Source organism: Aotus nancymaae, unplaced genomic scaffold, assembly GCF_030222135.1.
Source record: "Aotus nancymaae isolate 86718 unplaced genomic scaffold, 86718_ANA_hifiasm-v0.15.2.pri h1tg000036l, whole genome shotgun sequence".
NCBI classification, from domain to species: Eukaryota; Metazoa; Chordata; class Mammalia; order Primates; family Aotidae; genus Aotus; species Aotus nancymaae.
Genome location: NW_026988450.1, coordinates 47898779 through 48855579, shown reverse-complemented (window position 1 = coordinate 48855579; position 956801 = coordinate 47898779). Strand labels below are relative to the sequence as shown.

The 956801-nt window shown below is 36.8% G+C and overlaps 4 protein-coding genes, 1 non-coding gene and 3 pseudogenes across 13 annotated transcripts; 3 read left to right on the top strand and 5 right to left on the bottom strand.

The window, feature by feature from the left end:
• Positions 1-10755: 10755 nt before the first annotated feature.
• LOC105719661 (cytochrome c oxidase subunit 6C) lies at positions 10756-41289 on the top strand. Its single transcript, XM_012455824.2, has 4 exons — positions 10756-10858; positions 12412-12556; positions 18577-18705; positions 41174-41289. The coding sequence occupies exons 2-3, from the start codon at positions 12443-12445 to the stop codon at positions 18688-18690; spliced, it is 228 nt and encodes a 75-aa protein (XP_012311247.1). The 5' UTR covers positions 10756-10858; positions 12412-12442; the 3' UTR covers positions 18691-18705; positions 41174-41289.
• A 571-nt stretch (positions 41290-41860) lies between these two features.
• Positions 41861-881509, bottom strand: VPS13B (vacuolar protein sorting 13 homolog B). 7 transcript variants are annotated; one of them, XM_012455820.2, is made up of 62 exons: positions 881184-881498; positions 880469-880644; positions 865621-865764; positions 826355-826475; positions 820730-820897; positions 815327-815508; positions 811697-811871; positions 806427-806695; positions 792631-792726; positions 792052-792174; positions 791456-791593; positions 790423-790510; positions 784070-784261; positions 777045-777214; positions 762189-762383; positions 749381-749505; positions 704766-704947; positions 617604-617738; positions 616693-616866; positions 532582-532691; positions 525103-525250; positions 495422-495549; positions 484307-484541; positions 459644-459864; positions 439554-439757; positions 416033-416204; positions 415355-415469; positions 410537-410603; positions 405592-406000; positions 393425-393536; positions 341204-341407; positions 324350-324476; positions 321560-321703; positions 258403-259090; positions 234866-235003; positions 201196-201603; positions 187160-187362; positions 183943-184150; positions 183443-183627; positions 148344-148540; positions 137986-138167; positions 136209-136558; positions 130751-130912; positions 106415-106570; positions 98363-98626; positions 97610-97693; positions 97256-97431; positions 96590-96760; positions 96050-96251; positions 94684-94872; positions 92201-92347; positions 87160-87443; positions 84463-84590; positions 83343-83542; positions 69959-70077; positions 65131-65936; positions 60130-60306; positions 57377-57547; positions 51070-51246; positions 48545-48647; positions 47737-47986; positions 41861-44024 (listed from the first exon to the last, which is right to left on the bottom strand). In XM_012455820.2, the coding sequence occupies exons 2-62, from the start codon at positions 880613-880615 to the stop codon at positions 43776-43778; spliced, it is 11994 nt and encodes a 3997-aa protein (XP_012311243.2). In that variant the 5' UTR covers positions 880616-880644; positions 881184-881498; the 3' UTR covers positions 41861-43775. The 7 variants fall into 7 exon arrangements, with proteins under 7 accessions (XP_012311243.2, XP_021531426.2, XP_021531425.2 ...); XM_021675751.2 differs by lacking the exon at positions 410537-410603 and adding an exon at positions 409830-409971; XM_021675750.2 differs by lacking the exon at positions 410537-410603 and adding an exon at positions 409830-409971 and having other exon boundaries at positions 201196-201600.
• LOC105719631 (mitochondrial proton/calcium exchanger protein-like) lies at positions 203125-205425 on the bottom strand (annotated as a pseudogene).
• LOC135278104 (U6 spliceosomal RNA) lies at positions 336890-336996 on the bottom strand. Its single transcript, XR_010345664.1, has one exon. It is a non-coding gene; the product is annotated as a U6 spliceosomal RNA (small nuclear RNA).
• Positions 566936-567968, top strand: LOC110569303 (male-specific lethal 3 homolog; annotated as a pseudogene).
• On the top strand, positions 668335-669701 carry LOC105719660 (insulin-like growth factor 2 mRNA-binding protein 2; annotated as a pseudogene).
• A 19587-nt stretch (positions 881510-901096) lies between the features above and the next one.
• On the bottom strand, positions 901097-901644 carry LOC105719658 (ubiquitin-ribosomal protein eS31 fusion protein-like). Its single transcript, XM_064384128.1, has one exon. It carries the CDS (start codon positions 901600-901602, stop codon positions 901132-901134), a length of 471 nt encoding a protein of 156 aa, XP_064240198.1. The 5' UTR covers positions 901603-901644; the 3' UTR covers positions 901097-901131.
• Positions 901645-941703: 40059 nt separating this feature from the next.
• OSR2 (odd-skipped related transciption factor 2) lies at positions 941704-949656 on the bottom strand. 3 transcript variants are annotated; one of them, XM_012455814.3, is made up of 4 exons: positions 949275-949617; positions 944534-945302; positions 943383-943482; positions 941704-941750 (listed from the first exon to the last, which is right to left on the bottom strand). In XM_012455814.3, the coding sequence occupies exons 2-4, from the start codon at positions 945187-945189 to the stop codon at positions 941733-941735; spliced, it is 774 nt and encodes a 257-aa protein (XP_012311237.1). In that variant the 5' UTR covers positions 945190-945302; positions 949275-949617; the 3' UTR covers positions 941704-941732. The 3 variants fall into 3 exon arrangements, with proteins under 3 accessions (XP_012311237.1, XP_012311235.1, XP_012311236.1); XM_012455812.2 differs by lacking the exon at positions 941704-941750 and adding an exon at positions 942044-942620 and having other exon boundaries at positions 949275-949656; XM_012455813.2 differs by lacking the exon at positions 941704-941750 and adding an exon at positions 942044-942538 and having other exon boundaries at positions 949275-949656.
• Between the last annotated feature and the right edge of the window lie 7145 nt (positions 949657-956801).

Genomic DNA, 956801 nt, shown 5'->3' with positions numbered 1-956801 from the left:
TGATGAAGCATCAAGCTCCAGCTACGTCTTCCCTGATTCTTCTCCTCCCATCTAATTTTATTTCCCTTAAAGCAGAGATTCTTGTATATTTTGGACATATTGCTTATCCACTCTTTATAATCCTGTTTCCTGATGGAAGTTTCCCTTTCCTTAAAAAGAAAAGAAAAATGTTCTCTTTCCTCAAAAAAATAAATCAGGTTGGGTGTGGTGATTTATGCCTGTAATCCCAGCACTTCAGGAGGCCAAAGTGGGAGGGTCACTTGAGTCCAGGAGTTCGAGACCAGGCTGGGAAATATAGTGAGGCCCCATCTTAAAAAAAAAAAAAAAAAAGGATAAATCAAAAGATGTGGCTTTGAAGACTATTTATCTGCTGTGAGGTTTAAATCACTTCAACGAGTTGATCGCCCTTGAGCATAGTGTGTGTCCATAGAAAGCTCTTCCTCCTGGGTGAATGGTGGAGATAGGAACTTTGGGAAAGCCCAAGTTAGTGTCCCCAATTTTTAATGGTTATTATTTTTAAATGAGTCAATCTAAGGAAAAATGTTAAGTAGTATAGGGATGTGCGAACAATTGAAACTTGGAAAACTCTAGGTTAGACTTCGGGCACCCTAGGACTCTTTCCTGGGGCTGCACCCATCTTTACTTGTCCTGAGTCAGTCTCTCTCTCTACAAGGCAGAGGGGGATAGCACAGGTAATTGATCCACTGAGCTTAACGCTACCAATAATGAGACTAGCTGATGATATTAAAGATACAGGAAGCTTGGAGGACAGTGTTCTGTTGTTCAGATGAGAAACAAGGCCTCTGTAGGACTCTGGGAACTCTCTAGAGTTTGAAACTGAGCTACATTCATCCTCACTTCCACAGAAACTACCATGAAGTCTGGCACATAGTAGCCTCAGTTAATATTTGTAGAATGGGCACCTGAGACTAAAAGAAAACAGAATATTTGTAGTTCTTAAATTATTAGAGAAAAGCTAGATGTGGTCTGATTCCACTTAAAATGGAATGGCTTAAAAGGAATGAGGAGACCTGAAAGTGAAAATGTAATAAAAGAAAGGAAAAAATGAAAATTAAAATATAATTGTGGATAATCTCAACATGGAAGAAAACAGGAACACCAAAACAAAATTAATGTGGTTGCTCAGGGAGTGAGTTTGGTTTAAAAGCCTATATACAAAAGGGGAAATGAAAGCTATGTGACCCTAGTTGGATATAAGAGGAATACTCACTTATAAGAATGCCAAGAAGGCTGAGGAGTGGTCTAAGACTTGTGAATAACGCTTAAAACATTCTGTTGTTTTAAATGGAAAGCATCAAACTTGTATATGCAAAAGTAGACAGAACTTTAGTACTCACGTACTCCCATGTACTCATGATGCAGCTAAAATACTGATTATTTTACCAGAGGGGATCAAATCATGGTCCAAAGATGAAATCCAGCCCACTGAATGTTTTTGTAAATAAAGTTTTATTGGAACACAATCACATTCATTTCTTCATATTTTGTCTGTGACTGCTTTCACATTACAATGCCAGAGTTGAGTAGTGGGCAACACAATTTGAGATCTTGGCCCACGGCTACTATCTGGCCTTTTATATTAAAAAAGTTGTGGCTCACACCTGTAATCCTAGAACTTTGGGAGGCCAAGACAGAAGCTTGAGCCCAAGATCAGCTTGGGCAACATAGCAAGACCCTGTTTCTATTAAAAAAAACAAAGGAAAAGAAAAGAGAAAGTTGGTGACCTAGGTTTTATTTGCCTGTGATCAACACCTTCCACTCCATCTGCCTACCTGCCTACCTTACGTGTATTATTTTAAAGCAAATCATCATCATATCATTTGATTGGTGAATATTTCAGTGTGTATTTCTATTTTTTTTTTAAGTGGCAGGGTCTCACTCTGACACCCAGGCTGGAGTGCAGTGGCACGATCATGGATTACTCTAACCTCAAACTCCTGGGCTTGAGCAATCCTCCCACCTCAGCCTCCTCAGTAGCTAGGACTACAGGTGCATACCACTATGCCTGGCTCATTTTTTATTCTTTTGTAGAGACAGGGTCTTGCTATGTTGCCCAGGCTGGTCTTGAAATTTTGGACTCAAGTGATCCCCCTGCCTGGGCCTCTCAAAGTGCTGGGATTACAGGCATGAGCCACTATGCCCTGCACCTCTAGATTTAAACTGTGGTGGTGTCAGGTGACCATACAATATTCTAACGACTGTGTCCTGCTATCAACACAGTGATTGTTTACTCAGAAGAGCATGTGGAAGCTAAAGATATCCATGTTTGTTGAATCTGAGAGTTCACCACATCCATAAATTGAAATAAACATAAATTCAAAGTGGAATTCCAAAGTAACTACTAAGACATCCTTTTGCTAAAAAATCAATTAAAAAGTCATTATCAAGTGTCCTAACTTAGAATGATAATTTATATCTTTTGGTTCTGTTGTATCCTCTTAGAAGTTAAAGTAGATATTTCCTGTTCCTCTTGTTTTTTTTCTCATCTAGTAAAATTGGATTTTTTTTTTTTTTTGCTGTCTCTGTATTCATAATGCAGCTGAGTTTAACATGACTCTTTCATTTAATAGCTTCACTTCATGAAGGCTGTCATCAGGTTAGGTCATCTCTGTACAGCTTCTGTGATTGATGTCAGCCTGATTCTGAGAAAATTGTTTTAAATAGTACTACCTCTGAAATGCCCAAAGAAACACAAATATCTGGTACTTAGTTATTGCACAGACCTTATCGTCTGAATAAATAGCCTCTTTGATTTTCTAAGTAGGACCCAGGAGGATTTATCAATTCAACTAAAATAAACTGAAGGCTCTGGAATGATCTACCGATTTAGGAAGTATCCTCAGTAGCTTGGTACTATCCTCTCAGCCATTAGGGACAACCACACAGGGCACACCATCAGTGCTCAGTGAAGCATCCTAGACTAATGAGTGCTATCTACTGAGATGGATTTGTTTCCTTGAATGTGTTCTCCACAGCCCTGCTGTGGAAGGGAGTTCCTGGATTCTCACACTCTAGATTCCAGTCCCAGTGTTGCCGTTTTCCTGCCACTATTATCCTCAGTTTGTTTACCTAAAAGCCAGAGGCCAGACATGTTGGTTCATGCCTTTAATTCCTGTGCTTTGAGAGGCGAGATGGGAGGATCACTTGAGCTAGGGGTTTGAGACCAGCCTGGGGAACATAGCAAGACCCTGTCTCAATAAAAAAAAATTTTTTTAATGAGCTGGACGTGGTGGCATGCATCTGTAGTACCAGCTACTCAGGAGGCTGAGGCAGGAGGATCACTTGAGCCCAGGAGTTCGAGGCTGCAGTAAGCTGTGGTTGTACCACTGCACTCCAGCCTTGGTGACAGAGTGAGATCCTATCTCTAAATAATTTTTTAAAAAGCAGGAATTCCTGCTTATCTCACAGGATTATTGAGAGGGCAAAATGAAAACATATGTGAACATGTTCTACAAATGACTAGGGGCTACATAGGGCTTACAAATATAGTGAAGCGGGAACCCAGCCCTAGGAGAGGCTAGAAAACATTGTCCCCAATCCACCTACAAGCTTCAGGGGAGCCTAGTGTCCCCTAGAATGCAGTACTCCTTCACAAGTCTCAGGGAGCTGGAGCTTCAGGCACTCAATCCCCAAAGGGACCCAACCATCTAGCGTTTCCCTAGGTCAGCAGCAAAGCAGGACTCTTAAGCAGAAGACAGATTCTACTTCAAAACTCAGGGTCTTTTCACAGCTTCTCTAAAGGTCAGTCAGGACTGAGAACAGGGAAGCCCTTAACATTGAAGGGCTGGGCTCCACCTTTCCATTTTGTTTTAAATTTAGAAAAAATTGTAGTGATCAATGTAGCTTATTTCCAGTGCCATCTTAATGACCCCATTTCTTTTTTATATTCCCACTGTGTCAGTTTATCTGCCTCAGCATTCACACACGTGCATCCCTAATTAAAACAGATACTTGTATTTTTTTTAATCTCCTGTACCAGTCAGGATGAGCTGTTTGTCTGCAGGACCAAACGATCCCTGAAGCTCAGTGGAGTGACACACCACTTACTTTTTCACTCACCGTATCTGACCAGCACAGGTTGGTAGGAGGGCTCTCCTCATCCTAGTGTCTCACAGACCAGGGGACATAGGTGCCCTCTCCATAAATACTTCCATCCTATCAAAGGCAGGGCAAAGAGAACATAGTAAACCACACATGTCTACCCGGAAAGGACACATGCCACTTCCACTCATATTGCTTGGCCAAAGCAAGTCATGTGGCTGCTTTGAAGGGAGCAAGGAAGTATCACCCCACTGTGTGTCTGAAAGGAGAATGGAAATGTTCTCTATACATGACTATACTTGTGGTAGGCAGCATAACAGCCCTTCGAAGATGTCTATGTACTAATACCTGGATTATGGTATGTTACATAGCAAAGGGAAATAAGGTTGCAGGTGGAATTAAACTTGCTAATCAGCTGACACTAAAATAGGAGACTGTTCTCAGTTACCCAGGTGGGGCCACTATAATCACAAGAGAGAATGGCGAAGAGGGAGAGAGAAAGGAGAGGCAGAGGAAAAAATGTGATGGAGGTGACTTTGAAGATGGAGAAAGGGAACTACAAACCAAAAAATGCAGGCAGCCTTTTGAAGCTAGAAAAGTCAGGGGCACGGATTCTTCTTCTTCTAGAGCCTCTGGAAGGAATGTGATCCTGCTGATGCATTAACTTGAATCTAGAGAGAGCTGTGTCAGACTTTTCAACTACTGAACTGCAAAATAATGAACGTGTGTGGTTTTAAGCCACTAAATTTGTGGCAATGTGTTACATCAACAATAGGAAGCAAATACACCTCTCTTTTAAAAAAAATTCACATTATTAATTTTTTCTAAGCACAAAAGACATGATAAAATTTGGTTCTCATAAAAATAAAATATAAAAATTACAAGTTTTTGGTATATATCCTTTCAGTATTATTTCCTGCTTATATCTACAGTACATATGTATAAGTGCATTGTACATGTTACAGAATTCGATCATGTGGCATAGCTTTGCAGCTTGCCTTTTCATTTAGCAATGGCTCATGAACATTTTCCTATGACTAAAATGTTCTAATTGTGCTATCCAGTACAGTCACATGCAGATATTTAGAACCTGAAATGTGGCTAGTCTGAATTGAATTGAGACATACAGTAAGTCCTCATTTAATGTCATCAATAGGTTCTTGGAAACTGTGACTTTAAGCAAAAAGATGTTCAACAAAACCAGTTCTGCCATGGGCTAATTGACATAAATAAGAGGTAAATTCCATCGGTATATTTCTGGTCACAAAAGCATCATCAAATTTTGAAGAAGGACCAAAATGCTTCTAATATGAAACATTGAAATAAATGTGAGCTATACATAAATCTAGGAAAGATTAATAAAGGCCAGGCATGGTGACTAATGCCTATAATCCCAGCAATTTCGGAGACTGAGGCAAAAGGATCACTTGAGCCCTGGAGTTTCAGACAAGTCTGTGCAACATAGCAGGACCCTTGTCTCAAAGGAAAGAATAAATTTAAAAAATAAACATAAACAAGTAAGATAATTATTTACCCAATTATTTCAGTTCAGGGTCATTGGAAACTAGAGCTAGCTCAGAGAACAAGGCAGGAACCAACCTTGGACAGGGCACCATTCCATCCCAAGGGATCACTCTGTCTCTGTCTCTGTCTCTCTGTCTCTCTCTCTCACACACACACACTCACACACTCACTCACATTGGAACCATGTAGCTATCGAATCCTCCTAAGATGCACATCTTTGGGATGTGGAAGGAAACCAGAGTAGCCAGAGAAAACCCATGCCGACATGGGGAGAATATGCAAATTTCACAGAGGGGCCCCAGCCAGGAATCGATTTTTTAAATCAAAGTTACAATGAAGCAATGTTAAGCCAAACGATGTTATTCAAGGATCTGCTGTACTATAAGTGAAAAATACACACTAGAATTTAAAGATTGAGTATGAAAAAAGAATGTAAAATATCTAATAATTTTTTATATCAATTTCATGTTGAAATAATATTTTTGTTATATTGGGTAAATATTTTATTTTATTATTATTTTTTGAGACAGAGTCTCATTCTGTCACCCAGGCTGGAGTGCAGTGGTGTGATCTCGGCTCATTGCAACCCCTGCCTCCCAGGTTCAAGTGATTCTCCTGCCTCAGTCTCCTAAGTAGCTGGGATTCAGGTGCCTGCCACGATGCTCAGCTACTTTTTGTATTTTTAGTAGAGATGAGGTTTCACCATGTTGGCCAGGCTGATCTCCAACTCCTGACCTCAGGTGATCCACCCTCCTCGGCCTCCCAAAATGCTGGGATTACAGGCATGAGCCACCGAGCCCAGCTGGGTTAAATAAAGTATCAAAACTAATTTCATTTGTCTCTTTTTACTTTTTTAATGTAGCTACTAGAAAATTTAACATTATTTGCATGGCTAGCTTTATAATTATATTGGATAGCACTGTTCTAACACATTTTATTTATTTTTATTTTTGAAAATTAGAGACAGGGTCTTGTTAGGTTGCTCAAGCTGATCTTGGACTCCCGAGGTCAAGCAATCCTCCTGCCTGGGCCTCCCAGAGTGTTGGGATTGCAGGCATGAGCCACCTCACGGGGCCTATGTAAGATTTTACATGCAAATACTATTCATCACACAACTGATTTAAGAAGTTATTTGGGGCCAGGTGTGGTGGCTCGTGTCTGTAATCCCAGCACTTTGGGAGGCCGAGGCAGGTGGGTCACTGGAGGTCAAGAATTTGAGACCAGCCTGGTCAACATGGTGAAACCCCATTTCTACCAAAAATACAAAAATTAGCTGGGCATGGTGGCACATACCTGTAATCTCAGCTACTTGGGAGGCTGCAGCAGGAGAATCACTTGAACCTGGGAGTTAGAGGCTGCAGTGAGCCGAGATCATACTATTACACTCCAGCCTGGGTGACAGAGTAAGTCTCTGTCTCACAAAAAAAAAAAAAAAAAAAAAAAGGAAAAGAAAGAAAGAAAGAAAAAAGAAAAGAACAAGAAGTTATTTGGAACTTTTACCATGTCTCTCCTAATTAAGGTAAGGTACGAGACCATTGTTGAGAAGAGTCAGCTTTCCTCTGAACTGTCCCTGTGGTTTGCCATAAGCTGCAGTGAACTCTATATATGGGATACTGCTGCCGCTGATGAGCTTGGAACACTCCTCCAGGCTCCTTCTTAAACCATACCAGGTCTTCCTGAGCCTTCCAAGCTCCATGCCAAACAGCATCAGTGGAGGATCTCTGGTAGAGGCTGCCCTTTTCGGAGGCATGTAGAGTCAGCAAACCTCAACTTACCTGGAACTATGTTGAATGTCGTCTAGGAGCAGGGGATCATTTGCAGATCATCACTCACAACATTTGCTTAGTCAATAACATCACAGAAGAAATCACAGTATCATTTTATCAGCCCTATGAGTTCCCTTGGATCCATATTTACATGTTGGATATGGTCAGGTCAAATAAAGTACCCCAGACTCAAGCCTTGTGATGGTCCATATCATCAACTGGATTCTTAGACTATAATTCAGGGGAAAGAATATGACTCCTTTTTCCTGCCCACTTATGGGGTCAGATAAGTTTCCCTGTTGAATCTTTTATTAATCAGTGGAAAGGCAGAGTAGAAACTCGAACTTGAGTTACATTATTGGGCTGCATCACTGAAATCCTAGATTTTCTTGGTAATAATGAATAATAGTAAAGAGAAAAAATCTTTCCCTCCTCTCTCTCCCTCTCTCCCTTTTAGAGACAGGGTTTTGCTCTGTTGCCTAGGCTGGAGTACAGTGTAGCTCACTCACTGCAGTCTTGAATTCCTGGGCTTAAGTGATCCTCCCACCTCAGCCTCCTGAGTAGTTGGGACTAGTGGTGTGAGCCACCACACCAGGCTAATTTAAAAAAAAATTTTTTTTGGTAGAGACAGGGTCTCACTATATTGCCTAGGCTGGCCTTGAACTCCTGGCTTCAAGCTATCCTTCCACCTTGGCCTTCCAAAGTGTTGGGATTACGGGTGTAAGCCACCATGCCCAGCCTGTCATTTCTTAACTCTAGGCTCTAACTCCGATTCAACACTGTTATTTATTAAATTTGAAAGTGGAAATATATGTGAAAGAGTCGGATCTACCTCTGAGGTTTGTCAGATACTGCAGCTGCTGCCGTTTTACCTCAGGTAGAGGTTGTTTTGTTGTTGCTTTTTAACTTTTAACGTCACATTTTCTTAATCTGTAAAATTATTTATGGCCCTTTCCATTGATACTGTATACTATGGTTGAAAGGATTGAAAGTTTGTCCACTCTTGGCCTGGCACAGTGGCTCATGTCTGTAATCCCAGCACTCTGGGAGGCTGAGGCGGGCAGATCACGAGGTCAAGAGATCGAGACCATCCATCTTGGCTAACATAGTGAAACCCTGTTTCTACTAAAAATACAAAAATTAGCCAGGTGTGGTGGCACACGCCTATAGTCCCAGCTACTTGGGAGGATGAGGCAGGAGAATCGCTTGAACCTGGGAGGTGGAGGTTGCAGCGAGCCGAGATCATGCCATTGCACTCAGCCTGGGCAACAGAGCAAGACTCCATCACAAACAAAAGAAAAAAAAAGTTTTTCACTACTGCCTACCGAGACCAGCTCGGTCATAGAGACCCTCCCTGCCCCCACGCACATGGTGCTGAAGGAATTGAGAGGCAGACATCCAGATAGAACAACAAAGTGGGACTATCCTAGGGGCCAGCAGCCTTCCAAGCTGAGCGCCTCAGAGCCTGACAGCATTCCGGGCTGAAGGCCTCGAGCAGACTCTGACCCACTCATTTATTCTCTCTGAACAGGTCATTATTATCAACAAACAGATGTTTGGTATTTTCTCATAACATAAAATATGCCAAATAGGCAGCTGGTACCCACTTACCACTGATCACACACAAACTAAAAAGTATTATCCAGGAGGGAGCCACGGAAGCAGGGTCAGATATCTTAAAGAATTGTTTTAACCGGTGTATGATATTACATATTGTCGTGCCACTTTGGAATGCCCCAAGTAGTTTTCTACTTGGGGTCGGGGGCTCGGCTAGGTTTTCCTTGCCATCATTCTTCCTAGCAAACAATATATTCTATTATACACTCAGCATTTCTCAATATTCATAAACTTAACATTTCTAAACAACTTAACAGTTCTCAACAACTACCTAATTTGCTTCAGGGTCCATTTCATTCCTTTTAGCTCTTGGCATTGTAATTTGCCTTTCCAGGTGTTGTATATACTTTTCACAACGTGAAAGGCTGCAGCACCAGCGAGAGGTCAGCTCATCTAAAAAGCACGTTCAGAGCAGGATAGTGATGGAGGAGCCAGGACATTTCCCAGTGTGCTGTGGTAGGCAGCCTATGCAAACCTACCCCCAGAAGTCTAAGAAATTTGCTAGCTAGAAGTTGATGAGCTGGGTCTCAAATCCAGGTCTGTTCAGCTCTAGAACAGAATCTATATGTAGAGTGTCTCTCTTCACCCCTATCATTCAGGTTTTATTCATATGTCACCCTCGGTCATTCACCATGGGTTCACTGGACAGCTAGGGAAGCACAGAACAAGCACTCAGTATTTCACTCAGGGCAGGCTCTGTGCCCTGAGTATGTCTGTCTTTACCATGTTCTTCCAGCCCATGTTGTCTCTTCAATTCTCCAGTTTTCCAGCCTTTCCATTAGACTGAAACTCAGCTCTGCTTCCTTCTTTTCATGTCTTGTCTGAAGTTTTCCCTGATGGTTTCACATACACTAATCCCTGTGAACCCTGAAGTTCACCACTTCTTCTTTGGGCCAATGGTCAGGGTGGGGATGGAAAGAGAGTAGAAACAATTACTCTGTGGACAAATTCCATGCAAAGATTTTCAGCTGGGTAGATCCTTGATAAGAGATCTGAAAAACTGTTGGTAAAGTCCAAACCTACTTCTGAGCCTCAATTAGCACCTTTCTGTGTGGCTGAAAGGTTTCACTCTCTAGTGTGAAATCAGTAGTGTTTATTAACAAGTTCAGGACAAAGACCTTCTGACAAGAATGAGACTCCCTGGAGACCTGTCCTCTTGTTTAGCAGAACCTGGCACGTAGTAGGTACTCAATCTATATATTGAGTCAATATCATGCATCTGTTGTGTCCCAGATATCTTCCACAGGGCTTGATGGGTTGACTTAATGCTTTTCAAATTCAGGTTATTTCAATAGAAACAGCCCAGCATCATTAAGGCACAAGAGCCTCGCCCTTTTACAACACTTTCCACGAACTTCTGGTTGCCTTCCTTCAAAACACTTGCTAAGAACCCCACACAAATACCGTCCCTCCATCAAAACATCCTCAGCTTTGCCAGGTAGAGAATTGCTTCTGCAGGAGCTGGGTCACGTCTCTGCGGTAGTGCCCATCGCATGGGATCGGTATTAATCTGTTTGTCTGTCTCATCTGGGCTCTGAGCTCCTAGAAGTCAAGCCAAACGGTTATTCGCATAAGGTTAGTTATAATTAAAATGTCGGTTTCTGCACATGGTTTGGGACTCTGTGTATGAGTACGATTAATATCTTCAATTTATTAAGAAGATAAAGAGGTCGATAAATAAAGAAGTCGAGCCCGTTTTGCAAGGTCACACAGGGAAGAAACGGACCACGAAAATGAACTTCGGCTGTCACCTGCGGTGAGCGCGCTAGAGGTCTTTTGAACTCCTTTGGCTACCGTCGCCGGGGTTCTCGCTGCGCACTTTTTCTGCGCCTGCGCGCGGTGGAGAGCCGTCCATTTTTCCATCAGCCTGGAAGGACGTTGGTGTTGAGGTGAGTCCGGGTCGCTTTTGCGTCCCTCCCACTTCGCGTTGTCACAGCGGCCGCCTCCCGCTTTCTGTCTGCCTCGGAGTTTAGTCGTGACTCTTGTGTCTTGGCCGTGGTGAAGCTTTGGGCCTCTCCTCCATCTACTCCCTCACGCTTCCGCTGCGGCCTCAGAAGGGCGGCGGGCGGACCACGGGAACCGGGTGGGCTGCGACGGCCCCACAGAAGCCGGGTGGGCTGCGGGAACCTCGAGGAACCAGTGGGCTTTGGAGTGAGCTGGCCCGGGGCCGGTACCCGCTACCTTTTTTCCCAACCAGTGTGACCTTGGTGAGGTCGTTTGACTTATCTGGCCCAGGCGTTTCTCTGGTTTAAAAAAAAAAAAAGGGTTGGGGGAGGTTTCTGTAGCTGGTCGTGTGGCGCAAGGGTCCATGTAGGCAAAGCAGCTGGCAGCGTCGCTCGCTGTGTTGGCAGCATTTTGAGTTAGAGCTGGGAAGCTGGAGGAGGGTCACCGTACCTGTCGCAGGAGGGAAAGTATGGGCTTCTGCAACCTCCCTCGCCTCATGGCTTCCCATCCTACCCCGAGCCGCGTCAGTTGAATGCCTTCGGGGACGGCCGCATGCGGGGGTCTTTAGGCCCCCAGATGAGGCTGGGCAAAGGAGCAGTTAGGGAATTTAGGCCCTCAAGGCAATTGCTGCGTTCCCGGCCAAGTTTTAATGGTATACCGTGTGACCGTGGAAAACACCTGCCTTGTGATCTGACTGGGTTGTCGCGAAGGTTTAAGGAATGGACGGAAAATTTTTAGAACAGTAAATGTTCCGTAAATGGGTAATTAATACGGAACTACTGCTTATTTTTTCTGTTGTTGGGATGGATTTTGGTTGCCTTTGCTTGCCCATTACTAGTGTGCCACAGTTAGTCGCGTCTATTTATGGTAGTTAGTAAATAGGAGATGAAGCACGCTAAGCCCAGAGACAGCTTAGGCTTTGTGGGAGGAATCCGTCCACTGTCATTCAGTGTCTCTCTGGGTAGTAAAATGCTCTATGCATGAGAGTTTCTTTGATATCTTATTCTCTTCTGAGGTTTTCTTTCATTTTACCCGAGAAAGGAAAACTCAGAGTAGTGACAGCTACATGAGGTATGCAGGCCCAGAGACCTGAGTTGGACTTCAGTCACGCCCCTCACCCATGTCTCAACCCAAATCTTATTCCTGAATTTGTGACACAAAGGACAACGTGTAGTCAATAGCTTATGTTATTTTACTGTAAATTAATGGTAAACAATTTAGGAATTGCCTCTAATTTTTTCTTAACCCACTTGTAGGTCGGAATCCCAGCACTTTGGGAGGACAAGTTAGGTTGATCACTTGAGGCCAGGAGTTTAAGACCAGCCTGGGGAACATAGACCCTGTTTCTGCCTAAAAAAGAAAAACATTTTTATTTGTAACTGCTGCTAATCAAGAGTGTATATTCAGGGCAACTCCAATCAATGCTTCCAGGTGGCCATTGCCAAGTTTGTGGCTTAAATAAACTCTGTACTTAATCATGTTTTCTGAATCTCTTAAGGTTGGCGTACGTATCAAGGACAGTAACTACCATGGCTTCTGAAGTTTTGGCAAAACCTCAGATGCGTGGCCTTCTGGCCAGGCGTCTGCGAATTCATATGGTTGGAGCATTCCTGGTATCCCTGGGGGTTGCAGCTCTCTATAAGGTATGTATGTTTGTTTTCTGCTTTGTGTCTAAGATCATAAAGTACGTGTTTTTGGTTGAAAAATCTTTAAAAGAAACCCTCCTTGTAATGTGTTTCCTTCTAACCCTTTCTGCACTCACCTCAGTGTGACAGGAACTATAGCTTGGACTCCATCTTTAAATGAAGCTGTGTTAGTTTGCTAGGAACGCCATAACAAAGAATCATGGACTGGGTGTCTTGAAATGTGCTTGCAGTTCTGGAGGCTAGATATCTGTTGGCAGGGTTGATGTCTTCTGAGGCCTCTGTTGGCTTGCAGATGGCTCTTTTCTCTGTCTTCAGTGTCCTCTATGGGCATATGTCTGTGGCTGAACTTCCTTCCTTTTTCTTTTCCTTTTCCTTTCCTTCCTTCTTTCCTTTTTCTTTCTTTGAGACAGGGTCTTACTCTGTCACACGGTAGCTGGGACTACAGGTACACAACATCAAAACTGGCTAATTTTTATATTTTTTTTTGTAGAGATGAGGTTTCGGAGACGGCCACATTGTCCTGGCCAGTCCTGAACTCCTGGGCTCAAGGGATACACCTGCCTTGGCATCCTAAAGAGCTGGGATTATGGGCGGGAGCCACTGCACCTGGCCTGCTGAATTTCTTAAAAGAACATCAATCATATTGGATTAGGGCCCACCTTAAAGACCTCATTTTAACTTAATTATCTCTTGAAAGCCCTTATTTCCAAAAACATTTAGATTCTGAGGTACTGAGAGGACTTAAACACATGAACTTTGGTCGAACACAATTCAACCCATAACAGAAGCTAGTATGCAGAGGGTCTGGGAAGGCAGCATAGCGGCCACTCTATCCACAGGGGATCGATTCAGGAGCCCTAAGGATGCTTTCAGTCATTTCTAGAGTACTTAAAATGCCCAGTGCAATGCAAATGCTATGTCAGTAGTTTATACTGTATTTTAAATTTTGTATTTTTTGTTGTATTCCTCCCCCACAACTATTTTCAGTCCTTGATTGACTGAATCCATGAGTGTGGAACTTGCAGATATAGAGGGCCAATTATGGTTCTCTTTGACACCTTGAATAATTGTCACAGAATTGCATTTTAACACTGCCTAATGTGGATTTTATTATGCCCTTTATTTTTTATCAAAGCCTGCATATTTACAACTTTTTCCATGAAAATGTTTTTGATGATACATATGTCTATCACTCTTGTCATAATATCCCATGAAAGAATTTAGAGCTTTGTTTTTATAACTTACTGTACTTAATTTTTGTTTACTGTATACTGGGCTGTGAGCCTCATTAAGGCAGATACCATGTCTTTTGTTTACTGTGGTACCCTGTTGTTGGGGCCTGACACATAAATAAGTTCTTAAAAAGACCTGTTGAATAAGAGGCAGTATATAAAAATCAGTACAGTTTTAGGTAATGTAGAGAACCAAGTGCTTTGGAGGACACAAAAGGTGTGTGGCTAAATCTCTGTTCTTAAAGAACTTACAGTGGGGAGGTGAAAAAGAAGACATTGCAAGATAGAACATAACTGAAAGAATGGTTTTGGGGGATGTTGTGGGTCACAGTTACTGTGGATCATACTCTATGATAGAGGAGGTAGAATTTGAGCCTTGCAAGTTAGGGAGAGGGGCTGAATCTTGGTGGCTCATGCCTGTAATCCTGGTGCTTTGGGAGGCCAAGGTGGACAGATTGCTTGAGTTCGCGAGTTCAAAATATAGTGAAATATAGTGGGCAATATAGTGAAACTCTCTACTAAAATACAAAAATTAGCTGGGGGCATTTCTTCTAAAAATACAAAAATACGTGCCCTAGCTACTTGGGAGCCTGAGGTGGGAGGTTGGCTTGAGTCTGGGTGGCAGAGGTGTCATTCAGCCAAGATTGGGAGGCAAGGCCGGGTGTGGTGGCTCACGCCTGTGAGGCGTGATTGGGAGACTGAGGCAGGTGGATCACCTGAGGTCAGCAGGAGTTTGAGACCAGCCTGGCCAACATGGTGAAACCCCGTCTCTACTTAAAAATAGAAAAAAATTAGCTGAACCTGGTGGCGGATGCCTGTAATTCTGGCTACTCGGAGGCTCTGAGGCAGGAGAGTTGCTTGAACCCAGGACGGGGAGGTTGCAGTGAGCCAAGTTCTCATCATTGCACTCCAGCCTGGGTGACAGAGCGAGACGCTGTCTCAAAATAACAAAAATAATAGATTGGGGGGTGGAGGTTGCAGTGAGCTGAGATTGTGCCACTGCACTCCAGGCTGGGTGACAGAGCCAGACTTTGTCTTAAAAAAAAAAAAAGAAGTTAGGGAGAACTGGGAGAGCAAAGAGGAGATGGAACACTGAGTGAAAGCACTAAGTGGACCTATGCTTTGAGACTCTTTGAAGAGACAAGCACAGAAAATCTTTTAGTCTTTGAGATTCCTGCTGCCTGACATATATAGTGGGCATATATGTTTGTAGAAGGGATGGATGTGATACAGAATTCTTGCTCTTCAGTTTAGCTAAATCTGAGTTCTTGTGTCACGACCAGGAGAAATTAGGCACATGGACACATTGAAGGATGAGGAGGGCTGAATTTATTGGGTGAAAGGAAAAAAGAAAAAAGACTCAGCAAAGCGAGAGGGGGTCCTGCTAACAGGCCCTTACCTCAGATTGAATACCAGGCCACCACACAGAAGCCCAAGAGACTAGGCTCCTCCCCTCTGCACAAGAAGCAACTTCCTCTACCTCCACCCCATTCTTCCAGTGTGCCTGTGGCCATTATTGGAAGAGAATCCACCCTGAAAGGGTGGGCAGATGTGCAGTTCTCTCTCAGGGTCCTGGGATCTGGGAAGCACAGTCCGTCCTTTCAGCCTTCAGGCTGTTCTAGGCTTGAAGGTGGGGTTTTGCCAGGACTCTTGGCTATCTCCTGTCTCTCGGCTGGATGACTGAAGTAAGGCTAAGTATAGAGAAATGTGATAGGGCACTCATTTCTTTACTCAGTCGCAGTTGTCACTAAAGTTCAGGCCTTTGCAACGTCTTGTGTGGATTCTCACCACTTTTAACTGGTAACCCCCTAATAGAGCTGTATGTCATCAGGCTCCCCGGTGTCTAGTGTGTAGGGCCTTTTAAATTTTTGATGTACATTAAGCAATACATTTTTTGTGTTGTGATTTAACGGGTACATGGATTTATGTGTAGATTGTAAGTGTATTTACATATAAACTGAAACCATTTGCAACACTTACATGTGGTCTCTTAATACTTTTTATTCTATTTTTTAAAGTGCAGGCTGTAACCTTCTAAATTGGTTTCATGACCTACTAATGGGTTGTGGGTGATGTGAACAACACACCTACAAGGCCAGTGCTAATATTCTTGATTCTAAGACCCTTTCTGATTTGCCCCTCTGCCTTTCCATCGTCATCCCCATCACTCCTAACATACCCACCTCTACAGCCCTTCAGAACTATTTGCTGTTACCCAATTCTGATATCTCACATGCTTATGTATATTCCAGGACTATCTTTAATCTCACTGTCTGGCAAATTCCTGTTTGTCTTTTAAGGCTCACACAAATGTTTTTTTTCTGTGGAGTGATGCGTAGTCTGTTCCACTGGATGTGTTAGTTGTGCTCTCCTGGGTTCTCAGGCAGTTTGTACCAGACTTGTGTGGCATTGGGTGCATTATATTTTAAGTAATATTTGCTTCAGGGTCTGTATTTTCTATTAAGAGCTGGTACCATGCCAGACACATTGTCTCTCAGTCTATTGTGATGAAAAATAAAAAATACTTGGCATGTGAGTCAGTGTTTGTATATAGTTAGCTATCAGTGTTTGATTGAAACCAAGGTTCCCAAACCATTGAGGAACCCAAATTGTTATTAAAGAATACGGCAGGAATCACCTTTGTTCTTTTAGTAGATGTCACCTCCTTCATTTCCCCTACCCAGGTTATTAAATGCTTTTGAGGACTTGGCTTTTCTTTATTTCAATTCCTGGTTTTGGCCAATTTTCATAGTTTCAGTCAACTTTTGTATTCTTCACATGACGCAGCATTCAGTAAATCCTTTTTGGTCAAGTTAGTCTGCTGTTAGCCTAAACTCTTGAATGTGGGTTAGATTTTTAAGAGTCAAGTGAAGAGCATTTACTCCAAATGTGGAATTTTTCCCTAGGTTTACCAATTACTGTTATGAATTAGGCTTGCTCTTAATCGTCAGGTGTAGATTATTTTATGGCTTTCAAGTTACTCATAATCTGGAAGACCTGAATTGTTAATTCATATGTATTTTTACTGAAGTTCAGATTTTTCAGACTTTAAAATCATTAAAAGTGTAACAAAATAATTTAGATGAGGTTATAAAATTACTTTGCTTTCTTTTTTTCGGTTCACTAACTGAACGTATTTTTAATATTAATTTTTTAAAGATGAGTCTCTCTCTGTTGCCAGGCTGGTCCTAAACTCTTGGGCTCAGGTGATTGGCTCAGGTGATCTGCTCACTTCAGCCTCGCAAAGTGCTGGGATTACAGGTGTAAGCCACCACACCTGGCTTTTAGCCTATTAGTTTAAAATGATCAATATATATATATATTTGCTAATGAAATGCTCACAGTTGCTTTCTAATAAAAAGAAGTTCTAATAAAATGCTCACAGGAGTGTATTAGTTTTCCAGAGAAACAGAGCTAATAGGATACATAGAGATACCTAGATCTAGATAGCTACCAATGGAAATCTACCAATTTCCATTCATCTCTCTCCCTGTCTGTCTGAGATATGAATGGAAATTGGTTCATGCATTTATGGAGTTCAAGAAATTCTGTCTGCCATCTATAAGCTGGAGAACCAGGAAACTAGTGGTGTAATTCAGTCCAAGTCTGAAGGCGTGAGAATCAGGGGAGCGGATGTTATAACTCCAAAGGTGGGGAGAGAGCTGAGAGGCAGGTGGTGCTACTGGTGTTAAGTCCTAGAGATACCAGAGGGCAAAAGATGGATATTACAGCTCAAGAAAGAGACTGTCCCTCCTTTGCCTTTTCTTTAAGAAGCACCCTCACATACACACCTAGGAATAATGTTTTGATAGCTCTCTAGCTCAATCCAGTTGACACATAAAATTAACTGTACATGGAATGATGGCCCCCAGCACTTGCGCTTTAGCACCCCCCAACCCTAGATGGAGTCTTGCTGTGTCACCCAGGCTGTAGTGCAGTGGCATGTTGAAATCCACAAAGCAGTGTTTTGTGGAAAATAAAACCTTTGCTATATGACAGACATAGGTTTGAATGCTGCTTGAGCCATCTGCCCTGGTGCTTCTTGCTAAGTCACTTAAACTCTCCATTGTTGTCTTCAATCCTTTGTTCTTTTCTGTTGAACCCCCCTGCCCTTTGTATACAGAAACCTCAAACAAAACAAAATAGACACCTTATTTCTCATTCTTTTCTTTGCAAATTTAGCAATTTCTTATTTTCAGTGATCAGTTGTAATCCTCAAGTTGTTCTCTCACTTGTAAATTGGGTCAGTGCCTACTCTTAGGGCTTGTATGTTGATGAAGTGTAAATCAACTTGAACTGTTCTTGCTGGATAGAAAGTTTACTCTGCCTTTCAGAGGCAGATCATTACCAAATTAGTCTCAAGCTTTTTTGAAATTCATATTGTCTTAAATTTAACTGATATTTTAGCATGTCTCACCTGTGGGGAATTTAGGTTTTGTTGGAGGGAAGGCTTATCTCTAATACCTTTCAGCTTTTGGGTTATTGTCCTCCAGCCCCTGCTAGTCTGCATTCACTTCCTGCCAAACATACATACACAACCCAACCAGGAAAAGGTAGAACCTGTCCCTAGGCAAGGGGGTGGGGGGGGCTCCCCTTCCTGTGTAGTTTCCATGAGATAACTTTCTCTTATTCTTTTACCTGTCACCACCTCCACCCCTTAGGAAATGTAGGGCTTAAATTAAAGGAGGAACAAAAATATGTACTCTACCTTGTCTTTAGATACTATAATCTGGAATCTAATTTCTAATAATCTGAAAAATAAACTAATGGATGGTTGCCTTTTAGTTTGGTGTGGCTGAACCAAGAAAGAAGGCATACGCAGATTTCTACAAAAATTACAGTCCCGAGAAAGATTTTGAGGAGATGAAGAAGGCTGGTATCTTTCGCAGTATAAAGTGATCTTGGAATAGAAAGGTAATACGGTTATTCAAAGTTGCTATAAAAATAAAAAGTTCTGATTGTGGTAAAATGCAAATACAGATGACTGTCTCTGACTTACAATGTTTGGACTTAAGATTTTTTGACTTTATGATGGTGTGGAAGTGATACACATTTGGTAGAAACCATACTTTGAATTTTGATCTTTGTCCACATGAGCAGTAAGTGGCACAATACTTTTGTGATGTGGGGGAATAGCAATGACCACAGCTCCCAAACCCAGGCAGACACATGATCACAAGGGTAAACAACTGATACTGTACTCTGTAGTGTTGTGTGAGATACTAGGCTTTGTGTTAGATGATTTTCTCCAACTGTAGGCTAACATAAGTGTTCTGAGAACATTTAAGATAGGGAAGGCTAAGCTATTATGTAGGTTAGGTGTATTAAATGCATTTTCAACTTAAGATATTTTAAACTTACAATGGCTTTATCAGAATGTAACCTGATGGTAAGTTAAGGAGCAGCTGTAATATAAAATTTACCATCTTAACCATTTTTAATTGTGCAGTTTCATAGTGTTAAGTGCATTCACATTATGCAACCAGTCTCCAGAACTCGTCATCTTACAGAATTAAAACTTTGTATTCATTAAGCAACCCATTCTCACCTTCACTCAGACCCTGGCAGCTGCTGTGTTACTTTCTAAGAATTTGACTACTCCAGATATCTCATAAATAGTCTACAGTATTTGTTTTCTTGTGACTGGCTTATTTCATTTAGCATAATGTCCTCAAGGTTCATCCATGTTATAGCATGTGTCCAAATTTCTTTTTAAAGCTGAATGATCTGTTTTAGGTGTGTCACATTTTGTTACCCATTCATCCATCAACATATGCTTGGATTGCTTCCTCTTTTTGATTGTTGTGAGTGATGCTGTGAACCTAGGTGTACAAATATTCCTTGAAGGCTTTGTTTTCAATTCGTTTGGGGTATATTCAGAAGTGGAATTGCTGGATCATATGATTTTTAATTTCTTAAACTGCCGTACCATTTTCCATAATGGCTGTACCGTTTTACACTCCTGACAACCGCTCACCAAGTTTCCTGTTTCTTTCCATCCTCCCCAACACTTGATAATTTTTAAAAAAATTTCTTTTAACCCAGTAGTTCTTTTAGAGAGTTTTTTTTGTTTTTTTTTGTTGTTTGTTTTTGTTTTTTAAACAGGGTGTCCTGTCACCCAGGCTGGAGTGATGTAGTGCTGTCATGGCTCACTGCAGCCTGAACCCCCAAGGCTCAAGGAATCTTCCTGCTTCAGCCTCCCAAGTAGCTGGAACTATAGGCATGTGCCACCACACCTGGCTAACTTCTGTATTTTTAGTAGAGACAGGGTTTTACCATATTGCCCAGTCCAGTCTTGAATTCCTGTGCTCAGGCAATCTACCCACCTTGGCCTCCCAAAGTGTTGGGATTACAGGCGTGAGCCACTGTGCCTGGCATAATTTTGGTATTTTTGATAGTAACCATCCTAATAGGTATGAGGTGATATCTCACTGTGGTTTTGATTGCATTTCCCTGATTATTTGTGATGTTGAGCATCTTTTTCGTGTGCTTATTGGCCATTTATGTTACCTTTGGAGAAATGTTTATTCAGTTCTGTTCATTTTTGAATTTGGTTTTTTGTTTATTGGTTGTTGTAGTTCTGTATATATCCTGGATATTAACCCCTTATCAGATACATGATTTGTAAATATTTTCTTCCATTTCATAGGTTGCTTTTCACTTTTGTGTCCCTTGATGCACAGAAATTTTGATGTTGAATTTACTTTTCCTTTTGTTCTATGTGCTTTTAGTGTCATATTCAATGTCATTGCCAAATCCAGTGTCATGTTTTTCTTACATGTTCTTCTAAGACTTGTATAGTTTTAGCTCTTATGTTTATTATTTATTTATTTTTTTATTGTATTTTAGATTTTGGGGTACATGTGAAGAACATGCAAGATTGTTGCATAGGTACACACGTGGCAGTGTGATTTGCTGCCTTCCTCCACTTCACCTATATCTGGCATTTCTCCCCATGTTATCTCTCCCCCACTCCCCACCCCCCGCTGTCCCCTTCCCTATTCCCCCGCACCCAGTGTGTAGTGCTCCCCTCTCTGTGTCCATGTGTTCTCATTGCTAAACACCCGCCTATGAGTGAGAACATGCGGTGTTTGATTTTCTGTTCTTGTGTCAGTTTGCTGAGAATGATGGTTTCCAGGTTCATCCATGTCCCTACAAAGGACGCGAACGCATCGTTTTTGATGGCTGCATAGTATTCCATGGTGTATATGTGCCACATTTTTCCTGTCCAGTCTATCATCGATGGGCATTTGGGTTGGTTCCAGGTCTTTGCTATTGTAAACTGTGCTGCACTGAACATTCGTGTGCATGTGTCCTTATAGTAGAACGATTTATAATCCTTTGGATATATACCCAGTAATGGGATTGCTGGGTCAAATGGAATTTCTATTTCTAGGTCCTTGAGGAATCGCCACACTGTTTTCCACAATGGTTGAACTAATTTACACTCCCACCAACAGTGTAAAAGTGTTCCTATTTCTCCACATCCTCTCTAGCATCTGTTGTCTCCAGATTTTTTAATGATTGCCATTCTAACTGGCGTGAGATGGTAATCTCAATGTAGTTTTGATTTATATTTCTCTAATGACCAGTGATGATGAGCATTTTTTCATATGTTTGTTGGCCTTATGTATGGCTTCTTTCGTAAAGTGTCTGTTCATATGTTCATATCCTTCGCCCACTTTTGAATGGGCTTGTTTTTTTCTTGTAAATCTGTTTTAGTTCGTGGTAAATTCTGGATATCAGCCCTTTGTCAGATGGGTAGGCTGCAAAAATTTTTTCCCATTCTGTTGGTTGCCAATTCACTCTAATGACTGTTTCTTTTGCCATGCAGAAGCTGTGGAGTTTGATCAGGTCCCATTTGTCTATTTTGGCTTTTGTTGTCAATACTTTTGGTGTTTTGTCATGAAGTCCTTGCCTACGCCTATGTCCTGAATGGTTTTGCCTAGATTTTCTTCTAGCGTTTTTATAGTGTTAGGTTTTACGTTTAAGTCTTTAATCCATTTGGAGTTAATTTTAGTGTAAGGTGTCAGGAAGGGGTCCAGTTTCTGCTTTCTGCACATGGCTAGCCAGTTTTCCCAACACTACTTATTGAACAGGGAATCCTTTCCCCATTGCTTGTTTTTGTCAGGTTTGTCAAAGATCGGATGGTTGTAGATATGTTGTGTTGCCTCCGAGGTCTCTGTTCTGTTCCATTGGTCTATATCTCTGTTTTGGTACCAGTACCATGCTGTTTTGATTACTGTAGCCTTGTAGTATAGTTTGAAGTCCGGTAGTGTGATGCCTCCCACTTTGTTCTTTTTGCTTAGAATTGACTTGGCTACGCGGGCTCTCTTTTGGTTCCATATGAAGTTTAAGGTAGTTTTTTTGAGTTCTGTGAAGGTCATTGGTAGCTTGATGGGGATAGCGTCGAATCTGTAAATTACTTTGGGCAGTATGGCCTTTTTCGCAATATTGATTCTTCCTAACCGTGAACATGGAATGTTTCTCCACCTGTTTGTGTCCTCTCTTATTTCGTTGAGGAGTGGTTTGTAGTTCTTGAAGAGGTCCCTTACGTTCCTTGTTAGTTGTATTCCTAGGTATTTTATTCTCTTTGTAGCAATTGTGAATGGCATTTCGTTCTTGATTTGGCTCTCTTTAAGTCTGTTATTGGTGTATAGGAATGCTTGTGATTTTTGCACATTGATTTTGTATCCTGAGACTTTGCTGAAGTTGCTTATCAGTTTCAGGAGATTTTGGGCTGAGACGATGGGGTCTTGTAGATATACAATCATGTCGTCTGTAAATAGAGATAATTTGACTTCCTCCTTTCCTATTTGAATACCCTTTATTTCTTTTTCTTGCCTGATTGCTCTGCTAGAACTTCCAGTACTATATTGAATAGGAGTGGTGAGAGAGGGCATCCTTGTCTAGTGCCAGATTTCAAAGGGAATGCTTCTAGTTTTTTCCCATTCAGTACGATATTGGCTGTCGGTTTGTCATAAATAGCTTTTATTATTTTGAGATACGTTCCATCAATACCTAGTTTATTGAGGGTTTTTAACATAAAGGGCTGTTGAATTTTGTCAAAGGCCTTCTCTGCGTCGATTGAGATGATTGTGTGGTTTTTGTCTTTGATTCTGTTTATGTGGTGAATTACGTTTATAGACTTGCGTATGTTGAACCAGCCTTGCATCCCCGGCTCTTATGTTTATATCATTGATTCACTTGAATTTTTTTCTAGGGTATAAAGATCCAATGGTATTCTTTTACATGTGGTATCCAGTTTTCCCAAAATCATTTGTTAAGATTGTCCTCTTCCATGGAATGGTCTTGGCACCTTGGTGAAATCATGACTCTAAATGTGAGGGTTTATTTCTGGGCTATTTCAGTAATCTGTATGTCTGTCTTCATGTCAGTACCACACTGTTTTGATTACAGTAGTCACCTTTTATCCAAGATGTTATGTTTCAAGATCCCTCCAGTGGATTCTTGAAACCACAGATAGTACCAAACTATATATATTTTCCTATATATACACATACCTTTGATGATGTTTAACTCATAAATTAGGCATAGTAAGAGATTAGCAATAACAAAATAGAACAATTATAGTGTATAGTAGTAAAAGGTGAATGTGGTCTCTCAGTATCTTGATGTACTTGACTCACCTGTTTTTGAACCACAGTTGACTGTGAGTAACTGAAACAGTAGAAGGTTAAACCACAAATAAGGGATGGCTGCTACACTGTAGCTTTATAGTATGCTTTGAAATCAGGAAGTGTGAGTCCTCCAGCTTTGTTCTCTACCCTCTTACCCCCCACCCCAAAAGCGTTTTAGCTATTTGGGGTTCCTTAAGAGTCTGTGAATTTTAGGATGGATTTTTCTATTTCTGTTTTTCTATTTCTGTAAAAAACACCATTGGGATTTTGATAGGGATTGCTTTAAATCTGTAGATTGCTTTTGGTAGTATGGGCATCTTAACAATATTAAATATTCCAATCCATGAATGCAGGATGTCTTTCCTCTTTGTATCTTTAATTTTTTTTAGCAATATTTTGCATCTTTAATTTCTTTTAGTGTTGCTAATCTCTTACTCTGCCTAATTTATGAATTAAGCTTTATCATAGTTATGTGTATATATGAAAAAAACATGTATAGGGTTTAGTACCATCCATGGTTTCAGGAATGCACTGGAGGGGTCTTGAAACATAACACCTTGGATAAAAGACTACTATAATCAAAACTGTGTCTAAGGACACACATTTCTTTCATTTTATAGTGACATGTTTCAGTTACCTTCTTATTTCCTTTTCTGTATTTTCTTTGTGGTTACCATGGGGATTGCATGTTTAAGATTTGCTAATTTCTTTTAGCAGTGTATAGAAATTTATTTCATCTAGGTCACTCTTGAAGTCTTTCATATTCCTGGTTAAATGCATTCCTAAGTATTATTTTTGATGCCATTATGAATAGTATTTCTTAATTTCCTGTATAATATTCATTGTTATTGTATAGAAAGAGCTAATTTTGTATCCTCCAACTTAGCAGAATTTGTTTATTCTGACAATTTTTTGTGTGAACTCTTTAGGATTTGCTGCAGGTAAGATTATGCGGTCTGTAAACAGTTTTACTTCTTCCCTTTTTGGATGCTGCTTATTCCTTCTTGTCTCATTGCTCTGGCTAGGACTTCCAGTACTACACTGAGTAGAAGTGGCAAGAGTGGGCATCCTTCTGCTTTTAGATCTTAGAGGAAAAGCTTTCACGTTTTCCTTGTTCAGTATATTAGCTTGTCCTTTTTGGCTTTTATTAGGTTGAAGTACATTCCTTCTGTTGATAGTTTTGATCATGAAACGATGTTGAATTTTGTTAAATACTTTTTCTGCATTTTTTGAGATGATCTTTTTTTTTTTTTAATACCCTGTCTTGTTTCTCATTTTTTTTTTTTTAATTGCATTTTAGGTTTTAGGGTACATGTGAAAAAAATGCAAGGTTGTTGCATAGGTGCACACGTGGCAGTGTGATTTGCTGCCTTCCTTCCCTTCACCCATATCTGGCATTTCTCCCCAGGCTATCTCCCCCCAACTCCCCACCCCCCACTGTCCCCCCCACTCCCCCCCAACAGACCCCAATGTATAGTGCTCCACTCCCTGTGTCCATGTGTTCCCATTGTTCAGTACCCATCTATGAGTGAGAACATGCGATGTTTGATTTTGTGTTCTTGGGTCAGTTTGCTGAGAATGATGGTTTCCAGGTTTATCCATGTCCCTACAGAGGACACGAACACATCGTTTTTGATGGCTGCATAATATTCCATGGTGTATATGTGCCACATTTTTCCTGTCCAGTCTATCATCCATGGGCATTTGGGTTGGTTTCAGGTCTTTGCTATTGTAAACTGTGCTGCAGTGAACATTCGTGTGCATGTGTCCTTATAGTAGAACGATTTATAATCCTTTGGATATATGCCCAGTAATGGGATTGCTGGGTCAAATGGAATTTCTATTTCTAGGTCCTTGAGGAATCACCACACTGTCTTCCACAATGGTTGAACTAATTTACACTCCCACCAACAGTGTAAAAGTGTTCCTATTTCTCCACATCCTCTCTAGCATCTGTTGTCTCCAGATTTTTTAATGATCGCCATTCTAACTGGCGTGAGATGGTATCTCAATGTAGTTTTGATTTGCATTTCTCTAATGACCAGTAATGATGAGCAGTTTTTCATATGCTTGTTGGCCTGATGTATGTCTTCTTTTGTAAAGTACCTGTTCATATCCTTCACCCAGTTTTGAATGGGCTTGTTTGTTTTTTTTCTTGTAAATCTGTTTTAGTTCGTGGTAAATTCTGGATATCAGCCCTTTGTCAGATGGGTAGGCTGCAAAAATTTTTTCCCATTCTGTTGGTTGCCGATTCACTCTATTGACTGTTTCTTTTGCCGTGCAAAAGCTGTGGAGTTTGGTTAGGTCCCATTTGTCTATTTTGGCTTTTGTTGCCAATGCTTTTGGTGTTTTGGTCATAAAGTCCTTGCCTACGCCTATGTCCTGAATGGTTTTGCCTAGGTTTCCTTCTAGGGTTTTTATGGTATTAGGTCTTATGTTTAAGTCTTTAATCCATCTGGAGTCAATTTTAGTGTAAGGTGTCAGGAAGGGGTCCAGTTTCTGCTTTCTGCATATGGCTAGCCAGTTTTCCCAACACCACTTATTGAACAGGGAATCCTTTCCCCATTGCTTGTTTTTATCAGGTTTGTCAAAGATCGGATGGTTGTAGCTATGTTGTGTTGCCTCCAAGGCCTCTGTTCTGTTCCATTGGTCTATATCTCTGTTTTGGTACCAGTACCATGCTGTTTTGATTACTGTAGCCTTGTAGTAGAGTTTGAAGTCCGGTAGTGTGATGCCTCCCACTTTGTTCTTTTTGCTTAGAATTGACTTGGCTATGCGGGCTCTCTTTTGGTTCCATATGAAGTTTAAGGTGGTTTTTTCCAGTTCTGTGAAGAAGGTCATTGGTAGCTTGATGGGGATAGCGTTGAATCTGTAAATTACTTTGGGCAGTATGGCCATTTTCACGATATTGATTCTTCCTAACCATGAACATGGAATGTTTCTCCATCTGTTTGTGTCCTCTCTTATTTCGTTGAGCAGTGGTTTGTAGTTCTCCTTGAAGAGGTCCTTTACATTCCTTGTTAGTTGTATTCCTAGGTATTTTATTCTCTTTGTAGCAATTGTGAATGGCAGTTCGTTCTTGATTTGGCTCTCTTTAAGTCTGTTATTGGTGTATAGGAATGCTTGTGATTTTTGCACATTGATTTTGTATCCTGAGACTTTGCTGAAGTTGCTTATCAGTTTCAGGAGATTTTCGGCTGAGATGATGGGGTCTTGTAGATATACAATCATGTCATCTGCAAATAGAGACAATTTGACTTCCTCCTTTCCTAATTGAATACCCTTTATTTCTTTTTTTTTGCCTGATTGCTCTGGCTAGAACTTCCAGTACTATATTGAATAGGAGTGGTGAGAGAGGGCATCCTTGTCTAGTGCCCGATTTCAAAGGGAATGCTTCCAGTTTTTGCCCATTCAGTATGATATTGGCTGTCGGTTTGTCATAAATAGCTTTTATTATTTTGTGATACGTTCCGTTGATACCTAGTTTATTGGGAGTTTTTAGCATGAAGGGCTGTTGAATTTTGTCAAAGGCCTTCTCTGCATCAATTGAGATAATCATGTGGTTTTTGTCTTTGGTTCTGTTTATGTGGTGAATTACATTTATAGACTTGCATATATTGAACCAGCCTTGCATCCCCAGGATGAATCCTACTTGATCATGATGGATAAGCTTTTTGATGTGCTCTTGTAATCGGCTTGCCAGTATTTTATTGAAGATTTTTGCATCTATGTTCATCATGGATATTGGCCTGTAGTTTTCTCTTCTTGTTGAGTCTCTGCCAGGTTTTGGTATTAGGATGATGTTGGTCTCATAAAATGATTTGGGAAGGATTCCTTCTTTTTGGATTATTTGTAATAGTTTCAGAAGGAATGGTACCAGTTCCTCTTTGTATGTTTGGTAGAATTCGGCTGTGAACCCATCTGAACCTGGGCTTTTTTTGGGTGGTAGGCTCTTAATTGCTGCCTCGACTTCAGCCCTTGTTATTGGTCTATTCAGGATTTCAACTTCTTCCTGGTTTAGGCTTGGGAGGAGGCAACTGTCCAGGAATTTATCCATTTCTTCCCGGTTTTCTAGTTTATGTGCATAGAGTTGCTTGTAATAATCTCTGATGATGGTTTGAATTTCTGTGGAATCTGTGGTGATATCCCCTTTATCATTTTTTATTGCATCTATTTGGTTACTCTCTCTTTTCTTTTTTATTAATCTGGCTAGTGGTCTATCTTGTTGATCTTTGCAAAAAACCAGCTCCTGGATTTATTGATTTTTTTTTGTAGGGTTTTTTGTGTCTCTATCTCCTTCAATTCTGCTTTGATCTTAGTTATTTCTTGTCTTCTGCTAGGTTTTGAGTTTTTTTTGATCTTGCTCCTCTAGCTCTTTCAATTTTGACGATAGGGTGTCAATTTTAGATCTCTCCTTTCTTCTCATGTGGGCACTTATTGCTATATATTTTCCTCTAGAGACTGCTTTAAATGTGTCCCAGAGATTCTGGTATGTGGTGTCTTTGTTCTCGTTGGTTTCGAAGAACATCTTTATTTCTGCCTTCATTTCATTGTTTATCCAGTCAACATTCAGGAGAAAGTTGTTCATTTTCCATGAAGCTGTGCGGTTCTGGGTTGGTTTCTGAATTCTGAGTTCTAACTTGATTGCACTGTGGTCTGAGAGACTGTTTGTTATGGTTTCTGTTCTTTTGCATTTGCTGAGGAGTGATTTACTTCCAATTATGTGGTCAATTTTAGAGTAGGTGTGATGTGGTGCTGAGAAGAATGTATATTCTGTGGATTTTGGGTGGAGAGTTCTGTAAATGTCTATTAGGTTTGCTTGTTCCAGGTCTGAGTTCAAGTCCTGGATATCCTTGTTAATTTTCTGTCTCGTTGATCTGTCTAATATTGACAATGGTGTGTTGAAGTCTCCCACTATTATTGTGTGGGAGTCTAAATCTCTTTGTAAGTCTTTAAGAACTTGCCTTATGTATCTGGGTGCTCCTGTATTAGGTGCATATATATTTAGGATTGTTAGCTCTTCTTGTTGCATTGATCCTTTTACCATTATGTAATGTCCTTCTTTGTCTCTTTCGACCTTTGTTGCTTTAAAGTCTATTTTATCAGAGATGAGAATTGCAACTCCTGCTTTTTTTTGCTCTCCATTTGCTTGGTAAATCTTCCTCCATCCCTTTATTTTGAGCCTTTGTGTATCCTTGCATGTGAGATGGGTTTCCTGGATACAGCACACTGATGGGTTTTGGCTTTTTATCCAATTTGCCAGTTTGTGTCTTTTGATTGTAGCATTTAGTCCATTTACATTTAGGGTTAATATTGTTATGTGTGAATTTGATCCTGTCATTTTGATGCTAGCTGATTGTTTTGCCCATTGGTTGATGCAGATTCTTCATTGTGTTGATGCTCTTTACCATTTCATGTGTTTTTGGAGTGGCTGCTACTGGTTGTTCTTTTCTATGTGTAGTGCCTCCTTCAGGAGCTCTTGTGAAGCCGGTCTGGTGGTGATGAAATCTCTGAGTACTTGCTTGTTCACAAAGGATTTTATTTTTCCTTCACTTATGAAGCTTAGTTTGGCTGGATATGAAATTCTGGGTTGAAAGTTCTTTTCTTTAAGGATGTTGAATATCGGCCCCCACTCTCTTCTGGCTTGTAGGGTTTCTGCTGAGAGATCTGCTGTGAGTCTGATGGGCTTCCCTGTGTGGGTAACCTGACCTTTCTCTCTGGCTGCCCTTAGTATTTTCTCCTTCATTTCAACCCTGGTGAATCTGACGATTATGTGCCTTGGGGTTTCTCTTCTAGAGGAATATCTTTGTGGTGTTCTCTGTATTTCCTGGACTTGAATATTGGCCTGCCTTGCTAGGTTGGGGAAGTTTTCCGGGATGATATCCTGAAGAGTATTTTCCAGCTTGGATGCATTCTCTTCGTCACATTCAGGTACACCTATCAAACATAGATTAGGTCTTTTCACATAGTCCCATATTTCTTGTTGACTTTGTTCATTCCTTTTTACCCTGTTTTCTCTAATTTTGCCTTCTCGTTTTATTTCATTGAGTTGATATTCGACCTCTGATATCCTTTCTCCTGCTTGGTCAATTTGGCTGTTGAAACTTGTGCATGCTTCGTGAAGTTCTCGTGTTGTGTTTTTCAGCTCCATCAATTCACTCACATTCCTCTCTAAGTTGTCCATTCTCATTAACATTTCGTCAAGTCTTTTTTCAAGTTTCTTGGTTTCTTTGCATTGGGTTAGAACATGTTATTTTAGCTCACGGAAGTTTCTTATTATCCACTTTCTGAAAGCTGATTCTGTCATTTCATCACACTCATTCTCCATCCAATCTTGTTCCCTTGCTGGTGAGGGGTTGTGATCCCTTGTAGGAGGAGAGGTGTTCTGGTTTCGGGTGTTTTCCCCCTTTTTGCGCTGGTTTCTTCCCATCTTTGTCGATTTATCCACCTGTCGACTTTGTAGTTGCTGTCTTTCTGATTTTAGTAATTTTAAGTCTGCAGCAGCAGAACTCATAAACCCCCTTTTCTTCCACCCAGGTGTTCTGTCCCAGGGAGTTAGGGCTTTATGATTTTCCACTGTGCTGCTATCGTTTTCCCTGCCCACAAGGTGGCAGCCTAGTCACACTCAGCCTGCAGAGGTTTTGCTGAGCTGCTGTGGGCTCCGCCCAGCTTCCGTGTGAACTTTCCTGCAGTCCCTCTGCGCTTTCTCTCAGAGCTGCAATCCCGAGTTCCTCCTAACCGGCCATCTTGGATGCAACCTCGATCATGTGTTTTTTAATCCTTCATTCTGTCAGTGTGGTGTATCACATCTATTGATTTGCATATGTTAAACTGTCCTTGCATCCTAGGGATAAATCCCACTTAATCATGGTATATGATTCTTCTAATGTGCTGTCAAATCTGGTTTGCTTGTGTTTTGTCGAGGATTTTTGCGTCTGTGTTCAAAGATTTGGCCCATAGTTTTCTTGTGTGTTTGTCTTTGGTATCAGGATAGCTGACCTTATAGAATGAATGTGGAAATGTTCCCTTTTCCTCATTGTTTTTGGAAAAGCTTGAGAAGGATTGGTGCTGATTTGATAGAGGGCTGGGCATACTGGCTCATGCCTATAATCCCAGCACTTTGGGAAGCTGAGGAAGGAGGCTCTCTTGCCAGATGTTAGACCCTATCTCTACCAAAAAAAAATACATAAATGAATAAATATGTTGGGTGTGGTAGTTAATGCCTGTAGTCTCAGTTACTTGAGAGGCTGACACAGGAGGTTCACTTGAGCACAGGAGTTTGAGGCTACAGTAAGCTATGATCACACCACTGTACTCCATCCTGGATAAGAGAGTATGAGACCCTGTCTCAAAGAAGTTTGGTAGGATTCACCATGTGGTCTTAGACTCTTTGTTGGGAGGTGTTTGACTACTAATTAAAAATTTCTACTAGTTATAGACCTTTAGATTACCTGTTTTGTTGTTTTTTTTTTCCCTGATCCAGTCTTTGTTAGGTTGTATTTCAAGACTGGGTGTATAGGTCATCATGCCTGTAATACCAGCACTTTGGCAGGCTGAAGCAGGTGAATTGCTTGAGCCTAGGAGTTTGAGACCAGCCTGGGCAGCATGGTGAAACCCCCTCTACAAAAAAAAAATACAAAAAATAACATGAATGTGATGGTTACTTGGGAGGTTGAGCTGGGAGGATCACCTGAGCCTGGGAGGTCAAGGCTGCAGTGAGCAGTGACTGCACCACTGGGCGGGCTCCAGCCTGGGCCACAGAGGGAGACCCTGTCCACCCGCTACTCCCCAATTTTTTTTTGAGTTGTGTATTTCTAGGAATGTATCTGTTATATCTAGGTCATCCAGTTTGTTTAGATATAATTGTTCATAGCATTCTCAGTCCTTTTTAGATCTGTAAAATCAGTTGTAATGTTCCCTCTGTTTATTTATTTGATGGTTATTTTTCTGTTGGTCTGACTAAAGGTTTGTTGATTTGATCTTTTCAAAGAACTGTTGGCTTTTATTTTTTTTTCTATTTTCCATAGTCGTATTTTGTTTATCTCCAATATTATTTACTTCTTCAGCTACATTTGGGTTTAATTCCACTTTTTCCAGTTCTTAAGTAAAGTTAGGTTGATAAAATCTTTCTTTTGAAATTTCCTTGGGATTTATTTTTTAATCCATTGGTGGTTAGAGTCAGTTTTACTTAAACATATTTGTGGATTTTCCTCTTTTCCTTTGGCTTTTGATTTCTGGTTTCATGCCATTGTAATCAGAAAAGATACTTTGTATGATTTACAGTCTTTTAAAATTTGTTAATACTTACTTTGTGACCTAACATACAGTTTGTCTTGGAGAATGTTCCATGTGCACTAGGGAAAAATGTGTATTCTTTTGTTAGATGGAGTGTTAAGTCCAGTTGATGTATAGTGTTGTTCAAGTCTTATATTTTCTTATAGTCCTTCTATGTAATCGTTTGATCTGTTACTGAAAGTGGACTATTGAAGTCTTCTACTGTTACTGTAGAGCTGTCTGCTTCTCCCTTCAATTGTGTCAGTGTTTGCTTCATATATTTAGAGCTCTGATGTTTGGTGCATATGTATTTATAATTGCTAGATTTTATTGGTGAATTAATCTTTTATCATTATAGAATGTTGTTATTTTGTCTCTTGTAACATTGTAGACTTGGTCTATTTTGTCTGATTTAGTGTAGCTAACACTGTTCTCTTCTGGTTGCTATATGTGTGGGACATCTCTTTCTACTCTTTTACTTTCAACTTGTGTGTCCTTAGATCTACATTGAGTCTCTTGTAAACAGCATATAATTAGATCCAGGTTTTTAATCCATTCTGTCATTGTCTTTTGGTTGGTGAGTTTAATCCATTTACATTTAAGGTAATTACTGATAAAGACACAGTATTGCCATTTTGTTTTCTGTATGTTATAGCTTCTTTGTCCTTCATTTCTTTCCTTTTTTTTTTTATTTTATAGTGGTATGTTTCAGTTTCCTTCTTATTTCCTTTTGTGTATATTCAGTATTTTCTTTGTGGTTACCATGGGGATTACATGAAATATGCTAAAGTTAAAACAATTTATTTTAAACTGATAAAAACTTCAATTGCATATAAAAACTCCTTTACAACACTACCCTCTTCCTCCTGTTACTGATATCACACATTATGTCTTTATATATTATGAATCCATTAACATGGACCTGTAGTTATTTCTTATGCTTTTGTCTTTTAAATCCTATTAAAAAAATTAAAAGTGAATTTACAAACCAATTTCTTTCTTTTTTTTTTTTTTAAGGAGACAGAGTCTCACTCTGTCACCCAAGCTGGAATGCAGTGGTGCAGTCTTGGCTCACTGCAACTTTGGTCTCCTGGGTTTAAGCAATTCTTGTGCCTCAGCCTCCCGAGTAGCTTGAATTACAGATGCTTCCCACTATGCTCAGCTAATTTTTGTATTTTCAGTAGAGATGGGATTTCACCATGTTGGCCAGGCTGGTCTTGAACACGTGACCTCAAGTGTTTTGCTTGTCTGGGCCTCCTGAAGTACAGGGATTACAGACATGAGCCACTGTACCTAGCACAAACCAAATTTTAATACAAGCTTCGATATTCTTTGCCAGAGAACTTTATATTTTCACATGACTTTGAATTACTAGCGTCCTTTTGTTTCAACTTGAAAGATTCCTTTTAGTATTTCTGTAGGGCAAATCTAATGGTAAAACTCCTTTGACTTTTTTTTTAATCTGAGAACTTCTTTGTTTTTGAAGGACAGTTTTGCAGGACATAAGTGTTTGTTTTTTGTTTGTTTGTTTTTTTTTGATGGAGTCTTGCACTGTTGCCCAGGCTGTAGTGCAGTGGCGCGATGTTGGCTCACTTCAGTCTCAACCTCATAGGTTCAAGCAATTCTCCTGCCTCAGCCTCCCGAGTAGCTGGGACTACAGGTGTGTGCCACCATGCCCAGCTAATTTTTTATTTTTATTTTTAGTAGAGACTGAGTTTCACCATGTTGGCCAGGATGGTCTAAATCTCCTGATATGGTGATCCGCCTGCCTCCACCTCCCAAAGTGCTGGGATTACAGGCGTGAGCCACCATGCCCAGCCAAGTGTTTCTTTTTTAAGCTGTCTGCCCTTTTTCTCTTCTGGGACTCCCGTAATACCTATATTGGTCTGCTTGGTGTAGTCAAATCTCTTAAGCTAGTCCCTTCTTTCTTTTCTCTTCAGGCTTTTAAAATTTTAATTCAGTTTTATAGAGATGGGGGGTCTCACCATGTTCCCTAGGCTGTTCTTGAACTCCTAGGCTCAGGCAATCCTCCCATCTTGGCCTCCCAAAGTTTTGGGATTACAGGCATGAGCCACCATGTCTGGCCTGCTCTTCAGACTTGATAACTTCAAATGCTCTGTCTTCGTTTCCTGATTCTTTCCTCTGCTTGTTTGAGTCTGCTGTTAAATCCCTCTAGTGATTCCTACTTCCCCTCCCCGCATTCAGTTACTCTATTTTTCAGCTCCAGAATGTTTGGATTTAGAAATAATTTTCTTTGTTGATATTCTCACTTGTTCATATAATTACCTAATTTTGGAGAGAGATCCAAGATGGCTGATCACTAGCAGCTCGGGCTCGTAATTCCCAGTGAAAGTGCAGAGAACCAGAGGACGCCACACTTTCAGACGAATATTTGTTGCTCACGGACTAGGAGATTCCCAGCAGAGGAGACCCACGTGTCGCCAGGGTGACTCTTGTGGCCGGCGTGGCGGTTTTGCTGGCACCTTAGTGCGCCAGTTCTTGGTGCAGAGTCCGGAGATTCCCGGGCAGAAAAGCACCACCAATCTTAACACCTCTATTTTGGCCGGCGCAGTGGATTGCTCAGATTTCGGCGCTGGGAATCAACAAGTTGGACGTCAGCTCAGAGACCTAGTTAGAAAGTCGGTAATTACAAAGACGACAGACGGATAAATATATAATGAAGGGAAGAAACCAGCCTAAAAAGGCAGAGAATACTCAAAATCAGAATGCCTCTCCCTCTACAGGGGATCGCAATTCCTCATCAGTAACGGAACAAGGCTTAATAGATTACACGGGTGTTCCAATAACAGAAGCAGGTTTCAAAACGTGGGTGATAAGAAACTTCTGTGAATTAAAAGAACTTGTTCTAACCCAATGCAAAGAAACTAAGAACCTTGAAAAAAGGTTTGACGAAATGTTAACGAGAATGGACAATTTAGAGAAGAATATAAGTGAATTGATGGAGCTGAAAAACACAACACGAGAACTTCGCGAAGCATGCACAAGTTTAAACAGTCGAATTGATCAAGCAGAAGAAAGGATATCAGAAGTCGAGGACCAGCTCAGTGAAATGAAACGAGAAGACAAGAATGGAGAAAAAAGGATGAAAAGGAATGAGCAAAGTCTCCAGGAAATATGGGACTATGTGAAAAGACCTAATTTACGTTTGATAGGTGTACCTGAATGTGACGAAGAGAATGCATCCAAGTTGGAAAATACTCTTCAGGATATCATTCAGGAAAACTTTCCCAACCTGGCAAGGCAGGGTAATATTCAACTCCAGGTAATACAGAGAACACCACAAAGATATTCTTCAAGAAGACCAACCCCAAGGCACATAATTGCCAGATTTATTAGGGTTGAAATGAAGGAGAAAATACTAAGGGCAGCCAGAGAGAAAGGTCAGGTTACCCATAAAGGGAAACCTATCAGACTTACAGCAGATCTCTCAGCAGAAACCCTACAAGCCAGAAAAGAGTGGGGACCAATATTTAACATCCTTAAAGAAAAGAACTTTCGGGGAGAGATCCAAGATGGCTGATGATTAGCAGCTCGGGCACGTACCTCCCAGTGAAAGCGCAAAGAACGAGAGGACGCCACACTTTCAGACGAATATTAGTTGCTCACGGACCACGAGATTCCCAGTGGAGGAGCTCCACGGGTCGCCAGGGCGACTCTTGTGGCCGGCGTGGCGGTTTTGCTGGTGCCTTAGCACGCCAGTTCTTGGTGCAGAGTCCGGATATTCCCGGGCAGAAAAGCACCATCAATCTTAACACCGCTCTTTTGGCCGGCTCAGTGGATTGCTCAGATTTCGGCGCAGGGAATCAACAAGTTGGACGTCAGAGACCCAGTTAGAAAGTCGGTAATTATAAAGACGACAGACGGACAAATATATAATGAAGGGAAGAAACCAGCGTAAAAAGGTAGAGAATACTCAAAATCAGAATGTCTCTCCCTCTACAGGGGATTGCAATTCCTCATCAGTAACGGAACAAGGCTTAATAGATTACACCGGTATTCCAATAACAGAAGCAGGTTTCCAAACGTGGGTGATAAGAAACTTCTGTGAATTAAAAGAACTTATTCTAACCCAATGCAAAGAAACTAAGAACCTTGAAAAAAGGTTTAACGAAATGTTAATGAGAATGGACAATTTAGAGAAGAATATAAGTGAATTGATGGAGCTGAAAAACACAACACGAGAACTTCGCGAAGCATGCACAAGTTTAAACAGTCGAATTGATCAAGCGGAAGGAAGGATATCAGAAGTCGAGGACCAGCTCAGTGAAATGAAACGAGAAGACAAAAATGCAGAAAAAAGGATGAAAAGGAATGAGCAAAGTCTCCAGGAAATATGGGACTATGTGAAAAGACCTAATTTACGTTTGATAGGTGTACCTGAATGTGACGAAGAGAATGAATCCAAGTTGGAAAATACTCTTCAGGATATCATTCAGGAAAATTTCCCCAACCTGGCAAGGCAGGGTAATATTCAACTCCAGGTAATACAGAGAACACCACAAAGATATTCTTCAAGAAGACCAACCCCAAGGCACATAATTGCCAGATTTATTAGGGTTGAAATGAAGGAGAAAATACTAAGGGCAGCTAGAGAGAAAGTTCAGGTTACCCATAAAGGGAAACCTATCAGACTTACAGCAGATCTCTCAGCAGAAACCCTACAAGCCAGAAAAGAGTGGGGACCAATATTTAACATCCTTAAAGAAAAGAACTTTCAACCCAGAATTTCCTATCCAGCCAAACTAAGCTTTATGTGCGAAGGAAAAATTAAATCTTTTGCGAACAAACAAGTACTTAGAGAGTTCACCACCACCAGGCCTGCTTTACAAGAGCTTCTGAAAGAAGCACTATACATATAAAGGAACAACCAATATCAGCCTTTCCAAAAATATATCAAAAAGCAAAGAACTTTAACACAATAAAAAATTCACATAAACTAATGGGCAAAACAGCCAGCTAGCATCAAATGCTGGTATTAAACTTACATATATTTTAATTGGATAAAAAGCCAAAACCCATCGGTATGCTGCATCCGGGCCCATCTTACATGAAACAATACACAAAGACTCAGAGAGAAGGAGGAAGATTTACCAATTGAACAGAGAGTAAAAATAAACTAATAAACAAAAAGCAGCAGATGCAATTCTCGCCTCTGATAAAGTAGACTTTAAAGCAACAAAGATCAAAAGAGGCGAGGAATGACATTACATAATGGCAAAAGGATCAATGCAACAAGAAGAGCTAACGATTCTATAGATCAACGAGATAGAAAATTAACAAGGATATTCAGAACTTGAACTCAGACCCGGAACAAGTAAACTTAATAAATATTTATAGTACTCTCCACTTCAAATACACAAAACATACATTACCACCTCACACCTATTCCAAAGGTGACTATATAATTGGAAGTAAATCACTCCTCAGTAATCGCATAGCATTTCATAGGTTTAAATTAAATATTGGTTGGCTGTTTGTTTGTTATCTTCTTCCCTTACTCCTTCCTGATTACATCATTAAGTATAATTATCAGTATAAAAGAGGTTTTCAATACCCATTACTAAATTTCATTCTAGCCTGGGCAAGAAAGCAATACTCCCATTCTCTCTCCCTCTTTCTTTTCCTTCTCCCTCCTCCCCATTCTCTCTCTCTCTTTCTCTTCCTTTTTTCTCCTTCCTATTCTCTCTCTCTCTTTCTCTAAAAAAAAAAAAAAAAAAAAAAAAAAAAAAAAAAAAAAAAAAAAAAAAAAAAAAAAAAGAAAAGAACTTTCAACCCAGAATTTCCTATCCAGCCAAACTAAGCTTTATAATCAAAGGAAAAATTAAATCTTTTGCGAACAAACAAGTACTTAGAGACTTCACCACCACCAGGCCTGCTTTACAAGAGCTTCTGAAAGAAGCACTATACATATAAAGGAACAACCAATATCAGCCTTTCCAAAAATATATCACTAAGCAAAGAGTATTAACACAATGAAAAATTTACACTAACTAATGGGCAAAACAGCCAGCTAGCATCAAATGCCAGTATTAAACCTATATATATATTCTAATTGGATAAAAAGCCAAAACCCATCGGTATGCTGCATCCAGACCCATCTCACATGCAACGATACACAAAGACTCAAAACAAAGAGGAGGAGGAAGATTTATCAGCCAATCAGAGAGTAAAAATAAACAAATAAACAAAAAGCAGGAGACGCAATTCTCGCCTCTGATAAAGTAGACTTCAAAGCAACAAAGAGCAAAAGAGGCAAAGAAGGACATTATATAATGGCAAAAGGATCAATGTAACAAGAAGAGCTAACGATTTTATAGATCAATGAGACAGAAAATTAACAAGGACATTCAGGACTTGAACTCACACCCGGAACAAGTAAACTTAATAAACATTTACAGAACTCTCCACTTCAAATACACAAAACACACATTACCACCTCACACCTATTCCAAAAGTGACTACATAATTGGAAGTAAATCACTCCTCAGTAATCGCATAGCATTTCATAGGTTTAAATGAAATATTGGTTGGCTGCTTGTTTGTTATTTTCTTCCCTTATTCCTTCCTATCTACATCAAGTATAAGTATTGGTATAAAAGAGGTTTTCAATACCCATTACTAAACTGCATTCTAGCCTGGGCAAGAAAGCAATACTCCCATTCTCTCTCTCTCTTTCTCTTCCTCTTCATTTTTTTTCTTTCTTTCAAAAAAAAAAATAATAATAATTACCTAATTTTGCTTAATTGTCCACATTCTCCTTTAGCTCATTGAGGATATTTCAGACAGTTGTTCTTAAGTTTTTATAGAGTAAGTCAGTAGCCTCTGTTTTTATTTATTTATTTATTTTTTCCTTTTTTGAGACTGAGTCTTGCTCTGTTGCCAGACTGGAGTGCAGTGGTGCAGTCTTGGCTCACTCCAATCTCTGGCTCCCTGGTTTCAAGCGATTCTCCTGCTGGGACTACAGGCATGTGCCACCACACCCAGCTAATTTTTGTATTTGTTTGGTAGAGACGGGATTTCGCCATGTTTACCAGGATGGTCTCAATGTATTGGCCTTGTGATCTGCCCACCTTGGCCTCCCAAAGTGATGGCATTACAGGCGTAAGCCAGAGCGCCTGGCCGCCTCTGTTTCTTTAGAGTTGGTTTGTGGAGATTTGTTTCTTTTAGTCGTCTGTGTTTCCCTATTTCTTTATGTGCCTTGTGGTCTTGTGAAATTCAGGCATTCATAAAACCAGCCACCTGTCCCCTTGCAGACTGGCTCCATGCATGGAAAGGCCTTCACTGATTAGCCCACCTTAAAGGCTTGGTGTCCTCTCAGACTTTTTCTAGGGATGCATCTTCCCTGGGCCTGTACATATGCCTTAGTTCTAGTTTCCTCCTATACACAGCTGCCTTTGAGTTTTTCTTAGTTTTCCTGAGTTTGACTCCGGCCTCCTCTTGGAGCCTTAGCTGTTCTGTTTTATTCCTCTGCCTGTGATTGCTTGCGCACAGGTTTCTGAAGGTCTGTGTTCCGCTGTAGCTCATTCATTCCATGGTACTCATCATTGCTTTCAGCTGTTTCCAACCTCTATCCAAACTATGCCGTTATTCCCATTAACACTATGATTCAGGCAAGACAGAAAGCAGTCCCTTGGGCACCTCCACACAAGCCAGAACATTGCAGGCCAGCTCCATTCCTTATGTCCTGAGGGAAGAGCCAGGGTAGTTTTCTTCTGACTGTATTGCACTGCGGAGGGAGTGTGGCAAGAGTGAGCAAAATGTCATGAAATTTCCTGCTACTTTGAGTGTGGCTTTTTCTTGGATAGGTGGTTCTTTTGGTTGCTGCTCAACTGGTTTCTAGAGTTCTCATAAAGCTAAACAGGTTTTAATTTTTGGTCTATATGTTCATTATCTTGTGGGGGTTTGGGGGCCTGGGACTTCAGTCTATTATCTTGCTGACATGATATTACTTTGTATGTTCAAAATCATTTTTATAGGTTATGCTATTAATTGCTAGATTGGCATTATGCATGTTAAACTTTGAGAAGTCACTTTTAAAAAGTATTTATGACAGTGTAGTTTGTTAGGTGAGTGTTAACGAGTGACTAGCTGGCTTTCCATAGATACTGGTTTGGTCTGTTGTATCCACAAGATCTTTACGCCTCATGGACAGTGTGAATTAAAGTTCTATATCTAGAAAAGGACTGACTGGTGTGCTGATGAAAAGTCATCTACTAAATTGACTTGATAGCATGTATGAAGTACCTGATGAGACTTTCTACTCTGGAATCTTACGTGTAGATTTAACTTCATTCAAGCCCAACAAAAAAGAACAACGTGAAGTTTCTATTTGCCACTTCAGTCTGGGTTTATGGCCTGTAAATGAGTGTGCTGTGACACGGAGAATGTGAATCTGCTATTTTGTCAGGCTGTTCCTAAACATTTCAGTTGCACTATATATGGGGGTTACAGCCCAATAAACCTTATATGTTGAGAATATAATGTCAAAAATGCATTTAAGACCCCGAAAAACCCATTATAGAGTCAAAAAATTGTTGTCCAACCATCATAAGTTGGGTACCATTTGTATTAAGGAAAAAAGATCAAGAAAATATATATATATATATATATTTTTTTTTTTTGAGACGGAGTTTCGCTCTTGATACCCAGGCTGGAGCGCAATGGCGCGATCTCGGCTCACCGCAATCTCCGCCTCCTGGGTTCAGGCAATTCTCCTGCCTCAGCCTCCTGAGTAGCTGGGATTACAGGCACACGCCACCGTGCCCAGCTAATTTTTTTGTATTAGTAGAGACGGGGTTTCACCATGTTGACCAGGATGGTCTCGATCTCTTGACCTCGTGATCCACCCGCCTCGGCCTCCCAAAGTGCTGGGATTACAGGCTTGAGCCACCGCGCCCGGCCCAAGAAAATATTAATGGTTGTTTATAATCTTAACATATCTGCTTTAACTTTGAAATTTTCAGAATTTACAGTGAGCATGCATTTTATAATCAGAAGATGTTAATAGGCTAATTTAAATTTGTTAGATATTTACCATTATTATTTATAAGATTATGTTTAAAAACCTATGAGAGCAGATTTGGAGATAGGAACATAAATATTGCTTGGAACAGAAACAGTATGTGGCTATAAGACGGAATGGGGGTAGGGGGTAGAATTGAGAAGGAGAAAAGCAGAATTTGTTAAATGAAAGCGAGAAATCAGAGTAAGATGTGGTATGCCCAAAATGGAAAAGATGCTATTCGGAGTGGTCAGGGAGCTTAGAGTAGCTTAAAGGAGAGTGAACTTGGAGTCGAGGTGGCCTGAAGTGTGCTTTTTCTGTGGCTGAGGGTGAGTGATCGAGGTATGACATCTACTAGTAGGAATAGACCTCAGTTGATCCTCAAAGATGGTGGATATTGAGAGAATGTTTATCATTAACTTAGCCTTTGTGTTTCTCTCCACAGAATTTCTTCAGGTTGAATTACCAGAAGTTTGTCACTGACTCGGGTTCCTGGACTATGACACATGAATATGTGGGCTAAGAAATAGTTTCTCTTGATAAATAAACAATTAACAAATACTTTGGACAGTAAGTTTCTCAGTTCTTAATGATAATGCACGGCACTTTAATAGCATCAGAATTGGTTTGGGATTTAACTGTTGATAAAGCTAACTTGGTTTCTGTGTTCTTTAAAATTTCATTGTTCTCGCACCTCTTTAACTGCAATAGTTTGCCCGTTTCATTGAGATACTCCTAGGTGCAGTTACTTGGTCCTGGGCCATGGATTAAAGTGTTCTTTATGAACCTATAAGACTACTGTGGGCTGTAAGAAGAGACAGAATCCTAATAACATCTATCCTTGGCCTTCATTTCCACTATTTGGTAGCTGCGCCACCACCAGATAGATGAAATAGGTAATTCAAATGTAGGGTTTCTTACTCAGTATTGCTTTATTAATAACAAGCTAACAGTATGTAACAGAATTTGGATATAGGACCAGAAAAAGTTACTTAACTAGAATTGAATGTCTGCTAATGACTAGCAGAGTATGGTACTCTTTCAGAGGTTGTCTTAGTACTTTAATTCATGCTTATTTGCAAGCAAAGTGATACTGGAGAGCTTGGAAAAAAACGATTATATTATTCAAAGCTAATTTAATCAGTCACTTTATTAAGATAACAAAACTTATGTATTACCCTTTTTAACTCGTGTAAAATTCACAGTGATGTGAGCTATATTAAACTCAGATATTAGTGAAAATTGGCATTGTAAAACCTGTTAGTAACAGTAGACATCTGTAGGTGGTCAGTGATTCAAGGATACCTTTTATTTTAAACAATTTAATAGTTCATATCAATATGCAAAATTGCCATAAGATACAAGGATTAATATTTATTTACATTTTTAAAAATAGTTACTCTTGAAGTTGACAACTGTCACTTTCCTAAATGAGTATTACAAAACAAACTGAAAGAGCCATTTTTCATAGTCGGAATTGTTCATTAAACCTTGCTTTCCAGTAACAATTACAGAGTGACTTCTTAGCCCAACATGTGAGAATTAAAGATCAGTGGTTATTGGGCATGGTGGCTCACACCTGTAATCTCAGCAGTTTCGGAGGCAGAGGCAGAGGAGAGCTTGAACTCAGGAGTATAAGACCAGCCTGGACAACACAGTGAGACCTCATCTCTAGAAAAAAATTTAAAAATCAGCCAGGTATGGTGGTGTATACCTGTGGTGGTGGTGTGTACCTGTGGTGGTGGTGTAGTCCCAACTGCTTGGGAGGCTGGAGTGAGATCACTTAAGTCCGGGAAGTGAGCTTGAGCTGCAGTGAGCCATGATTGTTCCACTGTACTCTAGCCTGGGTGACAATGAGACCCTGTCTCCCAAAAAAAAAAAAAACCAATAATGGGCATTTAAAATTGCATTCTGTTAGCATCTCAAAATTGTAGGTAACAAGCTGTAGACCCAAGTTTAAATGTAATCAGCAAACATGTTCAAAGTTACTGGACGATTTACTGAACATTTAAGATATCCGATGACCCAAGATCTTGAGTCAAACCCATTCTTAGATGCAAAATATTAGACACTGGGAATATCTTAATGCTTTGTCAAGTCAATTCCACAGAATAACGATCTGGACTGGTATTGTTAGCATTAATATTGGGGTTCTTGTGTGCTCCACAGTGTACCAGGGAGTTCCCATGATGTATGTTTTGTTAATGGAACCAGGCAAACTCACTTGAGCACTTTGGGACTGGATATAGGACAAAGGATTTACTCAAAGTTTGCTTAGTAAAACACAAACTGGAAAAACACTTTCTCTAAAATGCACCTGGACAGTAATGATACTGTATTATAAATTTTAGTAAAATGCAGACTTCAGAGGAAATATACATAGCAGCTTTCAGTAAAAGAACAGCATTGCAGTTAAGTGACAAATGTCACAAGCCACAAAGCCCTAAGCATTTCATTTAAAGAAGAATCCTAGGCCTTTGCAGACCAAGGAGCATGAGGCCAAGGTGGTGACTCAGCCCAAAAACAGATGCAACTTGAAGAAGTTTTAACTTCAGTTCTCCACTGTAAGGCCTGGTCACATTCTGTGATGGAACAGTGTTAATAGATCCAAATTATAGTAGAAATTTTTGCAAGTGTCATAGAACAACAACAAAAAAATGCATCTTCTATATGTGGTAACAACATAAAGGGGGGCCCTGTTAATCATTGTCTCCAAGTGGGAAAGGAGCATGGTTTTTTTTGTCACTTTGAAGGTGTCTTTTAGAGGTAAGGATCTAAATGCTAAAGGAAACTGTGACACTATAAGAAACTGTTGGCCTTGTGTCCATACTAGATGTTAAAGCTGATGAAGCTTTTTTAAAAAATGGCAGCCCTGTATGGTGGCATGTGCCTGCAGTCCCAGCTACTTATGGGTTGAGGTGGGAAGATTGCTTGAACCCCAGAATTTGAGATCAGCATGGGAATACGGCGAGACTCTGTCTCAAACCCAAAAACTAAATCACACAAGCAGGAATCAATCAATCATCAGTCAGCATCTCAGAGGGGACTCAAGGAAACCCTTTCCTCAGGGCTTTATTTTTCACCATGGTAAATTTACTAATGAAGACCTGAGCGAACTGTGGATCAACCAAGTAATGGTATGTTTTAACAGTGGAGGGGGGAGGTTCTGCAGCCACCACAGAGCATGATGTTTGCATGGAAGAGCAGCTGGGGGCCAGGTGACAAGATGTCTTTGTGATATAGTCCACAAGTCTGTTGTACTGTTGCTCTGACAGTCTCTCTCGGACTCCGTCTACCTAGGATCCAAAAATAAAGACTAATCAATTACTAGACCCTTATGAGAGTTCTGGAACAAAATAATTGTTTTTTGCCTTGATGCTGTTGTACATTATGCCTTTTAGGTCATCTATTAACGCCATTACCAAAACACTGTTTCCTTTTTTTCCGTGAGATAAGGCAATGATAATGCAGTTTTAGCAGTATAACAACAAAAGCTGTACATGAGCCTATCAGTACAGCCTCCTTTGAATAAGCATTTAGTGTTGCATAAAATTCCTATGTTTGAAAGCTGATGATTTCATAACATTCTGCTCATTAACTATTAAAACATTTGTCATTGCTCTTTAGCAACCAGCCCAAGGAAAAAAATCTTGCCTCTGCATAAATCTAATCAACATTAAACTCAGCACTGAAATAAAAGCTGTTTGCCTGGCTCCCCAAACCTCTTCAGATAGAAGGTCTTAAAGTGGAGAAGAACACCTCTTTCAAACCCGTGGCTTTGGACAGAGCATTAAAAAAATACTGTTTGAACTGTAACATTTTCTGATTTTATAAGTCCTAGGATTTAAAGCCAGAAAAAATAGAAAAACTGGGCAGCGGAAGGGGAAATTTTTATGGAAAAAAGGATGCGAAGTACATTTATGGTTCATAAAAGTCTGGCTCATCTTCAGTGAAACACAAATAGAACTGAGATGATATACTAGGTTCTTCAGTGAGATTTTCTGAGAAAGCGCTCATCAAAGGCAGTTGAAGCTATAAAAATTCTTCCCACCCTGAAGGTCCGATAGGTATCTCGTGTGTAGATCAAGCGGAGTTGGAAGTTTGCAGTTTTAAGCCACTGATTTGTGAAACTCAGGTAGCCACCAAACTTTCCGTGGATTTTGCCTACTGAACGTTGGCAAGGCTACTCTGGAAAAAGTGGTAATGTAAAGACTTTCTAGTTCTGTGTGTGGCCCAGAGATAATGCAATTAAAGTGTCTTAAAAGCTGGAGAAAGCCCTTGTGATGGCAGAGATACAGTAAAGGGGCTTGCTAAAGGAATAAGCAGGGAATCCCTTAGAGTTTGGATCTTGTGGTGGTAAGCTTGGGGAAAAAAGTCCCAAAAGATTCACTAACAGATGAAAGCTGTGCACCACCAGGCAAAAGCCAGAGCTCTGATATCATTTGATGGGGCCAGAATTCAGCTGGAAAGCTTTGAATACACAAAGTTTTAATTGCTCCTCCTGAACAGCAGCACAGGAAAACCCGTGTTGTGAAAGGAACCCAGCCAAGGAATAAATTGACCTTCTGACTCATTCTGAGCCTCTCATAAGGGATTTCAATAATGTGCCAGGCATATTAAGCAATTATTATCCCTAAACTGGTTTCATTTAACCAAGAAAAGCAAATGCTGATTTAAAAAAAATTTCAATCCTGCCATATTTAAATGTACCACATGATGTCATCTACAAATTAATTCCTTCCAAAATTCAAAGGAGCTGTGTTTCCTAGCATCTCAGGCAAAAGCTAAAAACCAGAAAAGTTGTTTATACAAAGATCTTAAAATACTGTTTTTAGTCTTCACTGGAAGTGTTCAGAGCAGACAGGCTTCTTTATGTCTGTGGATTATGCTGGGATGCACTAAGGGCCAGGCAGCTCAAGAAAGATCACTGACAAGGCAGCACTGCTGGCCACCCTCCCCTGCCCACTCATTTGAAAATACCTTGTATTACAGCACTTGGGAGGGTTTAGTCTCAGATGCTCTGCAGCTTGAGTTTTCGTGGGGGTGGGTAGGAGAGGTTAGGTTATAGACACAGGATTAAGGGAACGGTTATTCCTATTAATGACTTAAGGAGAGAAGTAAAGTGGAATAGAGAAAGCAGAATGTGGAGGCTTAAGGCACACTGGCCCATCCACCTTCTGGCCAGTGCCCAGCTTTGGCTGTGTGGGCACAGTGCTCCTGCTCTCAGTCATGTCTTCCCACCTCTGTTTGTTTTAGGCCTTCCTTAATCCCAACCCTCTTTTAGCCCTGGATACCAGTGGAAAATTAGTGTTAAAAATTGTATCCAGAGCTTTAGTGCTGCTTCCTCTGATGCCACAGTCCCAATAATCTTAGCAACTTTTAGGCGTGGTGACTTCAGATATGACCTCAATAACCCCTAGAGAAACTGAGGTCTGTTCCCTTCTAGCTATGATGATTCTCCACAGTACCTGCCTCAAACACAAAAGAGAAAGATCACAGTTGAAGACAGAGATAGTTCAACAGCAAAAGAATCACCAGTCTCAATAGTTTAAGATCTGAAATAATTCCCAAGCAGCTAAGGAATAATGATGGCCACTGGAGGTTTCTCATTAAGGACTAAAGACTTGACGGTAATGATATCCCTTGCCAAATCCTGTAGCCAGATCACCGCTGCTTTATTGTCAACTGATCAGAAGATTTTGGCAGATCTAATAAAGTCAGCTTGGACATCTGACCTCTGTTTATTCCCAGAAAGTCATCAACTCAAAGCAGCAATGTAGTCCTGGTGCCAAACCCCAGCTTAAAGCCTATGATCATGATCCAAGAAACTAGAGAAATCTTAAGAGTTGTTGTGGTTGGCTGCTTTCCATCTTCTCAGATAATTTTACCCAGTGGTGTGAGGGAGACAGGCTCCCATCCCAGGAAGAGAATAATGAAAGAAGGGATCAGGCAGGACCTGCTGGAGGCAGGTTTGCTGTCCTTTGCTGGGGCCATTCAGTCCCCAGGTTAGGGCCAGCAGACTCTAGTTTGCCACTGATCCACCACCGTCTTGCTACGTGAGAAAAAAACGTGTTTTTAGGTAAATAATTAGGGTCTCATGGATCAGGCCATCATCCGGGAAGGAAGCGCAGAGAGCAGTTTTCCATTAGGTGCACCTGTTTACCCTGGGCTGGACTACAGGAAGCTGGGGTCTTTCTGGTCAGAGCTCACCTCTGACTCCTGACACCCAGTATGCCTTGCCTGAGCATCCATTCCACATTAATTTGTGCATGCCAGGGGCCAGCCACAGAGCTGCCCCAAGAGCCTAAGTGTCATCCCCAGGGGCAACTCTCTGGTACTTAAGGGGTGGGAAACTATCCTGTGGGAAAGACAACACAGCCAGAGAATACCAGTGGATGTGAGAGACAGACCAACTCACAAAATGTTGACCCTTGAAATCTCCAGGTTTGGGGATATGGGAGTGAGTGGAGAGTCTTGTTTCATGATGCCCCTTGCTTCTGCAGTGGGCCTCTCCAGCACCCACAGACCTGCTGCAGCCAATTGCAAGCCTCAGGCAGCCAAGGACCTGATTTTAGGCTTTCAGACCAGTGGCCTCCTTTGTGGAGCAATTGCCTGGAATTGCTGCCCCAATCCTGGCCCTTCCTGTACCGACGCACTTGTTTTGGAACTCCATTGTCACGTCCTGTCCATCGAGCACCCCAGCCCCATGACGGCCAAGCCCGATCAGCCTTGTTCAATTCACATGGTGACTTAGCCCCAGACCTTGAGTTCTGCTGGCCGCCTGCGGGGCTCTCCTGGGCAACTCATGTGCACCTCTGGGTGGGGGCTTCCCAGTGCCCTTTTGTAGTGGCCTTCTGGCCTCCACACTCCCACCTCTGGGTAGCAGCTCTCCTTGGTCTCCAGCAGCTACCCAGAGGCTGTAGCTTATAAATGCCTGGGTACCATAATCAGCCTGCTTCTCAACCTCCCTGGCAGCTAGTCTTGGTCACCCTGTTTTCTGAAACATACCTCCACATCACAAGCCACTCTTGGCTGCTTGAGCTGCACTGTGAGTAGATTGTTCTGTTTGCTGTCCTGTGCACAGTCGATCTCTGTGATGGGGAAGGCCTGCTGCTGTGTGTCCTCACTGACACTCACCACGAAGAGCACTTCCGATGTCAGCAGCAAGCACCCTTCATGCTCCTGGCCTGAGCCCCTCACCAGAACCACATCCAGGGCCATGTGGACTTCTGGTCCGCCCAGAGACTGAAGCATTTTCCTGTTTAAAAGGAGAAAGGTGAGGCCAGGGGCCAGATTTGAAAAGATGGTCACTTATCAGTGCTCATTATTTACCAATGGATGGGGCAACACCATAGAAAGCTTCCCAAGGGCAAAGGGCCCTCACCAATCCAATTATTCATTTTAGCTTGAAATGTAATTGTCAACTGATTCTGGCTAACAAAACCTGCTTCCTCCTGGGAACAAAGATTGGCTTTGCCTAGCTCCTTTTCTTCCCATTAGAAATGGCACCTCTAATTAGAGTGCTGGTTCCACAGGGAATCTTAGGCCCTCTAGCAAGACTGGGCTTCTCTGCCAATGTGTGACCTTCCTTGAGTGGTCAGGTATGGAGTAGAGGAGTTGTGCAGCCAGCCCCAAACCTGGGAACAGCAGCCTCTTCCTGTCCCTCTACAGTGCTCTTGCGTTGCCTGAGATGCCAGTGCCAACAATGGCCACTCCTGGGCTCCCTGGAAGCGTGGCTCATTATCTTGAGACCAAGCCAGGAGCTATTAACATACAATATGGATGTAAAGTTAAGCAAGTGTCTCAATAATTTTACCAGACATATTTGACGTGGCTGTTTGGAGCCTGGTCAGCATGTAGATCACTTGGCTGATAGCGCTGTTTGGGAAGCTGAGAAAGTCCAGCTCCATGTAAAATACCTGTGGTAAGAGAAGTAAGGGAGTTTTACTAGTTGTTTTCTGGAAAACAGTTTCATGCTGCAATGATGTCATCTGTTCAGAGCCATCCATAAAATGTTACAGATCCAAAATGATGTCACATCTTTGGAAGCAAGTGTACAGATAATCTTTAAACATTACGATGCTCTTAACCCTGGTGATCTTGCATTAGTAACAAACTAAAATATGAATGTGTTACAGTCCAAGCATAGACTAGCAATTAGAGGAAGCAAAAATGCTCCTGAGAGAGGTTGGTCATGAACAATAGCTTAGACATCATTTGTAACTGATGTGTTAAGAAAAGTCTAGATAGGTCAGTCTGATACGGTGGCTTATGCCTGTAATGCCAGAAGTTTGGGAGGTCAAATCAAGGTGGGAGGATTGCTTGAGTCAAGGAGTTAAGAGACCAGCCTGGGAAACAAAAGTGAGACCCCCATCTCTACAAAAAATGAATTAGCCAGGCATAGTGGTGCACGCCTGTAGTCCCAGCTACTCAAGAGGCTGAGGTGGGAGGATCACTTGAGCCCAGGAGTTGGAGGCTGCAGTGAGCTGTGATTGTGCCACTGAATGCCAGCCTGGATGACAGCAAGACCCTGTGTCTTTAAAAAAAAAAAAAAAAAAAAAGTCTAGATTGTTAGTTGACTTCCTTAATATTAATACTACTTTGTGCTAGGGTTAGTCAAAAAATAAACACAACACACACATAGATATATACAAAGGCACACCCTTTGCCTAGATACAGTATTTAAATGCTAAGTGACTTAATCCAGCTGTTAAACACGAATCCATATACATTTATGAGCATGCTTGGGGTCTCTGGTTTATGATATGCTCTCCCTGGTGCCAGCACCAAATGAGGGCACCCAGCAGCAGCCACGTAGGCCTTTACAGAGACTCCAGAACCAAAGATGGTACAGCATGTGTGTTTCGGAGGGCTTGTAAATGTTTATAAACGAGGCACAGTCATTAGACTAAGAGTTAGTGGTTTGTAAAACCTTCAGTTTGGTAATAAAAGTTTTACAAGAGTGAGAGAAACCAAAAAGGCCATGTGAAGCTCTGCTCTGAGATCCTCTTACATAAGGGAGCATTCCTCAGTCCTGGGAAACATGGTGAGGGACAATGGCATTTTCAAAACCAAAAGAATTTATGAAGTATGACTTGACTTTACCTCACTGAGGGCTGCATCAAAAGGAATACTATTTTTATTCACATGTAAGCGCTTGATAAGGGAGAGTTTAACTTTTCCCACTTATAGGTTATAGCAAATCTTATTGTCAGTTTCCCTGTGAATGAAAATGTCATTCACAGAAGGAGAGGGAAATGAGGGAGACGAGGGGAAAGCGAAGGGGAACACATGCTGGCGTCTGTGTGGTCTCTTAAAGGATGCTTTCCGGATGGCTGCCTGAAGTATGGGCACTCATTCATCTCTACTCCCTTCCTTTCAGATGCTGTTTTTATGCCCTGATCTGGCTGCCTCTTGTCAGGCCTGCTGAGGAGCAGGATGCTTGCCCTGAAACATTCCATGGGCTTTATGGCCAGATGTGGACGCAGACACAGTGTGCTCACATGTCTGACAAACCGGAGGGCACTCCTGTGGTTTGTGATACTAGCTAGACAGCCTGCTTCATGACCAAAATGATGACACCAATTTTAGGTAAAATGGTAACAGTTCCAGCCACAGGTTTATGGAAAGTCACTTTAATGTACTCTGCCAAGAATGCAGAAAATGAGCCTGGGAGGAGGTGCTTCCTTTCACAGGCACCCACTACTCATGTGTGCACACTGCCGCATGGGGAGAGGCCCTGGCACACCCCATCCAAGTGCAAATAGTGCCCTGCACCTGTGCACTCCACAGCTGTCTGCCTGGGGAAAGGGCTTTTAGTTGTATACTCTTTGCTTCTGCTGGTTGGGGGACTCAACCTGGCTGCAGGGAGCGGGATGGTTGTTTTATGGGTGAGAAGGCCACCCCAAACCCAAAGATCCATGTGCACATCCACACTCTGTCTCATTCTCTACTGCTTCTTAAAGTTATCTTCCCACAACCTCTCTCTCCTTCCACATTTCTCATAGGAAAAAGTCATAATTCTTTTCTCTACTGTATTCTCCATTCTGCCTTCCACCTCTAAACTGGTCACTTTTCATTACGGTCTATCAAGTGTACTGGAAAAAGATTCTATGACATATGTAGACTGAAACCAGTAACTGGTTTCCCGATTCTACAGTTTTATTATTTTTTGTTAGTAGTAAAATTCTGCTCTGTGTACATAAGCATAGAGAGGTAAGAAAGCCACTCGTTTCCTACTCCTCTGCCATGTGAAAGGTTACATTATCTTAGGAAACCCTTGGGATAATCATGCAAATCAGTCAAGTCTGGGTTGGCCTGACGGGTTTTCCACCGACTTACCATAGCCAGTCTGTGACACCAGCTCAGCGGCTCCTCCGATGGGCTTTGTGAACACCCCCATGATTCCTTTCCCCACACCCGAGATGACACCCTTGGCCTTGTGTCCTGCTGAAGCCTGTGCCTCAGATGTTTTCTGGAAGTTCTGCATCGGCTGATCAACAATACCAGCAATTGCACCTGGAACAACAAAAGCCCTCAGTAAGGACAGAGGCTTAAAATCCTTAGAAAAGGAAAGGCTCCATCTGGAACATAGTTTTATCTGGATTGAAAATGAGTCCCCACCCTCATTATAAAGGTTTTACTACCCATTTATTTACCAATTATCTAAGTACACCGAGGGCAGCAGACATTTATTATCATCACCAAAATACAATGTTCAGACAGAGTTTGGTTCACACAGTGAGGATCTGTGAAGTTCAGTTCAGAATTTCACAAACCTGTCAGAAATGCAAAGTGTCGCCCATACATCTTTCCTCAGAAATCAGGCAACACAGTTTAGAGGGAGAAGCTAACAATTCCTGAGGAGCAAAGAAAGACTGTTCAGCCTAATACGTTTGCACTGACTGATTTCAGGAGGATGAAAAACCAGAAGGCGTTAGCCCCTTTCTAATATTCCACTTTTAATAATCATAACAATCATAATAATTTAGTAGTAATAGATTAATACATAAGAGTAATTATTGATATAGTAATGATTATTTTGATTATAGGTAATCTATCTTGAACGCTTACTAGGTCTGGGGACTGTGTTAAGGATATTTTCCCAAGATCACACAGCTGTTAAGTGCGCAGAGGGTCTGAGTCACAGCATAGCTCTTAACCACCAAGATATTCACTTACCCTGTTTATAAAACAGGCTCTTCCTCTTTGCCAATCTTGGAAAACCTTTCTGTCTCACTTGAATTGAGGTTTGGCCACTTACTCCTCCTTGAGAATAGCAACCAAAACCCTCTGCAGCCCTGCTCCCACAGCTGCAGCACAGGGCATCCATCGCCTGCACTGAGCCTGAGGGTTACAGATGAAAGGAGCCCCTCAGGCAGTCCTGTGGATACAGCCCCTTGCTCCTCCTACTTTGAGAAGCCAACTATGAGAGCTAAAAAAGCCTCACCATTCTGATTTTTTTCATGATGGAGTGGAGGGTTCCCTGACTCAGAAAGAAGGGAACGTTTCTTTACAATTCTTGACAGAATTCTCTGTTTTCAACTCAAAGCTGCTAAGATTGGTGAAAATGCTCCAGCTGTGCATAGAAGTTTTAGTGCACATAACATCAATTGTAAAGGAAATGTTCTTCATGGACTCCATTCCTCTAGGTTTTCATAGAGCCATTTAAGTTTATGCACTGACATTCAGAATGAGCTGAGGCGACAGGCCTGTTTCCCAGCCTAGAGTCGTGCTGCCCAAACCATCTACAGAAATGACAAGGGTGAGCAGAGGAAGCTGCTCCCGGTGGGTCCAGGCAGCCCCAGCTGTCAAGGGTGAGGGTCACTCTTTCAGCACCGCAGACAGCCAGGCCTGGCTCTTGGCTGGGAGTGCCCCTCACTTGGCAGTGACACTCCACTCTCCATCTGGAAGATCGGAAGTCAGAGTGGCCACACTGAGGGACAGGCAGGAACCCTGGGTCTTCTCTTCTAGTCACCTCAGCAGATTATCCAAATGAACAGCATCAAATCAGAGGGTGGAGCCTGGGCCAGCCGCAGTCACCCGCACAGGGCACTGACAGCCACCTGCTCCAGCACACACAGGTATTGGGTGAAGCCTCCTCTGTTCTGCTCTTCCACTTTCTCCGGCCACAGTGAAGGCTCCAGTTACTGTGGCTTTGACAGATACGACTATTCGGGCAGCCCCCAAAGTGAAAAGCCTGAGCCCCATGACAAGGTGTTAGATTCTGAGAGTCAGAGAGGGAGCTGTGGGACCACCTGCCCTGAGCTTAGCAGCAGACCCTTGAGGGGGAAAGCTGGCCTGTCACACACACCTTCACCTCACCGGCCACCAGGTGCCTTATCTCCCTCTGTGCTCACAAGCTGGAGAACAGAGAGGCCGGAAGAGCAGCAGCTGCTTCATGGTCCGTGTAGCCCTGCTTTGAGAGAGGCAGTCTCTCATAGAGCCTGGAATAGCTCTCCTCTGAAGTATAATCCAGCTAAATCCCACAACTGGTAAATTATTGACTGTCATAGACTCAAACTGCTCGAAGGCTTTCAGGAGTGGAAACTGATCCCAAGACTTGCCTGCTGGCGTCAGGCCCGCGGGGTGGGCGGCCACATGGAGATGGCTGTGATCTGATGAAGCCAGTGCCTGGGAGGGGTTTCCAGGACTGAGTGAGTGCTGCATGTGGCACGACACAGGAGCTATTGCCTGTTGTGCCTTGGAAGAAAGGAGGGGGAGGAGGAGGAGGAAGGCCTTCATTGTGGAGTGGGAAACCATCAGGCCTTCCCTTGCCTCTTTCTGTCACTTGCTCCTAAGCCTTGGGCAGAACTTGGTCACTGAGCTCTGGAAGTTCCTGGTGATGTGGCTATTTTGATGCTGCCTTTACCATGTGGTGTAATTTTGTTTCTGGCATTTTTTTGGTCACACTATCAGAAACACAGGCATAAGATGGGATACCACAACACACCTCACCATTCTGGAAAGAAACAAGACCCACAGAATATATTGCAACATTCCAGCTCAGCGCTTCTTTTTTGACCAGAACAGATGAGCAAACTGAGAAGGAAGCACTTTTGCCTGCTATTCCTAAATTCCCCACTGACTGTAATATACATCAGTCTGCTAATGGCAGACAGTGGTATTGGAGGGATGACTCAAGTGCTGTCTCTTGGGATGTGCAACTCTTGAGTCACTCCCTTGGAGGGGACTTTTTTTTTTTCTTTTAACAATGTAAAGAGGTTTTTAAAAATTGTGTATATGTAACATTAGCCAAAATTATTTAAAGTCAATAAATTTTTATTCAAGAAATTCCATGTTGTGATTTCTTCCTCTGTTCAACAAGGTTACTTTAGATCCTCTAAAGAGCTGGAGTGAAGAGATTTCTCTTCAAGTTAGCCCTTTTTCATGAAACTGATGCTTATTTTAATCCAGTTGTCCTGTCAGCCCATACTTCTTTTCTTTTGGCTTCTGTCATCTCCTCTTAATATGGATATACTGATGAAGACTTCAAAATTCACCAAGAATCACTGAGATCTAATTTCTTCAACCAATTTACTTTGGGGTCCTTTTTACTATAGGTGGTGGATCTGCCTGGTTCTCAATTTGACACCCTCTCTTAACATATTCATCAAATCATATTCATTCCTAAGCGATCACACTCAAGAATAGTACAGGTGTGGAAATATGCCAAGACCTTTAACTCCAGACATCCTGTTCTCAAGATAAAAGCCTTTAAAACAAAAAGCCATCTTATATATCAAGTCAACATGAAATTGGAATGCAAAAGTAACACTCCTGAGGATTTCCCTCATATCTGGAGGGGACTTTTCTGATTCACCTGATGGAGGCCTGTTGTGTTGGGATTCCAGATGGCATAGCCAAAAGTGCCCGAGAGAGGGGGTGGTCTCTGGGGAATCCAGCAGTATGTCACAAAACAGGAAGTGACTCAAAAGAAGCAGGGATCAGAGAAGCAATTCTTGACATCCTGGCTTTGGTGTTCATGAGAAAGCATCAGGTCTGGGAGGAAACGCGGAATGCAGCTGTGACGCGGAGCTGCATGTCCAGTCTCAGTGCAGGCTCCAGAGTGTAATACAAAGTGAGGGTGTTTGGGGAACAAATCTGGTAGATGCAGGCAAGCCTGATGCCAATACTGCAGGCTAAACAGAATTTTTCCAAGAGCCGATGCTTTTGGAAAACTGTCATGGAGCTCATCCAAAAGCCTCAGTGGCATCTCTCAGCCAGCAGACACTTTTCCTTGCTGACCTGGGGCAATGCAGCTGGGCATATAGCTAAAGACTTCCTTCAATTTTCAGGAGTCTCATAACGCTCCACAGTGTCCCCATGAGGGTGAAGCAGAGTCAAGAAGGCCTGCTGAACCCATAAACATTGAGGGAAAATGTGTTTTCTCCTCTACTGGAACTTGCAGTTGTTCAATCTCCCCACATCCTGATTATTTCCAGGCCTGGAGCCCCGCAAGGTAGGTGATGTGGTAGGAAGGCCCAGGCTCCTGTCCTTGCTGGAGGTTTGACCTGACCAAGTCACTTCCCCTCATCCAAAGTGGTGAAGTTGTGAAGGGTTATGAAGTTGTGAGGGTTGTGAAGATCAAATAAGATGACATCTTTGAAAATGTGTGGGCTGGGCTGGGACTGGGGCAGGCCAGTGCTGGCGGGTGCAGCCAGCATCTACAGAGGAGGTTTATATTACCCCGAGAATTCATAATCTTCTGGAAATTACCAGATATGCAGAAAGACCCCATGAGCCCATTACAGTTTCCAAAAATGAATTCCCTGGCATGCAAAAGAATATGCAAGACACAATGTCTACAGCAAAGATCGGAGCATTATGACTTACCCTCTTGACAGGACCCATGCCCAGAAAGGTGACTTCATTAGGGCAGATTTGTGACTCCTCACACAACTGATTTTTCCCATCAGGTACAATCTTACACACTGAAAGCTCAGCAGTGGCTGGAGCTTCTGGGTGGGAAGAGACTGGAACCCTCAGGCTGGACGGGAGTCAGGGGGTTGGGGTGGAGACAGCCACACACCAGCCAACCCAGGTCTCTCTCTTTCTCTCTCTCTGTCTCTCTCTCTCTGATTGCCTAAAAGCTGCTAGAAGGGCTGGGGCAGAGACAGGGAAGCTCTCAACCACAGAGTAGTGGTACTTACTTAAGCTTCCAATTCATAGCATCAACAGGTCCAGAGTCATAAAACGATGACCTTGAGATCCCAATATAACCTCATTGTCACTTCCACTGGTTACAGCCACATAATCCATTGGATTAAGCGAAACTATCCTGCCATTGCTCAAATGTTTCTCTTTGCTGAGACACTCTTGGAAACCAGGCAACTCTTAAGAGTTCATTTGCTACCATACTATGTCAAAGATAGGTGCTATTTACCAAACATGAGCACAGTGGCTGCCACATAACTACCCACTGTTATTTCTAACAATGGTATCACTAGGCCCAATATAAAAGAGAAACCCAGGTTCAGAGAAGAACTTGACTGAGATCACAAAGAAAGGACTTGGACACCCCAGCCTGAGGTCTGGGGCTTCTGAGGGCGGGGTCCACTGCCACCCCACCTTCCCCAAAAGAGTCACCATCACCTTTGGGTTACTGAGTTCAGCAAGAAGGATGCTCCTTTACCTAGCTCATTTATCACAGGTCACCAGCTTCCCAGTTTCCACATATTATCAAATGACAGTGCCACTGTCAGTCAGTCACACCACTGAATGTTTTTAACCATATAACTTCTAGCAACTTAACCTGAACTTGTAACATTTTGCCACTTCCTCCCAGAGCCTCAGCTGGCTGCAGTTGCCAGTCCCGGAGTTCTGTAGAGAACTGAGTATCCGAGGGCAAGTCCTTTCAAGCTCATCTTTTCTACCCTTTGCTCTGCACTGCTTTGGGTCACTTTGATCTCTGGGAGGCACACATTCCCTCAGATGCGCAGAAGGCACATTGCCAAGCAATGCAGTTTTAAATTCCATTGCAAACAAATAAACAAAAAATATCCTTGAAAATCTTGCCCTGAAAACGTTTAGCTCTGAAGCTTCTTTTTTATAGATTTCTTTAAAGCAACTTATTTTCAAACATTTATAATATTTTGAAATATCCATAGCAATCTTCACCTCTAACTATACCATCCGGCTGCTCTACAAACAATAATTGCTCTGAGTCAGGCTGATCTCAAAAAAGTAAAAGGACAAAGTGGGCTCTTCACTGAAGTTTACATGACATTTGCATGTTGCTCTAGTGCTTCTCAAACAAAAGCAAGCATCTCAGCATGTGTGGGAGTGAGGGAGCCAGTGCTTGGGAAGAGTTGCCCACCACACTCTTCAGAAAGCAAACAGTTGGACGCTGCCATCCTTGTGCAGACACCACTGCGCTCAGAGGGGGTCCTATCAAATTAGGATTTCCTTTGAAGAACTTTAGTGAGGCCCAAGACACATTTCATACACAAAGCAAAGGCAGGCACTGCATGTGCAGCTGTGCAGGTGAGCCCCTGGCGGGACACACTGCAGGAGTCAGGGCAAGTGCCTTACCTTCTCTGAGCGTTTCCCGCCATCCCCAGGGAGAAGGCGAAGTTGCCCAGTCCTGGAAGACCATGCACCTCAGCCTGCTGGAGTCAGACAGGCAGGAGGCCCCGCAGCCCCTTACCAAGCAGGCTGATGCCCAGCCGGGACAGGCCCTGTCGGAGTCCCTCGCCCAGGCTCTCGGGGAGCTGCCGCCGCCACTCCTCCTGCCGGTTGTAGTGCTCCTCATCCAGCGAGAGCCGGTCCATGTTCCGGGCCAGGCTTGTGGCCAGGTTGGTGATGGATGTGAGGGTACCTGAGGGAAAAAGAGCACAGGGTTGGCCTCCTTGTCACATATATCATGGACCCCAAGGCAGCAGTTTCGGAGGCAGCAGGAGCACTTGTGGTCCCTCAGGGACATGCCCAGTGGTGAGTGATGGTGGCTCCCTCTCAGGCAATTTGAAGGAAGAGCATTAAGACAAGAGATAAACCACTGGGGCCGTAGCTCATGCCTGTAATCCTAACACTTTGGGAGGCCAAGACAGGAGGACTGCTTGAGCCTAGCAGTTCGAGACCAGCCTGGGCCACATGGTGAAATCCCGTCTCTAAGAAAAGTTAGAAAATTAGCTGGGTGTGGTGGTGCACACCTGTAGTCTCAGCTACACAGGAGGCTGAGGCAGGAGGATCGCTTGAGCCCAGGACATCAAGGCTGTGGTGAGCTGTGATTGCACCACTGCACTCCAGCCTGGGTGACAGAGTGAGACCTTGTCTCAAATAAAACAAGTCAATAAAATAGAAAATGAGGCAAAGATGAACACTTGCCCACAGGGGTGATGACACTCTTCAAAGGGTAAGAATCTCAGGTTCTAGAAAGCAGCCTAGAGTTTCACATGAAACTATCCTTCATTATAATTGTCAAGGTTTGGTTAAAACAGTTAGTATTTGGCTCACGCCTGTAATCCCTGCACTTTGGGAGGCCAAGGCAGGCAGATTACCTGAGGTCAGGAGTTCGAAAGCAGCCTGGCCAACATGGTGAAACCCTGTCTCTTCTAAAAATACAAAAATTAGCCGGGTGTGGTAGTGCATGCCTGTAATCCCAGCTACTTGGGAGGCTGAGGCAGGAGAATTGCTTGAGCCCAGGAGACAGAGGTTGCAGTAAGCTGAGATCATGCCACTGCACTCCAGCCTGGCTGACAGAGCGAGACTCTGTCTCAAACAAAACAAAACACCAGTTAGGATTGATGCCTTCACTGAAGCCCAATTTTGAAGGTTAAAATCTGCCTGCTCTGATTTTAAAGGGTAAGGTTATATTGTTGAGTTTTAAAAGATTATAAATATTTCAACTTTAGGAATATATTTTATTCCTTCTCTATAACTTCAGTCATAACAAAGGGAAATACTAAACCTTACTGTTTGCCATTCTGAGGATGTAATTATTGTGCCATGGAGAATATGTACAGTTTTGATAGTCAGGATGTTAACTGAAAAAAGAGTCAGGGGAATAAAGGGAGCAAATCATGTGAAAGCCATGAATCTGTCTGGTTTTCCTAAGAAAAGCTATTTCGGCATCTTGCTCAGAACAGCCACAATTCTCTCTAGCAAGTCTGCACATCTTAGTGAGCGAAACTGAGTTGACTTTCATGGACAGATCTGGACGCTAACAAACTAGCTCATCTGTTATTGCAGGTCCAGTTTCAGGAAGAAATGGTCAATGTCATTTTTGCAGCTGCATCTTTACCAGTAATCAGAAAAGAAAAATATCTGTGTGTGCGCGCACACATACAGATACCAACAAACTAAACAGATTTTTCTAAGAGAAGGAGAGAACAAGTGTAAAAAACATTCAATGAGTCAGTATGCTGAAAATACCGCTGAAGTTCAATTTAGCAGGTGTCGGTTGTCTTATTTTAACATAAAAACAACAGAACCACAGAGATTCCAGTGTCAAGAGTGAGCGGTCTGCCAGTGACTCATTGGATGAGTTTCTGCAGCTCGGCCCCCAGGCCTCCCAGATGATTTGAGGCCTGGGGGAGTGTCCTTTTCGTTGTCCGTGGGATTTGTTTTTATGACTCTTGCTGTTCTCTTGCCAGCCCCCACGCATAGTCCCTCATCCCCTCTATGAATCGTGGATTCTCATATTTCAAGCTCAAGTCTTCTTTTGAGGCCTTCCAGAGACTTCCACAACCTGTCCTATGGCCCTATGGTCAGATGCCTTTTACGGGGAAGAAGCCCTTTGCCCTGTTTTCCCTGCCTCCCGCTGAGAAGAAAGGGGACTCAGATGGCCCTTGTTAGTTCCCAAGTCTCTGCCAAGCTGACCAAAATAACATCAAGCAAACACACACGGATAAAACTAAAACACTGTCCTTGCGGGAAGCGCTTTGCTTTCCGTGCCCGATGACCCATCTGGGCCACAAGATGGCACTGTTTACGTGGCGTGCTAGAGAAAAGTTGGCTGTTTCACCCCCAAATCCACTTCCATGTCAGAATGTATCCATATCCTTAAGAAAGTTATGACAACTGTATCTACATTTAAAAAAATACGATGAGGCAACACAGTGTAGGGTTTCTGATGTTTAGCAGAAATCCTGAACATCTTTAATATTTCTGTATTTATCACATGGAATAACAGTTGAGCCAATCCTTGTTCTCCCAATGGGAGGCATAATATTCTGAAGTTTCTGAAACATTTTCACACACCACAGGCAAGTAGTGATCTGTTCAAAACATAAGACGTTATATATGAGCTTTGTTGCAAATCCAAACTCTCACTGCAAGCTAACAGGCCAAACAAAGCTAGAGGCAATCTGAATGCATTTAAAACTTTACCACATTTAAAACAATAATAATAAAAGACAGGGAAGGAGTGAAGGCATTATTACAAGGAACGGAAACCACTACCTTTGGAGATGTGCTTTACAAACGATGTGGTCCCTCTGGAGACGCCACTCACGAAGGCTCCGGGGCCCCGGGTCAGCCCCTCATACGGAAGCCTGAAGAAGTCAGCGACCCCGTTCCCGATGCTTCTCACCAGGCTCACAGGGCTGCCAAGAATCTCCAGAGAGCCAACTACCCAGCCTGCAACAGACCAGAGGGAAGGGGTGATTGAAACCTCAAATGCAGAACTTTCAACATTTGTGAAAAAGTGACCCATTTTTCCTGCAATTTTTTTTCACACTAGAATTGGGAAAGTAATCATTTCTTTGGAAGAAAAAAAGGGAAATAAGTCATTCCCGGTGAATTCATAAATGGCAAACTTTCATACTTTATAAATCAAAGTGATCCTCTGATGTCCCCACAAATGGCTTTAATATGACTGCCTTGCCGAGCCTCCCATATTCCTGCTAAGAGGGGTCCACGTGATGGGGACGCACTCTGCCACCACCTGAGGAAGGGCGCTTTCTTGGGCTGCAGGTGTTTGCAGGCGGGAGTTTCTCTCTGAAGCCTCCCCAGGGCATCACAGGCACCAGGACAGGAGGAGATACCTGGTTGGGGGCAGCCAGATGCTGAGTGGGGTGTTGCAAAGGGGATGCAAACTTCTGACAAGGATGGAGGGGTTGTTTTTAATCTTTCCCAATCCTACTGAGTTGAGTGCTTCCCTTTGCCCTTTGGAGCATAGCTAGAGCCAGACAAATGTCTCTCCTTCAACTGCAGCTCCGATTATGTAAACACTAGTGACAGGGACACCTTTTTTTTTTTTTTTTTTTTTTTCCCAGACAGACTCTCACTCTGTTGCCCAGGCTGGAGTGCAGTGGCACAATCTCAGCTCACTGCAACCTCTGACTCCCAGGTTCAAGCAATTCTCCTGCCTCAGCCTCCCAAGTAGCTGGGATTACAGGCACATGCCACCATGCCCAGCTGTTTTGTGTGTGTGTGTGTGTGTGTGTGTGTGTGTGTGTGTGTGTGTGTTTATTAGAGATGGGGATTCACCATGTTGGCCAAACTGGCCTTGAACTCCGAGACAGGGACATTCTGATGAGGTTAGTGAGGGGGAGTGTTCCCTGTGCATGTCCCAGGAGAGCAGCCTGGATCCGGTTTCCTCCTGAAGCTCGGGCTGGCCAGGAGCTGGCCTGCTGCTTTGCAGCTGCGCCCCATGGGAACGTGGCCGTGTGCGGAGTCCAGTGGGCACTGCCTTGACTTGCCTCCCCGGGGTGGGGATTTGGGGCTGTAGACTAAGGACTGGAGGGGAAAGCGAGGATACAGGAGAGGAGGAGTCCAAAAAGATAGCTTTCTCCAGGAAGCCAGTGATCTCCCCAGCCTGGCGCTCAGAGCCCTGTAATGGGAAGGGCATGGGGACAGGACCGGGTGGGAGCCATCCCTCCCTCACCAGCGGGCTCTGAAGAGGAGGACAATCCTGTGACAGAGACCCTCAGCTCCGGGATCTGAGGGGATCGGGAAGATGAAGGTACAAGAGCCAAGCCGAGGTCCTGAAGAGTCCCATGCCCAGCCCACATATAGAGGGACATTCTTACGTTTGGATCCGCCTCCCTTCTCTGGAATGTTAGGATGGTAACACTAGGGTTTAGTGCAAAGCAGGGAATAATTTCTGGAAGATAAAGACTACAAATGAGAGGCTCTATGGATGCCAGGCAATCCACACATTAAATTCTCACAGTAACTGCAAGAAAAGTATTCGCTCCCTTCAAATCAATGCAGGTTAGCTGGTGACTGAACTGCTGCCTGGGTCCGGGAATGGGCGAGGCACAGGATGCAGAGGGGAATGCGACACGGTGGTGCTGCTACCACGGCCTCACAGGCAGGAAAAGGGAGGCTGAAGCGTGGAGACTAAGCCAACTGCTCACAGTCTCCTGGATGATCAGCCTGTGGGCTGGGTTTCTAACCCAGTTTTCCTGATTCTGAAGCCCACCCATCTCTTCCTTCTGTAAGCTCATGCAAAGAGTCAGCAAGGGAGCTGGGGAGGCTGTGGAATATTCCTCCGTGGAAGGACTTCTCTGGAGGTTAAGAAACAGCAGATTCCCTTTAGCCTGGAATGGCTGTAAGGGCAAACCTAAAGGCAGAAACTTGGTCTAGAAATATCTTAATTCCCCTTCTCTCCAACGAGTCTGTGTATAAAAGAAATGAGAGTAGCTATGGCCAAGCAGAGTCCCCCATGACAGGCCTGTTCGGGTGGGTGCCACAGGCACAGAGGGAGTGGGAATCCAGCCTCTCGCTCCCGCCAGCGGCAGGACCTCCCCTGTCCTGTGAGCCACATGAAGGGTGGGGTTGGAGCCCTGGAAGCCTGAAGCCACTGCCTGATGGAAGGGCTATGTGTAGGCCAGAGCTACACCTCAGTGGCATCTGAGCTGGCCAGAAAAGGGCAGACAGTATCCAGGGGTCCTCCTTTATTGCTCTCCAAAAGCAACTCTATCTTTTGCTCATCCATTTGAAAATTGTGTTGAGGAAGGGAGTCTGCCTGGGTCCCATCACACTGAGACTTGGGGTTGGAGAGGGGCCTGGGGAAATGATAAAGGCCACATGCTTTCCTTCAGATAGGGTCAGTTACTAATTTCCAACTACTGCTTATTTATTTATTTTTTATTCTGCCTCTTTCACCCATAATTTTTTTCTTTTTAGTTGTTTCTTTATTTTTAAAACCTCTTCCAGTTGATACCACAACTTTCCTTGACCTAGAAATGAGGTCAGGGTGTTTTCCACTACAAGCAGGGGCCCTCTGACCCAGGTGAGATGTGGGTGGGCAGCTTGCCCCCGCTGCAGCCAGCCCTCCCCCTCCCCCTCCCCCAGAAGGATGCTAACCTGGGAGTCTGGAGCCTCTCAGCAGCTTCCCATTTCCTCCTCCTTCCATCACTGCTTTCTTTCAGATGGTCTTTAGACTGCCCATAGATTTTTAATGACAGTGTTTCCAACAGGCTCTGAAAACTTGGCCCACTGCATTAGAATCCCTAATCTTGGTATACAGTGAGATCAGAATGTCAGCTTAGAGGATTTTTAGGTGAATTATATAAAATTCAAATAGAATGTTCTTGTGAAAGTTCATTAAAAATATAAACCAAAACAAAAGAGCTCATTTTTAGCACATGGGCTGCAGGGATAGTTACTGGGTGCCACAGGTCAAGCTTCCCTGCCGCTCACCGCACTGCAGCGTCGTGCAGAGACTGAATGGGAGCCATCGTCCTTGCCAGGCCTCAGACTGGAGCTCAGAAACCCACGTGCCTTCTTCTCACGTGAAAAGCAAAGGCTCCCTGAATGGAAAGTTTCTGGAATTGTATATAAATATACCCATCTATTAAATTTGAAATGTGAACTGCTTATTTTAAATGAGTTTTTAGCAAGAGGGAAACGCTTTCTTCATTGTTGTGCAAGCTATCAAGACAACAGGTCCCGCAGGATCCTCTCCCTGATCTTGTCATTATCTTTTATAAAAGAGCCTAGATAACCCTAGTAAGTCTGTAAATTTCATTATGGAAAAAAATGTAATCTTACCAATATGGCAACAACACAAGTCCATTTACTGCTACAATCTTAATCTTACATGGGAATGCATTCACCAAGTACAACATTACAAAGAGGATAGAACAAAGGCTCTCTCCTCTGCTACTTTCAGAAAGTAAGATTTCCATGTTCTTTATTGGAAAAGGCTGACAAGGCTAACTCTGGATGCTGTTCTTTGCTTGAATTCCTGGGAGCCCAATTATCAAACTAAAACTGCTTTAGAGTGAACTTGGCTCAGGAACACACATTGTGATGCCAATTACTGTAACATATCCTGAGATCACATGGTTCCCACCACTCAATCCTTATTTATTTTTTGGGACAAGGTCTTGCTCTGTCACCTCAGCTGGAGTGCAGTGGTGTGAGCACAGCTCACTGCAGCCTCGAAGTCCTGGGCTTGAGGAATCCTCCCACCTCAGCCCTCCTAATAGCTGGGACTACAGGTGCATGACACCACATCTGGGTAGTTTTTTTAACCTTAAGTTTTTGTAGAGATAAGGTTTCACAGTGTTGGCCAGGCTGGTCTTGAACTCCTGTGCTCAAGTGATCCACCTCAGCCTCCCAAAGTGCTGGGATTACAGGTGTGAGCCACTGCACCCGCTACCCACCAGTCAGTCTCTAGTATATAGTAGTCTCTCTATGAAATTTTATTCAAGCCACCCCCTGCAGACTTTTCCAGCTAGACTGAAAAGGGAATCCTTACCTTTCTCACTGAGTCCCTGAGAAACAGCAGTCCTCAGCCTACAAGAGGCCACTTGCCTGGCCCTAGAGAGTGGTAAGGCCAGATCAAGGGCCATTCCTTCTCTTTGAGCTCAGGTCTATGGAGAGGCTGAGACACCCACAGCTCTCCCTTTGCCAGCTGTTTAGACAGGCTATGCAGCACTGGATAGATAGAGGGCTCAATGTGTGTCTTACGAGCACACAAATCCTCTGAATTTCTCACCTACTGCTATTCATGAACAGCAACGAAGAAAACTAATAAAACGAGAACTGGACTCCTTTGTAGGCCCAGGGACTGAAGACCTGGGCTAGTTTTCTTGGTTGCTCTAGTGTGCTAAGAAAGGGCTCTGTGCTTGCAAGGTGCTAAAAAAGTGTTTGCTAAACTGAACTAAAATTCTAAGTTATAGAACAGCTACTACTGCTTGAACGTTTATTAAATGCCAAGCAAAATGCTGGGTACCTCACATATTTTCATCTGATCCTCTCAGCAATCTTCAAAGCCATTTTATCGATGAGAAAATGGAGACTCAGGAAGGTTCAATAACTTGCCCAAAGTCTTACACCTAACAGCGGCAGGCTCTAGATTTAGATCCAGTTCTGTGTAACTGTAAAGCTAACGTATATCACCTCTAGCCAATGGCTTCCTTAGGTCTTGAAATGAGGTGCTACCCCAAAACGTGTCATTCCTACCCAGGCTCTAGCTCATCACAGACCCTCAGCTTGTGTCCTTACCTGCTCTAAAAAGGGCCCCAGCAGCATAGTGCATTGCCAGTGCGTGCACAAGCTGCCTTGCAGTGGTGAAGATGGGTCCTCTTTCAAACACCGAGAAGGAGAGAGGAGTGTGGTCCGAGGCTATGTACAGCTTAAGGGAAGCGTGGATACTGACAAGCAAATTCACCGGCTGGATCACCAGTTTCCGTAACTTCACAGGATTCACCAAGGCCCTGGCGTGCTGTGTGACCTGCACGGGCAACACCTCTTTATCCCTGGAGAGGTGCGTGGAGTGACCAGCCAACCCGCTGTTAGGAAGGTAAGTGTCAAACAAAGTCTTGATGTAATATACAAATGTGTCTTCCACATATAACCGAGCAGGTTTTAATTCAAAGCTGAACTCGTTAATATCACAGAGGATGCTCTTGCCTTCACTTAAGGTGATGCAAAGTTTGATAAAACATTTTTCCTTGTATTCTTCCAAATCTTTGTTGGATATGAAGAGACTCTGCATTTTAGAACACTGAATGGGTTCTGTTTTTTCTCCCTGGCAGACTAAGACAGCAAAGTGGAAATTGGACTTGTTATAAAGCTGGTTGTCCAGCTGCAGGTCCCCACAGTAGATCTCTACACAGTAAAATTCAAATAACGCAGCCACAGGCTCTTCCCTAGGGAGCGGACCAGCCCCTGGAGCCATGCAGAGAAAAACACTGTCCAGTGTGAGTCTCAGAAGCTCAGCTGATGCTTTGTGGTGGGTGAGGTCATTAAACACTGCCAGGCTCAACTGAGTGATGAACATTTTGAATGTAACGATCTTCTCCAGGGCTCTAGAGGAGAAAGGGAAAAGAACATTAGTCTCCCCCACTGACTTTTCTTTTTTCTTTCTTTTTTAATGACAGTTCCCTATTAAATACCTCCTGATGGGACATCAGATTCGCATAAGAAACAAGAACTTAACTTTCAGTACATTGTGTCTGGACAGAGCCAGTCACACTCCAACAGTATTGGGAAGTGTTCCCAATGGGACTATTACAAGTTCTGGTCATGTTTCTGTATGTTTCCCTTATCAACACCAGATTTTTACTACAAAATCCCTCTGGTCTTTGTGTACTGATTCTCTATCATGATGATCACAAGACAGAGATAATAAAATAATCGAGACTCCCTAAATTGAAAAAGTGATGCGGGCAGAAGAAAACGCAGCAGGAACTCCTGCCACAACTGTCCACCAACCATTCCTGAGTCCATGCTCGGCTCTTCCCCATCTCCAGTTCTGGGGGAAAACCACCCATGCTTCTGTCTCAGGCAAACCCCTCCAAAGTGCACCAAATCACTCTGCTGTCACCTACTCAAGGACATCCCTCCAGCAACTCACCCCTGTCCTCCATCATCCTTTTCATTACTAGCAGACTGTAAACACGCTGTCATTTCTCAGCTCAAAAAATCCCTCTTGTGACTCTACTCTCCTTTAGCTACCACTCATTTTTCTGATCCTTTCTACATAGAAACTCTACAGTGTGTTCCATACACATTGTCTCCAACTCCTCTCCTTCCCTGCTCTCTAAGGCTTGCTCCAAGCAGCCTTTTGTGCTCCCACCCCCAGCCGAACGAAACAACTTTTGTCAAGGTCACCAGTGACTTCCATTTGGTTACATCAAATAATGGACTTTCAGGTTTTTGCTTATTCTACCTACTAACAGCATGTGACATTGCTGACAACTCCCTCTTCCTGGAAATTCTTTCTTTCCTGTCTTCTCTCAGCTCTTCTGCCTCTCTGAACACTCATCCTCAGTTACCTATGCAGATCCCTCCTCCTCCCCTGACCTCTTAGACTGCCTAAGGCTCAGTCCTTGGTCCTCTTTTCATCCCCATCTTCACTGACTTCCTTGGGGATCTCATCCAGTCTCACAACCTGAAATACCATCTACATGTTGATGACTTTCAAAGCATATACTTGGCCTGGAGCTCCCCTGAACTCAAATCTTGTGTATCTAACTGCCTATCCACACAGTCACTTAGATGTCTATAACCAATCTCTTGACCTTACCTCCTGAGCCTGCAGATAGTCTCTCTCATCTTAGTTAATGGCAACTGTATCCTATCAGTTGCTCAGACTAAAAATGTGGGTGTCATCCCTGACGCCTGTATTTTTAGCATTATCCAATGTATTAGGAAAATCTCATTGACTTTTCCTTAGAAGTATATCCAGAATCTGACCGTTTCTGACACTTCCACTGACACCACTGTAGCCTTGGCCCTCATGTCTCTAATGTGGGCGACTGTAATAATCAGCTCCTAACTAGTCTCCCTGCTTGCTTGTGCTCTTGCTTCTCTACAGTCCACTTCAACAAGCAGTCAATGATCTTCTAGAAATTTAAGTCACAGGGTGTCACTTCTATGTTCAAAACGCTCCAATGACTTCCTCATTTTCCTTAGAATAAAAGTTTAGCCCTTCAGTGGCCCATGAGGCCTCTCTCCTTCTAGCTTTTACCCCCTGGGCCTCACGCATTGCTGCTTCCACTTCCACCCGCTCCCCCGGGCCCACAACAGCCTCTTCCCTGCTCCTCCACCATGCCAGGCACATTGCTGCGGCCTTTGAAATGGCTGTGCCCTCTTCCTGGGAAGCTCCTCTCAGACAGTCACATTACTAAACCCCTACTGCCTTCCAGTCTCTGCCCAAATACCAACTTCACAGTGTGGCTTACCTATACCAATTTGTTTAAAACTTCACTCTCCTGGTCCCTCGGCCCTGGCAGTCCCAGTCCCTCTTACTGAGCTCTGTTTTCATCCCTGTAGAATGCTAGTCTTCTATTGCACCGTAACATTTCCTTTCTTAGAATGTTTACTTTCTGCACTCCCAACCACCCCACCCAATTCCATGCCTATGAGGAGAAAGTCATCTTCCCCAGGGCAGGATTGGGCCGTTTTATTGATGGATGTATCCCTGTCCTGTGCTAGGCATCCAGTAAGCCCTTGAAAAACATTTGTTGAATGAATGAAGGAAGTTCCAAGAAATACTTGTACCTTTCTCATGATAGGTTGCTTCTATTGTCATTAACATTTATGCCCTAGATAAAATGTTTCTAAAATTGTTGAATAAATTGAAATTTTGTGCTATACTAGTTAAAAGTCTCCAATTTTGTTACGCTATTAATTTTTATGAACATTTTTGGGCAAAGAAAACATTCTATCCAACATTGTTTGAAATATTATAAACCCAAATTAGCAGAGTCCAAATTAATGAGTTCTTAACCATATATGAGAAGCAATGAACTTTTTTTTTTTTTTTGAGACGAAGTCTCACTCTGCCGCCCAGGCTGGAGTGCAGTGGCACGATCTCGGCTCACTGCAACCTCTGCCTCCCAGGTTCAAGCGATTCTCCTGCCTCAGCCTCTTGAATAGCTGGGATTACAGGTGCCCACCACCACGCGTGGCTAATTTTAATACTTTTAGTAGAGACAGGGTTTAGCCATATTGGCTAGGCTGATCTCGAACTGCTGACCTGAGGTGATCTGCCCATCTCGGCTTCCCAAAGTGCTGGAATTACAGGCATGAGCCACCACACCTGGCCACAATGAACTTTTTAAAAGAAAGATTTAAACAAATGTATGAAAATTGGTGGTATTTATATTTTAATATTAAGGTATATTTTCTGATTATAAAATAAATGCTATTATAAAAAATCAAAATAAAGAAATCAAATAACAATTACATATTAAATAACTCATTAACCCCACATCCATTACCAATTTTGATTGCTTCTTTTCTTTTCAGTCTTATTTATAGGAATGTTTTCTGTGTGTGTATGCATACATATGTACTTATGTGTGTATGTATGTATAGACAACACATAACTAGGATCATATTTATATATTCAATATTATATTCGGCTTGCTTTATTTTACATTATATAATATGCATTTTCTAGTCCATTAAAATCCTTTGAGATCTACTTTTTGTGGTTGTGACATTTATAGTGCAATTACATATCATCTATTTCCTTATGGATGGGCATTTTTACTTTGAATATTTTGCTATTGTAACTGTGTGATATCTCTCACTGTGTACACCTCTCTGTGTATATCTTTGCCCACTTCTTTAATTATTTCCTTAACTCTTAAATGCTTAACACACTTAAACGTGGAATTTCTAAACCAAAGGGATTTTAATTAAAGTTCCTAACACATATTACCAAAGTGCTTTCCAGAAAATAGTACCAATATATACTTTCACCAGGACTCCATATAAAACAGCACTGTTAATTTGATAAATTAGCATCTTTGATTATTTATATTTCTTCTTCTTAGAATTTTCTGTTCATGCCTATTGCCCCTATTTTTATTTCTGTAAGGCTATCTTTGTATTATTCCTATTGAATTATGTGAATTCTTTTAAATTAGGGATATTAACTCTTTCTCTGTGTCATGTCTTTAAAACCTGATGGCAATATTCAGGTCAAAGTGGGGGCAAATATGGCCCTAGGAGGCATATTTATATTTGATGTAGCTCTAATTGCTAAGTTTTATTATTAATTACTAAATTGTCATGAAGGGCAGCAGTATTAATGTGCGTTTCATGCTAATAATAGTGGTATAATTCCAAGATGTATAGTTTGTAAATCAGTTTGTTAAACTTGCCACAGAGTAGAAATGGTATCCGAGAAAGATGGTATATTGCTGCCCATGAAGGTATGATTTAATGCTAATAACCATATTTTTACGGATTACACGATAGTTAACCAAAAGCTTTAATAAATATGTAGAGATGACAAAGAATGGTAAATAGGAAGTTTACAACTTTGTAACAGGAAAGCTTACTATGTTTTTACAGGGAAAATAATTAAACCTACCTGTTAGTATTAGTTACAATAGGTCCTGCTTTTCCTTCTGGGGCCACAGTGATGAAGACTGTGCCACACTGATATACAATGTCCACATACACATAGCCAAAGCCAGTCAGGAACACAACCTGCAGAAAGAATATTCAAAATCTAATGAAAAAGAAATAAGAAACACTATTAAGTGGCTTGACTTCAAATGTCTCCAGGTCTATACAATACCACAAACAATTCCTGGTTATATTTCTTTATATCCATGTGGACAGGCTATTTAGTTGACTTGAAAAGAAAAAAAAAAACAAAAAAATCAAATCCAGATTTTTCAATATTCAGCTGTAAGGTTCATAGAAAAAAATGATGGATGATGGGGCATGAGTGTCTTCATTCTCTGCTTCTTTGGAATTGGCAAGTAACTCTGTGTGGGCTGGAGTCCAGACATGGGGCCTGCTTTATGTGTGCATATGAATCGTGGAAAAAAACCTAAAACTCGGGACTTGAAGTGCAATGTGCAAACAACTTTTAGGCTCTTGGATGTTGACTTACTACGATGGGGGTGTCCTTCTGGGCTGGGGACACAAAAATATACCTCAAAACCCACCTAAAAACATACCACAATCCCTCCAAGGTCTTCCACATAACTTGTAACAAGAAAGTTAGATAAGTTATTTTGTTTGGGGTAAAAAATTAATTTTTCTACCATGGGAAGATGGACTAAGACCTAAAAACTGTTCTACCTCAGGATCCAGGTGCCAGGCAGCAGAACAAATACCCTTTCAGCATTAAACAGTGAGCTGCTTAAATGGGTAAATATTTGAAAACAGCACAGGGCTATTTAAAAAAAACTCCAAGAACACCATGTTCACAGCCAGGATTATCTGAGGGTAGGGGCAAAAACTCCTTATGCTCTGGGAAGGTTGCTTCTAACGATTTGCAGTATCAATTCAGTCCAAGTCTGGGTCCTTTGTTATTGTTAGGGCAGCAAATAAAAGCAGACAGACTCAAAATTCCTGGATGAAGAAACAAAGGTAGGCTCTGGCTTGACCAATAATGAATGTGTTCTAATTTTGATCACACGAAGAAGCACCAGAGAGAGTGTACACAGAACCACAGGAGAAAGCCACAGACTCACATTTGGAAGCAACTTCAAGGTCATGGGGCTTCTTTCTCAGGCACTCCAGAAATTCAGAATTTCTGACCATCTTTGGCATCTAGGTTACCTGGATGTCACCTCTGCCTCCTCCCTCTTCTTGCTGCAGCCCAGCCCCTCCAGCTCTGCCTGGTTCCTCCTCTGCTGTCTTCTTTTTCTTTCTACAGCCTCTGCTTCAGCCAATGCCCTTGTCTGTGACTCACCACTCACATGCCTAGAATGTACTTTTCCCCATGAAAGTCCTTTCAAAAGCCTGTATGTCCTTGTGCATACAGCTTACAGGGTAGCTTACTCCATAAAGCCATTCTTTAATTTTTCTATTTCCTTCTGGATTGACACCTACTTCCACATTCTAAAAAAACTTTAACCATACTTCTATTTGACCACAAATTTTATTGTCTGTACTAGTTACTTGTTTATGTGCCTGACCTAATTACTAGATTGTAAACTTCTTGACAGCAGAAATGGAGTCCATTTGTTGTATCTGTATTCTCTATGAACATGTTTTGCAACTGGATTGTTTTGCAAAAATATGTTTCAAAAGTCTCTGTATTCTGAATTTGCCCTATTTATTCCATGGTAAAAATTAAACTTACAATAAAATTTGAAAATAAAACATAATTAATGGCTTAAAAATGGCTCAGCTCATGAATCTACAACAAAAGACATACTGTTTAAGAAATATTCCCATTTATAAACGGCATCCCTTTGTATGATATATAAGGTAAATCAATTGCTTTTATTAGGCTGAAAGATACGAAATTATCCATTCAGTAGAAACCTTTTTAAGGCCCATGCTACCATCTCACATTCCTCTTTCTAAGCAACCTTCCATAACTTCTGGGCCCCTTAGAGGAGAGAGGGTAGGGGTGTGAATAGAGAAATATTTACTGTTCTGCTCATTCTCCAAGTGATCTTCAGGCATTATGAAATGAGGATACCTATACTTTCTAAGATAATAAACCTAAGGTAAGCTGATGGTTTCTGTTAAATGACCCAAGGGCCTTCTGACGGCAAATTAACCTGTGAACTCTTGCTGTACATCTTCTGGCCAAAAGTCTAGACTCTGGAGGAAAATTTTTGCTTGGTATCTCTTTCACTCACTGCTAAGAATGGAAGAAACACAGACTTTAGTTCTTGGAGCCTGTCCTTATCTTTTCACTTTTAGAGAAACAACTCACACCTGAGCTGTTAGGTGAGTCTGCGGGTTAGAGTTAGGTACCTGATAGAGGAATTAGGCATCTACATCCAGGTTCCCCACAAGCCCAAAGTAAATCCTTTTCTTGGTCTAATAATTTGAATAATCAATTACCTGACAAACACTTAAAGAGTGTCTACAAATAATTACTCACTGAATCAGACACAGAGAAGATACAATCCTACCCTTGCATTGCTCACAGCCCAGCTGGTGAAAAAGACAAGTACACAAACCATGAGACGATAACTAACATTTCCAGAGCAGAGGTGCATAAAATGCTTTTCCCTCTCAGTGTATTCACCATCATGAACTCTGCGTAAGCTCCATAAGGGCACTGGATTTGTGTCTGTTTTCTTTAGTACTTACAACCAGTGCCGGGTACTCAATAAAGACGAGGCAGATGATCTGAACAGACATCTTCTCAATGTGGCCTCTGCTGTACTGACTTCTAATGTCTACCCATGTCTAGCTCTTCTCTCCTCCAGGAACAGAGTAGGATTATACTCCCTGTAACCCCTGCAGTTAGATATGGACTTATGACTAGTTTTGGCCAATGGGCTAAAGGCAGAATTGACATGTATTATTTCTAGAGAATAAATAAAGGTTTTATGTTCCACAGCTCAGTGGTGGGGCAAATCTGGTCCACCGCCTACTACTGTGAATAAGGCTTTACTGGAACATGCTCATTTACTTACATATATCTCTGTCTAATGAGAAGTTGGGAAAACACATGGACTGCAAAGCCTAAGATATTTACAATTCAGATCTTAAAAAAATATTTGTTGACTCATGCTCTATACAGTTTTAGAAGACTGTTGCATAATCAATGAATTGCACATCCCAGTATCCATGTCCTCATGTAGTACCTTACCATACTGACGTTGGGCTTGGCTATGTGACTTTCTTCAGCTAACATGACATCAGCAAAAAAGAAGCTTGCTACAGCTTGCTTATTGGGGTTTTCCCACTTGCCACCCTGTGAGGAAGCCTGCGTTAGCCTCCGTAAGGAGGACAGACAACATGGTGAGGGAGATGCCCAGACTTCCCAGCTGAACCCATCCCTCAGCCAGCTCTCTAGCTGAATGCAGATGCATGAGTGACCTCAGACTCATCATGCAGAAAAGTCACCTGGCCAACTCCTCAGAATCATGAGAAGTTGTTAGTCACTCTTCTTTTAAGCCAGTAGGTTTTGGGGTGGTTAGTTACAAGGGGGAAGATATGAGATAATGGACTTTCCAACAACCTGGGTCCCTGAGTGATCATGTAGCACAGAACCTCTGAGGATACACACTAGGCATGTAGCATGAACAAGAAGTAAGTTCTAGGCTTATGAATGATAGGCAGCATAACTGAGTTTATACTATTAATACAGATATTGGTGACAGAAGTAGTGTTCTAGCAAAATCCTAAAGTATGAGACCCTGGCTTAATGGTCCGACAGTAGAAATCGATATTTAAAGCTATAAAAATGGGCATATATGTTTTGAAGTGGTAAGACATTCAGTAAAACTGTTGCTTGAGATGACTTGGGAGGTATATCATAAAATGATAAATCTGTAGCTCTAGAAGATGAGGTCTGAAAACCAAACATCAGTAGTGTTGTATCAGCTGCTGTTGCCTGTGTCTGGAACACTATAATGTTTTGTTTTATGAAGAGATGAACTCAGGAAAGAATTGGCCAGGTTGCAAATAAAAATCAAAGATAATAGATTCCAGAAATTCAGAACCTTCAAAGTTAGAATTTTTTTTTGCTTTTTTTTTTTTGAGACGGAGTTTCGCTCTTGTTACCCAGGCTGGAGTGCAATAGCGCGATCTCGGCTCACTGCAACCTCCACCTCCTGGGGTTCAGGCAATTCTCCTCCCTCAGCCTTCCAAGTAGCTGTTTTTTTTCTTTAGATGGAGTCTCACTCTGTTGTGCAGGCTGGGGTGCAGTGGCACAGTCTTGGCTCACTGCACTCCACCTCCCAGGTTTAAGCAATTCTCTGCCTCAGGCTCCCAAGTAGCTGGGATTACAGGTGCACGCCACCACACCTGGTTAATTTTTTGTATTTTTAGTAGAGATAAGGTTTCACCATCTTGACCGGGCTGGTCTTGAACTCCTGACCTCCTGATCCACTTGCCTCGGCCTCCCAAAGTCCTGGGACTACAGGCGTGAGCCACCACACCCGGCCCAAAGTTAGAAATATTTTTAAACCTGCTATGGTCTGAATGTTTGTGTTCCCCCAAAATTCATATGCTGAAATTCTAGCACCCAAAGGTGATGATATTACAAGGCAGGGCCTTTGGGATGCAATTAGTGTCCTTCTAAAAGAAACCTGAGAAAGCCCCTCATTCCTTTCATTGTGTGAGGTTACAGTGAAAAGACGGTCATCCACGAACTAAGAAGTGAGTCCTCACCAGATACCGAATCTGACAGTTCCTTGATGTTGGACTCCCTAGACTCCAGAACTGTAACAGTAAGTTTCTGCTATTTATAAACTACCAGTTTGAGGTATTTTGTTATAGCAGCCGGAACAGACTAAGATAAAACCTGAAACAGCAAGTTCTAAAATTAGAAAGCCTCTGAACACAAAGGCAGATTAACACTCAGCCTTAGGACTGACTACAGGCAACATACTATTACAACTTCTTTTTTTTTTCTCCTGTAGAAAATTTTAATTGAATCAATTTTTTTTTTCAGTTCTTTTGTGTGTGTGTGTGTGTGTGTGTGTGTGTGTGTGTGTTTTATTTTTTATTGCATTTTAGGTTTTGGGGTACATGTGAAGAACATGCAAGATTGTTGCATAAAAACTTCTTAACCCTTATGTTGACTTGGAAAAAAATGTAGATCAAGGGTATAACTTTCCTATAGAAGCTCTCTTAAATCCAGAGAGGAAGGAAGCAAGTTAGCAAAGAAATGTGTCTTAAGGTCTATGAATGTGGTTATTGGTACAGGGAATTTTCTGGAATCGAATAGGTAAGAGTAGAGAAATTACCACTGCCCTATACACTTGTGAAACTGGACTAAAAGAGACTGTGATTATTTGTGATGCAATACAAGCTTCAAGTGGCCATGGAAGGTCTCCCGGAGGCTGGAGCCAGGAACCTGAAGGACCACGGTAAGAGCAGAAACAGAGCTCAGTGAAGGCTGATTTCTTGCTTCCAGGGTACAGACCCCACAATATGTGCCCAGAAAACATTGAGAATTGTCATAGGCAAGAGACTGCTGTATGTCTCCCATTCTTCCCCCCTCCACAGTGGAAGGGTTATTACTGCTATCCAGTCCTACAAAATGGCAAGGAAACGGGGACCAGGTAAGTCCATAGGTCTCCAGAGCAAATGGCATCACATCCAGACTGAAAATTGCTCAGAAGTGTTGGACTTCAAGTGTGATGCAGTGACTGCTTCCAACCTTGGGGGGAAAATTTGTTTTGTGTATGGGGGAAAAATGATAAATGACTGATGGCCAGGGGGATTTTTTTTTCTTTGAGCAGTTTGTCTTCACAGCATAACTTGGCCAGTCCTGATCAATGCCACCCTTTGGTTCTTTTTTACTTTCTTCATTTCACTAGTAGGGTGAGGTGGGGTGGCGTGGAAGGCTCTTGGTGACATATACTAAGAGACTCATTGTTTTGCCACTTGAATCTGTGTTAGAGCACGTCAATAAGACATTATAATATTTATTTTTTGAGACAAGGGAGTGCAGTGGCACGATCATGGCTCACTGCAACCTCCACCTCCCTGGGCTCAGCTGACCCTCCCACCTCAGCCTCCCGAGTAGTTGGGATTACAGGTGTTTGCCACCATGCCCAGCTGATTTTTGTATTTTTTGTAGAGACAGAATTTTGCTATGTTGTCCATGCTGGTCTCAAACTCCTGGGCTCAAGCAGTCTGTCTTGGTCTCCCAAAGTGCTGGGATTACAGGCATGAGCCTCTATGCTCAGCCCTACCATACACATGTTAGGTCTAAGAAAACTATTTGAGGCCTGAATACTGCTTTCCACTTAGTACAATATCTTCTACCACAATTACAACAAGAAGCATTTTAATATAACTTATGCTTTTCTATGTACTGTTACATTTAATTAAATGATTATATGTAAAAAATACTTTTTATGGCGTGATCATAGCTCACTGCAGCCTCCAGCTCCTGGGTTCAAGTGATCCTCCCACCTTAGCATCCCGAGTAGTTGGGACTACAGGTATGCACCACCATGCTTGGTGATTTTTTTTAAAAAAAATTTCTGTAGAAATAAGGGTTCTTGCTATGTTGCCTAGGCTGGTCTCAGACTCCTGGCCTCAAGCAATCATCTTGCCTTGGCCTCTCGAAGTGTTGGGATTATAGGCATGAGCCACTGCACTTGGCCTCCCTACTTTTGAACATTTAAGTTGAAGAGGGTATCACCCTCATCTTCTGCCGCAAGTTGATATATCTAAACTGATCTGAAAATATGCTACTTAGGCATTTTGTTTGTGCAGCTGACTTTGGGCTAAAAGTCATTTTCCACAAAAAATTTCATCCCCCATTTTGGGAAGGAATAAATTTAAAATGTACTACTGATCTCTCTATATAAGTAGTTTGTAAAAGAGTATCTTAAGTAGGAAGCCATGCTATGGAAGAATTAAAGACTTAGACTTTGAAAGGCAGGAAGAGGAGATTGAGCCCTGGCCTGCAGAGGGGGATCAGGAGTGAGACCGGGCCTGCTTGGTCTCAGGTAGAGGTCTGTTTTAAGCAACCTGGTGAACTAGGTACCCTTTTCTGGGCTGGAGTCTGTATTTTAAGGACCATTTGGGGGTAGTTATGGAGAGAGACTTGATAGTGGAGAGGCTGACAATGGAAAGACCTATTAAGGGGCTATTGCTAAAATCTGGGAGAGAGATGATAAACCAAAGGCCTGAAGCAGATCTTGGTCACAGAGGGAAGAGGCAGATTTGTGAGACAACCTTGGTCATAGTGGGAAGGAGGATTTGTGAGATGACTCCCGTCACAGAGGTAGGGGGCAGATTCCAGAGACGTTTCTGAGGTGTTTCTGATGGAAGCTGGTGACCTACTGGATGTGTGGAGGAACAGAAAGAAAGGAAGACACTGGGATGCAGTAGGCAGAAGGCAGGCTGGGAAACCAGACAGTCCCAGGTTTGAATCCCAGGATCGTTTATCCTGAGCAAGTTCACATCTCTGAGCTTTGGGTAGCATCTACTTTTAAAGGATGTGACAGGAACTAATGACTCTATCTTTCGAGTGCTTGAGATAAAACAGGCATTCAATATTATTTGAATCCTTATTATTTACAGTTTTTGTATTGGGAAAACAGTGATGACATTAACTGATGCAGAAATTCTAGAAGAAGCTGGCTTGCAGTAAGAAAAATGGTCATCTTGGTTTCAGATGTGTTGAATTTGAGGTGCTTGTAGGATTTTCAGGCTGAGATGTCTAGTGGGTACGCAGAAACACAGATTTGTACACTGGGAGTAATGTGGGGGCCAGAGATCAACGTCTGGGAGTGACCTGGTGACAGCCAGTAGCTAAAGCTATGAGGTGAATTAGATATTCAAGAGAAGAAAGGAAGATGCATTTCTAAGTTGATCAAGGTAGAAAGGATTGGACAGAGATGAAAAGAAAACTGGATATTCTGGATGCAATTTTTTCCTACTGTATACTTTTGAAACTCCTGAGTATCTTTGGAAAGAGTTGTGACTCAGCCAGAACAAACTGTAACCACACAGGAGACTCTAGACCAGGGCACCTGGAAGACATTCAGAAGTCAGTGCCAACTTGCTGGTATCTGTTCGACTGTGCCCTGGAGTACTGGGAAGGTGAGCTAAGTGAGCAGGAAGTCAAAGTACCTCACATTTTATAAATCAGACATTCACTTGGATTGACAACTTTTCTTTTCTTTATAAAAATTCCTGAATGGAGGGTAGACATAACTCTGCAAATTACTACCTGTTGCTTTAAGTTTTAGTGTTCAAGGTTACCTCTGTGTGATCTGCACCAAATGGAATGATTACACATTTTAGTCCTGGTTCATCAAGGCACTTAACAGCACTTATCTTGTAGATGCTATCTTATACAATGTAGTTTACAAGTGATTGGAGATGCATTTTCTTATTTAAGAAACATGGGTTAGATGACAGTAGAGTCTGGCTGGCTGACCCCATGCATTAGGGAAGTGTCTACTGATTCACTGCAGTATGTAGACCATGAACTTATCCTCTTAAACATATTTATTAATGACTTGGATGAACATGTAGAATGCACGCTCACCACATCTATGGATGATATAAAGCTACCAGGGATAATTAATATGTTAGATGACAGCATCACAATTTTTTAAAAAGTGATTTCAACAAGCTGGACTAGGCCAATATCAACAAGACTTAATTTACTTGGGATAAATGTAAAGTCCTGTCTTCGGGTTCAAAAAGTCAACTGTATAGTAAGTCATATGATAAAGACCTGGGGGATGCGGTTGACCACAAGTTCAATAATAACAAACAGTCTGAACTGATTAATAAAAAGCCAACTTGATCTTCTACTTTATTAATGGAAGCATAGGGAGGTAATAGCTGGTTAGACTACATTTGGAATACTGTGTGTAATTCCGGCTGCCAGATTTTTAAAAGGGAACATAACACGCTAGAGTGTTCAGACAAGGGTAACTGTGGTGATGGGTCTGGAAATCGCATTTACTGAAGGAATGATTCAAGGAACCAGAAATGTTTGGCCTGGATAAGGGAACACTTAGCAAAGATGTTGGAGCTGCCTTCAGATAATTGTAGCTTTGCTGTATTTAAGGGGAAATAAACAATCTGTGATGTCCCAGAGGGCAAAACAAAGATGAATGAACGGATGCTACAGAGTAATCGTTTTCAGATTGATACAAGAAGAAAATTTCTCATAGCCACCGCTAGATAAGTAATGACTATTACACTGGGAGCCTTCTGGGGTAAGATGTCACAGAAGGGATTCTTGTATTAGGTAAACAAGGACATTAGAAAATCTCTTCTAACCTGTGCTTTGATGAACTTTCAGGCAGCAGTATTTGCAGCCAGGGCAAGACTTCAGAGGACAGGCAGTGGCCTGGGCCTGGTGTAGGAAAAACTGGACTGGACCACATGGGCACAGATCCAGGCTCCGGCTTAGTTGTAAGTCACCTAGATGATTACTCTTTAAGCCTCAAATCTCTCATCAGTAAATAAATATAAAAACTATTGCCCTGACTATCTTAGAATTTTTGTATGATCAAAGGCTTTAGCTTCCCTTTACTGCATTTATTGGTTACTCAAGTCCTTGAAGGCAGGAATTATGCCTTACTTAGGGCAAAGGGTTTGGCACCTGATAGGTCCTCAGTAAAAGTTTGAACAAATGAATGGAAGAATGGAGACTATGCCTATGAAAACGCTGGGTAAATGGCACAGCGCTGTAGAAACATGAAGGACTTTCATTCTCTCCTCCCCACAAAACAATCAATTTGGAAAGAAACAGCAGTGACACTAATCCAACTACCAACATCTGCTAAGAGTCAAAGATCATGAGAATTTACTGGATCTTTTTAGAAGGGAATTTACCTGCAAAAGAATCATTTTAATTCACTTTCTTGGGTTCAAACTACTCATTCTTTGCAGTTCAATGGCTCAGTGAGTACTTTTCACAAACAATTCAATGACTTCCCGTGACTCTTAAAAACGAAAATCCTTGATAGGACCCACAGAGCCTTGGCAGGTTTGGTCTCTCATTGCCTCACCAGCCCCCTCTCTTACCCTCTGTCATCTGGCACTGCAGCCAGTCACACTGGCATTTAGTGCCCTGAAAGGACCACGTTCCCTCTGAACACTGAAGCTCCAAACACACTGCTCTTTCTACCTAGAAGATTCCCCACTCTCTTGTCTAGGGAGTGCCTGTTCACCTTGAAGACACAGAGGCAAGGTCTCTCACTCAGAGACAGCCTCCTTGGCCTCTCAAACTATTCTGCTATATACCCACATAGCACAACTGTACCTTTCCTGCATAGCTCTTCTCAGTGCTTATAATACAACTACCCATGGGATCACATGCTTATTATCTACCTCTTCCATATGTACACTTGAGGGCAAGGGCTCTGATCCATTTTTGTTCAGTATATTTTACATAGTCCCAGTACTAAGTTATAACGTCTGGCACATGTTGGAAACTCAGCATTTGTTGACTGAATGAATGAAGCAGGCGTCTCAATGTTGCTGGTGGTTAGGTGGTAACTACTAGGTTTTCTTTGTTCCTTGTTTTGAATTTTTCAAAATGATGTTGCCTAATTCTGACAAAAATAGTTTCTGAGTATGAGAAGTTAAAATCCTATACACTATGATAGCAGTCTGAACGATTTTCCTGTAGGATCAAAATTATGACTTGAAATTATCGGTGTAAACTTACTTTCATGCCTTTACTTACTGAGCATCTAAAGACTGTTTTTGCCCTAAAGTCAGGCTACCACCCACTATCAAATCATGGGTATGAGCACCAGGTGCCACCTTTAGGTCTCTGGCTGAATAACCATGAGGTGTCTTCTGACCCGGTGTGAGCCAGGGATCCAACTCCAGAAAACCCACAGCAACTTGGCAATCAGTATTTTGCAGCCTATGTGTTAGTAGGTCTTCTTGATAACTGTTGGTGCAAAGAATATTCTGAGATTATACAACTCAGAATATTTCCTTATGCAATACATTTCAAAATTCTACAACATGAGACTATCTTATCTACACAACAGAAGCAGAGGGCCTGAATGAAAAAAGTTAAAGGAGCTTTCTTCCTTGCAGCATAATGGACATTTTATGGTGCTTCGATTTTGCTTGTTTAGGTCAGCTTTGAAATTCACGGACCAAGGGCTGAAGAAGGTTCCTGGAAGATAAACTCCCTCCTCCAGAAGGACTGCTCCTTCCTTTCATCAGAGGACGCAGCTCTCTTTGCTCCCCAGTGATTTATATGCCCTGGGATATTACTGAGGAGATGTTGGTGGGGGTCTGAAACAAATCTTCCTCCAGAGTAGGAAGTAAACCATGGTCTGCAGGACATATGGCAAACAGCTCCTAAAAGATTAATGGGAACATGAGACTGCTGGGTCCTCAGACCACGGATGATAAGGGTGCTGGAAAGAGCACCTCCTCTTAGCTTTGAAGTATCCCTGACTACAAAGTTTTGAGGAAATTCAGAGTGAATCGGAATCCCCAAAATAATGTTTGACAAGAAGAATGTATATTGTAAAGAATTCCCTAGTCAAATATAAGCAAGATTTCAAAAATCTTCAAACCTATGCAGGGGAGTTCAGGGACCCCTGAGAAGCTTGCAATATTTATTTTGAAAATTAATGAGGCTGAGAACATCTCCTGAGGCTGCATAGATCCCAGGGGTTTTCACTGTTCAGCCGTTGAGCACAGCTGATAGAAAGCACACCCCTGGGTAGTCTGTGGCCACTACAAATGCAGGTCTCCAGGGTGAGTGTGGCCCTCCAGGTTGCTCAGCCATCCCTTCCCCAGTCTCCAGCCAGATCCTTCACCAGTTTCCACAGCTACTGCTCATCCCAGGCCCCTCCCTTTTTCCTTCTCTCCCTTAGCAGATCATTCATTCTACACTTCACAAATATACTTCACAGGGGCTTTAATGAAATCTTGAGAGATGAGAAAGCATGTGCCAGGAGGACTGGGAAAAACGGGCAGCAAGGAGTTCCTGGTAAGGAAACAGCATGCATTGTGCTCAGAGCACCAGGTTTGCAGTTCTGCAAGTCTGGATGACATTCCAGGCCTTTTGCTTCTACTACGTGCAAATTAGACCAAGGTACTTCTGGAGGTCTTAGTTTCTACTTCTTCCTCTGTGGAGATGACGGTCCCTAACTTGTATGGCTGTTGTCAAGGTTACATGAGAATGAATGTAAAGTGCTTAGCACAATGCTTTGCATGGAGTAATTATTCAATGATAACCATTATTATTACTGTAAATGCATTTATAACTTTAATATGTGGCTTGTAACCATTACAATAGCCTACTTCACAAGCTTGTTGTGAAGACCAAATGAACTAATAAATGTGAAAGAACTTTTAAAAAAAAGTATGACATAATATTATTCACTCATAAAAATGAATGGAGTTCTGATCCATGCTAAAACATGAATGAACCTTGAGAACATTATGCTAGGTGAAATAAGCCAGACACAAAAGGATGAATATTTTATGATTCTACTTAACTGAGATACTTAGAGCAGGCAAATTCACAGAGACAGAGACAAAGAAGAAGAGAGGATACCAGGGGTTAGGGGAGGGGAGAATGGGGAATTACTGCTTAGTGGGTACAGAGTTTCTGTTTGAAATGATAAAGAAGTTTCAGAAATAGTAGTGATGGCTATACAACACTGTAAGTATATTTAATGCCCCTAAATTATACACTAACAAATGGTACATTTTAAGTTCAGAAGAAAGGAAATGCTAAGTTCTTATGCCATTTTCAACAAAATTAGTACCACCAACATCCAGAGTAAGACAGAAACAAATCAGGACATTTTATCTGTTCAGGTTTTTAAAATGGCACTTACGTTTGTGGAGTTTTATGTATTATTAGGATAAATATATGTATTTTAAAATTACTAATTATAAAATACATAATATAAATACATAATTTATATATAAATACATAATACATTAATAAAATACATAATTTTAAAATACATTACTAATTTTAAAATATATATAATTATTCAAATTACACAAAAGAGAATTGGTATTATGATCATACTAACATCTGGACAGCTGAACTATGTTCTAACTAAACAAGCCTGACAATTTGATTTCCATTTGACCTTGGATGAGGTCCAGGATGGGCCTGCTTTTACTAAGTGCTCCTCTCAAGTCAATGGCTGTATAGTCTACTTTGCAGATACATACTTGAGTTTGAGAATTTATAACTTAATGAGGATATAAAAATGAATACACAAGCTCCCTCACAAAGAGAAAAGATGTTCAACATTTAGAAAATTATGTTTAAAAATAGGCAACGAACAAAACCTCAGACAAGGGCATTTTTCTTTGAGTCACTTTTCATGCTCACTGACCTGTGTTCCCTGACTGTTGATGTCGACGGCATCACTCCACTCAGCTGTTACTTCATCTAGCAGTTCAACTCTCAAAAGGAGGCTTGGAAGTAAGTCTTTGGTCTTACAGTCCGGATAACTGGAAATCTGATGATACAGCTCATGATGAATGGAGCACTCGGAAGGAATTTTTTTGCAATAAACCTCAAACTTTGGAATATCTGAAATTAAAAAAAAGGCATATATAGAATTATCCCTTAAAGACAGAGACTTAGGTACAGAATATAATGTGGCATTCTTCAAGGATCTAGAACTAGAAATACCATTTGGCCCAACAATCCCATTACTGGGTATATACCCAAAGGATTAGAAATCATTCTATTATAAAGACACATGCACACGTATGTTTATTGCAGCATTGTTCACAATAGCAAAGACTTGGAACCAACCCAAATGCCCATCAATGATAGACTGGATAAAGAAAATGTGGCACATATACACCATGGAATACTACACAGCCATAAAAAAGGATGATTCATGTCCTTTGCAGGGACATGGATGGAGCTGGAAACCATCATTCTCAACAAACTGACACAAGAACAGAAAACCAAACACTGCATGTTCTCACTCATAAGTGGGTGTTGAACAATGAGAACACATGGGCACAGGGAGGGGAATATCACACACCAGGGCCTGTTGGGGGGTGGGGGTGGGGTAGGAGAGGGAGAACAGGAAGGTGGGGGTGCTGGGGAGGGATAGCAGTGGAGGGATAGCATTAGGAGAAATACCTAATGTAGATGACAGGGTGATGGATGCAGCAAACCACCACGTGTATACCTATGTAACAAACTGCACATTCTGCACATGTACCCCAGAACTTAAAGTATTAAAAAAAAAAGAAAAAGAGCAGACAGAAGTGTTATTTTAAATCTATGCTGTGCCGTAGAGTAGCTGCTGGCCACAGGCAGCTATTTAAATTAAAATTAATTAAGATTAGAAAAAAAAAAGAAACTTCTCTAAAAGAGATGATTAATAATTTTATTTAAACATTTTTTTCACAGGATCACAAACTACTAAATCAAAAAACCCCAGAAAAAAATACATATTTTGTATTATCTAAATTCAATAGTATAAAACATACCTTTAATATTTTCCTTTATAAGCATCGTTACTGGACATCTGTTGTGGATAATGACTCGAGGACTAGGGTCTTCTGAGAGGGTTAAATAAGTCACTCCAAGGTGTTCTTGGTATGTCAGCACTATAGCCCTAGAACAGAATCAAGTCAAATGATAGAAATGGTTGAGGAAAAAAATGAATGCTTTCTCTCTTGGAACATATTTGTTTAGATTAGCACCATTCAGAACTCTAAAACATCTTTATAACTCAGGGGAGATATTTTCCACAAAAAGGAGGCTGTCTTTTCATTAATTGCCATACACTAATTATATTACAAGTCTACTATTTTTTTTCTAATAGTAATATATATATTTGTAACATTCATAAAATGTGAAAAAATAATTAAAGGAAAACAAAATAATTCTATCACTCAGAGAGAACTATAGCTAACCCTGTGCTAATATTTCCTGCTGTTCTTTTTTTCCCCATGCACATGTGTCTTAAACTCTTTAGCCTGGCAGGATACTTTCTCTTCCTTAAAAGCGCTTGGTAGGCTGGGCATGGTGGCTCACACCTGTAATCCCAGCACTCTGTAAGTCCAGCACTTTGGGAGGCAAGGCAGGAGGACTGCTTAGGCCCAGGAGTTCAAGACCAGCCTCAGCAACAGGGAAAAAACCCCATCTCTACAGTAAAATACAAAAATTAGCCAGGTGTGGTGGCACACACCTATGGTCCCAGCTACTTGGGAGGCTGAGGTGGGAGGACGACAGGCTGGAGGCTGGGAGGTGAGCCGAGATTGTGCCATTGCACTCAAGCCTGGGTGACAGAGCAAGACCCTGTCTCAAAAAAAAAAAAAAAGAGCTGACCTGCTTTTAAAAAAAGGACTACTAGAGAATTTGGGTGCGTGTTCTTTTTTTAATTCTAAAGGTAGGCAGGCTGATAATGTTTGCTGTCAATTTCTACAAGCCCATCACACTTTAAAAAATGTTCATTTTGATTACTAGGAGTAAAGCTATATTATTTGGAGTTAGAAAACCAGCTGTGTGAGTATAGGTTGCCTTCTGTGATGAAGGGAAATATTCCTATTTAGATTACAGACTACCAAAAAGAGTATTTCACATTAAAGCAGGAAAAAAAAATTACTCTGAAGCCTAAATTACATGGACTGATTGTCAAAATTAATCAAAGAAATCAGATAATTTGCCAAATGCAGCCCTTAGCTGACTAAAAGGGGTCAATACTGCTCTAAAAATCTTCCATGTGCCATCCATCCTATTTGCTAGTGTGAGTACTTCCCAAAGATTGTATTAGTGTGAAATGTCAGAGTGAATGGTCTATTAGCATTTGGTAAAAGCACAGTAATAACACCATCTAACGTGTGCTGTTGGTTGGACTGATAGAAGGAAATAGATGAGGAGATGGGACAGCATGAAATAAATTCATTTTCAGAGTACAGTTCTTGGATAAACAGCAAATTTCTTTCCCAGCCTAATTTTAAAAGAGCTAGGCAAGCCAACCTCAGATAATTTCTTTTTGATAGCCAAGAAAGCTGGGGCCAGGACTCAAGTATGGTACTTTTTGTCCAATATCTAGCTTAGTATTTTAGATAAGATTAAATTATACTGTTATTCTCAGTATTTTAAACTTTATTTCCAAATTAAACTTTGTTCGAAATTTTCTTTCAGTTTTAAGAATGTTTTATTTATAGACACGAGTTCACATAACTTTCAAAAACACCTCCTTAAACTCACTATACTTAACATCTCCAACCAGAATATAAGGATAACCACTCCTCTACAGTGTCAGGGATGAGAATGTTTGTAAATTCAAGGATTTTGTAAGTACTGTGAAAGATGGAACGATGTGTGTAGAGAACGGAGCCTTACCATTATGAATAACATCTAAGTTAGGCTCGTCTTTTAAAATATTACTATTAAAAATATCTGTTGTCTTTTAAAATATTTCATCAAAAGAACATGGCTAACATCTCAAATAAAGTCTATAAATTCATAATCATGAAAATAAAGTACCTCTCATAAGGTCACAATATGTTTCTTTTGTAGCTGTTATATATACTATAAATAAGTTATTCTTGACAGCTGCAGAAGGGACATATTACATGCAAAACAACCACATAACAGAAGTCCAGTATGAACAAACCATTATATGTCTCTGGCTTGTTTCTGTGGTTATCATTTGCATAATTGGTAATCGGTAATTGGAGCAACTTGTGTGCAGGAACAACCACAGAACAGTCTTCTGTGACTTGTGTTTATCTAAGTTATCTCTCTTAATGACTTTTTGAGAAAAATAGCATTTTGAAGTAAAAGTAAAACATGGGAAAAGAAAAGGTTTTCCAACTTGACTTGTTCATATTTTAACCCTGGTAATTTTTTCATTATGATATGATCTTTTCATACGATGCTATTTATATGATCATACATAGGATCTTTTTATACACTGCCATTCTGTGGTACAAGTACCATCATTTCCCCCCAGCATAAGCTCCATAAGGGAAAAATCTCTTAAGCAGTATACTGGGATAAGACATATGTGATCATACCACTTGACCCAGTGTATACAATGTCTAGAAGTAATTAAAAACAAAGCCTAGTATTACATATGGGAAGCACTGCGACTATTCTATCTCTCTTGGCATCTAGATGAAAAGATAGATTGACGAGCAAATAAGAAAGACATTTATATAAACATAAAATACCTGGTACAGAATCCATTTTCCCTGCAATTCCCAAAGGGTACTGCCACACTCTGTCTGGGAAACTCTGGTCTAACTATAGCTGGCAGGCTCCAGCACTGTGAGCTGTCAGCACCTGGGGCAGGAGAAAAGCCCAGCAAGATCTGTTTCTCAAGCAGAGATGTATCCAGCACTGATTGACTGATGTCAGGCATCAAGTCCCAGCAAGGAAGGGAGCTGGATTTCATAGCAGGCTGCTCTCCACCTGGGCAAATGCTAAAAGTAGCACTGTCTGGAACGTGAAAATACTAAAAGAAGAAAACACAATGCAGAGAGTACATTAACTACAGTAATACAGCCAAGTTAAACATTTTATAGCAAATCTTTTTTTGTTTTTTTTTTTTTGAGATGGAGTCTCACTCCATTGCCCAGGCTGGAGTGCAATGGCACGATCTCGGCTCACTGCAACCTCTGCCTTCCAGGTTCAAGCAATTTTCATGCCTCAGTCTCCTAAGTAGCAGGGACTACAGGCACACACCACAATGCCTGGCTGGTCTCAAACTCCTGACCTCAAGTGATCACGAGGTCAGGAGTTTGAGACCAGCCTGGCCAACATGTTGAAATCTGTATCTACTAAAAATATAAAAATTAGCTGGGCGTTGTGGTGTGTGCCTGTAGTCCCTGCTACTCGCAAGGCTAAGGCAGGAGAATAGCTTGAACCTGGAAGGCAGAGGCTGCAGTGAGCTGAGATCGCGCCATTGCACTCCAGCCTGGGTAACAAGAGCGAAACTCCGTCTCAAAAAAAAAAAATAATAAGGAATTCCTGGGCAAGATGGCCAAATAGGAACAGCTCCTGTGTGCAGCTCCTAGTGAGAGACAGAATCCAACACAGAAGGTTGATAGTTTCTGCATTATCTCACTGGGACTGGTTAGACAGTGGGTGCAGCTCACAGAGGGTGAGCAGAAGCTGGTGGGGGTTGCCTCACCTGAGAAGCACAAGGGGTTGGCGAACTCCCTCCCCTAGCCAAGGGAAGCCATGAGGGACTGTGCCATGAGGGATGGTGCTATCCAGCCCCGAATACTATGGTTTTTCCATTGTCTTCACAACCCATAAACCAGGAGATTCTCTTGGGTACCTATACCACCAGGGCTCTGGGTTTCAAGCACAAAACTGGGCAGCCATTTGGGCAGAGACCGAGCTAGCTGCAGGAGTTTATTTTTGTACCCCATCAGCACCTGGAATGCCAGCAAGACAGAACCATTTACCCCCCTGGAAAGGGGGCTGAAGCCAGGGAGTCAAGTGGTCTTGCTCAGTGGATCCCCAATTCCTATAGAGCCAGCAAGCTAAGATCCACTGGCTTGAAATTCTTGCTGCCAGCACAGCAGTCTGAAGTGGAGCTGGGACTCTCGAGCTTAGTGGTGGGAGGGGCATCCACCACTACTGAGGCTTGAGTAGGCCGTTTTCCTCTCACAGTGTAAACAAAGCCACCAGGAAGTTCAAACTGGGCGGAGCCCACTGCAGTGCCACAAAGCTGCTGTAGCCAGACTGCCTCTCTAAATTCCTCCTCTCTTGTCAGGGCATCTCTGAAAGAAAGGCAGCAGCCCAGTCAAGGGCTTATAGATAAAACTCCGATCTCTCTGGGACAGAGCACCTGGGGGAAGGAGTGGCTGTGGGCACAGCTTCAGCGGACTTAAATGTTCCTGCTTGCCAGCTCTGAAGACAGCAGCAGCTCTCCCAACATAGCACACAAGCTCTGCTAAGGGACAAACTGCCTCCTCAAGTGGATCCCTGACCTCTGTGCCTCCTGATGGGAAGGCACCTTCCAGCAGGGGTGGACAGACAGCTCATACAGGAGAGCTCCAGCTGGAATCTGCCAGGTACCCCTCTGAGACAAAGATTCCAAAGGAAGGAGCAGGCAGCAATCTTTGCTGTTCTGCAGCCTCTGCTGGTGATAACCAGGCAAACAGGGTCTGGAGTGGATCACCAGAAAACTCCAGCAGACCTGCAGAAGAGGGGCCCATTAGAACGAAAACTAACAAACACAAAGCAACAGCATCAACATCAATAAAAAGGATGACCAGGCAAAAACTCCATCCAAACATCACCAACAGCAAAGACCAAAGGTAGATAAATCCATATAGATGAGGGAAACCAGCACAAAAAGGCTGAAAATTCCAAAAACCAGAATGCCTCTTCTTTGCCAAACTCTTACAACTCCTTGCAAGCAAGGGAGCAAAACTGGATGAAGAATGAGTTTGATGAATTGACAGAAGTAGGGTTCAGAAGGTGGGTAATAACAAATTCCTCCAAGCTAAAGGAGCATGTTCTAACCCAATGTAAGGAAGCTAAGAACCTTGAAAAAAGGTTAGACAAATTGCTAACTAGAAAAACCATTTTAGAGAAGAACATAAATGACCTGATGGAGCTGAAAAACACAGCATGAGAACTTTGTGAAGTATACACAGTATCAATAGCCGAATCGATCAAGCAGAAGAAAGGATATCAGAGATTGAAGATCGACTTAATGAAATAAAGCAGGAAGAGCAGATTAGAGAAAAAAGAATGAAAAGGAACAAACAAAGCTTCCAAGAAATACGGGACCATGTGAAAAGATAAAACTACGTTTGATTGGTGTGCCTGAAAGTGACAGGAAGAATGGAAACAAGCTGGAAAACACACTTCAGGATATTATCTAGGAGAACTTCTCTAACCTAGCAAGACGGGCCAACATTCAAATTCAGAAAATACAGAGACCACCACAAAGATACTCCTTGAGAATAGCAACCCCAAGACACATAACTATCAGATTCACCAGGGTTGAAATGAGGGAAAAAATGTTAAGGGCACTCAGAGAGAAAGGTCAGGTTACCCACAAAGGGAAGCCCATCAGACTAACAGCAGATCTCTCTGCACAAACCCTACACATCAGAAGAGACTGGGGTCAATATTCAACATTCTTAAACAAAAGAATTTTCAACCCAGAATTTCATATCCAGCTAAACTAAGCTTCCTAAGTGAAGGAAAAATAAAATCCTTTACAAACAAGCAAATGCTGAGGAATTTTGTCGCCATCAGGCTTGCCTTACAAGAGCTCCTGAAGGAAGCACTAAATATGGAAAGGGAAAACCAGTATCAGTCACTGCAAAAACATACCAAAATGTAAAGACCATAGATACTATGAAGAAACTGTTATCAACTAATGGGCAAAATAACCAGATAGCATCATAATGACAGGATCAAATTCAAACACAATACTATTAACCTTAAATGTAAATGAGCTAAATGCTCCAGTTAAAAGGCACAGACGGCAAATTGGATAAACAATCAAGACCCATCAGTGTGCTGTGTTCAGGAGACCCATCTCATGTGCAAAGACACACAGAGGCTCAAAATAAAGGGATGGAGGAATATTTATCAAGCAAACGGAAAGCAAAAAAAAGCAGTGGTTGCAATCCTACTCTCTGATAAAACAAACTTTAAACCAATAAAGATCAAAAAAGACAAAGAAGAGATTACATAAAGTGATCAATGCAACAAGAAGAGTTATTTATCCATCTGACAAAGGGCTAATATCTAGAATCTACAATGAAGTTCAACAAATTTGCAAGAAAAAAACAACCCCATCAGAAAGTGGGTGAAGGATATGAACAGACACTTTTCAAAAGAAGACATTTATGCGGCCAACAAACATATGAAAAGAAGCTCATCATCACTTGTTATTAGAGAAATGCAAATCAAAACCACAATGAGATACTATCTCATGGCAGTTAGAATGGTGATCATTAAACAATAGATGCTGGAGAGGATGTGGAGAAATAGGAATGCTTTTACACTGTTGGTGGGAGTGTAAATTATTTTAACCATTGTGGAAGACAGTGTGGTGATTCCTCAAGGATCTAGAACTAGTAATACCATTTGACCCAGCAATTCCATTACTGGGCATATACCCAAAGGATTATAAATCTTTCTACTATAAAGACACATGAACATGTATGTTTATTGCAGCACTATTCACTACAGGAAAGACTTGGAACCCAACCCAAATGCCCATCAATGATAGACTGGATAAAGAAAATGTGACACATAGACACCATGGAATACTATGTAGCCATAAAGAAGAATGAGTTCATGTCTTTTGCAGGGACATGGATGAAGCTGGAAACCATCATTCTCAGCAAACTAACACAGGAATAGAAAACCAAACACCGCATGTTCTCACTCATAAGTGGGAGTTGAACAATGAGAACACATGGGCACAGGGTGGGAAACATCACACACTGGGGCCTGTTGGGGAGTGGGGGGTGGGGGGATATAGCATTAGGAGAAATACCTAATGTAGATAATGGATTGATGGGTGCAGCAAACCACCATGGCACATGTATCCCTATGTAACAAACTTGCACATTCTGCACATGTATCCCAGAATTTAAAGTATAATAAAAAAGAAAAACATCTAAGATGCAATGGAAAGAAAAAAATCTCTCCTTACTCTCTTAAAATGTAACGATTCATTTTAATTGTACAAAGAACTGAACATTCTTAGATTTATGTTCCACATATTCTGCCATCAAGATCTTAACATAAATGAGCTGGTATATTTCCACATTATTCTCCTCATAACCACAGAGCTCACCACCAGCAGATCCACAGCTCAGTTAGGTCATAGCTTTTTGCCTGCATGGCTTCCCCAGGCACTGCAGCCTGTAAGGCAGACGTGCTTTTCCATGTGACCCAGAAGCCAGTCCTCAGGACGATGTCTCTGCTTGTGGGAGTCTAGTGAGCATGCTAGAGGACTGGGCTGGTGCCTCTGAGCAGATGGGGCACAGGCAGGATTAATCCAGCAGTGTGTTAGGGCCTGCTGCTTGGTAGCATTTCTGCTCATTAATTACCTTGGAAACAGTGACCATGACATTTGTGGTTTTAATTATAACAAAAATAAGTGAATTTCTCTTTACCTACATTCAGGGTTGGCTTTTTATTTGCTGTAGGTTAAAGAGAAGTTGATCCTATTTATTGTTTCTTTATCAAAACTTAGACAAAAGAATCATGTTATGATTTGCTTACCTCCTTTCCAGACTGGGGATTGGAGACAGATAGCTGTGGTTTATAAAATATTTGATACGGGGTATTATTGATTATTGTAGTCTTGTCTTCAATCTGAATAATTTGTATACCTTGCTGTACCATGGAGGAAATGCAGAACTGACAGAACTACAAGATAAATGAGAAAAACGTAATTTTGACAATACCGTAAGGCATATCAAAATCTCTTGAGTATTCCTAAAAGGTTATTTTATCTATTAGTCTGCCCAGCACAGTACCAATTTTACCTTTTATTCCCCAGAGTATTTAATGGTGTTCCTTTCAGTCTCAGAAATGTTCTGGCCCCTGTCAGTATTTACCCTACAACAGGGTGCTTTAGCAACCCCATTACTTGCAGCTGGTGACAGATAATGACTTGTTTTCAGGTTAGTTTACCAATAACCTCACAAAGTGTTCATTTAGAAAGCATGTATGTGTAAATAATTGTCACTCATCTTACTCGGCAGAATTCCACCCAGCCTCCCTCCTCCTCCTCATGCTCTCCCAGCAGCCACCTTACTAATGTCTATGATGAACCAAGAAGAGTTCTGAGAACTTCAGTAATGACAATGACAATGAAGACAGTAAGGACTGACCTCCATATATTGCAATATTGTGTTCCACTAGTTTCAAGTACTTTATACATATTAACTCACAAAATCCTCACAGTATCTACATAGGGGAGTTACTATCATCCCCGTTTTACAGAAGAGGAAAGTGAGGCACAGAAATGTTAAGTAACTTGCCTAAGGTCACAAACATGAAGAGGGTCTAACTAGGGGGTTGGAACCCGGGCAGTCTGGTTCTGTGGTGCTGCTCTTAACAACTACATGTATCAGTTCATTACCTTACCATGTTATGTAAAGAACAGTGCTCAGAGAAGATGTTTTCTGCTTAAACACACCCATCTAGTGAGTAATAATATCAGAGCATTGGTTTTTCAAAAGGTGGTCTGGAGACCCACAGGGAATCTCTGGGCATGAGGTCCCATAGTCAAAACTACTTTTGTAATAATAGTAAGATGCTATTAATCTTTTATACTTGAATTCTCTCATGCACATAGAATAGAGTTTTCCAAAGGCAATATGATGTGTGATATTACTACTCTTGATAGCTGATGGAATGTATGTTTGTATTCTTGTGTTTTAAAAATTTCTGTTTAAATTTCGAATCTGGTAAATATTGATACAACCCACAGAAACAAAAGGTCTTTGGGATTCTCAATAATTTTTAAGAGTATAAAGGGGTCCTGAGACTAAAAAGAGTATAAAGGGGTCCTGAGTCACCACCAAAGCATAATGAGACATCAATATATTTTCCAACAGTTCATTCATTGATTCACAAACAGTTATTCAACACTTGCTGTGGCCACTTTGTTAGGTGCTAGAGGTACTGGGTGTTGACTGAATATTATAACATTTTTTCCAGGTTTTGATGGTAGTTCTCAACTTACAACTATTCAACTTTGGGTGATTCATGCTTACAGCTCTTTGCCATTTACACCCATGTTACAGTACTTTGGCCGTCAGAGCATAAACATGTGTTGCCCAGACAACTTTGAGGAAATGGATACCAGCCTTGAATGCTGAAGAAAGACCAATTTCTTTGTATCAAGGAAATTTGTTTTTTTAAAAGTCACCAAATGACCTTAACTTTTCTCAGACTTTTCCAAGACACCTGTCAAAAATCTAACTTCTCCCCTGAAAAAGGTCATTCTGAATTCTACTACTCTGATGCAGTATCCCTGCTTTTTCTAATTTGGGACAGCTACAATAATGAAGACATTAGAAGTACAGCATAAAACTTCCACATGGCACACTATGTACTTTAATACATAATGTGATTAGTTATATTATTCAGCTAATTGGTTTTCATAGACTTTAGATTTATATTGAAAAGCACATACCATTTATATTTAAATGACTTATTATGCTTTTTGTATCCATCTCTAAAAATGGGCACCAGTCCACTATTGAAGAATATAACCCTTCTTATAACAATGGTTCTAGGGGAGAATTAGAATTGATCCACGTAATTTTGCTCAGGATGTCCTTTCCAGAAATATAACCTTTGCTGCAGGAGGAGCCTTTGTCCTTTCACTCTATGCTCAGAATGTTAGTGACTCTACTTCCTGCTCTAAAGGAGGAGGCCAAGTACAGTTTGTGGATATTCTGGAGTAAGTTCATTTTCTCCCCACGAACTATAAATCAAGTGACTGCTGAGTGTTCTGAAATAGAACAATTATTGGATAAATTATGTGACGCAGCTTTTATCACTGGTGAAGGAAAAAAAGCACTGCAAAACAGAGAGGTCTAAGAAGTTAAGAAATCAAATGTTTTACTGTTATAAATTGTTTAGAACAAGTGATATGAAAAAGGTATTAAAAAGAAAAAGGTAGATTCATTTTAAACATGTTAAGGGGATGGCACACTATTTCCTCACAGCCACACAGACTTTGATCTTACCTTCTGATGTCCTGGAAAAGCACCAAGTCTTATTTCAGCATCAACAAACCCTTCTTCATCCAATGTCACTACTTCACCATTACCACCATCTTTCCACTTTGGAGATGTCAGGTTATGGACCAGTTTAATTGCTACCGACTTGTGCACAGTGTTTGTATTTGCCCAGTATATTCCAATTTGAAAAGCTTCCTGGAAAAATAATATCTCAATTATAAAGTAATTTTCTTAACTTTGGTATTTTTTACTTCAAATCTCAGGAATTTTTTAAATATTATATAATAGGTCTACTAAAGCAACCAAATATCCCTCCATTTGTGTGTGTGTGTGTGTGTGTGTGTGTGTGTGTGTGTGTGTGTGTGTGTGTGTTTTGTAATGGCAACATACATTTTATTTTGGTTCCCAATGTATTTTTTTTTTTGATTCACAATGGAATTCATATTTACGGAAGGGAGGGGAAAACCAAACTCAAACAGTGACTACGCTGTAAATACCAAAGTCTTTAAAAACGGAAGGTTTCATCTCATTTGACAAGAGAATGATATGCAACAGTAGGTCCATATAGGTCAACATTCCAATTCCATAAGGTAACATCATCTGATTATTTTGTAAAACAAAAAGGAAAATGCAATTGAATAAAGATGTTTATGATGTGGAGCTCAAAAAAGGATTCTGAAATTGTTCTCTATCAGAAAAACATTTTATTTAGGAGTTCTTTTTACTCTATTTTTTAAATAGATTTGTGTGTCTTCTTGAAACAGACTAGCCTTCTAAAGATGACTTTGTGACAGAATATAAATCTTCCTGTGATATTTTGGTTTGTAATTAGATTTCTCTCTCTGTAAGTAATCATTGCACATTTTTATAATAAACAACTGGGTAGAAAGCCATAATTACGAACATCCAGGTCCACTTGTAAAGGAAAAGGGACCCTGACAAAAAACGGTTGCTCTGAAACCCTCAATATCTTGCAGACTGCAGAGAACTTCCAGAAGAACAGCAAAGAATACCTAGAGTATGGATAAGCACAAATGATGGCTCTATTTCCTTAATACATACTGATAGACCAGCCCTAATACTTATCAAATGTCCTACACACAATGGAAATGAGAATGTAACTAATGTAAGTTATCAAATTTAATGGTAACTCAAGCACCAACAGTGTTGATGGTAAAAAAAAAAAAAAAAAAAAAAAAAAAGACATCAGAAAAGTCCTTGAATATCAAAGAACATTCCATACCTCTTACATATGCATCTAAGAAGAATTTTTCACAACTGATTCATTCTGTTAAGATCATAAACACAACTTTACAATAAAATCTACTTGTTGAGAGAAAAGAATTCATATTAGTTAAAAAAGAGATAGTACCTGAAAATTAGGAGGAATAATAATTTTGCCAGCAGGAACCTGTAGAACAATCTTCTCTCCTTCAAATAGCCAGAGGTCCCATTTGGACTGATTGATAAGCAGGGCCCAGGGCAGAAGTTCTATCAACAAGGTTTTAACATATGGCTTCCAGACTGACAGCTTCACTCGCATTGGGCTATCCCACTGACTTAGCTGTTCATTCCTGTTCCAAATACCACATCCAAGAAACTCAATGAAATATGATAACTTTAACATTTGCGAAATATGTTTAAAGATTCCAGACACACAACACTCCTGCATGATACCTCTTCATATCAGAATCTTTCAATGCTGAATTTGCATGCAGGAGAAAGCAACTTTTCATACAATTATGTTCCAGATCATGAGCAAAGAAATCTACAAAATACACCTGCTAGATGATAAAAGGTAAGAATCTGACAGACACATGCACACACCACTTTTGGTATTTAATATTTTTGTGAATGATCATTCATTACTATTGAGAAATTTTTGTAGAAAAAGATGGTTGAAGAACGTTACCTTTCAGAATCCTTCTTATTATAGGGCCATATGGGTTGAAGTGACTTTTCTGGCCCATAAAATTCATCAAGGATCTGATTAACTGTGCCTTCAGGGTATACCTTAGTGGCTATTTGCTTAATGAGGGATGTTGAGATGGGAACCGCACAATCTGAAGGATCATATTCTTCTCTATGAAATTGAAAGAAAAAACAAGAATAAATATCAGATTTCTAAAGTGTTCTACAATTTATTGAAAAATATTTAACTATAAATGTATTAGAGACAAACACCTTTTTGGTAGATTGAGTCCATTTATGGGACAGCATTTGGATGATCTGGGCCCTGACTTTCCCTCTTTCTTCCCCAACCCCTCAATTTGTAGGTGTAGATCTCTATTCACATCTCCTTTACTAGAGAAATCTAAATTAAATTAAAATTTCTGATGATCCCTCTTGGTTACTTCTAAGCTTAATGAGAAAGGCTGATTTTTATCTAAAACTATAGATGAGAATAAGAGATCACTAGGCAGGGCATTTTAAAATAACATTCTTATAAGATAAGAAATCATATAGAAAACTCCCTCCACCCCCATCCTCCCACCCCCACACCCCACCCTCCTCAGTGCAAGGTTACTTTTCTACTTAATTTCTCTTAGGAAAATGTATGGAAGGACTTTTCTAGTACCTTGCTTGGAATGTCAGGTGATGTACGAGGTCAGGTTCTATGTTTTGCAGTGGTTTTTCCTGCCCTTTTCCTGGAATAATTTGTGTTTCACTCAATCCCAGACTCCTTTTCTCCAAATGTATGATAATGGGGTCTGGAAGATGACTCCTCATGATAAAAAGAGGGCTGAACACAATCTATAAAAATAAAAGGACAGAACAACTTTCATATTTGCTTTGTTGCAGTATTCCAGCTGTTTGATGCTGAAACAAACTTGTAATAAATCTCTTCCTTGGGTCACTTCGACCTTAATTTATTTCAGAACAGGAAAGGTCAGAGTCATATACCATATTTTAGGATTGGGGAAGCACTCACCATTCGTTGTTGCACTTGAGAGTTGGGTTCTAAAGTCAAAACTGTGCACCAGACATAAATAATGGAACTGTTTGAAGATGGCACCTGCACATGAAACAGAAAAGGGTCTTATTAAATACTAAGCAGTTCACTAATTAATCAAAATAAGGCACAGATATATCAGTTTGGAAGATTAAAAAGAGTTTAAAGTTATAGGAAAAAAGCCATTATTTAAAAAAAAAACTAAGCAAAAACAGACTTCGTTATGGCATAAAGCAAATGTGCCTTGAGTCAATGGGGCGAACTCTTTCCATAAAGACAAAGGGATTTGTGTAAGGAGAGACTGATATAAGACTGAGTGGCACAATGAAACAGAATTTATCCTTTATGGGAATGAAAGTGATGATGGTAAAGACTTCGGAAGAGATAAAGTAACAGACCATCACAAAGATCTTAAGTGAGGAGGATACCACCCCCACAGTCCCACCCCACTGCTAACCCTGGGGCATCGGAATCTTTTTCAAGATATCACTTGCATCTTGGAGGGACAGAGTCTTGGCTGTAAGAACTACTGGAACTGATACAAATGTATTGTCATGGGATGGGGAGGAAACAGTTTGAGAAGCACTATTCAAAGCTTTTCTGTATTATTTCAGATCTCCCTCCTTTTATATATATCACTTTTTAATAAATTAAGTGCTTACAAGTAAAGAACATTTTGAGAACATTTCATTGTGAATGGTGCTCCATTCTAGATTGAACTTCTTCTCCTACCTGAATGACAATGCTGTACTCGGGGGCTTTGGATTCCAGGCACACATCTCTTGACCAGTCTTCATCTCCTTTGGCCTTCACACACAGCTCTGTCAGCTCATTGTTTTCTAGTATGTATGAAGGCAATTTCTGTTTGGCTGTGAGGCAGTCAAAATGTTCTCGAACTACAGCTTGTCCATCTTGACCAATGGAATGCTGAACGACTTTTAGTTCTATGCTTTGAGACAAGTAACTACAGATGATCTGTCTTCCACAGATGATAATCTAAAAAACAGTAAGTATATAAGCCTTCATCAATTCAGACTTCATTACCTGGAAATATGTTATCATTCAAACACAGTAAGCTATGTTGATATTAATGGAAAGAAATCTCTCTATAAACAGAAAATACAAATAATCTTTAACACAGATAGCTAATTTTTAAAAATGTTATTCAGTTTACTCAGTTTTTTTAGACAGGGTCTTGCTCTTTCACCCAGGCTGGAATGAAGTGCATGATCACAGCTCAATGCAGTCTCAATTTACCAGGCTCGAGCAATCCTCCCATCTCAGCCTCCTGAGTAGCTGGGTCTACAGGGAATGCACCACCTCACCTGGCTAATTTTTGTGTTTTTTTGTAGGATGGGGTTTTACAATGTTGCCTAGGCTGGTCGCAAACTCCTGGGCTCAAGTAATCTTCACACCCCAGCCTCCCAAAATGCTGAGATTACAAGTATGAGCTATTGTGACCAGCCTATACTGGATAAGTTTTATCTTTATAAACACACAGAATTATCCATTAAACCTATGGTTTATTCAACTTTACACCCAGGTAAGAGTATAGTTCATAGTAGGTATTAAGAAATGGGAGCCTTGGGCAGGCGCGGTGGCTCATGCCTATAATCCCAGCACTTTGGGAGGCAGAGGTGGGCAGATCACCTGAGGTTGGGAGTTTGAGACCAGCCTGGCCAACATGGTGAAACCTCATCTCTACTAAAAATACAAAATTAGCCGGGTGTGGTGGCACATGCCTGCAATCCCAGCTGCTCGGGAGGCTGAGGCAGGATAATTACTTGAACCTGGGAAGCGGAGGTTGCGGTGAGCCAAGATTGCACCACTGCACTCCAGCCTGGGCAACAAGAGTGAAACTCCATCTCAAAAAAAAAAAAAAAAAAAAAAAGAAAGAAAGAACGAAATGGGACCTGGTATGGAGACTTATGTCCCAGTGCTTTGTGAGGCCAAGATTAAAAGTTTGAGACCAGCCTGGGGAACATGGCAAGATCCCATCTACACAAAATATTTAAACATTAGCTAGGTATGGTGGTATATGCCTATAGTCCTAGCTACCTGGGAGGCTGAGGCAGGAGTAGCACATGAGCCCAGGAGTCTAAGGCTGCAGTGAACTATAATTGCACCACTGTACTACATCCTCGGTGACAGAGCAAGACTCTGTCTCTACAAAAAACATCAAGACAAATGTTTTCTTAAATTGGTTGAAATTGGAAAGGTAACGCGAAATTTAATATGGTGCATTCTTTCAGAAAGCAGATCCTTCTGTAATATGAATATTCACCATAATTGGAGAAAATAGGACTTTCATATACTGAATTTCCTATCTGCAATATTTTTCCAGATTATAACATACAAAGACACACACACACACACACACACACACACACACACACACACAATATATGTACAGGTCTAAGCATATGATGTTTAATTTTATTATGTCAACTTGACTGGTCATGGTATGACCAGACATTTAGTCAAATATTATTCTGGGTGTGTCTGTGAGGGTGTTTCTGAGTGTGATGAACCTTTGAAGTGGTAGACTAAGTAAGGCAGATTGTCCTCCTCAACATGGATGGGCATCATCTAACCAAATGAAGACCTAATAGAAGGAAAAGGTTAAGTAAGAAGAAACTCATTTTGCCTTACTGCTTGAGCTAGGGCATTGGTCGTTTCTGGCCTTTGGACTTGGGATGAAGCATCAGCTCTTTTTGGGTCTTGAACTTGCCAGATTTTGGACTGGAACTTACACCATTGGCTCTTTTGGTTCTCAGGCCTTTGCACTCAGATGGGAGCTACACATTGGCTCTCCTGGGTGTGCAGCTTGCTGACTGCAGAACTTGGGACTTCTCTAAGATTATGTCACATGTTTCATAATCATGAGTCAATTTATAATAAATCATTCTTTTTCCACACACCCATGCATGTGCACACACACATCCCCTCATTAGTGCTGTTTTTCTGGAGAACACATTCTCATAGCAACCTTATAAAGTAGGTGCTACTATGACTCCCCATCTTAACAGAGAGAAAACATATGCACAGAGATATTTAATAACTTGCTTGGTGTTATTCAATATCAGAGTTTGTTGATTATCACCCTGATAGTCTGTCTCTCATAAAATTAATATCTACTCATTAAGAAAACTTAGAAAATATAAGAGAGAAAATAAAGGCTGCTCATTATAACATAAATATGTCACACACCATTGCTTCCCTTCCCAATAGCTGTTCTCTCCTTTCCTCTTATTGTTAAAAACCCTCATTTGATTTGGTTAGGTATCAAAAGGCAGCAAAATCTCAGGGAAGGTAGATACCTCCTTTGGCCCCAGTGGCTGTATTATGATTGGTATAAGCCAATCCTGTTAATTCCATTCTCCTTTTGCCATTGATTAGAGTAAACATGGAACTCTATTTTGGCCAATAATATAAGAAGGGAAGACTGGTAAAAGGCTCTGGGAAAGATACTATTCCTTGATAAGAAGGGAGACAAGTTGAGAAGAGAAGCCTTTCCTTTCTGTCACAGAAGCTGTTATGAGAGGATGTATACAGCTTTTACTGCCTTCTGAGACCAGGTAGGCAAATCTAAGAGAATGACAGAGAAGCAAATACAACAGAGTTGCTTAGTTAGCCAATATTGAACCAGCCTTCTTCCTCCTTGTTATGTGAAACAATAAACATAAAACAGAAAGAACAGTATCTGCCTCATTAACTTGCTATGAAGATTAACAAGCATATTTTGTAACTTCAAACTGAAAGCATCCTAATTGATACATTTTCCTATGTCACTAAGAGTTCTCTGTAACCATCAATTTTAATGAACTATTATTTACACAAATAATTATGAATAACTATTTAAAAATGAACTATTATCATTATCACTATTTTTAGATGGGGGTCTTGCTCTATCACCCAGGGTGGAGTGCAGTGGCAAGATTTCAGCTCACTGCAGCCTTGAACTCCTGGGCTCAAGGGATCCTCTTGCCTCAGCCTTCCGAGTAGCTTGGATACAGGCACATGCCACCATGATAGCTAATTCATTCTATTTTTTGTAGAGATGGGGTCTCGCTATGTTGATCAGGCTAGTCTTGAATCCCTGAGCTCAAGTGATTCTCCTGCCTCAGCCTCCAAGAGTGCTGGGATCATAGGCATGAGCCACTACACTGGGCTAAACTATTATTTAACCAAAAGAAACCTGCTAGATCGAGGAACCAAAAATTAAATGTCTCTGTTGTTTTAATTTGCATTATTTGAATGGTGAGGCTTAGCTTTTACTGAAACATTTATTTCTCACCTATCTGCTTATTTGAATTTTCTTTAGAAGGAGCACATCTGTAAAGCCAAGCCATACTTAGCTGTTATATTTCCCCTAGATACTCCAGCCATAATAATCTTTTAAAACTATGCTTTCACAATAACAAACCATAAAAGTCAACTGAACTATGGTCCTAAATTAGGAAGCAAACTTTTCTTTAGCATATTCTAGGGGTTACTAGACACTCATGATAAGTCTTATGATGCCATAGCATTGCCTAACTTTAAATAAACATTTGAAAACTCTGAAGCAATATTTAACTCTGTTATTCTTGATGTGCCCAGGCCTGGCAATGTATGCACATGGCTCTTGCTTCAGAACCTTTGGACCTCAGGAGATTTAGAGAGAATTTTGCTGTCTCTCACAGAAACCACAGAATCTCTACAACCATCTGGGACTCACTTTGTTTAAAGACAAAGATCCTCTTGGTGGGTTTTTATAGTCTCATTTTCAACTAAAGAGCCTGTTAAATATGCTTTCAAATTTGATAAAAAGAAAATTCTTAAAACTGGCCATGGAGGGAAGGCTACTTTAGATGAAGGAAAATCCAAAAATGGCCACTCAGTGGAGTCGTGTGCTTTCACGGCTGCTCTGGGGCCAGGTTCAGGAGAGCTATAACTGCTTTTCTTCAAAGTGGCAAAACTTACAATGCTTTTATTTTGAAAATTATGGTTAGAATTTCAAGATTAATTTATCAGTTGAAGACAGCTACTTAATTTTTTTAAATGCACGGTTTCTCTTTAATACACATTTCCAGGTTTCACACTAACTCCCCTCCTTCCCCAAAGCCACAAAGATGTGTATTGAAGATTTCCACATATGATTTTACTTAGCAGGTTTCAGAACTCTTATTAGATCAGTGCCAAGAAGAATAGTGATATTAAAGAATAACTCCAGAGCACCAGATGCACTGGAAAATGATATCTTAACCATGATTAAAAGTATGTGTATAAAGACACCATTATACATACATACATATGTACATTTGAGATTTTAGAGTAGTAAAGGTTTCTTCAACAAAAGGATGGGAAACATGGAAGCAAATAGGTGTACATGAGTAGTTGCAGAACATACAAAGTTCCCACGAAACTTTCTGTGGTTAATTTTCATTCAATTGGGGGAAATGAAAGGGGTACAGGAAAGACAAAGCACAGATAACCCAACATCAATTTTAAAAAAGAGCTTTAGCAATTCTCCATTATCCAGGGGCAATAAGGTACATCTCGGATCTGCATGCACTCAGTGTGGTTAAGGTACATCTCGGTTCTGCATACACTCAGTGTGGTTAAGGTACATCTCGGATCTGCATGCACTCAGTGTGGTTAAGGTACATCTCGGATCTGCATGCACTCAGTGTGGTTAAGGTACATCTCGGTTCTGCATACACTCAGTGTGGTTAAGGTACATCAGGGACCTACATACACTCAGTGTGGTTAAGGTACATCTCGGATCTGCATACACTCAGTGTGGTTAAGGTACATCAGGGATCTACATATACTCACCTCCCCAAATGGGCCTTGGTAATTAGGCAGCTGCAGTTTATTGCAAATTTCCAGGCCCAGGTGGGGTAGAAGGAAAGAAGCCAAGATGTGAGGGAGGCAAGAATCCACAAAGCTCTTCTGAAGCTTGGTTCCCTTCTTCCTTCCTAACCTTGCCAATTGAGGAAATCCTATGTCTCTGATGTACTTTAACCAGAGCAAATCTGAACGCTAAACTACCCTGACAGCAAAAATTACATCCAATTGAAAAAGACGTTTAACAATTTTGCTTGTGGGTGTGTGTATCTGAGTGCGTGAGGGGGGAGGGGAGAAGTAAAACTATGAGAATTTTTTAGAAATGTATTTTTCAAATAACCAACTTTTATGACATTTGGTAGGTATACTGTTGCAATGTGTAATATCTGTCCAGGAATACTGTATACATTAATTTATCCCTGAAATTTCACATTGTTTCTTGAAAAATACATAGTATCTATATAAGAATGAGGCACTATTGTTATAACACAAAAAAGTCCAACTAGTGTTACTCATGCCTAACAATATGTCATTAGAACAATTGTAAGTACGGTGTATTGGGCTATGGCAGGAGAGCAGGCACGTTGTAAGCATTTTATATAAACAAACTCAGTTAATCCTCACACTAACTTCTTGAGGAAGGCACTATTACTATCCCCATTTTACAGATGAGGAAATTGATTCACAAAGTTTAAATGACTTGCTGAAGATCACATAACTAGCAAGGGGACAGAGTCAAGTTGCCTATGATCTTAACTACCAGGACATACTATTAAAACAATTTCTGTATGGAGGGACCCTGCCATTTCAGTAATTGGTAAATGTTCCAGCAGCCACACTAAAAAGAGCTGAGCCACCTGGGAAAGTTTAGACTGGAGCTATGGTAGTCAAATTGTGGTCCCAAACCAGCAGCATTAGCAGCACCTGGGAACTCGTGAGAAATGCAAATTACAGGCCACACCCAATCTGAAACTCTGGGGTTGGGACCCAGCAATCTGTGTTTTAACAAGCCCTCCAGGGGATTCCTGAGGCAAACTCAAATTTGAGAAGGCCTAGAGAGAAGGAAACCAAAGGGAAACATGCTAGCTTCCCTTATTTTTTGAAGGGCTATAACGTAGAGGAGAGGTGACTTGTGGAGTCCTCACAAGTTTTGTGCTTGTTGCATATGCCTCATAGTTTTAGGGAATGGAGAAAGGTGGTGGAACGGTGAAAGATTTTTGGTTTAAAATTAGGAAAAAAACTTAGCTGGCAGTAGCCAACAACAGAAAGGGCTGTTGTGTGAGGGAATGCACCTCATGTCAGCTGAACTATTCAAAGAGGCTGGATGACCTTTTCTCAAACATGATATTGAATGAGAAGGTGGATAAAACATTCCTGAAAGACCTTGAGTGACAGAATCAGAAAACCAGTATATACTTACTGGGCAGATAGTCACTGAGAACAAATTCACGTAAGAATGTTCTGAGGGTGGATGGGAGTTAGTGACACTTCTTGTTCTTATGACTCTTTGGCTCAGTGCTCACACTAGTAGGCCGGTCCCCCCAGGAATCCTTCAGTAAGACTCATTTGTCCCATGTTTGTCTCTTTATTTATGCTATACAGTCTACTTCAAATGATGTCTCTTAATCCAAATTCTACATATTTTCCAAAGCCCAGCTCAAGTCATATCTTGTCAGTGAAACCTCTAAATTCCCTTTATACTTACTGTCAGTTGTATACACTTTTGGGCTTACATAAAATTGCAATTTAAAAACAAAGGTTGTATCACATCCTTAGTGTTTTCCATTTTACCTTGTTCCACTGTAGGCAATCAATAAATATTCTGAGGAATGCTCAGTGAATTGGGAAGAGTCTTCCATGGGTCTTTTCTGAGACTCCTCTGCTACAGTTCTTTTTATTTCTGTGGCCCACAATAATAAGATCAAGTCCAGCTCCTTGATTAGGTGCAGACCAAGAATGCATATGGTGTGGGTCCTACTGTTCATCTCTCTAGTAGCTTCCTGCTTCCTCCTTGGCATGCACCAACAGAATAGCCCCTGCTGCTCCATAGGGGAAGCTTCCCTTTTCCAGGGACTAAGTGCTGTTTCTATCATGTCCTCAGTTCACATAAGCTCTGGATAGACTGTTACAATCCAGACGTAGATGTGTATGTTGATACTCTTATGACAAACCCAGTTATTACGTGTGCAGTGAAGCCGGTTTGTAGATTTTAATACTTCCTTTTTTATTTTCTATTCTTGTCATATGCTCCATGCTTGAAAAACATCTTTTAGAAACCACATTTTCACATCTTAAGAACACAAAAAAAGTGTCAGATACTTTTTTTTCTTTTGCAGTCTCAGAACTTCAAAAACAGCCAAAAGGAAGTTTTATAAAATACGTAAAAATATGTGCTGAGAGCTAAGGTTTTATATGCCAAGAGTTAGGCTGCAGTGAATTTTTACTGCAGTTAATATTAACTCCTAGGAAAAGAAAAGCTTGCTGGAGACCCAGGCCCACTCTGTCATGGGAGAATATCACAGCACTTCTTTACAGATCATTCTCACGTGCATGAGAACCAACTCTTGGTTATCCGCTGGTGGATTATCCAGGGTTCCCACCACTCTGCTGCTTTTCCTTCTCAATAAAGGACTTTTGGTTATTTCACAGCTCATTAGCACCTCCACCAGAAGGTAGGTGGTGACAGGGAGAAGAGGTGAAACTAAAATCAGTAAATTTTACTGCTCGTTAGCAGCTCTTGTAAAAGAAGTGGGACAAAGGGTTTGAAGCCATCATCATTGTCAGGATCTTAGACAAGCATTTATTAAGTGCTCACATGCATGGTAGTAGTAAGTATAATTAGGCATAACCACTGTGATTTTTAAAAAGTTATTCATTATTTTCATTTAGGTCTTATCTCCATTACACTGAATAATTAAGAGGTGTCTGGGTCATGAACACAAAGAAACTTACCTGCTTTTGTACTCCATTGAGTTGCTGAACCTTGATGATGAGAGAAGCAGTTCGACCCTTGTACTGAATTGTTCTAATAAAAGTCCCGGCATGGTCCACACTGAAAGGCTCTGACCAACGCCAGTTGCCCCAACCTTCAATACAGATGTGTAACAGCTGGAGAGAAAAACAATAATCGTCATAATGCCAAACATGCCAACAAAAATCTAGTCCTAAAATGAAAGTCTCATTGCTGGAAAACCTTTCCATTTGTAATATTCAGCATCTGTTTTCTTTCTAACCTGCATTATTCATCCACTTCCAGCTTATTCCACCAGGCTAAGAATAGCAAATATGCCACATAGAGTCAATGTGGTTTTTCAGATCACATTTTAAACCTTCTTAAAAATAATTGTCCTATCAAATGGTAAAAAGGCCTGCTGAACATTCGAGAAAAGACCATTTCATTCATCTGGAGGACAAAAAGGTTGAAATGTGAGATCAAAGAACCTTGGTATTGGCTGATAGTTTATTCCTTCTTATGGCTAGACAATAATTAAAGCTAAATTTGGTTTGTGTTTTTGTTTTTGTTTGTTTTTTTAACCATAAATTGCCACACCTTATTTTTTCTTCTGATAAAGAACAAAACAGCAATTTGAAGATGCAATTCATTTAATATACTCTCCTTCTGAGATCACAGATATGTCAAATTAGAAATACCCTCAACATTTAAAATGTAAGATATGATGTATCTGTTCTATTTTTTAGTTATATACTTATTGCAACTTTTACCAATTGAGTCTCCTGATACATATTTATATTTATTCATGTAGCATTACCACATCTGGTCCTATTTGGATTTGTTTTGTGGTCATTCAAATATGTCCCATTTCTACTCTTACCCACTAAGTACAGCTAAGAAAATCAGTTTAACTACATGAGTATTCCAAAAATTATATAATAACTAGTACTTCTTTAGGAAACAGGTTTAAATGAAAACAATGTTCTATGATTTTTAAGTACAAGGAAAGAAAACTGACATTTTAAGAAAAATATATTTATATCATATGCAAACAATTTAAAGATTTCCTTCACATCACAGATTTTTAAACAGAGCTAACTAAAGGTAAATCTCATGAAAAACTCACAATTAGTAAACAGAATAAAACTTTGAAAACATCCTGTAAGACCATCATAAAAGGCCCTTATAATAAATACATTAAGGATTTACATGGAAATTGCCATAATATTAAACATCTTGGTGGAAGCAGATTATTTTTCAGTTTCAATCTTAGGAGGAATCCTGATAACATGCTTAAATTAAAAAATTTCCCAAGGTCATCACAACATACGTTTTCGATGTTAAAATGGGGCTTTAAAAAAAAATCTGAATACATTATTCACTCCAGTTCTTCCTCCACACTGCCAGTGATCCTGTGATAGTAAAAGGCTATCAGTTAGGTGACTTCTAAAAAAGGCTAACAGCTAAGAAAACACATGTGCAAGCACACACACACACACACACACTCGTGGATAGCAAATACCTTTAGGGAAAATATGGCCTTATATACACTCTACAACATAAAAGTACCAGCATATCTTTGATGTTTAAATATTAGTAACAGAGAAAAAAAAGAAAAATAGCAGTGTTTGAACCATTTCAGTTTTTTATAGCAGCAACTGGGAATCAAGCTCAGGGTACACACAAAACTAAAAGAAGTAAGAAAGTTGTTTTCTTTGGACAGACTAGTAGCTGGAAATGACAAAAAAAAAATAATGAGGCAAGGTGCCTAAGATTAAGCTCAGCTATATTTTTCCTGAACATTTCATAGACTCTAGAGAAAGTTTAAATGTACACAATGTAATTTTAATTGAGGAATGTTCACATTTGCATATGAGCTCAGTTTTAGATAGCTGCTCACTCTGTGCACACAGCTTTTAAGGACTGGATGTCACCAAGGAATACGCTGTCAGGTTTTGCTTGGCAGCTATTTGTTCTCAGAATGTTGGCACAGATATTTTCTTTGAATTATGAAAATTTAGATATGTTTAGATTTAGTTCACACAGGAAAATTAAGTGGGAGAAAAACATTTGTAATACTTCTTCTCACATGCATCACCAATGGAACATTTGTAATGTTTGGTCTACTGTTAAAAAACATCTAAATATCATTGGCAATTAGATGCATATAATTCATCAGGAAAGAACTACATTCTTAAGAGAGAAACCAACAAAAAGAAACTCAGGAGGCCCAGCGGTACTGCAGTCCTCCTTCCAATGGTGTAATCACCCCTGCCTGGGAACCCGTGGCATTGGATTTGGGTACTGGATGGCAGTGAGTGCTCAGATACCCACAGACACCTAGTCAAGGTGAGAGGCTTTGTTATTGTTGGACCCACTGACTAAATTTCACTGCTATAGGTACTGTAAGTCTCCATTTAGTAACAAATAAGTTGCATACCTATTTTTATTTCTATACAGAAGGAAGCATAAAATCAGGCACAAAAACATGAGATTTGTGTTAGACTACCTGATTCACATCAGACTTCTATCATCACCCAGTACATTTTCATTACTCAAGTACTATAAGGAAGGCAATATGCCAGGCACTATGGAGGAAATACGGAGGAAGAGATGTGCTCTCTGCCCCACAAGGAGCGTATGATCTTACAGGGAAAATAAGGCACAAACAAATAACTAACATGAGGCAGTCAGGAAAGGAGAGGAGCAGTCACATAGTAGTCCAGATAAGGAAGGGCCTGTTTCAGGTTGCTGTGATTAAGAAAACACCAGGAAGCAGCTGGGTCTCAGAGTTTGGGTAGGATTTCAACTGGCAAAGATGACAGTTCCTTCCCATGCCAAAAAGACAATGTGAGATATGCAAAGCAGTACGCATGCTCAGGACAAGGTTAATGATCCCAATTGGCCAGAGAAAAGGGAACATGGAAAAATGGGTTGGGGGATAAGGTTAAATACAAAGATTTAGATTGTGGCTGGCACTGATTTACTAAACTAAGGAATTTGAACTTTATGCAGGAATTAGTGGATAGTCACTGATACCTTCCCAACAGGCAAGCAATGTGCTGACAAAGAGTGAGAAGACGTGGAGAGGCAGGAAGACTGCAGAAGTCAGGATGAGGGGCGATGTGGGCTAGAAATACAGGGTAGAGGAAACCAGTGGGCTTCACAAAAATAAAGCTATTCCTTCTGCCTGAAGCCCAAGGCATTTTTATGTTCTTTTATCAATGGATATTTTCTTTCCACTTCTTTTCTATTAAGATTTTCCTTCCTTACTTTCTCTACCATCATTCAGTCTATCCAGGCTTTTCAGTCTCTTTGGTCTACTTAGACAGTGTCTAATATTTTTCCACTGGGGGGAAAAGTCAAACAGGAACCATTCTTGTTGGAAGTTTTCGATGACAACTAAAACTAAGCAATAAGGCAGGTTCTACAGTGGCCACACTCGATGGAAGGTCCCAAGAGGCTACATGTTCTCTTTTTCCAGCAGACCCCCAGTGCTGCGGTGGCAGCCAGACTAAATTCATAGTTTTCCCGCTGAAGACCTCAGATGGAAGCATATACAGCTTTCAATTCATTTTTTTCCTATACAAAATAAAACTTAAAACAAAATTACTGATCAGGGAATTGGGGATCAGCTCTAAGGACCACCCACAGTTTTGTCCAAAGGAAGAATATATTTAGGAGGAAAGAAAAATAAGATAAAATCTAGGAAATTAGAATACACCAAGGAAGAGAAAGAAAAAGTGGATGGTTAAGTAATAAATGTTAAGCTACATCTTAAAACATAAATGATAAAGGTACCAAATACCTTTTTGTGAACTTACATATTTCACTACTCATTTTAAAACTATTGTCAAGATTTTTTCTACTTTGATAATCACAAATTAAAAATTTGTCTTCACACTCATTTGTGGGGTTGTTTTTTTTTTGCATTTTATAATAATTTACCCTACAGTAATATGTAATGTTCTAAAAAGAAACTGAAGATTTAAACAACTTGAAAACTTTTCCCAAATCATTGAATTCATTGTAGAAATTTTAGGAGTTCTTAAAAATTAACTTGCAATCAAAGTGAAATAAACTACTGAACATACGTATTCTAGTAATATATTTTTATATATTATATATTTATATATCAAAACTTAGGCCCCATTTATCTTTATTACTTTTTAAAGAGAGAGTCACTCTATTGCCCAGCCTGAAGTGCAGTCGCATGATCATAGATAATTGCAACCTTGAACTACTGACCCCTCAAGTGATCTTCCTGCTTCAGTCTCCCGAGTAGCTAGGACTATAGGTGCATGCCACCATGCCTGACTTTTAAACATTTTTTATTTTTTGTAAAGACGAGGTCTTGTTATTTTACCCAGGCTGGTCTTGAACTCCTAGCTTCAATTAATTCTTCCCCTTTGGCCTCCCAAAGTGCTAGGATTATAGGTGTAAGCTATTGAACCTGGCCCATTTATTTTTTAAACTTCTAAACTCATCACAATATCCCAAGAGCCTAGTGTATAGCCGGCATTCAATAAATATTTGTTGAATAAATAAATCATGATTAATACAAAATAACCAAAAGTAAATATTTTAAAACATTAGTGGTGATATTTGTGCATAAAATGGTATCATAAAATACGTATGAGTGGCTGCTGGGGCCAGAGACTGCAGCCACTCAGTGCCCAAGTCAGCCCCCAGTTGTGGTCCCCAGGCAATTACTGTACCTAACAGGATGTGCCAGATACTTGATAAGGAGGTTGGTCAAATGCCCAAATCCTGGTGAATGTGGTCACCCTGCCTCCCGTTTTCTGCAGACCAAGACATGGGCACTGTGTACTGTTCCTGGGCCCACTCAATGCAGATCATGAAGGCAGAAAAGACTGTGACCACCAAGGGCTGCCGGCCAGCAGCCAAGCAATTCTACAACTCCGAGACCGAATTCCTGCTGCCTCATGGCAGCCTGTGTCGCCAGCACAAGCCAAGCTTCACCACCAAGGCCCAACTCCTTCTTCTAGGTGTTGGGCCCTCTCACCCCAGGTCTGTCCAAATAAACTCAAGAATGTCAAAACAAAACCAAAACCAAAATGAATATTAAATCAAAATATTTAGAAAAGTTAGAATGGTCTTTCAACACAGGAGATTTGTCTTACAGGGATAACAATATTAGATTAAACAGCAAGTCAATGTAATACCTTAGATTCATAATTCAGATACTGCAGTACAGATACTAAAATATCAAGTAGGCCCCTAATGATACAATAGGTGAGCATCATGAGTAAAAATTAAGTTAAAATACTAAAAAAGTTATTGCCTATCCAAAATACTATCTGGAAAGTCAATTAAATCACTTGCTTGGAATACATGAGTCTAAGTGGAACTGACAGTACATTCTACACTACTAAATTAGCATAAAAATGAAATACATTGCTCGTTATTGCTTTTTCAAGGAATTTGAATTTCAGGATGTTCAGAGTATCTGAAATAATGCCAAATACCAAGTAGAAAAATTTCTAGGTAATGACTAATGCTTGGTGTCATGATTCAATGCTGAAATCTTCAACGCTGAAATTCTTAGGGCCCTATATATCCTTTCACATTTATAGAATACAATTTCCCACCTAAAAGAATAAGTTGAAGTAAATACAACTGAATTACGTTTGGACTCTTTGATGTAGTTTGCTTTGCTAGGAAAAAGAAAAAGAGAACATAAGCTCAACTGTGAAAGCCTTTCCAAATCAATCTCTCAGGGTGTAATATAACAGAGACTGCATTGTCATGATGTAAGTGTTGGCTAGGTTATTCTTCCACAAAATATGGGTGCTGCAGATTTTCCCTCAAGATTATTTGGGTTAATTGAAGGCCACAAATACTGTGCAATTAGCATGAAACAATCTCTTACAGTAGAGGGAAACCTGACACATTCATAAAAAGCTGTTTGGAATGAACATTGTGGCTGAAAGGTAATCCTTATATCGAAAATCTTAGTTGCAACACCTATTGATGCATCAATTCTATGAAATAATTTATCCTAAGGTAATAGTTACAGATGTGTGTAAAAAATGTATGCTTATCCCAGCATTATTTTAATAGTAAAAATTTGGCAGCATTAGGAAATTGGTCAAGTAACATATGGTAAAAATAAAAACAGCTTTCCTTTATTAGACACTATGTTTTAAGCACTGGGGGAAGTACTTTTTAATATTACTTATTTCTTAACACACTCTTGTAAGGTAGATACTTTTGTTCCCTTTTACAGATGAAAAAACAAATGGAGATACACAGAGGCTGAGTGATTTCTTCAGGGCCAGAGTGCTGGGGAGGGAAAGATATAAGATCTGAACTTATTCAGAGCCTCTATTCACAACTATATTTACACTGTAGAGTGCTTTCAAATGACTGAAAAACAATCATAGCATGAAAACATGTTAATGCTATCAGTTAACAATAAATTGAAAAACACACATTACAAAAAGGTATGTGCAGTACACCTCATTTTTGTAAAACAAATGAACAAAAAGTATATATGCCTATTCCAAAGGAAGACAAAGGCTAGAAATATGCCATAATGCTAACGGTGGTTATTTCAGGGTTATAGGGTTATGCATTTTAAGTTCCCTTTGTTTACGTTGTGTTTTGTGTGCTTTCATGTAATTTCCAAATTTTATATTATAACTATGTCTTATTTGGCAATCAGACAAAAATTAATGTTATTAAAATAAAAATTGTCTAATAGGATGCATATGGAGGCCACATTTTAGGTAAAAAGAAATTATGCATTTCTATTTTACAAATTCAAATTCAGCCTCTTACAGGAAGTATCCCCATATGTCATAGTCAAAGCCAAATTTTCCCAACAAGATGGTGACATGCTCTTCAGTTCATCTCTGTAGCCTCCACAATTCCTAGCAGAATCTGGCTTGCTATATTGCTATATTACATATTCACATGATTCTTAGGAGCCATTTAATGTGATTATGTGAGCTTTTTCCCCTAGGGCAACAGCTTGTTTTTGAGACAAGGTCTCCTTTTATTGCCCAGACTTGAGTGCAGTGGCACGATCATAACTCACTGTAACCTCAACCTCCTAGGCTCAAGTGATCCTCCCACCTCAGCCTTCTGAGTAGCTGAGACTACAGACATGCACCACAATGCCCGACTGATTTTTGTATCTTTTGTAGAGATGGCATTTTGCTGTGTTGCCCAGGCTGCTCTTGAACTTCTGAGCTCAAGTAATCTGCCCACCTTGTCCTCCCAAAGTGCTGGCATTGCAGACATGCGCCACTGTATCTGGCCTAATTTCGCAAGTATTTTTAAGGATTTACAGCTATTACATGTTTACTATAAGCCAACTAACTGTACTACACATGGTAGATACAGAAAAGAACTAGACAGTTTACTTGGGCTGAAAATGCTTGCAATATAGTAGGATAAACAGATATTCAATAAGAATAATTACACTGCAAAATTTTATTAGAGTAAGAAAAACATAGGGCTTCAGGGGTGTTCTGCTTGGGGAAGTTAAAAGTTTTACCAGAGAATGTATTTTACTTACTCCCAAAAATAATATGAAGAAAGACAGGCTGAAATAGAAGAAAACATGAGTAATGTTACTTCTGATAAACAAAAGTAGGCGACAATCTAACTTGTCATGTGACAACCAGGGATGAAGTGATTTTTTCTGCACAAAATTTTTATCTACAAAGCATACTGACTGCATTAGAAAAAAAGACAAGGCATAAATGCAGCAGGCTATGGCTTCAAACTATTTGTGTAAACAACTCCTGGTCATTTGTTTTGTCAACAGAATTTGGAAAATTAACTTTCTATTATCAACTTATCAGCTTACTTTCTCCTAATAGTTTTGATTGTAACCCAAATGGAGTCACTGAATATTGATTTTGGAAAGAAAGAGTCACTCTGGAATAAAAAATGATTGTTTTAGGAGGTCAAATCTTGAGAGAGAGGATGGGAGAGTGAAAGTGAGGAAGGGGAGGGAGCGATACAGGAAAGAAGGGTGAAGAGGCAGTGAACTCTTAGGTCAGTAACTGCTATTTCCTCTCAGTGCATCAATCATCAATAAACGCCAGAGATTGATGCATAAAAGACAACGAAGCAAAGTAACTGACAAGAAAGTCACTGTTCAGCTGTTTGAAATAATGCTATTCATATATTATATCTATATTCCTTATAGCTTTAAAACAGTGCATTGTGTCATTTCATCATATACTTTATAACAGTCATTTGAATTTCCCTGGGTAAGTTAGGATATCAAATGTCACACATTTCCAGCAAACATTAAGGCTTAATCAATGATTCAACATATGTATAAACAAGCCATAGAATCTTTTTATTATTTTTCACTAATAACTATAAACACAACTCTAAATTCAAGAATTTATTTATTGTTTTTCATTGTTCAGGAATTAATCTCTGATCACTCTCTGGCTGAAATTTATATACTTAACCTAAGAAAAGTGGGGAGAGTAGTAGCCGCATTTTTCATTTAAATTATTATCAACAAAATAATGAGATGCTTAATGGGTATTCTGAGCTAAAAAAATTAAATCTAAGTTACCTAAATTAGGGAAAACTAATACACTGAACAAGCATTTTTGCAAAAAGATTTACTAAGATGTTTCATGCATTAAAATATTTGATTTTTAAATTTCATGCATAACTTTGAATTTTTCAATCATGAAATCAGATATAAATACACACAGTTAAAGGTATGAAATGATAAATAGACTTGTTTTAAAGAGGTCATTTCAACATTATACAATCTATTGTGTTCTTTCTTCTAAAGGCTTCCCTAGAGTTAGATGATATGTGACTGAAAAAACACGAGCTGTGATATTAATAGCTGCCTTAAGTCTAGAATTGTGGGACAGTCTTTAAGACTATTTACCTGTGGTACCACCACAAAGGATTGAAAAGCACAGATCAAAGAACTTTGATATATACATATATCTGTGTATACAGAAGAGGATGGACTGTCTATAAAATCTGAAATAATTCAAATTTTCTTTTTTAAAAAATAAGTAAAATAAATGTAAACTTTGATTGCTTAAGTTGTAAAAACAACCAGGAGATTCTGATGCTATGCAGATATACTCTTAATAGAATGATAATCAATGGTCATCATGCATTTGGTTCGACCCAATTATTCAGTGGAATAGTTAAGAGTATGTTGAAGAAAATGATGACGAGTAATTTAGGTGAGCTGAGAAATGGGAGCCAACAAGGTAAGAAATTGGAGAGGCTGTTAGTCATTCACATTTGGATACTCTTTGAGTCAAACTGTCAGATTTTGTTTGTTTGAGAATCAATTTTGATAAAATACAAACAATAGAGAAACCTACCTAAAGTTTGAATAAAAACTTTCTTTTAAACTGTTCTCAGATGTAACATTCACTATTCAGCAAAATTTAATGTAAAATAGAATACATGCCAACACATGTCCTAAGAAAAGATCAAGTGATTTTTCCACAATTTTCATTTTTCAGTCATCATGGCAATATGGACAGTTGCCATTATCTTTAATTTTTAATTAGAAAAAAAGAAGTCAATAGATGGATATAAGAGAAATCCAAAAGTTTTACAGTTATTTATTTTCATTTAACTAAACTGCCTTGCCGTACTAAGAAAACATTTTTGTAAAGGTTAAATAAAGTATTTCATGGCAACCGCTGCTTCTTAGTGCCTGTATAACAAGAAATATGAGCCAGCCAAAGTTGTGCAAGTTGGTTTTCTTTCCCAGTAAGGGAATGTGGTATCTAAGACCTTGTCCTAACTCATTTTATCCCCAAGTGTAAGTCAAGCAAGTCAAATATGAACTAATGCCTGAAGGGAAGTCCCTGACTCAAGAAGTATGGATTATTTCACATTTATCTTAAAATCTGCTCTCAGAGTTCTTAAAATTCACTAACTTGGCAAGTCAGGAATTATCATGAGAAATGAAATAATTTCATAAGTATGAAGTCATCCAACATTCCATGCATCTGACACTCAGTGGGCTTGGTCATGTCTTGGGCATTATTCTGACCTTTAAATAACAAGCTCTTCAATATTCTGGAAATAATTTAAAAGCATGGAAATAATAAGTGCCACAGTATAATAGGTATGCCATTGTATTTGAGTTAATGCTTTTGTTACACAGACTCATGGTAACAGGTTATGATTAAAGACAATCACATTATGTATGCTGAAATCTTTATAACATTCTTAATCAGTATTTCCCATTATTTAAAAATGGCAAAATACCATGCTTTAATGGTCCAGCTGCATTCCCTTTCTCCAAGTGCTCTGTATTAAAATTCACATTTAAAATTAGCTGGTAAAGGACCTTTATGTTTAGACAGCAAGAATTTACATTTGCAGAGCACTGGCTTGTGAAAAGGCTTTGAGTGTCTTGTAAAAAGCTTAAGAAATCTTCAGTATATTTTTCTCCAAAGCTATATTTCAATATCTGAGATTTATTGCCAGGGGAGGAACAGAGAGACCATTAGCAGCACCAGCAGCCATTCCTCTGGGCACCTTGCAGTTGAAATATCCCCATTCTCTTTCATGCAGGCTTGTAGAAAACTCTAGAAATCAGGCCTGGGACTGGATAAAGTATCCTATCACAACCCTATCTTTGCCATTTCTTGTGAAAGACCTTAAAAGTCTTAAAATTGGTCATTTTATAAACTAGTTTTACAAAGAAACTTTGAGATATAAAGGAAAAAGGAAATTCAACCCTAAACTTCTGCCTCTGATTTAAGTAGAATGTATCTCCCAACAGAAAATGAAAAAATTCCAAATATGCTCTGTGCATTAAACTTAATGACCAAAACTGCTAGGGCCCCATTTACTTCTACTGGTGACTTCAAAAGGCACTGTAAGCTCCCCCGGAGAATGTAAGTTTCCCGGAATCCCTGATGAAACTAAAAATATTTTAAAAGAGAAAAGTGAAGGGACAGAGTCTACAGACTTTTTTTTTTCTATTTCAATTACTGCTTAAAACTGAAATAAAAATGCAGTTGATGGCGGCTGGATAGTAGTTCCTAGGTACTCAAATGGAGTAAGTGTTTACAGAATATTTTGGATTAAAACCCTTGCCAGATGGTCCCAAGAAGTGTTTACCTCACTGTTGATTTTAGCTATCTTAATGTCAGCAACAATAAAAAGAAGCTTGTTACTGCCACTTGGGAGAAAAGGCATAAAATCCTTCCTCCCCAAATAGAACTGCTAGTTGCAGACAGCTGTGCCCTAAACAACAATAAGGGTGATACTGTAGATTTCTGGGAAACTATTTCCACAATTAGAGAAAGACAATATGTGGCAAATTTAACTTGTAATGACATCTACTTTAGATATATAATATTTAGTGATTACACTACATACTTTTAGTTTATAATAAATAAGAATTTTCATAGAATAAGCACAAAGGGCTAAACAAAAATGTGAAGAGTTAGACATACATGAAAGTTGTGCCAATTTGAAGTATATTGCTAATCTCCTACTGTAGCATGTTCCTATTTTATGAGCTTTCATTAGAGGCCATAAGGAGGCCGAAGGGGCAGGAATGGGAAAAAGGGGAGGGGTGTGCGAACAAAAGCTACTTTTAAGAGCCCAACTGAATTTACAGTATACTGAGGCATGTATTTTGAGATCAGTGCCTCTTTTGTGTATGTGTATATATTAATAGTATATACAAAAGTATCCAACATTATGCAAAGAATAGTGTTCATAATTTTAATATTATTAAGATTTTAAATGTTATTGAGAAATCTCAAAACATATTTATTCAATGAAAATTTACTGGCTAGGTGTGGTCGTTCACACCCGTAATCCCAGCACTTTGGGAAGCAGAGGTAGGAGGATCGCTTGAGCCCAGAAGTTAGCGGCTGTAGAGAGCTGTGGATGTGCAACCACACTTCAGCCTGGGCCACCGAGCGAAACTCTGTCTCAAAAAAAAATAAAAAATAAGAATAAAGGAACACTTATATCGGCTGTCTATTATGAGCAAGATATAGGATTAAATGATATGTGGAAGCATTACCTTATTAAAGCCCTCTCTTTCTTCTCTTTCATTCTCAGCAAGCATCCAATACAATTTTGACTATATTCATGCCTATCTTCATTCTCTCCCTCCTATCTCAAGAATAGGAGGAGACTATTGTGGTACATTGCAAATGGCCACAAATTCTCTGCAGCAACTCTCATCAAGATCTAGTTCCTTACTGTTTGGATCTGGCTTAACCTTGTGACTTGCTCTGCACAACAGAATGTGGTGGAAGTGATGCTGTGTGAGTTCTGAGCCCACTTTCCAGAGGCCTTGCATCTGCTCTCAATTCTCCTGGGACAGTGTTACCAGGTGAAGAAGATTGGCTAGCTTGTTGGTGAGATCATGTGGATGAGAACCAAGGCACCTGGCAAACAGCCTGCTGACCACTAAATATGTGGGTGAGGCCATTGTAGACCACCCAGCCCTCGCTGACCTCCAAACTGACTTCAGCCCCCTAAGTGAGACCAAGTGAGACCCACAAAAAAACCTTTTGAGTGCACCTAGATGTCTGACCAACAGACTCACGAGCTAATAAATGGTTTTTAAGTCACTAAGTGTTGGAATGGTTTGTTAAACAGCAATAAATATTTGGTATAAACTTCTTCCCATTCAAGGTCAATCCTTCCACTTGTGATCTGAATTCTTTCCTTTTCTTCCCTTGTAAGACTATATGCCATTAGTCATTCTCTCTTCTGCATCATCAATCTCTCTATTTCTTTCTTCTCCTATTTGAATGTGCCTAACTTTCTTCCATTTAAAATTGTTCCTTGACCCTGTGGCTTTCTGTAGCTAATACATAATTAAGACTAAAAAAAAAACAAAAAAAAATTCATGCTCATCTTCACCACTTTATCACTTCCCATTCACTTGTCAGCCCACTGTAATCTGGCTTTTATCCACATGTCTCTACTGAAAGTGCTTTCCTTGAGCCATCAATGATGTTCCATTTGCCAAATATAATGGTCTCCTTTTTTCAATTCTTACCTCACTCAGTCTCCTTAGGACATTTAACAACACTGATAATTCTATCCCTCTAAATAGTCACCTTTTTGGATTTTAAAACACCATTATCTCCTGGCTTTCCTGTGACATCTTGGTTTTCCTCATAGCTCTTATTTCCCCTGAATACATTCTATTTCACAGCCCAACCCCCAAATTCTGCTACTGATCCTTTTGCAAGCTTACCTCCAAGACAGCCCCAGTAATCCTTGCCTCTTGTTATCTGTGCCTTTGTGTAGTCCCCTCTACACTGAACAGGGAAGATCTGTGTAGGATATTGCAAATAAGACAATGAATGACTTCTGAGGCTAGGTCCTAAAAGATATTGTGGCTTCTGCCTTGGATCACTTGATCTGGAAGGCAGCAGCTGCCCTGTCAAGAGACTACTCGATTAACTCTCTCGAGAGATCCCTGTACTGAGCTCAGCGCTGAGGCCTCCTTGCAAGAGCCATGCATTTTGGGGACGAATCTTCCAGACCAGATGAGCCTTCAGATGAGTGCAGCTCCATTTGATGCTTTGATTACCTTATAAGAAATGCTGAGCTGGAACCACCCAGTTAGACCATGCCCCAAATTCCTGACTAACAAAACTGTGGGATAATAAATGCTTGTTGCTTTAGCTACTCAAGTTTTGGAGCAATTTTTTATACAGCAATAGGTGACTAATAGAGATTTAGTATCTATAAATGGGATACTACTGTAACAAAAGCCTAAAATGTTGAGGAGGGTTGGAACTGGAAAGTGAGTAAAAACTGCAAGAACTTGGGAATAGTGTTAGTGAATGTCTATGTACTTCAGAGAGATTATTAACAGAAACATGATGGCCCTAGAGGAGACTGCCAGCTAGGGAGTGAGGAAAATGTTATCGGAAATGGGTGGAAAGGGGATCCTTGCTATGTGGTGGCAGAAAGTTTTTCAACACTATCACCTGCAGTAACATGGAAAATAGAAAATGTGCCTAATAAACTACATGATCTAGCTAAGGAGATTTCCACGCAGTGTTGAAGTGCCTCCTAGCTTCTACCTGCTGATAATATTACAATCCACTAGGGGAGATATAAGCTTAAGGAAGAACTATCAGATAAAAAGGAGCCAAGATTTACTATTTTGAAAGTTCCTAGCTTTATCAGATGCAAATAGTGCTAAAATCAAGAAATGGCTTCCCGGCAAAGAACAAATCCAGGATACAGCCAGAAAAGCTGGATCTAAATATGAAACAAAGAATATACCTGTAAATTTTTTTGTTAAAACCTTAGAAAGACTGAAATTGATGGGCTTAGAGAGCTATTTAAACAAAAGGAGTTCTAAAACACTTACAGATGATGTCCCTCAGTAATGCCAGAAGAATCTTAAAGTAGAGAAGGGCTTATTTAAAAAAGATACATGGGTGTAATTTTGTCTAATATAGTAAACCTCAATAAGAACAACAAGAGACCCATAAAGTTGTTTAAAGAATAATATTGGCAGAAACACAGCCAACTTAGACTGAAAGAGACAAAGACAGTACAAAATGGAAAGAGGCCTCTGAACCTTCAAAATTCTACCAACAGAAAGCAGGCTGGGAAAACTAAAAGGTACAAACAAAAGCTACTTTTCATGGAAACGAATGGGTGACTCAGAGGCTGCAGCCAAGTGCACAAAGCCATGAGCAATGGAGAGCTATTTCCAAGCAGGAGTAGTACTGAGTACTAATTAAGAAACTTCCAACATTATCTGATTGAATTTAAGAATTTCTATGGGCCAGGAACTCCTGTGTGTCTTCTGTTTTCTCCTTTTATGCATGGAAATGTCTACTGTAGTTATCGTTTGCCTGTTTCACCATTGTAAATTGTTCTGCAGTGCCAGGTAACTCTTCTCTTAGCTCTCCTTGGGCATGCTTATTTATTCCCACTTCCAGCTAGGCACCAATAACAGGCCAAATTTATATCTCCAGGTCAGACTATTCTTTTGAGCTCCAGGCTCTTACATCCAATTTGCCTACTCTACCTGTCCACTTGGATGTCTAGTTAGGGAAAAAGGACTAAAAAGGAACTCTGGTTATAGAGAACAAAGTTCTTTTTACTTTAAAAATGTTTTGTAGAGACAGGGTCTTGCTATTTTGCCCCAGGCTGGTCTCCAACACCTAGCCTCAAGCCATTTTTCCTACCTTAGCTTCTCAAAGTTTTGGGATTACAGGCGTGAACCACCACTGCACCCAACCAAGCTGAGTCCTTTACTAGGAACTTTATAAATGTTTTTCATGGAATATTTACAACAACTTCTTAATTATGCAGAAGAGGAAGTTAAAGCTCCAAGAAATGAAGAAATTGTCCATTCTTACACGCAGCTACCAAATCTTAGGAGTGACACTCAGATATTTATGGCTTCAAATTTGTGCTTTTTCTAACATACCATCCCTCCTGCCCTCCAAAGCAGCCTAAAACTCAGTGTATACAAAATGGTTCTCAGGATTACTCTGTTGTGCTCTTACACCCTGCCCCATTTTCTGTCTCTCAAACATTGTCTTACTCAGTTCCCTGTCTTGGTCAATAGCAAAATTACCAACATGTCACCTAAGTCTGAACTCTCAGAGTCAAACCAGACCCTTCTCTTCCATGATCAATAATCAAATCCTGGTGATTTTAACCTCCCAAAAATCTTCCAAACAGACCTCTATCAAGTTAAACCTTCTCTCAGCAATTTAAAGATGTTGTTCCATTGTCTTCTAGCCTCCATGGTATCTAAAGAGAAGTCCGTAGTAATTTGATTGTTGTTTTCCTAACGTGTTGTAAGTAATGTGTTGTTTTCCTCTGGCTGCTTTCAAAATTTTCTCTTTATCTTAGGTTTTCAGTAGTTTCATAACAATGTTCCGGGTATCTTCAAATTTACTTTTTTCTTCCATCATATATTTTATATATATAGGGAGAGGGCAAGACCCTGTCTCCAAATGTATATATATTTTTTAATTAATTAATTTTTTGGAGACAGGGTCTTGCTCTGTTGCCCAGGCTGGACTTCAGTGGCATGATCTCAGCTCTCTGCAACCTCCACCTCCCATGGTCAAGCAATCATCCCACTTCAGCCTCCTGAGTAGGTGGGTCTACAGGTGTGCACCATCATGCCTGGCTAAATTTTTTTTTTTTTTTTGGTAGAGACAGGATCTTACCATATTGCCCAGGCTGCTCTTTAACAAAATTAAGTAACATTTTTTTTTTCTGACTCTCATCTGTCAAGTAATTTTGGGTTATATTACGGACATTGTACATGTTTTGCTGTGGAGACTCTGGATTCTCTTATGACTATACCAAAGAATGTTGATGTTTGTAGTTAATAGGTAACCAACTTGTTTAGATTCAAACTGGAAATTCTCATACCTGGGTGAGCAGCAGCTCAGATTAGTTTACTTCTTTAAGCTTTGGATACAAACTGCATTCAGTTTGCCCCATGCATGTGTGTGGTTCAGCACTCAGCTGAACAGTTGGGCCAAGTTTTAAAATATTACGTTCCCATTTTATGGCTTTCTCCTCTCCAGGGTTTTCTTTTCACTCTCTAGCAGCCTTAGATGCCTGGGCTATTCCCCTGGTCCTGGGCCAGAAAGATGATAGGCCACCCCTGTTCTGCCGTGACTGCAGTTGCCCTCAAGGCAAAGCCACAAAAAATGGGAAAGTCATCCTGTAAATTACTTGCTCAAAGTTTTGACTCCTCTCCAAAATCTGCCTTTATTTAGACTCCAGAGCCTTCAGGTAGTTTTTTGTTTGTTTGTTTTTAAGTTCTTTTCAGAACGTATTGCTGTTATTCAAAGAAATATTAGTTTCTTAGGCATTTATACCATTTAATGCCTTCTACTTTGTCTTAGCTCAGCTACTATAATCTCTCTTACTCCTGGACTATGCAGCAGGGCTCATAGTAGTCTCTGCTTGTATTCTCAATCTTCTCTAGACTATCTTCTCAAATACACTAGTAGAACTTTTCCAAAATTCATCTGTGATCCTGGCATTCCTCTACTTAAACCCGTTCAGTAGCCAAGAGCTGCCCATCACATATTTGTATATCTTCTTGAAATAGACTCCTAGGCTCTTGAGAACATAACTCCTCCAGACACTGGTGTGCTGGAGCTGGCTCATATTTGTTTGTGAAAACCAGCAATTAAGTATTCAGAGATTTTGCAAACTGGTGGTCAACTCATTCACAGCTTGAAATAAGCTTTGGAGTATTTACACCATGAAAGTTGGCCAATCCTACAATCAGGGCTTCTCCATCACTACCACTCTAAGAGCCAGTGGACCAGCACCTATCTCTTCTAGAATTTTTATGACTGAGTGACACTGCACAAAACCTGAAATCCCTTGACCATAACTTGCTGTTTACATATACCTCCCTGGTTCTTTTTGGTGTACTCCCTCCACTATTGTGCACTAGGCCACCCTATACTTATCCTTCAAATTCAGCTTCTGTGGAAAGCTAACTTTGATCTCTCTGGGTACATAGGTTGCCATACCTTCGTGCTATCACAGTCTCAAGAGAGCATTAAAACTTCTTAGCACAGCATACAAGAGCCCTCATGGCTTTAGCCTATTTCTCCCTCTTGCAGCTCCACACATATACTCTACACTGTGGTAAAATTAGTCAAATTCCCCTTCCATGCCATATTGTTTCATGTCTCTGTGGCTTTCACATATCTTGGTCCCTTTAGCTGGAATATTGCCTCCACCCTTACTTCATTGACCTAGCTAACTCCTAGGCATTGACATGTAATGCAAATATCCCTTCTGCCAGGAAGCCTTGCCAGATTCCCATACTCATGTCGGATTTGAAACATTTCCTTTGAGTTCTCATTAAGACTTTGTTCATATCTAGATGCAATTGATTTTACTTCCTGACTCCCTGGCATTTCTTTGCTATGGCTAGTGTTTCCATTGGTCACCCCTCATTTCTCTCTGTCCTGAACTATTGCAATGATATCCTGATAGATTGATAGATACTGGTCATGTCTATAATAATTTGTTTACTTTTCTGGGTTCCTCAATAGAGTTCCTTACAAGAACGTATATAGTTACATGCAATAGATAATACAAGAAAATTTACTGATTAAAATACGCATGAGAAGGAGACTAAATAAACAGCTACAGAGAATTAATGGCAGACAAGAGGGTCTGTGAAAAGACTGAGTTAGGCCTTGAATGCCAGATAATTTGGATATTCTTTAATAAATCATAGTGTAGCCTGTGATGGTTCCTGGACAGAAAAGTATAACAATCAAAGTATTTAGGAAAATTACTTGAGCTGTAGTCTGCAAGATAAATCAGAGTTTTTTTGCAAAACTGTTAACTAAGTGAACAATTGAGGAAACTATTGGAACAGTTTGTATGAGAAGTAATAAAGATAACCCCTCTTGATATATCATTACACTTGCTGCTGTTCCTAAGAGTTAGTATTTGAAGTTCCTTTTAGTCTGTAAGTGAATTTTGGGCAGTGGGGTGCTTAATGTCTCAAATTTAATTTCTTTGCCCTTATTAAGAAGTTGAAAAGTACATAAAAATGTGACAAAAATAGAAAAATATCACCTAGGCTGGGCACGGTGTCTCATGCCTGTAATCTTAGCCCTTTGGGAGGCCAAGGCAGGCGGATCACAAGGTCAAGAGATCGAGACCATCCTGGCCAACATGGTGAAACCCCATCTCTACTGAAAATACAAAAATTAGCTGGATGTGGTGGTGTGCACCAGTAGTCCCAGCTACTCGGGTGGCTGAGGCAGGAGAATCGCTTGAAACCAGGAGGTGGAGGTTGCAGCGAGCCAGTATCATGCGACTGCAGTCCAGCCTGGTGACAGAGTGAGATATGGTCTCAAAAAAAAAAAAAAAAAAAAAATCACCTTAACCCAACATTCAGAGGCAACCACTGATAACATTTTGACATGTCTTTTTCCAGTATTTTTTATGCATTTGCTTGTGTGTTGTTATGATCACATTGTATATATAGAATTTTATATTCTGCTTTTCTGACTTATATGGTAGGTAGCACTTCCCCTATTCCACGTAAAAATGTAAAGATCCCATAATATATCTATAAGATAGTTTTACAGATATGCCATATTTTACTTAACTCCTTAAATGTGAACATTTTGTTGCTTTAAATCTTTTGTGATAAACTGTGATAAAGTTTTTTGTATAAAAATCTTTGTTTTAATTTGCATTCTTTCCAGAGGGTAGATTACTATTAGGAGACTTACTGCATCAAAGTCTATGATAATTTTAATAGCTCTGAAGTTTCTTACCCAATTGCTTTCTAGAAATAAAGTACCAATTCCATTAGCAACTTCAGTGTGTTCAAAATTATAAATCCTGTATTACTTTAAAGCAGAAGAGGCAAACTTTTTGCTTGGAATAGTATTGCCTTTATCTTGTATATGAGGATTATGCATTTGAATAGTGTCTATTCATTTGCCTTTTCTAAACAAACTAACATGCATGTACGCATAGGAGAACATTTGAAAAATTTATCAGCTTTGCCAATGCAGAGTATTTCTTTGTCTCCCAAGTCTGCTTTTTAAGTTTTTAAATTGTTATTGTGGCAACAAGAAATGTGCTTTTTCTCTAAATATGTATGTATACATGGATTATATAAACAAATTTGTAAAGCATAGTAACTGAGTAAGAATTATAGTCTCGTTAATAAAATTGACAACTGGCTGGAAGTACTAAAAGATAGTCAGATAGTCAAAACCTGCTGCTTTCCCTTTTAAACAAATGAAAAAATGACCAGATCTCATTTTAAAATATTGTTACATTCAAAAAGAAACTTTCTGTTATACACTGATTAGGACCAGAACGAGTATAATAAAAAATATTTCACTGTTATTTGGTGAGTACAAGTTAATGACATAAAAGTTGGATTTAAACTATTATCTGTCATTTCTCAATTTCTGGAACTTTGTACCAAGCTTTCAAATGATAAGAATACCAGTTATGTCAGAGTGAAAACAATTTTAAATCAAACCTTTAGTCTAATGAATTTTATCAGTTGAGGAATCTTAAAGCAAGTGTTGGCAAACTTAGGCTTATAGGCCAAATTTGGCATGTAGCCTATTTTTAGATAGCCTGTGAACAGAGAATGGTTTTTACATTTTTAAATGGTTGGACAAAATCAAAATAATATTCACGATGTGTGAAAATTAGATGAAATTTACATTTTATTGCCCATAAATACAGTTTCATTGGCACACAGCCACACTCATTAATTTACGTATCACCTATGGCTGATTTTACACAGAGTTGAGAAGCTGCAACAGACTGTAAAATCCTGAAAGCTCAAAATATTTACTATCTGGCCCTTTACAGGAAAAGTTTGCTTCCTCTGCTTTAAAGTAATACAGGATTTATATTTTTGTCACTATGTGTCACTCTGTTTAATGAATGTTTCCAAGGCGCTCATCAAAATTAATTCTTATCTTGTTATATTTTGCATTTTTTTTTAAGATGAGGTCTCATAATATTGCCCAGGCTGGTCTTGAACTCCTGGGCTCAAATAATACTCCTGCCTCAGCCTCCCAAGTAGCTAGGACTACAGGTATGTGCCACCACACCCCACTAATTTTTAAATTTTTTTGTAGAGATTGAGTCTTGTTATGTTGCTCAGACTGGTCTTGAGAAGTTCTGGCATCAAGTAATCCTCCTGCCTCAGCCTTCCAAAATGCTAGGATTACAAGCATGAACTACTATGCCTGACCTGCAGTTTTAAATATCTGGTATTTTTTCATGAGCTTATGAAACTTCTGTTATATTCACTTTGGATAAATGTTTTATTATTTTCCATAGCTCTGTCTAGAGCCTATTTCCACTTGCTTGATGGTTTGTGATTACTACAATTAAGTCAATAGTAACTAGAATTTTACAATTCTGAAAAAATGCATAATCCAAAAATTGTACATGCTTGAGGCTAAAAGCAAGTATAAATCCTCGTATACAAGATAAAGGCAATGCTATTCCAAGCAGTTTAACCAACGGTGCTCTCAATCAACCAGAAAAGGAAGTTAAACAGTCTCTACATAAATCCTATTAGTTGGTGGAGATGTCACTATAGCTGGTTTGTCTAAATTAAACAAAGCTTCCCTTGACTATGAACTGCACATACTGGCTATGTTGTGGGGAAACATTCCATAAACTCACACTTCTAGTCCCTAGATTCAACTTAGCATCATGTGACATACTTCTTTGAAGACCACTCCCTTTCTGGTTACTGTTCTCATCCAACCTGATCTAAAGTCTACTGAACTGGAATATTTAAGGGCCCTTTGTGATGGCATCTATGATTCTGTGCAGCTGAATATGTTCAATTATTCCCTAGAAAATAGTTTTCTTCTTCCTTTGTTTGTTTAGGCAAGAAATCATTGTGAGATATCCAGAATGTTAAGTGATTCTGCCCCAGAGCATGTGTTAGAAACTATAAGGAGCATTTTATGACTTTCAATTCTAAAAGGTTTGTCAGCTTTGGATTTCTAGAATTGGTTGTGTCCATGTTTCTTTTCATCCTATTGGGACTTACTGTTGTTAGCAACCTCTTGTGTGGTTTTAAGATATCTTGACCTCTTTGAAACCTTTCCAGGTGTCACTGCCACTTTCTTGATCTCTGCAATGTTAGTTACATTGTTTAGTGGAGTTCAGTTCCATGAACTTTAGAAATCCTCTCTGAGACTATGAATTGACTAACACCCAAGGTAGCACAAACATGTAGACACAAATGTTCCTAAAATGAAGCTTGCTGGGCAATGCAGGATATGACTTAGAGTCTGGAAAAAGGAATATTTTGCTCAATTGTGCATCTATGACAAGCTCCAGGTGCAGTTTGAAGCTGAGTGGCTAGTTTTTCTGATCCTCATGTAGCCTCTCATTAGAACACAGCAGAATTTGCAACTGGGAATGTAAGGAATTCCATGAAGACCCTCCGGGCCCATTAAGGCTTCTGGCTTCAGAGGGTCCTAAAACACACTTACATTAGCATACAGAAATATAGTAAAGAGACACTGTTTTTTCATAAATATCCTCTAGGTTTTAGTCTCAAGAAGATTATAATGACTGCAGCTTATTTAAATAGTTGCATCCAGAAGATGCAGTTACAAATTTAAAAGAAAATACAAAGTTTATTAGGTATCTGTTTTATGTTTACAGTTTGTCATTAAAAAGCTCCTTTTATTTTTGGTAATACAGTTAAGACTTTGCGAGCATTCATACTTGGACTAAGAATCCCCCTATAGGTTTAACTTTAGATGTGGCCTACTATTTCAGTGATTTCTTAGCCCTTCTTTTCAAACTTCACAGCTTGGCTATTCTAATAGACAAATCATGTGGCCAAAACCTAGGGGTGTGAGACAATGTCGAAGTGACACTGTACTGAGAATCAAAAGATAAGGAATTCAATCCTAACTCTACCACTACCTAACTTAACATTTCTATCTGTTTCCTTATCTATAAAATATGCACAACAAGTAATACATACTGCACAGGAATGCTGTGAAAATAAAACTTGTATAAATAAAAATACAAGAAGGCTTTGAAATAGTGCAAAGGAGTATGAAAATGAAAGGTGCTGGTGACAGTGGTTGTCTATTCATTCGTTCCTGCTGACACAGAAACTATATGTCTGTAATGTGAAAACTGCTGCTCCCCACCCTCCTGAGCCAGTGGTTATAATCACCCTTCCCATCCTGCCTCCAGTGTCCAGGGAATCCTAAGAGTCTCTGATGGATATGCAAGCTATGCATCTTCAAATGACTATGGAGAGTTAAGCTTCCTCTGCTTTGCTTTCTAGCAGCTAAGGCCTGGAGCTTGCTGCATGTGCAACAGTAAAGTGGCTACAGGTACAGTATACAATTACACTTAACTGCAGCTTCTCAGAGGCTTCTTTCCTGTCCCTCATAATTCATTGCTGGGAATGCAATGACAATGGAAACTTAGAAGATCTGAAAGGTTAAACAGCAAGTATTACCATGAGTTATCTCTAGGTGGTTGGGATTATAGGTGTTTTTTGTTCAGTTTTGTCAGTGTACCTGTATGCTCTTACTTTTGCAATCCATAGGAAAAAAAATTTAAAAATAGACGATTTTGAAAAAAATAAAACACCCTTTAACTATGTTACAAGTGGAAAACAACTTAAACACTTCTAACACAGACATTTCTCAAGAGGAAAATTAGAAAACAAAGGCATGTGATTTACCCTAAAAATATGAGTGCAATACCGTATCATACAAGAAAATTTTGAAAACACTTTTATGAAAAAAAGACATGTATTTCAGTGTCCTGCCAGATTAATGTGAAGTAAATATATTCAAATAAGAAAAGCTGCATGATAACTACTTTTCCAAATTGTATACCAATAGTGTGGCAATCTGATGAAAAAACAAGTAAGAAATCAGAATCTAGCTACCCTCAGATGGAGCCCGAGGGATAATGTATTCTGAGGCTGGTCTAGAGACCAGATGGGAAAACTTGTTCTCTAATCTAATGACTTTCTTTTAATCACAAGCAGCAGTAGTTTCCTTATTACCCGCAGCTTAAGAAATACATTATTCTTGAGAGTACTTCCTAGGATTTCTTTTGCTCACTTAAGACTACATCTTTGTATTTAATTCATCTTCGTATTATCGCTGCAGGGCACATATCCCTAATTATTCCCATCTAAAGGGACAGGAAAATGAAATTAGACTCCTTGGAAAGCAGACATCCTTTGGTATGTCTTTTCTCAGTGTTCCCTTGGACATAGTTTGTCATTGTCCTCACTGCATCACAGATGGTGAGCCGTCTTTGGAGGGCAAGGCCTGTGACTTACCTGTCTTTGAATTCCCAGTGCCTAGCACGTGCCTGGTACCAAGGACACACACAGAAAAAAATGTGAAGAAACAAAGAATAATAATATCTAACACATAATGTGTACATATTAATGCTTTATACATATGAATTCACTTAGTCCTTAGAACCCTATGAAATAGGTACTACTTTTATCCCCATTTTACATATGAAAAAATTGAAGAACAGAAAGTAGAGCAAGGTTACACAGAGCTAGGATCCAAACCTGGCTCTCGAGTCAGCCTCTTCATCACCACACCCTGCTGCCCCCCAAGTGCGTGCTAAACAGGAAAATGCTCCAGTCCAAGAGAAGCCTGTGCTCCCATTTCTAAACCCTCTTGGGTTTCTGTCAGATGTAGCTACACTGTGTGGTTCCTTTGGAGACTTAAAAAGGGAAATAACTGGACAGGCACACAAGTGCAGAAGAAATGAATCCCCAACCTTAACAATGGCTGTTTGTAAGGGTGTTTCTCAAATACCTGTGGGGATTTGTGAGAGCGCCAGCTGTACTGGTGACTGTGGAGACTCGCCAGCAGAACATTTTCATCAGTATCCACCTGGCCAAACCGCAGTGTCTCCTGTGTGTCATTACAGATCACAAAATGGCTGAAGACCAACTCCTCTACCTCAGGGCATTTGTTCTGAAAGAAAAAGGATACGAAAGCCAATGTGGATCAGATTAATTGCAAGATGTTTGGCAGCTGTCTGCCCAGTGGCGATTGTTACAACACAGAAACCCTAAAAGATCTGTTGTCATTAGCTCTGGTATACAAAGTATTCTATACTGCCAGGATAAGCACACACAAAAAAATACCTTTAAGAGATTTTAAATGTTCCAAGAATGTGTTTTGATTTATACTCCCTCAAAATAAATCATACACACTGAAGAGTAAAAGAACAATGAGATCCCTCAAACTTTTAACATTTCTTAAAGTGAATTAACATGCTACAAAGAGTGCTATACTGGGTAGTGCACGTTTTTGAGCAGAGTACTGGAGGCTAGAATTACCATGTTCCCGGCCTTCTAAACTCAACAATCAAGACCAATTACCAAAGCCACAGTTTGTACCCTACAGAAAGTAAGAATCATTTAGGTAAAACATCCCCAGATCCCTTAAGAGGGAGGGTGGATATGTGTGTGTGTAAATCTGCTCAGGGAGAGATGTAAAAACCATAACTTTCCCTCTATTGTTAAGAGGCTGAACATACAAAACAGATCAACTCCAGAGTCAGTGTAAGCCAAGTTGCAGTTTTCATGAGAAATAATGTTAGTTGAAAGTTTTCAGTATCTGTTTCAGTTAATAGTCATCAATCAGCTAAAATCCTTCATTAGTCAGCTAAAGCGCAGCAAATTAATAATACATTCATGTGTTGATACCTCCTTTCTCATTTAATGGTGTCTCCACTGGTTGCTGTTACATTAAAACAATGGCAAAGTGATAAAGTATTTCTGTGCTTACTCTTTTATCACTCTGGTTAGGCTATGGCTTAAAAACAATAAACATACTTTTGGTAAACTAAAAGAATGCTAAATAAATAATTACTTGAGAATATAAGAAAAAGATCATAAGTAGTTAATTAATTTGCAGATAATGGGAGATAACATGTAACTGAGGCTTCTCCAGTTGGCCTCTATTTCCTGCCTATGTATCTAAATAATGTCAAAATGCCACACTACATCATTTGCTACTTTACTTAGAAGTAGGGGAGTAAACAGAGATACAACTTAGAAGCACAGTGATTCAGGTACACAGGAGGCATGAAGCCAGCTAACATTATATCTCATGAAAACTGCAACTTGGCTTACACTGACTCTGGAGTTGATCTGATTCCAGACTACAGATGAATATACCTGGAATCTGGCCTGGGGCATGACCAGACTTGTGCCTATCAGGGTACAGACTCATCTTGGGAAACAGAATCTACTCCTAGTCATCCAGAATGCCCTTGAAGTAGGTGGGCAGGCTCCATGCTGCAGGTGGTTAAGTGGCCCTGACACACCTCATTCTTCTGGAGGCCCCTGAGGACTTCTAAGCCCTCTTGCTATCATCCATATATTCCCACTGAACTGAACCTTGATTGACAGTCACACTAATCACCAAAGAAGTTTCTGGCTAAGGGAGACAAAGTACTCATAACAACAATCATCCGTCATCTACCATACTACTCTCTACTATGGCTTTTAGTTGGTAGCAATGATTTCAAAATTTGCCTGCTGTTGAGTTTTAGATGTCTTGTCTTATCCAGACCCTGCCCATGCCTCCAACTGCATCTTGAGCTACTCTTCATTTACTGAGGGCATTTGCTCAGGACACTCCAGCTCCACCAGCGTTTTCCAGTTCCTCTAGTACTACGCTGACCTCCTTCCAACTCATCCAACACATCAAACTACTTCCTGCCTCAAAGCCTTTCCCCTGCATGGACATCTTTTTCTCCATCTCTTGCTTCACCAATTTGTTTCTACTTAACTTTCAGATTCCTGTTTTAAGGTTGGTTTTAAGAACAGCCTTCTGAGATCCTCCTGAGGTCAAGTTAGATTCTCCTATTTTATGCTTACATAAGAGTCTATAGCTCACCTTCAGAACACTTGTTAATTTGTACCATTATGGGTTCAAAACTGCCTCCCTCATTAGACTCTATGCTGCAGAAGGGCAGCAACCAGGTCTGTACTCTTTACAATTTTCTGTCCAGTATCCAGCATAATGCCTGGCCGATAAATATTTAGGAAATAAACAAAAACCACAGTAGATTTAATTTGTAAAATTATAATTATATATTCACTATACAAAGTTAGAAAATACAGGGGAGGAGAAAGGGAGGGGAAAATTAGGAAATACAGAAAGTATAGATTTTAAAAAATCTTTAATTTTAAACTCAGTGATAATTACTATTAACATTTTGGTGAATTTTCTTTAAACAATTTTTCCCTTCTGAATGTCCTGCCTGTTACTATTCTAGTCTATCCTATCCAATCCTTTCTTATATATTTATCTGCAAACCTTTAATCAAACTGGAATCATAGTATATAATTAGTTTTGATGAGATTTTTCCATTTAGCATTATATAATCAACATGAACTGCTCTCCTTGTAAACATTTTCTCTCCTTTCAGTCCGGGTACAGACATGAAGAAAGGGATATGATTCCAATCTCCCACTTAGTTACACATCCTGAGATTAAAATTCAGTTTTCATAATGAATTGGGATCAATCTTCTGTTAACACAGAGGTTAAGTTACCAGATGGGGCTCGAGTAGAAAAAAAATTATACTACTTCATCTCTAAAAACTGATCTTTAATACATGATGAGGGTTTTAGGAAAATATGTAAATTAAAGAACACAAGGAGGTTGTTTACATTTTTCTAAAGAATATTCAGAGTCCTCAGGGAACTGTTTCTCTACTGCTCCTTCATCTGTGGAGTTCATTATAACTGTAATAAGTTTAAGCATTTCTTGGAATGTTTTAAATTCTGTTATAATATTTAAAAGTTTGTATGTATTTGATGTCACATCATAGATGTCAAGCCTCAGAATGCTCACTTGGAATCGTAATTAAAAGATGGCTTATCCACATTTAAGTTTCATGGAGTGTCATGTAGGCATTTGCAATTAAAGATACCATTTTGGTGTAAGGGAAGACACATAAGTGTAACCTTAATTTAAGAAAAAAACCCTTTTAATACTATTTTGTCCAAATCTGGGAAAGTGATATAGAAATGTAAAACAAACTGCAAATGGCATTTTGGATCCTTAATCTGTTTTCACAAAACAACCATCATTCATAAAAGAAAAAAGAAAATCTGTAGCCAGAGAAATCAGACACTGATGAAGGCTTCTGTTAATCTTGAACTCATGACCTAAAGGTGGAAGGCCAAATTGTTTCATGCTTCAACTGTCTGGTCCATCCACACTGGGTAAAAATGACTTGTCTCCAATATGAATCCAATAAAAAGTATGTGGAGAACTCACATCACTTTGCTTGCTTATTAAATTCATGTTTTTCACTGGCAGCAATTACACTGCATGTGAGCAGTATACACACAATAAAAACCAAGTTTGGGAAACTAAACTCCCCCTTCTAAAGGGAATAAACCACATTCAGAACATCTTAGAAACAATGAACTTAATAACTCTCTGTAAGCCCATTTCAATGTCAAATGTCCTATAATTTCAAAGTAGTGCACTTGCATATTTACTTTAGAATACACAGGGTTACGTGCCTACCACATTAAAACTTGGTGGCAAGTACCCTTGACATGAGAGGAAACAAGAAAATTACAGCAACAATTACAGAAGTATATTCTCTTGTGGCTCATGTTAACATTGCCAAATCCCTGTATAAATCAGAACCAACTATTCATAGAATGTACCTGTCAGCAATATGCTATGTGACATATGGCTCTACTTAATCAAATATACAATTCCATTAAAAAAAAACTCAGAATATTCCTTCAAGGCACTATGTTAGCCAGTCAGTCATTCACACTCTGATGTAGTTTAAAACATTTAAATATTTATGCACCATATTTTATTTATATGTATAGCTGTGTCTAAGAGAGTATTTTTACCTTGGGAAGAAACTGGCATTTCTGAAGGCCATTTTGCAGTAGTCGCTACACACGAGTCCCCTTATAATGGCTCTGATACCAAGACAAAAATATCCTGGGTTTAAATGCTCTATCAATGATTCTTTTATATTTTCTAGGTTTGTTTTTTATTAAATGCATTGTTCAAAATATGACCAAAAAACAGAAATTGGAGCCACAGAGATTTTTTTCACATGGCTATTTGAACCAGCTGCAAAGATTTAGATCACACGAGCTCTTATTTTACGCATGTCCTTTGCAACAAGAAAACCATGGAATGCCCTTAAAAAAGATTTTAAAAATATAAAACAGATGTGTTATCTTCTTTCCCTTTGCTATTGTAGTGCCATGTTAGGTAATTAATTCCTTGGTCTTGTATAGGTCTTCATGCATATAAAGAAAAACATTTATTCCCATACAAATTCTTAGAGAACTAAAGCTCCTCTACCCCTTCACTGCTCCATCCCAAAAGGAGCTCAATGGGGGATGAAGGACCATTTCTCTTGGGGATCCAGCTTTGCACAAATGTGTGTAACATATACAAAACATGGGTGAAATGTCTCAGCTTAAACAGCAACACAAACTTGATGGCAATACAATATAACACTAAAATCAGTAAGGAAAGCAGAAGTGATTTGTTCTAAAATTACTCAACATATTAAAACCCAAATATTCTGTGAAGTTACTTTTGTGAAGCAGACACAGACAGGTTTCCCATTTTAAATATGCCACTTATCACAGACTTATACTTCATCCCAATGGTTAATTTCTGATAAGAAATAAAAGTTTAAAAATTATTTAAAATAATCAAGGCTAACTGATTAAAAAAAATCCATCATTCAGTACTTTTTAGTGAATCAAAAAGAGTCAGAATGATAGTAGAGAAAAAATCTAAGACTATTGTACTCACATATTTCATCTTTTTGCTTTTTTTATTTTGTTTGAAAAGGTGGAATGCTTATCATCAGAAAGGCTCACACAGGCTCTTTATTTCTGTAATGGACACTTAGACAATTTGATACATAGCTAAGTCGAAGTTCTGGCAAACTAAAGCCACAATACTTGGAAAAAAATTCTGGGAATATGTTACTTTCCACACAGATGTGGTACATTAGTCACAAAAATGTGGGCATGATCCCCAATGCATGTGTAGAGAACCCATATTCTCCAAAGTTTTTCAAAAATAACATGCATCACTTTGCCAAAACAGAGAAGGCCTCAAGTATAATGGTGCCCATCAAATTCTTCATTCTCTCACATTTTTGTTTGCGTTTAACTTATTATCAGAAGTGATACATAACCTAATAAAAGATCATATGTGGACAAACTGTAAACTTCTGGAATGTGCATACCTGTTGCCAAGCTTGTATTGCAGTGTTTAGAGAATGGACTACATGCTGTCCAACGTTTACAAATACAGAGTCAACTATCATGGTGCAGTCAAGCAGCTTTTCCACTACGTCGCTGGAAACTGCCATCTGCCCGAAGATGCTGAAGGGTTTCACCACACTTTGCATAGTGACATTTCTGCACTCGAGAAGTTTACAGTCTGCTTGAGCTGAGAACTGGATCTCCTGACAGACAGAACCATTATTCCACTGTCGAAGATACATGTGTGGTTCTCTGAAGGAAACAATCATGTATTCTAGTTCAGATGGCATACTTCTATCGGAAACAAATGGCTGTAGGTACTGTGGTGCAGCTGTTGAGAAAACCAACAAGGAAAACAGCAATTAAGATGAGCCAATACTTTGTTAAAATAAAGAGTAAAATGACATTCAAACTACTTACTTTTTGATTATTGAAATTAGTTTTTGGTGTTTAACAAATTCAAAGTATTTCTTGAAGATATAATCTTTGAATTGCCATTTTATATTTGCAAACAAACTGTTTTGTTCAATTAGGCCTCTTAAATATATGTTGTCCAAAAGTTAGTTTCAACAAAAAGTTGATCACAGAAGTCAATAAATATATGAAAAGCAGATAGATTTAGATTCTCTATCTAAAGAGAATTTTATAGAACTGTTCTGTATCTGCCAATCAAATCTCAAAAACAAAAACAAAAACATGACTCAAAGAGAGGTAGAGAAAGCAGGTTCAACTTCATTTTTGCTGAAAAGGCAAGATGCTTAACAGCAGTTAGGTTTGGTTTTAATCTGATTTTCTCCTCCTCCCTTCATTCCCTGTAGGTTAAAAACCTAATAAATGAATCAAAACGTATCACCTAGAAAAGGTTTGGTACAGAACATAAAGCTTGAGAAATAATTACTTAAGTAATATTAGTAAACTTATAAAAGGCCACTTTTGGTGTGTGGGAAAATTTAAACATCCTTCTAAACTTGAAAAAATGAGAACCCTCTAAATTAATTTGAGACTATGCCTATCTTTTGTGGAAGGTATTCATGCTTTTGAAATCGGGCAATACCAAGTACTTTTGGAATCTGTTTGCTACTAATGTAATGACTCAGGATACTGAATAAAGAGATCTGATATGGTTTCGTTGGGTCCCCACCCAAATCTCATTTTGAATTCCCATGTGTGTGGGAAGGACCCAGTGGGAGATAACTGAATCATCGGGGAAGGTTTTTCCTGTGCTGTTCTCGTGATAGTGAATACATCTCAGGAGATCTCATTGTTATATAAAAACAGGAGTTTCCCTGCACAAGCTCTCTTTGTCTGCTGCCATCCATGTTAAGATGTGACTTGCTTCTCCTTGCCTTCTGCCATGATTGTGAGGTTTCCCCAGCCATGTGGAACTGTAAGTCCGTTAAACCTCTTTTTCTTCCCAGTCCTGGGTATGTCTTTATCAGCAGTGTGACAATGGACTACTACAAGATCATAACTGGAATTATGACAAAACCAGCAAATTTTGTAACTTCCTTGAAAATTCTCATTAGGTAGCTCAAAAACATGTCAGCTTAATACCACTGACAACTTATAGGTTCATAAGTTGGTTCAGAAGTAAAGGGTATGCCTGTGCCAAGTCAACCTCAGAATAACTTTGCCACTGCTCACTTTATACTTCCAGAAAATAAATGATCTAAGACTGATGACTTTTGTCTGGAAGACACTCCAGAGAAAATGGTAGGTATTAAACGGATGTTATTCTGATGCTAAAGCAAAGAGTACCTGTGCCTAGTTGGTCAAGGTGATGACAAAGGCGGAATTCCAGGTGAGCAAACTGGAAGGAAACGCAAAGGGATGGGACAAACCATGGGGTAAAGCAGGAGTCGACTCTGGTACAGGCAGCCAGGGCTGTTGGAGTCACAAGTGGATCACAAGTGCTTTGAGAACCAGACTCACTTGCAGAGCTATGGGAAAGAGGTGATAAAAGAAGTTCAATAACCAAAATTGCCCAATATTACATAAGTGAAATATCTTTTTATAAGGGTTTCTAAAACTAGTACTCAAAATCCTATAGTCAATATTTTATCAAATCTTCTGTATTTTCTGATGTGAATTAGTTGTTTTTTAAAATTAAGTTCGTGTTAGGCCAGGTGTGGTGGCTCATGCTTGTTATCCTAGTACTTTGGGAGGCCGAGGCAGCAGGATCACTTGTGCTCAGGAGTTCGAGACCAGCCTGGGTAACATAGAGAAACCTCATCTCTACAGAAAATTAGCTGGGTGTGGTGGCATGAACCTGCAGTCCCAGCTACTCAGTGGCTGAGGTAGGAGAACTGCTTTGGCACAGCAGGTCAAGGCTGTCAAGCACTGCATTCCTGCCTCGGTGACAGAGCCAGACCCTGTCTCAAAAAAAAAAGTTCACATTGATTATTCTCTATGAATTGTTCACAGAAAACTTTCAAAGCATTCCTCAACTGTCAAGTCATGCTGACCTAACTCCAAATCAATTTGCTTCCATCCACATCTCACAAAACTTATGGGGCATTTGTTCCGTTATTAGTTTAAGACCAATGCAATTCAGAGAATGATTCTGCCATTCAAAGACCCAATACTTTGATATCAACATAAATATTTCACTTTCGTTTTACTTCTCCAGATTGTCCACATACATATTCCTATAGGAGTCAGTCAATATTCTTCATTAAGTACTCACTGAATACTGTACTAGGTACCATAAAAGTTATGACCAAGTCCAGAAGAATGAGGGTCCTATGGACAACTACAATGCATGGGTTCTCTCTTCGCTTGCCCATTCTCTTAACACTATTTTATACAAGTTAAATCTTTTTTTTTTTTTTGAGATGGACTATTGCTTTGTTGTCCAGGCCAGGCTGGAGTACAGTGGAATAATCGCGGCTCACCTGCAACCTCTGCCTCCCAGGTTCAAGTGATTCTTCTACCTCAGCCTCCCAAGTAGGTGGGATTGCAAGCGCCTGCCACCATGCCTGACTAATTTTTGTGTTTTTAGTAGAGATGGGGTTTCACCATGTTGATCAGGCTGGCCTTGAACTCCTGACCTCAAGTGATCCATCAGCCTCGGTCTCCCAAAGTGCTAGGGTTTCAGGTGCGAGCCACCATGACTAGCCTATACAAGTTAAATCTAATTAAAATGAATAGTGAAGGCATCCATAGAAGGGAAGATGTCTGCACATGGTGGCTGTTCCAGTGCACAGGAAGCATGCTGCCTAGATTGCATTAATGCTAGTAGGAGCACAAGACCTGGGAATTTGGGATCGTTGGGGAAGAACAAGGTGTGTCCTGTTAATTGTGGATCACTGAATCGATGTTACCCTTTTCCCATTACTCACTGTCCTCCACTCTCTTCTTTTCAACCTGAAATATGCTCTGTAGCTATCACAGCCTGGCTCCCAAATCCATGAGGAGCCTAAGGACAAGCACTGTGATTTATAGTATTCTAGGGAGAACTATGACAGGAAACACTAAAGAAACAAATTCTTGATTTTCAAAGAACTCACGGTGATACTCAATACATAGACATTTACAAAAATGATCAAACAGATCCACCACCCAGGAATAGGAAAGTGGGAAAGGCTGCCAGAGCGGAAACACAAGAGGAGTTTAATGGCATGGGGGAATCATGTGGGATTTTCAGAGGTGTGACTCTTCCATTGGATTTTGGAAGAGGTTGTGAACAGGCTGGTGAAAATGAAAGCTAGGAGCATTCCAACATGTTTCTGCATTGTTTAACCTCAAAGAGTTTACAGTAATGTGGTGTAAGCATTTACTGCAATGCTAGTAAATCTCCATTGCGTACAAAGAAAACAGACTCTGGAGCACTAGGTTATGACTATGCAAAAAATGCAGTTAAGTATATTCTTAAAACATCTATAACTGAGGAACGTAATCCAAGTAACTTTCTAGGAATTTATCTGTAGAGTTAACAAAACATTTCATTGTCAAGATAAAATTAAAACTTGTATTTATTCAGAAACAGGAAAATATATTAGTTGTACATGTGTTTTACACATTAGGATTCTTTCCCGTATACTACTCATAAAAGTTTTTAGAAATGGGGTACAATGTTAGTCAAAATATTATTAAAAATCCAGGCAAGAGTTCTATGGGGCCAGTTTTTAAAAACGGGTACACAGTTTGAGGTGTTTATCTGAAGCATTTTTCTGGCCAATTATAATTTTTGACATGCTAAGATTTTCCAAGATTTATTTTCTACCTCCCAAGAGTGGCAAATATTATAACATATTGCAAAAGGTTGCTAAAACATCAGGAGTATCTAATACAATCTTTACTTATAACAAATTGATAAATCCTTCACTTTTCCTAAATTAAGTGCACAAAGCAATAGCCAGACATATTTTTAGGTATATACAGTAACTCCTGAATCATAAAATCATACTCCAGTAAGCATTAGTGCCAGTAACACTACTCTAGTCAGCGATACTCCTTCAATCTTGGAATCCTGACTAAAATGGTTACTAGGTTAATCTATATTCAAAAAGTAAGGCTTTTATTTAAAAATTGGAGTCAACAAAATCACACATTTCTTAAACACAAAATATAGTACATGTAATTTAAATATACTTTATTTTTTCATTAGCACATTTATAGTTTTTGATATTCTTAAATCACCATTGTATACTATAAAAGTAGCATGTATGTGTTTATCTTTTACCTAAGGATTAAAGAGGTCTAAGTACAACAGGACTCAATAGTCATAAATATGAGTGATGACCCTGCTAGAGACTTGCAGTAGCTACATTTGTATAATTCTCCTAATTAGGTACAACAGTGGACTTTAATCTGATTCAGATCTCAAAAGGTAAAACATCACATGCATAATAGGCAGAAATAGAGATGTAAAAAAAACTCACAACTTATAATAGTTATATTTCAACACTTCCCCTTTTCCCAAAAGACTTTTAAAATAGGTCAAATTCATGGCCAATGGCAATGCTCACAGAATTACCTGGTGCTCTTCACTTTTAACATGCTGGAAAATAGCTCCTGGAAGCAAGACCTCTCAAATAGTAATAAACACAATTCACTATTCAGTAGTTTATTCAAAGAGCTTTAAGTTCAGAGGTCTATTTAAGTGCTATTTTTAGAACAGTGGAAATATTCTAGACAATGCAAAGGATGGCAGGTGTTTTATTTATTCCTTCGTTTTAGCCAAAGAATTACTTACCAACTGTCCTGAGTGACCTATAGAGGGGATCAATTCTTTAAACGAGGAGTGTCCAGTACATCTAGACATAGACTGATCCTATCTTAATGGCACTGTGGGGACCTAGGCACAATCCCTAAAGATCCAGCCCTGAATGCCACTCTGGGGTAAACCTCTACAGCACAGCAGGTAATGATGCCCTGAACTTCTTTATGGATCCCTTTATGGTAATAAAGATTTTATAATATAGTATAATATAGCATAAATATTAAGCAGAGAATGACCAGGGTAGGAGAATCTAGAATAAAATGTATGCACTGCATTTATATTGTAGTATTGGGCGAGTTATTTCACCTGACTAAATTTCAGTATTTTTCATTTACAAAATGAGTACAGTAATTAGACCTGTCTTTTTCAAGTATTATTACATGAGCTACTGCATATAAACTACTTAGCATCATGTCCACTATTTGATTAAAGCATGGGGAGAAATGCCACATATAGGTGAAGGGGAGGAAGGCAGCAAATCACACTGCCACGCATGCACCTATGCAACAATCTTGCATGTTCTTCACATGTACCCCAAAACCTAAAATGCAATTTAAAAAATGATGGAAAAAATCCACCCCTCTTTTTCTTGTTGGCAAGACAAGGTATCATACTGGCTATATAGGTTAACGTTAAGTGATTCTCTTTAGCTTTCTAAGAGGGATCTCACAACAGCATATTGGCATTCATCTCAATAGGGCACTGCCTCTCAACATTGGTTCATATAAATTCTCCTCTACCCACTGCATGAACACTGCTCTGTCCATCCGAGGAGAGTGCTGAATGGCTGAGAGAGGACGCGGGAGGACGTGTGTGCCTGCTGCACTGTGTTCCTTCCACTCCTTACAATGGTTGTTTTCCAAATGTCTTAACCCTAACTCCAAATAACAAGCACACTTTTACTGTAATCCAGTATACACACATAAAACAGGGAAAAAGGTTTTCTGACAATATGACACACACTATTTTCTATTGTGAAAATATGTGAATATATATAAAACATAACATTTATCATTTTAACCATTTTAAAGTGTACAGTTCAGCGACATAAAGTACATTCACACTGTTGTGCACCCATCACCTCCATCCCTCTCTAGAACTTTTTAATTTTTCCAAGATGAAACTCCATGTCCATTAAATTCTCACTCCCCACAGACCCTGGCAGCCACTACTATACTCCCCACGAATTTGACTACTCTTGGGATCACATATAAGTAGAATCATATAATACTTGTTTTTTCTCAAATTATTTTCTATTTTATGTCATTTAAAAAATTCCAGTTGTAACCAGTTATTTAATAACCCACGAATGTGCTCCAATTTGTAGTTTGAAAAATAACCTTAAATTAGCCCTCAGGTAAAACACTCCTTTAAATCTAACTTACAAAAAAAAAAAAGGAAGAGTAATCTCTCAAGGTTCAGAGTAAGCAACATGACAAAGAGAGTTCATAAGCACCATCATCCAAGAACTCTGAGACCTGAGGAGCACCTGAGTACTTCGGGGTCTGTGTATGTGAGAAGAACTACATGGCAAAGGCCAACTCCCTGGAGGACTTTGTACACAGAGTTCAATAACCAACTAAAAGGAAATAACAAAGGGCCTCAAAAGCAAACCTGGTGAAAAAAGTAAGTATTTTTTCTACTCAAGGAAGAGAAGACAAAACTCAGCTTTAGCCCTAGGGAAGGATAAAGGAGAGAATTTTCTGAATAAATCCTGGATTATACCAGTGTGTAACTAGAAACACAGATGACAAAGCAGTTCCAAATGTCAAGATTTATGTCTGAATGGCTTATAAAACTAAACAAGTTACCCAAAAAATCTAGATACATCTAAAAGTGCAGACCCAAGTAGCCAAATGAAGAGAAACAATATCTGGAAGGCCACAGTCAGTTTTTGGGAAGAGAGAGTTCAACCAGCAGAGAGAAAAGAAATGATTCAGGGACTTATCCACCATCATGCTTTCTCTGATTCCTTCACTGTCTGTATACACAAGAACCAAGGTTTTGTGGAATGAAAAGCTTCTTCACATTCACATACTCATTCATACACACACAGGCTGTGGATTGCTATCTCAAAGATTACCAAATATGAGTGGACAGTGATTTTTTTAATGAGATCTTAAGGGAGTAAGAAGAAGAAGAAAAAAATATATACATATATATACTAAAAAGCACATCCAAAGATGGAAGCACTTTATAAAACTCACCAGAGGTTTAATTTTTATCACATGAGGAAAGATCTATACACCCTTAAGCCATTTCTCTTTCCAAGATCCCTTCTGTCATGAGTCAGCATTTTGGGGGTAAGGATAAAAAGTCCTTATAACCAATCTGCTCTCACATGCTTTAATACTGTGAGAAGATGACCATGAAATATGGACAAGAAAGTACCAACGTCTTGGGACAGATCAAGAGTTTAACATTATCATCAAACAACTTATACATATTGAGATCTGCACAGTTACTATTGTGTTATATGATAAATGTCTGTAATTTGTGTGACTTTTCACAGCCAAAATAAGTATTTCTGGAGTTAGCTCTTCAGGGGTAAGGGAAGAGAGAGAAAAAAAAGTAAAAAGTAGTTCTGATCCATCAGAAGACATCTGACTGATATCAAGCCCAGGGAACCTGCTAGGTTCCCTTTTATTCCTCACAGGGCTAGTCACCTGGTAAGAAGCTGCCAATTGCAAATATGAGTGTGTGCTTGCTGGGTGTCTTCTGTTTGTTCTCTCAGTCCACCTTCTACCATTCCCCACCTTCTTCTCTGCCTCTGGAAGGGAGCTTTCTAGACTGTACCAACAGGCTACTTTGTCCTCTGGCTTCTTCTTGGATTCAGTCAGTGGGAGGTACCCACAGGCAACTTAGAAGGCAGAAGGGGAGTGAGGTAATAGTATGTGTTTTCCTGGTTCCTCTGCAGCCAGATCTCTGTACATTAGCTGTGTTCCTCTACCAAACATAGCTACAAACACCCACTCCGAGTTAGAGTTTTGATAATGGCTCTATCGCTTGGCTCCCTTTGGCCTAAGTTTGGGACCGTTTCTCAGGGTTCCTAGCCCATACTTTCGTAGTTCATTAAACTCTCCTCAATCACCCAGTCTGACATGCCATCTGTTTCCTGTCAGAACCTGACTGATAAGAGGTTTACTTAGGCTTTAGCAACACGTAATGGGTGTAATACATGATGGGAGTAAGATAAACAGCTGAAATGGATAGCGTGACCAGGGCTCCAGAGGCTGCATACCTTGCCCCTAGACCAGTACACAGCAAATAGAAGAAGGGTTTCAAAGGTCAACACCATACAGGTCAATATTTACTTCAAATGCTCCCTCCCAAAAACCACAATAACATCAATCCATTTGTTTTCATATGACTAAGCAAACCATTAAAGATATTGGAACCTAATTAATGACTCATTTTTTATTTTTTGAGACAGAGTCTCGCTCTGTCACCCAGGAGGGAGTACAGTGGCATGATCTCGGTTCATTGCAACCTCTGCCTCCCAGGCTCAAGCAATCCTCCCACCTTAGCCTCCTGATTAGCTGGGACTACAGGCATGCACCGTTATGCTTGGCTAATTTTTAAAATTTTGTGGAGAAAAAGGTCTCACTATATTGCCCAGTCTGGTCTTGAACTCCTGGGCTCAAGCCATCTTCCCAAAGTGCTGGGATTATAGGTGTTAGCCACTGAGCCCAGCCAATTATTGACTCTTTTTGTCTTTAGTCATTTTCACTGGGGGCTCCCTGTCATCCACTGAACTGGCTGGTGCCTATTCATTCCTTAAAGTCTCAGTTTAGAAATTAATCTCTGAATACCAAATAGCATACTGGTAATGGAGACAGGCCTTAAACCTAGGTCTTCCACCTTGAAAGGTGGAATAGAAGTCTTCTGCCTCTATTAAATACTACCTGTATTTATATATTTACAGTGATGCCATTACCATAGGAACATTAAAACTTCATCTCAATTATAGGCAAGAGGCTTTTCTTTAAATTAGGCTTCATGGAATGTATTTTTGTGACCTTTCTTCTAGTAATGTCTAATGTCAATCCTTCTCAACCTACTGAGACTATCCCTTATAAGACAATTTCTAATCATAAAAGTGCCAGGTTTTTGTCCAGATTTAGATTTCTCATGTGACAGAATATACTGAGGCTAACTGTAAAAGCTTTCTGTCTGCATGAAATGTTGGCATATTATCAAAGCAGTACTGTTTTCTTTCTAGAAATTAGATGAATTATATTAAGGATACATATTATCCTTAATAGTGTTTTATTATGTTGACTTTTAAACCAACTCTTCTAATTTAATTTCATTAATATCAATTTCTACCTGAAAAAGTGATTAATCCCAAACAATTTAAAGTGAGATCAATTGTGAAATATTAGGTAAGGTGAAACACCCCTGGCGAGGACAAAGATCTGTGATCACAATGTCAGAAGCTTGGTGAAAAACTGCCTGACTTTGATTGTCTGCTTAAATTTTTGTTTCCTAAAGGTTCCACATTTCTATACTGCTAAGCTTACTACAAAAGTAATTTTTATAAATGTGTCAGATTCCGAGGCATTAACTTTCTCTATGCTTCTTTCAATGATGAAAACACATTATTTCATAATTAGAATCAAGGAAGTCAGTTCTAACTTGATACTATTAATGAAACTCAAATTTTAAAAAAATCGATATAGTTATCCATAGCTCTATTTTCTGATATTTCCTGGTTTCTGATGAGATAACCTAAACTTAGAAAAGGCAATCTTTCCATTCATCTGACAATTCATCACAGGATGGGTGTTCTTTTTATTACCGAATTATATATAAGTAAAATTAAAACACTACTTCTCTAATACATTTTCACTAATTCTGTAATAATAGCTAAACTGTTAGGAAGGTAAATATTTTTAAAGAGCCCAAATGACCTAGTAATAGAATATATGAAATATAAAACACATAACACATTATCAAGCATACAAAATAATCAATGAAAAAGACTATGAGGCTACAGACCAAAATGTTAACAGAAGTTATCTCAGTGTGATTATGGGCAGTGTTGTTTTATTTTTCAAATGTTCTTCAATGAACATATATTATTATTATTATTTTTTAGATAGAGTCTCACTGTGTCTACAGGCTGGAGTACAATGGCATGATCTTGGCTCACTGCAACCTCCGCCTCCCGGGTTCAAGTGATTCTCCTGCGTCAGCCTCCCGAGTAGCTGGGACTACAGGCACCTGCCACCACACCTAGCTAATTTTTATATTTTTAGTAGAGACAGGGTTTTACCATGTTGGCCAGGAAGGTCTTGATCTCTTGACCTTGTGATCAACTCGCCACGGCCTCCCAAAGTTCTGGGATTACAGGTGTGAGCCACCACACCAGGCCTGAACATATATTATTAATAAAAATAAATATTTCCAAAGAAAAAGTATTCACAATAATTTATAATAAAAAATAAGAACTAGACGATAAAGTGGTATGCTATGATTATAACCTTGTAAAATCGTGTACACATATGGGCAAAAATAAAGGTAACAGAGAAAAGAAAAAACATTTGATTTGCAAGGTATTGGAATGGTGGATGGTTTTTTTTATCTGTTATTGTCAGAATGTTGTTTCAGGGGAAAGAAAGAGGTACTACATAAAAGGAATAAGAGAACAACACTAAGCCAGCCCATCAGGAGAAGTGGCATGTGGGGCATTGACAGCAATGAACAGCATAGCCTCACAGTGCACATGATAGTATATGACCCAAGAAAACTGTTTCATTGGTTGTGGTTTACTTTGTTTATCGTCTTTTATGGGGGCATGAGCAAAAGGACTTAGCAGGGGTGTGTAAGCTAGAAGTGTTGAAGAATAGGTTGCTGAAGCCATTTTTCTCTACTGTAAATCAGTGGATGTGTTAAGTAGGTAAACACTGAAATATAATCTGGTCTAGAGATTTTATTTTATTTTTTTGGTGACAGGGTCTTACTTTGTCACCCAGGCTGGAGTGGAGTGGTGAGATCACGGTTCACTACAGCCTCGCCCTCCAGGGCTCAAGAGATCCTCCTCCTCCAGCTTCCCAAGTAGCTGGGACTACAGAGGCGTGCCACCACGCTAAGCTTTGTATTTTTTATAGAGATGGGGTTTCACCACATTGCTCAGGCTGATCTCGAACTTCTGGGCTCAAGAAGTCTGCCTGCCTTGGCCTTCCAAAGTGCTGGGATTACGGCTCTGAGCCACTGTGCCTGGCCAGCTCTAGGGATTTTTTATTCCCAAAGAGACTTTATAGGTGGATAAAACTTTAGCTGCATAAAATCCTTTGAGTATGAATTATATGGGTTAGCTAGACAAGTTTCCTAATGTCTGGAGGCTTGTCTTTTATCTTTTTTTGGGAGACAGTCATACTTTGTTGCCGGGGGAGGCTTGCCTTTTAAAGTTTTTAAAAACCAATTAAGACAAAAATATTTCTAAAATTTACCTTTTAGAAGGGGACAATTCATTTTACTTAACATTTCTTTTAATGCCCTAGGATAATCATTAAACATATTGATTATGATGTCATTAAGATTCTACTGAGGTGTGTATATGACTCTATTCCTCTGTATTTTGAGAGTCAAGATGACTAGACTTTTTGTTTAGTTTGCTTTTTTGTATTATTTTTTCTTTTTATATTTAAGGAACAGGTTCTTAGTGAGGGTTCACAGAGCTGCATTATGAGTAAAAACACAGGATTTTGAGTGCACAGACTTTGAAACATCAGATTTTGTCTTTCTTTGTGGTTCTCATCTGTTGTTCAGACAGATGCAGCTGCTAGACAGCTGAGATACAGTTAAGTGAGGGGTCACTAGATAGGAAAAGATGACTTGATCATTGTTTCCCAGGGTAATGCTATCATCTCATCTTTCACTGAATTACCTTTGGTCATCAGCTCCATTTTGACTGCTGTTCAAGACAATTCTCCAAAGATCTGAAGATACTAATTTCTTCTGGTCATTCATGAGATTGATATCCGGCAACTGCAGTTCACAAACTTTGCTTTCAGACAGACTAAATTCTCTAAATGCAACAAAAACTTTCTGGAGTTCATCCCAGTATTCCAAGCTACAAGGAACCTATGTTAAAATAAAAGAAAATTAGAAGTTGCAAATAGAAACTATGCTTTTATATTGGTTGAAATTCAAATTAAACCTTCATAAAAGTTATAATATTAAGACCTTTAGAGGAGAATAAGGTTATAAAAGACAGTAGTTAGAATTTCTTTTCATATTACTGTAGATTCATCCTGTTTGTTTTTAAAGATCAATTCAAAATTAATACATAAAAACAGCCAGATTTTAAAAGTAATAATGGGAACAAATTCTACAAGGTGTTAAATGTATTATAAACCCACAGTAAGAAAAAGATAAGGCTGGTGTAGTAACATACAAATAGATTAAAAGAAAAGAATAAAATAGCAGAGAAAGGGCTAAGTGCAGACAAAATTTTACTATGTAATGAAAGTGCTGGCCAGGCATGGTGGTTCATGGTTGTAATCCTAGCACTTTGGGAGGCCAAGGTGGGTAGATCACCTGAGGTCAGGAGTTCGAGACCAGCCTGGCCAACACGGTGTAACCCCGTCTCCACCAAAAATACAAAAATTAGCCAGGCCTGGTGGCATGCACCTGTAATCCCAGCTACTTGGGAGGCTGAGGCAGGGGAACTGCTTAAACTCAGGAGGCAGAGGTTGCAGTGAGCCGAGGTCATGCCACTGACTGCACTCCAGCCAGGGCAACAGAGCAAGATTCTGTCTCAAAAAAAAAAAAAAAATTAATGAAGGTGCCGTGTCAGGTAAATCGGAGAAAGATGAAAAAAGAAGTTGCAAGAACTGACTAGTCACTTGGTAAAACCAAAGTGGGTCCCTACATCATTCTTTAAAGTAAGCTCCAAAGGATAAAAATGCTGAAAGCGTAAGAGAAAAAACATGTTAGTATTTAAAAAATATTGTAATAGGGTAGCCTTTTGTAAGTATGGCATGAAACCCATGATAAAATCAAATTTAAAAAGTAAAATAGGATAAGATAGGTAATATTCGATGACAGGTCAAGGAATATTCATTCTGATAGGAGAGCGCTCTTACAAATCAATGAGAAAATGACACATAATCACAGAGAAAAGACTTTCTTTAAAAAAGGTAGATTTTACAAGTTCCTCAACTGTGCCAAATGTCTATTGCAAGCAGAGCATCCCCCTAGGGGCTCTTCTGCATCACCCTTGTGGGACTTTGGAATGTGGAGAACCAATGAAAACATGATGCGCATGCTGCTTGCCATGCCACAAGCAATAGACTTCTTTGCTTCTGACCAGGAGTCTTATGCCTTATGCCAGCATCCATGAAACACTAACAAGAAAACTTACTAGCTTGCACTGGGTAATATCCGAGAACCTGACGGCAATTAGATTACAGAAAAAAAAAAACTATAACCAGTCAGTAAACACAAAAAGTTACTCAACGTTACCAATACTCAAAGAGATTCAAATTAAAGCAAAAATGTAATATTTAATAACCTTTCAGTTTAAGAAGACTGACACGTCTAAATACTGTACAATTATGAGAAAAAAACTTTTTTTTTTTTTTGAGAGAGAGTTTCACTTTTTCACCCAGGCTTGAGTAAAGTGATACAATCCCAGCTCACTGCAACCTCCGCCCCTTGTGTTCAAGTGATTCTCCTGCCTCAGCCTCCTGAGTAGCTGGGATTACAGCCATGCACCATCACACTCAGCTAATTTTTTTTTTTGTTTGAGACCAAGTCTTGCTCTTGTCACCTAGGCTGGAGTGCAATGGCGTGATCTTGGCTCACTGCAACCTCTGCCTCCTAGGTTCAAGCGATTCTGCTGCCTCAGCTTCCCAAGTAGCTGGGATTACAGGTGCCTGCCACCACGCCCAGCTAATTTTTGTATTTTGAGTGGAGACAGGGTTTCGCTATGTTTGCCAGGCTGTTCTTGAACCCCAGACCTTGTAATCTACCTGCCTTGGCCTCCCAAAATGCTGAGATTACAGGCGTGAGTCACCTCGCCTGACCAATTTTTGTATTTTTAGTAGAGAAGGGGTTTCGTCATGTTGGCCAGGCTGGTTGGTCTTGAACTCCTGACCTCAGGTGATCCACCCGCCTCAGCCTCCCAAAGTGCTAGGATCACAGGAGTGAGCCACCACACCTGGCCAAAACTTTCTTTTTTTTCTGTAGGAAGTATGCTTCTAAGAATTTGTTTTACAGAGATTCCAAAGCAAGAGTATAAGTATGTACTTCAGTACTGTGTTTATTGATAAGAAAAGTTGAATATCTGTCAATAGAGGATTGGTTAAATGTAACATGCAGATCTATAGAATGTATTTCTACACAACTGTTAAAATGAATAAAGAATATCTCTAGGCCATGTGTGGTGGCTCATGCCTGTAATCCTAAAACTTTGGGAGGTCAAGGTGGGTGGATCACCTGAGGTCAGGAGTTTGAGACCAGCTTGACCATCAAGGCAAAACCCCGTCTCTACTAAAAATATAAAAATTAGCCAGGTGTGGTGGCACGCGCCTGTAGTTCCAGCTACTCAGAAGGCTGAGACAGGAGAATTGCTTAAACTCAGGAAGTGGAGGTTGCAGTGAGCCTAGATCATGCCACTGCACTCCATCCTGGGTGATGAAGTGAGACTGTCTAAAAAAAAAAAAAAACCTCTACATATTAACACAAAAGACATCTAGGAAATACTAAATTTAAAGTATTTTGTTTAGGATGAGAACATGTGGGTTGATCCTATTTGTCTTAAAAAATAAAAGAGTGGCTCAGATGTGTTTCTTTTTTGGAAGCATTCCCTAATTACCATCCTCAGAACTGATCACTTCCTCTCTTATGTCATCTCTATACCTAGTACACTCCTCTATCATAGGACTCAATATATTTTGTAATTATTTATTTATATGTTTGTCTACTTTATTAGACTCTGAGATCCTTGAGGGCAGAAATGGCACATTATTTTAAAAAATGTTCCTAGTACCTAAAACAGTTTGTGGACATAATGGGATCTCAAAAAAGCTTCTTTAATGAATAGATTTCTTCTTAACTTTTCTCTCCTAAATAAATAATTCTCAATCTTTCAACAGGAATGAATGTTGAAATAAATGTTACCTCCACCTATAATTAAGTTTCTTTTCTTTAAACAGTGACTTGAGTATCCATATATAATGAGATGCTAGAAGGAAGAAGGGAGAGCAAAATGGATATGCAGAAGAGGCTAAATGTGATGAAAGAGAAGCACATGTTCTGGTTAGTGGTAAGCGACATATCCATGGCATTACACTTTTAGCCACCATTTCTTGAAATTCTCTCTTTTCTTGCTTCCATGACATAATTTTCTCTAACTTCTTTTCTCTGGGTTTTTGTTCCTATATTCTCTCTCGCCCTGAAATACCTCTATACTCCCTACTTTCTTACTGTCTCATGTCTAAATCCTTCCTATCAATCAAGAACCAAATCAAATACCACCTTTCTCAGCCTTTTCACCTCCCCAGATGGAAAAATACTTTTCCCTTTTCTGAACACCAATAATTTTTTAAAAATAGGAATCTCTTTTAGGGCTCTTATCACTGTAAACTTCATGTTATAGTTATTTCTGTACATGACATCTTCTCTGGTGGACACATTCCTTGAGGGAATGATTTCCATTTGGTTAAGATTTGAATTTTCACAGCACCTGGGATAGTGTATATAACAAATGTTCAAAAAGAGTTGCTGAATAAATGAATGAATAATTCATGAATGAATGAATGAATGTACACATACTGGATGATTCAACCCATCTCTCTCACATTATAGATTCTCTACAAAGAAGTATAGAAGTTGAAAGCATGAACTTTGAATCAGATCCATTGGGATTCAAATCCTAGCTCCATTAATTTTTTCTTGGGCAAATTAATTTTTCTTTTTTTTATTTTTTTGAGACAAGGTCTTGTTCTGTTGTCCAAGCTGGGGTGAAGTGGTATGATCACAGCTCACCGAAGCCTTGATCTCCCTGGCCCAAACAATCTTCCCACTTGTCTCCTGAGTAGCTGGGACCACAGGCATGTGCCACCATGCTTGACTAATCTTTGTATTCCTTATAGAGACAGAGTCTCCCTATGTTGCCCAGGCTAGTTTCAAACTCCTGGGCTCAAGCAATCCTCCTATCTTGGCCTCCCAAAGTGCTAGGATTGTAGGCATGAGCCACTGTGCCAGGCCCAAATTAATTTTTCTAATACAAGTTCCCATATCTGTAAAAAGGGGAGAAGAATATAGCTACCCTAATGAATTGTTGTAAAGATTAAATAAGACAAAGCATTTTAGTCAATACCACATAGTAAGAGCTTAAGAAATGTTAGTCATTTTTTACCCCTCTCATGCTCAAAGAACACTTTGGAAGTTTATATGTTGTTACCAGAATCAGGTAAATTTTAAGAGTTCTGCTTATTAGGTTTCTTAATAATGGTTGGACTTGAGAAGAAAACAATAAACTATGAACCTGGATGCTCAGGAACACTGTACCCACAGTTCATTATGCTTTTCTGCTACATACCTGTTAAAGTGTGGCCTTCCATATATGCTATGACTTCAGAGATAAAGGAATATATCATTGCTTAACTACTCTCTGGACTGCCAGTGAGTCAGCCCTGTGGTTTAAGACACTCATAACCAGGGGAGAAAGAGATATGGTAAATGGGATATAAATTCCTAGAGAGACATATAAAAATCTCAGTGGAAGCCAGTAGCAGTAGCTAATGCCTATATATCCCGGTGCTTTGAGAAGTGGAGACAGGAGGATTGCTTGAGCCCAGGATTTTGAAATCAGCCTGGGCAACCTGGTAAGACCCTGTCTCTACAGGAAAAAAAAAAAAAAAAGTTGGACATGAGGGCATGTTATTGTGGTCCTAGTTACTTGGGAGGCTGAGGTGGGAGGATCACTTGAATCCAGGAGGTCAAGGCTGCAGTGACCCATGATTACATCACCGCACACAGCCTGGACAACAGATGGAGACCCTGTTAAAACACACACACACACACACTCAGTGGACAAGGACAAATGAGTTGAGAAAAAGCATATTAATAATTTAATGATATAGTGACTTTGTTGTGCTATCAAATATCAGATCTTAATTATTCTATGTCTATATCAAAACATTACATGTACCCCATATCATATATATATATATATATATGATTATGTACTCATAATCATAAGGGCTAAAATAGCTAAAAATTAAAAAATATGTTTATTATAAAATGTTGCATAAACACAAGTACAACAAAAAATATAAAATTGCCTATCATTCCCCACAAAAAGAAAAAGCATATTAATATACCTGTTTTTGGTAATACAAATAATGGAATGTGAAGTTCAATGTAATGTTTTTGGTGAAGAGGCTATACAGAAAATATGCCAAAAAAATACTTGTTTTTGGCATTTTCTCCTGAAATTCTACATTAAAATTAATATATAATAGCTTATAAAAGTTAGCTGGCACATTGGAAGGCAGAATAGAACCTTAAAAAAAAGTACCAGTAAGTTTTGAAGTACAAGGCAAGGGTTGGAGTAGGTCCATAATATAAAGCAGTCCAAGCTGGGAACCCTGTGGGAAGTCATTAGGCAGCTTCGGGGGCAATGAATGTGGACTGTACCAACAGTGAGGCTTAGGGAAGGAGGAACTGTGGGAGTTTAAAACAAGAGATGTGGAAGAATGCCAAAGAAAAACTTTATTTAGTTCACAACTTGTGTGAGGCTGGCTCTGTAGTTGCATACTTCAGCTGGAATATTCTCAGCTACTCTGAAAATTCAGAAAACAATAGATAACTACTATGGAGGTATATAGCAAAGTATGTCAGTTATGTGTCAGAATTTTCCTTTATGTGTCCTGTTTTACTCAGTTAACAAAGGCATATTATTAAATTTACTCCAAATGAAACCCCTATGAAAAATTTACATTGTATGCCTTTAAATACATTTATAAAAGTCACATACTTATTCTTTTTTCCCATTGGTAGAACATATAATCATCCTTCAGTATCAATGGAGAGTGGGTTCTGGGACTACCCACGGACACCAAAATCTATGGACGTTCAAGTCCCTTATATAAAATGGTACAGTATTTGCATATAACCTATGCACATCCCCCCATATACTTTAAATCATCTCTAGATTCCTCATGATACCTAATACAATGTAAATGCTATGTAAATAGTTGTTACACTGTACTGTTTAGGGAATAATGATAAAAATAAGTCTGTACCTGTGCAGTACAAACACAATTCTCTTTTCTTGAATATTTTTATTTTTTATTTTTTATTTTTTTTCTTGTAGAGACAGGGTCTTGCTATGTTACCCAGGCTGGTCTCAATCTTTTCTTGAATATTTTTGATTGGTAGTTGGCTGAATTCATGGATGTAGAACCAACAGATACAAAAGGCCAACTCTATTTTTCTTTCTTTTTCCTTTTTTTTTTTTTTTAAGACAGAGTCTCACTGTCACCAGGCTGGAGTGCAGTGGTGTGATCTCGGTTCACTGCAACCTCCACTTCCCAGGTTCAAGCGATTCTCCTGCCTCAGCCTCCCAGGTAGCTGGGACTACAGGTGCACACCACTATGCCCAGCTAATTTTTGTATTTTTAGTAGAGACGGGGTTACACCATGTTGGCCAGGATGGTCTCAATCTCTTTACCTTGTGATCCACACACCTCGGCCTCCCAAAGTGCTGTGATTACAGGCATGTGCCACTGTGCCTGGCCTATTTGTCTTTAATATTTCAAAACAAAACCTAAAAACATCACTGAGTATAATTAGTATTTTAAAGATAATTATATTCAAATATATATTGAACTCTAAATTTACTTTTAAAAGCATATAGATAACATTTTTATATTATCTTATTTCTCTATCCTAAAAAAAAATGTCATTGGTGTCACACTCTGGCTAAAATCTGGGCCCTGCCACTTAAATCAGTACTCTATTATCTTGGGTGACCTACTTAATGATTCTGAGCCTCAGTTCCCTCACCTGTAAACAAGGGTAATAAAACCTGTATTGTTTTTAGGCCAAATTAAGGATTTTGACTTTATTTTCTTTGAAAGGTTGAAAGCAAAGAGGTGATGTCAAATTTATATTTTTCAAAGATTTTGGATACTAAAGACAATGGATTAAAAAGAGGCAAGCATGGATGCAATAAGTCCAATTAGGAGGTCTAAGCTAGAAATGTTAAAAGCTGAGAGTATGGTTGGTGGCAACAGAGTGATATGTAGGAGATTCTTGAGACATACCAATTAATAAGTTTTATTGATTCATTGGCTATGAGAAGTGAGAGGGAAGTGTCAAGAATAACTCAAAGGTTCCTAGCCTGAGCAGCCATATGCTAATGTCATTTACAGGGATGGGTAAAACTGATATACAGTATGTGTGGGTAGAGGAGGAGAGATCATAAGTTCATTTTTAGCCACTCTGAGTTGGAGGCACCAATGAGCAATCCCAAAAAAATACTGAATAAGGGACTGGCAATTCTGGACACTGGAAGAGGAAGTTATCTGTACTGACACACAGCTACAGTGCATTTAGCACTAGCCTTTTGTCAGGAGGGTATAATGGAAAAACAGAGAGCAATAAAGTTTAGGGCACTTATTTGCAAGAAGGTATTTTAAATGATGAACTAGGAATGCAAACCAGTTAAAACAGGATATGAAAACGGTGAGCTGATGAAAAGAGAAAATCAGAGAACTAGAGTTTACTGAATAGTTTAACAAATAAGTGTAGTAGGGGTTGTTGAATAAGCAGGGCAGAGAGCTATGAAAGACTGCGAGGGAGCTTGAGATGCTGGAATAATGACTTAGGAGGCACAGCAGTTGTGGATGATGATAAGATCCGGAGCTTGAGTGTGGGAGTGAGTAGTTAAATGGAGTGGAAAAGATTCCTAGAGATATGAGATCAAGGTAGGGTTTTGGCTGGGCCATTTATGGCAGTGAAGAAAAAGGCTGGCAGACAGGGGGTGAGGACCGGTGAGAATGAGAGGGAACGACTGAAAAGTTAGTAGATGGCAACAACAAAGATGGATGAGAATATACTTAGAGAGAATGAGAAGCAAGGGGACTTGACAAGAGGGTAGAAGAGTAAAGGCCAGTGGCACTGGTGAGCAAGGAGAACAATTCCTCTCCTGGCCTTGAGATAAAAAGGACACAAGAGAATGAACAGCCTCCACTTCAGAGGGTTGCAGTGGTGAACTAGGTCCCAGGGGACAGTGAAATTTTATTCAAGGTAATGGAGTAGAAGAAATGCTGGAAGAACAGGTGGAGGTTTAGGGGAGAGTTCATTAATCAAGGAGCAGATGCTCCAGAGGGCAAAGTGAAAGGGCATGGAAGGCTAAGGAAGAGGGAGGTTGGTAAGAGTAGGTAACAGTATCTAGACAGGAAGAAATAAATATCATAGTTTGGGTGATGACTAGAAAAGGAGGAAATGAAGCATGTGGTGGAACTGACACCTGATTTAGGAGGAGTAGAGACAATGGCTGTGGTTCTAAAAGCAGTCTACTACTACTTCTTGAGTCCTGGCCTGCATGCCATGTGTTCTCAGACTATTATTCTTAAAGATAACAATACTACCTTCTTTAACAGTTTTATTCTAAAAAGATCTTGTTTAATATGCTGATACTTTCATTCAAATTATTTTGCATTCATGGTAATTTTTAACAAACTTTGCATTAACTTAACTCACTAATCCTCTCTTGTCTTTCAGTTATAAGTTGACATTGCCCAACTAATCCCTAGGTGGTGGTGACATAATTAAGCTAAACATCTAATGTGGTTATATTGTTCTTATAACTTCATATGGTACCAATTAATTATTTTCAAGGAATAACTCTGGGCTCTATTTTATGTGATCTATTTAAAATAACTTTATTATGTGCTTTTAGGTTTGAAATAGATGACGTGAATGATCTTTAGTTACAATATCTATAACTGAGGATTTGTTATTAATGCCTGTGCTGAATAACTTGAAGGAAAGATGACTATTCCAAGAAAGTTTGGTTGCCAAAAAATAGTTTAGAAAGCCTGAATATCTAGTACTGAGTCATGGGAAGTGGGAACAAGTAAATTGGTTTCACTGGAAAACATTCCACAAGTAACACATGGTACATTTCAAATGACTGTCAAGATTATATATATTTTTATTACATTTTGTTTCCCTATCCATTATTTGACAGGACCTAAAAAATTAGCCAGCCATACATAATAAACTGTACTCTAAGCATATGCGGTCTTTGCATATGAATATATCTTAGGTTGTATATCTGCCAGTTGGTAAAAGCCCATGTATTTTTGCATTTAAAATGTTATTCCACAATTTGTTTCCATTTGGTGGCTAATTTGGGAAGATTTGCATGTGTGTTGGCCATTTAAAAATATTTTTGGTACAAAGAATATTTTGGCACTTAATTTGTTTTTATTACTTAATAGTACTGCCAAGACTGTTAGCAGAGTAATGACTGCCCATCTGTCCTCATGGATTTCTTTGTGCAGGGGCTGCTGAAGCTGGGCCATTACCCCTTTCTCTACTCAGTCCCACTAAGCAACCCAGGCAAAGGATACCAAGGAAGTGTTTTTGCTGTATATATGTGCATAATAAAGATTTGGTAGGTAGAGAGGGGAGATCTAGCAATTGATGTAGCCTATCAGTCTGCTTCAACTATGACAAAACAGGGTAGCTGACTGTGTAAGGCTGGATAGTGAGTACAAAGCCAGTTTCCATTCTAGACTTAGTTATTAAAGTTTGGTTATAGCAGAGGATACTGTCTTCATCGCTCTTCTCGCTATATTTCTAGACTTCCCAGGGTGCCAAGTCGGGTAATTACAGCAGGAGAAAAACAGCTATATCTCTGCCATCATCTGTGTTTTGATTGTAGCAGTTAGTGATGGCAGCTGTGGTAGAAGAAACTACCCTTTAAATAGTCCTTTACAAGATACAAATTTACAGATTTTTCTTACACATTATTTCAGGGGGGAAAGTATTCCCATTTTACAAATGAGTAAAATATGGCTCACTAACATTAGGTAACCTGCTCAAGATTAAACATTTAGTAAGTGGCAAACCTTTTGGTTGTAAATGCTACACTCTTTAATGATTTTTAGATTAAAGAAGAAAGACCCCATAATGTGTCATTTACAATCTCCAGTTCCACTTTTTTTTTCAAAGTGGATTCTTAGGAAGCAATAAACAGAATACATTTTGATTTTTGCCACTTATCCCAGTCATTTATAGTTACTTTATTTGGCAGCTTTTTTTTTTTTTTCCTCATTAGCGTTCTTTTTATTTCAGTACTTTGAATATGTCATCTCGCTGCCTTCTGGTCTCTATGGCTTTTGATGTGAAATCAGCTGTTAATCTTATTGAGTATCTGTTAATCTTAAGTGTGATTAGTTACTTCTCTTGTTGCTTTCAATATTCCTTGTCTTTTGACAGTTTGTATCTAGGTGTGGATATCTTTGAGTTTATTTAATGTGGAGTTCATTCAGCTTCTTAGATGTATAGCTAAATGTTTGTCATCGAATTTGGGAAATGTTTGCCCATTATTCTTCAAATATCCTTTCTTGCCCTTTCTCTCCTTTCCTTCTGGGCCTTCCCTTATGCATATGTTGGTACACTTGACGGTGTGTCACAGATCTCTGAAGCTAGTTTTCTTCATTCTTTTTATTTTTGGTTCTTCACACTCAATAATCTCAAATGACCTAACTTCATGCTCACTGATTCATTCTTCTGCCTGCTTAAATTGTTGTTGAGACCCTCCTCTAGTGAATTTTTTATTTCAGTTATTATACTTTTCAATTCTGGAATATGTACCTGTTTTTTAAAATTATTTTGATCTCATTATTAATATTCTATATTTGGTGAGTCATGATTCCCATACTTTAGCTTTTTAGACATGGCTTTTTTTAGTTCTTTGAATACATTTAAAATACGTGATTTAAAGTATTTGTCTAATGAGTTCAACATCTGGGGTTCCTCAGGACAATTCTTATTGATTTCTTTTTTAAAATATATGGGCTGTACTTTCTTATTTCTTGGTCCATCTCATACCACTCTCTTGAAAATGGCATTTTTAATGATATAAAATTTTATGATATGAATAAATAACATTATTAACTATATTATTATAAGTAAACAATGGCAACTATAAAAATCAGACCCTTTCTCTTCCCTAGGGTTTGTTTACTTATTTATTTTTGAGGTGGAGTCTTGCTTTGTTACCCAGGCCGGAGTGCAGTGGCATGATCTCCATTCACTGCAACCTCTGCCTCCTGGGTTGAAGCAATTCTCCTGCCTCAGCCCCTGGGGTAGCTGGGATTACAGGCATGCAGCACAATACTGGGCTAAATTTGTATTTTTAGTAGAGACAGGATTTCACCATGTTGGCCAGGCTGGTCTTGAACTCCTGATCTCAGGTGCTCTGCCCACCTTGGCCTCCCAAAGTGCTAATATTACAGGCATGAGCCACCATGCTCAGCCTTCTTAGGGTTTATTATCCTTGTTATACATTGCAGTGTTGCTTAGTAATATTTATGAGCTAATATTGTAAAGTTTGTAATTTTCATTGTGTGGCCATTGAAATCTCTACTTGGTTAGCCAACTCTCCACTTGGTTAGTGTAGTGGTCAGTTAATAATTAAACAGACTTCCTTAAAGGTCTGTAGCCAGTAAGCGTCCAATTCTTTGTTGAAGGGCTCTTTGTGCTCTGGTGCATACCTTCAACTCCTCCTAGGCCTTTACTTACTGCTTGCACAGAGCTTTAAGGACAGAGGCGAGAGTACAGGACCTTCTCAGGTCTTCCCTCAGCATGCACACATCCCTGGGTGTGTACGTAGTCCTATTCATGAGCATGTACTTCTAGTTTCCCAGGAATATGTTGGAACTTTTCAAAACCCCACGGACATCTCATTCCCATTTTCCTTTCAAACATTTTGGTTAGCCTACTGCTTACCCCAACTGTTTTCCACTGCCTCAAGCAACTTTAAAACTAATCTATTGTCTCTAATTATTTTTGACATATATCCCTAGGTGTTGTAGCAGGGGGTAGGGGGAGGTGGGGGTGGGGGTGGGAGGCTTTTGGCCCCTGAAAGCTCCTAGTTAGTAACATTTGAAAGAGTAATTTCAAAACTCTTATTTCAATTATAGAAAGCTATTTCATGTCAGTAACAAAGTAAAGTATACACTACACTTATACAATGTTAAGACAGTGATAAGACCAAATACATTCCCCAAAGGGGAATGTACTAGAAAATCAGAGAAGTACATAGGTGAAAGAGTTTTAAATCGATGACTGGAGGAGAGTAAGTAGATAGTTAAAAAATAGAAAGTGATCTCTGAGCATGAAATAGACATGTTCAGTGACTAAGACAGTCCTTATCTAGAGATAGGGATAAACGGACAGCAATATGAACATTAAAACGTTAAAATAAGCTAAGAAACCGGCTTTGCCTCTGTACAATAATAAGATGTTTCTCTTTATGAATGTGTTAGGGCTTAACTGTCCTATTAAACATAAAGAGCATTTCTTACAATCAGTTATTTATAATTTATAATAGGAGACACATATCCATCACTCAGATACAAATTGAGTACAGATACTTTTCAATAGTTAATAAATAAAATGTATTCTGGTAATGTAATTTGGTTTTTGAATTTCTATTTCATTTAAAAATCTACCAATAAAGAGACGAAAGATGAATGTGCTTGCAATCTCAAAAGCTTTAGCTTATAATATTATTTCTTTTTATATGTACCTGCTTTTTAGTTGATTTTGAAGAAGGAAAAGAAAAGCTTCTATACATCTTCGACTAATAGAAGTCATAAAAAAAAAAAAACCCTTACAATATTGGAACCAGTTGAGAAACCACAAGTATTCAAATGCAGGAAATCATGATTTTATAACATTTCAATGTGATCTACTCTTGGGAAACAAAGTTAACCAAACCCTATTTTTGTACAGGAAATATTCCAGCATACAGTTGTAATACATTGTGGTGAAGGGGTACAGCTGCAGATTTTTCACCTGTAATGCCCCACTGGTATTGTGGCTTACTGCATTGCATCAAGACTGCCTTCCTGTCCGGAAAACCCTCCAAGTACAAACAAGACTCTAAGTCCAGATTTTATTTTCCCCTGGTATCAGAATATGGTAATTTAAGAGCCCTGAGAAATACTTTTTAGATTTTAAAAGGAAATGTGTAACATTCTTTTATTAGAATCGATGTTTGGGTTGGTTTTTCAAAAAACTTAACATATGACCCAGTTATCTTATCGATTTATCAAGCTACCAGGTTTCAAGCAAATGCAGGTGTGTAATATGACATCTTTCAAGATAATATTTTTCCTTAAAGAGAAATAATAAAAATATACTCAAGAACTTTTGAGTTAAAACTTAGAGCAGAGGCAACTTTACTAGTTTATGGTGTCTTTTAATGAGACTACAAACTCTAAAGTTATATTTTAGTCTCCTTTCTGACTGTTCAGATATTTTACTTATTTGTTATCAAACACAGTCAAATGTACATCATTTACTATAACAATAATTGGGAATCAGGGAAAGCTTAATTCTAATTTAAATTTACTTGTTAACTAGTTTGTCACCTTCAGCTAAAGTCACCTAACAACGTGAGCCTTAGTTTCCCTATCCATAAAAATTTAGGAAGATAGAATAAGATTACTTCAGTTCTTTCCAACTGTGAAGAGATATATAAATATAGGATTTACTTTTTTAAGTTTATATTTTAGAAAGAGAACTATATTTCAAAGTGCATACTGTATGTGAAGATTTACATTATTCAATTTTAATTGTAATTCTGTAAGTTAGTAAGAGTATATATTCATTTTACAGATCAAGAAAATAAAGCTCAGAAGGGTGAAACAACCTGTCAAGGATCTCAATGACAATTAATTGCAGACTGGGACTCCTGGAAATTCCAGAACCCAGGAAGCTCTTTCACCTTGTCATACTGACTCCCATATTTCAGTTACTTGATTGTGGTGGTCTTCAAAAATAAAAACCTGGCAAATAAGCAATGCTCACAAACCAAACACTTATACTGTGATAACTCGTTACATGATTATTTTAAAGGTGAAAATACAGTAATTATTGATAGTAGGTTCTTTTAAAATTTATTTTCAAATTTTACATTCAGAGGTAGATAATAGGTTCTTAATAACCCTTGATAATGTGAAAACTATAGTACAGACAGGCAACTCAGTAATTGTGATGAAGTCAATAAGTTTTAGAGAATAACTTAAAGTTTTAAATATTTTAAAACAAAAATCAAGTTAACATATTTCACAAAGCCTTGTCATATGACGAATATTTAGGCTAGATCAAGGGTCAGTAAACTTTTCCTGTAAAGGGTGACAGAACAAATGCTTTAGGCTTTGTTTGACATATGGTCTCTGTTGCTACTACTTGACTCTACAACTACTTGACTCTGACTATTGTAATATATAAGCAATATGTAAATGAATACATATGTCTATGTTCCAATAAAATTTTATTTACAAAAACAGGTGGTGGGCTAGATTTGGCCCACAGGCTGTAGTTTGCTGATCCCTCGATTAGATAAAAAGTATTGCCCTTACAGAGGCCCTTTAGGGTATATGTCTACTAGGGGATAATTCTCCATGGGTCTAGCATATTTCCACATATCTAATAGGTAAAGGCATTGCCTGCCTTTTCCCCAGACTGTCTTTTCTTTTTTTAAAATTTATTTTTATTTTTTTAGAGATGTAGTCTTGCTATGTTTGCCCAGGCTGGCCTCAAACTCCTGGGCTCAAGCGATCCTCCTCCCTCAGTCTCCTGAGTAGCTGGGATTACAGGCACATGCCACCATACCCAGTCCAGACTGTTTTCTCAAGGAGAAGTCTATAATAAACAGCCAACGAAGACAGAGATAGTTGTCTCCCAAGATAGAAAAGGGCAGGCAGGCTAAAAGGCTGTCCATTATAAAAGATTCAGGTCCTCCAAATCAGGGTCGTCTACTATAATACAACTCCCTGTGTGTGCAGATGTCAGTTGGTCCTCTTCATGTCATCCTCAGAAACTTAGAGGTTCGAACTAGCACATCTGCAGACAATCTGTTGTACGTAATCAACTATGTTTTATCTGTGATCCAGCATTCTCATGTTTTCTATCCATGAGACTTGCAAATAAGGTAAAACTCTAACTTTTCACAATTTCTTGACAATGTCTATACTTGATTGAAAGTTATTTTTATATGTACCACATATATTACATACACATATAAATGTATGTTTAAAAATGTGCTTTAATTAGCCTAAGTATACTTAATCTATTTACCAAATATTTGTTAAATGTTTCTACAATAAGTGTAAACTAGGGATACAATGGTCAGCAAGGCAGACAGACACGATTCCTGACTTCACAGAACTTACAAACAAACAAAATAGTCAAGTACCTGGGGTTGCCAGAAGTGATTTGAAGTGTGTTTTAAAATGTACATATATTTTCTTTTCCAATGTATTAATTCCATGCTTTTCTGGTGGATTTGACATGTCTTTATATTCCAAATTAAATTAAATGAATTTAACTATCACTGGAAGAGATCATCTTCCCATATAGTAAGTCCATAATTTCATACTATAGAGTTGATAAAACATAGGCAAGAGACTCATGATTTTGATTCTGATGTAGGTGCTGATGAAAATAAAAATTACTTATAGGCAGATAACAGGAAGGAGAAAGAATAAAAAGCATGAAAATCTAAAAATAAGCCTGCATAATTAGCTCCTGAGTAAGGGGCAGACTGTACAGTGTAGTTTTGAAAATAATAACCTTAGTTGACCCCTGGTATTCTGGATAAATGTCCTAGGGGAATAAATCTCAGTGTGATCAAAACAGAATTGTGTGCAAATTCCATCAACATTCCTAAGGAATCAGGCCCCAATTCTGGCCCCTACCTCTCTGCCCAAACTAGTATCCTACTTTACACTACATAGACCTTTAGCTGTCATCAGTTTGTCTCCATCAGTTTCCTGAAATCCCACCCATCTTTCAAAACAACTCACTACACCTCTTACAAAAAAGAAAAACAAAAACAAAAAACCCTCCACGGTCATCTAAATTAGAAGTAACTTCTGAATTCCCAAAACACCCATGTATGGCTTAAACTCTTATGGCACTTAATAATACTATCTAATGTTATCTGGGCATAGTGTGGACAGAGAACTCTAACTTATGTCTGCCTCTCCTCAATGGTGCCCTGTGTAGAATAAGCACTAATTTCAGCTTTTATGTCTTTGTTCAAAGTTATCTCCAGAAGTGCTACAAAGGTCTTCAGCCTGCTCATTCAACAGGCTTTAATAGATCCACCAACTAGATTATGATGACAGTATGTAAAGCCCAGACAATGGGCTTTAGATTTTCAGTGCATTAAGATAATTTTCTATTTCATTTTAAGCTTTCACGAAGTCATAATCAACACTCACAAACTACTACGTTAGGCACAAGATCAAAGATAAATATCATACAAACTCTGTTCTCAAGAAGAGTAAAGTGGAAGGAATTAATATAAATGGGCCCAGGGAAAGGGTAATATGAGTGTCTTAAAGTGGGGCAACTTTTCCACCTGGATGGAGACAGAGGATATCAGGGGAAGGCTTTCTGGAAGAAGGGTGAAGAAATAGACATATAAAAGTAACATAAATTTGCACACATCCACAATGTGTTTGCTATTTTCAGAGTCCAACTTAAGGTATTTTCGACTTTAGAAATACTTCATCATGAGTGAATATAAAATATATACCATTAAACTAAAACTAAATGAATAAGAAATATAATCCATTTCAAATACACATAAATCCAATTGACAGGAAATAAAAATGTAATTGTTGCAAACCATTGTGAAGTCTCTTTTTAAAAAACAGATAAGATGTTAAGATGTATTTGCATATAAACTTAAAAATCAGGAAACTGACTTTTTCATTATGTGTATAATAAGTTTTGTTCATGACACATAGAACTACTTGGATTTAACCAAAAGATAGGCAATAACAAATGCTAGTGAGGATGTGGGAAAAGGGGAACCCCAGTACACTGTTGGTGGGAATATACATTAGTACAATCACTATGGAGAACAGTATGGAAGTTCATCAAAAACTAAAAATAGAACTATCATATGATCCAGAAATCTCACTGCTAGGTATATGCTCAAAAGAAAGTAAGTCATATATTTAAGAGATATCTGCACTGTAATGTTTATTGCAGCACAATTAACAATAGCCAAGATTTGGAAGCGACCCAAGTGTCCATCAACAGATGAACAGATAAAGGAAATGTGGTATATATACACAATGGAGTACTACTCAGCCATAAAAAAGAATGAAATCCTGTCATTTACCACAACATAGATGGAACTGGAGGACATTATGTTAAGTGAAATAAACCAGGTAAAAAAAAAAGACAAACTCTGCATGCTCTTACTAATTTGTGGGAGCTAAAAATTAAAACGATTGAACTCATGAAGATAAGGAGTAGAAGGAAGGTTACCACAAGGTAAGAAGAGTAGTGGGGCAGAGGGAGGTAGGTAGGTATGGCTAATGGGTACAAAAATACAGTCAACAATTCACTGTGCATTTAAAAATAACTAAAAGAATATAATTGGAATGTTTATAGCAGAAAGAAATGATAAATGCTTGAAGTGATGGATACTACACTTACGCTGTTGTGATTATGCATTGTATGATTGTATGAAAATATCTCATGTACCTCACAAATATATACATCTACTATGTACCTATAAAATTGAAAATACAATTTTCTAACTACTTGGAATTTCAAAATATTCAAATCTGATAAACATGAGTATACTCATGTTTATATAGTAAACTATATACTCATATAAACTATACACTCGTGAGTATATAGTTTCCTTACACAGTCATATTCTTAAACGACCACCTCAACACTGCACCCACAAAGTGGAATGCAAAAAAAAGTAGTCAAGCATATATGCGACATATACCATTATAAGGAAACATGAATGCCTTTGATATTGATTATGATTCTTTTTTCCTACTGTCTGTCATGCCAAATTTGCTTGAAATAATGACTTATAGTAGTTTAGCACCAATCACTCTTAACCTTATACATACCTAAAAGCAGCCACAGGATTTTAGAAAATATGTCTATTTACATATCAACTGAATACATCAAACCATACATCTGTTCACTTAGTTGTTTTCAGGTTTCAGGCGGCCAAGGGAACAAAAAAGGCTCTCAAAGAATCTATAATTTTCTGTCTTGCAAAATCATCTCTTAGAAAATCTACAAAGAGGGAAACTTCCTGGGCTAGAAAGACTGGCTGTTAATTCATGAATTTGCAGATAGAATTTCTGGCTGCACTGCCACTAATATTTGGTGGTAACCTATGTCCTGTTATGCAGATCATCATGTAGAAAGAATGTAATGTGGAAAGGATGAGTTTGGGAAGTGCTTTTTAGACAATCTAGTTAAATTCGTAACACATTACAGGGTAGAATAAAAGCCACAGGTACCTAATTAGCTGTTTCAGGGATACACTACAGATTATAGGTGGCAAATTTTTCTCTTGAGATTCATGGAAGATTTATTACAAAAATAAAAATGTAAAATAGAAAACTAAAAAATAGTATGGATGAATAAATGACAACAACAACAAATCCAACAATCAGTGGTACCCACAGACTAGGTCTTACATCCACACAGAACAGTCAATCAGAAACCTCCTCAGTTGTTCCCTACTCTGATCCTTTTCTCCTGACCCCGCTGCCCAAGAGAAAAAACAGTATTCTTCGAACAATATACTCTTTAAAAAGTTAAAACAAAATAAAAACCTCACAAGGAACAAAATCTCCCTAATATAACACATTCTCCAAAGTTTAGTATGCAATTAAAATGAATGGCATTAATTTAAGAGACTCTTCCCTCAATAAAACAATAAAAAATAATGACTTACTTTTTGGGTTAACAAGTATAAACATTTTTGCCATATGTCACATAATTATACAATATTTTAAAGATTTTTTTGTTTATAATTCTTGATATACAAACACTGACAATTCCAAAGGGCATCAGAATGATTTTACTTCTGAATGAAAAATGTAAGATTACAGAGTCTCTAAAAGGTGCAATCTGGCACAGGTCTGAAGAACCAAGAGCTGGTCTGCATTCACCTGAATGCAAAGAATTATGATTTTTTCAACTATATATCCTTAACCACAGGACTTCACTGTCTCTCAACTGGATATGATAGCTTAATAGCTTTATCTGAATATAAAAAAATTATGGCTAAAAGCCAAAGTCAAAACTTTTTTTTTTGTACAATAACATATCTACTTCTTTTTTTTTTTTTTTTTTTTTTTTTTTTTTTTTTTTGAGACGGAGTTTCGCTCTTGATACCCAGGCTGGAGCGCAATGGCGCGATCTCGGCTCACCGCAATCTCCGCCTCCTGGGTTCAGGCAATTCTCCTGCCTCAGCCTCCTGAGTAGCTGGGATTACAGGCACGCGCCACCGTGCCCAGCTAATTTTTTTGTATTAGTAGAGACGGGGTTTCACCATGTTGACCAGGATGGTCTTGATCTCTTGACCTCGTGATCCACCCGCCTCGGCCTCCCAAAGTGCTGGGATTACAGGCTTGAGCCACCGCGCCCGGCCAACATATCTACTTCTAACTTCTGGCCTGGTTTTCTCTTTGGATCCCATCCCTGACAGACATCTGTATTTTGTAACTTTTCCTACATCCTGGCTCTGAAGATACTCCAAGCAAGTTCTGGCCCAATAATCCTTTTCTGTTTGAATTCATTAGTGTGAGAATCACAGGACTGGAAAGGACTTTGGGAGGTCATATAGACATCAACTTGCTGCTCTGAACAAGACGAACTCCAAACCGTGAAAACAAACTGTATTTAAAGACTTATAGAAATGCTCTGTGATACAGTTTTTCATTTTATGAAAACGTTATTTGGTGAATGTCATGGTGTTCTATAAAACGAACTACCATACATCTTAAAGACATCTGTATTTTGTAACTTTTCCTACATCCTGGCTCTGAAGATACTCCAAGCAAGTTCTGGCCCAATAATCCTTTTCTGTTTGAATTCATTAGTGTGAGAATCACAGGACTGGAAAGGACTTTGGGAGGTCATATAGACATCAACTTGCTGCTCTGAACAAGACGAACTCCAAACCGTGAAAACAAACTGTATTTAAAGACTTATAGAAATGCTCTGTGATACAGTTTTTCATTTTATGAAAACGTTATTTGGTGAATGTCATGGTGTTCTATAAAACGAACTACCATACATCTTACATTTTTGGTTCATTAAAGGGACATTTATCACTGAAATAAATTATCTGCAGGACTCCAATGGTCCAGAATTGGGGCAAGGGAAGTACTAAGCACATATAACATTAACATTGTTTTATCGATAGTAATACAAATGCTACAGATGTTGTTGTTTCCATTCAGTTTTGTCTTTACTTTTAATCTATTTTACCCACTTCTACATATAAATGAGAATTAATATTTTCCCGGTTAATTTTTTATAAAAACAACCCTCCAAACCTGCAGAACTGGGCTCCCTTACCAGCTACATGATCTTGAACAGATTAATCTCTCTAATCGCAGTTCCCTTTCCTATTAAGCTATTATGATGTATGGGATGCATAAGATTTGGGAAGAGCAAAGCACAGAATGTAGGTAAACTGTTAAGCAGAATTTCTGGCACACACAACCTGCTCAATAAATGCAGGATGCCTCCTCCCTCCAAGTGGAGGAATTTAAATTCTCTGAGTTGGAGGAATTGCTGACAAACCATAATACCCATCAATGGATGCTTAAACCATGTGTAAAAGATTCATAGGGGACTTTATAATGATGGGCCATTCTAATACTACCTGATCCATTTTAACATTGCTAAAAGTGAAATAAGCAGACATCTCTTGCCTCCTGTTGTGATGCAATAGGAGGAATATTATTCTATCACCTGAAAAGCATTCTTTTCAAAAAATCCAATTCAAATCCAATCAACCTTCTATAAGACTAGATTACAGAAAATATAGGGGATAGAGAAACATGTTAAACCATATTATAAAGACACAGTGGGCCACAGCCCAGAAAGTGGGAAAATATACAGGCCAAATCATCCAATTTCTTCAATAATTAAGCGGCATAAGGGGGTTAAAAAGGGGACTCTTAAAGACTAAAAGAGACTTAAGAAACATATCAACTAATATCATGTGTGGACCTCAGTGGGATCCTAATTCAAACAAACCAAATCTAAACACAGATTTGTGAGACATGAGGGGAAAAATATAGACTGAGCATAATATGATATTAAGGAATTATTGTTAATTTTTGTTGGCTCTGACAATATGGGTGAAATGATATATCTGAGACTTCCTTTGAAATACTCCAGAAAACAATAACAATATCAACAAAAAGTGAAGGGAATAGATGCAACAAGGACAACAGGATACTGACAATTACTAAAGATTCAGAGTTTACTGTACTTATCTTTTTTTTTTTTTGAGACAGATTCTCGCTCTGTTGCCAGGTGCCAGGCTGGAGTGCAGTGGCGCGATCTCGGCTCACTGCAACCTCCGCTTCCTGGGTTCAAGCAATTCTCCTGCCTCAGGCTCCCGAGTAGCTAGGACTACAGGCGCACACCACCACGCCCAGCTAATTTTTGTATTTTTAGTAGAGACGGGGTTTCACCATGTTGGCCAGGATGGTCTTGATCTCTTGACCTCGTGATCCTCCCGCCTTAGCCTCCCAAAGTGCTGGGATTATAGGCGTGAGCCACCGTGATTGGCCATCATCTTTCTATTTTTATATAGAGTAGTCTTCCTTTATCCATGTGGGATTCATTCCAAGACCCCCAATGGATGCCTGAAACTGCAGATAGTATTGAACTCTTTCTCTCTCTCTCTCTCTCTCTATCTATCTATACCCACACACAATATATGCTCTTTTATATATATGCATACTATGATAAAGTATATTTATAAATTATGCACAGTAAAACATTAATAATATACACTATAATAAAAGTTATGTGAATATGGTCTCTTTTACAATATCTTACTGTACTATACTCACCTATGAGTAACTGAAACTGTGGAAAGTGAAACCATGGAAAGAGAAATCATGGATAAAGAGAGACTATTGTATTTGAAATTTTTCACAATAGGAAATTTTTTTTTAGGGAAATCATCAGAATTTTTTTCAATTAAAATTGATTGAATGTTAGAAGTCTTGGTTTGGAGAATAAAATAGGACACATATAAAACAAGAAACTTAAAAAAATTATTTGAGGAAGACTAGGGGAGGGACAGTGGAGGGTAGGGAAGTTGGGGAGGGATAACTTGGGGAGAAATACCAGATATAGGTGATGGGGGGATGGAGGCAGCAAACCAGCTTGCCATGTATATACCTATGCAACAATCCTGCATGATCTGCACATGTACCCCAGAACGTAAAGTACAAATATATACATATATACATACATATATACATATATAGTAAAAGACTAAAGAATGGCTACTTCATTGGCAGAGCAACTCTGAAGGCAGCAGCCTGTCCATTTTATGGTTATTTCTTGATTATATGCTAAACAAAGGTGGATTATTCATGGGAAAGGGATGGGCAGTTTCTGGAACTGAGGGTTCCTCCCCTTTTTAGACCAGACAGGGTAATTTCTGGATGTTGTCATGGTATCTGTAAACTGTCATGACACTGGTGGGAGTGTAGCAGTGAGGACTACCAGAGGTCATTCTCGTTACCATCTTGGTTTGGTGGGTTTTGTCTAGCTTCTTTCCTGCAACCTGTTTATCAGCAAGGTTTATGACCTGTATCTAGTGCCAACCTCCTATCTCATCCTGTGACTAAGAATGCCTAACCTCCTGGGTATGCAGCCCATCCAGTCTTAGCTTCATTTTACCCAGCCCCTATTCAAGATGGAGTTGTTCTGGTTCAAAAACTCTGATAGTAACGAGTGTGTTGATTAATTAGGTTGATTGGTTATTTTATAATGGATATATATTTTAGAACATCACATTGTATATCACAAATATATACAATTTTGTCATTAAAATAAAATTTAAAAAAAGAAAGAAAAAAATTATTTGAAGTTCTTCAAGATCAGTTTATGAATCCCTTTGTAAGGTGGAGTTCATATGAGAGAAATAATTTTGATCAAACTAAATCCACATAACTTAGAAAAGGCCAAATTTATATTGAATCAAAGAAAGAAAACAGAGGTAGTCTAAAAGCTAAAAGAAAGTGCCATGCCTATTATATGCTATCAATCGATATATTTAAATGTATTCAAAATACACACTTGAAAAAACTGTATCAGACAAGTTCTTTAACTTACCACTAGATGATAGCACTAGCACTAACATTAGCAAATTGTTTATTTTATTGGTCTGTTTATTATATTAATATGATAGTATTTATGAAGGTGTATTTTATACTCAATGGTAAAATAACTGGTGAAGATTTTCAACATGGCACAAAGACTTTACAGAGATCAAGGTATTTCCTGGAAAAAAATGTAAGGCTGTATGTATAGAAGGAGTCAAATCTTCAATAGGATAAACTGTGAAAATGTTGATTCTTCAAGACTATCTTTTATTCTGAATATACAATTACCAAAAGTGGCTTACATCAAGGTTTAGCTCTGAATTTTCTTAATGTGTACAAAAGAATGTTTTAAGAAAGAGAAAAAATTCAATAATTTGAGTACCCATCTTTTAAGATCATTTTTAGTAAAGTAGAAAGGAACTCTGAAAGCTGCTATATTATAGATATACCATGATTTAGCTAAGAGGAACAGATAGTTGATGTTTGGAATTTGGGTTGAAATGACTTTTCCTCATGGAGAATTAAAAACAAAAAAGACGTCATAATAAAGGGTTAAAAATACACGTAAGATTAATAAAATCATTGTTTTTTTTTCAAAAATGGTTGAAAGTTGACATAGCAAATATTTCTAAAATGCTGGAATATTTTTGAATCAACAAATATAAGATAAAACTCTGAATGTACTACTCTTACATATGTTTCAAGATCCTTGCAATAAAATGAAGTCTGAGAGCTGTGTTAAGAGAGCTAGTTGTGGTGATAACGAGTCCTTTGAGAATCGTGGTTCAGCTTAAATATAGTGAGACTCCCCAAAGTAAAGCACAACTACATTAGCCATCTCTCTTCACTAAAAATGCTCTTTGGTGAGTATTTCCTTGAGCTAGTTAAAAGAAGCTGTCTCCTATACCATATGTTGAATGTTAAAAGAAGCTGTCTCCTATACCATATGTTGAATAAGCAACCATTCCAGTCCAATATATGATATAGGAGACCCATTAACAAGGAAACACACTTATCAAAATTCCTTCCAATAGTAGCCAAAAACCAACATATGATTTAGCTGCTTTGGCAGCATTCTGAGTATCTCTTCTCAGTGATTCACCACTATGTGGCTGATAAAGCAGTGAAAAAAATGGTTGCCATCTGTAATTACTTATTTGTGTAAGTCCAGGCTTTCAAAATATTGTGGCACCAAGGTAGAGAAAACTGCCTGATACATACTTTCGGTTTAGATTAATTTTATAAATGTAAGAGGATCTCTCCATTAACTAATAGTACAGGCAATGAAATTCGAATACTATTTTATATGGTAAAACTAATAAAAATGCATAGTAGAGTAAAATATAGAATTTGCATAGAAAACAAGAGGTGATTTCAAAAAACATTATGCTTGGGGGAGGGAGGCTGCTGCTTTGGAACCCTATTATCACATCTATAGACTGGAAAAATTTAAGACGCACTGATCATATGCGAAAGTGTATTGTAAGGAGGTCATCTTCAAAGGCTATCCTGAAATACTTCAAATTCAATAGGAGAGAATTTTTTATTAAACTACAAGTATATATTCATCTTTGTAGTTAAGAATGTAGGTTCTATAATCAGAAAGCCTGATAGAATCTCAGCTTTGCTATTTACCAGTGGTATGCCCTTGGGAAACTTATTTAACTTCTCTGGGCCTAGTGTTCTCATCTGTAAAATAAGAATGATAACAGTTTTTATAAAATAAGTTTTTGTAAGATGAAGACTGAATGAGATTATTATATAAAGCTGTCAGCACAATGTCTGACACCAGATAAGAAAACACTAAATGGAGGCAAAAAAATAAGAATAAGTGAAAAAACGACATCTTTTAGTCCTAAAATCTTAGAGCTTTTATCCAAGTCTGTTTTTTGTCCTTAGTACACTACCGCTTGTCAAGGTTTGTGGGCTACAGTACAATAGCACATGAACATTGCTCAAACTCTCATTTAGGTCTTGTCACCTCATGATTTTTTTTTTTTTTTGGAGACAGGGTCTTGCTCTGTCGCACAGGCTGGAGTGCAGTGGTGTGATCTTGGCTCACCACAACCTCTGCCTTCAAGTGATTGAACCTCCAGGTTCAAGTGATTCTCCTGCCTCAGCCTCCCGAGTAGCTGGGATTACAGGTGCTTGCCACCTGGCTTGGCTGATCTTTGTATTTTTAGTAGAGACAGGGTTTCACCATCCTGGCCAGGCTAATCTTGAACTCCTGATTTCATGATCTGCCTGCCTCAATCTCCCAAAGTGCTGAGATTACAGGTGTGAGCCACCATGCCCAGTCTTTTTTCTTTTTTTAAACTGATATTTTTGTTATTTTTGTTTTTTGTTTTGTTTGTAGTTGGAGTCTTGCTCTGTCACCTAGACTGGAATGCAGTAGTGTGGTCCAGCTCACTGCAACGTCCACCTCCTGAGTTCAAGCAATTCTCCTGCCTTAGCCTCCTAAGTAGCTGGGACTACAGGTGTGCGCCACCACAGCCAGCTAACATTTTCTGTATTTTTAGTAGAGATGGGGTGTCACCATGTTGGACAGGCTCATCTCGAACTCCTGACCTCAAATGATCTGCCTGCCTCGGCCTCCCAAAGTGCTGCGATTACAGGTGTGAGCCACCACGCCTGGCCTAAACTGATATTTTTACCTCTAATTTCTCCTGTATCTAAGGAGAGAATCTTAGCATTCAACTCTCTTTCTGTAAGTCCTCCTGAAAACAACCCCTCCATGTCCTAAAATCAAGTGTAAACTAAATTCATAACTTTCTAGTTCCTCACTTCTTCTCTCCATCCTTCAATCCCTTTCACACATACTGAGCAACTGCTATGTTCCAGTCTCTAGACAACAGGGAAACATTGGCAAAATACAAAACACATGGCCTCTACTGCTATGGTACTTAACAGCGTATTGAGGATTTCAAACAATTAAGCCCACTGTGACCCAAGCACAGACAATGAACGCAAGAGGGAGATGGGCTACTTTAAGGGCTCTACGTGGTGCTCTGGCAACTAAAATTGATCTCTCCAAGTCAGTGGTGATCTGGAAGTTACAAATTCACAGCTTTTTCCACCCCCTGCCTCCCGTCCATAATATATTCTTTCTGCAGACATGATACTACTGAGCTCTGTATACTTCTTGAGATTTTCACTATGCCTGGACTTTCCTGGCTCTGTTGCCTCCAAGGCCTTCCTTTTTGACCACTCCTTTGTTGGTTCCTGTATTGGGGTTTCCTAGGGCTTCCATGAAAAATTACCACACGCTTATTGGCTTAAAACAATAGAGATTTATTATCTGGCAGTTCTGGAGTTAGAAGTCTGAAATTGAAATGTCATTAGGGCCATATTCCCGCTGAAGGCAAAAGATTCCTTTCTTGCCTCTTCCTAGTTTCTGGTGGCTCCCAGCAATCTTTGGTGTTCCTTGGCTTGTAACTACAACATTCCAATCTCTGCCTCCACCTGCACATGGTCTTATCCTCTGTGTGTCTGTGTCTTTGTCTAAATTTCATTTGTCTTATAAGGGATACTGGTTTTGGATTATAGCCCACTCTAATCCAGTCTGACTTTATCATAACTCAATTGCATCTGCAAAAACCCTACTTCCAAATAAAGTCACATTCTGAGGTTCTAGGTGGAAATGAATTTGGGAGGGGAAAACTGTTCAACCCCCTATAATTCCTCATCTACTATTTATTTACTAGATACAGTAAGCTTTCTCATGATTCTATCTTAATCTTTCTAGTCTTTGAACTCTTTCTCTGAGTGTGACTTTTATTTTGCTTTTGTGGCTTCAATTTTTACTTTTATGAAGGTAATTCCCAAAACCATTTCTTAAATAACTCTCCCTCTTCTCTGAATTGTCAGCCCACATGTCCAAACTTCTGGTGGCATTTTACTATGATTATTCCTCCAAAACCTTAAATTATAAGCATCCAATGTAGAACCTATTATCCCATACGCCTGGCTGCCCCACTTTTCTTCTGACATTTCCAGTCCCCATTAATGGTGTTCCATTCATCTAGTCATCTAGAATAGACATATAGGGTCATCTTTAATTTTCCCTTCCCATTACCATACACATCCGGGCATTGAAATCTCTTTATTCTGCCTCTAGATGTCTCTACTTACATTCATTTCCTCCTTCCCATTCCAACCGTCATTCTTATTACTTGTGAGTAATTATAATATGCTCTGAACAGTTCTCTATGCATCCAATCTACAGTATGTCCTGATTCATCCTTTCCTTTGTAATTGGCCATGGTCATTGCTCAGCTCAATAGCCTTAATGACTGTCTTCACAGAATAAAGCGCTTATTTATAGAATAAAGCCCAAATGTCTCAGCAAGCACTTAAAACGCTCCTCTATCAAGCTTTAAGTCTACTTTTCGCACTCATCTCCTATTATATCAACTCCTACCCCTGCCCTTTAGTTATAACACTTACTGTACTTTGCTGGGTAATTGTTGCCAAGCTGTTCATTTCATGAAGCTTAGATTTTAAGCTTTCTGAAAAAATGTACGTTAGGAGTACCTTGTAAATATGATTAATCACCATCACCTTTTGGTCTTCCCCTTAAGTTGTAGGACACAAAAGAGTCTAAGTGAAGTAAATAAGGGTTCAAAAAGTACAAATACTCAAATGTCCATCAGCTGATGAATGGATAAGCAAATGTGGTATATCCATACAAAGCAGTATCATTTGGAAACAAAAAGGAATAAAATACAGATACATGATCCAACAAGGATGAACTGTGAAAACAACATGCTAAATGACAGAAGCTAGTCATGAAAAAACTACATATAATTTCATTTATGTGAAATGTCCAGAATAAGCAGATACATATCGACAGAAATGAGATTCATGATTACTTAGGGCTGGGGGTTGCAGAGTCTGGAAGGTGAGAGCTAAAGAGTCCTAGGTTTCTTTTTAAGGAAATAAAAATATTCCAAAATTGATTCTGGTGAAGACTGCACAACTCCATGAATATATTAAATTCCCTGAATTATACTCTTTAAATTAGGGAATCGTATAATTATACCTCAATAAAGCTGCTAAAAAGGTTGCTGCTAAAAAGCATAAGAGAACCAAGACCTTTAACTTTGATGTAGCATTTAAAAATGTTGCTAGAAAACATCTAAGGTAATAAAGTTTCATTATTTTTTTACTAGGTGTTAAATTTTAAAAATTGGAAGCCATGTGTGCTTGACAAAAATAAACTTTTTCTAATATCTTTATGGAAAGGGTAAAGAGGTCAAGAATTTGTAGCTTGCAATCAAAACTCAGATTGTCTCCAAGATTCAAAATCTAGAGCAGAACAAGAGGCAAATTAGCACCTGGAGATGATAACCCCTTAGCAGAACATAATAACTGCTAACATTTATTCAGCACTAACTATGTGCTAGATGCTGTTCTACATGTTTTTTTACATCCAACAGTCATTTATTCCTCCTAACAACTGAATGAAGTATGAGCTATGATTATCCCTAATTTGCAAATGTGAAAGCTGAAGTACTAAGAATTACTTTACATAACTTGTCCAAGATCACCAGCTGACCTTGGATTTGGACCCAGAGACTTTAGCTCCAGAAGCTGTGCTCTTAACAGCTGGACAACATTGCTTTCCTGTATTTCCCTCTTTCCTTCTGTTTGCTGTTCTCTTCAACAATGTAGCTCTCAAGAAATGATCTGTGCTTAATGGATAATGGTTTTTATTGTGAATCTCACAGGGGGAAAATACTTCTATTTGGCAGAGACCAATTTATAAAAAATGGTCACAGGCCATCAATTCATATTTACTATTCTTTCATTTTTTTACACCCCAAACATTTTTAATACTGAGCAGTGAACATCAAACACATTCTGATTGCTAAGCGTAGTTCTTCATTTCGAGAAATGCTTCCCTCCCCCTTTTAAATGTGAGAGTATTTACTGGGAAAAGAGAAATAGACTAATAAAATTTCTACCACCAAATAAAGTGACAGGATAAAAATGACTTCAGTATTCTTCCAGTTTGCAAATGTTTTCCATTTACTTTAAAAGCACGTCTTACTGACAGATTCCTTCCCCACCTCTCACTTTTTTGAAGGGCAAGGAATGCTAGCATTTCAAACTATTTATTATTATTTTTTGTTTTGCAAATCCTATTTGCTTCTAAAGTGTTCTCTACAAATTCTGCCTTGGCATACCTTTCATTAGTGAAATTTTTCTTAATGCACCATAGACTAGATAATGAATCTCACAATCAGGCAAGATGAGAAGCAGGTTACTGGGCGGATGGAGAGACTGTGGACACAGTTCCTCGGTGTTGCAGCTGTGATGCCAGCGGGGCTGATGCTGTTTCCCAATATCTCCTCTTTCCTTCATCCTCTGCAAATGAGCCCCATTTCCCTCTTAACTTGGTGTGGCCATGTGACACAATTCTGGACTCTGGGATGTTGGCAGCACAGCAGTACAGTGTGTGGGTTCCAAGACCTACCCATAAAGGGAGAAGACATGCTCTGTTTTGGTCCTTTCCTCTTCCTATGGCTGGAGTAGGAACAAGATGCTTCAAGTTTGTACAGCCATCTTGGACCATGAAGGAAAACCAAGTGCTGGGGATGACAGAGCAGCACACAGCAGGAAGAGGGGTCCTCATGACTTTGTAGAGATATTCACAGTCCTAGATTGCCAACCTTCAGATTGTTCCCATGTGTGACAGGTAATAAACTTCTATTTTACCTAAGCTACTGGTATTGTATATCTTCTGTCTTTCATATCTGAACCTTAATCCTAATTGACATAGAGCTTAAAAGCCCCAGCAGTGTTTCTTATGTTCTTGTGATTCTTCACGAGAGACTCATACATAGGTTATATGGGGACCTATAAACTTCCTGAAACTGTGTGAGAGGAGGCCCCTCACATAACTCTTCAGATCCTCAGCTTCCTCACCTTAACAGGGGGATAACAACACTCTCTGCAGGGTTGATTTCAGGCTTAGATAGAATCTGTGTAAAGCACCTCACAAAGTGAACAGCATCTTGGATAGCAGGCACTTCTCTTTATTTCCAAAACTGCATAAATGCTTTTGCCATACTTCCCACTGAGCTTAAATCTTGCATTCACCTTGACGTCTCTTACTTCATCATTAAATTAGCATATTTGTTGTCAAGAACATTGATTTCTTCTCTACAACCTCTCTTGCATTCATTTTTCTCCTTCCCTACTACTCCTTCAGGTCATAGCCTGTCATCTCTCTTAGACTAGGTCTTCTTATTTTGGTCTCTCCTGTTTCCATTCCACCTCCACCAGACTACTAATGTTTCCAAAGCTCTGGACTGCCAGTGGTTCTCCAATGCCTATCAAATGAAATATAAACCCTACACTCTAAATGTCATCAAGGTAGCACAACAAAGAAGAAAGAATTATGAAGTCATACAACCCAAGATTTGAGTTCCAGTTTTACTCCCATAACTTGCTTTATGATCTTGGAAAAATTATGTTTCTCAGAATCTGATTTACCTTAGCTCTAAACAGTATGTACCACACAGGGTTCGAGTGAAGATAATGGTACATACCACACAGTGTTAGAGGGAAGATATAAGGGATAGCACATGTAAAATAACATGTTTGGTGCTTGGTACATATTAGGTGCTCAAGAAATGAGTTTCCTTCTCTTTTCCCTCTTTGGAATGAACGGAGATTAAGAAGCCACATCTGTAGCCTATCACTCTTCCACTAATCCCATACTTGTCTAACCTGTGCTAGTCAAACCAGATTATTTGCCACTTCCCAGAAATATTATATTCTGCCCTATCTAGTTCTGAAATTTTGTTCATACCGAGTTTTTCTTTACATACACCTTCACTCCCATTTTTTTTCAGTTTTAATCCTCTTCATCCTTCAAAGATCACCTCAGTAACCATCTCCTCCATGAAGCCTTGTCTTGGTGTCTCAGTTCAGATGTAAGCTTTCGTTGTTTAAAAATGCAGATTCTCTGTGGCTTTTTCATGGTATGTCACAGGTTCTGCCCTGCCATGTTTTATGTACTTGTCTCTCCTAAAAAACTACAGGTACCTTGAGAGAACAGTTAGAGCCCTCTCCACTTCTGTGTTTCTCTCTCAGCATTTAGCCCAGGTCCTTTCATCTGTATTCACTGAATACACTGAATTCACTTAAAATTTTCAGGCAGGGTTCTTTTTAATGTATTTGAGATCTATTTTTCATGCTTTTACAATACTATGAAGACAGAATGATTAAAAGTGTATTCAGGGAATACTTCTAGATTTTTCTCTGTCCAAAAAAGAAGGCAATGGCTTCTGGATGCAAAACACTTAGCAGTTGATTCAGCCCCATTACCCATCATTCAAAAACATTTATTATTGTGTCCGCTGGGTACATGGGACTTGTTCCTTTCCTTTATTCCCTATGAGTCTGGCTCAGCCTCCTACTTCCCCAAAGCCTCCAAGTCTTTTTTTTTCTTTCTGCATTTCAACAACAATGAATCTCATATCTGGCTTTGAGCATCCCTCCTAAAGATGATGGATAAGAGCAAAGCCTTCTGGGACACATTAGTACAGCTGCCAGTGGGCAGGAGGTGCTTATAAAATAAAAAGGCTCAGGATTCTGGGAACATATGTGCAGCTATGAGTGAACTGCCCAACCCAGCTGAAAAGAAACACCCAAGAACATTTTCTTTTATTCTTTTTCAAGCTATGTGTGGAAGAGGCAAATCATATTTGATTGCAAATAACTCTCAGAAGGATTCTCCTTTTGTAGTGCCATCATGTGCTAATATCATAACCTTTGCCTATCAGGTCCATGTGCTTCAGAATTATAGGAAGCTTGTAAAGTCAAATTTAAAGCAGCAAAAGTATAGTTTCTAATTTATTGGGTAATAGTAACTATTACGCTCTGACTCACAACATTTTCAATGTAACTATGAAAAAGACAAAAAACCCACACAACTATAATATTTAATGAAGTTTTAGTTCAGTCCATGGACAAGTAGTAGATAAAATGTTATTAGAAAACTAAATACAAGGAAAAGCTAAATACCATCAAGGTACAGACATTAAACATTACATTGTAAACTCAATTTCAAAAACAGAAAATTACTTAATATGTAAAGTGCTCATACTTCATTAGAACTGGAAGAGTATTTGTAGAATATGTGAAGTTGTCAATGTATTACATAGTCATGGCATTAAAAAACAAGCACTGGCCAAGAAAGATATTAATCTTAAGCACACTGGTGATAAGAAACTATCTCATGTGTGTCGGTAAGACAAAGGATCTTGCCTCACCTACATTTTGAGAGGATACTAGGGGAAGACAGTGAGTGGATTTAAAATGGTGTGAGGCTTTTCTCCAGAAAATAAATGGTATTCAGTTAGGAAAAGAGGAAGTCAAATTGTCTCTATTTGCAGATGACATGATTGTATATTTAGAAGACCCCATCATCTCAGCCCAGAATCTCCTGAAACTGATAAACAACTTCGGCAAAGTCTCAGGATACAAAATCAATGTGCAAAAATCACAAGCATTCCTATACACCAATAACAGAGTAACAGAGAGCCAAATCATGAGCAAACTCCCATTCACAATTGCTACAAAGAGAATAAAATACCTAGGAATACAACTAACAAGGATGTAAAGGACCTTTTAAAGGAGAACTACAAACCACTGCTCAAGGAAATAAGAGAGGACACAAACAAATGGAGAAACACTCCATGTTGATGGTTAGGAAGAATCAATATTGTAAAAATGGCCATACTGCCCAGAGTAATTTATAGATTCAACGCTATCCCCATTAAGCTACCAATGACCTTCTTCATGGAACTGGAAAAAACCACCTTAAACTTCATATGGAACCAAAAGAGAGCCCGCATAGCCAAGACAATCCTAAGCAAAAAGAACAAAGCCAGAGGCATCATGATACCTGATTTCAAACTACACTACAAAGCTACAGTAATCAAAACAGCATGGTACTGATACCAATACAGAGATACAGACCAATGGAACAGAACAGCGGCCTTGGTGGCAACGCCACACATCTATAATCATCTGATCTTTGGCAAACCTTATAAAAACAAGCAATGGGGAAAGGATTCCCTGTTTAATAAATGGTGTTGGGAAAACTGGCTAGCAGTGTGCAGAAAGCAGAAACTGGACCCCTTCCTGACACCTTACACTAAAATTAACTCCAGATGGATTAAAGACTTAAACATAAGACCTAACACCATAAAAACCCTAGAAGAAAACATAGGCAAAACCATTCAGGACATAAGCATAGGCAAGGACTTCATTACTAAAACACCAAAAGCATTGGCGACAAAAGCCAAAATAGACAAATGGGACCTAATTAAACTCCAGAGCTTCTGTACAGCAAAAGAAACAATCATTAGAGTGAACTGGCAACTAACAGAATGGGAAAAAAGTTTTGCAATCTACCCATCTGACAAAGGGCTAATATCCAGAATCTACAAAGAACTAAAACAGATTTACAAGAAAAAAACAAACAAACCCATCCAAAAGTGGGAGAAGGATATGAACAGACACTTTTCAAAAGAAGACATATAAGAGGCCAACAAACATGAAAAATGCTCATCATCACTGGTCATTAGAGAAATGCAAATCAAAACCACACTGAGATACCATCTCATGCCAGTTAGAATGGCAATCATTAAGAAATCTGGAGACAACAGATGCTGGAGAGGATGTGGAGAAATAGGAACACTTTTACACTGTTGGTGGGAGTATAAACTAGTTCAACCATTGTGGAAGACAGTGTGGCGATTCCTCAAGGACCTAGAAATAGAAATTCCATTTGACCCAGCAATCCCATTACTGGGTATATACCCAAAGGATTATAAATCATTGTATTATAAAGACACATGCACACATATGTTCATTGTGGCACTGTTTACAATAGCAAAGACCTGGAACCAACCCAAATGCCCATCAATGATAGACTGGACAAGGAAAATGTGGCACATATACACCATGGAATACTATGTAGCCATAAAAACCGATGAGTTCATGTCCTTTGTAGGGACATGGATGCATCTGGAAACCATCATTCTCAGCAAACTGACACAAGAACAGAAAATCAAACATCGCATGTTCTCACTCATAGGTAGGTGTTGAACAATGAGAACACATGGATACACGGAGGGGAGCATCACACACTGGGGTCTGTTTCGGGGGGTGCCAAGGGAGGGACAGCAAGGGGGTGGGGAGGTCGTGGAGGGATAACATGGGGAGAAATGCCAGATGTAGGTGACGGGGGGATGGATGCAGCAAACTACATTGCATGTGTGTACCTATGCAACAAACCTGCCTGATCTGCACATGTACCCCAGAACCTAAAGAACAATAAAAAAAAATTGCCATGTATCATGAATTTGAATTACATTATTCCCTTATTTTAAAAAATCCTATTACATGTGTGTGAATACACACATACCACACACACAGATGCATATTTCTCTTTGATACTATTAATGTAAGAAATACGTATGTTCCAAACATTTTTCCTAATATATGATCATCCCTTTCTGACAGCATTTTCATTTTGCAATGAGTAGTCATTACATACCTGTAGCACATCGCCAAGGTCTGCTGTGCTAATATCTGGATCCTCTGTGGTGTTGAAAGGCACAGGAGTTATTCGTACAAGGGTTAGCACTCTAGGTTCTGGATATCTCCATAACATCATCCCTGGGCAATCTTCAGTTTCATTATAAAATAAAACTTCATAGACCCCAGGCAATTTCAAAGATTCTGTCAAATAAAAGTATAATTAATTGCATGATTTTAAAGGGGAACATGGTTTAGTAAAGGCAAGAAAAATCACGAGAATAAAAAACATGAAGAAGCTGGTTGATCATTTTTATATACTCTGGAGCAGAAAGAAATCAACAACTTCCCAAAAGAGAGACTGAATGATAATGTACTATTTTTGCACTGCAAATTTTAATGCACTTTTGAAAGTGATCTCGATGTGATATTAGTCAACATGCATTTAAAATGCACCCATGCGCGCACACACACACACACACACACACATTCTCTCATACCAAGGCTGTTGCTACTTACCAGCATCTTGTACATACTGAAATAGACCTGTCCGTAGGTCATCCGAACTTTGTTCACTTTTAAATGTCTGATTCTTTTCCACAGGAGATGACATTTGAGGGACTGGTTCAGAAACTTGTACTTCAAAATTTCCATCCTCATTAAGGTATCCATTGAGTAATTCATGTAGAAGAACTAAACAATTCAAATGTTCTTGACCCCAGAAGACCTTGAAAATCATACAAAAAATTCTAATGGCTTTTAAATACAAATATTTCTTGAGAATAATTAGATATAATCATATTTGAATTAATGTAGAACTGTATTTATGTTCAATTTAATTACTTATAATAAACTATAATTTCTAAAAAGTAATTGACCTACAGGATAAAATTCTACTGCTTGAGTAAATATATAACAACAAAAAATTAATTACATCATATTTTGTGAGAATAGCAACAAATTTAAAACGTTGAATTCAAATTATGTTGATTAAAGTAATGTTTATGAATTAATTTACCTAGGAGGGAAAAGAACACCTATTATAGTTGAGAGAAGGCAAAGAAGATCATCTGGGCCAAAATGTTAATAAAATCATAACAGTAACTTTGTGGAATAGCTTTTCCATTTTGTTATGAGATTAAAGAAGCAGTCTTTATTATAGGGTTCCTTTCTTTGCACTTTTATTTTTCAAAGAAAAAGAGAGAGAGCCTTTTCAATGAACCTGAACTTAGAAGGCTCCCAACTTCCGTGTTTAGTAAGACTGTGCCAACACAGAGAATTCCAGAGCCCCTGAGAATCAACTATACTACAGAAGCTGCAGTAGAGTTTCAGAACAAAAGGAGTTAGTGTTTCCTCTAATGGAGATTAAGTTTTCTTTTTCTGTATGTAATATTAGTCTATAACTAATAAGTTATAAACATATAATGACCAGTAGGTTATAATGAAGATTAAAACTTTCAAAAATGTTAAATTTCTCTATAAATATTAAATAAAGGCAATACAACTATCAATTCTAAGAGAACCAGGTAACACAGAAAAGACAAAAGAATATACAGCAGTAGAATATGATAGCCCTATATCGTGTGGGTAAGTTTTAAACCCTAGGCTTAGGTTCTGCTTTCTGGAATTAAGGCAACTCAGAAATGAAAGTAAGAGATCTAACACTAAGTCTACTTGTGTTCTCATCAATCTTATTTTTATTGGATGCTGAAAAATAGAGATAGGTGAAAAGTAAAGCTGGGGAGTAGAATGTTGTGCTCTAGCCTTTAAATTATCAAGAGACAATGACTGTAATGTAGAGATAATACACTGTACTTTGTTTTTGCTTTTATTAATGCTGTGGTTTTAAAATTTTCTTACTTTTTATTTTTAAGCACTTGATCATGTAAACAGATCACTGTAGTTTTTAATGTGAAGTTACTTGGCTGCCTTGGAAAAAAGGTAAGACAATGTATAGTCTTCATAAAGTAATACATGCTTATTGCTAAATATATGAAGATTTCTGATAGATCCCGAAGATCTCCAAAGCAACGCAAAACAATAAGTTGTTAGGATCTTCCCAAATCTTGCTCCATGTATTAAAAAAAAAAAAACTGGTGAAAAGTTGAGACAATACAACTTTTAGATAAAAACAAAAAATTGGCCAGGTGCTAGGGCTCATGACTGTAATCCCAGCATGGGTGGAGAATCACTTGAGCCCATGAGTTTGAGACCAGTGTAGGCAACATAGTGAGAACCTATCTCTTAAAAAAAAATAGATATAGTGGTGTATGCTTGTGGTCCTAGTATTCAAGAAGTTGATGGGCAGGATCTCTTGAGCCCAGGAGGCTGAAGCTGCAGTGAGCTGTTATCACACCATTGCACTTCAGGATGGACAACAAAATGAGATCCTGTCTCAAAAAAAAAATAAAATAAAATAAAGAAAAAAGAAAAAAGAAAGAAAAGAAATTCATGTTTAATGCTTCATTATTGTGCAATTAGTTGTTTTAATTTTCTATCACTGTGAATCTTTCAAGCGTTTTGGATTTGTGTCAAGTTTAGAGTGGCATCAAGGTACATAAAGATTAGATTAAAATCTATCCAAATAAAAATAATCAAGAAATAAATAAGTTGGATGCCTTCAACATTCTATACTTGGCTGCTAAGATAAATGCATTAAGAGGTTGCAATGTGACTAATGTATCAAGTGTTGAAATCAGATATCATAACATGTAAAATACTTAATATAAGAAAATGGTTCTTATATATTGCTAGTGACACTGTACTTGCAACAGAGTGACTACTTTGTATTAATAGTTAGAAAAGTCTACAGCCTGGACAACATAGACCTCATCAGTACTGAGAAAAAGCAAAAACAAAACCATTGGCCGAGTGTGGTGGTACACAGTTCTAGCTACTCAGGAGGCTGATGCAAGAGGATCACTTCAGCCCGAGAGACTGAGGCTACGGTGAGCTATTATTGTACCACTGTACTCCAGCCTGGGTGACAGAGCAAGACCTTGTCTCAAAAAAGAAAAGTCTACACATTAAAAAGAAAAAAAAATCGACCCAGCAATTCTATTCCTAGTTATATATCTAAGAGAAATGAAAATGCATGTCCACACAAAACGTCATACACAAATGTTCATGGCAGCATTATTCAGAGTAGCCAAAAGTGGAAAGAACCCAAATGTCTATCAATTGATGAATGAATACATAAAATGTGGTATATCCATATAATGGATTATTATTTGCCATAAAAAGGAATAAAACGTTGACACTTCGTAAACATGGATGAACCGTGAAAACACGGTAAGTGAAAGAAGTCAGTCACAAAAGACCATAGGTTATATGATTCTATTTATATGAAATGTCAAGAATAGGCAAATACATGAAGATAGAAAGTAGATTAGTGATTTCCTAGGCCTGATGAAGGGGTTAGAGGGTAACGGTGAGTGACTGCTAATGGATATGGGTTTTTTGTTGGTGGTAATGCAAATGTTTTGAAATTGCTTGTGGTAATGATTGTGCAACTCTGTGAATATGCTAAAAAAACATTGAATTTTTTTTTTACTTTAAATAGGTAGTTTGTCTGGTATATGAATTATATCTCAATAAAGTTGTTGAAAATTTAGTAAGTAGCAATCTGACAAATATCCTTTCTTACCACACAAAGATTTGAATTAGTGAAACTTTTCAAAAATGAACAAGGGCTAGTTAATAACCTATGGAAAAAGTAGGCCCAATATCCACAGACCTGTAGCAGACCTCCTCTTAAGTCAATGGATATTTTTGGTATGGATTGTTCTGGGCCTGGATTGCCACTGTGTTTACACCATTTAGCTTCCAGATTGGCAGTAGCACAACACGGTCCTATCAGAATGCGACTTCTTTCTTTGAGGCTTGTTTTAAGGAGAAAATCATTTATACTGAGTAGAAATGATGATCCAAGAATTATGCCTGAAAAAAAAAAAGAAACAGAGAAGAGTATATAATTCATCCTTATCAAACAAGTGTTTGGGAAAGAACTATCTGTATTTTTTAAGAGTATTAATTCATCCTTTGTCAGAGTCTTCTTGCTCAGTTGGCGGTCCACCACAGTTCCATGCCATTTATATAGAGTTCTAGTTATGAAGCAGGTATACCTCATTCACATTCCTAACAAAGTAATATTTGCCAAAACATTATGACTTTTTCCATGTGTGAGCATTTTAAGTTTTATGAGTAGAGACATTTTCATTAAATTGTGCAAGTTTTTCAAACAACTACATTAAGAATAAGAACAGCTGCTTCATTTGTCTATTGTTAACATGATGGGAAAGAGTAATTTTCTGTGATTTCCTACAGTAACAGAGTATAGTATATTACTCCACTAGACACTTAAGTTTTTTACTGGCCCATGTTAAAATTCAAAACAATCAAAATATGTAACATGTGTTTTCTGAAAATTTTAGTTTAATCCAAACTTCACACATCATAACCACTTGAAGTTTACAAAGTCTTAAAAACAGATAGTGGCAGGTTAGATTTATGAGAAAAACTATATGCTATAGTTCAAAGTAAATATACCCAGAAAAAGAATACACTTTAAAATGTAGGTTTTCTTTTGAACTTAAAATAGGAGTGTAGATCAAAACCTTTTCATAAAACCAATGGCATATTTTAAGATATTTAGATGCAAAGTTAGAGTGGTGAGTTAACTTTCCTCCCGAGGAGCTCATATTCTAAATTGTCATAGTGAATATTGAATTTCACCAGACCACGTTTGTAATGCCCATGGCTTATTTTTCTAATGATATTTGATCCCTAAAAAGATGAAAGATTAAAAAACACCTTAGGCCCATAGTATACACATGTTTCAAAGTACAGTAACCAAACTGACTTTTCAATTCTGTGGAGACTTGAAAATTTCATATATGTTGTATATTCCTACTGCAGAAATAAGATATTCAATCTCTAATCCTCCACAGAAGGCATCACACCCACAAAAGCATTAGAGATAAGACTTTTGTTTAAAAATAATCATGGTGGAAATCAATTTCTTAAAAATTTTCATCAAATTGTGAAACTGAAACTACTGTTTCATGAGCTTTCACTTGGTCTAAACAAACATATATTATAAGCCAAAAATAAAAACACTCCAGAAAATAAAAGAAACAGGCCCCAAAATACCCTGAAATAAAAAAAAAGTCTTTTATGAACAGAGTCCGTAACTTAAGCCATAATTTTCTGACTTAACAGCACTACTTTTCTAAAATATTTAAAACTTCTAAAAGTAACTATTTACTAAATGAAATATATCTATTCATCATCCAGAAATTTGTCAAAAAGGAGTGAAAGTATAGCCTTAATTCAGTATAATGATTTAGTAAATAGGTGTTAACAGAATGTCAGGATTTCAAATACACGTATCTTTGTACAACCCCATATTGACATACTTAATTATCTGGTGGTAATCTTAATGTGATAGTCATATTGAACCTTGTACACAGTATTTAGTACCAAAGGCCTCCTAGGTTGCTTATCTTATTTAATGGTTATCATTATCTCTTCAGGCACCCAGATTGAAAAATTTCAGGCCCTCTTTAAAGGCTTTTATTTCCTTGACAAATTTCCAAAGCTTATCAATTTCTATTTCATTCTCCCCAATTCCATTACTTTAAAACATCAAAGAAGAGACATCTGAATAACATGAATAACAGAGCAAAGATCATACCATCTTCAAGCTCAAGTAGTGACCATGCTGGAGGCAAAGACCAGGTTATTCAGTGTAGTCCTGGGCACAACAGCAGCTATTCAGGACATGTTCCATTGAACTGAATTAACAGTTCAGAATCTGATCCTATTTTTCAGCTGTCTCAACATGTTTCTTAATTGGTAGATAGGAAATAAAAGAACTTAGATCTTTGGTTTCATTTTGTACCACTGTAACATAACAAGGCTGGATAGAAGAGATCTAGAAATCATCTACTCCAAGTCCCCTCACTTTGAAAAAAAAAAAAAAAGCTTTCTATTTTGAAATAACTTTGGGCCTCCATAAAAGTTGCAAAAACATACTGTGTAACGTTCCTGTATGCCCTTCACCAAGCTATGTAACTTTAGTACAAATACTGAAATCAGGAAATCCAAATCGATGTAATTATTTTAAATAATCTATATATCTTTTTAAAATTTTGCCATTTTCCCCACTACTTTCCTTTTTCTGGTCTAGGATTCAACCCAGGATCCCTACTGGATTTAGTCATCAAAACTTCTTAGTCTTCTTGAATCTGCGACAGATCACCCAACTTTGTCTTTCATACTTACATATTACTACACACATAAACCTAGGGCCACAGAGACTACTCAGACTTCATGTAAACTAGATATTTATACATTCAACAACCTGGTATAAATGGCAACAGAAAGTGAGTTAAGGCATGTGTTATTCTTCTTAGGGGGACAAATGCACTGTTGGACAAAATGCCTACAAGTAAAAATTATAAAGAGCTACCTTCTCAACATTGGAACACTGGAGAAGGCCTGAATAATTTTGTAAGGTTCTCTGTGTGTTTATGTTTATAGTAAATAAGACAAAATGTTTATATTTGTTCTAGCTCATGAGTATACAGGCATTTGATGAATCACCCTGTACATTTTCTCTACTTGTATTTTCTCCCTAAATTTCCAAAGATAATAAAGAAAAACTTTTCAAAAATATGATTCAAAAGTTTAGGATTTAAAATTATCACTTAAAGTTTAAAACCATGAAAATTATTAAAGTTACTTACCTAATTGCTGATCAGGTCATTTTAAAAAATTTTAAATTCTGAAACAATATTAGGCTTTCAGCAAACTTGATATCCTTCACCCAGCTTCTCAATGTTAGTAAGTTACATAAAATCAGATTATGATTCTCAAAAACCAGTAAATTGGCAGTGATACAATACTACTAATTTAAAGACCTTTTCTCCTTTTCACCAGTTTCTCCTCCAATGTCCTTTTTCTGTTCCAGGATCCCACTCAGGATCCCATGTCACATTTAGCAATTATGTGATCAAGTCACTTTGACCAAGTATGCAGTATGACTTCTTCCCTCTACCTCCTTTCCTTCAAAAGAATGCTTTTCTGCTGAATTTTTCTGTTGAATTTTTTCAAAAATCTATGTTTATCTTTTAACTTTAAGTTTTAGCAAACTAATTGCAGATATTTAATTAAACTAAATGAAGTGTAGCAACATTGAGAAATAATTTCAGAAACAACTGGTGTGAAGAACCAATCATGCTTTGTTTGAATACTTTGAGTATAAAATTTTACTTCAAGGAACAAATAGTTTCATGACCTTTCAAATACTCCTTCAGAAGACTAATAAATGCAAACCACTTCTTTTGAAAAATGTTTACAAAGTGCTTTACAAAAGAAGACATACACGAGGCCGACAAACATATGAAAAAATGCTCATCATCACTGGTCATTAAGAGAAATGCAAATCAAAACTATATTGAGATACCATCTCATGTCGGTTAGAATGGCGATCATTAAAAAATCTGGAGACAACAGATGCTGGAGAGGATGTGGAGAAATAGGAACACTTTTACACTGTTGGTGGGAGTGTAAATTAGTTCAACCATTGTGGAAGACAGTGTGGCGATTCCTCAAGGACCTCGAAATAGAAATTCCATTTGACCCAGCAATCCCATTACTGGGCATATATCCAAAGGATTATAAATCGTTCTACTATAAGGACACATGCACACGAATGTTCATTGCAGCACAGTTTACAATAGCAAAGACCTGGAACCAACCCAAATGCCCATCGATGATAGACTGGACAGGGAAAATGTGGCACATATACACCATGGAATATTATGCAGCCATCAAGAACAATGAGTTCGCGTCCTTTGTAGGGACATGGATGAACCTAGAAACCATCATTCTCAGCAAACTGACACAGGAACACAAAATCAAACACCGCATGTTCTCACTCATAGGCCGATGAACAACGAGAACATATGGACACAGGGAGGGGAGCACTACACACTGGGGTCTGTTGGGGGGAAACAGGGGAGGGACAGTGGGGGATGGGGAGTTGGGGAGAGATAGCATAGGGAGAAATGCCAGATATAGGTGAAGGGAAGGAAGGCAGCAAATCACACTGCCACGTATGCACCTATGCAACAATCTTGCATGTTCTTCACATGTACCCCAAAACCTAAAATGCAATTAAAAAAAAAAGAAAAAAAAAAAAAACCAAAGTGCTGCCAGCTCCATATTGTCAGTATCTACTAGACCCTTAGCAAGGCTCCTACTTTCTACATGCTGACTGAGCAAAATGCAATCTAAATCAAGCTTCTATATATCATTACAAAGAGTAGTCAGTGATGACATTGCTAGCAAAGCCTATCCAGGTAATTTTTTATCCAGCTGTAAGTAATCTAAGGCTACTAGAAAATCAGCAAGCATGTGTTAGATACATCCAGAAGCTGATCTGCCTAACAGTGAAGCATCAGGAAACCTCAGAATGTGAAAAGGACAACATTTTGTAAGTATTGTCTATAAAGACATAACCAATCCCTCAAAAATAAAGTCTTCCATTCCTTCAACCAAGTATGTTGAAGCAGATAAAAATGGCAATTGTGTGCTCTAACCATGAAAAAAACGTGTTTCCCCCAACTTGATCAGAATCTGTAAGTTAATCAGATCCTATTTAATTATATTTATTTCTGTAATAAGTCTACATATATATATGTAGTACCTATTAATATAGTAAACTAAAATACAAGAAGAAATGATATATGGGACAAAACATAACAAAACCAGTCAGAGAACTACATGGACACTGACATTTAAGCTGTAAAAGGTGCCAGTATTCCCCAACAAATGAACTTAAAAGTCTAGTCATCAAAATAATAGACCAAATGGGTGGCCAGCCTACTAACATGTTTCCCTTCTCAAAGCACCTGATGACTTCTCATAGGTGAGATTTCCATTTCCCAGGGACTATGACTCAGTCCTTACCGTTGAGTAAAAGCTGGGACCTCCTAGTTTAATTCAAACCTTTTTATTTGGACATAAGAAAATGGAAAAACAAGTAGCTGGAAGAGGAGTTTTTTCTTTCCCATAAAGAAAGGCAGAATTTGTTATGAAAGATGAAATGTCTACTGAGTTGGCTACTCACACATGGCCATTGTCTGGGAAAGGTATTTTTTTATGAAATGCTTTAGAACTCTAGGATTCTGGAAAAACAAAAACTAAAAATACCAAAGGGTGATGGTGGATATGCTTTGCCTCTTTCTTTCCAGCCAATCTGCCACCATGCTCACTGTTTTCACAGTTGTGTTAGTTTATTAGAAAAATAAAACTTGATTGGATCATGTGGCTATGTTAAAAAAAAAAGACTGGCAGATGTGACTGTACATACTGGAAAGTGTATGACAAGCTTCTTACACAGGAAAGAATAACAGCAAATACATACTTGAAAAGTTTCTGGGATGAATACAGTAGCTGGTTAATTGAATTATGCAAGGAAACTAATGCAGAATCAATTTTTTTTAAAAGTAAGTCACATGGATGGAAAAATTGGTATAAACTTACTCAAATAATGCTGAAAACAACATGACTTGCTAAGTAATTTACTGCCATGCCTTAGAAAACGGTTTTGATCTATCTACATAATCCAGGTTTTGAAAGACTGATATAACAGAAAGGTCAGCAGCCAGGAGACGTGTGTTATAGTCTCAGCTCCACCATAGTATCCCTGGGCAAACTGCTTAACTTCACTCTATACTCAATGAAGAAGTTAAGACCAGCTCCGTGGACTTCAACCCAAGGGTACTTAACACTTAGTGGGTCCCACATAGTAATGGTGATCCATAAGTGATTTTTAATATTCCTAAGAGCCTAAAAGAAATCATGAATTTGTCTGAGACTAGGTTGTAGAGGTGTTCTAAAATTTTGTTTGTTTTGGTTACAATTGTATCAGGTTGGTATAGTTAACTATCTAATACCAAATGCAATGTGTCTGGACCATGAGGTCAATGGGAGAAAAAGATAATAAAGGTTATTGATAAAAAAAAGGATGACATTTAAGGTAATTTTCAGCTGTGATATTTAATAATCTATGACCTCCATATTCATTGGTGTGATTTTTATGCAGCTTTGAAAGGAGTATATAAAAAGACCAATATTTACTCAGCACTTAATTTGTGCCAAGCAATGTGCCAGGTACTCTGCATACTTTAAGTCACCGAATCCTCTCAAAGTCTATGAATTAAATATTTTTGCCTTCATCTGGGAAATGCACTACAGAGTAACTTTTGACACAACCAACTGGTCAGTAAGTAGCAGGGCTGGGATGCAGATTCTGCCTGCCTCTTTTCAGCACCATGTTGCTTTATACAAACTACTGCTATTAGTTCTCAGTAATTTCATTTTTCCAGTTGGTAACTGGGTTGTAAATAAATGCTTTTCCCTGTCCTCAGTTTCTCTTGCACAGCCTTCGTGTGTTCAGCTAACAAGTCCAGTGGACCAACCAGGGAGTAAAAGAACATCTAAGATATGTTGTCAGTTACTCATCACTGTCAGGATTGCTTTGCTAGAAGCTTTCCTAGCAAACAGCCTACTGGCTTAGATGGACAAGGGGGCAATTTGCTGCGATCACAGGCAAAACTAAATGCTGTCATAAATTCAGCGAGTGGGGGATAGAGATTTACTTCTAATCTTTTATTTTCCACAGTCCTTTTATTTCCAAGCCACAATACTTGTCCATTTCACTTAATACTAAACTAATAAGGGCTATCATTAGGATGCAAAGGAGAAGCTATTAAGAAAAAAGTCTCTAGTACTTAATTATTAGGGCTGGAAACTTTCTTCTCCAATAACATTTTATACAATGAGATAGTGGCATGTTGATCGACAGCATTTTTGTTATCTCAAAGACCCTTTTTTTTCTCCTTTCCAAGAAACACAATGTTTTAATATGTGTATATGTAAAACTTGTATCAGTTGTTTTTCTAAACGTATTAATAAATCTAAAGAAAAAGTTCTTTATCATATGAAGCAGACAAAAGAAAAAGCACTGATTTTTTTTTTCTAGAGTACATAGGACACACAAGGTCCAATGTAACGGGACACAATTCTAAAACAAATACCCTGAGGCCAGCAGTTTTCTAGCAAAGAGTCTAGATTAAGTTTGGAATTTGGTAACTAAAACCAATAACCAGAAATGATTAATTTGGCTAAAGATAAGATTTGAAGGTGAATTTACATGGAAGACTATAATAACTACACATGATTTCTCATTAGAAGGGAGCAGAGTCTTATGAAGATTTCATATTCCCCAAGAGAACCATATTTACACAATTAACAATTCTTTTGTTGGGAAAAAGCTTTTCATTATTGCATGTGGACACATGTGGGCTGTGTAAAAATACAAGGGATGTGTAACACACGGTAAACAGAAAGTAATGATCTTAAACAGGCCAAATCCTTGAACTCGTCATTAATAAATGTCTCTCTTGCATTCAGCTACCCCGGCTGCTGGGAGCCTGTTTTCTTCAAGTACTTCAAACACTGAAATCCAGGAACATTTATTATTTTAATCCATTACAGGCAGTGCTTGATTTAACTTTATTGGTTGCGGTGGTGGTGGTGGTGGTTATAAGTGGGGGTACAGCAATGTTCTTTTACACATCATTTCAAAAGGGCTTAATTATATTTTATAGTTTGGGCCAGGAATTCTGCTTGTTTTTTTGTCTAACAAGGTTCAAATGGAGTTCAGGTCAGTGATGAATCAGAAGAAAAAGTCAGAGATGGTTATCTCTCTGAAATGAGCTCATCTCCCTCTACGAAAGGCTGTGCAGGTACATCATGTTGACTACACCACAGCACATGAGATCGCTCTGATACCCTAAGTTTGTTGCTTATTAGATAACTTTTATTTTTATGCAGCTTTGAAATACATACACTAGAAATTCAACTTAGTGGATATCTTCTGTATCTCTGAAGTTACTATCCTATGTATTTTAAAGGCTTTCCTTTGGAATCCAAAACAGCTATCGCAACCACACAGCACTCAAACAAAAAATGTACATAAAGAACATTTTAAGAGATGTACAAGCTCTTTATCACAGGACAATGAATATCTATCCCAAAATAAAAGATGTAGAATATTGTATTTACATAATTTGGCTAAACAAAACATTAAATGACTATGTAAATACAGCTGAGCAGCACAAATCTACTAGTATTTTTTAACAATGTCAAACAGTCATAATTTTTAATCTCTCTTCTTGAGGGTGTGAAAAAGATCTTTTCTAAGGTAGTGGTAATTAATAATGTCTAGTCTATCTAATCACATAACAGTTACAGCAAAGATAATATAATTTGTATGTTGAGATGTCTTCTCCACTGCATATAATTTCTAAGAGGAGGACAGGAGAATTATAATATCTCATACATTTATGGTTTTTATTCTCATATTAGAAAAACAATATGGGATATTATTTTGAAAAATGTTAAGATAATTTTACTTTTTCTACTTATTTCCCATCCAAATTTTCGAAATTCCTCTTCTATTTTTTGTTGAATGCCTCAAGGTTCACCAGGATATACAGAAATATATCAGTAAAAAATTATCAGTAATCTACAGGTAATTTAAGGGTAAAAAGAGAAATACATGTCAGTTTATCAGTAGCAACTTTGAACCTTGTTATAAAGTAATGGGGGGAATCTGACCAGTATTAATAGTGGTACTCTGTCCTGGGATGGGGAGGTGTCAGGTTTCATGGACTCTAGGCCATCTGTTCTTTCCGCCTACATTTTACTTCTGCAAAACTATAAATGCACCTCTACCTCAGGGAATATAGAAAGGCATTAGAATTCTTCTGCTTTTCATTATCACAAGATTCAGTAACTCATTTCATTGTCAAGATAATCCCCTTTTACTCTTTCTTTTGCACTTGTGGGGTATGCCAAAATGACAAATAAAATCCCAGATGTTACAGACCCAATGAGGTCTCCACCTTTCCTTGAGTGTTGGGTTTAAGCTACTTGGGACATAGTGTCAAAAATGACAGGACCCTGATGCCCACACCCAATATTCACTAAGAGTTGTTAGTGATTTGTATAGCTGTCTACAAGCTGTACTTCCACTTCAATCCTCAGTGGCTGCTTAAAAGTTAAGTTTGTCCTCTGGCTTGAACTGTCAAAGAACCCATTTCCTATTGTTCAGGCATTGGACAGAGATGTTATTTCTTTCTAAAAGTAACAAAAGACTTTGGGATGTTGTAATTGGCTGATTATTGCATATTATTTTAGGTAGTCATATCTAATTTAATGTTTTATTTTCCCTTAGGCTAACTTGCATCTCTGCAGTATCCAAAGGTTATGATAACGCTTTATAAGATTTTCCTTAGGAGATCCAGTTAACTATAGAATGAAAAGCTGGAGCTCTACTTTTTATCAATTAATGACCTGGTTTCACTTTTCAATACATGAAAAGGAACTTTAGGTTCTTTACATGTCATCGGTCCTGAATTCAGTGAATGTTAGAAGAGGCATTTTGTATATGCGAAAAATAATGTGGTATGCTTTCTCTCTCTACTTTTGTTTATTCAAAAAGATAAGTACATCTGGATGACAGAGGCTCGGGTAGTGAAAGTTACATAAGCCATAGTCCTTTGACTAGAAGGAGTTCAACTCACTGTGTTTGGCTTGGGTGAAAAGTCACCCAAGTCCTTATGGCAGGGGATCTGTCTAAATTCTTCCGAATTCTGACTAAAATGCCAGCCAAGATGACCTTATTAAGGTTCTTCCCTCTATCTTTTGTTTCATCTAACTCGCTCATGTTCTATTTTCCTTTTCCTTATCTACATACATAGAGGCTGCCAATCTAAGTGCCCCCAAGAAAGAGCAAGGCAGCCTAACGTACAGCTATTTCACAGCTCTGAACTGTGTTCGCTTGTCGAAATCTAAGGAGTGCCGCCCAAATAGAGCCATAATTTACTCTGACAAGAGGAGCTAAAGTCTGTAGCTCACTCTCCACCCTGCCTCTGGAAAGTGCTACACTGCCAGTTCACAATTTATAGCTACATACTTCAAATGGCAAAAAAGATTGTGTTGTATGTACATGTAAGGGAAAGCTTTTATTTTTTTTTAAGAAAATACTATAGAATGGGATAAATTTAATGAATAGCAAAAGAAATATTATCTGCTTTAAAATATTTTAAAATATAATTTCTAAAGGAGATGTACTTTTAATACAATCATAGGATTTTCAGGGGTATTATATACCAACCTTAAAAATATAGGCATTACATCTACTGAAATCAGAACTTTTGGGTCATTTTACCAAAGATTCATGAGATAACATAAGTATTCTAACAGAAGTAAGGGTTAGGTTATTGGAAGTCACTGCTACACCAGCGTCTGCAGAGTAGAATTTAAAAAAAAAATCAAATCCCACAAAACTCCCATAGTTTAGGGTCAAAGAATAATGCAGGAGGCTAAGAAGAACTAGTAGATATTTTTTGTTAAGTAGAAAATATTTAACCATTTTGCTTCATTCCAAGTGATAATTCCTTTAACTGCTTCAGTCAATAATTTATAAATATTTAAAAATCAGTAAATAAACGTGAAAGCACAGATTATTTAAATGTATTGAGAATGTTCAGGGGAGAAAAATTAACTTATGCCTTTTGATCATATTATTTCCTTTCACAAACACTTCCTGTAAGCTTATGACAGTTTAGATGATAAAAAAATATAATCATTAGGTGAACTCAAATATTTTTCTACCTTTGAAAAATAAGAAAACATACCTAAAACACATTCTCAATGGTGTTTCTCTAAATATTACTTAGCACATAAGATTCCTCTAGCATTACAAATCTATTTCAGCTTCTAAATTAAAACTCATCTGGAAAGGACTGTTTTACCCTGTTTATATAACACTGTCACATAAAGAGTGTTAAAAAAATACTTCACTAAAAATAGCTTGCGTAAGTTAGGGATTAGAGTAGTTTCTGCTGCTATAATTGTTCCTTTGTAGTTTTTTCCATGATGTTTTTGCAATGTTTTTGACTGTGTTTATTAAAGTCAGCACATCAAAAAGGATCAAAGAGAAAGTGAGTGAGAACCAAAGAAACCCCAAGTGTGTTGTCTCATTGGGGAGTTATGCAGATTCGCATAAACAAGTGCAAATTGTTGAGGTTTTAATGAAAATTTTCTACAATTATTTTATCTGAAGTCATTCTATACAATAACATCTGTACAGCAGATGGCTATACTGTACCAAGGCAATGCTCCTTTTTCTTTCTGTTTAATAGTACATCTGAGATGACTACTTTTGTCACTGTGCTCAATTTGGTTCAGCAAATAATTTTGAAAAGTGCAGCTGCTGCAGATGGTCACAACAGTTATATAAACTGTAAAATCAAAGACACAGTTAAGCATTTCTGTATTAGATTCAAACTATAAAAATCTGACATTAACTTCATTGAGCTCAAAAATATACTAGAGTATAAAAAATTTCGGTTGAATGTAGAACAATGTCACTTGAAAACTACAAAAAGAAATATGACTACTGGTAGGGGGCTTTTATGTTAGTATATTTGCTTTTTGGTGGTGGATAGTTTTTTACCACTTACCAAAATTATACTTTGAATATATGTTTGCATGTATTTTATCCAAATTGCAAAGCATGAATTTTTAAGACATTTGACTACAAAATGAAATTAATGTTCAAAGCTTAAATTATGTTTTATTATAAAAATATAGTTAAAATAATTTTTTTGAAAAAATATGTACCAATCTCTTAATCACAATTTCCAGAGAAATCAGTCCTTATAACTAGAAGTTAATATAATCTTATTTCATGTAATTATAGTTTATTATTATTTTGCTAAACTTGTTATCATCCTAAACTGTTTGAGTATGCATAAAGAAAAAACTGCAGTAAAAATATATTTTGGTGTTCATTATAGTCTCATAACAAAATTGTTCTATTAGGTAGCTAACCTCAACTGAGATTTGATTTGATGCAAATAATTACTTTAAAATATTTGCTGGACACTGCATGTTAGAGTTGTATAAAGTATGTTTAGTCAAAGCTATAGTTGCCATTTTTGTGTTTAACGAGATTTAAGAACATAATTGTAAATGGATTAAGGGTATGTTGTTTTTCTTATATAAAGGAGAAAAAAACAAATTCCAAAACTAGAGTTTACTAATTCGTACAGCTTAGTGAGAGAAGGATTTCTTAATATTGTAGAGATGTTTACCAAAGACAGACATCATTAAACATGGATAAAATATGAGTATCAAATGAATAAAAAGGCAATGAGGATGGAAAAAAAAAAAGGACCTAGAAGTGAGTATCATATGTTTAAATTCTTCCATTTAGTTTGAGTCTTAACCTTTCCCTGCTATGACTGAGGGACAATTGGAAAGGCATGGGAATAGGCCCAGTGTTGTCTGGGTTGCAGTGTATTTGTGGATACATCAGATACTCCAGTATTTCATAGTCTTTCATGTCCCATGGACCTTACCTTTTTCACTTATAACTTTTAAAACAATTAAAAAAAAACACAGAGCTTTTAGTTGGCTTGATCACAAATATTTCTGGTGAGAAAGAAATAAATCATCTGTTTTGGCCTCAAATTCACACTTCCCAACTATAAAACTTTTCCTTTCTCTTTTAACTACTGAGCCCAAACTGGCTATATGGAACTAAGTTACAGTTAGTCTGCGGCTGCCATTTAATTACTTTTTGATAAGCAACTAAGTTGCATATAAGGATTTGCTTTATCCCCTGCACTATCTCCAATCCCCTATTTCCCTCCACAAATTAAAGTGGGAAAATACATGGTTCCCTTTTGCTACATTTACTTTCAGAGCAAAATTTCTGGCCCTGTGCCCTGAAATTTTACAGTAGCAGTTCCTGTGATTGAAAACTGCTATTTCCCACCTGTGTCTTGCCTTTCCTCTTCCCCCCATCACAATCCTTCTGCCCACTCTTTTTGAAAAAGTATATAAGAATTTAGTCATGGTAACAGAAGAGGAAAATGTAGATGTCACTGCTGGTTGATTTCTCACCTCTCCTCCCATCAATGACATTCAGTTTGCAGGGTCTGTACCTCCCTTTGTTAGGCTAGGCACAGAAGCACAGCTTTTCCTCACCAGGTGTTGCTGCCTGATAAAATGCCTCAATAGCATTGTTGCAAAGTTGAACCCTGGCTTCTGTTACACTTTGTGTAGCATATCTGCCACCACAGCAACTTTTCTTTTTTAAGTAAACGGTTACCAGTGACTTAATGCTGTGCATCAGAATCACCTGTGGGGCTTGTTGAAGTACAGATTTCAGGGCTCCATGCCCAGAGTTTTGGATTCAGTAAGTCATGGGTGGGGTCTGAGAATTAATAATTTCCCAGGTGATGCTGATGCTGCTAGTCCTGAGATCACACTTTGAGAACCACTATTCTAATGGTTCACAAAACTTACATACTGTTGTTCCACTATAGCTGTTTTAGGTAAAAGGAAATTTAGCAATTAACAGTTTTCAAGACACCTGTAAGAACATGCCTGAAGAGGAGGATAGAAACATTTCTGTTTAGACATTGAAATATCTATACTTAAAGAATTTGTTCTAAAATTATATCTAAAAATAAGGTCACAAAACAGAAATATCCTCGTCTCTAATGGCCTTTACAACTTTTAACTTCTACATAATATAAATCTTGAAAATGATGTTTTTTCAGATGTTAACAAATCATATTGCTTGTTCTATCTCTTCCCCTCCCCTTTTCTGTGACTTACCAGGTACTTTTTGTGCTGCTTTGACACTAAGGCTTCCATTGAGGTTTGAAAGAGATGCTAACAGGCATGGTTTACTAGGATGGGGGACAGTTTCCATGGAGATCACAATCTGAGTAGTTTGAACAGAAATTTTTTGAAAGCAGGAAACAGCTCTCCACATGTTTTCCTGAACTGAAATCTTTTGTACTCCATCACCATAAACTTTGGGTTTAGACAACTTTCCACTGTAATATTTGGAGACTGGAAGATCATCCTTATTCACCATGGTGTTGGGCAGGGCTGAAGTCTCTTCACCATGTGCTAAACTGTGTGCATTTTTAATCTTCTTTAAAAAAAGGTTTATCTGATCCAGTTTGGTGAAACTCAGGTTTGCTTTCAAAGGCTTTGATATATCCAAATTGACATCTGCTATAGAAGTAAAAAAGAGAAAACAATTATTGAAGCTTTCTTATTGAATTATTGAAGGCTTTACTTCTCTGTCAAGCTCCTATTTAAGTGTCCCAAGCTCCATATTATGGACTCATTAGGATAACCAGAACATGATATATCTCTTACTCATCACTTAACGATTCTTTCCATGTTGTTACCTGAAGTAAAATTCTCCTTGGACTACATACATGCCTACATTCCTGGCTAATCCTTGTGACAGCCTTGATATCCATGTGTGGCCCTGATACAAGGATATTAAGGCTGTCCATTTCCACTCTGCCCTAACACTCCAAGGCAAAATGAAGCAGTTTCTCTAGTTTGTTACTTATCTGAAACTAGCCTTTCTTCCAAAAAAAAAAAAAAAGGGCTTTCCTTACTACCCAGAACAATGTTTGACACAAATAATGGTATTATTAATAAATAAATATTTATCCAAGTTTCTGGCTGAAATAGCTTTCCCTACCACTCTCTAATCGTTTATGCAGAAAATGTGTTTCCCCATTATGACCTGTTGCAAACCAGAAGAGTTCCTGTATCTTTCCCTACCCTCTGCATTGATAAAAGTCCAAATACCTTGCTCAATGTAACACTGGTAGACTTATATTTCTTTAAATCTGTAGTCCATTTTATATGTACCATATACCAGATGTTGTCCTTTGTATCTTACTTACCTGACACAAAAACTAGCCATATTGTTTTTAACCTTCTTATTTCATCTAAAATCACCTCCTTCTATTCATATTATCAAAAAGACAAAAGACTATAAGCAATATTAAGACAGAGCATGCCACACATCTTTATAACTCAGTGCTTAGCACAATGTGTCTTACATATGTATGTATTTGATGAATGTTTGAGCTTAACTGACCCTAACAAGTGCTCATTTCATCAGAGCTTGAGGATGTAACGGAAGATATAACCCCAAATGAAGCTAGGAATCGTAAAGTCATTAAGCATATTATTAAGTTATAAATCATATGTAATATTCTTTTTGTGTGTGTGAAGGAAGACAGATCTATTGACACCAATATCTAGAAATTAAGGCTCACAGACGAATGGAGGCATCTTCAGCCCTGAGGAGGCTGGGCTGTGTTTCCTGAGTCTCTGAGGGTGGGCAAAGCTGACATCTCTGTGTGGGCAGAGTCCATGAGGTCCTCATTCTCTTTCCTGGGGACAAGGCAGCCAAGACAGGCGGGCACACATGAGGGGGCACCTTCCTACCCCAGCCTGGCCCGGTAGTCTCTGGAGTTAGGCGGTTGCGGCAGCTGCACCACACCACAGGGTGGATCCAATATGATTCTGTGGAGGGGTTCCAGGATTCTAGACTGATTGAATTTCCGTGGAATGATGAAAATTAAAATTTACTTGATTATGGAAGTCTCTGATTCATTCTAGCCAAGGAATTACATGAGCCACTGAAAATCACCTCAAAGCAATTGCTCTCACGGCCCTCACCAGGGCAGTTGGGGAGCAGGAGGACGGGTGCCTAGATCGGCAGCTCTAGCTTTTCACCTCTGTGGCCTCCTTCTCTGCCTTCTCCTCCATCTTCTCTTTCTCTAAGGTTGCTACAATTTCAGCCACCTGGCTGGTAGAGATGTAAACATCTTTGTCTACAAACTCAATCATGCTGACAAGGTTGTCAGTGCTGCCTTTGCCATTCTTGTCTTCATCCAGTGCTTTGGCCAGGCTAGTGAGCTTGTTTTCTGGACTGCCTGACTTGCTTCACAGTGTGGTGCAGATGAGCTTAGCGACAGTGATGGTGTTCTCTCCCGAGGCATGCCCTAGGCCAGGCCCAGTTTCCACCTGCTGGTCCATCTCCAGGTGCAAGATCAAGTCCTCCATCTGCTTGATCATCTCCTGCACCCTCTTGGTCACCATCTTGCTGGCTTTAGATTCTTCTACATATGTTTCTTCACTGGTGTTTGAAAGTTCCTTCTTCATCTCTTGCAAGTCCTTGCTGTAGTCCTGCATGCCCTCCTTCAGCAGCTCCAGCTCCATCTTCTCCTCAATAAGCAACTTCTGCTCCTTCAGCTTACAGCAGGCATTGCTGAGGATGTCTATTTCCTCCTTAGTTATTTCTTCCTCATTAGAGCTCTCTAGCAGGGGGGCAGTGTCCTTCAGGGTCTCTGACCACAGGACTGCGTCAAGCACTTCTGGCTGCAGTTAGGCCCCTGGCCTTCGAGGAGTGGCTTCCATACCTTCAGGCTTGATATCCTTTTCCACCTCCGAGCACTTCTGCAGCTCCTTGTGGTGCTTCTGCTGGATGGCTTCCTCCTCCTACAGCATGGCCTCCACCTTGGCCTTGTTGTCCACCTGCTCACCCTCTACGTCGACCGCTTTCACCTGCGCTTCCTTTGCCACAATCTCTGGGAGGGACTGCAGTATGGACTTGAGCTGGATGGCTGGCGAGACGGTGTTTAGGAGGTACATAGCCTGGGACAGGCTGAGGAGAGATATGGGGATCTTCTGATGCAGGTGCAGGTCCATCCACTGCTTCAGCTGATGCCGAACAGCTGACAACTGACATTGACATATAACTCACATGCCTCGCTCCCCACAGGCTGCCTGCAGCTACTTGACGTTCAGGCTGTCCACCCCTCCTTAGCAATCAGCTTGCTGTTGGCCTTTATAGAACACAGCTGCATGGCAAGCTGGAAGTGCAGAAGTTGTTGGTGCCAATGGACTGCAGCTCCAGCAGCATGCACAGTGCCATCAGCTGCAGCCACGACAGGTTGTCCAGGGTCAGCTTATTCTCAAATAATTTGAAAAAAAGCATGATTTATTCATTGCTGGGTCTCTCCCCCAACTCCCGGATCTTCCGGAAAAACAGAGTAGTCTGGTGGCACTGCCCTTGGCTGCCTTGTTCTTCAAGACCCTCTTCTTGATGGTGTCCTGGAGGAACTTCGCCAGCTCCAGGTTGACTCGAAGTTCCTTCTTCAACCTCTCCTCCTTGATGAACTGGGTCTCAAATGAATGATGGCACGTTGGGGAAGAGCTTCAAGGTCACGGGCGGCAGGAACTCCATGAACTGGATCACCACAAACACGAGGAACCGCACCAAGTGGAAGGGGGTGGTGCAGATCTGTAGAAACTGCCTGCGCTCCTGGCTGGTCAGGGTGTGGCTGGCGAGGATGCGCCAGAGCATGCGCACCGCCATCTTGGTGTGGCTCCACAGCAGGTGGAAGCCACGGCAGTAGCACTTCAGCTCATCCAGCTGCCTCTGCCAGAGGGACTTCTTCACCACCACCTCCGTGGGGTGGGTGGGACTGTATACCCGGAATAAGCTTGTATAACAAGTTTCTTGTTCTTGTCCTTGAAGGACCTGAGGGACTTCTCTACTATCAAGTCATCGCAGATAGGGTGCAAAGGGTGCCATCTGTGCACAGGAAGGCACTGAGGTCCCGCGACCACAAAATCCACTGCAGTGGAAGCCCATGGCACTCTCGCCACTGTGCAAGGGCACTCAGGCCTCAAAGCCCAACAGCCGAGGTGATCGCCTCTGAAGGAACGGTACACACGGTGGACCGGAGTGCAGCGGCCAAATGGAACATTCGTGCCACTCCTCCACCCCAGGATGTTGGCACAGGTGAGACAAGCAAGATCCCCCCAGACTACCCAGAAGTTCTCATCAAGGCTTCATGATTGATTACGCATTCACTCATACTTAATATTCTCCATCTTCATGAGCACGGCCCCTTCTCACCTTCCTCAGATGTCAGGATCTTTGGGTTCGCTCCTGGATACCAAGGCTCTCTCAGGGTCCCATCTCTTGTAAGTGTTAGCTCCCTCTTGCCGGGACATTGTGTTTCTTATCAGGCCTAGCAAAACTTGCTTCTAGCTACTTGTGCACTGGAAAGGGTCAGACACTTGAGTCACCTGCACAAAATACTAAAACATTCCTTTCTCCCCATGTTTTTAAATAGGAAAAACACTTTAATTTAAAGGAATTATTTTTAAAAGACACCTTATTGACATACAATTCACATGCCATAAAATTACCTATTAAAAGCATATAATTTATTGTTTTTAGTATACACAGTAATGCAATCATCACCACTGTCTCATCCCAGATTATAATCAAAACACACACACACACACACACACACACACTCTCCCATACTACTTAGCAGTCACTCCTCACTCATTCTCCCCTTCAGCCCCAAGAAACCACTAATGTTCTTTCTGTCTCTACATGGAATCATATAATATGTGATCTTTGGTGTCTGGTTTCCTTCATATAGCATAATGCTTCCAAGGTTCATCCATGTATCAATGTATCAATACTTCATTCCATTTTGTGGCTGAATAGTACCACAACATAAGCATATACCACAATCTTCTTATCCGTTATCACTTAATGAACATTTGGGTTGTTTCCACTTTTTAGCAATTATGAATAATGCTGCTATGAATATGTGTGTGAAAATTTGCCTTTTAATTTTCTGAAATATATACCTAGCAGTGGGACTGCAAAGATATATTTGACTGTAGCCTTCCTAGTGGGTGTGAAGGAGTATCCCATTGTGATTTTGATTTGTATTTCCCTAACTACTAATGATGTTTGGCATTTTTTCATGTGTTTATTTACTGTATATATTGCTGGATAAATATCTTTTCAAACCCTTTCTTCATTTTCAAATTTGATTATTTATGCTTTTATTATTGAATTGTAGGAGTTCTTTTTATATTTTGGATACAAATTATAAGACTATTATATTTTCATCTATAGAGATATATGATTTATACATATCAGATATATAATTTGCAAATATCATATCAGATATATGATTTGCAACTATTTTCTCCCATTCTGTAGATTATCTTCACTTTTTTGCAGCATAAAATAATTTTTGCAAAGTCCAATATGTTTGTTATTTTGCTTATGTTTTTGGTGTCATACCCAGAAACCACTGTTTAACCCAAGTTCACAAAGATTTACACCTATGTCTTCTTTTAAGAGTTTTACAGTTTTATCTCTTATGTGTGGGTCTATGATCTTTCCTGAATTAACATTTGTGTGTATATTGTATGAGGTAGGGGTTCAACTTCATTCTTTTGTATGTGGCTATCTAGTTATTTCAGCAACATTTGTTGAAAGATATCATTATTTTTGACTTGCAGAATTTGGGTACTGGAAGGGGCTGGTGGGAAAAATATTTTAGATAAATTGGATGGCTAAAATGACCCACACATTTGCCTCTGCATCCCTGTATATGGGCTTCCAAATTCTGTGGCCTCACAAAAAATAATACCTTTAACAACAATGAAAAAAAAAAAAGAGAGCAATTTTAACAAATGATCAATAGAACAGAAAAACAAAGCTAAAGTAGAAAGAAGATTCAGATGTTGGATCCTGAAGCTGCCTGCTTTTCCTTGGATTTATAAAATGAAAACCTAAAGAAGGGTCAGAAGTACTCATCTGGTAGAAACACTTTAGTAACCTACCCAGGAGGTTGCCCAAATATTCACATAAACCAACTGCTGAACCTAAGGAATCCATTTCCCTGACTGCAGACTGGCAAAGCATCCATAGAGAGGTAAATACTGAAGCTGCTGATACTACCCTCATATCTCAGGTACGATTGTGGTCCCAGGGACACAGAAAAAAAAAAAAACCTGTTTGTAACTCTGGCTACTTGCTTGTCTTTCTCTTTTTTCCATAGATTGCATCTCATTATATTGCCCAGGTTGGCCTCAAACTCCTAGGCTCAAGTGATCCTCATACCCCAGCCTCTCAAGTAGCTGGGACTACAGGTGTGCACCACTGTGCCAAGGCTCTAACTTTACTTTTGAGACTCAGACCTTGGGCCACTTTTGCCAGGATGTTCTTCTTGACCCTTGTTGATGTGAGGTGCCTCTCATCATTACTTTCAGAATATCCTGTGCATTTTGCCATTATCAGGTACCTACTTTTATTATTTTTGTAGTTACCCACTTAGGTATCTGTCATAGTTCAGTGAACTGTGAGCTCTGGACTGTCCTATATTTTCATATTCTACCTAAACTACTGTTTGGTCTACCAGAAGTACTAACTGAATGCTGAAGGAAGTAAAAATATTTCATCTCAAAATATGGTTCCCAGGTGTGATGAGTATTTTACATTAAAAACTCTTAAGAGGTCAACAAGTACTAGAAGAGACATTTCCACTATCTACATAAAGATGAAACTGCCCCACCAAGGAGAACAATTGTTCTTGTTCCCCTCTTTGTTATCTCATTGTCCTTTACAGGGAAGAGGGCCAAAAATATAATGACACCTGAATAGACCCTTTTTCAAGATAGAGACTGTCCCAAGGTCATTTAAGTTATACATATAAATATTTACAAGTTATTCTCTGTTCTGCAATCCAGTCATTCTCCCTAGTAATCATTTATTGCCCCCTCAATAGAATTCCTGTTCTATCCCTTCTCATAACCTGTTTTACCAGGACCCAAGCCTTCATTCTTTCTGTGACCTCGAGATGGTTTATAAGCTTCCGTACCTCATTGAGATGCTGGGTGCTCACTCTGAAGGCTCCCATGTATATACATTAAATAAATTTGTATGGCTTTTCTATTAATCAATCTGCTATATGTCAGTTTTTCAGATAATCTTTAGGGGGCCAAAAGCCTATGGCCCCTACAATGTTTAATGATGTAATGAAGAAAATATGAATGAATACAAGTCTGTCACCATTTTCTGATGAACTCTCACAGGCTCATCACATTCATTTATCCAAACAATCCATTAACTCCTCTCAGACATGCTGTATTCCCTGTCTTAGATAATGGCTCTATAATCCACCAAGTGGCTTTAGTCAGAAATCTGAGTTTTTGACTCATTTCATTCCCTCTTTCTCTTTTGTTCCCTCTTTTGTCCCAAGCCAAAAACTGATTAAGTTCTGTCAATTTTAGTTCTAAAACATTGCTTGATTCCAACTCCCTTCTCTCCAACATTCCATCCACTCCCTATTTTCCTCCACCATGTCTTTGATATCATTCAGTTATTATAAAGCCTATCTAGACCAATTGTTCCCCTATCTAGACCAATTGTCTTTAGATTTAATACAGTCTCCACAGACTAATTTCCAAATAATTTGTTTTAAATGCAATCCTGAGTGGCTCACTCCTACTTAAAACCCTTTATTGACTCCTCCTTACCTAAGAAAGAAAAGACCAAGCTCCTCAGAATAAAAAAAAAAAAGTTCTTGTCTTTCCTTATCTGTGGCCATTGCCTACCTCCTCATACTTTACAGTTCCAGAAATACCTGAGTTTGTGGAGCCCACTTCCCCCAATCCATGCTGTTATATCACTAGGCCTTGTTCATATTGCTCCCTTTATCTAATATACCCTTTCTTTACCAGTCTAATCAGCAGGATACTAGCATTTTCTCCAAGAAGTTGATTCACAAGGCTAGGCCAGGAGGGAGGCAGAGCAAGACAGTTGAATAGAAGCCTCCACCAATCATCCTGCCCAGAGCAACACCAAAATGAACAATTATTCATGAAAAAAGGACCTCAATAAGAACCAAAAATCAGGTAAGCAATCACAGCACCTGTTTTTAACTGAGTATCACTGAAAGAAATACTGAAGAGGGTAGGAAAGACAGTCTTGAACTGCCAATGCCAGTCCTCCTCCACCCACCTTGCCAAGGGTGGCTGTGTCTCACAGGGAATCTGTGCATTTTCGGCGGGGAGAGCACAGTGATTGTGGGCCTTGGCATTGGAACTCATGCTACCCTATTACAATGGAAATCAATACCAGGCAGAGCTCAGCTGTCGCCCATGTAGGGAGCATTTAGACCAGCCCTAGTCACAGGAGAACCATCTGTGGGCAGAACCTGAGTTCTGGCAAGCCTTGCCTCTGCAGGCTAAAGTACTCTGGGGTCCTAAATAAATGTGAAAGGCAATCTAGGCCACAAGAACTGCAATTCTGGGGCAAGTCTTGGTTCTGTGCTGGGGTAGGAGCCAGTGAACTTGGGGGGCATACAATCCAGTCAGACACCAGATGGGCCAGCTAAGGAAGTGCTTGTGCCACCCATCCTCCAATCCAGGCAGCACAGCTCACAGCTCTGGGAGAGGAGAGGGAGAGTAAAGGGGATTTTGTCTTGCAGCTTGGATACCAGATCAGCCACAGCAGGATGAGACACCAGGTGGAGTCCTGAGGCCTCCATTCTAGGCCCTAGCTTCCAGATGACATTTGTAGACACATCTTGGGCCAGAAGGGAACCTATGCCTTGAAGGAACCCGGTCCTTGCAGGATTCACCTGCTGACTAAAGAGCCCTTAGGTCTTAAATAATTAGCAGCAGCACCCAGGCAATACTTACCATGGGGCTTGGGTGAGACACTCAAAGATATGCTGGTTTGAATTGTGACCCAGCACATTCCCAGCTATGGTGGCTATAGGGAGGGACTCCTGCTTAAGAAAAGGAGAGAGAAAAGTAAAGGGGAGTTTGTCTTGCAGCTTAGGTACCAGATAGGCCACAGTGGGAAAGAGCGGGTTTCTTTGGATTCCCAATACCAGGCCTTGGTTCTTGAATAGCATTTCATTTCTGAGCCTGCCCTGAACCAGAGTGGAGCTGACTGCCTTGAGGAGAGTCTCAGGCCTGGCAGCATTCACCACAAGCTGACTGAAGAGCCCTTGGGCCTTGTGGAAACATCTGTGGTAGCCAGGCAGTGCTCAATGCAGGCCTGGGATGGTGGTTGCCATGGGGAGAGACTCCACTGTTTGTGGAAAGGGGAGGGAAGAGTGGGAAGGACTTTTTTTGTTGTTGTTGCTTGGGTGCCAGCTTATCCTTAGTAGAATGGAGTACCATGTAGATTCCTAAGGTTTCTGACTCCAGGCCCTGGCTTCTGGACAGCATCTCTGGATGTACCTGGGACCAGAGAAATCTCACTGCCCTGTAAGGAAGGACACAAGTCTGGCAGGTTATAGAGCCCTAGGGCCTTGAGCGAACACAGGCGATAGCCAGGCAGGAGTTATTATGGGTCTTGGGTGAGGCCTAGTGCTGTGCTGGCTTCAGGTATGACTCAACACAGTGGCTACCAGCATTGTTGTGGCCACAGAGCTTGTCTTACCTTCCTTAGCTCCAGGCGGCTCAGGACAGAGAGACTCTGTTTGTTTGGAAGAAAGTAAGGAAAGAGAACAAGAGTCTGCCTGGTAATCCAAAGAATTCTTCTGGATGTCATCTAAGACCACCAAGGTGGCACCACTGTGAATATGCAAGAGCCACAGAATTACTGGGCTTGGGGTGCCCCCTAATGCAGATTTGGCTACAGTGACAAAAAACTTAGATCACAACACCCAAGTCTCTTTGTGTACCTGGAAAGCTTTCCTAAGAAAGACAGGTACAAACAAGCCCAGACCGTGAAGACTATAATAAATACCTAACTATCCAATGCCCAGACACTGATGAACATCCACAAGCATGAAAACCATCCAGGAAAACATGACCTCACCAAATGAACTAACTAAAGTACCAGGGACCAATCCTGGAGAGACAGATATGTGACCTTCCTTTCAGACAGAGAATTCAAAATAGTTGTTTTGAGGAAACTCAGCAAAATTCAAACCAATGCAGAGAAGGAATTCAGATCAGTGTGCTGTATCCAGGAAACCCACCTCACATGCAAGGATACACAAAGGCTCAAAATAAAGGAATGGAGGAAGATTTACCAAGAAAATGGAGAGCAAAAAAAAGCAGGAGTTGCAATTCTCATCTCTGATAAAATAGACTTTAAAGCAACAAAGATCAAAAGAGACAAAGAAGGACACTACATAATGGTAAAAGGATCAATGCAACAAGAAGAGCTAACGATCCTAAATATATATGCACCTAATACAGGAGCACCCAGATACATAAGACAAGTTCTTAAAGACTTGCAAAGAGACTTAGACTCCCACACATTAATAATGGGAGACTTCAACACACCATTGTCAATATTAGACAGATCAATGAGACAGAAAATTAATAAGGATATCCAGGACTTGAACTCAGACCTGGAACAAGCAAACCTAATAGACATTTACAGAACTCTCCACCCCAAATCCACAGAATATACATTCTTCTCAGCACCACATCACACCTACTCTAAAATTGACCACATAATTGGAAGTAAATCACTCCTCAGCAAATGCAAAAGAACGGAAACCATAACAAACAGTCTCTCAGACCACAGTGCAATCAAGTTAGAACTCAGAATTCAGAAGCCAACCCAGAACCACACAGCCTCATGGAAATTGAACAACTTTCTCCTGAATGTTGACTGGATAAACACTGAAATGAAGGCAGAAATAAAGATGTTCTTCGAAACCAACGAGAACGAAGACACCACATACCAGAATCTCTGGGACACATTTAAAGCAGTCTCTAGAGGAGAATATATAGCAATAAGTGCCCACATGAGAAGAAAAGAGAGAACTAAAATTGACACCCTATCATCAAAATTGAAAGAGCTAGAGGAGCAAGATCAAAAAAAACTCAAAACCTAGCAGAAGACAAGAAATAACTAAGATCAAAGCAGAATTGAAGGAGATAGAAACACGAAAAACCCTACAAAAAATCAATAAATCCAGGAGCTGGTTTTTTGAAAAGATCAACAAAATAGACAGACCACTAGCCAGACTAATAAAAAAGAAAAGAGAGAATAACCAAACAGATGCAATAAAAAATGATAAAGGGGATATCACCACAGATGCCACAGAAATTCAAACCATCATCAGAGATTATTACAAACAACTCTATGCACATAAATTAGAAAACCTGGAAGAAATGGATAAATTCCTGGACAGTAGCCTCCTCCCATGCCTAAACCAGGAAGAAGTCGAAACCCTGAATAGACCAATAACAAGGTCTGAAGTCGAGGCAGCAATTAAGAGCCTACCACCCAAAAAAAGCCCAGGCCCAGATGGGTTCACAGCCGAATTCTACCAGACATACAAAGAGGAACTGGTACCATTCCTACTGAAACTATTCCAAATAATCCAAAAAGAGGGAATCCTTTCCAAATCATTTTATGAGACCAACATCATCCTAATACCAAAACCCGGCAGAGACCCAACAAGAAAAGAAAACTACAGGCCAATATCCATGATGAACATAGATGCAAAAATCTTCAATAAAATACTGGCAAGCCGATTACAACAGCACATCAAAAAGCTTATCCACCATGATCAAGTAGGATTCATCCCGGGGATGCAAGGCTGGTTCAATATACGCAAGTCTATAAATGTAATTCACCACATAAACAGAACCAAAGACAAAAACCACATGATTATCTCAATTGATGCAGAGAAGGCCTTCGACAAAATTCAACAGCCCTTTATGCTAAAAACTCTCAATAAACTAGGTATCGACGGAACGTATCTCAAAATAATAAAAGCTATTTATGACAAACCGACAGCCAATATCATACTGAATGGGCAAAAACTGGAAGCATTCCCTTTGAAATCTGGCACTAGACAAGGATGCCCTCTCTCACCACTCCTATTCAATATAGTACTGGAAGTTCTAGCCAGAGCAATCAGGCAAGAAAAAGAAATAAAGGGTATTCGACTAGGAAAGGAGGAAGTCAAATTGTCTCTATTTGCAAATGACATGATTGTATATCTACAAGACCCTATCACCTCAGCCCAAAATCTCCTGAAACTGATAAGCAACTTCAGCAAAGTCTCAGGATACAAAATCAATGTGCAAAAATCACAAGCATTCCTATACACCAATAACAGACTTAAAGAGAGCCAAATCAAGAACAAACTGCCATTCACAATTGCTACAAAGAGAATAAAATACCTAGGAATACAACTAACAAGGAATGTAAAGGACCTCTTCAAGGACAACTACAAATCACTGCTCAACGAAATAAGAGAGGACACAAACAGATGGAGAAACACTCCATGTTCATGGTTAGGAAGAATCAATATCGTGAAAATGGCCATACTGCCCAAAGTAATTTACAGATTCAACGCTATCCCCATCAAGCTACCAATGACCTTCCTCACAGAACTGGAAAAAACCACCTTAAACTTCATATGGAACCAAAAGAGAGCCCGCATAGCCAAGTCAATTCTAAGCAAAAAGAACAAAGCGGGAGGCATCACACTACCGGACATCAAACTCTACTACAAGGCTACAGTAATCAAAACAGCATGGTACTGGTACCAAAACAGAGATATAGACCAATGGAACAGAACAGAGGTGTCGGAGGTGAGACAACATATCTACAACCACCCAATCTTTGACAAACCTGAAAAAAACAAGCAATGGGGAAAGGATTCCCTGTTCAATAAGTGGTGTTGGGAAAACTGGCTAGCCATATGCAGAAAGCAGAAACTGGACCCCTTCCTGACACCTTACACTAAAATTGACTCCAGATGGATTAAAGACTTAAACATAGGACGTAACACCATAAAAACACTAGAAGGAAACCTAGGCAAAACCATTCAGGACATAGGCGTAGGCAAGGACTTTATGACCAAAACACCAAAAGCATTGGCAACAAAAGCCAAAATAGACAAATGGGACCTAATCAAACTCCACAGCTTCTGCACGGCAAAAGAAACAGTCAATATAGTGAATCGGCAACCAACAGAATGGGAAAAAATTTTTGCAGCCTACCCGTCTGACAAAGGGCTGATATCCAGAATTTACAATGAGCTAAAAAAGATTTACAAGAAAAAAACAAACAAGCCCATTCAAAAATGGGCGAAGGATATGAACAGATACTTTACAAAAGAAGACATACATGAGGCCAAAAAACATATGAAAAAATGCTCATCATCACTGGTCATTAGAGAAATGCAAATCAAAACTACATTGAGATACCATCTCATGCCAGTTAGAATGGCGATCATTAAAAAATCTGGAGAAAACAGATGCTGGAGAGGATGTGGAGAAATAGGAACACTATTACACTGTTGGTGGGAGTGTAAATTAGTTCAACCATTGTGGAAAACAGTGTGGCGATTCCTCAAGGACCTAGAAATAGAAATTCCATTTGACCCAGCAATCCCATTACTGGGCATATATCCAAAGGATTATAAATCGTTCTACTATAAGGACACATGCACACGAATGTTCATTGCAGCACAGTTTACAATAGCAAAGACCTGGAACCAGCCCAAATGCCCATCAATGATAGACTGGACAGGAAAAATGTGGCACATATACACCATGGAATATTATGCAGCCATTAAAAACGAGGAGTTCACATCCTTCGTAGGGACATGGATGAACCTGGAAAACATCATTCTCAGCAAACTGACACAAGAACACAAAATCAAACACCACATGTTCTCACTCATAGGTGGGTGTTGAACAAGGAGAACACATGGACACAGGGAGGGGAGCACTATACACGGGGGTCTGTTGCGGGGGAGGGGGGACAGCGGTGGGGTGGGGAGTTGGGGAGGGATAGCATGGGGAGAAATGCCAGATATAGGTGAAGGGAAGGGGAGGCAGCAAATCATACTGCCACGTATGCACCTATGCAACAACCTTGCATGTTTTTCACATGTACCCCAAAACCTAAAATGCAATAATTAAAAAAAAAGAAGATAACATAGGAGAAAATCTTCAAGTCCTACAGTTCTTATACATGATACCAAAAAAGTATAATTTATTTAAAAAATTTATAAGTTGGACTTCACCAAAATTAAAAACTTTTCCTTTGTAAAGGGTAGTATTAAGAGAATGAAAAGAGAAGCTATGTACTGGGAGAAAATATCTGCAAATTACATAGCTGACAAAAAACTTGTATCAATAAAAAAAAGCCATAGAGAAGTATTACAACTCAGCAATGAGAAAATAATCTAGTTCTTAAATCAGCAAAAGACTTGGACAGTTCACCAAACAGGATATATGAATAGCAGATAAGCACAGACTGTACAAAAATGTTCAACATCATTAGTCATTAGAGAAGTGCAAATTAAAATGGCAATGAGATACCTATTAGAATGGCTAAAATAAAAAATACTGTCAATACAAAGTCCTGGAGAGGACACAGAGCTACAGGACTCTCATATGTCACTGTTGGGAATGCCAAAGGATACAGACACTTTGGAAAACATTTTAGCAGTTTCTTACGTGACTTATATAACCCAGCAATCCCACACCTAGGTATCTCACTATAGAGGAATAAAAACTTACATTCACACAACTTATACAAATGTTATAATAGTGCTATCCACAATCACCAAAACTGGAAACAGCTTAGCTCTCCTTCAGTGGATGAATTATTAAACTGTGGTACATCCAAATAATGGAATAGCACTCAGCAACAAAAAAGAATGGACTGCTTATATATGCAACAACTTGAATCAATCTCAAAAGCAGTATATGAGTGAAAAAAAAAGTCTCAAAAGGTTACATGCCATATGATTCCATTTGTATGACATTCTCAAAAAGGTGAAGTAAATAAGAAAAATACTAAAAATGATGAAGAGCAGTGGTTGTCAAGGGTTAGGGTTTGAGTGAGAGTCTAAGTATAAAGGAGTGCCAGGAAGGGTTTTTTGAGGATTACAGAACTGTTATATATTCTTACTATGGTTTAGGTATGGTTTGTTTGTCCCCACAAAATCTCATGTCGAAATTTAATCTCTAGTATGGTGGTGTTGGGAGGTTGGGCCTGGTGAGAAGTGTTTAGCAAGGGGGCGGACCCCTCATGAATATGTCCTCCCTCAGGGTGAGTGTGTTCTTATCGTGTTAGGTATCATGAGAGTTGGTTGTTAAAAAGAGCGTGGCAGTCCTCCACCCCCACTTTGTCACCCAACATGTGATCTCTGCATAGGCCAGCTCCCCTTCACCTTCCACCATGAGTGGAAGCAGCCTAAGTCCCTTACCAGATGCAGATGTCCAATATAGAACTTTCTAGCCATCCATGATTGTGAGCCAAATAAACTGTTTTTCTTTATAAATTCATAGAACTCTATATCACAGTCAATTTTACTGCATATAAATTTTTTAATTATTTCAATGACTTTGTCATATGGGTGACAGAATAGTTTTCCCACTCCATTTCATTGATCTTTATCCTCATGTGTATCTCTCAAAAGACTAAAGGTACTGAATGGCCCATGGCTCTTATACACAGGGGAAGCCCATAAGTTTTTCATGTTTCCTTTCTACTCTCCACAGTCCCTCCAACATAATAGTATAACATTTATGCTGAGCCCTTTAACCTTCTGCAGAAAGTGAGAAAGCTGGAATGCTATTCCTAAATGTTAGAAATGTCATAAGACCATTCCTGATCCTATTAATTCTAAAGGTTGTACAGATAAAATTTAGAAACTTTAATACCCAGAGTCAGTTAAACTTGTAAAATTCAAAACCACAGGTCAATTTGGCATGTTACAAAGTAGTTAAATCAGGAAAATTAATATATTCTTTCATATAACTTTGCTCATATTACAAAATAAATTTTAAAATAAAGTTCTTTTTTATCATTACAGTTTGAATTATGATAATTCAGAAAAAATAATATAAATATGAACATATTGGTGAATTTCAACTGTGAATCTATTTGAATTATATTATTGACCTCATTCTACTAAACATCTTAGAATAGTCTGAAATCAGAAAGATCTATTTCCCAAGGCAACATGAAGGGGCGTCCACAATATTTATTCAATACAAATATAGTATACCTCAAAATAGAGATGGCAAATCAATAATTAATTACAGTTGGCCTGTCTTGTTTTATTTTGTAAGAGTCATGAATCTCTATTAGATCACTAGTACATATATAACAACCAGGACTAAATATTTTATTTATTTATTTTGAGACAGTCTTGCTCTGTTGCCCAGGCTGGAGTCCAGTGGCATGGTCTTGGCTCACTACAACCTCCGCCTCTCAGGTTCAAGCAATTCTCATGCCTCAGCCTCCCAAGAAGCTGGGAGTACATGCGTGTGCCACCATGCCTGTCTAATTTTTTGTATTTTTAGTAGAATGGTGTTTTGCCATGTTGGCTAGGCTTGTCTCAAACTCCTGGCCTCAAGGAATCACCTGTCTTGGCCTTCGAAAGTGCTGGTGTGAGCCACCATGCCCGAACAGGACTAAATATTTCAGGAACAAGAAAATCTGAAGCAATCTTGGATCTCTGTCTCTCATACTTTGTCCCAAAAGTCTTAGTGAGTTTTTGAACTTTAATAACTTCAGCAGCGTAAAAATGCTGCAGAATTATTTAAAAAACATAATTTGAAAAGTTTAATTATTTAAATCTTTTATATATTTATTTTGTTTTGTGAATTTGAACAGTAAATTTTTAATGTTAACTTTTTGTGGTGCTGGTTTCTGAATGACCCTTTCTCAGAGCAGTGGATTTGGACACTCGGTCACTAGATCTATCTTTCCTATAAGGTTATGTCAAAACTTATTTGTGTATCAAAACTTCATTCTTTTGATGACCTTAAATTTAGTAATTTAGGATTACAAACACAACCTCTCAGTCACTGGGCAACAGTTGATGAAAGTTTTCAGAAAGTCTGAAAATCTAGTAGAGCTGTATGTAGTCCCAAACAGTTGCTACATTAACTTATTTATTTTTTGAGACAGGGTCTTGCCCTGTTGCCTAAGCTAGAGTGCAGTGGCACTATGCTAGCTCACTGCAGCCTCAATCTCCTAGACTCACATGATTATGTTAATGTTAAATAAGAAACAAATTGTTATTTAACACATTTAAGTAATTTACTTTTCAAATGTTTTTTGTATATTTGTTTCCATACAGTGCATACAGTGCAACCTCTGTACAAGATGTACACTAGTAGGCCACAAAGTCCCTCACCCTGGAGGGACTGAACCACATAGAGACACTGCTAAGCCACATTACTTGCAAACACATTTTGTGCAATGTGTGAACAGAGTGACTAGGGCAGTCCCATTTGGGCAAGTCGGACAAGATGATAGGCCAAGAACCAAAAGAGCAGAGTTAAAATTAGGCTATACTGTAATACTAGGAATTCCTTTCAAAAGTACCAGGTCCATCAAGAGACAGGAGGCAGGCACCAGAATGAGAAGCATCACAAGTGAAACAGCACCCTTTATTGCCATATAAAGTACATCAACATGTTTCTCTGAACTTTCACATCCTTGATCTAGCCAGTTGTTTGGTCGAAAATTAGTCTTCATTGCAAATATTTTCAGTCTAACAATGACAGGAAGATTATTTTTACAAACAGAAAAAAATATGCAACAATAGTGTCTGGCATTTTTTAACTTAAAAAATGAAAGTAAAAATTGAGCATTCCACTTTTTCTGTTTTTTGATACTTTTAAAAAATTGATAAAAAATATTAATCTGATCATTAAGATACAAACATTAAAGAAATGGACTAGAACAGTTTGATTCAACAGAGAAACAGTGGGAGCTATTAAGAATAATGTTTTACAGGAACTGGAAATATAACTGGATAGGGAACCAGGCACAGACTGTTACTGTAAATTTTATTCCAATTATTATCAGATTCTTATGTTTAAGAGTTTAGAATTGTGTTATAATCTTCATTGAACTTAATAAATGGATTACTTTCAAAGTTTTGATTTTAGGAATATGCAGTAATAGAGAATCTCCCAGCTGAGTCATCTATTTCTCTGCCAGATCTAATTTCTCACCATTTTCAGAACATACTCTGTATCTTTAAGTAAGCCCATGTCTGCCAATTATTAGATTCTAATCACCCTTCAAAACTTTCTGAATAGCTACCAGGAAACAGAATGATGGAATGACTATCGAGTTAAAAGATTAGACAAATGCAAATAAATTATACTTATTTTATGCTCCTATCATCTTAGAGGATGACTTAATAGTGAAAGGAAAAGAATCATATTGTAATAATGAAATCAGAGAGGGAACTCAAGCCCCAGAGGTGATTCCCATAAGTTTATGTTAATGCACACCTTGTGGGGGACCAAACATCAACTGGAAAAGTTTCCTGAAAACAGTTCCAGCTCTTGTCTCATTTAAAATGTTCCAACTTTACTTGACCCATTAGTCATCATATTACTTACATTTATGATGTATTATGAAATCTATTACCAAAAACCCAATGAATTCAATATGGCTTGTTATACTCAAATCATAACATTTATGAAAAAAAACTTCTTTGTTAAGTGCTTCTTCCTTTGGAATTTTATTTGCAAAAGATAAAAAAAATTTTAGACAAGCCCAAGGCTTGCAAGAAAACATTCAGTGCTTATATGGGTGGCAATGTACATACACAGAAATGATGTTTTATTCACCATTTTAGTAAATGCAAAACACAGAACTAGCAAACCCATAATCAAGGTTGACCTTAAGTATTATAATAACCCTGGTAAAAAATATTTTTATTACTAGGTCATAGTACTTTTTTCTCTTATTCAACAATTCAAATTCAGATTTTTATTATAGTATCCACGTAAAGGTATTCATGATGACAGTGGACAATGGAGATGAAGTATTCACAGGTGTGAGAGCTAGAAAACATGGAAAGCTGCCCATGACAATGAGATGGATGTGTTTTCATTGAAGTTCGTATGAAGTGTAAAGACCTCAGTGATGGCAGACATGTGTGCTTTAATTAATGATGATACACAAAGTGGAACAGGGTATATGCTGTCTTATGTGATATGAGGAAGCTCAGAGACATGAAATGAAAGGTTCTTGACCTGAGTAAGCCAGCAGCAATTCATGATACTTATCAATGGGATCTGGGCATCATCACTACTAGCAAAATTACTCAGAAATGTATTTTTATGATCAAGCATTGAGTTTCTAAATTTCATTATCCTCCCCAAGTCACAACACAAAAGTTCTAATTATAGGGTAACCGCACTGATTTCTAAAGTAAATGTACTGAACTAAACTCATCAAAATAAGTTTCCCTCCCCCTAAGTAATAACCTTAAGGGCTAACTATATTCCACTACTCCAATAAATTTGTATCTTTTTTGGTGCCTATGTCTTCCTTTGTTTGTTTCATTATTCTCAGTGATGGCATATACTCATCCTTGAAGACAAACATGATTTTTAGAAACAGCCAAATGTTGTTTTGAGATAAACTTAGTGAAAATGGTATTACCAAGCTGCTTATGAAAAAATGAGAGATCAGCATGAATGGAAATGAAAAGGAAAAATACTCCAGAAGAAAACAGGACTTAGGTTAACCTAAAGGCAGTGCAGAATTAGAGTGGGCAAAGAAAAAGGGTGTGAGAATTCCAGACTAAGAGAACAACAAGCCTTAAAACATCTAGAGAAGCCAGTTTATAGAGGTTCCCATTGCCAATGGGGAGACAACTTGAGAATCATTTAAATTAATGAGTTCAAAATAATATCAAACAATATCAACTAACTAGCCACCACTAGAATATGCTAGAAAATGAACTCATTTTTGAAAATGAGTAAATAAAGGGAAAGAATTAAGCATTTATCCTGCCTTTTTGGATGAGTAATATTACTGAGCACCCAAATAGTAGGTTGGGGGGTGTTTCTCTTCAAAGAAGTATGCCAGCCAATATATGAAAAAAGAATACTAGAATCAGAATATCAGTATTTACAACCTTCAATGAATTTAGGCACTGAGCACCAATGGGTGCTAGCATCACAAAAAGAGAGACCTTTTGACATTATATGTTTCCTGATGGAACTATACAAAACCTCTTGCAAAGCACTTTTGCTTAAAAAAAACACCTGAATCAGATTAAGCCAAATGACCAATTTATATGTAAGACATACAGAGGACAGGTGCAGAGAGGGCTGGGGGCTGAGGAGAGTTTTGACCAGCTCAACTGAGTGAGGGAGGGAGGTAGCTAAGACTCAAATAAATTTGTCAGGGGAAGCAAATCTAGTAAAAGCATAGAAGACGGCATTATTGAGTAAATAGAGAATCTGAAGTTAGGGCTACCAGGAAACAGAATGAGAAAGTAATCAAAGATTAAACCTATACCAGAGAAGTAGCAGGCATAATGGAGGACTATTTTGAAGAAAAAAGAAGGACTTGAAATAAAAATAAGGATGACCTGAAGATGGTAGTAAATTGGGAGAGGACATGACCAGAAAAACTTTCCTATCATCAGCAGTTGTAAAAAAAAGTTTGAAGACTATACTAAGGGAAGAAGTGAACAAGGAGAGAGAAGAGAGAAATGGCTTAATTTACTGTGAACATGTTCGAATAACAAAGCATATCTACTAGTCAGATGCAGAAAGTCTTTGAGTTAGATAGTAAGTCAAAAGAGCTGCATTTGGGAGTTGTTGGCATAAAAGAGACTATTGTACAGGGATAAGAAAGGAAGGCTCAGAACTATGTCAATGGAAAGACATCGGGCTGGAGAGTCAGGGAAAAGAGAACTGCAGGCAGAAAGTTGGAAAGCTAGAGTTAGGATAAGCCAGACAATGTTCTTTATCTTTTCCAACTTAGCTTACTCCATGTTCCTAGGAAGATATCTCCCAATTACTCTCATTCTTTTCTGTAGAAGTAAGAATTCTAACAGAATTAGGCTACATGAAGAAATAAAAAAAATTAAATAACTGTTACTCTACTGACTTCTCTGCGTGAGACCTAGTACTGGTCCCCTACCTCCTTGCCACCTGCACAACCAGCTTCTGTGACTCTTTGAGTTCTATTACTTAGCCAAGTAGTTGAGAGGTGTAGTCCCTTGAGGGCACCATTTTCAGCCAGATAATTTTTCTAATTTCTTCCTAAAATACAAGTTATATAGTTGAAAAACAAAAGTTGAAATAATAGAAGTCTTTTCCCTTTTTAAAAATTCTTAGTCCATTATTTGACATTCTGACATTAAGTTTACCGTTTCATTTTGATAAACCACAGAGAAAACAAACTATGATAATACAGTGCTGACAGTGGAAATTGGAACTGATAAAATTCAGGAAATGTAAGTCAAGGTTCTTACAGTTTTATTAACTAGTTTACATTTCTTAAATGTAGAAGATAGCCTGCTAGTATGGCTGTAAAACTGAATTAAGAATAAAGGCAGGACTCTCATGAGTAGGGTATAGGCCTTAGCCCTATTTCTGGCAAGAGAGAAGGAACAGAGGATTAAATATCATTTAAAAAATAATATTTTGGGCAAGATTAAGAGAAATAAATTATTTAAATTAACTTTTTTTTCTTGAGACCGAGTTTTGCTCTTGTTGCCCAGGATGGAGTACAATGGCAGGATCTTGGCTCACTGCAACCTCCACCTCCTAGGTTCAAGCGATTCACCTGCCTCAGCCTCCCAAGTAGCTGGGACTACAGGCATGCACCACCATGCCTGGCTAATTTTGTAGTTTTAGTAGAGGTGGGGTTTCACCATGTTGGCCAGGCTGGTCTCGAACTCCTGACCTCAGGTGATCCACCCATAGCAGCCTCCCAAAGTACTGGGATTACAGGAGTGAGCCACTGCACCCATCTTAAAATATTTTATTTTACTTTAAATCTTCTTGCATTTAAAAATCATATTATAAGGTGGAGCAGATGGTGGAAAAGGACTCTTCAGTGATCATACCCTCATAGCAACATCATTTTGAAGAACTATCCACACAAGAAAATACCTTTACAAGAGCTAAAGAAATGAGGTGAGAGATCATAGTATCTGTTTATATCATAATAATATGAAAAGATGTACTTAAGAGGATAGGAAGGACATTCCCTGTGTCACCTCTCGCCCATCCCCAAGTAGCAAATTCAGAGAGACACTGCTTGGGGGAACTCAAAGGAAGTGAATGTAGCACTTTGTCTTGGTCTCCAACTCTGGGCCTGCCACAGTAAAATCCAGCATCAGGCAGACTCCTGTAGTCCCTTATTCAGGTCAGTACCAATGCACTGAGCCTCTTGACCTGGCCCAATGTTAGGCAGGATCCCATAGCCTCTGTGAAACAGGCTTGATCACTGGCCTGCATCACTACCAACTGTCTACAAGGCCTTTGGTTTCAAACAAACCTCAATGGCCATGGGCTTTGAATATGCTCCAGCACTGTGCCAACCTTGGTGGCCATGGGATTCCATCCTGGTGTTGGGTTGGTGTGGCAGGCCTAGGTGTAGGGTGCCTTCTAGAGCTTCGGTGGCTGTGGCAATCGTGGACTTAGGGACAATGTCAGACAACTTGACCAAAAAGTTGTAGACAGGCTGTTTAAAGGCATTCTCAGACAAAGCCAGACTGCAAAGACTGGAATAAGAAACCACTTCTTCAATGTGTAGGCATTGATGCATGACCACAAGAATAAAAAAACAAAACTGGAAACATGACATCACCAAACAAAACAGAGTGCTAGTGACCAACCCCCCACCCTAGAATAGAGTTACATGAACCGCTTGGCAAATAATTCAAAATAATTGCTTTAAGGAAACTCAATAAACTTCAAGAAAATAGAGAAACAATTCATCAACATAAGAAAAACAATTAGTGACCAGAATGGGAAATTTAAGAGATTGAAAGATTAACTTAAAAAAAACCTAGAAATCCCACAGCTGAAACTACAATTAACTAAATGAAAGATGCAAAAGAGAGTATCTATAGCAGAACTGATCAAACGGAAGAAACAATCTATGAACTCAAAGACAGATTATTTGAAAATATACAGGCAAAAAACATACAGTAAAGGAATAAAGAAAGTTTATAGGAATCATGGGACAGCATCAAAAGGGAAAATTTTGGGTTATTGATATTTAAGAAGATATAGAGATAGAAAGCATATATAAACAAAGAATAGCAGAAACCTTTCCAAACCTGGAGAGATATATACATATCCAGGTACAAGAAGGTCAAAGGTCTTCAATCAGATTCAATCCAAATAAGACTACTCAAAGACATATTATAATCAATCTATCAAATATCAAAGACAAAGACAGGATCCTGAAAGCAGCAAGAAAAAAGAAGCAAAGAACATAGAAAGATATTCTAATACACTTAGCAGCAGACTTCTCAACAGAGAAGAAATACTACAGGCCAAAGGAGAATGGGACGATATATTAAAAGTGCTGGAAAGCAAACAAACAAACTCACCTGCAAACCAAGAATTCTGTACCTACCAAAGTTGTCCTTTAATGAAAGAGAGAGAAAAACTTTCCTGGACAAACAAAAGCTGAGAGAGTTAATCACTACCAGACCAGTCTTACAAGAAATGCTAAAGAGAGTTTTTCAAGCTGAAAGAAAAGGATGATAATTACACAAAAATATCTGAAAGTATAAAAATCACTGGTGAAAGTAAGTATACTATCAAAGGCAGACTATTCTAATATTGTAATGGTGGTGTGTAAATTATATCTTTAGTGTGAAGGTTCAAAGATAAAAATATTAATAATGCCAATTTGTTAAGCAATATACAATATACATATATGTAAATTTTGAAATAAAATATTCAAAATGTGGAGGGAGGTAGGAGTATATGAGTAGAGGTTTTTGTGTATATGTGATCAAAGATAAGCTGTTATTTGCTTAAAATAACCTGTTAAAACTATATATATATTTTTAATATGCCTCATGGTAACCACGTAGATATACAAAACATTAAAAAGAAATGAAAACATACCAATAGAGAAAACTTACTTAACCACAAAGAAGACAGCAAGAGGAAGAAAGAAACGAACAGTCCATAAACAACCAGAAGACAATTAATAAAATGGCAATATTTAGTCCTTACCTTTCAATAATTACCTTGAATGTAAATGGCTTACATTCACCAATGAAAAGGGCAAATTAATAGATTTTAAAAAAGACCCAAATATATGCTGCTCTACAAGAGACTCAATTCACTTATAAGAACACACATAGGTTAAAAATGAAGGGATGGAAAAAGATATTCCATGCAAATGGAAACCAAAAAAGAACAGGGATAGCTATACTTATATCAGACTTTAAGTCAAAAATTGTAAAAAGAGATAACATAGGTCCTTATATAATGACAAAGGGGTTAGTTCAGCAAGATGGCATAACAATTGTAGTATATAGGTACCTGACACTGGAGCATCTAAATATATAAAGCAAATATTAATAGGTCTAAAGGGAGAGACAGACTGCAATTTAATAATAGTAGAGGACTTTAACACTTTACTTTCAGCAATGGGTAGATCATCCAGAAAGAAAACTAACCAGGAAATATCAGACTTAAGCTGCACTCTAGAACATTTGAACCTGACAAACATATAGAATGTTCTATCCAAAAGCTGCAGAATACACATTCTGCTTAACTGCACAAGGAACATCCTCCAAGACAGATCAGATGGTAGGCCACAAAACAAGTTGTAACAAATTTAAGAAGAATGCAATAATATCAAGTATCTTTTTTGACAGTAAGGGTATAAAACTAGCAATCAATAACAGGAAGAACTTCAGAAAATTCACAAGTTTATGGAAATTAAACAATGTGCTCCTGAATGGCCAATGAATCACTGAATAAATTAAAATAAAAATATAAAAATTTCTTGAGACAAATGAAATGGAAACACCACATACTTAAACCTAAAGGATATAGCAAAAGCGGTTCTAAGAGGTGAAGTTTCTAGCAGCAAATACCTACAGTAAAAATGAAGAAAGAGCTAAAATAAATAATCTAACAATAAAACACAAGGAACTAGAAAAACAAGAACAAACAAAGCCCCAAATTAGTAGAAGGAGCGAAATAAAATAAAAATCAGAGCAGAAATAAATGAAACAGAGACTACAAAAATAATAGAAAAGATCAAAGAAACAAAGAACTAGTCTTTTGAAAAAACAGACAAACCTTTAGCTAGACTAAGAAAAAAAAAACTCAAATAAATAAAATCAGAGATGAAAAAGGAGACATTACAACTGATACAAAGAATCCTTAGAGAATACTATGAACAATTATATGCCAACAAATTGAATAATCTAATGGATAAATTCCAGGACACATACAATCTACCAAGAATAGATAAAGAAGAAACAGAAAATCTGAACAAACCAATAATGAGTATGGAGATTGAATCAGTAATAAAAAGTCTCCAATCAAAAAAATCCCCAGGGTTCAATGGCTTCAATGCTGAATTCTGCCCAACACTTAAATAACTAATACCACCAATTCTTTTCAAACTCTTGCAAAAAACAGAAGAGAAGAGAATATTTCCAAATTTATTCTATAGGCCAGTATTGCCCTGATATGAAAACCAGACGAAGACATGCCAAAAAAGGAAAACTTCAGGCCAATATCTGTGATGAATATAGATGTATAAACCCTCAACAAAACAGTGGTAGAATGAATTTAAAATACATTAAAAAGATCACTCAATCAAGTGGGAGTCATCCCAGGGATGATCAACATATGCAGATTAATAATGTGAAATATCACATTAACAGAATGAAGGACAAAAGCATATGATCATTTCAGCAGATGAAGAAAAAGCATTAGACAAAATTCAAAATCGCTTCATGATTAAAAACTCTAAAAAAATTAGGTACAGAAGGAACATACCACACACAACACAATAAAGGCCATATGTGACAAATTCACAGGCCACATCATATTGAACAGGGAAAAGTTGAAAGCTTTTTCTCTAAAATCTAGAACCTTACAAGAATGGCCATTCTCACCACTCTTATTCCACATAGTATTGGAAGTCATAGTGCAGTTAGGCAAAAGAAATAAAAGGAATCCAAATAGGAAAAGGTGACTTTAAATTGTCTCCACAGGTAACCTTATAACATTTAAGGTTCATTTAAGGTTTTCTTATATATAGAAAACCCTAAAAACTTAACCAAAAAACTGTTAGAATAAATGAATTCATTGTGAGGTTGTATGATTCAAAATCAACATACAAAAATCAATAGGCTTTCTATATACTAACAGTCAGCTAGCTGAAGAAATCAAGAAAATAAATTCATTTTATAATAGCTACAAAAATATTAAATAATTAGAAATATATTTAATCAAGGAGGTGAAATATTTGTACACTGAAAACTATAAAACAGTAATCAATGGAAAGATATCCTGTGTTCATGAATTGGAAGAATTAATATTATTAAAATGTCCATCCTACCCATGCTATTGATGTGCCCATGCTATTGATCATGCTAGGATTCAATGAAATTCCTGTCAAAATACCAATAACATTCTTCACAGAAATAGAAAAAGCAATCTTGAAATTTACGTGGAACTATAAAAGACCCTGAATAGCCAAAGCAATCTTGAGCAAAAGAAACAAAGCCAGAGGCATCACACTGTCTGACTTAAAAAAATATACTATAAATCTATAATGAAAACAGCATGGTACTGGCATAAAAATAGACATATAAACCAATGGAACAGAATAGAGAACCCAGAAAGGAATCCATGTATTAGCTAATTAGTTTTCAGCAAAGGTGCCAAGAACACAAAAAAGATGGTCTCTTCAGTAAATGCTGTTGCGAAAGCTAGATAGTCCATGCAGAAGAATGAAAATAGATACTTATCCCTCACCATGTACAAAAGTCAACTAAACTTGCATGGCTGAGGCAGGAGGATCCCTTGACACTAGGAGTTTGGGGCCACAGTGAGCCTTGGCCACACCACTGCACTCCAGCCTAGGTAACAGAGTGAGACTTTGTCTCTCAAGAAACAAAAAACATAAACCCAAACTCCTCAAAACAGATTGAAGACTTAAATGTATTAAGAACAAAAAAACTACGAAACTACTAGAAGAAAACAGGGGAAAAGCTCTCCGATACTGGTCTGCACAGTGATATTCTGGATATTATCTGAAAAGCACTGGCAATAAAAGCAAAAATAGGATTAAAACAAGCTAAAAAGTTTCTGACTAGCAAAGAAAACAATCAATAGAATGAAGAGACAAGCTACAGAAAGGGAGAAAACATTTATAAACTATAAAAGAGGTTAATGTGTAAAATATATAAGAAATTCAAACAACTCAATAGCATTCATTGTCTTGTATTTGATATAACCATGTTACTTAAATTATATAATGAATGTAGCATGCTAAGCATTGATTTATAATAAAACATAAATGACTTGGGAATGTTTTCCCAATTTGGCATTTTTGTTCTTTCTGTCATTTAAATGTTATTTCATGACTACAATGACAATGGCTCAAAAATTTGTGAAAGAATAATGAAAAAAATACCAGGGAGCTCAAATGTTTTTGCAAATAACCCTGAGTTAATTTTAAAAATAGGAAAAAGACCTAAAGAGACATTTCTTAAAAGAGAACATACAAATAGCCAACAGGTAAATGAAAAAATGCTCAATATAACTAACCATCAGAGAAATACAAATCGAAACCATGAAACACCACATCTTTCCTGCTAGAATGGCTATTACCAAAAAGACAAAAGATAACAAGTGTTGGCAAGGATGCGGAGAAAAGGAAATCCTTGCACATTGTTGTTGGGAATGTAGACTGGTAGAGCCATTATGGAAAACAGTATGGAGATTCCTCAATAAATTAAAAATATAACTACCATATGATCCAGGAATCCCACTAATGGGTATACATCCAAAGGAAATGAAATGAAATCAGTATGCCAAAGAGATTTATTTGCACTCCTATGTTTACTGCACCACAATTCATAATAGTCAAGATACAGAATCAACCTAAGAATTCATCAATGGATGAATTGAGGACAAAATGTGGTATATATTCACAATAGAATACTATTCACCCTTAAAAAGATGGAAATCCTGCCATTTGAGACAACATGGATGCACTTGGAAGACATTATGCTAAATGCGATAAACTACACAGAAATAGAAACTGCATGATTTTATTTATATGTGGAATCTAAAAACACCAAACTTATAAAAGGAGACATTAGAATGTTCATTGCCAGGGGCTGTGGGAGGGAAAAATATGAAGAGGTTGGTGAACGGGTACAAAGTTTCAGTTATGCAGCACGTATAAGACCTGAAGATCTAATCTACAGCATCATGACTACATTTAATAAATACTACTGTATTATATACTTAAAATTTGCTAAGAGAGATCTTATGGGTTCTCACCACAAATAAAAAGTTGTAACTATGTGAGGTGATAAATATGTTAATTAGCTTGACTATGTTAATCATTTCTCAATGACACATTTATCAAACATCACATTATATACCTTAAATGTCTATAATTTTTGTCAATTATACTTCAATAAAGCTTGAACTAGGCAACTAAAAATCCCATTTGAAATTTGCGATTGAAAAAAATTTAAAGACTAAAAAACATATTATTTATTCTTCATTTTCTACTCCAGAAGAATAAAGAGACTATTTGATTAATCTTTTCCAGGTATCTTAATCCTTCTGAATCAGTTACCTTCAAGATATGTCTGAATTAATCCCCACTGAGAAACAAATTCAGTAATAATATAAAAGCAGGGTTAACCAAGGAAGGTAAAAACACTTAAAAAATACATATATTTGGGGGTAAACAACTTAAAATTTCTACTTTATATTCATATAAACAAACCTATTCGAATGGTGTGTTACTGTACCTAAGAAGTCTTTTACTATTTTACAGCATTTAAGTACACATTTTTATTCAAATCAAAGAGGTTTGTGGAAATGCAATTGTTTAAGGATGTTTAGGAATTATTTTAAGATAGAAATGAAAATCATTGCAACCTATAAAACAGTTACATTAATTCATAAAATATAAGGAGAAAACTGTATTCAAAACAGGATTATAACCTGTTCAAGTCAACAGATTTTTTAAATCAAAATCAAAGCCAGAGATAAAACCAATCAAAAACCAGAATGAAATCAGAAACAGTGAAAACTAGATAGGTAAATTAATGATTGAGCTAAACAGGGTGAGACTAAAGAAGTGATTCTATTAGGAGAAAAAGATCAGTGGCTATGCCTTTCAAATACAGACACTATGTAAACTAAACTCAAAGAAATGTGAAATTGCATTCATTATTTTGTGTTTGATATAACCATGTTATTTAAATTATATGATGAATGTGGCATGCTAAGCATTAATTTATAATAAAACATAAATGACTTGGGAATGTTTTCCCAATTTAGCAATTTTGTTCTCTGTTGTCATTTAAATGTCATTTCATGGCTACAATGACAGTGGCTCAAAAATTTGTGAAAGAACAATGAAAAAAATACCAGGGAGCTCAAATGTTTTTGCAAATAACCCAGAGTTAATTAGAAAAATCTGCACCCTTTCCAGTTCTTCTTCTCACGTGTCCGCTCTCATTAAATTAAAAAATAAAATCTCATTTCAAAGTTAAGAAATCCTATGGTTAACAAAACTTTTAAAATGGGATCAAGTGGGCACATTCCTACATTTCTGTATGATGTCATACCAAGCACTTCACAGCTGAATTTGAATTTGCAAGAAGTGTGATTGATTTTTCAATATAAGAAGTATCTGATCTAATGCTAATTTTTTTCTATAGGCTAGCTGTGCTGGGAACAGGTGGCCCTGCTTTCAATTATGGAGGGCTAGCATGCCAGTGTGAGGCCTGGATTAGTTCACCTTCTCACGGGGAATTTTCCTCGGTTGGGAATGGATTTATTATGGCTTCACACATGGAATAGAGCTCATGTCAGTTGAGGGCAGTGACACATCATATGATTCAAATTAACCTGCTGTGGACTGTTCCGCAGGGTTTAGATTGTGCATTAAAATGACGACATTTTAAAAACAGCTTGAAAGAAACCAGGATTGCTGAACTGCAATGGTTCCAATTTGTTCCAACTAATCTATCACCTGCTGGAGATATTATTCTAGTGGGTTTCTGGTAGCTGCTGTTTTCCAGGTTTCTCCAAGCCACTGACCTTGCTAATGTGTACAAGGGGAAAAGGTTGGGGGTTGGGAGAGCTTTGAAAGAGTTTCTGATGTAGAAGTTGGGACACACCATTTGCTCTATTAAGGTATCATACTCTTAAATTATTTTTCTAAAAACAAATGCTAAAGAACAGCATTTGTATCACGTTGTTCAGAGAAAATAATCCCAGCAAAATAAATATGAAAGGTTAAATTTCAAAAGCTGTGAAGTTCACATCTTTTTGAAGAAAGTTTATGGTTAGACATTTATAATGAATATTCCTTCTACCTTTCAGGGTTGTAAATTTATTTGTTTTTTGAGTCAGGTTCTCACTCTGTTGCCCAGACTGGAGTGAGTAGTGTGATCATAGCTCACTGGAGCCTTGACCTCCTGGGCTCGAGCAATCCTCCCACCTTGGCTCTCTGAGTAGCTAGGACTACAGTCACATACCACCATGCCTGGCTAATTCAGGGTCATAACTTTCATTATTACGATACCCTTCATTAAAGAACAAGAAAAAAATAGATGAAAATTACTAATACAGTTCCAGACATTCTCTGGAATGATACTTAAATAGATATGTATACAGATTAAAACATAGAAGTAGCTAAATATTCCTAATGATAACACAATGACATTACCTAAAAACTACAAGTATTACCTGTAGTGCTTTTATTATTATTATTGTTTTGTAATGCTTATCTTTTTAAGGAAAGGGGATGTTATTGGGGAACATTATAAAGCTGAAATTTGTTTGCCCAATCTCAACATAAATGATATTCCTCTTAGTATCCTATTACCTAAGAACTGGAAAAAATATGATTTCCTTGAGTTGCCAAAATCTATAAAATGATACATTCATGTGGCAAAAGCTGTTTTAATGTGCCCTGTTATTCCCATTTAATTAGTGGTATACAATTCTCACTATCTGCTATGGCCTTTTGATACCTAAATTAGTGTAAGTAGCATGCCAAACTGGCTGTGTAGTGAGATAATATAATTACTCTATGAAATAAGATCTACTTATCTACTCTAAATCACGAATTGCTTACAGTAAGAAAATTTTTGTCTAAGCTAGTAAATTCTGGAGCGGTTCAAGGCTGTTAGGTTAGTGTCTTAGCGGAAGTCACGCACAGCTGATTTATCATTTAAACTAATCTTCCCTCAAATTAAAAAAAAAATTATAAAAGTACTTTTGTTTAAAATGTTTTAGACTTTGAAGAATTTAAATTATTCATTGGACATTATACTTGATTTTCCATAATCAAAGCAGCATTCTAAAAACCACTCATCTTTCTTTGTTATCATTTCCCTGTCCTGTGCCCCAAAATTACTGCAGTTTGGCTCTCAAAGACTGATACTAAAAAACAAAAATCATATATGATAAGTCATATATATGATTTTTTTTTTTTTCCCCCCCGAGACGGAGTTTCGCTCGTTACCCAGGCTGGAGTGCAATGGCGCGATCTCGGCTCACTGCAACCTCCGCCTCCTGGGTTCAGGCAATTCTCCTGCCTCAGCCTCCTGAGTAGCTGGGATTACAGGCACGTGCCACCATGCCCAGCTAATTTTTTGTATTTTCAGTAGAGACGGGGTTTCACCATGTTGATCAAGATGGTCTCGATCTCTCGACCTCGTGATCCACCCGCCTCGGCCTCCCAAAGTGCTGGGATTACAGGCTTGAGCCACCGCGCCCGGCCATGATTTTTAAAGATAATTTTGATAAGAGTCATATAAAACTTGCTACATAAAGTACAGTCCCAGGCCAACAGCATCTACTTCATCTGGGAGCTTTTTAGACATTACTTTCAAGCCCTCCCTTCTAGATCTATTAAGCCACCATTTGCATTTTAACAAACTCCCCAGAGAAGCTTTAAATGCAGAATCAAGTTTGAGAAGTGCTGCTGTAAAATAACTATTTCAATTCATTTACTTAAAAGTTTAACTCTCCTAATATATTATCACTATTATAGCATGGACATAAAATCAGAAATTGTATATATTTAATTCCCAACTTTGAAAAGTATCTTAAGAAACACAAAGGTACAGTTACTTTAATAATCACATTTCTACTACTGAGTCATGTTAAATGCCATAAGACCTCATCCTCTACTACAGAAAAACAAAACAAACAAACAAAACTAGCTGGGCATGGTGGCACACACCTATAGTCCCAGATACTTGGGAGGCTGAAGCATCAGAATTGCTGGAGCCCAAGTGAGCTATGACTGCACCACTGTACTTCAGCCTGGGTAACACAGCAAGACTGTCTCAAAAAAAAAAAGTAAACAAAAAATATAATGAAATAAAAATCTTAATGAAGAAACTAATACTCATTTCACGGGTAACATTCTGAAGCACTGCAAGTATAAAGTAACAAAACAAAATGTGAAATGTAATAATTCCTGTTAAATAAATAGCTAAGACTACACGTAGGTAAGGGAGAAATAACAGAAGGGGAAGAACATGAGATGAAGGAAGAAAAGATAGAGGAGGAAGATCGAAGAAGAAAGGAAAAATCTTTAGTTATGCCCAAATTAGTATAGTACAGAAGTTAAAATCTAGTCTTTGGAGTCATAAAGACAGGTTTGAATGGCTCCTCTGTCACTATGACCTCAGGCAATTCACTTCGCTTTTCTAAGTCTTAGCTTCCTTATTCATAAAATAGGGATAACTAAACTACAGTGCAAACTAAAATGCATAGTGCCTGAGACATAATTAGCTCTCAAAACATTTTGATATCTCTATCTATCTAAAACTGAGTAATTACTATGTCTCAAGCACTTTGCTAAGCATGTGAAACAGGTACATTTAACTATCAAATCTAATCTATCTATAGTATACTATCTTATGTATCTATATATCATGTTTCCAATCCATTTATTCATCCAGTCTATCCTCTTCATATACAGGTAAGAAAACTGAATTACAGAAGATTAGATCAACACCTAAGATCAAACAGTTAATTAATAGAAAAGGTAGAAATAAAATATTGGTGCTTTGGTTTCGACTATTATTTTTTATTATTTTCTTTAATTTCTGGGGTACATGTGCAGAACTTGCAGGATTGTTGCATAGGTACACACATGCCATGGTGGTTTGCTGCCTCCATTCCCCCGTCACCTACAACAGGCATTTCTCCCAATGTTATCCCTCCCCAACCTCCCCACCTCCTGCTATCCCTTTCCTAGCTCCCCACTTCCCAACAGACCCTAGTGTGTAATGTTCCCCTCCCTGTGTCCACGTGTTCTCATTGTTCAACACCCACCTATGAGTGAGAACATGCGGTGTTTGGTTTTCTGTTCTTGTGTCAGTTTGCTGAGAATGATGGTTTGGCTTCAATTATTCTTTAATTGATAACTACCTTCATATCAAACTGAAGGTAATTTTTAATGCATATTTATATATGCCTTTTGATCTCTAAAATGGGCAGACTGAAAAGCATACACTTGTGGGAAAAAATGAACCATTCATTTTTTGCATGGAATGTCAAGATTACTAACAGATCCTATATACACATTAATATATTCACATGAAAAAAATGTACACACATTTTATGACTTTCTTACCTGGTCCATTCAGAAAGTCTTTAATCTGTAGTGTTATAAGGGAAGGTGGAATACCACTTTTGCTGTCTATTTCTCCAGGCACTGTCTGTAGCCAAACAGTGCAATAATCAAGGGCTTCAGGCAGAGTCTTCCCAGGATCTAAGGTGACAAAATTAAAAATAAAAACATCAATTACATGACAAACATCTCATTTTGATTATGACTTTGAGTTAATCAATGAGAAAAAAACTAGTTAAATAATTGTATGTAAGCTTTATTGTTTCATTTGCACACATACAGTAAACAAGCACTCGTGATGAAAAAGATAAACTATCGCTGTACAACATGGAATGACAAAACCATGTTTTCCAAAAATATGACAAAGAGGAAAAGAAATGTTCAAATCTTAATTCATTTCATGAATGAGGGAAGGTAAAGTTTCTGTATTCTGAGCTGCTAACAGTTTAATATTTGGATTTTTTAAAAATGTGGTATTAAAAACAAATTTAAAAAGGGCAATCTTGTCAGCTTTAAGAAAAGGCATATACATGTTCAAAGATAGAGTAGATAAACAGCTACTTAGGGGCTATTTGATCTGTTTCAGAGTTTTACTAATATTACAATCACTTTTTACTGCTAGGCCCCTGAAGTTAACTTCAGTAGCTTTCCTATAACCTTCTTTTTTAATGATAAAATTGGTCAGTCTGTTAATAGTTATAATGAAAATGAGCTTTTTCTGTTTTGACTTTTTTTTCTGCTTAAAGCTATGTGTTTTAAAAATGTTCTGGGTAATATTGTATATTTTTTAAACCATATTTTTGGGTATTGGTTATGGCAAATTTAATTTGCTTTTTAATACTTAGGAATCCACAGTTTTTACTGAAATAGCTCTTTAAATAAAAACGACTGCTGTATCTTGGCATACAATGTAGTAGGCTTTTAGAAAACTTCTAAATATTCACAGTTTTTCTTTAGTTTCATGATTGTTTTACTCTCTATGTTTTAATGGCCTCTGAATGTCAGTTTTATAGGGATGTTCTTGCCATAGAGTCCATCTATTCCATTTGCAGTCTATTTGAAATGTGTTATTAAAGTATTATTTATTTTAGGTTTTATTGATTGGATTGCTTTCAAGAATAGCATTTACATACAGTGTATTATATTCAACATATGGTTATTTAGTATTACTGTCATATGTGAAGTGGGTATATAAATTCTGCCTTGGAATTTGTATTTCTTGACCTTATCATGTGATCCTTATGAAATTTGGCACATATGAACCTTATGTGATTTCAAAGAAAATGCTGAAAGCAATTGATCATGACGTTAGATCTATGTGGTCAAGATCAAACACTAAGCTAGTGCATTCTTCTCTTTTTATATGATCAGTGATTTTTAAAGCAGTGAGAATATGCACAGTAGATCCATTCCATAGCAACACTGTGCTATTCTCTCTTTTAAATATAATGGCCAAGTCTGGTGAAAGGATAATAAAAAGTCTGTTGCTCTTAGGATCTACAATCAGTTTGTAGGAGCTATGTAACCTGCTAGGACTTATGCATCTATTTCTAGGGTCCCACCACTGCAGCCATCATCAAAAGTGGTTATTATCAGGTAAGTAGTGCCATGATAGACCTAAACAAGGAGACATAATTCTTCATTTTGAAGAGAATACAATCTGCAGATAAAACAATGATCTAACAGCGAAAACAGAGATCTTAAGTGACATAAATAACAAAATAATGAAGAGATGATTAAATTGATGTAGAAATATTAATGTCTAAAAAACTGGCAAATAAAACATGATAAGTAAAACAAGTTACAGTAACTGCATATTCAAACTTACATGACACTGACAATTGTTATCCTTGTGGCATATTTAATCAATTTTCTATATTTTTCTAGAAATAAAAATTCCAAGTAGCAAAATAATGCATACTGAAGGACGTGCATTAACTATCCTATTGTATATCAACAGTACTAACAATAAGACACTAAAACTAAAAAACATAAGGCTGACATATATCACCACACAAAACTTTTGTCAAAGAACACCATGAAAAGTTAAGTGACAAAAAAGATGAAATTGTAACATGTGACAGTGAAAGAAAAGGGACACCATTAATATATAAAGAGTTCACATATTCAATATAGGTACCAATAGAAAAATCAGTGGATGATAGAATTAGCAATTAATAAATGAAAATTACTAAACAAAACAATAAACAAAAGCAAATGGCATACAAACATTTAAAAATACAAACATTAACAGATACTAAATGTTAGCAATAACAAAAGAAACAAATCTTTTCAAATAAGGTAGAAATTTTCACCCATCAGATAGGCTAAGACTAAAAAAACTGACAACGGGCCTGTAATCCCAGCATTTTGGAAGGCCAAGGTGAGCAGATAGCTCAAGCCCAGTAGTTCGAGATCAGCCTGGGCAACATGGCGAAACCCCATCTCTACAAAGAAATTCAAAAAATTTTGGCTGGGCATGGAGATGCCTGCCATGCCTGTAGTCCCCAGAATAGCAGCTACTTAAACGGATAAAGTGGGAGGATCACCTGATCCTGGAAGGTTGAGACTGCAGTGAGCCATGATTGTGCCACACTCCAGCCTGAGCAACAGAGTACCATCCTGTCTCAAATAAAAACAAAAACAAAACAACAATGACAACAATCAAAAAACCAACACCTGATAATGCCTGTATTGGTAGTTTGTGATGAGAGATCCACTCTCATTAATTTCTTTCTGGAGAGTATTTTATAATACACAATAGATTTTAAATGTGTATGTCACTTGACCTAGCAAATTAGCGAGTAGGAATTTAATCCAAATAAGAAGTCAGGTAAGCATATAAATAAACATACTGGAGAATTACCATAACAAAAATAGAAAACAATCTAGGTATCCACCAATTAATGTTTAAATAAATTAATTAATGTTTAAATAAATAAATATTCTATATAATTGTTTAAGAGAATAAAGATCGTTATGGTCAACATAAGACAGTTGTTTTATATTGCTGGTAGGAAAAAAAAGGCAAGCAGGTTAAGCATTTTTGTTTACTGGCCATTCAGGATTCCTTCTCTTCAAAGAATTTATTTACACATTTTTCTCTTGAGTTCTTTTTCTGACTGACTTGTAGGAATAATGTTCAGAGTATTAGTGTTTTGTTTGCCTTATTTAGCAAAGGCTTCCTCATGTGAAGAGGCAGTGTTTAACTGTATTCTAATGCTTTTTGCATGTATACTTTTTTAACAGATATGGCTAAAAAAATCTGTGAACTTTTACTTTATGAATTTATCCCCAGGTAATTACATATGTTCCTATAGTTTCTTAAAGCATTTTTAAGCTTTTGTTTTTACCTTTAGCTGTTGAATCCTCCTGGAGAGCACTGCTTTAAGAAAAAATAGGAAAACTCTGCTCAGCTTCACTCTTAATCAGGGATACACAAATTAAAACAAGAAATAAAATTTTTCGAGTGGAGAGATCCAAGATAGCTGATCACCAGCAGCTCGGGATTGTAGCTCCCAGAGAAAACACACAGAGTGAGAGGACGCCACACTTTCAGACGAATTTTTGTTACCCACGGACTGGAAGATTCCCAGTGGAGGAGCCCCATGGGTCACCAGGGCGGCTCTTGTGGCCGGCGTCACGGTTTTGCCGGCCCCCCAGCGCGGTGGTTCTTGGTGCAGAGTAAACGGGACTGATCGATGTTTGGAGCTCCGGGAAGGCAGAGTCACTCATTTATCTGATAGAAGAAGGGACTCAAGAGGGAAGCCAGACTGGAGATTACCAGGCAGAAAAGCACCACGAATCTTGATGCTGCTGTTTTGGCCGGCGCAGTGGGTTGCTCAGATTTTGGCACTGGGAATCAACAAGTTGGATGTCCACTCAGAGACCTAATTTGAAAGTAGGCAATTACAAAGACGACAGGTGGATGAATTCACAACGAAGGGAAGAAACCAGCGTAAACAGGCTGAGAATACCCAAGATCAGAATGCCTCTCCTTCTACAGGTGATCACAGTTCCTCATCAACAAGAGAACAAGGCCTGATGGAGAACTCCATTAACAGATTTAGGCTTCAGAAAGTGGATAATAAGGAACTTTAGTGAACTAAAAGAACATGTTCTAGCCCAACGTAAAGAAACTAAGAACCTTGAAAAAAAGTTTGACGAAATTCTAACGAGAATAGACAATTTAGAGAGAAATATAAGTGAATTAATGGAACTGAAGAATACAATACGAGAACTCCATGAAGTATGCACAAGTTTTAACAGTCGAATTGATTAAGCAGAAGAAAGGATATCAGAGGTCAAAGACCAACTTAATGAAATGAGCAAAGTCTCCAAAAAATATGGGACTATGTGAAAAGACCTAATTTACGATTGATAGGTATACCTGAATGTCATGAAGAGAATGAACCAAGTTGGAAAATATTCTTCAGGATATTATTCAGGAAAACTTTCCTAATCTAGTAAGGCAGGACAATACTCAACTCCAGCTAATCCAGAGAACACCACAAAGATATTTCTCAAGTAGAGAAACTCCATGACACATAATCGCTAGATTCACTAGGGTTGAAATAAAGGAGAAAATTCTAATGGCAGCTAGAGAGAAAGGTCACGTTACCCATAAAGGGAAGTGTATCAGACTCACAGCAGACCTCTCACCAGAAACCCTAAAAACTAGAAGAGAGTGGGGGTCAATATTCAATATCCTCAAAGAAAAGAATTTTCAACCCAGAATCTCATATCCCGCCAAACTAAGCTTTATAAACGAAGGAAAAAGAAAATTTTTCACGAACAAGCAAGCACTCAGCAATTTCATCACCACCAGGCCTGCTTTACAAGAGCTTCTGAAAGAAGCACTACAAACAGAAAGGAACAACCAGTATCAGTCATCCCAAAAACTTACCAAAACATAAAGAATATCTTTATAATGAAGAATCTACATCAACTAATGGGCAAAATAGCCAGCTAGCATTAAATGACAATATTGAACTCACAAATATTAATTCTAAATTTAAATGGATTAAATGCCCCAATCAAAGACACAGACAGGTAAATTGAATAAAAAGTCAAAACCCATCGGTACGCTGTATCCAGATCTATTTCACAAGCAACGACATACAAAGACTCAAAACAAAGGGATGGAGGAAGATTCACCAATTAAATGGAGAACAAAAAAAAAAAAAAAGAAAGAAAAAAAACAGGAGTTGTAACTTCCGTCTCTCACAAAATAGACTTTAATAGTAACAAAGACTAAAAGAAACAAAGAAGGACATTACATAATGGTAAAAGGATCAATGCAACAACAGGAGTTAATGATTATAAATATATATGAACCCAATACAGGAGCACCCAGATACATAAGACAAGTTCTTAATGACTTATAGAGAGACCTGGACTCCCGCACAATAATAGCGGGAGATTTTGACACCACATTGTTAATATTTGACGGATCAACGACATAGAAAATTAATAGGGACATCTATGATTTGAACTTAGACCTGGAATAAGTAAACTTAGTGAATATTTATAGAATTCTCCACCCCAGGTCCACAGAACATACATTTTTCTCAGTATCACATTACACCTATTTTGAAAGTGACCACATAATTGGAAAATTGGAAGTAAATCATTTTTCAGCATTTGCATAGCATTTCACAGACTTAAATGAAATATTGGTTGGCTGTTTGTTATTTTCTTCCCTTATTCCTTCCTGTCTCCGTTGTTAAGCACAATTATTGGCATAAAAGAGGTTTTTAATACCTATTTTTAGATTGCATTCCAGCCCGGGCAATAGAGCAAGAATCCTGTTCTCTCTCACCCTTTTTCTTTCTCTTTCTTTCTCTCATAAAAAAAAAAAAATTCATCCATCAGATTAGCATAAATTAAAAAGATTGATAATATCTAATAACATGTATTGGGGGAGAAGGAGAAGAAACAAATTCTCCCATGGATGATTAAGAGTGTACATGCAGTATTTTTGCATGAGCAGAAGAGAAACCTGACAATGAATGTTTATCGAAATTATAAATGTACATGTCCTTGGAATCAGAAAGGCCATCTGTAGGACTGTCCCTTAAAGAAACACTTAAGAATATAAAAATAAATGTCCAAAGAACTTGACTGCAACATCATTTGAAATATTAATAATTTGGGAAAATTTAAACTAAATATCTATCTATAGATAAATATAAAATAAATTACGACTGCACCATAAATACTGCATAGAATACTATGCTGCTGATAAAGAGAATGGTGTGACTCATATATACTGAAACAGAAGAGCTTAAAAATGTATTGATCAGTGAATAAAACAAAGAAATAGGACATCGATTCAGTAAATTCAAATGTAACAAATCTATCTGCATACATAAATACACACACATATGCACGTGTTTTAAGTACTGCTGGATGATCATCTCTAGGATGATCCTAAACATATGCTGACATAAGTTATTCAGGACTTAAACACAAAATAGCACTATTTACCAAGCAGTTACAAAAATTAAAGGGAAAAAGAAAAAAACACTTCAGTGGGTATTTGATGCCCTTTTCTCAAGGTATAAACTAGAGGAATAGCAAAGTCTAATAATGTAGATAAGAGTTTTCCTGGTAAGTGAAGTGGATTTCTCTTTTGGCACAAGTTAGAGGACCTGGCCATCTGGCACCAAGCCTCAGAGTCTACCCTGCGCCATTACAGGGGGATATGGCTTAATAGGAGACACAGTAAACCAACTGGCAATAGTAGAAAGCATAACAGAAATTAGAAATTAAATAAATAAAAGTCTAGGAAATTCATCCAAGGAATCCAAAATGACTATTTCCCAACAAAATATTAGTACACCTGGTTTTTAAAGTATGCCTGAATTTACAGGGTTGATAAAACAGAATAAATGAAATTAGGACCATCTACAAAAATACAGGTTGCATGGTTAATGAATATTGAATGCAGGATAGGGCTGGTGGCTCCTTTCCCAGTTTTTGCTAAAATCTCTACTTTGGATATGCCTGTAGTCATTAATATCCACAAAGGTAAGCATGCCTGTGTTTACCATTTGAGTCGTATAAAACATAACATGACTCAGTGCAGCCAGCTCAAAATGAAACTCTGAAAGCAGTTGTAGGTATGTCAGAACCCCAGAGAAATGGCTCAAGTTCGAAAGTCACCCTTTAGTCCCATATGTTCTAATGGCTAGAAGGTGAGGGGCATGACTCCTAGTCTTCCTGTCCTGTCCTCAATTTAACTTCTCCTTAATTCCATCATCAGGTCTAGAATATAGGATTCATATTACACATTCTTCAAGGTCAACACACTGGGGAATGCACCAGATAAAGTAAGATTAAGGAGCCTATGAATATAATACAAATGGAGTGACAAACAGAGAACTATTTTATACTGGAAGCTCTTTCAGACCTCTTCTGGATTTATTCAAGTCATAGGAAGTTCTCAAAAATAATAAACTCCTGCTGATGTTGATGAGCACATTTACACTGCTGTCCCTAAGCAGAAGAAACAGGAGAAAGTCGTATCTTATGAGGAATAACAGAAGGTAGGAAATGTGTCAGAATAAATGACAAACTGCCTACAGTCATAAATTTGGTTCAGAGTGAGTTAGGATTCACTTTAATAAGATATTTGTATTGACAAAGCTGTAATAATTGTTTTTCTTCTGGGCTGATTAGGTTTCAAAGAAAAAGAAAACCAAAAAAACCCAACACCCTGTCCCAAATCTCATCATATTATGTCATAAGGAATACTTAAAGAGAAGATTCAGAAAGCCCCAACTCAGTTCCCAGATGTATCAAGACTTTGATGAAGACTTAAGACTGTATTCTTTGTGTTTGTAGATTTGCTCTTCTTCAGGAAAAAACCTTAATTTCACTTAATTGTTTGGAAAGGCTTCCAGTAGATCTGATAAAAGTGGTCTTTTAAAGTGCTGCTATTTTTTTTAACCCTTAGCAAACATTCATAGAATTAAGTATGTGTTTGCTTACCACTTGAATTGTGTAAAATACAACATGATCCAGTGCAGCCAACTCAAAATGAAACTCTAAAAAGGAACTCACTTCTCTTCCTCCTCCTCCTCCCTCCTCCCCTTCTTCTGCTTTCTTCTTTTAACCTTTTATGCTTGGAACCTAATAGTACCTGACAGCAGGGAGGAGATAGCAGAGTGAGGAAAAGCATCTGACAAGGCCAGTTGGGGAGAGGATGGGAAGGATGGAGACATCTTGGTTTGGAAGGCTAGGAAGCAGGCAAAAACTGGTTGTCACTTCAAATCACTAACTGGGCCCACTGATTCCATCCACAATCCTAACCCACTTCCTCAGGACACCCTATGCCTCAGTTTCTTCCCATCAGTGAAATGCTAAATAGCAGCACCTACCACAGCCAAGAGATGAATTCTGAGCACTTAACACAACAGCAGTTTATAGATACAAAAATACCTCTCACTCTGAACTCACATTTTATTTGTAATCTTCTACTTATCAAAAAATTTGTTTTTCCAAGCTCACATAGGACAGATCAATGCTACAATTTTTAAAGCTTTGTTATTACTCTGCTTTGTTCCATTGTGTGGCAGATTTTTTTTTATAATGAAGTTGAGTTTTTACTAAGATCTTAAAGAAAATATGTTTTTTCCATAGATTTAAGTGATAATTTCCTCATTTTTAGACTGATATAACACTGAATATATAATGAAGTCCTATTACACTGGATACTTCTCAGTGCTATCCATCAGAGACAAAGAGTTTTTATACTTTAAACAATATGAATAAAGAGCACTGAATCTTAAAAAGCCAAATGTCATAAAAATCTGTTTGTTTCAAAGTAAAATATCTATTATAAAGAGGACTAGAGTGAGACTTTTTTTTTTTTGAGACAGAGTCTTGCTCTGTCACCAGGCTGGAGTGCAGTGGCATGATCTCAGCTCACTGCAACCTCCGCCTCCTGGGTTCAAGCGATCCTCCTGCCTCAGCCTCTTGAGTAGCTGAAACTACAGCCACACGCCACCACGCCCAGCTAATTTTTGTATTCTTAGTAGAGAAGGGGTTTCACCATGTTGGCCAGGATGGTCTTGATCTCCTGACCTCATGATCTGCCTGGCTTGGCCCCCTAAAGTGCTGGGATTACAGGCATGAGCCGTCGCACCCGGCCTAGGGTGAGACTTTAAATCAACATAATTTTCCTCTTTATTCTTCTCCCTTCTCTTAACAATTATTTTCAATCAAACATAGGTTGATAATCCATGCCTCTTTCTGTTTTCTCTTGGTTTATGAGCATTTCTGCAAATGAACTGGCTACAGAATGGCAGACAGATAAATTAGTATAATAGTTATTTTCCCTGGCATTTCCAGGCAAAGATTATTGTTGTGGGAGAGTCCAGTAACAACAGTCACAATATTTTGGTTCTGCTGATTCAATTTCCTTATGAAACTCAGTCTTTTATATTTCCATGGAAATGAGTGCTCACTTAAATATGAAACACTATCAAGGAAACTAAATTTCCCTGTGGTGTATAATTCTTATAAATTTGTGCTACTAGAAAATGTCTAATTAAAATTTGAGGAATGAGCCCTAAAAAATAAACTTTTGATTCTGAGTGTACCTCATTTTCGCCATGTTTTCTTCAGCAAGCAAATAATCTGTCATCCTACTCCTGCTATTAACTTCTTGTTGTACTATTCTGATGCTGTTGCTGCTTGCAAACCTGGATAATGAAATCTTGCTCAACATTATCAACTTTTGGAATTATACCATGCTTTAATTCTCATTTTTTTTTTTCATACAGGGTCTCACTCTTGCCGAGGCTGGAGTGCAGTGATGCAATCTAATCATGGGTCACTGCAGCCTCAACCTCCCTGGGTTCAGGTGATCCTACCTTAGCCTCCTGAGTAGCTAGGAGTACAGGAGTGTGTCACAACACCCAGCTAATTTTTGTATTTTTTGTAGAGATGGCGTTTTGCTACATTGCCAAGGTTAGGCTTAAGTGATCCACCCATTTTTGTCTCCTAAAGTGCTAAGATTATAGACATGAGTCACCATGGCTGGCCTAATTCTCAGTCTTACGGATGGTAATGTTGGCATTACTGATATTACTGAATATGTAAATGATGAACATATTACTGATGCTAATGTCAACATTATTAATGAAAATAATAGTTTTTCCTAAATTATTATAGATTCGAATTTCAGTAACTTTTTGCTTTGATGTCACATTGCACTGAATTTTCTGATAGTAGCACATGCTAAAAAATCACAAATGTCTCAGAAGCATAATAAAACAAGCACTTGTATGCTACAGCATTGCAAACAGCCTCAAGATTTACTTCTGCCTCCATTTTATGAGTTCTATAAAGTCCAGAGGACTTACTGTGACTTTTTTTTCTTTAAGGAAATAACAGAATATATGTTTTATTCACTTTTTCTGTGAAGTCTTCAAAGACCTGTTATTATGGGTTATAAGCATACTATAGTCTGCTGTAGCTGATGAGCCCAGGCCTTGCCCAGGCTGCCACAGAACCAAAGTGGTATCTATGGCTGCTCAGGGAGACTGGTTCTCTTTGGCCTGAGATACAGTGGGCTGTCAATTAATTAAACAGAATTTAAATGACTTCTGATGAACTCTTGAGGGACAACTGGCAGGTGATATGATACTGTCCTATAAACGAGGTCTGTGAAATAAACAATTTGTCACTAACTCGGGATTCACAGCTTTACTTTCATGAAGCTTTCCCATATTTTGTTTTATGAGAATGTATAATATGAAAGAATGTGTGGAGCAATGCAAAGAACATGGATTTTGGAGATAGTAAGATCTAGGCATAAGTCCTAATCCCTTTAACTGGGTAAATTTAACTTTGCTGTGTCCCAGTTTGTTTCAAAAATAGTGATAATAAACACAACTTGTGAAACTTTGAAAGCCTTGCTAATTAGTGGAAATTATACCCAGCTTTGCTCTGGTAAACATATTTCTATTTAGTTTTAAAAATAATAATAATCATTGAGGCTTGATATAATAGTCAAGATAGTTGCATTTCTGGCTGAGAAGAAATTACAGACCTGACAATTTCCCTCTACTTTGGTTCTGATAATTATCAAAACTATATTCTTACCTTCTTTCCCATCCCTTAGAAGTATCTGGCCTACATATAAGGCCTACATATAAGGAAGTAAATAACCTACAAGGCAAAATACATACTTTCCATTTTCTGAACTAGAAGTTAGGGTGCTGATTTCTTTTCCAAAGTGTCTGGGTATATCAACTTCTTTACAAAGAAGGGACTGAAAAGAGACTTTAAAGTAATTTACAAGTAAACATGGTGAGCGCATCAGAACTTTTATTTCAAAGAGCTTTCTTTTTTTGGGGGGAGCGGGGATGGAGTCTTGCACCGTTGACTGGGCTGGAGTGCAGTGGCATGATCTTGGCTCACTGCAACCTCCGCCTCCCAGGATCAGGCCATTCTCCTGCCTCAGCCTCCCAAGTTGCTGGGATTACAGGTTCCCGCTACCACACCTGGCTAAATTTTTGTATTTTTAGTAGAGACAGGGTTTCACTATGTTGGTCAGACTGGTCTTGAACGCATGACCTTGTGTTCCACCTGCCTCAGCCTCCCAAAGTGCTGGGATTACTGGAGTAAGCCACCATCCCCAGCCAGAGCTTTCTTTTTTGATCAAGCAGCTAGCCAGAGTAGGGTAGGAGGAAACACCTAAAAAGGAGTTAGGGTAGCATGTGAGTGCTTAGAGATCCCTTACTCTTTATTCCTCTGTCTCAATTTACTGAGATAAAATGTTCCTAGTTTTTTTTAGCTGAATCCTTTTATCTCATGCCAAAAACAAACAAAGGTGTTTCTTCTTTTTTTGTTTTTTTTCCTTTTGAGATGGAATTTTGACATGTCACCCTGGTTAGAGTGCAATGGCGCGATCTCAGCTCACTGCAAACTCCGCCTCCCGAGCTCAAGTGAATCTCCTGCCTCAGTCTCCCTAGTAGCTGGGAATACAGGAGCTGCCACCACGCCCGGCTAATCGGCTAATTTTTTGTATCTTTAGTAGAGATAGGGTTTCACCATGTTGGTCAGGCTGGTGTCAAACTCCTGACCTTGTGATCCACCCGCCTCGGCTTCCCAAAGTGCTGGGATTACAGGTGTGAGCCACCGCGCCCGGCCACAAAGGTGTTTCTTAATAGAACTTAAAGAGAATTTAAAGGACAGCATTTTGGAAAGTCCTATCATACTGCATAGTCTATCTATGAAACTGATAATACTAAAGCTCCCAAGGAGCCTCTGCCAGAAGCCAAGGGTTGTCATTGGTTTTGGCTGTGCTCAATGGCTTCAAGTGTAATCCCCTGCAATAAGAGGTCACTATCAGAACAGTCACCTCTTGATCACTGGACATGTAAAAGGCAAGCTACAAGCTTACTGAATTTCATGCATTTTTCTATTATTTACTTTTTGATTTATAGTTTAAATGGCTCATTTCTTTTTCTTATATACCCACAAAAGCAAATGTAGTCCATGGAGCCCCTATAAAGCCTGCAAGTTAAATTGTGAAGGAACCTAGATCCATTAAACATCATAATAATTCAATGTCAGGACAGCAAAAATCAACCGAGAAACCAGTTCCAAACTGCTCTGGATGCAAAGAAAGTGCCACCATCTCCTTGTGGATATCCACACATTTGGCTAACTCTATAAGCACTGTTTCACATGCTGTGCTATTCCACACCTATTCTGCATCTCATAAGATGTGATGGGAAGGGCAAGAGATTTCCTGGTTTGAAATCTGCAGTCCATAGGAAAAAGAAGAGGAAGAGGAAAGGATTAAATTGGCTGCTGGAATGTTTGACCATCAATGTCCACTTGCTCTTACTTTTAGAACCAACTCTTTCATATCTTGCTAAAAATAAGTATATTTTTTATACTAAATGATGCTAACCAGTAGATAATATGTGAAATATCAATTTAATGATTCCTTTTAATTCATTTTCTGTGCTGTTCTGTGTTCCTGATCTCTTTCTTATTGATATTTGGTTGTTTCATATTGAATTCTAATGTAGGTTTCAGATATTTTACAGGCCAACATATGATTAAAATTCAGCACAAGTAAACACAAGGTGCTATTTGGTAAAAAAAAAAGAAAAAAAAAATACAGTCACATATTCAAGGCAGATCAACTTAATCCCAACTGTAAACCTTTTCTTTTCTCTAAGCAAAGTTGGATTCTGTAACATTAAAGCTAGTCACTGCATTTAAATGATTTCCCCGATATTCATTTGTTTTAAGTACATGTTGATGATTACAATGGAAGTCACAAAGGCCAGAGCACTAATCTTTTCCTCATGTCTAAAAATCAAAGTCTCCATTTTAATACTAATAATCACTGAAGTCTCAACTTATATTTGAAAAATATTTCATATTTCTATATAATTTCATAAATATCATCTCACTTGAAACTCAGATTTAAGCACTAATCAACTGAGAGCAGATATTATTATACCCGTTTTAGAGATGAGAAAATTAAAGCACCAAGAAATTTAGCTATTTGCATCTAAGATCTCTGGCATTAGAACCAAGACTAAAAGTCAAGATTTCTGATTTCTGTTCTAATACCCTTCCTCATATAATATTATTTCCTTCAGCTGGTTGGGTCATTTCTTATTTAACCTTCTCACCACTTTTCTCTCTGAAGCATACACTAGAATGCCTGTCATTTAAGAGATCTACTTACTTGCTAATTCCTGTCAAAGTAATAATTTCATTTCACATTACTAGCCAGCAAGCAACGTTCCCAGCAGCTAAATTTTCAGATAAATGTTCAGAGTGTGATCATTATGACATTAAAGTCATAGGTTAATTCTAAGCCTTTCCAGGGATGTTAACAAAACCTTTGATTCTAAAGAGGTATATAATTCAATCTTTTTCTTAAAGTCACAATAACTAAATGAAATCAAGATATGATTTATGAGGTGTAAGAAGCCATTTTATGATTTTTCAACTGTTGGTTTACTCAAATGTCTCTGGCACATTTCTGCAGTCCTATTCATGAAAAGATAAAAAAAAAGCCTCGACTATTCTAAGTATAAATTTTTAAACCACAATAGCTATAATTATTTTGAAATGATGTGCATTTTTTTTTGCCAATTACAACTACTTTGGAAAAACACTTACAGATATTAATAATGATGACAAAAGCAACAATATTTATTAGTATCCATTGAGCCTTGTGCCATACACTTAGCTAAGAACTTCACACATATTGTTTAATCCTAATAGCAACCATAGAAGGCTGCTACTAGTATTATTCTCATATCACAGACAAGGAAACTGAGGCATAAAAGGAGGTTAAATAATGTGTTTGAGGTCACACAACTGTAAGGAGTAGAATCAGGATTAAAACTTAGTACTGAGAGGTCTAATCCTGAGCTCTCATAGGACTCCATATTTCAAATTTGACTCTTCATTGGACCTTAGGCATTTATAAAACTTCAAAATACAGAAATTGTCTCCTATTAGACAGCCTATCTTAAAAATCACAGTGTCCTACAGAGAAGTGTGTTATGACCTACTTTTTCAGTATGACACATTCAAATAAACTTTAACTTCTATATTTTAGTATAGTTGATGTTTGAAAAGTTACAATAAGGTAAATAAGTTGCAAGATGGCAGAAGTAACTGTTTTCAGTTGGTTTCTTTGCTAGGTCCTACCACACATTAATGGGTAACAAGATATTGCACTAAGGAGTTAGTTAAATTCCCTCAGAATTGTTCAACTCCTTCACAATTGACCAGATGGCACAGCCATTTCTTCAAAAACAAACAAAAAATCCCTAAACAAACAAGAAGAAAAATGACTTTTTGAGGCTGCCTTGGGCTGCATAGTCAAGATATGAGGCAATTTCAAATCTGGACTCCATTACCTTAAACAAAACAAATACCGATTTTTAAATATTTATAAACACAACTAATACGATTATGTTAAAAACAACTACATACATCTTTATTTAAATGAGAACTGCCAATAATACAGCTGCTATATATAAAGGTACTGGCAGAAGATCTCATTTCTGTTAGAGGTTGCTCCAGGTGGGAAGGGCATGAAAAAGCCCATTGCCACATTGTTCTAACACGTTTTAAAATAAGTTAACTCACAGACTTATCATCTATTTGGAAAATCATTTGAAGTAGATTATTAATATTAATATTCACAAAAAATTCAAGTTGATAATTTAGTCTTTAAATAATCTGTTTTTAAATTAAGGATGAAAAGCATATTGCTATGTATAGCTTAAAGATACAGTCAGCATAATTAAGAATCAGTAAATTACACAGAATGTGAATTATACTCTATTTACAGGAGTTTCAAAATTATAATTGTCATAATTTTAATTTTACTTTGGCTTTCTAAAACAGAAGTAGATATAGATTCCACTTATTTATGCTGGGAAGTATCTCAAATAGGTTTTTAAATATATATGTATAAAGTCATCTTTTGTTGTTCACAGAAGACTGGTTCCAGGACCTCCTGTGGTTGGCACACTCCACAGATGCCCCAGCTCCTGATATAAAATGACCTGGTATTTGCATTATAACCTATTTATATCCTACTGTATACTTTAAATCATCTCTAGAATACTTATAATACCTAATACAATATAAGTGCTATATAAATAGTTGTTATACTGTATTGTTTAGAGGATAATAAGAAAGTCAGTGTATGTCCTGTAAAGAGGCAATTTTGTTTGGAATACTTTTGATTTATGATTGGTTGAATCCATGTATGTTAACCCGTGAATACTGAGGGCCAATTTTATACAGTAATCCCCTGCCCTTATCTGTGGTTTCAGTTACCTGTAATTACTTGTGGTCTGAAAATATATCTTGAGAGAGAAAGAGAGACCACATTCACATAACTTTTATTACAGTATGTTATAATTGTATTATTTCATTATTTATTATTGTTGTTAATCTCTCACTGTGCCAAATGTATAAATTAAACTTTTTCATAGGTATGTATGTATAGGAAAAAACAGTATATATAGGGGTTAGTACTATCCACAGTTTCGGGACCCATTGGGGATCTCGTAATATGTTCCCTATGGATATGGGATATTACTACATAGTATACACATATATGTAACTATATATATTTACATTGTATATATCAGTCACATGTGCTGGGGAAAGCAGGTTGACAGGAAGGGCAATGAATCTCACAGCATTTTCCCCTTCTAATTTGATTTGATAGTATATGAAAGGAAAGCCCTAAGGAATGTAGAGAGAGAACACCATTGCTGCCCTCTGAGTGTGTGCTTACTGGTGACACGGGAAGAATCAAGTTAATGCTGACAACTCCCTGGGAGCAGTAACGACTGATTAGGATATATGTAGCTGATTTGCGCTCAAGATGTAAAGATATCAAAGTATCACTTTTAGAGGAAATCCCCTATTAAATTTCCCAGAAAACCAGGTCCTGGCTAATGGACTAGAAAACATTATTATAATTTTTAAATGGCAGGATTTCTGGTGCCAGCCCAAACTGGAATAACATCACTGCAGCCTAACTCTCATGCTGCTTACAATTTAAAACTTTGTAAAAAACACAAAAAAACAAGTAAGTACCTGAGAATTCTGAAAAGTGTAAATCAGAACAATGTAGCCTGGGGAGGAAAGTCCAACCTGTGGCTATAACCTATGTGGTGATGAATTTCCCAGTCTGTGTTATTTGTTTCTTCTGTTATAACTTTGACTTGAGAGTGAGCCCTATGTTGTGGTGCACAGTGAAGGTAAGGACACACCTAAAACTCCAAGAGAAACATTATCTGGGAATTAAGGCCCCTGTGGTTTCCAGAGTGTGGGGGAATCTTGGTGCTTTTTCTTTTTTTTTTTCCCCCCTCTCTCTCCTGCCTTTGCCCTGAGGATGGACCCAATACCGAATATGTGTGTGTGTGTGTGTGTGTGTGTGTGTGTGTGTGTGTAGAGGGGAGTGTTATAGTGGTGGTAGATAAACACACCTGAAATGAATTGAAATATAAGTTCTTAACTGAGAAATAGAAACATAGAAACTACAAAAAACAACCAAATGGAAATTTTAAAAGTGAAAAATGTAATAGAAATTATCCAATCTGAAGAGTGGGGAAAAGAAAGAAAAAAAAAAACGAGTCTTAGACATTTGTAGGACAGTATTAAAGAGCTTAACACTTGAATTCCAAAAGGAGAGGAGAGAATGGTGCAGAAAGATTATTTGAAGAAATAAAGGCCAAAAGTTTTCAAACTTAGTAAACAAAACCAAAACGAAACACCCATAAATTTACAGCCAAGATCGGAGAACCCCACACAGGACAGAATTAAAAAAACCAAGCCCAGACACACAAAAGTCAACCTACAGAAAACTGATGATAAACAGGTGTCTTCAAAACAGCTAGAGAAAAACAATGCATTACAAATATGGAAACAATCATTGGAATGAACATGGATTCCTCATCAGAAACCACAGGGGAGAGAAGAACATAAAATACTATCTCTAAAATGCTAAAAGAATTGTCAACTCAGAATTTTACATCCAGCAAAAATATCCTTTAGGAATGAGAAAAAAAAAAGATACTCGTAGATGAAGGAAAACAGTATTTATTGCTAGCAGCTCTACTCTAAAAGAAATGCAAAAGGAGGTTCCTAATGCTGAAGAAAAATGTACCAGGGGGAAACTTGGAACTCTGGGAATAAAGGAATAGCCCTAAACATGGTAAATGGCTGGGAATATAAAAGACCACTTTTCCCTTATTCAGTTCTTTAAAATATGTAAGATTATTGAAACAAATATCAAAATCTTATCTGGCAGGGTTTGAATACATAGATGTAATAGTTATGACAATTATAACATAAATAGAAGATAGTAAAGGAATCTATGTAGTTGTAAAGCTCTCCCATCCTCCTTTAAGTGATGAAATATTACCTCTAAATAGACTGTGAATGATTAGGCATGCATACTGGAAACCCCAGAGCAACCACTAAAATATATTGCAAAGAAATATAGCCAAAAATTAGAATATTTAAAAATATTCTGAATTGCAGCTAGAGCTGAATATACTAATAATAATAATAAAAAACTTTAAAGATGTATCCAAACAGTTTTCCTTAAACAATCTCATGCAACTGATACTAACTTTTCTAAATTGCTTCTCTGGAAGTTAAATAAAGGGCATAGCCTTTAACTCACAGCCTTTATTTAACTCATTTAAGTGTTTCACAATCCTCCCTGCCATGAAGATCTATATTCTGCTAAACCTTCAAAATTAATCTTAGTAAGTATGGTTATTACATGAAGCAAAGCGCCTGAAGGTGGAAACTGAGTCTTATTACTGGTTTCTCAGCATCTTGCACACATCTTATCAACAGCAGGTGCTCTAATTCAGACAATGAATGAATATTCCCAAAATTTATCTGGTATAGAAATGAAGGCACAATAGGAATAAGAGGTTCTTTCTGAAGTAATAAGTCAAGCTGATTGTACAAGACAGGAGGGAAGATGTAATTTTAAAAGCCAGACTGATTAAAGTGGTCACTTTGGGATATTACACTGTATTCCAACAAAGCTCAAAAGATTTTCAATATTTACTTTTGGGCTCTTCATTATAGTTGCCTGAATATGTGCAATTAAGCCAAATCTTTGTCATTTAATGTCAAAAATATTTCCATCTTTCTAGAATCACCCAGAGCCATGCTTTAATAATTAATAATGCCCATGATCAAGTGGCTCTTACAATTTTTAAGACCCTTACAAATTCTAGAATCAAAATCTCTTGAGATGACCAGGGCTTCGGAGATCCCCTGCACATGAATTCTCTTGTAATATTCTTAGAAATCAATGAGAAAAACGAATTATTAATGAGTTAAATAAAACCTTTGACATACATTCATTTTATATAAGAACTATGATTTTACCTTTTTTGAAAATTATTAAATCTCTTTAAAGAGTAAAATGAAATCCTTTATTTTTTTTTTCTTTTTGTTCCATATGATTTACATTTAAAGGAACATGAGCACATATAGTAATGGTTTATGACTTGTATAGAAAACAGTAAACAATGACAAGCCACGTTGTGCTAGGATTTTTTTAAATTACCTAATGTTATTGTCCTCTGAAAACAAAACAACCCAGAAAACCAATATCTCTTTAACAACCTCAGGTACTTTCGAAATGTGACAATGGGGCAATTACTGAGATGCGCATTGTATGAGGCTATTTTTGCATAACTATAAAGGAATATCTGAGACTGTAATTTACAAAGAAAAAAGATGTATTTGGATTATGGTTCTGCAGGCTGTACAAGCATGGCACTAACATCTGCTTGGCTTCTGGTGAGGCCTCAGGAAGCTATGATCATAACAGAAGGCAGAGGGGAAAGTCAGCATATCACAGGGGGAGAGAGGGAGCAAGGTAGCGGGGAGGTGCCACATTCTTTTAAACAACCAGATCATTCATGAACTCAGAATGGGAACTCGCTTATCACTAAAAGGATGGTGCTAAGCCATTCATGAAGAATATGCCCCCATAATCCAAACACCTCCCAGCAGGCCTTACCTCCAACACTGAGAGTCACATTTCAAGATGAGATTTGGAGGGGATAAACATCCAAACCAAATCATACATATATGTGACAATTGCTATCGGTTGGTTGCCACTTGAGTTTCCTTGTAGAAAAGAATAAATTATTTTGTGTTTGAGACAGGGTCTCACTCTGTCACTAAGGCTGCAGTACAGTGGTGTAATCATGGCTTACTGCAGCCTCGACCTCCCAGGCTCAGGTGATCCTCCTACCTCAGCCTCCTGGATAGCTAAGACTACAGGTGCATGCCACTGCAATTGGGTAATTTTTTTTGTAATTTTTTGTAGAGATGGGGTCTCACTATGTTGTCTAGGCTAGTCTTGGACTCCTGAGTGCAAGTGACCCACTCACCTTGGCCTCCCAAAATGCTGAGATTACAAGTGTGAGCCACTGTGCCCAGCCAAAAAGAATTTTAACATCCAGAGAAAAAGTATGAACCCTGTAGAAACACATGACATGTTACTTCTTTCACTTTTAACTTATGATGCCTTTAACTTTTCCTGGACCTTTCTTAGAACATTAGCTTCATGGTAATATCCCTTTTAGTCCCTCCAATTTAAAGACACTGCAATGACTCCTTCACTTTAGAATGCAGAAATGGAGTTAGCCACCTTCACACCTTGCTGATGCCTCTGCTTCCCTCCTCATGAATGTTAGCATTATAGCCATTTATATTTTTCTCTTTTTTCTTATTCATAAGGTTACTATCTCAGGGCTTCCAAAAAACACTGGATATGGAACAGAATTTTTTTCAGGAAAGAAAGTGCTACATAAAGTGCTTCTGGATAACGAAATTGGCAATGGGACTTAGAAAATTCATTCAAGGGGACAAATATAAAACACATTTCCAGATCAGTGTTTGAAAAATAATTTCATTAACATTTAGTAAAACTTATGTATTTAAAACATTGACTGAATGAATTAGTGCTCCACTAGAATATCAAAGGAAATCTGAATCTTCAAAACAAGCAAAATATATTTCTATCTGATATGGTAGAGCCTTACAGATGTCAACTCTGTGAAGCCAAAGCTGAATTACAGAATTCAGAATTCCAAATTACAGAATGATGAAGCTTTAGAACTGGAGTGGACTTTGTTGACATATATTGTAATCATCACATTTTACAGATAAGAAAACAGAAAGTCAAAGAAGTAAACTGCCTAAGATGACTTTACTAATTGATGGCAGGGCCAGTAATAAAAATCCCAGGTTTTCTGCTTCCTAGGTAAGTATTCTTTCCACTATATGATATTGACAGCTAAAATAGTACCAGCATACATTTATGAGGGCCTAGACCTGCTGGCTCAATGCTAAGTACTTCAGTATTCATGAATTATCTCTTTTCATTTTCATAACTGTACTACAATATAGGTATACATATACGTGACAGAATATGAACGCAGGTTTTCATACCTGGGTACTGTGTAATCACATCATGGACACTGTTAACATACAAATTCACCAGTTAAAACTTAGAGAGGAATCATTTGCATGGTCTGAAGTGGGACAACAGAGGCTGAGAGAACCTCAAATTCACATCTTTCTTTTCAGGGGATCCATAGAGCTTGAGAGTAAGACTCAAAAGTTCACACTTCTTAGTTTTGAATTGTAGCTCTGTTTATTGCTAGGCCTGTGACCTTGGTCAAGTTTCTTAACTTCTCTAAGCCTTACTTTCCTTATCTATAAGATAGAATAGAACATTTCCATAGAGTTGTCATTAGCATGAAATGAGAGAATGCATTAAAGCAGCAAGTACAATGCCTAGCACAGAGTGATCACTCAATAAATGCCAGTTGAATTTTATTTTTAGCCATTGTATTTTAATTACTTGCCTCCTTTTGGGCCTTCTGAAAAAACTTCCCTAGATCACTAAGGTCATTTTTAAGAAACATTATCATGCATACTGATAACTTTTGCTTATTACTAAGAGTCATCCTCTTGAGATAATATATATGTCCAAGTAGATGCATTCTGTGTAGGGAAAGGCATCCATGACAATATTATGCAGAAAATGCTCCTTAGAAGGTAGGTATGTGAGCCTTTTTCCTCCTACATTTACCACCCACCCCTATACTAAATCTGGCCCATGACCACTACTCTAGTTTCATCTACTAAAATTGGGTTCCAGGTCAGTTTACATACAAGGCATTTTTCCCCCTTTAAGCAAGAAGTACTGTATCATTTTAAACTAGGAACTGATTATAACTCAAATGCCTATCTTTGGTATGAGCTCTTATAACTTTGCTGAACACCAGACTTAGATGAAAATGTATAAGCACATGATTTGGATGTATATCAATAAAACAGATTGAAGTCAAACTACTCTTACAATTTAGGAAAATGGAAACAAGTTCATTTTTGGTGGTTCTTTTCTATTACTGTGGAACCTGGCTTGCCTCAGTTTAACCATCAGTTTCAAAGGTTGAGGTTATACACAGAGTATCTTTAGGTTGGGCTTGAAGTAAGCAAAGTGAGGCTTCTGTGATCTCTGCACATCTACAAATTTAGGAAGCGGTCATAGCTGTTCCTCTCAGCCTGTTTCCCCCCATTACTTTCCTCTGCCTCTCCCAATAGTTTTTAGTAGGGGCCACCCACCTATAAAGTGACTGCAGCTGAGTGAACTTAATGAAGGGCTGAGAATTAAGAATTCATCTCCTAATCCTGCATTTAAGTTTCGGCTAATGCCAGGCAGACTTGCAAGCTACATAGGCATGAGATCTTGAATCACATAACGTGTTCCACTATGAGTATCTCCCCCATTTTCAGAGCCCCTGAAGTACCTATTATATCACAGGCACCCAGGAAATGAGATCATGTTTGAGAAAGAGAGGCAGTAGTTGCTGGTAAGGGTTTAAAAAATGGCTCTTGGAGTAGGAGAGTAGATATGATTGAGTTTGCAAGCATCTGTGGCATAAATACTTTCACAATGGCCAATTTAAGCTACTAGTTGTTTAACAACTGTTTTTGCAAAGTTCCTGAGTCTAACAATCAGCTCTTTTGACCAGTATGATCTATACAGGACAGAAGGCCAGTAAGCAGTCCAGGGGTAACCCTAGGTTACTCCTCAGCAACTGACTAGTTACTCCTTTCTTAAAGCAGGGGACTTGACTAAACCCTGGCAATAGCCTAGAGCTCCTTTGATCCTACTTCCTCAGGCTGAATCCTGATTCCCACAGCTGCCATCTACAAAAGACCTTCTCCAGTCTTTTCTGCCAAATCTCCAAATCCACACTAACTCGGGGAAAAGGCATAATGACACCTTGCTCGACTTCACTGGCCCTTGTTACTTAACAACTTGTATATCTTAAATCTGAACGCTGCTCACTTTCCTAGTCTCAACAGGCAATAAGCTTCGGAAGTTTCATATAAATATTATAATTAGAATGAGGAAGGAATGGGTCAGGCAGCAAGAGCAAATTAGCCAACATCATTAATATATTTTCTGTAGATGTACAAAAATCTTTAATCTTTATTAATAAACCTTCTCAATTACATTTAATATGATGCTATTGCATCAAGATGATCACTTCAAAAAGATGCCAAAACAAACTTCATCTTCTAAGGCTTTTCTTTTTTAATCTGAATAGAAGCATTAACATGGAAAGCATACCTATGGGCTATTAATATGAAAACAAGCTATGCTTTCCAAACACTGGAAATTGTTAAGCATCGCTATAGTCAAAAAAGAGTCCCTGTTTCATTCAGTTCCTGGAAAAAAAATGAATATTCACAGGGCACAGAATAGTAAGGCTAAACCTCAATACATTTCCAACATTTACTTAAACAGGATTCAGCTGTGAAACATGAACTGTACATATTCTGTAGAGAAAACGAGGTCTTGTCTGTCAGCTGTTTCTGTTTAATCAGTCTTGAAATTATGGGAATAAAACTTATTAAATAGTAATTATTAGCACTCCAGTAAGTTTGAAGGTTCTTACCTGTACATTTGTAATCAGAGGACACCCCTTTAAGCACAGCATCAAAAATGGATACTTCCACTCGCTGCTTTCTGTGGTGACAACTCAGAAGCAAGGAAGGCTGGGACACAATAAAGTACAGAAAAGGTTCTAGCTGTAAGTCACCAGTTCCTCTTCGACCAGGCTGCCGAACAATAGTTATACCAAGTGCTTGTCTAGCAGATGACCTTGTGGATGCATGAAGACTTTCAAGAGAGAGGATCCCTATTTTTTTCCCCGAAGGAAAAGAAATGCTGCTGCTTAAGAGATCTTCTGCTGTCACCGTGGAAATACATGCCTGGTTGGGCTTAGCAACATCTGAATCAACTTCTGGGAGATTTAATGAACTCTTGCCTGGTTTTTCATTATCCTTCTGTTCTTGTGATTTCGATTTGGATAAGGGCATACAGGAATAGGTCATTAGTGAGATTCTACTTGCAGTAATAAATATGTCAAAGGGAATAAAATTTAGATTTTTCACAATTGATGACTGGCGTGAGGGACGGGCAATGCGATGCTGACTGGCACCACTGTGCTGCTCTATTTGCACTATTCTGATTTTAACACTGTCACTGCCAATTCCACTATCCTGAGCACCACTGCACCGAGATGAGGTTTCAGCCATGCCTCCATCAAATGTATCCACTTTTTTCTGTTCTTGTTTAGAGATCTGTAAGAAAAAAATAAAATATTCAAAATGAGTTATATGCCAAGTGTTACATAAACAATGTTATATAAACATGTTGTCAAAAAGGAAATTTTGAAAATGAGTCGAGAATAACTTAAAACAGTAATCAGAAAAACAGAATAGGTACCCACTTCCTATACCAGACCCCCAAAATCACCTTAAAATGCCAAGAAAATATTTGAGGAAAAGCATCTAATGTTCATTTCCATCATTAAAACACATTTTTGAGTGTCATATCTTCTTTCTTTGTATTAATACAGAAGCATATTTTTTTAAATGTCTCTTTAAAGAATTATTTTAATACATATTTTTATAGTGATTTCCCAAGCAATACAATAAACTCTCTCCAAATCATGATTACTGGTGGTTGAAATTATTTTTTTTTTTTTATGTAGCGGTAGTTTATATTATGTTCCTTACCTTTCTTATAAAACTGATTTATAGGTTTTTGGACAGTAAGAAAGGGAAAAAAATCAGTAGTCTTAAATTAGGAAGGACAAAGAAAAGTACACTAAAATAAACGCATGCCATCTCAAAACATGTTTTTCTCCTACTACGATAGGACTTAAAACCAGGACACATTTAAGAGATAAAGTAAAATCAAGTCAGTAATTAAGTAATTAAAATCCTTGAGGGTAGATTTTTCCTTTGTGCAATAAAGGCTGCTAGTTCTCAAAAATTTTCACCAATGACTCCCTATGTAGAGAACAAAGAGAAACTTGGTGGCAGCAGCAGTTACAATCATTTGGCTCCAAGAATATCAGTTCCTCTTTCTTAGACTGCCTAACCACCAGTCTGCAACTTGCTATTCTGCACCTAGATATTTTACTTGCTTTTTCAACAGAATTATTAAGGTAACCATAAAAAAAATCCATAAGAATAAAAAAAATCTACCCCACCCCATGTTATCACCAAACATAACCAATAGTAATATTTCATGGCTCTTCCTCTCAGTCTTTTTTTCCTACCTATGCACAAGTTCACCTGTATCCCTTTGTGGTGGTAATATCATAGGGACAAATGGAAAATTTAAATTTTGACATGCTAATGTAGTCTTCATAAATATGATTTTTTTTTTTTTTTTTTTTTTTTGAGATGAGTCTTGCTCTGTAGCCCAGGCTGGAGTGCAGTGGTGCAATCTTGGCTCACTGCAACCTCCACCACCCGGGTCCCAGTTCAAGCAGTTCTCCTACCTCAGCCTCTCAAGTAGCTGAGATTACAGGAACGAGCCACCACGCCCAGCTAATTTTTGTATTTTTTAGTAGAGATGGGATTCACCATGTTGGCCAGTCTGGTCTTGAATTCCTGACTTCGTGACCTGCCATCTTAGGCCTCCCAAAGCACTGGGGATTACAGGTGTGAGCCACCACGCCTGGCCTATAAGTATAATTTTTTAAAGCTGCATAATATTTCATTTAGTGTTAGGAACAATTTGTTCTACCATTCCCATGTAACTGGATATTCAAGTTTTCAATTAGTGCCAACAAACACCTAGTAATATTTTCTTAGGACAGACGGCTCCTAGAAGTGAAATTATTAGGCCAGATTCAGTGACTCACACCTGTAATTCCAACACTTTGGGAAGCTGAGGTGGAAAGATGGCTTGAGTCCAGGGGTTCAAGACTGGCCTGGGCAATATGACAAAGCCCTGTCTCTACAAGAAAATGTGAAAAATTAGCTGGACCTGGTGGTGTGCACCTGTGGTCCCAGCTACTTGGGAAGTTGATGGCTTCAGCCTGAGAGGTGGAGGTTGCAGCGAATCAAGATCATGCCACTGTACTCCAGCCTGGGTGACAGAGTGAGACCCTATTTCAAAAAACAAAAACAAAAAAATTAAAACAATAAAAAAGAGAAATGGAATTCTTAGGCAAATGGTATGGAAAAGCTTAAAGTTACTGAATATTGTCAAATACCTATCCAAAAAGGCTGCTCAGTACTTAGGGAGACATTTTTTGTCGCTGATAGTAATGTAACTTACTATCAGCGATAAAAAATGTCTCCCTAAGTACTGAGTAACTGGGTATTGCTTACTACTACTACCACTACTACTACTATTATTTTTAAAGAGAGAGTCTTGTTCTGTTGCCCAGGTTGGAGTGTAGTGGTGTGATCATAGCTCACTGCAGCCTATAACTCCTCGGTGGTGGCTCCAGCAATACTCCTGCTTCAGTCTCCTGGGGAGCTAGGACTAAAGGCATGCACTGCCATACCTGGCTTATTTTTAAATTTTTTGTAGAAATGAGGTCTCACAGTGTTGCCCAAGCTGGTCTCAAACTCCTGGCCTCAAGCAATCCTCCTGCCTCAGCCTCCCAAAACTGCTTATTATTTTTAAAACTCTTCTTTGATTGGTAAAGAAATATGTATATGTATATATAATTGTGCCACATGCTACAAATTATTATACTGCCTATCTGGGGCTCACTGAGAAAATGTTAAATAACTGATAAACAATTCAAGAAAGTGAGGTAACCATCATTAAAATTCTTTTAAGAATATTTCTTGTTAAGTGGTGTTTATAGTGTTGAGAAAGCCACATTGTTAGAGAAATCCAGCATTTGCTATTTGAAACAAAAAGGACTTTTTCCTGTCCTTTGAAGACACCATATTCTTTCAAACCTTGCAGTCTATACTGTGCTCTTTCCCTTCCTGGAGTGCTCCTCTGAGCCTGCTGTAGCTGACGAGCATTTAGTTATACATCAAGATAAATGACATTTGTCTGAGAACTGTTCTCTCACTCTTCCTTCTTGGCAATCTTAGTAGTTCACTTAGATTTCCATTATATATTTTACTAAAAGGTTTTGTGGTGACAGTATCAGACAGCACTAAGACAATATATAGGCTTTGGAGTCACACAGATGTGGGATCAAGTCCAACACTCTCTAATTATATGACTCCGAACAAATTACAAATCTTTCTAAGGCTATAAAATCTCATTTGTAAAATGAGGATAACTTCTACCTCAGAGAGTTACTATGATGACTGAATCAACTAACGTGCCTAAAGAGGTCAGCACAGTGCCTGCCTTACAGTAAATACCCAGTAATGAGCAGCTGTTATGTGTCTGCCTCTTTTATCAGGTGAAGAACTGCTAGAGGGAATGGAGCATACAATTCTGCTTCTATATCACTGAAGAGCAGGGCAATGCCTAGCACATTGAAGAGAATCCATGAATGTTTGACATGTTTGTTTTTGATACAACACTAAATGAGAAATTGACCAGCAGACTAGAGTTACATGATTGTTAAAATACAAATAAATGTAGACTGAGAGTTCTCAATACTGTACTCTTTAAGGTCTTTCCCAGACATATTCATAGTGTTTTTCCTGATCTGCATACTCTACCCTGTGGGCTGATCATACTGCAAAGAATCATCTCTATCTCTGCCGTCTTTGTCCTCACATTGGGACATTAATACCTAACTCATAGGGTTGCTGCAGCATAAAATTAATTAGCATATTGAACAAACACAGTAGGCACTCTAAAAAGGGTAAGTTAAAAAATTCACCTTCTTCCTGTTTACATCAAGTATAATTATTGGTATAAAAGAGGTTTTCAATACCCATTACTAAACTGCATTCTAGCCTGGGCAAGAAAGCAATACTCCCATTCTCTCTCTCTCTTTCTCTTCCTTTTTCCTCCTCTTCTTTATTCTTTTTCTTTTTCTTTCTTTCTTTCTTTCAAAAAAAAAAAAAATTCACCTTCTTTGTGAAGACTTCAGCAATCCTTACAGGTGGTGCTAGTCTTTCCCACTTCTATACTTTTATAACAAACTAATATTACAGCACTTTTCACACTATATTCTGTCTCAGAGATTGTGAACAATTGAAGAAAAAATAAAATAACACTGAGTACATTTATTATTTGCCAGACATTGTTATCATATTACATATGTTTTCTTTACTAAGCATTATAATCCTTTGAGGAGGAGTATTATTATTCCCATTTTACAGCTGAGAAAATTGAGGTTTATAGAGATTGATCAATAGGTCCAAGGTCTGACAGCTATCAGGTTTTGGGTAAGAGGAAATATCATGTTAGTATTCCTAGAACATACTATACTGCTTATCATATGACAAAGCTTAATAATTGTGTGCTGACTGAATAAATATATAAACGTATTTAAAAATACAGTAAGATAAACATAAAAATAATTGTTATCAAAATAACAGTTTTAGTTATATGAAAATTTCAAATATACCTCCAAATCTATTACCAACTAGGAATTCTCAAATAACATGTGAAAAGTAATGAAATCAAGTACTTAAGTAGTCAAATGTGAAATCAAGCACATTTTGAGGCTTTACAAACTAAATATCTAAATACAGTGCAAATAAAAAATCCTTTAGGTTGAGTATGGCAAACTCCAATCAAGAACTCAAGCTTTATAAGCTATTTTCATTCTCCCAATCAGGAAGGTCAACCACAATTAACTACATTAAACTATAATTTCTATGCATGAAAATTTTTTTAGTTCTGATTTACAGGTTTGCACTTAAAATCTACTCTCTCCCTCTTTAAAGTGGATTAAGTATTCCCATAGGTATTAACATAAAACAACAAACCACCTGTAGAGAAAGGTAAAGAAATTTAGCATCTAGCCTATATTGTGTGCTAAGATTGCCACATTAGCCTCCAGCAAATGTCAAGCGGTATGATCTTGAGATATAAATAACTGGCAGTGGCAGGATGGCAGCTATCAGCTCAGGTCACAAAGGTTACTGAACAGAAGTCAGATGGTAACTAATTCTAATCACTACTGAGCAGAATGGAATTTGAACCAATGACCTAGAGATGAAAGACTCTGACTTTCATTGGAAGGAAAAGAAAAAGTACAACTTACCCAGTACTAGAAAACTAAATCCTAAAACTGGGTTAAAAGCCAAGATTTCCTCCATTTTCTAAGTCTCTAAACTATCTGTAGCACTGAAATAAATAAGCTGATGATTTTGAGACATATTTTAAAACCCCTGGTTTGTCACCAGTCCACTTCAGATTTATTACATTGAAGAGTATCTGGCCCACTATTGAGAAAAGTTTTATAATTAATTATGTGTCCTGGGCCCTAAACTTGGGCATCAATTTACCATTCCTTTGTGAAAAAGAAAGAGTTCACAGTGTAGTAATTCTGAAAGTAACATTTGCCTTATTATTGTCCAAGGGGACTAATAATTTAAGTTGTCAAAAACAGCAGTATCTGCTGCTGTTGGTGCAGCAGAAACATGTATCTCTGGGCAGTGCTGTTACATCAGCTCTCTCACTCTTTACCTAACTTATTTAAGATGAACAATAAAAGTTTTCTTTAATTAGCTACTGGTGTGCATTAACATGATCATGATTAAACCATAAAAACCAACTGTACATTACTCCGGTCCTCTGTTCCATATGTTTTGAATTATTCTGTTTGAAAATGTACTTGCGTCCCTTTCAAAAGTTCGACCTTCTGCTTTCAGAGAATTAAATGCATATTACTGTAGTGAAGAAGATAATGTTTCAGACCTCCAGGCATATATTAAACACACTGGCAGCACTTGAGACAAAATGCTTTACTTATTAGATACTTCCTATTCTAAACAGTGTCATCAAAGGCTAAAAACAAAATCCATATAAAAGCTGCACAATGCTTCCACACAGAACCTGTGCCAAAATCCCTGTACTTTCCAACTAATGAGGAAAGGATGTGTACTCTTAACATATGAATGTAAGATTTTCCAAGCATTCACTTTAGGAAACTGGGCTATTGATTCCATATGGGTTATGTTAAATGGAACTGTATTGGTAAAATAACCTTTAAGATATCTGGCATGATAATGATAATTAAACAATATTTAAAAGACTAAAACAAAAGGGAATTTAGTTCCACAATGGCTAATTAAAATAAAATGAAAAAATACAGCATGCCATCTATCAAGATAAATTGTTATTGTTTAAGAACTATTTAAATGCTATTAAAATATACTTTTAGATAAAATCTGAAAGAGCTGGAAAAATATTTGTGGCTTAAAAATGGAGAGTTTAGTGAAAAAAAGTACAGGACTCTGAAATTTTATGCAGAGATAACGGCTTTAAAGCCTTGAGCACAACCAGATGGTACTTAAATCAGAGGAATTCTACAGTTTCACTATCAATGGGTTTCAATATGAGACAGTTTTCAATAGCTAGGAAAACATGTCAAGTTGATAGTTTACTTCTTAGATCATTTCAGCGCATTTTCTCATTCTTTCACAGCTGTATATTATGGTACAGATACTAGCCACCATGGAGAAGGTGTTGAAAGCTGTACTAGTAGCTAAGGAACTGTGGCTAATTCCTCTTTTCAATGTATTAAGATAGGTAAGTTTACTAGCTCACACTAGGGTCTGGTTAAGAGCCATAGTGTCTCAGGAGTAGTAAATAAAACCACATTTGAATAATGTGACAATACCAAGGAATGCATTAAAATAATACCAGGTTATATTAATTAGATTTTCTTCCGTAGCATTTTGGAGTGGGGAAAAATACACTTGATTGAAACTTCTTGGTTCAGCCATTTCAACATTTTTATGAACATATTCAAAAGTCAGCTCATTAATAAAAATGCTGCAAAGAAATGGATGTTTAAAATTTTAAAGAAAAACCTGTGGAAACCAACTTTTGAGAATTAACAAGGACCAAAACAAATACAATTTTTGTTCTGGTGGCTGACAAGAAAAGGAAATTCAGCATCTATTCCAAGATTTTAATTCAAATTATGTCTTTTAATCTCTTTGTCTTTGTAAGAAAACTTATTATATAGCAAACATATGCACATCCACATTTTTTCTAACTTCCTATCATAATTATGGTTATAAACACCAATGCTGAAATAATATTTCCAACAGGCAACAGTCATACTTTTTCCTTGATCAAAATATCTTTTGCCAATTATGAGATCATTTTTGATATCTTACAAATTATGAAAAGTCAAGTGTAAAACCACAGAATCAAAGTGACAATCACATCTATGTATAACCATGATCTTTATCCTAATTTTACTGCCCTTGCTATAATGTAGTAGTATTTTCAAAGAAGCTAACACCTTATCTAACAAATACAGCAAAAAAAAAAAAAAAAAAAAAAAAAAAAAAAAAAAAAAAATTACGGTATTTTAATGGTTTCACATACTGAAATTACAAAGAAGAATTTTTACAAACTTGAAAAAGTTATGTGCCTCATTGTGTAAACATTTGCAAGCATACTTCTAGTTCTATTTTTTTAGAAGTTTGTGGATGAGGTAGGGTGGGGTGGTTGGGAGAGGCTGCCACATGCTTTTAACACAGAGATAATCTACATTGGAAGCTTCATATAAATAGCAAATTCTATTAATTTAATCTAGAAAACAATAAGAATATATTTTTAAGTCTCAAAATTTCAATGATGTCAGTATTACAGTTCATAAACCTTTATCATTTTATTAATGAATTACCATCTCAGCTCAGTGATGTGCTAGATGAAATTTATCTTAGCAAGCACATTAAACAAATATGCATCAAAAAATTGACTTCAATATGAAATGTCTCCTTCAGTGTCACCAATTAATGTTATTTTTAATGAAAAAACCAAACTTGAACAAGCACCATATGCACTAGCTTACTACAGATACCCAGTGCTAGAAAACAAGGGCTTTTTATCTTTTATTTCTCTAAAACTAAATGCTATACAAGATCCCAAATGATACAATTGTTCCCAGTTGAATGGCAAAAAAGGTTTTCACAATACTGCAGTAATTATGCAAAAGAGCAGAACTAATGATACCCATCACCGCTTAACAGACAGAATGCTACAGTACTATAGTTTCAAGTTTTCCCTCTCATGAAGTTACTTTTCCGGCTCTTTGAAGTAATAGTATGAGGCCACTACTGCCTGCTAAGTGCTAACTGCAATAAAAGCAGCCTGCAGATAGTTCAGTCAAGGTTGTGTTTTACTGCAGTCTGTGTTTGGTCTATTGTTCTAATTTACGTTGTAAATTATGAAAAGGAACTAAGACTAGTGCTAAACTGACTATAATACCTAGATCATTATCAGTGCCTGTTTCAATATGATAAACTCAAAAAAAAGTATACATATCAACCTACCCACTTGGGCACATAGGTAAATTCAAATCCTATCTATTGAGATTTTATCTGCAGTGTTGACCTTTAGACTTTTGTGTCTGTTTGTCCCTTTATACATATATGATTTCACAGCATAAGCTTATTTTCAGGGGCTTCTAAGTTCATGAAAAAAAGAAAATTAATTCCAGGCAAAACTTGGTATACAGTTTAACTCAGAAACACTTCTCCTGTTCCTTTCTTTCTCTACGTTGCTCACATATATTGTGAATAGGAATAGGTTGGTCATTTTAGTTCAAGGAGACTGGATCTAATTGATTTATACTAGGTTCCAAGTTTAAGTTTGACTTGTTTGCTTTTTGTAATGAATTCAGTCAAAAAAAAAATACACACACAATCACCTGACACATTCCGGCAACTTAGACCTTAATCAAAACAGATGCCCCTACATAAGAAACAACAACCTGCTTTGAAATGGCCATGATGTTAACTCTTACAAAGTGGCTACTGTGTGTACAAGGTAACTACTCTTCAGACTGATGAAATCCAAGGTTCATTCCACTGATGTCAATGTGGAAACCATTTTGTCCCATGGCTGCTTAAAGATTTTCAATAGGATTAAATCAGCTGCAAGTCCTCATTATATCAGGGTTTACAATTGTGTCTGAGTTGGAGTCTGTTTCTCATAGAATTTGACTCAGAGACTGACTTAGATTGGCTCCTTGGAGCTAGTCTGATTTTACCAGAAACAACTGTATCACATCAGCCACTCTCATAAACTTGCTTTAAGATTGAATCAGCCCTGACCCTGAAGCAGATGAAAGTTTACCAAGCCTATACATAAGTCACAAAAAAGTTTGCATTTAGTTTCTGCAGCAATATAGAAGTAGACTGTGCTCATTAACTATTCCAGTGGGCCTCTACCTTACAACTATGAATGTAATTTTCTGATAGGAAAACTATAGTTGAACTTGGAGACTTTTATAGTGATAAAATACATATAAATCCTTATTTGATGCTTTATCCCCGAAATCACATATATCCCTTTAAAGAAATTATGTAGGATTTATGAAAATAAAGCAAGAAAAAAGCACGCTTTTTAAACTAATTTACCCCCTATATTCAGTACAACTTGAAAAGTGATGAAAACGTCCAAGCATATCCTTAACTAACTTTATCTAGTAGCTGGTTTTCCTTGCCAGATAGAAATATTTGACCTGATTTTCATTATTACTTATTCTATTTAATTAAAAAACCTGATGCAATTAATGCTAGATCCTTTTCAAAGTAAACCCAAATCTCAATATTCTCTACTACCTAACTAATTTTATGGAAATCCATCAAGACCCAACAGAATGGAAGGTCATTTGCAACCTTGTATTAGCCACCTTTTACTTCATATAGATCATATCCAAACTGAATTAAAGCCATATATTGATTCTCTCTGTCATATGTTATCAATACTTTAAAATGTAATGATGCAACAGACTTGAAATGCACTGGCTAAGATGTTAGAGAGAAATATTTGTTTATGCCCTGCAGCCAATTCTTCTTTTCCATTACAAATACTTTGTTCTTCTCTGCTACTCCATAAAAATAATCACTACACCAAAATGACCTTCCACACAAATGTTTTGATCATAACCTCTTCCTTCAATCCTTGGAAATTCAAAGTATTCTCTAAAGCAGGTAAAAATTCCTAACAATATCTCTGGTCTGCCCCACAGCACCAGTACATTTTAATATGCCGATATGTCACAAGTCATTCTTGCTGTTCTAAGAAAGCAACTTTCTGTATATAATGAAGGTAATCTAATCTATAGCTTAAGCTTGGATATTTTTGGTCATGTCATATGGAACTGCTTGAATAAAGTTTAAAAGTTAGAAAGAAGACATTCTTCCTCTCAAATACCAAGCATCATCTTTTCAAACATTAAAGTAGTAATCTAGTCTGCAAACTGCTAAGAAAACTTTCTTTAAAAAAGATGTAGAGCAACTGGATCTGTCGTGCACTACTGGTGTGAATATAAATTGGCACAGCATTTTAGAAAATGATTTTGTCAGTATTTATTAAAGCTGAACATACATTTATCTTTGACACAGCAATGCTTTCAGAAATATACACTCAACAGAAACGTTGGACTTCCACATTAAAAATATGCAAAAACTATCTGTAGTAGCAACATTTCAAAAACAATCTAAATGCTCTCACCTGTAGAATGAATAAATAAATTGTAGTGTATTGATACAATGGAACGCTTTACAGCAAATGAAAGTTAATGAATTACTGCTGCATGCAACAAACTTAGATAAATCTGAGTACCAATATGTTGAAACAAAAAGACCAGGCACAAAAGGTTACATAATCTAACTTCAAAAAGCCAGGTTTGGTGGCACATGCCTGTAGTCCTAGCTACTCAGGAAGCTGAGGTAGGACGATCTTTCGAGGCCAGGACTTTGCGGCTACGGTGTACTATGATTATGGTAGGCACTGCACTCCAGCCTGCACAACACAGTGAGACCCTATCTCTAATACATACATATATATATATATATGTATCTATATAAATATACACACACATATACACATACATATACACATGTATTAAAAACAGAAATAAGTATACATATATATGTGTGTATACATATGCACACAAAGATATACATATATACAATTTCATTTTTAATAAATTTCTATAAGAAGCCAAAAAAAACTATGAATTAAAAATAAATTTTAATCATACTTTGTATATGATTAACAGCTGATCTTATCAGAATGTCTTTTAAGTCTAAATTTTAGATGACCATATTCACAAGGGTTTTATCAAATTAGCACCATTAAAGAGTGTTCTTAGACTTTAAAACTTTCTGACATTTCTCTAGTTAAGAAATAAAGTTTCTATTTTTTATTATATTAAGATAATATCATTTGGTTGACAATATTATCAAATAATATTGTGCTGTTGGGCTTTAGTGATAATAATTTATTAGGATGAAATATTTCCTGAGCTGCTTGAAGACAGATCCAATGTCAAAATTAATTAGCAAAATGTGAAATAAAATTTAATTTCACATCATTCATTCATCAAATTGTTATTGAGCATCTACTACATTTTAGGCACTAGCTAGGGATATAGAAAAAACAAAACTTTTACCTTCATGAAGTATATATTCTATGGTGAAGTCAGCCAATAAAATACATTTATGTATATATAAAACACATATTCTTCCCCACATACCACATTTGTTGACAGATTGGATGTTTATTGTTATGACAGAAAGACAGGAGTCAGGAATGATTTTTTATTTTTTTCGGGTCAGAGCAACTACCAGAATGGAAAAAGATGGTTTTCCAGATAATTACAAACAGCTTTCCAACCTGTCTATGTGTTATGCCAAAGCTTTTACAATTTGCTTTTCCAAACTTTGCCTGTTTGGCTAGGAATCATAAATGACCACAGTGATATTCCCAGAGGGGCATAACACTCATGACTGTACCCAATTTTAAAGGAATCTCTAGTTCAATTATGTTGTCTTCCTAGTTCCTCCCACAAGCCAAACCATTAATCAGCTGAGAACCATTCAAAGTAAGGCCATGATTAGAGACAGTGTTCTAGGGTTGGACCTAGTCCTCCTCATTATGAACAAACATTTGGCAATCAGAGAAATGGGGCTAAGACATGCAGTCATACCATGATTCCCAGAAAAACCAATTGAATGAGACACAAAATATTTCTTGGGAAGAAATTTTGGTCCTGGAACAGTAAGGCAGACAGAATATTTTGAGATAAATCAGAGAAGAGGAAAAGGAGAGAGACCTGGCCTCTTAACACTTCTGTATTTCTAATTGCTACTAAGCATTTGGATGTCCCATTATCAACATCACAAACAATGTATCTAATATATCATAACATTTTTAATGTCTTTTACCAAAAATATCACATTTGGATGTCCGATTATCAACATCACAAACAATGTACTAATACATCGTAACATTTTTAATGTCTTTTACCAAAAATATCACCTCTCCATCTTACTTTTTATTTTTTTCTTCTCAAAAGCTCAAATATTAAATATACTTTTATGGCCCCCATCAAATACTATTGGTCATTCCTTCATTTCACTAATTACTCTTGCTGTTTCCTTTTTATTTTCTATTCTCACTGGCTCTTCCCACTGTATAAAGGCCACTTGAAAGAGCTCCTTAGTTAATTTATTTCACAGGTCTTTCCCATTCCTAACATATCCCATATAGCACTGCCAGATTACTCTTTTCAAAACACTTTCAATATTTACTTATAAACAGTTGCCCAATGAGAATGTAAGGTCCATGAAAACAGAGTTTGAGAGTGTTTTTCCCCTGACTTTATCACTAGCACCTAGAAGAGTGCATCGGTAAACAATAGGTGCTCAATAAATCTTTAGTGAATGAATGAATGAAGGAAGGAAGGAAGGAAGGAACAAATGAAGGGAATCATTTGCAAGGTGCTCATTAGGTTCCTGGGTAGGGGAGTAGATAAAAGGATGAGTTAAATTAGGAGGCTACCTTTTAGGTTAGAGATGTACTCATTTACTAAAGATGCTTTCTGGACCTACCTAAACCAGGATAGAAAGAAGCCAGGATTTGGACTTGTTGAATTGGCAGTAGAGACAATGAGGTTGAGGGAAACACATAAAAAAGACACAAAAGCGGATGGATCCAAGATGGCTGATCACTAGCAGCTCGGGCTTGTAGTTCCCAGTGAAACCGCAGAGAACCAGAGGACGCCACACTTTCAGACGAATATTTGTTGCTCACGGACCAGGAGATTCCCAGCAGAGGAGCCCCACGGGTCGCCAGGGCGACTCTTGTGGCCGGTGTGGCGGTTTTGCTGGTGCCTTAGCGTGCCAGTTTTTGGTGCAGAGTCCAGAGATTTCCAGGCAAAAAAGCACCATTCATCTTAACACCGCTGTTTCGGCCGGCGCAGTGGATTGCTCAGGTTTCGGCGCTGGGAATCAACAAGTTGGACGTCTGCTCAGAGACCTAGTTAGAAAGTCGGTAATTGCAAAGACAACAGACGGATAAATATATAATGAAGGGAAGAAATCAGCATAAAAAGGCAGAGAATACTCAAAATCAGAATGCCTCTCCCTCTACAGGGGATGGCAATTCCTCATCAGTAACGGAACAAGGCTTAATAGATTAAGAGTGTGTTCCAATAACAGAAGCAGGTTTCAAAACGTGGGTGATAAGAAACTTCTGTGAATTAAAAGAACTTGTTCTAACCCAATGCAAAGAAACTAAGAACCTTGAAAAAAGGTTTGACGAAATGTTAACGAGAATGGACAATTTAGAGAGGAATATAAGTGAATTGATGGAGCTGAAAAACACAACACGAGAACTTCGCAAAGCATGCACAAGTTTAAAAAGTCGAATTGATCAAGTAGAAGAAAGGATATCAGAAGTTGAGAACCAGCTCAGTGAAATGAAACGAGAAGACAAGATTGGAGAAAAAAGGATGAAAAGGAATGAGCAAAGTCTCCAGGAAATATGGGACTATGTGAAAAGACCTAATTTACGTTTGATAGGTGTACCTGAATGTGACGAAGAGAATGAATCCAAGTTGGAAAATACTCTTCAGGATATCATTCAGGAAAACTTTCCCAACCTGGCAAGGCAGGGTAATATTCAACTCCAGGTAATACAGAGAACACTACAAAGATATTCTTTAAGAAGACCAACCCCAAGGCACATAATTGCCAGATTTATTAGGGTTGAAATGAAGGAGAAAATACTAAGGGCAGCCAGAGAGAAAGGTCAGGTTACCCATAAAGGGAAACCTATCAGACTTACAGCAGATCTCTCAGCAGAAACCCTACAAGCCAGAAAAGAGTGGGGACCTATATTTAACATCCTTAAAGAAAAGAACTTTCAACCCAGAATTTCCTATCCAGCCAAACTAAGCTTTATAATCGAAGGAAAAATTAAATCCTTTGCGAACAAACAAGTACTTAGAGAGTTCACCACCACCAGGCCTGCTTTACAAGAACCTCTGAAAGAAGCACTATACATATAAAGGAACAACCAATATCAGCCTTTCCAAAAATATATCAAAAAGAAAAGAACATTAACACAATGAAAAATTTACACTAACTAATGGGCAAAACAGCCAGCTAGCATCAAATGCCAGTATTAAAGTTATATATATTCTAATCGGATAAAAAGCCAAAACCCATTGGTATGCTGCATCCAGACCCATCTCACATGCAACAATACACAAAGACTCAAAACAAAGAGAAGGAGGAAGATTTATCAACCAATCAGAGAGTAAAAATAAACAAATAAATAAAAAGCAGCAGATGTAATTATCACCTCTGATAAAGTAGACTTTAAAGCAACAAAGAGCAAAAGAGGCAAAGAAGGACATTACATAATGGCAAAAGGATCAATGTAACAAGAAGAGGTAACGATTTTATAGATCGATGAGACAGAAAATTAACAAGGACATCCAGGACTTGAACTCAGACCTGGAACAAGTAAACTTAATAAACATTTATAGAACTCTCCACTTCAAATACATAAAACATACATTACCACCTCACACCTATTCCATCAGTGACTCCATAATTGGAAGTAAATCACTCCTCAGTAATCGCATAGCATTTCATAGGTTTAAATGAAATATTGGTTGGCTGCTCGTTTGTTATTTTCTTCCCTTATTCCTTCCTGTCTACATCAAGTATAATTATTGGTATAAAAGAGGTTTTCAATACCCATTACTAAACTGCATTCTAGCCTGGGCAAGAAAGCAATACTCCCATTCTCTCTCTCTCTTTCTCTTCCTTTTTCCTCTTCTTCTTTATTCTTTTTCTTTCTTTCTTCTTTAAAAAAAAAATAAAAATAAAAAAAAATAAAAATAAAAGAGAAAAAAATGCTGGTAAGAAAAAAAAAAAAAAGAAAGACATGTTCCCATTAGAAATACCCATGTAATGGTCGGGTGTGGTGGCTCATACCTGTAATCCCAGCACTTTGGGAGGCCAAGGTGGCTGGATTACCTGAGGTCAGGAGTTCGAGACCAGCCTGGCCAACATGGTAAAAAAAAAGACACAAAAGATGAACAAAGAGCATAAATTTAAGGAAAAGGTAAATGTATGGAAAAGAAAATGTCCCATTTGGATCAAACAAATGGTGTGTTAATCAGAACAACAGAAGATGTGGTTGAAAAGGCAGAATAAAGTAAGACTGGGTGGTAGGTTAAGGAACTTGCACTCCTCATTTTAGGCCTGTCTTCTTCAAAGCAGTACCTCTTGAGCACCTGAATCAGAATCATTTAGGGCACTTGTTTAAACAGAGATTCTCAGGCACCATGTCAGAAGCATCTGACCTGAAGGTGGAACTCAGTGATCTGCACTTACAACGAACTCCCAGTAATTTTTATGTACGTTAATATTTCAGAAACACTGCTATGCACAATGGAGAACTTTACGAACTTTCGAAGCAAGTCAGTGACAAAAGGATGTTTGAGAAAAATTAATATGATAATAATGTGCAGAGGGCAGTAGGGGACTAGAGACTGTGGGTAGCAACACCAGTTAGAAAGCAATCAGCTAGATGACAATCACGGGAATCTGAAATAAGGCAATATATAAAGTAGTAGGCCTCAGGTGAATGAGAGATATCTTATTTGATTATTCCACCTCAGAATCTGGACATGGCAGACTACTGTTTACTGAATAACTTTAACCAGTATTCTGGGACCTCCCCTTTAATCCAGACCTCACCGCTCCTCTATTCAAAGTCTCCATTCTGGAACTTCACATTTACCTTCCTATGTTCAAATCTTCACTTGTGCTATTCTTCCAGCCTAGAATGCCATCCCTCTTAAGAGTCCATTTTCCTCTGAGAAACCTTTTCTTTACGAGCCCACCATAACTGCTCTCTTACCTACAATCCTGTAGGACACTCTATCACTTACCTAGCACTTAGTATATACTACCTTCTACTGTAATTTTCTTTTAATCCTTACACTCTGCATTGTAAGCTGCTTAACCAGGACCATGATAAATCCACTTCTGAAAATCTTGGGCACAATGCACATAAATGTGATAAGTATATGTAGATGGAAATTATAATGGTGATTAAGATGATAACGATGCTAACCTAATTAGTTGATTCCCTGATATTCTATAAAGCAACAAGGCCAACATACAGATAACACTTACTGGATGCGCAGTATGTGCCAGAAACTTTTCTATGTGGACCGCATATATCAACTCATTTAATCCTCAGAACAACTCTAATACAAAGAAGGTTCTATTATTATCTCCATTTTAAGGTAAAAAAAATTGAGGCCCAGAGAAGTTAGCAACCTGCTCAAAATCATATAGCTAGCCTGGGCATAGTGGCTCATTCCTATAATCCCAGCTCTTTGGGAGGCTGAGATGGGAGGACTTCTTGAGCCCAGAAGTTTGAGATCAGCCTGTACAACATAGTATGATCCCATCACTACAAAAAATAAAAAAATTAGCCAGCATGGAGGTGCATGCTTGTAGTCCCAGCTACTTGGGAGGCTGATGTGGGAGGGGTTTGAGGCTGCAGTGAGCCATGATCATGACACTGCCCTCCAGCCTGGATGACAAAGCAAGATCCTGTCTGCTCACTAAAAAAACAAACAAAAAAAATCACAAAGCTAGCATACGGTGCAGCTGGAATTTGAACACTGGCAATGTAACTTAGGAGTTCATTTTAAAATTACATCCTACATAGTTTGTCTTAGAACCTTATTTCATTCATAGCTCTTAACCATGACTAAAAAATCTTTAAAATTTCTGTTGTTGTAGTTGTCCATATATGTTTTGCTACTAAATGGCAACATCCATAACTGTAGGGACTAATTAACCTTGTTCACTGCTACATATGTAGTGTTGGGTACATAGCAGATGCTCCACTCCTCTACTCCTGCCTTCTGTTCCCTCTCCCTTATTTTTTCATTCATTTTTACAAAACACTCCTCTACTCCTGCCTTCTGTTCCCTCTCCCTTATTTTTTCATTCATAAAAAAATGAAGTAGAGGAGTGAACCAACAGATACCATTATGAAAAATGAAAAATTTTTTCATAAATGAATGAAAAATAAGGGAGAGGGAACAGAAGGCAGGAGTAGAGGAGTGAAGCAAGAGATATCATTATGAATATATAAGGGAGTTAGGGAAATTTTTTATTTTTATTTTTTGCCGCAGATTTCAGACAGATGGCTTTCAGAGAAAGCGCTTCATCAATATATGAATGTACTTTAAAATGCTGAAAGGAAAAATCCATTTGCAAGGTGCTGGAACCAGGTGTCTCTACTTTAGCAAATCATTGAGTTCAAGAACAGGAAGTAGGGTTTGGAGATAGGGCACTGCACTAGGGAGCTGAAGACCTGGCTGAGTTCCACAGTTTCCACTAAGTCACACCTGTGTGTAGCTATGTGGGGGAAAAACTGACTTTGTTCACAGCTTTTCTTTTGTCGACATGGAGTTAAAATGGAATAATCTAGGCCAAGTTCAAATTCTCAATTCAATGCATCAGAATCATGACTTGTTAGAGCTGGAAGAGGTTCTGGATCTCATTGTTTCCAGAGATTTTCAAACTACGTTTCTGCCACAGCACACTTTCTTCAAAGAACATCTTATGCGATAATGGAGCAATGGTTGAGGGGTGCGTACAAGAGAGGGGATGTACAATCTGTAAAACATACAAAAGCAAAGTTGCCACTGTATAATGCATGTGTGTGCATGTAATGTGAGGTCAACAAAGCCCATGCGACAATTCAACTGCACCTTGATGTAATTTTTAAATTAGTATTATTTTTGATTGACAAATCATAACTATATACATCTATGGGGTACAGTGTGATGCTTTGATATTTGTATAAAATGTGGCATAATTAGGCCAGGCACAGTGGTTGACGCCTATATCCCAGTACTTTGGGAGGCCGAGGTGGGCAGATCACCTGAGGTCAGGAGTTAAAGACCACCCAGGCCAACATGGTGAAATCCCATCTCTACTAAAAATACAAAAATTAGCCGGGAGTAGTGGCATGCACCTGTAATTCCAGCTACTAGGGAGGGGGAGGCTGCGGCTGCAGTTAGCCAAGATTGTACCACTGCACTCTAGCTTGGGAGACAGAGTGAGACTCAATCTCAAAAAATAAAAATAAAATAAAATGTGGCATGATTAAATCAAGCTAATTAACATATTCATCATCTTTATCATCTTGCTCCTGCTTACCTTTTTTTTTTTGAGTCAGTGTCTGGCTGTTGCCCAGGCTGGAGTACCTATCATTATTTTTAATGGTGATATCTCTGAAATTTAGTCTCTTATTTTGAAATATATAATACATTATTATTGACCACAGTCACCCTGCTATCCAATAGATTCTCAAAACTTATGCCTCTTGTCTATCTGAAAGTCTGTACTCTTTGATCAACAACTCCCTCTCTTCTCCTTTCCCCCGCTCCCTGCAGCCTCTGGTAATCATCATTCTACTTTCTACTTATGTGAGTTCAACTTTTTTAGATTTCACATGTGAGATCCTACAGTATTTGCCTTTCCATGCCTGACTTATTTCACTTAGCATAATGTCCTCCAGATTCATCCATGTCGTCGCAAAAGACAAGATTTCCCTCTCTTTTTAAAGCTAAATACTATTCCATTCTTGACATATGCCACATTTTTTTTAATCCATTCATCTGTTGATAAACACTTAGGCTGACTCTTAGCTATTGTGAATGAAGCAGCAATGAACATGGGAGTGCACATATTTCTTCAGCATATTGATTTCAGTTCCTTTGGGCATATACTCAGAAATGGACCACATGACAGTTCTATTTTGAGGTTTTTTTAGGAACTTCCATACTCTTTTCCATAATGGCTGTACACATTTACATTCCCACCAACAATGCATGAGTTCCTTTTTCTCTGCATCCTTGCGAACTTGTTACCCTCGATATAATTTTTCAATATATGCTTTAAGATAATTCATATAATAATTCAACTATTTAAAGTAGATAAATGGTTTTTTGTATATTTAGAGTTATACAACCATCACCCCCTCCAAAGAAACCCCATATCGATTAGCAGGCACTTCCCCTACTACTCCACCTCTCCCACTTCTTGTGAGGCTGAGGTAACCAGAAATCTACATTTTGTTTCTATGGTCTTGCTTATTGTAGACAATTCAAATAAATGTAACCATGTAGTATGTAGTCTTTAATGACTAGCTTCTTTCCCTTTGCACAATGTTTACAGGGTTCACTCATGTTATAACATGTACCTTATTCCTTTTTTATGGTCAAATAATATTCTATTGCATGGTGCACTACACTTTTTATTTATCTATTCAGTAGTTGATGGATACAGGTTGCTTCTGCCTTTTAGCTATTATAAATGTTGCTATCACATGTAAAAGTTATTGTGTTGGACACATGTATTCATCTAAGATCACAAAAATTACTCCTATGTTTTCTTCTAAGAGTTTTATAATTTTAGTTATTACATTTAGGTCTTGATTCATTTTGTATTAATTTTTGTATACAGCATGTGGTTTCTTCTAATTCTGTTTATTCGTAAAGTCAATATGACTATCACCTCTTTTATTTCAGATTTCAGTAATGTAGTCTTTTTTTTTCATAATCAGACTAGCTAAGAGTTGTCAATGTCGCTGATCTTTTTTTTTTAAGGGACTTATTTTATTGCCAAGGCTGGAGTACAGTGGTGTGATCATAGCTCACTGCAGCCTCGACTCCCTGGGCTCAGGTGATCCTCCCACCTCAGCCTCCCAGGTAGCTGGGACTTGACTATAGGTGTGTGCCACTATGCCTGGCTTATTTTTTGTAGAGAAAGCGTTTTGTTATGTTGTCCAGGCTGGTTTGGAACTCTTGGACCTAGGCAATCCTCCCACCTCAGCTTCCCAAAGTGTTGGGATTACAGGCGTGAGCCATTGTGCCTGGCCTATTCTTTATTATTATTGTTATCATTATTATTAACATATAAGAAACAGGTTCTCACTATGTTACCCAGGCTGGTCTTCAACTCCTGGACTCAAGTAATCCTTCCATCTCAGCCTCCCAAAGTGCCGGGTTGCTGATCTTTTTGAAGGGCCAAATTTTTTTTTTAAATTTTCTCCACTGCTTTTCTATTCCCCTTTGATATTTTACAAAGGCCTTCTGGAAAGCGAAGAGTTTGAGGTTAAGTAAATAGCAGTTTCCCACCCACCCCACCATTTAATAAATGACTATATGTCTTGGATAGCCTGAAACAGTTCTACTTCATGATTATAGTCTTGACTTATTTTGTAATAATTTATTTTATTCTCAAAATTTTCCTGTTTAGATGATAAAATATATAGTCACCCTACCAGGAGCCCTGGTCTAAAACTGTGGACCTCTGGCATGTTACATCTAACTTCCTCCCAGCCTTTTCTGTTTGTGTATTCTCAGGCTTGAGTTTGGCCTAGGTACAAATAAAGTAAAAATGCAAAATAAGGACAACACAAATATCAGTTCAAAGAGACACTTGCAGTCAGAATCGTGAGAAAGAAAGAGGCTTTTGAGAATGCTCATGTTAACCAACAAAAAAGTGAAAGAGTTAGTTTTCACTTGGTAACAACTTTCCCATGGGGTTAGAGCACTGTATCCTATTCTCCAACTGTGCCTCTGCATATGCTTTTCCTGAATGTAGATGGTATGCCCCAGTACAACACCATCCCTTTGAAGGTAGAGGTATTTCTTTTCCCTTGAAAGAGGGGGTCCAGTTAAAAGGGCTTCAGAAAAAAATAGGGATTATACTCTACCCTTTGCCACTTGCTTCCCATCCCCAACTGGTGTACTCAAATCTATCAGATGCCAATAATTCACTTCCCATTCTGTCTGTTTCACAGTTTTCCCTATGCCTATATTCTCTAGGGAACTGGAGATAGTTCTATGAGTCCATCTATCTTCAGCACCTCTTTCCCTAACATATCTGAAGGCATGCTGCAAACAATCATATATATGTTATCAGTTATTGGAGTGTACTTCACTCACAGCAGGCATAAGGGAATTTTATACCCAATATTTCTAGAAGTACTCTTCACTAATCAAGGAGAATTAAAGATATTTTAAGATACTTTGTTTTAATCCTAAAGTCTTTTACACATACTTTATTAATCTAGAAATCTGATCTGTTGCGTTGACCTGATTACTGCATGTTATTCAAAAACTTCATTTCATTTTGATCAAATGTGCTTTTTTTTTTCATGCCATACTGGTCTTTTGACTTTATTTAAAAGAGTATACTTTAGGAACTGAAGTTTTAAAACAATGTCAAGAACTTGTTTGTTAACACGAATTTGCTTGACATCAAAGTTAAATCACAATGAAAAACCTGGTATGTTCAAGGTTTTCACTGGAACAAAAATGTTCATTAAAAGTGGGAAGAAATGTTACTGCAATAAAACACAATGATGAAATAAAGCTTCCTGAACACTGTAAAGACAGTGGGACAGTGACTCAAGGCAATGGCATATATTTCATTTTCATAATGTAGTTCACAGAATATCAGCTGACTTTATCCTTAGAAACACATTTTATGAATAGCAGCCATGGATTTTTAGCCCTGGTTACACCTACCAGGAAAATGACGCAACCATTATTCACCTCTTCCAACTATGGTTTTTACTGGCATCTTCTATGAGTTACACTTTGGCACTCTTCTAAACATCATTAGGCCACAAGCTCAGTCTAAATCAAATATTTTTACAAACTAAACAATCCAGTGCTAAAACCTACCTAAGTTACAAAGATCTACTGCTGTTTCCATTCCAAGGAATCAACTATTTCATATGGGAAAATGTTCTTACTCCATTAAAAGAAAAAAATGGTACTTTAAACCAAAATAACTGGGCTGGTCAGAGCATTAGAAAAATCTAACCTGTACTGGCCACCAACTGACATATATAACCCACCATTTTCCAATCTCTATATAGGCAATTTAGTTCATTTGCTATTGGGTCAGTTAAATTGGGTTCACAAAGGAAAAAAAAATTAAGTTTCATCGACATAGCCTTCACCTCTAACTCTAACAACCTTGCAAATGTGAGCCCCTTTCAAATTACTATTGCAAAAGAACAAGTGCATGCCCTGATAATGATAAATGAGTACCATTATCTCTGCATGTGGAGAGTATCTGATTTTCAAAAAGATAAGGGAATGTATATAAGCAATGTAGGCAAACTAACCTACTAAAGCCAGTGAAACTTTCATTTTTTTTCTACACTTGATCTCAGCCAGAAGACCAAGAAGTGACTGAATACACCCTTTCCAGTGGCTACAATTATCTCCCACTTCTACCACCTCTATCTGTAGTTTTACCACAAAGGGCTTTGTATTGGTCAACTGCTGCCAGAACCAGTAAAATATTACCTCCTCAATAAAACTGTAACTTCTTTGCTTAGAGGTGTTCATTAATTATATCCATCATTTACTTATTTAACAAGTTAGTAGTGAGCTCCTACTATGTGCCCTGTAATTTAAGGCATTGGAGATATATCAGTAAAAATAAACAAACAACAACAAAAAACTTTCCTTGAGGAGCCTATATTATGAGAGGGTAGGGAAATGTCACAAATATAATAACTAAGTAAATAATATGTAGTATGTTAGTAGATCATACATGGTATGAGAAAGAAGAGCAGAGTAAAGGAAATCGGGAAGGGTTCTAAGGGAAGTGTGCAATTTTAAATAGGAAAGTCATGGTAGGCCTCATTAAGAAGCAGACACGGAGTAAAGACTCAAGCTGCTGGGAAAGCACCTTTGCAAAGGTCTGGTGGCAGGAATCACAAAAGACATGCTCAAGGAACAGCAAGAAGTTCAGTGTGATGGAGAGTACAGTAGGAGGGGAGGTTAGAGAATGATGGAGGGGCTAGGTCTCATAGGGCCTTGAAGGCCATCACTGTTGAGACTGGCTTTTCTCTAAGAGAAGCAAGACTCCCTGAAGAAAGCTTTATGAGGGGACAACAGAATCACTTGACTTATGTTTTAAAAGGATCACTGTGGGATCCTGTGTTGAGAACAGGGTACAAAAAGGAGATGAATTATGAGGCTACCTTAGTAATCTAGGTGAGAGACGATGGTAGCTTGGACCAGAGACAAACAGTGAAGGTAGTGATAAGAAGTCAAATTCTGGATGTATTTTGAAGTTAGAGCCAAGAAGATCTCCTGACAGATTAGATACAACGTCTAAGAAAGAAACAGGAGGTGAGTATAAACTCATATTTGGCCTTAGGAACTGGAAAAGTGTTGTTGCCAATGACTGATGTGAGAAAGACTATGGATGCAGCAGGTTTGGAGAAAGGGAAAGATCAGGAGTTCCATTCTGAACATGCTAACCTCATGTGGTGAAATGCCATAATCCTTATACTACAATTTCAGTTAATTCTCCTCATCATAAAATTATATGTAGATTAAAAATGAATCTTTGCTATTTTGTTTTTTAGGCATTCAATCTAAAATCATGTTGCATATCTCACATAAAATACCTGTATTCATAACAGGATGCTACTTCTCTCACTGGGGTAGTTGGAAATTCTAGTCCACTAATCAAGCATTAAGGAAAGTTCCTGCTTGCCTTCCACTTACCAAAAATAAATATGCTTACGACTTCTTGTCCCCTAGATTCAAGAATAAAATAGCTCTGTAATCAGTGTCAGAAGAGCTGGAGGCCAAAGCTTGGCTCTTCCACTTCCCTGTTATGGGACCCTAACCTCTTCGGGTCTTACTGACAATACAAATTGGAGAAAATACCTACTTTACAGGGATGGTGTGAGATTACATTAAATGATGTAAGTGAAAAATGTCATGGATTGTAAAGTGCTATACCAATGTTAGCAGCTACTAATATTGTCTCTATTCTTGCAAAAATTTTGATGTGACGTAATTGTTTTTGCTCATTCATTCATTGATATATCCTACCATCTTACAAAAAAAGAATGAATGTTCAAGACCAGCCTGACCAACATGGCAAAAATACAAAAAAATTAGCTGGGCATGGTGACGAGCACCTGTAGTCCCAGCTACTTGGGAGGCTGAGACAGGAGAATCACTTGAACCTGGGAGGCAGAGGTTGCATTGAGCTGAGATCACGCCACTGCACTCCAGCCTCCTGGGCAACAGAGTGAGACTCTGTTTTAAAAAAAAAGGAATGAATGAATGAATGTAGGTAAGAGTCCTTTAAGGAATCTTAAACTGGCGAAAGACTTCAAAGAAGCTTTCTTGGGGGTTTCTTCAGTCTTTCTGTCCATTCCTTTCCAAGACCTTTCTAGACAAGGGTTACAAAAATGACTTATCTTACATAGGTCAGATTCTATTATAGTGAATTCCACAACAAGACAATCACTAAAATGAAAGGGGATAAAGGCCCTGGTAAAGTTACAGCAGTTAGCATGATAAAGCAATTAAGCAGTGAAGAGTGGGCTATGTTACACATTACTAAAAAAGTCAACTGGGCTGATTCTAAAGTGCTAGTGTCAAAACAGGCAGACTCTTAACAGATAACCTCATAGTGGCTCATGCCTGTAATCGCAGCACTTTGGGAGGCCGATGCGGGCAGATCGTGAGGTCAGGAGTTCGAGACCGGCCTGGCCAATATGGTGAACCCTCGTCTCTACTAAAAATACAGAATTAACTGGGCGTGGTGGCACACACTTGTCATCCCAGGTACTTGGGAGGCTGAAGCAGAAGAATCACTTGAATCCTGGGAGGCACAGTTTGCAGCGAGCCAAGATTGCGCCACCGCATTCCAGCCTGGGCGACAGAGCAAGACTCAGTCTCAAAACAAAAACAAAAATAAAATAAAATAAAATAAAATAAAATAAAATAAAATAAAATAAATATATAACCTGTGGGGGACAAGAAGATTATCTATAGCAGGTGAGGGAAAAGAGAGGGCAATGGAAATTAATTTCAAGGTCTTGTCCTGATTATTGTCAATTTACTTTGTAAAAATTTTGGTCTGACCTTGATGGCCCTTCATCCTTATTTATGGAGAAGAGAAGGGTAGGCAGGTAACCTTTCTCAATCATATCTCCATATGCAGAGAGACTGGCAGATTTTGCTGACAAAGGCAAAAGGTGGAGTCTAGGTTTCTTGTTAAATCTTAACAAGTTAGCAGCAGAAGAGTGACTTGTGTTCTTAAACCAACAAAATTCTGTGGGAAATAATCTCAATCTTTAACAACTTCCTAACCCTAACTAAAGGAATCTGCAAGACTTATGAAGATCCTCTAGTTTTTCTTTCTCCAGTATACTTTCTGACATATGGCACTTCTTTCTCTTTTTACTTTTTTTTTTTAAGATGGAGTTTTGCTCTTGTTGCCCAGGCTGGAGTGCAGTGGCACAATCTCAGTTCACTGCAACATCTGCCTCCCAAGTTCAAGCAATTCTCCTGCCTCAGCCTCCCAAGTAGTGGGATTACAGGCATGTGGCAGCACACCCATCTAATTCTGTATTTTTTTTAGTACAGACAGGGTTTCACCATGTTGGCCATGCTGGTCTTGAACTCCTGACCTCAGGTAATCCACCTGCCTTGGTCTCCCAAAGTGCTGGGATTAGAGGTGTGAGCTACCGTGCCTGGTTGACACATGGCACTTCTTATCATGTGCCATAATTATTTACTGAGAGAGGTGTCTTCTGATCTAAGGTGTGAGCTCTCTTGAGGTTGGGAAGATATTTTATTTATCCTTATAACCACAGAGCCTCTGGCACATACATAATGGGGACTCAATAAAGGTCATTTTCCTGGTTATCTTTCTATGCACAGCTTTCCCTCCCACTCTTTATTTCTGAGTGGCTAACTCCAGAGCTCTTTTAGTGAGATCTCATACATATTTCATTAACCTTTGGTGCTGTATGCTGCTCACATAAAATAGTCAAGGCCAAGCAGTTTCAAGGCAGGAAACCCAGAATTTTAGACTGCGTATTTCCTCATAAAGAAATGGAATGCTTGGGACATAAGAGGAAAATATCATCCCAGCATTTCACCTGAACTTACTGCTGTCTTAAGAATTTTGGCTTCTAGTTCTCTTGAGTCACCCTCAGTGGTTTTTATTGCAACACTATCATTCTTGTAAACTCATTTTTTTCAACATCATCATAAAATTTTCTAACACACAAAAAGTTGAAAGAATTTTATAGTAAGCATCCTGCCTACTACCTACATTCTCTAATGAACATTTTCTTGTCCATTAATTTTAATAATAACTATTTAGGGATAGCATGGGCCTCAGCCAGAGAAAAAGGAACTTTCACTTATTGTTTATAATTTCAAAAGTAAAAAAAAAACATTAATAACAGCTGTATTTACTTTTGAGTACCTACTGTGCGCTAAGTTCCTTACCTACATTATTAGTATTATTATTTTGAGACAGGGTCTTGCTCTGTCACCCAGGCTGGAGTTTATTGGCATGATCTCAGCACAATGCATGCAACCTCCACCTCCCAGGCTCAAGCGATGCTCCCACCTCAGCCTCCTGAGTAGCTAAGACTACAGGCACACACCACCACACCCAGTAATTCTTAAATTTTTTGTAGAGACAAGGTTTCACTATATTGCCCAGGCTGGTCTGCAACTCTTGGACTTAAGCAATTCTCCTGCCTTGGGTTCCCAAAGTACTTGGATTGCAGGCCCAATTAACATGCTAGGCCAGACTACATTATTTTTAATCATTACGAAATTCTTGTGGGGAAACTGAGGCACAGAAGGGAAGTTAAGGAACTTGGCCAAGTGCCAGAAGAGGTCTCTGAAAGCTGGTCTTACATCAAAATTTACACTATTTTAATTATTCTATATGATTCTAAAAGCTAGATCAGGAAAAAACAAGACAATTGATGCAGTCATTAATCATTCTACTCACCATACATTCCACTTTCTCCCATCCTAAGAGAAATCTAATTTTTCATGACATCCTCTTCTCCCAGCCCATGTATCTCAGGGAAAGATACAGCAACCTCCAGGATCCAGGGGTGTAATGGGTCTAAGGATGATCTTCCTTCCCTGTGACTGGTTCAGAAACTCAGGAGGCCCAAGCCAGATACAGCACTGCTTAAATCACAGGGTTTGGTTCAAAAATGGCATGAGATATAATTTGGTCTAATAATTCAGGGTAAGAGGTTTTCTCAAGGCTACTGGAAAGGAAGCTTCCTGTGCTTATAAGGTAGCTTCAGGAAACAACTCTGGCCACCGTGAAGTGCGGACATGTACTTAGGAACTATTATAGCCACAACACCATCATGAGGAAACCAGCATATCAAGGGCAGCATAGCAGAGACAGCTACGAGAAAAGAAGCTGTATTAGACTGACATCGTTCTGGAGTCACCTCTGGATTTTACAAGAGCTAAGAGAGCTAAGACATTTCCTTACTGTACAAGTAGCCACAGGCATCACAGCTGATAGAAAAAGCCATTAAAAAGAATAATACTTTAAAAGAAAAAACAATTAACTAAAAGAGAACAAGGTTGAAGGATTATATTCAGGGATGTATGAGGGGTCTATTAAGTTGAGTGGGCTGCAGAAAATAGCAGATAATCTGTGGAATTTCATTCCCAGAGTTGAGTTTAGCAACACTGACAGTTTTCTGAGGTTGCTCATAGACAGAACTCTTAGACTTTCCCTTGTGAACAATTCTAACATTTCCATCAAATATCATATAGGAATGAATTCTTCAAGCTGTAAAAAGTCTAGATGAGTTCTAACAACCACTCTGTTACTCAATTGCACTGTTTTTCCCTGTGCTTTTGAAAATGCAATTAACTAGGATTCAGCAGACCTAGGTTCTAGTTCAGGCTTTATTTGATCACCTTTGTCATTTCAACATTCCTGGGATTGCTCTGAGAAACAACTGACAGAGTATTTTTTGAAATAATAAAGGTAATGATAGTACATTTGCTACTGCTCACTGGTATTAGAGCTTTTAATCAGTCACTATTATATAAGAAACATGCTAGAAAATTGTGGAAGTATCACACAGAGAAAAAAGTATATTATTTGCCCTTTTTCTCTTACCCTTCCCAGTTGTTTGGATGGAGCAAATTGTAGTTCTTCATGAGACTATGTCACCGTTAATATTCATCACAATAGAAAGCAAAGTACAGCTTACCAAGATAAGTACATTTTTCTGGGAATACAGTATCAGAAAAAAAAAATTAACAGCTGAGAGATCATGAGCGAGCTGCCAGGGCTGGGTATGAGGTTGATAACCAATATAAAGAGGGGAATGGACAACATATTTCTTCTACTTCACAATTTTGCCTGAGCTGGGACTGGCACTATTTATACACTTTGCCTTCTTAAAACAACAAAGCCTAGCATAAATTAGGGTAGAAAAGCTGTTTACAAATCTTTCAGTGTAATGGATGTCTATGTACAGGCTCATATTGTTCTCTTGTTCCTTATAGGAGTTACACCTAACTCGGTCCAAAGCAAGTTATGTGTTTAAAAAAAAAAGAAAGCCAGGTGCAGTGGCTCATGCCTGTAATCTCAGCACTTTGGGAGGCAGAGGCAGGTGAATCACCTGAGGTCAGGAGTTCAAGACCAGCCTGGCCAACCTGGTGAAACCCCTTGTCTACTAAAAATACAAAAATTAGTCGGGCATGGTGGCTCATGCCTGTATCTCAGCTACTCAGGAGTCTGAGGCAGGAGATTTGCTTGAACCCAGGAGGTGGAGGTTGCAGTGAGCCAAGATGAAAGCACCGCACTCCAGCCTGGGTGACAGAGCCAGACTCCATCTCAAAAAACAAACAAACACACAAACAAAAACCCCAAACCTAGGTTTTACTATTTCAAAGCAAATTACTTGTATGTGTTTCATACAACCAACCTTAATTTTTAGGCTTAAAATAGATCATATATGTGAGAAATTATATTTGAGGTACAGGAGAGATGCAATTCTTCGCTCCCAAAGTTCCTCATCTGAGTTGTCAAATCTTATGACTTTTCCATTTTTGTGTGTATGTGCATCTGTGCTGAAAATTTTTAAAATTTAACTTATAATCTGCCTTCAAGTAATCTGATACCACTTCACATATAGTCTAAGAACCTTACAACTATACATCTCCATTCCTTCTCAGTTTTTGTACTACCGCCAGACATTTCACTTTAATATATGTCATTAATCCCCATGTATTATTATTGTCACTTCAGTCAATTTTCTTTCAAATACATTCTTGTAATGTCGGGGAAAAAGTCCTTTATAGTTATTATTCCCAATTTTCTTCATTCTTTTATCTAGAGACAGATTTCTATCTGGTTTATTTATTTACAGACAGGATTTCTGGTTTTCCTTTAATGTGAGCTTTATATGTTAGAGAAGATTCAGAAGACCTAGACTTTTGTTCTGCATCTTTTAAACAGTGGTTGTAATAATTTGTAATTTGCAATCTGTCAATTTCTTTACCTGTAAGCAGAGCATTAAATAATATCTACAGATTCTTTCAGTTCTAAGATTCTAGGAGTAGAATAACAGTAACTCTTAGGGTGATTTTAATAAATTTATTGAATGACATTTTCTCTGAAACTGATTGTGATCAGTGGTGTATCAGTGATTAGATGCAGCACTGGACTCATGACCTTACATGCTTTACGAAATGTTATTTTTGAACAATAATTGGAGACATGCTAAATGGTAATCTTTTTTTATTCACGTCTATCAATCCTCATGTATTTAAAATATTATCAAGTCCTCGAAAATCTGTTGTATCTTATTTTTGTTTCTTCTCTTTTCTTATTGCCTCTAGTCTAATCATGGCCCTTACAATCTTGAATAGATAACTGCAACGAAAATAAGTGCAGTATCTAACACTGACCAAGTGCTTATGAGCAACATTTCAAGTGCTTTAAATATATATTATCCCATTCATTTCCTCCTCACAACAACTCTAGCTGATGTGTAGTAAACTTATGTCTCAGTTTACAGAGGAGAAAATTTAGGAACCTACTAGTAAGTGGCAGAACTAGAATTCAAGGCTAGGCATTCTGATTCCAGTGGTTGGGCCCTTCACAATAACTAGTAGTGTTTCCCAGTAGAGACCACAGTTGCCTCCGAATGGGGTTTTCCTGCTTGTAGTCACTCCTCAAATATACCCTTTATGCCTCAACAGAGTAAACTTTAGGAAAGGTACATTCCCATGTGCCTCTCCATTCTTTGCATCCATTGTCCTCAGAATTGTATTTTCAGCATTGCAATATCAGCTCTTTCCCACTCTGAAGACTACCTTCCCTCCAGCCCATCTCTCCTTTCCCATCCGCCATGTTACCTCAGGAATCCTATTGCTCAAAGTTGTCTAACTATATACGGAATTCTTATACTTTGTTAACATAATTGCCCTTTCTCTATATTTTCTGCTGGTGAAATGCCTATTCATCTTTCAAAGTTCACCCAAAGTGTTACTTCCTCTTACATGTCTTGAGATACCTCTCCTCCACCCCTATAGGCAGAACTGATCACTTTCTTCTCTCTGCTCTTCAGTCCCTTCTTTATACTTGTATTAGTCACTATCTTGTGGGATTTTTTTTTAAATCATCCATTTAGGTAGTAAATTCCCTTATCATCTCGCATTGTAAATGTACAATAAATATTTGTTGCATGAAATAAATGTCCAAAGACTGTATCTCAGCATCTCAAGATATAGACTCTTCTCCCTCTCCCTGTCAAACTGGTAAAGTCCAAATTAATTTTTAGATAAAACACAGTTAAAAAAAAACACAGCAGTTTTAAACTTGGTGATAATAATAATCATGTGGAATGCTCATTAAACTACAAATTCCTGGGGACTTCTCCAGACCTACTGAATCTGTAGAGGAGATTTTTAATTCATTTTAATGAGCACTCCTGATGATTATCATCATCAACTAGGTTTAGAAAACACCTACTTTTCTATAATATGTATATATTACCTATATGTATATATACACCTACCTATATACATATGTATATATTACCTATAATATACATATATACTAGCATCACAAAAAAACAAAGACAATAAACAATTGAAAGTTGGACTTTTAGAATTAATCATTACAATAATAATATTCCAAAAATAATCACTGAATTTTTGAACTGAAAGAGGCTTGAACATTCACACATCACAACTCCCCTTGCCAGCAGGAAACAGGCCCAGAGAGGTAAAATGACTTGACCATGATACTATCATGTGTGGCAAACCAAATTTTACAGAAATTTTATCTGATTTTTAGTTTAAACTAATGGAGAATCCAAAGGAAATCTAGAAAGTGATCCATTATAAACTGCCAAAACACATTTAAGTATACAGTTTTCCTTATCAAAGGAATAAAGAGTTTTTAAAAACTTATAAATTGGTCTATGGTAGCAGATTCTAGCAGTGATAACTACTACAACTTTTGAGGAATGTCTACTAAGTGCCAAGCTCAAGTGTTTGTTTTCAATGAATATAATTTCAGCTAAGCCTCATGATAAGATTAAGGATTAAGGAGAACTATCCCAAATTTATAGACTGGGAAAACAGGTTCAAAGGAATCAGAAAATTTGCTATCTTTCAAAGCCAGTAAGTGGTAGTGCCAGGATTAGAATGTAGCTTTTCTGACCATGCTATGCTTTTTGCACTATACTGTCCTTCTTCATTTAGAAGATGACTAATAATATTACTCACAATAATAATACATGAGTAATTATTACACTGAAACAAAGGTAAATTTCAAAAGACATCAAAACTTCCTGATACTTATTTTGGCATGTAAATTTTTTTTTTTTTTTTTTTTTTTTTTTTTTTTTTTGAGATGGAGTTTCGCTCGTTACCCAGGCTGGAGTGCAATGGCGCGATCTCTGCTCACCGCAACTTCCGCCTCCCGGGTTCAGGCAATTCTCCTGCCTCAGCCTCCTGAGTAGCTGGGATTACAGGCACGCGCCACCGTGCCCAGCTAATTTTTTGTATTAGTAGAGACGGGGTTTCACCATGTTGACCAGGATGGTCTCGATCTCTTGACCTCGTGATCCACCCGCCTCGGCCTCCCAAAGTGCTGGGATTACAGGCTTGAGCCACCGCGCCCGGCCGGCATGTAAATTTTTTAACATGAAACTTGGTAAAGGCATCGCTTTTTTCTCTAGATTATGCTTCAGGATGAGAAAAAATAATAGATGTTTATCAAATTCAAATAATGAAGACATAAAGTTCTGTTTTAAGTCATTAAATAACATAGGACTATTTTTAAATGACCTGGATTAAGCCTAAATCTCATAAAATTGTAATATCAGCTCTTTACAATTTTAGGTTAAAATCATCCTAGACTTCCTTCTTATACTGAAACACTTTAAAAATAATTATAATTTAGGCCAGGCATGGTGGCTCACAGCTGCAACCCTAGCATTGGGAGGCTAAGGCGAGCAGAGTTGGGAGTTTAAAGACCAGCCTGACCAATGCCTGTAACCTCAGCACCTTGGGAGGCCAAGGCAACCTGAGGTCTGGAGTAAAAGACCAGTCTGACCAACATGGAGAAACCCTGTCTGTACTAAAAATAAAAAATTAGCTGGGCGTGGTGGCACATGCCTGTAATTCCAGCTACTTGGGAGGCTTGAACCTGGGAGGTGGAGGTTGCGATGAGCCAAGATCGTGCCATTGCACTCCAGCCTGGGCAACAAGAGTGAAATTCCATCTCAGAAAAAAAAATTATAATTTAAAATAAAAACTTTTTTAGGGAGTTATTTTTCTCTAGTGAAATCATAGTAGCCTACATAATCCACAAGTAATTTCTGATTGTAAATCTATGTTCGCCCTTAAATTTGTCATTTAATTTCTTCTTGTTTATTTAACTGAAGGGTGTAAATTAGATAAGTGCTAAGAGGCTCCTGCGGTGTGTGTCTGTAGTGTAGCTACCGAGGAAGCTAAGGCAGGAGGATTGCTTGAGCCCAGGAGTTCTGGGCTGTAGTGCACTAAGCCAGCTGGGTTTCCACACTAAGTTCAGCATCAATATAGTGACCCTCTGAAACCAGGAGACCACCAGGTTGCCTAAGGAGAGGTGACCAGCCCAAGTTGGAAATGGAGCAGGTCAAAACTCCTGTGCTGAGCAGTAGTGGGACTGAGCCTGTGATCAGCCACTGCACTGCAGCCTGGGCAACATAGCAAGACTTTGTTTTTAAAATGATCTGTTCAGAGTATATATATATTTGATAGTATGTCAACACGTTAAAATAAACCATATTTACTCAATTTTACATTTATATAACCTGTCATTCAGGTCCTGAGGCGCTTTGACATCTATGATAATTTACCACTGAACAATATGAAGACATGAAAACATTTTCACCTTTCCTTTATGCTCCAGGCTACTAACAAGTCCACATAATAAAACATATTAAGTACCTGGTACATAAAAGAAATTGTGCTATCTATTGTTTCACATACACAGGGAAGTATAGACGCTGCTCTTGCCAGTTCTTTCATAGTCTTTTTGAATGAAGCAAGGGAATAGGTGAATGGATAGACAGGAAAATAAAAATGTAGATAAACAACCAAATAATAAATATTGTTTTAACTGCCTTCAAGAAACTTTCAGTCTACTAAGTGGAATTGATTTAGAAAACATGAATTTATCATTGATCACTGGCCTGGTATTATGTAAGGCACCAGCAATGCTGAGATACATAATGCAGAGTATTTATGCCCAAAGAATGTAAAACAGGCTCTCTACCCTCCAGAAATACCTAAAAGGGATAAAAACATGGTCACATTTTGAGACATTAAAGATGTATCAGACTTCCAGCTTGTCTTTAAAAAAGATTTCAGGGTAGTAAATTGTCTTCTTCATGAAAAATAATTATAAACAGGTGTAAAGGGTAAAGCTATCTAAGAGATTTTTTAAAAAAGATACAAGGGTGGTTTCACATAGAAACTGGAGGGATCCAGAAATAAAAATGATCATTAAGCTTGGCCTTGAAGGCTAGATAAGATGACAACTGACACAGAATTAGAAGGAAAGATAGAAAGAGTCAAATAAATAGCAAGAGTAAAGGAATGAGAGTAAGAAAATAGGGAAGAGGTTCAGAGTAGAAGGTGGAACAAGTTTACTATCCATATTTGTGTGAGACAATTCATGTGTGAGACTATCACACTCACAGGATAATCTGGAGCTCTCCTGGTCCTAATCCTCTAAATGCTGAGTGTAGAACTTTAGTAATACTGACATTCTAAAACATTTCCAAACAACTGTATTCCCACTCCAAATAAGAACTTACACAGCTTTCTGTGAGAAAGGATAAAGCAGGAAAGGAATTGGAGGCTTCAGTAGCAGTCTGAGTTCTTATTTAGTTCCGCAGGCAAAGGGAAGCAAGCAATGAAGGTTTTTGAACAAAGGATTGATATGACCCTAAATAAACCTTAGGATAATTACTCTGGCTGCTGTGTATATTAGACTGGCTTAAAATAGAAGGCAGAGAGTCAGCGGAATATTTAGTATTGCGGCATAGTTGTAAGGACCACATGGCTGGAAATCACTCAATAAGGCAGACTTTATTTCACCGCCATAGATATTTCCATTTACTGAGTACTTTTGTGTACCAAGAAATGTGCTGAATACTTCACTTTCTTTTTTATCCTCACAACACGCTCCACAGGGAACTGTGATGCTCAAAATGTTAAGAAAAGTTAAGCGCCACTACTCTTATTTGATAGATGAGGAGAGTGAAGTTTAAAGAGTTTAGGCAAGTTGCACAAGAACACAATCTGTAAACCAGGATTAGGAATCCAGATTGCTAGTCTAACAGCAGAAGCACAGCAGTACATTAGACATATAATCCGGGTTGAAATCATGGCCGCATCTCTTACCAATAATAGCACATTTGGAAAATAACCTAAATTTCTCTGTGCCTCAGTCCACCTTTTGAAAAGAGGGAATGAGAATAGTATCTATATTTTATGGCATTATAGAGAGAGCTAATACTCAGATAGTATTTACCATACTTAGGTAATAAGTATACAACAAATATCATCACTATCTTTATCATTTTTAGTCCTCAGAGTCCTAAAATTTTTAGATATTACATATTATCCTTTATCTGTATTTCTTTACATAAAAATTCAATCAAACCCAGTCTATGAGAACAGCATTTCCAGAAAAAAAATGTTTTAAAGTTTATCTAAAGGCTAAGAGACTTTCCAGTCCACTTTACTAGTGTTAAAAGAGAGAAAAAAGCAAAACATTTACCACAAAACAATCCTTATTATCAAACAGAAGACTGTTTAGAGTGTAAAAAACACTGTTTCAGGGTAGTCAAATTACTCCTATAACAAATAAGTATGTAAATGATTACCACATCCAAAGCTTTGGGGTTCTTTTTTCGGTTTATTTGTTCCCAGTAAGAATAGTCTTCACACAGCTATTTGAGAATTAAATGAGATAATGCATAGAACAGAAGAGGCAGTACTTGTCACATGGTAAGCAGTCAATAAATATTATCTATTGCTGTCATCATCACTATTAATAATGTGATTATTTTAAAGTACAAAAGTATAAATATATACTTTAAAAGTCTTCCAAAAATTCCTGCCAAACTATATCACAAACAAAGCACTGACAAAAATGAATCAGATTTCAACCAGCTAAATAAAATATCTACATATAATTTATTTTATATCTATTATATTTTCTATAGGAAGTTTATTTACAGAGTTTTATATGACTAATTCATTCAACCTACTGGAAAAGTCTTACATATGTTTACAGCAGTAAGAGGTTTTATAACTAAAGGCATATCTCATTATTAAAATATTTCTTTAAGTTGTTCCAATGAATTCATTTCCCAGAGAACACTGCTTGGGGGAATTTAACTTGAGAATGTTAGAATGTCAGCATAATTCATATCCAATTTCTCAACTCTAACAGTTTTTCTATAACAATTTTTGAAGACTAGAAGATTATTTGAAGATTATTCAATGTGACAGACAAATTAAGCCTATACTTTGGACTTTTTCTAAGTTATCATAATATTTCACATAGATTTTCTAGTAAAGTAGCCTATAAAAGGCTTGGCTTTCAGCTTAGAATAAGCAAATTTACTGCTCAACATTAGATAAATAAGTAAAAACTAATATCCAATGTTTCCTCATTTTAATATTATTTTCTGAATTTCTTTAGATTATGAATTGTTTTTATTACTATACTTTAAGTTCTGGGATACATGTATAGAATGTGCAGGTTTGTTACATAGGTATACATGTGCCATGGTAGTTTGCTGCAACCATCAACCCGTCACCTACTTTAGGTATTTCTCCAAATGCTATCCCTCCCCTAGCCCCCTACCCTCTCACAGGCCCCGGTGTGTGACGTTCCCCTTCCTATGTCCACGTGTTCTCATTGTTCAACTCCCACTTATGAGTGAGAACATTCAGGTTTGGTTTTCCTCCCTGTGTCCGTGTGTTCTCATTGTTCAACCCCCACTATGAGTGAGAACATGGGGTGTTTGTTTTTCTGTTCCTGTGTTAGTTTGCTGAGAATGATGGTTTCCAGCTTCATCCATGTCCCTGCAAAGGATATGAATTCATCTTTTTTTGTTATGGCTACATAGTATTCCATGGTGTATATGTGCCACATTTTCTTTATCCAGTCTATCATTGATGGGCATTTGGATTGGTTCCATGTCTTTGGTATTATGAATAGTGCTGCAATAAACATACGTGTGCATGTGTCTTAATAGAAGAATGATTTATAATCCTTTGGGTATTTACCCAGTAATGGGATTTCTGGGTCAAATGGTATTTCTGGTTCTAGATCCTTGAGGAATCAAACAGGAGAAATACGATCAAAACAACAGCATATTCTAAGATAACAAAAAATGTATTTGTTTCCACTCAAAATGACAAATGACTTTTCACTAACCTTAACATTTTGGAAATACTATTTTTAGAGAAAGAAAAACAGGGACAGAAAGTTGAGTGTGTGAGAGGAGCATTTGTCAAAGCATGGTCCAGGGATCCCTTGAGGTCCCAGAGACCCTATCAAGGACTCGTTAACATCAAAACCAATTTCATAATAATACTAAAGCATCACTTGTGTTTTTCACCATGTTGACATGTGCACTGATCATGCAACAGCAATACTAAGTGCCTTAGCATGAATCCAGGCAGTAGCACGAAAAGAGCTATTTCTTGCTGAATCCTTCCAACCATATACTTGAAGTAAAAAGCAAACCAAGTAACAGTTTCATTTAAGGATGTTCTTAATGAAACAGCAAGAATTATTCATTTTATTAAATCCTGACCCACGAATAAACACCTTTTTAATATTCAGTTCAATGAAATAGAAAGTACATATAAGACATTTTTGCTGCATACCATAAAATGACAGCTGCCTTGAGGAAAGCAGATGTGCAATTAAACTGCAAGCTATACTAACTGATTTCTCTATGGAAAATCATTTTCATTTGAGTAACTGACAAAACTACGGTTCCTCCAAATTGGGTACTTCACAAATATTTTCTGTATAATGAACAAAGTGGGCCTGTTACTTCAAGGAAAACTTACAGTGTTTGTTGCCAATGATAAAATTCAAACTTTCAAGCAAAAATTAGCATTTTTGAAAAATAAAAAGTGTCATTGTGAACCTGACAAAACTTCCCAATATTTAGGCTTTTCTGATCAAATCAGTGTAATTCAAATGTGAACTTTGATATTATATAATAAAATGCATAAACTTTTGGAAGATCTGCATAACTAACTAAACAAACATTTTCCAAATGACTAATATATAATGTTACCAAATCATGCATTCTAAGTCAAGACAAACCAATGAACTATAACATAACAGAATAAGAAAAGTCTGTTGTCATGGTTTCAGATTTAACTTTGCAACTAACCTTTAAGAAACTACCATGGTTAAACAAGGACCTACCATGTGATCTAGCAATTTTATACCTAAGTATATTCCTAAGACAAATGAAATCACGTGTCTACACAAAAACATGCACATGAATATTTATAACACTATTCATAATAGCCACAAAGTGGAAGCAACACAAAAGTCCATCATCTAATAAATGTATTTAAAAAAAAAAAACTAAGGTATATATCTATACTATAAAATATTACCCAACAATAAAAGTAAATATTGATATAGGCTAAAACAAAGAAAAATAATATGGACATTACACTATGTCAATGAAGCCAGTCACAAAGGACCCTATATTATATGACCCCATTTATATGAAATGTCCAGAATAGGCAAATAGATAGAAAAACAAGGTATGTTAGTGGTTGCCTAACAGTGGAGAAGATGGGGAAATTGGGAGTAGTTATGAGGTTTTCTTTTGGTGTGAAAAAATATTATAAGGCCAGGCACAGTGGCTCACACCTGTAATCCCAGCACTCTGGGAGGCCTAGGCAGGCAGATCATGAGGTCAGGAGATCAAGACCATCCTAACATGGTGAAACCCCGTCTCTACTAAAATACAAAAAATAAGCCAGGCGTGGTGGTGCGCACCTGTAGTCCCAGTTACTCAGGAGGCTGAGGCAGAGGAACTGCATGAACCTGGGCAGCAGAGGTAGCAGTGGGCCAAGATCACGCCACTGCACTCCAGGTGGGTGACAGAACAAGACTCGGTCTCAAAAAAAAAAAAAAACAAAAAACTATAAAATTGAACGTGCTGTTAAATTTATTCTAAAATTGTGCTGATGATTATGTAACTTTGAACATAATAAAGGTCATATAACTATACATTTTATATGCGTGCACTGTACAATGTGTGAATTATATTTCAAAAAAGTTGTTTAACAAATACACTAAAAAATGTGGATAGGCCAGATGCAGTGACTTATGCCCATAATTCCAGCACTTTGGGAGGGCAAGGCAGGAGGACCACTTGAGCCCAGGAGTTCAAGACTAGCCTGGGCAAGAGAGTAAGGCCCTGTCATTACAAAAAAAAAAAAAATTAGCTGGGCATGATGGCATGTGCCTGTGGTCCCAGCTACTAGGGAGGCTGAGGTGGGTGATCCTAGTTGCAGTGAGCCACAGTCATGTCACTGCACTGTAGCCTGGGCAACAAAGTGAGACCCTGTCTCAAAAAAAGAAAAAGTAGATTTAAAAAATATACTACCACTTGTTGAGTTTTAATGCATTACCAAGGAATAATATCCACAATTATCTTTAAGGTTATTAAATGCTCTCTCTTCTACCTACATATCTATGTGAGGCTGTATTTTCTTCATATGCTTTAACCAAAACAAATCTTGCAACAGACTGAGGCAAATAAAGCAATCTAGCTGTCTTTCATTAAAGCATACATTAAAGAAATTCACGAAAATTTAAGACGATATCAGTGATAGTTTTGTTTTGAAAAATATAATTGTTATAATTTGGAAACATGACTGTTATTTATGTTTACATCTAAAGCATTTTATTTTACTGTTATTTATGTTTACATGTGTTAAAATGCACATGGTATCTTAGATGCATATGATAAACTACAACTGGTCATTAATCTTTGGCTCCATCTATTCAGATTATTTCTCTAGACCATTAAGAAATGAGGGCCGGGCGCGGTGGCTCAAGCCTGTAATCCCAGCACTTTGGGAGGCCGAGGCAGGTGGATCATGAGGTCAAGAGATCGAGACCATCCTGGTCAACATGGTGAAACCTCATCTCTACTAAAAATACAAAAAATTAGCTGGGCAAGGTGGTGCGTGCCTGTAATCCCAGCTACTCAGGAGGCTGAGGCAGGAGAATTGCCTGAACCCAGGAGGCGGAGGTTGTGGTGAGCCGGGATCACGCCATTGCACTCCAGCCTGGGTAACAAGAGCGAAACTCCGTTTAAAAAAAAAAAAAAAAAAGAAATGAAACAATTTTCATCAAGGTGGCTGGGTGTGGCGGCTCATGCCTGTGATTCTAGCACTTTGGGAGGCCGAAGTGGGCAGATCATGAGGTCAGGAGATCGAGACAAGCCTGGCCAACATGGTAAAACCCCATCTCTACTAAAAATATATATTAAAAAAAAAAAAAATTAGCTGGGCGTGGTGATGCGTGCCTATAGTCCCAGCTACTCAGGAGGCTGAGGCAGGAGAATCACTTGAACCTGGGAGGCACAGGTTGCACTGAGCCAAGATCGTGTCACTGCACTCCAGCCTGGCAACAGGGTGAGACTCTGTCTCAAAAAAAAGAAAGAAAGAAACAATTTTCATCAAGGAACTCTAGACATAGTTATAATGTTGAGTATCACAAAGATTTTATAATTTTGTTTAACGGTCTCTTGGAAAAGAAGGGAAGGTTATATACTTTTCCTGTCAATTTTACTAACATAAACAGGTCTCTTTCTATTGCATTTTGCTTTATTGTGCTTCACAGATACTGTTTTTGTTTTTTGTTTTTGTTTTTTTTTTTTTCAAATTAAAGGTTTGTTGGTAACATGGCAGCGAGGACTTTGCAGAGATAGATCTTGAAATGAGGAGATTATCCTTACTTATCCAAGTTGGCCCAATCTAATCACTAGTCTTGAAAAGCTGAGAACTGTTCCTTACTGTGCTTAAAGAGACATGTAATGATAGAAGAGTGGTCAGAGACATACTTATACAATATAGGAACCTGGCCTACCACTATTGGCACTGAAGATGGAGGAAGGATACTGTGAGTCATGGAATGCAGGAAGCCTCTAGAAAATACAAAATTAGCGGGGCATGGTTAGGCATGCCTGTAATCACACTACTTGGGAGGCTGAGGCAGGAGAATCACTTGAATCTGGAAGGCGGAGGTTGCAGTGAGCCGAGATTGTGCCACTGTACTCCAGTCTGGGCAACAAGAAAGGAAAGGGATTCTCCCCTAGAGCCTCCTGAAACAAACAAAGCCCTGCTGACTTTTTTTTTTTTTTTTTTAAGACAGAGTCTTGCTATGTTGCCCAGGCTGGTCTTGAATTCCCAGGCTTAAGGGATTGATCCTCCTGCCTTAGCCTCCAGAGCAGATGGGATTGACATCTGGCTTGAAATCGTGATTCTAGTCCAGTGAGACATCTGTGTCAGACTGCTGAAAGAACTGAAAGATAATAAACTTGTATTGCTCCAAAACACTAAGTTTGTGAATAATTTGTTATAGCAGCAAGAGAACACAGCAAGAGAATATAATAGTAAGGTCAGTTATCACCTGAGGCTGGTTGAGGAAGATTTACCAAAACATTAAAAAAGTTTCAGCTCGGGCTGCTGGGCATGCCTGTAATCCCAGGACTTTGGGGGGCCGAAGCAGGTGGAGTGCTTGAGCCCAGGAGTTTGAGACCAGCCTGGGCAACATGGCAAAAACCCATCCCTACTGGAAAAAAATAGAAAAATTGGCCAGATGTGGTGGTGTCCACCTGTAGTCCCAGCTATGCAGGAGGCTGAGGTAGGAGGATCCCTTGAGCCTGGGAGGCAGAGGTTGCAATGAGCCGAGATTGCACCACTGCACTCTAGCCTGGGTGACAGGGTGGGACCCTGTCTCAAAACAAACAAACAAACAAGCAAAACAAAAAAAAAAACAAAGTTTCAGCTCAAGGCCTCTTACTTGCACAGGCCATTTCATGACCCTGAACTTAATTTTGTAATTATAATTTGTATTATTTTTTAAAAAGAACCAACTTCAGGCCCCAGAGAACCTAGATCCACCTCCCTGGAGAATGCTAAAAACAATATTGGAGGAGTTATCTTGGATAGAGAGATACCCAAATTCCAAAGATTCACAAATATCTTTCATGGCTATTGAGAGTGAAAGATCTTAGAATTTATGTGAATATGGCTCCACGAAGAGAGAGACATCTGAGGAAAAAACTAGAATGATGGGAAGTTAATTTCAGAAACTATTTTAGAAGAACTAAAATTAAATACTGCCAAAAACTCTTCTAAAATATTGAGGGGATAAATTAAGCAGGAGAAACATTTATGAAATGATTATATCTAGAATTAGAGTTATTTATAGATTGAAGAATACAGTGTTTAGACTTTTTTTTCAACTAAATGGCGCAAATTTCAGGAAAGTAGAAGAAAGAGACATTTATGAGTTACTTCTTTATTTTTTATTATATTCTAAGTTCTGAGGTACGTGTGCAGATCATGCAGGTTTGTTACACAGGTATACACGTGCTATGGTAGTTGTTTGCTGCACTCATCGTTATCTACATTAGGTGTTTCTCCTAATTCTATCCCTCCCAATACCCCCACCCCCTGCTATTCCTCCCCTAGCCCCCTAAAACCCAGGCCCCGGTGTGTGATGTTCCCCTCTCTGTGTCTGTGTGTTCTCATTGTTCAACACCCACTTATGAGTGAGAACATGCAGTGTTTGGTTTTCTGTTCTTGTGTCAGTTTGCTGAGAATGATGGTTTCCAGTTTTGTCCATGTGACTGCAAAGGACACGAATCCATCCTTTTTCATGGCTGCATAGTATTCCATGGTGTATATGTGCCATATTTTCTTTATCCAGTCTATCATTGATAGGCATTTGAGTTGGTTCCAAGCCTTTGCTATTGTGAACAGTGCCACAATAAACATACATGTATATGTGTCTTTATAATAGAATAATTTATAATTCTCTGGGTCTATACCCAGTAACGGGATTACTGGGTCAAATGGTATTTCTAGTTCTAGATCCTCGAGGAATCGCCACACTGTCTTTCACAATGGTTGAATTAATTTACACTCCCACCAACAGCGTAAAAGTGTTCCTTTTTCTCCACATCCTCTCAAGCATCTGTGGTCTTATTTTTTAATGACTGCCATTCTAACTGGCGTGAGGTGGTATCTCCACGTGGTTTTGATTTGCATTTCTCTAATGACCAGTGATAATGAGCTTCTTTTTCATATGTTTGTTGGCTACATACATGTCTTCTTTTGAAAAGTGTCTGTTCATATCCTTCGCCCACTTTTTGATGGAGTTGTTTGGGTTTTTTTTTGTAAATTTGTTTAACTTCTCTGTAGATTCTGGCTATTAGCCCTTTCTCAGATGGGTAGATTGCAAAAATGTTTTCCCATTCTATTGGTTGCTGGGTCACTCTATTGATAGTTTCCTTTGTTGTGCAGAAGTTCTTAAGTTTAATTGGATCTATGGGTTACTTCTAGAAAGAAACTTCTCTAGTCATTTCACAGACAATTGAATCTTTTCATGAATTAACACCAATTAGAAACATTCTATCTGTGCTACTTTTTCTTAACTACCTAGTTGCTTCAACTCATCTCAAGTCAACAAACAGGTGTTTATTTCTTGGAGCACAGCAGGCATTACTACTGGAGGTCAGTCATGGGTTTTCCCTTAGGTCATCAAAATCACTAATGAAAGACTAGTAAGGGAGGTGAAGGCCAAATAGCACAGTGCAAATTTTACATATTGCAAATGAAAAAACTCAAGCTCTGAAAGACTTAGAAGTGCCTGACATAGAAGGAATTAATTACAGTTGCAATCTGTATTATTAACTGATTTTTAAAATTTTTTGAGAGTTAAAGACACATCTTTCAAGAAAATGTTTTATTTATAACATGTATCCTACATAAAGGAGAATAGACAAATCCCTTGAACAGAAGAATCCATGTGATTTATGTAGATATTCCTCCCTTAACATCAGACAAATCCAAATTAAAAGACATTCTACAAAATATCTGAGTGGTACTGCTAAAAACTGTCAAGCTCATCAAAGCAAGGAAAGTATGAGAAGCTGTTGTATTCTAGAGGAACCTATGGAGATATAACTAAATGCAATGTGGTATCCAGGATGATCCTGGAACAGAAAAAAAGCATTAGTATATGTGTTTAGCAAAATTGAGAAAAAGTGAATAAAATATGAACTGTAGTTAACAATAATGTATCACTATTGGTTCGTTAGTTGTGAAAATGTACCACATTATTGTAAGATGTTGATAAGAAGGGGAACTGGGTACCGAGTATAAGTCAACTTTCTAAACCATTTCTATAGCTTTTCTGTAAATCTAAGACCATGCTAAAATGAAACATTTTAAAAGATCTATACATTCTAAAAATTAGTAAAACTCTTAAGCAATATATTAGTAATTGAATCTACCTCTTTTTTGGGCTGCCAGAAAGTTCAGAGCCAAATCTGAGGTTCAGTCCTTGTGGCCTTAATTTGCATTGTGTTTTTATGCCTCCAGTCTAAAATTTTAGAAATCTTTATATTTTACTGTCATTTATAAGCATTTTTCTAGATTTTGATTTATATTTACTAGATTAAAAGTTAAATAAATAGAATAAGCAGGTTCCTACCACCCATCTCAAACCTGTAAGCCCTATTTATCATTCCTTAATAAATGGCCTTATATCTTAGTTCACAGAGTGAAAAATCATCAAATGGGCATCTTTCAACTCCCTATTAATGAACCCTGTGAATCTACCGTAGTCCTCTCTTATGCATGGCGTTACTTCTATGGTTTCAGTTACACACAGTCAACAGTGATCTGAAAATATTAAATGGAAAAGTCTAGAAATAAAGAGTTTGTAAGTTTTAAATTGTACGTCATTCTTAGTAGTGTGATGAAGTCTCCCACACCTTTCCCACTCCATCCAGCCTGGGCCATGAATCATCCCTTTGTCCAGTGTATCCATGGGTATGTACTACCTGCTCAGTATTCACTGAGTAGCCATCTGGATGATGAGATCAACTGTTCCTATACCACAATGCTATGTTCAAGTAACTTTTATTTTAATAATGGCCCTAAGGAGCAAGCATTGTGATGCTGGCTATTGTTATAATTGTTCTATCTTATTATTAGTTATTATTGTTAATCTCTCACTGTGACTAATTTATAAGTTAAACTTTATCATAGATACGTATGTACAGGAAAAACATAGGACACACAGGGTTTGGTACTATGTACGGTTTCAGGCATCCACTGGGGAGTCTCGGTATGTATCACCCACAGATAAGAGGGAAGTGCTGCACTTACATCCGTAGTCATCTCCCCTCTTACTTTTGGTTATGTTAGAAGAAGTATCCTACATCCTAATGTTAACCTTTCTGCCTTTTTTGGGGACATACAATTCTCCACTAATTTAGGAATGTCATATTATCATTCTTTCCTTCTCATTCCAATAAATTTCAACCTCTCTTTCAACTGGATTCTTCCCACTGACATTTCAACATGCTTGTCTATTTCATATTTAGAAATAAAACCAGTAAAAAAAAAATAAAAAGACACTAGTCCAGTCCAACATTTTTATTTTAGGGCATAAAGGAAATAGTGAGCTGGTCAAGAATTCAATAAAGGCACAAAGTGCAGGGAGATGCCAATCAAGGGCCTTCCAGTTTAGGAACAGCTGATGCCTACAAGCAAACATGTAAGCAGAAGTTTTGTTTTCCAACTTAGAATAGCTGGAGAAAGAAAGCTCTCCAGCACTCTCTCTGCTTCAATACCTGTACTGAGACATGGCCTCTCAGGCAAATGCAGTTAGTCCACTACTGATTTTTTTCCTCTCTTCCCCAAATGAGTGCTTCAATTCAGGCTCTCGTTATCTGAATTACTACAGGAGATTACCACGTTGGATCTCCCTGCCTAGTCCACCTGCCACTATTCCAAATGTGAATCTGATCATGTCATTCTCTTGTTTTTGACTCTTCAATGGCTTACCATCGCAATACAATAAAATGCAAATTATATATAAGGACAATCAAGGCCTTGTTAAAACCTCATTTTTGCTTAACTGATCCTGAGAACACCCACATCCATATCAGTTAGGTCACTAAGCTGTAGTGCTTCTAACCAATATATTCTCAAGTGCGGTGTGTGTGTGAGAAAGTGTGCCTGCTTATCTGGCTTTGATATTTACCAGTTAGATACAAGTTACAGGACTTCCTTGAGATGTTGTTTCCATAATCCAATCTGACAAGCAGCCCCAAATTCAGAGGGTGATTATGAAGATTAAAGGAGTTAAGCTATATAAAACACTTAAGACTATTGTCTCACACAGGGTGTGTACCCAATAAATGTTAGGTGGTATTACAGATCCTGGGTAGTTGCCTAAGTAATACACATTCTGACAAAAGCTGCACTGAGCAGCCCAACAATTTTTAAAGCTAGGTTTACTGAGGTATAATTTGTAAACAATAAAATTCACCCTTTAAAAATTTACAGTTGAATGGGCACTGACAAATGGATAACCACCACCGTCATCAAAGACTTCCTTCTCCCCAGTATATTTTTTGTCTCTCAAAGGTACACTACTAAATGGGCCAATCTTCAGAAAGAATGGTGAGGGACCACCTGCAGAATTTGTTGATGTCCTAGAATCTTAAAAAATATAGCAGGAAGATTATGGCGTTTAGGCCATGGTGTTTATTTTATATTCCTCTATATTCTGAGAGTATTTTAAGTCATTTGCTGTGGAAAACCTTTGATGAAGAGCCAAAGTTCTAGAAATAAGCAATCTAAAATGTCTGAAATCTTAGATGAGAATTATATACATTCCCATGGCTCTAATGTTAATGTTTCTTAAAAGTCCATTCTTCAATGTAATAGTAACCAAAAGCCCAGAAGTTGCTTGTTAGAAAAGTAAAAACTGTCAGATAGGAAACCAAGCAAACTATGGACCCTCAGTTATTTTGAACAGCCTGTTCATTTGTTACATTTTTACTGAAAAAAAGATAATAAATTAGTTAGAACTGATTTCCCTAGGACTTTCCTCCTTCTGTACAAGTATTTCTGTGGGTCACAAGTACATGGCATTAAAAGCATTAGAAATCAGAGAGCAGCAGATAAGGAAAAAAACAATTATTCAAGAGAAAATTCAGGGTCAGAGAGATGACATAACTTAGCATGAATGGGAAGAAACAAACTATAGAGGGGTAGATGGCTGAGGTCTGGGGAGACAGGAGGGTAGATATTAATAGTAACCTTGAGAGGACAGGGGCTGACTGAGATGGAGATGTAGCTGGAGCAAAGGGAGTTTTACCTGCTCTAACCAGCTTGAGTACAACATTTTTTAAAATGCAAATTTATCGTGCTTTATAGAGAGTTGAATATAGTGCTTTATGTAGTTCTTTATTCTTTAGATAGTTGTAGAGAAGTCAAATACAATAAATAATAGCAAAAAGCCTGGGGAAATGGAAACCTTACATTGAATAGAAATAACCGTTACTTTAGAAATATTTTAGAAACATGAACTAAGTACTGTATATGTTATGTTAGCTGAAGTAATTTTTTGTTTCTTTGCAAATGAGATTTTACTTTAAAAATCATAATTCTTAACTACCAAAGCGAGCACAAGAACATGCACCAAACAGGCATGGACAGGTTACCAAGTGCATCTACACTGGGAACTGAAGGGAAGGGAGAGCTAAGGAAGTGCCTAAAACCAAGTGGTTAAGTGGAGGAGGAGGAGGAAGGGGAGAAGGCAAAGGAAGGAATGCTCAATTAGTGTGGTAAGTTGTCTTTATTCTTCTCCAGGATACGTAGTGCAGAGATCAAAGAACTCCCACATCACATCTCCAATGATGTGGTTCTTATTCTTTGCCCCTAAAAATATGGTTTATATTTTCCTACAAAAGTTTTATTTATTCTGAATCACTGATTTGAAAATGAGCATGTGTTACTCTTTACATATGCTACCTCAGTAAGTAGGCTTAATAAGATGATTACTTGCTATTCAGGAATAAAAGAATCATTACTGCAGCCAAATGAACATAACCCAGGGCAATTTCAGCCCTCTTACCCTTCTATTTAATCAATAACAATTGTAGCTTCTGAAAACAATGGGTGATACTACATGGTACAGATATTTCCTTACTGAATAATGAGATAATACGTCCTCATTTATATTAGAACAGGGGAAAATGTAACTATAATATTTATGTTTGAAGACCACATGCTTACAGATGACTGTTATCGATGTGTGAACACAACTGAGACGTTCAGCCTAAAATGGATCTGAACTTTGAGGCACACCTGTTTAAGTCATTCTCTAGCTGCACAAACATCAACTCCTCTTATTGTCCAAGGACTTAAGTAAAACATTTCAATCTCGTATTCAAAGCACTCCATGGTATGTACTTAACCTGTCTCCACCAAACATACAGTTAGCCATCCATTTCTTCTAATTCTTTTAAAGAATATGTTGTATACACCTTATCTTTTCTACTTCTATGGACAGAAATGAGAATTACTATGAATTCAGGAATCCATTTAATTCATTCAGCAAGTATTTATTCAAAATTGAACTCCATTGTGTGCTCAGTATTTTCCCAGGGTTTTACCATCTCAGACTTAGAATACTGTAACAACATCTGATCAGTAAGGATTGTGCTTGGCCTTATGTAATAGTGAGCCAAATATTAATGGCTTAACTGTTCAGATTTAGTTTGCTCACATAACCTAAAGTTAGGGCTGATACAGTAGCTGTATGATGTCACTGATATTCAGGACCACTTTATCTGTCCATTTTGTTATCCTTGTTGTGTGCTTTTTCTCTTCACGTTTGTCACATGGTCACAAGTGGCTGGTTACTAACATCGTTGTTATCCCAAGGACGAACAGGAGAAAGGAAGTAAAGACTTCTCCAGAAATCTGTAGAACACTTCTCTTTACGCCTCATTGACCAGAACTGTGTCAAGGGAGTCAGATGATATCATCAAGACTTCCGTCTCTCAAGTTTGCTTATTTCTGTGCATTTGACTCCTTCTCTCTTTTTCTCTAACACTGACAGGTTTTCTTCATATGACAGTGGTAAAGAAGGACAGAGCATGGTCAATGAAAGCTTCAGTATTATACCTAAACTTATTATTACTATTTTTTGAGATGAAATTTTGCTCTGTTGCCAGGCTGGAGTGCAGTGGCCCTATCTGGGCACACTTCAATCTCCAGCTCCAAGTTCAAGCAATTCCCCTGCCTCAGCCTCCTGAGTAGGCGGGACTACAGGCACACACCACCATGCCTGGCTAATTTTTTGTATTTTAGTAGAGACGAGGTTTCACCATGTTGGCCAGGATGGTCTCGATCTCTTGACCTCATGATCCACATGCCTTGGCCTCCCAAAGTGCTGGGATTACAGGCATGAGCCACCACGCCTGACCCACCTAAACTTATTTAACTACAGGAAAGAGAGTTTACCTTTCTCACTGTCTTCATATGAAACACTATCTTCATCTGGGCCCTGGTTGATGAGATCAACCAGTAAGGGTCAGGAGGATGGAGTACAACAACTGGCCAGGCCAATGTCACAGGGAGACCTTATAATGGAAGCCCCACCAAAACCACAATGGAATAGGAGAATACTGTTTACCCAAAGAAACAGGAGTTCATTGTCAGATGAAGAAGGGTAGAAACAATGAGAAAAGACAGTATTTGTCCCTAGACAGTGTTAGCTTGCAAATTGTTCAGTACTTCTGAACAATTTGCAAGCTAACACTATTTCTGCCATATTATATGATATAGAACTTTAGGCTCTATTTGAGGATATGTTTGAAGCACTGATGAAGAACTGAAGCTGCTTTCTCAGGAATATCCTGACTTTGCCTACCAGGTAACCCTGAAGACTCTGTGGCCACGGATGCTGGTTGTACTCCAATATCCGTTATCACCTTCTTTCATAGTAAAATAATTTTTAGAAGGGCACATATGAAACACTACATTTCTCTTCTGCAATTATACAGGCAGAATGAAAGAAAAGAGACTACATTTCTCAGCCTCCCTTGGAGCTGGGTGTGACCACATGGCTAAGTTCTGACCAACTGGATGTGAGCATAACTGGTATATGCAACTTCAGAGTTTGTCCTCGTAGGGAGGGGTGCTTACTTCCTGTTTCATTTCCCTTCTCCTCTAATATACTGTTTACAACACAGATTGGTAAGCCATCTTGGACCAAGCCAGTGAGATACCTCAGAGATGATAAATTAACGAGAGGAGACAGGGTTTCTGATTGACCTTAGAGAGCAGAGCCACTATGCCAGTTTTAGACTACTGACCTAAGGACTGTTACCTGAGAAAGAAAGAAACTCCTATCTATTTTGGGTTTCTGTGACATGCAGCTAAAACAGTCTCCAAGTGAAATGTATGATCCTTACTTTCACAATCGACTTCTCTGGTAACTTATCCATTTCCATCTGTTTTCCTAAGTGTATGTATCTGTCCTTAATCAGAAGTATCACGTCTTTGCTACTCTAGGCTCCAGTTGGGGAGTTATGTAACCCAAAACATGATAGTTTCTTTCTTTTTTTTTTTTTTTTAAAAGGAACTAACAGCAAAATTCTTTTCAGAGAAGATACTTTAGGGCAGTAGTTGTCAAATGGTGATCTACTCAACTCTCAGAATTTTGCAAATGTGCCCCAAATGTCACTGTGGCAGTAGGTTATATAGGTAAACATTCTGGTCCACTGCAAGAGGGTTCCAATTTCTCTATATCCTTGCCAAAATTTGTTGTTTGGCTTTTTTGACTGCAGCCATTCTAGTCAGTGTGGTGTTTTCTTGTGGCTTTGATTTGCATTTCCTAGATGGTTAATGATACTGAACAACTTTTCATGTGCGTATTGGTTATTTCTACATCATATTTGGAGAAATGTTTATTCAGATTCTTTGAGCCCATTAAAAATGGATTATTTGCATTTTATTACTGAGTTGTAAGAGTCCTTTTATAGTCTAGATAGAAGTCCCTTATCAAATATATGATTAGCAAATATTTTCTCCCATTTTGCAAATACATAATTAGCAAATAGTTTCTCTGATTCTGTGGGTTGTCTTTTCACTTTGTGGGTGATGTCCTTTGAAGCACAAAAGCTTTAAGGTTTTTAAAGTTCAATTTATCTATTCTTTTCCTTTTTGGTTTTTGTGATTTGGTGTCATATCTAAAAAAAACACTGCTTAATCAAAGATCACGAAAATTTTCACCTGTAGTATCTTCAAGGAGCTTTACAGTTTTAGCTCTTATATTTAGGTCTTTGATCCATTTTGAGTTACATATGATATGATTTAGGCATTTTCCTTCATTCTTTTGCATGTGAATATCCAGTCATCCTAGCATTATTCCTTGAAAACACTATTCTTTCCTCCACTGAATAGTCTAGGCTACCTTGTCAAAAATCAGTTGACTATAAACAGGAGAGTTAGTGCCTGAACTCTCAATTCTAGTTCATTGATCCATATGTCTATCCTTATGCCAGCATCATGTTGTCTTGATTACTGTTGCTGTCATAAATTTTTATACTGATGAAAGTTCAACATTTTTCTTCTAATAAAATAAATCTATATGTAGCTCCCAACAAATAATTCAAAAAAATATGGGGCACTCAATATAGGATTGGCTTTTGAAGCTCTTAACATTTTTAGAGAATCATATATGGGTCACTAACCACACAGAACTTATAAAGAAAAACACTGGAAATAACGAATCTTTGAGGAGAAAAGGAAGTATCTTTCAATGCAGCTTTAACAATTGGTTCATCTATTGCAAAGAGCTAAAATTTCAGCAATAATAAATTTGACCACAACCTATTAATAACAGTCCTAACTGATTTCATGAAGACTGGTTCTGTAAACCTTTCCTATGGCTGAGGAAAGTCAATAGTGAATCCTGAGTGAATGGAGCAAGGTGAATAGAGCAAAGCAGTGGGATACAAAAATCCTTCTGTTAGTCTGCCATCTGAAGACAACCCCAGTGCTTCCAGAAGCATCTCACTATCAACTTTGTAGTTTTAGCAAGATCTCATTTACCTGAGAAATAAGCTTCTGGGGCAAACTGTGTTATCAACTGAGCAGAAGAATAAGTCTATGGAACATACACCCGTCCAAAGTCTGCCAGATGATAAATAGGATATTGGAGCATTCTATTACATCCTTCCTTCATCCAATCAAACTCAAAAACATTGAGAAATAATCATATATGCTCTATAATCAAGCAAACTAGAGAAGTATCTTGGGCAAGATATAATGCAGTACATAGAAAAGAGAGATGAAAATTAAGAATCTCTAGATAAGATGACAATGATAGTGATGGCTTTTATTGAGCCCTTATTATATAACAATTACTATGAAAAATCCTTTAGAAACAGCTTCCCAATTAATCTCTACAACAACCCCTTTGGGGAGGACTATCATTTTCTCAATTTTACAGAAGATTAAATTGAGGCTCACAGGAATTAAAGTTACATGTCCAAGGCCACACAGAAAGTAAACACCGGAGATGGGATTTACTGCTGGGCTCCAACTACAAAACTCAAGTTCTTGACCACTGTGTTTTCTTTCTTACATGTGCTCTGAGACTATATCCTCAGAAAGACCAATAAAAAATAGGCCTTATCTGCAAAAATTCTCTCCATTCTCTCTTATCTTCCTTGATGCAAAAGAAAAGCATTTTATTTTATTTTTCCTTTAACTTTTAATTTCAGTGGTACATGTGTAGGATGTGCAGGTTTGTCATACAGGTACATGTGCGCCATGGTGGTTTGCTGCACAGATCATCCCATCATCTAGGTATTAGGTGTAGCATCCATTAGCTATTCTTCCTGATACTCTCCATCCCTCCCCCACCCCTACCCCTGATGGACCCCAGTGTTTGTTGTTCCCCCACCTGTTCTCATAATTCAGCTCCCACTTGTGAGAACATGTAGTGTTTGGTTTTCTGTTCTTGTGTTAGTTTGCTGAGCATAATGGCTTTGAACTCCATCCATGTCCCTACAAAGGACATGATCTCATTCCTTTTTATGGCTGCACAGTATTCCATGATGTATATGGACTACATTTTCTTTACCTAGTCTATAATGATAGACTGGGCATTTAGGTTGATTCCATGTCTCTGCTATTGTGAATAGTGCTGCAATGAACATACACATGTGTGTATATTTATTATAGAAGAATTTGTATTTCTTTGGGTACAAAATGGGATTGCTGTGTCAAATGGTATTTCTGTTTCTAGGTCTTTGAAGAATTACCACACTGTCTCCCACAATGGTTGAATTAATTTACACTCCCACTCAACAGTGTAAAAGCATTCCTTTTTCTCCATAACCTTGCCAGAAACTGTTGTTTTTTCACTTTTTTTTTTTTTTTTGAGACGGAGTTTTGCTCTTGTTACCCAGGCTGGAGTGCAATGGCGCGATCTCGGCTCACTGCAACCTCCGCCTCCTGGGTTCAGGCAATTCTCCTGCCTCAGCCTCTTGAGTAGCTGGGATTACAGGCACGCGCCACCGTGTCCAGCTAATTTTTGTATTTTTAGTAGAGACGGGGTTTCACCATGTTGACCAGGATGGTCTCGATCTCTTGACCTCGTGATCCACCCGCCTCGGCCTCCCAAAGTGCTGGGATTACAGGCTTTTTTGACTTTTTAGTAACAGCCATTCTGACTGGCATGAAATGGTATTTCATTGTGGTTTTGATTTGCCTTTCTCTCAAGATCAGTGATACTAAGCTGAGCCTTTTTTCATGTTTTTTGACCACATTTATGTCTTATTTTGAGAAGTGTCTGTCCACGTCTTTGGCCCACTTTTTAATGGGGTTGTTTTTTCTTGTAAATTTGGTTAAGTTCCTTGTAGATTCTGGATATTAGACCTTTGTCAGATGGTTAGTTTGCAAAAATTTTCTTCTATTTTGTAGGTTGTCTGTTCACTCTGATGATAGTTTTTTTTTCTGTGCAGAAGCTCCTTAGTTTAATTAGATCCCATTTGTCAATTTTTGCTTTTGTTGCAGTTGCTTGTTGGCATCTTCATCATGAAATCTTTGCCCGTTCCTATGTCCTGAATGGTATTGCCTAGGTTGTCTTCCAGGGTTTTTATAGTTTTGAGTTTTACATTTAAGTCTTTAATCCATCTTACTTTTGTATATGGTGTAGGGAAGGGGTCCAGTTTCAATTTTCTGTGTATGGCTAGCCAGCACTCACAGCACCATTTATGAGAGAGTTCTTTCCCCACTGCTTGTTGTGTCAAGTTTGTCAAAGATCAAATGGTTGGAGGTGCACAGTCTTATTTCTCAGTTCTCTATTTTGTTCCATTGGTCTATATGTCTGTTTTTGTACTAGTGCCATGCTGTTTTGGTTACTGCAGCCTTATAGTATAGTTTGAAGTCTGGTAGTGTGATGCCTCCAGCTTTGTTCTTTTTGCTTAGAATCATCTTGGTTATTCACGATCTTTTTTTGGTTCCATTTGAATTTTAGAATAGTTTGTTCTAATTCTGGGAAGAGTGTCAATGGTAATTTAATGAGAATAGCACTGAATCTATTAACTACTTTGGGCGGGACTGTTTCTCCATTTATTGAAAAGCACTTTCAAAGCTGTGCAAAATAATTGCTCTGTGGTTTAGGGTTTACTGGCCCATCTTTTCCCTCTCCCCACAAAGCCACCACTCAAATTTAATATGCATTTGATTAATCTGATTCTGTATCAGCCTTATATTAAAAGTCAGGGCATAAAAGAAAAATAGTTAGAGGGACAGAAACCAAGGCTTATTAGGAAGGGTTAGGCTAGTTGGGAAGACAGGATGACTCTGGTATTAGATACTGCTGTGTTGAATCTTCCTCTTCTATAAATGTTTGGGTGCCCTGGATAGTGAGTTAAATACATAGATATAAACTGCTGACTGACCCATTCTAAGAATTTTCCAAATGGTAGATGGCAAATAAATAAACAGCTCTGGGGCCTTAACTTGGCTTTCTAGAAAGGATTCCCTCAGAAAAATCATCTGGTTTTAAGAGAAGTAGTTATTAGGAAGAAATTTAAGAAACAGGAAGCTATACTGTTTGAAGAAAACAGCTATCCTGGATAAACATCTTTTGAGAAGTATCTGTTCATATCTTTTGCCCATTTTTTGATGGGGTTGGTTTTTTTTCTTGTAAGTTTGTTTAAGTTCTCTGTAGATTCTGGATATTAGCCCTTTGTCAGATGCATAGATAGCAAAAATTTTTTCCTACTCTGTTGGTTGCCAGTTCACTCTAATGATAATTTCTTTTGCATGCAGAAGCTCTTTAGTTTAATTAGATCCCATTTGTCTATTTTGGCTTTTGTTGCCATTGCTTTTGGTGTTAGTCATGAAGTCCTTGGCCATGCCTATGTCCTGAATGGTACTGCCTAGGTTTTCTTCTAGGGTTTTTATGGTGTTAGGCCTTATGTTTAAATCTTTAATGCATCTGGAGTTAATTTTTGTATAAGGTGTATGGAAGGGATCCAGTTTCAGCTTTCTGCATAAGGCTACCCAGTATTCCCAACTGAAAAGAGGAGTGGGGAGCGCAAGAAGGCTCACAGAGGGCAGCAGGAGGCTGAGCAGAGTTTCACTCTCAGGAGAGCTAATGGATGATAATGAATCAACACCATTTCTGAAGTACCTGCCAGTTATAAGAGTCTCTGATTCTGTAAGAGGACCTCAGTATGATCAGTCTTTGCTTACAAAGTTAAATAGAGTAAGGGACTGGAAGTGAAATTATTCTCTCTAGAACTTCCAGTACAATGTTGAATAGAACTGATGTAAGCAGACATTCTTTTCTTATTGTTGATTTCTAGGAGAAAGTATCTAGTCTTTTATCATCAACTATGAAATTAACTGTCAGTTTTCCGTAAGTGTGATTTATCAAGTTGAATAAGCTCCCTTCTATTCCTAGTTTGTTGCGTGTTTTTATTATGAAAGGGTATTGGATTTGGTCAAAAAATTTTTTTCATGTATTGAGATACTCATATGACTTAAAAACTTCTATTGATTTAGTACTTTACATTAATTGATTTTCAGATGTTAAACCAACCTTGTACTTCTGGGTAATCCTATGTGGCCATAGTGTATAATTCTTTTTATGTTGCTGGATTCAGTTTGCTAGTATTTCGCTGAGGATTGTTGCATCTATTTTCTTCAGACATTAGTTTGTAGTTTTCATTTCTTATGTTTTGTTGAATGTCACTTCAAATCCTTTGCCAAAAAAAACTAAGTATAACATATTTCACTAAAATACCATTTCTCCTATGTCATCCCATTCACTCAAGTCAATAAAGTTTGGTTTCCAACTGCCCATGATGAAATACACACTTCTTAGTGCATCTTCCATTATTTCCCTGCACAGTTCCTTCATTCTAGAAAGAATGATTTTTTTTCCCACCATCCTTCCAAAAAATCCTAATGCTTAGAAACCTCCATGTCTTTATTCATTCTATTTCTCCATGTTGAAACTACTTTTTATTGAGGGCAAATTTAATGTATACCTCCCCACTGCTTCTCTTCTGTAACAACCAACATCCTTAATCTAAATGAAATTTAGGCTTGTAAGAAAGATTAAATCAGTTATAGAAAATTTAAAGCTATGTAATGTTTGCACATGAGTAGCTGTATTTATATTTTGAGCTTGCTCCAAATATTTATTATTGTCTGCCTTCCCTACTAAATATATGAGCATTAGACATGAAAGCATAAATGTTACCTCTTTTGTTAAATGCTGTCACTCTAGTATCCATAGTAGTATTTGACACACAGGAGCGGTTCAATATTTATTGAATAAATAAATAAGCTACTCTTTTCTATGTATTCCACTTCTCCATGAAACTACATTGTTGATCACCTGGTCTACAGCCTTCTCTTTATTCCTTGGACTCATAAGTCTAATTTTCCATAAAGTATATTTAACACTTTTTATATACAACTCTGAGTTCTTAGTTATCACTCCATTTGCCTATGCTTTATTTCCTAACCAGATTATAAAAGCATAGAAGGCAGAGACCATAGCGTATTTATTTTCAAACCTCTGTCAGACTGTAGCCAGTGTATCTGGCATATAGTAAGCATTCAATGAACACTGCCAAATGAGGCTAGCATAGACAGTTTACCAGAGCCTGAGGAAAATTTAATGCACTCACTAGATTTTTGGTGAAGAAATCTATACGGATAAACATCATTATGGCTGAAAATTTTTAAATTTTATTGTCTTCTTGATGTCTTACATCTACTTTGAGGCAAATATGATGTTTTTTTGTCTCAGCACAAGCTTGTTTATCAGGAAAAATTTACACTAATTTTAACATTGACAAGGCCTAATTAAAATTGTGACAGGTGTGAGAGTTTAATGTACCTAAGAAATTCTTCCCTTGGAGAAGATAGGCAGTAAAATACTTAATATCTTTTCCAGGCCTATATTTTAAGAAATTTGAGGTATTCCGTCACAGCCCCTCTTGTCCATTTAAGGCTCTGCTTGAATCTATATTTTATTGGAGCCTGTGTTTATTGCCTGGTTACCAGTAGTCTATCCAGGTGCCTCTGAAAGGAAACAAAATACTCAGCATAGCAACACCAATGGAAAGTCACCCTATGGACATCATCCAGAATTCCCATCTCCTTTCCTAAATACAGAAATATGTAGCCTCTGATCTGGCCTTTTCCATTCATGACTACCTCAAGATAGAAGGCAGCAAGAGAGACCAGAAAAATCAACATGCTCCCTCATGCCAGTCTCAGTTTCCTCTCTCAAACCCCCCTCTATGCACACACATGTTGGGTATTCATTTCCTCTATATCCCTCATCTTACCTAAAATTCTATTCCAGAAGACATCTGTTGTTACACTATTACACACTTAAAGTCCCCTTCCTTCTTCTTTACCTTCAAGTTTCTATTTCTGATTATTTCTGGCAATCCTTAGGTTGGTCAAGAATATCTTGGAGAATTTTTTACTTTCTACTAAAAGACAAGAATTTCTATTCCTAAAATAAAGCACAACTACAAAACATATTATTTCCAAGTTAAAATATTAGTAATACCACCCAAAACAACCTCTAACATCACTTCGTATGGCATAAGGTCAATGACAGTTCATAGCAAAAAAGCCCAATGAATTATTTTCTATTTTATAAAAAAAATGAAAATATCCAAGTAGATTATATTAGCCAGGCATATTATCACACTATATTACTTCACTAAGCAATGAACAATATTTACATCATCTTTATAATGAAAACAATTAAGATTGACAAACAAAGAAAATGATATAAGAATACTGGGAAGATGGAAGTGTAGAAAGGAAGTGCAGAAGAGATGGAACTCTAATTTATAACAAATAGCAAGTGAATACAGTAATAGTGCATCAAGAGATGATAGTCCATTCAGGTTATTTAGAAATATGGAGATAAATACTTGAGGAAACAGCTTATAAAGACTGGCTAACTGTTGGACAGGATAAGGTAGGGATATCAGGGATTGGTGCTACTTTGATGTATTTCATTAGCAAAATTTGGTTGTTAAAATTCATTTGCTAATTGGATAAAAATAAAACCATAATATAATAAATAAACTAATGGCCATGATTATATAATTGGGCCTTTATGAGACCAAGCCTATCTTGTAAGAAGATAAAGAACCTTCTGAAGGGTAAACCAATTGTGTCAACCATAGCCCTGTTAAACACTGGGAAAGAAATCAAGGCTGAGTAGTGGAACTCTGTTTGGGGAGTAAACTTCAAATTATAAATTTGGCTTTGGCTGTTAAGGTATCTAAAAGTTGACTCTCACCTCATGTAAATGGCAGGGAGCTAAGATGTAAGAGTCCCAGATAACGTGCCTGTTGTACTAGTTTTCTAGAGCCAGATGTCACAGAGGCATGATGGTGAACTACTACAGCAAGCTAGATAAGGAAGAACATGTACTTTGTAATATGGAATACATTTTGGTTTTTGAATATTAAATTCCTGTTTTTTTTATGTAATTTCTCAGCCTGTCATAACACAGTTTGAGTATCCTTAATCCGAAAATCCAAAATCCAAAATGCTCCAAAATCTGAAATTTTTTGAATATCAGCATGATGTGACCCTCGAAGAAAACACTCAGTGAAGCATTTTGAATTTTGAGTTTTCAGATAAGGGACTCAACCAGTATGTATAGAGAAAATAAGGTTCATTTAAAGGCAGAAACTAAATATTCTGGGAGCTAGAAATCATGGACATTATAGAACTTGAAGGGGACAGTGAAAATCTAATAGTACAAATACAGGCCCATTGGTCTAGTGGCTTCACCCCATCTAAAACATATTTTTCAGATCAAAATTGTTGGAAAATTTTTGTTTAACATGTGAGGCAATTTTCCTAACCCATCACTCAGTCATTCTGGCTGTGAACTTGTAAATTTAATTATGTGTTTGTTGTCTTTTTAATTAAAATTAATATTAAATATTTATTCTAGCAAGAATCCTCAGATTATCCTACAGTTTTCACTTCTAGTTCTAAAGATATGTCCATTTTACCCCCTTTTTTATTGTGTAGATATGTTTCCTCCACTAATACATAATCCCCCTATCATATTATACTTTCTTTTTTTGAAACAGGATCTCACTTTGTTACCTTGCTGGAGTGCAGTGGCATGATCTTGGCTCACTCCCAGGTTCAAGTGATCCTCCTACCTCAGCCTCCTAAGTAGTGGAAACTACAGGCATGTGCCACCATGCCTGCCTAATTTTTGTTTTTGTTTTTTGTTTTTTTTTGGGGGGAGTAGAGATCGGGTTTTGCCATGTTGCCAAGGCTGGTCTTGAACTCCTGAGCTGAAGCGATCTGCCTGCACCTCAGGCTCCCAAATGATATTATGCTTGATTATTCTTGAATAATTTTTAATCTTCCTTGTATTTTTTTGAGACAGGGTCTCTTGCTCTGTTGCCCATCCTGGAGTGCAGTGGCGCAATCACAACTCACTTCGGCCCCAACCTCTAGGGTTCAAGTGATTCTCCCACCTCAGCCTCCTGAGTAGTTGGTACTACAGGCATGCACCACCACACGCAACTAATTTTTAATTTTTTTTTTTTGAGAGACGGGGTCTCACTATACTGCCCAGGCTGGTCATGAACTCCTGGGCTCAAGCAAGCCACCCACCTCAACCTCCCAAAGTGTTGGGATTACAGGCGTGAGCTACTATGCATCCCCCCAAAATTAATCTTTCAAATAAATCTTGCCAAAGGTTGTCTGAAAATGTTAACACCTTCAAAAAATATACTTCATTAGGCTAGGCATGTTGGCTCACACCTGTAATCCCAGCAGTTTGGGAGGCCAAGGCAGATGGATCACTTGAGGACAGGAGTTCAAGATCAGCCTGGGCAATATGGTGAAACCCCATCTCTACTTAAAAAAAAAAACCTATATATATATTACATTAAATATACCTAATGTCTTCTTATAGTACTATGTTATATAACTACTGTATCAATATAGTATCAGATGGTGAACTTAGAACAGATATGACCTTTACTGGTCTATAATTCACAGGGTACCTTCTAGAAATCCTGATAAATGGGATTCTCATTATTACTCCATCATTCCTATGAAATAGTAGTTGCTTATAATGTCAGAATTATATTGCATATACTAACATATACATTTTCCTCTGTTTTCTCAGTAACTCAGCCAGGTTTAATTTTCCTATTTTTCTTTTGGTCTCAAAAAGAATTAAAAAAAAAAAATTGTTGGCCAGGCACAGTGGTTCACACCTGTAATCCCAGCACTTCAGGAGGCTGAGGCAGGCAGATCACCTGAAGTCAGGAGTTGGAGACAAGCCAATACTCATCATTGTAATACCCTGTCTCTACTAAAAATACAAAAATTAGCTGAGTATGGTGGTGTGCACCTGTAATCCCAGTTACTTAGGAGGCTGAGGCAGGAGAATTGCTTGTACCCAGGAGGTGGAGGTTGCAGTGAGCCTAGATGGCACTCCAACCTGGGCGACAGAGTGAGACTCCGTCAAAAAAAAAAAAAAACTGTGGTAGTGTGGTTGTGAAACTCGCCCTATCAAAATATACCCTTGCCTTCTTACAGAGCATTCTATGTAACTAAAATGTCTTTATATTCATAGACTATCAGATATGAGTTCTGCTAATAATTTAAAAATGGAATCATATGATTCCAGTGCACTGTAGGTCTTTTCTAAAATACTGAAATTTTTACAGATATATCCCACCAGGGTTGGGAAAAGGGCCAAACAGTCCTTTCTCATTAAAGCCTGTACTTTTTAATTGTGATATATATACATAACATAAATTTACCATTTTAACCACTTAAAAATGTTCATATTGTCTATGCTACCAATATGATCTCTAAGATGAAACACATAGCTACAGATATCTTTTTAAAGCAGAAGAAAACAATGCCTATCTAGTTTATAGAATTGTCAGTAATCATTCAACATTCAGGGAAGGATAGTTAGTTACTCTGAGTATCCTTTTATTTACTGAAATCGATCCCCCTAAGAGGCATTAAAAGTATGTAGATAAATAGTTAATAACCAATTTGCTAAGTTAAGTGAATTCTTAAAACAATCAGTAATCTGGGAGTCAGATTTCTTTGATAGGAGAGATTTATAAAATAGGTACAATAACATCAGAATGTAATTCACTTTTATCCAACTCAGTTTGCTTCATAGGCTTCATCGAAAATGCATGGGGAAATACTTTTTAATTCACTTATTTTGATGTCACATAATTACATTTTTATGGATTCCCTAATGTATATTTAAGAAGTCAGTATTTTGGAGAATATGTAATTCTAAAGTCCTTTTATAATAGATATTGAATAAATAGATATCATGGGTAGAAAAGGAGGATTACATTAGAAAATCTCCACTTACTAAAGGTAAAAGATTTCTCATTTAAAAAATTTCTTTTAATAAGAAGACTGAGAGAATAATGTAATAGTTACAGTACACAATCTGTGGCAGAGGGGAAATAGCGCTGACTTGAAAGACCTAAATTCCTCTTCCTTTCCTACCTTCTTACTAAACAGAACTTAAAGCCTTCTTTATAACTCATGACAAAAATAAAAGCAACATCTTTTTCATATATAAACAGTTTGTTCACCTGAGTTTTTATAAAATATTTATTCTAAGTGCAGAATGTTAGATAAATGTGGAAACAAAATGCAAAGAATATATATCTTGAGAAGAATCTAACAAACAGCTTTCTTTGTTTCATGCTGACATACTTTGTGGTTACAATACAGGCTTCCAATGAACACCGGATCAAAATTAAAATTCTAGGCAGGCATTCAACTTTTATGATTGTGTCCATTCATTTCCCACTGAGCATGGGAAATGAATACTTTACAAGTTATTTATTGAAGATATTCCCATAGTACTCTTACAAAGTTCACTTCCAAAAGAGGCCTTAGTACTGTAATGTATCTGAGTAAATGAAAGCTATACCAGGATTCTCGCATCATACTTTAGAATTTCAGCAGGGTAATAAAATTATGTTTATAACAGAGGTTCTTCTGAGGTCAGTCCATAGCAATTTTGCAAAGGTACATGACAAATAAGAGGAATAAAGACCAAACAAACTTCAAAAATAAAGAATATCAATCCAAAGTGATTTATGACTAGATTTTGAATAAAGTTAAATACAGAATAATTAAGCAGAAAGCAATTATCTTAATTATAGCTTTCCTACTGTGAATGTAAAGTTGGAACAAGTGCAGTAAGCCTGATCAAAATCAGGTAAGTTACCTCAGAAGCCTTGTTTGATGGTTCCAGTCCAGTCATATTTGCTACTATTAACTGATGTAAGAGTTGAACTTGAGCCACACTTAGGAAGAAGTCCAGGTTTGTGGTTATATTCACTTCTAAGGAATGGCCACACACTAAAATCTCCTGAAGCAAAAAAGTAGAATACAGATAAAGAAAAATGATAGCCTTCAGATGATAATTTATTATTCTTACTTATTTGACCTTCACTAGTTTGATGATGTTTCCTAGGATTCAAGTTCATATTTTAATGATAAGAGCAAAAAAGGTGAGCAAAGCCACTTGACACAATATAACAGATAAAGTTCATAAATATTTATGAGGGCTTGCTATGTGTTGGGACTTGTGCTAGATATACACAACTAACAATAAGAAGTCTTCACCTTTTCATACCTATCTGACTTTTTCATACTTCAAATTATTATTGTTTTCAATATGTAAGCAACAATGTAATTGTGTAGCATAATCTTGTTCATGAATTCAAACCTACTGAGTATCTCCTAAGTACTAGGTACCACAGTAGAGTCTTAGGAATATCGCAAAGAATAAGGTTGGCCTTAAAGGGCAACCTGCTCTTGATGAGGTTATAATCTAGTTGGGCAGACAGATGTAAACAGACAATTATAGGCAGGCAATTATAATTGCTAAGAGCTACAGTATGAGTTTTCTTCAAAGGATACACTCAAAATGATTTATAAAAAAAGAGTGTTGAAACCAAAGAGAGCTAGACTAATTACTTTCATTTCTTCAAACTGCTAAAATCTTGGCAGCATTGGGTAGATGTCCACAACATAATTGGTGCTGTTCTGCAAAACTGAGTTACTTGAACATTTATCACTGGAAAACCATTCAGACAAGGAAAACAGAACAGAACAAAACAAAACAAAACAACAATCCAGAAGCTTCGCTTAATAAGTCCTGCAACAGATCTTCTCCTTATAGTATCATCCAGAAGAATGGATTTAAGGAGACCGTGACTAGTCCAAAGACTTAGAGGAGGTTTTAATAAAGCCATAAAGAACAGCTTGTCTGAAACATTTATCCTTAGATGTTTTTGTTAAATAACTTTTTCCTCCACAAATTATCTATATTCATTCACTCTAATTAGAATTCTTATTATATTCCTCAAGTATTGACAAAAAGGGAAAAAAGTATACCAATTCAGGATTTAAAAAAAAAATAGTCACTGTAACATTACCCAAGAGCATAAAAATTTGTACTAAAAATATCTTGGCTCTATTGATGGCATATATCCTGTGAAAACTTGCAAATGATTGATACTGTATTAGTAGGTTAAATAGTATGACTGTAATTGGTAGAATCAGCAGCTAATAACATAAAAACAAGGATAATTTTTATTTTTATAAAACTTTAGCTTTTCAGATTCCTCTTATAATTATTTTTTCTATTGATCAGTTTGAACCTTATAACAATCTAGAGGGCAACAAGAGTAGCTATATATGAGGCAACTAGGTTATGCATAAGAAAATTGATGGAAAAAAGGATTTAAATAAATGGCTTAGAACGATATCATTTAGTGTAAAGCTGAGCTTGTTCTAGAACTAGGTTTCCTGACCTTTAGCTCCCTGCCTCTTTTACCTGGGAATGAGGACCTTTCTAGTAATGCCTTCAAATTATGCCTTCAAATGCCTTTGAAGATGAGTTAATTAAGATAAGATGCTATTTCATCAACACTTTGATATATTCTTATCTTCATTTCTGAATTCAATGATAAGTATTTGGGAATCCAAATACAAAGTAAAGAATATTTTTGGAAGAAAAAAAAATCTTAAAAATGTAAAATGATTATGATATTCCATTTTTTTGAGTCAAATGTACACAGGAAATAGAAGCATTTCTTAAACATGATTTTAATATGTGAATCTTAATTCATATTTTTATAGCAGCATTAGTATGAAAAAGGGCATATTATAAGGAGTTTCATGTATTCTAAGCCAATGGTGTTACTTAGTAGCTGTAAAATGTTAGTAGATTTACTTAATCTTTATACAAATTTTATGGATATACAAAAAATTTGTATTACATACATATAAATTTTTCAAACTTTTTATAACAACTGACAAAATTTTGTGAATGAGCAAAAAGTTTATAATGTGTTTAGCATAAAAAATTTCTATGAGGAATTGTTTCAGCTATAGTAAACAATATTATTACATTTCTATTCTAGGCATGGAGACAATAAACCATAATGATCAGAATTGAAGCCTGGATCCACCAGTTGATGTTGGTTATGTTACTTAATCTGTTTTGACCTTAGTTTCCTCATCTTTAAAATATGGATACTAATAGTATCTAATTCGTAAGAATGTTGTGAAGACTAAATAAGGTAATCTATGTAGAACTCACTATGTAAGGTAATGTAATTATCTGTCAGAATCATTGTTATTTTCACTAAAAAGAGGCTGTAGTACTTAGGAGTGCATAGGCTGGAGTCAGACCAGTTGGTTTCACAGCATGCTCTATTTGTGAAAATCTGGGTAGCTTGTTTAGCTCCTTTATGCCTCAGTTTCATCATCTACAAAACAGGGACATCAGGAATAGCAAATAAGATTATTATGAGGATTAAATGAGTTATTACAAGGAAAGCAATAACTGAAGAGTACTACAAAGTGCTCCATAAATATTAGCTCAATAGTAGCTATTATTAATGAGCTAATAAGTCCTATGGGCTGAAAGTGTGGAAATCCCTAACATACAAAGAGGAGCAATTCCATTATTTAAACTAAAATAAAATCAAAATTATGTTCTAACCTCAGAATGCAAGTTTTCTGGAGAAATTATTTTGGTGAAAATGATAGCAGGTGCTCCAGTTATTCGGACAGAAAAATCTGTCAAAATAGGGGTCAAAATTGCTCTTCTTTCTTGATGCCGCCGTATGCTAAAAGATAGAGTAAAAGATTATTAGCCATTTCATCTTTTTCAAAGATAATTTTCATTAAATTTGTACAAGTTTTTGTACTATAAACATGTGGGGCAAAATTACATTATTATTTTGAGGGTGCCTATTTGTGTATTTTACCATAATCATTTCTTAACTTCAATTCCATAAGATTTATAAAAGATGAAAACACCTTGAGATATTCAGCTGTAAATAAGCAATTTCATATTAGTATCATTCCAGGGCTTTTCAATAAATTACTTTTTACATTTTTACTTCTTTTTATTCTTGCAATTAGTTTCATATCACTTGTTACCACCAATAATCTTACTATTTTTTGGAATAATTTTTAATTTCCTATTTTTAATATCTGACCTTCTATTTGATAACTGCTGACCTCATCAGGGTCATGAGAATACCCTTTTAATCTTTGAATGATTTTCTTTTTAAGGTCTAAGAACCATGGTAGTTCATTTTTTTTTTAAGACAGGGTCTTGCTTTGTCACCTAGTCTGGAGTGCAGAGGTGTGATCATGGCTCCCTGTAGCCTCAATCTCCTGGGTTCAAGTGATCCTCCCACCTTGGCCTCCCAAGTAGCTGGGGACCACAGGAATATGCCACCATGCCTGGCTAATTTATTTTTATTTTTTGTAAATAAAGAGTCTCCTTATGTTGTCCAGGCTGGTCTTGAACTCCTAGGCTCAAGCAATTCTCCTGACTAGGATTCTCAAAATGCTGGGATTACAAGCATTGAGCAACCACGCCCAGCTGTTTTCATGTAAGATACTAAATGCTTCCTCAAAACAATCCTATATGTGAAGTAGGGACTGTTAATAGTCCCATTATTATCTGTAAGGAAATGAAGTTTAAGTACTGGGCTAAGGCTACACAATGAGAATGAAGGCTCCAGAATTGGACCTGGAGAGCAAGTTGACACCAGAACAGCTTTTGGCTCCTATTTTAATTTATCTTTACACATTTCCAGCTTTGATCAGTTTATTTAGCAGAATATTTTTACGTGACATTTAAAATTATTAATAATTTCAAAGGAAGTACATGGTAAAAGATGAAACTGGAAAATATTATTGAGAAACCAAAGCTTGTGCTGATACTGATCTTCAAGTCCACTATGTAAATTCTTAGTTTTCATTTTATCAAGTGATATACATTTATATCTTGTTAGCAAGCCATACCTCAAATTTTCCTTCGAACTATTAACTTAATATTCCTTTTAAATGCCCTTATTATTCCCTTATATCATAAAATGATAAAGTTGAAATCAGAGGATTGGCATAAATTATCTTATTAAAAAGCCTAGTTAAAAGTCAAGTCTTTCTAAACCATTTTTTGTTTTTATCAGACTAGTTCAGAGAATACTAATGTCTTTTGTTAAACTTGCAACGAGCAGAGCTCTATATGGCGTCTGCCAAAAAAGCAAATTGGATCATCTGGTTCTATGACACATAAGTATTGGATTTCAAGAAAGTCAATTTTAAAGAATTAAGAGATCTGGTGAGTAGAGAGTAACAGGAAGAAGTATTAAAATCTGTGACTATAGAGGAAGGGTTGAGATCCTGAGAGACACCATAATTATAGCCTAATAGCTCAAATTCCATAAAATGATCAATGTGAGAAACATGTAACATCTGATGTGCTCTCATAGGGGAATGCTAAAATATACGATGTATTAAAAATACCTTAAAATGGAAAAGTTGGCAGGGAACCAAATAAGAGCAAACATTAACCAAGGGCAATGAAAAATTTCCATATTATACATTTCTCTCCATCATGTGATAAATTAAATCAGTAACGCAAAATATAAAAGATCTTTGACTTAGAAGTAATAATAAAATTTAAATAAGTCAGTAGTGCTGTAAAACTATAATTTCTCTGGCATATAGTATTAACTTTTATGATATCTCTGGTAAATATTAAATGGTATCTCTGGTAATGGTAAATATATTTTTTTAAATCATTAAAAATCTTTACAGATTTAAAAGATACACACACACACACACACACACACACACACATATTTTTTCAGGGATGAATTCAAAAGAAAAACAGAAAAGAAACACTAAGTAACTACAATTAAGAATTAAATTCTACCAATATTTTACCATATAACAGTCTAATGTTCAAAATTCAAAAGAAGGAACTAAAACACAAAGTATTAACTGAGGTTGTTAATGACCTTAGGGTCATTAAATTGAGAGGGTCAGCACTCTTAATGAATCAAAGGAATAGAGTTTTAACAGCTATTTGAGACAAGGCAAGAATTTTTAAATGAGCTGCCTATCTAGATCTGGGGTCCCTGAAAGTCCAGAAAAACATCAACCCATCAGAAACAGGAAAGAATAAGTAAGTTTGCCTGTCTTGGCAAGAGAGCTTGCTGAAAATACAAATATCTCCCTGGAAAATTAAAAATAATGGCAAATTTCCCATATCTATTAAGTGGCTCTAACTTTTATTTCCTGGGTGGTCCTCAAGTACCCATTCTGAGTTATTTATATAGCAGTAGCATCAGAACCTTGATAACCCTGGGGTATCTGTCAGAAACAGATGCAAAACCTCTCTAGAAAACATGTCCTCAATGACAAAAAGGATACTCAGAGAAAAAGATCATTGAAGATAAGCTCCTCAAATACAGACTATTTTACATGCCCTCCAAAAAAACCCTTATTAGGAAAATTAAACCCCATTTTCAAATGCATTATCAAGAACTTTTGATAATAGATAATAAATTACAACAAAATTTTTGTTTACAATTACTAAAGACATATAAGATAGAATTTAAAAAATAAGAAAAAAAAAGCAAGGCACTATTAAAAAGGGCAAATCAGGTTTGAAAGACAACCAAACAGAATTTCCAAAACTAAAAAATGCAGTTACTAAAGTTAAATACATAATAGGTAGAATAAATAGCATTTAGGTATAGCTTATGAAATAATTAGCAAACTAGAAAATAGATTTGAGATAATACCAGAATGTACTAAAGTAAATTTTCAAATGAAAAGTTTAAAAGGAAAATGAAGAGAAATGGAGAGATGAGTCCAACATATATAACTAGAATTCCAAAATGAGAGAATAGAAAGAAAGGAAAAGAGAAAATATTAAAGAAATAATGGCTGAGGATTTTCCCAGAACTGATGAAATATAAGAATTCATAGACTCAGGAAGCACAATGAGTCCTACTTCAGACAAATACAAGCAAATTCACAAGTAGACATATCTTGGTGAAGCTGCTGATCACCTATGATGATGAAAAGATATTAAATTCAGCTGGAGAAAACAGATTACATCATGCCAAGGCACATAGGGTTAATTAATATTTCGCAGATGTACTCCAATATAACAATGGTTTAATACATGTCTACATTGTCCATATAAACAAAGAAATGGTATAATTATTTGTACCTATCATGTAATACAGAGGATTATGTCCATAGAAATTTATTAAACCCTCGTTGAAAATAACAAAACATTGACTATTGTAAGGTTCAAAGCAAATAACAGAAAAATAATCACATGAGTTAGCAAAAGCTCTTCTATTAAGCTTTAAGAGGTACAGATTATAACCAAAAAAAAAGCATAGTTCTCTCAAATTGTTACTAAGCAAGAAGGCACAGGTGTATGCCACATGCACTCCACTCAAGGAAACATATGTGTCAGAAAGGCTGTGGTCATCTTTTTTGGACTCAGAATATTTACATCAAGGTTCTTCTGCCCATCTGTCATACATTTTGGTATGCCTTAGTGGGAAATATTAAAGGCATTTACGAACCACACTTCAAAAACTGCACATTATGAAAGAACAGAAGTAGGAAAAGTGGTACTAAGGTTCCCAAAATATTTCACCAAAAAGTCAGAATAAGAAAGGCTAGATGGTCTGTGTACCCAGAGTAATTCTTTTTCTTTTCTTCTTCTTCTTTTTTTTTGTGAGAAAGGGTTTCCCTTTGTTGACCAGGCTAGAGTGGAGTGGCATGATCTTGGCTCACTGCGACCTCTGCCTCCTGGGATCAAGTCATCCCCCTACCTCAGCCTCCTAAGTAGTTGGGGCTATAGGCATGTGACTTCACACCCAGCTAATTTTTGTATTTTTTGTAGAGACAGGGTTTAGTCATGTTGCCCAGAGCAATTCTTATGCAACATAAAGATTTTCTTAGTATGACATTATGGCTGAACTTTGGATGAAAGATAATAGAGCAGAAGATACTTAAAACTTGTTGAAATTACCTGAGACCATCTCTTAACAGTAGTTATTCCTAAAACGAAAACAGTAATGTTCACAAACATTTATTATAAACAATCTGTTACCTGGATAACTATGTGTTACATAAACCTATTCCTAGATATGCTTATTTTTATATTAATGGGAGTCATAGAGATAAATAATTTGAGTCCTATAGGAACTTAAAAAACAAAATAGTTGGCCTGGCATGGCGGCTCATTAATACTAGCACTTTGGAAGGCCGAGGTGGGCGGATCACCTGGATCTGGAGTTCAAAATCAGTCTGGCCAACATGGTGAAACACCGTCTCTACATGTAAACTACAAAAATTAGCTTGGTGTGGTGGCGCAGGCCTGTAGTCCCAGCTACTTTGGAGGCTGAGGCAAAAGAATCTCTTGAATCTGGGAGGCAGAGGCTACAGTGAGCAGAGATCATGCCACTGCACTCCAGCCTGAGTGACAGAGCAAGACTCCATCTCAAAAAAAAAAGAAATAGTTGTAAGTATAAATCCACTTAGATGCTTTTTTCAACGGGAGCACTATCCAATGACTTTCAAATGCAATTAAAATAAAATTCAAACTCCTTCTGACTTAAAAAGCCATTCATTATTTAGTCCTTCTCTCTCTAAAACTCATCTACTATTACTACTTCTCTCCTCCCCACCAGGCACGATCCCTTAGATGTGCTCAACTTATTCCTACTTGAGTGTCTTTGCTCTTTCTAAAACACTCTTTGCAGAAACACTCCAGGGGTATCTGAATGGATGCTTTTTGTCATTCAGGTATTAGAAGAGGCCTTCCCTGAGCTCCAATCTAAGGTAATTTCCCCATTACTCTTATCATATTACCCAGTTATATAATTTTCATAGCATTTATCACTCTGAAATTGAGAAACGTGTATCGAGGGTTCCCTATGGTGCCAGGTCCTTTGCTAGGTGCTGAGACAACAACAGAAAAACGGATACATAATGCTGATTCTCACGGAATTCAGTTTAGTAGAGAAAATAACTAAACAAAGTAATCATAGGTAGGATAAGTATAATATTAAGGAAAGTACAGAGAGGTGTGGAAATACTCAATAGGGGACCTAATCTTTTATCTCAAGGTGCTGAACATATACAAAGAATTAATCTATAAAGACATATAAACCATCTCGTGCACAATGTTATAAGAACTACAGCTTGAAATTAGGATTTTTTTTTTTTAAATTATACTTTAAGTTCTGGGGTACATGTGCAGATTGTGCAGGATTGTTACATATGTATACATATGCCATGCTGGTTTGCTGCACCCATCCCCCTGTCATCTACATTAGGTATTTCTCTTAATGTTATCCCTCCCCAGTTCCACTACCCTCTGCTAACCTTCCCCTAGCCCCTCCACCCCGCAATAGGCCCTGGTGTGTGATGTTCCTATCCCTGTGTCCATGTGTTCTCATTGTTCAACACTCAATTATGAGTGAGAACATGCAGTGCTTGGTTTTTAAGGTACATTTAAAGAAAATGCCAGTACAAATTTAGTTTGGCAAAATTAAATAATGTTAAAATATTCTCATTCTTGAAAAAAAAAAAAACTTTCCCACCAAAATGAACAAAACAGAGGTTAATATATTTGTGACAGAGATCGTAAGTGATATATCTATTCATTACAATATCTAGAAGACAGTTTTATGAGCATATTAAATTAAAATATTAACTTAATTCAATTTTACTGAGATGTCCAATGGATAACAGCTCTGACTGTAATTTCCAGTTGTTTATATCAATAACCTGGAACTCCTGCTCATCTAATTTTACTTGTTAGATCTTTTCAAAGAAAAAACTTCAAAAAAAAACTTCATTGAAGAGGGAAAGACAAGAGGTATTGCTGAACATTTCTCAGAGAAGAGAACATTAGAAACTGTGTGTTGAGGATTTAGATAGGAATCCACTAAGGGAGAGAAAGTCAGGAGATTTTTAAAATTTCGTTTTTAAAGCTTCAAAAATATAGCTGGGCACAATGGCTCATGCCTATAATTCAGCTATTGGGAGGCCAAGGCAGGAGGATCGTTAGGGCCCAGGGGTTAGACATTACAGTGAACTACGTTTATGACATAGTGAACTGTAAGTGACCCAGTGAGACTTTATCATTCATAATTAATCAAGTAAACTTTAATAGTATGTATTGATGTACCAGTTACAGTCCTCATAGAATTATACAGAATAATGTATAAAAGTTGTATGTTGGAGATATGCTTTTAAAATACATTCTGTTTGGCCCCCTCTTTTAGTAGAAAACACCATGCCCAGGCATGGTGGCTCATGCCTGTAATCCCAGCACTTTGGGAGGCCAAGGCTGGTGGATCACCTGAGGTCAGGAGTTCAAGACCAGGCTTGCTAACATGGTGAAACCCCATGTCTACTAAAAATACAAAAATTGGCTGGGTGCAGTGGCACATGCCTATAATTCCAGCAACTCAGGAGGCTGAGGCAAGAGAAATGCTTGAAGCCAGGAGGCAGAAGTTGCAGTGAACTGAGATTGCACCACTGCACTCTAGCCTGGCAACACAGTGAGACTCCACCTCAAAAAATAATAATAATTATAATAAAAAGAAAAAGAAAAGGAAACCACTGGAGGGAAACTGGCTATTTAGGGCTTTGGTCAGTTGGGTTTCAATGAATCAACGTGTTATCTATGTATCTATCTTATCTAGCTATAAAATGACTGCAAAGTAGCTGAAAATACAGAAAGTTTTAAAATTTTATTGTATACTACCATGATGATTATATACAATTTAAACCTTTTCTTATTTGTTAGTGCCTACTATCTGTCAGTAACTATACTAAGATATAAAGAAGAGTAAGACCAGGCAAGACAGGATCTCTGTTCTCTAATAGCTACACCATCTTTTTATATTGCCACAGGACACTCTTACCCAACAGATAAGGAGGAATAGGTCTACTGGCTGCTAAGAATGAAAAACCAACTGCTCCTTCCTGTTGTATTATGAATCCTTTTGCCTTCACCCCCTCATTTCCAGGAACTTTTTAAGCAGGAAGAAAAATCACATTTTTTTCATATAAAGGCATGGTAAGGTTTAAGGAAATTATTATGAAATCATATCATTCAAGTAGGTTTAGGTCAATCTAGGAATTAACCTACAAAGTACGAGAATCAGAGTAACTTCTGTAATTTTGCTTAGGTCTTAGCTTGACGTCCTCACAAATTAATAAGATAAAAGTGATGGTTTTCACGTTGAAAATTGTGCATTGTGAATATTTGGGAAATAGTCTGAAAAATAAAAATAAAAGAGATCTAAGGACACAGAGAATAGTTGTAATCTCTCAGAAATAAAGCTAGAAATATATGGTTTAGGGATTTTAATGTCTACACACAGCCATAGTTCTCCATATTCAATGTTACCAATCCTGGGAAGTATAAGACTGATAGGAATATGTCATGTCAGATTCAAATTTAGCTTGCTAAGCAAACACAGTAACAATATTTTTTAAAATTCTACGTGTGGAAAAAAAAGCCCACAGAGTATTACATGTGATTTGTTATGTGTATATAAAAATATTTTAACAAGCAAATACGCTATAACAATTTCTCTGACAATGAAGTTTAAAAGATAAATTACCTAACAAAATCAAGTCAGAGATAGGAAAAAATAAAAGTATTATAATAAAAATAAAATTATTTACTTTTAAATGTACTTTTGCAAAGTCTATTAGAAGTATATCTTTAAATATTATACATGAGAAAATTATATTAACTTGGAGAACTTAGACTTAGTGGTACTTTCAGGTAATCATAAGATAAACTTCCCACCTCCCCCTAAAGCACTAGTAGCCATATAAAACAGCAAGTGACTTGAATGTGCAACCTGCACATGGCAGACATCAGTACAGGTTACTTTAGTTCTCAGAACTTCATTTCCTCAGATTATAAAATAAACCCAGATGTAGCAAAAATGGTTGCTAAGAGAAAAAAGAAAAAGAAGGTGATTAGCTAACAATGGACTTCAGCATAAGCCTATGAGATCTGAGCTTTGAGGAGAAGAAAAGTAGTTGACTAGTAAAAGGAAGGAAATCAAGGTTCTACACATAGCTCTATTTTTTGTGACATTGGACAAGCCCAAAGAACTTCCTCAAATTTAGTTTACTGTAGTAGTTTTTGTTTTATAACAATTTGCTAAGAATGATTCAGAGTTTAGAGTTTTGCAAAAGGGAAATTTCAACAAGATTTGGAAGATGGAGGGAAATAGCCAATATTCTCTGCAAGTTTTCATGTTTTAAATGCAGTGAAAGACCAATGGAAAGGTGCTGGGAGATTCTAGCTTGTTCTCACTTTTTCTGGCTCTGTGACTACTTCTTCCTCACTGCTGGCGCTGCTGACCAACAGCAACTTCAGCCCCGCAGCCCTACCCCAGATGCAGAGGCCACAGCCTCCCATTGATCTCTACCAGCCTTCTGGTGCTCTCAGTCCACCAGTTGGACGTGCTGCTGGAGGTTTCCCGGGTTCCCTTCAAGGCTCTCAAGCTTTTACCCAGGTCAAGTACTTCAGGAGGATTGGTTGTGACTTTGATCCTTCAACTCCCTCTTCTGGATCCTTATTTTTCATTTTTGTCCACAACTGGGTAAGATTATATGCATAAAATGAATCTCCTCTGCTGTAATACTCTAATGGTTCTGTCACCTTAATTAAACTATGATATATTCCTTTGGCTGAAAAAAAATCAAAGTTTTAGGGACAGAAGATCTTCAAGTTTTAAAATCTGATGATTCTTTATACTTCACTTCCCTACTCTCTGCTCCCCGCAACATACACATAGAAACATGTCACAATTAAAGACAAAATTTGAGTGATGTACCCAGAGGAATGAATGAAAATCATTATAAAGGTTGCCATTTAATATTGGTCAGGCAAGGAAACACATTATCCTCACTGTATCTTTTGAATTTCATCTGTAATACCTACTGGGAAACAGAATTATATTAAGGTCCTATTTATACTTCTGTCAACATTAATCATCAGAACTCAGCTACAACTGATCTAAAATTTTCTGTCTTCATTTGAATGAATATCTCTCATAAACATTCACACTGTCTCGATTAGTTGGTACTACTTAATCATCACTTTTTCATTAATTACATTGTAGGCTTTACTCAGTATCTATTATGTGCCAGGTATTCAGAAGTGAATAAAACGTGTCACACTTTTATACTTCTAGCCTCTGGATCTACGGCTTCCTTGTTCAGAATGCTCTCTCTACTCTCCAGGTACCCACACTCTATGGAAACAAGTTCGGAAGCCACGCGCTCTGTGAAACCATCTCTGAAACCCCATCCATAGAGTCAATCATTCATTTCTTTTTTTTTCTTTTAAATGAATGATTATTTTCTACCTACATCAACTTTACATTAATTTATATTTTTGCTTATGTGCCTGTGCCTAAGATCTCCTATGTATATGGAATATATTTATCTTGATTTGGATGTGTTTCTTCTGTAAGCCTAAGTATGCTATATTTGTCTATCATAGCATTCTTCATACTGTACTCTATTGGTTAATTAACAAGTCTGTTCCTTTGATAGGATGCTGAACTTTTTACAGGATATAAATTAGAATAATGTTAGAAATTGTTTCATTTTGTTTCTCCAGTGTAAAAGACCTTCAATGGCATACACTGGACATTCAAAAGTCTTTATTTTTTATTATTAATTTATTCATTTGAGACAGGGTTTTGCTCTGTTGATGAGGAAGGAGGTAAAGTGATATGATCAGCTAATAAAAAAAAATTTTTTTGTTGTTGTTGAGAGGAAGTCTCATTATGTTGCGTAGGCTGGCCTTAAACTCCTGGCCTCACGTGTTCCTCCTGCTTTGGCCTCTCAAAGTGTTGGGATTGCAAGCATGAGCCATCAAAAGTCTGTTAATTTTTGACCACGCACAGCTATCAAAGTCTTTGTCAATTTTTTTTTTTTTTTGTCTTTTTATCTTTTTATTTTGTGTGACATAGTCTCAATTTAAACATTTCTTTTGAAATACTTACAGCTATTTTTTAAAAAATATCCAAGAGCTCTTTCTTTTCTTCTGAATATTCCTTTTGAAAGTTGCTTAATGTTCTTATTTCACAGATGTCAGATCTTTTTTTTTTTTTTTTTTTTAGTCCATTTTATTTATTTATTTATTTATTTTTTATTGCATTTTAGGTTTTGGGGTACATGTGAATAACATGCAAGGTTGTTGTACAGGTGCACACGTGGCAGTATGATTTGCTGCCTCCCTCCCCTTCACCTATATCTGGCATTTCTCCCCATGCTATCCCTCCCCAACTCCCCACCCCCCCCACTATCCCCCCTCCCCCCCAACAGACCCCCGTGTATAGTGCTCCCCTCCCTGTGTCCATGTGTTCTCCTTGTTCAACACCCGCCTATGAGTGAGAACATGTGGTGTTTGATTTTGTGTTCTTGTGTCAGTTTGCTGAGAATGATGTTTTCCAGGTTCATCCATGTCCCTACGAAGGATGTGAACTCCTCGTTTTTAATGGCTGCATAATATTCCATGGTGTATATGTGCCACATTTTTCCTGTCCAGTCTATCATCGATGGGCATTTGGGCTGGTTCCAGGTCTTTGCTATTGTAAACTGTGCTGCAATGAACATTCGTGTGCATGTGTCCTTATAGTAGAACGATTTATAATCCTTTGGATATATGCCCAGTAATGGGATTGCTGGGTCAAATGGAATTTCTATTTCTAGGTCCTTGAGGAATCGCCACACTGTTTTCCACAGTGGTTGAACTAATTTACACTCCCACCAACAGTGTAAAAGTGTTCCTATTTCTCCACATCCTCTCCAGCATCTGTTTTCTCCAGATTTTTTAATGATTGCCATTCTAACTGGCATGAGATGGTATCTCAATGTAGTTTTGATTTGCATTTCTCTGATGACCAGTGATGATGAGCATTTTTTCATATGCTTTTTGGCCTCATGTATGTCTTCTTTTGTAAAGTATCTGTTCATATCCTTCGCCCATTTTTGAATGGACTTGTTTGTTTTTTTCTTGTAAATCTTTTTTAGTTCATTGTAAATTCTGGATATCAGCCCTTTGTCAGATGGGTAGGCTGCAAAAATTTTTTCCCATTCTGTTGGTTGCCGATTCACTCTATTGACTGTTTCTTTTGCCGTGCAAAAGCTGTGGAGCTTGATTAGGTCCCATTTGTCTATTTTGGCTTTTGTTGCCGATGCTTTTGGTGTTTTGGTCATAAAGTCCTTGCCTACGCCTATGTCCTGAATGGTTTTGCCTAGGTTTCCTTCTAGTGTTTTTATGGTGTTACGTCTTATGTTTAAGTCTTTAATCCATCTGGAGTCAATTTTAGTGTAAGGTGTCAGGAAGGGGTCCAGTTTCTGCTTTCTGCATATGGCTAGCCAGTTTTCCCAACACCACTTATTGAACAGGGAATCCTTTCCCCATTGATTGTTTTTTTCAGGTTTGTCAAAGATCAGGTGGTTGTAGATATGTTGTGTCGCCTCCGATGCCTCTGTTCTGTTCCATTGGTCTATATCTCTGTTTTGGTACCAGTACCATGCTGTTTTGATTACTGTAGCCTTGTAGTAGAGTTTGATGTCCGGTAGTGTGATGCCTCCCACTTTGTTCTTTTTGCTTAGAATTGACTTGGCTATGCGAGCTCTCTTTTGGTTCCATACGAAGTTTAAGGTGGTTTTTTCCAGTTCTGTGAGGAAGGTCATTGGTAGCTTGATGGGGATAGCGTTGAATCTGTAAATTACTTTGGGCAGTATGGCCATTTTCACGATATTAATTCTTCCTAACCATGAACATGGAATGTTTCTCCATCTGTTTGTGTCCTCTCTTATTTCGTTGAGCAGTGGTTTCTAGTTCTCCTTGAAGAGGTCCTTTACGTTCCTTGTTAGTTGTATTCCTAGGTATTTTATTCTCTTTGTAGCAATTGTGAATGGCAGTTCGTTCTTGATTTGGCTCTCTTTAAGTCTGTTATTGGTATATAGGAATGCTTGTGATTTTTGCACATTGATTTTGTATCCTGAGACTTTGCTGAAGTTGTTTATCAGTTTCAGGAGATTTTGGGCTGAGGTGATAGGGTCTTCTAGATATACAATCATGTCGTCTGCAAATAGAGACAATTTGACTTCCTCCTTTCCTAATAGAATACCCTTTATTTCTTTTAAAAATATGGAACGCTTCACGAATTTGCGTGTCATCCTTGCGCAGGGGCCATGCTAATCTTCTCTGTATCGTTCCAATTTTAGTATATGTGCTGCCGAAGCGAGCACGTCTTTGTCAATTTTTGATGAGGGTGACAGGATCATTCAACAGGGAAAGACTAGTATCTTCATTAAATGATGACAGGACAACCGGATACCCACATGTAAAAGAATGAAGTTGGACCATTACCTCATACCATATACAAAAAAATTCCATTATAAAAAAAATCTTTTCTAAATCATATATCTGATAAGTGTATAGCATCTTGAATAAGTAAAGAACTCTTACAACTCATCAACAAGAAGTCCAACAACTGAATTAAAAAATGGCCAAAAGGCAGGGTGTGGTGGCTCACATTGGTAATCCCAGCACCTTGGGAGGCCAAAGCTGATGGATCACTTGAGGTTAGAAGTTCAAGACCAGCCTGGCCAATCTGATGAAACCCCATCTCTACTAAAAATACAAAAATTAGCTGGGCATGGTGGCAGGTGCCTGTAATCCCAGGTACTTGGGAGGCTGAGGAAGGAGAATTTTCTTGAACCCAGGACGCAGAGGTTACAATGGACTGAGATCATGCCACTGCACTCCAACCTGGATGACAGAGCAACACTCTGTCTCAAAAAAGTGTGTGTGTGGGGGTGATGGGGGGTGGGCAAAAGACAAATAAACTTTTCTCTAAAGAAAATACACAAACAGCCAACAAGCACACAAAAAGCTCCTCAAAATCATTAATCATTATAGAGATGTAAGTGAAAAACACACAAGGATGTACCACATCACACCAAGTAGGATGATGTATTAGCTTGAAAGAAAGAAAGAAAGTATTGGTAAGAATGTGGAGAAACTGGAACCCTCAAACAACACTGCTTGTGGGAATAGAAAATGGTTCAGTCATTTCATGGTTGAAAAGAGTTTGGCAGTTTCTCAAAAGTTAAACATAAAATTGCCATATGACTCTGTAATTCTCCTCCTAGGTGTATACCCAAATATGTGAAAACAGGTACTCATACGGCAATATCCATAGCAACATTATTCACAGTATCCAAAAAGCAGAAACAGCTCAAATGTCTATCAATGGATAAATGGATAGACAAATTGTAGTGTACAGATGATCCTCAACTCATAATGGAATTATATCCTGATAAACTCATTGTAAGTTGAATTTATCAAAAGTCAAGAATGCATTTAATGCACTTAACCAAACGAATGTCATAGCTTAGCCTAGCCTATCTTAAATGTGCTTAGCACACTTAAACAGTGGCCTCAGTTGGGCAAAATCATATAACACAAAGCCTAGCTTATACTAAACACTGAATATCTCATGTAATTATTGAATACTATATTCAAAGTGAAAAACAGAATGGCTGTACAGGTATGCAAAGTACAGTTTCTACCGAATGCATTATAATTTTTCCATCATCATAAAGTTGAAAAACCTAAAGTTGATCCATTATAAGTCAGGGATCACTTCTATACACACAGTAGAATATTATTCGGCCATAAAAATAATGAAGTACTGATACATGCTACAATTTGGCAATTTGGATGAATATACAAAACAGTATGCTAAGTGAAAGAGGTCAGATATAAAAGGTCACATTATCATATGATTTTATTTATATAAAATATTCAGAATACATAAATTCATACAGACAGGATAAATCCAGATTTGTGAATTTGGAGGCAGATTGGTGGTTGCTAGGGGCTGTAAGGAGGAAGAAAGATAGAGACAAACTGCCTACCAGGCAAGGGGTTTTACTTTGGGGTGAAAAAAATGTTTTGGAACTAGACAGAGGTGGTAGTTGCTCAATACTGTAAATGTACTAAATGCCACTAAAATTAACCTTAAATGGTCAATTTTATGTGAATTTACCTCCACAAATTATTAAAACACAGACACATATTCACTAAGTTAAATGAATTAAATAACAAATAGGAGATATATAACTAAGGCTAGGTGGCCATAAAATCTGCTAGGAAAATAAGGCTCATGTTCTTTGTCATGACAGAATTTGTGATTTTTTTTAAGACACAATAACCTGTGACTTTTATAAGCTGGCACCTCCTAAATCTGAAAACTGTGTAAAGATAAGGAATAAAAAGACTTGAAGCTAGCTGCTATCATGTGATATTTAGAGATTATGATTAGTGTAGCTGATGCTGTGGTGTGCCACCAAGAACCTCCCTTTATGATGAAAATACTCACTTCCCAGCTGCCATGCAAGTTGCTTGCTGATGACTCCATAATGGCATCCCTCTCTTGAAATTTACCTTGGGTGGCTGTGTGTGCTTTTTCACCCAAATTTATACCCCTTCTCAGGGGCATATTCGATCACTTGTCAGTATGGGAGGACTACAATAATACATTTTATATATGGTAGTGCTATGTTCTAGGGACAAATCAATGAACAGGATGGCAATGATCTGTCCTTAGGACTCAGAGGTAGTTATATAAGTAATTAGCATTAAATACACTAAGTGATGTGATAGGAGAACACACAAATGCGACTTGACTTGATTTTGTGACAGGCTCAGGGAAGGCTTCCAAGAAAACATGACGTCTACTCTGAGACTTGTTAAATGATAGGAGTTAGGCAAATGAAGAGGGTGGGTTAAGATAGTTAGAGGTATAGAGAAGATCACATAAAAAGGCCTAAGGAGTACAGACTATATCTTACTGTCCAGTTTTGATACATTATCTTGTGTAGGCCTCAGTTTCTTCATATATAATTAGGGAAAATAACAGTTCTTACCTGATAGCATTATTGTGAAAATTAAGTGAAATAAGTTGGGTAAAGTGATAAGTATTGTATAATCCATTACTAATGCTATTATTATTGCCAAGACATTGACAAAAATAGTTATGGTAATAAAGTGCAGAACCAAAGCAGTCAGCATTGGAAAAGGCATACAATAAAGTCTTCAGAAGACGTTTTAAAGAAATTCAATCATTAAACCACCATGGTATGTTACAAGTTACAGGTATTATTGATTCTACCTTATGAAGAGAAAAGCAGAAGAAAAATAATACTTTCTTAAAATCATAAAGACCTCCAGTTTTACAATATAAAGGTAGGTAGCTTTAATGCCTAATACCTTCTTTCTAGCAAACAATTCTACCTATCTCTCTGATGAGAACCACAAATAGCCTGGGAAAGATGGCAGTGACTTTCTATAAATCATAAGAGAACATATTCAGGACTACTTCCTTTAAAAATGTTCTCTGTGAGATTCCTTAAAGAAGTAAAAGTAGAACTACCATACGATCCAGCAGTCTCACCACTGGGTATCTTTCCAAAGGAAAACAAGTCATTATATGAAAAAGACATATGCACACATATGTTTATAGCAGCACAATTCTCAATTGCAAAGATAATGGAAACAATCTAAGTGCCCATAAACTAATGAGTGACTAAAGAAAATGTGGTATATATACACCATGGTCTACTACTCAGCCATAAAGAGGAATGAAACAATGTCTTTTGCAGCAATTGGATGAAACTGGTGGCCATTATTCTAAGTGAAGTAACCCAGGAATGGAAAACCAAATATCACATATTCTCACTTACAAGCTATGAAACTGCAAAGTCATAAGAATGATATAATGGACTTTGGGGACTCGGGGTGAGGGTGGTGAAGAAGGGGAGTGAGGGAAAAAAGACTGCATATTGGGCTCAGTGTATACTGCTCAGGTGACAGGCACACCAAAATCTCAGAAATCACCCCTAAATAACTTACTCATGTAACCAAAACCTACCTGTACCCCCAAAACAATTGAAATAAAAAATAAATTAAAAAAATTTTCTATGAACACAGTTGCTTTTAAAGTGGATGGAAAAAATCCTAGAGCCAGAAAGTCTTGTTTTTCCCACACTCTGACTTAATTTTGCACGGTATTACTTTTCTCTTATTATAAGCAAAAAGGAAAGGCTAAACATCAACCAAATAATTGACCCCAAATACATATAGATTTCAAGAGAAAATGTATATCATTTAGCCTGAATGTAGATTCTTTCAACAAGTAGTAAGCTTTTCTTTTTTTTTTTGACTGATGACATAATCCTAAATTTGTAATGATTTCAGTGTAACACTGGTAGGACTAACAGGTTTCCATGCAAAATCATCAGCTACAATTACAAAATTTTTTTATGTTTGTAACGAAAAGCAGAAGCAATACCAAAATACTTAGGTTAGTTGGACATACTAAAGATTGTACCACCAACTGTACTGGCAATGAAGTATTAGAAAGAGTAGAGTTTCTCAGTCATTTCCTACCTGCTAGCCATATTCCACTCGAGGGCTGGATTTTGAGAATTCCTTTCACTCTCTGTTAGCACCCCTCCTGTGCCACTTTCCTTTTCTGGTTTTAGTTGATCCCACTGTGCAGTACCAATATTGATGGACTGCAGGTCTATTTGGTATTGTCTATCTTCAATTTCTGATCCAGGATCTCGAAGAATTCCTAAGTTCAAGGCTCTCCTGTAAAGGCGGTAAAAAAAAAAAAAAAAGAGATAAACATACTATGTTTATTTTGTTCACTAACATAATGTCAACACCATTTTTTTTCCTTTGGATTACTGATGAATAAACCGGGGCACATCTATGAAAAAGGTTTCAGAAAGTTAGTACATATTATGACTTGAAAACATATCCACAGTAATCTACACTATAATGATTTCTTATGTTATTCCTGGCACCATACTCTTTTTCTAAGTACTTTCACATACATGATTTCAATCCCTGAGATGCTCTGAGGTTCTATTTTTATGTTCATTTTTACCAATGAGAAAATAATTCAGAGGTTGAAAGACAGCTAAAGTTACAAAACCTTATGTGACAAAACTACAACACAAATTCAGGTTTTTTTGTGTTTGTTTGTTTGTTTTTTACTCAAAACCCTATCCCTTGCTAATCAATTACCTTCCTCTGAGCTTTGATTTTTTGTTAGAAAAGGTGATTGAGTCTTCTTAATCTATTTCACCCCCTCAACGCTTGCTCTTCATTCTTCATATAACCCAAGTGTAGTTGTTGAGAAATGACAAAGTTTCTGATGTAGAATAACAGTGAGGTTTACAGCCCCATACAGAGTTGGAACATACAATGATGATCTTACTGGGTCCATTGCTAAGCAAATGAATAAAATAATCTGTAGCTTAAAGCTAAATTAAAGGAAGCAAATAGACAAAAATGTTCATGAAGGTTTTAGAGTCAAATAGTAAGGCAGTACGGTAGGGTGGGAAACAAAGTTTGAGAGCCAGACAAAACTTAAGTCTGCCTGAATTTGGGGCCTTTTTCTTATATTATGTTTTGTTGGTTAAGAAAAGTTTTAAAAAGTAGATGATCAAAAGAAAAATAGTATTTGGCCTCCATAAAAGTTTTTTCAGCAGAAAAGCTGAAATAACAGAATAAAAATAGTCTTACTATAGTAGAAATATTTTTTAAAAGCTTCAATCACAGACATTTAAAAAATACAATTAAGTTAATCACATCAATTGAACACTAATGAAACATTATTGGGAGGTTAAGGGGGGAGTGTTGGGTCCTAGTGTGAAAAGTACAGAAAAAGGCAAAAATCTGATTCAGTTTATGCCTTGCTTGACTAAGGTGTGGAGGTCAGACCAAGCACTCCCAGAGGCTGCTTAAATGAGAATAGACAGTGAATGACGGCTCAGACTCAAAATAGCAGGTGTCTGGGCCAGCTGCTCAGGACTGGGGCCAGGCAAAGTGAGGGCTGACATTAACTTAAGTGAAGAGAGAAGCAGGGAGCAGACCTGAGTGGAATAAGCAGGCAGCTCAGGTAGTGAGATGTCAGAGGGAGTTTTACAGACAGGGGGAAAGGGGAACAAACAGCCACTGGTCAATGAGCCATAGCAGGAGCCAGAGCAACTGAAGATAATTCTCATGATTCCTAATTTGGACCTGTTTTTTCTCCTTTTTAACTTAGAAAAATTACAGGAGAGGTAACCTAAAATATTATACAAATTTAAGAACTGTATTATAAATAGGGCTCATAAATGGTCCATTAATCCTTTCAATCTGCCTTAATGAAGGTAAAGACAAAAGAAATGAATGAGAGTGGGAGTAGGAAGGAAAGGCATTTTTGAGACTCTTGCTGTAGCAGAATGTTCTAGTTTTATTTAAATATTGGTGTAATTCTATTAATTCTGAAAAGGCCCAGTTCAGCTATCACTTTTTTTATGAAGCCTTTCCTGATCGCCCTTCCTCCAAACTTCCTCCTTCCGAAATCTGTGTTCTTAGGGTCTCTCTATACTTGTAAATACAATAATATCACAATGACTTATCAGTCTTCCCAAATATACCATACATTTATTGAGGTCAGGAACTATCTATACTATCTAGCAATAGGTAAATGCTGTTTCAATTCACTGATTTGAATTGACATAAATCTTTACAAAAATCTCCAGTGGAGAACCTATCTGTACACAGCAATAAGAGCAGTCTTTAAAACACTAAGCTTTTGAATCAGGGCCACATAAATTCTGAGAGCCAGCAAATATCTGAGATAGCTGATTGCCTAACCTATTTCCCTAGATTATTATTCCCCATATAAACATTACTTTTACTTATTTTAAAACAGTCAATGCTCTCTACATTTTAAGTAAACTTTCTAAATATATTTTTAAGGTGAACTAAAATACTTTAAGAATATCTTTGAAGGAAAAAAAAATGAAACCAAAATTAGTGCTATATTAAAAGACAAACCAACCTAATCCCAAAATAAACAACCATTTTCCTATTTCCCTTGACACATGGAAAAACTGTATAATCACAAGATTACAATCACAAAAACACTGAGTTTCATCAGAGTTTTCCAATGCATTTAGGCTTATTTCCCAAGGTTTTTTTGGTTTTGTTTGGTTTTGGCCTTAAATTAAGCTATGTTCCTCCTCTCATTTTTTGTCAAAAACATGATTTCCCACAGGTTCTTCTTCCCTATGCAAAAATACTTTGCATTTTGAGTGATAGCCAGATACTTTCAAAGATGGTAGTTTTCAAATTTCAAACTTTTAGGGCTCAGGATTAGTATTTCTATATTTTTTTTTATTGCTTGCTTTTAAAAGTAAATTATATGTTTGATATATTGACATATATGTGACATACTTGATTTGAAAAAAATCAGAGTAATTTATAACATTTGAGTATATAAATCCAATGTAAAAGTTAATTGCAAAACCTTTCAAATCTTCCAAAACCTTCCAAAGTTAATTGCAAAACTTTCCAGAGCTGTGGAAAGTAGGATAAACACCTGAGTTATGTGAGCACTTGATTTATGTGATTTATGTGAGTTTAAAAACTCACATGACCAAAACTTTCCAATGATTATGAGCATGGAGAAATTATTTAACTTCTCTGTGCTTTATTTTGATATAAGGACTATTATAAAGATAAATAAAATATATATGTAATTAAAAAATTATTCATAAAGAAGTACCTTATAAATTTTATTAGCATTAGGGAAGTATATTATATTATATGATTCTGAATGAACAGCATATTTAAACCACCAACCACAGATGCGTAAGTATCAAAACCAAATCCACTTCTCTATGAATGAACTACAATGAAAACGATAAAGATAAATGTTCCTTAACATTTCCAGTACCATCTGTTTCTGAATATGGCATATCAGAAACTCTGAATGAACCTCCTGGCTCTAATAACTAAATTGCTTTAAAAGAATTTAAAGTATTTTTTTCAGACACATCCCAGAGCCAATACCAATAACAGAAGCTGTAAAGTCTCCCAAATAATGTGAAACAAGGAACTATGATAAATAAGCACCTCCAAAGCTGACTTTTACTCTAAGGTTTTCTGGTAAATCCTGCAGACACTGATTTTCTATTCTCTTAACTGCACAGGAGGCGATGAAGCTCAGGGCTTACGCAAATGATGAATCTATTTAATAGAAGACAATTCACATAAAGCTGAGATCACCAAGGGTCACCAGCAGTGAAAGGGTGAATTAGAAACAGTCCTTCTGGGGAGCTCTGTGGTGATAGGACAGTTCTGTATCTTGATTTTTGTGATGGTGGTTACATGATCTACATGTGACAAAATTACATAGAGCACTATACATATTCACACAAATAAGTGCATGTAAAGCTGGCAGAATCTCGATACAACTGTGTATTGATTGTACTGATGTCAACTTCCTGGTGTTGATATTATACTATAGTTATACAAGAATTTTCCACTGAGGGAAACTGGGTAAAGTGCACACAGGACCTCTTGCTCTAATTTTTTGTAATTCTTTATGATTCTATATTTCAAAAAAAATTTTTTTTTAAGAAACAGGCTTCCTCACGCTCAGGTAGAAAGGGACAAGGTAATTTATCAACTTATCTGTCTTTACCTTACTAATGAGTGAAGAGGCAAAAAAACAAAACAAATAAAAAACAAGAAGTTTCCACTGAGGGAAACTGGGTGAAGTGTACACAGGACCTCTCTAATTTTTTGTAATTCATTATGATTCTATATTTCAAAATTTTTTTTAAGAAACAGTCTTCCTCATGCTCAGGTAGAAAGGGACAAGGTAATTTATCAACTTACCTGTCTTTACCTTACTTATAGGTGAAGAGGCAAAAAAACAAAACAAACAAATAAAAAAACCAACAAAACCCAAACCAAAAAACAATGCTCCAAGATTTTGCAATCATGAGCCTGTACTTGGAAGTTTGAGTCTCAAATATGGAGAATCTTGCTTCAGGTTGATAGTTGCTGCCAGATGACAGGCAAGGGCAAAAGTAAAAGCACATTCTCTTGGGATGAAATCAATTTCAACTCAAAGCACTTCCACAGATCAGGTTCCAAGTGAAATGAGACACTCACAGACAAAATTCACAATGCACACAAGAGCAGGAACAATGGACAGACTAGCCGACATAAAATATAAAATAATTATTTAAAAAGTATAAAACATCTTCAAAATATGAGCAGGGAACAAGATTTTAATAAAAACCATGTAGAACTACAAATAAGAAAAAAATAAAATAAAACTCAAGCAGATTAAGCCCAGCTAAAGTGATAGTGAATTAAAAGAAAGATCCAATAAAATCTAGAATGTAATCAATCCCAAGAGGCAAAGAAATACTATAAATGAAAGAAGGTTAAGATTCAGGGAGAATAAAGAGAGAAAGTCTAAAAAATCCTTAATTAAATATTGAGGGAGGTAATACACAGAACAAGAATGATGCATCATTTGAAGAGATAACATCTGAAAATTATTCCACAATTATTGAAAAATACCAAGCCCTAAATCCAGGCAGCCCAAAGTATCCCAAGAACTAAACATAAGGAAGACACTGGTAAACATATGAGTAAGTCTAAACCAATATTAGTTAAAATTAATAATAATGATGATGTCTAAACTGTGATGAGAAAACAGGCCAAAAATAAGACACTGGAAAATAATAGTATATAAATAAGGGGATCAGGTAATTTGAAATAAAATGTCTAGTTTCTTGTATTGTTTAGGAGGAAGAAAAATATATTAACTTCAGACTCTTGTTAAATACACATGTTAATATAGCTATAGTAGCCACTAAAATTACAGATATAGAACACATAACTTCCAAATAAATAAAAATTAGAATGTTGGAAAAGAAAAACCAAAGTTGGGCAAGTAGAAAGCATATAAGAAGATACAAATAAAAATCCAAACATAATAATCATCATGAATATAAATAACTTAAACTCTCCCATTAAAAGATAAAAACTGTCAGACTGCATTTAATAAATCACAGTTAATATTCTGTTTTTTATGAGACACACCTAAAACTTTGGGGCAAAGGAAGAGTCACCAAATGGAAAAATATATACTAGGCAAACATTTGACCAAAAAATGTAAGTAATTATATTTACATTATACAACATAGACTTTAACTCTATTTAAAAACAGTTACTGTCTGAAGACAAAAGATTCAGTACATCTGGAAGTTAAGACAATTCTAAATTTATTTGTAAAAATAGCCTCAAAACATATAAAAGAAAAATTGATAGCTGTACAAGGAGAAATTGACAAATCTATCACCCATGGTGGAAAACTTTAACCCTTTAAGCAGATAGGAAAAAAAAAAAAAGAAAAATTGAAAAACGTAATATGTATGATGAGGTGAACATTTACAGAACACAGTAGCTGAGAACTGGACAATAGATATTTTTCTCAAGCACATAGAAACATTTCCAAAATCTTATCACCTGCTAGGCCATAAAGCTAGCCTCAGTATATTTCAGTGAATTAGTATCATATAGACTGAATCCTCTGAGCACAATACAATTCAGTTAGATATTTTATTAAAGAAGAGAATTCACAAAACTGCCTATGTCTAGAAATTTTAAAACACAGTTCTAAATTAGTCATCTACTGGTCAAAAAATCATAATAAAAGTTAATACTTAAAAGCGAACGTTATGCATTAAACATTGTAGGATGCAGTTCAAGTGGCACTTAGAGGAAAATATTATCTAAAATATTAGTTTTAGCAAATAAAAAAGGCTCAATAAGCTAAACATAAAAAGGTAGAATAAACTAAAGAAAGAGGGAAGGATATAGAACACAGATTAATAAAAAAGAAAGGATCAACAAAGCCCAAAATAGACAAATTTCTAGCATTCAAAAAGAAAAAAGATAAAGCTAGAAGGCAAAATAACTGTATTTGCAAGAAAAAAGGAAATATAACCAGGATATTGTAAAGATTAAATAGACAGTTAAATCAATAGGAAGATTTATAGAGACAAAGGTTTTATGGCTTACTGTGAAAAAAAACTCTCCTAGTAGTCACACTTTCTAGAAGATATTTCTATTAATACAGTGTCCTTTAATTTCTTCTACCAAATATAACGTTACTTCTCCTTCTATAGTTCTTTTTTTACATGAAAATGACTTCATTTTAAAACCATACTGTGACAGTATAAAACTGCTAGCAATGTATTAAGTGGTGGAAAAAGTGGTGGAAAGCAATCAAGTTCTTCCCTATTCATAGCCTTAGTCAGGACTGTCAAAACTCTTATTCTCCTACCAAAACAGCCCTTCCTCCAGTGACCTGACTTGCATTATTTGTTCAACAGATATTTACTAGGCACTGTATGGTAGGTATTGTGATAGGCCCTAAGAATAATAGGTCCCTGGATGGTCCCTGCCCTCATACCGCTTTCAGTCTAATGGGGGATTTAGAGGCAATTATACAACACGTAATACTCTAAAAGGTTATGTATAGAATAAAATGGGAAGCACATAGAAGGGACAGCTGACCCAGACTGGGGAGGCCCAGGAAAGAAGAAGGCAATGTAGAAACAAGTTCAAAAAAGTCCAGTTATCTCATTTCATACAAGAAAGAATCTCTAGCAGAGGAAATAGCAGGTTCAAAGGCTGAAAGTTATGAGGCAGTAGCACATCTAGAAACCCTGAAAAGTCTCTGAACAGCAGGCCTGGAGAGAGGCAGGGGAAAAAACAATGCCATAAGGCATGGAGGCTTCTAGCCAAAAACGGGCCTTTCTGTACAAAGTGTCAGAGGCTTGTATGAGGCCCAGTGTTTGAGGAAGAGGTGAAGCCCACAAGATGGGCTTGCCTTGCAAACTGGCATTTTCTCCCCTGCCAAATAGGTTACATAAATTTTGTAATAGCACAATAGCCAAGAGGAGAGAAAACCTGGGTTTCATCCTGAATTATGAAAATTAAGTGAGATAATATATAAAGAGCCTGGCACAGAAGTCATCATATCATAAAAACTTCAAAAAGTGTCAGAGAAAAAAAAAAAAACCCACTTTGAAATCTTTCCTCAGCCTCTGTATAAAATGTCAAATAGAAGTAAACATGGTGAAACCTAGTCTCTACTAAAAATACAAAAAATTAGCCGGGTGTGGTGGTGTGCACCTATAATCCCAGCTACTCAGGAGGCTGAGGTAGGAGAATTGCTTAAACCTGGGAGGCGGAGGTTGCAGTGAGCTGAGATGGTGCCACTGCACTCCAGCCTAGGCAACCCAGGGAGATTATGTCTCAAAAAAAAAAAAAAAAAGAGCAAAATGACTAGAAAGTGAGAGTAAGACAGACTTGGCTAGATTAAGCACATACTAGGATTCTAAAAAAAAACAAAAGCTGAACAGAGAAGACAACTGATAATTCAATTTAATAAATCAAACTCAATGAATTCTACTCACATTTTCTAATTTGATCTGTTTCATCAACTGAACAATGTTTTAACACCATGCTGGCTAGTATGCAATAAACCCCTTACTTTCTAAGCGAAGAAAAAGATTATTGTGGAAAATTTAGGCCAATTAAAAATATACTTGCATCTTTAAAACACAGTTTCTTCAACAATCTTAGTCTCCTGAACTATCAAAGCCAGGAAACATCAATGTATTTCCTCTGTAGATAGTTTCCCAAATACAAATTAAAATTTATATTACAAATTATAAAGGTAGGCAATTTAGCTTATTAGTTTTAGTTAATAAATTATTAGATTTTGAAGAATTAGCTAATATGTATAAAATTTAAGAGTTTGGTTTAATTTTTCTCTGATAAAAACAAATACAGGATAGTTTTGTTCAGGCAGATAAAAATTTAATATTTCTTATTACATAATCACCAAGATTTATTTTTCTCTGTAGTTAAAAGAAAATACAGTAGTAATGCACTGATTTACTTCATTTTCCAAAAAATACTTGGATTTTTTTCTCTCAACTTGAAATAGTGACTAATCTTTATTTTTTAAAGTGTAAGATATACTCCTATTTTATCCTATACTTATACTGATTTCGGTTATTATGAAATATTAAAAGCATTTTGCTTTGTTTTTCAATATGACATTAAGAAAACATACTAAAAAGGTTTTCAGATACCATATGTTAACTTTAAAAAATTTTTACTTTTAGTGGTAAATCATAATTGTGTACTTTTATGGGGTACATTAACTTTCATTAAGCACTATTAGAGCAAGATGTCTTCTGAAAGATATTTCACATCTCGTGGCACACTTGACTTTCTTTAAAGGTATAAATACAATGGTTTTTGGTAAATGGTTACAGACACAAGATTCAAAATAACTTATTTTTAATTTTTTCAAAGATTGAAAATCATTTTACAATTTTGCAACTTTTAAAATGTTATTTTCCCTAAGCAAAGAACTTTATAACTTAAAAATTGACTGGTAGGAGTGAAAAACATTCTAATTGCAATGCCAAAAATGAAAGTATATTTTATGCAAGAGAATTTTTATTTAGTATACCAAGTTTTCGTAGCAAAAATGACACTTGCAGAATAATTAGAGCAAAGAATTCTCATAGAATGATACGTTACTAGGTAGCTAGCACAGATAAAGAACCATAGCTGGTCCTACATGAAGACCAGAATGCCTAATGTTAACAATGTCTCCCTTAAAAAATACAATGTAAACATCTTATAATAAAAAAGCCTTATATTATTGTTTAATTTACTAATTAAATGTTTCCTAGAAATGTTTACTATCATATACAGGACTTAAATTTTCTGGTCTCAACTTCACATACTTCTAAAAGCTCTATGAACTTTGCTCTCTCTCCTTATTGCAGCCTTTAAAACCTTTTAGCAATTCAAATCAGGAAAGGGGGTGAGTCAAGAAGCCCATGACTTCCTTACCCTTAGCACAAAAAGCTGCTTTATTGGCTAAAATGTAGGAGTTATAATTGTAATTGCTTTGCCCTTCCGAAACTCTCATCCCATACCATTTGAACCATTCAGCAGGTGGTGTAGGAGGATAAAGTAAAGTCTGCAATAGTTGGTCAATAATGTAATCATAAGGAACCAAAGAAGACTTTAAGTATATAACAGGAAACATAGCTTTAATGTTTTCCTTTTTAAATTGATTTAGTCTGGGTCAGGCCTTTTGTATGTTTACATAAGGAACAGCTCATGTTGAACCATTTACTACTCACTGCTGAATAGGCATATCTTGGGAATTCACTGTAAAGAAGTGAAATTCATTCACTTATAGCTCAATTGAGATCTACAAAATGTTAAATAAGGCAGAAAATAGGAATGAAAAAGAAGTAAAACTTTTATGCCTCGATTAAATTAAATGTCTACATATTTATCATCAAGTCTCCATAAGTGACAGCAATTTTGAGAGTAAATAGGACAGGGGATATAATAGTTACCTGTCAGGCTGAAACCAATGCTAAGTTCCATCACCAATGATTAGGGTGGGGGTGTTAATCTTCAGAGTGTAGAAGAATAACCCAGGGAGTCTGATCAAAATGTTAAGCTCCCATCTTTAGAGATTACGAGTCAGAAGGGCTGGACTAGGCTGAGGAACATGCCCTCTTTTATCTAAACTAGCATCCCTATTCTCAAAACCACATTCTGATACTTGGTGTATCATATATTTCTAACTTTGAACATTATATCTCTGCTATCTGAACTGAAGTGAGCAGAGAAAAGGTCCCCCAAAATCTAAGGCTGTCTCATTTATAAAACAAGAATTAATATTTGCTTTCTTCACTGACCTATTTAGACGTAGCATCTCTTTTCTTCTTCAAGGCTAAGGTTTCTGTTAACTTACTCCACCCTTGAAGGCTGGGTTATGTTCTTTTTTCTCACTTTCATGTACAAAGCAACAAGTGAAGGGCCTGGCACATGGTGGACTTTTTTTTTTTTTTGACACAGAGTCTTGCTCTGTCACCCAGGCTAGAGTGCAGTGGCGCAATCTCAGCTCACTGCAACCTCTGCCGCCTGGGTTCAAGCAATTCTCCTGCCTCAGCCTCCCGAGTAGCTAGGATTACAGGCATCTGCCACCGTGCCAGGGTAATTTTTGTATTTTTAGTAGAGATGGGGTTTCACCATCTTGGCCAGGCTGGTCTTAAACTTCTGATCTTGTGATCCACCGGCCTCAGCCTCCCAAAGTGCTGGGATTACAGGCGTGAGCCACTGTGCCTGCCCATGGTGGGCTTTTAATACATGAAAGTTTAATGAATACAATGTTGAATGTATTACCCTGGAGAACACCAGTATTGACAAACAAAAACTATTCCTCCTTAATCTCATTTACTAGACTTCTTTCTTTTGTTTGCCAATACTGGTGTTTTCCAGGGCTCCATCTTCAGTTTTATTTTATGCTTTATGTGAAATCATTTGTGGCACAACTGATCCACAGATGCCAGTACATGTATTTGTCAATTTGAAGGAGACTGGCTTATAATTTCTGGCCTAGTCAATTCTACGATGAATGGCACACATTTGTAAGATGGTTGGCTATTGTTAGGGTTCCATGGTCAATGATGGTGTGATATAATGTTGTATTATGGGCATGAATCTTAAAGTCACAATTATATTCAAAATCTAATTCTACTACTTCACAAGCTTTGTATCCTTGAGAAAGTCAACTAAACCTCATTGAATATCAGAGTAAACATTTACTTAGGTTTCTTTTGAAGTTAAATGTGGTAACTTTAATTGACATCCTTAGTGTCAAATAAATGCCATCTAGTTACTGTTATTACTACAGTGGATAAGAGAGGAGCTGGCTGGCTTGCTTTGGGACTGAATCCATATAATTGGTTTCACTTACTCTGTGCTATAACATCCAAAAGAACACTGATGACATAGATAGTTTAATAAACAAAAGAGTCCCTTAATAATTTCTTGAGTTGAAACAGAACATTATGTAAGAAAATCATTTCTCTATATCTTTAGTCCATGTGTTAAATTAATTCTAAAACATTCATCACTCATTTCACATTTGCAAAAGAAAGAGTCTTGCTTATAAGAGGAGTGAAAATCAAGTATATCCAATTATTAACTTATTTTCTAAGAAAGCAATTGCATATCTTCTAGAAAAAATAATTTTTAATTACTATAAACTTTTTAATGAAGCAGCAATTTTATATTAACAAATGTTTTTGTGACAGGGAAATAAAACACATTTTTCAATTAAATTATTAAATATAGTATAAAGTAATAATGACATGACAGTCAGCAGTATTTATCAGCTCTTTTCTTTCTGGTAACTAAATTATAGGCAACTTCCTTAGAATTTAAATATTCCTCTCTTTCTACCGGAAGATTCTCAAAATATTATCAATGGTTAAGCAAATAAACTAAATTTTCACAATGTCTCTTCCGGAAAACATGAGATTTGAATTTTTTTTTTTTTATTTAGTGAACTGTCATAAATTTGAGCTGATAAATCCTCATTTGCTCACTTATGTTATAAATGGATTATACTGGTATGCTGATTTGAGAAGCTATATGGCATACAATGTTCAGTCAATGTGAAAGGTACCAAACGATTTTCATCTCATTAGAATTGTGTTCAAATGCAATATACTAACTGACCATAATTGCACTGAAAAATCTGTTGATTTTATTGAAGAATTTATATGTGTTCTCCGATATTACAGACAAGGTGCTAGAATAGAGAAAAATAACAATACGATTTCAATTCTGTTAAAAATTTAATTATGTTGATCTTCAACCAAACAGATTACTTGTTAGAAGGTTTTAAGCACTGAAAATAGAAAGTGGTCTATATCAGGAGTTCTATGACATAACTAAGAACACATTAAACCAAAGTAGACCCATTTCCTTTTCTTGGTTACAGGATAAGGATAACAAATGAGAAAACAGCACCAATTTTATGAAATTCAGTGTTATAAAGACGTGTAAATGATTAAATGAAGATACTTTCATTAATAGAGAAATAGGGACTTGAGGAAAACAGCAAAATGGATTCAGTGTTGATTTAATACCACATTCAAACAGTATTTATATGGAGTCAGGTCTCTAGTAACATGCCAGTGGATTTGGCAGAACTAAATATTTTTTTTATCATTAATTTACATGAATTCATATCAGTTCATCATCAAATTTTCAGATGTCAAAGTTAGGAAGTATAGCTAATATAGTAAATGAAAAAATCCAGATTCTATAATATCTCAAAATATTAGAACAAAGAGCTAATCAAAACTAATAAGATGGAATTTAACAGCAACAAATATAAAATTCCATATGTGGGTTCAAATAACCAATATACAGAATGTGAAAGACTTTACTTGAAAACATTTGAATATTTTTTTAAAAGAGGACAGTAGGCCGGGCGCGGTGGCTCAAGCCTGTAATCCCAGCACTTTGGGAGGCCGAGGCGGGTGGATCACGAGGTCAAGAGGTCGAGACCATCCTGGTCAACATGGTGAAACCCCGTCTCTACTAATACAAAAAAAATTAGCTGGGCATGGTGGCGCGTGCCTGTAATCCCAGCTACTCAGGAGGCTGAGGCAGGAGAATTGCCTGAACCCAGGAGGCGGAGATTGCGGTGAGCCGAGATCGCGCCATTGCGCTCCAGCCTGGGTATCAAGAGCGAAACTCCGTCTCAAAAAAAAAAAAAAATAAAAAAAAATAAAAGAGGACAGTAATAAAACAACAAAGGAATGCCTAGGAAAGTTAGGCTGGCTTATGAGAAAAAAAAGAAATATCAAAAGCATTGTCAAATGTGATTCTAGATTTTTAACTAGCATAACACATGCCACACACATAAAGTATTACAAGATTAAGCAATCTCTTCCATAGTGCACTAATAAAATAGTACAATTCTTAAATATTATTCTTTAATATTCAAACATTAAATTTTAGGATAAGTATAAATTGCTTAATTCAAGTAATTATATATAAAAATTCATTATTATACTTGAGATCAGAGAGATTTTTTGAGAGTGTTATATTAATATATTACAGGTTTGTTTCCATAAAATCCTCATAGATTTCTTCATGGTACAAGTACTTGGCATAAAAGTTAACTTCACATATATTGAAGTCCAGAATGATCTTTCTTAGCAGTGAAGTACATATACTGCAATTCCCAAATTGGTGACTTTGAAAGGCTAACTGTAAATTTAGTAAAACTCTAAATTCTACATTTTTTAGGTTTCTAAAGATGGTAATAAGCACATCAAATTTATCATGTGTTCCTATTAAAGGTAGTCAGACCTTCTATCTACTTGCTTCTAATGTTTCTACAACATATTTTTGGCAACACTCCTGTTTAAGGATTCTCCTATAAAATCTACCAGAGCTGCAAGTCAATTTCTATTTCACAAACCATGAACTACCCGGACTTTATTCCAACTGTGTGTGCATCCTTTCTCGTTCAGATATTGTCTTCTCTCTATTCAATTTTTTTTCATTTAATTTACTTAGAATCTCTGATTTTGGTCATTAACAGTGTCCCTATTCATTTCCAAATCAAATTTGAGTATACTATTTGAAAATTTCTGTGAAATTTTCCTAGTGTTTGTAACATTCCCTCTTTATCTACTAATCAATCATTTCCCATCATTTCCTACTCATAAAATTATGTCAACATAGAAGACTTCTTTACAGAGATTATAAGTTAGGATTCAGAATTGACTCCCTTTTATTCATAATCTCAACTAAAGATGGTCAGCAATAGTGGTATTTAAACACACTGCTGAGTCATTAAAAATAAGGTTTTAAAATAATACTTAATGACAGAGAGAAATGTTCATAGTACATTACTTTTTAAAGTCAGATTCTTAATTTTCTAAATAACTTCTATAATAAGAAAAATTCCTAGAAAAATACTTGTGAAAAGCAAATTGTAGTTAAATTAGTTAAACTGTATGTAAACAAGTACTAATTCCAAATTGCTTAGGAAATCTTTAATAACAATTCTAACAAAGACATCTCCCTTTATCTCTTAACCAAATTCACTTGTATTACTATGTCCCTAATTATATTACTTAAACTTTTTTCTCTTTAATTACCTTCTTTCATTCCCAATCATTCCAATTCAAACTTTTTTCTCTTTATTACATTCTTTCATTCCCAATCATTCCAATTCTACTACCAAATTATAAAGAGCTTTGTAACGCAAAATACAGAAATACATAAATGATAGTAATAATATTAATAATGCGACTTTACATTTGCTTACAGTTTAATGGTTTGCAAAGGGATTTCAATATTATCTAGGTAAATCATAACTCACAGGGTGCTATAGGTAAACTCCATTTTACAGATGCTGATGATTTAGGTAAGGAGGATGAGAAACAGCATAGTCTAAATGGGAAACCACACCTTCTGACTACAAATTCAGTCCCTCTTGTCGCCTATTTTCTGTACCTAACAATATGAGAACTGGCCTTCAAAATAAAATAAAATATAAGATTATGCTTTATTTAAATGTATTTGTGAGTTATGTAGTCAGATGAAAAACTGTGAGTCTTCAAGTTAAAGATGACAAAGACTAAGTCCAAAGCAACAGATTAGAATTAATTTAAAACAGAAAATTTGAGGAGAAAACAAAAAAAACCCTTTAGATTTGGTATAGAACAAATCAACTCCTTTTAAATAAGTGTTGTCACATTATTTAACATAATTTATAATTATGGAGTTACTTCCAACCCACAAATATTATAAAATTGGTCAAGAAAGAATAGGACCAGAAGTTAGTATTCTCAAACTTACAATAATCATTAAGCAATTCTCTATTTATAAAGAAAGGTATGAACTTTTAAAAATACACCAACAGTCCATAAAACCTCTTAATATATGATGTTAAAATATGAATAACTTAATATGCAAATTAATCGAATAAAGATGGTTTCTTTAAGGAGAAGTATCAATCATGAATCTTCTAGTCAGCAACAAGTGCTACTTAGTCTAATATTTGAGCAGAAATTTTGATATATTTTCCTACAGTAGCACAATGCCCTTCTATTACCATACATTAGAAGCATATCTAGTCATACTGGGGTATCATTCATTAATATCATTCATTAAAGTATCACCTCCAGTTGTAGAGAGAAAATATTTTTCCTTAAACATCATCCACAAATATCCAGTTATCAAGGCAATCCTAAGTGTACAGTGCCTAATGCAACAGTATTAAGACTAAGTGTTTGCCAGAGAGCCATGAAACTCTTATACTCAGGAATTGGGAATATAAATCTGACACAACCTCTTTAGAGATCAATTTGGTGAAATCTATCAGCATTGAGGCTATGTAAACTATCACCCACCTGGCAATTAAACTCCTGGATACATACTCCAGAGCTATGCTGTCCAATAGCTACTAGCTGTATATGTCACTTTAAAATTAATTAAAATTAAGACCACATGGACACAGGGAAGGGCGCATCACACACTGGGGTCTGTTGGGGGGGCTAGGGGAAGGACAGTGTGGGGGGGGAGGTTGGGGAGGGATAATATGGGGAGAAATGCCAGATATAGGTGATGGGGGGATGGAGGCAGCAAAGCACCTTGCCATGTAAGTACCTATGCAACAACCCTGCATGATCTGCACAGGTACCCCAGAACCTAAAGTACAAAAAATAAAAATTAAATACAATTTTAAAAATTTAGCTCCTTAAGTTTCAGTAGCTACATGTAGCTAAATAGTGCAGATACAGAAATTTCCACTATCACAGGAGATTCTACTGGAAAGCACTGCCCTAGAAAATCTATTATATGTGTGTACAAGGAGAATGTTGAAGAATATTCATTTTAATACTACAAGTGATAGAGAAAAATTAAAAACACAAATGTCCATCAACAGGAGGAATGACATAATAACCTGGCATATTCATGCAATAGAATATTATATCACAGTAAAAATCTATGAATGAAATTATGTCTAAGTGATGAGTCTTACATGCTAGAGTTTAAAAAGCAAGGTACAGAACAAAGGAAGGTGGTGGGTATAGAAAATGCATTTTCTTGTACTCTATATTGTTTTGATACAGTTGTTTCAATAAAAAAGGCCAAACAGAATTATGGTGTAGTGGTTAAGAGCACAAGCAAGCTGTGTGATCTTAGGCATCCCTGAGCTTCATTTTCTCTGCTGTAAAATATGAATTATAGCACTGAGTATTGCCCAAGGAGGTGGTGAAAGCTAAAGGAGAAAATATATACAAAAGTATTCTGTAAACTGTAAAATGCTATCCAAATTCTAGCTGGTAATATGGCCTGTTAGTAGGTAGGGCTTGAAACAACAAGTTGAATATTATCTGGGAATTTTAAACTGATATAAACCTCTTGCATAGCCGGGAAGGATGCCTGTAAGGTGTTTTGTTTGTTTGCAGCACACACAAGATTACAATTTCTTAGTTCATCTGTGGTATTTTACTTATTTAACTTTGCATAAGCAAAAAGGGGTGGGTAGAATTCTTTCCACAATTCAATCAATATATTAAATACTACAGTCAGACTAAGCAATTATTTTGAAAACATTCATTAAGTATAATAATTATGATTGAATTATAAAAATTAGTAAATATTTCTGAATACTTACAAAGTACCAGACAAGTTTTACATGCATTAATTTATGGAATCCTCATAACAACCCTATGAGGTAGGTAGTATTATCCTCCCTGTTTACAAATAAAATTGAGGGAGTTAATTGCTGTATGTTGGCCAGGGTCACTTCGAAAGGCTGTGCTCTTTAAACACTTACTATGTACTTGGCACTGCATTTAATTCTCCCAAAATAGTGCAAACCTAATAAAAATTCCCTCATGCTCTCCATCCACCTATGTAATAAAGCACAAATTCCTTAACCAGGAATTCAAAGCTTCCCCAATCTGATCGCAATCACTTTTCCCCTCATTGCTCTCATTATGCACCAGTAACAAATACTCTGATACAAAAAAACAAACATCTTCATGTCTCTAAATGTATCATGCTTTATTTCTGCCTCTACTCTTTGACCACCTTCTTTTCCTCTACCAGGCCTATTTGCCATAGCTCAACACATTCTTCAAAGTCTCACCTATTTCCAACTCTTGCATTGAATTTTGCAGTGGCTACTATAGCACCAAAACACTTCTCTGAGAAAATCTCCCTTATCAAGCATCTATAATCAAGATGTAATAAATTATGTAGATATTATTAGGACCCTCTATGATTCTAAACAGCAATGAGGTGACAAAGAAATTCTCAGGATGTCCTTGTCAATAATAAAGGTACATGCTGTCAAGAAATGTGCTAGCTATGTTCCAAGGTTTGGCATTAGAATTTGCTTCTTTTGAAAATTTTTCCCTCTAGAAATTTAATCCCGTAAGTGGAGGTACTAGAAAGGTCTCCACTAAATCTAGAATTAAACACTATCCAGATTTCCAGCAATAATTATGTTTAACATATTATATATAATTACTGATAAGAACTCCAAGTATAATATTTTATCCATGCATTCAGGAATTAATAAAGCTGAGAACAGATCACTACGTATTTCACTTGGGAAATGAAGCATGGTTATGGCATTCTTAATATAAAGATACATTTATTTCTTCAAGAAAAATCAGAATGTAAAAATATTTTTCCCCATCTTTTCCAAAGTATCGACATAGATTTATTTACTTTGGACATTAATGTTTTAACAGGGTAAGAGTTATACAAATATGGCAATAATAAATGTGCTATGCCTTGTTCTCACTCATAAGTGGGAGCTGAACAATGAGAACACATGGACACAGGGAGGGGAACATCACTCACTGGGACCTGTTGGAGGGTTGGGGGGAAAGGGGAGGGAGAGCATTAGGACAAATACCTAATGCATGAAGAGCTTAACATCTAGATGACAGGCTGATAGGTGCAGCAAATCACCATAATACATGTATACCTATGTAACAAACCTGCACGTTCAGCACATGTAACCGAAAACTTAAAGTAAAATTTTAAAAAATGTGCCATGCTGATTCATAAGAATATATAGTAAGAGTTGACTTAGTACTATATCAAAAGCTTTAGCCACATAGGGTTAACTTTAGTCAGAAAATAGCAACATTTGATGAAAATATTTAAGCTTTATTAGTCTATTCTGTTAATAAATTTTTAGATAACTTTTAATTGATACCAGAGAACAATATTCTTTGGTAATCTTAAAAAAAGATAAGTAATCCAGTATATAGTGTATAAATATATTACCCCTAGAGTTTTTCTAAGCTATAATTAAAACAGAAAAGGCATAGGGAGAATTGAGGCAACATATAAAAAAATCAAAATGTAAATTTGGCAGCTTTTATAAGCAGAATAATGACTAAAAAGTATTTAATCTTAGTATTTGTGCTTCTATACCATGATTCTATACATTTTAAGAAAATAACCCTGTAATAGAAAACACTGAGAAATAGCAAAGACAAACATTTAAAACATAAAAGTACAGTTACTTGAAATAGGGACTCAAAACCACAATAAAAATCCACAGAACAATTATGCAGCTTTTGGATTTTGGTTACAAAAGGAATGCAAAAACAAGAAAGTTTTTGTATCTTTCAAAAGAAATACAAAAGAAACTGAGATAATATAGAATATTATTTTACTGAAAAAATTCTTCAAGTTAAAAAATTTAGTTACAAAAATGGTCAAAAGTGGAGAAATAGCTAGGAAATATTCTATCAATAAAATTGAGACAGGAAAGTGGTGAAAAAGGATATTCTTCACATCTTAGCATGTGTGCTGAGGCAAAAGCATTCAATATAAAATTTATGAACTGGGAACAATGAGGTCAAACAGCTGTTAAAGAGATGCTACAAAAATGACTCCCAATTTAGCTAGTGATGAATTTTAGATCTCTTATTACATTAATTCTGTAAAGTATTCCTTAAAAACATAAATGCTTATAGAAATAACAATGTCCTTTTCTGTTTTAGGGTACCAAAAATAAATAAATAAATAAATAAACAGAATATACTTCCAAAAAGGAAACATCAATACTTACTTGCAGGCATCTTTTCCATTATCAATTTCTTTAAATGCATCTATTCATTATATCAAGTTAATTTTTTTTTTTGAGATGGAGTCTTGCTCTGTTGCCCAGGCTGGAGTGCAGTGGTGCAATCTCAGCTCACTGCAACCTCCACCTCCTGGGTTCAAGCAATTTCCCTGCCTCAGCCACCTGAGTAGCTGGGATTACAGGTGCATACAACCATGCCCAACTAATTTTTTTTATTTTTAGTAGAAACAGGGTTTCACCATCTTGACCAGGCTTGTCTAGACCTCCTGACCTTGTGATCCGCTCGCCTTGGCCTTCCAAAGTGCTGGAATTACAGGTGTGAGCCACTGCACCTGACTCAATTTAATTTTTTTTTTTAAGAAACGAGGTCTTACTCTGTTGCCCAGGTTGGAGTGCAGTGGGGTGATCACAGTTCATTGTAGTTTTGAACTCCTGGGCTCAAGTGATCCTCCTGCCTCAGCCTCCCAAACAGCTGGGACTACACGTGTGTGCCTGGCTAATGTTTTAATTTTTTGTAAGGACAAGGTCTTGTTTGGCTGACCAGGCTGGTATTAAAATCCTGGCCTCAAGCAATACTCCCACCTTGGCCTCCCAAAATGCTGGAATTACAAGCATGAGCCATGGCTCTGGCCTAATTTTTATTATGTATCAGTAATTCCTTCTCCAAATACTCTATATGCAATTCATATTTTGTGGGCATTAATAAAATCACATTTACCTTAAAATGTAATATAAAATACAAAAATTATAATCATACATCATTTTCATTCAATATCAATGTTTTTGAATTATACATGTTGTACACCTATATCTTAATATGTTCCAAGATAATGCAAAAGAATATGCAGAAAATTATTGTACCTATTTTTTAAAGGCCAACAGAATAATTGTTTACAAATTAATGGTGAAAGGCCTCAGTTATTTTTTAAAATATTTTCACATTCTTCATTATGCTTACAATGCAGTCATGACCATTTGGACCTTAAATATTAATACCATAAGCCATGACCTGAAAAGTCAGTTAAGCTATGATGACAATGGCTTAACTTATGAAACTGGTAAAATACTTTCTTATGGAATAAAATAAATGCAGGTACGCTACACTCAGGACATAAAAAAATTCTGTGAGTTCTTCCTTTTTAATCTAAATGAGCCATATATTTCTCTGCCTAGAGAAAATGATGTTTACAAGAAATCAATTAGTAACTTTAAGTATAGTGATGAAGTCGATTAAACTATGTTCCATGAAGGTAAAGATTATGAATAATTTTGTCACTAGTGAAGCTTTACATCTAACAAATAGCTAGCAAATAGTAGGTGTTCACAAGTTATTCTTAAGAAATTAATAAGGGAGATAATAAAATTGATTCATTATGGATGGAGGAAAGACAATTTATTTTATCACATGAAGATCCTTTTTGGCATGTAGCCCTATTCAAATTAATGTATTAATGATATATCCAGCACCAGTCCTGAAAGAGACAGAAGGCAAACATAAAAAATATCTGGATACTCATATAAGGCAAAAAAATGAAACTGGCTCTTCAAATAAATAACCCTGAAACACACACAGTCAGATACATATAGACACACACATCCCAAAACACAGCATATATTCCTTTCGAGTCATCGCTGTCAAATTGACAAGTGCTAAATGACTAATGGGTGAGCAAATGAAATCAAAGTTTAAAAAAAAATCCTAAAGCAAATTTAGAGGTCATAGAAAGATAAATGTGAAAGAATAAAGAACCTACTTTTACGTATTTTAAACTGAGTAAATATTTGAAAAAGTTTAAAGTAATATCTGAATATGTGATCTTAGAATAACAAAGAACATGTATAATCATATTTTGTTTCATTATAGGTATATAATATTGCTGACAGCAATTTTGTCAATTCTTATTGCCTCTGAGACCCACATCCAAGAAAACTACCATGTAAAGCTAGTTTCCATCTTGAACTTTATATACCCATAGGAAATTGTGGAAAGAAAATGCTGAGTTAAAAACAAGGTCTACAAGGTAAAGCGAGGAAACCTAAAGAGCATCTGTCTACAGTGATGCTACTACTAGCAGTCTCTAATGTTGAATTATCTCTTTCATGAGAATCACAATCACTAGGTTGATTTTCCAATTATGAGAAATATTTTAATGAAAATGAGATGGAGTTGTTTAAAAGAAAACACTAACCTAAATTACAATAATGCTGCTAGTATAGTTAATGACCCTATACATTAAGAAAGGTTGAACTTTAATGACCTGGACCACAGCAGGGTCACAAATAGTAGCAGAACACTGATCATCATATAAAAGCCACCACCAAACACATGAAAAGAATTATAGTACATCACACATCAAACATTTTGGCCTGGTGCTTCCTTCCTCTAATTCTACTGGCAGGAAACGCTCTACATATCCTTTGAGGTGACCAGGAACATTTAAAAGTAGTCCCTTGTTAAAAAGAGCTCTTGGATACTGCAATTTTCTCCAAAGAGGAGGGCAACTTCTGTTTAGCGCTGTTGCAATACATTTCCATTTGCAGCTGGAAGTGAAGCTCCACTGATAAGGTACTGTAACTGTATAATGTAACTTCTTCTTGGAGGGTTAAACTATGGAGGACAAACCTGGAAAAATGTTTTTGCATTGTGTATGATATAAAAATCAGGCAAATTTACCTATAAATGTTATAAACTTAACTATTTTATTATAGATATGTATAAATGAAGTATTATTATAATTAAACATGTTATGACCTATGTCACCTTAGAAGTTAGCTTTTCACACAAATTTATTTATAGTACCAGAATAAATTTTTAAATGTCTTTCAAACATGCCTATACTTTAACTTGGACAATGTACAGATAATTTTGGTGCACCATTCCAAAAAAGGCTCCTAAATTTTTGATGATGGACATTTTCAAATTAAATGAAGTTGGAAAAAAATAGTAAGTCATTCAGACTGAAGGATAATTTTCCCAGGGGGATATCTGTTATTATATTAAAAAAGATATTAAAAAATCAAAACATATTTAATTTTGTTTTATTCTGCAGTGTAAATATATTTACAGCATAATTTGACATGGTTTACCAGAATGAGAAGATCTTACTTTTCTATATATCTCATTAATATAAGTTCTATCATCAAACTGAACAAATAATACTATATTTCGGTAACTCTATGCATGTTATATTTCCCCCTAGTTTTTTGGAAAATTCTTAGTTTAGTGGTACTATACCTCAGTTTTATCAGGTGTTCTTAAAATCACCTGGAAATACTGAGGTTGTGTCTCACTGAACGTAAGCTTCGTGACGTCTATTCAGAATTTTAATAACTGGGAATGTGTTTAATGCCAAAGATATGCTGTCCACAGTGTGTTTGATAAGCTGACATGGGACAGGGATTCTTTTCACTGTTGTGTCAGTTTATCAAACCCATACTTGGATGACAGTCAATTCAGTTAAAGGATAATGGGGTCCCAGGATACAAAATATTATTTCCTTTACAGAAGCTATACATTCTATGTTGTACAAATGCCACACATATATGTATATAACATTTTTCACTAAATAACTATAGTATTAAGTAAAATTGATAGAAATTGGCTCAAAAGCTCATGTTATAGCTACAGTTATTAGGGTATGTGCTAGGAATTTATATAAAAGAATGAAAATGTTATAAATTATAATGTTTAATCTCCATATATGAATTTTCAATTTTTTTCCTTATGGTTGCATTCAAAGATTTATATGGAAAATACCAGAGTGAATGATATTATTTGATATTAAAGTTTAAAAATAAAGCTCAAAATTGTGCTTTAAATTCGGATTAAAATCGCGCCAGGTGCAGTGGCTCATGTCTGTAATCCCAGTACTTTGGGAGGCCAAGATGGGTGAATCACCTGAGATCAGGAGTTCAAGACCAGCCTGCCCAATATGGTGAAACCTTGTCTCTACTAAAAATACAAAATTAGTCGGGCATGGTGCTGTGTGCCTGTAATCACAGCTACATGGGAGGCTGAGGCAGGAGAATCCCTTGAACCCAGAAGGTGGAGGTTGCAGTGAGCCGGATGCCATTACACTCCAGCCTGGGCAAAAAGAGCAAAACTCTGTCTCAAAAAAAACCTGATTAAAATCATTTATATTTTGAATTATATGATCAGACATTGGCTCAGAAATTATGTCAAGTAGATTTACAGATGACAACCTATGTTGAGACAAAAGTTTTCACAATCTAAACATTGATAATTAATATTTAATTATGTCAAAACTAATATATAGCTACAGAGGTCAGAATAATGATTATCTTTGCACTACCAGATACTGGCTAGAATGAGAATGAGGAAAGTTTCTGGGTGCTGGTTTGTGGTAACATGGCTATATATATGTAAAACTTCATTCAACTGTATACGAATGATAAGTATGCATTCCTGTATGTAAGTTCTAACTCAATTTAAAAAATGAAAAAAGTGAGAAGAAAAAAAATTAGCTATGTACTGACTTTTTACCTATTTTTAGGATCATGATTGTATTTTTCATTACCTTTCTCAATGTAGAAAGCTTTTCAGATATCTGATTTTTGCTCAAAGTTCAATGTTAGAAATGATGAGCAAGAAAACTGTTTCAGATTGAGGAACTGTCTGTCTACACCACAGAGGATGGAAGTTCTTCAAACAGATAAGTATTTCTAGCACATAAAATAGGCCAAATTATTTATTTATTCTAGGACAGTGACCTCAGTGAACACAGAATAAAATATAAAATAAAGATAAGTATATATATTTAAGAGTTATTGTTTAAATTGGTATTTTGGAAAATAATTATTTACTTTGCTTCATGCAAAAATTATTAGGTTTTTTTTTTTTTTTTGGTAACAGCATTTTATCTTACCAGGGCTTAGCAAGTGCTCTTATTTAATGTGTAGAGGTAATTCATTAATGGTACACATTAAATGAATTCAGAGACGCTTGCTTCCTAATTTTCTTTTTAGTTAGCTTCTATTTTGGTTTAGGGGATACAAGGGGACTGGCTGTAAAGGGACACTAGCCAACAAAGGGTAAAATGTATCATGCTGAAATTGTAACTACAAAGCTAACACTGTTTCTCACATTTACAGGTTTCTTACACTTGAAGTTGGTCAAAGATTTTTTGAAAAAAAATCCATGATTCTGTTCAAGCATTTTGTGATGATGTGCAGGTTACACTATATGAATTGCTATAGGAATAAACATGCAGGTTACTCTTTAGTTACAATATTTGATCTTTGTTATTAAATGAGAAAAATGCAATTCTTCCTTTACATCAGACACTTGAGAGTAGCACAATGTTTTACTATATTTTAAACAGTTGTCTTATATGTCAGTGGTTATGGTGAACAGCCATCAAATTCCAGAAGCCCCAAATATGTATTTTAAAGGTACCTTATGCTTTCTCTCACTTGTCTTTAACTCAGAGATGTTTAGATATTAATTTCACATGATAATGTGAATGCCTCAATGAAAGTACACAATCAGAAATGGTTATGGTAAGATATTAGATATCCAGTGTACTTAATATAACCAAAATATATTTGAAAGAAGTATAAAATAGATTTTCCAAATTCATAACACAAAACTGTTATGATGGGAACTCTAACATTCTATTATTCTGTAGCTTCTTTCTAACATGAATTTCTAGAAGAAAGTATAAAAATGGCAATAAAAAGTAAATACATTTAAAAAACATTCCAAAATTTATGACCGTAGAACTTATAGTCATTTTCAACACTGTTATTGAGGTAGCTTTTGGCAGTAAATAGAAACATGTTCATGGAAACCTATACCCTGCTACAGGAAGCCAAAAAAGATTGAGTTACTTTGGTGAGGGTCAAACGTAAATCCATGCCTTTAACTAGATCAGCTGAATAACACCACAAACTAAAACTCTGCCAATAATATTTTCAAACAAAGCTTTTAGGCAAGTTAATCTAAATACCTACTATCCCAAACTCTCTGACTTACTAAAAGGGAATTATTTGAAACTAACACTAACCATTATAGGATTAGGGTTATAACATCACTAGATATGAAACATGACCTTTGCCAAAAACCAACACAATGATTATTTTGAGAATGCTTTTATATAAAGAGAATTAGGAAGAAATTAACAGTTGGGAGGAGGGAGAAGGAAACAGTTTTGTGGGGATTTGTAGAATTTAATCTTAACACTGTGTCTAGAAACTACAGCTCAGTGTTAAAGCTGATGACAAGCTAGGTTTTAGGAGAAACCATAATGATATATAAAGGAGAAATGCTATACCATGAGCTACATTCATCAGGAATAAAGAAAAGCTATTATTAATGTTTCCATAAAAAAGAATGGATTTTCTATTTTAAAATAAACACAATTTGTTGAAGTATACAAACATAATTGTTGATGTTAAGCTCATCAATAAAAGGATGTTAATCTTGTCTATGATTTTCTATTGGTCATATTCCTCAATTTTCAACTGCTAAAGTATATGTGTAAAACAACACAAAAAATTTAGTCAATCTCAATCATGAATTTCATTGGTCACATTAATCTAATGTTACTTCATATTGGGAACATTAACCCCATTAAAAGTCCGGATGACCATTTAAAAATTAGCCAAGAGTATATGTAACAGGAGACATAAATTTGGAGTTTAAAAATTCTTTTGAAGATACTGTCAAGATTTTAATGCATGAAATAATTATGTCACTTGCAAATATCTGTATCATGGATCACTTTGTAGTCCCTCAAGGTTAATTTATTTAAGACCTTCAATAAGATACTTAATTTTCAGGAAGTCATGATTTTTAAAATCTCAAATAAATTGGCTGGGCACGGTGGTTCATGCCTGTAATCCCAGCATTTTGGGAGGCTGAGGCAGGCGGATCACCTGAAGTCAGGAGTTTGAGACCAGCCTGGACAACATAATAAAACCCTGTCTCTACTGAAAATGCAAAAATTAGCTAGGCATGGTTGCACATGCCTGTAATCCCAGCTACCAGTGAGGGTGAGGCAGGAGAATCATTTCAACCCAGGAAGCAGAGGCTGCAGTGAGCCAGGATTGCTCCACTGCACTCCAGCCTGGGCGACAGAGCGAGACACTGTCTCATAAATAAATAAATCAAAATAAATCTCAGTAAATTGAGTATGCACCAAAAAAAATTAAAATACATTCCATATTAATTTTAAAAACTTCTGCTCTTATATAAAACAGTAAATTTCTGCTGAAGAAATGTATATTTTTGTGTTAAATATTTATGCTAATATAAGTCAATAGTATAAATATTTAACACAAAAATACAATGAAATACAGTGAATTTTTGTAATGAAAGTTAAATTTTTCATCAACTATGTTAAAAATAAGGCACATTTTCTCACTCTTCCTGTGACTGATGGTGTGTTATCAGACTCATAGTAAGAAACAGAGCAAACACTGCTGCAAAAGTTGCCCACAAAAAAAAACAATAAGCAGATGGAAAACAAATTCTGCATATATTTCTGGAAGAATTCTATTAATGCATGTCTTCTAAGAGTGAAAAGTGAATCAGGTCCCTATCTTTTATAATTCTTTAAAGGTTAAATTTCATGGATTAAACTGCCACAGAACACGGTACACCCGTCAGAAGCCTCACTTATAAAAGACGTCTTTAAAAATTTGCCAAAATTACCATGCAGTTTTCATATAATGCTTGTAGACATGTTTTAAGAGAATAAAATTCTCTATGGAGAAAAGCTAAAACCCATGCCAGAATCAAATCTATTAGTACTGAATGCACTAAAAAGGATTAGTGAATGTCTGCAAAAAAATTTAAAAATGTTGAAAAACTTCACAATTGACAATGTTTAAAAAGGAGCTTTGGAATAAATTAGTCACAGATAAAATCCCAGAAGGGACTTCAGAAACCCACAAATATTTATGGCATGAACAAAAAGCTGTATGCAGAAGTTCACAAATGTCCAATTACAAGAAGGATATGCATCTCTCAAGTTAAAGATGAAAGTTGAAAAAACTTTCTAATTAAAAATACTACAGAAGGAGAAAGCTCTGCTTTGAATATTTTAAAGTTCTCTTACAACAAATGAAATACTCTTTAAAAAAGGTATGAGGTAACACTATGTTAAAATCACTATTTTAAAAATCGATTCAAATAGATATGAAAAGGTTTTGTTAGTATTTTATACAATATGACAGAGCAATGACATAGGTGGTTGATATATAATGTTATATGGCTTCCAAATTTACATATTGAATTCTATAAACTCTTATTTTCAGATATATAGCTAGAATACAGTGTTTCTCAATTGCACAAGATTAGTGGGAAGAAAACATAAATTACTAGAAGCCCTCATAACATAGTCAACTTTAATATAATTTTGGTATATAAAAAATACATGTGAGGCCGGGCGCGGTGGCTCAAGCCTGTAATCCCAGCACTTTGGGAGGCCGAGGCGGGTGGATCACGAGGTCAAGAGATCGAGACCATCCTGGTCGACATGGTGAAACCCCGTCTCTACTAATACAAAAAATTAGCTGGGCACGGTGGCGCGTGCCTGTAATCCCAGCTACTCAGGAGGCTGAGGCAGGAGAATTGCCTGAACCCAGGAGGCGGAGGTTGCGGTGAGCCGAGATCGCGCCATTGCACTCCAGCCTGGGTATCAAGAGCGAAACTCTGTCTCAAAAAAAAAAAAAAAAAAAAAAAAAAAAAAATACATGTGAACAAAGTCATAATTTAAAAAAAATAAAACCAATACTTTTTCATCACAATTTATAAAAATACTGATATGTAAGTATACAAAGGGATGAAGAAAGACATTTAACAAAAGTTTTAACTTTTTTTCTTTCATAATTTTGATACTGATATGTAAGTATACGAAGGGATGAAGAAAGACATTTAACAAAAGTTTTAACTTTTTTTTTCTTTCACAATTTTGAGACAACTAGATTAATAACTAAATTTTACTAGGGGAAAGAGAAAAGACTCATAACTCTTCTGTTCTATAATGACTTTCAAATATCTCTTATAAATAAGAGCCATAAAATATATTGACTTTGTTAATCAGATACATTTATGTAAATATTTATCTGGTCATTTCTCATCTCAGACCTTATAAGAGATGTGAGAGAAACCCTGATAGCAATCAAAATCATTAGCTCGGGAGCTGTATTTGTAGAATAAATGCAGTATTAAGCACATTCTGATGAAAATTCTCTTAAAATGGATTGTATGTTCAAGTACCTTCAAGGACCAAAGAGCTCAAACACTGGGTTTATAAATGTTTTCAGTATAAATTATGGTGCTAAGGTTGTACTATTAAGTCCGTCCTAGCTGAGACTGTTTTAAGGAACACAAAGAGAATGTACTAAAAATGATACTTAATGGTTTTTTCGCAATATTTAAATAACAATAAAATTTAATGGAATGTAAATTTGAAATTTGAAAAATAAGTTTCAAACTTAATGCTATAAACTGGTTATAAATAACATGGTTTAACTAAAGCTGGTATGTCTTACAAGAAAGTCAGATACAAGCAGCAAGATGTAGTGGTAAAGTGCATGGGCAATGGAACTGACAGTCCTGGTCACTTATGTGTGGCCTAGAAAAACTACTGAATGTCTACAGACTGAGTACCTTATTTCTAAAATACAGATAATCATAATACCTGACTCATGAGATTATTATAAGGCTCAACTGAGATCTAGGCATTACATTGAAAGCATTACACAGAATCTTTGACACAAAGGAAGCACTCGATAGATTTTAGCTATTGCTGCTGCTGCTACTACTACTACTACTGCTGCTGCTACTATTTTTATGTTTTTGTTTTTGTTTTTCTTTGTGAGACAGAGTCTCACTCTGTTGCCCAGGCTGGAGTGCAGAGGCGCGATCTCCACTCACTGCAACCTCTACCTCCCAGTTCAAGCGATTCTCCTGCTTCAGCCTCCCAAGTAGCTGGGATTACAGGTACCTGCCATCACACCCAGCTAGTTTTTGTATTTTTAGTAGAGACTGGGTTTCACCATGTTGGCCAGGCTGGTCTCAAACTCCTGACCTAAGGCAATCCACCTGCCTCGGCCTCCCAAAGTGCTGAGATTACAGGCATAAGTCACCACACCTGGACTACTGCTGCTACTATTACTAATATTGTATAGTAATTCTATAAAGGAAGGTCAGCCATTGCTGTTAAAGGTCAAAGGAGATATTTCTTCTAAGAAAATGATTATGAAAAATTTCAAAAAGTAAGCAAGATTTAAATGGGACATTAAAAGATAGATGTGATTCTTAAGGATTTCTTAAAATTAACAATAGTGTTGAACATCAAAGGAAACAATTTTAAAGGATCCAAACCTTCACCAATGTAAAGTTCTTCAAAACAAAAACCCTAAAAGACTGAACTGTAAGATAGCTGTATTTCAAGAAAGTTAAAAACGCATACGTAAACAAGAGCCACAGAAAGGGACATAATAAGTATTATTGGATTAGACAAAATATTTAACTTGAGCAAGAGTCTTATGTAAGGAAGCAATTAGTGGTAAGATTTAGAGTACAGGATGAGGTCAGATCAGAGAGAAAGATGCATTTTGGGGTAAAAGACAGGGATTTTGTCACATTTAAAACTGAACATTATGACAGGTGTTGAGCAGTGAGTTGATATTCTCAATATTTCAGCATGGTTTGTTAAAGCCCAAACATCTGTGATATTCACATAGCAGTGTTGAATTGTGAATAATTTTGCCCTTGTGATTCAATTGGTAACAAAGAACACATCAGCTATAATAATTTCAATTTCCTATTTGTGCTGATATACTTGTTCTTCAAGGATTGCCCTGGTAACTATTTCACTGAAGGAAAGACATTCTTCCCTTTTACATTTTATAATCTTTAATAAGGTTTGAGGTCAGGGACGTCTCAGTCACAGTATAGTATATAAGAGTTTTTAAGTTTTAACTGAACTTTAATAGTGAGGAATATTTTCTTGGTTCAAAACAAAAAGCAGTGTTTACATAGGTTTTTGATTTTTGCTGTCTAAAACAGTTCAAAAACAGGCCAGTAGTCTAAATATGATGACACTGAAAGATGAACACAATATATTATTAAGTTAAAACACAAGCAAGCTAAAGAATACTATGTAGAGTACAATCCCAATATTTAAGAAAGACAGACACACGCATAAAGATAAATGGTCTAAGAGTGTTGATCTAACAGTGGCTACAGAGTAAGGAAGTGGTTACAATTCAGAATAAGCCCTGGTAAGGAGGGGTACTGCATACACTTTGGTGTTATTTGATTTTTAAAAAATAAACATGATTATCCTTTTATTTAGAAAAATTTAAATGCCTTATATAAGTACACATACTTTCAAAAGTATGTGTACATAGTTTTGATTAAAATAAAGGTACACATACTTTCAAAAAGGTATCATTCTGCAAATTTATTTATAAATTTTTAAAATGTTATTTTAACCTTTTCTTATTTTGATAAGACTAAATCATGAGCTAAATTTTAAATAATCAATATTTTTTAAAAACAGGATATAAATAGAATTTGAAAAAAAGGACCATTAAAATGTACTGAAAAAGTAATGTATTTACTTAAATATACTCATGAATAATTAATGCTGATATTCCTATTCTCTTTACTACTTCTAAAAAGAAAAAACTTGAATGAAATTTATGAACACTTTTCTTTATTCCTTTCTGTGAAAACTGCAAATCTGGATGGAATTTCTGGGATCATTCTTTCTTCTTATAGTAATTTTGAGAAGATCAAATAGAATGCTGTAAGGCCACTTAATGATAAAAATGAGACCGTGAAAAAAGTTTATGGTGCAAGTTCGAAACTAAATGAGACCATGAAAAAAGTTTAGGCTGCAAGTTTGAAACTTCCTAATTTCACTTATTTCACCAATTTAGGCATTTTGGGAGGTGCCGTAGACAAAATATGCAATTACTATGGTATGGAATCTATCAGAACTACAATGAAATGACAATGTAATTATAAGATAATGTGGTTGAGGTCTTGATTTCTGTAAAGTCATACAGTACCATAGGTTCTAGTCAAAAATATGTATCTATCATTCTATCTAGCCATCATAAGCACTCAATAAATGTCTGTTGAATAGCTGCAAATATTAATCAATGTATATTTAATAAATAAATGAATTCAAGTAATAAATGAATGCATGCAAAGGTATGTCATAAATGTCTCAAAGATCCCCACTGCATTAATAACTGATAAGGTTATTCTATTTCTCATAAGTTATTTTTAGAAAATCATTAAAAACTATGAAAATTAAGTCAAACTACTTGCAGACAGTATTCAGAATCAGAGAAAACGAGATTTTCAGAAAAGACATAGGAAATATAAATAATATAAATCCAATGTAATCCTTCTATAGCAATTACAGAATAAAATGGTGCAAGGTTCTGAGACCCGTTTTCATTATTTAATAGAAACAACAATAAACACTATAGTTAATAAGGTATAGATAATACACCAGCATATTGTATAACATAAAGCTTCTAAGAAATATATGTCATTTATATAAGTGAAGTGTAACCAAGTTTCTTAACTTTTATTTTCAAAGAGGCTAGTCGAGTAAAAGAGTGGGAGTGGAGAAGAAACAAAGAAACCTGTAACTGGTCATGATCAATGAGTTATAAATATCACTTCACTTGGACCAGCCAATTTATTAAATTACCAATATGCTTAAGTTATAAACATATTTAAATATTTACATCTTGTTTGTTTATAATCTCTAATCAGCCTATGAAAAAAACACTTTCAGCACAGGTACTTTTTAAAACTCTGCCTTTATAACATCTTACTTAACTGTTTCCTGCTTCTCTTTTGGCTTGAGACAAGGACCTGAACAATTTCTTAGGAGAAGAGGTTGTATAAGACAAAGGAACAACTTCAGGTCAGACTGTGCTTCAGGCCCATAGTATAAATCAGGGATATGGCTGAACACATCACCAAATAGGAGAATCTCAGATTGAGTTTAAAGGATACAGAGATCAAAGTAAAAGAAGGTAAAGGATTAAGGGAGGGTCAATGACAATACATACCTGGGGCTAAGCACTGCGCAATGACTGAATAAGCAACATGTTATGTATGTTTTGTTGTTTTCCAGTGTATCAGATGCTTTTGAGAATAATAAAGTACAAATTCATATAAAGTGTTAACGGAAGTGTTTTATTATCAACCACTACCAACTAAAAGTTTACAAAAATTTTGATGTTAAAAAAAAGAATCCATTGAGTGCAACCTCAGATACAGAGTGGGAATGACTGAGAATGGAGGATATTTAATGTTTCTCACAGAACCTTTCATGGTGTTTTGGCTTTTAGCATTAAAAGTTGCTAGCATTCATTAAAAAATACATTTTAAAAATTGTCTCTGTTTAAAGGGTTCGTAAAAAATTGATTTAATCATCTCCTACAAAAGGTGTAGCCTCTGAAATGGCACATCAGTATCACCCAGTATCAGTATCACACCCAATCACCCGGGAGCCTAGAAGAAATGTAAAATTTTAGGCCTCAAATGAGACCTCGTAAGTCAAAATCCGCATTTTATCAAGATCCTCAGGTGATCTGGAAACACACTAAATTTAGGAAGTACTGGTTTAATTCAACATAAATCATAACCCCTGTTAAGCCTTGTATGTGGTTGATTAGCCTCTGCTACATCAGAAAAGGGGAACTCACTAACTCCTGAGATAGTCAACATTTTCAGAAATAAACTCCTAATTTCCACCCACAAAATCTTCCAATACAAATCTTCCTACAGTTTTCCTTTTTCAGTTAATTTCATCCTTCCAGTTGTTTAGGCCATATATAAATGAATTATCTTTTTATCCTTTTTCTCAAACCCCATATGCAAATTCTTTTGGCTCTAGCTTTCATACATCTCCAGAATCTGACCATGTCTCATCACCTCCACAGCTATTAACTTTGCCCAAGCCGCCACTATCTTCTTCCAAGATTACTGCATTAGCTTTTCTCTTTCCCTGCCTTTTTTTGCCTGAATCATCTGCTTAAGTATAAAAACAAACTTGTCACTTCACTGCTGAAACCCTCTGAGGCATTTCCATTTGATGACAAAATCAACTCCTCAATAAGTGAAATAAATCAATATATATTTAGTTAAATCAAGCAGCAAAATTATTACTAATTCTTAACATGATACTTTTAGGGTTGAATGTCACACTTTCATTTGTTCTGAACTGTGAGTCCCTTTATTTTTCAAACATATATTTAACTTCTTTTTAAATGTATATCTCTAGTCCCTGCTGGTGATTTCCCCATTTCTTTCTGCAGGCAGACATTTAGTAAATAACAAAAGCATTACATATTTCAAAATTCTGCATGTGTGGATAATTCTTCCCCCACAACGATGTCTCACTCAGACTAATAGCCAAAGTCCACCTAATAACCCTATGTGGCTCCTCTACAATGTCCTTTTCCTCTCAGCCTACTCAATTCCCCTGGCACACAACGCTCCAGCCACCACTGGCTTCTTTTACTTCTTCTGGCTTCAGGATCCTTGCACTTTCTCAGTGAGGTGTCTTCTGACAAAGCCATGCTGTCCACCTCTAACTCTCTATTTTTTTCCCTTCCCAGCTTTGTTATCTACATGTCACTACTTGCATTCTAGTGTACCATACAAGTTATTTATTAGCTTGTAATTCTCTCTCTCCCATTAGAATGCAAGTTCTGTGAGAGCAGGGATTTTTCTTTCTTTTGTAAACTGACATACACCAAGTATCTAGAACAGTGCCTGATGTACAGTAGGCTCCCCCAAAATAATTATTAAATGAGTAAGAATGAAAATTCCCATTTATTATTAGACTTTTATAATTTAAAAAATTTTCATTCTATTGAGCTGTAATTAGTGTCATTGTAACACCTACTGATTTAATGATCCTAGGTCTGTTCTTCACTTTGGAAGGAATGAACTACTCCCTATGACATATTATCGGCTACTTATTCAAAGAATAGTACCATGTCCCCTAGGAGTTTTCTCTTTTTCAAATTTAATATAAGCCATTATTTTAAGCTGATGACAACACTGATTGCATAAACAGACAAGGAGAAAATAAAAACTCTATGCTTTAACTTTGTCCTCCTGCTTTTTAACTTTTTGTTGTTTCTATTTATATCTTACTGTACTATGTCTTGAAAAGTTGTAATTATTTTTAATCATTTCATTTTTTAGTCTCTCTATTCAGTATATTAGTTTACATATCACAACTACAGTATTATATTCTGAGTTTTCTGTGTACTTATTATTACCAGCTAGTTCTGTACCTTCAGATCATTTCCCATTGCCCATTAACGTCCCTTTCAGATTGAAGAACTCCCTTTAGCATTTCTTGTAGGACAGGTCTCGTGTTGATGAAATCCTTCAGCTTTTGTTTGAGAAAGGCTTCATTTCTGCTTCGTGTTTGAAGGATATTTTCACAGCATATACAATTCTAGGATACAACTTTTTTCCTTCAGCACTTTAAATATGTCATGTTACTCTCTCCTGGCCTGTAAGGTTTCCACTGAAAATGCTGCCAGACAAACCGGAGCTCTGCTGTATGGTTTTTGTTTCTTTTCAGAGACAAGGTCTCTCTCTGTCCCCCGAGGCTGGAGTGTAGGGGTGTGATCAAAGCTCACTGCAGCCTCAACCTCCTGTGCTCAAGTGATTCTCTCACCTCTGATTACAAAATAGCTGGGACTACAGGTGTGTGCCACTACACCTGACCAGCTGTTGAATTTTTTATAGAGACGAAGTCTCATCATGTTGTCCATGCTGGTCTTGAACCATGGGCTTAAGCAATCCTCCGCCTCAAGCCTTCCAAAGGGCTGGGATCACAGGCATGAGCCATTGTACCTGGCTCCATTGTATGTAATTTGTTTCTTTTCTCTTGCTTCTTTTAGGATCCTTTTTTATCCTTGACCTTTGGGAGTTTGATGATTAAATGCCTTGAGGTAGTCTTCCTGGTTATATCTACTTTGTATTCTATAACCTGTACTTGAATTGATACCTTTCTCTAGGTTTAAGAAGTTGTCTGTTATTATCCCTTTGAATAAACTTTCTACTCCTATCACTCTCTTTACCTGTCTTTAAGGCCAATAACTCTTATCTATGCCCCTTTGAAGCTATTTTCTAGATCCCGTAGGTGTACTTCCTTCTTTTCTTTTGTCTTCTCTGATTGTGTATTTTCAAATAGCCAGTCTTCAAGCTTACTAATTCTTCTGCTTGATCAATTTTGCTGTTAAGAGACTCTGATGCATTCTTTAGTATTTTAATTGCATTTTCAATTACTGAATTTCTACCTGATTCTTTTAAATGATTTCAATCTCTTTGTTAAATTTATCTGATACAATTCTGAATTCCTTCCCAATTATTTTGAATTTCTTTCAATTTCCTCAAAACAGCTATTTTGAATTCTCTGTCTGAAAGGTCACGTATCTCTGTCTATCCAGGATTAGTCCCTGGTGCCTTATTTAGTTTGTTTGGTGAGCTCATGTTTTCCTCAATGGTTTTGATGCTTATTAATGTTCATAGTGTCTGAGCATTTAAGAGTTAAGTATTTACTGTAGTCTTTGCAGTCTGGGCTTGTTTGTACCCATTTTTCTAGGGAAAGAATTTCAGTTATTTGAAAAAACTTGGGTGTGGTGATCTAAGTTTTTGGTCACTGCAGCCATATCTGCATTAGGGAGTAACCCAAGTCCAGTAACACTGTGGCTCTTGCAGACTTGTAGAGGTGCCACCTTTGTAGTCTTGGATAAGATCCAGAATAATTCTCTGAATTACCGGGCAGAGACTCTTGATCTCTTCCTTTTCTCCCAAACACAACCTCTCTGTGCTGAGCTGCCTGGAGCTGTGGAAGTGGTGTGTGTGTGTGTGTGTTTGTGTGTGTCACAAGCACTGTGGCTGCCACCACCACTGGGACTGCTGGGTCAGACTTGAAGCCAGCACAGCACTGGGTCTCACCCAAACCCCGTGGTAACCAAGACCTGACTATGGCCTGTGTTCACTCAAGGCCCTAGCACTCTGCAATTAGGAGACAGAAAAGGCAGCCAGATTTGTGTCCTTCCCTTCAGAGTGGTGAGTTCCCCTGGTCCCAACTGCATCCAGAGATGCAGTCCAGGAGCCAGGGCCTGGAGTCAGAAACCTAAGGTATCTACTTGGTGCTCTGTTCTACTGAGGATGAGCTGACACCCAAGCCACAAGTCAAAGTCCTTCCCACTCTTCCCTCCCCTTTCCATAAGCAGTAAAGTCTCTCCCCATGGCCACGACCATCCAAGGCCAGTAGATGGCCCTCAAAGCCCAAAGGCTCTTCAATCAGCTTGTGAATGCTGCCAGGCCTAAGACTTATCCTTCAGGGCTCCCAAACGCTCCCCTCTGGCCCAGGGTAGGTCCAGAAATCCCATTCAAAAGCTAAGGCCTAGAATTGGGTATCCTAAGAACCCACTTGGTGCTCTTTCCCACTGTGGCCTAGGTGGTACCTAAGCTGCAAGACAAAGTCCCCTTTACTTTTCCCTACCTATTCCTCAAGTAGGAGTCCCATCTTATAGCCACCACAGCTGGGAATGTGCTGGGTCACAGCTGAAGACAGGATGTCTTTGAGTATCTCACCCAAGGCCCAGGTGAGTAGTGCCTGGGTACCCTGACTGTTTATTCAGGGCCCAAGGGCTCTTTAGTCAGCAGGTGATGAATCCTGTCAAGACTGAGTCTTTCCCTTCAAGGCAGCCGGTTTCATTCTGGCCAAAATTATGTCTAGAAATGTCATCTGGGGACTAGTACCTGGATTGGGGGCCTCAGGACTCTACCTTGTGCCCTATCCTGCTGAGCTGGTATTCAAGTTGCAAGGTAAAGTCCTCTTTACTCTTCCCTCTCTGCTCCTCAAGTGAAAGGAAGGAGTCCCTCTCTGAGCTGTGAGCTATGCTGCCTGGAGTTGGAGAAGCGCTGGTGCAAGCACTCCCTTGGCTACCCTTGCTGGTATTTCACTAGTTCGCATGCTTCCCAGGCCAGCAAAGAATCAAGACTTGCCCAGGAACTGTAGTCTGTGGCCTAGACTAACCTTTCAAGTTTATTTAGGACCCCAGAGGAGTACTTTAGCATGTGGTGGTGAGGCTTACTGGAACTCAGGTTCCAATCACAGGGATGAGTGGATCCCCTAAGGCTGGGGCTGGTCTATATCTTCCCTCCAATGGTGCCGGCTGAGGTCTACCTGGTGGTGCTGCCTGTGACAGAGCAGCACTGAGCTCCAATGCAAAGTCTCATAATCACTGTGCTCTCCCTCCCTCAAGTGAACAGATTTTCTTTCAGTGCCAGGAGGCCACTGCAGGGAGGGGATGGGGGAAGGGTGGCATTAGCAATTCACGACTGTCTTTCCTACTCTCTTCAGTGCCTCTTTCGGTGATATGAAGTTGAAGCCAGGTACTGCAACTGCTCACGCGAATTTTGGTTTTTATTTAAGTGCTATTTTGTCCAATTTGGTATTCAGCCATCTTTCTCCACCTCTCTCTCTTCTTCACATTTAAGATCTTTAATTACTTGAGTCTTACTAGTGTTCCTTCAAAGGTAATAAATCTTTTTAAAAATGACTTCATCTCAGATTTTTCTCCTTCTCCTTTCTTAAAATAATCAACATACCAAAATTTATTAAAGATAAATATCGCCTTAGGCCTGAAATCCTGTGTTCATGGGGACGTGGATGCATGCTCTCTTTCTTCCCTTACCTTCTTCCCTTAGCACAGCAGAAGACAAAGAGGAGTCTCTATCTTAGGTTTTCAGAAATTTGACCATGTTATGCCTACAAGTATATTTATTTGCATTTATTTTGCTTGGGTTAAGGATACAGTAATGAGATTTTGTGGTTTTATTTGATACAGGGTCTTGCTCTGCTGCCCAGATTGGAGTGCAGTGGTGCAATCACGACTAACTGAAGCCTTGACCTCCCAGGTTCCAGTGATTGCCCCAAGGCTCTAGCAATCCTTCTACCTCAGCCTCCTGAGTAGCTGGGACCACAGGCACGCATCACCTTGCCCGGCTAATTTTTTTTTTTCTTTCTTTCTTTCTTTTTTTTTTTTTTTTGTAGAGATGGGCTCTCCCTATGATGCCCATGCTGGTCTCAAACTCTTGGACTCAAGTGATCCTCCTGTCTCAGTCTCCCAATCTGATGGCATTACAGGCATGAGCCACTGCACCCAGTTGTAATGGGCCTTTTGAGTCTGCTGATTAGTGACTTTTGTTAATTTTGGAAAGACCTCAAGAATTATATCTTTAATTATTTCTTCTGTTCCATTCTGTCTTCTACTTCTTGTACTCTCATTACCTGTTAAATCATTTGACAACTCCCCATGTATCTTTCAATTTGTTCTTTCCTTGTTCCTCTCTTTCTTTTCCATTCTTTTTATCCCTATCTGTGCTTCAGTTTGTTTAATTTCTATTCATCTATATTCAAGTGTACTAATCCTGTCTTTTGCTGTATCCATCTGCAGTTAAAGCTCCCCAATGAGTCCCTGATTTCAGACACTGTATTTTTCAGATTGAGATTTTTAAAAAATAGAATTTATGTCTCTGAAATCCATTTTTGACACTGAAAATATATTAATAACATTTATTTCAAACTCCTGTTTATTCATTCCACTATCTTAGTCATCTGTGGGTCTTTTTCTACTGGCTAATTTTTTTCTGACTGGGTCACATTTTTCTGCTTCTTTAAAATCTTACAATTTTTGATTATATAGCAAACATCATATGTAAAAAGCCCAAGGACACTAAAGTCAATGTTATTTCCCCACGAAGAAGGCATATCTTTTCCTGCAAGGTAAATTAGATAAAGGGTAGGTCATTTTAATCCAATCAGGGATTTAGCTGGGTTAAGGTTGGTCTGCAAATTTAGTGGTATTCATCTTTGATTTCAAATATCTCAAGGGTGAGACTTATTCTACGTTTGTGCAGGCCTCTCCCTCTAGTGTAACACTGTTTAATGAAAATATAATGCAAACTACAATTGTGAGCCACATTTGTAAATTAAAATTTGTGAATAGTTATATCAAAGAGTGTTTTTTTAAAAAGTGGAAATAGTTATAAATAATATGTAGCATTTAATTCATACACACTTGTATTGCCATTTAAATATATAGTCAGTAAAAAGAATATTAATGAGATATTTTACTTTGTTTTGTTATTAAGTTTTTGAAACGTGATGTGTATTTTATACTTACAGAATGTCTCAATTTGGACTAGCCACATTTTAAATGCGGAATAGCCACATGCAGTTAGTGGCTACTATACTGGACAGTACATAAATGGGACCTAATTAATAAAGAGCTTCTGCAGAGCAAGAGAAACTATCAACAGAATAAAGAGACATCCCACAGAACAGGAGAAAATATTTGCAAACTATATATCTGAGAAAGATCTAGTGTTCAGAATCTAAAAGGAAATTAAACAAATTAACAAGCAAAAACCCAACAACCCCATTAAAAAGTGGGCAAAGGACATGAACAGGGACTTTTCAAAAGAAGACATATATGCAGTCAACAAGCGTATGAGAAAAAAAAATGCTCAACACTACTAATCTTTAGAGAAATGGAAATCAAAACCACAAAGAGGTACTATTTCACACCAGTCAGAATGGCTACCTTTAAAAAGTCAAAAAATAACAGATGCTATTAAGGTTGTGAAGAAAAGGAAATGCTTACACATTGCTGGTGGAAATGTAAATTAGTTCACCTACTGTAGAAAGCAGTTTGGAGATTTCTCAAACTAAACAGAACTACCATTTGACTTAGCAATCTCCTTATTGCAGAGGTCCCCCAATCTTAGTGGCAGCAGGTACTGGTTTTGTAGAAGACAAATTTTCCATGAATGGGGCAGGGAGAGATAGGTTCAAAATGAAATTGTTCCACCTAATTTGCTAGGTGTCAGATCATCAGACATTAGATTCTTGAAATAAATTCGCAACCCAGATCCCTCATGTGCATAGTTTACAATAGGGTTCACACACCTATGAGAATCTAATGCCTGCCACTGACCTGACAGGAGGTAGAGCTCAGGCAGTAATGATCTCTCTCCCACCATTCACCTTCTGCTGTGTAGCATGGTTCCTAACAGGCCACACATTGATACCAGTCCATGGCCTGGGGCTTGGGAACTGCATTAATGGGTATATACTCAAAAAAATATAAATTGTTGTATCATAAAGACAAATGCACACGTATCTTCAGTGCAGCACTATTCACAATAGCACAGACATGGAATCAACCTAAATTCCCAAGGAAATGAGAGGACACACAAAAAAAGGAAAAACATTCATGCTCATGGATAGGAAGAATCAATATCATGAAAATGGCCATATTGCCCAAAGTAATTTATAGATTCAATGCTATTCCCATTAAGCTACCATTGACTTTCTTCACAGAATTGGAAAAAACTGCTTTATATTTCACATAGAACCAAAAAAGAGCCTGTAGAGCCAAGATAATCCTAAGCAAAAAGAATAAACCTGTAGGCATCACGCTATCTGACTTCTAACTATACTGCAAAGGACAGTAACCAAAGAGCATGGTAACAGTAGCAAAACACATGTACAGACCAATGGAACAGAACAGAGTCCTCAGAAATAATACCACACAACTACAGCCATTTGATCTTTGACAAACCTGACAAAAACAAGCAATGGGGAAAGGATAAATGGTGCGGGGAAAACTGGCTAGCCATATGCAGAAAACAGAAACTGGACCCCTTCCTTACACCTTATACAAAAATTAACTCAATTATAAATAGATTAAAGATTTAAATGTAAAACCCAAAACCACAAAATCCCTAAAAGAAAACCTAGGTAATACCATTCAGGAAATAGGCATGGGCAAAGACTTCATGACTAAAACATCAACGGCAACTGCAACAAAAGCCAAAATTGACAAATAGAATTTAATCAAACTGAAGAGCCTCTGTGCAGCAAAAGAAACTATCAACAGAGTAAACAGGCAACCTACAGAATGGGAGAAAATTTTTGCAATCTATCCATTTAACAAAGGTCTAATATCCAGAATGTACAAGGAACTTAAATAAATTTACAAGAAAAAAACAATCCCACCAAAAAGTGGGAAGGATATGAAAAGACATTTCTCAAAAGAAGACATTTATGAGGCCAAAAAACATATAGAAAAAAAAACTCATCATCACTGGTCATTAGAGAAATACAAATCAAAACCACAATGAGATACCATCTCATACCAGTTAGAATGGTGATCATTAAGGAAACAGGCCAGGCACGTGGCTAAAGCCTATAATCCCTGGGAGGCCAAGGCGGGCAGATCACCTGAGGTCAGGATTTCAAGACCAGTCTGGCCAACATGGTGAAACCCCTTCTCTACTTAAAAATACAAAAATCAGCTGGGCCTGGTAGCCTATGTCTGTAATTCCAGCTACATGGGAGGCTTAGGCAGGAGAATCTCTTGAACCCAGGATGTGGAGGTTGCAGTGAGCCAAGATTGTACCACTATACTCCAGCCTGGACAATAGAGCAAGACTCTGTCCAAAAAAAAAAAAAGAGGAAACAGCAGATGCTGGCAAGGCTGTGGAGAAACAGGAACACTTTTACATTGTTGGTGGGAGTGTAAATTAGTTCAACAATTATGGAAGACAGGGTGGTAATTCCTCAAGGATCTAAATCCAGAAATACCATTTGACTCAGAAATCCTATTACTGAGTATATAACCAAAGGATCAGAAATCATTCTACCATAAAGACACATGCACATGTATGTTTACTGTAGCACTATTTACAATAGCAAAGACTTGGAACCAATACAAATGACCATCAATGATATACTGAATAAAGAAAAAGTGGCACATATACACCATGGAATACTATGCAGCCATGAAAAGAATGAATTCATGTCCTTTGCTGGGAGATGGATGAAGCTGGAAACCATAATTCTCAGCAAACTAACACATGAACAGAAAACCAAACATGGTATGTTCTCATTCATAGTGGGAGTTGAACAATGAGAACACATGGACCCAGGGAGGGGAACATCACACACTGGGGGCCTGTCAGGAGATGGTGGACAAGGGGAGGGAGAGCATTAGGACACATATCTAAAGCATGTGGGGATTAAAATCTAGATGACAGGTGCAGCAAACCACCATGGCCACATGCATACTAAGCAACAACCTGCACGTTGTGCACGTGTATGCCAGAACTTAAATAAAAATAAAAAACAAAAAGAAAAAGTAGACTGGTAAAGAAAATGTGGCACATATACAACATGGAATACTATGTAGCCATAAAAAGAACAAGATAATGTCCTTTGCAGCAACATGGATAAAGCTATAGGCTATTATCCTAGGCACACTAATGCAGGAACAGAAAACCAAACATCACATGTTCTCATGTATAAGTGGGAACCAAACACTGAGTCTACATGGACACAAATAAAGAAACAGTAGACAGCAGGGCCTACTTGAGGATGGAGGGTGAAGACTGAAAAACTGCCTATTGAGTACTATGCTTATTACCTGGGTGAAGAAATAATATGTACATCAATCTCCTGTGATATGGAACTTACCTATTTAATAAACCTGCATATGTACTCCTGAAACTAAAATAAAAGTTAAAAAAAAAAAGTCAAATTTTGAAAAGCGAATTTTCTTCTTGCTAGCATTCCCTTCTAAAAAAACTACTGTGGAGGGCTGTCTGTGTGTTTGGGGCTACTCTAGATTCCAATTTGTCACTCTAACCCTATGACTGAGAAACGTCCCCTGGTTTTTTTCCCACAACAAAATCCTTCTCCTTATACCCAGATAAGGAAAATATTTGTAGAGTAGAAAAGAGGACCTGACCTTACCTAGGAAGGGCATTTCCCTCTCTGGAATTTAATTCACTTGGACCTCTTTGTGACATCAATCCCTGATATTTTCCTAAAATCAAATTCACTGTTTCATTTTTTTGAGATGGAGTCTCACTCTGCTGCCCAGGTTGGATGCAGTGATGCAATATTGGCTCATAGCAACCTTCGCCTCTGGGGTTCAAGTGATTCTAGTGCCTCAGCCTCCCAAGTAGCTGGGATTACAGGCATATGCCACCAAGCCCAGCCAAGTTTTATATTTTTAGTAGAGAAGGGGTTTCGCCATGTTGGCCATGGCCATGATGGTGTTTTTTTTCCAAGACAGTCTCGCTCTGTTACCCAGGCTATAGCACAGTGACAGGATCTCAGCTCACTGCAACCTCTGCCTCCCAGGTTCAAGAAATTCTCCTGCCTCAGCCTCCTAAGTAGCTGGGATTACAGGCACCCACCACTGTGCCTGGCTAATTTTTGTATTTTTCAGTAGAGATGCGGTTTCACTATGTTGGCCAAGGCCAGAGCAGAGGGCATTGTCCAAGTGCACGTTTCCTTCTCCCTCTTGGATCTATCAGCTATTGAAAAACGCCTAGGGTCTTTCTCCATCAATCCTACTGCTTACACCAAAGAGTTCCACTATGTTATCCAGGCATATGACCTAACCTGCCATGACACGTATGTAATCCTATCCTCCACCCTCACCCCAGACGAGCGGGACCGGATCTTTACAGTAGCCCGGGTACACGCTGATCAGGTACACCTAACTGACAACCAGATGCCAGTAAGCATGGCAGCGGTCCCCGAGGCTGACCCTAATTGGGACTATCAGAACGGTCGAGATGGCCGCCGCCACTGAGACCAAATGCTACAGTGCCTCCTAGCAGGCATGCAAAGCGCAGCCCAGAAGGTAGTTAATTATGATAAGCTGAGGGAAATAACTCAGAGCCCTACTGAAAACCCCGCCACCTTTCTCGACCGACTAACTAATGCTATGATCCTCCATACCCGGCTGGATCCAGCCTCTTTAGCGGGGGCTACAGTTCTGGCCACCCACTTCATCTCCCAGTCGGCAGCTGATATAAGGAGGAAACTTAAAAAACGCTGAGGAGGGCCCCCAAACTCCCATGCAGGACCTGGGAAACACAGCATTTAAAGTTTTTAATAGCTGAGAGGATAAGGCTGAGGCCACCCAACAGGCCTACTTACGGCAGAAGGTAGATCTCCAAACCCGAGCTCTTGTAGCAGCCCTGAGGCCGGGAGCCCCTCGAACATCCGGTGGGGGAGGTCCATCGAAACTCTTCCAAAAGGCTTCAAGGGCCCGGCCCAGGCCCTGTTTCAGATGTGGTCAAGAGGGACATTGGGCCCGGCAGTGCCCTTGTCCTCGTCCACCTCCTGGATCCTGCCCAAACTGCAAACAGACTGGACACTGGAAGATTGATTGCCCGCCCCGGACCACAGGCCCACTCCCCGCATCTCTATGTGAGGAGCAGGCCGGTCCACAGGAAGCAATCCCTTTGCCTGAATTTCTCGGCCTTCTGGATGACTGACGCAGCCCAGACTCGAGGAGCCCCATCACCCTTGCTGAGCCCAGGGTAAAGCTGCAGGTAGCGGCATCCTCTCTAGCAGCAGCCAGACTCGGGAGCGGTGCCCTAGGGTACAGTGTCACTTCAGCTGCCCAACTGGAAGATAAGCTCCGTGTGGCCATTGAAGCATCAGCTGCCTCTCTGGCCTCCCTCCAGCGACAAATTATGTTACTAGCCCAAGTAATTCTCCAAAACTGATGGGCCCTTGACCTATTAACGGCGGAAGAAGGAGGTTCCTACAAGCTTGTGTGCAAGAAATTGGACGAGTGGCTGTCAACCAAATGCTGCTTCATTCCTTCGTCCAATTCACGGTCGAGGCACCAGCCGACTGACCTGTCCCCATTACTTTGCCCCTATTCAGCAGGAAGTAGTCAGAAAGAGTGGCACCCTCTATTTATCATCAAAAGGTCGGAATGTAAGGCTGGTTGCCTCGCTGAGAGCTCGGACGCACAACCCCCTCCTCTTTTTTCCGAAACCTCGGACATGCTTGGGCATGTTCCCTTCTCCTCTTCTCGCACAGCCTGGCCTTCCCTTAAAGAACCCAGTATGCAAGCGGGGTCTTGTGATTCTAGCCAATAGTAGCCAAGTCTTTCTAGCCAATAGCAGTCGAGTAATTCTAACCAATAGCAGCCAAGTCCTGTATGCAAACAAAGGCTTGTAACCTTACCCAATAGTAGTCCTGCTCTCCCACAACCAATTGAGCTCCTTCACTCCCTATAAAACCCCACGTCTGAGAGGAGTCCACGCAACTTCTCCGGCCCTTCCTGTCGGACCACAGAACCTCACCCAGGAGCCTGAATAAACCCTTCATATTGGGGGGGAAAAAAAAAACAAAAAACTTCTCTCTTGTCCACCTATTGTTTACAATATTTGTACATCTGTGCAAAATACTTGAATGGGCCATGGTGCCTTTTTTCCTTGTTTGTATTTAATTAAAAGGAATTGTTTGTCATTTGCAATGTTAAAAAAAAAAAAAAAGATCTGTTTCTCCCAACCTTATGGTTCACCTGCCTCAGCCTCCCAACATGCTGAGATTACAGGCGTAAGCCACCATGCCCAACCCATGCTGGTCTTTAACTCCTGACCTCAAGTGATCCAGCCACTTTGAACTCTCAAGGTGCTGGGATTACAGGCTTGAGTCACTACGCCCAGCCCAGATTTGTTGAGATATAACTGATTTGTCATAAATTTATCCCTCTGACATGGACAATTCAGTGGTTCCTAAAATATATTATCATTGTGCTCCTGTACATCACTTACTATACATCTCACTTTACATCACTACTTTCTAATTCAGAACATTTTCTTAAACCCAAAAAGAAATCACATACCCATTAGTTGTCATTCTCCTCTCCCTTCCAGCTTCTAGCAAGCACTATTCTATTGTCTGTCTCCAGATTTGTCCATTCTGGACATTTCATAGAAATGGAATCATAATATATGGTCTTTTGAGTCTGGCTTCTTTCACTGTGCATAATGATTCCAAGGTTGATTCAGTTATAGCATGTATCACGACTTCACTGCTTTCTGTGAAAGAATAGCATACTATCGTATGGATATACCACATTTTGTTTATCCATTCATCAGACGTTGGACCTTTGCATTGTTTCTACTTTTTGGCTATTATGAACAGTGCTGCTATAAACATCTGTGTGCATGCTTCTGTGTGGACATATGTTTCCAATTTTCTTAGGTATACACCTAGGAGTGGAATTGCTGCATTATATGGTAACTCTGTATTTAACATTATGAGAAACTTCCAAACCATTTTCTATAGCAGCTGTATCATTTCACATTTTCACCAGAAACATATGAAGGTTCATGTGATATTGTGAAATAGAGATTTAGTCTTCCTCCCAGTTTCCTGTCATATAGCTCCTAAAACCCATGGAATTTCGAGTGATTAAGAGTGTCTTTTGCATGCTGATGAGATGACTGACTGGCTGGGGGCCCGTAGATAGCTTCAGAATGAGCGGTTCAAGAGAAAGCTGTAAGCATGATTGGAGAGGTGGAACTTTCAGCCCCACCTCTCAAACTCCAGGGAGGGGAAAGGAGCTGAAGGTTGAGTTGATCACCAATGGCCAATGATATAATCAATCATTTTTAAATAATGAAGCCTTCATAAAACCCCAAAAGGACAGCGTTTGGATGAGCTTCTGAATTGCTGAACACATGGAGGTACCTGGAGGGCTCTGTGTCCTTTATAATAAGTGGACAAAGGTAAGCAATGGTTTCCCTGAGTTCTGAGGGTTACTCTAGCAAATTAATCAGATCTGAGGAGGGAGTCTTAGAAACGCTGGTGTATAGCCAGTCAATCAGAAGCACAGTCACAACCTGGGGCTTGCAAGTGAACTATGAAGTGGGAAGAGGGTAGTGTTGTGAGACTGAGCCCTTAATCTGGAGGATTGGACACTATCTGCAGTAGGCAGTGTCAAAGTTGAATTCAATTATCGTGAACTAAATTATGGAAAACCCTGCTAAGTGTCCACTTTGTATGTAGGGAAACAACCCTCACACATCCAGTGTCAGAAGCATTAGGTTGGGTGCTCTATTGAATGTGTGAGAGTGGGAAAAACACCTTGGGTTTTCTATATATCCTCTATAATTCCAATATCTCCACACTTGATATCTTTTTTATCGCCATCCTAACAGGTGTGGTTTTAACTTCCAGTTCTCTAATGACTAATAGTGTTGAACATCTTTACATGTGTTTATTGTTCATTTTTATATCTTGGATATATATCTACTCAAATCCTTTGCCTATTTTAAATTAGGTTTTCATTTTATTTTTGAGTTGTAAGAGCTCTTTACATATTCTGGACACAGGTCCCTTATCAGATATGTGATTTATTTGTAAATACTTTATCACATTCTTATGATTTCATTTTCTTGACTGAGTCCTTTGTAATACAAAAGTTTATAGTTTTGATAAAGTCCAATTTATCTAGTGTTTCTTTTAACCCTTGTGCTTTTGATGTCATAGTCAAGATAACCATTACATAATTCAAGGTTACAAAGATTTACTCCTAATTGTTCTCTAAGTTTCAAGATTTCAGCACTACATTACAGTCTATGACCGATTTTGAGTTAATTTTTGTGTGTGATGTGAAGTAGGGGTTGAACTTCATGTAGATATCCAGTAGTCTAAGTACCATTTGTTGAAAAGGTTATTCTTCACCATTGACTTACCTTGACATCATTATTAAAAAAATTGATAATGTGACAGTTTACTTCTGAATGCTCAATTCTTTTCACTGATCTATATCCTTCTGTCAGTGTGTCACTGTTTTGATTCCCATTGCTTAAGTTTTGAAATAAGTATTGTGAGTTCTCCAACTTCACACCTCTTTTTCAAGATTATTTTGGCTATTATGGGTCCCTCAGAATTTCATACATATTTTAGAATCAGCTTGCAAATTCCCACAAAGAGAGCTCAACTTCCGATGGGAATTGTGTGGAATCTGTAGGCCAATTTGGGAAGTACTGCTATCTAACAAAACTAAGTCTTCTGAAATACAAACATGGTATGTATTTCATTTATTTAAGTCATTTAAAATTTCTTTCAACTAAGTTTTGTAGTTTTCAGAGTGTAAATTTGCACCTTTTTGACAAATTTATTCATAAGTGTTGTATTCTTTTTAATGGTATTATAACTGGAATTGATTTTAATTTCATTTTTTGATTGTTCATTGCTAATTGATTTTTATAAATTTTTATATATTTTATTTTATATATTTCATGCATTTTTATACATTGATCTTGTTGTAGCCTGCAACTTGGTTAAACTTGCTTGCTTGCCCAACAGTTTTTCAGTGGATTCCTTAGGACTTTCTATTTGTAAGATCATGTCATTTATAAAAAGACATAGATTTATTTCTTCTTTACAATCCAGAAGACTTTTATCTCATTTTCTTAATTACTCTGACAATATCCTCTAATAAAATGCAGAATAAGAGTGTTAAAAGTGGACATCTTTGTCTTGTTTCCTTTTAGGAATTTATGGTGCACATAGTCTTTTAAGAGCTCTGAGAAGCCAAGCTGAAACAGTATTTTAATTTTGGACTACCAAGCATTTGCAAACTTATTTGAGCAACTTTTAATATTACATGAGGCTTCTATCTCTTGGAAAACATTTTTGGGAACACTGTATTGTGGATCACAAAATGAGGCAAGTTACCTTTTACTAGAGAATAAAAAAACAAAATTCATAGAGATTCAAAAAGAATGAAGTAACACAAACTGTCACACAAACTAAAGCCTTTAAATTTCCTAGCCAAAAAAAAAAAAAAAAAGTTTTGGAGATTAAGAATGTTAATCCATTTGGCAGTAAAAAAGTCAAATTATCACCTAACTAGTAAAATAATTCAGGCTTGCCTAACATTCTCTTTCATTGAGATTTTTAAAATTGAGACATAAAATCACATTCTATAAAATTCACCTTTTTGAAATACAGTAGTAGGATTTATCCTACTTCTCAGCAGGGGATACACTGCAGACTCCCAGTGCATGCCTGGAACTGGAGATAACAGCACACTGTACAAATTTAAATTTATAAATTAGGCACAGTAAAGAGATTAACAATATAACTAATAATAAAATAGATTACAATAATATATAGTAATAAGTTATACGAATGTGATCTCTTTCTCAAAATATTTTATTGTACTGTACTCACCTATTTTTGGATGATAGTTGACCTGAAACCACAGAAAATAAAATCTTGGATAAGGGGGACTACTATATACAACTCAGTAGTTCTCAGTGTATTCACGCAGTTATGCAACCATCACTACTATCTAATTCAAGAACATTTTCATCACCCCAAAATGATCTCCATCATAGTTAGCATCACTTCCCCTCAAGCCCTGGAAACTACTAATATACTTTCTGTCTCTCTGAGTTTGTCTGTTCTAGATATTTCATAGAAATAGAATCATGTAATTGGTGGACTTTTGCATCTAGTTCACTGAGATTTTATGGTTAACTAAATCATGGGAATGATAAAATCAGCCCTAGTATGCAGGGTGTTTTGCTTGTGGATATATTTGTATTCTAACTGAACCACTCCCACTCTGAATATTTCAGTCAAAAGTGGTTTCTAATTTTGCTGTTACTCCTTTGATATTGATGATACAGCATTTCACTGAGATCTTGAAATATTTTTTATAAACTTTTATATGAATACTTTTTGTTAGTTTGTTTATTTAGAAGTGACCTTTGAATGTGGGCTTTCAAGGAAAAATTATTAGGTGGAGTTTGTCATCCAGCATCTAGAATTTTTTTTTTTGAGATGGAATCTTGCTCTTTTGCCAGGCTAGAGTGCAGTGGCATGATCTCGGCTCACTGCAACCTCCATCTCCCGGATTCAAGCAATTCCCCTTGCTTCATCCTCCTGAGTAGCTGGGACTACAGGTGCACGCCATCACGCCCAGCTAATTTTTTGTATTTTAGTAGAGACAGGGTTTCACCATGGCCAGGATGGTCTCGATATCCTGACCTCATGATCTGCCTGCCTCGGCCTCCCAAAGCGCTGGGATTACAGGTGTGAGCCACCCAAAGCGCTAGGATTACAGGCGTGAGCCACCACGCTGAGCCCAGCATCTAGAATTTTATGCTTGGCGCTCTAACACATATTGCTAACCTTTATCTACAGGGCCACCCCAAAGTTACTCTATATGCTTGGAATTCAAGTTGTCCTGAGTGAAAAGACCAGACAGCCTCACCCAAGAAGAGTTGGGCAAAAAAGGAATAAAAGGAAGACTCTAAGAAATATTAATATCAAAGAGATTAAGAGGAAGACCAGTGAAAATGACTGAAAAGAAGTTGCAAGAGAGACAGAAGGAAACCCTAAAAAAAAGAATTCCACACAATTGTTCCCAGCAAGTGAAAACACAACTCAAGCAAAAGTCAGAATGTGGAAACAGTACAGAGGAAAGGAATTATCTCAGTGGTTCACTTTACGGATGGTGATAAGATCTCTTAATATAAAATATGTTTCTTCCACCAAAAGTAAAGTAGGTCTCTATTTTAGGACCACTTACTTCTGAAGTAGGAAAGATAAAGACACCTCGAGGAATATTCAAATGTTAGAAAATTAAAGTATTCTCATCTAGAATTTATTTTCTATTATAATCATTTCCCTAGATCCTACAGGAGTCAGAAGATATGAGTTGTAACCTTGGCTCTATTAGTTTCACCAAGGACAACTACAGTATTCTTTTGGCTATTCAGTTTCCTAATCAGTAAAATAAGGAAGTTGAGTTAGACAATTCCTAAAGCCTCTTTCAGCTCTGAAATCCTAAGATTATTCATAAACTAGTTACACAAAAACTTACTTAAGGGCTGAATACTATTAGATTCCTCAAAAAATAATACAAGAAAGAGATCATACATACATAAGACAAAGGAAAAGAATATAACTCAAATACCAAAGAAATCTGAGGAATAAGGTTCCTAGATCTGTTTAAAGTAAAAATAGCTATCACCCTCTAGACGGTAAATGTATCACCAAAATTAGAATCTTTTCCTAGCAGTAACATTTTCTGGAGAGCAGTTGGAATTTATTTTTTAAAAGAGTAAGACTACAACATCTGAAAAACAGACGAGCAAGAAGAGTAAGACACTTGTTCATCTGTATTTCTGTGACTTTTCTCACTTGGTATTATTTGCAACTGTACTTTTCTGTCTGGCAGCAGTGCCAACTTCAGTATGAATCATATATTATTTTTATCATGTTGATTACATATGTTCACCAGTTTAGTTGTCCACTTACGCTTGGTGTGGTTTGCAAATACTCAGTGACAAAATCCAGAGCATAGCATTTTCACAGAAAGTGTTTACCGTGAAATTTTTCTTTAGAAGTTTGCTTTTCTTTACAGCTTTGATCCATATGACATCCACATTCCTACATTTCAAATAATGGCTTACACTTAAATTAATAAAATGTTTCACTTTGATACAACATGACTACAGTAGGATGTGGTGGTTCTACAGAGGACCTCATTTTCTTATGTGATTAGAGATTTGGTCAAATTTGACATCTGCTAAAATTTTCCAAACTATGCTTCTTCAGTTTTATGGTGACTTAGTACTTACATTCTGTTATTCATCAACACTTCACAGAAATACTTGATTTGTCTGAATGAATTAAAAAACCCACAACTGAAGAAAATCAGAAAAATCTGGTTTTAAATATCAAAAGATCTTGAATGAGAAATATTTCCACAGGCCACACTAAGTAAGTTATTGATCACTGTACGTCTTTGCAGGATGAAAATTGTTGCAAGATTGGACATAAGAAAATATAACTTACTGGTAAATATCTTTCCTAAGGACAGATCTGCCAAGGGGATTGTCAGCCTGGGGAGCCATGGCAACAGAGCCGATCTTCAAAACCACGGTATCTTCTTTTGCTGCCTGGTTAACTGTATCAAAAGAAGGAGATTCATGAATACACTGTGAATCTGTACATAACTTTAGGCATAAAGAGAAATCTTTGAGGGAATGAAATACAGATACATTAAGATAAGATCAATATATGAGAAAAACTAAAATAAAAAAATTATGTTTAAAATAAAAATCTTTGATGCTGTTCTTAATTTGGTTCCTACCCATTAAGTGGTTTTCTGTTAAAATACACAATAAAAATAGCAATGAAAAAACAAACAACTCTGCTCCCAACATTAAAAATTATGATATTAAATATATATAAGTAATATTAAAGCCAAATGTTTACCTAACTTCACAATCTGCATCTTTATCCTAAATGATTATCAACTTTGAGTTTTTAATACTTCATTGTTGTCTACAAATATATTGAAGTGTATTACAAAGTCAGTGAAAAATTCTCAAAGCCATTTAAATTTACATGCTAAATAATAATTAAATACAATACACACACACACACACACACACACACACACACACACACACAAAGTATATCACTTCAAGCTCTAAAATGTCAGAAAATCCAAAAGAAATATGATGGCTGCAATGTTGAAGATGGCAAACACCAACTATTGAACATGGGAGAACATATCAACCTGTTATTCTAGATACTTTTTAATTTTAATAACTTCTACTCTAAAATTGCTTCAGAAATTGGAACCCACACCCCTTTAAAAGTTCTACCTCCTAATGACATCTAAAACTATGATAAATCATCCAGAAAACAAAAAAAGGTAAAAGAATTTATCAGTTCTAATTCTTTTCTTTGTACTGAATGAAATGATACTTAACTATATGCTCTCATTTAGTGCTAAAGTTCAGCATTTTTTCCACAACTCACCAGCAAATTCAACATCTTTTCTAAGGACTATTTGGGATGAATAGGGGTATTAATGGCCCCATTCATTACATTTTACTCTCTATTCTCCAACAGATGATTCTATAATAGTAGCTGTATAAACACTGTTTAAAAAATGTTAACAATATACAACTTTCGAGGTCTTGAAGTAAACATACATTAAAACTTATAATTTCTCTCAAGGAACTATCATCTGACAAAAATAGAACAGAAAATGACTGGCAGCAAGACCTAAGAAATATCCTGAACAGAACCTGTCTACAAAGGCATACAATCCATATTTCGCAAACTGCGGTGCCCAAAGAATGCAAAAGCTACAAGATTATTTCCAGCTGTATTTCTAGTATATTATTTCAGTATATTATTTTCAGTATATTTCAATATATTTTCAGAATAATGTTTCAGTATACTAAGTATGGTCTGACTCAGATTAGTTCAAGAAAAGAAAGTCACAATTAAGAAAATCAGAAAATAGTAAGAAGCATAAGATATTCAGTGAGAGAAATAAGGAACCAGAATAAGATAACCATGAAGGGAGTAGGGGAAGGCAAAATAGTAGGAAGGTGGGATAAAGGAGAGCAAAAGGAGAAAAAGGAGATAAACTATCATAACAAATATTAGCATATGGATGCCACAGTAAAGACAGTACTTTTACAGGTCCATAGCAAAAGTTCAAATAGAAAACTACTTCTCATGCAGCTGTACTATTTTCAAATGACTTAGAGGTTTGGCTTGATTATAGGTCCTTATACTATGAACATTGTTTACATTTTACAGATCTTGCATTTTATGCCAAGCTTATCAAATAGTTCCATGTGGGTAAAACCTCTGATTAAGCAGCAGGCATCAATTAAATCAATAAATAGTAAGCCTGGAGAATAGACCATACCACAAAAGTGCAATTAGTGTATTTGCTAACTGTTCTTCCAGGCTACAGATACTACCCACCATATGAAAGTCTGAAATGTAATAGAAACATTGCAGTAAATGAGGTACATATGGAGGAGAAATGACGTACTTCGTGTTACATACGAAGCCAGATCCAAGAACAGAATTCTTTTTCTGTTAGAGCCAAAATCATTCTCAGTAGATTATACTGACTATGAAGTTAGAATAAAAAAAGCACTTAATGCAGATCATTTATAAACTACATTAAAATAATTTTATTAGAGAAAGTATTCAGCTTATCAAAATATATCAGAGATGTAAGAAAAAATAATAAAAATATGTATATACACATGAAAGTGCCTTGAGTCATTAAACAGTTACTTTATTGCCAAAAAAAAAAATATATATATATATCAGCTTCTCTTTTTTTGGCTTATTTCACCTGTATTTAATAGTTGGACCATATGAGGAAATGTTCCTTTTAGAAATATTTTCAACATGAAAATGAATGCCTTCCTTCTTTGCTTTAACTCTGTTTTTTAAAATTCAGCCTCATGAGGAACTACTCATTCTAGACAGGCTAGATTTTAAAAAGTTCTCTATTGTGAAATAAAAAGATTACGCTGGAAGTCAAACACTGCAGATTTAGAATCCTGATAGTAACTGCACATAACGCAAACAATATCCAGGTTGAAAACCAGACTTTCAATATAATTTTTCTAAATAAAATATTAGAATGTTTAATGTATTTTTTCTGATCATTAATTGAATTTTAGATATGATTAAAGAGTCTTACATTAATGTAGCATGAATTATAAGTATGAAAGATTTTATCTTTTCTTGGGGCAAGAGAGTGTATATATGTGTGTGTACAGAACAGATGCATGAATGTACATATGTATATGGCATATGAAAAGGCGATAAACAACTCTGAAACCAAGAGTTTGTATCAGTAACCAAAAGCTTGAATAAAGACCAGAGTTTTCACACAATTGTCAGGTAAGACTGTTGCTTACAACAAAGTTTTAATTCCAGCCTGAAACAAAAGTGTTCTGGAGATTTCAGCTTTCCTTGAAGATTCTCAATAAAAAACTCAATTTAGTAAAACATCTGAAGTCTCAAGAGTATTTGAAATTTCCACTGTGTAATGTTATGCTTTTATAAAGTCAAAACTGTTGTGACAGCTTTCAACAAAAGGTTTTAATTAGTTATTCCCATACTGGCAGTTGAAGACAAAAGTTTCAATAAATGTGTAACAAATGACCATTATGCATCTTAATAGAAAGCTTAATTGCATTTAGTTTATCATCATCTTTGACACAGATTACTCCATGACAGGTACAGATTTCTCGGTAATATTTTAATAATAAAGTTTCTGCTGAAAAGCATGATGTAGCAAGATTTCGTTATTCTTTCATGCTCATCAAAACGACTTACATATACTCAACTTAAACCCCTGGGCTCAAGCCATCTGCCCACTTTGGCCCCCCAAAGTGCGGGGATTACAGGCATGAGCCACCATCCCTGGACTACATTTATAATTTAATTAATCTGATAATCACCTTATTCAAACCTCCTTGTAAAAGTTTTCTAGAATAAAATGAATACTATACTCATGACTCCAACTTACAAGAGTCATTAATGATATTTGTTTCTTATGAAATTGCTCCTTCAATCACGATTTCCATAGTCACATTATAGCTTTTAACATGTATTAAATGAATAGATCCAATCTCTGATATAAAATAAAATGTAAGAATTTATCTATACTTTAAAATGGTGAATATTATATAAATTTTACCTCAATAAAAGTTTTTCTCTGACCTTTTCACGGGTAATTTATGATCATTTAAATTAAGAGTAGCAATGAAGAAAGGTAAAATATCAAAAAAAAAATCTAACATAATGTGTCAAAATCTGAAAATTTGGCAAGAATTTCTGTATTTGTATTCTTAGCTTAGGCACATAGTCTGGCTACTTGTAGCACCTCAAATAGAGATGCCAGTAGAGTTATAAGTTAAGATACAGATATATGCACAGATACAGAGATGCAAAGGCAGAATACAAAAAAGTAAAGATATGAGCAATATATATGCCAGATAAAAGGATTAATACACAAAAAAGTATTAAGTAATAAGGAAAAGATAGGCAACTCCTTAAAAAGTAGTGTACTTTTCACTCATGAGACCTACAAAAGACTAAACATAAACTTCTGTTAGAGTAAGAAATAGCCATTTAGGAAGGCAATTTGACATCTCTTAATATTTTAAATGTATGGAATCCTTTGATCTAGCAATCCTTTTGCTGGTAATTTATTCTACAGATACACACACCCAGGCCACAAAAAAATACCACTAAAAAGTTGTCTGTTGCTAAAAGTATGCATATTAGCAAAAGATTACACTTAAAAGTCCACAGAAAAATAAAACAAATTATGTTTTCCAAAGACAACTATACCAACATTCCCCCATCTCATATACTCTTATTCAAAGTGACCTTAAGAAGTACGTAGGCACCTGAATTCTGAAATTATATGTTAAAAACCCACCATAGTCACCACCAGAAAAGGAAGCAGCAGCAGCAGAAGGAAAAGAAGGAGAAGAAAGAAGAGGAGGAGGAGGAAGAGGAGGAGGCGGCTGAGGCAGAAACATATGAAGAAGCAGATGAAGAAGCAGCAGAAGCAGCAGAAACAGCAGAAGCAGCTTTAAAAATAAAATGGCAGAAGTCTGGAAATATTTCTGCAATTACAATTCATTGGGGATTTTTCTAGTTGAAGCAACTCAATGGGAAACAATAAAACTGTGTGATATGTAGTACTAATGTTTATAACACAGTAAGTCCAAAACAAAAACATATAAACAAATAAAAATAGCCCCAGAGAAAATTAAGCTGTTCTTTTTTTCCTCCCTTTTCTTAAATGGCCTGATTTGTAATATTTCTGTCATAAATGTATCAGTGAAACAGAACTAAACCTTTGGTAAGTATAATAGAAGATAAAGCTAGAGTTAAACAATGAACTTCAGAGCTCTGCCTCACCACAGAGCTGCTCAGGTGCTCAGCACACAGGTGCTGCTATGCTAAGTGTGAGCTCCCTTTGCTTTTCTCCTTGACTAAACCATGCCTGCACATTGGCACTGTTCAGAAAATAACACAAATTGTGCTTTACTCTACAAGGGCTTCCAAGAAGTCTGGTGGTTCCTCAAAAACAGAATTCCAAATAGAATTACCATGGGACCCAAAAATTCCACTCTTAGGTATACACCCCAAAAGAACTGAAAACAGGGCCTCCGACAGAAAGTTGTTTGCCAGTGTTCATAGCAGCATTACTCACATTAACCAAACAAAAGGTGGAAATGACCCAACTGCCCAACAGATTAATGAATAAACAAAATATGATATATCCATACAAAACAGTATTATTCAGCTATGTAAAGAAATAAAGTACACAGGCAGTAACTAGGATGAACCTTGCAAACATTATGCTAAGTAAAATAAGCCAAAAACAAAAGGATAAACACGTTTGATTCCACTTATATGAAATTTCTAGAGAAGGAAAATTCATAGAGACAGAAAATAGATTAGAGGTTACCAGAGAATGAGGGTAGCTATTACTTAATGGATACAGAGCTTTTGTTTGGTGTGACAAACACATTTGGAAATAGTGGCACAACATTGTGAATATAATTAATGCCACTGAATTATACACTTAAAATGATTAAAGTAAGACTTGTAATCCTAGTCTCTGATAAAATGGACTTTAAACCAAAGAAGATCAAAAGAGACAAAGAAGGGCATTACATAATGGTAAAAGGATCAATGAAGCAAGAAGAGCTAAAGATCCTAAATATATATGCACCCAATACAGGAACACCCAGGTACATAAAGCAAGTTCTTAACGACCTACAAAGAGACACAGATTCCCACACATTAATAGTGGGAGGCTTTAACACTCCACTGTCAATATTAGACAGATCAACGAGACAGAAAATTAACAAGGATATCCAGGACTTGAACTCACATATCGACCAAGCAAACCTAATAGACATCTACAGAAATCTCCACCCAAAGTCCACAGAATACACATTCTTCTCAGCACCACATCACATCTACTCTAAAATTGACCACATAATTGGTAGTAAATCACTCCTCATCAAATGCAAAAGAATGGAAATCATAACAAATAGTCTCTCAGACAACAGTGCAATCAAATTAGAACTCAGAATTCAGAAACTAACTCAGAACTGCACAACTTCATGGAAACTGAACAACTGGCTCCTGAATGTTACCTGGATAAACAATGAAAGGAAGGCAGAAAAAAAGATGTTCTTCAAAACCAACGAAAATGAAGCCACAACATGCCAGAATATCTGGGACACATTTAAAGCAGTGTCTAGAGGGAAATTTATAGCAATAAATGCCCACATGAGAAGTAAGGAAAGATCTAACATCAACACCCTATCATCAAAATGGAAAGAGGTAGAGGAGCAAGATCAACAAAACTCAAAAGCCAGCAGAAGAGAAGAAATAACTAAGATCAGAGCAGAACTGAAAGAGACAGAGACACAAAAAACCCTTCAAAAAATCAATAAATCCAGGAGCTGGTTTTTGTAAAAGATCAACAAAATAGACCGCTAGCCAGATTAATAAAAAAAGAAAAGGGAGAAGAATCAAACAGATGCAATAAAAAATGATAAAGGGGATATCACCACCAATTCCACAGAAATGCAAACTACCATCAGAGATTACTACAAACAACTCTATGCACATAAACCAGTAAACCTGGAAGAAATGGATAAATTCCTGGACACTTGCAACCTCCCAAGCCTAAACCAGGAAGAAGTTGAAACCCTGAATAGACTAATAACAAGGGCTGAAGTTGAGGCAGCAATTAATACCCTACCAACCAAAAAAACCCCAGGTCCAGATGGGTTCACAGCCAAATTCTACCAGAAATATAAAGAGGAGCTGGTACCACTCCTCCTGAAACTATTCCAAACAATCCAAAAAAAAGGGAATCCTTCTCAAATCATTTTAGGAGACTAACATCATCCTGATACCAAAACCTGGCAAAGACTCAACAAAAAAAGAAACTTCAGGCCAATATGCATGATGGACACAGAAGCAAAAATCTTCAATAAAATACTGGCAAATCGACTGCAACAGCACATCAAAAAGCTTATCCACCATGATCAAGTAGGCTACACCCCAGGGATGCAAGGCTGGTTCAACATACGCAAGTCTATAAATGTAATCCACCACATAAACAGAACCAAAGACAAAAACCACATGATTATCTCAATAGATGCAGAAAAGGCCTTCGACAAAATTCAATAGCCCTTTATGCTAAAAACTCTCAATAAACTAGGTATCAACAGAACATATCTCAAAATAAAAGCTATTTACGACAAACCCACAGCCAATATCATACTGAATGGGCAAAAACTGGAAGGAATTCCTTTGAAATCTGGCACTAGACAAGGATGCCCTCTCTCACCACTCCTATTCAATACAGTATTGGAAGTTCTAGCCAGAACAATCAGGCAAGAAAAAGAAGGGTATTCAATTAGGAAAGGAGGAAGTCAAATTGTCTCTATGCAGACGACATGATTGTATATTTAGAAGACCCCAACAACTGAGCCCAAAATCTCCTGAAACTGATAAGCAACTTCAGCAAAGTCTCAGGATACAAAATCGATGTGCAGAAATCACAAGCATTCCTATACACCAATACAGACTTAAAGAGAGCCAAATCAAGAACAAACTGCCATTCACAATTGCCACAAAGAGAATAAAATACCTAGGAATACAACTAACAAAAGATGTAAAGGACCTCTTCAAGGAGAACTACAAACCACTGCTCAACGAAATAAGAGAGGACACAAACAGATGGAGAAACATTCCATGCTCATGGTTAGGAAGAATCAATATTGTGAAAATGGCGATACTGCCCGAAGTAATTTATAGATTCAATGCTATCCCCATCAAGCTACTTATGACCCTCTTCACGAAACTGGGAAAAACCACCTTAAACTTCATATGGAACCAAAATAGAGCCTGCATAGCTAAGACAATTCAAAGCAAAAAGAACAAAGCTGGTGGCATCATGCTATCTGACTTTAAACTATGCTACAAGGTTACAGTAATCAAAACAGCATGGTATGGTACCAGAACAGAGATATAGTCCAAAGGAACAGAACTGAGGCCTTGGAGGCAACACCACACATCTACAACCATCTGATCTTTGGCAAACCTGACAAAAACAAGCAATGGGAAAGGATTCCCTGTTTAATAAATGGTGTTGGGAAAAGTGGCAAGCCATGTGCAGAAAGCAGAAACTGGACCCCTTCCTGACACCTTACACTAAAATTAACTCCAGATGGATTAAAAACTTAAACCTAAGACCTCAAGAAGAAAATCTAGGCAAAACCATTCAGGACATAGTCATAGGCAAGGACTTCATGACTAAAACACCAAAAGCATTGGCAACAAAAGCCAAAATAGACAAATGGGACCTAATTAAACTCCAGAGCTTCTGTATAGCAAAAGAAACAATTGTTAGAGTGAACTGGCAACCAACAGAATGGGAAAAAAGTTTTACAATCTACCCATCTGACAAAGGGCTAATATCCAGAATCTACAAAAAACGAAAACAGATTTAACAGAAAAAAAAAAAAAAAACCCATTCAAAAGTGGGTGAAGGACACGAACAGACATTTTTCAAAAGAAGACATATATGAGGCCAACAAACATAAGAAGAAATGCTCATCATCACTGGTCATTAGAGAAATGCAAATCAAAACCACATTTAGATAGCACCTCACACCTGTTAGAATGGGGATCATTAAAAAATCTGGAGACAACAAATGTTGGAGAGGATGTGGAGAAATAGGAACACTTTTACACTGTTGGTGGGAGTGTAAATTAGTTCAACCATTGTGGAAGACAGTGTGGTAATTCCTCAAGGATCTAGAAATAGAAATTCCATTTGACCCAGCAATCCCATTATTGGGTATATATCCAAAGGATTATAAATCATTCTATTACAAAGACACATGCACATGTATGTTCACTACGGCACTGTTTACAATAGTAAAGACCTGGAACCAACCCAAAGGCCCATCGATGATAGACTGGACAAGGAAAATGTGGCACATATACACATGCAATACTATGCAGCCATAACAAACGATGAGTTAGTGTCCTTCGTAGGGACCTGGATGAATCGGGACATCGTCATTCTCAGCAAACTAACACAAGAACAGAAAATCAAACACCGCATGTTCTCACTCATAGAGAGTGATGAACAATGAGAACACATGGATACAAGAAGGGGAGCATCACACACTGGGGTCTGTTGGAGGTGAATAGGGCAAGCACAGTGGGGGGTAGGGAATTTGGGGAGGGATAACATGGGGAGAAATGCCAGACATAGGTGATGGGGATGGAGGCAGCAAACCGCATTGCTATGTATGCACCTATGCAACAATCCTGCATGTTCTGTACATGCACCCCAGAACCTAAAGTGCGATAAAAAAAAAGCAGATTTCTGTTTTCTAACCTATGTAACCTTAATGTAAATTATATTATTTAAAATTTCATTAGATGCTCCTACATAATAAGGAGAAAGCATAAAGGTCATTACCTTTGCAATGAATATACACCTTCTTACTTTTCTGGTTAGCAAGTTGTTTATCACTTGTAATTGGTCAATAAGACTAACTCTTCATTTTTTACCATTTATGTGTTTCTACAAATTATCTGAACAGATGAAAGCAATTGTATTCTACTGTCAGAATATAGGATATTCAGAGAACAGTAATTTCACATCTCAAAGTAATTTTAAGATAGCTTTTAAGAAAAATTAGACATAAAAAGTAGAAACTGGTTTGTTTTAAGAATCTGTAAGTATAATACGTAGAATTTAGTTCTAGACACCTTGTAATTAAGGACTATAAAGTTCTACAAATATTTTATTATAAAAATGAAAAAAATTTTAATAAACTTTAAATGTTGACAATACTATTAGGCAGAATACCTGCCCTAATTAAGATCATCTGTCTATGGCAAACAGAACAAAAAACAGAACTAAGCTCTGAAAAGAAAGTGAATGATGCCTGATGCTTTTCCTGTTATCTATCATTAATGACCATTCAATGTCTTCCTCTTCCCCATAGTAACTAAGAGACAAAAAAGATCTTTAATATTTTTCTATGGCACACTACTACCTGTCCCTCAAATATCCTTTCTTTTCCCTCTCTCATATTCACAGGGCCCTAATTATTAGCTGGGAATATGCTATAGCTTGAATGTACCTCAAAAATTCATATGTTGAAATTTAAAACCCCAAGGTAAGGGTATTAAGAGGTGGGAACTTTGGGAGGTGGTTAGGCTATAAGGGCTCTCTCTTCATGGATAGCATTTGTGCCTTAATAAAAGGCTTGAAAGAAGGAGTTCGTCCCTCTTTGCCCTTCTGTCGTGTGTGAACACAGCAATGAGGTGCCATCTTGGAAGCATAGGGCAGTCTTCACTAGACACTGAATCTGCTGTCACTTTGATCTGGGACTTTCAAGCCTCTAAAATTGTGAGAAATGAATTTTTGTTAATTATAAAGTACCCAATCTAAGGTATTTTGTTATAGCAGCAGGAACAGACTAAGAGCATACTGCCAACTACGTGAGAGATTATATCTCAGCCTTTGTTGCAGCTGGGTACTGCCATAGGATTAAGTTTTGATGAATGAAGCATAAGTGGTAGTAAAAAGTAGGACATCTACAATTCTACTTTTAAAGTAAGGTCACAACCTTCTCATGAAAATACTCCTATTTATTGAGAACTATGGGTCTGACACTATTCGATAGTCTCATGTTGCTATCATTTCAAAGTAAACTATTAATACAGCCTAATATGAAGTTATGTATTCCTACTACTATTTTATACATGAGGATCTTAGATTAACTTGTTCAAAATTTCAGTTTCTAACTGGTAAAACTGGGATTTGAATTCAAGTCTGTGTAACTTCAAAGTCCATACCATTAACCATGGTGCCACAATGTCACCCAAAATACTTCAAGTTCTATAACTTTTTATAGCACGGGGAAAACCAAAACTTTAAAAATCAGTCTTGTGGGTGGAGGCAGTGGGATTATGAATTCAATTAAGTTCAAGACATAGAATAATTTTACAAGGCACTCAGAAGTCTGACAAAGGCACTGTAAGGAGTCTTGATGTGTTGCATTTTTTTTTTTTTTTTTTTTTTTTGCTTACCCTCAGTCATCAGGTGGATATTTCTCATGGAAACTTTATACATTTCATCATTATAAACATTATTTTGTTTTTAATCAATTTTATTTTTTTTAGAGACAGAGTCTCACTCTGTCGCCTAGGCTAGAGTACAGTGGCACAACTATAGCTCACTACAGTCTCAACCTCCTGGGCTCAAGCAATCCTCCTACCTCAGGCTGCAAAGTAGCTGAGGCTACAGGTGTGCACCACCATGTTGGGCTAATTTCTTATTTTTTGTACAGATGGGGTCTCATTATGTTGCCCAGGCTGGTCTCAAACTCCTGGGCTCAGGTGATCATCCTACCTTGGCTTCTCAAAGTGTTAGGATTACAGGCATGAGTCACTGTGCCTGACCTTGTTTGTTTGTTTGTTTGTTTGTTTTGAAATGGAGTCTCCCACTCTTGCTCAGGTTGGAGTGCAGTAGCACGATCTCGGCTGACTGCAACCTCCACCTTCGGAGTTTAAGCGATTCTTCTGCCTCAGTCTTCCATGTAGCTGGGACTACAGGAGTGCACCGCTGCCTGGCTAATTTTTGTATTTTTAGTAGAGACAAGGTTTCACCATATTGGCCAGGCTGGTCTTGAACTCCTCACCATCCTGATCTGCCTACCTTGGCCTCCCAAAGTACTGGGATTACAGATATAAGCCACCTGGCCGCCTGACCTTGTTTTCAAAAAATTTAGTTATTGTAGATATTCAGAATCCAACATTTGAATTTAATAAAACAAATTATACAAAGTATATATACGCTTTACTGGCAAAGCCCTGAAGAAACAAACTCCTCATATTTCTTATCCTACTAATTAAATAAGTCAGATACTCACACAATATTCTGACATGCTTCCTAATGATTTATGGAATATCTATATTGCCTCTAAAATATACCAAACTGCAAAGCACAACCAACTGCTCATATTTTTTAAAAGAAACAAAAAACCCCAAAAAACTAAGGTCTCTAGAAGAAAATTATTTAAAAACAGACAAAAAAAATCAGAAGACAATACCTTCAACAGTTGGCTGCATTTCTTCTGTTTTTGGAACAAAAATTCTGATTACGCTTGTGTTGATATAAATCAAAGGTAAATTGCGGGACGTCAGTGTATGGGTCCTCATGGGCTGACCAGGAGATTTTCTTTTCTCTTTTTGAGTCTTTGGTAGTTTTGCTTGAAATATACTTGCAATGGCATTAAGCAAAGGAAAATAAAGAACAATATCAAAAGCTTGTGCTGAAAGAAGAATTTCATGAAGAAAATGAGGGGAGCCATCCATTAAGCCTTCAGATAACTTATGAAAACTTCTTCGCTCATTTCTTGATGTTAACTTGTGGCGGACATTTTTTGTTACAGCTTTTGTATATGTCAGAGAGAGGAATCCATGCTGCTGATGAGTGCCATCTAGAAGTTTTGTAGTTGTCTGTTCCAGAAAAAGGAAATCACAATACACAGTTCATTAAAAACATTTATTTAAAAAAAATTGGAAAGAAGAAAATTACCTCAGTGAGTATTTTTACCTCTTGGTCTCACCCTACACCTCGTAATAGACACATGACTAACCAATTCTGCAGATGAGGGCAAAAAGCTTCTAAGATGGTTAGAATGACTGAACTAAAGAATGGAATCCTGAGTTCCAGTTCTAGATCTTGAAGGAGGTAATTAATCTTTTTGTGACTATTTCTGTGACCTCTGCCTTTTCTGTAACATTGATAATTTGGAGCCAGGATGTGGCAGCTCACACCTGTAATCTCAGCACTTTGGGAGGCTGAGGTGGGCAGATAACTTGAGGCCAGGAGTTCGAGACCAGCCTGGCCAACATGGTGAAATCCTGTCTGTACTAAAAATACAAAAAATTAGCCAGGCGTGGTAGTACATGCCTGTAATCCCAGTTGCTCTGGAGGCTGAGGCATAAGAATCACTTGAACCTGGGTAGCAGAGGCTACAGTGAGCCGAGACTGCACCACTGCACTCCAGCCTGGGCGACACAGTGAGACCCTGCCTCAAACAGAAAATCATAAGTTGGAAAAGACTACCTTGATTTTATCTTTTCATTTCCTGATAGTTTTTCATTATGAGTACCAAGAGGCTGTCATAGAATGGGTCACAGGTCACAGACAGGTTGTTTATTCAGGTGAAATTGAAATAAACACATTATATATTTTTATTTGAGATCAAATCTGAATAGGCCAGATGATTACCTTCACTAGACAGGATATGACATTTATAAGAATGGAGTTTTTCCTTCAATAATTTGGCTAATTTATATAAAGACAGAGCCCATAAAAGAAGCCTCACTGATACCATGCTTTGATAATTGAACTAAATAGTTACTGAATATTTAAACAGTAATGTAACATAACAATACATCATTTGTCCTTCAGAACTTAACTATTATCAATAGCTAACATATTGTTTATTAAATCTAATTATCACTATCCTGTAACTTATAATCTTTGGGTGTACTACTATATTAGAACACATATAACATTTAACTGAGAATAAAAAAAATTATAACTTCAATATTTTTGCTAAAACTATCTCAATTAGCTCTCCCATGCAAATTAGCTCTCACACCATAAACAAATTATAGCAAAACAGCATATTTTTAAAGGTAAAAAATTAAAACGTATACTTTCACATTCTTCTACATACAAAAAGAATATCTCTTGAAAAAAAATCTTCCTCAGCCAATTAATAGACATAAAATACTGTTTTGCAAATCACTTAGCACAGAATTAGAGAAGAACTGTTATAGTCCACATTCCCTGCCCCTCTTTCCAACACCAGAAAAAATTTTTTAAATAGTAGGGTCCAAAGAGGGGATTTTTTTTCTTTTTTTTTTTGAGACGGAGTTTCGCTCTTGTTACCCAGGCTGGAGTGCAATGGCGCGATCTCGGCTCACTGCAACCTCCGCCTCCTGGGTTCAGGCAATTCTCCTGCCTCAGCCTCTTGAGTAGCTGGGATTACAGGTATGCGCCACCATGCCCAGCTAATTTTTGTATTTTTAGTAGAGACGGGGTTTCACCATGTTGACCAGGATGGTCTCGATCTCTTGACCTCGTGATCCACCCGCCTCGGCCTCCCAAAGTGCTGGGATTACAGGCGTAAGCCACCGCGCCCGGCCAAGAGGGGATTTTTAAGAGGAGAAGTGAACTGGAACAAAGTAAAAAGAAGAAAATATATTCATGTAAACAAACAAACAAACAAAAAAAACACAGAGAAATAGGAAAGCAGTAATGAATCTGAGCCTATATTATTCCATAACTCCTAAACTTCTTTTGCTTCCATTTTCTCCCTCTCATATTGCTGCCTATCACCCAATGATGTGGCGAGAAGAAAAAACTATGCAATTCAGCTATCACTGCTAATTTTGCTTTTAATTTAGACTTTATAATGAAGGAAGATAAGAAAATAAATTATCTTTGTATGTATTTTAAGTTAATTGACCATTAAAAATACTCTGGAAAGTAAGAATTAATTGGTTGTGCAATATCTTTCCCCATGATGGCCTGCTCTCAAAGCAATTTTCACTGTTCCCAACATTTTCGCTGCTTTTCTTTTCTTTTTGAGACAGAGTTTTGCTCTTACTGCCCCAGCTGGAGTGCAATGGCGCAATCTCGGCTCACTGCAACCTCTGCCTCTCGGGTTCAAGCAATTCTCCTGCCTCAGACTCCTGAGTAGCTGGAACTACAGGTGCATGCCACCACACCCAGCTAATTTTTGTATTTTTAGTAGAGACAGGGTTTCACCCTGTTGGCCAGGCTGGTCTTAAACTCTTGACCTCAGGTGATTTGCCCGCTTCAGGCCTCCCAAAGTGCTGGGATTACAGGCCTGAGCCACTGTGCCTGGTTTTTCACTGCTTTTCTTCGGATTCCCCTTCTTTTTTATTTCTGCATTCAAAACAAAAAGATGTATAGTAAAGTAGCAAAAGTTCTGTCAGTCTTATTACCATATTGCTGGACAATGAGCAATAAGGGATGGAGAAAGACTGTTAAGGTATACCCCTAGTGGAAGTAGCCACCGTGATGCTGTCTGTTCTAAGTGTCTAAACTGGGGTAGGGTTAGTATTGACCACTAATCTAAAAAATCTAATTCATAATAAATCTTTATTAATAGTAACATTTGAATCCTGGAAGCAGTATAAAAGGTATTTTAATGTATAAATGTTTTAATTTGGAAAAATATTTTAAACATATGTAATGTAAGCAAACTTGCAAAGTAAGCTACATGAAGAAAGGGTGTTTTATTTTTAACTCCTGCATCCCTAAACTCCCTTAACATAAAGGAAAAAAATGAATACTAGTTGAGGTAATATAAATATCACTTTTCATATAGTAATAATACTTTATATTATTTAAAATAAAACGTTAAAAAACACTAAGGAAACTTTTTAAATGACGTTTAATTTAAAAGTTTAGAAAAAATGTCTGAAGAACATTAATAATAAATTTAGAGTTTCTTCATGAATATTTGTTGAAATTATTGAGAATGTTTTTCATAGACACAAATAAACATTCAAAGAGAGGAAAATAAATCTAAACACTCTTCTAACACAAAAGCCACATTTTTTTTCCAGTACTAAAGATAAGAGAGTACTGCTAGAAAAAGCTTAAAATAAAATCAGAACATATCACTTGCTATGCAAATACACTATTAAAAACTAAATTTAAGAATGAAGTTAACTTAAAGAATATCGGTTAAAAGAATTAGCTTAAGAACATATCCAGATATGTTGTGCCATTAGAAAAAGCAAGGTTCTAAACTTCTAAAGGTCACTGGTATAGTCTTGTGTTCATCTATCTAATCAGTGACAGAAATGCAATCTTGTTCAGATTCAAGAGGGCACCAAACAAGTTACTTTAAAATAGTTGTTAAGAAGACAATGGCATAATAATAGAAATAAAAAGTTTAAAAAGCAATCTTAGTAAGAATCATAAAACGAATGACAAAAGCAGTATCGGTCAACTCTTGATCATTCAACACATGCACCATTTTAAGAAATATGTTGCACGTTCTACTTTGATTTCCTTATATTGATGGTAAAATTAGTCTGTACTCATGCAAATGACCCAGAAACAAGTTATAGTGGAGAAGCAGTTCTATGATTTTAAATTACATTATAATTCATTTATAAAGTTTGTTATATGGAGGAAAACGTAAATCAAGAGTTGACTCTATGAATCGTTCAAATCCTTCTCTGGGTTCCTTTTAATGGGAGTTGTGTAGCATAATTTAAAAGTAATTCTTACAGAAGGAAAGAAGCCAGAGCAATTACTGAAAGGGTCCTGCTTGCTGATGGGTCGAACCAACAAGGTGCGTCTGTTCAGCTTGTCAGTACAGGAAAGGAAGACACCTCCACATTGCCCCAAAGACCAACACTCTTCCCCAAGGCTTGAGGTGATGGACAGGAGCAAAGAAGGTGAAAAGACAAAAAGCAATAAAAGCCATAAGCAAAAAAAATCTGGATAGTTTTAAATTCTGCTCAAGTTTGCATAAATTTAGGTTTGAGCAACTGCTAGGTATGTCCTCTGCCTGGACCATCTTCTGCAAAAGCAATGTTAATGAAAGTAAACAAAAGTAATTGCTTTTAGTGTAAAATTATTACTTCTAGTTTATGGTAAAGAACAATCTAGCATGAACTCACATAAGAACTGGGAAACAATTCCAAAAAGTCAACACAATAGTACATCAAAGAAAAAGTATATTAACAAAAGTAAGCATACCTTTGCCTTTTTGATAAATTTACTTAATTGTTATAACAGGATGATGGTTACAAAACATGAGCAGTTTCAAAGAATAAATAGCTTTAAATTTGTATGTAATTTTGAAGAAACAGGTTAATAAGAATTTATTCTGAACTCAAACTCTTGTAACCATTAGTCCTATTTTATGAAATAACAAAGATAAACAGCTTAAAGTAGATTTTCAAAAATCATAATAACTAAATGGGTCTCACCACAGGTTTTTCTTTGCATTGTAGAAATACTCCTTCAAAATGTCCTGACTGCCAACCTTCCCCTGGCCTGGAAAACATAAGTTCACCTTATCTGTTCTCTTCAATTTTTCTGAGTTAAAAAATTGAACATACATAACTATTTCAAATAGGTCTAAAGTTCACAACACTGCACTGAACTAAAACATAAATCTGACAATGCAATCAATAGAACAATTTACATTAGCATCACACTCTGATAGTTCTGCACAGGAACATTTGTCTTCATGGTAAATTCTATATTAATTTGGCTGATTATCTACTTCCATCTCCTCCACAAGGGTAACATCTCTATTTTTCTTTTTAAAAGATGGGGACTTGCTCTATTGCCCAGGCTGGAGTGCAATGGCACAATCACAGCTCATTGTAACCTTGAACTCCTGGGCTCAAGCAATCCACTCATCTCAGCATCCCCAGCAGCTGGGACTACAGATATATACCACCATGCCCAGCTAATTTTTTGTTTATATGTGGTGATGGGGTCTCACTATCTTGTCCCAGCTGGTCTCAAACACCTGGGCTCAAGTGATCCCCCTGCCTTGGTCTCCCAAAGTGCTGGGATCATAGGTGTTAGCCACCATGCCAGGCTATTTTTCTTAAACACTACATCCCCAGTGCTCATTTAGCATAGCACTTGGTGCATATCACACACTCAACAAACATGTTTTTAATAAATTCATAAATTATCTGAATATTTAAAATTTACATAAATTTAGCAGTAAAGACAGGGATAAAGGACAACATAATACATAATATTCACAACATTAAAAATTATTTCATCTAAAATATTGTATTGATATATCACTTGCAAAGATCATTTTGATACAGATACATGCCATATCAAAGGAACTAAAGAGTTAAACATTCTATTATCAAAAGCCAATTAATAATTCACTGTTTAATATGATTGATAATACTATTAGAACAAGTCCTAACATATATTCAGCCAAATATTTTTATCCCATAATTGTGACAGATTTGATAATTATTGACAGAAACAATATGATATATGCAATAATGGATAAAAATTCAAACACTTTTAATGTAGAATTAGGAACCTGGTAAATTAAAAAATGACTTTTTAGAGCATGCAATGTATAAATATATGTACAGAAACATACAGGTGCTTCTGGTAGCACACAATGAAAAATTGTTAAATAAATGAATTCAGTAAAAAATGGATTTTAAGGCTGTTTCTAAGCCAAAAACTATGAAATTGAAAATATGATGCTATTTAAAAAATATTTTTAAAAAGCATTTGTGAGTTTTATGGCATGTGAAGTTTAGTTCAATTACAAAAAGAAACATCGCTGTACTACTATAAAGCAAAAAAAAAAAGCATTTGTATTAGTTAATGATAAAACTGCTGCAGAGCTTTGTGAAAATATCTGAAAACTAGCTTTTTAACTAATGTTATTATTATAAGCCAAGCATATTTGTATGTAATCATACTTTTGATAGAAATTTCTTATGGCAGAAATGACGGTTCTAGGAACATCCACCACATATATAATAATCATCTGTGAGATGAGAGTCATCAAAGTGCTTAGGAAATAAGCTATTGCTCCATCTCAGTGCATGATTATATTGGTATAGAAAACGGATAGGAAGTATACAGCAAAAATCAGAGCCATCAACTGTGTTGCAGGCATCTTAGCAAATATAAACTATAGAAAATAAACTTTGTAAGATTAGTGAAAGTATCTTATTTCATTTAATATGGTAATGTGTATATTTATGAACAGATTTGTCATCTTATAACATTTTATTATACTTCCTACATGAACAAATAAATAAAATTAACCAATGTATCTGTTAAGAATCCTCTTTGAGAATAAATACAGGCATACCTCAGTTTTATGGGCTTTGCTTTATTGCATAGTGCAGATATTATGCTTTTACCCAAATTGAAGGTCTGTGGCAGCCTTCATTGAGTAAGTCTATCAGCACCTTTTTTTCCAACAATATATGCTGACTTCCAGTCTCTGTGTCACACATTGGTAATTCTTGTAATATTTCAAACTTTTTCATTATTATTATATCTGTTATGGTGATCTGTGATCAATGATTTTTGATGTTACCATCATAATTATCTCAGGACATCATGATCAGTGCCCAAATAAGATGCAAACTTAATTGATCAATGTTGTGTGTTTTCTGATTGCTCCACTGACCCATCATTTCCCATCTTTCTCCCTCACCTCAGTTCTTCCTATTCCCTGAAACACAACAATATTGAAATGAAGACAATTAATAACCCTACAATGGCCCCTAAGTATTTCAGTGAACGAAGAACTGCAAATCTCTCACTTGGATAAAAAGCTAAAAATGATTAAGCTTAGTGAGGAAGGCAAGTCAAAAGCTGAGACAGGCTGGAAATGAAGCCTCTTGTGCCAAGTTGTGAATGCAAAAGAAAGTTCTTGAAGAAAATTAAAAGTGCTACTCCAGGGAACTCACAAATGATAAGAAAGTGAAACAGCCTTATTGCTAACATGCAGAAAGTTTGAGTGGTCTGGGTAGAGGGTCAAACCAGCCAAACCATTCTCTTAAATCCAAAGCAAGGTCCTAACTGTCTTCAATTCTGTAAGTAGAGAGAGGCGAAAAAGCTGCAGAAGTTAAGTTTGAAGCTAGCAGAAGTTAGTTCATGAGACTTAAGGAAAGAAGCCATCTCTATAACATTAATGTGCGACATGAAGCAGCAAGTACTGTTGGATAAGGGGCAGCAAGTTATACAAAAGATCTAGCTCAGTTCACTGATGAAAGTGGCTACACTAAATAACAGATTTTCAATGTAGACAAAACAACCTTCTCCTGGAAGAAGATGCCATCTAAGACTTTGAAAACTAGACAGGAGAAGTCAATGCCTGGCTTTAAAGCTTCAAAGGACAGGCTAACTCTCTTGTTAGAGGTGAATGCAGCTGGTGAAGTTGAAGATAATGCTTATTTACCATTCTGAAAATACTAGAGCCCCTAAAAATTATGCTTAATCTACTCTCCCCGTGGGCTCTATACATGGGAACAACTAAGCTGAGATGACAGCACATCTGTTAACAGCATGGTCTCCTGAATATTTTAAGCCCTTTGTTGAGAACCACTCTTGTTCAGAAAAGAAAAAATCCTTTGAAAATACTACTGCTCATTGACAACACACTTGGTCACCTAAGAGTTCTAATGGAGATATATACAAGGAAATGAATGTTGTCTTCATGCCTGCTAATATCTATTCTTCAGCTCATGGATCAAGCAGTAATTCTGACCTTTGAGTCTTATTATTTAAGAAATACAATCTGTAAGGCTATAGATGCCATAGATATAGTGTGTTAGTCCATTTTGCATTGCTATAAAGGAATACCTGAGACTGGGTAATTTACAAAGGAAAGAGGTTTATTTGGTTCATGGTTCTGAAGGCTGTAGAAGCATGGCACTATCAACTGCTTGGCTTCTGGTGAGGCCTTAGGAAGCTTTTACTCATGGAAGAAGGCAAAGGGGAACAAGTGTGTCACAGGGTAAGAGAATGAGCAAAAGAGAGTGGGGAGGTGCCATTTTCTTTTTAAACAACCAGCTCTTGCATGAACTAAGAAATCGAGAGCTTCACTTGTTATCATGGGGAGGCACCAAGCCATTCATGAGAGATCCTCCCCTATAACCCAAATATCTCCCACTAGGAAAAACCTCCAACATTAGGGATCACATTTCCACATGAGATCTGGAAGGGATATATATCCAAACTCTATCAGATAGCAATTCTTCTGAAGGTTCTAGGCAAAGTAAATTGCAATACCTTCTGTAAAAGATTTGCCACTGTAGACATCATTAAGAACATTCATGATTCATTGGAGGAAGTAAAAATATCAACATTAACAGGTGTTTATAAGTTGATTGCAACCCTCATGGGTGGCTTTGAGGGTTTCAAGACCTCACTGGAGGAAGTAATGGTAGATGTGGTGAAAACAACATGAGAACTAGAATTAGGATTGGAGCCTAAAGATGGGGCTGAATTGCTGTAATCTCATGATGAAACTTGAATGGATGAGGTGTTGAATGAGCAAAGAAAGTGGTTTCTGGAGTTGGAAACTACTCCTGGGGAAGATGCTAGGAACACTGTTGAAACGACAACAAAGGATTTAGAATATTCCATAATCTCATTTTATAGAACAGCAGCAGAGTTTGAGAGGATTGACTCCAATTTTGAAAGAAGTTCTGTTGTGGGTAAAATGACGTTAAAGAGCAGCACATGATACAGATAACTCTTTCATAAAGAAAGATCCAATCCATGTGGTGAACTACATTATTGACTTATTTTAAGAAATTGCCACAGCTAACCCAACCTTCAGCAATCACTACCCAGATCAGTCAGCAGCCATCAACATCAAAACAAGACCCTCCATCAGCAACAAGATTTTGACTCACTGAGTGCTCAGATGATCATTACCACATTTTAGCAATCAAGTATTTTTAAATGAAGATCTGTACATTTTAAAACACATAATGCTATTGTACACTTCACAGACTACAGTACACTATAAAGACAACTCTATATATACTGGGAAACCAAAAAATTTGTGTCACTTGCTTTATTGAAATATTTGCTTTATTGGAGTATTCATTATTCTTATAGTCATTATTTATTGGAGTAGTCTGGAACCAAACTCTCAATATGTCCAAGGTATGCCTGTATAGTATTTTTTAAAATAAGTAGCCAAATTAAAACAGAAAAAGTCTTATGGTAACTTTGTTCAAAGAAAAATATAGATGTTTTTATATTCATTATTCATTATTTACCTGCTTCTATAGTGATCAATATTGAAACTCTCTATTTTACATTTCACTTTGGTATATACATCCTGGACATCTATGGAAGCACTGAGATCTTCTAGTTCACTGACCATACAAACTTCTGCAATAAGAAGCAAACAGTAATATCAATACAGTCTTCACAATTAATACTAAAACTTTTCATTTTACATTTTACATTGACATATGCATGCTGGATGTGTACAGAGGCACTGAGATCATAAAAAATTCTAGAATAATAAGCAAAATTAATATCAACACAGGCCTTTCACTTAAGATAAGACATTTATTTCAAGAAAGGGGAAATCTCAGTTAATGTTTGAAGTGTTATATTTGGTATCAGTCAAGGATTTTCCCAATACTTTTCGTACTAACACTATAATGTATCAATATGACCACTGAGGAAAATTCCTCATGATCTTTTAGATGAATTTTAATACAAACAGGACAAAATTTAGGTATTATAAAGTCAAGAAAAATATGTACATATAAACCTTAATTGTTAATAAGATTCAACATTTTAGCACAGCAACTAGAAATGACTTGAATTAGATCTAATAATACTTATTTAATTACAAATGACAATAATAAATTAAGTTTAATATTTCTTCCAAAATAGCATTTAATATTTGTACTTTTCAGTAAAGAAGAAAAGCAATCCTGTACCTGTGCCTTTGTTTTCAGGATCTGGAGCAAAGAGCTTTATAGTAATTTTGGGAAGCACCCACTGCATCCATAGACTAACACGTCCACTGGTTCCACCAATATTACTTGTAGTTTGTTCCAAGGTCACAGAATCTGAGAATGGTGAGTCCTCACCTGCTTGTATAGAATCTCCCTGGGCGGGGAGGAAAACAACAACAACAACTTATTTTGTAACATAAACAAAAATAACAAAAGATACAATTTATAAATTAAAATCAGTAATTATTATTTATAACTTTTCCACATCTTATATGCAAATGATAATTATATAAATGTTAATACTAATACATAAGGCTAGTATATAAACATATACTTCTCAAATGGTTTTTATTGTTACAAAGTACATGCATGTTTTCAGCTTCCTCTAAAAGTAGGTAAAATCTAAAAAAGTTTAGGATTATACTAGTGAGTATGCTCTTATAGTGTAGTCTGCAAGCTACAGTGAAGGGGCTAATCTGTATTGAGGAAAAAAGTTTTACTAGATCACAGCCACATCCATTCATTTAATGACTATATCTGACTTCTTTTCAGCAGAGTTGAGTAGTTGCTACAGAGAAGCTATGATCCACAAAGCCTAAAGGTATGTATTAACTAGCCCTTCACAGAAAAAATTTGTCTACCCCTTCTATACATTATTTATAACTGAATCTAGAATAACTATAGCAAAGTGATTGTCACGGTTTAAGAAACAGTAAAATATTAATCATGCCTTGCATGTTAATTGAGGAGATATTAAAAATTAGACTTGACAAAAGATTTTTCAAAATGTTTCATATAGTTAAAGGTTTCTTAGTGGAATAGAGCATAAGCTTATCCAATTCAACAAATACATACTGAACTCTGAAAAGTATTAGGTCCTAAATTCAGTGCTAATAAACTTGCTGTCAAAGGTCTGTTGGTCTGTTTTGGTTTTTTCAGTAGCTTTTGTAGGCCAGAATAAAATAAACCCTTTTACTTAAAGTTCAACTGGAGCTGATAGCTTCAGTCTCAAATGCAGAAGAGATGCTGCAATCATTGATATGTTGAGTTCTTTTAGGATTAGCTATGAAGTATTGGGGTCTTAAAATTCCAAACTTTGCTGTCCATTTAAAATTGGCAAACAAAACTTGGGAGTTTAACCCATATACTCTGAAAACTGACCAAACACAATATAACATTCTCATTTGTTTAAAGATGTGTGTGTGTGTGTGTGTGTGTGTGTGTGTGTGTATACATATATATATATATACATATATATATGTATTTACATGTCAGTTATATATACTTAGTTAAGCTTAATATGGCAGGCAGTATGACATACTGGGTTAAGGTATTCAGATACCAGTCATTTAATTTTAGGCAAGTAGTTTAACTTTTCTAAGTCTGTTTACTCCTCTGTAAAATTGTTATAACAATATTTATCTCTTACAGTTAGGATTAAATAACAATATTAATGTTAATGAAGTATATACACATAGAAAATATTTCATAAATTGTAGATATAATTATCATTATCAAGTTGAACCAATGCTTAAGAAATTGTTCAGTCACATTCTTATAGAATTCGGTCCCTCTACTGCCTTTCTCATTTTCTCATCTTTCTAACTTGAGCCACACTTTCTTTTGCTGTATATCCTCAACTTTCAATAGTTTATTGTTACTTTGAATATCTCAAACAAAAATGTTAATTTCCTGTGTTAAAGAGTCATAACCAGTAGTGAACTGCCAGAACAAAACACCCCTTAAAATTTAAACAAAGATACGGTCAGTACGCCATTTTCTATAGACAGGTTGTCAGAGCAGAAGCTACTAATCTCTAAACACTTAAAAGCAGGAATGATACTTAAAATCCTGTACAAAACAAACCAAAGCCTCGGCTCTCATTACCACAGACATGCCATCTAGATAAAGGTATATTCAGCTCCTACATGAAGCTTTTACTTTAACCTCATTGTTTTACAACCTCTTTCAGTCAGAAGAGAATTCAATTTCCCTGCAACCTCAGAAGGAGGGCAAATGGGAGAGTTTCATAGATCACAAGTGTTTACTCCAAGAACACTTAGGCACCAAGCATAGCAAAGCAATAGTGTTCTGGGATTTACTATGAGAGAAAATTATAGAGTTAATCCTGAAGATAGTATAGTTACTCTTTGTCCCAAATATACCAAGCAAAGCAAATACTCACTGTCTGTGGGAATTTCATATAAATGCTTTCACAAAATAAATAGTTCTAAATCTGCTACAATTGAAATTCCTACAACTTGAAGAGCTATAAAAAAAATCAGGTTTTTGGTTAGCTGTCTAATGTAAAACACACAACATCGAATAAAAAGCACAAACTAATTCCAGATAAGGATGCTTATGAAATAAAAGACAATATAAGATAGCCTTTCTTTATGGATAGTTTTTTAGAGTAGAAGTATGCTTAAATTAATCCTCCCTCCAACAGATACAACAACATCATATTCTAAGAATGAAAAACTGCAGAGAAAATAGCATCTCAAATCAACGAGACTTCAGTTTTCAATACTACTGAGTACACCTGGTAAGAATGCTAAGAAAACTGTGGCTGCAAATTTAGTAAGCACTCCTCAGCAAAAGCTTTCTTCTACTTCTTCATGCAGTTTCAATTTTCATTTTGTATTTACAGCATTTGGTTTGGTATTGTTAAAGATGTTTGTGCATTAATTTTCTGCTCTGTTTCCAAATCTATTGTGAAAATCAGACCAGAAATAAAGATGCTGAACTATTTTCCCATATGTCCTTAGGCCAAGTTCTAAAGTAAACAGTTAAATTCTTTTAACATTTGTTGCAAATTGACCAAAATACTAAGCTTATTTTCCTAGGCAAATTTTTCTTTGTTCATTTGGAAGAGCAAACACTTTATAGCCCTTCATCCTTGGCCTGCTTCAGAGCTTAAGGATGATCATAGTTTTGGCCCCGTTGCTACTCTTATCAAAATAACTCCCGCATTCTTGTTCAGTAACAGAACTTCCCAAAGGGCTAAACACTTTGACCATGGTGTTTACTTAAATCAACAGCAACAAGTGGCCTGCTATGGTCTCCACTACCTTTGCTCTATTTCAATGTAAGAGTGGGAAAAAAATGATTAAGTGTTTTAAGCTCAGTACTTAAGCTTCAAACTCATATTTCCTACTTTACCATGACTCAGATTGAAATACAGGAAGCTAGAGCTGTATGTGCACAAAAGTACAGTGCTCCTTATCAACATGTCAGTATGAAAAGAATTACTCATAAAGTATAAATCATCTAAGGATCATATAAACAAATACTTCTATTTAATACAAACAATTGTTAGAATGTGTTTTCTTTAACTAGATTCATTTACAGTAAGTTCTCTATATTCAATAGTTTTGACCCAACTAAGCAAGATAAACAATGTTTTCATAGTAAAATGTTTAAAAATTTGAATGATTGTTTTCTAGTGCAAATTGTAATGTAAAAAAATCAAACCTCCAATTTGAAAGTGGTCCCCAGATACATAACTGATATAAATAACACAAGAAATGTAAGGTAACCTCAGATTATTAGGTTATATTTACATAATAAAACTAGGTGAATTTTTAAAAATCAAGTAGCCAATAATTTAGAGACAATTTTTGATATTAATATTTTGAAATAGGAAAGGCTTTATACACAAAACATTTCATTGAATAGTATGTGATGGCCAAACAAGAAGCTTCATTTTTCTAACATATTTTGATATCTTTATTTTTTCATAGCTATTCAAATGATAAGGTGACAGTCCAAATGTTATGATTTCTACATTTTGAATAAAAGTTTCTCTCTAAATGTTAAGGATAAAACCATTTAAAGAATAATATGAAATCTAATGAAGTAAGTATTTTCAGGAGAAGATTTAAAACAATTATGAGAAATTCTAAAAATAGCAATTGAGCAGATTCAAACTAAATACACTATCTAAATGGTTGTTTGAATAATAATTTGAGGTAGACTACTGTGTAGGTTAATTGCACTTGAATAACTGAAAAACTGACAAGAGTTTTGCTGCTACAGCAAACTCTGTCAACAACTCTAAAGTTGATGCAAAACAACCTCTCAGTCCAGTATTCACTTTTCAATTAACTGAAAATTAATGTATGTTAAACAGTTACTGGACATTAAATAAGGAACCATTTCATCCTTATTTTTTTGAATTAGGCTGATAATAAAGCAATTTTAATTCTTCGATTAATAAACAATGCTTGTCACACTTTGCCATGACCCTAAACTTCCAAACATTGAGTGGTTAATATATCAATTTTTACTTTAGGTAGAGTTGTAAATAAATATTCTAGTAGTCACTCAGCATTTTAGATTTTTCTAAAGCTTTGAAATTATTTCCTATACTACTGCTGTGATTAAGGACGACATTACCAAAAACATTTTATATACACAGAAAAAGTTAAAAAACACACTAAATGATTTGCCTAAAATCACAACTTGGAGGAATTTAATTTTGTCAACACAATCTAATCATTTAAAATCACATTTACTGAAACTACTGAAAACTCAGAGATCCAAAATACCATTTTCTATAGTTATAACAGTTTCCCAAAGACATATAGGTTATGAATGTATCCTATAACAGAAGGATGTGTGTGTGTACGTGTGTATGTATGTATGTATGTGTTTGCTTTGTTTACTTGTCATGAAGAGGAATCATCGAAATGTCAATGCTTTTAATTACAGTTTTTATTGTTGTGCTGTCCTGTAGGCAAAATAGCATAAAAATTTTAATGAGTATAATTACATAATGTTCCACTTTTTAGACCACTTACCAGAACAAAAATTTCTGACAACTTAAACTAGCTGAAGTACAGTGTAGTATGTTCATAAAATATAAAGTTTTATTTATCTTTAGAACAAATGTAAGAGTGAGTGTGGCAGAAACAGCTGGCTGTATCCCAAATTTTGCTCTCCCTTCTATAACACAAAATTGTCTCTGAGTAACAGTAATCCAACTACTGGCTAAATTTCCCAGCCCACTTTGGAATTATGTTTATACGCACATCCATGCCCCATCATTATTGTAAATTCCTCTAAGGATAAAGGAACATGCCTTAAATACTTAGATTTTAAATAAAGGGCTGAACATTAATAAGCTGAGAATAAAATTTAAGAAATTCACAAAACAACAGAATAAAACCAATAAAAAAGCACTATCTCTCTCAGCCTAAGTAGGTTACGCTTGAGAATTTTTAAAAACAACTCTAAAGTGGATATAGGTTTCAGGGCTTGATTTCATACTGCCTAAATGTTTCAAAAAACTTCTAGGTATAAAGTTAATAGTATGGTGGTCCCAGGCTAGTGGTAGCCCCTGAAGTCCCTTAGAGAAGCAAACACATGAAACCCCTTTGGGGTGAGACAGGCCCTCAACCACCATGTAAGGGCTTCATAGAAGAAGTTCCATTGATGAAGAACATCCAACACAAAATTACACAGTGCCCAAGAAAACAATCTAGCATAGGCAAGATTTAAGAAAACAACAAGTGGTCAGATTCAACTCTAAAGAAGTTCAGATACCAGATCTGCCAAAAAAAAAAAAAATGTTTAAAATGATTAAGGACATAAACAACAAACTGAAAATACAAACTCACTGTATATATAGTTTTATGTATTTACATAAAAATATGTGTAGCAGCTTAGTGAACATATGCATCTCTATGCCATGTACCACAATAAATGTGATTTAAATTAATCATAATGTGAGTTAGCATTCCAAAATTATTTAACATCTATATTCTGAAGAAGAGTATGTTTATAAACTACTTTGAACCATGCTTAAAATAAATTGGGGTTATCCTTTGATAATAAAGATAATGAGTGATGAGTGGTGATGGAGAGTTTATATTTCACATCTTGTAAAGTCAGTGGAAGTCTCTCTGTCTCAATCATTTTACTTGTAATCTATAGCATTTGACTTAACAAATATTTCAGATAGAAAAGAAAAACAGTATAAAAAGTACAACTAGCATAGAAAAAGAAAAAGCAATTAAGGGCCAGTTTATCAATATGTCTTTGGCTATTTGTACAGAGTTTAATTAGAGTGAAAAGAATACTAGAGTGGCTCACGCCTGTAATCCCAGCACTTTGGGAGGCCAAGGTGGGTGGATCACGAGCTCAAGAGCTCGAGACTATCCTGGTTAACACGGTGAAACCCCGCCTCTACTAAAAATACAAAAAATTAGCTGGGCATGGTGGTGGGTGCCTGTAATCCAGCTACTCAGGAGGCTGAGGCAGGAGAATTGCCTGAACCCAGGAGGCGGAGGTTGCGGTGAGCGAAGATCGCACCATTGCACTCCAGCCTGGGTAACAAGAGCGAAACTCCGTCTTTTTTTTTAACTTCATCAAAAAAAAAAAAAAAAAGAATGTTAGAGGTGTCCCTCCAAAATAAAGAAAATTATAAAGAGATAATTATGGTCAACTTTAAAATATTGTCTAATATTTTTCAAATAAACTGGAAAATTTATTCAAAAACTACTACAGTCCTTGCCAGAGAAATTAGGCAACAAAAAGAAATAAAAGGCAACCAAAGTGGAAAGGAAAAAGTAAAACTGTATCTTTTAGCAGATGATATACTCTGATATATATAAAACTACAGACTCCAAGAAAATTTTAGAACTAATAAATGAATTCCACAAAGCTATGGTATACAACACCAACATACAAAAATCAGTTGTGTTCCTATGCATTAAAAGTGAACAATACAGAAAGAAATTAGTAGAACAGATCAGAGATCCAAGATGGTCAGTTAGGAGGAGTTCAGGATTGCAGGTCCGAGTGAAAGCGCAGAGGGTGAGTGGATGCCGTATTTCCAGACGGATTTTTACTGCCCACAAACCAGGAGATTCACAGGCGGAGGAGCCCCACGGGTCGCCAGCGCGGCTGTTTTGGCTGGCGCGGCTGTTTGGCCTGTGCCCTAGCGCAGGGGTTCCCAATGCAGAGTAAACTAGACTGTGTCCCCTCTTAGCCAGCAAGGGGAGCTGAAACGGGGAGCTAGGCCAGGAGATTCCCAGGCAAAAAAGCGCCATGATCTCAGAGCCATGGTTTCAGCCGGTGCAGCAGCTCCCAGTGCAGAGTAAACGAAATTCTGTCCCCTCTTAGCCAGCAACGGGAGCTGAAACAGGGAGTCAGGCCAGGAGATTCCCGGGCAAAAAAGCGCCATGAATCTCAGAGCCACAGTGTCAGCCGGTGCAGCGGCTCCCGGTGCAGAGTAAACAAGAAAGACTGTGTCCCCTCTTAGCCAGCAAGGGGAGCTGAAGCAGGGAGCCAGGCCAGGAGATTCCCAGGCAAAAAAGCACCACGAATCTCAGAGCCGCGGTTTCAGCCGGCGCAGTGGGTCGCGGCATGGGAAATCACACAGATCCCGGCGCCTATTCAACAGGCGACCAGGTCACCTAGTAGAGAGCCAACTGTTCAACTAAAAAACAAAAGGCTCTGAGGCAGGGAGCCAGGTGACCAGGCCTGGCTGGTCCCACCCCTACAAAAACAAAAACAAAAACAAAAACAAAAACAAAACAAAAAAAAATTGGAAACGTGCTGGGTTGAGACTTTCATGGCAAGCACAACTGAACACGGGACGGTCCAGCTCTGTGGAGGAGGGGCGTTCACCACTACGGAGGCAGTCCGCAGTTCCTGAGGCAACCTGCCATCACCAAGGCAACCCGCCATTACAGAGAGAGTCCGTCACTACAGAGGCGGGCCAACATAGTGGAAGCAGTTCTAACTACACTCATATAAACAGGACTGCACGGAAGTTTACACGGCAGCTGGGCGGAGCCCACAGTAGCTCAGCAAAGCCTCTGCAGGCTGAGAGTGACAAGGCTGCCTCCTTGTGGGCAGAGAAAATGGCGGCAGTACAGTGGAAAATCATAAAGCCCTAACTCCCTGGGACAGAACACCTGGGGAAAAAAAAGGGGTGTTATGAGTTCTGCTGCTGCAGACTTAAACTTACCAAAATCAGAAAGTCAACACCTACAAAGTCGAAAGGTGGATAAATCCACAAAGATGGGAAGAAACCAGTGCAAAAAGGATAAAAACACCCGAAACCAGAACACCTCTCCTCCTACAAGGGATTACAACTCCTCACCAGCAAGGGAACAAGACTGGATCGAGAATGAGTGTGATGAAATGACAGAATCAGCCTTCAGAAAGTAGGTAATAAGATACTTCCGTGAGCTAAAAGAACATGTTCTAACCCAATGCAAAGAAACTAAGAACCTTGAAAAAAGATTTGATGAAATGCTAACGAGAATGGACAACTTAGAGAGTAATATAAGTGAATTTATGGAGCTGAAAAACACAACACGAGAACTTCGCGAAGCATGCACAAGTTTCAACAGCTGAATTGACCAAGCAGGAGAAAGGATATCAGAGGTCGAAGATCAACTCAATGAAATAAAACGAGAAGGCAAGATTAGAGAAACCAGGGTAAAAAGGAATGAACAAAGTCAACAAGAAATATGGGACTATGTGAAAAGACCTAATCCACGTTTGCTAGGTATACCTGAATGTGACGAAGAGAATGCATCCAAGCTGGAAAATACTCTTCAGGATATTATCCAGGAAAACTTCCCCAACCTAGCAAGGCAGGCCAATATTCAAGTCCAGGAAATACAGAGAACACCACAAAGATATTCCTCTAGAAGAGCAACCCCAAGGCACATAATCGTCAGATTCACCAGGGTTGAAATGAAGGAGAAAATGCTAAGGGCAGCCAGAGAGAAAGGTCGGGTTACCCACAAAGGGAAGCCCATCAGAATCACAGCAGATCTCTCAGCAGAAACCCTACAAGCCAGAAGAGAGTGGGGGCCGATATTCAACATCCTTAAAGAAAAGAACTTTCAACCCAGAATTTCATATCCAGCCAAACTAAGCTTCATAAGTGAAGGAAAAATAAAATCCTTTGTGAACAAGCAAGTACTCAGAGATTTCATCACCACCAGACCAGCTTTACAAGAGCTCCTGAAAGAGGCGTTACACAGAAAAGAAGAACCAGTACCAGCCACTCCAAAAACACATGAAATGGTAAAGAGCATCAACACAATGAAGAATCTGTATGAACCAAAGGGCAAAACAGCCAGCTAGCATCAAAATGGCAGGATCAAATTCACACATAACAATATTAACCCTAAACGTAAATGGACTAAATGCCCCAATCAAAAGACACAGACTGGCAAATTGGATAAAAAGCCAAACCCATCAGTGTGCTGTATCCAGGAAACCCATCTCACATGCAAGGATACACAAAGGCTCAAAATAAAGGGATGGGGGAAGATTTACCAAGCAAATGGAGAGCAAAAAAAAGCAGGAGTTGCAATTCTCATCTCTGATAAAATAGACTTTAAAGCAACAAAGATCAAAAGAGACAAAGAAGGACATTACATAATGGTAAAGGGATCAATGCAACAAGAAGAGCTAATGATCCTAAATATATATGCACCTAATACAGGAGCACCCAGATACATAAGGAAGTTCTTAATGACTTACAAAGAGACTTAGACTCCCACACAATAATAGTGGGAGACTTTATCACCCCATTGTCAATATTGGACAGATCGATGAGACAGAAAATTAACAAGGATATCCAGGACTTGAACTCAGACCTGATAGATATTTACAGAACTCTCCACCCTAAATCCACAGAATATACATTCTTATCAGCACCACATCACACCTACTCTAAAATTGACCACATAATTGGAAGTAAATCACTCCTCAGCAAATGCAAAAGAACGGAAACCGTAACAAACAGTCTCTCAGACCACAGTGCAATCAAGTTAGAACTCAGAATTCAGAAACCAACCCAGAACCGCACAGCTTCATGGAAACTGAACAACTTTCTCTTGAATGTTGACTGTATAAACACTGAAATGAAGGCAGAAATAAAGATGTTCTTCGAAACCAACGAGAACGAAGACACCACATACCAGAATCTCTGGGACACATTTAAAGCAGTCTCTAGAGGAAAATATATAGCAATAAGTGCCCACATGAGAAGCAAGGAGAGATCTAAAATTGACACCCTATCATCAAAATTGAAAGAGCTAGAGGAGCAAGATCAAAAAAACTCAAAACTTAGCAGAAGACAAGAGATAACTAAGATCAAAGCAGAATTGAAGGAGATAGAGACACGAAAAACCCTTCAAAAAATCAATAAATCCAGGAGCTGGTTTTTTGAAAAGATCAACAAAATAGACAGACCACTAGCCAGACTAATAAAAAAGAAAAGAGAGAATAACCAAATAGATGCAATAAAAAATGATAAAGGGGATATCACCACAGATGCCACAGAAATTCAAACCATCATCAGAGATTATTACAAACAACGCTATGCACATAAACTAGAAAACCTGGAAGAAATGGATAAATTCCTGGACACTTGCCTCCTCACAAGCCTAAACCAGGAAGAAGTCGAAACCCTGAATAGACTAATAACAAGGTCTGAAGTCGAGGCAGCAATTAAGAGCCTACCACCCAAGAAAAGCCCAGGTCCAGATGGGTTCACAGCCGAATTCTACCAGACATATAAAGAGGAACTGGTACCATTCCTTCTGAAACTATTCCAAATATCCAAAAAGAGGGAATCCTTCCCAAATCATTTTATGAGACCAACATCATCCTCATACCAAAACCCGGCAGAGACTCAACAAGAAAAGAAAACTACAGGCCAATATCCATGATGAACATAGATGCAAAAATCTTCAATAAAATACGGGCAAGGCAATTACAACAGCACATGAAAAAGCTTATCCACCATGATCAAGTAGGATTCATCCCGGGGATGCAAGGCTGGTTCAACATACGCAAGTCTATAAATGTAATTCACCACATAAACAGAACCAAAGACAAAAACCACATGATTATCTCAATTGATGCAGAGAACGCCTTCGACAAAATTCAACAGCTCTTTATGCTAAAAACCCTCAACAAACTAGGTATTGACGGAACGTATCTCAAAATAATAAAAGCTATTTATGGCAAACCAACAGCCAATATCATACTGAATGGGCAAAAACTGGAAGCATTCCCTTTGAAATCTGGCACTAGACAAGGATGCCCTCTCTCACCACTCCTATTCAATATAGTACTGGAAGTTCTAGCCAGAGCAATCAGGCAAGAAAAAGAAATAAAGGGTATTCAATTAGGAAAGGAGGAAGTCAAATTGTCTCTATTTGCAGACGACATGGTTGTATATCTAGAAGACCCCATCATCTCAGCCCAAAATCTCCTGAAACTGATAAGCAACTTCAGCAAAGTCTCAGGATACAAAATCAATGTGCAAAAATCACAAGCATTCCTATACACCAGTAACAGACTTAAAGAGAGCCAAATCAAGAACGAACTGCCATTCACAATTGCTACAAAGAGAATAAAATACCTAGGAATACAACTAACAAGGAACGTGAAGGACCTCTTCAAGGAGAACTACAATGAAATAAGAGAGGACACAAACAGATGGAGAAACATTCCATGTTCATGGTTAGGAAGAATCAATATCGTGAAAATGGCCACACTGTCCAAAGTAATTTACAGATTCAACGCTATCCCCATCAAGCTACCAATGACCTTCTTCACAGAACTCGAAAAAACCACCTTAAACTTCATATGGAACCAAAAGAGAGCTCGCATAGCCAAGTCAATTCTAAGCAAAAAGAACAAAGTGGGAGGCATCACACTACCGGACATCAAACTCTACTACAAGGCTACAGTAATCAAAACAGCATGGTACTGGTACCAAAACAGAGATATAGACCAATGGAACAGAACAGAGGTGTCGCAAGCGACACAACATATCTACAACCATCCGATCTTTGACAAACCTGATAAAAACAAGCAATGGGGAAAGGATTCCCTGTTTAATAAGTGGTGTTGGGAAAACTGGCTAGCCATATGCAGAAAGCAGAAACTGGACCCCTTCCTGACACGTTACACTAAAATTAACTCCAGATGGATTAAAGACTTAAACATAAGACCTAACACCATAAAAACCCTAGAAGAAAACCTAGGCAAAACTATTCAGGACATAGGCGTAGGCAAGGACTTCATGACCAAAACACCAAAAGCATTGGCAACAAAGGCCAAAATAGACAAATGGGACCTAATCAAACTCCACAGCTTCTGCACGGTGAAAGAAACAGTCAATAGAGTGAATCAGCAACCAACAGAATGGGAAAAAATTTTTGCAGCCTCCCCATCTGACAAAGGGCTGATATCCAGAATTTACAACAAATTAAACCAGATTTACAAGAAAAAAACAAACAAGCCCATTCAAACATGGGTGAAGGATATGAACAAATAGTTTACAAAAGAAGACATACATGAGGCCAACAAGCATATGAAAAAATGCTCATCATCACTGGTCATTAGAGAAATGCAAATCAAAACTACATTGAGATACCATCTCACGCCAGTTAGAAGGGCAATCATTAAAAAATTTGGAGAGAACAGATGCTAGAGAGGATGTGGAGAAATAGGAACACTTTTACACTGTTGGTGGGAGTGTAAATTAGTTCAACCATTGTGGAAGACAGTGTGGCGATTCCTCAAGGACCTAGAAATAGAAATTCCATTTGTCCCAGCAATCCCATTACTGGGTATATATCCAAAGGATTATAAATCATTCTACTATAAGGACACATGCACACAGCTGTTCATTGCAGCACAGTTTACAATAGCAAAGACCTGGAACCAACCCAAATGCCCATCGATGATAGACTGGACAGAAAAATGTGGCACATATACACCATGGAATATTATGCAGCCATCAAAAACGAGTTCGTGTCCTTTGTAGAGACATGGATGAACCTGGAAACCATCATTCTTAGCAAACTGATACAAGAACACAAAATCAAACACCGCATGTTCTCACTCATAGACAGGTGTTGAACAATGGGAACACATGGACACAGGGAGGGGAGCACTATACACTGGGGTGTGTTGCGGGGGAGTGGGGGGTGACAGCAGGGGGTGGGGAGTTGGGGAGAGAGAGCATGGGGAGAAATGCCACATATAGGTGAAGGGGAGGAAGGCAGCAAATCACACTGCCACGTATGCACCTATGCAACAATCTTGCATGTTTTTCACATGTACCCCAAAACCTAAAATGGAATTAAAAAAAAATAATAAAAGAAATTAGTAGAATAATTCCATTTAAAATAGCATGTAAAATAATAAAATTCTTAAGAATAAACATAACTGAGGAGGTTAAAGACATATAATGAAAACTATGAAATATTGCTAAAAGAAATTAAGATGACACAAATAAATGGAAAAACATCCAGTGTTCATACATTGGAATATTTAATATTAAGATGGTGAGTTACTGTTTAATGAACACAAAGTTTCAGTTGGGGAAGATGAAAAAATACCGGAGAGTGTTGTGAAGGTTGTACAACAATGTGAATGTACTTAATTCCACATAATTATATCCTTAGAACAGTAAAAATGGTAAATTTATGCTGTGTATATTTTACCACAATAAAAAATTAAGCCAAAAAAGTTAATAGTAACATAAAATCATGATTGTACAGTAACAAAAATACATTATATGTGTTTAGCATCTGTAAGTTATATGTTTGTTAGTTTTACTTGACATAAATTGGGCCACCAGAGTGGGATAGAAATATTTACCTTGTCATTATTATTTTATTAATACATAGTGTAAAATTTAATTCTAGGAACAAGGCAATATCAGTGTTGGAGATGGGAAAAAAAGATCAAGATGCTTCTCTATGTTCTCTTTAAAACAATTAAATTAGAGTCCTTTGGTCATAGAGTCCTTACCATTTCATTTGCTCTCTGTTTGTTTGTTTGTTTTGTTTTGTTTTTGAGACAGAGTCTTGCTCTGTCACCCAGGCTGGAGTGCAGTGGGGGGATCTCGGCTCACTGCAACATCTGCCTCCCAAGTTCAAGCAATTTTCCTATCTGGGCCTCCTGGGTAGCTGGGATTACTGGCACACGCCACCACGCCCGGCTAAGTTTTGTATTTTGAGTAGAGACGGGGTTTTGCCATGTTGGGCAGGCTGGTCTCAAACTCCTGACCTCAGGTGATCTGCCCACCTTGGCTTCCCAAAGTGCTGAGATTACAGGTGTGGGCAACCGCGCCCAGCCTAGTCTCTTTCTCTTCTAATAATCTTCTAAGTTAAAACTTCTGCTATATCCAAATAACATCTAAACTACGACCTTGCAATTTAGATCAGTAATGTTATAATGAAGTACATTACAATCAGGATCACTTTGTTAACATGGGAATATATAGTGATTATGTGAATTTTCACATGAAAACAGTTTTCTAGAGAGTAGGACAAGAGGGAAAAATTGCTAACTCATTTATGAAGGCAGTGCATTCTTCTAATACCAAAAGATGACAAGGCTATAAGAAAAAAAAAGCATACAGTTCCACAGAATTGGTAAAAAAAAAAAAAAAAAAAAAGGTCAGTATCACTCATGACTATAGATACTAAAATCCTAAAAAGTTAACAAACTCAATCTAGTAATATACAAAATAAAAATATATCACAACCAAGTTGGCTTTTTTCTAGAAATACATGGTTAGTTGAATACATGTGAAAATAAATTAGTATAATTAGTCACATTAACAGAATAAAGGAGATAAATTAAGTATACAATAATTTCAATTGAATAAAAATTTCAAATATTGAGGAATAAATTTATCACAAAGGGAGCAAGGCCTCTACAAAAAAACCCTCAAATCTTAGTGACACTAAAGAAGACAAAAATAGAGGGATATGTATCATATTCATAGAATACTTGGAGAAACTATACATAAATTCAGTTAATGGTTGTACTAACATGTTGGGATGGTTATCAATATTATCCCCATATAACGGGTGATGAAGTTAAGGCATAGAGGTTAAATAATGTGACCATAGGTTGAAAGCTGTAAAAAAGCAACTTGTCTTGCTTGTCTGACTCCAAAGTCTCTTCCAGAGGTTTCACTAACATAGAATCAAGTTAACATGAGTCGGCACAGTCCCTACATAGTAACACTAATTTTAATTCACTGTGTTTCAGTTTTCTAGTACATAAAATAAAAATCCTGGCCCAAAGGATCTGTCTGACAATCTTTCTTGAAAATACAACTATAAATTGACAGAATTAAGAGAAAGATCTTTGCTCACTTGTCAAGCTCCACAAAACTATTATACCAGTGAGAGGGAGCCAATTCTTAGAGCTAAGCAAAGGAGAAAAGAGAGAGTTCATAACAACAAAGAAGGGGAAAGTAGCAGACAGTTTAGCTAGTTTTCCCAAGGAAAAAAAAAACAGACCTTAGAGAAAATAAATTACTAACATTCTTTTTTTGTTTGAAAGGTTGCTATAGAAACTAAGCATACTACTCAAATTTCCCCTTTTTTCCCCTTTGGAATCCACATTTTCTGCCAAAACTTTGAAATATGCTTGAACACAGTAAGGGATAATATTAAGTGCTACTATAATTCTAGACAATTCGGGCTAGTACTAAGCAAATGATATTAAAATGACAGAAAGTGCTCTTCTAAATCAGATAAGTACTGAATAAAGAATCTTTAAAAACACTTCAATTTACTTTCTTTCCCCTCCCTCTGTATTTTAAAGCAAATACATCAGTTATCAACATATTCAACAGGTTAAAATATTAAATACTATTTCTGGTATTACATTAATTTTAAAATGGTTTTTCAGGTGCAAGTCATATAAAAAGCATACAATTTCTTCAAGGCAAAACTATTTCATCAAAAATTAATCAATCCTTATACACCAATGTTCAAAGCATTATTCACAACAGCCAAAAAGGTAGAAATAACCCAGATGTCCAGCCATAAAGGAACAGATAAACTAAATGTGTTATATACATACAATGAAATATTACTCAGCTATAAAAAGGAACGGAATTCTGATACATAATGAATGAACCCTAAATATATTACACAAAGTAGAATAAGCCAGATATAAAAGAACAAATACCGCACAATTCCTCTTATATGAAGTACCTAGAATAGGCAAATCTATAGAGACAGAAAGTAGAATAGAGGTTACCAGGGACAGAGGGAGAAGAAAAGATGGAGTTATTTGATGAGCATAGAGATTCTGTCTTGGATGGTGAAAAAGTTCTAGAAATAGATAGCGGTTATGCTATACCCTGTGAATGTGCTTAATGCCACTAAATTGTACATTTTAAAATGGTTAAAATGGTAAATTTTACCATGTATATTTTTTACCACAATTTTTAAAAAATCACAAAAGAAGTTAATTGATAGCATTGAGAAGTTAGTATGTAAAAGGAGAGTGAAATTTAAAAAACTAGTTCTTAGAACTCAATAATTTTAAAGAAATTTGAATACAAGCAATATGGAGACTAAGCTGAAACAAACATTTAGCATTTGTATTACCAAAGCATAGATATTCTGGATAAAATATCAGGTGAATTGAATACAGGAAAGTGCTCTGTATCTTTTCTTTGGCCCTCTTGATCTACTCTCTACCCATCACTACCCTCTGTGCTTGGGAAATTAATCTATATGAACAATATGAATGGATATCCTGGTCCTCTGTTTTTTTTTCTTGGTTTCAGTCAATGAAAAACAGTGGCAGGAGGTAGAGGGGGTGGAGAATGAAGTCTGGGTATTTACTCCCTGTTCTGATAACCTCTCTCTCCTGCCCTTTAAGCCTATTGATGTCAACAACTGCTTCAGGGTACTCTATCATCTCCTGTTAACTGAGATTTCCTTTCCCAGTTAACATCTTTGTCCTACTAAACTCTCTTAAATTGTCCAATTTCAGACTACCATCTTTTTCCAATATGATAATCAACTTGAAATAAAGACAAATACTATGGTGTCAGAAATGAAGATGAAACACAAAGTCAGGGTAACAAGTAGAAACAGTCCTTGATGGTATGTAGAAGTGTCAAACTCAGATAAGGGTCTAGGGGTTGAGCAATCACATTGAAACATTCATTCAGGGACTGCAGACATGGTCTAGAAACTGGTGAGTCCTTTGCATAAAGTCTGGAGATAAAAAGAGCTTCTTTTTAAGCAAAAGATACACTAGACACTAGGTTTCACCAGGCTAAGAAATGCCATGGATGTTTTCCAGATTCCTAAGACAGAGGAAAGGTGAAAGTAGGGGCAAGAAAAAGTCACTCATGTCTGGGCACAGTGGCTCACATCTGTAATACAGCACTTTAGGAGGCTGAGGCAGGTGGATCATGAAGTCAGGAGGTCGAGACCAGCCTCGCCAACATGGTGAAACCCTGTCTCTACTAAAAATATAAAACTTAGCCAGGCATGGTGGCGGGCGCCTGGTGATCCCAGTTACTTGAGAGGCTGAGGCAGAAGAATTGCTTGAAACTGGAAGGCGGAGGTTGCAGTGAGCCAAGATTGTGCCACTGCACTCCACCTGGGCAACAAGAGTAAAACTCCATCTCAAAAAAAGAAGAAAAATTGAAACAAAAGTCATTCATGAGAAACTAAATGCTATTACTTGCTAGTGTGGGATGTCGTGTGTCCTATTTATATGGTAAGACAAACCCTTGTTGATAAAGAAACCTAAAAACTGCCCAAGGTTCCCTGAAATCTCTAGGGCCCTGGCAAGAGCAAATATCAAAATGCTCTAGAGGGACAATTCTACAACAGAGGGCTCATAGGAATCACATAGAAAAATTAAACTGTTGAGTTTACAATAAGAGATTACAAACCACATGAGAAAATGAACCATAAAAAGGGAGAGTCAGCAGACATAACAAAAACTTAGCATCTCCAATAAATGCAATTAAGAAAATCTAAAAGGACTATAAACCAATTATTTTAAAATGTTAAGAAATAAAAGAATGAATAAATCAGGACAGTGTAAGAAAACAAAAAGACAAGCAGTGGATCCAGAAGGGACCAAACAGTTAAGAGCGTTCAACAGATATGATTTAAACAAAAGGATTTTAATAAAGTAATGACTCACAGAGGTGTGGGCAGACAGATTTAACTAGGAATGTTGAGACATACGGAGACTAGCAACAACAGGAAGCCAAAACCTTGTTTAAACCTTAATAGGCAAAGGAAGGAAGTAGTATTACCTAAGTCCAGTAAGAACTGGAACCATGTCCCCTGGCAGGACTGGTACTCCTGGAGAGACCCAATCAGTGCTAGAGATACACGCACTAAGGCAAGGAGAAAACAAGAAAGAAAAACACCATCCTCTCTCTCTTCTTACCCTCTAATCTGATTGTATCAAACACAGACTAACACAAGTGGATTAGAAATAGCTAAAGGAAGAATTAGTAAACTGGAAAAAGAGAGAGATTTGAGTAAACAACCTAGAAAGAAAACACATAGAGCTAATAATAGCATAAGGAGGGAAAGGGGAAAAAGTTATTGAGACATGGAGAAAAAAATGAGAAGTCACAGAAAGAGAGAATAAAGATAATTAAGTGGTACTGATTAATGAGAGAGAATTTTCAAGAAATGAAAAAAACATTCCACGAAACCCCAGGATAAAGAAGCACACATTACACTTGATGACAATAACTTACTTTAAAAGGAAGATTAACCAATGAAATAAGCCATTGAATCATATAATAAAAATACATAGGAACTCTAGAGTCAGGATGCAGAGGTTTTAGTTTCAGCTCCGCTACTTATTATCTTTATGCCTTTGAGCAAATCACTTAACCTCAAATTCTTCACTGTAAAATGGAAAGTGTAATATAACCTACCTCATAATACTGGTTTGGGAATTATATGAGATAATGCTTGTAGCCTGGCAAGGTGGCTCACACATATAATCCTAACACTTTGTGAGGCTGAGGCAGGTAGACTGCCTGAGCTCAGGAGTTCCAGACCACCCTGGGCCACATAGTGAAACTCTGTCTCTACTAAAATTTAAAAAAATTAGCTGTGTGTGGTGGTGCACATCTGTAGTCCCAACTACTCAGGAGGCTGAGGCAGGAGAATCACTTGAACCCAGAAGATGGAGGTTGCAGTGAGACAAAATCACACCACTGTACTCCAGCCTGGGTGACAGAGTGAGACTTTATCCATCCTGTCTCAAAAAGAGATAATGTTTGTAAAGTGCTTAGTTTAGTGAGTACTCCAAAAGGGAAAGCTAATACAAATCTCCTTCATAAAATTTTTGCATTAGACATTGAGTATAGGCAAATTTCTATATACACATGTTACTATTTAAACATTTTCAATTTAGTGAGTATTCATTTTATGTTCCCAGCTCTTGTAAAGGCAGGAACAACACTAGGATTTACTCAAAACAGAGCAGGCAAGTAGTCAGTCAGTGATATGCTTCATGTAACTTGCTAACAGACTTTTGAAAACCTATTAGAGTTAACTAATTACGTCATTTCAATTTAACTTTTTATTTTCTTATTAGTCCTGGACACAAGAAGATTCTGCCACACTAATCAAATGCTGTACCACAGGGGCCCTATGCTGTTATTTGTTATATCGTTTTATTACAAAGAGGGAGGAAAGAGCTATAATTAAAAACAATTTCAATGTAACAATGTTATTTAAATTCATTAACACCTTATTAGTCAAGCAATAAAAATACTAAGAACATATTTACAAAAGAGAAAGTATAACCGAGAGCTTGCTAACTACTGCACTGAAACACCATGAGATTTGTCACAGCTATGCTGAGACATGGATTACCGTGGCCTTTAGAGTCTTTGGGTGGGTCCAGGGTGAATGAAGCTTTCAATGCTTTGATTTTTCTGCTTACCACAGATACAAATAACATTTCCTACATATGAAATGATACGAAAAAGATTGGGAAGTACTACTATAACTAACCACAACATATACACTGTTTATTTATATCTGTATGCAGATAGTTGTGTTGTTGACATGATAGTGTGGCTAACAGGAAATATTCTTATAATCAAAAGATTATCAGGACAATGATTACCAGGAGCAGAGAAGGACACCTAGAGCTTTCCAGGAATGCTATGTTCAAAGAAGCATAAAGGCTTTTGAATAGATTAAAACAAACACACAAAAAATACAGATATATATAGTCTCCCCTTCATATAGGTCCTCTATAGTCCCATTCGTTCAGTAGCTTCAATAGTGAGAGACCAAGGCTTTATTTCCATCTGGCGGGTAACACATTTAAATACACAGGTAAATTCATCAAAATTACAAAAATATTTTTTACATGGGAATTCAAAGGATGACAATAACCTAACCTCCCATATTAGAACCCAAAATAAAAGGCATAAAAATTACAAAGGTCATGAAGCACAATTCTAGCAGCATTATAAAATAAGGGAAATTGCTTAGGCACAAATTTTGAATTCTGGATGAATAAAATAAACACAGATTGAGTCACAGATGAAGCATCCATACATCTCAGAGAAAACAATGACTATATTTTGTTACATCATCATTTACTGACTAATTTTGAAAGAGGTAAATTTAAATCCAGATGCACACATAGTTAATCTACCTATAAATATTTTTTGAGAGCAAGAATAGAAATTAAACATGAAATATTCAATAGATAAACACCTCCTTATAAGCTACAAGGCAAACTTGGATCAATGCCTTAATACTGATCATCATATCATAACCATCTTCATAAAAATCTTCCTGCCTGTGAAAAACAAATCAGCTAAATTATTCTAAGATACTTCTCAGCAAACAAGCTTCCCAAGTGGGTTTCAAATTGATATTGGACTAGTAGTAATCATCTATCTCTCTTCTTGACCACAATATATAAATAAGAGAAGAGGGTGCACTTTGAAAATATATGCCACTTCCCCATCCACCTTCCCCCATGACTCCATTTCTATGAGCTGCTTTACATGGTCTTTTTTGAATATTAATTTATGAAAGTTTTGCATTAAGATTTTGTCCTTTTCAGATCTTTGTCATACAGATCAGATTAAATCTATAATGCAAAACTAACACATCCCCTATAAGTATTTTCATTACTTGTCTTTATAGTCCAATCAGAAAAAAATCCTCAACTTTCTAATTCGAAATGAATTTCAGTCATATAAGGATATTGTTAAAATCTGAATTTACTTGTTTTTAAGCAATTTAGCAAAATTTTCCACTTTGTTAACTTCCTCACTTTGGCTGATGAAGATACTATCCTTCAGTATGTATTATTATACATTACTAAAACAAAATTGTTACTCATGTCTTACTCATTTTTAAATATCCATCTCAAGTGTTATTTTCTCTACAAAATAGCCACAGATCTCTTAGAATGAACTTATTAATCCTTCCTCTATGAATCTAGGGCATGTTTACTTTTATTACATTTCACATCAGGACCACCATGTCCTTTTGTGTTGTTTGTACACTGTACAATCCTATAGTACATGATTCACACTATACATTGCATAAATGTCAGTCTCTAGATGTATGACCAAAAGCTGTAACCATTTCACATGGGTCCTGTGTTTCCTATACTTGAAATTTCTTTTAAATATTTCTTAAAAAAAAAATTTCCAAAAGAATTGAGTGAGCCCTCCAAAATGGATGTAATGTTCCTCTAAACATTCCTGTAAACACAGTACTTAGAAAACAACTGTTTCATGGAACATCCTCCTTTCAGCTACTTAAATGTCTCTAAGATTTAGCTGTATTTATCAGTTTCACTTGTACGATCCTCGTCTAGCAATTGATTAAACTTTGATTACTCTACTAAAGGATTTCACAAAATATATTTTGTACACTGTTAATAGGCAGACTAAGAAGAATGGGCTTTTGGTTAAATAAGTTTGGAAACGGCTTTATTCAATAAAGTTAAATAGCTTTTTTTACTGCAGGAATTCTAAAAGATTTTGTATGCTAATAACATTGGAAATCTTCAAGAAAGAATTCACTGCTTTTACTCTAGAAAGGATGTATCCCATTAACTTGATACGGGCTCATTTCTAGACATTCTACCTCTTCCTCATTTGGGAAAAAAAAAGAAAAAAGAAAAAGAATAATCTTATCACCTAGGTTGTTGTGATTCTTAAGATGTGAAATGGGCAAGAGAGAAAAGTTCCTTGTACAAGGGGTTAAACAGATGTACTCCAAAGTGTTAAAAGCCTTACAGCAGCTGAAATTTGCCCTTTTAACTGAGTTTGCTTGCTTTTACTGATTTGTAAGATGAAAGAAATTAACATCCCTTTTCCTTGATTCTTATCCCATTCTGTATTTTGCCAATGGCTTTATTTCTAGAAGAACTGGTGTGTTTATGTAGAAACAAAAACAAAACTGCCTCCATCTACTATAGAACAGTGGTTCTTGTTGGGGAAAGATCTGTTCTCTAAGCAATGGTTTGGAAATGAATGGGGTATTTTTGGTTGACTCAATAGTAGTGTATAATTACTGGCATTTAAGGATTAGGAATTAGGGATTCAAGAAGTCCTGTATAGAATAGGGCAGTCCTGAAAAATGAAGACTGTCTCACATATATACACATACACGAAAATCCTATTTATAAAATGTTAAATCTAGACTTTTTTTCATTTTTGCATGATTTTAATATACACTAAAAGTTCCAAAATTCAACACTATAATGAAAGACTGAACTATGTTTTGTTTGAAACTTTACCAAGAGTTTGTCACTATATTTTAGAAAATCACGTCATCAACAGCAACACCACTTGTGGTATTAAACAAAGACCTGCACAAGTCTATTTGCAGCCATCATATTCACAGCAATTTTATGTATCTGACTACTCTATTATGTCTTCTAATGTAGTCATGACCAAGCAAGGCATTTATATATTGAAGTATATATTACCGTATCTTAAATTACTTCCGATTTATGCTTTATAGTGTGTATAAGATATTATATATTTTTGAAATTATATGTATATGTAAGTTACATTATTTTTTGTTTTCATTACTGGTTATATTTTTATTTTCATCTCAGGATAGTAAAGGAGGCATTATAAAAATATTTCTTATACAAAAGAGGTAGTGGCATGCTAGGTTAGGATGTTAAAAATAAAAAGAAAAGCTTTTATGATTGGGAGGAAGAAGGAGAAGGCACTGGGTCTGATAGGGTTGAAAACCACTAATCTAAACCAGGTGACTAGATAATAATAGTCACCTGGTTCAAAAAAGGTGTAGAGGAACAGACGTAGAAAAAAGGGGAGCATGAGCCTCTTTTTCATTCAGCTTCTACATTTCCATACTTCTGAGGAAACATACCTTTACTGTGTCTCAGTTTTTACCATTTCACAGAGCCTGCATTGTCCTAGGATAAATGTTCAAGACTTTTCTACAGATAAAGAACATATTCGACCTACTATTCCTACTATGGGGTATCATAACCTATTGAAAGTGATTGAAAAAAAATTCTCAGACCTAAAAGGAATACACACTGCTGCCACAGCTCCTCTTAAACCTTCAGAATCTATCAGTTTTCACAGTGGTGAGGTTATCTTCATTTCAAACTATGATCCGGAAATCATGTTATATATTAACCGTCATTTTGTAACAGGATTTTCAAAAACACTTACCTCAGTAGTAGTCCCAATGTCAGCAGATGGGCTGTATGTGCTGGTATCTGGAGGAGCTGTGCCTATACTGCTTCTAACTGGAGAAGTAGGAACAGGCCCTGCCACGGTCTCTGGAGAGCTTGAAGATAGGTTAAGATTGCCTCTCCTATGAATCTTATTCCAGACCTTATTCAAGGTATCAGTTAGTTCACAGAAGAGTTGGACCTGAGAGCATAAGAAAAAGAGAAGAGAAAATAAGTCTTTCAACTTCCAGTTTCAATCCACTAAAATACAAATATGAGAAAATTAGTCCAGAGAAGTAAGATTTACAAAACAAAACTCTACCAATGCATCATTGATCATTATTAACTTACACTTGAAATTTGTCTCTTACACTGTGATATTTAATAATCAACCTAGCATTTTTTGTGGATTAAAACCACAGTAATGTAAGCACAGCTTATTAGCAAACAGTAGATTTATTTCAATATATGAATAATAGAACACATACAAATGCTCTCAAGCACAGGACAGAATCAAAAAACAAAGACATCCTAGTAAATGTAATTATTAAGTGTAATATAAAATAACTACCATCCTTATTTCTAAATAATTTCCACATCTAAATTTGCTCTGTGTTTCCCAGGAATAAATCTGAAACTGGATTTCTTGTCCAACAAAACAAATTGAAAAAGAATGAGATAATATCAAATAGTAAAAGGCAAATGTTACATATGAGACTTTTCTACAGATAAAGAACATATCCAACCTACTATTCCCAAAGGAGAGGTCATTCCAATATTCAGAGAAAAAACTGTTTAACTTGCACATTGTTTGACTGAGTCCTAAGATATTTACACAAGGTTTCATAAATAAGCATTAATCATGAAATTTGTATGACAATGTAGTGCCATATACTGTATAAAACAAGCCCAGGGAAAAAAAATGCAAACACAATATATAAGCAAATCCACAGCTGGATACCATATTCTGCCTGCCATTAAAAAAAAAGTGAAATTCTCATATTTATAAAAAGTTTCAGCCCCAGGACACATCCAGATGATGAAGCTGGCTTCTTATGTGGGCAGAACAGATGCATAAAAACACTGTTGTCAATCCATCCTCATTTGATATAAAACAGCACTTGGGTGTACAATTTTCTCCTGGTTTTTGTGTAACGAAGTTTCAAACCTCAAGTTATAGCTATTTTTGTTTAAAAGTAATCTAATAGCTAAAAATCTTATTTAAAAGTTCTTAGAAAAATATTTGTTCAAATCCTTTTGTCCTTCATAATTATGAATGTTTCTCTCTATAAACAACTTTGTTGCAAACCAATTTTTGAGAAGATTATTTTGCTTTTTCTTAAATAATTAGAACTGATAAATAAAGCACAGACAACAACAACAAAAAGCCAAAACAGGTTCTAAATATTTCGAAGGACATAAAGCTTATTTATTTAAAACAAATCATGCTGCTTTTATTGTCACTACTTCTGATTCCTTTAAGTATTACCATTAAAATACTGTGCCTGAATGGCAATGAGTACATTGTGTGTTCAAAGTGTCATGCAAACCATGACATACACTTTATTTTTATTTTCAAAGAAGAAAGTTGTTAACAAAATTCAGACTTTTCAAATTCAGAGGGTTAAAGAAATAAGCCAAAACAATCTAGGATGAATGTTCAACTCCTTTCTCAAGTTGTGCTAAAATGCTACGCCAAGAAAAGCCACAATGAATTACCACCTCCCATCTTTAGAGTGTCTAAAATTAAAAAGCCTAACTGTATCAAGTATTAACAAGGATGAAGAGCAACTAACACTCTTATTTTCTGCTGATAGGAATGTAAAATTTAGAACATGATTTGACAGTTTTTGAAAAAGTTATGTACCTACCATACACGACCCAGCCATTCCACTCCTAAATAGTTTCCCAAGAAAAATGAAGCCTATGTTCATACAGAGATGTGTACACAAATGATCATGGCAGCATTATTTGTAACAGGCAAAATTTGGAAAAAAATTCCAAATGTACATTGACAGGTACTGAACAAATTAAAGTACATTCATATGACAGGATGCTGTTTAGCCATAAAAAGAAATAAACTATTGATGCAAGCAACAACGTAAATTAATCTCAAAATAATTACGGAGAATGAAAGAAGCTAGGCTAAGAAAAACATGGTATGATTCAATTTACAGAGAGTCCTAGAAAACAAAAATTAGTGTATAATGACAGAGTCAATTGTACCTGTGACGGAGAGAAATGGGAGGGAGGACTGGATAAGAACATAAACTTTTGAAGATGTTAGATTGTGGGTGTAGTTTCATGTATGTATGCCAAATCTTAACAAATTAGATAATTTAAACATGCAGTTCATTGTAAGTATACCTCAAAAAACATTTTTCAAAAATCTCTAAAAAAGTAAGCACCCCGTAAGGTGGCTTTATGTGAGTTCTGTATAAAGGTGACTGAATATCAACAACGTCTTGTGTACTGAATGCTGAGTATAAAAATGTAACGTTATTTTTTAAAAATCTTTTCACATACATTTTTTCATTTATAGCTGTTCAGAAAAGAGACTCAATTTCACTGGAGAGGCCAAGAAAAGCCTCAGGAAGATATATTTCTAAAGGAGAGACAGGATTTAGGTGAGTACAAAGAGTCATTCTATTCAGAAGTATGGAATGAACAAAAGCCAAGTGTAGGGGATGATCAAAACAAGCTAGAGGGCTCATGAAGAGTATGTAGGTGGCTAGAGAGGAAGGGCCCATTTTACAGAGTATCAGGAGAGAGTGTCAGAACAGAATCACAAAAGATAGAGAGGGAGAAGAAAAACCATGGATATACAATGTTAACGGAAATCAAGGAGAAATGGAATTTCACCAACCAATTTAGTGATCTGTGTTGAACAATGAAGAGAGCTCTAAGTTAATACAAACTTACAAAAACTATTTTATTTGGTATGTAGGTTGTTACTAACCATTAAAACTCAGTTTCAAAATGCTTTTTAACATAAAAACAATTTTTCATATAAAACATTACACTTGTCCAGTTTAATTTTGTTTAAAAGATAAAACAAAAATCATGAACTCAGGCTGGGCGTGGTGGCTCATGCCTGTAATCCTAGCACTTTGGGAAGCCAACGTGGGTGGATCACCTGAGGACAGGAGTTGGAGAAGAGCCTGGTCAACATGATGAAATCCCATCTCTACTAAAAATAATTTTTAAAAAAATTAGCCAGGCATGGTGGTGGGTACCTATAATCCCAGCTACTTGGGAGGCTGAGGCAGGAGAATTACTTGAACCCAGGAGACGGAGGTTGCAGTGAGCCAAGACCAAGCCATTGCGCTCCAGCCTGGGCAACAAAAAGGAAACTCTATCTTAAAAAAAAAAAAAAAAAAAAAAAAAAATCAAGAGCTCACATAAATTAAAATGGGTGAGTGGTTCAAGGATACAAATTGAGTTTTGTTTGAACTCAAAGCCTGTGTTTTTATACATTAATGCCAAATTCGATTGCCTTGGTAAAAACTGATCAACATAACAGCAACAAAAACAATAAATATATAGAAAACTGGCATAAATCTGTTCTTTCTCTAGTTCCACACACTTATAAACCCAAAAATGCTAAGATATTGGAGTTTAAAGACACGAAGAATAGGGTAACTTTGGTCACATAGTTAAGATGAAAGGAAGGGATGACAGAAATCTTTTCCAGTCATGAAATCACCAAATATTCAACCAAGATAAATATACACATCGTCTAAGAACACAGAATGGCAATGAAAGTTGCAGGACTAACATAGACAGTAACGTCTGATACAGCAATAAATTTGCTCTCAGCCTACCTTACATACAAAGCTTTCTCTGTTTTTAAAATACATTAACTACATAGGGTTCTGTATCTAGGCAGCAATGAAATAAATGAAACAGTGTACAAGGATCACAATTCTGATGTCATCCTAATGGATAAGCCAAAGAAAGGTATTTAAGTAGGAATTATTTCCACAAAATGTAATCAAGATACACACTGGCTACAATCAAAAGGCCACAACCTTCTGACAGTGTATGTCAGTATGCAAACTTAATGGGTCTATACAACATTCTGAGAAAAGGCTCACAGTTTTTATCAGATATCAAAGTAGCCAATGGTATAAAAAGGACAAGAAGTATTGATTTGCACCTCTTCTTTACAACAAATATATTTTAAAAAACAAAAACAAATAACAAAAACGGATGGATTAATGAGAAAGCACAAGAAAGAAATTCTGAGTCATTAATTTTAGGATCCTATGGTCATACGTATATCTGTGTGCATTTTAGGGATCCATGATACTGTTTTTAAGACAGGATACCCAGAAAATAAAAATGGATAATATAGGTATCTTTGACCATGACAGATTAAATGTTTCTGGCAAAAGACATCAAAAAGTTTAAAGGAAAATTAACTGCATTACAGTTACAGGGTTTGTTATTTATAGAGTATAAAGAAAGCTTTTACAAATTGCTAAGAAAAATGAATTTAATAGAAGACTGGGTAAATGATATGAATTAACAAATCACAAAAGAGCAAATTCACTGGACAATAAACATTTCAAAAAATGTTCAATCTTATTAGTAATCAGGAAAATATAAATTATTTGTGAATTCACAAATGAGCAAACTCAATGGTCAATAAACATTTGAAGAGATGCTCAGCCATCTGGTGTCATTTCCTTTGAGCGTAAAAAATGTTCTTTAATACTTCTTGTATGCAGTTCCTACTGGTGATAGATCATTGTCTTTGAAAATGTCTTTCTTTAGTTTTCATTTATAAAATTTATTTTTGCTTAATTAAGAACTTCTAAATTGAGAAGTTTTATTTTTTTATTTTCATAATTTAAACATGCTTTTCTTCTGGCCTTCATGGTTTCTTATGAGAAGTAAGCTGTTAATCAAATCTTGGTTCCGCTGAATGTAAGGTATCATACATGTATTTTCTTGTTATATATTCAAGATTTGTTCTTTACTTGTGGCTTTCAACAGCTAGATTATGAGATATATTGATATGATGTTCTTTGTATGTTTGTTTTATTCATCTTTACTTCATGTCTGCCTTACACAGAGTACTCAATAGTATTTGCTTACTGCATATGGCAAAAAATATCAAGCCATCCTTTGGAATTTTGAAAGAATCCAAAGAGTGTGGAAGCATAAGCTAAAGCAATCACTCACAACAAAGATGTTTAGAGTCTTATGTTTTGTCATTAAAATTTAGGTTAATATGTCACATGAAGATATCAAAGAGTATTAATCCCTCACCAAATCTTTTAGTATACATAGATTCTTCAGTGCTATTGTTTTCTGGTTTCACATCTCTTCAGGAATGTTGCTACATTTCACCAGGGATATTCGCACCAATTTGCAAAGAGGGTCTTATATTTTAATCAGTCAGTCTACACTAACAAAATGATATTCATATAACATTTCAGTGTTTATAAAATATTTTCATAAATATATCAGACTTCCCAACAACCTTGTGATCAACTTTGGTTACACCAGGTGGTGACAATTTAACACAATTTTGTTTATGAGGATTTACTGAGAAGATAAAGTAGAATTATATAAAGATATAAGAATTATTACACTTTGAGTAAAAATGAACTCTCAGTGCATAAGGTTCATTCAGCCTTGGAATAATTCTTGAAAAAAGGTTTTCAGTACCTGGAGAATAGAAGAAAGGAGTCACTGGGAGCCTCTGGAAGGCTCTGGCCCTGGAATCCTGATAACTGAAGAAAGGACAACAGGGAAGGAACAGACGTATAAGGGAAATACAAGGCCAAACACAGGCCCCATATAGCTGATGACTTTGCTTACAGCTGGTTTATATTTAGACAACAACAAAATCTGAGCTTAGCTCCAAACAAGGTAGATAGCTAGAGAATATACCCAGTACTCTAGTTTTGAGCCAGAGTACTACATTTACTAACACCATAAAAATCACAAAACCATTAAGTATCTCAAAGTAAAGAAAAAATTTAAAAATATGAATAATAATGGAATTTAAGAATTATTTTGTGTTAGCTAGGATAGCTATGGATAACCAGAACATGTGGAGTAGGACTATCCTCTCACAGCTACAATAATCTTTCCTAAGTTATAAGAAATTTAGTAGATAACTCCAAGTAGCAGGGGACAATTATATGTAGCTTTATAGAGAGACTGAGCTACTACTAAATATGAACTATGACTTTAGAAAAACAATACTTCTGTATCTTCCAAAAAATCTTCATATCCCTTTGTAACGTGTCCTCTTCCTATCACCCCCTATTCCTTCTCTCTCCCTGTCCTGCTTCCAGGCAACACATAACCTACTTTCTATCACTATATATTGATAGTAATCTGCATATTTTAACATTTTATATAAATAGAATTATACAGTAAGTAGTCTTTTTCCACCTGGGTTTTTTCAGTCAGCATAATGATCCCAAGATTCATCAATGATTTTGCATTTTATCAGTAATTCAGCCCTTTAATGGCTGACTAGTATTACCTTGATATGAGTAGGCCATAATTTTTTTACTAACTCTCCTAATAATAAACTTGTGAGTTGTGTCCAGTTTGGGGCTATACAAATAAAGCTGCTATATACATCTCTGTAAAAGACATTTTGTGGACATATATTTTTGTTTCTCAGAGGAAACACTCAGGGAGGAATGGCTATGTGCTGAACTTTTTCAAAAATTGCCAAGGGGTTTCCAATGCTATTACATCACTTTTACATTCTCACAAGCAGTGTGTGATGAGTTCCAGTTGGTTCACGTATTGAGTCTATCATTTATTTTAGCCAATCTAATAGGCGTGTAGTTCTATTTCTTCATGTTTATCCCCTGATAATGATATTGGGCATATTTTCATATGCTTATTGACTATTTAAATATTTTGTGAAGTATCTGTTGAAGTCTTTTCTCTATTATTTGTCTTTATGTTTATCATCTTTTGTTCATCATGTTACTGAGTGAAACTAATTTTTAGTCCGGGCACGGTGGCTCACACCTGAAATCCCAGCACTTTGGGAAGTTGAGGCTGGCAAATTGCTTGAGGTCGGGAGTTTAAGACCAGCCTGGTACATGGTGAAACCCCATTTCTACAAAAACACAAAAATTAGCTGGGCATGGTGGTGCACACCTGTAATCCCAGCTACTCAGGAGGCTGAGGCACGAGAACCACTTGAACTTGCGAGGAGAAAGTTGCAGTGAGCCCAGATAGCGTCACTACACAAAAGGGAGGGGAGTGGGGAGGGCAGGGGAGGGGAGGGAAGGGCAGGGGAGAGGAGGGGAAGGGAAGGGGAGAGGAGGGGAAGGGGAGGGGAGAGGAGGGGAAGGGGAGGGAAGGGGAGGGGAGGGGAGGGAAGGGGAGGAGAGGATTTTTAAATATTTTGGATAACAGTCCATTGTTTGAAAAATATCTTGTAAATACCTTCTCCAAATGTCTGGCTTTCTGCTATCTCAATATGTCCTTCAAAAAATAGTTTTTAAACTTGGTTAAGTCCAATATCAAGATCAATAAGCCATCAACAATTTGAGTCTTCCAATCTATGAGCAGATATATCTCTCTACTTCTTTTAGGCCTTTAGTTTTCTCAGCAATGCTTTATGGTTTTCAGGATAGAGGTCTTAGATATCTTTTGTTAGATTTATTCATTTATGTTTCTTGGATGTTAGTAAAAGTTAAATTGATTTCATTCCATTTTCTAGTTGTTTGCTGCTAGTACAATTGGTTTTAATACATTAACTTCGTCTCATAAAAGCTTGGTGAGTTTTATTAGTTTTAATAACAGTTGGTTAGACTCCTTTTGGGTTTTCTATAATATATGTTATATCCAAACAGCTTTATTTCTTCATTTATTACCTTTATGTCTTCTATTACTTTTTCTTGGTTTACTGTAATGGTTAGAAACTCTTAATATAATACAAAATAGTGCTGAAAGTAGAGGCCGGGCACGGTGGCTCAAGCCTGTAATCCCAGCACTTTGGGAGGCCGAGGCAGGTGGATCACGAGGTCAAGAGATCGAGACCATCCTGGTCAACATGATGAAACCCCATCTCTACTAATACAAAAAATTAGCTGGGCATGGTGGCGCGTGCCTGTAGTCCCAGCTACTCAGGAAGCTGAGGCAGGAGAATTGCCTGATCCCAGGAGGCAGAGGTTGCGGTGAGCCGAGATCGCGCCATTGCACTCCAGCCTGGGTAACGAGCAAAACTCTGTCTCAAAAAAAAAAAAAAAAAAAAAAGAAAGTAGAAATCCTGATTTCTGTGGGAAACAATTCAATATTTTACTATTAAGTATGAGATTTACCATTGTTTTCTCTTATATAACCTCTATCAGTTTGAGAATGTTATCTCCAACTTGTAATTTGCTGAGACTTTTCATCATGAATGCATGTTGAATTCTGTTAAATGTCTTACCTGGATTTATTGAGATGATTATATGATTTTTCTCCTTTATGATTACGGTAAATTTTATTGAATGATTTTTGAACATTAAACCAAACTTGCATTTTTTAGATAAATCCTAGTTGACCATTATGTATTATGCTTTTTAGATATTATCTTTGATTTGTTAATATTTGATTAAGAATGTATATATCATTTTCATGAGGGATATTAATACCTAATTTTCTTCTTTTGTAAAGCCTTTTTGAAGTTTTGTTATTAGAGTTATGCTAGGTCATAAAACCAGTTGGGCAGGGATACTTTACCCTTTATTTCTGGAAAAACATTAGTGAAAAATTTATGTTATTTGTTCCATGACTATTTGATAGAATTCTTCCATGTAGGTTGGAAGTTTTCTCCCTGGAAAAGTTTTTGACATCACATTCAATTTTGTGAAAAGATACAGAACTATTCGGATTTGCTCTTTTCTTCTTGTGTCAACTTTGACACAATTATTTTCTGATAAAAATTTCCATTTCATCTAAGTTGTTGCATTTGTTGGCATAAAGTTGTTCATTATTCTTTTATTATGCTTTTAATGTTATCAACACTCCTTCATTCCTGGTATCAGTAGTTTGCATTTTTTCCTCCCTCTCTCTTATTTCAGTATAGCTAACGAATTATCAATTTTGTTGATCTTTTCAAAGAACAGTTCATGGCTTTAATTTTCTATCTCTTTCTCACTGTTTTGTTAACCGTTCCACTCATCTCTACTCATATCTTTATTATTTTCTTCTTTTTACTTACTTTGGGTTTCTCCTGTTCTTTTCTTAGCTTTCTAAAGTTGAACCTAAATGGCTGAATTAAGATCTTTCTTCCTTTCTAACATGTCTTTAAAGTTATATTTCCCTCTAAACACTGCCTTAGCTTATCCACTTTTTTTTGGTGTCATTCAGTATTTTCTAATTTCCCAAATAATTTTGTCTTTGCCCCATAAATTATGTAGAAGCATGTTGTTTAATGTCCACATATTTAAAGTTTTTCTAGCTATTTTATTATTATTAATTTCTAATTTAATTTGACTTTGGTCAAATAATACTTTCATATGATTTTGATCCTCTTAAAAATGAGACCATGTATACCTGTAAAATAGTACATTCTATGGTTGTTGAATATACTGTTCTACAAATGCCAATTAGATCAAGCTGAGTTCATAGTATTTTCATATATTCTATATCTTCAATTATTTATTTTTAATCTGGTTGTTTTATCTATCACTGAAAGAGGTGCTATAAAAATTTCTTACTATGATTCTAGAATTGTCTATTTTTTTCTTTCATTTTATTAATTTTTGTTTCATGTCACTATCTATGGTAACAAACTTATTTTTTTATCTTATCTGAGATTAAAATATGTCCAGCCTTCTTATGCTTTTTATGGTGTATCTTTTACTATGTATCTATTTATAATCTGTTTCTTTATATTTCAAGTAAAATACAATCTTAGGTATTATATGGTAGCATCTTGCTTTTCTTCCCACTCTATAGATCTTTGCCTTTTAATTAAAGTGTCTCAACCAATAATTTGTAAACTTTCTCTGTAAAGGCTTAGAGGGTAAACATCCTAGGCTTTGTAGTCCATACTGTTCTGTTACTGTTACTCAGTTCTGTAGTGGTGGCATGGCAGAAATCATAGACAATATGTAAATGAGTATAGCCAAATTTGGCCTATGGGCATTAGTTTGCAGATTCTTAGTTAAGACCATAAATATTTCATGTAATCATTAATACAGTTGGCTTAGCTCCATTTTATTTTTTGTACTGCTTTACCATTCATTTTTTGTTCCTTTGTTACTTTTTCCCAACTTTTTTGGCTTCTTTGAATCTTTTTTAATATTTAATTTTAATTCCTCTATTGACTTTTTGGCTCTATCCTTTTGTATTTTTGCATCTTTTTTATTAGTTGTCTTAAGAGAGTATAACATACACACCAAAATTTTCAGTCTGCTTAAGAGTTTATATAGTATCACTTCATATGAGATACAGTAACTTGGCAACCATAGATCCTTTTACTCCATCTTCCTCTAGACTTAATGTTATAGTTGTCTTGTCTATTCCATCTACATACACCGAAAAAACCAGCAGACAATTTTGTGCTTTTTGCTTTCAAGAGTCACACATATTTTAAAATAGTTTTTCTCAAAATTATTTACTCAGCCATTTACCCTTTCTGTTGGTTTTCCTTCATTCTTGAAGATCTAATTTTTCATCTAGTATCATTTTCCTTTATCCTCAAGAATTTTCTTTAGCATTTCTTGTAGAACAGAGCAGCTGGTGACAAACTTGCTTAGTTTTCCTTCATCTAAAAATGGGTTTATTTCTCTTACATTTCTATGGGGTATCTTCACTAGGTTAACAGTTCTTTTATGTTGGAATTTTCAAAATATTCTTCTAATGGCTTCTGTCTCTTGTGGTTTTTAAGAAAAATCTACTCTCATTCAAATCATTGTTTGCTTATATGGAATGTGTCTTTTTCTGTAACTGCTTTAAAAAATTTTAAAAATTTATTTTTGGTTTTCAATACTTGAATCACAATGTGTTCAAATGTGTGTTACTTTGGGTTTATCCTGTTTGGGATAAGGTGAACTTCTTGGATATGTAAAAGACTTATCTCTTCCCCCAAATTGGCAACATTTTCTGTAATTATCTCTTCTTTTTCTAAATCCCAAACTTTTTCTCCTCTCCTTCTGAAACTCCAAGTAGTACCCAATATTAGAATTTTTGTTCTATAGCCATTAAAACTCTGTTCATTTTTTAAAAAAACTTTTTTCTTTTCTTTTCTTTTTTCTTTTTTTTATTGCATTTTAGGTTTTGGGGTACATGTGAAAATCATGAAAGGTTGTTGCATAGGTGCATACGTGGCAGTATGATTTGCTGCCTCCCCTTCCCTTCACCTATATCTGGCATTTCTCCCCATGCTATCCCTCCCCAACTCCCCACCCCCGCTCTGTCCCCCGCACTCCCCGCCAACAGACCCCAGTGTACAGTGCTCCCCTCTCTGTGTCCATGTGTTCTCATTGTTCAACACCCACCTATGAGTGAGAACATGTGGTGTTTGATTTTGTGTTCTTGTGTCAGTTTGCTGAGAATGATGGTTTCCAGGTTCATCCATGTCCCTACAAAGGATGCGAACTCATCGTTTTTGATGGCTGCATAATATTCCATGGTGTATATGTGCCACATTTTTCCTGTCCAGTCTATCATCGATGGGCATTTGGGCTGGTTCCAGGTCTTTGCTATTGTAAACTGTGCTGCAATGAACATTCGTGTGCATGTGTCCTTATAGTAGAACCATTTATAATCCTTTGGATATATGCCCAGTAATGGGATTGCTGGGTCAAATGGAATTTCTATTTCTAGGTCCTTGAGGAATCACCACACTGTCTTCCACAATGGTTGAACTAATTTACACTCCCACCAACAGTGTAAAAGTGTTCCTATTTCTCCACATCCTCTCTAGCATCTGTTGTCTCCAGATTTTTTAATGATCGCAGTTCTAACTGGCGTGAGATGGTATCTCAATGTAGTTTTGATTTGCATTTCCCTAATGACCAGTGATGATGAGCATTTTTTCATATGCTTCTTGGCCTCATGTATGTCTTCTTTTGTAAAGTACCTGTTCATATCCTTCGCCCATTTTTGAATGGGATTGTTTTTTTCTTGTAAATCTGTTTTAGCTCGTTGTAAATTCTGGCTATCAGCCCTTTGTCAGATGGGTAGGCAGCAAAAATTTTTTCCCATTCTGTTGGTTGCCGATTCACTATATTGACTGTTTCTTTCGCCGTGCAGAAGCTGTGGAGTTTGACCAGGTCCCATTTGTCTATTTTGGCTTTTGTTGCCAATGCTTTTGGAATTTTGGTCATAAAGTCCTTGCCTATGCCTATGTCCTGAATGGTTTTGCCTAGGTTTTCTTCTAGGGTTTTTATGGTGTTAGGTCTTATGTTTAAGTCTTTAATCCATCTGGAGTCAATCTTAGTGTAACGTGTCAGGAAGAGGTCCAGTTTCTGCTTTCTGTATATGGCTAGCCAGTTTTCCCAACACCACTTATTGAACAGGGATTCCTTTCCTCATTGCTTGTTTTTGTCGGGTTTGTCAAAGATCGGGTGGTTGTAGATATGTTGTGTCGCTTGCGACGCCTCTGTTCTGTTCCATTGGTCTATATCTCTGTTTTGGTACCAGTACCATGCTGTTTTGATTACTGTAGCCTTGTAGTATAGTTTGATGTCCGGTAGGGTGATGCCTCCTGCTTTGTTCTTTTTGCTTAGAATTGACTTGGCTATGCGGGCTCTCTTTTGGTTCCATATGAATTTTAAGGTGGTTTTTTCCAGTTCTATGAAGAAGGTCATTGGTAGCTTGATGGGGATAGCATTGAATCTGTAAATTACTTTGGACAGTATGGCCATTTTCACGATATTGATTCTTCCTAACCATGAACATGGAATGTTTCTCCATCTGTTTGTGTCCTCTCTTATTTTGTTGAGCAGTGGTTTGTAGTTCTCCTTGAAGAGGTCCTTCACGTTCCTTGTTAGTTGTATTCCTAGATATTTTATTCTCTTTGTAGCAATTGTGAATGGCAGTTTGTTCTTGATTTGGCTCTCTTTAAGTCAAATTGGTGTATAGAAATGCTTGTGATTTTTGCACATTGATTTTGTATCCTGAGACTTTGCTGAAGTTGCTTATCAGTTTCAGGAGATTTTGGGCTGAGATGATGGGGTCTTCTAGATATACAATCATGTCGTCTGCAAATAGAGACACTTTGACTTCCTCCTTTCCTAATTGAATACCCTTTATTTCCTTTTCTTGCCTGATTGCTCTGGCTAGAACTTCCAGTACTATATTGAATAGGAGTGGTGAGAGAGGGCATCCTTGTCTAGTGCCAGATTTCAAAGGGAATGCTTCCAGTTTTTGCCCATTCAGTATGATATTGGCTGTTGGTTTGCCATAAATAGCTTTTATTATTTTGAGATACGTTCCGTCGATACCTAGTTTATTGAGGGTTTTTAGCATAAAGGGCTGTTGAATTTTGTCGAAGGCCTTCTCTGCATCAATTGAGATAATCATGTGGTTTTTGTCTTTGGTTCTGTTTATGTGGTGAATTACATTTATAGACTTGTGTATATTGAACCATCCTTGCATCCCCAGGATGAATCCTACTTGATCATGGTGGATAAGCTTTTTCATGTGCTGTTGCAATCGGCTTGCCAGTATTTTATTGAAGATTTTTGCATCTACGTTCATCATGGATATTGGTCTGTAGTTTTCTTTTCTTGTTGAGTCTCTGCCGGGTTTTGGTATGAGGATGATGTTGGTCTCATAAAATGATTTGGGAAGGATTCCCTCTTTTTGGATTATTTGGAATAGTTTCAGTAGGAATGGTACCAGTTCCTCTTTGTATGTCTGGTAGAATTCGGTTGTGAACCCATCTGGACCTGGGCTTTTTTTGGGTGGTAGGCTCTTCATTGCTGCCTCGACTTCAGACCTTGTTATTGGTCTATTCAGGGTTTCGACTTCTTCCTGGTTTAGGCTTGGGAGGAGGCAACTGTCCAGGAATTTATCCATTTCTTCCCGGTTTTCTAGTTTATGTGCATAGAGTTGCTTGTAATAATCTCTGATGATGGTTTGAATTTCTGTGGAATCTGTGTTGATATCCCCTTTATCATTTTTTATCGCATCTATTTGGTTATTCTCTCTTTTCTTTTTTATTAGTCTGGCTAGTGGTCTGTCTATTTTGTTGATCTTTTCAAAAAACCAGCTCCTGGATTTATTGATTTTTTGTAGGGTTTTTCGTGTCTCTATCTCCTTCAATTCTGCTTTGATCTTAGTTCTTTCTTGTCTTCTGCTAGGTTTTTAGTTTTTTTGATCTTGCTCCTCTAGCTCTTTCAATTTTGACGATAGGGTGTCAATTTTAGATCTCTCCTTTCTTCTCATGTGAGCACTTATTGCTATATATTTTCCTCTAGAGACTGCTTTAAATGTGTCCCAGAGATTCTGGTATGTGGTGTCTTCGTTCTTGTTGGTTTCGAAGAACATCTTTATTTCTGCCTTCATTTCAGTGTTTATCCAGTGTACATTCAGGAGAAAGTTGTTCATTTTCCATGAAACTGTGCGGTTCTGGGTTGGTTTCTGAATTCTGAGTTCTAACTTGATTGCACTGTGGTCTGACAGACTGTTTGTTATGGTTTCCGTTCTTTTGCATTTGCTGAGGAGTGATTTACTTCCAATTATGTGGTCAATTTTAGAGTAGGTGTGATGTGGTGCTGAGAAGAATGTATATTCTGTGGATTTGGGCTGGAGAGTTCTGTAAATGTCTATTAGGTTTGCTTGTTCCAGGTCCGAGTTCAAGTCCTGGATATCCTTGTTAATTTTCTGTCTCGTTGATCTGTCTAATATTGACAATGGTGTGTTGAAGTCTCCCACTATTATTGTGTGGGAGTCTAGGTCTCTTTGTAATTCTTTAAGAACTTGCCTTATGTATTTGGGTACTCCTGTATTAGGTGCATATATATTTAGGATCGTTAGCTTTTCTTGTTGCATTGATCCCTTTACCATTATGTAATGTCCTTCTTTGTCTCTTTTGATCTTTGTTGCTTTAAAGTCTATTTTATCAGAGATGAGAATTGCAACTCCTGCTTTTTTTTTGCTCTCCATTTGCTTGGTAAATCTTCCTCCATCCCTTTATTTTGAGTCTTTCTGTATCCTTGCATGTGAGGTGTGTTTCCTGGATACAGCACACTGATGGCTTTTGGCTTATTATCCAATTTGCCAGTCTGTGTTTTGATTGGGGCATTTAGTCTGTTTACATTTAGGGTTAATATTGTTATGTGTGAATTTGATCCTGTCATTTTGATGCTAGCTGGCTGTTTTGCCCTTTGGTTCATGCAGATTCTTCATTGTGTTGATGCTCTTTACCATTTCGTGTGTTTTTGGAGTGGCTGGTTCTGGCTGTTCTTTTCTATGTGTAGTGCCTCCTTCAGGAGCTCTTGTAAAGCTGGTCTGGTGGTGATGAAATCTCTGAGTTCTTGCTTGTTCACAAGGGATTTTATTTTTCCTTCACTTATGAAGCTTAGTTTGGCTGGATATGAAATTCTGGGTTGAAAGTTCTTTTCTTTAAGGATGTTGAATATCGGCCCCCACTCTCTTCTGGCCTGTAGGGTTTCTGCTGAGAGATCTGCTGTGAGTCTGATGGGCTTCCCTTTGTGGGTAACCCGACCTTTCTCTCTGGCTGCCCTTAGTATTTTCTCCTTCATTTCAACCCTGGTGAATCTGATGATTATGTGCCTTGGGGTTGCTCTTCTAGAGGAATATATTTGTGGTGTTCTCTGTATTTCCTGGACTTGAATATTGGCCTGCCTTGCTAGGTTGGGGAAGTTTTCCTGGATAATATCCTGGAGAGTATTTTCCAGCTTGGCTGCATTCTCTTCGTCACATTCAGGTACCCCTATCAAACGTAGATTAGGTCTTTTCACATAGTCCCATATTTCTTGTTGACTTTGTTCATTCCTTTTTACCCTGTTTTCTCTAATCTTGCCTTCTCGTTTTATTTCATTGAGTTGATCTTCTACCTCTGATATCCTTTCTTCTGCTTGGTCAATTCAGCTGTTGAAACTTGTGCATGCTTCACGAAGTTCTCATGTTGTGTTTTCCAGCTCCGTCAATTCACTCATATTCCTCTCTAAGTTGTCCATTCTCGTTAGCATTTCATCAAGTCTTTTTTCAAGGTTCTTAGTTTCTTTGCATTGGGTTAGAACATGTTCTTTTAGCTCATGAAAGTTTCTTATTATCCACTTTCTGAAAGCTGATTCTGTCATTTCATCACACTCATTCTCCATCCAGTCTTGTTCCCTTGCTGGTTGGGAGTTGTGCTCCCTTGTAGGAGGAGAAGTGTTCTGATTTTGGGTGTTTTCATCCTTTTTGCGCTGGTTTCTTCCCATCTTTGTGGATTTATCCGCCTATCGACTTTGTAGTTGCTGTCTTTCTGATTTTGGTAATTTTAAGTCTGCAGCAGCAGAACCCATAAACCCCCTTTTTCTTCTCTCCCGGTGTTCTGTCCCAGGGAGTTAGGGCTTTATGATTTTCCGCTGTCTTGTTGTTGCTTTCCCTGCCCACAAGGTGGCAGCCTAGTCGCACTCAGCCTGCAAAGGCTTCGCTGAGCTGCTGTGGGCTCCGCCCAGCTTCCTTGTGAACTTCCCTGCAGTCCTGTTTATATGGGTGTAGTTAGAACTGCTTCCACTATGTTGGCCCGGCCCTGTAGTGAGGGAGTCTCTGTAGTGGCGGGTTGCCTTGGTTACACAAATTGCCCTGGGAACTGCAGGGTGTGTCCTAATGGAGGACGCCCCTCCCCCACAGAGCTGGACCAACCCGGGTTCAGTTATGTTTCCTGTGGCGCTTTCTTTGTCCAGGAATCTCCTGGCTTGACTCCCTGTTTCAGCTCCCCTTGCTGGCTTACAGGGGACTCAGTTTCACTCACTCTGCAGAAGGAGCCGCCACCCCCTGCCTCAGGTCGCAGGCCAAGCGGCTGCGCCAGTCAAAGCAGCCGCACTGGCGACCCGTGGGGCTCTTCCGCCTGTGAATCTCCTGGTCTGTGGGCAGTAAAAATCCGCTGCCCTGTAAGCCGTTGCGTCAGTTGAAGCGGCGGCTCTGAGATTCATGGCGCATTTTTGCCCGGGGAATCTCCTGGCTTGACTCCCTGTTTCAGCTCCCCTTGCTGGCTTACAGGGAACTCGGTCACACTCACTCTGCAGAAGGAGCCGTTGCTCCCTGCCTCAAAACCTGTGGTGCTCTTCCCCCTGTGAATCTCCTGGTCTGTGGGCAGTAAAAATCCGTCTGGAAATGCGGCGTCCACTCACCCTCTGCGCTTTCTCTCGGAGCTGCAATCGCGAGTTCCTCCTAATCGGCCATCTTGGATCTCCAACTTTTTTCTTTTGTTTTTCAAATTCAGTAATTTCTACTATGTTCAAGTTTAGCAACTCTTCTATCATCTTCAGGCTACCTACCTTTAAGTCCACACAATATGGTTTTCTTCCTTCAGGTGTTGTATTTTTTAGTTCTAAAATTCTATTTGATTCTTTTTATACTTATTATTCCTCAGCTGAGAATTATTACCTTTTCATTCAGTGTGCTTTCCTTTACAACTCATAAAAATTTCTAATAGCTGCCTTAAAGTCATTTTGTAATGTAATTATTTTAAAACAAGTTGAGAACATGCAGTTAAGTCGGAGTAGTCGACTGTTAATTTTTGAATTTTTCTCAGAGTATATAGGAATAATCAGTGGGAAAGATAGGCTGATAAAGCTTATACTGCCATGCTAAGTGTTTTTTTTTTGATAACTTCTTTGATAAAGGATCTAAAGAAGTTGAATCTGTTCCTCTACATTCTATTTTGGCAGAGCTGCCATAATAAAGTACCATAAACTGGGTGGCTTAAAACAACAGAAACATAGGTCTTGGAGGCTACAATCCAAAATCGAGGCCTCAGTAGGGCCATGCACCCTCTGAAATTCTGAGTACAATCCTTCCTTGGCTCTCTGCTTAGCTTTTCTGGTGAGAACCAGTTGTCTTGGGTGTTCCTTGGCTTACAGCTCCAATAGTTCAATCTTTGCTTCCATGTTCACATGGCAATCTCCCTGTGTGTCTTTACATCATCATCCCTTTGTATGTGTCTATGTCCAAATTTTTCTATTTTATAAGGACACCAGTCACACTGGGTCGCCCTAATGACCTCATTTTAACTTACTTCTGTAACAAACCTATTACCAAATAATGTTATATTCTGAGATACACAAGGTTAGAACTTCAACATATATTTTTTCAGGATCACAATTCAACCCATAACAGTTTGCCTTCCTTTTAGAAACATTTTAAAGCAACCATTAGCAGTAGTGCTCGAAGAGTAATCTCAAATAAGGTAAGTCATTTCATAATTATTTTCTTCTATATCACTATAGGTTATAATAGAAAGGCAAATGGCCATTAAACTGAAATATTTAGTAGCATTCAAAAGTATTCACTACTGATTCTAAAAGAAATGACCTTCATGGCACGGTTCTCACATCATGTAATCCCAGCACTTTGAGAGGCTGAGGCAGAATGATCACTTGAAGCAAGGAGTTCAAGATCACCCCAGACAATAAAGCAAGACCCTGTCCCTACAAAAAATAAAAATGAAATAAAATAGCTAGTCATGGTGGCATGTGCATATAGTCCCAGCTACTTAGGAGGTTCAGATGGGATGACTGCTTGAACCTAGGAGTTTGAGGCTGCATGAGCTATGATCGCATCACTACACTTCAGCCCGGGGAACCAAGCAAGATCCTGTCTCTGGAAAAAAAAAAAAAAGAAGAAGAAGAAGAAGAAGAAGAAAAGAAGTAACTTTTATAATAATGGAGGATGAGTTTTTAAGTTTTTATGATAGTGTTCTTTCAATACAGCTGCCTTGTCATAATTCTAATTATATGCCTTTTTATAATATGGCTCTTACTGATCTATTATTAGGTCTAATCTTTTCAAAGTACACAAACACACATAAAAGTTAAATCAAGCAGTATAGTATATAGTAAAGAGAGAAAGCCAGGAAGAAAAGAAGGATGAGGATGGTTTCAATAAAGAGTCTCTACAAAATAAGGAATGCAAGCTGATTCAAGGAGAAGTATCACTTGATATAGGGGAGGAAATGGAGTAGGGAAACACACAAATAAAAATACAGTTAATTGTCATGTGATAGTAAAGTGTAAAACATTTAATATTTTTATTTAATTCTGTTCCACAAAAAGTGAATTAAAACAAAACAAAAAATTTTAAAAGACAGAGTCTTGCTTTACTGCCCAGGCTGGAGTGCAGTGGCTATTCTCAGGTGCAACCATAGCACACTACAGCCTCTAACTTCTGGGCTCAAGTGATCCTCCTGCCTCAGCCTCCTGAGTAGCTGAGAGTAAAGGTGTGTGCCAAGAAGCTCAACTAACTTGAACCTACTTAAAAAAACACTCTTTAAACAGTGGCTTAAAACAGTTACTGCTAAGATAAATATAGATTTGTCAATATTGACCTAGAATAGCCAATAATATTCTAAAAAGGATTATTTTAAAATGTAACTCTAGTATTCAGCTTTGACAATCTATGTAGAAAATATAGCATAGTCTATTTGAGGGTAAAGAAACAAGTGATAAATTGCATGCAACTATTCGTGCAAACCCAGGTGATCTAAATTCATATTAAACTGTAAAATTACAAGATACAACATGATTAGTCTATGACAACTGAATCTTTTTTTAAAAAAACTATTGCATGATAAGCAAAGAAGTTCTGAGTGAGAATCTGAATGAAAATTACATTTGATCAGTTCTACTGACTCTTCCAGTCTGACAGTAAAATAGTTCTTCAGTGTTTAAAAACATTACATCTGCAACTGATTTCATTCCATCAGCCAAAAGATGCATTTGTGCTGCTACTATTACATTTTCAGAAGAGTTTAAATTACACAAATTGAGAGAGCTTCAAAGCAATTCTTAATCTAACTACCCTGATCTTGATGGCCAAATTAAAAATAATTTAGGATACTTAAGAGAAACCCTTCAACAAAATGGATAACAATTGCTTTTAAATCACATTACTTTAAATTTCCTTTCATAAATCAAATGTACCAACCTGGGGATTAGAGCATTTTATCTCTAGTGACTCTAGGTCAACATGGAGACAGACAACAAATGAATGTCGTGTATCAGGTCCGGTAGCAAGTAGTTTTTGAGATGTGACAGCTAGAGTGGAGGTGCAACCCATAGGTTCCACTAGACAAAGTGTCACTTGTTTTCCAAGAAGGGTATATATGCTGAAATGATGCAAGCTGACAGTCCAAGGAAAAGCATCACCTGATATGGGGACAAAAGGGAATAGGGAAGAACACAAGCAAAAATACAATTAATTGTCACTTGACAGTAAAATATAAACATTTAACATTTATGACTAATACAGCATCATAAAAAGTGAATATAGTATTCCTGAGATCAAAGTGCTAAACAATTTACATTCTATGTAAAATTCTTTAAGTAATTATATACACAATAAACCATACATTACTAGAAATTCTGTATATGAGATAAAAATAAAAACAGAAGTTCTAAATTCCTGTTCCCATACCCTAGTCGGTTGTATTGTGAAACTGTTGGGGATGTATGCACCATAACTTGGAGGCCAGAGAAAACAGATCAAATTATGTAAATGCAAGATTTTTTTCTGTGAGACTGCAAATGACCATAGGTCTTGCTGTGGAATGAGAGAGGAAAAGAAAAACAACCTAATATGGTCTGTTGGATGACCTGCATCAGAATCATGTGGGATGCTAATTTAAAATAGAGGTTCCTAGGACATTAGACCTTCTTAATTAAAACCTCTGATGGTAAGACCCAAAATGAATTTTGATATGTTCCCTAGATTATTCTTATATTTAAGTTATTTTCAAATAAAATGCACTTGATAAAAAATTGGCATTCATAAACTTCAGGATTAAAAGCAAAATTCCCTTTTTATACTTTTAGCTTTTACTAACATCTCAGGTAAGATTAATTAATTAATATAAACTTCTGAGATAAAGCCATTTATTTCTTGTAAATATAGGAAAGTAATTTTTGAAATAACTTTTGAAAGTCCACTTAGTATCAGAATATTTTTAAACATTTATTATGTATTTTGGACTTTACAATTCTACTAGTGCTTGTCAGTACAGAGAGTATAATATGAACATAATTTTTAGTAACTAAATTATTTTAGAACAAATTGAGGACACTTATTTTCAAACTAGAAAGGTAATAGGTACCAGACTGCAGATAATTTGGGAAATATAAGATATAAAGAAGAAAATATCCTTTGGGAGGCCGAGGCGGGTGGATCACGAGGTCAAGAGATCGAGACCATCCTGGTCAACATGGTGAAACCCCGTCTCTACTAATACAAAAAATTAGCTGGGCACGGTGGCGCGTGCCTGTAATCCCAGCTACTCAGGAGGCTGAGGCAGGAGAATTGCCTGAACCCAGGAGGCGGAGATTGCGGTGAGCCAAGATCGCGCCATTGCGCTCCAGCCTGGGTATCAAGAGTGAAACTCCATCTCAAAAAAAAAAAAAAAAAGAAGAAAATATCAAAACCATTCATAATTTACCTTCTATCTTGCCACCCCCGATAATAAATACTATTAAAACTTAGTTATATTTCCTTCATATATATTTTTCCCTCTGTGGGTGATGGATGTGCCCAGGCAGATATGAGATCAGAGATCACTGCACTTGTAGTCTTACCTTGCTTTTTCATTGAAGGAAAAATATCAAGTGAATTACTAAGTAGATCACACTATAAATATTTTAGAGTCTAAATATATATTCAATACTCAGTAGGCACCAGAATGTAGGGTCTCATAAGTTTGAACATTAAAAATGTCTTGACCAAATATAGTTAATAAAATTATTATAAAATTAGAAACTTTGACTTGCATAATAAAATAAATCTAGCAACATAGCCGTTCACAATAACTTGACTGGAAACAATGATAACTGCATAATAATATGTGGTCAGTACTGTGGTACTTTGCCCGTCTCAAGATTAAAAAGATTTTTCCCTCTAGGAAGAATAGCAAACTAAATCATCTGTAACTAATTCTAAAATTATTTTAAAACCTACATCAGGCCGGGCGTGGTGGCTCACACCTGTAATCCCAGCACTTTGGGAGGCCGAGGCGGGTGGATCACGAGGTCAAGAGATCGAGACCATTCTGGTCAACATGGTGAAACCCCGTCTCTACTAATACAAAAAATTAGCTGGGCATGGTGGCGCGTGCCTGTAATCCCAGCTACTCAGGAGGCTGAGGCAGGAGAATTGCCTGAACCCAGGAGGCGGAGGTTGCGGTGAGCCGAGATCGCGCCATTGCACTCCAGCCTGGGTAACAAGAGCGAAACTTCGTCTCAAAAAAAAAAAAAAAAAAAAAAAAAACCTACATCGAATTCCAAGCTATTTAAGAAATAAAGGCTCTGCCAAATTTGTCTTAAAATATTTTGGGATGATTTCAGATTACATATTTTAAAAATAGTAGTGAGCTATATATTTTTTCAAACCTTTATTTTATCCAAGAAATGCTAAATGGTAGTTATGTTGGATGGAAGAGCACCAAATTTAAAGTTGTTAAATTTTTTAAAATCCCAAATGACATTGGTACTATCACAGTTACATTTCTGCTGCTTCTTTGGAATCAGATTAATAAACTGAAATTGGGCATATCATATTCTAACTCTTCACAAAAAACCTTTTAAGGTAATACTTCAGGTCCATTTATTTAGCATACAGATTGTTTTAAAAAGCACACTATACCTAGAAGATGAAATGTTAACATGTAACAACAAAAATTCCACAATTTCTCACTGTGAAAAAAATTCACAAACACATTAACTGCACAAGTACTCCTTTTATACGCACACACCAGAATAAAAACACCTTATCTACCTGTAATACTAGCAAAATAATGTTCTGGGTACTCCATAAAGTATGTTCAGACATCCGTGACTGTGCAGAACCACATACTATTCTGAGAACTTCATGTAGCTTTCTATCAATCTGGGATGACCTTCAATATTAAGATTTTTATTTTACTTGGAAAGTTCTAATGCCTCAATCTCAGTATTTTATTTTAGAGAAAATATTGCTGGCAGAATTCAAAAATTTTCAAACAAAATGTCTAAAGAAAAAAATAAAGCAGGAAGATTAAGAATCCCATTTGTATGTGAATTTGTTACCCCTCTATATTATCAATAGAGAAAATAATACAAACAAAATACTTCTCAAGAAAATGATGACCAAACACTGATATAATTCAGACCAAATAATGTGAAAGAAAGTGAGTATGACAAAATGAACAAATAAAGAACAACCAGTAAGACTATGCGTTACATGTGTCAACGCCAAGGGGTAGAGCAAAGAGGAGGTCCCCAAAGGAACATATGAACTCACAAATGAGTGAAACTTAAAAAGAAAATTACAGTGGATTTCTTCATATGACATCACATGTTGCTGATTTTACACCATGCTATAATCAGAAGATTATGGTTTACATGAAACAAAAATAATTTTAGTCATATAAATATAAAAACGTTTTGTTAATGTTGGGGTTAGTGAACAGTGACTATACAAACCCTTATCACAGAAATATAGTTTATGATTCTGAATCTTTTTGGGTAGGAATCAATATTCTAGAAAGATAATTAGTCTTTCCCTTTCAAAAGGCACTCTACCATACTACAGGAAAAAGTGTATGTACTTGAGGCCAGTGTGAATCACCTTACAAATATCTATATAGCAAATGAGGAAAGAATGTTGGTTAATATTGGAGATACTTTCCTCAGTTTTCTTTGTTTTCATTACCTTAGTCACTGAATGTTTAATTTGTCAAAAGAAATAAGAACAAAAAATGCCTTCCTCTTCTTCCAGTATTTTCCTTATGTTCAACAAGCCAGTGTGACTCAGTCAGGTTTGTATTTCAAGTATGAACTAGTATAACCAGGAACATTCATCACCTATTGTGAAGGTAACATTTGAGAGAAAGATGTACTACAAATGTAAATAGGCCGAGATTGCTGAGAATGTTTCACCAAACTAGTTAGCATTTAATTTATTTAAAGTCAGTTAAGGCCAGGCAAGGTGGCTCACACCTGTAATCCCAGCCCTTTGGGAGGCTGAGGCAGGCGGATCACCTGAGATCAGAGTTCAAGACCAGCCTGACTAACATAGAGAAATCCTTGTCTCTACAAAAATACAAAAAAAAAAAAAAAATTTAGCCAGGCGCAGTGGCACATGCCTATAATCCCCGCTACTGAGGAAGCTGAGGCAGGAGAATCACTTGAACCTAGGAGGCAGAGGCTGCAGTGAGCCGAGATCAAGCCATTCCACTCCAGCCTGGGCAACAAGAGAGAAACTCCACCTCAAAATAAAATAAAATAAAATAATAGAAAAGATAAAGTGTTTGTTAATTCTAAGTGGTGTTAAGTAACAGGTACTTTTTAAAAATTCAAGACATTATGCATGATATACAATCCATCTTCATAGAAGACGAAGACAATTGAAAGGTGCAGAAAGAAAGGAAATGAAAATAAGCAACCTACAGTTTTATTTGTTCTGTAACTAAAATTCTACATTTGAAATACTGTTTTGTATTAGGAAATATGAAATGTACTGCATGTACAAAATATAATCATAATACTATTAAGAGATAATTGATTTCAAATTTGTGAAAAATCTTTTACATATAGAAATATATGTCACTACTAAAACTACTATTTACTTCTGAAAGTCATTACTGGCTTAACCATGACTTATTCATCAAAATTTCATTATTCATAAAGAAATATAATACTCTTTAAGATTCTCTAAAACATTATTTCAATTGTAAAAAATGCAAAACTAGAATAATCACTGCTTTTAAAAGAAGAAGGGACTGAAAAGAATAGCACTGCCCTTCAGACAACAAAGGTATTAGTAGTTCCCCTATAGTTTTGCAAAAAATATGAATATTATAACAATGTGTGACTTAGGGTAAACTGGTATTGATGACTCCTACTACTCTATAAGACAAGAGTCTATCAGTAACATCAGTGCAATGAGATGGATAGCTGTCTTGGTCAGCACAGGTTGTTATAACAAAATACCATAGACTAGTGGCTTAAACAATAGATATTCTTCTCTAAGAACTCTGGGAATTCTAACATCAAGGTGCTGGCAGATTTGGTTCTTGGTAAGAACACTCTTTGATTCTGGATTGTAGAGAGTTACTTTCTTGCTCTGTTTTCACAGAACCAAGAGAGACAAAACTCTGATATTTCTTGTTTCTCTTCTTAAGGCAATAATCCCACTGGCTCCAACCTCATGATGTCACAGAAACATAATTTCCTCCAAAATAGCCCACCTCCTGACCATCACATTGGGTGTTAAAGGTTCAACATAGGAATTTAAGGGAACGCAAATATTCAGTCCTTAACATTATTATGGGTATAGATAAAACTGATATCTGTGCATATAAGAAAGGAACAAAGAATCCAGGTATGTGAAAATCTTATAGATTTGTAAACCATCAGTGAAAGATGATACCTAAAGTTTAGGGAAGCTGTACATATAAAGAATACCTGTATTTAAGAGAAAGGCAGAGGAAAGGGAAAAATAGCCCATGAAGAACATACATAAGGAGTGGCCAATAGCCACAGAAAACCAAAAGAGAGTGGTTATCCAGGAGTTAGGAAAGTATTCAACAAGGAATCAACCAATGATCCCAAGAATTTTAAAAAGTCCTATTTGATTTGACAATTAAAAGATTTGTTTTCCTGATTAGATAAGGTGAAACGATATCTCAATATTCTTACATGCCAGAATGGGGAAAATAGAGAGTTTATGAGCAAGTTCTCCAAAAACACATTACATAGCAAACAGTACACAAAAGGGATGGAGGGAGGGGAAGTTGGGAAGCTGGGAGGGAGGAAGGAAGGAAGGAAGGAAGGAAGGGAGAGAGGGAGGGAGGCAGGCAGGCAGGCAAAAAGGGAGGCAGAAAGGAAGGCAGAAAGGGAGGCAGGGGAATGAATGAGTAAAAATGGCTGGGTCCTAAATATTGGCAGCAGTATAAGGATTGCTTCTAGTAAGGCAGAGTCTTTTGTTGAACAAATATTCTGAGTTAAAATTGTGTGACCTCATTCTAGGATCTGGGGACAGAGCATGAGCAATGCATACTCACTGTTTTCATAGATCTTGCATTCTAGTGGTAGAAAGATAATGAACTATTAATTAAATGCTATTTAGTATGTTGGTGTTGATAAAAGCTCTGGAGAACAACTGGCAGGGCAATGGGACACTAGCTGATGGTGGTGTCATTTTAAGATAAGATACTCCAGTAAGGCCTCTCGGAAAAAGGGAAATTCTTCCAAGAGTGAGCTGTGGGACTATTTGGAAGAGAAATGGAATTCTAGGAGAACTGCAAAGCCTCTTTATTAGGAATGTGATCAATCTGGATGAGAAATTGTCAATGCTTTCACTGACTTCCACTAAAGTAGTATGAAGGTTGCCTCTTGAGTAGGGAAAACAATTAGATAACCTTAAAGAAACTGGTAAAAAAAAAAATTATCATAGCTACTATAAAGAATGGAAAGGCATTAAAGAAGTTAGAAAAGCTGACAAAATCATTAATGAAAGTCGAAAGTAATCTTTCCTAAATATTGTCAGGAATATAAAAAGAAAAACTCAGATGTCAAAGAGTTGGAATGATCCAAAGGTGAACTTCATTTCATGAAAATGAAAATCTGAGAGAGTATGTAATTACATATTTGTGCTATTTATTGCACAAACTCTGTTTATCACCCTCACAGTTGTCTTCTGTTGAAAGCAGTCATGAGTAATTCTTTCTGCATAAGTCACAATGCATTGCATTTCCTTACTCGTAATGGGGCCAATTTAAGGAGACAGTGAAATGCAACCATTTCCAGGCTAAATATTAAAAAACAAAAACAGAAAACTAGTAACATATGAAGTAGATTGAGAAAAGAAGCGGATTTGGGTTAGACTTGTAGTTATGGCCAAATAAGAAGGTTTTTAAAAATATTCCTTCCAAAAATAAATGCAAAGCTGGATATAGTTGATATAACACTTAACAAAAATCATAACCGTTTCAGCACTCTGGGATTGAAATTAGGAGAAAAACATTTAGGCTGGCAGAACTGTTGAACTTTGGATAAGAAGAGTGAGAATCTGTGATGTTCTTGCATGAGGCCATTTCTATCTCTACCACAGAGGGATTCTGCTAGCACAAAGAAGGCTACGAGGACTGGTAGCATTGCTGCCATGATCAAAGAGAGGTGAACAATTTAGAGTGATGAACGATGTCCACAGTCAGCAACACTATCAATGGAAACTGATAACACTATCAAGGAACTAAAAAAAAATTAACCAATAATTTTATATCCAGCAAAACTACCCTTTGAAACTAAAAGTGAAACAATGAGGTTCTCTCATAAACAAGCACTCAGTAATTCAATGGTGGCAGACCTTCCTTACAAGAAATATCTTGTCCTTCAATCTTTCAGGTGTTAACTCCAAAGTACAGAAAGAAATGAATATGACAAATACGTGGGTTACATGAAAGACTCTACAGATAGAGTATTTGTCATTTCTTCTCTTAAGTACTTGAAAATACTACTAAATATATACAGCAATAATTACAACACTGTATCATTGGGTTATGTTACATGTAGATATAATATATGGGTCAATACAGGGGGATAAAGACGAGATATAAGAATAAATTTTCCATAATTTACCAGAATTAAGTTAGGAGTTTAACTGAGGTAGAATGTGATAAATTCATATCATAATATTGTTCCCAGAGCCACCATTAAAAATATACATAGTAAAAAAAACGAACAGAGAAAATGAAATGGTACACTAAAATACAGATATAAAGCAAATAAAGTGCTAAAAGAGGAACAGAGTAACAAAAAAGACAGGAGAAACAGAAAACAAATAGCAAATTATCAAGTGAGTTCAAATATATCATTATTTCATTATATGGAAATGTTAAAAACCCCATTTTAAAATCAGAGGGTGTCAGACTGCACTAAATAGCAAGATTAACAAAATACTGTTTTGAAACAGTTTCATTCAAAACCAAAACTAGGTTTAAAGTGAAAAGATGGAAAAAGATATACCATTAAACTATAACCATAAGAAAGCTGAAGTAGCTTTAATTAATAACAGTTAAAAACTGATTTAAGACAATAAGTATTATAGAGACAGAGGGATATTTCGTAATAATAAACAGGGTCAACTTTTTAGAAAAACCTAATAATTACAGGTACATATGCATCTAACAACAGAATATCAAAATATATCAGGTGCTACATATTAATAATCACAGACTGCATATACAATGATGATCCCATAAGATTCTAAAACCTTACTTCTATTGTACCTTTTCTATGTTTAGATATGTTTGAGATAAAAAAAATACTTACCATTATTAACAATTAACACCAAAACTTACAACTGCCTACAGTTATCAGTACAGTTCCATTCTGTACATGTTTGTAGCCTAAGAGCAATACGTTATACCAAAGATGGGCTACAGCCTAGATGTATAGGAGCCTATGCTATACATCTAGGCTGTAGCCCATCTTTGGTATAACGTATTGCTCTTAGGCTACAAATATATACATAATATATTGTTAAGTGACTCATGACTACATGAACTAAAAACTGAACAGAATTTAAATGATAAAATAGACAACTAAAAAATAACATTTGAATATTTCAATACCCCACTCTCCAAAACCGATTGAATAACTAGACAGAAACTCAATAAGGCTATAGAAGAAATGAACAAGATTATCAACCAACTCAATCTAACTGGCATATATATTAATAGAATGCTGCAGCCAAGTACTGCAGAATACACATTCAAGCGCCTATGCAGCAATCTCCCAAAAAGACCATATGCTAGACCATAAAAGAAGTCTTGATAAATTTAAACGAATGAAAATCATACAAAGTATATTATTTGACCACAATGGAATTAGATTAGAAATCAGCAACAAAAAAAATCTATTAAATTGTGAAATATTTGGAAGTTAACCCATTTCCAAATAACCCAGGGCAGAAAGAAGAAATCATAAGGAAAATAACAAAATAATTTAAAGAAAATAAAAACTGTAAACATATCACAATTTCTGGGATGCAGTTTAAGTAGTGCCTAAAGAGATATTTATAGCATTAAATGCCCACATCACACAGGAATAAATTTCTAAAATCAATAATCTAAGTTTTAGCCTTAAGATGACAAATAAGATAAAACATGAAGCCAGTAAAAAAGAAAGTAATAAAGATTAAAGCTGAAATCAATGAAATGCAAAACAGAAAAATAATAGAAAAAGATCAATGAAAATAAAAGTTATTTCTAATAGATTATCAAACTGACAATCCTTTAGCTTAACTAACCCAGAAAAAAGGGGTTAAGTCACAATTGCCAAAATGAGGAATGAAAGAGAGTATCATTATTAACTCTTCAAAAATTAAAAGAGATGAAAAAGGGATATTAAGAACAGCTTTATGCCAACAAATTAGGTAACTCAAGATAAATACATAACTTTATACAAAGACACAAATTACTCGCCGGGCACCGTGGCTCAGGCCTGTAATCCCAGCACTTTGGGAGGCCGAAGCAGGTGGATCACCTGAGGTCAGGAGTTTGAGACCAGCCTGGCCAACATGATGAAAACCCATCTCTACTAAAAATACAAAACTTGGCCAGGCTTGGTGGTGGGCATCTGCAATCCCAGCTACTTGGGAGGCTGAGGCAGAGGCAGAATAGCTTGAACCTGGAAGGCAGAGATTGCAGTGAGCAAAGATTGCAGTGAGCTGAGGAGACCACTGCACTCCAGCCTAGGAGACAGAGCAACATTCCTTCCCAAAAGAAAAAAAAAAAAGAAATAAAGAATGACACAAATTACCATAACTGACTAAAGAACGAAGAAAATCTGTATAGACCTATAACAAATAAATAAATTAAATTATTAATTTAAAAATTTTCTATCAAAAAAAGTCCTACCAATTATACATGGCTTCACTGGTAAACTCTATCAAGTATTTAAGGAAAAAATGTCAATCCCCCATACACTCTTCCAATAACAGGGCAGAATGAAAGATTTCCCAACTCATTCTTTGAGGCTAGCATTAAATTGATATGAAAAACAGACAAAGTCACTACAAGAAATCTACAGACTAAAACCCCTTAATAAACATCGATATAGAAATCCTTTAAAAATTTGCCATGTAGGTACCTATGCAGCAATCCTGCATGTTCTGCACATGTACCCCAGAACCTAAAGTGCAATAAAAAAAATATATATATATATAAAATAAAAATAAAAATTTAGCAAATTGTATTCAGCACCATATAAAAAGGATAACACCCTATGACCAAATGGGATATATCTGACAAATATTACATTCACATTATCATTAATTATATATAAAAATTAATTGTATAAAATTGGTTAATGTAGTACACAATATTAACAGCATAAAGTATAGAAACCACATGATGTCAATAAATTCATAAAAACATTTGAAAAAATCACTAGGAAATTCACTATTTTTTAAAAAGTCTCAAAAGCCGGGCTAGCATGGTGGCTCAAACCTGTAATACCAGCACTTTGGGAGGCTGAGGTGAGCAGATCACTTGAGGTCAGGAGTTCAAAACCAACCTGGCCAACATGTTGAAACCTTGTCTCTAATAAAAATACAAAAATTAGCTGGGCATGGTGGTGCACACCTGTAATCCCAGCTACTCAGGAAGCTGAGGCATGAGAATAGCTTAAACCTGGGAGGCAGAGGTTGCAGTGAGACAGTACTGCACCACTGCACTCCAGCCTAGGCAACAGAGTAAGACTCTGTCTCAAAATAAATAAATAAATAAATAAAAGAGCTCAATAAACTAGGAATAAAATGGATCATTCTTAAAATGATAATGGGCATCTCTGAACAACCCACAGCTACCATTATACTTAATGGTGAAAGACTGAATGCTTTCCCTTCAGGATTGGGAACAAGGCTAGGATGTCTGCTGTCATAATTTCTATGCAAAATTACACAAGAAATTCTGAAGAAAAAAGTAAAACTGTCTTTATTCACAGGTAACATGATTTTAGTACATATGGCATGATTAATATAGTTCCAATATACTAATTGCAATATACTAATTGTTCTAGTTGTAAAGGCAACTAGAACTAGTAAACTGTAGTTCAGCAAGGTTTCAGGATACAGAAAAAATACATAAAATTCAACTGTATTTTTATATACCAGGAATTAGGAACACAAAAAGAAAAAAAAAATTCCATCACAATAGCATCAAATACAATACATAGGAATAAATGTAACAAAAGAAGTATAAGACTTGTACACTGAAACCTGTAAAATATTTCTGAAGAATTAAATAAACATTCCATGTCCATAGATCCAAAGACTCAATAGTGTCAAGATAGCAAATTTTCCCACTTGGCCTACAAATTAAAATCAAGTCCTACAAAAACTCCAGTAGTCTTTTTTTATATTTTTATATAAAATACCAACTGTTGGTAAGTATATGTAGAAAGTATACTTACTAACAAATCAATCGTAAGAACATAAAATGGTATAACCACTTAGAAAGTGATTTGGCAGTTGTTTGAACCGTTCAACATACATTTACCATTCAATCCAATAATTCCACTCTAAAGACTCTATAACAATGATCACTTACATTTGTCAATACAACATTTTCACTATAGGCAAAAAGTGGAAGTATATATATCAACTGGTGAATTAATAAATAAAATGTAGCATAATCATACAACGGAATCCTCCTCAGCAATAAAATAGAACAAATTACTGATACATGCTACATCACAGAACACCAAAATGTTACACTAAGTGAAAGAAGCCAGATGCAAAAGACTATACATTGTGTGATTGCGGTATATTTAAATGTCCAGAAAAGACTAATGTATAGGGACAGAAAGCAGACCAGGGTTGCCTAGGGCTGTAGGTAGGAGCAGGGATCAAGTACAAATAGAAACAAGAAAATTTTGGGGATAATGGAAAAGTTCCAAAACTGAATTATGGTGATGGTTATACATCTTTAAAAATTTAATAAAAATCACAGAATTGTACACTTACAAGGGTTAATGTTATGATATATAAATTATACTTCAATAAGAGCTGGCTGTTTAAAAGTGTGTAAAACCTCCCCCAACCCTCCCTCTCTTCCTCCTGCTCCAGCCATGTGAAGTGCTTGCTTGAAGACAAATCCCTTTGTCTTCCGCCATAATTGTAAGTTTCCTGAGGCCTCTCAAGAAGCCAAACAGATGCCACCATGCTTCCTGTATAGCCTGCAGAACTGTGAGCCAATTAAATCTCTTTTCTTTATAAATTACCCAGTCTCTGGTATTTCTTTATAGCAATGCAAGAACAAACTAATACAAAACCTAATGTAAAACACAAAACTATAAAACTCTTAGAAGATAACAGCAGGAAATCTACATAACCCTGACTTTTTTATGACTTTTTACATCTAACACCAAATGCCTGATCCATTAAAGAAAGAACTGATAAGCTGGACTTTACTAAAATTAAAAATTTCTGCAAACAAAAACACCTCAAGACAACAAAAAGAAAAGTAAAATTGGGAAAGAGAATATTTGCCAAAACATCTGATAGAGGACTGTTATCCAAAATATACAAAGAACTCTTAAAATTCAACAATAAGAACAGTCGATTTTTTTAAATGGGCCAAAAACTTTAACAGACCCTTCAACCAATAAAGATACACAGATGTCAAATAAGCATATGAAAAGATGCTTCATAGAACATGTCTAAATTTAAACAGCATTTAGATACCACTACATATCTATTAAAATGGCCAAAATTCAGAACACCAAACGCTAGTGAGTATGTGGAACAACAGGAATTCATAATCATTGTTGGTGGGAATGCAAAACTGTATGACTGCTTTGAAGACAGTTTGGTTGTAGCTTACAAAACTAAACATTTTTACCATACAATCCAGCAATCATGCAAGTACCTTAGTATTTATCAAAAGAAGCTGGAAACATAGGTTCACACAAAAACCTGCACACAGAGGCATATGGCAGCTTTATTTAAAATTGCCAACACTTGGAAGCAACCAAGATGTCTCTTCACACACGAATGGATAAACTGTGATACATTTATCAGACAATTAAATATTAGCAGAACAGAAATGAGCTATCGGTCAGATGCAGTTGCTCACACCTCTAATTCCAGTGTTTTAGGAGGCCAAGGTGGGAGGATTACCTGAGACCAGGAGTTAGAGACCAGCCTATGCAACACAGCAAGATCCTGTCTCTACAAAAATATAAAAACAAAAAAATGTAGACGGGTGAGGTGGCAAATAGTCCTCCTCAGGAGGATCAATTGAGCACAGGACTTTGAGGCTGCAGTGAGCTGTGATCATGCCACTGCACTCTAGCCTAGGTGACAGAGTGAGACCATGTCTCAAAATAATAAAAGCTATCAAGCCATGAAAAGACATGACAGAAGTAAAAATGCATATTACTGTATCAAAAAAGCACATATGAAAAGGTTATATACTGTTTGATGCCAACTATATGACATTCTTAAAAAGGCAAAGCTATGGAGACAGGGAAAAGATCAGGGTTTGCAGGGTCTAAGAAATAAGTATGTGGAGCATAGAGCGTTTTGGGGGGCAGTAAAAATATCCATGATACTCTAATGACAGATATATGTCATTATATATTTCTCCGAGTCCATAGAATGTGCAATACCCAGAGTGAATCCTCTAGTAAACCATAGATGTTGGGTGATAAGATGTGTCCCTGTAGGTTCATCAGTTGTAATAAATGTACCAAACTGGAGAGGATGTGCATGTGTAGGATCAGGGGATTTATGAGCTATTTCTGTCCCTTCCTCTCAATTTTGCTATGAACCTCAAACTACTTTAAAAAAATAAAGCCTAAAAATGTGATCAGGAAAAATATGGCAGCATATTAGATCTGCCATATTGGTTTGGTTTTTAAAGTAAGTGTGGTGGGGAGATTGGGAAATGGAAAATTGATAAGCAAGGAATAAATAGGACAAGGTTTCTTTCTAGTCTTTAAAAGCTATAGAATCTGTAACTAAATAAATGATGAAGAAGGCTGAATGTGAGCTACTTAGAGAAGAATAATATCTACAGCAATTATATTAAGTATATTTAGGTAGTTCAACAGCTTAATTTTACTAGTAATACATACATGATTGTTCCCAAGAAATTTATTTAAAAACATCATCAAAAACAGATTTGTAGCTAGCTCCTGAGCTTACTGTTCTCCCCAAGGTATCCTATTTACATACACAAAAATCAAACACACTAAGTGAAACTGGAAAGATAATAATTGTAACAGTACATCACCATCTTTCAGAACAAGTGGAAATTATGATTATAAAACTATGACTTAAAAAACCTAGAATGGAAGAATACATATAAACCACTAAGGTAAATAAGAATTACATGGAAAAACAGCCCCTGTGTTTTTCACAGATGCTAAATAATTTTCACATCAGTTTCTATTAAAACTCACTAAATCCAACAACAGCAAAGTTTTAATTTATAAATGATCTCAATATTCCATTTCTGTCAAAATATTTTATTAAAGTCACAGGCAACTCAGTCAAAGAAGAAAAAACAAACCTCTACTAGGCATAGTGTAGAAACCCATCTGCTCAGAGGTGTTGGCTGGATGTAGCAAATTACATCTGCAAGGCTCACTGCAAGTGCTCCCTAACAAAACTCAAGATGTTGATTTTGACCCAAACACCCTACACAGATTGGAGCTGGATATATTAGAGATCATCTCTCCCTTTCCACAGCAACTGAAATCAGATGACACATTTCAGCAAACAGTTCCTCATTTTGAACTTTAGAAGTCTAAGTTCAGTATAGAAAGAATCTCAAATCTATAGAGAACTCTTTTTGTTCATCCTATTAATCATCTATGTAATGCTTTTTGTTCTTTTCCTTTTTTTTCCTTTTGTAAAGACCAGGAATTATTTTTCAATTGTTTATGGATCTTAAGATAAGTTAGAAGTTAACTTTTTAATTTCTTAAGTTCTTCCTCCCTTATAGTAGCCAACAACTATTTACTATGAATAGTCTGAAAACTTCATGTGGTCTGAGAATGTGCAGTGAGCTTCTGTGGCATGTATACTGCTAGATAATGGCAATACAGCAATGAACAAGATAGGTGTGGTTCTTGCTCTTTTCACCCTAGTAGGGGAATCAGATACTGATTAAAAAATAGTTAAAATTAGGCTAAAGTTTAAAGTGATGACTGGAGTACAAAGACAGCACAGAGTTGAGGGATCTGATAAATGAAATACCCTAAAGCCTGAAGGAGGAGAAGGAGAAAGACACCTAGAGAACAGATTGGGAAGGAGGAAGTCATATGCTAAGACACTGTGATAGGACAGTGCCGTGCTTGTTCCAAGAACACAGAAAGGCTATTAGGGCTGGAGGTGGGAAAAGCAAGCAGCAGAGAGTGCAGTAGAAAGTACAACTGGTGAGGTGGGCAGGGCCAACTCATACAGGGTCTCGGTCATGTTAAGGATTTTAGAATGTACCCTCAGATTGAAAGGAAACCATGAAAAGCATTGCACACAAAAATAAATAAATTACTCTGCATGACAAAAGGACAGGAATTTGAAATTACTTTGGTCAAGAGATAAAAGAGGAAGAGAAAAGTGCCACATAGTATTGTGATGTACAAACATGTCTAAGAGACTAAGAGCCACTTTAAAAACTGTTTGATACAAGGTACACCGGTACCACCTCTTCCCTGTGTTAGTACATCTTCAGCAAGTTCTACTTTATTCTTTAATACTTCTTTGTGAGTGGATTCCATAAGTGAATTGAAAGAAGTAAAGAGTTGTAAGTCTAGAGATAGAGTTCCATACAGGGTTCCAGGAATATGGCAACAGAAGAGACCAAGAAAGGAAAATGTATCTGGGAAACAGCAAAGATTGAAAACCAGGCCATGGAATGTGGAAATCCTATGTAGATATTGAGAACCATAATGGTTTCTACTGAGCACTTACCAGACACTGTTTAAAGTAATGTATATCTCATTTAATCTCTATAACCCTTAGGAAAAGATATCAATAGCCAGTAATAAATAAGATTCAACCAAGGACTATTTATTGCACTACTCTTCCCAATACCTTGTAAAATATCGAATGGCAAGGACCAATCTGTCTTGTTCAAATCTGTATTCTCTGTGACCTACCAAGCCACTTGGTAGGTACTTAATATGTATTTGTTGAATGAATGGGACAAATATGGAGAATCTAGGAAGATAAAGAAATCCAAAAAAAGGCTGGAGGACTGAGTGGGATAGAGACGAAAGATGGCTAAGTAAGTATGAGTCTAGGTTTTAGGAATTAAAAGAAAGGAACAGATACCCTTAGAATGCTGTGGCAACTAATTCCCTTACCTACAAAGTTGTAGATTATGTTTCAGGGCTTGCTGGAATCAAATTTATGTCTTTTTCTCTATTTCTCAGGATAATGAAAAAGCTTTTAGGTGTGAATAAAAAGTCTCATTTTATCATATTTATTCTCATTCCATTCATAATTATAATCCTGAGTATTTTTTAAATGATTAAATTTTATATTATATTTTCTGCTTATAAAGTCAGATAAATATTAACAGATACAATAAACCAAAATATTTCCATAAAAAATAAAAAGTTTGTGTATACAATCTTAGTTACAAAATAATCTGGTTTTTTTGTTTGTTTGTTTTTTTAATACCGAGTCTTACTCTGTCACACAGGCTGGAGTGCAATGGCACAATCTCAGCTCACTGTAACCTCTGCCTCCCTGGTTCAAGCAATCACTCCTGCCTCAGCCTCTGAGTAGCTGGGATTACAGGTGTGTGCCACCATGCCTGGCTAATGTTTGCATTTTTAGTAGAGATGGGGTTTCACCATATTGGTCAGGCTGGTCTCAAACTTCTCACCTCATGAGCCACCTGCCTTGGCCTCCCAAAGTGCTGGGATAACAGGCGTTGAGTCACTGTGCCCGGCCCCAAAAATCTGTTCTTTGTGGTCTATTCCATCATGAATCTAAATAACTGGTTTCAAAGAATTGCAAATTTAATAGAAATTTGGAATCCCAGAATGATAACCAAGCAATGCTAAAGATGGAGAAAAATAATTTCTCAGGAGTTATGAGAACAAGTAAAAAAAAGATAAAAAAAAATTTTAACTGAACACATGGTCTTCATAACCTTCAGAGTCAAATGGTGGGAATAATATTAAAATTTTAACTAAAAGTGAAAGTTGTCTTTTATAATAGTATATAGACAACGAATCATTAAGTTACATTTTTGCTTTAGTTATCCTGACTTGATTTTTTTTTCTGCAACCAAAGAATATCAAGGTATATACACATCAAGGTACCATCCTTTTTCTCCTCTCATTTTTCAAATAATATTTATTAAACAAATTATTTATTAAATCAGTTCTTCATTTTCTTTCAGTCCTCAAGCCACCATCACTGACTGGTATTAAAATCATTCTTCTGAAAATATTGTGAAAAAAGAAACCAGTTACCTAAAATTATTAAATCTTATTTATAGTATTTAGTCCTTATTTTATCAGCTACATTTATAAATGATCCAGTCCTCTATCTTCCATAAGACTATTGCCTTATGGTTTTTCCTCTACTTACTTGACCTTCTATTGATAGTTTCCATCACAAATTATTCCTTTCTTTCTCATCCCATAACATTAGTGTTGCCCGCCTGGTTTTATGCAGATCCTACTTCATATGTCACTGTATAAGTAACTTTGGATAATCCCATCTTTTTTCATGTTTTCCTCGTGGTCATTTTGCGTCTCTAACTATCATCCCTCTTTTGAGTTCTAGATCCATATATGCAGCAGCTCATCAGATTTATTTACTTGAATGTCCCATGGATACTTCACCATATGGACCAAACTAAATTCATCCATCCCACCCTGGACACCAAAAACTGGTCCTCTTTCTTTATTCCTAACCATAATATTAACTATATAAATGTGTACACAGACATCTAAGCTAGCAGATGGATTTATTCTATAGATTTTTTCTCTCCTTCCTTATCTATAACTAATCCAGTCATTAAGTTTGGACAGTTTTTGGCAACCTTTTAAACACTTCTTTACTCTGTCCCAGTATCTCTTACCACTGCCCTGGTTCTGACAGTCATTTCTTCTAAGCTATAGTAGCTACCTGGAATATTTAACTAATCTTGCCTCCAGGTTTCCTACTTTCTTCGATTCCCCCCAATCCATCCTCTATACTTATCAAAAAACATTTACTGAACAAAAATGAGCTAAAGATAAAACAGTAGTATCAGCGAAGTAGACTGGAAAGGGGTGTAATAGGAGGTGGCATGGATTTAGACATCCCATATCTGCTTGCAAATAAATGACTGAATGTTATCTACATTCTGAAACCAACAAAATGACAATGCAAAGGAAAAAGCATTATAAATCAAAAAGGACTAGTAAGAATAAGAGAGGAATTGACAGTTGATGCAATATATCACAAATTTTTTTAAAGATGGAATGTGTATAAATAGCAAATGACTGAGGACCAGAGGGGGAAGCTATAAAAGAGCAGCCTAATTCACGCCATCAGTCCCAATACTCAAGAAAGATTGAAAAACAGAATACAGACATGACACTGAAACCAAAAGAGCTGTTTGAAAATTGGAACATGAGTAAATAAACCTCCAAATTAGTTTTCTATCTGGGGACATGTGTAGAGGCGAAGAATAAATTTTTCTTAACACGTATGCATCAAAGGCTTATATCCAAACATTTTTATAAACACCATTTTAAATGCAGAAAAAAAAGAAATCTATTGTTATTCATAAGATATGAATTTCTATAGTTTTTTAAGACCAAAAGAGGAATTAAATGTCTTGAAATAATCTCTTTTCCTAAGAGTAGGTTTGGCCAATGAGAATAACCATATGGTTAAAAAGTTGTTTCTACTTTATGTTTCAATGTTGATTATGCAGTGACTCTATATTCTCTTAGGGAGTATGAAAAATAGACTGGAAATTTCGATTTGATTCAAGCCCTCTCCATCTGGCATGTGATTTTTTTTTTAAGTACAAAATAAACTAAGTTTCTGTCTCAGTTCTAGCAGAAAAAAAACCCCGAGAATATAATAGCATCTTATGCTTTAAAGATGGAGACTTCTGCAGTTCCTAAGTCATTCCTGATGTATGTGAAAAACAAGATGAAAATAAAATAATTTATCATATGAAAAAGACAAGCAGTATATGTTGGCAAGAGTTTTATAGAAATAAGAGAGATTTTAAATGAGTACTGAAGGTATAAAGAATGATGGGCACTATATATCAGTCTTTTTACAAAATCATTTGAAAAGACAGAGTATAATATAGTGTCACATCTTCTTTAAAAAACATCACTCAGCTATTCTATTTACAGCAACATGGTAGATTTAGTGCCTTGAATGATCCTTCTCCTAAAGAAAAAAAAGATGAATACACTGTATTTGAATGATATTTATATGTGATACATACTATGAATGAAATTTATATAGTGTTTTACACATATACACATGCATGCACATACACACCAAATGATATCTTCTTAAACTTATTAATAAATTTCCAAAAACAGTAAGGATTATTAAAGCCAGGGACTGAGTGAAGCCAGAAACACAGAGGTATGAGAAGTAAATGCCCCAAGATATTTCAAAGTTGGTTAAAACTGAGCATCCGTTTTCAACACTGAACTGAAGTCAACTTAAGTCTGGCTGAAGATAAAGCCTGAGGCCCACTCACAGTGCAGAAAATAATAAAACATAAAGCTGGCATGCAAATGGCTAGAATACTCATGTACAGGTAAAGTAGAAATAAAGTTGTCTGTTCTTCCCTTCTTTACATAATCCTTTCACAAATGCTACCAGAAAATGAAACCTTGAATAGAGGGGGAAAAACCCACAACCACAAACCAGCCCTCTTAAGAGGCTGTAGCTTGAATTTTCATTATCTAAGTGGGATGAAAACGTTTTATCAAGAATTTAGCTTCAAATGGTTCTGAACTAGTAGTGCAGCCAACACGTCAGAAGTAAATTCAAGCCCGTGTAGGAGGAATCTTTCAGGCCAGTCTTCAAAAAATTTCTACAGAGAAATTTCTAAGGAAAATAAGTAGCACAGAAAAGAAAAGACTAAACAAGGCTTAGTAAGTATAGTAGTCAAGAGTCAGCAGGAATTAGACAATCACGTAAGTTAAATATTTCATGTATAAAGAAATAAAAGGAAGTCTTGAAAACATGAGTAAAATAAGGAGTTTTAAATAGAATAAAGATTAAAAGAATATCCTATGTAAAATTTTAAATTCAATAAATAAAGTGCTATGAAGTTCAAAAATAGGAAAGTTAATTTATGATTTTAAATGTCAAACACAATTTGCCTCCAAGAGAAGATCTTCTGGCTACTGGGAGTATTCTTGATCTCTATTCAGGTACCAGCAACATGTATGGGTTTATTTGACAAAAATATATCAAGTTGTATACTTAGTGTTGTACCATTTTCTATGTTAGACTTTCATTAAAGTTGACATTGAAAAATTCAAAGAACAACTTTAACAAAATATTAGACACAACTGAAAAGAAAATTAATGAACTGCAGAACTTAATTAAAGAAACTAACTGGAATGCAGGCCAGCAAGTCAAAGAGAAAAAATATGAAAAAGCAAAGAAGCAACATGGAAAATACAGTAAAAAAGCAAAAAAGTCTAACACATGTATGGAAAGAATGAAGTAGAGGCAATATGTGAATAGATAATGCCAGAAAACTTGCAAACTCCTAAGACTCCAATATTAAAACTTTAAAAAACAAAGACTGAGAAGATCCTTAAAGAAGCCAGAGGAAAAGGACAAACTACCTCCAAGGAAACGTGAAATGACACTGTCTGTCCTAAAAGGCCAATGAAAACTAAGAGTCAGCACAACAGTCTTTAATGAGCTGGGAGAAAATAACTATAAACAAGGAATTACATACCCAGAAAATATCTTTTTTTAAAAAAGGCAAAGAAACAAAATTGAGAGTTTGCTAACATCAGAGCATCATAAAAAGAGCTTCTAAAGGATGTACTTCAGGCAGAAGTAAATGAACTGAGAAAGAAGGAAGGGCTGAACTGTGAAAAGGAATGACTACTAAAGCACTAGTATATAGGTAGGCAAATGTGGCTCATGACCAAATGTAGCCAACCACCAGATTCTATAAACAAAGTTTTATTGGAACACAGTCATACCAATGTGTTGACATACTGTCTTTAGCTCTGCACTATAAAGCATGGCTGAATAGTTAAAACAGAAACCATATAGCTGCTGAAATAAAAATATTTAATATCTGGCACTTTATTGAGAAAGTTTTCCAACTTCTGCATTAGTTCTATATGTGCCAAATCTAAGCAATTATATTACAAAATAATAATATCATTTTAAAAATAGAAGAAAATACATAACAATAACCTCAATCTGGAGAGAAGGATTAAAGTGTTTTAAGAACTGTGTTACAGGCCGGGCACGGTGGCTCACGCCTATAACCCCAGCACTTTGGGAGGCGGAGGCGGGTGGATCACGAGGTCAAGAGATCAAGATCATCCTGGTCAACATGGTGAAACCCCGTCTCTACTGAAAATACAAAAATTAGCTGGGCATGGTGGCACACGCCTGTAGTCCCAGCTACTCGGGAGGCTGAGGCAGGAGAACTGCTTGAACCCAGGAGGCGGAGGTTGCGGTGAGCCAAGATCATGCCATTGCACTCCGACCTGGGTAACAAGAGTGAAACTCTGTCTCAAAAAAAAAAAAAAAAAAAAAAAAAAAGAACTGTGTTGCTCAGGTGGAAACTAAACTAAATAGACTGATTTACTATATCATTTAATATATATGCATCTTAATATTTCTAAAACTGAATCTTTGTGGAAATGGTATTAATTTCTAATATTAAAAAAAGGAATAGTGAGAAAATAATTGTCAATATAGCAAAGGAAAAATTTTTACATTATATTTACATTTATATATGTATTACATAATATATCTACTTTATATAATTCTGCAATATATATTATATACTTTACATAATCATGTAAAATAGAATTACTTATATAGTTTATAATTATAATAAAAATAGTATATATTACACAATATATATCATGTATTATATATATTTAGTCAATTAATTTACAGAGACAGGGTCTTGCTCTGTTGCCTAGGCTGGAGTGCAGTGGTGTAATCATAGCTCACTGCATCCTGGAACTCCTGGGCTCTAGCAATCCTCCCACCTCAATCTCTCATGTACCTAGGTCTATAGGTGCAAGCCACCACATCTGGGAAGTTTTAAAATTTTTGGTAGAGATGAAGTCTGCCAAAGTTTATACTACAAATATAATAGCAATTGATATTATATAAATTTATAATATAAATATTCATATCATACAACTTTTATATTGCAAATGTCTATAAGACAAAGGAAGTGGAAAGACAGTGTCTAAAATGGAAGAAAATATTTGCAAATCATGTATAAGGGTCTTGTATCTAGAATATTATAAAGAACTCTTACAACTCAACTCTAAGGTGGCAAGTAACTGAACTAAAAAGTGGGCAAAAGATCTGAATAGAAGAAAATATTAGGCTGGGCATGGTGACACACACCTATAATCCCAGTGCTTTTGGAGGCTGAGGCAGGCCAATCACTTGAGCCCAGGAGTTTGAGACCAACCTGCGAAACATGGTGAAACCCTATCTCTACAAAAAAAATTTAAAATTTAGACAGGCATGGTGGTGTGTGCCTGTAGTCCCAGGTACTCAGGAGGTGGGAGTATCGATTGAGCTCAGGAGCTTAAGGCTGCAGTGAGCCATGATTACACTACTGGATTTCAGCCTGGGCAACAGAAAAAGACCCTATCCAAAAAACAAACAAACAAACAAAAAAAAGGTAAAAGAAAGAAAATATTAAAGAAGACACACAAATGGCTAAGAAGCACATGAAAATAAGCTCAACATTATTAGTTACTAGGGAAATGCAAACCAAAACTACAATGAAATACCACTTCACACCACTTTTATTATTTTTATAGTAAAAATAAGCACCATTTCCATAAAGTAAGCTTTAGTTTTATAAATATTAAGATGTGTATTTAGTATATTAAATGATGTACAAATCAATCTATTTACTCTCTGCCTGACCAACACAGTTCTTAAAAACACTTTAATTGTTCTCTCTAGTTTAAGAAGTTGTTGTCTAGGATGGCTAGAACAAAAAAAGAAAAAGAAACAAAGCAGATAAAAAGAAAAAGAAACAAAGCAGATAATAACGAATAGTGACAAAGATGTGGAAAAATCAGAACCTTTGTACATTGATGTGGAATTGTAAAATGGTGCAGACAGTTTGGATGACAGTCTGGCAATTCCTGAAGAGCTCAAACCTAGTTACCACACAATTCAACAATTCTACTCCTGGGCATACAGCTAAAAGAAATTAAAGCAAATCCATAAAAAAAATTCTATAAAAGAATGTTTATACCAGGATTGCTCATAAAAGTCAAAAAGTGAAAACAACCTCAATTGTCCATCATCTGATGAATGGATCAAGAAAATTTGGTATATCCATAAGATGGAATACCATTCAGCCATAAAAACAATAAAGACTGCTACAACATGATTCAATCTTTAAAATATTATGGTGAATGAAAGAAACCAGTCACAAAAGACCATATACTCTAAAAACATTACCTTTAATTTATTTAAAATTCTATGATTATATAAGGATTATATATTATCAAGGATTAAAAATGTATGAGTAAAATCATGCTTTCTTTTGACAAATATAAGAAAAGTAGATTTCAGTAGATATTTCAGCACAGAGAAAAGGAGAGAGAAATCGACATCAAAGTAGAAGTCAGAAATTACACAGGCTATGTCTGATTTTCAGTGACAGTATGTAGAAATTTCAATGATATCAGGACTCATACACTTACATCCTAATAATATGAACAAGGTGTTGACCTGTTTAGCACTGTCAAAAATTTGAGCCTTGTTATTAAAATACATATTCACATTATTTACTTTGTGACTCAAAACTTTTCCAGATTCACATTTTGTTTGAAATGAATATGTCAAAGTTCAAAAGGTTATGAATTCATAACTGAAAGCACAGCAATATGAGAAATCAAGTATATATAGAAGAAACATGACTCTAATCATCATATAATTATTTACTTTGTGTAAACAAATGAGAACTCTAAAAATACATTATGCTTGCTATAAATAATATATTCATGCAATTATCTATATATATAATACATTCATTCATAAATCAAGTAGCTTAAATTAATATCAATCTACTTATCATTTTTAGTTCAGCCTAATAATATCCAAAACCAACTTTATTCCTGTTAATTATTCCTATGTTTATAGTTATATTATTTTGCATATGATCTTTTATAGATAACATATATGTAAATATACAACTGAGATAAAAAGATATGGATGGCAATAAATGGCATGACTAGTTCATTTACTTTGGTCATGAAAATCTTTCAATGAGAAGACTGATTTCTGTATACACTGACACATTTAAAGATATCAAAAAAATCAAAGAATATCCATATAAAACATTAACCATAGGAAAAAAAAATTTTAATATACCTTCTTCAAGGATGGGTCGTGGGATAACAAATGGGATCTCCTGCAGAGGTTCCATATACTTGTGCCCAGCACTAATAATCTTTATTTGAGGCAAACAGAGGACAAGTGTTCCTGGCATGCTGGTCTGTCCATGGTACCAACTTCTTACTGTTCCAGGAATGTCACCACATACAATTGTACTTGGGGAAGGCAGACTTTCATTTGGAATAAACACACAACAAGATTGTACTTCAAGCTAGAAAAGAAAAGCAGAATTAAAATATTTGGGATCAGACTAAATACACTGTCAAACACCTAATGTCTTCACCAGAACAAACAACCAAAAAAGTAAATGTTCCATATTTATGTCTTTATGACTTATTTTCACTAATGAATATAAAAAACACTTGAAAAGGTATTGTTTACTCTTGTTATAAACTTGACACAAAATGCCCAGTGACAAGAGACAAAAATATATCTGCCCTTCCGTAGTCTTTTCCAAGAAAAAAGATTGAGTTAGAAAGTGTGCTGGCAAAAGAAGATCAGAAAACCCTCCTTTTGCAGTTGATTAGAAAATGTTGTCAACACCAGATAAAGCCTAGAACTACCTAGCATTTTATTGCTGTTACTTTTTTTAAAAAGGGCTGTATTTACGTGAATTTAGTTCTCCATTTTTACTTTACAGAATAGAGTATAAGAAAAAGAGTTTAAAACATTCAATTTATAACATGAGACAACCATTAAAGAACATGTTTATATCACATACTTTCACTTTTTATATATAATGATTCAAGTATACATACATATATCAGATGTATTATATGTAAACAAATTCATGGGAATAGGCAAAATCAGAAGACTTAAAAATCAGAGCATTATTTCTTCCTTTCTTTATTCTTCAAATTACCTAAATCGTAATTTCATGTATTATCTTAATGCTCTCCTATCCCCACTGGAGTTACATTAAGTTGCCAGCCCCTTAGAGATTAAGATAAAGAGATAAAGTAAGCCCAACCCCAAAATTGAATTCATCATGACTTCTTAAGTCAGAAGCAATGTAGATTAAAGTCTATTTGTCTTAGTGGTGCCTACATATTAATACTGTGTACTTCATTATTAAATTGCTCCAACAGCGTACGATACTTAAGTTATTGATAAAATACAAACTATATTGGTTGATTTTCTACAAAATATTTGTCATACAAAGATGTTATCTGAAGGTGTGATAAAAATAATTTTTTTTAATTCATAAATTCTTGGATATTCAAAGAAACTATATTAGAAAAAGACTACATTTTTAAAAGATAATAGCAATATCTCTTCTCTTGGGGCTAATGTACTACTCTGGTGACAGCATGATGATATGTAACAGGTTTAGAATTCCCAGATACAATAAAAAATTTGCCAACCTATAAATAAACAAACCTGTTTGTCTTTGCTTCACATTTTGGGGTATGGACAAACTGAGGAATTCAGTGGAGAAAAATTCAGATAAAATTTTGCAAAAATAAGTGTATTGGTTCATGAAACATAAGCTCATTTTAGTTCTAAAATCTTATCCTGCAGATTAAAGTACATGTGTCTTAAGTAGTTTATTGATTTAAAATCATGACATGTTTTATTTATTTTGAAATAGAAATCTATATTGTCTCAGGTAAGTTACAATTATGCTTTAAAATATTTAACATAATTCATAGTAATTTTCAGTTGCACAATTTAAAATGGCACATTAAGAGCATATGCTTTATTAATTCAGGTTAAAATGTCAAAATATGAAGTGTCAGTATTTAACACTTTATGTAGGTATTGATACTATGTTGAAAAATGCTTTCAAAAGTGTGAGGTAATTAGTTTAATATGTTACCATACACAAATGTATGCATACATATCCTTAGGAGCAAATTTAAATCATGCCAAATTTCCAAAATCATAAAACATAAAATTTCACTAATTTAAAACTCAATTATTCCATCAAGTAAAAACAATGTGAGCAATGCAAACAGAATCAACAGTATAGTAGCATCAGATACATAACAACTCTAAAATCAACTTTCTAAAATATGATATATGTTGTGAGAATTCCTTTAATGATAAGAATCATATAATTAAAGTTACTCAAAATTATTATGATGTTATATCTATTATATATACTAAAGCTATCACATAAATCTTTTTACACTTTTAAAATAACTGTTAAACTTTATGTATAAAATTGTGGTTTTAATGTAAAATGTTGAGTGATTTATATTACTGAATATAAATCTGCAGCAGTAAATTTTGAATTAATGTAAGGATCTGACAATCTGAGGGAAAGAAAATGAAGTAATCTGCCAGTAAGAAGTCCTCAAGCTGGGGGTCAGATCATGTTCATGGAAACCATCTGGTTGGGACCCTCTGAGCCACGCCAAACACAAATGATCTTTTAAAAAAATATCCTATTCATGAATGCATCACAGCTGCACTGAGTGTTACTTCATTTTTCCATGGCAACATCCTTTCTGTTTCAAGGATCTTGTTTCAGTTTTGGTAGCAACGTGTTCTTTTGCCAATATTGAACACATTCATGTGTTAAAGTGAAGGGATTATTACAGATTCTTGAAGTAGAACTACCTCTATTTTGATTCCTACTAGGTCAAGGGCTATATATCTAAGTAACATATACTGAAGATAAACAAAGTAAAAATTATTTGTTATTCTTATTTTAATAAATGAAATGATTACAATGCATTTTTTTCCCTGAAGATTCTAGTTTATGTGTTATTTGTAAGATATATGCCTTTGTATGTCCCTACCCCTATATGTGAGGTTTGGGAAACTTAGATTTTTCTCTTTCAGTGCTCTATAATCATGATCCCAAGTCAGTTAAAAAGAAGAGACTAAGATAGATTTTATTTACCCATTCATCTGAAAATCCTAATTAACTACTGCCCATCATATAAGCACTTTATAGATAAATGCTTTGAAATGTTGTACCACATTTTCTTGCCTTTTCAATAACATTACTATTTCCTATTCCCAAAAAATATATTTAAAACTTGAAAATGTAATGATAATTATATTTTGCATAATTTCTACAGAATCAAATGTTCTCTATATAAATATATGTTACTCTTCAGGAAACAGTTTCAAATAAAAAACAAAAATAAAGAAACACTGTAGGTTGTATTTCGTTTACTTTTTCTCTCTTTTATTCATGTACTCTCTAGTATCTATCACAAACTGACCCGGAAGTTAGGAATACAGAGACAAAAGACATAGTCCCAGCCCTAAAAAAGCTTAAAACAAGATCACTTTCAAGTATTAATATCATAACAGAATTCTCACTAGAACATAAGCTTTACAAAGTCAAACATTTGCCTATTTTGTTCACTATATAGTTTCTGTACATTGTACAGTAGTACATGTAGTATGTACTCAATAAATAATTGTTACATAAGTAGAAACAATTATTTTCATCAGAGACAGTAGTGAAAATAATTGCTTCATGCATATTGTTCATCATTTCATTCTAGCAGCAACGTCTAAGGTGATAAATAAAACTGATTTGTTAACGAGATGAATTCAATTCAGCTGTGGGATCTTTGACAAGTTATTTCATCTCTCCATGACTTCAGTTTCCTCATCTGTAAATGAGGGAAATTATATCATTGTATATATATTTAATATAGTAAGTGTTACCTAAATGTTTGCTAAAGAAATAAAGTCAATAAGTAACAGCAAGTCTCTCCTATATGCGAGATTCCCATATATTATTAGTCGCCATAGATTTATAAAAGATGTTCACAGTGCATTTATTTTCAAATGCTGTTGCTTACAGTTTCACTATCTATGTTTACAGGGTCCACCAAAATAGATAGTATTCCATTTGCACTACAACAAATATATAAACTATCACCCAAATTATGATTTGGGTGATAGTTTATATATTTGATAAATTAATATTTGATAAATTTTCAGTGCATCATAAAATATTTTGGATATCATCATATGCAGAACTTTAAATATACCTGATTTGGGGCCATAGATTAAAACCCTATAGTTGTTTGTCTTGGTTGTCAACCTTTCCAGAATAAGTTAGTTATAAATCTTCACACTTTTTCCATAAAACTCTTGTCAAGGGAAGACATTAAAAATTCCTAGGTTTGAATTCCAGACTTCCTCCTAACAAACTACCATGTAATGGCTGTCACTTGTTCAGTGCCTATAAATAAGAATGTGAGCCTTTGTGAAAAATTTGTAAGGACTAAATATAAAATCTTACTTTTATAATTGGCATGATTAATAGTTGATCTCTCAGGCCTAAAATGTCTATTCCTATTTAATCCTGAAGATAAAGGCCAAGGTGTTTACTGGACATGAGGACATAAAGCAGTATGATTTTTTATCATCACTAGTCATGCTCTAGATGTAACTTCCTAGAAGAGAGAATTCACCTGGCTCAGCTTAACTGGCTTATGCTGCTTGAGACACCTTGACTGACACTCTCATCAAAATAACACAGAACGTGGGAAGTAGTTCCCAAAGGGAATAACAGAGCATTATTACCAACGGAAAGAGACCAGAATGTTTGGTACTGAAATTAAAAGTGTCATTAAACTACACTGTCCACTCAGAAGACTCCAGAGAGTACAAAAAAAAAAAAAAAAAAAAAAAAAAAGGAAGGAAGGAAGAAAAGAAAAGAAAATTGCTAGTAAATGCCACAGTACAACATGATGAACTTCAATGTAAATGATAAAACAAAAAAGCTAAGTCTGGCAATAAGCAGAGAACTATCTTCCTCAAAAGGAGTAAATTCTAGTCAGCACATTTCTATTTCATCAACTGCATGCTATTGCCAATTATGTGCTTCTGGAATAAAAAGATAGCTTTAATAGAATCTTTGTTAATGAGCAGGTTCAGAAAACTTGGAAAGAATAGGTGACTTATGCTAATCTATTGTTAAAAGTCCCCCAAAGTTCATATATTTTTATTTTGTTATTTTGTTATTTTTATTTTTGAGACAGAGTCTCACTCTGCTGCCTAGGCTGGAGTGCAGTGGCACAATTTCAGCTCACTGCAACCTCCACCTCCTGGGTTCAAGCGATTCTCCTGCCTCAGCCTCCTGGGTAGCTGGGACTACAGGTGGGCACCACCATGCCCAGCTAATTTTTGTATTTTTAGTAGAGATGCGCTTTCACTATGTTAGCCATGCCAGTCTTAAACTCCTAACCTCAAGTTGTCTGCCTACCTAGGCCTCCCAAAGTGCTGGGATTACAGATGTGAGCTACCATGCCCAGCCCAAAGTTCATAGTTCGTTTTTTTTTTTTTTAAAGACTGTCCAAGACTACAGGGAGTATTAGAAAATAATCCATTATAATTAAGTATGGAAACTCCTTCTTCCACACTGAAAAACAAATAGGTTACAGAAAATATTGTTAATGATTTCACATAATATACATCTTTCTATTCTAGGTAAAAAAGAATATGGGCTTAGCAAATACCAATTTTGGATCCAAAATCAACTTTCCGGAACTCTGGTTCCAAACATAATTACTTGCTCAAACTTCCACTAAAAGAATAATCATTTGAAACCTTTAAGTTATGATGTCCTGTTTTATCTGATGACAACTTGCGGGGTTTTCTGTTTTATATTTTGGCTCATAAAACATCTTAGAATGCTTTTAAAAATAAAACTCAGATTTTCAGAGTCTAAATTGTAATCATTTAATCAGAATCTAATTTTATCTTTTAAAATGTTCATAATACATTAACATCTGGAAATGTTTAAACACAGAGTATGTTTAACACAGGGCTGAGACTAGGGTGAGGCAAGCCAAGTACCTAAGTCATATTCAAGATAACCTATATAAAGATGTGTTATTTAGTACTGCCGTGATTATGTTAATTGATACTCAATACACTTACTCAAACTGAGGAACCACAAAATAAACCATAAATTTCCAAATTTAAGGAAGGTGAATAGTAAGGAAGATGAATTTTATGTTAAATGTATTTTACCATAATTAGAGATAAAAAAGGAAAATCACTACCATCACTTGGATAAATAAGATTAAATTTGTTCGTGGTGATAAAGCTAATAAAGGTACTGCATCATTGTAAAATAAGCAAAAGAATCACACAATACTGTTAGAGTTGGAAGTAACCTTAAGCATTATTTAATTTATCCATTTTATACTGCAAGGAAGCAAGTCAAGCAAATAGTTAACACCTAGAATTTGACATTGCTGATCACTAGTTCTTTAAAATTCTACACATTTTGTGCTTTCATGAACTCTCTGATTTCTCCTCCTCCATTTCTGATCACTAACATAATTTCTTCAAGGACATTCTCTCTTCTACTACTTTTAAAATGGTATTCCCTTGGCCCATTGCTCTTTCAGCTTTACATGCTTGCTTGAATGACCCATTCTCCTGGTTTGAAAACCATCTGTAGATAACTCCTAAAATTATTATCTCTTCTCTTAATCTGCGTCTTAAACTCCAGATATAAATATCTACTAGATACCTGGATGTCTCACATAGATTTAAAATACATACGTAAATTCAAAATCCCTATTTGCCCCTAAACCAGAAAAGCTGCTTCATTTAATAGCATCATTGCCAGCCACACACCAAATCTAGAACCTAGAAGACCTCTTAGACTCTGATCCCTTATTCCCCAAATCAATTAATTACTAAGTCCTGCTGATTTTATCTTAAGTCTCTCAGGAATCACTGTCCACTTGGCTTACTGCCTAGTGGTTTGAAACCTTTGTGTTACATATTTCAGTAGTTTTTTGGTTATTTCAGGCAGTGAAATAAATCTGGTTCCTGTTACTTAATCCCAGCCAGAGAAAGACATTCTCCAGTATATCTTTTATTGTAGAATATTGATGTACCTACTAGTTTATAGTGTAAAGATTTCTGATATTACTTGGAATCTCAAACTGAAATATTTTCCTAGAGCTGTCAAACAATCATGTAACCCAATACTATCTTTCATGTTCTCTATTGCAGAACTATTCAAAATGATATCAACAAAAAGATAATTATACTACCTTATTCAATTATTTATATGATAGGTAAGAGGAAATGAGGTTATTTTTAACATATCTACTTCTATTATCATGAAATAACACTTAGGACTATAGTAAACTTTAAACAACTAAATATTATTGGTAGCTATCATATTCTAAACCATACAATAGTGTCAACTCAATCTTCCACAAAGCAATAAATATTCACCTAGGATAGTTATCTAAATACAAGCCCTAGGCATCCTTTCAGTAAGTAACATTCCTCTTGACATTCCCATTTCTCTTTTTTTGTTATTAAGTTTTATAAGGGGCTCCCTATAAGATACTTCATACCATGGCACTTAGCCTTTTCCCAGCTAGACCATGACAACTATTATGTCTCTTCTGTTTTCTCAGAATATAGCCTAACACCTAACAAAAATTAAGTGCTGGATGTCACCACTGTACAATGGCTATCTCTAGGGGAGAAGGACAGGTAAGTCAACACAAGGAGTTATTAGGATATTTATTAAAAGAATTCATGATGGCTGAGATTGGTGAAATATAGCTGATGTTACTAAAACAGTCATATTTCTGCAAGCTAAGAGTTAAAACCATAACAAAAGAATGACAAGCCACACTTTCTTCCTCCCATTCTTCTCCTAACTTTCTTATAAGCAGTATGCTCAGAAAATAAACACTAAAGGACTGCTAAAATCAAGGTTATTGGCTCTTATATTAAATAGTATTTTATGAACTGGAGATGTTTTGGATGATTTCTAAAAAGTCTTAATGACAGGTATGTATTTATTTGAGTGATTAGACTACACTATAGCTATGCATAATGTGTCTATATCCATCAGTATTCATTTTCTATGCTATATAAGAAATCACCACAAATATAACAGCCTAATACAACAGACACTTGTTGCAGTTTCTGTGGGTCAATAATCTGGGTATGGTTTAGCAATCTTGTAGTTTCTGTGGGTCAATAGTCTGGGTATGGCTTAAATACTTGAATTAGGGTCTCAAAAAGCTGCAGTAAAAGTACTGACCATCTGTGTTTTCATCCAGAGGCTCACCTGGGGAAGAATACGCTTCCAGACTCACTCTAGTAGTTGCTTTAGTTGCTCACAGAGACAATTTCCTCACATCTGTAGGACTAAGGGCTAGCTGGAGTGTAGGACAGACTAGGGATTTCATAAATATTTTCTGAATAAATAACTGAAATTTCATTCAACTGCTAAATTTTGATCTTAATCAAAACTCCTTTATTAAGTGCCACTTTTTAATTTTTTCATTTTTTTGAGACAGTCTCACTCTGTTGCCCAGGCTAGAGTACAATGGCATGATCTCAGCTCACTGCAACCTTTGCCTCCCTGGTTCAAGCAATTCCCCTGCCTCAGCCTCCCGAGTAGAAGGGATTACAGGTGCACACTGCCACACACAGCTAATTTTTTTGTATTTTAGTAGAAAGGGGATTTCACCATGTTGGCCAGGTTGGCCTCAAACTCTTGACCTCAGGTAATCCACCTGCTTTGGCCTCCCAAAGTGCTGGGATTACAGGCGTGAGCCACCACACTCAGCCAAGTGCCACATATTTTTAACATTACATTTAACTAGGGCTGAGCGCAGTGGCTCAGGATGACAGGGTGAGATTCTGTCTCAAAAATAAAATAAAATAAATAATTGGAAAATAAAGAGGAAAAAAGCTAATAGCCAAAAGGCTAAAACATACTAAAACTTTCTCCTTGAATAGTGTTTTTTTCAATATTCAGTTATTTTCCAATACATTTATACTTTCTTATATACTTCATTAATTTCTGAAAAACCAATATTCTATCTGTTATAATTTCCTTTCATCCTAAATAACTTCTTTGAGAATATCTTTCAGTAAATTTCTATTGGAGAAAAGTTCTGTCTTTATGTATTTATTGGCCAAGATTTTTGATGAATATTTTGCTGACTAGAGAATTCTATGTTAATTCTATGTTATATGCTGATTTTCTGTAGCACATAAAAGATGTTATTCAATTGTCTTCTGGTTTCCATTGTTTCTAATAAGATGTAAGGCCTTATTTTTAATACTGTTAATCTATATATAATATGCCTTTTACTGTCTACCTGCTTTTAAAATTTTCTCAAAAGGACAGCAACTAAAATGGTGTGTTGGCAAGCCATGGCCATCTGGAGCTTAATTCTACTGAGGACACACTGACAGACAAGGAATGCTACAGAATCATTTCCCATGGTAGGTGAAGGTAACACTAGGGGTGTTATCTCCATCACTTCTCGTCTGCCTGCTGAAGGGCAGTGCAGCCATTAGCTGCTTTAGAGAAAAGCCACAGCTACAGGAAAGAAAGATGGAATGAAGAAAGAAAACACAAGTATTATTGAGTACCCACGTTTCCTGATTCTTCTAGGGTTAGCTTAATTGACACATATGTTCATGCAGGAGAATCATCATCATTATACTCAAATTATTTTAAGTACAATAACTTAATGAATGTTCTCCTTGCCAAACTATGATCTCCATGAGGGCAGGACTGCATTGCCTTTCTTCAGTATGTTCTTTGAATACAGTACATTAACTTTTGCAAAATGAATTAATAAATGAATAAATTTTGTCAGTTGCTTTCATATACTTTATCACTCTATATTTGCCACCCTCTTCATGAAGAAGACATTATAATCTCCAACTTGTGGACATAGAAACAAGAAGAAACTCCCCAATATTACATTGCTAAGAAATACATATCTAGGTCCGCCTTACTTCTACTTTCAACCTCTTCCAGGATAGTCTTCTGGTAAACAAGAATATTGATACATAAAGATCTTACCACTTTAAATAAAATAAAATGTTCTCCTTATCTTGAGTTTTCAGTAGTTTGACTACTAGGTACTTAGCTATGTTCTCCTTTTTATATATTCTTCTTGAAGTATTATGAGATGCCCAGCTTTCAAAAAGTGATTTGCTTGTCCTTTTTTTTTTTTTGGGATTTTAGCCCACTGCTTCTATAGTAATGTCAATTTAAGACCTCAGATCTCTATGAGCTTAATATAGCTATAATTTTATAGATCATAAAGCCTTGTTCTCATAGTTAAGATGGAAACAACTTTCTACTGCAACTTTTATATCTTAAGTCAAAGTGAAAGGCATTTACTTAAGCCTTTGATATTACTATCTGGCACATATAAAATCCTATAAGGATGCCTACGGTATCACAGAGAAAAAAACCTATGCAAAAACTAAAATTTATAACTGTAAGCTTATCAAATAAGCATCTAATTGTATATTTTCATCAGGTTAAATATAATCTTGAAGGAAAGTAATTCAACAAGATAAAATTGTGCATTTTAAAGTAAAAATACATGAGAAGAAAATTTAATAACAATAAGGAAATAGCTACCATTATAATTTTCTTCTCTCTTTTTTTCTTTTTTATTTTTGACAGTCTTGCTCTATTGCCAGGCTGGAGTGTAGTTGCATAATCTTGGCTTACTATAACCTCCGCCTCCTGGGTTCAAGTGATTCTCCTGCCTCAGCCTCCTGAGTAGCTGAAACTACAGGTGTGCGCCACCACACACAGCTAATTTTTGTATTTTTAGTAGAGACAGGGTTTCACCATGTTGGCCAAGATGGTCTTCATCTCCTGATCTCGTGATCTGCCCACCTCGGCCTCCTAAAGTGCTGGGATTACAGGTCTGAGCCACCACGCCCAGGCAATTTTCATATTTAACTTATAATTAGGGAGGGAAAACAATTAGATAACTCTTTCATGTTAATTTAATTCCAACTCAGATTTTATCTCAGTACTGAGATATGAATGAATCTATATGTACATTAAGCATTTAAAATTGTAAAAATAATGCTTAAACAAAAAGTAGAATTAACTAAAATATTTTAATTCAAGGAACATCTCAAAATGTGTATATTCTAATAACTATAAGGAAGATCATATGAGTTTCATAAAATTATTTTATGATAAGTGAAGTACACCAATTATTTTCAACTAAATTATGAAAATGACATGGTATACATAATTGTTACATGTGAGAAACGTCTTACCAATATTAACAATGCTGGGAATTAAAAAGGATTATAGAAATTAGATCCATAATATTTCTAACTTTATTTTACCTGTAGTGTGAGATGCTTCACTGCATTCCAAACTATTCCAATAAATTCCTTCATTCTTTCTTCAGGACTTCTACAGCCTTCAGATATATTCAACACAGCTTTAACAGGAACTGACAATGGGCGGGATTCTAAGTATAAGAATGGCTAATTATTTAATAGAAACATACCTTACAATTTCACAAAAATATGCCAAAAGTATTTTTAAGATTGTTTATTTTCTTGCTTAAAATTATAATTTTTATATGAGGTTACAAATTATCATTTTAGATCATTTTCTCTTATATAATTACTGATTTTTGTAAGTATTCAAAAATAAGTAGGCCTAATTTGTTAGAAGTCAGGATAGCATTCACTCTTGTTCACTCTTGTCAGGATTAGCGACTGGGAGGTAGACTTATGAAGTTATAGTAATGGTCTATTTATTAATTACATACATGTATACACTTGGTAAGAATTCATTAAGCAATAACAACTTGTCCAATTTTCAGTATAAAGGTAATACATCAATACTTTTTTTCCTTGGGGAAAAAAAAAACAGAAATTCAACCACAAAGCACTTGATTCACCCAAAATTGATAGAAAGTGAGTCTTCCCATATGTAAATGCTCCTGATAACAAAAGGTTACTCATATAATCTCTCAGTTTTAAAAAGTGATTCTGGCCAGGCACATTGGCTCACTCCTGTAATCCCAGCACTTCGGGAGGCCAAGTCAGGCAGATCATTTATGGTCAGAAGTTTGAGACAAACCTGGCCAACATGGTAAAACCCCGCTTCTACTAAAAATACAAAAATTGGCCAGGTGTGGTGGCAGGAGCCTGTAATCCCAGCTACTTGGGAGGCTGAGGCAGGAGAATCACTTGAACCAGGGAGGCAGAGGCTGCAATGAGCTGATATTGCACCACTACAGTGTGGGCGACAGAGTGAGACTCCGTCTTAGGGGGAAAAGAAGTGATTTTGATAATAACCAAAAGAGGTATGTGATTACATAAAAGGAAGATTTTTTTAATAAAATGAAATGTGATCTTCTACTGTCTATATTATTGAAAATTTTGTTCATCCAAAGTATAGAAATTAGAGGATTTCAACCATGTTTTCATGATGAAAGGTTTCAGGAATTATTTTAAACAACTGAGTAATTTATAATAATGTATTAAAACTAAACAGATTGATTTAAAACTGAACAGATACATTTATATAATACATCTTATGTTAATGCAAATACATAATTTATATGTAGTATGTTAGGTACTTCTAAAGTAGCATAAAATAAATAAGTCAGAAATAAATAAATTAAATTTGAAGATCCTATTATGCTCTCCAAAATAAGTAGTACCATAGCACCACTAAGAGAATGACTAGCTGCCACATCCACTATACTTCCCCTCTCCCTGCAACTTGGTTAATATATGAGCATTGATACTATATTTTAAATACCTTAAGGGCATCAAGAATGGACTTTTTCTTTCTCATAGTTATAATGTCATATATGACGACATTGTGAATATCAGAAATTTTAAATAATGTTTATTAAAACAAACCAGTTTGGAAGAGATCCATGTAGATCTCATGGGGCAGGGCATTATAGTTGGCAGATGAAACAAAAACAACAAAAGCCTGGTTAGAGGAATGCTTGGGATTTTCAAGCAAAGTATGGAAGCAAAGATGGCTTGAGCAAAGTGAGTAAGGGTGAAAAAAGTAGGAGATGAGGTTAGAGCTATATATAGGGACCAGATCAGACAGGGCTCATGTAGGTTATAGTAAGGAGATGTTTTTTACTTGAGGGAACTGAAACAGAATAACAGATTCTGAATATAGTCATGGCACTGCTGAAAACGCACTTTGAAAAAACTTCTCTGGCTGCTATGCAAAAAATATACTACATGGATTAAGTGTTGAAAATGAAAGACAGGTTGTAGGGGATGGTAGAAGCAACAAGGTGGCAAGAAGTGCTGAAACGCTGTATCCATTTCAAAGATATTGCCAATATGACTTACTGATGGATTAGATGCATAATAGGAGAGAAAGCAAAGATGACTCCAAGGTATTAGGACTGAGCGACTGGAAGAACAGAGTACATTCGAGAGGAAAAGGAAACTTAGTTTTAGACGTCTTAAACTGAGATTTCCATTAGCCATCCAAATAAAGATATAAGGTGGCAAACAGATAAACAACTATATGAAAATAGAAAAGAATATGAACAGTTAATTTACAGAAAAAATATTTGGCTAGTAAACTTACGTTTTAAATGCTCGACTTTGCTAACAAAGAAATAAAAATTAAGATATCAGATATCCTTTTTATCAGATATCCAACAATCAGACATATTTTTCATCTGTTACACTGGCAAACATTTTAAAGAGTTAATTTTTGTAACTACAAAAGTTGTCATTGTTGAAATCTCTTGTGAGAATGTTTTATATATGGGGAAAATAAGTATGCTATATAGAATGGAATCGCAACAGAGGGCAATTTATAACTGTTACAAATTTAAACATGCTAGCCATGGTGAGTGGCTCACACCTATAATCTCAGCACTTGGGGAGACTGAAGCAGGTGGATCATTCAGAGTCAGGTGTTCAAGACCAGCCTGGTTAACATGGTAAAACCTTCTCCCTACTAAAAATACGAAAAAAAAAAAAAAATAGCCAGGTGTGGTGACACACGCCTGTAATCCAAGCTACTCGGATGGGTGAGGCAGGAGAATTGCTTAAGCCCAGGAGGTCAAGGCTACAGTAGGCCAAGATCATACCACAGCATTCCAGCCTGGGCAACAGAGTGAGACTGTCATAAAAGAAAAAAAAAAATTCAAACATGCTTGCTCTCTAAAATAATCCAATTTCTACAAATATGCTATGGAAAATTAAAAGATATGAGGGTTCATGCACACAATTTATAAAAGATATTCAGCATCAGTGGTAATATCTGTAATAGCAAAAAAGAAAGAAAGGGAAGGAGAGAAGACGAGAGGAAAGATGCTAAACAATTTATCTGTCCACCAAAAAAGAAACAGCCAATTTGGGAATATTTGCAATAAAGATTATAATTCAACTATTTAAAGATGATGAGGTACAGTTATATGACTAAAGGCATATTTTTGGTATCTCGAGAAGTGAAAAAACTCAAACATATGTTTGGTATAATCCAAATATGTTTTTGAAACAATGTATTGTTTGCATTTGTCTTCCCACACATAGAAAAAGTTATAGAAGAGTAAAAAAGCAAGCCTTTGACAGAGTACCTCTGATGAGGGAAAAATGGAAATGATGATTGGTAAAGGAGTGGTAAGTATTTAAATTTTTACTATGTATATTTCAGAATTAATTAAATATGTTATAAAAATGAATTACCTGTCGTAATGTTTTCAAACATATATATTAATTTACTTTGTACTTATTAGAACTTCTTGCTTTTCTTTTGTACCTTAGTAATTATTAGAAGAAAATGTCTCCTTAATATTGCTGTATAGCTCTAGCGATCTAAATAATTGGCTTAAAATACAGACCAAATTTTAAAATTACTTGAAGCTATGAATAGTAAAGGTTTTCACAAAAGTCTCATGGTCAAAATTTAAAAACCTACTGATGCAAAATATTAGTACTATATGAGTACTATTATTACCATTTGAAAATAAATCTATGTAATACATGCTAGCATTTCCAAGCAGTATGGGCACTAATAAACTACTATCAAGAAATATTTCCAGTCATCACCAACCAAAACAGCGACATGCTTTTTTGTAAATACTATATTCTCTAATGAAAAACTTTAGAGACCTTGAAATCTACATGTGGCTTAAAAGTGTTGTTCAGGAGACAGATCCAAGATGGCTGATTACTAACAGCTCAGGATTGTAGCTCCCAGTGAAAGCGCAGAGAATGAGAGGACACCACACTTTCAGACGAATTTTTGTTGCTCACGGACCAGGAGATTCCCAGCGGAGGGGCCCCATGGGTCACCAGTGCAACTCTTGTGGCTGGTGCAGCAGTTTTGCTGGCGCCTTGGCGTGGCAGTTCTCGGTGCAGAGTGTACGGGACTGGGTCCCCTTCTGGTCAACATTTGGAGCTCCGGGAAGGCAGAGTCGCCCATTCTGCTGATTGAAAGGGGGACTCAGGAGGGAAGCCAGACCGGAGATTCCCGGGCAGAAGAGCACCATGAAACTTGATGCTGCTATTTTAGCTGGCGCAGTGGGTTGCTCAGATTCCGGCACTGGAAATCAACAAGTTGGACGTCCACTCAGAGACCTAATTTGAAAGTCAGTAATTACAAAGATGACAGGTGGATAAATTTACAATGATGGGAAGAAACCAGCATAAAAAGGCTGAGAATACCCAAAATCAGAATGCCTCTCCCTCTACAGGGGATCACAGTTCCTCATCAACAGGGGAACAAGGACTGATGGAGAACGAGTACATTCCATTAACAGAATTAGGCTTCAGAAGGTGGATAATAAGAAAGTTCTGTGAGTTAAAAGAACATGTTCTAGCCCAACGTAAAGAAACTAAGAAACTTGAAAAAAGGTTTGACGAAATCCTAACGAGAATAGACAATTTAGAGAGGAATATAAGTGAATTAATGGAACTGAAGAATACGAGAACTCCGCAAAGTATGCACAGGTTTTAACAGTCGAATTCAAGCAGAAGAAAGGATATCAGAGGTCAAAGACCAACTTAATGAAATGAAACGAGAAGACAAGGTTAGAGAAGAAAGAATAAAAAGGAATGAGCAAAGTCTCCAAGAAATATGGGACTATGTGAAAAGACCTAATTTACATTTGATAGTTGTACCTGAATGTCATGAAGAGAATGAATCCAAGCTGGAAAAGATTCTTCAGGATATTATTCAGGAAAACTTTCCTAACCTAGTAAGGCAGGACAATACTCAACTCCAGGTAATACAGAGAACACCACAAAGATATTCCTCAAGTAGAGCAACCCCAAGACACATAATCGTTAGATTCACCAGGGTTGAAATAAAGGAGAAAATTCTAAGAGCAGCTAGAGAGAAAGGTCACGTTACCCATAAAGGGAAGCCTATCAGATTCACAGCAAATCTCTCAGCAGAAACCCTACAAACTAGAAGAGAGTGGGGGTCAATATTCAATATCCTCAAAGAGAAGAATTTTCAACCCAGAATCTCATATCCAGTCAAACTAAGCTTCATAAGTGAAGGAAAAATAAAATTTTTCGTGAACAAGCAAGCACTCAGAGATTTCATCACCACCAGGCCTGCTTTACAAGAGTTTCTGAAAGAAGTATTACACACAGAAAGGAACAACCAGTATCAGTCATCCCAAAAACTTACCAAAAGGTAAAGAGTATCTCCATAATGAAGAATCTATATCAACTAATGGGAAAAATAGCCAGATAGCATTAAATGACAATATTAAACTCACAAATATCAATATCAATCCTAAATTTAAATGGATTAAATGCCCCAATCAAAGACACAGACAGGCAAATTGAATAAAAAGTCAAAACCCATCAGTATGCTGTATTCAGATCCATCTCATAAGCAAGGACACACGAAGACTCAAAATAAAGGATAGGAGGAAGACTCACCAATCAAATGGAGAGGAAAAAAAAAAAGGAGTTGTAACTTTTGTCTCTGACAAAGTAGACTTTAATAGTAACAAAGACTAAAAGAAACAAAGAAGGACATTACATAATGGTAAAAGGATCAATGCAACAACAGGAGTTAATGATTATAAATATATATGCACCCAATATAGGAGCACCCAGATATATAAGACAAGTTCTTAATGACTTATAAAGAGACTTAGACTCCTGAAAAATAATAGCAGGAGACTTTGACACCACATTGTTTATATTTGATGGATCAATGAGATAGAAAATTAACAGGGACATCTATGATTAAAACTCAGACCTGGAACAAGTGAACTCTGAATATTTATAGAATTCTTCACCCCAGGTCCACAAAACATTTATTTTTCTCAGTATCACATTATACCTATTTCGAAAGTGACCACATAATTGGAAGTAAATCACTCTTCAGCATTTGCATAGCATTTCACAGTCTTAAATGAAATATTGGTTGGCTGTTTGTTTGTTATTTTCTTCCCTTATTCCTTCCTGTCTCCACTGTTAAGCACAATTATTGGCATAAAAGAGGTTAACCTATTTTTAGATTGCATTCCAGCCTGGGCAATAGAGCAAGACTCCTGTTCTCTCTCTCCCTTTCTCTTTCTCTTTCTTTCTTTCATAAAAAAAAAAAAAGTGTTGTTCAAATTGCTATGACAAACATAATCAGTTGAAAATTCTCATGAAGTAACATAATCTAGTTATTCAAAGAGTAAAAGTACACTATTTTGGATATACTAGTTTTCAATTCATTATATTTCTAAAAGATAATAGAAAGACAAGTTTCTAAAAAAGAAAATACAATATTTTCTGTAGCTAAATGTATTTTAAAGGCAAGACAGGTATACTTATAAAACTCTGTCAAGCTTGATGCTCATCTATCTTATTTAATCAAAACCTCTACAGCACCTAGTACATGCCAGGCACTGCTACAAGTGCTTTATAAATATTAACCTGTTTGTCTAGGCATGGTGGCTTATAGCTGTAATCTCAGCACCTTGGGAGGCTGAAGCAGGCAGACTGCTTGAGCCAAGGGGTTCAAGATCACCCTTGACAACATGGCGACATCCTGTCTCTACCAAAAAAAATTACAAAAATTAGCTGGGCGTGGTGGTGCAGCCTGTATGCCCAGTCGCTTGGGAGGCTGAGGCAGGAGGATCTCTTGAGCCTGGGAGGTGGAGGTGGCAGTAAACTGAGTTCATGCCACTGCACTCCAGACTGGGTGACAAAGTCTCAAAAAAATAATAATAATAACCTGTTTAACGCTTGTAACTACCTGACAGGAAATATACTATTTTCAGACTCTTATTTTCACCATTTTCAGATAGGAAAACTGATGACAAAGAGGTTAAGTAACATCTCAAGTCACCCAGCTGGTAAGTGGCAAGACAAGAATGTTAATCTAAGCAGTCTGGTTCCAGGGTCCATCCTCTTAACTACTATGTTATGCTGCCTTTTCTATTATTCCATCTCCATATGATGACTTCTAGTTCTATTAAATATATAATAAATGTATAATATTTCTACTATGGATCATGGACAATAATAGTTGAGAAAACATAATATTTATTCATTCCCACTACATCTATATAAAGCCTAAATTTAACGTGGTAATCTGATTTCAAACATATCTATTACACTTTCAGTTTTCAACCAATAAGTAAATAAATTTAGACTCAAATTTCAGAGGTTCAAATAACATATCAACAAATATGTCTTGGGGATGAACCATTCAACTTGGTACAATATTACTCCTTCATTGGAATGATATTCTAATGAAGAAATAATGGAAAAAGTACTACCCCTTTAGAGCCTGGCAAAATTCTGACTTAATTCCATGTAACATATCATTCTTCATGGTACAACTTTAAACGTTTGAATATGTGTCTCTCCAAAGCAGCAGCTGAATATAGTGATATGGTGCAGACAAGAAATAGTAGCAGCTAATGGTCGAACATTGATGACACATTCTGGTTATGTCATCTCCTACTCTTACTCTTCCAGTGATAAATAATCTTTATATACATATTTATTAACATGTAACCAACTAGACAGAATTTGATGAAAAATCATAAAGCCAGAAATTCCAAGCCACAGAATTAAATTACTGTTTTTGCATCTATATTTCAATCAATGATTTATATGAAAACATCTCTTTACCTTCTTCAAGTTGAAATGGAACCTGATAACAATTACTCAAAGTCACTATGTCAAAATCTCTGTTCTTACTTTGGGAAACTGAATAATGATGTCAATGGTTCAATGGTAATTCTAAATATTCTGTAATATGTATAAACCAATGGCAAGAAATATTTTGAGAATCTTAAACTTCAGAATATAAGCCATTCTCACAATAACCACATTACTTCATCGTATCAAAAAGTCAAGATACATTGGTTCAGCTGTAATAATTCCGTTTTCATAGTGAGTGCTTCTTAGAATTAAGCCCTTTCTGTTCTAGGGTTTTCGTATTTTTTTTGAGACAAAGTTTTGCTCTTGTTGCCAAGGCTGGAGTGTGCAATGGCGCAATCTCAGCTCACCACAACCTCCACTTCCCGGGTTCAAGCGATTCTCCTGCCTTAACCTCCAAAGTAGCTGGAATTACAGGCATGCACCACCACACCCAGCTAATTTTTTTGTATTTTTAGTAGAAATGGGGTTTCTCCAAGTTGGTGAGGCTCATCTCGAACTACTGATTGCAGATGATCCACCCACCTCGGCCTCCCAAAGTGTTAGGATTACAGGTGTGAGCCACTGACCCCAGCCTCTCTGTTCTAGGGTTTTTATCATCTGCTAAGTAAAAGCTGTAAAGAAAGGTGATTTCACTAAAGTAGGTTAGGCTTAGTACTTAGTCAATATAGAATTATTATTTCTAATAGAATATTTTAAAATTTTCCCTTTAAACATAAAACTTGTAACCATCAACTTATGTTTATGAACTTTATTCAGTACAGTGCTAATACCAACACAGTGTTCATTTTGCTGAAAGGAGAATTCATGTTTCTCTATTTATTTCATGTAGCAGTAGTACAATATCTTGCTCAGTAAATAATCAACAATCAATTGAAATCTTTTATAATAGAGAACAAATCATATGTGTACCTACTTAAAATCTTTTCCTATTAGTATATTACTGAGATTTTCCTAATAGCATATTATTTGACATTCTGTATCACCTTTGTGTAAGGTACCTATTTATAATTTGTGGTTCCATTTTTATTTGAAATTTTAATAGTTATCAAGAAGAAAAGTGTGTCAATTTTTATATCTCCTTTATGTTCATGGGAAATCAAACTGATAGCCAAGACAATATTATACTAGGCGGCAACTGCCTTAACCACAGTTCCATTACCTAAAAGATTAAAATGTAAAAATTAAAAACAGTTAGAAAGTAAGTCTTGCAAACTCAGATCATAGATCATCCTGCAGAGGAAGCATTTTTTGAAGAGTCAAAAGCAGACAGAGAAGATGACTATGAAAAGTAACCCATAATGAAAATTGTGTCAGTCTGTTTGCACACTGCTATAAAGAACTAACTGAAACTGGGTAATTTATAAAGAAAAGAGGCTTAATTGACTTGCAGTCCCACAGGCTTAACAGGAAGCAGGGGAGGAGAAGAGAGGGGAGGGCAGGAGAAGAGAGGGGAAAGGAGGGGAAGGGAGGGGAAGGGAGGGGAGGGGAAGGGAAGGCAGGCAGGCAGACAGGCAGGCAGACAAAGATAAAGTGTCAAAGTGTTAACTGTTCATGGACTTTAAGGTGTCTCTTGTTATTTGGTATAGTTTCAAAAATACTTTTATTAGATAAATAATATATGCTAATAGGAGAAAAATCAGAAAATATAGCTCACCAAAAAATAAGAAAGAAGAAGAAAGGAAGGAAGGAGGATGGAAAATTGAAATATCCTCTAATTTCAATATGTCAAAAAACATCATTCAAAAACTACTTGTGAAGTACCTATTACTTTCTTAAGGCTTAGGTTAAGAACTAGAAATTCTGTGGTGAGCAAAATAGACACAATCCCAGTCCTCATGAAGCTTATGCTTATTTGTAGATGCTTTGAGGTTTAAAATAAAAACAAAAAAATCAAAAAAGTCTTTGTAACAGAATTTCGGATATCAGTAGGATTGATATATTTAAATAAAAGTTTCCTAAAAGCATGGTCTGGGGGTACTCAGAAAGCCTACGTTTCTATTTTTATTCTACCAATTCAAGATAGGTGATCTTAAAATCATGTCAACTATTTAGATTTCAGTTTTTCATGCATAATTTGCAGGAGATAAACAATAAAGTCTACCCAGATCTCACTGGAAAATCATGGAACAAGGCAGGGATTCTGAATTCTGTCAAGCAAGAAAAAACAAGAAACAAAGTAAGGGGAAGGGAATAAAGAGGAGAAAAGAAGCGGCGAAACAGTGAGAAAGTGAGTAAGAGTGAGCACACTGATTAACAGTCTTGTTATAAATAGCAAAGTAAAGACATGAATCTCTCTAGAACTCAACCTTCAAGTTATATATAGATTATCATATTAATGCACTGAGAACAATAAAATTCCTTTACCCTGGCCTCAATTCCAAAACAAATCACACAGACAACAACAAAAAATTGGAACTTCCAAAACTTCCTCAGTCTGTGTATACACACAACCAACACTACCACCACCAGAAATAACAGCATAAGGTAGTAATGAGCTAAAGCACTTCCAGATACCATATCATGAGATCACAGAGAAACTGTAAGAATTTTTAGGTTGAGAGAGGTGGTCTTTTTGCTTATAGCTGCAACAGGCTGGCACTGTTTTCCAATATTTTATACTCAAAACTAAGATTCATCAAGAAGAACAGATTATTCAAAGTGTGACTATAATGCAATAAATCTGATTTTTATGTAGAATTATGAAAATGGTGTGGGCCAGGATGGTGGTTTACACCTGTAATACCAGCACTTTGGGAGGCCAAAGCGGGTGGATCATCAGGTCAAGAGAGCAAGACCATCCTGGTCAGTTGGTGAAACCCCGTCTCTAACAAAAATACAAAAATTAGCCAGGTGTATTCTTCACAGAACAGGAAAAAAACACCTGAAACTTCATATGGAACCAAAAAAAGAGCCCGCATGGCCAAGACAATCCTAAGCAAAAAAAACAAAGCTTGAGGCATCATGCTACCTGACTTCAAACTATGCTACAAGACTACAGTAATCAAAACAGCATCGGACTGATACCAAAACAGATATATAGACCAATAAAACAGAACAGAGGCCTCAGAAATAAGGCCACACATCCACAACCATGTTATCTTTAACAAACCTAACAAAAACAAGCAATGGGGAGAGGATTCCCTATTTAATAAATGATATTGGTGAAAGCTCGCTAGCCATATGCAAAAAACTGAAATTGGACCACTTCCACCTTATACAAAAATTAACACAAGATGGATTAAAGACTTAAATGTAAGACCTAAAACCATAAAAACCCTAGAAGAAAATGTAGGCAATACCATTCAGCACACAGGCATGGGCAAAGACTTCATGACTAAAACACCCAAAGCAATGGTAACAAAAGCCAAAATTGACAAATGGGATCTAATTAAACAAAAGAGCTTCTGCACAGCAAAAAAAAAACCAAAAAACAAACAACAACAACAACAAAAAAAACTATCATGAGGGAACAGGCAACCTACAGAATGAAAGAAAATTTTTGCAATCTATCCATCTGACAAAGGACTAAAACCCAGAATCTACAATGAACAATCAAATTTACAAGAAACAAACAACCCCATCAAAAAGTCGGCAAAGGATATGAAAAGACACTTCTCCAAAGAAGACATTTATGTGGCCAATAAACATATGAATAAAAGCTCACCATCACTGGTCATTAGAGAAATGAATATCAAAACCACAATGAGATATCATTTCACACCAGTTAGAATGGCAATCATTAAAAAGTCAGGACACAACAGATGCTGGAGAAGGTGTACAGAAATAGGAATGCTTTTACATTGTTGGTGGGAGTGCAAATTAGTTCAACCATTGTAGAAGACAGTGTGACAATTCCTCAAGGATCTAGAAATAGATATATCATTTGACCTGGCAATCCCATTACTGGGTAAATATCCAAAGGATTATAAATCATTCTACTATAAAGACACATTCACACATATGTTTATTGTGGCACTGTTTACAATAGGAAAGACTTGGAACCAACCCAAATGCCCATCAATGATAGACTGGATAAAGAAAATGTGGCACATTTACACCATGGAATACTATGTAGCCATAAAGAAGGATGAGTTCATATCCTTTGCAGGGATATGGATGAAGGCGGAAACCATCATTCTCAGCAAACTAACACAGGAACAGTAAACCAAACACCACATGTTCTCACTCATAAGTGGGAGCTGAACAATGAGAACACATGGACACACAGAGGAGAACATCACATACCAGGGCCTGTCATAGGTGGGGGCATTAGGAGAAATACCTAATGTAGATGACGGGATGATGGGTGCAGCAAACCACCATGGCATGTGTATACCTATGTAACAAACCTGCATGTTCTGCACATGTATCTAAGAACTTAAAGTAAAACAAATAAACAATTCTGGTAATGCAGAAAGAATAAATTAATTCAATCAAATACTGGCAGGAAAGTCTCCACAAAGGAGGTGACATGGAGTTGGGTTGAAAAAGAATTCTTAAATCAAAGAAAGAAGGAATAGTAGACAGAAAGAAGATGGACAAAGGCATAGATTCAAAGTACATTTTAAGTAGTTTCATGTGAATGAAGTATACCACACAAAAAATGCAACTGGTATACTAGAGGTAAGATCAGAAAGATAAGATAAAGCCTAGTTGTGAAGGGTCTTAAATATTTTGCAAAGACACATAAAATTTATCCTGAAGGACCATGAGATAATGAAAACTGTTACGCAATTAAGTGTAATAAAATTTGAGTTTTACAAATGAAAGTTGTTTGTATTTTTAACAATTTTAAAATTTTTTCAATACCTTTAGGAATACAATTGGTTTTTGGTTACACAGATGAATGGTACAGTGATGAAGTCTGAAATTTTAGTGCACCTGTCACCTAAATATTCCTCCAACCCACCTTTTTAGTCTCTAATGTCTAATATACCACTCTGTATGCCTTTGCAAACCCACAGCTTAGCTCCTACTTATAAGTGTACACATTATATTTGGTTTTCCATTCCTGAGTTATGAAGTGAAAATTCTTATATTAACACAAAGGATATATAACTGGAAGAGGAAGACAGCGAAAACAGAGACCAATTTAGGAGCTGTTTTGTTAATACTCAAAACTCTTCTCATTTGATTCCTGATACAGGAATTGTAAGTTGAATCTATTATGACCCCAGTATGTAGTCTGGATGTTACTTAAATAAATCCATTAATATGTTTATTTGCTCTGCATTTAATTATTTCTCCTATAAATGGAGAGCAGAAAAAGAAAGTTATGATTCTTGATTATTTTGTAGGGGTCTTTGCAATCCAAAGAAAAATCACAGGCCTAAAAATTTCATTTTTTTTTTTTGGTGTTTTAATTTGACATACATAATTGCAATCATTTAAAAAAACCACTAAATATATAATTGTACATATTAACTGAATGTATAATTTAAATTTCTTCAAACTTGTTTCAGGTGGGGCATGGTGGCTCATGCCTATAATCCCAGAGGGATTGAAGACTACATCCCTCCAGCCCCAATACTCACAGCCTTGCCACCTAATTCTGCATTAGAAACATCAGTACTAATTCCTCATTCCTTTTATATTCTATTTATATTAGCCATCAAGAGAAGCCCAAAATTCTAAGAATACCCCTCATCACCCAGATTCTCATCACTAAACAGATCTTTGCAACCCCCATCTGACTTCATCTCTCACTTCACACACTGGAATCTCCTCCGTTCTGCCCTCTAGAACTCATGATACATCATCAGCAAAATCTCTATCTTTCTAAAACTCTTTTCTGAATCTGAGGCCCTAAGGATCCTGAGAGTAGCTAAATGAAAGGTGGTGGATTCACTGCTTGGAGAAGAGCTATCATACTGTGGATACAGTAATGGATTTTCCTGGAAAACAAAATGAATCCTTCTATGCTGAGTCACTGAAATTTCCGTGGCAGTTTTTTAGAGCCATTAATACTGACCTATTAGAGGAATCTGAAAAAGTTAATCATTTCCACCTCCTCAAAACACTGTCTTCACTTCTTTCTGGACACTATCATCTCTATGTTCCCATCCTACCTCAGTTGTAGCTCTTTCTCAGTTTTCTTGCTAGTTCTTCATTCTCCAGACCACTAAATGCTGGAATGTCCAAGGGTTCAGTACTTGGGCCATTTCTCTTCTCTACAAACACCTTCTTCTTAGAAGATCTCACTCAATGTCATGGCTTTAAGTATTCTCTATGAGGATTCTATATCCAGGGAATTGTCTGGATCTACCCTGTAAGCTTCGGACTATTTATCTAACTGCCTACTGAGTATCTCCATTTGGATATTCAATAGGAATTTCAAAGTTAACATAGCCAAAGCAAAACTCTTGAGTCTCTTTCTCGAAAGCCCCTATACTCTTCACTTAATAATCCTCCAATTCTGAATAAACAGCAAATCCACCTTTCTGACTGCTACATTAAAGTAAAAAAAAAAAATGACATCTCTCTATCATACATCTTAAAAATTACTATAATCTGATCGGCTTTACTTCAAAATCGATCCTGAATTTGACTTTGCATCCTCTGGTAATACTACCTGGCAGAGTTACCATGATTGCAGGTATACACTATGGCCAAGAGCCATATGGCACCTGGCTTATCTCCTTCTATACTTTTCTCCCTACAGTCTATTCTCAACACAGCATCAAGATTAATATTGGTAAAATAACCCAAAAAGGTCCTAACATGCCTCTACTCAAAACCCTTAAATGTCATCCCATCTTGCTCACTTTTTTTTTTTTTTTTTGAGATAGAGTCTCACTCTATCACCAGCCATGAGGCAGGAGTACAGTGGCACAATCTCAGCTCACTGCAACCTCCACCTCCTGGGTTCAAGCAATTCTCCTGCCTCAGCCTTCTGAGTAGCTGGGACTACAGGCATGCGCCACCACGCCCAGCTAATTTTTGTATTTTAGTAGAGATGGAGTTTCACCATGTTGGCCAGGATGGTCTTGATCTCTTGACCTTGTGATCCACCCACCTTGGCCTCCCAAAGTGCTGGGATTACAGGTGTGAGCTACTGCACCCGGCCCTTGCTCACTTTTATTAGTCAAAGTTGTTAAAATGATTTTTAAGTCCCTATAGGATCTGGCTTCCTCTTGTCTTTTTTACTTCCCCTTCCATCCCTCTTCCCAGTTCTCTCTCTGGGCCAGCCATATTGTCCTCATTGCTAGTCCATGAAGAAAAGAATATTGGCAAGAATACAGGTTGAAGAACATAGCAGAAGGGAATCTTATCCTCATCACCTTTCTCGCAATCCCCCATTTCCTCACATCTTTAGAAGATCACAAAAAGATTTTAAAAATTTCAACAGTATAGCAGGAATAAAGTCAAACAGATGCCAACTTGTGAATCTTATTAAACTGTATTCTTACATTCTGTTGATATGGCTTTGAAAACACTTCAAAATGAGATAAAGGAAAATGCTGGCCTCTTCAAAGACTTATGAGCTATGGAAAAGTTGCTTAGTTCAATTCGATAAGCATAATTGAGTGCCTACTTGTGCTAGGTCATAGAGAAACAAAGAGGTATGACTGGGGTCACATCTCTAAGGTGCTCACATTATAAAGAAAGAAACAGATGGATAACAAAAAATTTTACCACAATTTTACTACAATAATTGTAGAAACACTGATGACCTCTCACTTTATTCTAAACCACATATGTTTGAGTATGAAAAAGAAGCTATTAGCATTTATGATCCTAAAAATGATTTGAAAATCTCTCAAAAGAAATAGATATAAATTTACATATACTTCTTTAAAAGGATAAGAAAAAAAGAATATTTTTAGTTTCAAAAATAACCTAAATCTGTACTTTCTTCTTTGTTTTCTTGGCTATCAATCTGTTTAAAGAAAATCTTCACCACTATAAAGATTTACTCACAGTTCTGAAAAGGTCTCCCTCCTTTAGGTCCATCCTACAGACAATTCTCAGCTGTAGGATACTACTTAAGAATGAATGTTAGATAGAAAGCCAAAGTTCTCTATCTGACTTTCAAAGCCCTGTATAAGCTGGTCTTGACTCTCTGAATCTCTGTTCACCTTTTTTTTCACTACTTAAAGACTCTACTCCAATCAGTGTCTTATCTCTGCTGTTCTCATCCAAATGAAAGCACCTTCTTGATTGTTAAAAATCCTATCTAAGACCTCCCTTAAGGTCTTCTCAATGAAAACTTATCTAATTCCTTAAATCTATAATAATGATTCCTTCCACTCAGTTCCTCAGTTCTCTAAAGTCTACTATGCTGTACATCACTTTTCTCTCTCCAGTTAAAACCTAAAGTTCATCATAACAGAAGCCATGTTGTATACTACTTGGAATTTCCCAACCTACATAGCACAGAGTGGAGAACACTAATATCCTGCATTTTACTTGGACTATTCTTACAATAATTCAGCATTTTAAAATATATCTAAATTTCTGATGTAGCAGGAATACCCTGGAAGATTATGTACACCAATTGAAATTGTACCATGAGCTGCTAACTCTTCCTGAATATCTATCTCTAAGAAACAAGAACAGATATGAAAAGTTATAGGACATCAATTTAAATCAATTAAACAACAGGGGTCTAAAAGATTAAAGAATGAGACTTTTACATCCCTAAATAAAAATAACAAGAAAGAAAAAAGTTATGGATTCATGCAACAACTATTTAATACATATTTGCTCAATACCAGAAATGGCTGTTAGACTCTGGGAAAACAAAAATGAACAAGTCACACATGGCCCTTGACATATATTCTAAAGAAGTAGAGAGAGAGAGAGAAAAGAAAAAAAAAGAGGACACATGGTAAGTGTTCTAAGGACCGAAAGGGGTGTTAAAGAATCCTGGGTGAGTAGCACAGACCTATTTTAGGGAATACGGAAGGTTTCTTTATTGAACATCTAAACTAAAACCTGCAGTATGAAAAGCACACAGCTATGAAAAAAAGCAATGGAAACAGGAAACAGCATATGCAAAAGATCCCAGGGCAAGAAAAAGAATGAAGTATATAAGAAAATAAAACAGGACCCAAGTAAGGAAAAATGACAAAAGATGCCATAGGAGAACCTGATAGAGGTTAGAGAAGATCTGACTTTGTAGGGCATGGTAAGAAGTCTGGGTTATATCTTAAGTGCAATACGAAGCAACTAACATGTTTTAAGCAGGGAATGACATGATCTAATTTAGGTTTTTAATAAGATGACTCTTGCTGCCATGTGGACAATGAATTGAGGTAACTGAGATCAGAGGATAACACCGAATAGCACCAGTAAGACTAGTTAGCATATCCTTACATTACTCTACACACACACAAAAAAAATGATGTGGCTCCATTTGTCGTGGCATATGAACAGACAAAAAGATTCAAGATATAACTTAGAAGTGGAATGGATAGGAAAAGGAGACACTAAGGATGAATCCCAAGTCTCAGTCTTGAGCATCATAGTGAATGAAGATGGGTGAGAGGTACACAGTTGTCTAAATTTAGGAAGCAAATGAAACAAGGTATCTTAGGCTCCCTCACCCCATAAAATTCCTAAATGTGTAGGCAGTTGGATATGAGGCACCTTTAAAAAACAGAAAAAATAAAGTAAGACCGGTATAACAAAGCAGGTCAGCTATACAAGCCTAAAAAAGAAGGCGGATAATCAGTGTGAAATAAATTTCATTATGTAGGCATCTGCATTGATATACTAGGGTTTAAGGCAACTTGCAGATGATTAAGATCCAAAGGAAAAAAGAAAGAATAAAATTTTACCACAAGGGTAGAAACTGTTAGTCAAAATAAGCTTCACTATGCTTGAAAGTCTACAGCTTTCCCTTTAAAATTCAAACATCAAAAATGTGATCTTCACCTTCTGAATTGCGTTTTATCATGTTAAAGAACTTTCACATGTCTTACTTTACTTGAGGTATGGATGAGTACACTTATCACCATTTTATAAATGAAGAAAATAAAACTGAGTGATGTTAGCTTAACATGGGGTGGCGTAAGATCAAAATCCAGGTGTTTTGGTCCCTAGGCTACTGGTTTATCTATCACACCTTCCCAATTCTTGATTTATATTTTTTATCAACTGTATTTGGCAATATAAATTTAAATAACTTGAAGAGAAAGTGACCTTTACACGGTACTATTTTTAATTTCTAAAAGTTAGATAATATTCAAAGCTTTAAGCAACTTGCCACAGAAATGCAATAATGCCTGAGACTTTTCATCAAAATAAAAACTACATTCAATACTATCACTCTTGAAAGCCCCTTGGGAAATAATGGCTTTTGGATTCTGCAAGTCAGCGTGACATGGCATGCAAAATTGCATCTCATGCTGAGCCAACCAGGAAAATATATGTCATCACTATGTGACATTCAGAATTTCATCTGGAAACTATAATCTTGTTCTGACTGCTAAAAGGGAGTGAAGAGACTGTAAAAAAAAAAAAAAAAAAGTTGGTTCAATTTTGCTGAATTCTTGCCAGTTTGTATAAAAACTAGAATAACTTATACTTATTTCCAAAGAACTCTATATTTGAAAAAAGTTTACTTATCAACATTGTAACGTGTTCTCAAAGGACTTTAAAATTAAGTGACATTATAGTTCAAATCACATATTATGATAATTCAAATTAATGGTTCTTTGGGAAAAAATTCTTTATAACGAAGCAGATGAGTTGAAAAATAAATTGTGCTAAGCAGAACTGTATTGTTCAAAACTACATACAACAAAAACATATCCTAATTCCTTTCCCTCAACTGAATAAACCCTGTTTAAAAAAATGAAAACAAAGCCTGTTATAAAGTCTGCAATCTGTCTAATGCATCTCATGTCTTTTCCTTCTAGATTTTTTCCTCTGTTCCCTAGTTCATGTAGCCAATACCTTCATAATCAATTTACCATCTTCCTACTGAAATAGTAATGTGTTTTAAACCTACTGTGACTAGTTGTAAAATAAAAAATTAGTAGGTACAAACTGGAATAGCTGGAGTTATCCTCATGAGGCATGTTTCTGCTATTCTAAGATTTTTTCTGCCATTTTATCTCATGCCCCAGAACACAGGGGTGAATACATGACTCAACCTGGGCTGCCACTAGGCCAATCATAGTACTTAACCTTCCTGACCATAGTGACTGTGCAAGATGTAGGCACATGATTCAAGACAGTCAAGCAAAATCCTCTTCAATTACATTTTTTTTTTTTGAGACAATCTTGCTTTGTCACCCAGGCTGGAGTGCAGTGGCACAATCTCAGCTCAGTGCAACTTCCGCCTCCTGGGTTCAAGCGGCTCTCCTGCCTCAGCCTCCTGATTAGCTGAGACTACAGGCATGCACCACCACGCCAGATAATTTTTGTATTTTTAGTAGAGATGGGGTTTCACCATGTTGGCCAGGATGGTCCAAAACTCCTGGCCTCAGGTGATCTGCCTGCCTGGATCTCCCAAAGTGCTTCAATTACATTTTCAATAGGTGCTAAATAAGACCTGTTTCTCTTTGACTATAGAGATTTAAGTATGTGAGTTCAGAGATACCCCAACCATGTAAAAAACTGTATCAAGAAATCTATGTTCAGTAAGAGAAAGTTAAACCAACATGAAAAGATGGAGTCCTGATAGTGTGGAATCTCTGGTTCTAAGTCATTCCAAAGAAAAGATCCATCTTTGCCTGTACCATTTTGGTTATGGGATTCAATAAATAGTCTGCTGCAACTTTTTTTTTTTAACTCAAAATCATTTCAATGTAGTTTCTATCTCTTGCAATTGGAAAGTCCTTTCTAATTTAGGAATGTTTATTCGCTAGTAAAGAAATCACCTTTTAATTTAAGGAAAACCAGGCCAATAGGTTAGTAGTTGTATGTGACCTGCCCTAGCAACATCATTACATAGCCTGCATAGATCTCAAAATGCTTTAAGCATATCATGAGGCTTGTTTACCCCCTTTCTCAGGCTTACTTCTACAAGAACTGTTCAACCTCATTGCCTTCCTAGCTCAACTGGCTTTCAGTCCTTCTCTTAGCATATTCACTGGTCATTATCCCATTGATATTCTCTGCCTGAGCCAGCAGATTTGGAGATGGTATTGATTTTTTTTTTTTTTTTTTACTTCTCTGATCAGAAGGAGTAAAGATTTCTTTCACTATCTCAGCCAATACCTTTCTTATTTAAATTGCCTCCTTGGGACCTGCAGGACAGTTCTCCGGTGGCCTTGGACTACCCAGTTCTCCTCCTTTTTTCACTTGTAGTTCTTAAGTAAAATTGTACAATGCAACATCTTAAGATAGGAAGGGACTGACCACAACAGCTCAAGTTCTGTTCCAGTCCTGAATAGAAACAGTACACTGCAATGCTTTAGCCAGCAAGTCATATCACTGTGGAATATAAAACCCAGAGAGAGATGTTTTCCAGGAATACTCAGGTGTAGTTCAAGTGCAGCATGTACAGATGAGACACCATTTAATCTGAGCAGCTTTCTGGAGTCTGGGGGAACCAAATCACACTAAATCCTAGGCATCTATTGTCCCTTGATGCCCATCTGTGAGTACAGTCATAAATCTGTGTCTTACAAGTCACTGCATATGAGAGTGTTCTGTCTCACTGGACAAGTTAGTAACCACTGCACACTGAACCTGCTCCACAGGATACTTTTATCTGAACCTTACATGAGAAGCTTTCTCTATGAAATGCTAAACTTTCAAATAACATTCCAATACAATAGCATTCTCCAAAAAAATGTGGTGCAGAAAACTACAAGAACACCCATAGCAGTGTTGGGGAAAAATATGAGAATATCTACTTATACTTACTTTCATCTAAAATTAAGAAACACATATAATTTATTTTTATTTATTTATTTGTTTTGAGACAGAGTCTCGCTCTGTAGGCCAGGCTGGAGTGCAGTGGTATGATCTTGGCTCACTGCAACCTCCACCTCTCGAGTAGCTAAATCCTCCCCTCCTGGGCAGGATTATCCGGCCTCAGGGATAGCTGGGACTACAGGCACACATCATCATGCTCAGATAATTTTTGTATTTTTAGTAGAGATGGGTTTCCTCATGTTGGCCAAGCTCATCTCGAACTCCTGACCTCAAGTGATCCACCCACCTTGGCCTTCCAAAGTGCTGGGATTATAGGCAAGAGACACCATGCCCAGCCACAGTTTATTAATATTTAGCAAAGCAGACCATCATCGGAGTCCTTCTGCATGACAGAAGGCCACAGATAACACTACATTAAGTATACGAAGAGGGACACTCAACAAGAAAGAATTGACAAAGGCTCGTTAATCCTTCATTTGTTTTCAGTTAACTGTGGCACATTACAATTTACTAGGCATAGTTAATCAGGTTTACAAATTTTATTATTTATTTTTAACTGAATTAATACTTACAATCTGTATTCACACTTTCCTGTAAAACACACTTGAACATATGGATTAAAGACAAAACAAATTTATTTGAATTAAAAAAGGCAACACTATCCCATTAAATTGAAATAATTCATTTTATGAGGAAGATAAAAATTTACTAGCCTTATGTCAGCCAACCTTTGCAAAATAGATGGGACTGAAAAATAAGTATCCTGAATACAGTCAATGATGCCCTTTTCACCTCTTCAATATGATATATCTCAATGAGGCAGCTTTCCAATTACGCCAGCCATTAAAAACAACAAATGGAATAAACTTAATTAAAAATTAAACTTACAAGTTGCTATCATAACAAAGTATTAAATAAATATTTAAAAAGTAATACCACACAGACTGGGCACAATGGCTCACACTTGTAATACCAGCACTTTGGGATGCCAAGACAGACTGATCACCTGAGGTAAGGAGTTCAAGTCAAACCCTGTCTCTACTAAAAATACAAAAATTAGCTGGGTGTGGTGGTAGGAGCCTGTAATCCCAGCTACTTAGGAGGCTGAGGCAGGAGAATTGCTTGAACCCGGGAGGCAGAGGTTGTAGTGAGCTGCGATTGAACACTGCACTCCAGTAGGAGTGAAAGACTGAGGCTCTGCCTCAAACAAAAGAAAAGTAATACCATGCAATATTACACCCACTGAAATATTATTGAAGTATTAAAGTTCTATCTGAATAAGATTTAAATATTAATGTAATTAAAATAATCTTACATGCTTTATTACATAATATAGTGATACATATATTTAATGTATAAATCAATAACTAGTATGGATGCTTGCTCAAAAAATTATTGAAAGGAGTACACTAAGAAAAACAACTGAAGACTACTATTATAAAGTTAACTATTTTAAAATAGTTTATGTTTTCTGTATTTGTTCTAATTTATTCCTTCTTAGTATTCAGTAATGCTTTTAATGAAAGGTTAGTCTGCCTCAGCTGTGCTGAAGGAAACCAGGAAACAATGTTTTGGGACAGGGGTAAGGGTTCTTGTTCCCCTACCCCCTTTTTGTTGTTTTGTTCCAGGTTTGGGCCTGCATATTCAAAAGGCAAAGTGAGGTACTGCTAACAGTAATAGAAGTCAAAGAACTCCAATAAGGTATAGAAGTAATTTCTCCACATTAAAATAATTTACTTTCTAAAGCTTTCTCTTCTGAGAAAATTTAATGAAGTCTATGCTCTACCTTCAAAGTAAAAATAGAAAGCAAAACTTGAACATATTAGAAGAAACCATACACAGATAAATCTGCTTTATAATCCTAGAGAAATAAAAAGTGAGCCAAAGAAGGACAAATAATTTTTTTAAAAATTGAATGTGGGATAATTGCTAGTCTCTTTTGTTGTTGTTGTTCTATCTGGGTAAATAATTGCTAGTCTCTCAAGAAAAGGTTCCAAGAAGATAGGACATTACATAAAGTGTAGTACATTTAAAAATAAAAAATCAATAAACCTGGTTTGCTTAACAAACTGAATGCTTTCTTGGAATTAATCATCAAATACCATCTCAATGAACCCCTCCTCTCAGCCAGGGCATTCCAAAATTAACCTGAAAGACTGGTTCCCTGTGTGAGAAAAATATGAGGCTTGTCTTGAGAAAAGTATACATTTTTTGATCTCTTAGATTCTCTAAAACAGTGCAAGAAAAACAATACTTGTCCCACCTAAATACTTGTCCATGGAAATAAAAATAACTAAGTTGATCTATAATGATACATAGTCTTATCTTCTTATCTCTCTCTTAAAGAAGAGGTGATTTTTCCTGAATGGTTAAGTCTCACATCTGTGCATGGATTTTATATCTTGCTTACTGTGATCTCACTGTAATAACTTATCCTAAGCCTTTGTGGTATCTCCAATTTTGTCTCCTTGTCTCTTTACATCTCTACTGCTATAGTCATACCCCAGTGACTATATAGTCAAATTTCTCAAAAGATTGGTATACGTAGGTTGTCCCTCCTTCAACTCATTCATTCCTTAAAACTAAAGCTCTTCTGGCCAACTAACCTCAGACTAACAGCCTATTTTTCAGCCTCATTGTTCTTGATGACTCTACAGCATATCATGCATACCCACCTTCTTCTTGAAACTCTTTGCAATTATGTCACATATATACATGTAACTTTGTTGCCTACTTCTCATAATGATGCTTCTGAACTCCCTCCATTGGCTCCTTCTCCTCTTTAATAAAAGAGTTCCTTTGAATTTAATTTTGCGCTCTCTTCTCATCCTGCTGTGTATGGTCTCCTGAGAAATCTTAACCACTCTGTGGCTTCCACTATGATCCATATGTTGATGACTCCCAAGTCTGTATCTCTTACTGTGAAAAATCTAAGCAACACTAAAAACATTTTTTTAACCAGCTTTGTCTTGTGATATTCATATTAAAAGGAAAATATTTATATTTTCTTTTGTTTTCCAAAATTCAGCTTCTGACTTTCCATTTTAAGTTACTATGGTAGGGGCAGCTAAATAATCTCTACTATCCACTCTCCTTTTCTTTTAGTTAGAATGCACAAGTCATAGTCAGGTACATGGCCTTAAAGAATACATACTACATTTGTGAGACTTCTTATGCAGCTATATAGGACCATGTAACTAGCTTCTAAGCCAAGAGTATATAAACAAAATGGAGTGTGCAACTTCTGGGTAGTATTTAATAAGACAGAAAGCACATTTCTGCTCACTAAAATGCAGACTTGATTAACCGCTGAAGCAGCCATCATGAACCATGAGGCAAGGCTGGCAATGAAGGCCACTCAAATTAGAATAAAAAACTTCCTGATCTTCAAAGATCATAATAGCTTTAGGATGCCTATTAAACTTTCAAATGAGAGACAAAATTTGATCTTGTTCAAAGCACTGTTATTTAGAGTAGTCTGATATTCTCAGCCAAACTTAAGCCTAAACAATATAACCATATTAGTAAATTTTGTCATAAATTTAAAATATTACATCTTGAAACAAGGTCAGCAAAAAAACATAATTAGAAATATTCTACTCAATAACCAAAGTTCATTTCTCCAAAAAAGATTCTTAAAAAAAAAAAACGGAATAATCTAAAACCTTTTATTATCTGTAATATAAACAAAGTAATTTTTAAGATTTTAAGATTTCCATATTTAATTCTCTTGGAGACCTAGGCATAAAAGATAGACTTTCCATATGCCTGACAAAAATGGAAACATCTGAAGGACCATATATTTTTTTATTTCGGTAGAAGCATCAGCATTCTAGAATATATTTACAGATATATCAAGGACGAAAAAATTATACCAACAGTAGTGTTTCCCTTTTGAGTCTTATCCAGGAACTTAGCTATGCACCAGTGAAGTGGCACCCAAATAAAGAAAGGTGGAACTATCAATGTCATTATGAAATACCATCATAAAAGGTATTTCTCAGTAGTATCCATCTTGGTAACTCTGATGCAAAATCCTTCACTATCTTAGTGCTATGGGACTGGGCTGCAAATTTAGAGTAATTCCTTGGCAAAAAAAAAAAAAAAAGGCATTGAAGTTGGCTGGCTATATATTAGGTATTAGAGATGAAATAGTAGATAACAAAAATTCTATAGACCTGATTTGCAGGACTGGCTATGCCATGAAGGAAAGAAAGAAGGAAATATTCAGAGTAAAAGAAGGAAATAATCATAACGTACCTATACTTTGGCAATTTCAACTTTTAAAAAGTCTCATTAAATATCTTTTTAACCTTGGAAAAGTTGCTTGACCTCTTTTTGACCCAATAGTCTTAATTATAAAATGAAGGGGTTACAGTATATCATTTATGCATATGTGTGGGGTGGGGGGGCGGTGGTGTGTATCCAAATCATTTATCCACAGATATCTGCGTGACTCATTCCCTTGCCTGCTTCAAGTATCTGGTCAAATGTGAACTTTCAGTGAGCCCTATCCTCACAACCGTAATTAATTATCATCCCACAGTTCAATAAGGCTCTGTACATTTTTTTCCTTTATTCTCTTTTTGCTTCATTTTGGCATGTTTCTATCACTATGTCTTCAAGTTCATTAAACTCTTTTTCTTGCAATGTCTATTACTCTACATCTAATTCCATTGAATCTTTGTTTCAGATATTTTATTTTTCATCTCTAGAGTTGGGTTTGGCTCTTTTATATATTTTCCATTTCTCTCCTCAATGTATCCAACTTCTTGTAAATACTTGAACATAGTTATGACATCTGTTTTAGCCCCACTGTTGTTGCTACCAGGGGTTCTTTTTCCACATAGCTTCCTCTATCTCTGGAATTTTATTTATCTCTGCCTCCCTAAACTTTAGTTCCTGTCTCTATATTTAATATACCTGCTAATTCTATCATCTGTGTCATTTCACAGCCTATTTCTATTGGCTAGTTTTTCTCCTGGTCATAGTTTCTCACTTCTTTGCACATCTGGTAGTTTTTGATTGAATGTTTGGCAGTGTTATATTTAAGTTATATGTCTTGAACTTATTGTATTCTTTTTAATGATGTTGGGCTACAATAGTACTGTACTTCTTTTAATAGTAACAGTTACTTGCTATTTTGTTTCCTTCAGAGGCTGATTTACAAGCTTGCTTAAGGTGAGTCTAGGGTAGCCTTTACTCTATAGATAGTTTAGCCCATTTTTGAGGCATAGTCCTTCTGGTCTCTATTGAATATCCTAAATAACCATTGAGAATTATATACGATGGACAGTAGGAACTTAATGCCTTCCAGCCCTGTGTAAGAGTGGGAATCATTAAGATCACAACTCCTAGGTTATTCTTTTCCAAACCCTGGGAGGTCTCATCTCATGCATTCATGTCTTGTTATTCAGCAAATTCTCAAGAAGAACTCTACTGTTGCTAACAGAGGCTCTTTTTCTGAAGAGCTTCCTCCATCTCTGGAATTTTATTTCTCTCTGCCTCCCTAAACTTCAGTTCCTGTCTCTATAACTCAGAAAGACTGCTGAGCTCAGTTTGAGATGTCCTATCCTGCTCTGTATTCTGAAATGTGCCTTGAGACAGAAATCTAGGGAAATCCTAGGGCTCACCTTTGTTTATTTTCTATGAGGAATCACACTCCTGCACTGACTGTTGTCCAATGTCCAGACACTGGGGAATTTTCCCCATATATTTTGCCCAGTTTGTTAGTAGTTTACAGTAGGAATATAAATCTAAACCCTGTTACTCTATCATGGCCAGAAGCTAAAAGTTCTATACTTTGAATTTATAGCATTATCTACTAAATCCACATCATTATCACATGTCATTTATTATCTTAGCAATATTCAAGGAGTCTAAAACTTAAAAGACTTCTATTATTTTAACTCTGTACTTATTATGTTGATTTAAGAAGTAATATATAAACATATAAGATAAAAATGGTTTATATCTTTTAGAGAAGTATCATTTATGGAGTATTCTGCTTTTTAAGTTTTCATCTCCATTACATACATTTTCATCAAGAATTCCAAATTAAGGTTTATAAATTTCAAAACCTAGGGTAAACAGATGTCATAGCTTTTAGGGGTTTCATTGTCTTGAAGGATATACAGATTCTCTGGAAGATTATTTACAATGATGTGATAATAAATTTTCTTCACGTGGAACAGTAAGTTTTTATTCTGGCTTAGTATGCCCTTACGTGACTATATCATTAAAATAGTGGCATTCTGCTGTCAATGCATTTCCAGCCATCAAGCGCATGTCGCCCTGCAGCCAGCCACTTAGCATTGACTAACTGAGTTTGGAAGAGGAAAAAGTCTGCTTCTTACTGAATAATTGAAAAGCAAAATCAAACCAAGTGCAATATCAGCAGGTCTTAGTATTTCTGTGTCAAAACCACTATATAACTTGTTGAGGATGAACTTAAAATCAACATTGGACCATAGGCTGCGATGATAAAAAATTTAAAAATAATTTTAACAAGAACTTAGGCATAAACAACATTAACATTTCTCCACTGTAACATGCAGTTAAAAAATAAAATGTGCATTTTACAACAATGTGATTATACCTAATGCTACTGATTTATATCTAATGCTACTGAAAATGGCTAAGATGGTTAAAAAACAAACAAAACCAACAACCAAAAAAGGTAGGCAGATGTGCAAAAGACTATGAATACCTTAACAAACTCATTATGATTCATGATGCAATATAAATAATAATTAAAACAGTGATGACTACATTTAGATATATGTATACATTCTAAGAAATCATAAAATATATTTTTAATCTAAAAAAGAAGACCATATCCTTTTTAGACTGTATCTCTTAAAAATAAAACGAAGTGTTAAAATGTAATTCTAAGTAAAGAAAATGTTTAGCACAGAGTATTCTCAAGAAAAGAGAGAGTACCACCGCCAAGTTCCCCAGAGAATTAAAAAATAGCGGGCACCCAAGGGGGAAGAAATAGAATTCATAAACAATAAATGTTACACTCTCAAGGTCTTTTACCTTCTATAAATGCTCACAGTCACCAAACAGGGCAATCGCAAGCATTAGCTGGATGTCTATTAATCTTTATGAATGCTTAAGTAAGAATATGTATCTGGTGAAATACACACGTCCTTATCTGTAAGAAGACTACCTATAGGATATCTGAGAGCTCTAAAGATGGGGGAACACCAAAGACAGAATACACAATTATCCTTTATTCTAAAGGAAAGAACCATAGTTCATATTAGTAATTTAAAATAAAAAACAATGTGTTATGTTTTCATAGTTTATAAAGTAATAATTAATGATGAGAAATTATGTTTTCAGCTTTTGTTATTTTCCCTCACTAAAAATTATGAATTTCTTTTTTTTTTTTTTTTTTTGAGACAGAGTTTTGCTCTTGTTACCCAGGCTGGAGTGTGTGAATTTCTTATAAAAACATAAAGTATAATAAAGTAAAATAATTCTCAGATCAACTGATATTATTTATGAATTGATAAGTGATTGGTATTAATTTGCATATAAACTTTTCCAAGCATATGCAGATGCATTTTAAAATCTGTAATCACATATTCTATATAGTTTTATATCATCTATTTTCATTTACATTATAAGCATTTTCTGTCACTATTAATTATCCTTAACCATTACTTTAAATATGTGGTTTATATGCATGTAAGGTAATTCTTACCATTTATTTTCACTAATAGACATTTCTTAACTAAAAAGTTATGTTTATAAATCTTTGTGTAAATTACCAGCTCAATTATCAACCTTTATGTAAAACCTAAAGTCTTAAATTTAACATGGCATTAAGAGGAAAGAATATTTAATTTTATAATCAAAACTCAACATAAATTATATAATCTTTTTGTGATACAAAATGAGGCACAGGCATTTTTGTCAATTGATAAAATCTCAACAAAGTAAAAGGTTTGTGGTTATGGACAGGTAGAAGTCTAATGATTCCACAAAATAAACATAATTGATGTCATATTTAGGAAAAATAATAAAGCACAAAATAATACTTATGTATAAAATATGACAAAAATTTATTTCAGCATTTTGGTTGTTAAATACGATTTAAAATGCAACAAATGCTAATTTGAATTTCTTCATATATATGATATTTTAAATTTTTTAAGTGTAGGGATCATCTTATTAATATTTCTGCCTTCAATTTCACTTAAAAGTCTTGCCCATAAAAGACTTGATAAGTGGTTCTGATTTACTGAAACTATAAAACCTTTTTCAATATGGTTGGGAATATCTGAGTTGTAAGAAATAAAGCTGAAGAAAAGATATAAAATTATCTAAAGAAAAGTGGCCAATTATCATAAAAACTAGAAGGAGAAAAAAAAATCACAAAATGAAATCATAAAGTTATTTTTTATTATATATTGACATTATATATGTAAAATTCTTTTTTATTACACAAAAGAAAATAAAAGAATTTTATAGAAGAATAGTTATACTTTATATTTGCATAGATGATCTAGCTGGGAATATGAGAGAAAGGAAGAAAGATGATTAAGATGTACTGTGATTTTCAAGAATTCACTTAAAGAAGGAACATACTATTGAGAGACAATTCTCTATGAGTCTTTTAAGTAGAGGTAGTGAGTGTCTTTGTTCCCTACTATTTTTAAGGATGTTTGCATAGCTAATAGCCTCAAAAGGCAGAAATATGATCCTGCATCTGAGCAAAAGGCAAGTTTCCTTACACCCTCGCAAAGGAGACACAGTGCCTCCCTCTGGAGAAAAGGGCAGGCATGCTTTCTATCCATTATAAAAGGTTCAGGTTCCCTAAATTCAGAATTCCTCACCCTCTTCATGCCATCTATGGGAACTGAGCTCAGGGCACTAACACAAGAAAATGCTAATACTGTGACTAATGCTGTGGATAATAAAGTTCTTTGTCTCGACCTGAGGAGTTTCACGTCTTTGGCCAGCATCCATGAAATTGTGGATGCTAACTTAATAGCTTAAAAGTGGAGTAAAATCATAATCCCATTACAGTACTTGACACGTACCTGTTACCGTTTTTGTTTTTATAGGGCTGCTGGCATATTCAGAGGCCTGATATGACTGTTGCTTTGCCAAGGGTGCACTTCCAATAGACACCTCATCTTCTTTTCTTCTACAAACTGGCATAACAAGAGGAACAGCTACCACAGGTTGCTGGAAAGAGCCAAAATGAAAAACTGAATTAGTCACTATTTCTTAAGCAGCAAAGGTTAAACAGGGCAATACTGAGGACAGTCCTTCAGAAGTTGGGGCTGAGACTTCATTATTTTAAATCAATCAATCTCTCCCTCTCTCCAGTCATCTCTCCCCGCACCTCACTCTCTCTCTCTCTCTCTTTCTCTCTCTCTCTCTCTCTCTCTCACACACACACACACACACACACACACATGCACATACACATACACAGAGCAATGCTTATCCACTTAAATTTTAAGTTAAAATTCTAAGTAAAAACCAAAGAGCCTGTAAGTACCCAGAAACAGTTTTAGTAAGAAGTATTAAATTAATATGGAAAGAGCAAGTTAAAATTAAAATTCACTTTGAAAATTATGATTTCAAAAAATGGAAAAGAATGCTCATAAAGTTATCCTTATAAGATATTTTTAGAAACATACTTTTACAAACTGATTATGTATATGTTAATATGAATAGTCCAACTTTTTTGAAGAATACTGAAAATCTCTGTATTTCATCTCACAAAAGACATCCATAGCATATTCAGAAGGCACAGAAAAATATATAGTTAGAGAAAGCTGAAAAATATTATGATCCTCTATTGAATGCACGAGGGCTGAGCTGGACAATAAAGCAGCTGTTTCATCTTTATTCACTGAAATTAAGTCTGATGTTACTGCTGATGATGCCCAATACAATTCTGTCATATTATTGGCAAAAAAAAAAAAAAAAGGCACTTTTAAGTTTGCCATAGGATCAAAGATCAATGCTGAAGTGGTTGGGAAACAATCACCAAATGTTGGGCTTTAGCCACAATTTGAGAAGGAAATTGTAGCTTGGGAAATAACAGATGATAACTGTAACACAGCTGTATCAGATGGTGAATCTGGTGGCGGTTGGTCAGGCTGCAGTGTATTCTAATGTTACCTTCAATACACCAACCAAAGTTTTATAGATCCAACCTTAAGCCTCAGCTAACTTACAATACTCAATACAATTTACATTATGAAAAAGTATTTCAATGAAAACATGTTTATTATATGGCTATATAATAAAATCATGTTCTGACATGGAAAAAGGCATATTATTTTACAAGTTGCTAGTCAGTCTGAGTTAATAAAAGGACAAGAAATTCAAAAATGAGAGAAGGAAAAGATTAAATAAATTGTCAGAAGCATTACAATATAGAGAGTACCTGCTTTTATATCCAGTATTTAGTCAAACTGATAATACACAAATCTAAATTGGAAATCATTTTTAAGACCTAAATGAGAAATGCTCCACATGCTGTTAAGCTTTGATGCACTTAACTTTCTCCATCTAAAAATTAATGAGGGATGGAGATATTTACTGGAAAACCTCTTTATGCTCTAATATTTAGTGACTTCATAATCCCTTGAATTTCTGTCCATTTATATACCTGGAATACAATCCAAACTCTAAAAACTTACAACTAAGTTCAGTATTAAAATTAATATACAGCTGTCCCTTGAACAACATAAGTTTGAACCCCATGAGTTCACTTACATGTGGATTTTCTTCCACATCTGCCACTTCTGAGACAGCAAGACAAACCCCTCCTCTTCTTCCTCCTCAGCCTACTATTCAACATGAAGACCTTCAGGTATAATCTACTTTCGTCCTATATAGTATTTTCTCTTCCTTGTGACTTTCTTAATAACATTTTCTTTTATCTAGTTTATTGTAAGAATATCATATATAATATGTATAATATATACAATAGGTGTTCATTAACCATGTGTTATTGTTAAGGCTTCTGATCAACAGTAGGCTATTAGTTAACTTTGGAGGGAGTCAAAAGTTATACACAAGTTTTTGACCAAGCTGGGAGCTGGTGTTCCTAGCCTTAGTGTTGTTCTAGGGTCAACTATATAATAAGTAACTAGAGAAAATTTACATGCTATACAGTGTGAATTCAATCTGAATTCAAGCATAATAGCTGAAAGATGCAACTAATGAAAGCACAAAGTTTTATAGATCCAATAAATTTTCATAGTACTGGCAATACTAAACAACAAACAAAAAAACCTTTGGATAGCTAAAACTCTGGGTGTATCTTCTTTTCTTTCTTTTTTTTTTAAGATGGTATCTTACTCTGTTACCCAGACTGGAGTGCAGTAGCGTGATTTTGGCCCACTGCAACTTCCGTGCCCTCCCCCAAGGTTCAAGAGATTCTCCTGCCTCAGCCTCCCAAGTAGCTAGGATTACAGGCATTTGCCTCCACACATGGCTAATTTTTGTATTTTTAGTAGAGATGGTGTTTTACCATCTTGGCCAGGCTGGTCTTGAGCTCCTGACTTGGTGGTCTACCTGCCTTGTCCTCCCAAAGTGGTGGGATTATAGGCATAAGCCACTGTGCCCAGCCAACTCTAGGTGTATTTTCACATAACCAAGAATTAAAAGGCCAAGGCCTAGCAAAACCACTTTCTAACACAAGAGTAAGGCTCTTGTATGCCTTGTATACACCTGTATACAAAGTACCTATATTTATTGAATGACAGCTAATAAAGGTGCTGCATGTCAGGCATTAAGGGATACCAGATAAGAAGTAAGACCAGTAATTTCCTCCACTATTCTAGAAATATGACTACCTTTGTCAAAAACATCAAAATAAGCAGTATTTATTTATTTATTATTTATTTGTTTATTTATTTCTGAGACAGAGTCTTGCTCTATCGCCCAGGCTGGAGTGCAGTGGCGTGATCTTTGCTCACTGCAACCTCTGCCTCCCAGGTTCAAGTGATTCTCCTGCCTCAGCCTCCCGAGTAGCTGGGACTACAGGCATCTGCCTCCACACCCTGCTAATTTTTGTATTTTTAGTAGAGATGGGGTTTCACCATATTGGCCAGGCTGGTCTCGAACTCCTGACCTTGTGATCCACCCACCTCAGCCTCCCAAAGTGCTAGAATTACAGGTGTGAGTCACCGTGCCTGGCCCAGCAGTATTTATTTTTAACAACCTCCTATTACCCTGCTTATATTCTTTTTCCTTCTGGTACTGCAGCTCTCCTAAAATTTTGGTTGCACTCTAGCCCCAGATCTGTTCTACCTTAAGCCCAAAAGTGTCCCATGATCCCAAAATACCTAAAGCTTTTCAGAGCTGCATCCTATAAAAGGTAACCATCTTAAACTAATTATTAATTTAACAAATAAAAAAATACTAAAGGATTACAAAGAATACAAAATATCAACTATAACCAATAATTAATGGCTATTAACAATTTATCATATTTTCTTTTTTCAAAAAAATTAGTATTATAGATAATACTAAAATCCCCTTTGACTGCCAACCTACTGCCCTTTCCTCCCAGAGTCAACCATTATTGTGATATTAGTACAAATCCTTCAATTTAATTTTTATACCTTGCACTTACAGACACACATACATATACATATTAAGGGTAGTTTTAGAAAAAAAAATGTAATTGCTCTCATATTGCATACATCCTTGGGAAACTGCCTTTGCATCAAATATAATTTTGAGACATCCATACTAAGGTCTATTGTATAATTTTTAATAAATGTTATATCGTGAATATTTCATACTTTATCAACCTTCTTACAAATTTTCATTTAGGTTTTGAAGTTTTCACATTATTGTAATGAATGTGCAACAGCAGTCTTACACAGTATTCCTTAGTTATATGAATTTCATTGTAAGAGCATACCTACATCAAGAAGTAGAAGTTTGGTGTTATAAGTTCTGCTCATTTTCAACTTAACTAGATACTGACAAATTTATCAAATTTTCACTCACAACAGTAGTAATCATTCTCTACATTTTCACCAATATTATATATTAGCATTTTTTCAACTAATAAATTTTAAAAGTAAAGATGAGTGGTCATGACTTGATAATTATTGGACCTGGGTATGGAAACAAATGACTCGACTATGAAATTCTCTCAATTTTCCATGGTGAAGTTGTTGGCGGGAACTTAAAGACTAAAATAGTAGATTGAGGACATTTTTAAAAGTGTGTTTTTGAGTACACCAAACTGTAGTAAAATAATAATGCTATCAATTACTGTTTAAAATATAAACTGGCCTAAACATGCCTATATTATAGGCATGACATATTCATGACATATTCATGCCTATAATCTCAGCACTTTGGTAGGCTAAAGTAGGTAGATCACTTGAGCCTAGGAGTTTCAGACCAGCCTGGGCAACAGTGAGACATCATCTCTAAAAAAAAATTTTTTTTAAATTAACTAGGCAGGGTGGCATGTGCCTGTGGTCCCCGCTACTCAGGAGGCTTAGAAAAGAGGATCACTTGAGCCCACAAAGTCATGACTGCAGTGACCTGTGATCACAGCACTGCACTGGAGCCTGGGCCACAGACCAAGACCCTGTATGAAAAAAAAAAAAGAAAATGCAAACTGTATACCAATTCTGGAAGCAATTTGGTGATATAACAAAAGTCTTAAAATATATTTCTAAAATGCAAAATACTTGCCTAGTACTACTAATTACACTTGTAAAAATATACTCTAAGTGAATAAAGATGAATGCAAAGATTTAGCTACGGAGACATATACTCCAACATTTTTTGTAACTCTGAATGAGTGGAGTTATGGTATTTGTTAGTTTACCTTTTATTTTTATTATTTTTAGGGATAGGGTCTCACCCTGTTGTCCAGGCTGCAGTACAGTGGTATGATCATTGTTCACTGCAGCCTCCACCACCCAGGCAGAAACAATCCTCCTACTTCCACCTCCAATGTAGCTGGGACTATAGGCCTGCACCACCATGTAGAGATAATTTTTATTTTCTGTAAAGAAAGAGTCTCGCTTTGTTGCCCAGGCTAGTCTTGAACTCTTGGGCTCAAGCAATTCTCCCACCTTGCCTCCCAAAGTATCGGTATTAGAAGTAGTTTAGTTTCTAAATTAAGCCATTATTTCTGAATTAGAAAAATATACATATAATTATGTACCACATAACAATGTTTCAGTCAACAATGGACTGCATATATAATGGTGGTTCCATAAGATTATAATGGCATATTTTTACTATACCTTTTCTATGTTTAGATATACAAATACTTACCTTTGTGTTACAATTGCCTAAGGTATTCGGTACAGTAATACTCTGTACAGGTTTGTACCCTAGGAGTAATAAGCTACACCAGAGATGGGTTATACCCCAGATGTCTAGTAGGCTATACCATCATCTAGGTTTGCATAAGTATATTCTATGATGTTTGCACAACAACAAAATTGCCTAATGATGCATTTCTCAGAACGTATTTCCATCATTAAAGGGCACATGACTGTATATTCATTTTAAAAGCTGTAATATTTTTAAAAGTTAAAAATCAGAATCTTTAAATATTCTTGGTATCCATGAAATAAATGTCTAATTTAGTTAAGCTGCTAGAACACTCTACTTGACCTTCAGACATACTATGGTACACTAGAAATAGCTGTATTACTTACAGAATAACCAATCAAGAATTTACAATGAAAGTTTTTCCCAACTGTTTACTGCCATTAGTCTAACTTCTCTATCACCCATTCTCTATATTCTGCTAGAGTAAACTTTCTAAAATCCAAATCTGTTATACCAGTTTCCTATAGCTCCTCTTTACCCTTCAAAATATAGCCTCAAATACCTAGGACTACAAGTATTTTTTTTTAGAAGTTGGTTTCCAATTTCTCCCAGTCTCTACAGGAACACTTGACTCCCTTCTGGAACCACTGAAGTCTCTTTCTTGCCATGCTTTCACATCTTTTTTGCCTTTGCTCAAAAAGTTCAGTCTAGAACAACCTTCCCTGTCTGGCTCACTCCTAGGTTACTCAGCTTAGTTGTTAATTCCTCCTTTTCACACACTCCCCTGCCTGTGAGAACTATTCCTCTTTTTTGTTTTCACATAATCCTGGACATACATATATACAGTAATTACTAAAAATGGCATTACTATATCCTTTAAGATTCTCAAATACACTAAATACTCTCAGAGGGAGGAATAGTCTCACCTATGACTTTTATTTCTGTGGCTGTGTATAGCATGCTGCCTTTATTCTGTAAGTATTCATTAAAAGGAAAAATGGGGACAGGGATGGTGGAAGTTTCAAATAAAATTAGGACAAAGTAAAGAAAAACCTTTAAAAGATGCTTGTTAGATAATACTTTTTTGTTAAACTTTTTAGTTCTTACATAATTATAAAATTGTGTATTTTTCTCCCATCAACTAGCTTGAAGTTACTTCAGAAAAAGGATACAAAGCTATTCCAAAGACGATATTGCAAAATTATACTTAAGTTGATGGGAAATTATAATTCAACAAAGCACAAATTTGGCCTCAAAAATTCTTAGTTCTGCCATTTACTTGTAGCTGTGTGACTACAGCTAAGTGAATCTCAATAAGCGTCAGTGTCTTCATCTTTAAAATGAAAATAATAAAACTGTCAGAATTATGTTTAAGTATTCTAGCAATTATAATTGCCTACTTACTACTTTGTAATTTTTATCTTTTTAAACAAACATATATTCCAACCTTTTTTGCACCATCATCCCAATCCCAGGATTAGGTATTCAATGTATGTTTGCTAAAAAAAAAAAAAAACAAAAAAAACAAATATGACAAGGAAATGTAGAGATAAAAACAAAAACCGGCCAGGCGCCATGGCTGACACCTGCAATCCCAGAACTTTGGGAGGCCGTGGCAAGTGGATCACTTGAGATTAGGAGTTTGAGAACAGTCTGGCCAACATGATGAAACCCCATCTCTACTAAAAATACAAAAATTAGCCAGGCCCAGTGGTGCATGCCTGTAATCCCAGCTACTCAAGAGGTTGAGGCATGAGAATCACTTGAAACTGGGAGGTGGTCCAGAGAGAGAGAATCACTTGAACCCAGGAGTGGGCTGAGATAGCACCAATGCACTCCAGCCTGGGAGGTAGAGTGAAACTGTGTCTCAAAAACAAAACAAAAACAAACAAAAAACAAAAGCCAAAATTCATTTACTGAGTAATTCTTCTGTATTGCACACTGTGAGAACAGACATGTAGGCATTATGAAAAAATGAAGACCAGTGAAACAGGACTCCTAAACTAGTTTCCATTTTACAAGCCATTGTATGGAAAGCACCATTAGTAGTCAAAGAAACTTATTGGCATGCAAGTTCTCATGCAAAAATAAGGAATAGAATTGCTTGAAAGGGCTAAAGTGGGAGACAAAGGAAATCTGGTACATTTGTTAAAAAAAGAATCAATCAAAAGACATATATAATTCTACTAAATAAGGAAAATATTTATTAAGAGAAAAAAATTGTAAAAATCTCTTACCTGTTGCATATGTCTACTTGTTCGTTTCTGAGGCTGATAGATGAGCCATGTATATAAGATTGGGTCAATATTAACTGCTAGTCCTTGTACACTGCAAAGAAGCACAACACCTAAAAGACAAGATTTTTAAACTGTTATATAATTCCTCACTTAAAAAAAAATAAGCTATTTATCACTTTACACCATGTAGGATAGCTATGATATAATAGACAAACAGTAACAAGCATTGGAAAGGATGTGGAGGAATGCAAATCCTGATACATTGCTGGTAGGATTGTAAACTGGTGTAGCCACTTTGGAAAATGGTATGGCATAACTGGGTCATATTGTAACTATGTCTTTTTGAGGAAATGTGGGCACCGAAAACTTATGCCCACACAAAAACTTGTATTCAAATGCTCATATCAGCATAATTCATAACAGCCAAAAAGTGTAATCAATATAAATTTCCAAGTTGACGAATAAATAAAACGTGGTATTTCCATACAGTGGAAAAGTATTCATCCATAAAAAGAAATGAAGTACTGATACATGCTACAGCATTGATGAATCTCGAAAACATATTAAGTGAAATCAGCCAGACCAATATATATATATATATATTTTAGAATTCCACTTATATGAAATTGCCAGAAGAGGCAAAAACATAGAGACAAAAAGTAGATTTGTGGTTACCAGGGCCTGCGGGAGGGGAAAGTAGAAATAACTGCTAAGAGTTATGTGGTTTTCTTGAGTGATGAAAATATTCTGAAATTGGAAAATGATTGTACAGCCTGGTGAATATACTATAAACCACTGAATCACACAATATAAAATAATTGTATGGAAAGTGAATTACATCTCATTAAAAGTATATCCATCTATAAAATATAATAATAAGTTCAACTTTTTAGGCAAAGAACAATTTTTATATTGGACCTGAAAATGAAATACTTTAGGTAAAATATTCCTAAATAACTTTTTCATTTATATTACAAAATTGATTCATGATTTGAAATAATTATTATAATCATTCAATAAATCACTGAAAATTACAACTTTTAAGGTTCAAAAGCAAAAAGAAAGAGCAGCCTAGATTAAATGCAGGCTAACATTGTGACATAAAACACAAAGCTGAAGTGTAACAAGTTGCAATTCCAACTTACTAACTAACCTATTTTTTATCCTTTCTGATGAAAAGTAGTTCAAATGGAAATTACCTAAAGCAGAATATACAATTCTCAGTTTATGTGAAGGTTATATACATCTGTAAATAAGTTTCTGTAATTGTACATATATTTTTAATACAAATATTATTAGCTCTGCTAGGATATATGGAATATGAAGGAAGGGATATTTGTCAGTTTTATTATCAGCTGTACCTGTAGCATATAGGAAATATGCCCAAAATCAAGAAGTTCTTTGAAATTAATGAGAACACAGATCCAACATACCAGAATCTCTGGGACACAGCTAAGGCAGTGTTAAGAGGAAAATGTATAGCACTAATCTATAACACCAAACTCACTTCAAAAAGTTAGAATGATCTTAAATTAACAACCTAACATCACAAGGAAAAGAACTAGACAACCAAGAGGAAACCAACCCCAAAGGTTGCAAAAGACAAGAAGTAACCAAAATCAGAGCAGAACTGAAGATCAACACACAAAAAACATAGAAAAGATCAATAAAACTATGAGTTGGTTATTTGAAAAAATTAATAAGATAGGCCACTAGCTAGACTAATAAAGAAAAGAGAGATGATCAAATAAACACAAGCAGAAACAACAAAGGGTATGTTGCTACTGACTCCACAGAAAAACAAATAACCATCAGAAACTACCAGAAACACCTCTATGCATACAAACTAAAAATCCTAGAAGAAATGAATAAATTCCTAAACACATACACCCTCACAAGGCTGAACCAAGAAGACACTGAATCTCTGAACAGACCAAAAACAAGTTCCGATTGAATCAGTAATAAATAGCCTACAAACCAAAAAACTTCCAGGACCAGATGGATATACAGCTGTATTTTACCAGATGAAGACCTGATACCATTCCAGTTGAAATGATTCAAAAAACTTGAAAAGGAAGGAATCTTTCCTAACTCATTCTATGAGGCCAGCATCATCCTAATATCAAAACCTGGCAGAAATACAACCAAAAAAAGAAAACTTCAGGCCAATGGAGTTTTCAGTGCAAAAATCCTCAACAAAATACTGGCAAACTTAATCCAGCAGCATATCAAAAAGCTTATCCACCATGATCAAGTAGTCTTTATCCCTGGGATGCAAGGTTGGTTCAACATATATAAATCAATAAATGGGGCCAGGCACAGTGGCTCATGCCTGTAATCCCACCACTTTGGGAGGCCGAGGTGGGTAGATCATGAGGTCAAGAGATTGAGACTATCCTGGTCAACATGGTGAAACCTCATCTCTAGTAAAATACAAAAATTAGCTGGGAATGGTGGCGCACGTCTGTAGTCCCAGCTACTTGGGAGGCTGAGGCAGGAGAATTGCTTGAACCTGGGAGGTGGAGGTTGCAGTGAGCCGAGATCATGCCACTGCACTCCAGCCTGGCACCTGGCAACAGAGCAAGACTCTGTCTCAAAAAGTTAAAAAAAAAAAAAAGTGATTCATCCCATAAAAAGAACTAAAAACCCCATGATCATCTCAAAACTAAAAAGTCCATGATTATCTCAATAGATGCAGAAAGGGTTTTAAATAAAATTCAATAGCCCTTCGTGTTAAAAATTCTCAATAAACTATATATTGAAGAAACAGACCTCAAAATAATAAGAGCCATCTATGACAAAACCACTGCCAACATCATACTGAATCGGGAGAAGCTGGATGCATTTCCCTTGAAAACTGGCACAAAACAAGGATGCCCTCTCTTACCACTCCTATTAGACATAGTACTGGAAGTCCTGGCCAGAGCAATCAGGCAAAAGAAAGAAATAAAGTCTACCCAGATAGGAAGAGAAGTCAAATTATCTTTTTGCAGACAACATGAAAATATATATCTAGAAAATCCCACAGTTTTGCCCTAAAACCTCCTTAAGCTGATAAAGAACTTTAGTGAAGTCTTGGGATACAAATTCAACAGACAAAAATTATTAGCATTCCTATACACTAACAACCATCAAGTCGGGAGCCAAATCAGGAGTGCAATCCATTCACACTTGCCAAAAAAAAAGAATAAAATACCTAGGAAGACAGTTAACCAGGGAGGTGAAAGATCCCTATAATGAGAACTACAAAACATGCTCAAAGAGAAGACAGAAACAAATAGAGAAATTTTCCATGCTCATGGATAGGAAGAATCAATATCATTAAAAGGGCCATTCTAGCCAAAGCAATTTACAGATTCAATGCTATTCCTATCAAACTACCAATGACATTCTTCACAGAACTAGAAAAACCCATTTTAAAATTCATATGAAATGAAAAAGGAGCCTGAGTAGTCAAGGCAATCCTAAGCTAAAAGAACAAAGCTGGAGGCATCACATCACCCAACTTCAAACTATACTACAGGACTATAGTAACCAAAACAGCATGGCACCTTTACAAAAACAGATACATAAACCAATGGAACAGAATAGACAGCCAAGAAATAAGACCACACACCTACAACTATCTTATCTTCAACAAACCTGACAAAAAAAGGCAATTGGGGAAAGGATTCCCTATGCAATAAATGGTGCTGGAATTGGCTACACATATACAAATAATTGAAACTGAACCCCTTCCTTAGACCATATACAAAAATCAACCAAAGATGGATAAAAGACTTAAATGTAAAACCCAAAACTATAAAAATCCTGGAAGACAGTGTAGGCAACCATTCTGGACATAGGAACAGGCAAAGATTTCATGATGATGATGCCATATGAAACCATCAACAGACTAAACAGACAACCTAAAGAATGGAAGAAAATGTCTGCAAACTATGCATCTGACCAAGGGCTAATATCCAGCATCTATAAGGAACATAAACAAATCTATTATTAAAAAAACATTAAAAAGTGGGCAAAAAACATGAACAGACACTTTTCAAAAGAAGACATACATGTGGCCAAAAGGCTTATGGAAAAAAGCTCCACATCATTGATCATTAGAGAAATGTAAATCAAAACTACAATGAGATACCATTTCACACCAGATAGAATGGCTATTATTAAAAAGGCAAAAAACAAAAACAAACAAAAAAAAGAGGTTGGTGAGATTGTGGAGAAAAGGGAACACTTATACACTGTTGGTGGGAGCGTAAATTAGTTCAACCATTGTGGAAAACAGTGTGGTAATTCCTCAAAGAGCTAAAAACAGAACTGTCATTCAACCCAGTCATCCCATTACAAGGTAAATACCAAAAACAATATAAATCATTCTACCGTAAAGACACATGCACACGTATGTCCACTGCAGCACTATTCACAGTAGCAAAGAAATGGAATCAACCTAAATGCCCATCAATGGCAGTCTGGATAAAGAAAATGTGCTATGTATACACCATGGAATACTATGCAACCATAAAAAAGAACAAATCATGTTTTTTGCAGGAACATGGATAAAGATGGAGGCCATTATCCTTAGCAAACTAACACAGGAACAGAAAACAAAATCCACATGTTCTCATTTACTAGTGGCAGCTAAATGGTGACAACACATGAACACACGGAGAGGAACAACAGACACTGGGGCCTATTAGAAGGTGGAGGGTGAAGGGTTGGAGAAGAGAAAGGATAAGAAAAAAATAACTATTAGTATCTGCCACATGGTAGGAGGCTAAAAAAGAGTATGTCAGAATAAACGATAGCTGGTTCTCAGGATAACTGAAAATAGTACATTTGTTCTATTATGTTATATGTTATTTAAACCAGGAAAATTAGTATTAATAACAAGTCCTATGAAAATTGATATATAAAAAGACAGAGATAAAAGGATGGAAGAGAAGAAATAAGAGAAAAAGAAATTTATCCTTTTTTCACAGCTTTCCACAGAATCTTCAAATAACCAAAATTTTCCATGTATACTCCTGTTCCACCATATAGTTCTACTTTTTCCATGGGCCCAGAATCAGTATAAATCCCTAGGCAGCATGCTCAGACACAAAAGAAACGTACTTTCTCAAGGACAACTATGTGTACTGTGACCAATGATTCACTCAAGCAAATGTCAGAAAAGAAAGACACAGAAAAGTTAAATGCAAGATGATTGCAAAAGGGGATTCATAATTAAAGTCAACTGGAAACCCAATTTAATATTTAATTTAACATATATTTCTTACTGTCAAAGATTGCAAATTTCTCATAAGGACCTAAATTCTTCTATTTCTCAAGTATCACCTAAACACAGAATAAAGGCATAAAAATACTATATTAAGAGAAATAAATAGGACTTTCCCAATATGATATCCCATTTTGAAACAATTCTAGCAGCTCTATTACAGCAAAGATTGTCATTTCCACAGATTTACAAAAATAAAGTAGTATGATACATACAGTAAGATTAAATTTGCACTGTATTCTTATAACAACTGATTCTCTCAAAAAATGCTACTATGTGAGAAACAGAATATTGCCCCAAAATGAAAAATTGTTTATAAGATGTTTTGATTTTAAAGCAATTAATTGAACATGATTTAAAGAATTTAAAAGATTTCTTTAAATTCATGAATATATACTTCAACATCAAAGGTTAAAAGACCTTTCTAAGAGGTCTTTTAGAGAAATAAAATTATAATTCGATTTAAATTACTATGAATTTCTTTCTGTCAAATGATCTCCTTGTACTGTAATTTATTCTATAACTAATATCACATAAATACCATATATAATAAATATTATTTATTAACAATGCAGAAAGCATTCACCAAAAGAAAAGTGAATTACATGAAGAAAGAAGACTTTGGATCCAGAAGACAAAGGACCTAACACAGGAGAAAAGTGATGGGAATTCTAAGACTTATAACAGTGAATTAGTCCCAGGTATATAGAAAGCTTGGTAACAACAAACCACAATTATTAAATACATCAAATGTTACAAAGGAAAGAATAGCTAAACATAAGATACAAGACAACTGTGACATGAACAGTGTTAATAAATGGAATGATATAAATTCTGAAATAATAAATGAATAAACAATTTAATCAAACAAATTTAGGATATAACAACATTAGGAGTATGAGCAAATAAGAATATGTAATAAATGCTGGAGAAAGTGAAAAATAGCCAATTATCATTTTCTACAGTAAGAAGTCAAGAATAATGCTCCAAAATGAATATTCAAGAAAAACCAAGAAAATCTGTTATTTAAAAATATGGAAGTAAACACCAAAATAATTACTGAAAATTTGTGAAACTAGTTATAACTAGAAAAGGAAACATTAAAAAAAGGAGTTCTGTTGCAACCCTCCCCAACAAAAAATGTAACTGAGATTCTGAAACTTGAGACAGCAGAAAAGAGAGATAGATGAGCCTTACACTTTCTTGTGAAGACAGTAGTACCACCCAACCTTTTTGGCACCAGGAACTGGTTTTGTGGAAGACAATTTTTCCTTGGACTTGGTGGGTGGAGAGATGGTTTCAGGATGAAACTGTTCCACCTCAGATCATCAGGAATTAATTCAACACTCAAAAAGAGCATACACAACCTAGAACCCTTGCATGTTCAGGAACAATCAGGTTTGCCCTCCTATGAGAATCTAATGCCACCACTGATATGACAGAAGGCAGAGCTCAGGTGGTAATGCTTGCTTGTCTGTTGCTTATCTCCTTTTGTGTGGCCAGTTCCTAACAGGCCATGGACTGGTGCTGGTCCCTGGCCCAGAGGTTGGGGACCTTACCTCTAGACACTAGAGGGAAAAAAAAAAAAAAAAAACAGAAAAAAGTTATCTCTTTGAGAAAGTCTCCAATTCATTGCTAGGTGACAGCCACAAATTATGATCTGTCATTTATGTGTCCTATAACAAAAAGTCAGCAAGGAGTGCAAAAAGCAAACCACTTTACTATTGGCTGAGAAGTTGGTCATCAATTTATTTGCCTTTATAAATTATTTCCTCAGGTGATCTATCTTTTTGTTTTGAGAGAACTTTCCTGATCTTTTCTTTACCTTCACTTGTTTACAAGTTTTTTTTGTTGTTTTTTTTTTTTGTTTTTTTGCTTAGTGTAGATTTATTTTAATTATCCAGTTTGGGGTATACTGGGCCTCCTAGATTTAAGGTTTATTATCTTTCAACATTTCTGTAAAATACTCAGTCATTACTTATTTTTTTTAAAGCATATGCAGTTGAAGAGAAAATTAAGGAAATGGAAGATATATAACAAGAGATAATTTAGAATGCAACCCCAGACTGAAAAATAATGAAACTTTTAAAATAAAGTTAGAGATAGAGATGCCTGAGTGAGAAAACCTAGCAACAAGTAGACAGATTTCAAAGAAAAATGAAAATCATAGAAATGACAAATTGTTAAAGTAAAAAACTCACTGAACATGTTATAAAGGATATTAGATGCAGCTGAAAAGAGAATTAAGGAAATGGAAGATACATAACAAGATAATTTAGAATGCAACCCCAGATTGAAAAATAATGAAACTTTTAAAATGGAGTTTGAGCTAGAGAGGTCTGAGCAAGAAGACCTAACATACATCTTACTGGACTCGGAAGATATACTAGAAAATGGCGAAAGGCAATATAGTTTTTAAAAAAAAAAAAAGTAATGGCTGAGTATTTTACAGAAATGTTGAAAGATAATAAATCTTAAATCTAGCAGGCCCAATATATCCCAAACTGGATAATTAAAAGAAATCTACACTAAGAAAAAAAAAAAGTTGTTAACAAGTGAAGATAAAGAAAAGATCAGGAAAGTTCTCTCAAAATAAAAAGATAGCTCACTTGAGGAAAGAATTTATACAGGCAAATAAATTGATGACCAACTTCTCAGCCAACAGTAAATGATATTCATTACATAATTTTAATTCAATACTTACATATATGTTACATACTTTTATACATACCTAATGTTATATTGAAAAAAAAATAGTAAGAAAGAAAGAAGATACTGAGTTGGTTTTTTAAATAACTCAGGATTATGTTCTTTTAGATTATGCATCTAAGTACAGGCCACGTTATATACTATGAATTTTTTAATTATGATAAAAACATAGTAAACAAAATGGCATATAAATTTAAATGTATGCAAACTGGACAAAATACAAGCATGTTAAGAAATTATAGCTATTCTCCATATTGTATAAATTATTATAAAAGTCTTTACAGATGTGTCTACAACTGTTTTCAATGAATTTTCAAAAACATTCTCAATATATGATTGGCACACCATTTTATTTGAGATTTTAGAGAAATGAAAAAAAAGTAAATATTTTCAAATGGAAAATTAAACTTGAAGATCTTATTTTACTATAATTAAGAATTTTTAAAAAACTTCACCGAACTATGTAAGCTATATGATTACATTATACCAAAAATGACCTCATGACTTACAGCCAACCTTAAAATTTATGAATATTATAGATGATAAAAGAGGGTAATCCACTAATTTAATACCAATTTGGTTGAAATTGCAATTTAGAGATAATGTTCATTTACATTTAGAGAGCTATTTTCATCATATACTCAATTTACAAGTCACCAAACTTTAAAAATAGCACACAAGTTCTACAATATATGTCTGGGCAATTAGTTTGATACTTAATTGACACAGACAAGACCCACCATAGATCACTAAAATTTGGCAACATTTTATTGTGTTTAATTTTAGCCTGGGAGACAACTAATGAGAAAAGTGCAGTTTACTGCTCACTTATCTACATTCCACTCAGGCTTCACCTATTAGTTAAATCAGGGTGCCACTGTCATTTGCAGTTACATCCTACACTGAAGAATGAGAGTTGAAATAAGAGAGACCAAAGTTGCACAGTACTAAAATTAAACATATATGCTTCTTGACAGCTATAGAAGCTTGCAGTCAATGAGATTGTCCTATAAAATATCAAGCTATATTAGGAAAAAATATCCTGCGTTTATTTCTTAACCCAATGAATGAGAAACAAAAAATTAATTTACATCTAATTTAAGTTGTTAAAACTCACTATTTTTCTATTCAGCATCTATACTAAAGAAATGTGTAGATTTGGATAGCTCCTAAGAAATTACTTGCTACTCTAATTTTGAAGAATTATTTTGATAATTTCAGCTTAACAGTTAAGGAAACAACAAAAATAAAAGAAAGGAAGAATAACTACTTCAAGCAGAATAACTACAGGCAAGAGAGGAGTCAGAGATTAAGTAATGACAAAGCAGAGATTAGCTGACAGAACAGAGATGAACTACTGGCAACTTTATCTAGGAGAATTATCAAATTTAGTATAAATGAATCATAAAATTTGTAGCTGTGTGTGTATGTTAGCTCATTCTTCCTCTTCTCATAAGATGTGGAAAACTGCAAGAGAATTCTATTCCATTGTAGCAACAAGAATGAAACATGTAATCTATCAAAGCTTTTTGACATTCATCAGAGCAGAGTTCCTAAAGGAATCCAATGAACAAAAACTGTAAAAGTCAAAGGTCTCTCATAGGAAAGAGAAAAAATGAATAGTGGCTTTCATTCTTCGCAGAGTAGTATGAGAAGAAAGTTGATAAGAAAAAAACTGGACTTTTAACAAATGTTAAAAGACCCACTGGGGGATGCATGATAGTTTAGAATCACTGAGAACTCTAGACACAAGAGGATCCCATCCACTTGCCATCTATTTTCCACAGGTATCCATTAATTGCTCATGAGAATGACAAGAGAAGTAGGGCTGGAAAGATGAGAAAGACCCCCGCTGAAGTACAGGCCCATAGATACGAATAAAGTCTGAGTGCAAAGTAGGAGAATAAAAAGAAATCTCATGAGTACTCTAAACCTTAAACTGAGTACCAGGAAGGGCAAGCTCTGTCTGGGAGAAAGAAAGCAGCTCTAAGGGAGACCCCTCCCTAAGGCACAAGTGAACAAGGCATGCAGAATTCTGAAGGCGTATCAGGAGAACTAGGCAGAAACTACAAACCATACAAAACCAACGATCCTAATCTTGCTCTCAAAATACACTGGGTCGTATAGTGAACTTAATATAAATTTTAAAAGAATCATATCTAGCTCAAGTATGGAATAAAAGGCAAACACCAGACCCAATGCAACTATGCTAATGCCATGACAAAAGAAGAGGCATGTGTTTTTGTGGACATAAACATTATTTAACATAGGCTCCATTCTCTTTACACACAACATTCAGCATTACATAAAAAATACTAAGCAACATAAAAAAGCAAGAAGAAATGACTCATTATAAAAAGAGGAAACAATCAATACACCAGTCCAGAGGTGGCCCAGATATTGGAATTATCAAACAAGGATTTTAAAACAATTCTGATAAAGAATATAATAAAGAATTAAGGCCAGGCGCAGTGGCTCACGCCTGTAATCCCAGCACTTTGGGAGGCCAAGGTGGGTGGCTCACTAGGTCAAAAGTTCGAGACCAGCCAGAACAACATGGTGAAATCCTGTCTCTACTAAAAATACAAAAATTAGCCGGGCATGGTGGCACATGCCTATAATCCCAGCTACTCAGGAGGCTGAGGCAGAGAATTGCCTAAACCTGGGAGGCGAAGGTGATAGTGAGCCGAGATCATGACACTGCACTCCAGCCTGGGTGACAGAGTGAGACTCCATCTCAAAAAAAAAAAAAGAAAAAGAATTAAAAATGGTACATAATATGTTTTTATACCATCTGTCTTTATACAGATTGCAAACAAAGGATGGTTTTTACATTTTTAAATAGTTGAAAATAAATAAAAAAAAATTGCATGACTTTTTGAAATCACATGAAATTCAAATTAGTGTCTATAAAGTTTTATTAGGATGCACCTACATTTATTCATTTACATATTGTCTATGGCTACTGATAGGATTTGACTCTGTGTCCAAATCTCATGTCACATTGTAATCCCCACGTGTCAAGGGTGCGATGTTGGTGGGAAGTTAATTTTACTCTTTATATATATATATATATTATTGTAATTTAGGCTCTGGGGTACATGTGAAGAACATGTAAGATTGTTGCATAGGTACACACGTGGCAGCTTGATATGCTGCCTTCCTCCCCTTCACCTATATCTGGCATTTCTCCCCATGATATCTCTCCCCTACTCCCCATCCCCCGCTGTCCCCTCCCCTATTTCCCCCCAACAGACCCCAGTGTATAGTGCTCCCCTCCCTGTGTCCATGTGTTCTCGTTGTTCAACACCCGCCTATGAGTGAGAACATGTGGTGTTTGATTTTCTGTTCTTGTGTCAGTTTGCTGAGAATGATGGTTTCCAGGTTCATCCATGTCCCTCCAAAGGACACGAACTCATCGTTTTTGATGGCTGCATAATATTCCATGGTGTATATGTGCCACATTTTCCCTGTCTAGTCTATCATTGATGGGCATGTAGGTTGGTTCCAGGTCTTTGCTATTGTAAACTGTGCTGCAATGAACATTTGTGTGCATGTGTCCTTATAGTAGAACGATTTATAATCCTTTGGATATATACCCCGGAATGGGATTGCTGGGTCAAATGGAATTTCTATTTCTAGGTCCCTGAGGAATCGCCACACTGTCTTCCACAATGGTTGAACTAATTTACACTCCCACCAACAGTGGAAAAGTGTTCCTATTTCTCCACATCCTCTCCAGCATCTGTTGTCTCCAGATTTTTTAATGATCGCCATTCCAACTGGCGTGAGATGGTATCTCACTGCTCAACGAAATAAGAGAGGACACAAACAGATGGAGAAACATTCCATGTTCATGGTTAGGAAGAATCAATATCCTGAAAATGGCCATACTCCCCAAAGTAATTTACAGATTCAACGCTATCCCCATCAAGCTACCAATGACCTTCTTCACAGAACTCGAAAAAACCACCTTAAACTTCATATGGAACTAAAAGAGAGCCTGCATAGCCAAGTCAATTCTAAGCAAAAAGAACAAAGCGGGAGGCATCACACTACCGGACTTCAAACTATACTACAAGGCTACAGTAATCAAAACAGCATGGTACTGGTACCAAACAGAGATAGACCAATGGAACAGAACAGAGGCCTTGGAGGCAACACAACTTATCTACAACCATCTGATCTTTGACAAACCTGACAAAAACAAACAATGGGGAAAGGATTCCCTGTTTAATAAATGGTGTTGGGAAAACTGGCTAGCCATATGCAGAAAGCAGAAACTGGACCCCTTCCTGACACCTTACACTAAAATTAGCTCCAGATGGATTAAAGACTTAAACATAAGACCTAACACCATAAAAACCCTAGAAGAAAACCTAGGCAAAACCATTCAGGACATAGGCGTAGGCAAGGACTTCATGACCAAAACATCAAAAGCATTGAAGACAAAAGCCAAAATAGACAAATAAGACCTAATCAAACTCCACAGCTTCTGCACGGCAAAAGAAACAGTCATTAGAGTGAATTGGCAACCAACAGAATGGGAAAAAAATTTTGCAGTTTACTCATCTGACAAAGGGCTGATATCCAGAAGTTACCAAGAACTAAAGCAGATTTACAAGAAAAAAAACAAACAATCCCATTCAAAAGTGGGCAAAGGATATGAACAGACACTTTACAAAAGAAGACATACATGAGGCCAAAAAACATATGAAAAAATGCTCATCATCACTGGTCATTAGAGAAATGCAAATCAAAACTACATTGGGAGGTTAATTTTACTCTTGCTGTTCTCATGATAGTGAGTTCTCATGAGATCTGATGGTTTAAAAGTGTGTGGCACTTCCCCCTTTGAGCCCTCTCTCTCTCTCCTGCCACCATATGAAGAAGGTGCTTGCTTCCCCTTTCCCTTCCACCATGATTTTAAGTTTCCTGAAGCCTCCCAGTCATGCTTCCTGTTAAGCCTACAGAAAGAGTCAATTGAACCTCTTTTCTTCATAAGTTACTCAGTCTTATGCAATGTGCAAACAGACTAATGCAGCTACTTTCCTGCTAAAACAGCAGAGTTTAGTAGTTTCAAAAGAGACCATTCAAAGACCAGGTCAAAAAGCCTAAAAAGTTATCTGGTCTTTTATTAAAAATTTGCCAACTCCTGTTATGACAAGGTATGGTTTCTTTTGCTTAAAAACTGAGAGGCACTGAATGCCTATCAGTTCCTCAATAATGCAGGTGAGTATCTAATGATTTTCCAATTAGCCTCTGATAAGATCATTCTGATTCTCTTCCAGTGACAATTCCTAGTAACCGCCATTATTTATTCAATGCTTATTACTATATGCCAGGTATTATCTTCATTTTACAGATTAGGAAACTGAGGATCATTGAGAAGTGGTAACATCTTCAAAATTAGTATAGATAACAAGTCAATCCCAATGTTGTCTCCCCTAAAGCCTATGGGCATAAGCAGTACTGCGTGGCAAAAAAGAACAGAGAAGAATGAATTGAGAGTGATGATTTCCCTCAAAGGACAATAATATCCCACAGTGATGTAGATAATAATGCAGTAATATTTTATTTATAGAAATCAAAACCAAAATCCCTGAAAGTATATATAATCTACCCAAGAAAACCTTTTGAAAATGACTAAAAACTTAACTTACATATCATAATTAGCTTCCACTGTTAATTCCTTTGCTTCTATCATTGGCACCATGTATCTTATGTAACAGACTAGCCACACCACCTTTTGCTCTTGCCAGTAGATGATACTCAAGCTTGTATACGTCCATGAAAAAAGTATAATCATAAAATAACATAAAGTTACATAAATTAAGAAGTCAGAATTTTATTGTATCTTCAAGTTTATAATAAACCATTTTCAAAAGAAAAAAACAGGTTGGGCATAATGGGTCATGCCTGTAATACCAGCATGTGGGAGGTCAAGGCGGGTACATCACTTGAGGTCAGGAGTTCAAGACCAGCATGGCCAATGTGCTGAAACCATATCTCTACTAAAAATACAAAAATTAGCTGGGCATGGTGCTGTGTGCCTGTAGTCCCAGTCACTCAGGAGGCTGAGAAAGAATTGTTTGAACCCAGGAGGCAGAGGCTGCAGTAAGCCAAGATCGTACCACTGCACTCTAGCCTGGGCAACAGAGTGAGGTCCTGTTTTCTTTGTAATCAAGTACAGTAATACACATGGTTTTGGTTGTACACTGATTCTAATGTAGAAGCCATACTTTTCATTTAGAATGGGCACACTACTTAATATATAACTACTATGTGACTAATCCATATATTGAATTAAGCTAATTCTATTTAACTCTACATTTAAACTGCTGTTTAATTTTATTGTAAATATACAAGGTTAACTAAAACAGAAAACTTTGGAAGTTTAAATTTCTTTTAAAGATACTTGTACATTTTTAAATTACATGAAGGATTTAAGTGTATCTAGTATATACTTCACTTCATTGTCTAAAATACAAAATGTCTTTCTCTGTGATATCTGTATTACTTATGATTCTTAGCCTTTATATTCATCTCTCTTCAAGAACATTGAAATATTTATTAGAAATTACATAAAACCCACAATCCAGAATATAATGACACATTTTGCTTTCAAGTCAAATTAGAAAAATCTGAAAATATGCTAATAAACAATAACATTAAGGAATCAACTGTTCAAAGTACAAAACTATAAAATAGAACCTTGAAAGAAAATACTCTTTTATAAAAATGTTGTTTCTAAAAATCAATGGTATTTTATGACTGTAATATGCAAAAACATTAAAATTCTGTTGTAAGGTTAATGGCAAAGACTGTATTTTTGTATTTTGTGACAGCAATCAAGACAAAATTCATTAAATATGTGATACATATTAATTTTTAATTTTTAAATATAAATTTTAAAAATAATTTTAAGAAAAAATGACTTATTTATAAAAATCTTATATAATTTAGAGAAATATTTATATCTACTAGAGTAGTCTTAAAACATTATTTCTGTACTTGCAAAGATATATTGTTATATATACCTAAGAATCTGAAACAATCAATTATTATAATAAGCAAGATCTTACATTTAAGACCTTATGGAAATATTAAGGATTCAACAGTCATTAGTACCCAATGATCAAAATTTGCATGTACTTTCAAAAGATAATTGTTAAACTGATGTCTTCTCTACTTTTTCCCTGATTACCAAGATCCATATAATAATGGCAGGGCACTATAAGTAAATGGCAGGGTACAGCAGACACCACAAGGTGGTGCTAATATCCTCTCATAACTGGCTGCTATTCTTCAGATGTGTCCTAAAGTGAGACTCTCCAACCCTCAGGGTGAATACCAACTGTAACATTCTCTAGTCCAAAAGAAAAAGCAAAACATTAAAAAATTTTGAAGGTTTTGACTACTGGGTGTAGAAAATACTTTGAATTTATAATCTTATGGAATAAATATTTGGTTTGTGTCAACATTCTTCTCATATGGTTACAGTACTTTACATGTAAAGGAAATAACTATAAGCAACTATCTTTACGCTATTTTCAAACGAAATCACTAATTTACACTCAATGAATATATTATTATCAAGCACAAATCAAGACTCCTTTACCAATGAATAGTTGGACACTGGTACAAAGTATAATTAAATAGTCCAGTATTATGAAACCCACAGTGATACTGCCCAAAATCCATTCCACAGATTAACATTTTTTTTTCAGTTCTCATCTTCTGAATGTAATGGACCCTTAGAAAAAATGGAGTTTCCTCACAATTCATCTGAATGCAGCAAACCAACTGCTTGAAGAGTCATAACTTCCTCAAGGTGCTTTTAGCCAAATAGACGAGGGATGGAGGAGGAGGAGCAGTGATCTGGCTCCAGAAGAACAGTAGCAATACAAAAGCAAAACAGAACTGCCACTGGGCACATATATTAAGTGTGGTGTGTGTGTGTGTGTGTGTGTGTGTGAGAGAGAGAGAGAGAGAGATAGTTAATCCTCAAAATAAAACATCCCTATTTTACCAATGCAGAAACTGGGTTTCAGAAAAGCAAAGAAAGTTGCTGATGGTCACATAAGCAGCACAGTCTATCTGACCACCAAGCCTCTTTCCACTATGTTATAAAATAATTTCACTAATGTTGATGAGGATTGTTAGTACTTAATTGACAATAAAGTGTTAAGCATTTTACATTTACTTTCTCATTTAATCCACACAGCAACCCTAAAAGATAATAACATCTTCTTAATTACAGATAAGAAAATGGAAACAGGCTGAATGACTTCACTAAGAACCTACAGCTATTAAGTAGTAAAACGGGACCAAATCTAAGTAATGTGTACACAATAAGTATACCACTGAACACCTCAAAATATTGTCACTCACAAAATACAAAATTATTTCCTTTTGGAATAAAATAAATGGCTACTTAACAGGGAGTAAAAACAAACCAAAAAAAGTTTATTAAGCACATAAAATGAATAAAAATGCTAGGATAGATGCTATGAAGAGACCTAAAAGAGCTCGAGATCTAGATAGAAATGTTAACAGTTTTTTAATCTGAAACATATAGTGACAGAAACCACAAAATACAATAGAAAAAGTAAAATGACTAGTTACCAATGGTTAATGAAAATAAATATTAGAAAGGGTAAAACATGATTAATTACAAACAATAGCAGACACAGGATAAAAAACATAAGCAACCACTTCAGATACAGCAGGTTCGGAAAGTCAGTGAAAAGGGAGACTAACTGAATCTTTTTGGAGATAAACATTTGAATAGGTGAGGTAGAGGCAGAAAGGGCATTCTGATCAGGTTAATAACATTTATGTGAAAATACAGATGCAGAAAAGTAAAACTGTACTTAGGAGTTTATCAATTAGATTGAATGTAGTATTTTCACACAGAAGAAATTAAAGTGGAAAAGTTGAATTAGCTTTATTCTTTCAGGGTTCTCAAAGCCTAGAGGTGAATAACTATATCCATATTTCTAGTAAATTAATTACGTTTTCTATAACAAATATTTCAGAAAGCAAAAAACTAGATTTCAAATTACATAAAAATAAATAAAAAGGAAACGATGATTATAATACAGGAAAGGAGGTAAGACAGAAATGAAAGAGCTAATACAGAAAAGGCTAAAGAAATTATTAAGTCTAACAGTTTGCAATTCATAAAATATTCAATAATACTAGAGATTCTCCAAAGTAATTAATTTTAACTTCCATCCTTGGAGAGTACATGTAGTAAAATTGTAATATAAAACTGAAGCTCATCTTTTAAAATTACTTTATCAAAAAAAAAAAAGGAAAACATACTTGTTTGTTTAAGACAGGGTATCACTCTGTCCCTGAGGCTGGAGTGTAGTGGCTTGAACACTGCTCACTGCAGCCTTCATCTCCTGGGCTCAAGGGATCCTCTCACCTCAGCCTCCCAGTAGCTGGGACCACAGGCATGCGTCACCATGCCCAGCTAATTTTTTAAATTTCTGTAGAGGCAGGGGTCTTTCCATGTTGCCCATGCTGGTCTTGAACTCCTGAGTTCCAGCAATCCTCGTGCCTGGGCCTCCCAAAGTACTGAAGTTACAGGTGTGAGCCTCTGCACCTGGCCCAAGATGCTACTTAAGTATTTTATTTCTTGTTTAGGGTGGTAAGAGAGAACTTAAAATAACTTAGTTCTTCATGAAAAACTCCTAAATATACTATTTCATTTAAATCTCAGAACAACTCTCTGAGATATTATTTTATACAAAAAGAAACATAGTAGCAAAAGCATAGTGACAGTCTAAATTATAAGTCAAAGTGCTGAGATTTCAATCAGTTTTCCAGACTTCAACCTGAAAATTCTTTTTCAGTGTTATTAGGTCTCTATTTTCACCACAATAAAAATTATAATATAAGCAAATAGTTTCTGAAAACTGTGGACAATATTACCTGCACCAGATACACTGATATGACATGGGTAGCACCCCTAACCTAGGGCAGTGGTTCATTCATTCATCCATCCAACAAACATTTCTTAGGCACCAACTCTATGCCAAGCACTAACAATATAGTAGTTAACAGAGAAATAAAACAAAGAAACAAACACAGAAAAAAACATCAAATTGTGACAAGTATAACTATAAGAATTATAAAAGTAATAGGAAAGAGAATGACTGGGTGATGTAATAATATTGAGGGGTAACAAATGCCTGTCTATGAAACTGATATGTGAGCTGACATAGGACCAATCAAGTACAAAGCAGTAAGACAACCAAGCAAAACAGAAGGAACAGGTCGAACAACAGTCCTAAATAGGAACATATTTGGTATGAAAGAAAGGGCAGAGTCATAGATTCATTTAGAGAGATAGGTTGGGGATTTGGTTTTTTTTTTTTTGGAAGAGTCTCTCTATGTCGCCAGGCTGGAGTACAGTGGCACAATCTTGACTCCTTGGTTCAAGTGATTCTCCTGCCTCAACTTCCCCAGTAGCTTGGATTACAGGCGTGCACCACAGGCCCAGCTAATTTTTGTATTTTTAGGAGAGACAGGGTTTCACCAGGTTGGCCAGGATAGTCTTGATCTCCTGACCTTGTAATCCACCCGCCTCAGCCTCCCAAATGGCTGAGATTACAGACATGAGCCACCATGTCCAGCCGGTAGAGGATTTTTAAGTTAAAAAAAGCAGTTAGAATTTTTAATTCACAGTATGAAAAGAGAGGGCTTTATTAGGGGGATGACATAAGCTGATTTATATTAAAGGGGAAAAATGACTCTATGTGAGATAGAAAGAGTGTAACAGAATAAGCTTGGAAGCAGAGACATCAATAGAACTTAAGTGGTACAGCAGTTCCTAATCTTTTCCTCGTCCTAAATACCTGAGGGAAATTATATTCTCCAACAAATAATAGCAATGTAGTTAAAACTCCTTGCCCCCTTTCAGAAGCTCTGTTCTAACAGAATTATAGACAGCACACTTCCAAAGCTTACTCTCTGACTCCCTTTCTCCCATGACTAGGTTTTTTTTTGTTTGTCTGTCTGTTTTTACTATTCTTAATTTTTCTCTACCTAGGCTAAAAATCCACTCTGAGTATTGCTCAAATCAGAGCTGGATTTTTGTCTCAAAAGACTACAGGGGCCTGGCATGGTGGCTTCTATAATCCTAGCACTTTGGGAGGCTGAGGTGAGAGGATCACTTAAGTCCAAGAGTTCAAGACCAGTCTAGGCAATTATAGTGAGACAAATTTTTTTAAAATAAAAAATAAAAGACTGTTGAGCCTTGGCCTCACTGAATATTCTTGGTATTTTAAGACATTTTAATTCTGAATAGAGGCAACTAAAAAGACATATCCATAAATAACCAGAATGCATTTCTAAAATAATAGTTTTTCTTATATATAAGAAATTCTAAACAAAACCATAATAGGATATTTCCATTTAAAAATCCAATTTTGACATGCTTTCTAAATGTAGGAAAATTTTATGCAGTTCAAAAACAAGTATTTAAAGTTATATAAATTCCAACCTCATGAACATATTAAAGACATCTATAGAAAATTAAAACCACTCTCAGGAATCTGATGAAATAGCAAATTTTAGTTTAATTTTCCCATTTCTTTGATTCCTGGGATATCTGTTCTCTATTGTTTAGAAAGCAAAGACTCTGAAATACAAAAACAAGGAGGGTGGCTAGAGTAGGAAGCTCACAATGATTTTCCCTAAGAGTTGTACATTTTCAACTATTAAGAGTGAAAAATCACTTCCCAACTTGAATCAAATGTTTCCAAATACTATCCAAGTCTCAGAAAGCAAACTACGTTTCTATTTTTATTACCCTACACAAGAATTATTTGTAGTTAATCAGGAAATAAGATGTAAATCTCATTTTCTAAGAAGAATGGTAAGGGAGAGAGAACCCTGGGAGAAATGTCTGATGTACGTGACGGGGGGATGGAGACAGCAAACCACCATGGCATATGTGTACCTATGCAACAATCCTGCAAGATCTGCACATGTACCCCAGAACTTAAAGTACAATAAAAAAATAAAAATAATAAAAAAGAAGAAGAAGGGTAATACAACACATTATTTTGTTAATCATGGATCTGATTATTTTGGAAATCAATTCAACCATATTTAATTATAAATGATACATTTATATACCATAAAGCTTTATAGAATGCAAAACACAATTACATAAAATCATAGACAATATTATATAATAATACAGTGTAGTCTTCAAAGTTTTTATTTTATTTTTCATAATAGTTTTCACTGCTACAAATCAGTAAAGAGCCTTCATCAAGGTTATGAAATCTAAGACTTCTTTGGAAATACGTTCAGTCACTTTGGGGGAAAAATAGAATTTTGGCAAAACTTAATGTCAAATAAATGGAATGACAATAAACAGATCCAGGAATGCCTCTAGTGCTATTTTTTCTTAATAAGTGATAACATGAGCAAACAAGTGCTATGTATTCTGGGGTTTTTTTTTTGAAAGAAGTCTGTCTGTTCTAGTAAGAATGTATCACCTCAAATGAGCACTTCAATTTACATATAAGATATGCCTTCAAAATTGATGAACCAATTTTTATTTGTCCTAAATTAATAATCCTTTAATCCTTTACAACATAATGCTCCACAATGTCAAAGGATTAGAGTACTGAGGTTTCTTCTAACTCCACGTGGTTAAATGTTTCACCACATAGGTTTCAGTCATGCAATTTTCCTTAGAATACAGTCACTACATCTGCTTTGCTTTAATCAGCTTTTTTTCCGAGGACTGATACATGGTTGACTATCAAGAACGTAAGTTTGGTCAGGGGTGGTGGCTCACACCAGTTATCCCAGCACTTTGGGAGGCCGAGGCGGGCAGATCACTTGAGATCAGGAGTTCAACACCAGCCTGGCCAACATGGTGAAACCTTCTCTACTAAAAATACCAAAAAAAAAAAAAAAAAAAAATAGCCAAGCATGGTGGAACATGCCTGTAATCCCAGCTACTTGGGAGGCTGCTGCACAAGAACTCCTTGAACCCAGGATGCAGAGGTTGCAGTAAGCCAAGATTGCGCCACTGCACTCCAGCCTGGGTCTGGAGTGAGAGACTGTCTCAAAAAAAAAAAAAAAAAAAAAAAATATATATATATATATATATATTTATTCTTATTATAAGTTTTTTTGTTTTGTTCTTTGTGTTTTCTTTTGGAGGCAGTCGTGCTCTATCTCCCAGGCTATACTGCAGTGGTGCAATCTTGGCTCACTGCAACCTCTGCTTCCTGGGTTCAAGCAATTCTCTTGCTGAGGCCTCCCTAGTAGTAGCTTGGATTACAGGCACCTGCCATCACACCCGGCTAATTTTTGTGTTTTTAGTAGAGACCAGGTTTCATCATTTTTGGCATGGTCTTGAACTCTTGACCTTGGGTGACCCGCCTGCTTCGGCCTAAAGTGTTGGGATTACAGGCGTGAGCCACACACCTGATCTTTTAAGTAAATTCATTAGAACTTAAAGTCTGGAAGAAAATACATTTAATCAAATTATGCTATTATTACATACAATTTTTTATGGTTTACCCTTTGGGATATCTTAAAAGAAAAAAAAACTGGTTTTTGTCTTGTTTTGTTTTGTTTTTTGATACAGTTCTGCTCTTGTTGCCTAGGCTGGAGTGCAATGGCGCCATCTCAGCTCACTGCAACCTCCGCCTCCCAGGTTCAAGAGACTCTCTGACCTCAGCCTCCCAGGTAGCTAGGATTACAGGCATCCGCCACCACTACTGGCTAATTTTTGTATTTTTAGTACAGATGGGGTTTTGTCATGTCAGTATTTTCCAGACTGAAAAGAGATTCCAGAAAGAAAGGTGAACACATTCAAAGTCACCAAGACATGAAAATACACACAGCATGTGCATGCACACATTCTCATATTCTCTCTCTCTCTCTCTCAGAAGGAGAAAAGAAATGAATATAAACTTGTCAAGAAGGTGATAGTTGGAAAACTTTAAGTTTAAACTTAACTCTTAAGAACCATAAAAGGTTCTGAAGCAAAGGAATTACCTGATCAGAATCTGTGTAGGAAAAGATAGATAAGTGAAGGGGATTGATTAACTACAGACGGAGAAACCTGACATAAGGCTACAGACACTGTAAAATAAACATAAACAAGAGAACAGATACATTTAACTACTGATTAGTTGACAAATGGCCTTATTTTAGAATAGCATTTTCAATTCAAAAATCTATTTCTTCATAAAATAAGTTATAAAAGGTAGGGAAAATCTCCCTGGGAAAAGTTAAGAAGAAAAGCTCCACTTCTTATTTTTTATTTACCATTACTGTGGTTCTTTCATTTTAAAAATACTTAAAAATTTTTATGACTTAAAAACTAATTTAAAATTATATCTATTTTAATATGAACAGTACTAAATAACTAAAATTAATTTCAAGGGAACTCAAAATACTACATATTATAATCTCATGATTCATATATAATTCATTTTACATATTAAATATACATATAATTCATATTGTATATTATCAATCATATTACATATTACATATACCCATTACAATTACATAGTTTATATATATTCATATTACAATCTCCTGATTCATCTAACTCCTGCCATCATATAGAGTTTCACTTTAAGAATCCTATCTAAGTGATTTCATTTTAGTTGTTAACTTATCTGTGTAACTATTTTTAACTTTTTATTGGCTGTATTATTTTTAATTGCATCTTTGTGCAAATCAGAAACTCAGATATTATCTTTAATACTTCTCACTTGGCGACTGCCACATATCAACAGCATCACTAAATCCTGAAAATTTTACCTCCTAAATTATCATAGAACCTCCCTACTAAGATCAAACTCCTATTTCTCTCTCTCATAGGAACTGCTACAATATTCTCTTTACTGGTCAACCAACACTCACTCTCATGCATACACTTACTCATCATACCAGTTCTCCACACTGCAACCAAAATGATCTTTCCAAAACACATTCTGATCCTGTTAACACCACTATTGCCCCTTTCAATGGCTTACCATTGCTTTAAAGATGAAAACCTGAAACCTTACATAGAACACAAGTCTCCACATGGTGTGGCCCCTATGTTTCTCTCCAGCATTATCTTGCACTACTTTCTCTGGAGCTATCTCCCCTGCTTTACTCCTTACTGTTCACCAAATTATTTCTTCACCTTCATTCTGTTTGAAAAGCCATCCTCTTAACCGAGTTAATGACTATACAAATTCCTTCATATCTAATCTCAAACTTCATTTCTTGAAGAAAGTTTTCTGTGATTGTCCAAACCAACAACATCCTCTGACTGTACAATCTCATAACACTGATGTATCTCTTTTGTGATGTTTACTGCAATTGTAATTTATATGTGTGAAATATGTGTTCACTCATATGCCCTATGATGGTTATGTATCAGATATTTCTATATATTTTTGTCATCCACTGTATCTTTACCACTCCACCAAAAAATGTGTTAAACAAATGACTTAAGTATAAAAAATATACATATGCTGAAATAAATTAAGACAATGAAGAGACTACAAAGTATTTAAAATCTTCCTTCCTCTCCTCTAATTACCAGAAACAATCACCATTAATATTCTGCTGCATGTTCCTGAAGACTTTTTTCAAGGATCATAGAAAAGTATGTGTCTGGTTGGGTACGGTGACTTACGCCTGTAATCCCAGCACTTTGGGAGCCCAAGGCGGGCGGATCACAAGGTCAGGAGTTCTAGACCAGCCTGGTTAATATGGTGAAACCCCATCTCTACTAAAAATACAAAAATTAGCCAGGTGTTGTGGCGGGCACCTATAGTCCCAGCTACTTGGGAAGCTGAGGCAGGAGAATTGCTTGAACCTGGGAGGTGGAGGTTGCAGCAAGCTGGGACTGTGCCATTGCACTCCAGCCTGGGCAACAGTGCAAGACTCTGTCTCAAAAAAAAAAAAAAAGAAAAAGAAAGAAAAGAAAAGAAAAGAAAAGAATAGAAAAGAAAAGTATGTATCTATAATTATATTTTTTAATACTGAATCATAATTAGGGTTGCCAGATTTAGCAAATACAAATACAAGATGACCTGCTACATTCAAATTTCAGATTAACAACATAAGCATGTCCTAAACATTATTTGTTGTTTACCTCAAACTCAAATTTAACTAGGCATCATGTATTTTTACCTGGCAATTCTAATCATAAGATACATACTGTCCTAAACATGATTTTCTCCATTATGGATTCTTTCAGTTTTTGGTATATTTGCAGGAGATGTTAAATGGTACCTCCAATAAAAAACTATCAGTCTAAGTAGTAAAAGAAAGAAAAAGCATGCTATTTTCAAATATGAAAAATACCTTATATCCTTTAAAAATACATTTATATTCTCCTTTTTGTGAGGCAGGAAGTAATCCATTTCAAGTATAAAAAACTGACATAATTGAAGTGTTATAAATTTTCTCAGAATAATACTCAAAGGTGGGCAACTGATTGCATGTTTTCGTGGTACAAAAGAAATTCCTCTAATTTCATGCACATTTCAAAAAAAAGTAAATTATTATAACTATATATTAACATTGTATTACTAAAATCATGGGAGGAAACAAGTAATTTATACTTAAGAACAAAACAAGGAGAGAGATCCAAGATGGCTGATCACTAGCAGCTCGGGCACGTAGCTCCCAGTGAAAGCGCAGAGAACGAGAGGACGCCACACTTCCAGACAAGTATTTGTTGCTCACGGACCAAGAGATTCCCAGCGGAGGAGCCCCACGGGTCGCCAGAGCGACTCTTGTGGCCGGCACGGCGGTTTTGCTGGTGCCTTAGCACAGCAGTTCTTGGTGCAGAGTCTGGAGATTCCCGGGCAGAAAAGCACCATCAATCTTAACACCGCTGTTTCGGCCGGCGCAGTGGATTGCTCAGATTTCGGCACTGGGAATCAACAAGTTGGACGTCTGCTCAGAGACCTAGTTAGAAAGTCAGTAATTACAAAGACGACAGAGGGATAAATATATAATGAAGGGAAGAAACCAGCCTAAAAAGGCAGAGAATACTCAAAATCGGAATGCCTCTCCCTCTACAGGGGATCGCAATTCCTCATCAGTAACGGAACAAGGCTTAATGGAGAACGAGTGTGTTCCAATAACAGAAGCAGGTTTCAAAATGTGGGTGATAAGAAACTTCTCTGAATTAAAAGAACTTTTCTAACCCAATGCAAAGAAACTAAGAACCTTGAAAAAAGGTTTGACAAAATGCTAACGAGAATGGACAATTTAGAGAAGAATATAAGTGAATTGATGGAGCTGAAAAACACAACACGAGAACTTCGCGAAGTATGCACAAGTTTAAACAGTCGAATTGATCACGCAGAAGAAAGGATATCAGAAGTCGAGGACCAGCTCGGTGAAATGAAACGTGAAGACAAGATTGGAGAAAAAATGATAAAAAGGAATGAGCAAAGTCTCCAGGAAATATGGGACTATGTGAAAAGACCTAATTTACGTTTGATAGGTGTACCTGAATGTGACGAAGAGAATGAATCCAAGTTGGAAAATACTCTTCAGGATATCATTCAGGAAAACTTTCCCAACCTGGCAAGGCAGGGTAATATTCAACTCCAGGTAATACAGAGACCACCACAAAGATATTCTTCAAGAGACCCAAGGCACATAATTGCCAGATTTATTAGGGTTGAAATGAAGGAGAAAATACTAAGGGCAGCCAGAGAGAAAGGTCAGGTTACCCATAAAGGGAAACCTATCAGACTTACAGCAGATCTCTCAGCAGAAACCCTACAAGCCAGAAAAGAGTGGGGACCAATATTTAACATCCTTAAAGAAAAGAACTTTCAACCCAGAATTTCCTGTCCAGCCAAACTAAGCTCTATGAGCGAAGGAAAAATTAAATCTTTTGCAAACAAACAAGTACTTAGAGACTTCACCACCACCAGGCCTGCTTTACAAGAGCTTCTGAAAGAAGCACTATACATATAAAGGAACAACCAATATCAGCCTTTCCAAAAATATATCAAAAAGAAAAGAACATCAACACAACGAAAAATTTACAGTAACTAATGGGCAAAACAGCCAGCTAGCATCAAATGCCAGTATTAAAGTTATATATATTCTAATTGGATAAAAAGCCAAAACCCATCGGTATGCTGCATCCAGACCCATCTCACATACAACAATACACAAATACTCAAAACAAAGAGAAGGAGGAAGATTCACCAACCAAACAGAGAGTAAAAATAAACAAATAAACAAAAAGCAGGAGATGCAATTCTCGCCTCTGATAAAGTAGATTTTAAAGCAACAAAGATCAAAAGAGGCAAAGAAGGACATTACATAATGGCAAAAGGATCAATGTAACAAGAAGAGCTAACGATTCTATAGATCAACGAGACAGAAAATTAACAAGGACATCCAGGACTTGAACTCAGACCCGGAACAAGTAAACTTAATAAACATTTATAGAACTCTCCACTTCAAATACACAAAACATACATTACCACCTCACACCTACTCCAAAAGTGACTACATAATTGGAAGTAAATCACTCCTCAGTAATCGCATAGCATTTCATAGGTTTAAATGAAATATTGGTTGGCTGCTTGTTTGTTATTTTCTTCCCTTATTCCTTCCTGTCTACATCATTAAGTATAATTATTGGTATAAAAGAGGTTTTCAATACCCATTACTAAATTGCATTCTAGCCTGGGCAAGAAAGCAATACTCCCATTCTCTCTCTCTCTCTCTTCCTTTTTCTTCCTCCTCTTCATTCTTTTTTTTCTTTCTTTCTAAAAAAAGAAAAAAGAAGAACAAAACAAACAAAACACTATAAATTACTGAAAAATAAAGGCATTTGTTAGGTGGCTCCTCCCTGTAAGTAATGATTGTACTTTATTATTCCATGAAGACAAAATGGTATGACCATTGTTACATCATTTAAAGCAAACTTTAAAATGTTAATACCAACACTAATTCTCTGATCGAAATCACCATATTTGACTTTTAGAATAGATAGTTGTTTTAAATGGTTCCACAGGGAAACTAACATCATCTAATTTATGCCCATGATGTTTAGCACTGCAGAGGTAAAACAAATAACTTCTGCATGTCTTCTGAAAAGTTTATTTTCATGACTGCTTTATTTAACAATCTTGATTTCATCTATAATCACAAATGCAATGTGCTACATACGGGCTAGAGAGTTTATTTTGCTAGCAACTTAAAAACATAGGCCATAAAATTGATTTTTGTACCAAGTAGAGAACTCTTATGGCAGGCAAACTCTGTTAGTGACCCTGTTGCAGAAAGCCCTCCAGTGTACAGAAATATCATGCAGCATCAGTCCTGTGCCAAAAGGCCAAGGTGATCATGAGCTAACTGGAGTCAACAAGTATATCCACTGTGAAGAACACTAAGAGTGTTAAATGATTGAACCAGCCTCTGATCCTCTTGGAGATCATATATGGATACCTAGATGACCCCAGGTAACTGAGCAGGGAAAGATGTACCTACATAGGCATTCAAGATACCGTGGACCATATGGCCACAGTGCAGGTCGTCATCAGAGAGGTGCCCAAATGGCCATATCATCCACCGTCCACTGTGATCATCAGACAAGACTCAGCTCAGGGGAAAGAAAGGTCTGTGCCAGGCCAAGGACATAAACCAGAAAGTATAATTTCCTGGCAACTGCAGATGTGAACTATCATGTGGGCTTTTAGGAGCTTGGACCTAGAATCAATCACCAATCACCAGATCATTATTGAAAGCTACATATACACTAGGATTCTTCTTATTCCAGTGATCCCACACCTCAGTAGTGGTGGCTTGCAGGGCATATACATTGGAGCTGGGGAGGCTAATGTAGTGGATGGCATGGTTGAAATTATTTACGAGTTGAAGTGCCACAGGATGAATGGTGAAGCTGACGGGCACAATCTTAAGCTAGATCTGATCCACAGAGATGTGATCCTGAAGGTGGCACACACATACTGTGGAGTACAAGGGTCCTAGCATAGAGTTCATCTTATACACTGGAATGATGATAATCTGAACATGGGTGTAGACATTGGGGACCTCAGTGTTCTCTCAGAACCAGAGAATGAAGAAATAACTGAGTAAAACAGGCTAAGGAAACAAGGCCAAAGATAAAATCAAGGATCACTTGGTACCTGACCCTGATTGCCATTATAAATGACAGATAAAAATTAACCTTAACAAGCTGAAGCCACATGTCAATGGGCCCTTTACCCCAACTTGGCCCACACTGTGGCAGAAATAGGTACTGTAATAGAGAAGGAGAGATGGTCTTTGGACATCAAAGTAGGTCTGATCAACAGCAGTACCAACTCAAGCTATGAGAACGTCAGATGCTCAACAGCTATGGCCAAGCAAGTGCTAGCTCATGGGCTCCAGTGCAAGTCACAGTTCACCACAGCACTGGGATCTAAGCAGATTTACACCAATATTGAGCATAATAGTTATTTACAGATCCTGTAGGATATGGTAGGCATTGTCTTGGCCACTGTCTGTGGCCCCTACATTTGCCAGTAGAACAGAGAGGACATAATAAAGATGGAGAAAATGCAATCATCACCTCCTACAAGAGGAACTTCACAGGCCGCAATAAAGCAAACCTGAAGCCCATGTCTTCATCATGTCCCCAGAGATCCTCATAGCCCTGGCCATTTCTGGCACCATCAACGTCAACCAAGAGATTGACTTCCTGACAACCATGTATGGAAAGAAGTACAAACTGGAGTTTCCAGATGCAGATAAGCTTCCCTAAGCAGAGTTGACCCCAGAAAGGACACCTACCATCACCCTCACCTCAAGGATATTGTGCGCAGGGGGTGGATATGAGCACACCCAACAAGTGCCTACAGCTCCTGGAGCCTTTTGACTAGTGGGATGGCAAAGACCTGGAGGAGCTATAGATATGCAGATCCTTATAAAAATCAAAAGGGGCTGGGCACCATGGCTCCCACCTGTAATCCCAGCACTTTGGGAGGCCAAGGCAGGAGGATTGCAAGGTCAGGAGTTCAAGACCAGCCTGGTCAATATGATGAAACCCCATCTCTACTAAAAATACAAAAATTAGCCTGGCATGGTGGCAGGAGCCTGTAGTCCCAGCTACACAGGAGGCTGATGCAGAAGAATCGCTTGAACCCAGGAGGCTGAGGTTGCAGTGAGCTGAGATTGCGCCACTGCACTCCAGCACTCCAGCCTGGGTGACAGAGGAAGGCTCCATCTCAAACAACAACAAAAAAATCAAAAGAAAGCATACCACTGACTACATTTTGAATGTCGGCATATGGCTCAAGTTATTGGGGCACCAGTATAACATCTCCAATAACCTGCTTATTGGTGCCATAAACACTGAAAACAATAAATGCCAACTCCTTAGGTAACGCTGTCACCAGGAGAATGCCCACTACTGTAAGAAACATGGCATCAGATGGATGGTTATCAATGATGAGAGCCATGGCAAGCTGGGAGAATATAGCATTAGACCATGCCACCTTGGGATACAGGGCAGTATCACAAAGAGCTTCACCAGGATCCATGAAACTAACCTCAAGAAGCCAGGCTGCTGCCCCTTACCTTTGCTGACATGATAAACTACAAGATCTACCCTGTGTGTAATCTCACCATCGAAGGATGGAAAGGCTTTGCCCTGGCAAGCCCCTGAAATGTATCATCAAGCACTCCACGAGGCTCCAGGAAACCATCCTCGTAACCACAAACTTCTGTAAGACCCTGATTCAATGGTTCCATGCTGGCAGTGCTCTGAACAGAATGAGGAGCTGTAGTACTGAGCTCCATGTCCATCCAACCACTGCTCTGCCTGTCCACCTGCCTGCCCACCTGCCTGCCCACTCTGCTACCTGGATCCAGCTCAGGTGTCACAACTATAGTTACTTGTGTGTCATGAGAATTGGATCTGATCCAGCTATGGCTTTCTGCTCTAAGGTGGCATGGCTAAACACTTCTTCCCGCCCTCTCTTCTCCAGACCTGAAGAATGACTCATGGTTGGAGGGGTTCTTAAAATAATTTTTCAGCCCCTTGCTTTCCTGTTTTCAGTTTGATTCAGATCTTGAGCAGCTCCATGCAACTGTATTTATTTCTGATGACAAGATTACCACCTAAAGAACATTTTCTCCTGCCTGATCATTTCACTGGTGACTGAAGGATTTTAAATAACCTTTTGCCCATGTAAGGAAAATAAGAAGTATAACTTCACAAAAAGTATATATAAGAAAAGGGGTATAAAAAATAGCACAGACAATTTTGAGTAAAGGTGAACAAACTAAGTTCTACTGACTATTTTATATGGCGCACAAACTAACAATGGTTTTACAAGTTTAAATGACTGAATAAAAACAAAAACAAAAGAAAAAATATAACAATGTGTATATGTGAATGTTACACAAAATACAACCAAAGCCATTCCTTTACATAGCCCATGGTTGATGCTGCACTACAATGACAGAATTCAGTAGTTGCAATAAAGGCTGTATGGCCCACAAAGCCTAAAATAGTTAACTATGTGGTCCTTTTAGAAATAGTTTGCCAACCCCTGATTTTGAAAAAGAAGGTTAAGGTGGGCAGATTTGCTCTAGAAGACACCAAGAAATACACTTCAGTAATTAAGACGTTGGTATACAAATGAGGAAACAGGGAGGAACCAGACTAAAGAGCTCAGAAACAGAGCAATGCATACCTAGATAACTAATACCTAGCAATGATGGCTTTGTAGGTTAAGGAGAAAAGATAAACTATTCAAGAAATGCTACAAGGAGAACTGGTTATACACACAAGGAAAAAATGGGTCCCTACCTAACATCAAAGGGTAAGGTAGGCGAGACTCAATTCCTAAATGAAAAGAGGAAAACTTGAAAATATTTAATATGCAGAATATCTTTAAAATTTCAATGTAGAAAAGGATTTCTTCAATAAGGCACACAAAACCCAAACCATAAAAGAAAAAATGATATTTTAATACTGAAATTTCCCATGCATCACAAATCATTATATAAAAAATTGGTAAGCAAGCCACACATATAATTAGCAAGAATTAGAATCCACAATATAAAAAATTATACAAACCAATGAGGAGAAAAACCTCACTAGAAAAAAAGAGAAATATGAAACAGCTGAGTAACCTGAAATTTAAAAAAAGTTTAAATTCTTTTTTTTTAAACTAGTAACCAGAGAAAACCAAAATAAACCTGCAATGACTTAACATTCAGATTAGCAAAAATTCATGTAAGTCTGACAATGCAAATATGGTTGAAAACGTAGTATGAAGTAACAAGAAGTCTCTTGTTCTTCTAAAGGAAATAAAATTTGGTACTGCTACTTCAGAGCAATTTGGCAATATCCAATGAAGTAAAAGCCACACCTTCCCTATAACTCAGCAATTTCAACCTAAGTATAGACCAAGAGAAATTCAAAAACACATAAAGAAACAGAGTATACTTTCCCTAGACTAATATTGTAGAGCATTCCCCTATGTTTTCTCCTAGCAGTTCTACAGTTTGAGGTTTTATATTTCTTTATAAAACCTCATGTTTTACTTGATTTTTGTATATGGTATAAGGATCCAATTTCATTTTTCTGCATGTGCACAGCCAGTTTTTCCAACACCATTTAATGAAGAGACTATCGTTTCCTCATTATGCATTCCTAGCACCTCTGTTGAAAATCAATTGCCTATAAATGTGTGGGCTTGTTTCTGGGCCTTCTAACTTGTTCCATTAGTCAATGTATTTGTTTTCATACCAGTATCATGCTGTCTTGATAACAATAGCTTTATATGTTTTGAAATCAAAGCACTGGATATCATCAACTTTGTTCCTTTTGGCCAAGACTGTTTTGGCTATTTAGGGTCTTTTGTGGGTTCGTAAGAATTTAAGAATTGTTTTTTCTATTTCTGTGAAAAACAACATTGGACTTCTGATAGAGATTGCATTGAATCTGTATATCATTTTGGATAGTACACACATTTTCACAATATTGATTCTTTCAATCCATAAATACAGAATATCTTTATATTTATATATATTTTCTCCCACTTCTTTCATCAGTGTTTTATAGTCTTCAGAATGGTTTTACAATTTTAAATGACTGAAAAAATATTTCATTGCCTGGGTTTAATTTATACGTATGTGTTTTATGTTTTTGTTGTTGCTATTGTAAATTGAATTGCTTTCTTAATTTCCTTTTTGGATAGTTTGTTATTAGTGTACAGAAATGTTACTAATTTTGTATGTTAATTTTGTATTCTGCAACTTAAAGCACAGGCAATAACAACCAGAAAAATAGACAAATGGATGGCATCAAACTAAAAAGCACAGCAAAGGAAGCAATTAAAAAGGTGAAGAGAACCTACAAAATGGAAGAAAATATTTGCAAAGCATATATCTGATAAGGGGTAATACATAAGAACTCAACCCAATAGCAAGAAAACAACCTGATTGAAAAATGGGCAATAAACCTAAACATTTGTTATCTGTGTCTTTCAAAAGAAGACCTATCAAAAAAAGGCAAACAGGTACATGAAAAAAATGCTCAGCATCACTAATCAATAGGAAAATGCAAACTAAAACTACAAGGAGAAGTCACCTCACACCTGTTAGAAAAGCTTTTAGCAAAAAGATGAAAGATGACAGCTATTTGTGAGGATGCAGAGAAAAGGAAAATCTACACAGTTAGTAGAGATGTAAATTAATACAGCCATTATGGAAAATGGAATGGAGGTTTCTCAAAAAACTAAAAATAAAACTACCCTATGGCCCAGTAATCCCACTTCTGGGTATATAACCAATGGAACTGAAATAAATATGACAAACGGATATCTGCACTGCCATGTTCACTGCAGCAATATTCACAGTAGCCAAGATATGGAATCAACCTAAATGGCCATCAATGGATAAACTAATTTTTTTAATGCTATATATATATATATATGATATATATATGAGATATATATATATGATATATATATGTCTATATATATGCTTTATATATGTCTATATATATGCTATATATGTCTATATATATGCTATATATATCTCTATATATCCTATATATATGTCTATATATGCTATATATCTATGTCTATATATATATGCTATATATATAGACTACTATTCAGCCTTAAAAAGGAAATAAAAATTTGTCATTTTGCAACAACATAGATGAACCTGGAGGACATTATACTAAGTGAAATAAGCCAGGCACACAAAGATACACCATATGATCTCACTTGTATGTGAAATTTTAAAAAGCTGAACTTGTAGAAGCAACACAGAATGATGGTTACCAGAGGCTAGAAAGGTGTGGAGGGACGGAATGGAAAATTCTTAATCAAAGAGTACAGAGCTTCAGACACAGAGAAGGCATAAGAGTTGAGATCTATTGTAAAGTGACTAAAGTCAGTAATAATGTACCCCCATGTGTTTCAAAATAACAAAGAGTAAATTTCAAATGTCTCACCATGAAAAAGGATAGGTAAACAAGATGACAGATATGCTACTCATCTTGATTTAATCATGCTACATTGTATACAAATATCAAGACATTATGCTGTACCCCATAAATGTATACAATTATGATACATTTTTAAATAATACAGTATACATCGCAAAACTGTTTTACCAAATTCTAAAAATATATTATCAGCAATAAAAATAAATTGCAGTATATTGTTCATAAAACTGAAATTACTATATACCAATTAAGTGCCTGAATTAAGAATTGTAGAACTTAAAATATAAAACTCTCTCAGCCCCAGTCAGGAGCCTCATGCCTGTGCTGTCCAGGCCAGGCTGTCATTTGGCCCTGCAGCCAGTGAAGGAGGCCTCTTAACTATAGTCTCTGTTTTGCGTTAAATCTTTTATTCTTTTCTTCTCCTGTGTGGCCCAGTGCCACGTGAGCTATGGTGGGACGTCTGGAGGTTCAACCCAGATTGCTGATGTTATTGGTGGGAAAGATGAAAGAGGCAGAAAGATCCCAGAATATCTAATCCATTTTAATAGCTGGAACAGAAGTTGTGATAGATGGGCAGCCAAACATCATGTGGACTATGATACAGGTGCAAATCATAGATGACAGCATGAATTGGCAAAAAAAGCTGAAGCTCACCTGAGAAGCACAGTAAGAAAGAAGTGCTGCAGGCTGTCTGGCATCAACTCTGTCTAAAAAAGCCTCCCAGTTGAAGACGAAGTTGAAAATGCTGAAAATTCAAGAAGCAGTTCTCCAACAGTAGTGAAGACAATGATGAAAAATAAGAAAGTGTTACTAAAGAAGAGACTGAAGTGAAAGAACTGGAGCTGTAAACAAAAAGGGAAATGGAAGAAAGAATAATAACTACAGAAATCCCTGAAGTTCTGAACAAGCAGCTTGAGGGTGATTGTTGCTACATTAACAGGAGGAAACGGTTAATGAAACTTCCATGACAGACCAAAATTGTAATGATTTTGGAGTCCTACCAGAAGGGTTTCGCTATCAACGAAGCTTTTTCAGCCAGTGAGAGGCCTTGCCACCATCATACTATGCGGCACACCAACACAAAGGTGCATTATATCCCAGCAGAAAAGAATGCTGAGCTTCGTAAGGAGATGGTGGATAGATTAAGAATAACCTTTGATTACATTCCCCCATCAGTCTTAATCTATCCATGGGAATAAGCTCAGTATAAAAGGTGACTTCATCTGTTCTTTCAATTAAGGAAAGCACCACAGACACTAAAAGAAGGCAAAGGGGAGCTCTCTCCCAGCCCACCTTTGTTGAATCCATCCATACCACAGTCCACAGAGAGTCAGACAGCCACAGCTGAACCAGCCACCCACAAAAGGTACAAAGCCAAGCCAGAAACACTGCAGGCTCCGAGGCAGTCCATGTGCCACGCCACCAACTGCAACAGGCTGGCTGGTAACAGGCATCACTTCGCCCAAGTGCTAGCAGGAGGCCACATCAACCAGCATGCGCAGGCTGCTCCTGCACCTGGAGAGGAAAACACCTGTGCATCATCTTCAATTATTCCTCTGCCTCCTAGCAAGGAAGAAAGTGCCGCATTTACTGGCTTTGAAGGGAAAAGAACTAATGAAATAAATGAGGTCCTCTCGTGGAAGCTTGTGCCTGATAATTACCACCCAGGTAACCAGCCACTTCCACCCTCTTCACATTTACAGGGCACAACATTTGCTCTGACTGTTGGTAAGACTTCCAGAAATCCTTGGAAAGATGTCCTAATCTGAGAAGAATCTGAAGGCTTTATTGAAACACTGTGATCACTTTCTCCAGTTTTTAGCAGAATACCATGATGACTTCTTCCCAAAGTAGGCTTATGTTACTGCCTGTGAGGCATATTACAGCACCTAGAACCGCCCTCCCTCCACCCGCACCGGCAATTTATTAAAGTGTTGATGGTTCTGTAACAACTGCTTCATTTAGCTTTGCACTCTGGGTTCCAGCTGTTTCAACTAACAAGGCTTATTTACCCCCACCATCAAAAGCAATGCCCACCCGGGGGCTCTGGCAGACGTGGTCCCTGTTGTTTGAGTTGCCCACAAAACTGCAGTTATTATGTTAGGAATTACTTCCTGGGTGTCTGAAAGTGTTCTGACAAGACACCTGCTACTAAGCAGGCTATCTGACATGGCAGGAAAAAAGGGCAACAGTGTTCACAGTGAAACGTTAATGAAAGTGTACAGAGGTTAGGCCATTTTACTAAAAGTTGGAGTTAGTAAGCAGAAACCACATTGTTTTGTTATTTGTTAGCATTTAACACAATTTTTTTTGCAAACTATTATTCTATTGATGAGGCTGAGCAACTCTGTCCAACAAGTTTTCGTTTATACTTGGAAACCACAAAGTAGTCTCAAAGTATTCTAGAGAGAATTGATATTGATGGGGGAAAAAAATTGCAGGTACACATTTGCTTCTAACAGTTCTCTCTCTGTGAAACATTATTTTTGGTGATGTAAAAAAAAGCACTGCCTTTTTTGTTTGGGATTTTACAGCTATACTTTGTTGTGCAATGTTATGGTTCCCTTTCTGTAAAACATTTTTTTTTTTTTTTTTGAGACGGAGTTTCGCTCTTGTTACCCAGGCTGGAGTGCAATGGCGCGATCTCGGCTCACTGCAACCTCCGCCTCCTGGGTTCAGGCAATTCTCCTGCCTCAGCCTCCTGAGTAGCTGGGATTACAGGCACGCGCCACCATGCCCAGCTAATTTTTTGTATTTTTAGTAGAGACGGGGTTTCACCATGTTGACCAGGATGGTCTCGATCTCTTGACCTCATGATCCACCCGCCTCGGCCTCCCAAAGTGCTGGGATTACAGGCGTGAGCCACCGCGCCCGGCCAAAACATTATTTTTAGTGACCTAAATAAAGCCTGTCTTGTTTGGGAAAAAACTGGAGGAAAAAAAAAAAAACCTGATGTGGTTTGGATCTTTGTCTCCACCAAATCTCATGTCAAATTGTAACCTCCAGTGTTGGAGGTGGGGCTTGGTGGGAAGTGACTAGATCATGGAGTGGATTTCTCATGAATGGTTTAGCACCATCCCCTTGCATACTGTCCTCATGATAGTAAGTTCTCATGAGATCTGGTCATTTAAAAGTGCATAATACTCTCCCTCCATTCTCTTTTGCTCCTACTCTGCCTTGACCTTCCCCTGTGATTTTAAGCTTCCTGAGGCCTCCCTAGAAGTCAACCAGCTGCCAGCATCATGTTCCTGTACAGCCTACTGTGAGGTAATCAAACTTCTTTTCTTTGTAAGTTACCCAGTCTCAGGTATTTCTTTATAGCAATGCAAGAACGACCTAATATAAAAACTCTTCCAAACTTAATACTGAATAAAATAAATTTTTAAAAGAATACAAATAGCAAACAAACCAAAACATGCAAAATATGAAACTTAAATATTTTTAAAATGATATGTGTATATATATATATATATGTATATATATATATATAAAGTATTTATAGGCACAGGAATAATAATCACTAATTTTAGAATAATGTCTAACTCTGATATGGTGGAACGTGAAAAGATCAAGAGGAAATTAAAAAATTGACTTTCTTTTTGATCTGTGACACTCATATTATTCTCTATTTGTATGTCTGACATGCCTCATAATAAAAAGGAAAGGAAATAACCACTGATCTACCACAGATAGAGTGGGAGAATACTTGTCTTCCTGTAGTGGACTTCAATATTAATCAAAGATACTAAAATGTTACCATGGTAACAAGCTCTGTTAACTATTAAAAAATATAAGAATGTCCAAGCTTCAAAACAATAAAATTCTGCAACATATAAAAAATTAAGAGATACCGAATTTCAAAATAATGCTTTCATGTTTAAACATAAGGTAACAAAATAATTTGACATTGTTTTCATTAACTAGTTCTAACACTGAATCCGTTTTTATACACTAGGCAAAATAAAAGCTAAAATTAAGTACGACGTGCTTAGAATAGGGTTTAATATGCAAATCACATACTGTCAAGGTTGTCAATTCTTAGAACTCCAATTTTATTTTCTCAGTTAGTATATAAATTTTGAAATACGAATATATACTTGTAGAAGAATATTCTGTGGGTTCCCTAACAGATTATAAAAAGAAGAAAATGGAATGTAGTAGTCAAGAAATAAGTACAAAAACCTCAAGACAAAAATACCTAAAAAAATGATGAGAAACACTATGTTCAAGGATTAGAGATGAGATATTGTCAAAATATCCATTTTGTTCCTCAAGATTATCCACAAATTCAATGAAATCCCAATCAAAATTATGACGGGTGTTTTTAATAGAAACTAACCAGTTGATAATAAAATATACAGAAAAAACAAAAAAAATAATAGTTTAAATAATCTTTTTTTAAAAAGCAAAGTTAGAGGACTCATATTAATTGATTTGAAGATTCAGTATATAGCCACAGCAAACAAGAGCATGGTAATTGGCATGACCATGGACAAACAGATTAATTAATCAGAATAGAATTCCAGAAATAAAATCTTGCATATGTTGTCAATTGATTTTCAACAAACATGCCAGGGCACTGAATGGGGCAAGTCTTTTCAACACATGATGCTTTAATAATTGGATGAACAAATGAGAAAAAAATCCAAAACTTGATCTCTACATCACAACTGTTCATAAAAGTTGATTTTTTGAATCATAGAATTAAAAGTAAAAGCTGGTGGCTCACACCTGTAATTCCAGCACTTTGGGAGGCTGAGGCAAGCAGATCACCTGTGGTCAGGAGTTCAAGACTGCCCTGACCAACATGGAGAAACCTCATCTCTACTAAAAATACAAAATTAGCTGGCGTGATGGTGCATGCCTGTAATCCCAGCTACTTGGGAGGCTGAGGCAGGAGAATCACTTGAACCAGGGAAGCGGAGGTTCCTGCTTGATCCTGGGAGGCAGAGATTCTTGTGGTGAGCCGAGATCGTGCCATTGCACTCCAGCCTGGGCAACAAGAGCAAAACTCCATCTCAAAAAAAAAAAAAAAAAAAGCTAAACTATAAGGCTTTTAGAGGAAAATATAGAAAGATATCCTGGATTTCTTAGAGAAGTCACAAAAAGCACTAATCATAAGAGCACTAATCATTAAAAAATGATAAATTTGAATTTACCAAGGTTTTAAAATTTTGTTCTTTAGAAGACATTGTTATGAAAAAGAAAAACCAAGGAAAAGACTAAGAAAATATATTCTCCACAAATACAGTTGACTTGTATTCAAAATATATAAAGAACTCTTAGAATTCAATAAAAGACGGCAAAATACCTTCAAGTCTTTCAAGACATTCACAAAGGAAGGTATCTGAAATACCAAAAGGATGAAAAGATGATTATTTTGTTACTCAGAAAAGTAACAAAGTATTATTTGTTACTGAGAAACACAAATTAAAACAAGAATGAGATATCATTTCAAGCTTAGTAAAACAGATAAAATGAATACACCTAATATTGGCAAAGATATGAATGGAACAATGTAATTCTCATTGTAACACATATTGTTGGTGAGAGTGTTAAGTCATATAACCACTTGGAAAAAAGGTCTAGTAGTTTTTATAAAGTTAAACGTACACCTACCTTATAATATCAATTCCACTTCTAAATATGTATAAAATAGAAATGAATATTTATGTCCACAAAGGCTTGTAAAAGAATGTTATAGCAAGTTTAAACACAATAGCCCCAAAATAGAAACAATGCAAAAGTCCATCAACAGTAGAATGAAGAAATAAACTTTACTGTATCCATACAATTGAATGCTATTTGCATATCGTTTATGCTATTTGCATAAACGATAAACTACTGATACATACAACACAAATGATTTCAAAAACATTGTGTAAAACACTAGACACTGATATATACATATATACATCCAGATAATTATTCTGAGCGAAAAACGCCAATCCCAGAAAGTTATACATTACATGACTATTTATATAACATTTTTGAAAAGACAAAATTGGAGAAATAGAGATATTAGTAGTTGCCAGTGGTTAAGACTTGGGGTTAGAGTGGATGGGGAGGAAGAAGCAGAAGGAAAGTAAATCTGGGCATAAAAGGATAACACAAAGGATTCTTACAGTCATGAAATTGTTCTGTATCTTGACTATGGTGGTAGGCACATGAATCTACATATGTGATAAGACTACATACAATTAAATACATACAAACACAAATGAACACTAGTAAAGCAGGGGAAATCCGAACAAGATCTATGTATTGTATCAATGTCAGTATCCTGGTCAGGGTATTGTATTATAGTTTTATTAGATGCTATCATTAAGAGAACCTGAGAAGAAGATACATAAGATCATCCTGTATAATTTTGTACAACTGCACGTGCATCTACATAATTATCTCAACAGAAAATGTTTAATTAAAAGAAAGTAAAGTTTAAAAAATCACCATATATATGACCTCTACTTTTCATGCACATCTTTCTCCAAAAACAGATTTTCATGTATATCTTTGTCCAAAAACTTTTACATGTCCCTGACCACATTCAGATATAAACAATTTTAAAGTGTAAGACTAATATTACATTTCTAAATGTCAGATTCTTGTCTAAAATATATAGACTACAAAAATTAAAACTCTCATTACAAAGCTGTCACTAACCTAATACTATTTAAATAGACAAAAGTACTATTATTTAAAAAGATTCCCGATACTCACATTTCTGAAGAATTATGATTACTCCCTCATGTCTTAAAAGATAAAGCAGTATCTGAAGTCTAAGCTCTTCTCTAAGTAGGCCTTGGAATCATTTTTCTACTTCATCATTAAGAAAAATAAGCATCACTATTATATTTGACCACCCTGCCATAAAAAAACATGTGAGCCAACTTTTTTCCTTTCCTATCAACATGAGGTTAATGCAGTTCCAGTAGAATCTCAACATAAATGGACAAAAAAGTGTTATTAAAAGCCTGATATTTTAAAAAATTAGAATTCATATGGGAAATTTAGAAGAAATTTTATTAGGGAAACTCTGGAAAAAATGGATAAAGTCTCTTAATCTAAAACTTTTATCTTGTTTTCTGTACTGTGCATTTAAGGATGTTCTGAAGAACAGCCTTTGTACATAAAGCACTGAAATGAGGATTCAGAGTGAGTGTAGCATTGACTTTATAAGTAAATTATTGTAAACATCCTTTCCATACTGCACCTCTTGGGACACTCAGAGAATGTACTGAATTAACTCTTTAGAATATATCAAAGAATATTTGATTTGATCTAAAACACTTGAACTGATTGAACAACAACAACAAAAATTAACTCCTCTTACTTGCATAAAGTGGCTATGTATGAAAAGATTCATGTAGTAACCATAAATCTTAATATTATTTCCCAATTTTTCTATTTCCTTGCAAATACCTGAGACTTGTTAAAAATAATCATTTAATCCAATTATATCACATTTAATATTTAGCCATTTTCTTTATGAACCACAAGACAAATACTGAAAAAATGTAAGTCACAGTCTATTATTTAAATGATCCAATAAGTCTTTACACTGAGTTCATCTAATATAGTTTTGGATGTCAGAAGATAAGACTGGCCGAATTTCTTCTATTCAATTTATCACTATGTTTTAAGAAACTCCATTAAATTCATAATTTTCTACAATAAATAAAAACAAAGCTCTATTCTAACATATGTTGCTGGAGCAGCCGAAGTGTTGTAACAAAGATGCTCAAATTGCTGAAAAAAAAAAATGATTTGGGGCTATTTTAAATTTTTAAAAATCCCTTGAACAAAACAGAATTTACGCTATACTGTGTTAAGTATTCCTTCCTCTTAAATTACTAAAGTTATCCTTCTGTAGTTACAATGTTGAACTCCAAATACAATTTCTTGTCATCCACCTATAAAACATTGTTAAGATCACCCAATGTATTCTTCTGTCTCATGTAAACATGGAATACTTTAACTAAAATTCCATTATTTTTGCAGCAGCTTTCAGATTTCATTTCCATTCTTAAATTTTACAATTTAATCTACACCAAACAAACATCGTCAAGTAAAAATGTACTAAGAATTTTATTGTATTGATTTGTACAAAAATACACAAATACAACCTAGATGTTTCATATGTTGTTAATACAACCGACTCGCCCTTACAGATTATATTTTAATTTCTTTCTTGATTTACTAGTAAAGTATCCCTTTTTTAGCAATTCAGAATTTTAAAATTGATATTTCAATTAAACTACAAGTGGCTTTTATGCTAATGAGAACATGTCTATTTAAATGTTCCTTAAAAAAAGATCTTGGTACCGTTCAGCTCTAAACTGCAAGATTCTAGAAATAGTCTATAGGTAGTGTTGCTACACAGTCTGACAGTTCTACTGTCAATGTAGTAGCTACTGTAGTAAATGACTAGCGAGCAATGCAATGACAAGCAACACTATTTAAAATGAACAGGTTGATCCCTTAAGTAAGGTTTTCTAAGTACTTTATAGGACCAGTCCATTATTTAAAAACAAGTAAATTGACAGCATTCTTCACTGAAGTTTAATTTTTCTTCTATAGGTCTCATTCTCTGCCACAAGTCAAATAAATAAGAGTTTAGTGGAATCATTCATCCTTATTTTGAAAAGCATATTTTTAAAAAATTAAAGGAAATTCAACGGATATTCCATAAATCAGTGATTCTGAAGGAGAACATTTTCACGTATATGAGAATGAAGCTGAAAGATGAAGGAGCAATTCTTACCTGGAATGCAAGGAATTTTCTTTAAGAGACTCAACTTTACCTAATACTCTAATTCAATAAAAAACTAAATTAGTCCTAAATTGCCTTAAGACATGGAGGACAAAAAAATAAAATTTTGCTTAATGGTTTTACATACTAACAACATGTTACCATGGGTACTTGGAAAGTCTCTATAAGCCACTAAGAAACAAGATATTGATAAAGCGCTGAAATGAGGATTTCAGTTCTGGTTGAAGACAATTACTAGATCAAATAACTTCTTGAGGTAGCCAGTGGTATCACTGTACTGTCCTTCTAAAATCCTTCACTTTGCAACCCAGCACTTCATTGTCCCACAACTTAGAAGGTGAGAAGAAATTAAAAATTAAAATATAGATGACAGGTGCTTAGATATACAAAATTGAGGGATAAAAGAGGAAACACTTAGGAAACAATTAATTCAGGCTAGGGGTAGGAGTGAGGGAAGACAGGGCACTTTGGGAGGCCAAGGTGGGCAGATCATGAGGTCAGGAGATCAAGACCATCTTGGCTAAAACGGTGAAACCCAGTCTCTACTAAAAAATACAAAAAATTAGTCAGGCGTGGTGGCATGCGCATATGGTCCCAGCTGCTAGGGAGGTTGCGGCAGGAGAATTGCTTGAACCCGGGAGGCAGAGGTTGCAGTGAGCCAAGATCTCGCCACTGCACTCTGGCCTGGCGACAGAGTGAGACTCTGTCTCAAAAAAAGAGAAAGAAAGAATCCAAGAGCTTTAGGTCGGGGTAAGAAGCAACTATATTAAGCGATAGTTCAGAAAGTGAAATCCTGTTCTCTGATTCTGTTCTTTACTCAGTACTTGATTAAATTCCTGAATTCTCCTTTCTCATCCAAAGTCTCAACCTTCAAATAGAAAATATTAAAATTACATACACCTATCACTGGCCTCATCATTCATTCTCCGTGAATGGCATAATATAATAGCAATGAGGATACTATTTTTTAATATTATATATTTTTAACATTGTACATATGATCAAAAGTTTTAATAAGGGATACTTTAACAGAAAACAATTCTAGTCCAGCGTGTTCTGGAATAGTAGCCCCAAAATAACTAGTCCAAATAATATGATAATATGTTCAAATATTCAAAGACAACATTAAATTATTTTCTAAAATCCTTGGAAGACATGCCTCTCCAAATAGGCATCTCAAATGAGTTAATGTATATTACAGAACAAAACATATACTCTAAACAGTGACTCTCAATCAGGGGTGACTTTGTCACCCATAGGAAACATAGCATTGTCTGGAAATATTTTTGGTTATTACACTTCCAAGGGTGCCACTGGTATCTAGTGGGTATAGAGGTCAGGGATGCTGCGGAATATCCAACAATATATAAGACAGAATTATGTGGCCCAAAATGTCGTGCGATTGTCTAAATACCATGCTTGAAAGGAATACTGAACACTATCATTTATTTTATTTTGTTTTTATTTGCTGCTGGAACCACTGTGTCGCAGTCTGTTATTAGAATCTGTCAAGATGACAAGAATGACCCTGTTTAGTGAAATCCTAGAGGAAATATATTCGTAGGAAAAACAGAAAGATAAAGTTCACTGAGAATGCTAAAGTGGTTATGTTTAACGTAATCCACTACAGCTGATGGCTCAGAAAGAAATAAGTTGCTTTAAAAATGAAACTAGCAATAATACTGCATAGGTTCAATTTTATTTATAATCCAGAATTAACAGGGTTTTTCCTCTTAAAGCAGATGGATTTCCTTGAACTACTAAAAACAAGCACTGGATGTCAAGGCAAAAAAAAATGTAGAAATAAAATTCTGATCAGCATTCCCTAAGGTGATTTTGTCAAAACAAAATATATACACCACAATGTTCTTCCATAATACCTTAAAAATGTATCTTTTCAAAATTAATAATCTTTCATTCTACTAAACACATGCTTGAAAATAGCATTGACTGTAATATACTATAGCTGCTTTTTATTGAAAGGAATCATTTTTTCAGAATATGCCCCAAACTAAAATATAGGGCAAAAGAAAGCCAAGAGAATTAAATTTTCACTCAATATGTTTCACATAAAAACTGGAAAGATAACATTTCACCAGTTTGAATACTTTAGAAGTCTCTAATCCAGAAATAGCCCAACTGGAAGGAATCTTAGAAATCATCATAAGCTAGACCTTTCAAAGGAGGGTACTTATATATATAAGCATGTATAGTGGTAAGCTAAGAAGCAGTCAAATGAAAAAATAAGCAGAGTAGGTCTTAGTAGATGAGCAACTTAACCTAATAACTAGGAGGAGGAGAGGTAAAATAAACAGAATGCATTGTGGAGTAGAATGTCAAACTAACAAAACTTTTAAATCTAAAATAAGAGACATAAAGTAGATTTCCCTTTGGTAGCTGGTTGCTTTGGGCTAGAATTTTCAGATATATGAATTCACACTTTTCTTCTATTGCAGGGATGTAGCTGGACAAATTGAGAACTCCTTAGAAGATATCAAAGAATCTTTTGATTTAAAACACCCTAATTGATTTTTAAAAATTAATTGCTTCCTTATTTGCATAAAATAGCCATTTTATAAAAAGACCAATGTGGTAACAAAAATCTTAACTTGATTAATTCATGACTTTTCTATCTGCTTGCAAGTACTTGAGACTTGTTAAACATAATCTTATCCACGGGAGGCTGAGGCAGGAGAATCACTTGAACCCAGGAAGCAGAGGTTGCAGTGAGCAGAGATCGCGCCACTGTACTCCAGCCTGGGCAACAGAGAGAGACTCCACCTCTCAAAAAACAATAATAATAATAATAATAATAAATAGTCTTATCTGGCCAGGCACAGTGGCTCATGCCTGTAATCCCAGCACCTTGGGAGGCAGAGGCAGGCGGATCACAAGGTCAAGAGATGGAGACTATCCTGGCCAACATGATGAACCCCGTCTCTACTAAAAATACAAAAATTAGCTGGGCATGGGGGCACGAGCCCATAGTCCTAGCACTTTGGGAGGCTGAGATGGGCAGATCGCTTGAGCTTACGAGTTTGAGACCAGCATGGGCCATGTGGCAAAACCTAGTCTCTACAAAAAATATAAAAACTAGCAGGGCAGGTGAGCCTGGGAAGTAGAGGTTGCAGTAAGCTGAGATTGCACCACTGCACTCCAGTCTGGGCAACGGAGAGAAGAGTGAAACTCTGTCTCAAAAAAAAAAAAAAAGAAAAGAAAAAAAAAACTATTAGAACCTAGAGATGATGGACAGAAAGAAATTCTGCCTTATTTCAAATTAATTTTTTCATAAACTACTTACTTAGCAATTAAACAAATTTACAAATACAAGAAGACATTATTTCAGCTCTCCACAAGCTTAGAATCTAGTTGGGAAATAAGATAACATATCAAACATAAAATGTAAATAACACAAACTTATTCACTCACTATATACTGAATACCTGTTGCACATACCTGTCTTTTCAACCAGGGCTCCTCATCTGAACCACAAAGCACAAAAAATTATTTGAGTCACTATCTTCCCAATTCTTCCAATATAATACATTACTGTTTTTCTATGCACAGAATAGAAGGAAATGCAGTAAGAAATTGCCAAGAAGGAAAACTGCAGAGTAAGAGATATTTTTTGTTTTCAATAAACTGGTTACAAGGATATGTAAGTAAACCAATCATTAAGGTACAGCTTTGGGAGTATTGAGAAATGACCCCAAAAAACCATACCCTATGGGAAACAAGTAAATAATTTAATCAGGGCAAAAATCTAAAGAAGAAAACTTTATTTTAGTTGAGATAGTAAGCACCTTAAAAGGAATGCATGATTTAAATATTTGGAATGTAGATAGAAAAAGAAAAAATAAAAAGTCTTATAAGAGTTGATAGGCATTTATATAAAGACCTAAACAGGAAATTAGCTGATACTTGAAAGCTGATATGTCTGTTTCCTCCCACAAGTGATCTTTTCTCTAAGAGGAACTAACAAAAAACATTTTGACTAGGTCCTTGCCAATCATGGAAAATAATGTTAAGGGAACTAAATAATAACTCTCTCCTGAGATGTCAGATTTAAGTTGATTGAGATTTTAGCTGGAGCCACAGATATATACAGATAAGAATTATACTGCTAAGGTTGCTTTGAGTAATACATTTCACAAAATTACCTTTGGAGAGGTACCATTTACTTAGGAGGTAGTATTCTGAAGAACAATGAAAACAGTTTGTTTCACTAAGTTAGATAGTATATGAGCAGTTGCAAAGGATGAAATATGTGGATTTTATCTGATAGTCTGCGCAATTTACAGAGAATGAGTGAAAGAAGGCAAAATTAGCAAGAAAACACTCAAACTATCCAACCAATTCTGTGATTGATGGTGAGAAGTTAGTCTCAAATAAGGTAAGTAGAAACAAAATGCAAAAGATGAATTTAAGAGAATCTTGGCCAGGCACAGTGGCTCATGCCTGTAATTCCAACACTTGGGAGGCCCAGATGAGAGAATTGCTTAAACCCAGGAGTTTGAACCCACCCTCAGCAATATATTGAAACTATATATTTTTTTCTTAAAGGAGAGAATCTCAAAGAATTTCAAGAGCTGTTAACTAATTGGCTTAGCACTAAAGTACAGATTAAAATATGTGATTAGCCAGTTGAGAACAATAATGCTAGCTTACCTGTTCAGAAGCTAAATGAAAATGAGATTAAGAAAAATGTTTTAGACTTAATCCAAAAGATATCTTAATATTATTATACGGTAGAAGGAGAAGGGAGAGCCTTTTACTAAAAGTAAAATATCAAAATACAACAATTTTTAAAACCATATATAATCTCTGTAACTAACGTAATCCACAAAACTGATTGCATTATAGTAAGAAATCTTAAAATTCCCCTCAATATATAAACAATTGGCTCTCTTCTTTAGAATGCAAGATTCAAGGTAATCTATACCCTTGTGCTCTATCACTTGAAATTCATGATCAACAAAAGCACTGAAAACATATTTTACAATTAATACCCTTTAAACTAAATAGCTATATATATGCTTTCAAACTTTCTTGGAAGCAGGACATTTTTTTCTTTTTTTCAAACAAAATCTCAGGAAGTAGTCTAACAAATAAATCAGAAAAAAAGGCAGAGCTGCTTTGGCACAATCTAGAAGCAAGGGCCCAGAACCCTACCCCCATGGCAACTCTAAGAAATCGTTCAGCTCTGCAAGCAAAGTTTTAAAATAAAATTAAATGGGAAAAGGAACACAGTATATTACTTTGGTCCAGTGGAATAAAATGTGCATAACTAACACTAGAATTAAATTAGCTATCTGATTGATAGATGAAAATACACAAGTGAAATGGGCAGTACTTAAAAAGCTGAACAGAATAAAAAGGCTAATACTTGGTTAGAGTAAATAGGTACTCAATAATTATTTACTTCAACAGTTTGAGAAAGTGAAAATCATCATGAGAGATTCTAATAGATTAACTTTAATTACTTTCCCATGTTCATACCGCTGCTTTGCTTCTAAGCCTAGGTTTCAGAAAGAGTTTGATCAACTGCTGAGCTTTAAAGATCTACTGCTTTTATCTCTTAGTAAAGTGTCTGTCTACAAAGACCTACCCCAAGAATCATGGAGTATGAACCACAAGATTGCTCATGTCTGGATGCTTGTAACTCAGCCTGCATTCATTACTTCACCCTATTAACATTCCACGCTGGGAGTCCTTTGCCAGTTTTATGAGGCGAAACCACAAAATGTCAGGTTAACAAAATCCTCACATAGCAATTTCACCTTAAAATATTGCCTGTCAAGAACTTACTTTCAAGAAAGTCAATAAATCACTAACTCTATAAAGCAGGTTGCAAGTCAAATAATTACAATATTTTGCATCACAGCACAATCAAGATTAATCAAAATACAAGCTAATTATTTAGAACCACAACCTTATTGGGGAGGAGGAATGTAGCACTATGTTTTCAAGTGTACTTGGTAGCCTATCTAAGTTATACTTAACTATTACTCCCATTTCCAATTATTTAGACACTGATTTGAGATGGCATGATACAATAGAGAGCTTTGGGAATATAAACATATTGGTTCAATTCCTGGTTGTGCCACTTATTAGTTATGTGTCTTTGAGATGATTAATATGCCGTATGGCAGTATATTGCCTAAGCCTCTTTTCTCAATATAAAAATGAAAGAGTTCTTCTTCACTGGGCTATTCTGAGTTTTTAAAGATGTAAGAAAATAAGCACCAACCATAGTGTCTGGTAATAATGTTCAATAATTGTTAGTTTCCTTCCCTCTATCCTTTGTTGAGACAGAAAATGATCAACTTTCGTTAAGAGTCACTGTTTAAAACTCTCTATGCTCCCTGAGAGGATTATTAAGAAATCTTTCTCTATTACTACTGTCATGCAGCTAAGAGCATCAGGATAGGTATGAAAGAAAAAACAAAAGTGAGTTTGTTGTGTATACATCAGCAAACACATATCTATTAAACACATCTACCTGTACTTCCTCCCTTGCTTAACAAGAATGACAGAATATGAACTGGCCAAGCCTGTCTACCGCACCCTCTAGGCCGACAATCTTGATTGGTCATTTCTAGTATTTGGCTGTCTTGTGATAATTATTAAATAATGTTGGATAACTATGTCTAAGCAAGTATCGAATGTAGAATCCCTCCTCCTTAAATACATCTTGACATTCTCTTATTGACCATTCTACAGACGTTCCAAAGAAGCTTCTCAGTGGACCTGAACGATTCCTAAATCACCAAAATGAACAGAAATTAATCCCAGCAAATCCTGAAACCTGTTCTGGGCTGCAGAGTCAGTTGCCAGAGAGCTCCTTTATTAAATAAGTCTTTAACTATTTAATGGGTAACTAGTAAGTACCAAGCACATGTCTTTCTCAGGACTGTCATCAGGATTTGAAGCAGATGACCACTTTTTAAGGCCTGAGACTATCTCTACTAGATAAAAAAAAGGGTAGAAAAGGTAAGGGCCTCAAACCATATAACAGTCTAGGGAACTGACATGAAAGCAGGTCACATTCACATTGTCCAGCACTAGTTTCCCAAAGAAAAGTAATTCACATTCTGATAACTGTTCTATTCTTTTCTGATAAAAATTATTTGTACATCTTTTGTGACTTAGTACAGAGTACAGAAGATAACACACATCAGAAAGAACTATCAAGGAATTAAGACAATGGTATTTAAGAACTATACTTTATGTTTTCCTTGTGTCCTTGCTTCTATTCTAATGATGGTTATTCCTTTTCCTTGCATCAATTCCAATTTCTTCAAATTCCTTTATAAATGCAGATACAAAACTGAACAGGGTGAGAAAAGAAAAAAGGTTCTTGCAATAGCTAAGTCTTTGCATGTTTATACTTCCCATCACCAGACAAAAATACAAAAAACTTTGACACAGACATGTGGATTGCATTCATATTAAATTCCCAATTCAACATTTAAAGAGCAGTCATGCTCTCAATCTCATAAGCAAAATAAGTCTAATGACCAACCCTCAAATTAAAAATGTACTTTTTATTTCCCTCCCTTATTCTCTTAAGGAAAGATTTGTAGAATATTTTTATGTGCAAAATTACACTCATGGCTCCAGAGCAACATAAACAGCAGCAGCGTACTCTTGAGTTACTGAAAACAATCAGAATCTCTATTCAGGAAAAAATTACTAGCCTTAATTAAATGAAAATATTAGTGATCTAGTAAAACATAAATCTTGCGATTCATTCTGATCTTACTAACTGAATACATTTTCATAGAGCATTTATATATTTTAATGATGCAGTTAGCTCTGAAGTATTCCATGAAAAAGGTGGCTCTATATTATTAGTAAACAGCAGTCAATTACAAATGGCTTTGGGAAAAGAACAAAGTTACACAAAGGAAAAGGCAAAAGCAAGGGCACAAACAACGCTGCTTATCTGAAGGATACAACTAAAGAAACACATGGTCTTTTATTTGGCCAGTGAGCAAATGGGTGTCTAATTTTATTGTATTCTCTAACACCTAATAGCAGCTTGTTTGGCTTCCTATAATAATTGTGACACAAAAGGCAAAAATAGCCTTCCCAGGAATTTATATTTTGATACAACAACTCAAAGAAAACAGAAGTCTCACTTTCTTTCCCACATAGTCTAAGTTTTGGAACTTTTTATTTCCAAAGAGATAGAAATGAGATTGAAGAGAACTAAATACGAATTATGGTTAAATGACAATGTTCTCAATATCCCATAACACATTTCTCATATGGTAGAAGTTAAATGGTTCATAAGCTTACTAGGCAAAAATAATGTTATGTGCAAGTAAAATAAAATTACAAATGTTATTCAAATACAAATTTAAAATTCACCTTCTAAGCCTTGGAAATAAATAAATCATTTCTCTCATGTACTTACATTTTTAAGAAATAATTATCAGAAAATAGATAAAAATATTACTTAAACTTTTTTTAGGAAATAATCATGTCCCTTACCTAATATGGTCATCTATATTAATTATTTAAGCACATTTGAAAATTGTGAGTAGGCCAGGCACAGTGGCTCATACCTGAAATCTCAACATTTTGGGAGGCTGAGGTGGGCAAATCACTTGAGGTCAGGAAGTTGAGACCAACCTGGCCAACACAGTGAAATCTCATCTCTACAACAACACAAAAATTAGTTGGGAATGGTAGTGTGCACTGTAATCCTAGTTGCTCAGGAAGCTGAGGCAGGAAAATGGCTTGAACCTGAGAGACGGAGGCTCCAGTGAGCCAAGATCGTACCACGGCACTCTAGCCAGGGCAACAGAACAAGACTCCATCTCAAAAAAAAAAAGAAAATTGTGAGTAAAAATATCTTCAGCTTCTAAAACAACCTAAAATCATCTGAACCAATCTAAATTATAACCTGATAGATTTTTCAGTAATTTATAGAATGTTCCAGAATCTGACTATGGTACTACAGTCTGTAACTGACAATAGTTACTTTTCTTGTGGAGTGACTGAATATTTAAGAAGACAATGTTGGTAAATCAAATGAACGCTAAATATTTGTTTAAAGATTTCAGCACTCACTGGTTCAAAACCAAACTAAAACTGAGTAACCAAAGTCCAAGGCAAGCAGATTTGTAAAAGCAGCAATGCCTGACCCAAAGGTGACCTAGAAGAATAAGAAGAGAAAGTAAGTATAAAATTTTAGCTTGTTCACACTGTGAATATCAAAACAAAGTGATCAGGCCGGGCACGGTGGCTCACATCTGTAATTCCAGCACTTTGGGAGGTGGAGGTGGGCAGATCACGAGGTCAGGAGTTTGAGACCAGCCTGGCCAATATGGTTAAACACCATCTCTACTAAAAAATACAAAAATGAGGCAGGCGTGGTGGCAGGCACCTATAGTACCAGCAACTCAGGAGGCTAAGGCAGGAGAATAGCTGGAACCCAGGAGGTGGAGGTTGCAGTGAGCTGAGATCAAGCCACTGCACTCCAGCTTGGGTGACAGTGAAAAAAAGAAAAAAAAAAAAAAACTCTTATTCATAATAATCATCATATATTTGCATTAAAATTGTAATAAACATCTATTTGGGAAAAATCTCAACACTTGTAAGGTTAACCACTCTATAAAACACAGAACAGAATTTACTGATTAAATGCTTTCTCTGTCAAATAAATGACAATTTATAAAGGAAGACTAGGTGTCCCTTCTGACATTTGCAAAGTAATAAGTCTCATTAAAATCGCCAGAAGTAACTATTCTATCTTTTTATTTCTTTTTTTTTTTGAGATGGAGTCTCGTTCTGTCACCAGGCTGGAGTGTAGTGGCATAATCTCGGCTTACTGCAACCTCCGCCTCCCAGGTTCAAGTGATTCTCCTGCTTCAGCCTCCCCACCACGCCCAGCTAATTTTTGTATTTTTTTTTTTTAGTAGAAATAAGATTTCACCATGTTGGCCAGGATGGACTTGATTTCTTCACCTTGTGATCCGCCCACCTTAGCCTCCCAAAGTGCTGGGATTACAGGCCTGAGCCACCGCTCCTGGTCACTATTCCATCTTATATTAGTAAACGGTTTGAATTAACTACAGTGAAAATTAAACAAGTAACAGAACAAAGATAGCAAATATTTACTAAGTAAACAAAATACATTAACATTAATTGGCCGAAATCACAAGAAGAGGAAAATGAAAATTGAGGAAGAGGAAGAAATTACTGATACTAAATTTTAAAAATTAGTGTAACAAAGATTAGGATTCCCAGAAGAAGGAGGTCCTTGGTCTTTTACATAGCCCCTACTATCCATCCTGATATTAGCAAAACAATATAAATAAATAAGAAAAAAAATTAGGATTCTGGGAAATAAGTGTGTGTGCCTCTTAAGGCAGACCCTCATCCCATAAATCCCTTTCAAATGGAAAGCAAACCATCATATTTCTAATTTAAGGTCTTAGAAACTGAAGACCACAATTCCAAAGAACAAGCATTCTCAGCTAAGATTCTCAAGTTCTAAAACATTGAAAGGAAAGACACAGATGATACCCCTGGTGCCTATTATAAACAATCACTCCTTCACATGCTTTTAATATTGAAACACAGTGTGACATATAGGAGTTAAATAACAAGAGTAAGCATGTATTTATGAAGTCGCTACTAGTGATGAAAAGGTTAAAAGAGTATAGTCCCATCCCACATGAAGCACATGTCAGGTACCTAAAATATGTTATATTATTTAATCCACACAATAACTGTGACATATTATCATCCCAGTTTTCCAGATAGGAAACTAAGACTGTAAAAGGTCAATTATCTTGTCCGATATCAAAACCGCAGTAAAAAGGCAGTAAGTAGAAGAAATAAAAATCAAACTCAAAACTGACTCTTGTCTCTAGACTTTTCTTTGTTATACAGCCAGTCAAGTCTATATGAAAGTTGCACCACACTCTAGGGGCATTTTTAAAAATTAGTGTTTCTGGTTGTCAAAATGATTAGGAGACACGACTGACATTAACCATCAACCAAGAATAATGAAGTTGTTCAATGCCCAAAACAATCCTTTTACAACAAAGAATCGTCTTACATCCTGAACAATTTTCAGATATCTCCTAGACTTCCATGTAAGTGGAAAACCTTGATAATTACTTGAACTTAAGACTGTAACTCAATTTTACATCTAAACACAAAGTGGTTTTCACCCACTTATTAGGCCCAGAAAGTTCCAGAAATTTATCTCTCAGCAATACAGGAGAAAAATTTTATATCATTTGGCATTTGACAAAGACATGTTTACCATTTTAGAAAATCATATCACTCATGGCTATTTCATCTGAGGGCTTTCATTGCCAATATACAACACATATGCACAGGGAAGACTTATAACTGTCCAGTACAACACATGTGGCAGGTTGGGTATCTTACCTGAATACTTCATCATGTCTTTTAATCTAATTATGCTGTAAATATCAAAATGTGTGTTTCTAATACAAATTACTTTCCTTTTATTTCTCCCTTAATAAGATTATGGCATTATATAGGTTTCTTTATAAACAATAGCTTAGAAAAGTACAATTATAAATTTATTTCAAGATAGTAAATATATGTTATAAAAAGGGGTATTAGATTTGATAGGGTTGAGAGCCACTATAGTACACCATTATGCTCCTAATTGTAACAATAACTAGACTTTCTTTGGCCTTAAAATGACACACCTGAACAATCTCAATGATAAGATTCTTCTCTCATAAACACTTCCATGTAAGTTATTCTCAATGACAGGATATTTTCTTATATTAGAGGTCCTTACTCCATAATTTAAATTTGTTTATTCTTTTATTCATCTTAAAATGAGATCTACTACACAGGACAGGAATAGATAAACTGGAAGTACCATAAAGAGGTTATATTTTTATCAATGGAATTTATTCATCAATATCTCTCTTTAACATACCATATTACCCAGTAAGTAGTCAATGAATATTTGTTTACAGAATAATTTATTGCATAGCATTGTTATTCAATATCAGTATGCTCATGAACTGAATAAACACATCAACCATTTTATGAAGGTTTGCTACTCAAAATATTCTTTTGACTGTTTATATAGACTCAAATATTACCCCATCCAATAAAAAATTCAAAAAGAATGCTTAATTTGCAAAAGCAATAAATTAGGGCAAGAACACAATGGCATAAGCTTACTATCTGAGTTTGAAAACTATTGTCAAGGTTTTATATGTTAACAGTGAATAAAAGTTTTCTAAAGGCTCCGTAATGTTCCCAACCCAAAAATAAACACAGTTGTTTGGAATAAACACACACAGAAACACATATATACATATATAAAACAGGTATCCCCTACTAGTTTGTGATTTTACAGTACCTTGGTGCATGCACCTATTTTCATGACAAAACTTTTTAAAACAATAAATTGAGTAATCCATATGCTATTACAAATCCTCATTAATGATGAACAAGTCCTTCAGTAACTCTCACTATAAAGAGAAGTACCACTGTTTAAGTAACTGCTGAATGGTTAAGGTTCAGGTTCTGTAGACCTTTTTTTTTTACTCTTCAAAATATTTTTGTTATACCAAGGTAAATCCACATACATCTTCATATGCTATGGTGTATTTTTAGAAGTTATCACTTCAAATTAAGGGAGGACTGAGAAGAAGGAACGGTTACCCTAGAGGATTGAAGTTAACATATAACTTACTAAAAATAAAATGAATTTTATGTCTACACACAAATGTATATGAAAACCTAAAATTGTGGAAATCGTAATATTATTAAACTATATTCAGTAATTGCATAGTATTATTACTATAAATTCCTTGTAATTTGTATGCATATTTCAAAATGGCTAGAAGAGAAGATTTTCAGTGTTGTCATCACAAAGAAATAAGTGTTTGAGAAGATGGATATGCTAATTACCATGATTTAATCATTATACAATGTATACATGTATTGAAACATCACACTGTACCACATAAATAAATACAAATTAAAAAAAAACCCTTTATCTACAGTCCAGATCCATAGCTACTCACTAAATAATCATGTAAGATATGATACCATGTTGGCTTGGCAGATCTGTGGTAACATCAAAGAGGTCTTGCTTATAAATAGAACATGAGATACAGTAGATGAACTCATTATAACTTTGACCCACAAAAGATGTTCCTACAAAGGCCATTATATGCCACCTGTGAAGCAGCCCAAGGCTATGCACCATTTCTTGTAGCTTGCATGTAGTTCCCTTTTAGTAACATCATTTGTTTCCGTATTTCATAATATCAAGATTCAACATTATTTCATATATCGCTAAAACAGAAAAAGAAGAGTCCAAAAATTGTGTGCATTAGAAAAGTGATGCATAAAGATAGCACATCAAAGCTACTGGTATAACAGGAAATAAGAAATAAAGCCACAAGAGAAGGGCTTCACAATAGCTGACTAGAGGCATCTGGTACTCCTCTCCTTCACAAAGAAGAACATAGTGAGTAAATAATCATTTTTTGAATAGATCATCTAAGAAAGAACAGTGGAATTCAACAAGAAGTGAGAAAAAACACAAGATAAAGGATAGATAAAAGAACCAAACAGAAATTCTGGAAATAAAAAAATTACTGAATAAAATTAAAAATATACTTGGAAGTTTCAATAATAGACTAAATCAAGGAGAATAAAAAATTCAGAGCTAGAAGACAGATCTTTTAAAATAACCAAGTCAGACAAAAAAAAAAAAAAAAGAGAGAATGTTTAAAAACTGATAAAGCCTGCATGAGACATAGGCCATCATAAAGCAACCAAGTATTTGAATTTTCAGTGTCCCAGAAGAGAAGGAGAAAACAAAAGGAACAAAGCTATTTAATGAAATAGTAGCTGAAAACTTCTAAAGTCTGGCAAGATATTTAGACATAAAAATACAGGATGCTAGAGATTCCCAAACATATACAATTCAAAAGAGTCTTCTCCATAGCACATTACAGTCAGACTAACAGTAGATTTTACAGCAGAGACCTTATACAGGCAAAAAGAGAATAAAATGACATATGTAGTGTTAAAAGGGGGGAAAAAAAACCTAGAAGACAAGAATACTACACCCACCAAAGTTACCTTTCATAAAAGAAGGAGAAATAGTCTTTCCCAGAAAAAGCTTAAGGAATTCATCATCACAAGACTAGTCCTACAATAAATGTTTAAGGGAGTCCTATACCTAGAAGTGAAAGGATGGTATCTACCATCATGAAAACACATGAAAGTATAAAACCCACTGGTAGAGCAAACACAGACAAATAATAAAGATAAATGACTCAAGTTTTATCACTATAGAAAATCACCAACCGCAATGATAAACAATAGGAAAGAAACAAAGGACATACAAAACAATCAGAAATCAATTAATTAAAAAATGACATGACTAAGTCCTGACATATTAATAATAACCTTGGGGCCAGGCATGGTGGCTCATGCCTGTAATTCCAGCACTTTGGAAGCCAAGGTGAGTGGATTACCTGAGGTCAGGAGTTCAGATCAGCCTGGCCAACATGGTGAAAGCCCATCTCTACTAAAAATACAATACAATTAGCTGGGTGTGGTGGCAGGTGACTGTATTCCAGCTACTTGGGAGGCTGACACAGGAGAATCACTTAAACCCAGGAGGCAAAGGCTGCAGTGAGCTGAGATCATGCCATTGCACTCCAGCCTGGGCGACAAGAGGACAAGAGTGAGACTCCATCTCCAAAACTAAAAACTAAAAATAAAACCTTGAATATAAACAGACTCACTTAAAAGAGACTGGCTGAATGGATTTAAAAAAAAAAAAAAACATGATCTAACTATATGCTGCCTAAAAGAAACTCATCTCACCTGTAAAGACACATAAAGATGGAATAATAAAGTGATGGAAAAAAATATTCCATGCAAATTGAAACAAGAAAAGAGCAGGAACAACTATACTTACAACAGATAAAAAAGGCTTTAAGTCAAAACCAGTAAAAAGAGATAAGGAAGGTTATTATATAATAATAAAGGGATCAACCCAGCAAGAGGATATATTATTTAACAATTCTAAACATATATTCACCCAACATCAAGCAACCAGATATATAAAGCAAATATCATTAGCTCTAAAATGAGAGATAGTCTGGTTGTAGTGGTTCTCGCATGTAATCCCAGTACTTACAGAGGCCAAGGCAGGAGGATTGCTTGAGGCCAGGAGTTTGAGATCAGCCTAGACAACACAGGAAGACTCCATCTCTAGAAAAAATTTAAAGGGTAGCCAGGCACAGTGATGCACATCTGTAGTCCCAGCTACTTGAAAGGCTGAGGTAGGACAGTCACTTGAGCCCAGGAGCTGGATACTGCAGTGAGCCATAGCCAAACAATACCATTCCCGCCTGGGCAATGGAGGAAAACCCTATCTCTTTAAAAATAAAAAAAGTAAGAGATAGACTCCAATACAGTTATAGTTACAGACTTCAGTACCCCACTCTCAGCATGAGACAACTCATCTAGACAGAAAATTAACAACGAAACAGTAGCTGAAAATTGCTATTTAATGAAATAGTAGCTAAAACTTCTGAAGTCTGGCAAGATATTTAGATATACAGATACAGGATGCTAGAGATTCCCAAACATATATAATTCAAAAGGGTCTTCACAGAACATTACAATCAGACTATCAAAAATCAAAGACAAAAAGAATTCTAAAATCAGGAAGAAAAATTTATCAGTCACTTATAAGGGAATCCTCATCAGACTAACAGCAGATTTCACAGCAGAGACCTTATACAGGCTAGGAGAGAATAAATTGATATATGTGAAGTGTTAAATTCACAAATCCAGTTTAGAGTGGATTTAAACTGCACTTTAGACCAAATGGACCTTACAAACATTTACAGAATATTTCATTCAACAGCTACAGAATACACATTCTTCTCATCAGCATGTGGAACATTCTCCAAGTTAGATCAAATGGTGTGACATAAAATAAGTCTCAACAAGTTTTTTAAAAATCAAAATTATATCAAGTATCTTCTCAGACCACAATGAGATAAAACTAGAAATCAATAACAGAAACTGTACGAGTATACAGAAATTAAACAAAATGCTACTGAATGACCACTGGATGAATGGAAGAAATTAAAAAGTAAATCAGAAAGTTTCTTGAAACAAATGAAAATCAAAACACAACATAATAAAACTTGGAGAATATTGAAAAAGCAGTGCTAATTAGGAAATTTACAGCAATAAATATCTAAATCAAAAAAGTAGAAAGATTTCAAATATCTATTGATGTACCTCAAGGAACTAGAAAAGCAAGAACAAACCAAACCCAAAATTAGGAGAGGACATGAAATAATAAAAACCAGAGCAGAACTAAAGGAAATAGAAACTTAAATGAAAAAGAGAATCAACAAAAGGAAAAGTTGTTTTTTTTTTTAAAGATAAACAAAAGCAATAGTTGGCTAGTTAGAATAATCAAAAAAGAGATAAGACCCAGTAAACAAATCAGAAATGAAAATTACCAGTGAAATAGCATATATTGTTGCTGCTTCAGGAATTAATAAAAATAACTAAATGAAATTACATTTAGGAAACAAATTACATTTAGGGAAATTACATTGAGGGAAACAAAGTCCCTAAAAGGGACTCAGTATCTCAATATTCAGGGATTTTTAAAAAAATAATGTTCTAGCTATGAAATTTCATTTTATTATTCTCAAAGTATCTTTCTTAGGAAGCATTTAAAAATGGAAGACTTTAAAATATTTCTGTAATTTTATATCTGTGAGTAAAATTATATAACTGTAGAAGCTGTAAAGCTTGAGGAGAATAATTTTTAACAATTATTCAAAGGGTCAAGTTAACTTAAAATTAACATTTTAAAATACAATTAAAAAGTAAAAGTAAACCTTATGCTATTTTCTCTGAAGTCAAATAAATATATACAAACATATACAGAGATAGGCATATATTAAAGGACATAGAATACATATCTAGAACCCTAAATTATTACCATTCTCTATCAAGAGATTAAAGACAACAGGTGAATTTTGGAATGTCCTTTAATGTTAACCAAGCTCAGATCCACAATTTTATCAGTAGTGAACCCATTATTACTTCTTTGAAAAATCCGAAAGACAGTATGCATACTTTTATTCATATAGTAATACTTGTTTAATTGAGTTAATTAATTACAGCTTAACCAAAAAGTTCAAACAGACCTCACACCGCATTCAAAGCATAGCCTGAAATCTAACCCTGCCTCCCTCTTCTTTAAATTGGCCCTGAGAATGAAGTTAATAAACTGTCAATTAATAACATACTTTCTTTGATGACTCTTCTGTAATTCACTATCATCCACTTCATAAATTTTTTAGTAAAAGTTCTGGGATTTCAAGTAAGATACCTCCTCCATGGGAAAGCTCAGTTTAATAGTTTTCTGCTACCAATAAAACAATAACACAAACTGACTGATGATCTTCCCACACCATACTGTGTAGGTATAAGCACTCAACCAGTGAAAGCTTAATTTGTTCCACCAATAGCACAGAAAACTACTCCAATATATTGACTAAATAAATCTGAACATTAGTCTCTTGCATTTAGTTAAGACTAAGTTTGAACTAGGTTACTTGTAGGCAAAAACAATCCTGAATCAAACAGGGTTAATAAAATAAACATAATTAGTATCCCACTACTAGGACCAAGATGCTCCACTATGCATATATTCTATCAACTTCTAATGGTAATGTGCTATTCTCAAGGCTTGCTTCCCCAAACAGCATTATCTTTCCACTTAGTAGTCAAATACCTCTGAAGTATAATGAAGACATACAACCTCTACCTCACTAGTCCATCTGGCACTCTAGACATCTCTTTTACCAACTGTCTACATATCCTGACCTATTCACTCAGATTCTCAGCCTCTTGCCCACTCTCAGAGAAACTCTCTAATTGATATATTTATCCTGCCCAGATAGTTCACTGACCTCTTATCCTATAAATAACAGGTCCCTGTCTTCATGCCCTTAATTCACTCCAAGGATTAGTCTTCCTCATTGCCAGATGCCCTTAAATTGGCTCAATGAATCCACTTCACATTTATTACAACCAATGTGCCAAACACGGGGGGAACCTTTTGTCTTAATAGTTGACAAAACAAAAAGAAACAACATTAACAAAAGTATTAAAAAGAGAATGGTGACATAACTAGGTTAAGTGAGAAACAGGCAATTTTTGACAGAGTTGATTAGTACTAACGAGAGAGCAGACAAGACCAAATAGTTAACGCTAAACTGATAAACCAGTAAGAAGAAGAAACAAGCAGAGTGGCTAATGTCAAATGGGTAAAAACATGAATGTCAGTCCATTTCTATATTTTTGCCTATTTTTTTTTTTTTTTTTTGGCGGAGCGTTGCTCTGTAGCCCAGGCTGGAGTGCAGTGGTGCAATCTCGGCTCACTGCAACCTCCACCTCCCAGGTCCTGGTTCAAGCAATTCTCCTGCCTCAGTTTCCAGAGTAGCTGGGATTACAGAAGCGCACCACCATGCCCAGCTAATTTTTGTATTTTTAGTAGAGACGGGGTTTCACCATGTTGACCAGGCTGGTCTTGAACTCCTGACCTTGTGATCCACCTGCCTCGGCCTCCCAGAGTTCTGGGATTACAGGTGTGAGCCACCGTGCCAGGTCTATTTTTGCCTCTTGATAATAGCTATTAGCAATTGATTCCCATTATCTCCCATTAAAGACAGGTTTATCATGTAAATTTTACTAATTCAAAACACTTACTCAACACCAACCATATGCCTGAAAGTAAACATTAGGCACTCAGGGATAAATAGCCCCTGTATTTGAACTGTTCATAATTTAGTGGGAGACACTGATAAAAAATTAATAATCATATTGTTTGATAAGTGCTTTAATAAAGATGCAGTAATCCCTCAGTATCTGGGAATTGGATCTAGCAGTCTCAGTGGATACCAAAATCTGCTGATTCTCAAATCCCATATATAAAATGGTGCTGCATTTGCATATAACCTACACAAATTCTCCCATATACTTGAAATAATCTATAGATTTTATAATACCTAGTACAATGTAAATGCCATGTAAATAGTTATTATACTGTATTGGTTTTTATTTGTATTATTTTCTATTACTTAATTATTATTTTTTATTGACTTTTTTTTCCTAACATTTTTGATCCACCATTGGTTGAACCCACAAAGGTGGAATGTATTGACACAAAGAGCCAACTGTATTCATATGAGATCACAGAATGCAAAGGTGAAGCAAGTAGGACAGACACCTAAGCTGTCTTGGGAAGCAAATTTGTAAATAAATTTTCAGTGAGGTAATGACTGAGTTGAATTAAATGGAGATGATAATGTAAGAGAAGAAGAAAAATAGCGAGCTTTCTATCCAATAAAAATTGATTACACTAATAAAATGGTAAGAGAATGGTATGTTCACAAAACTGCAAATAGTTCCACATGATGAGAGGATAATATGCACACGAAAAAACCACACAATATGAGGCTCTGGTTGTCCTGCTAAGAAGTCTGAACTTTACACAGAAAACATTGGGAAGGGAGCAGTAAACAAAATTTTGAAAAGGAACAAAAAGATCAGATCTGTCTTACAGAAAAGGTTTATAGAAAAGTCTTAGAATGTGTTGATTGCCCAGCTAGATGGAAAATGAGAGAAAATAAAAGTTTAGAATGATCCCCAGGATTACGAATGGACTGACTGATAATAGTACCATTCATTGTACAGAGAATAAAGGTCAAGGTGTATGCTTGGAGTAAAATGGTAAAATTAGCCTTAAGTGTTGGGTCTTATGTGCTCATGAATTATCCAAGAGACAATGTTCATAGATCATCAAAAATTCACCTGCAGTTCAGGAAAAATGTTGAGACTATCAATGTTAGAGAATAGTACAAATTTACCTTTTCATCTTTACAGAACTGACTGGCATTATCCAAGACTGGGTACATAATATCAATTCTTTTTAGTCATTGGATTCAATGCCTTTTTCCATGGGGAAAAAAAAAAAAAGAACCATGATTTTCTTTTAAAGCAATCACATCTGCCAATAGAAAATACGAATTTCTTTTAAATGTTCCTTCTTTCCTAATCCCTGAATATCCTCTCATAGGGAAGTGCTTTCTGATAAAACAGAAAACAAAGACTACCTTATTTCTGTTTTTTGGGTTCCATCATAAACTCATGCCATTATAATAATAACTAGTATTTTGATGTGCCAAATCTTATTCTAAATGTTTTAATTACATGAATTCATCAATCCTCATGACAACTCTGAGATAAACAGTATCATTATACCCATTCCACCAATTAAAAAAAAAAAAAGTTACCAAAGAGTCAGAAACTAGCCCATGATCACAAAACTCGTATGCAGTGGAGACAAAAATCAGTCTGCTTCTAAAGCCCATTATTTTTAACCACTATACTACATAATCTGTCATAAATGATACTACTCTAATAAATCAGGATTATGCAATCATCAAAATTTAACCAGAAGCTATGGGGAACTACAGATAGAAATATAAATAGACAAGCATATAAATGGAAAAGTAGATCACCTTACTGAGATAGCTGTAGTATAAATGTTTTGCCAGGGCTGAGTCACAACCTGCAAAACACAATCACAGGAAAGAAACACGTATTTTTTTTTGTTGTTTTTTTTTCTTGAGATGGAGTCTCACTCTGTCTTGTCCAGCGGGGAGAGCAGTGGTACAATCTGAGCTCACTGCAGCATTTGCCTCGCAGGTTCAAGCCATTCTTGTCTCAGCCTCTTGAGTAGCTGGGACCACAGGTGAAGAAACACATATTCTAAAGCCCCATTACATGTGGGGCTGTGCAGAGTTTCTGCAGCTGCTTCAGAATCTTGTTACTACTGGAATTTTACTGACTCCAGAATGCACCAGCCCTTAAAATACTTAAAACATTCTCTATTCTTAATGCCACTTTAATTCCTTTAATGGTGGTATCATGATAGAAAAAATATGGCTAGTTACAAAGATAAAGCACTCTATGAATCACAGGGGAATCTGCACCATGGAGGATATGTGTGCCCATTGTCCAGAGCAACACTTTTGCAAAACACTGTTTCAGTTCTTCTCCTTCTCAACTAATTTTAAACAACAAAGACAGACCTATATATTTTCAGTAGAAACCATACTTCATGTGCCCATATAACCATTCTGTTTTTCACTTTCAAGAGAGTATTCAGGCCAGGCATGGTGGCTCATGCCTATAATCCCAGTATTTTGGGAGGCTGAAGTGGGTGGATCACCTGAGGTCAGACCAGTTCAAGATCAGCCTGGCCAACATGGTGAAACCCCGTATCTACTAAAAATCCAAAAATTAGCTGGTTATGGTGGCACACACCTGTAATCCCAGCTACTCGGGAGGCTGAGGCAGGAGAACTGCTTGAGCCCCAGAGGCGGAGGTTGCAGTGAGCCAAGATCATGCCACTGCACTCTAGCCTAGGTGAGAGAGTGAAACTCGGTCTTTAAAAAAAAAAAAATCAAAAGCATATTCAATAAATTACAAGATATTCAACACTGTATAATAAAATAGGCTTTGTGTTAGAAGATTTTGCCTAGTAATAGGCTAAGGTAAGTGTTCTGAGCATGTCTAAGGTAGGCTAAGCCAAGCTGATGTTCGGTAGGTTAGGGATATTAAATGTATTTTTGACTTACAATATTTCCAACTTACAATGGATTTATCATAACAAAACCCCCAACATAAGTCGAAGAATATCTATAGTTATCACTAGTATTTAGCATTAAAATAAAGTGTTCATCTGAAGCCAGCCCTGGTAATCTGGCTAGAGAGTTTGGAGCTACGGCGAGAGAAGTCAAGTAATGGCCAGAAAAGTTAGTATCTTCAAACTCTAGAATAATGACTTCATAGCAGCCTCGTGCAGCAGAAAATCTGGATGCTTCTGCTGTCTCAGACTGAGTCCCATTAGGGGTAATTGAAGTAAGGAACTCCAAAGAGCTCTTGTTTGACACTATGAGTACTGGTTCAGTTGATGAAGGAAAAAAATCATTTAAGAAATCACAGTAAAGAATACATTTACAGTCCAAACATTTTATTTAGCCAGGGTGCAGTGGCTTACACCTGTTATCTCAGCACTTTGGGAGGCCAAGGCAGAGGAATATTTTGAGCCCAAGAGTTTGAGACCAGCTTGGGCAACATAATGAGACCCCATCTCTATTTAAAAAACAAAAACAAAACCATTTTATTTAAACATAAAACACAAATGTATATTCATTCACTAACTTTGGATTTAGACAGAAACAAGGACTTTAAGTTCTGCCTTATCTTACATAAATACCTTTAATATATCATTTACAATTTCTGCTTTCAACTTTTTTACTGAGTAAGCTCCTGTTCCATTAAGTTACTATGAGAATAAAATGAGATGGGACTCCTAAAAGAGCACCTGATACTAATAAACACTAAAGAAAGTTATTTTATTTTATTTATTAACTTTTTTCGAGACAAGATGTTGCTTTGTTACCCAGGCTGGAATGCAGTGGCATGCTCATGGCTCACCACAGCCTCGACCTTCCAGGCTCAAGTGATCCTTCCACTCAGTCTTCCAAGTAGCTGGGACTTCAGGCGTGTACCACCACACCTAACTAATTTTGGTATTTTTTTTGTAGAGATGGGGTTTCACCCCATTGCCCAAGCTGGTCTCAAGTTCCTGGGGCTCCAGTGATCCACCCACTAAAGTGCTGGGATGACAGGCACATGCCACCACGCCAGGCAAAATGTTTTATTTTTATTATGCGTGTAGAACTTGGTTTACAAAAAAATATAGAAATTTGATTTTTTCCCAATAACCCTATGAGGTAGGCTAACATTTATTAGTATTTCCATTTCACAGTGGAATACTTGAGGTACACAGCAGCACATAAATGACAAACACCTAATAAATGATATAGCTGAGGCTTAAACCCAGCTCTGTAAGAGTAATGCAGGCAATCTCTCTTGAATGAATAACTAAAGAAAAGGAACTAGAAAGAGAATGTAAGATGATTCATCATATCTCCTAGAAAACCTCTTTCAAAAATGATACCTAGGCTGAAAGGGACAAAGCAGTAAGGACCTGGAAACCTGTACCTTTCACCAAACACATATTAGGGATGGTTACAAACTGACTTGGAATACAGCAACAACTTTAAGCTACTACTCACTGGTTGAGAAAAGTATATATAAAAAGAAAATACACCCAACATTCCAATGTTATTATGTTGCAGTTGCATATTGTTGCAGTATTTACAACCAATGCTTTATTGAGAAATATATATATTTTTAACTGACAATTTTTTTTCAAAAGCTGACATAAAATTATTTAGAATAAGTGACCTCCTGTTTATCAAAGAGCACATTAATGCCAAATATGCTATTCACACAGACAAAAGCAGAGATAAAGTGGACCAAGTAGTATTTGGGGATTGGAGACAATAGAAGGCTTCCCAAATGAGGGAATATGAAAACCTCAAAACACATTTTACATTCCATTTAAAGCGGACAAATTAATTTTTATGTCTACATCATTTGCTATTTTTAGTCACCTGAATATATGTGATAAACTTTAGCAAAATAAAAACATCTAGGTCCATGTGTTTAATTTTCATAAATTTTAAATAATATAATATCTAAATATAATTTTTTCAGCTACAAACTGCAGAGGCTTACTTCAGCAACTATAATCACTAAAAGTAACAGATAAAGCTGGTCAGCATATAAACTGATCACATCTCTCTGAAGGCCAAAAACCTAGAAGATGACAAAAGAGCTCAACATTTTCCAGCTGCTGAGGGGTAAAAGCTTTCAACATTTGGATGTATGCAGGCATCTTATTTTCCCAGGATTTCAAAGTCCACATGCAGGCTGCTGTTGAGCTATTATAAATGGGTAATTCAAGTAGGGCATGACTGCTTCTTGTATTAACTTGATAAAGATGTTTCACTCTAAATGCATCAACAGTTGTGTTAAGTCACCCTTTCACAGGCTGGCTGAAGCTTACTTATGCCAAGTTTTGTTAACAATAAATCCAATAAAAAAGTTTTCTTCACTTCTGCATTTGTTTTTCTATGGCTGAAAATCAAGATCTACTTAATAATTAACTCCAAGCTTACCCACATAAACTAAATTTAATCTAATAATCCCAATATCTAAATTTTAAAAATGTCTTAGAAAACAAACCATCAATAGCAATTCAAATATCTTATATTCTACAATTACTTAAAATTTTAAAATGATTCCCTAATTATCTGAATATTCTGAAATACTATGGAGGAAAAACTACCTTACCACAATATGTACCAAACACTTTTTAACAACAATTATACATTTTTACTTTTATAAAAATATTGCCTTCAGCTAATAATAATTACTATTTAAAACAAAACAATATAAGCTAATTGAAAATATCTGCAATGCTAAAATAAGAATTTTCCACTCTTGTACAATCCTTTATTACTCAAGGCTTAAATATCAATCCCTCCTTGGAGACCTTTCTAACATCATTCAGTCCTCCCTTCAAATTAATCTCTTTTTCCTCTATTTTTGGATAGGAAAACTTTTCTCCCAATCAATTATATCATTTTTGAAACTCAAATTTGTTTTCAGAATTAGTTGTATGTGTCTATAGACTACTTGACCAGGGATCTGTACTGAATACCTTTCTATACCAGCCTCCAGCATGCAGCTAGCAGCCAATAAATAAAATTAAATAGAATTCAAGGACTTAAATAATCATTATTTAGAGTCTGAAATCTCCATAGCCTGTGCTCTTTCACGTAATGGTGAAGAATATGAGCTCCATATTCAAACTGCCTATATTCTACGTAAAATGCTTAGAATAATTCCTGGCACATAGAAAGAATTATTAGTATTATTACATGTATTGCCTCTATTACCCTAAAGAAAATTTAGTTCTTATTTCTTTGTTCCTCATTTCAATGAAAGGCATTCTACTGTTCACGCAGCTCTTCAAACCCACATACCGGGTGCTTGCCTACTGTGCTTTTTCCTTTGGCCAACATATCCAAATAATCACCTCCTGTAATTCCAACCCATTAGTATCCCACAAATCTGTGTAATTCTCTCCATTGACATTACCAGTTTTTCACTGCAACATATTCCTAACTTTTCTCATGGCCTCCTGTCATCTATCCGCATCCACACTACTTCCTATGTTAGTTTCTAAAACATAAATATAAGAAAGCCTTTTAACTAGTCCCTTTCTCACTCAGTCCAAACCTTTAAAATGACTTTCAAGGCCCTTTATAATCTGAGCAAGTTTTCTTATCTCATCAGGCACAAACTATTACCATTGATCTCATCCCATTCAAAGCTTCAATTACACAGAAATTGTTTACAGTTTAGCCAAACTTGATCAATTGTTTCTTCTCCAACCCTTAATTAAGGACTCATCTTAGACTTGACTTATTCCAGGAATCCTTTCCCAAGTCAAAAGGACTGAGTTAAGGATATCTTTCAATGTGAATTCCTAATGCTTTGTTTTATGGCATTCTTTCAACTACGTTTTAAATGTCTACTTACCTGTATGTCTCCATCAATGAACTACATATAAGCTTATTAACAAGACATAAAAGGGTCTTATTCATCTTTATATCATAAGGTTCTAGCACCAAGAAAATATGTGTTGAATGAATAAAGCTAACTACTTGGTCACCTGAAAATAGCCATTTAAAGTAATATACATAATAAAAAGAACATCAGACAAGAAAGTCAGTCTTACCTTCTCCACTCACTAGATACCTAACTCTAATGACACTTGCCCAAATAAAACGTTTGCCTTTTTATTCTTCTGGACTAGAAATGATCTTGAAAGTCTCCCACTCAAAATATATATATTTGTCTACACAGGACAAGTAATTATAACAAATCTTGTTTTTAGGATAACTGATGATTGATGATTTAACAACATCAAACTGATTTTTTAAAAACTTATCAGTAACTTATTTTAATATTGCCTGTTCCTCCTCCACTCTTTTCTCTCCATTCAGTGGCTGTCTATCACCCTGTTAGAGGTAATACGTTTTGGTCCAGTCACCTTCTTTCTTCCTGAAAAGATTATTCACTAAGCTCTGCTTGCTTTTCATCAACTACAACTCATTATTTCAGAAATTCTTATGCCCACTTAGAAATGAATCATTTTTAGATTCTTGACTTTTCTCTTCCTGTGTCTCTGTCAACTCTTATCCATCTATCCCAAGGAAATGTTCTATTTCTCAGCTTGAACCCAAAAGTGATACTAATCATAGCTAATAATTCTAAATAAAGTCCAAATCAAGAAGAGAGGAACTGACTGGAAGTGAGGATAAAAACAAAAAAGAGTGGCAATATGATCAACCTCCAAGGTCCTATTATAGATATGCTGATAAATACCTTGATAGTGTCTCTACAGAAGTATCTATCCCATTCTCCTAACTAAATCTATTTTACCTAGAGGAGATGATTTTAGATATTAATCAAGTTTGCTTTTATTATTAACTCTTCCTGTAAGATTATTATCTAGAGTATTAACTTCCACTAGTTCCCATTAAGAATTTGGAATATTTCAACTTCATCAAAGATTTAACAAAAATAGATTTCATAAGTTTACCTTTATTTATTTATTTGTTTATTGATTTATTGATTTATTGATTGAGGCAGAGGTCTCACTATGCTGTCCAGGCTGGTCTCAAACTCTTGGACTCAAGTGATCATCCAACCTCGGCCTCCCAAAGTGCTGAGATTTTAGGCATGAACCACCACACCTGGCTGAACTTGGAGTTTAACTGTGACAATCAATATCTTTGTTCCTATGTCAAAATATATTCAAATATTCAAAGAGCTATTTTTCAAGTGAATATCTGGATCTTAATCATTTTGTACTATCCCTGAGAGTTGACTAACAATAAAATTCTAACTATACATCAAAAAGACAACACATTTTATTTATAACTAGAAAACAACTATCAGAAAAATAAACATTTCAGTGACTACGCAAACTATTCAAAGAGAAATGCAAATTACGATATCTAACAATTTGATATTTTATTCACATATACATTATACCTCTTACCTCCTCTTTACGCCCTCTTCCACCCACACTGCTGCAAAGCATCTTTAAAAATTGAGCTATAGATTCTGTGACTTTCAGGGCACATATATTCTTTAAAAATGAAACAATTTAATTATTAAAAGGTATGTAAGAAGTATGCAAGAATGCTACGTGTGAGCCAAATAACCATAATGATCTCTAAATAATTGACTGAAAATAAGTAATTACTGAGAAGAAATATTTTTTAATGTCTATAATGATTGGAGAAAATATTTTAAAAAACATAGAAGAGTAAAAGTATGAATGGGAATACACTCATAATCCCATCAAGCACTGGTACTTGATGGTACTATTAAAAATAATTTTTATGAATATATAAATACATATGCATGCATATATTCTTATGTATATATTGAAGAAATTTTATACAACTGGAATCTTATGTGAAGGTTTATACTTTTATTTTTTCACACAACCTTTTAATATGAACATTTTCCTTTGACATCAAATATTTCCTACTGGCTGATTTCAAAGATATCCTTTATGAATATACTGACTTACTTGGTAATTTGCCTACTATTAGGCAACAAAGATAATTTGCGATTATCATAAATTAGCTGACATGAATACCCTTATAGCTTAAATACAAGGTTTTCAAATGTATCTTGGATTATTCACTTGGGATATAGTCTTAGAAGTGGGATTAAAAAAGATAACCACTCTTAATTTCTTCAAAAATTTTGCTAAATTGATTTTTAGAGACTCTGTACCAATTCATATATACCTGCCAAACTTTTATGGAAGTACTCATCTCACTGTAAGTTCTTCAGTGCTGTTTTATCATTTAGTTAACATTTATCAATTTCACAGGTTTAAAATAAATGTTCCCTAGTGTTTTAATATCCATTTCTTTGACTACTCGTTAATTTGAATTTTTTTATGTGTCTTTGATCATTTGTGTTTCTTACTTTTGTCTCTTTTGGCCATTTTCCTCTGGTGTATTTGTATTTTTATTATAACTTTGGCAACCATATTTTTGCAGAAATTATCACAATATTTCAGATTTTTATGTTTTAGTGGAAATTAGATAAGATGTAAAAGTTACATCTTATCTAATTAAGAGAGAATATAACACTTTATATAGTATTATTTAAACTATCAGAAGTCTTTCTTTGAATTGAAATTAGATAAGATGTAACTTAATTAAGATGTAACTTTTACATCTTACCTAATTTCAATTCAAAGAAAGACTTCTGATAGTTTAAATAATATTATATAAAGTGTTATATTTTTATAAAAAATAAATTACTAAAATTAAAATATCATAATCAACAGAATGTTACTTTGGTAAGGCTTGGAAACTCCACTTTCATGTGTGTAGATAGCTACACATATCCATCTATCATAGATCATATCATAAATCATCATAGATAGAGATGTGAGTATCTATCTATACATTATGGAGATAAATATATACATGTATCTCCTTAATGCCTAAAGCAGCACCTAACCTATAATATATACTCAAATATTTACTGTATTAAAAAAAGTATGTATAAGTTAGAACACATTATGTACTTAATTAAACCAGGTTAGAATATTTTATTTACTTCATTAACAAAGCCTAAAACAAAACCAAAATGAGCCTTATTCTGGCAAGTTTCAGGTATTGGCAAAGCAATTGGCTGAAAGGAACTTAGTATGGCAATATCTGAAAAGTAAAATTCAAGTTAAGGTCGACAGAATTAGCCTAGAATTGTCAACAATCAGTACTTCCTTTGTCTTTAAGAAACTGTTACTTCATCACTGCCCTCTGCCGGTGGTATCATTTCCCTTTAATTTTCCCACCATGCACTGAACCTTGATAAAATTATTTCTTATCTGCCTCTATATTTAAACCACTCATAGCTAAAAATAGCCTAGCCATCTGGAATTTAGTAGGCCTTTTAAGAAACGAATTGTGCTTCAATGAAGAGCTCTGCATTGTGAAAAGCACACCCTTTCAAGTTATCTAAGTCTGACACTGTCACTCTGCACCTTTCATTGCCTATACACTGTTTTACAAATCAGCAAATTACAGATAATTGATAGCAAAGCAAAATAATTCTTGACTGAAGGTGGGCAAATTCTGTCAGGTAGAAGTTCAATTGATCTCACTTCCCCATTAAGGAAAAAGCCCGTTTATTCATTTCCAAATCTATTTTAATATTACTGATCTACAAATGCCTCTGTCTTTAAAATTCTCCTTTGATCTAGCTGTAACGTATACCTGGTTCTCTCATTAATGATGAGTTAAATAAAATCTTTAACACTTGTCTGACTTATATATCTATATGAAAGTTACGATTTTACATTTAAAAATTATTATTTAACAGACTGAAGCCAGACTACATTTTTCCCCACAGAGCAATTCAGAAATAAAATATGTGCCTGCAAACAATAGGGCTATGCCCAAATGGCAAAAATAATTTCCTTTGGACCAGCTTATATTTACCTAATACCTATCATACACTACTTATGGTTGGTTCCCTGCCATTAGGAACTCCCAACTTCATGGGGAAAGAATCCTATAAACAGTTAAGATATTTGCAGCCTTGATACAGCCAAAGTGCTATGGTTGTACTTAGAAGGGAGTAATTAATTGGGAAGGGAGGGGAGAGAAAAGGGATGAGGAGGAAAAAGGGCAAAAGTCAGAGGGAGGTGAAAATAAAAGAAATATCCTCAGTAAAGCACTAAAGCTCTCACACATTAAGAGACCACAGAGTCTCACTTATTTAACAAACAATGCAATGGCGTAAGAATGATTCCCATGTATACCGGACTGAATAAAAGGAATGCAAAAACTGTCAGTAGAATGAAGTTTTTTCTAGAGAGGATAGAACAACTAGGAGAAGGGGCAGGTTGCAAACACTGATGTGAATTTCACCCCTAACAGTTTTGTGAAGAACTCCTACTGGTTCACTATAGTTTCTACTCCTCTTTTGGCCTATATGAAAGCTACTATACAGCCAACTTCAAAATCTGTACAGAATCACAAGGTTAATGTCATTGGATCTTAAACACAAAAGCTACAAGTTTCAAAAATAAAAACTCATGTAGAAAATGTGTATTATTTTCTAAGTAGAAAATAAAGTAATAATGGTACTTTTTGATCCATATAAAAGCATACTTTAAACAAATTATAAGACAGTCCATATTTTCTAGTGAGGTTCATTAGCAGTGCAGTATACAACTTGTATTTTTTTTGTATATTAATTTACTACTTACTAATGAAGCTACTATTTACTCTGAATACCAGTTTACATTTGCTATATAAGCAGTAAAAAATGCAGAAATTTTGACCTTGTGCTACATAAATCAGGGAAACTGGTTACCCTCAAGGTTCAAAGGATTTCTCCCTCTGGCTTCCTTCCAGAATCTAGGACCTTTCAAAGGAAGCCAGCAAAGTAATTTCCTGTTGCTACTGCAACTGTTCCTGACTCCTAACATCATAGCTTCCAGGAGACATTTCAATGTGGAAGGAGAATAATGGAACTAGGTAAAGGATTTGCTCCTAGCTTCAGAATTGCATAATCATAGGTTTGTAAATTTTTACCTTGAGAAAAAAGTTAAAGTGGATACCATTAGCTGGGATGTTGAGATTAAGGAAGGAAAAGAAGACTCAGAGAAAAAACACACATTTTCAATGACAGGTTAATATAGAGTACTATTTTAAACAGAGTAATTAATAATTAAAATCCACATTATGTTTTTAAGTTTACAGTGTACTTGAAGATACATAATTTAATCTTTACAACAATCTTGGCAGATAAGAGTATCTCCATTTTATAGATGGCAAACCAACACTGGGTCAGGCGCTGTGGCTCACGCCTGTAATCCCAACACTTTGGGAGGCCAAGGTGGGAGGATTGCTTGAATCTAGGAGTTCAAGACTAACCTGAGCAACATAGTGGGACTCTGTCTCTACAAAAAAAACCCAAAACAGCCAGGAGTGGTGGCTCATGCCTGTATACCTAGCTACTCGGAAGGTTCAGAGGGGAGGATCTCTTGAGCTCAGGAGGTAGACACTGCAAGCATCACTGCACTCCTTCCTGGACGACAGAGTGAGATCCTATCTCCAAAAAAAGCAAATGCAAAAAGAAACCAATACTCAGAAAGGTTTACTTGCTCAAAGTAATATAATTTACAATGGATGAATGGAAATAATATAATTTACCAAATATAAGCCTTCATATCATTCATTCATTCAGCTGTGGTTGTTTATATGTTTACTCCTCAATATAGTAGAAGTTGATTCATTGTGGAGACTTAAATTTGCAATATACTTGCTAGATGAATAAATGAATGACTATGCTTTAAAAAAAGTAGAGGAATAAAAATATGAGAATGGCAAAGAAATACTGCACGGTCGTGCTTTAATAAAGATAAATTTGAGAATCAATTACAATACAAAGTAACTTCGTAATTTGAAAAAAGAAAAAATATTTTAAACATATATATATGCTTTGTTTTCTGTAAACATTTAAATATATGGCTACATTTAAATACCAATAAATTCCCTTAGTTACTATCCTGGCTAGAACTTGACATTTCTTGTACTTGAAAATAATGTTTTCACAATAAGATATCTATTAAACTTTTTAGGAAAAAACAATCAAAATACATATGGCAAACAGTTTACCACACCTTTCATCTTGCGTGTGTGTGTGTGTGTGTGTGTGTGTCTCTAAATGGGGAAAAAACTATATTTTAAGTAATTAGTAGGATAAAAAAGTTCTCTGCACTACAAATATAACATTTTCAAAAGGTAATGTCCTTACAATTATCATAATCCTTTAGAAATTGTTTGTATTATGATTAAAAAGTATTTTGTTCCTATATTCCCACAACTAGCCCGTATGGTAAAGAAATCAGTAAACTTACTTTTATGCGTAACATCTTTAACATTTGCTCCCCTTTCTGGGCTTGTGATTAAATGTAACATTTTGAAATCCCAAAGTTCTGAGAAAAGCATAAATCCTTGTCTCACAGCTGCTGTTTGACTGTGGAAACACATGCATTTTCTTTTCAAGCATCTACCATCAAAACTCCCAAAGGGCTTGGAGTGGAGAACACCTGCATCTCTTCATTTAGTTCCAATAACAGTGCCTAAACTCCAAAATTACAAAAATAGATGCTCTGTTCAGCTGTAGTTACATTTTGCCCCTAATTCCCGTGAACAAAAATGCTAGGAGCATGAAATCATTCAGGCAAGCTCTGTCATCAAGAGGATAAGATTTTTTGCACCAGAAGCCCAGTGGGAACATGATAGAAAACTGGCAACAATTACAGATAAAGTACATAGTAAAGTCCTCAGGGAGGAAAGAGGAAATGTAATAAGATAGATGGGTATAATTTTTACACATTTATGCCCAAACCACAAATGTGAATTGTCTTTAATTGCTACAATATATAAGCATTCTTACTCATGTGTTCTGTCAAAAATACTAAAAATACAACTTCAAGGCAATTCCCTTATTTTTACATTGGGAGCATAATTTTTTAAAACAACAAAAAAAAGACACTCCCTACAAATTAGAAGTTACAATATAAAATACTGCCTCCATTTCTAAAACTCCTAAACAATTTATATTCTAACCAACCAATTCTGAATGGTAAAACAAAAGAGTGTGCCTGTTGTCTGTTTGCTGGTATGTTTTCATCAAGAGACAGAACTACCTCCTAATGTAACAGTTAATTTACAGAGATTACAATTATAATCGTGACTTTTCTTTCCAATAACAATGATCAAAGGTTTCCCATATTTGACGAGTAAAATTTTTAATTATTTTTAATTTATCACAATTTAAGTTAAAAATTTTATACTATAAAATTACTTTATTTTCTACTTAGAAAATAATATACATTTTCTATGTGAGTTTTTATTTTTGCAATTCATAGCTTTTGTGTTTAAGATCCAATGACATTAACCTTGTGATTCTGTGTAGATTTTGAAGTTGGCTGTATCATAGTTTTCATATAGGCAAAAAGAGGAGTATAAACTGTAGTGAACCAGTAGGAGTTGCTTTACAAAACTGTTAGGGGTGAAATTCACATCAGTGTTTGCTACCTGCCCCTTCTCCTAGTTGTTCTATCCTCTCTAGAAAAAACTTCATTCTACTGACAGCTTTTGCATTCCTTTTATTCAGTCCGGTATACATAGAAATCATTCTTATGCCACTGCATTGTTTTGTAAATAAGTGAGACTTCGTGGTCTGTTAATGTATGAGAATTTAAGTCTTCGTTAACGGTTGACCAAAATCAATTAGGTGAAATTTCATAGAAATAACTATAATGTTTTCCATGTAGATTCATAAACTAATGTAGACATACAAAATATATAAAAATGTCTTAAGAGTAGTTCGTGTGGAAAATAACCACGGTTTCCATGTAGCATACAAGCTCAAGACAAAGAGCAACTGAATAGAAGTTCCCTATACAAATCTGAGAAGTATACATGTTGTAGTTTGTGGTATGTGGAGGACTGTGTTAAATTTTGGAGTAACATTTTAAAGAAGACATTTTCAAACCTGTAGTGGAAGTAGTCAGTTTGGGAATTTGAAGACAAATCATACAGAAAATTACTAAAATAAATTTAAGATGTTTTTCCTAGCATATTTAATTGGTGGGGTGGTGAAAGCTTTTGTGAAACATCAACCATGTGCAGGGAAGAAAGGCAGAACTGAGGTAGTGCTGAAATTGACAGTATTAAGAGGGAAATAGTGCCATTAATTGAAAGAGTGAATAATTAAGTATGAAATAGGGAATAAAGAATTATACTGAGTTTAGTTTTCAATGTGTTAGGCACCACTAAAATATCCATAGAAAAGATTTAAGAAGCAGCTGAAATTTGCAGTCCAGATCTCAAAAGAAAATAAATGGACAGAAAGGTATAAACTTATGGTTCATTGCTGAAAACAGATATAGTGACTAGGTCATTCAGATAGAAAGAGAAAGTCAATAATATAATCTTGGAAACAAGCTATATTTAAGGCACAAAGGAAAGAAACATCTTTGAGGAGGGTAATAAAGCAAGGAATACCAAGAAACTACATCGTTCTGATGTCAAGAATTGTGAGCGACCTAAGATCATATACTACCACAATTTCATGAATGCTGTAGAAGACAAGGATCCCAAGTCACAGATAAGGGCTTTATTACTCATGGCACAGGAAGAAACACCAGTATCAACATATCTGCATCAGTTCCCTTTGCCTACAAGCCTCACAGAGGTGATAGTGTGCAGGTTTGTTCAGATGGCTGCCTGTACGTGCAGTGAATTACATAACAAGAGATGAACCCTAAGTTAAGGAACCAAATGTTTTATAACAGTAAGCATGTTTTCTCTTTGCTCCAGAATGAGATAGGATATTTGTCTTCCAAGGCTGTTCACTATAAGAACATCTTTGAATAGACAGTCCAGAACAAAGGGCAGTCAGTGCCTCCATTCACAAGAAGTTCAAAACCACAAAAGACCTATGGAACAGGGATCCCCAACCCCTGGGTGATGGACCTGTAACAGTCTGTGTCCTGTTAGGAGAAGTAGGCAAGCAAGCAAGCATTACTGCCTGAGCTCTGCCTCCTGTCAGATCAGCAACAGCATTAGATTCTCACAGGAGCAGAAAGTCTATTGCAAAATGGGCATACGAGGGATCTAGGTTGTGCATTCCTTATGATAATCTAATGCCTGATGATCTGAAGTGGAAGCATTTCATCCGGAAACCATCCCCCACCAGCCAAGTCCATGGAAAAATTGTCTTCCACAAAACAGGTCCCTGGTACCAAAACAGTTGAGGACCACTGCTATATAGACTTGTCTTTTAACATCTAGAAGCCAAAAGAGACTAAAGTTTTAATAGAAAGGGTATGAGCAACCATAGCAGTAAACGCTGGAGAGGATGAATACCAAATGAAATGAAGGGGAAAAAAAGCTAAAAAAGGTAAGATAATATGTGTTGTCAGGTATATTTCAGGCTGATATATTATTTTGTGTCATCTATAATAATAAAATCAGACCAGAAAATGGAAGTTATAGTCCAGTGAACAAAGAATAGTAATTAGAACTGTCTTACAGAGGAAGATATTGGTAGATATTTTCTCTAGTGGTAGATACATGCAGAAGAAAAAGGAAGACAAGGAAGAAAACAAATAGAGAAAAGAAAAGGAGGCTAACATGTATTGAGAACTTATTTATCTGTCAAATATATTTATACCCTGAGTATCTGCCATAGATGTTCATTCATTTATTCATTCATTCAACAAATGATTTCACATGCATTTTTTGTGCATTAATCAATGATAGGCCCTGGTGATAAAATGATAAGCAACCAGTGATTAATTCTGCCCTCATGGAACTTACTGTCAAGTGGTAAAAACAGGCTATATAAATATATGCCATTTTAACAGCTATGAAAGAATATAACAAAGGTACTTAATTAAATTGAGTGAGTTGGGAGGAAGTAGGGAAAAGGCAGAGTCACAGAAGTCTTCGTTGTAGTAGTTGTTGAGATGAGATCTTGAGACTGAGCTGGAAATAAACAAGTCTAAAAAGGGTAAGGATGGTTGTGAGAATCCTAGACAGAAAAAACAGTATATGTAAATATATAACCACCACAGAGAAAGTCAAAAAACGCCAGCAGAGCTGAAGCAAATAGCAAAAGACATATAAACAGAACTCCTAACACTGGCTTAGAAACTGAAATGATGGCCTAAATTCTTTTGATTCTAAGCTGATAGTAATTCATGGTCATTTTATATCCCTAAATAGCAGACACTCCAAAATTTATTTACACATTAATACCATGATTAACAAAGGCTCAGAACTTTTTGGCAACCAGAACCTGCTATGATATATATTCAAAATACAGCATAACAAGAGCCAAAGACCATATTAAAAAGACAAAGGAGTCTGGGCACAATGATTCAGGCCAGTAATCTCAGCACTTTTGGAGGCCAAAGCAGGTGGATTACATGAGGCCAGGAGTTTGATACCAGCCTGGCCAACATGGTGAAACCCTGTCTCTTCTAAAAATACAAAAATTAGCCAGGCGTGGTGGTGTACCTCTGTAATCCCAGCAACTCCAGAGGCTGAGGCATGAGAATCATTTGAACCTGAAAAGTGGAGGTTGCAGTAAGCTGAGATTGTGCCACTGCACTCCAACCTGGTGACAGAGCAAGGCTCTGTCTCAGAAAAAAAAAAAAAGAAGAAGAAGATAAGGAAAGGAAAATACTTAAAACTCATTTTTATTTTTATTTATTTATTTTTGAGACAGGGTTGCATTCTGTCACCCAGGCTGCAGTGCAGTGCACGATTGTGGCTCACTGCAACCTCTGACTCCCAGGCTCAAGTGATCCTTCCACTTCAGCCTTCCCAAAGTGCTGGGATTGCAGGGATGAACCACTGAACCTGGAAGAACCTGCTTTTAAATGTTTTACATATATCAGTTATAGTCACCAAATGCTTCTACCTATGAAGGAACCAGTGAAGCATCTATTTCTCTATTTGGCTTGTTATATCTATACAAACGTAAGAAATGTGTCATTAAATGTGTCATTCTGTAACCATAAATACAGAATGTGTGCTAACACATTGTATTCTAATAAAAGAGCCTTCAACTCCTTTGCTGTTTATCAGAGATAGTCAAGTGCAGAATGCAATCAAGTAGGGAAGAAGGAAAAGTACAAAGGGAATTGTTGGGCTTCAAAGACAAAGCAATGCTGTAAGATCATGACAGTGTGGTTCTTTTGACAGTGCTTAATATAAAGTAAAAAAGGAGATCCTTTAAGTTAGAAATTTTTAAGACTGGGCAATGCAGTGTTTGGCAAGGTGGATTCTAAGGTTAAAAGAGAAAATGGTAAACAACCCAGCATGGTGGGAAAATGTTATAGTTAGAAGTCCCAGGCAGGGCGCGGTGGCTTACGCCTGTAATCCCAGCACTTTGGGAGGCCAAGGCGGGTGGATCACGAGGTCAAGAGATCGAGAGCATCCTGGTCAACATGGTGAAACCCCGTCTCTACTAAAAATACAAAAAATTAGGTGGGCATGGTGGTGCGTGCCTGTAATCCCAGCTACTCGGGAGGCTGAGGCAGGAGAATTGCCTGAACCCAGGAGGCGGAGGTTGCGGTGAGCCGGGATCACGCCATTGTACTCCAGCCTGGGTAACAAGAGCGAAACTCCGTCTCAAAAAAAAAAAAAAAAAAGAAGTCCCAAGTTCTAGTTCAAAGTCTGACTTGCTAGGCACTTGGGCAAGTCACCAAACTTCTAGGCATCTATTTCCCCCTCTGTAAGACACAAATATTATTTTCTGTTCCTAAAACAGTTTTGATTTGTAAGCAAATAATTTACACAAATGTGACTTTTTAATCATAAAGTACTGTTTTGATAATGAGTTTTACTAATATCATTAATATTTCTTTCAGTCATAATTCCTAATCCCCATTAATAAAGCTGTCCATTCCCTCACATTCTCAAATCACAGTCAAAAGACTGCCTAAGTAAGTGTCTCTCAAAACTCACTTCCTGATTGACTTTTACATAACATCCACGACATTTACTGGTCCCCAGGTTAACCATCCATACTCCTCAATTTTAAAGTATATGCACAATGGCAGCTGTCTTCCACACGTCATGCTGTGACCCTAAAAAGCCAGTTAGCATGATCATCATTCAAATTCTACAAGCCCATGGGAAAAGTTCATTAACAACCTCACCTGGGCATGTATCTGCTTGTGTGGGTTCTTTTTGTTTGTTTGTTTTGAGACAGAGTCTCACTCTGTCACCAGGCTGGAGTACTGTGGCATGATCTCGGCTCACTGCAATCTCTGCCTCCCTGGTACAATCGATTCTTCTGCCTCAGCCTCCCGAGTAGCTGGGAATACAGGCATGTGTCACCATGCCTAGCTAATTTTTGTATTTTTAGTAGAGACGGGGTTTCACCATATTGGCCAGGGTGGTCTTGATCTCCTGACCTTGTGATCCGCCTGCCTCGGCCTCCCAAAGTACTGGGAATTCAGGAATAAGCCACGGCGCCTGGCCCATCTGTTTGTGAAAACACAAACAGAGACTACTCCTGCTTCCCTTTAACTGTTCACCTAAAAGATTTAACCACCTAACATCTTTTTATTTCCTTAAGCCTCCAGAAAGACTCCTGTCTCTTTTCCGTTAGATGCTTCAACTTCAAAAACCAAAGAAAAGTAGATGTAATCATCAATGTTTGCTCATTCAGTAAGTATGTATTGCTAACTTATGTGCCAGGTATTGGTCTAGACACCGAAATACAGCAGTGACAAAAAAGAGACAAAACGTCCTGCCCAAATGAAGCATAAAATTCTAATAACAGGGGAAACAATCAACAATATAAATCAGTAATATATACAGTACGGTAGATTCTGAAAAGTACTAAGGAAAACTAAAGAAGTGCAGAAAAATAAGAAGTGTCAATATGTGTGTAGGAGACAGAGAAATTTAGATACAGTGGTCAGGAAAGTACTTGCTGAAAGGGTAATATTTCAGGAAAGTACTTGCTGAAAGGGTAATATTTCAGTCAAGTCTTGAAGGATTGTTAATGAATTATTAATTTTTTCATTTAAGATTTATTTATGATTTGTCTATAACATCAGTCATACTCACATATATACATAGACATCCAATTTAAATCTTGTTACAACAACCTAAGATTAATCCAAATTATTTTAAAAATGGCAAAAAAAATAGTACTTATGACCTCTATAAACCATATCATATATACCTAGGCCATGAATATGGGTGACAGTTCTAAGGTGGATGAAAAATTTTAATTTAAAAATACCCTAAATAAACTATGGAAATGTAGTTTTAGTTAAAATATATTACATTTTAGATTTAAAACATACTCAAAGGAATATTTTCAAAGGACTAAATACATGATCACACTAAAATTTTACACACAAATCCATAAACCTACTGCTACACATAACACTAATGTTGCAGATTAGGTGAATTTCCTTAACAGCAAGAAAAAATTAAATCTTTATAAATATTACAGGTGTCATAGATAATTTTTCTTATACCAGTTTACTTTTAGAGCCATATAAAAAGTTAAAACCACAAATAAAATTTTGTGACGCTAGAAACGCATTTAAATTAAAAGACAATATAAATATTGTTAACAGATCAGATTATTTAAATAAGTTTGACTTATTAATTTATTTTAATTGCATATATGGTAAAACAAATATTAGGAGGTCCTGTCCAACTCAAGAATAAGTGGCAAATTCAAATAAGATTAATCTCTTCTTAGGTATCAAAATTGTAACTGAATGTTATCGTCATTTTATTTTTATTTATTTACTTTATTTTATTTTATTTCTTTTTTTATTATTATACTTTAAGTTCTGGGGCAGATGTACAGAACATGCAGGTTTGTTATATAAGTACATGTGCCATGGTGGTTTGCTGCATCCACCACCCCATCATCTACATTAGGTATTTCTCCTAATGCTATCCGTCCCTTATCCCCCCCACCCTCTGCTATCTCTCCCCTAGCCTCCCATCCCTCAACAGGCCCCAGTGTATGATGTTCCTCTCCCTGTGTCTATGTGTTCTCATTGTTCAGCTTTCACTTATGAGTGAGAACATGAGGTGTTTGGTTTTCTGTTCTTGTGTCAGTTTGCTGAGAATGATGGTTTCCAGCTTCATCCATGTCCCTACAAAGGGCATGAACTCATCCTTTTTTATGGCTGCATAGTATTCCATGGTATATATGTGTCACATTTTCTTTATCCAGTCTACCACTGATGGGCATTTGGGTTGGTTCCAAGTCTTTGCTATTGTGAACAGTACTGCAATAAACACACATGTGCATGTGCCTTTATAATAGAATGATTTATAATCCTTTGAGTATATACCCAGTAATGGGATTGCTGGATCAAATGGTATTTCTGGTTCTAGATCCTTGAGGAATTTTCACACTGTCTTCCACAATGGTTGAACTAGTTTACATTCCTACCAACAGTGTAAAAGTGTTCCTATCTCTCCACATCCTCTCCAGCATCTGTTGTCTCCTGATTTTTTAATGATCACCAATTTAACTGGGGTAAGATGTTATCTCAATGTGGTTTTGATTTGCATTTCTCTAATGAGTCTGATCATTTTAATATCATCTTGTTTATTATTTGAAAACAAAAATTACTATATGGATAATTCTATGAAGAAGTTTACTAAACAACGTATTTAAGAAACATAATTAAATAGGCATTAACAAAGCCATGATATTTAACCACCAATCCCTTCTTTCTATAAAAGTGTTAGACAAACCACATAGGTCAAATCTGGCCCACTTCCTGCTTTTATAAACAAAGTTTTATTGAAACACAGTCACATCCATTAATTTAAGTCTTTTCTGTAGCTACTTTTGCGCTATAACAGCAGAAATAAATAGTTGAGATAGAGACTGTATGGGCCATAAGCCCTAAAATATTAGCTGTCAGGCCTTTTAATAAAGTTTTTAACAATCTTTGCTTTATAAGATTGGCAAAATCTTTTCTCCATAGGGACAACCCTAGTTTTGATCCTGAAGTCATCTCCAATCATTCGTTCTTTATGGCTCCATACCCATTCTTATCAGGCTGAAATCTTTTTTGAGGTGTGCTATCCTTAGAAGCATGCTAAAAGAGACCATCCTCAGACTCACCTTTCAAACACAAATTTCCAGTTTCCAATGTGGATGCCATTCAGCTGCAAATATTACTGCAATATACTCATCTTTCAAATGTTTTGTGTCCCTGTACACATTCACTTGTGCACTGATTTATTCAATATTCACCTCTACATAGTCTCTGCTCAGTTAATTACAAATCTTTTCATAGTTTCTACTTGAACATACTAGTGCTGAATATACTTTCTATAAACTACAGTATTGTTGGATAATGTTAATGAATCTCTACTCTTAAAGCAGCTATTTGAAACTACTCACTGGCCGATTACTTCTAGAGAGAATATGTGGACCACCTATCTTTTAAAACAAATGTCTGTATTACTATCGTATTGATAGTCTCATTGACTGAACACCCTGACTTTGCTAATCTACATACTGGCTAAGTGAATTCATGGCTGATACTGATCTCCACCTATCACATTTTTTACTTTTCTCAGTCTTCATTGATTCTTCTGATACCTCCTCTCAATATGAGAGGTATAGTTTTGCTATTACACTGTTGAATAAAATGAAACAGATTCTATTCAAAGTGCTACCAGAAAAAAATTAAACTCTAAGAAATGAGGTAATGACCTCTGAGATTTTTTTCTCAGTTCTACCATCAAATCTTTTCATTCCTAAAAAATTACAGAAGGTAAAAACATAATTTACACATGACAAACTGTGGGTTACAAAGTGCTACTACCCCAAGAAAATATGCATTATAATGATATACTATATTTTAAAACTTAGTTGTTCCTTATACATATGAATCTGAAGTTAACCACTATATATAACACTAAATTGTCATATAAATAAAATTATTATTATTTATAAACACATTTCAATAAATAAAAGTGATACAAATATTTTTCCTTTGACTTTTGAAAAAGCACAACTGCTGAGAGTATGCCCATTGACAAAAATTGCTTTTTTAAAGAAGCCCAATTTTAAAAGCCTTTCTAGAAAAAAAAATGCAAAATAAAGGAATAATAGTAGGTTTGCTCTTACTGGAATTGTGGCAGTAGTCAATGTATTGTGGAACTTGGATTGTGAAGGCCATCAAATCTGGAGCTAAGAGGGACTCCGGCTTTCTACTCTCTTTGAGCCACTTGGTGCTATGAAGGTCTTTAGTGTCAGAAGGACCCTGAAGCAAGGGAATCAACTTCTCTTTTCCACTATCAACTGAAAAGAAATATTTATAAAACAACAATAAAAACAGAACATGAGTAGCTTCAGAATGTTTGATTTTAAAATATACTAACAATAATATAACATTTCAATTTTATTTGATAATTTTAGCTATACATTTAATTATACTGAGTCAGATGAAATGTAAACCATTTTTAACTCTTAAGTTTTCATATTTGCTAATGAATACAGAACATGTCCAGAAAGGTTTATAAAACAAAACAACTAAATACAGTATCTTCTAAAAATTAAATGAAATCTGTACCTTTATAAACTTACCTTAAAATTAGTTTACACTGAAAAAAATCACAAATAGTTTTTTAAAAATATTATGAAATAAAATATTGGTAGGAAGGTAAAGTCATTTACAACCAAAATTTAAAAACAATTGGGTCTCCTATTTAATTACATTATAATAACAACTTTTTAATTTCATCTTAAGTGACATATATATACCTCCTATTCCCCCAAAAAGTATAATAAGCATTACTTTAATTTTTTTCCCTCATAACCATTCATAAAACTAAGTATTTTTCCCTAAATAAAAATTAATTTGTTAATGTCAAGAAGTATCATCTTGGCACAATTAGAAAAATTTTTAAGTAAAAATTTAAAACGTCTGATTCATAGGAACAATGAGTAAATTCTTGTTTCAGTAACGCTCCTTGTAAAATGCAAGGCCAATTCTCCTATACAGGCAATAAAGTTTTACACGGTCCAGCTGCACATACCTGGGGCTTTGGCACAAATTTTTATTGATCCCATGGTCCCAGAGGCACATTTGACCAATGATGTGCTGCAGTACTTCAATTCAACATTCTGGATTGAGCCCTCAAGAGTTGGCAGGGGATTCTTAGATTTCACACCTAATAAAAGAAAACTGCAAATGTACTAGCCGATTGAATTTAAATAATTTTTATACTCCTTCACCAGGGCATTTAAACTTAATTATACTTTAACTATCTACCTCAGATGTTCTTACAGTATTTGTGTCAGGTTTCATAGTTTAGTGTTTCGGAGGTGAAAGAATGCAAATTTAAAATAAATGGGCTGAACTCTCATAACTATACTTACTCAATTCTTGATTAGTCAAACTCAAGAAATAAAAGGAAATGCACAAATCCTTTTTAAGAAAATGAGACAATTTTAAAATTTATATTTGGCTTAAAAAAACAGATTAAGATTTTTATTTTTGAAACAAATTTAACTTATAAGTTAAGTTCTGAAGACTTTTTTTTGACACAGAGTCTCTGTCACCCAGGCTGGAGTGCAGTGGCGTGATCTCAGCTCACTGCAACCTCTGCCTCCCAGGTTTAAGTAATTCTCCTGCCTTAGCCTCCTTAGCAGCTGGAATTGCAGGCATGTTCCACCAGCCTGGCTAATTTTTATATTTTCAGTAGAGATGGGGTTTTCCCATGTTGGCCAGGCTGGTCTTGAACTCCTGACCTCAGGTGACCCGCCTGCCTCAGCCTTCCAAAGTGCTGGGATTACAGGTATGCACCACCAAGCCAGGCCTAGGTGGAGACATTTAAACATAAAACTACCTGAGGAAACTTTTTCTCCCAGTATCTTGGTCAGATGAAATGAGGAGACAGAAATAAAATACAGGTTGAAATCCTTTATCCAAAATACCTGGGACCAGAAGTGTCTTGAATTTTGGATTTTGTTGAATTTTGGAATTTATATTATATACTCACCAGTGGAGCATCCCTGCTGTGAAAATCAAAAATCCAAAATGCAGCCAGGCGTGGTGGCTCATACTTGCAATCCCAGCACTTTGGGAGGCTGAGGAGGGCAGATCACAAGGTCAAGAGGTTGAGACCATCCTGGCCAACATGGTGAAACCTCGTCTCTACTAAAAAATACAAAAATTAGCTGGGCGTGGTGGTGCACACCTGTAGTCCCAGCTACTTGGGAGGCTGAGGCAGAAGAATTGCTTGAACCTGGGAGGCAGAGGTTACAGCGAGCCAAGATTGCACCACTGCACTCCAGCCTGGCGCCTGGCGACAGAGCGAGACTCTGTCTCAAAAAAAAAAAAAAAAAAATCCAAAATGCTCCAATGAACATTTCCTTTGAGAGTCATGTTGGTTCTCAAAAAGTTTCAGATGTTAGAACATCTCAGATTTTGAATTTTCAGACTAGGGTCACTCAATCTGTAACTCAAAATAGCTCCTGTGTTAAAATACTTAAAGTGCTTATAAATAAAATTTACATGCTCTGTGTAAATAAAAAGGAAGCAAATGAATGTTTATCAGTTAACCAAGAAGTAGGTATTAACATCTTTATTATGTACTACTTGCTAAAGGATATAAAAGCACAGAAGGTACTAATTTCTATAAATAAATGGCTAGAAAAATGTAATCAAAAGAGAGAACCTCATTTTGATCCTTAAGGATAGCTGAGAATTATACAGGCAAAGAAACCTTAGGAATATTATACTGACAGTATGGACAACCGCCACTACAATGATCATGATGGTGATGATGATGATGATGATGATGATGATAATTAACTGTAATCAATTAACATTTACTGAGGACTTAAGTATGTATTATGTTCATTATCACATTCAGTCCTTACAACAGGCCTATATTATAGCTATTATTATTATCTTCATTTTACAGATGAGGATACAATAGATTAGAGAAGGTAACTAATTTTTGCCCAGAGGAAAACAGTTAATATGTGAAAGACCTAGGGTGTTTAGCATAATCTGATCTGATCACAGACTTTATCACTCATTTCACCAATTATTCATAAAAACCTACCAACATAATTTCGTTTCTTTTCCCCTTTCCACATTTTGGTTAAATATATTTCATCCTTTGCTTTTGATGCTCAATTATGTTTGAATAATTAAGAATATCATACACTTTCTACGATAGTTGTATTAAATATTATTCTAAAACCTTTGACTTCACACCTTAAGGTATTCAAGGAGACTCATAATATTGCAAAGAAATTACGATTCAGTCATCCTGAGCTATGGCCAGGATTCTGCTATTTAACAAGCACATTAAAGGATTTACAAATGGTTAGATGATGTTATCCTGAGAAATATCTTGTCCCATATCAACCCTTGTGATACGGTTTAGCTTTGTGTCCCACCCAAACCCAGGTTGAATTATAAACCCAAGGTGTGAAAGGAGGAACCTGGTGGGAAATGACTGGCTTATGGGGGCAGTTTCCCCCATGCTGTTCTCATAATAGTGAGGGACTTCTCACAAACTCTGATGGTTTTTAAAGCATGGCACATCCTCACTCACTGGCAATTCACTCTCTTGCCACCATGTGAAGAAGAGACTTGCTTCCCCTTTGCCTTCTGCCATAATTGTAAATTTCCTGAGCCCTCTCCAGCCATGTGGAACTGTGAGTCAATCAAACATGTTTCCTTTATAAATTACCCAGTCTCAGGGAGTTCTTTACAGCAGTATGAAAACAAACTAATACTCGGAGCTATTAATTTGCCAATTTGTATTTTGTCTTTATATAATTGTATACTGATTGGTTGCTATTTTCCAATACTTGCCACCTGTATTGTGTCCATTTGAAGGTATATCCATTATCCTCTGAGAATGAGTTCTAAACCGATGGTCTATAGCACTTTAAGGAGTCCATTACACCTATTAAATGGTATCTAAAATGCTGTATATTTATGTATTTTAAGCATTTTCAACAGATTCTCAAAATTCATGTCTTAGAAAATTTTAATATCTCAGAAAATTAAATGATGCCAACAATGCTAATACAATCATTATCATCGTAGTATTAGTAGTAGCAGCAGCAGTAGTATCAGTAATAGTAATCATACTACTTAACATTCACTGAGCACTTACTAACTGCCATGCATGGTGCCTACTTTATTTATTTGGCATGCACAAAACAATCCTTAGAAGATTTTACTATTTTCATTCTACATATATTTAAAAAAGGACTGGAGACCGGATATGGTGGCTCACACCTGTAATCCCACTTTGGGAGGCCAAGGCAGGTGGATAACTGAGGTAAGGAGTTCAAAACTAGCCTGACCAGCATGGTGAAACCTTGTCTCTATTAAAAATACAAAATTAGCTGGATGTGGTGGTGCATGCCTGTGATCCCAGCTACTCAGGAGGCTGAGACAGGAGATCGCTTGAACCTGGGAGGCGGAGGTTGCAGTGAGCTCAGATCATGCCATTGCACTGCAGCCTGGGCAACAAGAGTGAAACTCCTTCTCAAAAGTAGAACTACAAACCACTGCTCAAGGAAATAAGAGAGGACACTAACATATGAAAAAACATTCCATGCTCATGGATAAGAAGAATCAATATCATGAAAATGGCCAAACTGCCCAAAGTAATTTATAGATTCAATGCTATCACCATAAAGCTACCACTGACTTTCTTCACAAAATTGAAAAAAACTACTTTAAATTTCAAATGGAACCAAAAAAGAGCCCACATAGCCAAGACAATCCTAAACAAAAAGAACAAAGCTGAAGGCATCATGCTACCCAACTTCAAACTATACTATAAGGCTACAGTAACCAAAACAGCATGGGACTGGTACCAAAACAGACATATAGACCAATGGAACAGAACAGAGCCCTCAGAAATAATACCACACATCTGCAACCATCTGATCTTTGACAAACCTGACAAAAACAAGCAATGGGAAAGGATTCCTATATAATAAATGGTGTTGGGAAAACTGGCTAGCCAACCCCTTCCTTACACCTTATACAAAAATTAGCTGAAAATGAATTCAAGACTTAAATGTAAGACCTAAAACCATAAAAATCCTAGAAGAAAACCTAGGCAATACCATCCAGGACGTAGGCATGAGCAAAGATTTCATGACTAAAACACCAAAAGCAATGGCAACAAAACCCAGAATTGACAAATAGGATCTAATTAAACTCAAGAGCTTCTGCACAGCAAAAGAAACTATCATTAGAGTGAACCGGCAACCTACAGAATGGGAAAAAATTTTGCAATCTATCCATCTGACAAGGGTGAATATCCAGAATCTACAAAAAAATTAAATTTTCAAGAAAAAAAATAAACAACTCCATCAAAAAGGTGGGTGAACAATATGAACAGACACTTCTCAAAAGAAGACATTTATGCAGCCAAGAAATGTGAAAAAAAAGCTCATCATCACTGGTCATTAGGGAAATGCAAATGAAAATCACATTAAGATACCATCTCATGGGCCGGGCGCGGTGGCTCACGCCTGTAATCCCAGCACTTTGGGAGGCCGAGGCGGGTGGATCATGAGGTCAAGAGATCGAGACCATCCTGGTCAACATGGTGAAACCCCGTCTCTAATAAAAGTACAAAAAATTAGCTGGGCATGGTGGTGCGTGCCTATAATCCCAGCTACTCAGGAGGCTGAGGCAGGAGAATTGCCTGAACCCAGGAGGCGGAGTTTGCGGTGAGCCGAGATCACACCATTGCACTCCATCCAGCCTGGGTAACAAGAGTGAAACTCCGTCTCAAAAAAAAAAAAAAAAAAAAGATATCATCTCACACCAGTTAAACTGGCAATCATTAAAAAAATCAGGAGACAACAGATGCTGGAGAGGATGTGAAGAAATAGAAACACTTTTACACTGTTGGAGTGTAAACTAGTTCAACCATTGTGGAAGACAGTGTGGCAATTCCTCAAGTATCTAGAACGAGAAATACCATTTTTCTGGGTATATAACCAAAGGATTATAAATCATACTACATAAAGACACATGCACATGTATGTTTATTGCAGCACTGTTCACAACAACCAAGACTTGGAACCAACCCAAATGCCCATCAATGATAGACTAGATAAAGAATATGTGACACATGCACACCATGGAATACTATGCAGCCATTAAAAAGGATGGGTTGATTTCCTTTGCAGGGACATGGATGAAGCTGGAAAACATCATTCTCAGCAAACTAACACAAGAACAGAAAACCAAACACCACATGTTCTCGCTCATAAATGGGAGTTAAACAATGAGAACACATGAACTCAGGGAGGGTAACATTATACCCCAGGGCCTGTCAAGGGGTGGGGAGCTGGGGGAGGGACAGCATTAGGAGAAATACCTAATGTAGATGATAGGTTGATGGGTGCAGCAAACCACCATGGCATATGTATACCTATATAACAAACCTGCACATTCTGCACATGTACACCAGAACTTAAAGTATAATAATAAAATAATAGGATTGGGGAAATTAGGAGTTTGCAAAGGCCCAAGACAGAAAGTGGCAAAGCCTGGATCTCATTTCTTTTTATTAAAAAGGATGCTGAGCTACTCTATTTAACATCTACTGTGGTTGTAGGGAGCTATAATCAGTGAATAATTTACCTTGTTCCAATCACTATGTTAGATGATGAGACAGAAATAGAACTTAATAATACCATTCCCTCTTCTAGCTCTCAATCACTAAGGGTGAAACTCTCATTCTCTACCAATTTTTCAAAAGAAATGTAGGAAATCTATATCATAGTCAACACAAAAGAGCTACTAAAAGGTTCTCTAAAGAGTTCTTCATGGTGTTCAGAATCAAAAATCTGAACTAGTTTCTGGAAATACACAAAAGCAAAAGAATATGGATAGACCAAATGACTTTCTTTAAAATTATTTTATAACACAGATTCTTTTACAGTTTCTAAAACTTAGTAATCTACTTTGAATCATAAATAATAGCTCTTTATTAATACTTCATACATGTTATATATAAGACTCTTATCATAAGTTGTCTGAAACATCTGATAAGAATCTTGGCCAGGTACAGTGGCTCATGCCTGTAATCTCAACACTTTGGGAGGCCGAGGCAAGAGAATCACTTGAGTTCAGGAGTTTGAGACCAGTCTGGCAAATGTGGTGAAACCCCATCTGTACTAAAAATACAAAAATTAGTCAAGCATGGTGGTGAGCACCTGTAATCCCATCTAATTAGGAGGCTGAAGCACAAGTATCGCCTGAACACGGGAGGCAGAGGTTACAGTGAGCCGAGATTACACCACTGCACTCCAGCCTGGGCAACAGAGCAAGATTCTGTCTCAAAGCAAAAAAAAAAAAGAAGAATCTTATATACCTATATAAAGCAACTTGATTTAGACAACTACAATCAAGAATATAGTTTGATACCTTTAATAACATTATATTTCTCAGGTATCAAATCTGTTTTAATAACTAAAACATCAATATGTCATAATTTCTCCTTAAGAAAAGTTTTTTATAAAGTAATTTGTTTTTAGTGCTAAAAGCTCAGATTTTGATAAGGAAAATATTTTTATACAAAAGTTATATTCATCTCTTGATAGACTTTGATATCAAATAAAGAAAAGTAGTTTCTTAGTTTCTTTCCACTCTACCATCAAACTGAAATTATAAAATGCCCCAAATGTGAGCAATAGAAAGGCAGAGGGAGTACTGTCTTAACATTATACAACTCAGGGCACCACTCACATTATGTTCTACAGGAATACTTCTCTCAGAAATTGTGAAAAGAAATCTACTGTTAGGAAAGCAATGTGGTGAAACAAAAAGAGCAAATAATAAATAAAATGTGGCTTCAGATAGGCATACCTTACCTTGTAATATGATGGCTTAAGGCCGTCACTATTTACTATTGTTACTTACGGAGACCAAAATAACTGTAGTTACTGTTCCAGGTACTTAACTCTGAGAATTTGGCTAAACTTTATACAGGACTTAATCCAGAAAAAGAGTACAATGTTTTTGTACACTGTATTGAAAGCTGACATGAGTCAAAAGAACAATCACAAAGATAGTGAAAAAAAACATATTTGAAAAAATGCTTTACTAAGTATTCACATATTCCTTTATGCAAATCTTGCTGTCATAGTCCACTAGAAGAAGGGAAGAGGGTATCCTTAAGTTACTGCAATTGATATATAAGTTACACTGTACCACCAATATAATAATCTAAAAATAATTACCAATTTTTATAATAAAATTAAATATAGAATAATACACTGCTATTTTCCTCCCATGTATTAGTCCATTCTTAGGCTACTATGAAGAAATACTCGTGACTAGGTAATTTATAAAGGAAAGAGGTTTAATTGACTCACAGTTCCACATGGCTAGGAAGGCTCAAGAAACTTACAATCATGGCGGAAGGGGAAGCAAACACGTCCTTCTTCACAAGGTGGCAGGAGAGAGAATTGTGGAGCAAAGGGGTAAAATCTGCTTATAACACCATCAGAATTTCTAAGAACTCACTATCACAAAAACAGCATGAGGGTAACCATCTCCATGATCCAATTACCTCCCACTGGGTCCCTCCCACAACACATCAGGATTATGGGAACTACAATTCAAGATGAGATTTGGATGGAGACACAGCCAAACCATATCATTCTACCCTGGCCTCTCCCAAATCTCATGTCCTCACACTTGCCCTTCTGAGACTCCCCCACTCGTGCCCTTCTGAGAAAACACTCATGCCTTTCTGAGATTCCCCCAAACTCTTAAGTCATTCCAGCATTAACTCAAAAGTCCAATTCCAAAGTCTCGTCTGAGACAAGGCAAGTTCCCTCTGCCCATGAGCCTGTAAAATCAATGGCAAGTTAGTAACTTCCTAGATACAATGGGAGTACAGGCACTGGGTAAATACATCCATTCCAAATACAGAAATTGGCCAAAACAAAGGGGTTACAGGTCCCATGCTAAAATCCAATAAGGCAGTCATTAAACCTTAAAGTTCCAAAATGGTCTCCTTTTACTCCATGTCTCATATCTGGATGCAAGAGGTAGGCTCCCACAGCCTTGGGCAGCTCTGTCCCTGTGGCTTGGCAGAGTACAGCTCTCCCTCTTGGCTGCTTTCACAGGGTGGTATTGAGTGTCTGCAGCTTATCTGGCCACATGGTACAAGGTGTCAGTGGATCTACAATTCTGGGGTCTGGAGGACAGTGGCCCTCTTCTTACAGCCTACATGACAGTGCCCCAGTGGGGACTCTATGTGGAGGCTCTGAGACATTTTCCCCATTGTCTTGGTGGTTAACATTCTGCTCCTCGTTACTTATGCAAACTTTTCCAGCTAGCTTGATTTTCTCCCCAGAAAATTGGTTTTTCTTTTCTATCGCATCATCGGGCTGCCCTAGCAGACGTTCCCCATGAGGGCTCTGCCCCTGTTGCAGACTTCTGACTGGACATCCAGGCATTTCCATACATCCTCTGAAATCTAAGCAGAGGTTCCCAAACCTCAATTTTTGTCTTCCGTGTAACTCTCAGGACCAATACCATGTAGAACCTCCCAAGGCTGGGGCCTTCAACCCTCTGAAGCAACATCCTGAACTCTACCTTGGCCCCTTTTACCCATGGCTAGAATGGCTGGGACAGAGTACTAAGGCTACACATGGCAGGGGGGCCCTGGACCCAGCCCACGAAACCATCTTTCCCTCCTAGATCTCCTGGCCTATGATGAGAGGGACTCTCATGAAGGTCTCTGACAAGCCCTGGAGACATTTTCCCCATTGTCTTGGTGATTAATATTGTGCTCCTCATTATGCAAAGTTTTCCAGCCAACTTGATTTTCTTCCCAGAAAACTGGTTTTTCTTTTCTGTCACATTGTCAGGCTGCAAATTTTCCAAACTTTTATGCTCTGCTTTCTCTTGAATGCTTTGCCACTTAGAAATTTCTTCTCCCAGATATCCCAAATCATCTCTCTCAAGTTCAAAGTTCCACAGATCTCTAGGGAAGGAGCGAAAAGCCACCAACCTCTGTACTAAAGCATAGCAAGAGTTACCTTTGCTCCAGTTACCAACAAGTTCCTCATCTCCAGTCAAGACCACTTCAGCCTAGACTTCATTGTCCATATCACTGTTGGCATTTTAATCAAAGTCAAGTCTCTAGGAAGTTCCAAACTTTCCCACATCTCCCTGTCTTCTGAGCCCTCCAAATCTCTAGGAAGTTCAAAACTTTCCCACATTTTCCTGTCTTCTTCTGAGTCCTCTAAACTGTTCCAACCTCTGCCTGTTACCCAGTTACAAAGTAGCTTCCATATTTTCAGGTATTCTTACAACAGCACTCCACTCTACTGATATGAATTTACTGTATTAGTCCATTCTAATGCTGTATGAAGAAATACTTGAGACTGGGTAATTTATAAAGAAAAGAGGTTTGATTGACTCACAGTTCCACATGGCTGGGAAGGCCTCAGGAAACTGACAATCATGGCGGAAGGGGAAACAAACTTCTCCTTCTTTACAATGCAGCAGGAGAAAGAAGTGCCATGCAAAGGGGGAAAGCTGTTTATAAAACTATCAGATCTCCTAAGAACTCACTGTCACAAGAACAGCATGAACCACCCTAGTGATTCAATTACCTCCCACCGTGTCTGTCCACAACTCACTATTACAAGAACAGCATGAGGGTAACCACCCCCATGATTCAATTACCTCCTACCAGCTTCCTCCCGTGACACGTGGGAATTATGGAAACTACAAATCAAGATGGGGACACAGCCAAACTGTATCACCTTCCTAGTACTTTTCTGAAAAATATCAACTCCTAACACATAATCTTAGTCCTATGGTGCATCATTAAACTTACTTCTTTTCTTTTTAAGAGACAGTCTCACCCTGCTGCCCAGGCTGGAGTACAGTAGTGCAATCATACTTCACTGTAATCTTGAGCTTCTGGACTCAAGTAATCCTCCCATCTCAGCCTCCTGAGTAGCTGGGACTATAGGCATGTACTCCCCCCACCTGTTTTTTTGTACAGACGGGTCTTACTATGTTGCCCAGGCTAACCCTAATTATTTTTCCACCAACCTTCTTGCCCGCTGTAATTCTTTAAGACTCACTGAGATCTTTCCCTCAGTGTCAACTTTCCAGTGTTCAGCAGTCAGCTTATGATCACTTCCGTAATTAGGATGTACATATTAAAAGATGAACTAATAAGAATAATCTGCATGTATCTGTGGAAGTAGAAGATTAAGGAGTCAAACCATATGATTACTTCTGTTCCCCCACTGAAGTCACCCAAAAGACTGTTAAGACATTATTTTAAGGCCCTAAACTAACAACAACAACAACAACAAAAAAGTAAAAAGACAAGAGCCAAATAGGCAGCTCTCAAACAATCAAGAGCTATCATCTAAATTTTGAAAGATGAATATCTGATGAACAAGTAGCAATGAGTAGCCTTAGTAGAACAGAGAAAAGTACCTGTGGGTAATTAAACTAAGAAGAAAACTGATCCTACAATGAGCCTCAGAAAAGTAAGAATTAAAAAGAGGCCAGGTGGCTCTGAAGGCAGGGATGCAGATGAGGCTAAAAAGATGAGGAGTGCAAAGTGCTGGGATTACAGTCGTGAGCCACCACACCCAGTCTGCTTTAGCTTTCTTGTCTGTAAAATGGGGATAATGCTAGAATGAATTGTCTAAGACTGTTGCAAAATTCAATAAGATGATATATTAAATGAGCCAGCCACAAAGTAAAGTGTTCAGTAAGTTGGCTATTGCTATTTTTAGGTGTATTGATTTACCAAATATTCTGGTGTTGACTTAAAAATTTTGAACTGCAAACTCATACAAAATATAAAATACTGTTAGCTTCTTGCCTTGAATGATCTGCATTCAATGATTCTGGAGGCAGCTATATCTACCTTGAAGTGTGGGTAACCCCCGATCTGGGCACCAAGGAAGGAGAGCTAAGCAGATCCCCGGCACAATTAGTGCCTGAAGAATATCTTAGTTTACAGTATTACTACTCAGTTATTTCTTTTATATAATCCTTTATATATAATCATATGTTAGTTTATAGTCAGAACAATTAGTGTCTGAAGAATATCTTACTACTCAGTTATTTCCATATATATATAAAATTATATCTTAGTTCATAGTCAGAGGAATGCCTGGAGCGGACACGGTACAGAGCATGAATTAAGGAATAAGCAGCTTATAGTCAGAGGAATGTTTAGAGCAGACAGTGCAGAACATGATTTAAGGGAAAAATAGTTATACTAGGACAAGAATCTATGGCCCAGGCAAAGCGTTCAGTATTGTAAAGATAGCTGCTGTATGGCAGGCTTGAGCAAGAGCCTCACCTCCTGAAAAAGGAATTGTAGTACCTTGCGTCCAGTTCTTGTGGAAGGCTGCCCTCAGAACAGCAATTCCACGAACATCTGAGAGCTTAAAACCCCTCCGGTATATCACGCCTTGGTGACTGCATAACTTGTCAGTTTTCTAGCTACTGTGCTGATTCAGAGCATCCTCCTATAGAAATCACTAGAAGCTGCCAGCAGGTGGCTGTAGACTTTGTCAGCTCTGTTGCTGCTCAAAGCATCCTCCTATAGAATTCCTTAGAAGTAGCCTGCCCTTAGATAAGAGATATTGCACACTGCACTGTCTTCACTGAGCAAGCCCACTTCCTTGCCTCAGTGACCTAATGGGAGTGGAACCCTTGCTGCACACGGCCCACCTCCTTGCCTGGGTGACCTAATGGGGGTGGACCCTTTGTTTATTGCATACGTAATTGTTTATTGCACACCCTATCACTGTTCTTTTTTTTTTTTCTTTGAAAGAAAGAAAGAAAGAAAAAGAATAAAGAAGAGGAGGAAAAAGGAAGAGAAAGAGAGAGAGAGAATGGGAGTATTGCTTTCTTGCCCAGGCTAGAATGCAGTTTAGTAATGGGTATTGAAAACCTCTTTTATACCAATAATTATACTTGATGTAAACAGGAAGGAATACGGGAAGAAAATAACAAACAAGCAGCCAACCAATATTTCATTTAAACCTATGAAATGCTATGCGATTACTGAGGAGTGATTTACTTCCAATTATGTAGTCACTTTTGGAATAGGTGTGAGGTGGTAATGTGTGTTTTGTGTATTTGAAGTGGAGAGTTCTATAAATGTTTATTAAGTTTACTTGTTCCAGGTCTGAGTTCAAGTCCTGGATGTCCTTGTTAATTTTCTGTCTGGTTGATCTATAAAATCATTAGCTCTTCTTGTTACATTGATCCTTTTGCCATTATATAATGTCCTTCTTTGCCTCTTTTGCTCTTTGTTGCTTTAAAGTCTACTTTATCAGAGGCGAGAATTGCATCTCCTGCTTTTTGTTTATTTGTTTATTTTTACTCTCTGATTGATTGATAAATCTTCCTCCTTCCCTTGTTTTGAGTCTTTGTGTATCCTTGCATGTGAGATGGGTCTGGATGCAGCATACCAATGGGTTTTGGCTTTTTATCCAATTAGAATATATATAACTTTAATACTGGCATTTGATGCTAGCTGGCTGTTTTGCCCATTAGTTACTGTAAATTTTTCGTTGTGTTGATGTTCTTTTCTTTTTGATATATTTTTGGAAAGGCTGATATTGGTTGTTCCTTTATATGTATAGTGCTTCTTTCAGAAGCTCTTGTAAAGCAGGCCTGGTGGTGGTGAAGTCTCTAAGTACTTGTTTGTTTGCAAAAGATTTAATTTTTCCTTCGCTCATAGAGCTTAGTTTGGCTGGACAGGAAATTCTGGGTTGAAAGTTCTTTTCTTTAAGGATGTTAAATATTGGTCCCCACTCTTTTCTGGCTTGTAGGGTTTCTGCTGAGAGATCTGCTGTAAGTCTGATAGGTTTCCCTTTATGGGTAACCTGACCTTTCTCTCTGGCTGCCCTTAGTATTTTCTCCTTCATTTCAACCCTAATAAATCTGGCAATTATGTGCCTTGGGGTTGGTCTTCTTGAAGAATATCTTTGTGGTGTTCTCTGTATTACCTGGAGTTGAATATTACCCTGCCTTGCCAGGTTGGGAAAGTTTTCCTGAATGATATCCTGAAGAGTATTTTCCAAATTGGATTCTTTCTCTTAATCACATTCAGGTACACCTATCAAACGTAAATTAGGTCTTTTCACATAGTCCCATATTTCCTGGAGACTTTGCTCATTCCTTTTCATCATTTTTTCTCCAATCTTGTCTTCTCGTTTCATTTCACTGAGCTGGTTCTCAACTTCTGATATCCTTTCTTCTACTTGATCAATTCGACTGTTTAAACTTGTGCATGCTTCACGAAGTTCTCGTGTTGTGTTTTTCAGCTCCATCAATTCACTTCTATTCCTCTCTAAATTGTCCATTCTAGTTAACATTTCGTCAAACCTTTTTTCAAGGTTCTTAGTTTCTTTGCATTGGGTTAGAACAAGTTCTTTTAATTCACAGAAGTTTCTTATCACCCACGTTTTGAAACCTGCTTCTGTTATTGGAACACACTCGTAATCTATGAAGCCTTGTTCCGTTACTGATGAGGAATTGCGATCCCCTGTAGAGGGAGAGGCATTCTGATTTTGAGTATTCTCTGCCTTTTTACGCTGATTTCTTCCCTTCATTATATATTTATCCGTCTGTTGTCTTTGTAATTACCGACTTTCTAACTAGGTCTCTGAGCAGACGTCCAACTTGTTGATTCCCAGCGCCGAAATCTGAGCAATCCACTGCGCCGGCCAAAAAGCGGTGTTAAGATTGATGGTGCTTTTCTGCCCGGGAATCTCTGGACTCTGCACCAAAAACTGGTGTGCTAAGGCACCAGCAAAACCGCCACGCCGGCCACAAGAGTCGCCCTGGCGACACGTGGGGCTCCTCTGCTGGGAATCTCCTGGTCCGTGAGCAACAAATATTCATCTGAAAGTGTGGCATCCTCTCGTTCTCTGCGCTTTCACTGGGAACTACGAGCCCAAGCTGCTAGTGATCAGCCATCTTGGATCTCTCTCCCACTGTTCTTAAGATGATCTCACTATACTGCCCCCTACCCTATACCCAATAAATACAGATGCTTCTAGATGTTTGGGGCCTCTCCGGTCTCCACTTGTAAGTGGCATGGCCCCCCGAGCCCAGCTGAGCTTTGTCAAAAAAAAAAAAAAAAGATGAGGGTTAACTAAAGTTTTATTTAGTGACCACAGATCATTTTCCTTAATACATTTAGGATCCTCTCCCTTAAGCCATGCAGCTCAGTAACTACCTGACACTCAACTGGCAGAAGACGAAAGGGTTTACTTTGGAGAGGTTAAACCAGAAGGACTCTGGACTAAGGAATATGAGATACAACCATATGCTAAAAGGGGGAATTATCTTAGAATCTATATGGCGTACGTGTACTGGATAATGAGATCTCCCTTCATTCACTAAGTACCAAGCTTAGAAACCTCAAGAAGGAAATGGACAGCTTTCTCTCTGTGCAAATGAGCAAGCTCAAGAGAAAGGAACAAAGACACTGATAACTGATTATCCTTAAACCAAAAATGAGTTGTGTTCAATTCCCCTACAATCAACAAGTTTCAACCTCACACAGAGGTTTCAGTTAGTTATTTTGTACGTCATTCTCCAGTATGAAGAATCATTAAATATTAGATGGAAATCACAAATGTGACAGGCAGATATTATTTTAAAACATAAAGAAAAATGGAATAAACAGACAAAGCCAGGAGCAGAAGAAAACTTCAAATAATAACAATAAAGATTTCTATCCTCAAAGAGAGTCCAGAAGATACTGCAATAAGAAGTGAACATTTATTCACAATTCTCAAAGAACAGAAACGAGCACTAAGAAATTAAAAATGTGATGCTAATTCTCTTTAAATTAATCAATAGATTGGAATATAAAGTTGAGAAAATCTCCCATAAATTCAAACGAAAAAATCCAGGGATTGAAAATGGAAGAAAAATGAATATAAAATGAAAAGATGAACACATGCAATCCAATATCTAAAAACCAAAAGGTCTTGAAAGAACTATTAAAAGAAAATGGGGGAAATAATCAAAAATACAATTCAAGAATCTTTTTCAAACTGCAGAACAGGAGTTCCAAATTAAAAGTGCCTACTATGTACCCAGTATAACAAATGAAAAAAACACACCATAAACTCACACCACCTGAACATTAGGGCTAAAGAGACACTTCTAAAAGCTTCTGACATAAGACAGACAGACAAAAACAAAAACAGGTGACAAACAAAGGTTAAACAATTAGAATGGCATCAAACTTCTCAAGAGAAATGCCAAAAGAAAGAAGACAATAATGTGATGTCAGATTTCTGTAGGAAAATCTATATACAGCCCAATCAATTACATGTAAAGATAAAATAAAGATTCATTCAGACATGCCAGATCCAAAAAAAAGTTCACTTTCTATACTAGGAAGATAACTAGAGGATAGTGCTCCACCAAAAAAAGAAAGTAAATTAAGAAAGAGTAACATACGTGGTCTAATACACAGGGGATCCAACAAGAGAAAAGGACATCCCAGGTTAATGATAAAAGGAAATTTTAAGACATCTCTCTAGTAGGCCTAGGGAACAAACAGAAAAACAAGAGGAACGAGCATTAAAAATAATAACAACTCCAAAAATTAAAAGTAATTATCTCATGCAACTGAAGACATTGAGAGAAGACATGTTTATGAGAGAGTTTTGGGGAATTATAAGAACATAGGACATTAATCAAGCAATTAAAAGAATTTAACTAAAAAATTACAATTAACTCCAAGAATACAAGTTTTATAAGAAAAATGAATGTAATGGTAACATATTGTAACTCATATATATATGTTTATAATATGTTCATACTGAGTATAAATTTAAGCAAAAATTGTGATATAATTATATACAAAGATTTAGGAAAAAAGAATGAGAGAGAGGAAAAAATGAGAGACAGATTTAGGAAAAAAGAATGAGAGGCTGTGAGCATTGGTCCTAAAAGCTAAATCATCTATGACAGGCAGAATAATGCCCCCCACCACAAAGATGTGAAAATCCTCAACCTCAGGACCTGTGAACATGTCATTTATAAGGCAAAGGAAAATTAAGATTCTGAATCAGCTGACCTTGAAATAGGGCGATGATCCCAGATTATTCAGGTGAACCCAATGTAATCAGAAGAATCCTTAAAAGTAGGAGGAGGAGGCAAAAAAGAAGACCAGAGAAAGAGATGTGATGACAGAAGCACAGTCATGGAAATGTAACATTGCTGGCTTTAGAGATAGGAGAAGTGGATTAAAGACTTAAACATAAGACCTAACACCATAAAAACCCTAGAAGAAAACCTAGGCAAAATCATTTAGGACATAGGCGTAGGCAAGGACTTCATGACCTAAACACCAAAAGCATTGGCAACAAAAGCCAAAATAGACAAATGGGACCTAATCAAACTCCACAGCTTCTGCATGGCAAAAGAAACAGTCATTAGAGTGAACTGGCAACCAACAGAATGGGAAAAAATTTTTGTAGCTTACCTATCTGACAAAGGGCTGATATCCAGAATTTACAACGAACTAAAACAGATTTACAAGAAAAAAACAAACAAGCCCATTCAAAAATGGGCGAAGGATATGAACAGATACTTTACAAAAGAAGGCATACATGAGGCCAACAAGCATATGAAAAAATGCTCATCATCACTGGTCATTAGAGAAATGCGAATCAAAACTACATTGAGATACCATCTCACGCCAGTTAGAACGGCGATCATTAAAAAATCTGGAGACAACAGATGCTGGAGAGGATGTGGAGAAATAGGAACACTTTTACACTGTTGGTGGGAGTGTAAATTAGTTCAACCATTGTGGAAGACAGTGTGGCGATTCCTCAAGGATCTAGAAATAGAAATTCCATTTGACCCAGCAATCCCATTATTGGGTATATATCCAAAGGATTATAAATCGTTCTACTATAAGGACACATGCACACGAATGTTCATTGCAGCACAGTTTACAATAGCAAAGACCTGGAACCAACCAAAATGCCCATCGATGATAGACTGGACAGGGAAAATGTGGCACATATACACCATGAAATATTATGCAGTCATCAAAAACGATGAGTTCACGTCCTTTGTAGGGACATGGATGAACCTGGAAACCATCATTCTCAGCAAACTGACACAAGAACACAAAATCAAACACCGCATGTTCTCACTCATAGATGGGTGTTGAACAATGAGAACACATGGACACAAGGAGGGGAGCACTACACACTGGGGTCTGTTGGGGGGAAACAGGGGAGGGACAGCAGGGGGTGGGGGGTTGGGGAGAGATAGCATGGGGAGAAATGCTACATATAGGTGGAGGGGAGGAAGGCAGCAAATTACACTGCCACGTATGCACCTATGCAACAATCTTGCATGTTCTTCACATGTACCCCAAAACCTAAAATGCAATAAAAAAAAACACATGGCATAGATATGAAAATAAAAACCTGAGAAAAAAACAAGACAACTGCTTCTCATATCAGTTAATTTCATAACACATAGGGGAAGAAAATACATGAAACCAAGTTCATAGTAATAACCAATGGTACAAATATCTAAAGAAGGATCAATATGTAAAAGTCATACAAACCACTGCTCAAGAAATAAGAGAGGGGACAATCAGATGGAAAAACATTCCATGCTCAAGGTTAGGAAAAATCAATACCGTGAAAATGGCCATACTGCCCAAAGTAATTTATAAATTCAATGCTATCAACCATCAAGCTACCAGTGACTTTCTTCACAGAACAGGAAAAAAACACCTGAAACTTCATATGGAACCAAAAAAAGAGCCTGCATATCCAAGATAATCCTAAGCAAAAAAAGCTTGAGGCATCACGCTACCTGACTTCAAACTATACTACAAGACTACAGTAACCAAAACAGCATGGAACGGGTACCAAAATACAGATATAGACCAATGGAACAGAACAGAGGCCTCAGAAGTAATGCCACACATCTACAACCATCTGCTCTTTGACAAATCTGACAAAAACAAGCAATGGAAAAAGGATTCCCTGTTTAGTAAATGGTGCTGGGAAAACTGGTTAGCAGTGTGCAGAAAGCAGAAACCGGACTCCTTCCTGACACCTTACACTAAAATTAACTCCAGATGGATTAAAAACTTGTATATAAGACCTAACACCATAAAAACCCTACAAGAAAACCTAGGCAATACCATTTAGGACACAGGCATAGGCAAGGACTTCATGACTAAAACACCAAAAGCAATGGCAACAAAAGCCAAAATAGACAAATGGGATCTAATTAAACTTAAGAGCTTTGGCACAGCAAAAGAAACTATCATTAGAGTGAACCAGCAACCAACAGAATAGGAAAAAAATTTTGCAATCCACCCATCTGACAAATAGCTAATATCCAGAATCTACAAAGAACTTAAACAAATATACAAGAAAAAAACAAACAACCCCATCAAAAAGTGGGCAAAGGATATGAACAGACACTTTTCAAAAGAAGACATTTATGCAATCAACAAACATGAAAAAGCTCATCATCACTGGTGATAAGAGAAATGCAAATCAAACCCACATTGAGATACCACCTCACGCCAGTTAGAATGGTGATCATTTAAAAATCTGGAGATAACAGATGCTGGAGAGGATACAGAGAAACAGGAATGCTTTCACACTGTCGGAGGGGGTGTAAATTAGTTCAATCATTGTCAAAGACAGTTTGGTAATTCCTCAGGGATCTAGAACCAGAAATACCATTTGACCTTGCAATCCCATTACTGGATATATACCCAAAGGATTATAAATCGTTCTATTACAAAGACACATGCACATGTATGTTCACTGTGACACTGCTTTCAATAGCAAAGATTTGGAACCAACCCAAAAGCCCATCAACGATAGACTGGATAAAGAAAATGTGGCTCATATACAGCATGGAATATTATGCAGCCATAAAAAAGGATGAGTTCATGTCCTTTGAAGGGCCATGGATGAAGTTGGAAACCATCATTGTCAGCAAACTGACACAAGAACAGAAAATCAAACACCACATGTTCTCGCTCATAAGTGGGTGTACATGGACACAGAGAGAGGAATATCACATACTGGGGCCTGTTGGGGGGTGTGGGGCTAAGGGAGGGATAGCAGGGGGTGGAAGGATTGGGGAGGGATAACTTTAAGAGAAATATCTAATGTAAATGACAGGGGGATAGATGCAGCAAACCATCAGGGCATGTGTACACCCATGTAACAATCCTGCATGATCTGCACATGTACCCCAGAACTTAAAAGTATAATTTTAAAAATAAAATAATGAATTCAAAAAACAGAAACAAAACAAGAAAGCAATCAGGATTCTGAAGAAAAGAACCGATTATCCAAGAACTAAAGTAATATCAGAGAGCAATGAAATAATCATTATAAATTAGGTAGCTCATGATTAAAAAAAAAAAAAAAGTCATATTAAACCCCATATTCTGACAGCCCAAGAGGGAAAGAAAGAGAAACCTATCACTCTTGGGCACTAAGTTTAAAAAAAAAAAAGAAAGAATAAACTATGCCAGCATTAGGGCAAAAATAAAATGAGGTCATTTAAAAATACTACACAGAAAACATGGGGTCTATTTTTAAATACCTTGTTATAAATACAGTAAAAGAAATGTGGTAAAGATTTTTAAAAATATTTTAAGCATGGTTAAAGAAGCTAAATGACTAGCTGAAAGAAATAAAAGAAGTCATAATAAAGACAAAACCGTATTTTAAAGAAACATCATGTGTGTGTGTACACATGCACATGCATGCATGTCTATGTTTGGAGGGAACTGGTAAACAGCACACTGGAATAAAAATAAATATATTACTCACTAAGCACAGATCATTCTCCATTCCTTAGTTTAACTCATTGTGTGCCACAAGGCACTGTCAATAATGCCACAACACAAAATGATCATCCTACAAAGGCTAATTACCTGACTATGAAATCAGGACTCCAACAAGCTATTTTTTTTACTATAAGAACTCTGTGTGCAACCAAGATTCCAATTTTACTACTTCAATCAATACCCTTCAATTCATGATAAAATCAAAGAACTACTGCATATAACTCTAAATTGTTTCTCACTTAAGTTTAGGGCAATCAGATGCTGCTATGGTTTCAATATGTATCACCTCCAAAACTCACATTGAAATGTAATCCCCCACCAGATTTTCATCCTAGCTTAAGGATGCAAGTTTTGTCTGCATCTAAGCATGATCATCTACTAATGGTAACTCATGTGTGGCAATAACTTTAATTCACATGTCTTTTATTAGCTCTCTCTCACTTATTCATTCCATAAATACTTACTATGAAATTACTCTATACCAAACTCAGCCTGGAGTTACACAAGTAAATAAGACCAGTTCAGGCTCTTCTCTCATGCAATTCACAATCTAGTGAGAGAAGCAGTCATTAAAATAGTTACACATATATATACATATTCAATATTGTGAAAAATGCCAAAAAGACATTAGACTGTTATAAAAATATAAGGAGGAAAACGATATGAGAAAATATCTGCAAATCACTTATCTGATGAGATATTTTTATCTAGAATATATAGATAATTTCTAGACCTAAATAACAACAAAAAAACCTACTTCAGAAATGGGCAAAGGACTTTAATAGACATTTCTCCAAAGAAGATATGCAAGCGGAAAAGATGCTCAGCATCACTAATTAGGAAAATGCAAATCAAAACTACAATGACATATTACTACATACCCATTAGGATGGCTACTATTTAAAAAACAGAAAATAACAAATGATATCCAGGATGTGGAGTAATTGGAACGCTTGTATATTATTAGTGGGAATGTAACATGGTACAGAGGAAAACAAAATCATGTTTCCTCAAAAAATTAAACACAGAAATACCATATGATTCAGCAATTGTACTTCTGGGTATATGCCCAAAATAATTACAACTAGGGTTTCAAAAGATATTTGTACACCTGTGTTCATAGCTGCATTATTTACAATAGCTAAAACATGGAAGCAATCCAAACGTCCAAAGAATGAATATATAATCAAAATGTGGTATATACATACAATGGAATATTAGCCTTAAAAAGGAAGGGACATCTAGACCCAGGAAATGGCATGGTGGTAAGAATCACGGGTTTTGTTTTTGCTCATATATCCTAGAAGCCAGCAACACAGAAAGTACAATGGGTGCAGACAGAAAAGAGTTCCCCAACAATACCTGCTCTCCCTAGCCAAAGAACCATAAAGAGGTATCCTAGCAAAAAAGAAAATGTTTAGGCAAAAACTGGTCTCCTCTACCAAAACAACACTCTAAAAATGGTGGTCCTACCACTACCAACAACAGCAAAGATGAAGTGGGAAGCCTAGACTTCCACCTTCAGCATACTCTAACAAGAACCCCAACGCCCCTGCCTGGGTGGATTAAGAGTAGGCTGAAGAGAAAGCCTAGACTTTCAACTCAACCTAGCAGTAAGACTATGCCCCTCCCCCTTCCAGCTGCGGTAGTGTCAAGAGAGACCTAGTAGAGAGTCAAAAATTTTATCAACCTGCAGCAATAACATACCACCTCACCACCACCATGATGTTAGTGGAGGCCTCACCTGGTGCATTAATGAGGCAGTCTAAACACTCCAAGCCAGGGATGTATCAACAGAGGTATCACTGAGAGCCAGATTTTCGATTCTGGACCAGAAGTAGTAAGAATCCCCTTTAAATAGCAATGCAGGCCAAGTGGAAAACCTGGATTTCTACCTCCCCTAGCAGTAATAAGTGGGGGCATGTTCCCTTCTACTGCTGGAGCATTTTCAGAGGAAGTCAGCGAACACAGGGTTAAACACAACACAGAATCTTGGAAAACAATATCTAAAACATACAGGTTTTAAATAAAAATCATTCATCATACCAAAAACGAAAAAGAGCCCAAACTGAATAAAAAAAGAAAATAGATGTCACTGAGATGACACAAATGTTAGAACTATCTGAGAAAGATTTTAAAACAGCCATCATAAAAATGCTCCAATTAGCATTTTGCTTGAAGCAAATAAAAAGAGATTTTGGCAAAGAAATAGGAAGTTGTAGAGAAAAAAAGAAAAAAATGGACAATAATGACATAAAAACAAACCAAATTTTAGTACTGAAAAATGCAATGACCAAAACAAGAAACTCAAAAATTGGATTCCATACCAGAATGGAGAGGGGTAAGCAGAGAAACATTAAAATGTTTAGAACATTTTAAGATAGAACAACAGAAATTATCCAATGTGAAATAAAATTAAAAAAATAGAAAGGGAGAAGAAAAAAAAGAAAATACTCTTAGTGACCTATGAGAAAGTCAGATAAAAGATCTACCTTTCAAGTCATCAGAGTCCAGTACAAGACAAATAAAAAGATTAAGCAGAAAATGTACTTCAAAAAATAGTGGCTAACCGAGCAGGCGGCTGATGCCTGTAAGCCCAGCATTCTGGGAGGCCAAAGTTGGTTGATCACCTGCGGTCAGAAGTGCAAGGCCAATGTAGCCTACATGGTGAAACCCCATCTCTAATAACAATATAAAAATTATCCAGGCATGGTGGTGGGTGCCTGTAATCCCAGCTACTCAGGAGGCTGAGGGAGGAGAATCACTTGAATATGGGGGCAGAGGTTGCAGTGAGCCAAGATCACGCCACTGCACTCCAGCCTGGGTGACAGAGACTCTGTCTCAAAATAATAATAATAATACAGTAAATAAAAATAAAATAATAAATAAATTTAAAAATAAATTAATTTTTAAAAATAGTGGCCAATAACTTCCCATGTTTGACAAAAGACAAAACCTAAACATTAAGAAACTTAGCTAACACCTAACAGAGTGAACTCAAAGAAATAATAACACATCATGAATAAACTTTTGAAAACAAAAAAAAATATTGAATGGAACAAGAGAAAAAACTACACCTTATGCACAAAGGGAGGAAAATGAAATGACAGTAGATATTTCATTAGAAACAATAGAGGCTAGGAGGAAATGGCATGACATTTTTCAACTGCTTTAAAAAAAGTACCCCAAATTCTATATTCAGCAAAAATATACTACTGAAATGAAGGAGAAAAGGAGACACTCTCAGGTGAAGAAAACCTTTAAAAAAAATAAAGCATCATTAGCAGATCTACACTAAAAGGACAGGTAAACATCTCCAAACAGAAAGTTAAGAATACAATAAGGATTTTTGGGATGTCAGGGAAGAAGAGAGAACACAGTAAGCAAAAATACAGTACACAGACTTTGTCTCTTCTTGAGTTTTCTAAACTGTGTTTCATGTTGAAGCAAAAATAATATCTGATGTGGTTCTCAATATACACAGAGGAAATATTTCAATTAGAAGGGTAAAGGAACATAAGAGCAATATGGATTCTACATCTCATTTGAACTGGAATAACATAATACCAGTAAACTCTGATGAGTTAGAAATGCAAAATGTAATGCCTAAAACAATCATTTGAAAAACTTGATGAGATACACTTAAAATTACTACACACAAACAAAAATGGAATTCTAAATAATGTTCAGGTAATGTTCAAGCAACCTGCAAGAAGACAGAAAAAGAAATCAAAATCAGAGATATCAAATAGAGAGCAAAAAATAAAATGGCAGACATGAAGTCTAACATATCAATAATTGCATTTAATATAAATGCTCTGAATATACCAATTAAAAGAAAAGACTGGCAGACTGGATCAAAGAACATAATCCAACTATACGGAGTCAATAAGAAAGTCACTTCAAATATAACAATGTAGGCAATCTGAAAGTGAAAGGGTGGAAAAAGTAGATTATAAAAACATCAATACGTACAAATTAGAACACAGTGAGCTACCACTTCACACCAAGTAAAATGGCTATAATAAAAAGAGAAACAATAACAAGTGTTGGTGAGGATGTGGAGACACTGAAACCTTCATAAATTGCTGCTAGGAATGTCATATGGTCCAGCAGCTATGGAAAACAATTTGGCAGTTAATCAAAAAGTGACCATATGATCCAGCAGTACATCTCCTACATAAATAACCAAGAGAACTGAAAATATATCTCCACACAAAAGCTTATATAAGAATGTTCATAAAAGCATTGTTCCTAATAGCCAGAAAATGGAAATAACTCAAATATCTATTACATGATGAATAAACAAAATGTAATACAACCATACTATGAAATATTAATCAGCCATAAAAAGAAATAAAGTGCTGAAACATACTACAAGAATAAATTTTGAAAAAATTATGCTTTGTGAAATAAGCCAGATACAAAAGATTACATATTCCACAATTCCATTTATAGAAAATATTCAAAATCAGGATTCCATAGAGACACTAAGTAGATTAGTGACTGCCAAGGGCTATGGGGAAATTGGAATGGAAAATGATTGCTTAATGGGCATGGGGTTTCTTCTGGGGAGAAAAAAAGTTATAAAATTAGACAGCAGTGATAGCTGGACAGCTTTATGAATATACTAGAAACTTCTGAATTGTACATGTCAAAATAGCTAAATGATATGTTTTCTGTTATGTGAACTTTATCTCAATTTAAAAAAACTGATTATTTTAATGTCAAATAAGTATACTTTAGAGGAAAAGAATTATAAGAGCCAATCCTCTGAAAAGACACAGCAATTTGAAATATATATAAACCAACCAAGACAGCTGTAAAATATGTGAAGCAGAAAGAGACAGAGCTGAAAAAATTAATCTACAATTATATTTAGAGATTTCAACACCCCTCTCAACAACTAACACAACAACTAGACAGAATATCAACAAGGATATAGAAAATGTCAAAAATGCCATTAACTAATAAGCTGTTTGCTAGATTACAGAATGGCAGAATACACAGTCTTTTCAAATGCCCACAAAATACCTAACAAGGTAGATAATATTATACTGGGCCAGAAATGAACAAAATTAAAATAAATGAAGTTATACAGCATCTGTTCTGAGACCACAATAGATTCCAATTAGAAATCAATTTTTTTTTTAAATGGTAGGAAATCCCCCCAAACTTGGAAACTAAACAGATCTAGACAGTCCATAAGCCAAAGAGAAATTTCCAATGAAATAAAAGAAAAAAATTGTATTAATGAAAATACACCATATCAAAATTTGTAGGCCACAACTAAAGTAGTACAGAGAGAAATTTATAGCATTGAATGTGCACAGAAAAAGTCTTAATTCCATAATCTAGCACTCACCTAAAACACCAGAAACATGGAAAGCAAAATAAAATCAAAGTAAGCATGGGCAAAAAATAATAATGATAGCAGAAATCAACAAAATTTATATTTAAATTTTTAAAAATATAAAATATATATATTTAAATTTTTTTTTTTTTGAGACAGAGTTTCACTCTTGTTACCCAGGCTGGAGTGCAATGGTGCGATCTCGGCTCACCGCAACCTCCGCCTCCTGGGTTCAGGCAATTCTCCTGCCTCAGCCTCCTGAGTAGCTGGGATTACAGGCATGTGCCACCATGCTCAGCTAATTTTTTGTATTTTTAGTAGAGACGGGGTTTCACCATGTTGACTAGGATGGTCTCGATCTGTTGACCTCGTGATCCACCCACCTCGGCCTCCCAAAGTGCTGGGATTACAGGCGTGAGCCATCGCGCCCGGCTATTTAAAATTTTAAATTAATCTTTAAAACTTTTTTAAAGATCAATAAAACTGAAAAAACTCTAGTAAGAAAGAGAGAAACCATCAATTACCAATATAATGAATGAAATGGGATATCACTACAGACCCTGCAGTTATTAAAAGGTTAATAAGGAAATACAACGAGCAACTCTACACACAAAATTTGAAAACAATGAATTTAGATAGTTCTTCAAGGGGAAAAAAATGAACCAAAAAAGTAAATCTCCAGGTCTAAATGGAGAAATCTACTAAGTCTTCAAGAATTAACATCCCTTCTACACAATATCTTTCAGGACACAGAAAAGGAGGAAACACTTTCCATTTCATTTTATGAAGTTAGAATCACCCTGATACCAAAAGCAAAGGTATCACGAATAGGAAAATTATAGAAAAATGTTGCTTATCAACACAAATGTGAACTTATCAAAATAAAAACAGAATTCAGCAATGTGTTATTGTGTTTGTATATACAAATATAAATAATACACCATGGCCTACTCAGGTTCATTCCAGAAACAGATGGCTGGTTCAATACTGAAAAAAATCAATGCAATCCACCATATTAATAGGATAAAAAAGAAAACTCCACATGACAGTATCAAATGATGCAGAAAAAGCATTTGGCAAAATTCAATACTCTTTCATAATAAAAAAAAAGAAAAAAAACTTTCAGGGAAACAGAAATGGAGAGGAACTTACATGAGAAAGATCATCTACAAAAGCACCTAAAATCACTTAACGGTAAAAGACTGAATGCTTTTTCCATTATGACTGTAACAAAGCCAAGGATTTTGGCTGTCACTGCTGCTATTCAACCTAATGGTGTGAGTTCTAGCAAATGCATAACAGAGAGAGACAAAAGGTATACAGAAGGGAAATGGAAAAAACAAACAAAAAAGCAATGTTGTCTGTCTCTGCATTTGACATAACTATGTATAAATCTCAAGGAATTTTTAAAACTTACACACACACAGCCAGGTATGGTGGCATGTGCCTGTAGTCCTAGCTACTTAGGAGGCTGAAGCAAAGGAATCACTTGAACCCAGGAGGCAGAGGTTGCAGTGAGCCAAGACTGTGCCACTGCACTTCAGCCTAGCAACAGAGACTCCAGCTCAAAAAACAAAACAAAACATACACACACACACATCCTAGAATAGGTGAGGTTAATTTCATAACGTCATAGGATACAAAATAAAAATAGAAATTATCAATCTATTTCTCAATGAATACATGTGAATACTAAAAATGAAAATGTAATACCATTTTAAATCACTGAAAAAAAAACACTTAGATGTAAAACTAACAAAATATTTGCAGGACACGTATGTAAAAAAGTGCTGATGAAAGAAATCAAAGATTATCTACGTAGTCCCAGCTGCTCTGGAGGCTCTGAGGTAGGAAAGATCACTTGAGCCCAAGAGTTTGAGCTTGCAGTGAGCTATGATTGTGCCACTGCACTCCAGCCTGTGTGACAGAGCAAGACCTTGTTTCAAAAAATAAAAATAAAAAAGAAAAAACACATGAATTAGTGAACAGAATGAACCCAAACAGAGAAAAAAATATGCCAGATAGTTTCTGACAAAGGTGCAAATAAAATTTAATGAATGAAAGACAGTCTTTTCAATAAATTATGCTAGAAAGGTGGATATCCATAGGCAAAAAAAATTAATGTCAAATCTAGGTCTAACGCCTTTTAAAAAAGTCAGAAAAAAGCCTAGGAGGAAATCTTTTGGATCAGGGTTAAAGAGTTGTTAATCTTAATGACAAAATTATAATCCATAAAAAGAAAAAATTGGCCTCGTCAAAATTATAAACTTTTACTTTGCAAAAGATCCTGCTAAAAGAAGAAAAGCTACAGACCGAGAAAATATATTTGTAAACTATATACCTAAAGGACTAGTATCTAGAATAGTATAAAGAGCCCTCAAAACTCATCAATGAAAGTGCAAACAATACAATTAGAAAAAGGGCTAAAAATATGAACAGGCATTTCACCGAGGTGATATACTGATAGCCAATCCACATATTAAAAAATATTCAATATCATTTGTGTTGCTATCAGAGAAATGCAAATTATAACCACAATGAGATATCACTACACATCTATCCCAACGGCTAAAATTAAAAAAAAAGAAAGAAAAAAGCAGCAAAATTAAACACCAGTGAGTATGTGAAGAAACTAGTAAGTCATACAATTGCTGGTGGAAACGTAAAATGGTACAGCCGTTCCTGAAAACTGTTTGATAGTCCCCCCTCCCCGCCATCCAAGAGACATAGTCCTGCACTGTCACCCAGGCTTAAGTGCAGTGCCAAGATAATAACTCGCTGCAGCCTCAGCAAACTCCTGGGCTCAAGGAATTATCCCACCTTAGGTTTCCAGTGTTGGGATTAAAGACATGAGCCATCATGCCTGGCCACAAGTTTGGCAGCTTCTTTAAAAATTAAACATTGAACTACCATATAGCCCAGCAACTGTACTGTTAGGCATTAGTACCAGAGAAATGAAAATGCATATTCACACAACAACTTGAACACAAGTGTTTATAGAAGCTTTATTTGTAACAGTCAAAAACCGGAAAGAAAAAATACGTCCTTCAACAGATAAATGATTTAACAAACTGTGGTACATCCTTACCATGGAATGTTATGAGCAATAAAAAAATGAATGAACTATTGATCCACACAACAACCTGACTACATCTTTAGAAAGCCCAAAAGGTCACATCATATTTATATATGATTCTTGTAATATCAGATGTCCAGAACAGGAAAATCCATAGAGACAGAAAGTAGATTAGATTAGAGGATACCAGGGGATGAGAGAGAGGAGGAATTATGAGCAATTACTTAAAAGCTATGGAGTGTTTTTATGGAGTAATATAAAGATTTTGAAACTAAGGGCTGGTAGTTGCACAACATTGTGAATGCACTAAATAACTGAATCATATACTCTAAAATAGTTGATTGTATGTGAATGTCACCTAATAAGGGGAAGCGGGGGGAGAAGCTCAAGGGAGGGAGACACAGAGAGACTGAGAGATGGGAGCATGGGAAAATCAATGAATGAATGATAGATTTAGAAAGAAAACCATCTGGTTCAAATATTTAAAACCTAAGACAAATTTGAAAATTGCCTATTTATTATCCTTTTAATGTCTCTTTTAGTTTATAAAAATTGACTCATAAGAGAATGTTCAGTATTTAAACAATAAGCAGGTACTTATTCTCTGTAAGAGTGAAAAGTGTCAAAAAAGAAAAATACAGGAGCCTGTATATCTAGGTGGGATCACTGCAAATCTTTATGGACTAATACACTTTCTAATGCTTTATAATGTTCATCAACCAACTGCAGACCAAAAGAGAGTTACTGCACATTACAAAATTTATTCAATTTTAATGCCTATAAAATGTTCTATAGTTCTTAGAGAAAAGCTGACAAAAACTACCAAGAAACATATTTAGAAAGTCCTTCAAAAATATTTTAAATGCAGATATGTATCTTTCTATATATGTATATATTAAAAGAAATTTTGGAGAGTTTCATTTCCTTATCATTAACAAAGAAAAACAAGAATTTTTTTCCTCTCCTGAAAAAATTCTTTCATAACCAAGTCACACATAAATTTCATATACTATACAATGTTATAGGGACAGACTATTACACCAAAAGAATATTAAACATCAATCCCTGAATCATTAAAGAAATACCTTAATAGTTTTACCCTCTTTATCTGGTCAAAGCACTGGAAGCTAAGTGGTGTCTGTATAAACCAATCATTTCACCAGCAGTTTTATATTTCTTTAAAGCCTCATATAAAAAGCACCTGCCTAAAGTGAGTAATGGAGTTTTATAATCATTGCACTTAGGAACAGTGTATGTAACCTATTCCGTTTTCCTCCCTTGTGGAATATATTTCAGCTTATATTGCACAACACATTACTGATGCATATAAAGACTCTCTGATCAGCCATTTGGACTGCAGTCAGCAACCTGCCTGATTGCCTTAGTTTTTTCCCTGCCCTAAATTATATATTCACTATATTTAACAAGTGAAATGAAAAAAAAAATTTAAGATAGTGATCTTTCTTAATAAATACAGAAGACACATAGGTGTACTAACTATAGCTGGAATATAAATGCTAAGACACAAGCCTTGAACAAAATTTGTGTAGTTAATAGTTTAAAAGAAAACTAGTTAAATACATCATTCCAGGGGAATAACAAAGAACCAATACAGGACACTTTGTGTCTGTTTTCTCTCTTGAGCACCTACAATTTAAAAATTATGACTACACTAGCAGCAAAAGCCAAGCTAATTTCAACCCATTAAAGATCTGAAAGTAGAAAAAACTTATTATTAAAACTGGATCAACCTCATATCTGACAGACCACTGAGATATTTTCAAAATACAAATATCACAGTCATTGTCCAAACTCTCTGAAACAGGAATGAAGGTAAATTTTTAAAAGAGTAATGAAAATGAAAATATGGTATGCTGTTTTGTAGCTTAGATCTAAACATTGAACACAAATAAGAGTAATGAAGGTTGACGGTAATTCCAGAATTGGAAAAAAAATAAGAGATTTTCCATAATTATAAAAATGATGACTTGGTAATATTCTAAAATACTATGTCTATTTTAATAGAAGAAAGAGTAAAAAACTAAAACTGAAAATGCACAAAGCAAAAGCTCCACACTGCCCTTTACTGGTACCCTCATGCAATAACCGAAGGCCAATAACTAGAGTCAATTAATTTACTTACACCCAACCAGGCAAAATTAATATATAAGGGGTTAATGCTTTCAAAGAGTTATAAAATATAGTACCTGCCCTCAAACAGCTCACAATCTATTAGGTAAGAAATAAAAAGATAATCAAAACTATCTAGCTAATTCACCAATAGATTACATGAAATAGCAACAAACATAAAATATATGCAAAACTGTTGAAAATCAGAGCTCATAATTTTTTTTTGTTGTTGTTGTTTTGAGACAGAATCTCACTCTGTCACCCAGGCTGGGCTGCAGTGGCAATATCTCAGCTCGTTGCAACCTCCACCTCCTGGGTACAAGCGATTCTCCTGCCTCAGCTTCCCTAGTAGCTAGGATTACAGGCGTGTGCCATCACACCTGCCTAATTTTTGTATTTTTAGTAGAGACAAAGTTTCATCATGTTGGCCAAACTGGTCTTGAACTCCTGACCTTGTGATCCACCCACCTGGGGCTCCCAAAGTGCTGGGATTACAGGCATGAGCCACCGCGCCTGGCCCAGAGCTCATAATCTACAATGGGTTAAGCAAACGCTTTTTATAAAGGGTTAAACAATAAATATTTTAGGCTTTGCAAGACATACAGTCTTTATTGCATTTATTCAACTCTGCTGTTGTAGCACAAAACACATCGACATTCAGACCCCATCCTGAGAGATTTCAAGACAACGGGTGTGGTGTAGGGCCTGAAGGCCAGCATATATTAGAAGCTCTAACTTCTGCTCTAGAGGGAAAAGAGACTTTGATATGAGAAATCTAAAGTTAAGCCCTAGAGTTAAAACTTGTGTTTTGAACCCATTGATTTTTGAAGTGGAGAATGAAGTGGAACCATGGTAGGAAAGTTTGGAGACCAAACGGCTTGGTTGACAAAGTGAGACCCTGTCTCAAAAAACAAAACTAAAAACAATCAAATATAATTGATTTTTAATATCAGATTATTCTGTGAGCATGAGGTACCACAGCTAGCTAGCTATTTGACAAACAGCTGTAATCAAGAACAATTTCCTAATGTTAGAAAAACTAAAATGAGCAACAATAAAATATTCATATCGCTTTGTCTATACTCAAAAAATAAATCAGGGCTGGGTGAAGTGGTTCACAACTGTAGACCCAGGACTTTGGGAGGCTGAGGCGGGCAGATCACATGAGGCCAGGAGTTTGAGACCAGCCTTGCCAACACGGCAAAACTCTGTCTGTACTAAAAAAAATACAAAACTTAGCCAGGCACGGTAGCAAGTTCCTGTAATCCCAGCTATTTGGGAGGCTGAGGTACGAGAATCACTTGAACCCAGGAGACAGAGGTTGCGTTGAGCCAAGATCGTGCCACATTGCTCCAGCCTGGGTGACGGAGCAAGACTCTGTCTCAGTAAATAAATAAATAAATAAATAAGAATTGTTCTCATTTCTAAGGTCAAGGTTTTTGACAAGAAAGGAATATTATGGCTAAAGGAAATCAGCACAACGAACTCTAAAAATTACAGAACTAATGACAAGTTCATTCAGATTAACTTCTGAGTTCTTAGAGGTTCATATCATGGTAACAAATGCTTAGGAAGCAGCTAGGAGCAAGACAAAAACATTCCCTTTACTCAGGATGTTTGGATTCTAGCAGAAAATGTCTAAAGTTTACTGAACCTTTAAATAAGCACAAGGCACAATACTTTATATGAATTTTTAATACCACAAAACAACATAAGTTAAGAAACAGCCACTATTATCACTAAAAAGCTAAGGACTTGATAGGTTAAGTAACTTGTTCAAAATCACACAGTATTATCAAACTGGAACTAAAATCCAATTTGACACTGAAGACCATATTCTTAAATACTGTTACAGAGATTCATTATCTATTAAAAACAACTACAGTACTAAATTAATTGTGAAACAAGAGAGAAAGCAAAGAAAGCCAATAATGAGAAAAAGTAAATTAGTAACATTCACTTACAGTTCTTCTCTGTATTACAGACATAAGCTCTGGTAGATAACAAAGAAATTTATTTCTCATGTGTTCCTCCCTACACATACATGCATCCATACACCACACAGGTACACATATTTTAAATATCTAAACTATGTATCTTCTTCAGTAGTCTTCTATTATGAGGTACTCATTTAGCTAATGTAATATAGTCCTTCTTCCTGTTTAATGAATAGGCACTTATATGGACTAATGCTGATGAGAAATAACTCTGTTGATTCAGACTCTTTTAAGTTTATCATTTGGAGATTTATGGACAAAATGAGGAATACTCTTAATGTTATAATGGAACAATCTTCTAAAATATGACTATTTTACAGATAGATTCAGATATCTTTCAAATTCTTATTCGAGTAACTCCAAGGGGAAAAAATGTGAGGATAACTTTTTTAAATGCATAGGTCCTCAGAATATTTTTCTCATATAAATTTTTGTTCTGTAACCATGATACATTTTATTTCCTGAAAAGAGTGTTGTATCTAGCATATGCTACTTTTACAATCTACTTTAAAAAGCTGCAAGCAAAATACTAAATAACATTTTTAAAAAGCGAATTCCAACATCTACAAATTAATAATTAACTCTAAAAACTAATTATAAAAACTGGACTGTTCAAGGTTCACTGCCTTTTTATTATCAGTAATTCTTAATGCAACTTGAAATATTTATAATCTTTTAAGTTTCAAAGAATTATTTTATAACTTGGCTTAATTTGTGAGAAAACAGCTTATATGAATGCCAGGTATACTTCTTTGGAAAGACAAATGTAAACCTATTTAGTGATCTGATTTTCTCTTTCATCTTGTCTCCAGTTTCTGTGTAGATTTATAATGTTCATTGTTTCCAATTTTAACAAATCACCTAATGGCAGAAAGGAAAATATGTTAACCTTAGAATTATTTGCAGTTGGAGAAATCCCTTTTGTCTGGCTCATACAGGGCCTGCAATCTGTTTTAAACACAGATTGTCTGTCTTTCGTCTGACAGCCACCAAGCTGCACAAATTACTTTCTGCCTGTTCACCTGTTTGCAGCTGTGTCTATAAGCTAAAGATTCTGCAGTTTGACTTGAGCAACCACTTCAGGATTGATGACATGTGCTGCTGATAAAGTGAGCAATTTGAAGAAATTACTGGCTATAGTTATTGAAAGACATCTGGGCATGAGCTGAGAACTAGAAGCCTTCAATCACGTGCTTGCAACCTGCAGTGGCGGCAACAGTGTTTGAAGTGATATCCTACTAAAGGCAGTTGGCCCTAGCACTAAATAACCAAGCAATGTATGGAACATAATTTCTCAAATAAGTAATAAAAGATTCTGTCTTTTAGCTGTAAACATTTGAGGTTTTGTCCTTTCTTTAAAATGTATTTTCAGGAAGAAAAGCAAGGCATCAGTGAAGCTTTCTTATGTCTATCATTTTCTGAGTCAACTTTACGTGTATATTTCCTATGTAAGGAACTTTTTCAAACTGTTACTACTACTGCTATAAAAAAAATCAACTATTATTGAACACCTACTACATGCTCCACACCCTGACCTAGGAACAGCTTTATGTCCATTATCTTATTATTAATACTCACATCAATTTTAATCAGAATTACTATTCCCTTTCTCTGGTAGAAAAACTAAACTAAACTAAAGTTTCAGGAAATTAGCCTAATAACATATAACTGTGAGTTGCAGGGCTAGAATTTTGTCTGTCTCCTGATCAAGAGTTCATTCAACATATAATATACATATATACTTTACTTATATACTTGTACTTGTATATTTTGTCCAAAATGTCTTATCCCTCAGGTCAGCCATTAGGAGATGTGGTTTCTAGTCCATCTTTCTGTCTCGTTACATAAAACTTATTCCAAATCAAACTTTCTTCATGAATTATGACACTTGATTCAGTCAAAATTTAGACTTTAAGGCTTAGGGACAATGCTAAAAGCTCAGGCCTTTCCCACATTTGATGAAATTTAATTACAGTAAAAATTTAAGTAAAATTATGCTAGAAAAAATAGCAAATATACATCCCTTTTATGACAAAAAAGGCATCATGCCTACCACTGAAGAAAAAAAAGATGCCTATTAAAAATCTATTTAAAATTTTAAAGACATTATAAACTATTTACAAGTTTGATGTTATCAATAAAAGTAATCAATAATTAGGAAAGCATACAAAATGTCAGTAAAATATAGTTAACTAAGGAACTATAAGGCAATTCTATAAGTAAAAAGGCAGAACTCAGTTATAACTTACATTAATACCAGAAGAAGAATCAATATATCTAGATACACATATGTGAAAGACAAACTCAATGCATTTCAAATGCAAAACTGAATACAAGATTATATAGGACAATATATTTTTACATTGTCATTAAAATCCTCTAATAAGAAACTTAACATTATTTTGATAAGCACTTTCACTATTTCACTCCATTTGCAAATATGTGCCTGTACATATAAAATGAGACAAAACAATAAAGAGATTATAAATAAAGCAAAAACAAATATAACCATTCTGATAACCAATTCTTATTGAGCAATGTCTAAAAATTCTTAATTTGTACATACATTTCACATATAGTAAAAGTGAATACTTTTGAAAATGATTCAACTGAAACATATTCATTAATATTAGAAACCATATTCATTAATATTAGAAACCATAATTAGAAACATCATTGCTTCATAAGCAATTACAGTTCTTAGAGAAAATGAATATATCCAATGCTAGTTTTAAAAAAGCTTCAACTTTAATTTACATTTACACTTATGCAACAGATACAAAGTATCTCATTTGCAAATATTAATTTGAAGATCAATTTTCTAACTATCAAGTCATTATTCTTGTTTCAGATGGACACATATGGTCAATAAAATATATTTCTTAATTTAGTTAGAGAAGACACATTAAAAGAAACAAAAAAATGCTTCTTTCAAAGATTCTTTTGAATAACTGGCTTTTCCACTATTTTTATATTGGTTTTAAACTTTCCATAGTCTTGGGAAATATTATCCCTGGTATTTATAAACACTAGTATTTCTTTCAGAACCAATTTAAATGCACTCTAAAAATGGCAAAAATGCACCATCCTTTCAATTTGTTAAAATCAAATATACTTGAAAAATAGAATAGCCAAAGCCTTCAAGTAATTATATAAATCTTTCACATTTCAGCATTCATAAATTGGGATTCCACCCAGACCTGACTGACTCTAGCCACAAAAGATAATATATATCATCCATGGTTATAATAAATCAAAACTTTATCTAATGATACAGCAATAACAAGATTATTATACACAGGATAACAGTTAAGAAATACCATCTCTGTCACTATCCTCTTTCCTAATCATATCATGAGTTCATATTTTTAATAGCAGCTTTTATTTTAAAAGACCTAAGTCATGAGAATATTCTTACATACCACTTCATAACTTTGACACAAAGTATGTATAAAAAGATTAGACTTTATTTGGTACAAAATCAGTTGGCAGTTTTACATCTGTGCATGCAACATAAATACACCAGCTGGCATCCCAAGCACACACACACATATGGACTTCAAAACAGAAACTTCCTTATTTGCAGTACTGCCAGGGTAATTTTGTATCCTCTGCATACTATAGCTATTTGTCAGGCCCCTGCAGGTGTGCACTGCACATAAACACACAGCTGTAGTCCAGCAAGCCAAGTGTTCCATCAAACACATAAAGGGAAACCTCAGCAGTTGGATTAGTCATCTCTACAACAGGTCCAGAGAGAACAATATGGGGTAGTATTTTTGGAAAAAGCATGGATGGGAAATTTATGATTATGCTAGTCTTACCAAATAACTAGTAGATTATGTCATTTTAAAAGCAATGCCTACTTATTAGGTTTTTCTTAGAATAGCTGGAGAAAGTGAATACTTTTAGTTTTAAATAAGATAATAATGTGGTTTATGTACAAATGAGTTTATTAAATGCAAAATGTAAAAAGAGTTTTCAAATGGTTTTTAATTTTTGGAAATTGTTGCAACTACATGCTTTGGTTATAATACTTACAAATCATAATGAGTACATATACTTAAAATATTTATCAGTTCTCTTTAACACTTCACTATACTTATAATCCTAACTTTTTATTCATATGTACTTCAGATGAATTTGTCAATTCAAGCTAACTGGGCTCAAAATTATGTATTAGAAAACATTTAACTACCTAGCATTGCATGCTGTATCAGACTGTAAGGAAATACTATTAAAATATTTAGTTCTCAATTACATTATTAAATGGCTAGAGAATATATAAAAATGTAAGATATGATCATGACCACTTCACAATCATATGAGAGCTGCTAACCAAATTAAATGTAACCTTACTAATATTCTTTAAAATGCCAGGTTAAGTACTTCAAGTAGTTGATAATTATGACTGGTTGCACCACATTTTCCCAAAAAATGCCCAGAGTCCATCTGGCAGTTGACAAAACATGAAAGATAACTTAGAAAATGATCTTGAATGCACTATGCCTAATACACTAATCTTCAGTGAACTTTGAGGTCAAAGAGTTAGTAATCAAGAAACAGCAGACTCTGGCATCAGGGGATTCACATTTCCTCCTACCTAGAATGCATAAAAGGACTTAGAAGTTACATTAATCTGGTACAAATCCCACCCCTCTACATGAAGCCTAATTTTATTAAGTATTATTTTAACTGGGCCACCAAAATACCATCTAAAGTAGGAAATAAAGTAAATGAGGGGGAAAGAGTGAAAGCTTCATAATTATTTAATTTCTTTAAAGTAAATTTGTTCTGTTTAACTATAAACAGAAAATGCTTGGATTCAACCTGGACTCCCTCATTACTGCTGGGTCCCTGAAGTATGATTCATGGCTCCTTAGCTTCCTAGTAGCCTTAGATGCTTCAGTTTGGTTCTGGCTGAATTTTGATTCTTAACCTCAGAACCTCTCTTTATTTGCAATTCTGTGGAAATTATTTACATCAGTATCCCTTGGCTGAAAATACGGTCAACTAGAAAAGAGTCAAATGGTGAAGATGAGTAGAATAGCTTGGTTCTTTATTTCCACAATAAAATATATTTAAGACGAATTTTGATTAACACTATCTGTTCTAGTTATTCGTTGCTATGGAAATGCTCCAAAACTTAATGGTTTAAAAGAACAATCTATTATTTCTCTCCTACATTTCTATGGAATTTTGTAGACTTATCTGAGTGGTTCTTGGTTTGGTCTCCTCATGTAGCTTCAATCAGATGGTGGCTGGGGCTGGAATCATCTGAAGTTTCAATCGAGCTGGATATCCAAGATGGTTTTGTCACTCACATGTCTGATAACTTAGCTAGAATAACTGCAACAGCTGAGAGCTAGAAAAGCATTTCTCTCTCTCCTTCCTTACAACTAGCCTCTCTGTGTGGCTAGCTTAGGCATCCTCACAACATAGCAGTTTCAGGGATACTGGCCTTCATACACGGTGGTTGGCTTCTCCCAGAGCACATATTCCAGGTGACTCACATGGAAAATGCAAGTCTCCTTATAACCTGTCCTGAGAAGTCAAACAGTATCATTTTCACCACAAGCAAATCAAAAGCAAGTCACAGGGTCAGCCCAGATTTAAGGGGAAAGGCCAATAGAAGGGCATAAATACTAGGAAGACTGACTCACAGCCATCTTTTGAGGCTGACTACCTCAGTATAGTAATAATATCAATTTTTTAAACCCCAATGTTTTCTATTGTTTGCTAACAATCTGTTAATGATTCAGTATTTTAACTTTATAATTGTTGTTTACTAATGCTATTAGTTTCCAAGGATTTGATTATAAACTATGATGACAAAAGTACAAATTATGACTTTTTTCAGATTTATTTCCCTGACTCATCAGAAATTAAATCTATACACCCAAAAGTAATTTTATTTGTATCTTTAAACAACCAAATAGTGAAGTTTTGCTTAAATCGCCCAAAAAGGATGGATCTTTATTTTGGGAGTTTAAAATATTAACTCCCAAATATTGAAAAGTTTGTCACTTACTTAAATGAATACTATCTTGTTGTTTTACAGCACTATATTTAGTAAATAAATGCCAGAATTTTCAAAAGACCTCTTAATGGAAATGCGTTGGAAGTGGAGGGTATGGGGGAACAGGGTAAATTATCATAGACAGAAATAGCCAGCTATCTCTCACATACACACACAACACACACACACACACACCCCAAAACCATAATGGGCATAATAAACTTGTTTTGAGGAGGCTAACAGCAATTCTTGTAATGTTAAGAGCTAAATTAAAGGCTACATTTCCCCACACCATTACAAAAAAAAAAAAAATCAAGAGATAGTAGAAATAAGGAACACAGCAGAAAGAAAAAAAGGAACTTTAAAAGCTTTTATTTATTTGGTGGGGGGGTATAGTTCCTCCTCCCCTCATCTGAAAGACACTTACAAAACATAAAAGGCAAAACTCTCTCATAATTACATGAGTTTTAAAAAGTGTATAAAAAGGTGGGCCTCACATACCCCATTTTCCTGAGAAGTAATAACTCACAGTTGTTTTATATGAATTATTCTCCATTTTTCCAACCAAAACTATCACTCTACCTATTCACCTATCTATATATCTATCTAACAATAAAATATATACATGCACACACATACATGAATACAAACATCCTTCTCGAGAAATGAAAGGTGAATGCTGCTAAAAGTATTGGTCTGTAACTTGTTTTTCACTTAGGACCTATTACTCTATCCTACTCAGTGGAATCGTTTACTAATTTTAAATAGCATAATACTCCACAGCACAGAAATATGTTGTATTCATCTAACATCGATAAACCACATAAACATTCTGTTGAGAGAAAGAAACCAGATACAAAAGATATACTGTATAGTTCCATATATATGAACTTCAAGAATAGGAAAATTGAGCCTATGATGACAGAAATCACAACAATAACTGCCTATGGGGGTGATTATCAGGATAGACTGCAATAGGCAGAAATAAGCTTTCTGATATTGAGTTTGGAAAACTTGGACATTTCTGGTTCTAAGACACAGAATCAAGTTAAGTAACAACATACCATTTAATATTTTTGCTTATTTTTCTTCAACTGCAAATAACTATCTTAAAATGTAAGTCATTATTACCTGGATTTTGAAATTTTGGAGGAAACAGAGGTTCTGATGTCAAATGACTTAACCAAAATCCCATGTCTAATCAGGTAGATGCCACACCTAATACTTAAGCTTGAACAGTCCTATTTCAGAGCTCTTTTTCCTTCCTTTATCAATATTCTACTTTTTAGATTATATTACAAATTTCATTGGAAGTTCTCAGCTGTTCTCTCTAAGCAAAAGAAGTAGGAACAACAAAGACAAATCTATAGTTAAAACTTAAGGCCTTAAAAAAAATACTTAGGTGTGGCACTGTGGCTCGCACCTGAAATCCCAGCACTTTGGGAGGCCGAGATGGGAGGATCACTTGAGCCCAAGGGTTTGAGACTGGTCTAAACTACATAGTGAGACCCCATCTCCACACACACACACAAAAAAAGTAAAATTAGCCAGGCGAGGTGGCATCCACCTGTAATCCCAGGTACTTGGGAAGCTGAGGAGGTAGCAGCACTTGAGCCCTGGAGATTGAAGCTGCAGTGAGCTGTGACCACATCACTACACTCCAGTCTGGGTGACAGAGCAAGACCCTGTCTCAAAAAAGAAAAAGAAAAAAAAAAAAAACTTAAAAATTCAGAATTTGAAATTACTTTGTGACATCTTCCTTGTGGTAAAAATAAACCTTAAGAGGATTACAATACAATAGATGTAATGAGTAGTAAAGAAGCAAAAAATTAAAAACGATTGGAAAAGTAACTTCCAATTTGTTAGCACATTGATAGCGTTCTGATTGTAGATTTATAGATGCTTTTTATTTCACTCTATATGTTTTCCATATTCTATAGTCTATTTTTATAACAAGTACATAAAATGTTATTTATTTTATAAAGGAAATTCATTAAGCTGAAATACACATTATTTTTAACCCACAATCCTATATCTTCAATAAAACATAGAAAATGAATGCATAGAGATCTATAAGCAAAGTTATCTGATGCACCATTGTAAGTAGTAACAATAAAAGGGGAAAATGACTACGAAATAATAATACCCTCTTATACTATGGAATAGTACACAGCTATTAAGAAGAATAAGTTATAATTATACACTTATGCTGGAACAATAACCACAACGTGGTATTGTGTTTTAAAAAAGCAAGTTCCAAAATTTGCATATAATCCCATTAAAATAAATACTCAACACAAACCTATACATATGTTTACGTTTGTAGCAGCATAAAGAAAGTGAGGTGGGAAAAAAAGAGATGGAAAGATTAGCTTTTTAAAAAATATTTCTGTAGATACTGATGCACTGTTTCGCATATTAAAATAAGTATGTACTACTTTTAATTGGTAAAAAACAAAATAATGTCTAAGCTTTGTATTTTTTATAAGCAACATACAATCAAACAATAACCAGGATTAAAAAGAAAGTTATTTTTTAAATACATCTATACTTTAAGTTCTGGGATACACGTGCAGAACATGCAGGTTTCTTACATAGGTATACATGTGCCATGGTGGTTTGCTGCTTCCATCACCCCATCATCTATGTTAAGTACTTCTCCTAATGCTAACCCTCTGTTAGCCCCCGACCCCCCTGCTATCCCTCCCCTAGTCCTCGACCCCCCCAACAGGCCCCACTGTGTGATCTTCTCCTCCCTGCGTCCAAGTGTTCTCATTGTTCAACTCCCACTTACAAGTGAGAACACACAGTGTTTGGTTTTCTGTTCTTGTGTCGGGCTGCTGAGAATGACGGTTTCCAACTTCATCCATGTCCCTGCAAAGGACATGAACTCATCCTTTTTTATGGCTGCATAGTATTCCATTGTGTAAATGTGCCACATTTTCTTTATCCAGTCTATCATTGATGGGCATACGGGTTGGTTCCAAGCCTTTGCTATTGTAAACAGTGCCACAATAAACATACGTATATATGTGTCTTTATAATTAGAATAATTTATAATCCTTTGGGTATATACCCAGTAATGGGATTGATGGATCAAATGGTATTTCTATTTCGAGATCCTTGAGGAATTACCACACTGTCTTCCATAATGGTTGAACTAATTTACACTCCCACCAACAGTGTAAAAGCATTCCTATTTCTCCACATCCTCTCCAGGATCTGTAGTCGCCTGATTTTTTAATGATCACCATTCTAACTGGCATGAGATGGTATCTCAATGTGTTTCTAGGTGAAATGGCATGCATTCAGTAAGTAACATTTCATTCAATGTACTTAAAATTACTTTAAATTTATGACACAATTGGATAGAACCTATGGAGAAGAACCTCAGATTTATATAGAATGTGTCAGCCACACCATTTAATGGCCAGGAGAATAAGGGTCAGTCATTACTATATGAATTACATATTACTGAAATACATATTATTATCCAAGGTGATATCAAATTGGAAAATAATGTGTATTTCAGTATATCACATTGGAATGTGATAACATTGGGATGCTCATTACAGGTCAAATGTAGTGTGTACCTATGTAACAATCTTGCAAGATCTGCACATGTACCCTAGAACTTAAAGTATTAAAATAAAAAATTAAAAAGGTCAAATGCAAGGGCCTCACCAACAAAAACAAGACTGGCCTAAGAACCTGCACTTTAGCATGACCCCAAGTAATTCTTACTCAGATGAAAGCTTGAGATACTGTCTCATGTAATTTGGGTAAGCCAAATAAATACCTTCCTCTCTCAGCAGAATTTTGTAGCAGGGAAAAAGATGTCTTTCCCTTGCCTTGTAAGATTCTGAATACAAGTTTTACCGTATAACAGATATACATATCTAAAAATAAGTGTTTTTAGATATATCATGAGACTTATAATGTAGTCTTATCATTCACTAGACAATAATTATAGGGAAGCAAAATGCCACCAGTTCGCATATTACATCTTTTGCATACAATACTATTTATTTTTGAAGACCCAGTTATTCTCATATTATTTAAAAACAATTGTTTTAGCTTTTATTATGAATTGAAATAAAATAAACTAGCCAACAACTGTCAGTAATAACATGAAACATCTGTACATCAGACTTTTTTAGAAATTTCATATAACTCTCTCGGTAATGTTTTCAACATAAATTTTATTATAGTCTAACATCCTTTAATTTATTTTTTATTCTACAAGAACAATGCCAAAATACATTGCAGAAGAAGTTCTTACTAAAATTTATTATATTTTTATGAGCAACTAGGTTCATATTAACCCATCCTACACAACTGAGCTGAAGCATCATCCTTCACCTAAGTTTGCCCCATGGCCACTTGTTTTCCCCTAATCCCACCACACTGGAATAAGAAGTAATATTTAAGCATTTAATAAATGTTTCCGAAATCTGAAAATAGTATATACTAGAACCAGAATCTACTCATTCACATTTCTATTGTGCTTATTAACTCAAGACATTGTCTTTTCACACACACACAAAATCTTATACTAACTTAGAGAAATGTACAGTTAATATAAGCACTATGACAGTGAAAGCATAGGACACTTTGAAATTATAAAGGGACCCTTATCCTGGCCTAGATCATTAATATTCAAGGATAAAGAAAAGTAAACCAGGAAAGGGGGTGAGGGTAGAGTAAATGGAAATACTCCAAGCAATGGAAAAGCATGAGCCACAAACATAAGGAAAGAACTAGAACTGCCTACAGGTCTATTACAGAAGTTTACTGGTAGTACAGCCTACAGGAAGTAGGTAAGAGAGCAGCAAGACCTGAAATTGGAGAAATGGAGGTCATTAAGTGTTTCAGAAAGAGTTTGCCATTCTTAAGTTAAAGTTAAAAAAAAAAAAAAAAGATCACCCTGACCTGCATAATGCAGGTCAGATAACAATTTTTTTCTTGTATGAATTTTTTAAAATTTATTTTACTTTATTTCAATAATTTTGGGGGAACAGGTGGTTTGGGTTATATGGACAAGTTTTCTAGTGGTAACTCCTCTAATTTTGGTGCACTCATCACCCAAGCACATACACCCCTCTACCCAATGTGTAATCTTTTATCCCTCAACCCCCATTCAGTATCCCTGTGGTATAGTCTACTAACCAAAAACATTCATGATTTTTTCTGTTTCAGTCATTACTTTTACTAAATATTTATTCACTTCTTATTTTTCACTGACAATATATTGACATGGCCTGTTTTCCTTTTTACTGAAACAGTTTCCTTGCTTCTACTTTACCTTAGCCCGGTTGCTTACCCCAAGATTTTGACAAAAAGTATCAAATGTTACCCTTGAATTGTCAATGTACTGAAAAATAACAGTGATGAAATGTTAAAGAGATATAATCCTCTATTTTCATAGTAATTTTTCCATCTTTAATCAAGCAATCCAAAAAGTGTCTATAAAAGTAAACACAAAACATTTGGGGATTTTTGCACATTGATTTTGTATCCTGAGACTTTGCTGAAGTTGCTTATCAGTTTCAGGAGATTTAGGGCTGAGACGATGGGGTCTTGTAGATATACAATCATGTCGTCTGCAAATAGAGACAATTTGACTTCTTCTTTTCCTAACTGAATACGCTTTATATTGAATAGGAGTAGTGAGAGAGGGCATCCTTGTCTAGTGCCAGATTTCAAAGGGAATGCTTCCAGTTTTTGCCCATTCAGTATGATACTGGCTGTTGGTTTGTCGTAAATAGCTTTTATTATTTTGAGATACGTTCCGTCGATACTTAGTTTATTGAGGGTTTTTAGCATAAAGGGCTGTTGAATTTTGTCAAAGGCCTTCTCTGCATCAATTGAGATAATCATGTGGTTTTTGTCTTTGGTTCTGTTTATGTGGTGAATTACATTTATAGACTTGTGTATGTTGAACCAGCCTTGCATCCCCGGGATGAATCCTACTTGATCAAGGTGGATAAGCTTTTCGATGTGCTGTTGCAATCAGCTTGCCAGTATTTTATTGAAGATTTTTGCATCTATGTTCATCATGGATATTGGCCTGTAGTTTTCTTTTCTTGTTGAGTCTCTGCCGGGTTTTGGTATGAGGATGATGTTGGTCTCATAAAATGATTTGGGAAGGATTCCCTCTTTTTGGATTATTTGGAATAGTTTCTGAAGGAATGGTACCAGTTCCTCTTTGTATGTCTAGTAGAATTCAGCTGTGAACCCATCTGGACCTGGGCTTTTTTTGGGTGGTAGGCTCTTAATTGCTGCCTCGACTTCAGACCTTGTTATTGGTCTATTCAGGGTTTCGACTTCTTCTTGGTTTAGACTTGGGAAGAGGCAAGTGTCCAGGAATTTATCCATTTCATCCAGGTTTTCTAGTTTATGTGCATAGAGTTGTTTGTAATAATCTCTGATGATGGTTTGAATTTCTGTGGAATCTGTGGTGATATCCCCTTTATCATTTTTCATTGCATCTATTTGGTTATTCTCTCTTTTCTTTTTTATTAATCTGGCTAGTGGTCTATTTTGTTGATCTTTTCAAAAAACCAGCTCCTGGATTTATTGATTTTTTGAAGGGGTTTTCGTGTCTCTATCTCCTTCAGTTCTGCTCTGACCTTAGTTATTTCTTGTCTTCTGCTAGGTTTTGACTTTTTTTGATCTTGCTCCTCTAGCTCTTTCAATTTTGATGATAGGGTGTCAATTTTAGATCTCTCCTTGCTTCTCATGTGGGCACTTATTGCTATATATTTTCCTCTAGAGACTGCTTTAAATGTGTCCCAGAGATTCTGGTATGTGGTGTCTTCGTTCTCGTTGATTTAGAAGAACATCTTTATTTCTGCCTTCATTTCATTGTTTATCCAGTCAACATTCAAGAGAAAGTTGTTCAGTTTCCATGAAGCTGTGCGGTTCTGGGTTGGTTTCTGAATTCTGAGTTCTAACTTGATTGCACTGTGGTCTGAGAGACTGTTATGGTTTCCGTTCTTTTGGATTTGCTGAGGAGTGATTTACTTCCAATTATGTGGTCAATTTTTGAGTAGGTGTGATGTGGTGCTGAGAAGAATGTATATTCTGTGGATTTGGGGTGGAGAGTTCTGCAAATGTCTATTAGGTTTGCTGGTCCAGGTCTGAGTTCAAGTCCTGGATATCCTTGTTAATTTTCTGTCTCGTTGATCTGTCTAATAATGACAATGGTGTGTTGAAGTCTCCCACTATTATTGTGTCGGAGTCTAAGTCTCTTTGTAAGTCATTAAGAACTTGCCTTACGTATCTGGGTGCTCCTGTATTAGCATTCCTGTACACCAATAACAGACTTAAAGAGAGCCAAATCAAGAACGAACTGCCATTCACAATTGCTACAAAGAGAATAAAATACCTAGGAATACAACTAACAAGGAACGTAAAGGACCTCTTCAAGGCGAACTACAAACTACTGCTCAATGAAACAAGAGAGGACACAAACAGATGGAGAAACATTCCATGTTCATGGTTAGGAAGAATCAATATCGTGAAAATGGCCATACTGCCCAAAGTAATTTACAGATTCAACGCTATCCCCATCAAGCTACCAATGATCTTCTTCACAGAACTGGAAAAAAACCACCTTAAACTTCATATGGAACCAAAAGAGAGCCCACATAGCCAAGTCAATCCTAAGCAAAAAGAACAAGGTGTGAGGCATCACACTACCAGACATCAAACTATACTATAAGGCTACAGTAATCAAAACAGCATGCTACTGGTACCAAAACAGAGATATAGACCAATGGAACAGAACAGAGGCCTCGGAGGCAACACAACATATCTACAACCATCCAATCTTTGACAAATCTGACAAAAACAAGCAATGGGGAAAGGATTCCCTGTTTAATAAGTGGTGTTGGGAAAACTGGCTAGCCATGTGCAGAAAGCCATGTGCAGAAAGCAGAAACTGGACCCCTTCCTGACACCTTACACTAAAATTAACTCCAGATGGATTAAAAACTTAAACATAAGACCTAACACCATAAAAACCCTAGAAGAAAACCTAGGCAAAATCATTTAGGACATAGGCCTTCATGACCTAAACACCAAAAGCATTGGCAACAAAAGCCAAAATAGACAAATGGGACCTAATCAAACTCCACAGCTTCTGCATGGCAAAAGAAACAGTCATTAGAGTGAATCAGCAACCAACAGAATGGGAAAAAAGTTTTGCAGCTTACCCATCTGACAAAGGGCTGATATCCAGAATTTACAACGAACTAAAACAGATTTACAAGAAAAAAACAAACAAGCCCATTCAAAAGTGGGCGAAGGATATGAACCGATACTTTACAAAAGAAGGCATACATGAGGCCAACAAGCATATGAAAAAATGCTCATCATCACTGGTCATTAGAGAAATGCGAATCAAAACCACATTGAGATACCATCTCACACCAGTTAGAATGGCGATCATTAAAAAATCTGGAGACAACAGATGCTGGAGAGGATGTGGAGAAATAGGAAAACTTTTACACTGTTGGTGAGAGTGTAAATTAGTTCAACCATTGTGAAAGACAGTGTGGCGATTCCTCAAGGATCTAGAAATAGAAATTCCATTTGACCCAGCAATCCCATTATTGGGTATATATCCAAAGGATTATAAATCGTTCTACTATAAGGACACATGCACACGAATGTTCATTGCAGCACAGTTTACAATAGCAAAGACCTGGAACCAACCAAAATGCCCATCGATGATAGACTGGACAGGGAAAATGTGGCACATATACACCATGAAATATTATGCAGTCATCAAAAACGATGAGTTCACGTCCTTTGTAGGGACATGGATGAACCTGGAAACCATCATTCTCAGCAAACTGACACAAGAACACAAAATCAAACACCGCATGTTCTCACTCATAGATGGGTGTTGAACAATGAGAACACATGGACACAGGGAGGGGAGCACTATACACTGGGGTCTGTTGGGAGGACATAGGGGAGGGACAGCGGGGGGTGGGGAGTTGGGGAGAGATAGCATGGGGAGAAATGCCAGATATAGGTGAAGGGGAGGAAGGCAGCAAATCACACTGCCACAGGTGTACCTATGCAACAATCTTGCATGTTCTTCACATGTACCCCAAAACCTAAAATTCAATTTAAAAAATTTAAAAAATATATTTGGGGAAAAATACCATCAGGTATCTCATTTGCTTCAAAAGTTAAGGTGTTGTATTAGTCCTAGTCCGTTTTCACACTGCTGATAGATATGCCTGAGACTGGTCAATTTACAAAGGAAAGAGGTTTCACTGGACTTACAGTTCCACGTGGCTGGAGAATCCTCACAATCATGGCAGAAGGCAAGGAGGAGCAAATTACATCTTACGTGGATGGTGGCAGGTAAAAAATCAGAGAGCTTGTGAAGGGGAATGCCTCTTTTTCAAACCATCAGATCGTGTGAGACTTATTCACTATCATGAGAACAGCACAGGAAAGACCTTCCACCAGGTCCCTCCCACAACATGTGGGAATTTAAGATGAGATTTGGGTGGGGACACAGCTAAGCCATATCAGGTGTGGTTATAGAACTGGAATTTTTGAAACTACTCTATATCTAAGGTATCTACCACAGCATTATCAAATGTAAGAGATCCCAGAATACTATACACATCACATGAACAATGCCTCTTTTTGCTCCACTGTCGACTTACCTTTTTAACAACATTCAGGTGATTTTACAGGGTAAATGTAATAGGACATGAAGATCATTGCTGTCTGTAGTTAGAAACATATTCAAATTCATCTGTTCTCTGCTTCAGCAGACATCATTTAAAAGCTACTTGGTGCCCAGGCATGGTAGCTCATGCCTGTAATCCCAGCACTATGGGAGGCCAAGGCAGGTGGATGATAAGGTCAGGAGTTGAAGACCAGCCTGGCCAAGATGGTGAAACCTCGTCTCTACTAAAAATACAAAAATTAGCTGGGTGCAGTGGTGGGTGCCTATAATCCCAGCTACTTAGGAAGCTGAGGCAGAAAACTGCTTGAACCCAGGAGGCGGGGTTGCAGTGACCAGAGATTGCACCACTGCACTCCAGCCTGGGCAACAGAGCAAGACTTCGTCTGAAAAAAAAGAAAAAGCTACTCGGTAAAACTATTACAGTTTCAAACTTTAAAGTCATTAAGAACAGAGTTTAGAAATCCCATCAAATTAAAATCAACAGGTCAGGCACTGTGGTTCATACATGTAATCCTAGCACTTTGGGAGGCCAAGGCAGGTGGATCACTTGAGGCCAGGAGTTCAAGACCAGCCTGGCTAACATGGCCAAGCCCTGTCTCTACTATAAATACAAAAATTAGTCAGACATGGTGGCACACGCTTGTAATCCCAGCTACTCAGGAGACTGAGCCAGGAGAATTGCTTGAACCTGGGAGGCAGAGGTTGCAGTGAGCCAAGATCACGCCAATGCACTGCAGCCTGGGCAACAGATCAAGACTCTGTCTTTAAAAAGAAAAAAAACTGACATCAACAAATGAATTAGATGTTATACCTATCATTAAAGCAAAATCCTTGAGAACTGTTTCCAGACCTTAGATAATGCCTCTACAACACAATTGACCAATGAAAGTGGATGAAAAAGTGCTCTGAAGCATCAGCCAGTAAATGCCACCACGGTTTACCATGAGTGAGATACACAACATATTAAACCACAGTTAATTAAATCAAACCAGTTCTTGCATTATTAAAATGTGTCCTCTATCACTTATTTGTATACTATGCAGCTGTTTTTGAACTTTAAGATCTCCGCACCTACCTACAGTAAACACTACTTTATTTTCATTTATTGACAATGAAATCAATAAGTGGTTACCATTGTTTTCTACTGTAGAGGGGAAAAAAGCAAAATTTTATTTTATTTCTCTATTACCTCTAATTCCCAGTGAGTGGTTCTAACAAAAATCTCATGAAAGAACTAAAGGAAAATGAAATAACACTGAAAATGTTTTACATGGTAGTACTTATTTATGTAATAAATTATGTTGAAAGGTACTTCAGTGGATTTAATGTTATGCATTACTTAGTTAAGAAGAAAAATAACTGGCAATTTGTCTTTGTTGAAACATAAAAAATTCTTTAAATAATATATATAATATGCAGCCTACTAAATTTTTAGTTAAAATAGAAACTAGCCTCTAAAGAATATTTAGGCTGAAAACACAGGATTTTTCTATTAAAATTACCCTCTTTTAAACTTACCCAACATTTTGTATTGGGTAAATTAATAAATATGTTAGGTACACAGAAGAAAAGGTATAGATTTTACTACTTTCCATATTGTTAAAATATAGCAAACTACTGCAGCAAAAGCCAAATATCATCATTACAGAATGACTTTTTGTAATACAATAGAATCTAATTTAAAAGAAATTTTCATTATAAATTTATATTAAGCATGGTAAGAGTTGATTTTTAATATGACAGAATGGTACTTAATTTCTCACCTGCTGTCAGCTGCTACATTATTACTATAATCTCTACACATTTGCAATAATAAAGGTGTTCAATTCCAACAGAAATAGATGCGGAAGCAAGACTTTTTTGATAGCACTGAAGATGCTGATACTTCTAGCAACTTATTACATTTTCTTTCCTCTATAATAACAATTCATGAATTAAAAATCTACAGAGAAATGGTTGTAAAGCACTCTTGTAAAAGTCTTATTTTAAGATTACTGAAAAAGTAAGATATGTTCTAGATAATCTAATATTTTTCTAACACTTTCTTCTTTTCATACTCTTCATATTTTTCATCATTATATTTGAGTCAGGAATTATTTTCTTGGATACTGTTAATCATTTTGTTTTCCTTCCTCGAACATTCTATTACTCTTTTTAATTCAATCTTATAAATGTGAATAAACCCCAAATAGGGCATTATTTTGAGAGACTTGTTGCAATTAAACAGAAAATATATATAGTTTAAATGTTTTATTAATGCTTGTACATTAAACAATTTAAGAAATTACACAAAGAATGAGAATATAATGCAACCTCTATTAATGTCTTATTTTTATTTAAATGTTTATGAACATTTTGACTTAGAAAAATTATAAAGACTTTCATAAAGTTAATCATGTACTGGGGACTCGCGTTAGCACACCCCCCAACTCTACCCAGTACACGCTCTGCTCTAAGCTGGGCGGACCCCCCGGCCCTGGCCAACACCCCCCACCAACCCACCCAATCCCAGCCTGGCGAGAGTCCCTTCCCCACCGGCATGTGGAGTAGGGGCGGGGCAGCAGTAAGGCCAAGTAAAGTGGAAATGCATGGGAAAATCATGGAAGTTGATTACTCAGTCTCTAAAAAGGTAAGGAGCAGGAAAATTCAGATTTGAAACATCATTCCTCACCTGAAGTGGGAGGTGTTGGATGGATTTTTGGCTCAATATGTGACAGTGGAGAATGTGGAACAAGTCGATACAGACACAGAACCTGCCGTTGGCAATATCACATACGCAACAAGAGAAGCAGCAAAAATAGCCATGGAGAAGCAAAGCAGGCATTAGTTTGCAAACAACTCCTTCAGGATTTCCTACATCCCAGATGAAGAGGTGAGCTCCCTGTCACCCACTCAGTGAGCCCAGGGTAGGGACCACTCTTCCCGGGGGCAAGGTCACGCCCCTGGGGGCTCTTCTTAGGCCAGATTAATTTCCCACTGCTGATCCTGGTCCCCACCCAGTTTGCTGGTGCCATTATCAGAAAAGAGCGCTTGACCATAAAAACACCAGTAAGCAGATCCAGTCCCAGGTAGACATCCATAGAAAAGACAACTCTGGAGCTGCAGATAAGCCTGTCACTATCCATGCCACCTCAAAGGGGACTTCTGAAGGACACCACATGATTCTTGAAGTCATGCAGAAAGGCAGATGAGACCACACTAGCCAAAGATATTCCTCAGAAAATCTTGGCCCGCATGGCTTGGTTGGAAGACTGGAAAAGAAGGCAGAAATTTGAAGAAAATTGAACACGAAAGAGGGACCGGGATAACAATCTCATCTTTGCAGGATTTGAACATATACAACCCAGAAAGAACCATCACTTTGAAAGGCACAGTTGAGGCTTGTGCCAGTGCTGAGATAGAGATTATGAAGAAGCTGCATGGGGCCTTTGAAAATGATATGCTGACTATTAATACCCATCACCAGCTTGGCCCGTTTCTGCATCATCACTCTTATCCAGAGCAGGGGATTGTCAATCTCTTCATCCCAACCCAGGCTGTGGGTGCCATCATCAGGAAGAAAGGGGCACATACTAAACAGGTGGTGAGGTTCGCTGGAGCCTCCATCAAGGCCCAGGGAAGGATCTTTGGGAAACTTAAAGAAGAAAACTTCCTTAACTCCAAAAAGGAAGTGAAGCTGGAAGCCTATATCAGAGTGCCCTCTTCCAAAGCTGGCCAGGTGATTGGCAAAGGTGGCAAGACCATGAATGAACTACAGAATTTCACTAGTGCAGAAGTCATCGTGCCTCGTGACCAAATGCCAGATGAAAATAAGGAAGTGATCGTCAGAATTGTCGGGCATTTTTTGCTAGCCAGACTGCACAGCACAAGATCGGGGAAACTGTGTAACAGGTGAAGCAGCGGGAGCAAAAATGTCCTCAGGGAGTCGCCTCACAGCACAGCAAGTAAGGCTCCCACAGGCACCAGCAAAACAACAGATGAATGTAGCCCTTCCAACACCTGACAGAATGGGACCAAACGCAGCCAGCCAGATTGGGAGCAAACCAAAGACCATCTGAGGAATGAGAAGTCTACAGTCTGCAGAGGCACCCAGGGTCTCTGCAGAGGCGCCCAGGGTCTCTGCAGAAGCCCTGAGAATCCCAGGGGCCAAGGATGGGTGGAGAAGGTCAGTCAGGTTTGTCAGACCACCAGGCCCCGCCTCCCACCCCCCAGGGCTTCTGCAGGCTTCAGCCATCCACTTTACCATCCACTTGGATTTCTCCTTAACTCCAACAACCCTATCCCTTTTAGTCAAACTAACATAGGTGAACCTGTTCAAAGCCAAGCAAAATGCACACCCTCTATTGTGGCAAATTATCTCTGTACATGTGTGTACATATTAGAAGGGGAAGATGTTAAGAAATGTGGCTTGTAGGTTACACAGGGTGCCTGCAGCAGTAATAGATTTTGAAAATAATATATCAAATAATTCAACTAACTCCAATTTTCAAACAATTATTACTTTTTTTTTCTTTTTAAAGAGAAAGCAGTCTTTTCTAGACTCTGTAGAAGAAAGCCTTTCTTTGGGAGGTCTCACAGTAAAGAGAGGAGCTTCGAGGTCACCCACACAACATTCACCCAGAGGGAAATCTCACCCTAAGGACACTCACAGCAGTTCTGGATCACCTGTGTAAGTTAACAGAAGGGATGCCATCTCCTTGAAGAGAAAACTCTGTCACTCCTCACGCCTGTCTAGCTCATACACCCATTTCTCTTTGCTTCACAGGTTTCAAACTGGTTTTTGTTTTGTTTTGGTTTTTTTTTTGCATACTGTTGTATAATTCTCTGTCTCTCTGTTTACCTCTCCCCTCCCTCCCCTCCCCTCCTTCTCCATCTCCATTCTGCTGAATTCCCTCATCCCTCCATTTCAATCCCGTATCTATGCACCCCCACCCAAGCAAAGCAGTGCTCTAAGTATCACATCACGCAAAAGGAACAAAAGCAAAACACAAAAACCAGTCTCAACCTACACTTGGTTACTAAAAAGAACAAGAGTCAATGGTACTTGTCCTAGAATTTTGGAAGAGGAAAACAGGAACCCATCAAACCAACCAATCAACCAAAGAAAAAAATTCCACAATGAAAGAATGTATTTTGCCTTTTTGCATTTTGGTATATAAGCCATCAATATTAAGCAAAATGATTTCTTTCTTTAAAAAAAAAAAAGGAAGTAGCAATTTACACAAGGTTGTTGGCCCAAGGGGTTAAATTCACAGATTTTTTTTTTAATGAGAAAAAAACACAGAAAAAGCTACCTCAGGTGTTTCTTACCTCAGCACCTTGCCCTTGTGTTTCCCTTAGAGATTTCGTAAAATTGATAGTTGGAGCATTAAAAAATTTTTTTTTAATAAAAATGAGTTGGGGAAAAAAATAAGATATCAACTGCCCAGCCTGGAGAAGGTGACAGTCCCAGTGTGCAACAACTGTTCTGAATTGTCTTCCACTAGCCAAGAACCTATATGGCCTTCTTTTGGACAAATCTTGAAAAATGTTTATTTAAAAAACAAAAAGAGATGACAAAGAAAAACAGAGAGCAAATATTGGAGATGTCCTGAATTTTAATACGGTATGCACCATTAGGCCTTTTTGCGCTAAAAGATGAACATGTACTAGTTTATATGAATAAGCCATTACACCACCAGATTGCAATGCCAGTTTCCTCTACTGAAAACTGTTCTGTGACCAAAAAAAATAAAGAAAGAAAGAAAGGAAATATATCCAGCTAACAACAACAACAAGAAAAAAATGTACTAGGTTAGTATTTGTGCTGTCAATCTCCTGACCTAATCATTGAACTTATGAAATCATGATTTCTATACATGAAACTAACAGCTTCTACAATTATTAACAATTATAGTATTTAACTCTGGTGATAAATATTTATACTTTAACTCACTGACAGAACTCTAACACATAAAGCCTATGAGCATATGTTCATAGTTACATTTAGAATGCTTACCTATAATTAAAAGTAAACACTAAAACACTAACAAAAAGTTCAAATGACATGTCTCATTTATCTAAGTAATGTTAAGCTACTAGATATAATGGTAAGCATTTTCACACACCAATTCAGGATTTCCAGAAATGACACCGAAGTGACAATTCTGTTACTCAACTTCCCAAAGGCCAAGGCGAAAGCTGAAACCAAAGAGTAGATTTCAGATGAATACACAACTTGAATCTGCATTTCTAGTATCCCTAATAAAAGTAACAGTAAAACTGTAACAATTTCCATTTATAGAACAGTCATGGTATACCAGACATTCTATATTATTTCACTTACTTCTCACTATACTCCTATAAAGCAAGTACTACTGGTCTTCCCCACTCTACAGAGGAGGAAACTGATTCTTAAAGAGGTAAAGAGACTTGCCTAAATCACATGGTTAACAAATGGCGTGGCCAAGGTTCAAACTTGGGCACTGAGCAGACATTTCTCAGAACTGGAACTTAGTTTTCATTAACAATTATAAGTCTTAAATAAGAATCAATATGAGTAAACTTTCAGTTAGGTAAGTCAATAATATTTTGGAGGGGGAAGAGATCTAAAATTTCCTATAGGAGGATGACTTCTGACCTCAAGGAAAATAAAAGCAGCTCTGGAAGGCAGCACTGTGAAGGTCCCTGCTATATGCAGGAATCTTGGGAGTTTTCAACTGTGTCCTGTACTACAACAGAGAGCTATATGGCTTGAGTGACAGACTAGTTAAAGACTCAGTACAGTCACACAACAGGTTTAAAATGCCTAAATAAAATTCCTACAGAAGCATTTATTTACTTTTTTTCAGAGCTAAGAATAGGCAAAAAAACACAAACATGTCTAAGTTACATAAACCCAACTAAAAATTAAAATTAATATGGGTCTTATAATTCAGTAATAAATAGTTACTTAAAAGCAAAATAACTGGTTAATGAGTTACTACAGAAACACAGGAAATGGATAAAATAAACTGTAGTAATGGAATTAATGTATGTTTTCTGCAGATGTTACACAATTACCAGTAATATAAAAGAATTCTCCAAGTGACAACATAGTATGTCTTAAGTCAGATGTCAAGATATAGTTGCATTATGACTATTAAATGTGGAAACAGGCAAGCAGTAGTAAACTTTCTAAACCATAAGTCAAATTATATCACTCTTCTGGTTAAAGCCCTCCAGTGACCTCCCAATGCTATTAGAATAAAATCCAAAATTCTTACCGTGGCTTGCAAGGGTTTCAAATATGACACCTGCCAAACTCTCTGACCTTGTTTCTCTGCACTCTCTTCTTTTTTTAATCTCAGAATTCTCTAGCCAAAGTCACCTTCTATCTCTCCTTCATGCCAAGGTCTTGCCCATAACAGGTCCTTTATATCAGATTTTCTGTTTGCTTAGAAAATTATTCTTCTGTACCCTTGCTCTACATGAGAACAGGGACATGTTTGTTTTGTTCATATCACCCATGCACAGCACTAACCCTAGCACACAGTGTCAAATCCTTAACACTGAATGAATGAATGAATGATGATAATCAATCAATCAATCAATCAATGAATAATTAGTAGCATTCCAAGGTCCATCCCACCTTCAACAAAGAACACAGTGCTGGGCTACTACAAGGAGCATGATTAGCTGACAGTCTTCAGCTGTTAGCTCTTATAAAGTTGACTTCAACTTTTCAGCCAAGGGCATTCTCCTCTTGGAGAGGCCCAGAGCCAATGCTTGAATAATGGTGGTCAAGGGCCTAGCCATTTCCACTACTGAGTGCCAGTCCAACAACCTTTCCTCCAGAGGTCCCTACTAGGTTACCCAAAGACTTTGTAAAATCAGGCTAACAATGTATGACTCTTTCCATCCAATCTTGTTCCCAACCTTTTCTTTTCACAAGTGTTGCTCACTAGCATGCAGTTTGCAGTCCTAATTCCATCTCAGGGTCAGCTTTCTGGAAAACCTAACCAGCTGATTCCACTCCTTATACCTACAAATAAAATGCAATTTCGAACAGTGCACAGAATATTCATTTTATATGAACCATGTGATGAATGAGCTTACTACCACCCTCATCCTCCACTAACATTTACACACACAGACACACCCCAACCACAAAATGTCAACTCTTCTCTGAAGCCTTCACATATAATCATCTGCTCTTCTCTTATGGCTTCCTTTTGAACATCTAGCAGTACCTACCATACACTATTATAATTATGTGCTTATATATCTTTTTCCCTTTTAAAGATGGAGCTCCTGCAATCTGTACCTTCTTCACATTAATAACCCCAGTGCCTTATAATATACCTGGTACAAGTAGCATGTTCTATCAATTTCTTGATGAAGAAAGGATACAAACTAAAAGTAAGTTTTGTTTAAAAAAAAACTTTATATAAACTACATACGCGTTATCTGTGAGATTGAAGAACTATAGCCGGCAAATTCAAGCCCCAAACATTCACATGCTAAAAATAAATAACTTTATTTTTCTTAGTGAATAAATTCTTTTTGCTTTTGAGATAACAGTTGTTAATGGTAAAACTGAAAGCTACTAGGCAACTTGAAGGACTATTCATTTTGAATTTTTTAGGACACTCCCCCACAAGTACATATTGTTTACCAAGGAAAAATGAAACACTGGTTTTTACAACTCATTAAATTTCTTTTCAACTTCATATAACCTGTCAGCTCTCAACTGCACTCTCCAGGGACAAAAATCAAGCCTAACATTCCTAGCACATAAGCACAAAATAAAAATAATCCATGAAAAACACATACAAAAAATAAAGTGTCTATAAGAAAAGTATTTTACAAATTATAAAATTTTAATTTTGAGAATTGCTAAGCCATTTTATTTTCTGAGAACAGTTAAGCCATTTTACTTTTTTTAAAATTCAGTGTGTTAAAATGGGCATTACTCCACCACCTAGTAATCACAGAATAGGTGAACAATTTAGAAATTCAAGTATTTGAAAGGACGGCTAAGCCTCCCATAGGAAATAAAAGTGGAAATGAGTCCAAGGGAGAAAATGGCTTGGTTCCACACCCTTAAAATTGCCTACACCAATGCATCAAAAAAATAAAAATAAGCCCCCTGAGTCTGGGTCAGCAGCATAGTGTTACTACTTAAGCATTGGGTCATCAATGGCAATGGTAGGCTGATTAATGGTTGAGGTAATATATTTACTTACTGTAGTGTGGAACTCTATAACAGCACCGCCAACAGTACAAAGAGTTCTTGTGTGGATATCATATACAAAGAAATACTATAACCATCTACTACATATATTTTAATATGAATATACAAAACATACCAGAACAGTTTAAAAAGTAGACACAAATAAACTATATTATAAATCCTAATCATTCAACTTGTTAAAAAAAATACTGAACTTCATTCAGCAATTTACTAGTTATATTTTCCCAAAAAAAGCACTTAATTTTTGCTACTCATTATTAAAATGTGATCCTAATTAAAACAAAGATAAAAGAATCTTCCTAAAATCTAACAGATAAAAGCAAAAATGTTAATATGGAAAAAGGCAGTTTTTCAAATAAGCCATTTCCTCAACTATAAAAAAAATATATTTTACACTTATGGCATTAATAGGTTAAACATAACACTGATTTTTCTTTATATTTAATAGGCAGCTCCAATTAAATGTATGTAACTCCAAAAGTAATATACATAATATAGTCATACATGTTTACTGTACTCATTGGAGTCCAGTGAGTACAATAAACATGATTATATGTTACTTTTCAGAGCTCTTGAGAAATCTATTTTGAAATTAACCAAGAAAAGAAACAGGTAGGGGAAGAGTTTTACTATATGTATTCCCAGTGCCTAGTACAGAAATTGACATAAAACAGTGTCTATATATGTTTATGAATACAAAAATTAATATTAGATCAATATCACATTTTTTTCTTAATGATAAAATATTTCTTTATCTCAATATGTGGAAGCTTAAAAAAGTTGATATCATGGAGGTGGACAATAGAATGATAGCCTCTGGTAGAGGCTGGGAACAGTGTGTGGATGAGTTGCAGGAGATAAAGAGAAATGGGTGAGTGAGTACAAACTTACACGTAGACAGAAGGTGTAAATTCTAATGCTGATAGCAGAGTAGGGAGGCAAGTAGCAACAATGTCTTGTATATTTTGAAGTAACTCAAAGAAAGAAACCGAAAACTTCTCAACATATAGAAATGATAAATACTCAAGGTGATGAATACTCCAAATATTCTAACTTGATCATTACCCATTCTATGCAAGCAACAAAATATCACATATTCCACATAAATATGTAAAATACTATGCATCAATATTGTAAAATTTCTTTACACAGAGAAAATATTATAGGTACCAAGAGTCTTGTTTTCTGAAAATTATTATACCTATAACATGTTAGGCAAGATTGATATTAAGAATTACTGCCTGAAAGGAAATGCCCAAGAGTCATAAGTGACTCTAATTTCGACCCAATATTTGTACTCTCAGAAATTTTTTCAGGAAAATAACTTAAAAATATCAACATGAATAAAGATACATAATGCTGTATCTAAAAAACAATAATAAACCACCTAAATTTCAACTGTTATGAATTTCTAAAAAAAAAAAAAAACCTCAGTGGAATAATATTAACTCAATTTAAAAGTATATAAGGCATATACTATATAACTGGCACAACATGTTAGATAGCATACTCTAGGAACTTAAAAGAAGTACACCTAAAGCAGTCTGAAAGATTTGAAGCTTCAGCTATGTCTTAATGGAAAAGTAGGTTAAGCAGACAAGAAGAAGAAATAGTTATGAGAGTAGGCAAGATGTTGCAGGAAGACGTAGTAGCATGTGTAACAGCAAGGAGGTATGAAAGACTGTATGTTTCGGATAGAAGTGTACTGTAAGTAGTTCAGTAGTTCAAAACAGCTAAAGAAAGGGGCTTGAGAAAGAAAGTTTCCCGCAATGAGTGAAAGAGAAGGTCATGAAATGACCATGTACTAACATGGGAATAAGTTCCAACTTTATCTTGAGGACAAATGAGAAACCAATGAAGGATACAGTCAGAATTTAATTTTAGAAAGGTCACTAAGCCTTCACTGGAGAGAATGAATTTTGCAAAAGAACAAGAAATAACTTGGAAAGATATTATTACAACAATACCAGTCAAAAACAAAAGCACGGTAACACAAAGTGGAGAGGCCAGGAAGATTCGGCTGGAGGAAATAACATAACATGATGACTTACAGAATTCAGACAAGGGAAAATCTTAAGTTAAAGAGAATTCCTAGGTGTTTTACATAATACAAGGGATAAATTGTGATACCATTAGCCATGATTAGAAAATAACAGTTAAATTTCCTTCTGAATACTGTGAATTTTAGATATCCTGGCATATTCAAATAAATTTAACAGTTTCAGAGAGAGGTTCTGGGCTAGAGCATTAAATTAAATGAAGCAGTTGTCAGTGTATGGGTTGCAGCTGAAGGAATATAGGAGAGAGTACTCAATGTACTCCCTTAAGATCAAGGATAAAAAGACAAAGAAGAGCCCACAAATCAGAAGAGAGTTCTATGTATGTCAAATACAGAATCAGGAAGTTAGAACTACAAAATATACAATGGACTCAGCATCAAAGCTAACTGGAGAGGCAACATGTATATAATTCTAAGTCATTTCTCTATGACAGAAAAGAGTAAGATAAAATGAGACCTCAGAAGGATCTCTGAATCTAAGACAATTTTCTATTTTTATACTTTCCACAATGAGACAGACAATCAGAGTGGTATGTGACCACCATAAAGAGAAATTTTAAAACATAATGTTATGAAAGGAAGAGCATAACATGAAATGGTAAACACATAATAAATAAAATCATGTAAAAATTTATATATGAAGACATGAGTTGGAAGAGAACATGGAAAATTAAAAACAGGCATACTATACTTGTATCTTTTTCCTTTTATGATTTCCTTTAATGCTCTCCTACGCTTTAATAATTTAAAAGTGAGTAAAAAGAAAATAACCACTCTATACATCTCTTCACCAAATCCCATCATGATATTAATATAATTAATTAGCTATGGATAGTCCTATGATTAATAACTTAATGAAAAATAAACTCATGATTCAATCCTAATTTTCTAATAATCATCTCATCTAATCCTAAAATGTGCATTCCTAAAAGTGATCTGGTTGTTTCTAAACATCTCAGTACTATAAGCTTTCCCATGTCTCACTACACTTGGAAAATATGAGGTAAATGACATGTTAACTTGAATAATCATAAAAATGCTTAGAAAGTAAAAGGTTCATTTAACAAAAAAAAACTTAGAAATGCTTCCATATGTTTCTATGAAGTATTCTTTTCCCACTAAATGAACACATTCAAGATTTTATTTCTGGCTTTGTTTCAGAAAAAAAAAAAACCCATCTGCATAGTACAGCACTTACAAGCACATCTCAGTCATGCAACAGTTATGTCACAGCTCATATATCAAATAAAAATCACATTCAAGCCCACACAACCTCACAGACCAAAAGTCTTCCTTTCTATTAAGAGTATTCCTGAGAGAGCTCTCATTGCAACCCGCTGCTGTCACGTGACTTTTGTTAGGATGTTAAATCCTGAAGCTGAAATATCAAACAGTTTGGAATGCAGTTGTGAATGACCTAAAACACCAACTTTCACTCGTTATAAACTATGAATATTTCCTTTTCACAGAAGCAGGTGCAGAAGTGGTGAAAAAAACTTACTATACCTCATCATACTTTGGTTTTTTAAATAGAGTATTATTTCATTATATGAATGACAATAAAATAATGTTTCATTTAATATTTAGAATAATCTTTATAGATTCTTTGAATGCATCTCTATTCAATATATACCTATATAAAAATATGTTCATTGTAGATTAGAAATACTTCATCATCTAGAGCAGTTTTTACAAACTTCATGTATTTGTATACCAATTTTATTAGGACTATCCTACCTATGTATTCTATTTACTTAAAAACACAGCAGTGATTACATAGGGGATAAGAGGTCAGACACTGTCAGAGTACATGGATTGACATTCCAGCTCTGCCACTTACTAGATTCATAACTAAGGTCAAGAATGTTTACCTCTCTGTGCTCTAATATCTCAGATTCTCATTTGTACAATGGAAATAATAATAGTATCTACCTCTCAAAACTGTTGTGAAGACTAAATGACATAACAGATACCAAGTATAGACAACAGTGCCTCATATATAATAAATACTCAATTATTATTAATACTATTAATATTTTTTCTTTAAATTTACTCATTTTACAATTTTTAGTTCACAATGAATTTATTTTATAAGCAAACTTTTATTCCACTATTATTTTAAGCAGTAATATTTTAAATCACGTGTATAAATATGTGGGATATATTTTTCCTAATATACAGTAAAATAATTTCTAAAATTAAAGTTTCTTATATATTACTTAAAATCATCTTCTATATCAGGCTGGGCACAGAGGCTCATGCCTGTAATCCCAGCACTTTGGGAGGCCAAGGCAGGCAGATCACTTGAGATCAGGAGTTCGAGACCAGCCTGGTGAAACCCGTCTCTATGGAAAACACAAAAATTAGCCAGGCATGGTGATATATGCCTGTAATCCCAGCTACTTGAGAAGCTGAAGCACGAGAACTGCTTGAATCCAGGCGGTGCAGATTGCTGTGAGCCAAGATCGCACCACTGCACTCCACCCTGGGCGAGACAGTAAGAGATTCCATCGAAATGAGATGAGATGAGATGAGATGAGATGAGATGAGATGAGATGAGATGAGATGAGATGATGAGATGATGAGATGAGATAAGATGAGATGAAATGAGATGAGATGAGATGAGATGAGATGAGATGAGATGAGATGAAATAAAATCATCTCCTATATCAAAGGTGATATATACACCAATATTGAGCACTTAATAATACATAATGGTCATCTTTTGTATTAGACATTAACAAGTATTTGCCTCATGAAAAAATTGAGGTATATGTTAACAAAGCACCTACACAGTCCATTCAAAGGAAACTGATGTTAGAAAACAAATAATACAATGTCATATAATGAATAATTGTCATCCTGTCCGTTTTTAAAATCCACTGATTTTTCTTTTAATACACCTAAATTCCTTCCAGTTTTAACTCACTCCTTTCTTTTACAGAATTAGAAAACCCTGTTACCCTTCATAAAATCATAAAATAATCCAAGAGAGATTTGATCACTGCTGTTAATATAATTAATAACAGTAGCCACCAATTACAAAGCTAGGCACTGTGATTAATGCAATTTATCAAAACCAAAACATGAAAAATGTATTATTCATATTTTACAAGGAAGAAATTGTAAATTTCAAGAATCTAAGTAAGATGCTCAAGATACCACAAGTAGTAAATGGCAATATTGGGGGTGAACCGGGAAGGAGGTTACATGAGGCTAGAATTTAAACCATAAGGTCCTGACTATGCTAGTGGATTAGACAGACAAAAATGTACTGTCTTTCTAACTACTCATAAGCTAATTACATCAGTATTTCACTGATAAAAAACATTTTTAGTACTCTTCATTCACAACTACATTTATGGGCTACAGGTCATCCTTCTTAATTGTCCCAGTGATACCAAATCTTGATTATTTGAAGGGTAAGTCTGAATAGTTGAAACAAATACCATTCAGAGCCAAGAGCAGTGGATAAGTAACACTGGATCCCAACAAATCTTTATATTCTAATAGAAGGCATAGTTCTGGATAAATACTCAAAATTGCATTTTGTTTCTATGTCTACCTCTCAGTCTCTAAAAGAAAAGGAAGTATGTATATAAAGCTCTAAAAGAAAAGGAAGTATGTATATAAAAGAAAAGGAAGTATGTGGGCATGATGGCACACAGCTGTAGTATCAGCTGCTGAGTATGGCCTGAGCCCAGCAGTTGGAGGTTGCAGTCAGCTATGATGGTTGTGCCCCTGCACTCTAGCCTGGGTGACAGAGTAAGACTCCATTCCTGAATAAATAGCTGAGGTACTGATTTCTTCATGTGGCTGCAAAATTGGCCACAAAAGAAAATTTCAGAGAAGTTTTAAAAATCTGATAACATGGTGTGTCCACAGACTGAAAAGTATTAGCCAAAAGAATTATTTAGAAAAGCAACAGTCATTTAGATGTATGTTTTTTTCCTGTGAAACAGAATAAACTTCAAAGACATATTTTTAAGAGAATAACTAAAGCCTCTCTCTAACTTTTAAATAAAGTAACATTTATCTCCTTTCTTCTCATTTTTCTTCCTCTTCAAATAGCTTGTTGAAAACCTGTTAGGTATTTTTAAATCTTTTCTAATGTGTAATCAACAATACTGCTCAAAATTCTGGTTCGTAAAGAATAAAACTAATAAGAAACTCTCAGTTCTTTCTGGTCAATCTTCTGATGCAGAATAAATCCAAACTCATGTTAGCTCCCTCACCAATGTACTAACTCATGTTCAAAGTACAGATTCATATTCCCTAGGTGTCCAATATAACCCATAACTCTATAACTTTTCTTGCTGTGTCAATCAAATCTTTATTTCTAATTTTATTACCTTTAATCCAAAGCATATTTTAACCTTTTATACTTCTTCCGTGTCTTAGAAAACCACTTCATATGCATGCTAGCAACTCTGACCAATTTGGAAATAACATCTAGTTTAATGTGCATACATTTCTCATTCCTTCTTCCATGACATCAACACAAATAAACAGAAGGAAGTCTAGGTGAAATACAAATTAATATGTCTTAAATTAACATGTCAAACCTTCAGTAATTATACTTGGCCTAAGAGTGATATGTATTTGTTAGGACTCATATTTTGGTCAGTGACAGAAAGCCAATTTAAACTAGCCTAAACAAAAGTCTGGGATTTATTGGTGAAAACCCAGAGAAGATAAGGGAGAGACAAGGCCTCATAAACTATTGGAAGCAGAGTCTCAAATGACTCCAAAACTCTGCCTCTTTGTCTCTTTAGATGACTTTAAGCTCTCCATAGACCTAATTTCTCATCATGGCAGGAAACATAAACAATGACAGCTACTAATTCTTACTTTTTTGCCACTAAAAACAAACTAACCTGATTTTTCTCTGGTTCCAAGTTCAAAACTCTCAGGAAAGAATTCTGATTTGCCCAACGTCAGTTTTGTGGACTTTGAACTTATAGATAGATATCACAACTGGCTCGATCTGAGTAAGGTGGCTGCCCCTGGTCAAATATAAAAACAGCATATCCAAGAACATACCAGGCATGGCACCCAGAAGCTTTTTGAATTTACATGAAAAACTGGCAGCCATTCTGCTACGGTTTGAATGTTTGTCCCCTCCAAAACTCGTATTGAAATTTAATTGCCATTGTGACAGTATTGGGAGATGGGATTTTTAAGACATATTTAGGTCATGAGGACTCTGCCCTCATGGATGGACTAATGCCATTATAGAGAAGGTAGTCTTGTTATCACAGAAGTAAACTGGCCCCTCTCACCAGTGTACACATACACACACACACACACACTCTCTCTCTCTCTCTCGCTCTCTCACTCATTCTCTTTGCCCTTCCACCATGTGAAGAGGCTGTAAGAAAGCTCTTGCCAGATGCCAGCTCTCAATATTTGACCTCTCAGCCTCCAGAACTATGAGCCAATAAATTTCCATTCATTATAAATTATCCTGCCCATGGAATTCTGTTAAAGCAGTACAAAACAGAATAAGATACACTCCCTTGGGGAGAAACTTTAACCCTCATTTTGCCACTTGAAGCCAAGCTGCAAGCCTAATGGGGCGTTTGATACAGGAAAATTCCCCAAAAAGTCAGAGTCTGATTCACTGATCATTCATTCAAGTGAACTGAAACCCAATGATATACACTGTACTACTGCTGTTGCTTTACCTTAGCTCCAGATATCCAGTGGGCATAATGCAGGGGGTAAGATTCAAGGCCATTCTCATAATTCTGGCAAATATTTCCCTTGAGGAATCTTGTTATAAAAGACTGATCCTTGGGTTGTTGCCAGTGGCCTACCTGTTTATACTGCCACTTGGAAAACTAGAGTGGCAGATTTAAAGACTAAAACTTAGGGACCACAAACTATTGAAAAAAAATCACAGCTAATCAAATAATCTAGGTCATTCATGCTGATGACCATAGTAGGGGCCTATTCAAAGATGAGGTCAACTGGAATCAAGGTGTTGATCAAACCTACACCACCCAAATTGTCCTCATTGCTTCCTGGATCCATCACTTTATCACATATAGCAACATATCCACCATCATAGACTGGCAAAAAGCAAAGGACTATGTTTCTGATGCAGAGATGACCACTGTATGGCAGACTTATGACTACCAAAACTCAACCAGTTTGTATCATAAGAAAAGACACATTGCATGAGGCATTACCCCTCCATCCCTGTCCAGACTGCTCTTGGCAAACTTACTACATTCCCACCCACCTCTCATTCATTCTGATCAGCTGACTCCCTCTGCACCACTGTGACCATCAAAATTAAACTATTACATATTTTCAGTTTTCAAGACCATATGCCAGATGACAATGGCACTTTGACAATGCCCTTTTATCATAAAGAGCAGACAACAGCTCAACAGTTAACAATATTTAATGGATATTCCATACTCCCTATCTAATCCAGAGGCATCAAACATTATCAAACACTGAAACTGCATCTTGATAAATCAAACTAAACACAAAACTTCACCTCCCTTACCCTCTCTTAGTCTATAGTCCTAAGTAGAATGGTCAATAAATGTAGCTGTCATCACAAAGGGATCATCTCCTTTTGGCTACTACCAGGGTAGTGATCAGAAAAAACGGTGCAGATTATGCAGACCAAGGATTAGCAAACTTCTTCTGTAAAGAGCCAGATAGTAAATATTTTAGACTTTGTAGGTTGCATATGGTCTCTCACATTTCTTCTTCCTCCTCCTCTTTTTCCTGTCCTTTAACAATGTAAAGAACACATACTTATCTTGTAAGCAATACAAGACCAGGCTACTGAAAGCTTTAGTTTGGCAACTCCTGGAATACACTTATTGTGAACCCTCATGATTCCACTCTGACCATACTTGGATATAATGAAAGTCCAACTTTCCCCTAAGAACAATCTCAAGGCTGTCTAACTGGTATACCTTCAAAGGAACAGTCCAAAGAAAACCTAGGAGACTCCAATTTAATTGTGGTCCAGCACCTAGAGTCTTTTATTGGATTGATAGGCTCATGAATCAGAAATTGGCAAATGTTTTATGCAAAAGCCTAAAAACTTCGTGGGCCATGAAATCTCTATTGCAATTACTCAAGTCTGCCATTGTGCAAAAGTCACCACAGACAATAAGTAAACAAACTGGCACAACCAGATAGGGCCCAAAGCAAGCCTAGCCACTAGCAAAACAAGTAGCTTTCTTTTTCCACAATTTTTTTTTGTTCTAGTGACAGCTCTATTTTTATCCTGTTAGGATTTGCCAAGAAAAGGAATCAACTCATGTGTCTTTTATAATGAGATTTAATTAGGTTCATCTATGCATGGCTCTCTTGTACTCTAACATTCAAAACAATATTACCAAAAATGAAATACACAAAAATACCCACATATAATATAGCTGGAAAGTATAAACTAGAAACTATACCTTTTCAGTGTTATTCAAATAAAAAAATGCCTACTCAATGCCTAGTATGTGAGCAGTCACATGTGGTAAGTCATATAGCCAGAGCTCTGAAAGTAAATTATCTCTGAATCACATTCAATACTCTGGATGACATTCTTAGGTACCAGAATTATCAGGTATCGGAATTAAGACTCAAACATGCTGTGTCCTTCACCATGTTACTTACTGCCTCTGCACCCCAGTTTCCTCATTTTTTAAAAGGGAATGATAATGACATCTAACAACAGGACTATTCTAAGGCTTAAATGGGTTAATATATAGGAAACTCTTAGAATAGTGCCAGGCACACAATCATCATTTATGTGTTAGCAATTATTGTTACTACTATAAATGTTATTAGAGTGGATAAACATAGACTGCTACATTTTAATAAACCTGTCAATTGATCTCTTATAGTTTCTTTGATCATTTACTTAAACAATGAAAAAACTGTAAACAGAAAATGCTGTCTCAATTTTGCCCCAAACTAGTACCAGTACAATATGAAAGAAAAGCTAATGTGCCATGTTTCAGATAGTTACTTTTTCTTGATAATAGCCTAAAGTTTAAATTCTTATGACCATACACTTAAGGTAAAACATCATTTCCTCACTTTCTGAGCAAGTACTGTCTATTAGAAAATGTCATTTTAAATCTTGTACTAACCACATTAAAAAAGTAAAAGTAGGTGAAATCAATATTAACACTTTTACTTCTTCAATATATCCAAATATAATTTAATGACTTTAAAATGTAATGAAATTAAGATATTTTACATTCTTTTTTTAATAAAAAGTATTTTAACCCAGTAAGTATTTTACACTTATTTCTCAGTTCAGATTAGCCACATGTAAGTACCCAATAGCTACATGTGACTGGTGGCTACAATACTAGATAGGGTAATTCTGTGACATTCTCAAAAATGTCACACAAATTTTAATCTCTCTTTCCCTCCTTTTCCTCTAGCACTCACCTTTTCGTCTCACCCAAATTTTACATTCGTTCATTCATTTATTCATTCATTCACGTGATGTGCTAGGATGAGAATATGTTCCTCTAGAAAAGGAAAAACAGTAAACAATTATAGTACAACTGAAAGTTAATACTGGGAGTAGCCAACCTAAGAGACATGGGAGGAAGGGGCAGTGAGGTATGGCAGACGAAGTTTAAATCGAGAAATAAAAAATAAGTTGTTATAAGCCAAGTAAAAATGGAAAGGACATGACAGGAAAAGTGAATAACACAGTAAATACCCTGCAGCAGAAGAAAGTTTGGTGTATTCAAAGAACAGAAAAGAGATCGATGTGGCGTAAGCACAGTGAACTAGAGCAAGTGTAGTACATGATGTGCCCCATTAGCCATTCAAATTTTTCCCAAGGGAGACTTGAAAAATATCTTAGCTATCATAGGATTAGTAGCTGCCTACCTACTACTCATTCCACTTTCTTAGTTACTACAAGAAATTCAATTTTATTCAGTGTAGGAATGTATCTAGCTAAAAGTACCTCCAAAACTAGAATAAAAAGCAAAGAACATTAGAAAACATTAGTTTAAGAACAATACAAAAAAGGCAACATAGCAAGCCTAAGACTGCTATCCTTTGGAAAGCCTGCTTGGAAAGCTGACCCTTGACTGGAGAAGTCTGGGAAGTTGCCTTCCCCTCATCCTCTAAGATAAGAGTGGTTTGCTATGCCAAGTCTTCTATACAAAAAGTACATCTTATACTGAACATCTGCTTTCCTTGTAGGAGTCCAGAATTTTGGTACTTGCAAGGTAGAGGTTGTTTATATGACCAGCCCCTAACAAAAACCCTGGCACTGAATGGACTTCAAACACTACACACATTAGTGTATTTTTTGCTACTGGAAAAAGGAGTATACTCAATACTCAAGTGCACCTGTGCCTTCACATGAGGCAGAGGGCAAAAGAAATCACGTGCATGAGTTTCTCCAGGCTCAACCTATGTCTTTCCTCTTATGACCCAAGTATGTATCCTTACTATATTGCTATAATAAATCTTAGTAATGAGTATAACTATATCTTGAATCCAGTAAGTCCTTCTAGATGCTCTCTAAAGTAGGGATGGTCTTGAGGACTTTGGACACAGATAAAAATGCATACAGTAATTCTATTTTAACAATTTTTCACACGTAAATTAAATCCCAGCTTTTTTTTTTTTTTTACTAACAATTAATTCCTATGATCTAATTATCTCCTAGTTTATATACCCTATACAACACATGGTGTCAGACAGGCAAAATAAGAGGTAATCCTTAAGAATTAGTAGAATTTGTAAACTGTTTACATTTTGAACATTCACCAAAACAGCAGACATACAACACTTATCATCTTTAGACATTCTGCAAAGTAAACATTAGTTGCTGAGGGTACATCAGGGAAAAAAATCACACATGCAACCTGTCTTTGAGGAACCTATTTTCTACTTAAAGAAGTCTCCTCTGAGGAACTGACATTTAAGCTGGGCTCCAAAGGATAAGCTGATATAAATAGATTAAATAGAGAAATGTGGGCATTGCAGAAATATGGAGTAGCTTGAGAAAAACTCCAAGATAGAAAAAAGCATAGTTCTTTTGAGAAGCTCAGAGGTTAATAGGGAATATATCCATATTTAAGTTTTTATCCTACAATTAATAGGAACTTAGTGAAGGGCTCATATTAATTGCTACATACGAGTTTTTCAAAGTTCACTCGGGTACATAGTAGACAACTGATTGGATTGAAATGATGGAATTGCCTTAGGGTGACAGAAGTAAATATGGAGATAAATGAGCATGTTGTAAAAGTATTGAGAAAATAATAAATTGGACAATACCTGGTATTTGGTACTATAGGTACATAATTAACATTGGTAAAAAGTATCAATTAATATAATCAGTTAATCCTATATATTGTAGATGAGACACTTTAACAAAATGATGGTAAAAAAAAATGAAGGGAAATTAGCAAAGAAGTTTAAAGTCTAAGACGTCTTCTGCCAATACTTGACTAAGTAAATTTTAAAAATCTGATAAATGTCAATTTTTATTAAGATCTCTACAAATAAACAGTACAATGTTTGAAATAGGCACCAAATGAAAAGTATAAGGATATAAGCTATACTTTATGCAGCTGACAAATTTTTCTGATACAGGGCCAGATAAATGTTTTCTCTGTGGCAACTACTCAACCCTACCATTGTAGGATAAATGTAGCCACAGACAATAATTAAAGGAGCAAGCATGATTGTGTTCCAATAAAATTTTATTTATAAAAGCAAATAGTAAGCCAAATTTGCAAACCCTGATCTCAAGAATTAGATGGAAGGCAAAAGTTGAGACAAGTGGTCCAGTCTTATACCTGTCCCAATAAGAGACAATATAGTAGGTGTCCCAGCAGGAAAATATAATATAATGAATAATAACTTTTTAAAAAATGAAATGGGTAGTCAGCAAGTAGATGCCTCCAAATTAATCTGGTAATACTTATAAGGGAGTATCACATCCAGAGAGCTGGAATTAAGGAAAAGCCTCCAGAACTTCTGGGAGTCTAGAAAGGGAAATTCATGACCTTAGCCTCTGATGTACTGATGTGCTAGGATATCAAACCGGGAATGTGGTCCAGCAAGAACCAAAAAAAAAAAAAGGTATACAGCAACTAAAATGGCAGTTCAAGATGAAAGCTTGGCTAGCTCAAGTAGGAGTTTTCAATCCATAAAAGCTATGCACACAGTCAAACCAACACACTGCAAAGTTGAGTACATGCTCTTGAATCATGTGAATATTGAATAAATGTGCATAACTTATATCATCCCAGGTTTATACATAGGGTTAAGTCCTGAACCCTGGGGCACAGCTGAAAATACATGGGTTCTAGTTACAGAGAAGAAAAAGGTGTGTACAAACTATTAAAGCAGGCTCTTAGAGAAATATTTACTTTAAAAGAATTACTACTTCTTAAACAAAAGGATCTAGAAAGCAGATCAAGTCAGATAGGGAAAAAATTATTAGCCATTTTACTGAAAAACTGTTTTCCAAGTTACAAATAATATTAATCCAATTTTTGTCAGAGGACTATCTATGCTTTTCGACATGAAAATATGGAAAAATATTATATTTGATTTAAATCAATGATTTATTGTATTTATTTTCAATGAATAGTTGCAACAAATTTTTAATTATTAGGATTAGGTAGCAATAACCAATAGAAACTTCTTAAGATGTGTATAAACAATATGATCTATTACAGCACATTAAATTTTGTCAGAAAATCTCAGTACAAAAGTAACTACAATGAAGAGTGATGTGTACAAAGAACACACGTGATATTACCCAGCTAGAATCAAAGAGCTTTGAAAACAGGATCCAAGTCTACCACTTAGGAGGTACAAAATACCTGTCAAACTAAACTGTCAAACTAAACTGATATATTAATTATGCTGATTCCACAATGGAGAAAATAATCAAATCTGCTTAAATGAAGGAGACAAGTACTTGCAGAGGATACTTATTAAGACTAATCCTAAAGAAAGAACAAGATTTGGGGGGTATATGAAAACAGAAATATGAAAGCGTGACTTAGCCTAGAAACTTTATGGGGTTGATATGTTAAGAACACCAAAAATATAAGAAATGTGAAGGCAGAGGGGAGAGCACTAGTTCTCAAAATGGAGGTACATACATTGGCAGAAAAGAATTATATCATAAGGAGCTTTTGATTTCATGCTCAGAAGTTTGGGTTTTATCCTGACAAACTATATCACATAAGATTCTTTATGATGCAAATAAAAGTAGCAGCAGCAAGAAAAAAGGAGAGGAGAAGATAGAAAGAGAAAGACCACCTTAGATGAGCTTAAAATATAGAATTCAGAGGTAGATCTGAGATTCACAATTTTATCATCTCTCTGACTCCATTTCTCTGAGATTTCTCAGCTCTGCCTTCCTCCACACGTCTTCTTCAGACTTCCCTTCTCTGTGGTTGTAATGATAACATAATGGTTGCAACAGGTGCAGATCTCATAGGCTCATACCACACTTCCCAAGAAAAAGAGCCTATTTCTCTGATGGCTTCAGAGGCAAGATGATTTCTAATTTGTGACACCTCATTGGTTTCAATTAGGTTTTTCAACCTCACTGACCTCAATTAGGTTTCTCAATCAATCAAAATAGAAGAAGAGAGGTGAAGGAAATGTTCTGATTGGCTAAAGCCAGTCAGAGCCCTTGCCTGAAATTCAGTCAGTCACTTCCATCAAAATTACAGGATTCAGATGGGCACAGTCGCGCATGCCTGTAATCTCAGCACTTTGGGAAAACAAGTCAGGCAGATCACTTGAGGTCGGGAGTTCAAGAGCAGCCCAGCCAACATGGTGAAACCCTATCTCTACTAAAACTACAAAAATTAGCCAAGCATGATGGCGGGTGCCTGTAATCCCAGCTACTCAGGAGGCTGAGGCAGGAGACTCGCATGAACCCAGAAGAAAGAGATTGCAAGGAGCCAAGATCACACCACTGTACTCCAGCTTGGGTGACAGAGTAAGACTCATCTCAAAAACAATAAAAATTAAAAAATAAAATAAAATTGCACGATTGCTTCGAGGGGTAAAAGATGAGTTCTCCAAAAGAAATTCTTGGTACTACTGGAAGAACAAAAGTACTGAACCAACGACATCTATTAAAGCAAGCATAAGTAATTTTTAGCAAGAAAGTGATGTCATTGGCCGGGCACGGTGGCTCACGCCTGTAATCCCAATACTTTGAGAGGCTGAGGTGGGTAGATAACTTGAGACAAGGAGTTCGAGACCAGGCTGACCAACATGGTGAAACCTCATCTCTACTAAAAATAAAAAAATTAGCCGGGCGTCATGGTGCACACCTGTAATCTCAGCTACTCAGGAGGCTGAGGCAGGAGAATCTCTTGAACCTGAGAGGCAGAAGTTGCAGTGAGCTGAGATTGTGCCACTGCACTCCAGCCTGGGAGATAGAGCAAGACTCCATCTCAAAAAAAAGAAGTGATTTCATTTTATTTGTCTTTTAGATGACTGTCATCAGTATGGTAAAAGAACTGTAATAAAGTAAGACTAGAGCTAGGGAAATCAGTTGAAAATGTACAGCATAACAGACTAGGAACAGAAGGGAAGTTATTCAACTTAATAAAGGACATTCACCTACAGCTAGTATCACATTTTTTAGTAAAAGTGTGAATATTTCCCCCAAGATCAGGAACAAGGATAAGGATGTTCACTTTCATTACTTTTATTCAAACTGTAATGGAAGTTCTAACCAGGACAGCTTGGTTAAAAAAAACCAAAAAGTAATAGAAGACAAACATGCAAAATATTAAGTTTAAAATAAATTAATATTTTCCTTCCCTCTTTACCTCCCCCAATAACCTGTCTACCAAGGCAATTAAGGCTCTCCACAAGAAGTAGGACACAGCAAACACTGAGTACTTTGCAAAATGAAAATGGTGGCTCTGTAATTTTAATTAGTGAAACAAGGAAGGAAAACCAGTAACAAGCAATTTTAGATAGATATACACACACAAACACAACTGTTTATATGACTAGCCCAATGAAGTTTGTTTTTCATTATTCTGATTATGCTGGGTTAACTTTCTATTTATGATTCATTGCTGACATCTGTCAATAATAACTATAATATGGTATATTGGCAGAGAAGGCCCACAGCTTTCATGCAATCTGAACATATCATACAAGAATATCTCTAAAATTATCTTTTCAGTGGCAAACTTAGTCCTTCTTGTATCAGCAACTAATGGTGGTCACCTAATTCCCTCTGTCAGCCTCTGCTCTTGAGAAATGAGTCACAAGGACCAATAAGTGGGAACAATATACAGAGGTACTGTAACAGGCTCTAACAGAGCAAAAGTTTCTCCCATATTGCTGCCAGCTAAACCACAGCTACATCTAACTCTCTTTTCCAAAATCCAACTTGTCTAAATCTACCAAGAAGGATCCTTGGAAATCCTGAACTGCCAAGTGCCTGGAGTTTCCTAATATAAAAGAGGATTGTCTTTCAGGACAGAGAGCAAACCAAGTCCTCTCCCCTTCCTCCGCTTTTGTTGCTGTACTTACTATTACCCAGTGGAAGCCTGGTAGAAGACATGCAAGAAGTGGGCAAGAATCCAGCCAGAGGCGTATGTGAGTTAAAAGTAAAAGGTAGACAGCTTCAAACTTGTCCTCAAGTGTGAGTAAAGTGAGTGCCAGAAGCCTCCCTTATCTTGTACTCTCATGGCAAAAGAAAACAAAGATGCCTTTTGCCTACTCCTTCTCTCAGCATCTCATTTCTACAGGAAAATTTCACATGTAGGGACTGCTTCATCTTACAATCATGTTAATAACAAGGATGAGAGTAAAGGGAAAAAATCAAATGCGTTTGTGGAAAGTGAAGATGTCTGGCTGGCAGGCTCTCAGAACCAAGCACCACCTCCTGTGTCTTAGTCATGGGTCACCTGAGATAGTTCTCACATATATCCTTAATTTCCTAGCCCAACAATTCCATAGCAATAGGAAAGGCAGTTAAACATGAAATATTTTTAAGACCTGGCCAGGCACAGTGATTTACACCTGTAATACCAGCACTTTGGGAGGTCGAGGAGGGCAGATTGCTTGAGCTCAGGAGTTGGAGAAAAGCATGATCAACGTGGTGAAGCCCCATCTCTATGAAAAGTTAGCCAGTAGTGGTGGCGGGCACCTGTGGTACCAGCTACGTGGGAGGCTAAGCTAGGAGGATCCTTTGAGCCCAGGAGGCGAAGGTTGCAGTGAGCCAAGATCGCACCACTGCACTCCAGGCTGGGAGATGAAAGTGAAACCCTGTCTCAAAAAAAAAAAAAACCTTATAATGTAAGCCTATTGTTCAACTTCCAGACATTCAACTTTCAAATACAGTTTTGAGAATGTTCTATGTCTAACACAATGGCACCAAATGCGAGACTATAAATGTATATACACACAAACACTACAAAAATGACCAGATATCTGATCCAGTGGAATCCAATGGCCATGATAGAAAGATACTGAGGATACTGTAGAGTGCTACAGAAGTATGCCCCCAAGGGAACATAGCTCAATGGGAGATGTATTTGAGAATACAGGGGTCAATAAAAGAACTGTGTGTCACAGGGATTAGAAATGAGGTGCTGAGAAGATCTAATATAAAATTAGCTGCTCTGCCTTGGAAATTTCTTCTATAGTGTAGGAAATTCTGATTCCCAGAGCATATACATATAGGTAGGGGTAAATAAATAAAATGGGATTCTGGTAGAGCACTAAACAGCTCTCTTCTCCTTATTCACTTAAACACAGAACCAGCCCTACATAATTTATTACTTGAGACTGTGCTCATCTTCAGAATATATTTAGCACATTCTTAATTAGTTAAACTATCACCAAAGAAAAATGAGTATGTATATGATTATACATTTTAATTGCTTATTATAAGAACTAATATATAGTGACACATATGGGTATTATTTTTAGACCTACAGAACCTATGTCTCTTGTCCTTAAACAAAAAATTTTGAGTGCTAAACCTAATATTAACATTTGGTATACACTATAAACCTTAAGTTCTATAACTGAAGTATTTGAAAACTTTTTAGAATAAACTATTTCAAATGTAATTTCCCTTTGAGACTTCCTTGTATAAAAGAACATTTAATATGTAATGGTGAGCCATTTCAACTATACAATTATGGATTACATGAAATTATAACATAATTTATAAAGGGCCAGGCACAGTGGCTTGGGCCTCTAATTCCAGTACTTCAGGAGGTTGAGGTGGGAGGATTAACTTGAGGCCAGGAGTTCAAGATCAATCTGGGCAACATAGTGACATTAAATAAAATAATTTTTTATTAAAATAATTTATAACAGTAGTGAAAATGTATGTCAATCTGCTGTAAGGAAGCTGTACATTTACCTACTAAACCAGAATAAAAATAATATTTACAAATTTTGCTCTTACCTATATTAAAATCAGTCACAAATTTTTCGAGGATTCAAATTAATAAAGACATCAAAGTCAAACATAAATTATACTTTAACATTCTATATGCCATAATAAGTAAAAATTTGGAATTGTATAACATATTACAGCGTTTTTTTTTTTATTTTTTTTTTTTTGATACAGAGTCTCACTCTTTCACCAGGCTGGAGTGCAATGGCGCAATCTTGGCTCACTGCAACCTCCACCTCCCGGGTTCAAGCGATTCTCCTGCCTCACCCTCCGAAGTAGCTGGGATTACAGGTGCCTGCCACCAAGCCCGGCTAATTTTTGTATTTTTAGTAGAGACGTATTTTCACTATGCTGGCCAGGCTGGTCTCGAACTCCTGACCTCAGGTGATCACCTGCCTCAGCCTCCCAAAGTACTGGGATTACAGGCTTGAGCCACTGCACAGGGCTGCATTATTTCTTAAAAAATAAACACAAGTAGTTCTCTGAAAACAGCCCAACTTCTCCTTCTGCTATTTTTTAAATATCTTCAACAGCTTTTCTTTTTTTTTTTTTTTGAGGCGGAGTTTCGCTGTTGTTACCCAGGCTGGAGTACAATGGCGCAATCTTGGCTCACCGCAACCTCTGCCTCCTGGGTTCAAGCAATTCTCCTGCCTCAGCCTCCCGAGTAGCTGGGATTACAGGTGCGCACCACCATGCCCAGCTAATTTTTGTATTTTTTTAGTAGAGACGGGGTTTCACCATGTTGACCAGGATGGTCTCGATCTCTTGACCTCGTGATCCACCCGCCTCGGCCTCCCAAAGTGCTGGGATTATAGGCGTGAGCCACCGTGCCCAGCCCAACAGCTTTTCAACCTATAAAATATTGTTCAGATTTTCTACTTCAAAGAATGTACAAGAGATTAAAGAAAATATGGAGTACAAATAACTTATAAAATTATTTCACTATTGTTACTTGGCTTTCCTGTGAAAGTAGAGAACTGTTTTAAAATTAAGAATTAGGAAGTCAATCTATGATAATGAGACTTTCATCATAATTTCATTTGTTGCAATGATTTGACCTGACCTACATGTTCCACAGTAATTGCTTTATGCAAAATATTTATCTTTCAAATAAATCTCTCTGTGGTAAAGAGCAAACAAAAATCCAGTAAAATCAACATATTATTTAACCTTACATATAATATTAAAACGTTTATCATATGAGAAATATATTTAGAAAGGTGACTATAAAAAGATCTACTGAAATCAGGAAACTTTGGAGTAACGGAATTTTGCAATCAAAATTTCATTTTAAATCATGAAATGTTATAATTTTCCTCCAAGTAGAATCAGTCAAAAAAAAAAAAAGGAAAGAAAAAGAAAAGAAAAGAAGTGTTAATGATACGTGATATGGTTTGGATGTTTGTTGTTCCTCCAAATCTCATGCTGAAATGTAACTCCCAGTGATGGAGATGAGGTGTGGTAGGAGGTGTTTGGGTCATGAGGGTGGATCGCTCATGGCTTGGTGCTGCGTGATAGTGAGTTCTCAGAAGATCTGTTTGTTTTAAAGTGTGTGGCACCTCCTCACAACACTCTCTCTTTTGCTCCACCTCTGGCAATGTGACACGCCAGCTATCGCTTTGTCTTCCAACATGATTATAAGCAGCCCAATGCCTCAATAAATGAATTTCTGTTTCTTTAACCCACCTAGTTTGTAGTACTTTGTAAACAGCTGCCCTCAAAACTAAGAGTCCCTTTCTTCACTGTATGTAAGTAACCCTTGTCCATTTTTAAAGCCAAACTTGATCTTGTAAGTGGTGACACAGAAGATCCTATATTCACTACTATAATCATGTCTATTTCTTGTTAGCTATCTGCTCCCAGAACTGAACAGACTGCAAACTACATATTTTCAAAATGTTTGATAAGTAAATACAACTGGAAGAAATATATTTTAGGTTGTCAACCAATAAAAGACATAAAAATGAGCAAAAAATAAATACGCAAATAAACAGCAAAAAATACATAAGGCAAAAAAGTGTCTGTTCTGCACAAATCTAACTCGTTTATCTATTAATATCATGTTATCAACATTAATATATTAAGGCATATTTTTATGATGTTTATGAAAGATTATCTGTAAGACTGAAAAATCATACTAAAGTCACACTGCCTACTTTTCAAAAATCCATTAAAATGTACTTAAATCATAATTTAAGGCATTGTATTCTTCTCAAATTTTTGTATACACACACTTTATGTATCTTCTTTTACTAAATGACACCTAAAATTCACATTCCTGTACCATGAAGTATCATCAGAAAAAAATTTACAAACATCATCAAAATGTCTGAGGCAGAATACAGAAACAAAATTAAAGTCAGGCATAACTTAACATTCGAAGTGTGTTTTTAACCCATTTATGCCTAGTGTTCCATTATTGGCATGCTAAGCTTGTAGGAGTTATTTACATCCTAGTAATCAAGGTCATTGCCAAGATCTGATTTTTCATAAGAAGAAAAAAAAATTGCAACCTCTGGCAAAAATGGGTTACACCTTATATTAACTACTCATTTCTTAATAATGACCACATATTCTATAAATGAGCTCTCAATACCTTGACATGAGCTGTAGTAAAATGGGAACTTTAAATTCAATAAATATTCATATTATTAAAAGTGCATATGAGGACACCTTAAACTCATAAGATTCATAAAAATTAATGTCTTTTTACTCCAATTTGAACATCAAAAGGTCTTATTGGTATTTCTTAATACAAATCCAACTCAATTCTTTTCTTAGGCAAGAATAAATGTATAGCCAATGCCTGAATTTGGCAAGAAAATTTTGTAACATCTCAAAAATATGTATCTTAGAACACATTAGAAGTAATTTAGCAGACCTGATGGAGGAGGGAAGTAGTTTGAAAACAGAGGAATAGAAAAAGCATATCAATATACCTCAATCTTTTTCCTAAGTGGTTAAAGAACTATTCAACAACTCCAAAATCCTTTTTATATGCACACCTGGGAAGAGTACCTCCGTAACTTTATTCAGAGTTACAGTGATGTGGTTTTAGACCAGATGTTTAAATGTTACAGTATGTACATTTTCTTCCCCTCTTCTAAGGCAGAAGTAAAGTAAGAGGAATATTTGACTTCACTCCACAAGAGACCTATTTAATAGTTTGGCAGTTATGTAAGTAAAGGTAGCTTGGCTAAGTCAATGTTGACGACATACAGAACGACATGATCCTAATGAGTTGGAAAATATTGGCCCTCATGAGAATAGACCAGATGCTACTGAGCTGAGAAAGCTACTGTATTATTGAATTTCATTTTTATGAGGTAAAATTTATTATTCAACCATTAAGGTATCCCACATGAAATCTTGCATAAAATACTTTAACAGTTACTTTCTGGAAAGTAGATTTTTATTTTAACATTAAAACATAACTTAAATGAGGGATTCAAATACCCATTTGATCACCTTTAGATTTTAAAGTCTGTAAGTTATTTCCCTGCAAATACCAGATTAATGGAACTAAACTGTCAACAAAATAATGAACTTCTGAACAAGGGAAAGTGGTAGCAAGTCCTTGTTTTCCAGAGCAAACAAAAGCCATGTGTGACCTTATATTTAATCTTCTGGCAAAAAGACAGGGTTAGAATTTCTGTGATTTAAGAACCATCAGAAACACGAATAACAAAAATATATAATTCAATAACCTGATTAATACATATTTAGCTCAAATTTTAATTTCTCCTTTATCCTTTATAATTAATTTTAATTAAATTTCTAATATTTGCTATAATTTCATTAATATTTTCTAATAAAGTAACAAACTTTATATACTGTATTTCTGATCTCATTTACCAGAGGTAGTTTGGTAATGCAGACATAATAGTAACAGAAAATTCCAAAGGCCTGGCTTCAAAAAATGACTCAGTCAGTGAATAGCTGTGGGATGATACTTAAAGAAACACTAAATTGTTCTAAGCATAAATGTTCCCATCTGTAAAAAAAGGATAAAGAATCTTCCAACAACAATATTCCTGGTAAGAAGCCAATAAAATTAATAAATGAGAAATATCTAAAATAGGTGAGCCAACTCAGTCTATCCAAGTAACTTTAATAGTAACCAGTACGTACGTTATGCAGCTCACTAGATGAAAAATGCTTAACAGACAACTGTAAAGTACATGAAAAGTAGATGAAAGTATAGAGTTTTGTATTTCTTTATTTTTTTTTAATACTTTAAGTTCTGGGATACATGTGGAAAACGTGTAGGTTTGTTATATAGGTATAAGCGTGCCATACCTAGTTTGCTGAACCCATTAACCCATCATCTACATTAGGTATTTCTCCTAATGCTATCCCTCCCTTAGCCCCCTACTCCCAACAGGCCCTGGTGTGTGATGTTCCCCTCCCTATGTCCATGTGTCCTCATTGTTCAACTCCCACTTATGAGTGAGAACATGCGGTGTTTGCTTTTCTGTTCCTGGGTTAGTTTGCTGAGAATGATGGTTTCCAGCTTCATCCATGTCCCTGCAAAGGACATAAACTTATCCTTGTTATGGCTGCATAGTATTCCATGCTAGATATGTGCCACATTTTCTTTATCTAGTCTATCATTGATGGGCATTTGGGTTGGTTCCAAGTCTTGGCTGTTGTGAATAGTGCTGCACTAAACATACAAATGCACGTGTCTTTATAGCAGAATGATTTATATACCCTTGGGTATATACCCAGCAATGTGATTGCTGGGTCAAATGGTATTTCTGGTCCTAGATCCTTGAGGAATTGCCACACTGTCTTCCACAATGGTTGAACTAATTTACACTCCCACCAACAGTGTAAAAGTGTTCCTATTTCTCCATACCCTCGATGATTGCCATTCTAACTGGTGTAAGATGGCATCTCATTGTGGTTTGGATTTGCATTTCTCTAATGGCCAGTGATGATGAGCTTCTTTTCACATGTTTGTTGGCTGCATAAATGTCTTTTTTTTTTTTCCCGCTCTTGGAGTTTTGCTCTTGTTGTCCAGGCTAGAGTGAAATAGTGCAATCTGGGCTCACTGCAACCTCCACCTCCTGGGTTCAAGCGATTCTCCTGCCTCAGCCTCCTGAGTAGCTGGAACTAAAGGCATGCATCACTACGTCCTGCTAATTTTGCATTTTTAGTAGAGACAGGGTTTCTTCATGTTGGTCATGCTGGTCTGGAACCCCTGACCTAAGGTGATCCATGTGCCTTGGCCTCCTAAAGTACTGAGATTATAGGTATGAGCCACTGTGCCCAACCATAAGTATTTTTTTTTTTTTTGAGAAGTGCCTGTTCATATCCTTTGCCCACTTTTTGATGGGATTGTTTTTCTCTTGTAAATTTGTTTTAGTTCCATGTAAATTCTGGATATTAGCCCTTTGTCAGATGGACAGATTTTCTCCCATTATGTAGGTTGCCTGTTCCCTCTGATGATAGTTTCTTTTCTTTTTTCTTTTTTTTTTTTTGACAGAGTTTTGCTCCTGTTGCCCAGGCTGGAATGCAATGCCACGATTTCGGTTCACTGCAACCTCCGCCTCCCAGGTTCAAGCAATTCTCCTGCCTCAGCCTCCAGGGTAGCTGGGATTACAGGTGCACGCCAACATGCCCAACTAATATTTTGTATGTTTAGTAGAGATAGGGGTTTCACCATGTTAGTCAGGCTGGTCTCAAACTTCCGACCTCAGGTGATCCACCGCCTTGGCCTTCCAAAGTCCTGGGATTACAGGCGTGAACCAAGTTTGGCCAATGATAGTTTGATAGTTTATTTTGCTGTGCAGAAGCTCTTTAGTTTAATTAGATCTCATTTATCAATTTTGGCTTTTGTTGCCATTGCTTTTGGTATATCAGTCATGAAGTCTTTGCCCATGCCTATATCCTGAATGGTATTGCCTAGGTTTTCTTCTAGGGTTTTTATGGTTTTGGGTATTACTTTTAAGTCTTCAATCCATCTTGAGTTAATTTTTATATAAGGTGTAAGGAAGGGGTGAAGTTTCAGTTTTCTCAATATGGCTAGCCAGTTTTCCCAACATCATTTAGTAATAGGGAATCCTTTCCCCATTGCTCGTTTTTGTCAGGTTTGTCAAAGATCAGATGGTTGTAGATGTGTGGTGTATTTCTGAAGCCACCGTTCTGTTTCATTATTCTATATGTTTGTTTTGGTACCAGTACCATGGTGTTTGGTTTCTGTAGCCTTGTAGCATAGTTTGAAGTCAGGTAGTATGATGCCTCCAGCTTTGTTCTTTTTGCTTACAATTGATTTGGCTATACAGGCTCTTTTTTGGTTCCATGTGAAATTTAAAGTAATTTTTTCTAATTCTGTAAAAAAAAAGTCAGTGATAGCTTGATGGGATAACATTGAATCTATAAATTACTTTGGGCAATATGGCCATTTTTACAATATTAATTCTTCCTATCCATGAGAATGGAATGTCTTTCCATTTTTATTCTCTCTTATTTACCTGAGCAGTGGTTTGTAGTTCTCCTTGAAGAGCTCCTTCACATCCCGTGTAAGTTGTATTCCTAGGTATTTTATTCTCTTTGTAGCAATTGTGAATGCGAGTTCACTGAAGATTTGGCTCTCTATTATTGGTGTATACAAATGCTTTTCATTTTTGCACATTGATTTTGTATCCTGAAACACTGCTGAAGTTGCTTATAAGCTTAAGGAGATTTTGGGCTGAGATGATAAAGTTTTCTAAATATACAATTGCGTCATGTGCAAACAGAGACAATTTGACTTCCTCTTTTTTAAAAAAGAAATTGTGGGAAAAATCACAAATATGTGAAAATTAAAAACATGTTCCTCAATTACCAACAGATAAAAGATGAAATCAAAAAGAAAATCAAAAAGTATCTTGAGACAAATGAAAATGGAAACACAAAATACACAACCTATGAAATGCAGCTGAAGTAGTTGTAAGAAAGAAGAGTACAGCAATAAATGTCTATATCAAAAACAAAGATTTCAAATACCCAATCAAACATTATACTTCAAGGAACTAGAAAAAGATCTAACATCAGCAGAAGGAAGAAAGTAACAAATATCAAAACAGAAATACATAAAGACTAAGAAAACGATTTTTAAAATAAATAAAAATAAGAAGGCTTTTTTGACAAGATAAACAAACCCTTCAATAGACAAAGAAAAAAACAGCATGCTCAAATAAATAAAAATGAAACATGAGAAATTAACTAATAGAAACCACAGAAATATATATACTCACCATAAGTGACTACTATGAACAATGCTACACCAATGGATTAGATAAGCTAAAAGAAATTAATAAATTCCTAGACACATTTAACATATCAAGACTCAATCAATCATGAGGGAACATAAAATACAAGTAGACCAATAATGAATAAGAAGAGTGAATCAGTAACAAAAAGTCCCTGTCAAAGTTCTGGACTGGATGAATTCTACCAGACATTTAAAGAACAACTAATATTGATCACTTCTCAAACTCTTCCAAAAATCTAGAATACTTCCAAACTCATTTTAGAAGGCCAGTATTACCCTCATACCAAAGCTAGACATGGGCACTACAAGAAAACAAACTTACAGACCAACATCCTTGGTGAACATAGATGTAAAAATTCTCAACAAAATATTAACAAACAAAATTCAACAACACATTAATGTAGTATTTTATCATGATACAGTGGTATTTATCCATGGGATGCAAGGATGGTTTGACAAATACAAGTCAATAAATATGATACATCACATTAACAAAATAAAAAACAAAAGTCATATCATCATCTCAATAGATGCAGAAAAAGCATTTGACAAAATTCAATGGCATTTCATGATCAAAAACTATCAATAGATTAGGTATAGAAGGAATATACCTAAACATAATAAAGGATATACAGGACAAGCCCAGGGCTAACATCATACTGAACAGTGAAAAGCTGAAATCTTTTCTTTAAAGATCAGGGACATGACAAGAATGCTCACTCTCACTACTGCTTTTCCACACAGTACTGGAAGTCCTATTCAGAAAAATTAAGCAAGAGGAAGAAATAGAAGGCATTATAATAGAAAAGGAAGAAGTTAGATTGTTTCTGCTTCTTGACAATATGATCTTATATGTAAAAATCCTGGACAGGCGTGGTGGCTCACACCTGTAATCCCAGAACTTTGAGAGGCTGAGGCTGGTGGATCACTTGAGGTTAGTAGTTCAAGACAAGCCTGACCAACATGGTGAAACCCCATCTCTACCAAAAATACAAAAAAAATTAGCCAGGTGTGGTGATGCGCCTGTAATCCCAGTTATGAACCCAGGAAGCAGAGTTTGCAGTGAGCCAAGATCACACCAGCCTGGGTGACAGAGGGAGACTCCAACTCAAAAAAAAAAAAAAAAAAAAAAAAAAAAAAATCCCTAAAGACTCTATCAAAAAACTTTTAGAACTGATAAGCAAATTCGGTAAAGGTGTAGGATATAAAATCAACATGCAAAAGTCAGCACCATTTTTATGCATTAACATATCCAAAACTAAAGCTATTCAAAAATAATTAGAAAAACGATCCCATTTATAATAGCAACAACAAAAATACATATGTATACATTTAACCAAGGATATGAAAGATCTGTATACTGAAAAGCATAAAACACTGATAAACTAAAAAAAAAAACAAATAAATGGAAAAATATTCTGTGTTAATTAAATGGGAGAAGTAATGTTAAAATGTTCACACTACCCAAAGCAATCTACAGATTCAATACAACCTCTATCAAAATTCCAATGTCATTTTTCACAGAAATAGAAAAAAAAATCCTTAAATTCATATAGAATAAAAGACCTTAAAGAACCAAAGCAATCTTAAATAAAAAGAACAAAGCTGAAGAAGTCACACTATCTGACTTTATGCTAAAAAGCTATAGCAATCAAAGCAGCATGGTACTGGCATGAAAACAGACACATCAACCTACAAAACAAGACAAAGAATCCAAAATAAACCCACACATTAATGGACAATTGATTTTTGATGAAGATGCCAATAATATACAATGGGAAAAGAACAGATTCTTCAATAAATGCTAATGGGAAAACAGGATATCTACATGCAGAACAATAAGATTGAATCTTTATCTGATACCATGAGAAAAAACAACTCAGAACAGATTAAGGACTTAAATATTAAGACCTGGAGCTGTAAAACTACTAGAAGAAACTTAGGGACAAAGCTTCATTGGTCTGGGCATTGACTACAACTCGGAAAGCACAGGAAATAAAAGCAGTAACAGAAAAATGGGACTTCATCAAACAAAAGCTTCTGCACAGCAAAAGAAACACTTAATAGAGTGAAGGAAGAACCCAGAAACTGGGAGAAAAATCTGCAAACCATACATCTGATAAAGGGTTGCTATCCAAAATAGCTAAGGAACTCAACTCAATAACAAGAAAACAATTCAATTTAAACATGGGCAGAGAACCTGAAAAGACATTTCTCAAAAGATGACAGATGGCCAACAGGTTCATGAAAAATGCAAATGGCCAACATACGAATGGTTCGCACAAATGGCCAACAAGTATAAAAACATACTCAACATCACTGCTTAGTAGAAAAATGTAAATTAAATCCACAATGAGATATAAGCACATATCTGTCAGAATGACCAGTCGCAAAAAGATGAAAGATAAGTGTTAGCAAGGATTTGGAGGAAAAGATACACTGTTGGTGGGAATGAAAAGTAGTACAACCATTACAAAAAATGATATGGAAGTTCCTCAAAAATCTAAAAATATAACTATCATATGATCTAGCAATCCCACTTCTGGGTATATGTCCAAATAAAATGAAATCATGTTAAAGAGATATCTGCACTCCCATATTCATTGTAGTATTGGTCACAAGAGACAAGATATTAAATCAGTATAAGTGTCCATTAAGTAATGAATGGATAAAGGAAATATGGCATATATCCACAACAGCTTACTATTCTGCCTTACAAAAAGAAGGAAAATCTTTCATTTAGGACAACACAGTTGAACCTGGAGGACATTATACAAAGTGAAATAAGCACATACTGCAGGATCGCACTTAAAATGTGGAATCTAAAAAAGTCAAACTCATAGAAGTAGAAAATAGAATGGTGGTTAGAGTAGAACAGTGGTTACAAAATGTAGGTGGAATAAGGTAGGGGTGGGTATGCAATAAAAAGATGCTGTTTAAAGGGTACAAAGTTTCTATTGACAGGAGCAGTAAGTTCAATTCAAAAAGAAGATATAAATATGTATTTCTGGGTGTGTATTTAGATATACACTAAAATATGCATACTACTTCAGGGGATTCAGAAAACTCTAAGTCTTTTCATAAGCTCCAAGTGAAGAATCTCTAGCCTACTGCAACATTTATCATGTTGTTCTTTATATAATGCTAAAAGCTGGCAACAAAACTAGTACAGCTTGAGCATCCCTAATCTGAAATCTCAAAATCTGAAATGCTCCAAAATTTAAAACTTTTTGAGCATTGACATTATACAAGTAGAAAATTCCACACCTGACCTCATGTGATTGTCACACAAAATTATTAAAAATATTGTATAAAATTACCTTCAGACTATGTGCATAAGATATATGGGAAATGTAAATGAATTTCATATTTAGACTTGAGTCACATCCCCAGTATATATGTATGTGCAAACATTCCAGACCTGGAAAAAATCTGAAATTTGAAACACTTCTGGTACCAAACACTTTGAATAAAGGATAATCAACCTGTATTTTACTTTAGTCAATAGATAGGCCAAATAAGAAAACTCTAATTAAAATATAAGATCCCAAATTAATACCTTCAAAAGCATTATATAAGAACGAAAGTCACCTTATTTTAACAGATAAATTAAAAATAATGTTATTTTAAGCATAATTACACTTAAAAATGTAACCTTCAAAAACTACTTACGTGTTACCGACAAACCTAACATTATTATTTTAAACTGAAACAACTTAAAACAAGCATCCTGTTACTTATACTTGATTTGGCTATCATTTCAAACACATGTATTGATAACCTTAAGTTATCCAAAAGGTAAATTATGCAAGAAGCTGGTGAAAAATAGTTATTTGCAATTATGAAACATATGCAGAAATCGGTAGGAAGGAAAAAAACTGGATGGCTTAACTCATAATCTGTATTTTAAACATAAGCTATACGTATCTATCTTCACAGAAACATATTACAATATAAGTTGACCATGCTAGACATACATATTTTAATAATAAAATATTAGTTGCCTCTAACACAAATTTTCCATATTCTTATCAAAAAGATTGTGCTCTTACCTATACTTAGGAAGATTTCATTTATCAAAGCTTCATTCACTGCAGAAGAGCTGACATTTCCAATATGAGACCAACTTTGATATATTGCTTGCAAGAGAAGTGTCTGTGCTCTTGTAGCTTGAATTGTGAGATTAGGAAGTTCAAATATACCTTCAGTTATAGCAATCTGAGATCTTTTGGTCCTGCACAAGAAAACAGAAAGAATCACAATACACTAAATAGCATTTACAGACAACAAAATACTAAATGACTTAGGTTGCAAAAGAGGAAAGGGAATATAGACAAAGTATTTTAAAATTTGATTAAACAAAATAGGAAATTCTGCTAACTTTGTGTTTCACTATTTCAGAAACTTTGAATAATAAAATATAAAAATACAAACTAGAATGATGCCCATACACACATATTCACCTACACATATACTGCTCAAGCAACTACTGCATAATCAAGGCAATTATCATAAATAAAAATAAAAATGGTGCTTGTTAACTCTTACAGAGGATTTACTAGAAAAACCTGTATTGTTCTAGATTTCTTAGAGTAACACGTTAAATTCTGCCATAACTCCTCTATGAGAGAAGTACTATCATTATACTAGTTTTTCAAATGGGAAAACCAAGACACACACAGATATATTAAGGTATCAAATGTCACACTACTTAAAAAAAGGAAAAATTAGAATTTAATCCAGGCAAGCTGATCCAGAGCCCTCTATCCTAATACTTTTTCTCAGAAGTATTTATGAAGTATTTACATTATACTCAGGACTCTACTTGATAGCAAATGGAAAATTATTTTTAAAATTTCTGCCCTGGAATATCTAATTTGTTGATCCCTTATTCATTTTGAATAAAGTGAACTATGTAGTTAAATTTTCTAAATAATAACTCCTCAAAGTAAGGAAACATTTCAATATGTCTATAAGCAACAAGTTTATACTGAAGTGCAAGATAAAATAGAAGGACAAAAAAAAATGATAGATATAAAAAAAAATCAGGATGCTACTATAGTAGACTGTCACCTGCTCTTTCCTCAACCCCACAAACCTTCCACCATTTGTCATTTTCCCAACTGTAACCACACGAGAGTACAAAACATCTCTTGTATATCACCTAAAAAGCTTCTCACCCTACCTCTTATTCTGGCCACTGCTATGCAGACCAATTCAATGTAAACTTTCACTTGCATTACCTAAAGATACCATGCATCATGAGACACCAGCAAACTACTTTGCATTCACACATACAGAACATGGAAATGCAGGAATAAATGCTTTGCTCTTTTCTCCCACTTGCTGACTAGGCTCTGAGGAGGTCCCAGGAAACTGAGGACTAAGAAAGATAAAAGACTAAAATAACTGAACAAAGTTTTAATGAGATGTGAGACACTATCAAGCAATTTGAAGAAAACTATAAACCCAAATATCTAAGAAGTTCAACAAACCCCAAGCAGACAAGAATTAAAAACATACCAAGGCACATTATAATCAAATTTCTGAAAACTAGTGTTAAAGAGAAAAATACATCACATATAAAGAAACAAAAGCTAGAAAATAAAAACAGACTCCTCACCAGAAATCATATACAACAGAAAACAAAAGAATAACATGATTGAAATGCTGAAAGAAAAAAGAAAAACTATCAGCCTAGAATTCAAAATTCAGAAAAAAAATTGTTTAAAAATGTAAGCAAAAGAGCCTTTTTATGACTAAACACTGGGAAGAATTCCTCACCAGCATATCTGTACTACAAAAAATGTTAAAGAAAATTCTTCAGGCTAAATGAATGTGATACCAGATGGAAATATTTGTGGCTCTATACAAAGAAATTTGAAGAGTAACGGGAATGGTAAATATATGGGTGAAAGGAAGAAATAACAAAGAAGAAAGAAGAAACAAGAAGAAGAAGAGCATTCTCATTAACAAGGTTAAATAATTAACTGCTTAAAGCAAAAATCATAACAACATAGTTCAGAGTTTACAACATATGTAAAGTAGAATTCATAATGCCAATAGCAAAGGACAGAAAAAGGAAAATGGAGGTTCTTACACAATGTGTGACATGGTATAACATTATTTGAAGGTAGCTGTGATAAGTAAAAGATGTAAACTGTAAACCCTAGAACACCTAAAGCCATAAAACAAACAGGTAAAACTAATAAAGGCAATAGTGGAGATAGTGGAATAAGAATGGAATGGAGAGGATGAAACAAACTCAATCTAAATAAAGTTAGGAAAAGAAAACAAACAACAGATGGGACAATTGGAAAACCCATAGCAAGATACTAGAACTAAACCCCAAAATATAAATATTAAGTCTCAAATGTCTAAGCATACCAATTAAAGGAAGAGATGCTCAGATTATATTTAAAAAAAAATCCAAGATCCAACTATACATCCACTTTAAATATAAAGAAGATAGACAGGTTAAAAATAAAGGGGATAAGGGCATTAAGGAGTAAAGGAATGAGCACAACAAACACCACATAACTCTAATTAAAAAAGAGTCATGTATTAATATTGGACATATTAAACTTCAGAACACAGACTATTACCATGGATACAGAGAGATTTTTTTCATAATGACAGCATGGTTAATTAAGTTTGTAGGCACTACAGATCTTCAAAATACATAAATTTTTTAAAATACAGAACTGAAAAGAGGAATAGACAAATCCAAAAACTAAAGATTGACACTCTTCTCTCAGGAGTTGATAAAACATATAGAATGTAAGTAAATAATTAAAAACAAAAACACCACCATCAATCAACTTGGCCTTATTGACATTTGTAGAACACCCACCCAACAATCGCAGAATACACATTCACCAAGGCATACTATAAGAACATAAAAACAAGTCTATGTAAAAAGAAAAAGGCTGAAATCATACACAGTATACGTGCTGATCACAATTCATTTAAACTATAAATTAATACCATAAGGTTATGTATAAATCTCCAAATATCTAGAAGTTCAACAAATAAAACAGAACTCAAATTAGAAAGATGGTAGATAAAATTTAGAAATCTATACAAAAATAACAATTTTGAAAAATTATAAAATGATTTTAGAAAAAGATACTGATATCAGTATCAGGAAAGGGCAATATACAATATACATAATCAGTGTTCCTAAAGAGAAAAACAAATAGAAAAGGGATAGTATACAGAAATATTTATCAAAAAAATTCTATGTAAAATAAATGCCTAAACTACAAAGTGCACAATGTGTCACAAACAATAATGATTCTGAATGATCATTATCCCAGTAAAGCCACTGAATGCCAAAAAACACAGAAAAAATTTACAGGCATTCAAACAGATAAAGCAATGTGCAGTTACCAAGAAATCTCCAGAATTTCTCAGACTTTCTACTATCCTTCCTACCCTACCTACTACAGTCTAGTATATACAGTCAATTTACGTGCACAATTCATCCATAAAAGAATATAAGGCAATTTCAAGCTGTAACCTGATATACTGACATACTAATAGTGTCAAGTAATGGGCTACCTTTGTAAATTCCAGACATGCTTTAATTTCTGTCATCTTTCATGTCAATGAACTCCTTATGTAGCCACTGCTATGGTAGGCAAAGTCCTATTTGTTATAAAACTAATATCCTTCAAAGCCAAGATTCAGTTTTTACTTTGTAGTTTCTAGGTCCACTAATAAATGAGCTGTAATGTCCTTCCTATTATTTAACTACTGAGGTGTCAGATGAGGCCTAGTTAACTTCATGCTTCATGTTGAAGCTGTTCTCTAAAAAATCTATCAGTTGAGTAAATATTTATTAATTGCCTACACTGTAAACAGTTATATTCTGGCTACTTAGGAAGTAGCCATTTTAAGATTCCAATGAACAAACCAAAAAAATAAAAATCCTTGTCCTCAGAGAGTTTACATTCTAATGGGTAGTAGAGGAAGACAAAAATCAATAAATATAAGAAAGTTATAAGAGAAAAACTACTAGAAATAGAAAAAGTAGAACATAACCAGCTTGGTCAACATGGGAAATCCCATCTCTATTGAAAACACAAAAAAATTAGCTGGGAATAGTGGTAGGTGCCTGTACTCCCAGCTACTCAGAGGCTGAGAAGGAAGAATGTGGGGTGGAGGTTGCAGTGAGCCAAATTAACGCCACTGTAAACCAGCCTGAGCGTCAGAGTGAAACTCTGTCCCAAAAAAAAAAGAAAGAAAGAAAGAAAAAGAAAAAAGTGAAACATAAGTGGAATGAGACTGCTTCAGAGTGAACAATTTTATATATAGCAGGTAGGCTTTATTATAAAGATAGATCTTATTAAATTGAAACTTGAGCAGTCTTGAAGGAGGTAAGAGACAGCTACTTGGGTATCTCTGGAAAGTATTTCAGGCAGATGTAACAGTTTACGAACAAAGGCCCTGAGGTAGAACTGAGCATGGCAAGTGCAAGCAATGACAAGGAAGCTAGTGTGACTATAGCCGTTTGAGAACAAATTCACAAATTCAGTTGATTTCCTGTGGCTTTTATCTACAAGAAATATTTAAATATTGGCTTTACATGGCCATTCAACTGAGATTTAATCCACGTCTGACTGCAGAGGGCTTGATTTCCCACTTTATTTGTATTTTTAAATTTCTTATCTGTAGCTGTATTTTCAAAGATTTTCATTTAAGGTAGGATACAAAATTTTAAAAATCTAAGTTCTAATTCTGGCTTAATTATTTGTTTTGTGTTTGTAGGGGAAAATTACATAACTTTTCAAAGCTTCACTTTCCTATTTAAAAAATAGGTAGAATAACCCTGCTCAATCTACCACAATCAACTTTAGTGAAAAATCAATTGTATTTAATATTTAAAGCTTCACAGATGCAATATGCTGTCCTAGGATCTGAGGAGACGGGCATCATCTTTAATTTTTTTAATTTTTTTTTTTTTAGACAAACTCTCACTCTTTCACCCAGGTTGGAGTGCAGTGGCACAATCTTGGCTCACTACAACCTCCACCTTCTCCTAGGTTCCAGTGATTCTCCTGCCTTAGCCACCCAAATACCTGGGATTTCTGGTGTCTGTCACCACATCCAGCTAATTTTTAAAATTTTAATAGACACAGAATTTCACCACATTGGCCAGGCTGGTCTTGAATTCCTGAGCTCAAGTGATCCTTAGTCTCACAAAGTGATGGGATTACGGGTATGAGCCACTGTGCCTGGCCACCATCTTTACACTCAAAGAATTCAGAATCTAGGAATAAGGCTGGATGTGGTGGCTCACACCTGTAATCCCAGAACTTTGGGAGGCCAAGGCAGGTGGATCACTTGAGGTCAGGAGTTCAACACCTTCCTGGCCAAAGTGGTGAAATCCCATCCCTTCTAAAAATATAAAAATTAGCCAGGTATGGTGGTGGGCACCTGTAGTTTCAGCTATTTGGGAGGCTGAGGCAGAAGAATCACTTGAACCCTGGAGGCAGAGGTTGTAGTGAGCCAACATCATGCCACTGCACTCCAAGCTGGGTAATAGAGCAAGACTCTGTCTCAAAAAAAAAAAAAGGGGGTGGGGTGGGGGGTTGATCCAAAATGGTTGAATAGGAACAGCTCCAGAGTGCAGTTCCCAGCAAAAACAATGCAGAAGGTGAATGCTCACCACATTTCCAAACAAGTTTTCACTGCTCACAGACCAGGAGATTTCCGAGAGGAAAAGTGCCACGGGTTTTCAGCACAGCTGGTGCCGCAGGTTGGTGCACACAAACTCACATAAATCTGGGCGGCCGTTTCAACTGGCCCCTGGAACACCTGGGAGACAGAGTCACCCATTCAACTGAAAGGGAGGGGCTGAGACAGGGAGCCAGGAGATCTGGCTCAGCGGGTACCACCCCCACAAAACAAGCAATGTGAAACGCTCTGGATTGAGAGTTTCGCAGCAAGCGCAGCTGGACCCGGGAGAGTCCAGCTCAGTGGGTGAAACAGCGTCCCTCACTACCAAGGCAGTCCACCAATAACGAGGCAGTTCACACAGCAGCTGCGCAGAGCCTGCGGCAGCTCAGCAACACATCTGCTGGCAGACTGTGACTAGACTACTCCACGCGGGGCAGGGCATCTCTGAAAAAAGGCAACAGCACTTCAGGAACTTATAAATAAAGCCGACCTTCCTGGGTCAAAGCACCTGGGAAAAGAGGCGGTTATGAGTGCTACTGCAGCAGACTTAAAGGTATCTGCCCAGCAGCTCTGCATGGAACAATGGAGCTCCCAGCACAGCACTTGAGCTCCTATAAGGGACAGACTGTCTCCTCAAACAGCTCCCTGACTCCCACATACCCAAAGAGACACCTCATAAAGAAGAGCTCAGGCTGACATCTGGCGGGTATCCTTCTGGGACAAAGGTAACAGAAGAAGAAACCAGCAGCAACCCTTACTGTTCTGCAGGCCCTGTGGGTGATCCTCAGGCAGGCAGAGTCTGGAGCGGACCTCCAGCAGTCCTGCAGCAGAGAGGCCTAACTGTTAAAAGAAAACTAAGAAACAAAAAGAAATAGCTTCAACATCAACAAAAAGGATGTCCACTCAGAGACCCCATCCAAAAGTCACCAATACAGAGACCACAGGTAGAGAAAGCCACTAAGATGGGAAGAAGCCAGAGCAAAAAGGATGAAAACACCAAAAACCAGAATGCTTCTCCTCCTCCAAGGGATCACAACTCCTCACCAGCTAGGGATCAAAGATGGATGGAGAATGAATCTGATGAATTGACAGAAACAGGCTTCAGAAGGTGGGTAATAACAAGCCTCTGAGCTAAAAGAACATGTGCTAACCCAATGCAAAGAAACTAAGAACCTAGAAAAAAGGTTAGATGAGAAGCTAACTAGAATAAACAGCTTAGAGAAGAATATAAACAACTAGATGGTGCTAAAAAACACAGCACAAGAATTCCACGAAGCATAAACAAGTTTCAATAGCTTAATTGACCAAGCAGAAGAAAGGATATCAGAGATTGCAGATCAACTCAATGAAATACAATGAGAAGGCAAGAATAGAGAAAAAAGAGTGAAAAGAAATAAAAGCCTCCAAGAAATGTGGGATTATGTGAAAAGACCTTATCTGTTTGATAGGTGTACCTCAATGTGACGGAGAGAATGAATCCAAGCTGGAATACACTCTTCAGGATGTTATCCAGGAGAACTTCCCCAATCTAGCAAGCCAGGCCACCATTCAAGTCCAGGAAATACAGAGAATACCGCAAAGATATTCCTCAAGAAGAGCAACCCCAAGGCACATAATCATCAGATTCACTAAAGATGAAATGAAGGAAAAAATGTTAAGAGCAGCCAGAAAGACAGGTCGGGTTATCCACAAAGGGAAGTCCATCAGACTAACAGCAGATCTCTCTACAGAAACCCTACAAGCCAGAATAGAGTAGGGGCCAATATTTAATATTCTTGAAGTAAAGAATTTTGAACCTAGAATTTCATGTCTACCCAAACTAAGCATCATAGCAAAGGAGAAATAAAATCCTTTACAGACAAGTAAATGCTGAGAAATTTTGTCACCACCAGGCCTCCTCACAAGAGCTTTTGAAGGAAGCATTAAATATGGAAAGGAAAAACCAGTACCAGCAACTGCAAAAACATATCAAATTGTAAAGTCTATCAACACTATGAAGAAACTGTGCTAGAATTAGATACTTGCTGCCACAAAGAAAAATTAGCACTGAGACAAAGGATTTTTCAGCAACACAATTTTTACTTCCTGGACTGCAGGAAGGGTATTCTTACTAGCCATTTTGCCACGAGAGGACAATGAACAAAGGAAAACAAACAAAGTTTTTTATCCCTTACACATTTGGAGTAATCCTTACTGCTGTGTCTGATCTCCATTGGCTGCAGCCAGGCCTCACAATTTAAACTAAGAAGTAACAAAAATCAGAGCTAAACCAAAGGAGATTGAGATACACAAAACCATTCAAAAGACTAAAAAATCCAGGAGGTGTTTTGAAAAAATTAATTAAAAAACACACTGCTAGCTAGAGTATTAACAAAGAAAAGAGAGATGATCGAAGTAAACACAATTAGAAACAACAGGAATATTACCAAATAATCATCAGAGAAGATTATGGACAATACTATCCACACAAACTATAAAATCTGTAAGAACTTTGGGAGGCCAAGGTGGGTGGATCACAAGGTCAAGAGATAGAGACCATCCTTGGCCAACATGGTAAAACCCCGTCTCTACTAAAAATACAAAAATTAGCTGGGTGTGGTGGCAGGCACCTGTAGTCACAGCTAGCTGAGGCAGGAGAATCACTTGAACCCAGAGGCAGAGGTTGTAGTTGAGCTGAGATCATGCCAGGGCACTCCAGCCTGGCAACAGAGTGAGACTCCGTGTCAAAAAAAAAAAAAAAAAAATCTAGAAGAAATGGATGAATTCCTGGATACATACACCCTCCCAAGACTGAATCAGGAAGAAACTGAATCTCTAAATAGAACAGTATTGGGATTCAAAATTGAATCAGTAATAAGTAGCATATCAGCCAAAAAAAGCCCAGGACCAGATGAATTCACAGCAGAATTCTAGCAGATGTGCAAAGAAAAATTGTTACCATTGCTCCTGAAATTATTCCAAAAACAGTGTCCTCATTCTATGAGGCCAGCATCATCTTGATATCAAAACCTGGCAGAAATATAGCAACAACAAAAAGAAAACTTCAGGCCAACATCCTTGAAGAACATCAATGCAAAAATTCTCAGCAAAATACTGGCAAACGGAATCCAGCAGCACATCAAAAAGCACAGCCACCATGATCAACTGGGCTTTTATCGTGGGATGCAAGGTTGGTTCAACATATAAAAGTCCATGTTATGGCTAGCCATACACAGAAGATTGAAATCAGATCCCTTTCTTATACTATATACGAAAACCAACTCAAGATGGATCAAAGACTTAAATGTAAAATTGCAAACTATAAATACCCTGGAAGACAACCTAGGCAATATCATTCTGGACATAAAGAAAGAAAAAGATTTCATGACAGAGACTCCAAACACAATTGCAACAAAAGCAAAAACTGACAAATGAGATCTATTTAAATTAAAGAGCTTCCGCACAGCAAAAGAAACTATCAAAACAGTAAACAGACAACCTACAGAATGGGAGAAAAAGTTTGCAAACCGTGCATCTGACAAAGGTCTAATATCCAACATCTACAAGGAATTTAAATCTACAAGAAAAAAAAAACACATTAAAAAGCGGGCAATGGACATGAACAGACACTTTTCAAAAGAAGACCTAAATGCAGTCAAGAAGCACATGGAAAAAAATGCTCAATATCATTGATTATCAGAGAAATGCAAATCAAAACCACAATGAGATACCATCTCACACCAGTTACAATGGTTATTATTAAAAAGGTAAAAAATAACAGGTGCTGGAGATGTTGCAGAGAACAAGAAACACTGACACAGTGCTAGTGGGAGTATAAATTAGTTCAACTATTGTGGAAAGCTCTGTGGTGATTCTTGAAAGACCTAAAAACAGAAATAGCATTCAACCCAGCAATCCCATTACCAACTATATATATCCAAAGAAACATAAATTGTTCTGTCATAAAGACACATGCACATGTATGTTCAACGCAGCACTATTAACAACAGCAAGACATGGAATCAAACTACATATTCATCAGTGGTAGATGGATAAAGAAAATGTGTTACATAAACACTATGGAATAATATGCAGTCAAAAAAGAGAATGACATCATGTCCTTTGCAGGAACATGGATGGAGCAGGAGGTCATTATCTTTAGTAAACTAATGCAAGAACAGAAAATCAAATATCGCATGTTCTCACTTATGAATGGGAGCTAAATGATGAGAACACATGTTAACACAGAGATGAACAACAGACACGGGGCCCAGTCAGAGGGTGAAGGGTAGGATGAAAGAGAGGATCAAGAAAAATAATTAATGGGTACAACGCTTAATACCTGGGTATCAAAATAATGACAAATCCCCATTATATGTTTACCTATATAACAAACCTGCACTGTACCCCTGCCCTGAACTTAAAAGTTTAAAAAAAAAAAAATACAAATGCAAAAGCAAGATATTAGCATTATCAATATATCCAACTGCCCCCTACCCCAGCCTTGGATTACAAACAGTTTCTTAATTCCTCCATGAAACAAACTTCACTTAAAACCTCCCTGCCGGGCGCGGTGGCTCAAGCCTGTAATCCCAGCACTTTGGGAGGCCGAGGCGGGTGGATCATGAGGTCAAGAGATCGAGACCATCCTGGTCAACATGGTGAAACCCCGTCTCTACTAACACAAAAAATTAGCTGGGCATGGTGGCGCGTGCCTGTAATCCCAGCTACTCAGGAGGCTGAGGCAGGAGAATTGTCTGAACCCAGGAGGCGGAGGTTGCGGTGAGCCGAGACTGCGCCATTGCACTCCGGCCTGGGAAACGAGCGAAACTCCGTCTCAAAAAAAAAAAAAAAAAAAAAAAAAAAAACAAAACCTCCCTGAAGTAGTATGGCATCAGAATAAAGGGCAGAGTATGGAATGTCCCAAAAGTCTGTCCTTTCATTAAAGCAACAAAAAATCTGGCAAAAAACTGTCAGAAATTAACTTTTTCAAGACTCTAAAAACTAACCAAGAGCATGCCGCAAACAGAAGAACACTTAATTAAGAAAAACCCACTGAATTTCACTAGGAACAATAATCTTTGTGGTGTTTTCTTTCATTGCATCCCCCAGTCCCTACAGCTCACAGTCTCAATATAGGCAACAGAAGAAAAACAGTTTTGATTCACAAAGAATTGTGGTCATTTGTTTTGACCTGTCTGTCTGGTGGCTACCTGCTGGACCAACTCACAGAGCTTGCTTGATCTTTCTTAATTCAGAACTCAGGCAAAGGTAAAACAATTACCCAGAGACATTTGTAGAAAATATATACAAGCAAATAAATTGGTGTTTCTTGCATGTAACAATGAATGCAAAACTGGGCAAACGACAGATTAACCAAAAATTTAGACTGGAACTTGATGCTTTAGGTAATATGAACTCTGAACATTTCCCACATTTTCTAAGAATTAGAAGGCCATAATCATGCCCAGACAGGTCTGTGTGCATGCAGAGGAAAGACCAGCAAAAGACCCTAAGCTTTCACCTTAGGTTTGTTTTCAAGGCCTGCACAAGAAAGAAGCAAAGGCTAAAGCAGAGTTGTAAACTGCCTGGTTTAGTTTTGAAGGCATCCTCCATCAGAAACCATTAAGGCCAAAAGGCAGTGTGATGAAATATTCAAAGTGCTAAAAGAAAAATACTATAAACCAATTATTCTAATTCTGGCAAAACTAATCTTCAAAAATGAAGTAGAAATCTCTCAACAAAGGAAAGTCCAAGACCAGAAAGCTTGACTGGTGAATTAAACCAAACATTTAAAAAATAAATACCATTTTTTTCAAACTCCTGCAAAAAACAAAAGAGGATGGAATCTTTCCTAATTCCTTTTTGAGGCCAGTATTATCCAAGGGACCTCATATAGCGAAAACCATTTTGAAAAAGAAGAACAAAGTTGGAAAATTCATACTTCCCAATTTCAAAACTTACTACAAAGGTACAGTAATCAAAACAGTGTCATACTTGCATAAAGATAAACATAGATGAATGCACAAAAAAATTAACACCAAAGCCAAAGGCAACAGAAGAAACCTATAGACCAATATCCCTTATAAACTAGAGGCATAAATTCTTAATAAAATACTAGGAAAATAAAATTCAGCAGAATATTGAAAGGATTATACACTATGACAACTAAGAAATTATCTCAGGAATAAACGGTTCCTGAGATAATTTCTCAGGAACATAATTCAATCAGGTTGAACATAAATCAATCAGTGCAATACACTACATTAACAGAATAAAGGATTAAAAATGTTCTATTAACATAGGAAAAGCGAGCATTTGACAAAATCTAATAATCTTTCATGATTAAAAACCCTTAGCAAAATAAGAATATTAGAGAACTTCCTCAACATGATATAAAGCATCATACTAAGTAGAAAAGACTGAAAGCTTTCTTCAAAATCAGTAACAGGACAAGTGACTCTGCTCTTATCATTCTATTCACCGTTGTAGTAGAAGCTCCAGTCAATAAATTCAACAAGAAAAAAAAATAAAAGGCATTCAGACTGTAAAGGAAGAAGTGTGATTTTTACTAGTCACAGACTCCATGATCTTATCCAAAGAAAACCCTAAAGAAAACATACACACACAAACAAACAACTAAAACTGATAAGCAGCCAAGCTCAGTGGCTCACACCTGTAATCCCAACACTTCAGGAGGCCAAGTAGACCGATACCTTGAGTTCACGAGTTCAGACCAGTCAGGGAAACATGGCCAAACCCTATCTCTATTATTTTTTCTTTTAATAAGCAGGGGAAAAAACTAACAAGTGAATTCAAGAAAGTTGTAAGATATAAAGTAATTACACAAAAATCACTTTAATTACTGTACACATTGTAAATGAACGACCCAAAACTGAAATTAACAAAACAATTCCATTAACAGTACTAAAAAAAAAAAAACAACAAACACTTAGGAATAAATTGAACAAAGAAGCGTAAAATCTGCATACTTTAAACTATAAAATATTGTTGAAGGAAATTTTAAAAGACTTGAATAAATGGAAAGACATCCCATGTTTATGGATTAGAATATTTAATATTTTAGAAATGGCAACACTCTCCAAATTGACCAACAGATTCAATTCAATCTCTATCAAAAGCCCAGCTAAATATTTTGAAAACATGAACAAGCTAATCCCAAAATTAATATGGAGTTTCAAGGGACATCAAATAGCAAAAACAATCTTGAAAAAGAAGAACAAAGTTGGAAAACTCACACTTCCCAATTTCAAAACTTACTACAAAGGTACAGTAATCAAAATAGTGTCATACCTGCATAAAGATAAACATATAAATGAATGCACTAAAAATGACAGTGAAAATAAACCCATACATTCATGGCCAATTGATTTTTGATAAGTATGGATGTCAAGAACAATCAATGCAGTGGCTCACACCTGTAATCCCAGCACTTTGGGAGGCCGAGGCGGGCGGATCACGAGGTTAAGAGATCCTGGCCAACATGGTGAAACCCTGTCTCTACTAAAAATACAAAAAATAGCTGGGCGTGGCAGCGTGCGCCTGTAGTCCCAGCTACTCGTGAGGCTGAGGCAGGAGAATCGCTTGAACCCAGGAGGCGGAGGTTGCAGTGAGCCGACGTCACGCCACTGAACTCCAGCCTGGCAACAGAGCGAGACTGTGTCTCAAAAAAAAAAGAAAGAAAGAAAGAAAGAAAAATCAATGGGAAAAGAACATCTTTTCAGCAAATGGTTTTGGAACAACTGGATATGCCCATACAAAATAATAAATTTAGACTAATACCTCAAGTGATATACAAAAATTTGAAATGGATCAAAGAGCTAAAAATATAAAGGTCTTTGAAGTAGGCAGAGATATAAATCTCCATGATACTGAATTAGACAATAGTTGCTAAACTATAACAAGCAAAAGTCACAGAATAAAAAAGATAAACTGCACAACATCAGAATTTTAAACTTCTGTGAATCAAGAGATACTATCAACAAAGTGAAAGGGCAATTTACACCAGGGGAGAAATATTTGCAAATTGTATATTTAATAAGGGTCTAGTTTCCAGAATATTAAAAAACACCCATAATTCAACAAGAACAAGATACACAGCCCAATTTTCAAAGTGAACATAGGACCTGAAAATACATTTGTCCAAAGAAGATATAAAAATGGCCAATAAGCACATGAAAAAATGCTCGACATCATTAGATATTAGAAAAATAAAAATCAAACCCACAAGATACTGCTTCATATCCAGAGAAGGGATGTAATTTTTAAAAATAAAAATAAACAGAAAATAACAAATATGGCCTGAATAGATAGAAACTGGAATATCACACACAGTGGGGTAGTTACTATGGAAAACACGACTTGGCAATTTGGAAATAAGACGAACAATGAGTTATCATATGACCCAGAAATTATCTTCATAGGTATAAACACACCCAAGAGGATGGAAAACATGTTCATACCAAAAAATTGCACATGAATGTTCACTGCAGCAGTATTCTTAGCCAAAAAATAAAAAAAAAATACATGTACTCCAACTGTTGAATAAACAAAATGTTACCGATTGATACAAATAAATATTATTCAGTCATAAAAAGGAAACACTGATACATGCTATAACATGAATGAACCTTTATAACATTATATAAACTCAAAGAAGTCAGACCAAAAAAGTCACATATTACATAACTTCAGTAACACAAAATGTCTAGACTGATTTAGATACAATTTATTTTTTTAATTGTACTTTTAGGTTCTGGGGTACATGTGTAGATCATGCAGGACTGTTCCATAGCTACGTACATGACAAGGTGGTTTTCTGCCTCCATACCCCCGTCACCTATATCTAGCATTTCTCCCCAGGTTATCCCTCCCCAAACTCCCCATCCCCTGCTGTCCCCCCCTACCCCCACAACAGAACCCAGTGTGTGATGCTCCCCTCCCTGTATCCATGTGTTCTCATTGTTCAATACTGTCCTATGAATGAGAACATGTGGTGCTTGATTTTCTGTTCTTGTGTCAGTTTGCTGAGAATGATGGTTTCCAGGTTCATCCATGTCCCTACAAAGGACACGAACTCATCATATTTTATGGCTGCATACTATTCCATGGTGTATATGTGCCACGTTTTCCTTGTCCAGTCTATTATTGATGGGCATTTGGGTGGCGGGTCTTTGCTTTGTAAACAGTGCCACAATGAACATACATGTGCATGTGTCTTTATAATAGAATGACTTATAATCCTTTGGATATATACCCAGTAATGGGATTGCTGGGTCAAATGATATTTGTATTTCTAGATCCTTGATGAATCGTCACACTCTTCCACAATGGTTGCACTAATTTACACTGCCACCAACAGTGTAAAAGTGTTCCTATTTATCTACATCCTCTCCAGCATCTGTTGTCTCCAGATTTTTTAATGATCCCCACTCTAACTGGCGTGAGGTGCTATTTAATGTGGTTGTGATTTGCATTTCTCTAATGACCAGTGATGAGCATTTTTTCATGTTTCTTGGCCACATATATGTCTTCTTTTGAAAACTGTCTGTTCATATCCTTTGCCCACTTTTCAATGGGTTTGTTTTTTTCTTATAAATCTGTTATAGTTCCTTGTAGATTCTGGATATTAGCCCTTGGTCAGATGGGTAGATTAGAAAAATGTTTTCCCAATCTGTTGGTTGCGGGTTCACTCTAATGGTTGTTTCTTTTGCTGTACAGAAGCTCTGGAGTTTAACTAGGTCCCATTTCTCTATTTTGGCTTTTATTGCCGATGCTTTTGGTGTTTTAGTCATCAAGTCCTTGCCCATGTCCTATGTCCTGAATGGTTTTGCCTAGGTGTTCTTCTAGGGTTTTTATGGTGCTAGGTCTTACGTTCAAATCTTTAATCCATCAGGAGTTAATTTCACTGTAAGGTGTCAGGAAGGGGTCCAGTTTCTGCTTTCTGCACACTGCTAACCAGTTTTCCCAACACCATTTATTAAACAGGGAATCCTTTCCCGATTGCTTGTTTTTGTCAGGTTTGTCAAAGATCAGATGGCTGTAGATGTGTGGCGTTGCCTCTGAGGCCTCTGTTCTGTTCCATTGGTCTGTATCTCTGTTTTGGTACTAGAATCATGCTGTTTTGATTACTGTAGCCTTGTAGTATAGTTTGAAGTCCGGTAGTGTGCTCCCTCCCGCTTTGTTCTTTTTGCTTAGGATTCTCTTGGCTATGTGGGTTCTCCTTTGGCTCCATATAAAGTTTAAAGTGGTTTTTCCCAGTTCTGTGAAGAGGGTCACAGGTACCCTGATGGGGGTAGCACTGAATCTGTGAATTACTCTGGGCAGTATGACCATTTTCACAATATTGATTCTTCCTAACCATGAACATGGAATGTTTCTCCATCTGTTTGTGTCCTCTTTTATTTTCTTGAGCAGTGGTTTGTAGTACTCGTTGAAGAGGTCCTTTACATCCGTTGTTAGCTGTATTCTCAGGTATTTTATTCCCTTTGTAGCAATTGTGAATGGGAGTTCACTCTTGATTTGGCTCTCTGTTAGTCTGTTATTGGTGTATAGAAATGCTTGTGATTTCTGCATACTGATTTTGTATCCTAAGACTTTGCTGAAGTTGCTTATCAGTTTCAGGAGATTTTGGGCTGAGACGACGGGGTCTTCTAGATATACATGTCGTCTGTAAATAGAGACAATTTGACTTCCTCCTTTCCTTTTTGAATACCCTTTATTTCTTTTTCTTGCCTGATTGCTCTGGCTAGAACTTCCAGTACTATATTGAATAGGAGTGGTGAGAGACGGCATCCTTGTCTAGTGCCAGATTTCAAAGGGAATGCTTCCAGTTTTTGCCCATTCAGTATGATATTGGCTATGGGTTTGTCGTAAATAGCTTTTATTATTTTGAGATACGTTCCGTCGATACCTAGTTTATTGAGAGTTTTTAGCATAAAGGGCTGTTGAATATTGTCGAAGGCCTTCTGCACATTTATTGAGATAATCATGTGGTTTTTGTCTTTGGTTCTGTTTATGTGGTGGATTACATTTATAGAATTGCGTATGTTGAACCCGCCTTGCATCCCTGGGCTGAAGCCTGCTTGATCGTGATGGATAAGTTTTTTGATGTGCTTTTGCAATTGGTTTGCCAGTATTTTTTATTGACGATTTTTGCATCGGTGTTCATCATGAATATTAGCCTGAAGTTTTCTTTTTTGTTGAGTCTCTGCCGGGTTTTGGTATCAGGATGATGTTGGTCTTATTAAATGATTTTGGAAGGATTCCCTCTTTTTGGATTGTTTGGAATAGTTTCCGAAGGAGTGGTATCAGCTCCTCTTTGTATGTCTGGTAGGATTTGGCTCTGAACCTGTCTAGACCTGGACTTTTTTTGGACAGTAGGCTACTAATTGCTGCTTCAACTTCAGCCCTTGTTATTTGTCTATTCAGGGTTTCAGCTTCTTCCTGGTTTAGGCTTGGGAGGGTGCAAGTGTCCAGGATTTTATCCATTTCTTCCAGGTTTACTGGTTTGTGTGCATAGAGCTGTTCGTAGTAATCGCTGATGATAGGTCCTATTTCTGTGGAATCGGTGGTGATATCCCCTTTATCGTTTTTTATTGCATCTATTTGATTCTTCTCTCTTTTCTTTTTTATTAATCTGGCTAGCAGTCTATTTTGTTGATCTTTTCTAAAAACCAGCTCCTGGATTTAATGATTTTTTGAAGCGTTTTTGTGTCTCAATCTCCTTCACTTCTGCTCTGATCTTAGTCATTTCTTGTCTTCTGCTAGCTTTTGAGTTTTTTTGATCTTGCTCCTACAGCTCTTTCAATTTTGACGATAGGGTATCAATTTTAGATCTTTCCTCGCTTCTCATGTGGGCATTTATTGCTATAAATTTCCCTCTAGATACGGCTTTAAATGTGTCCCAGAGTTGCTGGTATGTTCTGTCTTTGTTCTCATTGGTTTCGAAGAACATCTTTATTTCTGCCTTCATTTCATTGTTTATCCAGTCAACATTCAAGAGCCAGTTGTTCAGTTTCCATGAAGTTGTGAGGTTCTGAGTTGGTTTGTTAATCCTGAGTTCTAATTTGACTGCACTGTGGTCTGAGAGACTTTTGTTATGATTTCCATTCTTTTGCATTTGCTGAGGAGTGATTTACTTCCAATTATGTGGTCAGTTTTAGAGTAGGTGTGATGTGGTGCTGAGAAGAATGTATATTCTGTGGATTTTGGGTGGAGAGTTCTGTAGATGTCTATTAGGTCCGCTTGGTCCGGATCTGAGTTCAAGCCCTGGGTATCCTTGCTAATCTTCTGTCTCGTTGATCTGTTTAATATTGACAGTGGAGGGTTAAAGTCTCCCACTATTATTGTGTGGGAGTCTAAGTCTCTTTGTAGGTTGTTAAGAACTTGCTTTATGTATCTGGGTGCTCCTATATTGGGTGCGTATATATTTAGGATCGTTAGCTCTTCTTGATGCATTGATCCTTTTACCATTATGTAATGCCCTTCTTTGTCTCTTTTGATCTTTGTTGGTTTAAAGTCTATTTTATCAGAGACTAGGATTGCAACTCCTGCTTTTTTTTTTCTGTTCTCCATTTGTTTGGTAAATCTTCCTCTATCTCTTTATTTTGAGCCTATGTGTTTCCTTGCATGTGAGATGGGTTTCCTGGATACAGCACACCGATGGGTCTTGACTTTTTATCCAATTTGCCGGTCTGTGTTGTTTGATTGGGGCATTTAGTCCATTTACATTTAAGGTTAATGTTGTTTTGTGTGAATCTGATCCTTTTTTGAAGTTTTGACTGGCCCTTTCTCTCTGGCTGCCTTTAGGATTTTTTCCTTCATTTCAGTCCTGGTGAATCTGACGTTTATGTGCCTTGGGGTTCCTCTTCTTGAGGAATATCTTTGTTGTTGTGTTCTCTATATTTCCTGGATGTGAATGTTGGCCTGTCTTGTTAGGTTGGGGAAGTTCTCTTGGATAATACCCTGAGGAATGTTTTCCAACTTGGATTCATTCTCTGTATCACATTCACGTATGCTGATCAAGTGTAGATTAGGTCTTTTCACATAATCCCATAGTTCTTGGAGGCTTTGTTGATTTCTTTTCACTCTTTTCTCTCTAATCTTGCCTTCTTGTTTTATTTCATTGATTTGATCTATCTCTGATAGCCTTTCTTCTTCTTGATTGATTTGGGTGTTGAAACTTGAGCATGCCTTGTGAAGTTCTTGTGCTGTGTTTTTCAACTCCATCAAGTCATTTATGTTCTTCTCTAAGCTGATTATTCTAGCTAGCATTTTTTCTAACCTTTTTTCAAGGTTCTTAGTTTCTTTGCATTGGGTTAGAACATGGTCTTTTAACTCAGAGAAGTTTGTTATTATCCACCTTCTGAAGCCCACTTCTGTCAATTTGTCATACTCATTTTCTATCTTGTTTTGTTCCCTTGATGGTGAGGTGTTGTGATCCCTGGGAGGGGAAGAGGTGTTCTCGTCTTTGAAGGTTTCATCCTTTTTGCACTGGATTTTTCCCATTTTCGTGGATTTATCTCCCTTTCATCTTTGAAGTTGGTGATTTCGGGAGAAATCTCTGAGTGGGCATCCTTTCTGTTGCAGTTGGAGCTATATCTTTTTTGGCCTGTAGAGTCACTGCTGGGCTGCCTTTGATTCAGTCAGGTTGCTTGGTGAGTAGTCTTCCCCCGGGGTTTGTTTGCAGGTGAAATTAGTCCTGCTTTCCCAGTGGCTCTCTACTTCCCTGAGTTCTGTCTTCCTGGTTAGGGTCAAACTGGTGTATTCATAGACAAGATCTCTGGCGCGCGGGCTTCAGTTTGAGTTTTGTGGGGACGGGGTTGTAGAGCTTGCCAGGCCTTATGACCTGTTTACCCGCTTTCAACTCTGCCTCTTTCTGTGGGACGGGTTGTTCCGTCCTGCTGGTGCTAGTCCAAACTTCTGCACTGGTCTTGCTGACACCATATGGCACCAGGCGGCAGTTGTTGCTCAGATTTGCAGCGACACCCCACGGCGCCCCTCAGTCTGGCGGGGCTCTCGTGGACCTTGGGTTGCAGGAGGGATGAGGTAAACACAGGATCCAAATCGGAGCACTGAGTGGGTGAAGTCCCCCGATGCTTCGGGCCTGCTGCATCTTCCAGATGCACCCCGCCGCCCTGTCTTGGTTCATTCTCCCTGGGCGGCTCTTGCCCTGCTTTGGGTCCCTCCCTGGGCTACTTTTGGAGTCCTTCCAGTCCCCACACAGTGAATCCGGCACCTCACTTGGAATCGTGAGGTCTTCTAGCCCTCTGTGTCTCATTTGCTGGGAGCTACATTCTGGTGTTGTCTCCTCTCGGCCATCTTGGCACCGCTTCTGCTATCTGTTTATTTTTTAGACCGAGTCTTGCTCTGTTATACAGGCTGGAGTGCAGTGGAATGATCTCAGCTCACTGCAACCTCCTCCTCCCAGGTTCAAGAGATTCTCCTGCCTAAGCCTTCTGAGTAGCTGGGATTAGAGGCACCCATCCCCATGCCTGCCTAATTTTTGTATTTTTAGTAGAGATTGGGTTTCAGGTTTCACCATGTTTGCCTGCCTGGTCTCGAACTCCTGACCTCAGGAGTTTGCAGTGGCGTGAGTTAGCGACTAATAATATGAGTTAAGCAATTTTAAAGCACTTTCTGTGTATTCTGGGGTTGACTATATAAGTAGGTTTATTCAGGGTAATGGTACCCAGGTTTCTTACCTGTAGAGGAGTTACAAATATATTAAAGAGAAAGTCTATATTTATTTATGTATTTATTTTTTGGGACAGAGTCTTGCTCTATCATACATACAGGCTAGAGTGCAGTGGCATGATCTCAGCTGACTGCAACCTCCTCCTCCCATTGTAGCCATTTTCTTCTTATTTAACATCAGTACTTTTCTTGAATTTAGATACTAGGTTGAGACATTATGCTCCACTGCTGCTCTATTATTGATGGTATATTGAAGTTGATAATAGGTTAATGGGGCTTTTGTTTGTTTGTTTGTTTGTTTTTGGAAGAATCCTTTCTTTACATGAAATTTTACTCTGAATCTTAATATATAAAAGTTCAACATACATATTGAAATGCTCAGATGGAATTGGGGAGATATTCAGCCTAGTAGTTTATGTTTGATCTCTGCATGGCAAATGTTTGGCTAAACAATAAATGTCATATGGTATGTTAGATATTAAGCTCTCAATAAGCGCAGAGTGGCTTTTTAACTGTATTATTGTGTAGTGTCGAATAGTATCTAGTACTTAGTACTTGCCTAATAAATGTGGACTCAAATTGGGTATTATTTATTTTGGATCATAGTGTTTCAGAGTGTTGGAAAATCTTAGTAACTAATACATAAATGTATTTCTTCATAAATGTAGCATTGAAGTAACAAAGGTAATCCTTAAGTAAACTATAAGTATTCATTTTTTTAAAATGACTATATTGAGGTATAATTTACATACCATTAAATTAATGTGTTTTTAAGCATACAATTCAATGATTTTTTTTTCTTTTTAGACTTTTAGGTTCAGGGGTATATGCACAGGTTTGTTGTATAGTTAAATTACATGTTACAGGGCTTTGGCATACATATTATTTTGTCACTCAAGTGATAATTGTAATAACAAATACCTGATAGGTAGTTTTTTTATTTTCCCCTCTTCCCACCCTTCATTCTTAAGTAGTCTCCAGTGTCTATTGTTCCCTTCTTTATGTGTCTGTGTGTACTCAGTGGTTGGCTCCAATTTCTAAGTGAGAACATGCAGTATTTGGTTTTCTGTTCCTGCATTAGTTTGCTTAGGATATGGCTTCCAGCTTCAAGTTGCTGCAAAGGACATGATCTTGTTCTTTTTTTCTTTCTTTGTTTATTTTACTTTAGGTTCTGGGGTACATGTGCAGATCATGCAGGACTGTTGCATAGGTACTTACTTGGCAAGGTGGTTTTCTGCTTCCATCCCCCTGTCACCTATATCTGGCATTACTCCCCATGTTATCCCTCCCGAACCTCCCTATCCCCTGATGTCCCTCCCATAGCCCTCCCCAACAGACTCCAGTGTGTGATGCTCTCCTTGCTGTGCCCATGTGTTCTCATTGTTTAACACCTGCCTGTGAGTGAGAACATGCGGTGTTTGATTTTCTGTTCTTGTGAAAATGATGGTTTCCAGATTCATCCGTGTCCCTACAAAGGACACAAACTCATCGTTCTTTATGGCTGCATAGTATTCCATGGTGTATATGTGCCACATTTTCCTTGTCCAGTCTATCATCAGTGGGCATTTGGGTTGGTTCCAGGTGTTTGCTATTGTAAACAGTGCTGCAGTGAGCATACGTGTGCATGTGTCTTTATAATAGAATGATTTATAATCCTTTGGATATATACCCAGTAATGGGATTGCTAGGTCAAATGAAATTTCTGTTTCTAGGTCCTTGAGGAATCACCACACTGTCTTCCACAATGGATGAACTAATTTACGCTTCCACCAACAGTGTAAAAGTATTCCTATTTCTCCACATCCTCTCCAGCATCTGCTGTCTCCAGGTTTTTTAATGATTGTCATTCTAACTGGCATGAGGTGCTATCTAAATGTGATTTGTTTTGCATTTCTCTAATGACCAGTGATGATGAGCATTTTTTCATATGTTTGTTGGCCTCATAATGTCTGTTTTTTTCTTGTAAATCTGTTTTAGTTCTTTGTAGATTCTGGATATTAGCCCCATTCTGTTGGTTGCTAGTTCACTCTAATGATAGAATTCAATGATTTTTAGTTAATTTACCAATTTGAGGGTTCAGTCCCATAATCCCATCACCCTAATTAGATCCTCTTTTTTACAGTTAATTCTTGTTCTCACCCCAACTTCAAGGAACTGTAGATTTACTTTCTATATCTCTAGAAATAGAAAATATCTGTAGACATGTTGTATCCCTGGAATCTATAGTATGTGGTCTTGTTTCAGGGTTCCTCCATCTTGTAGCATATATTAGTACTTCACTTCTTTTTACTGCTAAATAGCATTCAATTGGTTGGATAGACCACTTTTTATTTAACCATTCACCAGTATATAGACATTTGTTTTGTTTACACTTTTAAGGCTATTATGAAAAATGCTGCCATGAACATGTAGTCTTTGTGTGGAGTTAATGGTTTCATTTCTCTTGGGTAGATACCTACAGTGTAATTGTTGGATTATATAGTAAATTTATGTTTAACTTTTTAAGAAACTGCCAATCTGTTTTCCAATATGATATCATTTTACATTCCTTCCAACAATGTATGAGGTTCTTGTTTTTCCACAGCCTTGCTAACATTCGTTATTATCTGTCTTTTTGATTTTGTCCATTCCAGTGGGGTTGAAATAGTATCTCATGGTAGTTTTATAAGAATTCACTTTTGTTTCCTTAGTTCATTTTAAGATTTTGTATAGTATGTACTATAATAATCAAGACATTCATTACACTTACATTTTAGTGGTAGGTAGCTTTTACTTCTTGCATTTTCCTATATTTCATCTAATATTTAAATTCAAATAAAATATCCCAGAAATTTGAAAAATGTTAACATCTTTTTATATCTGAATAAATAGGGTGCAATTTGTATTTTATTTGCAAATGCTAAAATCTTTTTAATTAAAAATATATGACAACCAGCTGGGCACGGTGGTTCACACATGTAATCCCAGCGCTTTGGGAGGCTGAGGTGGATGGATCACCTGAGATCAGGAGTTTGAGACCAGCCTGGCCAACATGGTGAAACCCTGTCTCTACCAAAAATATAAAAATTAACCAGGCATAATGATGTGGGCCTGTAATCCCAGCTAGTTTGGAGGCTGAGACACGAGAGTTGCTTGAACCTGGGAGGTGGAGGATACAGTGAGCTGTGATCATGCCACTGCTCTCCAGCCTCAGTAACAGCGAGACTGTGTATGAAAAAAAAAAAAAAAGATAAAAGGTAATGGATGTTGAAAAAGATACTCTGATACACTGCTTATGTGTGTGAAAATTCAGTGTGATGTCATGTGTGCATTAAAAGACCACAGTAGAAGCATTTGTGTTCATGTAAAGATCTTAGTGACCTCAAGATATGTTGTTTAGTCACATCAAGTAGGCTGTAGATATATACCTATGTGTATATTCCCATTAAAATTATAAATGTATAGTTGAATGCATGATATGAATATACAGAGGTCTGCACTGATATATGGTAAACTCTTAACAAGTTGTTATCTGTAGAGTGTGGAATTGAGGGAGTAAATAGTATTAACTTTTTATTCTATCTATTTAATTTTTAAAATTTTTAAAACTTTTTTTCTTTTTATTGAGTACTGACATGTTGTGTTAATTAAGTAGTCATTGTGTAAAGAAATACACATTTCTTAACTTTTTAAACTGTTTTCATTTCTAAGTTGAGTTAGTGAAGAATTGTACTCATTTTATTTTGGAAAAAGTGAACTAATCTTATTTTACTGTACAGGATATGAGTAATAACAAAAATACATTTTTGGAACCAATTTGTAGGTTCAAACTTTGCATTTTGGGACTCTATATAAATCTTTAGATCCAGCTGTTGCTGAGAATATTCTTTCAATTGCAATGAGGTGTGTTGATTTTAAAAGAATGGATGGCTGTTCCTTAAGTGTTCATATGGCAAAAATTTAATGGTATGCGTATGAACTTGAATGGATTGTTTAATTTCTTTGCATTGAGTAGTAAGAACCATACTTCCATCATTTTTATTTAAAATTTAGAAGAAGGATTTTTTTTTTTTTATAGAAATGTCAGTTTGGTCCTGAAATTTCGTAAGCTCTCTGTTATAGTTTGTCAACAAATGATAGAAGCAAAGTCTTTCAAAGTATTTGTTAATTAGACTATATTCATTTCTAGTCTTTGCTACTATACAATCAAGACGTACTTGTTTCTATTTCCTTTAATTTATCCTGGAGTTTGTCCAAGTTGACTTTTAATGAGTTGTTTATCCCACTAGTTATACTAGGATTTATTTTCCTCTAGAGAGTAATCTTTGAATTGATAGTTTTTAAACCTATTCTGTAAAACGAACATATGTTCAGACTAAGACTTCTGGATATAAGAAATAGGCATGTGTTAAATAAATTATTTTATATTCAACAGCTTAACTGTTAAAATGGAAATTTGGTGATATTTCAAAATATTAGGTAAGTCCAGAAGTTAGAAACATTTAGTATAAATTTATATTAAACTGTTTTAAGTAAAGTTTAATAAATATGTAGTGGTATAAATCACAAGGAAAAATATACTTTTATTGTGCATTTTATTGACATTTTAACGAGTCCCCCAAATAGTTTAAATAAAGTTGTAAAAGCTGTTGATCTTTAAAAAAAGTTTTGAGGTGAATATGGTATAATGTTATGGCTTGATGCATTGGTAATAGATACATTGAGTAATCATTATTTTCTACATTTGTTATCCGGTTACAAATATTTCAAAATTGACTATAGCAAAAGAGAAACACCTCTCTTCATTAGTATTGTTACATTAACAGATAATTGTGTAAGATACCATCTATTGCCAAACCTTTTTAAATTTATTTATGTTAGTTTAAATACTACTGGACTATTTAATAGAAGTATAAATAAAATGTATTTTTATTTGTTGTGGGTTACAGCTGAAAAATAAACCACAAAGAAATATCCTGTGTGTATAATTGGCATGTTTGTTGAATTCTAACTTTTGTACAAACTAAGCTCTTCCTTTGATATTAAAATAAATCTGAGGGAGAGAATTTTTTCTACCCTTGGGCATTACTAAAATACACAGTATATTAATCTTTCTGAATTTGCATGTGTTTAAGTTTTTATTCAAGTTTATGTTATCCATTGGGAACCATTTTAGGTGATACAAGATAGCCTGAAAGAGTACTATATACGGTAGCTGAATTTATTATGAAGTAGTAAGACCTGTTTGTAAAAAAAAAATGAATCCCATCTATAATTTTGCCATATAAATACTTAGTGATCTATTTACATGAACATTGCTCTTGCTACACAATAGGACCTCCTAAATGCCACAGAGTGCCTGAAGATAAATTGTACATTTTCTTATTGTAGGAGGTACTCCAAATGTCTGTTTTCTTTACTGCTTATCATTACTAATACAATGTTGTGTGTTTTTATTGGTGGTGGTGGGGGGGTCTGGAATTTGAACAGAAATTTGAGAACATAGTGGAGAGACCTAATTAACTGTTTTAAAATGCTTGTAGAAGAAAAAGAAAAATGAGAAAGAAAAGGAAATGACTTTAAAAATGGTCTAAATATTGGAAAAGAAAAAGGAAATAATAAGGATAATTACATTCAGATTTGTGAATTGAGTCATTTTTGTTTATTCTTCTATTTCTTTTGATCTCTACTATTTTACCTGTTTGGTATAAGGGACCTTTTTTTCTAAAGGATATTTGTTTTCTGGTTCATTTATTCCAATCCTTTGGCTTTTATAGCAAAATATGATCAGGCTTGTGGATTGAGGGACACATTTAGATAGTGTCACATATTGGTATTAAGGATTTGAGAGTTGTTGTATGAGGTGGTACCTTTCTCATTGGGCAACTGTGTATTTGATTGATCTTACATACTAATTGAAAGAGATGGGTAGGCTTTGTGCAGTCGCTCATGCCTGTAATCCCAACACTTTGGGAGGCTGAGGCAGGAGGATTACTTGAGCCCAGCATTTCAAGACTAGCTTGGGCAATATAGTGAGACCCTGTCTCTACAAAAAAATAAAAATTAGCCAGGTGTGGTGGTATGCACCTATATTCTCAGCTACTTGGGATACTGTAGTAGGAGGATCGCTTAAGCCTGAGAGATGGAGGCTGTAGTGAGCCATGATCACGCCACTGCATTCCAGCCTGGACTGCAGAATGAGACCCTGTCTTAAGAGAGAGAGAGACAGTGATAGTGATAGAGACAGAGACAGAGAGACAGAGGGAGGGTGACTCAAAAAAAGCTTTTGCTTTTGTTGTTTTGATTTTTTTTTTTTTTTTTTGAGTGAGGGTAGGCAATGGTATTTGAATCAGTGTTCTTAAGAACAGAGTTCTAATATTTTAGGGAGCTAGTTTGTTTTCGTTGAGCTAAATTTTACAACATAAATTTCATAAAGTGTACAATTAAGTGGTTTTTCCTATATTCACAGTTTTGTGCAGTCATCACCACTGTCTAATTCCAGAACATTTTCAAAACTTCAAAAAAGGATCAGATTCACACAAAACAACATTAACCTTAAATGTAAATGGACTAAATGCCCCAATCAAACAACACAGACCGGCAAATTGGATAAAAAGTCAAGACCCATCGGTGTGCTGTATCCAGGAAACCCATCTCACATGCAAGGAAACACATAGGCTCAAAATAAAGAGATAGAGGAAGATTTACCAAACAAATGGAGAACAGAAAAAAAAAAGCAGGAGTTGCAATCCTAGTCTCTGATAAAATAGACTTTAAACCAACAAAGATCAAAAGAGACAAAGAAGGGCATTACATAATGGTAAAAGGATCAATGCATCAAGAAGAGCTAACGATCCTAAATATATACGCACCCAATATAGGAGCACCCAGATACATAAAGCAAGTTCTTAACAACCTACAAAGAGACTTAGACTCCCACACAATAATAGTGGGAGACTTTAACCCTCCACTGTCAATATTAAACAGATCAACGAGACAGAAGATTAGCAAGGATACCCAGGGCTTGAACTCAGATCCGGACCAAGCGGACCTAATAGACATCTACAGAACTCTCCACCCAAAATCCACAGAATATACATTCTTCTCAGCACCACATCACACCTACTCTAAAACTGACCACATAATTGGAAGTAAATCACTCCTCAGCAAATGCAAAAGAATGGAAATCATAACAAAAGTCTCTCAGACCACAGTGCAGTCAAATTAGAACTCAGGATTAACAAACCAACTCAGAACCTCACAACTTCATGGAAACTGAACAACTGGCTCTTGAATGTTGACTGGATAAACAATGAAATGAAGGCAGAAATAAAGATGTTCTTCGAAACCAATGAGAACAAAGACAGAACATACCAGCAACTCTGGGACACATTTAAAGCCGTATCTAGAGGGAAATTTATAGCAATAAATGCCCACATGAGAAGCGAGGAAAGATCTAAAATTGATACCCTATCGTCAAAATTGAAAGAGCTGTAGGAGCAAGATCAAAAAAACTCAAAAGCTAGCAGAAGACAAGAAATGACTAAGATCAGAGCAGAAGTGAAGGAGATTGAGACACAAAAACGCTTCAAAAAATCATTAAATCCAGGAGCTGGTTTTTAGAAAAGATCAACAAAATAGACTGCTAGCCAGATTAATAAAAAAGAAAAGAGAGAAGAATCAAATAGATGCAATAAAAAACGATAAAGGGGATATCACCACCGATTCCACAGAAATAGGACCTATCATCAGCGATTACTACGAACAGCTCTATGCACACAAACCAGTAAACCTGGAAGAAATGGATAAAATCCTGGACACTTGCACCCTCCCAAGCCTAAACCAGGAAGAAGCTGAAACCCTGAATAGACAAATAACAAGGGCTGAAGTTGAAGCAGCAATTAGTAGCCTACTGTCCAAAAAAAGTCCAGGTCTAGACAGGTTCAGAGCCAAATCCTACCAGACATACAAAGAGGAGCTGATACCACTCCTTCGGAAACTATTCCAAACAATCCAAAAAGAGGGAATCCTTCCAAAATCATTTAATAAGACCAACATCATCCTGATACCAAAACCCGGCAGAGACTCAACAAAAAAGAAAACTTCAGGCTAATATTCATGATGAACACCGATGCAAAAATCGTCAATAAAAAATACTGGCAAACCAATTGCAAAAGCACATCAAAAAACTTATCCATCACGATCAAGCAGGCTTCAGCCCAGGGATGCAAGGCGGGTTCAACATACGCAATTCTATAAATGTAATCCACCACATAAACAGAACCAAAGACAAAAACCACATGATTATCTCAATAAATGTGCAGAAGGCCTTCGACAATATTCAACAGCCCTTTATGCTAAAAACTCTCAATAAACTAGGTATCGACGGAACGTATCTCAAAATAATAAAAGCTATTTACGACAAACCCATAGCCAATATCATACTGAATGGGCAAAAACTGGAAGCATTCCCTTTGAAATCTGGCACTAGACAAGGATGCCGTCTCTCACCACTCCTATTCAATATAGTACTGGAAGTTCTAGCCAGAGCAATCAGGCAAGAAAAAGAAATAAAGGGTATTCAAAAAGGAAAGGAGGAAGTCAAATTGTCTCTATTTACAGACGACATGTATATCTAGAAGACCCCGTCGTCTCAGCCCAAAATCTCCTGAAACTGATAAGCAACTTCAGCAAAGTCTTAGGATACAAAATCAGTATGCAGAAATCACAAGCATTTCTATACACCAATAACAGACTAACAGAGAGCCAAATCAAGAGTGAACTCCCATTCACAATTGCTACAAAGGGAATAAAATACCTGAGAATACAGCTAACAACGGATGTAAAGGACCTCTTCAACGAGTACTACAAACCACTGCTCAAGAAAATAAAAGAGGACACAAACAGATGGAGAAACATTCCATGTTCATGGTTAGGAAGAATCAATATTGTGAAAATGGTCATACTGCCCAGAGTAATTCACAGATTCAGTGCTACCCCCATCAGGGTACCTGTGACCCTCTTCACAGAACTGGGAAAAACCACTTTAAACTTTATATGGAGCCAAAGGAGAACCCACATAGCCAAGAGAATCCTAAGCAAAAAGAACAAAGCGGGAGGGAGCACACTACCGGACTTCAAACTATACTACAAGGCTACAGTAATCAAAACAGCATGGTACTGGTACCAAAACAGAGATATAGACCAATGGAACAGAACAGAGGTCTCGGAGGCAACACAACATATCTACCACCATCTGATCTTTGACAAACCTGACAAAAACAAACAATGGGGAAAGGATTCCCTGTTCAATAAATGGCGTTGGGAAAACTGGCTAGCCATGTACAGAAAGCAGAAACTGGACCCCTTCCTGACACCTTACAATAAAATTAACTACAGATGGATTAAAGACTTAAGCATAATACCTAACACCATAAAAACCCTAGAAGAAAATCTAGGCAAAACCATTCAGGACATAGGCGCAGGCAGGGACTTCATGACCTAAACACCAAAAGCATTGGCAACAAAAGCCAAAATAGACAAATGGGACCTAATCAAAATCCACAGCTTCTGCACAGCAAAAGAAACAGTCATTAGAGTGAATTGGCAACCAGCAGAATGGGAAAAAATTTTTGCAGCCTCCCCATCTGACAAAGGGCTGATATCCAGAATTTATAAAGAACTAAAACAGATTTACAAGAAAAAAATAAACAAGCCCATTCAAAAGTGGGCAAAGGATATGAGCAGACGCTTTACAAAAGAAGACATACATGAGGCCAACAAGTATATGAAAAAATGCTCATCATCACAGTCATTAGAGAAATGCAAATCAAAACTACATTGAGGTACCATCTCACGCCAGTTAGAATGGTGATCATTAAAAAATCTGGAGACAACAGATGCTAGAGAGGATGTGGAGAAATAGGAACACTTTTACACTGTTGGTGGGAGTGTAAATTAGTTCAACCATTGTGGAAGACAGTGTGGCAATTCCTCAGGGACCTAGAAATAGAAATTCCATTTGACCCAGCAATCCCATTCCTGGGTATATATCCAAAGGATTATAAATCATTCTGCTATAAGGACACATGCACACGAATCTTCATTGCAGCACAGTTTACAATAGCAAAGACCTGGAACCAACCCAAATGCCCATTGATGATAGACTGGACAGGGAAAATGTGGCACATATACACCATGGAATATTATGCAGCCATCAAAAACGACGAGTTCATGTCCTTTTTAGGGACATGGATGAACCTGGAAACCATCATTCTCAGCAAACTGACACAAGAACAGAAAATCAAACCCTGCATGTTCTCACTCATAGGCAGGTGTTGAACAAGAAGAACACACGGACACAAGGAGGGGAGCACTACACACTGGGGTCTGTTGGGGGGAAATAGGGGAGGGACAGCGGAGGTGGGGAGTTAGGGAGAGATAGCATGGGGAGAAATACCAGATATAGGTGAAGGGGAGGAAGGTAGCAAATCACACTGCCATGTGTGTACCTATGCAACAATTTTGCATGTTCTTCACATGTACCCCAAAACCTAAAATACAATAAAAAAAAATCTGGAGGCAACAAATGCTGGAGAGGATGTGGAGAAATAACACTTTTACACTGTTGGTGGGACTGTAAACTAGTTCAACCATTGTGGAAGACAGTGTGGCACTTCCTCAAGGAGCTAGAAACACAAATTCCATTTGACCCAGCAATCCCATTACTGGGTATATATCCAAAGGATTATAAATTGTTCTATTATAAAGACACATGCACACATATGTTCACAGAGGCACTGTTTACAATAGAAAAGACCTGGAACCAACCCAAATGCCCATCAACAATAGACTGGACAAGGAAAATTTGGCACATATACACAATGGAATACTATGCAGCCATAAAAATTGATAGGTTTGTGTCCTTTTTAGGGACATGAAAGAATCTTGAAACCATCATTCTCAGCAAACTGACACAAGAATGGAAAATCAAACGCCACATGTTCTCACTCACAGGACAGTGTTGAACAATGAGAACACATGGCCACAGGGAGGGGAGCATCACCCACTGGAGTTTTTTTGTGGGGGAGGCAAGGGAGAGACAGCATAAGTGTGGGGAGGTTGGGGAGGGATAACATGGGAAGTAATGCCAGATGTAAGTGATGGGGGGATGGAGGCAGCAAACCACATTGCCACATATGTACCTATGCAACAATCCTGCATCATCTGCACATGTACCCCAGAACCTAAGGTGCAACAACAACAACAAAATAGATAGATAGATAGATAGATAGATAGATAGACAGATACATATAGACTTTCTCTTTAACATATTTATAAATCCTTCTCCACAGGTGAGAATTCTAGGTAACATTATGAATAAGCCTACTTATTTAGTCAAGACTAGAATACACAGAAAGTGCTTTGAAAATTACTTAACTTACATTATTAGTTGCTAACTCCTCCACTGCAAAAAAAGCAAACTAGATTTCAATTTTAAGTCCTTTTTTCTTTAGGTAAAATTTACAAATAGTAAATATAAAAGATATGAACTGTAGAATTTGATGAAACTTGACAAATACTCGTACCTGTGTTATAACCCACATCCCAACAAGATACTGAAATCACCAACTCCCCAGAAAATTCCCTGTGTTCTTTCCAATCAATCCTTCCTCCTTCATTCTCCCAAAGGCAATTTGGATGTTTTTCACTACAGATTGATTTTGCCTATTCCAGAAATTCATATAAATAGAATTATATCATATGTTTCTGTTGTACCCAGTTCCTTTCACTCAGGAAACACAACTGTATATATCAGTAGTTCATTATTTTTTATCGATGCATTGTATTTTGTTGTATAAATATACCACAATTTGTTTATTTAATCTCCAGGGTTATTTCAGTTTGGGATTATTTTGAATAAAGCTCTTATGATCATTCTCAATGTAGTTTTGATCTGCAATTCCCTTATGACTAGTTGTTGGGTTCTTTTTTTATGTGTTTGGTGACTCTTCCTTTGTAAAATGTCTGTTCAAGTCTTTGGCCCATTTTTTAATTGATTGTCTTTTTCTTATTAAGCTGTAGGAGATTTTCAAATATTCTGTATACAAAAATCTTTCCAATGTTTTGTGCATATTTTTACTCAGTCTGTTGCTCAGTTTATTTTCTTAACTGCTTTATAGAAGTCTATAAATTTATTAATCAATTACACCCACTATATTAATACATTTTATTAAAAACACACTCTTCCTTTTTTGGCGTGTCAAATAAAATTTATTCAATCTTTGAGAGAAAGGTGACCCATCAATTTTATAAATAATGTGTGGTCACTGAAAAAAGTCAGAGAAAAGTAAATATGTGATAGCAATGATCACAGCTAACATGCATAAAGAACTTATTATGTGTCAGGCACTATTCAAAGCAGCTTATTTACTTTTTTATAACTTAAAAGTTAACTCATTTAAGCCTCAAAATTACCCGAAGGTAAGAATTATGAATTGTCCTCTTTTACAAATGAAGAAACTCAGGCACAAAGCCTTTCTCAGCCACAAGGCTATAAAATGAAGGAGACTATAATTAAATGCAAGCAATCCAGTTCCGAGCCCCATGCTCCTAACCACTATAATACATAAACCACGTGTTACCTACCACCCACATAACACCATCACAAACAATTTAGCAATAGCCCAGCCTTTTTATCTGTGCAAGCATATTTTTTGTTAACATTAATAGAATAATTCTGCATTTTCTGTTCTGTGACTTTTTTTCACTCAGTATTTATCATGAAAATTTTTCTATACCAATAAATATATTTCTACAACACAATTTTAATGACTATTCTACGTATTACTAACTGGTGAGTGTAATATAGTTTATACAACCTGTTTTTCATTGTTGGGTATTCACAGTTTTCCACTTTATCATAACTATTTTTCATTTGCTTAATTATGTCTAAGGACAAACTCCTAAAAATGAACATGTTGAGTAAAAGATATTCATGTTTAAAGATTTTGATGGATATAGTCAAACTGCAAGGCAGAAAAGCTGTAAGCCTCTGTTATATTAAATTTCCACCACTGGTTTCACAATCTTTAATATTATGAATATTATATTCATTTAACAGTATAATATTATATACAAAAGATAGTTAACTCTACATTGTTTAAATTTTTATTTCTCTACTATTAAGGCTAAAAATTTCTCAGATTATACCCACTTATGTTGCTTTTATTTGTGAACAGACCACCTCTCCAATTTAAACTCTTGTCTATCTCCCTTCACTATGTGCAGTCACACTTGACTTCTATCTGTCCTTCAGCCAAACCGTACCTATTTCTACCTCAAGACCTGCACCAGCTATTCCAAATACCTGCAACACAATTTCTCAAAATCTTTGTATGGCTGCGATATTCTGGTCATTTAGATTGGAGTCAAAAGTCACATCCACTTAAGAGCCCTTCCTTGACCATGTTAGGCAAATAAACTCCCCACACCTACTCATTTTCTATCTCATTGGCCGTAATTTTTCTTATCAATCATTATCATCTGAAATTCATGTATTTTTCTTAGTGAAGTGTTGGCTCTACCTCTTCAGAAAATGAGCTCCATGAGAACAGAGACAAGGTCTATTTTGTTTACCACTGCGTTCCCAGCATGTAGAATGATGGCTGGCATTATACCATGGACCCAATAAATATTTATAAATGAGTTGTATGAGTTGTAAGTCTCTGGAGGAAACAGCCTATATTCTAGACTTGCTCTGTATGAGCCAAAAGGTGGTGCTAGTACTAAGGAACATGGAGCAGCTTAGTAAATAAATAATGGTTAACTGATGTGTGGTAGCAAACAAACAAAATATAAAAGAAGTAAGATGCCTCTACATCATCTCATCTTCTAGACAAGTTAATTTAAAACAGACAATTAATTCATCTACTTAAAATAAGAATGCTTAATGGAAAAAAGAGATGAAGTATTTTTATACAATATATTTTATATATGTAACTAACAACTTTCAAATATTACCTTGAGAATTCTGAGTAGGAAAAGTCAGTAAAATTTTAGTTTGATTTAGTAAATCTGACTTTCACTTTGGCCAAGAACATGTTTTACATGTATAATGTAAACTAATAGGAGACAGAACTTGATTGTCAAAAAAGTACACAATCTAAAACCTCATAAATCAGAAAGCAAAAAAAAAAATTGAAACTGTTAAAGAAACAGCCAGATGCATACCAACAAATATTTACTCATGTCTACAACAGATGCAAGGTTCTGAAGATAAATGTGCCTTACAGAAAAAGAGATGATTCTTATGGAGCTTAAAATAAAATGAGTGGGAAAGGCTATTAAATAATCACACCAACCAATGTAAAATCACCTCTATGAAAAGTACGATGAAAAACAAGAACATTATCTCATATTTTAAAGCATATTTTAGGGGGATGTGACCTAGTCAGAAAAAGTATCAATTAGGCTAGCATCTGGAATGAGTTACGTTTATTTAGAATATAGAATAGTAAAACAATACGGTGAACAACTGGGTAAAAGGAGAGAAATTTTTTAAAAGCAAGAAGGAGGGGACAGAGAGGGGGATGTTTCAGATGAGTAGGTACAGCCAAGCAGAGGCCAGACCATAGAGTGCATCAAAGAATATTTTAAAGCTTTTAAACTTTACCATAAAAGCTGTGAGAAGCAAAGTATTCTAGCAAAGAGAAGGTCATAATTAGATCTTCCAAAATTAAGCCAACAAACAAACTTGGCTGAAGATGTATGAGTTAGCCAGTGTTTAAGAATACCTGTCCTAATTCTTAAAGTGTCAAGAAAAGAAACACAAAGACCAGTGTTATTCAAATTGGCATTCCAAAGGCCTACAACACAACAGTTTCACATGATAGGCACCAAAAAAATTGTTTAATGAATAAATGACTCATTAGTCAGCTGAAATCTGAGCAACGCTAAGTATTAACAGACTCTTCTAAGAAGCCAGCAGTATTTTTTAAGTCATAAGTCATACTGAAAAATACAAAGTTCTTATCCAGAACCTGCTATTAATAGCTATTAACCAACATGCTATTAACAGTTCCAACATCAACTAATTAAAAGGTATCTAGGCTAGGCACAGTGGCTCACATCTGTAATCTCTGCACTTTGGGAGGCCAAGGCAGGTGGATCACTTGAGGTCAGGAGTTCGAGACCAGCCTGGCCAACATGGGGAAACTCCGTCTCTACTGGAAATACAAAAATTAGCCAGGCATCATGACACACACCTGTAATCACAGCTACTCAGGACGCTGAGGCAGGAGAAGCGCTTGAATCCAGGAGATAAAGGTTGCAGTAAGCTGAGATTACGCCACTGCACTCCAGCCTGGGTGACAGAGCAAGACTGTCTCAAAAAATGGAAAAATAAAATAAAATAAAATAATAAAAGATGTCCAATACAAGTGATTTTATCTCTCTAGGTCTACCATATCACCTTCCCTAATCCTCCATTTCCACATCTATAAAATAGAAATAAGAATACCTAACCTGTTTATTTCAAAGGTTGGTTGGGGGTTTCAAAAAACTTCTTGTATACAGTGAAACTTAGTTAAGTACAAAATGCTATCCAAGGGGATTATGATGCTATTATTAGAAATTTTCTTTTGACACTAACCTAAGCACTATCTGATCTTTTGAATATTGGAACCTCCAATGATTATTTGTTCTTACATTTCAAATTAATATATTAAAAAGAAATTAAACCATTAAAACACAATTAAGAAAAAAATTTAAAGGTAGTCATAAAAAGAAAACCCAGGCTAAATTTAATAATTACTAATCAAGACATTTCCCTTTTAAAAAATACATTAACAGCTTAGAGTTCTTTTGCACTCACAGAATACTACTGACTTTCACTCTCCCTCACAAAAATAATGAAACATAGATATATTTTTTAAAATGCTGTCACTAGAATACAATGTTGTCACTGGATAATATTTTCCCACTGCTGTACATAGACAAAACCAAATACTGAGGAAAAGTCAATATAATTATTCTCATATAGAAATAGGTCATGTAGAAATATTCTCCAATAACCAAAAATCAAATTTAAAAGCAATAAACTAAGAATGAGCTGTAAATGCTCATTTGGACATGACTAAAACTATTTTACTAAGTTTAAAACTTTAAACTAGGGAATTAGAAATGGATCATATTTGCCTATACAACTTCACACCCAACTGACCATAAAATTCCATGTGGAAAATATCAAATTTTCCAAAATCACAATCAAAGGAAATTTTCTGTTCTCATTGGACCAACACCCTCTTGCTTGTTAACATATGTCAAATGCTCTTTGTGCCCTTTCAAAAAAAAAAAAAGAAAGAAAAAATCTAACTGATATAAAGATACACACTATTTACCTATAATTATGCTTTTTATATCTTTTTAATTTCATACATGGGCCAGATTTTCAAAACTATAAATGTATGTAGTTTTTGACTAGTCATTTATTTAAACATATTATCAAATCAGAACCAAAACATAAGGAAAAACTGAAATTGGCAGGACCATTAACATATACAAAGATTGGTCAGTCTTTCCAAGAAATTTATTTCAAATAATGCAGTGCCTCTATCATAGGAGGGTCCATGTCATTAAAAAAAGTCAAAAGCAATCTTGAATAATTGGAAGCCTTCTGCCAGACTGTCTAATGTGAATTTTGTTTCTGGCACTGCTTCTCCTACTTTTTATCACCTGGTACAGGTCTATGAGCACTCATCGCTCCTTACTAATAAATGTCCTTTGCAGCACTTTTTTTTTCCAGAATAGGGCACTTGCATCTGTACTTAAAAATCTGTTCAGGAAGATATCCTTTCTCCTCAAGAATATCCTTAATGGTACCTAGGAAACTTTGGGCACTTTCGAAACTCTGCTGACCAAGATGAGTTTCTTGGTAGCAGAAAGTACTTCTATTCTCTTGAAATTTTTTAGCCAAACCTCTTTCTAAAATTATCAAACCATCGTTTGCTGGCATTAAATTCTTCATCTTTAGATTCCTCACCTTCCTTTTGCTTCAACTTGTCACATAATGACTTTACTTTTACTCAAATCATACTAGATTCTCTAGTATTCCTTTCTTATAGCAATCCTGCACCCACATAAAAGCTTCATTTTCAATTAAAAATAAAAAGGTATTTTGCAAAAAGTGAAAAGTGTTTATGCTAGCCGGCATAACTGCAGCAATGGTTTCACAGATTTCCTTTTATATTTTTTACAATAGTCCTTATGCTGAATTCATCTTTCTTGAAAGGGCAGACAATTGAAGCTGCAGAACTCAATCTATGGTACGTATCAAGCAACACAACTTTGTCTTGTAATGTCATGGCTTTTTTCTGCTTCTTGGAACCACTTCCAACATCACTCTGTATGGATTCTGTGGTGTTATTCAAGGTTTACAGGGCTGGGTGCAGTGGCTCACACCTGTAATCCCAGCACCTTGGGAGGCCGAGGCGGGCAGATCACTTGAGGTCAGGAGTTCAAGACCAGCCTAGCCAACATGGTGAAACCACGTCCCTACTAAAAATACAAAAATTAGCTGGACGTGATGGCACATGCATCTTTAACCCCAGCTACTCAGGATGCTGAAGCACAAGAATCACTTCAGCCCAGGAGACGGAGGCTGCAGTGATCTGAGACAGTGCCACTGTACTCCAGCCTGGGCAACAGACCACAACTCCGTCTTACAAAAAAAAAAAAAAAAAAAAAAAAAAAAAGGTTTACAGTATTTTACAGTATTGCACTAAGCCCAATGACAAATATGTGAGAACTTTTTATTGCAATACACAGTCATACTGGAGAGAGGAAATGCTCACAAGGAGATGATTAGCATCACACAGCATTTTAAGCAGATAAACACAAAAGCTCACCACAGTAGCAATAGGAGGTGGCTACAAAATTATTACAGTAATATGCTATGTACTACAGTTAACTTTATGCAGTTATAATTTAATACTGCATCTTTATGTTTGTTTACATTTATCTCAGCTATGAATGTTGCCATGTGTGGTCCCTAAGCCTTTGTGTGCATAAGTTTTAACAAATTTTATCTTTTTGGTTTTTGGGTTTGAGACAGACAGGGTCTTGCTCTGTCACTCAGACTGGAGTGCACTGGAATGATCATGGCTCACTGCAGCCTCAACCTCCCAAGCTCAAGTGATCCTCCCATTCAGCCTCCAAAGTAGCTGAGACTACAGGCACATGCCACCATGTCTGGTTATCTCTTTCTTTTTTAGAGGTGGGGTCTGGAACTCTTAGGCTCAAGGAATCCTCCCACCTTGGCCTCCCAAAGTGCTGGAATTATAGGCATGAACACCATTCCTGGCCAAATTTTAATTTTTCATAATAAATTTATGTATATTATGTGGTAGTAAATAATAAAATATACTAAAATCTACATAATTTGTATTCATTCATGACATACTTTTTCTTCATTTTTTGATATTCCTAGGCTACATGGTTCATCTGCAAATTTTTTTCAAATTGTTGCAAATCTCAAAAGAATTTTCCAATATAGTTATTGAAAGAAATGGAACCCACATAGTTCAAGCTGATGTTGTTCAAACTGTACACGTGAAAATACCTAGTGAGATATCACGTTTTTAGAAAAGTTTGCATTAAGTCTCAAATCATCAAATGCACCCTGCAACATCACTCAACCATAAGTGAAGAATGTTTTCAGAGCTGATAAATAAAAAATATATTTAATTTATTCAATGGTTTTTTTCATTTATCTGCAGGAATCTATATTTCAATTTCTATCACTGTTTACTCCTAATTCAATGGTTTTCAGTTCAAACATGAATCATTAAGAAAAAGTTAAAATGCTATATTCACTACAATGTAAAAAATAATAATAGAAAAACATTAAATAATCCAAAAGTATTATGTTATCAAGAACTGTTTAAACACCACCTTCCAAGGCTCGGTACAGCAAAAAGGACAATTTTATGATTCAGTTTTAGAAGACAATCTACATGGAGCAATTTTTCTCTCCTTAAAATTCCCTTATTTAAGAAAATGTTTATTCTCTACTGCCATGAGGGGAAATAACTTGCTTATTTTGTTTATTAATGCATCTCCAACCAGATGCCTGCAATGTGGTTCCATACAGTGGAAGAAAATACTTGCAAATCATATATTTGATAAGGGATTAATTTAGAGAACATATAAAGAAATTCTACAACTCAAAGAAAAAAACTAATTTAAAAATGAGCAAAGGACTTGAATAGGTATTTCCCCAAAGATATACAAATGACCAATAAGCACATGAAAAGATGCTCAACATCCCTAATCATTAGGAAAATGCAAATTAAAACCACAATGAGATACCACTTCATTTTTGTTAAGATGGTTATTATCAAAAAACAGAAAATAGTAAATGTTGATGAGAATATGAAGAAATTGGAACCTTTTTGCATCACTGTTGGGTGTGTAAAATGGTGTGGAAATCAGTATGGCAGCTCTCATAAACTTAAACATAGAATTACCATATGATACAACAATTCCACTTCTAGATATATACTCAAAATAACTAAAAGCAGAGACTCGAACAGATATTTGTACATCCAGGTTCTTAGCAGCATCATTCACAATAGCTAAAAGGTGAGAAGTGTTCATCATGGATAAATGGATAAACAAAATGTGGCATATACATAAAATGGATAAATAAATTCAATCTCAGAAGTGAATAACTAAATAAATAAGAAAATTCTGATATATGCTACAATATGGATTAATCTTGAAAATATTATGCTAAGTGAAATGAGCCAGACACAAAGGACAAATATTGAATTATTCCATTTAAATGAGGTACCTAGAATAGTCAAATTTATACAGACAGAAAGTAGAATGGTGGTACTATTGCACAACAATGTGAATGTACTTAATGCTATTGAATTTTACATTTAAAAACAGTTACTTTTTGAAATATTAATAGTAATTGTTTTAAGCAAAATGGTACAGTTGATAAGTCTTGTATCAAGAAAGGATCAAATTGAGGCACTGATATTAATTAACTGTGTGTTCTTAGGCAAGAAATTTGACCTCTCTGGGACTCAGTTTTACCATCTTTGAAATGAGAAGATTGTAATAGATGTCAATGTTTCTTTTTATTCAAAACATTCCATAGAAGCACATCTTAGATGCCAGAACTAAAGCTGAAAAATTAGTCTAACACGAATCAGGTGGAGATAAGAGAATTACCATCCCATTTAAGTCTTAGTATTTTAAGGTATTTAGTTAAAGAGAATGTTAATCACAAAAGCAGACTGATGAACACAGTTTTGGAAGGAAAATCTATCTCCAGGTTCATTAAAAACACCCAAGTGTAGCTTCTTGAAGCCACAAACTGGTATTATTAAGAATAGGGCAGTCGAATAAACATTGTAAGTCCTAGAAGGTTACTTATTTTCTATGTTTGCTCATAAGTATCACTGATATTTTTTTTTTTTTAGACTTGAAGTTCCCAGGATCCATTAAAACTGAAAGAATTTACTCTGGTGTCATACTGAGCTGGGGCAAATGATCCCTTCAGTTTTCAGTTCCAGGGAGGCAAAAGGACAAGTATCTGCCACACCTATCCTTCAGATACAATATTAGTATCACCAGCCTACCAGCACCAAGTCCTGTATCTTCTAATTAACACTGAACTCAAAGATTCCACAAAAGCATTTTTCTCCTACAGATGATCTGTTCAATAACTTTGCTAGTTAAAAACCAAATTTGGCACTGTGCTAAGTAAAAAATGGGAACTTAGAAGTCCCTCAATCTTAAATAGGTGTTTTCGCACATTTCTCTGAGAATAAAAATGCCTCATGATATATATAATAATTAGAGAAGAAACATTATTCTGAGGCAGAAATCCAAGTATAAACTTCTCATATAAAAGTAGACTTTGATTAAATTTAAAAAAGAAATTTTGAGCTGCCCAATTATGGTTGGCTCACAAAGTAGCTAACATCCTTGAATAAAATGTTCAAGCATTAGACAGATGACAATAAACCAAAAGTATGTCATAAAGACTCAGTAACTGGGATAATGTCTAAGATTCCACCTAATGCTAATATCCACAATTTTAAGATCAGCATTACAATAATATCTACATACTATTAACTAATACTAGCAGAGTTCAGATTTATTAGCTAGCCTGTCAATACATGGAAATTTACTTTAACTACAGGCCAGAAGCATACTGGGCCTTCAAAACTGATTAACAAAAGATAATATATGTTCCCTTCACTCCTTCAAGTAATAAAATAATCAAAGATGTTCAAATCAGACAATCCACCATGAAAATCCTGTGAGGCCAGTGTGTGACTTTGGACAACTTCTTTAACCTCTTTGAAATTCAGGGAGAGTTTATAAGACAGAATATCATCTTACGTCACAGGACTGTTATGAAAACTTTATTAAACTAGGTACCTAATACTGCATAAAATAGTACAGTATACTCTCTCAGATTATACCCATTCTTCAATAGGCTGCTTAAAAGTTACCCCTCCATATTCTCCATCACTTTCTAAGCCAATATTTCTATACTCCAAACTTCCAAAACATATTGCATATATCTCTCTATAAATAAAATCACGTTTGAACCCTCAATTATAGGACAAAGTGAATTTGAGACTATATTTTGGTTAGACTTTAACAAATCTGAACATAAAGAAATGGGACTAATGAATATTTGATTAACTGGTTTAACTATTTTTAAGTGTTCATATTAAAATGCTTAAGATATCCTCGCTTATGGACAAGTCTAAGCTAGAGTAACTTTCCAAATTCTTCCCCTACTCTATCCAGGGATAGATACATGGATATCTGTCTCATCCATTAATGTCCAATTCTAACAAGATCTCATCTCATCAGCTACCTCTGATGTCCCAGGGAAATTGTCTGCTTTCTTTAAACTTATAGGACATACTGCTTAAGCAGTATTTCACTGACTTCAAATTGCACTAAATCTAATCAATATCTCAATTTATTAAGTTTTGTCCTTTTATTTTCAAGTTAGAGTTATTAGTAGATTCATTAAACATGTTTTTTACATTTATTAAGGAAAACAATTTCAAGAAACCATTTCAAATCAACATACTTCCATAAAGCATAGCAAAAATATCACTAAAATAACACAGCAGTAGTCTTAACTACAAAAAAGCAAAACACATCCAAAAACTATCGGCATTCTGTGATCTCATGCTTTCAGTATTTAACTGGAATATTATTTCTAGATGTCTGTAGGCATATTTTAAGTAACATTTGACAGTATTCATAATAACCTCTAAGTATCCTTAAAATAAGCTTTACTTATTTAAATATTCATTTTATATAAAGAAGACAATCATTTTGAAAAATGTGGACTTTTTTAAAGAAATTAAGAATTTTCTATACTAAATTGCACTGCTTACAATAAAACTATTTTAGTCCTATAAATGGTAATTTAACCAGCATATAACTCAGATAATAGTTGACAAATACCTATTAAAATTGATATCACCATATCAACTGTGACATATCCCAGTTTATTTCTTAATGGATCAGAACATAAAAGTTGGCTCAAATGCAATATACCATGTATGCTAACAAAAAGTTAAATCCATCTCTATGTAACATAATAAACAACAAATGGAGGAGTAAGGACAAAATGAATTTATCATTAGAAATTACGAATAATAATTTAATAATCATTTCATTTTATAAAGAATTGGTACTAAGACTTAACTACAACTTTTTAAAACTTTTTGTGTATCAGCAGTCAAATTTTCTAGAAAATATGAGCAATTATTTTACTAATTTCATTTTAAAAGTTATATATTATTAAAGAAACAAATTGTTAGCAACTGAAGTATTTTAATTAAGAAATTAGCTGGGCATGGTGGCTCACGCCTGTAATCTCAGCATTTTGGGAGGCTGAGGTGAACAGATCATGAGGTCAAGAGATCAAGACCATCCTGGCCAACATAGTGAAACCCCATCTCTACTAAAATACAAAAATTAGCTGGGCATGGTGGCATGCGTTGGTAGTCCCAGCTACTAGGGAGTCTGAAGCAGGAGAATTGCTTGAACCCAGGAGGCGGAGGTTGCAGTGAGCCAAGATTGCGCCACTGCACTCCATCCAGCCTAGCGCCTGGCGACAGAGCAAGACTCTGTCTCAAAAAAAACAAATTAATGCTAATTTTCTAAAGGTTATGTCACTTTTAGTAAAAAACTAATAGAAAAACTATCTTGCAAAAATAAGCTTACTAATGAGAATGTAAAAGACATATTCTAAATAATTAAAATAATTCACATTTTAAATTGGAAAGATGGCTAACTAAAAATTAATTTCATATATTTAAACATTATTTTAGATATTTAAACAACATATTAAAAGCATTCCTTTAAACTAAAAATTTGTAATTGATAATTACTGGCTTTCCTTCTGTAAATCTCTTTGAATTTAAGAAAATGTGACCATCAAATATAGCAACTCAATCCTGAATGAAAATAGTGAGCTGCAATCAATTTCTTACAAAGTATAGCTACTAGACATGTAAATACATTCTAACTCTATGTAATGAGTATACTTTTGTCAGTGGCTATGAATATATATGAAATTACTACTTAATAAATATTTTGGCCTTGATATCAATTAATAACTTTTTTTTTTTTTTGAGACAGAGTTTCACTCTTGTTACCCAGGCTGGAGCGCAATGGCGCGATCTCGGCTCACCGGAACCTCCGCCTCCTGGGTTCAGGCAATTCTCCTGCCTCAGCCTCCTGAGTAGCTGGGATTACAGGCACGCGCCACCATGCCCAGTTAATTTTTTGTATTTTTAATAGAGACGGGGTTTCACCATGTTGACCAGGATGCTCTCGATCTCTTGACCTCGTGATCCACCCGCCTCGGCCTCCCAAAGTGCTGGGATTACAGACATGAGCCACCGCGCCCAGCTTATTTATAACTTTTTAAAGTCTTTATACCCTCTTGAAAAAAAAGGCACTTGCTTTTACAGTTCCTATTATAATCTGAAGTAGTATTTTATATATATCCAACATGAATTAACAGTTATTACCCTAATAACAGTTATTACTGTCACAAAAGACACTATGAACTAGCAGATTCCAGAAACTTAAAAAAGATTTTTAGTGTCTCAGTAAAAGTACAAGTTCAGATATTTTTTCTAAAGTTTTGTATAAAACTAACATGGGCATAAGACAGATACATTTGGGTGTTTTTCCCTCATAAAAAATGGAAATTAACATAAGTCACATTTTAACATGTAAGACTTACCAGCATGTGGGGAGTTTCAGAAGTTTACCATAAAGAGCAGTGCTGAAAGAGGGAATAATCGGTACAGGTAAGCAGTAAGATCCACTGCAATTCAAAGACGTCAGTCCTGCCTGGAAACCAAATATCTAAAACAAACAAACAAAAAAAGATCAGTGTTCATACAGACAAAGTTTTAATAAGCACAGGATGAAATACTTCACTTTCAATTTGCTGTTCAACAGCTGCACACTAAATAAGTTCCAAAGTCTTTTACCACTTCCCAAATTCTTTTACATAATTTGACTGTAGGTCAAAAGATATTTAAATATACAGTATTTATTTCACATCGCTGAAAGATCAATGCTCTTTTGACTAATTTTTTAAGTTTCACATTTTATTTCCATACAGATTCCTCATTTAGTGTTTTATTATCTGCTAAAATATACATTTTTCCACAAATATAAACATCTGACTGCATTTTCTACACTACAAACTACAAATTTTATAAATTAATGTTAATATTTTATGACTAAAAGAATATTAACTACAAGAAAAACTGTTTAAAATGTATTTTGTCTTCAACTTGTATAATGTACAAACAAAAAGGATATTGAAAAATATCCTAAAATGTTTCTTTCCACTTTCTTTTGTGAAAATAATTGTGGGATTGAGGTTTTAAACCCCAGGAAATTTGGTACATGGAATAAATTACTCTTCATATGTACAAGCATATTTATGCTTAAAGCAAGCAGATCATACTACAAAATTTTATAAGCAATCCCGGAAATTCCTGGCTACTACATTTGTCATAATAGGAAGAAACAATATAACATTACATGTTACATGAATACTGCAGAGAACTGATGATATTTCTGCTCCAATTATTTGTAAAACAACAAAAGATAAACACCTCATAGTGGAAATACACACAAAGATACAAAACAAAGAGTTACTGTTTTCCAGTAAATGTAAAAGTAGTTTCATCTCAACATTTATCTTGAGTTATAATTTTTTATCCCTTGGGTTTATAAAGCACTGACTTCTATATCTCTAGGATTAATTAATATTAACTGTAAAGTTCTATAACAAAATATGTTTAACATTTCTTCATAACTGATTTTCAAAATACTGTTTAATGTGCATAAAACAATTATCAATTTCTTTTAAAAATTAAGCCACTTCCAAATAGTTTCAAAAAGCTATTATGCTCCTAACATTCATCAAATTAACAATGTCAAATTATTTCTTATACACTCAGTTTTGAGTGAACAAAACAATATTTTAGAAATAAAACATTATTAAAAATTTCATTTTCAAGGAAAACTGCATTTCAAAAGACCTACTTATCTAATTACTATCAAGGAAAATAATAATGATGTAGCCATCAATATCTATAATGTGCTATTAACCAATAGACAAGAAGTACAGAATTGAGAAAAAAAGAAAAGGATATGTTTCTAATAATGGAATGATTACTTAAAATTAAAATATTTTACATTAATTCATTTTGAAGACATGTTCTGAGCAACAATATATGCAAAGCACTGCGCTGGTTACCATACAATTTCAGGATTTCTTATTTCCTCATAAAGACCCAATATTCAAAGGATTCTGGAATTTACAGTTACTAATACAACAAAACAAAACACATTTTTGAAATAATGTCCAACTGCCAAATACTTCGAGTTAAGAATAAAGATAATATTTTATTACATCATATTAACTATGCTCAACTGAGAACTCTCTCAAAGCCACTGTCAAATTTTCCATTAAATGCCCCAACAGTAGAATCACAGACACTATCAACTATACTAAGGAAACTGGGTGTAGAGGAGATCCCTGCTTGTTGTCTGCAGAATTACAAAGGGCTTTGGGGAAACTGCATACTATTCTATAATTTTTTAAAAGCCTTTATTACATTTTTGTGTTGTCTAGAGATGATTCTAAAAAAACACTCAAGCAGGTGAAAATTACAATGAAAGAGGGCCTACTGGACAAAGAAGTTACCTTCTAAATATTGCCAAATTACTATGAGTCATATTTTCCTTCTTCTATTATCCATCAAATCAAAAATAACTATTTAAAAATAAATTTTTAACTTAGCTCTTTTAAATTATAGCAATCAGATACATAGATTTACAAAACCTATGTAACCTAATAATTTGTCAACATCCCTTGACAAAGACTACAAATACTTAATTTGAAAAAGCAGAACCAGCACAGTAAAAACTGAAGTTGTTTTCATGAAGGACAGTTCACATATTCAAAAATTGGTTTGGTAAATGTTGCAAACTAATAGTCTAGAGCAGTAAAAATGTATGAAACAGTAAGCATAACTACCAACAGAAATTTTAGCTAAAGGAAATTATAAAGTTGAGTAAAATGACTTACACATCTCATTAAATGAAAAGTTAAACAGTATCAACACTTGTTTTTAAAAATCCCAATTAGCAAATGATAAAAATACATTATCAACATTTTAACATCTTATGACAAATGTTCTTGAATTAACATCTCAAACAGAAGAAATTGTAATGGATTTAGAAACATTATAAAGAAACTTACTTCTGTAAGATTTTGCCAGAAATTATTGTCAGAAATTTTAAAAAGACTAACATATAAAACGTACATGCTAACTATAAATGAAAATAATAAATTACAATTGTGATATAAATAAATCACTTTTGTTACTGCCATAATATAAAAACATGGTATAATAATATACTCAGCATCATAAAGTTTTGTCTCTTCATGCATTTCCTTAATTTCAAAGGCTAGTATGTACACAATAATACATTGAAACACAAAAACTGAAGAAAGAATAATTGTAACTAGAATTGTACAACATAATAATGAACATCTTATGAAGAAAAACTCTTCAGGGGAAAAGAATGAAATCAAAATTAACCACAGAATTTTAGAGCTCAAACTGCTTAGAGATTATTTAACTCAATCATCTCATTTTACATGTGGGAAAAATAAAGTCCAAAAGGATTAGGGACATCTCTGAAATTACATATTGCTGTAACAGTGATATGATGCTTCATTTGATGTAGCTCATCTATTAACTCACAATTTCACCCAATCTTCCTTCCTCCCTCCATTGCCTCCTTCCCTTCACCTAGAAAGGAATGGTTGATTCTCCACTTAAAGAGAAATAAATAATCTTTCTCATCACCACCTTCCCCCTTCAATCATCAGTAAAACCACATTTCTCTCCTTTCATCAGCAAATATATTGAATGAATAGCCAAGAGCAGCGATCCCCAACCTTTTTGGCATCAGGTAATGGTTTCATGGAAGACAATTTTTCCATGGACTGGAGGTCGGGGGAACGGTTTCGAAATAAAACTGTTCCACCTTAGATCATCAGCCATTAGATTCTTTTTTTTTTTTTTTTGAGACGGAGTTTCGCTCTTGTTACCCAGGCTGGAGTGCAATGGCGCGATCTCGGCTCACTGCAACCTCCGCCTCCTGGGTTCAGGCAATTCTCCTGCCTCAGCCTCCTTAGCCATTAGATTCTTATAAGAAGCGTGCAACCCACATCCCTCACATGTGCAGTTCACAATAGGTTCACTCTCCTATAAGAATCTAACACTACCACTGATCTAACAGGAGGCAGAGCTCAAGCGGTAATGCTTGCTTGCTCTGCTGCTCACCTCCTGCTGTACAGTCAGGTTCCATGGCCCAGGGACTGGGGACCCCTGCTTATTCTTATCTTGAGATGTTTAAATTCCAGAGTTGGACTGGAGTGTCCAAATCTTGTTCACAGTTGCTGTTTTTACTGTGACTTGAGAAATCACAGAGGTTGGGGACCCCTGGCCTAGAGTGTGCTATAATGTTTCCATCACCTATTACTTCTTAAACCCTCTCAACCTAGTTTTTGTTGAGGCATCTATTAAAACAAAAGAAAACTCTGGACTAACACTGGTGCTATCCTTATGTTTTCCTCCTGTGAAGGGCAAAAAAAGTATTTTCTCTTGATTTCATTTCCACCAGCAATTTAAGCAAGTAAAATGATCAATACACTCTGATTTCATTTTCATCACCCATAATTTTAAAAATAAGAATAGTGACATGCTGTCACTTACACTGTTCAAGAAATAAAACACTTCAGAATACATAAAAAATGCTTGCAACTTGACAACAAAAAAGACCACCCAATTTTAAAATGGATAAAAGACTACAATAGATATTTATCCAAAGAAGATATATAAATGACCAAAAGGTAATAAGCACATTAAAAAAATGCTGAGTAGCATTAGTCATTATGGAAATATAAATCAAAACCACAGTGAGATGCTACTTTAACAACCATTAAGATTCCTAAGATCACAAAGACAGACAATAACAAAAGTGAAAGAGTTAGTGGGGATGTGGAAAAATAGAAACTCTCACTTATCAGTGGTAGGATAATGAAACAATTTCTTAAAAACCAGTTTGGCAGTTCCTAAAAATATTAAAAAATACCATATGACCAGGCAATTCCAAACCTAGGTATATGTACCCAAGAGAAATGAAAACTTACACTCACATAAAATTTTAGACATGAACATTCATAGCCATATTATTCCTAATAGCCAAAAAGCAGAAACAACGCAAATGTCCATCAATGAATAAATGAATAAACTGTAGTAGTATACCCATGCAATGAAATATTCAGGCATAAAAATGAAGTACTTTTTATAGGTCTTACATTTAGGTGTCTGTTCAATTTTAACTTTTTTTTTTTTTTTAATATGGTGTTAAGGGTTTAACTTCATTCTTTTGCATATGCGTGATCCAGTTTTCCCAGCGTCATCTGCTAAAAAGACTGTCCTTTCCCATTTAACGGTCTTGACACTTGTCAAAAATCATTTGACCACATATACAATGGTTAATCTCTGGGCACTGCATTCTTTTCCACTGGTCCATATATCTGTTTTCACACCAGTACCACACTGTTTTGACTACTGTAGCTCTGTGGTAAGTTCTGGAATCAGTAAGAGGAAGTCCTTCAGCTTTGTTCTTTTTCAAGATTGTTTTGGTTATTCGGGGTCCCTTTAGAGTCCATATGAATTTCAGGATGAGTTTTCCTACTTCTGCAAAAAACATTCAGATTGTAATGGAGACTGCACTGAATGTGTAGAATGGATAGCATGGGCAATATTAAGTCTTCTAACTCAAGAAGATGAGATGTGCTTCCATTTATGTATATCTTAGTTTCTTTCAGCTCTGTTTTGTGGTTCTCACTGCCAAAGTCTTTCACTTCCTTGGTTAATTCCTAAACAATAAACCTCTTAGAAGAAAACAGGGCAAAAACCAAGTACAACCTACAAGCCAAATCCCACACACTGCTTGTTCTGGGATATCCTATAAGCTAAGAATAATTTTTATGTATGAACATTTGTAAAATCAACATGATGATGGCAACAATAAGTTGAAATCCCAATTAGGTAAATGCTGTCCTCCAAAAATAATTCCATTCTTCTCATTAATAAAACTGTACTGCCCGGGTGGTGTGGCTCACGTCAGTAATCCCAGCACTTTGGGAGGCTGAGGTGGGCAGATCACAAGGTCAGGAGTTCGAGACCAGCCTGGCCAACATAGTGAAGCCCCATCTCCACTAAAAACACAAAAAATTAGCCAGGTGGGCACCTGTAATCTCAGCTACTTGGGAGGCTGAGGCAGGAGAATTGCTTGAACTGGGAGGCAGGGATGCAGTGGGCCGAGATCATGCCATTACACTCCAGCCCGGGTGACAATGCAAGACTCCATCTCAAAAAAATAGATAAATAAAAGAAAAATAAAACTGTATTACCCAAAAACTGTACTCAGATATTATACTTTGAATATTATAAACTCAAAATTTGTAAAATTTGTTCTCTCTTCTTATTTAAGTTCCTACATATTATCTTCAATTTTGCTACTTGATCCACAAAGCCTAAAATATATACTGAGCCTGTAGGCAAAATTTTGCTGACCCCTGCTAGATGGTATACACTGAAAATTGGAACAAATGAGTGGTAAGGTAGATGTGCTTTCAAATGTATTACATGCCACCACTTTCCAAAATAAATATACCAATTTATGTAACCACCAGACATGTATAAAAACACCATTTCCTCCAAATCCCTTGAGATTTTCTTGAGGTCAAAAATTAACAGATCCAAAGAATCTAAAGGGTTTTCATCCTACTCTAACTTCTTGTTCTGTCTGAAGTATGTATTGTAGCTGATACTTAGGAATAACAAGGTCTTAAAGTTATACATTATTCTACAAATTACACAATACAGTCACATTACCAAATTTTCTACATATGTTTCAAATATCAGATGACTTGAAACTCTTAGCTACTTGATACCATACATGTTCAAAGGATGGGTTTGCCGGATAAATAAAGAGGACTTGGTAATCCACAAGAAAGTGTCATCTCTCGGAGATAGGAGGTTGAAGAGATGTTAGGCAAAGCATACAAAATTTCAGTTAGATAGGAGGAATAAATTTAAAAGATCTATTGTACACCATTAAGACTACAGTAAACAACAATGTATTCTATCTCAAAAATCAATGACAGCAGATTTAAACTGTTCACACCACAAAAATGGCAAGTACGTGAAGTAATATGTATGTTAGTTGGCTAGAATGAGCTATTTCAAAATGTATACATCTTTCAAAACATGTTATAAACAATAAATATAAACAATTTCATCAATTACAAATAAAAGGAAAGTTTCATCTGCATATTTTCTATACATATCCATCCCAACTCTCCCAATTGGTAAATCTGATAACATGAAGTAGGAATTATGAATCATTTCATCATCGTGTCAACACAGTCAAAGTTAAGTATACAAAATTAAAATTCAAGCATTTAAGAATTTAACTGAAAATTACATATGGACTAAAATGCCAAACACACAAATCCTCTACTGTATGACTGTAACACTATAACACTAAAAGAAAAACTTTAAAAACTTCCTCAATAGCTACTGAAATCATCCCAAGTAATATGAACTGCTATAAACTTTATAGCAAATGGGTAAATGGAGTCATGTCACAATAGCCATATTAAAAAAACTCTCTACCCAAATCCTTAAAGTATTAAAATGTCACAGTAGAAGTATGGAAATGAAATAAGAAAGACTTAAGGCTTTATTTTCAAAAGTATTTAGTATTCTTGGCCTAGTGCAGTGGCTCACATCTGTAATCCCAGCACTTTGGGAGGTCAAGGTAGGCAGATTGACTTGAGGCCAAGAGTTTGGGACCAGCCTGACCAACATGGTGAGACCCTGTCTCTACTAAAAATACAAAAATTAGCTGGGCATGGTGGCATGCACCTGTAATCCCAGCTACACGGGAGGCTGAGGGAGGAGAATCGCTTGAACCTGAGAGGTGGAGGTTACAGTGACCCAAGATCATGCCACTGCACTCCAGACTGGGTGACAGAGTAAGACTCGGTCTAAAAAAAAAAAAAATGTTTAGTACTCTTAATGCCAGTGAATGGTTTTCCTACACATATTATACCATTCCCACTCTGCCTACCACCTTACTTCTTGAGACATTAAACTTATCCATTATGACTCTATTCAAACAGGCTAAAATATAAAAGAAAACTAGACAGTATGTGTAGCAAAAATCCTTTTTCCAAAATATAACTGCATCAGTAGTATACTATAAATAACTTTTACATTACACTGGAAATGTGAGTTTTAACATACTGACAAGTTGAAATGGTGAACAACTATTCCAATAAACTTTATGTCAGTATGGATGGTGACTATATTGATGACCAATGGTTTCGGTGAATATTCTCCTTGAGTATAGAGACAGACTTTATCTATCTATAAGCCAAAGTCAATATTTTATATTGATTGTATGTTAACTGATATTTGCATATATTGGGTTAAATAAAATATATTATTAACATGAAAAAACAAGGCAAATATTTTTAACACTGATATCTGATATTAAAGTTGTACTGGCCGGGCGCAGTTGCTCATGCCTATAATCACAGCACTTTGGAAGGCCGAGGCGGGTGGATTACCTGAGGTCAGGAGTTCAAGACCAACCTGACCAACATGGCGAAACCTCATCTTTACTTAAAAATATATAAAAATTAGCCAGGTGTAGTGACTGAGACCTGTAATTCCAGCTATTCTGGAGGCCGAGGCAGGAGAATCGCTTGAACTTGGGAGGTGGAGGTTGCAGTGAGCCGAGATCACGCCACTGCACTCCAGCCTGGTCAACAGAGGGAGACTCTGTCTAAAAAAAAAAAAAAAAAAAAAGGAGGAGGAGGAGGAGGAGGAGGAAGTGTTTCAATATTTTTAAAAATATACATTTCTGCCAGGTGCGGTGGCTCACGCCTGTAATCCCAGCACTTTGGGAGACTGAGGTGAGCAGATCACGAGGTCAGAAGATAGAGACCATCCTGGCTAATATGGTGAAACCCTGTTTCTACTGAAAATACAAAAAATTAGTCAGGCATGGTGGCACATGCCTGTAGTCCCAGCTACTCAGGAGGCTGAGCCAGGACAATTGCTTGAACCCCAGAGGCGCAGGTTGCAGTGAGCCAAGATCGTGCCACTGCAGTCCAGCCTGGGCCACAGAGAGAGACTCCATCTCAAAAGAAAAAAAAATTATACACTTCTATGTAGTAATTGTGACAATAAATTAAAAACCATAAGTATAAAATATTATCTTTACAACTAGGTTTTAAAAGTATCTCTGCTACTCTCCATATGACATAACACATTATGGTAGATCACTAAAATAATGGCCCCAATGAGTCACACTTCCCTGTGTCCACATCCTTCTGCAATGTGATCTGTTGCTCTTCCACAAAGGAGCCATCCTTGAGAAAAAGGGCTTTTCAAAAACAATCAAGAACCAAGAAAACATGTTTTTCTATTCTTCATGGTTTGAAAGCAGTCAAATGTTAACATCTTATATTTATATACAGCTGCAGGTGATCTAAAATTGGTATCTTGAAATTGGTTTATTTTTGCATTACAGATATACAAATACTTAAAAACTTAAAAACTTCAAACTGTATAGCATAAACTAATTAGGTCAAGAGCCTATTTGTGGAGTCCTCTAATCTTTTGAAACATTACAGAAAATTAGTGCTTTTTTAATACTTTTTTTTTTTGAGACAAGGTCTCACTCTACTGCCTAACGTGGAGTGCAGTGGCACAATCACAGTTCACTGCAGCCTTGACCTCCCAGGCTCAAGTGAAATCTCCCACCTCAGCCTCCCAAGTAGCTGGCATTACAGGTATGCAACCACAATACCTGGCTAATTTTTATATTTTTGGTAGAGATAAGGTTTCACCACGTTGCTCGGGGGGGTCTCAACCTCCTGGGCTCAAGTGATCTACCTACCTCAGCCTCTCAAAGTGCTGAGATTACAGGTATTAACGACCATGTCCAGCCAGTACTTATTCTTAAATTCAACTTTTTATAGTTTTCTTTTGTTTATAAAACAGAAGTTGATTGTGTATACACTATTTCTACTTAAACCATACATCTCTGTTTGCTGAGCTACAACATGTATTGTTAAACATTTGCAGTTATTGTTTGTATATACCTGCACTGGACGTATTACTTATTTTTTAAAAACTGAAAGAGCTGCGGACAGCTACCAATAATTCATTTTATATAACTAGATGGATGTACCCAAGAGATACTGCCCATTCAGTTCCACATCACCACAATACAACAAATATCACAATAATTTTTGGTTTCCCAATGCATATAATAAAAGTTATGTATACACTTATACTGTAGTATATTAAGTGTGTAATAACATTATGTCTTTAAAAAAACTTATATACATTAAAAAACACTTTATTGGCAGGGCACAGTGGTTCACACTTGTAATCCCAGCACTTTGGGAAGTAAGGCAGGCAGATAGCTTGAGCTCAGGAATTCGAGACCAGCCTGGGTAATATGGTAAAACCCAATCTTACCAAAAATACAAAAAATTAGCTGAGCATGGTGATGTGCACCTGTGGTCCCAATACTTCAGAGACTGAGATGGGAGAATCACTTGAGCCCAGGAGGTGGGGTTGCAGTGAGCTCAGATTGTGCCACTGCACTCCAGCCTGGGTGACAGAGTGAGACCCTGCCCCCTACCCCTTACAAAAAGTACTTTATTGCTAAAAAAAAAAAAAAAAAACAAATGCTAATGACCATCCCAACCTTCAGCAAGTAATAATTTTGCCTCAAAGTTTGTGGCTGTTTACTAATCAGGATGGCAGTTGCTGAAAGTAGTGGGGGTATCTGTAGCAATTTCTAAAAATAAGACAACAATAAAGTTTGCCATATTGAATAACTCTTCCTTTCATGAAAGACTTCTCCATAGTAGGCAATGATGTTTGATTGAGGTTTGATGGCATTTTACCAGTAGTAAAACTTCTATCAAAATTGGAGTCAATCCTCTCAAACCATGCCATTGCTTTATCAACCAAGTTTACAGAACATTCTGAATTCTCTGTAATCATTTAACAACGGTCCCAGCATCTTTCCCAGGAGTACTTTCCATCCCCAGAAATCACTTTCTTTGCTCATCCATAAGAAGCAACTCCTCTTCATTCAAGTTTTATCATGAGATTATAGCAATTCAGTCACATCTTCAGACTCCACTTCTAATTCTAGTTCTCTTGATATTTCCATTACATCTGCAGTTACTTCCTCTATGGAAGCTTTGAACCCCTCAAAGTCATCCATGAGGATTGAAATCAACTTCTTCCAAACTCCTGTTAATGCAAATAGTTGACCTCCTTCCATGAATCATGAATATTCTTAATAGCATCTAGATTGATGAATCTTTTCCAGAAGGTTTTCAATTTGCTTTGTCCAGATCTATCAGAAGAATAGCTATCTATGGTAGCTATAAGCCTTACAAAATATATTTCTTAAATAATAAGACCCCAGATTCAAAATTACTGTTAATCCACAGGCTGCAGAATGAATGTCATGTTAACAGGCATGAAAACAACATTCATCTCCTTGTACATCTTCATCACACGTGTAGGGTGATCAGGAGCATTGTCCTTGAGTGCTAATATTTTGAGAGAAGTCTTTTCAGGGCAGTACATCTTCACAGGCTTAAAATATTTAGTAAACCATGCAATAAACAGATTTAGTAAACCATTTAGTAAATATTTAGTAAACCATGCAATAAACAGCCAAACCCATGACAGATGTACTGTCATTAAGGCTTTGTTGTTCCATTTATAGAGCATGAGTGGTGAAGATTTAGCATAGTTCTTAAGGCAACTTGGATTTTCAGAATGGTAGATGAGCATTATCTTCAACTTAAAAAGTCACCAGGTACTTTAGCCCCTAATGAGAGTCAGCCTGACTTTTGAAAGTTTTGAAGCAAGGCACTGACTTCTCCTCTCTAGCTATGTAAGTCCTAGGCAGCATCTTCTTCCAAGAGAAGGCTACTTCGTCTAAACTGAAAATCTGTTTAGTGTAGCCACCTTCATCTATTAACTGAGCTAGATATGGATAACCTGCTGTAGTTTCTATGTCAGCACTTGCTGTTTCACCTTGCACTTTTATGTTATGGAGATGGCTTCTCTTACACTTCATGAACCAACCTCTGCTAGCTTCCAATTTTTCTTCTGCAGCTTTCTCAAGTCTCTCAGCATTTATAGAATTGAGAGACTTAAGGCCTTGCTCTGAATTTAAGGGAATGTTGTAGCTGGTTTGATCTGCTATCCGGACCACTCAAACTTTCTATCAACGATAAGGCTGTTTGACTTTCTTGTCATTCCTGTGTTCACTGGAGTAGCACTTTTAATTTCCTGGAGACTTTTCCTTTGAATTCACAATGTGGCTATTTGGCGAAAGAGGCTTAGCTTTCAGGCCTCATCTTGGCTTTTGACACTCCTTCTTCACTAAGCTTAATTATTTCTAGCTTTTGATTTAAAGTAGAGTTGTGGGACTCTTCCTTTCACTTGAACATTTACAGGCCATTGTAGGGTTATTAACTGGCCTAACTTCAATACTGTTGTATCTCAGGGATTAGGAGAAGGGAGAGAGAGTGGGGAACTGGTCAGTGGAGAACCCAGAACACACACAACATTTACTAATTCAGTTTACTGTCTTAGATGGGTGCACTTCTTGGTACCCCAAAACATTACAATAGTAACAGCAAAGATCAGTGATCACAGATCACAATAGCTAAAATAATAATGAAAACTTGTAAAATACTGGGAGAATTACCAAAATAAGACACAGAGACACAAAGTGAGCACGTTATTGAAAAAAATAGCACCAAAGCCTTGCTTAATGCAAGGTTGCCACAACCCCTCAATTTGTTTTACACACACACACACACACACACACACAATAACCATGAAGTACAACAAAGTAATGCGTGATAAAATGGCATATGCTTGTATTTAAAATAAATTTTCCTTGCATCAAGAAATTAACATGAATTCAATAAAAGTGAGACAAAATGTTTTAAGCCCTCTTTATGCCTCACATAAACACTCTCTTCAAAAAAAACATGAGTCTTCAAAGCATCCATATTAAACTAAGTGCTCTTTCACATTGCTTATAAAAATTACCATCAATGATATATAAAATTATTCAAAAGTTATAATTAACCATTTATGAGTAACAAGCTACTAATCTCACATAATTGAAAAATCTTTAAGTATATTTTTATTATTTTAATTCATTGGAATAAATAAAGCTATCTTAGTTCTTATTTAAATCTTACCTTTTAGAGTACTATTTCTCTGAAATTACGACTTCAAGAAAAAAGAAACATATCTGATAATCCCGAAGCCAAACCCATGCTAACAAACAAGAAAATTCACTTTTCATACCTTAAGACAGCAGTGTACATAACAATAATGAAGCAGGTTATCAGAAGGTTGAGTAAGGCTGCTGACCACAGGCACCAACTGTTCAGCATACATGGGCACTGAATGTTCCAGATTAATTTTATCCACCAATATTTGAATGGATGGTAAGGGCCGAAGAGACTGGAAGTTAGTAGTATTCGTGAAGTTACTGGAGTTCTGGAAAATAATAGTATTCACTTTATATTTTAAAAGTGGAGAAGTGACTGAATTGCAATTCCCTCTATTCAAGCTTGAGACCTGCACATTTGCAGTGATATCAAATCAACCTAGAAATGATGCCTTTCTACAGAAATCTCTTGCTATAACCAAATAACAAATGCCTTTCTATATATTTTAAATATGTCCCAGACTTCAAAGAGTGCATATTTTTTGCAAAATTATTGCCCTTTTAGCTCAAGTTGTTTTTCTTTTTCAATCAACTGGAATAGTATCACTACATGCCTCAGTATGATGAAGATATTTTCTTAAGCCTAATTATTCCAAAATGTCTTCTAGATATCCAAAAGTCAGAATTTTTTAATCTCTTTTATTCACATTTAGCTCACAAACGAACTAAATGGACGAAACATTTCCTGCTTGCAGGAAAGAAAAATTCCTGCTCTCTATCAAGTCTACTAGCAATACACATCTTCAGGGCTAATAAAGTTGTAAGAATCTTGAAGAGGGCACAGTATTCTCAGTTTTACAGATTCTTTCTGAGCTTTCAAATAAATACAGGTAAGTTTCAAGATGTCCAGCATATACACCCTGAGTAGCAAGTGACCCCTGTCCTAGAACTCACTCATTCACTTCCTTAAAATGCTCTACTTATGGTTCTCAATGAGGAATGCCATGATTTTCTATCCAGAAGAGTATGACAGAATATGAGAAGAGCAGTTTCATTGCTTTGTCTGTCTTTCATTGTCACAATTATATTGGCCTTTAGAAGGCATTGGCCAAAGATAGTAAATACTACATAATAATTCTCCAATCCAAAAAACCAAAAGTGCTATTACTGAGAATCACTGTGCTTAAAACTAAGTTGAAAATATAATCCTGATTTTTTACTCATTACTAATAATTTTTAAACCACCACTTATTTCGGAACTATGTTGCTTTTTCAAGTGACTTTCTTTGGAATTAATAAGAAATAACACAGAGTAAAGCACACAAATCTGAAAGGTAGAGCTTAATGAATTTTTACATCCATAACCACCACCCAAATGAAGGACTCTACAAGGGTGTCCCATGTCCCTTTCAAGGCAATACTAAATCCTCAACAGAGGTAGCTAATCACTTCAATTGCCATATATTAGTTTTCTCTCTTCTTGAACTTCATATAAATGAAATAATACAATATATAATTTTTTACTCAATATTATACCTGTGAGAATTATCTATGTTCAGTTCACATTTTTATCATTATGAAGTGGCTCTCTTTAATTCTAGTGATACTTCTTACCTTAAAATCTACTTTATCTCTTAGTAAAATAGCCATATTATCTTTTGGTTAGCATTTAAGTGGTATATTTTTTCCATCCTTTTCCTTCAAACCTGTATCCTTATGTTTTCCAGTTTCACAATCTAATTTGGTGCTTTTTTCTAATGGATTGAGGTCTCTTTTGAAATCTTCCAGCTTTTTGTCTTTTTCCTTTAACAATTAGTCATAAATTCTATGTCTAACAATTCTAATACGTTAATCATCTCTAAGTCTATTTATATCACTGATTTTTAAATTACATTTAATTCAATTGGTTCTACTTTTAGTATACCTCATAATTTTGTATCAAGCAGCTGTTATTATGGATAAAAAATTATAAAGGCTTTGACAATACCGTCTTCCCCTAAAGTAAGTTAACTATTCTTTGGCAAACAGACAGAATACAAGAATATCATCATAGTCCTATTCAGGAATGCAATTAGGCTTTCTTAGACTAATCTATTTCAATCTGTACTTATTCCTAGGGTGTAGCCCTTATAAGTTCTCAAAGGAAGGTCTCAGGTGCTAACGTAGCAGGGTCTTAACTCTAATTGTAGACACACAGCACCAAGCAGATAGTAAAATTTCTACTTTGCTTTCTGCTGGGTTTCCTGAAGTCTTGCATTATACATAGGCAGCTTAGGAAGTAGCCAACAATCTAAAGAAAATTTTATACAAATTTGTGGGTTGCCTTCTGAGTAGGGCCTCCTTGTTAGCATTCTTCCCTTTGAGGAGTATACTGGAAGAGTAGACAAGGCTAACAAAAGAATCTCTATGCTTGAAGATATCCCAGTAGAAACTGTCAAAATTGAAAAGCAAACCAAGAAAAAGAATCCAGAATATTTCAGATCTGTGGGACAATTCCAAAAGATGTAACATACACATAACAGAAATTCTACAAGGAGAAAAAAGAGAGAAAGAAACAGAAGAAACATCTGAAAAAATAATGACTGGTAATTTCTTCAAATTAATGTCAGACACTAAACCAGAAACCCAGGAAATGCAGAGAACACCAAGAAGGATAAATGCAACAACAACAACAACAAAAATCATATACAGACATATCGTTAACACACCTTACTTACAGAGGAACAATGATAAGAATTACACCTAACCTCACTCAAAAACCATGTAAGCAAGGAGTAAAATAAAGTATTTTAAGAGAAAAACACCCCACAAACCTAGAATTCCATACCCCATGAAATTATCCTTCAAAAGGAGAAAAAAAAAGACTTTCTCAGACAAACAAAAATTAAGAAAACTTCTTTCCAGTACATCTGCCTTAATAAACATGTTTAAAAAATTCTTCAGAGAGAAGAAAAATGATAAAGGTCAGAATTTCACATCTACATACAAAAACGGCATCAGAAAAGGCATAAGGTAAAATAAAAACTTTTAATTTTTCTTATTCTTAATTGATCTACTACATGTTTGTTCAAAATAATAATAGTAATATGTATTTAATTATGTATGCTTGTGTGTGTCAGGCTTATGAACACCTACATAAAAGTAAAATGAATTATAGCAATGATACAAGAGAAAGGATGGCAGAATTAATATTTCTTTTTAATAAGAAACTCTATCTGTAAAGTGGTATGGTGTTATTTGAAAGTAAACTTGAATTAGTTGCAAACATATAATGCAAATTATAGGATAAACACTAAAAAGAAGTATAACAGATATGTTAACAGAGGAAAGAAAATCAAATCATATAAAATGCTCAATGAAAACCACAAAAGGCCAAAAAAGAGTGGAAGATAAAATCAGGAACAAAGAACACTGGCAAAAAATAGAAAATGAGAACAAGTATGGTTGATATTAGTCCAATTACATCAACAATACTTTCATATCAATGGTCTAAATCCATCAACTAAGAGATAGATTGTCAAGGCAGATAAATAAGACCCAACTATATATTGTCTATAAAAAAACTTACTTGTTAAAATTTTTCTTATATGTTTATTTATTTGAGACAGGGTCTCACTCTGTCACCCAGGCTGGAGTGCAGTGTCGTGATCACAGTTCACTGGTCTCAACCTCCAGGGCTCAAGTGATCCTCCCACCTCAGCCTCCCAAGTAACTGGGACTACAGGCACACACTGGCATGCCTGGCTAATTTCTATATTTTTTTTGTAGAGACAGTGTTTCACCCAGGCTATTCTCGAACTCCTGGGCTCAAGTGATCAGTCCACTTCTGCCTCCCAAAGTGCTGGGATTACAAGCATGAGCCACCACATCCACCCAAAACCCACTTTAAATATAAAGACAAAAGTAGATTAAAAGGAAATAGAGAAATATATACCATACTAAAACTAAGCAAAAGAAAGTGGGAGTGGCTATATTAATTTAAGACAGAACAAAAATTAGACCAAGGAAAGTTATCAGAGATAAAGAAGGGATTAAGTAATGATAAAGGTGTAATTCTGTAAAACAACATAAGAGTCCTCAACAAGGATGTGTCTAAAGACATAGTACCAAAATTATGAAGCAAAAAAATGATAAAATTTAAAGAAAAAAATGACAAATCACTGCTTTAGATGGAGACTTCAATATCCCTTTATCAGAAATAATCAGCTCCAGCAGATAGAAAATCAGTAAGGACATAACTGAACTTATAATCAACTGGATATAATAAACATCGAAGGACTGCTTCATACAACAACAGCGGAGTACACATTCTTCTAAAACTTACAAAGAACATTCACCAACTGACCACATTCTAAGCCATAAAACAGACCTACACAGTTCAAATATAAAATAAATCATACACTGTCTGCTCTCAGACCATAATGGAATTAAAGTAAAAATGAGTAATGGTAACGTAACTAAAAAATTTCAAAATACTTGAAGATTAAATAACATGCTTCTAAAGAAAACAAAACAAAGAAAAAAAAAACTCAAGAAATAAAAAATAGAGAGAAGATCCAAGACAGCCGATTAGGAGCAGCTCAGGATTGCAGCTCCCAGTGAAAGCGCAGAGAATGAGTGGACACCGCATTTCCAGACGGATTTTTATTGCCCACAGACCAGGAGATTCCCAGGCGGAGGAGTCCCACGGGTCGCCAGTGAGGCTGTTTCAGCTGGCATGGCTGTTTTGCTGGCGCCCCGGCACGGCAGTTCTCCATGCAAAATACACTGGTCTGGGTGCCCTTTTAAGCTGGCAATTGGAGCTCCAGGAAGGCAGAGTCGCCCATTCATCTGATTAAAAAGGGGACTGAAACAGGGAGACAGGCCAGGAGATTACCGGACAAAAAAGCGCCATGAAATATTAGCACCGCTGTTTCAGCCAACACAGTGGGTTGCAGCACGGGAAATCACACAGATCCTGGCGCCTTTTCAACAGGTGACTGGAATACCTGGGAGAGAGTCGACCGTTCAACTGAAAAAAAAAAAGGCTCTGAGGCAGGGAGCCAGGTGATCAGGCTCGGCTGGTCCCACCCCCCCAAAAAAAAAAAGCAATTGGAAATGCTCTGGGTTGACAGTTTCACAGCAAGCACAGCTGAACCCGGGAGAATCCAGCTCTGTGGGGGATGGGCGTCCACCATTACTGAGGCACTCCACCACTACGGAGGTAGTCCGCCATTGCTGAGGCAGCAGGCCATTGCCAAGGCAAACCACCATTACAGAGAGAGTACGCCATTACAGAGGTGGGCCACCATTGCCAAGGTAGTTCTAACTACACCCATATAAACAGGACTGCAGGGAAGTTCACACGGCAGCTGGGCGGAGCCCACAGCAGCTCAGCAAAGCCTCTGCAAGCAAACAGTGAACAGGCTGCCTCCCGGCTGGGAAGGGCACCCCTAAAAAAAAAGGCAGAAGCACAACGGAAACTCATAAATAAAGCACTAACTACCCTGGACAGAGCACCTGAGAAAAAAAAGGGGTTTATGAGTTCTGCTGCAGCAGACTTAAACGTACCTGCCCAGCAGCTCTGAATGAACAACAGAGCTCACAGCTCAAGATTTAAGCTCCTATAAGGGACAGACTGTCTCCTCAAGCAGCTCCCTGACCCCCGTATATCTAAAGAGTCACCTCATAAAGGAGAGATCAGACTGACATTTGGCGGGTATCCTTCTGGGACAAACATAGCAGAAGAAACTGGTAGCAACGCTTACAGTTCTGCAGCTGCTGCACGTGATCCTCAGGCAAGCAGGGCCTGGAGTGGACCTCAGTAGTCCTACAGCAGAGGGGCCAGACTGCTAGAAGGAAAACTAAGAAATAGAAATAACTTCAGCATCAACAAACTAGACATCCATTCAGAGACCCAATCTGAAAGTCAGCAACTACAAAGACGACAGGTGGATAAATCCACAAAGATGGGAAGAAACTAGCGCAAAAAGGATGAAAACACCCAAAACCAGAACGCCTCTCCTCCTACAAGGGATCAAGACTCCTCACCAGCAAGGGAACAAGGCTGGATGGAGAATGAGTGTGATGAAATGACAGAATCAGGCTTCAGAAGGTGGGTAATAAGAAACTTCTGTGAGCTAAAAGAACATGTTCTAACCCAATGCAAAGAAACTAAGAACCTTGAAAAAAGATTTCACAAAATGCTAACGAGAATGGACAACTTAGAGAGGAATATGAGTGAATTGATGGAGTGGAAAAACACAACACGAGAACTTCGCAAAGCATGCTCAAGTTTCAACAGCTGAATTGACCAAGCAGAAGAAAAGATATCAGAGGCCGAAGATCAACTCAATGAAATAAAACAAGAAGGCAAGATTAGAGAAAAAAGGGTAAAAAGGAATGAACAAAGTCTCCAAGAAATATGGGACTATGTGAAAAGACCTAATCTACATTTGATAGGTGTACCTGAATGTGACGAAGAGAATGAATCCAAGCTGGAAAATACTCTTCAGGATATTATCCAGGAAAACTTCCCCAACCTAGCAAGACAGGCCAATATTCAACTCCAGGAAATACAGAGAACACCACAAAGATATTCCTCAAGAAGAGCAACCCCAAGGCACATAATCGTCAGATTCACCAGGGTTGAAATGAAGGAGAAAATGCTAAGGGCAGCCAGAGAGAAAGGTCAGGTTACCCACAAAGGGAAACCCATCAGACTCACAGCAGATCTCTCAGCAGAAACCCTGCAAACCAGAAGAGAGTGGGGGCCGATATTCAACATCCTTAAGGAAAATAACTTTCAACCCAGGATTTCATATCCAGCCAAACTAAGCTTCATAAGTGAAGGAAAAATAAAATCCTTTGTGAACAAGCAAGTACTCAGAGATTTCATCACCACCAGGCCTGCTTTACAAGAGATCCTGAAAGAGGCACTACACATAGAAAGGAACAACCAGTACCAGCCATGCCAAAAACATACCAAATGGTAAAGAGCATCAACACAATGAAGAATCTGCATCAACTAATGGACAAAACTGCCAGCTAGCATCAAAATGGCAGTATCAAATTCAAACATAACAATATTAACCCTAAATGTAAATGGACTAAATGCCCCAATCAAAAGACACAGACTGGCAAATTACATAAAAAGTCAAAACTCATTGGTGTGCTGTATCCAGGAAACCCATCTCACATGCAAGGATACACAAAGGCTCAAAATAAAGGGATGGAGGAAGATTTACCAAGCAAATGGAGAGCAAAAAAAAGCAGGAGTTGCAATTCTCATCTCTGATAAAATAGACTTTAAAGCAACAAAGATCAAGAGAGACAAGGACATTACATAATGGTAAAATCATGAATGCAACAAAAGAGGTAAGGATCCTAAATATATACACACCCAATACAGGAGCACCCAGATACATAAGGCAAGTTCTTAATGACTTACAAAAAGACTTACACTCCCACACAATAATAGTGGGAGACTTTAACACCCCATTGTCAATACTAGACAGATCAACCAGACAGAAAATTAACAAGGATATTCAGGACTTGAACTCAGACCTGGACCAAGCAAACCAAATAGACATTTGCAGAACTCTCCACCCAAAATCCACAGAATATACATTCTCCTCAGCATCACATCACACCTACTCTAAAATTAACCACATAATTAGAAGTAAATCACTCCTCAGCAAATGCAAAAGAACAGAAATCATAACAAACAGTCTCTCAGACCACAGTGCAATCAAGTTAGAACTCAGAATTCAGAAACTAACTCAGAACTGCACAGCTTCATGGAAACTGAACAACTGGCTCTTGAATGTTGACTGGATAAAAAATGAAATGAAGGCAGAAATAAAGATGTTCTTCAAAACCAATGAGAACGAAGACACAACATACCAGAATCTCTGGGACACATTTAAAGCAGTTTCTAGAGGAAAATATATAGCAATAAGTGCCCACATGAGAAGCAAGGAGAGATCTAAAATTGACACCCTATCGTCAAAATTGAAAGAGCGAGAAGAGCAAGATCAAAAAAACTCAAAACGTTGCAGAAGACAGGAAATAACTAAGGTCAAAGCAGAACTGAAGGAGATGGAGACCAAAAAAATCCTTCAAAAAAATCAATAAATCCAGGAGCTGGTTTTTTGAAAAGATCAACAAAATACACAGACCACTAGCCAGATTAATAAAAAAGAAAAGAGAGAATAACCAAAAAGATGCAATAAAAACGATAAAGGGGATATCACCACAGACTCCACAGAAATTCAAACCATCATCAGAGATTATTACAAACAACTCTATGCACATCAACTAGGAAACCTGGAAGAAATGGATAAATTCCTGGACACTTGTGTCCTCCCAAGGCTAAACCAGGAAGAAGTCGAAACCCTGAATAGACCAATAACAAGGTCTGAAGTTGAGGCCGTAATTAAGAGCCTATCACCCAAAAAGAGCCCAGGTCCAGATGGGTTCACAGCCGAATTCTACCAGACATACAAAGAGGAGCTGGTACCATTCCTTCTGAAACTACTCAAAATAATCCAAAAAGAGGGAATCCTTCCCAAATCATTTTATGAGACCAACATCATCCTGATACGAAAACCCAGCAGAGACTCAATAAGAACAGAAAACTTCAGGCCAATATCCATGATGAACATAGATGCAAAAATCAATAAAATACTGGCAAGCTGATTCCAACAGCACATCAAAAAGCTTATCCACCATGATCAAGTAGGATTCATCCCGGGGATGCAAGGCTGGTTCAACATACACAAGTCTATAAATGTAATTCACCGCATAAACAGAACCAAAGACAAAAACCACATGATTATCTCAATAAATGTGCAGAAGGCCTTTGACAATATTCAACAACCCTTTATGCTAAAAACCCTCAGTAAACTAGGTATTGACGGAATGTATCTCAAAATAATAAAAGCTATTTACAACAAACCAACAGCCAATATCATACTGAATGGGCAAAAACTGGAAGGAATCCCTTTGAAATCTGGCACTAGACAAGGATGCCTTCTCTCACCACTCCTATTCAATATAGTACTGGAAGTTCTAGCCAGAGCAATCAAGCAAGAAAAAGAAATAAAAGGTATTCAAATAGGAAAAGAGGAAGTCAAATTGTCTCTATTTACAGATGACATGATTGTATATCTAGAAGACCCCATCGTCTCAGTCCAAAATCTCCTGAAACTGATAAGCAACTTCAGCAAAATCTCAGGATACAAAATCAATGTGTAAAAATCACAAGCATTCCTATACACCAATAACAGACTTAAAGAGAGCCAAATCAAGAACAAACTGCCATTCACAACTGCTACAAAGAGAATAAAATATCTAGGAATACAACTAACAAGGAATGTAAAGGACCTCTTCAAGGAGAACTACAAACCACTACTCAACGAAAAGAGAGGACACAAACAGATGGAGAAACATTCCACGTTCATGGTTAGGAAGAATAAATATCGTGAAAATGGCCATACTGCTTAAAGTAATTTACAGATTCAACGCTATCCCCATCAAGCTACCAATAACCTTCTTCACAGAACTGGAAAAAACCACCTTAAACTTCATATGGAACCAAAAGAGAGCCCGCATAGCCAAGTCAGTTCTAAGCAAAAAGAACAAAGCGGAGGCATCACACTACCGGACTTCAAACTATACTACAAGGCTACAGTAATCTAAACAGCATGCTACTGGTACCAAAACAGAGATATTGACAAATGTCAATTATACATTTGTTCCAATGGAACAGAACACAGGCCTCAGAGGCAACACAACATATCTACAACCATCGATCTTTGACAAACCTGATAAAAACAAGCTATGGGGAAAGGAATCCCTGTTTAATAAATGGTGTACGGAAAACTGGTTAGCAGTCTACAGAAAGCAGAAACTGGACCCCTTCCTGACACCTTACACTAAAATTGACTCCAGATTGATTAAAGACTTAAACGTAAGACCTAACACCATAAAAACCATAGAAGAAAATCTAGGCAAAACTATTCAGGACATAGGCGTAGGCAAGGACTTCATGACCAAAACACCAAAACCATTGGCAACAAAAGCCAAAATAGACAAAAGGGACCTAATCAAACTCCACAGCTTCTGCACGGTGAAAGAAACAGTCATTAGAGTGAATTGGCAACCAACAGAATGGGAAAAAATTTTTGCACTTTACCCATCTGACAAAGGGCTGATATCCAGAATTTATAAAGAACTAAAACAGATTTACAAGAAAAAAACAAACAAGCCCATTCAAAAGTGGGCAAAGGATATGAACAGACACTTTACAAAAGAAGACATACATGAGGCCAACAAACATATGAAAAAATGCTCATCATCACTGGTCATTAGAGAAATGCGAATCAAAACTACATTGGGATACCACCTCATGCCAGTTAGCATGGCGATCATTAAAAAATCTGGAGACAACAGATGCTGGAGAGGATGTGGAGAAATAGGAACACTTTTACACTGTTGGTGGGAGTGTAAATCAGTTCAACCATTGTGGAAGACAGTGTGGCGATTCCTCAAGGACCTCGAAATAGAAATTCCATTTGACCCAGCAATCCCATTACTGGGTATATATCCAAAGGATTATAAATCGTTCTACTATAAGGACACATGCACACGAATGTTCATTGCAGCACTGTTTACAATAGCAAAGACCTGGAACCAACCCAAAGGCCCATCGATGATAGACTGGACAGGGAAAATGTGGCACATATACACCATGGAATATTATGCAGCCATCAAAAACGATGAGTTTGCGTCCTTTGTAGAGACATGGATGAACCTGGAAACCATCATTCTCAGCAAACTGACACGAGAACAGAAAATCAAACACTGCATGTTCTCACTCATAGGCGGGTGTTGAACAATGAGAACACATGGACACAGGGAGGGAAGCACTACACACTGGGGTCTGTTGGGGGGAAATAGGGGAGGGACAGTGGTGGGTGGGGAGTTGGGGAGAGACAGTATGGGGAGAAATGCCAGATATAGGTGAAGGGGAGGAATGCAGTAAATCACACTGCCACATGTGTACCTATGCAACAATCTTACATGTTCTTCACAGGTACCCCAAAACCTAAAATGCAATTTAAAAAAATAAAAATTAATTTGAATTAAATGAGAGTGAAAATACAACTTATCAAAATTTGGAGCATGCAGTGAAAGCAATGCTTAGAGAGAATTTTATAGTATTGGGTGTATATATTACAAAAAAAGGAAAACCTAAGCTTACACCTCAGGAAATTAGATAAATCCAAAATAAGAAGAAAAGAATTAAAACAGAAATCAATGAAATTCGGTGGCTCAAGCCTGTAATCCCAGCACTTTGGGAGGCCGAGGCGGGTGGATCACGAGGTCAAGAGATCGAGACCATCCTGGTCAACATGGTGAAACCCCGTCTCTACTAATACAAAAAACTAGCTGGGCACGGTGGCGCGTGCCTGTAATCCCAGCTACTCAGGAGGCTGAGGCAGGAGAATTGCCTGAACCCAGGAGGCGGAGATTGCGGTGAGCCGAGATCGCGCCATTGCGCTCCAGCCTGGGTAACAAGAGCGAAACTCCGTCTCAAAAAAAAAAAAAAAAAAAAAGAAATCAATGAAATTGAAAATAGGAAATCAACAGAGAAAATAAACAAAACCAACAGCTAGCTCAATAATAACCAGTAAGCCTCTCTAGCCAAGCTAAGAAAAAGAGTAAGAGGATACACATTGCTAATGTCAAAATGAAAGAGGCATGCTGTTACAAATCCCAAGGACACTAAAATGATAATTTTTAAAATACTATAAACAACTCTATGCCTACAAATTTAATAACCTACATAAGATGGACCAATTCTTAAAAGATACAAGCTGATGACCCTGAGTATAGTGATGACCTTTAGATATAACACCAAAGGCACAATCTATAAAACAAAGAATTGATACGCTGGACTTCATTAAAAGTTTAGAATTTCTGCTCTGCAAAATACAAGAAAATTAAAAGACAAGCCACAGATTGGGGGAAAATATTTGCAAAAGACTTATCTGATAAAGGACTGTTACCCAGAATATACAAGGAACTCTTAAAATTCAATATTAGGAAAACAAACAACTCTATTGAAAAAAAAAAAAAAAACAGGCAACAGATCTGAAGAGATACCTCACCAAAGAAGATATACAGATGGCAAATAAGCATATGAAAAGATGGTCCACACCCTATGTCATCAAAGTAAACAATGAGACAACACTTCACATCTCTTAGAATGGCAAAGAATCAAAGTCCTGACATCAAATGTTGGTAGGGATGTGGAGCAACATATTCATTGCTGGCAGGGATGCAAAATCACACAGCCACTTTGGAAGACAACTTGGCAGCTTCTCACAAAACTAAACATAGTTTTAGCATACAATCCATCAATCACATTCCTTGGTATTTACCCAAAGCAGCTGAAAACATGCCCATACCAAAACTTGTATGTGGATGTATGTGACTGTTTTACTCATAACTCTCAAAACTTGAAAGCAACCAAGATGCCCTTCAGCAGGTGAATGGATAAGTAAATTGTGGTACATCCATAATGGAATATTAGTAAGTGCAAAGAAGAAATCAGCTATCAAGCCATGAAAAGCCAAAGAGGAACCTTAAATCCATACTACTAAGTGAAAGAAACCAATGTCAAAAGGTTACATACTATATGATTCAAACTATATGACAGTCTAGAAAAGGCAAAACTATGGAGACAATAAAAAGATCAGTGGTTGCCAGTGGTTAGGGAAGTGGGGGATGAATAGGCAGAGCACAAAAAATTTGGGGAGAATTGAAACTACTCTATGTGATACTGTTATAGTAGAAAATTATACATTTGTCAATAGTCATAGAACATAAAACACCAAGAGTGAACCCTAATGTAAACTGTGGACTTCAGGTGAAAATATGTGTCAACAAGAACACAAAATCAAACATTGCATGTTCTCACTCATAGACGGGTGTTGAACAATGGGAACACATGGACACAGGGAGGGGAGCACTATACACTGGGGTCTGTTGGTGGGGAGTGGGGGGGACAGCGGGGGGTGGGGAGTTGGGGAGAGATAGCATGGGGAGAAATGCCACATATAGGTGAAGGGAAGGAAGGCAGCAAATCACACTGCCACGTATGCACCTATGCAACAATCTTGCATGTTTTTCACATGTACCCCAAAACCTAAAATGCAATTAAAAAAAAAAGAGAGAAAGAGACTTGGCTAGGTTATCAAAGCTGGGTAAGTTAAGAACCAGAACAAAGTACTGATATGACACTTGAAAAAAAAAAAAGAAAAAGAAAATGATGTGTCAAGATAGGTTCAATTATAACAAACATACTACTCTGTTGAGGGATGCTGACAATGGGGTAAGCTATGTATATGGGGGTTGAGTTTATGACAAATCTCTGTACATTTCACTCCACTCTGTGAATCTAAAACTGCTCTAAAAAATGCTATTTAAAAAATTAGATGATAGCAAAAACAAAGTGACCAAGTGCAGACATACTTTAATTGTCTCCAGTGAAATTTTCTCTACATGGTCTCTTAATCCATAATACACTACAGTACTTAATTATGAGTGGCCAATAGGGAGCAAAAATAATGTTAATGCAGCTGGGTGTGGTGGCTCAAGCCCGTAATCCCAGCACTTTGGGAGGCTGTGGTGGGTTGATCACAAGGTCAGAAGCTCAAGATCAGCCTGGCCAAGATGGTAAACCCCATCTCAACTACAAATACAAAAATTATCTGGGCATGGCAGCAGGCGCCTACTTGGAGGCTACTTGGGAGGCTGAGGCAGAGAATTGGTTCAACCCAGGAGACAGAGGTTGCAGTGAGCCAAGATCCCAACACTACACTCCAGCCTGGGCGACAGTGTGAGACTTCATCTCAGAAAAATAAAAAAAAAAATAAATAAATAAAAAGTTAATGCATATAGTTAATCCCTGCCATATCTTCTTCTTTAAAGTTAGGACACCTTTATTTCTATGACCATCACTGTCAGCAGACCCCAACCTTTTTGGCATCAGGTATTAGTTTCATAGAGGATAATTTTTCTACAGAGCCAGGGGAAGGGGTATGGTTTCAGAATGAAACTATTCCACCTCAAATCATCAGGCATTTGATTCTCATAAGGAGTGCACAACCTAGATCCCTTGCATGCACAGTTCACAATAGAGTTAGTGCTCCCATGAGACTCTAATGCCGTCGCTGATCTCACAGGAGGCAGAACTCAGGTGGTAATGCTCCCTCACTCTCCATTCACCTCCTTCTTTACAATCCAGTTCCTAACAGGCAACTGACCAGTAACTGGTCAACATCCCAGGGGTTGGGGACCCCTGATCATTATACGGAATGAAAAGGAAAACAAGGCTTAGAGATATAAAGTAATTGTCCATGGCATTATAGCTAGTATATGGTCTGACTTCTAGGCCCATATTCTTCAACATTTTTTAAACACTCTCAGCTTAAGTTTATTTTATTAAAACTATAAATTTAAAATTACATTTTAAAAATCATCATGGTTAATTTTTAGTTCATAAAAATTTTTACATTGCTTTTACTTCATTATGGATAACTATATAAGCAGATTCTTTTATCTTTTTCTTTTTTTTTTTAATTGAGACAGGGTCTCACTCTGACACCCAGGCTGACATGCAGTGGTGTGATCATAGTTTACTGCAGCCTCAAACTTCTGAGCTCAAGCAATCCTCCCACCTCAGCCTCCTGAAGAGTCAGGACTACAGACATGTGCCACAGTGCCTAATTTTTTTTTTTTAAATTTTAGAGACAGGGTCTTGCTATGTTGCCTAGGTTGGCCTGAAAGTCTTAGCCTCAAGTATGAATCCTGCCCCAGCCTCCTGAGTTGCCAGTATTACAGGCTTAAGCCACTGTGCCCAGCTGCAGATATTCTTTTATTAAATGACCAAAAAAAATCCATATAAGAGGGGAAAAAGTGTAGTGAATCACAAAATATACCTTTTCTCCCATAATGACAGGTAGTAAATGGTCCAGCAAGTTGAATTCAGCCATGGAAATTGTGCAAGTACATTTGAGGAGAGTAACACTTGTATGTCGAGTAGGAATATATTCCTCTAGAAAAGCCACCTCTTCAGGATTCAATATTGCTTCATTTTCATCTTTAATATCTAAAATTAAAATGATAAAAATTTAGTAAAGAATATTTTTAAATAATTTTCTTAAACGACTGAAAAATGAATTAATTAGATCTCTAAATTATAAGGTCAAATCCTGTTTTTCAACAATGAAGCAGCTATAAAACAATAACAAATGTACTTTTTACAAATATAAGTTACTCTATTCTAGAATGTAAATGTATTTGTTAGATAAAAATTTACCAGTTTTTTAATATATCTCTAAGAAATCCCCAATTTCTTTCTTTAAAAGAATAACAGCTTTTGGTCATTAAGATACCATTGAGAGAATGTAAAGGCAATATACAGACTAAGAGAAAATATTTGCCACAGATAGACAGGGTGGGGGAAGATCCAGCTCCATGAGGGACTTGTATCTACAGCATATTTAAAAAAAAAAAAAAAAAAAAAAAACTCCTAAAAAATGTTAAGAAATAAACAATCTCATGCCTGTAATCCCAGCACTTTGGGAGGCTGAGGCAGGTGGATCACCTGAGGTCAGAAGTTCGAAATCAGCCTGGCCAACATGGTGAAACCCCATCTTTACTAAAAATACAAAAATTAGCCGTGGTGGCAGATGCCTATAATCCCAGCTATTTGGGAGCTGAGGCAGGAAAATCTCTTGAACCCGGCAGGCAGAGGTTGCAGTGAGCCAAGATCATGCCATTGCACCCCAGCCTGGGCAACAGGAGCAAAACTCCATCCCCCCCCCCCAAAAAAAGAAAGAAATAGACAATCAACCTTTATTCTGAGATGAGATTGTGGTTTTCTATCATTTCTCATGAAACTATATTTATCATATATATATCTTTCCTGTTGAAGACTGTCCTTTATTCTGAGATTGTAGTTTTCTATCATTTCACATTAAAATATTATTTGTCTTATAAAAAAAGACAATCAATAAATAAATGGGCAAAAAAAGACTTGAATAAGCAAAAGACTTGACCACCTATCTAACAGTCAAAAATGATACCAAAAGCTGGTCGACATAACTAGACATCAGGTAGTTGCAAATAAAGTCACAATGTGATAGCACTACATACCCATTGAAATGGCTAAAATGAAAAAGACTGGAGAATACTAAGCACAGAGTAAGCAAACAGAGCAAAGATCAGCAAAATTCTTTAAAGTGAGACACCACGCCCAGCCAATAGGTTACTCCTGAGGTCAGAGTAGTAACCAGAAGAGGACACAATGGATACTTCTGAAGTGCTGTTAAGTTTCTATTTCTTTAACAGTTAGTTACATAGATGTGGCTAAGTTTGCAAAATTTGGCCGGGCACAGTGGCTTACGCCTGTAAGCCCTTGGCTTTGGGAAGCCAAGGTGGGCAGATGACCTGAGGTCAGAAGTTCGAGACAAGTCTGGCCAACATGGCAATACCACCTCACTACTAAAAAACACAAAACTTAGCCAGGCATGGTGGTACACGCCTGTAATCCCAGCTACTTAGGAGGCTGAGGCCGGAGAAATGTTTGAACCTGGGAGGCGGAGGTTGAATTAGGAGGCAGAGGTTGAACTGGGAGATGGAGGTAGAACTGAGTCGAGATCACACCACTGCACTCCAGCCTGGGCAACAGAGAAATCCCCCATAGATTGTGTAGAATAAAATGTTAGAATCTTATCCAAACATAGAAAGGAGTATGTAAATTTACTAAGGTAGCACAGGAAAGCCATGCCATATTGTAAGTCATACAAGAAGGAGACAAAAACTGTTTGAACAATTCTTACGTTTATTAAAAAAAAAAAATGCCTTAATTTTTAATATTCCTTTTAATATTTTTTCATTTCTCTATACATTTATAACAAACAGTAAGAGAATGTTTAATGTTTTGACAAGAATTTCTAAAGGTTGTGGAACAATTTAATTCTTCACATTGATAAAAATCACTTTGCATGGTCTTTTTATACTCCCAAGCTATCACAGCAAGTGAGGATTGCATGCATATTAATGTCAGCTAGAAGGTTCTTTATATACATCACATTTTTGAAATGCTACACCACTTCAGAACTTCAAATAAAGATTATACACACACATACATGATACGTCTACTGTGGCAGAGATTGCTAATTGCTCAAGAGTATTCATTTACTCCTTCTTTCATTTAGCAATAAAACCCTCTGAATTCAAGTGAGGTATATGGACTCTTCCTAGAGATTACCTTCTAGTTAGGTGTAGGGACATGTCACTATTTTGGTCGATGGGATAAGAGTGCCATGTCCTTAAAATGAGACTACAGTGGTTAGTGTCCACTGTACACCAACCACTGTGTCCTTAAAATGACACTACGGTGGCTCACGCCTGTAATCCCTGCACTTTGGGAGGCCAAGGTGGGTGGATCACCTGAGGTCAGGAGTTTGAGACCAGCCTGGACAACATGGCAAAACCCCGTCTGTACTAAAAATACAAAAATTAGCCGGGTATAGTGGCAGGCGCCTGTAATCCCAGCTACTTGGGAGGCTAAGGCAGCAGAACCACTTGAATCTGAGAGACAGAGGTTGCAGAGAGCCGAGATCACGCCACTGCACTCCAGCTTGAGCAACAGAGCAAGACTACATCACAGATAGATAGATACACAGACAGAGAGATAGACAGACAGACACATAGTCTACATACCTACCATTATGCTCTTGCTCCCCCTTCCTCCTGATTAAAATTACACACTATAATGGTGACCTAAACTGACCATGTATATATGGTATATCTCAGGGGTTGGCAGAACAACCAAAGAGAAGGAATCTGGGTCTAAGACAATCTCATAAAACAGAGTTTCCCTGGAATACTGACCACCTTAGATTTTTACATGAGAAAAATAAATAAATGCCAACAGATATATATTAAAAGAGTCAAGGGCCAACACAATGGCTCATGCCTGTAATCCCAGCTCTTCAGGAGGCCAAAGTAGGATTGTTTGAGCCCAGGAGTTCAAGATAAGACTAGGCAACATAGTTGAGACTTCATCTCTACCAAAAAAAAAAAAAAAAACTTAGCTGGATGTAGAGATGCACACCTATGGTCTGGGCCACTCAGGAGGCTGAGGCAGGAGACTCACTTGATTTTAGGATATTAAGGCTACAGTGAGCCATGATCACACAACTGTATTCCAGCCTAAGTGACAAAGCAAGACCTCATCTCAAAACAAAAACAAAACTAAACAGCGAAGCCAATATCCCATTAGAGATATATGTAAATAAAAGTTATAATGAGGTTATTTCTAACCTAAGCAAATGTTCCCTCACAACCGAAATTCGTAACTTCTCCTTCCAATATAAAGGTTTACTACAGAGTTATAGTAATTTGCATGGTATTGACAGTGGGAAAGACCGTAGGTCTACTAATAGAAAACAAACTAGAGGACTCAGAAACAGACCCACACAAATATGCTCAATTGATTTTTGACAAAGGTACAAAACTAGTTCAATAAAGAAAAAATGGTCTTTTCAACAAATGGTGCTGGTGCAACTGAACATTCAAAGATATATAAATAAACCCCTATCTAAACCTCATTCCTTAGGTAAAAAATTAATTCAAAATGATGACATACTTGAGTATAAAATGAAAAACATTAAAACTTTTAGATAAATCCAATTTTAAAAATGGGCAAAAGACATATGAAGTTCACTGAAGAAATAAAAATGGCAAATAAGCATAGAAAAAGATGTTCAACATCATTAGCCAATAAGGAATGACTTTAAAATCGCAATGAGATGCCAGATTACTAATTAAAACTACACATCTATCAGAATGTTAAAATAAAAAACAGTGACAAAACAAAATGTGGGGAAGATGTAAAGAAGCTGGATCACACAGTCATTGTTGGATGGGGATGTAAAATGGTATGGCCACACCTGAAAACAGCTTGGCAGTTTCTTTAAAAAAATAATAATAAACATGCAACTATCATATGACCCAGTAATTGCACAATTAAGCATTTATCCCAAGAAAAGTTCACACAAAAACAAGTACACAACTGTTCAGAGCAGCATTACTTGTAATAGCCCAAAACTAGAGTAATCCCAAATATTCTTCCATGAGTGAAGGAATTAACAAATTGTAGTATATGTATACAATGGAATACTACTCAGCAGTAAAAAAAAGACAAACTACTGATACATGCAACAACTTGAATGAGTCTCCAGAGAATTATACTGAGTAAAATAAGTCAACCTCAAAAGTTTACATACTGTATGATTTCACTAATATTTTTGAAATGGCAGAATTTTAGACATGGAAGACACAAGTTTCCAGGAGTTATCCCTAGCCGCTGGAAAAGAGGAAGGAGAAAGGGACATGGTAGGTAAATGGGAGTGGCTGTAAGATAGCAACACGGCAAATCCTTGTGGTATTGGAAGTGTTTATTTTCTTGATCACAGTAGAAAACACACAAACCTACAAAGGTGATGAAAATGTACAGAACTTAATATACATGCACACAAATGAGTACAAGTAGGGACTAGGAAAATCTAAATTTTATTAAATGAAAACATATTCCAACCCTACTATTTACTATTAAAATAATAAGTTAATAACTCCCTATTCAAAACTTACTAATGACTTCTCATCACATTTAGAATAAAATCGATATTACTTGGTCCCTAAAACCCGATAGGGTGATTGATGTCTACCTCTATGACTTATAAACATTTATCATGCTTCAGCTATACCAGCCTGTTTTTATCCCTGTATGCTGCCACAACTGTTCCTACCTCAAGTCGCTTCCACTTGTCTACATAAAACCCTCTTTTCACAAATATATGCATGATTCACTCCCTTACATCATTCACAAGTTAGCTCACATATAAACTCTCCAGAGAAAACTTTCCTGAAGTCCCTACTAAAACAGTTCTCCTCTCCTTCTGTTTCTAGCACTCTTCCTCACATTTTCTTTTATTTTTCCTCTCTAGTATTTATCAATGACTGAAATGATATTTTTACTTTTTTATTATTTGTCTACCCCATGAGGATATAAGCTCCATAAGAGCAAAGGCTTTGTATGTCTTGTCTTTATACTATCCTAGCACACAGAAGAATGTCTGGCACAGGGGAGGCATTCAAGTAAGATACAATAAATGAATGCATGAATTCATCCAGCACTTACTGTATACTGTGTTAAGTGTGCTTTTACATGAACTGTCTCATTTAGTGCTCAGAACAATCGTTGGAAGTAGGTCCTATCAGTGTATCATTTAAGATAACAGTAAAGTTGCTTGGACAAAAGTAAAGTAATAGAAACTTCAACAAAAACAGAGGCTTTCTTTTTTGAGACAGGGTCTTGTGTTGCTTAGGTTGGAGTGCAGTGGCACAATCACAACTCACTGTAGTTTCAACTTTTCAGGCTCAAGCAATCCTCCCTCCTCAGTCCGAGGACCACATGCACGAGCCACCCCACCCAGCTAATTTTTATTTTATTTTATTTTTTATAGAGACAGGGTCTTGCCATGTTTCCCAAGTTGGTCTCAAACTCCTGGGCTCAAGCAATCCTCCCAACTTGGCCTCTGCAAGTACTGGGATTACAGATATGAGTGACCAGGGTCAGCCCTTATTTCTCTTTCACACAACAATCTAAGTCTAAAGGATCCAGGGCTAACATAGTACCATCACAATACTGAGGACCTAGGTTCTTTTTATCTTGCTACTCTGTCATCCTCAGCATGCAGCTTTAATCTCAGGATCTAAAATGGCAGGTCCAGCCTGTGCCTTTATATTTACTTTCTGACAATGCCTTCCTTTTAAAGTCATGGCCCAAAACATCACATAAAGTTCTGCTTCCATCCCAGTAGGCAGAACCTAGTCATATGACTACCCCTTAAATGTATAGTCTTTATGTTATAGAAATTTCTATTACTATGAAAAATAGAAGGATGGATATTGAGGAGACAATTAGCCATCTCTATCACGATAACTAAACTTATTATAGAGACAGAGAAATGAAACATCAAAGATGTTAATTACATTTCCTAAGGATACTGAGAAGTGAGGGTCAAATTTTAAACCATAGTCTGACTCCACAGGCACAGTTCTTAATTATTATATTATACTTCCCCATTACACTATTATGCTTTACTCTAGAGTTGCTTTACTGCTTTAAAATGGAATTTGTGGCCAGCTGCGGTGGCTCATGCCTGTAATTCCAGCACTTTGGGAGGCTGAGGCAGGCAGATCACTAGGTCAAGAGAGTGAGACCATCCTGCCCAACATGGTGAACCCTGTCTCTACTAAAAAGACAAAAATTAGCTGGGCATGGTGGCCCGCGCCTGTAGTCCCAGCTACCCAGGAGGCTGAGGCAGGAGAATCGCTTGAACCCAGAAGGCAGAGGTTGCAGTGAGCCAAGATCACACCACTGTACTCCAGGCTGGGCGACACAGCAAGACTTCATCTCAAAAATAACAACAACAAAAAAAAGAATTTGTATTTTATGAAACAGTGACAAACATAGCTATCCTCCATGTAGAAAAAATTAGTTGTACAGCAAATTTTTTTAATCCAGTAGGGCCTAAGTTTTCTTGAAAGTTAAATTTGTATGTTTAGAGCCCAACTTTATATCTGGCTCCTTAATGTGAAAAAAAAAAGTCATAATTTACAAGTATCCACTAGAAAAAGTATCAAAAGGTGTAACAATAAAATACTGACAAATACTGGCAAATAAAGTACTTGTGCAATGATTTTTAAATCTTGATCTCTCCAACTTCCACACACAAGTTTATTCTTCAAATAAACAGCTAAATATATCAAAGTCCTTGCAAACAGACAAATTACACTAAAAAGGTAAAGTTAGCAAGACAACACAAGTTAGATTGTATAATTATTCAAAACAAACTGGAATAGATTCAGAATTCATCCAGAAACAAACCTGATTTTAGCCTGCTATATGGTTCATATTCATGTTCCAAGGCACATACAATCATTTTCAAAATCCTATGCACCGCACTGCTATCCAAACGAAAATCAAGAGGACCTATAACAAGGCTTTTGGTGGACTTCTCCTGACCTGTTCCCAAATCTTCACTTTTCCCTGAAGAAAAGTCTTGTTGATTTGTAGAACCTAAAAGAAGTTGAATTTTATATTTTAAGCATCAATCGAATAAACAGAGTATATATTTTAAGATTACTCTTCTCTCATCTTTATAGCTTGTAGTTAATGCCTTAAAATAAATTCCCAATCAGCTGCATACAGAGAATCCTGCTGATTTGTATTTTTCTATGCATATAATATTACTGATAAAAAGCAATTCATTAAATCTATATTTATTCCTGTTATTTAATATGATAACAAGCAATATAAATCAAAAGTGTCATTCTTAGAATATTATTCTGCAAAGCCTAATTGGCTTATATTCAGTGATTCTATACACAATGTGCATTGACTGAGGGGGGACTTTGGAGGAAAGTCCATTTTACTAATTTATCTTGAAGGTCTGTTAAAAATTACGTTATTAAAATAGCATGATCACAGGGTGCCTAGAGAGTTTCATAATGATGATGGAAATGAACAGTAGGTATTACCTGCTTTGAACTTTTTCTAGAATAGATTCATTATGGCTGTGCTCCATGGTACAGAATTCTAGTTCCTAGATTCCTTATCTCCTCAAACACTGTTTTCTAAATAAGATATTGGCCCCACCTGTAGCTATGTGTCATTATCTAATATGTACACTTCTTATATGAGGTTTTTGTTTTTTTTTTGAGACAGAGTCTTGCTCTGTTGCCCAGGCTGGAATGCAGTGGCATGATCTCGGCTCACTACAACCTCTGCTCCTGGGTTCAAGCGATTCTCCTGCCTCAGCCTCCCAAATAACTGGGACTACAGGTGCGTGCCAATATGCCCAGCTAATTTTTGTATTTTTAGTAGAGATGGGGTTTCACAATATTGGCCATGCTGGTCTCGAACTCCTGACCTCATGATCCACCCGCCTTGGCGTCCCAAAGTGCTGGGATTACAGGCGTGAGCCACCGCGCCTGGCAGAGAGATTTTTTTTGTATATAGGAATCCATTATTATAAGTAATAAAAATCATTTTTAATTTATAATGTATTTTGTTTATTCAGACAAAAAGAAGAAAGATTTTTCCAAGATTTAATTACCTTTAGAACCTAGAAAGGCCTATTAAAATAAAACTTTTATATCTACACCTTCTAATAACTTTTATACAAAAATACATTTCCATTATTTCATGCAAAGGAGTACAGTTCAATCTTTAGTCATCATATGAACAAAAATTAATTAAATTTATTACTCACATATATTTAACCAGATGACTCAGTGGGTAGATTTTTTTAAAGTTAACTACATAATACAACTACAAATCTATTAGCCCATATAGACTTAAATGTCACATCAAATAAAACATACAATGTTAATCTCATACATATTTTATAAGATGTATGATTAATACTGACTCACATTAGGAATTAGGTATAAATATCATACCATTCACATTAAAAACCATTACTTTTCATAGCTAAAATCATTACATTTCTAGAGTTACGTGTAAGACAGAATGAGGTAACTTGAAGATAGAAGAACTTCAGTTACAAATCAACATACTCAAAACCCAAGAAAAATGCCCGCTATGGATCCTTTAAGGAATAACAGGCTTCCTAAACAATGTTACTTTATAACAATACTCTTCTTTTAGACCCCCAAATGTCTCTAAAATAACAGAAGCCAATACCCCCATAATGATAACCGAATATAATGCAGTTTAAATTTAGATACCAATGGCTTGTCTGAAATGTAAAAACACAACTGGCTTTTAGCTATATATTTTCAGCTATTTGCTCGTGCCCACCTTTCATGTAATCTGGCCACTTCCAGCTCCCTGAATATTTGGCTGCTCTTATTAAGAGTCAAGACTCTCCCAATCCTTGTCCTTCAATTCAATAACTTGTTTCAGATTTATCTCCTACTGTATCTCTAAAATCTTTCTGTTGTACATTACAATTTCAGCTGTCTACTTTACGGTCCAAAACATTGGCAATAACTCCCTTAAACAGAAAAGACTAGAAAGGTAGTCATCATAACAATAACAAATATTTACACAGTTATATTAATAAGAAATATTTCAATTTAGTTGTGAAAACATCACAAAGTAAAATAATTGTCAGAAGATGCTTATCTTGTGGAACACAAGGTTGAAACTTTTACTAGTGTCTATAAGAAGCCCATGGGGAAAAGACATTAATTTTTCCAGAGTTTCAGTTGTAAACAAAAATGACTACATAAAGTATACCCACAGAGAAGGAGAAGAAGGAGGAGGAGAAGGAGAAGGAGAAGAGGAGGAAGAAAGAAGGAGGAGGAAGAAAGAAGAGAAGAAGGAGCAGCAGCTTATCATCAATATCAAATAGTAAAACAGGAAACTGAATTAATTTTTATTTATATGCCATACTATAATGTGGACAAGGGACTACTATATCATTTATTACACAAAAAATAAATAGAAGCTTCCTTTATTACTATATTTACTAGTTTCTTACATTAATTAGAATACTACCATGAACTTACTTAAAACATACAAAGTGAAATCCGCTTTCAAACTAACAGGATTCACTACAAACTTTGTAAAAGTACTGATTCGATATGTGTTTAGATATTTACTTAGATAAAATTTAGGGCACTTTTTGATAACGTATACTACAGAAACAAAAAGAAGTCGTCAAAAACAAGAGTTTTAGATACTAAAAGTATTTTTTTAAGTATTTACAAGTATCCTCTTACAGGAACTCAATACTTTTCCTATTTCATTAATATTTAAAATTCTACAAATCTCTTGTTTCAGGTAAGCCAAGAAAGAAAGAAATATCAACAGAGTAATTATGAATGTAGGCTCTAGAGCTGGATAGGCTGGGTTCAAATCCCACATACTGTGTGTATGATCTTGGTCCTTGTTACTTTACCTGTATAGGGTTTGCTGTTTCCTCATACGTAAAATGGGGATAATTTTCCCAACTTATAAAGTTATGAGAATTAAATAAGTTAATATATGTAAAACACTTAGCACAGAGTCTTACATTTAAAACCAATAAAAATTAGCTATTATCACCATCATCATCATCACTCTACAAGTAAATGTGGATCATGAAAAACATATAAACAGTTACCTAAAAAGCAAGCAATAAGTTAACAGATTATTGAGTGAATGAATTAACATAAAGTATATGTGACATTCACAAGTTAACAGTGGAATTCTATTATTTCCACCCCCCGCAGAAAAACAGCTTATGCAACATAAGAAAGTAAATGCATAAGTGGCAAACCAAAAGTAAGAGAGTGATTCCCAAAAATCTTAGAACAGTAGTCTTCCCCAGTAAAGGAGGAAGAGTGTGATAGAAAATAAATACATAGGAGGTTTATTGGATACTAACAATGTCCTATTTCTTGGTGTGCATGGAGAATACACAGGTGTTCAGTTTTAAATTCTTTGCTATTCTGTACATGTGTAATTTTCCAACATTTTGTTTTGAAAGTTAAGGACTATGATATCTGTAACACTGTATACTATTCATATAAGTGAAAAATATGAAAAACCCGAAGGTTAAGGAACTACTGCCTTCTCAGAAGTAATATATAAACAATCTAACAACATAAATCATGTTTCTATCTTTTAAAGACTGCAGGAGAGGCATATATACGAATAAAGATGTTCTGTGCTAGATTTCCTTTGCTTGAAAGGTTAACTGTTACATACTCCACCTCCTCACAAGATATGGAATCCACAGCATATGCATAAGACATTATATTGAACAAGAGGAAACCTACCAGCTTACAAGTGGCAACTATAACACTATAATAATTTGGAACACTCTTAGAACATAAGACTTCTGAGTTGCACTTTCATATATATAATTGGCTAAGAAATATTTACACCTCAATGTCCATAGTTATCTCAAAACTCATCTTTTCCTCCAAAAATTTTCCTTGCTTATCTAGTTTTCCTAATAATTATCACCATCCACCAAGTAACTCAAGACCAGAATCTAGTAAACTATTTAAATTTTGTTTTTAAATAAACCAATGTCAGGCCCATGAAAATTATAAGCAGAGAATTAAATCCCTGTGATTGCAGTAGAAACTACAGGACTACAGTGAATGCAGGAAGACCAGTAAGAAAGCCTTAGGGTCGGGCATGGTGACTCATGCCTGGAATCCCAGCACTTTGGGAGGCCAAGGCGGGCAGATCACCTCAGGTCAGGAATTCTAGACCAGTCTGTCCAACGTGGAGAAATCCCATCTCTACTAAAAATACAAAATTAGCCAGGCGTGGTAGCACATGCCAGTAATCCCAGCTACTCTGGGGCTGAGACAGAAGAATCACTTGAACCCAGGAGGTGGAGGTTGCGATGAGCCAAGATCACACAATTGCACTCCAGCCTGGGCAACAAGAGCAAAATCCCAAGAAAGGAAGAAAGAAAAAAGAAGAAAGGGAAAGGTGGGGGGAGGGAGAAAGAGAAAGAGAGAGAGAGAGAGAGAGAGAGAGAGAGAGAGAGAGAGAGCATGAGCACGTAAGCAAGCTAGCTAGCTTTAGAACCTGGCTGGGTGCGGTGGCTCACACCTGTAATCCCAGCACTTCGCGAGGCCAAGGTGGACGAGATCACTTGAGATTAGGAGTGCAAGTCCAGCATGGCCAACATGACAAAACCCTGTCTCTACTAAAAATACAAAATTCAGCCAGGCATGGTGGTACGTGCCTGTAGTCCCAGCCACTTAGGAGGCTGAGGCATGAGAATCACTTGAACCTGAGAGGCAGAGGTTGCAGTGAGCCGAGATCATGCCACTACACTCCAGCCTGAGTGACAGAGCAAAATGCCTTCTCAAAAAAAAAAAAAAAAAAAAAGGTATTAGAACCTAGAGATGTTGGTAGATATAAACTAGATGCTAGTTCATATGGTAACAGTGATACCACTGTTACCATCCATGGACCAGATGGCTAGAAGTGAAGGAAAAAGTGTGTTATCATGACTCCCAGGTTGCTGGCTTGAGCAACAAGAAGATGATAGTACAAGTTTCCAAAAAGAAGCCTAAAAATAGAGAAGCAGAGGTAGTATGTGGTCAAAGGAATATTAACAACTCAATTTTGGACAAAATCAGTTTTGAGATATCTGTGAGACACAGAGGTGAAAGTGTCAAGTATGAATTGGATATTTAATTCTGAATCTTAGAGAAGTTTGGACTACAAAATGCAAATTTTGGTATCAACAACATATGGAAAGTACTTAAATCCATGGAAAAGAATGAGATTATCCTTGGGAGAAAGTTTAGGGAAAGAAATTAGGGACTGAACAATGAAAACATCAACATTTAGAAACCATTCCAAAAGCAGAAGCCAAAAAATTACTGCTCTTTTCTTCTTTCTTCATCAAAAACAAATTTACTTCAAGATCAACTCTGCAAAGTTTCAATCTTTCAAGCAAAAGTTTTCATTTTTTTCTCACCCACACTTCTTTTAGTTCTCTATTTATATTACTCTTCTTAACATGCTATGTTATAATCATTTACTTAAATGTCTACTTCAACACCACCTATTGGCTCCTTGGGGAATAGTTTGGTTTTCATTGCATTCACCTGTACCTAACACATCACCTAATACACTGAAATCGTTTTTTTAAACATGAAAAATTCACTAAAAAAATCGTAAACATATTTTCACTAACTTTTCAACATAAAAAAGACTGAAATAGTTAACACAACATTATATATTGATATAGAAGTAAAATAACAAATGTTGAAACTTTTAAATGTCATTTATTTCCAAAAATAGAATACTATAAAGTACAGAATAAAATAATACAATCTATGCATTTAAAGTCTCTGGAAGATATTCTATTTTTCTGATTGATACAAAATATTCTTTTTAATTAAAAAATTAGTATCACCTTCAAAATGCATTTAGTACAGAAAATGTTTATTCTTTTTGAAAACTTAATGTAATATAAAATTTGATGTATCAGAATCATTGTATTTGGTATATATGAGAACTAATTCTAGTAGATTATACAAAACGTTTTCAATCAGCTGTATAAAGAATGGAACTGAAATGCCAAGAATCTAAGACAATTCTAACAAGACATTAAAATTAAACCACTCCCCAAAGCACTAGAAGGTAAATCTTATGTAATAGAGTAAAACCATTCAAAACCAATTGATTCTGAAGAAGTCTTTGTTTCAGTTGTTCGAGAAATGGCAAACATAAAGGAAAGAAGCCAATACCTTTGCCACTAGTGCTCTCCATTGTATACAGGTAATCCATATAAAAAGCCCCAAACCGTTGCATTCCAGCTATCTCAGTGTATGTCTCCTGCCAACGAAGCAATGCAAACAGAACAAACATTGCATAAAAGGAACTTTTGAGTTTAAAACTTGATAGGTTAGACACACATCCTTATATACAATGTCTATCAACACAAAGGATTACCAAAATGAAAGAACAGAGGTTATTCTAAGAATTTACACCTAAGAAAGGTAACATTTCATCTGTTATAGACCACACAAAAAGAATATCCATAATTTTATGAGACATTTTGACCACTTTATTAATCATATCTAGTTAATAAATACCTACAATGGAGGAGATAATATACTCTGACCTTTATCACTATCACTAAACTATCTAATAATGTATACTCTCAAATAGAGTTAATCCTTATATACTTCAATACACTTTTATGAAACAATTCAAATACTAAAGATATACTAAAATATTCTAAATGCATGTCAATTATGCAGGTCAACATTAAATATTTTACAATGAAAGTAAATCTTAATGAAAAGGAGTAAAATGTAAATTATTCTACTGCATTAATCTTCAGGTAACTATATGAATTTTTAACTTATTTCATAAATGTATTAATATTCCATAAACATATTAATATATTCTTACATTTAAAAAAATACTAAGAAGTATACATAGTAAAAAGGTAAATTCCTCATTCATTTCCATCAATTCCACACATTAAAAGTAACAAAAATTAACAGAGGTAATTCTACATGCTTCCTCCACGACTATTTTTAAAGCAGGGCACAAATAAGCAAAATATGGTTACGTACTAAATAAAAGTAAAGATCTCTGTGCACACCTCAAACATTTCTACATGTATACGCTGTATAAATGCATTCTAAATGTTTTAATAAACAATTATCATTCAGAAGATACTATTTGAAAAGAAAACTAGAAATCACAACTATTCACACAATGTCCACCCAAACACAGCCCAGAATTTGGTTCAAATATATATTCTCTGACCTTATGATGAGTTGAATCCAAGATAAATTCTGCACGAGTACCATTATTTTCTGGGCTTCTGTAATCAAACAATGAATTTGTAAGGTATGTAAACCCTTTCGTATTTAAATTTTCACCACAAATGAAGAAACAGGCTTCCTGAAAACAAATGCAAAATTATAAACAGGAAGAAAAATCATTAGCCTGTTAAACAAAATAAAACCTTGATTTTATGATGCCCATTTACTAGTCAGAAGAAGTCACTCAAACAAAAAGATAAGGAATGCTGCTGCATTCATTTTCATTGACTACTTTGGCTAAGAACATTTTAACAAACCAAAAGAAAACTCCAAATAACCGCCATAAACAAAAAAGAAGAAACATTCATGAATTAGAAAGTAGTTGGAACAACTGTCCAGGTGTTAAGTGCTACCAACTTTCTAAACTCCCCAGAGCTCTATTATTTCTTGCAGGGGAAACACAGAGAGAAATAGTAAAGCTCCTCTCTCAAGCCTGAAATATATATAGTCTAACATATTTTATATGGTTAAACACTTCAATAAGCACTTCATAATCCCTGTATCCTATCCAAAAAAGGGTGGACGAAAGGGACTTACAGTTTCACTTCTATTCATATTCTCTTCAAAATCTTTAACACCCATAATTCCTTTAAGGCACATGGCTCTGCAACCAACAAACCCAATCTGGCAATCAAAGAAAGCTTCTCCCATCATAAGGGCCTATAAGAGTTTAGAAAGGAAACATTAGAAGAAGGACTTGAATTTCATAAAAATGTTAGAGGCTTTCCTTGTAGAATCTCTAAATTAGTTAAATATCTTTAGAATTATGTCATTTCTAAATTTATTCTCCTTGGATAGTAAACTCTATTAAAATAAGAAACATCTTACTTGTCTTTGTACCACAAACCTATACTTCATGAGCATTACATGTACATACACATACACACAAGCATACACAAGCTAAATGAAAATAATGAAATAAGTTAATGTTGCATATTACAATAAAAATTTTATTAAATAATTATTATTTCAACAAATACCACTGGTTATTAAAATAGAAATACAAAACTATAAACATACATATTTTTAAACATACTACATCTGATAAAAACAGGTATTTATAAAATACTAAAGAATCAAAAATTTAAAAATACAGATTCAATATTGAAAGATTACCTCAACTGTAGTTCCTTCTTGTTCCCAACACAATACTTCTTTAGATTTTACTTTCTGTGGACTGTAATAACTACTCTCAGCTTGCACTTCTGTGAGCTAAGAAATATAAGAATATTAAGTAAATCAAAATTAGTATTAAAGGGCAATAAATTGTCACTATTATGGTTAACTGATTAAAACAAGGCCAATTTTAAGATTCAGGAAATTTAATTATTAAGCAGGAAAGCAGGGGCAACAAAACCAGCTGTAACAGATTATACATGGTATAAAGGTTGAATACGCTAGTCTCAATTTATATAGAGAATTTAAATACTTTTCAAACTCCTTCTTAATATTGTTTTAAAAAAATGAAAGCTGTGTGCAGTAACAGTCTCATACTCATAAAATCATTCATGTAGTCTGCCAAAAATTTACACGTAATATAACCTCAGTTCATTTTATATTCACTAAAACATTCAACAATGTCTAATTTCAGTCATTTCCAAGGCTCCTCACTATTTGAAATAAAAAAAATAAAGTGGTGATGAAATACAAATAGTAAAATAAGCTCTTTTTAGTTCCTATGAAGGAAACAGAATCAAGCGTATTTCTTTTCAAAGTATGTTTCCTACTAAATCTCATAGACTCATTCAATCATTCAACGAGTACTTATTGAAGGCCAGCTAGATAAGAGAGGCAAACCTCACTGTACTGCACTCCACTTTATTTCACCTCACAGATATTGCACTTTTTACAAATTGAAAGTCTGTAGCAACCCCATATTACTTAAGTCTATCAGCATCATTTTCCCAATAGCACATGCTTACTTTGTGTCTCTGTGTCACATTTTGGTAATTCTCCTAATAGTTCAATTTTTTTTTTTTTTTTTTTTTTTTTTTGAGACGGAGTTTCGCTCTTGTTACTCAGGCTGGAGTGCAATGGCGCGATCTCGGCTCACCGCAACTTCCGCCTCCTGGGTTCAGGCAATTCTCCTGCCTCAGCCTCCTGAGTACTTGGGATTACAGGCACGCACCACCGTACCCAGCTAATTTTTTGTATTAGTAGAGACGGGGTTTCACCATGTTGACCAGGATGGTCTCGATCTCTTGACCTCGTGATCCACCCGCCTCGGCCTCCCAAAGTGCTGGGATTACAGGCTTGAGCCACCGCGCCTGGCCCAAATTTTTTAATTATTATCTGTTATGGTGATGTATAATCAGTGATCTTTGATGGTATTATTGTAATTATTTTGGGGCACCATGAACATGCCCATATAAGATTGAGAACTTAATTGATAAATGTGTGTGTTCTGACTGCTCCACTGTCTAGCCATCCCCATCTCTCCCTTTTCCTTGGGTCTCCCTATTTCCTGAGAAACAACAATATTAAAATTAGGCTAATTAGTAATATCACAATGGCCTAAGTATTTAAGTAAAAGGAACAGTCCCTGTCTCTCACTTTAAATCAAAAGCTAGAAATGATTAAGCTTAGTGAGGAAGGGATGTAAAAGCCAAGATAGTCCAAAAGCTAGGCCTCTTAAGTCAAACAGTTGGCCCAGTCATTAACTCAAAAGAAAAAAGTCTTGAAGGAAATTAAAAGTGTACACACAAGTGATAAGGAAGTTGATATGGAAGAAGTTTGAGTGGTCTGGATAGACAATCCAACCAGCCACAACACTCCCTTAAGTCAAAGCCTAATCCAGAGCAAAGCCCTAACTCTTCAATTCTATGTAGGTTAATAGAGGTAAGAAAGCTGCAGCAGAAAAGCCTGAGAATTTTCCGCTGCAGAGGTCTGTTCATGAGGCTTATGGAAAGAAGACATCTCCATAACCATAAAAGTGCAAGATAAACAGCAAGTGTTGACATAGAAGCTGCACACAGTTACCCAGAAGACCTTGATAAGATAATTAACAAAAATGGCTACACTAATCAACAAATTTTCAACACAGACCAAACAGCCTTCTCTTGGAAGAAGATGTCATCTGAGCTAGAGAGAAGTCAGTGCTTGGCTTCAAAGCTTCAAAAGACAGGCTGACTCTCTCATTGGGGGATAACATACCTGATAACTTTAAGTTGAAGAGAGTGTTCATTTACCATTCTGAAAATCCCAGGGCCCTTAAGAATCTGCTAAATCTACTCTGCTTGTGCTCTATAAATGGAACAAAAATAACTGAATGACAGTACATCTGTTTATGGCGTGATTTACTAAATATTTTAAGCCTACGGAAACCTACTGCTTTGAAAAAAAGGCCTCCTCTTAAAATATTACTGCTCACTGACAATGCACCTGGTCACACTATACCTCTGATGGAGATATACAAAGAGATGAATATTGTTTTTCATGCCTGCTAAAATGACATCCATTCTGCAGCCCATGGATTAGGAGGAATGTTGACTTTCAAGTCTCATTATCTAAGAAATACATTTTGTAAGGCTATAGTCACCATACATAGAAATTCCTCTGATGAATCTAGGGAAAGTAAATCAAAAACTTTCTGAAAGTGTTCACCATTCCAGGTGCCATTAAGAACATTTGTGATTCATAGAAGGAGGTCAAACTATCCACATTAACAAGAGCTTGAAAGAAGCTGATTTTAACCCTCCTGGATGACTTTGAGGTATTCAACACTTAGGTGGAAGAAGTAACTACTAAGGAACTAGATTTAGAAGCGGAGCCTGAAGATGGTTCCTGGTCCAACTTGAGTAGATAAGGACTTGTTTCTTATAGTTAAACAAAGAAAGTGATTTCTGCCAGGTGTGGTGGCTCATGCCTGTAATCCCAGCACTTTGTGAGGATGAGGCAGGTGGATTACAAGGTTAAAATACAAAAATTAGCCAGGTGTGAAGGCAGGTACCTATAATCCCAACTACTTGGGAGGCTGAGGCAGGAGAATAACTTGAACCCAGGAGGTGGAGGCTGCAGTGAGCCAAGACCGCACCATTGCACTCCAGCCTAGGTGACAGAGCAGGACTCCATCAAGACAGAAAGACAGAGAGAAAGACAGACAGAAGGGAGAGGGGAGGGGAGAGGAGAGGAGAGAGAGAGGAGAAGAGCAGGGGAGGGGAGGGGAGGGAATGGGAGGGGAGGGAAAAAAACGAAGGAAGAAAGAAAGTGATTTCTGAACCTGAAATCTACTCCTGGTGAAGATGCTGGGAACACAGATGAAATGACAATGAATTTGGAATGTTCTGTAAATTTACTCAACAAAGCAGCAGTAAGTAGTGTTTGAAAGGACTGACTCCAATTTCAACAGAGGTTCTACTCTGAAGCCAGAAGTGGTGGCTCAAGCCTGTAATGCCAGCACTTTGGGAGGCCAAGTCAGGTGGATCACTTGAGGCCAGGAGTTCAAGACCAGCATGGCCAATGTGGTGAAACCCTGTCTCTACTAAAAATACAAAAATTATCCAGGTGTGGTGGTGCATGCCTGTAGTCCCAGCTACTCGAGAGGCTGAGGCACGAGAATTGCTTGAATCTGGGGGACAGAGGTTGCAGTGAGTCAAGATCGCACCACTACATTCAAGCCTGGGTGACAGAGTGAGATGGTCTCCAAAAAAAACAGTCCTACTCTGAGTAAAATGCAGTCAAACAGCATCCCATGCTACAGAGAAATCTTCCATGAAAGGAAGAGTCAATTAATGTGGCACATTTCATCGCTGTCTTATTTTGAGAAATTGCCTCTGCTACTCCAGCCTTTAGCAACCACCACCCTGATTAGACAGCAACCATCAACATTGAGTCAAGTCCCTCCACCAGCAAAAAGATGACTTGCTAAAAGTGCAGATGACCATTGGCATTTTTTAACAATAAATTCCTTTTTAATTAAGGTATAGAAACTGTTTTTAGACATATTATTAGACACTTAACAAACTACAGTACTGTGTAAGCGTAACTTTTTATGCACTGGGCAAACCAAAAAATTTCTATGACTCGCTTTATTGCTATATTGGCTTTATTGCAGTGGTATGAAACCAAACCAACAATATCTCCGAGGTACACCTGTACTAATCTAGATATTAACAAAACAAGAAATTCTTACTCCCCAGATGCTTACAACATATTATTTATATGTTTCAAAAATTAAATAAGTTATTTTTCAAATGTACTATTTTAAATGCAATATGTTATCCTGGTTTGGATCATGGTACAGAAAAAAGATATCATGAAATTCAATTAATGTTTAAAATTTAACAGTAATGCATCAATGAAGGCTTCTTAGTTTTGACAAATATACTGTGATAATATAGCAATAAGGGAAACTGGGTAAGGAGTATAAGTGAACTCTCTGTACTATCTCTGCAACCTATCTGTAACTCTAAAATTATTCCAAAAAGAAAAAGTCACCTTTTTTAAAAAGGTATTCAGCCTGTGTTTGCTAATGATTTACTTCCCCTCATTCTTATAGATACATTCTTCACTTTTACATGCAAAGTCAAAGCTCACATTTTTAAAAAATCAATATTTAACTTAGGCCCAATAACAGTTCTTGAACTAAAAACTTACAATTTTTAGCACAGTGACTTATCTATACTGAGTATCAACTAATTATTCTCATTTTTTATAATAAAGCTTTTTATATTTTATATTTTTATGTAATGTAGACTCCTATTTCTTGGATGTTTCTAGTATTGATATACACAATGTAGCTATTTTAAAGTACAATTCTGTAATCTAGAACGATTACTGAAGCAAACTTGAATTTTTTTAAATTGATCCCTCTTCAGCTGTCTACAATTATTATAGAGAAAAAGCAATTAATTGATTAAAAGGACTGAAACATTACAAGAACAATTTTAAACATTATTGGAAAAATGCTAGATTTAATTTGGCATGATTTTTGCTGGACTGATATCAACTTTTCAAAATGCTAATGCAGAAACATGATCTTGTTTTCTTAACCAAATATGAACCACAAATTAATTCCATACATTCTTCAAATTCAAGCTGAACAATAAATTCTAATGCTTTCCTCCTTAATATCAAGATACTTCACTAACAGAAAACTTTGAGAAACATAAATGTTCTAAAATTATAAAAAGATATATTAACTATCGACAAATACTGCCCAAAAAGTCTATAAAAGTTTTATATATAAACGACTATTTTGTTTTGTCATTGTTTGCTTTTCTTTTTGTTTTTGAGACAGGGAATTCGTCTGTCACCCAGGCTGCAGTGCAGTAGCATGATCATAGCTCTCACCACAGCATAAACCTCCACTTCAGCTTCTAGAGTAGCTAGGACTACCGCATCTGGCTATTTTTTTATTTTATTTTTTATGAAGATGGGGTCTCACTATGTTGCCTAGGTTGGATAAATGCCTATTTTGACTGATTCACTTGAATACAATTTCTCTCAATAATTAACAGAAATGTACCAGAATAATTTCAAATTCATTTCAAATGATTTGAAAAATCACCAAAAAGGATAGTACCTAACTAGTAATCCTTGACTTCCTTCATAAACTTCTACAAAAATAAGTGTTTTATTCTGATCATCTAAAACTGACAATATATCTTTTTTTGTTTTTATAAAACATAAGACTTTTTAATTTTTTAAATTAAATTTGTTTATTATACTTTAAGTTCTGGGGTACATATGCAGATCATGCAGGTCTCTTACATAGGTATACACATGCCATGGTGGTAGTTTGCAGTATCCATTGCCCCATCATCTACATTAGTTTTTTTTTTTTGTTTTAAAGAGACACAGTCTTGCTCTGTGTCCCAAACTGGAGTACAGTGGTGCAAACATAGCTTATTGCAGCTCAAACTCCTGGACTCGAGTGATACCCCCACCTCAGACTCCTAAACTGCTAGGATTACAGGCAAGTGCCACCATGTCCCACTAATTTATTTATTTATTTATTTTGCATACACAGGGTCTCACTATGTTGCCCAGGCTGTATATCAGACTTTTGGTATAAAAAACAAACAAAAAAACCCGACAATATATCCAACAATATTTGTCAACAGTTGCCTTTTTATATTTTTTAATATCTTGTTTTATTATGTTTTAATTTTGAAAATGAATCCTTATCCCTTTAATGTAATCAAAGCTAAATCAGTGAATTCAATTACAAAAATTATTTGTTTCAGTAGAACTGAAAATAATGATGTTAAAATAGCATACCTAATATATGGATTATCATTTTTGCCCAAATTTTAAAAAATTAAATCAATCAAGCTATGACACAAACTTTAGTTGAAACTTGGTCTCTATATTTTCAACTTTGTCATATTAGAAAATACTGAATTATCTTAATAGAAAAGTCTTTAATATTAATTTTAAAATATTTTATAATTTGCCGTCTGTTGTAAATTGTGTAGGTTTACTATTAATGGAAAGAAAATTATTTCAAGCAGTTAAACAATCTATGCTAAATTTAAAACCATGGAAATACGAACATTTTTTTTCCACTGCTATAACTCCGCAATGTAACAAGCTACCTGGAATAATATCTATACTACTATTTCAAAAGTTTAGCTCACTTCACATGGGTTTATCTCCTTTACAAAAATGCAGACTTAAAATATATTAATACACGCACAAAAAATAAAATTGGAGAAGAAACAAAACCTAAAAATTAGTCCATAAATTTTTGTAAACTGAAAAGCTGATGAAAAGATGGGCAGATAGATGGACATACTTATTCAACAAATAAATATCTGTTGAAAACATACCAGGCAATTTCTAAGAGCTGAAGAAACAACAAATTTATTTATTTATTTATTTATTTTTTGAGACAGAGTCTTGCTCTGTCACCCAGGCTGGAGTGTAGTGGCACAATCTCTGCTCACTGCAACCTCCACCTCCCAGGTTCAAGCAATTCTCCTGCCTCAGTCTCCTGAGTAGCTGGGATTACAGGCACTCACATTACACCCAGATAATTTTTGTATTTTTAATAGAGACAGAGTTTCACCACATTGGCCAGGCTGGTCTCTAACTCTTGATCTTGTGATCCACCCATCTTGTCCTCCCAAAGTGCTGGGATTATAGGCGTGAGCCACCGCACCCGGCCCAACAAATCTTTTAAAATGACCACTTAATGAGTTTTAGTGTAATATCAAAAAGAATATCCATAATTTCTGAAAAGGCTATTTGAAAACACCTTTCTTTCCAAATAAATATTTATGTGAAACCAGATGTTCTTCCTCTACATTAATGAAAATATTTCCTAACAGACTGAATACTGAAGCAGACATGAGCATTGAGCTATCTTCTACTAAGCCAGACACTCAGTATATTAACAAAAATAAAAACAATGCAGGTCCCTTCTTACCTTTTAAAATACATTAATTTTACTATAAAATGATATCCATATCAATATAAAAATTTATTTTAAAATAAGTTAATAAATACATATTCTTAAGATTCGTTTTAATTTCTACTATGATAAATATGACTCGATGTAATCTGAATAAACAAAAACTCCTTGGGAGTTCTCAGTAAGTTTTAAGAATGCAAAGTTTCCTGGAGCCTTGAGATCAAATAGTTTGAGAACTACTGGTCTGTAAGTTGCAATACAGGTGATGAGAAATGACTGCATCCTAAAGGTACAGCTGACAGAATATGCTGACTGATTAGATGTGGCAGGAGATGAAAAGATACTGATAAATGTTAAGCTGGAGCAAATTAGTAGACAATGTTGCAATTTAATAAAAGGTAAAACCCTGGGGGTGGGGGTGTACCACTGCAGAGAAAAATCAAGAGTTCTGTTTGTATGTGTTAAGTATTGATTAGATATGAAAGTGGAAATATAAAATAGGCAGCTGAATTCTAGAGCTCAGGGAAAACCAAAAAGTTGAGAAACAAATTTGATAGTCCATCAGCATCTATATCATGATTGACTTATATCATCTTGGGAGAGTGCAGATAGAAGAGATGAGCGGGCCAAAGACCAAGCCCTATATGCCAACATTTAAAGATCAGACAGAAGAGGAGGAGCACCAAAACAACTACAAAAATGCTCCTGGTAACCCAAACTTTTTTTTTTTTTTTTTTGGAGACAAGGTTTTGCTCCGTCACCCAGTCTGGAGTGGCAGTGGCATGATCTGAGCTCACTGCAACCTCCACCCCTCTGACTCAAGCGACCTTCCCACCTCAGCCTCTAAGTAGCTGGTACCATAGGTGCACATCATCATGCTTGGCTAATTTTTGTATTTTTCTGTAGAGACAGGGTTTCACCATGTTGGCAGGGCTGGTCTGGAACTCCTGGGCACAAGTGATCCATCTGTCTCCTCAAGCAGCTCCCTGACCCCCGTATATCCAAAGAGTCACCTCATAAAAGAGATCAGACTGACATTTGGCGGGTATCCTTCTGGGACAAAGATAGCAGAAGAAGAAACTGGTAGCAACCCTTACTGTTCTGCAGCTGCTGCAGGTGATCCCCAGGCAAGCAGGGCCTGGAGTGGACCTCAGTAGTCCTACAGCAGAGGGGCCAGACTGCTAGAAGGAAAACTAAGAAATAGAAATAACTTCAGCATCAACAAACTGGACGTCCACTCAGAGACCCAATCTGAAAGTCAGCAACTACAAAGGCGACAGGTGGATAAATCCACAAAGATGGAAATAAACCAGCGCAAAAAGGGTGAAAACACTCAAAACCAGAACGCCTCTCCTTCTACAAGGGATCACGACTCCTCACCAGCAAGGGAACAAGGCTGGATGGAGAATGAGTATGATGAAATGACAGAATCAGGCTTCAGAAGGTGTGTAATAAGAAACTTCTGTGAGCTAAAAGAACATGTTCTAACCCAATGCAAACAAACTAAGAACCTTGAAAAAAGATTTCACGAAATGCTAACGAGAATGGACAACTTAGAGAGGAATATAAGTGAGTTGATGGAGCCGAAAAACACAACACGAGAATTTCGCGAAGCATGCACAAGTTTCAACAGCCGAATTGACCAAGCAGAAGAAAGGATATCAGAGGTTGAAGATCAACTCAATGAAATAAAACGAGAAGGCAAGATTAGAGAAAAAAGGGTAAAAAGGAATGAAGGAAGTCAACAAGAAATATGGGACTATGTGAAAAGACCTAATCTACATTTGATAGGTGTACCTGAATGTGACAAAGAGAATGAATCCAAGCTGGAAAACACTCTTCAGGATATTATCCAGGAAAACTTCCCCAACCTAGCAAGACAGGCCAATATTCAACTCCAGGAAATACAGAGAACACCGCAAAGATATTCCTCAAGAAGAGCAACCCCAAGGCACATAATCGTCAGATGCACCAAGGTTGAAATGAAGGAGAAAATGCTAAGGGCAGCCAGAGAGAAAGGTCGAGTTACCCACAAAGGGAAGCCCATCAGACTCACAGCAGATCTCTCAGCAGAAACCCTACAAGCCAGAAGAGAGTGGGGGCTGATATTCAACATCCTTAATGAAAAGAACTTTCAACCCAGAATTTCATATCCAGCCAAACTAAGCTTCATGAGTGAAGGAAAAATAAAATCCTTTGTGAACAAGCAAGTACTCAGAGATTTCATTACCAGCAGGCCTGCTTTACAAGAGATCCTGAAAGAGGCACTACACATAGAAAAGAACAACCAGTACTAGCCATGCCAAAAACATACCAAATGATAAAGAGCATCAACACAATGAAGAATCTGCATCAACCAATGGGCAAAACAGCCGGCTAGCATCAAAATGGCGGTATCAAATTCACACATAACAATATTAACCCTAAACGTAAATGGACTAAATGCCCCAATCAAAAGACACAGACTGGCAAATTGGATAAAAAGTCAAAACCCATCGGTGTGCTGTATCCAGGAAACCCATCTCACATGCAAGGATACACAAAGGCTCAAAATAAAGGGACGGAGGAAGATTTACCAAGCAAATGGAGAGCAAAAAAAAGCAGGAGTTGCAATTCTCATCTCTGATAAAATAGACTTTAAAGCAACAAAGGTCGAAAGAGACAAAGAAGGACATTACATAATGGCAAAAGGATCAATGCAACAAGAAGAGCTAACGATCCTAAATATATACGCACCCAATACAGGAACACCCAGATACATAAAGCAAGTTCTTAATGACTTACAAAGAGACTTAGACTCCCACACAATAATAGTGGGAGACTTTAACACCCCATTGTCAATATTAGACAGATCAACGAGACAGAAAATTAACAAGGATATCCAGGACTTGAACTCAGAAACAGAACAAGCAAACCTAATAGACATTTACAGAACTCTCCACCCCAAATCCACAGAATATACAATCTTCTCAGCACCACATCACACATACTCTAAAATTGACCACATAATTGGAAGTAAATCACTCCTCAGCAAATGCAAAAGAACAGAAATCATAACAAACCGTCTCTCAGACCACAGTGCAATCAAGTTAGAACTCAGAATTCAGAAACTAACTCAGAACCGCACAGCTTCATGGAAACTGAACAACTGGTTCTTGAATGTTGACTGGAGAAACAATGAAATGAAGGCAGAAATAAAGATGTTCTTCAAAACCAATGAGAACGAAGACACAACATACCAGAATCTCTGGGACACAATTAAAGCAATCTCTAGAGGAAAATACATAGCAATAAGTGCCCACATGAGAAGCAAGGAGAGATCTAAAATTGACACCCTATTGTCAAAATTGAAAGAGCTAGAGGAGCAAGATCAAAGAAACTCAAAACCTTGCAGAAGACAAGAAATAACTAAGATCAGGGCAGAACTGAAGGAGATAGAGACACAAAAAACCCTTCAAAAAATCAATGAATCCAGGAGCTGGTTTTTTGAAAAGATCAACAAAACAGACCACTAGCCAGATTAATAAAAAAGAAAAGAGAGAATAACCAAATAGATGCAACAAAAAACGATAAAGGGGATATCACCACAGATTCCACAGAAATTCAAACCATCATCAGAGATTATTACAAACAACTCTATGCACATCAACTAGGAAACCTGGAAGAAATGGATAAATTCCTGGACACTTGCCTCCTCCCAAGCCTAAACCAGGAAGAAGTTGAAACCCTGAATAGACCAATAACAAGGGCTGAAGTCGAGACAGCAGTTAAGAGCCTACCACCCAAAATAAGTCCAGTTCCAGACCGGTTCACAGACAAATTCTACCAGACATACAAAGAGGAGTGGGTACCATTCCTTCAGAAACTATTCCAAATAATCCAAAAAGTGGGAATCTTTCCCAAATCATTTTATGAGACCAACATCATCCTGATACCAAAACCCGGCATAGACTCATCAAAAAAAGAAAACTTCAGGCCAATATCCATGATGAACATAGATGCAAAAATCTTCAATAAAATACTGGCAAGCCAACTGCAACAGCACATCAAAAAGCTTATCCACCATGATCAAGTAGGATTCATCCCGGGGATGCAAGGCTGGTTCAACATACACAAGTCTATAAACGTAATTCACCACATAAACAGAACCAAAGACAAAAACCACGTGATTATCTCAATTGATGCAGAGAAGGCCTTCGACAAAATTCAACAGCCCTTTATGCTAAAAACCCTCAATAAACTAGGTATCGATGGAACGTATCTCAAAATAATAAAAGCTATCTCAAACCCATAGCCAATATCATAGTGAATGGGCAAAAACTGGAAGCATTCCCTTTGAAATCTGGCACTAGACAAGGATGCCCTCTCTCACCACTCCTATTCAATACAGTACTGGAAGTTCTAGCCAGAGCAATCAGGCAAGAAAAAAAAATAAAGGGTATTCGAATAGGAAAAGAGGAAGTCAAATTGTCTCTATTTGCAGATGACATGATTGTATATCTAGAAGACCCCATCATCTCAGCCCAAAATCTCCTGAAACTGATAAGTAACCTCAGCGAAGTCTCAGGATAAAAAATCAATGTGCAAAAATCACAAGCATTCCTATACACCAATAACAGACTTAAAGACAGCCAAATCAAGAACAAACTGCCATTCACAATTGCTACAAAGAGAATAAAATATCTAGGAATACAACTAACAAGGAACGTAAAGGACCTCTTCAAGGAGAACTACAAACCACTGCTCAACGAAATAAGAGAGGACACAAACAGATGGAAAAACATTCCATGTTCATGGTTAGGAAGAATCAATATCGTGAAAATGGCCATACTGTCCAAAGTAATTTACAGATTTAACACTATCCCCATCAAGCTACCAATGGCCTTCTTCACAGAACTGGAAAAAACCACCTTAAACTTCATATGGAACCGAAAGAGAGCCCGCATAGCCAAGTCAATTCTAAGCAAAAAGAACAAAGCAGAGGCAACACACTATTGGACTTCAAACTATACTACAAGGCTACAGTAATCAAAACAGCATGGTACTGGTACCAAAACAGAGATATAGACCAATGGAACAGAACAGAGGCCTCGGAGGCAACACAACATATCTACAACCATCCGATCTTTGACAAACCTGACAAAAACAAGCAATGGGGAAAGGATTCCCTGTTCAATAAATGGTGTTGGGAAAACTGGCTAGCCATGTGCAGAAAGCAGAAACTGGACCCCTTCCTGACACCTTACACAAAATTAACTCCAGATGGATTAAAGACTTAAACATAAGACCTAACACCATAAAAACCCTAGAAGAAAATCTAGGCAAAACCATTCAGGACATAGGCGTAGGCAAGGACTTCATGACCAAAACACCAAAAGCATTGGCAACAAAAGCCAAAATAGACAAATGGGGCCTAATCAAACTCCACAGCTTCTGCATGGCAAAAGAAACAGTCATTAGAGTGAATTGGCAACCAACAGAATGGGAAAAAATTTTTGCACCTTACCCATCTGACAAAGGGCTGATATCCAGAGTTTACAAAGAACTAAAACAGATTTACAAGAAAAAACAAACAAGCCCCTTCAAAAGTGGGCCAAGGATATGAACAAACACTTTACAAAAGAAGACATACATGAGGTCAACAAACATATGAAAAAATGCTCATCATCACTGGTCATTAGAGAAATGCAAATCCAAACTACATTGGAATACCACCTCACGCCAGATAGCATGGCGATCATTAAAAAATCTGGAGACAACAGATGCTGGAGAGGATGTGGAGAAATAGGAACACTTTTACACTGTTGGTGGGAGTGTAAATTAGTTCAACCATTGTGGAAGACAGTGTGGTGATTCCTCAGGGACCTAGAAATAGAAACTCCATTTGACCCAGCAATCCCATTACTGGGTATATATCCAAAGGATTATAAATCATTCTACTATAAGGATACATGCACACGAATGTTCATTGCAGCACAGTTTACAATAGCAAAGACCTAGAACCAACCCAAATGCCCATCGATGATAGACTGGACAGGGAAATTGTGGCACATATACACCATGGAATATTATGCAGCCATCAGAAATGATGAGTTTGGGTCCTTTGTAGGGACATGGATGAACCTGGAAACCATCATTCTCAGCAAACTGACAGAAGAACAGAAAATCAAACACTGCATATTCTCACTCATAGGCGGGTGTTGAACAATGAGAACACATGGACACAGAGAGGGGAGCACTACACACTGTGGTCTGTTGGGGTGAAATAGGGGAGGGACAGCGGGGGGTGGGAGTTGGGGAGAGATAGCATGGGGAGAAATGCCAGATATAGGCGAAGGGGAGGAAGGCAGCATATCAAGCTGCCACAGGTGTACCTATGCAACAATCTTACATATTCTTCACATGTACCCCAAAACCTAAAATGCAAAAAATAAAAGAACTCTATCTCACATCTACTGAATGTAAAACAAACTTGAATGAAGCTAGAATTGTACTAACAATCAAAATTTAAGCATTAAAGTTGCTAGAGGTATAAACAATAAGAGTAAAGACCTACTTTGAAAGTCACCGTTGCCTTTGTGCAATAAAATCCTATAGAAACAATAGGATCCTTCAAAGTCTGTGCTTTTTGTTGATGTGTGGTTGATGCAGGATCGTTCCCAACAAAGTCTTCCTCACCATCGTCATAACTCACAATCGCAGGCACAAAGGACCAGGCCCACGATACCCATCCCTGTGGTTGCTCCTCATCTTGCTGTGAATATAGCTCTTGAACTTTATACTGAGCAGGATATTGTATATCTACTCTTGTTTCATCTTCAGAACCTACCAATTAAAATAAAATCATTTAAAATAAATCAAAAGGATTAGAAACAGACATCCTTTAAATTTTTCCTCCCATATCCTTCTAATATAAGGTATAAACAAATGATACGTTGATTATCATTATTTGAAATGAATCATTTAGCATTATGACTCTCAAGTTTCTGTATGTTGTACTGTATCAATCTCCTTTAGTAGGTTATGGTTATTGAGATGTGGAGAGTAGTTTATCTGCTGCACATAGCTTTTAACTGTATTTGATAAATTCAAAGAATAAATTAATTCTTTAACATCACTCATGAATGTTGTAAACCAACAACAAAAAACCTACCTCTCAAAAATAAAGCTAATATATTGAAAAACTGACTTTTATCAAAAACATAGCACCACAAAGATCCAAGAAACATTCTCCATTTTCTGATGCACTCATGGAAAAAAAAAAAATGGCAAGTGCTTCTGGGCAAAATGCACCCCCGCCCAATCAAGAACTATCCCAAAGATGAAAGCAAATGTTAAAATAAAATGACTTTTATATGTAGTTAAGAAAAATAATAATGTTGGGGCCTCTTTCTTACTAGCAAGTAAGATATGTTGTACCTTTCCTGTTCTACAGATGAAAAAATTATAGCCAAGAAATTTTATATGGTTAACAATTGGCAGACCAAAAATTTAGATCCCAACCACTCTTTAATTTATTCCACCTTTGTAAAGACAAACTCCATCAAAGTCCCTTAATATTATTCTGGGACTATAAACCAAAAAGGCATATCATCATGAAACTTAGAAAGAAAAAAATTACTTTTTAAAAAATTCACAGGGGCCAGGAGTGGTGACTTGCACCTGTAATCCCAGCACTTTGGGAGGCTGAGGTGAGCAGACCACCTGATCTCAGGAGTTCAAGACCAGCCTAGGCAAAATGGTGAAACCCTGTCCCTACTAAAAATACAAAAAGTTGCCCAGATGTGGTGGTGTGCACCTATGGTCCCAGCAACCTGGGAGACTGAGGTGGGAGAATTACTTGAACCTGGGAGGCAGGGGTTGCAGTGAGCCATGATCATATATATCACTGCACTGCAACCTGGGTCACAGAGCAAGTCCCTGGACCCTGTCAAAAAAAAAAAAAAAAAAAAAAAAAAACCTGCCATGGGATAAGTAGTCTCCAGCAGATTCACTCATATCTACTTTCCATTAATAAATCTATAAATACACATACTCCTTTAAATCTTTAAATAATACCTTTCATATTAGAAAACCTTTATAACTTTTTAAACTTTTATGACAGGAGACTCTTGGAACATTCTACATTTATAGGTTATGAACTTTTACCTTCTTTCACCTGAGAAGGAAAAGGCTTAATAAGAATTAACTAGAGTAACTAAAATAATAGTACCAAGAGACTTTGGTCATCCTAGTTCAGAATAAGTTTTATATAAGTTACAAGACCTGTTGGGCACAGTGGCTCATGCCTGTAATCCCAGCATTTTGGGAGGCCGAGATGGGAGAATCACATGAAGCCACTAGAAGTTCAAGAACAGCCTATGTGACAAAGCGATACCCTATCTTAAAAAAAAAAAAAATTATCAACCATGCTCAGTGGCATGCACCTGTAGTCCCAAGCACTCAGGAGGCTGAGCCTAGAGGATTCCTTGAGCCCAGGAGTTGAAGGCTGCAGTGAACTATGATCACACCATCATACTCCAGCCTGGGCAACAGAGTAAGACTATGTCAACAAATAAATAATAAATACATAAAGTAAAATAAAATTTTTAAAAGACACCAAAAAAGCTTTAAATGGACAGGTATTTAACAGATACTTCACAAAGGCAGATAAAGGCCTACAACCACATTAAAAAATTTAAAATAATTAGCCATCAAAAATGCAAACTAAAACCATGAGATACCAAAACACACTCATCCCAATGGTAAAAATGTCAAAAAATACACCATTGAATGTTGGCAAGGATGTAGGCCAACTGTAACTCTCACACATTGTTGATAGGAATATAAAATGGTACAACCACTTTAGAAAAGGTTCTGAAGTTTCTTTGAAAACTAAACATATAATTCCACTCTTAAGTATTTACCTAAGCGAAAGAATAGCACATATCTACATGACATTTGTACAAAAATATCTTTGAAAGCTTTATTTATAATAATAACCAAAAACTAAAAACAGCCCAAGTGTTCATCAACAAATGAATGGTAAAATAAACAATAGCATATTCACATGGTATATTCATACAATGTACCTAGCAATGAAAAGCAAAGAATGACTGCTATATGCAACAACATAGATAAATCCCAAACATACTATGCTTAATGAAAGAAACCTTTTATACATATTGAGTGATTCTATTTGCATGAAATCCTAGAACTGGCAAAACTAAATCTATGATTTTAAAAAACTTCCAAATCTCCAAGGGAGGCAAGCAGGTGGAGGGGGATGACTAGAAAGGGGCGTAAGAAACTGAGGTGTTAATGACCTATATCTTGATGACTGTTTCACATCACACAGGTATATGTATTTCTTAAATTGATTGAATTTTACTTTGGAGATTTAACCTCCAAAAATATAAAAAGATTCACTTAGTAGAAACTCTAGATAACAATACGCAGCTGAGGCTTGGGGTGAAGTGTACTAAAGTTTGTAACTTACCTTGAAAGACATCAAAAACATTTCTTGTATTGATAAAGAAAGGGATGTTAGATGAACAGATATGTGATGAAGCAAATGTAATAGAATATTAATAGTAGACTCTAGATGATAAGTATGTGAGTGTTCACCTAATAATAATGCTTTCAGCTTTTCTATATATTTGAAATTTGTCATGTCGGAAAAAAATGAATCAAGTATCGTCTGTGTGCTACATTTATTCCAGGTAAAAAACACTGTTTCTGTCTCAGAAGTTCATTGTCTAACCAAAATTCACCCTATAGTGTGAAATACAGGTATGTTTTATAGCTATATACTCTGATTAATGTTGTTCTCTATGCTTTAAGGTAGTAAGATTTTTTAATGCGATAATGTCGAAATAGCATAAAATTCAACCTTTAAAGGTGTACAATTCAGTGGTTTTTTAAATTTTAGAACATTTTCATCATTCCAAAAAGAAATCTACTTTTTTGCAGTTATGATCTCCTCCCCTCAACTCCTGGTTACTAATCTACTTCCTGCCTCTACAAAACTGCCTATTCTAAACATTTCTAATGCAATCATATATGTGCTATTTTTTCAATGGCTGCTTTCACTTAAGATAATGCTTTTAAGGTTCATCCATGCTATAGCCTATATCAGTATTTCACTTTTCTGTATAGTTAAGTAATATTCCAATGCATACCGTAATTTGAGAATCCATTCATCAGCTGATAAACATTTCAAATGTGTCCAGTTTTTGGCTACTATGAATATGCTACCATGAACATTCATAAGTAAGTTTTTACATGGACATATGTTATCAATTCTCTTGATATATAAGTAGGAATGGAATTGCTGGGACAATATGGTAACTGTATATTCAACTTTTTGAAGAACTGCCATATTGTTTTCGAAAGCAACTATACCATTTTACACCCCCAACAGCAACTTACGTGAGTTCCAATTTCTCCACAACCTCAAATACCTGTTATTTGGTATCTTTTTTATTATTGTCATCTAGTGCCTGTGAAGTGGTGTCTCATTGAGGTTTCGATTTGCTTGTTTGCTATTTGTTTATCTTCTTTGGAGACATGCCTCTTTGCCCATTTTCAATTGAGTTATTTGCCCCTAAGTTTGAAATGCCCTTCTCTTAGGGCTTTATCTATGTAAATTAATCATCTTAAAACTTTCTGAGTCTCAGGCCCAATACCAAGTCAAAATCAATCATTCCTTTCATCTTTCTACACCAGATCTTCATGCTACTATTTATCAAACTTGCTGCCATTCTACCATACATCATACTTAACTATTGACACGTCTGACCCATTTTATCTTAAAATTCTAAGGGAAAGAAACACATCAAAATGATCTCCATATTTTCCCATATTACATATCCTTCAATGAAGCTTACATTTCAATAATTAACAGCACTAAAATAACTCAATCTTAGTTAAGTGAACCTTTGCAGAAAAATTACTAATACTATTATTTACTAGGAAATCTTGAGGTTATACTACCTCAACTTTTATAAAACATATATCCTGGGCCAGGTATAGTAGCTCACACCTTTAATCCCAGCACTTTGTGACACTGAGGCGGGCAGATTGCTTATACCTTGGAATTTGAGACCAGCCTGGGCAACACAGCAAAACTCTGTCTCTGCAAAAAACGCAAAAATTAGCCAGGCATGGCAGTGCATTCCAGTAGTCCTACTCGGAAGGCTAAGGTAGAAGGATCACCTGAGCCTTGGAGGTCAAGGCTGCAATTACTCATGCTTGTGCCACTGCACTCTAGCCTGGGTGAAAGAGCAAAACCCTGTCTCATTCATAAATAAATAGTACATTCTGAACACTTATTTCTATTAGAAATATAAAAGTTATTTTAAGTATATAGGAAAAAATCATAATGTTATTCAGCATGTAGATAAAATTAAAGTAGTGTAGGACAGGCACAGTGGCTCATGCCTGTAATCCCAGCACTTTGGGAGGCCAAGGCAGGCAGATCACCTGAGATCAGGAGTTTGAGACCAGCCTGGCCAACATGGTGAAACCCCATCTCTACTAAAAAAATACAAAAATTAGCCAGGTGTGCTGGTGAATGTCTGTAATCCCAGGTACTCGGCAGGCTGAGACAGGAGAATTGTGTGAACCTGAGAGGCAGAGGTTGCAGTGAGCCATGATTGCACCACTGCACTCCAGCGTGGGCAACAGAGCTAGACTCCATCTCGGAAAAAAAAAAATTAAAGTCGTGTAAAACAACCAAAATACCATCAGCTCATTTCATTAGAATACTGTAAAACTCAATCAACACATTTTTTAAAGTTTCCCAATGGTAAAGTTTTAATTTAATATAATTTTTACGTCACTTACCTGTAATGTTTCCTAGCATATCTTTATTGTAACAAGTAGGGTCCTCTATTTCTCCTTCTTTAAAATTGCCTATTTCTCCATAGTAAAGAGCAATTCCAAGTTGCATTATACGAATAAACATAGGCAGCTGTTGATCTGTGATAGAAAGTTTCAAACTTTCTACTAATGTATGAATCTGCATTTTGAAATAGACAAAAACACCAACAAACACATGTTTTAAAAGAGTACCTTTTATGTAAAGAAATTTTTTTAAGGCTTCAAATGGCACAACATAAAAGAAATGTCCCAAACATTTTAATACTTAAGTCAAAATAATACTTACTCTAAGATCTTAGGAATTAAGTACATTTTGCTATGATGATCAATACATGTTAGATAGAAACTATATTAAACCAAATGATGTACAAATAGAATTAACAGTGAGAAGATATAATCACATTAGATTTCCAGATTACTATTCCAGAAACAAAGTTAGTTATATAACCAAATACCTATTCTATAATATTCAGAGTATAACAGTACTACCCCACAAAACAGAAAGATCTCTGAAAACCAAAAATAATAAAAATTTTATGTCATTTTAATAAAACTCTAATCATTCTTTTCAGTTTTATTAACCATAAAGAATATACATCCTAAAACCATATGTTAACTGGGGAAAAGACCAATATTACAACAATGAAAGTACGTAAATAATAAAAATTTTCGTCAAATATGGAAAAGCAAATGAAATATATGTTTAAAAAAAAGTTTTTCACACAAATTTTAAATACACTTAAATAACAAAAGTTTTTCAAATTTTAGATAAGATTCAAATAACATAAAATTTATTCAACTGATAAAATGAAACAACTATAGCAAAGAAATAAGATTAACTACTAGCAAATAGGGCATATAGCAGTCAAACTGCTTGAAGAAAGAGACACCAGTGGAATATAAACACAGCTTCAGTGTAATGGTTTCCTCCTGTTATTGAAACATGGAGTAAAACCAATTAAGCTATAAAGTCAAGTAGCTGAGAAAGTTTATTTTGACTAAAGTATTTGAGTGTCTACGAAAGATGAAGCATTAGTAATAGTAATCATCATGTTTTTAGGGCTCAGAGCACCAAAAACATATATGTGAAGGTGGAGAAATTTGTATGGGGGAACTGTGAAATATCATATTTTAAATATAAGCACAAATTTTTTGGGTTTTTTTTTTGAGACAGAGTCTCGCTGTGTCGCCAGGCTGGAGTGCAGTGGCGCAATCTCTGCTCGCTGCAATCTCGGCCTCCCAGGTTCAAGTGATTCTCCTGCCTCAGCCTCCCAAGAAGCTGGGACTACAGGCACCTGCCACTACGCCCAGCTAATTTTTGTATTTTCAGTAGAGACGGTGTTTCACCATGTTGGCCAGGATGGTCCCGATCTCTTCACCTCGTGATCTGCCCACCTCTGCCTCCCAAAGTGCTGGGATTACAGGCGTGAGTCACCATGCCTGGCCAGAGCACAAGTTTTTAAAAACTGACCTAATAATCATACACAGAATAAACAATGAAGAGGTAAGAAAATGGGGAATGAGTGTGGGAGGTGAGCAGGAAAGGAGTATTCATATCTACTAAGGTTTCCTTAATTTGAAATTTCTCTGTCACATTCTTTTAAATATTGTATTGCACCAATAGCATTGGTGATAAGCAGTCAGCAAAACCAATAACAAAGAATCTGTCATAAGTATCTATTTAAAAACTCCTTAAAATGAGTAAGATTAATACTCAGTAGAAAAATGGATGAAGAACCTGAATTGATAATACAAAGAACAAATGGCCAGTGAATGTGTTTTCAAAAATCTAACTTCACTAATAAATGGCAATTAAATTATATATCATTGGTTGTTCAACATGTCAGCAATTTTTAAAATATGATGATATTTAAGGATAATGAGAATATAATACAGGCACTCCTCTTGATGTTCATGGGTGTATAACCTGGTTAAATCTTGCTGGAAATAACTTGGCAATACAGATCTCAGGCCTTTAAAAAAAAAAAAAGATATCTGCAATTACAACAAATCTTTGCTAAGGAATTACTCAGAAATGTGGTCAAAGATCTATGCACAGAAATTCATTGCTCTGAGAAACTGCAAAGTAAATTTCCAAAAACAGGAGAAATGTTAAACAAATTATGTACCTCTAGGATCTGTATCTCATAAACATCATAATTACCAGAGTATATTTATTTCACACAAAAAAATGGAAAATTATAAAAAGCCAACCTAAAATATAAATAAATACATTCAAAAGCCACTTAAACATACATGAAAGATTTAAAAAGAAATAAGAGTATCTAGAACATTTTAAGAAACCTCTTGCTTGTCAGGTAATTAATGAGGTCGACCATATCTATTTAATACATATTCCCTAGGATTAGGAGTTGGAAGGATGATGGGTCTAATCCAAAATGGTAAATCTTAACATTACAATAGAATTAGCAAAATACTCAGGTAGGCATAATGGCTCATGCCAGGAATCTAAGCACTTTGAGAGGCCTAGACAAGAGAAGTTCAAGAGGTTCAAGAGGCCAGGAGGTGCAAGACCAGCCTGGGCTGCATAGTGAGATTCCATCTCCCAAAAAAAAAAAAAAAAAAAAATTAAATATGAGCCAGGGATGGTGACAGGCACCTGTAGTTCTAGCTACTCAAGAGCCTGAGGTGGAAGGATTGCATGAGCGCAGGTGTTAAAGGTTACAGTGAGCTATGATTGTGTCACTTCACTCCAGCCTGGGTGACAGGGAGCCTTGAAAGTAAAGAAAAAATAAAGGAAAAGAGGTCAAAGAAGAGAAAGAGGAGGGGAGAAAAGAGAGAGAGGAGGGGAGGGGGTAGATGAGGGAAGGGGAGGCGAGGAGATGGGAAGCGAGGAAAGGGGAAAGGAGGGGAGGGAGAGGAGTGGGGAGCAGAAGGGAGAGAGAGGGGAGGGAAAGGGAGAAAAGGGGAGGGGAGAGGGGAGAGGGGGAGGTAAGGGAAGGAGAGAGGAGGGGGAGAGGAGGAAAGGGGAGAGGAAAGGAAGAGGGAGGGGAGGGGGAGGGGAAGGGAGGAAAGGGGAGAGGAGGGGAAGGGAGGAAAGGGCAGAAGAGAGGAAGAGAGGGGAAGTGAGGGGTAAGGGAAGGGAAGGAGGGGGGAGAGGAGGAGGGAGGAGGGGAGAAGGTGGAAGGGAACCAGTAAACTAAAATATTAGGTTAGCATATCAAGCTTTACAAAGTCACCAAGTAAAGAGAAGAAAAAGTGTAGTCAGCAGATCATGCTGAACAAGATTACAAGAACTGAAATACAGAATACTGATATGCAGTCCATTATGGTTATAAACATACTTTTTAATATTATTTCTTCTACCTACTTGAAGAGAGAAACACTAATAAACAGCCAGATAAAATTAAAAAAAAAATTACAGTTATAGAAAAATGTTGTCTCTAAACTCTACTAGAACACATTATACAGAAATGTATAAATATAACATAAAAATCATTAAACTTTTATAAAAACAAATAGCATACATATTTATAAGGTTAATTTCTTCATCATTTGTTAATAATAATTAGCATCCACAAGAGTCAATAAACAAAACGCAACTTAACCACGAAAAAAATAAGAAATACCTACTTTAATAACAGATGGCATCTTGGAATTTAGGTTATCATATGTAAAGTGAAGACGAGTTCTGAAGGAACATTTGTACAATAAAGGATCCTGGTAAAATTCTATTTTACCACTGGCATTCCGTTTATCAAGACAAACTGTACAGTCAGAAAAATTGATAACCTTTCTCAGCACCAAATCAGTTGCTAAAAAGAAAGGAAAATATTTTAAATAAAAGGGAAAATTAGCTAGGGAAAGGCGACTATTATTTGTTAGTATAAACAGCAATAAAAATTAATAATAACAGAAAATAAGATTCACAGAGCATTTAATACATACATAATGCCAAAACATAGGCAATGAACTTTTCACTTTATTATATAATTTAAATCTTCCAACAACTTTATGAAATAGGCACAACCCTCCCTATTTTACGTATGGAGAATTAGAGATCGAATTCGCTTACCCTCAACCTGCATAGAACATAACTACACATTTTTTTAATTATGAAAAATTTCACTACAGTTCTCTTACACAATGAGATAACAAAATTCTTAGGAATCCATACTAAAGATAATTCTTTGAAAAAGTCATTCATTTGACATTTATTTTATATTAAATAACTCTCTGCTACTCTAAACCTGCATTATCCAATATGGTAGCCACCAGCCATATGTGGCTATTTGAATTAATTAAACTTATACAAAAATAAAAATTCAGGTCCCTGGTTGCACTAGCTACATTTCAAGTATTCAACAGCCACATGTGGCTAGTGGTTACCATACTGGAGAGTGAAAATATAAAACACTTATATTATCACAGAAAGGTCTAGTGTACAACACCACATTAATAAAGAAATCACCAGTCTAGAGTATATTTTCAAATGAATAAAAATAAAACAGTTGATGGTAAAGTATAAAACTATAAAATGAAGCCTTTAGCAAATCAATAATTTTATTCTTAACTGATAAGCAATTCCTAGGTAAATATAAGGCTCAAATCTACTTGCCCAGTGATTTTAAGTTAGCCATGGGAATTTAAGAAACAATAAAATGTGTTTTAGTTCAGGTTATGATAACCCTATTTCTGAGTATATCCTGGCAACTTCTAATTAATTCAACATTTTATTTTATTTTTTAAGTTTTTAAAAAGAAAAAATTAGAGAAGATGTGTCTAAACAGTAGTATTTACAGATAAATTTCCAAGTTGTCCATTAGTTGAAAAAGATTCATGACTACCATATCATTTCAAATTTACATATTATATGAATATATGATTTAGTTACTAATATTATATGTGTATACAAATTAAGAAATTACAATAGTAGGACTAGAAATGAGAAAAAAAATAAGATATCCTGTAGGTATTTCCTTCCCATTCCTTATGATAAACAATTATCATTTACTGAGTATTTGATATTAGATACTATGCTACATCTTTTACATCTCTTATCTGACAATATTTACACAGCCCTGTTAAAAGATGTGAAAACTGAGGCACAGTGGTAATAAATAATTTGTCTACTGTTGTACAGTTTATAAAGATCAGAGCTGTAATTCAAACTCTGGCAACCTTACTGCAGAGTTCATGTTCTTATTTACTATGCTATAAGAATGTAAGCTATTCAGGCCAGGCATGGTGCTTCTCACACCTATAATCCCAGCACTTTGGGAAGCCAAGGCAGACTGCTTGAGGCCAGGAGTTCAAAACCAGCCTAGGCAAAGTGGTGAAACCCCATCTCTACTACAAATACAAAAATTAGCTGGGCGTGGCGGAAAACGCTGCAATCCCAGCTACTCAGGAGGCTGAGGCATGAGAACAGCTTGAACCTGGGAGGCAGAACTTGCAGTGGGCCAAGATCATGCCACTGCACTCCAGCCTGAACAACAGAGTAAGACTATCTCTTAAAAAAAGAATGTGAAGTTCTGATATTTCAAGGTTACCCTAGAAAATTATTATTCAGTAAAAGAGGAAATTACTAAGATTTAAAATGTTTTTGTTTTTGTTTTTGAGATGGAGTCTTGTTCTGTCACCCAGACTGGAGTGCAGTGGCATGATCTCGGCTCACTGCAACCTCCGCCTCCCAGGTTCAAGCAGTTCTTCTGCCTCAGTCTCCCAAGTAGCTGGGATTAAGGCGCCTGCCACCATACCCAGCTAATTTTCGTATTTTTAATAGAGACAGGGTTTCACCATCTTGGCCAGGCTGGTCTCAAACTCCTGACCTCATGATCCAACAGCCTCAGCCTCCCAAAGTGCTGGGATTATGGGCGTAAGCCACCATGCCTGGCCTAAAAAATGCTTTTTCTTAAACACAAAATATAACAGCAACTATATTTCAAAAACTTACAAGATGAATTATAGTTTCTGGTACTTACTTTAGAAATATGCTACAATTTAATCAGTAAAATATTATTCATCACCAAAATTAGTGCTCTATAACAATATATGCCAGTATAAGGAAATATTAAAAGCATGGTATTGAATCTATTCAAACCACATTCTCAGCAAACTGACACAAGAACAGAAAACCAAACACCGTATGTTTTCACTCATAGGCAGGTGATCAACAACGAGAACACTTGGGCACAGGGAAGAGAACAACACTCACTGGGCTAGATTGGGGGGTGGGGGGGAAGGGACAGTGGGAGGGTGGGGGGAGGGAGAGCAGGGTAGGGGAGCAGGGAGGATGGGGAGGGATAACACCGGGAAAAATGCCTGATGTAGGCGATGGGGAAGGAGAGGATGGAGAGAGCAAACCACCATGGCATGTATGTACCTATGCAACAATCCTGCAGGATGCAGGAAGTGCACATGTACCCCAGAGCCCAAAGTATAGTTTAAAAAAAAAAAAAAAAGCATAGTATTGATTGAAAACAGCAAACCCAAAATACAACGTGTAAGAATACTGTTTTTAAAAAGGGGGTAGGAAGCTTATTCAAAGAAATAGTAAGAGAAAACTTCCCAAGCCTGGAGAAAGCAATCAAAGAAAAGCCTAAGACCTGACGGGTTCACTGTCATATTCTACCAAACATTTAAAGAATTAATACCAATATTCACAAACTATTCCAAAAAATTTAAGTGGAGGCAATTCTTCCAAAATCATTTCCATACTATCCAAAGCAATCTGCAAAATAATGCAATCCCTATCAAAATGCCAATGACATTTTCACAGACATTTGAAAAAACAATCCTAAAATTTGCATGGAACCACAAAGACCCTGATTACTCAAAGCAACTTCAAGCAAGAAGAACAAAGCTGGAGGCATCATTCTCCCTGACTTTAAAATATGCTAGAAGCAAAAATAAATAAAACAGCATGGTCCTGGCATAAAAAAAAGATACATAGCCCAATGGAATAGAATCAAGAACCCAGAAATAAATCCATGCATTTACAGACAACTGATTTTCCATATAGGGGCCAAGAACACACACTGAGAAAAAGAATAGTCTCTTCAATAAATAAATGGTGCTGGGAAAACTGAGTATCTATATGCAGAAGAATGAACCTAGACCCTTATCCCTTAATAAATCAACTCAAGATAGATTAAAAACTTCAATGTAAGAACTGACATTGGTCTAGGCAAAGAATTTGTGACTAAGACCTCAAAAGCATAGGCAATATGCTTTGAATACAAATCTTTCTACCATAAAGACACATGCCTGTGCATGTTCATTGCAGCACTATACACAATAACAAAGACATGGAATCAGCCTAGACGCCCATCAACAGTGGACTAGATAAAGAAAGAAAATGTGAGACATATACACCCTGGAATACTACAAAGCCAAAAGAAAGGATAAAATCATGTCATTTGCAGCAACATGGATAGAGTTGGAGGCCATTATCCTAAGCAAATTAATGCAGGAACAAAAAACCAAACACCAAATGTTCTCAATTATACATGGGAGCTAAGCACTGAGTATACACAGACACAAAGAAGGGAACAATAAGTACCAAGGTCTACTTGAGGGTGGAGGGTGGGAGGAGGGTAAGAATAAAAGAAAATTAACCAGTAGGTACTATGCTCATTACTTGGGTGACAAAATAATCAATCAGATATATTGCCTTGCCTTTACCAAGCTTGGAAAAGCAATATGATGCCTTTCACCTTTCAGAAATATAAAAAATTCAAACTAAATATCATTTAACTTTTATTGCTACAACCCATGGTACTGTAAAATATAGTCATCCACTGCACAACAATACTTAATAACACATCATATATTTATGATGGTTGTCCCATAAGATTATAATACCATATTTTTACTGTACCTTTTCTGTCCATTTGCACTTTTCTGTGTTTAGATACACAAATACTTACCACTGTGTTACAACTACCTAAAGTATTCAGCACAGTAACATGCTGTACAGGTTTGCAGCCTGGGAGCAATAAGAGCCTACACCATATACCTGAGGTGTGTAGTAGACCATACCATCTAGGTTTGTGTAAGCATACCCAATGATGTTTCCATAACAAGAAAATCACCTAAGATGCATTTCTCAGAATATGTCCTTGTTAAGTAATGCATGATTGTATTACACATCACATTTGAAATAAGCATGTGGCAGGTAAGAAAGAATGACAATTAAAAGTATTAAAAACAAGTTTGGGCCGGGCGCGGTGGCTCACGCCTGTAATCCCAGCACTTTGGGAGGCTGAGGCAGGTGGATCACTAGGTCAAGAGATCAAGACCATCCTGGTCAACAAGGTGAAACCCCGTCTCTACTAAAAATACAAAAATTAGCTGGGCATGGTGGTGCACGCCTGTAGTCCCAGCTACTCGGGAGGCTGAGGCAGGAGAATTGCTCGAACCCAGGAGGCGGAGGTTGCAGTGAGCCGAGATCGCGCCATTGCACTCCAGTCTGCGTAACAAGAGCAAAACTCCGTCTCAAAAAAAAAAAAAAACAAGTTTAGGACAGGCGTGGTGGCTCACATCTGTAATCCCAGCACTTTGGGGGGCCAAAGCAGGCAAATCACTAGAGCTCAGGAGTTCAAGACCAACCTGGGCAACATGGCGAAACCTTGTCCCTACAAAAAACACAAAAATTAGCCAGGCATGGCAGCATGTGCCTATAGTCCCAGCTACTCAGGAGGCTGGGGTGAGAGGATTCCTTGAGCCTGAGGCAGAGGTTACAGGGAGCTGAGATCACACCACTGCACTCCAGCCTGGGCAACAGAGCCAGACCTTATCTCAAAAACAAACAAACAAACAAAACCACAAGTATAGGGTTTCTGAATTTGGAGTGTCTACTAACTTCCTATAATTATATGCTACATTTTGTATATGTGCACTTTTTTTCCCACATTGGAGGAATAAAGATTTAATAACATTTACCAGCAAGTCAGTTAGGCCAAAGGGAAGTTAAGAGTCAAGGCAATTGTTTCAATTATAGAAAAATATACAGTATTCTTGACATTTACTCACCAGAAATATCCATGAATGCACGATCCCATAATTCACCTACTGTATAACACTCTGCAGAAGTGATGTTGACTGAAAGAACAATATCATCTTCAACATATTTTAGTATGAGATTATTTATCACAATGTTTACATTATTTACAACTCGTCTAATCAGACTCTGCACATAACCTATAAAATAGGAAAAAAGAATTTAATTAGCCACAAATTTCTCAGTAAACAATTATTTCTTAAAATGTTATTGAACTTAATGTATGAGAAAGGTGGATATTATTTAGCATATTTCCCAAAGAGAAACCAAAGTTCAGATGGGTTAAAAGGCTGGCCAAAGTGACACAGGTAATAAGTAGTAGATCCAGCCTAACAAATGTCATTATCAAGACGTTCTATAGTGAAGTATTCACATACTAAGAGAAACAACAAAGACCATATATATTTTTTATAACATAATACTAGATCCCATACACTGATTATCCTATACTACAAGTACTTTGTTTGATTTCTGCTTCTTGTATTATATAAACATTTTGCAAAATAAAGCAATGTTAGTATATGCTGATTATACAGTATATTCGAAGATAAGGTTCTTTAAGCTTCTTTTTAAACCAGCTATCATCATCTCTTCCTAGTTAAGCCATAAAGACATTCAAAAGTTATGCCTGGGATAGGAGAAACATGACCATCATAATGGATTCAATTCTATTCACTTATTAATATTCAATATTGAGAGTAGAGGAGAAAATAAGAATAAAGAAGAAAATGTAGACAGGATGAGTTAAAAAAAATATTTTTTAAAGACTACCATGAAGAAGACAGAAAAAAGAAAAAACAAAAGTATGGAAGGAAGGAGAATATATAAAAGTAGAAGAACACAGGGAATAAGAAAAAGAAATAGAAATACTCGTTAACTCAAAACACTAAAAGTAATTAATCAGCATTCTATTTCTCCATGGCTAGCTTAGAATCGCCAAAATTTTTCTCTTAATTTCATGCTATTGTGGAATACTCCATAATTTCACTTATGTTTCTCACATAAGTGTGTACATGGATACATTATTGAAGAAATTAGTTGAAAATATAAATGACACTTTATTAAAAGCATTTTAAAAGCCAGGAAAAAAAATGTTTTTAATCTTTTCCACTGTAAAAAGCTGATTAAAAGGTAATGCATTTCCACTATTAAAAGAAACTATTTAAAAGGTAATTAAAATTTTAGCTATTTGATGAAATAACCATATGGTTTTATTCTTTAACCCAGAATTTTACTGGACAAAACAGAATCAACTTCTGTCCGCAACTGACATTCTTAACACCTACACTAAAGCCTGATGGGAGAAAGCTTATTTAAATCTATTCAACCATAACATGTTTGCAAAACCCAACTCCTTCATTCATTGTCAATGATGCAAATAGGAAAGAAATGTAATAGAGCTTAGGTTGTATTTTCTGGCTGGGCATGGTGGCTCACACCTGTAATCCCAGAACTTTGGGAAGCCAAAGCAGACAGATCGCTTGAGCTCAGCGGTTCAAGACCAGCCTGGGCAACGTGATAAAACCTCATCTCAGCAAAAATACAAAAATTAGGTGGGTGTGGTGACATGTATGTGCCTGTAGTCCCAGCTACTCAGGAGGCTAAGGCAGGAGAATCACGTGAGCAGCAGAGGTGGAGGCTGCAGTGAGCCGAAGTTGTTCCATTGCACTCCAGCCTGGGTGACAGGAGTGAAACCCTGTCTCAAAAAAAATAAAAGAAAAAAAAATACTTTCTTTCGATTTTTGTATTATAAAATTGACATATAAATTGAGATGAATAAGCCAATTCACCAAAGTAAAAGAATCAAATATTGAAAGAACTACTTCTGTAGAAGACTACTTCTGTTTTCTTAATAAAAATGCAATGCTAAAATAAGTAACAGGAACTTATCAGTGGAATAAATGACACACTATTTCTATAATCCTTCATAGTAATTTGGTTCTAAGCAAGCTACAAGATAGTGTCAAGTAGATCTAATAGCTCTCATCACTCCATACTTAGAGACAACCTGGGAGTATATTTGTTCAAATAACATAATAATCATCGGGTCTATTCCACAAGCATCTGAAAATGGAAAGTCACACTGAGGATGAGAACTTACAAGATGTAATATTAGATGGCTCTAAAACAGCCTGTTACTAGTCAGTCTTTCTCCAGAAATTCTTATTATCTACCTTTCCCCATAGCTCATATACCCCCTTCTTCTAAACATACATCTATATCCACAGGACCAGGTGAAAACACTAAATTTTCACTAACTTTACTCATGTTCTTCCTCCTTTTTAGAATATTTTTTGTCCATTTGCACTTCTTGTTCAGGTGCAGTATAATTTTCCTCTGCTTTATATTGTCTTCTCCAATGTCTCCCATCCTATACATCAACATTAAAGAGAATGTCTCTACCACTTTTCATGGGCTTATGTTACTATTTGCCACTTGTTGATGCATATGTATACTTATCTTCTTTGATAATCTTTAAAATCCTAGATAAAAAAGATTATATCTTATTTATTTCTCTGATAGTTTTAAATTAAATGGCATGTATCAAAAAATGTTGGTTACAAAGAGATACCATCTGCAACTGATTCATCTTGATGTAGTCACTGGGAAGCCAAGTTGCTCATAGTCAGAAATTCCATGGTTGATGACTTGGTTATAGTACATAAAAACATCTTAGTCAAGTTTTTGGTGTAAAATTTATTTGAGCATTATGTAGCATCAGATAGGAAATTTATGCTCAAATGGTTAAAGGGAAAATAAGTTTTTTATAATGTTCTTGTCTTTTATGGAACACTGAAATTGTTTCAAAATAAAAACTTAGTTAAAAGGCCAAGAATAAAAAATCTTTATTGTCAATATTAGAGACAGGCCCAATAAAATATGAATTACAAACATTTATCAGATTTAATAACTAGATAATAATTTTGGGCAGTTACTATAGAAGCTAAAAAAATAGACGTGAGTTGGTGAAACCATTTTATTTAAGATGTCACAGAAGTTCTAGACAATGAAATAAAGGGAAAAAAAGAATTTATTGTAAGTATTGCAAAGGAGGGAAAAAATCATTTCACAAAGACAACAGTACTTTTTATATAGAAACTCCAAAAGAAGCAACTAAAAATTACTGAATACTGGTCAGCTAACAAAATATAAAAATTAGCTTTCCTATACAAAAAAAGTAATAAAAGGCCGGGCACAGTGGCAAACATCCCAAAAATCATCTCTGGATTTACATAAATGCCCAAACTCCAAAGCTGTAAGCACAGATACCGGAAGAAACAACTTGCCCCAGAAAAATTCAAAAACAGGAATGTATCTCTACCATGAAAGAACTGTAATTAATATAATTCCCAAGAAGGATAAGGTTGCCCGAAAAGAGTCCTCAAATAACCATATGAGTTAACCTTCAAATGATGACTTGATTTACTATTATCCAACTGGATTCTCAAATTATCCCTTTTTGTACTTTTGGCAAAATTAAGTTTAGCTGCTCTGCCAATCAGTAATTGGCCAACAGCTTCAGTTACTTCTTAAATGTGATTTATGTCAGCATAAAAGAGACTGAGTCCTGCTGTCAGGTAAAGGTAGAAAAGCACATGCTAATCTAAAAACTACCTCAAGTAGTCCAGGTAGAGCACAATTCTGTTATATGCTACTAAAAATAGGATGTTTTAGGCTGGGCCTGGTGGCTCATGCCTGCAATCCCAGCACTTTGGGAGGCTGACGTGGGTGGATCACTTGAGGTCAGGAGTTCAAAATCAGTCTGGCCAACATGGTGAAACCTTGTTTCTATAAAAAATACAAAAATCAGCCGGGCGTGGTGGTACAGCTACTTGGGAGGCTAAGGCAGAAGAATTGCTTGAACCTGAGAGGCGGAGGTTGCAATAAGCTTAGATTGCACCACTGCACTCCAGCCTGGGCCACAGAGTGAGACTGGGTCTCAAAAAAAAAAAAAGGATGTTTTATGTTATGTTGATGATTTCATGTTTTGTGCCACAAAAAATAGGCCAATTCTCCCAATTCTGAATAATACTCTGAATTCTAATACAGATAATAAAGAATCATTAAAAGTCTGGGACTTATTTTGAGCACATGCAGGTGAGCCCATAGAAAGTTTCTATGAAATCAGCAATTGATAGCAGCTTTAATTTTTTTGTGTTTCCTTAGGAAAAAATAAAATATAGAACAAAACAACAATTAAACCTACAATTGATTATTCTTTGCCAGGATATTGAGAGAGAGATCCCAATGCTTCTATATGCAAGCTGCTATAGGAACTCTTGAGACAATATGTAGTCATAAATTTGGAGAGATAAAAGGATTGCCCATTTAAAAAGAATAGCTCCAGTTTAATTTCTCAGGATTTTTCCCAAGACCTTAATTACTAAGAAAAAGTTTTTTTTAATTCTGGAACCATCATACAACTCTAAATGCAAATAGAAGCATTTAGAAGTAAAATATCTTCTTCTGACACTTTTCCAGCTTATGATGATCTATCCAGAAGCCAGATGAATAACAAAGACCGGTTTAATAGAGTTCTGAAGAACACAAAGCATCAGTACTAATGTCACTACAGCACTAGTTAGCAGTGTTAAATTCAAATGTAACTTAGGAGATATATTTGAGGGAGGTGGATATATAAAATGGTATACCTAATTCCAGCTTCTTACAAGTAAATGGTGCCAAAAAGTAATGAGAGTAGCAGAAAGCTTATAAACCTTTGGCGCAGAAAACAACTATATACCAATGTCTAACATATCTCACAAAAATAGGAGTCATTAATAAATAAAATCAAAACAGAAGTGATTGATAAAGAACTCATAACTAGAAAAAGGCAGCAATGCACCTTGGCCACAGAGCTGACATGTCACATGACAGTTTTTTCTTTAATTGAATATTTACCAAGAAACTGTTTTATGCAAGCCACTACTGTCCCACCTAAATAAAAACTCCAGGAAATAAAAATTATGTGATTCCATTACAGAATTTTAGAGCTTCCAGAAACTCCGAATAATCTAGTGTCTCTTCTCTGTTTATCAAGACACAAAGGGAACAAAGAGACTGTTAGTCTTTGCTTACACTATAAGAAAGAAACTCAAAGAACAACGTATTGCAAAAGAGGATCAAAATTTAAATGAAAGCCATTTGTGAAGCCTCTGGACCCAATCTGTTCTGAAGTCATGCAGCAAGTACATATGCACATATAGCTTAAAAGTTTTATGACACTAAAAATACATATTCTACAAAGGACTAAAACAATTTTTTTTTTTTTGAGACAGAGTCCCGCTCTATCGCCCAGACTAGAATGCAGTGTCACGATCTGAGCTCACTGCAATCCTCGCCTCCCAGGTTCAAGTGATTCTCCTGCCTCAGTCTCCAGAAGTAGCTGGGATTACAGGCACACACCACCACACCTGGTTAATTTTTGTATTTTTAGTAGAAATAGGGTTTCACCATGTTGGTTAGGTTGGTCTCGAACTCCTGACCTCAAGTGATCCACCCACCTCGGCCTCCCAAAGTGCTAGGATTATAGGCATGAGCCACCACACCCAACCAAATATTTGAAATTTGGTTTTATCTATCCCATTAGAAGTTACCTGGTGGTAAATCAGGATCTGTAGGAGCAGCCTGCTGAATTCTCCGGGGTTTGATTGATGATTTTGTGTTCTCAGTAGTACTACGATTGGTAGAGTTAGAACCACAGCTTTCATGGTCATCCTATTTTTATTTTAAAGAAAGAAAAATAAAACCATCAATCATATTTAAGAATTAGGGAAAAATTTGTTGAATATATGCAGTTTATGGTAGCTAAAGGAGATAAGATCGACATAATTTTATTTTTTAGCTCTAAAAACTACATAATCAATTTTCATAATTTGCATTCTCAAACAGTATTTAAAAAATAACTAGTAGTTTAAAGGTATAAATTCTTTTTTCTTTCACTGATATCAAAACAAACTACTTGAAAATGCCCAAAGAATTCTTATTTATGGCTCTAGCAAAAGAAAAAATTACTTAATGAAAGCTTTTAAACAACATCCGTCTCTATCTAAGTGCAAAGTAAATTAAAAGGTTCTTAATTTTTCCCCTATTTGTTGTTTATAGGTTAAAATACTATTTTCAAACCAAGCTATCTTGGTCATCTTTAATGATTGTCTTAATTATCCTTATAATCCTCTCCATCTTACTAAACAATATATACTAAATTATTATTCATGTTAGGTGTAAGTTTTAACTAGGTTTCAATATGAATAACAGAAACAAATAAATTATACATATTTTTGAAATTTATCCCTTTAAACTGCAAATGAGTACTTTTTTCCTGTCCTGTTTCAACATTTATATAATGCTCTTACATGCCAATTGCTGGATTTACAAGGATAAATTAGATAAATCTATCTTTTATCCTGTCCTCAAGGACTTCAGAATCTACCAAACACATATATAACTAATTCTACAAGAGCAATATTTTTTTTGTTTGTTTTTAAGTAATAAGGAGTATAAAAAGAGTCATTCTGTTTGGAAGAACTAGAAAGATCAGGCCATTTAAAATCAAACGCAGAAATGTTTTCAGTTAGGACTGGGGGCTAAATGGGGGTGGTGGTGGGAACCATAAGCAAGAGCAAAACAGTATCAACGTATGTAGCATGTACAGAGAATGATGATTAGTCAAATAAGGCCAGAGTATACAGTATCTAAGATGGAAGAAGTTAAAAGCACAGACCTTTCAATAAAAATGGAGTAATGTTAACAACTATGGAGATATTCTCAGTCCTCATTCTAGTTGACCTATTTCAGGATTTGGTAATTAGGAAGAGGCTGCCAGTAACCTACAAGAAAGAAGACTTAGCAGTTCTCACAGAGAGAGAGAGAGAAGTGGGAGCAGTAAATGAGTAGCTCAGAGTGAATGAGAAATTACAGTGGAGTCAATAAGAATAAACTGCTCTTTAAAGAAGACAGGCATTACCAAGAGAAGACAGATGGAGTAAAACATGAGGGAAAACCATCTGGCAACTAACTTCTTATTCCCTTTTTAAGGATAAAATAATACATTTTTGCTTCAAGTAAAGATGCATATGTGGAGTGAGAGATCAAAGATACTAACACAAAGGGTAGCTGATAATACACTGTGCACCATGAATTCATTAATCAATAATAACACTATTTTATAATATTTACAAGAATGGTGTTAAATTTAGTTTTTCTACTTTATATATTTGAAGGAAAATTTTCAAGAGCATATAAAAGAATAATCATCACTAATACAGCAAACTAACAGGTTATTAGAGGCAACTAAGAACCATAATAAGACCTATTTCAGAAAATTTTTATTCAATATCACATTAAGAGAAATATACAATAAAAAGTAAGTGTTTTACAAAATAGCATGGCTTCAGATGGTAGTGATACATTAGAAAAAAATTGTTTGAAACTTCATATAAGCAAAAAGACTTGCAACCATAAACAACACTGAAAATTTTCTCATGAACTTATGTTCATTTTAAGTTAATGAAAAACAAACATCACAGGTTTCATTCCACAAAATAACTTCACTATTCAATCTTCATAAAGACATCTTCTGTTATTTTGGGGGATGTTATGGTCTTAAATACTAAAAGACTACTACTGTGAATAAAACTTTACTGTAATTACTTTTTGTTCCACTTAAATCCTTAAAAACGTCCATAGTCATACAATTCTGCACAACATTAACATTAAAAGCACATTATTAATTTTTGAAACATGTGGTTGTCTCAAAAGCCCAGAAGTAAAACATGTTCATTAAAGATATGTGAAAAAGTTCCAAGTGAACTGCCAAAACTAGCATAATTATGAAAATATTTAACACTGAAACCATCTGAAATCACATACTGTATATAGATTATGGTGATGTCATAATAAACATTCCAGCCAAAATGCACTAAAACTACTGCAGTCCAATAAATCTGGCATATGTGAGATGACAAACATTTTAAAGCAAAAGAAAGAACAAGTTATTTTTACTCTATTTTTAAAAAATTATTAACAGCAAAATAGGGTTAAATAAAACGATGAGTTTCAAATTTTTGTTAAAAAAAAGTAGATAAAACTTCCCTACAAACTACGTTTTTATTATTCAAAAGAAAATCAAACTAAATAACTTAATTTGCCTAAACAAAATTTATTTAAAAACCTGAAATTTTAGTGTGCTTAAAAAATGAGCATTAAGCATGATACTCATAAGAATATATACTATAAACCAAATATTACCAAACACGTAAACACTTCTTTCTTAATTAGGGTTAGGAAACTTTGATTATATAAATACTATAATTAGAAATTAATCCTTTCAATGATTTGAACTTGTTTTCATTTCAATTATATTTTAGTTGTATCAAATAAAAGTGAGTTTCCATTCAAATCATGTCTCAATCAAATTAAATAAATAAAAATAAAGCAAAATAAAAATATTTATAATATTTATGATTAAGACTGAAATTACTTCCATTAGTTTTGAATTCATCATCTGCTTTTAACCAGTAGGCATCAATGTGGACTATTACATAGTTTTCGTTCATTAAAAACCCTTAATTACTAATAAAAGAAACTCTGTTCTCAAAAATACTAGCTAAAATATTTTGAGATAATTTTTAACACCAAACACATTACAGTTATATCTTATTTAGGTTGCGATTTTTCCAGTGTCTGGTAAGTATATTTCACGGCCAAAGAATGTTTTCTCTTGGGGACCACATAACTTATTTCTGAAAACATTGCGATTTGCTCCTCATGAAACAAGCAAGAATGTCATTGCCTTACAAAAGTTCCTAACAGAGGGAAAATGTGTGGCAAAGACTGTATGTAAATAGATCCATTACTTTCATACTGACAGATCATGAGTTCATGCTGCACACTTTTTTCCCTGTCACTTATAGGGCTAGTCAACTAAAATTAGAAAACCGTAAACTCCCAGATTCACAATAGTGTGAATAAAATTGAGAATAAAACTGAAGGCCAGGCATGGTGGCTCACGTCTGTAATCCCAGCACTTTTGGGAGGCTGAGGCAGGCAAATCATCTGAGGTCAGGAGTTCAAGACCAGCCTGGCCAAGTTAGTGAAACCCCATCTCTACTAAAAAATACAAAAAATTAGCCAGGCATGGTGGTAGGTGCCTGTGATCCCAGCAACTCGGGAGGCTGAGGCACAAGAATCACTTGAACCTGGGAGGCAGGAGTTGCAGTGAGCCAAGATTGTGCCACTGCACTCCAGCCTGGGCAAAAGAGAGAGACTCGGTCTCAAAAAAAAAAAAAAAAAAAAAGAAAAGAAAAGAAAAAATGGAAAACAAGTGACTAAATCATTCAAGTCCTTGCCTAAAATTACAGAGCAAGAGGTTAAGATGCAGGAAAGAGCTGAAGAAGGGGAAACTGAACAGTGAAACTAAGAGGTGATGTACTTTATGCTCTTCAACCCTGTGACACCAAACTTTGCAAGCAGAAAAGAACTAACACTCACCTGTCAGCTCCGGTCACCAAAGGGGCTTAGAAATAAACTGCTACAAGGATCTTAGGAACATTCACCTCTATCCTCTCTAGCAGCAAGTACAATGACAACTGCCAGATGCAATAAAGAATCTCTGAGAGTAACACTGCACACTTCAAAGTCAGAAAGCTAAATAAGGTCATTTACTCAGAGGTACACTTGGAGAGCACAAGAGAGAGCCAGGGAAAACACATTCACTAACTTTTATGGTAAAAATAGAAATCTGACTCACCTCTACCTTAAGAGCAATATTTAAAACCTTAACTTTAGTCATAAAGAAAATATCAAGCATGCTTAAATAAAGAGGAATGTATAGCACCAGTCTCTATACACATCAACTTTAGTCCACAAGAAAGGCTGTTTCCATCTTCTCTCCTATCAAGGGTGGCAATAAGTGGTTACGATAGGTTGGAAAAAGGAAAAAGAAATGACCCTCCCTTGTATTCTTTTTACTTGATCATCTCAAAGAAAGATATAACTAACCTGAATGACCAAAAGCTGAACATTCATTGGGTCATATTTTAATAATAAAGGAGATCACTATACTCACTGTGAACACTTTTATGTGCTGATGTCTCTCTTCTAATCTCTGAGATCCATGTTACTCAGTAAGAGAACCAGAGTCATTTTCCCAGATGACTCAACAATTAGCCATCTATCCTCCACCTTCTATTCACCCACATAGCCCCTGACCCATGATATTGCCCTAGCCACAGAATGATTAAACTATTAAACTATACCAGAACATACATAAGGGAAAGTGTAAAATATGTTAGGAAAAATGTGTTCTTTATTGCTGCCTATGACATTCCTTTCCTTCATATTGATGGGTGTGTATCAGTTTGTCACCTCATTCTCCCACTTTTTTTAAACCACAAAATTGAAACTGTGAGACCCACTCTAAGATTTAGAAGGTAAAGCAGGCAGAAATTAAGGGAGGAAAAAAGAAAAGTAAATACAGAAGTACTCTGGCCTAAACCACAATCTACCATCTAATATTTACCAGAATTCACTAAGGGGAATTGGGTTATCCAACAGACTAATTCAACTGCACTTTGTTTTCTTGTATACAAATTCCCTCAGCCAAAAATGTCCAAGCAAAGAAAAGTATGTGTTAGGCATCCTCAGAAAAAAAAAAATAGTAAAATAGATATCTTTATCTAAATATTTTACCTATTTACTTGAATAACAAGACCTATGTATATACTAAAAAGTTAGTAATTTAAGAGTTAATCAATGATGATATATATCACAAAGAAATAGCAGTTCTCCTTATTGAGTATACTCTACTTTTCTTATCCTTGAAATACTTGCAACAGGCAGCAAGTATTTCAAGGATATGAGAAGAACAGCTTCTCTTAAGAAATGTGGACAGTAGGTATAAACTAAAAATAAAATTCTTAGCCCCCAAAACCAGCTGAATGGACCCCTCCTCTCAAGCCATGGGTATTCCAAACTTAACCTGAAAAATTACTTTAGGCTATGATGGGAGTGGGAGGTCTGACATACCTCATTATACCTGCCTCTCTTTGGAATTCAGGCACAATTGACCAGTATTAACATTAAAATAGAAATCTCAAGACTTTTTGTAGCAATAAGATACCAAATTCCACCCTGACTCTAGTATTGCATCACATGACAGATAGCAGGCCCTGAAAGAAATCAAAGTATTTTACCCTTGTATTTCTCTGACATAGTTTGAAATGGCCCTACAAAGCTGTATCTTGTAGAGAAAATCTATATTCTGCAGAGAATCCTTTTCCCTTTCCAGGTCTTTTCTCTGATCCAGGAGAGAATTAACTAAGAGTCTGGCACCTTTTTAAGTGTGATAAGAAACATTTACAATCTATTCCTTCTGAAGCCTGCTACCTGGAAACTTCATCTGCATAGTAAGAACTTTGTTCTCCACAACCCCTTATCTTAACCCAGACCACACCATTCTATGGATTCCAGGTCTTTAGATAAATTCTTTCAACCAATTGCAAATCTTTGATTCCACCTCTATGTGTAAGCCCCTTCTTTCTCAAGTTGTACTGCCTTTCCAGACCAAACCAATGGACATCTGATATATACTGACTGATGTCTTATGTCTCCCTAAAATGTACTAAACCAAAGCGTAGCCTGACCACCTTGGGCACATGTCATCAGGACCTCCTGAGGCTTGTCCTTAACCTTGGCAAAATAAACTTCTAAACTGACTCAGACTTGTCTCAGATACGTTTTGGTTTACAAAGGGAAAGAAGAAGGCAGGCAGGGATGGATGAAAAAGAGACAAATAGAAAAACTTTGCAACACCTCCAACATGTCACATACTGCTAAAGACCATTATGTTCGTATCTCTCTTAATCCTCCTAATCAACTATATGAATGCAAGAATATCCCCATTTTATAGATAAGGAAACTAAGAGATAAAGAGATTAAATGCTTCAGAATAACACAACTATTAAATGCCCAATCCTAACCACTTTGCCCTACTGCCTCCCTATGAGAAAAGGCTAACTGAAAAGTACAATACTGTATTAACAACCTATCCTTTCCTAACCTATCCAACCTAACCTTTCCTTATCCTGAGAAAGGAAAAATCAGAATGAGATCGAGTACTCAGGAAAATATTACAAAGAACAAGAGATTTGAAAAGATTGTGCCCTGCAGGAATAAAAAAGGAAAAGTTGAACAAAGAAAGGTTAACATGCCGTACTGAAAGGATAATGGATGGCCCAATTTAGGTTAAACCGAGAGCAGTGAAATATCAAGCTGTAAAAAGAAACTAGGGAAAATGGCACAGGGCCTATTCATCAAAGAAATTTAAGCTTTTATTCTGTATATTAAACAAGCCAATTAAACTTATAAATGGGACAATAATAAGATGAAGTACTTTATTTAGGAAGAAGAATTCTCTGAGCAAAAGCAGAAAAATCAACAATAGATTTCTTTAAAAGTGTAGAAATGAAATAACGAGGGAAATAGCACTGAGAAAAAAAATTCTTTATGTGAGCACCTCAAATTGAACACATCTAAAACAAAACTCATAACTCTCTAACTGTTTCAGGGCCTCTCCCTCATTGTTTTCCCTCAAATCCTCTGTCCTTTATTCCCTAATTCAGTTAATGACACTATTATCTTCTCAGTCTCTTAAGAAAGAAGAACATAATCTTTTATTTCTCCTCTGACATTGCAAATTGATGCTAATGCTAATGAGCTTTAGCTCAAATTTCAGGACAGAAAAACAGATGCTTGACCATGAATCATATAGGACAACACTACTCTTTCAGCTCCAGGCTACCCAGGAAATGACCAACTGATTTTTTTTTAAGATCTGATATTAAAAGTAAAATGGTAAATTCAAATTTTTTTTTGTTTTTTTGAGACAGGGTCTCACTCTGTCGCCCAGACTGGAGAACAGTGGCACAATCTCAGCTCACTGCAACCTCCACCTCCCAGGTTCAAGTGATTCTCCTGCCTCGGCCTCCTGAGTAGCTGGGATTAGACGCATGCTACCACACCCGGCTAATTTTTGTATTTTTAGTAGAGATAGGGTTTCACCATGTACGCCAGGCCGGTCTAGAAACTCCTGACCTTAAGTGATCTGCCCACCTTGGCCTCTCAAAGTGCTGGTATTACAGGTATGAGCCACCACGCCCAGCCTAGTAAATTCAATTTTGATAGGTACTATTTCTAGTAAAGGCATGCCATACAATTATATATGTGCACAGGAAAGCTGAATGTGTACTAGAAGAGACTGAAATAGAGACCAGTTAGATAAAGACTTAGGACTCATTTAAAATACAAGTGATATTTGGAGCCAGGCTTGGTAGCATATTCCTGTAATCCCAGCTACTCAGGAGGCTGAAGCGGGAGAATTGCTTGAACCCAAGAGTTGGCAGCCAGCCTGGACTACATAATTAGACGGTGTCTCTTAAAAACAAAATGGTGATACTTGAAGCTTTTAGATTTCCAATAAAAATGAAAAAAAAGGATTTATGCTTCTGATAAAGGCTGACTAGATAAAAAAAACATTGAGCATGGGGGAGGACAAGAAATACTAGCAATAGTAAAAAAGATGAAAATTTTAGCCAGGCTCAAAGCATTAAGTCAGATTGAGAAAGACACGTGGCTATGCAAAAGATGCAAAATCTGGCAAAAGCAGATGAAGAATAAAAAGAATTCAAAATGGTCATCTAAGACTGGAGATTGTTACCAAGCTCAACACTTAAAACCAGTAATGGTGTGAAGTCCCAATTTTGAAGGAGGCAGAAAAAAGTTACTGCCAACCACTGCCTAGAATTTAACATGAAGATACATAGAAAGGGTGTCAGAAGGAAACAAACCTCATGAAAAAAGAAAGTCCAGATAAGGGAAATTTATAGAGACAGAAAGTAGATTAGTGGTTTCTTGGGGCCGAGGTAGAGTCTGGGAATAGTATTGTAACAGCCAAAGGATTCAGTATTTCTTTTCAGGTGATGTGAATATTCTAAAATGGATTGTGGTGATTGTTGCACATATCTGTGAATATATTAAAAATCATTGAATTGTACACTTTAAATGGGCAAATGGGTATAGTGTGTGAATTATATATCTCAATAAAGGTGCTAAAAAAAAAGAAGTGAGATAAGCAATGCTTTGCTGTCACTCAATACAGCAATGCAAGAGCCTTGAACTGTCAAGATAAGACTGGATTCTAGACTATCAAACACAGGAAGTAACTATAAAACTAACAATGAGCAGAGGAAGGGCTTGAGTAAGACAAGGAGAAGAGATGGTGAAATAGAGAAATAATTACCTTTCTGTTAAAAATTACCTTACAAACCACAATTCTAAAGCACACAAAGAAATCTAATGCTAAGACAGCAAAGGAAATCAATAAAATTAAGTCACAATCAAATTAATCTTCTAGAACAGCCTAAAACAATCTTAAAATAATTATATTTAGAATTCTCAGAGATACTTGAATAATAGCTATACAAACAAACACAAAATATAAAGTGGGGAAATTAACTCCACCCCACATCATGATTTATTTTAGAACCACTGTAATTTAAACAAACCGATGGAACAGAGGAGAGCCCAGAAACAGATCCTAATATATATGGATACATGAATATGTCACAGGTAGCATTATAAATCAGAGGGGAAGAGAGACAAATCAAATAGTACAGGGAGAACCAGTTAGACACATGAAGTGCCATACCTTACACTACACATGAAAACAAACCCCACTGATTAAAAGACGTAAATTAAAAAATAAAATTTTTAAATTACTACAAGGGACCATAGGAAATTTTATATGACCACAGGTCAGTTGAAAATTTCACATGAAACAAAAAAGCAAGAAATTCAAAAGCAAAAACAGAAAAACCCAATTTCATTAAGACTAAAATAAGCTATTCTACACAATAAGACACACTAAAGAAAGTTAACAGAAAAACCAAAGAGTGACAGAATATATTTGCAATACACCTAATATGCAACAAAACTGAGTGTCCTGAATAAGGACCGTTGCAGTAAGAAAAAGACAAAATAAAAGAAACAATAATGTTATATATAATATATACAAGTATATATTTACATATTATTAATATATGATATGATATATTATTAACATAAGAAAAGTAAAATAACTTGAACAGGCAATTTTTAAAAAATAAAAACCACTTTTTATGATAAAAAGTAAGTAAAAATGATAATGAGATAACATTTCACAACCAAAGATAACACTGCACAACTGGCAAAATTCAAGTATGAAACTATCAGGTATGGATTTGGCTTCAGATAAATAGAAATTCTCTTACAGTATAATCTAAAGAACAATTTTATATTAAGTGGGAAAATCAACGTACATAAACTGTAACTCAACAATCTACTTTAAAACTCTAAAATCTATACACAATGAGAAATAAAAGCAATATTCATAGCAGGGTCATTATTTAATATTCACTAAACAATATACTATACAGCAGTTAACATTTATAAACTAGAATAAAATATCAACATGGATAGCATTACAACCAGGGTCTGGGTATCAACCTGCCCTGTCCACATCTACTGCAACCACATTCTATTTGGGGGGAGTGGAATTAAGGACAAGAATAGCCCACGCAAACTGCCATCACAGCCACAGGTGTCATCTGGAGGCCTGGGAAATGATCTGCCCCAACCTGCTGTCATTGATAATAACACATATCATGATAGGGGGCCTGACAACAAGACCACCCCAGGTGTCACCACCACTTGTATACACACACCTGCCAACACCACTTGCCTGTCCAGGAATCAAAGGACAGGCACACCCAACCCACTGCTACTGATATCCAAGCACAACATCTGGTGGCCTGGGGATGAAACCATCCAACCTGCTGGTGCCCGCACCCACACGTACCATCAGAAAGCTCAAGGACAGACCAGCCATGCCCACCAATATTGCCTATGCCCATCCTCCAGGGTCCTGGAGACTGACTCTCCACACCTGGCACCTGTTATCTGGGAGCCTGCAGATTGATCCTACTGGCCTGCCACTGCCAGAAGTCATACACACCTTCCAGCAGCCTGAGGATGAATCTGCCCAGACAGCCACCTTCGCCATGTGCACTAACTGGGGAGCTAGATGTAGACCCACCCTGGCCACTGCTGGCATCAGTATGCACCTCCCAGAGGCCTATAGAACAACTTGCTCAGTTTCCCTTAGACAAGACCAAGTAATATGCTGGCTTCAGGTCTGACCCAGCGAGTCACAGTGGTGGCCACATGGATGCTCATGTTACCTTTTTCCCAGCCTGAAGCAGCTCAGCATTGAAGCTGAGTATTCCAGGGTATTCTCTGCCTGGTAATCCAGGAAATTCTCTTGGTCCTTACTCAAGACCCGAAGGCAATAGCTCTACAAGTCTACAAGAGTCACAGCATTACTAGGCTTCAGGTGTCCCCAGTGCGATACAGCAGCAACCAAAGACTTAGATCACAAAACTCAATGCCCTATAGACACTTGGAAAGCCTTTCCAAGAAGGACGGGTACAAACAAGCCCAGACTGTGAAAACTACAATAAATACCTAACTCTTCAATGCCCAGAAATCAACAAACATCCACAAGCATCAAGGTCATCCAGGAAACATGACCTCACCAAACAAACTAAATAAAGTGCCAATGACCAATCCTGGAGAGACAGAGATATGAGACCTTTCAGATAGAGCACTTAAAATACTTATTTTTAAGCTCAACGAACATCAAGATAACAGAGAGAAGGAAGTCAGAATCCTATCAGATAAATTTAACAAAGATTAAAATAATTTTTGAAAATCAAGCAGAAATTCTGGAGCTAAAAAACTCAATTGACATACTGAAGAATGCATCAGAACCTCTCAACAGCAAAATTAACCAAGGAGAAGAAAGAATTAGTGAGATTGAAAACAGGCTATTTGAAAATACACACAGAAGACAAAAGAAAAAAGAATAATAAAGAATGAAGCACACCTACAAGATCTAGAAATAATACTCAATGACATAATAGTTTGAACAATAAATACAGAATACAGAAGGAGAAAATTAAGAAATAAAATTAGAGAAAAGAAGGTAATGTAGACAGCCAGTGCAGAGGAAATCTGTAGATAATATATGTCTCTGAAGGGGAGTATCAGAAAAACGAAAAACAAAGAGAAAAAAATTAACTTTTACTACTTATTTTATTTACTTCTGTATCATCTGAATTATTTTGCAACAAGCATTACTTTCATGGCAGCCATAAGCAGTCAAATACTTAATCTCACACAGTTGTAATTAATTTCAATAAGCATCAAATTGAGACTGTTCTAGAAAACTCAGGATATAATTTCCAAACTATGTACAAAGAAAGAATTAAAGTTTTCATAGAAAAATTTCATGCAACCATTCCAAAACACTTCAAAATACTTAACCGACTGGACAGAAAATGTATTAGTACTTTAGGTTGTTAATAACCTACTAACAGCATATAACAAATCACATATTTTAAGATAATCAAAGAACTAAAAGAAAAGTTCATGGGGCCAGGTGCTTTGGCTCACACCTGTAATCCCAGGACTTTGGGAGGCTAAGGTAGGAGGACTGTTTGAGCCCAGAAGTTTAAGACAAGCCTGGGGAACACAATCAGACCCAGTCTCTACCAAAAAAAATTAAAACTTAAAAAATTAGCTGGGCATGGTGGTACATGCCTATTGTCCTAGCTACTCAGGAAACTGTGGCAGGAAGATTGCTTGAATCCAGCAGTTTGTGGCTACAGAGATCTGTAACTGTGCCACCACACTCCAGCCTGGGTGGACAGAACAAGACCTTGTCTCTAAAACTTTTTTTTTAAATTAAAACAATAAAAAATTAATGGAAAAAGTAGCAAGAGAATTTTTTTCAAATGTATTTAGAATCTTTTTTAAAGTAAACTATATGTGCTCTAAGTTTTCTGCCAATACTCGTCCAATTTCCTCTCAAGTTTAACATACTGAATATAACAACCTCTTGTAGGCCATTCTGAGTATAATTTCCAAGAACCATAACCCTGAATGGTGATGACAATTTACTCTAATACTAGATCATTCTGTCATTCTCAGATCAACCTACTGTGAAGTCTAGACTTCAAATGTACAAATATCTGTGTGTATACAGATGTATACATATACGAATTATTAGAACATATATGTGCATATATATAAGCATACTCTAATAATTTATTAATACATACATACTCTAATGATTGAAATACTGCATTATTAACTTGTTCTTATGTCTCTAAATAACAAAACAACTCCTTTTTTGAGACACGCTCTAGTTCCGTCACCCAGGCTGGCAGTGGTACGATCACAGCTCACAGCAGCATCAACCTTCCAGGCTCAATCCATCTGCCTGCCTCAGCCTCCTGAGTAGCTGAGACTATAAGCATGTGCCACCAAGCCCAACTAATCTTTGTATTTTTTTTTTGTAGAGATGGGTTTGACCGTATTGCCCCAGCTGGTCTCTAACTCCTAGGCTCAGGCAATCCACCCACCTCAGGCTTCAAATGTGCTGGGATTACAGGAGTGAACCACCATACCCAGCCTGACTCCATTTATTTAAGGGCTCAAATTATGTAGGCATTATGTTATCAAAATATCTGCTAATTTAACAATGAATAATAGTTCACCTTCCTTGCCTGTTTCTACATAAAGCCAAAGTAAATACACACAATAACTATCTTGTCTGCACTCAAGTATGTCAACTTCTTAACATCAGTAACTCCAAGCTTTCTAAATTTTAGCAATTACCAACATGCAAATTCCTGTAAACAATCTAGAAAAAACAATGCAATTTTTAAATTATTTTATGCTTTTAATTTTAATGGAATTCAATGTCACATTTGGCCGGGCGCGGTGGCTCATGCCTGTAATCCTAGCACTTTGGGAGACTGAGGCAGGCAGATCATGAGGTCAGGGGTTTGAGACCAGCCTGACCAACATGGTGAAACCTTGTCTCTACTAAAAACACAAAAATTAGCCAGGCATGGTTGTGCATACCTATAATCCCAGCTACTCAGGAGGCTGAGGCAGGAGAATCACTTGAACCCAGAGGCAGAGGTTGTAGTGAGCCAAGATGGTGCCTCTGCACTCCAGCCTGGGTGACAGAGCAAGACTCCATCTATATATATATATATATATATATATATATATATGGGCTGGGCATGGTGGCTCACGCCTGTAATCCCAGCACTTTGGGAGGCCGAGGCAGGTGGATCATGAGGTCAAGAGATCAAGACCATCCTGGCCAACATAGTGAAACCCTGTCTCTGCTAAATACAAAAATTAGCTGGGCGTAGTGGCCCGCACCTGTACTCCCAGCTATTTGGGAGGCTGAGGCAGGAGAACTGCTTGAAGCCAGGAGGCGGAGGTTGCAGTGAGCCAAGATCACACCACTGCACTCCAGTCTGGCGCATGGTGAAAAACTGAGACTCTGTCTCAAAAAAAAAATTCACTTTCAAATGATTATATACATTAAAATAAGAGTAGGCGCCAGGCACAGTGGCTCACATCTATAATCTCAGCACTTTGGGAGGCCGAGGTGGGCAGATCACCTGAGCTCATGAGTTCTAGACCAGTCTGACCAATATGGGGAAACCGTGTCTCTACTAAAAATACAAAAAATTAGCCAGGGCATTGTGGCAGGCGCCTGAAATCTTAGCTACTCGGGAGGCTAAGGCAAGAGAATCGCTTGAACCTGGGAGGCAGAGGTTGCAGTGAGCCAAGATAGCACTATTGCACTCGAGCCTAGGCGAAGCTCGACCTCAACAAAAAAAAAAAGTAGGCAAACTTTCTGTAAAGAGCCAGACAATAAATACTTTAGGCTTGCATGCCATGTAGGCTTTATCAAAATGATATGGTTTAGCTCTGTATACCAACCAAAATTTCATCTAGAATTGTAGTCCCCACATATCAAAGGAGGGACCTGGTGGGAGGTGAATGGATCATGGGGACGTTTCCCCCATGCTGTTCTCGTGTTAGTGAGTAAGTTCTCACGAGATCTAATGGTTTTAAAGTGTGGCATTCCCCCCACCCCTGCAACCAAGTAAGATGTGCCCTGCTTTCCCTTCACCTTCTGCCATAATTGTTAAGTTTTTTGTAGCATTGGCATTTGTATTATAATTGTTAAACTAATCTTATTCACAGGAAATGGCATGTCCTATCTTCCCTATAAAACAAATAGGGAATCAGAAGCAAATAATGGTTTTACTGAATAAGATACTGAAGTTGAGAATCAATCTAACTTGGGGGAATATTTGGATTTAGACAAGTTGAAGCAAATAAAAACATATCTCAGGAGGGCTGAGACATGAGCTTAGACTTAAGGAAACATTTTAACAAACAAGGTGGACTGTCATATGCACCTTTGTGTACACAGAAGCACAAAATAACAATGAACACCAAACAAGATTCACTCCTTAAAACCTATGTGAGTAAACACAACAGTCTTGTTTTAATCTCTTAAAATTATTCAAAGCAATAATAATTATTATTGTACATTGTGAGTGTATAACATACAGAAGTAAGAGTTATGACAACATTAGCACAAATGATGACAGGAGACAAAAGAGAAGCATACTCTCATAAGCATTCTAGGTAAGGGATAATATTTATGAAGTACAGCTAATTAATAATGAAGAGAAAAGAATGCTAAGATATATTCAATTAATCCCAAAGAAGGCAGAAAAAGAAAAAAAGAAACAAAAATCAGATGGGACCAGAAAAAATAAAGACATTAAACTTAACCTAACCACATTTAAAACTAAATGAAAGTAAACACTCCAATGAATAGTCAGAAATTGTCAGACTAGTAAGACCCAACTATAATCTGCCCATAGAAAACTCAGGTCAGATAGAAAGACTACAGTCTCTGTGCAGTTTCTAAATACTAAGCATCTCGAGTTTCAAAAAATAGTCATGGCAAAATGAACAAGTTCAAGAAAAAAGAAAATCAAGAGCATCTAATCATCAAAACAAAAATCAGAGAACTGTTGGATTTTATGGATTCAAAGGGAACCCAGAGAGTATGTGAACCAAATAGAAACCAAAAACATGCCAAAAACTGGAAGCTGCAATCTGTGTTCCTTATGTCTTTAATGCCAGACAACACATTGAGATGTCATAAAGCTAAAGGGAAAAAGAAAACCTGCAACCACCATCAACTTAAAAGTTTCAAACTAAGGTTCTTTCAGTTTGCAGCATTTAGACATAAATTATAGTGTTCAAAAGCATTGAACACTATAATTAAAATTTTGTTGGCACTTCTGTTACAATCCCTTATTTTCACTCATTCATAACATTCTTAGAAAGTCTTTCATGAAACTAAAGACTTCCTTCCGTGTCTTGATCCAAATGTTTCTTCTTACTTAAAATAGTTGACATAATAAAAATAAAATATACTGTTTTCAGCTCAAAAACAAAAAAAAACTTCACAACTGTAAAACAAATAGAGAATTCTAACAACTTTCAGTTATGGCAAACAAGAACTAAAACATCCTCAATAAGTAAAAAAAAAATAATGTATTATTGAACCAAAAATCGACTTTATGCCAAGTTTGGTTTTCATATGCCATAAATTTCAGGCTTATACGTAACATAATAAAAGATTCTATGACTTAAATCAATTTATGTATATATATATTTTTTAAACGAAGTCTCGCTCTGTCACCCAGGCTGGAGTGCAGTAACACAGTCTCAGCTCACTGCAACCTCCTGGGTTCAAGCAATTCTCCCACCTCAGCCTCCAGAGTGGCTAGGATTACAGGTGCCTGCCACCACGCTCAGCTAACCTTTGTATTTTTAGTAGAAACAAGGTTTCTCCATGTTGGCCAGGCTGGTCTCAAACTCCTGACCTCAAGTGACCTGGCTGCCTCGGCCTCCCAAAGTGCTGGAATTATAGGCATGAGCCACCACACCTAGCCCTAATTATGTATTTTTAAAGAACCAGATATTTATAACATATTATAGCTCCTAAATAGCTAACTAAAAAGAATCCTCGGAGGAGTTCCAAGATGGCCAGTTAGATCCAGCTCAGGATTGCAGCTCCAAGTGAAAGTGCAGAGGGTGAGTGGACGCCGCATTTCCAGAAGGATTTTTATTGCCCACAGACCAGGAGATTCGCAGGCTGAGGAGCCCCATGGGTCGCCAGCGCGGCTGTTTTGGCCGGGGCAGCTGTTTTGCCTGCGTCCCAGCGCAGCCGCTCCAGGTGCAGAGTAAACGGGACTGTGTTCCCACTTAGCCAGCAAGGGGAGCTGAAACAGGGAGCCAGGCCAGGAGATTCCCAGGCAAAAAAAAAGCGCCACGAATCTCAGAGCCATGGTTTCAGCGGTGCAGTGGGTCGTCGCATGGGAAACCACACAGATCCCAGCATCTATTCAACAGGCGACCAGGACACCTGGGAGAGGGCCGACCGTTGAATGAAAATATAAAAGGCTCTGAGGCAGGGAGCCAGGAGATCAGGCCCAGCTGATCCCACCCCCACAAAAACAAAAACAAAAACAAAAAAACAGCAATTGGAAACACTCTGGGTTGACAGTTTCACAGCAAGCACAGCTGAACCCGGGACAGTCTAGGTCTGTGGGGGAGGGGCATCCACCATTACTGAGGCAGCCTGCCATTGCCGCGGCAACCCACCATTACAGAGAAAGTCCGTGATTACAGAGGCGGGCCAACATTACAGAAGCAGCTCTAACTACAACCATATAAACAGGACTGCAGGGAAGTTCACACAGTAGCTGGGCGGAGCCCACAGCAGCTCAGCGAAGCCTCTGCAGGCTGAGAGTGACTAGGCTGCCTCCTTGTGGGCCGGGCAGCCCTGAAGAAAAAAAAAGGCAGCAGTACAGCAGAAACTCATAAAGCCCTAACTCCCTGGGACAGAACATCTGGGGAAAAAAAAGGAGGGGTTTATGAGTTCTCCTGCTGCAGAATTAAATTTACCAGCCCAGCAGCTCTGAATGAACAACGGGGCTCACAGCTCAGCACCTGAGCTAACATAAAGGACTGTTTCCTCAAGCAGTTCCTGACCCCCGTATATCCAAAGAGTCACCTCATAAAGGAGAGTCGGACTGACATTTGGCAGGTATCCTTCTGGAACAAAGCACAAGAAGAAACTGGTAGCAACCTTTACTGTTCGGCAGCTGCTGCAAGTGATCCACAGGCAAGCAGGGCCTGGAGTGAACCTCAACAGTCCTACAGCAGAGAGGCCAGACAGTTAAAAGGAAAACTAAGAAACAGAAATAACTTCATCAACAACAAACACAACGTACACTCAGAGACCCAATCTGAAAGTCAACAACTACAAAGCCAACAGGTAGATAAATCCACAAAGATGGGAAGAAAGCAGTGCAAAAAGGATGAAAAGACCCGAAACCAGAACACCTCTCCTCCTACAAGGGAGCACAACTCCTCACCAGCAAGGGAACAAGACTGGATGGAGAATGAGTGTGATGAAATGACAGAATCAGGCTTCAGAAAGTGGGTAATAAGATACTTCCGTGAGCTAAAAGAACATGTTCTAACCCAATGCAAAGAAACCAAGAACCTTGAAAAAAGATTTGATGAAATGCTAACGAGAATGGACAACTTAGAGAGGAATATGAGTGAATTGATGGAGTGGAAAAACACAACACGAGAACTTCGCAAAGCATGCTCAAGTTTCAACAGCCGAATCGACCAAGCAGAAGAAAGGATATCAGAGGTCGAAGATCAACTCAATGAAATAAAACAAGAAGGCAAGATTAGAGAAAAAAGGGTAAAAAGGAATGAACAAAGTCAACAAGAAATATGGGACTATGTGAAAAGACCTAATCTACGTTTGATAGGGGTACCTGAATGTGACGAAGAGAATGAATCCAAGCTGGAAAATACTCTTCAGGATATTATCCAGGAAAACTTCCCCAACCTAGCGAGGCAAGCCAATATTCAACTCCAGGAAATACAGAGAACACCACAAAGATATTCCTCTAGAAGAGCAACCCCAAGGCACATAATCGTCAGATTCACCAGGGTTGAAATGAAGGAAAAAAATGCCAAGGGCAGCCAGAGAGAAAGGATGGGTTACCCACAAAGGGAAGCCCATCAGACTCACTGCAGATCTCTCAGCAGAAACCCTACAAGCCAGAAGAGAGTGGGGGCCGATATTCAACATCCTTAAAGAAAAGAACTTTCAACCCAGAATTTCATATCCAGCCAAACTAAGCTTCACAAGTGAAGGAAAAATAAAATCCTTTGTGAACAAGCAAGTACTCAGAGATTTCATCACCACCAGACCGGCTTTACAAGAGCTCCTGAAAGAGGCACTACACATAGAAAAGAACAACCAGTATCAGCCACTCCAAAAACACACGAAATGGTAAAGAGCATCAACACAATGAAGAATCTGCATCAACCAACGGGCAAAACAGCCAGCTAGCATCAAAATGGCAGGATCAAATTCACACATAACAATATTAACCCTAAATGTAAATGGACTAAATGCCCCAATCAAAAGACACAGACTGGCAAATTGGATAAAAAGCCAAAACCCATCAGTGTGCTGTATCCAGGAAACCCATCTCACATGCAAGGATACACAAAGGCTCAAAATAAAGGGATGGACGAAGATTTACCAAGCAAATGGAGAGCAAAAAAAAGCAGGAGTTGCAATTCTCATCTCTGATAAAATAGACTTTAAAGCAACAAAGATCAAAAGAGACAAAGAAGGACATTACATAATGGTAAAACGATCAATGCAACAAGAAGAGCTAATGATCCTAAATATACATGCACCGAATACAGGAGCACCCAGATACATAAGGCAAGCTCTTAATGACTTACAAAGAGACTTAGACTCCCACACAGTAACAGCAGGAGACTTCAACACACCATTGTCAATATTAGACAGATCAACGAGACAGAAAATTAACAAGGATATCCAGGACTTGAACTCAGACCTGGATCAAGCAAACCTAATAGACATTTGCAGAATTCTCCACCCCAAATCCACAGAATATACATTCTTCTCAGCACCACATCACACTTACTCTAAAATTGACCACATAATTGGAAGTAAATCACTCCTCAGCAAATGCAAAAGAACGGAAACCATAACAAACAGTCTCTCAGACCACAGTGCAATCAAGTTAGAACTCAGAATTCAGAAACCAACCCAGAACCGCACAGCTTCATGGAAACTGAACAACTTTCTCTTGAATGTTGACTGGATAAACACTGAAATGAAGGCAGAAATAAAGATGTTCTTCGAAACCAACAAGAACGAAGACACCACATACCAGAATCTCTGGGACACATTTAAAGCAGTCTCTAGAGGAAAATATATAGCAATAAGTGCCCATATGAGGAGAAAGGAGAGATATAAAATTGATACCCTATCATCAAAATTGAAAGAGCTAGAGGAGCAAGATCAAAAAAACTCAAAACCTAGCAGAAGACAAGAAATAACTAAGATCACAGCAGAATTGAAGGAGATAGAGACACAAAAAACCCTTCAAAAAATCAATAAATCCAGGAGCTGGTTTTTTGAAAAGATCAACAAAATAGACAGACCACTAGCCAGATTAATAAAAAAGGGAGAATAACCAAATAGATGCAATAAAAAATGATAAAGGGGATATCACCACAGACTCCACAGAAATTCAAACCATCATCAGAGATTATTACAAACAACTCTATGCACATAAACTAGAAAACCTGGAAGAAATGGATAAATTCCTGGACAGCTGCCTCCTCCCAAGCCTAAACCAGGAAGAAGTCGAAACCCTGAATAGACCAATAACAAGGTCTGAAGTCGAGGCAGCAATTAAGAGCCTACCACCCAAAAAAAGCCCAAGCCCAGATGGGTTCACAGCTGAATTCTACCAGACATACAAAGAGGAACTGGTACCATTCCTTCGGAAACTATTTCAAATAATCCAAAAAGAGGGAATCCTTCCCAAATCATTTTATGAGACCAACATCATCCTGATACCAAAACCTAGCAGGGACTCAACAAGAAAAGAAAACTACAGGCCAATATCCATGATGAACATAGATGCAAAAATCTTCAATAAAATACTGGCAAACCAATTACAACGGCACATCACAAAGCTTATCCACCACGATCAATAGGCTTCATCCCGGGGATGCAAGGCTAGTTCAATATACGCAAGTCTATAAATGTAATTCACCACATAAACAGAACCAAAGACAAAAACCACATGATTATCTCAATTGATGCAGAGAACACCTTCGACAAAATTCAACAGCCCTTTATACAAAAAACCCTCAATAAACTAGGTATCGACGGAACGTATCTCAAAATAATAAAAGCTATTTACGACAAACCAACAGCCAATATCATACTGAATGGGCAAAAACTGGAAGCACTCTTTTTGAAATCTGGCACTAGACAAGGATGCTCTCTCTCACCACTCCTATTCAATATAGTACTGGAAGTTCTAGCCAGAGCAATCAGGCAAGAAAAAGAAATAAAGGGTATTCAACTAGGAAAGGAGGAAGTCAAATTGTCTCTATTTGCAGATGACATGATTGTATATCTACAAGACCCCATCATCTCAGCCCAAAATCTCCTGAAACTGATAAGCAACTTCAGTAAAGTCTCAGGATACAAAATTAATGTGCAAAAATCACAAGCATTCCTATACACCAATAACAGACTTAAAGACAGCCAAATCAAGAACGAACTGCCATTCACAATTGCTACAAAGAGAATAAAATACCTAGGAATACAACTAACAAGGAACGTAAAGGACTTCTTTAAGGAGAACTACAAACCACTGCTCAACAAAATGAGAGAGGACACAAACAGATGGAGAAACATTCCATGTTCATGGTTAGGAAGAATCAATATGGTGAAAAAGGCCATACTGCCCAAAGTAATTTATAGATTCAATGCTATCCCCATCAAGCTACCAATGACCTTCTTCACAGAACTGGAAAAAACCACCTTAAACTTCATATGGAACCAAAAGAGAGTCCACATAGCCAAGTCAATTCTAAGTAAAAAGAACAAAGCAGGAGGCAGCACACTACCGGACTTCAAACTATACTACAAGGCTACAGTAATCAAAACAGCATGGTACTGGTACCAAAACAGAGATATAGACCAATGGAACAGAACAGAGGTCTCGGAGGCAACACAACATATCTACAACCATCTGATCTTTGACAAACCTGATAAAAACAAGCAATGGGGAAAGGATTCCCTGTTTAATAAGTGGTGTTGGGAAAACTGGCTAGCCATATGCAGAAAGCAGAAACTGGACCCCTTCCTGACACCTTACACTAAAATTAACTCCAGATGGATTAAAGACTTAAACATAAGACCTAACACCATAAAAACCCTAGAAGAAAGCCAAGGCAAAACCATTCAGGACATAGGCGTAGGCAAGGACTTCATGACCAAAACACCAAAAGCATTGGCAACAAAAGCCAAAATAGACAAATAGGACCTAATCAAACTCCACAGCTTCTGCACGGCGAAAGAAACTGTCAATAGAGTGAATCGGCAACCAACAGAATGGGAAAAAATTTTTGCAGCCTCCCCATCTGACAAAGGGCTAATATCCAGAATTTACAACGAACTAAAACAGATTTACAAGAAAAAAACAAACAAGCCCATTCAAAAATGGGTGAAGGATATGAACAGATACTTTACAAAAGAAGACACACATGAGGCCAACAAACATATGAAAAAATGCTCATCATCACTGGTCATTAGAAAAATGCAAATCAAAACTACATTGAGATACCATCTCACACCAGTTAGCATGGCGATCATTAAAAAATCTGGAGACAACAGATGCTGGAGAGGATGTGGAGAAATAGGAACACTTTTACACTGTTGGTGGGAGTGTAAATCAGTTCAACCATTGTGGAAGACAGTGTGGCGATTCCTCAAGGACCTAGAAATAGAAATTCCATTTGACCCAGCAATCCCATTACTGGGTATATATCCAAAGGATTATAAATCGTTCTACTATAAGGACACATGCACACGAATGTTCATTGCAGCACAGTTTACAATAGCAAAGACCTGGAACCAACCCAAATGCCCATCGATGATAGACTGGACAGGAAAAATGTGGCACATATACACCATGGAATATTATGCAGCCATCAGAAATGATGAGTTTGGGTCCTTTGTAGGGACATGGATGAACCTGGAAACCATCATTCTCAGCAAACTGACACAAGAACACAAAATCAAACATCTCATGTTCTCACTCATAGACGGGTGTTGAACAATGGAAATACATGGACACAGGGAGGGGAGCACTATACACTGGGGTCTGTTGTGGGGGAGTTGGGGGGACAGTGGGGGATGGGGAGTTGGGGAGCGATATCATGGGGAGAAATGCCACATATAGGTGAAGGGGAGGAAGGCAGCAAATCACACTGCCACGTATGCACCTATGCAACAATCCTGCATGTTTTTCACATGTACCCCAAAACCTAAAATGCAATTAAAAAAAAAATTAAAAAAAAAAAAAGAATCCTCTACTACTTCTAGAATCTAGACACAAGTTGAAGTTCAAGAAACCATGATTTCTTGAGTTCCCAAACTCTCAAGGCACACACTACAGTTTGAAAAAAATTTACGTACCCTTTCATCCATCTACAAGTTATTTGCTTGTAGTTTGTAGTTTTTTTATTTCCTTTTCAATAATGTTCTTAAGTGACCTCAATTATTTCACCTCAAAACGAAGCTAAACCTTGACCGGCCACAGTGGCTCACACCCATAATCCCAGAGTTTTTGGACACTGGAGTGGGTGGATCACCTGAGGTCAGCAGTTAGAGACCAGCCCGGCTGACATGGTGAAACCCATCTGTACTAAAAAATATATATATACAAAAATTAGCCGGGCATAGTAGCACACGCCTGTAATCTCAGTTACTTGGGAGCCTGAGGCAGGAGAATTGCTTGAACCTGGGAGGCAGAAGTTGTGGTAAGCCAAAATCTCACCACTGCACTCCAGCCTGAGTGACACAGCAAGACCTTGTCTCAAAAAAAAACAGAAGCTAAACCTAAAACCAAAAGTTTAGTATCCAGTGATTCTAAGATTACAAACAATACTTCATGTATAAATTAAAATTATAAACCATATGTGATACATAGTCATACCTCAGTATCTGTAGGAGATTGTTTCCAGGACCCCCGTGGATGCTCACGTACCTTACAGTCAGCCCTCTGCAAACAGGGGCTTCACATCCGCGGTACAGAGGGCCGACTGTATCAGTTGATACAGTCTTCTTAAAACTCCAAAAAGAGGCCGGGCGTGATGGCTCACACCTGTAATCCCATCAGTTTGGTAGGCCAAGGTGGGAAAATAGCCAACAGCTCAGTAGTTCGAGACTAGCCTGGCCAACATGGTGAAAACCCTTCTCTACCAAAAATACAAAAGTTAGGGCAAAACCCTCAATAAGCGTGTGTTGAATAAAGAAATTTTCAACTTTTCCTTCAAAGAAAGGAAGTAAGTAATAAAACGGTAATTTTATATGGGGTTTACACACAATGCATAATGCCTACCTTCTGTATTATCCTTCAGTGAAATCTAATTACTAATTATGTTAGTATATGATGAGCTAGACAGACAAGTCTGAAAAGAATCTAAATCAATAGCACCATAATCCACACCAATCATCCTAAAGTAAAATTCCATTGACTTATCCCAGAACCTCCTCTCTATATCCTCCTTCACAGCCTATCACCACCTCTCCAATGCCAGAGCCAATGACTTAGTTCCATCTGGGCTCCATGATTTTTCTTCTAAAATATGGCAAAAGGAATCTAACTAATTCTCTGAAATTATCTCCTCTAATACCTTCCCCTCCACTGTGAAAAACAGTCAACTACCAAAATTATAAATCCGGTCAAGTTGCTTACCAGTTTAAAATAATTCAATTTCAATTATTATGTATTAATATGTATGAAACCAGCAGCCCTTATACATTTTAATCTCAGGACCTCTTACTCTCTTAAAAATTACTGAGAATCACAAAGATGTCTTGTATGTGTGGGTTATATCCATTTATATTTACCATAGTAGAAATACAAAAGAAAAAAATTCTAATATATGTTTACGTATTTTATAACTTATTTTTAAATAAATCCATTATTTGTTCATTATAATTATATTATGAATTTCAAATAAATTATAGATTATAGGGTTTTCATATTTTATGAAAAATAGCTATATTTTCTAAAACAAAGATGAAAATTAGAAAAAAGGGAGCATTACTTTACATTTTTTAAAATCTGACTTAATAGAAGACAGCTACATTCTCATATTTGCTTCTGCATTCAGTCTGTTCCAGTGTCATACATAACCTCTGGAAAATTCCACACTACATTCATGAGAAAATGAGGATGAGAAAAGTGAATCAAGAATCAGGTGAAAAAAGTGAATCATGAATCATGTCTTAGTATTAGAAAAATAGTGTTAACTTTGTATATAAAAAGAAAAAATTGGGAACACCTGGAGGTCTTCAAATCACACTTTGAAAACAACTGGATTACAAAAAATTTCAGTCTCTTTCTTATGAGTTGCACAAAAGTTTATGATCTGAGAAAATCATTAAACTAGAAAAAAAGTTTTGAGGAAATGACCCACATTTAAGAATATCATGCCTAGAAGCATTGTGAAAAATGATTAGAAGTACCAATGAAAGCTAATAGATATATTCAAGAGATAGGAAAGCAGTAGAAAACAGACTGATGAATAATTGACATAAGGGATGTGTAAAGTTAAGGATGACTTCAGGGTTTCTGGTTTAGATTGAAAGTACACAGTGGGATTGTTTACTGAAACAGAAAATACATACAGAGGAAATAATTTGAAGTTTAAGATGAATTCAGTTTGGGACATTCTATGGGACATATAGGTGAAGGCCCATTAAGCTTTTAGTGGTGGAGTTCAGGGAAAAAAGACAACCCTAAAATAGCATTTTACGAGTAAAAAATATATAATGATAACTAAATCCATTGGGAATAAAGTTATCCAAGGAACGTGAGGACTAAAATAATGAAAACCTACAAAACTCCTATTTAAACGTAGGAGAGATAGCAGGTAAGTAACAACAGGAGCCAGAGACAGGGTACCAAAGAGTCAGGAAAAGAATCAGAGGGGCCAAGAAAGTGAAAGTTTAGAAAGAGATGAGAAGTATTAACTAGCAAAGGTAAATGAGAATAAAAAAATAAATTTTAAAAATCCACTGGATTTTTTAAGCTTGATATTACTAATGAGCTCTGCCAAAGTGCTTACAATGGTATCATGGAGGCAGAATCCATGAAAAGAGGTATAAATATTAACTTGTAAGTTTAATAAGAATAGAAGGGTATATAGATTGGAAACAAAAAAAAAAATACTTTTTGTGGCTGACATTATTATCTATATAGATGATATTATTATCTATGGAGGAAATCTAAAGGAATCCACCCAAAAAACTCCTAGAATTAAAAAGTTAAGCAAGGTCACAGGACATAAGATCAATGCAGAAAAATAAACTGTATTTCTATAACCTAGCATTAAACAATCAAAATCAAAAATTAAACATGATAATATTAAAAATGTTCCAAACAAAATACTTAGGTATAAATCTAACAAAACATATATAGAACCTACATGCTGAAAAAACAAAATGCTAATGTAAGAAACAAAAAGGAATCTAAATAATTAGAGAAGCATACTATGTATATGGATTGTAAGACTCAATATAGTAAAGATATTCCTGTGAAATATGTTTAAAGCCAACCAGCACAAAGATAGTGTATTAAACAACCAAAACTAAGGACCCTCACAAGGCCATTTTGCCCCCCTGCCACCTCCACTGAAGGAGGAATGAGGATGAGGAATAGAAGGAAACATCTATGAAAAACACACACCTAACATTATATTCAATAGTTAAAGGCTGAAAGCATCCCTTGAAGATAAATAACAAGACAAGGATGACCATTTTCACCACTGCTATTAAACACTGTGCTAGAAGTCTCAGCCAAAGAAATTCGACAAGAAAGAAAAGGCATCCAAATTGGAGAGAGAAAAGTAAAACTCGCTCTATTTTCAGATGACATAATTCTATATATAGAAAATCCCACAGAATCCACCAAAAACTACTATACCTAATAAACTAATCTGGCAAATGTGCAGGATAAAAGATCAACCCACAGGTCAGGCATGATGGCTCACACCTGCAATGCCAGCATTTTGGGAGGCGAAGGCAGGCAGATCGCTTGAGCTCAGGACCAGACTGGACAAAATGGTGAAACCCTGTCTCTACAAAAACATACAAAAAAATTAGCCAGGCACAGTGGCACACACCTGTAGTCCCAGCTACTTGGGAGGCTGAGGTGGGAGGATCATTTAAGCCTGGGAGATGGAGGTTCCAGTGAGCTGAGATCACACCATTGCACTCCAACCTTGGCAACAGAATAAAACCCTGTCTCAAAAAAAAAAAAAAAGATCAACTCACAGCTAAGCATGTTGGCTTACACCTGTAATCCCAACACTTTGGGAGGACAATCACTTGAGCACAGAAGTTAAAGATCAGCCTGGTCAAAATACCAAGACCCTCTCTCTACAAAAAAAAAAAAAAAAAAATTAGCCAAGCAGTGTGGCATGTGCCTGTGGCCCCAGCTACTAGGGAGGATGAGGTGGAAGAATTGCTTGAGCCCAGGTGGTCAAGGCTGCAGTGAGCCATGATCACACCACTGCACTGCAGCTTGGATGACAAAGCAAGACCTCATCTCAAAAATAAATAAATAATAAAAGATCAACTCACCAAAATTGGTGGTGTATCTGTATACTAGCAACAAATAATCCAAAATGGAAATTAAGAAAACAATTCTACTTACAATAGCACCCAAAATAATAATATACCTAGGAATAAATTTAAGGAGCTGAAAGACACAATGAAAAATATAACAGACTGCTAATACAATTAAAGATTACTTAAATAAATAGAAAGGCATCCCGTGTTCATGGATCACTACACTTAACATTGTTAAGATGGTAATACCACTAAGCAATTGACAGATGCAATCCCTATCACAATTCCAATGGCCCTTTGAGCAAAACAGAAAAAGCTAATCTTCAAATTCATATACAACTACAAAGAGTCAAAACAATTTTGAAAAATAAATAAAAAATAGGGCCAGGTATGGTGGCTAATGCCTATAATCGCAACACTTTGAGAGGCTGAGGCAGGCAAATCCCTTTGAGCTCAGAAATTCGAGACCAGCCTGGTCAACAAGGCCAAACCTCGTCTCTACCAAAAATACAAAAGTTAGCCAAATGTGGTGGCTCATACTTAAGAGTCCCAGATGGAGACTTGCTTAAGCCCAGAAAATAGAGGTTGCAGCAAGCTGAGATCACACCACTGCATGCCAGCCTGTGGAACAGAGTAAGACCCTGTCTCAAAAAAAAAAAAAAAAAAAAAAAAAGCCAGGCACAGTGGCTCATGCCTGTAATCCCAGCGCTTTGGAAGGCAGATCACCTGAGGTCATGAGTTCAAGACCAGCCTGACCAACACGGAGAAATCCTGTCTCTACTAAAAATACAAAAAATTATTAGCTGGGCGTGGTAGCGCACGCCTGTAATCCCAGCTACTCGGGAGGCTGAGGCAGTAGATCACTTGAACCCAGGAAGCAGAGATTGTGGTGAGCCAAGATCATGCCATTACCCTCCAGCCTGGGCAACAAGAGCCAAACTTTGTCTCAAAAAAAAAAAAAAGGACAGAAAATGCAAAATAGGACATTTCTTCATTTCAAAATTTACTACAAAGCATAAATCAAAATACTGTGGTTCAGACACATAAACCAATGGAATAAAATGCTGGAGTCCAGAAATAAACTGCATGGCCAGCATAGGCCTATAGGGCTTATTTTCAACAAGAGTGACAAGACCATTCAATGGGCAAAGAAGAGTCTCTTCAACAAATAGTGCTTGGACCACCAAATAGCCAAAGAATTAAGTTGAACCCATATACAACATATCATTTATAAAATTAATCATCCATATATAAAATTTAATTCAATATGGATCAATAGCCTAAATATAAAAGCTGAAACTTTAAAACTCTTGGAAGAAAACATAGGGGCAAATCTCCAAAACCTTAGATAAAGCAATGAACTCTTAGATACGACACCAAAAGCACTAGCAATAAAAGTAATAGGCAAATTGGACTTTATCCAAATTAAATACTTTGTACAACAAAATACATTCTCAAGAACATGACAAGACAACCTACAGAACGGATTAAAATATTTGAAAATCACATATCTGCTAAGGACCTAGTACCTTGACTATAAAAAGAACTCTTGACCAGGCGCGGTGGCTCATGCCTGTAATCCCAGCACTTTGGGAGGCCAAGGCAGGTGGATTATCTGAGGTCAGGAGTTCAAGACCAGCCTGACCAACATGGTGAAACCCCATCTCTAATAAACATACAAAAATTAGCCAGGCATGTTGACACGCGCCTGTAATCCCTGCTACTCAGGAGGCTGAGAAGGAGAATCTCTTGAATCCAGGAGGCGGAGGTTGCAGTGACTGGAGATCACACCACTGCACTCCAGCCTGGGGGACAGAGTGAAACTCTGTCTCAAAAAATAAAAATAAAAAATTGTTTAAACTCAAAAACAAAAAGACAGACAACTGAATTTTAAAATTGTCAAAGACTGCAAACTCATTAAAATGGACACTATTCAAAGAACAGAAAATAAGTGTTGGTGAAGAGGTGAAGATGTGGCAAAACTGAAATCTTTGTACACTGGTGGTGAGAATACAATGGTATTGCCACTGTAGAAAACAGCATAGTAATTCCTGAAAAAACTGAACACAGAATTACTCTGTGATCCAGCAATTCTACTTCTGAGTATATATGCAAAAGAACTGAAAGCAGGGTCTCAAAGAGATATTTGCACACCCATGTTCACTGCAGCATTATCCACAATAACCAAAAGATGAAAGCAACCCAAGTGTCCATCACTGAATGAATGGATAAACAAAATGTGGATTGTTTATCCATTATTATTATTCAGCCCTAGAAAAAAAGGAAATCCTGTCATATGCTGCAACACTGAAAAACCTTGAGGACACTGTGCTGAGTGAAATAAGCCAGACACAAAATGACAAATACTGCATGATTCCACTTACTTAAGTGGAGTCAAAATCATAAAAACAGAAAGTATAATAGAATGATGGCTGTCAGGGGCTGAAGGGAAGAGAAGAATGGGAAGTTACTACATAATAGTTATAGAGTTGCACCTTTGCAAGATGAAAAGCATGCTGAAGATCAGTGACAGTGACTCAGCTGGAGCTGAGTCAGTTTAGAGAGCCGAGCCAAATACAGGGATATAGGAAGCAGCAGGAAAATCCCTGTGAGCTCTCTGGGTCCCCTGGCAAGCCATTCTGCCTTGCCTCACAGGGGTCCCTGGAGAGGGCTGCCAGAGGCAATGGGAAAAGGACACAGGGAGAAGGAAACCTCCAGCTGAACTTTTTAACAATTCCAAACAAATGAGAAGTCTCCCAGCCAGAATTCAGTGGAGGGCATGAATCAGGTGTGCAGACTCCAGAGCGGAGGAAACACAAAGGCCCTACTCGCTTTCACACTGGGAAGCCGACAGCCTGGGACAAGTTCTCAGCCCTGCTCAACCACTGCCTGGAAACAGACTCAGTGCTGTTGGGGGTCAGGCACAGTGGGAGTGAGACCAGCCCTTCAGATTGCATGGGAGCTGTGTGAGGCCTGTGACTGCCAATTTTCCCTCACTTCCCTGACAACATGCATGATACAGGAGAGGCAGCCATAATCCTCCTAGGAACATAACTCCATTGACCTGGGAACCTCACCCCACTCCCGACAGCAGTCACAGCAAGACCCACCCAAGAAAAGTCGGAGCTCAGACACTCTTAGCCCTGCCTCCATCAAGTGGGTCTTCCCTATCCACCTTGGTAGCTGAAGAAAAACGTCATTATACTCTTGGGAGTTCTAAGGCCCTACCTACCACCTGTTCCTCCCCATACTACCACAGCTGATGCTTTCTTGAAAGTGCCACCTCCTGGAAGGAGGCCAACCAACACAAAGATAGTGCATTAAGCAACCAAAACTAAGGACCTTCACAGAGTCCATTTCACCCCTCTGCCACCTCCCCTGGAACAGGTGCTGGTATCTACAACTGAGAGACCCACAGAAGGTTGACATCACAGGATTCTGTGCAGACAACTCCCAATACCAGCCTGGAGCCTGGTAGACCTACTGGGTTGGCTATACCCAGAAGGGAAATAACAATCACTACAGCTCAGCTCTCAGGAAGTCACATCTTTAAGAAAAGGGGGAGTACTACATCACAAGAATATCACGTAGGACAAAAGAATCTGAACAAGAGCCTTGAGCCCTAGATTTTCCCTCTGACAGAGCCTATCTAAATGAGAAGGAACCAAAAAACCAACTCCGGTATATGACAAAACAAAGTTCTTGAGCAACCCCAAAAATTCAAGATTCTGAACAAGAGCCTCGAGCCCTAGATTATTCCCTCTGACAGAACATACCCAAATGAGAAGGAACCAGAAAACCAATTCCAATATATGACAAAACAAGGTTCTTCAACACCCCCAAAAATTTACCCTATCTCACCAGCAATGCACCCAAACCAAGAAGAAATCCCTGATTTACCTGAAAAAGAATTCAGAAGGTCAGTTATTAAGCTAATTGAGGAGGCACCAGAGAAAGAAGCCCAATTTCCTCTTGAACCCAGGAGGCGGAGGTTGCGGTGAGCCGAGATCGCGTCATTGCACTCCAGCCTGGGTAACAAGAGCAAAACTCCGTCTCAAAAAAAAAAAAGAAGCCCAATTTCTTGTATTTGGATGTCTGGCTAGAGACCTAGGCATCTGAATACAAGAAACTCAAAAACCTGGGAAATTCATCGCAAAAACATCATCACCTAGGCATACTATCATCAAATTATCTAAAGTTAAGAAAAAAAAAAAGAGGGCCGGGCGCGGTGGCTCAAGCCTGTAATCCCAGCACTTTGGGAGGCCGAGGCAGGTGGATCACGAGGTCAAGAGATCGAGACCATCCTGGTCAATACGGTGAAACCCCATCTCTACTAAAAATACAAAAATTAGCTGGGCATGGTGGCGCGTGCCTGTAATCTCAGCTACTCAGGAGGCTGAGGCAGGAGAATTGCCTGAACCCAGGAGGCGGAGGTTGCGGTGAGCCAAGATCGTGCCATTGCACTCCAGCCTGGGTAACAAGAGTGAAACTCCGTCTCAAAAAAAAAAAAGAAAAAAAAAAGAATCTGAAAGAGATGTGAGGCAAAAGCACCAGGTAACCTATGAAAAAGAAAACCTATTGGATTAACAGCAGATTTCTCAGCAGAAACCCTACAAACTAGAAGGGACTGGGGACCTATCTTCAGCCTCCCTAAACAAAACAATTATCAGCCAAGAATTCTGTATCATGCAAAACTAAGAATCTTAAATGAAGAAAAAATACAGTCTTTTTTAGACAAACAAATACTGAGAGAATTTGCCACTACCAAGCCAGCAATTCAAGAACTGCTAAAAGGAGCACCAAATCTTGAAACAAATCCTATAAACATACCAAAACAGAACCTCTTCAAAGCATAAATCTCACAGGACCTATAAAACAAAAATGCAATTTGAAAAAAAAACAAGGTATATAGGCAACAAATAGCATGATGAATGGAATGGTACCTCACAATCTCAATACTAATGTTAAATGTAAATGGCCTTAATGCACCATTTAAAAGACACAAAATTGCAGAATGGGTAAGAATTCACCAACCAACTACCTGTTGCCTTCAAGAGACTCACCTACTACATAAGGACTCACATAAACTAAAGGTAAAGGAGTGGAAAAAGACATTCCATGCAAATAGACACCAAAAGTGAGCAGGAATAGCTATTCTTATATCAGACAAAATAAACTTTAAAGCAACGGCAGTTAAAAAAGACAAAGAGGGATATTATATAATGATAAAAGGCTTTGTCCAACAGGAAAATATAAGAATCCTAAATATATACACACCTAACATTGGAGCTCCCAATTTTTCTTTTCTTCTTTTTTTTTTTTTTTTTGAGATGGAGTTTCACTCTGTTGCCCAACCTGGAGTGCAGTCATGCATTCTCAGTTCAATGCAACCTCCACCTCTCAGGTTCAAATGATTGTCCTGCCTCAGCCTCCCGAGTAGTTGGAATTACAGGCAACCACTACCACGTCCAGCTAATTTTTGTATTTTTAGTAAAGATGAGGTTTCACACTGTTGGCCAGGCTGGTCTCTAACTCCTGACCATTGGTGATCCACTCACCTCAACCTCCCAAAGTGCTGGGATTACAGGCATGAGCCACTATGCCTAGCCTAGAGCTCTCAAATTTATAAAACAATTACTACTAGATCTAAGAAATGAAATGGACAGCAACACAATAATAGTAGTGGACTTCAATACTCCACTGACAGCACTAGACTGGTTATCACGACAGAACGTCAACAAAGAAACAATGGATTTAAACTATACACTTGAACAAATGGACTTAATAGATATTTACAGAACATTCTACCCAACAACCACAGAATATACATTCAATTCATCAGTGCATGAAAATTTATCCAAGACAGACCACATGCAAGGCCACAAAATGATCCTCAATCAATTTAAGAAAATTGAAATTTTATCAAGCACTCTCTCAGACCACAATCTGAGAGAACAAAACTGGAAATCAACTCCAAAAGGAACACTGAAAACCATGCAAATCCATAGAAATTAAATAACCTGCTTCTGACTGATCACTGGGTCAACAATAAAATCAAGATGGAAATTAAAAATTTCCATCTTTGAACTGAATGACAACAGTAACACAATCCTCTTAGCAAAAGTGCTAAGAGGAAAGTTCATAGAGCAGAGCACAGTGGTTCATGCCTGTAATCCGAGCACTGTGGGAGGCCAAGGTGGGTGGATACACTGAGGTCAGGAGTTCAAAACCAGTCTGGCAAAAATGGTGAAACCATGTCGCTACTAAAAATACAAAAATTAGTCGGACATGGTGGCAGGCACCTGTAGTCCCAGCTACTTGGGAGGGTGAGGCATGAGAACTGCTTGAACCCCAGAGAAGGAGGATACAGTGAGCCGGTATCACACCACTGCACTCCAGCCTGGGTGATAAAGCGAGACTCCACCTCAAAAAAAAAAAAGTTCATAATCCTAAATGCCTATATCAAAAAGTCTGAAAGAGCACAAACAATCTAAGGTCACACCTCAAGGAACTAGACAACAAGAACAAACCAAATGGCCATAATGAAAAAATCAAAAAATAATAGATGTTGGCATGGCTCCAATAAACAAGGAACACTTCTACACTGCTGGTAGGAATGTAAACTAATACAACCACTATAGAAAATAGTGTGGAGATTCCTTAAAAAACTAAAAGTAGAACTACCATTTGATCCAGCAATCCCACTACTGGGTATCTACCCAGAGGAAAAGAAGTCATTATACAAAAAAGATACTTGCACATGCATGTTTAAAGCCCATACATATTTATAGCAGAACAATCTGCAACTACAAAAATGTAGAACACAATGCCTGTCAATCAACAAGAAGATAAAGAAACTGTCATATATATATATATATATATATATATATACACATACACACACACACACACACACACACACATAAATGTATATATATACACACACACACAATGGAATACTACTCAGTCATAAAAAAGAATGAATTAATGGCACCTGAAAGAGACTGGAGACTATTACTCCAAGTGAAGTAACTCAGGAATGGAAAACCAAATATCATAGGTCCTCACTGATATGTGGATGCTAAGCTGTGAGGATGCAAAGGCATAAGAATGACACAATGGAGTCTGGGGATTCAGGGAGAAAGGCTGGGAAAGTGATGAAGGAAAGACTACAAATTGGGTGCAAGGTATGCTCCTCATGTGATGGGTGCACCAAAATCTCACAAATCACCACTAAAGAACTTACTCATGTAACCAAACTCATGTAAAATAAATAATTTAGATAAATTATTTATTTATCCAAAAATAAATAAATAATGGTTGATTGTATGTTATGTGAATTTCACTTCAATTTAAAAAAAAAACACAAACATTGACTTCTTTTTTTAAAAAATGATTTGGTTATAAAGGAAAGAAAAGATCGCAGCTAGAGAGGGCAACGTGGTTACAGAAAGGTATTTCCCCAAAATGTAGCAGAGAAATAAGTACTTTAAATGATAGCAAAGTGCCAAGAAAGCAAATGAGAGATTGAAGTGAAGGAATACTGTTAGGAATACTGTTAAAGTAAGATACTTAAGATTCAGAGACAGGATCCACAGTAAAGGGAATGCTTCAAGGAACAGCAAAGTCCACAATGTAACCATAAATGGATTGGCTGAAATGGAATAGAAATAAAGATGACAGAGTTAAAAATCAAGGAATTGTGTTGCCAGAGAGTTGTATAAAAGAATTCTTATGGACACTGAAATGACCTATGATGGATGAACTTAAATTGGAAAAAAAATGTCTGTGAACCAGGTAACAAAATGTGCAGTCACAGTGTGGGAAAGACCACAAAATCAACAGATGATGGCTATCGGGGGACCATAAAAGGTTATATAATCAGGTCACACGAGCTTCAAAAAATAAGATTTTTCTGAATATGGAAGAGTAATAATGGTCTAGTGTCAGTCCAATTAGAAGACCATTTATTATAACATTCAAGCAATGACTTCACCATGACAGTGATGATAAGCACAGACTTCAGCCAAGCTAAGAGAGAGGTGATATCTCTCTTGCAGGTCTCCTAATCTCAAATTCTAACTAATTGATTTTTTAAATAAATTAATAGAGACTGATTATTCTTAATAGTCTATCAACACAACTGTACTAGTTTGGTAATAATCAGCACTTAAAATTCCAATGATCACATGTCAAATTTCTACAATTACTTTATCTACCAAAGCCCAGATGGTAAACAGAGCACATTGATGGCCAGATCAAATGGCCATCAAGTAAATAAAAAATCCTAACTAAATGTAAACAAAATAAAGAAAAAACTTTGTCCTGTAAAAGTATAGAAATTCTCTAGATCCCAGAAAAGTTCTGCTAGATACGTAGGTAGGTGCTGGTGTGCAATCAAAGAAAGCTTTATTTCCCTGCTCTACAGTGGAAAAAATATAATTCTGAAGCCCTTCATCACAATTAGACATTCAATTCAAAACAGCTGCCCCATATCTTTAAATCTAATTACACTAACACAGACTTTTTAGAAAATCAAAGATAAACTACAAGATGAAATTATTTTAAAAGTTGATATAAAATGCCACAGTCAATAGTAATAATATATCACTTCCTGATCAGGTCACCTAAATCTATGGGCTGTTAGGACCAAAATTTTTTTCTTATTAATGTTGGAAATCAGTGGCTTATGCTTGTAATTCCAGCAATTTGGGAGCCCAAGGCAGGAGGATCACTTGAGGCCAGGAGTTTGAGACCAGCCTGGACAACACAGCAAGATCCAGCATCAAAAACAGAAGCAAAACAAACAAAAAGGGACTTACTTGGCTTCTGACTTACAATGTTTAAGAAAGGAATCTGTGCTTATGGGAAACAGAAAACTAACTCTGAATTAAAATACCAAATATACAAATATTTTCACTTTTTTGTTTAAAATCTAGCTAAATCTGTAGGTACACAAGATAAAAACACCTTAGGTTTTCAAAACAGAAGATTTTTATAATCTTAAAAAACCATGGCAACAATTAGAAGGTTATGACAGTAAAGAAAGACAATTAAACTTGCAAAAACGATTTTAAAAGAAGTTAAGCTAAAAAGGAGAAAGGTGGTAAGAATATATACATAAAAATAAGTTCATCTAGAGTGAAACTACAAACTATTTCTCCTATTAGACAATAATCTCAGATATTTAGGTTCAAAAGATGTTTTTCAAATTTTTTATGAAAAATAAGTATTACTTCTACAAACAGCCTTACAAATAGTTACATTTATTAGATTAAAACATTTTTTAATGTTTATGTTCAGGTGGTACAAAAACCATAATAAATAGGTAGTTTAGAAACAAATTTATTACCCTCTTTAGGTTGTAGAAGAATTTTTGCAAGATTTAATTCAATGATCAAAGAAAGCACATTAATCATATGACTTTTTTTTTTTAACTATATAGCAAGTCTTATCCTAATTTGCAGATGAGGCCTAAAGAGGCTGAACAAATAAGAATACGAAAAAGGGGAGGAGTACATAGTTAAATGGAAGTTACTGGTAATGTTTTAGCTCTTGAGCTATGTTAACAAATGTTTATGAGATTAGGGTTGACATGATGTATCATGAATCAAACTGTGTATCTGAAATCAAAAACAGAATAAACACTTTATAAGTAATAACTCCACAAGATTTAAAAGTGAGGGGAATGACTGACATAGATATGTCTCTCAGAGTAAATAGGAACTCGTTGACAACAACTTCATGAGTGAAGTTTCAATATATTTTTTTAAATTCAGAGTAAACATCAAGATGGACTTCATTTTATCTAACACAACAACCTGGTCACCCTCTCATCCTAAAAATCTCTATAAGTAAAACTGATTATAAAGATATGTTAAGGCAGTATATAAAAACCATGACCACTAGAATTACAATCATTATGAATCTCTTTTTCTAAGTGTCTTTCACTGAAATTATATAAATATTTCAGCAATGCTTTTCAGTGCAGTACAAAGTAGACAACCAACAAATGTTGGTAGAATTAAATTGACCGTTACAAACAAGACATGCCTTCTTATCAAGGCATTTAACAATACCTTGTTTTTGGAATGATCTTATCTGAATTAAGACTCATATTCCTACCTTTTAATCATACTTTAATACATTACTATATACAATAGAATTGTTTTTAACAGATTCATATCTTGGGGTACCTATAACTCTAAAAGGCCCCTTCACTTAACCTACCATTCCATTCCCAATTTCATTTAGAAAATAAGTCTACTTCATGGTGATTCTACAATGTAATAACTTAAAATAATTTGAACATAAACTTTTCAGTTTTACTAGTACATGCATAATTTTCAGCCTAATTACATACTATACTAATCAAAGCTTAAAAGAGGAAAATAAACTATTTTAAAATCTGTTTCATCTACAATGTTTGATTTAATTCCAATCACTAGCATAAACCCAACCATTACTCTCCAAGGGTATACACTGCTAAATAAGTTGTCCAAATGTCAACTGCAATTTTCAAAAATCCTCTCTAACTAAAAATTTTAAACATCTGTAAAAAATACTTGTTTTGAGAGTGGTTTACATTCATGACATTTAACCTTTTGCTGTAACGCACCACAAAATTCAAGTCTCAAATACCATGCATGCAGGAAATCTGATCATTCCTGCAGTAGCCATCTGCATGGTCCAATATCAAATATTAGTTCTAGGTTGCACTAAGTCATGTGTTACAAATCTTTTTCTGCAGCCTCTATAATTAGTTGTAATTAGCCTCTGTTAAAATGTGTTTCTTATGGGACATCTGGCCTTCAAACTTCCACCTTCTCAATGAAAAAATACTTAGTGTCTGGAAATTTTTTTCTCCTTTAATATGGAACACTGCATGGGTGGTATAAGCAAGTCTAGACTTGAAAAAAAATATAAATTCCAAGAAAAGATAATTAAGAACCATTTAAGCATTACCAACTATAAACGTAAAGCAAAACTTTGTTGCGATGTAACTATCTATAGATTTCTAAATTAATCTCTCAAATATTAAAAGTTCACAAAATAACTTTTCATTTTCATGAGACTATAACATTGGTCTATTAACTTCTAGAAACTATATTAAGTTAAATTGGATAATACATGTTTGGAATCAAAGATTTCATAAATGGAAAAAAAGATCTGAGTCCAATGGGTTGATATGACACTCAAAGTATCCACTTAAAATAGGAAATAATTTTAACAGTTCATAAATAACCCTAACTTCACTAAGATTAAAGTTAGATTTAGAATATGTTAAACTTACCTACACATTCATATGAAGTCATTTTAACAATACTTATCAGTTTAGTTTATTATAGCCAATCTTCCTTAAAACTCAAGTTAAATGTTAAATGGGTGATAAAGAAAAACTAATAAAAATGAATGACAGACACACTACTCTTCTGCAATATGAAAGTGGAAACAATCTTCACAATAAGCTATGGTCCTATTTTGCTTTCCTAGATTAGAAAACTCTTGGTAGAAACTCTTTAAAACCAGTATTACACATTTGCAAAGAAACACTAGCAAGAAATGTAAGATGGGTCTGAGAAGAAACAAATTTGAAAAAAAAATCATTTTTTTATATCTAAACTTCAAAAACAATTTTAAAAATTTGGTGTAAATGTATTCTCATCTTCCCAAAAAATAACTAGAGAAATTCCCTTCAGATTTAGAAAAATTATGTAAAGAAAAAATTCATACAGGTCCTTTGCAAAAATTCAAAAATGTTAATGTAAAAACCGGACACAATTAGCAATTAGGTTCCACTTTCATTGTAGATATAAGTAATAAGCAATCTGCATGGTCCCTGGTAAAGCTATGATAAAGTAAGTAAAATCTGTATGAAAACATCCTTTACATATTTTATTCAAATTTAAAAATACCCTTTGCAAATAGTCATGTCACTTAAATAGGCATATAATAATTAAGTATATAAGCTAAGATTTGTTTATGTAACAGTTGACATATTCAAAAAGGTAAAGAAATGTCGAATACTACTAAATTTGTTAACATAAACAACTTGGTTCAATAATTTCTTACCTGTATTCCATCCTTAAGTTTCAAAATGCATTCCATAGTGTTGATGGTAATTACCACGGGTTCTGAGCCCAGTTTTGTCCATGGTACATGAATCCTCAATTCATGAATATGTCCACTTAAAAAGGTGAATGGTAATTTCAGTTCCTTAAAACAGATAACATTACATAAAAGTTAGTTAGTGCTTAATATTTTTATTATAATATGAAAATTCCTTTCTTAAAAAATAAAATTTCTAACACAAGAATATTTGGGAAATTACTGTTAAGTGCTCAATATTTTACATTCTAATATGCAAATTCCTTTCTTAAATAAAATGTCCAACACAAAAATATTTTCAGAATTACTATTTATCAAAAGGTAGCAACAAACAACTTGCTAGGCCATACTTAATGATAAATAACAATAATTTATGGTACAAGTTAACATTTAGTAAGTTATTTAAGCACTCTAGGCCTGTCTCCTACCTTGCTGAATGGAAATAATATATAATACCCAGTAAATGATGAAGGCTCATATATGGCAGTGACAAGAGTATACAGCAGCAGTACTTGAGATAACTGAAAGGATGTAATTTTTTAAATCTCTATCTATAAATATGGCTTCAAAATATGTTTTGAACTAATAGAATAGTATTCTAAGTCAAGTTGGAAGGGGAGCTCAATTGGAGATTTGAGAATAACCTCACAAAATGAAAACTAATCAACCTAAAAAAAAATCTATTCCACTTCACCTAATGTAAAATTGAACTGGATACTACTTGGTCATAGATCTTAAATGTTTTCTAACTGCTTTACATTGTCATTAGATAAAAGGTTAGACATGAAAAATTTCACCAAAATTGCTTTATGCGCATTTGTCTCACTTCTAGATACAATTTGTTTACAAATCAACACAGGATGAAGAAAAAATTGTATTCTCATCACATTTTTACAGTTATTGTAACTCTATTTGTGAAAGTTAATATAAATATTAAGCTTATTTATTCACATTTTAGCCTATCTAGTTGGTTTAACGACATAGTAGCAATATACCTAAATACAGACAGTATAGCAAAGTGATTAAGACCAATAACTCTGGAGTAAGAAGACATAGTTTATTGTATCTGTGCCTCAGTTTCATTATCTGTAAAATTTGTATAAAAAGATTCTATTTTAAATATTAGATCAATCAATGTATATACAGAGCTTAGAATACTACCTTCCTCACAGAAAAATCATTATAAAGGTGCTGATTATTATTATTATTATTATTATTACAAAAGTGTGGCCCTAATTTCTTTCTTCAACCAGAGGATTTTTTTTCTTTTACAGGTCAGCTACTAAGTCGATTGTTAGTACTCTATGCTAATGGAATGTCACACTTTTTAGGTATTTGTCATTATTACAGTATTTTTTAAATGCATTAATTTCTTCAAGCATTGTTCAACTAGCACAGATTATATATTGATTAGTGCCTGTAATTAACAGAGAAATACGGAGAACGAGATAGCCCAACAGGGTCTTGCCAGGGTCTCACATATATGTTACTGCTAGTCTAGAAAGTTGTATGCATGTGCAAGATTGTACTTAACTCAGAAGACAATAGACAGTGCAGTAACTAGCAAGCTACTCACTTCTATTAACCATGAGGCCTCATAAACATAGAAATTAAAAAAAAATCAGACTTATAATTCCCTGACTTTGAAGGTATTACCCAGTAAATGTATATATCCCATGCCAAAGAGTAAATACCTTACTAGCTCAAAAGTTTAAGCAATCTCCAAACAATCACTGGCTGATGACTAAGTTGTAGTAACCCAGTGAAATTTCTAGGATGCTGGGCTTAAAAATAAAACAGGAATTTTTTTTTAACGAGCAGAGAAATCACAGGGCACACAAAACAGACATCACAAAATTAGTCGAGGCAAGTCAATAAACAAATAAACCTGCAACAACAACCATCTCTGGGGGAGAAGAAATCAGAATCCAAAGTTGCTGCTATGTACTGTACAAACGTCCAATTTACAACAAACAACTATGACACATGCAAAGTATACAGAAAAAAAAAATAACCAATAGAAACTATCTCTGAAGGAGATCAATGCAGGGCTTGAAACATAAAGATTTCAAAACATCTATTCCAAACATGTTCAAAGAAATAAGGGAAATCATATTCAAATAAAAGAACATATGACAACAGTGATTCATCAATTAGAAAATATCAATAAAAAGAAAATACCAAAAAAATGAAAATTTTGGAGTTTACAGTACAATCAACTAAATAAAAAATTCACTAAAAGGGCTCAGCAGAAGATCTGAGTTGGCCAAAGAATCAGTGAATTCAAAATCAAATGCATCACAGTCAAAACGTAGAAAGATAGGGATCAAAAAAAAAATCTGGAGAGCAGAAAGACAAAAACAATTTTTAGGTACAAGGAAACTTTTAGTAGATTAACACCTAATTTCTCCAAGAATTTTATATCCAGCAAAATTATCCTTCAATAATGCAAGCAAATTAAAATATATTCAAACAAAGAATAAGATAATTGATTCCTAGCAGAATATTAATGGAAGTTTATTAGACTGAAAGAAAGTAACAACAGATGATAAAACAAATACATACAACAAAACAATCAATACAGGTAATTATGTTGGTAACTGTTAAAGGACAGTATAAATGCTTTTTTCTCTTGTTCTTCTGATTTAAAAGGAAATTGCATAAAATGATAATGATAAAATTGTATAGTTGGACTTGTAACACATAAAGACGCAATACATGTGACAATAACAGCACAAGAAGCAGAAGAAAATGAAGCTATAGTAGGGAAATTTTCTCTATTTTAATGGAATAAAGTTATCAATAATCTCAAGTAGTTTGCAGTAAATCAGATGCATATTATAATCCCCCAAACAACCACAAAGAAAATAATTCAAAAGTAATTTGAAAATCAATAAAGGAATTAAAATAGAACATCAAAAAATATCAATTTATTATAAAATAAATTATAAGAGTAACAGAGGAACAAAAAATATATGAGGCACACAGAAAAAAATAGCAAAATTATAAATGTAAATCCAATCATATGAATACAAATTAGAGGTGAAGAGACTAAAAACTTCAATCAAAATGGTACCCAATGCTCATCTCCTCCACAATGAAAAACCAAAACATGTAGAAACACTGAGTTGAGTGTCTATGGGAGAACAATGGAATTCATCAGGAAGTGATGAAGATCTAAGGCATAGAAACTCCACATGTCAGCATAAAGAGGAAAGGAGAACACCTGGCCAAGATCAGCCTGGATCCAGAAGGGACTCCCCATTGAGGAGAAAAGTTAAGCAAGACATCCTTAGCAGTTCCCATGACCACTGTGGATACTTGCAATCCTAGCTACAGGGCAACTCCACAGTCCTCACAGGCCCAGTATAGGGAGCTGCCAAGTCCATAAAGCTGGATTGCTCAGGAGAGAGAATTCACATTTGATCCACTGAATTCCTCAGGACCTAAGCTGCTGCAGCACTGTATCATTTGGAGAATGAAGCAACTGCTAGAGTGCATTCTGCCTTGAGGCCCAATATCCCTAGCATCTCTACATCCCTTGGACCCTGTAATCAGAAAATGGCAGCCAAGAGATGGCAGCCATTCTCAGGGACTAAACACAAGCCTGCCTAGCATTCCTCGCCCCAAGCAAAGCCACACCACTGCCTCCACAAACACCCATAGTCTAGGCCACTCACAGAAAATGCTGATATTATGGCTGAAGAAATCACATAGAAATTACATTACTGTACCCAGTGAGAAAAAAACCTAAACACCCTACTCAACCAAAACTATAGGTCAAATCTACAGGAAAAAGTTTTTTCTATGAAAAATACTTCATAAAATTGGAGGAGGTGGTTGTTCCACCAGATATACAGATATCAAGCTAGGGACAAAAGCAGCATGAAAAGGCAAGGAAACATGACACCTCCAAAGGAACACAGTAAGTCTCTAATTAAACATATTCCAAGGAAAACACACCCATAAAATGTCTGAAAAGGAATTCATAGTAATTTCTTAAGGAAACTCAGTGAAATACAAAAGAATACAGATAGTCGATTCAATAAAATCAGAAAAACAATTTGTAATCTGAATGAGAAATTCAACAAATAGACATATATCATAGAAAAGAACCAAATAGAAATCTTGGCACTGAAGAAGTCAATGAATAAAATAAAAAAACACAATTGAAAGCTTTAGCAATACACTAGCTTAAGCAGAAGAGTTTGTGAACCTGAACATAAGTCTTTCCAAATACAGTAAGTCTTCACCTAACATCATCAGTGGGTTCTTGGAAACTGTGATTTAAATTAAACATGTAACAAAACTAATTTTACCTAAGCTAACTGATATAAACAAAAGTTCCTACAGCCTATTTCTACTCACAAAAACATCACCAATACTGTAAAGACTCGAACCGCTTCTAATATCAAATACTGAAATAGATGTAGGCTATATGTATATTTAAGAAAGATTAATAAAAATACTAAATTAGTATCAAATTCAATTATTATTAAATTAATATAATTATTAAGATTAATAAATATTTACCAAATTTATGGTGAATCGGTGAATGACAGCAGTCACAATGGTTGTGAAGGAAATCATGAAATAAATGTTTGCAAAATGAAAACAGGAGTATCTTCTAATGCCACACAGTTAAAAAACAATGAATATAGTGAGATCACTAAGTGCTTTGTGAATGCATCATATATTGTGCATTTGTATGATTATCATATTATACTTCATGAATTTTTATTTTATAGTAACGTGATTATTCACATATGATTATCATATACTTTGTGAATTTTTATTTTACAGTAACATGCGATTGTTCATTTTCCAACCTGCTTATTCCAGTTCAGGGTCACAGGTGGCCGAAGCCTATCCCAGCCACTCAGGGTAAAAAGTGGAAACCAATCCTGGACAGGATACCATTACATCACAGTGCGCGCACGCGCGCACACACACACTCACTCACACTGGGACAATTTAGACATACCAGTTAACCAAACATTCACATTTTGGGGAAGCAGAAGGAAACTAGAGTTTCTGGAGAAAACTCATGCTGACGTGGGGAGAACAAGCAAACTCCATAAAGACAGAGGGCCTGACCAGGAATCATTTTAACATTATAACTAAACAATGCCAAACATTATTTTGAGGTCCTGTTGTAACCCAGTTAGCCAAAAAACAAACAAAGAATAAAGAAGAAAGCCTACGGGACCTATGGGATACTATTAAGTTAAAAAAAAAAAAAAAAAAAAGCATATATTTTCAGAGGTCCAAGAGAAGAGACCAGACAAGGCCTATAAAACCTATTTAAATAAATAATGACTGAAAACATCTCAAGTCATGAGAGAAATATAAACATCCAGGTCCAGGAAGCTCAAAGTTCCCCAAATAGACTCAATCCAAAAAGGTCCTTTCAGGGTACATTTTAGTCAAACTGAGAAAAGAGGAACAGTATAGTGAAACTGTCAAAATTCAACCACAAAGAGAATTTTAAAAATAGGAAAAGTGTGAAGTAACATACAAAGGAATCTCAATAAGACTAACAGCAGACTTCTCGGCAGAAACAGACCAAGAGACAATGGAATGCATATTCAAAATGACGAAAGAAAACAAACTGTCAGCCAAGATTACCATATTCAGTAAACCTACCCTTCAGAAATGAAGGAGAGAAAAAATCTTTCCCAGAGAAGCAAAAAATGAGGTAATTTATCACCACTAGACTGGATGTACAAGAAATAATTAAGGAGTCCCTAGAACTAAAAGTGAATAGACTATAACTATCATCATGAAAACATGTAGAAGTATCAATCTCCCTGATAAAGCAGATTCATGAATGAGAAAGAAAAATCAAAAATTATCACTACAGAAACTACCAAACTGCAAAGATAAACAGTAAGAGAGTAAGGAAGAATATATATTAAAAAAAAACAAAAAGCAATTAGCAAAATGACAAGAGAAATTCCTCCCCTATCAATAATCTTGAATGAAACAAATAAAACCCCCAAATTAAAGGCTACAATCCCCAATTAAAAGCTATAAACTGGATGAATGGATTAACAAATAACAAGACCCAGCTGGGCATGGTGGCCCATGCCTGTAATCCTAGCACTTTAGGAGGCTGAGGCAGGCCTATCACCTGAGGTCAGGAGTTCAAGACCAGCCTGGCCAATGCAGTGAAACCCCGTCACTACAAAGATATGAAAGTTACCTGGGCATGATGACAGGTGCCTGTAATCCCAGCTACTTGGAAGGCTGAGGTGGGAGAATTGCTTGAACCCAGGAGGCAGAGGTGGCAGTGAGCTGAGATTGTGCCACTGCACTCTAGGCTGAGTGAAAGAGCAATACTCCATCTTGAAAAAAAAAGACCCAACTATATGCTGTCTATAAGAAACTCACTTCTGTAAACATATACATAAACTTAAAATGAAGAAATAAAAAAAGTAACAAAAAATGAACAGGAATAGTAATCCTTAAATCAGAAAAAACATATTTCAAGTCAAAAACTATATAAAGAGACAAAGAAGGTTATTATATAATAATAATGAAGTCAATTTGGCAAGCATCTATAACAACTATAAATATATACACACTCATTACTAGAGCACTCAGATAAAGGAAATATTATTAGATCTAAGGAGAGACAGACTCCATTACAATACTAGTTGGGGACTTTAACACCCACTCACAGCACTGAACAGATCATTGGCAGAAAATCAGGCAAAAATATCAAATTTCAATTGCACTTTAGACCAAAGAGACCTAACAGATACTTACAGAACAGCTGCAGAATACATTCTTGCCATTAGCACACAAAAAAATTCTCCAAAATGGACCATAAATCTCAAAAAATTTTGAAAGTCAAATTCATATTGTTTATTTTCTAACCACAATAGAATAAAACTAAAAATCAGTTAACAAGGAAACTTTGGAAATTGTACAACTACATGGAAATTAAACATCATGCTCTTGAACAACCAATGGATGGATCATGTTCTACATAAACCGTATTTGTTATAAATTACTACCATGACTGAAATGCAAGAGAATTAAGGTTATGATTTTCCTATCTGATTTGTGTGTGTGACCTTGATCCAGTCAACCACTTTCTTCTTAAAATTCCAACACTCTCTCAAGAGTATTAAAAGGATTATATGGGGCCGGGCGCGGTGGCTCAAGCCTGTAATCCCAGCACTTTGGGAGGCCGAGGCGGGTGGATCACAAGGTCAAGAGATCGAGACCATCCTGGTCAACATGGTGAAACCCCATCTCTACTAATACAAAAAATTAGCTGGGCATGGTGGCGCATGCCTGTAATCCCAGCTACTCAGGAGGCTGAGGCAGGAGAATTGCCTGAACCCAGGAGGCGGAGGTTGCGGTGAGCTGTGATCACGCCATTGCACTCCATCCTGGGTAATGAGCAAAACTCCGCCTCAAAAAAAAAAAAAAAAAAAGGATTATATGAAGTAATAAAAGGTTAAAATGCATTGGAAAAAAAATTTATTGTAGCACTGTTCACAATAACAAAGACCTGGAAACGACCCAAATGTCCATCAATGATAGACTGGATAAAGAAAATGTGGCACATATACACCATGGAATACTATGCAGCCATAAAAAAGGATAAGTTCATGTCCTTTGCAGAGACATGGATAAAACGGGAAACCATCATTCTCAGCAAACTAACACAAGAACAGAAAACCAAAGACCACATGTTCTCACCCATAAGTGGGAGCTGAACAATCAGAACACATGGACACAGGGAGGGGAACATCATACGCCAGAGCCTGTCAGGGGCTAGGGGGATACGGGAGGGATAGCATTAGGAGACATACCTAATGTAGATGATGGGTTACCAGGGGCAGCAAACCACCATGGCATGTGTATACCAATGTTCAAACTTGCACATTCTGCACATGTACCCCAGAACTTAAAGTATAATAATAAATAATAATAATAAAAAGATTTCAAATAAACAACCTAACAATGCATGTCAAGGACCTAGAAAAGCAAGAGGCCAGGCACGGTGGCTCACGCCTGTAATCCCAGCACTTTGGGAGGCCGAGGCAGGTGGATCAAAATGTCAGGAGTTCAAGACCAGCCTGACCAACATGGTGAAACCCCATCTCTACTAAAAATACAAAAATTAGCTGGGCATGGTGGCACGTGCCTGTAATCCCAGCTACTCAGGAGGGAGGCTGAGACAGTAGAATTGCTTGAGCCCCAGAGGCAGAGGCTGCAATGAGCTGAGATCGCACCACTGCACTCCAGCCTAGGCGACAGAGCAACACTCCATCTCAAAAAAAAAAAAAAAAAAAAATAGAAAGGAAAAGCAAGAATAAAACAAACACAAAATTAGTAGAAGGAAAGATATAAGATATTATGAGGATCAGAATACAAATAAATGAAATAGCGATCAAACAGTACAAAAGATCAACAAAATGAAAAGCTGGTTTTTTGAAAGATAAGCAAGATCAGTAACTATTACACAGAATAAGAAAAAAGAGGAAAAACCACAGAAAAAGAAAGGATCATTAGTCACTATTATGAACAAGTATACACCAACAAATAAGTAAACCTAGAGAACACAAATAAATTCCTGGACACATATAAGCTACCAAGATTGAACCAAGAAGAAACAGAAAACTTAACAGTCCAATAACGAGTAATGAGATTGAATCAGTAATAAAGTCATCCAACAAAGAAAAGCCTGGGACTGAATGGCTTCACTACTGAATTCTACTAAACTTTTTAAAAAGAACACCAATTCTTCTCAAACTATTCCAAAAAACTGAAGGACAGAAAATCCTTCCTAACTCATTCTACAAGGCCAATATTACCCTAATAACAAAACCAAACAAGGAAACAACAGAAAAAGAAAACAAGACAATATGCCTGATGAACACAGATACAAAATCCTCAACAAAATACAGCAAACCAAATCCAACAACACAGCAAAAAGATTATACACCATAATTAAATGGGATTTATCCCAGAAATGTAAGAGTGGGCCAAAAAGCTTTGCCTCTAAGAACTGGAAGAAGACAAAATGCCCATTTTTACCACTCTTATTCAACATAGTACTGAAGTCTTAGCCAGAGTAATTACGCAAGGGAAAAAAAATTTTTTAAACAGGGATCCAAATCGGAAATGAAAAACTCAAATTGTCCTTATTTGCAGATGGCATGATCTCATATGCAGAAATACTTAAAGACTCTATCAAAAAACTCTTAGAACTGATAAATTCAATAAAGTTGCAGGATATAAAATCAACATATAAAAATTAGTAGTGTTTCCATATACCAATAACTAGCTGAAAAAGAAATTAAGAAAGTGATCCCATTTCCAATAGCTACAAAAATAAAATATCTTAGGAATAAATTTAACCAAGGAAGCAAAAGGGCTCTACAAAAAAAACTGACAGAACACTGGTCAAAGAAATTGAAGAAAACACAAAGAAATTAGAAAGACATCTCATGTTCATAAATTGGAAAAATGGTTGTTAAAACGACCCAAAAAGATCTACAGATTCAATGCAATTCCTTTTAAATTACTAATGCTATTCTTTACAGATACATAAAAAACAAACATAAAATTCGTATTTGGCTACAAGACTCTGAATAGCCAAAGCAAGTCTAAGCAAAAGAACAAATCTGCAAGCATCAAAATGTCTGACTTCAAAATAAAATACAAAACTATAGTAATCAAAACAGCATGGTACTTGCATAGGAAGAGACATACAGAACTGGAGAACAGAATAGCAAAACCAAAAATAAACCCGCATATTAATAGCCAACAGATTTTTAACAAATGCACCAAGAACACAGATTAGGGAAAGGATAGTCTCTCCAATTGATGGTGCTAGGAAAACTGGATATCCATATGCAAAAGAGTGACACTAGATACCAAAATCTTACCATATACAAAACTCAACTCAAGATGGACTAAAGAGTTAAATTTAATTGCTACTACAACAACTGAAAAAATACACATTCATATCAAGAGAAGTCAGAACATATTTGAACTGGATCAAAATGAAAACACAACATACCAAAATTTATGGGATGTTGTGTTTTCATTTTTATCCCGTTGAAATATTCAGGTAAAGAAATTCATACCTGCAAATGTCTGCAACAGGAAAAAAAAAAAAAAAAAAAAACCAGCCTGGGCAACATAGCAAGACCTTGTCTCTACAAATAATTTTTTTTTTTAATTAGCCAGGCATGGTGGCACACATCTGTGGTCCCAACTACTTCAGAGGCTGAGGCAAGAGAATCAACTGAGCTTCTATGGTCAAAGTTGCAGTGAGCAGTGATCAACGTTATACTCTAGTCTGGGCAACAGAGCAAGGCATTGTATCAAAAAAAAAAAAGAAAGAAAGAAAGAAAGAAAAAGAAAATAAATAAAAATCTCCAATCAATAACCTAAATGTCCACCTTGAGAGAAGAAAAACAAAAACAAACCCAGCCCAAAACAAGAAATATGGAAATTCTTTGAAAGATACAACTCACCAAAACTGACAACAGCAGAAATAAAAGTCAAAATGATCCTATATTTCTTAAATTAAATCAGCAGTTTATAACTTTACACCATAACCCAGATTTTTTTCTCCTAACACTTAAAAAACTGAGAAGTTGGTGATCTCAAACTTCCTGATTCTGAAACCCACTACAATGCTACAATAATCAAAACTGTGTGATATTGTCATAAAGGCAGACATATAAATCAATGGAATAGTATTGAGAGTCCAGAAACAAACCCTCACATCTATGGTCAAAGGATTTTTTACAAGGGTGCCAAGACTACTCAATGTGAAAGTACAGTTGTCAACAAATGGTGTTGGGAAAACTGAATATCCACACTCTAAAAAGAGAGAGAGAGAGAGATTGCAACACTACCTTATACTACCTAAGGGCAAAAATAATTAGAAGAAAATATAAGAGAAAAGCTTCATGACATTAGATTTGACAATGATTTCTTGGATATGACAGCAAAAATCTACACAATGAAAAAAATAGCTAAGTTGGACTTCATCAAAATTTAAAACTCTGGTGCATCAAAGAACACTATTTTAGAGTAAAACACCACTGACAGCATGTGAGAAAATATCTGCAAATACCTTATCATGTATCTGATAAGGTACTGATATCCACAATACATAAAGAACTCCTATAACTCAACAACAAAAAACAAAGAACCCAATTCAAAATTGGGCAAAGGACTCAAATAGGCATTTCTCCAAAGAAGACAAACATAGCTAATAAGAACATGAGAAGAGGGCTAACATCACTAATCATCAGAGAAATGCAAATTAAAACCACATTGAGATATCATTTCATACCCATTAGGATAGCTATATTTAAACAAACAGAAAAGAGCAAGTGTTAGCACAGATATGGAGCACTCGGAACCTTCGCACATTGCTGGTAGGAATGTAAAACAATGCAATCACTGTGGAAAACAGTATGGTGATTCCTCAAAAAATAAACACAGAATTACCATATGATCTAGCAATTCCACTTCTGGGTATATACCCAAATAAATTAAAAGCAAGATCTCAGGTATATTTGTACACCTACCTTCATATCACCATTATAGGCAAAAGATGGAGGCAACCTAAGTGTCTATCAGTGAAGGAATAAACAAAATGTGGTATGTACATATAACTGATTATTTAGACTTAAAAACAAAGGACATAGTGGCATACGCTATAACATAAATAAGCGTTTTTAGACATTGTGCTAAGTGAAATATGCCAGTAACAAAAGAACAAACGCTGAATGATCCTACTCATATGAGATACTTAAAATAGTCAAATTCATACAGTCATAAAGTAAAATGGTGGTTGCAAGGGGCTAGGAAGAGGGGAAAACAGGAAATTAGCATATAATGGGTACAGAATTTCAGTTTGGGAAGATGAAAACATTCTAGAGATGGGTAGTAATGATGGTTGCACAACAATATAAACATAAGTAATATCACAGAATTGTATATTTAAAAATAGTTAAGACAGGCCAGGCACAATGGCTCACGCCTGTAATCCCAACACTTTGGGAGGCCAAGGCAGGCGGATCACCTGAGGTCAGGAGTTCGAGACCAGCCTGGCCAACGTGGTGAAACGCAGTCTCTAGTGAAAATACAAAAATTACCCAGGCGTGATGGTGCATGCCTATAATCCCAGCTACTAGGGAGGCTGTGGCAGGAAAATTGCTTGAACCTAGGAGGCGAAGGTTGCACTGAGCCGAGATCAAGCCACTGCACTCCAGCCTGGGTAACAGAACAAGACTCAAAAAAACAAATAAATGAAATGTATACGGAAATACAAAGGACTTAAAACGGTTATGACAATCTTGAAGGAGAAAAGAACAAAATTGTACTAATTACACTGAGATATCAAGTCTTATTTTAACAGCTACGGTAACCATATGGAGTGACACAAGAATAGACGAATAGATCAAAGAGTTCAGAAACAAATCCACACACATATGGCAACCTGATTTACAGCAAAGGCTTACTGTAATTGAGTAGGGAAAGAAGAGTTCAAGATATGGAGTAGATCAACTGACGATCAACGGAAAAAAAATTAATCTTGACCTTTATTACATATATGCAGAAAAACTAATTTGAGATGAATCATGGAATTCAATAAAGCTCCTAAAATAAATAGAAAAGAATATCTTCATGACATTGGTGTTAAGTAAAGATTTCTTAAACAACACAAGAAAAACCCTAACCGCAAGGGAAAAGATTGATAAATTGGACTTCAGTAAAATTATTAACTTTTGTTCATCAAGACACCTGTATGAGTAAAGTGAAAAGCCACAAACTGAGAGTAAATATTGCAAAACATATATGCTGGCAAAGGACTCATTTCCAAAATATATAAAGAATTCCTATACATCAATAAGACAGAAAACCCAATTTTTAAAAAAGGAAAAAAGAATTCACAAAAAAAAGATAGGTAAAAGGCCAATAAGAATATTAAGAAGGTGCTCAACACCATTAGTCATTAGGAAAATGCAAGTTAAAATTACAGTGAGATACCACTACACACCCACTGGAAAGGCTAACATTAAAACAATAAATATACTAAGTAGCAGCAAAAATGTAAAATACCTGGAATGCTCATACATTGTTGGTGAGACTGGAATTGTTACAACCACTTTGGAAGACTATCTGGCAGTATGACAGCTAAACACATGCCTACCTTCTAGGTATACACCTAAGAGAAATTAATACTTATGTTACCAAGATTCATGTACTAGAATGTTCATGGAAGCTTTCTTCACAAGCCAAAAATATTAAAAACCCAAGTGTCCATCAACAGGAGAAAAGTAAATTGTAGAATCTTTATGCAATGTAATAGTAATGGCAATACAAAAAACAAACTCATCTAACAACATGGGTTAATCTTAGAAAACGTTGAAAGAAAAAAGGCCAAACATTAAGTGATTTCAACTTATTTCAGGTTCAAAAACAGGTAAAAGGTATCTATGTTGACAGAAGTCAGATTACCAGTCACCTCTTTTAGGATTGGGGAGTACTTTCCCCCACCCACCCAAAAAGGAGTCTCACTCTGTCGCCCAGGATGGAGTGCAGTGGTGCAATCTCAGTTCACCGCAACCTCCGCCTCCCAGATGAAAGCAATTCTCCTGCCTCAGCCACCCAAGTAGCTGGGATTATAGGCACATGCCACCATGTCCGGCTAATTTTCTGTATTTTTAGTAGAGATGGGGTTTCACCATGTTGGCCAGGCTGGTCTCGAACTCCTGACCTCGTTATCCACCCATCTCGGCCTCCCAAAGTACTGGGATTAGAAGCATGAGCCACCGCGCCCAGCCTGGAGTACTTATTAAAAGTAAAACAGGTGAGCCTTTTGGGGTGCTGGAAACATTCTTTTGTTTTATTGGACAGTAGTTGCACAGATGTAAAACATTTTAAAATTGAGCTGTTAGACTTGGGATTTGTACTCATTAAAAAAAAAAAACTAAAATGAAAATACTGAAAATATCCACTCAACCCTGGAATAAGGAAAAAGAAGCAGCCAGGAATATTATTTCTTAGTGTTAAGTCTACATTGACTTAATAAAAGAGTAATAAAAGAGGCTGTGGACTATAACTACAAATGATCAATAACTATCACAGTCAAATTAAGCCTTCCCTTATCCTAAAAACCTGTTGGTCTCTGACTCTTCTGAGTTTCCACAGATGCTCAAGCCTAACAGAATTTCTTGGCATATGTTACTAATAAATGTACTAAATGAATTAATGAATATGTGAACCCTGAAGTTACAGTTTCTTGCATCAGACCAATCTCATGTTAAAAGGAACTAAAACGATTAATAAAGAAGTTTCCAATTTTACTGCCATTCTCAATGTATCTACTCAACACTCTGAGGATGCCGTGGGAAATGTGATCTGAACCCGCTCTTTTTTTTTGGTCTTTTTTTCCCTCAGCCCCACCAGCCAGCCACCCTTCCTGTTGGCTTTCAAACCCTTCCATTACCCAAAAAGGATAATGAGAATGTAATGGAGTGGAGACATTACAGGCTCACACATAATTTTGACAATGTAAATTAGCATATTCGTAATGCTTGAAAATTGGTATATAGACTGAACAATTCTGACACAAACAACGAAATCGTTTTCCTGTCAAAGCAACTTTGAGTAATCCCATTCTAATATATCATCACTTGGAACAAACTACTTCTTAAAATTATGTAGGTCGGGCCCGGTGGCTCACGCCTACAATCCCAGTACTTTGGGAGACCGAGGCGGGCGGATCACCTGAGGTCAGAATGACAGCTACATAGCTTACCTGTTCCAGCACATCCAACTTTAACTCGAGCTTGCTGAGTACCACGTCTCCACCCCACAGTGAAAGCTGTAGATCCGACGGCTTTAAGTTCTTGATGTAACGATTCACATAGCTCATTAAAATTGGAGTTACATATGACTCCAGCATCTTTTAAGGTAAGGAGTCGAAGTCAGAAGCTGAAAGAAGTAAAGACAGAAACGTTAGAAGCTGGGGGTACAATGAAGGAAAAAGCGTTAGTTAACCGGCAGAAAGCAGTAAGTTCCCACCAAAGCGGCCGTTCGCCTCCTCTTAGAAGCAGAGAAAACTCAAGCGGACCCCCAGCTCCAGCTGCGACTTCCTCACAAGTACAACACCCCTAGCCAGGCGAAGTGAGGAAGAGATAGTGACCAGAAGATAGCGTGTCCAGACTGGAAGAATGAAGTGAAGCGGACTCACCAACCCAGCCACCCCGCGAGGCCCTCGCCTCCCGGAACCCAGCCGGATCTGCCACCAGAGAACCAGAGCTAAAAAGCCAGGCCCCCTCCCGCTCCCACTCCCTCTGCACTCCACCCTCCGCTCAGTTGCCAGAGTACCGCGGCCTTCCCTCCACCTCCAGGTTCCCGGCACCCGCCCCCGCCAGCAGCGCGGCTCCCGTATCGCGCCACTTCCGGGTGTGCCCCACTTGGTGCTCAAAACAAAGTGCCCCTCCACCACCGCCACTCTACGGCAGCCGGACCGGATTTCTCAGGGTGGAGAAGCTACTCTGCGCGTCTTCGTGAAGGAGAACTCTTGCCTTCGGCTAGCCAGGGTCCCCGCTCCGACCCTGCTAGACAAATCTCTAGGAAGTGTCTGAGGGGGTGAGGGGAACCGTAAAGTGGAAACACCCGAGATCCGGAAGTGGCGCTCCGGGGAAAAGGTGGCTGCGGGTCCTGGGGTCCGCTGCGCCGCGGCAGTTCCCCAGGTGGTGGTCCGACCTCGGTGGGGAAGCACAGAGGGTTGCTGGTTCGATGCGGAGAAAGAGACCAGACCTAGCACTTAAAGCCCTGAAAAAATAGAGAGGGTTGTTTTTCTTGATAAATGAAAGGACTGGGAAGAGGAACTGGGTTCAGTGAGGAGGGCAGAAGCAATAGGCCGCTGGTAGGAGGAGCAAGTGACAGATTTAAACTTAGTTCCGAGGTTTATTTGCTGGAAGGAAGGCGGATGTGGGAAGAGAAATGAAGGGTTTCAGACGTATACAGTTGTAGGATGCGTTTTGGCCACACGTGTAGACAAGCTCTCGCATTCTGTTACTTTCACAAAGCAATGACAAAGTATTCCCTAGTTGGCTGATGAGGGGCGGAGGAGGGATGGTCAAAGAGAAGATTGTAGGGAACCATAGGATTGCCGTCTGACGTGGGATTTAGGGAAGCTGCGGGAATAACCAAAATGAAAGCGGAATTGAGAGTTCTAGAGAAAGTGAAAGTAACTAATAAGTAATGAATCCAGAGTTGTAAGCGTCGGTGTTGGTTGTATTAGGCTGTAATGAGTCTATAAAATATCACCTTTCCGTATAATAGCTTGCAAGCTAACAAAGTCAAGAAACTCAAACATTAACTCTGAAAATATACATTGGACTTAGAGGAATCGCATAGACATGCTGCCCAAGTTTTGCCCAGCTTGTCTTATTTTTGGTTACCTCTGAAGAAAGCACCTTACCACTGGATTTTGAAAGTAAACTCCTGGCCAGGCCTTCACGCCTTGGCACGTTGGGAGGCCAAGGCCTCCAAAACCCGCCTCTACAATAATAATAATAATAATACAAAATTAGCTGGGCATGGTGGCATGACTGTAGTCCTTGCTACTCGGGAGGCTGAGGTGGGAGGATCACTTGAGCCCAGTAGGTGGAAGCTGCAGTGAGCAGTGATCACACCACTGCACTCCAGCCTGGGCGACAGAGTGAGACCCTGTCCAAACGATAAAAAAAAAAAAAAATCAAACTAGGCTTCTTAAAAGGTTATTAAATACCCATCGATGCCTAAAGCTCTTTCCTGGAATTCAAAATTACCATTTCTTGAATGAGCTTCATTAACTGCAGTAGAAAAGAGGCCTGAGGATGCTAAGGTGTTTAGATTTATTATTGAAAATAAGAAAATAAGTTCCACCAAAAAAGGCAGCAGCTAATTGCTAATTCAGAGCAGCTGTTCTGTCACAAAAAATGCCTTCATTAATAACTCAAATAATTTGAGTATTATCAATACTTACCAAATTATACAAATGAATTATTTCTTTTTTAGTTGTCTGCTTCATCTGAAACACAGGTCAAAGCCATGACTTAGAGGTTTTGACATAAAGAAAATGGTTCTACTAATTGTGTAGAACCTCTTGGTGGTCTACAACACTACCTCCAGGTCTTGTCATTTTTCTAGAGAAAAAGGGCCTACTTGTTTTTTTGGGTTTTTTTTTTGGTTTTTTTGAGACAGAGTTTCACTCTTGTTGCCCAGGCTGGAGTGCAATGGCACAATTTCAGCTTACCGCAACCTCCACCTCCCTGGTTCAAGTGATTGTCCTGCCTCAGCCTCCCAGATAGCTGGGATTGCAGGCATGCACCACCATGCCTGGCTAATCTTGTACTTTTAGTAGAGACAGGATTTCTCCATGTTGATCGGGCTGGTCTCAAACGCCTGACTTCAGGTGACCCGCCCACCTTCAGCCTCCCAAAATGCTGGAATTACAGGTGTGAGCCAACACACCTGGCCAAGGGCCTAGTTTTCTAATATGGTGATCTATTAAATAAAAACACTATATTAAGATAAATTGGCCAAATATAGGAGTGGAAATGTGACTAATATGTTTGAACAAATAACATATGGAATGCTAAACACTTTTTGTTCTCATATGCCATTTTTCTCCTGGAACCAACAAAAAATAGCCAAATTCCTCACTTGAGAAAATTATCTGGGAACTGTGTTCTGGTTTAAGTATCAAAAAATTTATAGTTTTCAACCTGTGCTCCACTGTGCCCTTTACCATAAGTAGTCAAGATAAATTTAATTCCTTTTCACTGATAGTTTCATTGATCATTTTTTAAAATGTCAAATGGCAAGCCTTTTCCAAATCTACTACTATTATGTCTTCGTATTGTAAGATTTTTCTACCCCCGACAAATAGTTTAAGTGTTCTCAAGAAGACTTTGAGGCAGATTGGTTCTGTAGAGGCAGGTCTTGTTCTTGATCTTAACAGGAAACCTTCAAGTTTCTCCCCATTAAGTATACTGTTAGCTGTAGGATTTTTGTAGATGTTCTTTAACAAGCTAAAGCTCACTGAAAGTTATTATCATAACATGGGTATTAGATTTTGTCAAATGCTTTTTCTGCATCTGTTGATATGAACACATGATTTTTCTTCTTTAGCCTGTTAATGTGATTAATTACAGTAATTGATTAGTTGAATGTGTAACCAGCCTTGCATACTTTGGATAAGTCCCACTTTGTCATTGTTTATACTTCCTCTTATACATTGTTGGATTTAATTTGCTAATATTTTTTTGAAGATTTCTGCATCTGTGTTCATGAGAAATATTGGTTTAGTTTTCTTATAATGTCTTTATCTGATTTTGGTATTGTAGTAATGCTGGGCTCATGAATAAGTTAGGAAGTATTCCTTTGCTTCTATCATCTGGAAGAGATTATACAGAATTGGTATAATTTTTTCCTTAAATGTTTGGTATTACTCACCAGTGAATCCACCTCAGATAGTGTTTTCCATGTTAGAAGGTTATTAACCATTCTGTTTCTTCATTTCTGTTTTTTATTTATTTTATTTATTTCGATCTCCCTGCTTACATTTTCCAGCTGCAAGATTTAAAAATTGAAAAAGGTGGAGAAAGGCCTCTTTTTTTATTTCGTTTTCTACTATGTGTGGTATATATATGGGATCTTCAACTACAGGGTCCTGTATCCCTAATGCCTCGCATATTATGTGGTACCTAATAGGTTATGTCAGTGATTTGCTTTAACAATTATTCGGAAAATCTGCTTACCTTTTCTTTCTGTACACATGGCTAGATTATTATTCTGGCTAATAGCCAGGTTTTGTCAAGTAACTGAGTTCTAATCACCTGAATGTGGATACAAGTGATGTAGGCACAGGCCTGGCTCATAAAAGCCTCCCACATGACAGCTTTAGTCTTTCTCCATTGCCAAGCAGGATAAAAATGTGCAGAGGACTCCAGGGTCTAAGGAGACGTTAAGGACAAAAACTAGGAGATTGAGTCTATAAATCATTGCCTAGAGAAACAACTGCTGATAACTAACATCCATTAGGATTTTCCGTGATTGAGAAATAAACTGTTAAACTTACTGAGATATGGAGGTTTATCTGTCACAGCAAGAAGTATTATTTTAAATAATTCATATAATAAACATAAGCTGATCTTAATTCAACTTTGTTATTTCAGAAACGTTAAAATTGTAATCAATCTGAATCTTCTGACTTTATTTCTCCCCTTTTGAGAAGGAAAAAAGAAAAACCATTAATTACTACAATCAATAGAACAACAAAGTTTTCTGGATTTAAAGTCATACACATTAAGCAGCTGTATAGCGCACTTCTGACTGGCTTCCTAAAGAGTTGCAGCATGTAAAGATTCTTAATATACCCTCAGAGTTAAGTGTGAACAAACATCCAATCACGTAGACATTACCTCATTTTGAAAATTGAGCACAGTATAGTTCATAAGTCCAATTGGCAAGAAATAATAATCATGATTGGCTCAAATTATTTATGTATATTAGTTTGATATTCTGAATTTACTCATTAACTCAGACATTCTTTGAATGCCCACTATGTGTTATATACCATACCAGTTACTTAGGCAGCCCACATTGAAGGAGCTCCGTTTCATTGGAATCACAGATATAAATGACTAATTAAAATATTATATGATTAAGTGGATTATGTAAAAAGTGCTGTGGGACACTGAAAAAAATCATTTAGCTATGTGAGAAAATCAGTCAAGGCTTAAGAGAGGAATTACCAGTTACAGATAACAATGTATTTTTTTCCACTGACCTAAGCCTTTCAAGCAAAATCAGAAAACTGTAGTTTTCACTAAAATAAATCGCCAATGGAATGGCCTGGTTTAAGACCCTTTGGGAAGACAGAAAGAGTCCTAGAAATCTCTACTACATCAAAATAAATTGGAGGGATAGACAAACATGCCAATGTAACTGAATAAAGAGCCCAGAAAGAAACCCCTTCAAACATGAAATATTTATATATGACAGAGTAGGATTGCAAATCAATGGCAAAGAGTTTGCATATTTCAATCATTGATACTAGAACAATTACTCCCTATATGGAGAAAGATTAAAATTAGAATCCTAACTCAGATGTAGGAAAGAAGTCCAAGTTTTATGAGGCCAAAAACTTATAATTTGGGGATTCCTAAGGAAATTCCAAAATAAATTATTTTTGAAAATTTTATAAAAACACAACCCATGTGAACATTACTTGGGCTTCTCCCAGAGCCTTGAAAAGAGCTTATGCAAGTGATGGTAGAGTAAATATACCGCTGTCCACAGCAAACACAAAAATAAACTCCAAATGGATTAAGAATTCAATGTGAATTTTTTTAATTTTTAGAGAAATTATAGGAGAAAAACTGTTATGCCTCAGAGAGGAAGGATTTCTTAAGTAAGGCATAAAGATATAAAGAGAACAAACTTTCAAAGAAAACCTTAATAAGTTTATACGTTAAAATGTAAAAAGCTTGTTCATCAAATAACATGTCAAAATACAAGCCACAAGCTGGGTGAAGATGATTAAATGTTCATTACTCAACAAAGAAAAGAATTTATTTTATAATAAACTACAAATTAATGAACAAATTCAATAGAAAACTGAGTAATTCATAGAAGAGGAAACCCAAATGTGTAAAAATCACAATAAAACATGCTCAGCTTCACTGAACAGGGATATTCAATTTAAAACAATAACGATCTATTCCATACCTATCAGATTGACAGTATTTTTAACGTATAATGTCAATGAGTTGTATGATAGGAACCTAGTACACTGTTACTGAGAGCAACACAGTAGAGAGGAATTAAGCAACATCCAGCAGAGTCGAAGATGTATGCCCTATGACCCAACAATTCTATTTGTAAATATTATAGAAACTTGTATGTATGCAGAAGGAGATATGTTTAATACTGGTCTTGCAGCATTGTTTGTACAGGTTGAGGCTCCTTTATCCAAAATGCTTGGGACCAGAAGTGTTTCAGATTTCAAATATTTTCAGATTTTGGAATATTTGCATTATACTTACCAATTTAGCAACACTAATCCAAAAATCTAAAATCCTCCAAAGACCATTTCCTTTGAGGGTCATGCTGGCACTCAAAAATTCAGATTTTGGAGCATTTTTGATTTGGGAATTAGGATGCTCAACCTATATTAGTAAAACAGTATAAACAATTGAAATGTCAGTTGGACAGAAGTTAACTGTCATATTCATACAATAGAATATTATATACTTGTGAAAATGAATGTTATGACTTTCAAATATTTTACCTACAGTGAGAAATATATTTCACACCATGACTTAATACATATATGCATACATATATACATCACATACATATATGTATATAGGCATTAAATTGAGTACTTATGATATATTTTATTTTCTGTTCTATTTTTTTCTAAAGCAGTTCATGACTGGCTAAATTGATTTTGTATGCTACTGATGATTTGAAACCTACAATTTGAAAAACAAAAACCAAGTTGTTACATATTTATCAACATGAATAAATCTGAAGAAATAACAGTATAACATATAGTGTGTGTATGTCTACATATATGTCTATTTATACACACATATACATGTATATGGTGTTCAAGAAATGCTACATATTGTGATAGCTACATGTATATATAGGAATAACTTTTTAAACTTTTATGAGAAAGGTAAATAAATTCAGGATAGTATTATTACCTCTGAAGAGGAAGACATGGGAAAATATAATGGGAAGGAAATACTGGGTACATCAACTTTATCTGTAATGTTTTATTTCTCTTCCAATAGAAAAAATGTTAATATTTGATAAGTGTTGAGTAACTGGGTGTTATTCATGTTTTATATACATTTTCAAAATACTTAATTATTAAAAAGAATTGAACAGTATTTCTCAACTTTACATCACACTTTGAAAAATCTTCTCACTCTTTCCAAAAAGGTATTTACAGGTATTTGATTATCTTAATTTTTTATAGCAAAGTTTAAAGAAACAAAAGTTGCTGGGTATAGTGGCTCATACCTGTAATCTCAACACTTGGGAGGCCAGGGCAGGAGGATCACTTGAGGCCAGGAGTTGGAGACCAGCCTGGGCAACATAGTGAGACCCCATCTCTAAATATATATATATACACACACACATATATATATATGTATTTTATATATGTACATAAAATGTGTGTGTATTTTTTTTTAATTAGCCAAGTGTGGTGGTATGCACCTGTAGTCCTAGCTACTCAAGAGACTGAGGCAAGAAAATCACAAATCACTTAAGGTCAGAATGTCAAGGCTGCAATGTGCTATTGTGCTACTGCTTTCTAGCCAGGGTGACAGAGCAAGACTCTGTCTCTGAAAAAATAAATAAAGTAAAATAAAAATAAGAGGCCCAGTGCAGTGGCCTATGCCCATAATCATTCCCAATACTTCAGGAGGCCAAGGCAGGAGGATCACTTGAAACCAGGAGTTCAAGACCAGCCTGGGCAACACAGTAAGACCAGATTTCTACAAAAAAATAAACAAAAAATTAGCTGGGCATGGTGTTTCATGCTTGTAGTTCCAGCTGCTTGGTAGGCTGAGGTGGGAGGATTGCTTGAGCCTGGAAGGTTATGGCTGTAGTGAGCTGAGGTAACACAGTGAGACCCTGTCTCAAAGAAATATGGCCAGGCATGGTGGCTCACGCCTGTAATCCCAACACTGGGAGGCCGAGGCAGGCAGATCATCTGAGGGCAGGAGTTTGAGACCAGCCTGACCAACATGGTGAAACCCCGTCTCTACTGAAAATACAAAAAAACTAGTGGGGCATGGTAGTACGTGCCTGCAGTCCCAGCTACTTGGGAGGCTGAGGCAGGAGAATCGCTTCAACCAAGGAGGCAGAAGTTGCAGTGAGCCAAGATCATGCTGCTGCACTCCAGCTTGAGAGACAGAGCAAAATGCTGTATAAAAAAAGAAAAAAGGAATAAAAAAATTTTTTAAGTAGTGGTCAAACTTTAGGGCTATCTTAAGTATGTATTTTTTTTTTCCAAGACAGGGTCTGACTCTGCCGCCCAGACTGGGGTGTGGTAGTGCAATCATACAGCTCACTGTAAACTCAAATTCCTGGGCTCAAGTGATCCTCCTGCCTCAGCCTCCTGAGTAACTAGGACTACAGGTGCAGTTCACCATGCCTGGCTAATTTTAAATATATATATTTTTCTAATATATGTATGTATGCGTGTGTGTGTGTGGGTGTGTGTGTGTGTGTGTGTGTATGTATGAAATGGGGTCTCACTATATTGCCCAGGCTGGTCTTGAACTCCTGGCCTTAACTGATTCTCCAGCCTTGGCCTCCTAAAGCACTGGGAGGCCACAACTGGCCACTAGAGATCTTTCTGTTCTCCACTTTTGCCACACAAATTAATAGAGATACTAGGTATAGTGGACTAAATGGTGACCAAAACAACATGGCCACTTCCTAATCCCCAGAACCCATTACTATTGCCATATATAGTAAAAGACTGAATATTACCTTGTAATGCAAAATACATAGTTAAGAATTTTGGGGGTGGGGGGTAGGGGAGGGATAGCATTAGGAGAAATACCTAATGTAGATGACGGGGTGATGGATGCAGCAAACCACCATGGCATGTGTGGTGGTTTGCTGCATCCATCATCCAGAACTTAAAGTACAACTTAAAAAAAAATTTTTTAAGGGCCAGCACGGTGGCTGATGCCTGTAATCCCAGCACTTTGGCAGGTAGAGGTGGGCAAATCACCTGAGGTCAGGAGTTCAAGACCAGCCTGGTCAACATGGCAAAACCCCATCTCTACTAAATATACAAAAATTAGCTATGTGAGGTGGCATGCACCTGTAATCCCAGCTACTCGGGAGGTTGAGGTAGCTTGAACCCAGGAAGCGGGGGTTGCAGTGAGCCAAACTGTGCCACTGCGCTCCAGCCTGGGCAACAGAGCAAGACTCCATATCCAAAAAAGAAAAAAAAAGAATTTTAAGAGGTGCATTATCCTGGATTTTCCAGGTGAGCTCTAAATCTAGTGACAAGTGTCCTTACAAGAATAAGCCAAAGGAAGATAACACAGACAGGAGGAAGCAATGCCACCATGACAACACAGACTGGAATAACACCGCTAACAGTCAAGGATGCCAAGAACCACCAGAAACTGGAAGAGGCAAAAACAGATTCTCCTCTAGAGCCTCCAGAGAGAGTATAGCCCTGCTGACACCTTGACTTTGAACTTCTGACCTCCGGCATTGTGAAAGAATAAACTTCTGTTGTTTAAGCCACCAAGTTTACAGTCATTGGTTATAGCAGTCATATTTTAAGAAGAAAGCTCAGGAAATAAATTTGGTGTAATGAAATGTTATAGGAAATCTAGGTCCACCTTCCTGATTATGGTGACAAGAGCTAAATACTTTTCTTGACTAATTAGCAACATCAGAAACATCTTTAGAGTCTTTTTCTACATGAATTTCCTTATTGGTTGCAGTGGTTTTAAAATATGTCCACAAATTCTTTAATTGTACCCTCTTCAAAAGGTGGAACCTAATTCTCTCCCTTTGAGTATGGATTATATTTATTGACTTCTAACAAATAACAGTGTGGCAGAAGTGACCGTGTATGACTTCCGAAATTAGGACATAAAAGGCTTTGTGGCTTCCTCCTTGTTCTTTCACTTGGATTATTCACTCTGGGAGAAACTAGCTGCCATGTCATAAGGATACTCAAGATGCACTATGCAATGTCCACATGGCAAAAAACTCAGTCCTTCTGCCAATAGGAAGCCCAAGAACTTGGGCTTTCTGAGGACAGTCAGCCTTAAAATGACTATAGTTTGGGATGACATCTTGACTGCAACCTCATGAGAGACCCTGAGCCAGAACCCCATAGGTAAGGTGCTCCTAAATTCCTGAACCACAGCAGAAATTGTGAGATAATATTTAATGTTTTAATCTACTAGATTTTGAGGTAATTTTTTTTTTTCAAGACACAGTTTCGCTCTTGTCACCCAGGCTGGAGTGCAATGGCATGATCTCGTCTTACTGCAACCTCCACCTCCCGGGTTCAATCGATTCTCCTGCCTCAGCCTCCTGAGTAGCTGGGATTACAGGCACCCACCACAATGCCCAGCTAATTTTTGTATTCTTAGTAGAGACGGAGTTTCACCATGTTGGCCAGGCTGGTCTCAAACTGTTGAGCTCAGGTGATCCACCCTCCTTGGTCTCCCAAAGTGCTGGGATTACAGTTGTAAGCCACCACACCCGGACTTGAATTAATTCGTACACAGATAACTAATACACTGATGCTCCTTCTAAATAAAGTGCCATTTTTGTTCAAGAAGACTTAGCATAACAAATATCCCAATCCTATGAATCTCTAGAAGTTGTCATGTAGTAAATGATTACTATAAGTTATAATACCTTAAGAATAATATCGTTCATTCAGTACTTAATATATACATACATGAATTTTATAAACGCAGAAACTTAGCCTAAGAATCTGCCTACTTCCCCTATTATTAACATCATACGTGAGTATGGTACATTAGTAATGATCAATGAACAAATATCAATCCATTATTACTAATTAAATTTCATACTTTATTAAAATTTCCTTACTTTCTCTTTAATTTCTAAAGTTCTATGGTTCTATTTCTGCACTAATTCACTTGTGTTTTTTCTATATACTTCTGCATCTAAAATACTATTTTTACTAGATTTTTTTACCAAACTAATTTCATTGAATGTCTTCCAAAGTATGAACACTTTTATTTTAAAGTTTTCTTAATATTCTCATGGCAACATCAAAATTTAAGGAAGTCTGTTTGTCATCAAAAAGGGGTTTTGGTAACTTGTTCTGTTAGGTTTGCAAACTTTTCATACTATTTGCTCTTACATCACTTCCATGCTATTTCCTTTGCTTTTAGGCCATTACTTTTTTTCAAAATGTCGAAATAAAGAAATGTTTATACATTATATTTTTAAGTATCCATTTCCTTAATCTACTAAGGTAAACTTTTCTCAAGGCATTTTTACTTAAAAGGATATTACATAGAAAAAATAGTAGGGGAACAATAATATCTGACACACTTCAAATGTTCTTTGAACTTTGTTAGTTTAGTGTCAGTTATTGACTGCTTGAATTGGAGAACCCCCTGCTCCTATCAGTAACAGCCAGTCAAAATTATCAAGAACACATCACAGGAATCACTGTCATCAGTTATTGATAGAAAGGAAGATTGCACAGTGAGTTGATGTATTCAATAGAAGGTTGTATATAGTAGAAAGAAAATAAAAATTGTAAACGTAAGTCAAAAGTAAATCCAAAAGCCATGTCTTCCAAGGGAAATTTAAAAACTATGTTTCCTACTTCCTTTCCTCATTACAAGAGTTATTCATTTCTGGTTCAAAAATCTTGTTTACCTCCTTTTGAAAGTTATTCTTTAAAACATTAGGCCAGATGAGCTAATTTCAGATGGCTTATTTACCTGATCTTGGATTTATATACCACCTGGTTTTGCTTTTTCTACAGATGCAAAGTCAACCTCTGGGGCAAAATTCCACCTTTCTCTTTCTGCCACACAAGTGGTAAATAACATGACCCTATAAATTTTAGCATTTCCCCAAATGTGTAGGATACAAAAAATGTATTCATTCATGTGAGATATAAAAATGTACACTCACACTTCTGAAATCAACAGCCAGCCATTTCACACTTGGGCCAAAGGCAAACAAACATAATTCTCACTGGCAGCTGGACAACATTCCGAGCTGCCACCACATTAATTAACTCACCTCAATCAGATTCCACTTCAACTTGCACAGCTTGCTGCCAAGAAACCTAGCAATAAATTGTTAGGTTAAATACTGAACAAGGTAGGGAAATACCATATGGTATGTTGTTATAGAGGGTGGGATATTCTTGTTTAACACTAGTAGCAAGGTTTTCCATTTACTTTTTTATTGTTGTCTCTTGTGATTTGAGAAAAATGAGTATATGTTCTTATTGATAAATGAACTTGCATGCCTTATTGTGAAGGGGAATGGGATGGTAACAAGTTAACAAAACACCTTTGTCTACAAGCTTCTATAGTTGATATCCCCTAAATCTGAAGATAACAGCTTAACAAGTGCTGGGAGCCCATTAATGGTAAATTATTGGTATTAAACCTTTTGGGAATGTCAAGGAACAAAGAACTCAAATTCCCTTATTGGAAATTTACAAATAAATACAAACTACTTATAACCAAAAAAAAATTGTAGCTTGGGAGTCAAGATTTAAGTATGAGTCCAGTTTCTGCCTCTGACTGGCTGTCCACTTCAGCCAAATCACTTGACTTCTCTCAAATTATGTCTTGTCATATGAAGGAGTAGAATGGTTCCCAAACCTTAATGCACACATCATTTTAAGGAGCTTGTTAAAAATGCAGATTCTGGCCAGGCGCGGTGGCTCACGCCTGTAATCCCAACACTTTGGGAGGCCAAGGCTGGTGGATCATGAGGTCAGGAGTTCGAGACCAGCCTGGCCAACATGGTGAAAACCATCTCTACTAAAGATACAAAAAATTAGCTGGGCATGGTAGCACACGCACCTGTAATCCTAGCTACTCAGGAGGCTGAGGCAGGAGAATTGCTTGAACCCAGGAGGCAGAGGTTGCAGTGACCCAAGATTGTGCCATTACACTCCAGCCTGGGCAACAGGGTGAGATTCTGTCTCCAAAAAAAAAAAAAAAAGAAGAAAGAAAAGAAAAAGAAAAAAAATGCAGTTTCTTGGATTCCACCCTTGGCTTGAAATTGATTAGTTTTGACATGGAGCCTAGTAGTCTGAATTTATAATAAGCAAGAAATTATTTTGTAGATATAGAACCCATACTTTGAGAAATAACTGAACTACATTTTCTATCCCTTTACCTCTGACAGTGTATTATTCTAATTACCAATCAATATCCTTGTTTTTATAAATTGTGGTGTGATTTTGGAAAGTGGTATAATTGGCAGTGGTAACTCAAGCCTTAATATACAATAGGTAGTTCAAAACCCTAGTGAAAAAAGACTGAGAACACTTGAATGTGACTACCCAAATACCTGTGAGCATTTTCCTGAGGTTGTAGGATGGATGATAGCTAGCTGACTGTTCCCTCCAGAAAATTTGCCTGTGTACATAGTACGATTTCAAATCTAAACAAAGAAAAACACTGAAAACCATCCTACAGCTTTATTCATATTCCTGATCACTCACCCAAGAGAAGACTTTCTGTGCCCTCAGGGTGTTGTTACAAATGCTCATTTCTTTTGCTTCTTGTGTATCTGGTATATTCTGCTTCTTTGTTAAATTCTGAAATCAAAAACAATATTTTGTACTTGTGAGATTTCAAAAGTCTAGGAACTTTTGAAAACCTCATTCTTTTAGCTTCTAGGACATGATTTGATAAGTAAAGAGAAAGCTCTTACTGGAAAAAGCTCTTATAACTTATTAAATAGGTGTGTATGAATTTATACTAATCCACGTATCTTTTTCCATCTGATTCCTCTTATGACTAGCAGAAAGTCGTAAGATAGCTGTGTGGGGCCAGCCTTAAATTAGGAAAAGAGCATGCTTAACAGGTCACATAAGAGGGTGTGCAACACAGGCTTTTCTCACCATGTTACAAACTCAACAGACTTGGCTCTCCAAAACTAGACATTATTATTTTACTTTTAAAACTGTGAAATCACCTTTATTATTAGTTTCTATCAGTGGGGATTGTAAAATGGCAATGTAGTAGTTGCTTTAAAGAAGTCTGATTCTCTTATATTTAATCAGTTTTTTCCAAGCTACTCTAATTGTCACAAACATTCCCAAGTTTTGATAATGTTCCTCAGAGTATGGGTAGATTATCCTTATTGGTCTTTGTATTCTCCTCAGCCACTAAAATTAGGCTCTTAACTTGTAAATTCTCAATAATGGAATGTTGCCCTAAGATATTTTGGCAGAAAAGCAAGTGTTGAATCCTGCTGCAGACTTCCTCATCCCCTGCAGGTGGTGCTGGGAGATAGGTTCTCTATTTACTTATTTAATCATAATTAGTTGGGCTAGTAAAGGTGTTCTCAGTTCTTGGTTTAAAGCTGTTGCAATTATCTAAATTTCTTCCTCCCCTTCACTGTTGTTATTGAGTTACAGAGGAGAACAAAAAGACTAAAAAAGGGGTGATCCAACTGAAGAAAATAGAGACATTAAGATAACTGATGGTGTCTCCCACACCTAGCAGTAGAAAAATGCTGCAGGGCTTTAGAAGAAAGAGAATTTGTACACTCTTACTTTCAAAAGAGAACACATATTCAGGAAATTTTTCTGTAGAACTATCTGACTATCTCACCAGATCTACTGTATTAACTCTAGTACCAGATCTACTGTATTAATTCTAGTACTGAATCTGTCATCCTTATATGTCAAATATTTCTCACCATGGTCATATATCAGTGGTTGTTAGTATTTAGGACTTAAAGGTTTCCTGTACAATGCAGTTTATGACACCACCCAATTACGGTTAGCAACCCTCTCCTCTGTCTTCATCCAGATTAATGAATGTATTGCTTATTTTACTATCTGAATCTTCCACTTAGTTGGGAGCTCCTATAAAGTAGAGATTGTGTCTTTATCACCTTTGAATCACTAGTTCTTACCTTGCTTCTTTGAATGTAGTAAACACTAAATACATTAAATGAATAAAGCAATCAACAAATCAATTAGAATACTGCCAGCCACATAACTTTAGACTTGCCTGAAACCAAGTATGAATTTCTCTTCTATCATTCCTACCCTGAAGCTTTCTGATGCCAAAATTAGAGGTCAGTGAAAATGGTTGTAATTAAGGAAGCTGGTATTTTTAATTGATAGAACATGATCCCCCAACATACATTTCTAGCCATATCTCCTCTACCTCCCCCATATGAATCTTTCACAACTACAGATTGGTCTGTTTGCTCTCTCTATAACATGCCTTATGCCTTCCTACCTCTGAAATTATGCCATCCCTCTATTTTGCCCTTAGTTTCTTTTAATCAGTGGTTCTAAGAGTGCTTCTCGGAGGCCCGCCCACAATGTCAGTGCTATGCTCACAATAATACTAAGATGGTGCTTGCCTTTTTACTCTCTCATTCTGTTACAGGTGTACAGTAGAGTTTTCCAGAGGCTACATGACATGCAGTATCACGAGCTTCAGTATAACAGAAGCAAATATAAGAATCCACCTGTCTCCTATTAAAAGGCAAAATGTAAAACAATACCACTTTCCTGTTTTTGTTTGGGGAAATACAGTTACTTTCATAAAAATATTATGTTAACATGGAATTTAGGTTAAAATAAATTAATAAATATGTTTAAATTGTCTCAGTTTTAATTTCTAATATAGTAAATACAGATAGATATAACCCATATAAACAAAAGCTATTTGGGGTTCTTAATAATATTGAAATACAGGGGTCCTAAGGCCAAAGAATTTCACAATGCTAATCTAAGTCTTCCTTACCCATTAAAGTCCAAATGAAGGCTGGGAAGAGTAGCTAATGCCTATAACCCCAGTGGCACATATCTGTAGTCCTAACTAGTTGGGAGGCTGAGGCAGGAAGATCACTTCACCCCAGGAGCCTGAGGCTACAGTGAGCTATGGTCCCGCCACTGCACTCCAGCCTAGGTGACAGAGCAAAACTCTGTTTCTGAAAAAATAAATAAAATTGTTTTAAACTAAAAAAAAAAAAGGTTCATATCAAAGCCTTTCTACTTGATAAGCCTTTGTGACCACTGCAACTAGAGAGGATCTTGTCTGTCTACTCCAAATACTACAGCACTTACACACGTATGGCTTTTTTTTTTTTTTTTTTTTTTTTTACCATTCATCTAGTATAGAACTTGTGCCAAAAAGGAACTGATATTGATGTGATTCCAAATGATAATGAAAGACTTATGTGTTTGATGGTGAATCATAAACAACCCTTTTACTTCGCAGCCTCTGATTATAGTCTTCCCAGCCTAAAGGAGAAAAAAAAATCTTGACTTTTCAACCTACCCTTTTTCCTAAGGAAAATAATAATAAAGTTTAATAATGATATACATAAAATATTTGTTATGTGTTCTTTATTTTAAACCTGATAAATGTTCATTGGAAAAGAAATTAGAAATTCAAAAAATTAAATTTAACCACAATGCCATCATCCTGAGGTAACAACTGCTAACATTTTAGTGTATTCATGTCCAGTCTTCTCCTATACATGTATTTTTCCATTATATTTACGTTACATGGAACATACTGTTAACTTTTTTATATACTATTTTTAAGACATTATTTTGTTTTTTACTTACTATCATGTGGTATTACATGGGATTTAAAGAAACAAGTAATGTTCTAACTATAATAAGTGAGCTCATAATTAATTTTTTTCATAATGCATTTTTAAATATGTAATGAACATTTTTCTGTCATTAAGTATTCATTATCTCAAGTAACTATAATAGTTCATTATATTCTATATATCTGTGTATGCATGCACACACACACACAAAGAATTTATTTAACCCTACCATTAGACATTAAGATTATTCTAATTTTTTAATACTATACTTGGATTTTCTTCCTTGTGTACACATTTTGCCTATATTCTGATTATTTAGAATAAATTCTTTAAGGGAATTATGAGGTCAGGATATATAAACAATTTTAAGACAATCTAAACATGCAATCTTTGATGCCACTTCATCTTTTTCAATAGAGTAAAAACAAAATTGTTATTTAAGAAAAAGGAAAAGTGTCTGAGAGGTAGTGAGGAAAAGCTGTGAAAGCATATGGAAGAAGGAAAACTCACAGAAAAATTGGTGTCAAAGAAACGAGAAGAAGAAGAAAAGCCAGAAGCATAAACAGAATTGAAGAATACGTAGAAAGGGATAAAACAAGGCAAACTGAACAGAGGTTTGAGAGTCATGCAGATGCGGATTTAAAAGACATGTACTAATTATCTATGTGACCTTAAGCAAGTTGCAGAACTTTTCTCTTCATTAAACTGTTTTTAAAAATTGGAAACAGAGCAAATCAGCTTCAGTACTCATTATTTTGACTGACCTTGAACCCTGGAGCTTACGCTTTATATCTGTGCTAGTACATGTACTCGCTTTCTCTTCTATAAAGCAAAGAAGCAGGTAGCAACACCCTTTTGCCACTCTGCGTTCTGTTACTTCATCTCTAGTCTTTGGTTTCTCTTCCACAAACCGAGAATAATATTAGGAATTAAGAGCTTATTTGGACTAGAAACCTTGAGAAAACAGGTTGTCTTTTTGTCATGAAACTTTTTGGCACTTCTTGCTTCTAACTGTGCCAAGGAATGTCTTGGGACATTTTATTTGGCTTTTCTACTTGAAAATCTAAAAAGAACCTGCCTGTACAGAGGTACAAGCCCGTCACCAAAAGTTCAATATGACTGAAACAGAAAGTCAAATGGGTTGTATATAAATTAATAGTAAAGACTTGAATTATTTTTTTACTCTGAAATAATGCATTTCTACTGTTTGTAACTGCTTACTTAGTTTCAGGTTGGTAGAATTATCACCTCTGTGGGTGTTGAAAGTTCACTGTAGTTTCCTTATTTTACTCTTCTTTTTCTGTTTGGAGGATGCTATAGATAGGGGTGATAGTGACTTTTCACATAGCAAAAATATTTTAGGCACCCGGCAAGAAACATTAAAGTGTCACATAGCAAATATTTCACACACTTTAGCTGAGGTCAGTCATCTACAAAATGGGGGAATAAAGGATAATTTGAAATAAAGAATGGGAGACAAAGGTGATTTTCATTTCAATCTAACAGAAGCACTAAGTAGGATTAGACTAGACCAAATTTCTGATTTATTCCAGGCTCTTCAATCTATCCATTAATCTCATCTCCTCCCACTCAGCAACAGTAATGTCCAGGCAATTTTTCTTTGTCTTCTCTTCACTTTTTTCTTTTTCTCTTTTTTTTTTTTTTTTTTTTTGAGACAGAGTCTCACTGTCTCCCAGGCTGGAGTACAGTGGGGCAATCCCGACTCACTGCAACCTCCGCCTCCCAGGTTCAAGCGAGTCTTGTGCCTCAGCCTACAGAGTTGCTGGGATTACAGGCACCTGCCACCATGCCTGGCTAATTTTTGTATTTTTAGTAGAGACAGGGTTTTGCCGTGTTGACCAGGCTGGTCTCGAACTCCTGGTCTCAAGTGATATGCCAGCCTCAGCCTCCAAAAGTGCAGGAATTAAAGGTGTGAGCTACCGAGCCCAGCCCTTCTTCACTTTTTTAATACCCATCTTGCCAAAGCTCTCAAGTAATTGTGGATTACAACAGACTCTAGTTAAAAATCTGTGTACACATTCTAGATAACTTCAGCTTTCCTAAATCAACTTAGCTATATTTATCTCGCTTCTTCCTTTATCTTTACCCTTTAACTTCCTTCCTTTGGTAATTCCCTCCACCCTTAGCCCCAGTGCACAGACTTTAATTGAACAAACTGTTTGATTACATTCTTATACTGGTGAAATTCTTAGGTGTTGATTATGTAATATGTAAACTTTCTGGCTCTCAGTTTTCCAAAAATGTTGGTCAGGTCTTAGGGATTCTCAGCAAAGATAATTAAAGACTCTTAAAAAAGGTGTCAGTTGGTTTATATTAAAATTCTTAATATACAACTAGCATCATTTATTATCTTTTCTGTACCTACATTATAGATCCCTTAAGAACAATGATAGTATCCTTTAAGATATTCAGTTATTTTTAAAATATTAAATACATTGAATACCCTTTTAAGATATTCAGTTATTTTTAAAATATCAAATACATTGAGTTTTTCAGGCTATGAAGATATTTTTCATACAAAAATTTGCATCTCCCTAATAGGAAAACATATAATCAGTATTATGGATTATGGACAACCTGATTATGAATAGTATTTTTCTTATGCCACATGCTTTATTTAACAGTTTTTTTAAAAACTTTATTGATAATATAGCCTAGATCTGCACTGTCCAACATGGCAACCACTTTCCATATGTGGCTATTTAGATTTAAACTGTAATTAATTAAAATGGAATAAAATTATAAATTTGGTTCCTCAGTCACAAAACCACATTAAAATGCTCAATAGCCACATATAGCTATTAGCTACCCTATCAGATAGCACAGAAAGTTTTATTGGCTAGCACTTGTATAGAATTAAATATAGTATCAGATAATAATCAGTATAATTATCTGCCAGTCATAAATATATTTTAACTATATCTTAAAAAGTAATCATTTATCTTTTATAATAAAGTGACAAGGTGGTTTTAATATGCTCCTAATGAAGCATCTGGAAAAAAAATAGTGTTTATTGGACAATTTAGCAAAACTGCAACTCACATAAACTATATGTATAACATTTCTTGCACCCTTCTTATAAATAAATTGACAAGTGCATATGTACCCTTCAAAATGTATATGAATCTTATCAGTGTTATTTTATTTATTTGAAGAAGGGTCTCCCTTTGTCACCCAGGCTGGAGAGCAGTAGCAGGATCATGGCTTACTCCAGCTTCGACCTACTGGGATCAAGCCATCCTCCCACCCCAGCCTTCCAAATAACTGGGACTACAGGCATGTACCATCACACCCGGTTAATTTTTTTTTAATTTTTGGCCAGGCATAGTGCTCACGCCTGTAATCCCAGCACTCTGGGAGGTGGGTAGATCACTTGAAGTTAGCAGCTCGAGACCACCCTGGCCAACATGGCGAAACCCCGTCTCTACTAAAATATACAAAACTTAGTCGGGCATGGTGGCGCATGCCATTAGTCCCAGCTGCTGGGGAGACTGAGCCACAAGAATTGCTTGAATCTGGGAGGTTGAAGCTGCAGTGAGCCAAGATCTTGCCACTGTACTCCCCCCTGGGTGACAGAGCGAAACTCCATCCCCCCCAAAAAAAATTTTTTTTTTGAGGGCCAGACGCAATGGCTAATATCTGTAACGTCTGTAATCCCAGCACTTTGGGAGGCTGAGTCGGCCAGATTGCTTGAGCTAGGGAATTTGAGACCAGCCTGGACAATGTGGCAAAACCCCATCTCTACAAAAATACTAAAATTAGCTGTGTGTGGTGCCGAGCACCCGTAGTCACAGCTACTCAGGAGGCTGAGCTGGGAGGATGGCTTAAGCCAAGAAGGCATAAGCCTGGTAAGGCAAGGCCGCCGTGAGCCAAGATCTACCACTGCACTCCAGCCTGGGCGATAAAACACTCTATCTCCAAAAAAAAAAAATAAGTTTGAGACAGGGTCTCGCTACCTTGCTTAGGCTTACCTCAAACTCCTTGGCTCAAGCTGTCTACCCACCTCTGCCTCCCAAAGCACTGGGTTTTTTTTTTGTTGTTGTTAGTTCATGTCGTTTATTAACTCAGTTACTTGTCTTCTGGTTTGTTGAAGCAGTAAGTCAGACAACATTTGCCACAATAATGTCTGTCAAAGCGGCTTGCCATAAACACTCCAGCACCACATTCATCAGAAGGGCACTCTCGACGAAGGCGACTAATTTTGCCATTCTCATCCATCTTATAGTATTTCAGGACAGCCAGCTTAACCTTCTTTCTCTTGTGCTTATTCTTCTTGGGAGTGGTGTAAGACTTCTTCTTCCTTTTCTTAGCACCACCACGAAGTCTCAACACAAGATGAAGAGTAGACTCCTTCTGAATGTTGTAGTCAGACAAAGTACGTCCATCTTCCAGTTGCTTGCCAGTAAAGATCAGTCTTTGCTGATCAGGAGGAATTCCTTCCTTATCCTGGATCTTGGCCTTTACATTTTCTATCGTATCCGAGGGTTCAACCTCGAGGGTGATGGTCTTCCCAGTAAGGGTTTTCACGAAAATCTGCATTTTGGTGGCGGCCCCACCTGAGGCTCAGATGACAGATAGAAATGGGTGTGAGCCACCATGCCAGGCCTCTCATCACTGTTTTAAAATGCTAACTTCCCATAAATTCTAAGGAAGTTCTTCTCCGAAAAATATATGGGGAATGAGTCAAGTTCCATGAGAATGGGTGGAAGTAGAGATTAGCATTAATATTCGTCCTTATTGCTTGGGGGTACAATGTGCATCGCTCCACTGGTGCATGCACTGAATGCCCTGATTTCCCACAACGCAATATACCAATGTAGAAGAATTTCACTTGTACCCCATGAATATATACAGATAACAAAATATGTTTTACTAAATGTGTTTAAAATTCTGTTGTCTTTTAAAATTTTTTTGAGAGATTAGGCTTCATGAACTGTAGAAAACTGGCTGGATGAAAAGTAACTTGTTCTGTTGCCATCCTTCCAAGAATGCGGACAGTCAGATCATTCCAATATATCTCTTGCCAAAGGCTTTTGGAGAATGGCTACAGACTGAGGTTCTTCTGGAGCTGGAATCAGTTAGCTGTATATTTCTTTCTGTTGTCAGCATACAGTAGGAAACACACCTGCTGCACAGAGTTTATCATTTCTAAAATGATCTGAGAGTTTATTAGTCATGCCAAAAACTGTCCAAGTCAGACAGTTCCACAAAGGAAATAGAAAATTTCAGGCCAGTCTCAGTGGCTCACACCTGTAATCCTAGCACTCTGGGAAGCCAAGGTCGGTGGATCACCTGAGGTCAGGAGTTCAAGACCAGCCTGGCCAACATGGCAAAACCCTGTCTCTACTAAAAATGCAAAAAAAAAAAAAAAAAAAAAAAAAAAAACGCTGGCTATGGTGGTGGGCACCTGTAATCCCAGCTACTCAGGAGGGTGAGGCAGGAGAATCACTTGAACCCCAGGGGTGGAGGTTGCACACCTCTATACCAACCAAGTAGCTATAGTCCCAAAATGAATTTAATTTTTATCTGTATTACCCGGCTTGGATGCCAAGGGAGTTCTGATTTATTGGATAATTTCAAGTCTTCATCTCATTTTGGATATTTATCACCTCTATACCAACAGCCAAGATTGGGCCACTTCACTCCAGCCTGGGTGAAAGAGCGAAACGAAGGATGGGAGGGAGGGAGGGAGGGAGGGAGGGAGAATTCCCTTGATCCAGAATTTTCAGGTTGTAATGCTGTGGCTCACTCCTTCAACATAAATGGATTCAAAATAGGATAATGTTAAAAGTGTAGGTTACTGGATCAGTTCCCTTTTATCAATAAAACCATAAGAAACCTATAATGTGCTTTTCTGTTTGGTTTTCCCTTTTATCAGCACTCTTCACAGCACATACAACTTTTTTTATGTAGACCTGACAGACGTTCAATTCAACAGGGATTTTGTTGTTTGTTTCTGAGACAAGGTCTTATGCTTTTGCCCAGTCTGGAGTGCAGTGGTGTGATCAAGGCTCACTGCAGCCTCTACCTCCCAGCTTAAGCGATCCTCCAACCTCAGCCTCCTGAGTAGGTGGGACCAGAGGCACTTGCCGTCGCACCCACCTGTGCACACAGGGTCTCATTATGTTTCACAGGCTTGTTTTGAACTCCTGGGCTCAAGAGATCCTTCCACCTGGGCCTCTCAAAGTGCTGGGATTATAGGCATGAGCCACCACACCCGGCCTCAACACGTATTTTTTTTTACAATACTTTCTGTCAAAAAGCCAACTACAATTTGGCCCTTGCCCTCAAAAAGCTCATTCTTTAGTGACTGCTAGCCATAAACAGTTAAGTGCCATGACAGTTAAGCAAAGCCTACAGTGGAAAATCAGAAGAAACAGGGTCACATGACCAACCAGTAAGATTTCCTAAAAGTAATCATATCCAAGTAGAATCTTGATGAACAACAGTTATCCAGGTAAAAAAAGGAGTGAGAAAGGGATAAAATTTTAGGTAAGAAAGAACATAAGCCAAGGCACAGAGGTGTGAAGATAGCATAATGAGTTCAAGAAATTACATGTACTCCCATATTGCCAAAATAAGTGTTAGATTAGCAGGAACTAGATCATTGATTTATTTTTTTTCTATAGATGATGGGGAGTTATTAAGTGGTTTTTTTTTTAAGGAGGAGTGATTTGTTCTCGTTTGTGTTTTAGATGAATCACTTTGTTAGACTCTGGAAATCACACTGATAGGGAAGAGGCAGTTTTGAGAAGTGTTAGGAATAATGACAGCACAACTTAGTAGGATTTAAAGAGAAGAGTTAAGGTGACTTCAACATTTTGGGCTTCTTGGCTAGGTTCCACATAACTGAAATGGAAAATACAGGAGAAAGAGTAGGTATGGAAGAAAATTGGTTTAGTTTCAGTTTTGCTAAAAATGCAGTGTTTTGTGCCATCTAGGTGGATATGTTCATAGGCAATTAAATATATGTCTTGACTTAGAGGGAATATTGGGAGCAGAGGTACCTAATGTTGATGCCTAAGGATTTAAAAATAGAAGAGAACTATATAGTAAGAATGGAAATGAGGGTGGGAAGACTGAGAGCAGGCAGGGTGAAAAGAGAATAAAGGGCAGAAGCCTGGGAATTCCAACCTCTAAGGAAAATTACAGGGGACATGGATCCAGTGAAAATATGTGAAGAAGTAAGAGTAGTCTAAGGAGATCCACAATAAAATGGAAGAAAGTCAGTTGCTGTGTTCTGTCCTTAGGAAAACAAAATTATTGAAGGAATTCAAAGATCAAAGAACTGTAACAACAAATCTACTATAGCCCAACCTTCTCCACTTAACCCTTTGTCAGACACCATTCCTAGGATGTCCAGTTCAGAATGTCCACAGCCTCTTCAACAAAGGGCTTGGAATTCCTTTCTCCAACATGAAGGAGGCAAACATTAATTTATGCTGCAAAGCCTCTTCAGAGAAGGGAAAACTGGAATCAATTATTCATACACATACCGAAAAACTAGAAGAGGACTATCTTGGTAGACAATCTAAGATAATACCAACCAAGTAGCTGTTGTCCCAAAATGAATTTTATTTTTATCTGTATTACCTGGTTTGGATGCCAAGGGAATTCTGATTTACTGGATTTCAAGTCTTCATCTCATTTTGGATATATCACCTCTATACCAAAGGTTTTTTGAAGACAAGAATTGATAAGCAAAATTTCTAAAGGCAGAAACTACCAGACTCCAAGTAATTTTTGAAGGTAATAATCAAGAAATAAAATTAAAAGGAAACTAAATATGAAGAGTCAAGATTTTCAGGAGGGAAGGAAGGGATTTCAGGTTTTTATATGGTTTATTGGTTGATTTTTATTAGAAACTGTATGAAAGATAAAGTAACTAGAGAACAGAATCAGGAAAAAAAGCATACAGTGATTTTAGGAAAAAACTTATGAAACAAAAAATAAATAAAGGACTGATAATATAGTCAGCAAAATCTGGATTATGAATCTGAGCAAACCAAAAGTCAAGTACTAACCTGTACCAAATTTGGAAACACAGTTGAAGATCTTCATTAATGATACAGAGCTGAGGAGGAGAAAGACATTCTCTTGGTTAAGAAGATGATGTAATTATACCAAGGAAACAAAAAAACAGATAAAAAATTAACACAATTTTAAGAAGTCAGCAATTAGGGTAGGCTAAAATATAAGCCAACTCAAAATTAAGTCCTAGATCTCTGTCTCCAAGAGCTGTGGTATTCAAACATCAATCTATGGGAAGGCTTGTTTTGTTTTGTTTTGTTTTTTGTAAATGGCTGCCATAAAAATTCTGCCAGTGAGGTACTTTAAAGAGTAGGGGGGAAACTTATTTGACTTAAAAAGCAAATTTTAAGAATTTCTTAAAATAGGATTTTATGGTTTCCTGCCTTCAAAACATTCATAACAACATCTGCATCTTGAGGATTTGGACAAGCATTTTCATTGCTTTTGTAGATGCTCCAACAAAGCATCTCACACACACACACACACACACACACACACACACACGTTTTCAAACCTGTTTTAATTACTTAGCCTTTCAAAATGAACAGATAAATGACCAAAAGAATGAAAGTAAAGTGGTGTTGAATGGGAAATCCAACTAAACAATTAAAAAAAATAATAATGTGCAGGAATTGGAAGCAAAACCTTTTCTTGCTCATGTGAAAAGGTAGCCAAAAAACTTAAGCCGATGTTGGATTATTGCACATAAACAGTTCCTGACTCGTTCACCATGTGAAACAAAAGTTGCAAATGTTTTTCTGTCCTTCTAACATTTTGGGAAAGGTTCCTGGAAGGAAAAAAAGAATAGTAACTTAATTAAATCATACAAACACATACACATGAACACTTTTTTTCTTCGTTAGGAAGAATTAAACTACTTGAACAATAACTTCCATTCCATTATATAATTTTAAATTGCAAGGGCATGAATTATCAATGTTTAAAGTAAGAAGTCTCAAATCACTATAATGGAATCACTGTTTAGTAGAAAAACAAAAATACAATAGTTTGAAAACAACAATATGAAAAAAGCCCTAGCAATAAGTAAAATATAATTACCTATATATAGGTCTTAAATTGTTCAATTTAAATTGTTTTTATCCTTTTTTATCTTCAGCTGGCTGAAATTTCCCATTATGGGTGAAGTATCTGTTGCTTTTTTTTTTAATGCAATATAATTTTATTTGATACAGGATAAAATATAATCAGAGAAAACTGTATAATTCAAAGAAGCTGCTATCACTCAGATAACTAAATGTCCTCTTATTACATGACTAGATATTGAATAATCCAAATTATCAGAATTCAAAATAGGGAACACAAACTTTTCAATACCACAAAAATAATTGTCAAATAATTACTGTGAATTTTTTTTATTTTAATTATCCAATTATGAGTTTTAGCAATTTTATATGCAAAAATTTATAAAATGAAAAATAGGTATAAGAAGCAAAACAATAGACCAGATTTGGAGAGAAAGGGCTTTCTACTTAAGACAGCCACAGAAAATAAAAATCATAAAAAATAGATTTATAAAAAATAAATATTTTTAGACTATTAAGCTAAAAATGTGAAATATAAAATGTCTGAAATTTATAAATTCATATTCAAGTTAAATAATATTAACAGCAACCACCATTATTAAGTGTTCACTCTGTGTCAAGCACTGTGCTGGGCATTTTATATATACATCATCTCATTTAATCACCATAACCATGCATGAATGGCCTCACTATTTATCCATGTCGAATACTTTTAAATTTTAAAATAACATTCTTATAATTATCTTATATTATCTTCACATTATGCTACGAAATAGACAAAAGCAAAAGCAAATATTAGCCCTATGTAAATTACAGGCAAGAAAATGGACACAGAGATTAAAATCACTGAGTTAAAGAAAAGAAACAGAATGAGAGTTTGTTTCCTAACTTCAAACCCCAATTAATTGTACACTAGATAATATTAAAATTAGAGAGCCTTAGTGAGCCTAAATTTTCGAGGAAATAGTTTAAGGTTAATAAGCAAGCATTCAATGAGTTTCAGTATTATATAGAGCACAGAAGTATTTGTGGATACAGAAAGAAATAGAAAAAAATGGGGGAAAAAACAGAAACAGAAAGGAAGAAAGGAAAAAATGAGTCCATTGAAGAACTTAGTATCTGGTTGAGAAGAAAACGTTAATTTTGAGAATAATTATAAAGTAGTATATCATTAAGTGTAAAGTAACAATTGTGAAAGTTACCTGAGGTAATTTAACCCAGATAAATTCTGCTGCTAATAAATTATGTATCTTTTGTTTATTTATTTAATTAATCAAATCCCAGAAAATGTTTTTGAATTAACCTAATTCTTTGGCTAAACAGAAACCCTTTTATACAAATTACTGCTAAAAAGAAAAAGGTCAACAGCTGGAGAATAACAGGCAATCTTTGCAGAAATTTTTGTTCCAATAGAACAAATTTTATTTGAGTTAAATTTATAAGGTTCCAAATATTTATCAAAATCTCCACAAACAAACTATCAATAGGTATAGATGAAAAAGTTTAAATTCATTACCATACTTAAGCTATATCTAGCAAATATTACTATGCGGGGGGAAACCTTTGTACTGCTAAAAATCAAAGAAAAAAATATGATTTATAGACAAATAGTATCTGGCTTGGAGTACTAGTTAAAAAATGGTAATAAAAAATAAGTTAAACAAAGCTTACAAGCTATTTCTTAGAAAAAAATAAAAATAAAAATGCAACTCCACACACACATACACACACACACACTTATGTACATATAAAAGCAGTTAGGTGAAAGACATTATATGGTTCTGAGATAATAGATTCCAAGATAAAATTATTACAGGAATAAATTCATTCTGTAAAGCCAATATTCATTCTGACTTTGAAACAGTGGCCTCTGAAAAAGATACAATTTAGCACTTAATTCTATAACTTCTTACACAGAACTAACACATTGTTACTTCATAAAATGTTTCATGTTCACCTTTTAATTACTAATAATTTTCTTCTAATCTCTTTCAAAAGCTTCACACAGCCTGTATAGATAGCTTTTTTTCCTTACTTTTTTTTTTTTTTAAGATAGGGTCTCATTCTGCCACCCAGGCTAGAGTATAGTGGCATGATCTTAGCTCACTGCAGCTCAACTTCCTGGGCTCAAGCCATCCTCCTGCTTCAGCCTCCCGCATAGCTGGGACTACAGGCACACAACACCAAACCTGGCTAATTTTGGTAAAGACAGGGTCTTGCTATGTTGCCCAGGCTGGTCTCAAATTCCTGGCCTCGAGTGATCCTCCCACCTTGTCCAATGAAAGTGCTACAATTATAGGCATAATCCACAACACCCAACCCAGTAACATTTCTGAAACTAGATCAAGTACAATTAAAACTCAACAAACATTGTTGGAATACCATCTATGTGCTGAGCACTGGAGAATAAAAGGTAAATAATACATAGTAAGTAAACTTCAAAAAAGTTTAGCTAAAGATTTTCAAACTGCAGATTATGTCAGAACTCCCTACAGGGAGTTTTAAATCAATTTAGTGGGTTTCTGACATAACCATTTTAAAAGAATAAAATAAATCAGAACAGCATTTAAAAAATTTTGTGTATCACACACAGTAAGGTAAGTATTGCTTCATAGAAGTTTTGTTTCAGTTGCCTGTATGTGTACTGTATCACAATGCAAAATTTCTTTCATACTGTGGGTTGCAGGCAAAATTTTGAAAAAAAAAAAAAAAAAAAAAACCCTTGTTTAGGAAAGTACCAACAACAAATTTTCACAAAAAGGTTCATTCTGTAAAGATTATCACAAACTGGTAACTTCAAATTTTTTAATCTAAATTAGCTGTCAAGACTGAATAAACGTCTTATGGAACAGGTAGTCAAGCACCAGCAAATATCTTTCTTTTAAAAAATGTTATCTTTATTTAGATCTCCTTTATTAAAATGTTCACCAGTCAATCACAATGCTATGCAGTTCCAACCAAATATTTTTACCATTAGTTAATACAACATAAAGTTAAATGAATATGATACTCCTCTAACATGCTTGAGACTCTGACAAAAGAGATTGGGGATATAGTTATAATATCCTTGATGATAATAAATTAGAAACATTATACTCTTGCATTAATTTGTAAGGCTTACAAGTTTTTTTCAATGATGGCAAACCACTTCATATTAATCAAGGAGTGCATGGTATCAAAATATTTACATTATGAAATGCTAAGTAATTTAAACAGTTCCAACAAAAGGTTGAAGAGCCAGTCATACTGCACTTTTAAAGGCTGATTCATTCCAGCTGAACATAATCTGAGTTCCATAGAGCTTGTTGTGTTTACTTAGATTTTTTGACTATTAAGTAAACTCGTAATTAAATCCTAAACAACTTGAAAGCAAAATAACATACCTTATTCAGTACTTTGCGTACACACAGTGAATGTTAACTGATTAATGTTGAATGCATTGTTGATATTAATTTATTTTGTATTTTCATTTTACAAAACATCTGAGTCTATATTCCAGATACGGATTTAGATTTTCTAAGGAATATATCTCTCTATGTAGAGATATCTGAATATATTACCTATGCCTTTGTCATCCTTAAACAATTTAAATGAATGATTGTTAATGGAAATTGTTTTGTCTTAGCAAATACAGAAACAGATCTAAATGACAGAATAAGAGAGTTTAAAGGTCACCTGACCCTACCTTCTTTAAAGATGAAAACTGAATCTCAGAGAGGTTCAGTGATTTGCACAAGGCTGTTTAGATAATCTGTGCAGGGCTAGAACTAGAACCCAGGTCTTAGGATTCCCAGTGGTATTCATTGAAGTACTTACAAATAGGAAAATATACACAAAAATACATTTAAAGATTTATGCAGAATTAAGTTTTTGCAAATTACTACAGTCATCAATTCAAATCTCATTCTTCTCTGAAAAGTAATTCCTGACCACTCCAAACTGCAATATTTTCTCTCTACAGTAGTAGAAAAAGCACCAGATAAGCAACATGAAACCTGGGTTTGTGTGTGGCTTAACCACTAACTAGATGTTAGAAAAATAATTATTGAACCTCATGTTACTCATTTGTAAAACAGGGAGGGGATCAGGGGTAAATAATCTTTAAAGATCTAAGATCCTAGCACTAATTGTCTATACTAGTTCATTCAAACCCTATGCTGCACATCACAGCTGTCCACTGATATCCACAGGTTGCCACTATGATCCTCATTTGTGGCAACTGTCTGGGGCTCTCACCTTACCCTTAATTCCTCTCTTTTCCAGTGTCTCTTTTGTTCCTTTTTTGGGCCATCTCTTAACCCCTTGATGACTAAACTCAGTTTCCCTGTTTTGACTCTTAGTGCTCCCTAAATAACTCAGTTTGTACAGATATTCTGGTTCTTCTTATGCCTGGACACATCAGAAAATACTCCCATTTCACCTGCCTCTGGCCCCTGGGATCTAGGACTGAGTACCTGCCTATTTGCAGGGACACCCCACAGAGACACCATCACCTAAGTACTAGCAATTTTCCAAATACTGATTTTAAAGATTTCTACTATTACTTTATTATTTGATATTTAAATATTTTATCATCTAACTTTTGTATATTATGCAGATTCCCAAAAGTCATGAGGTCTGATGTGTTTTGGAATTTGGGAATTTTCACATTTCAAAGGTAATATAACACATATATTATGTAAAACATATCATTATAATCAAAAACATTAATATTTCTGCAGTGAAACATATGAATATTCTTCTTAAGTGGAATAAATGAAGACTATAGAGTCACACCAGTTCAGGTTTCTCTGCCAAATAACTTAATCTCGGGTTAGATTTTACTGCCAAATACTTTATCAAAAATAAATAAGTAAATCTATTTTCAGGGATTTTTGGATTTCAGAATTACATATAAAGGAATTCTGGATCTAATAAATGATGTGGATCTTAGTATGAATGACTGCTTGTCTCCTAGCTAAACTGCATCTATCACAGAGGCAGAGACCACGTATTTCAATTCTTCATATATTTGTCTTACAGAATACTAAAAAAAAAAAAAAAGTTGATGTTTGAAGAATTCTTCACTGAGTGAGTACCACAGGCCGTGCCAAAACTACACTCAGGAGTTGTGAGACTTAAAAAAAAAAAAATGTATAATACATAGAACATGACCTCAGGGGCATTTCAGTCTCAAGAGGAACAAAGCATAAAACAAATGTTAAAATGGTAGTCTCTGATTAAGTGCCAAAATCAGTAACTCAGGCAATAAGGATGTCAGAATTAAGAGTAGTAAGTTATATGTGAAAAGTGTGATTTAGTTTAACAGTCAGAAGCTGTCAATATCTCACAACTGTCAAAGTTGGCATAATGATTTATAGTCTGAAAAGGAAGTAGTGTGTAATTTGGTAAGAGAATTCTATTAGTCATAAAAGGTTACATTGAAAATTCCTATAACTTTTGCTTCAGATAGTTTCAGGCAGAGTTTCATTCCCATTGGTTCCAGAAAGGAACACTCAGAGGGATGACTCTACAGGCTTAAAAATGAAGGTCCGTAAGACCATGAAGAATTAGCACTACAGAACTAACCTAGATGAGACAATCTAACTCTGTGCAAAGAGGAAATTGTTTTTGACAAAATGAAATTTCAGTTCAACTTGGGTTTTTTGGTTGGTTGAGTCTACGTTGAAAGAAGTGGTAGATTCTGGTAAAATTTTAGTATCTTTTTGAGCCAAGAACAAAGCAGAGAGGAATGAGACACATTCATTCAGAACATTCAACATTTGTAAATCACTAAGCAATTTTAAAGATACAAGTGATCTAATAATTGGCTGTAATATATTAAATATATTTTTATAATAGAACTTATCTGGCATCTCTTCTATCAAAATGTTAAATATTCCTCAAAAGTGATAAATATGATTATGCCTATTTTTTTTTTTTTAAAGAGAAAGAGAGGAAAATAGGAAGAAGGAAAAAGGAAGAGAAAGAGAGAGACAGAATGGGGAGGAGGGAGAAGGAAAAGAAAGAGGGAGAGAGAATGGGAGTATTGCTTTCTTGCCCAGGCTAGAATGCAATTTAGTAATGGGTATTGAAAACCTCTTTTATACTGATAATTATACTTAATGATGTAGTCAGGAAGGAATAAGGGAAGAAGATAACAAACAAACAGCCAACCAATATTTAATTTAAACCTATGAAATGCTATGAGATTACTGAGGAGTGATTTACTTCCAATTATATAGTCACCTTTGGAATAGGTGTGAGGTGGTAATGTATGTTTTGTGTATTTGAAGTGGAGAGTTCTATAAATGTTTATTAAGTTTACTTGTTCCGGGTCTGAGTTCAAGTTCTGAATATCCTTGTTAATTTTCTATCTCGTTGATCTATAGAATCGTTAGCTCTTCTTGTTGCATTGATCCTTTTGCCATTATGTAATGTCATTCCTCGCCTCTTTTGATCTTTGTTGCTTTAAAGTCTACTTTATCAGAGGCGAGAATTGCATCTCCTGCTTTTTGTTTATTGGTTTATTTTTACTCTCTGTTTGATTGGTAAATCTTCCTCCTTCTCTCTGAGTCTTTGTGTATTGTTGCATGTAAGATGGGCCTGGATGTAGCATACTGATGGGTTTTGGCTTTTTATCCAATTAAAATATATATAAGTTTAATACCGGCGTTTGATGCTAGCTGGCTGTTTTGCCCATTAGTTGATGTAAATTTTTTATTGTGTTAAAGTTCTTTGCTTTTTGATATATTTTTGGAAAGGCTGATATTGGTTGTTCCTTTATATGTATAGTGCTTCTTTCAGAAGCTCTTGTAGAGCAGGCCTGGTGGTGGTGAACTCTCTAAGTACTTGTTTGTTCGCAAAAGATTTAATTTTTCCTTCACTCATAAAGCTTAGTTTGGCTGGATAGGAAATTCTGGGTTGAAAGTTCTTTTCTTTAAGGATGTTAAATATTGGTCCCCACTCTTTTCTGGCTTGTAGGGTTTCTGCTGAGAGATCTGCTGTAAGTCTGATAGGTTTCCCTTTATGGGTAACCTGACCTTTCTCTCTGGCTGCCCTTAGTATTTTCTCCTTCATTTCAACTCTAATAAATCTGGCGATTATGTGCCTTGGGGTTGGTCTTCTTGAAGAATATCTTTGTGGTGTTCTCTGTATTACCTGGAGTTGAATATTACCCTGCCTTGCCAGGTTGGGAAAATTTTCCTGAATGATATCCTGAAGAGTATTTTCCAACTTGGATTCATTCTCTTCGTCACATTCAGGTACACCTATCAAACGTAAATTAGGTCTTTTCACATAGTCCCATATTTCCTGGAGACTTTGCTCATTCCTTTTCATCCTTTTTTCTCCATTCTTGTCTTCTCGTTTCATTTCACTGAGCTGGTCCTCGACTTCTGATATCTTTCCTTCTGCTTGATCAATTCGACTGTTTAAACTTGTGCATGCTTCGCGAAGTTCTCGTGTTGTGTTTTTCAGCTCCATCAATTCACTTATATTCTTCTCTAAATTGTCCATTCTCGTTAACATTTCGTCAAACCTTTTTTCAAGGTTCTTAGTTTCTTTGCATTGGGTTAGAACAAGTTCTTTTAATTCACAGAAGTTTCTTATCACCCACGTTTTGAAACCTGCTTCTGTTATTGGAACACACGTGTAATCTATTAAGCCTTGTTCCGTTACTGATGAGGAATTGCAATCCCCTGTAGAGGGAGAGGCATTCTGATTTTGAGTATTCTCTACCTTTTTACGCTGGTTTCTTCCCTTCATTATATATTTGTCTGTCTGTCGTCTTTATAATTACCGACTTTCTAACTGGGTCTCTGACGTCCAACTTGTTGATTCCCTGCGCCAAAATCTGAGCAATCCACTGAGCCGGCCAAAACAGCGGTGTTAAGATTGATGGTGCTTTTCTGCCCGGGAATCTCCGGACTCTGCACCAAGAACTGGCGTGCTAAGGCACCAGCAAAACCGCCACGCCGGCCACAAGAGTCGCCCTGGCGACCCGTGGAGCTCTTCCACTGGGAATCTCCTGGTCCGTGAGCAACTAATATTCGTCTGAAAGTGTGGCGTCCTCTCGTTCTTTGCGCTTTCACTGGGAGGTACGTGCCCGAGCTGCTAATCATCAGCCATCTTGGATCTCTCTCCCGATTATGCCTATTTTACAAATGAAAACCTTGAACCTGGTGATACTGAATGACTAAAGGTCAATTAGATAATCAGTATCTTATAATAGGTTTTATTTATTTATTTATTTATTTTTAAAAAATTATTTAGAGTGAAGATCTTACCAAGTTGCCCAGGACTCGAACTCCTGGACTCAAACAATTCTCCCACCTCAGACTCCCTAGGAGCTGGGATTATAGGCACTTGCCACCACTCTGGTGCTGTAATGGATTTTAAATAAAGTAATATCAACTCCAGCTTCACTGAATTAACCAGTAACTACCAGTAATCAACCTAGACAAAGCAATTTGAAAATTCAATGACCTGACTTTTTTCCCAATAAATACGTATAACTACCTTTAAGTAGCCAAGTAAGTCAATCTAATCACATGATTTGTCCATAAAAACACTGCCTAAGCCTTACTTGTCAATTCTTTAAGTTTCCGGAACGTAAAGAAGGAGCAGTAATAAACAAGTTATCAGACAAAAAGTAAAGTCTATTCTGTTGTTTCCTATAGTATTCTCTACATAGGCTTAAAGCAGTAACATTCTACTATGGATTTATGAATCAAATAATAATAATCGTTTGTTTTATTTAATACCATTAATTATAACAAATAAAAATTATCTTTTCATTATGATCCTCCTTAGGAAGCTGCTGTGATTTGAATGTTTATCCCCTCCAAAACTGTTGAAATTTAATTGCCATTGTAAAGTTATTGGTTGGTGGGGCCATTAAGAGGTGATTACGCCATAAGGGTTCTGCCCTCATTGGAGGAGTTTAATACTTTTTTCTTTTAAGGCTTTCAGAAGGAGGTCTCCTTTGCTCTCTCACACTCTCTTGCCCTTCCGCTTCCATCATGGGCTGGCATGACATGAAGACTCTCACCAGATGTGGGCCCCTTGACCTTGGACTTTCCAGCCTCCAGAGCTATGAGAAATAAATCTCTTTTCTTTATAAATTATCCAGCCTGTAGCATACTGTTGCAGCAACACAAAACAGATTAAGACAGAAAACCGGCACCAAGAAGTGAAGCTGTTACTAAAACAAATACCGGAAAATGTGAAAGTGGCTTTGGGACTGAGTAACAGGTAAAGGTTGGAAGAATTTAAAGGAAAGCGGTGGAAAATGGCTAGATTATAATGAATGAAGCATTAAGGGTAATTCTGGTAAGGACTCAGAGGAAAAGAAGAGCTATAGGGAAAGTCTGAAACGCTTAGAGATTACTCAAGCAGTCATGATCAGGATGCTGGTAGAAGCATGGACAGTAAATGTTATTCTGATGAGGTCCCAGATGGAAATGAAGAACAAGGTATTGGAAACTCAAGTAAAGCCCATCCTTGTTATACAGTTGCAAAGAACTTGGTTGAATTGTGTCCATTCTCAAGAGCTTTGTGGAAGGCCTTATTTAAGAACAATGAACTAGGATATCTAGTAAAAGAAATATCTAAGCTGCAAAGCAGTCAGTCTTCTGCATGGCTACTTTTAACCACATAGAGTAAGATGTGAGAGGAAAGAAATGACATAAAGATGGAATTTGTAATTAAAAGAGAAACTGAGTGAAAGATTTAGAAAATTCACATCTTGGCCATGTTAAGAATAAAAAAGTGTGTTTTTACAGGCACAGTAGCTCATGCCTGTAAACCCAACATTTTGGGAGGCTGAGACAGGTGGATCACTCTCAGGAGTTTGAGAGCAGCCTGGCCAATATGGTGAAACCCCATCTCTACTAAAAACAAAAAAATTACCTGGGTGTGAGGCATGCACCTGTAATCCCAGCTATTCAGGAGGCTGAGGCTCGAGAATTGCTCAAACCTGGGAGGCAGAGGCTGCAATGAGCCAAGATCATACAACTGCACTCCAGCCTGGGTGACAGAGCAAGACTCTGTCTCAAAAAGATATAATAAAATGAAATAAAATTAAATTAAAATTAAAAAGTATGTTTGGGAGAGAATAATAAAAGTGTGGCCAAAGACTGTGCTAAAGAGATTAGTATGGATAGAAGAAAACTAGGTGCTATCCATCAAGAAAATCCCCAAAGTCACTTCAAAGATCCTCAAGGCTGCTCCTCCCATCACAGGCCTAAATCTCTAGGAGATCAGAATGGCCTGAAGGATGGGCCCAGGGCTCACAGGCCCAGGGCTCACTGCCCCAGGGCATCTAGGGACTCTGCTCCCCACAATCCAGCACAGTGCTCCTTGGCCACCCCAGTTCTGGCTCAAGCAGGCCCAGTGTGGCTCTAGCCACCACTCCAGAAGGTGCAAGTGGTAAGCCTTGGCAGCATTCATGGGATATTAAGTCTGCAGGCTGGCAGAATGCAAGAGCTGTGGGGACATGGCTACCTCCACCAAAACTTCAAAGGATATAGCAGACAGCCTGGGAGCTCAGGCAGAAACCTGTAGCAGAGCCAGAGCTGCTACAGAATACCCACTAGTGCAATGCTTACAGGAGCCATGCGACTGTAGCAGCGCTCAAGACCTCAGAACTGTAGGTCCACCTCTAGCCTAGGAAAGCTAGAGGCAAGAGACTCGAGTCTGTAAGAGCTGCTGGGTATTGGAGCCCAGCAAAGCCATCAGGATAATGTTACCTAAGGTTTTCAGGGCCCAACCCCCACCCTAGTGTATCCAGGACACAGGACAGAGTCAAAGGAGATTATTCTCCAGTTTAAGATTCAATGTTGTTTTCCCTATTGGGTTTTGGACTTACTTGAGACCAGTTATCCCTTTCTTCTTGCTATTCTTCCATTTTGGAATGGGAATGCCTATACTCTGCCTGTTCCACCTTGCATTTGGAATTAGATAACCTGTTTTGATTTCATAGGTTTCATTATTTCATACATGAAGAGAATGTACCTCAGGATGAATCATGGCTTGACTTTCATTCATATGTGATTTACATGAGAACTTGGACTTCTGAGTTGACGCTGCAACAAGTTAAGACTTTTCGGGGCATTGGGATAGAATGAATGTATTTTGCCTGTGAGAAGGGACTATGAGTTTTGAGGGGCTAAGGGTGAATGCTATAATTTGAATGTTTATCCCCTCTAAAACTCATGTTGAAATTTAATTGCCAGTATAACATCATTGGGTGGTGGGGCCTTTAAGAAGTGATTAAGCCACAAGGGCTCTGCCCTCATGAGTGGATTTTATGCCTTTTAAAAGGAAGGCTTTGGGGAGCAGTTCTCTTTTGCACTCTCACACTCTCTTGCCTTTCCACCTTCCATCATGGGATGATGCAGCACAAAAGCCCTCACCAGATGTGGGCCCCTCGGCCTTGGACTTCCTAGCCTCCAGAGTTATAATAAATAAATTTATTTTCTTTATAAATTATTCAGCCTATGGTATTATGTTATAAAAACAGAAAATGGACTAAGACAAAAGCTAAATTCATTATCTGATTAGAATGAATTATGAAGTATTTTTAAAAGAGTTTTTTTTTTCTATCAATTGAAAAAAAGAAAAGGAAACATCCTAGCTGTCCAAATAGGAAGAAAAACCTGGCAAAGACTATTACTGGTAAAAATGAAAGGAAGCCTATAAGTAATATCAGATGACATCTTCTATGGGGTTATTTTAGCAGGGATATCATCTGACATCTTCTATAAGGTTATTTGGGGCGAGTGTGACATTTTCTTAAATGAGATGATTAGGAAGTTGCCCTAAAACAGCCTTATATAATGTATAAGGCCAAGGAACATATGGATAAAGTGTTGCTGGAGAAGTGTAAATATGACTCTTGAAGTAGTAAATGAAGGTTAAACATAAACAGCTGGTCCAGGGGAAATGAGGGGGAAGAAAAGTAAGCTGTCTGTTTCAGACTGGTGTTTCACTAACCAGTAAGTCATCTTTATCTGTTTTCTATTTCAAGTCACCTGGCCAAAATATATTGCATTTCAAAGTCTGAGGAAATAAACTTTTAAAAGTTGCTTTGATTTAGTTGAACAAACCAAAAAAGACGTTCCAGGATTATGACTTTAAATTTCAAGTTGCATAGGCTTTTTCAAAGAAAGCAGAGCTATTTTATCTATAAATCTATCACAGTATTGGTTTTTAAAGACACACATTTTGTACTTTTATATATTAAATCTTAAGACTAAAAACATCATCTCTTCCCCACACAACTCTCACTTCAAAACTGTATCATAACTTGTTTCTGCATTCTCTAGCTCCAAATCCATTCATTTGGTTCAGGGACACCAAGTCTTCTACGCAATTTGAAATTAAGATATTACTGGTTGCTGGTTACTCCAGTTGCACAGCAGAGTTACAATTCAATTACAGTTAATTGAATCAAATGTAAGAATCAAGACTGGACACAGTGGCTCACCCCTGTAATCCCAGCACTTTGGCAGGCCGAGGTGGGAGGATCACTGGAACCCAGGAATTCAAGACCAGCCTGGCAACATAGTAAGATCCTGTCTCTACAAAAAAATTTTGTAATTAGCCAGGCGTGGCAACACACACCTGTGGTGCTAGCTACTCAGGAGGCTGAGGTGGGAAAACCACTTGAACCCAGAAGGTTGAGGTTGCAGTGAGCGGTGATTATGCCACTGCAGTCTAGCCTGGGAGACAGAGAAAGACCCTGTCTCAAAAAAAAAAAAAAAAAAAATTACAAATCAAATGTCCTAACAAACTTACTATTGAATATTATTCCAAAGAGCCCATAGGTAGTGCTCATTCTGCAGGATATAGAATAAATTTCAGTCAACAAATATATATATATATGGTCCTGGTACACTTCTTTGAGTATGGTATATATAAAATGACTGGTGTGAAAAGTAAGAATTTTCCACTAAGACCAAATCATTACCAACTTTAGAAGCAGAATAAATAAAGCTGAAAAAACAACTCCTTTTGCCTCAAATGATTTTTAGGGGTTTAAAAACTGCTGCTGACCCGATTTTTAAAAATCTTGCCATTAAACTGATAATTTATTTATAGAGTTAAAAATACATGTAATAATACAAAATATTAATCAGTCTTTGATCTCTGAAAAATACATGCAACAGTCTTGTTATAGCATATATTTCTGCTCTTTATAGTCTGGAGAAGTATTTGTAATTTGGTGAATGAATTGTTAGTCATAAAAGGTTATACTGAAAAGCCCTATAACTTTTGCTCTTTATAAGGTTACTGTTAACAGTTGCAGTAAATATAAAGCCAAATGCTGAATTTTATATCATGAAGCAAAAAATTATAGATTTCCCCTAATGAAAATGATTATGACCAATATTAAGCGTATAAGTTATTTTTCAAGGGCAAATTTATATTTACTTATACGTTTTATTATACAATATATAAGCAAGTTATATGAATTCATATTGGATAGTGAATTCATATTGGAAAGGCAGTTTTGGTTTTATTCACTCAATGCCTTGTACCATGTTAGACAAAGCGTCTCTGCCCACAAGAAGCTTACAGTCTAGAAGACAAAACATGTACACAAATAACAGTTACACAATGAGAATATGGTAAGTACTGTAAGAATACTATAATGTATTATAGTAAATACACTGGAATTGCAGTTACATATTGGAAGTACGGGTACTTTACCTTGTTCCTGTCACTGATATGTGATCTTCTCTCAGAAATAAGCAGAAATAGTCCTCTTGTATGAATCTTTATTTCAACAAAAGAATTAGAAGCAAACTTTCTAAATGAATCTGTCTTATGAGTGTTTACAAAACCTTAGGATCTTTAACAAACGGCAACAATAGGCGAGCCTTTCGCAGATAGTCAAGGATTAGAATATCTGTCTTACACCTTTAAGTGCCTATGTCAGCAAATTTAAAATTTAAAATTTTACACACACACACATACACACACACTCTCTCTCTTTCTCTTTTAAAAGGGGAGGGATGCGGTGGAGGAGTCACTAACGCCCCTAAGGTCTGAATCCGGTCACTCAACTAAGAGTAGCGTCCAAAGACAGGATGCGGAAACGCCTCATCAACAAGCTTTTTCTCTTTTAATTCGTCTGCGCAGTGCCTCCTGCCGGTCCTGAAGGCGCAGGGAAGGGCGGACTCCTGGAACCCTCCCCTCCTCCCGCAGACCCCCTGGGCTGCTCGCTGAAGGCGGGAAAACCAGAGCGGCCTCCCCGCCCAATGACCCGACCCCCACCCGGAGAGGAAGCGGGGCCCTTAGCCCCTGCTCCGTCTCAGGCGCGGATCCGGGATCCAGCGGCCTTGCAGTGACCTCAACTGCGCCCACCGACGTCAGGCCCGTCGCCCAGGGCCGCTCCTGCCCAATCCACCGACGCCGAGGTCGCTCCGCAGTCCGAGCACTCGGACCGAGCCCAGCCCGCGCCCCTGGCCTTGCCGCGCGCGCAGCGCCTTCCCTCCATGTCCCGGCTCTGGGCCTGCAGGGAGGGCCGAGCTTGGGACGTCCCAGCTGCTTCCGTGCAGACTGCCACGAGAAGTCCATATTCCTGCTCGGGTCTCATTGCCTCTACGTTTCCGCAACCTCCCCGGGGACACTGGCGGTCACACTGCCATTTAATCCCCCAGTGTGCTGAAGCACGAGAAAACACAGACGTGGCTCAAAGGAGAGTTCACCGCCGGGAGAGGCAGCTCCCGGGCCCTCCTTCCCAGTGCCAGTCCGCAGAGTTGGATGGGCTTCTCTGCGACCTGGGGCCTGCGCCATCTGTAGCCACAGAAGCTTCCTTCCAGATTCAAGCGATTCTCCTGCCTCAGCCTCCCAAGTAGCCGGGATTACAGAGGGCTAGGGAGCAGCATGCGCGCGCCCGGGGTCTAGGGGCTGCAAAGAACCGGTGCGCACGGCGCCGGGGAGAGGCTGAGGGTTTGTGAGACGTCTCTAAAGGAAGCCGGCCACGTGGAGAGGCCTCGTGGACACGAACTAGGCCTAGGCCTCTCCCGCCTTCTGCATCCCCGCCGACCGCAGCCCTTCCCTCATCCGCGTCTTCTCCCGCTTTTCGTCCTAACCCCGCCGCACCGCACCCCGCCCAGTTCGCCTTGCAGCTTTTCCCTCCCTTCCCCCGCGCCGCTCCATATTTCCTCGCCCTCCGCTTCCTTCGCACCTTCTATCCGCTCGCCTCTCCGATCTCTAACCCTCCCCTTTCGCGCTTTCTCCACTTAATCTCACTTCTCCTCGTTTGCTTGCCCCCAAGCAGGCTACTCTGGTTTGAGCGCTCACCTTTTTTCTTTTTTCTTTCGAGACAGAGTCTGTTGCTCGCCCAGGCTGGAGTGCAGTGACGTGATCTCGGCTTACTGCAACCTCTGCCTCCCGGGCTCAGGCGATCCTCCCACCTCAGCCTCCCTAGTAGCTGGGACTACAGGTGCCCGCCACTAAGCCCTGCTAATTTTTTTTTGTATTTTTAGTAGAGACAGGGGTTTCACCATGTTGGCCAGGCTGGTCTCAAACTCCTGACCTTAAGTGATTCGCCCGCCTTGGTCTCCCAAAATGCTGAGATTACAGGCGGACCGCGCCTGGCCCCTCACTGTCTTTTAACGTAATTGTTTCTTAGTTTATGGGGAAATAAGCTGCCTCGCCGCCCCCGACATAAGGCTAACTTCATCTTTTTTACTCACAGTGCAAAACAGTTTCTACTACGCAAAGGACGCTGCACAAATACAGAAGAAACTGTCGAAAGGAAATCGATCTCCACGCGAAGACGTTTTCCTCCGCTGGTCAAGTCGAAGGTCCTCGTTGACCGTCGGTGAAACAGGAGAGATTTCTACATTGGTTCTTAGACAAGTCTGTTCTTTCTTCAAGAGATTCAGAGACTGGGCCGCGGTGCCTCTTACAGGCTGCACGCGGGGCTGTGAGCACCTCTGGACAGCGGTTGAGGCTCGTAAAATGCCCCGGCGCGAGCAGGGCGGGCAGGCAGCGGGCTCGGTCTGTCTGGCTAACCGCCCAGGCCGGGGCTGCGGGATGCCGGCAACACCCAGGCCCGCCGGCCACGTGCCCAGAGCCCCGCCCGAGCCCCAACGCTGTGGCCCCTAAGCTTTGAGCTGGCGCCGCAAAGTGAGGCCGGTGCGGCTCTCCGCAGGTTACTCCTAACCAGTTCCTGGAAGGCACTGAAGAAGGGCGCGCCTCTGGGTTGCTCAGGCCCTCTGCTCTCCCCTGCAGGCGCGGCCCTGGCTTTCCCTCCAGGCCCTGGAGGAGCAGTGGTTCTGTGCGGCCCGAAGGTCCTGGTGTTCTAGAGCCTGAAGTCCCTCGGCAACCTTTCTTACTCTCCCAGAGGCAAAATATAGAGAGCCGAATCCGAGCCCTGAGCTTCGACAGTGTGGCCTCTTATTAGTGTGTTAAGCTCATATGGTTTTTTAAAAATTATATATAATATATATTAGATATAATAAACATAAGTTTGCCAGTTACCTTGGCTTGCATAGATAGAACGTATTAGCTGTGGACACAAGTACAAGCGTCTCCAAAGGAAAAGATTGCGAAGACTGGAACTTGGAGAATTTAGGGCCAAAATACTCTTGCTTTCAGCTGCTTACGTGATTTTGGGCAAGTCACTAACCTCTTTCCCTTCATCTCATTATTTACCAACTAAAGTTATTGGGTAAGCTCTGATTCCTAAGGTATTTTCCAACTCAGAGACTCTCCCCACAAAGAAGCTTTTTTAAAAATTCGAGTAACGTTTGAATAAGTTGGTTTTGCTTTTCCTTCTTTTGCTTTTCCTTCTTTGCTTTTCTCTGTTTAGAAGAGAGACCCTTTGTCTCTCTATTACTTTTGGAAGCAGGTAGGAAACAGCTTCAAAAGGTGAAAACATCCAGAAAGATCTGGAAAAAATGGAAAAACAGAAAATGAAGAGATCAACTAATGTCATAAAAACGTATCCAGTTTCTCCAGTGAAAATGAAACCAAACAGAGCCCTTTAGAGCCCAGCCTCTGATTCAGGTTTTCACAGAATTATTGAATCCCAAGTTTGTAGAGGGCAGGATGTGTATTCCATTGATAGGTCCCAATTCAGACTATCCTATTATCTTCCTAGTCTAGCAAATGGAATACTCAGGATCTTAATTGTTTGTTCCGTAGAATGTGTCTAAAACCTGTGTCTTCATGTTCCTAGGGTGAGTGGTGGAACCTGGTCATCAGTGAAGTGGAGAAGAAAGGACTGTAGGAGGAATGAGGCTTAAGAAATCTCCAGTAGTGTGCCACCTTAACTCAAAGTCCTACCTTTCACTTAGCTGCTGCTGCTGCTCTTTTTTTTTGACAGAGAATCTCTCTGTCACCCAGGCTGGAGTGCAGTGGTGCATTCTTGGCTCACTGCAACCTCTGCCTCCCGAGTTTAAGAGATTCTTCTGCCTCAGCCTCCCGGGTAGCTGGAATTACAGGTGTCCACCACCATGCCCGAATAATTTTTTTTTTATTTTTTCAAATTATTTATTTATTTTTAAATTTTTTTAGTAGAGACAGGGTTTCACCATGTTGGCCAGGCTGATGTCAAACTCTTGACCTCAAGTGAGCCACTTGCCTTGGCCTCCCAAAGTGCTGGGATTATAGGCGTGAGCCACCGCGCCTGGCCAGCTTCTTAGGTTCACACACAACATAGCCAAGGGTTAAAAACTCTCTTCCTGAATTCACTCCTTCATTAACCAGCAGTCTGCATTGGTTATGAGCTAGGCACTAGAGATTAGGTTATTGGGGACACAATATGAAATAAACTTTGGGGTCCAGTTTACAAACTAGTGACAGAGATGTGTAGTATGAAAAGTGCTCTTATAGAGCAATGAACAGATGTCATGGGAGCATTAAAAAGAAACACCAGAGTCAACATTAAGGAAAACTGTCCAGACGAATGTCCTTGAGCTGAGCTTTAAGGAAAGAGTTAAGGGGGATTTGGGGGGCAAGGGAATGGGTAGGCACCCAAGGACATGCCTGAAAGTCCAAGGCTAGAAATAGCTTCCTTTGGAGGAGTTCAAGTAATCCTTTAAAGCAGAAACAAATGGTGCAAATGAAAAAATACAGAGTGGGAAATACAGCTAAAGAGGCAGGAAACAGCTATATCCTGTAAGGGTTTAGTGTGCTGAATTTGAACTTTATCCTGAAAGCTATGGAAAGCTCTTGAAAGAGTTTTGAGTGGGAAGTGCATGATATGGATTTGCTTTTTAGAAAGATCATTTTGACAGTAAAATTGAGGACAGATAGGAGGGCTGGGTAGATTGTAGGAAAATGAGTTAGGAGACAGTTGCAATAATGCCTGATAGAAGTGATGAGTTTGAATTTAGGCAGTGATTGTGGCTGTGGAAATGAAATTGAGGGAGGATAGGGAGAGAGGGAGGGACTGATACAAATGATAATAAGAAGGGAGACTTGAGATAACCTGATGACTACTTGAGTGTAAGGGATGACTGAAAATGAGTAGACAAAGATTCCTAGGGCTTGGCTTAGGTATCTAGAGATTCACTAATGCCACTTGCCAAGAGACAGGCCAAGAGTGAAACAGAAAGATGTGTGGTTTGGGACTTGCTGAGTTCATATGTCTGTGAGACATCCAGGTGGAGATGTCAGCAGTGATCTGGCCTGGAGATTCAGATTTAGAAGTCACTAGCATAAAAACAGTAGCTGAAGCCCTGGGTTTGGATGAAGTCACTCAAGGAGAGTGTTCATTTGAAGAACAAACTTAGGGAACACCAGTTTAACAGACCATCAGAGGAAAAGGAACCCTTGAAGGATATTAAAAAGGAATGGCCAGAAAGGCAGAAGGAAAACATAAGGATAAGCACTATTTGGGGGATACCTATTATCTTCTAGTTAATGGCCCAGAATATTTATATATATTATTTCACAGAATCTTTACAGCAACCCTAGAAGGTAGATGTTTTCAAATAATAATTAAAAAAAAAAAAACAACCTAAAGTCTTAGAAGTTATGTAACTTGACTAAAAATGTTCAGCCTCTGGAGTCAGATGAAACCTTGATTCAAATTCCACCACCCAATAGCTATAATATATATGCAAATACTTAATTTCTCTGAGTCTCAGTTTCCTCATCTGCAAAATGAGACTAATAAAACCTACGTTTGAGAATTCTTGTGAAGATTAGATGAGATAGCATAGTAAAATGGTGGGCACAGAGTACATAACTGATGATTATTATCCTTAATAATAACCATAACCACATATCACTATGTTAACTCCAGTTCTACCATCTATTCTTTAGCCCTTTGGCCCAAACATGGACTCCAAATTCTCACGGTGCTTAATGCACCACTGAGACCTAAGCCAGGCCAAAGTATAATAATAAGCCTTTACTAAGGGTTTGGGCATAGCCAGATAAGAATGAACATAGAGAAACACAAAGCCAGATAATCTGAACATTTATCACTTCATTTTTAGGAAACCCTTCAAGAGTACTGCCTTCTTAACTAGCCCCTAGGAGAAGCCATTCTCAAAGAGTCCATTGACCTGAAAGTCCAGCAAGAACATGATTCCAGAGGAAGTCAGAAGTTTTTGCTCAAGACCAAAACCCATCTTCCAAGATTCTATTACCTGTCAGAGGACCTGCCTCTTCCAGGGAAGTGATACAGAGAATGTGCACTTTCTTCAGAAAAGGTCATGTCTACTTCTAAGAGTGTGGCTTTTTATATGGCCTCAATAGTAGAGCCTTAGAACACAAAAGAAGTCCAACATTCAAATAAAGATTATACACTTTTCATTATTCCTAAAAAAGATAAGACTTCTTGTCTGAACTCTTCTTAATCTTTCACAACCCTTAGGTCTTCTTTTACTCAAAAAGTCACTACGAAAAGTAGTGACTTTTCTAGCTTTATCTAAAGCTAGAAACTGACTATAGTCCAAGTGCAACAACGAAAAGAATCTCTCAGACTGAAGGTAGGAGAAAGATTTTGTCGGTATAATTGAGGAAAAAAGAAACAGTATTTATGTTATCAAAATTAAAAGGTATAGGTAGATATGGAAATGAATAAATTATTGGTTAGTGTTCACTCATGTGTTTTTAATCCTCTAATATGATTAGGTATTTCAAAGTATAGAGACTTTTGATCATGGCTTTAGTACAATTCATGATGGCAGTTCTTTATTTGTTTCTTCACACTTGTTTCAAGGAATGTAGAGACATATTCTGCCTTAGGGCTTTAGTCTGTTCACCTCTAAGGTGAGGATCCTATGCAGATTTTTTGAGAGTTAGGCACATAGCTTCAGGAAGCTAGAGACTCTAAGTCATGGCCTATTTTGCCCATTATAAAAGCTATTGCCATTAACCATTTTTTTAGTCACCTGTGAAACATGGAAAAGATAAAACGTGCGGTTAGGTTTTATTTCATTGACCCATACCATCCATTTTTCATGGGAATTATCCTCTTTAGGTTAAGAATTTTAGTGACATCCTTCAGGATGGCGATAGGTCCCCCAACAACAAGAAAGAATGGTTATGGTCAGGGTAGTATGGGAAATGCTGGGTTATACTGTGTTAATCAAGTTTCTTTACTGCCAGACTTCTCAGAGACATTAATTGTTAGCATACATTGTGACATTGCAGATGTATTTGACTACAAAATTCCTTTTTCTCAGAGTGTCTAAAAATACTTTTGTGTCATGGATTAGGCTTTTTTTTTTTTTTTTTTTTTTTGAGACGGAGTTTCGCTCTTGTTACCCAGGCTGGAGTGCAATGGCGCGATCTCGGCTCACTGCAACCTCCGCCTCCTGGGTTCAGGCAATTCTCCTGCCTCAGCCTCTTGAGTAGCTGGGATTACAGGCATGTGCCACCATGCCCAGCTAATTTTTGTATTTTTAGTAGAGACGGGGTTTCACCATGTTGACCAGGATGGTCTCGATCTCTTGAACTCGTGATCCACCTGCCTCGGCCTCCCAAAGTGCTGGGATTATAGGCGTGAGCTACCGCACCTGGCCCAGATTAGGCTTTTAATAAAACTGCTATTTGCCATTACTATGATCATTACCAGGAGAGCATACTTCCATGGGAGAAAGTCACCTGAATGCTCTCTCACCATTGAAACCACATTCACCTTCTCCAATGAGTCTTCCTTATCCTCTCTCTTCCACCCTCACTGACAGGGGAACTCTACATAAATCCATAGAAGCCTACACATACCCAGATCATAGCATATTTATTTCTTTATTGATGTTTTTCTTTATTTATCTCTAATACTAAATTAATACAGTGCCTAACACACTGAGATACTCAATTATTTGTTGAATGACTATCAAATGAATAAGCATTGGAAAATTATGTATATATTCAATCAAAGAAATTTTCTAGTTACAGATATGTCCAAGCGTTCTTCATAGGACACCAGGTTGTAGAAAGATTAAAACAAAACAAAAAAAAGGACACCCCCTCTGTTGACACACCCAACAGGCAAACACCTATCCCATATCCTTCTGTCCAGGCAACCTTAATCATTACCAAGAGCTCCTGTGAGTCAAACCATAGCTATATAATTCCATTGGATTGTTTCCATAAGGTTTTAGCTCAAGAAAGAAAACATGACTAGAGGAAAGGAATCCTTAATTACATCTTTAAAATATGATCAAAAGCAACATTGAAGAAAAGTGTTTCCAGGGAAGAGCTGAGGATGACACCCAGTTTATAATAATTCATTTTCCCAAACCTCAGAGCATGTGATCAAAGCTGATATACATTATCTCAGTCTTGCTACCAGGTTGACTTGTTTTTTTTTTTTTTTACTTTTTTTGAAGTTATTATTTGGATGAATAAATAGATGAGGAGGTGCCAAACCAGGGCCAGTCAGGATCTGCAATCATTCCTTTTTTTTTTTTTAATAAAGAAGCTGTGGCCTTTGACAGCTTGAGATATTATCATGCAACTCAGACCCTTTTGAATCAAGATGGGAACATAACATGTTAGAATTTGCAAGAGAAGGACAATGGAACCTCCTAGTTAGAGGAGGAGGAGGTTGCAGTCAGATTAGTTATTAGGCAAATCAATGTGATACAAGTACTCTTGACAACCTGTATGCTCAATACTGGGATCATTCAGTTAATCTGGGCCAGGGATTTAAGAGGTTTATACCCAGTAAGGCTTCAGATCAAACCAGTTAATCCTCCTTCCTACCCCACCACCAGAGGAGGAAATAAAACCATGAAATTTCTAGTTCCTTCTCTCTCCTCCCATAAGGTGTACTAACGTTGATTTATTGGTAATTATTGCCAGATGTCCAAGAAAGACAAAATTTGCTAAATTCCTTGGCATATTTGGATGAGAGAGATGAAAACTTCCTAGTCTAGAATCTGCATAAAGAAGGAATATGCAATGTATTTTTCTGAGGACCTGATGGTGTGGTGACACCATTCTCTAAAAATTCTCAACATTTTACAAAGTCCAGCTCAAACATCTCATCTGTTTATGAAAGAGGAATTCTCCCCTTCCTCCAAGTTTACAGCTTAGAGAAAGTACAGGGCAGGATTGGGACCAATCATTGGAAGGTGCAATGAGGTGGATTTTTGATTAAATGTTAAGACTTTTCTAGCATTCAGAGTTATCTAATAATAATGGTACCTACAATTTCACAAAACAGTAAGTGCTCCTGCCTTTAATAATACTGGATGAGGGATGAACAAGGACATTTCTAAAGTTCCTTCCAATTCAAAGACATTGCTATTCTTGAAACATAATAAAGATTACAAGTTTGGAAATATGCTAGCTGTTCTGACTAGCAAACCTGTGACTTATCAACTCTGTACCTCACATTCTTTGATAAGTAATGATTTTTTTCTTCATTGGTTCTGAAAACCTGACAGGAAGGAGGAGATCAAAGGTAGAAAAAAACAAAACAAAACAACTTTTGAGCAATGAAAACATCTTGAACTACGTATTCACTATTTTATATTTTTTAACAGAAAATGTAAAAGTTGTTCTCTGTTTGCAAAAGGAAGAATTATATTGAAATAAATATTCCTTGGTCACCCAAATTGTAAGATACCTATCATAAGTAGAAAGCTGATTGGGAATCATCATTTTACTCCACAAAACCAATTTTCAACTGTTCTTTAATAATCGTACTCTAAGAAAGGCCTAAAAATGAACTTATAATCTGATGTTTTCCAATCGTGTTACTTGTATAACAGCATATGTTACTTATAATATCAAAGAACAAGATTTTTTTTAACTTTAAATTGTCTCCTGATTATTTTAGGGATAGGCTAAATTCTTTTAGTCTTTGAACCCTATGCTAACATATATAACTTGACTCTATCAATTGTACTTTAACGTTTTTTGTTTTTTAACATTTATTTGACACCTATTATATGCTGCCATTGTGCTAGAAGCTTTTACATAATTTGTATTTGGATAGATAGTTCTGGATCAGTGAGTTAGCAGAGGAGATTAAATTGTTAGTTTATAGGAAGACTTCAGAGAATTTATAGAGTTAAGCAGTGCATGTAATACTATGTATAATAATTATAACTATCTAGATTTTATGGTGCAGTTTATATCTTTCTAACACTTATGTAAATTCCTGTAGTTTATTCTTTTTTTCTGTTTCACTGCTTTCTATCCTTTTGCAGTAGCTTAATAGCTTTATTAAGATATAATGCACATACCTTTTTTTTTTTTTTTGAGATGGAGTTTTGCTTTTTTTGCCCAGGCTTGAGTGCAATGGCATGATCTCAGCTCACTGCAACCTCCGCCTCCTGGATTCAAGCGATTCTCTTGCTTCTGCCTCCCAAGTAGCTGGGATTACAGGCGTCCGCCACCATGCCCAGCTAATTTTGTATTTTTAGTAGAGACGGGGTTTCTCCATGTTGGCCAGTCTGGTCTCGAACTCCCGACCTCAGGTGATCCGCCCACGTCAACCTCCCAAAGTGCTGGGATTACAGGCATGAGTCACCACACCTGGCACCTTTACTAATTTCTAACCTTTTTTTTTGAGACAGAGTGCTCAGGCTGGAGTGCAGTAGCACGATCTTGGCTCACTGCAACCTGCACCTCCCTGGCTCATGCAATTCTCCTGCCTCAACCTCCCGAATAGCTGGGATTACAGGTGCCCACCACGACACCCAGCTAATTTTTGTATTTTTTTTAGTATAGACGGGGTTTCACCGTGTTGGCCAGGCTGCTCTCGAACTCCAGACCTCAAATGATCCACCCACATCAGCCTCCCAAAGTGTTGGGATTATAGGAGTGAACCACTGCACCCGACTTTAACTGTATTTAAATAGTAAGAGAGAAATTTGATGCTAAAGAACAAAACAAGGCCTTAACTATTAAACAAAAATTGACAACTCCAACAGTCTATTTTCCACTAATATTTACATTTAAGTATGCTTTTAAGAACAGATGAAAATATTTTGAGGCAAAAAGAGAAAGACAAAGTTTGAGGAGAAATTAAGGGAATCTGAAAAATTGTCTAAGAAAAGAAAAGTCAACAACATGCAGTATGCATATGAAGAAGGTGGACAGTGTGGAGCCTGGACACTGAGTTTAGTTGGGTAAATATCAAGAGGGTACATCAGGGCTTTTGAGACAGGATGGGAAAAATTAAGAGACCAGCCAAGTTAATTTGGAAAGAAGCCAGGTTCACATATAATAAGCTAAAGAACTGTCTGAGAGGATAGGTAATTCAAGAAGGTGGCTAAGGAAGGTTTGCTGGAAAAGGAGCAAAGATAAAACAAAGTAGACATGCCTGAAGTTTAGCTAAAGGGGAAAAATAACCTGTATATACTCCTATGATACAAAACCAAGACAAGTGGCAGATAGCCTATTAGTCAAAGATTCATGTTCTATTTCTGCATTCTGTCTTTTGATTCCAGGCTAAGTGGGTGATTCACAAGGAAAACCACATTGAAAAAAATGTTAGTTAACCACATTGAAAAAATATTAGTTCAATGTATACTAAATAATCTACTTTTAAAAACCAAATGTAATTATAGGAGGATCCAGTTAAAATAACACTTTTAAAAAATCATATGCAGAGAAGAAATAACATATTCTATTTTAATTTAAAATATGACATTTTAAATTTTACCAAATGTTCCAAGTCTAAATGGAACTAGAGTTAGTGTAATGATGATCAGATTATTTGGTATTCATTTAAAATGTTACAAAACTTAAAAATATCCAGTGACTTTTTCATGGCAGAATTTATTTCACTTATTGTTTTTTATAAAATTAAACTGCTGTTTTTACTCAGTGGATTCGAGTCATAATATAAATTAATTCTTGCCACTTTACTATAAGTAGAGCATAATTAATTAACCAGACAAAAAGAAAACTTCTTTCTATTGTTACATGTAATTAAAAAAACTTTCAAGCTGCTTTGTTCTTTTACTACTTTGTACCACCAACACAAGATAGTTCCACTTTTCAACTACTTTTTTTATGTTGTTTATTTTAAATAACCAGTCAGGTTATTTTTATTACACCTGGTTAGATCAGATTGTGTATATGGTAAATTAGTTATAATTGAGATTTCACAGATACTTAAAAATTCTGATCATTTGTTAACATTTAAAAATTAGTATATCTTGCATTTTAAAATTCGTATACATTTATATATAGTGTGTTTTTAATAAAAAGAGAAATATAAAACTCTGCTTATACAGATACTTAGAAAAATTTTAAGGTACCTAAATAAGTAAGAAAATAAACCATTTCTTAACCTTTTTTGAATCACAGATGTCCCTGAAAATCTGACAAAAGCTACAGTTTCCACTCCCTAGGGGAAAAAAATACACGTATATATGCAAGTGAAATTTTGCTTACAGTTTCACAAAGTTTATGGACTCTCTGAAGTCTGCCTATGGACCCACTAAAGGTCCATGAACTCTAGGTTAAAAACTTCTGCAATAAACCCACACTTTGTTTTGGCAAGATGGAAAACTTAACTATTACACAATATGACTGTTTAAGCTTTCATTCTTTAGGGGCATGTATCTGAAAGGAGTAATTTCTTTTTTAATCTCCTATTCCCTAAAAAAATTTGGCTCAGTTATCCCTCCTGTTTAGCCTTAAAATGAGGACCAATTTCCTTTGGGTCAAACCCCAAACTCTTAGTGTCTTGACTTTCTAAATGCTTGACAACTATAGACACTTTAATGAAATCCAAATGGGTGAAATTCAACACTTCATTCTGATGCTCTTTACAGATGTTCTTAATAAGAACACTGAAGAAGTCCTTAGAAACCTAGCTTCACACATCAGCCAAGGGAAGAAAAAATTCATTAGAAAATGAAGATAATAAGTAATTCCGGATAATAAGTATCTGTATCCTGTACCAGTCAATATAGTGTACTTACAACATAAACCTGTAATCAACTTGGTAGGGAAGTATGTGGCACACAGTCCGTCTGCTGACAGACTCCTGGGTAGCAATAGCGTTACACCATAGTACCTTCTGATGTTGGATATTTATATTCTGCTTAGAATAATTCTTCCCCATAAGAACTTCATTTCTACAAGTGACCATTTCTTTTTTAATAAACTCAGAAAGAAGAAGAAGCTGAAACAATCACCTTCAGCTATCATAATATTAAAACAATTATTTAAATAGAAATGAAGATAATTACTTTAAAATAAACTTTACGAATGCTAGAGTTTTGTCAGCAAAATGAACATCATAACACCATCTACGTAGCTTAGGTTACCATAATCATTTTGTTCTTCTACTCTCTTTTCTTTCCAACAGTGGATAAAAGCTCATCTGATATCTGTCTTCAAAGCTCTGAATAGAACAGTTACGATCTGGAAGATGATTTCCCTGAACATTCTTTGAGACCATCTGGAGAGAAGAGTTTGCACACTTAGATGGACACAAAAGTTTACATTAAACCTGTTTACCAATGAATTCGCAACTTTGAAGGTAAAAAATACTCAATTCATCTGACAAGATATTAGTGGTAAGCGTCCTTTTCTTACAATTTTCAAGAGTGTTAGCTTTACAGGAATGTGTGGAAGTGAGGCACATTAACCTGAAAGGGACGATCAGAAAGAAAGGTACTACAGATTTTGCATTAGATTAAGTCAGAGCTCTGAATTCTGATCCAGAACCTGTCACTCTTGTTTCCTACAGAGCCTTAGGCAATTTACTTCACCCCACTACTGCTCCCCCATTCATCTCTTTCTTCACACATGAAACAAAGATAATGCCGACCTACCTAACAGAAGAAGGTTGTGTAAATTTAATGTCATGTTCAAAACATTCAATAATTTTAAAGCTATTTAGTTAAAGTTTAGTATTTGATAAATTTGCACCTATGCCAAAGAGATGGCTGCAAAACAAGTGAGACACTATTAATGTGCTTGTGTCTAGCACCATCAATAATCAGAATAACATGAAGTTAGAGGGAGATCAGAGGAAAATAGAAGTATATGGAAAGACAGAGAGGAAGCAAGGTTCTAGAATTGGTTTGTACCTTGGGAAAATCACTTGACTTTTTGCACCTCCATTTCTTCATCCTCAAATGAAATAAAATCCTCTGTATGATCCATATTAATATTCTGTTTATTTTAAAATTTGGTCTCTTTCTGGTAGAATGTAAGCTCCAAGGGTGTAGAGACCTCATGTCTCAGATGCTCCAGAGTAATCCTAACATCACAGAGTAGCTACTTATTAAAAGTCCAATTATTTGACATTTCCTAAAGTCCCTTTCAGCTCTGATATCTGATTCTTTTATTAAAACAGTTTATTGTGAACATTTCCAAGTACATAGAACAGTAGAGAGACTAATATAATAAACACCCCTATATTTATGACTCAGCTTTTCCAAGTCTTATTTGTATATATTTTTTCAGATATCTTGAAGGAATAAAATATCATAAAAACAACTGAAGTCCCCCATCAATGTGTACGGGTTTCTAATTTTTTTCCTCTTTCTCTCCAAAGGTATCCACTATGCAGACTTTGATCCATAGTGTATAAAATTTCCAAGAACATTTTATACTTTCACTATACTTATATGAACTACATGTCTTCAAACTTCATATGAATGATAGGTACTTACCATTCTGCAACTTATTTTTTTCCCATGTAACATTATGTGCTTGAGATTAATCCATGCTGATACATTTACTGCTAAACTGGTCATTTTAACTACTATATGATATTCCATTATGTGAATAGTCATGATTTGTTTATCCATTCTCATGCTAGGGGACATTAACTTTTTTTTTTAGTTTTTCTCTATTAAAGACAATATTTCAGAGAATATTCTTTTCCATATATCTTTCTGTAGATGTGTTTGACTTTCTCTAGTGGAATCACTGGGTTAAAGGGATATGTATCTTTAATTTCACTAGCCTAGGTGAAATATTGATTTAATTGCCCATATTCTTACTGAGGTGGTTGGTGACGTTATTTATTTATTTTTTCATTTTATTTTCTTATTCTGCCCTGGGCAGGAAATGAAGTGTTAATCAAGTTGACAAAAGCATCATTTTTCTATTTCTAACCTTTCCTAGGTTTAAACAGATAGAAATAGGGCAGAATTCTTTTAGAAGTCGAGAAGACTAACATAAACTAAGGAGCTTTCAGATGGATCTTGATCAGAACCACATAAAAATATGGCCATGTCCTGTCATCACATTATGAAATTTACAACACAGCACTGTCAATATGTGATGTTGCAAAAACAGTGCCACATGGTAAACATTGCTGAGGTCTGTGAATAAATCCCTCTGAGAGCTTATGACTCTTTATGACCCAGTTCACAAATGAAATAACTTTTAGACTACAGAAACACTGACTTTTAAGATCAAGATAATGGGAAATGTTGAATTCTGACCCATAACACAAACTGAACTACTGTTTTAATGCTGTCCTTAAATAGGCAACATGTCTATTAGTTTAATTCGGCGTTCCGAATGCTGGATCTTATGCAATTCCTTTAGCCTTGTGTTTAAGATGATCTATTTGGAAAGATAATTATGGGAAAAGTTTCTTAGTTTCAGTCCCTGCAATTAAGCAGCTTTTGTTTCCTCATTCAATAGATATTAAAATATAATAAAGAACATGAGAGTATATTATCTACTTAATGTATTTTCTTTTTCCTGTATTTATTTTCTTATTTAGATAAAAGATGTAGGGCATGAACAATGCAGTTTCACTGGGAGGTTTACCTTGGTAAAAAGACAGGAGCTATTACATTCTATCTTGTCAATGATCCATGGATAATGGGTCAGCAGGGGATTTAAGAACTGTATCTTTCAATTCTTGCCAGGGAGATATATCAATGTGCACTGAGGTGAACCATAATGTGACACACCTTGCAGAACCCTCAAAACCCTTCAGGCACTCTAAGCTGCCTTTATGAAGATAGGGTACTAAAGGTTGTCAGTTAAGGATGGCGTTTTGTAAATAATTTCAGTAACACAATGATTTCCCTATTTCTCCATATTAAATTCTAATGCATAAGAATTAATCCTCAGGTTTAAAAGTCCTTAGTTTTGTTTCATTTATTTCCATTACATTAGCAGCAGATCTGTTTATACTGATAGGGTAAAACAGACCCAATATATACATTGTTTTATACATACATTATTTTATATATACATCATTTATTGTTAAGTGGGGGTGGAGGGAAGCAAGCTGAAAAATAGTATTGCAGTATGATCCTATTTGTGTGTGATAGTCCAAATTAAATTAGGGTAGGAGCGGGTGATAAGAAACTTACCTTATACACCGATATGTACTGTTTAAATATTTTAAAATAAGTATGATTGTTTTTATCATCCAATAAAAAAAAAATTTGTTTTTCAATGTAAAAATATTACTTTGAATTAACAGTCTTCTGTAGGGTCTTTAAAATTTCAACAGTTTTAAGGAAACAAATGATATGCATTTCAAGTAAAAATTAGATTTATTTTTATTGAGTTAATAAAAATTTTTATGGGACAGAAGAGATCTGATTTCTTGATATTTTCTGACTTTGGTGAAATCATCAGTACTTTTCTAGGAATGCACTTGTTTTCTCAATTAAAACCATATATCTTACAAGCTAGAGAGAACCTTGTAAATTGTGTAGTGCAAATTCTCATTTTACAGATGAGAAACTGAGTCTCAGAGAAATTAACTGTTTTGTCCATAAACAATTTCAGAGCTTAAACAAAATTAAATTCATCTCTGACTTCATGTTTATGCCTCTTTCTATCAAAAAAATGGCCTCTTTCAACTCTAATTTTAGTGTGATTATAATGTAAATAATCTAAAAGCAATTTAGTTTAGCTCTGATCCTAAAACCAGCACACTCAACACATAAAGCATTACTGCAGCAAATGAATGCTCATTATACAAAAGCTGAAGTCAGTCATTTGGTGACACTATTTTCATTAGTAAATTGAAAGAAAATTATTTTTACTCTGTGATTTTCCCATTTCAACCAATTATTATAGTCTCTTTCTTCTGCTGCTTCTTTAAATTAGGGAGCAGATCAAGAGAACAAAGAACAAATAAATAAAATATCAAAGCTAAACATGTCTGTTAATATTAAAAGAAAAAATTGAAATTTGTGACAGCAACAATAGAAAAGAAAAGTACATGGGAAAGACCACAGAAGGGCAGTAAGCATCAAAGCAGAGGAGAATTTGACAACTTCAAGGACAGTGAGTAAATAAGTAAAGAAAAGAAGGTTGAGATCTGTTTTATGTTTATTATGGTAGGCACATAGTAAATGGCTGATGGATAAGATAAAGGGAATGAGGGTGTCAAAGGCTAACGCAGAAGTTCTGTCTCTAATAACACATAAGAACTACCTGAAGAGTTTGTTTAAAATAGAGTACTTAGTCTTTATCACCAGAAATTCCAACTCATCCACTTAGGGAAGGCACAGAAATAAGTACCTTGGGTAATTCTAACATTCACACCTTGAGAATTATCGAAGCTCTTAAGAGGGTGAAAATCTGGAACCAGGATAAAGAAACCTAGAGAAAAGAAAAGATAGGAAAAGGAGCTCTGAATGGAAATCAAGAAAGGTAAATTAGGAAGTAAAGATGTAACTAAATTAGAAGAATGGTTTAGAAGTGGCATGGGGGTTATATGAGTGTGTATGAAAGGAGACAAGCAAAGATTAGTCACAGATAGTAAATCAAGATGAAAAATTGCAAATTAAGGCTTTATTTTAGACATTTAAAAATATTATTACCCTTTTCCTTTATAAAAGTAAAATGTGCTCATTGTGGAAGAGTTGAAAAATTTAAAAAGGAGAAGAAAAATGTACCGTTAGTTTGTCACTCATGAAGCTGCTGTTAACATTTTAGTATATTTTCTGCTAGTCTTTATTTCTGCTTAGTTTTTGAAAGATGTTGTTTGTTTTATATAGTTGAGATAATACTGTTTATGCCTTTAAGCATCCCTTGTCTAACATCAACATATCCTAACACAAGGTATTTAATGGAAACTTCATTTTAAACACCTGCCTAATATTAACAATAGCCAGTTCTCCTTTCTTTCCTGCTAAGAGAACTCAGGATTGTTCAGGTGGTCAAGGGCTTCAGGCTCGAAGGTTGACTCCATTTCCACTCAAAAAAGGTGACTTTTTATTTAGTTTAAGCCAATAATGGTACAATTCTATTCCCCTTATCAGTGATTGGCTGAGGAAGGGGCAAGTGATATACTTCTGACCAATAAGATACAAGGGAAAATCTATATGTTAGATTTGTGAAACAGATTCTTAGTTCCTTAAAAGTGATAGAAGGAAGACATAATCCCTTTTTCTGCCTACAGAATGTGTGTAAGGAGGAGGCAGCAGAGCTAGTGCTTGGTGCTGCCAGCCATTTTGTGGCCATAAAGGAAGCCCAGCATACACACTAAAGATGGAAGAACAGAAAAGTAGGAAGAATTGGACCCTAGTTGATCGTGACACTCCAATTAATTATGCATCCCTGGACCCTACTTTGAGACTTCTTGTCATGTAAGAAAATAAATTCCCTATTACTTAAGCCCCTTTTAGGTGGGTTTTCTGTTCCATGCAGTAGAAAACATTCTAACAGATATAGCATGATAATTTACTTAAAAATTTTCCTCTTATGGGCTATAAGGTCATTTACAGTTTTTCACTATCAGTTTTTGCCTGGGATAGTTTCAAGAGAAAAAAGTTACATAGCATACATAATAAGGTAGCTTGTGTTGGGGGGGAAAAACAACAAGCAATAAAAAAAAGAAACAGGAATGAACTTGAAATATCTCAGGTCATCAAAGCTGAATCATTCTGAATCTCCACGCCCTTTATTGCTCATTGCTGTCAGCAGAGGTGGTTATCAGTGACAAGTTGCACTATAGAAGGAAAAGTTGAGAAACACAGTCTCAATATAACATACTAATAAAGGCAAACACGAATAAACCCCTAAAAATACAAAAGTCATTCCTGTTTGCAGTGCATAATATGGGTTCCTCAATTGTTTAAATCTTTTCTTATGATAATAATATTAAAATTACTTTGATAAGAAAGGCAACCCATTATGCAAATACTTTTCTTGTATCAAAATTTGCTGTTGATTCTACACAGTGTTTAGTGCAAATGCATCTATTTCATCATGTTGACGATCTTCAAGAACTGTTTCCCAAGTGCCTTTCAAGGGTAGGCTGCCCCTCCAGAATCAAAGTTGGGGTAAAAGTATCTGATTGAACATTATTCAAGTGAAGAGGTCCAAATGCCTGTGCTAACATCAACAGATGAACAGATGAAACTCCCAGTAACCACCTGTGGTTTTATCACTAGTGGTAGTTGGGCCTATTTATAATTTTAGATTTTTGATTTGTTGACTTTTTAAGTATTTAGTTCTTCTACAGTCAAATTTTAAAAATGCTTCCTCACGTAAAAAAGGGTGTGCCTGTGTAAAATAGCAATTTTAATTGCTACAATTATAAAGCACTAGTACTACAATGACCTACATTTCAAGGTTAGCATCAGTAAGAGCACCTAACACACATTCATAATTTTATAATAACAATCGATTACAATGTAATTCATTTGTAGAAATTATTTTTAAAGCCTTACTGAGTAGACTACACAATGAGATTACAGTCACAGCTCAAGAGTAAATACCTAACTTGTTCATGAAGCTCTTCAGTGCTGTGGTTATGACACGTGATATTTCCAACTCCTGGTCTCTTGCTAGGAGCATTGATTCATGAGTTGACTATGGTAGAGTGTAAGAAAAACACAGGCTAATCTAAAACTCAAATAATGACTCTTCTCTGAAACAAAAAAACCAGCACATCAATTTCCTAAGATACAGGATATTTTCCCTATGATATCTCATAAATTTGTTCATTTTCTGTACCCTTGGACAGTCTAAAGAAGAAGAAAACAAAACCTAGAATTTTGAGAGGAACTCACCATTTAAAGGTTCACCTGGCCAGGTTCTGTGGCTCACCACTGTAATCCCAGCATTTTGGGAGGCCAAGGCAGGTGGATCACTTGAGGTCAGGCATTTGAGGCCAGCCTGGCCAATGTGGTGAAACTCCATCTCCACAAAAAATACAAAAATTAGCCGGGCATGGTGGCAGGCACCTTTAGTCCCAGCTACTTGGGAGGCTGAGAGGCAGGAGAATCATTTAGAACCGAGGGGGTGGAGGTTCCAGTGAACCAAGATTGCGCCACTGCACTCCAGCCTGAGCAATGAGACTCCATCTTAAAAATAAAAATAAAAATAAAAAAATAAAAGTTCACCTAAGATCATGAAGAGTGTGTAGAAAGAGTCTACCCTGACAGAAGCTAGATCCTTTCTGAGCCTAGATGAATGCTGGATTTAAGAGTCCAGATTGAGGGGAGCTGCTAAATTAGCCCTATTACAGGTTTTTAAATTATCTAAGTAGCCAAGATTCCAAAAATGTGTCACTAGATATAGAAAGGCAGAAACTGATCATGAAAATCAGTGGAACCTAGCACAGGGCTTGACACATGAAAAACATAAAATAAACATTTATTAAATTAATGAGTAAATTAATTAATTATAAATAAAGTAACCTAAACTTTTAAAATAGTACGTGTATCAGATGGGGAACTGCTTTCTCCACTTCCTCCTCTCTTCTTCTTCTTTCCCTTCTGATTCCCATTTCTTCAGCTAAAACAAATGGAGAGAAAGTTTTCTGGTTACACCTATCTATGTATTCCTGTAATAGGGACTTCAAGGATATGCCTGCAGCTTGATAGCGAGCAAAGGTCATTCTTTGATAATTGGACTGAACCCTGTGTGATGGAACTGTGACACTTGTAGTCAGTAGGGGTGGGTGGGGCTGTGAGATTGACTATTTAGAAAAAGCCTGCAGGATTAGGGGGGCTCTAGGGACAGTCAGTGTTAACTCTGCCCTAAACTATTCAAATCTTCTGTACCAAGGCAGGCAGGATCTTGAGAGAGGAGGGGCAGGGAGGTCACTGAGTTAATTCTGTACAAACAAAAGAAAGCAAACAGCTGTTTCATTCCTCTAAATAACACAAACACATGCACTCCATACTCCATCCCTGCCCCTACTCCTCAGGAAGACTTTGAGCTCATCCCATGCTGGGGAATGCATTTGTGTGAGCATTAGGCACATAGGCTGGTGAGTGGACATTTTGTTGCAGAGAATTAATCTCTGATGAGAGACAAATATGGCTTCTAGCCAGCTCCCCTGAAAACAGAGCAAGCAATTAGTCAGGAACACTGTTTGAAACCTCTTAGTAAGTTGTGTTGAACAAAGTACTGTTGAGCAATTTTTAGTCTACTCCTCAAGTCTCTATTTTTCTGGAAGATTCTAAAGTACAAATATAGGACATGTTGCTTGGAATCACCCTGAAAGTGAAACATGCCATCTCTACACAAATACACAAATTTTTTAAAATATTGATAATGCCTTGTTTACTCTGTTGTTCCATAAGAAACAGTTTGTGAGAGCCTACTGGGCCACAGGTTCCTCTGTTATTCTCCCTTTAAGCTAAATCACTTTCCTTCCAGTCTCTGCATAGTACTACTCTTTATCTCCTTCCAAAGCCCTCCAACTAAATCCTACACTATACTTCAGGCTTGTCACTGTACTAGAGTCATATTTCCCGGGAACCATTTAGGAAAGGTTGAAATGCCTCAGAAGGTGATTACATATTTGCCATGAGCTCTATACATGGAGTAACCAGCACTTCTGGCATTTTCCCAGGGACAAAGACTATCCAGTGACTGAAACTTTGCTGGTAACCTCAGTTTGCTTTGCAGAGAAATCCTAACCTTCTAGAAGAAAGGATCCCCACCCTTGGAAAGAAATATTTTGTGAACATAGCTAAGTGGTTTCTCTTTTCTCCTCTTCTCTCCTATCTTCTTGAAGGTTGTATCTTCCTGTACACTTCTGTAGGATTTTAGACTTCTCTCCTAAAGGCAGGATAAAGTCTCTGTCTATAGTGATAAATCATAGTGTTCAAAGTCTAATGGTAAGAGAATTTGCCCATCATAAACTGTAACAATAGGCCAAGGACTTTTCAAAAATGAAGTGGCAAGAAGCTCTCACCTCTTCTATGCTTCCTGCTTCTTCCCATTCTGTGCTTTCAAGTGGGACAACCTTGAAAGTTGCATGTTATATTAAGATATTGCATTTATCTGAAGGAATAATATACAAGGAATCAAAATAAACAAAAGGGGATAAAACCTCAGGGGCATCAATGTTTTAATATCTTCGAAAAACAAAGAAACAGCCCAATTCTCTAATTCCAAAATGCCACCATACAAAAAGGGAAGGGCTGAAGTTGCAGAATAAGAATTCTGAGAAATCCTATTTTTTAAACCTAGGGATAAACAATGCCTTTTAGTATTGAATTCTATAGAGGCAGCCCACTCTTCCAGAATCTAGAGGAAAAACAGAATTGAAATAGCAAGACACCTTTGTAGGAGTGTTGAAACAAACAAGAAAAGGTTTTATTTTGAAAATACAGTCTTTAAAGATAAAATTTGGCTTCCATTTTCCATATCTAGGTGCATCCGACAAGATACAAAAACAAACAAAACAACAAAACAAAGGCTCACAACATTATGTACAGAGCTCTAAAATGAGCTGTGAATATCTACAAGAAACTAGCATATACTCTTTGTGAAGGGATGTAGTGTGTGGCTTTCTACAGTTCTCAGTCCCCCAGAAGAAGAGTTAACTCCCTGGAGCTGCAGGTGCGGCTGCAGCAAGGGAAGAGCTGGGGTCAGTGAAGGGCTAGGGGTGTGACCCCACGGGTAGGAGATGTGGAGAGGTGTCTGGGGAGGGGAGCAGCGGCGGCACGGGACAGATCCTGGGCTTCTCTAGAAGTCCTGCCGCGGGGTGTGAGTCAGGCTGTGCCTCCGCAGATCACAGTTTCGCCTGAACACTTTGCCGCACTGCTCGCAGCTGTAGGGCTTGATGTCTGTATGGGTGAGAAGGTGAGTTTTCAGATTACTTCTCTGATTAAAGGTTCTTCCACATGTGGGACATTTGTGTGGAGATTCCTGTTCAGATGTGAAGCAAGCAAAGGATTAATCCTTCACACCACCACTGCACTCTTTTCAATAGCTTCTGTCTTATCGGTATCACAAGCGTTAACATAACACTCGAATGACAACAATAGAGGGGACTTGCAGGAACAAATCTGTGCTCCTAATCCTCCAATCATGAAAACACACGTGCAGGCATAAACAGAGGCCGATTACACTGATAACTTCGGAGGCAGACCCGCAGCCACCTCGGTGGGCTTTGTGATTTCCAGCTCTTCACATTTCATCACCGTGTCATAGGCAGGAAAAGCGGGAAGGAAAAACTCTAATCCTCTCTTAAGGAATTACATTCTCCTGGGTAATAAGGCTCCTCTTTGCTGGAAAACTAAACTATTCCTCAATGTCCTGAAAGCTACAAATTATGAGGTCCCTGGGAAAGAGAGAGTATGGGATTTCACCATGCCTCCATTATCAAAATTACCTTTATTTCCTCCTAACCACGAAAGCTTTAAATACAGGGCAGATTGGATGAAAAAAAAATTCTAAAATTAGGATTTATGATAATCAAAGTGGCCTGTTCTTTAAGAAAAATTTAAAAATGCTTTATGTTAAGATTAATTTTATGTATTAAAAAATTAAGAGGGCTGCTTTACCCCACCTAGAGAACCAATCTAAATAGAGCCTTTTGAGAGAAAGATTCTGTCATTGAACACCTTTTGTAAAGCAATAATGATAAAATGAACCAGCCACTGTTTTAAAACAAGAAGGCAAGCTTACCTGCATGTGTAAAGTTTTGTGAACTGCTAGAGTTCTGGACTGACAAAATCCTTTCCCACACTCCTGACATTTGAAGGGTTTTTCTTTGGAATGGATATACCTGCAAATTAATATAAGGTTTCATTGAAATAACTTTACCCCGATGGTGAAGAGTTACTTTTAACAATTACTCAAAAAAGAAGTCATGGAAGAACAAAAGAAACAAGATTTTCATTTACGTTTTAAGATTTTTTTTCCCCTATGTAATTCTGTTTATGGTTAACCTCAACTAACAGATTCTCTTCAAAATATTCACCAGCCCGCAGGGCTTTATCTACACTTGATCACCCTCTCTGGCATATTCTGGAGTTCGAAATCCCTCCGAATGAGCCTTTCTTGGCCTCCATGGTTTTCTCTGGGATTTAAACTGGCCAAATCGCAAGGCTGAGTTTAGAGGTGCTAATTTTAGTGAATCCCTTAACAGCCTTGGAGGGTGGGTAGGGAAGTTTCATCTCCGAAGAACAGCAGGTAGAGTCCAGAAGAGATCCCCTAAAAAGATCTCCCCCATTCCTGAGAAGTTTTACCCAATAACAACACTTACATTATTGTTTGTCTTCAATTGCCTTGTATTAATGCAGAGTTTAAGGTCGTGGAAGGGATGTGGGAGCTGTTTGTAAATTCGGTGACCTCAAGATCCCCCACAACCCACAAATACAGCTTAAAAGAAGGGTTCCTGTGGCAGGCTCTAGGGCGCACCTGGGTGGGGGGGTGCTTGAGGCGGGGTGGGGGGGGGTGACGGGAGGGAGGAAACCCCACAAAGGTGGCCGGACGGCAGCCTGAACCGATACCCCAGGGTCCCTCGGTTCTTCCTGCACCACTCCCCACAGCACCAGGAGGAGAGAGGATAACCCTCCCAAGACTAAGGCCCCACCGGAATGTTCCTCCCCAAGACTGAGGAAAGGCCCTCTCTCATCTCAAACAAGAACACAGCAGGCGCAGGGTGTTGAGGAAAAGGGTAGATGTTGGGAGTTAGCTGAACCGGGCTGGGAAGCGTGTTTGAGGGCGTATTCTAGATCACAGGGGATTATAATACTTGGAATGTCTATCAGGACTCAGTGTGTCCAGGACAAATTCGCTTTCTCTCTCCCTGCCATCCTCCTTGCCCGCCTCACCTGTGATCCCGCAGGTGATCTTGCCTCCGGAACGCCTTGTGGCAGATGTCACACGTGTACGGCCTCTCGTCTGTGTGGGTCCTCTCATGGATGAGCAAATTGTAGGATTTGGTAAAGTGTCTGCCGCAAAACTTGCAGATAAACTCTTTTTTCGTTTTGGAGGGCAACCTCCCTCGAGAGGGCTTTCTGTCCGGAGTCAATTTACTGAGGCCTGAGATGGGGCTACCCAGCCCCGGACTCAGCTTGGTCAGGTCTCCCATCTTAGGAGGATCTTCTTGCGTGGCAGCCACTGCCAAGTTGGCAAAGTCAAAACGGGGCCGGTCCTTGTGCAGGGCTGGGAGGACGTGGGCAATGGCCCCCTGCTTGGGGTGAAATAGGTGGGTGGTAAAAGGCAGGGCCGGGAAGGGGAAGCGCGCATCTACAAGCCCCTGCGCTGCCGCCATCTCCGTGATGGTGGAGCGGGTGATCTCGTGCACATTGGGATACCCGAGCGTCCAATGGTTCATGTGCATGGTCTGAACCGCGCTGAGACCGTACAGGCCCTGCAGGTGGTCCACCGCAGCCGGGAAGGTGTTCACGGCCTGCAGGAAGGAGTAATTGGTGAGCTGCAGCGACGGGTGGAGCGGGATAGGCGCTGGCAGGGCCTTACTCCCCATTTTCCGGGATGCTGGGGAGCTGAGGGGACCACTCCTTTCTTCCAGGACTCAGAGGCAGGAGGGCTTGGGGCTCCGGCAAAAACCCAGTGAGACAACAGCACGTAGAGAAATCTCTAAAAACGACAGGGGATACAGGAAGAGATCCTGAGTATAATTCAAAGCTGCTCCTTCTGCCCTTTGGCACCCGCGCAGGTTACCACACCTGTCTCCCTTCCCACCCGACTCCAAGACCCCCGAAAGAAGCAGTGAGGGGACCGTGTAGCACCTGCTCAAATCCACATGCAGATCAGTCCTGGGCCGGGGCAAGAAGTGCTCTGCGGGTGAGCGGGCACCCGGCAACACTTCTGGGCGCCCAGAGGAAGGAAGGTCAGATTCGGACTCTAGGGAGGCACGGAGCGGAAGACTCCTCGGTACCAGGAAAACGAAAGGCGGACATTGGGGCAGCACTCAGCCCAGCCCACCCTCCCAAGCCCGTCAGGCGAAGCTCAGACAACTGCAACGCCAATGCTGGCAGGCCGGGGCGAGCCTCTGTCGCCGCTGCCGCTCTGAGCTCCCGGGAACGATAGGTTGACGGGTGGATCGTGGATCCCACGCGCTGCGCTGCTGCTGCAGCGCCCTGCAGCCGCCTTTCCCGCGTCTACCCGGAAGGCACCTGGCGTGCGAGAGCGCAGCCAGCGTGCTTCATCCTCCTGGGCCGGAGGACCCTGGGAGGGGCCCGTCTCGCCCCACACTGACCTCAGAGGTTTTCTTTTCCCTTCCTTTGCCCTCAGTCCCATTTATCAGCGGTGACGGGCCATAGGAAAGAAAAGTGACACCTCATGGGCTGGATTCGGCCTAGAATCGCCCCCTCGTCCTATCCAGGGGCTCTCCTCCCAGCCCCCCACCAAGATCCCTTCCAGATGGTTTAGGCTCTCAAGGGGTGGGGTGGGGGCAGAGAACGTCCCTGAGGCCGAAACCCCTTTTCCCAGGCTGCTCCTGAACTGCTTCTCAATCTGGTACTGAGGAGAGACGAGAGAGGACGGAGAGAGGAGAGAGAGAGGAGAGAGGGGAGAGGAGAGAGGACGCTCTGCAGAGGGTGAAGAAAGACGCTGCAGGGGAGCCCTGAGTAGGCGAGGCACAGGGTGGTCCTGCCGGCCTGCAGGAACCTTGTCTGTCGACCTGGAGGTGAGTGCGGCTGCGCTCCCGCCACCAGGACGCCCTGTCTGGGGTCTGCAGCCTGGGCCTAAGCAGGGCGCTCCCCTATCCCCGTGCTCCCAATGGCAACACAGGTCCGATTTCAGACCCATGTTCTCCGGGAGCACCTCGCCTGCCTTCACGGTGGGCCCACCTTCTCCCACTGCCAGCCCCTTTTTAGAAAGGGATTCTGCCAGCTCTTGGGACCAGGGCCTTCCATCTGAGGGCAGCCCCCCAGGTGTAGGAGTCAGAGCTAAGCACTTGTCCCGGAGAGGGGCAACCCGGCCACTCTGCGCCAACAACCGCCAGGCCTGGCGTTTGAACCCAGCGGGAAGGCTGAAGATTCCAGCCTTCCCTTCCCACCTAAACCCTTCTGGCGCCTAAGTTGTTCTCTGCAGCGCCTTGTGAAGTAATGCCCGAGGTTCCATCTGTGAGCCGATTTAGGGCGCTACACTAATGACAGAGTGCTCTGGCAAGGCACGATCTGGCTGCCTCCGCGGGGCCCACACCTTCCTCTGTTTGGAAAGGCTTGGAGACAGAGATTTATTAACGAATCGCTTCGGCTGGGTGGTATGCGGTCTGGGAGTTCAAGCTAGGAGTTAATGAGAGGTGTGTAACAGTCAGAGGGTCTCAGATCATTCAACCACAACTGCAAACCCCCATTAGTAATCAGCTTTCCCACCACAAATCACGATTCAGTTTTGCTCCGCGGCAACTCTCGAGTCCTCTCTTAGGAAGGCAGGAAAAAAGGATTCTACTAACATTCCTGGTAATCTATCTGATTATTTCCTTTTTAATTAAAAATAATAAATTACACCTTTATTTCCTTCTCTTTGCATAATGAGGATTTTCCAGAGATTCAAAATACTATTTTTCCCTTAGTGTTGAAAAGTAGCCTCTCTCCCATAGAGAGGAAACCGAAATTATTATTTGGGTGTATTCCCAGACTAGATTTCTTAGAAATAAATACAGGAGGCAAAGCACAACTCCCACCACAGGATGATGTGTTAGGAAGGGTGGGGAGAGGTTGGGGGGAGTGGTGTCAGCTAAAGTACTGTTGTGACCTGTGACTTATATTCCAAATGCACAGTGAACTCTGCCATAAAGGTTACACTGCCACAAAGTTCAGTGCCATCTTCTTTCCCTTTTTACTGAATGGTTTATAACACAGAAATTAATGACTAGTATAATTCAGGTTCATGTTGGGAAAAAAAAGTGCTATTTCATAGGGCGTTTTAATTTGCAGGGCAGATAGTTTCTTCACAGGGGAAGGGCAGACCATTGGTCCCTTTAAAACCCTTTTTTAAACAGAACCACCTTAAATATCCACCAGTGGCTCTTGCCACGAATAATTCGGAAGTTTAAATTTCCACACTCCCACTGAGTTGCTGGAAATGTATGTCAAAAGAAGTATTTTAAGCGAATGCAGAGACCCCTAAAGTACTTTCGTTTTGTCTAGAGCTGAGCCTTGTAGTTCTCACACTCCCTTTTAGGAAATAACAGCGATCATTGCTGTCATTTCTCCACCATCCCGTTTCAGACCAGTGGTTACTTTTAATTTTGCAAGGAAATAACTGAAACCAATGAAGAGACATAAATATTTTGGTGGAGCTGAGGCTACTTTTCTTTCATCAGTCTTCTTTACAGGAATTTCCAGGCATGTGGAGAAACTTTGTAAAATTTAGTTGACTGGCTGTCAACAAGGGAGATGTGTACACACTTAGTTCAGTGAAGCTTTCAAAACATTGGGAAAAAAAGGTAAGAAGTAACTTGATAAGGAGTTTTGCTCTTTGGTAATGGTATTATTACATTGAATTATCTGAAAAGAATATACAGTCAGGGTTCATCTGCTAAAACCTGTGCATTTGTATCTGAAAGCAATGATTGATGGTTGGATAGGCTCGCTGAATTTCAGCCCAAACCACAACAGAATTTTACATAAATCAGAGAGATATAGACTAAGTAAATCTAAGGAGATCATTAAAAAGAAAAAAATTGTTTAAGGCCAGACTGTATCAGGTGAATAGAGAAATGGCTGCGAAGTTCCTGCCCCTTCAAAGCTCCTCTGCCTTCCCAAGGAGTTAATTAAATTAAGATGCCTTCCGCATAATCTGGGTTCTGTTTCTCTCTGCTCCCCTTGCTCCCCCTGTGTAATTTTCTTGTTCTGTGCTCAGGACTGGTTTGTTTAGCAGAGAAAGTGGCCGTCTGCGCCCTTTAGCTTCGGGAAATGCCAGCCCCCTTTTGTTCTTTGCTAACAGGTAGGAAGACAGATCCAGGGCTCCCTCGACAAACACCTTTTCCTCGCTCTTTCTTCGAACAACTGCAACTCCTTTCTCACTTGCCGTTTCTAGGGAATCCGAGCGTTTAAGTCCCTGAGGAGTTTGCTTTTGACCCCCGTCTGTCAGGACTGGAAGGTGGAAGGAAAATTTAAAAGCCAGCAAAAGGTTGACGAATTACCGAGGACTGAACTATTTCACTCTGGAAACGCGCCTTCAGCGTCGCTGGCTGGGCAGGCACTGTGTGTCCGGGCCCGTCCACGCTGCGCTGCCGCGGCTGCCCCAGGACAGGTCGACCCGGGCTTGCTAGGGCAGAGCCAGAAACACCATGGGGTTGTGGGGTTTGATCTCAGTGTACGTCTACCAGCTTTTATAAGAAGTCTTGCTGACTGCTTAAATATTCCAAAACAAAACTAAGAAACAGTACGTAGAAGTGTGTGTGATTGGGTGTTAGCTGGGAGTCGCGTGCCAGGGACCAAGGAAGAGAGAAATACAGTGCCCTGGGATTGCATCCCTATTATCTATTTTCACATATGAACTTGGGGCACACTAGACCGAGAATCTGAACGCCTCTTGCACCCCCAAACCCTTCCTTCCAAAGGGCGGCTACAGCCCCTTCCCAGAGCGGACACTCACCTCAGGGAGAAAGGTCTGCTTGGGTAGCCCGGCTCAGACCTGGTCCAGGCAGCGAGGCGCACAGCTTGGAAAGATCACTGAGTCCACGTCTGGCAAACTTCTTTTCCCGCGCGGAGTGGCGGGAATCGCGGACATGATCTGGAGGACCGCGAGCAGCAAAAGCGAGAGCGGATCCAAGTCTTTGTCAGAGACTGTGAAAGCCGACTATGTAAAGACCCGGGGTGCTTGGAGCGGGCACTCAGCGCTCGCCCAGAACCCCGCGCCTCGGCGAGCCTCTCGCTGCCGACTTCGGATGAGGTTGGAGCCCGCAGCCTTGCAGGGCCATCACCCTCCAGCAGCAAGCGCGCCGAGCTCCGTCCCCGCCCGCGTCCCTCCCCAGGCTGCCCCGGGCTGGGAGTCGTGGGTTTTAGTAGCGGCCCCGCCTCCCCTTCGGGCAGGCGTCCCGCCGCCGCGCGGGGCCCTAAGCGCCCTGGCTCCGCCTTCGCGCCCGGCGTCTGCTAATGGTCCACTCTGTTTACTTGTGTTTGGATAGCAACTGAGTCTTAAAGGCACAGGTTTGCTTGAGGTTTCCCTGTTATAGAGACGCAGTTGTAGGTGACTCAGTTCAAAATTCACACAAAACACAAAGCCCACCCCCTTCCTTCTCATCGCCACTTTTCCTCATACTATTAGAAACTCAACTACTGCTTCTCTGTCTCTCAAAGACCCTGCAGAGAAAATCAAAGGACATTTAGTAGTTTTATTTGGTGCGCTCGCCGGCTTAATTTGCACATCTTAACATATTCAATACAACTACCTTCTTCGTAGAGTAAAATCAATCAGTTCTAGACTGTATTCTCCAGCACAAATCACTCTTTCCCCAATTTTAAACAGCTTTGTACATACTTTTGGTCAATTATGACTACATGTGTAGTCTGCTTTCGCCTGCTGTTTTCTAAACGAAGTTTGTTTATAGAGGTGACAATTGACTAATTTAGTAATTATTGCAAAGACGTGTGGAATGCCCCAGGAGAAATTTCTTCCAAATATTTAAGCTTTAATCAGCAAATGTTCATTTCATACGCAGTGAACCAACTTGGTTAAAGGAGTGGGCATCTGTAACCCATTGGCAAACAATAAAGAATCCATCTGGAATGGGTGAAGAACAATCATTTTTAAAATTTAGAAAAATGCGATTCTAATTTTTCAAAACATTCACATCTTCATTCTCATCAAAAATTGAGTTCACTTTTCAGTCGCCAGGAAAGTCAATCGAATTCAAAGTGCAGTGATACATTTTTCAAGTTCTTCCAAAGGTTTGGTCTTGTGTGAGTGAAACTGCAGAAGGCACTTCAACCACTCTGGAATGGGGGTGACCGAATGACAGGAAGGAAATGATACACATCCATTTTAAGCAGCTTCTTTTCAGATGAAATCTGTGTGATCAAAACTAAGCAAAAACGCCCTTCGTCCCACACGAGTCGCCAGAGGGGATTTGCGTTACCCCCACGGCAAGCCCGCACTTTGAGGACGTAGATCTTCAACCAAGAGGCTGTACAATTCAAAAGTGTTCCGTCGAAAAATGGTTTGGAATGAGACTCCCCAAAGGACAATTTAAAAAATCTCAATCGTGAGGGGAAGCAGACAAATATAAGCAGAGGCTAAAAACAGTCAAAAGACTAAGCAGTAATTGGGGAATCAGGCAGAAGCTCCCAGATATATTTTATTAAGATAAAAATCTTTCTATTTTATTTATGCCGAGGTGGAGAGAATTTTTCGTTCCTTTGGGAAAGCATAACAGAGGTCGCAGATCTTTTTTTCTGTCTTTCCCATTTTAAGTTCGCAAAGATTAAAAAGTGAGCTTGAAACGGAGATTCGAGTGTTTAATATCCTACAGTACTTAATTGCTTCAAAGTAGATTTGACACACAGAATGGAAGCAGCAGAATGCCTAAGCATTTAGATTTTTTTTTTTTTTTAATATTTTCCCTGGTGGGTCCCATAGGGGTGCTTTCATTTTAGAGCTCAGTCCTGAGCCTCAGCTGCGGGATGCCTGCGGTTCCCTCACTCCAACTGCTTCAATCCTCCCGCAGCTTTTCTCAATTTGGGAGATTTGGAGGGAGCTTTCTCTTCTTTCACACTCCCCAAGTCTCCCACTCACGGGGTGGTGACATGAAGAGCGTTTCTGCTCTTCACATTTCCTTTTCCTCAAAGAGGAGGCAGCTCCCCAGCAGCGGGCTTCACACCTTTCCCGCCCTTAAGTGTGTGTACGTTGGGTGCGGAACCGTTTGGTTTTCCCGAGGGATAGACAGAATTTCCAACCACCCGCGAGCTGCGCCCTCTTTCCGCAAACCTCCTAACCCCGGGGTTTTTCCACAAATGTGTTTACTTCGTCCCCCAGCCTGCGAAGTTCCAAAATGGAGTCTGGGCCACGCCGGCTGTCTGCGCACGACTGCGGTCTCTTAAAAGGTAAGGAAGAGTCGGTGAGCTCCAGCTTTAGGGGATGCCGCGTGGCCTAGCCGTGGCCGCCTGCTGGCCCTGCCGCCTCGAAGGGCAGGTGCGCGTCGGGCGTGGCGAGCGACCGGGAGTCTTAGAGCGGCGCAGCACCGTCCGCGGGCCCTCCTAGGCCACCTCCGCGCCCACCCCGGGAGGGCCCTTGCGTTTCTCCAGGCTCAGACCCAGCCAGCCCCTCGTCCCGGCCCGCGCCTAGGGCTCAGGCACTGCGGGGCCCACCCAAGAGCAGGTCACCCGCCAGGTTCCCCGCCCGCCCCCAGCAGTCCCCGGCGCAGAAGATAGGCCACCGGGCCCACGGGCGAGTAGTGGGGTTCGGGTGTGCGAACAGGGAAGTCCCGGAGTCTGCAGTGGTCCAGCTGCGCCCTGGGGGCTGTGTCTCCACGGAGCCGTTCCACTCCCGCCGCGGCGCCGGGGACCTGAGCTGCTGGCTCGCTCTGAAATTTCCGCTGACCCGGTCTTCTGCTGTCCTCGCGGCTCTGGGCTTTCGACACCAAGGACGCTCCCAGGGAAACGGCTAACCGACGAGGGGCGCGCGAGCAGTGACTGCCTGAACCCCAACCGTTGCAAGTTTACGCCCGGGGAGGCCGTGATGAAGGCCAGAGAGAGGAAACGCGGAGGAGGTGGAGGAGGAGCGGGCGCGCGGCGCAGGCCCCTGCCCCCCGCCCCCGGCCCACCCAGGAGGCTCTGCCAGCTAAGCAGCGAGCAGGTGTCAGACACAGACTTCCCTGGAGCTGACTCTCAGCCTCTCCCACTCAGTTTCGGATCGTAGAAACTTTTAATCTTTAAAGAACACATTATGGAAACCTTATATTTTTCCAGGTATCCCAGCCACTACCTCTGGGGAATCGCTTCCCTTCTCCTCAGCCTGTGCGGGGCTGGGACCTTTTGCATTTGAACTCCCCGCACTGTTTGCCGTTTTTCGCCACAACCTGGAGGAATTGGGAGCTCAGCTCTGCTCAGGGTGCCTGCACCCTGGCCCCGGAGTAGCAAGGACGCCGGGGGAGCCCAGAGAATTGCGTGTTCTAGGCCGAGTTGAGGGTGCGGAGGCAGGGGCAAAAGGCTAAGAGTTCTATCTTTTAAAACAGCGCATCAGCGCGGGCGCTCTCGGCAGGGCTGAGTTGGGAAAGCGCAGCCGCGGGCTGTAGTGAGCAGCCGGCGGGAAGGGCCGCAGCGCCCCCTGGAGGCACGCTCCGAGCTCTGCGTGGCGCGGGCTGAGGGGGCGGCCACCCCGGCGGGCTCCACGGCGTGAGGGCTTGGCCACCAGCCGCCCCGCCGGCCCAGCGGCTCCCTGTACCCAAAAGCAGGGGTCCTGGGAAGAGGGCCTGGGCCTATTATCAGGGCCAATAAGCCACTCCACCCCGACCGTCGGGGCCATTGTGGGAGCCCCACAAGGTGCACCCCGCCCCCAGAGACTTTTCTCCTGGTGGGTTTCTGATACGAATTTTTCAGACCCACGACTCCACTGCGGGCTGCCCTGACATCCCCAGAGGAGGTGAAAGACACCCGTTCTGACCTCAGCACAGGGAGTTAGCAGGCTGTCCGGTGCAGGGCAGCGCAGATTCCAAAGCCAGGAATCTTGTCCCCGAGGGAGATGCAGAGGGGTTTCCCAGGGGACTGCGTGTGGACAGGCTGCCCCACTCCCACGGATCACGCGGGGGCCTTCCCGCGTCTGCGAGAGCTGAGGGTCGTTCCTTGCTCCAGGCGCCCCGCCACCCTGAGTCGGGCCAGGCCAGCCAGCCGCAGGCACCCGTGGCCAGGCCTTGCCTGTGGACTCTTCCCTTGCGGAGAGGGTTTGGGGCACAAGGGCGCTCTCCTAGCCTGCGCCCCTCGCTCTGCTTCATTCCGCGAGAGGCCGCGGCGGGTGCTCTTCCAGCCACCAGCCTGCGAGGCACTGAGTCACCAGGAAGGGGAGCTCTGTGGGGAGGCCGAGCACCGGGTCGCAGGGCAAGTTGCGTGGCCGTGGCCGGGGTGGGGCTAGCCTGGGGGCGGACAGTTCCTTGAGCCCCGGTCCAGCCGGGGTTTGGATTTCACAGGTAAGGCCCTCGGCTGCCGCAGCGGCTGAGCCCAGAGCCGGCGCAAGGCCACCCAAGCCACCCGTCAGCCCCTCGCTAGTCGCGATATGCCTCTGCAACCCTGGAGCGTGAGGATGGTCCCGGAGCAGGAGGCGGCGGAGGGGCAGACCGGCTCCCGCACGTGCTGGTTACGGCTCGGGCTCCGAGGTCTCCAGGCCCGCACCGCACGCCGAGGGGGTAGTCGCGGGCTCCTCGCGCGCGCGGGCACAGGGCGTGCTTTCGCCTTCCAGTGACTCCAGGGAAGGGGATCTCCTGTAGTTTGCCTCGTCTGAGAGAGCCAGGCCCACACTCATGATCCCGCGTCCAAGGCTGTTTCGAATTCATGGTGCTTTTCGAACCGAGGGCGTCAGTGTCTGTGACAAGGAAGACCAGGTTTACAGACCACATCGCAGTGGAGGGCAGGCCCCAGGCGCCTCCGGGGAGGGGGGCTCTGCGCACCGGGCCCCTCTGTGAAGGCCCCAACTATCCAGGGCTAGACTGGACCGGCTGTCGTGCTCAACCTGGTTAGAAGACAGATGACAAAAAAGAACATCCTCGAAAAAGACTAGGGCATGGTCTGCAAGTCTCTATTTTTGTTAGGCTTTCATGTTGTGTGTGTTTTTCAACGCACTTGCCAACGCTTAAACATTGGGAAAATTCAAACGGAAATCTTGATTTCTTTCTTTCTTTCTTTTTTTTTTTTTTGAGACGGAGTTTCGCTCTTGTTACCCAGGCTGGAGTGCAATGGCGCGATCTCGGCTCACCGCAACTTCCGCCTCCTGGGTTCAGGCAATTCTCCTGCCTCAGCCTCCTGAGTAGCTGGGATTACAGGCACGCGCCACCATGCCCAGCTAATTTTTGTATTTTTAGTAGAGACGGGGTTTCACCATGTTGACCAGGATGGTCTCGATCTCTTGACCTCGTGATCCACCCGCCTCGGCCTCCCAAAGTGCTGGGATTACAGGCGTGAGCCACTGAGCCCGGCCCTCTTGATTTCTAATGACCTACGTTCCTACGCGGCAGCGAGTTGCCTGGAGCTGAACAGCTCTACCCTCCCATCTTCGGACTTGTTTTTAAAAGGCGGGCCGGGCGCGGTGGCTCACGCCTATAATCCCAGCACTTTGGGAGGCCGAGGCGGGTGGATTACGAGGTCAAGAGATCGAGACCATCCTGGTCAACATGGTGAAACCCCGTCTCTACTAAAAATACAAAAATAAATTAGCTGGGCATGGTAGCGCACACCTGTAGTCCCAGCTACTCGAGAGACTGAGGCAGGAGAATTGCTTGAACCCATGAGGCGGAGGTTGCGGTGAGCTGAGATCGCACCACTGCACTACAGCCTGGGTAACAAGAGCGAAACACTGTCTCAAAAAAATAAATAAATAAAAAATAAAAGGCCGGCCGAAGATTGCCTTGGACGTTCCTATTCCCGCTGCAGATTTCGTTTCCTTGGAACGCTGGGATAGGTCCGAGTTATCCTCTAGAGCAGCGGTTCTCAAAGTGTGGTCCAACAGCATCCGCATCATCTGGAACTTGTTAGAAATGCAAACTCTTTATCCTCACTAAGTCAGAAGCTAGGAGTGGGGCCGGGCAATCTGTGTTTGAGCAAGCCCTCCGGGTGTTTCTGATGCATGACAAAGTTTGAGAACCACTGACCTAGATCAAATTGACTTTGGGGTTCATCGCGGGCGGGTGCCATTTATCTTTCCCGTGCATGCTCTCTCTCTCCTGCTCCATCCCTATCTTCCTTCTTCCTCCACTAGAGAGAGTGCACGCATAAACGCATCTGCTTTAGGCAGCTTATTCATTAATTCATTCACTCACTTACTTCTCATTCATCAGACTTTATAAAGGCACCTCCAAGTACTTGGAAACGTGCTGAGGATACCTAGGGGAACAAGGCTCGACCCCTCCCCACAAGGAATCTGCATAAGATGGTGGGGGGAGCAATGGAGAGAAAGTGAGGGCTGATATTTGTTGTTAATTAGTATTTTTATCTAAAACTAGATCTGACTAGTATTTCAGGAAATGTCACACCTCATTTTACAGTTTCTAACCATTTGGAGCACTTGCCTGCCTTCCTTGTCCATGCCAATGTCATCATCACATTTTAGAGATTCTGTGTGTCTACTGCACAAACTTCCACACACATCTTGACACACATTACCTACACCTCTCCAACCCTCTCTGCATTAAGTCAGAGTGTGTGGCACTAGGGATGAGCGAGTGTCACAATCCGAGAGACTGTGGGGTGGGCCAGGACTCAGAGTCTCTGTGCCCCTGGATTACCCTGATGCTGGGCAGGATGGTCTGAGGACAGCTGGAACTGACTCACATATTCCCCTCATCCACTTGGTGCACACTAGCTCCCACCCTGCTTCCTGCTGCCCCAAACTGCCTAGCTCTCCACTTTCAGGTGCATCCAGCATTGAAGTCCTGATTTGTCACCTTAAGATAGAATCAAGTCCCTTTGCCTTTTTCTAGGAAGCACAAAAGAGTCTCCCTTTTCCTCCAACTAAAAATCTTAATGACACTGGCACTTTCTAGTCTTCTTATCCCAAGTCAACTTCCCTTATGATTGTTCACTTTGCATTTTCTCTCTAGGACCTTCACTTGAACTTCTGTCCTCAGCCAGCCAAAGAACCACCTCCACCGGACCATTTGCTTCCCTCTGGGATTTTCTAGTTTTGGGCAGTGAACAGTAGAAGGCACTTTGCCTCCCCAAAATCCTGTCTAACTAGAAGCCTCTTGTCATCATCTATTTTCAAGTTTTTTGGTGTTTTTTTTTTTTTTTTTTTTTAAGCTTTCATTTTAGTGAGTCAGTGCATGGAAGCCACTGAAAACACATACAAACAAAAATGAATTTTCATGCTGACCATAGTCATAAATTGTACAAAAGTATCCATCATCTCCGCTTTGACAAAGAGTTGCTATTTTGAAATGATCTTTTCTTATGGGCATGCTCAAAATATTAAATGAATAGT

Excerpts from the sequence above, each read along its gene's own strand:
- LOC105719661 (XM_012455824.2), top strand. The coding sequence starts at position 12,443 with ATGGCTTCTGAAGTTTTGGCAAAACCTCAGATGCGTGGCCTTCTGGCC. Across the intron at positions 12,557-18,576 it reads GGGTTGCAGCTCTCTATAAG|TTTGGTGTGGCTGAACCAAG; the intron begins GTATGTATGTTT and ends GTTGCCTTTTAG.
- VPS13B (XM_021675751.2), bottom strand. The coding sequence starts at position 880,615 with ATGCTGGAGTCATATGTAACTCCAATTTTAATGAGCTATGTGAATCGT. Across the intron at positions 97,694-98,362 it reads AGTACAGCATTGTCATTCAG|GTGCCATCTTCAAACAGTTC; the intron begins GTAGGAGAAGAA and ends TTTCATGTGCAG. Across the intron at positions 65,937-69,958 it reads ATTGTAACTAATACTAACAG|AGCCCTGGAGAAGATCGTTA; the intron begins GTAGGTTTAATT and ends TTTCTCCTCTAG.
- LOC105719658 (XM_064384128.1), bottom strand. The coding sequence starts at position 901,602 with ATGCAGATTTTCGTGAAAACCCTTACTGGGAAGACCATCACCCTCGAG.
- OSR2 (XM_012455812.2), bottom strand. The coding sequence starts at position 945,189 with ATGGGGAGTAAGGCCCTGCCAGCGCCTATCCCGCTCCACCCGTCGCTG. Across the intron at positions 943,483-944,533 it reads GATCACCTGCGGGATCACAG|GTATATCCATTCCAAAGAAA; the intron begins GTGAGGCGGGCA and ends ATTAATTTGCAG. Across the intron at positions 942,621-943,382 it reads ACAAAACTTTACACATGCAG|GAATCTCCACACAAATGTCC; the intron begins GTAAGCTTGCCT and ends ACATCTGAACAG.